This window comes from Boeremia exigua (assembly GCF_020726555.1).
Source record: "Boeremia exigua strain MPI-SDFR-AT-0100 chromosome Unknown C7974scaffold_8, whole genome shotgun sequence".
Taxonomy (NCBI): domain Eukaryota; kingdom Fungi; phylum Ascomycota; class Dothideomycetes; order Pleosporales; family Didymellaceae; genus Boeremia; species Boeremia exigua.
Window position 1 is genome coordinate 1 of NW_025763525.1, and position 937949 is coordinate 937949.

Consider the following 937949-nt stretch of genomic DNA (forward strand, 5'->3'; position numbering starts at 1 on the left):
AATGCGCCCTATGTTATCGCCATGACCCCTTAAGGCCCTCAACCAGCCAAGGCGGCTGTCTTAACCACGCAGCTCAGCCCTAATCAACTCTAGGTAGTCGCGAGGCAGCAGGCCGCTCACGCGGCGGAGCAAGCAGGCCTCTCTGTTGTCGCCTCTCGCGACATCAGCAAGGGCGACAGCTTTAGCCTCCCTCTTAGCAGCTGCTCTCCTCCTCAGAACCAGCTAAACAGCTTGCCCCCCGCGCAGATTGTCGCCATAGTCAGCAGGAACGTAGCTGCACTTAACGCCTACCACTGCACCAAACGCGCCTAGGACACAGTTATCCAGCGCAATGCGCCTGCTAACCTATCGCCAGCAGCGCGCAACTTTCAGCTAGTGCTTAGTCTTCAGCGCCTTGTGCAGAACAAGATAGCACAGGTTGCAGCAGATCAGCCAGCGGGCGCGCTATAGGTCGTCAAGACCGCGCAGCTAGGTGTGCTAGTCTCCTTGCAGCTTACATAATAGAGGAGGGCGAATGCGTTAGAGCATATCTAGAGCAAAGCGCAACCAGCTTGCCTGCTAGCGCGCAGGTGTCTAATCTAGAGTAGGTAGTCAAGATAACGCTGGCTATACGCTAGACATGCAGCTACTATAATAATCAATAACTATTCTATCTGCTCTCTCTGCCTGTGTCCTTATATAGCTTGCTTTGTCTACTACAGCAAGCTTAGTGCTTTCCTTGCTATCTAGGTGCGCTGCTCTGCGTGCACTAGCAGCTCTACTGCCTATACTGCTAGCAGAAGAGCGCAACACGGATAGCAACCATAAACGCGTTGCTGAAATACTCCCCCCACACGCAACGCGGATACCGCTTCCTAAGCCACCGCGCATACTTAGTCTAGTCGCCGCCTAGCTCACTACAATAGCCGCACTGCCAGATTAGAAAGGTGCCTCCCACGTCTTCTGCTGCAGCTACGCAAGCCAGCAGCACCACCACGTTCAGCCACTGGCACGCCCTGCCAACATCTTCGCCCGTGGCACAGTACTTCTAGCTCACCCAGCATCGCCAGCAGCTGTGGCTGCCACCCTAGTCAACAATCCCTTATCAGAATCGATCCAGCTCCGCGCCCTTGACGCCGGGAAATGCGGTGCACTGCATCGCCTAGTAGCACAGCCACGCCTCCTTATTGCTAATCATCCAGCACACTACGCAGCCTGCGCGGACCTTATCAAACACGTCCTGCACCTGCTGCCATTCCCTGCTTGTCTCCTGCTGCGCGTCTAGCCACACGCGAGCCCCATCCCCGCACCAGTCGCATCCAGCCGCCTCAACGTCGCTGCACTCCACCCGCTTGCCGTCCAGGTAGCTGCTCATCAGCCCTCGTCGACACCCGCTGCCAATAAGGAACACCCCCATAGCCTGCACGTCCAAGTCGCCGCTCTTCTGCTTTATCGTCCGCTCTACCTCGCCCTTCTCCACCAGCACCACTGCATCCACCCTCTCGCCAGCTCGCCCGCCTCGCCCGCTCTCCTGCGCATAGTTAATTATGCTCCACAGCATCCCCATGTGCATGATGTACACGATCCCTAGGAAGTTGACTCCCATGCCCAGCGCCGACGTAGCCACAATTAACCCTCCATCCACTAACTACTACTTCAGCCGCTCCGCTCGCTCCACGTCGCCGGCGTGATAGCACGCGCACCCAAGCGCCTCAGCCAGCTCTTCGCACTGCCGCTTGCTGCAACAGTACACTACGCCCTTCTCTCCTCTGTTAAGCAGCAGCTGCTGCTGCCTTCAACACATTGCGAGCGCCGTCTCCTGAGCCTTGCTGCGCTCGCACCACGACACGTAGTACTGCGTATTTAGCTAGACCATGCTCGCCCAGATGTACGTTGCGCACAGAAGCAGCATGCTCATTGCCAGCTCGCCCTCTCTCACCGGCGGGAGCGTCGCTATAAGCAGCACGATCAGACACGGCAGCAGCCAGAGGTTCTTCAGCAGCGCTAGCTTCAGCCGCCAGTCGCTCAATGTAATAACAAGATAACACTCGTCCACCACCACTCACTGCAGCAGGCCCTTCCCGCTAAGCATGTTTGCGTACCCTAAGAAGTTGCCATTACTTATAGTGTCCCCTGCGGCGTCTGCGCTAACTACAACAACAGCGGCAAGGCTGCTCTCGCCGTGCTTCCACTCCACGCAGTCGATGCCGCACTTCTGCATCCAGTCTACTAGATCCTCAATAAGCGCTTGGTACAGCACTACAACTACCGTCACGCTAGCGTCGTCCATGCAAGCCAGCACGCTAAACAGCAGGCTCTTGCCTCCGCCAGTCGGCAGCACAACAACTAGCGGCGTCTGTCTATTAAGCACTGCGTGCAGCGCCAGCTCCTGCTCTGCAGATCAAAACCCAACGTCCTGCTAACCAAGCGCTTGCTGCATGGCCCTGCAGACTGCCTTTTCCCTCCTGCCTCTCTGCATCAACGCGGCTCCTCAGCCCTAGCTGTCACGGCCTTTATCTTCGCCGTCGCCTTCGCCGTCACCATCGCTATTGCGGCTGCTGCCGCTGCGCGCTCGTTTCTTCGCCCTTCTAATCAGATAGACGTCGCTCGTCCAAGTCCCCTGCACCGCTGCCTGCCTCTCGTCCAGCCCTAAGAAGCGGTGCCACATCGCGCTAAGCAGCCAAAACGCTTCGATTAAGCGCACGCTAAGGTGCTTGACGATGTTAATCAGCACGCTATAGTTGCCCACGCCCATCACTGTCGTCCTTGCGTTCTAGAGCTCCATCACGTCTTCCCCATCTTCGTCTACCTTGGCCTCATCCACCTCGCCAACTTTGTCTTAATAGCCCCTGCTAAACCGCTCGCCTATAACGACTTGACCGATGCTAACAGCCGCGTGCTGGTAGTTAAGCGTGTGCAGCAGCACGCCCAGCCTCGTGCCAGTCTCTTGCCTCAGCGCTCGCGTCAGTCAATTAGTCCCCTACAGGCCCTGCTCGTCTGCCCACACGTAGTTGCTAAAGCTGCCGCCAAGCACCTGCACAGCGAGATACTCGCAGAACAGCTGCAGGTACGCCAGGTACAGCACTATCACCTGCCCCAGCCGCAGCAGCAAGAAGCGCGGCACCACCTTCAGCTTGTCCCACTGCGACTGCGACTTGTAGTAGCGGACGACTATCATCACCTGCCCGTCCATAACGAAGATGTTGCAGTCCTGCAGCAGCCCGTTATAGTAGCGCATCGTCGTGATCTCCAACCCTTAGCCTAGCTAACCAGACGTCACGTGCACGCAGACTATTAGCAGCATCAAGAAGCAGTCCACGCAACGCAAGTATCGCTTAACCTGCTTCACGTTCCACTGCCCGTCGCTTAACTGCAGCCTGCGGCCCTGCTCTGTCTGCTTAGCCCGCGTCAGCATCCACTCTAGCTTGTCCTTAAGACCGTTGTCGCAGTGCTGCACAAAAGACACGCCCCGCCGCTCAAACGTGACGTTATTAACAAGCGCGTCTAGCTTAACAGCAAACCGCTCTTCCGCCCTTATCACCCAGAACAGCTCCTCCCACAGCATCTGCTCTGCTTTAGAAACCATGTCCTGCGCCATCTTGCAGAAGCAGCTAATATAGATCTGCCAGCCATGCAAGTAGAAGATCTTCTTATCCTTTAACTAGTACGCGCTGCCTGAATTGCCAGCCGCTAGCGCAACATACTTGCTATAAGCTAGCAGGCTGAGCGCCTTGCTTATTAGGCTGTATAAGCCGTCTAACAGATACTTCTCTCTATACTCTAAGAAGCGCTTGCAATCTTCCTTAGTTTGCTTGTTGCGGCGCGCAGATAGGAGCAGCTTCTCTATGCTAAGCACGCGCATGCAGTAGACTACGCCTGCTAGCATATATAAGTAGTTCTTCGCCGTGCGCAAGCGGTTCGCGTTGCCGTTAATGCCTATTATAGCAAGAAAGTAAATAAGTCTGCTGCTAAATAGCTTGTTGCCTATTGTTGTAAAGAAGAACAATGTAAGCAAGTTTAGCAGCGCTTTGAGCTAAGCATCGCGCTGCGCTTCATAGTCAGCGTCAGCATCGCAATCTAACATCTCCCACAGTGCTACCACAAGCTCCTTCTGCTTAACTGTCCAGCCGAACAGCTCTCGCGCGTCCTTCATTAGGTCCTTCTCTCTTCAGCCGCTGCTTGGAATGTTTGCTAGTCAGCTGCCCTTAGCGTCAGAGAAGTCAGAATCGTCCTCCTTCTCCTCCCCCTCCTCCTCCTCTTCTTCTTCTTCCTCTTCCTGGCCATCCTCGTCGCCCTCGTCATCGTCGCCCTCGTCATCATCGCCCTCGTCATCGTCGCCCTCATCATTGTCGCCCTCGTCATCGTCGCGCTCATCGTCGTCGTCGCTGCGCTTATTGCTGCCTTCTTACGCTGCTAACCTTGCCTCTGCGTCAGCCACAAGGCGCAGAGCGTAGCAGACGAATTTAACCATATAGCTAGCGTAGCGGGCCTAGCTCTCTAGGTTCTGCAATCGCGCCATAGGCCGCTGATCAATCTCCTGTCGCTTCGCGCTTCTCAGCCACCGCCTCGTCTCTCGCGCAAGCGTCAACAGCCCCTTGACGCTTCTCTCCACCAGCAGCTCCGTTAGCTTCGCTGCCCCCCGCAGCTTCTCCTCGCCTTAATCGGGCAGCCGGGTCTAGTGCGCAAGATGCATCAGATTGCAGTTAGCAAAGTGCTCCAGCCAGCCTATCCACTTAAACCAGCTAGTCTTGTCTATCTTTGCGACGCTAGCGCCTATAACCTGCGCCTCCTCTTCGTGTGCGTGCTTAGTCAGCTTCCACTCCACTAGCCGCTCCCTAACAACGTCTATTGTCGCGTGGGGGTCAGACAGCGCGCGATTATCCTCTACTGCCTTAACAACAAAGTATCGCTAGAGCCCGCCGGCTTAGAAGAATGTTTGCGCCTTGACCTTCTCGCAGAGCGCAGCGTCTCTGCTGCTCTAAGCCGTCTAGTGCGCGCTGTTGCAGTGCTTCTGCATCCTGCTCTTGCTCGCAGTGCAGAAGCCGCAGTCGCTAGTGATCCTGCATCGATAGACGTCCAGCGGCTCGCCCAGCTGCTTGATCAGCGGCCCCAGCAGCGCAGGCAGCTCAACGTCTTGCGGCGCGGCAATCCGCCATTGCCAGCAGTGCTCTATAATACATTCCCTCTCCTTGCTCGCCACGCCGTGCTAGTCGCGCAGGTGCACATCAACGTTCTGTATGCCAGTAGCGTGCTCCCTGCAGACTAGCACCTAATAGCGCTAGAGGTAGCAGAAGCGCTCTTGCACGTTGCTAACTATTATCTTGCTTGCACGCAGTCGCTTGCGGTGCTGCGCTGCAGTTAGCGTTGCAGGTGGCTGCGCGTTCCAGCAGAGCTCCATGCTTAGCAAGTTAACCCTAAGAAACCCTAAGATAACCCTAAGTGCAGCAATGCAAGCCAAGAAATGCAGAAACAAAGGCTGGGGCGCGATAGAGCAGATAATTCTCAGCAGGTTTTGTATGGAACACGTTGCGCAACCAGCGCAGCTTAGGGGTATAATTAGGGGTCAAAGGCGCGATGTTCGCCCCCTACGGCGGGCCCGATTTAGACGCGCAACCCTAGCGCTAGACCTAGTCTAGCGATGATTAGGCCCGATCGCGCGCGTTATATCGGCTAGGGTATGCTAGCTATAGGAATAAGATCTTGCAGAATCTTTATAATAACTTATATAAATTCTATAATAGAGTTTATAGTGCCTATTAGAAGTATATACTACTATACTAGCCTATAAGATAGTATATAAAATACTATTAATAAGCAAGAGTTCTTATATAGCTTAACCTAGTTATACCTAGAGAAGAAGTTAATTAGTAATACTACTTAGCATCCTATAAATTCTTTAGAAAATTTATTAGAGTTAGATAGTAGGTTAGTATTATAAATAGTAACTCTATTAATTTATTAGGCATTATTAATTAACTAATACCTATAATCTTTCTTTTTAACTAGAAACTAAGAATTGCTATATAGGCTTTTTAAGTATTCTAGTACTTCCTTATCTATATATTTTTAAATTATATTTACTACCTCTGCCTAAAGCTTCCTTAGGATTAGAAAATTACTTTCTTTCTATACTTTATATTTAATAGTATTAATACAAACTAGTAGATAAATATTATTATATACTTATTTAGATTTAGAGAAGTTAAAGCTTAGTGCCCCCTTATAATAGTAGAATACTTTTACTAGTATTTCCCTTTCTTATAGTTATAGCTAACTTATAATCTTTATTTGCTAAAGCTACTTAGCAGTTATATATTATTCTAATAGAAATTTAGCTATTTAAGGTATAATATACTTAGTAAATTGCTACTAGAATTAATTACTATTAGGTAGTTACTATTTACCTACTTATTTCTTCTAGTTAGGCTTGCCCTCTACTTAATAAGGTATAACTAATAAATTATGCACTAGTTATACTTTATATACTTTAGACTTATATATTACTATAACTTAGTATCTAATAGTCTATTAGAATTCTTCCTAGAAGCCTAACTCTTTTATTATATATTAATCTTCTGCCTAGCGCAGCTATATAAGGTTAAGCAGTATATTATTTAAGTCCTTATCTATATACCTAGCTATATATAGCGCATACTAATCCTTATCTACTACTTATAAAAGTATTAAATAGTCTACTTACCTAGGCTGCCTATACCTACTTACTAGGTAGGTAGATATAACTAATAGTTTATTAGAACTTGCTATTATTAGGTTTTACTTGCCTAGAGTCTTAAGCCTAATGCTTAGACTCCTAATTCTTTTAAAATTATAGATTCTTAAGTAACTATACCTACTATATTATTAGTTATAGCTATAAATATTATATAAGATATATAATCTTCTAAGTAGACTATATACTTTATTTATCTATTAGCTTAGTATTAGAAAGTATATTAGGCGTCTGCTAGGAATAGGTTTCTAAGTATAATTAGTATTAATAATAATTTTAAAATAAAGAAGTTTATTAAAATCTTAATATTTCTAATAGTTACTAGGGCCTACTAGATTATTCCTTTAAATTATTTAAATAACCTATTAGTAGCTTATAGCTAGGATAAGGCTATTTCTTATAGTATTAAAGTAATAATAAGTTCTGCTGCCTATACTATCTTTAGGCAAATTATATTAAGTTTAGCCCCTAAGTCTAGTAGGGCAGATATCTTTATATCTCTAATACTTATTAGGGCTCTAGGATAGTCTCTTTAAACATGCTTAAACTTATATTTCTAATTATATTCTTATTATTAGCTTATAGTTTATTCTCTATCTTCTAGCTCTATATATGCTACTTAGTACTATTATAGTAGTATTAGTGCAGCAATCTATAATCTATTAGGACCTAATTTATAAGTACCTACTTATATAATTATACTATTATATACTTCTATATATATACTCTAGATAGGAAAGTATTAGGTTGCTAACTTTAAATACTAGAGCTTTATTAGGCTTAGGTATTAGTAGTTCCTCTACCTTAGCTTATATATAATATAGCTTAGTTATTCTCTTATATAGTTCTAGCGCTAATACTAATAGGTCTTATAGTAAGACTTCTACTATTATCTATAGTACTTATTTTATAAGCACGTTAGGGTTGCTTATAAGGTAGTTAAGTAGCCTAACTTTCTATACTATATTTAGCATCTATTACTCTATAGGAAAGCTATTAACTTCTGTCTTATTATTAGTAGGCTTTATACTAACCTATTTATTATCCTTCTATCTTCTATTTTAAACTATAGGTATATATTCTAATACTACCTTAGTAATAGCTGCGTTTTTATACCTTATTTTAATTATATTAACTTATATTCTTAGACTAGTTTCTATTATTATAAATTCTATATTTCTTTAGTAGTTATCTTCTTCTAGAAGACCTACTACTTATACACTATTATTATCTATTATAATTATATTACTTATAATCCTAATAACTCCTTAGTTCTTATTTTCTTATTTATATAGGTTTACTATTATAAGTAGATTAACTACCTAGTGCCTACTTGCCTAAAGCTAGCTCTTAATGCCCTTAATAATTAATAATATAATTACTATTCTACTTATACTCTGCACTTCTTCTTTTAGGTTTTCTTATATTCTCTATGCTAGATAGTTTCTTAGGTTAAGGTATATTTACTTATTTTAAATTAGCTTTATATAATCTTTATAATTAGTAGCTATATATCCCTACTTTCTATATACCTAATAGTCTATTAGGGCCCTAGGCGCTGCTAAATTATAGGTTAGTTAGTATAGTGCTAGTTAGAAATTATTTATTAGTAGTAGAGTAGGCTAAAAATTAGTTATTAGTAGGGCATAGCTAGCTATTACTAGTTAAGTCCTAATAACACCTTAGTGCGCATTTACTTAGTTTACTACTATTATAACTTCCTTTTATACCTCTAAATTAGCTAGTAGCTCTACTTCTTATAGAGCCTATATAATAAGTAATAGGTTTATTCTATTAAGCTTAATATATAAGAATTTCTTAATTAGATTATCTACCTCTCCTTAAGTAGGCTTATACCTTAGTAGTATCTATACTCTATGCTCTCCCTAGAGTTACTTAAGCACCTTATTTAGGTCTATTTATGCTAGTTAAAATAGTAGTAGTTCTATAGTTCCTAATAAGTTATTAGCTAATAGTCTATTAGAGTTTAGTCTTGCCTATTTCTTAAAAGCTAGATTAAATATTTTAATCTTAGCTTCCTTAGAGGCAACCTTACTAAGAAAAGGCTTAATCTTAGTATAGTAGAACTCTTCTAGCTTTATTATAGTTAACTTAAATTTATTTAGTACTTTATTAAGCTACTACTTATTAAGTCTCTTAGCAAGGTAGAATCCTTTATATGCCTCTAAGACTATGCCTGCTTTAAGGCATTAATTAAATTAAGGCCTAAAGCTATTAAGGTAGCTTTGCAGGGGCATATTTATTATTACTAAGCATATTATATACTAGGCACGTAGTAACTCCTTAGTCTCTTCTTATTAGGCTTAATTAAGATTATAAAATTACTTCTTTATTACTTTCTTTATACCTAACTAGTTATTAGCGTTCTAAGTAACTATAAAGTTAGTTATGCTTATTTTAATAATATCTCGCTAAGTATAGTTATAGTAGCTAAGAAGTTGCAAGATTTAGTCTCTAATAGTCTATTAATAGAAGCTAGACTGCTACTTAAGTTTCTTAAGAAATAAGGTAATATTATCCCTATTAAATATAAGGGGGATATTAGTAAAGGGTGCTTTCTTATTTATATAAGTGCACTAGGTATTAGCTTATACTATATAGCTTACTCCTCTTATAATATCTATAAGGAAGGCTTAGAGGTTATTACTAATTACTAATAGCTTATTAGTTATAGGTTGCTAGATAAAGGGGTCTAGGGCTATCTAGCCTGCTATATTTTTAGCACCTAGAGGCATAGCTATAATGCTGCCTTCTATTAAGCTTGCAGGACTAAAATCTTAGTTATTAGACATAGCTTAGAGCTTATCTTTAATAACTAATAGAATAAGTAAGATTAGAGCATATATTATAATTATAATAATTAATAACATGTCCTAGAACTACTAAAGATATACTATTTAATCTTATTCCTTTTAAAAGATAGTCCTAATAGATAATTAGATATACTATAAGGCTATAGTTGCGCAAATTAGATTCCTTCCTATTATTGCTACTAAGGGATTATTAGGCCTATTACTAGCTTATTAAGATCTCCCTTGCTAGAGAGTAATCTTATACCTGCATACTTGCTATATTCTTAAGCTAGAATAGATACCTCCCTTTTGCGCTAACTAGTTCTTTATACTATATTATAACTGTCTTTTAGTTATATCTAGATAAGAGGGAAGAAAAGAAGAAAGTAAACTTATATATAGAAGTAAAAGTCTATAGTATAGCTTAATAGGTTATTAGGCTTAGCATAGTAGCAGCTTAGACTTCTAATCTAAAGAGATGCTAGTTTAAGATGCGCTAGAGATGCTAATTTATAGTAGTAGGAATATGCATAGTTAAAGTATAGTATATTATCTAACTCTCCTAATAGTCTATTAGGACTAGTCTTTTAAGCTATAAGTCTTTATTATGTGCATATACCTTATATCTAGTCCTAATAGAGCCTTAAGTTGCACTAAGTAGTTAATACTCTACTATAATACCCTTAATAACTATTACCTACTTCTAGTTACCTAGCTAGACCTACTTTGCTTATTCTAGCTTCTCTATATCTATAATAATAACTCTAGTAGATATCTAGCCTATTATAAAGCCTATCTTATTAAAGTTATATATATTATTATTTAGGATACTATACTTAGCTTTAATATTAGCTACTAGGCTAAACTAGCCCTAGATTACTATAGGATTCTTATAGAGGGCTTGCTTATAGTTATACTTGCAATTAAAGACTATTTTAAGCTCCTCCTAATATAAAATAAACCTACTAGCCTACCTTAGGCTAATAGGGGCTAAACTATACTCTTTTTATAGAGAATTAGCTATATTAGCTATAATTATAAGCTAAGAGGACTCTCCTTATATAACTAGCTTAAGTATATATATAATAATTACCTACTTCTTAGTACTAGTTAGATTATATAAGTTAGCTATAGTATTAATATATAAAGGTTATTCTATGCATTAATAGTCTTGTATAGTTTAAGAAACTTTATAGATAGCTGTAGCATATTATACTAGGAGTTTATATCTTATTTAAAAGCTTAAAGTATAAGCTAGATCTAATACTTTTTTAACACGTTAAAATAGAGTTAGTAGGGGGGCATTTAGATAGTAATAGTGTTTTAGTATAGTCTTAGCAAAAGTAGCCTACTTAGTATACTAGCCTACTTGCTATATACCTATATTATAATACTTTAGGTTATTAAATTTATATAGTTTACTCCTAGTATTAAACTTTTAGTAGTTACTTTTTATATATAATATATTTTTATTTTTTATACTTTATTACTAAAATTATAGTTTAGGCCTATAGTATATAAAGTAGGTAGTGCTTACATTGTCTCTATTGCTAGCTATGCTACGTTTGTCTCTATTGCGTGCGGTGCTTACATTGTCTCTGCTGCTGGCGGCGGCTTAAGGCTCGCGTCGCAGCTGTCCAGCCAGGGCTCGCGTCGCAGCTATCCAGCCAGAGCAGGATTTCCTTGTCTTGTGCGACAGCCGTTAGGGATAGGGCTTCGGTCGTGGCGAGCGTGTGTGATATTAGATTCGAGGTTGGTGTATGTGAGGCGCCCAGCACGTTGGCGAGCTGGATACAGCGGCACTTGGTGCTGGGCAGGGTTATATGCGAGTGGTAGGCACCAGAAAGGCGCCGATTCATCTTCGGGTGCATATGGACGGGTGGAGATAAGAGCTGCTGGTGATAGTGGTGGTGTTGTTGCGCCGTGTTGTAGAGCCGGCCCCGCAATTGGGTTCCACAAACCTTGCACCCTCATCTTCAAGTGCAGCTAACAAACGTTGCTTGTACGTACTGCGCTATAAAGACTACCAATTACAAGATAACAAGTCGCCACTGTCTACCTTCCATAGCCGCAGAATCGCGGATGAGGCTCTACAACCCAGTCGAAAACACTACCTGCCATCCGCTCAGCGCCTGAAGTTCGCCATCTCAGCTCTCGTGGGCACGTCTTTCACTGAACATATAAGTCTGGCAGTTGCTGGATCAATGCGCCTTCGGCCACTTGGAAACCTACACATTGGTCAAAGGCCGCACGAGACACACAGTCACAGTACTATGCTTACTCGTCTTCTGCCTTCTCTCTCGCCTTGCTCTTCTTCTCGCCGTTCCAGATTCGCAGCTTCTCTAGCAGCATTGTTCCGTAGTAGAAGGTCTGGCTGTCTCCGCCAGCCATGTTGCCACTCTTCTTGAGGAAGGTAGTGAGTGCACGCACAGAGGGCCCTTCGCTGCGTGTGCCGGCCGACGAAGGAATGATGAGCGGATGTTCCTGGGCAATTTCGCACAGTGCGTTGGAGAGGTTGGTCTTGTTGAATACCTTGTTTGTGCCAGGGATCTGGACTTTGCTGCCAACTAGCGTGTTCAGCTTGCGCCGAACCGTCGCGGCCTGAGCATGTTAGTCGTGTGCGGTACTGCGCGAACGAGACGTGCATTCTCATAACAGGGGACCTCGATGTCGCCAAAAAAGCCAATCGCCTCTTCAAGCTCAATGTCGAGGTAGCTGTCTGGCAGGTCTGGATGCGCACTGGCAGCGGTGACCTTCATTAGAGCAGCGTCCTTTTTCGCAGCAGGTTCAGATTTTGCAGCAGGGTTGCTTTTCAAGGCGGGCTTATCTTCCGCAGTGAGCGGAGGTGTGGCAGCTGGCGACGCGCTGTCCTGAGGCGATGCATTCTCCTTGTTGGCGGTGTTCTTTGGAGGCTTGCTAGCAGGGTACGGTGTTGCGCGCGCAACACTTGCGCCCACCTTACCTTTCTTAAGACGAGCCATGTTGACAGGTAGATTGTGTCACTGAAGTGCGGCCATTCAGATGAAGGGAAAGAGCTGCTATTCTTGATGATGTGGTCTAGCGTACTTCGTGACGCGTTGTCGTGTTCTCCGACTCTCCGCACCTGCCCTGTCGACTCAACGGTCGCGGGCAATGCTCCGGTGAAATTTGAAACGCAGTCCGTTTTAGACTCGCTTTCTACAATTCAGCTGCATGCAATACTTAAAAGGCGTTAAATTCGCTAGCAGCCTGAACGACGAGGTCTGGATAAGTTCAGCAATCGAAAGTTGAGCATTATCGCAGTGTTTCTTGGTGTCGGGATCTTCTCCAATGGCTCCATGCGGTGCATAGGCGGTACAAGTCGGATTGTAGCGCTCGATAGACCTCTGCGTCTTCGTCTTGGATTGTCAGTACGATCCCTGCGAAGAACAACGCGTGTGGGTTGCGTAGCTGCCGCAGCATCATTTAAACCCCATCTGGCCCTCACTCGCTGACATTGCAATAACCTGCGAAGCAGCTGCGAAGCAGGAAGTTCCAGCATCATTTCCCTTCTGCTATATCATAGACACTTGTTATGCAATCCATGAAGGAGCGTCGAGCTTACGAGACCGATGCCTCACTAGATAACGACGCCTTACTAAGTATAGATCGAGTCATCAACCTATGATGTTTTGCCATATTGGACCTCTAATACAGCGATCATAGGATTGACAGATCAAACCGCCATGGCTTTAAGACAGATTAGCAATGCTCTTAACACAAACATCGCTGGTCGATTGTGGGATAATTTGGCCAAGTCCTCGGGCGTGTCGCCATTGTAAATCATAATGGTTCAAATGTCTTCGACAATTCTGTATGCTACCCTGACCGGGTTAGAAACAAGGACACACATGAAGAGTACTAAGAGATCCAGATTCGTAGTGTAGAGCATGGCCATTCTTCAAGTGCAGGCCCAAATGAGTGGACTACTCGACAACCGCGATGTGATTCACCACAATATAGAAAAGAGCATCAAAACTGTATTGATGGATCTGCAAGCTTGTACCCACGGCTACCGAGTAACCTTTAACGCGGACCTCCGATCACCTTACCGATGATCAATCGTAGCACACATAAGTATAGTGAAAACCAAAAGTATGCCCACAGTGACGCCCGCCAGGAACCGACCCTACAGATCCTGGCTTAGCAGATGGATGCAGTTATATAGCTTGGCAGCGTTCGGAGGCGCTCTCGATGTTCCTGGTTATACTATCAGATAGTCGTCGAAGGAAGTTGAAGGGCCAACCTCGCACGCCGGGAGAAGGCACATTGGCACTAAGAGGAATGGCAACTTGTACCTCCATGTTATCTACTATTTCAATGTCTGTGTGGTGACTGACCAGCCTTATTGAGAGGACGCGATGGGTTTGTTTCTGTGGGGCTTTCACTGGATGATGAGTGTGGTTTTTCGAGTTTCTGTCAACGTGAAAACAGTAGCCGGCTGGAGAATGCGTTTGGGGTGTGCGGTCCCAAGTCGATCAAATCGATCAAGGTCTGTTCCAAGCATATGAACCACTTCTTCCTTGGAATAGATGTATGTAAGGATAGCGATGGAAGATATACAGCTAACCATGTGCCAATTCGCAATTTGGATACTGTTTAGTCGCTGGACACAGGCTTGGCCCTAAAGCCTAAGAGAAATAGGTAAGTATTACATTATAGGTAAAGGTATAATAGTATAGTATACTTATAATTAAGTCTATATTATCTACTTAATATCTCTATTATGCCTACTCTACTTATTAAAGTTGTGTCCTGCTATTATATATTGCGTAATACATTTTCTAGAGCGTGTTTAACGCTTGTATTAGGCCCTAGTGCATCTAGCAAGAAGCTGTCTGTAGCTAGTGCAGTCTTACAGCCTATCTGTCTATTTAGACTTACACTTCGGCTTTACACTTCGGCTTTACTGTACTTTCAAACTCGTCATTCTCTTTTTTGAAGTTGCTCCCAATCTTTGCAACATCTGTGTCCTTCAGAGCTCTCTTCTTGCCCGCGATAGATGCAACTTCATCCCTATTCCTTCCTGCGCCACCCGTTAACAGTCCCAGGATCTCCATCGGTGCCGATGTAGGATCCTGCACAATCGACGCAATGGAGAGCGCGACGTTGCCGGCATCCGCCACAGCTACGACACCAGTCATGATTACGTCAACGACTTCGACTTCAGGGGCGATTTCATCGAGGAAAGGGATGAAAGCAAAAACGGCACCGAGAATCTCGAAGATCAGCTTAATCTTCTCTTCCTTCTTCTCTTTCTGGCCCATCGATTTTGCAACCGACATAGACTGAACAGCTTGGTCAATCACGAAAACGGGCATGGAAAATGCCTCCACAAGGTCTAGCGAGGAGCCATTCCATATGCCATAGTTCAGGTCCATTTGTTGTGCCAGAATTGTGTTTGTGAGCGACGCGATAGCAGGTAGAGCCTTAGCAATCGTGTCCTTGGGGTTTGGAACGTCTATACCATCCGCTGCCTTAGGCTCGTTGACCCATTTGTGATCAAAAACTACGCAATCTTCTGCATTGAAACGATTGCATGACGAGCCAGAGTTACGTAACTGACGATCGCCAAATGTCACCCAAGACTTTTGAACGCCATATGTTGACTGCAGGCCATTATAGAAGCCATTTTCGTCTTTGAGCGTGTAGGTAATCGTGTATACATCGTTACCCATCAGGTCAGCCCATGAGATGGGACAAGGCTGTGTCGTCGTAGGCCCGTCGCGGGATAAGGTGCAGTCAAAAAATTGGTTCCCAGGCCCACCGCTGGGATTATCGGAGGAGGCGCCTTTCATGTACTCTTGGATCATCTGCGGGATCAGGTCCTTCATGTACTTCTGGTAATAGCCGAAGACTTTGTCGTAACCGTTATCGACATTGTTGTAGTTTATCATGGCATTGCGTAGGACAGTTCCAAGCGTATCTATGGCATAGTAGTTCATGCACTGATTGGGAAAGTTTCCAGAGTCCGCGTTCAGATCGGCCATGGTGGCGTAATGCTTCGTAAGATCACACGAGCTTTTCGTTGCACAAGGCGCACTCGTATCGTCATCAGTACAGCTGAGAACTACAGGGCTGGAGCTGTCGAGGTATCCTGCCAAGGCGCTCCAGAACGGATGACCAGATGCTTGCGTGTACGGCTTGGCTAAGATGTCCACATTGGGGCCGCTAATCATTTCGACTGAGCCGATAGTGATTAAATTCCAGAGATAGAACCCGCCATTGTTTCCATCGTCATAGACGAGACGCTGTTGACAGTTCTGCGTGTCGACGCAGGCTTGTCCATAGTTCTCGAACCACGAGTACAAGCCTGCTCCCGCAATAGTGACGTTAGAGGAGCTTTGCATGAGCACAGCCCAGGAAAAGTCGCACATGAGTGATGTGCCGTTACAACTGGTATCTCCAAAGACAGGATCGCCACTGAAAGTTCCCACGGTGGACTTGTAAGGTCCTGGTGATGTAGTACCGGTTGTATACTGATAGTAGGGCGATTCAGTCTGGATCATGCCGGCGAAAGTGTTCGACGCATTGGCGAAATTGTACTGGTACATGATGGAATGCTCGGAAGCGGTTCCATAAAGCCAGTTGGGTCCTTCGGATTCAATCAATATACCTCGAGCACCACCGACGGTAATCTGGGTATTTTGGGGATCATCAATGTCGTGATCCGCGACCCAAGCCCAGACATTCTCAAAGTACCCGTTGGCACCAGTAGTGACGTGCATCATCATGTTAACAGCGATACAGCCGGTTTGAATCGAGGGTGTTGAAGCTGGGCACTGCGCGACTTGGAGCTTGGTGCCGTACGCACCACCAACACGGAAGTGAGTATCCCACATGCCCACGGACCCTTGAGAACTGGCCTGCACGTTCCACTCCACCATTATGAGACCTGGAAGGGCACCAATTGATGTAAATAGGATATCCGAAATTTCGACGGTTCCGGAATCACCTTTATTGCCGACTTGAACCATGACCTTGGGTGAGTCCATGTGCGCAAAGTAGTCTCCAGAAGCGACAAGTTGAGACCAAACAGAACCCGTCATGCGAGTTCTTGGGGGTATGACGACAGTAGATGTGATGATATAGGAGCCGGCCGGAAAGTAGACAAGGTTCGAAGTCGTTGCTAGAGCCAGAGCAGATTTGATCGCGCTTGTGTCATCTGTTTTGCCGTCGCCCTTTGCGCCATGATCCTTGACGTTGATAATACTGCCAGTCGAAAGCGTCTCATACTGCGGCCGACTCTTTGTAAAGTAGTTCTTTTGAGAACTGCGTCCAGAACCTGTGAGGACGTCAGGGCGTCTGGGTACGGACACAGTGTACTGTCCATAGTTTCCGCCCTCCATTTCGACGTTACCTATGACAGCAAAGTCGACGTCGTTACTTGGCAGTTCTGCAACGGTGTTGCCATGGTCGTATGTGATAGCTTGTAGTACGCCTTCAAAGGCGACATTGTCCAAGGTGATGATGGAGCTTTCCAAGATAGTCTTGTTAAAGGTGGCTTGAATACCGACATTGACATCGAAGAATTGAGTGTCCATGATATAGGTCGATCCAGTAATGGCGCCGCCGCCATCAGAGCCTTCAGGGTTGAGCAGACTGATGCCAACAGGTGCACTGCTCAGGAATAGACCAGACCATGTCCAGCCCCAGTCCCATAGGAGACAAATGCAGGCCTTGAATTGGTTGACGAATTGGAAATTACGAACAGTGTATTGCTGATTTCCTCCATCTGCAACACCGATCAGTTGGTCTCTTTGAAGCGTCGCGATTGCACATACAAATGCCGTAGGCACCACCAACAATGGTCACGTCTGCCATGAACCCTCCACTGCCGTTCTCAGTGAAGAAGCCCATCTGCGTGTTGTTCCGACCACTGATTGCGGCAATCGAGACATTGGTAACAGATGTCGCCTGGCCGACTTGCCAGTGGATAGCCGCCATTGAGTCCGTGGTCGTGCCGCGAATATCGATTACAAAATTGCGGATTTGTCGGTAAAAGTTCGATTGCTAAGTTGCTTCAGCTTATGTGCCCATACATTTTATCTTGGAATATTGGAACTTACCACAACATACCACTCCCCACCTTTGCCACTCGGGATGTAGACATCGCTTTGGATAGCTCCTGGTTATGCTGTAAGTCGAAAGCAACTAAAAAAGAACGACTGAAGGCTACGAACCTAGACCAATGAAGGATGGTGTAGTTTTTATGATTGGGTAGTCATTTGCCTAGATTCGGTTGGTCAACATGGTCGCTTTGGTACTTTGGGGTAAACCCTACATCTCCGACAAGCTGTGAGTAATAGTAGGCGTTAATAGGCGTCGAAATGAGATAGGTTCCAGGGGGAAAATAGATGAGAGTTCCTTTGACGGAGGAAGATGAGCAATTCTCGCCACAGTTTGCTCCGCTAGCGATAGCTGCGTTGATGGCGGCAGTATCATCAGTAACGCCATCCCCCTTCGCTCCGTACTTTGTAACATCACGAAAGACCTGCGATGGCTCAGTATTGTACGGCTAGGCAATGAAGAACTCTGCTTACAGTGTATGACGAATCATAGCCCATCGGAGAAAGGCCATGTCCAGACATAGAAGCAACCCAGTAGGGCGCTCCCGTGTCGCGTTTTTCGTGACCACTTATGAGAGTCTCATTGCCACTTTGATCTATCTTGACCGGTTGAGGGACCTGGAGAAACTCATTATAGGTATTGTGCAGTGTTCCGTTCATCAGTTGCTTTGCGGCTGTATGCTCCGCCAGCAAAGATGCGGCAGCCTGAAGTTCTTCTGTCAAAGATGGGGAAGGTGGAGCACCATCCTCGATCGAACGTTTTTCGGCAGAAGGCTTCATGCGATACGTGTTGCGTCGGGGGTTGGCGACACGGTAGCGATTATATTCTTCCTGCTGAGCCATAGCAGCAGCTACAAGGTCTTGGGCCTTTTGCATGTCGGAAGAAGAGACATTCTGTGCTACTGATGTCGGAATTGGTGATTCAGCTAGTGCACGACGCTGGTGCTTGAAGTAGACAGGGGCTTCCGAGTCAGCCTGATGAGCTGCGGAGCCAAAGATGAAGAGGATGTTGAAGAAAAGGATGAGCGCCAAAGTATAAGGGCGTCTGACGAAGCTGTGCGCCATAGTGAGAGGACGAGGCCAGGTCTGGTCTCAACGGATGATAAGAGGTGTTGAATGAGCGAATGCCTGGATGAGAAAGGTAATGAGCAGTAGTCAAGCTAGACAGACATTTCAAAGAAAGGAATAGAAGCCACGGTGATCGCGCTGTTCTGTTGGGATCTCTCCAGGAAGACGGGCAGGCATGCGGCTTTAAAGGTCCTGAAAGCTCTACCTTGCAGGCAAAATTGCATCAACCTTCACAGCAAGTCTATTCCCACACATGCAGCGGTTCAAGGAGCGTAGTTTGTCCGGAGATTCTATTCTGGTGCATGAATTCATCCGCAGAAGTTGACGTATGCACCATGTCTGACCGCTTTGGCGGTCCAGAACTGAGGCCTCCCATGCTAGTATCACATCGATAAATTTTTGTATCACGCGTCAATGAAGGCGCATTGGTTTTATTACGGGAGGCCTCAGACAATGGCCCCCATGCACTCACCGGAGAATGTGTACCTTCTACTTAGGGTAGTTGTGTAGGATCGAAATCAAAGATAAATTTTAGATGCGGCTGGTAGCTAAGCTTTGACCGGGATGCTACCGAAAGCCAATTTCGCGTTTGATAAGCTTGGCGATGCTTGGTACAGCTTGGAATAGCTTATCTCTGAAAGAGGCTTAGGCATCCTGGTTATCTTGTTAGAGGCACGGCTAAACAACTGCATTCTCACAAAGATCTTGAGCCGTTAATGCGCACACAGCCTGTGCTAATGCAGGTGCTAGCGTACATCTCCGGACTCTTGAGACAATGGGCAGTTCCGGACTGGTTCACGACCGCTCAGATATCTCAATGAAGATGGTTCGCCGTAAGGTGCTCGTATGCATTGACTCAATTGAAGTTATTCCTATGTGCATAGTATTTGCCTAAGTAGATTGGAAGATGCAAGGATTGTGAAGAGGTAAGCTAGGGGGACAGTGCTGTTGAAGATGAGCATTCGTGCAAACAGATATCAGGTCGCGTTTCCTGCCGAGATATGCCTTGATGCAGAAAACTATGGTTTCTTTCCTCGCTACGTAGGGAAGGACTCTTACAACTCGCTTTCATCTTTATCGCCCACTCTCATTAAGACTCAACACATGTACGTCCTGAGCAAGTCGTCGAAGCGCCGGATACGGGTGCTATGTTGCTGCAACCCATAGCCCCTGCCCTCTAGCAACAAAGACCATTGAACAATTTCAGTTCAGAAGACTGATCACCAATTAGATCACCTTCAACCACTCCACCGACCTTCGCCATGAAGTTGTTAACGCTTACGCTCTTTACCTTACTCTCCTTAGTCATCGAGATCGCTGCCAACAACGAATCGATTGGCAGCGAAGTATTGTATTTCTACTATGTCTACAAGATGCAGTACTCGAGTGGCGGAGACCGGACCATAGCCACAGGATGCGGACCTAGTGGAAGTGTGGGCATGTGCTACTTTGACGACTTTGTCAAGTACATTATGGAACGAGATTTCGTTCAGGGGTACCGGCCTAGTCCCAGTGACCATACCAAGACACCCTCGCAGTCTAATCTGGTTACCTTCAAGAAATCCATCACGCAGCAGTCCGTGAGCTACAGGATGGACAGATTGGACACCCGCCTGCAAAATGCGGCCAGTGGGGACGTGGCCGGGGCAGCACGATCGCAGGCTGCTCTAATCGAGACCATGTTGGGGTCGGCCAACAATGCGATTGACTCTGGGAATGTCCTAATATCCGATGCAGAATCGGCTCATGAGTCCATCGAAGACGCGATGCAAAAGCGCAGCCCTCAAGCTATGGACGCTGTTGACAGGTGGCTTGCTAGACAGCTCACGGAGGAAGAGCAAGGCCATATCAGCAAAAACGGAGCTATCGTGGACTGGAAGGAAACGCTCGACAACATCGACTTAGCCGTTGAAGATGACGATCTCACCCACGATGAAGGAGAAGCCCTCAAAACTAAGATGACAAACATCAGCGGACAATTTGGTCAGGATGAGGTAGATGTGCCGCGATCTGAAATCACGCATATGTCCATCTTGCGCGCTCTTCAAGACTCTAGCACTCAGATCAAGGCTGGTATTGATCGAGGTGATGAGGAAGTGGACGACAAGATTCCTGCACCCGCTGAGTCGGCTAGTTCATGTTCTTCAGACTATGAAAGCAGTTCCGAAAGCAGTTCCTCTGGCTCCGAATTGAAGAGAAGAGCAACACACGGATTCGTCGCTAAACTTTTCAAGTTCGCGAAGAGACAGCCTGGCGCTCTTGCTAAGATATTGGAGGCTCGCCAGTTGCAGCCTATCAGCGTATCCAAAGTTGGTGTCACTGCTAGTTCTTCAACCTCTTCGGCCACTCCTGTCAGTAAGTCGACGCATTCGATTCCTTCATCTTCGTCGCCATCTTCGACGTTATCACTACCGCCATCTACCGCTTCCAGCGAGGCGGTGGTAAACACAAAGACGGGATATGACATGGCTGTCACTACTGTATTCTCTGCGCCTCCAGAGTGCACGGGAGGCATTACCACCATGGCTACAGACACGGGCAACCTCTGGCTCAACGTTATTGACCCTGTACCAACTGTGACAATGACGCAATGTTATCCGAGTCAATTCGTCGCCAGTGCTCTGGCGAAAACGACTTTGCCACCTTTTAGCAGGCTGGTCTGCCCTGACCATTGGGAGTCATATAAAGCTAACTCTACATACGTCGTTTGTTGTCCACAGTAAGAAAATTTCCGCGGTGCAGTTCAAATTCTTTGCTAACAAGTATTCAGGGGATATTCACTTTGGGCGCCACATTGGACTGAAACAGCCCGTCCTGGTCGTAACGCCTATTGCAGCTCTGTCATATGGCCCAGTGTGATCATGGATGTTACTAGCTATGACGCATCTGCCCTTGTCACTGTTCTTCCCGAGACGGCTGGCACAGATGGCAATATCGTATTCGCCACTGCGTTTGACGGGAACACATACGCTCCCACGACTCCAGCCTCGTCATCTTTGCGAGTGACTTCCTCCTCAAAGTCATCACAAGTGGCCGTTTCTTCATCTTTACTGTCGATAAAATCGTCGACCCTACCGTTTTCTTCACCAGCGACTTCGACTGCATCTACAGGGGCAACATCAGTGACGTCTAGTATCTCTTCCAAGCCGTCTTCGACCTTGTCGGTTGTGGTCAAAACCTCGTCGATTGTGCCGACGACCTCTCCTACGAAGACATCCTCTTCCACCACAAAAGCCTCCACCGCTCTCCCTGCCATCTCATCTCTGCCATCTTGCGGCGTAAGTTCAGATGCACTTTCATTCTATCTTCCTATCTCATCACACGCACACAGACTGACTCCTGGCCCAGCAAACCTGCATGAACAATATGCTCAGCCAATACTCGACCCTCGGCTGCTCTTCTGCTGACCCAGCCTGCGTGTGCCGCAACCCCAACTTCGGCTACGGGGTACGCGACTGCTCCAATGGCGCGTGCGGCTCCTCCGTTGGTGCCAGCGTTATCACTTGGGCATCGAACTACTGCTCCATTGCCGAGGCCTCAAAGACAACTCAACCATCGACGGCCACGCCTACTCCCACAGCGACGGGAATCGGTTCGCTGCCCTCGTGCGGACAGACCTGTATGAATAACATGATTGCGCAGTATAGTTCGTTGGGGTGCAGTTCGTCTCAGGCCGCGTGTCTATGTAGAAATGCTAATTTTGGGTATGGCATTAGGGATTGTGCGAATGGAGCGTGTGGCACAGCGGTGGCGAGTACAGTCATCTCTTTCGGGTCGGCGTATTGTGCTAGAGCTACTGCTGCCGCTTGAAGGAGAATGTCGCCCTTTAGATAGGCATTTAGCCTTTGGTTGGTCATGTGTTTTGTTGCTACGGGCAATTTTATGTAGACATTGCAATGGGGTTTGTTCGTGGTGAGGCAAGCATTTTGCATCGAGAACTCTGGATTGTATGTGTGTTCTCAAGAAAATTGCATGAATGATTAGCCAGCGCGGAGGCAAACACCCATCGCTAGGAGTACTCGTTGCCCACTAGACGGGGTGACTCCACGGCGGTTGTGCCCAATTAGGCAAAGTCTGCAATCCTTGTATGCCCTTGACTCATGATACCTGCCGAAGCGGCATGGTATCCATGCACGCATTCAATTTAAGCTTTTCGTGCATCGTATAAGATGAGCTTGACTTTCCCAACCCGGGGCCACATGTATCTCGTAATCACCACTGCTCTCGAACTGCTGCTTTCAAAACGCTATGGGATCCACCTCACACTCTCCCCCCTTGGACCACAACAGCGGTGAACGCGAACAAGTGGTTGTGTCAACATCTGCCCCAATTACTACTGAACTTCCCCTCTCCCAACGCTTCGCGCACGGAATTCAAGAATGGAGACAAGTCCCTGCTCTGCCACTTCGCGAATTTACGATCACGCATGTGATCAACAATTTGACCGATAGGCGAGACTGGCATGAAGACGTGTTCAGAGCGGGCTGTGCAGCGCAATGGTATAACGAGCTTGTTCTCTCTACGCCGTTGCTGAGCGAGAAGACGTGGGAATGGTGCATGAAGGAAGCGAAAGATAAAGCGCGGGCATATAAAGAGACGGGCTTTGTGCGCGTCTTGGATTCCGGGGCGTGCGTGTGTAAGGCTGATGGTTTGGAGTTGCTCGAATTATCGCGAGATTTGCAATCTGGGCTGGAGGAGTTGCATCGTTATGCTAAGGGGAAGCATAGTGAGGAGGTGTGGTGGTCGTACATTGATCCACGACGAGCTCCATTGAGATATGGGAAAAGTCGCGTTTTGGATCCGCGCGGTGTAGCGGGCAATAGCGACGACGTGAGGATAAAATTCGCCCCAACGCTCAAAAGTGAGCAAGTCGATATCGAGGGTTTTCAACAGCGCATGGGGGATGGTATGAAAGGCTACCAGGCTTGGCGGCATGCTTTCGGCAACATGGGCTGGCAGAATATCCAGAAGTATTACTGGTCGTATAAATATCAATGCTTACCGAGCGATGTGGCATTTACCGACGATTCTGGGAGCGACGTCGAGTTCACCTCACCTGTCAATGGCATGTCCATGGGTGGCAATGATCTACATCGGAGTTTTGGAAGACTCGTTTCCGCCCTGATCGAGCCATGGAATGAATGCTTGATAAGAGGACAAGACAAATGGAACGAGACCAGCGTGGAGGTCAATGGCGGTTGGGCGCCCCCAGGAAATGAACGCAAACAAAGAGGTCGTGTTCCATGCAGAATCATTACCTACGGTGTGGAGTGGGAGAACGAGGCGCCTGAATGGTTCGACAGCTTTGATGGAGTGCGCCGAAGGAGATTGGCACGGTACCACAAAATACTAGAGAACATTGAGCTTATCAAGGGAGAGCGGCCGACAGACGAATGCGACGAGAAGACCAAAACAGATTACCAAACAAGATTAGCAAAGGCGGAATCCTCTGCAACAGGATATCAAGACGTTCACGGCCTGAAGGAACTGCCGGAACCGACTCCGGAACTGTGGCAAAGAGCGTTCAAATATCTGGCGCAAGCCGAGCCTGGTTCTGATCAACCAGTCATACCTTCAGAGAATTGGCGGGATAACGTCTACAGGTTGCTTCGTGAAAAGCTCGGCCGTATGCTTCTCTTCAAACATCCTGAGCCTGGTACCGCATTCACATATGAGCAATGGAGAGATGGAGAGCATGGTGGAAGAGCCGTCGTCGATATCGTCACTGACAGACCGATCATACCAGGAAAGCTCCCTCCGAGCACGCCTCACGAACCATACAAAGTTCGATTACAGGACGAGTTTCGAGAAAAAGGCTTGCAAATCATCACCCGTGTTGATAGTATTGAGCTGTCGCCCGAACACCCTGCCTACACAGGCGGTGAGTGGGAGCTCAAGGGCATGAAGAACGAGCACGTGGTAGCGGTGGGCGTGTTCAGCTTTGACGTGGAAAATGTCAGCGAAAGCAGAATTGCATTTCGCCAAGAGACAGACGTCTCTCCAGGCTTTTTCCGACATGGGCCCAAGCTATTCCAAGGCTCAGATGGCTACAGCAGATACAAGCAACCATCACATGAAGAGGGAAAGGGCGACCAGGTGGAGGCCATTTCAGAAATCTTTGGATTCAACGCATTTCAAATGTGCAGTGACCATCATGATTTTGCTTTACCATTTCAAGAACTTGGAGATGTTGCGCTGTCACAGGGTAGGGTGGTTGCGTTTCCGAACGTAATGGAAACGCGCCGAATGCCGTTCCGCTTACAAGATGCAACGCAGAGCGGACATCATCGATGGATAACAGTCATGCTTGTCGACCCACATTATCGACTATGGTCTACAGGGCATGTGCTGCCTCGACAACTGGAATGGCAAGGTGGCGTGGAGGATGCAAGGAATCTACCCGAAGAGGTGGATTCGGAGAGAACTATGAAGGAGATGGCCGGAGAAGTCAGGCGGATGCACTATGCACGATACGCTATGATGGGAACATTCTTCTTTTGCTGATCGTGTTACGGGACGAACAAGTGTGGTATCAACTGTAAGCTTGCACTCGAGGGTGACGAGGTTGGGGCACAAAGGCTGAGCGTTAGATTAGAAGATCGTGACATCACCTCGACTAGCTTCAATGGACTTCAGCTACTGTACCGCTTCGTGAGCGGATCACCTTGCAGTCTCGATGGAAGCACGAGCTACAGCCCCAGTCCCCAGCTAGAGCGCACAGGCAGTGGCTGCCGGATGTGTGAAAGCAATCGCATGGCTCCGCCACATTGAGCCCCTCGATGTCGCCCAACATGATACCCGAACCCATCAACCTCGAACCCATCTTGAGCTATGCCGAGACTCACAACTACCTCTCGTGCCCTCGCTCATTGATTCTTATCATGATGGAACTGTGGAGAATCCCTGGTTTTAACGATCGCTCTCACCGCGGGGCCGATTGCAACACCACGCAAGAGCAAGTCGGCATACTACTCCAGCGAACACTAGCATTCGATCCATATGCATGGTACTGCGGCATCCAATCTACTGGTCTGAATGAATGCGTTGAGCAACGTACGCATATAGCTTGTGCGCATCGATCAGCCGTGTGCATTTATCTCGCGCAAGTTTTGCCTGCTACAAGCCCGCTAATCAATCCAGAAAGCGACACAGCGCTTATTAGTCTCACAGACGTTGCTAATGACGTTCTTTTTCACATCTCTCTTCTTATAGCCTGTACAGATTCTTTGTTTACCTCAATATGCTGGCCGCTATTTTTGGCTGGCACCGAGTTGAAGCACGATAGTCAGCGAGAGTGGATTATCAACAAGCTTGACGAGCTCTATAACATTATGGCATGGGGTTATATACGTACGTCGAAGCGTGTGCTTGAAGACATTTGGCGATATAAGTATTACATAGATAGCAAGACCTATAACTCCGGCTTGGTTGAAGAGATGGGTAGGCGTAAAAACGAAATTATTGTTGCTTAGATCTATCTTACGGCAAGAGAGTGAATAAACCTGCTGCTGAACAGCTTGCTGCCTATCGTTGTAGAGAAGGAAGATGTGAGCAAGTCTAGCAGTACTTTAAGCTGAGCGCTGCGCCACGCTTCGTCATTGTCGTTAGCATCGCCATCCAACAGCCCTAGAGTGCCACTGCGCTCCTTCTGCTCGACTGTCTAGCGGAACGGCTTGCGCGTATCTTTCATTAAGTCCTTTCCGTTTCAGTTGCTGCTTGGATTGTCTGCGGATTGGCTGCCATCAGCGTCAGAGAAGTCGTCGTTGTCGTTATTGTTGTCAGCATCAGCGTTAGAGTCGTCCTATTCCTCCCCATCTGAGCTATCCTTGTTGCCTTTATCGCATTTATGGACTTTATTACTGTCCTTATTGTTGCATTTCTGCGCTGCTAGCCCTGCCACCATGTTAGCTGCAAAGCGTAGAGCGTAGGCCCAACCTGACCAAGTAGTAAGCGTAGCGGATCTAGCTTCCTAGGCTCTGCAGTCGAATCATGGGCAGTTGATCGATCTCCTGCCGCTTCGCGCTCCTGAGCCTCTCCCTCGACGCTTCCCTTCACTACTTACTATCAAAGCAACATCTTGGCCGCCTACCCGCTAAGTCGCCGTCCATCGGAGAATTCCTAGCGCCAAGGTCCGCACAGTGTAGGAAATTAGGATTTCCACGTATCTAGCTTAATGTAGCGCAGTCTTGTGTAAATTTCCGTCTTAGGGTGTGTCTTATTATTAACGGGACAAGGCGGGCTGTTTGCGGAGCAGTTAGCGCTTGGACGTGTGCACAACAAGGGTCGTTATATACGAGGAAAAGATCTGGCCGGATTATTGCCACGTGCTGGTAAGCATACGTTAGCTAAGCGGCGGGAGTCCCTGGTCGGGAGTTTTCCGCCATTAGGAGCAGAGTGTAGGTGAACAGCGATTACAGAGCTTACCGTATCACAGCCTTGGGAGGGGTTTCAGCCAAGCCTTGGCCCTATACACTACCCAAATGCCAATGGCAATAGATGAGGACGGTTTTAAAGACAATGTAGTGTAGCAATCCTCATGACAGTAGCGACGGAGTGAGCGCGGCGCAATTGGACGAGGATTGGTGTTTGCTTTGCGTGGTGTTGGGTGAATATAAATAAGAGGGACGCCCGTCTATTTGGAGACACGCCACGGCTTTTACTATACAGCTCTTGTCTCTGAAGGTCTCAATTGCGACCGACGATGCTTTTCAACGCCGGAACTGTCCTCGCCCTGCTGGGTGCTCTGCCCGCTGCTCTGGCGTGTAAGGGATACACCGGAGGCCTTCCAAAAGCCACATCGTCCAAGAAGATCTCCGCTCCAATCTACGTCAAGGCCGGGCAGGTCTTTGATGGCGGTTGGGCAAAGTATGACCGCAGCCCCAGCTCCTGCGACTCGGGTGAAGGAGGTGAGTCGCACCTTTCATTGCCATCAGTGACTTCTTCTATCTACACAGAAGCTAAATAAAACTAGGTGAGGCAGACACAGCCTTCGTTGTTGAGCGCGGCGGCACACTGCGAAACGTCATTATTGGTAAAACGGTGGGTGAGGGTGTGTACTGCAAGGGTGGCGGCTGCAACATTGAGTTTGTGTGGTTCGAGGATGTGTGCGAGGATGCCATCTCCATTGTAGGTTGACTTTGTCATCTACAATAACAGGAGCTGACAGTCCTCAAGAAAGACGATCGCGCAGGCGACGTGACCAGGATCATCGGTGGAGGCGCCTACCACGCCTCCGACAAAGTCATCCAGCACAACGGGTGCGGAAGGGTTGAGGTAAGTCTTTGAACCCCGGTAGATCCATGTGTATATGACTCATCCCGGGCTCTAGATCATCAACTTCTACGCTGAGAACTACGGAAAGGTGTACCGATCCTGCGGAACAGTAAGTCTTGGTTTCTTCCTCTCACTCCAGGATTCGCAGATGAGTTGGCTACATCTCACGACCCTGGACCGAATTCGAGTATGTGCTAACAATAGTGCAGTGCAGTAAGTGCGCCCGCGAGGTTTACATCGAAGGCGTCACCGCAAGGAAGGGTGGCGAGGTTGCCGGCATCACCAAGGCCAACGGCGACAAGGCGACGCTAGTGAACGTGTGCACAGACGCGAAGACACCGTGCCAGAACTACAACGGCCCTGGACAGAAGGACGGTGCCTGCTAAGCGTGTTAATGTGTTTTTTACAGTGGTCAAGCAGATCATAACAAGCATAGGCAGTCTGAGGTGCGCTGAGCATATGAAGGGACGTAAAAGTAAACGAAATCACAAAACTGAGACTACAAGTTGTAACACACAGGCTTTCATTCTTATGCATTACAACACACACACCTCGCAATCAAGATCCTCATTCACCACTTCCTTATCTCCGGTGGGTGCTGGCAGGCAGGGACAGATACACATATGATATCTTAGCTGGTTTTGGCGTTTTGAGCGTTGAGAATGTCTACATTTTGGAAAATAACGTCTCGATCATATTACCTGTTACGCCGATGCTTGCGACGTGACATGCCTTCCTCAATCTCCATACTATCTCTATCTTACTATAACAAACTCGGGAAAAGACCTCCGAGCCAAAGCTAGGCCAAAGTCGACGGCATGCACTAGACTTCATTGTCTCTCTATGCCAATCAAACACTTTTCAGACTTGACGCTCCAAAGACGAGTAACTTGAAGCGTGTTTGCTCATTCCGGTCAATAATTTCATCCGCTGGGAGGATCGTTGTGAAAAGGGAGCGTGGGTCACAGCAATAGAACGAGCCTCCAGGGGAGAGGCTGAGCAGATCGCAGCCGCACTCATCTCGAACCCGCGAAGATGATCTCTTCGTTCTGTCTGACCTCTTTCGTTTCGCGTTCAGGGTTTTGCTGCGAGGCCCGCAGCCTGCAAGAATTGAGAGCTTGTGGTTGGGCGCTGTCAGAATATCTACGTACAGCTCCTGGCCGAAAACTATACGAGACGCACCAGGCTACAAGATCCCCATCAACTGAGCAACGTACAACCTCTTTTAGTATTTAAAGGTTGCTTCGGCTTGAGCGTTGATCTTTCTTGTGCTCATACGTCACTACCGCGATGTCCATACTTTTGATCGTCATTCTTGTCAGGTGTGACACCTCTCCATCTTAATCCACAGGGTGCTGATAAAGATCAGCGTGCAAAAAGCAATCTTCATCACCAATCTGCTAATGCTATTCGCCATTGCTGTGATGCCGGTCTTGTCTGAGCGGGTAACTCTTTAGCGCTGCAGAACCACTTGTATGCTATGGGAGTATTCAACACACGAGAGGTGGCGGAGAAAAGCCGACGAAAGCTGGTGTTCTTCCTAAAGACTTCCCTTATCACTAGCTTCTTTGCGGGCGTTGTACATTTCAGTAAGGCGATATGCTTGTGTGTATCCTTACGCTTCTGCATTACTTCCAACTTGTAACATATATACACTATCTATCTTAAGATGGTAGGTATTTCTAGTTACTTAGCGTAGGTGTCCCTAGCCGCAACGCCTAAATATAAGCATTGCCTAGGAGTAGGCATTAGCCTCTGCGAAGTATCTAAGCTAATGCAGCATCATCAACTTGCATTAGTGGCCGGCGGCAAGCGTCTTTAATCCGACATAACTATCTCCCTCAGCCAATTGAAAGTAGACATGAACGCAAGCCCCTACCCGTGACCTTCCGAACAACGGACTCAACATGTGACGCTAATACGGGACTCACTTTGCCACAAGAATGTGCCCACAAGCTTACATAGCACACATAGCACATCGCTCATGTTCTCTCTGTGCCGACATTGAGATCTATCACGCTAATGCTCACACACCGACGCTTGGGGGCGATAGCAATGGCCTTATGAGGGTGTGTTCGACTTGGCGCGACGGAATAGCCAAGAATGAGGAAATCGGTCAAATAAATGAATGTATTGAGTGGTGGGTCAAAATTTCACTGCTGCTGCTGCTGCCTATAAAAGTGTCACCGTGGACACTTTCTCGTTATAATTATCATCCACGTCTATCTTACTTCATCAACACAGATCCAATCATCATGTATTTACCACGAGCATTGCCTCTGTGGTTGCTTGTTCCAACCGTGAATTCGTTGATAGTTCAGCGCGAGCCAATTTCATCTAGTTGTCAAACGGCCGTAAGTACATCTACTCACAATGGTTTTGGATACGTTCATTATCCTTTGCTAACCCTAGATCTTCCAGTGCGGCCTCCTGGAGAACGAATTCGGATCTGCAGCTTTACACCATCTCGGACAAGACAACTTCACCCTCTGGGACGCGAAGCAGAATGAGGTCCAGTACGCTTGTCGTTTTGAGCCTTCCAACAAAACCGACGTTGCTGCTGCTCTTCGTGTTCTGACTAAAACTTGGTGTAATTTTGCAGTCAAGTGTGGCGGTCATTCTCGTGATCCAGATTTCTCCAATTCAGTCGGCGGCGTGACTATTGACCTGAGGCGCATGAACAATGTAGAGGTGGCATTGAACGAGTCTGTCGCAAAGGTCGGTGGCGGAGCTGTTACGGCGGACGTTTATGCTGCCCTCGATGCCCGCAACTTGTCTTTTGTCGGCGGGCGCGTAGGCAGCGTCGGCGTAGGTGGCTTCGCTACAGGTGGCGGTACTTCAACACTCTCGTCCCGACATGGATGGGCTCTTGACAATATCTATGAGTACGAGGTAGGTCATCGGAGCAAAATCTTGTGAATACCTGTGCTCACATGAACTAGTTGCTCTTGCCAAATGCTACCTTCGTGACTGTGAACGAGCACCAGCACCCTGAGCTTTATTGGGCTCTTCGTGGCTCAGGAGGCGGCAACTATGGCATCGTTACATCGTTTATCGTACGAACATTTCCTCAAGGACCACTGTACGCCGGACGTCGAACCTGGAACGACACATATACCGAGCAGGTGGTAGATGAGCTGTTCGATCTGTACACCACCCAGGACAATAACACCAACATATCTGCTGATTTCTACTACGGCTATATCCAAGCCAGAGACGAATTTTCTCCAGCTGGAACTCTGAGGTACTTTGATCCAATCGAGAATCCTCCAGTCTTTTCATCTATCGAACGCATTCCGGCGGTGACGTCATCGGGACAAATAAACAGCTTGGGCAGCATCTCTGGACCAGGCAGTGTATCAGCCACTCCAGCTCCTTCAAGGTAAGAATCTAGTGCCCCCCGACGATTCGTTTTCGCAACCATCCTTACAAGATGCAGACATTTATTCCAAACTACGACCACCTTCCCATCTCGTGAATGGCTAAGAGAATCATTGAGGATCTTTCGTGAGGAGGTGCAAGATGTTAAGTCCGTAGCGGGTCTGAATCCGCAACTAATTACTTACCCAATCTCATCGCGCGCTATACAAGGTATGACCGAACGAGGAGGCAATGCTCTCGGTATAACTAATACAAAAGGGCCGCTTATTAGTAAGTCTGCCCCAAAAACATCATTGCCATAGTATGGACGTTGACTGATGTATTAGTGACTTTCCTGAGTACCGCTTGGCTAAATGCGGAAGATGACGGAAGTGTCGGCAATTTCTATGACCGAGTGCTCGCACGCTTAGAGGATACTTCCAGACGTCTGAACGTTCATCATCCTTTCAAGTACGTAGGCTATGGCAGACTAGGCGAAGATCCCTTCTCGTCTTATGGAGCAGATAATCGCAAAAGGCTTGTGCAGATACAAGAGAGCATCGATCCACAAGGCATTTTCACCTCTGCTGGACTTTGCCGCGGCGGATTCAAGGTTCGCTGAAGAGAAGTGACTTCGGACGCTTGTGTCCAACGAGGACACACAGGGAAGGCGGGCTATGTGTAATAAGTTAGCTGATTTAGTAGGCGTAAGACCAACATAAGTACCTGTACCTATTAAGTCTAAGACAACCTACTTAAATCCAACAAAAAGTATACTTAGAGGCATTCTCTCCAACTAAACTATCAAGCTTTTCAATAAATTAATGATCAGCCGATGATCTAAACTATGGCTGGGTCGTCCTGTGGAGGTAGAGAAGCTGTAGAGCGTTGGGCATAGTCTACAGGTACTCTCAGAGGCATCAAGGCGGGGTGCGCCAAGTACCAGCAAGTAACACTTTTATCAGTCAGTATAAATGATACTCACACGGTAGCAAGACCCTGACACCCAGAAGTTAGCTGATGAGCTGTGCAGCCTGCCTCTCACGGTTGCAACAGCCGGTGCGTATCTCTGCCAAGTGTCGACGGGCTTTGCTTACTATCTGCAGCTGTACAAGGCGTCGTGGCTCTGTCTACAATAAGATATCTCTCATCGCCCAGGTACATCACCATCAACCTTCTCACCAAACAGAACCTCCTTCGCTACCTCTGTATCAAGCCACTCATTCCTAAGACCTAGGAACTCCATGACCTGCCCAGGTAGCCCTGAAATACCGGTATGCAAAGCTACATGTATCCCGGCCGGTCCCTCATCAGCCAGCTTTTCAGCATAACGTTCTATATTACCTTTAGCGCATTTGGGATGGATCCACACTGCTCAAATATCAGTAGAGATATCATGACGATCGAACTTAACTTACTCAAGTCCTCGGGATTCAGTCTAAGCTTGTACTCGAATTTACAACCAGCTTTTTGGAAGGCGTGTTTGATACGCCAAAAGTTCATAGATAGGGGTGTTTTGTGGTGCATACGATTGTAAACAAATTCGACACTGTTCAAGAGGAGGATGGCGTTCCCAGCATCCGAAGAAGGTAGCGCGCTGCACAGAGCTTGTTCGATGCCTTTGCAGTCTGGCGTACTGCAGTCGGTTTTGTCCATCTTGAGATGTCTCAAACTCTTTGGTAGAACCTCGTGCAGATTGGGATATCTACAGTCATCCACAAGCTCCCAGTAGTTTTGCTCATTCTTGGCACCAGCTGGAGAGCCCATAATGACATGCCAGGGAGCCTCCAAGGACTTTAGAGAGACCAGTGTCTGGAAGCCCTAAGGACGCTAGCGTGTACTGTCCCGCAACGTGTGCTGTCCCGTTATAATGGCAGTTGCTGATGGGTTTTCTGGCTAGCCCATCACCATCCAACAATATCTGCAACGTCCCTCATCGACAAGCCCCTAGGCTGAACAGCATTACCTCTTACGCAAATCACCTCACAGACATCCCAGCATGCTCGCCTGGTGGCAGGTCACACTACAAAATATGTAAAAAACATGGCCGCATAGGAACGTAGTGGACGGCTTCACAGCACTTAAGAGAACATTGAAAATTAGAGAACATATACGAGGCCCTGGGGGCATCAGTGCAAGCTAGCACGTATGATAACTGAACCATAGTGGGAGACTGAAGGTATTGCGGACGCAAAGCATAAGGCAACTGTGCCTCTACGAGCCTTGAACAAAGCTGCATACACAGGGCTTCGAGCACGGCATATACACAGGAACACAATGTGAGGAACACAAAAGTAGGCAAAAGACTTATCACTTCCTAGACCCTAGAGTACAGCAATCATGGTCACTAAGTTGTAGACAGCTTTAATTATTCTTCCCTACATCTTTAGGGCATCATGTTGTCCTACTATATCATTTAAGATGTAGTGCAAAACCGACAGTGCTTTTGCGCTCAAGGCCATCTCGCAACGTCAGTTCCGGAAACGCGTAGTCACCGCCTTTAGCAGCCCGATATTGAATAGGTGCTGTGCTGCCCAGATTGCGCATTCTTTCGCGCACCTCAGCAGCAAGAACGTCAAATCCTGCTGAGTCGATTCGATCTGCTTGAAACACTACAATTGGAGGCAGCACCTGGAATCCTGGATAATGCAGTACCCCATGGTGAATAGGGAATAGGATATCGTCTATTGGGCCTTGGAAGCCGCGAGCAGTGTAGGCCGATTCCCGGCCCCCTAATGTTGTAACTAACATTGCCCGCTTCCCTTTCACACCTCCCCAACCAGTCTGCTGCTTGTTGTTAAGCTCTTTCACGTTGTACGCAAAGCCGCCTGTAAAGACCCGGTCAATCCAGCCCTTGAGAATTGCTGGGAAGTTGAACCACCAGAGAGGGAAGATGAAGATGATTGTGTCTGCCCATAGAATTTTGGCTTGCTCGGTCTTCACATCTTCTGTCAGGCTGTCTGAAGCAAAGGTTGAAGAAGAGACGGTGGTGATCCGTAACCGGGCATCCGTTGGTAGATCGGTAAAGTCCTCCCGATCGACATGCGATTTCCATTTCATGCGATAGAGATCTGAGGTCTGGGTCTCATGGCCTTGTTGCTCTAATTCATTGCGTATGACTTGGTGCAAGCTGCAGATCAGAGAAGGCGGCTCTGGATGGGCAAGAACAAGAAGGACTCTCATTGCAAGGAACGTGAGACTGGATGTGACAATTCAGAAACACTACATCTTTGCTTCTTATAGTGAATACAAATGTCAATGTGCAAAGCTACAGTTTGTCAGCGATCGTCTATGCCTTGCGTCCAAGAACGTTTGGACCGAAGTTAATGTGCGATACCCACAGTGCAAATTCGTAAGATTGGATGTGTCGGTTCGAAAACACTACATCTTAGCATCTTTGAGTGAATACAAATGTTAGTGTGCAAAGCTATAGTTTGTCAGCGATTGTCTCGTCCAAGAACGTTCGGACCGAAGCTGGTGTGCGATACCCACAGTACAAATCCTTGATATTAATAAGCAGACCAATTCTACCTCGTAGATGAAAGCGGGTTTCCGGATTCGGGTGGGGTCAGGAAGCTGCGATAAATGTCGTAGGACGCCGGTGCCGCCTGCTCAATTGGATCGCCGGCAAGTGCGCGCAACAGCGGCGACTACCCGACCCCAATGCCTAATGTCTCATCGTTTCTTTTCAGATAAGTCGTACTTGTGAAGCTCAGTGATGGGCTGTAGGTAGCCTAGAACCTGGCAAATGAGCTCTATTGGCAAAGATGGTGGTAGTGTCATAGTAGCACCGCTTCGGATTCATCCACTCTAGTGAATGCAGGAAGACGTTGATGTGTACACAATGAAGTAATCGTGACACAGATTCTAGATAGCGAAACGCTCTGTTGCGTTTTTGAGTGCTTGTTCAGGCTGCCGTAGGGAGGCGTGATGTTGTCTGTGTGCTCATCCCACGGACGGTACCTACCTATCGCGTGATGCACGCGATCATCGAAGCATCGAATTTTCCGCAACGCTATAACTCAGTAACGCCCTGTCCTTAGAGATGCCCTTTGCGATGCAAACATAGGCGATGTGGCTAGCAAACCTGTACCAGAGGATTGATCATGCTGAACAACGTCGATGATGCCCGCTTCCTTAAGACGGAGTTCATCCACAAGCGCAACTCGACCCTTGTCACGGTGCAGAATAGGGAGTCGACGCTGGGTAGCCAAACCGCAACATCATGACCGTTGGAACTAATAGTGCTCTTCGAGAAGAAGCTAAAAATGCCAATTAGCAGCGTTGAGCTGGCCGCGACGCTCGAGTACATACTATTTGCTATCAGAAAAGCAGGTAGCACAAAGAATGCTATAACACTTCGTAGCAGGGATTATGACGCGGGCGGATCTGGAGCGTATCGCGCCTTCCTCCTACGCTTTTCGCGCGGCATGTCGCACCCGCTCGACGACAATGGCCGACCCATGCACACCATTGCTTGTAGCGCCCACTCGGCAGCCCGACCATCTCGCCTACGCCCTACCCGCCCTAAGCAGCCGCACTACGCACGCGCACCGACACCGTCGTCCGACAACGACTTCAGCAGACCCGCTGCGCCCTCGAGCTACTCATCGGTATCGCCACAATGACAGGAGCAACCGGCTGCTGCAGACAACGAGGCAACATTCGGGTTCGCGGTGTTGTCGTGTCGCGGCGGTGAAACTCGATCAGGCTGGGACGGGCGCGCTCTGGCGTGCGCATGGGCGTAATAAGATGCGCCGCCGCCAGTCGCTGCTTCGGCGCTGCAGGCGGGCCAAGCAGTCCTCGTCAACTAACATATGCACTACGCCGAGGCAGTGGCGCAGTTGCACTGGCGGTTGCTGGCTTGTGTCCGGACAATATAGGAGCGATTCCAGACGTGTTCGGGCATTTCTCTCGTGACAGACCGCTAAAGATGAACAAGCATAGTGCTTTGCCAAGCATGTACTTCCTTTCTGCCTCGAAGCTTTCCTTTGCTCTATGCGATGACCGCAGGTAGCATCTTCCAAGCATTCAGAAGCGTGCCCAGCATCAAAGCGACTACGCGCCTCAGCTTTTAAAGGGCGAATTGAAATGGCAGTTAGCACTTAGGCCACTATGTTGTTTTGCTGGCGCAATCACGGTGATATGTATGCAAGAAAGTCCGTTCAGGTCTGACCGCTGACAGATACTGTGCGTATCGGTGCAGGTACGTCTGTCCGGAGGCAGTGGCGAGATCCATTGTTAGTGTGAGTGAAACAAAGCAGGCTATCTGCAAAAAGCAAGCTGACAATATCAGAGTGGGCGCAATCAGGTGGCGTGCTGCAACCCAGAAGTTCTGTCACCTCTGATAAACGGAGTTGACAAGCCCTCGATAATTTGAGGCTCTTCGTTCGGTCGCCCCCAAGGCTTGTGCCTCTGTTCAAGACGACACTGGATGATGGCCTTTGCGTGGCGGAATGAGATAATTCTTGTAATGAGGAAGATCGTCAGGAAACGCGAGGCTGGAAGAGCGTGGATCCTCCCACTTGTTCCCTGATCTATAATAGAATAGGTACACTTGCTCAGACGCTACATGTCTGTTTGATCTCATACCGAGTATAGCGTCTTCCGGATATACTCAACGCTAAAGACATGAGAAACATGATAGAAACGACGATAAAGAACCACAAAACACGCTCAATGTAACAACCATCAATGAGATCTGAGATGTGTTCAGCAGCTGGGCCTCAAGCGACGAGGCGAATGCAGAGACCGATAGCATTCACTACAAAGGCTCGTGTGAGTTCCCGAGGTCCATATATGTACCGTGTAAATGTTAACATTGATACCTTAGATGCCGCAGTTTGATGCGCTCAATCAGCCACACAGCACATATGAATTTGATGAAATCGGCCGTGCAACTCTTGTTCGACTCGGACATTTGGACTTGGCCAATAGTGGGACGTTAAGCCAACATCACGATGAGAACGAATGGAATTACGGCAACAACGAGGAGGGTTCATTAAGGTGAATGAAGCCAAGATACCTCAGTCCCTAGTCCCTCGGCATTTTGGCCGATGTAGTTGGAAGGATTGGGGGCCTGTCTGTCAACTCTCCGAGATCTGATAGTACGCACTGATTCCTGTTGCGAAAATCACCTTATTGATAGAACTACACTCGTGGAATATCATTCGACCGAGCGATGCTATGGAGAAATGGTGTTAAACGTGATTCCACATACTCAGGCAGCAGGGTCGAAGTGGCTGAGTGGAAGGCCTTTTCCGGCAGCGGAAGCGTAGCGTGTTTCGAATTGGTGAATATATACAGCTACCCCACACCGCTCACGGGGCACGCACTATACTCCTTTACAGGTGGACTTAGCAGCAGAACATGAGTCGATCGACTAATTACTAAAACATGAGCTGGTGTACAAAGTCCAAAGACAATCCGCCCGGTTGAAGCAGCAGTGTCTGGAAAGTCCTTCGCCCCAGCAGCAGCGATCTCATTCTGTCGTCCAAAATGTTGTCTTTATGGAAACTTCTTCTTGGTGGCGCGCTCGCCATTGTGTCTGTGGCGCCTGGCGTCAACGGCCAAACTTATCCTGGCCCAGGTCCAGTCTCAGGTAGCACATTTGCTCACGATCCGACTGTGATCAAGACAACAAGCGGCGGTTACCTCATGGCATACACGGCGCCAGGCATTGCACTCAAGACTTCCACCGACCGTACCAACTGGCGCGACGCCGGCCTCGTATGGACCAACGCAAACGCGCCATGGACACAGCCGTACACAGGTGGAAACAGCGAGAATCTCTGGGCACCAGACCTCTCGTATCATAATGGCAGGTACTATCTGTACTACTCTGCTTCAACATTTGGATCTCGCAAGTCGGCTATCTTCCTGGCAACCAGCACTACCGGCGCAGCTGGGTCGTGGACAAACCAAGGCGTGATCATCGAAACGAATGCCAACAGCGCATATAACGCCATTGATCCAAATCTGATCGTTGATGCTGAAGGCAAGTGGTGGCTGTCTTTTGGCTCGTTTGGAAATGGCCTTAAGTTGATCTCCATCAACCCAAGCACCGGCAAGCGCTCTGGTAGCAACATGGTCGATATCGCCAGCCGAGGGAGTAGCGGCGCCATCGAGGCCCCGGTCATCTCCCGCCATGGCAATTACTACTACCTCTGGGTCTCTTTCGATGCATGCTGTCAGGGTGCTGCAAGCACTTACAACATCAGAGTAGGCCGCTCTACCAACGTTCAGGGTCCGTATATCGACCGAAGCGGCAAGCAGATGATGTCTAGTGGCGGCACTTTGATGTTGGCATCTCACGGTTCCATTCGCGGACCTGGGCACAACACTGTATTTACCGACAATGATGCCGACGTGCTCGTCTACCATTACTATAGGCAGTCCGACGGTCAAGCTCAGCTGGGCATTAACTTGATTCGCTACGAGAGCGACTGGCCAGTCATCTACTGAGCGCTACAACCTACATCTTCATTTTTTAGTCTTAACTATACCTACGTAAACGTACTACAATTCATGGAACATTACCTCATGCAGACAACCTATTCCCATACAACTTGATCGCTCATTGCGTTGGAAACATGCAACATATTGCACCTCCTACAACTCTCGACCAGTCGTCCCTGATGTGGCAGGACCTCAATTCGCTTTATGGCTTTAGTCACTTACTCTCACATTCGACTCAACGTTTCCAGTCTCACTAGGCAAACAGGTAGCATGCCTGAACATGTCCAATTTTACGATGGGATGCCGGCAGCAAGCATCTTGGATGGGCTCACTAATCTTTTTTGCGTTTCTGGGGGTGTCAGCCCGAACGTGCCTGGAAGTACATAAGTTACCCACTCGAACAAGAGATTGCGAGAAATGCAATAAACCGCGGAAAGGCACAGTTACTCATCTGGAGCGAACCCCGTCGCAGAAACCCTTCCCTGGGCGCGCGGCGCGCTGCTGGCTAACGGATCGTGTTGCTGGCTAACGGATCGCGATGCCCTTTATCTAGCTGGGTTCCTTTCGCATTCGCAAAGTTTACAGGTTCCAGCAGCTCGGGGTTTTCGCTTAAAGTTCCACCAATCTAGAATAGCTGCACTGTTCTCTTAGAGGCTCTGTGATGTACGAAGTATGTACACATACCGGGTCGGCACTACATAGCAACCCGACGTCGGCCTCTCTTGTATATGCGTGATAGCTGTCCACCATAGGAGGCCTCGCCGTGCTGTCCCTGTGGTCCACTAAAAAGGCTTATTCGGCCTAATACCGACCCCGCAATCGATACCAGACGCAGCCTGGAACAAGCACCAATAATGTTCAGTCGATCATGCATGTCGAAAACCCAGTCAAAAATTGTGTGCTGATGCGGCAAGTTTGTCGAGAAATAAGCATGCATCCAACGCAAGCCCTGGCCTGCAACCTTGGAAGGCAACACCCGGATTGCAAGCTCCTATCTTTGTACAGGCACACGTTTGGTTATCTAGCCAGGAGCTGCCCAACTCCTTCCGCTCCGAGATATCTTGCCCTTTTTTCAGACTGAACTCGCGTTCTTTCCATTGCAAATCACCCTTGTTGATCTTTACAATTGGCGCATCTCGCACAAAGAGAGTTACATTGCCTTTGTAAATGGCGCCAGTAAAGGATAAGAGATTCCTGCCTGAGATATGGGCTTTGTTCTCTATCGGCGTATTGTGGGTCGTGATGCGCTTCGCAGTGCGAATCCGGACGGTCGGCATCCGTGGCCTGCAGATCGACGACGGATTTGCCTTTATAGCGGTCGTATGCTGGGCTATCATCATCATGGGCATACACATCACGTATTTCACTGGCACGAACGTGGATTTTTCGGCAACAGAAGTGTGGGGCTTGAATGAAGATCAGATTGAGCAGGCATCATTTGGGTCAAAACTATACATCATCACGTTGTACGCGTAGTAAGTCTAACAGATGGAGGATAGGAGCTTGTAGCCAGTTTGAAACTGACTTCGGCCAGCATTTCGATGATATTCAGCCTCAAAGCAGTCGTCATCATCCTTTATCGGCGGCTAGCCTTCGGAAATTGGCAAAAGTTATTGCTGAACTTCACAGTAGCGGTATGTGCTATTGGATGGATATCCACGACTCTGATGCTGAGTCTCATGTGTCTTCCCTTCAAGAGAAGATTTATCGTCCGACCACTCCCAGACGACACGTGCACGGCATCTTCGACCTTCTTCATTGCTATCAGCTGCTTCAACGCATCCACAGATGCGCTTTTATTGACTGTACCACTTCCGATGCTTTGGACGTTGCGAATACCGCTCCTTCGACGAATTGGAGTATTTCTATTGCTCGCGTCCGGCATCTTTGTCATGGCGGCGTGCATCATCCGTGTCACGTTGACAGTTGTGCCAAACATCACGATCCGCATCATCGCTCGTTGGGGCGCTCGAGAGCTAGCCATTGCTCTTGTCGCTGTCAACACCGCTAGCCTGCGTCCGAGTAAGTGCATATTGGGGCTAAACTTCGATCTTGATATCAGCACCTGACATATGTTCTCAGTGTTCCGCGCCTCTTTTTGGTTATCGGAAAAAGCCGCTGCTGAACACGCTCACCGCCAGCGTGCTCGTGGTGCTTATGTCTGGGCGTCCTTGCACCGCGTTCAGAAGAAAATGGGTCATGTTTGGCCACTCGACTCCACGACGGCAGGCATGTCTACCATTCAAAACTTTGCTGCGGGAGAGAGCACAGCGTGTACAACAATATTAGAAGGTTCCGAACACCAGACCATAAACCTACCAGAGAGAGCGTTGCACTCAGATCACAAGCAAGCGAATAGCTTTGCGCGGAGTATTGTTTAGACACTAATGCATATGCCATCAGGTATTACTTCCATCCGCTTGGCTTTTCCACAACAATCCAGTGCATACCCCACTTTGTGAGTATCGTGCGTGGTATTACCGCTTAGGGCGAAGCGCTAACATTTACAATTGCTAACAACAATAACAAAGCGGTGTTAGAGAATTGCCATTGATACTATGCTCCTTCCATTGGAAGGCACAAAGCCAGAGCATGGAGACTGTACAAAGAACGAAGTTCTAGTCCGGTCGCGGAAATGAGCATCTATATCATGCTCAACTAAGATACCTATCCGCACGAACACAGAGTTCTACCCATGTACGTATTGCTGAAACCCGGGTCACCAGATTACTATATCCTTAATCCACGGAGAAAGCACAAGACTATCTATGTACGCAGACCCAAGACTGTGATCTATACAGAGTTTGCTGCCCGCGACTACACGCACAATAGAAGCCTAAGGTACCCGCGAATACAATTTGATCCGCAGCAAGTTTTGATCACAAAATTGACATGCGTCTCTATCTCCGCATGGACATGTGTTCGAGAGTGGATAGGTCAGAACGCATCCCGGGTACCTTACATATATTACTACATTGCAGTTTTACCATCGAGCGGTTCGCTTCCGACCATACTAGTGCTGCAGATGTGTGGGTCACATGGTGTTCCGAGAGACTATCGTATTCTGTTGCGCAACTAGTGTAAGCTCTATTGTACCTTCATCTCGCTGTCTTCCGCCTCGCAACATCTTATGAACGCAGATCTGCTTGTCTTCGATTTGATGTACTGTCAATTCGCTGATAACCTTAGAATTGCGAAAGTCTGGGCTTGCTGCTAGCCTATATCGTAGGGCATAGGTCACACTCCCGGTCATCACCGCCATCAATGGAACTAGCATCTGTTATTTGACTTGTATCTGTGTATAGATCGGAGACAACATCGCTCCGTGTTTATGCGAGGTTTGATGACTGTACAACAAACGGTCAGGCACCACCACACAGGCCGCCCGAAAAGTGCGAGCGACCTCGCATTACTCAAACCTAGGTGGTCCCGAACATAGAACGATGGTAATCCGACCATTCCCGATTTTTGATCTCATAAAACTTCTCGTGATTTTAACAAGGGACCCGTGGCGTGGGGGAACCACCCTAAGATTCCACAAAAGTGGCAACGCTGCACGTCGAAGCACGTTCCATCTATGTGAGTATATAATATGTAGGTACCTCATAGTATGCAGCACGAGAGAAGCTAATAAGGCGCAATGCTATGCAGCGCGCGCAGACGTTGTACTTACATGCTTGACTAAACGCTATTGAGACAATAGCTCTTGGGTGATGCGGGGCGGACTCTCCCGTCGGGTTACGAAGTTGCACAGCTTCCCGGCATCTCGGCACGGCGGAGTCTCGGTGTTCAACAGCCAGTAACACCAGCCCGGTATTGGTGGCGGGCCAAGGTTTTGTTACGGTGAGCGGAAACATGCGCAGCAGGGTATGCAGCGCGCCTGGAGACCCACTGACCTGTCCATTGGCTTACGATATTGGAGAACTGGAGGCGATCCCCGTGTGCAACCCTTGTTCGACGCCAAATGTAATGAGCAGGCTGTGCAGGACGCCTAATGCCAGCAAAATCATTGATACATCCGCGTGCCCCTAAAATTGTTTTGTGCGTCTTGACATTGTTCGATTGCGATTCCTCAACGCTCACCAACAATTTCTTCGATACGCGAATCTGACATCTCAACGCGGCGAGATAAAATGGCGGCATGTTTCAATACGAGGGGTAACGAGACGACGTGGGACAGCAAAGTCCATGTCCCGTGTAATATGACCGCAGTAGAGGCCGGAGGCCATTCGACATGCTGCATAATTGGCGACCTCTGTCTCACGAATGGCATGTGCATGCACAAAGAGGACGTCGACAAAAAGAATTGGTATTGGCGAACAGGATGCACAGATAAGACATGGGAAGACCCAGCATGTCCTAAATATTGCGAATCGATCGGTAAGTTTACAGGGCAGTTTGTGTCCTCCGAGATCTTGATGTTGACCTTCGTAGAACCCACAAGGAACACGGGTCTTATCATGAATTGTCTCCAACCAGAGTCCTGGTGCTGTGCTTATGTCGGGGGTAGTCTCCAGGATTGGAAATCACAGGCCTCGATCAACACAACATGCTGCACCATCGACGACCTTAAATTCTCGGCGGAAGATCCTATCGTGTATGCCACGGCAACCAATCCCATCCGACTCAGCACACAATCAGCTTCGACTAGCACCGTTCTCAGCACCATATCGCAAGCCACGACCGCAATGACAGCTGATCAGTCTAGTTCGCCCACAACAGCTGTCAATTCACAACAGAGCTCGGACTCAGCTGGTCTAACTACCGGCGCGAAAGTCGGACTTGGTGTTGGGATACCTGTCGGCGTCATTGGGCTTGCTGCGATCGGCGCCTTCTTCTGGTTACGGCGGAGACGGAACGTAGGACCCAGCAGCAACCCACCAGAGCTTTACACGCCTGAAGCAAGTAGCAAAGGAGCCGTGCCACCATACCAAGAGACAGCAATGAATCATCAAGGAGCTGCGGTCTACCGACACGAGGCACCATCGTCACAAGTGGCTCATGAGTTGCCTGCAGCCGTCGAGCCATCAGAGCTGCCGCTTCAAGGCAAGCTTGTCCGGTAGCGGGAATGAGAGCAGATCTATCGACATCTACTTCGAACGCAAAAATTGCTGTTTACCGCCCCCTACCACGTCCTGGCCGTAGATCACAGCTACAAATGAGCCTGTTGGATTTCTCTCAAACTTCATTAGTCCAAGCCTCTTACCGGTAGTTCCGGTACTCTGGCTCTCGGCTACGTCTCGCGGGATTTTACGGGCTCTTTTCTTCAAACGACTGTCCGTTTCTCTACTAATTCACATGTGTTATTCCTGACGACGAATTCGTTTTGAGCGTTCGCATCGCCACTAGGCATTTGCATCAGGTGGCGAGGCTAGTCGATGGTTTGAAATGCCAGAGCAGTGTACCTGACTATATGATTCCACGCTCAGCTAACGTAGTGGGAAAACATCCGATACCCTTGCGATTACATGTATTTTTAACAACGAAACCATTCATTGCCATCATCGGATCACTATATTGTAGTGGCTGATATCAAAGCAATAACAGATGATCGTATTACCAAAACCGTGCGAGTGTGAAACTACTCAATAAATCGTGTCATGCGCGTATTGTCATCAATCTAAGGGTTCTGACTAGAACAGCGTGAAAATCGAGGGTTTTGTCTGACTAGGTTAGGATAATATCGAGGTTGCTGTTATTGCTATTGAGAACACGTCCTTGTGTTTTCTCGTATTCTGCCTTGCCCGTGATCAGCTATCAGCCCTGGTTTCTGGCTTTCGCGACCTTCGTTTCTCTACTACCCCTGTATCTGTCTCACCTCCCCTTGTCATGGTACTAGTTAGCGTACACAACAATCACATACGAACACAACTGAGCGTTAGTCGCAAAGTCCTATGCAAAGGCAATTACGTTGTCACTTCTGATGCATGATGCTCAAGATCGTAAAAGTTATAAGCGCTATAATTCATGGGTCAAGCCGTGTTTCTTGGTCTCCGTTCTTGAGATAACAAACCCGATCAGGTAGGGGTATCCGAAGGTCCGCATTGGCGTCCCTTGCACAATCAAGGCTTTCTGGATTACTATGAACCTCTTAGTCATCCAGAGGCGTGGATGGAAAAAAATCGTCTTGGTTCAATATTGGTCACAGGGCAGGGATGCAATGGGGGTCAATTTCGATTCTAAAAACAATGAATTGATGATGCTTGCAAATAAATTCGACTACTCGAAAAGAAGATGGACGGATGAGATGGAAATTAGGTACTTCCTCCATGAACATTATCAGACCCTTCCTCCATAAATATTATCAGGCCTTTCCTCCATGAACATTATCAGGCCCTTCCCTCATGGACATTATAATCGACTATCCTTCACCACGATCGATCCCTCCAAGATCACTTCTGGACCCCCTCTTGATCATTCAAACTCAAGCGTCGCCAACAAACTGAATAGTCTCTGCTCGCTCAGTAATCGTCTTGCCGAGAACTTCGAAGTCCATTCGCTCCATCGAAGGGTACACGCATGCCTTCTGTGGCACTCCAGCCTCGCCCACAACAGCCATCAGCTCATCCGACATAAAGTCAGCGAGTTTGTTCTTCAGCCCCTGTGGCATGAGCTTTGAGTGATAGATCGTGCTCAGACCTTGTGCCTGCATCTTGAGAATATGCTCCTCGCCCTTGCCGAAGTCGTGAATGTGGGGGTTCAGTGTCTCGATTTGGAGAATCCTAACCTTCTTTTCCAACAGCGTGAACTCGTCACGCTTCCAGTCCGCATCGCTGAATGGAGGAGGAGAGCCCGGCGGGGTTGGTGGCAGAACACCAGAGCGTTCCCAAGCATCGACCAATTGGAACGGCTCGACCGCGTAGCCATTTGCGAACTGGAGCTGCAGTGCAAGCTCGATCGACATAGCATGTTCACCTGCGTTAGCGGTCTTGATTAGATCGATGTTGTCGTGATCGCCAGTGATAGAGGCAAGCAGGTGGTTCATCCAGGAATTCACGACACGCGAGCAGCGTCCAGATTCCTGGGCAACGAGCTTACCGTCGACGATCTTGGGCTTGGACTTCCACTTCAGACGTACCATGGCCAGCAGCTCTTGCTTGGGCACGGATGCTGAAGAAGTGTGTTGCAACGCATGAGATAGGCCTGCTGCAAATACCTTGCAGTATTCGTGCACGGCTCCAGGTACGAAGTTGTCGGCGTCGATGAAGCCCACGAACGACTTCTTTGCAAGCTTTGCTAACGCAGTGCCAATCATCATGGCTTCGCCCTTGCCGTTGCGAATGCGAATGCCAGTGCTATTCTGCAAGTCTGTGTCAGCTTTGGCGGTAGTGATGTGCGGCATACCAGCTTTGGCAAAGGCACTAGCTAGACCTGAGTCTTGCTGGTGGACTGCAATGCCTTGACGGTAGGTATCAGTGCAGAAATCATTGAGCATTGCGCATTCCGCTTTGAAGTTCTCAGCGCTGCTGTTGGAGACCAGAATGATCAGGCAATGGTGTGGGATGCCATGCAGTACGCCCTCGAGAATAGAGTGTTCCTCGTTCATGCAAGGCACGATAATTGCAAGTTGCTTCTCAACTGCTTCGAGGGATGACTGAGAGAAGGCGGCAGTCAGGGTTCCATCCTTGAGTGTATCGTACTGGTTTGGTCCTGCAATGAGGCCAGAGTCTAGTGCTATGACCTTCGATACCGCATCGACCTCGATATTGCCCACCTGGGACATGTTATCTGTGAAGTTCAGCCGCATGTGTGATGACTTGTAGTTGTTGTGGAGTTGTTTTGAAGGGTTATAGGTACGATGGAGCTCATAAGTATATAGTTGGTGGGGCGCAGGCACATTGTTCGGCTTTTCACTGTGCACGTACTGTGAATGTTGGTGTGGTATCGACGCATCGTGTAAACAAAGAAGTGGCACTGCGGCACAACGTCCGATGGACCTGAACAGTCTGATGCTTCCTAGGAAGGGATCCACCGTGAAACCCTATGCAAGGTCCCTTATCGGCGCCGTGCCGAGCCGCAAGCATCAGTGGTATGGATGACCGGTGTGCCGTTGCATGTACTGACCTCTTTTCTGTGACAGTGAAGTATTCTTCCGCGAAACCTTCCAGTTATCGTTACAGAAGATCCTCATGACGAGCTTATTGTGCTGCTTCATCCCACACTTGAAGTGATTCCCTCCAGTGATGGTGATGAGCCAACATGCGGACAATTACTCAAGTCGGCTTGTGGCAGACAGGCACCAGTATTCGAGTTCGAATTGACTGTGGCGCCCCAATTTCTTTGTTCTCAGGAAGGTTCGATGACTTGCGGAGCTTGTTCCAAGACCTTACAAGGATTCGATTAATGGCACAGTTCACTGCGCTTTGAGGTATACTACCCTCATTGTCCACGGGATTGCAACCTTTCGAGGTCAAGAATAGGCTTTATACCAATCAAGATAGCAGGTCGAGTTCTATGACAGGGTCCGTCCCTTGTGGTAGGAGGAAACGCGTCTGACCTATAGATCAGGCCACTTCAAGGCTCGAACAGGCTACAACGCCCCTCATTAGCTAACTCTTCCCACGCCTCATTCAGAAATCGAGCCATTTGTCTGCTGTTTGGCGGAACTCCATACACTCCCGCATTTCGACCCTTGCGCGGAACCTTCATGTGGAAACTGGATGAGCTTGGGAGGTCGTGGTACTCGCGGTCGAAAATCGTTGCCAGACGGGCAGGCACCAGTTCGACCTCGAGGAGTATCAACGTTCGTATAAGTCCCAGCGATTAGGAATGTCCGCGTCTCTCCCGTACTCGTAAAGCTTGCACGTTGCGACCAATACAGGGTATATTACCTGAGTGCTAAAGGACCCCTCGCGGAGCAAGGATCATAGACGGGAAAACTCCTCCGGTTTCAGTATTGTAGACCCAGTCTTTCGTAAGGGACGTTGCTCGGTCAGTTAGACGCAATACTGCACAGACGTGTAACCGGTTTTCTGGCGCTCGGATGCGCAGAAAGGGACGGTGATGGAAACCCACGCGTCTGCGTTCGTCAAGTTTGTACACCGCCAAGACCGTTGGGGCAGGATGCGGGACGCACTCGGCAAGGATGTTGCGCTCGTAATTGTATTTCTAATAGCTACGCATTACACAATCTTCGTGGCTTTGGGAATGTACCTACGAATCAATGATCATCTTGATCCGTTAGACGACGTTGAGCTGGTTGAACTCCACACCCGGTGAAGACCATCAGGGTCCGTCTTGTCTCTCTCGCCAAGTACCACTCTTTGACACCACGAGCACCAGCTCCTCAGCTTGCCGTCATTCTCTCTTGGCAGCCATTGCACGGACTTATCGCGTTCGTCTTCGTACATTTTCACACACTCACCGACTCTGGTGTATTTCTTATGTTTCACCTTAAGCACGCCGCCGATGCCCTCCATCTCTTGGGCGAGATAGCTTGTGCCTCGCCACCTTTCTGGCGACTCCGGGGTATTATGGCTTCGGTCTTGTGCAGCAAGAGCCTCTAGTGTCTCTGCCTCACATGTTTCGTGCTCGACGATCTTCGCACCAAGACAGCTGGGGCCGCGGCCGCACTCGACACCTTGTTCCCCCTCACCCGCTCCTGTGCCGACACCACCTAGATAGTGGCTATAACGTGTGCGCCAGCTCCAGCCAAGAACGTAGTTGGTGTCGGCTTTCTTAAGGTGTTTGCCACACGGTGCGCACAGCCATACGACATTATTGCAATTGCAGGGTGTTCGTTCGAAGGCCGGTGCAGTGAATGATCGAGGCGCATCGCCAGCCCAGAATACGGGGTGGGAATTCGGCGATGACGGCGGCGACGGCGACCCGCCCGATGATGACGTCTGCTCCTTCGTCACAGCCATGAGCAGCGGCAGAGGAGCTTTGGTACATGTTCGACATATCCTGCGATGGCGTGCGCGCAGCGCAGGTGTGGGCGGCGGTTTCATCGTGCAATTCTGTTTGCCGTCAGCGCCGTTCTCAACCTCCCGGTAGGAGACGTCATACCCGACACACGACCTTTGCGCAGCGCTGACACTCGCCCACCATGTCGCGCGCGCAATGGCCAATCTTCCCGCTGGTCAGATGCCGCGACGACTGAAAGTCGCCCGGTCGCTCGCGAAACCGCGCCTGCAACTGCGAATCGGTGTCGTCATCTTCGAAGCAGCAGTGCAACGTGTGCTTGATGAGCTGGTCGCGGTACTCGAGCAAATTGGCACGGAACTGCCGGCACGTGCGGGACAGATCATGAAGTGTGTTCAGATCGAGCTGGCCGGCCAACTGCCTGACTATACTGTTCGGTCGACGTGGTTAGCATGCCACTATGACGCGGAGCTTGTCCTTGCTAAAGGTGGTTCAGGCTCACGGATAACAGCTGAGGGCTGCCGAGAACCCGTTGATGTTAGGGTTCGGCCTCTCATCTGCTGTTTTCGCATGTTCGTTCCTTGTTGAGGCCAGCAAGTCGTGCAGCAACGGCTTCACATCCGGTATGTTGGTAGTTGACGTATGGGGGGCAAGATACGCAGGAAGCGCGTCCTCTTCCAGATCAACTAGAACCACCATCGTGGAAGTATGCAGCAATAATGCACTGCATTGGAGCCAGGGGCAGGCTCAAGATATACAGAGACGACGCCTGGATCGTGTTGTCAGAGCGATGCCGGCGTCATGACAGCTGAGGCATTGGTGCGGACGGGAGTGCCCCACTTATCACGGAAAATCTAATCAGATGGATTAGCACACACCATCAAACAACCCACCACAACCCATTAGCAACGCGTCTACCGCTTCTAGACTGCGCTTGGCACGCGTTAATTCAAACTACCTCGTGACATGATTCAGCCAGCGTGCTACCTAGGCATGTTGATCAGCCCCTGGAGGTAAGAGATTCAACATATCCACCATTCTATCACGATACACCCAATGAACCGCACCGATACGGCACATCGCAGGAAAATCATCGAAGCCTATACGCTCTATTGAAAAAGAACATAGACAAGATAGTCGAATCCTCTTACCTAGTACCATATCGCCGAGCGGCCGGTGCTTTAGCCAGTCCGAACTGCACGCGACTGTGCTTCGTGCTGGCCGGATCTGTTCTCACATCAGCAAACGCTTTACCTGAAGGGTATCGTCCAATCAAACTTGCAAAGCCTTAGACAAGAGCCGCGAGGCATCGACGTTCATTGCTTACACAATTGATGGCCCCCTGGAGGCCCATTCTCGTACCTGTCGTGCACATCTCGCAGTCTGGCTAGCTTTGATCTCCTTAACCGTAACGTTTAAGCTCGTCAGATTCTCGGTTCGCCCACGTCACTCGGCTATTCAAGTACTTCGCCTTCGGCTGCGGACTCGGAGCCAGCAAGCATGATTCTAGTAAGGATCGACTATTTGGTAACCTACCAATATCACTCGCAGCAGTAACTTGCATGTTGACTGCAACTTCGACTGAACCAGGTCAACTTTCTACTTGGAAGTCGTCGGGCAACACTCTTGTTATCGGTTCCACCCTCAATTCTGTGTGGCTGACGACAACAAGATGTGCGAATAACCACGCACCCATTGGATAAAGTCACGCGACTGGCGGTGTACGGAGGTAACTGATTTCCTCAAGCTAAGAATAGCAATATGTTACTACTCTTGTTTGAGAATCAACTCAGTAATTAGCGGCTGAGCAGGCAGTAGCGGTAAGCTGACCAGTGTATGCTAGGCATCTTGTGGATATGTTAGTCCACATGTGCTCCTTATAGCATCCAATCTCGACATGATTGTCGTTGTGTCGCTCCAAGAACAAGTTGCGTTCTCCTGCCTCCCCGCACGGATATCCTCCGCGACTGCATCGGCCTCATAATGGAAACCGAACCCGGGAACTTCGAAATCCAGTCGTTCCTCCTCCTCGTCCTGTACTCTGATCACCAAGTAGCCAGGCTTGGACGCTGCTACACCTCCCACTGATATGGAGCCCTTGGATCCCTCGATGCGTGCGAACTCCGCTCCGCTCTTGTATAACAGCGACGCTGAGCAGATGGCCTGAGCTTTGAGATCCGAATATCTCAAAACTGCAGTGACCTGTTCGTCTATCCTTTCAGCAATGTCGAGTTTCTCATTATGGAAGGTCATCGTCGCACTCATGTCCGGCGATGTATTGGTCTGGCGACTAGGTGATTTGTCGAGAATAATGGACGCCCAGGTCAGCGAGTAAATACCAATGTCGAGAAGAGCTCCTGCGCCAAGCGCCTTGGAGGCGACGCGGGTTGTGGGGTCGGCTTTCCCGATGGGCATGTTCAGACCAAAGTCCACGAATACGGCGGCAATATCCCCAATAATCTTCTCTTCGTATAACAGGGAGTTCAATTTCGTGGTGATTGGGAAAAAACGTGTCCAGACAGCTGGTCTGGCACGTTAGAAAGGTGGCACTTGGGACACACGGCGACGGAGTACTGACCTTCCATTAGAAATACGCCTTTCTCACGTGCTGCGTCAATCATTTTCTTGGCATCTCGGGAATTGACTGCAACTGGCTTCTCGCACAGCACATGTTTGCCAACAGCGATTGCATCAAGCGTGTTTTCGCAATGGACTACATGTGGTGTTCCAATATACACGATGTCTACATTTGGGTCGTTGTATAGGTCCTGATATGAGTCGTATACAGTCGGTTGTTGCGAAGGACAATGTTTCGAAACAAACGTGGATCCTTTGCTCTTGGAGGAGGAGGCAACGGCTTGCACGATGTGTTTGGTTGTTGCGCCAGGCCTGTCCGCGAGACACAGGTCAGCTACGAACCATGAGGATATTAAACCGCATCCTAAATCCCAATTCTGTCAGTCAATTGAGACTGACTTGTACTGTGCCAAACGCAATCTCACCAACAATACCCCATCGCAGGGTGGGTAGCTCTGACGTCGCCATTTTCGAGGAGGTTTTGTCCTTGTTGCGCAATTGCACAAATCCGGGGCTGAAGCTTGATTTAACCGTGCAAACGATTCAGTCTCAGGCGTTCAAGTGGGCCATGTCCATTGCCGAACGTGGAGCCGACTTCATCCCACACAAACCCCAGAGTTGAGTCGTGGGACGAGGCCCCGAAACTCCGCGCGGGTGCTCTTCGGCTGTGGGATCTGGGCTTCCGCGGGGTCATGTCATGGTATCCCCGCGGCTCTCCATTAAGCGTGACATGCAAAACGTATTCACGTGGCCAGATTCGCATGTATCTACGATTCGAGGTTCTGGCAGGCAGGTGTCATCCACTTGTTCGGGATGTGGAAGTCGTCTTCCGAAACCCCAAGCATAGGTCTGGGCGTACGCTTCGGCCCACAACCAAATCGGGTGCTCGACAACTGCAGCTGAATGAGGTAACGTCAAGCACAATTTTGATGAGGATCTGTACAAGGAAGAAGTGGTGTATTGATTTGCTAAAGTCTCTCATGTGGACCCAGTCCGGAGGCTCTTGTCATGCATCATGATCATAGAGAATATTTCCAAGTCATGCAGAGCATCCTCCGGAGTCGTTTTGACTGGCTTGCCCTCTGTTACCAGCTGCCACAATTCCTTCAGCTCCAAGGTGTAGGCGTCCTCATATGATCGACGGATGGTGGTCTCTTTGAACACGCCATCGATATTTTCTGAGACGTGCATGGTAGTTGGCAAGCCCTTGACATAGGGCGTGTTGTATTGTATCTTGACTGTCTTGTTCAGACCGTATATCTCAATATGCGCATCGAAGCGGGGGATGTTGTCGATACCAGATTCGTACGATACTGTGAACTTGGGGTATTTGAACAAGACACTGTGGAAACAATTGTGTCAGTCTTTCCCTGTTTACTCACTTTCAGTGAACCACTTACTTCCAGAAAGGGTATCCCAGTGATGAGCCCACAATTCTTTCAGGCATGCCGAGAACATCTCTCATGACTGATAGATCGTGAGAACCAAGTCCGCCGAGAATCCGCCACATGAGTGTCGACTCAGGCGTCACGGGTAAGCCTCCACACTCAACACCGAGCGCAGTTTCAACCATCTCCTTCGCTCTTGACTCACGCTCTCGTGAAGCTTCCGCTGCGATATCATCGAATTTCTCAGGAAAGGTTCCAGATTGACCAACAAAAGCTGCGTTCGGTCCAATGATATCTATACAAAGACATTAGCACAAGAGATCCAGACGCATTTCGGAGACCGACCTCTGACCCGGGCATACAAAACTTGATCGATGCCCCCTATTTCTCGCAATGCATCTTCGAAGGGTGCAGCATATCGCCTCATGTAACCGACCATGACTTTCCCAACACTCTGTTTCTCGGCTTCGATGACCGCCTGGATATCGCGTTTTGTCAAAGCCAGTGGCTTCTCCACCATTACGTGCTTGCCATGTTGAAGTGCAAGAACAGCATGTGCAGCGTGGTACTCATCCGAGTTACACACAAGGACCACGTCAACATCTGACGAGGCACAGAGTTGCTTCGGATTGAGAGTAGTCTTTGGTGCATTTGGAACTCTGGCTGCGCAATGTTCCAACGCAGTTGGTGACACATCGCATAAGTAGGTGATGCGGAACCAGCGATGCATGAACCCAAGGGTTGGAATATGAGCCACCTGAGCAATTTCACCACATCCAATGATGCCGACATTAACAATCTTTTTTTCCTCTGGAGGTTGCATGGCCGATTTTTGAGATCGATAGTAGAGATGGTTGATGTGAATTCTGGAGTCAAGCAGCTTTGTTCTTGTTGTATTAAGACGCGCCGACAGAGCCAGATAAACTTTTGAAACGATGCAAATAAGGGCCCCAACAATGACATCAACAGCGTTCTTCGGCACCAGCAACCGGGCACCCAGGCTCTGTGTTCTGCACGGCATGTGAACACGCGACTACCCACCTAGATACCCGAGTGTCCCGCATAGGCTTGGTAGCCACAATGCGGGGTCGTGTTTAGTGTCGGCACGTCGGACTATCCGCCTCCCACCTCCTGTACTGAGTATTTGGTATCTTTTCTATGTAAATTGACAGAGCCCGGATCTCCGCGAAGGCGTCCCCACCCCACACAATTCTCTGGATCGCCCAACAGAGCCCACATGGCACATGCTGCATCCGCCTCCGCGGCCGCAGTCGATAGTTGTTCCACAGCACCAGCCGCAAGCGAAGAAATATCTTCAGAAGTAACACGCAAACGCCGCCGAACTGAAAAATCAAGAGTTGGGGCAGCTTATCCACGGAAGAGAGCTGTTGCTGCATGTCAGCTTTGTCGCGTACGAAAAGTCAAATGTAACAATGCGCGGCCGTCCTGTGGAGGCTGTTTATCTTCTCAAATCTCATGCGTATACGAGGACAGCCAGGATCATTCTGCGTATGTAAGATGGGGATTTGATGTGATTTTGTGGCAGTTAACGAAATATACAGGTTTGATCCTGCAAGTATCTTAATTCTAGACCGTCTCAATCAAGTCCTTGCTAGACTGGATCAGGGCCCGTCATCCTCTGCGAATACCTCACCGACAGCACCCACTCCTGGGGACTCAGTTCACGCGTCGACGACTGCTACTAGCGATCTAGATCTAGCCGTAGAACAAGAGTCCTACGATCAGCTTCGCGTCCCTTCAAGCCAGACGACACCTGATACTATCTTGTCATGGCCGGTCTTCCAACGCCAATTCCCCGCCAGCTTCACTACCGACTCGGTATTCGAAGCCGAAGTCTCTGAAGACATTCAAGACTCATCCCAAAATGATCATACAAGATTTGGTCAGAAGGTTGGCGGCGTCAATGAAGAGTGTATCCCAAAGTTAATCAAACAATTCTTACAATATGTCCATATTAAAAACCCTGTCGTCGACATGGACACAATCGCAATGTACGCCCATACCGTAAGTGAGGAGGGCATCAAGTGGGACACAGCTTCCTGCCTCGTAGTGAGTACCCTAACCGTTACTCCCTATCTCTCACTTGGATGTCAAGTACTGCAGCTGATCTCAAAGAGATTCTTGCTTGTGCGCTCGGATGTGTCGCCAGGCCGTTTCGCAATGACCCTTCTTCGCCTTTGCAATGCACATCACTCGATTATGATGAAGACGCCCTTCGTCAGGGTGAGGCATATTACAATTGTGCTCGCAGGAGGTTCGGATTACTGAAAGCAGGTATCTCTGCAACACAGTGCCATTTCTTGGCAGGTGTTTATCTAATGTACACCATGCGGCCGTTGTCTGCATGGTCTCAATTCCGCTCTGCCTCGGCGTCATACCATCTACATCTAGACTTTCAAGCTCGACGAGTTGCCCGTTACGGCTGCGCTCCTGTATCCCCGGAGCGGAGACATCTTGAAACAAGCCTTTATTGGAGCTGCTACAAGTCCGAATGCGAGCTTCGCATGGAGCTGAACCTTCCCGATAGTTCTCTGGTCAACATTCAGTATCCAGATCTGCATCCAGTTCCCCCTTGGACGGATACTTCTAGCATATCGATCGAACAATTAGGTACTGGAAAAAAACCTAGGCAAGCTTCCAGTGATGCCCTTGACTTACAACAACAAGAGACCAGCTGGTTCTATTACCTGACGGAAATTACCTTACGTCGACTCAGGAATTCGGTTCTGAACACACTTTACGTCAAGGACTATCGAGAGTGGACCGACGAGCAGATCCCATACATGACGCGAGCTGCAATCGAACTTGAGCAGCAACTAAAAGAGTGGTAAGTGTAGCGGAACCTCCAGCTTTCGTGTGCTTCAGTAATCTGATTAAGGTGGTCATAGGTACAACGGTTTGCCCGCACCACTGCGATACGAAAACGACGTGATACCCTCCGAAGAACTCCCCTGGTTGGCTCGGGGACGCGAACTCGAGATTCGAATACAAATCTACCAACCGTTCCTGTACTATGCCATCCACCAACTTTGTAACAGTTCGTATGGCAGTACTGTGATACCTCTTGCACAGAAAGCTCTCTTGTGGAGTTTCTACGTTATTGAGGAGTTCCCTACTCGGCACAGACATCATGGAACTTGGTACGGTATTAGATTCAACATCTCCGCGTCGTTTCTTATCCTTGCTGCTGTCAAGAGTGAAGCGTTATCAGTACGCTCGGATTGGCAGCGCATGATGTCTGCCAGCATTCACAGGTTGGCATACTGGAAAGACGAGGCACCCGGACTGTCAGAAGCTATTGAAGTAATTCAGTATTACCTCTAGAAACATATTACGTAACTGTAACTTCCTTCGACTTACTGGCATTTCGTGTTACGAGATTATCTGAGCCTAAGTCGTTATTTTGGTCACATTCACTGGGAAAGATAGTCTCGGTGCTGGTCATTCTCGCTGCCTGCGATCGGCTGAAACGCGGTGTGGTGATCTCAACTTGACTAGGTTTACTTGGCATCAGCATCCTTCGCGGGGCTTGGCTTCACGAATAATGTGGTAATTCCGAACAACAATGGGAGTTTAGATGCCTCCAACTGCGATTGTAACTGGTGTTGACTTTTCGACCATACTTTTTGGGACTTGTGGTCAACGGCTAGGAGTGGGTCTTACCAGAATCATGGAAGGCGTTGGGCTAGAGGCTCGCCCATTGGTTGACGTACTATAAACTCTGTTCAGACATGAGTCGGTCCTTTGTTGAGCACGCCCGAGACTCCCCGAACTTTCCAAGTCCCAGCTGTTGCCCCATGCGCTTCTGTCGAGGCGTTAGCCCTGCTTTTCAGCCGCGCATTGCATCCGACCCCGAATTTCCCCACACTCTCACCCCTCATGCAATCCCTAGTCTAGCCGCTGGTTGGGAGCTTGTTTGGCGTGCACCAACAACATCCCTTGTCCGAGATCCCCGAGCTACACTACCTCCATCAATACTGCTTCGAGGCGAGGAGCTTCTCGTGGCTATCCTGCCTACCCGGTCAGGACCAGGAAGTCCCCTTGGCATGAACGAGTAAGACTATATGAAGACATGCATATAAAGGTGCATGCTCTCCACGTCTCAAGGATTGTCTACAAGAAGCTTTCTCAAGCACATTTGGTTGCGACCACGCCCACTCTTCTACTATTCATCAACAGGCACACGTCTGTTCCGACAAGATGTTTGGCAGATCAAAGAAACTCGAGACCAAAACCCACGCGGTCGGCGCAGGACTTGCCGCTGTTCTTCCAGTCAATGAAGCACCATGGTACCAGCAGTCTCATCTGCTTTATCTCAACTTCTTATGTGTCTCCATGGCGTTGCTCACGGCGGCGAATGGATATGATGGCTCTATGATGAACGGGCTGATGACGCTACCCCAGTGGTTCACCTTCATGGACAATCCGCGCGGCGCATGGCTCGGTTTCATCAACTCAGTCCAAGCTCTTTCCTCAACTGTCGCGTATCCATTTGTCGCATACTTTGCCAACCGCTGGGGTCGCAAGAAGGGCTTGTTTGTTGGCTACGTTTTTATTGTCGCTGGGTCCATGTTACAAGGTTTTGGCCCCAACTCTACCAGTTTTATCCTTGGAAGAGTTCTCCTCGGACAGCCCAGTGCATGGTGGGGAGGTCTTGGACCACTTGTTGTTACAGAACTCGCATATCCAACACACAGAAGTTTTCTGACTTCTTCTTACAATGCTGGATGGTATGTTGGCTCCCTCTTGGCCGCATGGGCTACATTCGGCACACGCAACTATGCCAGCGATTGGGCTTGGCGTATTCCCTCGATCCTGCAAATCGCGATCCCAATTGTTGCTTTGCCTGCCGTTCTTCTGGTTCCGGAATCACCGCGATATCTGATCTCTAAGGGTCGCTCTGCTGAGGCTCGCGCAATTCTTACCAGGTTTCACGCTGGCGGCGACGAAGGATCGCCTCTTGTCGAGTTCGAGATGAACGAAATTGAGGTCGCAATCGAGCATGATTCACAGATATCCAATGGTACTTCCTGGATGGATCTAATCTCCACCAGAGGAAACCGGCACCGCGCCTTTATTTCGGTCACACTGGGTGCATTCGCTCAGTTCAATGGTGTCTCTGTGGTATCTTATTACCTTGCAGCTGTGCTCAAGACCGCAGGTATCACATCTATCACCCAACAGACACTCATCAATGGCTGTCTCCAGATTTGGAACTTGATTCTGGCCATCAGCGCTGCTGCAACGACGGACTCTGTGGGACGTCGACCCCTTTTCTTGATCAGTTCCGCGGGAATGCTGGTCTGCTTTGTCTCCATATCTGGCCTCTCAGGCGGCTTTGCATCAACTGGATCCTCTAGTATCGGATTGGCTGTCATACCATTCCTCTTCCTCTACTACGGCTTTTATGATATTGCATTGTGAGTATCATCCCCCTCCCAGACTTGCATTGAAGTACTGATGAACATTGTAGCACGCCACTGATCGTGTCTTATCCCGCTGAGATCTGGCCCTACCACCTCCGTGCGCGTGGTATTGCGCTTACACAGCTTTCTACCTACCTGTCGCTCTTCTTCAATATCTTCGTCAATCCCATCGCACTGGACGCGATTGCTTGGAAGTACTACCTCGTCTTTGTCGGTATCCTCGTAATCGTCAATATCACAGTCTACTTCTTCTACCCAGAAACTGCTGGGCATTCCTTGGAAGAGATGGCTATTGTCTTCGACAAAGTGGATGCTATTCTCGGAACAAACGAGAAAGACATGGAGGCGATCACAGTAGAGAACATCAAGAACCGACACGCAGTCTAGTGCGAGTCTCGAGGCCTCGGAAGAGAATCTGTATCTTGGTTGGTGCGAACAGAAGCTATTTTGTAGAGAATTATGTCCCAAGAAGATTTTTGTATTTGCACTCAATGAACATGATCCGCATACGTTTTCCCTACAAATTCAGTCAATCAGCAACGTGTAGCCCCACGCATACTCGGCCTACAATGCAAAACGGAAGTCAGGGTGTTCATCGCCCAACTCTTTCACGCTGATCTCTAACACCTCCGGTAGCGTGGCCCTTATCTCGTCGCGTTTCCTGTTCTCCCACTTGCATCCAAGCCACGTAATGGTGGCGGCCAAGGCTCCCATACATGCCAGACCAAGGCCAGTGCTAAACCCGGTACGGAATTTCGGTGACTCTTTGAACATGAAAACGTTAGAGCTGACGAATGCGCCAGCAGTGCCGAAATTGATAATCGCGGCAATGGCTACGGCACGTTTGTACCCGCTACCAGTATTCATAGAAACCCAGATGATTGAAATCGGCATAGCGAGATAGCACCCGCAAGCGATGAAAAACATGCCCATGTAGCGAACCTTCGGACTCTCCGGATGAACGATCTCAACTACAAGGCCGGACGCAAGTACAGCCCAACCCAGGATGTAAAAGTAATAGCGACGCTGCAAGTACTCGCTCATATAAGCAAACGCCACTGAGAAGACGGCGCCCACAACATATACTGGAATGGAGTGGACTTGTGCTTGGGTTGCAGTGTAGCCAAGGCCCCTGAGAATCGTTGGCTGGAAGTTGGCGAGCGAGTTCGCGTTCTCGGTGACGCCGAGATTCATCGCAACTCTAATTCTGAGTCAAGATATACCCTCTTAGTATAAGTGAATGGGCCGACTTACCCTGTCCAAATCTTCCAGTCTTTCAGATAGTGAATAGCTTTCGCAAAAGAGATCTCATCATCAGCCACGTGTCCGCCATCAGCCTTGATGCGGGCCAACATCAAGGTCATATTATCTGGTGACAAAAAGTCGCAATCCTCTGGAAATGGTGGAACAACTGGCCAGCAAACAAGGCTGACGAGTATTGTTATGCAGCCCTCAATTATGAAGATCCTATGGCGCCTGGTCAGTAGATTCGAAGCGTACCAAAATAATCTCAAGACTTACCATCTCCAGGCACCGTATCCAGCAGCACCATCCATCTTCGCGATTAGCGACGAAAGGAAGCCGTTGATAGCCCCAGCCAATATTCCTGCGGTGCAAAAGAACACGAATCGCGTCAGATATTCTGCTTTAGTGTAGTACGCGCCAATCAGATACGCAGCACCCGATATGTACGCAGCTTCCGCCATACCCTCAAGTAGACGACAAACAACGAGCTGCTCCCAGCGCTTAACGAGGCCACATCCAATGACGCATATTCCCCAGGTCATCATCATCACGCACAGGCTCTTGGGTCCGCATCTCTTGAACGCGATCTGCAAGGGAATACCAGCAACTAGATAGCCCAGGTTGAAGACCCAGACGCAGATGTTGAAGCGCTGGCCGATGAGGTTGAGCTCTTTCTCCATGCCCTGAATCTTAGCATTACCGATGTTTGCGCTGTATAGCGTGTCAATGTCTTGTCTCGCAGGCGGGCAGGATAACGCACCGATCAATGAAGTTCACGAGGTACAGAAGCCACAACACTGGTAGGATTCTAAGGTCGAGCTTTCGCAACAGCCGTCTTTCTGCTGCACGGTCGAGCGGAGGCTCTATACTTGTCGAGGATGCAGGTGTGTGCGAGACTGTAGAGTGGCGGCTCAAGACACCCTTCTCGGCAGCACTCGAGTCTGCCATCTTGAGACAAGGTAGGACGAAGAAACAGGTAGGTAATTGAAGATGATAACAATAGGTATACACCCGTTGATTGACGCTCGGGATTCAGAGACGCATATGTAGATGCGAGTCGATGGAGACACGGCAGCAACTCAAGGAATTTGCCAGCGCGATGTAAGCTTGTTGATCATGAACTGGGATTCAGTCGGTCTAATGCATGTACTAGATCCTGATGGTGGTATGATATCGTAACCCTACCTGTGTCAACCACCTGAACACAAGGCGGAAGATGTCCCGCCAATATCGAACCACGTTGGAGAAAATATCAGTCAGACTCGCACGACACATCTGTCTATCGGCCCTTGCTAATTGTTGAGATTAGTTACCTGTTCGAATGTTGTTCCGTCTGCCTTTGATTTGTGTAGCGTTGTATCACATATAGCAGGGCTCAGATCGATGCACATAAGCTTCTGCCGTCAAGGCGAATTGTTCAGCCTATCGTTGTGTGGGATTGTCGGCGAAATGTCAGACCTCAGCTTCATCCCGCTCCAGACCCTGGTCGGTTCCATGACATCGGATCCGCTCTAGCGATTCTGTGCCGTCGACCCTGTGGACGCCCACATCTCAAAGGAGACTTCCCATCTTTATCAAGGGTCCCAGCTTTCCATTCGGTGGAGAAACTCTTCAGGCGTCCTACACCACCAGTGGCTCAGGAAGTTTATGACCGACGGGCGGCCTTAAGGCCGAGGCTGCGATTGACTGGCAAACGGCCTTCAATGTGGATTAAGAAGCAGAAGGAGATTCAGACATGGCAAAAGCAAGATGTGACAAGGCTGGCGCAGGTCTCGTGGTATACGCTCCCTTCCCAGCTTGCTCGGTCTCTTCACAGATCGACAACAATCAGTATCCAATCATTGTAACACGGGAAAATATCCTGTAGAATGCATATACATCCCATGATAAGAGTGTTAGAGGCTGCACTTGTGCAAATGTGCTGCGGTTACATTCAAACCGTAAAGCGGGGCCGGCTGACTTGCATGAACATGCAGAACAAGAAGACCAAAGCTATAGGGCCGACATTTCGGTCTCCTCCTGTATGCTCTTACACCCCAATCCTTGACGTCAATACTATATTGCTGCAGCAGTTCTTCGCTCGAGCAACCTCTCGAAATGTCTGCTCAACAGCCCAAGCGTGCATCAAGCATCGCGATTGTTGGCGGCGGTATCGCGGGTGTTGTTCTAACGATTGCACTCCTAAAACATTGCCCTCATCTTCAGATCACTTTGTATGAGTCGGCTTCAGCATTCGGCGAGATTGGTGCAGGTGTCGGCTTCCAGCCGGTTATGGTACGCACCATGGCATTGATCGATCCCCGCATCGCTGCCGCGTTCGAGGCGTGCATCAAGGGTAATGAAGAAACGGATCCTCCACTGTGGTTTACAGTACGCGTTGGCGACCAGAGGAAGGAGAATGTCACTATCGGTGAAGAGGTGTTCAAGATACCAAGTCGCATCGGGCCAAGGGGAGGTGTGCACCGCGCGCACTTCCTAGCAGAATTGGCCAAACTAATTCCAGATGGAATTGCAAAGTTCAGGAAGAGAGTTCTCAACATTACAAAGGCTGAGGGTAGCTCGGGTATGTTCTCCGCGCCTTTCGCAAAGACGCCGAGCTCACGTTCAAGTAGAAGATGATGCGATACTGCACTTCGCGGATGGAAGTAGCGCACAGCATACAGCGATCTTTGGCTGTGACGGTATAAAATCTCGCATTCGGCCCATCGTTCTTGCCGATGCAAGCCCAGCTGCAGCCGTCTTCTCAGGGAAGTGTGCGTATCGCGGTCTTGTCCCAATGGATAAGGCTATAGAGATTCTAGGGAAAGACGAGCCTTTGACACCTCAGCTACATCTGGGCTATCATGGGCATGTCCTGACATTTCCAATCGCCAATGGCAAAATCTTGAATGGTAAATCACCGAGTCCAAGACCGCGGGTTGTCCACTAAAGTCGTAGTAGTGGTTGCCTTTTCATCTCGATCGACTTGGGAAGACTCCACATGGGTGGTGCAAGCGTCCGAAGAAGATATGCTGAACGATTACAAACATTGGAGTCCGAAGGTGCGCGCGTTGATGGCCAACGTGCAATCCCCGGACATCTGGGCGCTGTTCGATCATCCACCGGCTTCGATATACTACCGTTCTGACCCACTGGTATGTTTGGTCGGTGATGCCGCGCATGCTTCAACGCCGCACCAAGGCGCTGGTGCAGGTATGTGTATCGAGGATGCTTATATATTGAGTCAATTACTCTCCACGTGTCGTTCGAGGTACAGTCTAAAACTTGCCTTGCAGGCTTACGATGCAGTGAGAAGACCGAGAAGTCAGATGTTGGTCGAAACAAGCAGAGAAGCGGGGATGCTTTGGGACTTTGAGGGTAAAAGTGTGGGCGATGATCTGATCGCACTCGAGAAGAACGCGACGACGAGGATGAGCTGGATTTGGGATCATGATATACAGTCGGATCTTAGACGTGCAGAACTAATGATGACTATGGGAGGCTCAGTAGACGTGGAATAGAGTGCTGTTGCGGTCACAGGAACTCGCTTGGTACGTGACGTCACTGATGTCATTGCCGCTTCTTTCTGACCCAAACAAGCATCGTCACCTCACTGATCTTATGTACGTATAGTCAATTCCAATACCACAGTCAAGTCGCGCGAAAGAATTTCATGAAATCCAGAGCATCTCAGCTATCTCTACAGTCTCAGAATCTGCGTTAGTGTCACTACCCGCTGTGTCGGAGCAGCACACCTCACGCTATCTTCTCTGTCGCAAACGCTGCATCGAGATCTAAAACATGACCTACGGTCATATTGCACGTCGAAAGAGCTCTACCTATACCCAGCCATCATATCGGCTTGCAGAACCCCCCAAAAGCATGCTATGTTCATTCTTTACAGACATGACAAGTTCGCTCTGCCCGGACATATACAACAAACAAGCAATAGTTAGTTCGAGCGTATCAATTCTTGTATGGTGGCCCACATTTCTTTCAAGTCAAGGTTGGCTTATTAGAGAACCGTAATGGCACCCAGAAGCAGTCGCGCGAGCGAGAATTGAAGCGAGCGCGCCCTGTCAAGAAGCCTTGATCTCTACTTGGAAAAATGTCTTCGACCTCCCAATCCACCTTGCAACATTCATGCGCGGCATTTACTTGCTCAATCAACTCGGGCTTCTCTCCCCGGTTACTACTTACCATTCATTCGGTGTCGTCATCTGAACCGGAAGCGCTGCAGTCATGTACAAGACCAGGGCTGCTGCCAAGCTTCAAGTTGCGAGATTTCACAAATCATGGTCGAACTCGATCACGATATGCGGATTTGCAAGTCATTTAGAACACGTTCTACGTGAGCACTGCCAGTCGATCGGATAGACTCACTTGAAATCCTAGCTATTGATGTTCCAACCTTTCCCGATGTGGGATGGGAATTGTACCAAGAATAGCCTAATAATGAAGACGTGGTTGCGCACTGTCTGGTGGAGGGTTAGTCTAAAGCGTAGCTGAGCTGCATCGAGTCACGTCGGTGCTGCTGAGATTCAAGACTATGCTTGCACTCATCTATTGCAGGTAGTCTTCAGTATGAAACAATGGCCTTGTAGTGATGCGTTGCCCAGTTTTCTGCATAGTTCTGTGAATATACCTGTTCACAAGTATGATACAATGAATTGGTTTGTCATCAAGACAATAAATAATAATCAAGCTACAACATTTCTGCAAGCCTGAGTCCCGCCAGTCTCAGCTTTACTATTCCGACGCTTATTGGAAAGTGAAGGAAGGGATGTTGATGTCGGTGACCTTCCAGGTCTTACCGCCATCCTGAGTCGACATCTCGCCAGTGACACCCTCGCCCTTACCCATCGTCTGGTCGTACTTTGGATCAGCAGAATCGAGAGTGATGACTGTGTTGATCCATTTGTGGGCGGGCATGGTGCCGCAGTTGTTCTCGGCGCACTCAACAGCGCTGCCCCATCCCATAGCCTGACCATCCTTGGTGCTAAGGACACCGCTCTGCTTTCCGTTGATAGAGACGATCTGAGTGTAGTTACCGGTCGCATCGTCGAACTTGTCTTTACTAACTGTTAGTCGGGTCTTGTTACTTCGTTCCCTATCGGATACTTACAGTGCATGGTGATCTGATCAGCAGCCTTGGCATTCTTGCCCTCCGTCTGGACGGGCATCTGGCTAGTGGGGCCAGTGCTCAAGAGAGTGTACGCGTAGATCGACCAGTCAGATGATTGCCAGTTATCGGCGATCGACTGAATCAGGTCACCATTGGAGGTGCCCATGCCAACCCAAAGAGAGGCGTCGCCATTGTTGTTGCTAGGGGCCTTAGGCAGAACAAGAGTAGAAGTGGCCTCGCGAATCCAGGAACGACCACCGACGGGGCCGGTACTAAAGGCTGGGCCCATAGCAGCCTGAACAGAGGCAGCAGCGGCAAGCAAAGGAAGGATGGAACTGAAAGAAGGCATGTTGATGAAGTGAATGTATGACTCTAGGTCGATGGTAAAGACTGGAATATGGATGAGAGACAAAGCGAAGATAGATACAGGATGAGTGACTGGAGAGCAGATTGTTCTTCTTTTGAAGTTGCAAACAGAGGACCGTGAGTCGTCTGCCCACTCTTCCTGGCATGCATCCCGGACGCGACTGTTTCCAGTCCGTCGTATATAGTGGAGCATACGCCGTGCCTTTTATTTGGGAGTTCTTCATGCCTATCAGGCGACTTACCCTCGGCGAACACCTCTTCAGAGCAAGCGTTTGTGAGCCCTGCGTGTCCCCGCAATTCTTAATTCTCCTTGGCTGGAGCTTAAGCCCTTGTTTCACTCTTAGATCAACTGGAGGGCCGTGCAGTCGAGCTGCCATATTGCCGCGACCCTGAAGCGATAGTGTCATTCGAACGCTGCCGAAACACAGCATGAAGTGGCTCGGCCTCGTCGAGTCAGAGTGACGTCAGCCCCTGCTGCAACGAGTGCACTCTTGCCCTGAGTGTCGATAGGTCATTTGTCTTCTTTAGGACAAGGAATTTTGCGACTGCGAAAAGGAATTGATACCTAATCTTCGAATCGTCGATAACTCGTGCAGACCATTGCCCCGCGCTTGTTCGGCAGCACGTATACAGTACCCGAAGGCAAGTCATCTTTGCCTGTCGGCAATGTACCTAGCCCGTTTTTGGTGCAGATGAGCGCGAATTAGACGCCGCGTAGAAATGTCGCCAGCGGGAGAAAGCCCGGCCAGACGGACCGTGCAAGCCAAGTTACCTCGGGGCCCGGGATGCGCCCGCTGACAATGAAACATTCGACACAATGCACTCCGTAACAACGCGCTTTTCAGGGCCTTTCATTCGTGGACATCATGAAACCTTCAAAGCAATTGAGATCGCATGCGGCAAGGATCCGCGTTTGCAACTCGTGTTCTATATTGTACACGAAAATATTGTATCGCTTATAATACCTAGGTAGCAAACACTGCAATCGTTTCCAGCGTCCTGAGAAACATAGGCTCCGACATGGACTATCTCACAGGCTGTAACCAGCCATGGCTCTCTTTGCGCGTGCCGGACAGACCTCTTCTCTGCGGATCGGACACTTGTTCGACCATATATCTATTCCATTGATTAAATTGCCGAAGCAGTCTTGGTGACTTAGATGCCCACATATTTTGATCTTCATGTTGGATGCAAGGTCCTCTAACATGTTTCCCAGACACTCACGCATACCTCTTCTCCCCAATTAGTCAAAGCGCTGATTGGTTCGGTATGTTCCAAAGGGCCAATCGGGGGTCCTATTGGCTCGTATTCCACGTCACGAAACGACTCAACGTTTCCTTCCTCCCAGATCCTCACTGAACCGCTCTCTGCCCACATCCTGCCTAAAGCTCATTGACCAGGTATCACCAATCCAACCACGGGCTCTTGCGGGTTCAACAGCTTCGTGCCCAAGGCGCCATGCTGGTTGATGATGGGGTCAAAGGCGTGTTTGGCTTTTTTTGTGGTGGTGAGTAAGTCGTTGTAGAATTGCGCAGGAGGAGGACACGCAGGTTGTATCTCCTCTTCGTTACGTACCTATGGTTGGGGTTAGTCGTACCATAGTCAATATCTTTGTCAATATTGGTGCCCTCAAAGAACCTATTGCGGCTTCTGTTTGACCAGTGTAAGGGTCTGGTCCTCGGTTGGTCTTATCATCGATGTAAGATATGCGGCTCGGAGTAAGGCTGATACATCGACGCTCATGTCGATGATTTATCATAGGTTCTATACGGGTAACTCTGAAGATACAATGCTCCCTTGTAGACTTTCAGGTATGCACAGCTACCACAACAGACAGATACTGTCTATGGCGTCGATAGGTTCAATATGGCGCACACATTCCAACTATTTGCTCTAAATCACCGTCATACAGTAAGTCCTAACACATAACTCACCAATAACTACGTGTGGAAAGCTAGAAGATTTAAATAGCTGGTCAATCCAAGATCTGTGTGATGGAATGCCTCTGCCAAAGTATTCTGCGCCTCCAGTCACCACTCATATCCCGTTTGTATTGTTAAGAGAATCCTTACCTGGCCCACTGTATCGTGCTGTTCCAATTGCTCACTCTCATCCGTTCTGAATCCTCCATGCTCACTATTTCTGGCCCCACCTAGATAGTGAGCCATATCAGTATTTCAATATCTCATAATGCCGCCCGAAAGACCCGTGAACATTAACACTGTGTGCAGCCACACTGCGTCTCACATGGTCTTGCCTAACAAGACGGCCCGTTGTGTGGCTACAATGTGCCAAATCATAATACCCAAGCCATTACAAATATATCCACACGTTCATCTTCCATCTCTCCAGAAACGTCAACTCCAAACAACCACAGCATGTCTCGCGCTATCATAGGACCTGCTATCCGATTCCCCGATGACTTACCGACTGAACTCTCGAGCATGCAGGACATGCTCGACAGCCTCCCCCGGAAGTTTGACGATCCTTATGTGTTCCGAGTGCTGATCTACTTTCTCAGCTCCCTCATCCCGAAGTCGCATAGAAACGCCGGATTAGCTGGCACGGATCCCTTTTATATGTGGAATTGCCGCCGGCGAGAGCTTGCAGGTATCGTGACGCATGTCACCTACCGCGAAAAGCAGGCTTGCAAGAAAGCGTTGAAGATAATAGATCAGCTAGATCTGTATTCGACATATCGAGACATTGAATATCACTCTAAGAAACTGGTACGAGGAGACCCAAAGTCTCACTCGAACTCCATTGGAGAGGGTTTCATCACCACGAACCGGGGGCACGATTGGATAATACGTTGCGCATACGAGCTCGACATACCTGACCAGTGGAAGGAATGGCTAGAGCTTATGTACGAGAAACAACCGTACACGGCTGTAGATCCACCACGATCTCGTCTTGGTCAAAGCGAGCAGTTCTTTCTGGAGACACTGTTGACTGCTACAAATATCGATGGCTTTGAATCGATGGTTTCTCTCATCAAGTTCTGGCTACGGCAGGTACTGACTGTTATTCAGGTTTGGGACGAGTGTCCGACCAAGAATCATTTCATGCCATCCTACGACTGGTGCGTAGCAGCCTATCAGCTGATGTGGGACCGTCTCAAGAACGATTTGGTAAATCCGTTTTCGGAGTATCCTTACCTGTTGCGACAGGAGGTGCTTCGGAATATCAGTTTCATGAGTGTCTTCGAGCGTTGCTGGAAGTGGGTCAGCTCGACGAACCAAGCTACGCCAGGCGAAGACTTTGATCCCCTCGAAGTACAACGACGGGTTTACCACCATATACTGGCCCTGGTTCGAGACATGTATCAGCACCGGAATCCGAGCACAAACGACGTTCTTAACCAAGCCTTTGGTGGGCAGAACGAACCCCGACCGTATCTGCCCCTCGAGGATCATTGGCTTCGTGTACTCGAGCCCAAACTTCGTGAACACGAAGTTCTTTTCAATGGCTTATGCAAAGAGTTCTTTGGCTTGCCAGATGGATCTGTGATCGCAGATCCAGATAGAGTCCCTTTCCGCCTTGAATATTCCCCGTTCTTGATCGAGTACCAGGCAGTGGGCGCCCGAATTGATATCACTCAATTCGTATCAATCGGGCAGCCCGCTCCAGGTGACTTGTGTACCTTATGTCAGATGCCAGTAAGCTCAGCTGATACGGGTAGAACACGCTGCATTGTGCCTTCGGCTTGCTCTGACACGTTTCACGCTGCTTGCTTAGATGCATGGGTCAATAGCACTGCTAATATGGCTAATAGATGCCCAGCTTGTCGAGTCGAGATGACGAATCAGCAGCGGCATCGTTGGACGTTGCCTCAAATAGAGTGGGAGTCAGAGTGGGAGTCAGAGTCAGAGTCAGAGTCAGAATCAGAATCAGAATGATTCAGAGACTGTAAACCAGCACGGAGGGAAGAGAGACATGAAGCTACGAATATAAGGTAGTATGAAGAAATATATATTTATACATACATTGGTTGTACAAAAGACTACAAGAGTAAAAGCCATCTGAGCCTTTCTGAGATTAACAGTCATCGCCAATCATACTTAATGTATCGGAAAGTAGCGAGTCGCATCCTCGGCGCGCAGGCTTTTGTGTGACTTGAAGTATCTTTACGAAAGTACTGTCAATCTCACCTGGATCCCCTCCCACATGTCTGGATCCATTGGTTCGTAATGTCGCCGCCGACAGTCGTTGGGTTGGTATCGGTGAGGCTGAAGTCGCCGTATCTGTCCCATTCATGCTGTGCGGCAGCTGTGTCATCTCAGTGCTCGGAGTAACGTCTTGACCTGCCCCATGGTTCGAAAAGCTTGAGTGCTTCAAGATAGGCCGAGTCGCCGCCCTCCTTTTGGGCACAGGATTAGAGGTTATTCGTGCTAGTGGAGGTCGCGCCACGAGAAACGATGACGGCAAGTAACCACCCCAATATGACGACGGCTGCTCCGCAGAGTCGAGGTTCGGAAAAGTCTCTAGTGCAACTTCATCGACGACTGGAGAAAAAGATACACGCTTTGGTGTCCGGGGTACAGTCTTTCGAGGAAGCTCCCGGGGAGGTATGGAAGAGACATGTGTATCGTAGAGCTCTAAACTCGCGGAATTGTGTGTAGGGGTGCACGGAAACAGTATTCCAAGTGCATTGAGCTCCTGTGAAGGTCGAATTGGGCCACTCTCTTCGCTTGGAGATGCCAGGTCTTCCGCCCATGAACCCCAGTTCAGCGTTTCTGTTGGTCCTGCAATCGACGTGCCGCTCGATGTATCTGCTCCGTCTTTCACTTCGTCTTCCACTTTGTCCTCCGCTTCAACTGTTGATATTCTGGTATATCCTTCGCCAGACCCTAAGGTAGGTGATGACCACCAATCAAAGTAACCCCTCTTCTCCTTGGTCACATCAGGTCGTGAGCTCGTGGACCACATCTCACTAGGGACTGGCAGTGGTGCGGAGCTGACCATTCTAGGCGTTGGAGCGGGAAATGGCTCGCTGCTCAAGTCGAATAACGTTTGAGGGGTGTTTGGCGCGGACTGTGTCATCACCCATTCGAAAGAGTCAATGCGCCTGTGAGAGACAGAAACTTGTGATAACTTGTCGTACAGGTACTCATCCCCATCAGTCATCTTCGGAGTGGTATCTGGGCTCTCCAGTCCTTGTTCGCCACGTCTGGATACCGATGAGTCGTGATAGGGGTTGGATACGGCAGAGCTGGCTGGCCTAAAAGAGAACAAAGGAAGGCAAGACATGGCGTTCGTATAGAACTTGCTGAGAGGCTAGATGGACAGAAGTTGAGCTGTTCCACTGAAGTCTTATCGTTCATATTGAGAAGGAGGACCTCCCAGAGATATACATTACGAGACGACGCGCACAGTTCGGACAGACATGGTTATACACTGCACGCTGCAGCTGTGCGCGCATGAAACATGAACACACAGCCTTGCATCGTAAGCCACTGGAAAACAGCTCTGTTGCCCCCTGTCTCATCGCTGCCGATAGGAGTTTGAGTGATAGTCGAGTCATCCGACATGCAAGCTGTACACCGTGCTGTGGTTGAAGTCCGCGCGCTAGGGTTGTATTAGGCAATTATTGGCAAAGTTCGGGTTCAGGAGCATGGGCTTGCATCGCTCCGCGAACGGGGAATCGAAGTCACGCAGGGTTATACAGTATCAAATATGATGCGGCTGAGCAGGCTGTTTCGACATGGGGAGCGACGGGGAGGCACCAAGCTGCAGCGCTTCAGCGAGCCACAGCTAAGCGAGGGTGCTTTGTCAGCCCCCACGTGCAGGCTCGAAATATGTGTTCACTGTTCAAAGTAAAGCGATAATCCATTTGAGATGCACAGTACACTCACTGTATACTATATCTTCAAGATACCATCCGTTCCTGACGCGCGCCTTCTTGTTCAGGTTAGGTGATACTAACTGCATATGCAGCCCACTTGTGCGATGACTCGAGCAACATCAAAAGGGCGCAGAGGAACCCTCGAGGACCCTCTCAGGGTAGTAAATTCATTCACACTCCGTACGCGATAGCATATTGCATTGTAATACAGGCCGAGAAAGACCAATCTCAATAGCCTCCGCGCGAGTAGCTGGAAAGCATCACGTCTCACACGGTTCCAATCCAGTTCTCACCTTGATAGCCTCAATCGCAATGGCTGTCAGACCAGACCCTGAGCTGATACCTGACGCTCTTCGTCCGTTCGACACAGTCCGCCTCGCGTTTCGCGCGGTGCGCCAACCACAAGATCTCCCTCTATACCTAGCCATCGGCAACGATCAAGATGGTTTCATGAACAGCAACTTTACCAACACTAGTCTGCCGTCCAACGCCGATGCGACGAAGTTCATGAAGAGCATCGCCGACTCCCTCCTTGGCGCAACAATTTGGCTGAAAGATAACGCAACTTCGAAAGAAGGCGTTGAGACGCCCAACAACGACGCGCCTTCAGGTGATCTGAAAAGCGAATGGGGGACAGCAATCGGCGAAATTCATCTCAGCAAACTTCCGGTCGGCGCTGTACACCACAGGTGGACCGAGATTGGCATCGATATCCTCCCTGCATTCCAAGGGCGAGGCTATGGGCGTGAGGCTATTGAATGGGCTCTAGACTATGCATTTCGCCGTGCCGGACTACACAGAGTGAGGATCCGGGCGTTTGAGTGGAACGTGGGGGCAGTGAGACTGTACGAGAAGATCGGTTTCAAGGTGGAGGGCAGGGAGAGGGAGGCTCTTTGGCACGAGGGACGTTGGTGGGATGGAATAGAATTCAGTATATTGGAAGGTGAGTGGTGGAGTATGCAGAGGGAAAGGGAGAGAAAGAGCAGTCAGGAAGATGGGCGAAGGACAAGTCGGGCTATCAGAATTGAGTCAAGCCAGTAGCGAAGCACCAGGCAGTAGTTTGGATATTGTTGCGATGGAACCTGGCAGGTCGTCGAGATAAGCACAATTCTTGGTCGCATTGTACCTATCCTCTGCGTGACCATGCTCGGTCGAGACAAAATCCGCAACCTACAATTATCCCGTCTCTACATGCCGACTCACGACCTGGAGCGACGTTATCTTGATCTTCCGGGGTCAGCATGTCGAAAGACGGCTCGCTGCGCGGACTGGGGTTTGAACCGCAACCTTATACAGCGTCTATGGGAGAATACAACTAGTTCCGAAGAGGAAACCGCGCTTGCAACGAAAGCCAGGTAGATGGACTAGGGTGCTGCACCGATAGCTGTTCTCGGGCCAGCACCCAAGGAACAATTCTAGAGCGCTGGATTCGCCCATAAGAAGAGACATTGCCGCTTGAAGGGATTTGGTGAGACAAGGATCCAAATAGTTGGGGGCTTGAAAGAGATAGAATGCGCTAATAGGTGTCTGTTATACGGGCTGAACATAATGATAGCATAGCAGATACGGGGAGGGTGCTAAGACGCTGCAGCCACTCGATACGGTATTAGAGATACGTTCGTTGATATTGTGGCGTGTGCGACTGTGAGGTACAACGGTGTTGCCACGGAGAGGCTGTTACAACTACAGTGACACGCCATGCTTACCTGTAAGGCATGAGGTCTCAGTCAGCTTCGCTGAGACCAACAGATGGCTTGACCCGGCATAGTGGTCGAGTGTGGAAGACGAGGCAACTCAATCCTGGGCAGTTTTAGTGTTGGTCTGTGCTTCATTGTTGGGAAGGAACGATCGAGGTCTCCATATCGCCCTCTCTGCTCTCGCATCAACGATGTCGGAACTCTCATCAGTGACCAACAGGAACACGGCAGAATAATACTTTATTCCAATCGCAGTCCTATGAGGCGAAAACACAGACTAGTGCGGGCCCACCCCTCTCGAGCATACCCAGCCGTTTGTGCCGCTATCGCTCAAGCCTCACCTCTTCAGGCTGCTCCCACAGCCCGCGGTACGTTCCACCGGAACACTCGTGTGATTGAGGCAGCATGAGCGCCCGCGTGTGGTGCCGCAACACCGGCAAACGCCGCAATAGCACCGACCAGGATCAATTTCCTTCGAGATTTGCGGTGAGCGCTCAGCCTCGACTAAAGTGCGGCTCAAATACAATGCACCGTTGCAACTCACCGGAAAGTGTTGCGCAGCAGTCAGTGACGAAGGCGGGCAAAGCCTTCCTTCGGTGCAGCCGGGCCCGATGGCGCAATACAACTGGCCACAGTCGGGCCCTGAGCATCGATCCTGCGGTCGTGTCCGCCAGCATGCTCGGCTTCCGAATTTGTGCGACCGCGCGGGCATGCATACAGCTTGCCTTGGGAGATTTTGGCATTTCCAATAATTATCGTCCAATCCATACACCCGTTGGTGGGATTTAACCCGCCCAGCATGAGGCCCAGCGCTTCGAGCATGAGGATTCATATCACATCTTTAGCCGCAGTTTGGTGGCTGACGACATGGCTCAAGTTCGAGGTCAATGGTTGCTCACCTGCTAGCAATGGCCCCCGCCGCAAAGACATCGCACAGAGTTCATTGGCAAGGGCAACAAAATTCCATCCCCACTGTGCGTCAATCCGCACCAACACACACGTGCAACGTCTTATCGTGCTTACGACTTGGGCAACCCTGCCTCCAATCTCACATTGCCGGCCGTTTTCGGGGCCCGCAACTACTGTATGGGGGAAAGGCCACACCACGCCGCGCGCCATGCCCGCAACCCTAGAAGCCAGAATCCCGGTGATTGGTTACTAGGCGGGGTGAAGCGAACAGCCAGGCAAGTCTGCCATGCCGCTTGCCCCAAGCAGAACCGTCCCGAAGGGCAGATGGGCAACTGTACAACGACTAAAAGGCCGATGAATCTGGCCCCGCTGACGCCTGGAGGCGCTGTCTTACCTACTCAAGTCTAACAGGTAACGTCTCGTGCCAATCCAACCCTCACACCTTCTCTTGCCCTCCAGAAATGATCAACAGCGTACGACGATTGCCAGATTCCTTGCGACAAGGGTCCTGTACTGAAGATTTTACCTTCACGGCACTGACACTTGGACCTCGGCACTATTTCCGCCCAACACCATGAGTGCGAGGACGCTAACGAACGTGGTCAATGACCAAACAATAGCGCTAAATGCCATGATATATGGCTATGCGGGCCATAGTCTTGTTACACCCCACGCTGCGCTTCAACAGATCTGGTGGACCGAAGAAAGGATAAACGAAAAGGTCACACAGGAGTTTGTCACTTCCCGACTGCAGCCACGAGAAAGGGAGCGGTTGACACAGCCTGTGGGCTTTGGCGATCTGTCAGACGACACGTACATCGAATGGATCCTAGAGAAAGCACGGCGATTATTCCTTGTACTGGCCGAAATCGGTGAAGCGGATGGGATATTCGCTGTGGTTGACCGGTCATGGGACGATGATGATTTGCCGCTTGAAATGGACGACATTGAGCAGCTGGCACTTTCAAACAGACGCGACGAACATGCTAGTGCTCGCTTCTACTCTACACAGTTCACCTTCTTGCTCAGAGAGCTCCAAAAAGGCGTGCACATAGACTATGCGTCCAATGAAGAAGTACCTTTGGAGTACGTCATGGGGCTGCCGCCTGCGGCAAGTCTCCAGAATTGGTCGCGTGTACACTTGCCTAAACGGCCCAAAGAAGTATATGTCCGCAGGAAGTTTGCATTAGGAAATGCCGAATCACCAACCGCGTTCGAATCGACTTTCATACTGGATATTGAAAGTGCCCAGATGGTCGAGCATGAGCACATTGCACCTGCTTGGGCTTCTTACACGGCGAAAGGGATCGGCTACGTAGTAACAGACTTTGTGGGACAACACACTCTTCGAACGTTCATCGACCACCGAGATCCGCACCAGTACAAAAGACTTTCCAAGCCCGAAAAGTCGTGGCTTGTATTGAACTGGATGCAGTGCTTGGTAGATGCGGTTACAACCCTGCACCAAAACGGATTCTGTCACTCTGCAATACGTCCGTCCAACATCATCATCGATGATAGTAATGCGATCGCTTTCAGTGACATTGGCAGCCTGGAGACGTTCCAAAGGGATAAAAGGCCGGATGTACCGGACGCATACGTATACAGCGCGCCCGAGACGCAGACAAATCCTGCGTCTCTCACGTCGAGTGCTCCAGGGCCGTCTTCTGTTGTAGCTAACGCTCGACAAACTTCTATCGCAAGCAAAAGCTCATCTGCGTCATCGAATAGTAGCGGCTCTTTAAGTAAGAAGCTTTCAAGAACTCCCACCAACGACTTCAGTGGATTCAATTTTGGTTTCCGCAAATCGAAACCGGCGCCAAAACCAAGATCGAGGGTCCATGAAACCGAGAAAGCAGACGTGTTCTCGCTCGGCTGTGTGTTCCTGGAGATCATCAGCTTCATGCTGAAGAAGAAACCACATGAGTTCGTCAAATATCGTTCGTCGAAACAAAGGAGCAATACTGGCAGCAAAAGTAGCCGTACGGACTCGTCTTTTCACGCCAACCTGGACAAGGTTGAGAGCTGGATGGTCGTGCTTGAGAAAGCTTCTTGTGAGCGTAGCGAAGACGCTTTCCGTGCCATTCCTCACATTCTTACACTTGTAAGGGATATGCTTAGCACGACTCCGAGTGGTCGGCCGAACGCTAGACATGTCCGGGACAGATTGTTTGAGATCCTGACAACGCATACCACCATTCCAGAGATTCACTGTGGCGCACACAAGCACGACTTCGGACATGCTGGTTCATCCACCTCCGGCTCTGATCGCGCGTCCAGTATAGCGTCTCTGCGCACAATGTCAACGATCAGCTCATCGTCCGACACAGATACCATTCGACTATCTACCTCTTCAATGACCCGCACGAATTCGATTGTCACTGCTTACTCAGACCGCATAACTCTTGCTGGAATCTCAGAGGACGATAGTGCGTCCATCCGCACAGTGGAGCCTCCACTGCCCACGTCTTACAATCCTACACCACGACTCCCTCCACTGGTCGTCAGTCCACCGTCCTCGCCCACGGCGATGAGGACTCCAACCTCGCCTCGATCTATCGAGCGATCATCGAGCCCGTCAAGACAGGGCGCTTCGCAAAAGAAGTCTTGGAAGGGGCCGTTTTTTCGCATGCCTTGAACGCGTGTATAGTTTGCTTCTACAAACCCGTCACAGCGTTGTTCGTAAGGGTTACTTTTTCGCTGCCTCACTTTGCTCCACGATCCCTGGTGACTGTGGAATGAGAAGTCAGGCCGCCAGCGTAGCAGCAGGATTCTGGAGCTAACGAGGTCGCGTCGCATCAGAGTCATGACTGACGGGAGGCTGCATACCCACACAACCGAGACGAACGACAGGCTTGGCAAGTCGTATTCAAGGTCTGTCCCGTACGTGGGGCAGAAAGCACCTGAACGGATGACAAGTGGAACAGAGCACGAGGACACTGGCTTAAATACCCCAGATGTCCGCTCGTAGATACAAGCCATAGCACCAGCTTGGCCAAGGAAAGGGCCCGCTATATTGAATAATGCATGGCCTTAATAGCCTCATCCCCAATTTGTCCTTCCAAATGAAGGAAGCTCATTGCCTGATCAAGCAGGTGCTTATCTCTGTGCCGCCAAACGTTGAGAGAACCGGATGTGCATGCCTGCTATGGTGCGGGGTAGTTTTTCTTTGGAAGCTTGCAGAACTGCAATCAATGAGCACTTGACGTTGCTCAAGAGGTTTTGTCGGGGCGTGCCTGCAGCGCACGCGTCGTGCGTCACACCGCACAACAACGTGAGAATCAACTCTTGACTCAACATCATGCCACGACTCCACGCCAATGCATCCCAGCGCATCTGCGCTTCTCACGAGATCTCAACCTATGCGAGAACGTTTATTGATGCGAGGATCTAAGGTAGAGGCCGTCTTGGCCCGCCTGATCGGCGTCTTGGCCGGTAGCTCATTCGGCGCGCTCATCTGACGGCGCGCTTCTCGGCACCGTCAACATCGTTGCACTGCGATCCCCGCCGCCTGAGCCTGCGGCATGCAATATCTGTCTGCGCCTGATCAAGGCTGCTGCCGATAGTTCACTCATTGCGGTCGCATGCACGTACGCCGCGCCTGAGACGTCACCCGGCGTCCCTTCTGAGCACTCATACCAGTAGCGGCCTCGTCCACCGCGAAACTCGAGGCTGTTGTGATCGACAGCGGCGTGCAGCCACCCCTCTCGGTCCCGCCGCTAACCCAGGCTGAGTGGGGGATATGCACACACCACAGGTACCAGGGGCTTGACCTGATGATGAGCACGCAGGGCAGGCCAAGTACTGTATATAACGAGGCGGATTCTTGACAACTGGCGACAAGCGCAGGGCTCTCTGCACAGTCGTATCACCATCGAGATGCGGCTTTCTGGAGCATTTTCCGTATTCTTGGCCTCGGCTGCAATTGCTACGGGGTCTATTCTACCGCGCTTCGCCAACGACTCAGGGTACCAGCTACAGACTGGCCCGCTCGACACGCCCTGGACCGCGGACGTAGGCACGGACCCGTGGCCTGAGCATCCACGCCCAAAGGCCCAGCGCGCGCAATGGAAGAATCTGAACGGCGTGTGGCGCTGGCGAAGTGTGGCCGCTGGGCAGGTCAACTCGCCGCCTACGGGACAGACGCTCGAGCGGGCGGTCTTGGTTCCATCGTGTCTTGAGAGCGCATTGTCTGGTATGCTGCCCTGTCGTGTTCTGGGGTGGAGCTGACCATTCCAGGTATCATGGAGAGAGGACATCTCTACAGCTGGTACCAGACGTCTTTCGACGTGCCCTCCGATTGGCCATCAGGAAACCGTGTGTTGATCAACTTCGGCGCTGTCGACTATGAAGCTACAGTCTTCGTCAACGGCAGAGAGGTCGGCTTCCATAGGGGTGGATACTTTGAGTTCACTTTCGACGTGACGGATTACCTATCGAGCAACGGCACCAATGAGCTGTGAGTAGATTGTAGTCATACTTGTTCACACTAACAATCTTGCGTCCAGACTCGTGCATGCTTTCGACCCTACAGATACCGACAGGTACCAAATCCCCATCGGGAAACAGACACTGACCCGCAACGGCATGATCTGGTACACACCCTGCACCGGTATTTGGCAGACAGTGTGGCTGGAGTCGACGCCCGCCGAGTACATCACAACGATGGACCTGGCCGCCGGAGCAGACGGCAGTGGTAGGTGGACTTTGCAGATCCCAATCATCGACACTGACTTGTTGCAGTAAACGTCACGGTACACAGCAGCACAAACGGCACAGCATCGTATGAAATCACAGTGCATGAGCTCGGCTCAGAGGCAGCAAAGACTTCTGCGACAGGCACCAGCGGCAGCCCTTTCGTCTTCAAGGTTGACTCGCCCAGCCTCTGGACCCCTAGCACGCCCACCCTGTACAACATCACAGTCCAGCTAGGCAGTGACTCAATTTCCAGCTACACCGGCTTCCGCACTATCTCGCGCGGCGTTGTCGACGGGATCCAGCGCCCACTCCTCAATGGCGAATTCGAGTTCGTCTGGAGCCCGCTCGACCAGGGCTACTGGCCCGACGGCATCTACACCCCCCCAACCGTTGAAGCCATGCGCTACGACCTTGAGCAGCTCAAATCCGCCGGCTTCAACGCAGTCCGCAAACACATCAAAGTCGAGCCCGCCCTCTACTACCGCGCAGCGGACGAACTTGGTCTCCTCATCATCCAAGACATGCCTTCCCTTCGTCCCGATCTGCCCGACCCTAACAACGGCTGCGGCTCAATCCGCCTCGAGTCCGCCGCAGCCCAAGAAGAATTCAACCGCCAACTCGCCCTCCTTGTGACCCAACTCCGCAGCCACACCAGCATCATGGCCTGGACCATCTACAACGAAGAATGGGGCCAAGCCACCGACGCCTCTCAGCCGTGGCCCGAGTTCGGCCTCACAGCCCTCGTCCACTCCCTCGACCCCACCCGCCTCGTCAACGCGGTCTCGGGCTGGACCGACCACGGCGCCGGCGACTTCGACGACAACCACCACTACAGCACGCCGCAGTGCGGCACGCCGTTCTGGTCCGCGCAGGGCTCCGGCTACAACACCGCCTACGACCCGTCGCGCATCGGCCTGCAGGGCGAGTTCGGCGGCGTCGGCACCCAGCTGGCGCCCGAGCACGCGTGGTTCGATAATTTGGATCAGCAGACGGCGTACGAGCTTGCGAACACGACGGAGGCGTGGAATCACCGCTGTTTGCAGAACGTGGAGCAGTTGAGGGAGCAGGTGGAGAGGTGGGCGTGCTCGGGGGGTGTGTGGACGCAGACGACGGACGTCGAGGGGGAGGTCAATGGGTTGCTGTCGTATGATCGGAGGATTAATCGGATGGAAGTCGGGGCGTGGGTTGAGGCAGCGAAGGGGCTGTTTGAGGCGGCGCGAGGGAGAACAAATGGCTCGGCGTCTGCGGGTGTGGTGATGGGTGCGGGACTGGGGGTGGTGGACGGGCAGCAACTGCTCCCGTAGGCCACGCACTGTATAGCAGGTGTTGTGCTGTTGGATGCCACTAGCCCTTTGCCCTACCTCCCAGTTTACATAGTCGCGCTCAGGCACATAGTGTATCGATCACCAAACGACCTATAGTTCCGTTCTCTCAAGACCAGAGATGCGCTTGTGTCTTCCTCTTACTAGTTGCTAATCCCTCTCTACAGACCCTCTCTACAAACTCTAGTGCACACATCCCAACCACGTGCAGAGTTCAGTCTGCTACTGCGATCTACACGCTACACCTGGCAAACAAGATAGCGCACGAAGTTACACTGTGCAAGTCCTCGTACGCGTCTTTCTATCATCGTCCTACACACTAGACTAGCAATATGTAGTGCTTGTACTACCTACATAACACTATTACTGAACTCAGACATACAAAACAGCAAATACGTAACATGATTACTTGTAAATGCTCTATACTATGCTGTGCTGAACTATGCCATACCGTACCGTACTTGTCCTATCTTACCATATCAATTACTCATACACAATCGGGTATCACCACCTGTCCCCCCACCCAACCCAACTCTGTATTCCCTACAACCACGCAAATCCCGCCATGACAGCCACCAGCCCCGCCCCAGCACCCACAAGCTCATTTCGCCCTCCTGCCGCAGCCCCGGGACTAGCACTCGGCTGACCCGCGCCGCTGCTCGCAGCACCACTGGGCCTTGTAGAACCAGTAGCAGTGCCGCTTGCGCTCGACGAGGCCGTAGCAGCCGCATTGTGCGTCTGGCCGAGCGAAGGCAGCGCGGAAGTAGGGTCGACGTCCCAGGCGCCGCTGGTCTGGGGCGGGCACTCGGGCGCCGAATGTGATGCCGTGTACGCGCTGGCCTTGACTCCGGTCGGGGTCAGGGTCTTCCAGACGCTGCCGAGGTTGGAGAAGTCAGGCTGCACAGGGATCGGGGTGCCGGAGCGCGGAAAGCCATCGGGAGGCGCGGAGGGGCTGGCTGGGTCGACTTTGGAGCCGTATGAGATCAGGCCGTAGTTGTTGGCTTCTTCGATCCACTCGTAGACGATGCTTCCGGACCAGGTGTCTGCCATTTCACCGTACAGCGCTGTCTGGTCCTGGAAGGTACGAGGGCGCACTACGTTGCAGCCTGTCTCGGACATGAAGATGGGAATGTTGTATGAGGTCGAGTTGGCCTCGAGCATGTCGTAGCCGGAGGTCATGTAGTCGCTGTCGCCGCACCACGAGTAGGCGTTCAGCGAGAAAAAGTCGAGGGCCTCGGACGCGTTGGTACCGCAGGCAAGATAGTTCTGCAGCATGGGCCGCAGCGTTGCAATGTCGGCAGCCGAGTAGCCGATGGGGATGTTGCGGTAGTTCTTAGCTTCGCGGTGAGCCTTCAGGTCGCGGGCGGCGGCCTTGACATATGGCGCGGCAGACGAACCGTTGCTGGTGGTGATGACCTCGTTTCCAACGAAGAAACCCGCGAGGTTGTCGTACTGGTGGAACTCGTCCATGACGGCAGCGAAGGCATCGCGCTGCGTCTCGTTCCACTTGGGCGCTATCTGCTCGATCTGCGTATTGAACGTATCAAGGTCCAGCCAGATGTAGATGCCGGCGTCGGCGAAGGCGCTCATGCAGTCCTTGTGGTCGGCATTTGGGTCGACGTGGTAGACGCGGATCGAGTTGGTGCCGATGGTCTTCATAAGGGCGGCATCGAGGCCACACTGTGTCGCATCGATGAGTGGGTCATCGGGGACGAGCTGGTACGCAATACCTGGAACTGTCAGTCGAAGCACAGCGATAGCTAACAATTTGCATACCCTTAACGAAGAACTGATCTCCCTCCGACGTGAAGAACTTGGAGCCCTTCACCGAAATAGTGGCAATCGCATTAACAGCCACGGCGCCAGCCACGGCGCACGCCGCAATCGAGCGCAGCATTGTCGATTGATTGGCTTCGAAAACGTGCGAATGAAACGAAAGACAGCTCTGTGCAACAGCCACAGATAACAACGAGCGACACGAAATAAGCAACAATCACCAACAGCAAAGAGCAGAGAGGAATGAAGCCAGAAACCCAACGAGCAAGAACCTAACCTCCACGCCCTTGCCGCCTTCCCCCTCCCTCTCTAGCTCCTACCGCAATTCCCACCAGCGCGGCACTGCTCGCCTGCACACCGCAAACAAACCGGTTCCTCTGGTGTTTGCGATAAAGCGCATCACCGTGCGCGTCCGCGTTGCGAACGGAGGGCTGTGATTGGCCGCCACGCGTTGCGCAGAAACAAGCTCGTTTGATGTGCCGTCAAGCACGCGCCAACGCCGTCTTAGCGGCTGCTTTCTGCGACTTGGAAAATGGCGCCTCAACACGCGCTGAATGGGCGATTCGAGACCGCAATTCGACTTTTCGATGCTGGATACTTTGCTTTACCGAAAGCGGGTTATCATGATACCCGATGGCTGGTAACAAGGCTACTTCTGCTTCTTCCTGCTGTTGCCGAACCAACGTCACTCTCCGATGGATTTCTGCGCTCATGTAAGCTTTTGACGCAGGTAATTTTCTTATGGATCTATTGCCAGTGATAGGCCATTTAAATTAAGCTCTTTCGAGGCCCTTGACTTCACTCCTTCGATTGTAGAGCGCAGAATCATCTTAATTGCTCCATCGGTCGACGGTGCAGTGATACAAAGTAGCACATTTCAATCTCGAGGCATCCACAGAGCTTGTCATCGACTTTGGATGGAGCACAGTGTAAGCACCAAGCGCGTGAACAAGAGAAAAAGTGAAATTGCGATGCGTTCTTTGTGAATATATGAAACTTCCTGCTGACTTGTAGAATCTGATCTCAACATGGGAACGTGCAATCAATCCGCCGTATTCTCCGACTCTTATCACCAAAGATGCCGCATGTGTCCCCAGATCCCCTGGGATCCCATCCACCCTGTGAGCAGCGAGTCTCGTCATTCGACGCCCAACTGAAAGTCCCATAGGTAAACTGCACGTAGTCTCCTTTGTGCTCTCCTGTGATGACGACGGGCATTGGCAGCTTGCTGTTGAAGACAAATGGATCGCCGTCATTGCACGACTGTGTAACCTGCGAGCCACCTTGGCCGATTGTTGTCTTCGCATTGTCTACTAACAGTGCCTCGCAGGTAAGGTCCCGGTCTTCCGGCTCACACGAGTCGAACTCGTCGAGATGGATGCCACATGTTCCTGCCTGGTATGCTGGAGCAGGTGTAGACACAGGAGGTTCGACCGGCTTGGTTGTGGTGGGCAGCTCCAAAGGGCAAGAACTTAGGTCAACGTCTGGCAACTGTTGATCCCACGCAATTCGATACGCCTCCGAAATCATGCCGAGGGCGACTGACGCTTGATATGCGGTGCCGAGGGAGTTTGGATGGAAGTTCCTGAGGATTCGATCGGGGACAACCCAGGACGTCTGGCGTTTGTACTCCATGACCATGGTCTCGTTGTTCCACTCATCGTAGCCGCCGATTTCGCGCCGTCTCAGGTCGTCGTGGGGCGCGTTCTCGTCGAGGTTGAAGCGAATGAATGCGAGCTTCGAGTTGCTGTCGTCTGCCACATTGGCAGCTCCATCAGGTTCGCAGAACTGGCCATTAGCCATTTCTGTAATACCTCCCCAGTCTGCCCACTGAAGTTTCCTGAACCTGTTGTTCGTTTTCCAGTTTCCAAGGGCCTCGATAAGCTTATCATTAGTCTTTGTTACCAACCTGTTGAACTCGGTACGTAACGCCACATCTGGGGACATACACCAGGCGGATGCTACAAAGCACCATCCCTGACTGTTGCATGGTTCCGGAGATAGATTGAAGAATGGGGCGTAAAGTGTCCAGACTATGACACCTTTATAGTTGAGCTTTCCCTCGAGGAGACCAAGCAGTTTATTGACTGACGGAGTCAATACCGTGTCAATCTTGCTCTCTGCATCGGCCAATGCCTTCTGACAGGCAGCCTTGTTGGACAAGCCGTTGGGGAGGAAAAGACATGCCTTCAGCACATCGCCGAATCCAACATCGTTACCGCCTGCCGACACAGTGATGAGGTCCCAAAGTCCTGCATTCTGATTCAGCTGCGGAACTTGGTCTTGGACTATGTTGTCGATAACAGCGCCAGTGCAAGCTAGAAACTTGAAGTTATCAGCTTCAACAACGTCCTGGATTTTCAATGGATAGGCGTCGGAGTATCGACTACACTGCCATTCTTGGTCGAACGCAGAGCCCCTACGTTCGCCCGCGCCAATTCCTGCCGCGAAGCTGTCGCCCAAGGCTGCGTAGGATTTGACCCAGCTAAAATCCCACGGGTCTTCGGCGGCCGGTGTCGTGAAACGGTTGCTGCAGACAAGAGGGCATTGTACATTTCGACCATCCTTGCCACGACTGCAACCGAAATTGCAGAGTCCGTCGTCACTGAGGCCTAAGAACATGCGCGGCTTGATAGCCAGATCGTTTACATCTGGAGGCAAGTTCAATGGCCCGGTGGCCGAGCACGCACATGTGTTCCGAGGGCAGTATCCGTATTTGCAACCAAAGTCGCATAGCGACTTGAAGTCCCCAGATGTTGTTCCGGCTACACAAGTATCTGGCGTGAATGGCGAAACTTTTGGGATGTACTGAGCCACCGGCGTTTTAGAACACGCTCCCTCCGGACAGAAGCCACGATTGCAGGCGAAGTCACAGAGACCTGCATAGTTGGCGTCGCCATTCTTAGGGTATCCAGGCCCTGTAACGTCTGCTCTCTTTTGAGGCTTTGGTATACCCATCTACATCGTTCAAGCGTCAGTAACGAAATCTTATCGGGGATGTGCGGTCACACTCACATTCTCGCATACACAAGAGTCAGGACAATAGCCGTTCTTGCAAGTGTAATCACAAATCACGTTAAAGTTTCCCTCGCCCCAGCCCTGTATGCAGCTTTGCTGAGCGCGCGTAAGTGTCGGTGACCAAGTTTTGGCGGCAAATCCGTTGGTCCACTGAGAGGAGGTGACTCGGGCGTTCCAGTTGGCCATATTTCCTGCGTAACATGTGCTTTGAACAGTTGTTTTGAACTCGTTTAGTACTGAACCTCCGCGTCGAAGCGTGATGGTATGCTCTCCAGCTCCTGCCATTGGAACGGACTTGTAGTACATGCCAATACCGCCATCAGGAATGATGTCCCACTTATTGTCTGCGACTGATACGTATGACGCCTTGCCAGGGGCACTGACGGAGAATGACGCAGGAGCAGTCAATAGGGCTGCAACATACAAGGAATCTGGTGATATTTCCTTTGGTGCAAACTCCAGTTGGAGTTGGGATGCCGTGTTTCCTGTTGTTCCGCCGCCTGAACATGAAGAAGTCAACGTGACCTGGTGGGCTACGACAGCGCTTTCTTTTGTAAACTGTGCCGTTCCTTTGAGATATCTCTGGATCATGAATGGCAAATGTGTAAGCCAACCAGTATGGTCAAAGTCGCGGACATAGTTGAAAGGGGAATCACCTCTGCCGATGGCAAAAGCTTCGTACTGTTTGTCGTCTAGCGGACCGATGTAGTGAGATTCACCGAAGTCGTTCCAGGAGATGATTTGAACGTATTCGGGCTGCAGTTCAAAAACCTGCTGCCATCGTTCGTACCACAAGTTACCACCTCGCCACATCCAATTCTTGTTGAAACCTTGATTTGGTTAGTCTTTGAATGTTTCAGCGACTCTAGGACGGAGACAAGCTTACCAGGCATATTCGTGAAAAACCACGGGGACACAGGCATCATGTATGGCTTAGTAGAACCTTTTGAAGGATCACTTCCACCAAGAGCTTGTATGTAGGAATGATCAGAGTACGTGTCGGTTTTACGCTTACCATACGGCCATGCTGCCCAGCTGAACAGCCCGTCAGCAACACCCTCAGCCAGACCAATTGCTGGGAAGGCTCCCACAGAAGACCAGTCTGGCATGAAGAAGCAACCTGTTTTGGCTTTGATGTTATGCCAGTCTGCTGCATTGCCGGGGCCCTCAAAGGTGGATGCGAGTGGCTTGCCTGGGGCATGTTGCCAATAGTTGCTATCTCCACCCCACTTATTGAGGTAGTTAATGACCACATTCTGATCCCAAGGATATGCACCACCTGGATAATCGAAGGAGAAGAAGAGTTTGAATCCGGTCGTGTGGGCAGCCGCAAATGCATATTCAAGAGACTGTGAATTGTATGGCCAATCGGCAGCCATATTCAGTGCAAATGCTTGTATGCCGACAGATGCTGCCTTGTTCATGTTGGTGGCCCAATCCTGTGTAGTAAAGTTGCCTGTATTTCCAACCTGAAGACTGTCAGAAGGCGTCAACTATCTGATTGGCAGCCACTTACCATGAAATGTGCAAACACACCGCGAGGCGTTCTTGTTGCCGCCTGGGTACCACTCGCCGCCGCCACGCAAATGGCGGCTATGGCCTGGAGGAAACGCATCCTGAAAGGTGTGAAGTTTCACTGAAAGACTACTTGAAAACTGCAGACTCTCGACCATATATATTGTCGACTAATAAATATGTAAAGTAGAAAGCAGTGTCAAGTGACGGCCTGTCAGGGGTGCAAGTGTACCTGCATCAACACGCCCACTTGGACAGACCTCATCCAGGAGTGCTCATCTACGAGCCGCAGTCTAAAAGCTGACATCTCTGTCACACATGTATACCAAATTTAGGTTGTACGTGCAACACCTTCCAATCTAGGAGTAATCATTAATTGCTCGTCGGTCGAAAAATTTGAAGCTGGAATCTGGCCCACGATAGCAGGAACGACGAGGGAGATGTGTGTACTAGAAAGGATAGCAGCTCGCAAAGCTTGGATGATACTCGGTGCGGGACGGGCGTGGGACCTGCATAAGGCCTAAGCGTGGCGTAAATCGAGATTAGTTTCCGAGATCAACTGGGTCCCTGCCGGTGGTGTCCCGCCCGAGATCAGCTTAGACCCTGATCCCCCCCGCAGTTAGACCAGCAAATTCAGTTCACCGTCGATGGCACCAAATAAGTCCTGTCAATGTTTAACGGTGTGAAAATCGAAAGTTCATATTCGAACAACGCTTTGAGCAAACGCCTTTAGTCCTGCCCGGTGAATGCACTTTTCAACAAAGCTATCGGGATTATTTTATCAAGGCCAAGCTTGCGCGTACACTCCCTACAAGAGATCGCATTGTTCCGTGTGAGGCGGCTAAATCCGTCAGGCAACCCAGCAATATCAGGTAGTGGACGCATGTCTAATTCCAAGCCTCCCGCGTTGCAGACAAGCGAAGGCGCCAACCAGATACGCGACGTTTGCCCAGGGTCCACTCTAACGCAGCTAAACAAGGGTCGAAAGCCCGTTGCTCGAACGGGATGTATGCAGAGTATCCCTTCCTCGGACACGGAATGGTCTATATTAGGATTGATCAAAAAGCTTTGATTGCTCGCAACATCATATAAACGGTGGTAATTATCATCTGCATCTAGCTAGCTGGAGGGCTGTCAGGTGGACTGCCAAGTCTCGAACAAGCACCGATATCAGCTGTCAATCGTATTCGTGCGAGGGTCGAGTAAAGAGCCTAGGTCTTTATGGTCGTATTAGAATAAAGGAAGGTTTGTTGCACATTTCGTTTCCCGGTATATCCTCTCAAGATCCACGCTCGTTAGCACGTCTTCAGCCGCCACCATGCTCGGGCTATTGCAGCGTCTGCTGGTTGCCTTCCTCGCCTTTGTATGCTTTGTATCCATCTCGGCCTTCGAGCTCGATAACGTTCAGGTACGGATTCCCTTCTCTGACCAGCATTGTAGTCAACCGACTTATAATTAAGTTGACTCATTCGGACCTCAACCTCAATGGAACCGCTCAAGAGGAACTGCGGGTTCGCAGGGCGACTGTTCCGTATACTACTAGTTTAGGTTTCTACACCGACGATATACTTCGAGATGAAAAATTCTCAACTGGCCAAATTGCGTACACATCTGTGATAGATTACACCGTGGATGTTGACAGCTGGACTGATGAGCAGCTGCTCGGTGTAGCTGAGCAAGGTTTGCATACTTTTCCATGCGATCGTATCGAAGAGCTTAGTTGACATCTCTTTAGCATGGGACGAGATGATAGTCGTACACCAGGAATGGATGGATGACTGCAAAACCCAAGGCAGGAAAGATTTCCTCAAACGCTTCACTCCTCCTATGGTCTCCGTCCTTGCTGTCGGCAACACTCTATATATCGGCAGTGTTATGAAATTAAGCACCCCAAACGCGTTGTTCACGTTCAAGCCAGCCGATGACGGGAAGTATGTGGATAAAAAGGTTATAGATATCATGGAGAACGCATTCGTCCAAGCTGCAACAGAGTAGGCCCTTCAACTGATAAAAGATGTGTTGGAATGGATCACTGACTGCGATAGGTTCACAAACAAAAACAAAGATTGGGCCATTTCAAAGGACCCGCGAAAAGGCCACACCAACTCGGGGTGCTGTGCGGAGTTCGTTGCAACATCTCTGTGTGTCATCGACACTGCGCTGCTGCCTTGGGATGTGAAGACCAAGAAAAAGCCCAGGATCGTCGCTTGGGGAACTGGGGCCAGTGATCCTTTCACTGTCGCGGGCACTCAACAGAATCCGTGCTGGAAGAAAAATTCTCAGCAGACCAAGGACGGCACTGACAAAATTGGCTGCGGCCAATTTGTGGAAGGGAAGATGGCAAGTCATACATTTCATAATTGTCACTGATTACGGTTTGAGCGGCTCACTAACAGTCATCATTACAGACCGCTATCTACAAGACTAATCCTCTGAAACAACCCGTACGAGTTACCGTCCAGGGAAAGAGGCGTGATGTATCCTTGAAAGATGCTATTGCTGTCATAACACCGTCCAAAACGGATACTAAGGGATGAGGTGCTTGCAGTACGAGATGGAATTTCCAGCGATCGTGCATGTCTTGGGGTATATTGTCAAGGGTGGCCATCGTTATTTCCAGTGTGAACAATCTCATTCGCTTTTGGTAAATGCTTCCTACTGCAATCTAGAGATATTTCACATACAACTATCTGTCAGCCCGATTCTCTATTCTAGACCAGAGCCCGAGATTCATACGCTACATCATTGCCCTGCTGCTACGGGGCTCTATGCTTCAAAGCTGAACAAGCGAGTGACACGATGATTTCATTCTAAATTTTACTCTGTTTCGACAAGGACAATGCACTGCCGATTTTGCGATGAGCATATCCTCCTGAGCTCCGCAAACGTTTCTTCTCCCCAGCCGTCCATCGCCCAAAACGATCCAGACAAGAAATCAAACGTGATGTTTCGTAGACGTGCTTTTGCGTTATCACACGCTGACGCATCGTTGCGATTCTCTTGCAAAAGCTCAGAAAACTTGCGGATGTATTGATGAGCGCCCCATTCAAAGAACGGTTTCATACCCCAGAGGTCATCGGTGATGACGAGGTGTTCGAGATTGGGTGGGAGCACGTGGTCCAAGGGTGGAGTTAGATCGGGGTCGGTCTGGCCGAATAACACGCACAGCGACAGTTCGATCTCGGTGAGCTTTGTGAAATGTCTGAAGGAACCCAGGGTCCCGGATTCGATGACGAACATCTCGTCGACATCTTCATCATCATTGTACGGATTGAACCTGAAGGAAAGTTGTCTCAAGGTCGCACTGGTATGAGACAACGCTTGCTGGACATCATCGAGCCTCAGGGGTAGCTGCGTCGACGGAACAGCATACGCGCAGCTCAAAGACTCCAGATGCTCATTCTCGCGAAGAATCGCATCGAGGACCGTCGGATGCAGGTTTGTTCTTTGCAGGTTTAGCTTGTTCAGCCTCCCTGCGGTAACGGAACTGTAAGCGTCGACACTGTCGTTGAGATCAACTCGCCCCCAGAGTTCGAACTCTGTCAAGCTTGGCAGAGACAGCGCCAGCAGTACAAGGCGTGAAGAGATGCTGTAATCTACGTCTGGATCTCTTTCGTAATAACGTCGATCAAAGGTTTTTATATGCGTCTCACCCAGACGGACGCAGCTCACTTTGTTCAGCCATGACCATTTGCTAGTAGGCACTGCTCGCAAAGCGGAGTGCTGGAGCATGTTTGAGAAAAAGCTGGTCAGAGGGCAACTCAGCGGGAGATCTACGGTCAGGGTCTCGAGCTTGGGCAGACGGGATACAATGAATGCAGATTGGGCCCACGCGTTTTGCTCATGACACAAAGCAGCTTTCCAGAGAGCTGCATCATAAATCTCGGCCTCGTCGATTGTTCCTTCTATCTTTTTCTTCAGCTCATCAGTGAGAGGTGTAGGATGCGCCAACGGAGTTCTTTCGTTTCTCTGGGATGAAGACTGGGTACGGACAGACTGGGCCCGAACAGTAAATCTTTTGACTTGAGCAGCGTATGTAGGATTCTCCAGCAGTGTGCGAAGCAGTCGACCAGCCCTTGGTGCTATAAGATTATTTTCGTCGAGGTCGAGAACCACATTGCGATAAAGTGAACTGTGAGCCATAGGGCGCATAGCTTTGTTTACTCTGCAAAGTGCGGCCATATGGTCGAAAAGCAATTCGGCAAAGATGGCATCCCATAACTCCTGGGGCAGTTTGTCCATTGTTGAGGGCATGACTTGGCCTATTCCGGTAATGTTGACGAGATAAGGTCTGCCAATTGTCCAAACCCAGGTGGTGCGTGGCCTTGGACGAAGCGAAGGGAGGAAATGTGACGGGCAGAAGACGGACGGGCGTCCTGTAGCGACGATGAGGATACACTTGAGGTGAACAACGCTAAAGGTATGGCTAACCAAATCAGGCTACAACGCCCGGTCTCCAAAATTAGGTTTACAATTTCCTTACTACGTTGGCATCGCGGATAAATCACCTGCATCTGCCTATCCGAACTCGGCACTCTGGAAATTAAGCGATTACTAGCGTCTCGACACGGAACATGAAGACTTTTGTTAGCCCGTTAAGACTTGCCGCGGGTCTTATCCCTGCACATCACTTTACTTCTGAATTGACTTGGTTGCGCACGTCGAACTAAACCCCTTGAAAGATTAGTCTACAGTAGGTAGCTAACACGACATAGAACCACAATCGAACAAAGCTAAAACCCATCTATCCTATTCCTCTTCCTGTAGACTTAGAAACAGGGAACTACCTTATTACAATATACTTACAAAGAAATTCCAGCCACCTACATCCAGTGCCCCCGCACCACCACCCATGATCACCCCCCCCCCCCCCCCCCCCCACTATCCCCCAACCCACCAATCCCCCTCGCATCAAACCCTCAACCTAGGAACCCTCCATAACTAACAGCAACCGCATCTTACCCATCACAGCAGCTACAACCGACCTACAGCCGGCCCATTACTGCAACTCCGCACACTCCACACACGGCGCTGTAAAACCAGTGCATACCCGCAGAAACGCAGCCATCCCAACCAGCCAGCAAGAACCCAACCACGGCCGAAACCGCGGTGCCCAGACCGCGAGCCGCTGGTGTCCCGTGGACTTTGCCTTGGTGGCGGACGAGTGCGGAGGCTGCTGGATGGTTTGAGATGCGTGTCGTGGTGGTCTGCCTGGGTGTTTGTGTGCTTGTGTGTCGTGTGTCGTGTACCGAAGATCGCGGATCTGGGGGGTGGGGGGACTGCTATTGGAAGCTTGGAGGTGGATTGGTGAGCGTGCGTTGAGCTCGAAACACGAGCCTCCATTCGCAGACACCATGGCTTTTAGACGTGTGGGGATCGTGGGTAGGTCGGGATTCTTGCGAGCTGGCTGGTTACTAGCTGAATCGGTAGACCTGCGAGGAGGTAGGTACATAGACCGGCCACAGCACCTGCGTGACCGAGCAGAGCGTCTAACGCCAAGATAGCTTGGAGCGGCGATTCGAGACTGTATTTCCATCTCTTGGTGCCTGAAACTCTGCTCTGGACGCGCCGAACTCCGTTTCCCAGACTGCAGAACGCCACGCATCCCGCCAAACAGCTCTGAGAGACCACACGTCACGCCAAAATGAACGTCTGCATATGTCCTTCGAACGCACCACAGTCCAGTGCGCGGGGAGTGCCATAGGTCTGGTGGTGGTACTCCGATCTCAGCGTGTTTACAATATTGCAAGGCTCGTGAGTGTACTGCAGGGACCCTTCGTCCACGGCGTGCCAGTACGTGGGCGTGATGTATTCCGAGACCTTTTCTGCAATGCCTATTCCGATGCGCTCGAAGACGGGGAGGACTTCTGCGAGCGGGGGCAGGGAATGAGAAGGCAGGTCATAAGATGGCTTGCGGAGGAGGAGAAACAGTGCTGAGGTCCGGCCAATGAGGGCTGCACATAGGACGTTTTTATCTGAAATAGTGTCTGTGGGAGCTATGTCCCACTGCGGTTCGAGTACGAGGTTGTCTACACCGGATGAGCAGATTAGTTGCGGCTCGCGTACTATCTGGCCGTCCACTGTGGCCCAAAGAAGGTGTGGGCGAAAGGCCAGGGCGGTGACTCGCAGGAACCGGGAGTCCCTCGAGGGCGTCAACCTCAAATCCTCGATCTTATTTTCGTCCAGCGTGCTAACCTCTTCCCACTCGCAGCCTGTCCAGACCTGGAGTCCGTGGGGGTGATCTATGTGCAAAGTATCAAACCACACGTACGCTGTCCAACCAAGAGGAGACCAGCTGGGGAACTCTTTCCTACGAACGCCGGGCGTTTCCGCCCCCCAAGCCATGAGCAACCCGTTTTTATCATACCCTAGAGTACGATGATAAATATTTCGAGATACAAAAATACCCCAGAAGTGAGCGTATAGGGTCTCGGGACCCGTCATTGCGTCTAGAATGGCTGAAATGGCGTTGAGTGCATCTTCCTGGTAGCGCAGCTGCCGCCTACTGTACGTTTCAATCAGCGTCGTCAATGCGAGCCTCTGATCATGAGAAGCTGGTCTAAGTATATTATTCAATCGATCCACCTTGCCCTCTATCAGATTGTGTTCGTAGAGGATCTCAGTGTTGCAAGCGAATACTACCTGTCGCTCAGTGAAGAAGAGTCGTTTTGTCGACAGGTAACTTTCCTGTAATGTCCAACCTCTGGAGACCCATTTGGAACTCAAGATATCTTCCGTGCTGTCCCAATCGTGTCTGAGATAGGTAGTTCCAGTCATGACATCATTGAAAGGCACGCGTCGACTGATTCTTACTCCAGGAAGACCATGTGAGGAGTTGTTGCCAGCCACAGCGAAGATGGTCAGTTGGGCACGCGCATAGATTGCTCCCATTTGCCCAATCTGGTGGGATTTGTCGAATTGGTCGTGTTGGTCGATGCACTGGTGCGTTAGCTAGTGGGAGTAGATGCATCAAAAATACATACATATCTGTCGACCCAGAGATATTTATAGCCAAGCTCCAGTGTGACCTTGATACTGTCTCTGATGGTCTGCGGGATGTATGCTCCGAGGATATCCCCTTCTTGTGGCGATTTTTCCTGTGCCTCGCCCCACACATAGGACAGTGCCACATATTGGCACGATTCTGGGGCGATCACGACGCTGATGGGATCAGTGTCGCAACGTATCACTCTGAGGTGTCTTATGTGCTTACCAGAGGCGAGCTTGTGTGGATCGTGGTCTTGACATCTGTTGATCCAAACCTTAATCCTATCATAGGGTATCCTTGTGGCGTGTGCCCGCATTATATATGGGTCGTCGCGAAGAGATGCGAGATGGGCAACTTTCACGTAGTAAATCTGATGTCGATGGGAGAGCTTGTAGACGATATTGAGGAGACAGTTTTGTGGCGGGATGGTGCCTGATCTTACGCAGATCGACACGAACGGTGGTGGCAGCTTATCCGTCGAGAGCTTTTGGTGTTCGTACATAACCTCTCTAAAGAAATGGCAAATTTTACAACGTAAAGCTGCTAGATCGTCAGGTATATCGGTGATTCTGAACAAAAATTTCCATCGTGCCGAACGTTGGTCTAGCTTCTGACAGACAGCTAGGCACCGATGGCAGACGTCGGCGTCCTGAACGCCCGTAGCCCCGCCGTTTAGCGATAGCCCGTCAAAGTCCACGGCAGAAAGATCCTCGGGAGTCGGATCGAAGCTCATGACGCTGGAGAAATTGCGACGTCGACGTTGTCGTTCGATGTCGATGGTGGAGGCTGTCAGGTGACCATCTCAGCCTCATGAACAAGTTGCTCACCAAGTTCGCCTCGACCTAGTTCGGATATGGGGAGACACTCGCGCACGTACCTGTATTAGGAGCATAGAAATGCGCGACTGAAGAGTGACTGGCGAGGGTGGTACAGGATAGTGGCTGGCAGATGCTACGAAAAGCTGACAGGGCAGGTTCACTGTCGGCTGACGGAGCTAGCCAGAACAGGCAGGCATCACTGCACTCCAACATGGTCAGGGCATAGCTATTGACGAACATGCGCCGATCGCCAGGTGTGATGTAGATAGCTTACATATCGATGCAGCACTACCTTGAAGTGTCCAGCCCATTGCTCAGCCTACTCCTCCTCGCTCTCCTCACTACTATCCGCTAGCCCTTCCATCATCTCCATATACAACTCATCCTCATCCACCTCCGCCGCGGCGCCCTTCCTGCTCTCCGGCCGCTCCTGCCGCGCCGGCGGTCCGATATCCATCTGCTCGACATCAACGTCCTCGTCCTCATCCGGCTCGCCGCCATCATCATCACCGCCCAGGTCGCCAAAGTCGATATCCGCAGCTGCGGCATGGCGGCGCGGCGTCCCTGCGGCGCTGGTCGCGGCGCTGGCGAGCGAGATGGGGCCTGCGGAGGGGCTGCGCGCACGCGCAGCGTTGACGTGTAGGTGCGCCGGGCGCGCGCTCGGGTCTTCGATTTCGAAGGAGGAGGCGTCGCTTTCGGCGGAGGAGTGGTCGTCGTCGTGGCGGTGGCCGGGGGACGGCGAGCGGCGCGGGACGTGGCGCGGGGTGGGGAACGAGGAGTCGGGTTCGCCTTCGGCGTCGACGTCGCTGTCGTCGCTGGACTGGATGAATTCGGTGGACTTGATTTTGCTGGATGGTGGGGCGGCACTGGGTTTCGGTTGCGATGTTGATGGGGCGGGGCGGTCGGTTGCGCGGCGCTCCAGGTTGATTGCAGGGGCGGCGGGTTTCTTGGGCGCGCCCTTTGCGGCAGGCTTCTTTGCGAAGACGCTGGCAGCGGCCTTGCGTTTCTTGGGCGCGGGCTCGACGGCGCGGCGCGCAGGGAGGACGGGCGTGTTCGCGGCGCTGGTGGCTGTGTTGGAGCGGTAGTCGGGCGACGACGCGTAGCCGCGGTCTTCGGCCGTCTCCTTCTTGCTCTTGACCGCGTTCAAGAAGTGGCGGAAGTCGTACGGGTTGGCGGCGTCCGGCTGTGTGCCCTCGTTCGCCTCCTCGCCGGCCTCCTCGCCGAAGAGGTCAACTTCCCCCTCCTCGCGGTCGTGCACGCTGTCTTTGTGCGCCTTCTTCGGGTAGATCTTGCCGTAGCCCGACGACACGTCGCTGCCGTTCTTGGTGGAGAGATTGAAGGTGTATGTGCTGTCAAGGCGCTCGAGGGTGGCCTTCTGCGTGGTCTGGTCGAAGAGCAGCACGTACGACTTGGAGGGTGCTGTGCGCGCCCCGTTGAACACAAACATGTCCTTGTCGCCATCACTGCTCGCATCGCGCATGGAAAGGTTGTATGTGTTGTTGTCGGCGAGCTTGAGCTTAGACGTGCGCGTGCCGCTGGAGAGGCTCGGCTTGTGGTTGTCTGGCGGGCGAGGTTAGCAGACGTGGGTGCAACAAGGCCACCTGCGTACATTTGACGCCGTTGAAGCCTCGCCCCGTCCCGTCCTCGCGGCGGATCTGCTCGCTGACGTCCAGCGTGTACGTTGCCTTGCGGTGTGGCTCAACCCGCCCATCCACCATGGGGGACGCCATCGATTGTTTTCGTGCGATAAGGAGGTTGCTAGTGAGAGTATTTGCAGTGACTTCAGTATCTTATATCACGGACGGGAAAATGAGGTCAAAATCGCAAAAGGAGATCGAAACGGGGTCGAGGCTCTGGGCATGCGCAGTGCTGTGAGCAGGCGTGGTCGCGGTCTGGGTCAACGTGCGGCTCCCGTGTGGGGCCGCAAGCTACTAACTTTAGCCAGGCTCGCATCCGACTTCCACCTCAAGCAGCCGATCGCTTGTGAAGATCTACGCTTTGACATTGCAGCGCAACGCTGTGAATGGGCAATAGGCCTACATCACAGTCACAGTCATCTGCAGCACGTGCAAGTCGGCGACGGCAATCGGAATACAACAACACAGCATCACGTCGCATTGGAAATCGCTTGGTGAAGATGGATTCAGGAATGGGCGTCAGCTCAAGAACAGCCCGACCGCCAGCACAGGGCTTTCCCCCGCCTGCTCCTACATACATTGTCTATACATAGGCGCAGAGCGGATATCTTTCCCTCATCAGCGCATAGCATTGGTCATGTTCCGTCCTCCACAACACAGACACCACAGTGTGAACGGTAAAGGGTCTCATTTTGCTTTTCCTTTTCTTCCAAGCCTTGCCTATCCATCCGTACGCCGACATGTTGCGATGCAGTTGTCAATGACAGGGTATGAGAGGGTGACAGCGTCTACCACTGGGTGGTGGTAGCGGGAGCCTCGGCGCCCCAGCTCTCGGTGGCGGCGGGCGCGGCAGCCTCGCCGGAGGCAGCGGCCCAATCAGAGGCATCAGCGTCCCAGGAGGCGCCGGGGGCGGCAGCCTGGGAGGTGAAGGCACCGGCGGAGGCGCCGGAGACCTCCCACTCGGAGGTGAAGCCCTCGGCGACAGCGGCGGGGCCAACCTCGTCGGCACCGGGGACCTTGGCCTCCTCGACGCCAGCGGAGTCCTTGTTCTCCTCGGCCTCGGGGTCGCGGTAGAAGTACAGATCGGTCATGACGTCCCACTCGGCCTCGCGGGAAGCGAGGGTGCCGCGCAGGCGGAGGACCTCACGGGCGAGCATCCACCAGACGAGACCGATGGCGTGACGGCCCTTGTTGTTGGTGGGGATGGCAACATCGACATACTCGGTGGGAGAGTCACCGTCGCAGAGGGCCTAGAAAGTCAGCATTTGGGCATCGCACTGGATTCGCGGACCGCTTACAATGACGGGGATGTTGACGTAGGAGGCCTCCTTGATGGCCTGGGCGTCGGTGCGAGGGTCGGTGACGATGATCAGGCGGGGCTCCTTGAACGAACGGGTGATGTAGTTGGTGAAGTTACCGGGGGTGAAGCGACCGGCAATGGCGACGGCACCGGTGTGGGCGGCGAACTTGAGGACGGCACGCTGTCCGTAGGGACGGGCAGAGATGACACAGACTGCAAAAGTTAGCGCGGCTCGTCTGCTGTGCGCGCATGTGCGGTCTCGAAAAGTTCGCATCGCGCATGTCGCAGGCGCTGCTTACTGTCGGCCGGGTTGTCGATGGCGGCGATGATGCGCGCGGCCAGGACAATCTTCTCCCAGGTCTTGCCAACGTTCAGAACGTTGACACCGTCGGCCCTGGTCTTCCACAGGTACGGCTCCATGTGAACCTGGAGGTTCTTGGCTCCGAGGTGGCACTGAGCAGCGAGGAGCATCTCAATGTCCTGCTGGGTGGGGTTGAAGATCGCGGGGAGGTTGGAGGGGGCCATCTTGACGGATTGGGCACGAGACTGCTGCTTGTCGGTGTGGTTGAGAGTTGTGCGGTCGCGATCGCAAATGTTGGAGGGGAGCGTGTGCGGTTCTCGCTTAGGGCGCGCCTTTCCGCTTCGGGCAGGCTTGGGATACCCAAGGAGAGACAGATGCTTACCTACTCCAGCATGCCGATTTGCAAATGCTGTGTTAAAATGCTGCCTGCTGTATATCGCTGATAACAAGTCAATTGAAGACACTAATCTGCTTGAGCGGCCATTTTCGCTCTGTTGTCCGCGTTCCTCGTGCTCCGACTGATGCTCGTCGATTGCTGCTCCAGAGAGACTAGGCTGTTTACGGAAATGTTCGATGTCGCACCCAATCAGGCAAGGCGTGCGTCCGCGGCGGCGGACACGGCGAACTTTTGCAGCCGGTGAAGGACAACAGGAGCGCGCAGCAGCATTGCCATCACCAAGATGCCGCCCCGGATACCCGTCGCATCGTACCTGCGGGCCCCGAGCTCGCCGTCGGTCTTCGCCCTCCCACTGCGCCCATTCTCGACCACCGGACCGCTGCAGAAGAAGCTCACTTCGCTCGAGCGCAAGCAGCGTTTCGAGCACGACCCCTACATCGCCGCCCAGAAGGCCCGCAAGAAGGCGGCCAACCTGTCGCGCCGCGCAGAGCTGGAGCAGGTGCGCGTCGAGAGCCTGGGCAACCCCGTCCGCGGCGTGACGACGCCCTTCGTGCGGTCCTTCGACACGGGCAGGCCTGAGGCTGCCGGCACCGACGCCGACCAGCTCAACTACCGCTACTACCCCGACCGCCTGCGGACGCAGCTAGAGGAGAGCAAGCGCCTGGCCGTGCCGCTGAGCGAGATCAAGAAGGACGACGCGGCCCCCACGACCCCGTACAGCAGCTCCATGACCCACAACACCGCCTACAGCATCGAGAAGACGGCCGAGGAAATTGCGGAGCAGAACCAGCAGGACCACGCCCGCGCCACCGAGGCCATCGCCCGCATCACCGCCCTCGACAATGGCTCCAGCAAGGACCGCATGCGCGTCAACATCACCCGCTGCATCGACACCTTCGGCCGCCACAACACCGACCTGCGCCTGCCACCGCGCGCACCCCACCTTGGCAGCATCAACTCGAACACCCCGCCTGCCGTGCGCCCCGCGACCAACGAGAAAGCCGCCAGCGCGCGCATCGGGCCCGACACGGGCTCGTCCGAGGTGCAGATTGCGATCCTGACCGCGAAGATCAAGACCGTGGCCGACTTCCTGTCGTCGCGAGGCAAGGGCGACAAGCACAACAAGCGCAATCTGAGACTGCTGGTGCACAGGCGGCAGAAGCTGCTGCAGTACCTGCGGAGACGAGAGCGCGGTGGGCCGAGGTGGCAGCACTGCATCGAGACATTAGGTCTGACAGAGGGAACATGGAAGGGCGAGATCTCGTTGTAAGATGGACGCGTGAAGACCATTTTAAATTAGCGGCACAAGCGGGTTTCCGGTGCATTGCAGCTGTACAATACGAAGCATAAGAGCCTGGCATTGACGGACTGTCGTGATTATGGAATGACGTGCTTACCTTCGATCTACCCTGCGTATTTACACAGCGTGTCGAGTTCGTATACAGCTGTACTACTGATGCACAGCACCACGCGTCGCAGCAGGATATGCACATCACTGACCACGGCTCCAAAATGTCCGACGACCGGATTGTGTGCGCGTACAACTTCATCACCTCACAGCATTAGCGCTGCTGCAGCAGTTATCCCACTCTATTTTATCTCTTGCATCGCCGTTGAACGTTCAGATACTTGACTTCCCTCCTGCTGAAACAATTTGTAGGCTAACAAGCGCTGCTTCCATCGGCACACTGCACCTTCTCAAAACCAGCCTTCCTTTCTCGACTAGGACTAGCCACAAGACTTATTACAGCTGAGCGAAGGGCTGCAACATTACCAATACTGACAGTATGTAAACTATCTCCCGCAACAAAAAGACACTATACGCGTGCCAAGATCGCCTACATCTCCATGGTGTCAAGTCGAAACTAGGAACTGGGAAACCGCAGCCGCAACGACAAGAGACTTGAGAGCAGATCAAAATCCCACAGAGAACCGGAGTACGCCATCCATGGAGACACCGATCATTCTGCACTTGCCCGAGACACCACGAGAAGTATGGTGGTCGTGTACAAAATCGGTCTAAGCCAATAGCCTCGCCTAAAGCATTACCCTTCCCCCGCCGCCCGCCAAGCGCCCCCGACATTCCCTCGACCACGAATCCAGATAATGGTCAGGATCGACAGGTCAGCCAAGGCGCACGTCCGCATCATGGACAATGTGTCCAACCACAGAACCATCGTTCGTCAAGCCACTTTCCGGATCCCCACCGCTGTGGCGTTGACACTACACTAGTGCATGACGGCCCGTTTGCTTATTCCAACACAATTCCAGCCGTTCATCTCCACGTTCTGGGCGCGAGATCAACAGGAACCATCGCTTCGAATCTAGGATCGGCCGCCAGCTAGTCGGGAAAGAGATCCGTCCGTTGTCGGGATGCGCTTGTTTGAACTAGGCGGACAGGGCTGGCTAGGTACAGTATCTGCATAGGGCATTTGCTGCTAGACAGCATTCAACAAAGAAGCGAGACCTCTTTGGTGAACGCTAAAGATGACTTACTTGCAAGTCTATGCAAGAGCTAGTAATTCGGTACAGTGTGGAATTGACATGCATGCTGCTGGCAACATAACTTTTTCCAACTTCAGCTGCCTAATGTATCAACTAGAAAAATCGCACTGCTGCAAGCACGACCAGCACAGAGGAAATCCGCAAAGAAAACACCTCTCGAATGTGGCAACTCATTTGACCACAACTCAGTCATCCAGAAATCCGACCTTGGCGTTGCGGTTCGCAGCCTAGGTGGCTGCCATGTGGCGCTACGACAACATGCTCAGGAGCGGAGAACCTTGAGCAAATCTTGTCTAGCGCGTCAGCAATTCAGCTAGGAAAGCTTGTTCCTGCATGAAGGCATATCGGTTTGGAGATCCGGAGGCTTGGATTCTCATGATACAGTCCGAATGAGGAGTTTGGGATCTGGAGACCATGGCCGACGAGAGTCTGGCCATGGTGGTGTACAATGGCATACAGCAGCTGAAGAGACGTGTATAAAGGTCTCCAACATCGCCATTGACCATTCACTCAACCGAGACCATCTCATCAAACCAACCCATCTCTTCTACTCGCCACCAGCAACCACCCACAATGCGTTTCTCCATCCTCGTCGTCCTCTCCGCCGCAAGCCTCGCAACCGCCCAACTCACATACAACCTCACACAAGCCCTTGCACCTGGCAACTTCAAGAAATACCGCTGCCTGTAGGCGTCCCCACGCGAAAGACTCCTCTCGCATAACCTGACTTCGCCCAGCGACAACGACAAACTCCTCGCCCTCATGCCACCCGTCACAGCAAAGTGTCTCAAGACCTGCCAAATCGCAGCCAACAAAGGCGACGGATGTGCCGAGAACGACTTCGCGTGCCACTGCGTCAACTACAACACCTACTCCGATGTACGTCCCCTGTTGTGCCCCCATCGCCCTCGTCCTACAAGGTATCAAGCCTCTAACACCCCCCAGCTAATCGAGCCCTGCGCCTTCGCGCTCCCCGCTAACCCCGCAATCAACCCGCCGTGCGATACAAACGCGCTGATCGCCGCGCGCCCGATCATCCAGGACATGTGCAATTTCTTCAATGCGACGCTGTATGCGGACTATCGCCGGTGTCCGCAGGAGCTGAGTAAGAAGAAGACGTATGGGATTATTGCGAAGGAGGAGATTGAGTGCACTTTCTAGGTAGTGCGGTGTGCAATTGTGTTGGTGACGAGGATCTGTGGTGGGAGAACTCGACGAGTAGCATCGGGGTGGATGTCTTCATCTACCATGTACCTCCCACATGCTACTGCAGCGCTCAAAAGAGGTTTTGTGAGTTGGTAATCTAGCTGTTACATGATTAAAGTAATATTAGCGCTATTTCAGCTGCTGACCAGCTATCAATCCCTACACTTAAACAGATACTGCTAAATCTGCACTATAATACATATACATCATTCATTAAATCCTGCACTCAATCGACTTGTGACAGACTCCAGAAATTACTGCACCCAAGTACCTCTTGATTAATCACTCGGCACTAGGCAAGATCGTGACTGTTTCTATTGCATCTATCTTTTTTGGAGCTAGTACGCGGTATCAAGGGAAACCTGTCTAAAGAAACGTGTTGAGCATACAAACAAGCATCTCAAAAAGAGAAAGTAAGAACGGAATTAGTAGTCCCTATCTTTCATGTTTTGCATCATACTCAACAGCGGCTCGGACGTGCTTGCACCCATCGCTCACATCCCAATCTCTACACGCTGTCATCAACCATCCGATACACAAGCGACCCAACCCATTCGCCCTTGCACTCCCACGCGCGCTCGGTCAGACTGTGTTTCGAGAACCCCAGACGCTCTGCTAGACGCCAGCTCGCGGTGTTGCGGGGGTCACATTCGATCTCGAATTCTAGCGTGGTGGTGTTGTTCGTCCTCTCGCGCTCCGTGAACGCCGCAATAAGCGCCCTTACAGCCTCAGTAGCCAGCCCCTTGCCCTGCGCGCGCGGAAGAAAAGAGTACCAGAGATCGATATGCGCGCGCGCTGGCGCGTCGAACCCCATCTCCACGCGCCCAGTCTCCGCGTCGCCCTCTACACTCCCCTCTGCACCTCCCGCCACCGCCACCGCCCCTCCCCTGACCACCTTCCCGCCAACCCTCCCCACAAAACCCCCTTCCCCCTCACACACAACAGCCACGTCCACCACATCCCTCTCCTCCGCAAACCCCCGCTGCATCTCCCACACCACGGTCCCCCTCGCGCCCTCCCGCGTCCACGGCGCCCACGACTGGAACCGCGCATTCTCCGCACAGCTCTCGAGCTCGAACACCGCATCCACATCATCAGGGACGTACTCGCGCAGCGTGAGGCGCGACGTGGTCACGGGGTGAAAGTAGTGCGGCGCAGCGGTAGCGGGCGCAAGGGAGCCCAGAAAGTCCTGTTTTTGGGCGGCGTACGTGGCAGCGTCACGAGCGGTGTGTTTCAGCGCCGCGTACGCGGTGCGCAGAGAGGGCGTCGAGGTGAGTGCGGCGCGCACGGCGAGGTGCGTGTGTGCGGCCAACGAGGTGGAGGCGCACAGGTACAGCGTGTGGGCGTGCTCGGGGGAGGTGGGGGTGAATGCGATACCGTGGGATGGGGGGTGGGCGGGGGAGGGGGTGTAGTTCGGTTCGAGAGCGGCCCAGAGGGTGGCGATGAGGGATGCGGGGGCGGTGAGGAGGATGTCGATTATAGGGCGGCTAGGGAGCTGGGGTATGGCTGTGCTGCCGATATGGGTGAATACGATGTCTGTGTTGTTGGGGAGGGCGCGAGTGAGGTCGCGGATTATGTGCTCGTATTGTGAGGGCCATTGGGCGTTGTAGGGCTCGATGGTGTGAGGCATGTTGTGGTTGGATCTCCTCTGGGGAGGCTCGATGTTTTTGTCTTGAGGTGCTCGGGAGCACTAGCCCATTTGATAATGTACGTATCTATCAAGGTAGCACAAGAACGATGATGAGAAGATTCTGACAGTAAAAATCAGTACCAAGAAAGAAAGCAGTTGAGATTATTAAAACTGGCAGTATTGGTAAGTAGTCGGAAATTGCGCCCTTTCAAACGGCGTCCGCCCTTTCTCTAATTCCAGCTCAGTCGTACTCTTCGATCTTGATGACGGGAATATCTGAGTATGCTGGAGGCAAATCATCTTGCTCGGACTCCAGTAGAGCGTACTCTGCGTCCATGTCCTTGTCCTGCTGCCTTCTCTGGTACCAGACGTGGACAAAGAAGATAATGAACGCGAGGAGCAATACGAGCGGCAGCAACAGGGCGTTGTGTTGGATGTTATCCAGCCAATACTGCCCCATCCTGACAGAAAACATGTTCCACGTGCGAGACCAGGAACCCAGCTTGCCGTAACTATCCCACTCGCTAGGATTGAAGGAGGTCTTCACCGCAGCCATCTTTCCGCATTTCATCTTGAGTGGCTGTGCGCGCATGTATCTTTCCACGATGTGAATGTCCTCGATGATCAAGGAGTGTCCCTCCTCGCTTTCAACTTTCTGCTCTTTGACCAAGATCTGCACTATTCTGCGATCCTCGTCAAAGGACGCAACCTCGCCATTGCGACCGTAATGGAGACCGGTTACATCAAACTGCAGCCACCACTGTCCAGGAGTCTTCGTCTTAAGGAGCGTGTGCTCGTACTGCAGTGGGAACTGGTGGTAGTTCGTCTGCTCGATGACTTGTGGGTCGAGCATCCCTTCGCGCACGATGCTATCCATTGCTTCCTGAGAGATGTTGGCCGCGACTTGGTAAGCGTTTATGAAAAGTGGCATCGTGGCGAGGGGCAGAACTTGGCCTCCGTTCAATTCCATGGTCGAGATTTCGGACCGGTCGTCTCTGATGTCGAACTCCAAGAGCTTTTCATCGGTCAGTCATGTTTCACAATCTGTCTAAATCTAAGTAGAACGTACCAAAGAGTTGTCACGCTTCAACCATACATCATTCTCGCCGTCTTTGACAAGGAAAGGACAGTCCGGACATTCCAGCTTCACAACATAGCTACTATTCGGTGCAATGACAGTGATTTCAGACGCAACTTCTGGCACCGGCATCCCGTGAGCCTTGTACCAATCTGCAGTCTCGTCATACTTGAGATTGAGATTGAACTGTGGCGGAGGATCGGCTTCAACAGCAGTCACACTGGCAAAGGCAGCTGCAAGGGGGAGAATGGAAAGTAAGTGCATGTTCACGGAATACAAAAAGCGCAAGGAAACGACAGTGAGTGACGAGGGTCGGAGGTGGTTGAAGAGAGCCGGCGGGTGCTGTTCGGGGAAGAGGACCCAAGGGCTCGGGGAGACGCTCCTGGACTAACACTCTCGCGGACTAGGCCCAAAACTATTCTTAGTTGCCGAACTGCCGCAAGACAGAAAGCTTGGCTTCCGCGAACCTCCAGCATCAAACTGCGATTCAAGAGACATTCTTGGGTTTGAAAAAGCAGCATGCTTCACCTTCAGCAGCGCATTGACAGATACTCCACCAGGTACCGCTGGCGGGCTGGCGATCTGTTGACGTCACGACAACAAGGACGAACCTTGCGTAGGATGCCGTCGGGATCCGAACGGTAATAACATTTACGAAGTACAGATTTTGAGCTGTGGCTGTGCTTACTGATGAAATACCAAAGCCGATACAGCCGGATCCTCTGCCAGGCTGCTAAGTGCACCCGACGCCGAGTTCACGATACTTTTCGAACTGTCGCTAGGATGTCTCCTATTCCCCACCGTTCTAATCTTTTTACCCTGTTACAAAGGTAGCAGCCACTCATTTTCCGCATTCGGTCATCTCTTTGGTGTAGGTGTTTGTGCCACCAAATACATCTTGTAATATTTTCCGCGGACTCCGTTGTCTTACAAGCCAACTCCGCTACGTAGTCCGTTCTGGTTGAAAAGCACATCTACCCAGCTTCAGTACCACCGGACGTTTAGACTTTAATTTTGACATCATGGACACCTCAAGCGATATGAGCACAGTTCAGAAACAAGACTGGCACCACAGAGGCACAGCATGCGTCACACCGTTATCGACTTGTAAGTCTGACTAGTCTACTTAACCGCTCTTTACTTACAAGAAATTAGGCTGTCTGACATGGTGGTGCCCTTGCGTCGTCTACGGGCGCACTCGTCATCGTATGAAGGCCAACGGTAATATGAATACTTACTCGTGCTGTAACACCAGCGTAAATACCACAATCCTCTTCGTTCTTTACATTTACTAACAGAACTCAGTGCGCCGCATTCGCCGGAATGGGCATCGTTGGTCTGTCCTGGATTTTACCGCTCCTCAACCGCGGCGAGGTTCGCGCAGAATACGGGCTAAACGGTAACGGCTGCAAAGACTGCCTCTGCGCTTGCTGCTGTGCGCCTTGTGATCTGTTACAGCAAGAGAAGGAGGTGGAACACCGTGAAGCGCAGCGCAGACCGCTACTAGATCAACCTGGCAAGGTGGATGCGATGAACTACGCGCCACAGTAACAGACGTACTTTCATTGAGTTCAAATCATAAAGACATGGCGACTTTTACTGGCTTACCTTGGAGTTTTCTTTTGTTCAACGTTCAGTTCTTCCCTTGCGCTTGCTTCAATATACCCAATTCATGATTCGTTGCCACTTCTCACACTCACATTCACACTTCTATTCGTGCTATTGATCGATTGTATTTGAACAGATTGAAGTATCGTATCAACCTCCTCGAGTCGCGAGGAAAAGGCGTCCGCCAAACTTTTACTACGTTGCGCAAGCCGGTCCTCAATCCACAAAATCGACTTCGTTCCTTGCACGCTGTCTGGTAAACACTTCTTTCATACTCTCAGTGAAATCCGAAGTCACTTGGTCTACCCTATTCAGGTGCTTGATCGTTAGTCGTCCGCCCTCGCTCTTAGCAAGCGCCCTTGCGTAAGTCACGATATTTCTGATCTGTCTCCCGTTGGTCTTATTGGCTTTGGCAACGAGTGGAGAATATTCTAGAGCGTCTAGCAGTGCTGCTTTGTCTTCGAATTCCTCGGCTGGCAGGTACTCTAGCTTGTTCTTATAGATCCGGATCTTTTGGTCAGTTGTGAGGTCCTTGTAGCGTATCGCAAGCTGAATTCGAGACTGAAGCGCATTGTCGATAGTGCGAGCTCGGTTGGTGGTCAAGATGATGATGCCTGCAAACGCTGTTAGTGCAACTCATCGCCTTTCACACATGGTCCGGCAAACCTTTGTAGTATTCCAGGCAACGCAAAAGAACTGATACCAGAGCGTTTCTTTGCAGATCTCCTTTCACCCTTTCCTCCACAAACACATCAGCCTCGTCCATCAGGAGTACGGCCTCCCAGCGAGCAGCATCGGCGAATACCGGCGTTAGGGATTTCTCGGCCTCTTGCGCTGTGACACCGATCTCTGCAACAGAGACCGTTAGGAGTGGGCGTCCTGTTGTCAAGGCGATAGTCTCCGCTGTCAACGTCTTGCCAACACCAGGTGGACCGTGCAAGAGGATCACTAATCCCTGGCCCTTCCCTTCGATGATGTCGATGCTTTTTGACTTCGATTCGGAACTCTCTGCACCAGCACTGTTGCCCTTATTGGTGCTACTCAGCGTAGCAGTGACCTTGTGCTGCTGCATGAACGCCCAGAGTAGCTCCTTAGACTCTCTTTCCAATTCGAGGTCTTTCCAGAATGGTCCTTCGCGGGTTTTGTCGTCTTTTGGTGCGCTACTCTTGACGTTATCGACAAGGAACTGGCCCCATAGCTTTTCTTTGAGTGCGAATCCTAGCAGCCTGGGTGGCAGGAGCTGAAGTCGAGTTTCGTCTGCTGCGAACTTTGATGCAGCCTCGGAAGGCTCGAGCATCGGATCTGGCTTCCACTGCTGGGTCACCGAGGCTCTACACACTGGACACAGACAGCCTGAGGGCGAAGTCGGTATCTTCTTGCCCAAAGGCGGCATGTTGTTGTGTTTCATGGGATTCTGCTCCGAATGGAGGAACGAGAAGTTGTCGATGATCACTTGGCTCTGGCTGCCCACCATTTCAATCGGAGTTACGTTCACGTCCAAGTCATCGTACGGCAGCTGACGAGAGTCTGACTCGTCCACTAATCCATCCGCGTTACGCGCCTGTTTCGTTAACCTGTGTCGCATGGTAGGTGTAACCTGTGCTGTGCCTTCATAATGGCACTGAAACTTTGCTGGATCCTGCGTGCACAGCTCGACATATTTACGGCCACGCTCGATGAGGTTCTTCTGCAATTGCTCACTGCTGAGTTGCGTGTCTTTGCCCTCGTAGTATTGTGTCGGAAAGACATCCAAGGAATCGATAGGGACCTCGTTCTCGTACTCCTTGATGGTGAATACATACGTGAATGCAGCGAATTTGGTTCCATCCCAATCAAATGCTGTGCATCTGATCCTGAAAGCGTTCTTATATCCAGGCGCAGAAGAAGTGTGGACTTCAAACTTTTGCATCTGGCCCATGTATGATCTGGCATATACTTGTGTTTTGTGGCCAAAGAGTGTCCAGAGAAACCGGAACTTGATCCTTCGTTTGGTCGTGATGGTCTCTCGGCTTCGGAAGTACATTTTTAGACTCTCCGACTTCTTGATGTACACCATCAGGTCCTTCAAGTCTGCTCTTGCTTGCTTCTCAGACTCACTGTCTGTGTCTTTTGCTTCGCATACTTTCTCGTGCTCGTCCCAGCGCTCTACAAATATGTAGAACGGGGACTGTACTGTGACTGACTCATCAGCTTCAGTGACCACATCCTCCCAGTGTTTGGTAGCCTGCAGTAACAGATTTTTCATCTCACGCGAATGAATTTCGACCTCTTCAAAGTCGACCTTGTCATTATCGTGAAGCTGTCGTCGAAATGTTGCTGGAATCTTTGTGTCACTTGTGCCCAGTTCCAGCTTACTCTCGATATCTTCCCACTTTGACTGATTTTCGTTCCACTGTCTGGTGTCAGATTTGTAATCAAAGTTGCCACTCATTAGTACCTACTTTATTGACTACAGTTTTGATGCGCGTTACTTTGGTACTGCCGTCGCCTGTTGGGTCGTCTTCGCGCGCAGGCATTTTGCGTTTCGTAGGCAAGGTCAAAGGACCTTCCTTCGCACCATCCACTGCATCCTCTTCATCTTCTTGACCATTCAAAGATGGTATTGTATGAATTGGATTGCCCCCCGGCGTGAACGGATTGAAAGACCGTTCTGGCTAGCAATCGTCAGCATCACCGATTCCTGCGGCAGCTATGCCACAACACATTCTTACCGGTGGATTTCGCCCCAGAGGCATACCAGATAATCCGGAATGGAAGTGTGCAGACGTGTGCATGGGAAATCCGTTCTTTTCTGCCCATGAGGGCCTATCGAAGTACGAAGTACGGTCATATTGAGGCCCTCGTTCCATGTAGGGTTGCCGGTCGAAATATTGCATCTGTCCTTGGGACATATATCGCAAGCGGTCTTCGAGTTGATTGTTTTGTGCTTCGAGACGCCGAAGCTGCTCAAGCTGTACTCGTTAGTCTATCTGCATGTAGTAGAGTGGACGATGCTAGTCGTACGAGCCGGTCCATCTCCTCATTCGTCGGGGCACGAGAGGTTGCGCGGCGCATCTTCGACGTGTTTCAATTGTCATGTACTATCGAATTCTACAGGAATACCATCAACTGGCTTTCTGGATAGTCTGCCGAATCGACAAACGTGTCTGGAAACTTGAAGGTTGCGGCAAGGCTGAAGGAAGCACATCGTCTTGCGGAAGACTTGTACTTGTAAGCTGACGCCTTATTATATGGGGCTGTTTTACGCTGGGGCGCATTCTGACACACGTACGTAGAACGGTGCGGGCAGGGTGGCAGGCGGCACAGTGGGGGCGGTTTCTGGTCTCGGTTAGGTTGGGGGCGCAAGGCCCCAATCGATACTGTGCAATAAGGATTAGGGAGGGCCAATCCGTCTTGTGATTCGCAGACTCAAGCAGTGAAGTGTAACGCGATGCCTAATCGTGAGCAGTTGCACTGCAGGGGTGACTGGTGCCCTCAAATGCGCAGCACCGCGACTGTGGCGCAATCACCACAGCCTGCTCGAAGCAGCTATCTTAACTTCTAAGTCGTGTGAGGCTCCCAGATTCTCCAGAAACTTAGTCCTTCACACCATCTGAAAGCTTTCGCAGCGAGATGGGCAAATCGATTCGCAACTGGTTCGTCCGTGGAGATAGAACCCCGGAGTGAGCTACGATAAGTGCTGACAAACCGACATCTTGAAGCTGACATTACTCAGATTGCTGTCTCCGCTGGAGAGGCTCACTCAAAGCCATGAAGCATGGTGCGCTTCGGTTCTGACTCTTGTCAAAGTAGAAGATCGCAACGACGACCGGCCTGCCAAAATTCCAAGCGAATATTCTGCTGGCTCTTTATCTGACGTAGAGCTAAGAATCACTGAATTGTCTACGAAATGTGCTCAAACACATGCCGCTGCTCAGAGCAGTATGATACTGGCATCGACGGCACTATTCGGCCTCAAAACAGAACGTGAGTCTGGAAATGCGCGCAAAGCCGGTGTGGAGACGCAAAAAGTGCTTTCCAACATAGGAAGCTTTCTACAAGGGTTCTCTGGAATCGCAGAGATTGTGAAAGCAGCGGACCAACAATTTGGCGGCCTTGCTTATGGCACCGTATCAATACTCGCAACCGTTGCTGTGAACAAGGCTGAACGCGAGGAATTCATCGAAGAAGTGTTGGAGGAACTTGCACACGCATTCCCACGACTCAACGTTCTCGAACACATCGAACCGCGTGACAGCCTCCGCGCTCTCATGATTGGAGCCTTTGAAGTAACAATTTATTTCTGTCGCCGAACGACCGAATACTGTATGGCAAGTTCGGTGAAAAGAATCAAAGAAGCATCCTTGAAGCGTGATGAGATGCTAAAGACGGTCTCACGGCTGCGCATCAAGCTTTCGGAAATCCACAAGGAGTGCGAAGTCATCATGATGCAAGACCTGAAAGAAATCCGGAGCACTTTGGATGCGATGACAATCAAGCTCAACACCGCCGCGTTGGAAGTCAACGAAACTAAGGTCCGTTTACAAGAAGTCCAAGCGAGAGGGAAAGAGGTACATGCGACTGGCGAGGACACCAACAATCGGGTCCGAGAAGGCCAGGCCTGGATGGAACGACAGGAGCAATCGAGAGCACAGAAAGCGTACCTCTCTGAGCTCAAGAAATCTCTGGCTATCAAAGACATGATGAAAGCTCCCGATGCGATATATCGAGTTAGAAGTCTGCTACGGCGACTGGCGGAGAATCAGGAACAGAACTGCAAGAACGCAGCACAACTTTCACCGGTCATCCTGAAGGCCAACAAAACATTCCGAGAGTGGAACGAAGAACCACGATCGTCGATGTTGGTTCTCGGAGGTTACAATTTTGTCAGAGATATCGACTCCGAGCCCGAGAGCGAAGAAGAAATGAGCTGGTTGTCCTTCGCCAGCGTATGGTACACAGAAGATGCACTTCGAAAACCAGGACTTACTTTGAGCTACTTTGGTCAGCTGAATTATACAGTCAGGAAGCAGCACCGACATACTTTCTGGTATGTCATGAAGACATTCGTCTATCAACTCGCACAGACCCTGCCCGAGGATTTACTGGAGCAGCATGAGAAAGTGCTATCAGAAACCAATCTCTCATCTTGGAATGCCGCAAACAGCGTGGAAGCCATCGAACAGATGATTGGTGTCCTCACCACATTGCTAGATGTAATACCCGAGGACGTGCGTGTGTCAATTGCCATCGACCGTCTGGATCACTGTCGATGGGACGACTTTACTGAGAATGGCGTAGATGGCCTGGGTCACGCTGTCCGATTTCTTTTACAACTTGTTCGCCACCGCAAAGTGGGTTTGAAGGTCTTGCTCGTTATGAACAATCATTCTGCTGTCAATATCGCGAGGACACAGAAGTGGGCTGAAGAATTTATGTCGATAACACATTGGCAGCAGGAAGCTGAAGAGTAATGGACACGGCTGGTAACGTCGTGACATAACTAGGGGGGAGGCTGAGAGCCCCATAATCATATTAGACTATTTACATATCGAGCTGGATCTGAAACGACTAGGTGAATAGCCAGATTTTCCAGATGAGAGGAATCAAGCAAGCCGCAGAGTGAGAATACGAGAGCTCAGAACATCTCCTTTGGTGACAACTTTCCATGTTGCCATTCAGTACGTGTGTAGAGATTGGGTGGATTTTAATGGAATCGGCTGTACCGCTCTCGCAGACCATAGGACCGTCCCTTGACTCTTTTTTCGAGTCGACGTGGTGATATTTTATTGTATGTACTACAAGAGTCGTCTACCTCTTCCCTGTGCGGGACGCCTTTCGATAGGATTCGGAGCAAGGCTAGGGTGATTTTTTCGATAGTGCTTCAGACGAGCATCTGTGAATACTCGATCACAATGAAGTGCTTCACAATTGTATTGCGAAATCGCCGCCCCGTGAACATTCCGTTTGTGGCGGGCAAGATTTCCTTGACGGTAAATCCCGGTGAAACACGCATCGCAGCCAATGGCATCGCAGAACAGATCTTCCGGTCAGGATGCAGAAGAGGGTTCCAGGAGAGAAGATTCCCATGAAGTGGTTGTGGAACATGTACCCCAGCAAGAAGTGGCTGCATATGACGCTGTTTCTGACGCCGTTTCTGACGCCGTTTCTGACGCCGTTTCTGACGCTGCAGCCTGGGTGGATGTAGTTTCGGGCAGATACCGTTCATAGGGTCGATCGGTTACAGCGTCTACATCTGACGAAAAGCTATAAGACTCTCTCACAGCTCCTATAGCACTCCAAGGCTGCGACCAGAGATCTTGGTACCGAACTCGAATAACTATGGGCGAAACGGAGTCTATCGTGCTTAGTGCATAACCCGAAGATGTTTCACTTCTGGCAACGTCAGTGCTTACACTAAATAACAATTCCCACATACTTACGAAAGGCTATGTCCCTGTGCCTGTATCGCATCCTGAATAGGATTGAATCGTGTGAATGAAGAGCTTGCTGGTAAGGCTGAACGATCGTCCACAGTCCCATGACCTGATGTCGAAAGCCCTGGATTCTGAGCGCTATGATAGCGCCATATGTGTTCGACGTACTCATCAGGGCTTAAAGGATTCTGGTCAGACTCTCTGACCAGTGGCTCTTCTCGCGGCACGTTTGGTTGCTACTGGCGAGGCTATTAGCTACAATCAAGGTTACTTTGGACGATTCACTCACTCTGTAGAATGTGTTGGGAGCGTTGGAAAGATGCGATCGCCACAGGTTCTCGTAATGCACTCCTGATCCTAATTGAACGGTGCCGCTCGATGATCCTGCGAGAGTAGGCGGCGGCAGAGTTCGAGTTGTATCGATGCACAATGGAGCGTTTGTGTTGTTGACAGGATGTGTACCAGTAACCCCGATATCGTTTCCGTGAGAGGCAGAGATATCAGACCCTCCTTCCCACTGAACCTCGGACTCTAGCAGCTGTGTTGACCCAAATTGTGGAGAGACCCCCGTTGGCCCAGTAGATATTTGGAGATCTTTGTAAATCCTCTCGCACAACGCATTGTACTGTGACCGTGCAGCGGCTCCCTTTTTCTGAGGACGATCGATGTTGCAGTGTTTGCCATGCCCGGTTTGAAACAACGCCTCATCGACAATAGTCTCGTTACATGTGAGACATAACTTTGCGAACATTCCATGTTTACGACTCAAATGTTGCCTCATCCCTGAGGGAGTATTACCTTGAAACCCATGGCAGGTATGTGGTATCGTAAGTCTTGTCTCAGCTTGAAACTTTGGACAATAATACTTGAAAGCGGAGCTCATCGTCTTTTTCCGGCGGGTCCTTTTGGCAACCGGCTCGAATGTGACGTTTTCAGCACACTGAGCAACGGGATCTGTTTGATCTACAGAGACCCGTGGGGATTCTTCAGAGTGCGTTGTCGCGAAATATCTTGCCTACAAACGGTCAGGCGTTGTCAGGGAAGGAAGACAGGTGACGAACTTGGTCAGCCACTTGGGCGTGTTGTACTTGTGAGGCGGGCCATGGAATGGGACTATCGTGATAGTTGTTAGGGTATACGGAGTATTCGAAGAGCTCGCCCACTGAATAACCTTGGGTGCTGCTCATAAAGGAAGGAGGACTCGTGTGTTCCCGGAAGGGATGACTCATGTCTTCTTGAAAGGCGTGTAAGACCATTGAGCCGATTGAGAAGGGCCCGCCGGAAAAAGACGATGAGCTCCGCTTTCAAGTATTATTGTCCAAAGTTTCAAGCTGAGACAAGACTTACGATACCACATACCTGCCATGGGTTCCAAGGTAATACGTCGGGGTGGTCAACTCTTTAATGCGTAGTCCCACGCGGAGTGATTGGGTTACTCACACGAAGGCTTGCATAAGTGCTGAATTGCAGACATGCAGACATGCAGACGTGCAGACCTGGAAACTTCACCTGGCACCAAGGCTGCCAGGTTGTTTTCACACACACACAAACACACACACAGTTGTGCTCTGTCCCTTCCAGTGTCAGCCTTTCCCGCATATTGACAACATACACTGTTCAAAACGCGCAACATCACACATGAACTGGCTTCCTCGAGCCACCCGTATGAATCTTGCACCCGAAGGACCCCCTCGAGGTACTGTGGACTTGCTCACTTGCACACTTGCACACCTGCACGCTTGTTTACAACAAGGGTCTGCGGACACGTCATGGCACATGAATGGCCAGCCGACCCCAAGGCTGCGTCGTCCCGCAGATGAGGCGCAGCCACTAAACCGCTTCTATCGCTCGATAGCTGTGATGTGCCGTTGATGTCTGCTGTTCGCCCGTTCTTCTGTTCAAGTCCTCTGATGTTCATGTCGAATGCTTCGCCACTCCTATGTACGTTCGTCAAGTTTAGCCTTCAGCCTTGTTTGATACAGGCGCATTTGGCAGGAAGTGTATGAGGTCATTTAGGAGAGTGGCAGGTAAAGGACTAGCTGGTTGCTCTTGTATTCAATTCGCTGCTGAAAGCGATTCGTTTGCGAGTTCCAGCAAAGGCGATATCGCCGAAGGGTCGCTGCTGGATATCAAGGGTATCAAAAATGGCGAACAGACGCTGTGCTCATGCGCTCAATGCAATTCTTCCTTCACGCCCACACACCGAGGGTCCAGCTCATTCGCTCACCAGCGCCACGCGTGACTCCGGGTCCCATACTCTGCCGCTGTGGAATTACAGAAACCTCCTTGTCTCTTGACGCACCTTGCAATCCGTGTTGTAGATACCGCTCTCGGTCGATCTCGACAATCCCTCGAATCCGCTGGTTGGTCACCAGGCTGGCCCCAGCCCAAGCACCGAGCGTGTGTACACCTCTAATCGTGCCGCCAGTCGAACACTCGAGTGGCGGACCGTTTCTCAAGCTGGTCTTGGCGAGCTTAATGTCAATGTTGTCGATCTCTGGCTCTTGCAAACCAGCTGGCAGAGAGGCCGGCGCTGCTGACGCTCTGTGCGTATCAGTCTGTGCTTTCGTAGTCAGCCTGCGCTGCTGTGCCTGTAGCCTTTCCTCATGCCGTCCAGCGCCTCTGCCCCACGTCTTGACTGGATCCCAGCCTCTTGACTGCACTAGGTAATCCACCTCTTTCAGTACGCGGGTCTTCAGCCCCGGCATGTCTGCAACTCCACCTGTTATGACGATGCGCGACATACATAGCCGGCGAACATCAACTGGGAGTGCCACCAGTGTGCGGTAGATGAGATGATGGATAGGCAATTCTTCATCATCGAACTTTACTTCTTCGTCGTCCTTCTTTTTCGATGGTGCGTCTGCCTCGAAAAGTATGTTATCGGCTGGCTTGGCTAGAGAAGCAAGTGCTACCTTGAGCTCGGTCGGTGGAGTGTTCTTCGGGAACGGAATAGTAACGGCGGGTGGAGGGTTTTCGACAGCATCTGCCCACTCTTCCAGCACCGGCGCCTCATTTGCGGTGAAGTAGACGGTTCTCCGATTTCCCTTGGAAATGGGTTTGCACCAGCCCACACGTGTAAGGACCTCTTCTGCTTCCTCAAATGACACGTCTGCTTTCGGTGTGTTTGGCGCAGCGGCTTCGTCGAGCTCTGCGTTCAATATTCTGGCCATATCCTCACTTAGCCATTTGCCTGCTCGTAGTGACCGCTTCTCTCGCACTTCCCGGTACTCGTACACCGCTGTGACCAGTGTCTCCGCCCACCCAATATCAACAACCAACGCTGAGCGCAATCCTGCGGCGACGGTGGATAAAACGGGGCTCGACAAGAGAGTGATACTGGGCGCATGGAAGCTCTTGAACAGTATATCGAGGATCTTCGAGAGCAGCGCGTGCGGTAGTCGTGGCGGGAGCGCCAGTGAGACGCGTCGCGGCTTTGAGTCTAGTAAGAAATACTTGCTATACGCCTCCCTCATGGCCCGCTCAAATTTATCTCCCAACAGGTCCATGTCTGTCTTGGTAAGATCCAAACGATACAGCCCGTGGTCCTCGCCCCATGCCTGGAGTTTCCTCATTGCAAACACGTCATCATACTCGCCCGGTTCCTGGACAAGCTTCTTTTGTCGTCTGATTTGATTATATCCTGGGTCGCATTGCCTGTAGTCGCCTACCCTTCTCTGCTTGTCAGGACCAAATGGAAGCGTGCATCGCGGGGCACTTTCGCCAGGAAAACCAGCCCGCACGAACCGCGAACCAACCTCTATAACGACATACTCGTCGTCAGTACGATAACTTCCGCCCGGCGAACCGTACAAGGAGGAAGTCGCGCGCTGGAGAGGCGTTCGCGGCGATTCGGGGGTGGACGCTAGGTCTGCAAGACGCGGAGTTGTGCCTCTTACAGAGCGTCCCAATGACGCAGACACTTTGCGTTCGGCGCTGATTGACATTGTGGTAAGCCCGGATGGCTGGACGAGGTTGTGCGCTCTACGACATGACGATCGTACTGAGCACTGGTTGTTTGGTGAGACCCTTGGCTGTTGGCTTCACACGCTTGAACATTCTGGGTGTTAGCGCGCCTTCCACCTTGGCAAAAAAATATTCGAGGAAGCTACGACCGGCGCACAATTGACCAGCATCGACAACCCTCGCGCCTTCCAACACCGCGAAACCCCAGCTCGAACGGAGTAGTGACACCGACACATCGTCACCTCGAGCATAAAAGAAGGAAAAATGGGTCTTTTCATCCTTAGCGAGACGAGGTACGACTGCTGCGATCGCGCACGAAGCCGCAGAGCAAGAGAAACTAATGTGTAATTGCAGCGCGGGTTATGCTCTGTTCAAGGCCAAGGACAAGAAGCTGCTCAGCAAGGGCGATGAGCTCAGCAAGGATGTCTCGAACATTGTCGAGTCGCTGAAGCTGAAGAAGTTCACCAAGTTCGAGAGTGCCGTCACTGCGCTCAATGAGGCCGCAGCTCTCACCGACGGCAAGGTCAGCTCCATGCTCGGCAGCCTCCTGCAGGAGCTCAAGGATGAGAGCAAGGCATCTTGTACGCCATTGCGACTTTTCTCTAGAGAAATTGCGAATCACTAACAATCTGCAGTGGTTGTCGCCGATCCCAAGCTTGCCGTCTCCATCGCGCAGGTCCCTGGCCTGTCTCTGAAGCCCATCTCCGACTCCTCCACCCAGGATGTCTACCGTGCTATTCGCGAGCACATGACCTCCCTTGTCCCCGATCTGATGCCCGCCGAGATGGACTCGACCCGCCTCGGTCTTGCGCATTCGCTCTCCCGTCACAAGCTGAAGTTCTCGCCCGATAAGGTCGACACCATGATCATCCAGTCTATTGCTAGCCTTGATGTTCTCGACAAGCAGCTCAACACATATGCCATGCGTGTCAAGGAATGGTACGGCTGGCACTTCCCCGAGCTTGCCAGGATCTTGAACGACAACCTTGCCTACTCCAAGGTCGTCCTCAAGATGGGTTTCCGCACAAACTCCAAGGACGCCGACTTGTCAGGCATCCTGCCTGAGGAGATTGAGGCTGCCGTCAAGGCCGCTGCTGAGATCAGTATGGGTACTGAGATTTCCGAGGAGGATCTCGAGGCTACCAGCGCTCTCGCTGAGCAGGTCGTGGACCTCACTGAGCATCGCCAGAACCTTGGCGCATACCTCTCCTCGCGTATGCAAGCTCTTGCACCTAACCTGACTGCGCTCGTTGGTGAGCTTGTCGGTGCCCGCCTCATCGCCCACGCTGGCTCGCTCATGAACCTCGCCAAGTCTCCCGGTTCCACCATCCAGATTCTCGGTGCCGAGAAGGCGCTGTTCCGCGCGCTCAAGACCAAGCACGACACACCCAAGTACGGTGTAAGTAGAACAGCCTATCGCTCGTATCATACCATATGCTAATTCATCCAGCTTATCTACCACGCCTCTCTCATCGGTCAGGCAACTGGCAAGAACAAGGGAAAGATCGCCCGTATGCTCGCCGCCAAGTCTGCTCTTGGTCTGCGCGTCGACGCCCTCAGCACATGGGGCATCACCTCCGAGGACAAGTCCGACGAGCCCACTGAGGAGGAGAAGTCACAGATCGGTCGCGATGCCCGTCTCGGCATCGAGAGGAGGTTGAGGGCTCTCGAGGGCAAGCCCCTCAAGAGCATCCCCAACGCCAACGCTACCGCGCTCGGCTCCGGGCAAAAGTGGGACGTCAAGGAGGCCCGCAAGTACAACCCCGATGCCGATGGTCTGACGGGCGAGGAGCCCGCCGCCAACGGCGCCACACCGAAGAAGCTCGTCCAGGAGGTCGACGAGGACGAGTCCATGGCCGACGCCGACTCGGCCGACTCCGAGTCTGAGGAGGAGACCAAGGCCACCAAGGGCGGCGACAAGGCCGCAAAGAAGGCCGAGAAGGAGGCCAAGAAGGCACGGAAGGCCGAGCGCTCTGCAAAGCGCGCAGAGAAGGAGGCCAAGAAGGCCGCAAAGGAAGCCAAGAAGTCGTCAAAGGACTCGAAGAAGAGGAAATCCGAGGCTGACGACACAACCGAAAAGAAGAAGAAGAAGAAGAGCAAGGACTAGACTCAACACACGCGTCGCGACTGCTGTCGCTGCTGTACGTTTGACCATGTGAAAATGGGTGGCGTTCTGGGGTCTACATTCTTCTTTTTGCGAGACGTTCTCGAATCGCATGTCGTGCTATATGGGCGCGTGGCGCAGGGCTGGATTCATGTACCATTTCTTGTTGATGATGGCATTGCATATTGGGGACGAGATGATGTGCGGAAGGATACCCGCTGGCCTATGCATAAAATTACACGCAAAAATTTCAATAGCGCCGCTTGCTCATGTGATGCCCGTGTCTATGAAGTTGAGGTACAATACGTCGCCCGCCTTTTGACCTTGTCATCGCCCTTCGACACAGTAGTCTACTCGTCCCTCGCCCTCCTCTTGACCTTCCTCTTCTTCCTCGCCGCACCAAGCAGTTTGTTGTCTATCTTGGCCAAGTTCTGCTCTTCGACTCCTACCGGGATACCCGCCTCTTCCTCGTCGAAGACGTGCGTAATTCTGCTCAGGATGTCTTGCAGTTGGTCTTCTGTGAAGCGCTGGTCTGCCTGTGTAGGGTTAGGACTGGGTACAGTAGCTGAACACATCTGATTGCTGTTGGGTGGGTCATGGAGGCCGTAGAGTATGAACCAGAGAAACAAGATCGAACGGGGACAGGTGTTAGGGTTAAGTGTTAAAGGCTGAGGCTTGTGTCAAGGGGATCTGAGTAACGCACCTCTTCGATAATCAGCTCAAGCATGACCTGCGTGGTCGGGCGCAAGTTGTAGATTTGAATGAACTCTGCCTTGTTTAGGCGATAATCGGGCGCCAGCACGCGGAACAGCGAGTGTGCGCCCTTGTATAGCGTCATTGGCCGGTCTGGATGGGCTTCTGTGAGTGCCGCAGTGGCGTAGTCGGGCGTCTGGAGATATGCAAGGCCCTGGTGGTGTCAGTCATTGCATGAATCCAGAGATCCTCGGTGCGGCAAGGACGTACATCGCGCAGCATGTGCTCGAGGCCTTTGGGCTTCCAGCGCTTGCGGTCTGTGCCATCTTCGCCGGTGTATTCGGCGTCTTCCTGGCGTAGGTGCAGGAGGAGTTCGTGGTTGGTGATTAGTGCTGCCTGGGGATTTTTGATCTATGGGCGTTAGTCATTTGCTTAACTTGTTTGTGAGGGGTCGGTGGTTTGATTGTCGAGAGATATGGTGTAGATGGTAGGGCCGATGTAGTAAAAGAATTCGATGTAAAGCCGCGTTGAAGCGGTAGAACAGGTTGAAAATGGAAAACTCAGCCTGAAGGCCATAGAATACGAGTACAAGAAATCGACTGTTGCGAGCAAAAAAAAATCGCCCACTCACATGCATTGTGGGTGAAGTGTGGTTGTGATCACGTAGGGTCAGTCAAGCTCTCACACGTTTGTGCGCCCGTTCACCTTGCGTTAATATCCTAATGAGTGTAAGTAGATATCACATTTCGTTTAATTGTTGGAGCCATTCATAATCGGTAGAACAGTTGTCAACGGCTGCAGCGCGAATTCCGACGTTCGAGATCGACATGCTCAAGGAGTATACACCCGTAGTTGACCCGTGCGGCGAGATCGGGCACAAAAGCGACCGGGACGGGGACTTGCAAGTCTGCCTACCTTTTTGCTTATTACTTGTTAAAGCGAAGCTTTCGTAGCTAAGCTCGATGTGAGAGTTTGAGGTTGCGCTGTAGTTGGTAGTGTCTGATTGGATCGCAATATTGCTCACTCATGTCAACGTACGTGCAGCAGCGGAAGGCAGTTTTTCGCTAGCGTGGAGCACAGACCATGCTTGCCTTCAGCCTTCAGGCCTCAACTTCCTCCGACGCTTAAGCGGTTGACGCCCATGTTCCACTTCTAGTTTGTTGTATGCCGCCTCTTGGTCTCCACAATCAAGAGTATGCATCAAGCGTACGCCGACGCGGGAGGAAGCCGAAGTCGCTGGTGCTCACGGATGGCGTCCGCAATGATTGGCCTACAATCCTGGCTGGAGTTCCGGCCAGCCCTGACAACCCCGCGCAAGCAGAGTCCACGCGGAGATATTTTGAAACCCAGGCATGTCTCTTGAAAGCCTTTAGTACAGTATTCCCGGAAAGATGAACGAGCGGCATGGTTTTCACAGTACCAGCTCGTGTCCACATATGGATACGAGATGCAGATGGCAGTCGCTAAGAACTGCCCTAAGATAATGCACGCTCGCTTTGGGACGGTTCTTTTGCAAGAAAGGACTTCGTCCAACCCGTCAGATGCGCCAAATTAATTCCCAACCCCCATCCATGCATACCATGAGTCAGCATTTGCGTTTGACCTCGGTGCTTGCCACCGGCCTGAAGGTGAATCAACCTCGTACGGGCCATGTCTTGTTCAACAGTGTTAGCTAGACAGCGACTTGATACACCTACGACTCAGGCCGAAGAATGCAATTTGAGAGGGCAGGGCAACGCCGTCAATAGTCCTGTTGGACGAATGAGGCGCGAACAGATAAGAATGCCACTGCGGGTAAGGCGCATGCACATGGGAATTTCCGTGGTGAAAGCTGTCAGATGCCTTGTGCAAGCACGACAGCCGTGAGCGCTAGGTATCACAAAGTTGCTCAGCACTGAGTCTAGATCTCCACCGACGATAGTCGAAGAGTACCGTTGGTGGTGGAAGGGTGCATGCGACCAGGGTTCGGTAGTGCAGCCCAAGTTGCGGCACCATCACGAACATCGCCTCTCATCTCGATGACTTGGCGCAGTCAGACGACTACAAGTGCTAAGGTGCGTCCCAAACGGGCACGTCTCAGCAGACAGGTACATCAGTCGGGGCAGATATGGGCCGAGGGACAAAGAATCTGCTGCGGGCACGATTTGCATCTGCGCGCGGCTCCGTTCGAAAGCTCAGGTCGCAGGAGATTCCTACTATGCTGGGAAGCGTACCAGAGTACGAGAGCTAGGGCCTTGGTTCGGTTCGCCGCAAGTGAAAGCCGTGGTCAATTCGCCGTTGGCCCGTCGGTCGTAGCAACATTGCACGTGTTGCTCGGATTGCGAGTGAGCGATGAACGATGCACGGAAGACCGATCGATGTTAGCAACTCGCGATGCAGCTGCACGCGCAGTTCGGGCGGCGGCTAGCCTCTCTCACACGGCCGACCGCCAAAGTCAGGCCATGCCGCTCGGCGTGAAGTGAGGATGTGCAGCAGAGCCTTTAAGGCAGAGTCTGGCCTTCTGCGGACCTTTGGACGCACGGGCGCGCTGTTTCTAAATCGACTACGAGCCGCGCCCGTTGGGTGGAGCGCTATTCACCCTCCTGCAGCTGCGCAACACACACCCTCCCGCCGTGCGCTGTCTGCTGCGCGTTCGTGCCCGGCACTGTTGCTCACTCATCGCTCGCTTTGGGCCGGCGCGCCCCTTTCATTCGTTTGCTGCATGTCACACCAAACACACCTCGACCCTCTGCAAAGTACTCACTCCTCCGCTGTCACGTCCCAGCCCTTCCACGGTCTTGGCGCTACCTCCACCCTTCAGCAATCGTGAGCATTGATTAGACTAGGTGGAAGTGGAGCCACGGCCTTACCCATTCGGTTGTCAGATCTTTCAGCCACGTTTCTGCTCTACCTTGTCACCCACCTCGCCCAGTGTAGCGTGATCAGGCCGATTCCGACCAGACACGCCCGCCGCGAGAACCTTCGAGGCCACTGCCACCCCGGACATGCCTGATTCTCTGTTCTCTGCTGGTCGTGCCAAATTCAAGGATACGCAGGACCAGTACGCTTCAGCCGCACCTGCCTGCTCTCCTGCCATTCCTGCGACACCGGATGAAGGCACGGGTGCCTCTTTCCCCGGAGCTCAAGGACGTGCCGACGTACCCTGGAACGAAGAACACTGTTCCTTTTTTGATGCATCTGTTCCACAGCCTTTCCCGCTACCTTCCGCCTCACCACAACCGCTCGCGACCCCAGCTCTAGACAATCAACCGCAGCTGGATTTGACCTTTGCTGGAACCTTCTTGCCCACTGACGTGTCATTGCCCTCTCCCACGCTGGCCAGGACCGCGCCGACTTTTCGATTGCCCTCGTTTGACGTCCTAGGTATTGCTGCGCCCCACCCTGACCGTATCCCGTTACACTCCACATTTTCCTTTTCGTCACTCGGTGCTGGACCTTTATCGAAACCAGAGGACCCTCTCCATGCGCTCAGCCCACCATTGGAGTTTCGCCGCCAAGCCGACAAGTCCGTCAATTCTGCTGCCGCCAGCCCGAGAGCCAGCAGGAAACAGCTGGAACATCAGGTGTCGACCTTCACTCCTCCGTCGGAACCGGGGACGTTCAATTGGGGATCGCTCGTGAGGGTTAAGACAGCGGGTGCAGGTTCCCCACCCAGCTCAGAACCTGGAGTATCGCCAAATCTTACTCTCACGGAAAGTGCATCGGCGCCAGGGCAGGCTCCAATCATCGTGCCGACTTACGCGGACGAAATAAGCGAGGCGGTTAGGATGGCATTCTGGATTCAGAACGTCAAGAACATTCTCAGTGAGATTCATGCCTGCAATGTTTCCACTAATTTTGCTGACCACCCTAGCTACCGAGTCACATGCTCTGGAACTCACACAAGTGAAAGTGCTCTCGCACGCTCTGCCTTGCCCTTCTCTTACTGGTCACCTCTTCGGCCAAGTCATCGCGGCAATACATGACAGGACCAACTCGCATACATCGTGGATCAACGTCTTCCATGCCGTCCCCGGTCGTTTTACACTCTCCGATCTACCCAAGTCGCCGCCGTCGACCCCGGGGCCAGCTGTTGGAGGAGACGAGTACTTCACATCGAAAGTCTTTGACAGCGCCGTTGCCATACCCGACTACCAGCTCGATTCGAAACTTCTCCCCCCATCTCCGCGGCCGGTCGTTCCTCCAGGAAGCATCAACATATCGATAGTCGAGCGATTCATACCACCTACTAACTACAATGAGTATGCGGAGATGTTTGCGTTCAAAGGGCGGTCACTGTTATTCGATCGCTTAGTGGAGCTCTCGCCCGACAACGGCACACTTCTATTTGTATACCCGACACGGACTGGTGGGCGGACGTTCATGAGGCACTACTTAGGACCGATCTTAGACCCACTACTACGCACGGTGACAGTCATCCACGATCTGACATCCGATCTGGGGAAAAACCTTGGCACGATGACTTCAGTAAACTATCTGGACGAGTACGAGCAATTAGCAGCGCACGTCGAGCAATTCTGCAAAAAGTTGAACGGCGGCGAGTCCAGCCGGAAGAGCATCAGCGAGCAACAAGTCATCTACGAGGTCATCCAGGCCTCAAAAGAGGAAACGATGCTGGAAAGATCCGCTTGGGCGGACGACTGGTGGATCAAGCAAGAAAAGCCCAGGGTCCGTGAGATCGTAACAAAGTACTTCCGGAAAGCAGCGCGTCTGCCCACCAACACAGAGATGACGAGTGCGCATCTCATCGAAGAGGTACTGAACGGTGTATCGAATCGCGAGTACCTGGGCGGAGGGCCAAAGAAGGGCGTCGAAGTCGGTGTTTTCATCATCAAGAAGTCGCGGTCTACGTAGAACGTGGATCTGACGATACTCAACGACCGGAGACGCTCCAGTAGCAGTTGTTGCAGTGGGACCTGTCCCACAGAAGAGAGCGACATCGGTGCACCGTGAGAGAAGATGAGAGATGAGATGTGTTATGGCTGGCACGGCGTTACGACACAACCTTGTGTATGAAAAGCAATTTCGCGATACCCTGATTCGCATTGCATGGCGTGGCGTTCTTTCGATTCATGAACTGCATCCGGGCTTGGGCATGGTATGGATATGCAACAGTTGGAAATATAATATTAATCATTCACCTGCACGCTCCCACTTTGCATGACTTGACTCGGCCAGACTTCACGATGGGGAGGAGAGTCGCTGAGAGGAAGAAGATGCGTCATTCAGCTCGTAAAACTAACTGCTGCAGCGCCGAAGCGCACACAGACGGGCATATGAGAAATCGTCGCGGACATACACTCGTACAAATACAGATAGCCGCCCATGCATGCAACCCGAGAACGCTCAAAACGCCCAAGCCAACAACACCCAAACGCCGTTCAATGAAGAACACCCCCAATGTAGGTATCCAACCCATGCCCGCCAAACGCCATGCAGAACCCAAAACCAAGAAAATGCCGCTCGCTATCTCTTCGAAAAAACGCCAAACAGGCCCTTCAGTCCCTTCTCCCCGCTCCTCTTCCTGTCCCTGTCTCTCTCTCGCTCTCTGTCCCCCCTCTCAGCCTTCTCCGCCCGCGGCGCCCGACGCTCCGCCTCGCCCCGCCGCTCCGTCTCGCTCCGCCGCGCCCTCGGCCGCTCCTCCGCAGCCGCCTTCGCGGCCCTGCTGCGCTCAGCCTGCACCCGGCGACTGACGGGCCGCTCGCCCTTGTCCGATCCGGGCGCCACGCGCCTGTTGCGATTCGGGCGCTCGTCGAGAATCGAGACGCGCTTGGTGCGGCGGCGCGCGTGCAGCTCGGACCCCGAGCTCGTGCCGATGGCCGCCGCGTCGTCGGTGCGGTATGCGTCGTCGGTGCGGTACGCCGTGTCGTCAATCGCCATTTCGTAGTCCATGTCGTCGTACTCTGGGCCGCCGGCGCGCTGGCGCTCGACTTCCATGGTGGCGGTGTCGAGGGTGGCGACGGATTTCGGGGGTGGTGGGGGCGGGGCGTAGACCGGTGGTTCTGGAGGCGGCATGGGGTCGCGGATGGGGGTTGTTTCGTGCTCGCGGGCGCGGGCGATGCGGCGCTCTTCCTTGCGGCGGTAGTACTCTGCTTCTTCGTCGGCGGAGGCGAAGCGGTGCGAGTGGTGAGTGTGCGAGTGGCGGCGGCTCCGGTTGGGGCGTTCGCCGCGCTCGCGGCTCTCGTTGGAAGAGTGGTTGCTGCTGGAGTGTTGCTCGGCTTCTCGCCGCAGAATGGTAGCTGGTGTCTCGACAGCGTCAAGGGTGTCAGCTCGAGGACGGGATCTGGGTGTGGTAGGCTTTGAGGAGGGCGGAGTCAGAGGTTCCGTCTTCGAGCGGCTGAAGAATCCACCCAGGAAGCTGCCGCGCTTGGGTGTCGGCGGCGGAGGCTCGCGGGTGCTCATGCGACGACGGGGTGTGCTGCGCGGTGACTCGATGGCCTCAGGTGCAGGGCTGACCGAGTCCTCTGCGGCACGGCGTGCCGCGTCACGAGGAGCTTCGACTTCCCTGCGTCGAGGTCTTGCCGCCTCGAGTTTTTCCCTCTCTCTATCCGCGCGCCGTTGCCTCCTTGCTCTCTGTGCCTCTTCCTCGTCGCGTACAGCCTGCTCTGCCTTCTCCCTCTCCAAGCGCTTGGCGTCTTTCTCGGCTTCGTGACGCTTCCGTCTCTTCTCGTGTCGGATGCGACGTGCCTCCTCTTCCTGAGCTACTCTATCTACTTCCAGCTGCTTGATTCGGTCTTCTTCCGCCTGCTTGATAGCTCGGCGTTGCTCCTCTTCTGCCAATTTAGCAGTTCGACGTTGCTCCTCCTCAGCCAGTTTAGCAGCTCGGCGCTGCTCCTCCTCAGCCACCTTGGCAGCTCGACGCTGTTCTTCCTCCGCCAATTTAGCCGCTCGCCGCTGCTCACGGCGCTTCAGATGCTGCTGTGCCTCTTCCTCCAGCTGTCTTGCAGCAGCCTCCGCCTCCGCCAGTTTCAGCGCACGGCGTTGCTCCCGGCGCTTCTGTCGTTGCGCTTCCTCATCTCCTAAGAGTCTCGCAGCCTCTTCTGCAGCCAATCGCTCCTTCTCTGCACGACGTGCTTCACGGCGCTGTCTCCGTTCTGCCTCTTCATCTAGCACTGGCTCTGTGGCTCGTCGCTTGCTCTGCCTCTCCTCGATCTTGCTCTCCCGGCGAGGACGCTCAACTGGACGCTCGATTGAACGTTCGATTGAACGCTCGACTGGATACTCGGGGTATGTGGGCTCCCGGCTGTCGCGGTGACGGTGGGATCGATGGTCAGGATATGTGGGTTCTCTAGCGGGGCTGCTCCTTGGCTTCTCCTCTTGCACCCTTGCTTTGCTCCGAGAAATGTCGCGATCTGTCGTGCTGTCACGACGCTTGCTCTTGGGAGATGCTGACGGCTTTGCAGCAGGCAGTGCAGGAGGAATTGGGAGGGCTTTCTCTTTAGTCTCCGCGTCGCTCTCATATCGGCGGTGAGAGTGGTGCTTACGCGAGTGGGAAAGCCGTCGATGATGCTTATCTCGAGGCGATGTAGCAGGGTCCGGCATAGGAGCGAAATCCCGTGTCCTTGGTGTCGTGCCGAAGTTTGCTTCAGTGTTCGAAGGCTCATCAGCTACCGCAGGGTCTACATCCCCAGCTTGATCTACCTCTCTGTCGACGGGAGCGGGCAGTACGGCATCGGTCATGGTCTCTTCGATCGGCTGAGCCAAATCTCGGGACAAAGGTTCCTCAACAACAGCCTCTGGGAGCGTTTCCTCTTGAACAGCTGGGACATCGGGAGTTATGGGTTCCTCAGGAGTAGAGTCGACGTCCATCGGCTCTGCTGGACTAATCTCTCCAAACGCATCTCCTTCCGAGACATCCCCTATTGCAAGATCATCCTCTGGCGGCGCCAGTCCGGCCTCGATAATACCCTCATCGTCGACTGGATCAGCGGGGGCAGGCACAGGCTCGACTGGTGCACTCCCGACAATGATTGGATCCGGTTCGACAAGATCTTCAGGGGCCACAGACCAAATCACAGACTCACAATCAACGGCCTCAGCTTGAACGACCTGTAAAACAGGCGCCCTGACAAACGTCACCTCACTTCCCACCGCCTCGATAGGGGCAGCCTCAGCCTCCTCCGGTGCCTTAATTTCTCTCGGGACCGCTTCGTCGGCTTCCGACTTAGCATCCACCTCATCAGGGATGGAATCAGGGACGGAATCAGCCACTGAGCGTGCTGGCTCAGCAGCATCGTCGACTGGGGCTTTCTCAGCGGCGACAGGTTCAGATTCAGCGAGAGGTTCTTCCGCGGGCTCTGTAGGGGGTTCTTGGACGGCGGCTGGAGGAAGTGCAACAATTTCGTCTTCGTGAGACGCAGTATCATCAGCGATGGACTCAACTAAAGACTCGGCTGCCTCAGACTCTGCAGGAGGTTCCTGTACGGCGTCTGTGACAGGTGGAGGCAGTGCAACGGCCTCGTCTTTTTGAGGCGCGGTCTCGGAGGCAGCGGGCTCGGCAATAGACTCCGCTACAGCAGACTCAACAGCAGACTCAACGGTAGACTCGGCAACCGAAGATTCAGCTACCACAGATTCAGCTACCACAGATTCAGCTACCGCAGACTCAGCGACCACAGACCTGGCAGGTGCTGGCTCGGGAATGTCCTCTACTGCGGGCGTGATATCTGCAGCCGCCTCAGTCTCTGGCGCAGCTGCAGTCTCTGGTACATCTACAGCTTCAGGCACATCTGCAGTCTCATCCAGAGCCTCTGACGCTCCAGCAGTATCCAAAGGTTCTGCTACTGCAGATTCGGCAGCATCTTCTACCACGACTGCAGGTTCCTCGACAGCAGTTTCGAGCACTGGTGGCTCGGGAGTTCCTGATGGCAGAGTTTCTGTCTCTTCTAGTTGAATGGAGATGTCTCCCAGGACGGCATCGTTGATTGTCTCCGTTGCTGGCTCTTCGGTAGCTGGGTCTGCGGCATCTGCGACTATTGCGGCTTCGGTAGCCGGCTCAGGAAGGACGTCGACAGCTGCGTCGGGCTTGGGCGTTGAGTCGACTTCAACAGTCTCGGCGGCAGGGACAGCGTCAGGCTCGGCTGCAGTAGAGGACGCTTCTTCCTTAGGTACCGCTACTGATTTCTGCTCTGCGTCTGCTTCCGGACCGGATTTGTCATCGACAAGCTCAGCGGCTTCGGTCAAGGATTCTGAGACGGCACTGTCATCGATTGAATCTGAGACCACACTAGCATCGCCATCGTCACCGGCGGGGGCGCCAGAGACCACCTCGGGTGCTGGGGCAGTTTGTTCCTGCGACTCGACAAGAACAACCTCACTCTTCACAGGCTCTGCTTCCAACTCCTCAGGAAGTGCGCTTATCTCGGAGCTGTCCTCTTCGCTCACAGATGCGTCATCTTTGCTGTCAACATGGTCTGTTTGGGGATCCGCCGTGGCTTCGGCGACCAGGGGTTGCGCTGCCACAACTTCAGTTGGCTCCTCGAGAAGCTCGCTTGCCTCTGAGCTATCTGCTTCGCTGGGAGAAGCGTCGTCTTTGCTGTCAACGTGATCAAGTTCGAGGTCTGCTGTGGCTTCAGCGGTTGGGAGCTGCGCTTCAACGGCCGCGGGTTGCTCTTCAATGACGACTTGGGGTTGCGCTTCGACGATAATATCAGCTGGCGCTTCGGCAACAACTTCAGCCGGCGCTTCTGTTCCTGGTGAAGCTTCGACTTGGGCGGTCTCGCTAGCTGAAGAAACTTCCTTTGACGTCTCAACTGCTGATACCAAGTCTTGGTCTGGTGCCGGCGCATCTGCCTTGGGCTCAGCGGGCACATCTACTTGCGCTGGCTCGTCTTCAGTAGCAGAAACACCATTGGGGATTTCGGCAGGTGGATCTGCGTCCTTTGTTTCCTCGGCTGCTGCCGCCGAAGCTGACGCTGGCTCTGGCACTGGCACTGGCGCTGCGTCCTGCTCACTAGGCTCGACCTCATCAACAATTGGTGCCGCCACTTCTTCGCTGGGAGTCTCTGCTTCGACTGCAGGCGCGGCTGGAGTTATGGTCTCAGCATCTGCAGCATCTTGAGCATCTGTCGGTGTCGGAGATTCTGCTGGAGCTTCAGCGGCTTCGTCAGTGGGCTGGTCCGCTACTTCTGGCGCAGTAGCTGTGGTCTCGGCAACCAGGTCAACGGCAACGGGCGTGTTTTCGGCGTCAGCGGCTGCATCATCAGTATCTGCTGCTTCTGGCGGCTTTGCGGCATCCTGTGCTTGTTCTGCCGGTGCTACAATTACAGTCTCAGGCTCTGCCATGTCGGTGGTCTCGGAAACCTCAATTTCAGCAGTAACAGTCTCGTCGACCTGGGGCTCTGGCTCTTGTGGCTCGACCGGGAGGGCTTGCTCAGCCTCCACATTGTCTGTGGTCGCAGCATCAGGGTCCGCCGGAGCATCCACGTCAAGAACCTCTTCAGTGGAGGCTACTGCTTCAGCTACTACCTCTGCATTTGGAGCGACTGCGTCTGCAACCCCTTCGTCCTGCTCAGCTGGTACGGCCGGTGCGGCCGACACATCAGTATTTTCCGCTTCAGGCGCCTTCTCAGGCTCGCACATGGCCTTCAAGGCCGCGGCGACGAGGACAACGTTGGCTGGTGCTTCCACCTCTTTCTTGGGCTCAGGTGCAGGTGCAGGCTCAGACTCTGCTGGGTCTTCTGGTACTGGACTAGGGTCTGCATCTGCCAATGGGTCGGCTGCATCTGCTGGTGGTTCGTTTGCTTCCGCAACAGCAAGTGGTGCTTCAATTTCTTTGTCAAGCTCGGGCTCAGAATCCGCCGGATCTTCTTGTGCAGAACTACTATCTGCTTCCACTGGTGAATGAACTGCATCTGCTGGTGGTTCAACTGCATCCGCAACGGCAGCTGGTGCTTCAGCCTCTTTCGCAGACTCAGTCTCTGTCGGGGTCTCCTGTGCAGGACTCTTATCTGCTTCAACTGGTGGTTCAACTGCGTTTGCTGACGGTTCAGCAGCTTCCGCAACATCGACCCCAGCCTCCTCATCTACAGAGTCGTCAGTCCCACCCGACCACGAGCTCGAACTATCATCCTCGTCTTCCTGCTCCGGAATTTGAGCATTTTTGCTCTCTTCAACTGCAAGAGGTTCAGATTGCGATATTTCAGTTGCCTCAGTGGCAACTGCAGAAGGCTCCTCCGGACCGGTCGAGGAGGCAGCATCGGTATTGGCTTCATCCACGGACTCAGTGCTGTCTGCAGCGATATCTGTTTCACACACACTTGCAGCTACGGCCGCGGGTTCAAGGTCCATAGTAGAATCGTCGGCTTCACTGTCACTCTCGGCGTCGCTGCTTGGCGGATCTGACGCGGCATCATCTTGTGCTGCAACTACGGCTTTGTCTGCTTCGGGCGTGAGCTCGGTGTCGTTTGATTCCGCGCTGGTTTCTGTAGACGAGATATCTGTGTGCGCATCTGTACTCGCGGTGATCTCAGACGCGTCACTGGGAGTGAGTAACGGAACATCCTTTGGACCTGCAGGCGCTAGCACCTGCTGCGCGCTAGGCGGGTCGTGCTCTGCATCGGCAGCCCCGGAAGCATCCAGAGATACTTGATCGCCCTGCGTGGGAGTATCCTGCGGCATCGCTACGCCAAGTCAGCAGCAGCCTCGCGACGGGATGGCGCAACGCGCGCTTAGTCACATAGCAGGCAGGCAGGAGGTTGGGCTGGGATAAAGAGCGCGAAAAGAGAACAACTCCGGTAGCGAGGGCGTCAACCGCGGTTTTCGGTGGAACCACGTATGTCGCGATGGCCGGTTGAACGCGCGCATGCGTTGAGGCCCGACAGCCACGGCTCAGCGACGTGGTTGCACGTGGTGATAAGCCGGGCTGCGTGGTGTTGTGCCAGCGCTGTGCGGAGCGGCCAATCACAGGCCTCCAGCGCACTTTGCTGGCCAGCCGGCCAACCATCGTCGCAAAACAAAGTAATAAATGTGGGGATGACAAGTGATATCGATCGATAGGTAGTGAGAAATGTGACAGTATGGAAAGTACGTACCTGGAGTTCGTTCAGGGTCTTCTGTAGATCCGGCTGGGTTCTCAACCTGCACCGAATCCGCCTCGCTCACGTCGTCTGAGTTGGTGGTTTCTGAGGGTTCATCGACTGTGATTGGCTCAGTAGCTTTGATCTCAGGCTCAGATATCTGTGAGGGCCCATCTGCATCCGAGTCCCACTCGTTTCCGCTTTCTTCGGCACTGTCATGGTCGCTATCAGCAGCCTGCGGGGGACTTGAACCCGTCATGGGTGCAGTGGGTGTAGCTTCTGCGTCTGCGGTGACTTCGGCACTGGGCGACGAATCGACCTCCGAGGATGTAGCGGCTGTTGATTCCGTTTCTGCCGCCTCGTCGGGCTGTGTTGTGGGAGTTGTAGCCGTGACCTCTTTCTCTCCAGACTGTTCTTTAGCTTCAGCAGTATCTGGTGTTTCCTCACTACCCAAAGAAGTATTCTCGGTAGATGCATCGGCTGGCAACTCTAGTGTCGGACTTGTTTCAGTCGATGTCGAGTCCACAGTGTCGTTGGTGCTTGCAGTCGTTTGCTCAGGCTCTGCGCTCACTTCGATGTCTCCGTCTGATTCCGCAGAGATCGTCGTATCTTGAACGTCCGCAGTGTCTGCGCTTTCAGTAGTGGAAACTTCGACCAGGCTGAGCTCAAGAGAAGTCGCCTCACTCTCGATAACGCTTACGTCGGTGCTTTCGGAGGCCACTGAGTCGCTGCCCTCACCTCCTGTCTCGCTTTCGCCTGCTTCCGCTGTGGGCTCAACGACTGGTTCGGAGACAGGTTCAGTAGGGGCAGGTTCAGAGATGCTTTCGTGTTCTGTAGGCTGTGGAACTGTGACATCCTCAACTTCTGTGCGTTCTTTCTCAGCATCTGGCTGCTTGGTGTCGACTGGGGCATCTGTTGGGAGCACTGGTTCGGCGACTGTTGTCTCTGGATCGGGATTTGGGGCAGATTCAGCTTCAACATCGATGGACGATGTATCCGTAGAGGAATCATCTGCAGGTATCGCTTCTGCAGCTTCATGATCCTCTGCCGTTGGCTCGTCTGTTGCAGAAACTGGGTCTTCGGCAGCGGGTTCTTGAACTACCGGTGTTGCATCCTCAGTCACCATATCCTCGAGCTTGGGTGAATCTTCTGTGACGGGTGTTTCGGAAACTGTAGACATTTCTCCAGTTGAAGCTGCCTCCTCAACGGGAGCGACCTCTTTAGCTGGAGAGGCCTCTTCGACTGAGACGACGGTTTCAACCGGTGCTACCTTGTTAATTGATGCTGCCTCATTGACTAGAATTGTCTCTGCGGTGTCTTCAACGGGAGCTACCTCTGTGACTGGAACTGCCTCGCCAGCTGGTGCCGCAAGAGTACCGTCCTCAGCTGGGGCGGCTTCTACAACAGGGGCGGCCTCTGTAGCTGGGGCAGACTCGTGGACAGCAACTGCCTCTGTTTCAACAGTAGCTGTCTCCGTGATTGGCACCGTCTCCTCGACAGGAGTTGCCTCAGTCGGAACAGTCTCCTCGACTAAAGAGACAGTTTCAACTGCAGCAGGAGTTCCAGCAGGGGTTGTGTCCTCGACTAGAGCTGTCTCTACTGCCTCTTTAATAGGAGCCGTCTCGACTGCAATCGCTTCTGCAGCGGGTGTGGCCTTTTCGACAGCAACCACCTCTGCTTCAGCGGGAGCGGCCTCGTCAGCTGGAGCAGCAGCGTCAACAGACACTACCTCCTCAACTGGAGCAACCTCTTGAGCTGGAACTGCTTCTTCCTTGACCGAAGCTGCCTCTACTGTTGGACTTGATTCTCCAATAGACGGTGTGTCAGTTGTGGTTACGTCTTTGACTGGAGCTGTCTCTGCTGCTGGTGTTGTCTCGTCGACAGAGGCTGCCTCAACGATAGGAGCTACTGTCTCGTCAATGATCTCCGCAAGCGGGGCTGTATCTTCCACTGGTGTGACGTCTTCTACTGGGGCTGTCTCGACAGGAGCGGTCTCTGCGGCTGGCGCACTCTCTTCAACTAAAGTCTGCTCTGTAGCTGGCGCTGTCTCGTTAACAATAGCTGTCTCGACTGGAGCGGCATCAATTGGAGCGGCCTCGACTGGCACGGCCTCTGCAACTAGGGCTACGTCTTCTGCTGAAGCTACCTCTTTGGCAGGAGCGTCCTCTGATGCTGGAGGAGCGTCCTCTGCCACTGGAGCAGCGTCCTCAATTGTCTCTGCTGTCTCCGCGACTGGAGCTTCTGTGTCAGCGACTAGCGCCGCGTCGTCAACAAGAGCTTTCTCTTCAGCTTCAGCTGGAGCCGGTGTTTCTTCAACGGGGGGCGACGTCTCTTCAGTGGAAGCTGCTGCTACGACCAGGGCCTCTGTGTTGGTGATCGGTGTCGCGTCGTCGACTGGAGCCGCGTCGTCAACTAGTGCCGCATCTTCAGGTGGAACGGTGGTCTCCGACACTAGGACTACCTCTCTAGCCAAGGGCTCCTCTACAGCCGGAGCTACGTCTTCAGCTGCGATGGATGTCTCAGCAACAGTGCCTACGTCTCCGGCGGGAGGGTCTTCTGCTGGAGCTGTGTCGTCAACGGGTGCCGTGTCGTCAGCTGGGGCTGCGTCGACAACTGGAGCTACTGTCTCCTCGACTGGAGATGCGTCGGTCTCTACTACTGGGGCTGCTGCCTCTGCGACCGAAGCTTCTGTCTCGGCGACTGATGCCGCATCGTCAATTGAAGCGGCAGTGTCTGTAGTTGGGACTACCTCTTCAGTTGAGGGCTTTTCTGCAGCTGGTGGTGGCTCGTCTGCAGGCGCGGCTTTGTCGTCAGGTGTATCTTCAACAGCTGGTTCTTGAGCAGTAGCTGTTTTCTCGGCGACAGGTGTTTCTTGAGCGACAGGCGTTTCCTCAGGGACAGGTGTCTCTTTGACAGCAGGTGCTTCTACATCAGCCAGTGTTTGCTCTACTGCAGCTGCTTCTTGGACAGCTGCTTCTTCAACAGCTGGTTCTTCAGCAGTAGTTGATGCTTCAGCGGCGGGTGTTTCTTCAGCGGCAGGCGTTTCTTCAACGGCAGGCGATTCTTGAACGGCAGGCGTCTCCTCAACGGCCGGCGTCTCAGATGTAGCCGGTACTCCAACAACAGCTTGCTCCTCGACTACAACTGGCGTGTCAACGACAGGCGATTCTTCCGCTGCAGTCATATTCTCAGCCGGAGCCGTCCCTTCGACCGGAACAGCTTCTCCAGCCGGACCACCCTCCCCACCAACTGCTCCCTCTGCCACAGACGCCACATCATCAGCGGTAGCCGCTCCAGCCGCCGTCTCCTCAGCCACAGAGCCAGCCTCGAGCACCGCGTCTGCCTCAGGCACAGGATCAGCATCCACAACAACCTCAGTCTTCACTTCCTCAGCCGGCGGCTCCTCGGGGCTCAGGTCGCGCGTGGACGCATCTGCATCTGTAGCGGGTTCGGGCTCTGCAGTCGGCTCGGTGGTGGCAGGTTCGGGGTCTGCGGTCGGTTCGCTAGGTCCAGGGTCCGCAGTAGCCTCAGAGGCGACAGACTCGACAAGCCCAGCGTCAGCATCTCCCACGACCGACGCGGGCCCATCCTCGACAGCCGCCTCAGCCGAGCTCTCCGAGCGCGGCGCGCCAGACCCGTCCGTCACGGCGCTAGACGCAACCTCCGAGCCCGCGTCGTCGTCCTCGCCCGCCCGCGCCTCCGCCTTGTCGTCACTACCGCCCCGGTCCTTCTTGGAGTGTTTCTTCCGCCGCCGCTCCTCGGTCTTGCCCTTCTTCTTCTCCTCCTTCAGCATCGCCTTCTCGTCCCTGCCAGACGCCGACGCCAGCGACAGCAGCGAGCCGCGGCGCTCCTTCTTCTTCTTGTCGTGCTTGGGCGACACGGGGGGCGCGGGCGCGGGCTCGCGGATGCGCACGAACGCGTTGGGCTTGCCCTTGCCCAGCAGCTTGGGCTTCTTCTTCTTGCCCGGGCTGGCGGCGTCGGCGGTTTTCGTGTCAGAGGTGAAGTGGACGCTTTTTTCTTCGTGCGGCTTGGGGGACGCGGGGGCCGCGCGCGCGGACGCGGGCGAAGAGGACGCACTGCTCGCCGAGCTGGGGGCTGGCGAGGCGGGGGTGTGTGGTCGAGGCGGTGAGGCGGGCGAGCTTTCTGCGGGGGCGGGCTCCTGTGCGGCAGGGGCGGTAGGTACAGTGGCTGAGGCGGGGGCTTCTTCAACAGGTGGCTCAGGCTGGGGTTCGACGGCATCGTTTGGGGTATCTGGAACGGGTTCTTCTGTTTTTGGTTCTGGTGGTGGTGGAGGTGGAGGTGGGGGTGGAGGTGTCTCTGCTGGTACAGGCTCCGGGGCTCCACTCTGGACATCTACAACAACAGGCTCACTCTCGGGCTGGGGCTCTTCATTTGCTGGTGCCTCGTCTGGGACAGGCTCGGCTGGCGGTACCTCTACTGGCGGTACCTCTACTGGCGGTATCTCTACTGGTGCCTCTGCTGGCGGTGTTTCAACGGGCACCACATCAATCGGCACTACATCAACTGACGGTACATCAACTGGGACATCAGCTGGGGCATCAGCTGGGGCTTCAGCCGGGGCTTCAGCCGGGACATCAGGGACATCGGCTGGCGAAGCATCAGCCGGCTGATCCTCAGATTCTTCACTCTCCTCAGGCAGAGCACCCGACATGAGCGCGTCCCCACCTACACCACGTTAACGAAACCCACACAAGCAAGCGGCAAGCATACTAGATTCTTCTTTCTCTTCCGGGCTCTGGTACCCATAACTATAGCTCACGCCGGCATACTGGTACGACCGCGCCGGGCCAGCAGTCGGCAGGCGCCTGACCACCGGCTGCGCAGCACTGGTGGAGTAGAATGCTTGCCCTCCCGTGCTGGCACCCGTATACGGATTGAGCCATGGCGAGTAGGATACCGTGTATCCGTTGCCGGCCATGGTCGGACGGCCGGCGAGCAGGCGGAGCCAAATTCGACGAGCAGGAGGGAGGTGCTACGCTATAACGACGAGTGTGCATGCATTGCGGTGTGGGAGCAGACAGACGGCGCCGCACTGGCGACATGGGATGTGGGGTGAGTACGGAGATCAATGGGCGGCGGCGAGGTCGAGCGCAGCACTCACGCACAGCTCGCAGCCGGATTGCTCGCGCGTCCAGTCGCCCGCGCCGCAGCCGGTCACAAGCAGCCGCGAAGTGCAGGTGTCGCGCGCGAGAAATTCGCTGTGGCCACACCCCAGCCAGCCTCGCGCTGGCAGCACACGGACGTGTTGGGAAACCCGCGCCCGAGCGCCGCGCCATTGGACCACGTTGGAACACATCGTTCGCTGGGGCTGCGAGAAAGCACGCCCGGCGGTGGGTTCCTGTCGCGGCGCCAATTGGCCGCGGGCTGCTGCTGCAGCGTCGCCAGCACGAATCGCGGGCGCCGCGCACGACGTTGCTGCGGGCGGTGGGGAACAGTGACCGGCGGCGAGCGCAGCGGCCGGGCTGGCGGCGGCCCAAGCACTGGCTCGCACTGGCACGCACTGCACTGGCACGCAGGGCCGCGCTGCAGGGACGCGCAGAGAAACGCGAGGGCTAGAAGCGAAACAGTCTGGTGGTGATGGAGAAGAGTGACGTGTAAGGTGGGCGCGCCGCACTAGCCGCCCGAAGCGGCTAGCCCCTGCTTCACTCGCTCGCTGCAATGAAGCGCAATCGAGCCGGCCCGCCGAGTCGTTTCGTTCCACCGTCGTCCCGCTGCGCGACGTGGGACGCTGCGCGGCTGCCCGCTGACACCGCGGAGCCTGTGTGTGCGACCCGTCCGGTCAATCAGCGGGACGCGGTGCACGTCGCCGCATCGCGATGGCCTGCGTGTGCGGCGGCAGTCAATTACTGACAGCGCCAGTCAACTACTGACATGGCGCCATTGGCGCAGAGGCAGGCGATAATCGGCTGCCGACTGACTGCACTGTGAGCGCATGCTGCGCGAGTACGTGTCCAACCTCGTGCAGTCGCCACCGTGAGAGCCCGATTGCCATGCACCCGATGAGCGGTCTGAGAGCAAGTTTGTCTGGCTGCTGCAGTGCGAAGGCGATCTCGCAGGCTAAAAAGTGGGCTCGTCTGCTCTACTCGAAGCAACCGCGCGGGCTTGTATATCGGGCGTGGAGGATTGCCGTCTGTGACGGCGCTTAGGCGTTGATCTTATAGCTGTGGGGATCGATCATGCGGTTTACCAGAGACCCATGGCCCACTCCCAGCAACCTGTTCGGTGTACTGCAAGCGTCCGAGTGACCAGCCGCTGGGTCCTTTGGAGGATCTAACGCTGCACAAACATAGCTAAGTCCTTCTGTTCAAGCACTCAGGAAGGTGTTGCGAGGGGAACACAAGTATGTCGCAGAAGAGAGCCTATATCAGCACCAAAACAGTGATAATTGTGCACGTGGATTGGCCTTTCCCTAGCTGTCCACGCAATTGTCAAGATAGTAAAAATCAGGGTCCAGCACCTTGCGGTGTACTCCTCCTGACTTTCAGTAATCAAATTCTCAGCCTCTATAAAGGCACATTAAACTACATGCACCGATGATGCAGTTTAATATTACACTCCCTATCTATACCACTCTGTTATAAACCCCTCCTATGCTGGAAACACTGCTTAGCCTACTATAACACTTCCTTGCGCTTCCTCTCTTCTACTCTTCCTCCACCTCCCCCTCCTCCTCGTCCTCCACTGTCTTCTCTATACCCCGTTCACACCCACACCCCGTCCTCATCCCCCTCTCATCCCTATCCTTATCCTCCCCCTTCCTCGCCGCCAAAAGCACACCCCCGCAACCCATCCGGCGACCAGCCACTGTCCTTAACCTAGCCTCGCCACTGTTACTTGCCCGACCAACTCCCACCACCCCCCCGTCCCAGACTTTAGGTGCGCGCACACCACCCCTATCCCATCCTTGGAAGCTTGCACACAGCCACGACGAAACTGCTGCTGGGCTTAGCCGTGTGCTGGGGCGTGTGCTAGAGTCGCGGGGGGTGTAGTGTGTATATGTGTGCATGTACATATCTGTATGTGTGCTACTATATATATGTCTATCTTTGTATATGTGTGTGTGTGTGTCTGTGTATACATTGTTATATGTATGTATGTATGTACATACATACATAGACATACGCCCTAGCGCAGCCTAACCCCGTAGTGTATACGCATTGTTTCAGTGTTTTGGCGTTTTAGTATTTAGATATAGGTTGTAGGATGTGGGTTGGAGGCTGACTTGTTGCGTGGGGTTAGTGTTGGAGGGTATAGTGCGTTCAGTGTCGAAGTATCCAGTGCATCCACTGCTGCGTGTATCCACTGCTGCCTCTCTTGCTGCCTCTATCGCTGTGTCCATCGCTGCCTCTATCGCTGCGTCCATTGCCGCGAGCGTCCAGCATCAAAGTCTCCAGCATCAAAGTCTCCAGCATTCAAGTCTCCGGCACCAAACAAAGCCCAGTAGTGGCTAGAACAATTGCACGTATACCAAGAAATCTCAAATCACAGACCAAAAACCGCATATCAGACACCACAAATCAGAACCCACAACCCAGAAAACCACATCTCAAAACCCAAGTACCCCCCCATCGCCTGCAGATTCCAGATATACAACTACTCTCTATTATTATTACTATCATTGCTTGCTTGCTTGCTTGCTGCTGCTGCTGCTACTGCTACCGCTAGCTCACGACGACAACAAGCCCACAACAACAAGCCCACGACAACCAAGAAGCCCAAGGGGGGCCTCGAAAAAAACCGCCGCCCAGAGCCGCGGAAGCAGGTGCCGTGGAAGCAGCGGCGTGGAAGCAGTGCCTCAAAACACGAAAAAAAAACCCCCCGCGCAGCGCGGTATGGCGACGCTGGAACAAAATGTACAGGGCTTTGGTGGAGCTGTGAAGGAATATAGAATGTAGCGTGTAGAAGAGTGGAAAGGTGGAAGAGTGGAAGAGTGGAGGAGTGGAGGAGTGGAGGAGTGGAGGAGTGGAGGAGTGGAGGAGTGGAGGAGTGGAGGAGTGGAGGAGCAGAAGAGCAGAAGAGCAGAAGAGCAGAAGAGCAGAAGAGCAGAAGAGCAGAAGAGCCGAAGAGCAGAAGGAAGCCCGCGAGGTGAAGAAGTGACGGCTAAGTTGGGAGCCGGGAAGGGAACAGGACGCGCTTTGACTTTGTAGAATAGCAGAAAACTGCACTTGAAAAAACAGATAGCTTCATGGCCTAGGGAACCACATTGAGAGCGAGCTACACATTAAGAGCGAGCTACACATTAAGAGCGAGCTACACATTAAGAGCGAGCTCTAAGCGCCAGGACCCCCCATCTCTGTACAGAACGCACACAACGCCTCTCCTCTTGTCGTCCGCATCGCATCGAAACAAACCCCCTACACGATGCGAAACTCGGCACTCCCCTCAAACGCCGTAATCGTCCCGCCCACCGCCTTCGCGTCCCCGAAATACCGCACCCTGTACCGTCCCGCGACGGCCCCGCTGATCCCCGTGTCCCAACTCACCCTGACCTCGCTCGTGCCCGTCAACCCATTCAGCCGCGTCCACTCGTACACGACGTCCCAGTCCTCGTCGTTCTTGATCTGCGTCCAGACGCCGTTGACATCGCGCTCGATGGCCGCGAACGTGCCGCCGAGACGCAGATTATTGCGCGGATTGGCGCCGACGAAGGCGACGCGGACGATGGCGCCGGACACGTAGGAAGCGCTGGGGGCGGTGCGGACGGCGCCGAACGAGGAGCCGAGCGGGGCGGAGTCGAAGAGCACGCCGGAGATGAGGGAGATGCTGCGGGCTCTGTTGTCGGGCGGGGTGGGGCCAGGGGGGATGGTGGCCGCGGGCGGAGAGTCGCGGAGGTAGGGCAGGTGGGTTAGCGTGGCGGCGATGAAGGCGGCGAGGGTGTGTGGGCCGTAGAGAGTGGATGCGCCCTCGTAGCGCTGGATGCTGTATTCCTCCTCGGTGGCGATGTAGTGCGCGTACGTGTTCGCGGGGCCGCCGAGGACGACGATGGGGTTTGCGGTCAGGGGGCCGGCGGCGGCGGCGACGGCTTCACGCCAGCGGCGGCCGGACATGGTGGTGGCCTCGCCGGGGGCGGCGATGATGATCAGCTGGCCGATGCGGAAGGCCTGGATGTCGACGATGTTGGGGGACCAGGGGTAGGGGGTGTTGGCTTGGCCGACGTTGAGGAGCACGGGCTTGGGGTACTGGCAGGCGCGCTGGGCGGCGGAGGGCGGCGAAATGGCGCTGCCGACGACGTTCCAGAAGGGGTTCTGAGGCGCGCCCGGGTCGTTCTGCACGAAGTCGAAGGCACCAGGCCCGTCGGTGGTGCCGGCGGCGAACGAGTTGCCCATGGCAGCGGGGCAGGTGGTGACGCGCGAGCCATTGGCGAGGGTGACGGTGTAGTTGGAAAAGTCGGCAAAGATGTGGAAGGCGCGCACGCTGCCAGAGAGGGTCGTGAAGCTGGCGGAGGTGAAGATGCTGCGTGCTCCGTCGGCCTGGCGCTTGCCGATCTCATAACACGACTTTGCGCCGCCGTCGTTCAGGCCGAAGAAGGGGCCGCGGCCATGGCAGTCCTGGCTCTTCCCGTTGGCGCAGGTCGAATCATTCAGCCGGCACTGCTGGCCGGTGCCGTCTTCACAATACGCGCCCAGCACGTTGGGGGAGGTGTCGCCGACGTTGGCCTGCGAGAAGCCGGCCACGAAGCCGTCGGCAATGTTGGCTTGGCCGGCAACGGCTTCTTCAAAGAGATAGGCGGCCACGCCCTTGTTGTCGCCCGTGACCAGGGTCTGGTTGCCCAGCATGCTGGTGCCGTGGGTGGCGAACCAGTTCAGAATACCCATAGCCTTGCCGTCGCTGGCGCGCGTGAACTTGAGCAGCGTCATGGTCTTGTCGACGCTGTCGGCATAGCGGGCGCGCTCGGCGGCCGGGTTGGCCAGGTAGGCGAACAGACTGCGGTTGATGTTGGCGTTGGCGATGGTCCCGGTGGCGGCACTGACGGTCCCCGGGGCCAGGCTCTGGTGGGCGCGCTGGATGGACAGCACGGCGCCGTCGACAATGGCCTGGTAGCTCTGCTTGTCAAAGCCCAGGCTGGTGATCTGCGGCAGCAGGTAGTTGAGCCAGGCGCCCGGGCCGGAGTGGCTGTGGGTGCCCGTCACGGCGACGTTGTCCTTGGTGTAGACGGCGTACTCGGACCCCAGGGCGCGCAGGCCCTCCAGGATGCCGTTGCGGATGGCCGTGTCGCCCGACTGCGTGTCCAGCACCATGTACACGACGCGCTCGGCGGGCACGTTCGGGCTGCCAACGATGAAGGCGCGCGAGTAGATGCGCTGGCGGAGGCCGGTCCCGACCTGCGACGAGTTGGCGTAGCCCATGAGGTTGAGCTCGACGACGGGGCTGCCCAGTCAGCAACGCCTTTACAACTGTCTCAGAATACACACCCGGTGATATCAGCCTTGCCCACGCCGATCAGGTACTGCGAGGGGTCCTCGACCACCTGCTTGGTGCTCATGAATTGGTCCTGCGGGGCGCCATAGCTCCCGAGGCGGCGGTGCCAGAACTCGTTGTTCGGGAAGCCCAGGTCGACGACCAGCTGGCTGAAGATCAGGAGGGCGAGGAGGGCCGCGCCCAGGGCGACGGCGATGTGGGAGCGCGCCATTCAGTGCGGTGCGGAGGATGCGCGGAAGGCGGCGGCAGCGTGGCGGGCATGTCGTAGTCGAGTAGCGGCGGGGGTTAAATACGTCACATGGCAGGCGTCGTCGCACCGTGTCGCAGCTATCGAGGCGTTGAACTCTATCGGTCGCGATAGGCCCTTCCTGGAGTCTTGCAGCGCTGCGTCCAGGGCTGGTTGCGGGGTTGCTCGCCCTCCGTCGCTTTGGGGCTGCTCGCCGGTGATAGCGCGCTAGCGACTGGCGACTGCAGGGCTGTTCTCTCGCCGTCTGCACCTCCAATACTCTGCCAATATCTGCGCGCACTATCACGTCGCCATGCCGCTGATAAACGAATCCTACGACTCGCTGCCTTGTATGTCCATAGTACCTGCCGTCCCTGTGCTCGCTTGCACGCTGGGTGTGTCGCGTGGACAATATCGCGGAGCTAACCGCTGCAGACGTTGACACCCTCGTCGACGAGCCGAGCCTGGCAGCTGCCCGCGCAGCCATCGCCGCCGACCTCAGGGCCGCCGGCGTCAACACGGCGGACCTGCACCCCGCCCTCGCCCCGGCCGCCGCCTACACCCCGCGCTTCTCCGACTTCATCGAGCGCGAGCATGCGCGCCTGGACGGCAACCCGGCGTCGAAGCTGTCGGGCATCGACCTGAAGCGCTACGAGGACCTCGACGCCCCCGAGAACACCAGCCCTGCCAGCGACGAGGACCGCCCGGAGCTGCTGCAGAAATGGAGCGCGGCGCTGCGCCAGGCCAACACGAGCTCCGAGTACGTCCAGGCGCGCCTGACGCAGCTGGGGCTGCTGGAGAAGTTTGGCAAGAACGCCTGGCTCGTCGGCAATGCGCAGCTGGAGGATGTGTTGAAGGGGATTGAGGCCGAGCTGGCCGACGTGCGCCGCCAGCACGAGGAGGTCGAGACGGCGCGACGTGCGCAGCAGGACAACGTACACGGCGAGATCAAGACGCTGGAGGAGACGTGGAAGGCGGGCGTCGGCCGCGTGCTGGAGACCGAGGTGGCCGCCGAGGGCCTGAAGCAGCAGATTCTGGAGCGCCGCCGCGCCGGCGCAGTTTGAGTGCAGCCAGGGCACGTAGAGAATGATACCCACCTGGAATTTATTGTGCGATGATCGTTTTTCACAAGTATCACCAGAGCCACGAGAAGCGCCGGCTTGCAATTAACTACACCAAGCGTCCAGTCTGGAATTGCGGTCACCGAGCTGTCATTTCCACGAGAAAGCCCTGGATATTAATTCTCTGTCACCCAAACCAGCACTGCATCTGCATCATCGTCATTCGCACTTCGCACTTCGAACCGACTAGCGTCCCGTGACAGCGCGTCGCCCCACCTCGCGCCTGCCTCCGCCACCCTAACACCACACCACCAAGTACAAATCCACGCCAGACCAATGTCGCGCCCACGATGCCGGCCCAGAAGCCCTCGCCGCACCGCTTCATAGCACCCAACCCCGCGACCCACACGCCAAAGCCAAAACCCGCGTCCAACCTGCGCCATGCAGTCAGCGCACACACCCCGACAGCGATCCCTGCGCTGCAGTTCAAGAAGATCACGCCTGCGAAGAGATTCGTAGTCGCGCCGACACAGCGACAGCACGGCGACGCGACGCCCCGCCCCGACCGCGTCGAGGAGCCTGATTCGAGTGCATCGACTGATTATACGCCGCGGCCTCGGCAGCGGAAGTTGGGGCGCGTCGAGAGCATCGAGGAAGCCTCGCAGTCGAGTCCGTCGCGGCCTGCGGAGGATGTGCATGTGCTGCACACAATTGAGTACGAAGGCGGAGAGGAAGACGAAGAGGAAGCAGCAACCACGCCGCGAGATACCGACGATGACGACGAGATTCTGTTCCCCGAAGCAAAACGGCGTCGCATCTCCACCCCGCCGTCACTCCGTCACTCTCCACCCCCAGACACGCCTCTTCCAAACGCACCACTCCGCTTCCGCTTCCCGCCACCCCACCCCACTGTGCTTCCTGACGCCCCCACAACACCGGCGCCAGCGCGCCCCTCCTTCCTCCGCCCGCCCCAACCCGCAATCGCCCAGCCTCCCCGCCCACTACCGGAGCTCTTCTCGCCCTCACGCAAAGCGCACCGATACGTCCCCGGCGGCCTGGCTTCAACGCTGCAGACATGGCTCATTGAAGCTGCGGCGGGGGCGACATCCGGGCGCGGTGTGGCCAGACTTTCCAGCACCCCATGGGCGACCGAGAGACCGCGCGACGACGGCGTGCGGTTCGCGGTGCGCGTTGCTAGTCTGAGGACAGGGACGGCGGTGGACATTGAGACAGAAACGGGGGCGCGAATGAACGCAGAGGCACACATGCAGACGCAGACAGAAGCGCACTGCCCCCCATCGACCCTGCTTTTCATCGCTGGTCCGACACAATCCACGTCCACAGTCACAGAAGACGCAGAAGACGCAGAACAAGTCCAAGAAATCAGAAAAGTTCTTCTCACGGCCCAACCCACCACACGCAATGCCTCCACGGCACCCATCAAGATCAGGGTCGGCAGTGTGATAGGCGTGCGCGCGCCGACGTGGGATATTGTCGTTGGAGGGGAGACTTGGGGGGTTGGGGTTGAGTGGGCTGTGCTTGTGCCGTGAAGTGAGCAGCTGTTGCAAGAGGGAGGGGGGTCAAAATAGACGTAAGTAGACATGTCCTCGCTCAAACATCCCGTTTGCATTCTTGGTCATGTTCATATTCTTCATTCTGTCTGCATGCGTGGGTGCAACCATACTGCACCGGCTTCTACACCATCTCAGGGCCCCGTCTCTTCTCTTTCCCCTCCCCAATCTCTGACTACGACTCATCTAAAGTTCAATCGCGATGCGACATACTCTACCAAGCCTCCCCCCAACACACCCAACGATGGTTCCCTCACGCCGCCGAACCACCCTGTCCCCAGCCCTCCAGACCCTGAGCGCGCCGAACCAGAACCCCGAGCCGCCGAACCACGGCTCGTGTCTAGAAATCTCTTGCGATTTGGGGATGGAGTACTTCAAGAAGCGCGCCGTCGCCCTTCTCTCTCTGTCATCTCAGCACACGCGTCTTCAAGAGCTGGCACTGGCACGTAACCGCCACGACCACACCACACCACACCGCACACCTCCACGCCACGACACCATGGCGTCGACATCGACCCCCGGCGCCGTGAATTCCTCCTTGGTCCCCAAAGCGCATAAATCTAGACCCCGCTCTAAACCTAAACCCTCCAATTCCAGACCTGCGGCTAAACTCCTCCCCAGACCGAACAATATCCGCAACCCCTACGCACCGCAGTACATCGACGCCCGCACCCTGCACGCGCTCACTTCGCTCTCGGCGGTGTGCGTTACGCCTGCTGCGCTTGGTGCCGCGGCCGCGGCGTTCGGGAAGGGGTGTGCCGCTGGTGCTGCTGGGGCTACGTCTACGTCTACGTCTGCACCTACGACTGGGGCTACGACAGCGGCTACGACAGCCACGACGGCTACGAGGCACTCGGGGGTCGTTTCCGGGACCGACGGAGCGCCGCTGCTGCCGGCGGCGGCGACGGCGGCTGTGTCGACGCGCTGCATGCACATCGCCTCGCGCCTCATTGCGGACCTCACTGGTGCTGCGCTGGGCGGGCGCGCGGTCGTGTTGCTCGACGGCTGCGATGGGCGGGACGGGGCTGGTCGGGCGGGTGTGTCCTGCACCACCGCACCCAGCGGCAGCAGCACCTTTGGGAGTAGTAGTGGCAGGAGCAGTAGTAGCACCAGCACGCCCCGCCAATGCCCCCGCGCCGTCCCGTCTATCGTCCTGCACCCCGCGCCCGACTGCCCGCCGGTGATTAGCTACGAGACTTGGCTCGTCCTCGGGTGTCCCGTGTGGAGCACCACAGTGGGGGTTGGTATTGGGCGGCGGCGGGGGGCCAGGGAGAAGGCGAGGAGGAGGGAGGAGCGGCGCGCGAGGCGGCGCGAGAAGCGGAAAAAGGCGATAAAGGGGGAGAACGGCGAGTGCGAGGACGGCGGCACGAGGGTGAGCGGGGACAAAGAGAAGCGGACGCCCGCGGCGAAGCGTACGCCCGAGGCGAAGAGTGGCCCCACGGCGCAGGAAAAGAGAGATGGCAGCGCGGGCGGCAGGGCGAGTCCGCTTGCTGTACTCCGCGTTTTTCTCGCTCCGGACGGGGGCGCCGATGTGCACGGGAAAATTAACTTGGATGTAAAGCGCGGAGAGAAAGAGAAGTCGATCGGCCAGCCAGGGAAGAGCGGGGGGAAGGTGGAAGCGGGGCGAAGGGGATGCGGATGCGGATGCGGATGGGGAGTGTGGAGCGGGTGGTGCAGAGGAAGAATAATGCTGGGGATGAGGGCGAGGGGAGGGGGAGGGGCGGGGGAGTGCTGTGCCGCGTGAAGTGGTGTTTTCAACAGGTGAGGGTCTGGTGATAGAGTAGTGTGGAGAAAGAGTTTGGTTTTCATGCCTTTTTGGAGGCTGGGAGGTTTCGTTGTTGAGAGGTAGAAGCAAGCACGTGTTCAGACGATTATATCTTGCGAACAGCCGAAAGAGAGGCTGAATCCATGTGCACAAGCGTCACTAACCTAGTGCTTTCCACAGGCCGCGTTCTTCTGCGACATGCTTATGTTGTCCCCTTTATCGTACAACTCTTTCTTGTGCGTTTGCACCGCGGAATTAGGTTGTGGTTGTGCGGCTTATCGGCTGTGAACCGAACGGGTTGCTGGGAGTGGGCTGTGGTCGCACTGTAATATGTCTACAAGAAAATATTAGTTTAACATTACCTAGGTATGATAAGAGCGGAGGTAGGAGCACCTCTGTGCCTTCCTTATCGAGTGCAGGAAAATCAACACGTCAACACTAAACGGCCGGGTAGGTATAGAGGCAATTGGATAACGCATCTCTGCAGAGGGTGCTTCTATGGGTATGCAGACTTGCTCCATCTATGGGTATGCAGACTTGCTCCACCTTTCTATCCATGTTGCAGCCTTCTTGCGTGCACCTTCACAGCGTAGGAGGCGAAGCAAGAAATTCTAAGAGGCAGAAACACAAATGCTATGATATCTCCTTCCTAAGTATGACCGGTGACAGGGAAGGCGACGCCCGAGTCTTGGCTCTCAGCCTGCTGATGACCCCTCCAAGGCTGAACCGTATTTAAGTCTCACCACCCACGAACAAACATTGACGTTTCTTCATCACTCTTTACATCGCCTTCGCTTCCTAGGATGAAAAAATTCAAGCAAAAGTTTAAGCAAAAAATCAAGAAAAAATCCAAGCAAGCCGCAAATTCTGCGGACCCTAGCACATGCACCTGTTGCAAGCGGTCAAAGACGGGCGGCACCTTCTTCGAGCTCGAGTCCTACGATAACAGAACACAGAAGTTCGAGTATAAGGATTGGAAAGCTCACATCGATGTATTTCGTGAAGCAAACGATCAAGGTTGCCAGCGATGTGCAGTAGTCTTCGAGATGGCCATGGCGTGGAAAAGAGACAACCCCGAAAACAGCAGTGACTACATGACTGTCAGCAACAGATCATACAGCAAATTGGAGGCCGACCTGAAAGTAGAGTTGTTGACAGACCGTGGGGATATGAGGATACTTAACGTTGAGCTGGAGTTACTGAGTGCAAACCGTAAGCGTCCCATAAATCGATCATGCGACTTCACCGTAGCATTTGAGGTCTAACAAAGCGAAGACAGCAATTCAACCGGCATGCTAGAAAGTTCCAGAGGCCAATGGAACCTTATCACTAAACCATTATGGTCTGAAGATGCCACGTCTGATGATGCGTTACAGGAGAGCATTGGGTCTCTGGAGCATTGTTTGGCACACCACAAGTATTGCACAAACATCTCAAACAAGCTTCCCAAGCGATGCCTCGAGCTGACTCAGATAACTATGACTCTACGAGACACCGCCTCGTTCCCTTCAGCAGAGCGATATGTTTGTTTGAGTCATTGCTGGGGCCCCAAAGCCCCGTCTCGTCAGCTCACGAGCGCAACTGAGAGCGAACTGCGACAAGGTATTAGCTTAGACACGGTCCCTCGAACCTTTTCCGAAACAGCAAAAGTGTGCCTGAAAATGGGCATTCGATTCCTGTGGATTGATTCGCTGTGTATGTTGGACCCCAGACAACATTCGGACACCGCTAAACGCGTAGCAGGCATCATTCAAGGGGACGAGGCTGACTGGACAGAGGCAGCGGCCACTATGGCAAACATATATGAGAATGCTTTCTTCACGATAGCTGCAACTGGTGCTGACAATAGCGATGACGGTCTTCGACCCTTTAAAGAGTGGTCCAAGCCTTCGAGGCTCAGAACCTCCAACTTTTTTTTACGAGAACATATTAGTATGAACAGCTGTATGTTTCATGGGACTCACCATCTCAAGACTTGGCCGTTGCTGTCGCGTGCTTGGGCGTTTCAAGAAGGCCAGCTTTCGCCACGGACGTTACGCTTCAGTTGCTATGGGATTGTTTGGGATTGCCGCACAACACGATTAGAGCATGAGGAGAGAAAACTGGGATCCAGTCTAGGCACTGACGCCATCAATCTCCTGCCGTTTTTCTTCTCGGCTGATTATAGATCATCAACTGACTTAGAAACCGCATGGCACAATACCATAACGCAGTACTCACGTCTCAACCTGACACATCGAATCGATAGGTTGCCTGCAATCTCAGCAATGGCGCAGCGTATGGCAAAACTGCGGCCTACCGATACCTATCTTGCAGGTATGTGGCGGAGCACCTTGCTTTCTGATCTACAGTGGAGAGCATCTGACGGTCAACCTCGTATGGAATCGACATTGCCAACCTGGTCTTGGGCTTCCGCACATGGAGTTGTATACGACTCCAGCGAGTTCGCACTGGGAGGCGTGAAAATAGTCGATCTCCGCTACACACCAGTGGGACCAGCAGAGATTGGATGGATCGAAGACGCGATACTCACCATACAAGGGCCTGCACTGCCTTTACGAGCAGGACTCGATGCAGATATAAAATTTTCCACGCATAATGTATCCGATGTCACGGATCTGCCCGTGTTCTCTAAGCGAATTATAGATTTGTATCGCGACTATCAATCATCTACAGACGATGATATTGGTGGAGATCATCCTTATTTGGCCTTGTTCCTGGGCGACAGCGGTTTGTCTTTCAATGGACTTATCTTATGCCAGGTTGGAGTCATGTACGAACGTGTTGGATATTGTACTATGTATACCGAGTCCGACTATACTCGAAAGCCGCGAGACACAACGATTGAGGAAATGGCAACAATCCCATTAACCACGGTCCGGATAATCTAGCCGCTGGACTCCGAAGCAAGAAGCCGACCAAGAAAGCGCTGATGCCAAAGCGCCATTGCAGGAAAGTGAGTAGTTCCACAATCGAGAAGGCGACAATCCCATCAACATGCTAGGTGCCCCAACCCCCAGCCTGCCAGGAGAGTGTCTGTGTTGCCTCTCCCAACAAGCGACTCCTAGGAGTATGATGAATGCCAACAAATCCGCGCTCCCGAAAACCCAGTCCCCTGCTCTGTCGGCCATAAGAACAATGCGAGACATGGATTCGACAGAGATGACAAAGCCGTATTTTCAAATCTCACAGGTTGTCCATATTCTGCCGGCGATCGAACTTCAAGTTCTGTTGTTCCTGAAGCCACTGCAAGTCAGTCGCATCCTCAGCCCGTCGGCGGTACTTCGCTCCTTTCTCCATTGTCGATGGATTCTACTGTCACCATCAACCATACTGCTGTGGACCGTCGGAGCTCCAATTATGGTCTTGGACGATGAGGAACCCTGGTACCCTGCGAAGAGGACTCTACAATCTCGCCGACGAGGGACTGTCTACAATCATAGTCAACAGCATTTACTTTTCTTTTTTTCCTTTCCTGTCTTTTGGAAAAAGTAGTCTGAAATGCAACTTTTGTGCAAGATGGCCTAGGCCTTCAACGGCTCAACAAATAATACCAAGGCTCGACGGTACGATGACTGTGAAGCTCATGCAACGCACTCAAAACCATGCTCAAGACCCAATGATCTCCTTCCCGAGCCAGTCAAAAAGCCCCATGTGCTGTTTACGGCCCTCCCGAGATGCCTTTACCCTATGTCCCACGATTCGTGACTGTTGCACTTCCGAACACTCGAGGAGGCTCTTCACAACCGCAGATATCGTCAACAGTGCACATGCACTTCGAATTCTCGAGCAGCAGAAAGCAATGAGCGCGCTGCGGAATACCGGCCAAACAAGCGAGTCAGAAAATGCCTGCGGTTCGCAGAGATCAAAGATACCCGCAGCGCACCCTAGGCACTTGATTGGGGTTAGACATACTGTCAGACGGATGATTTAGTAGTGACAACCTATGAAGGCTCAAGAGGCTGGTGCAACCCTGTTGTAGGCGGTATACTGTCAGACTCTGCCTTCATGTTAGGGCTGTAGGGATATCAACCTGACATGCTGTCTAGGATCTTTCAAGTCTAGACAACGCCATAGGGTTAGTGTTCCTGCCTCTTGTTATTTCTTACTTCACCTCTTACACTGCAAGGTGCACGCTAGAAGACTGCAGCATAGATGGAAAATGCAGTAGGCCTATGTACTAATAGAAGCACCATCTGCAGGTATGTATCATTTCTTGCCTGCCTAGTGGAGTAGAGTGGCGTGGACGTTTCTAGCGTCTAATGTCCAGTGTGGATAAAGGGGACGAAATGCAGAGAAAGGGAAGAGGTGTGGCGCTATGTTAATATTATGTTAGTCTAGCCTAGTTCCCGTCCCGAGTAGGCGGCTCTGCAGTACTTCTGGATTGATACGCGCCGCGCTGTCAGCAGCCATCAGCACTAAGACGAGGCTGGCGCAGTACATGCGGTCTTTGAAACAATTCAGCCTTGGCCCCCTCTTAATTTAGGGGAGGCTTTAATGTTTGGGGCTGATGGGTGAATGTCACTCAGGATAGTATTAGCTCCAGGATTCCTTCCTTCCCCTCCTCCTGAATCGTAACCTCATTCTCTTCGCATTGTATCTTACGAACTAAAGAGTGCACCTTTCTAGTCCAGCGCTTACCACATCGTCTGTTCGCCGACCGCCTCTCCAGAATCGCTAGCAGTCACAACTGCACAAGCGCTCAGGCGACCCTTAGGCATCGCCGTGCGACATGAACAACAGTGACCTCGCAAGCAGTTCCAGCCCAAGCAATAGACGGCACAAAGAGGATGATCGCCCCAGACAAAATGCATCGCGCACTAGTAGCCTCGTTCTGTCCGAGCGCACCGTCTTGACCGCCACAGGCAGCACGAAGCGAAGTCCCAGCCCAAGCCACCGTCTTGAACAGCTACAAACCGCCCAATCTTCCGATCCAGCTAGACAATACCCTCCATACAGCATACCCAACAACCCAGACTCGGACTATCCTTTTGCCCAGACACAAACAGCGCAGATATCACAAAGTGATGTTAGCGCAGACGAGCGGTCACGTCTCGTACATCAACCTCAAAAACACGAATCCAACGACAGTCGAGTCGGCACACTCACCAGATCGCCCTCCAAGCGTTGGTTCTCACTATGCGGCGATATTTTGCTTTCTTTAACACCCCTGTTCTTCCTCGGTGGGTTTCTGAAAGTCCTCGTCGCACCTGTTTGCTAATGGACCAGTTCTTGCTTCACTTTCGCTGCATCTAAATCACCAAACAAAGTCAGCGTTTGGTGACAAGGTCAGAGCAATGACATCGCTCTCTCCGACGATATTTCCCATCATCTATGCAGCTATACTTGGCACAGTGCTTCGGAGAATAGGCTTGTATAAGGCGGAAAGAAGTGCGACAGTTGGCGTGAGTATTGTGAGAAGAAGTTTCTCGACACAGTCGCACTGACTTGATTTAGACAATTGAACGGCTGATCGGCTGCCACTCCCTGTTTACGACGTTCGAAACACAGATTGGTCTGCGCCGTCTCGACTTGCTTGGTGTCTCCCTCCTGCTGGTATGGATGCTCTCCCCTCTAGGTGGTCAGGCGTCTCTCCGCCTGCTCACGACGACGCCTAGGACACTTGACTTCAACTCCACATTGCTGTACTACCCTATCGAGGCCTACTCTGCGGCTCCAATGATCCTGGGCAGTAGCGACAGCTCCGTGTACTGGCCCTTCTACGCATCCCCGTACATGACGGCCTTGCAGACGTCAGAGCAGACCATCAACAGCTCCATGGATCTCTGAGGACAGGTCAAGGTGCCGGACATCAGATCCTTGCAGGGTTACGAGCCAAGCAATTCAACCACGCGGTGGTATGACATTAATAGTGAGGACGAAGTCGCCTACGCCTCGCTGCTTGGGACACCGATAATCGGCATACCGGAAGCCAGCAATACAACCTTCCACATGGTCTCGTTCTACTGGTCTGTCGACTGCGACGCTGCCACCGTGGATCCAATTGGACCGTGGCTGCAAGCCGGTGCCGCCCTCAACTCCACCTCCGCATCTTCCACACCCGTGTGGACTTTTGATCTCAAAATCAACTCGAGCGCGAAGCACACCGCCTTCTTCACCTACCAGTCGCGGAAAGGCGAGAAACTCGCCCGCGCCAACTCCTCCACAGTACACTGCCGCGCGGAAGCCCCCGTCGTCGAGTCGCGCGTCGAGTGCGTCAACAAAGACCGCGGCGTCCGCGCCATGCGCAAGCTCAGCCGCGACTACGTCTTCTCCGCCGCCCGGCCCCCGGCCAGCCTCTTCCTGCAGACCATGTTCCTCGCGCGCGCCGACCTGGGCGCCACGCAACTGCGCCCGCGCCAGAGCCAACCAACCGAGTTCTTCATCGCCGGATGGGAGGACAGAATCACCCGCGAGGGCGAAGGCTGGATCGAGACGGCGCACATCCCCGCAGACGTCCTGAGCGCCCGCTTGCAAACCGCCATCAACACCTTCTGGGACGCCAGTCTGGGGAACGGCTTCAGCACCGCGAAGCTATCCTCAGACCACCCGCCTTCCGTGTGCCCGCTCGAGGCCTCTGTCGGCGGGACATGCGCCGACCGCGGGTTCGCGTGGAACACCACGACCGCCACGAGCCGCCGTTTCGACGGCGCCGCGTACACCTGCCACATCCCCTTCGCGCTCACCGTCATGCTGATCTCTTCGCTCCTGCTCATCGCCGCCAGCGTGTCGACGGTCCTGGGCTTTATCACCACCGCGCCGGATGTCCTGGGCTACGTGTCGAGCGCGGCGCGCGACAGCGCGTGGTTCGCGGGCCATGCGGTGCCGTCGCATTTATCTGGCTTGGAGGCCGCGCGGCTACTGCGCGATGTGCGGGTGATGATTGGAGACGTCGCGGGGAAGGCGGAGGTTGGGCATGTGGCGTTTGCGGTGATGGTTGTGCTGCCGCAGAGGTTGGTGAAGGGGAGGTTGTACGATTAGGTTGAGGTGTGGGAGTAGTGTGTGGGACGCTGTAGATGAATTCAATGTACTATAGCTTGTAGAAAACATGGTCTCGTACTATGGTGTTACGAAGGAGTTGTATTGTTTGTGAGGCCGAGCGGTGATCTAGATATTCGCCCCTACCGGTAACTTGCCTATAGTATATCAAGAATGGCAACTTATGTTCTAGGTTACCTGGATCACTATCAGGTGCATTAGCATGTCAACATGGTAGTAGATAGATAAGTAGATAGGCTGGGAAATATTCAGAATACATAGGAAGTGCGGGTGAGTAATGATGGAGAGAAACGAAAAGCAAGAAACGAGACACAATGGTCGAGAAGAGAATCGAGAGAGAGGGATGCGAGAAACAAGCAACGAGATGTGAGATTTGAGTTTTGAGATTTGGAAAACTTGAACTGAAAATACAAGGATGCAACAAAAGTGTTAGGAACTAGGAATCAAAGCTGAGAAAATAAAAGGACGCAGATTGAGTGTCGGGAATTGGGAATAGCAGGATGAGAGACGAGCATGGACAAGGAATCAAGAACCAAGAATCAAGAATCAACCATCTCTTCTCCATCGCGCCGAGCAGCTATACCACCCAGACCCTGTCCATACTGCACAACCAACACAACATATTTGCTTTCCCCTCACTATTCCGCTCGCCAATAGTCAAGCCTCAGCACTATACCACAGAAAAGCAATCATAATCCAGAAACACGATTATCAAGTACCTAGTCGACTATATCCTTGTTGCCCCGCCAACCCCCCATCAACAAGCCATCGCTCACTAGAACACCAGAATCCGGCCGCCAGCACGGCCCTGATCACGGTCTCCGTCTCGGACCGCGAGGTCATCGGCACTGCAGAACACGGATACAGGTCGTGATGCGTGGTCGGGATTCGCATAAGACTTAGTTACGTATGTGTGGGTGTATGTATGTATGTATATACATAGCATGTAAGTGTTTCAGACGTGCAGCGCCCAATGGCCAACGCCCAACCCCAGCGCCCAACTACCAACCACGGCACCAGCCCAGGATGCACCAGCTAGGTCAGGCCGGCCTACGAACTCGCCGGAGGGAAGCGAGGCGAGGTCTCGTCAATCAAATCGTACGATGGCAGGACATGGATGCCTGGTAGGAGCCGAGTGGGATCTAATGCCTACATGCCTAGTACATAGTATTGTATTGCTATGTACGGTGTACGTAGGATTTTCGCAGGGCACAGATGAGTGTGTCGTCATTGTGGGGGTTTGGGCGCCGTCCTACAACACGCATTTCCTACGGCGTCGGTGGGTTTCGAGGGACTTACTGTGATGGGCGCCGGTGAGGATGCAGGGCGGTGGGTTCTGGTGTTGACTTGTGCGCATCTTGACTGCTGCATCATTGACTGTACTGCATTGTTGACTGTGCTGCATTGTTGACTCTTGCTGCATCGACTCCAGTATGCTGCATGTCTGAGTGCGTGTCGTCGAGCGTGTCGTCGACTGCACAGCGCTGAAACCCGCCTTGCAGTCGTCGACTACAAATTCCTGCACGCCGTCGCCCCAACGCACAGCTGCAGCGAGGCGTTCTCGCGTCGCACCGCAGTGCGCCTCGTGTCGGCCGCAAAACGCGACACACGCGACGCGTCGCGGCGCCCGTCAGACGCTCGCGGCGCTGGGCATGGCAGTCGGCGCAGCTGGGCAGTTCGCAGGCGGGTCGGATTCGACACCACGGGCGCCGGCTGCAAGGTACAGGTTGCGAGGCAGGGGGGGAGTGCACGGCGGCGGATGCATCGGGACTGGCGCGGCAGGATCGAAGCGGGTCGGTGATGCGCGGGGCTGCAGCGAGGTTGGTGCGCGCCAGCCACTTCGATGCACGACATAGTAAACAGAGCGCTGCGCTGAGGCGACTCGCAGCTCCCGCAGCTCCACGCACGCTTTTGCTGCGCTCTTGTTGGACGTCTCGAGGCCCCGTGCCAGTCGCTCTTTTGCCGTGGATATACGCCAGGTCGTACACCAGCATACGCACTCGTCCTTTGTCCCTGGTACTCGTTGCCGTACCGTCACCGCATACTCGTTTCCGACACCGTCACCGTACCCGATACCGTACTGTCCCCAACTCGCACCCACACCGTCACCACTCGCACCACGCGCCCCCCTCGCACCAGCGCATGCACACACCCCGCGGCCACCCATCCCCGCCTCCATGGCGGCCAAACTCAACATGGCGGCCTTTGGCGGCGCGCACACGGCCGGCATCTTCTCCGACATGACCGTCGACGGGCCGGTGATAGGCACGCTGGTGGCCATCATCGACCGCGCCCGCAACCTGCCCAACAAGCGCACCATGGGCAAGCAGGACCCCTACTGCGCCGCGCGCCTCGGCAAGGAGGCGAAGAAGACGCAGACAGACAAGCGCGGCGGCCAGACGCCTCGGTGGTGAGTACCGTGGGGAGTGCCGTGGGAGACGCACGACAGCGCTGACGTATGCAGGGACCAGGAGCTGCGCTTCACCGTCCACGACTCGCCCGACTACCACCGCATCAAGGTCTCCGTCTTCAACGACGACCGTAAGACGGAGCTGATCGGCGACACCTTCATCGGCCTGACCAACGTCATCCACCCCGGCGGCGGCCAGTCGGACGGCTGGCACGCCCTCGACTGCCGCGGCAAGTACGCCGGCGAGATCCGCATTGAGTTCACCTACTACGACATCCGCCCCAAAGCCGAGAAGCCCGCCGAGAAGCGGCGCGAGGCACAGCCCGAGGGAGCGAGTCCGCCCGTCAGCGGCCCTCGCGGCGCACGGGGAGCGCGCGAGAGCATCCCCATCAAGCGCCGCCCGCTGCCGTCCGACCCCACCGTGTCGCCGTCGACCAGCGTGCCCGAGCACCGCGGGCTGCAGGGCGTGCGTGCCGGGCCGCGCGAGCTGGGCTCTCCGCGCCACGCCCAGGAGCCTGCGCCACGCCGACCGGTGCCAGAGGCGTCGCCTGTCGAGCCTGCAGTGCCCAACCCGCGCTCCTCGAACCCCAGCCTCGTCCAGCCCAGCAGCTTCGACATGTCGTACGCCGCGCCCAAGCCATACGAGGTCAAGCCGGTAGACGCCCTGCCACGCCACCTCATCGATCCCGCACACCCCCGGCCCGTGTCGCAGGAGGACCTCCGCGCCCCGCGAGCCCCGCCTGTGGACGCCCTGCACGCACACTCGGCCCCGGTCGTGCCCACGCAGCACAGCTACGAGACGGACCAGCGCTACGCCAGTGTCCAGGATCCATACGACGACCCCTCGTACCACGTTGCGCCACTCCGCTCGAGCAGGAGCAACCTGCGGAACCAGGAGGCCTCCCCGGTGGAGCAGTACCGCCCGCACAGCTATGTTGGAGACTCGTATGACGAGAGCCACTCGCTGCGCAGACAGAGCGCCATGCAGCCGACGGTGGAAGACGAGGACTTTGACCTCCCGCCGCCGCCGCCCGCCCACAGGAAGAACGCCGCCACCATCTCGCACCCGCACGCCTACTCCCCGAACCCCTACGCGAGCGATGCCCCGGCCCCGCTCAACTTCGCCCGCCACCAGGACCCGCCCGAGATGTACGACCTGCAGCGCCAGCCGTATGCCGCGCCTGAGTTGGAGTACCGCCAGCCCGCCGCGCCAGAGTTCGAGTACCGCCAGCCCGCCGCGCCTGAGATCGAGTACCGCCAGCCCACCGAGCGCCGCTACACGCACCCCCGGGCGCAGTCGAACAGCCGTCCCGTCTCGCGCGGCGACGCCGTGGCACCTTCTCCGCTGCGGCACGAGACGTCGCTCCCGTCTGCGCTCGTTGCCGGCTTCGACCCCAACCGCGGCCAGCGAGACTCGTACCACGCCCCGCCCGCCTACGACACGCCGCCGCGCCTGCGCCAGTACTCGGAGCCTGTTGAGTACCACGCACCGCCCGAGTACACCACCCCCGTCCAGGCCCACGAGCTGGTGCACTACCAGGCGCAGCCGCCGCAGGACTCGTACTACGACCACGACCCGCCCGAGGAGCCGTGCCGCCGCTCTCCCGTCGCCGAGTACGCGCCTGTGTTCAAGCCGCGCGCACACAGCCCGAACCCCCCACGCCAACGCGCCTACAGCCCGGCCCCCAGCCCGCGGCACTCGCCCAATCCCATCGACGACCGCGGCGCCCGGACACCCACTCGCAGCATGCCGACCCGCAAGTCCGTCTCGCCGCGCCCGCCCCCCGCCGACGACCGCCGCCTCTCCACCATCCCCTTCGGCCCCGACGACTTCAACGTGCTGAACCCGCAGACCAAGGACGACCCGCCCTCGCGCCCCGGCTCCCGCATGGAGTACACCGACGCCGGCCAGATTGTGACGTTCAGCGGCCGCACCGTCGACCCCTCGGACCACCTGCCCATCGACAACTGGGCCCCGGAGCCCGAGCCCAAGGGCACCGTCAAGGAGAAGAACCCCCGCACGCGCGCTGTCCCCGGCGGCACCCGCAGTATCCAGGACGCGCACGCGCGCGAGGAGCGGTACCGCCGCGACCGCGCAGAGCGCGAACGCATCGCCGCCGCCGCGGACACGGCGTTCGGCGGCGCCGACAACAGCCAGGCGCTCGTCATGACGCGGCGCCCAGACTTCGACGCGTCGAGCGCGCTGGTGCTGGCCGACCGCGATGCGTACGGCGGACGGCCCGTGTCCAGGGGGTATGAGTCCGGCCGTCCCGTGTCGCGGGGCTACGAGTCCACCCGCCCGATATCCCGCGGCTACGAGTCCACCCGCCCCGTATCCCGCGGCTACGAGCCCTCAACCCGCGCCCGCGAGGCCCTGCGCGAGCGCCACTCGCCCAACGCCTACGCCGACGCATATCCCGCCTCCTACGGCGCCGGCGGCCGCCACGCCGCGCCCCCGATCCCCGCCAAGATCCCGCTCGACCGCGGTGTGCAGAACGAAGACGTCGCGCTTAGTCTCGAGTTGCAGAGTATTGATATCGGACCTGCTGGGGGTGGGGGGAGGAGGCCGAGGACGAGGGGGAGGGAGTACGGTGCGTATGTTTAGGTCGTGTGTTCGGGGGGGGGGGGGGGGGTTGTATGATATGTGAGATTGAGGGGTTGGCGTTTAGACTTGCTTTATGGATTTGGATTCGGATGGGTGGGATCGGTTTGGGATGGGATGGGTTGGGACTGGGACTGGATACTCGGACACAGGATGGGATAGCATGCCTCCTCCCGCCGCCACAGTCTGGCACGGTATGGTATGGTACGGTACGTTATGGTATGATATAGCTTAGCATAGCACGCGTTCCCCGGCGCAGGTATACCCGCATACGAATGCAACTTTTTCTCTGTATACCGATTTGTGTTGGTTTTTTCGCAATGTGTGTTTGTGCTTGATGTGGGGTCGTTTTGCGATGTGGGATGTATGATGGCCAGGTCTGATTGCCATGTCTGGTGTGCATGTCTGGTATGCATCCATATCTGGTATTTATGAGCCCGTTCAGGTCTGGTGAAGTGGAGTAGCATACCAGTGGAGTAGCAGTCTACCAGCCCATCGGCATCACGCATCAGCATCACCCTCCCAAAACCACCGGCTGGAAAGACCACCAAGTAAAAAGACTACAAGCAGACTAGACTATGTACTCCCCACGACCCTCTTCACCACTTCCACTCGCCGCTACTACTTCGCTGCTATCACTTCACCACTTCCACTCGCCTTAAACGTTCACCTTCAAGGGTCGCGGTGCTGTGCTGTGCGGACGCGGCTGAAGCTGAAGCATTTCATCCGATCGAACTGGAGTGTCCAGATAGCTCCACGTCAAACCTGAGATCTCGGACAGCGCTGTAGTGTGTGTGTGTGTGGGGGGGGGGGGGGGGGGGGGGGGGTATGCCTGTCTGCCTGCCTGGCTGGCTGTCTACCTTTGAGTACCTACCCTTGAGTACCTACCTACCTACCTACCCTCGAGTACCCTCGAGCACCCGGAGCGCAACGGCAACACGCACCCGGACAGGGTGCTTGATGGTTGTGGGACAGCGTGGCATGGGGGGTACGAGGGGCAGGCGTGGGGACTGGGGGATGTGTCTGCGATAACGTATGTAGGTAGGTGGTCGATCGTCCTAGGATGGCAATGCTGTTTCGCGATACGGGGTTTGGTGGGGGAGGGTTTGGGGTTGAGGGGATGGGTCGAGGGGATGGGTCGAGGGGATGGGTCGAGGGGATGGGTCGAGGTGATGGATTGCGGTTGGTGGATTGCATTTGTTGAATTGCACTTGTCGAATCTCACTTGTCGAATCTCACTTGTCGAATCTCACTTGTCGAATCTCACTTCTCAAATCTCACTTCTCAAATCTCACTTCTCAAATCTCGTTTGTTGTTCCTTGTGTCTCTTTCTCGAACACCATTTCTCATTTCTCACTGCTCATCTCTCATGTCCTCGCCTCTCTCTACTATCCCCCCCCCCCCCCCCCCCCCCCCTCTCATCTCGCATCTCCCAACCCCCGATCTCCATTTCCCATCCCCGAATCTCGATCGCGTTCGCAACTCCTATTCTCACCTGCTGTATCCCGAGCACAGGACCCACTAGGAATGCCTTAACAGAGTCTACTTCCCTCACTCCGCTGTCTCCTCGGTACATGCCTCGAGAGTATCTCACCGTCCCCCCCGCCGCCGGACGACTACCTTCCGCCCGTCGCGGACGCGGATCCACACCTCCCTATCCCTATCCCTGTCCCTATCCCCGTCGCCGCTCCTGCCACTGCGTCTACTTCGCTCACTGCTTCGCTCGCTGCATCTACAGCTGCAGCTGCAGAGCCGCGGGGTGGGTGTGTGTGGCTGCCGGGCGTCTAGTAGCTGGGCCTTCCATTCCGCTTCTCGTTGCATGTGGGCTGCCCGAGCTGCGTCGGCCCATGCTGGCTCCCGTGCCTCTGCCTCGCGTGCCTCTCGTTCCGCATGTGTCTTGGCTGCGTCTGCCCGGGGATCTCGTGTCCAGGGATCTCGTGTCCAGGTATCTCGCGCTGTCTGTGTCTTGTCTGCGTCTGCCCGCGCTGCCTCGCGTGCCTCGTGTGCTTCCTGTGCCTCTCTTTTCATCTCCGTCCTCTCCGCCTCTTTTGCTGCCTGTGCCCTGGCTGCCTCTGCCCGAGCCATCTCACTCTCCGCCCGCACCCCCTCCGCCCCAGAGACCCGCGCACCCCAGCATAAATCGCGCAGCAAGCTCTCGTGCGCAGCCCACGCGCGCCAGCACCCCTGTGTCGGTGCTCCTGCGTGTGCGTGTGTCGTCGGGCAGCGCGCAGCTCGGAACCACCACGGCAGCCCCGTCCCCGAAAACCGAGTATCCCAATCCTGATGATCAGGCCACGGCCCGGACACTTGGTAGTCGCAGGGCCTCGACCACCCACGCCGGCCGGGCCGCCCGTACGCGCTGTCCTCGCACGCGTCCGCATATATCGCGGGCGCGCTGGGGCGGGGGAACGGACGGGGGGCGCGCTCCTCCAGCACTGCTAGATGCACGCCCATCGGCTGGGTCTGCGTTGCGTACGCGTTCTCGTGCGGGTTCTCCTGCGCTTGCTCGGGCGCGGCTCCGTGTCGCGATGGAGGGGGATGTGTGTACTCCTCGTACTCTCCGGCATGCGGGTGCGGCGCCTCCCGCGGGCCGCGTGCCGTGCATCCGCCGTCTGGATGCGGACTGCGCGGTGCTGAGGGCGACGCGGACCGGCGGGCATGGCAGTGGCAGTGGACGTGCGTCGTATGCGTGCCGTGCGCGTAGACGTGGATATGCGATTCCTCGCGGGACATATCTGCTGAGCTAGCCGGCGGATTGCAGAGCACGGGGGCGGCGTATTATAGCCGCGCTGTTTGCTCGCCAGAGGTAAGGAGACTGTATAATCATTCTGGATGTGGGTGGTTGTCGTTGTCAGCAAGCAACATGTCCACGACTATACATGGCATGGTGGTATAGCGGTTTGACCGCGGTTGCAACAAAAAAGCTGGATAAAACTGCGCTATCAAACTGGTATCTAGTACGCCACCCCGGCTACAACTTCGCGCGGCGCTGCAGGTACGCCCGGATGCCAAACGCGGCTGCTGGGTGTCAGTCAACATTCAGCGCTCCCTGACATCGCATCGAAACTCCATCTCGCACCACATCGATCGTATCGTATCGTATCGTACAAACGCACACCGCAAGATAATCACTTACCAATCAGCACGGCCAGCCCCTTGAGCCCGACGAGCCCGAGCAGCCACCCGGCCCAGCCGATGCTGCGGCCCTCGCGGTCGAAGTTGGGCTTGAGCTCGTTCATGCCGGAGAACTTCTTCAGCTTGGCCGACGTGTACGGCGGGTAGCGCACGTCCATCATGCTCTCGATCCACGCGGGCGTGGTCGTGATGCTGCGGCGGTGCGTGAAGGCGTCGAAGGACGCTTTGCCGCGGTACGCGCCGGTGCCCGAGGAGCCCACGCCGCCGAACGCCAGCGTCGGGATCGAGGCGTGGAAGAAGCCGTCGTTGAGCGAGGCGCCGCCGGAGCGGGTTGAGTCGAGGACTGGGGGGTTAGCGGGGTTGGGATGGTATACAAGGGCACTCACTCTTCTGCATCTCGGCCTTGGTGCCGAAGGCGTAGGTGCCGAGGGGCGTGTCGTGGACCTCGTTGGCGATTTTGATGGCTTCGTCGAGGTCGGTGACGGGCAGGATGGGGAGCAGCGGGCCGAAGCTCTCGTCGCGGAGCAGGGCGTCGTCCATGCTCTCGACCTGCACGACCGTCGGCTCGATGAAGAGGTCGGCCTCGTCCATGGTGCCGCCGATGACGATCTTGCCGTTGGTGGAGTCGAGCATCTTCTTGATGCGCTGGAACTGGCGCTGGTTGACGATGCGGCCGTAGTCGGGCGAGTTGCGCACGCCGTTGGGGTAGAACTCGTTCAGCGCGTTCTGCATCTCGCGGATGAAGGCCGGGACCAGCTCGCGGTCGATGAAGGTGCAGTTCTGGCTGACGCAGACCTGGCCGGCGTTGAGTGTCTTGGCCCATAACAGACGCTTCGCAGCCAGCTTGGGGTCGGCGTGCTTGGTGATGATGGCAGGGTTGCGGCCGCCCAGCTCGAGCGTCAGTGGTGTGAGCGTCTCGGCGGCCTTCTTCGCAATGATCTTTGCAACGTTCTCAGACCCCGTGTAAAAGATCTTGTCCCACTTCTGGTCCAGCAGCGCCGTCGTCTCGGGGACGGCGCCCTGGACGCACGTGTAGCATTCGGGGTCCAGCGACTCGGCGAGGATCTTCTGCATCACGCTCGCGGCGTACGGGGCGGCCTCGGACGGCTTGATGATGGCGGTGCAGCCCGCGGCAATGGCGCCAATGAGCGGCCCAATGGTCAGCTGGATGGGGAAGTTGTATGCGCCGATAATAAGAACAGCGCCAAGCGGCTCCTTGCGGATGCGCGGCCCCATGAACTTGTTGGTGAAGGCAATGTCGGCGGGCTTCTCGTCCTTGGCGAAGCGCTCGACGTTGTTGGCCATCCAGATGCAGTCATTCATGACCCACGAGATCTCGGTCAGGTACGTCTCGAACTGCGACTTGCCCAGGTCCTTCATGCACGCCTCCTCGATGAGCGCGGCATTGTCCTTGAAGCCCCAGTACAGCTTGCGCAGCTGCTGGATGCGGTACTCGAGCGGGCGCGTCTTGTGCGCGAGGAACGACTTGCGGACCGTGGCGCACGTCGGCGCCACGCTGTCCATGGACGAGTGCTCGAACTGGGGGATCTTGGTCGCCATGCTGTTTCGATGTGGTGGTCGTGAGCGCTGAGGTCCAGAACTTATGTGCCACAGCTCCTGGCCCCACTCCGCTCCCATGCCTCGGCTCGCCCTAGCGGACCGGGCCCGGAGGAACTGTCCACGACGAGCATGTGGCTGCGGGTTTCTGCTGCGGAGCCCAAGAGAGTCCGAGATCCGTCGCAGCAGCAGCAATGCACCCCGGTTTGCTTGTCGTATCCGATCCCTCCGTCTGTCACCACGACCTTCGTTCCAGCAGCTGTCAGTGCCAGTCGATGTCGTTCGGGACCATCGCACTAGCGCTAGACCTGCACCATCTCATCCCTAGAAGTCTGTCCAGGCTCGTCGTGAGTGACCGCAGGAGGTCGGCAGCGGTCGAACTCGTACTGCGAGCCTCCGTCGGCGAGAGAGACGGGCAGATCTGGGTGGCGAGTACTTCGGTGCGCTGATATTGCCTGATAAATTCCTTCGGCGCATTGACTACGCACGTAACTTGGTGACTTTGTTCCGGCATGTTCAGAGCAGTCTAGGTTAACTGACGCACTGCTATGTACCCCAAAACATGTGCGTTCAGGTTTGTGTAGAAACAAATGCAAGTCACAAGTGTCGAGATGCATGAGCAGAGCCTCAAGCACGCTAGCGAGGAGCCTCGGCTCAACCCCAGCTTTGGGGGTTCGGACGACGACCGCGGCTGCAGACCGAATAACTTTCTGAATCTTCTTTCTGTCCTTTATTCAATTCACATACACGAAATCCACTGCAATGGACAATTCTAACCTTTTCGGCGTCGAGGCAAGCAATATACAGTACAATTGCATCGTCTGATACTGACAATATGCAGGGCAAGATTGTGCTCGTCACCGGCGGTGCCAAAGGCATCGGCCGCATGATCAGCGAGGGCTTCGTCCAGAACGGCGCCACCGTCTACATATCCTCGCGCGACGCAAAGGCGTGCGAGCAGGCCTGCAAAGAGCTCAATGCCCTCGGCAAAGGCAAAGCCGACTTCATCGCCGCCGACCTGTACAAGGAGGAGGACCTCACACGAATTGCCGACGAACTGAAGAAGCGAGCCGGCAGTATGTCGTCCTAATATAGCATACCGCACACGCCGACTAATCCAACCCAGAGCTCGACGTCCTCGTCAACAACAGCGGCAGCAACTGGGGCGAGCCCTACGACACCTACCCCTCCGCCGCCTGGGACCGCGTGCTGACCCTAAACCTCAAGCGCGTCTTCCAGCTAACCCAGGCGGTAACGCCGCTGCTCGAAGCCGCGCAGACCGCCGCCTCGCCCGCGCGCGTCATCAACATCGGCTCCGTCGACGGCCTGCGCGTCCCCGCGCTCGAAACCTTTGCCTACTCGGCCTCGAAGGCGGGGCTGCACCACCTGAGCCGCGTGCTGGCCAGCCACCTGGGCAAGCGCGGCATCACCAGCAACACGATTGCGTGCGGCCCGTTCCAGAGCAAGATGATGAAGGCCACGCTGGAGAAGTTTCAGGGTGTGATTGAGAGTGGGATTCCGCTGGGGAGGATTGGGCGGCCGGAGGATGTGGCCGGGACGTGCATTTGGCTGAGTTCGCGGGCGGGGTCGTATGTCAACGGGGCGACGATTGCGTTGGATGGGGGGAGTGTGGTTGGTGCCAAGCTGTGAGGTAGAAACAGTAGGTTTGTTCCCATGCGGACACGGTATCTTTGTGTTGTAGATCGGCATGCAGGGCAGTGCATCTCGTCATTAAATGAAGGCACAGACTGGGTAGACCAATGCGGAATGTTTGCTAGATGGTGAAATCAAGCAGAGCTCCACACCAGTCACTGCAGGGTCTCATGAACCCTCCGGCTTGGACAACCACATCCAACCGAGCAATGCCCTGCAGCCAAAGTGATGATTTGCCCTTGACTAGCGGACCCTTCCACTGCATAAACGGTCACCTCCCACAACTCCCATCCATGTTTTCCTCATCGTGACTCGTCGGATATGGTCTAGCTGCAGCTGAACTTGTAAGCATCCTCTCATGCTTCAGTTGAAGTTGAGAGTACACATGATGAGTTCGTGTTCTCTGGCTCAGGGTAAGAAGACTAGTGGGTTTCCATATGTAGTTCCATCGCATCTCAGGGTATAAATGACGAGAGCTCCCTTCGTATTCGAATGACTTGGAGAAGTCGCCGAAACACACGTTGCGTCGATCAGTGCACCAGTCTGCCAGCACGCCAGTTTGATTCCACGTCACCAAACAGCCATACCTGTACGAGCCCACTTGCTTCAATCACCTGAACGCCCAGCTGACCAGTCCAGCAACCAGCAGTCGGCTCCCAGCAGCCACCAGCCACCAGCCACCACGCACCAACCATGCACCTCCCCACGATACTCCTCACCCCCCTCCTCCTCCTACCCATATCCAACGCCCTCCCCACCAACACCACCAACCCCCCAACAACCACCAAACCCCTCGCCCGCTGGAACATCTTCCCCACCCACCCCCGCATGTGCCACAAACAGCAATGGCAATCCTACCTCCCGAACACCTGCCGGTACGCATGCACACCGGAGTGCGACACGACCTCGCCCAGGGAGGGCCGCGACGCGTTCCTGGCGTTTTTGTTGCGCAAAGGGTTTGCGTGCGAGGCGCGGGATATGGGGGGCGAGCCGGGGGTGTGGTGTGAGAGGGATCGGTTCTGGAGGGGGAAGTGCGAGGATTGGGAGTGGGAGTGTCGGCAGGCGGGGTGGTGGTAGGGGGGACTTCTAGAGAGGTGGAGAGGTAGAGAGGGGGGAGGGGGGTGCTGGGGATGGAGGAGAGGCGAGGAGGGGGAGAAAGGGGAGAGGGGGGTGAAGGAGGAACGCGAGATGCAGTGTAGTACGCTATGAAATTGTGGTGCAGGCGACGCGCACGCTGCGGCTGTTGCGCTGTGGTATCTTAAGCCGCCAAACCCGAACGCCGACGCAATGCCTTTCCCCTCTATATCAAAAAAACAAAAAAAAAAGAATGAGACGCACAAAGGAAACAAAAACGTATGCAGTGAAACACCCGCAAGAATCACACACGTAGCCCAACGCCGCCAGCGAACGGCCTACGGACACGTCAAGCTCCGCCGCCGCCGACTGTCCTCCCCGCTCTGCCCCAGCATCTCGCCCCGCACGCTCTTCGGCAGCATCGCCTTGGCCCAGCACTGCATCGCCAGCCGGCGCATGAGCTCGACCTCCTCGCGCTCGAGCCGCAGCTGCCGCTTGGCGAGCTTGCTCTTCTTGAGCCGCACGCCCTCGCTCGCGTACTGCACCCCCGGGGCTGTGGCGCCGCGCTTGCTGCCGATGAACGCCGTGCGCTCGGCCACCGGCGACGAGACTAGAGATTCCAGGTTCACGCATTCGCTGATCAGCGCTTGGATGCCGCGGGATAGTTGGGTTGCGCGCGAGAGCAGGTACGGCCATTGGTCCGGGCCCCAGAAGGGGTCTGAGGCGAGGGCGTCGCGGAGCGCGGGGAGGATGTGCGGGAGGGGGGGTAGGGTGCGGGAGGGCGGGGGGAGGTCGGCGGGGGACGAAGTGACGGTGGAGGTGGAGAGCAGCGAGGCGGCGATGGTGAGGCGCAGATGGGATTCCGTGCTGAGGGTGGCGGAGGTGATGCACGCTGTGGCTGTTAGTGTGGGGACAAGCTGTATGAGACGGCGAACATACCTGGGCACCCGCGGGTGCGGCACCAGTCCTCCTCCTCGTCGACAAAGCACTGCAGGCACAGAAACGCGCCGCGCGCCTCGCCGGCAAACGCGAGCTCCAGGTCCTCGCTCCGCCGCGTGCACAGCGCGGCCTCGGCGAGCACCGAGGCGCGGTTGAACAGCTCCAGCACCGGCATCACCAGCGCATGCAGCAGGTCACGCTGCAGAATCCATGCTTGCTTGGTCTGCGGGTCGCACTCGTCGTGCTGTGCGCAGAAGCTGGCGGGGTTAGTGACGGTCTGTTGCGGCCCAACGCGATTGTTGAAGCGCGGACTCGGCGCGGGGAGAACATACCTGGTGTCTCGCGCGAGATAGTTCCTCAGCATGCAAAACGCCTCGGAGGCATTCAGCACGTCGACGTCCTCGACGGGGATCACGAACGGGCATAGCTCCTCACTCTCCTGGTACAACATGGCGTGCTGTGATTGGCTGGTCTGCTCGCGTGCGCATCGATAAGCCCGGTTGAATCTCAAATGCTCAGCACGCGTCTTGGGTCAAGGTAAGATAATAAGGAAAGGAATCAACAGACGTCAACGGGCGAGCAGCTGGAGGGAACCCTTTCCTTATTTCAACGAAATGACGCTGCTCTCCACGGACGCTGGACCCACAGCGCAGCACGCGTCGCTGCACCCGCGAGAGGCGTGCGCATTCGAGACCCTTCCCCTTTCCCAAACGGGCGCCCACTGACCACACCAAACTCTCCGACCACACGGCAAATGCGCCACAGCGCGCATCAAGCGTCCGCACTATCAGAATCGTGCTTGAAGGCGTGAACGTGGCCGAGGCTACACCTGCGCGGCCGTGCCAGCTGCTGCCTGCCTCTGCTGCGCTGTGCTGGCGCCCGCCCGTTGGGCAGACGCTGCGATTGCGCCAGCAATGCGATATGCGTCGGCGGGCCGCTATGTCTGCAGATAAACAGCACAATTGGGGATGCCCACGCAACACCGCCAATCGGCCGCGCCCGGACCTGGACGATCGACGGCATCGCACCATCTCCAGAACCACGATTGTTTGGGATGGTGCCTGCTGGGAACCTGTCTGCATTCGAGCCTGAAACGCGCTGCGATGGTGATAGTCGCAGTGCGGTATTTTAGCTTCATTGCGTGCGGTTGGCGCTGCGGCTACGGCAGTATGACGCTGGTGTTGCGCGCGACCGGGTGGGGGTATTGAATCTGCAGCGCGCCCAACACCGAGCTATCGACTGCAGCGGTGAGGCTGAGGGTCAAGGGATGTGGCATCCTTCTTCCCATAGTTGCAACTGCTTGAGACTCAGTACCTGGGTATCCCGACTGGGGGCACATGTCAATGGCGGATGGCGTATCGAAACCAAGGTTCTGTATCCGGGTCTGTATCAGGTTTTGACACCAGGCTAGCTGGCGCGAAAATCCTCTTTTAGGAGTGCGCTACGGGAGCGCCCGTGATCTGCGTTGCGAAGAGCTGGATTCATGCTGCCGCTCTCCGCTCCGAGTGACGCACGCTGCATTATTGGTGGCTCACTGTTGCGTCTGCGCAGCTATATACCTCATCTGGATGAACCCGATATCAGACGCATATGATAGATAGTCAGCGCAGGAACTCAGCTGTGTCTAGAACGCCGTTCAGCCTCATCGCTAGTCAGGTACCGACTTAACACTGCACTAACAAGCGATACAATGGATGGCGTGCGTCGGATCACTGGCCGTCGACCAGAATATGCTATGGATAGCAACATAGCAGAAACCTTGTCGACGAGACGGGCTCAAACACAGGCAGCGTGACGTAAAGACAAGACGAGTGTGTCTGCTGCTAAGGCTGCAGGAAGCGCAGTTGATTGTATCATTGGGTATCTCTGGAACTGCGATTTAGTCGCAAACGTGGCTGGATGAAAGACAAAAACTCCGCAATCGCCTCATTTCCACCAGAACACCGAACAGGACCCGTCAGCGTTCAGCAGGCGCCTCATGCTGTCATCGCCAGTAAAGTTTTGCTTGCGCCCAAACGGATCGGTAAGCAATACAGACAGCTTTTCGGATATCGGGCTCATTTCGTGTTTCGATACCGCCAGCGGTGGGCTCATTCGGTTGGGGTCAGCTTGCAGGAGCGAGAAGATGCTAGTCTTTGCGCGGCCGATCATGCGTTGATGCACGTCGCGGAGCGAGTCGTACAGCGGCCAGAGGGTGTTGAGGTATCTGGCTGCAATGGGCTCGACGCTGCGGCAGGGCTCGAGCATGTCCATGCATTCCCTGGCGAACTCCAGGTCCGTCTCGACACCCTCCGATTGGCCGTCAAGCAGCTTGGTCGACGCGCTGTGGAGAAGAACAATGGCGGCAGTGAACGCCCAGTAGCTGTGGTGCTGTTAGCATGGCGCGCTGCCATCTTCAGTGCGAGACTTACATGATCAGCCAACACCGTCTTGTCAATGTGCCGTCGAAAGAAATCAGTCGCAGGATCCGTGCTATGGTCTGACCTGCGATGGCACATTCGTTTCGGAAGTGCCGTGCATCGCTCTCCGAGAAAGCGAGGTTGCTGGAGGCGCCGTCTGTGAGCTGGCCTTCTGCAGTCGCAACAAGCAATTGACGGTAGATCAAGATTAAAGCACCCAGGTACATGATCTGAGAGCACCGTCAGTTATGGATATTACACAACCCCGACTTTAGACACTTACATGGACCATAAAAACTGCCCGTCTTTGGTACAACGTCAGATCAGACGGCCCCTCCGAGGTGAGTGTTGGTAGTTGTAAGATCAGTGGCACTTCACTACGCCACGTCTCTAACTTCTGCGTGAGCATCTCTACGTTCTCGCGAGTGGCAAGTTCAGGCGAAGCCAAGGTCTTTGCGATCTCCGCTGCAATCAAACCAACCTTGCTCGTCTGCGTGTGAATCATCTCGTCCATTGTGTCTTGAACCAGGCGCCTCGAAGTGCAAGCAATCTATTGGCGGTTAGACACATTGTGGTTATCGCTGGGTTCGTGCATACCTGAATGTCTTGCGGGGTGGCTTCTGAGTTGTAGCCGAGCGTGTATGAGAGCCAGCTGTCCATGAAGATCAGACTTCTGTAGACCCTGCGCCAGTTGTCGTCCATGGACCCCACAAGCGTGCGGTGCAGGAGCGGACACTTCCAGCGTCCAATTTGTAACCCGGCAGCTGCAACAAACTTAGTTTAGGAAGTCGATGAATGTAAGTGAGATACATACCGATCAAATATCTTGCGCTCATGTGCTTCTCGAGCAAGGCGTAGAACGACATAGCCAAGAGTAAACGCATCGTACGTAGATAGTCGGCCCTTGCATTCTGCTCGTGGAAATGGAGGGTACCGGATGCATAGAGGATTTTTCTTATACGGTCTGGAAAGCACTCAATGTCGTAATGCGCACCCATGGTAGCGATGGTAAAACATTCCGCCAGATCCATCGAGTCGATCTTGCCCTTGGGTCGGTATATTCGTTCGAGGACCTCATCTGCCTGCTCGTAGCTCCACATGAACAGCAACGAGCCCGTCCCCCGAATGAACGCATACATAGACCGTCTCATGAGCTCCTCAGGTGGAAGGTTGTTCTCGTCGTACGGCCGCACGTTCTGGGTCAAGATCTCGCCCCTCAGTGAGATCAGTTCGCTGAATGCCAGTGTCAAAGCGTTGTGGCACACCTCGGCATCGGTACCAGAAGACGAGATAGACGATGGTATCGAGGATCCGGGACTCTCCGGCGTCTCAGGGCTGGCCCGCGAGTGGTCGCGGGTGCTGTAAGACACGGTACGGCCTCCAAGACTTCGCTTCCCGCTAGCAGACTGCGCCTGCTGTGCTTTGAAGTCGTTCAGATACGCTTGATACTTCCGCCATTCTTCAGTCTGCTTGTACTCGTCCATCTGCGACTCGTACTCCTGCATGGCTCGTGCGGCATTGCTCTCCCACACGCGCTTCTGTTCTAGTGCTAGCTCCTGCCATCTTCGCCCGACCTCTCGAGCAATGTGCACGAAAGAGAGTTGGCTAATTTGAGGGTCAGTTCGCAGCTGGTCTGCAAAGTTCACGTCTGGACACTGTCAGATCTGTATAGCCACTGATGGCTTGCAAGCGTACAGGCTGTCTTGGGTTTCTTGGGCGCCTGGGAGTCCGCCCTTGGATGGCGTCTGTATCTCCGCTTCTCTCGCGGCGGCGGCGTGGTCTGCTGGCGTGCCAATGTTTCCAGAGCGGACGTTGATAGAGACGTCGGCTCGGGCGAAGCGACGTCCGGGTCCAGAGAGAGTGTTTGCGGGACTCCACGCCAGGTAGCGATTTCTCGTTGCAAGGCTCGACGGTGGCCGAGTTTGAAGTCCAATGTAGTCAGATCGTCCTCTGTGATGTCGACCACGGTCTCCCAGTTGCCAAATCCGTTCTCAGATAGTACCGGTAGATATGTCGAGAGGCCAATGCGCCCAAGAACTTCGCTCAACTCAGGCATGTTTGGGAGGGAAAGGGGAAGGATCGCCATGATCGCAAGATGACGTGGGTGTCGTCCTGTAGATGTGGAGGGCAAATGTGCATACTTGAGGAATGCGAACAGTCTCTCACCTGGCAAGTTCCGGTCCAGGGTCCTCGCCAGCGGAGAAAGCTGAAGGCTGCATGATGTGCAGTCGAGACTCCATCCAGCCGTTCGAAACACTCGATCGTGGCTTCGGCGCAGCGACCATCGCGAATCAGACCACTGTCGCGTTTGCCCTGACGTGCGCTAGTCAGATGCCGAGTGCCGGTGCGGAGACCTCAGTTTTTGCACACCACGACGCCAACGGCGCACGCGGTTTCGGCTTTGCCATGTTTGGAGCCTTCAAATCATCATTTCCCACCGCCAGCCTTGTCCTGCAGGGGCTGTTCTTAGCAGGTTCGCCGGTGTGGCTGGCTGGCTCCAGACTCCGCAGTGCCCGCACCAGCCCGCAGTCAGGGCAGCTGTGCCCAGCAAATAGTCTCGGCCCAAGCCTCCGGAGCCCGATCAGGATGGTGATCGGACACGGTCCGTCAAATGGGTGTACATATTCTAACACTATCGTATTAGTTTACGGCCGCCTCCTCTGATTCTTTGTCGCGAGCGTTGGTTGCTGCAGGAAGCCTGCAGCCGCAAATCTAGGTCGCGAGCGGAATATTAAAAAAACTACAGAACAGCATCCTGCAGGTCTGCCTCAAGTAGCCATGCCAGATCGAATCCGTGGCGAGGATCGCGAACGCTTCAACACCGTCTGGACTGGTGCGGCGGTGCGGCAATTCTGAACAGATCCCATTCGTTCCACTTCTATTGACTCTCGATGCTACTTCTTTCGCTAGGCTGAAAATGTAAGGTCTCACGATTTGCAAATGCCATCTGCGCGTCAATTCTTAGGCATTGTATGCCCTGCCCTTGCTCCACTCTGATCACTCGAGGATCAAGCCGTGCGGCAGTCCTGCCTGTTACTTACGGGCAAGTGTAACGATGCACTCACTGCCTTGGTCTTGCGGTCAGTCTCCACGGAGTCGCATTCAAGAATACCATGCGCTTACTCATGCAAGGACCGGGTCTAGGCCCTCGCCCTCGCCCAGCTCTTGCAGTCTAGATTCACCACTTCCTCCAACGTAAGACTCGTTTAACAGCCACCACGCCGCAGCTTGTCGTGCTTGTTCGCCTCCACGGGCACGCGCATTCGCGACCCTGACTCTCGCCATGACCTCGTGCTCAGCCTCATCCGCATTATGGAGCTTCGAAGTGGGTTCGTGGACCCTGATTCGCTAGTTTTGTCCTGAACAAACTGCATTCGGTGCTGTGGACTACCATCCCAACCTGATTGGGACGTAAGTAATGTGCTCACCACGGCAAATTCAGCCTCTTCAAGCAGCAGAACCTTACTACGAATATCCTAAGCTTATTTCAGCATTCTATTACTAATACGTGCATACTCTTGGAAGAAGTGCGATGCAAGTCTACAGCGATGGGCTTTTGATTGACATACATAGTGGTTCTACCAAATATTGCTGATACTGCTACAACTCAGATTCGTTTGGCAAAACACAGCAATGCATGCGGTGGCAAGGAACGTGTTTGATTCGAGGTACCCCATTCTCCGCCGAGACGGTACTGGAGAGTATAGTAATCGCAAACCGGACGTGCACTCCGGCTGCATCAATTTCTAATCCAGCCACTACCTATGCGGGGACGTGATCTTCGATGTAGAAGCAGAAAGTGTGAGCGGTATTTGAAAAGACGCGTGTGTGTTTCAGAACCTGGGCTAGCCGCAGCAATCGGAACTTTGCCATGGAATCGATCTGGATGTACTCCACGATTTCCTTGGATCGTAGCCGTGCCGCCGGCGTACTCCATATCACATTTGTGGTACCCGCTCTTTACGCTCGCCGATCAAACGTGGACGAGCGGAGCTGCATGTGAACGATGGCAGCCAGAGGTGGCACATGAGGTCTTGCCAGTCGCACCGGCCTTGACACCAATTGAGCCACAAGCGAGCCCTGTGAGCCCATCGAGATCTCTAGAGACAACAATGCGACACTAAGTGGGACAGAGGCGGTCGGCACTGCTGACTATGCCGGCCAGACAACATCTACAGATACTTCGCCATCAGCTCCTGGACAGTGTCTAGATTCAATGCATCGATCTTGTTCCCGTTCCCCTCCATGGTCTCAGCCTTGAACAGGGCGTTTAAGATGGCTTCCTCGACCGAGTCTGCACTCGCTTCGAAGAGCGCATTGATCGTCTGATCGTCTATCATCTCGATGCTGCGATCCAAGGGCTTCCAGGGGTCCACTTTCTGCGACGTCGATGTGTGCTGCTGAACATCAACTTCGTTTGCGGTGGAGAAGGCGAGGAAGATGTCGCCCGAGGAGTTGGACCCCCAGCCGCCGACACGAGATAGACCGACAGTCGCTCGTTTGGCGAGGCGGCGGAGTTGTGTTGGATGCAGCGGTGCATCGGTTGCGAGAATGACAATGATGCTACCGTCTTGCTTGTCTTTCTCTTGTTCGATCTTGAACAGCAAGTTGGACTGCGACAGAAATTTTGGATCGCGCGGATTCTCTTTGGCCAGGCGCTCCTGCTCCTCGAAGATCAGGCGGCCGACTGGCGCGCCTGAGATCTTGAAGTCTCTCATCGGACCGTAGTTCGTCTGGACCAGAGCAGCGACGGTGTAAGTTCTGTCGTGCGCTGCTGGCACCAAGCGGCTGCTAGATCCTGTGCCGCCCTTGAACCAGTGACAGATCATTCCCGTGCCGCCGCCAGTGTTACCTTCCTGGACAGGCTCACTACTCGCTTCGTCGATTCCCTTGACCACGTGCTGAGATGTGACCGCAAACTTGGACACGTCGTGCAGGTATCCGTCGAACGTCTCTGCAACAACGGGGAGCAGAAACCAGCCCACCTTTCCGACGTCGTCACGGTACTCCCGTATCCCGTACTCGTAGATACCGTTGTACGCATTGCCTACGCCGAAGCTGCCGGTGATCACAATGGGTGAATGAAGCAGCCCCGTCTCTTCGATCCAATGCGAGCCAGTCATCTCGCCCGAGCCATTGAAGCGGAAGATTCCAGCAAAGCAAGCCTTATGGAACCAGTCTTGGCGAGGGAGGATAGTTGTCACGCCGGTGTTGATAGAGCCGGCTGGTGCGTCTGGATATGTGGGAGATTCGTGGACGGACTGTGTTGAGACCAGCACACCAGCAACATCTGTCAAACTGTTCTTTGGGCCAGGCTCATAGCGCCCAAGATATACGGTGGGTAGTAGTTCTCTCACCCGTGGGCGGGATGAAGACGATGTAGCTTGGGTGGAAGGCATGGTGGTGATTGTGTGAGGAGAAGGAAGGTACACGAAAGGAAGCCTGGAGATGCTCAGTAGCCTGCTGAGACTGTAATACTACGCTGTGCTCTACTTATACTCGCTTGGTCTCAACTTCTAGAATCACGTTACGCACTCCCGTCATCCTCAGGCTCAATTGGAGATGTCTGGCGAATCCCTATGGTCGGCTGAGGCGCCCTGCAGTCTACGCGTTGAGGTGCTGTTTTTGGAAGGTGCAATGGCAAGAACGATGAAGCGGAGTCATAGACGCGTACCAATTCCTGTTTGCGATGAGCTGTGAGTCGACTCATGCAGTGTCGAAGGATTAACAAGAGTCACAAGCTCAGGTGCCCCACTACGACACTCAGCACTAAAATATCGCAAAACCACACCCCGCTGCCTTCTAATCGAATGACTTGCTTATCTTCGCTCTTGCAATTTTAAAATGTGTCCTGGCCCGCGACTCGATGCCTCTGGATCAACTCACCGTTCGGCGCATGTCCAAGGTAAGTCTCTCGTGTGGGACTAAGCCCGCCAGAGCGAAGCCTGGCTCCTACGGCCGATGCATAAGTGGACTTTGCTACAGACAACACATCGACGAGGGCAGTAGAGCATGTGTTGGGAGTATTCCTCTGTGGATACACAGCAACCTCACTCGGTTGTTCTCCCCGCAATATGCCGCATCGGAGATTTGATGTAGCTACATGGAGCAAGCGGCGCTCATCGGATGCCGTAACCCCACCTTTGGCAGACGATAAGCTGTGAAAAGATGGAATCAAGGAAATCTTCGTCAATTCAGTTTTCTTTCTTTTTGTTGTACCATCAAGACACTCTGCATTGTGAGAAGCGATGTTGTTCAAGGCTCTGCCATCGTTGGCTCTGTTGGTCGACGTGACCACGGCCAGCTATGCCTTCTACGTCGGCAAAGCCTTGACTGAAGATGGCAGTGTAATGGTCGGTGGCACTGGCGAGGAGGTGTCTTCGCACTGGCTCGAGATCTTCCCTGCGAAAGATTATCCCCCAAATGCGACCGTCGAGGTGGGCGTTACGGAAGCTGCTTCCATGCCCGGCAGACGGCTCAACATCTCACAAGCCGCCCACACATTCCGCTACCTGTCCATGGAGTACTCTGATTACGAAGGCTTCCCGGCACCGCTGACCAATGGAGGTCTAAATGAGAAGGGCATTGCTGTGAGAGACGTGTGGGCGCAGAACAGAGACGACCTCATTGCCATGACACCCAACCCTCAGACCGGTCTGCAGTACTCCGATCTAGCACGTGTTGTGATGGAACGAGCAAGCACTGCGCGTGAGGGTGTGGAAATCATTGGCCAATTGATCGCTGAGTATGGCTATGCCGACTACGGGGGTAACAGCCATCTCATCGCCGATGCGAACGAAGGCTGGGTGGTGTGGGAGATGTCAGGAGGCCTCAAGCTGTGGGCTGCTGAACGCCTCGGCCCGGATGTCGTGCGTGTTTTGTATCCAGGATACATTGAAGATTTCCCCGTCGATTTCGCAAACAGCACAGACTACATGGGTTCGCCAAACATCGTCTCGTTCGCGGTTGAACAGGGCTGGTGGAACCCAAACGGTACCGAGCCCTTCAACATCTGGAAAGCGTACGGCACCGCCAGCGGCAACTACACCGCTAGAGACGGCGGCTACAAGTACATGTCCCAAGCCGCCCTCGAAGAAGCCACACTTGCCATGGCCCCCGTCACCGAAAAGGACCTCATTGCGCGCGTGCGCGACTACCGCATCGCCGATGACGAAGCAGGCTACGGTCAAGTCGTCTCTCTGCACGCCGACACCGACCCAGACCTCCTTCAGATCTGGGTCGCGCCCACAGGCTCTGTAACTGCGCCCTTCAACCCCTGGTGGCTGGGCGTCCACAGCGTGCCGCCCGAGTACGGCCAGCACCGCTACCTGACCGCGGACGCAGCTTCCACATTCCTCGACCCCGACTTCCAGTTCCAGGAAGCCACGCACTTTGCGGGCCGCATCTATAAGCAGGCGCTGTTCTACACCTGCTCCAACCCGGACTCGTTTTTGCCTGTCGTGCAGAACATGCTACATGGGTTCGAAAACGCGTCGTTCAGCGACCTGGCGTGGGTGGAGGGCAGCGCTGCAACGCTGATTGAGAATGGTCAGCGCGAGGAGGCGCTCAATCTGCTGACGTTTTACGCTCACACGCGCGCGGAGAAGGCGCTTGGGCTGGGCAAGACGGTGGTTGATGCGTTGGATGCGTATGTCAAGTTGACAGGCGCATTCCGCGTTCCTTCTGGCTCGCGCATCAACGATCCGGGGCTGGGTGCTGAGACGGTGAATTGCCTGGTTGGGTGGGATCCGGACCAGCCAGCAGACCAGCAGACGCCGTTGAGGCGGAGGTGATGGATTGTTGATAAGTGTACGGTGTATAGGACTCGCTAAGTAAAACTCCTGCTCCTGTAATAGTAGTGAAAATGTAGACTTAACACATAGACTTTCCTACCGGGGTTTGAAAACTACGACCTCCTATCTGCTGATTAGACCTTTCATATGATCATATGGAATCGACTAAATCCTGATAGCTTTTCATGGTAATGCCCTCTCTGTGAACACTTTGGAAACAACTAACCCCGAGATGAACCAATCACGGCTTCAGTATTAACTGACAATAACACGGTCTAGCTCACCAATACGCTAAACAAAGCCTCGGGTATCTGTTCTGTATCCAACGCGACTTGAATAGTTGATAAATCCAATCACCGCGTCGAATTCTATCAGTTTCATCGTGCATAATTCCAGCACCCTTCGGTCCGCTCCAGTCATATTCCTCGGTACTTCAAAAGAGCTCGATCAATCCCCTTCCGGTCGTCCATTATCGTAGCCCAGCATCGACCGCGTATCACTTGGAAGCTCCAAGTCTTGTGAAGAATTGGCTGTGTGTTGCATGTGGCTCAAGGACCCAAGCGCATGCAATGCCCTCGTGTCCCCCCTGCGACCTTTGTGTCTTGAGACGATCCTGGCGGACCAAATCACCATTGGCATGGCGTTCAGTCCATAGCGGTTTCCATGACCCTGCGTTCTACCGGACGACTGGGAGTCGTTGGAAATCGGCATACTAGAGTCATCGACAGCACGGAGGAGAGCAGCCTATCACACAACAGTAACCCCAGATATCTTCGTCGTCCATGCTGATGGCTGTGGTCGGCCCTACAAGGCACCAAGGATGCTCTGATCTTGAGCCAAGCGAATTGCGTATGCTAAGAATCTTGGGTTTTTCCTGAACCCCAACAACCACGCGCCGAGTTACTTGTACGGTTCTGTGCCGCTGCGTCAGAGCGTAATCTCAAGACCTTGGGCCTTTCCGTTCGTCCTGGCGGGTACCCTCTTCCTCCGCCAGGCCGTCAATCCAAGTTCCCCTCTTTTTGGTTCTGTACCGCTGGGTGGCACAACCGACTGCCAAGCGCTTTGGAGATTAGGTGGACTTGATGTCTTTGGTAATGTCAAGGTTCTTTTGTGTGATGACTCTTGGAAGCTTCTGTAAGTGCTACACATGCTGAAGGTGTCCTAATTTGCAACGATGGGCCGTAGAGAACATGCACATCGGATGTCACCAGCTGGAAGGAGAAGTCTTGTTGATCCTGTGCCTTGTGCTAAGATGCGTTCGATCTGATTCTCCGCGAGGAGTGATTTTGCAACCCTTTGGATATGGTAGTTGACGTAGCGGAGGAAGCCTCCGGCGCGCCAATATTTGTGGTGCATCGGCCTTCTTGGATAGTACAGTCAACGGCGAGCCTCCAAGATCTTGTGGCAGCGTGGCATTCTCTCGCTACCCCGTGGGGAATTTCATCTGGAAGTGAAACCAGTTCTATAAGATGTGGGGGTAGGATGCGTAATTCTAGATTCGACAGCGGTAGTCTTCCTCTCTGTTCCCACCACTTCTCGATTTCAAACCCACTGCCACTTCTCGGCTCTCATACAGTGCATCCCATTTTCACAATGAATCCCGAGATAGAGACCTCAGGACAGAGTACACCGGACAAGAAGCGGGCAGATTCTACACCATCTGTACCTGAGAAGTTTGAGCAGGTCCTCAATGCGGATCCGCCGCTTACTATCGATGCGGAGACGGAGAGAAGACTGTTGAGAAAGCTGGATATGCGCATCATTCCCATGCTCTGTTGGGTATACTTGATGAATTTCATGGATCGAGGCATGTGCGATCTGCAAAGCGGTATTCTCGTCTTGCTAACCGGTAAAAGTCAGCATCGGCAATGCGCGCCTTTACGGTATGGAGGAGGACCTTGGGATGCCACCTGGTGGCAATCAGTATCAGATCGCCGTTGGTATACTGTTTGTCACTTACTGTGTAAACCTCCCTGACTCCAACTTTGGGTGAGAAGCGCACGCTGACCAGTTCAAAGCTGTTTGAAACGCCATCGAACATGGTTTTGAAAAGACTGCAACCAGCTCGTTATCTGGCCGGTTTGGTCTTCATCTGGGGTCTCGTGGCCACGTTCACAGCGTTCTGCAACAATTTTGCTTCACTTGTCGCTTGTCGACTGCTCCTAGGTGTCTTCGAAGCCGGTCTGTTCCCAGGTGTGATCCTTTACCTTTCTATGTTCTACACCAAGAAGAGTCTATCATTGCGCAATGCCTTGTTCTACGGCACAAGTGCGATCGCTGGCGCGCTCGGAGGGCTCGTGGCGTACGCTATCGGCGAGTTGGATGGCGCCGCAGGATGGAGGTAAGTTTGCGACGCAAGATTGGTCTGAGTGCATGACTAACGATTCTCAGAGGCTGGAGGTGGATCATCTTGATAAACGGCATCCCCACGGTCCTGACTGCCATGGCTGTACCATTCGTACTCCCCAACAGTCCCGAGACCGCAAGCTTTCTCTCTGAGGAGGACCGTCGGAATCTTTTGTTGCTCCGAGCGCTCGAGGTCGGCCAGACGAAAGCTGCACAGGTACTACACAAGGAAGATGTCAAAGCCGGAGCCAAGGACTGGAAGACGTGGGCTTTTGCCATTAGCCAATTCGCCGGTCTGGGCATGCTGTATAGCTTCTCTGTTTTCCTCCCCACCATCATTTTCGAGATGGGTGCGGGCTGGTCTCGACAAGTCGTGCAAGCCCTGACGATGCCAGTCTACTTTACAGGATTTGCAGTGTACGTGGCGACTGCGTGGTACAGCGACAAGATCCAGCAACGAGGCATATTCTGCATCGGAGGCTTCTTGACTTGCATGGTTGGGTATATCTTCCTCATCGCGAATCAAGGTGTCGGTCTGAGTTTTACTGGTTGTTTCATCGTGGCGATGGGCCTTTGGACGTCGACTGGCGCAGGCTTCACATGGCTTGGAGTCAACAACCCTCGATATGGCAAACGAGCATTCGCTAGTGGCATGCAAATCACGATTGGGAATGCTGCGGGTGTCTCGGCGCCGTTTCTGTACAGCAACGCGTACTCGCCGACCTACTATCCAGGCTATGGTGCAACCATTGGGCTCCTTGCCATGGGCATCGGCATTTATCTCGCACTGCACTTCTGGTTTCGGGCGCAGAACAAGAGAAAGCTTGAAGGTAGGGAAGACTACCGGATGGAGGGGTTATCTGAGGAGGAGATTGCTGAGCTGGGAGAGCACAACCCAAGATACATGTATACAATCTAGGTGCCAACTGGATGATCGCTGAAATTAGGTGGATGTTGTACAGTAATATATGCGATTTGCCGGTGTTGTTGGTACAATAGACACGCAGTGAAAGCAAGATATTTCGTAAATGCCTGGTATGACGTAAGCATAGACTAACTCTCCATGGTCTAATGTCCCCACGTCACATTACATCTCTTCAACTTCAATTGTTACGACTCGACCTTGGGAGACTCAATTGTCATTAGCTCGCTACAACATCGATAGCAGATCAGCCTGCATGCCAAATCCTGGATCCAAAAAGCGAAAGACACGCCATTCAGGACGAAATTTCAGAATGACACGGCAGGAGCCAGGTGCTACCATGCTTGCGCTTGCCGACACTGGCTTGTTGCGACTTGTAGATGAACTTCTGCTCAACGTTCTCGACTTCGTAACATCCCTTGGAGATCTTCGCAACATTGCGGCAACATGCACACGTCTTCAGGGTCTTGCGGAACCGTACATCTGGCGCTCCGTGTTGGTGCTCAGCGGGACACATGCACGCAACGTTGCTGTAGCATTGGATCAACGCGATCAGCGAGTTGATTTCATCCAAGAACTCTCAATCCGGTATAGGAATACACATAAAGAGGGCATTGAGGACCTCAATCACTGGATGACACTGATGTCAAAGCTCCGCTATTTGACTCTTGAAAGCCCTTGTCCAAATAATTCCGAGTGGAGTCAGGGCGAACTCTTCGACGGTTGGTCAAGAATTGACTATTCAAACTTGATGGCGAGCGCAGTGTTCCCGAGAGAAGGCTTACCAGTCGCGTTGCCAATGCTACAATCTTGTCGGTAACAGTATGGAATCACCTTTGACTTCAGGCTAACAAATAACAGTCACATTGCATGCCCATGGGCCAGATGACAGGAAGTTCGATCTTGACAACCGACTGGCTTCTGTGTTCTACCACCCTACTCTCCGCGACCTCACTATATCTTGCCTGAACATCAAGAATGCCGATATGGAATCAACGATCAAGTCTTTCGGGAAAGAGCGTAAATCTACCCCGCTACGTTCTTTAACCTTCATTGAATGTAACATTGATATGGATACACTCTTCACCATCCTCAGCATGCCGAAGGCTCTAAAACAGCTCTCGATTGGTGAGCGTTTGCATGTGTTCACAGGGGCACACCCAGCCATGCATGCTGAGCAGCGAACATCCTCGGAGCGTTTCCTACCAGCTCTGCAGCAACAAGCAGGCTCACTTGAGAAACTGACTCACATTGGAGGCTCGCTCTCATATATGCTCAGGCGTATAACCGACGAGGATGGTGCCGCCAAGCTGCGCTCCTTTACTGAACTACAACACCTCGAGCTGGGTTTCGAGTCGCACCTTTACTATTACCTCCGCGCGAACGGGTTTCCACCGCGACTCAAATATCTCAAGATGCTAGATAACGCCATATCAAACAGCTACAGCCAGCAACCTGATGCTCTCACGAGAACAGTGTTCCGCTCAGCGACATCGCTGGTTACGCAGTGCTTCCCCTCTAGTGTGCCGGAAGACTTCACACTTCACATCCACTATTCGCATACGTATGCTTTTCGCTCAGCAGAAGCTGATGAATGGATCTCTACACTGTTTCTTAGTCGGCCTTTGGTCTACAGGATTGCAGATATTTTGCACGAACACAAAGGCCGGCTCGTTATGTCGCGAGACTCATTCCCTTCAGGTGATTCTTACATCCCACCGTACATGTACGGCGAAGAGCTACCGGTCGAGAAGATGCTGTATAGCTCGGATAACTACTTCACGTTCAACGGAAGGGATTACAGAGTCCTCGACGATGAAAGACATCAGGCGAAGGTGGAGAGAGGTCTGTTAGTGTGTCCGAAGTGCGTGAGCCGAGCCTTTACAGAGCGCGAATGCAAGCAATTAGGAGACGGGAGTCGGTGTCAGCCTTGTTACCGGGATGGTATGGAATGCGGGTGGGCGAGGGATGAGAACGGACAGCTCGCGAGGCCAAAGGCGAGCGAGAATCTGAAATGATGATTGGGTTCAGAATGTGGACTTCATGTGCATGCGCCCATTAGAGATAAATACCACGAGATCACTCTGCTATCTTCTTTAGCACTTAATAAATAATCCCAACTTCAATCTGCTGCATTTGGATAAGTTCGTCGATGGAGATGGTGGAAGTTGTGCCAAGGTTCAGCTTTCGAACGCCGTTATCGCCGGTGACGCGCCTGCACAAGACAACAATGTCTCGACCGACTCTGACGCGCTCTTGTGACGTTCTTGGTTCTAAAAATGGACACACCAGAGATCAACGTGCTTCTTCTTGGTGAAGCGGAATGTGGCAAGTCGACGTTCTTATCGTAGGTGCTTCTCTTAGAGCTTTAGCCTCGTGCGAGGCGCATCGTGCGTCGACACACGAGGGCCTGAGCATCTCGCGCATCCTCTTAGCTAACACAGAGGCAGACGTCTCAGCCTGGGCGTACAGCCGTATAACGACGACCTCCCCCCATACGCGTTACCTACCCTCCGTGACTCAGACCAACCGTTCGAGTTCGACATATCGCTCTACGGGCGTCCCTACAAACTCCGGTTCTTCGATACCAAGAGCCCCGAGAACTACACTTTGCTGCGTCCGCAATTCGTGATACTCTGCTACGACATAAGTTCGCGCGCCTCGCTCGAGTCGCTCACCAAGTCATGGCTTCCCATTGTCAATGGTCACTACAATTACGATGAGAACCTCCCAGTCATGGTCTTGGGGTTGAAGCGCGATCTGAGAAAGCAATGGACGCTGCAAGAAGTTGGCGAAGATAAGAAAGGCAAGGGGCCAAGTGTCATGCCACATGAGGGCGTGCAGGCTGCGCAGCGAATGCTCTGCGACCACTACGCGGAATGCAGCGCTTTGACGGGCGAGCTGTGCCGCGAGGTTCTGCAAGACATTGCAAGGACCTGCGCAAAGACAACGACTGAAGATGGCGCGAAGGGTGGAGGTGTGCTCTCTGAATGTGCCATCATGTAAAGCCGATCAGCTGCGTCCTATCACAGCCATTGGACAAGCATCTGCTGCAGCGCAGGTGTGCTGTCATGCTCATAGTGAGCGACAAGTACCAGGGTTGCTTTGCAGGACACTTGCGGCATGAAGTGGCGTGCGATCTCCAAATCGCTTGCTGCTAAACAGCACATGGAGATCAATTGTCTGTGCACAATAATGTCTGCTCTTGATACCCCATCTTCAACACACCTACTGAACCAATGATCGAGGGCGGAGTTTGACCAATAGATAACGTGATTCAGCCTCCGGATTACGGACGTGTCTGGAAGAAGCAACGCGTCTGCAGGGTCACAAAGCGCATGATTGCATCGAAACTTCCCCGCCCTGGAGTTCTTCAGTGTCTACCTCGTATCTGAAGTATTACAGCTCCTCGAGTCTTCAAACAAGTCCTCTAGCTCCAACAGCTATGAACGGGTTTCTTGCTTCCTTTGTTGCGGCGGTCCAAGCATCTTTATCGGTGTTGCTAGTTATCTCATACGGCGCTATAGCGGCAAGATTGGGTCTCCTCAACACCAGCAATGGCAAAGCAATCAGCAAGATATGCGTGAAGTTGTTTTTACCAGCTTTGCTCCTGGTTCAGATAGGATCCGAATTGCATGTGGGCTCAGCTCATCGCTACCTAATCATACTTCTGTGGGCTTTCCTTTGCCACTTCGTCAGTTTCTTGATAGGCATCTTCGCTCATCTGGTCTTTGGCCTACCCGACTGGACGACTGCAGCAATCATGTTTAACAACACCACGAGTTACCCATTACTGCTTATCCAGAGCTTGGAACAGACTGGGATTCTTTCTAAGCTTCTAGTGGAAGACGAGTCGACGCATGAACTCGTTGCAAGAGCAAAGAGCTACTTCCTCGTTTTCGCAACAGTTAGCAGCTGCTTGACATTCGCAGTAGGCCCTCGACTTATCGATACCGAACATGCGCCAGACTCGGACGACGACCTGACAGTTGACAGTGAGGAGGAATCTTCTCCAAGAGCGCCCGCAACGCATTTCGGAGAATCCAATCTAGAGAACGGTACTTCTGCAGAACAACCATCGGAGCAGACGAGGTTACTATCGTCAGGTCCGCAATCTAGGAACCGCCACGAGTCTATCACCAACATCACCTTCTTTCCATCAAAGCCGAAGTTCGCCACCGTTAGACGTCGTCCTCGATACATCACAGGTCTTCGTTGGAGCGATTTGAGTGCACGCACGCGATGGTGGTTGTTGTTCTTCTACGACTTCCTCAATGCACCGCTACTCGGCGCTTTACTCGGCGTATTTATCGGCATGACACCTGCCCTACATCGCGCTTTCTTCAGCAGCACATACAATGGAGGCATATTCACTGCCTGGCTCACGGAGAGCTGGAAGAATATCGGCGGGTTGTTTATTCCTCTTCCTCTCATCGTTGCTGGCATTTCCCTATACACCTCGTATCAGGAGTCGAGGCGTGCTGAGGGAGCAGCTATGCGAAGTAGTACGCCTCTGGCCACAACGGTCTTCATCTTGGTGATACGCTTCGTTGTATGGCCACTGATTAGCATTGGACTCATTTATGCCATTGCAAAGCATTCTGCCATGCTAGGGTCCGACCCAATGCTGTGGTTTGCGATGATGCTTATGCCAACAGGACCGCCCGCCATGAAATTGATCACCATGGTCCAGGTCAGCGATGCTGGTGCCGACGATGAGAGAAAGATTGCAAAAATCTTAACTGTTTCCTACATCATCAGTCCGGTCTTGGCCATCGTCGTTGTTGGCGCTTTGTATGCGAGCGAAGCTGCAATTTAAGTGGGGTCCGTGGGCCACGCCATGTGCTTTCACCTCCCACGCTGAAGGAGTTACAAACCTAGACCCTGGACGGCAATCTTGTTCGTCGCAACAACGTAACTTCCTTCCCAAGGCTTCCTACTACCCTCAGCTATGAGGGCTGTGCACCTGCTATTATCAACGTTGGTAGTGCGCACATTTGGCAATCTATTGTTCAAGTGAGTTCTCGCCGCACACTACTCGTGTACCACGATGCACACTTGCTGGGTAGCACAATCATTAACATGGCTCCAGCAATTCCAGCCTGAACAATGGCGTCACCCCCTATCATATCCGCACTGGTATGGGCGCTCACCTTGCCGCCGACCCACCTCATCGACGCCCTCCACCACCTCTGCCAAATCGACCTGCCGAGCCTGCTAGCGACGATCTATGGGAAAAGTCTCGAAACAAGGGTTGCACACTCTCTTGGGCGATGCAAGCGAACGATGCCGACGTAGGACCTGCGTACACCCCTCACCGCGACAACGCCAGAAGCCCCTTTCGCAGTTTCAGTGACCTCCAGACTTGGGGGTGGAATCCTTTCCCCCCAGATGAAGTTGATGAGAGTTTTCATAACTTTTACTCGGCTTGGGGCATTGGTGAAGCACTCGTCAGTCTTGGGGTATCAGAGTACTCCGATATATACAAGGGTGGGAAGAACAGACTGATCTGTATCGACCATCGAAGCTACGATCCAGATGCTGGCCCCGTTGATGAACAGCGGTACGATGCTAATGGCAAGGTGTATCGAGCGACGGGGGCTTCATACGCGTTCACTATCAACCCTAAAGAAGGAGTCATTATGGCTCTGAACAGGCTTTCACCAAATTATGCTGCCACAGATCGCAACCCACACGTCCCTGTCGATCAGCTACCTGCACTCAATCAGTTCTCGGACGTCGCTTGGATTGGCTGGGATGCAGTGACCCGGGAAGAGGGCGAGGACATCAAAGGCCTGCGATACTTTCTGGCTGTGGGTATTGTCAACCCTTTCACCAAACGTGTCATTCGTCGGGCGATGGACACAAAGGGCTGGGAACTGAGTCCATGGCCTGGCCACACGTTTGAACGACAGTGGTTTGAGACACGGGCTATCATAGGTACGACGTGCTCGCAGCCACATGGGTTCATAGCTGACCTTCTTCCGACAGGCACTCCAAATGTGCAGGGCTTTGCATACATGCTGTAAGTAGACTCGAGTGCACTGCCTTTCGAGTAAACGCTGACCCGTGCAGTATCCAGCACAAAGATGTATTGGGAAACATGTTCATTGATAAAGTGCAAGTGTTCAGGGCTAACACTGCATCACGCAATCCGTGCATTGTTCTACATCTTGCGAAGCCTCGGGCTCTGGAACAGCGTGAAGTTGCTAAAACAAGGATAGTCGAGAGGGTGAAGGTGGTCGAGGTGCGCGCGAAACTGTGACTGTATTCTCATAGGCAAGGAAGGAAGGAACTGCTGAGAGGCTCTTCCCTGCAAGACCACACTTGCTCACTTTAATTCGAACTGTCCAGACCCTGATCATGATCCTATTCCACCAACCCAGTCTCACGTCGTGAGATAGCCCGAGCCTCGTCGACTAACAGGAGCTATTCACATGCCGAGGCACCTGCGCCTCGCACCTCCCACTGCATGCGGCAGAAGTCGGAACGCATCTAGCAACGTGCGGCCATTATGCTCTCACGAGCAAACCAACATGAAGCCATAGCAGATTCAACTCCATCTGGTTGGAGCCAATGATGCCGTGCAGGCACTCGGCTCCGGCTGCCCGCATGGCTTGTGAGAGGGGACGCAGACGCAGGGCAAGCTGAAGCACACATAAGTACAACGTGCATCGCCCGCCCTGGCAGTGCGTAATGTTACTATCCACCCTGCTGTCAGGCCAATGGCTTCGCGCGCTGCCACCATTGCTGGCTGTGCGCGCCGTGCAGATGTAAGGCACGCCCCTCCCCCGCCAACGTTCCCCTCGCAGGATGCGGGCGCGTGATGTCAACGCACACGATGGCCTGCACGACCGGTGCACGACACGGCATTTCTCTGCAGGTAGCCCTGCAGGATGTCTCTATGCGCTGGATATGAGCTGAGCCGCTCGCCCGGCCTGGCACCTGCTGCTTGCGGACGCGGGCGCTGCTCAGGCTCGGCAACAGAGGGCGGCTTAAAAGGCTTTATGGCTCCGTGGTGAACGGAAGCCCGCCGTCTGCGAACCTCGGGAGAGCTTTGACCCGCCTCGTGCTCCACAGACAGCTCCCCACCTATCTTCCGCCTATCATTCCGAGCATCGCAGTGCGGAAGACGCTACCGCGGCCGGCAAGCGCAGCAAGACCTTTGGCGATTCTCGTCGAGACTCTCACCACCGAGGTTATAGAAACTACTACCAGTGCCGCCGCCATGAGGCTCTCTTCTTCAGCTCCCGCTGCCCTTCGCTCTGCGACCAACCCCACACGTCTCTCCAGCCGCAGCTTTGCAACTCGTGCCCTTACGAGCCAGACTTGTGCGAAATCGGCTCTGTTCTCGACGGCGCGACGAACCACCACAGCCTCTCCCACAGTACCCGCAGCGCTTCTCTCCACGAACCGCTTTGCACAGCAGCTCAGGATGGCGTCCACAGGCATCAAGAAGATCAAGGTGGTGAACCCGGTGGTCGAGCTCGATGGTGACGAGATGACTCGCATCATCTGGCAGACCATCAAGGACAAGTTCATCCACCCCTACCTCGACATTGACCTCAAGTACTACGATCTTGGCCTCGAGTACCGCGACCAGACCGACGACAAGGTCACCCTCGATGCCGCCGAGGCTATCAAGAAGTACTCGGTCGGTGTCAAGTGCGCGACCATCACCCCCGATGAGCAGCGTGTCGAGGAGTTCAAGCTCAAGAAGATGTGGCTTTCGCCCAATGGCACCATCCGCAACCACCTGTAAGCCCTCCCGCTATCAATTGCTGCTGAAGACACAGCTAACGCGTCGCTCAGCGGAGGAACCGTCTTCCGCGCGCCCATTGTCATCCCCCGCGTGCCCCGCCTGGTACCCAGCTGGAAGCAGCCCATCATCATCGGCCGTCACGCGTTCGGTGACCAGTACCGCGCCAAGGACCGCGTCATTGAGGGCGAGGGCACTCTTGAGATGGTCTTCACTCCCAAGGGCGGCAAGCCCGAGACCATCAAGGTCTACGACTTCCCCTCCGGCGGCGGTGTCGCCCAGACTCAGTACAACACCACCGAGTCCATCTCCGGCTTCGCACACGCCTCCATGAAGCTGGCGCTCGACAAGAAGCTGCCCTTGTACATGAGCACCAAGAACACCATCCTCAAGGCCTACGACGGCAAGTTCAAGGACACCTTCCAGGAGATCTACGACGGCCAGTACAAGAAGGACTTCGAGGCCGCCGGTATCTGGTACGAGCACCGTCTGATTGACGACATGGTTGCCCAGATGATCAAGAGCGAGGGTGGCTACATCATTGCCATGAAGAGTACGTTCACACCACCACCTTTCACAGCGTTTACTAATTTTCACAGACTACGATGGTGACGTCCAGTCCGACATTGTCGCCCAGGGTTTCGGCTCTCTTGGTCTCATGACCTCCGTCCTCATCACCCCCGACGGCAAGACCTTCGAGGCCGAGGCCGCCCACGGCACTGTCACTCGCCACTACCGCGAGCACCAGAAGGGCAACGAGACATCCACCAACCCCATTGCCTCGATCTATGCCTGGACACAGGGTCTTACCAAGCGTGGTGAGCTCGACAACACACCTGAGCTTGTCGTCTTCGCCGAGCAGCTCGAGAAGGCCTGCGTTGACACCGTTGACATCGATGGTATCATGACCAAGGATCTTGCGCTTGCATGCGGCAAGAAGGACAGGGGCAGCTGGGTCACAACGAACGAGTACCTTGATGCCGTCGAGAGGAGGCTCAAGACTAGCTTGAAGGAGAAGTTGTAGTTGCAAGTAAAAAGGAAGCGATGAGCATGTTGAGCGATATTTTGAACTAGCTGGTAGATATCGGCATTGTGAATGGAGTTCTGGCTTACTCTACCCAGGGAAGCAGCATGAATACAGCGGAATCAAAAACAATCGAACATACATACCACATGACTGCTCGTTTGCTGCCTGCGCCACTATGGTCTTCGTTTGAACAGTCACGGTCATTTGATTTTCGCGCCAACATCGCTCACGCAATCGCAGGATCTGGCGTATCGGTCATAACACGGACACCGGCTTTCTCTACTCCTCGAAAGCTCATGCTATCGTCTTTGTTCGCTGCCAGTCTCTCCGTCGTTTGCGACTTCTACGTTGATGGTGTTTAATGCTCGTGCATCGGCTGTCGCTATGTCTCACCGCAGCACGCCTGCATGGAGCGACGTAGTAACTGCGGTTTGTTTGTTACACATGTTGTTTCGGAAACATGTCTTGAATTTTCTTCTTGTCTTCTTATTTCTCCATCTATAGTCTTGAAGGTTCATCTCTCTGTCGTTTGCTACCCTTGTCTTGTCTGTCACTTGTTTTGAGTCTAAAAAGCAACGCGCCCCAACCGTCCCGTCTCAGCTGCGGGACCTGACTGCTCAACGTTACACTTGAGAGTAAACAACAGATTCCATCCCCAAAATCTCATTCCTGATCTGATCTTTAGCATTTGCAAAGCAGTAAGCGAAATGTAAGTTCCCTAGTCATTACTCATTCCACGCGAAATTAGCACATCCGTGCCATCTCCACTTCGGCCACCCGTTGGGTCCCAATCGTCACCAGCTCATCTCACCCCAAGGTGACCCCAGTTTCCACATGAGTGCTCCACCTATGATCACGACCAAAGTGGAGTCGCAAAATCACATGACCGTATCTTTCACTGACACGTCGCGCAGCTATCAAGGATGATCCCTTCCACCGGCCTGGGAACTACAGCCGGGGAAAACAAAACCGAGATTGAGAATCAGGACCCTCTTGTTGTGACTCCGTCGCGTAAACACGATTCGGATCAATACACAGCGAGTACGACTCCAGCCACTCCGAGCTCCAGGTCTACACCACTGCACAAACGCTTCCTGGAGAAAGTGACAATGAGCCCCGGCACATCGTCCCCGCCTCCGCGTACACCGACTAGAAGTCCAAAAAGGGGTGCGAGGGAAGCTCAGCCGCAGAAGCAGACACTTGAGGTCGGACAGAACGGGTTCTATTTCTCGATTGAGATACCAGAAAAAAAGATCACGCCACGAAGGGCTGCGACGCCAGATACCACAACCTCAGGCCGGCTGACACCGAGCCCGGAGAAAGTGCAGCGCAGTGAGGTGAAGACTGGCGGGCGAGTCAAGGATATCTTGAGGAGGAACTTGTTTGGATCACCGACTAAGCAAACTATGAAGTCTGGACAGGAACCTCAGGTGACGGCAAAGCTGCAGAATCCGGACAGAGAAGCGAATGTGCGTCCGTCCAAGATCGCTGGGGCGCAGCTATGGGCATGCGATAGCGAGCGAAGTGAAAACGGACCAGGCGCACCGAAGGAAGGTGCAGCCAAACCCACGACCGCGCCTTTTGCTACTCACGACACACGCGCACCTTCACAGTCTCTCGCAAGCCCTGCCCCCACCGTCGCTGTGGCGATGGTGCATCATGCAGCCATGCCGACAGAACACCAACAGACGCCTGATGCACTTACGCCAGCACCTCCATCGACCACCGATGCCGCGCTCGGGAGCGACCTGCAGAAAACACCCGTGGAGTCCACTCCATCCAACATTGGCCACCTGATGGCAAATCACAGCAGCACAGGTCCCAAAGTACAGACGCAGCCTACCAGCGGCCTGGAGTCCATGCCGACGCCGCTGCGCAAGATGTCCGAGAGGCTTGGTCTGCAAGTCGTTCAGCACGACAAATTCGACGGAAAGAAAGTGACCCTCTCTGCAATGAGGTCACCAGAACAGGCACTAAGATCACCCATCTCGGCACTGGACTTACGGGATACTGCCAGCGTGGTGTATGGATCAGCGGCTCACGCATCAGTTTGCGAAAGCGACATGGCGACAGTGCCAGTCATGATGGAAAGAGAGAGCACGATGCGAAGCGAGAACCGTCTTCGCCAGTTTCTCCCGTCCCCAATCTCTACCGTGTTCCCGGTCGTATCCTCGCGTCCAGGTACAGCTACAACGTCGCCCTTTCCATCTCCTTCCACGCCCTCCCGGCCAGGTCTCTCGAACAGAGCCAAGAGCTTTGGCACGCCCAGTCGCCTACGCTCTTCCATAAAAGAAGATATGCACAATGTGCAGGAGTCATTGAAACGGTCCCTTGGTGCAGGTGCTTTCCAAGCAAACAACTCCAGGCCTACCACGCCACTGACGCCCACTATTACGACCCCCGCTGTGGTATGCGTGGAGTCAGTTCCGTCTCCCACAAAATTGAGAAGTAACCCGAAGACGACCGCAAGACCTAAGTCTATGGTCGGCTCGCCCAAGCCAAGTGAAGCAGACAACACGGGTGTTGCAACTAGAAGAAATCTTACCACCGCTGCACGTAAGCCACGGCCCAAGTCCATGATCATAGGTGCGGCAAAGATGCTTGAGGCTGTGGCCTCACAGATCGACTCACCGCGCGAGCGCGCGAAGCTGCGTAGCGCAGCTGCTACGCCTTCAGCCAGGCAAGACAAACGCACAGCTTCGCGTCCAGGTACAGCAGCATCAACCACGCGAGATAAACCTGCAACTTCACACCCAAGCACAGCAGTATCAGTCTCGTGTGATAAACCAACGACTTCACGTCCAGGTACGGCATCTTCGACCTCGCGAGGAATCAAACCCGCTGCCGCCAAACCACCAGCCTCGAAACCCCAGCCTAAACCTCGCACAACAAAGACCACTGTCCCGCGCAGTGTCACACAGCCAAAGCGTGCCGTCCCTGCAGCATCCGCAACCAATCTAGAGGCCCCCAAACAGCGCACCGCAAGCGCCGAAACAATCGCCACCCAGCTTGCCCACTGGAAAGCCACAGACGAAATCCGTCCCGCCCCGCCCCCCCGCGCGCCCATCAAGACACCCAACCAGCACGGCCCTATCTCCCGCCGCTCACGCTCACGCGCAGTCAAAACTCCCGAGCCCAAAGACCCCAAGGCCGACTCTGGCACCGCGCAATCCTACACCCCGCCCGGTAACCCAACGCGCCTCCCTTCGCCCGTCAAAGCGCCGAGTCGCACGCGACTTGTCCTTACTGCAGCTCCAGCTATGAGGAAGCTGAGCGCGCCTGCTGAGGCTCCCAAGGCGGCGCTGACAGACGTCAAAGCGGTGCAGAACGAGACTCGCCCGGTGCAGACTCCGCTGCCCAAGAGGCTGGGTTCGTATGGCGATCCGAACGCGGTGCGTACGCCTAGTAAGGGCATTCAGAGCAGTCTTGACGCGGCGATTGATCGCAAGATCAGGGAGGACCGGGAGAGGATGGGGCTGGAGTGGGTGTGAATTTGCTGTTGAGGGGGGAAAGGGAGGATCGTTGGGTTGGATCGAAAAGGTAAAGTACAAGACATTTGGTTTCCGTTGAGGAAGCGATACTCTACTCAAGCAGCACGAGGTTACGAACACGACGCCACCGTGCCAGACCAGATGGCGGTCGCCGGATGTTGGACCAGACACGATAATGACATGTTACGAAGCAGATATAGATATCACGATGTTGGAAAACAGAAAAGAGTTTTGCATACGAAGACACGAAACGGCTTAGTAAACGAATATAATTAATAGCATTTACACAGTCTGTCCTTGGGCGGAAATTGCTAGTAGATGTGTGAGAGTCGTATTGAGTCTGACCATCGTTGTAAGACGAGCAGCAACACGTCTTTTGGGGTATCAAAGATTCATTACATCATATTGTGACAAGACCGACGCTGAAATGCTTGACAGAAAAATAGTAAGACAACACAACAAGATGCGCCTTCACGCAATGTTCTCCGGAACAACAGCTTCGCCCCCGCTAGTCCTCGCCGGCTTCTTCTTCTCCGCCCCCTCCTTAATCCAGAACTTCTCTTTGTTCTGCTGCAGCATCTTATGCGTCACATCCGTCATGGCCTGCAACATCGCCTCCTCAACGCTCTGCTTCGTCATCGCCTTATCCACCGTATGATGCCTGAGGAACGTGCCTGCACATTTACTCAGAATATGCGCATGCTTGTTGATCCCCGGATACCCCATCGCGTCATCGCATGGAATCTCCACGATCTCGGTGCCGTGGGGGTTGTAGTCCCAGCGGATGTACTCCGAGAACGCCTTCTGCTCGTGGCTCCACGCCTGCTTCCACGCCGCGCACCCGGGGTACTGGCGCTCGCTTGGGCAGTCTCGCCACGCCTTCATCATCTCGAAGGTGTACGGGAGGGCCTGGGCGATCACGACGCCGGTGTTGAGGGCCAGCTTGCCTTTGCTGTCGGTGGAGGCGTTTTCGTCGCCGTTGAGGATTTGGCGGGTGTCGAGCGGCATTGCGATGGAGGTTGTTGGTGTGATGCCCCAGCGGTTGAAGAGCCATTCGATGGGCAGCTCGAGGTGCTGGATGGTGGCGTCGGCGTCGATGAAGACAACGAAGCGGTAGGATTTAAGGAGCGAAGAGAGTACGTGTGGTTTCACCCAGGTGTTGTGATATCCAGCCGATTCCATGGAGCGGGCGTTGAAGAAGCGGTAGTCGTAGCCGTGGATCTGCGCTATGGGAGTTGTCAGTCTTGTGGGATGGTATATCGTGCTCAGGTGAATTACAGTAGAGAAAGTGGTTCGAGAAAGAGGCGGAAACCATGCCACCGTCCTTACTGGGGTTCATGTTTGCCCAATCCATGCGATCGCTGTTCCACAATTCGTTGTCGCCATTGGGCACACGAGTATCAATATCGACGATGAGGATCTCATTCCTCAGAGGCTTCTTCCACCACGGACCATGCTCATTGATCTTGAACTCTGCTCCGGAGGGATCCTTGTACGTTGGCGCAGACACGTTTGTCCGTATCGATTCGTAGAGGTGGAGGAAGGAGTCGCTCATTGTGGGCTTCTCGGGCTTGAAGATGTTGCCAGGACCATTCGCTGCGCCGCTAGCTGCGTCCTTGATCTGCTGCACTGGGTTGTTGCCATGATGAATGCTCGCTGCCGAGAAAATGAAGGCAAAGACAAAGAGGAGGATGGTAGCGAGTGCTGCAAGGCGAAATGGAGAGAACAATGGGCCAGGCATGTTGCTGAGTAGTGCACAAAGTCTCAAACATGAGACAAGAAACGAACACAAGAAAGACGTGCAACGGATACCATCAGGGTATGCTCGAAGAGCGTCGTAAGCATGGAGCTTCCCGGTAGTCTAAATCAACAACGATTCGGTGATCGTTTATGTTGGGACTGGAAAGAGCGAGGGTAGTGCTGCCAACAAAACCGAGAGATACGCACCCTACTTTGCATAACAGGCATGGCCACAGATACTATACCGAGAGCCCATGGAGTCGTAAGCCTGTGCTATTTTAAAATTTTGCTACTCTACATTCTGGTTACGCGTCACTCATAACTATCGGCCAAATTGGAACGCGTTTGGGAGGTGATGCGACACTACACAAGATGGATTGAGCAGGACATCCTCGACTCAGCCTTCCGTATATGCCGATCGTATCGATCGTAACCACTCGCTCCGGATGTTCTCAGGGGTGAAGAATATTGTTGGAGAAGATGAGACTCAATGTGATGTCAAGGGCCCATTAAAAACGCGTCTGCAGTAGCGTCAAGCTTTAGTGTCGGGACCTTCGGGCGATTCGCAAGCTGGGGGTACGTATCGATGGCTCTCGGACCTCCACATCTACATCTGTCATGCACAGCACTCAGGTCAGCTATCAGACAGACTTCAAGACTTCAAGACTTCAAGACTCTAAGGACATCCACTCCCATAGCTAGAGTGTTGTTCGGTGTGCTACTTTGCTTCCCAATTCATTTTGACAATTCTTATTGTGGCCACCTCTGGTTGATCATACTGCGAGGGAGTAGAAAATTATTACGAGACTTGCCAACTGATCGATTTGGACGATGTTACTTCGTATATCTCACAGATATGTGCATACTTCCACTCAGTCGTAAACAGATTCTGTTGATCATTAAGAGAATAAATACAGCTGTTCACCCACATGTTAACGGGTGATCGACTTTGCAGCAATGACCAATCGGGGAATTCTCCAGGACTCGAGCGCACGAGCCATGCCTTCATCGCGACATCCTTGCAAGCTGTCCTCCGCATCCCACCTTGATTACCAACGCAAGCTACCACCACGCGCAACTATTCGTGACTTCACCACGTATACTTGTCGCATCAACATCCCGCCGCTTACGACACACATACTGCCACAATGCCGGGCAAGATCATCCCCGTAACGAGCGCCTCGCACTTCGAGACGCTCCTCAGTTCGTCTACCTACACAATCGTCGACTTCTATGCCGACTGGTGCGGACCCTGCAAAACAATCGCACCCATCTTCCAAACACTAGCCGAGAAGGAGACGAAGCCTGGGAAGCTGCAATTTGTGAAGGTCGATGTGGACTCACAGCAAGAGGTGGCAAAGAAATATGGAGTCACTGCGTAAGTAGTTTCCTCCAGTTGCGAACCCGGGGGGTTCGAACTTAATAGTGGAAGGCCGAGCTCTAACCGACATACAGCATGCCGACCTTCCTCGTAATCAAGTCCAAGTCCGTCATCGAAACGATCCGCGGCGCCAACCCCTCTGCCCTCACAGCCGCCGTGCGCAAAGCCTCAAACGACACAGGAGCCGGCGGAGCCTCGTCCGCAGCTTTTTCATCCAAGGGCAGGACATTAGGGAGCGCGAGCCAACCCAGCCAGGCAGTGGGTGATGGCGCGTTCGCGGGGCTGCAGAGGCTGATGACCGGCAATGGCGGATTCGCGGATATGGCAATACGGTTCGTGGCACTGTATCTGGTGAGCTTGTTTGCTTTCGATTCGTTCAAGGCTGCGGAGGAGAGCCCGTACAATGTGAGGGCGCGGAGGTAGGAGCGCGTTGATCAATATACCAGGGGACAGCGTACATAGCTGGGAGTTCATGGAGTTTAGAGTTTGATAGCCCGTCAGAGGCAATGTCACAAGTTGCAATTCGAAAGAGTTGTCTTGCCGGAAAGCAGAGGACATTGTCCCTCGAATACCTAGCACGCAACACGAATTTCTGATTGAGCGTACGAATGCCCCATTCTCTCTAAATCTCAACGTTTACACTCACCGTTTGAGAGGGCTCATTGAGTAAAGAAGGAGTACAAGACAGAACATTCGTACCTGAGATCTTGTGTTGTTGGCATAGGAATTAAAGGTGTAAACAAGACAAGAGTCATAGTCTGAACGACAAAATGCCCAGAGGGGCCAGGCCCTGTTCTATCACGACTCCGAACATGGCAGACCTCGATCAAATAGTGCTTTTAGGCTGCTAGATACGACTTTAGCAGCTCCGCCATCGACTTCGAGGCGGTGACAGCTCGCCTCACCTTATGCGGGCGTTGTGTTGGAAGCGTCTGATCGTGGCATGCGTACAAACTTACGTTCAGGAAGCTGTCCGTACAACATGCAAATTTCCTTGAATGGAAGTACTGACCACTGACCTCTTTTGCGGCATCCGACTTCTAATGATGGCTAGTAAGCTGCAGAACTTCAACTAAATGGCTGTTATGCGCATACGCTGATTCAACACAGATTCCGAATTCGGCTGTTTGTCATACTTGTATCTAGCCGCAGTACCTAAGTAGCGAAGGCTTTCACGTGTACTGCAGCCAGACGCATCCAAATTACCTTTGGGGTCTTTTTTGACACAGCTAATAGGCTTCCAAGTTACTACTGAACACCTCCACTTGAGCGCAACCGCACTGATAAGGAACTTTCTTCTGGAATGTTACCGATCCCTCGTCTCTTAAGTTGCAGCCGTGTCCGTGACAAGTCGGACACTCCAGAGTACAGTACATACAATCAAGCTTCGCTGTGAGACGGAAGTGCCGGCATGGCGTGGCTAATACGACAAGGGGCGCTTGCTTGTTTGTTACAATGAGGCTGAGAGACGAGTCAGCAGTTCTGTGTGGAGTACCACTGGGCAGAAGTTTCTAAGGGTAGTAAGTAGCTCGTAGGTTCGCAGTCTGCAGGACGTCGCAGGGGTTGGATACATTCCAGGCAGCAACTGTCCAGCCCCAGGCAACATCAGCTTTGCAACCGATCCACTCAAATTTGTCCGAGCTTCGTGTTGTCGCATTAAGCGTCAGATCAACTTCGTTGGGTCGCGCCTGAGGGTAACGTGTGATAAATGCTCGGTGCTACCTACTCAGGATCAAACCATGGTGCGTGGCTCCCAATAATGTATTGCCAGGCAACTGGTTGTTTTCGGTGTACTGGAGCGGCTCAACAAGCTTATAGCGTAACAGCTTGCCGAACGCACTGTGTTGAGTACGAGAGCGAGTGCGAGCGGGCTTATGCGTCAAGACGGCGGTCGCAGCTTACGGTTGCGTACGTGTGGGTCGCCGTAACAATGTCGGTAGACGGACGCTTTTAAACTCCGTCCCCGACGTTGTGGCGGACACTGGCCGCCACAACTGCAACCAGAGGTGAACAAATTCTTGCTGACGGCATGGAGAAGCGGAGGGCGTCTCCGAATGCGACAGATCGCACGGAACGGAGGCAACGGACCATTCTCTACGGCTGCACCTGAAAATTATACGGGCAACCAGGCCAGGCAACCATTATAACGCGACGCCCTTTTGATTCAAATGCCTTGTTATTGCAACCTTCAACATCACCTCATCCAAAGTCATCAACAAGAAAGGGCGTTGCAGCTATAGAACACCGCTTCTAATTTACGACGCGTAATATTCGGCTCCATCCTATACGAACATCCTGGCTGCTACTTCATGGTTGCCACCCCGCACATTCCTCTAGCATTTGTCCGCTCCCGTATTGCCGTATTCAGCGGTTAACCCTTTCCTTGGAAGCAAAGCTTAGCGCACGTGAAACCACTGCGCGAGCCGCATTCGAGAAACACCAGAGCGAAGCGACGTTGCCCCTTTACCATCTCCGGCCTAGTGACACGGGCCTAAATCAAACCGATCCAGTTCTAAGGCCTGTGCATTCGGGTTTTGGCACCGAGGTCAATCTCGCTGGGTGAAAGACACCTAGTTGTGTCACTCCTTCGAAGTACATCGACAATACAGCTTTGGGAGTCAAAACGACGATATGGCCGCCCCCCAAGAGCGTGCTGCAGCAGGTGTAGCCACGCTGAACATCGAATCACCACCCGGGAGAGGAGCTGAAGAGAAGAACCATGATGCATCCTCTGAGGAAGGGGCGAAAACGCTCACCTCTGGCCTCAGCGACCACGATAAGCAAATAATCGACAGACAGACAGATGCACCAAAACTCAACGTCGGCTACTTCGCGTTGTTTCGATATGCGAATAAGACGCATACCTTCATAATGATTGTATCGCTCATTGCTTCTATTGCAGCTGGAGCTGTAATGCCCCTCATGACCGTACGTACCTACCCCATTTGGACGTGATCAAGAGACATGTACCTGTGCCCACGCAGTAACTTCAAACTGACATCAACAGCTTGTTTACGGTAATTTTGCAGGCAGCTTCACGGGTTTCTCGGTGGATGCTACCGCTGCAGAGCACTTTCAGAGCCAAACTAACAAGTTCACCTTGTACTTTGTGTATCTTGGTATGTACTAACTCATCTCTTCCAGCAAATGGTACTAATAAAATTGAAGCTATTGGTTCGTTCGTCACAACGTACATCAGTGTTATCGGATTTTCCTACACTGGAGAGCAGATCACCAAACAGATTCGACAACTTTATCTCCGCGCCATCTTCAGGCAAAACATCGCCTTCTTTGACTTCCTTGGATCTGGAGAAGTCACCACTCGTATCAGCTCTGACATGAATCTGGTTCAAGATGGAATCGGTCAGAAGATCGGTCTTTTCGTTACCGGTGTCTCTATGTTCGTGTCCGCAATCATCGTTGGCTTCATCCGGTCTTGGAAATTGTCTCTCATCATGTTGTCAGCTACCGTCGCCCTTGTTCTCATGATGGGTGTCAACGGTTCAATGATGAAGAAAAACCAGACGATCGCAATTGATGAAAACGCCACGGCAGCATCTTTGGCCGAAGAGGTCCTGGCTTCAGCCCGTAACGTTGCAGCGTATGGTACACAAAGGCGTCTCCAAGAGAAGTACAAGCTGTTCCTCGATAAGGCCACCATCCACGATTTCAAAGCCAAGTTCTGGTTGTCCACGATGATCGCAGGCATGATGGGCGTGCTCAATTTGCAGTATGCTCTGGCATTTTGGCAAGGAAAGAGGTTCCTTGACAGTGGCGAGCTGGGCGTTGCGAACATTCTGACAGTCGTCATGGCTTCCATGCTTGCCGGTATCTCCATCGGTTCGAACCTCCCGCATCTTCAGGCTTTTGGTGGCGCTACCGCAGCAGCAACCAAGGTATTCAACACCATCGAGCGTCAGTCCCCCATTGATCCAGAGACTGAAGAGGGCGAGACTCCAGAGACTTTCGTTGGTAATCTTGAGTTCAAGAATCTCAGGCACATCTACCCATCTCGCCCGGATACAGTCGTCCTCCAGAACTTCAATCTGAGCGTTAGTTCCGGTCAGATGGTGGCATTAGTAGGAGCATCTGGATCCGGAAAGTCTACTATTGTCGGTCTGCTCGAGCGCTTTTATCTTCCCATGGAAGGCCAAATTTTCTTGGATGGTAAAGATATCAGCACACTCAACCTCAGGTGGTTGCGACAACATATGGCGATCGTTAGTCAGGAACCAGTACTGTTCAGCACCACGATATACGAGAGTATTCTACACGGATTAGTCAACACCGAATACGCCGATGCATCTGATGAGAAGAAGACGGAGCTGATTGAGCATGCCGCCAAAATTGCCAACGCCCACGACTTCATCATGGATCAACCAGATGGGTACCAGACCAAGGTCGGTGAGCGTGGTAATCTGCTTAGTGGTGGCCAGAAGCAGCGTATTGCCATCGCTCGTGCCATTGTATCGGATCCCAAGATTCTGCTTCTTGACGAAGCTACCGCAGCGCTGGATACAAAATCGGAGTCTCTCGTTCAAGAAGCGCTTGACCGTGCCGCCAAGGGTCGCACCACAATCGTCATTGCCCATCGTCTCTCTACGATCAAGAAAGCAGACAACATTGTAGTTATGGCACAGGGCGAGATCGTAGAGACTGGCACGCACGAGAGTTTGATCCGCGCTGATGGCGTCTACGCCAGTCTTGTTCAGGCACAAGAACTCACTCAGAAGAAGCACACTGGCAAGCGCTTGTCCGATATCGAGGATCTAGAAGACGAGAAGGCTGCTGGAGAAAAGCCAGCGCTTCTACGAACTGTTACATCCGCTCCGTCCGTGGTCGCAAGGAGAGAAGAGAAGGAAGAGCTATATGGTACTTGGGCACTTGTCAAGTTTGCCTGGGAAATGAACGCCGGTGAACACAAGACCATGGCGCTTGGCCTTGTTTTCAGTTTCCTCGCTGGCTGCAACCCTGCTATCCAGGCCATCTTCCTCGGTAACTCCATCAATTCGCTCATGTCACCTGGCACATCGTTAGGAGGCTACGGCATCAACTTTTGGTGCTGGATGTTCCTCATGCTAGGTCTCGTCATTGGTCTTTTCTACTATGCCCAGGGTATGACGCTATCCAAGGGCTCTGCTCGTCTCATTGGCAATGTTCGCCAGCGTGCGTTTGCTGCCATGCTCCGACAGGATATGGAGTTCTTCGACGGCGAGACGGTGACCTCTGGCGCCTTGTCCAGCTTCCTCTCGTCGGAGGCTAATCGTCTGGCTGGCCTCAGTGGCGCCACACTTGGTACAATTGTCAACTCTTCTGCGTCGATTATCGTAGCTGTCATTGTTGGCTGCTCTTTCGGCTGGAAACTGGCACTTGTTTGCACTGCAACCATCCCGCTCATGTTGGCTTGCGGATATTTCCGATTCTATGCTCTCATTCGCATGGAGAAGCGCAACAAGGAGACCTCCGAAGCTGCTTCGTTCGCCTGTGAAGCTGCTTCGTCCATTCGCACCGTCGCCACACTGTCTCTTGAGCAACATCTTCTGCGGGAGTATCAGGAGAAGCTCATCAAGCAGGCTGCAGGAAATATCGTATTCAACAACATCTCCGCCTCGTTGTACGCCACTTCGCAAGGACTCTCCATGTTGATTTTCGCTCTGGTCTTCTGGTATGGAGGTCGTCTCTTGCTCGCACAAGAGTACACTGTCTTGCAGTTCTTTATTGTGTACTCTGCCATCATCAACGGTGCGCAATCAGCTGGCGCTATCTTCTCTTTTGCGCCAGACATGGGCGAGGCTCGTGATGCCGCCAAGCTGCTCAAGTCCTTCCTCAACCGCATGCCCAAGATCGACCACTGGTCTCCGGACGGTAAGAAGATCGATCATCTATCTGGCCGAGTCGAACTGGAAGGTGTGCGATTCACCTATCCTGGAAGACCAGACCACCGGGTTTTGCGTGGAATCGACCTCGTCGCCGAGCCCGGTCAGTTCATTGCCCTTGTTGGTGCGAGTGGCAGTGGCAAGTCTACCGTTATGCAGCTTCTAGAGCGCTTCTACGACCCTTCGGCCGGCTCTGTACTAGTTGACGGTGTCGATCTGCAGGAATACAACCTGCAAGACTACCGTGCTCAGTTAGCCATTGTCAGCCAAGAAACCACACTATACACTGGTACCATTCGCGAGAACATCCTCGCCAACAAGGACGACGTTACCGAAGAAGCCATCGTACAAGCATGCAAGGACGCAAACATCTACGAATTCATCATGAGCTTGCCAGACGGTTTCTCCACACTTGTCGGTGCGAAGGGTGCGTTATTATCCGGCGGACAAAGGCAGCGTCTCGCTATTGCGAGGGCGCTGCTGCGCGACCCCAAGGTTCTGTAAGTACCCCCTCACATCCTCATAGCTCTGAGTTCTGTTTGCTAACGCGCCACAGCCTGCTCGACGAAGCTACCTCAGCGCTCGACTCCACATCCGAACGCGTCGTCCAAGACGCCCTCGACGCCGCCGCGCAAGGCCGCACCACGATCGCTATCGCGCATCGTCTGAGCACGATCCAACAGGCCGACGTTATCTACGTGTTTGACCAGGGCAAGATCGTGGAGAAGGGGCGGCACGACGACCTTGTGGCGCAGAAGGGCGTGTACTTTGAGTTGGCGAGACTGCAGAGCATGGGTGCGCCGCAGTGATCATGTCGCAGTGATAATGTGTGTATGTGCGTTCTAAAAGCAAAGCATGGCGCACTCGATGAGAGGCGGGACCTTGGCCGTCGAGGATTTTTTCAGCTACTTAGACTTGTTAGCATTTTGTAATAGACTTTGCCACTCTTGAAGTGTCACGATTTGGTCAGAGATTTGGCATGGATGCAGTAAGGTGATGATGCAAAAGACGCGACCATCTTCAGAACACACTTCTTCACAGAACGGCCAAGACCGCTCCCCGTGGAGTACCTTCAACACGGCCATGGATCCAGTTTGAGTTCTAGGTCTGTATGCTTGAGCACAACTCGTGCAGGTGCCAGGCCGAGCCGCAACAGCTCGCTTACGTCACATGCAATCACAAGAAACACATAGCACACACACCACCTACACCACAGAGTGAGCAAACACAGTTCCACCGGCGTAGCCGGAATTCAGGAGAGCTAATCCCATCTACATTTGGCATATACAAACATCCCCAACGCCTTCAACGCCATCCGTGCAAAAACACGCAGCGCGCAGGCCAGGTACTTGATATACTGCTCCCCAGCAGGTGTATGAACAGGGGCACAGTCACTTGGGTGAGAGGGCCTTACGGAATGGAGACAGCGGGCCAGCCGAAGCGGCGCCGCGTCACTGTAGTCCGCAACTCTAATATATGGTTTTCTATGGCCCGAAGGCGGGTTTGCCTGAGGAAAGGAGACTTTTATGGGAGAGGCGGGGCGGGCGTGGGTCGATCAGCCACTAGCTGTAGTCGAATAGCACGCTGATGCTCTCGCCGTGGTGGACGCGTCGGATTGCCTGGGGAAAGGTCAGTTACTGCTTTTCTCTCCTGGCTAAGATGTATTTGCTCACCTCTGCGAACACGTTGCCCACCTCGAGAACCTCGAGTTTGGGGCAGCGCGACTTGTGCTCGGTCTGGTCTACCGTGTTGGTGACAACGACCTTGTCCAGCGCACTGGCATTGATGCGATCAATCGCGTCACCACTGAGGATGCCGTGGGTAATCAGCGCGTATACCTGCGATGCACCCTCCTTCTTCACCAGCTTGGCTGCGCGAGTAATGGTGTTGGATGTGTCGGCCAAATCGTCGATCAGGATGGCGGTGCGGTTTGCGACGTCACCGACAAGCATCATGGTGGCGTTTTGCCTGTCACTGATCTGCGTAGGTCGGCGCTCCTTGTGGATGAGCGCAAAGGGCATACCAAGCGCATCAGCGATGGCAGTAGCTCGCTTAGCACCTCCGGCGTCTGGACTGACGATAACGGCCTGTTGGTAGTCGGGAATGTTCGACTGAATGTATTTGCGGAGGAGGTGGCGGCCGTACAGGTTGTCGACAGGAATGTCGAAAAAGCCTTGGTACTGGGGATCTAGCAACTCGTCAGTACAACGCTACCGGCCGGAGGAAAGAGCTACGTACCGTGCAGATCCATGGTGATGACATGGTCAGCACCAGCACATGTGAGCAGGTCGGCGATCAAAGTGCCGGCCTGAGCAACCCACTGACGGTACCCAACCTGAGGCTCGAAAGCTGGAGGCTTGGTGGTGGGCTTTGTGACTGCGCCGTTCACGCCATTCGCGCTATCAAAGTGAACTGCGGCGTCCGACTTGGTCGAGTCGACCGTCTCGCTGCGGCGCAGGCCATTCGTCTTGACCGGGCTAGAGGGCGCTGAGGGCCCGTTGCGCTGCTCGTCCAGCTTCATGCGACTGAGCTGGTGGTGCAACGTCGCAGTGCCATTGGCGCCCAGGCCCGCACTCTCAGGCTGGCCGGGGTGCGGTGTCTGAGGGCGCGACTCGAAGCTGTACGTGCCTGTCCTCGACCGCGTGCCCGGAACCCTGGCGAGCGGCGCGCCGGTCTTATTGTAGGGAATGTCCGACTGGCGCGAATACGGAAAGAGCGGCAGCACGGCGGTAATGCGCTTAGCCGAGGCAGTCTGGCAGGCGGAGATGGTGATGAGGAGTCTGCAAGACGGTTAGGCATTGCAAGCAGCTGCACCAAGTAGAAGAGCCTACTCCATGAGGTGGTCGTTCACTGCATCGCAAATGTTAGCGCAATTCTTTCATGTGAAAATAAAACCACACGTTGCACCGCAACTGCGGCGCGCCTGCACAGCAAGGGGAGCAGTACCTGAACCGCCACCAGACTGGATGATGAACACATCCTTTCCACGCACGCTCTCTTCAATCTCGACCCTGGTTTCGCCGACCTTGAACTTGCCAAGGAGGGCCTTTGCAGGCGGGATGCCGAGGTGGTTGCAGATGGTCCTGCACGTCCGTCAGTAGCTGGATTTTTTCCTTCTGCGCGCAGCAGCGCATACTCGGTCAGCTGCGGGTGCGAGCTCCCGCCGAGGACAACGATGTTGCGAACCATGACGCCGGTGGTGGGGTGCTGAGGCCCTCGTTCGCAAAGGGCGGCGGAAGAGGAAGTGGAAGGGCGATCGCGTCGGGAGCGGGACAAAGGTAGAGCCTAGTCGCCGTTGTGGGCGCTGGAGAGACACTTTTCAGGAATTGGGCAGCATGGTGAATAATAGGTCGTTGCGTATTCCCCCAGACGAACTTTTCGAACCCTTCTCGGCAAAGAGCAGGTCTACCGAAACGGCGAAACGGCAGGGTTACGCAATTTTAAGCTTTCAAGCACGGAATCGCTGCCTGCAGCATCAGCACCCGATGCAGCCCCTCCAGACGCATTCCTTATCAACGCAGCCCATCTTGCATGGCCCACATCTCTGTCTGCTCAGTAATTGCAGTTTTCTGATTTACGCAACGGCCGCAGGGTTTAACGGCGCTTGCCGAGGTCGGACAGTCACGTGCGGACCTCCACCTGGAAAGCCCTGGAGGCAACCAAGTATCGGAGTCATCTAAACTTCGGAACCGGAGACTCGCGAAAAGTAATTTTCTGGTCATGAGTCTGATAGATTCGATTCTTCACAGGAGGCATTCTTGTACCCTGATTGCTAGCAGTCTGCACCATTGCAATAATGTCGCAAGCGAAGTCATGCTCTTAAACAAAATGACTTGCTCTGCCTTCTTTTGGCTGGCACTAACTTGTTAGAGAGGCTGGAGGTATGTACTTGTGATAGGGTGCACAGGTGCATGGGAACCATGCAGGCCCTTGACCGGTAGCCAAGGCAGCACTGTCAGGCCGTAATTTGTACCACATCTTACAACTCTCAGCATCTCGTGTTACTCAGCACCGAGTTCGAACGTGTATCGCCCGTAATACCATCCTTCGGTTATGCCTTGGCAAACAAAGCGAGTCGGGAGTGAACAGTCCTTGTCCAGCTGCCATAGTTGCCACGGTTGGGTGGATAGGTTCGTCGGTTCATCGCGGAGCCACGCGCAGCTCCTCCTACCCTTTTTCATCACCAAGAACCTGAATCTTGCCTGCGTAGTATGCAGTCAGCTCTACCAGTTAATCATCAGCAACTCAGATCCTCGAGCCATGGATAATTACCGGCTCTGGTGTCACCAAATCACACTACCCGGCGATGGCGTTGAGTCTCAGCAAGCAATGTTTTTCAATCTGGAAGCACGCATCACTTCTCGTGAGATCTGGATAGTGCCTTACGAGATATGCTCGCCTCGATATCCGTTTGGAGTGGCGAGGTCATCCATTTTGATGACACTCGCAAACCGTTGGATGTTTGAGTGCAAGTCGAGTCACTATGGAACCTGTAAGGACGAGGTTAGGAAGCTTTCAATGGGTCTGAATGTGATAGACTGCGCTACGCGAACTTTGTGCGTACTGCCAGAGAATAGACCTTACGTATGCCTCAGCTACGTCTGGGGTCTCGCCAGCTCCAATGATTCGAGCCAGGTAGACCTGCACGACCTCCCACGGACCATGAAAGATGCGATACACGTGACAGTTCGGCTCGGGATGAGATATCTGTGGATCGATCGGTATTGCATAGATCAAGCCAACGCTGCCGAAAAACACGATGCTATCAGCAACATGGGAGTCATCTACCAAGGGGCTGCGGTCACAATCATAGCTGCAGCTGGAGTTGGGCCTCATGCAGGTCTTCCCGGTATTGGAGAGACGCCTCTTATTGAGGAAGATGTTATGTCCATCAACGGGAAGCCGCATGCAGCATTTCCTAATCCGAGATTAGAAATATCGGAGGCTACGTGGAGCACTCGTGGATGGACTTATCAAGAAATGTTGCTGTCGCGCCGCCGCCTTGTTTTTACTCCGTCTCAACTCTACTTCCAATGCAATGATATGCATTGTGGGAACTTCATGTTGGCTCGATTCGCAGAAGCAACTGGGTCGAGTGCGCCAGCGCGGGCGTTCCCTCAAATGCAGAATGCGTCTGCGGAGAACTATATATTCGACCGTTTGCAAGAGTACTACATTCGGAGATTATCGTACCCGAGCGACATCGTCAAAGCCTTCATGGGGGTCATTGGCGCGTTCAGTCTTAGTCGCCATGACCGCAACCTACGCGCGTCGCAGTTCTACGGCATACCGATTCTGTACTTTGATGCCGACGAGGCTGACCGAAAATATCCAGTAGCCAACAGACCAGCAATGCCTAGGACAACTTTTCTAACAGGTTTAGCATGGAGTATCTCAGGCACTGAGCAGTGGCCGCTACAAACAACAAATGACGATATGTTCCCGTCCTGGACATGGGCATCAGTCAAATCGAATCGAGGCGACAGCGACTGCGGAAACCTTATGTTTCCTATCACATCTCAATCAGACTACGGTTCAAATACCCGCGTCTATATGCACCACCGCTCTCAAGGTCGTAGAGAACTCCGCGGCCACGTTGACGAGTGGTCGCGCCACGAAGCCTACCATCCGTGGATCGACCTAGAGAGCTGGACAGCCGCAAGTGCACTTATCCCCGAGCCAGGCATAGGGCAGCTGCGCAGCTACCCACTCAGCTACCGTATGTCCGGCTTCAAAGGAGGGACACTGTCATTCGACTACGGTGTCCAGAACCAGGCGGTAGCCACTGTGACCGTGGTGCTTCTTGGTGGTGGATTTCACTTGCACACGGATCCCGACGTTGCCATATTCCTCGTGCTTGAGGACGTTGGAGGTGGTCTCCATCGGCGCATTGGTCTGTACACTTCTGCCAGACACGAGCGTGAGTTTGCTATGGATCGTCTGGCGAAGATGATGACTCCTCGTTTTGCTGTTCAGAAACGATCAGCGTCTCTGGATGAACAGAATCGGTCTGAGGCAGCTAGGGAGAGACTTGTGCAAGAGGAGCGTACGTGGCAGCGTCGTGTCGTGCGTGTAATCTGAGAGCGTGAACGTTTGCATACCTACCAGCAAGCGATTTAGACGAGACTGTCTCGATCTATATCGCCTACATCAATCTTAGGTATTATTTCAGGGTACGTGGTGGCAGTCAACGCTCAAACCAGACGCTCAAAGCAATACACACTGTTCAGTTGTAGTTCTGCATGCGGAGCTTATCAGCGGCGACACAGACGTGTCGAGCGGCTGGCCAGACATACCTAGGTACATGTGTGCTGTTCACGTCATCCAAGAAGAAGCCACATATACAATGGTAAGAACCAATGCTCGGCGCGATGTTCGCGTCGAAAGTTGGTGTTGGAAGTAGCTGACAAGTTAAATCAACCACGTCCACGATGAAGGAAAGAACGCACGACATAGCTTTGCAGACCGTAACACCGTACGTACTCAAGAGCAAAAGAGATACGTACAGGACATGCTCAAAAACAAAATATTTACATACAACAGTGGGGATTCCCCAGTGGTCACCCACCTGAGTACTAATCCACCGGTACGTTGCTTAAATAGGGCTGAGCGAACGGGAAGCCTTGTTTTCAACGTCCAATGGTCGTATGTGAAAGATTGGTGGTTTGGAAGCGTCTATAACGTAAGTAATAAATGCCCACACGAAGATCTCTTTGACCTCACCGTGGGCCGGAAGGAAGCGTCCTATCCGTATCGACGAAGTCTACTCCTTCTCATCTCCGCCGACCCCCAATCATCAATTCCAGAGTCACCAACTGAACTGTAATGTCTCTTCATAACCAATTCATCTACAACTTCTAGTAGTGCCCGGAGAGCATCTGAATAGTCACCGAGAGTACGATCGCTGGCAGTATACACACACACAACGCAGCCCAGAACAGCACCATCAGCCTACTCTTACACGTCAATCCTACGTACATCGCAAAGCCTATGGCAAGCGGTAGCGCAGGAAAGAGCCAGAGATCGTTGCGCACAGGGTGCATGATAAAACTGCGAATGACGAAGATGTCAATCACGACGGCCACAGTGAGTGCAAGCAACCACCACACTTCCCTCTTTGCCCAGGCCTTCAGAGTCCATTCATTACCTTCTTTCCCATCAGTGCTCTCAGGTAAGAGCGCTGTGTCGTACGCGATAGAGCCGCCGTAGAGATCCTTCGTGATGCGGCGCCGCAAAGCTGACTCCGTCATATTCCGTACGTCGTTCGCTTCCTCTTTCTCGATATGGGTGAGCTGGGAATGCATTGCGTCCGATAGCTCGAAGACGGCCTTGTACTCGCCTGCCACGTCTTCTCTTCCGCGCTGCAATCTTGTCATCTTGGACGATATGTACATGATCATAACGCCAAGGGTCCACACCCAGAGCAGGATGACCATAATATTGAGCTGGATGAAGGAAAAGCCCCATCTGTAAGTCTGGGGAGAGTTAGATGTATGCAGAGTTTTGTCTGTGGGGACTACGAACCTTCTGTGCCTGGCACTGAGCATCTCTCGTGATCACTTGTTGGTCATAAAATTGACCATCAGATAAAAACGTGGTTGCAAGGCCGGTTCCTGTAGGTCTGGTGTCCCGATTCACCCAGAAAGCATTCGGCACGTCGTAGGCAGTTATGTTTAGTGTAGGTGGACCCAGAGAGGAGTTGCCAAATGTCGATGACTGATCCTGCTTTGGCTCGGTTCCATAATTGCCGACATCTGGGACAGAGTAAGTAAAAGCGAGCCCTTACGAAACACTGTAGGATATCTTACATTGCGATATATTCCACAACATCGCATTCGAACTACATTCTGCGAGCCCAGTATTGATGTATCCCCGACAATCGCCGTCTTTTCCAAATCTGTAAGTGTACCGAGTGACATCCGTCAGTAGCGGATCATCTGTATGCATAAATTAGGCAACGCATATGCATTGTTCGTCGTACGATCGACTTACTCGAATTGGGCGATTTGTATATGGTCGCATGGAAATCATCTGTCTGATTGATTCTTGTACCATCGTGGACTGTGTAAAGGACAATACTGAAGTTGTTGAACGGAACGAAATTTCCGGCCGAGTCCGGGACATAGGCCAGAACGTTACCGCTGTAACCAGTCATGGCACTACCCAGTGTAGGAAAAATCAAAACGAACATCATAGTCAGTATAATGAAGACCATCGCACATCGAGAGTGCAGACCACGTCGTTTGCTAAAATCCCGGATGATTCGTGGAATCCCCAGGACGAGCGACTCATTCTGAAGGAAGATCATGCGATATGTATTGAAAGTGACGGGCTGTACTTCCATCGACGTGGTTACGTATCTCACAAATGTCTGCCAGGAGAAGAAAGCTATCAGTGCTTGACCACCTCGACCGACGACCTTAAATAGGTCAGTTATTCAAACTGTACAGAAACATCAAGGTTTTGGGTACTGACTATGTCCCAAATGACATCAATAGCTTTGGCTTGCGTAAATGTCAGATCGCCAGTTCCCAGAGTGATTTGGAAGAACCCAGAGTTCGACCAATACTGATAATCTTCTGGCTGCAGGCTGAAAGTGTCGTCAGGGAGACAGGCCGAAAGAGAACCGGAAGAACTCCAGGAGTCAGAGACCAAGGTCGACCAGACGCATAATACAATGAATCCAGTCGTAAGACCACAGAGCCAGAGGAATGCCAGTACCCACAAGCATCCGCGACCAGATCGGATGCGGAAATCGCTACGGGCCTGATGATGGCTATCGAGCCATGAAGTTTTGACGGTCGACGCTGACCTCTTCAAAGTTGATTGTGTGCGTGCGCCAGCCCACGACATGTAACTAGATGCGCGCGACCGCGAAAAAGAGTCGATCTTCATCGTCGCGCGAGTGTGCTGTGCGAGCCAGCCTGACGTTAAGTACCGTGACAGCAACGAAAATAGGATCAAAGCATGGCGGATCGGATCACAGCAACGCGACGGGCAATTCGAGCGCTATATCGTTGATTATGAGGTGAGCTTCTGCCCGCAGCCAAGGTGCAGATCTGGCGTATCACTGCCAATGTCATTTAGCGCTTGCATATCTCCTGTGAGGCTGGGGAAAGCGAGGCCAGGGACTGGATGAACGCTAGGATTCGCCCCCACTCCGTTAGGCGTACAGCCTCAAAATGAAGATTAGCGCCAGCGCATGTCAGCTTTGGTGGTGACATTTCGTCATAAGTCGTTGCACGAACCTGGCATATGAGAATCAGACGTCGAAAAGGGCCGTCAAATGCAACAAGTGATGTAAGTGTATCATTCTTATATTCAAATCCAATTATAGATTACCACGAGCTGTGAAATAAGGAAACAGCGTCCATACTCGGGCAACAGCATGACCCGGTACAGCACAGCAACGACGATGCTATGACTGGCTGATTGCGGCGTTTTGTGATGTCGCAGCTTCGGATTCAGCTTCTAGTGGCTGAGGAAAGATTTCTTGACGTCCGACCCTGGAGGCTTTCATCTTAAGCCATCCTGCCACCGACCGACTCCGCTGCCCTTGCGTTTCTCACTACGCTCTTGCCCAGGTGTGAAAAGCTCTGCGCTCAGTACAAGGACAGCCGGCACTACAGCCAATGCATCTATTGTGCCGCTCCGATTGCGCTTGTTCTGGTGGTTAGGGTTCATCATCGCAGCAATCTCCTTGTTCTTCACCTCCTTCCTGATCCTAGGCCAGTCCTCACTTATTCCCCCTAACGACGAGATAGACGAACTCCTACGGCGAAACGGCGAGAGTGACGAGAGTGAGACTGCGCGCGACCGCGATTTTGGTGGTGGTGACAAAGATTGTTGTGCGTGCTTGGGCGGCGTAGGCAAGGCGGGAAGAGGTATGTTGATTTCAGTATACAGAGGGCTTTTATCTTCCTCTGCTTGCGGCGACGCAAGTGGTACAACGAATGGTGGTAATTCAGGCGCGGCATCTGGTGATGCAACGGCAGATGTCGAGGAATCAAAATCGCAGAATGGATCGACATGAGGGGTTGTAACCTCGCAGCACATGTTTCCGGTATCCATGGTCTCGAGAAATGCAATGTAGGTTGGATGATAATGATAGTCGGGTTATTGCAGTCAATCCCGTTGTTATGTTGATCGCGCAACTGCCTGAACTATAGCACAGCCACTTCAGGCCCCCTTCGGTCTAATTTGTCGCGCAAAGACGGAACCGCAGCGCAGTGGACCGTTAGGCCAATGCAACGAAAGGCAGTGGTGGTGTTAAGATCAAGTCTGTGCTCGTAGGTAGATCGCTGTCGTGTCCGGCAAGATTCTCGTTTCTCGTTTGCGTATTCGGGTGTCGGCTTGGGGTGGGAAATCGAGAGTGGAGCGAGAGAAAACGGCAGCGACTCAGCGCGAGCGCACATCGTTGATCAAATACCATTTACCCCTTCGTCAGTCTAGCTGACTGGCATTCCGAAACAGCCACTGGTGCTCACTCAGCCTCAGCTGCGGTGAGCTGGAGTCGCAATCTCGGTTGCTGTGCCGCCGAATCTGACAGTTGGTGGTTTAGTGGGGCGCAGCGACGGGGCTGAGAGCCGGTGCTGAGCTTGGACGTTGTCCAGCTGGCTGCAGTGTCATAGAGATCGTTCATACGACAGCGATGAGAATTTGGGAACTCAGAAGCTGCAGAGATAGTTTGGGATGTCAAGATACAGCAACAAGCGTAGCACAGTGCGCCTAGCCCCAGCCTCCACGTCCGAGGAATATCCTCTTCACATGAACACTCACATGCCACTTAGACAGACATTTCAGAGAACATTTAAGTATGAAGTCGTGGGCATCAATGAGCACTGGATATGGTGGAAATACACAGGGATACTGATGCTGCAGTGAACTGCATTGAAAAATGGGCCGTCTGGCAGGTGAAGTTTTTGCGGCGTAGTCGAAGACCAAAGCTCCCATGTATCCACTCTACTTGAATTGATCTTCAGTGACACCCTTGCCCATCGCTGCCGTCGAGCTGACACCTCCCGATACCATCTTCAAGAGATTGTCGACGTAGTTTGCGCCGCTCCATTTCTGATGTGTCAGGACTTCGACCTTGTTTACGCCCTCGGGCTCTTGAATGATCTCGCCGTAAGCACGCATGCCCTGCTTGGCGTACGCTTTGGAGAATGTGTCGGCCATGAGAGCAGTCTGGTGTAATCCGGCGAGGGTGATGAACTGCCAGCAGTAACCGAGAGCGCCGAGGCGCTGGATGTAAGTTTCTTGCTCGTCGCGAGGCATGGCGCTCTTCCAGTTGAACGAAGGTGAAAGGTTATACGCAAGCCTGATGTTTGGTCAGTGAGGATTATAGTTACGAAATCAGAGGCAACATACTTCTGCTCTGGCCAGGCAGCGTGAACACCATCAGCAAATTCCTTAGCTTGACCATAGTCGGGCTTTGCCGATTCCATCCATATCATATCACAATACGGCGCGTAGGCGATGGCGCGGTTGATGGCAGTCTGGCAACCACCCTGGTACCTGTAGTAACCTTCGCGTGTTCGTGCAGCGTCCCAGTTGAAGAAGACGTCGACACCAGTCAAGCCCTTTGCGATAGCACGTGCCTCGGGGTTGCTCTTTCCCTTGCTCTTTTCGTTGAATTGAGCAATCAGCTCTTGCTTGTTGACATGGACGCCCGCGTTGATCGTGTCAGCAACAGCTTCCTGGAAGAGCTTCAAGTGAGCTTCCTTAGTCCATGCGTCCTCAATCGCTTGCAGTTGCGCGCCACTCTTTCCAGCCTGCTCTGCAGCATACATGAGTTCGCTGAGGGGCTGGATGGCTGGGTTTGTGACTCCCAGGATGTAGTGGTGGTCGCGGGGATCAATGGTTGATGTGATCAGCGTCGCGGCTTCCGAATCAGTGCGAGCAACGGCCAGGAGGTCACTGCCCATGATATCGGCCTGGGCTCGGATGGCGACCAGACGATTGATGTGTTCACTTATCGGTACCAGGACCTTTCCTGCCATGTGTCCACATTTCTTTGTTCCTGGGGCTTGGTCTTCGATGTGAATTCCGGCAGCACCCTTCTCAACGAACAGTTTCGTAAGCTTCATTATTGCTGTCAGACCTCCGTGGCCGGTATCGGCATCGGCAATGATGGGTCTCAGGTAATCGATGCTGACGAGTTTTGCACGGTCGGCTTTAGGGGTAGTGATGCGCTCCTCGCGCTGCTTACGATCATGGAACACTTGTGCCATGAACAGATGCCCCACCTTGTTGGGCACAGTTGTCTTCTAGAGTCAGCTAGAGACCGAGTGTACGGAGTGCATCACTTACGTAGGGGTAATCTGCGAGATCTGGTCCAGGCTCGTCGGTCGATGAGGCTGTCGAGGAGCATTGCCAGCCAGAAACGTAAACCGTGTCCAAGTACTTGGCCATTTGCGTGACCATCACAGGGTCCAAACACCCATATGTATAGCTGACGTCGTGGTTCTGCCAGAATCAGTATATACGCTAGTTCAGTCCCGTGAGCGTCATACCTTGAAGCGACCCTCTACAGTATTCCACAGCTTCTTCGACAAAGTGTTTCCCGGATACTGAATCTTGAGGGTTCCACGCTTTGCGACAATTTGCTCAGCAGTGAATGGGCGCTTTGTGTATCTCCATCTTGAGTCGGTCCACCATTGCTTGACCTCCTCAACCTCCTTCTGATACTGCGCCTCTTCGGCGTCGGCGTGAGACATTATATAGGTGTGTGATGGGTTTGATATACGACGGTGACGTAGCTGCAAGAGGTACTTGAACTTGAGAACTTTGTCAAATGAAGAAGCAGAGCGACAAGAGGTGACAAGAACTTCTTTAAGGTCAAGAACCGGCGATGATGACACTGCTCCAGTTTCAACCTTTCAGCTACCGGGCAGCCAAGTCCCTTAAGTAGAACCGCGGATCTCGCGCCTACCCCAGAGCCAGGTTAGCACGCTCATGAATTACAGTCACAAAACTCGGGAAGGCCCGGCTGAAGGCACCATTGGGCCGACAGCTGAACCCGAGGAAGCTGGCATGGTGAATCAGCGACCAGTACGCGCAGCTAGAGCGATATCAAAAGTTCCCTCGGCCCAAAGGGAAACCGCGCGATTCAAAACGTGACTGGTGTAGATCCGGTGGATGAGGGGACCAGTAGACAGGAGCTTTGACAAGGATGACGTTGTGTGCCAATTGCTTGGGGCAAGCCATGAGCAGTGGGTGATGTCCACCACTCAATTATTCTTTGATATCAGCATTGTTCCTCATGCTAGAAGGCTGATGTTTGGCACGCGACCTGCATGCAGCTTCACATGCCGAAGTGTGTGCGCCTTTTCTTTGATGCATGACATGTGAAGGTGCAGTCTCAACCCCAGATTTCGAGTCCGGCTACGCTAGGCCAAAACGAATGGCCCCGCATAACCTCGGCTGTCGAATTCAGCATGGCGCACGTGTGGCCAGAACATGTCACAGAAGCATTACGATATATGGGACGACCGAGATTTGTGGATGGAGACAAGAATGACTCAGGCCGGTGCCGGAGCCATGAGCTGTTCGGATTTTGAAACTCGCAATCATACAAGAATAAGAGGACTCTCAAACAAATGCCGCACTGGCACTGTCGACCAAGCTTCCATGTATCCGGAAAAGCGTGACGTATCCGGTCCCAGCTGATAACACTACACACAACGTGGAGCAAGTTTCGCGAGGCGCCTTTAAGAACTGTAATTTTGCAACATTGATGTACTAATGATAACCTTTGAGCAGCCCATACGCGTGGCTTGCTGTGACTGCTACTATACTTCGAGTCAACGGCCACCAATCCTGTTCAGGCAAGGCTCTCCAAGTGGGTGCGGTCGAGCTTGACACTTGTCCTGCAGCATAACAGCACAATGAGGCCCGCAGGACCCAGTCAACCAAAGTGATGATTTGGGGAAAGCCCAAGCAAAACCTCTGAGCAAAGAATAACTTGGCGACTATCCTCCGATACGTGCCAGCATAAGCCCGTCCTCCCTGACTGTGGACAAAGGCATCCATATCCGAGTGTTTCGAAGCACGAATGTCCTCTAGACGAACCTCGGAGCCTTTCGGATTCGTGTTGTATGCAGATTCGGCTGGAGCGCATCGTAGCTTCTGGAGTAACGACCATCTCAACTCATTTATTACGCCATTTTGACCGGTACTTTGCGATTTAACAGGCGCTGACTGAGTGATCAACTGCGCCAATAACTCTGGACGGGAGACCCAGCACGTTCGATTCTTCTCGTCCGTGAAGATGCACTCGCGGTCGAATGCCTCTGAAGTATAGGCGTAGTGCACAAATCGTGAGTAGAATGCAGGGGTAAGGATGCGAATCTCGAGCTCTTTCACTGCGTTCCCGCTATGAGGCCTTGTGAACCCAATGTTCTGTTTGGGAATCTCGGGTATCGAAGTGTGGAGTATGATGCGGAAGTTATCTTGGGCTGTATTGACAAGGTGGGTCAGGTAATCGTGGAACACCTGGTGGATCTTACTACAAAGTTTCAGTATCGGGGAATTAGCCATGTTCAGTCTTTACACTTACACCTCTGATGAAGTGGGTAGTCGACCCAGGCTGGGGTTCAGAACTTCTGGGCGAAACCAGACGAAGAGGCTTCGCTTGTAGAACAGAGCAAATGCCTCTTTCAATATGCGGGGGAGGGTCACAAAGCCAACCCACCACCATTTAGATATGAACCAGGCGGCGCCCATTATACCAAATTCGCTAGGATCCAGTGGGGGTCCAACACAGGTCAAGCGAGCTACCACCTTGGCATGGTCTTTCGAAGATTTAAGAGTGATCGTGTTGTCGATCATCGGTGTATTGTACCCTACATACGGAAACGGGTTATGTGCTCGAAGCGCATACGAGCCTTTACGCGAGTTGAACGGCGAGACGTGGAAGTCTTTCATCCAAAGATCTGTGAATCGCGACTTATCTCCGATGGATGTCTCTGTCGGGGTATTTGCTGCGTTTATAGAGTCCAGAGTTTGCGGTGGATTGGACATGCTGGTGCCGTTCAGCAAGTATATGCGTCGCTCGCCGAAAGTGTTGTTGACTTCAAGTATCATCTTCTTGAGCTGATGCTCCCGATCGTAGATGTACCAGAACGACACAGGGTTGAATGAGTATCCGAAAAAGCGCGGTGCGGTGACTAAATAGGCGTATGACCACTCTTTATCTGCAACGTCTTGCTCCCTCATCCATGACTGGAGCTTTCCATAAAAGCCAGCCTTACCGTTCCCTCGACAAAGGTAATCGCTGGCTCGAACACGAAGCCACCAACTACCGAGATCCTGATCTTTCCCAGTCGCGGTATCGTGTCCGTCAGGCGTCTCACCACCAGGTATGATCGGGAAACCGCACTGTAAATATGAGTATTCGAAGGCATGGCGTTTCGGGAACATGCGCGCATGTTTTGTGACACACGGAAAGATCCTGGCTTTCGGATACTGAAGGGTCCATTCACGAATGTCTTCAGGCGAGTTAATCGCTTTCGCGTTGTCGCTAGATGTGCGTGATCTTAATCCGAGGATTGCAAGTGGAACAACGACAAAAGGAAGGACCATCATTGATGGCCCCACCAATGGTGAAGAAGCATCCCAACTCTTCTGTAGAAACACTTTCAGTTCTTCTCTTGCTAGCCATGTTGCTACGAGTCCGAATACCCAACAGTCAGTTCTGAGTTGGTGGTCTCCGAACGACGCTCGAACGCCAGCGCCGAGTGTCCAGGCGGCGAGAGAGGTAAACATCGCTCGAACCACAATTACCACACAACACAATCGAAGGAGCGAAACAAGGACAAGAGGGCCTTAGTGGCCGCAAATTACTGCGCGCAGTATGGTTTTAAGAATGATGGTTGCGTAAAGATCGAAAAGTTCTTGAGATAGTACTGTTAGCCTTGACACACACTAAACCGCATCTTGTCTGTCTATGCAGGGTCGTTGTTCCTAGCGCCGTCATCCGCGCCCTGACCGCAGTCGCCATGCGATCACAAGCTTGGTAAATGATCAAGTACCTTTTGTGCGTTCTTCGCAACCAGTGGAGTTTGATGCGCGGTGGATTGCATTCCGTACCACATATGACGGTTGCCGCACGTCGGCGAACCAGACGTCATCCAATAATACAGTTGCGGGCGTGCGCCCAGCGAATCAGACGTAATGGAAAAGATTCAAGCCCCATCGACCACACCTAGGTACCATAACCACACCTGGGCAAATCTACTCTCCCAGTTCCACGGGGATGGTTTCACGGTTTGGTCCAGACTATTGCCTCTGCTAATGAGAAGAGGACAGTCGGATGTTGCACAACCTGCCGCTTGTACCACACATACAAAGATCGGCAGTTGGGTCTGATCCGTGAGCGCTTTCAACAATGCTCCAGACTCACCGAGTGACAGAAGGTGTATCGCAATAGTTCGGACAGTTTAGTTGACCGAGAAAATTGCGAGAGCCAATCGCGTCAGTGTAGATCGATCATAGGCAACCTCCCGGCGTCTTCCTGTGACAAGGCCACAATCATGTTCGCCGCGACAAAACGTGCGCTCAGAGAAAGCTGGATACGGTGGTGAACTCTGGGCGCCTAGGTATACCATCACCAGCTATACGTACTTGGTGACTGAACTCTAATTCTCAAATCGCGATTCCGCCTTCCCAGTCATACCTGTGAGGATTAGTTACCACACTTCCTACCTCGTCTTACAAAACAGAACCCGTTCACTGATAGATCTAAATCAGCATAGCTTTCTTTACCAAATATGAAGCACTCCTCTTTCTCGCATCGTAAAATACTACAGTGACATGTGAATTTGAAGGGGACGCTAGTTCCACTCGGGGTATTGAATCTATAGTACGTGATCTACCTTACGTCCCAGCCCATTGAGTTCCCTTGTTATCTTATCTCAAAATGCTCAACTCGAGCTCTTGAATGATCTCGAGGCTGAAGGGGGCAGCGACACTCAAAGCTCATGTCAACATCGATATCGGATTATGCGCTACCATTAGTGCCGTTGGCTGCCTTTGGTGGGTTTGTATCGATCTGAATGGTGACCTGTCATGAAGTGAGTTGCTGGCCAATTTCTACCATTACTGCGCGAGGCTAGCTGAGGGTCTGGAAGTACGTCAGACTTACTGGACCATCGTTGACCAACGCAACATCCATCATCGCAGCAAATTGGCCATTCTTAACTTTCTCTTCGCCGTGTAGAGCTTGGACTTGCTTGAAGAAATGATCGTACAGACTTCGAGCTTTATCACCACTTGCGGACTGGTGGAAATCAGGCTTGTTGCCCTTTTTGGTAGTCGCGAGCAACGTGAATTGGGAAACTATCTAGCATCAGTGACCGTAGCCATGTGGTGACTTCTGACTTTCATACCACATAGAACCTCTCCATCAATCTCCTTCACATTGTGTTTCCACCGTCCCACAGGATCCGTTGATACATCGTCCCAAAGTTTTGTCTTCAAGATCTTGGCAGCCATTGACTCTATGTCTTTCTCTGTGTCATCCCTGGAGACTGCAGCGAGCACCAAGATGCCTTTTCCAATAGAAGATATGATTTGGCCGTCGACAGTCACTGATGCAGACTTGACTCTCTGAAGCACGGCTGTGCGAGGTCAATGGCCAGGCCCCGGATGACTTGCAGTGAACGTACTCCTCATGATGGTGGGGTGACTGGTATCTATACGAGCCTTGAAAGAAGGTTTCTGAATTCTGAAGATATCTACAGAGAACGAGAGAATTTATACGTCAACACAGCACGGATTTCATTGCCTAGAAGGGCTACAATGATGATGAATGGATCAAGACGCGTTGGACGCGCTGGGTGGGGAAGGGACTAGTTCGCTTGGCGCGCGCTAAGCCGCAATCGATACCTCATTGTGGACGCATTCGACCTTCACAGTTGTCCACACCCCGGACAGACACTCCCCGCCCATTGCGACTGAGCAAACGCCTCGCGCTCGCCGCAGATTTCCGCTGCCCCACTCGTTCCGCACGAATCGCACGCACGCGCCCCCCTCACACATAAGACCTCGCGCGAGGCTAAGCAAACACCATGGCAGCTCGCAAGCTTCAGCAGGAGATCGACAAATGCTTCAAGAAGGTCGCAGAAGGCGTCGCGACCTTCGAGAGTATATACGACAAGATTATCCAGACATCAAATCCGTCGCAGAAGGAGAAACTCGAAGACCAGCTGAAGAAGGAGATCAAGAAGCTCCAGCGGTCGCGCGACCAGATCAAGACATGGGCTGCCATGAGCGAGATCAAGGACAAAAAGCCGCTTCTGGACCACAGGAAGCTGATTGAGACAGTAGGCGACCGCCAATCGCGGAAAATGATGTCATGCTAATATTGCGCAGCAAATGGAGAAGTTTAAGGCCGTCGAAAAGGAGATGAAGACAAAGGCATATTCGAAAGAAGGCCTGTCCCTGGCATCGAAGATCGACCCGAAAGACCGAGAACGAATGGAGATGGTTGAGTTTCTGCAGCACATGAACGAAGAGCTGGAGCTACAGGTGGAGAAGATTGAGGCTGACGTGGAGATTATGCACGCAGGCATGAAGAAGGGCAAAAAGTCTGACAACGCAAAAGCCGAGCGAATAGCAGAACTTGAAGAGGCAGCAGAACGGCACAAGTGGCATCAGGGCAAGCTGGACTTGCTGCAGCGAGCGCTGGAAAACAGCAATGTCGACACAGAGCAGGTCAAGGAGATCGAGGACAGCATCAAGTATTACGTCGATGAAAATCAGAATCCTGATTTCATGGAAGACGACACAATATACGACGAATTCAACCTCGACGAAGAAGAAGCTATCTACGGTATGGGCAACGAGGCAGATCGCGTCTCGTCGCAAGACGCACAATCAGTAGCAGACGAGCCTGATTCCGAAACTCGACCGGTCGTCACAAAGGCCAAATCTAGCGAAGCAGCAGGCGCGCGGCGGCCCTCGATACAGCTCAAATCGCCATTACCGGTACTGGCAACGTTACATACGCCCTTACCTGGTACATCGAATACAGCAGCGAGCTCGATGAAGCCAGCACCCATACCAACGCGAACGCCGGGTGAACCGCTCAAGTATGCTTCTGCAGCAGCGGCAGCGGCAGCAAGTGACAAGAACGGCGTGGGGATAGCCCCGCTACCACCGCCACCCGGGTTGGCTTCGAACTTACTCACAGGGCGTTCCAGTGCGGCAGCCTCGCCAGCGATCACAAACGCGCAACCAGCGTCTCGTGCGCAGCCACCTGCCGAAGCACCAGCGCAGCAACAGCCCTCGAAGTCTCCGGCAGCCCCACCAAGTGTACCCGCCACGCCAGCGCTGGAAAAGCAAACATCACACACTGTATCAACAGAAGATAGCAAGGTTGCAAGCAGCAAGAAGACACCTGCACCGGAGTCCGCAGAAGAGGAAGAAGAATTGCAAACACCAACGCCACCTCTCACGAACGGTGAATCGCATGCCGACGATGAAGAAGAAGAGTCGGTCTACCATCTACCATCGAGCTTACAAGATCTGCTCGACTCGTTTGAGGCTACGAAGAATAACATCAATGCTTCCGCAACGAAACCTCCTGATGAGCGAATGTTGGCAGCATCGATGGGGACTGCGCCTGACTCTGCTGATACAGAGGCCCCGCGCCACTATCGCCCACAGAATCCTTACCCCTTCACACCTTCGCATTACCCCCAGGAGCCGCTCGCGATATTCGATGATCCTCGCCTTTACTCCCGCATCGAGACAGACGCACTTTTTTACGCCTTCTACTACCGACAAAACACGTATCAGCAGTACCTGGCAGCAAAAGCACTGAAGTCACAGAGCTGGAGATTTCACAAACAGTATCAAACATGGTTCCAGCGTCACGAGGAGCCAAAAGCAATCACAGAGGACTACGAACAGGGAACATACAGGTTCTTCGACTACGAGAGCACGTGGTTAGTAAAGACTGGTACGAAGAGGATCGATTCTTTCGAGTCACCACGGCCAAAGCCATGATTTGCGTAAAGCAGGCCAAAACGAGCGACCTGCTTGCTTATAGCAACCATGGAAGTTTCGACGGTGGTGACCCCAGAGATTGATTTTCTTCGTACGCAACCTTGGTCATGATTTTGCTAACATTTCACAGGATGAACCGTAGGAAGGCTGACTTCAGATTTGCTTACAAGTTCTTGGAAGATGATCTATGATCATGCCCGCGCCTACTGTTAAGCAGACTCTGCTATGGTTATGATGGTCCCGGTCTGTATTGAGTATAAGTAGTTCTGGAATGGGGTTCCCAACGCGGAACGTATCGTTTGTTTCTTCGTCACACGACTCACATGCAAAAGATGTGTACAATTTACTGGACGTGCTAGGCAGACCTTACGGAAATTGACAGCTACTAAGAGGGCCATCAATGGCCAGGTCAGCTCATGCGGCCCACGGAACACCATAAAAAAATAGGTGGCCTTACCGTGGCAGTCCCACTTCAACATCACACATATTGTTTGACACCGCATGCTTGGACAGGGGGCCCCTGAGGAAGGCACCGTGCAGCGAGTTCTCTGAAATACGAGGCATTTTCACTACAAAAATTGGTTTGGTTTGGCTATCCAGTAGCTCGCAGTAAGATGACGCTTGGGCCCCCGACGTTTGAGTCACTGAATCAAACATGTGAGCTTCTTGTCGGTGAACGATAAAGGGCTTGCTTCAGAAATCTTCACCGCCTAGACATGATCGAATCGTAGCTCACAGATGCTTGTTGCAAGTTGTGCTAATCTAGGACAGCGCAACGTTATACTGCTTGCTATGTGCAAACTGCGCCGGCACTATGCATCAAACCGATACCCTCCTGTGGCGGTAATCGCAGCGTTGGTAGGCTTAACGGTTCATTACAGCGCATTGGCTGCGACAGATGCTCCATAGCTGCTCACTGTGTCAAGCACGTGTGAACTATCGGAATGACTTGTTCAGGTTTACATTAAACTGTCTATGCTAGCTGTCCCTTTTTGTATGGGAATTGTTCTCTAAATGCTTCAGCGATTTCAGTCCGTGTGGCAACCCATACGCCTTCCTTGGAGGAGATGTACTTTACAAAGTCCTGCAAAGCCTTGAAACGCCCTGGGCGACCAATGATACGGCAATGCAGCCCAATGGTCATCATTTTTGGAGATCCATCCTCGCCTTCCTCGTACAAAACGTCGAAAGCATTCTTGATATGCTCGTAGAAGCCACCGGGACTGCGGAAGCCAGTTCCTTGAGTGTGGAACTTGAAGTCGTTACAGTCGTAGCTGTATGGTACCATGAGGCAGCCTTTGGGGTTTTCGGAGCTGCGCTCTTGTGGCAGATCTGTCCAGTACGGGACATCATCGGCGTATGTGTCGCTAGCCCAGAGAAGCTCCTCGCCCATCTCCTCGTAAACGAGGGGAATGAGAGCTCTGCTTTGTGGTGATGGTCGTCCATAGTACCAACCTTTCGGGGCGTAGCCAGTGAGCTTCTTAAGCGCCGTGATACCGTCTCGGATATGCTGTTTCTCAGCCTCAACACCGAGATTACCATGGTCTATCCATCTATACGCGTGACTGGCGACATCATGTCCTTCTTCGACGCAACGAGATACCACTTCCGGCTGTTCTTCAACTGCTGAGCCCACAGCGTACAGAGTAAACTTCATCTTGTAATCGTTGAAGAGCTTGAAGAGTCGCCACCAGCCGCGACGAGACCCGTACTCAAATTCAGATTCTCCGCTGTAGTCTCGCTCATTGATCTTGTGTTGAGCGGGATACTCGCGAAGACTGATTTCCGAAACTCCATCACCTTTCATGACCGACCGTTCACCGCCCTAAAATCACGTGGTCAGCTACATCATCGGAAATATGATAATCTAGTATTGACTCACCTCCTCATAGTTAATGACGAATGACACGGCAATCTTCGCATTGTTCGGCCATTTCAAGCCCTCCAGACCCTTCTCCCCATATCCCTTGAAGTTACGCGGGAAAGCGAAATCTGGGGGGGCTGCATAGACTTCAGGCATGATTGTGTTGTCAAGAAGTGCTTATAGATGATTGGTATTGAGCGCTGAAGGGATATCAAAGGCGGAGTGCGCCTGGTTTTGTACATCGTACGAATGAGCCCCATTTCCGGCACCAACTAAGAAGGGACACATTGAAGCAAACATCGGCAGACCCTAGCCGGTATGGCTGCTTGCCGTCGGCAGCATTGTTGAACTCATCATACATCCCATTGCACAGTACAGCTGCTCTGATTGATGAGCCGACCTGGTAACCGGCGTTATCGTGACAGCATTGCGGGGCGTTATCGGGCGCAGGATTGTTAAGCCACGGCCGAGCCAGGATCAGTGTGAATAGGCATCGGCATGAAACTATCCGTTAGGACGTGCGAACACCCGATCGTCAGATAAGAACCGTGTCTGTGGGGTGAGCAACTGGACGAGCAGGGGGAGGCAGGGTCGTAGAGAAGAGTTCCCGTTCCAACCCCACCGCTAACCAGTTTCAGCAGTACGCCGAAATCGGGCGCGACATCTCCTACTACCAATCGATCGACAGTTGCCTACTAGGTATGTACAATTTGACACGTTACAATTCCTACCTAATCATGCGCGTGCTTCAGTTATGACTACAAGATCGCAGTCGGAATCTGGCTGCCTGATTCTGCGATTGCATTTATAGCATCTGCAGCCATCGAGCGCATAATATAAGCGCCGTACTCCTAATTCTACAGTTACTGAAATCACAGCGACATTGCAAACGAGCACTCTCAGCTTTGAACAGTTTACTGCGCGATAATAGAAAGATGAGCACCGACCTGTACAGACTTACGGCCACCGAGGTCCTGCAGAAGACCAAATCTGGCGAGGTCTCAGTAGAAGAGTACGCAGCGTCACTTCTGAAGCGAATCGAGGCGCGAGATGAGGCCGTTCAGGCTTGGGCGTATTTGGACTCAGAATATGTAATCAAGCAAGCAAAAGCACTGGATGCCATCCCGAAATCAGATCGAGGACCACTACACGGAGTGGCTATTGCTGTGAAAGACGTCATCTTTACAAAAGGTTGGTTGTTTCATTGGCAAGCATCGAATACTCACTAACATACTTTCTAGATATGCCTACGCAGTTCAACTCACCTGTGTACAAAGACAATGCGCCGAAAGTTGATGCAGGTTCCATCATGGTGCTGCGGAAAGCGGGTGCACTTATCTTGGGCAAGACGACCACAACTGAGTTCGCAGCAACTACTGTAGGCCCCAAAACACGGAATCCATACGACTCATCGCGTACGCCTGGCGGCTCTTCCTCAGGCTCGGGTGCCGCTGTTGGCGACTTTCAAGCGCCCGTCGGTCTCGGAACTCAGACCGGTGGTAGCACAATTCGCCCTGGCTCTTATAACGGCATTTATGCCTTCAAGCCCACATGGAACACTGTTACTCGCGAAGGCCAGAAGATATACGCTCTCATCCTGGATACCCTTGGATTCTATGCTCGCAGCATCGCTGATCTCGAGCTTCTTGCCGATGCGTTTGCCATCTTCGATGATGTCCCTGCTCCGCTAGACTTCACGATCAAGGGCGCAAAATTTGCGTTTCTGAAGACCATGGTCTGGCCGAACGTCGGTCCTGGTACAACTGAGGCGCTTGAAAAGGCAGTTTCTTTACTTCGTGCCCACGGCGCACAAGTTGAGGAATGTTTTTTGCCTGAGCAGCTCACAGATCTCCCCGCTTGGCATGCGACAGTACTCGCCTCCGAAGGCCGCACAGCGTTTCTACCCGAATATGCTGTTGCCAAAGAGAGTATCTCAAAACAGCTTGTAGGTCATGTGGAAAACAGTGAGAAAATTTCGCGGAAAGCTCAGCTGGAGGCGTTTGACAACATCTCTACGGCCAGACCTGTCGTGGATGAAATCCTTAGCCGATACGATGCAGTTATCACACCAAGCGTGCCAGATGAGGCGCCTTTGGGGATCGAGAAGACTGGAAGTGCGGCATTCTGCTTGATTTGGACGGTGAGTGAAACTGAATACACGAATGAAAACTCCACTGACTTTGAACAAAAGGCATTACACACTCCTGTAGTCAATGTGCCAGGGTTCTGTGGCGAACACGGGATGCCGATCGGTCTTTCACTAGTTGCCCCTCGCTATCACGATAGACGATTACTTGCAGTGAGTAAGAAAGTTGGGGAGATCTTTGAAGCAGAGGGTGGATGGAAGCGATCAGTTTGAAACCAGAAGCGTGGAGACAAAAACAACCCTTCATCAGTATTGATTCATTATGTGTCCTCCACTCACAGTAAGGCACGCCACTTACTTTTGAAGCTGTCTTCAAAAGCCACAGATCATCTAGCCAAGATACAACACGTGGTATAAGGCAGCGTAATAAAAAGCGTCAGAATTGTGTTAACACGAAGAAAGATAGATGATAGACAACAGAGAAGGAGCTTCAATTATTATGCGTACAGGCTTCCAACCACATCTTACGAGCTCGATCATGGCTGCCATAAAGCACATAAGCCAGATGTCGTTTCCATCAGAAATTAGCCTTGGCTGATTTCTCGCCCACCTCCAGTTCCTCCCCATCCATGACTGGTGGTGTCGAGGGACAATATATATCTCCATTTTCTCTTTCTCCATCAAAGAAACCTTCGCGACCGTCGTTAGCCAGCCATTCCCGCTTCAACGGCGTGCTCTCAAAACCAGAAGGGAAGATTCGAGGCTTGACGAAGAATCTGGCGATGTAGTAGACCACAGCGGAAGTGAAGAACGTTAGAAGCCATCCCATCATGTACATGTACTTCGCCGCGTTACTGATGATCTGGGGCTCGTACTGGCCAATGAGGCCTGGGATTCCCATTGTGGTGCCCAACAGCCATGCTACTGCACCAAGCCAATTGACTCCAGACCAGAACCAGTATAAACCGCTCTTGTTACCGACGTAGCATGAGGGGATATGAATATTGCCTTTGCGCACGAGGAAGTAGTCGACAATGATGACCGCGCATAAGGGTGCCATAAAGATGCTGTATGATCCCAGGAAACTGTCATATGGTCAGCATGGTGCAACAATAGCCCGGGTACATCGTTGTACTACTTACCTGAGGAAAGCTTGTGCATTCGCCATCAGTTGCCAAGGCTGAACAACCACACCAAGTACTGCGCACAGGATCTGTCCTCTGCGGATCGTGAGCCACTTTGGAAATAGACCGGTCATGTCAGAGCCAAACGGAATTGAATTGGCGCCGAAATTTGTCGCGAAGACACCGAGATAGAATGATAAAGCGGCGAAAAAGACCCCGGCGCGAGCACCAGCAGAAAAGTGGTGATCGAGAATGGCACCGAATAGATCCCAGACGTTCCAGTAAGCGACGCCCCATACCGCCTGAATGGAAGTCGTCGACGCCATTCCAAGGAAGAAGACAATGACAGAGGCAACGAAGACGCTAACACCTTGGATCGATCCGGCATCGCGAGGCTTTTTACAATAGCGAGAAAGATCAGGCTGATTGACCAACATAGGTGATAGGGAACCAAAGATGGTATTAATACCAGCCATGATACTCCAGCCTAGCGGTGTCACTGAAGCTGAAAACTGTCCTTTTTCCGAAGCAAGATCCATGGAGCCGAGTCCACCTCCGTTTGTCATGCACCACCCAAAGACTGCGAATGCCGCGATAGGCATGACGAAACCTTTGACGGTGAAAATGTAGTGAATACTCTTTGGGTGAATCCACATCTGCACATGGTCAGCTGGTCCGCATCTCTACTTTTATTCTTCTTCAGCCAGATACTTACGAAGGGGAACTCCATGAGCCAGGCCATGAAAAACGTCAAAAGTTGTTTCGAAGTGACATTTGCGCTGGCAGATAATTGATTCTCGAAGTTGTTCCAGGAGCTACCGAAGATGCAACGGAGCATCACGGAGAGTAGATTTCCGGCATAGAATGTTTGGATTCCGTACCAAATGATGCATACCACAGCTCGAATGAAGATAAAGAAGTAGGAACCATACATTCCCATGACAGATCGAACGAGAACAGGACCATACGATGTTAGCGGGCAACCAGGACAAATTTCGTGCGAGTGACTCACTATCCGATGTGATATTTGACACCCGGGCGAGCCATGAGAACTACAACAATAGCAGCGAGGAATGACCCGATACATGCTGAAACGAAGGACTGTTGCCATGTCTACATTGGATTAGATTCACGAGATCGACTTGTAAGATTCAGCGAGACCTACCAAGCCCACGGTGACTAGAGCTGATCCAGTGTTCCAACCGACTAAGGAGAACTGATTGGAGAACCAATATAACGGGAGATTGTACCTTCACTCATCAGCTACAAAGGTATGTGATGTGTCGATCTCCTGCTTACCATGTCCATGTTCTGTCCTCCTCTCGAGTAGGCTCAAGATCCTTATTAGACCATCTGGCGTCCCCGATGGCAGTCTCACCCTCGGGAGCTTTGACGAAGTTCACAAAGGCTGCCTTCGATTGCCATGGCTTGGCCTGCCTAGCCTTGGAAAGTGCGTCGAATCTACCCATGGTGCTTGAGTTGAGGTGAACAGAGTATCTGTTGATCGCTACCCAGTGTCACCCATGTGAACTCAGGATACTCATATGTTGCTCAAGTGAGCGGCCCATGAATCATAGTCCCGATATGGGTAGGTACACCATACGCCGCACAAGTGGCGAGGATAAGGGCATCCTTCTCGGTCGGTAGCTTCATCGGCGCAGTTCTACCCGACAACCATACTGTCATGCAGTCTTGATCTAGTTTAAACCCGAGTGGCTGAATTCACTCCCTGACGCGAGCCTCTCCAGTGATTGAAGGAGAACAAGTGATCCTGGTTGGGTAGTGGTCCTTATCGCAGAACCCTGGTTTTAACCAGATAAGGATTTGGCGCCGAGCCCACTCGCAATCTCATCCCCACCTTCCCGCCTATTTCGGACGTGGTCCCCAGACTCTGGATGATGGACCATTGGCCACGCAGATGTCAGTATCTTTCTCTTGGGGTACATCGGATGGCAGCTGCCGAGCAGAACCTAGCTGCAGTTGATCTGCGAGTGACCGTTTCTTGTAGCTCTGCGGCAACAGCACTGCCGACATCACACAGCTGCCAAACTCGTCATGTTGCAACCAAGCGTTGAGAACCATCCGCACAACTACGAACAGCAGGCTCCGCCAGCGCCCACGCCCATAGCATCCTCGAGTGCTACTATTGAGGGCGGTCAAAGCGCTGCGAATCGTAAGTCTCGTATTGCTCTAGCCTGCAAAAGATGCAAGAGGAGAAAACAAAGAGTAAGTCCCATTGAACCGGACCATAGATACGCGCCCCATCTAGCCATGGCCGTCCTCTAATTCAAGTCTGCACAGTGTGATGGTGCACGGCCCAGCTGTCAAGCTTGCGATAGAGTAAAACAAGCCTGCACGTATGAGAGGATAGCGCGTCCACAGTACCCTGGTGGCAAAGCTTTGTTAGAAACCCCATCCCCATTTCTGATCCTACACAGTCGGTGCGTTTTCCTGACCTTTTGTAGATATATCAGCGCTTTGGAGGAGCGCATTGCGTTCCTTGAAGCTCGACTGCCTGATCACGCTACGGATCATCTTGATGGCGCATCAGAAGTAGCCCAGCAATCTCCGGTGGTAGCTGTCGCTGCATCCCACCCGGTTTCTCAAGCTCGGAGAGGCTCACATCGTGGATCACAAGCTGGTTCAAACTCAGAAGAGATTGATTCCGATGATGGTACCTCGCTGGTGAACGGAGTCGCTTACCTTTCTTTGTGTGCCTCGGGTACTACCGATACCAATCACGAACCGTACTATGTTGGATCCAGCTCCGGAGCTATCATTGCTCATGCCATTCAGTCTTCCATCTACCGTAGACCGAGCACTCAACCAGCTGATTTGGCTACACCTACACAGAAGTCTCCGGCATCAACACCGCCGGCACCACGATATCTTTCGTCAGCCCTTCTCGAGCCTGATGCCCCTACGTCTGCTCTGCCAAATCAAACTCAGGCGCGTATGCTATTTGATTTCTTCTTCGAGCGAATCCATCCTCGCTGGCCTTTGCTAGATCGTGCTGTATTCGAAAAACTGTTTGATGGACAGTATCGCCCCGGGTTTCTTTCAATCACGCAACGCAGTTTATTGCATCTGATCTATGCTATCACGGCTCGCTTTTTGGCCGTTACCAAAAAGCCATGCGGCGTTGACGATGAGGTAAGATCATGAAGAGCACGTCACGTAACCAGGAGCTAAGGTGGACTAGGTTCAGTTATCGGCCGCAACCGAACCCATGGATCACATTCTGAAGCAGCATGACCTCGCGACTGTGCAATTCCTCATCCTTCTGGCAGTCCACGGTCAAAGATCTCCCTATGGTGCAGGAGCATGGTCTCAGGTTCGATATGCTACATCAGTCTGTATCGAAATGGGCCTGCACAGAAACAGAAGCGTACCAGGCTCTACTGCATATGCGAGAGATACTGAAATTCGACGGCGAGCCTTTTGGTCATGTTATTGCCTCGACAGAGTGATCAGCATCGTACTCGGTCGATCGTTTGCAATTGCGGACCGAGACATCAGCGTAGAGGTATATTGCTCGAACGTTTGAAAAGATGTCTGCTAACCAACCGAAGTTTCCCAGTGCTAGTCCTGAGTTTTGGACATTGACTCATCGGGATGAATACGATACCAACGGAAGACAGTGGTCCAATGTACAGCCGTTCATACACATAATCAAGTTGGATCGGATCCAATCACGGATTCAAAAAACAGTATTCCGCGTGGACAAAGACGTAGTTGGTGGTACTTCCGAGGAGCGAATCAAGCTTGACAGCAAAATGTCCATGATGAGGAAGGATCTTGACGATTGGTTGGCTAGTTACCCCCAAACACCCAAAAACGACAACAAGAGTACATGGATGTATGATCCAGAGAACGCTTATCTTGACGCGCGTGACTTCTATGGCGTGTAAGTTCACTCTTCAACACACGAGATCGCAGTGCGGGCTGACAAGCGGATTTCTAGGCAGTATCACAAGGCGGTCTTGTTCCTCTTCACTATCTTTCTTCCCACACTTGAAACTTCGGACGAGCGCTTTGTCACTTGCGCGCACTCTGCTGCTAGTGTCTGCAACACTTACAAGCGGCTGAGTCAAAATAAGACCTTGACGTACACCATGATTTCTTTACACTCTTGTTTTGTGGCTGGTCTGACGCTTGTCTACTGCATATGGCGAGATCGTAAGCTCTTCTCGTACGAAGTCATTGAGGCAACCCAGAGCTGCTCTCAAATCCTAACTATCTTTGGCGAGAAATGGCCTGGAGCTGTCAAATATCGCGACATCTTTGACGCATTGTCCCAGAGCTTGTTCAAATTGACCATGGAGCCGTTAGACACAGCACGACACACTAAATCTCCCCCATCACTCCAGTTGAACATCGAGAAACAATCTGTCACTGCTGGTCAATCTTTGCAAGGACGCAATCCACCGATGTCACCGGACGAATGGCAGGCTACCAAGCCTACCATGTCACATCTCGTGACTGACGCAGTCAAAGAGGCTTTCATGGAGGTCGATGAAGAAGCACCCGGTGGGTGGCAAGGGTGGAGAATGTGGAACGAGATGGTCACCGATGAAGATCTCTCGACTCTGCGCCCCGCTGGGATCGATAGCGTTGGTGATGGGCTGTTCGAAGCGAATTGGAACTCGTACCAAGGCTCTGCGGTATATGGAACCGATCCAATTCAGGATGCCACGATGCAACTGGGCAACGACGTCATGTTGGATCAGCACCAATGGCATTTTTCTGGTTACACATGAGTGCGGAGTGCGTCAGTCAGAATGGTACAGTTGTCTGTTCCGTTTCGACCGATGATGGGCAGTACTTCAGGGAAGACCAAAGCTAAATTTGAGATTCGCTCTTGTGCTGCTAAAGTCAATTTTTAGACATGAGAAAGCACAGCGTTCGACACGCTCTGTTGAGCAGGCATGCGGGTTGAGAATGGAACTTCATCGTGGAGCGTACAGTGTTCAAACGGAAGGATCAAGAGGCGCAGGGAACAGTATGAAATGTGGGTGGTGTTGTGAATTAAATTAGAGTACATATAAACATAGCCCATCCATCCTATGTACACCGAACATGACCAGGTAGACACGCCCAAACACGCCACCGTCCAACGCCCCGCTCAAACAAGATTTTCCCTCGTGCTCCAATATGCCCTCGAATATCACTCTTGCCCTGCGGCAGCAATGAGCAGCCAATCCACCATCCGCACCGAGACTCCTAACCCGCCACCACACGCCACAAACGTGAAGTCTCTCCCTCCTTGCCCCTCCACAAGCTTCACCACCTCCCTAGCCAGCACCACCTTATCGCACAACCCCAGCTTCCACGCACGATCGAACAGCCCCGCGAACGCCTCCGCCGCCAGCCCGCGCGCGCCTGTCACATCTGGCTCCGACAGCAGCAGCAGCCCAACCGTGCGCAGCACAATGCGGTGAATCCAAGCGCGGTCCTCGCAGCGGATCGCGCGATCCAGCGCCTCGACGAGCGGCACGTTATCGAGGATAAAGGCTGTGAGGTCGGGGTCCGGGGTCGGTCCGGGGAGGGCCGCGAAGAGCTGCGCATACCAGGTGCGGCTACGGCGAGGAGAAGTGGCCAGGTCGTGAAAGAGAAGCGTTTGGGTGTGGGCGAGCGAGCCGGTGTGAATTGCGAGAGAGATAGGGCTTGTGAAGGGGCGGCTTGGGTGGGGTGGGGTGCGGCGGAAGGGTGTCGAGGGGCAGAGGCCGTAAGCTAGAAGGGCGGTGATGGCAGGGTTGTTGTCGAAGAGAAGGGCGAGAGGGAGACACGCTGTGAGCGTGAGGGTGGTGTGGGAGTCGGGAGAAGCCAGGAGAGTGGTGAGGGTGTCATGGTCGTGGGAGATGATGGCCGCGGCGGCGTCCCACTCGAGGTGCTTGGCGCCGGTCCAGGTGGTGTCGACAATCAGGGAGGCGGCGCCGGTGGGGTGACCAGCGCGCTCGTAGGCGAGCAGCGTGCGGATGAAAAGCCGGATGGCGTCTTTGCGGCGCGTGTAGATGGCGTGGGCGAAGGCGGAGAGGCCCTGGCTGTCACGGATGCATGGGTCGGCGTCTTGTTCGAGGAGGAGCTCGATGATTTCTGTCGACTCGGATACAAATGGAGAACGGATAATGGCCATTAGTGGGGTTATTGGGTGTTGCGGATAGCCAGGAAACTGCCCCATGGCATTGACGTCGATGCCGCTGTTGAGATACTGGATGAGCGATGCCGGGCTTACCCAGCCAATTTGTTTCATGAACGCAGTCGCTGACGCCGACACTTCTGGAGGCACTTGCGAACTTTTGCGTATGTGCATTTTGTTAGAGGGATAGGGTTGGATGCTCAGTTTTCTACTTTGGGTGGTGGAAGAGCTGTATGTCGAGCTGTCATCCGAATCTTGCATGGAATTCTACGCTGGCTTAGTACGTTGATGGGACAGCAGATAACTGTGCATACCAGCAAGTCATTCAGAATCACTTCTTTCGCCGCCCACGCGGTGTAAGCGGCATTGGTGCGTTCCTGAAGCTTTTTCTTCTCGAGTGTGGTGCTGGCCGTGACAGCCTCACGGATGCACAGCTCCAAAACATTGTTCGCGACGGCAATTTCCTCTCGCAGTCGCGCAACCTGACTCTCGATATTCTGCCGCGATGAATCTGAGTTCAGGCTGTCGACACTAAGTTTTTCCGCGCCACTGATCCCATCGTCCTCAATCGGGGTGATCGAAATCTGGATGTGCTTGTCCTTGGTGATGTCGGCAACACTATCATTTCGCTGAAGCGCATCGCCGGCGATGCCCACAACAGAGACGGTCGCCATTGCGACAGGAGCGTAAAGCGTAAAGGAGGAAATGTGAAACTGGGGTCTCTGAGGATGCGCACCGCCATCAATAAGACTAAGCGTCTAGCCTTAGGGCTGAGGGACGCCGTCCACGTGCGACGCAGTCAGCCTTGCAGCACATCCAGAATCAATACATCGCGGAGGCTTTGCAGCGAATCAGCACCACCCACGCCTGAACGCCTAATGTGTTCCACCCCGCCCACAATGGAGTGTTGTCCCGTCAGCACGCAAGTCTTTTCCTTTGCTGAGCGTTGACCTTCTGGGACGCTAGAAAATCCGCGGCGCCATCGCGAGTTTGACTGAGCACGGCCCGGAACACGGGAAGGTCTGTGATCTTGGCTATAGGGGGCGCCCCACAAACGTCGGCGGCGTTGATGGAGCGACGACTCGGTGATGTGTTGACCTCGTTGTGATGGCAAAGAGTGTGAGTTGACGATGTCGTGGCGGTGGACCCTGCATGGTGGTTGATGAATGGCAGGCCCAAATTAGTGCTGCAGTTGCCAGGGTACCTGGTAGCCTTTCATTTACCCTCGCACGCAATGCGGCAAGCAAGCGATGGGAACCAGAGAAACGTCCCCCGCCGGTCGCCCCACCTACTAAAACGGCGTCAAAGACCCGTACCTGGTTGTCATCATTTTCTATTTGGATGTAAAGTCAGGGTGTAGACCGGGATCGACTTTTGGAATTCCTTTGTCCCTGAAGGTTCGCACGTCGGCGTCTTCAACCGCACCATGATGTGTAGGCGAATGGATCGGCGTCTAGGGCGTTCAACAACCAGTCTTTCAACTTGAACTCTCGAGCATCGTGCCATTTGTAGCTTCTCCTACTTGCATAGCCCTACTCGACTGTGTTTACTACGTCCATCAGCGAGAGCTCATTTGGTGTTTGTTCTTCTTTTGTTTAGAGTTCTTTCACAGGAAGTTTGGGCTGCATAGAGTTTCAATCATTGAAGAGATTGTATTGAGGCGGTGTAGAGGAAGGTAACCACATATCGATATTGCGTTTATCATATACTGTTGTAGAAAAAGACCGTCGTTCGCGACGACGTATGCTGCCACCCTATGACAAGATTGCTGTCCCTCCCCTAGTCTCTTCCCATAAGGTTCCTTGGCCTGCAATCAAACTGATATACCTTAGACTGCTGCGCTCTCTCATGTCTTACCCTCGACTAGCGAGATCAATGTTCAACTTGAACCTCTTCTGGCGCTACCCCTCCCACGAGGCCTCTTGTTTGGGCTATTCGCTTGGACGGAAGACTTGTCCGCTTTCCTCTTGGTGTCTTTGGTCGGAGCTTCTACACTGCACGACTGAGGCTGCGCATCTTTCTCGTAGCTTACCACTACTTCCTTAGCTTCATTGTACGCGTCTTCGTTTTCCTGCTTTCTGATCTTTGCGAACTGGGACTTCAATTTGCTACGCGCCTTGTCGCACATGGCTGCTTCCGCGTCACCGGTCTTGTGTTCATGCATTCCACACCAGCCATCAAGCACAGCAGTGTTGTGACCTTTAGTGAACTTGTCTCTAACGTCCAAAGTGACATAAGAGAATATTCCAAAAGCGTGTTCGTCAACGGACGGAAAAGAGGAGAGGAGTTGTTCGCGACTCTCATATTGGTGAGTTGTCCACAGGAAAGCAAACAGCCTTGCAATCCAGCAGCAGAGGCCGCTTTTTTCCGGTAGATATTGAAATGCAAGAACGGCAGTCGCGAGATTTGGTAGTTTGTTTCTGTATTGGTAGTTTGTGCTCTGGAATCTGAGCAATATCGCAAAGCATAGGTCGCGCTCTTCATTGCGGTGCGCAAGGATGTACAGCTTGACGAGATTGTCGTAGAACTGCTCAATCACGTGTCCTCGCACAGCGCTGAAAGGTCTTACTTCATCTTGGTGCTGCCATTGTGACCAAATGTCGAGTATTTCATCGACTGAGCCGGAGAGGTCCAAGCCAATGCGCCCTGCAATGCGCAGGATCACTGACTTGTTGAGCGATTTGAAACTGATGGATGACGGGTTCGTATCAGTACTGACAACGCTTGATGGCGACGGAGCAGTAGGTGTCAACATAGTGGGCATCACCTCTGCGACGGTTGTGTAATATGTATCGAAGGCTGTTGATGCCGTTGGGGTAGGCAATGACACGTTCAATGTGATCTCTGGAGTGAAGTTCTGTCGTAGAGCCTGGTCAGCAGAGAATTGACGTTTGGTTTCTTCAGGATCGGAGACGAGTATAACATCTGGGAAACGAATTCTCAGGTCTTCATGTTGTTCAGGACTGAGAGTATGCTGCGCCACATGAAAGCTGACAACTTCCACGCACGACGGGACTAGCTCTTGCTTGTCAACACTCCAGGCTCTTGACCTAGCAGCGATGAAGAGGGATGTGAGATCTGTTCCGTCAGCATCCGTTGTGTGAGATGCACCTTCGGCGCTAAAGGTTTCGCTTTCCTGTGTCGTAGAGACGTCAACTGCAGCGATCGGCTCTTCTCCCTCAATGTCGTCCTCTTTAGAGTTCAGGATCGTTTGTACAAATTTGACACTTGAAGACGCACATCCGAAAAGAAGCTTCGATCCGGAGATATCGAAGCTCATAGCCTTATGACCCTCAATCTCAAAGTTCAGTTTGACTGCTTTATTACTGCGCCTTGGTCAGTTGCAAGATTGGATCTTCATGAAGCGGAGTACGGACAGTCTGGCGTGTTTGCTACTAAAAACCATAGGGCACTCGATCGGATACTCTTCTTCCAGTTCGCGGATGTGCCGGTAAAAACCGCACTCACTCTCCGACAGGACAAACTGGAAACGCTCCTCTTTCATTGTGTAGCGATTCGTGGTTCGGTGGTTGTTTGGCTGGACTAGGGAAGGAAAAGGGTCGTTTGTTGTCAGCGGAAGGTGGCAAAAGTCTCTTAAGCGTTTAAATTGCGGTGGAAGTGATTATTGAACCCAGCACTCAAGGTGAAGGCGTCGTTGACAGTAGCAGTGACTTGTCACTTTGTAACGAGCAGCGAGCGTAATGGAAGTTCACACTGAAACAAGATTATTCAGCCAGCAAAGGAAGATGATTGGGCGCGAAAAGAAATTGGCAGGGGGCAGCCTAAAACAAAACACGCGCTAACGTTGTGTAACCTGGTTTGGGAATGAGTGCAGTCGCGATCTCTCACCGCTGTCGATAACGACAAACTTATCAAGAATTCTTAGCGTATGCAGGAACGCAGTCCACAATTGATGTTGCGTGAATTTGACAAACAATCTTGTAACGAGCTACGCACAGCAAAATCCGTGCAGCATCAGATGTGGCCTTGCAGTTGTAGCACGGCGTAGGTAAGACCATTCAATTACAATTGTTGGTAATCTGCGTAGACCCTGACAACAGCAAGTCAGATTTCACAATGCGAGTGTCTACTTCAGTAATAGCAGAGAAGTTCCTCAGTAATTATACAGTTCCTACGTAATCACCCTGCAATGGCTATAATTAGGCTTATATAGACAGTCGTTGGCATTGACCATGTCTTTGGTCTATGTAATCAAGGCAGTTTAGTCAATGCTTCAAGCGATGGTAAGTCTGAAGCCTGGCATCAAGAAGATGAATTTGAGATGGACATGCTTACAAAGATGCAAGACATGAAAGCTATATACAAAAAGGGCGAACATATGTACATTTTGAGATGACCAATTCTGCAATCAGCCCACGATTGCATTCAAGACCACCAAATTCTGCAGCGAAGAGAGCCTAGAGCTGACCTCCACTCGAAAGCTGAGCCAGCTTAACCAGAGCAGACACCGGCCTTCTTGGGCTCGCAGCCACCAGCACAGCCGTTGTACATCTGGCACTTGGTCTTTGCGTCGGAGCAGACGTTCTTGAGGACAGCGGTATCCTTGTAGTTCGCGTTGATGCCAGCAAGCTCACCACCCTTCTTAGCAGTGACACCCTCGATGTAGACGCCGCGCTTGCACTGCTTGGAGCACTGAAGTCGAGGTCAGTGGACTGTGAACGAGTTTGGGAATGTTTCACTCACGTTTCCGCAAGACCTGTAAAGCTTGCCGTAGTCCTCAACGTAGAAGTTGATGATGTTGACGGTACCGCAGCCGTTGTGCTGGATGATCTTGTCCGAGCCGTGGTAAGCACCACCACCGATGACCCAGGAATGCGAACCGGCCTTGTCGTTCTTAATGGAGAGAGCGTCCTCGCAGACGTCCTCCCACCAGACAAACTCAAGCCTGCAGGCACCGTTGCAGTGGACACCCTCGGCCTGGTTCTTTCCGATGATGACGTTGCGGAGAGTGGCGCCCTCGTGGAGGTAGAAGACGGCGTCCTTGTAGTCTATGGCTTGTGAGCAATGTATCAAGACAGTAGAGCCGGTGTTGATAGCTTACCTCCCTCACCCTGACCACCGCAAGCACCGCTGCCGCGGTCGTACCTGTACCACTGGCCGTCGAAGACCTGGCCGGCCTTAACCTCGATGACAGCCTTGTTGGTCTTTGTGCCAACAGCCTTAGGAACTCCACCGGTGTGACCGTTGCAAGCCATGACGGCAGGAATGAAAGCTGCGATAGCAGCAAAGATGGTGGAGGCCTTCATTTTGGAAGATGCGTGCAGGAAGCGAAGGTGGTCTGAAAGAGTGACTGTTGAAAGAATGTAGAGGAACTGTAAAGAACGCTTTGAACTGCTGATGATGATGCTATCGCTGGACAATCTGAGGTCTTTATAATGCTCTTTTGGAGACCGTCCCACACAATCAATACGGTCGCTGCCAACAAGGCTACACAGCCAAGCTTACCCAGATTAATCCCAATTAGAGTCCCTTTCTAGACTGGCCCACACTTAATTCTAGGAAATCCACATGGCGCCTTGGTTCTTGGCGGCAAATCCTCCGCTGTGTAGAACGGCATGCCCAGCAGTCAGTGTGGTGATGCGAAGTCGACTTCGGCGGACGCAGAGCGTGCCAAGGTACATGTGGTCTGCGGAATCGCGGTGGGACCTGCATTGCGGTGAGACCTGAAACGCTCTAGCTCCCTCCTATTGTCCCGGTGAATAGACTAACACACATTGGGCGCTAGACATTCGGCAAGTGTAAGGCTTAGCGCAGCCTTCTGCAACACCACTTAGGCAGTCAGACACTTCACAACTCAACTTGTTGCTAGAAAACATCTTGCAAAGCGTGTGCTTGCTGAACCAAATGTATGACACAAGCCCGGTACCGCCACTTTTACTAGGCCGAGAAGCAATCTTCTTCCAAACCTACCACGGTAACAAGCGGAACATTTCGCGGCTTGTCAGCCAAGCCCAGCTACAAGCCTAGCGCCCGTCGAAACAAATCACCGCAAGCTCCATGCTTGTTAAAATCCTACCGAACGTCGGGAAATACATTCAGGAACGAGGCTGAGTATCTTGGTATGCAGAACCGTTGATCTAGTCATGTCCATCAATTAAAAGGTCATGCTTGACATCATGGCACAGCTGTCACATGCCTACCAACAATTTGTAGTCTTATACATGGAGAATCACCGATCAAACATATGGCTTCCGGTACCGAATACGATGCACAGGTGATGTTGATAAGTAAATAGCCCTTAGCTGGCGAGGAGAAAACTGGGAAAGCGCTGAAACACGGTCAAGGCATCAAGGATTATCATCCTACATGCAACTCTTTTCGAAAATTGAATACATTAACCAAGATAGGCTGGTCCAAAAGTAAAGAGCCAACTACTGCCTGATTTGGGGCTTCCGAGAAGGATTCCCGGTCGGGACCTGTACCGTAGGGCGCGGTCTCCGACGCAGACCTGTAGTAAGGGCCATCTCTGCCCCCTTTCCCTGATATCAATCTGATGTGTGTCTAAACTTTTGTGTTCTGCTGAAGATGAGCGATTCCGAATTTGTAGAGGCCATATTGAAGTGGTCACTCCATTATGAAGAGAGATGTGCGAGGAACAGGAACAGGGCAAGATTCTGTCGCGAGGTATGTCGCTATGGTATGTTGTAGCGCCGCCCGATTATACGTAAACCGGAGGCTGATATATGAAGGGATATAGCGTTGCACTTGCTTCCCACATCCCCAGTGCATTGTGCTCTGCGTATTGAGATCCGCGGCTTCTCAGGTCAACCCGCCAGTCTTTTCCTTCTACAGATAACGAGAGTGCCGAGCGAGACCAGTCATGGAACACTACGCGTTTGATCGAGTTCGTATCCCGCTGCAAGTACAATAAGTATACCGAGAATGATTGCAGACTTGCGAGACAAGAGTTTGACTCCGCAAGGGTGGTCAGCACATCAGCCCACGTAGCCTGCGGATTTGCGATCATGATCTTCTGAAGCTTCAACTGCTTCAGCGAGTCTGAACAGGGCATTAAGAATTCGATCAAGTCGTTGACGTGGGTGATCCGGAAGGAGTCCAAGTTGCACTTCTCAAGCTTTATAAATCGGCATGTTCGCGCCACGACTCCAAAGAGATCGTCTTCAAGCGCGCTATAACAGCTCAACTCTAGTGTCCTCACGTTCTTACACTTTGCCAAGAAGCGCACGATGAATGGTGCTCGGGTCTGCTCGATTTCAAAACCGGCATCAGGACTTCTCCAGTCTCTGAGATTCAGTTGCAGTGTCTCCAGGTTCTCAAAGGCCACGTCAAAATACCGTAGAGAAGGCGCAAGAGATTCAAGACGCCCGATACTAATAGCGCCGTACCTGTCCTCATCGTGGACCGCGATATGTCTGACCTTGACCTCTGACGTGGCAAGCGCAGATAAAGTGGAGATGAACGGACGACTCATCTCGTGCTGAGAAGACTCGCAGTATCTATGCCCAAACACCGAACACAAAGCTTCCATACCCTGGTAAGCGAAAGTGATGCGATCAAGTGAGGTGAGATGGGCGAATACGGTGACGAGGCACTTGACATCAAAACGTGTCTCATTAAACCACTTCGCCGCCTCTTCTGCTTTATGCTGCAACGCCTCGTAATCCTCGGTCAGCTTGAATAATCTAATGTCGTCCTCGTCGATGGCAACAGGAGCCATGAGTCCTGGGTCTAAGCTGCGACGGCCCATCTTCCACAATAGGAGAGCGTGGTGTGGCGTAGCGTCTATGATGAGGTGCCGGCAACTGCTACCCAGGGGCTGATACGTAGATATTTCGGTGAGGCGCTGAAGCGACGTTTTTGTCCATCGTAGATGTTGAGTTGTGAAGAAGCGCTGCCTGAACAAGTGGTCGGTTTGATGGTGGTAGCGCGAGGCTGTGAGGCGAAGTGCGCGGAAGCTTGGAAGAGTAAGGTAAGAGGCAACTTGTTCGATAAGTTCTATTGGGAGAGACAGAAGCGACGTGCGTGCTTGCACTCTGGCTAGTGTTTCCTTTTGCGGTTTCGATGTCATGTTTGTTGGTGAAGACTGGGTGGGATGGCTGCGGGGAAGCCGAGCTGATGCCCGTTTTGCCACCGCTGGACCGACGCTACTGCATCTTACAGACGGTATATTCTTGCTATAAGTGAGATAACATGTTCATGGTACACACAAGTGCAAATCTGAGTGTCATATTGTTTACCGCTGAATACCCTTCGTCTACTCGAGGCGTAGCTTCGCAAAGCTCGTTGATTTGTGAAGAAGAGTAGCGGACTAAATATGAATCTTAGACTTGAACAGTACCCTACGGGACACATGAGTAGATGTCCTGTTAGAGTACGAGTTGATTGCCACTAAAGGGTGATCGAACCTAGAACTGCCTTTATCAAATCACTATCATCCGGAGAAACGAAGACAGGATATGCCTGTGTTGTACAATTTGAAGCAGTAAAGAGGATCCTAATCGCTGTCCTCAGCGCTGTCGCTGTCGCTGTCGCTTCCATCAGACCCATCACTGTCAGAACTTGAGCTTGAGCTGTCGTCGGCTTCGGTTTCAGGCTCTGACTCTTCACTTGAGCTCTCGTCGCTGCTGCTGTCCGAGCTGCTCTCGTCGCTCGAGATATCGGTTCGGCGCTTACTCTTGCGGGCCCTCTGCACAGGCAGAAGCTGAACTGCGGGATTGATGCTCGTCGTTGGCTTGGGAGCGGGCAAGATTGGTGCCGTACGACCAAGTGCTGACAAAAGTGCTTCTGCTCGGCTGCGGCGCATTCGGCGAATGTATGCATCGCCGTTGGGGTGCTGCGCTAAGCTCTCGATATCACCTTCAACCTTCCTGCGCTTCTTCTCTTTTGTGACGCGTTCTTGCAGAGCCGCCTCCTTAGCAGTTTTTTGAGCTTCTTGGTCCATGTCTGACGGTGCTTTGGCGTCTTCTGCATCCAACTCCTTGATGGCTGCCAGAGTCCTCTCCCTCAGTCGATCGATGACACCAGCGCCCTTCAAACCCTTGATATACTCAAGTAGTGCGTCCGAATGCTCGTCTGGAATGCGAAAGATGTTCAGTGCGTTGTCTACGACGTCGTTTTGCTTCGCTTTATTAAACTTCCAGTTGACGCGGTCGTTGTAATACTGAGTGAGATAGGTAGTGTAAACGGAAGGATCTTTCTTCTTACCCTTCGCCGCGGTCGCAGACTGATTTGAAGGTTTCGGTGATCCTAAGACTGGCTGTGCAGCTGCTTCGTCGTCCTTGGCTGCGGCACTCGCTGCAAAAGCCGCTGCTTCCTTCTCGTTTGCTGCTGCTCTGTCCTTCTTCTCTTTCTTCTTCTCCTGTCTCTCTGCCTTCGTAACTTCTTTAAGCTCCTTGGTGGTTGCTGGCGCCGAAGTGAAGCTAGGCTGCGGTAGGGCTTCGAGTTCTTCTCCCTTCTGCTCTGCAGCCCACTTCTTGAACCAAGTCTGCCCGCTATCGCCGTCCAGTCGTTTTGTGTCTGGAGTAAATGCCACCGACTTTCGCCGATCAGTCCGTGGTGGTGAGCCTGACGAATCTTTGCTGCGGTCTCGAAGGATAGGCTGATGCTTTTGAGGTGTTGAGATCAAGGGCACAGGAGAGTGGTCGATCTCCGTAGAGGCAAGTAAAGTTGCTCTTGTTCTTACAGGCACAGCTTCGGCGGGTGAAGTTGCAGCCGCCGTTTGTGCTACCAACTTTTTCCGGTCTCTCGGAGTCAACTTCGGCTTCTTCTTCTTCCCCTGGCGGTAGTTTGGGTCTCCTGTGGCAGGTGCGGTTGCAGGAGTCTCCTCCGTGATACTATCTGGTATGGCATGGCCGTCTTGCGCAACGGCAGACGCATTATCAGCTGAGTCGTCATAAGTTTGGCTGTCCACTGGTGCTATCCGGGTTCTTTTCGATGGTGTCGGTATGCTGGCCTCCGCGGTCTCATGTTCATGTTTCCTTTTGCCAAGCTTTGACGATTTGCCATTTTGGGCAGGCTCGATGGAAGGCTCAGAGTGCGTTTGAATGCCTTTTGCTGCATCAGGTATCGTTGCAGGCTGACTTTCGCCCCCTTGCGATGTAATGGGATCAGTAACGGCGACTCCGGATTGGGCCTCACTCTGTAGAGCGAGGCCAAGTCTTCGCCAGGCAGGAATCCTCGTTGCCATGATCAGAAGTGGAATATGAGTAGTCAGATTACAATTACGCGGAGACTCGACCCATCGCTCAAATCCGAATCAGCTCAATCAGCGTGTATGTCAATACTCGAGTGTCGAATGGGAGACGTGAACAGAGATTTTGGAGCTGGAAAATGGCAGGTGGCCAGTGCGCTGGCGATCCCGAGCTTGCTCCTTCCAGGCCACCAGTGGAAGGCGCGTCCAGCACCGATAGACCACGACATCTCGCCTGCCATCACCACCAGCGCCGCTAAAGCTCACGACCGCCTCCACGAGCTGCAAACGAAGCTGACCCACCCAACCGTACAAATACATCCGCCGCCATCATGTCTGGTGCGTTGTCGCTGTCCCTCCAAGCTCGTGTGGTTCATTGCACATGCTAACAGCTACCCTCGTCATACAGGAAGCGCAGGCTACGATAGACACATCACCATCTTCTCTGACCAAGGTCGCCTCTACCAAGTTGGTACGAACCCCGCCGTAGCCCTCTCGCTAGCATGTCCCGCGCTGCAGCTTGAGAGCTTCCTTCCACGGACCCCCGCTAACGGAGCGGTCTCACAGAGTATGCATTCAAGGCAATTACGGCGGCGAACATCACATCCTTGGGAGTGAGGGGCAAGGACTGCGCAGTAGTCATCTCTCAGAAGAAGGTCCCCGTATGTTATACCGTCAATCAGAGGCAGCAACAAAGCTAACAACCAGGTGTAGGACAAGCTCATCGAACCCTCCTCCGTCTCCCACATCTTCAGGCTGTCGCCGTCAGTTGGCTGCGTCATGACAGGCTCCATCGCCGATGCACGAGCCTCCGTGAGCAGAGCGCGAGGTGAAGCTGCCGAGTTTCGCTACAAGTACGGCTACGAGATGCCCTGCGACGTCCTCGCCAAGAGGATAGCCAACATCAGCCAGGTCTACACACAGAGGGTAAGCAAGGACTCAAACAAGACAGGCAATGGAACTTCGATACTGATTCTGGTGTAGGCTTACATGCGGCCGCTCGGTGTTGCCACAACGCTTATCTCGTTAGATTCAGAGTTTGGCCCTCAACTGTACAAGTGCGACCCAGCAGGATACTACGTCGGGTACAAGGCAACTGCATCGGGACCGAAGACGCAAGAGGCACTCAACTTTCTCGAGAAGAAATTGAAGAACAAGGAGCACGCAGAGGGCAACTGGGAGGAGGTCGTCGAGCTTGCTATCACTGCGCTGAGCACAGTCCTGTCTGTCGATTTCAAGAAGGGAGAGCTGGAGGTCGGCATCGTCGGTGGACCTAAGCTCAATGGCCAAGAGGGCACCGATCCCGCATTCAGGGCGCTCACCGAGGAGGAAATCGATGAGCGACTGCAATCAATCGCTGACAAGGATTGATGGACCATTGAAGGGATGATGCCTCAGGGCTGAAAGGCGGTGGGTCGCTGAGGTAGGCGCAAACACGAGACCATGACGAGCTCCTAATAGCATGCAACGACCTCTCAGACACGAGAAGTGCTACAGAAGCACCATGAATCTAAGACTTAGACTCACAAACCTGCATAAGCGCACGAGTGAACTGGAAAGTGGAACCGAACTGAAAGAGCTTGGGAGTTCAGCCCCCGGCTCCACATGGTTTGTAGGATCCTTTCGCCATATTGTAATGACAGCAATCTTTGTAGGCTCCAGCTGCCCTGCCCTGCGACAATTCAGGAACGGCCTATCGACGTCATGCAACTGGCCGGAGTTGCCAGCACAGCCGTTCTGTGGCTGATACCGCTTGCTGCGACCACGGCCCTAAGAGCGTTGTGGAGAGGCTCAGGTTGCCCTACCCGGCGCCCTCTTCAGGTTCACTCAGCAAAGAGCACGCGAATGCCGCACCGCTAATTATAAGTATGAGCCAATCAATGATGCTGGTGCGGCTGAAGCACGCAGCTTGACCGGATGAGGCCGTGAGGCTTGACCAAATATGGCCTAGTGTTTTGGTGGCTGGCCATACCGCTGCTGAAATGCCCAGCGCAGCACTGACGAACATGTACACTCCAGCTGCGATGGTAATGGGGCTCACAGATTAGGACGGTTTTTCCTATGGTTCCTGCATGGTAGTTTTCTCATGCAGCCTCAGTTTCAGTACTACTCTTACACCCCATCGGAGCTCGTTAGCATCCTCGCAATGCTGAGTGGTCCAGCTTTACCAGCTAATGCCAGCTGGACACTACTCAGGATCCAAATGTGGACACTCGGCAAGACGTAGCGGCGGGAGCAGCCCTCACTATCATCAAGCCTTGCAGTGCACCATCCTTCCTACGAACGCCCAGTCGAGTTCTGTTATATAACGTTCGCCACGCCTCTGTTGATCTTCATCACAGCGGCCAGGTCTCACCGCAACAACTCGGTCCTGTTTCGAACCACACTCAACATCGCCAATATCAGGATCTGCTTCGACGACTCTGTCCAACTTTGTAGTCAACATGTCTGACGGTCGTACGTTCCCCTACTTGCGGGCTAACCAAGGCCTCTTGGTGACCATTTGCTTGCTCATGAGGAGAGCCTGTACTAATGAGCTTTTCGCAGTGAACGATGCCCGAGCTATGCGAGTAGCAGAGATCATGACCGACTTCCGCAATCTCCAGCACTACCTAAGTCAGCTGCGCGCAACACCGACCGCGGAAGAGTACTACCTCGAAGGATACTCGCTCCTTCGATCATGCGCCAGCGAAGCTCAAACTATCCTCCAGACGCCGTTTTCCGCTAGCACAGGGGCATCTACTGGGGACCCTGAACGCGAGAAGCAGCAATTGAAGACGTGAGTGTACCTGCCAAATAGCATTTACTCCTTCTGTACTGTACGCCGCGTACCAAGCCGTCACGTATGACATCAGCGGGTATAGAACGCCTTTTTTTGCATGTAGAGGCTGACGTCAGAGCACAGTATCATCACAGACGCTGCGGTACGACGATTCCAGTGTCAGCGAGCATATCTGAGGGCGCACGCGGGTCTAAGGTGGATGAACTCGCGGCACAGCATTCTGCGAAGCCAACCCCCGAACGCAAGTCACATCGCAGCGCTACAGCAAGTGGATAGCACGCTACGTAATGTACGTCAAAGACCCCTGCGTCAAGCGAACCTACAGTTCTTTGATCGTCACCATTGCCTGTACTACAGTCACTGATCAATTACAAGGAGCTCCTCGCTATTACAGATACCTACGTCGAAAGCACACTGCGCAACCAGGACGCTGCTCAGGGCAAGTGGCTTGCAGAGGATCCATCGCTCGCTCAGGTCCAGCAAACGCTCATGCGCCGATAAACACCACGACCGATCTACGTCCTTCCGCGATTTGCACTACTGCATTCGGGCATTCAGCCTCAAGGCGCCACGCATCTCCTACTCGATACCCATCTCATCTTACGTTACGCGTCATCGACACAGCATGGCTTTCTACCTGCGGCTTCCCAGTATACCGTGCGACAAATTCGGGTACTCTTTTGCTTTATCAATTTACCCAAGACAGCAATGCCTTGTGGGGGGACGCTTTCTCGACACCAATTATTTGGTGTGCGTCTCTCGGGATCTCCCGACCCTTCCCCTCTTTTCCCTGCTTTGTGCTGGTCACACTTTTGAAAAGTATACACTTTTTTTCTGGTTCTTGATAACGCTACATAGCGGTCAATTTTAGCGCTGGTGTTGGTCTGATTTCGTTCAAATACTTCTAGCCCAATTGGGGTCGCTTGGCCCGCCTCTTCTCTTGACAGGCAACGCGACACGATGCAAGTGGAAAACGTGTGCAAAGCATGACATCGGCAAGAGCTCAGACAAGGATCTCCTAGCAAGTCATGTATTACTTTCGCATCTAGCATCTTTTTTCCTTTTTTCCCGTTTCATTCTTCCCACTCTAGCAATTTACATTACTTTCACAATCGTACATACGTGTTCTCATCAGATGTTGCTGTATGTTCTGCTTGTGCTATATCACCACAGTCATTCATTGATGCAACTGATTCGTGGCGGTTGCCTCGTTCGCATCACAGGCTAATGCATGACATGACGCACGACCGATCGTGCAACCCTTGATCCGCGACAGACGAGAAACGTTTTGCTATGGGCCCGGCAGGCCCTAGCGGTACAGTCTAGAGGTCAGCTGGGATCGCAAGCGCGTCGAATCCGAGCCTGCGGAAGCTTCCGCGGCACCCAGAGGAGCGGTCGCAGCTCCTCTGGCACGTGGAGAAGAAACGGCGTGACATGATGTCGTTGCGATTCAGCACAGCCAGGATCGCGAGCCAAAATCGAAAATGCGGCTGAATTAATCGAAGCATCGAGATTCCATGGGATATGCACTAGCGGGGCTGAGTAACATCCCTTCACACTGTGACGTCTGTGTCGGCATCATAGGCCGCAACCTTCAAGACGGATATACATCCCACGGCACGATACCCCGATTCCTTCAACCTAAGGTTCCCCAAGATTACGGTGAATGACGCTTCGGCATCGCCTTCCCATCAAAGCCATCGTCGCACACCCCGCGATGCTAAGAGCTGCTCTAATGCGCCGCTAACTGCGCTACAAACTCGGTTAAATGCTTATACGTGACACTTTACTCTTTACAGCCATAGATCGTATTCGGAGCAGCCGATCGGCATGCACCAAGCCACAGCCTGGCATCATATCATCGACGAGGAGACGTAGGCTTGGTGATGAGGGGAAGAGCAAGCCATGTGGATCAAATAAGTCTACCAGTGACAGTGTGTCCACGTGGCGTGAACGGAAGCGATAGACATGGGAATCTGAGAAGTATACGGCAATCGTAGCGAGATGCTTATGCGCCCAGTGTAACAAGTCATGGCAGATCCTGGTCGAGCTGCAAAGCGCATGCCAGAGCGAGCATGTAAGTCTCGTACGATAAGTCGGAAAGTGAGGATACGGTGGACGGATACGCCGTGGATGGATGCCGTGGATGGATATGCCGTGGATGGATATTCCGTGGATGGATATTCCGTGGGATGTTTCACTCTGTTCTTTCAACTATTCGAAGCAAAAGCCACCATCCCTACTTTACCGCCCGAGTTGGCTTCAAGCAACACTCAATGTCGAACGGATGAACGCGAAACCCGCAGAGACGTTCACTTGTCATCAAATATCTGTTTATGGCTACATGGGCTGGGATAGAAAAAGTTGGTGAACTAATTAAGCAGACTGTAGTTTGCTCTCGAACTTGATACATGTGCTGCCTGCATCCCAGCTATTTCTTTTTCCAAAATACGCGCGACTTCATCGTACTGACCTACAAAGAGACCGGCAAGGTACTGTATCCTCTTCTCTTGCGCCTGTAACCAAGCTTCGCGAGCAGCCATCGCCTTTTCGCGCGCCGCGAGTGCAGTATTCCGGGCTTTCATTGCCTGTTCGCGCCTCCAGACACCGCGTACTAGCCGTGCCACATCTCGCTCCTGTTGTAGTACCGCTGATGCCCGGAGATCTATCGCCTCGCGGTTGATAATCTGGCGGTTGATATGGTCGGCCATCTCTTCGTATGTGAGGTGGGTGCGGTTCTCGTCTCGTTCGCCGGGGAGCCATAGTGTGCGGCATATGGGACACATCTTTGGTGCTTCTGGGTTGGATTCCAAGAATAACTTCAGACAATCGACACCAAATGTGTGCGAGCATCCAGAGATACCAGTAATGCGCACACATTCTTCGTTCTGGGGATCGTACGTCTCTCGGCAGATGGGGCATTCTTCTGATGCGTTGAACGGCACAGCGGCCGTGTGAAAGGCAATAAAGCTTTGTGTGGCATATGTGTAGGTTGTGCTTGTCATTAAAGTATTTCGTTTCTTGTATCTTCCAAACGCCGCTGACTTGTGTAGACACGCAAATCATGAGGACTGTCGATGATGGTGGCTGATAGTGGCTGATGGTAATGGCTGACGATGCTAATCTTGAAGACCAGGACCATGAGAGTGACTGAAAAGCCAGCTTTGTAGTACCTTGCTAAGATGAACATGGTTATAGAGACCCTACGATCCGTACCACTCAACCAGTACCAAACGATGTGCTAAGTTGAACCTCGAGTGTGATTTCAGTAGAGCTTATTGAGAAAGAAAAGACTGTGAGATGTTGAGCTTGAAACAATGATGAAAGACAGAGTTAATCCACTGGAAATATTCAAGCTAAATTCTATAAGGGTTCACAGTCCCACAATTACTTAACCATGGTTCATCTTACACGCTAACAAATCAGAACATACTCTCATTGGTCAAAAATATACGGCAAGGTGATACACACAAGGTCGTCATTAATTATCATGATTATAATGATCGATTTGCTTGCATGCCTGCAGATATAACAGCTTCCAAAGACAAGCCTCTGCCAACATCCATGTTACAATCTAAGGACAGCTGAACATATAGTATGTCTTAGCCGATGACGGTACAGTTTTGAGGTACAAGATTGCACATGTGCATCTGCGTCATCTCGAGCGATTGCGTGTAACTAGATCACGCAAAATCGTGATACCAATCATACGCGGGTGCCCACGCGGGGGCCCATAGGCTGCCACTGCTTGGCTTCTGTGCCTGGTTGACCTATGCACAACAGCAAGTGTTGTTATGGGCTGCGTGGATGTATGAATCGGTTGGGGGTCGTCCGCGAACCATGGCGTGCTGCTTGCTCGGTATCTGAGCAGAGGAATTTGATCTTCTTCTATGCCGTAGCTAAGATCGTGAACAACGCGTCGATTGTCGATAGTCCTTCCCATTGTCTGAATAGCTGGTGGGCTCGCGAAAGAGGGTAATGAGACACTGCCCTCTGCCTCCGCAATATCAGCTAGCGTGGCATGGGGATCGTAGAGTGGTCCATTATCTCGCGCGCTATTACTGTTATGAGCCTCACTCGTAGATAGGTGCTCCTCTGCAACTGGTAGATTGATCGCACGGTACGTTCGAGCTTGGTTTGATGATTGTAAAGGTACTGCGTTACGTCGTCCTGCTCGCGAGTTTGGTAGTGGTAGCGGATTTGTGGACACTACGCGACTTGATTGACTTCTAACAGTGGTCCGCAAAGAAGACGGAGATTCTGATCTGTTGGAAGTTGGGCCTGCATCCTCTGACGACAGAGCAGACTGCTGTGACGAACGCCGGCGGGCGAGCGGGAGCTCTGGCAACGAAAATGTGCTACTTCGAATGGCGATGCCAAGTAACGAATACGGATCCTCACCAGGTTCAAGCTCTGCGGTCATCTCAGGCTGATGTCTGGGGGCTCTCTCCATAATGCCCCGAGCACCAGTACGAGGCTGTGAGCGATGAACAGTAGTGCCCGTCGAGGCTTGTATCGTCGTAGCGTTCCTCTCCAGAAACGAATGTATGCGAGCTTCTCCTTGTTGCAGGCTAGTCCTGGTCACTCGATCGATAGGTGGTACGCCTGCACGCTCCAAAGCTTCGAGAGCTTCGATGTTGCTAAGTAGCTGCTCTACATGCTGGGAGACGTTAACATCATCGAGAGCATGAATCAAGTTTCTTAAAGGACTCCGCTGAAGTGTTCTCGATTCAGAATTGTCGCGTCTTGAAATTGCGGCCAGAGCGGGAAGAGCCAACACTTGTGAAGTGTTTGTGTCCCTGGGGGAAGGCTGACCTGTCGAGCTTCTGGTGTACCATTTTCGGCGACAGACTGGACATGTGTTCTTGTTGGGGCAGGTGCTGTCAAGCCAGGACTCAAGGCACTGGCGTCCAAATACGTGATCGCACTCGCTATTGCTAGTAACTCCCACTGGTTGATGTGCATTGTTGTCATATGGGTCGAAGCATATACAGCACTCATCGCCGTCAGAGAGATCGCCGCGATTGGGCCAGATGTGGAAAGCTTTGAAGCTCCTTAAGGTTGGATATCTACGTGGCATGTTCTGGTCTTATTGTTAGCTTCTATACCTATAGACTGTCTTGACGTGATGTCGGGAGTTAGACTGACGATACGCGAGAGGTAGAATGGGTGTGATGCTGATCTCGAGGTTTCTGTGGCTGCTGCCGGCACGACGACAGAAGCTCTAAGAGTGCTTTTTCTCCGGCGCAGGACATGCTGTCCTGACCACACTTTCCAAAATGCACTAAGGCGATGCCTCGTGCACCCCATTGACCTTTTTGAGACCTTTCTCAAAGATTGTAACCAATGACATCATCGATATAGGAGACTGTTGTTTTCGGAGTTGTTCCTTCTGCCAAGGTAACGAACACCTAGCAGGCACGAACGCTAGGCGTGCCCGGGTGTCACATCATTGTACAGAGTTCGTTCAGACTCAGATGTGAATCTCCTGCTACATGGTGTACGCAGCAGTTCAGCGGCCGCAATCGCGTCGATCCAGGTTTGGCCCAACTTCGTACTCGCCTAGATACTCTGGGACCATGGTAGCGTTGGTTCATGATTGAGGTGTCTAGACCTAAGCAAGACACTCAATATTTGGGATACAGTGCGGACCTCATCGTGCTTAGAAGAGGCCCGTGAAAGCGGCATTGCGTTCCTTGAACGCGTGATGTGAATGCACAGTCGTGGGCCCCGCTTTGAACAAAAGCTCGCTTGCTACCACTACGGTGGTCTGGCTTAGTCACCCTTGACTTTCAGGCGCCCCTGCAAATCAACGACAAGACACAACAAGTTTCAGCTCTGGTATTCAGATCAGTAGCATTCGGAATCTCCATACAATAGCTATACTGATAAGCTTCTGCCCCTGACGCGCATCTTGTTGAACAACGACGATCATTTACACGCCGCCCGTGGGTGCCAGTCGCCTCCTGCCAAAAGAAAACCACCCGCCCAAAATTGCCGGGATACGCCTGCAACGCGAAAAACGAAATACAGAGATGGTTGCGATGCGGAACCACCCAGAGCTGCTATAACGCCAGTGCTATGATCAAAAGCCAGTATCTGGCGATAGTGCCAGTCAAGTAATGAAGACATTGCGAGAACTGCGTCTGTCGAGGATCGACGACTCGCACGCTTTTTCAAGGACTCGCATGAAACGTATATCTTAGAAGAGGTAGACTGGCTGCTGCGTTGCTGTGCTGCCACATTGGACAGCACAAGCGCAGCTGACGGTACCAGGCAGTTCATTGACTTCTCCGTATCCTCTGGTTGATAGGGATGGGCGCGTTGACAAAGACATCGTGTTCACCGGCTATGCGCGATTGCTTCTCTTCGTATTCGCGAGATGACATCTTCAGGTCATCGATTTGCGCCTGCAACAATCAGTACCAAGAGTACAAAGAGTAGTCGGTGATCTCACCTTTGTCAATGGAGGTCCAATAGTCGAGACCAGGAAGCCATCTCGTCCCTATCCACGGTCAGCGTCCTGTTACACCTTCATTCCTTACTCTGGACGGCATACTTGGAACGTGAATGGCCTGACAATTGCATCAGGGCCGCAATGATATCTTATCTCGTTCTGGATCACGGCGCGCGAGATTCCATAACCAGGAATGAAGTATGAGTTCGGGGTTGCCATCATGATATTCCGGACCGGGAACAGTAATGATGAGACAGGAAACGATGTTCAAGCCAGGTTCACTCTATGTTCAGGCGCTGTTGTTGCGAAGTAAGCTCGGGCTCTGCACGATTTATACACCCTGACAGCCTTGTCCTCAGATCAGACAATCCTCTCTGAAACAGACAAGTACACGGGTGCAGTCTCAGCATCGTATCCGATGGCTTTGCCGGCGGTGGCCCTAGTTGGGCTTGTATGCGCTGATGCCGCTCGCCTCATTCTCGCCCTATCGGCCCAACCATGATAATTGGGCGGCATCCGGCCCAGCCAATCTTGCGCGACGCCCTGTTTCCTGTCTTTGACTTAGCAGCAACGCCAGTGCATTGCGACCACTGAGACGGCTCCAGAGGCCTGACAGCGCCGTCGTTCAGTCACCAATCTGACATACGGCTACCGCAATAGCACAGCTGCCACGTCCATGCCTGCCATACTAGACGCAAACACCCGATGTATAAGGTCGATCTCTTTGCCACCACATTATTTACCAGGCGTCTTGACGAACTTGACTTGAGTGTGTTGTGCCTCCATATGTACAACACGATGCTTGCCATGCTGTGGGGCCAACAACGCTCTTGGCGATCCGAGAACCACGAATGTCGATCATCACCAAAACAACAAATATCCCCCAACGGTTGGGCATCGCACGCCTTGGACCTAAAGTGACAGGTTATCGGCACCTCGCATGGGGAACCCTCCGCCTCACCGCCTCCGCTACCAAGATCTGTCAAGTTCATGAAGTGTTCGATGATCGCAGGGACATCCCTTCCGGAAGTCGCTGAAGTCCCGGACCCACTGGGCATCTTTGCGTCCTCCTCGACTCAATACAACACACCGCATACATGCAGGTAACGACAATGGCCTCGCTGTTTGGGGCGATTCTCCAGAAGGTCCCGACGCTTTGACTCCTCCCAATTGACCTAGATATCTGGTGGCGAATCCACTTACCGCTTGTCAACTACTTGCCAGACACTGTAGTGAGATTTGATCATACGGCAGTGGGCTCTTGTGTGCACTGTAGAGTGGTGCTGGATGTCAGCAGTCGAGTACCTATTGGAGGAGGTGGACGACGTGCATTGAAGCCGCCTGATCCGGCGTACGCGGGGCTCACACAATACACCGAGGGCCGGTAGCTATACGTCTCAGCCACTATGCGCTTGATGTACGCGAGTCGTTCCTCGGGACGCTGTGTATCCTAATCGCCCACGCGCCCGATGACGTTCACCGAACGAAGACAACGCAGATACAGAACCTCAGACCACTACGACTATCAGTCGGCGACCGGATATAGCTGCCTGCATACAAGCTGATCAATGCTACGTTGCGCAACTCCAGGATCGTCGCAGCGAGCCGACGCGGCATAATCGTTCGCATGCACTCCTCGCAATGCCCAAAGCCCAAAGGTCAAGCCACTGGCTTACCTACAGATAGATTATCAACCCCCTTGCATGCGGAGCCATGCTTGATGAAGTGGACTACCCCGCACGACTGCCGTGATGTATCTGTAGTATTTGAAGTCTAATCTCAGTGCTCTCTGTAAGTCAACCGGCGGCATCGTTGACTTAAGAACCTAGACTGTCCTGAGCATTATGCAATGGAAGCCATCTGTGTCTAAAATCCTCAGTCGTGTCCTATCCTACACTCGTTCTCCATGACAAATGGATTTCTGAGTGGAACGTGATGTTACTAAATCTGTGATCCAAGGGTTGAATTGAGTGTGCACGCAAGCAAGCACAATAAGCTCAGACATACACAATGGAGCCTAGAGGCTGTACGAAACAACTGCCGTGTATGCAGCGGCTCGGGTACGAACAGAATTGTCGAACCCTGTCAATTTGGACATCCTCGCTGAATGAAGCGTCAAGGTTTCTACCTTACGACACTCCGGTCAGTCTCTACGTGCACGTGCTACTAAACTTCAGAGTGCCTATCACATGGACGAGACGACATACAGCGTTGCCCCGGCACATACGCATTCAGAAAATGTGGCTTGAGGTGGCCTCGTTTAGTCACAGTCCGCACCACCAAACAGCTTACCAGAGAGACGATGTCTGCTACCAATCCAGACACATCCGCGCACCTGCGCATTCCAACTACCTGGATCCACACACACTTCACACAGAAGCCGACCGAAGATCTCCACAAGCTACTCGATACTTAGTCAGGATACGCGAGATCGACCTACAGCAGCCTCACTAATGCACAACACACCTTCCAGAAAACTTCACTCACCCACCTTGCCCAGGTGCGAGGTTTGTGCAAACAAACTCACTCATCGATGTCTCGTCACCGGAATTATGCTACTGCGCTCGCCCCATTCCAGAGTGCTCCGCAGGCCAAAACGTACAACCCATCATAGCCTCGCCCACTAGCCTCCAGGCCAAACCACATCACTATTCCTTAGCCTTACCACCGAAAGTGTGATACTGCGCTCGCTCCATCTCAATCACATCACAGGCCCCAGCCTCACCACCAACAACATGCTTACGCCCGCCCTATCTGCTCCTCAGGCCAAACCACATCACACCCTAGCCTCGCGCCCTATGCCCCTACCCCCAGCCCGTCCATCTCCGAAAAGCACACCCCCAGCGTTCCCCGCCAGGCCCGCCCTGAGTGAGGCGACAACCCTACCGCCGATCCCTCGCCCTGAATTGCGCCATCGGTCCCCACGAGCTAGCTCTTGCGACACGACACACTGCTCACCAAGAAAACGAGGGACTGCGGAGAGGGCGAGCATCTCCGGTGCCTCTACTACTGTGTGTATAGATGAGGCGGCCAATGGCCAAGGAGGGGAGAGGGAGTCGGGCCGGCTCTATCTCGGGCTGTGGAGCGTGGAGAGGGCCTGAGGTCCAAGGGCTCGCGCAGCGAAGTAGGGCAAGCAGGACGAGCAGGACAAGGACGTTTGTTTGGAGGCAGGTGCGTGTTTCGTGGCCCTCCTGAACCAGAGGGGAGAGCAGGTACGCGCAGCGACACGGACGATTTCCAAGTGCCACCGGTTCAATGACATGACACAAGTGCCGCGCACTTCCGGTCAGACTGGGATGGCGGGCTATATGTGCACTCTTGAGTCGCCATATAGCTGAACGGATTCGAAACACCCCTCGCGTCGACGATACAAGGTCGCTTGCATATGCTCGAAACACATTTTGCGGGCTACATTCGAAAAGGTTGCTGCTACACAGTAAGACAATGAACGCAGAGGAATTCGATTTTGTATCTACGGACACAGCATGCTATGGACGATCTACAGCTCTTCAGAGCTTAGACAGATCTGTAGAAAGGGTTCGATGGAGTTCAGCATTGTAGGAGTACCAAAACTCCGAAGTTGTGACGAAGTATCTCTGCTTGTTGGTGATTCTTACAAGACTTCAATTTCTCTCTCTTTTTGGTGCCTCACTCGAATGGTATGCGCCAAACAGGCTAGGTGGCTCCGCATTGCTGCTGCCGTGTTGTACGGCGTTCTTCATCGCTGCGAACAGCTTTCAAAAGGTGCCGTCATAAGGTAACCACAGTTTATGCTGTTGCCATGTGTAGCTGTGTTGAAGCAGTCAGTCTCAGATCGGACATATGTTAGCGAAAGAGGAATAGTCGTACATGTGCAGCGCAATAGCGCTCTCTGGTCCAATCGCACCAGTACCTAAGGCGAATGATTCGAGATTACCAGTTCCGATCGCTCAGGAATATCGCAAGGTACGCTGTAGCATAAGCGATGACTAGGCTTGCCGTTGGCGTAGCTATGAGGAAAGCGAAGAGTGTCAACATGGCCAATCAGATCCTCGTTCCAACACACGTGTATGAATGAACCGTAGCAATAGGTTTGCTACAAAGCCATCACTTAAGCTTTATGTCAGTGTAGAGGGTGCTTGAAGTGGTGATGTCCACATGGGGGAAGTCGTCACACGACCTTTTCGCGTGCTCGATTGTGCGTAAGCCCCGCCACATGCTGGATGTATGGTGATCCAAGTGTGGATCGTTAGACGCAGAAGCCTTCTTTTATAGAAAGAAGTGTGTCGTGTGCTCTTTTACTGTGTTGAGTTGATGCTGTTGTGTGGTCTTTGGGGGAAGGACGTGCCGCAGTGTGCCGTGGAGTGCCAGGCCGCTGACAGTGAACTTCAGACAAATATCTAGATCGTGACGATGCTGCGATCTTGCATATGTCAGCTGCTACTGTAGCATTCCTGTCGCATGCGATATGATCATGTTGAGTCGGGGTAGTTGTTTGGTGATGCCTCTTTGTCGTACATAGACTGTCACCTTGCTTCTCGGTGCGAGGCTTTTACTCCCGTCGTGACTGCCGAAGGTAAGCGCGACATAAGCACTGCGTGCTGTGATTGGTAAAGTTTCAACGAAAGTGTACAGTCGAGTGGAGGAGTCGTAAATTGATGCTCCAATGAATTTGCTCCAAGCCGTACATCCTTCTACATCTCGCCCCATCAAAAGTTCCAAATTTGAACTGTACACTCAGTACATGCACAGGTAACCCCAGAAATGCCCAGCATTGTTCGAAACATGCGTAAAAAGGTGTCACTGAAAGAACGGTTCCGATGCAAAAGAGTAGGCTATTGCACATCACTGTACATTCTCCTCGGAGCGGGTGGCAGCCCGCCATTGAGCGGTGGACCTCTTGACTGAGGTCTCGAATTGGACCCGTTTGATACGTGTGGCGCCGGTCGCATGGGGAGGGACATTTGTCCGCTTTGACTCGACTGGCTGTTTGATTGGCTGTGTTGGCTGATGCTGCTCGACGTGCGTTGAGGGTAGGCGGGACGCGGTGGCGCTTGTCCGTCTTGCCTGACATCAGCGGATCCTCTCCTCGACGGCGGCCCTTGCTGTCTGATATCCGCAGAACCTCGCCTCGGCGCGGGTTCCTGATTCTGCAGCTTCTCGCGAATGCTGCCGGACGGTACGGAGGAGGTGAGATGTGACTTGCGCTTGTTGTGTTCGAGCATGCTAGTCGCCCATGCTTCGAGGTCGACCGGTGTGCGCTTCGCAGCCTGGAGGAACGCATCGTGGTCCTATGAAACATTAGCAAAATGACAACAACGGGACCGGCATATGACGTACATAAAGCTCCTTGGGCGTCGGTCGCTCCTTGGGGTCTTTCAGCAAGCACTTGGCAACCATATCTTCCAAAATGGAAGGGAACGCATCGCTCTTTGGCAGCTTCGGCGCAGGCTCAAGAACGATCTGCTGCAAAAGATCAAGGATACCCTGAGGGCCTCCAGCATCGTCGTCATCGGCGCTTCCTGAGAAAGGAAACTTGCCAATAGCTAGCTCCATGATGCTAAGACCGACACTCCATACGTCCGATTTGACGGTGTAAGGTGAACCCTGAATACGCTCAGGGGCCATGTATGTGCCTGTCCCTACAAAAGTCTCGGCAATGGATCCATCGAGTTCGCTAGAAACGCCGAAATCGCAGAGCTTGATCTGGCCTTTCGAGTTGACAAGAATGTTCGATGGCTTCAAGTCGCGGTGCATGATGCGGTGGGCGCTGTAAAGGTAGCTGAGACCGCCGAGCACGGCTTCTGCGATTTTTCCGAGGACATCGACGCGTACGGGGCCAAACTGGCGAGAAACCCAGTCAAGGGCACTGTTACAAGGTGTCAGTTCCTGCAAGTCTGAACCCTGTGGGGCTACTTACCCCACATCCATGTACTCCATGCACATGATGACATCTCCAGAGTCATTCTGGAAGGCGCCGTAGAAGTCGACAATGTAGGGCGAGTTGCACTCGTGCATAATGCGCAGCTCTCGCACGATGCGTTTCCGGACCTCGTTCTTGGCCTCGACGTGGATGACCTACACCTGTCAGCGTTCCTTATCCCACGTTGTTATTCCACTCGACCCGGTCGAACGCACCTTCCTCGCCATGATGACCTTAGTAGCAGCATGCTGGACCTTGCTGACTGTGCCTCCGTTTCCGGATCCAAGCTCCCGCAGAACAATCAGATCCTCTGCCTTCAAGTCCAGCTGGAACTCGACGCCGATTTCAAGCGTCTCCTCCTTCGCATTGCCTGGTCCCTGTGAATCGCTCTCCGAGGCCACTGGCTTTGGTGGGGGTGCGCTCAGGGCAAGGCCCTTCTTGTTCTTCCGCTTCATCGTCTTGGGGGCGAACGGGTCGGCCATGGCGGCTGTGTGCAGCGCTGTCGACGCTGTGAAGAAAGGAGTTGGGAGGGCGAGCGTCAGTAACGATGTGCGGTTTCAGGCGCAGGTGAGCGTGGCTGGACGTGGTTTCGAGTTGCCGCCCGAGGATGGGTCGACTGATGGGTCGCCAATCACGGCAGTGTCCCAATGGAGGACAGCGTCTATTGGATTCCGGCTGGACGTGCTGTAGCAAGGACTGCGTGCCTGATCGGGAGGCGACCGCGGCGTGTTATAGAGGGCGAGTGTCTTGTCGCGGGCTGCAAAGGGCTCAGGAGAACGTGAGGTCGTGTTAGTTATCGAATAGCGGGGCCGAGTGTTTGTGCATGCGGCGCCAAAACGATGCTGCAAGGCTGCGGGCGGGACACGACCAAAGATTAGATGGCGTTCGGGGTCGGAGCAACGTCAAGCGACTACCAATGTGAAAGGGCGTCGGGCACAGGGTGCGTCTCTGATATATAGAATACACTCGACTGCGTGTTTCAGCTGCAACACCATGCCTCACCTATTCTTCTAGCGCTCCATACAGGCCGCAAGGCTGGTAGACATGTGATGACATGACCCCTGCAGACAGCGCAGAACCAGAACGGGGACTTGGAGCACGAATCGCGTACACAACGCGTGTTAACTGTACACATTTCATGTTGCTACCAAGTACCTCCGGGATGGGCGTGGACATGGGCGGAGTGTACAGTCACGTGATCCCGGAGCTACGTAGCTGCGGCTCCGGTCGCTCTTTCGCTTTCAAGACGCGTTGGTCCACCCTCTTTGCCTTGTCCGCGCCCTTTACCTCGATCTGCTTCACTCCCTCTCCGCCTGAATCGCCGCGCCTTGTTTCCCCGCGTCGGCTTCTGGAACGCCGCGAAAACGCCTGTCCGACGCCCATAGACGCTTTCGCGCATCTCCTTTACCTCACCATACACAATGGCCACGAGAGACCTCTTCGACACAATCGCCGACGTTGGCAGCGACGAGGAGGAAGATGAGGACTTTGATGGAGAAGGTGGCGCGGAACGGCCGAAGAAGTCTAATGGCGCCAATGGAATCGACGACTCCAGCGAGGAAGAGGACGATGACGACGAAGAACTATTAGCGAAGGCAAGCCTGCCTGCATGCACTGTGGGAGCAACTGCTGACTAATGATTAGGAGGGCGCTGGCTTCATCGCTGACGAAGACGAGGACGAGGACGAAGTAGAGGCACGGCGAGAACGACGCCGCAGGAAGAAGCGCAAGAACCGCGAAGCTGAGGAGGATCTTGACGAGGACGATCTCGATCTGATTGGTATTGAACGGCCTGAGAGGGAGGACGAGTCAGCGGTATGATAGGACATGCGACCTGTTCCCAAGGTCCATCTCTACTGCGCATGCGCTGACAACAAGCAGCCCAAGTACAAGCGCCTGAAGCGCGGCCACAAGGAGAAGCGCAAATCTCGCGGTATAGATGACATCTTCTCCGACGAAGAAGCCGGTGACGATATCGATGAGCCCCGGAGACTCGGTGGAGAATTTGACGACTTCATCGAAGAAGACCAGTTCGAGGACGAGATTGAAGACGACCGCGATGTTACACAACCGGGAATCAACCTCATTACACAAGGACTGCAGGCTGCCGGACTTGATGAGGGTGCCGAAGAAGACTACAGGGCAGCCTTCGGGGACGGCACCGACTATGACTGGGCGCTCGAGATGCAAGAGGCTGAAGAGGAGGAACAGACCGGCGAGGGTCGCGAGCTCCAGCTCAAAGACGTGTTCGAGCCATCTCAGCTGCAGGAGCGCATGTTGACAGATGAGGACAACGTCATCCGAGAGACGGACGTGCCCGAGCGTCTGCAGCTCGCCCGCAAGCCATTCAAGGAGCTTGAACTGACGCCTGAAGCTATGCAGCAGAGACTTGAAGAGGAGGCACTGTGGATATCCAAGCTTCTCTGGCCGAAGAAGGGACTCCCGAACTATTTCCAACAGCCCTTCCAGCAAGCAGTGCGCAAGGTCCTCGAGTTCATCAACATCGAAGATTACGAAGTACCTTTCATCTTCAATCATCGCAAAGACTATCTCATCCACGCACCTGGCGACAACGACGATCAGGATGACTTCGGCGCCCCCCCTCCCGACGCTCGGCCAGAACGCCTTCTCAACCAGAGCGACCTGTGGGAAGTCTTTGATCTCGACCTCAAGTTCAGAGCTTTCGCTGAGAAGCGAGATTCACTACGCCAAATCTACGAGAATGTGAGGGCCGTACAGCCCGAAATTGTTGATGGCGAGATTGAGGATCTGATGGACAAGGCAGTCACCATCGAAGAGATTCAAGAACTGCAGGATTACCTGCACTACCAGTACTCGCAAGAGATCAACGAAGTACGACAAGAGTCCAACGGCACACAAAAGCGAGCCAACAATGCGCGCAACTTCTTCGACAAGCTTCGAAGCGGCAAGGCGCATTTGCTTGTTAAAGCAATTGGCATTAGCGCCGAGGATTTCGCCAAAAAGGCCGAAGGATCCAGCAGAGGACCTCAGGTTATCGAAGATCCACCATATAAGGTCGAAGAGCTTGCTGACCAGATGGCGGATGCTCCTGAAACGGGTGTATCACTGCTCAGGTCTGCCAAACTTCTGTTTGTGCAGGACCTACATCAGAGCTCTCGTCTTCGTAGGTTCCTGCGAGGCAGCTTTTACCAGAACGCTCTGATCGACTGCATACGAACAGACAAGGGTATGCGCAAGATCACCGAAGACCATCCCTACTATGAGTTCAAGTACTTGCGTGGACAAACTTTCCTTGATCTGAACGGCAGACCTGACCTGTTCTTGAAGATGCTGAAAGCTGAGCAAGAAGGTCTTGTGCAGGTCAGCATCTCGATGGGTAACTACGAGAGTTTCAGAAGCAGGCTTCACGACAAAATTGTCTCAGACAATGTCAGTGAAGTGTCTGAGACCTGGAACAACCTTCGTAGAGAGCTCCTTGACATCGCACTTGAGAAACTGCAGGGCATCATCGCCAACGGCGTCAAAGAGTCCCTGCGTGCTCGTTGCGAAGATGAGCTTGCCAGCCGCGCCAGGGAGAACTACTACAACAAGCTCGATCAAGCCCCATTCAAGCTCAAGAGCGCAGTCCTCGGTTCAATCCCGAATGTTCTTTGTCTTTCGAATGGAAAAGGCCAGCGCGGCGACGCCATCTTGTGGGCGTATCTCGAGAATGACGGTCGTGTAATGGAACATGGCAAGCTCGTGGATATGAGGCTCGGCAACCAGGAGCGTGGAATTCCGGATGGCCAAGATATCATCAAGCTCGTCGATGCTATTCAACGTCGTCGCCCAGACGTGGTCGGCATCAGCGGTTGGTCTGTCGAGACGCGGAGGCTGTACAAAGACGTGCAAGACATCGTCGCTCAACACAACCTCACAGGGCCAAGCTACGAAGACGAGAGCACCGGTCAAGACAGGAGCGATCCTCTGGAAGTAGTACTAGTCAACGACGAGGTCGCTCGACTTTACTACAGCAGCGCTCGTGCTAACGCCGAGTTCCCCAAGCTTCCCGAGCTTGCCAGATACTGCGTCGCTCTTGGAAGATATCTGCAGAACCCGCTCGCTGAATACGCCTCGCTTGGCAAAGACATTGTGTCAATCCCATTCGTCAAAGACCAAACACTCGTCCCTCAGGACAAGCTCATGGATCGTCTCGAGACCGCTATGGTCGACATGGTGAACCTTGTTGGCATTGATCTGCCGGAGACATGGGACGACAAATATATGTCGAAGCTTCTTCCGTACGTCTGCGGTCTTGGCCCTCGCAAAGCGGACAGGATGATCAAAGCCATCAAAGCAAATGGAGACGAGATTCTTTCTCGATTCGATCTACTTGGTGTTTCAGAAAACGCCTCTCGAGATCTCAAGGCGGCTATGGGCCCCAAGGTCTTCCAGAACTGTGCCAGTTTCCTGTACATACCGTACGACTCCACAGAAGAGGCTTCTGACTACCTCGATTACACTCGCGTGCATCCCGAGGACTACGACCTCGCCCGCAAGATGGTCGCCGACGCTCTTAACATGGATGAGGAGGATGTCAAAGCTGAGGTCGATGACGGCGGTCCAAGTGCAGTCATCCGGAAGATGGTTAGGGAAGATACCACAGATTTGGTTAATGACCTTGCGCTTGAGGACTATGCGGCTGAGATCGAGAAGAACTTCGGCCAGAGGAAGCGCGCCACGCTCGAAACTATCCGCGCCGAGTTGGAGAACCCCTACGAGGAGATCAGGCAAATATTTGCACTGATGACCGGAGAGGAAGTATTCACAATGCTCACCGGCGAGACCAAGGAGAGTCTGTACGAAGGCATGGTTGTCCCGGTACAAATCAAGCGTACCTTCCCCGATCACATTGAGGTCAGGCTCGAGAACGGAATTGAAGGTGGCGTTTCTGAGTCCGAGTTCCCGGAGGGCGTTGGGAGTGGCGGACAAGAGCCTCGCCATGTCTATCAAACACATCAGACTGTTCGAGCCAGAATTGTCTATCTCAACCGCAAGGCGCTTACTGCGCAACTTTCGTTACGAGATGATCTCATCCGGCAACCGGTCCCGAAAGCCTTCGACCGCATCGCTGGTGAATGGGATGATGCACAAGAGCGTGCCGACAAGCAAGCCGCCGAGAAGGAGAAGGAAGTCGCTTCTGGTCGGCCCAACCGTGTCATCAACCATCCTTTGTTCTTCAGCATGAACTCCGCCCAAGCGGAAGAATACCTTGGTAGTAAAGAGCCTGGTGAACTTGTCATTCGTCCTTCATCGAAGGGTTTCGATCACTTGGTTGTCACATGGAAAGTGTCCAACAGCGCATACCAACATCTCGACGTGCTGGAGCTGGGCAAAGAAAGCGAATACTCGCTTGGCAAACAGCTTAGGGTCGGTAAAGCGACATACACTGATCTTGACGAGTTGATCGTCAACCATGTCGAGGCGATGGCACGTAAGGTCGCTGAACTCACACGAGATGAGCGTTTCCAGCCAGGCACAAAGTCAGATACTGGTATGTTTGTTTCCCCGTTCTCTTGACAGTTGACTGACATTATTAGAACTCTGGCTCGAGAACTACTGCAAGGCCAACCCCACCCGCTCCATGTACGCCTTCTGCAGCATGCCTAAGCACCCCGGCTACTTCTGGATCTGTTTCCAGATGGGAGAGCACAAGCCGAGGGGTGCCTGGGGTATCAAGGTTGTACCGAACGCATTTGAGCTACACAAGAACGCGTACCCAGACATGGTCGCGCTTAAAAACGGATTCAAGCTGCTGATCCAGAGTGGTGCTGGCGCGAGGCCTGGAGGTGTTGTGCCCAGGCGGTAAATCGGCACGCAAAGTTGACATGAAGTTGCATTTGTAATCATATTCCCATCATAGTTTGTTTGCAGTGGACACCGCAAGCGATGTTCGCGAGCGGTAGAGAGATACTCACATCATTGGGAACTGGCGCAGTTTGAATGTTCTCTGCTCAGCACCTTGGAGCAGCAAAATTAGCACAGCAGTCTGGATACCTCAATACAAGAAAATTCAATTGACGATACTGAGTCCCAAGAGCGTCCAGGTTCGTACCTGCCTTTCTTGTGCAGCAACCGTCGTCACCTTACCTTTTCGACCCCGCCACTGCACTTGACCATCCACCACTTCGTACCTTCACACAACAAGAGTGAATACATCCTCGTACCCATCTATCAGCGCATTCATGCTTCAGAGAAATCAACCACACGCGTACTGTGCTGCTTGTTTAGCCAAGATTCTCCTGCAGGCTAAGATCATGAACCAATCGCTTTGTTGGCAACCTCGTCAGCTGGAAGGCAGCAACACCAGCACTCCTCAAGACGACGAGAACGTATGGCAAGCCTGCCAGTCCCGCCTTGCAAGAGCCACTTACAGCTACTCTCTGTTTCATCATGCGCCTCCTGCACCTTGACGGCGAGGGCAACCTTGGTTTTGTAGAGTACATCAGCGACGACGTTCCATCATATGCCATACTCTCGCACACATGGAGCCAAACAAGCAAGGAAGTCACGTTCGACGCTTTCATATCTGGTGAATACGCAGAGAAACCGGGATACAAGAAGAGTCATGAAAAAATTGGCCGGTGCGGCGAGCAAGCCAGAAAGGATGGTCTACAACATTTCTGGGTGGACACCTGCTGCATCAGGAATGTCGCCCCGTGAGTTAGGCCCTACGAAAGCGGAGGCTATTGCCGCCAGAAACGATGGGCATTGAAGCTCCAGATTAGCGACACGTACGGTAAAGCTGCTTACTCAGTCTATTTGTTTCCTCCAAAGCTGCTCACCATCCTGCCCTGATCTGGCCCAAAAGCGGGCCAGGAGCTTGAAGTTCAGTCTAATATTTTAGCCAAGAAGGCAGTGAACAGTACGTAGCAGGGCCGGCGTTGATGTCTACATTCACCTTGTTACAGCGGTCAAGCGCGGCGTGCGAATGTTAGCAGCGTCGTCGCTTCCTTCCATTATGCTATGGTTTCACAAATAACTTCAACAGTCGCCTTTCGAACGATTATCGACCAGATCCAGATGTTTCTGAACGACAACGACTCAGTCGGGCTAAGTTTGAGAGATATCGAGACATGCCCGTCGAGGAGGCTCAGCTAGCCAACGAAGACGCTAAAAAGCATCGCGAATGGTTAATGGGAGTATGGAGAAACTAAGCCGCCTTATTCGCCTGCAATAACTGTGTAGAGTAATTGACTAACTAAGTAGGTACTTTCGAGCAATCGACATAGACCCAGACTCGATTTGGAACAGATTGTGTGAGGCGCCAGCCTTGAAAGGGGCGTGATCATCGGTTCTCTACATGGAGGCTTACTCTCCTTCCGCGTAGGCCCATGATCGCCTGAGCTTGTGATTGCGAACACCTTTGATGATCTGACAATGCAAAGCCGAGACAATGAAGATGACGAACGCTAGATAGCCAAGTGAGTATTCATAAAAGCAAGCTGAACTTAGATTGGTTGAAAAGGAGGTAGATTGCAGGAAGGAGAAACACTTTCCAGGGTCTTGATACGCATTGTGCATCCAGCAATAGGTTTATAGGACGGACATGCACAGATGAATTCAGAACTTTGACAAAGATCCAGCAAGTAGCGAACCAGTAGAATTGCTTCTAGTAACTGTCTATGAACACGACATGACTCCAGAAAACACAACAAAAAAGCCCCCAAAAAACTAAAAAGATAGTGGCAAGCAAAGAAACACGCTTGCGGTTCACAAAGAGCGAGATCAGAACCGTCCATCATCAGTTCTTCTCACCTCTCCGACACAGCCTACTCCTCTTTCCCGCCGTCGGATCCCCAATGAATGACCCTCGTAGGGTTCCGCGCACGAATGCTAGGCTTGTGTGCCCCATCTTTCGAAATGTGAGAAGTGCTGTCGACATCAAAGCAGTCGCCCACAATAGTGCTCGAGCACAGAGGCAAAGTTTCGCGGGTCTCCATATTACAGTAGATGCCCTCTTCAAGCGAGATGAAATCTGGACCGTAGAAGTTCTGCTGCTCGCAGAGTGCTGTAGCGTTTTGACCAGAGAGTGAGCTAACAACAACTGTATCCGACAGGCTTGGAGTTAGCAAACTCTGAAAGTAAGGCGCGCAACTCGTGCAAGGAGTGATGACCAGGACTTACGGCTATCATCTGAACGACCCATTAGGGGGAAGGAACCCCTCTTCGTATTTCCCGACCAAGCCGACACCACCCGATCTGCAGGAAGGGTGATTTCTTTGAGGTAACGGTCGTAAGCCTTAAACGGATTCCGCCCATTTGGTACCGTTGTTTGACGCAATGTGTGGAAAATCCATCATGTCACGACTGCGGAGGAGCGGCCACTTGGTAGAGTTATACTGTATGCTCTGGCAGCCCGAGGTCCTGGATTGGCCCGATTCCTCCACGGACAGGGAAGTGATCTTACAAGCACACATTGAAAAGCACTATGGAATCACATTCACTATATCGAGTATCCGCAAGATGAGAAAATGTATCAGCATACATGTCTCCTGGGCAGTTGCGTTTCTCGACTGCCGTCGCCGTGACGGCGGAATTGTGGGCATCATACTGCAGCAGGACACGTATCTGGAGACTTACAACAGGCTCCACTGGCCGTCTCTTGTCGAAACAGTGAAGCCCTGTTTCGCCAATCCGGCAGCCCATGAAGCATGTACCATCCATATCATGGCACACATGGTTGATTGCGAGACGAAACATTCTGAAAACAGAACTGACATATCAGACGAAGTCACATATCGCCCGATCAACTTGCATGATTTCGGGTTGAGCCGCGCCGCTGTCTCTCCTCCACAAACGATTCCAGTCTCCGCAGAGTACAGCGCCATGGACGTGCCCAACATCCCACGTATCGTCTTCACATTTAATGGTGCGGACAAGAGCGAAGAGTTAGGTGTGTATTGCACGCTTTTGGAAGACACAGACACGGCAACCAGTGTTGCCACGAGCATAGCCCCGGCCCGGCGGATGCTCCCACACCTAGCCAGGATGGACCACGGCAGGACAAGTCCAGGCCAGGCGCGTTTTCTGGTGCCCATTCGCCGCGGATCAACGACGCGCATCAACCTCAACGAGGACCTCCGGCTCATGATACGCGGCCAGATGCGGTGGAGGCGCAATCCGTTGGGCCGATCCAGGGAGAAGCAGTGTCAACTCTCGCTCTCAATTGACAAGAGGAAAAGTCCCAAGTATGATCTTGCGCTGCTCGATGAAGGTCTGTACAAGCTACCGCTGTTTTCAGCGCCAGTCTAGATTTGAAGCATTTCTCGGATTGTGTGTGCCTCTGCGGGTCTCGCAATGGGCCAGGTGTTGGTAGTCTCAACCCCTCGCGCTGTCCAGGTCGCATTATTTGTCTTGGGTCAATCTGAATGAGATGGTGACTGCGATTCGTACGGCTAAGAAGGTTGTAACCAGCAAGCAATCTGTTGTATTGGATATGCAATGGCTCTTCTCGCGAGCTCTGGACCATCGTCAGCACTTGACAAGGCTGCCTGCATGCAAATCTCCCGTGCAAGCGCGCCCTGGTGACCCCTCTGTTCACACGTCGAGTAGTGCCCCATGGGAGGCCGGTTTACTGTACAATCCAATCCAATGCTAAGCTTGATGACCTAACACTGGGGTACAAGATTGGGCAAACAACACTGGATTTAGCAGCTGAAAAGCGCTGCGTAGGGTGTGTGTTTACAGTTCGTTGTCCAAGGTGTTGCTACGTTGAGACCCCAGAAGCACTCTGAGACTACCCTCGGGCCTCGTTTTTCCAGATCAGCAAATGGGGATCCCTCGTTTCTTCTGTCCCGGCTAAAACAATCACTCGAGGCTACTAGACTCTAGATTTCGGACGCTGTCTGACGCGATCAGGGCGAAACAGTCTCCAGACACACAAAGAAGCTTGCAACCAGACTATGATAGACGCATGTTTTGCTTCCAATGTACATGGCTAGAACGGCGGTGCATCTGCACACCCACCGTCTCCCACCCCCAGCCCAAGCCTCGCAACCCTCGCTCTCCGCTTCGCCCTCTACAATACACCCCCCTAATCAAAAACCACCCTCCTCCTCGCATCAACCCTCGCACCCCACTCCCCGTCCCCTTTCTGCGCCTCCCTCCACCCAGTCTCCACATCCCTCCCCCCCCAAACCAGCCCCCTCTCGCTCTCCCCGCGCCCCACAGTCTTGAACCCCCCGAACGCGACATCCCTCCACCCCCACTCGGCGCAACTCACCGTGCCGCGAAACTTGCGGCACTCGTTGCCCGCGAACACGACGTAGCCGGTGCCTTCTGCGGGCTGGGGGGTAGCCGAGGGCGCGGGTTTGGGGGGCGGGAAGGAGGAGCCTGTGCGGTGGAGGGTGGGGGACGGGGGTGGGGAGTCTGCGGGGTCGTGTTTGCGGGGGAATGAGGGGTGGGAGGGGGTCGAGGGGGTGGGGGGTGGGGAGGCGGGGGGGAGGGTCAGGGGGCCGTTCCAGGCGAGCCAGAATTTGGGGGTGCGGAAGGAGTTTTTTTCGAAGGTGGTGAAGCGGTCTTCTTCTTCTTCTTCGTCGTCGTCGTCGGAGTGGGAGTTGGCGGCGTTGTCGTCGTTGTCAACGTCTTCGTCGTCTTCGTCGTCGCTTGCGTCTCCGGCCAGCGCACGCGTCAGCAGCGCGAGTCCGCGTCTCGTCGCCGCCAGCACGACGGTTGCGCGCAGCAGCCCCGGCAGCACAAGTTCGCCCAGCACGCCCTGACCGTCGTCGGTGAGGCGCAGCAGCTCGAGTTGTGGCTCGGCGAGCTGGCCATCAACCCCATCCCCATCCCGCAGCTCCCTCAGCGCACGCTCATAGCTCGGGCACTTGACTTCATATTCGCCAAACGCCTTGCGCACATCGAACGTTCCGCCTTTGCGGCCTTTTCCCGACGGGCGGCGCGAGTTGCGGTTGTGCATGTGGCGCGTGCTGAGGGCGTGGTCTTGCCAGTCGTCCATGGCGGGCAGTAAGAGAGACTTAGGTTGGTAGTAGAGAGGTAGGGTTTGGGTTGACGATGGTCTTGAGGATTGATCTAGGCCGGCGGTGGTTTGGAGTAGGATTAGGGTGGTAAGTGTGGGAGGACTGAATCGTTGTGTCGGTTTGGCAGCGATGTACTCCAGCACTCCAGTATTCCAGTGTTCCAGTAATCCAGTGCGGATTGCCTTCCTTCCCTTCCTCCAGTTCCTTGAGTTCCTCGAATTCCTTCAGTTTCCCAGGTCCCTCAATTGCGTGTATACAGGTGACGTCGTTGTTTACTCCCGTCCTCGTCACCACACGTCGTCTCCCGAACTCACTAGCGCCAACCGAAACGCGGGGAAAGACCCACACCAGAACCAGAACGGAAAGCACGACGCGTCCAGCAATCTGCAATCTGCAATCTCCAGCTCAATAATCTCCTTGGTAGATCCGCAGCTTCCAGCGTCGAAATCCACGTCCGAGACAGCGCGAATGCGAAGACACTTAAATGAACATGAACACGCAGACGCGGAAACGCAGTAGATGAAGTGCAGAAGCGGGCTTGACGTCATGCAGCGCCGGGGCTGCTTGCTCACGCGACCGTCTGCGTCTGCGTCTGCATATAGTAAACGTAAAAGCGCAGGGCGACGGAAGCGGCAGGTAGCACGCGTACTACTGTGTATGTGGAAACGCGTACTGTACATGGACTGCGACGACGTCCGGTGTGCGTTTCAGAGCTTGCTGGCATCAGGTCGGCATCGACTGAGACTAGCACGATGACGGGGAGCAGCAAGGGGGCACAGAAGACTGGAGATGATAAACCCCGACTCGCTTGATTTCGTTGTATCGACTTGCCCGCCACCAGGGCTTGACTTAATACACCTGCTCCCTGACCGACCCCTCCTTGGCCTCCAGCCGCTCAATCTCCTTCTCGCCCAGCGCGTGCACACTCCCCTCCCCTTCGCCCTCGGGCACCGCCTGCTCAGCGCCATGGGCGACTTGCATGTCGCCCTTCAGCGCCTCCCGTAATATCGGCTCGTCATGCTGGTGCTCCGTCAGGGACTGTGTCTGTGTCTGCGTCTGCGCCTCCTCCCCCTGCGCCGCCTTCCCCGCGTCCTCAACGCCGCTCGTGCACGTCTCATCCCCATCACCCAGCGCATTCGCGCGCCTGCCGGTGCCCATGCCGCTCTCGGCCTTCCAGCCCTGCTCCGTCTGGCGACGAGCCAGTTTGCGCTCCTTGCTCTGCTGGCGCTGGCGCGAGCTAGCGCGGAGTCTGCTCTTGCCCGTGGCCGTCGCGGACAGGTGCTGCATGCCGGGGAAGTAGTCCGAGTCGTCGGAGAAGCCCTCGCCGGGGGTGTGCGCGGGCTGCAGGTGCCGCAGGACAGCGGAGGTGCGGGGCACGGAGGGGTTGCGGGAGCGCGTGTCGTCGTCGTCGCTGGTGGAGGCGTCGGCGGAGGCGTCGTTGGGGGAGGCGGGGGTGGGAGGCAGCGCGGTGACGTGGGCGAGTTTTGTGGTTTGTTTGCGGGGGAGTTTGGAGGGCGTGGGCTCTTCGATGACGGGGGGGTTGCTGCCGTCTTGCGCGGCGACGGGGGGGTCTTCGTGCTCCTCGATGGACGGGCTGGGGGTTGCGATTGTGGTGGCGGGTGGGCCGAGATACTCGACTGTGTTCTTCCGCATGGGCCGCTTCGGCCAGTTGAACTTGTCGTGGTTGCAGCCGTTCACGCAGCCGCCCCATCGCCGTATCGGGATGGTCGGCGACTCTGTGAGGGCGGACTGCGAGTGCGTTCTGCTCGGCGTTGTCGAAGCCGGGGCGGTCCCACCGGCAGCAGCCGCGCGCCGCTTCAGCTCTGACCACGTGCGCAGCTCGTTCTGCAGTATAAACTTCTTGTTCGTCTCGCTCTGCTTCATGACGATGAACTCGCAGTGGTTGACGTTGCGGAGGTCCTCAAAGTACTCGACGGACCAGTGGTACCTGACATGTCAGCGCCTGCAGCCAGCCCAGCTCTCGCACTTACCATTTCATGAGGAACACACGCGACATCAAGCCGTGGGTGACCAGCACACAGACGCTCGGGAAGTCTTCGTCGCCAAACTGCCGCCACAGGCTCTCATTGAAGCCACTGACGCGATCATAAGCGTCAGCCGCGCTCTCGCCGTCCGGGATGCGGTAGAAGAAGTGGCCGTAGTCGGCGCGCTCCTGCCACATCCTCTCCATCTCGGCGGAGCATGGCTGGAAGTTGCCAAAGTCCTGCTCGCGCAGGCGCGGCTCCTCGAAGACGGTGATCTTGTTGCGCGGGAAGGGCGACGGCTGCGGGTCGTCGGACGTCAGGGTGCGCAGGATGCCCTCGGTGGTCTCGCGCGTGCGGCGGTACGGCGACGTGTAGAACTGCAGCGTGTCGTCCGGGCGCAGCAGCGAGCGCAGCTGGCGGCCGGCCTCCTCTGCCTGGCGGGGTTAGCTGTGCGCGGGAGGTCCTGCGGCCGACGTACCTGGGTCCAGCCATGCTGGGTCAGCTTCACGCGGTGGTCCGGGATGAACTGGTGGATGTCGCGGTTCTTGTTGCCCTCGGACTGCGCATGGCGGATCAATATAATCATCTGCGAATGTCAGCAGCCGCCCGGGCGTCTCCTCTGCTCCACTCACGCGGGGTTTCCCCATGTTGGCGGCCCTCGACGAGACTGCAGTGCGGACGGGGCAGTTCAGATGCTGGCGATCTGTCAAGTGTCAGGCGTCAGAGGACAAGGCGAAACAGGCACAGCCAGCAGGACACGCGGGCAGCGTTTCATCCACCTGCACGCCGTGCGGCGACTTCGCTGCGCGGGTGGCGCACACGCCCCGCCGTACCGCCGCGCTGGCCGGCGATCCAGGCACGACCAGCGCGTCTCGTCGACACGACACACGCTTCCCGCACGCGCTTCAAATACTGCGTCCGCCACTCACTCGCGCGCCGCCACGTCAACGCCGCACCACCACACTGCAGCGCCGCCCGCCAGATCGCAGCGCCGCCGCCCACCCATCCAGTCCTGCGCCCGTCTCCACCCTCACCGGACGCCTGCGCGCAAAGACTCACCACCACACCTCAACATGTCCGAGCCCATCCCCGAAGCAATCCCGACCTCCTCACACCCACGCCCCGCCAAACGCCGCGCCCTCTCCCCCCGCGCCACCCACGCCTCCCACGTAGCCTCGCTCCTCGCCAACCCGACCACAACAATCCACCTGCCGCCCACCAGCACGTCGGCCGCCTCCTCCGCGCCCCCCGAAATCGTCGCCAACGTGCAGGGCTCCAGTGCCGGCGCGGGCTCAGGCGAGTTCCACGTCTACAAGGCCTCGCGGCGGCGCGAGTACGAGCGCCTGCGCGCCATGGACGACGAGGTGCGCGGCGAGGCGGCCGAGAAGGCGTTTTTGGAGCGCAGGGGGGAGGTCGAGCGTGCGGATCGCGAGAAGACGGAGAGGAATCGGGCGAAGCGGGCGAAGGCGCTGGCAAGGAAGGCGAAGGCGAAGAAGGGGGGCGTGGTGAAGGTGGATGAGGCCGGGAAGCGGAAGTTGGTGGCTAATGCGAATGCTGTTAAGACGGGGGATGGGGCGGAGGAGGGGGAGGGCGAGGGGGCGGAGGCTGTGGGGGGTGTGGGGAATGTGGAGGAGATTGGGCTGGTTATTGAGGACGATGATTGAGGATGATGATTGAGGATGATGAGTGAGGACGATGGTTGAGGATGTTGATCGAGAATGACGATCAAGGATAATACCAGGGCGCGGTTGCACGGGAGATTTGCATGCGGGCGGCCTCGTCAAGTGCTGACGACGGTCCAGAGCTCACGAGAAGAGCCGTTACATATTCAATACAATACATTGCCTCCAATATTCAGCTCAGCGTTGGGTGGAACATGTAATCTACCGAGTATTCACTCAGATGATAGTGACATCTGCCATATGACCCACGTCATTTCGCTTCACTCAGACGATAGTGACAGTCGACCAATGCACCAACTGCCCGAGCTCTGAAACGACCCCTCGTCACACCTGAAAACGCCGACTCGTTCGAAGTAGCCCCCAGAGCTACCAGCCAGACGTCCGCGCACCAGCCCGTGAACGCGGCACGTGTCTTTCCCGCACACCAGCTGGCCGATGACCAAGCAGTGCACGGCGTCCTCGTCGTTTCCATCCAGTGGAAAATCAAAGCCAGGGAATATCCGACAGAGACACTTGGGCGCATCGACGAGAAGGCGTCAGGCGCTCGACCATCGAGGCTCGCTGAATCGCTGTTTCCAGCACAGGCGCGTACATCTCGAGACAGTCGTGTGCCGCAGCACCAAGCGGACCCGCGTCCGAGTGTCGTCCTGGATGATGCACAGTGCATCGATCCAGAGACACCTTTGGCCAAGGTCGCGGGTGGCAGAAACAGCATCTTGAAAAGCGCGGGGAAGATCGCTGGAGGGAATTCCCTGGCTCTCCTCTTCTTGACAGACGTTGCTCTTGACACTGTATCTGCCTTGATATGCTGTGAAGATAGTGTATTGTTGTAACGTGGCTTAAAGTCACTATCTTAGCCTTTGATAGATCAGTGCTTGTTAGTATGTGCAAACTACCCCCTACATTATTATAATGTACTGCTATAGTCAGGGATTTAGGCGCCTGACCCCATGTTCGGCGTAGGATACGTGTGTAGGACATAGGGGAGGATGAGAATCTATATACAACGGTAGTTTGGGGCAACCTATAAGGGGTGAAGAGACTAAGTCACTACGCCCACGGTACTGCTCTACTGTCTACCTAAACAGCCGCTTATAGATGTTACAGAATAGTTACAACGTTGTCACAACGTTACAGACCTCCTCTAGGTAGAGGAAAAGATGAGACTTGCCTGCCTTTGATTTAGTATCCCAGCAGCAGTTATAGAACCTAGAACCCAGCGTGTAGCCTAAGCCTAGGTTCTGATTTATAATCTTGAACCCTCTCACGGGTGAGAGCCCAGGTGCATAATGCCATATATTGCCACTCGTACCTGTGGGTCTTGGTTTCTTCGCAGCTCTGTGGCCGTGTGCGACTGCTCGGAGTTGCTGCTCGGCTCCTGCTTTCCGAGTATGCCGTCTAGTGCTACCTAGGTACATGGACTGTCCCAACTTGCGAGGGTGTGCCATCTCGAGCGAGGGTTTTACGTCTGATCCGATGGCTCAGAGGGATTCTGGGGTTTTGGGAGTCTGGTCTAGGCCGTGGAAGCTGGGCTTGAGACAGGACATGGCCAGCGTAACCAACACAGCCGCGGAAGATGGTCAGATAGGAGTTGATAGCTGCTCCTCGAGACCTCAAGTACCAACACACAAGCGCTGTGGATACGATATAAACACCGTTGCGAGTAAAGCGGAAAGTTCTGTTGGAGACGTATCAACGGCCGCTGGTCGCTTCATCACAGCACGGCTTCTCGCAGTGTGATAATGCGACTAGTTGCGCTCCCGTCCTGCTGGGGCCCCAAAAACTGTCTTCCTACCTCTTCTACTCAGGGTGTTAAAGAAGCTAGAGGCGTAATCCGTTGCTCTTAGATGGCTGATAGTTGGAGCGTCTCTTGTCCTCGATGAAGGCTCGCGCGGATTCGATGCTGGTTCGATAGCTCCCCTTGCTCATGCGCGCTGAGAGTCTTCTCTTGCCTGATGCGTAGGACTACGGGCATTGAGGAAACGTTTTCCCGATGACAAACTTCGTCTCGTGGGGCTTGCATAGAGTCCGCGCTTTCCTTGAGCCTGGACATTATTCCTCTCATATCCGATTTGGCAGTGTCGGGTGGGCGACCATGATTAGATTGCGCCCGCGAAGCTGTGAGGCGCAGGGACACATTACCAATTGTTAAGTGCGTTTGTAAGCTCGTGTTGTGCATCTGCCGTGGTCTGATTGCCAGCCTGTTTGTGTATCCGGAGGCTGTTTAGCTCTGGTCTTGTCAGACAGAGTCCGAAGACTGGGGTGGAGTTGCATCGAGCGATTGGGTTAGGCACGACAGAAGAAACGAGATTGCATGCGGGCCTTGACTGCTGATACACACATAGCGAGGCCCGGAGATAGTGCCATGGTGATTACTGAACTAGAAAGATGATGGGATCCAGAGGTGCTTTGCGTTTATGTTTGGATACATGCGTTGCTGCAGCCAATGGACTTGGACAGTGACCATTGTCTACAAAGAGTGGTACGCTTACGTCGTTCCCACCGATGGCATCTCGCTAAACCCCAAGCGAACCATGTTGTTCCTGGGAGATTGATCCGCAGATCCTAGGGCTGGCCTTGCTCGCGCTATCTGCATGTGTGCGTCGATGACGAAGCATTGTACGGTACGTGAAACCGTGAGCGACGAGCCGGTATTCTGCTGCTGCATCCAGGACGGTGTTTGGCTGCGTGTGCCATTGGTGTCCAGTATCATGTGTAAACCCGATGCACGACTCTGAGTCCCAAGTCAACCGAGGAGAAGAATCTGTTATGATTTGGCGATTCCTAGCTCCATCGCAGTCGTCCCAGCCAAAGCTTGGAATTGGATTTCAACTTCTAGACGTTATCTGTTAGACAAGTGCCATCCCGCACTGCAGCAGTTGCCAACATTGCCTCGGTATCGTGTTGTATAACCCGCAGAGCTGCCTGCACACTTATTGACTCGTGCCGTATCTTGAAAAGGTAGTGAAGCGAGCGAATTGCAGACAGTCCTGTTGCCGCACTAAATCCTTCACACCTGCCACAACGCTTGTTTGAGGCGCTCAGGTGCAGTAGCCTACTCCCTTACCGTTCACTAGACCCTTCTGGTCTTACATGCATCTGCCAACACTGGCTCTTCGTAAGCATGCAGAGGCGGCTGCATCGGCCGCTGCAGCATCTAAAACGGTTCTTTGAGACATCCAGGTCGACTTATACCCGGGACACAGGCAGTGTGCAACTTTACGGGGTTAACGTGCCGCTCGTTGTTCCCCAGGCGGTGGCGCCGTGGTGCTGACAAAACTTGCTCTGGAGCAAGGCTGAAATCCCTGCGTAGGCTAGCTGGACCAACTGACAGGTCTGCTCAATGCGATCAACATAGACCTCGAAAATTAAAATTCTCCGGCCGTTCTTGTAACTGTAGAACCTCTTGGAAGCACCGACGGATGAAAGCATCCGTCGCAGTGTTCGGAAGGGCCCGGCTTCATACGTGTTACATCATTGCTCTGTTTTGCTGCACGGCGAAGCCACGACAACACCGCTTTACTCCCAGCCTTATGGAAACCGATCCATGCATAAGCTTCGATTGGATAATGCAGTAGACCGCTAGTAGACACAGAAACTCTGGCGCAGACTCGCGCGATGTAATTGTCTGATTGGCCGACTGTGACCGGTCTATCCTGACTCTGCCCGAGGCTCACAGCTTCCTCTTCACGTTGTGATACCATTATTGATGGCCTAGAACATTAATCATGCCTGCTGAACAATCGTGTTGCATAGTAATGCGATGCAGCTTGATTCCTCGCGAACGGACGTCAGGATCCAACATGCTTCGGCGTTTAGACTTCTCGTGCGACGACGTGCTAGTGGCGGCCGACGCGGTGGGTCCCTACAGATCTGGACATCCCTGCGACGTCATGCATCATTGCATGTGGTGGAGCATCGAAGTGGAACTTTCACAACCACCAGAACCTCATATATAGCAGCCCTCCGCTCGTTCTGTCTACCTCCCATATTCAATTGCAACCACACACACAACTACCACCACAAAAGCACTTTTTTAATACCCAAACCACCTTACATCGCATCAAAATGCCTTCATTCACAGTCTTCAAGGGCTCCAAGGAGGGAAAGATTGTCAAGGGCGAGACAACAAGGCCCGACCTCCAGAAGGACCAGGTCCTCGTCAAGATCACTGCTTCCGGTCTTTGCGGCACAGATGAGCACTACGCCAAGGCAGACATGGCCCTCGGCCACGAGGGTGCTGGTGTTGTCGAGGAGACAGGGCCTGGCGTCAAGAACCTGAAGAAGGGTGACCGCGTTGGGTGGGGATACCAGCACGACTCTTGCGGCGACTGCGAGTACTGCCTTACTGGCCGCGAGACCTACTGCGAAAGCCGTCAGATGTACGGTGGTGCCGACCTCGACCAGGGTTCTTTCGGCTCCCACGCTGTCTGGAGGGAGGCTTTCCTTTTCAGGATTCCCGAGGGCATTAGCGACAGCGACGCTGCCCCTCTGATGTGCGGCGGTGCCACCGTTTTCAACGCCCTCTACACATACGGCATCAAGTCCACCGACCGCGTTGGTGTCATCGGTGTTGGCGGTCTCGGCCATCTCGCGATCCAGTTCGCTGCCCGCATGGGCTGCGACGTCGTCGTCTTCTCCGGAACCGAGAGCAAGAAGGAGGAGGCCACCAAGCTCGGCGCCAACGAGTTCATCGCCATGAAGGGCAAGGACAAGATCGACATCAGCCGCAAGGTCGATGCCCTCCTCGTCACCACCTCCGTTCTCCCTGACTGGAAGCTTATGCTCCCTGTCATGGCCCCCACCGGCAAGATCTTCCCTCTCACCGTCGATGACGGCGACTTCAAGATCCCCCACATGGGCCTCGTCGCCGGCGGTCTTACCATCCAGGGTTCCGTTGTCGCTGCGCGATCAGTCCACCGTCACATGCTCGAGTTCGCTGCTCTCAACAACATCAAGCCCATTACCATGGAGTTCCCTATGACTGAGGACGGTATCACCGAGGCTATGGCCACATTGAGGGATGGCAAGATGAGGTACCGTGGTGTCCTCAAGCCCCAGTAGATTACTGGCGGGCAAACATCTTCAATTAATGAGTATGGTTTAGCGAAGCATAGAGGGCATGGAGTTGGAAGCACCTAATGTAAATAGAATAATAGACATGATCATGATTCACATTGATAGCCTCTATCCCGTGACATGCGTGATGCAAGCACATGTCTCTAAGGTTTATGTTGTGTTATCACACATGATAAAGAATGAGTTTGGCACCTTTACAGGCGAGGACCATGGAGCTTCTGCCACAAGACTGCTGTATACTCTCGGTGACTACTCATCATGTGGTGAACAGCTGGCCGTACGTGTTGCTTGTCGTCAACATTCTCGCAGCATCGACATGACTTAGTACTAGCTCGAGCTAGGATTCCTGCGAAGAAGCCTTGGGATAGACAGATGAAATCGTCCAGTTGATCCGGTGCTTTGGCTCTGCAGTTCAGTTCCCTCATACCACCACCTGATTATATCCCGAATATCGTTCTCCATATCTTACCTGATCCTATAGATTTCTGTAGGCACCTGTATCGAGTCCGTATGGTGCTCAATGACAATACGAAGGGCATTCTCATCACCTCGCAATCGGCGCTCGCATGCTACGGAGAGTGGCGTTTGACCTCCTCGACCTATCGCGTCGACATCTGCAGGAGAGAGATCTCGGACGTGGATCTTCAGTGATCTATAAACCCGATTTCGCACAAGATAGTGCTTCGAGATGTATTTCCAATGATCAAACTCTTGTAAGAGAATGCGAGAACCCGTGTACACAGAGCACCTGTGGACTATGGCGGTCACTGTTACCACGACGAGCCCAAGCCTAGTAGAACTAATACTCAGTTTAAGTACCCATCGCGTAGCTCCAATTCCTGGGCTGAGTTACGTTTTGCGTGTATGGAGGTTGGCTTTCCGGGTCTGCCCAGAAATGAAGCACCGCGAAATGGGGTGAAGGCAAAGTCACGTGTGGCGGAGCCGCGTGATTACAACAAGAAAAGTTTGCTTGTACCTCTCGCCAAACAACAAACAACAATTCGGCAAGGTCAGTACCGCAGAAAAGTGGCCGCGTTTTGAGCGCAAGCAGCTTACTTGTGAGATACAAGCGCAACTAACAACCTAGCAGCAAATCTGAGGCGGTAAACAACTGTCTCCAGTATATTTGAGCGCGCTTTTGGACGTGTTCTTGTTTACCGGGCTTCACCACCGGTACTTGGGAAGATTTTCTGCCACACAACCTGCAACTGACACAGCCATGGCCTCTACCGGTTCGAGCAACGCTGGTGCTTCACCACAGAACGCGTCAAGCAACCGCGATCCTCTCATCGTCGGCCTGTATGGTGTTTCCGGCGCCGGAAAGAGCCATCTCCTCGAGATACTATCGAACTCACGTCTCGCCCAGCGTCTGGACTTCGTCGACGGATCGTCGCTGATCTACCATCGGTATGGCCTAACCGGGTTCAAAGAGTTGACACCTGCTGAACAATACACTCAACGCGTCGAATTGATGACTGACCTTGTCAAAGAGCGCCGCAGTAAGGAAAAAGGCATTGTCGTCGGTGGACACCTGTTGTTGTGGGAAAGCGAGGCCGAAGAGCCGCGCAACATTGGCACTGACGCAGACTGGAAGGCGTACACTCACATCGTCTACTTCCAGGTCGATCCACAGGTTTTGCAGTTCAGGCGAAACAACGACAACAGCCGAGAACGCAACCCTGTGTCGGTCAAACACTTGACTGAGTGGCAAGCCCGAGAGCGCGCAGCGTTGCGCAAGGTTTGCTACGAGAAACGCATTTCCTTCACCACCATCACGGAGCACGCCGGGATGTCCAAGAAGAAGATACCCGGCCGAGTCCATGCGCTGCTGACGAACATCCTGAACAGTAGTGAGGAGGGCAATCTTGCGGCTGTTGATGCTGAACTGGAGTCCGATATATCCCTGCACGGCCATGACCTGGAGACGATGCTGGTTCTCGACGCCGACAAGACACTTGCTGCACAAGACGCCGGTGCGCTGTTCTGGAAGTTCATGAAAGGACGTAAGGGTATGTCTGAAGACGCCGTGGAACGCATCTTGAAACAGCAGGGCTACTCCTACGAGTCGTTTCGCCAAGTTGCGCTGCTCTACGAAGAAGTGTCCGATGACTTCGGGTATATGTGTAACCAAGTCGCCACGAGCATCGCACTGCATCCCGAAATGGCTGCCCTACTGGCTCGAGTTGCTTTAGAGCCGCACACCGGCGCTGTCATTGTGACGTGTGGCCTGCGTCAAGTGTGGGAGACGGTGTTCCGGATTAGCGGCCTGACTCACGTCAAAGTCATTGGTGGGGGACCACTTGCGAACGGATACGTCGTCACGGACACTATCAAGGGACACATCGTTGATACACTGAAAGCTAAGAACTTGCGGGTTGTTGCGTTTGGTGATGGCGTTGTGGATGTGGAGATGTTGAAGAAAGCGGATGAGTCGTACGTGGTCGTGGGCGAGATGGAAGCCAGGAGTGCGTCGATGGACCGCGAGTTGACCAAGCTTCTCGACGCTGGTCACTCATTGCAGCAGATCTTGCTGCCAGCAACCGTTGCGCCACGCCTCACGGAGACCCAACTACCGACAGCAAAGCTGGACGAGGCCACTTTGAACAACATCTTCAAGCGCCGTTTTGTCCACGCAACCAACAAGACTTCGGCCAAGATACTCATGACTGCCATGCGAGACACAGATGTCAGCGGCCACGACCTTCGTCGGGCGTACCAGGAGGTTGGTTATTACCTCGCCAACGAGTACCTCGGCGACATCTTGGGCATCGAGTCCTACACGATGAAGCATGTGACGGGCACATCAACTGACGGCTATCGCTTTCAGAACGAGGACAAGACACTCATCGTCTGTCTCATGCGTGGCGGCGAGCCAATGGCGCTTGGCGTCAGCAAGGCTCTGAGGTCAGCAAGCTTCGTGCACTCGAAGAAGTTCACGGACATCGATGAGCACCACTTCAAGCTCAACGAGACGATCATACTTGTGGACTCGGTGGTGAACAGCGGCAAGTCGATCATGGAGTTCCTGACCCCGCTCAGGAAGCTGTGCCCAAAGGTCAAGGTAGTTGTCGTCGCCGGTGTGGTGCAGGCAAAGGTCGTCGAAGACATGGAGGATGGCAAGTTCGGGCAGGCAATGCGCAAAGATCCTGACATCGCCCTCGTTGCTTTGCGTAAGTCAGACAACGAATACAAGGGCACTGGCACGACCGATACTGGACATAGGCTGTTCAATACCACGTACCTGCCATAAGTACAGGCAAAAGCCGTTGAAGATATGGGGATAGCACGTTCGGGCAGGTACTGCGCGAAGACTCTGGAACCTGATGTTGCCTTCGTCGCCTTACGCAAGCTAGAACGAACACACGGGCAATGGCACGACCGATACTGGAAATCTCCTGTTCAATACTATGCACCTGTCATAGGTTAGTGAAACTGGAGACTGGCGTTAAGTTCAAAGCGTATGTCGAGGTGAAGGGCATAGATAGTGAATTAGGTTTGCGGATTTGATACTTGCTCCATTCAATTGCCAGGTAGTGACACAGGATCTCCGATCTCGATGAAGTGCTAGCAACTTCGCGAAGTGCTAGGATCTTAACGCGGTGTTCAGCTTCCCCTTCCCATCTCCAATACTTTGAGTTGTAGCATGATCAGAGCGTCCGATTGTCGCATGTTTCCGATAGTGCTGGTCTGCCTTGTACATGTGGCTGGCATCGTGCACGAAAAGCCTTGATCAATGACTGAGCATTCGGCGGCAATCAATCCGAGATGCACGCTCAGACGAAGAGGTCGTATTCTTCGCCGTCCGTTCATCTGTTCCAGGCATCTTTTGAAACGCCGGCCAGCGCTGTCATGAATATCAACCGCGAGTCAGAACAAAAACACCTCACCGCTCAAGAACGACGGATCTACGCAATGACGCCAGCATGTGAGCTCAGACCACTGTAAGTATCTGGAATTGCGCTGTTCACGATGTGCTCGATCGAGGGGATTGGCGCGGCAACACTGGTGATAATGATCGTCAGGGACAATCTCGTGGGTGTCGAGGTTTGCTGATGTGGAGATCGGGCTGTGCAAAGTGGATCTGAGGATTGCGGGATGGCGGCTGTCTAGCGCTGGTTTGTGTCTCAGGTTGCTCCGTCGGCCGTCTTGGATTCGCCAAAAGAGATGAGTTCGTCGAGCAGTTCTGCGTGTTTGATGTGCTTGTGTACGCGTCACGTGACCAATGGCCCAGATGCAAAGATGTAAAACGTGCCCGTGTCTGGCCTTGCTTTCCTGTATCACAATAGCCTTGCAGGGCATCGCTGTGGCGGCCTCAGGCATGTACAGCTGCGACAGCGACATGTTCGCGAGGCTGGAGTCGTCTCATCTGTCTTGCATGTACGCCATGGATGACGACGCACGCTGACGCTGTTCGCAGGCTTGGGACCTAGAAGACGCTAAAGAAGATCTCAATATCAATGAGGCGTCGATTTTGATGGCCAAGCTGACGCGCTTCCTTCTCGGGTGCTATACGATCAAATACGTCTTGGTACGAGGCTGACTGTGGGATGCACCGTTTGCGTCGCAGATGAGGCCTGAGGCCGCACGGATGGGGTACAAGGGAATTCTCAGACTCAAAACGCTTCAGCATGGGCGGCAGGACCATCAAGCATTCGCAAGATATGATGACAGTTAACGACATGACTACCTGACTCCGTGGCTGCACAGTGATGGTGATATTGTTTGGGTATGATGGTGTGGTCATGCGCGCCGAGGTGAGATTTGATGTGCCCAGTGCAGAGCGTACTCGCAGCGAAAGCCCGGAGTCCGTGAAATTGAGGCAAGATGCACGCGCTGGGCGAATGGGCGCCATCAGTCAGCGCAAAACGGTCGCTAAAGGCACCGTAATTGGTCCATTCCCGGGCTTGAAATTATTGAAGAGCCCTGGAGGGACTGGCAGCGCTGGGTTGCTTCGTGTTGAGTGTGGCGGAGCATCGTGTCGCGGGTTGGTCCCCTGCTCCTGCCGTTTTCGGCAATTTGTGGATGCCAGAGGGGAGCCTGAATTAGCAGCATTCGGCACTCCAGCTCGCGTTTGCGCTCAAAGAACCCAACAAGGTCTTGCGCAAGCAGCAGCAATCCGCTGTTCGCAGTGAAAGCAGAAGCGCCGGTTTAGCGGCCCTCGAGGATCCCCTCTTAAGCAGGCTCTGGGCACTGGGCCGAAGCAGCCGCGCAATCCTGGTGGGCCAATCATCACACTTGACCTGTCTCGAACGACCCCTATCCACCGCCGTGCATAGACACTGCTGAGGCCCGCTGGGATCTGACTGCTGTTGCCGTCTCGACTCTCTTCTCCCTCAGGCCTTCAAAACAGCAAAGGGGACCCGTGACGACAGCTTTTATTTCAACTTCTCTGGGTGCATCGCGGATCTGTCAAAGGGCCCGCCGATCGCTCATCCGTTCGTTACCCATTCAACCCGTTCTTGGCCCCGCCCCTGCCAGCCACGCCAGCCAGCTGCCCGGTTTCCCAGTCGCGCCTGCCACCTCGACATCACCACCACATTCGGCCCACACCGCAAACGCTCGTTCACCCACCGCCTTCACATTTACCTCGCTATACCTACTCGCATCCCAGCCACGTCATCCCGACACTCGCTCTCGGACTCCGCCGCCGCTGGTTTGGCCGACGCTCCCACGCCGCTCTCGTAGAGAGTCGCCTGCTCCCTCGACTTAATACACCACTCTGCCACCATGCATCTGTCGCTTTCGAAAGCGCTGCTAGCGCTGGCGGCGACTGCGCTTCCCTTGGTTGCTGGCGCAGACAACCGCCTCATTGAATCCAAGTCGCTCAATCCGTGCATGAGCAACTCCAGTTTCTCCGCTACGCTCTTCAATGTCGTGTTTACGCCCGGCAACCGCAGTTTGGCCTTCCACGTCGACGGTATTTCCAACATTGCAGGCAAGGTCGAGGCCGACCTCGAGCTGCTTGTCTATGGCTTCAGCGCCATGAACCAGGTGCTTGATCCCTGCGGCAACGAGGACCTCTCTGGCATGTGCCCGATGAACTCTGGACCTCTCACCATCAAATCGAACTTGGACATCAGCCAGGAGATCATGGGCGTTATCCCCGGAATTGCCTACACCGTTCCCGATCTGGATGCCGTCGTCCGCATCAAGATCAAGGACCAGGACACTAAACAGCTGCTTGCCTGCGTCGAAGCCGAGCTCTCCAACGGACACTCGGTCGAGCAGAAGGCCGTCGCATGGGTGACCGCTGTGATTGCTGGCCTTGGTCTCGTGGCCTCGGCCGTTACCTCTGGACTCGGTCACTCGAACACCGCTGCGCACGTTGCTGCCAATGCCATGTCGCTGTTTGGTTACATGCAGGCCCAGGCATTCATCGGCATGACTGCTGTGCCTCTGCCTCCTATTGTTGCCGCCTGGACCCAGAACTTCCAATGGTCGATGGGACTCATTCGCGTCACCTTCCTGCAGAAAATGGCTACCTGGTACCAACGCGCGACAGGTGGCACTCCAACTACCTATCTGTCCCAGCTGGCATACATCAGTGTCGAAGTTCAGAAGAAGAGGAAGATCAAGCGTGCGATCGACAGCGTCAAATTCGTTACCCGCGCTGTCGTCCGTCTTGTGAACCGCAGTAACGCTGCTGCTACCGAAGCGCAGGCTGGTGGCGAGCGCCTTGTCTTGCACGGTATCAAGCGTGTCGGCTTCAAGGCCCGCATTGAAACGACAAACATCTTCTTCACCGGATACACCTTTTTCATGATCTTCGTCCTCTTCACCGTTATTGGGGTGGTTCTCTTCAAATTTGCCTGCGAGGGTCTCACCAGGGCCGGTAGAATGAAGGGCGACAAGTTCATTGACTTCCGCAACGGCTGGCGCACTGTCCTCAAGGGCATCTTGTTCCGTGTCGTTCTGATCGGTTTCCCTCAGATGATGATGCTCGGACTCTGGGAGCTCACTCAGCGCGACTCTTCTGGGGAGGTCGTTTTGGCTATTCTCTCTATGATCACCATGATTGCTGTTCTCGGCTGGGCCTCGTCCAAGGTCGTCCGCATTGCACAGCGCTCGATCGCTATGCACAAGAACCCAGCGTACATCCTCTACTCCGACCCTGTCGCTCTCAACAAGTGGGGTTTCCTGTACGTTCAGTTCAAGGCTGCTGCTTACTGGTTCATCATTCCGTGGCTCGTCTATCTTTTCATCAAGGCTATGTTCGTTGGTCTGTCCCAGTCCAACGGTACTGTCCAGGCTGTTGCTCTCGTCATCCTCGAGGCCGCTTTACTCATTGGCGTTGCCGTCCTTCGCCCCTGGATGGACAAGAAGACCAACGGTTTCAATATTGCCATCGCCGCAGTGAACTTCCTCAGCGCCGTCTTCCTACTGATGTTCACTGAGGTCTTCAAACAACCTGGCATCGTCACAGGAGTCATGGGCGTCATCTTCTTCGTCTTCAACGCCGCTTTCTCCCTGATCTTGCTTCTCATGCTCCTCGTTTCTTCTGGATTCGCCGTCTTCTCAAAGAACCCCGACACACGCTACCAGCCTATGCGCGATGACCGCGGTTCTTTCATCAAGTCGCAAACTCAGTTGACCACTGAGCTCGATGCTTTGGGCGCAACTGCGCGCGGAGAAGGCAAGGGCTCTCACGGATCGCGTAGCCGTATCGACGATGACGACGACTACTCATCAGAGGAGCAACGCCAGCTCGCTTCCAAGGAAGGTGGCTTCAACGAGCACTACGCTGCCGCACCTCCTCGTAGCCCAGCCAGCACCACACATACTCAACATGCACCACCCTCGTTCTACGATCGCAGCAACGCTAGCCCGGCACCCTCATACGGGCGGGAAGGCAGTATGCGCAACGACGCACAACAACGTGCGCAAAATAACACAAGCCCATGGCAGCGAGGGGCTGGCTACGACCAACACTGACGCCAGGAGCACGAGGAGCAAGTGGGTAAGATCATTGACATGTATGGTCATGGTCGCTCCTCTGTGCAAAACAAGATCTGAAATATTAATGGGAAACATTGCGTGTGCATATATCCTGTATCGATATACATAATTCCACGATATGTCTTTGAGCATTGGAATGTGGTCACGAACGGCGGCGTTATCTTGCCAGCCCTTTCTTACCGTTTGGAAGAAAGCGCATCGATCTTCGTTTCATAGAGGGCGATAAACCTCAATTTCCTTGTCATTGTCTTTCCTTTTTTTCCTAGTGTTCCGGTGCTACGCGCCCATCCTTCCTTTGTCAACGGCGCGTAAGGGACGGTCAGTCTTTAGTTCTATATCAGGCGTGCACAGCACAGCCAGCTCGAGGCAGCGAAGTCGAGTAGTGAGGCTTGCAGACCTCAGGGTCTGGCTTCGGCAGTGTATAGAAATTACAGTCAAGTCCTCAGCTCGCAATTCAGATAAACATCCATGAACACTTCACAGCACGCTTCACTAATTGCACTGGAGAGCATCCGTGAATGTAGTGCACGCCAAGTGACAGTCAGACGTTCTCACTTATCGGTCATCAGCACCTGCCGTAGCAAGCATCTTTCCAAACTCGACCCCACCTGTAGCCCACTACCACCTTACGATGCCCACGTCCACTTGTGTGTCTCATCATGCTCCTGCATCCTAATGTACCTCCCGACTGTATCAAGCTCCGCGGAAGGTAAATGACGTTGCGAAGCACGAACTTCCCCGGATCTGGCCACGATGTTAGGCGTTTGCGACTATGCTGCAAGCCATCAAGCTCCCGGTGGCGCGTCGAATGGCCGATCGGAAATACGTCAAGATGCAGCCATTGCGGAGTAGACCAGCGAGACAGGCCAGTCGGAGCTACCGGCTAACTTGCTTGACAAGGAGGGGAAAGGCACTCGACCGGATTGCTGGAGACGAACGCATGACAGACTGCGTGCAGGTGCTGTCGAAAAGCTCCTACCTTATCTTCAGTGGGACTGGAAATTGCTGATATCTTTTCGGGGTTCCAAAGTCACGATAACGCCAGCCACGGGGACTAAACACGAGGATCAAGGCTCCGGTTCGATGAGGAGCGGCAGACGGCTCTATCGATTTCGATAGCTCCACTCGAAAATCAGCTGCACAAAGATCTTGCGACAGCTTACTAACGACGTCAGAGCACCGAGCGCACGACTCACAGTTGAGTTACGCCGAAGCGTCGTCACAGGTTGTCATCTCCATCCAGACAGATTTCGATCCGTGGCGCGCGTAACAGCGTCTTGCACACGTCGAACCAGATACAGAGTTCAGGGTACTTTCAGACACGGTAGAGGCCAATCAAGTCCCGCACGTTGATACGTTCATGGGCGTTGATTGGGGACCCGAGGAACAGGATCCGCTTTTTTGCGCCCCGGCACCAACGCGACAGCCCGACCAGGAAACTCGAGTGAAAGGGTTCTGGAATCAAGCACGCTTCCATTTTCATCCAAAGTTGCAGATACCAACCGCGGGCCTAATTTCAAGCGCGCAGCCCTGTACCTGTGTGTCACACGCACGAGATTGGCGGGTCCTGGCGGGACACACCCGTCCACGCCTTAACAACCGATGGCCGTCCGGATCTGTCAAGGCTGGACGCAATTCTTTTCCCTCGCGGGCACTCTGCGCGCGCCGCTCCTACGAACCGAAGAATGTGTCTTCTGGATTGAGTCGCATATGCGAACCTTCAACTGAAACCCCTTGTACCAATATTTGTAGCTTTATTCCCTTTTCTTATTCGGTTCCATCGCCACAGCCTCATTACCCATCCCTTGGTCGAGGCCAGACCAAATAACATCCAGACCTCTCTTTGCTATTGCCTAGTTGGACATTACTTCCAGAGCTTCCAGAGGATCATACCGTTTCGCCCTTTTCCACACAGCTTTCAAACCGTTTGGCATTGTGCATCACGTTTCACAAGTCAAGGTCACCCTTTCAAACGCCTGTAGCCGTGACTGCAGTCTGCTCCTCAAACCAGACCTTCGTCACGAGGCCACATCTACAGCATGCCCTTTCATCATAACCTTGCTTCCCCTTCTGAAGGGCATTTGCTCGAATCTGGCTCTACCAATAACACCCTGTCATCTAAAGAGGATACACTGCACAACCAGCTGGATTTAGGCCGCTGCACGCTGGAGGACTTTACAGTAGCGTCAAAAAGGGAGCAACGTCCAAATACACAGCCAAATCTAACGCCACCGGACTCGCCTGCTCGTCTGCGTCCTACCAGAATAACAATGCAAGACGGGAAGACACAGAACAATGGTGCAATGACGCCTCCAGCAACACCAACATCATCCTCTCACTTCAGGTCTGGCTTCAAGTCAGATGACTATAGCATACAGACTGGGCTGGCGCGCCATGCATCTACAGCATCGACTGCTTCTGTCCCTCGCTCACCCTCCATACGTTCCCACCCCGTAGCACTACAGATCTTTGACTACGACATACTCGAGTATGTGATACTAGTCGATGATAACAACAAGAAGCGTCCTATCGGTACCGGTATATGGAGCGACGTGTACCTAGCGGCCCCAAGTTTACCAAAGCCGAGTGATGAGTCATTTCTACTACCACCTTCGGCCACAAAATCGCCCCCTGTCACCCCAATAAAGTCGAACGACTCAGCTGTTGGACTGAATTCATTTCCTGCTGTACCGCCTCTGTATGCGATCAAAGCTCCTGCATCTATGAGCTCACGCAAGGTTCTGAGAGAAGAAGCGAAGGTTCTGTCTTACCTGTCCCAGTTCCCGGAATCGGATAAACACATCGTACAATTCTTCGGTCAGGATACCCGCAACGATGCGCTGGTACTAAAAGCCATGGACGGTACTTTGGAAGATTGGATCAAGAAGGACTTAAATAGCCTTCCTGAAGAGCTCCGCTCAACCAAGCTTGGGACCGTATTTCCCTGCATCGCACTAGCCCTGATTGACAGTCTGATGTGGATGCAAGACAAGAACTGTATCCATGCAGATATCAAGCCTGCGAACGTTCTGATCTCCAGCACCCCTGCGGATCTCACGTCTGCACCAGCAACAGTATACTCTGACTTCTCATCGACCATTCTGATTGCACCGGAAATTGAGGTTCACAACGCCTCGCCTCTCGGCGCCGGGACCTGGGATTACCTCGATCCGTCTCTGCTAAGCAGCTTCGCACCTGCAGAGCCGTCTGCCGCTACCGATCTGTGGTCTCTCGCCATCACCCTCTTATTTCTCATCAGTGGCGCGTCACCCTTTGATGCCTTCAGGCATAACAAATATCAACAACGTGAGATGATCAAATCCGGCAGCCCGCTCCAATGTCTGGCCTACGATGACGTAGGCATCAGAAACATGCGTAGAATGAAGGACCTGTCGAAAGCCCTTGGACTCGACCTGCACAAATGGTTCGCTAAGGTACTAGTCAAAGATGTCAGTAAGCGCATTGATGTGGCTGCGTGGAAGGACGAGCTGGTATGCGCTACGACCAAGGTCGGATCGATGATCTAGCGTGGCTATGCGTTGCAGAATGGTACGACGACGCTTCGGCGGCTGTAAATGCCACCATGTACAAATGTTTTTATGACTTTTTCTGTCTATATGGGCGTACCGGGGTCCTCAAGAGGTATTGGACATTCGCTAGATACCCATTGGCATTGCATTGGACACAGGTTTAGTGTCACCAGAATGACGTCTCGACAAACGCACAGATTTGCTACTTCATCACACGTGATTCAAGTCAACCCATTTCAAATATCATTTTACTCTCATCTCATTTTTGAAACCTGATCAAGACAGTTACCCAACCGTGATGGTAGCCCTCAAAACCATCACCTCTCACCGTCCTTAGGCAGAAATGTCCGCACCAACACTGGCAACATGTCCCTCGGCCTCACACTTTGAACACAAGCAACCGCCATGCGCAGATCACAAACCATCACCCCCTCCTCTCCCCTCTTTCCCCCGCGCGACTCGCCATCATACCGCACCCTCAACGCCTCAAGCAACTCGTTCTCCCCTCCCCCGCCTACATCCACATCTGCATCCCGCCCTAACCCTCCTCCTGCCCCTGCCCCTGCCCCTCCTGGCCCTGGCACCAAACTCCCCACCAACAGCCCAATCCCGCCCTCAAACGCCGCCCGCGACAACCGTGCGCCTGCACGCGAAATCTCGTCCTCCCATGCCACCCTTAGCCACTTCATCTCGCGCTGCAGCGTCTTCTTCGCCCACGATCTGTGCGGGGTGAAGAGGTCAAGGGGCGAGGAGGCGTGGAGGCGAATGAAGGCTTCCCTCTTCTCGAAGCGAGAGTGCGATGATGCAGACGAGGCTGATGCAGAGACTGATGAAGAGGAGGAGGACTGGGAGGAGGAAGAGGAGGTGTGGTGCTCGAACACGGCAGCGAGATACGCCGTTATGAAGCGCACAGCTGCAGGCGATAGATCGACGCGCGGGGCGCCGGCTTCGACGCGTCGTCTGTGTGCCGGGGAACGCGATGTGTCGCTGTTGGTGGGAATTGAGGCGAGGGCGTGGTGCGTGAGGAGCGCGGTGTAGAGGGCGATGTTCCAGCGGGCGGTGTCGTGGTAGCGCTGAAACTGGCGCACGGGATCAAGGCGGTAGAACCAGGTTGCTCGGACAAGGTTGAGGCTCGTGGTCCCGGTTTGCTCGTTTGCATCGCCGTAGTTGCCTTCGCTGTTGTCTTCCCAGTCTTGCTTTGCTAGTACAACGCTGTCCAGTGCCTCACGGTAGCGCAGCAAGAACGCGAGACCGATGTCTTGCGGCACGTTAGCCAGGTTTATTTTCTCGGTGCGGTCTATGATATCGTCCAGCGAAAGGTTGGGGAGGTGGCCTGGTGGGATGCTGCGGATTTTGTGGGCTAGGAGGCGCTCCAGGTGCGCTCGCTCGGTCAGAGTAAGGACTGGCGATCGCCTTTTGGTGAGATCCAGGGTGGGTGGCCCATCTGGGAATTGAGGAGGGATTTCGTCTCGCATTGTGGGTGGGTGGGCGAGTTTGCGACGATTGCTGGTGTAAGGTAGAACAGTCAAGGTGTGCTAAGAGGAGTGTGAAGATGATCACGCGAACGGTCTGAGCGGGGCGCGAAGTGAAAGTAAAGGAGAGCTCGCTGGTGTCACTAGTAGATCACTGCTGTTTGTCTACTGAAGATACGTAAACAGAACCCCGAATATGTCAGTTGAAAACACGACAATATGTGCGTATCCGTTCCACGATTCCCGCTAATTAACGACTGTATCACCAGTGACGCCGGTACTGGCTTATCTAAACAGACACTGCACGTAAATATCATTTCGTTCTCTATGGCTTCTTGAAGACCTTCTTCAACCATCTAAGCAGCGCACATCGTTTCTTCGCTTGAGCCTTCGATGACTGGGCCTCTGATTCCTGCGCCATGGCCGAGTCACAGCGGAGAGGAAGGTCAGTATCCTTGACTTCCTTGATCTGTACGGATATGTCATAGGCATTATTCGTCCTGTTACAGTGCGTCAGCAGTATGCTACAGAATTACGAGCCAAGAGGTACATACACGTCTTCGTGACTTCGGGAGGAAGGAACAACTGTGGCATTGCTCGTGTGGGACACGCCATTGAAGTGAGCTTCTGTAAGGGGCACCTGCGGACTGCGTGCGTGGGTAGCAAGTGACTCTACAGGACGCGGGCTGGGGGCTGTGCGAAGTCTCGTGTTGTTGAAACTCGTCTCGTTCCCCCCAAGGTCCGGTGGCAAGGGTCTCGCTGATATATGTGAGGTATCGGAGGAATCAGCAAAAGGAGAAGCGGTAATGTCGCTGTACCGCGAGTCGGCCGTTGTGCGCGGTGTAGCGTAAGGAACATCCATTACTCTGGGGTTACGCCTTGACGCATTGCGGAAAGTCTCTTGTACAGCACGAACACGCTGAGCTGGATCGTTCGACATGTTCGTCTGGACTTGGACGGCCCGACCGGTATGGCGTTGTGCTGGATGGGAACGATTGTCGTAGTTGCTAAACGGATTAGAAGAGGCTGAATAAAGGTCAGGTATCGCGTTCGAGCTGCTAGGATCGGCGATGTGGTCAATCTGCGTGTGCGGAGCGCAGCAGACCTCTATTCGTCGCGGTGCTCGATAGCCGGGACGAACCCTTGCTATCTTGCGGTTCGTCATGAGCTGCGGTTCTGGTCGCATACTGTTTTCTGTATGAGATGATGGGCCGAACATATATGGATCGTGGGAAGGCTGTGGTTCGGGTGGTACGGGTGGTGGTATGAATGGCGGGTGAACGAGGGACGCTGGCGTAATGGGTGTAGGCGGCGTACTCCAGTATGGGGCACTGCTGGCACTTGACATAGAGCTCACCGAGGCCGCTGTACTTGGCGGCATTATCTCAGCGGCGGATAGTTGATGAATAGCGCCTTCTATCTGCTCTTTGGTGGTGAGCCGTGTGGAACGGAGCTGGTGCGTGAGATACTGCTTCGACAGTCAGCAGATGATCGAGCGCTGTGACAATATGCACGCAATAACGCATTCTGTACGCGGAATCTACGATCGCTGTAGCTGTAGATAAACACTGACCGAATTGCTGTGAACAATGTCCAGAGAATTGTGGTCGGGTTCTGTGATCTAGACATCTAATGTCAGAACTATACAGTGAATAATATATTATCAGCATCCGCAATGGCTACAAATGCCATGCCCGGGATAAATTCAGATCAGACGTACAGTTTCACCGTCTTCAGGTGGTGTCGGAAATCCGTAAACCATCTGGTCTTCGAATACGCTGATTGCTGGCATTGTAACAACACACAAAAGTGCGTGGTGCTGAAGTCTGCTCTCACCAGAACTCGCACTTCCAACAGCGAAGAATCTAAGTGCACCTTTTGTGCGCAGTCTCAAGGGTTCAAAGCTCAACAACGCGAGATGTCGCCATAGATTCAGTCGGTAGAGATAAGATGTTCTGTCCCTGAACCAGTCTCATTGAGCGCCTGTGCCCAACCATTCACTGCAGTGACCAGAATATCCAAGCTGCGTGCACTCTATTCGAGTCTATGACTGCTCTCATAGCTCAACCCATGATTTATTGGGCTTAGATATTGAATCGACTTGCAACAGGGTCGTTACCCCTCCCAACAGCATCTCTGCGCCGCCGCCTATCTCCGTATGAACTTGTGCACTGGCTGCGCGACACATAATTACCACAAATCCTCGTCTTAACATCGAGCAAGGTTCGTGCGTTTCGAGCTACAGAATCCTTTACGATCAAAGCAAGTCTTGGCCAACCCTTTGCAAGGGCTGATTCAGGTTGTCTTCTAGTTAGCCTCACGGGCCGCACCGACGCATGCTAGATCTGTCCGATGTGGCATTGTTCCAGAGAAGTGGCAGAACCCGGGCGGTGCGTGTGGGGGTACCTTTTCGAGGGTCGGGTCGAGTCTCAATAATGTGGGGTTGTTGTATACCTGGTGTTGAGCTGCTGTGAGACCGCGTTCATTGAGTCTTGCGCTGTTCGGAGAATTGATCCAATGTTTCGCTGACGTGAGGCTGGGTCCACTCACGTTGTACTCCCATTCTGCGCCTTGTGCTCAGCCATCGAGCCTCAGATCCGGCGACCTCACCGCCGGATCAGCCCAACGACACCCACGTTGCACGACTGCCCAGATCACTGCCCAAAGTGCAGCGCGCATTATCTCCACTTTCTGACACGAGTCATTTCTGTATCTCCAAGACTCAGAACGCCGACTTGTATACAGACAACGTCACTATTGCTAGCTCCCGTGACTGACGGGTACACAGTCTTCCGGGCCAGGTAGTTGGGAAAGCACAGGGCTTGCAGCCTCGTGTTCAGATCGAGGTCGGCGAGGCTGCACTTGGAATCCACTGCGAGATCCTTCTCGCGCATCAGCATCTATTTTTCCGCACATTTTGCCGCAATACCCTCTGCAATAGTCCTGAATCCTTTCGGCTGGTGCAGGACCGGGGTGAATCTCAAATGTTTGACTTGCTGTAGGGATCGAGAGGGGTTGGCGCCACCAAATCGACAAGGCGTCGCTCAGCCTTGTCCGTGTCTGCAGCCTCGACTTGGTTCCTGGGGATGCGAGCAGGGGTTCGACAGGGGCATCCCAATTGCGAATTGCGAACACAAGACGGCCTGCAATAACGCCAGATCTTCTGGCCATGCTTTTGGATCGCCGTTCAAAAGCGCACGAAGGATGCAGATGACCTCAGGCTGAGTGATGGGGCTTGAAGTCTGAGGTGAGACCAGGGAAAACGATTGGCCCGGCGCAACACACACAGCAAAGTGGAGAAGACAGTGCTCTCTCACCGAGCACACGCCCACTGGCCAACGCAGCTTAGCATTGAAATTGTGCCGTAGTCACGTGTTCTGGAGCATGTTGCGCGAGAGCCACCTATGGAGCAAAGCAGTAACGTTTTCGGCCATTCATCGTTGATTAGACCAAAGACGGCGACGGTATCTAGTCGGACCGCGCGAACGCTTCAAGAACCATCGACACCAGCACGGTTTCTACGGCAATTAGCGAATCGTTGGTGTTGCGCGGTAGTGGGGATAGTGGCTGGGAGAAGCGAGACTGACAACGCCTAGCGAGGTTCATTTCGCTGGCTGAGCTGAACTATCGTGGACTCCGAGCGCGCGCCTTTCGACCCTAGTCCCTATCGAAGTGCAGCATTGCATGTCACGCGTCGCAGATGTTCGCTGGAACGCGTGGAAACAAAGAACAACACGGGCACTGCACAAAAAAGGAGGCACTGCATATGATTTGCGACGAGTGCCAGCCATGTGTAACGTGGAGTTAGAAAAGTGGCTCTTGTGTCACAGTGCAATGAGGGATAGATCCCTGCCCCCAAGCTGTCAGCATTCAGGAACGCTGTCCTTGCATCGCCTTCAGATTGGTGAACCTCTCGATCCTGCAGCTTTGGGATCTGTGCCGGGTGTTTCGCTTGCCGCGAATAACGCACAGGGTGATGCTTTTTTTACGCACGCTGAATGACCCGCAGGCCGTTGATTGGTGGGACGGGATTCAAGTAAGCGTATGATGTTGTTCACTGGCAAGGGCAGGGTTCGATTGGTAGTCCCCATAAAGCTGCAGGATGTAGGATAACAGGGGGTCGTGATGCACAAAGCCTCCGGGACTGCGACGAGGTGTTTCAAGATGTTTGATTGCGAGTTGTGTAATCTGCGTAACGTTGGCAACTGCCATGGTAGAACGCCGAAGAAGCAGTGGATTTCGATATCTTGGGCATTGATATTGGCTATGATGTAGTGGTAGAGGACTTATTGAAAGGACGATTCGGCATAATCGACCGCAAAAGGAAGTGCATAGAGAGATCGGAGTAGCCGGCCACGTGTCGTGCAGGAGGCTTGCGATGAAAGCTTGGGGGCCAGATTTGCTGTCCCCAGACGTATGGTCATTTCGCGTGATTGGGTCCGCAAGCCACCGAAGTCCAGCTTTAGCGAGCTCGCGCTCGGGCCTCAGTGATCAGCCATACCCGGAAAAGTGCAAGCGCTGACCTAGGCCGAGAACGACAACAAGAATGCTATGTGGCAGGATCTGCTGGCGTGTACCACGTTACTGGCGCTGTGGTGGTGGGATGGAATCCTTGACCATGTAGGCGCAGGCGGCGCCGAGATGTCCGTTCGCGGACAGATGCGCTGTGCGCCAGCTGAGATGGCTTCTTACATGCTTTCGTATAATAGTCCAGCGGTACCGTCTCCAAGTTGCCTCTCACCCATTAGCAACACACTAGCACAACAAACATCCACTGTCTTTATCAAGAGTCTACAGATCGAGTCAGAAACCTCCGCATTCCCTACAGCGTATTACATATTTCGACAATGGTTGGCCGCCTGAACATGAAGTCCAACAAGACAGTCCAGCCTGGACAAAGCTTTCTTACCGAGGAGAACCTTCGCTTGCACAGCTCAACATACACCAAGGTACGTGATATGATAGATGATATCCAGAGCACTAGCTAATGATCAAATTATAGAACACATCAACATATGAAGACCGCCTGTCAATTCAAGACCGTACATGGGCAGAGTCCTCTGAGCTGTACCGAATTGAAGATGACCTGAGCGAGTCTGCCGATGAGGATCTCAACACCAGGAGATACAACATGGCCCTGAGAAAGGCAGCATCTCTGGAAGCATTGCAAATCTACGGCGGTTGCTTCACATCTGGCTTTCTCGCCATGACCCACGGAGACTACGATTATCAGAAACTTGCTTGTGCAGATGCCGAAGGACTCGATTTGCAGAAATTCGCCTTTGAGATGTCTCGTGCCGACACAGGCAGTATCGAGAGCCGATCGAGATCCTCGGGAAGCTGTGGCAGCCCGCGACCAGACTCTGACACCCTAAGCCGACTGGACCGCGAGAGGAGCGAGAAGAAGTGGAGCTGGAGGAACTTTGGAAAGAAGAGGCGGAGTGAGAGGACATCGGCATGATTGAGCTTCGAGCGTATTGGAACTTGCTGAGTTGGATGATCATTCTTAGCGTTGGTGTTTGGGTTTCGGCTTCTCTGACTGGCATGGCATAGCGTTGCACTTCCTTTGTTTGCATATCCCAAGAGACGTATCCTTGGAAGACACGACGCATGATCGCGTGTTGTATACTAATGGCTTCGAAACGAGTCAAGATGAGTGTGAACCGACGGGAATAAAGACCGAATTATCTCACTCTTGCAAGATGTAATGCGTGAAGTCAGCGGGTGCCTCGGAGAGCCGAGATAGTGAAAAATATCACGTGACATCGTACTGTGCAATCCACGGTTTGGAAGACGCGTTGGACCGAACGGAACTAAATTACGCGGCGACGAAATTACGCAGCGACGTCATTCAGCGAACCTTTCTCCAACGAACCTTTCTATTTTTTGATCACATCCAAAATGCCGCAAGGTTTTGTTTTGATTCGGTTGAGCACTTCAAATTGATGGAGGCTGACCGCGGAGCGTGGGGTTGTTCATGCACGCCCACGCTCCTGAGCAGCTGACCGTACAGCCGAGCCAGTCGCAGATGCAGGCAGGCGCAGGAGTCGTGCCGAAGTGCATGCGCAACAAAAAGTGAAAACAGGCACAAAGAGCCATTGAAGAGTAACGGGGTTCGCGATGAGGTGTTGATGGAGCATTTGTGGGGAGTAGTGACGTCGGACGTGGGTCTCAGTCTTTCAAGGGCACAATGCCGAGATCTGGAGGGCGACGAGAGATGGGAAGAACGGGCAGGTTGCACGAGACATCGTAGCTGCTCCTGGCGCCATCGTCCATGCTGCCCACGCCCCTGGGCCCTGCTTTTTGCTGAACCAACGCTGGATCAAACGGTCCACTTGCCATTGAGGTCAGCTGCGATTGGCGTTGGCTGCTAACGCTCAGCTGCGTGATAGCACCTGCATCCATCGTGAACTTGAAAGCCGGGCAGCTTTCTGCCTCACCGACATTCTCCCTCCTGCACTCTCTTACCCTCTGCATTGCTCGCTCATCAACGTGTGACGGCTCTTGTTCCTAGAAGCATCTCTCACACCGTATGCCCCACTGCGCCGTCCCCACCGCGTGTCGGTCTCGTTAACCCACTAGGTCATAGGCTACGCCATAGCAACATTATCTCCAACACCATCACCTCACCCACACATCACCTGAACGCAGCACAGCCCTGTCAGACCGCCGGAGCATGAGCTCGCAATCCTCCAAGCCCCGTCGTACCTCCAGCGCGCACGATCCCTTGGCAACGCCCCAGGTCTACTACGGAGAAAGCCACTCGCGCAAGCATCCCAGAGCGCGCACATACTCGGCTGTGAGCGACCCGAGGCTCGCTGGCGACGGCACGTATTGACAACCTGCAGAACGTCGACCGCTCCGCCCGCAATGGCTCCCTGTCTGAGGGCGTGTCCATGGGACGCCGTATCAGTCACGGTCAGCCACCATCGCCCCGTTGAGAAGGAGGGTCTGCGCTGACAGTCTTAGACGAGCAATCGCTCCAGCCGCGCCGTTTCCTCGTCCAGGTTGACGAGACGCTAAAGACGCTGCTGTCCCGCGAGGACTCGGACGGAAATTACCAGATCACAATCGAGGACAAGGGGCCAAAGGTGCGCTCACGCCCGACTTTGCGCTCCAGCCACCGCTAACACATACCAGGTCTTGTCGCTCGGAACCTTGGCGTCCAATGCTCACAACAAGTTCGATGTGCGCGGCACGTACATGCTGTCCAACCTGCTGCAGGAGCTCACCCTCGCCAAAGACTATGGCCGCAAGACTATCGTGCTCGACGAAGCCCGCCTCAACGAAAACCCCGTAAACCGCCTCTCCCGCCTCATCCAGTTCTCGTTCTGGGATGGTCTCACGCGCCGTATCGATGGCTCCAACATCGCAAAGGTCGGAGTTGATCCCAAAGACTGGACCGATAACCCGCGTCCTCGAATCTACATCCCCCGGGGTGCTCCCGAGCAGTTCGAATACTACACCCGCATTGCCAGGGAGCATCCAGAAATGAACCTCGACGTTCAGTTGCTGCAGGACCCTGTTGATGATGAGCTATACGTGCGCGACCTGAATAAGGCGCCAGGTCTGCTCGCTATCGCCATGGAGGAATGGATCGACCCGGAGACCGGCAAGAAAGACCTGAGAGGGCTTCCCTTTGTGGTACCGGGCGGTCGCTTCAACGAGCTGTACGGCTGGGACAGCTACATGTGCTCACTGGGTCTGCTTTGCAACGATCGAGTGGACCTGGTCAAGGCTATGGTCACCCACTTCTGCTTCTGTATCAAGCATTACAACAAGATCCTGAACGCCAACCGAACCTACTACCTCTGCCGATCGCAGCCGCCCTTCCTGACGGACATGGCTCTACGTGTCTACGAACGTATTAAGCACGAGGAAGGCGCTCTGGAATTTCTCAGGGAAGCCATCCTTGCGGCCATCAAGGAGTACAATTCGGTCTGGATGGCGGCTCCTCGATTGGATCCTGTAACAGGCCTCACACGCTACCGACCTACAGGCAAGGGTGTGCCGCCCGAGACGGAAGCTTCGCATTTCGAGCACGTACTCGAGCCGTATGCGAAGAAGCACAACATGAGCTTCAAGGAATTTGTTGCAGCCTACAACTACCGAAGGGGTGTGGACGAGGAGACCCTCAAGGAGTTGGATGAGTACTTCCTGCACGATCGTGCGGTACGAGAATCTGGACACGACACATCGTATCGCTTAGAGACCGTCGCTGCTGATCTGGCTGTTGTCGATATCAACGCGCTGCTATACAAGTACGAGGTCGACATTGGTCGTGTCATCCGCAACCACTTCGGCGACAAGCTCGAGATACCCGAGGGATTCCGTACAGGTGACATGAAGCCGGGCCACGTCGAGCACTCTGCCACGTGGGAACGCCGCGCCAGAGAGCGACGCAAGAGAGTGGACAAGTACCTGTGGGATGAGGAGGCTGGCTTATACTTCGACTATAACACTAAGAAGCAAGAGCGCACCAACTATGAATCCGCCACGACTTTCTGGCCAATGTGGTCTGGTCTGGCAACACCACGACAGGCGCAGACGCTTGTTGACAAGGCTCTGCCGCTGTTCGAGGTGTTTGGTGGATTGGTGTCGGGTACCGAAAAGTCCCGCGGCAAGGTCGGTATTGATCGCCCCAATCGACAGTGGGATTACCCCTTCGGCTGGGCACCACAGCAGATTCTGGCCTGGATTGGTTTACAACGCTACGGGTTCGACGAGGAGGCTCAGCGATTGTCCTACCGATGGCTGTACATGGTCACCAAGGCTTTTGTTGACTTCAATGGTGTTGTTGTAGAGAAGTACGATGTTACAAAGCAGATCGACCCCCACAGGGTCGAGGCTGAGTACGGAAACCAAGGCAGTGACTTCAAGGGTGTGCCTCGCGAAGGGTAAGTTATACAGTTCACAGCGCTTCCTAACATCATGGCTAACATGCAATAGTTTCGGTTGGGTCAACGCAAGTTACATCTACGGAATGTCGCTTCTAAGTGCCCACCAGCGCCGTGCGCTCGGTGCTCTCACCAAGTGGGAGGACTACGAGAAGGCCATGTCCAACCTCGGACTGAATTAAGCGCTCATACGTTTGGTTGTGCATTGCGTTTGGACTGCTTCAGGGCGGCATGTTGGCTTGCGCAGTGGATAGCGTTGCTAGGTAGACTTAGAGGCCCTATGATCATCGAATTATTGATACCACCTATGAAGTTCATGCCGGATTCTTCCTACTCGTCCTTCAAGTCTCTGTGCATGAAGTGTGAGGAGCAATCTTGAGGCACACTGCATATGCTCAATAGGTGGAAACACGTTGCCGGAGTGCTAATTTAACGACCTCCGGAATGTATGCAAACAAGTGGTCACTCAGAATGACTGCAGCGCACCAGCCACACTGTGGGCGTAACGCGTGAGATGAAGGGCGCAAGGGCTGAGGACCGAGATGGAAGGTGCTCGAAACTCATACAGGGCACGGACCAATTGTGGCAGTGACGTTGCGCCCGACTTGTGTGAATCATCGCCGCCGAAGATCGAGAACACAACACCGTCCGCATAAAGTGTAAGTCCGCCGAGCCTTATATCCTGCCCACGCCCGTCTGCTCTTACTCAATCCCACTTCTACCGCCTGACAAATCTACGAGTAAACGCTCCAGTACAAAAGCTCACCCCTCACCTCCAGATCACCACTCAGCTCCCACACGACACAGATTTTCCAAACACCACACAAATAATACTCAAAATGTCTGACGACTGGAACTCCGTTACCAAGATCGGCAGCCGCACCCGTGGTGGCGCCGCCGGACCCCGTGAGAGCGTCGTCAAGGGCAAGAGCGCACTGAACGCCGCCCAGCGCAGCGGTGCTGTCGTGTCGACAGACAAGAAGCAGTTCACCACTGCCAACACTGCCGTAAGTGCCCAGAGCAAGTGGCAAACCTAGTCGAAGCGTCTGCTAATGTCCCCAGTCCGGCAACACAGAAGGACAGCGCCTGACTAAGGTCGACCGCTCCGACGACATCATCAAGCCCAAGACAGTCGGCGTCGCCGTCGGCCAGGCCATCTCCAAGGCGCGCTCAGAAGCCAAGAACGACAAGGGTACCACCATGACACAAAAGGACCTCGCGACCAAGTGCAACAGCACACCCACTATCATCGCCGACTTTGAGCGCGGCACTGCGACACCCGACCAAAAGCTGCTCGGCAACATGGAGCGTGTGCTCAACGTCATCCTGCGCGGTGAAAAGATGGGCCAGCCCAAGTTCCCCAACAGGAAGTAAGCAGCGCGTATCAGCTAGAGTCTGCGACGCGGCTCTTGGATTGATGGCTCGCTGTGGCGCTGGACGATGGTCATGTCTTTGGATTAGCGGGCGTTAGATGGATATTATGGCGACGGAATATCAAAATGGCATTGCTAGCTGCATCAGCTGGAGTGCTGGAGGTCAGACTGCCACATCAGCCTTGCGAGACAGGGGCTTGGGTTAGGATAGATGAATCCATGATTTACGACCCATGTCACGACCCATACTGCGTACAAACGAGACTTGCAAACTGTGTCTAATGCTTCTAGTCACGCTACAAAGCCTGCAAACGCTAACAATGCTAACATCCAACAACCAACATCCACCACCCTACACATCACCCGTCCTCTCCAGCGCCGCCTCCCCGCGCTCCTCCGCAAGCCCCTCAGCCCTCTCCCCCTCCACCCTCCGCCCCAAAACCACAACCGGCACCACCCCCCCGGTCTCCAGCGCCCACCCCCGATGCCCCAAAACCCCCAACGCGCTCCCCACCACCCCCGAATGACTCGTGACACTCACCACGCCCTCGCCGCCCTCAAACACCGCATCCAGCCCCCGCCCCACCCTCACCGCACGCTCGGCATCCGTCTCGCGCCGCTGCGCATCCCACAGCGTGTCTTCCTCCGCAAAGTCCGGCTCGAATACGGCGTGCGGGAACGCGGCGCGCAGCGCGGAGAGCGGGCGGCGCGCGTCGCACGTGTGGATCCCGAGGGTCTCGCGGAAGCGTTCACGGACGCAGGGAGTGTAGGGAGCTGCGTGCGGGAGCGGCAGGGCGAGGAAGGTGGCGTCTGCGGTTTGCAGTGCGCGGGTCAGCGGGGACACGTAGTAGATGTGTGGCGCGGGCATGCCGCGGGCGAGTTGCGCGGCCCAGAGGTCGTGCACGGCGCGGGCTTGCGAGACGCCGAGCGGCGTGAGAGGTGCGTCGGTGTACGCCGGGTTGCGGGCGTAGACGGCTTCCCAGGCGGGCGTGCCGTGGGTGCTTTCCGCGACGTTGTGGGTGCCTTGGCCGTGGCGGGCGAGGAAGAGCAGTTTTACTTTCTGGTCTGGGGGGAGCGCGGAGTTCAAGGTTTGCAGGTGGTGCGTGAAGCGTGTCCAGGGGCGTTGGTCGGGGGCTGTGGGGTCAGAAGGGTATGCGCGGTCCACGAGGCCGAAGTTCTCTTTTTTCTGCGCGGGTTTTTTAGTACTTTGGGAGGTGGAATGCGAAGCCAGCGGGCGGGCGGCTTACAAAGTCGAATGTCAAGTCCGAGGTTGAGGGGGAGGATTGATGGAATAGATCTGGGATGACGGTGTATTCGTAGTGGAAGGCTGGCGGCGGAGGGACCGGGTTTGAGGTCTTGGGTTCAGGGGGAGAGGACATGATGGTGGATATGAGATAGAGGGCCAGGATAGTTGAGATGAGGAGAATGGGTCTGGAGAGTGTTAGCATGGGTGTTGCGTGGATAGTGAAGGTGAGTACGTGGAAATTCTGATGCCGAAAACTTGGTTTGTCGGCAGGTTTGGGGCTTTTAGCATCACACGCAGAATTTGGCTGGGTGCGAAGTAGTATAACCGCCGCCTATTTCCGAGTCGACTTGAGTGATGGAGTGGAACATTGGTGGACGTTGATATGAGGCTCGACGCTAGCGATCTGGGCCAATCACGTTGCTGATTCTTGTCACGCTTGGTGTTGGTCACAGCATGCGTGGGCGTATGTCTGCCTCTCGATCTCAAGTATGACGTTGCCGGATTCGAGTGATTTGCGCGTACAATTGAAAAGAGCTCTCCACATGCTTTGTACTGGTGTTCATTCGGGTACTACGCTCTGATATCGAGTCTATCTGCGGATCGCTCTCCAGAACTTTTGAGAACCTCAACCCAACCGGAACCGGAACGCCGTTGCATGCATGCACCATTCCAGACATCCCTCATAACATCTCGCTCCGGTACATTACAAGTTCGCCTGCTCCTGCTCCGCCTCCCGCTCCACCTCGTACTTGAAGTCGAAGTAGGGCTTGTCGAAGTGGTGCACGCGCACGTAGCCGTCCTCTCCGCCGGAGCAGTACGCAGTACCCTGCGGGTGCACGGCAACGTAGTTGAGCGGGCCGAAATGGCCACGCACACGGCCGATCTCCTCGGCGAAGATCTTGTGGTAGAAACGCGCCTCGAATTTACCCTGGCGGGCGGAGGTGGTTGTGACATCCATAGCGGCCTGGCCTCCACCGAGGATGACGTAGTCTTTTACGGGGGTCATAGCGGCGCTGTTGAGAGGTGTATCGGCGATGTAGGCCTTCAGGACGTCCAGGGTCTCGGCATCGACGAGCTTCGCGGTCTTGTCCTTGGACGCGGTGATGAAGTAGGTGCGGTCGGGCGACCACTGGAGATCGGTCACTGGCACTGTTAGCACGCTTTCAAACCGCCACACGCGCATACGCACCCTGCATGTCCGGCTCGTGCACGTCGTAGTTGCTGCTGAGCAGCTCGCCGGTCTTGCCGTCCCACTGTGTGATGGAGCCGTCCTCGTGGCCGGAGATGATGTACTTGGCGAGGTAGGAGAAGCCAGCGACAGTAGCCTTGCTCTCGTCGCAGACTATGCGCAGAATCTGCTCGTCGCTCTGGGTGGCCTCAACGTCGGGGTTGATCTCGTATACGACAATGGTGGACAGGTGCCCCGAGCGCTTCTCTGTGACACCGAGCAGCTGGCGGCCGTCGGGCGAGAACTCGACGCGCTTGATGGATGTGGCGAATTCCCAGGTCTTCAGCAGGCGGCCGGTCTTGACCTCCCACAGGCGCATCGTGTTGTCAGCGCCGCCGGTCGCGAGCAGCTCCGAGGTGGGGTTGACGTCGACGGTCCACAGGGCTCCGACGTGGCCGTGGTATGTGCCCAAACGCTCACCGTTGTGTGAATCTGCATCTGTCAGCGGACTGCTCGCCTGGCCGACCGGGGCTACTGACACCATGCGCACACAACATGGTCCTTGGAGACGGAGAAAATGATGTCGCCGTCGGGGTTGAATTTGACCTGCGTGAGCGCACGCTCGTGCCCGGAGAGAAGAATCGGTCTCATGTTTGCGGTATGTGTAGGGCGGGGGCGGGTCGGGGTGGGCGTGGCCTTTGTAGGTGGTGACTCTCAGCGCTGTTCTTCAACTCGCAGTGGGACGAATTTCGATACTGGGATGCGCTAACGCGCTAACGACACGTGCCCCGCATTTCACGACGTCTCGCCGCTACATCTTCTTGACATCAGACCTCATCTTGTATTGTTTGGGATTTAATGTTATATTCTGGGAGTTTTGAACAGGTTTGCCTTGTGGTGGTAGCTTCTAGTTTCGGGTGTGAGCCTGCATTCGCTCTCTCAAATCCATCTTCGCCTCTCTGCTCAGGGCTGCAGTGCATCTGCACGGCCAGTTCCTGGAACGTCGAGAGGCACTCTGACTCACTGGTGCTCTCTATCAGTCAAGCAAGGGTCTCTCATATCTTAGATGTCACCTCATCAGGCGTCCTGTGACTCACCGTTGACACCGATCACTCGAGATGCTCCCGAGGTCGATACCAGAGTCGCCTCATCCAATGGTACAGTGGCTATTGGGTGCTCATAACTTTCTCTCCTAGCGGAGATTTGTTAAGTCTCTGTCGAAGTTTCGGTTATGCTTGGCTGCTCCTTCCTGCTCCTTCCTGCTCTCAGGCGAAAAGACAATTACTTGGCTTGGCATTACCTGTCGTTTTCGAGAGAGTCGGGCATATCCACAAGAGCATTCCACCTGATTGTGTCGTCTCGCATGATTAGATTACTTCACTCCTTGACAGCATCACTCTCGATGGGCACAATGCCGAAAATCTTTGTGCTTCACAGGCAACATAACGGATCTCGAGACTAATGCCATTCTCGGCCAAGACATGACCCTTCCAGTTGCCCTAAGTTTCTGAAGTCAGGTGCGAACAAACAAGCGAAGAATCTCGAGGTGAATCGCATGTCAAGCTGGGCTTAGAGTGAGCCAGAGGCAAATCGGGCTCACGGTGAAGCTAGCCTTGGCGCAAACGCTCCTGCCATCCCAATTCCACTCACCACCAGCTTCACCTCTTCTATCACCTACTGCCCTCATCAACCACAGAAGTGACTTACCACAGCACATCAGTAGTCTAGCAGTCGCGACACGCCACGCCTGCGGCACTATGGCCGAACTACACCTTCCAGATGCAGCGCAGGTTTCAACCTCACTTGACAACCTCGAGAAGCTTAGCACAGACGAGTACATTATAGCGTTTGGTCCTAACGGTAGGCACTTCTTTGCTACGCCCAATGGCTACTCCGCGTAAGTTTAATCTCTCACTTCAGCATTTACTGATCTTACACAGTTCGCAACTCCCAATGAGAGTGGTGGACTATCTGACAACTAAGCCTGTTAGAAAAGTCCGCTGGGCATCGTATGGCTCTGATTCCGAATCATGGTTCTTCGTGTTCGAGATGATTGACGGCACATTCACTTTCCACGTCGGCGCACGCATACCAGCAGCGCTTCGACAGTTCATTAACCAAATCCGACTGGTACCCAATCTATGTTTGGGCTTGCGTGTGCAGCTCGGCGGCGACGACTCTTTCGTAGCATGGTCCCGCACATCCTGGGTCTGCTACGGCGTCCCTGCGGCGCTTGAAGCTAGACTAGTCCACATGAGCGGAAACTACATGAGGTGTTCTGGCGGCACTAATGGATCTTTTAGAGGTACGCTGAGCCAAGTTACGTGGCATAAGGACGGCTCCTACTACCTCAAGGGGCAAAAAGGATACGCTAGTCACTTCAGGTCGAGCATCACCTGCAAAGCATGGAGGACGCTTTGGTCGAGTAAAAGTGAGACTCCAAGCCTTGCGGAGTACTCAGAGCTGGTGGTAAGTCACTATCTTCAGCATCTTGATCACGGCCTAACATAGTAGCTTGTCGCCCTGGACTCTCATGCGCCTGTCGGAGAAACCTTTGTCTTTATCAAGAAACAAGGCGATGCACAAGAAGCACCGTTCGTCTTCCACGTCCATCAAGACACCATCTATGAAACAGAGGCCCCAAAGGCTGCACCCGCTGTCCAAGAAACACGGCTTCAGCAAACGGAGTGTAAACCAGAAAGGCCGAAGTTTTATCGATGGGCCATCAGCACGCAAGACGGCCGTCCACATCTGAACGACTCCTGGGAACTGCAGCTTAAGAAGAATGAGAAGTTGAAGGTGTGGGAGGATAGAGGCAATGACTGGTTCATCGTCGAGGGGCGACAAGGAGTGAAGGGCTGGGCGCATGGCACGTGGATTGCGTTCTGCGGAAGCAAGGTGCACCAGGACCCGCGCGCCACCTACACTCAGTTCCAGGAAGACATGCAGAAGCTGCTCGTCCCTGGTCAGCTGCGCGAGTTCCCCCCGCTCAGCGAGTACATGGATGTTTGTTCCCAGGCCATGTGCGAGGTGTCAAAGAGTAGTTCACAGCTAGGGTTCTGCGTCCACGACCTGCAGACGCTGCTGGAGGGCTCAGGGTCCTACTGCTACGAATGGCTGAAGGAAGAGCGAGTTATGTGGCACCCGGACAAATTCGCCAGATATTGCCACCCTGAGCACAAGGAAGAGTTGAAGGCGTCCGCACAGGAGATGTTTGTGTTGTACGGCGTTCTCATGGACATATGCAGGCTGGAGGAGTAGGAAAGGATGGCGAGGCACGCGTTGTTACAGCTTTTTAGGCGACGCCATCACGTACAGATCAATCAATTGGATCCCGATAACAAAGTATAGTGTTGAAGCATGACTCTTACGGTTGCAGGTCCAATGGCGGTCAAAAAGGACCATATCAGGGTCGGCCATGCTGGGTTAGTACGTAATAACGGGAGCGGCGAAAGTTTGCAGTTTCGCGTCGGAACGCATTGAACTCGGACCGCACAAAGAGCTGGCGGGTTAGTTTCAGTCATGTCTTTCAGGTAATATGTTGCGTGCCTCGTTCTCCATCTCGCAGCCCCTCGCCTAGTCTGGCAAAAGATACGCTGGCTTGGCCCAGATTGGAAGGAAGATGAATCCGATGTGCGGCGCAGGACGCGTGCTGCGAACGAGGCCCCGTGGATTGCCGCATACAGCTACCCCGCCATCGCAAAATTCACATGTAGTGCCCCGCCAGCGCTTTTATACTGCATCAGTTGCGCGCGCAGTCCGGCACTTTTCGAGCACGCGCAGCATCATGACGGCCACCAAGATCGATGGCACTGCCATTGCGAAGAGCATCCGCGAGCGCCTGGGCGGGTACATCCAGGAGAAGCAGGCCGCGAACCCGCGGTACCGCCCGAGCCTGAAGATTGTGCAGGGTACGCGCCGTTGTAGATGGGCTGACGGCCATTGAGGTGAACGTAGCTAACGTGCGCAGTGGGCGACCGCTCCGACTCGTCGACGTATGTGCGCATGAAGCTCAAGGCGGCCGAGGAGGCCAACATCGACTGCGAGCTGGTGCAGCTGCCCGAGGACACGACCGAGAGCGACCTGCTGCACCGCGTGGCCGCCTACAACAACGACCCCGCCGTGCACGGCATCCTGGTGCAGCTGCCGCTGCCCAAGCACATCTCCGAGTATGAGATCACCAGCGCCGTCGCCGACGAGAAGGACGTCGACGGCTTCGGCGCCGCGAGCATCGGCGAGCTGGCCAAGCGCGGCGGCAAGCCGCTGTTCACCCCGTGCACCCCCAAGGGCGTCATGGTGCTGCTGGAGGAGGCCGGCGTGCAGATTGCCGGCAAGAACGCCGTCGTGCTGGGCCGCAGCGACATTGTGGGCAGCCCCGCCAGCTACCTGCTGAAGAACGCCGACGCGACCGTGACCGTGTGCCACTCCAAGACGGCCAACCTGCCCGACATCGTGCGCCAGGCCGACATCGTCGTCGCCGCCATTGGCAAGGCCCAGTTCGTCAAGGGCGACTGGCTCAAGCCCGGCGCCGTTGTCATCGACGTCGGCACCAACTTCGTGCCCGATGCCAGCAAGAAGAGCGGCCAGCGCCTGGTCGGCGACGTCGACTACGACTCCGCCGCCGAGGTCGCCTCGCAGATCACCCCCGTGCCCGGCGGCGTTGGCCCCATGACCATCGCCATGCTGCTGCAGAACCTCGTCGACTCGGCCGACGCCACCTTCGACCGTCAGACGAAGCGCAAGATCACACCGCTGCCCATCAAGCCCGAGGACCCCATCCCCTCGGACATTGCCATCTCGCGCAAGCAGCACCCCAAGCAGATCACCCAGGTCGCCAAGGAGGTTGGTATCCTGCCCCACGAGCTGGAGCCGTACGGCTACACCAAGGCCAAGGTCGACCTGTCGCTGCTGAAGCGCCTCGAACACCGCAAGAACGGCCGCTACGTCCTGATTGCTGGCATTACCCCCACGCCGCTCGGCGAGGGCAAGTCCACAACCACCATCGGTGTCGCGCAGGCCCTGGGCGCCCACCTCGGCAGGATATGCTTCGCCAACGTCCGCCAGCCCAGCATGGGCCCGACCTTCGGCATCAAGGGCGGAGCTGCTGGCGGTGGCTACAGCCAGGTCATTCCCATGGACGAGTTCAACCTCCACTTGACTGGTGACATCCACGCCATCACCGCCGCCAACAACCTGCTGGCTGCCGCCATCGAGACTCGCATCTTCCACGAGAACACACAGAAGGACGCCGCCCTGTATAAGCGACTGGTGCCCGCAAAGAAGGGCGGGCGCGAGTTCGCGCCGGTCATGTTCCGCCGCCTGAAGAAGCTCGGCATCGACAAGACCAACCCCGACGACCTGACCGAGGAGGAGATCACAAAGTTCGCCCGTCTCGACATCGACCCTGAGACTATCACATGGCGTCGCGTTCTCGATGTCAACGACAGGCATCTGCGAGGCATCACCATCGGTCAGGCTCCCACCGAGAAGGGCCAGACCCGCGAGACCGGCTTCGACATCTCCGTTGCCAGCGAGTGCATGGCTATTCTCGCGCTCAGCAACGACCTTGGCGATCTCCGCGAGCGTCTCGGCCGCATGGTCGTCGCCAGCTCCCGCAGCGGTGACCCCGTTACCTGCGACGACATTGGTGCTGGTGGTGCCCTGACTGCCCTCCTCCGCGATGCCATCAAGCCCAACCTGATGCAGACGCTTGAGGGCACCCCCGTCTTCGTTCACGCTGGTCCCTTCGCCAACATCTCCATCGGCGCTTCTTCTGTCCTTGCTGACAAGCTCGCACTCAAGCTTGCCGGAACCGAGGCTGGCGAGGACCACGATGAGAAGACTGGTTTCGTCGTCACAGAAGCCGGCTTCGACTTCACCATGGGCGGCGAGCGCTTCTTCAACATCAAGTGCCGCTCCTCCGGCCTCGTTCCCGACACCGTCGTCATCGTCGCCACCGTCCGCGCCCTCAAGGTCCACGGCGGCGGCCCCGACATCAAGCCCGGCGCCCAGCTCCAGGAGTGCTACCGCACCGAGAACATCGAGATGCTGCGCAAGGGCTGCATCAACCTCAAGAAGCACATCGCCAACGCGCGCTCCTACGGCGTCCCCGTCGTCGTTGCCATCAACAAGTTCGCCACCGACACCGACGCCGAAATCGCCGTCATCCGCGAGGAGTCCCTCGCAGCCGGCGCCGAAGACGCCATCCCTGCCAACCACTTCGCTGAGGGCGGCAAGGGCGCCAAGGACCTCGCCGCAGGCATCATCAAGGCCTCCGCCCAGCCCAAGGACTTCAAGCTGCTGTACTCCCTCGACAACACCGTCCAGGAGCGCATGGAGGCCATCGCGAAGCAGATGTACGGCGCCTCCGCCGTCGAGTTCAGCCCCCTCGCGCAGAAGAAGGTCGACACGTACACCAAGCAGGGACTGGGTAACCTGCCCATCTGCGTCGCCAAGACGCAGTACTCGCTGTCGCACGACCCGGCGCTCAAGGGCGCGCCCGAGGGCTTCACGGTGCCGATCCGCGATGTCCGCATGGCGGCCGGCGCGGGATACTTGTATGCGCTCGCAGCCGATATCCAGACCATCCCCGGTCTGCCCACAGCGCCTGGGTACCTTAACATCGATGTTGATGTTGAGACTGGCGAGATTGATGGTATGTTCTAGACGACGAGCTTGGGAGGCCGGGCTTGCGAGGCATAGCAAGCTGGCGAGTTGTAGCATGCGCGATGTAGCGCAACAGAGTAGTGGGAGGTGTACCAAGGAGTCCCTCAACGGCGACTCCATCAACGAAGGAAGATGACATTTTCAACAACTTGACGTTCTTCAGCACACGGCGTTTGGGGCAACGATGGGACGATATTGTAGCGATATTCAACACTGGGCATGGATGCATGGCATAGCATAGGTCGGCCGTAGACGGGCTTCGAGTACGAAGACTGGGAGACACGAGAATCGTATTTTATTTATCATTTATGGTTTCAAGGGGGATGGTGTGATGTGTTGTGCTGTGAGCGCGAAAATTGCTAACGACGACGCAGGTGTGCTGGTCTGAGACCCTGACCCGTCCCTCTCATGATGCGGGAGCAGTGCAGGAGCACACACTGTTCCACACTCTTACACCACCTTTACACATACAATTTGATCACTCTGCACCCCCATTTGTTCCTTTGCTGTCCTGCAATTGGTCTCGATTGACGACATACCATCACCATATCATGTACTGCATTCTTGTGTCTCCGTCCCAGCTTCTGACCGACAGTCGATTCGCGCAGCTCCACATCTCCATCACCCCCGGAACAAAGTCCAGCACACCAAAATCCAGACACTCTGAAAGCAATGGACATCGCAGCTGTCTGATCTCAGGACACCAGTAAGTCTAGATCGTCGTGTAAGAATCTCGACTAACGGGAGAACCCGGGAGAGCCGCGGTATGTTACCTGTATCTATGTTTCTTTACCTCTCTGGAGAGAGATACCTAGGTAAGCAGACGCCTGCTCGGCAGACATGTGACGTCGACCCATGGCGGGGCAGTCTGGGGTCCGAGGTCGGGGTGCGGGGTGCTCTCCGGAGCTCCCTACCATATCACATATCATGCGGTGAACCGGCATCGTCGATACAGATAATCTACAAACAACAAACAAACTATTCAAGGCTCAGTCCACTTCCACAACGAAACTCCAGATACCAATCCTACACTATTTCCACACCAGTCCCCCACCATGCCCTCCACCGACCCAAAGTACGATGAGATGCACCAACAACTCTTCGCCGAAGGCCTCGCCGTCCGCCGCGCCGTCGTAGGCGACTCCTACGTGACCTCCGCCCTCGAAAACGGCTCGACAGACTTCTCGCGCGCGGGCCAAGAACTCGTAACCGAGTGGTGCTGGGGCTACGCATGGACGCGGCCCGGCCTGGACCGCAAGCAGCGCAGCCTGATCAACATCGGGATGCTGATGGCGCTGAACCGCGCGCCGGAGCTGGCGGTGCATATCAGGGGCGCGCGCAATAATGGGCTCTCGGAGTTGGAGATTCGCGAGGCGATTATTCATGCCACGACGTATTGTGGGGTTCCGGCGGGTGTGGATGCGATGAAGACCGCGGAGAGGGTGTTGGATGATATGGCGCAGAAGGGGGAGATGGCGAGGGAGTTGGGGGGGAGGAGTGAGAGGGCGGGGAGGGAGGGGGAGGGTGGGGAGAAGAGTGGGGAGAAGAGCGAGGAGAAGACTGCGTAGGGGGTGGAGGAAGAGAGGGGTGAGGCGATTGGTGTTTCTGCATGGGAGGGGGCAGAGCGTGGATCTGGTGTCTGGATGGAATGGCAATACAGACACAAAAATAGTCTGGACTTGGCTGACTGTGCTTCCTAGCAAATGAAGTCGCGACTTAGTTGTAGAACGTCTATAGATACGTGTTGTTAAAATAAAGGTTCCTTACATCTTAATTGTTATTATAAGGGTTTATCGTGTCTAGTACGGACGTGAAGACCAGAAGATTAGGGCAGACTAATTCAGCACTAATTGTAGGGAATCTAGATCTACTCTCTCGCTCTAGTGGCTTCGGGATTGCCCTTGTGCCGCGTTATTAGGAAACGCCGGGCTTCTATAGACACGGCTATTGAAATAGCAAGTATCCCCCAAGTTGGTCTTATTTATGTAGGAATTAATTATCGAAGAAAACGCACCGCTACATAGTACTCTTGCTGACGAAGCATCCTAATAGTATGCTTTCTCTTAGCTTTTAACAACTAAAATACTACAAGTCGACACTCAAATAACCTTTCTGTTTTCAATAGTCAAAATCAACTTGGTAATTCGTACAATTGGCTTCGGTACCACCGAACTACCCGTACCCACTACAGTAGAATCGGAATCCACTGACCGTATAAGTCCACAACTCGTCTTTTGGTAAGCGAACTTCAGCACCTTTCGATAATCATTACCTCATCCAAAACTCTTACTTTTCGTACAAACCCATATCCCCGCCATACTCGCAACCGCCACAATGTACGCACTAACCCCAGAAGCCCCCTGAATATCATCTTTGAGTACTGTCCAGATGATAAGAAACAACAAACTAGCTACAAACAACGTCGTAAACAGAACAACAATAATTGTGCTAACATCAATGTCTTCCTGAAAGTACAACCCCCAACCCTCTAACCGCGACCCGCTTGTCTCGTCAAGTCTACAGTCCATCTTCTTCGGAATCTGCTCAAGAACTAAAGTGTCGTCCTTAGCTATGCATTGCGGAGAGTAGAACATATGCATCATGAATTCAGGACACACAGGCGGCCAGGTATCTGGGGGCCCAGACGGGTTACAGGCGTATTCACCAGAGCCCATAGGGGGCTTTATGACTTTGTGTTGCGGGGGGATGCATTCGCAGATGCTTTGGGTGCAGCAGTATGTGTGGTGGCGGACTTGGGCTACGCTGTTCTTGTGGAGGCGAAACTAGGGATTGTTAGTTTCAAGTAGAGAAGTTGAGGCAGGAAGTGTGCTTACTTTTACAAAGAAGATCCTTTGAACACGGCGCATAGATAGTAGATTGCGGAAGCTGCCACGGTACAGTTTGAGCTGGTGTTTGAGGAAATAAAAAAGCTGTTGGTCAGTCGTGATATCTTCAAGGAGATCTTGAGTAACTGTGATATGGTGCTGCGTGCGGTGTATGCACGACATGAGGTATAATTCGCGGTGTGAGACAGGCTTGCTCGGCTTCGTAGCTTTGGAGGCTTGCACAACATTTGAGGTTTTGTGTTGAGGTAAGTACATTTCATCAGGCGAGGCCCTTGTGAACAATGACAAAGTGGCTGACATCTTTCTTTTGACTTTTTGAAGCCATGGTGGAGTCTGAAGCGTGAAACTGTTTCGGGGAAGCTGCTGATTGCAAGTTGTGATGGTGACATTGCGACACCCGGAACGCTGCATCCGCTCTTTGAGTCTGTGGATGCCACCTGAGCGGTACTCAAACACGTCGCTGGAAAAGGCATCGCCACATCTCTGCATTTGGGTCAGAAGTTCGTCTTTAGTCCAAGGTTTGCCCAGTATAGAAATCGGGCGGTGAAATGACTTACACAATGCCATTTTACTCGGACAGATTTCGGCGCAATTTGTGGTTCTACGAACCCTGTTGTAACGCATTCTCGAATGGCCATGCAGAAGTTTCTGAACCAGCCTGTACGACAGATAGACTCCGGTCTCTGCTCGTTCAGATCTGTGTTCTCATCTGTAATCTTCGCTTCGGTGGCCTGTGTTGGTTTAGGAATGACGAATGCCGCTAATCGTGATTGAAAAGTTTGGAAGGCTTGACTCTCGACTAGAAATGTTCGAAAAATTGTCAGATCCTCAAATCGGTCTTCGTTGATCGAATTGTCTTCGTGGTCGCTTTCACTATCCCCATCCTTCTCTTCAGCAGGTCGCTGCGGTACAACTCGTGTCACACGGAGATCCTCCACAATGCAATGAGCCATGCTTCTTGCTTTCAGCTCAACGAAGCGTGATGCCAGTTCCTCCAGCTCCTTGTTTGCTTCCACTCTCAAATCTTGCGACATTTGCTTGAGCAAGCGGCCAAGATTTTGCTGTAATCCATCGGAGCCAATTTCTGCGTTCTCGGTAGCCAGTCGATACAGTTTAAGGAGACGTTGATCTCCTTGAAGTATTCTTCTCAGCTCAAACGTGGCACTTGCTATCTCTACCGAGGTGTAACCACTGATTGATGATACAAGCGTGGTGGACGATTCTATCGACTGTGCTGATTGGCGTGTGGTGGACGATTGTATCGACTGTACTGATTGGCGTGTGGTGGACGATTCTATCGACTGTACTGATTGGCGATCCTCTTCATCCGCGACTTTCTGACTGAACTCTCGGTCCGCTTCACTGACCGGCAAAATTGAGGCGCTTCTAGCAACCAGAACATCACCATGACATTTGAGCGGGTCTTGCTCATCAAGTTCCGCATTCATGCTCTGGTGAACGGTCATTCCGGTACTAAGTTCCTCGCAAGAGGCGAGACCATCGAAAGTGATCACATCATCACTAACGCTGGGTTGCAGCCCTATACTACGCACAGTTTCGACTGGATCTGAGATCCGAAGCCACCTTTCTACAAGTTCCATACTCTGAAAGCCTCGATTATTGGAGATAAGTGATTGTCTACTAAGATACTCGCCCTTAGCTTCGATTGTATCATTATTTGGCTCTGGGTTGATAGCTGAAGGGCCTAGTGGGACGTATTCGCCATCCTGTGATATAGGACTGCCATGTTGCCCAGATAGCTGGCCTTGTACAAGTCGGTGATGTAGATGAGGGACCAACTCCAATAACTTTAGTACTGCGTCATTTGCCAAGAAATACCCCATGGGCGAGATGAATTTTGGCTTTGCGGTCCGGACTGGGATCGAACGAATAGGACTGCTAAGGACGGGGTTGGGTGCGTTGTTCAAACGCTCCGATGCTGGCCCTTCAGCCACAGCCTTTTTCGCTGCCTGAACTTTTCGTTTCCTGATCTGGTGGGGCTCTTTCTCTTTAGGTACAATGAACTGTGGCACGTCTCCGTCTAGAATCTTCAAGATTGCTGCTTCAGTGTCGCTTTCGGAAGCCTCATCCTGAAATATGCCCTGAGACGTGCTTCGCTGATCAGGGCTTTTCGCTGCCATTGCTGCCATTTCTGCTACCTCATTCTCTTCAAGGCCTGCTGCAGCAACAACTTGGTCGATTTTTGCTTCTGCAGCATATCCTAAAGCTTGCAGTGTTGGTTCTGCGACGACACTCCAAAGGCGCTCCAAGATCGCTGGACTCCCTCGATCGACCTGTTCAGACATCTCTTCAATTTCTGTCGGCCGGAGATGTGGTAGTGGGATGCATCTTAACCCGCTAGATTCGATCAGTATTCCGTCGGAGCGCAGCTCACTGACATTGATGACAACGATCGGCCCATTTTTTCCGGCAGCTATGTTACCTTTATCACTTGGAGGAAGCAGGAAGGATTCACAACCGGAATATTCGCGAACCTCGGAAATAAGGTTTTCTAAGTCGAATGTTGCGCGAGAACGAATGGTGGCAACGTCTTGTGCGGGAGGCCAATTTTCCTCTTGATCTCCAGGAAGGTCTTTCGTCCCTGAGGAGTTCGAAATCCCTCCAAGACGATTGAATTCTCTCGCCAAATCAGGGCGTTTGGCTTGAAGATCTCTGAGATCTGTTCGCATCTCGCCCAAAAATGCTTTAAGCACACTACGCCCTTGCTCAAGTAAGCTTAGCGCAATTAGAGGTTCCTGCCCTGCATTCAATGCTGTTGCAGCCGCATCAGAAGCTAGACCAACGATCTGTCCGAGCATATACTGCTTGTCACTGTCACAGAGTGTCCGCTCAGTCAGGTTGTGGATTAGCTCAACGGCAGCCCGGGCATCTTGGTAAGCCTCTTGCCAATCCGCCCTGACTGAATGATATCTGAGAACCTTTCGACCACTTGTCATGCGATGAAGTACTACCGAATTCGAATGGTATAGAGCCGATCGGTATGACGAAATGACGGCTGAGAGATCTTCTTTTGCTCTTGTCTTTAAGTATCGATCCGCCAGTCGATCTCCCAGGGTGTTCAAGTAAGCAGCCCGATCAGCATGGTTTTCTGGGAGTGTTGCAACAGCCTCCTGCATGATCTTGATTGACTCCTGTAATACTGACATATCCTCTGTATCTTTGTATTTGTCACCGAGGGGAACCCCAAGGTTATTCAACCATTGAGCTCGATCTGGATGTTTCGGCCCGACCAGACTCACAGCCTCTCGCAGACACTTGATACTCTCATCGAGGTCTGTCAAAGCACTCTTGTCAAGTCCGTCCGCCGCTTTCTTCTGAACGTACCTGTATCGGAGCTGAATGCTGAGGTTGTTTAGTCTTCCGGCACGGCTGGGCTCGTCTTTGGGCGTTGTGGTGAGCACTTTCTGGCCGATGTCAATGGCTGTGTTTAACGCCTCAACACTTCCTGTTCTTGTGTACATATCGCCAAGAAGCAATGCGAGGTTGTTGAGATATGCGTTTCGATCAAGGTGGTCGTCTGGTATCAAGGCAGCAGCTTCGCGTGCCTTCTCAATAGCTTCTTCAAGGTCTAGTACTGCCCATGATCTTGCATATCTATCGGCGAGCCGATTTGCGAGGGTGTTCAGGCGTCGTGCTCGATGAGGATGATCTGCTGCAGTATTGTCGAGGACACTCCGTGTGATCTGGATCGCTTCATCAAAGTCGTTTTGTTCACCTGACAGCTGGAACTTTGCACCAAGCGCGATGGCAAGGTTGTTTGCCCATATCTCCTGTGGAGTTTGGAGTCGTTCAGACACCTCGACTGCTTTGCGCCAGAACTTGATCGCCTTTTCAAGGTCAGCCGCCGACCCTTCTTGTGAAAATCTACTATTAAGCTGAGACGCGAAGTTGTTTGCATACGCCGGCCAATTGGGGTCGTTCATCGAAGTTGAGTTGACAACTGCTTCCGCTATCTCAATTGCCTCGTTGAGATCCGCCACGCTGCCGGTCTTCAAGTAACGATCCCCGAGCCCCACAACAAGGCTGTTCAGATATCGATTGCGGCCACGATCTTCACTGGGCGCTGCACTGATAGCTTTGCGTGCGAACTGGATCGATTCTTCGAGATCGTTCCGTCTTCCCAGTGTCGAGTATCTGACGCCAAGAAGATTGCCCAGATAGTCCAATTTGAAAGAATCATCAGGAGCGTCCTGGATAGCTTGTCTGGCACTCTCGATCTTCTGGTTTAGTTCTAACATCTCTGGTGTTAAAGACGCGTCGCCCATCGTTGGAAGAACAGATCGCAATACGTTCAACATCGTTCCCAATTTCAGGTAATACTCGAGTATGTGAGATGCCCTCGGAAGGATGTTTATCGATTCACTTGGCTTGCAAGGTGACAGCCAGATACTTTTGATAGACGATCAAGTTGAACTGCAGCTGTTAGCAAGATCGCGAAGAATTTTCAGTCTCAAGTTGCTTGCGAAAATTGGATTCTTCGCGCATCTGAATATATGGAGCTTGCATCCTGCCGATCCGCCTGCACCTGCAGAATTCAGCTGGGGTAAGATCAGGCAATTGCTCACGGCCACGTCACCAGGCTGCGCCTCATACTTGCACGACATCAAATGACAACATGCAGCAAGAACAGGACCAATGATGCGTTATTATAAGGCTGATCGCCATAGGCTCACCGTTACGAGGCGTGCAGCCCCCAACCAGTCATTCCGGATAGCGGAGGTCAGAGCGCGTCCTGATGGGCGCTACATAACGGTCGTATAAGGCGTAGGGAACTGAGCATCGATGTGTCTGTGTCAAGCATCGGACCTGCTCGTGGCTGGGGGTTTCAAAACTACATGCAGATGTCCGCGGGCAACCGCACCGACGAACCGCATTTCTATTGCAACCACTGGAGAATTTCTCGAAAAGAAAGGACAATACCACGTCTGAAGTCGAAAGTCAGCCTGAGTGTGTTTAGGCTAAGTATGTGGGGAAGCGTTAGCGTGAATGAGACGGTAGCGGCCCGCGTGGCGACTGGGCTGCCCAACGCCAGGATAGTCAGTGCTGCGCTCTTCTACTAGTCTTTGGTAGCCAGGTCCGTTGGTGTCTCGGTCAGACCCTTGCGCAGTGGTCTCGCATCTCGATGACGTAACAGAAGGACCTAAGAGCGGCTGCACTCTCTGGTTCAAATCCAATCAAGACCCTGCATTGACCTTATCTTCGCCCATACTGTCAACCACGTTCATCGCGCTTCGCGTCTGTCTTCCCACCGAGTCTGCGCCTCGCAATCTTGTTGCCGACGATCACTCTCTTGTTATTGCTGACGTCGAGGCCGTGGCCGTGAAGAGAAATTGTTGCGGACAGCTTCATGGTCATGTTTGACGACGATCGAATGCACGCGCCATCGCACTATCAGATCCACGATCATACTCGAGACCTGAAGCGATTCGAAGCATCAAACATAACACGCAAGGTACCAGGTAATCGGACGAGCTAGGTACTTCGCTCTTATCCTAATGTCCCTTATACTGGCGAGTCGGTGCAGAGCATCGAACGAACCTGCATCGAATGATGATCTAACGTCGGGACCACGCCACAGCAACTCAGCTACTATCCACAGTTCGTAGAAGTCAGTGAAGCACGGTTGCCATCATCGCGAACACCACGAGAATGCCTCTGCTGCAGAAAACTCGAAGAAGAGAGGAAACTATCAAAAAAAATGCCCAGTGTTTCATTCACATAAGCTTTGTTGATGCTCATCCTTAGGTCCAGAAGAGACGTAAAATATTATCAAATCAAATTTGTTGATGCTCAGCCCTTGAGCTCCGGTCTCTTCAACTACAGAGGCCGTCTTCAGTCCCGAACAACGGCACCGAGGGCTGCACCACGACCGCGGAACTACCTATAGCTATACTCTAGCAGATTCGGCAGAAGAGATTTCAAATCTTATGAAAATATGGACACACGCCACGAATTCGTCAAGGGTTATTGTTGGAAAAGGCAGTCGCTACAGCTAAGTTTACGTGCACACTGACTACATTATGGCAGTCACATACCTACGGAGTACGAGCCTATGCAAAATATGATCGCTGAGCTATCTTTAGAAGTCACCTACACCAGTGGCAGGCTAGTAGAAGCAACGCCACGTTCTTCTATCACAGCAGATGTTGCGAGATGTGCGGAAGGAGATTGATGCATCTTAAAATAGGTAGTTGAATGTCTCTGTTTTGCTATGCCAAAACATTTTGCGGAGGTAGATCAGATAATGTGACGATGTTCCCTGCAGACAACCATCCATCCCAACCTCGCAGTCCCGAAATATCAAATGACCTTGCTTCACCAATCTCCACCTAGATCATGAACATTTCTCAGACTAGTACTTGCAACTTTGCAATCGGCCCGTCACCGCAAGAGGCACATCAAGATGTAGACGGACAACTTCCATCATTGACGTCTCCGAAGACAGAGATAGAGCTGATGTCGAAAACTTCATCTTGGAAATTGAACAAAGTGGCCTGGACATTTGTGAAGCTAATCGTCAAAGGGACGTTTGCTGGTCCCAGAATAACCGTTTGACCTGGACGAGTTGTAGGCTCGGCAGGCGCATCTGCTGCCTCGCTGCACGCTCCGCCGTCATTGATATCCCCGAAGATGCTAATTGAGGAGATATCGAAAACTTCGTCTCCAAAGTTGAACAGTGTCAAGCTGATATTGGAGATCTGGACCGAGGGAAGGGTGATGGGGCCGAATAATGTCCCAAGGCTGAGCTGACGTGCTTCAATCGCGGTTGTCGATGTCGATGTGGTTGGAAGCGAATACGACAAACCACTGAATAGCAAGGGCAGATAAAGCATATGAGACTTGAACATAGCCATGATCAGGGAAATACTGGGGCTGATAGATGGTTACTGAGTGCGAGTGATCTTCGAATTGAGCCTGTAGCGCACAGAAGGCTGTAAACAATGGTAGAAGCTGAAATTGCACAGATCTCATGGTATCCGACAAGTGTTTTATACTCCCCCGGGTTCTCGCAGAGCAATCATCGCAATACTCAACGAATAGCGACGTTCCAGCGCTTCTGAAAGCTGCCATCGGACTTACCTTGCCATCACTCGATGCTATGCAAGCCAAGAACGACATACTTTAATCTTCTTCTTCTGCCTAGTCCTGCTACGCCCACTTCATGAAGTGTCCGTTTCACGAACCTGCGCGAAATATTGAGCCAAGAATGACAGAAACTGATGTCTCCTCTCAATGGAAGGGCTAAGAGAATGTTTCCATGTTGAGGGCGCGGCTTGAGGCTGCGTCATTATAATTACGCCGTCTTTTTATTAACCAGGTATTTCCGGTACGGGCCGCATCATTTCTTTCAGCTTAGCGTACCACCAGCTCTAGTACCTGGTAGGCGCACTAAGTCTATACAGGCGGAAATCCCTTTCCACCTTCTATAATAGTACATCCAACGCCATGGTATTCATCTTGGTATTGCAAGACTTGAGATCTGATCTGAGAAATGCCGCAGCGCGTATTCCGGTAAAAATTTGAAGACGAGAGGAAATGTTGGTTTCACCTATCGGCAAAGTAAGATCAGAGATATGTCTGCTGCCCAGTGATGTACTTGGAGATAGTCACATGCCATTTGACCTGATCCGTGCCACACCGATTAAGTTGAGCCGAATTTGCTGTGATCGTGCACGCTTTGCATGCCAAAGGCCTATGTACTACGGTCGAGCGTGTGAAAATTGGTCATTATGGTGCACTCAGGGTTATTTTTCTCGCAGCACTGTCACGGTCTTCACTACAATATCAATAGTGCAGACCATGATCAAGGGCGAAATTAAGAAGCAGGAATCAATCGCATTGACACTAATGGGGGAAGGATTGAGAGGACGGGGAGAGCGTGAGGGGAGGAGAAGACTGCATAAGAGGGTAGAGGAAGGGATGAGTAGGGTAGTCAGGTGGATGAAGCAGGTGCAGAGTATTCCTGCCAATACTCAGACAACATCAGAAGGTATACCACTTGCTGGCACAGAGCAGCAAGAAATCACATATAGTACCTGGTAGTTGATACCATGTGGAAGAAATGGGCGCGTGTTTCCAACTGGACTGACCTCGTCTGCTACACGTTGAACAAGCAATACAAGTGGGAAGCGATCCCGGTGAGCCTCAACTTCTCGCCGGAAATACGGGCCTGGTATCGCTGCGATCCATGTATGCATTCTTCATCGACAAAGATCTGAAAGAAATCGAAGAAATGGCAGCAACGTGGGCCAAGGACGCAAAAGCTGGGTTCGAGGGGAAGTGGGAGAGCGCAAGCAAAAGGTCTCTTACTGCGGATGAGAAGGCGTGGAAAACCGAAGCGTTTGGCCGGAATGGCTATGCTACTGCGGCCAAGGTGAAGTTCCCTCGATCCCAAGGTTCTCCTGGAACTGCCGGGGCTTCTACTGGCTCAGGGCCATATGGGGCTTATGGTTAGGGCCATGCCGGTAATGATGCTAACGGTGTTGACCCCGCCATTGGATCCCCAACCATCATTACGTAGATAATGGTTGGTCACATCGACGGTCGATAAGACTTCAGGGTTTGGGATGGTAGGCGCTAGAATAGAGGCCTTATTGTGCAGGCATGACAGGGTGCGCAGGATGATATCAGAATGGAGTTTGAACTGGGAGTTTGGCTTAGCTGTATATAGGTACAGAACGTATATCGCGTTTGTTCTTGGCACCTCGCATGTTATCCCAGAACTGACAGACGGTTTTGAAGCATTAGGTAACGGCAAATGTAAAACAGCTAGAAGAAATTGGTCAAGTCCTCCAACAGCGTACCCAGCTCAGCACGGGTATAGCGCTCCGTGCGTGTTCCTGACCTCTCGGGCATTTGCCGAGAACTCGAATCGCGATTCATAAACATACTAAGTAAGCCCCCTTCATCTTCAATCCAAGTTTCGCCCGGCATCTCCTGATGTATTGAGGGACGATCCCAATACACAGCGAGGAAGCCTCCTTCGCCTTGATTCCAAGGTTCTTCCGGCGAATCCATAATAAGAAGGACCCTTTCCAATTGATTGTATCTACGAAATGCTGAGACATGAAAGTCGTTAACCCCTAAAGTCTCTCGCGCGGCAATCTCAGCTAAGATGTGCGCCTTGCATGAGTCAATTCTTGCCTGCTCAGACGTGTTGGCAGCGAACAACTTAGCCCAGACATCTATGCGAGCAGTTGTATCACGGCCACCTACTCCATGGTCTTTGCACAACTCTTGCTGAAACTCCCTAGCTGGAGCCTGGACGTAGTCTAGGTTGGCAGCCTGGGCCGTTGTAACGTAGATTTGGAAAGAGCGCTCAGAGGGTGTATCTGCGATAGGGAAATTGGAAGCTGACCACCCCGCTGGGACTTTCAAGATCTCCTGGCGCATCCAGGCGGTATAGCAGGCTACGCTGGGGTCGTGGTGGCTTGGGGCTCTTTCAACGACACATTTCTCAGTAACGCGGACTGGCGAGAGGCCGCCTGTCGATAGTCTTCTCTCTGGGGTCGGCAGATCTCTGTCTGGAGTATAGGACATGTCGGCAGACTCACGCGGGACATGTGGTGAAGCGCAAGAAGCCAAGAAGTGCGTTGTGCTGCTGTGTTCTGTGTGTTGTTGGTGGATAAATTCGTGTCGGCGGGTGACACCAGGGAAATGGTGGGGCCTGTGCAAGTGCTGGGACAATCTACAGTGCATGTACCTATCTACTAGGCGCCTAAGCTACCCAGGCTCTACCTACAGTCTATGCGACCCTAAAACCTAACCTATGCTAGGTACCCTAGATCTATTTGCTAGCATAGGTAGATGTCTTAAAAAGAGTCCGAACTGTAGGTGGGGAACTAAGCCCACGCACGTGGTGGACGAAGCAGGGGCAGAGTATCCCTGCCACTACTCAGACGACGTCAGAAGGTATACTACAAGCTGGCACCAAGAAGCAAAAAGAAGACGTGACATACAACAGTGGGGATTCCCCAGTGGTCACCCACCTGAGTACTAATCCACCGGTACGTTGCTTAAATAGGGCTGAGCGAACGGGAAGCCTTGCTTTCAACGTCCTATGGTCGTATGTGAGAAATTTACAAATTTGCTGATATATAGCAAGTGACGTGGAAGCATTTCGTTACGTCTCGCGGTTGGAAATCGCGACGGGTACCAAACCTGCGGGCTATTCCGATAGTAGACATTACTAAACCATGAAGCCTGAAACCGCTGAGTGTCTGCGAACTACGAGCTACACTAGCTGTTATCACAAACTTCTCTCGAGCCACAGTCTCGCGAGTAAGGGGCCACGAAAGCTGGTGACTACCTAGGTAGCTGACCATTTTCCAGCAACGCGTCAAACATATCTCTATGGGAAATACTCGAGAAAATTGCACTACTAACGACCAACCGTGTCGCTAAACACATGAAACGCAGTCCTGCCTCTAGTTTGGTGTCCTTACAAGGAAGTGAGCGACAAGGAAGCGAGAGAGATCAAGTAGATCTAGACAGAGGTTGAACCAATGCAGGTACTGGCAATGGAAAAGCACGAGTCGTAGTGAATGGGGTAGTCATTCCGGTACTGATCGCGCCTGGAACACTAGTGCTAATAGGAATATTGATACGGCTGACGCAGACGTAGCAGGTGGAACAAACCCAGAACAGCCACCGTTATAGATCATCCCGGGATATTCAATGGCCGTCAAGGATAGCCGAGTAGGTACCTGTTTAACTCCTATGGACGGATCAAACGCTTGATGGGTATGTTATCTGGCTTGTTGGTAAGCGTTTTGATTTGAGGTTAGTTTCGCCTCCATTTCTTTAACACTAGGTATCTCCAGAGGCTAAAAATGGTCCCATAGAGAAGGCGAAGATGGAGGGCACTCAATATCTTGTCTCTGTATGCGCGCTGTCTTGAGTAGCATGAAGTTGCGAAATAGTGCAGTCGACGAGCAACAGCTGCTGACCCTTCCGCAGTAGCGCCAGAGCTCTGCCCTTATGCAACCATGGTTGAAACCAGTAAGTAGTTAACCAAAACAGTGGTTCGTTAGGCCCTGACCTGCCAAGTCTATAACCTTAAGCCACTGCACAATAACCATGAGACCGCAAGCGGGACTGAGGTTGCGTGGCCTCTGACTCCTCTCAATGCTTTTTAGTTTCTCAATAACCCAAGGAGCCAACGCCATAAGCCACATGGCCCCTGCCCCCCCCAAAGCTTAGCCCCACGCAGATTTTGCACATAATCCTCTAGGTTCCTCTGGAAAACCGCCTACAAGCTCTGATATACTCACTGCCCAAGATGTCTGAGCTCAGTAATGTCCTGACAGTCCCACATCAATTTTCTCTGATCCTGCACACAGCGGTGGACTTCGGCCACAAAGCGGGTATCGGCATTGGTATCATCCAGAGCGCAGCGACAGACACAACCCAATCCAACACTCTATTGAGAGAGGAGCATAAACACGGCATCGAGCGTGGCCAGGTCGGAGCCAAAAACGTCACAGCACGCGAAAGAGCTCATATGTTCGCGCTCGTACTTGCCATAGGGTTAGCACGTAGTACACTCAAACAACAACATGCTACAGCACGCATCAAGGTTCAGAGTATCGCAGTGCTCTGTAGTTTGCCAGCGGTGGTTGAAAGGATCAAAGATCACCGAGTTCGAGGTATCAAAAGTCTCAAATCCGTGGTGAGCACGGAGGACCGTTCCATGTTGAGAAGGGTCCTGGTGGCTATAAGACGATTTTCGCGATACAACGTTCAGGTCTCAGTCGTGGAGTATGGGGTGGAAAGCAATACTGTAGATGCAGCAAGGGTAGAGATGATAGCTCGTCACAGAAAGAAGAAGACGTGTCGTCGCCGTCGTCATGAACGACGAATCATGTCAAAAATACTGAAATGGCAGGCGATGAAGAAGAAGATGGAGGAACCGACGAGGAAGAGAGGGATGGAGTAGACGACAGGGAAGAAGGGAGGAGCGATAGCTCGCATTTGGGACAGATCACAGAGAAGGATTCGTCAGGTGCATCCATAATGGAATGGACAGGTGAGCCAGAGTAGCACGAATTCAAACGCATACTCCTCACTTCAGTTCTACAGCTATTCAGATCTAAAGCAATAAACTGACACAGAACAATCAGAATCAAGCTGCACGTGTAAGAAATATAATCTTAATCTAATAACGAAGCCCTAAAGATAGTATGGCTTATAAACTAATTATCACTATTCCCCCAGCGCCAGGCACTGCAGTGAGGGAAAACAAAGGAAATTATGGCCCACGTACATAGTAAGCCCTCGTCCAAGACAGAATCTACTGCCTTCTGTCCCTCATCATATAAACCTGGACTTGACACCTGTGGCTGTTTTGGTTGCTTAGAACCAACTGTATTCGCGCATTTACTAGATGCCCTCATCATAATCATTCTTGAGCAATAGGCTCTAAGGTCGTCGCGAGTGGATAGGCTCTCGCAAAATAATTTATGAACCGTGATGTCACCTAAAGCTTCTGTCCACCTCTAATACTCTTTCTTTTCTTTGCTGCTCATAAGGATGACACTCCAAAGATCCGTTCCAGGCATCTAGTCCTGAAAGTCAGCTTAGTGTCTCCTTAATTAGTCCTACTAGAAGCTTCCTTGTTTTGACTACACATATCTCAAGTTGTGGCTACACGCCAATGTTCCTTTGCTGGAGGGCGGATTATAATGAATAGCGGCTTCAGATTCCGAACCACGTACGTAGTACCTGCCAAATCTTGTGGGTGGCCTAATGCTCCCCAAGAAATTTGCGCGGTACCAACTTTCACTTACCTAGAAGCTGACATATACGCATATAAATCGAGTATGTACGTTAAAGCTGATCTGCGAATCACTGTTGTGGTGCAAAATGGTCGTGAATACAGCTACGTGAGCGAACTTGCTTTTAGTCACGTGTATTTCCACTTTCATCTGTCACAGGGTGGTGAGCCGTAGTTGTAATAATCATGAGGGCCATTCCCAGAATTATCTAGGTTATAACGAACTCAGCAGGGTAAAACAAAGTTAGGTTGTTACGAAGCAAGTGCAGTGTCAGCGCAAGAGAGAATAGAACCTACCTCTTTAGGGCTTCTACGCATGGAACTATGAATCCTCTATCCCTGTACAACTATTTCGGGAAGTTCGGCCGAGCTCGATGCGGTAACCACAGCGCTGGCTCTTGCCGAGGGCCGGTCGACGACGCCTTGGCGCCGGCACCCATAATACCTACATTGCTCGGCGCAGGACTGACAGTTGCTAGCAGTACACTACTTAGGTACGCAGCTTAGTATTAGCTGCATTGTTTTGCCTTTAAGCCAGCTATTACCGCTGTCCTTATTATATGCTTGAATTTCTACTCATACTCTCTACTCTTCTGCATTTTGAACTGTTGCAACAGCTTGAGGCGTTCACTCAGGATCTACCCCATGTAAGGCCTTACATAGCCAAGGTTTAGACTACTGCAGTGGCATGCATACAATCAATGGTCAATGTTACAAAACAAAGACAACCAAGAGAAAGGGGTCGTACCGATGCAGCCACAGGTATGATCAAGGCAAAGCTCTATAGGCAAGTGTGCTTCGTACCAGGGAGATTCTTGGTAGCCTCTGTAGAACACCTGCTCAAGGCGTTATTGCCAAGCTATCAGTAGATTGCAAGAAAGAATATAAGGTCTTAGGTTCTCTGTATGTACAGACCATCCTCAGCTCGCAACTTACATCTATCTCCTTGTCTCCTGCACATATCTCTAAAATAGCAGTTACAGCTTTTATACTCCTCAAGCAAGTTTATATACTCCCTGTTTATACTCCCTGTTTATACTCCCTGTTGTTAGTAATCCTAGCTAACAATTAACATTAGGAGCCAAGATGAAGTTCAGACTTTCTACTGTAATCCCTACCCTTGTGCTCAGCGTCACTGAGGTCACGGCTGCCCCAGTCATCGAGGCGCGAGCCACTCCGCGCCTTACGAGCGCGTGGACCATTGGCGGGTCGAACATCCCATCCGGCTCCTCCACCCTCTACCACCAGAGTGGTGAGAGTACCCTTTACAGCGGTCTCCTTTCAGACTGCAAGAAGATCGGTAAGGTGAATCTTTGTATCGATCCACCTAAGGCTAGGGCGCACGCACAGTATGATGATGGATTCAAAAGGTGCTTTGCAAGGACAACTCTGATATATGGTTATGCCGAGTACAGTGCCACTCCGTGCACTTGGTGAAGCCACAAGTTTAGCGTATTTGCTACTAGGTAAACAGCCTACAATAAATAACATACCTCCTAAGGCTAGTATCTGGGTGAGACAACTGTTCTAGAAAAACCTGATGATTGCTGCATCAGCAGCAACGCCAGATTCGAGATGCGCCGCGTTGCGCAGCCGCGGGCTTCACCAGATCAACAAGAAGGTAAAATTTTGAATTCGCTGCCTTCCCAGCGTTTGCGTTGCTAAATGGGCAAATGAGTCACTTTAAAAGAGAATGGGAGGCAGCAGGTGGGCCAAAACAAGCATTGCCCAAAAGTGTAGTGGAGGAGGAAGCGACAACAAAAACGTAAGGGTGGGTAGCGCTACTAGCACTTATACTAATCAGAGGTAAGAAAAATTGCGACGTGAGGAGATGAGATCCTATGCAGCGACATATATGCTGCGTAGAGGCAAATTTCAGGCTCTGAATGGAAGGAATTTTCTTATCCCATGCCCATGTAGGTACTACACACAACTCAAGTCGTCTGGAGCATAGGCGACGAAGCACAAATTCGCAACAGGTAGCCCGACATCATTGTAAGAGATTTCACTCACTTGTTGTAACTACCTCGCCCATCTCTCTTTCCGACACCTCCGATTACCTAGTGCCTTCATTAACGATTTTCGGATTGATTTGGTCGTAAATTGTCGCAAAAGTAGCCTACAGGCTAAAACTAGTGATCAACGGCTAGTCGTATTGCAGATTCGCATTATTTTGACTGCTATTACGTCTCTAATAGTACCATCGGCTTTGCAAAGTACGCCGCGCGCGGCAGTACAGAATTTTGACCTTCAAGGTGAGCGCTTATCTTTGCAAAATAGAATCTACTTATCCAAAGTTGCGGTTGATTACATACTTCTCCCAGTGCTCTTCCGAATCAGCATCTTTCCATATCTCCATGCCACCCGCAACACCATTTTCATCAATCTTCCAAGCTTCACTCACTACCATACCAAGCCAGTTTTCCAAGATACTAGCAAGCTTTTGTGCATAGCTTGTTTCAAATGGATGGAAGCCTAGACTGTAGAGATCATCAAACGAGTCTTTTGGCTCATTCTCTCCATACAAAGCACCATCGGTCCTGCACGCGTACCCTTTCCCGCCAATGCTGAAAGGGAGAATGAACTTGCATGTATTGTCCGACATCGTCTGGAGTAGATAAAGGCCTGCGGGAAATAAGGTGTTGTTGCGATAGGGGTATCCAAAAGGTCCGGTTCCTCCAGGTTCTATCTGATCCTGAGACTGGTCGTAGTTAAGCTTCGAGTAGAAGAGAAGAAATGGTGGAACACTTTGTTTGCTGAGCTTCTCATCAGTCTCAGGTATGAAAGGTTGCTTAGACATACTTGACGTTGTCATGACTTCTAAGCCAGGTGCAATAGCTTTAAAGCGTGGAGTTCGTGCCTTTTCTAGAAACTCTCGGGCGAATCCTGCAGAAATATTGTGCAGCTGGAGCACGTCTGCATCTACGAGACCATGTGCATTGTAGTTGTTGTTATCGTCGTTGTTGTTATGCAAGGAGCTTCCCTGGGGCAGACGAGCTTCGATGGCTTCGACGAGCTTATTGAAAGCCTCAAGTGTCTCGTCCAACATCTGCTTGTGGAATCGTATATAGTGCCAAGGATAATGGCTGGATACAAGATCGAGGTGAGTCTGTAGATGTTTCTCTGGCACAGCAACTATATCACCTGTTTGGATAGTGTTGAGCCAGTATTCTAGGGCGACATCTAACGGGTACCATTTTGTTCTTTTCCAGAAGACCCTTTCGAAGTCGTCGAGATCTGGACATATGATGCAGAGATGACTTGTTTGATCGTACCTAAAGTCGTTAGCCACGTGCAGGTCTTTGCAGCATCCCTTTATTGACCTACAATAATCCAACATTGTGACTCGCAAGCTGATTTAATGTGTAAAGAAGTATAAACCTTTTCTCTTTATACTCACATTTCATAGGTACTGTATCATCAACTGGATCAAGCACCATCTCTACCATCTCTTCAAACCCAAAAAGATTTCCTGGAGCAGCTAGATTATTAACCCAGAAGAAGAAGGAGAACCCGCCAGCCTTGTCCGGCTCACTTAATATAATCTGAGCTTGCTGCAGGAATTGTCGGATTTCAGGCACAAGATTAGCCAGGATTCCTTCATCGTCGCCGAAGTGGCTCATCCACGATCTGGCAACTGTCTCAAACTGGGAAATGTTGTGGCCTGAATGGACCCATCCATGACGCAGGATCTCATTGTGTAATTTGATGCATCTTTCTACGTTCATAGTAGCGGATTTCCAGACTGAAAGATCAAGAGAGGATAGCGTTGCAAGAGAATATGACTATTTTAGTTTCTAGGGGTGAAGAGTAACAGTTGGCATGGCTAACGACAATGTTATGAAGGACCCGGGAGACACTTTTAAGATTGCAGCTGATTTAGCCTGATCAGCTGCTAGCAGAAAGCTCTGACCTGGCGGGGCATGGCACCTCTCGACGGAAGTGCCAAGCCGGCCGGACACAAGCAACGTAGGAAATTTGGACGACTTGAGAAAACTGGTCGTTGATTACACTGTATGCGAGATTGATGCGATCGGAAAGTATGATATATTTCTCAAGTACGTGGGAGAAGGCGGCGAATTCGTAGGGGGTTCCTGGAGACTGGCGAGGAGATAAATGTACGGATCCAACCAATGCACGTTTCGTCCGAATAGCACCTCAACTTCAGCGTGTAACGCCCTCAAAGCTATTTTATTATCATTGTCTTTTACCACTAACAAACAAGATGTAACCTTTTAGTGTACTGCTCCAGAGACGTGTCCGCATTTTGACAGTCAGTATGAAAATAAAGAAAAGAAATCATATAGTGACGTGATCTTCAGGCACTTAACAATGAGCATTAACGGGAATTAGTCCTATGTGATATGGGACAAAACTAGATGGCGAATCCCCAAAAGTCGTGTACACCACCCTCTCATGTTGGGGACACGTCGATACGCATCTGGAATCGACAACCGAACCTGCTACCTCTGTGCAATAGTAGCCGCCGTAACCACACCTTCCCCTTAGTCTATCCGTTTCCTTATCTCATTTGGGGATGGCTTCTCTCCCTTCGGTCTCGATTGCGCGTGAGATGAGGGGCTTGTCTGACGTGGAGTCGATTTAGTCTCTCGTTCCGTATCGACAATCTGACCTGGGGGAACAGGGACATTGGGCTCGGGAACAAAGGCTCCGAAGCGACTTTGATAGCGTCTCTCGGCCAAGAACCTAAGGTCCTCCCCTGACATACAGCCGACTAGCTGTGCTGATCGATCCTTGGATATGGCTTTCTTGACATCAAACAGATCAGCCAAAGTATTTGCTACCACTTGATCACTGTCGCCGTCAGCTACGACCTCTCCTACCCTGTAGATTTTTTGAGACGTAGCTTCGCTTGCCACCTTACATACTTCCAAGCACTGTTTGGAAGCATTGATGTCTTCGAGCAGGCGCTTTCTCTCCTTATCATCCTTTGGATTGTCGTTGAGGATCAAAGCTTGTAGGCGGTCCTGGAGCTGACCAATGATGCTTACAAAATTGTCTCGATTCTTGCCTAGAGCTTGGCTCGTCAGCAGCTGTGCCTCGAAGCTGTGCTGCTCATCGGTCCCAGTAGCGTCTTTCCCATCCTGTAATACTGTTGACTGGCGTTCCAGGGATTCGAGGAATAATTTCGCATCTTCACAAATACGGAGACAAACCTGAGTAACCTCTTTTTCGTCGTCAAGGTTGACATCCGAAGTGGAGATGCTCAGATTCGCATAGCCTTCCAGTTTCTGGTCGACACGTTTCAAACGGACGTTCAGGTCATATATGGTGTCCTGGATCATCTCGTTGTACTCATCGAGCGCCTGCTTGGAAACCTTGGCCTCTCGTCTGACGAAGTTGTTAGCGAAGCCCGGTAACAACTACAATAACGTACATGGTGATTGTGCCCAAACCAACTGCGATAGTGGATTTATACCCAGATATCGTGTCAATAAATTCATTTATGTCACCCCTCATGAATTCTAGCTTTGCCCAATCGCGGAAGCTAGCTTTAGTCTTCTGGCCGAAAGACTCCATCGAAATTTTGAATTCTTGACATACTTCGCTGCATCGATCAATAGGCCCTCGTAACAGCTTAGAGATGGACGTTTCTGTGTGAACTACTTCTTTCAAAGAGTTTAGAATGGTGATGATTCCCTGGAGCTCATCCTGAAGCCTCTGCAAAGTCTTGTCCCGACCTTTGAAACGTGCGACGGTGTCGTGGAGCGACTTGACTGACTGGACCGTGACGGTAACAAGAGCTACCACCGACGCGGTAACACTCAAAGGGTCTGCCATCACAGGCAAGAGCGTGGCACACGTGAGAGGTAGTGGCGTGATGCTGATGCCAAGATGAAGACTTGGCGAGCGTTGAAGAGGAACAGAGACAGTAGTACTGACTGCTTCAAATACTTGTATAATTGATGGCTGTGGCGATCCGCAATAATTGATTGGTTAGATTAGCGCTGTGGCTTCGAACACTGCCCACGGATCTTGACTCGCCGTTGCCCATCAACTGTCTATCGTTGCGTGGTTCTAGGTGTATGTTGGAGTTATATTTGGACATGTTCAGGCGCTTATGATATTGTACGATGTAAATGAGAGGGGCAGGGTAGTAAGTGCTGCCATCGTCTGTTTTCAGCAATCTCCATTCTCCAGTTTTGCCCGGGCGCGTGTCGTATGCACTAACCCACGTTTATGCAAGCAATATTTCTATACATATCAATCCATGTACTTATCAAGCATAGATCGATACCGAAGCGCGCGCCTACGTAGTAGCATGTTGGTTGCGTATTACCAACAAATGTCGATCGAAGAAAACTTCATTTAAGCATGTGACAACAACAGCTAGGCAATTAGCGCTTTCTGATTAGTAACCCAGTACTTCTACCCTATAACAAGACAGCCTTGACCTAAATATGTTTGTCTAGCTTTAGTCCTATAAGTACTTATCTAGTATATTAATATACATAATGATCAGAAATAACCTAATAAGCCTTACTTCTTGTACCTTACTCTTGCTGCCGGAAGCAACATGCCTGAGGGTAGTTGCAATTGTAAGGCTTTCATGATCATCTGAATTGATTGTCGCAATAAGCACACGTGTTCTTTCCGGCAAGGTTGGCAAAACATCGTAAGCTACTTCGAGCGTGCGCCAGGCACAAACAAGCCTACGCGGATCACATCCGCAGAAAGGGGCTGGGGATCAACCGATTTGAGCGAATAAGAGGTAACGCTTGACCATGAAGGGTATGCTCGATTAAAGTGCGCCTTCTCTGCACGAGAGGTTTCTTCGGCGAGTACATGTGAGAGTATACTGGAGAACATCTGGCGCGACTTGGCATAGGAGAGGTGAACAAGGGTTACACTTCTTGAACCCCTAAAAGTGTACGCTAAAGCAGCATTTGCACGACTATGTATGTTAGGAAGCCATAAGATGCATAGTCAGCAGGAGTTGATGCCAAGCACCACTAAATACCTGATGTACAAACAAACATGATAAGCTCACCAACAAGTAGATAAAGGGCGTCTTTGTCCATAATAGCCAGATGAAGAATTCCCTTATTCTTAAGATCGTTTCCCAGCACACCATGTACAAAGTCGGTGAAGTAAGCTTTATCCTCATCGCGCTCAACAGCAGTGTAAATAGTATCTCGTTAAGGACAGAATCGCAGGCATGGCGCATGCGCATCAGAACTCGGTACGCGCGCTGTGTCGTAGGAACGTGCAAACGATAAACACGGCGAACGACAGTATTTGCCTCATGGTTGACATGGAGAAGTGGTGAGTAGGTGTTCGTCAAGCCCAGACGTAGATGATGGTCGACACCCCTGACGATATTTCCTAGATAGTTTTCGCTTCGATATAGCACGAGATTTGGGTCATCGGACCCATTATCTCGCCGTTGGGATGCATAAGTGTATGCTGCGGCCACCATAACCTTGAGAAGTCGTTGTTGCGGGAGACTAGACTTCCAAATGCGCCTTCGCAGCTTAAGCAATATCCTAGGAATAGACGAAATGAGGCCTGCGCCTCGATAGGTTGTGCGAAATTATCTTCCAAGAACTCGAAATCTTTCGGGAAATCAGAGGCGTGTCTTCTGCTTGATTTGCCAGCTATTTGCGTGCTATATTCCAACCACGGAAAACGCTGTGTAGCCATGGCCAAAAGAGATCTAAAGAGCGCGCCGAGAGGCCAAAGGAGATCGAGAGGGTCAATCAAATCTAGGCAGGATCTGTATACAGTGCCATTGAGAGAAGGGTGAGAAATAGAATCTCGTGCCCGTACAGGAAGGCAGATCTACGCCTTGGCACAGTAGCATCGCTTACATACCCAAGTTGTAACTTCTTAAGAGGTTAGTATATTTCAAGGTACATATAATATAATATCCTTTATAGGTTAGTGGTTATGCAATAGAAAGAGAGGAAGTGAAGTAGTTCAGATAGAGTTTAGCTGGTTAGAAGGCATGGTCACCGAAAACGGGAAGGCGTGTTACGGAATTCTCAAAACAGTACCACGACAGAAGGGTCGGACAGAAATCTTGTTTGCAATGTCCCATGATCGTATCTGCATACTGACCTTGGCTGTACGATCTAAGTGCCAGTAGCTTGCCATGATGCGGGCGTTATGGATTGTTTCGATGAAGTGTTGGTTGAAGAACGATGCGTTCGTGTTTGTGTGCTCGAGTCGGAGGAGTTCAGCAAACCAAGTTCTACGGCTGCTTTACTGCTGTCCAAAGGGGTGCATACCGGTTTATAGAGACCGAATGGCGCAGAATCGGATGTTCAGATTCCATAGCTTACCAATAGCATCTTGTCATGAAGGGTAGCACTGCAAAGCTCGCTCGGATTATCACAGCGTACTGTACGCTGCATCGCGTACCTGACCGTGTCGTTAGACAACGAGCTATACGACAAGCACTTCGGAGTTGATTTGGGTAAAGATCCACTCCTACAGCGCGGTGAGTCGCGAGCATTATCGTTGATGCGGACCACAGCGAAGACGCTCGTGCTTCCTCGTATGTTGGAGAGCTTCCGGACGCGCTCGTTCAGTGGATGATTATCGCTGCGATACAAAGTCGAGCGCGTGTGAATAAATTCAAGTGATGATCTAGCGCGTTGGGGGGATAACAGTCTGGTGCGGAAGGGAACAGGAAAAAGGAGGCAATCCACAGGACTATGCAAGATATGGGGGACCACAGTTCCCACGTGGCCGCTATGGGAGTGATGCCTGCCATTGTAAAGAAGCTCGCTCGTACCCTCCTGTGCCTTCGAGTAATCACGTCTCTTCTCGTGGCTCTCTTCTACGTGAAAGGTCCCCACGCATCTTCAAACGTGCCTGACAGCGGAGACAACTGCCGACGTGGAGTCACAGACATACCGCATCTTATCAAGCAGTGGGACCGCTGCAGTCTTCGGAGACTCAACCGAGCCACGCCACGGAACAATGTCGTCAATGTCACGCCCTGCCGGCGCCTTATGATTAAACAAATCCGCAATGCAGCCTTGGCTCGGTCAAACCATCGCGGTAGACGCAACCTACCCATGCCATAAACCGCGGTAAACCGTGCGATACCGACTGCGTTTCCGTCGGTGAACTTCTGGGTCCAATCACGCCCTGCTGGATGATCAGTCGCCTCAATCAAACGACCCAGCCACTCGATGTGTGGCAGCATCAAAGCTCGCGTCAAAGCTCGCATCTCGGAGAAAGGTACGTAATCCCAACGCGGAAGTGTAGCGTTGCGGCCAAGAACGGCCAAGCTTATGCTTCGAAAGGCTAAGCATGCAGTTAAATAAGGAATCAACGACAAACAATATCCACTTCGAGAGTTGATTTTGCTAAGAGTTTTCTTCCAAGCATAAGCGCAGCGGTTGTGGAGCTGCGCCATACCCATTTACGACTAGCTTACTCGTTTACATCCCTGTCTTAGGCAAGGCTGCCGCGTCGCATCACAGGGGCCTGCATGTCTAGTCAGGCCCAATGCTTCTCGAATATTTCATGTTACAACATCGAAATCATCGTGAGCAGGCAGTGAGGCCGACTATGAAACGCTCAGACTCTAAACGTGCGTCCGGAGTGCCGACCTGTGCGCTCGTCTCCACGCGCAAAGATAACGGAATCTGTTATGTCAATGCCATTACTCCGGTAGGGTTGCGGGGAACATGCACGATTCTATATGTACCGTGGGGCACCTGTGATCATGCGGAGGAGAACAGGCCCTTTATTTCGCTCTTCTGTCTGCTGTCTTTTGGTTCCTAGCCTCGCTACCGGCTAACCTCAGGACCTGATACTTGGACTGTCAAGACCCGCAGTCCTCTACACCTTCGACATCCACCATGTCTGACCACATCAACACTGCAGCCGCAAAGCACGAGAAGGGCTACGAAGGCTCCGACATGGCTGATAACCAAGTCTTCGCCGAGGGCGAGGTCTGGGACTCCCAGCGCGCAAAGCAGATTGCCAAAGATGGTGATGCTCACTTCCATCGTCTGGGCTGGAAACGCCTTGCGGTCGTCACCATCGTCGAAGCCATTGCCCTCGGTGCGCTTTCTCTGCCCCAGGCGTACGCCACCCTCGGAATGGTCCCTGGTGTTCTTCTCACAGTCGGACTTGGTTGTGTTGCCATTTTCACCAGCTACATCGTTGGTCAGGTCAAGCTGAAGTACCCCGAAGTCGCTTCCTACGCGGATGCCGGTCGTCTGCTCCTCGGCCGCTTCGGCTACGAACTCTTTGGTGCCGCCCTTGTCCTCGAACTTGTCATGGTCGTCGGTTCCCACGCCCTGACCGGAAGTATCGCGCTCATCAACATCAATGGCGGCCACGTCTGCTCCATCGTTTTCTCGGCTGTCTCTGCCATCATCCTCCTGATCCTCGCCATCCCGCCGTCGTTCTCTGAAGTCGCCATCCTGGGTTACATCGACTTTGCATCCATTCTGATCGCGATCGGCATTACCATCATTGCGACCGGTATCCAAGCCGGCGACCAGACCGGCGGGATGACCGCTGTCGACTGGTCCGCTTGGCCTAAAGAGAACCTTACCTTCTCTGAAGCCTTTGTCGCCGTGTCCAACGTCATCTTCGCGTTCAGCTTCGCCATCGGCCAATTCTCCTTTATGGACGAAATGCACACACCTACAGAGTACATGAAGTCTATCTGGGCATCCGGCACAATCCAGATCTGCATCTACACACTCACCGGCGCGCTCTGCTACGCCTTCATCGGCAAAGACGTGCAATCACCCGCGCTCCTGTCCGCCGGCCCCCTAATCTCCAAGATCGCCTTCGGCATCGCGCTGCCCGTGATCTTTATCTCTGGCTCGATTAACACCACCGTCGCCCTGCGCTATATCCACGGCCGCATGTTCAAGAACTCCGTCCTGCGCTACATCAACACCGCCGCCGGCTGGGCGTCCTGGATCGTACTCGTCACCATCTTCACCATCATCGCGTGGATCATCGCTGAGGCTATCCCTATCTTCTCCGACCTGCTGTCGCTCGCATCCGCGCTGTTCGTGTCTGGCTTCTCGTTCTGGATCCCCGCGGTCATGTGGTACTGCTTGCTACGCACTGGCAGCCCGTTCGCGCGGGAGAACTTGGCGACCAGCGCGGCGTGCTTGCTCGCATTCATCATCGGGATTGTGACGTTGGGTGCTGGGTCGTATGCGACGATTGCGGATATCATTAAGCTGACGAATACGGGGAGTGCGCACAAGCCGTTTACGTGCCGATCGGCTTAGAAGAGTAGATAGGAGGGCGAGGAGCTCGCCATGTTAATGCATAATGTCCCTACTTCAAGATCTGTTCCAGCGCTGGTTTTGAGACTCCGTTTGCGTGCGTGATTTGTTCGTCGGCCGATCCATGGAGTATAGGTTGGGTGCGAGTGTTGCCGTAGTGACTGCGTGAGACGAGAGCGCTGAGTAAGTGATGGACAACTGGACTAAGACGATTCACTCCATGTGGCTGTGAAACTCGTGTAAGAATCACCGACTAGTCTATCATAATCTACCCCCGCAACTCTCTAGCAATTCCTCGTACACCCAAACGGAAACGGCAGCACTGCCGGACTCCTCCACCCGCCCGCCCCCACACTCCTCACCCCAAACACCACATTATCCTTGTGGATCGTCGCGCTCGTCAGATTATACCACGTCACATTCCCGACATCAATCACGCTCGTCCAGTGCGGCTCAATCGTCTCGCGGTACACGATCTCATACCCCGCGGGCCGCAACCCCGTCGGTGCCGTCCAGCGGAACTGACTGAAGTTATCGCTGCCCGTCGTATTAATTCCAACATTCGTCGGCTGCCCCGGCGCGTTCGCCAGACTCCACATCGTGCTTGCCACGACGCGGGCGGCGCGCGTGTTGTACGCAAAGTCGAGGAACTCGACGAGGTCGCCGTACTGCTTCCCGTTCTGGACGCGGATGTCCTGGTGCTGCTGCGTGTAGTCTTCGTTGGGCTGGACGAAGCGCACGCTGTTGAATCCGGATTCGAGGAAGGGCCGGTGGTCGCCGCCGCGGCCGTAGCGGTCGAGGCGGTAGATGATGCGCACGGTCATCTGGGTGAAGGCGTTGGAGGCGACTTCGTAGATGTGGCGGCCGAGGTTGCGCGAGGGGCTGTCGTTGTCGCCGCCGATACTAAGGCGGGAGGTCGTGGTTGAGGCGTTTTCGGTCAGGGGGGTGCCCTGGCAGAAGAGCCGGATGTTGTGGGGGTCGGAGGTGCCGTCTTCGGCTTTGGAGTTGCCGATCATGTCGAGGTTTATCATGGCGGCGACGTTGGTGGAGGAATTTTTGTATGTTTGTGCGAGGTTCTCGGCGCCTAGGAGGCCTTGCTCTTCGCCGGCGAATGCGGTGAAGGCGATTGAGGCTTTGGGCTTGTATGTTGCGAATATGCGGGCTAGCTCTAGGGATACTGCTACTCCAGAGGCACTGAGTGGCGTTAGAAGATTGCTTACTTGTCGATATATCTTCCACTTACTCATCAACTGCACCGGGCGCATCGCCTTCATAGTCCACCGGATCACTGTTCCTCGAGTCATAGTGTCCACCAACGACATAGAACCTCTCAGGATCCTCACTTCCAGTCAAAGTCGCGACGACGGTAGTAATATTAACGGGAAAGATGATGCGCTCATTATCACCCGGGTACTTGATAAAGCTGTTCCACGATACACTCATGGATCCATTACTGGCAGCGGCAGCGGCTTCAAACTGGGCGGTAAGCCAGTCTCGGGCTGCACCAATACCGCGATTGGGATCTGTCTGGCTCGAGAGAGTATGTCTGGTTCCGAAAGACGCCAGTTTCCGGACTGTAGCTTCGATATTGGCTTGTGAGATCTGGGCGAGGATGGCTTGTAGATCGGCGTCGGGAAGCTGTTGCTCGAGTGCTTTGCCAACTGTTGCGAGAGGCCATTGAGCGATATTGGGAAACACATTGACGGAGGTGTTGGATTCAAGAGAAGATGAGAGAGCCGAGGGGACGAAACTGGCCGCGAGCAATGCTACAGTAGAACTTTTGGACCACATGTTGGCAATTCTGGAAGTAACCGACCTGGGTATATCGTTGAGCTCGGCTGAAGTGGAAAGTATTAACGAGCTCGGAGGCTTTTATAGTTGACGCTCACTCAACCCCATTCTAGTTGCATCACAGGTAGCACTGATTGCCGTTATCTGCGATATCGCTGCAATCGACTTATCTTCCGACGATGATGATATTTGCATACATTACTTGGGTGCTTGCATATCTGTGTCGTAAAAGGAAGCTCGAACAGACACCAAGGCGCCAGAGCTGACCCTAACCACAAGTGTCAATCCGAGATCGGCAAGATCTTCGCTGAGAGGATTGGCAACGGCTGTTGAAGTGCGGGGTCTAAAATGCCGATGGCGTTGAGCGCACCATCGGGTGTTGAACTCCGGCAAGGCTGTAATCTTATAGTGGAGTGAATTCATCGTAGGAACTCAGCTGTGTGCGTATGTCGTGATATCTGGATTTATTTGAGATGGCCAAGACAACCAAAATCTACCGGCCATTGACCACCTCCTGACCAACGTGCTGAGATGGCTAATTGTACTTAATGCGCATGCTTGCTGTCACCCGTCTTATCTTCCCATATCTTCAGAAACAGCTTCCACAAGATAGAGAAAATGATGCCCTGAAGACCGTTTGCAATGATTCTCGTCTTCAGGCCGCGGCCGAACAGCCCCAATCTTCCATCTTGACGAATGATGCGCCTCGCGGCTTCGGTGTACGACACTTGCGTATCGTGCACCTGTCGATACGTCTTGACCACCCGCAGCGAATTGGAAATAGTGTCCGACACAATCGACGCACAGAACCCGATAAACGCCGCTCTCAGCAGCCAGGGCACGATGTCGCTCCGCGGCGGCTCGGTGATGGTCTCGGAGAGGAAGTTGTACGTTGCGAACCACGGGTAATGGCCCACGAACGTCGCTGCGGCGGTTGCAAACGCACCCCACCACAGACTCCCGATTCCATTAGTCTTGATGCGCTGGCGCAGCAGCGCCGTTCCGCGCGGCCCCTCGGCTTGCAAGGTGGTCTTCAGGGTGTCAATCGGCGTAAGCACCATCCTGAAGCCCGCCGCACACAGCGACGCAAACACCGTCTTGACAGGCGATGGCAAGCCCGCCAGGTACCCATTCGACTGCAGCAGCGCCAGAATGCCCGCGTTCGCTGCGGTGTCGCCAAACCGCGCAATAGGCCCTTCAATCAGTCAGCCAAAACTCAGTCAATCCAACACCCCCCACACCAGAAAACATGCAACAACTCACCCTGAAACAGCGCCGCCCCCATCCCTGCATAGTACCGCCCATACCCGCCATCCGCATACAACGTCCGCGTCGCCACACTCAGCGACGTCCCGTGGCGGTACTGGTAATTCATAATCGTCCGAATCGGCATCAGCAGCAGCACCTGGAGCACCATTGCAGCGGCGCCGCTCAGCCCGCCGCCCAGCGCGCGCTTCAGCGCACCCTTGAGATCAAACTGTGCATGTCAGACCCGCGACGGAACGCTCAGAAACGCTAAGACAGAAGTCGAGAGACACCCGCGCTCAGCAGATGTTCGATATCAGATATCAAATCCCAAATATCAAAAACTCACATCAACATCATCAGCATCCACCCACCCCTTCACAAATACCCCAATCCCCACAATCGCAACCACAATCCAGAACCCCCGCCACCCGTACGCGCGCCTCTTCTCCGCCTCGGACGGCGCCTTCGGCACATCGGCGTCGGCGTCGGCTGCCGCCGCGGTCCCTTCGTCGTCTGCAACTGGCCGCTGGGCACCGAGCAGCGGCGCGCGCTCGGAGGACGTCTCGACGTCGTGTCGTGAGGCCATTATGGTTCGTGTGTGGTTTGGTTTTCTCTCCAGTTTGGTTTTGTCCCCGGTTTGGGTTGGTGTTTGGGTTGGTGTTTGGATGGTGGTTGGGACTTGTGAGGCGGATGTGCCGGTGGTTGAGGGCGGCTGACCAATCATGGGATGACGTGATTGCGGGCCGCGATAGCGCGGGAGCGCTTTACTGCTCTGGGGGCGAGGCTTGCGTGGGAGGTTTGTGGGGTGGTGTGGGAGTGTTTGTGAGGGTTGGAGAGTGGTGGGTGGTTTTGGAAATGGTGGGTTGATTTGGTGATGGGCGGATTGGATGCATGCAGATAATTGTTTATGGTAAGGAACATCTATACTCAGTCCAGCGCTGGTACCACGACGCCGTTCGTCTTTGGCTTCGGCCCGTGGCTCTTCAAGACATGGTCAAACGCCTCATCGAGAATCCGTAACCCCTCCTCGATCTCGTCCGCCGACACAGTGACAGGCGGCGCCACGCGAAAGACGCCTCCCATGCCGGGCAGATTGACTATGTTGCAGCTCAATCCACACGCCATCGCCCTATCAGCCACCGCATGGCCAATCTCCAGACCCGGCGCCTTCGTCTTGGGATCAGATATCATTTCGATGCCCTGGAACAATCCGCGCCCTCTCACGTCCCCAATGCACCAGTACTTCTCCATCAACTTGTCGAGTCCCGCACGCAACTGCGCACCCCTCTCGCGCGCACGCTGGCAAATATCGTCGCGCTCCACAATCTCAAGCACCTTGTTGCCCACCGCCGCGGTCAGCGGGTCATTGAGATGCGTTGTCAGCCACAAGAACCCAGCCTCCTTACACCCCCTCTCGACCTCTAACGTCGTGCTCACCGACGCCAGTGGCAGCCCGCAGCCCAGTGTCTTACTCAAGCACAGGATATCGGGCACAATGCCGTCGCGCTGGAACGCAAACATCTCGCCCGTGCGCCCGATGCCCGTCTGCGCCTCGTCCATGATCACCAGCATGCCGCGCTTCTTGCACTCGGCGACCATGCGCGCCAGGTAGCCGGGCGGGGGGTCCAGAATACCGCCAGTGGAGAGGATGGGCTCCATGATGAACGCGGCCAGGGAGCCGACGCTCTGGCGGTCGATCATGGCCCAGCCGAAGTCGAGCTCCGTTTCCCAGTCGTAGGAGCCGTCCGCTTTCTTGAACGGTGAGCGGTACGCGTAGGGTGCTGGGAAGGCGAGCTGGCCGGGCATCGCGGGGCCGCCGTTCTTGCGACCGGCGGAGTAGGTTGCGGAGCCGGAGCCTTGAGTGAGACCATGGTAGCTTGCTGTGAAAGCGACGATTTCGAATTTGCCGGTGTGGCACTTTGCCATCTTGATTGCAGCTTCGGTGGTCTCGGAGCCGGTGTTTAGGAAGAAAGATTTTTGGAGTGGAGCAGGGAGGATGCGGGCTAGTCGCTCAGCTAGATCGACAACTGGCTGTGTGATCATGTTGCTGAGAAGGTGGTCGAGTTCGCCGACGTATTTGCGGACTACTTCGACGACTTCTGGATGTGAGTGGCCGAGCAGTGAGCTCATCTGGCCTGATGTGAAGTCAAGGATCTCCTGGCCATCGGAAGTGTAGAGACGGGTGCCTTTGGCCCTGGTGATCACTACTGGCGAGGGTGGAACGCCGGTGTGCATCAAGTAGCTGTCGGCTTTCGACCAGAAGTCTGTTGTCGTCATCTTAGGCGGTAGATGGTTGATGTAAACCTGCTGATCCTCGGTATTGGTTGGTAGGGTCTGATCTAGATGGGTAAGTTTCGAGTTTGACATTGACGAGCTCCAGCTTTGTATATATACCAGGAGGAGCGTTCACTTTCGACCGATGTCGGGCTAGCCTAATGAGGGAATTTCCGATGAGCTAACGGAAAGCGCAGCTGGCCGTCGGGGTTGCCCCACCAAGAGATCGGAAAGCCTTCAGCAAGCCGCTGAAGCCACTGTCGATTGGCCCATGTGAGGTAGCAGAAGCCGACGGGAAACTTGCATTGATAAGGATCCATGACCTTGCTATCCAGGACTAACAATTTCTTTGATAAGAACATGGCTAGTTTCATGTCAGGCATATCCGTTACGGAAAGACCTCCCTCAGCCAGCACTGCCATCTGTAGAGCATACTGCGGGAAGGGCAACAGAAGTTGTACTCTTGACACCCAGATTCGATTTACCAGTCGTGATGTCTTCTATGGACGGCTCTGGTGGTGATGAAGGGTCCTTGTTCTCACCAGAACCCGGCTACCAAGATCTTTCACTGGCTTAACAGTGAGCTTACGCTCTACTGTGTGGGCTTTGGGTGTCGGTTGTGAATGCCGGTAAGTCGCGAGGGTAGGCGTGCATTGAGTTACTGCTCATGTGTACGTGCATGGCTTCCGTCTTTCAGGTCGCCTCTCAGGACGCGTGAGAGGCTTGCTGCTATACTAAGCATTCGACTCGACAACGCGCTTTCAGTATTTCAGTCGGTCGCAAGGGCCACAGGACGAGCTTGCACCGTAAGAACTACAAGTGTGAAGGAGGTGGGCAGCACAGGTCGAAGCAGAGCGAAGAGCCTACCATGTTCACTTGAGCGGACTAGCAACTCTCTCAACTGGACTGCTCGTCCTGCCAGTGCCGACACCCGATGCTAGCAGTTCCAGTCTGGACGCCTGCACGCGGTGCTTCTTCATCACCTCCACCCACTCTTCTTCTTTCTCTTGGCTGGCGGTTGCCTCGTCCTGATTATCTAGCTCGGCCTTCAGGTCTTCTTCCAGCAGTGCGATCATCATACTAAAATCGCCACCGAGTCTGCCAAGCGAGCCGGCGCAGTAGAGGACTTGTGTGAGCAGCGAGTCCCGCGCTGAGCGGTCTTGCACGTTGGGGAGGTATTCGCGCAATGTGTCGAAGAGCATCTCCACGAGATGCAGAGGGAAGGTCGCCAATGCTGAGGGAATGGGCTGCAGTGGGTTCGACTCAGCGGCGGGCTTGACTGCAGGTGCAGCATCGTCCTGCCCGGGTGCAGGCAGTGCAGATGGAAAGATGCTCTTGTACATGGAGATGACAGCAAAACTCTGCTCACGAAAGACTTCGAGATACTTCTTCAAGTACTTCTCGGTTTGTTGGCCAACTGCCCAGCCGCCTTCGGTCTTTGCACTGCCGTCAAGCCGTCGGTCGGTCTCTTGGTCTGCCAGCTCGCGCAGGGGGTCGAGCGCACCGAGCATAGACTCAAGACATCCCAGCCTGCACACCAGAAAGAGAGCACCCAGACTGCCCTCACCACTGCCGATCCCCGTCTGCCTCGTGGACCACGCCTCGTCGAGCTCAGGAGCAACGCGCCTCAGCCAACCAATTGTACGCATAGCCCCTGCCAGTTTAACGCCTTGTGACTGCAGAGAGGCAATGAGGTTGGTGGTCATTGTCTTCATCTCCTGCTCAGCCTGTGCGGTGAGAGACGAGACGAGCTGCGAGGTAGGGTACAGCGTGTGCAGGCGTTTGATGTGGGCGTGGAGGTCGAGTGCAGAGGCATAGTTGGCGTTGGATGTCACGGAGCTAGCACCAGAGGCGGCTTGGGCGGCGGTGGACGACGAGATGGCAGACGACAGCAGCGTCGGCAGCTCCAGCACGTCGACTACGCGGTCAATGTTCCGAGACAGCAGCATAGCGTTCCTCCGCTTTTCTAGAATGGGATTGTCGCCGCTCTTGCTGTACTTGTCCGCGAACGTCTGGGCAGCCGTCTCCAGCTTGGGCAGCTCGGCCTGCACGGTGGCTGCATTTCGGCCAATCTGAGGCAATGTGTCTTGAAGGTGCTGCAGGCGGTCGGCCGAGGATATGATTGGCTTGTGGGAGCGTTTGGAGAGGGCCTGCAGAGAGCGCAGGACCGATTGCGCGCTCTGGGACAGCGACTGCTGCTCCGAGGTCGTGAGGGCGTCGAGCGGGAGCGTGGTCAGGCGGGCGAGGTAGGCGTTGGTGACGGCATCGGTGGGCGAGGGCCGCTGCTGGCCGTGGGCGTCGAAGTGCGGCACGAGCAGCTCGTAGAGGGGGTCGGCCATGCTGGCGGCGCGTCTGGAGGATGGCGTCACGCGTCCGACAGCTCAATGGGCGCTCCACGTATCATGGCCCCGTGTTTGCGGGCAAGGCGGAGGTGACGGACTAGCGCGGCCCTGTCGCGCTAAGCCCTATCCGCCGCTGCGTCGTTATTCACATGCACGCCTGGCGTTCTGCAGCGACTGCGATGGACGGCGACGACTCCCGCAAAGACTCGCACCCGCACCTGACTCCCGCCGCCGACCCCCCCGTCGACCAGCCTGCCGGCATCGTTGAGGGCTTTCTGTCGCGCCTCTTCCAGGACCGCTTCCTCAGCAGCCCCGCCGCCTCCGACGCCCCACCATCGCCGGGCCTGGCAAATAATCTCGTGCCCTTCTTCACGGCCGCCAGCGTCTTCGCCCCGCCCCAGCACCCCGCCCAGCACGCCCAGCACCCCTCCGCGCACTCGCCCGGCCGCCGCCGCAGTCTGCTTCCCCACGCCACCCCAATGCAACGCTCCGAGCATGTCAGGCTCTGCGTCGAAGACACGGTCGGCCTGAAGGACGACCGGTACAGCGTGGGCGTCGTCGACCGCTCCTTTGCCGACGTCGACACACACGAGCCCCGCCCGCAGCGCGACTATGGCGAGGACATCGAGCGCCACCCCGACGTCCCGCTGGCCGAGTTCAACAAGTTCATGAAGACGGGCATCCCTCCGCGCGGCCATGTGCTGGTGTCGTGGCAGACGCAGCTGAAGACGGAGCTCATACCAGAGGCCCATCTCCAGCTGCTCGATCGCGCCTTCTACGTGGGCGATGTCGTCAAGCGAAGCGCCGAGGATCACATGAGCGGCACCGTCATCGGCACAAAGGCTGTCTGCACGCTCTTCCCCGCCACCCAGTTCCAGCACATCACAAACCAAATCACCGACGACCTCTCGATACGCAACGTCTCTGCCGATGAGCTCCTCAACGTCCACGAGTATGTCGAGGGCGCCATCGTAGTCTACGGCGACTGGGTTGGGCGCATCGAGAATGTCTACGACGAAGTCGCTATCAAGCTGTCAAACAACTCCGTCGTCATCGTAGAAGATCCAGGCGAGCTGGAGCATGATGAGGTCGCTTTGGAGCGCATCAGCGTTGGCGACATGGTGCGAACGAAGAAGGGCAACCTGCGGCGCGGCATCTGGAGGTACGGTGTTTTCGATCCGAACATCAAACCCGAAGGCATGGTCGTCGAGACACGGCCTCTCGAACTTGACGTGCAGTGGTTGGCGAGGAGCATCGGCGCTCAAGACACACAATACGCTGCAGAAGAACCGCCTGCCAATCTCGGCCGAGACGAGTTCGAAAGCCCCAGCTTCTATCGTTACGATGCCGCTGCCGGCGCTGCGTCGACACTCCCAATGTCTGCCAACGGAACAGATCGAACGTACCATGTCACTGAGGTTGCAGTTGGCGACCGCGTTCGTTTCAAAGACCTCACAGGTGCTGCTGTAAAGTATGATGGAACCCACACATTGCCGAATGGATACCCACAAGGTAAAATCAGTAAACTGCCCCGAACGGAGACACTTGGCTATGACATGAATGTCTTCCTTGTCATGCAAACACACTCTCAAGTCACAGTCCAATGGCAAGACCTGAGCGTTACCGAAGACGTAAGCTCGTCACTCATACCAGATCCAAACGTTGAGGACGATGACGAAGTGTGGCCAGCAGAGGTCATTTGTAGCAAGGAAGACAAGGCCGTTCCAACACCCGACCAAGTTGGCCAATGGGTGAAGGAGCCCTCGAAAGTAGGCGTGGTTCAACAGGTCAAGTCACGAGACCGCATAGCCAGGGTTCGTTGGTTCAACAACGCGGACATCAAATTCTTCGGCTCCGATCTGCTACGGCCAGCGATGACAGGAGAACTCTCCCAAACCGCCGAAGACGTCAGCCTTTACGACATATACTCATTCACAGCTCTGACGCGGCGAAGAGGCGACTTCGTCCTGGTGCATCCCTCTGGTATACAGGCAGATGTACCGAACGTCGATGGCCCAAATTGGTTTGGTGAGGTTGTAGACCTCAGTTTGGATGGAAAAGCCATTGTCCGTCTTGGTGCAGCGAAACCTGTCGTCGACATCACTGTGGCATACGAGAACCTCACCTTAGCGTACAGCACTGACATGGATAACGAGTATAATGCGCAAGAAGAGGTCGGCGACTCGATCGAAGACTCGGAAGAAGACATGTCCGACTTTGATTCTGCTTCATTCAATGAAATGTGGATCGAGTACGAAGGCATGGAGGGTGAACCGCCTGTCGGAGACGAGGCAGACTGGTCAACAGAGGATGAGGATGAGGTAGAAGAGGACGATGATGACGACACATCAATGCCTGATCTAGAATCAGTAGATGGCGTCGATACATCGAAGACGACACCGGATCCTGTCGCAAATTCGGAGCCGACAGACGATGCAACAAATGACGCAGCACCCGAGTCGCAGCACACTGCGGATCCCCAAACGGATGCGTCCGCGCCATTCCTCATCCTCGATACGCCACCACCCTCAAGTCACCACTACCTGAACAACACATCAGCCTCCTCATCGGCTTTCATGCGCCGTATCGCAAAAGAGCATAAGATCCTCCGGAATGCTCTACCACCGAACATCTTCGTGCGCACCTGGGAGTCGCGGCTCGATCTGATCAGAGTGTTGATCATCGGCCCCAGTGAAACACCCTACGAGTACGCGCCGTTCGTCATCGATTTTCACCTTGGCTCGTCATATCCACAAGCTCCTCCTGAGGCTTTCTTCCACAGCTGGACAGATGGAAACGGCCCCGTAAATCCGAATCTGTACGAAGACGGCAAGATTTGCCTCAGCTTGCTCGGCACATGGCACACCGACGAGCGTAATGAAAGCTGGAGTCCGGCGAAGAGCACGCTGCTGCAGGTTCTCGTATCGATCATGGGACTGGTACTCGTAGCGGATCCGTACTACAACGAGGCAGGATATGATGTCCAGCGGGCAGCGCCAGAGTCACGGCTCAGCTCTGCGCTTTACACGGAACGAGCCTACTTTCGCGCGCGCGAATTCATCAACCACGCGCTCAGCAACACTATCGAGCCGTTCGCGCGAGACCTACAATACTTGTACCGCAGTGACGCACCGGATGCACCGCGTCTACTCGACAAGGCCATCGAGGCTGCAAAGGATGTCGTCCAACGAAGCAGTAACGCAAGCGAGGAAGGCGAACGCGATGGCCTACGAACGATCAGCCTTGGCGCTGTTGTCATGTTGAAACGGCAGATTGGGAGGTTGGAAGCACTAAAGCAAGGTACAACATAGACGCATCTGATGAGCATGTACATTACTTTCTAGCGTTTGGTATGTTAGATATTTCTTCTCGACTCCGTCGCGACGCGTCGCACGCCTCAATTAGACTTTTAATGCCAGATGCCGGTCACTTTTGCCGTCCTGCATGGATCACACTAACATTGACTGGACGCTGGGCTACCTTTTCACTGCCGAGGTTTCTCCTTGTTTCTTCGTTACGCCTGAGAAAAGTCTGCACACAGAAGGGCGTCCTTGCGCTGTGTGGCAGTTGCTCTAAGAGGCGATCAACCGGGCCTTTTGATCATCCAGTCGCCACTCTACGACGTCGAGGACATGCATTTTAGCCGTGTATCCCAGACTATGCAACCGAGCGCCATAGGAAATTCAAAAATTGGATCATGCCAGCTTGTCACGACGAGTCAAAACTTCACTTCGTTTCTCAATTATTACCTTCAAGTGGGTCACATATCTTACGAGCGGGCAAGATTCTTGGATTATCGAAAGCGAGCAAGGGTGGTGAATTGTGGGTTCCCCGCTAGACCGTAAGTAGGCAGTTCCGAATCCTTCTGGAAGAGTAGGGGTCACAGCGCAGCTTCGAGCTTAAGAAGCCAACAGCTGCAAGAGCTGGCATCTGCGAGGGCTCATACTTACAGCTTCACCATCTTACCATAATGTTTTTGAGACTGCTAGCTTTCTCCGCAGGCCTGCTGGCTTTACAGCCAAGTCACCATGTCGCCGCTGCCGAGACGGCATCGGTGCGGACATATTTCTATGTTGGCGGCGGATACACCGAGGACGGGAACGGCGGCCACATCTTCAAGGACCAGATGTATGTGGAAAAGCTGGAGCCTGCTTCTTCTCGACGCTCCAAGTCAAAGTTGAGCCCCATCGTCTTGATCCACGGACAGGGCCAGACTGGAACGAACTTCCTGAGCAAGCCCGACGGCGGAGAGTCCTGGACATCGCATTTCCTCGATGCCGGATACACGGTCTACATCGTCGATCAGACTTTCCGTGGAAGGTCAGCATGGGCGCCACGTGCTGGAGCACAGGCTCCCTCCACCTACTCGGCGGAGATTATCCAGCAGCGATTTACCGCCCCCGAGCAGTACAACCTCTGGCCGCAGGCAAAGCTGCACAAGCAATGGCCCGGCACCGGCGTCATGGGCGACGCCATCTTCGACGCCTTCTACTCCTCCAACGTGCAGTTCATCTCCAACGCGACCTACCAGCAGGAAACCGTCCAGTCGGCCGGCGCCCAACTGCTGGACAAAATCGGCACTCCGGTCTGGCTCCTCGGCCACAGCCAGGGCGGCCTGATGCCCGTGCTCATTGCCGACGCCCGCCCCAAGCTCGTCAAAGGCCTCATTCTCCTCGAGCCCACGGGCCCGCCCTTCCAAGAAGCCGTCTTCGGCTCTGGCTCCGCGCGCCGCTGGGGCCTGACTGACGTCCCCCTCGCCTACTCACCGGCAGTGTCCAACCCGCTCACCGACCTGGTGCGCCAAATCGTGCCGCCGCCCGTGGCCAATAGTGACAACTCGACGATCGCGTGCGTGTTGCAAGCCACAAGTCCCGCGCCGCGCACGCTGCCGAACTTGGCGCCGCTGCCGATCCTGACGGTGACTGCGGAGGCGAGTTACCACGCGCCGTACGACTACTGCACGGTGGAGTTCCTGAAGCAGGCTGGGTGCAAGAAGGCGAGTCATCTGGAGCTGGGCAAGGAGGGAATTCGCGGGAACGGGCATATGATGTTTATGGAGCGGAATAGTGAGAAGGTGTGGAAGAGGGTGCAGAAGTGGTTGAAGAGTAACGAGTAGCTGGAGAAGAATGAGTAGCAAGCTCGCGGCGAAAATGGTATAATCTGTAATATTCACGTCCGACACGAAATATATGTTCGATCTCACCCATTGGCACACCCATGCTTGCAGAGCTGCATCCGTAAGTACTCGACAAGCCAAGCGTCCCAAAATTAATGTACGTTGCTCTTAGGCACGTCTGACTAGCCACCTGGCAACCCGCAGCATTATGCAAGAGATATTGACAATTTCATCAGGGCTCTTTGCTGTCAGAGTGCACCGCGTACGCGCTTGAACACAACAGTCCCGTCGTAGCCCTACACACCACCAGCTACAACAACACACCCCATATCGCACAAAAGCATTGAGTCGTCAGTCAAACACACCTCGACGCAGCACATCCCCCACCCACCTGATTCCCAAACTCACCTAGGTACTGTGTACATACTACAAACCCAATCTCACCCCCAACCTCATGCCTTCCCAACCACAAACCACCCCCCCGGCACGCGCTAACCACACCCCCTCAACCGCCTTAACCGCCCTCTCACACCCACACCACACACCCAGAGCACACGTGTACAGAGCGTCGAAGCCGCGCTCCAGAGGCCCCCCTCAGCCCGCGTCCGACACCCAAAGGACGAGCCGCGCGCGCGCGAAGGAAGCGCAGCGCAGCAAGGCGAGCACGTCAGCCGGAGAAATTTGGGGCGCCCTGCATGCGTGTGCTGCAGGCGAGATCCGGCGTGGCGGAGGCGGGCTAGTTGGGGGGGTCGCATGCAGGGGGCGTGGTGTCGGTGGGGGGGTTCTGGTAAACTTCGGGGGAACTTGTGGGTTTGCGGTTTGGGTGCTCAGGACTTGACTACTTACTGTATCTGCGAGGGTTGGTGTTGCTGGTAGATGAGTTTGGGATTTGGAGGTCGGAGATGATCGTTGGATTGGAGGGTCGAGATGGGGGCTGTGCTGGTCGTTGTACAATGGGAGGCAGTACAGCACTCAGGTTTGTTTGATAGGAGGCCGGCATGAGCAAACAAGGGTTTGTCGGAACTGCGTGGTTGCCACTGGTTGGCAAAGCCGCACGTCTCCGTTACCAGCAGACGAGAACGAGTGCGAACGGCAAGTAACGAGCGCGACACGATTGCTCACGAACCCCGCGTTCAACACGTTGCATCGTATCCAATTGCCCAATGGCATCGTTGATTGAACATAGGATGCTCAAAAGCAAAATGAGTGTCGTAGCGGTGAGTCGGGGTCACGTGTTCTAGCGCAGTCCCGAGCCGCTCCGCCGCTAGACACTGAAACGTTATCCGTCCTTCTCGTGTCGCGAGCGTGATTGCTGCTAGAACACTCGAGTCCAGACCGTCGCCATCGCTGAGAGGCTCAGCCAGTCGGCCCTTTCTCTTCAGCGGCATGCTATTCCTCATGTCGAACTGTCAGCCGAAAAAATGCACAGGGTCGCCACAGAGGCCCCACAGCGGGATGTTGACAGTTGTGTTTTGTATGTGCACCTCACAATTACATATCGTCCTAGCGATGTCATAGCGATGTCCTAGTATCAACGCAGCTTCAACAAAGGATCTCGACTTTGGCCTAACAAAAATCCAGGACAGAGACCTTGGCGTTGCAAAAGCGTGCTCAGCCAAGTACCTACTTCGTACACAGCCGGACCTGATCATGCAAGTGAGATCCAATGCAACGGAACCTCCTTCCGCTGCACAAGTTAGCGGCCCCTGTTCGCATGCCGGACTCCGCGCAGCACGAGGGCCAGTTGCATCGCAAACCAGCGAATCAGTCCAGGCTTAATTAGACGTCATTTGCGCTTACGCAACAATCCACTCAAATCTCTCGGTGTGATCCTTTCGGCGAAACTGCTTTTCATACACAGTGTTGCTCTACTGTGTGATCAGTTCCTTGTTAAACATTATAGCAGACTGAGACTTGAAGTTGACCAACTCTGGTAGAACCATATTTTAGATGCGCCCGTTGCTTAACTATCGCGTGACGGTCCGCCACCAATGCTGTTTGCGGCCTATGCATGTGTTGTGGAGGATGCCGCCACGAAGAAACGAGCTGCGGGCCATCGCCGTCGTTCCCCGGCTCGGACATGTTTCTGGAAACCGCGATCTAGCTGTTCCAGGGTGATCACAGCATTGCTGCCCTACAAGCATAGTCTTCAGTCCACTGTACTGGGATAGGAGACCTCGGGAAGGAAGATCATCATCGTGATAGGCACCTGCCATATTATGGAATCTAGTGCAGCATCCAGATGATCATCCTTCACCAACCTAGGACATTATAACACCAGTATACCTTCGACCTGCATGGGGGCTCACGACACGCAAAAATGGAAAGAACGACGTTAATCATCCACCACACGTTCACCGGATTGGCGCTGGTCATCATGGCGCTGCGCGTCGTATGCCGACGACTCTTATTCTCGAAATCGGATTTCGGCGATTTTTGCACCATAATCGCCATGCTGTGCACAGCAGCCCGTGGTGGCATGATCCACATCGTAACGACGTGGGGCACCAACAACATCTCAGCTCCAGCACGAGCACGCATAAATTTCACGCCAGAAGAGATATACCGTAGGACAGTCGGCAGCAAGCTCGCCATCGCAAATCGGCCTGTCTATAATACCTAGTACATTCATCCCAGGATCGCTGCGGTAGCTCAGCTGACAGCAACGCAGTCTTTGGCTGCAGAAGCTGGTTCTGCTGCACTTCTTCCTGCGAACTTTCCACAATTCGAGGATAGAAAGTCATCGGTACATCTTCTGGTCGTACGGCTTCATATTTCTCGCAACATGGACGGCTGCACAGATTGTCGGTTTTACCGAATGTGATCCTGTTTATCTGTACTGGCAGGTCGTTCCTTCTCCTGGTCAGTTGAACATCGTATGCTTCACGTAAGATACTGACAGTTCTCTAGGGCGCTGCGTGCAAGCACAAGTTCAACTCGTCGTGCTCGGAGTATTGAACATCGTAAGCAGCCCCACTCTTGCCATGCTTCCATCTCAACCACCCGAATCCTACAAGCAATCTCTAACACACGACGACTCAGGTAACCGACTTCATGCTCCTGGCCCTCCCAATCCCCACACTTCTCTCGCTCCAGACCCCATGGCGCACCAAACTGCGCCTCTGCACAATCTGCATGCTCGGCCTCTTCATCATCGTCATCACCATCATCCGCCTCCCCATCAACAGCCTCCACGCCGCCGTGCAAGCTAACCGCTCAATCTGGGCCAGCACCGAGCTGCTGGCCGCCGCCATCGCCGTCAACGCGCCCACGCTGTACGGCGCCATCAACCGCTGGCGGCGGCGCCCGGAAAAAGGCTCCCACGGCTCGCGATCGCGACAGACTCCGTTCAGCGGCACGCGCACGGTGGGCAGCTATGCGCGCCCGCTTCCGCGGACCGACGACGACGACGACGAGGGCCTCATACTCAGCCCGGGGTTTCAGGCGACGGTTAGTTCGGGGTTTGCAGCGCGGAACTGCGAAGACGGGATTATCATGAAGACTATTGAGGTGTCGTATGATGAGGCTCATTCTAGTCCTGAGATGAAGGGTGAGAGATAGGAATGCATATATGCGCCATTGTAATGTCTATTAATGAGTATCCCGAACAGTTCTTTGTGTCAGGTGACGCACTGCTGCGCTGTGTCTCGGGCTTGAACTTGCGATTACGGTTATACTGACTTCTGATACTCCGCAGGTATTGGGCAGATACGATCCTCCACCGGAGCGTAGTGACCTAGGGAGACGCTGAATCAGGTCACACGGTCAATGGATAGAAGCGCAGTTGCTTTCAACTCCTTTTCCGCCTATTTTCTCATCTGTTAGTCTTTTGCTGCTTGATCTTCGCGGCCCGGTTTCTCAACCACTCACTGCACCCAAGTCCACTTGGCCACTTGGCAAACGGCAGCATCGGGCAAGAAGGGTTGATGGTTGTAAGGTCTTATTAGGCCCTTCTCTTATCAAAGTGCATACGCTAAACAAACTGATGTAGTAGTAGTTCTGCGGTTGGTATTGATCCGACAAAGGTGCCAAGTGGCTGATCGGCAGTGACTGCAAACCGCGGCAGTTATCGACGCCCTGACCATTTGCATGCTCGGTGAAAACCAAAATGTTCTCTCTGGCCAGTTATATTTTAATCAACCTTCAATAGCCGTACTGGTAACGAAATAAGGTATGACGTCATTCCGTTGCGGCTGAAATGCCAATCGGTCAACTTCTCGTCCAACAATCTGGTCCTGTCTAGATGTTTAAGCACGATACAGTCTGGTTACTTTTCAAATGGAGTTGAGATGGATATCACGATTGACCCTTCCCACGTCTTTGCATACAACAAATTAGTCGACCCAAGAACGCACCTCCGCCTGATCAGCTTGGAAGGCCATGACAAAACCACGCAAATCGTTACAGTATCTATAATCACCGTACCGACACATGATGTACCACACTACCATGCAGTTTCTTACACGTGGGGGGAGCGCACAAGCGGAGAGCAGATCTGGATGAACGGGGATAGAGCCGGGCATCTGCACGTACAAGCCAACTGCGCGACTGTCCTACGGCAGCTGCATCACTTCTCCACATCCGAATACTATTGGATCGACGCTATATGCATCAACCAGAGCGACACAGAGGAGAAGGAATGCCAAGTAGCAATGATGGGTTGGATCTTCATGCACGCCGAGTGCGTCCTGGCCTGTGTCGGGATGCACCAAGAGCAAGACGACAGCGAGTATCTTGCCGCAACGCTCCGGAACTTCGAAGCTTACCTGAGTGATAACGGACTGGCGAGCTCGATATTGACCACACGGGAAGCTGTGCCCTCACGCTCGCCTGCGGCCAGACAGCGCAGAAAGTGCGTGCAAGCCTGGCGCCGCTGGATTGACAGCGTGCCCAATGCCGCATTCGAGAGGTTCTACCGCGCCCTGGATCAGCTTGCCTGGCGACCTTACTTCTGGCGTATCTGGATCCTACAGGAGCTGTATCTCGCCAAGAACGTGCGGATTTTCTGTGGCTACGACGAGCTGAATCTGTCAACACTCCTGCTCTGGTGGAGAGAGTCCAAGTTGCGTTTCTCGTCGGATTACGACGATTCGGAAGAACAGCAGTATGGCGACTCGGATACGCGGCCTTTCTTCATGGACAAGTTTGGTCCGGAATACTTTGAAAATGCACTGTGGATTAATAATCGCTTCTTCGCCGGGCGTGGCGGGTCTCTGCTAGGAGTCGATTTCGAAGACATGCTTTACGAGCGACAACATCCAAGGCCGGCTGGTGTGGCTGTTCCCAATCTTTCAATGAACAAGCTCCTGGATTTGTGCAAGTATAGGCGATGCAGGGATCGACGAGATTGCATCTATGGAACATTGACAATAGGGCATTGGACCCTTGGGCCGTCTTATCTGCCGAATGGTGATGTAATCAACTCCGGGACTGTCATCGTACCAGACTACACGGAATCTGTCTTTGACTTAGCCATGGATCTTATTCCGAACTTTCACAGCGACCTGCAGGTATCGGAGCTCGTGATCGGAATGTTAGGCTTGACGAACACCCACAACAGAATACAACAAGGTCTCGAGTTCCGCAGAACTGTAGATTTCGCAGACTGTACGATGGGTACCTGGCAGAACCCGGGGAAAGGCCGAGCCTTCGTCCAAGTGGTACATGCTGGCATCCAGCTTGGCGGCAATTCATCGTGGTCCATCGCTGGGGCCACTCTTGGACCGCGCCAATACAGTAAAATCGTCGACTCCAACGGCAACTGCTATGCCGTCACAGTCTCTGAAACCAAACCCGGTGACTGGGTGCTCCCAACGCACTTCGGGCGCGGTTTTGTGCTTCGCAAGAGAGGAGCGTATTATGTCATTATAGGAAAAGCATGGTGCCCCCCTAGAAACATACCAGAGGAACTCGAGATGACCGCGTTCATGATGTGGTACGACACCGAAGACTTGCTCATTCACACGTCCGGAGGCCTCCAAGGGCTTGCTGATTATGCTATCGACCCTCCTGGGGAAGAGTTGGTTGATCATCTCTACATCAGCTTCTGTGGGGCAGCGAACTCGTCGTTTGCGCAGATACCTGGACCCGAACGTCGATACCCTGCAGTCGAGTATCTAGAATACTCACAATCAATTTGGAAAACCATCCTATGTGATTGGCAGGAGTCGCTCGGGATTGTCTCAGAGGTCAGCACATGAACGGTGTGGGAAGACCGAGGCAGAAGTCAAAAATCGTTTCTCATTAAAGTATGTGAGGGCACTGTATACTCCTCACTTATTATCAATCACACTTCCCGTCATGGGCGAAATGCAGTGACTCAGAAATGCGGCGTGTTCAAAGCCATAGCCATCAACAAACCAGAGATCAAACCTGCAGTCGGCAGGGTGATGATCCAGGACGAGAAGATGAAAGCTACCTGCTTCCAATTGACAGCGCGAACGTCAAAGTTGCAAAGCGCCACTCCGATCGTCGCACCAGTCAGACACTGCGTAGTTGACACAGGCAGAGCGAGTCTTGAAGCGAGAAGCACGGTGATGGCAGCGCCAAGTTCCATCGAGAAACCTCGTGTAGGCGAGACTTGGGTGATCTTGTTGCCGAGCGAGCGCATGACGTGGTATCCGTAGACTGTGGGTGTCGTTAGCGAAACCGTTATGAGCGATGCAAGAGACGGATACATACACCAGAATCCCAAACCGAGCAGCAGACCAGCGATGACAAGGATCCAGATGGGAGTGTCAGCGCGGGCTGTCACCTCTCCGCTGGTGTAGGTGTTGTAGCTTGCTACCCAGGGACCGACGGCGTTTGCGACTGGAAAACCATTAGCTCACGTTCATAAACTGTGTTGAGATGGCTACATACCATCGTTGGAGCCGTGTGCGATACTCATCATCATCGCTGAGGCTACTTGCGCATAAGTCCACAAGTGTTCGACACGGTTATCGTAGACGACAGCGCGAGCATGTACAGCACCAAGGTCTGGGCGATACAATTAGTGAAATCCCTTTGCATATGGCTATAGCACACTTACTCTTCTGCGTGACAACGTCGCGGCTGACACCCTGGAGGAGTAGGAATTTGGCCCAGTTCCCGATCTTCTTGGGCGAGTAGAACGGCAAATCACGGACCGGGTGCAACCATCGCTCCTCCGGCTCGGGCTTTTTGAGAACGACATGAGCAACAAGATCTCCTCTTGGGTTGGGCATAGAAAGCCCGTGAGGAGCACGTCCTGTTGTGGAGTTGTCTGCGCTGTGGTTCACATCGATTGAAGTCGATTGAGCATCGCCAGTCTGGTGGACCGTCTTGTCGGTAGTGGCTGCACCATCGACAAAGCCGTGGTCCTTGGGCGCCTTCTCTAGATCCTGGCTAGGCGTGTCCACGGACGACTTTGCGTAGTAATCAGTAACCACCTCATCACCCTTTCCAGGCCAGTAGATCGGAGGGTCGTCGCGGTAGAGCAGAGGTCCGAGAGGAATGTGCCACGGTCGCATACGAGCATCATTCATAATAAGACGGCGATGGAAGTAGGGGATGAAGAAGGTATACGCAAAGGCGAGGACGGCGAAGAAGACACCCAGAATAATGCCAGTAGCCTTACCAGGACCCATCTCTTCGAGCGACTCGCTATTGGGAAGTTCGTCAATGATGAATAGTGCCAGAACACCAGCTGTGAAAGCTAGGTACCAAGGAATCATGCGCATACCCCACTTCATCGGGTCTGCCCTGTCCAAGACGAGGTACTTGATGGTCAGGAACAAGATGGCGGCAAATGCAGCTGCAATAAGTGGGGCAATTGCCCAGGACGCAGCGATCTGGCTGAGACTGCCAGTGGCCCATCCCCACTTGAGAGGGGTCTGTGCCGCGATACCAGCACCTGCGAGTGCACCGACCACGGTTTGAGTGGTACTAGGAGGCCTGTTAACAAGAGTTGCCGAAGCATGAGAGGCCTTGACTTACCTGACAGGCATGCCATATAGCGTAGCAATAGTGAGGAAGGTCGCACTGCCTACTTCAGCGCACCCCATTACCAGCATGAACGTTGGGGGCGCCGGCTGGAATTTGGTCAGGCCGAAAACGCCGCTCTTGATCGTGGATGTGACGCGAGATCCCATAGCGACGGCTCCAACGAACTCGGTGATAGAAGCAAGGATACCAGCCTGCCACATCTTCAGTGTTCGCGCGGCCACAGAAGTGGCGTATGAATTGGCGACATCGTTGGCACCATTGGAGGCTGAAGAGAATACGAAAGCGATGCTGGTGAGGGCGAGGATCCAGCTGTACTTTTGCAAGGCTGGGGCCATGATAAAGAAATCTCACTGCCGACCGGTGGTGAGAGATGATGAATGCTGTGGGTAAGGACTTGATTCTAGCTGGGCCAGAAGCCCTTAAAAGCTCTCAGCGGAATGATCGATCGGCCTAGTTGCAGTCACAGTTTTGAGTGTTCGAGGGTCAACTGTGGAGCCGACTTTCGTCGGAGGCGTCCGTTCGAGATCTACGGCATGGATGACCCTGACCCAATGATAGCCCCATCTTTACTCCACGGGGTTGGATAAGGATGCTGTATAGACTCCGAGGGCGTCTTCACACTGCCCTATGAAAAAAAGCATTCATGTCATCATCAATGAAGCGCTCGAAAGCGACCTTGGCTGAACACAAAGAGCGTCATTGCATGCGCTCCACGGCAACCTGTGGTGTTGAGGATCAGCGTAGACCGCTTATAGTAGTGGCGCCTTGTCACGGTCCACATCAACGGCTTCATCGTGTTGCGGTGTCGCGTGCCTGTGGAGAACAGCATTTTGAGATCCAGCGAAACAGCATTTGAGATTGAAGAACGTGGGCAGTCCTTTAGGAGTTGCCAAGTTCCGCTTTATCCGTTTGCCAAGTGCTTGGTTTGCCAAGTGCTTGGTAACCGCGGCGGACGCACCTGCAAGCATTTCTCCTCCCGAATTTTGAACGGGAAAGGCTCGTCAAGACACCACCAGACTTGTCTTGGTTGAAAATTTCAAGGCTTATGGCCACTCAAATCGAAGAGGGGACCATGTCAGCCTGCGCCTTGCCTAATTAGGCGATAGCCAAAATGCATCACTGGCCGGAACAAATATGCTCAACACGGAATTCTCCGCTTCTTTTGTAGGAAGGTAAGTATAAGCTACCTAGGTACATATACGTGTCTAGATCTCCGGATCCTCGACTGCAAGAGACGACAGAAAATGTACCATCCTCCACGTGTGATAGTCGGACCCGTCGCTACCTGGGTATGAGAGATCACAGCTGTCTACACCCCCTCCCTCGAGAATTCACAGTAACGATTCAGAAGACGTTCAACTTCCTGCGTTTCGGTTGGCGTACAAAGGCCTTTCCCGCGTGCACACATCGATGCGATACCCACCCAAACATCAAAACTAGTGCACTGGTTCAATCCTGTTAAAGAAAGGAAATGCTGGAGCTCATCGAAAGAGTGGGTGCCGTCCATCCAAAGTTTCTTGTAGTCTCGTTTGAAACGGATCTGAACTCGCATGGCCATCTGTGAAAATGTGTATCTCTGTGAAAGGTGCTCCTTGGAATGGAATTCAACCGACAATAAGACACCATCTCCGACGTAGCCAGCGAACGTTTGATTGGCGCCACACATAGTGAGCAAATAGTTGAGGTCTCGAATCAACATGATGTCGAGGGGATAGTGCTCATGCATAGCTGCCGGTAGTTCGAACCGGAGGGAGAGGTGCGGGGTTTCGACAGCGAGCTTCAATGCAGGCAAAAGATTCACCGACTTGTGTACAGTTGCCGGATCGTAGGACAGTATCAGTGAAGATTGATAGCCATGCAGCGCTTTTCCGAAAATGCTAACGAAGTGTGGCATCCAATCCAGATTAGTCCTGAACTCGACACGAGCGAGCAGGTAAGGGAGGTACTCATCCCTAAGCGTTTGACAAACACGAGACACATCTGTGAGGCTACGGACTCTGGTGTGGTCATTCTTGTTGCAATGTTCGATCGACCTCTCGGTAACCAGATAGCCATAGATCATTGACCTTATCTCTATATATCCGTTAGTCATGAGAAAACGGGGCGATGGAGCACAAACCGTCTGGCATATCGAGTAAGATCGAACGGGCCACATAATGGGGTGTCGTCTCTACCGTTACTGGGTGCACTGAGCATTGAGGTGAAGGAGATAGCGTTTGCGAAGGGAGCCTGAGTGGCGTGACGAGTTCAGGGTCGTCTTCAGTGGTTCCCGAGTGCAGCGCAGGTAAGTGCCACTCTGGGCAAAGGTCCCCTAAGAATTTTGCCGTCTCATCTTCGCATGTATCGCTGGACGAAGGAGTGAGTTCACTTTCCTGCAATGGCCTATTCTGACGTTAACTCGGCCTAACAAAGAGCAGTTTGGGCGCAATCACGACATGTTGTGAGCATGAAGTGGCGAAGTAGTCAAGTGACGCAAAGGCCAACCTTGGATGAGGGGCAAAGATGGGAGCGAAGTCTCAGGTGTCCGAGATTTCAGGTCAAACTTGAGTGGTAGCGCGTGCAAGTGACGTCAACTCTGATTGTGTAGGAAGGTACACCTTCGCAGTAAGCTATGATTGACTACAGATACAAGGACGGCCCATAATTCAGGTACAATGATCACTGATGGTCACGGTCTATCTGTATCAGTGATCCAGCAGCCCTGATACGTCAATGATACTACAATTCGTTAAATCTGAGTTTGATCACAGCAACGGGACTTACTTAGGGTTGTTCTTCATTTTCTCTCGCAGGATTTTCTTCATATCATCAGGCATGTTCATCTGCTTCTCGATGTGTTCTTTCGACATGGGTGAAGGAAGCGTGGCCGCGTCTGGCGCGAACCATGTTGCTTTGTCGGTCTTAGTCCCGTCCGCACCCTCGGGAATCGTTCTGTGGCTCTCGGGCACCCTCAACTGGAATGCATGGATCTGCTCAGGGGCTATTTCCTCAGTTTGTGTTCGTGCGTACTCAGAAGAATAGGAAGGGGGTCTTACTGAGTCCCTGGGCAGAGATCACTTTACGATCTGCGGTCAGGGAACGTAAGATCCCGTCTTTTGATATGTGTATAATACCCGTCAGATCGTGCTTAAACTCGCTCATGATGCTGGTCACTTCTTGCTGGTGAGGGTCCTTTCTGTCCCAATTGCCACAGCCTCCTGACGCAGAACCTCCTGTTGATGTAGTTTCAGACTCTGTCATCGTGTTTGAGTCCCTCCCGGAAAGAATTTAACTGTACGAAGAGTTGTGATTTCGTGAGCGAAGGAGGCTCGCAGGTTCAGAGACATGAGGAGGTCAACGTCATCTCACGCGAGGCCAAGTGGCCGCCTGACGGTGGTTCCTGGCTGCACATGACCTAACGCAAAGCGAGTGAACAGAGCAGGCTCTGCATGTGTCGAAAGAACATCTCTCTCTCTTTCTTGCTGTTATCCTGTCTAAGGCTTTGAAGTTGTCCTGAGTGCGTCGTTCAGTCAAGAAGGCGCCTGCGGGGAAGTGGGGCACTTTCCACTCTGGACCTAGCGGCGAAACATGCCCATCTCCTGAGACTCGGAAGCAGCAACAACCCACAAGGCCATGTATCCAAGGATTATCGCACAATTAAGTCTGATGATAGGCTGACCGGCGTCTCTTGTGTTCGGTGTTTTCGGTGTCTTTGGCTCCAATACGAGGCGTTCACAGGTCTGCACGTTGGCGCTGCCCAGATGCGTCACCTCATTCACGTGTTCGATGTCGTCAACTGTAACGCACCTCTAAGATGCTTGAGAAAGTCCCGACAACGGCCACTGATAAAGACAAGCTCACCATATTAAGTCTGAGCTTCCGACCTTATCGCGTCTAGCGTTGCACTCGAGTGGGGTGATCGCTTCAATGACCCTGCACGACAGGCAAAGGTTGTTGCAAAGAGGCAATTGTGGACAGTTGAACGCTTGCGCAATTTGAAGCACGTATGCAACAATCCCGAGATTTTCGCGTGTGGCTCTAATTGGAACTGCACAAGCTCGGACTGGCTGGGAAATACAAAGGTAAGTTGCGTGCAGCTATTTGCATTGCTATCGGATATCGATCAGCAAAGATGACTCTCGACAAGCAGATTGACTCCGAGGTCACATCGAAAGATGACACAATTTCAAATGGATCGAATGATCCGGCGTCGCATACTCTGAAGACAAACAAAGTACCATGGTACGCCTACATTTGGGACTACGAACCGGATCGCACACATGAAGAGCGCGTCTTCGTCTCCAAACTCGATGCATACCTGATCACCATACTCTCGCTCGGCTACTTCATCAAAAATCTTGACCAGACCAACATCGCCAATGCTTTCGTTAGTGGCATGAAGGAGGACCTGGCCATGAATGGAAATCAAATCAACTTGATCGACACCGCCTGGACCGTTGGCTATGTTGTTGGGCAAATCCCGAGCCAGATCATTTTGACGAAAGTTCGACCATCAGTCTGGGTCCCTAGCTGCGAGCTGGTCTGGACTATGTTGACTTTCACACTTGCAGCTGCAAAGACAAGCAACCACGTCATCGTCATTCGCTTCTTCATTGGTCTTGCGGAATCCATTTTCTATCCGGCTGCCCACACCGTACTCGGAGCTTGGTACAAACCCAGTGAGCTTGGTAAAAGAGCTTGCGTGTTCCACGCATCATCCGCTGTGGCGTCGATGTTCTCCGGCTACCTCCAAGCTGCCGTTTACAAGGGTCTGAATGGTGTACATGGATTTGCAGGATGGCAATGGTTGTTTGTAGGTCTACTCATTACAAAACTTCTGCTGTTTTTAACATTGAATCAGATAATGGATGGTATCATCAGTGCTCCAATCTGTCTTGCTGGATTCTTCCTGCTACCCGATCTCCCTGAGAATACTCGAGCGTTCTACCTGAGCGACAGCGTAAGTGCGCCAAATGCAGGCTCAAAGCGTGAAGACTAACAGCCAGTAGGATCGTGCTCTGGCGAAGAAAAGAATGGAAGATATTGGTCGTGCGCCGCGCAAGAAGCTCACACTGGCAACATTCCGAAGAATCTTCAGTAAGCAACCGTCTTTGTATCCGCTTCTGAACCTCAACCACCTAACAAACCAAAGGTCGTTGGCACGTCTACCTCTTAACGATCTTGTATATCATTTTTATCAACATCAGCCCTTCCGGTAGTGTCAACCCGTTCTCACTCTGGCTCAAGTCCGAAGGTCTTTCAGTTTCCAAAATTGTGAGTTAGCCGCTGCAGTCGCAGATCGTTTGCTGACTTCGTCAAGAATATCATCCCTACCGCCAGCTCTGCTATTCAGTTGGTCTTGACTGTCTCTTTAGCAATCATCTCCGACGCAATTCGACACCGCGCACGTATCATGTCGATCAGTACACTCCTGGGAGGATTCGCTGCTCTGTGCCTAGCTATCTGGAACATCCCATCTGGCCTGAAATGGTTCTCCTTCTTCATGCAGCGCGCCATGGTTCCGTATGGCCCGCTGAGCATGTCCTGGGCGAACGAAATCTGCGGTTCGGACGCTGAAGAGAGGACAGTTGTCATCGGCATCATGAATTCCATGGGATATGCTTTCAACGCGTTCGTGCCCATATTGACTTACCCTCAAACCGACGCACCGAGGTTCAGGAAAGGATTCATCTTCTCCACATGCGCGTTCGCTGCGCAAGGTTTAATCACCGCTGCTGTTGCATACATGTACAAGAGGGACTTGAAAAAGGTGGACAAGGCAGCCGCTGGCGACGAGGAAGGAGTCAACGACGCAGTATTGGTCGGCGCGACAAGAACAACAGATATCTGAGACTTCCGCACTCGTGTAGGATGCACCAACGAGTCCGCACCAACAGGAGCTCACCGCCAGTAGCAGCCGACAGCGGATATGTGGCAGTGCAGGACACTCGGGCCATTAGCCAAGTCCTCTGACGCAGGCCGCACGAATGATGAGGTCCGAGCGCGCTTTGAAATTCGGCGGAGAGTGCTCGGCCGAGCGACGTCAGCCACTCATCCGAACTTTCCGCCCGGAGTTCCGCCTCCCACCACTCGCTGCGCCACGCTAAGCGATGGTCATGCGCCACTTGAGCTGAAAAGCTTATTAGAATAAGCTCGTGCCGGCTTTCCGTTCGTCCCCATGTAGAGGTTGCGTACTCAGATACCCGTTCATCCGTTTGCAGTATATAGATACCAAGCCACCCAACTTCTGTTAGACCTGCAACTTTCAAACCTACTACGTTATATCAGTCATCTCACATTGAACCGAAACCCCCACAAACCCTTACAGCTGTATCAGAGTACAACCCAGGATGCCACTCAACTCTTTCAAAAGTGCCATTGGGCACGTCGAGAATGCTTTGTTCATGATGAAGGGGAGGCGAGACGACGATCGGGATGATGGCATGGCATATGGCAATTCTTATCCTCAATACAACAACTCCGCGCCGATCCCACCTCAGCAACCTCTACCACAGCAAAACTACGGCCAGCCTCCCTACTCTCCACCAAACGGCTGGTCTCAGCACTGGGACCAGGGTTCTCAACGCTACTACTACATTGAGCAAGCTACTGGGCGCTCACAGTGGGAGCCACCAGCGCATCAATTCAACCAGCCACCAAGGCCGACATCGTCCCACTACCAGCGTAGTTCGGGCGATCATACACGAGGTTACGGATCTGGCGAGCACAACAGGCAAAGTCTACGGCCCCACAGCAATTCAAATGCTTCGCAGATGTCAAGGAATGGCAGCCCGCTGCCAAGGGCACTGTCTATTCCACTGGGATACTCGCTCGATACGAAGACGGGGCAACTTGTCAACACTATGCTACCACCAACGGGACATCACAGTGCACCTGTCAAATACTGGTAGATGATGGGCTGAAGCAAATTCTCATCAACACAACAAAAACACGCGATACGACGATATGCTATTACGGCCTCATGCACATCGCACCGTCACACAAGCAACGACAAGTCCTGGGATGGAGGATCAAGGATGAGGCTCGTACGGCAGGCAGAACATGTACGTAAGACCAGTCATATGCACATAAAAGCGTCGGTAAAACAAGATCTCGTTGGCTTCAGTGATGGAAGAAATGCAGCAGAGGAAAGGGGGGATGTATCCGTAGAACTCAAAGCGAATAAAGCTGCGTCATAATCAAACGTCAATCTTCTACCAACCTGTACTGCGTCTGAAATACTTTGTTGGAGCCTTTCGACTTCTCACTCGCTATCAGCGATGGCCCTCTGGACACAACAAACTCTATCCTGCCATGCGGGTTCCAAACGCCGACTCTTGGATCCCATGTCGCCCTCCCCAAGGCTCTCAAATACCCATGCATGCTGTCAGGCACCCTCTGTCCTGGACGTTTGATGTCACTAATGAAAGCGTGTTGAGAATCTCCTCGGAAAAACAGATCTACGACCGTCGTTGTACCGGAAGGCGTATGCACCAGAATCTTTGAAAGATCATCGAGAATAGCTTCGCCCCACGCCACAGCATGATCCCAGAACAGAGCGTTCAGCTCCGGCATTGGTCCAAACTTGTTGAGAAACGAGCATTGGATATCTTCATTGCCGAGGCAGAAGGTGAGAAGTGGAAGGATGTCGAGGCGTAGAAGCTTGCCGCCCAGCGGGTAGGGGAGCTCAATCTCGATCTTCTGAGGTTTCAATGCAAAGTTGCATTCGACTTCCTTGCTTAGGAAGAAATCATGTAGGAATAGTGGGAGGAGTTGCTCGTCGACGCGAAGGCGGTGCGTGATCTGCGCTACGTAGAGCGGGCCGAATTCGCGTCGTGTAGCGCGACAGACTTGATTCAAAGCATACACTTCTCCTCGATGCGGATTCTTCCTTCGCCAGTGGCTTGAAAACTCGGTTCGTGGTCTGAGACGGATGGTTTTGTGACCAACGTTGGTATCTACATCCTCAATGAGGAATGCATAAATTTCGTTGCGTATTTCTGTGCTGTCAGGCCGGATAGGACTCGTTATTATTGGTATTCTTACCAGCTGGGAGATCCAGAAAGCCTATATGGGGCTTAGAGGTCATATTGGACTATTTACTTTCTGTATAGTTGAGAAAGGGCGATTGGGGAAGGTCGTTCATGTGGATGCCTGATGTGGGGATCCCGACAAAAGTGGGTCCGCGCCATTCCATCCATGGAGCCTGGAGGCTCGTGACCACGTTGTTAGCGGTCGCACCCCGCTCTATAACCATACTGTAGACCAACATCAATCTACGCGATACTGGATCCAAATACATTTGGAATGTCTGAAGTCTTTGGAGAGTCGCCTTGCCACCTGGTGTCACTGCCTGGGGAGCTGCGCAATCGTATCTACGACTATTGCATTGAGTCTGGACCGATCACTCTTCCACTTACTTTACACGGGTATGCGCACTCGCGTCCGTACTTTGGAGGCCTTAGACATGTTTCTAGGTCATTATACGTCGAGTTCACTCCCATATATCTTGACAGAACCATTGTCTCGCTCAGTCCGTCGGATGTAGAACGCTACCTCTCCGTCATCTATCCAAAACACGAAGCCCCATCAACTGATAAATTTGCCGTGGGAGGACTGGGAACAAATATCCATGGGCACATTAGGATCAATCTTCGGCTTAGCGAAGTGCTCGATCTTACTCCTTTTGCTGGATTGCTGTCACGGGCACCCAACATTCGCATCGAGTTTGCCCGCTCATCTGCCATAAGCGCGGTAGTCTGGGACGTTGTCGTACTTTTGAGGAAGATCATGCACGCCTCGTGCCCTATCGACTTTGAGAAGACTGTCGAGCGCATACTGTTCCGCTACAGCTTGCGCTCAGAAGTCGTGATCAAGTTGCATAGAAATGTGCCGCTTGAAAAGATGTTTGACGACGCAATGCGCCACAGTCCACGACAGTGGCTCGTTCGACAAGGCCTACCGGTCCTCGGTCACCTCAAGGTCGTGCTGGAATCGTCTGAGAAAGTGTTACGGGACCCACCCATTGGCAAACCTTACGGGCCACCCGAATTAACAGAGGTGAACTCCAAGGCCTAATCGTAACGTGAAACTGCGTTAGGATACCGGCATTACTACTCCAGAGAGCCCTACGGTACATCAAGGAAATTTATTCAGAACCACCTGCCGGTCAGCGCGGTGAAAGACTTCCTGTACAACTTGGGGCTTACAGTATTCATGAGAAAAGTACGGGGTTTAAAAATCCCGAGGTTTCCTAAGTCCACCAGATTGTTGCAGTGTTGTGTTGTGATCACCTTTGACACTTTGGCGATTATTGCTGCATTGTTTCTCCGTCAATGACATGGGGAGGGACGTGGGGAATTTCCACTATCACCAGCAAGATGGCAGCTGCTACATTAGTCATTTCAGACGTCGTGACAGGGAATCTGCATGTCTGACAAGATCACTAGGTTGAGTGAAGTTGTTGATACATTTTGTGGTCGAGCGCAGTCAATCTGTTATTCAGCAACGACGTGGCTCTGAGGAAGTTGGACCTTGCATTTATATTTACGCTTACCTTCTGATCCTAGTCTTCAATTGCACGAAGTATCGTAAAGATGATGGTGGCGTTGTGATGGGTTGCACACTGTGGGTTAGTGCATTAGCCTCGCATTAGTGCAAGCACCCACTGCTCGGCTTTCGTTGGGAACGCCGGCCGGCGACCGCTCTGATTGCGTGCTCTGCCAGGCTTTCCCGGCATTCTTGACGGCGTCCATTCCATAACTCCACACCACTTCACGGCCGTTCACAACGCAAGATGCAGCCCCGCCGACGTCTTGAAGTTCCCCCAGTAAAAGCCGCTTGCTTAGCATGGTACGCGCGAGATTTTGACGAGGAACCGGATGTATTGCTGATTGCTTAGCCGCGCTTCCAAGGCTCGCTGCAATGGTGAGAATCCCTGTAATCGAGTAGGTCATGGTGTGAGACTCAGATCGTTAACAGTCGCTCACGCTCGGTACAGTGCGGTGCAAATGGGAAAGCCTGTCAATATCTCCCAAGCCGAAGAGGCCGCGTGGTCCGAGCACCAGTAACTCCACCATCCACGGGCAATTCCACTGGGTCGCCCGCCAGCATAGAAGGCCTGAATTGTGATGTGCCAAATAAGAGGCCGAAAGTATCCATTGACTATCAAGGAGCCTTGCTTTCACACAGCCAAGGCGATTCGAGAAATGTCCGGGTTCATGGAAGCAACCAGTCAATGTATGTTGGACTCTAGCCTGCCGTCATGACTGGAAAAGCTCTAATGCCCAACAGTCTCGATGCCTATTATCTGCTGATACATCCTGATTTGCCAATCTTGCCTCCTCCAACTACGACCCTAGATCAGCTGCAGGCTCAAACAGCACAAGAGGGCGACTGCCTTAATTCAGAGTCGCCATTGCTCCATGCTATCGCCACACTCGTCGCTTTGGTACCAAAGAATGCGGAATATGGCTACTCATCAATGGATGCGCGGTCAGCACGCAATGACTACGCTGAGCAATGCTCCAGATCGGCCTTGAGGTGTATCGACAGTGATATGGATACATCTGGACCACTGACTCGCAGCCGTTTTCATCAGGATGTGCCTGTCAATCTCGAGAGTACTATTGCGAATTTACTCGTCGCCATGTATGAGTACAACTATCGCGGGGCGATGATGAGAGCACGCACTCGCACGGCTTCCGTCATCACTATGGCAGTAGATCTAGGATTGCATGATGTAGGTTCTGGAAGTCCACTAGATTCAGAGTGCAAGAAGAGGACTTGGGCCATGATTGTGAGTTGAACAGGCGCGCTTCGTCAATGTGCGATCTAACGGGGGTTTAGCTCTTCTTTGCAAATAAGCTGTCGATCATCCATCACCTGGTAAGAACAGCTTCAAATTCCAGCAACTCGATCGATATTGACGTTTTGGCATAGCCGCCACTGATGGCGATCGGGGATCCTAGATTCAAGACCTCTCCTCCGCTCCTGGCAGTCAGTCCGGATGTAGGTATTGCCACTATGACGTATAATTTCTCACTAATGGACGTAGATATGGACGCCCATATTACGTTCGCAAGATATACTTCTCACATCTCAAGCAAAGCTGCCAACCTCCACAGAGTTGGAAGCTCTTGACGCTACCATTTCGTCATACTCACAAGACTTGGACCGTCCACTTGCTGGCGGGGAGTCTATCGATTCTGAAGGACTGGCAGCTCGCAAGTGGTGGGCAATTGCACGAATCGTTGTACACAGGTAGGCGCTTCTCTTATTTCAAAAAACTGGTAGCTCAACTAACGGAGTCGACCAGCGCGCGGATCAGGCTGCGTCGTCTTTCGGCATTCGCAGATATACCAGCGTTCGTAAATAAACACTGTGACATGACTGCACTACAGGATGCAAAGCACTTTCCCGTCCCAACGACGAACTGCCACGAGCTTCCTTCTCCCGAGTCACTGGCAGACAGCCCAAAGACCGATGATTGGGCAACTACTGAAGTCACTGGCCCATTCAGTGCAAACGAGTCTGCTGAAATTTGCCTCAAGTCCGCATTTGTTGTCCTGCGCATGTTCAGATACTTGACAGAAGTTCTCGCTGAAAGACATCTGCAACTCCCCGGACTACACAACGCGAACCGAGACGAGAGAAAAGGAATTTTAGCTTCGGTGCCGACTATCATGCCTCTTATGGCATGTAGCGCAATGCAAGCATGCTACGTCATGGTCATGACGCTTTACAAGGTCAAATTCGCGCTGGTAGTTGACCAACCATCTGGAGAGGATCAAGCTGCACCATCGACACTGGACTTTTTGGAGACCGAGCGCTTGGTCGAAGAGCTGCGACATGGCGTAAAGGACAGCCTACATATGCTGGAAAGGTATCAGACTGGGTTCGCGCACATCAAAGACATGTACGAGGAGCTGGAAATGGTGTATCAAGTTGCTTTCGTTGACGTCTAAGCGGGACATGCCTATACGTAAGGCAATCAGCCTTGCTGCCGGCGTTCAAAGTCTCGAACGCCGATCGAGGCCTTCGAAGTGGGGCAAATTCAACTCAGATGCCCTCATTTGGTTAGCGAAGCTCGACTTACCTCAGCAGTCTTTGATATCTCGGACTTTGCCAACCATCTCCAACTTGCTCACCAATCTGATTGCCTTGAACCAAAATTCTCAAGCGAAATCATCCCCTTCTACAATGGAAAAGCCACGCCTTCGCGAGGTCGTCATGGGACTTCTCGACCCTTGGCACTTTATGCTTGTATCGTGTTCTTACATCCCATCCACCATCTTCCACTTGTATGCGACTTCCAGTCTGGCTGCACTTTTGTCCTGGGATGCATTTCAGAGCGCCTGGTTCAGCAAATTCTGGGCCTGGGCTGGTCCGCGCATCCGCGAGGGGAACGGACCTCGCATTACGGCCCTCCTCGAAGGAAGGGTGACCGGCGCTGAGGTTGTTGATGAGGTGGTGGGTGAGCCAATTAGCGGGGTAGTGCTTGATATCGGCCCCGGCTTGGGCTACTGGGTTGATTTGTACGCCCGCACCGATGTTCCCCTTAACAACGAAGACGCAAGCCTGAGGAAAAGAGAGGGTAAGGGAAAGGGCATCACTAAGGTTTATGGCGTTGAGCCGAATGCACAGGCTCACTCCGGACTCCGACAGCGTGCAAACGCAGCCGGCCTGGAGGGCGTGTATGAAATCTTGCCAGTGGGTATTGAACACATTGCGAAAGAGACAGTCGTCAAGAAGGGCAGTGTGGATGCGATTGTCTCGCTGCTCTGTCTGTGCAGTATCCCTGAGCCCGAGAAGAATATCAAGGAACTACACAGCTACTTGAAACCTGGCGGAAGATGGTACCTTTATGAGCATGTGGCGACCAAAGCATTTTGGCCGATGCAAATATACCAAAGTAGGTCGCCTTCCCAATATGTGATTCACGAAGGCCTAACGTCAATGTTCAGGGTTTGTCAACTTGTTCTGGCCACACGCACTTGGCGGCTGCCAGCTGTGTAGAGATACCGAGAAGACGCTACGAGAGGCAGGACCGTGGTCGAAGATAGACCTCAAACAGCCGCCTATAGAGCCGTGGTATGCTGTTGTTCCTCACGTCTTTGGAACTCTGACGAAGTAGGCCTATTTGATCTGCCGCAGAGAAGGTTTCTTGCATCATGTTCCATGTTCCATGTTCATGCTATCACAGCTTCATCTACGTCGTATCGTGTTGTTACCGCTTAGCGATCTAAGAATACTATAGAGTCATATTTCCTCGTTCTCAAAATTCTCATCGTGTGCTTCAATCTCCGTGTAGGTGCAACAACCGTAGCTCGAGTCCTATTCAGGCTGGACCCATTCATGGTCCCAAAGAAATTCGTACCTGTTCGCAAAAAAGACAGCGCGAAGTCCCACGCGCTGCACGTACTCGCCAAATTCGGGCTGACTAGAGAGAGGGTCGGCCTGGCCGAGAGCGTTGAGCGCATATGTCTCGTCTTCCGTTCGCGTCCGCGCTTTCTTTGCTTTGATATTTGCAAACTCAGTTGGAAGCACCTCAGCTTTTCCGGGCCCGATGTGAAACTTTGCTTGCGGAAAGAAATTCGTGCCAATTTGAGAGACCATAAGTTTCTTGATCCTGCCTTCAACGACGTCTTTCACCCAATCCCAATGCCGATGTGCAAGAAGCTTCTGGACTGTGCCAACATCCGCGCTCTGCAAGCTCTGCACCTCTTCCGTGGTGAGCTCTTGGCCAGGCTCGAAGGTGTCACCTTTAATTTCGCACCGTTCAAAACTGCATGTAAACCCCATGTTTGCAAGACCGAGCTTCAGTATCGGCAACAGGTCAATTTCGACTGGAGTTGTGAGTGCCTCTCCTTGGCGGTAACAGTTGCTGTAGATGGTCATCCGTTCAGGTGCGAAGTCGATGTTTGCAACCACACCATCTTGGGTAGGAAAGAAGGTGTTGAAATAGGAGGGAACATCTCTCCAGTCGATTGCAACGTCAGTCTTCAGGCACATAGGCCAGTATTCGTGACGAATCTGCCGGCAACTCTGAGCAAACGCCAAACAAGGGACAACACATCTTCGTTCGCCAGTCGAGGAGCATGTGACAAACTCGTAGATGCAGTTTCGAAGTTCTACGTTGGTGTTTAGCGTGCGAACAGAAGAGGGCCGCGGAGAGAGAAAGACATACCTGCAGGAAGGTCCAAGAAGTTTCGGCAAGGAGAATGATCCGCTCCAGGTGATTTTGGCAGGCGAACTCTGCGTGCGCGACGACCGAAGGGTCGAATGTCGGGAAGAGATCGTTTGATGTTTTCAAAAGGCATGTCTCTGACGTCTTCGATCTTTGAGGTTTCCAGGGTTTGATGCGCACTTGGCTCTGTGTGACTCTGATTTATGTGCAGCGAGAGAAGACTGAGAGAATGTTATGGGGATGGGGATGGAGGCACATTTTGATTCTCAACAAAGTGGCCAGTTTGCTTTTGGAAACCTGGTACCGATCACAACCCCTATTGCTGGCCAGCAAAGCAAAGAGACCCTGAAATGAGGCCACTCGATCAGGGTCCTACTGTTGTTGGTTTCTCTCGATCGAACTCACACATATCATGTCGCTATGGTTGCTCTCAGGCTACCTTCGCGGTAACAAATTTATCAGCACGACATGAAATCGATTTCTAGCCGGAAATTCCTGAGTTAGCATCCATGTACATCATTGGCGGTGTCACCGTGAATCTACCGTTCACGCTCAAGTGCTGAGGGGATTTTAAGCGACATGGTGCACACATGCCGGGAGTACTGCATGTGCTGATTGCGTTGCAACCAGGCAGTGAGAGTGATACAAGGATAGGTCAGTCAAAACATGGAGTTGTCAGACGCCCTGGAGGACTCAGTCCGAAGGCAGACAACACACAGCCTTTACTTCATCTACACCGCTGCTCGGTCTTCTGGTGCTTCAAAGCTATGCCCAGTATGTTCAAATACTGCTCCTGGCGGCGCTCAGTTTATGCTGTATGCTTACCCACTGCAAGGATTCATAGCTGCCAATCTCAACCACGCCCACGTAGCTCGATGATGCGCGACATAGCCTTCGACTTCTCTCACCTTACGCCACAGGCTACACCGACACTTTACTCGAGTAACTAGCATCCTTCTAACTGGTCCATAACAGAGCCAGAGCCCCGCTTTCGCCGCTAACAGTGCTTATTGTTCAGTTTTTGTGCCTACCAGTGCGAGAAAAGTGGGGCTACCATGCTCACGAAAGCCCAAGGATCTCACATTCACCCTCCCTTTGATCGAGGCTGCGCAGTATATAAAGACCGGTCCCTGCCAGCTCTTACGCTAACTCCTCATGACAGTAACGACTTTTTGGGTCCCTCCAACTACATCGCACTTCTTCCTTCGTTCCGCCCAAGCACCGTCTACTATCGAGAGCTATGGAGTAAGTCTGATCCTGTGTTTGCGTCCATCAAACTCAACACACCACTAACACAAACAGTCTCAAGCGTGCGACGACGCCTCCCCCATCGGACAGAGTCGACCTCACGCCCCCGCAAACACCAGGAGCTCCACAAGATGCTCTCCCCAGGACTCTCATTCCCCCTTCGCCAGGAGGTCCCCGCCTCGCCTCGCTGAATGCTAGCTTCAAGGACACGACTAGGCTCCACGCTCCACCTTTAGGTGGTAAGCGGAGCCAGACAGCTGGCGTTAGAAAGGCGACAAGCAAGGGTCTGAGGAACAAGAGCAGCTTGGGCAAGTCCTTTGAAGCTATTGCTGAGAGCAAGAAGACGACCAATCTCATGGATCTGCCCGGCGGTATGTTTGACTTTTGACTATGGTGTTCCATGGCATTCGCTAACCAGTGCAGAACTTCGCAACCTCATATACTCCTACAGCGCCGGCAATTCCCGTCAGGCGCTCTTGGTACATCGCCCTCGCATCGCATCGCTTCGTCCTCGCACTCGACTAGACCGACATCGTACACTCGAATCAGATGTACTAGAGCAAAAGCATGACGAGGCACTCGCTACTGCTACGAGCAAGCACATGCCAAAGACGGTGCTTCTTGCGCGCGAGACCAACCGCCCATTCTTCGGCCTCACTCAGGTCTGCCGTCAGCTTCGCCAGGAGTTCAGACCTCTGTATATGCAGAGTCAAGAGATCGGTATGGATCTTGTCGAAGTTGCCTCGTATCTCAGCACATTCTACCCTGGGGTTGCTGATCACCTTAAGGTCCTATCGACGTCTGGAGACAGGAAAATCGATATGCCCTTCACGGGAAATATGACGATTGCTGTTGGCGACAGGGTCAAACAAATTGAGAGATCTGCGGACGGGATCGACGTTGGACCGCTGCTTGATGTATGGGCGAACTCTTTCAAGATTGAGGCAGGATTTGGGCGCTACATGCAAGTGCACTACGATGCTACCTCAGATGGTGAGGCCAAAGACCTGTAAGTTCGCACTTTCGTGCCCCCAGAATCGTGGTGTGACGAGACTAACTCTTATAGATACCGTCTCTTTGGACGTCGCGTCCAGCAAGACCGACGTTGCTCCGTGATGAACTACCTTTGGCGCAACATCCTTCGCACGCGCTCTCTGGCATCTGTGCATATCCACCGTCGTCCAGCAGCCCCAGCACCTGCCTATTTTCCGGTTTCCAGCTCTCAGACGGTGCGCTTCCGCCCCCTCCATATGGTATCCGTGGAGCCTCGCCCATATATCCATGTTCTGTTCAAGCCGGAATGCGCAGAGACTTGGATGACGAAGCTTGACTCCCAGATACCTTACGGTTGGCTTGCTGCACATGGATTCGATGCCATGGAGTACTTCGATGTCAAGGTCGGCGTTGCTTCATCTCGCAAGTAAGAGCTCTGATCACCGAGAGCGACTTTGGTGCCACGCTCTTGTCTGGTATATCAACGTTGTGATCCTTTTGACGTTCACAAAAGCACGCCCCACCAGCCGGCCGTTGACATCACCAACTTCTTGACTGCATTATCTCATCTATACGAGCGCATTTGAGCCACGGAGGTCTTCCAGTATCTTTGCATTTTCCTTTGCTGATGTCCACTGGCTTGACATATTTCGGTATTGCGTTGCTGAAGGATATTATTGAACCTTCAGATCAGATCTCTTAGCCCTGCAGGCTTTATCAATTACATCTCCTTTTCTTTGCATATCGTTCCTCCAAAGGCTGGTCCCATACTCGTGAAATTTAAATTCAATAACGTGTATCAAGGTACAAGGATGGGCTGAGATTAGAGACTGGAGTGGAGCGCGACGAAAAAGCGGAGACAGGGTCCCAATTAGCGCGATCTGCCCGATGCACAAACTCCACCGCAGCACGGCCGTTGTGTGACGTCGTCTCGTCTCGTCATTCCTCAGGCTGGCAGCTGATGAAACTCATGATAACAATGCATCGCGCGTCCACGTTGCTGTTCCCATTTCGGATGTGCAGCGGTGCTGATGTTACTCTTTTGTCGGTGTGCGCAGCCGCGGACCCCTGTGGCGCGCTTTTCTAGCTGCAGCAACGCGTCTTGAGGTCATGCACCATGGCCGAATTGCTGTGGCTGCTGTCCCGTGTCTAGCACAGACACAACGACGACGATGCGATGCTGGTAACGCGACACGTATAGATGCTGCCACCGCACACTGTTGCTCTCTTCCAATCCTTCAATCCCCAATCTCGACACAGCTCCGCTCCCAGAAGGCATGAGCAGCGCAAATCTCGGCCCATCCCCACCAGTGTGAGGTCATTGACAAGGATCGCGACCAGTTGGCCGTCCGCACCCAGCGGTTGCTATTTTGAGCGCAACGGTTTTTATACTCGACATGTCTCAGGCAGAGTCGTATGTTCGCCGTGTATCGTTTGCTTCTACTTCAACGATACCCGAGGTATCATCCAAATCCGCATCTTTCGTCACGGCAAACACGGTTGCTAGCCGCTCACGCACCCGCTCCGAATCTATAATGACAAGCCGACCCAAAAGCATGACCGATTTCACCGCACTCATGGACGCTTCCATGCCCCTATTTGAGAGCAAGACAAATGCTCGGAGAAGCTTGTCACCGGGCAGGAAGTCCCCAGACAAGACGTCCCCAGAAAGGGGAGAGAGGGCTACAGGACATGGACGCAAGAAGCCGAGCATGTCCCTGGCCCAAGGGCTGATCATCAATGGCGAGCTGCATCCGCCGAAATCGCCTTATAGGCAGACCCACAGCAGAGGAAGCCAGGATGACTCGCCCGATGTGGTGGACAACGGCGAGGAGAGCCTGTTCTACGCATATGCGCTGAAGGTGTGTTTGAACGCCTTTGCATCTACGTTGACGCGACTGACATGAAATAGAGCGACTATCCGAATTCTCCACCGTACCTTCTTACCTTCGCGACCTCAGACATCTCCGCACAGTGGTGGTCGCTTGTGCAGCGCCAGTACCCCGAGTCTACACGGCCTGGAGCCCAGCTCTTCGTGCTCAAGACGGACGACATGCAGGCCATACAAGAGGATCCTAAGTTCTCGGAGCTGCGTGGTAAATGGTTCTTCACCTCTCAAGATAGGTCGAACTGCGCGACACCTGTCATTCCACTCCAAGGTGCAACTGGCCACCTCGTTGCTAGGGGCCCGCCGCCTCAGCCTCAGTCAGCGTTCGAGAAGCCAACACACACTGCAGTTGATAGCTTGGCTGAGAAGCTCGAAAGGCTCTCTTCCGTGGTGGAGAGCAGTGCTGAGCACATTCATGCTCTTTCTGTTGCCCAGTCTGCAGGACTGCAGCGCATGCAAGAGATCAACGAGAGTAACAGCACTCAAATCAAGGCGCTTGCCGAGTCTCAAGCTAAGCTGCAAGGACTGATTGATCAGAATGCGTCACACTACATTGCCCTGTCGAACACCTCGTTCAAATCCCATGAACAGGTCAAGGATGTATTGAAAGCCACCACCACCCAGATTCAGAGCCTGAGCGGTAGTCAAGAGCAGCTGGCACAGACCTGTAAGGCAATGATGCGCAGTATTGAGAGTCTTGGTTCTTCAGTCGAGCACATGGGCATGGCTTCACCACCGCCAGTACTTTACTCGGAACCTTCCACTTCGCTTTCTACATCACCGCGGTCGTGCAAGACTTCCACCACGACCGTTAGCCCGGCACCCAGGAAACTCAACAGACGCATTCGAGGCGTGTGGTACGAGTATGATAGTAATGCAGAGCCTAAGGTTCACGGAGCGCCCAGGAAGCTCGCTCCTGCCCCCAGTCTCAACACTGCTCCCAAGGCGCCTGCCACTCCGCCGAGAACACCTAGGAAGCTCACACAGACATAAAAAGTCTGTGAGTTCAGTCTTCGGTTGCACCTACCCACTACGTGGGTTCGCGTGCGTCCTTGTTGGGTGACTGCCGTTTGCTCAGTAGCTGATTCCACCTTCGCCCCACTTCGCCCCGAATGCATTTAGAGAAGTTGAAGCTCGTACATGGCACTCTCTATTCTACACTTACCACGCAAATCTTAATCAGAGACTTCATCGACTCACAAAGACCCGCCTTGCGACGCACGTTGCGATGAAGTTGCACGTCCTCCTCACTTTGCTCCTTGTGGGCCTCCTCAACTTCGCCCTCGCACTGCCTGCAAACTCAACCGACCTCAGTGTCCCTCACCCCGTCGATGCTGACGATGCCACTCCACTCAATGAGACCACCGACTTCGAAGCTGATTACGTCATACGCAACCCCGCTCCTGGCTGGTGTACCTTAAACATCAACATGGTCGAGCACTTTCCTCGCGGTGTCGACGGCGTCCCCGGCGGTCGAAGGGCCTCTATTTCCGTTGGCGGCGTATGGGACAACAGTTCGAAAGCCATTCAATGGGCATGGTCCGACGGCACGCCTGCGGTTATCAATGGCTTCCCAAGCGAGCGCCGCATCGACACAAATGCCCTTACCATCTTTCACATCATCCACAAAGGCGACTGGCTACGCTTCTCGTGGCACCACTACAACAGAAACTCAATCTTCGAGTGGATTCAGATCGACTACTGGGGCACCACGTGGAGCGATATCGTAAAGGACTGCAAGACGGGACACTGCTGCCAGAGAGGTGATTGGCACCCTGATGGGAAGAACAGGTTGTTGCGTGGTGTCGCCTGCGGGTTTGCCTGCCCTTGATCGATGTGGCCACTGAGGTTGATGCATCGCTTTACCTAGGCGCCGTAAGAGCAGAATGCTCACGTGTAACCCTTCTCGGAACACTACCTAGGCTCCTAGAATGTGCCAGAGCCGATATCATACATAGTAATAGGGAATAGGAAGGAAATCAATTCATAGATTGTAGCTCCACACAAGTCACTCTCCGCCCCTTCCAATTGCCTCTTTGCTGTTTTTGCCATCTCACACCACCCGTTCCATCACATTGCAAATACTCTTGTAATCCACGCCGTTGTCCCTGTCTTGTGCAAAGTTCACAACCCAAAGTCAGGTGAGAACGATTGCACAAAGTCTGTTCCATTCAAAAACGCGTGGTGGCTGCACGTCACGAGCAGCTTAGCACGATCAGGGAGACAACAGCGACGATCTTAGTATTGGCAATATGAGTGAGCAGTAGGTAGACTGGGATACATGCACCTCCCTGCAAACTACAGTCCGGAGAGACACCGACACGATGCCATTGGTCATCTGAATGCTGAAGATATATTCGTGGATTATATATGTACTATTTACAGAGCGCGTCATATTACGCGCAACTCTAGTGTCTCTACTTCTCCGCGCCATTGGGTCTCCCAGACTCCACATCGCCCTCGCGAGGCGGCTGCTCAGGCTGCTCAGGCTGCTCAGACTGCGCTTCTTCGCGCTTGAGCGTGACTCTCTTGATGCCGAACGTCGTCAGTAGCCCCAGCGCCGCTACCACTGCGTAGCAGATAAACGCACCCCGCAAGGCGCTCATGAATGCGCTTCGGACAGCACTTCTCTGTGTCTCTTCCAGCGCTGCCACAGCGCGCGCCTGGCTCACCGCCTCGCCGCGCGAGAGCTGTTCCGCAAAGGACCTCGGCACACCTGCATCGACGATGGTGTCGAGAGAGCTGCGCATAAGCGCCTGGAAGATGACCTGGCCAAGGACGACGCCGATGGCACCGGAGAGCATGCGGACGAACCCGAAGGTCGCAGTGCCAACTGCTGTATCTTTCGCGCTGATGCGTGTCTGCAGTGCGATGAGCGGGGTGTGGAAGGTGGGACCAAAGCCTGCTCCTATCAGGATGAGGAACCCGATTGCCTTCGCTGCGTCGAAGGAGGGTGGTAGAGAGACCAGGGCACCGACGCCGGCGGTGGTGAGTACAAGACCGCCCTGTAGCCAGTCCATGAAGCGGCCGGTTTTCTCGATGACGAAGCCGGACGTGAGTGATACGACGGTGAGAGGGATGGCGAGAGCGAGCATGAGGACTCCGGTGCTGGATGGGCTGCGGTCGGCCACGATCTGGAAGTACAGCGGCACAAAGTATGCAACTGAGTTGAAGACGAGAGCGTCAAAGGCGCAGACACCCAGGGCGCTGAGATTTGAGCGGTCGCTGAAGATGCGCAGTGGCATTATAGGTGACCCGCCGTGCACATCTTCCCACCATTGCGTGAATGGGAATATGATGTAAGCTAGCGAGCCAAGAACGAGGAAAGAGATGACCATGGGCGAGCTGTAGGACGTTGTGCTGCCAGTTTGTAGACCGACTAAAAGTAGGATGGTAGCGGCGAGGATGGTGAAGGTGCCGAGCCAGTCGATCGAGTACATTCCGGCAAGGAACGGAGTGCGCGGGTTGTGTACATGCAAAGTGAAGTAGAGAAGGACGATCGCGAAGGATACGATGGGGAGGTTGATGTAGAAGCACCATCGCCAGCTGAGATTCTCTGCGAAGACGCCACCGAGAACGGGACCCAGAGCTGAAGCGACGGCCCAAACAGCGCCCACAATCCCCAAGTAGAAGGAGCGATTTCTGAACGATGCTGTTAGTCACCTACTATAATTACGGCCACAGGAATGACATACCGAATCGTGAACAGGTCACTGACGCAAACATAGACTAAGCAGTTCACTCCTCCCCCACCAAGACCTTGCACAGCCCTTCCCGCCACCAACATCGGTGCGTCGATACTGACAGCACAAATGATACTTCCGATGAGAAAAACGGAATTTGCCACAAGGAGTACTGGCTTGCGGCCGAATACGTCAGCCAACGTCCCCCAGCAAGGTATCGAAGAGGCATTAGCGAGGAGGTAAGCGGAACCAGTCCATGCGTACAGTGAGTCAGGAATATGGAACGACTCAGATATTGTGGGTAGAGCAGTCGGAATCAGGACGGTGTCCAAAGCCACCAGAAAGATGGAGATGCATAGAGCAGTGTAAGCAAGGAGCACCGACAGTGGCGGCCGCGAACTGGACGTTGGTGGCGCAATGACTGCTGTATGACCGCTGACTGAAGAAGCCGAGGTCTCTGCAGCCTTGGTGGATGCTGATGCTGACTTGATAAAGTCTCCGGCTGAGTCAATTGTGAAGGAAGTATGCCGGGACGACCGTTGAGAGGGCATGCTACTGTTCCCCGCATTCTCTGGTCCCTGTCTCACAGACTCGATTGCTCGATCTGGCGGATTTGAGGCAAAGTCCGCAGTTAAGATAGTTTGTACCATTGTTTGAACTCTCAGTCGCAGCGTCGGTGAATTCACACGCGTCGCAAGCTAGTTGCAATCGCAACAGGTGAACTGGGTAGGAACGAGTGAGCAGCGTCAAGAAGCGTTGCAAACGCTAGCAGGTATTGAATTGATGACCGTTTCAGCAGGAGCGACACAACGCAGTTTATAATGTTGATAACTGAGGCAGGTGCTGACCCACCCTCTTCGGACATCGAAAATTGATAGTCGTAGCTGAGCCCCGGGACTATTTCGGGACTTTTGTACTGCATAGACGCTCATGCAGGCTACCATTAGTCCACGACTCGAGGCCAGTCGGATGCTTTGCTACGCTTCATGCAGGTTGTATGGCGGAAACTTATGTCGCCGCAGTTGAAGAGACGAACGAGCTTGGTTCCATGTCAATCGCATAACTTACTCCTGGGTAAAGGCTATTGCTTGCGACTAGCAGCGAGGCGCAATATCACCGCGATTCCCTATTGTCTGCCTTAGACACCGAGGATCTTTGTGAAGCGTCAAGTAGGCCCCACCGTTCGTGACGACAGACCTCCATGATGAACGACCTTTGCGCTGCCAGATCCCGGTCCTTCTGTCGATGGCGATTCATGTGAATGGATGATGTAAGAGATGCAACCAATCAACGACCTTACAATGCCCTCTCAGGGTCTTGATACAATTGAAGTTTAAACTGTTGCGTCGTGTAATAACGGAGCAGCACACAGAAAGTGCAGGTGATATTCGTTCGTCGTACCTGCGGCTCGAAACTACTGTGGTAGAACGACGATCGCAAGAAAACGAGAGATTCTAGTGGACGCAAACGAGCGTTTCCGGTTCTCTTACCGATGCGCGAGACACGGGTCATGGAAAACTACAGACGAGCTTGGGTGTAACCCTATGCACGTTGCAGACTTCGCCCGCGTGCAGACATTGCTGCGGTGTAACTGACCTGGAGGCTCAGTCGCAGCAGGTATCTGGCCCCTGCTTATTTACCACCGGGCCGGGCGCTTCACACAAGGCGCAAGCCTTCAGCCCCGGATATCAGGCGGCGCGTCGTCAGCCACCTCTAAGTGGCGCGAGATCTTGACTTGATTGAAGGTGGTGGGGCTTAGCATTAGATGCTGACCTAATACAATTCTTGACTGGGTCGTGTGGTTGACTGTAGTGCTCGTGCCATTCGATAAGGGTGGGAAACATTGAAGCTGTGCAGGGTCCCGTGAGGTGATGTGCAGAGCCCCGCAGTTTGGCGCTCTGTTTCGCTTCTGACTTCACTCGAAGATGGCTAGCATTGAGTATCTGGTGGTACGAATGCAGCAGACAATATGTGCGTCGGCACTGCTTGTGCATGATCCGAAAAGCGACTGGCCGGTCTTCCAGAATTCATATGACGATTATAGGTCGAGGCAATGCTAAGGAGGTGATTGACAAACTCGACTAGATCTTGTGGTTGGCGAGAGTTCGTCGGTAGCGGGTCATGCGACACCCCTGTCACTGCATGCACTGTGTAACTTGGATGTCCGGAAATGCGCCGCGCTCCAAAAAATTCTGTTCGACATGTGCAGTTATAGATTGTAGAGCGATGCTTGTCGCCTGTCGATTCTTGGGCGCATTCTGCGAAAGGAAGGTCGAGCAGAAACCGATGACATTCCAAGGATGTCCCAAAATTGGCCATATGCCACGGTGTGACATCTCACCGCCTTCTCCACGTGAGAGAACCCCATGCTGAGGAACGTATCGCCATCAGGTACCCGTTTGCCGGGCTTACGAGGTCGCCGTCCATGACCAAGGCTTCGCGAACATCATCTGTGCGACCCGCCTCCGCAAGGGAGCCGGGGACGGGTCCCGAGATTTTCTAGCGCACCCGGGAAGCAGGTGTTGGGTTTTGAATCTGCCCTCAGGGACAGGAGATGCGCGCAAGAAGATTCCGCTATGTCGGGGTTGTGAACCTTGCTACAAATAGTGGTGATGAACGAAGCGGAGTTCAGCGATCCTATCAGCTTCGACTTCGATATTGAGAAGTAGATCGACAAGGATAGAATACCACGTTAAGCCGCCGGTCACTTGTCTGCCAAAGCAACGGCCGCCAAACTATCGATCGCCGTTCCCGCTGCTCCGCCTAAGGCTCGAGGCCTCTTCGGGAATTCAAGTCGCGAGAATTAAGATGGGTCATGCCTGGAGGTGGGAAGAGAACGTTTGCGGGGCTCGGGTGGCGGTCGATGTCTTACACCGTGGCAGGCAACCGGACCGAGCCAACATCCTTGAGACACAACGAGAGTATGGTGCCAGACTGAGACAGGAGGAGTCGTCATCTCGCTTGTAGCCATCTTCTTGTTGGGAGAGTTGTCCGATCCCCGCAACACTTCGGTTGTTTTGACACGATGGTCGTACAAGAGTAACCACGCTGTGGGGTCATCTCGTCACTTCATGTGTGTCGTCGATAGCTAAGGCGGCTTGTAATTGACGATTCCGGCAGCGTCTCATGATATCTGAGATGGGATATGCGAGATTTTGATGATATTGGGGTCCAAGATCGAGTGATTCGACAAAGGGATGAACAGCTGTTCAGATGAAGTTGGTCCATTCCCGGCCCGTCGGCGGTCCGCCGCACCCGCGTCCCCGAACTTTCGTGCTTCATCAACCAGGATAATAACATCCGCAAGCGTTTGTCAGACACAAACACATGGATGCTCTCTATCTACATTGATAACGCTTATCCCGGCTTGCGTCAATCAGAAATCGATGATTGCCGGTAATCGAAGTTGAGGACGTGTGAATAATCATCTACAAAGTTCGCCGGAATCAACAAGTATATTGTCTGTGGATGATAAGATGTATTGCCACATCAATCGAGTCAAGGTTGTGATTGTGAAAGGTGCTACAGAGACCATACCTTCCTTGAGGCATCCTGAAGCTAGGCACGAGAGCCTCTTTGTTAGGGCAACAACTACAGAAGACATCCATCATAAGTACGATCTGAAGCGTAAGACCTAACGAGTAGCTACACACTGCTACCTCAGTCATAGTATTGTCCCGGTGCGCGTCCCAAACTTGCAGCTACAATGGCTAGGGTAATCGGACATTGGCTATGGAACCACTATTTCTAGGAGTCCTGATCGTCGCAATGGGTACCAAGGGCTCTAGAGGATGTGAGGTTGGTATATGCCATTCATTCCTAGAGATACCTTTTCTAAGTTCCAGACCTAGTTATCGTTGAAATGATGTAGACCAGTTTGAGATTGCAGGGACAACGATTTTCTCCCATCTCATGCGTACAATCTATCTTCAATGGGCGCGGTCACCTCTTTGCTTGAGAAGGAGCAGTGTCCCACTACTTCCATGCCGCCTTCAACAACCACACCCCATTGTATTTTCTTCAAATGGCAGTTTACGTCATCGCTGGGTGGATGGCATGCAGCACTGATAATTGTGCTTCGATGTCGGGCTGGTGGTATACGTAGCTTCAAATGCTGTATCGACAACGACAAGACTACGAGCAGTAACGAAAGAAATACGCAAGCGAAGACTAAGATGCTAGACGTAGAGTATCCGCAAGCGCAAGTAGATTCCGGATAGAGCGTTCCATCTTGTCTTCGCCTTTCTCGACGTATCAAGAAGAGGGATTGTGACAGTAGCCAGTGGAGGACTCCGGATGTGACTGTCAGCGGAATGGCCCATCTATATGGAAGCTGCAAAAAATGAGTAGATCGTTGAGCTGCGGTCGGGTTGGTGACTCGCAAGCCCCGCTGGATTGTAGCGTACTCGTTCCATTCCCTCGCAGAACACATCGAAGTACAGATAGAATTGATGACGAAGTAGACAAGAGATAAGCAGACTTGAGGTAAATTCGCCAACAGAGCTGTTTGAAGGGCTCCTCGAGCATCAAAAGTCGTTGAAGTCAGGCTTATGATTGCGGAGGAAGAGGTGCCCCAGAACGCGACCCTCTGGCCGTTACTTGTAGCCGCTGTTAATGAATAAAGTGTGACTGATACAGACAAAGTACTACTTCTTGTCAGTCTCTCAGTCCACAATAAATGGCAAGCAGGGGATGACGCACATTATCGGCACTGACCACAGTGGTGTACCGCCTAAAAGCGACATGATTGGGAGTCGACGTGATCTCCAAACTTGTCCACCCAATTCATTTGGCGGCTCCACAAAATCTTTTTCAAATAAAGAGGGCGTTACGAGCACGCATTGTCCTTTTGAGCTTGTCTCAGGTCGTTCTAGAAATGAGGCAACAGCGTCTCCAATTGTGACGATGGGTCCAGCTGAACATGTACGAAGTGTAAGAAGAATTCCTACAATCTTTGCGATATTTGCGACGATAACGATGCACAGGAACGGCAACGCCAGTTGTACTTTGCTGCCATACAAGAGTTGCTTAGCCCTTGCGCTGTGAACGTGTAGTGGTAGATTGCTTGGGCTCCTGAGCCAGCCTGAATTTGAGCAAACACCGAAAGCCTGCGCTAATGTACCGTTACTAGATAAGTTCATCGGAACGGAATACGGTAATTTGATAGTGTGGACGTCGTCTTTTTTGGTGGACGTCGACGAGCCCAAAAACGGTACTTCAACTAAGAACTCGTCTTTAGCGTTAGTATGGTTACGAGACGCATTGATTAGGGTTGGATACTGAGTGCTCAAGGCGGGTAAGACACTTAAAGCAATGACTGCTCTTTCGTTTGCTTGCCATGATTCTGGCTGAAGAACCTTGCCTGTGGCGTTTACCCCAAACGTTCTGTTTGTACTGAACCCGGACTGGAACCCTTCGCTGGTAAAATCAACTTGATTCCAGTTGCATGAGGAGAGATCAGGCATTCCAAGGGCAAAATCCCAGTCCGGGTAGAACTGTACGCCCATAGAAATGCTGTCAACCAGCAGGATGAGATCACCGTAGCCTGCGTTGAACTTCGATTCATAAAGCTGTGGCCAGTCGGATCCACCAACGTCTTTCCACCCGGTCCCGGAAGAAATGTCACGAGCATCGTCGCTGACCACGGTAATAGTGTAATCCTGTCCTGCAACAACGTGGAACACCGATGAGTTGTACCTGCAGAATTCGATCAACACACGGTTGCTTGTTTGGATAATCGACTTACAGTAAATGCAGTGGAGCTGAGCTGATGGCCAATACGACCCATAGTAAAGTGCGCTTCCGATCGATATATCGAAGATTGCGAAAGCTCATGAGGCCGACCTCGAGCCATCGTCCATTTTGATGTGCCTGATCGAGCTCTGCACGAGTCGGTGCGCATAACAGTTGCATAGCGTAATTACTAGAAGTTAAGAGAACCGTACTGCAGATGTTGATGAGGACATGATATGCAGTGCCCAGCCTGACTATGTGATCTGCATGGCCTTTTGCTATGGTCCCGATACCATCGACAAATCCACCATCTGTGACAGCACCAAAGAGCAGAATGACGACGTTAGAGATAAGCACCACGATGGATACTCCCAGTCCCACGAAGAGGCCAAGCTGCCAACTTTTTGGCTTGTGGCAGTATTTCTGGACATCAAACCATCTGTGTGGAAGGGCAGATGTGGACGTTGTCTGCTTGTACAATTTTTCGAGCTCGACGTCTTCCAACTCTTGAGTGTGACCCGCACCGATATGGCTGTTGATCGGATTGAACAGAGGCTGGTAGCGTGGATCGTATGTACTCATTGTTGCTCAGAAACGGGAGTCTGAGGATGTGGATGCGGACCGGAGATAGACCAGGCTGTACGTTGTTTTGAATCAGCATATACAAGGTTTTGGCCCCCATGTTATGATATCATAGCTGAGTCTCTTATACTAGCCTAGCGAATGAAAAGAATGCGGCACATCATAGATTGATCACCCCGCGGAGCCGCTACTAACTAGACAAGGCTGAAACCGCCTTTCGCTTACGCGTTCGGTCGTGCAGGTGTGAGTCTGCGCTACGAGATCAGCGTGTTCTACCGGTCACCAACACCATGACCGCCTGCACTGATATCCTACAAGGTATCGTTGTCCGTATACTGTTCCCTTTGGCGCAATTTTGAATTGTCAGATCTCAGAAAAGCTTCCCCAACTTTGAAGCACCTCCATGCATTCCTTCAACGCACGCCTCGTCCGACAGAGGCCAGGCAACTTAGACTAGTTTTAGGCTGTGTATAGGTAGAGTCTGCGTAGAACTCTCTGAACCAAATAACGTACTAGGTACTCGCTAAGAGGCTCGACCCTGCAGGAAGCTCGCTGCCCATAAGCATCTTCATCTCTATTTTCGCAGTCAAACGTGTGTTGCTTCAGCTACCAATCAGCATGTCGTGCGTCAAACAGGGCCTTTTTGTCCGTTTAGTCCATCTTTCCCAGGCTGTTGTACGTTGTTGAAGACACTCACCTCTGCAGTGTCACTCAATGCTTCTGCTTGACATTCAGTTGTGGCTCTCCAATGCGAAGCGAACACATACATGTCAGCTCCCTTCATTTAACACCATGCTGTGATGCTTCTTGAGCAAGCTTAGCTGCTGCTTCCTGTCGTGCTTCTCGCCTAGCAAGATGCGGGTGCCTCCTGCCACTTGACCACTTCACATATGCGGTGAAGTCGAGGTTCTCGCAAGCGACACAGTCACCTTCGGGTACCATGCCGGACTCGGCGCTCCACGTCTTGATTTCCTCGTCTCGGCATCCGCACTGCTTTTTTCCGGTCGGGCAGAACTTCGTGTCGTTCCAGCCGTCCATCCACTTCTTCCATGATGTGACGTTCACCTTCATGTCAAGGAAGACCCACGTGACGTCTTCGCCCTTCATCGACGTAGTGTTGCAGAGCAAAGTCACATCTCCCATCTCCTTGGAGACGTAGTCCCTGAAGACTTCTTCGTTGCACACCCTGAGCATCTTCTCCATCAGTTCCATCAAGGTGATGGTCTTGATCGGTTGCTTCGGCTGGCTCCTATGGGGAAACGTCGAAACGTTCTCCAGCTCCACCTGAAAACGTGAGGTTGTCATCAGCTTAAAGAGATTCTTCAGGGTCACCTCTGTCCACACCCGCTCTTCTGACTGTCGGAGCACGGCGTTACCGGTCGCATCCTCCAGTTTCGTGACGCTTGGCGGGGCGATCAAAGTCTCCATGCAAAGCTCGAAGTCGTTGACCGGGACACTGATCTTGACTGCAGCGAAGAACGACGAGCGGTATTCAGCTCGCATTAGTCGGTAAGCTTGTGTGGCGCCAAGAAACTGCCAGGTTGCCCAACGTGGAGCGGGACCGTCGTGGAAGTCCGTGACAGCGACCGTCGCGTCTGCTTCCATGAACTCGTAGATTGGATTTCGCAACTCTGCGCAGTGTTGTTAGTACACATGTCTCACGGGTAGTAGTGTGCTTACTGCTTGGGAGGCCGAGAAGCGAGTTTTCGGGTAGCTGGCCCTGAACAGGCACCTTGACTCTCGGCAATGGCTTCTTCGAGTGGCGGTCCTTGTGCTTCACCATGTCGAGAGACCGCATTCCGATGGCATCACGGTGATACATGACTGCTTCTTCGGAGCTCTGTTAGCATAAGTATGTGCGCAGATGATTTGGTGAGCGTGCAGGTCCGAAGATCGCAACTTACTGCTTGAGCTTGATGTTGTAGTACTTCTTTGTCTGCGGTTGTGAGAGACGAAAGAAGTGAGCGAGGCGACAGAAGTGGGCGTGGTGAACAGAGAGCTGTTTATGTGGGGCAGCTTCGCCTGGCTCTTTCGACCGCTGGCGAACTCACGGTGAAGGTGACGATAACCCCACTCTGGAATGGCAAGGATATATGTCCGTCATTTTACATCGTATCTCATAAGCAGTAGTTTTATGTGCCGTGAGGGTTGCTGAGACTTGTTGTAGCCAACCGTGAATTGATAGCGTGTGTACAGTGGGAGGTCATGATGCGACTAAGACACAGGATGCGGATCATGGAGTAAAGAACCTGGCCAGTTTCTAATCGAGATCTTTGCCGACCTGAGCTAACCCATCAGCCCCGCAGGATATCAGAGACGAACGACATACAGTACATCAAACATGCGAGCACCAGGTCAAGTCCTCTCACCTCCCAATCAGCTGTTATAAGCTGATGCGGCGATGAAACTTTCCATACCACCTCGCACTCGTCCAAGTCTGCCCGGATATACAAGCCGACAAAGACTCCCAGGTAAGCCTCGCATAGAAGCCGAATGCAACGGCGATGCTGTGCAATTGTCTTCAAATGGCCATCAGGCGTGTAAGACAGGTTCAAGGAATTAAGATTGACCAGAAGTTTGCGTATCTGGTTCGGTCCTGCGACTGCTTGGGGCAAAGCTGTGTCTCCAACGTAGATTCTCGGCTCGAACGGGACCAACTTGATGCTGGTGATAATGCATGCATGAAAGACACTTTCTTCCCAAGCCATGGCGCGACTCATCCGGCATAGAATGTCCAGCTCAGTTTTGTTCTCTGCACCGACGGGCATTTCCTCTGGAAGAAGCTCCAGGTGGAAATCCGGATCATCTTTATTGTGCACCAGCAAGTTGAGTGCCTCAATGCCATGAAGAGGAAGTGGTACCCCTGATAGTCTGGAGCTCATTGGCTGGATCCATCCAGTGCGCTTTCCATTTGTGCTGCTGCGCGGGTGGAATAAATCGGCATAAGCGCTTAGAGTGGCTAGTGGGGTCTTCACTCGACGATGCTTCAGTAGCCAGGGTGTAAACTCAGCACGGATTTGGCGACTCGTTTGAGTGAAGGTCCAAAACGAATTCGGGAAGTTCGGGGACATGCCTGACATCTGTTCCGATCGACATCGACGGTGACCGTGTGGGAAATGGCGAACGTCGTGTATCTGATTGTCTTCGTGTAGCAGACACTATTCGTAGACACAGTTTCGAATCTCGCGGGGCAAGCTGCACCACAACCTGGGCGGTATGGTTGAACGATCCGCTTCAGACATTTGTGAAGTTAAATGCAAGACTGACGTCGTATTTCAGGTGGTGCTTGGGGCTGGGGTAAGCTCTCAGATTCTTCGGGAGCTTCCACCGTGAACCGTGTGTTGTATCAATGAGCGATAAATGTGGCCGTATCAATGGAAGTCATGTGCCGTGGGAGTAATCGTCCTACAGATTAGAAATGTCGTTCATCCATGACACGCGACTGCCCGCCAAGAAGCGCATTGGCTCACGCCGACCCCAGTACTTACCTCACGCAAGAATGCCTACAAATGAGCAATTTGTAGCATCTTCCAACGTCTGGCACAGAAGTCCCGGTCATGTTCGGTGAAGCTAATCGGGTGAGGTAGCAACGCGCGCTGCGTTGTCCAAACCTGCCGAAGGCACTGAATTTGCAATGAGCCGTTCGTAGGGCAAAGCATCATCAACACTTTGAGGATTCAGATAAGGAAAGAAGGGATGGAACTCGACGTCGCAATCCAATTCGTTAGCGTGGATGATGTCACCACCGCCATGACGGACAAGTCTCAACCACTGGGTAATATAACCGCATCAAACAAGCTATATTGCGTGAAAACATTAGTACGGGACTACACAACTTCATACTGTCGAAGCTTCTTTCAGTCTTGTACATTTCGAGGCAATGGCAGTGCAATACATGTTTCGAGCTTGATTACTATTCACGAACTCTCGCCTCGGATGGCGCCCCTTTTGACGACATCCAACAACCGAAACTACGGCCGTATGCACCAAAATCCTTTCGTGATGACTGATCATATATGAGAGCTGCCTTATCTGTGTAAGCAGCTACTTCCGTTGTCGCACACGCAGGAAGCACACCATCGATTGCAGCCGAAAGGATCGTACTACAAGTCTGGGCGGGGAACTTAGTGTGAACATGCAACACCGCGTGCAACGTTGAAAAGCACGGTTTGCACAAGAGGTCTCCAGGTCCATAATCTCAATCGTATATGTACCGACCAGACCAGCGACAGTCACACTCTGCGTGACGATATGACGAGTGTTGAGACACATCAGAAGGAATTGAGCCTCGATCCGCTCGCCAGCCACGCCGAGTCGCTGTCAACAGACATGACAGACTCAGAGAAGCAAAATGTGGTCGCCGCATCACCACCACCTTCAGCAATGGACTGGGACGGCCCAGACGACCCCGAAAACCCGCACAACTGGCCCCTATGGCTACGCATCTACCACGCAACGACGCCTGGCTTCTTCGGTTTCGCAGTGCAAGTGCCATCTCCAAACAATGTCCTTTCTCTACTGACCTTCCGCAGCACATTTGGCACATCAGTCTACACAGCAGCTCTCACCGACATCATGGCCGATTTCAACGTGTCCCGCACCGCTGCCCTAGTCGGCATCACCGTTTACACGCTTGGTCTAGCCTTCGGTCCCATTTTCTCAGCGCCGCTGAGCGAGAAGCATGGCAGGAAGATCGTGTACCTCATCTCGTCGCCCGTATTCATGCTGTTCACCCTCGGCGCAGGGTTCAGCAAGAGCTTCGCGAGCCTGATCGTGTGTCGGTTCTTTGCAGGGTTGACGGGAAGTCCAGCGCTGGCGGTGGGCGCGGGGAGTAATGCAGATCTGTTCCCGCCGCATCAGCGGGCGAAGATTACGGCTGTGTTCTTGATGGCGCCGTTTGCGGGGCCGTCTTTGGGGTGAGTATAGTCGTTATTCGATGGCACTGGTGCTGACGCTCTTCAGGCCTGTTGTGGGCGGCTTTGCTGCGCAGTATAAGGGCTGGCGTTGGACGCAGTGGTGCATGATCTTCGTTACGTTGGTCGTGTATGCTGCCTCTCTTCCCATGAAAGAGACGTACAAGCCTGTCATTCTAGCTCGCAGGGCCAAAAAACTCGGAATCGATGTGAAACCGATTGGCGACCCTGGATCAGCAGCCATGAAGCGAGCAGTCATAGTCGGCCTTTTCCGACCTATGCATATGCTGGTCACAGAGGTATGCATCCATTCGCCGACCCGGTGTAGAAACTGACATCAAGCAGCCTGTCGTCTTCTTCCTCTCCCTGTATACAGCCTACGCATTCGGCGTCCTGTTTCTCCTCTTTGCCGCCTTCCCGTACATCTTCATGCGCCCGCCATACTCCTTCACCACCTCGCAATCCGGTCTCACCTTCCTCGCTATCGGCCTTGGCGTTATTCTCGGGGGACTTACTGGCGTGCTGATCGACCATTTCATGTACCAGACGCAGCACCGCGCAGCCCTAGCTCGAGGCGAGACACACGCTGCGCCAGAGCACCGACTGTACAATGCCATGATGGGAAGCGGTGGTATCCTCGTTGGTTTGTTCTGGGTCGGGTGGAGTGCAGGGAAGGGCGCACACTGGGCTATCGTGCTGGTCGGCAGCATTCCGTTCGCGTGGGGAAACTTGTGTCTGTTTGTAAGTGTAGCAGCAGCTCTTTTGCTGGAAATGCTAATTCCAGTCCAGACAAGTGCGGCACTCTACACGACCGATGTCTACGGTCAATTGAATGGCGCGTCTGCGATCGCGGCGAACGGCATATTCAGATACACGCTGGGAGCTATGTTTCCCCTGTTCACAGTGCAGAGTAAGTATTCCACCACCAAACTGGAAAGAAATCAGCTAACACTCAACCAGTGTACTCTGCTCTAGGCGTAGCATGGGCAACATCGCTCCTGGGGTTCTTATCAGTGCTCATGCTGCCAATTCCGTGGGTATTCTACAAATGGGGGCCGAAGATTCGAGCGAGAAGTCGTTATCCGGTGGTCATGTAGCTGTGTCTCGTACAGTGAGCTTTGCTTTTGCTGGACTTGGCCGTGGCATGCGCGGCCGGGTTAGCTCACATATATGTCATAAATTGAGACCGAGTGTAAAATATACATACGCAAGCTGCTGACGAAATGAGTTCACTGCGGTTTTCAATACCTCAGCACCCTCGCTGCTGTGCTTCAAAGCATCTTAGTTACTCTCTGGTGATATCGTAAACTTCTGATCTTTCGAAGTCTCCTTGCTTACTTCGACATGGCTCACGATCTCATTTTTCACATTAGCAAGAATGTTTTGTATCTTGAGGTGCAATTGACTTTCAATTGCTCTGTGTGTGTTCCCGCTCGTAAGTGATCTCAACGTCATGCACGTCTCTCGCGGCAGTCGTGGGGGGAAGTCAGCAAGACTTCATGGTGATTGGCCACAATCCTGCCCACCCCATCAGGCATAGCGCGTCGGCGATTCAGGGTAGCATTCGCCGTCTCCACAACTTTTTTCTAGTCTCGGCTCTCGAAAAGTTCGAGTTTGCGACCGCCTGCATTCACGACCCGCATATTCACGATGGGCGCCCAGGAAATCGAAGCCAAGAAGCGCAAGCGCAAGCACAGCAGCAAGAAGACGGAGGAGGCTGCTGCACCGAAAGTCAAGAGCAATGGCGTGGAGAAGGCCGACAAGCCCCGCAAGAAGGCGAAGAAGGAGCACACGCCCGAGCCCGAGGTCGAGGATGAGGTTGCAGAGGCGTCAGAGGTAGAGGAGGAGGACGATGACGAGGCAGCCGAGGCGCAGCTCAACTCAGAGCTCAAGCAGATTGCGAAGGCGGCTAAGAAGAGCAAGAAGGCAGATGCAGAGGAATCGGGCGATGAGCAGGAGGAGAGCGCAAACCCGAACGACTTGCCGCTCGGTACCTCGATGCCGACTGTCGAGGACCCCAAGCTGTTCTCTGAGCTCAACCTCTCGGACCGCACAATGGAGGCCATCAAGGCCATGGGCTTTGAGTCCATGACCGAGATCCAGCAGAAGACCATCCCACCGCTTCTGAGGTAAGATAGCACACGACAACGCATCAGAGCTGTACTGACAAATACAGTGGCAAGGACGTCCTCGGAGCTGCGAAGACTGGTAGCGGAAAGACGCTCGCCTTCCTGATCCCCGCGATCGAAATGCTCTCAGCCATGCGCTTCAAGCCGCGCAACGGTACCGGTGTCATCGTCGTCTCGCCCACCCGCGAACTCGCCCTGCAAATCTTCGGTGTCGCCCGCGAGCTTATGGAGAAGCACTCTCAGACATTCGGCATTGTCATTGGAGGCGCGAACAGGAGGGCAGAGGCTGAGAAGCTTGTCAAGGGTGTGAACTTGCTGATTGCGACACCCGGACGCCTGCTCGATCACCTGCACAACACGCCTGGCTTTGTCTTCAAGAACCTGAAGAGCTTGATCATCGACGAGGCTGATCGTATTCTCGAAGTCGGATTCGAGGACGAGATGCGCAGCATCATCAAGATCCTCCCCTCCGACCGTCAGACCATGCTCTTCTCTGCCACACAGACAACGAAGGTCGAGGATCTTGCGCGTATCTCGCTCAAGCCAGGGCCGCTGTACATCAACGTCGATTACCGCAAAGAGCACTCTACAGTCGAAGGGCTGGAGCAAGGCTACGTCATCTGCGACTCGGACACGCGCTTCAGACTGCTGTTCAGCTTCCTGAAGAAGCACCAGAAGAAGAAGGTTATTGTCTTTCTCTCATCCTGCAACTCGGTCAAGTTCTATGCGGAGCTGCTCAACTACATCGACCTGCCTGTTCTGGAACTGCACGGCAACCTCAAACAACAAGCGCGTACAAACCGCTTCTTCGAGTTCTGCAACGCGTCAAGCGGCACACTGGTCTGCACCGACGTCGCGGCACGAGGCCTCGACATCCCAGAGGTCGACTGGGTGATCCAATTCGACCCCCCGGACGACCCGCGCGACTACATTCACCGCGTGGGACGAACAGCACGAGGCTCGCAGGGCAAGGGCAGGAGTCTGATGTTCCTGCTGCCGTCCGAGATCGGCTTCCTGAAGCTGCTCAAGGAAGCCCGCGTCCCGCTCGTCGAGTTCGAGCTGCCGGCCAACAAGATCCTCAGTAAGTTGCATGCCCCACCGCTGCACAGCACACGCTAACGCAACGCAGATATCCAGTCCCAGCTCGAGGCCCTGATCACGAAGAACTACTACCTCAACAAGTCGGCCAAGGACGGCTACCGCTCGTACCTGCAGGCGTACGCCTCGCACTCGCTGCGCTCTGTGTTTGATGTGCACAAGCTTGATCTCGTCAAGGTGGCCAAGAGCTTCGGGTTCAGCACGCCGCCCAGGATCGATATCAGCTTGGGCGCGAGTTTGAGCCGCGACAAGAAGGTCGAGGGCAGGCGGGCGTATGGCAGCCAGCCGCAGCAGCAGGGGAGGCGGCCGATGAAGCCAGGCCGCAAGTTCTAGGTACGGAGGAGTGCATTGAGGGCGTTGGGTGTTTAAAACGGGCATCAGCTGTGTTGTACAGGCATGGTGAAGATTCACTGTGCTGAAGAATTTCTTGCGTTGAAATGCATTGCGTTTGAAGATTGATCCCGTTCCTCGACGAACACTCATGAGTGACGTGTGCAACCTGGCTCTGAGACGACGAGCCAGCAACTGTACCTGGTTCCGCAAAGCTCTTGCTCTACGCTGCACAGTACCGTGTACCTACCGAGTGCAAACAGCCACAATCCCTCTTTCTCACCTCACTATAAACTTGGCACCGCGCTCGTACCCTGGCGCCGGAGACGCGACATCACTCAATGCACGCACAGCAAGCGAGCGGACCCCGGGCCTCCACCTGCAGTTCGACGACGCAAAGCACCGGTGAAGCGTGGCTGGGCTAGGTAGATACGACCGCCAGCCCTGCACCTCTCTCGCGCCAGCTCACTACTCACTACGATGACCCGACCCGACTCGCCTGCCCGCCTGTGACGAGCGAGCAGCTTCATCGCGGACGTCATTCGTCGCGGACGTCATTCGCCGCGCGACCAAGGCACTCGATACTTCGCACCCATCGCTCGCAGCGTGCGAGTGGTGTGCAAACCGGATGCGTTGTCAAGCGCGAACGCGCGCCGGGACGCGCTAGGCTGCGCTGGGGCGGGCAGCGAATCAGTGCGGGAGCTAGGGCGTCCCGCGCTGGCGCGGCGCGTTACCTGGGCGACTGCGGTGGCGGGCGTCATATGGGCGCGGAGCTGCGCACTGTCGCGTTGCACGCCGAGTGTGCGAGTCGGGTGTGCGAGCCGGGTGGTGGAGACGCGGCGGAGGGGTGCTGGGTGCTGGGTGCGAGGGGCTGCTGCGTGCGGTGCGGTGGATGGGCGCTGTCGCGTTGGGCCACGGTGTTGGGGGCGCTCCCAGCCACATCTGCTGGGCGGCGGGCGCTGCAGAACGGCTAGTGCGGTGTGTGCAAGGGACGCTGGCCACGAGGGCTGGTGGGTGAGAGGGTGTGGAGGGGCTGGGGGGGCTAGGGTTGGGTATTGAGCGCCATCTGGGAAGACTGGGCTGGGTGGTTGTGCGAGATTGAGTGTGCGCTATTGAGTGAGATTGTGCGTGTGCGCTATTGAGTGAGATGGATTGAGCAAGATGCTCTGTGTGCGGTGCGCCATTGAATGAGATAGTGCTGTGTGCACTGTGTTGCTGGCGCAGACTCTCCCACCGCGAGTGCGCTCCGTGGTGTGACGGCTTCGAACGACCCTGGGCGCGCCGAGTCGGTTGGTGTGTAGTGCTCCAAGCCGCGGCCTAGCGCAGAGCCGCCCAGCACGTCCATCCACCCCAGCGACGTCCTCTGGAGCTTTGGACGGCCCCCCGCGACGGCGACGGCGACGTCGACGCTCATTCTTACGGCGCTCGGTGCTGCTGGTAAGTGCGCAGGCTGCCCGTCTGCTGTTGGCCTGGCTGCCAGTCTTGCGGCTGTCAAACCGGCGCAACAGGCGCGGCGGCGCAATCCACGGGCTGCTGCTAACACGCCCAGCTCAGGCTGCTCAGCCCAGCTCGCCCTCACCCACAACGGCCTCCGCCGCTCGCTGCCCGCCCGCGTTGCACAGGCACGCTGACTAAGGGCGCCTGCGACGTGCTCTCCCATCTGGTCCTAAATCTGAACCTGAATCTTGCGCCGCGACCGCCCTCCGTCGCCCGCCAACCGCTGCGCTGCGCCTGCAGGTCGCTCACACTTCTGCCGCACCCGCACGCACATCCCCACTAAACCATGTCCGCGCCTGGCTCCCCCTCCGCCTTCTAGGATCCTGCAGGGTTCGCAATGGGTTTTGACTCTCGACCACCGCTCCCGGCCCCGACAGAACTCTCGACTCTCAGCTCCGCAGACCTCGACCCGCCCCGCGACGACGTCGACACCAACGTCTCCGCCCGCACCGACCGCACCTCGTACAGCATCCCCGAGGACGGCACCCCCATCACCATCAACACCACCAAGCCGTCGCTGCACAAGAAGTACCCGAGCCAGACGAGCCTGCTGATCGAGTACTTCGAAGCCGGCAAGGAGAACGGCAAGACCCGCGCCCGCCCCAGCGTCCGCGTGCGCGTCACTCCCAGCTCGCGCAAGAAGAACCGCGCCGGCATCGACCAGGTGCATCTGACCCAGACCACCAAGAACAACGCCAAGCCCGCCTACACGCGCCGCATCTCGCTGCAGCAAAAGTCGCGCGACGACGCCGCCCCGCCGCAAGACTCCTCGGACGCCTCCACCGTCTCGTCGTTGCCGCCCGTCGACATCGAGGTGCTAAACCACGGCAGCGACCTCTCCAACCGCGACCTCCTCTTCATGCCCATGCCGTCCGACATCTCCTCCATGCCCGCCGACAGCATGCTCGAGGGCACGCCGCAAATCATGGCTCCCGCGCCGCGCAGCAGCAGGAGCACCGAGAGGGACACCGTGCTGACAGACTCCAACGTCGCCGATGAGCCCGACCTGCTCAAGGCCCCGAAGCACCAGCGCAGCCGGAGTATGAGCAAAGACCGCATCACCCAGCGAGTCATGGAGAAGCTGCAACAACAGCAACAGCAACAGGCCGAAACGTCCTCGAGCAAGACACGAAAGTCGGAAAAGACCGGCAGGGATGACCTGTCCTCGCCCCGCAAGTCGTCCAGGCGACACAGCAAGGATCACCGTGGAGAGGAAATTAGCGTCCTCAGTGGGACAGACTCCAGCTTGCTCTCCTCCAGTGCTGACCGCAGATCTGCTGTCCCGTCGGTGCGCTCAGGTGTCTCCACCACCTCGTCCATCAACAACCCCAAGCTGCTGGCCACAGTCGAGGACGCTATCAGGCGGCTGATCCTGCCCGAACTCAATGCGCTGAAGGAGGAGAACCGCACGTCCAAAAACAGAGACAAGTTCGAGCGCATGTCCCGCGACAGCGGCGCCACATTCGAGACCGTCGAGACCACCAGCTCGCGCGACCCGTCCACATCACGGCGGCGCGTCTCCAAGTCCTCGAGCACACCGAACATTCACGGCGGCAAGCCCAAGGTCGTGCTCAATCGCGATGGCGAAGACTCTGGCGAGGTACTTACGAGTAGCTCCAGTCGAAAAGAGCGCAGATCGAGTCGCGACTCGACCTCTGAGCGCAGTCTGGCTGAATCAACGACCAAGACAGCGACGCGAGAGAACTCACACAAGAGGAGGAGCGGACGCACTGCCCGCGAGGCAGAGATCGCTGCTCTTGCTGGGTCTGGTCTCACAGCTGCGGCCTTGAGAAAGCACACTTCTCGCGAAGAAGAGGTGGAAGACCGCAAGCATAAGAAAAAGCACTCTTCTCGAAGCAATCACAGCCGCTCTACAAGTATCGCAGACAGCGCAGCGAAAGAGGAGATTGTGAAGGATGTGCCACCCATGCCGTTCATCCAGAGCGAGCTCCATGGCGGCTCTGAGCTCACCCGCGAGTCGATCCTGTCTGCTGACACAGAGACGAAGACTCGCTCGCGGTCGACTTCGAAGTCGTCCACCACCACAGGAGCGGAGACACCGCTGCGCGAAGTGCCACGTGGGTTTCCTTCACCGACACCCCTTACTCCTACAAGAAACGCACCGCCTGCTCTGCAGCGCAACTACGGTACTGCGCATGCGAACCAGTCAGCCGAGGATATCCGACTGCAGTCTCCCATGAGCGACAGAAGCTGGGGGTCCAGATCAAGAGGTGCTGGGCCGGCCAGCTTAGAAGCCGCAGCAGCGGCCAAGGCTCGTGCCATTGAGCGCTCGGAGACACAGGCGTCGCACTATGAGATCATTGGCACCACGCCGACTCGCGGCCTCAGCCCCATCCAGAGCGAGGCCAGCTACCGCGAAGAAGCGCACACGACCGAATCGCCCCGGCGTCTGCGAGCTGTCCACAGCAGCGCGTCTGTGTCTTCGCTCGGTAGGCACATAGAGCGACAGTCGTCGAACCTGTCCATCGGGACCCTCGAGTCGACCGCCAGTACCAAAGCAGCTCGCACTCGCAAGCGACCACAGGGCGTCAACCTCGAGAGCGTCAGGTCCGCCATGGGCTCTCCCCAAACGCCGCACACCCCTCGCGACGCTCGCGACTCAGAGCTGTTCTTCGAGCAGAACCACGAGCAGAACGAGCTGTACAGGAGAGAGCTGGAGGAGAATTCTCAGCTCTCGGAGAACTTCCCTGTCAACTACAATCGCTTCACCAACTACACGGACGATAGCGAAGGCGTGCAGTACCTCGATCACGAGCAGAAGATCGAACCTATTCATCAGGATATCAGGAGAGTCGGTGCCAGCCCTGAGTACGTCCATACGCCAGTTGCAGTCGAGTCTGCTGTTGCGTCGCTGCATGAGCCATCCAGCGTCAGTGTTCGCTCATCTGCAGTGTCGAGCCCATTGCGGGAAAACGTGATAAGCCCTATCAGGAAGAGCCGCTTATCCCAGGTCAGCCCCGCTCCCAGCGAGGAGCACATCCTGCACCTCGAGGAGCACGAAATCCCCACTGGAGACCGATGGGGTGCGCTTCGTGACAAGGCAGAGGCCATGAACTATCACCCCCACCCTGCGGACAACTCGCCCAGGCAGAGCATCGCTCAGTCGATCGACGAGCAGCCTCAGATGCACCACAGCGCGTTCCCTGTCCAGGATCACATGATGCCTGAGATTGGGTACGGACTGGACAATGAGTCGGAGATCTCGACAAACCCTTCCATCATCCAAGGGCCGCTCAATGGAGGCGATGGGTACTATGACCACACCCAGGACACGATGTACCGTCAAGACGACCGCGATCACGTCTCCACTCGCCAGTCCAGCAAGAACTCGTTCAACAAGAGTGCTACACTGGGCGCTGGTGCTGGCGCCGCTGCGGGGGCCGCCGCTGCAGCCCATCATCTGCACAACCGCAGCCCGTCGATCGACGAGCAGCACCAGGCTACCGTGGAAGACGACTACGAGTCCTACACGGGTGACTCGTTTGTTGGGCACGACGAGCAGCTTGACTACGCGCAGAGTAACCGCACACCTCTCTCCGGTACGACTGGATGGAGAGACGAAGGCTACCAATCAGCTAACCAACGTGAAGGCTACACGCCTCAAAATCTCAATCACGCAAAGGTCTTTGACGACGAGTTTGCTGATGAGTACGATGAGACACCGCTTGATGGGGAGGACGTGTTTGCTTCCAACGCCAAGCATGGCCGCCAATTCAGCGGCAACTCTCATGGCATGGCTTCCCCTCTTTACGACTCAGCAACTGGCAAGGGCATCGACCGCATCCAGTCCAAGGACATTGTCGCGCTTATGGACCACCTCACTGTACGGGACGCGCAGCGCAATGCGAGAGATACCGAGATTCTGGTTACTCTTGTCCGCTCTGCCGCGGAGATGCGCAACCAGCTTGATGAGCTCAAGGGCTTCATCAAGGTGCAGGACAACATGATCATGAACACGAATGACAAGCGGGTCGATATTGCCGAACAGCGCATTCTCGGTGGGCCACGACCGCAACCCGCGCCGTACGGTGCAGGCCGCGGTTTCCGATCTACCTCCGATGACATGGACGTCGAGACGAAGAAGAAGAATCTGTTCAAGCGTGCGCTGAAGGGTTTGAGCATGAAGGGCGACGGCGACATCAAGAACATCGAGGCCATGCTGATGCAGCTGCTCGGAGACGTCGAAGGCCTGAAACAGGTCCAGCAGCTGCAGCTGGAGCAGGGCAACCGCACGAATAGTATCACCTCGTACGACAACCTGCAGGCCAGCGGCGACCCTGGCTACGAGCCCGAGGGCCGCGCCAATACTGCTTCCTCGCCGAACCAGTCTGGATTCCTCTCGAACCCCGCCTCTTCGTCACGACGCATCAACGACCTGCACTCTGGTTATGATGTTGTGCAGACCAACCGCATAAGCACGGTGCACGAAGATGACGAGGAGTATCTTGAGCGCGAGCCGCGGTACGAGAACAGCGAGCGCATGATGACACCTACGCAAGATGCGTACCACAGCAGGAACGTGTCGCAAGAAAAGGTGTCCCCGCCGGCGGCGAGGAACAGCTCAGAGGAGACGCCGAAGAAGAATAAGCACAAGTCGACTTCGTCCTCGATCTTTGGCATCCCCAAGATCTCCCGCTGGTCAAAGACCACGTCCTCCACTGAGCCTCGCAACAGCGTGGAGAAGCGCCCGTACTCGTCCCACTCGCGCTCGAGCTCGCAGAAGAGTTTCGACTCGTACGACGACGACTACTCGCAGAACGGTGATGACCGTCCTCGCAACGGTGACGACCGCTCGCTGCGTTCGCGAGACTCACGAGACGATCGTTCGTTCCGCTCCAGAGATGACCGCTCGATCCGTTCCAGGGACGATCACTCGGTGCGCGCACCGTCACCTCTGATCCCCGAGGACCCAGAGTACGAGCTCGAGGACCCCAAGTACCATGCGCACCGCAACAGCCTGAATCTGCAGCACCCGCAGCCCCGCGCAGGGCCAACCGGGCGCCACCAGACACATCTCGAAGACCAGGCGCAGGACTACGTCCCCGACAATGTCAGCGGAGTCAGCGGCGTCAGCGGCAGCGGCATCGCGTCGCCCGACTACGACCAGTGGGGCAGCATGCCCAGCCTCGCGCGCAACCGCATGAGCGCCAGCACCGCGACCTACCAGCCTGGCGGCAACCTGTCGCCCATCTCCAGCGACGGCGGCTACTCAGGCCACTCCGCCAGCGAGCAGACAGGGCGCCTCGCGCAGAAGGTCGACGACGGTCCGCTCATCCCGCCCACCACCGGCGTCCTCGCCGGCTACGGCCAGACCCGCCAGATGTACAGCTCGCCCAACGAGTTCGGCTCCCAGGGCGTCCTGACCCCGCTCGCGCCCATCGCCGAGGTGCGCTACAGTCTCGAGACCGACCGCGGGCAGTACCGCGTACGTCCCCAATCTCCCCCCAAATAACCTCAAAAAGAGCAGTAAACTAACACCCACCAGGGCTCGCCCACCCCCTCCCCCCGCCCCAGCAGCGCACACCTCCGCACCCCGCAGCGCAAAATCACGGGCCCCCGGCCCATGGGCCCGCGCTCGCCCGCGCCCGGCGCTAGTCCCCTCCGCCAGCAGGAACTCAGCCAGCAGGTGCTCATCAACCAGCAGCACGAACTCAACCGTGACGACACGGTGATTCGACGCAAACCCGCGGGCCCGCCGAGTTTCGCGGATACCGAGAGCTTGTTGAGTTATCGCACGAGTATTGATGGGAGTGACGATGAGACGTTTTAGGTCTGAGATGGCAGGGAATGGGTGGTTTGAGAAAGAAGGGAGATTGGGGAGAGGATGGCGGAAGAGGAGGAGAGGAGAGGGAGTTTTGTGTGTTTGGGATGGCGTTATATATCACCGGTTTGCACGACAGGGGGCGAGTAGGCAGGATGTGAACGATGACGGGGACGCAGGGATGCAGGGAGACACGTAGATAGCTACTCGGTGGAGGACGGAGGATGTCTGTATTCACACTCAACACTCAACGGTTCTGCAGCTTGGGCGTCTGGTGCGTCAGGATAGGCTGGGATGGGATGGGATGCGATAGGATACCACGGTGCGGCGTAATGCATTTGGGTGTGCCGGACTCTCTTCTCTTCTTCTTCTCCTTCTTCTCCTGACGTGCCGGTCGTGGTCGTGGGCATGAGCATATCGCCGTGCCTACCTCCCCCGCCCATCCACCCAGCACCCCTCCCCCCCGTCAAGCTCCCCGCCGCTCGTCCTTGCGCCACCACACACCTCGTTCCGCGGCCCAGGGCGACGGGATGTGCAAGAGACGCGCAGACTGCGTGAACCGCTTACGAGATTAGGAGACGAGGGGGGGAGGGGTGGTTTGCGGGGTGCGTATCGACGGGCTCCAGGAGCTCTGTGAAACTCGGAATCTGGACTATTGTATTGTATGCTCCTGCTAACGCTGTTGTGTTCCGTCCCCGGAGACGGGCTGGAAAGGTGCGTCAGCGTCACAGCGTTCACAGGATCTCGTGTATCTCGGCCTGGTACTTGATCTTGAGCAGCATGTCTGCGTCATAGCTCTGCCTGTTTTACACATTTCCTCTGTTCTTGTGACATAGTCGCGTCGTAACTCCGATCCTTGAGCTTCTTCGTGAGGGTTTCGCGAGCGTCGGGTGGCGTGCTGGACTGCGCCGGTGTCTGCACAGGCCTAGGCCTCGTCGATTTGGCGATGAGGCTGTTGGCGGTATGCATGAGCGTCCTTTTACTCGCGGTGTCCCCTTTGAAGGAATCAATCTCTCCGAATTTCTGGAGCACGGCGGCAATTCGGGCTTCTTCCGCCTCCAGTGCCTCCCCGTATACGCCGACTTGTCGATCTCGAGGTTTCGGCCACGCTGGCTCTCTAGCAATTTCAATTCGGCCATCTTGTTCTCGCTGGACGGCGTCCGGTCTGATCGCAATCTACCGCTCTCGCCCCAGATCGCCTCGCGCTGCGCGTCGTTCGCGCGCGGGAACAGGCGGCCGTCAGTCTGCATACCGCCCTGGCACACCGCGAGTCCACCTGCCGAGGCTTGCACACTGTCTGTGATGACAGTCAATGGTGCTTCTGCTACTGGGACTTGCTTCGCACGGTAGAGACAACAGATTGGTGCTCCGGTTGAGACGTGGGACTCTGACGCGCTGTGGAGACGAGGGTATAGGGTGGTAGCCTTGGGTTGTTTGCCGGAGGAGGACGAGGGGGGTGAGAGGTTTGTGGGTGCACAGGTGGTGGTTTATGGAGGGCGTCGACAGAGGGCGATGATGTGGCGGGGTGAGGATGTGAGGGCGGGGAGGCGGCTGGTCGGGTGTGGTGGTGCGTGGGAGGTCGGCGGGTGCTGGGGGGAGGTACGCACTTGGGCTCGTCCAGCGGGGACTTGCAATGCGTGGGGGCGGGAAGTGAGTAGTGTTGTCGAGGTTACGGTTGACGCGTAGCTTGGTGGTCATGGATGGACAGGTCTTTTGATACTGGGTCACTTTGGATGGCTTGCGTGTGCTGTGGCGGTTTGCATTGAAGAGCTCTGCACGCGTTCGAACGGGGAGACAGCTGCTTCACATCGGGTTAGATTGAGAGACTACCTATTTGGCCTGAGAAAGACCTGCTTCGTGCTGCAACCATGTTCCTTCGTCTGCGCCCTTCATCCAAGAACCATGCAGGTACCTAGCGTTTCCTCGCAGGCAGACCACCCTTCTCCCCCGCTTTGCGCTTGAGCGCTCCTCCGCTGATGTTATCGGAGATGATGTCCCGCATGTTCCCTCGCATCCACGCCGTGAACCCCGCTTGGGTGTGCGCCTGCTTCTTCGCAAACACCCTCCGAGCCCAGTGCTGGGCAGTCGCTACCGTCGCTGCCGAGACGCGGGCGTTGCTTTCTTCTCGCCATGCTGCTGTAGACAGCAGAGCGGCGATTAGTGCTTCAATGACACCGATGAAGCCGGGCGCCAGCCAGTCTTGTGCAGTGAAGAAGGCCCTCGTCATTCGTGGTGCAGGTGTACACTTGCGTATAACAGCAAGAAGTTGCGCTGGAGCGCCTTCTTCGGGAATACTTCGAGCCAGAATACGGTCCCCCTGCCCAGTTCTTGTCTGTTCTTCAGGGGCGACATCAGGCTAGGTTGGCGGTGTGATGGTGGTGGCGGGGGGTCCGACGTCATGTCGTGGCTTTGCGACGCTGGCGGTGGTGTCTTGTTGCTTCGTGGAGGCAGCGGGTCCAATCTGTGTGTGCTCAGCAACAATTCCATAGAGTAGAACATATGAACTGACCTTCTCCGCAGCATTGCTGATTACCTGGGCAGCATTTGTCTCCAGCACCTCGTTTTCTTCTGCTGATGTGGCCTGTATGGTAGGTTCTTCGTCGACTGCGGTCTGGGGCTTTGACTTGCTATTGCACTAAGCATCGAGGTTAGCAGCAAATAAATGTGTATAGGGTGTAGTAGGGCATGCCCATGGCCAGATCTACTGGGGCAGTGATATACCGTATTGCGGCTCATGCGGGTATCAGAAGAACAACGACTACTGGCACTGGAAGAATGTCCGAGATTGGGATATTGTCCAGTCAGGTGAGGATGATGAGCGGGGGCAACAGTTTCCAGTATTCTACGATCAGGGCTCCCTTATCGGTCAGATTCAGGTCTACAAGAAGGGGGCAAGAGCCAACACATACAGCGTCATAAGTAGTGGAAGCGGTTGGTTCAACCATGCGGGTGGCCGCATGAAGATCCTGGTTGACTGCAGCTGGCCGAATCTGAACGATGATGACCAGAAGAAGCTCTGGCGACGCGTAGTCGAATTTACAGACCCAGAAGGCCTCCGGCAAGCTCTGGAAATCGGCTACAGCGCACCTAACAGAATTACTAGCTGCCTCAATCCCTCAAGGAAGCAACAGAAGCAGACTCCCACACCACGTGTGACAAGTCCAAACACACTTCAGCAAAGGAAGAGATTTTCTGCTCCGTCAACCTCGAAGCAGCTTGAACACAACGCGTCCACCACTATCTTCCCCAGTGCTCTCGTCCACGAGCCGCAATCGAAGAAGGCAAAGAAGAAAACCACAGAAGACATGATGGAGAGAGTAAAGAAGGCAGAGCAGAAGGCAGAAGAAGAAGGAGCAGACAACTCTGAAGTAAATGAAGATGAAGCAGAGAGCCCTGACATCATGGTGGAGGAAGATATGGACGACGTTACCAGTGACGGTGGTGGCATCACCTGGGACTCGATTGCACGTCTTAACAGTTACAGTTCTCCATGGTGAGGGGTTTCAGGAAGCAGGTGATCATGCATTCGTGGAGGGAGAGAGGAAAGAGCACAGCCGTAGAAGGTACCAGGTTGAAGCAGGGCATCTGTCCCATCGGTAGATGAATAACTTCTTACGATAAACTGTCATCAAGTTGAAAACGTATTGGCATCATTTCGTCCCTCTAACTATGGAGGGTGTTACGCTGCAGTCAAAGGAGGAGCGAGATCAAGCCGTTGGTGGCGTCGCCGCCGCTCTCCAGGATTAATACGCCCGGTACCTCCTCTTCCCGTCTGTTTTGACAACCTTGTCCTTCACATGCATAAGTAGCTCTGTGATATGGCCTTCTAGCATCACACTCGGCAGAGCTGCCTTCCAGATGGATCAAGAAATACATGTGAAAAGCTGGGCTCCGCGCGAGCAAGTGATGGCGTGAAAGCGAAAAAAATCGCAGCATGTGCGTGCTCACAGCATTTCTAGCACAGATCACGGTGCGATGTAGAGAAGGAACAGCTGAGTGTGGTGTTCAGTTTGCAGCTTCTGTCGACATCGCCGTGCCGAACTGAGTAGCGCAGCGGTGCAGATCGTCGCAGATTGCACAGTGGGACGCGGCAGTATTGCTGCCACGACTCTTGCGTCAAGTCGGGGCGCTCGTTACTGTAGGTGAGTGTGCGAGAGATCAAGCTGAAGGTGCAGGTGGGGCTTGAGTACCTATGTATCACCTGCACGCGAGCCCTGTCCACTTGACTGCCAAGGCCAGGCATCTGTGATCTCCGATCATCGCACTTCTCTTACCTTAGCCGAATAGCGATAACAGTGGCGATAGTGATACTGGGCATGATTGCAAGCTATTTTTCATACTCAGACCAGCGAAGCCGCCATGGACGCTGCAGAAGAGGAAGATACAAGTCAAGAAGAGAGTGAGCTCTTCATCATATCATTCTGGACCCTGGAAAGCCGAGAGTGCAGACAATACTGCAGTAAGATGAAGCAGAGGCTGATTTTGCTGCCACTCTCCAAGAGCGGTGTATGAACAAGTAGCAAAGATGGCCCGGGCAAGGTTGTGGCGGCGAGGGTACCTGGGTAGAGAACATCAAGAAGAGAACAGAAAGCAGTCCCAACAGGGGAAAAGGAGAATGAGACTAGAGAAACGGCTACCAAGGTGGAGGGTGCCGAGAAAAAAGGGTCCAGAGAGAAATCAGGTAGGGTTGAGGCAGGGTCGCAGAGTGGCAAAAGGTCCTTAGCAAAACCACTTGGTTCAACTGCCACTCAGCATGTCACTCATCCTCGAATCTTCCCTCCCTTGGGAAACAGTCGGATTCAAAGCTCACAAGGAGGAATAATCCACTTCTCCATAGGCAGCTGACCGGGTGCACCCCAGTGAGGGTCCATGGCTGACGACGCAAAGACAATTGTTGAGAGTGAGAGAGTCTGAAGAAAGAATCAGGGATCAGTCCGGGCTTGGGTGTGCACATCGAGAAGTCATAAGAGCTAGGATGCGATGTTGTTGCAGGTGCAGATGGTTAATCAATAAAAATCTATGGAGAGATACAACTAGAGCGAACTACGATGGTAGGGTAGGGGGGCTTTCACTGTGTATAGCATCGATGTGATATCTTGCGACAGTTCCGTAAAGGTAGAATGATACAATGTATAGTAGAATATATACAGGGACATGAGAAAAGTGTCTGAAGATACTGCACTATACTATCTTTACTTGCCTGACAGATAGACTATCAATATAGGACTGTATGAACTCTATCCTCTTCTCTCTCTCGATGCCATATGCGCTGCAGTAACATACGCCAACACGCTCGTATCCGTCATCTGATCGCTTACGAAGGATAAGGCCCCAACAAGTAGTGTCCTCGAAGCCAAGGAGCACAAAGACAAATTGATCGGAATACATTGTGGATTCATTTCCAGTCATGAAGTTGAAATCGGCAGAATAGCCAGCAACACAAATTTCTGATGGCGAAGCGATAGTTTGGTCCCCAGATCGACCAGGTACCATGTGATACGCTCTCCAACGGCAGTATCGATCACCAGATTTGAAAATCGCTTCCGTCGAGGGGCCCCTCAAGATGATGCTGGCTTCACTATATCCTCCCAGCTGTGGTGGTCCGTCAGGCGTAAATGATAAGTCCACAATTTTCGCACTTGGCAAAGGATGATGGGTTCGAAAGATCACTTTTCCTTTCACTGAAGGCCAGGACCACGATGGCCGAGGCTGTGTTGGTCGTTGCCCGCTGTCTGCGATGAGAGTTCTGTCGAATCGGTACCACACAAGGTCTTCAATTAGCGTGTCTTTCCACATTCCAGTGAGATACGTGTCGTCAGGTCGTCGCTCCATCTCTTGTTTTGCCAACGCTGCGATAGCTGGTAGCCTGTCATCCTCGAAAGTCAGCTCCAAGCCTGAGTATTCTTCTACCGTTTCTTGCCAGGCACGAATACGTGACGTTGGCAAGATTGCATCGGGCAATTGAACTGTCCCATGCGTCTGCCGCTTCTCTTTAGTAACACCGTTTTCCCATGTAATGTAGTGCTGACACTCCCACATGAGCTGCTCACTTGTAAAATGCACCATCCGTCGAGACATTCTTTTTTCCTGATAGACCCAAGCACGCCGAAGCAAAGGACTTAGTTCCAAAACTAGATGCAGGATGTTGGGGTTACCCCACCACCAATCATAGATCGTCAGAGCTGGCGTACGACGAAGTGGTCTAGCGAAAGTTGTCTTGGAGTCGATCCAGAAACAGCCCTCGTGGCTGTTTTGAGCCGCACTTGCAGCGATTGTGATATATGAGTGACGGTAAATCTCTGCCATAGCAGCCGCAGCCTTGTTCCAGTCTTTGATGTCGTCTTGAACAATGCCTGAACTGGTTAAGCGAGATTAAACTAGGACTGCATTAAGGCTTACATAATGCATCAATCCATAGAAATCGAATTCCGAGAAATTCACATATCTCTACAGCGTCTCGAAATGTCTTTGGCAAGTGTTGCCTACTGAATCCCTGACAAAAGTTATACTTGTTCGCTTTCAATAGTTTGTAGGCGAGGCCGCCAGCTCCCCAGCAGTGGCTCAAGCAGGCGTATTTGTGCTCGCCAACAAGGTCTTCCCTCAAGGAGAGTATGTCACCCGTAATTTCGATCACTCTTCCAGGTATAAAGCTAGTTCCAGTGTCGACACAAGTGTGGTCACACTCACAGGTAACGAGCCAAGCCTTCAACGTGCTGAGCGACTTGATTGATGATGTATCACCACTTGGCAAACGTAACCCTGTTAACTGATTTGCCCATCTGGGCAAGACCGGAGCTTTCTCAGCATCTGTACGGTCAGAAAGGGCTATATGTTAATTTCAAGTAACAGCCTAATTGGAGAGAGAGTAAACCGTACCTTGATTTCTTAATACTGCCAACCGTCCGAACAACTCATCCTGCAGAACGGGTTGCAGCAAGATCTTTCCGGTTGTTCTTCCATCATCCAAGAAGGATACCGACATGTCCATGGAATCCATTTGTTTTTGTGCAAACTCATTCCATGTCATGTATGCATCGAGGACCACGCCACAAAAGGTGCATGCCTGTTCAGACCCACAGCGAAGTTCCTCCTGTGTAATGCCTCGCGCTCCTCCATCTTGCCATTTGCAAACAGAGCATTCTGGAAGCTCATCGTCACCAGGTCCAGGCAACACCACCTCTTTCGAGTCCTCGGTGTTCGGCCATATAGACATACGCAACAGAAAAGTGCAGCCTAGCAGATCACGCTTTCGACGGAATTTGCGTCTGTTTTCGTTGCGAATTCGCTTCAACCGTGATATCTGGTTCCAGCGAAGAGACGTATGCGTATGAAAATCGGCGGAGAAAAGTGTGTAGGAACGATCAGGCTGAAGGCGGGGGAACCCACATGTGTAGGTGTGACCGCCAAGAGCATGCTCCTCCAATCAGCCGAGTTCTATGGTCCTCCTGCTTACGTATCGGCGGCTAAAGATCACAGAACAGTACACGGTGGTGTAGGATAGAGAGCAGAGCTCGACGGAGAGAGATTGTGGCTACTGACGCAGGGTGACTGCCTGCGACGACATAAGAAGAGCAGAAACGGAGCATAAGAGATGACAAGCACTACTAGAGAGGTGGGTTAAGCACAGCCTTGTGGAAAGTAACGTCCCGCAAAAGTGACATGTCTGATTATGTAGTGTAACTCGTATCATCGCAGTACATATACGGCAGACTGCAAGCGCGTTGCTCTCTGAGCACTCGGCGCAAAAGCAGTGGCAGTTGACCACATCCCCGGTCTTGTCACACCAGACAAGCTCAGGATCACTGCGTCTGAGTAAACGACGACGCCTGACCAGACTGCAGCCCTTGACCCATCCCACACACTTCCTCCAGTCCCGGTACGAACTGAAGCACCGCCATAGGATCACCACCATGTCGACGTAACTTGATCATCCCGTCCATGACGATGTTGAGCCACGGCCTTCCGTTGGGTGGCACGGTCTGCATGAAGCCCATCAAGGACTCTTGTGCCTGACGGTGAGCATGCAGCTGTCCAGGATCAGCTGGAGGAGCTTGCAGAGCAATGATCTCGGTGCAGGACCACAGCTGCGGCAGGTTTTGATGCACGTACGCAGATAGTTGGAACATGTTGCAGACGAAGTTCCCGTTTCTGGTGGGAGCACGTTCTGCTGCGTGTCCCATCTCTGCATGTTGCGACTCTGGGGCCGCGGGGTGGTTGTATGGCGGAGAAATGTGCTGCTCCTGCTTCATGGCCTGCTGCTCCTGCTTCATAGTCTGCTGCTCCTGCTTCATGGCTTGCAGCTCTTTCTCTGCCTCCGCCTGAACAGCCTTGTCGTACAGCTGCCATTCCCGCTCCACCCGCCTCTCGGCCTCCAACTTTGCAGCCATACGAGTCTGATACTCATGTCGCTCAATAGCCGCCACACGCGACATCTCATTGATATACCCCATTGCTTTCGCCTTCTGCGCCGGATCGGCATCACTGTTCATGATCCTCCACGCTTGGTTGATGAGCATGTTAGTAGCCGCACGCTGCTTGATCGGAACAGACGAGTACTGAGGGTCGGTAGTGAGCTCGTTCGAGCGGAGCAGCGGCATTGGTGGGCTTGTTGCAGGTAAGGCGCGTGGAGCGGGGCATGGTGTCCGCAGCATTGACTCCATAGACGATTCCTGCGTCGTGAGGGCTGCAGGTCGCGGCTTCGGCGTACTGAAGGGACGTGCTCGAGTTTCATCGCGCACCGGATCATATACGATTGATTGCTGCTTGGGCGAAGGCAAACCACACAGGCGCTGTCGAGGCAGTGGCGGCTGGTGAAGCTGCGGGTGCAGGCCTGGCTGCTCTGCGACCTCCGGTCGTGTGTCGACACCGAATATGTAGTCGGTGTATGCGGGAAAGAAATCGCAGTCACGCTGGAAGTCCTCCCACTCGCGATCACAGAACGGCATGGCGAGACTCGATTGCAATATCAAGGCACTGACGATGTTGTGTTGTTGCAAAGGCTGCAATAAGGTGCGCATGGCTGATCAAAGGAGAAAGAGCAAACGCTCAACCGAGCTCCTCAACCATCTTCACTCGCCATTGCGCGCCCCACTTTCTCATCGCACCCAGCGCCATGTAGCCTGTTATGATGCTCCACAGCCCCAGAATCGTCATGAGCCAGCCGTTACCGATAGCTCGCAGTATAGGTTCTGCGACCATGGCGCCAGTGAAGGAGCAGATGTTGCGCAGAAAGTTGTTCAGCGCAATGCCGGAAGCCGCGCGCTTGGGCATGAACTCGGTGAGCATCGTGGAAACGAGCGAGAAGATCAGCATCGAGCCGACACCGAAGAAGACTGTTGGTGATCAGTAAGAGCCAGAAGAGAGGCATGGGCACATACAGTTGGCAATCATCGGACAGATCCACAGCACTCCCTTCTCTGCGGTCCAGCCATACCAGATCAATGCGCCAGGCCATAGTATTGCCGCTATCCACGCATTCTCTTGCATGCGGTCTTCTGGCCTGAGTATCAGCCTACCCTTCTCGTCGTACCTGCCTGCCTTTCGTGCCTCGCGGTGCATGATGTTGTCGATCCAGCGGCCACCAAAAAGACTCGCCAGCAGATAACCGGCACTGTTAGGAATGTACAGCAGTCCAACGATGAGCGTCGAGTACCCGTAGGGCTGCGCCGAGAATGTAGATTGGACGGAGATGTTGAGGATGTACAGAGATCCAAAGGTGATGCTGGCATAGTACACTGACAACAGAACAGGTGGGAAGCGCAGCCAGGCGAGGATCGTAAGAGGCTGTATGAAGATCTGGTTGAGATGCGCGAGGATCGACTTTGTCTTCGCGACAGTCGAGGCGCGTGTGGTCGTTCGAGTGAGCTCCGGGCGCGCCTCTGACTTGACGACAAGCGGCTTCGCGAGCGTTTCCGGCAGCGCAAAGATGATGGCGACGACTGTCAAAACACCATAGATGACCAGAAACCACTGCGTACTCCTCCACCCAAGCCCTTGGCCTAGCGCACCACCGATGATAGGAGCGAACAGCGGTCCACAGAGAGGTCCAAGGTAGAAGATACCCATCGCTCGGCCTCGCTCACGCACCTCCCAGATATCTGCGATCGTGCCCGCGCCAACTGCCTGCACTGACGCTGCTGCGCCACCCGAGAAGACTCGCATGGTGATGAGCATGGCGATATTCGTAGCAACGGCAGACAAAATGCCGAAGACAACGAACAAGATGAAGCTGGTGATGTAGATCGTCCGTCTCCCAAGGCGCTCGCTGAAACTCGACCACCACAGCGGGAAGATCGCCATGCTGAGCATATACACCGCGACACTCATGTTGGTGATCTCAGGATCCGCATCGAACGCCTTGGCGATGTCCTGCAGCACCGGCATTACGATGGCACTCCCCATAGGCCCGGCCATGGCGCAGAACGCGATGATGGAAGTCAAGAGCCATTTCGTCTTCCGTGAGTAGTGATATGGGTTCTCGACTTCAGGGATCAGAGCAAATCGCGCGAGCAGGCCTCGGCGTTCCGACTTTGGCACGACGACAGCGTCTGGGGCAACGGATGTCGTCCGACTCAGCGTGGCAGGTCGTGCATTCTTCTCATCTTGAGGAATAGTGGGAGCCGTCGAAGCGTGCGAGTGTATCGACTCGGAGTCGTCAGAACTTTCGTGAATCGACATGTCTGGCCCAATCTCCGACTCCTTCTCTTTCTCGGCACGGCTTCCGATGTGCGTGGTCGGCAGTTCGGCCGCCCGTTCAGGCGAAGAGGCTCTTGATGCCGGCATGCTTCATTCAGAGATACAGGGTGCAGATTTGGAAAGATTTTGAGCCGCACGCATGGATCACGCTCCCTTTTCCGGCAGTCGTTTGTTATCCGGTCCCTGCTTTACGATACGATGTACCTCGGTGGCCTCGGTCGGCAGACTAGTAATTGCCGATAGCTGTCGACGTGACGGTTCCGCCTCGATTCCGTCAGTGAGCGTGCAGGAGGAACGACAGAAGGAGGGGAAGAGCATGAACAGTATGATAACGCCATCTTCGACACGAGCTCGTGGGCTAACGAAACGAAGGCTGTTTGGTGCCGTGTGAAGCGTGCGGAAGCAGCACCGCTCCAATGAAGCTATTCCCGGCACTAGTCTCCACCGCGGAAGCATGCAACCTCCACCGATGGTGTTCAACTTGGCGATGCGGTGAGACGAACGTTGTGACAGTCAATGTGTAGGAAGGACGTTTATTGATTGAGGTGAGATGTCTCATGTTGGTATGTCAGAAATGAGTTGGTCCAAAATTACACCGCAAGGCCGCGCTCAAGCAACGTATCAGAAGAGGAGATTCTCTCCTTGCGTCTCGCAAAGTTCATCCAATAGAAAGGCAATTGAGCAATACCGATAAACAGAACCTACCGCGTTCTTTAACGCCGTGCAAACGCCGAAAATAGAACGACTTCAGCGGGGTACTTGCCCCACCCAACCGCAGGTCAACACTATCAACACCATCTCGACTCGTTCTCAGCCTCAACATCCAACTCCAGCCATTACCATCCAGGAGGCCCATTGAATAACTCCAAAAAAGCACTCTCAACAGCTCGATTCTCAAATTCTCCTCCATAATGGCAACCCAAAACCAAGACCGCCTGCGCAGCCACTTCGCCGCCCTCGACCCAACCTCCTCCTCGCAAAGCACCGGCTGGGACTCCCTGTGGGAAACCTCCTCCTTCCTGCCCTGGGACAGGGGCCACGCGAACCCCGCGCTCATCGACCTGCTCTCATCCTCGCTGCTGCCGCCCGCGCCCACGCCGCCGCCCGCCGCCTCGCAGCAGAACCCCACGCCGGGCGCGCCAGCCCTAGATGCCAGGGTCGAGGGCGTGCAGTTGCCAAGACCCGTAGAAGGGGGCAAGCGGAAGAGGGCCCTCGTGCCTGGGTGCGGGACTGGGTATGATGTCGCGCTGTTCGCGGCGTATGGGTATGAGGCCACCGGGTTGGAGGTCAGTGCGCATGCGGGGCAGGCGGCGGGGAAGTATCTCGCGGGTGCTGGGCAGGAGAAGGGGAATTTTGAGAGCGAGTATGAAGGTAAGGACGCGGGGCAGGGGAGGGGCGGGGCGCGCTGCGTGGTGGGTGATTTCTTTGAGGATGCGTGGGTCTCAGAGGCCGGTGTTGAGGTCGGTGAGGGAGGGGGTTTTGATGTCATCTACGACAACACGGTATGTCGCCCTTTTTCTATTCTATCTCAATCCCACTTCCTCATCTCGTTTTCATGGGTTACGCGACTTCGAAGCTAACACACCCAGTTCCTCTGCGCGCTCCCTCCCTCCCTGCGCCCCGCGTGGGCGTCTCGCATCGCCGCCCTCCTCGCAAAAGACGGCGTCCTGATCTGCCTCGAGTTCCCCACGCACAAGCCAGCTTCGTCAGGCGGCCCGCCGTGGTCGCTGCCTCCCACAGTGCACTCCGAGCTGCTCAAGCAGCCGGGCGCCGAGATCGCGTATGACGAGGGGGGTGTGGTTGTTGCGTCGGAGCGCGGCGAGGGGCCGGGTGCGCTGAGGCGGGTTGCGCATTACGTGCCGGCGCGGACGCACGATGTTGGGGTCGTGAAGGGCGTGGTGAGGGATAGCGTGAGTGTGTGGCGGCACGTCTGAGGGGCGTGGTAGTACGCAGACCGAGACCAAGGCCCGGGGAGGGTGCGTGCACACAATACAGTGTAGAGCAGCACTCACGCCTCCTTCTTGCGCAGACTGTTGTAGTGCTCGCCCAGCCCGTGACTGTGCCTGAAGTACCCCAACCAGATCTCCTCCTTTTTGTCTCCCTCCCCCTCTCCTTCCTCCCCCTGAATCCGATCCACCCGCCCATCCCCATGCAACACACAAACCACAACCCCATACCCCCGCGCCACCGCAAGCAACTCCAAATGCCCGCCCCACTCCCCCGTCTCCCGAATCTTCCGCACATGCTCCGCAACCCCGTCCTCCATGAACCCCCCCACCTCGTCGGCATGCGCCTCAATCCACCCCGCCGCCGCATACCGGACTTTCTTATACGGCGGCAGCCCCTGCGTCGCGTCTGCGCCGCGCGGCACCAGCGCCATCCCCCGCGCGCCCAGCTGGTCCGCGACCGCGGCGTACAGACAGTGCCCGTCCGCGCGGATCTCGTGCAGCGCGAGTCCGCGCGCCGCGAGGAGGGGTTCGAACGCAGATTTTTCTTGTTCGCGCGGGTTGGGCGCGTTGGCGGCTTCTTCTTCAGCGGCGGCGATGGCGGCGGCTTGGTCGGCGGCGCGGCGGGCGAGGCGCTCTTTCTGGCGGTTTTTCTTCTTCGCGGGGGCGGGCGTGGGGCTGGGTGTGGCGCTGGGGGCGTTGAGGCTCAGGGCGCTGAGTTGGATGTCGGCGATTTCGTCCGCGTCGGCAGCATCTTCGTCCTCTTGTTCGTGCTCGTCCCCTGCGTCCCCTTCGCCGCTCAGCTCGCGCACCTCCCCCTCCTGTCTCTCGCGGAGCTCGCGCTCGAGCGTCTCGCACTCGTCGTTGACACCTTTGCGTGTTTTCTTGGTGGCTTGTTTCTTCTTCTGTGTGATGCGCGAGACGAGGTCGCGCTGCTCTTTGCGGTGGCGTTGTTGCAGCGCTTCGAGGGGCGAGGGGGTGTCAGCGGTGGGGGAGGGGGCGGTGAGGTCGGTCATTTTGGTAGAGACTGTGTGGTGTGGTGTGGAGGGGAGGGGTGACGTGGGTGGATTTGGAAGGTGGTGTGGTTATCGATAAGGTGGTGGACTTCGTGTGCCACTACTCGTGTGTCTCTACCACCTATACATTCGCAATTGGGCAAGTCAACGAAAGTATGGTTTGACAGTCAAGATCGTTTGTAGCTTTGATGAATGTCTAGAACGAGATGATCCTCTTTCCTCACATCGACGGCCACAGTTGCACGTGTCCAGTCTTCCGATACTAAGTGAGTTCAATTACAGTCATTAAGTCTTACACTACTTCCTATATCGCTATTGGGTATCTTCCTGTCCTCCTCCTTCTACATTATGCAATACGAGAACATAAAAGTAAATCGCTCGGGGAATCATCCCCCTCACTCCTCATCATTACACCTCATTACAGCTCCAGATCACCTGTACAAGTCGTCGTTCGTGGAGTCCTTCGGAGGCACGGGATGCGTCGGCTGCTGCGTCGTCGCCGGTGCTTGGACAGGCGACACCTCACGCTGCTCTGACGAGACCTCGCTCACGTTGGCCGGAGGAGCAGCAGGAGTTGCCTGCTGCGGCTGGGGCGGCAACTGGGTGCTCGGTGCCGGCGAAGAGGGAGGCTGGTACGCGGGCTGGTACGCGGGCTGGGGCGCCTGCACCGGCGACGAGCCGACGACAACACCCTCCTTCGGCACATTGGGTCCGTAGTAGCCACCCGCGCCCTGCTGCGGATAGCCCTGCGGCGGGTATCCCTGCGGCGCGCCCCCAGGACCCTGCTGCCACCCCGGCGGCGGCGCGCCGTAGTAGAACACCTGCCCGCCCGGCTGCGCCATGGGCTGGTGCAGCGGCTGCCCCTCCGGCACAATCCCAACCGTCTGCTTCGAGAACTGGCCGAGCAGCGGCACCGGGTACCGCCTCTTGAAGCCCCAGCTCCAGTTCCTGAACTTCTGGCCCGCGGACATGTCCTTCCAGCGCTGCGTCAGCAGCACCTGGTCCTCCTTGCTGCGCGCGTCCTGCATGCGCGTGAAGCACAAAACCCATAGGGAGAGTAGCACCCAGCAGATGGTGCCGGCGCGCACGGCGGACTTGCCGCGCATCAGCCGCGTGTACCAGAACCAGGACTCCAGGAAGCCGAGCAGGAAGATGGCGGGCAGGACTGTCGCGATGATGATGATCCACGTGCGCAGGCTGGTGCAGCCGCCGAAGTAGCACGCCTGGTAGTCGGTCCAGGAGTCGGAGCCCGAGGAGCCCGAGGAGCCAGAGCCGCCGGAGCCCGAGGTGCGGGTGTTGGTGTACGCGGCGGGGGGCGGCGAGCACGACGAGATGTAGTAGTAGTAGTTGTAGTCCGAGTCGGTGGAGAACGGGGCGGCGCCGGCGGTGAGATAGAGCGTGGAGTACTCGGCGACGTAGGAGCGGCCGGAGCTGGTGCTGACCTCTGTGGACGTGGGCTGGAGCTGGTCGGTGACGATGGAGGGGATCAGCGACATGACGGCCTGGGTGGCGACGGTGAAGGGCGTGGGGCAGCTCGCGGGCGCCGTCATGGTCACGGGCATGCGGTACTCGGTTGATGTGTACGTCGACTGCCCCGTTGCCGTGAGCGAGTCGTCGTAACGCGTTCGCGAGACCAGATCCGACGCCGCAACAGCGCCGGTGGGGTAGTACAGCTGGTGCAGCTCGACATCGTCGTAGCTGGAGGTGTAGGTGTATGTCGACGTCGCGGTACCCGTGGGCGTGACAGTGGCCTTGATCGTCTCCGTGTACGTGTAGGAATACTCCGTCGTCGAGGTGCCATACGTATACGGCTCCAGCGACACGGACTCCATATAGCGCTGCGTGACCGTCCAAAACATCGACGTCCTAACCGACGACGACGTGCGCCTCCTCGTAGCATAGTAATCATCCGTGAGCGAGTAGAAATTCGAGCCGTCTGTAGTCGTCTGCGCCCACACCCCGACGCCCGCAAACGCCAACAGCGCATACCGCAAAGCCATGCTGTCCAGACAAGTATGTACAGTCGTGATACCGCACCCTCCACCGGGCACGCCCACCCTTTAACCTCGCGCCTCAAGAAAACCCGTTGACCGGTCCTCATCGCACCCCCTTGGCGCGGCCCTCACAGTCACCGCGCCCGCCGAATCACCTCGCGCGCCCGCCGCCACCGCGCGCATCGCCCAATCGCGCGCGCGCGAGGCACGGCCTGTGCGGCCAGGCACACCACTGGGCGAGCCGCATGCGGCGCTGGCACCAGGGGTAAGCGGCGTCGCGTGCATTTAAAGTATTTTAAGGATCGGCTAGGGTGGTTAGCTGCGCTTGTGTATGAAGTAGTGCGGGTTGCCTGAGGGCGGGAGATTGGCTAGTGCATCGTGAGATTTTGAGCGGGAGGGAGATTTCTGATTTCTGAGTCTGAGTTCTGATTGCTAGATTCTGGGTTCTGGATTCTGGATTCTGGTGGTTGGCATGTGAGGCTGCACTGCGCCCCCCTCCCCCTCCCCCGTGCCCTGAGGTCGCAACGACGTGCATACCCAATGCGGTCACCACCACACCACCGCAGTCTCGTACCGCACTGCAGCCTCACAGCCTCGTATTCCACCACGATGCTGATTATCGATACTCGATACTCGACAATCGATACACATGTACACACACAACTGCAAAAATAGAGTATGTGTGCAGCGTCAGCGTTACTAATTCTACACCGGTATTCCTCACCTCCTGATTTCCTCACTTCCACACTTCTTCACTCCTGCAGCGTGCCCGTGCGGTGCCACCGGGTGTACTGAGTGTAATATCGACGCACGAGAAATTAAACAACCCTGTGGCGTTCTGCTGTGTCACCGCGCATGTCACAGCAGCAGCCCTACGCCAAAACACGTACCTCGCTACGGTTAGTAGAGTATCGCTACGGTTGGCAGGGTATCGCTACGGTTGGCAGGGTATCGCTACGGTTGGCAGGGTATCGCAACGGCAGGTCATCGTAGCGGCAGGGTTCTAACAACGGCCGCGGGGCAGCGCCCTTCCACTTCACTTCAGCCCTAAGACCCAAACATCTGATTTACCCGCGAAGAGTCATCGCAACCGCGGGACAATACGATGCACCGACTTCCTCGCCGCGGGGGAGGGTCTGGATCTGGGTTGTCACTGCGGGTGGGAAGGGTATGTCACTGCACCGCACTACACTCTGTACACTCAGTACACTCTGTACACTACACTACTCTGCGCTATTCTACGTGTATGTCACCCCCCACACACGCCCCAAGAAACTCGGTACCTTAGAATTAGATGAGTCACAGGACGTCTATAGGCAGGAGGAGGCCAGAAGCGCATACCACCGTTGCGTAGAGCAGCTTGGAAAGGAATATGCGCCGCGTGCGTACATGGTGGGAAGTGAGTCAGCGTCTTCGCGATAGCAGATGGCAGACGGCAGACGACAGACGGTACGCGGGGGTGGATGGGTGCTGGAGGTGCGCGTGTGACATGCGACCACTGGGGTAGAGGATTAGGCGCGCCGTGCCATGGCAACAACGGCAGACGGCAAACCCCAGACGGTAAGCGTACGACAGCGGAGCGTAGAAACCTTAGTAAACACCCAGGTACCTATACTGTATGTATGTAGGTAAGCACTCACGTGTCCGCGTCTCGTGGACAAGAAGGCGGACTACTCGCTCGTCCACTCGTCTACACTCGTCCATACTCATCCACACTCGTCCACGGCACACGGCACCAGCACACGGTGGCACCGGCGAAGCAAGTCCGCAGCCGCACTACTGAGCGGCCTCAGTCAGTGCGCGTAGGTGTAGGATGTAGGATGTAAGTACTCACGTGCTAGGTATATCTAGACAGCCCACTGCCTCTGCGACACTGCCTCTGCGACACTGCCTCTGCCCATGCGCCGCTGTGATGCTGCCACTGCCCACGCGCCACTGTGACGCTGTCTGGGACCTGATATCTGGTATCTGGGATCTGATATCTTGTATCTGGTACCTAGTATCTCGGCATACAGCGAGATCTCACGCGAGCTACCAGACAGCACATGGCACATGGCACACGGCAACGGCAACGGCAACAGCAACGGCAACAGCAACGGCAACGGCGATGGGATAGGGATAGGGATGGGGGCGTGCATGATGAATCGAGAACTTCGTGATTGCGATGTGCTGTACGCATGAGACGCGTGAAGGGCCGTGGTACCGTGCTGTGCCAAGCTCTGCCACGCCATGCTATACTATGCTATACTGTGCCATGCTATGCCATACCATGCCCGATCTCCAAGCCCAATATCCCAACGCCATAAATGCCCCACTCCATATCCAGCGCCGTGAAATCTCAAAAACCCCCAACCCACCACCCCACCCCCCCAACCCCCAGCAGCGCCGCCGCCGCAGCAGCAGGAGGAGCCCGCGCCGCCGCCGCCGCCGCCCCTCTCGAACTCGTCGCCGCAACCCCCTCGCCACCGCGCTCGCGCTCGCTCGCCTCCGCCGCCGTCGTCGTCGTCGTCAGGGGCGCATCCCGCGTCGTGGTCGCGGGGAACAGCGTCACAGTCGTACTCCGCCCCTGACTCCCGACCACAACCCTCGTAGCCCCAGGCGCGAGCACAATCGTCGTCCCATCCACCGTAACAGTCCCGCCGGGGGTGAGCGTCTGCCCGCGGATAACGAACGTGGTGCCGCCTGGCGCGGCGGTGTATATCTGGCTGCCGATCGTGAGCAGCGGGGCCTCCGTAGTAACGGGCTGCGGTTCTGCGGAGAGGAGGGTGGTGGCGCCGTTGACGACGAGGGCTGTGGCGCCGGGGGCGAGGGAGAGGGTGGTGCCGGCGACGAGGATGCGGCCGCCGGGGGTGAGCTGGGCAGTGCCGATTTGGTAGGTTGTGCCTGTTCCGGGGAGGGGTTTGAAGACGCCGTTGCCGATTGTTAGCGGGGGCGGTGTGGTGTGGGCTGCTGCGGCTGCAGCTGGTGTGGCGAGGGTCGTCGTCGATCCGTCGATTACCAGAAATGCTCCGGATGGGGCTAGAGAGAGCGTTGAGCCTGAGACTGTGATGGGTGCGCCGCCTGGTGCGAGGGTCTGGCCTGATATAACGAAGGTCGGGCCGTTTCCTGCTTGGCCGTTCTGGATGTCCTGGTTCTGGTGAGGTGTGTTCTCACCGGGACTGCTGCCCGGGGAGGTGTCTAATATACTACCTGTAGGTAGAGCAGTGAACGTTGACCCACCGAACACCAACTCTGGTAGTGCGTTGTGGAACTCTCCTGCTACATGGCTTGGCGACGCCAGCATCTGTGTTGAGCTGCCTACCACCACAAAGGCAGCCGAGGCGTCAAGGCTAACCTCCGTCCCATCAACAACAGCAGTGCCGCCAGGCGTCAGGGTTTGCCCAGGCGCGACAAGAAACTGGGTGGCAGCGTTGGGGACAAACGTCGTAGACCCGATCGTCAACACCGGGGGCGCGGGTCCTGGGTTTTGCGGCAGCAGCGAAGTCGTAGCCCCCACGACCAGCGCCGCACCGGAGGGCGCAAGCGACACAGTGGTCCCGGGTGCGATCGCAACGGGCGTACCTCCAGGCCGTAGTGTGTGGGTGCCAACGACCACGATAGACGAAGGCCCAACCACTACCGGGACTGTCCCAAGCGATCCGACTGTCTGCTGGTGCGCAGGATTCTGGTGCTGAGGCAGCGGCAATGACGTCCCTCCCACTACAATCGCGCCCCCTGACGGAGCCAGGGCGACAGGCGTGCCGCCAACGGTCACAGCCGGGCCTCCCGGTATCAAAGTCTGCGAGCCCACCACAACAACAGAAGACGGGCCTACCACCACAGGAGCCGTGCCAACGTTCCCCACAGTGCGTGTTGGCGGTGGCTTAGTCTGTTTGTTGGACCCATCGACCACGCCAGGTCTTGCCGTTACCGGACTTCCCGCCTTGGTGAACTCCACCTCTGCCGGCGCGGTCGTTGCAGACAGATCCCAATCCGCCACGGTTGGCACCAGATAGGTCGACGTCGGGTCCGCGACCCCCCACGGAGCCTCGACTTCCCAGCCAGGAGCTGACGACTCCCAGTGAAAATCGCCGGGCTCGAAGTGGGCGTAGTGGAGGTAGAACATCTCGACGAAGATGAGCACCGTGACCACGGCTTGCAGACTTCCGCCCACGCAGGTGGACTGCGGGATCTGCTCCAGGAATCCAGCGGGTACCGAACCGGTGGCTACAGCACTATTCCCAATGCCTTCGCCGTAGGACTGCAGGTAGACGGAGCTCAACTGCACGGTCTCGGTGCTGTTCCCGCGCTCGACCTCGTAAGCCGTGATCTCAACATACGGGGTCGGCATCGTCTCCAGAGATGTAGAGTTTGGAGCGACGGAGATGGCTGTGGTCGGCGAGGGAAGCTCTGTGAGCGCGATGTCGTACTCCCAGACGTCGTACTGATACATCGTGTTACCCGCCGGCACCGGTGGAACAGCCGATCTGAAGACCGTAGCGGTGCTGGCGGCAGTCGGTTTCTCAGTGTACGGAAGACATTCCCAGGCCGTCCAGTCCCAGTCGGTGTACGTATTCCATCCATAGGTGCATAACGCCTCAGTCTCGAGGGCGCTCGCGGCGTTAAAGGTTGTCGTGTGTGGCACGAATGTGTAGGTCCTCGAATGCGAGTAGTTACCCCATTTATTAGTGATCGTAGCGATCGGCTGGAGGAAGGTCACAGGAAACCACGACTTGATGTTCGCCCCCGGAATATGCACAGTGCATGATGCGTTGCTTCGCGTAGAATTTTGGACATTAGAGCCACCTACCAGTCCCGTCCCGGTAGGCCTGGGATCCTGATAGCCGCTGGAGGATGCTGTGCCAGCGATATAGTAACTGGATAAAGACACTGCCGGCGCAGCAGTCGCCGTTGCTATCGCAGATTCGACATTTGTTGTGATGTTAAAGTAGGGGGCGGCTTATGGCTTGCTTAGTCGAATACGAGACGGGTCGAAGGACGTGAGCTTACCCGTGTGGTCTGCGCTACCGCGGCCCTGGAATCTGATAGCGATGGACAGAGGGGCCAGACAGAGGGCCACGAGCGAGTACTGCAGAAGCATGCCTTCGCGTTGCGCAGCTCATCCAAACATGCTGCGTACAGAAAGTGAACACCGTAGCGACTGTTGGCCAAACGAGAGGAAGGATGGCGCAGCGAAAGCGGGCCAACGTGTTTTAGTCTTTTGGACCGGTGTGCCTTCTTGGAGTTGTTAGGATGGACATGGGTTATGAACTAGGTCAAGCCACCACATTTTGTAAGGCGCCGGCACAGGCCGTGACCGTTCTCTCCTTTGGGCAAACAGCTCGCCGTAGACCTACACTGTGTCAGGCAAATCTCTCTGCCAATGGCACGTTCATGCGCATTGAAGTGAATGCTGCTGCTCGTCCTCGCCGCGTTGGACGAGCTGAGTGGAAGCATTTCGTGCTCGTTGACACCCTTAGCACCGGGGTACAAGCCACTAGGAACGCGGCTGTGCCTTTCCCGACATGGTTGATGGCTTGTATTTGTGCGTCCCGGGTGGTGGCTCCCATGGAGATTGCACGACCCTATGCCAATCCCTTGCTGATTGGCGGCGCGGTTAGATTGCGGTTCATGCTTTGCGGAGACACGCCATCAGCAATGCCATGCAGCGGCTCCGGCGACATCGATACAAAGCGTCGGGAACACATGACAGCAGCAGCAAGGCACGCGAAATGCGATGCGAGGTGGTCGAGTCGCGCTGTGCAACGCGGGCGGGCAGACTTGACAAGAACACCAAAGTGAGGGGAACCATGCGCACGTCTCGCACTGTGCAAAAGCTGCGGGCAGCCGTGTGGAGGTCGACGAGCGGTTGGCGCGCCGTGCTGCGAGCGGGTGCACAGGGCTCAAACCGAGGAACGGGTGTTGAGCCCTGCTTTTTGTCGAGTCTTGACGGTTCGTGAGGCAGGGTCCCACTTGCTTCTGACGGCACAACGCCCACGGCGCGGGCGCAGAACCGTCAAACAGCTCCGGGGACGCCCATCACCGCGGCAGGAAGGTAGTATTGTACCAGGCCTAATGCCGGCGTCGCGACGAATCGCACGACTCGGTAGTCTGGAGGGAGCTCAAGCCCGTGGGCGAGAACGCCAGACGCAGTTAGGCACTTGGCTGCGAAGGATCCCTTGACTGCCGCCTGAGGGCTTGGTGGCCAGCCCTGTGTCAGACTCTGTCGCGCTGCCTCCGCAATTGCTGCTCATCCATCTTCCCCGTGCTGGAGGTATTTGGTAATGTTGGAGTGGTGATTCTGTTGTCGAGGCTGCATGTTTGGCCCCTCGCTCCGTTCGATCTAGCGCCATGCTCCTCTCCGGCCGTTGCGCCTACACGACCCTCCTATCGTGGACGTTTCTCTCGCTGTGCTCGGCCGCGTATGAGCAGAAGAACTCCACCAGCGTCCCGGGCTATACGCTGCCGCGGGGAGTGGAGAGCGTGCCGGTGCCTTTAACAGTCGCGCCGGACCAGGGCTGGGCAGGCATTGATGGGCAGTGGAATACCTTCACGCTGCGAGTGGGCGCTCAACAAGCAGTGACTCAGGTCGTCCCGTCCACATCCAGTCAGCAGATATGGGTTGTGAACAGCGAGGCCTGTGAAGTCAATGACACCAGCTCCAGCGACCCGCAGGCGGTCAAAGCCGATCCGGATTGCGAATACAATCGGGGGTATGTGTTTAACATCTCACAATCACGGAGCTGGGCCGCGCAGGGTTACTACAGTCTGTGGATTGGCGGTACATATGGAATAGAAGGCAATGGTTTCTATGGGTACGATGCGGTGGGGCTTGGCCTACCAGGAGAGGAGGGCCCGGCGGTCGCCAACACCACGATCGGTACTTTGAGGACTCCCGAGTTCTGGCTCGGCCATCTGGGACTCCATCCGAAGTCGACAAACTTCTCTGCGAATTTGATCGACACCCCTCCCGTACCCAGCTACATGACGAGGCTCTTCAAGCAAGGCAACATCCCCAGCATCTCGTTCGGCTACACAGCGGGCGCCCGGTACCGTACGTTGATACGACCACGCGTAACGTAAATGCTGACTGATATAGATGATGCGATATTTCTTGGTAGCCTGACCCTTGGCGGCTATGATACCTCCAGATATATTCCAAACAACGCTTCTTTCGTCTTCTCGCCGGACAACGAACGTGAACTGGTGGTAGGACTCGCTGGACTGACTGCTAAAACGACCACTCAGTCCAATATCGACCTCATGGCGAACCAACAGGATGACGTCGTCTTGCTGATCGACACGACGGTAGCAGAGCTCTGGCTACCGCTCGCGATCTGTCAGGCGTTTGAGGAAGCGTTTGGACTGACGTACGACAATGCAACGCAGCTGTATCTCGTGGACGATCTGCTGCACCAAACACTACGGGCGCAGGATCCTAGTGTCACGCTCACCTTTCACCAGTCGTTTACAACAAACGAGACAGTCCAGATTACATTGCCGTACTCGGCATTTGACATGGAGGCGCAAGCTCCTTACCGAGGGCTGAACCGGACGACAAGATATTTCCCCCTGAGGCGCGCCGCGACCAGCAACCAGTGGACTTTGGGGAGGATGTTTTTGCAGGAAGCCTACATCACCGTCGACTGGGAGCGAGCTCGATTCAGCATTTACCAGTGCGACTGGACCTACGGCCAGCCAAGCAATATTGTCTCTATTCTCTCACCCGAGTACCTGAAGGCGGTTGGGGGCACGGACTTGGACACTGGCGTCAAGGTCGGAATTGCGGTTGGCTGCATTGTTCTGGTGGTTATGATAGTCTCCGCGACCGCGGGATACTACTGGCGTCGCCGCTGCAACACATTAGTAGCACAGCGCCGAGCGGAAGCGGCTGAGATTGAGGCCGCACGCAAATCGTCACCCGCCGACACGGACGAGGCGCCGTCCTCACCCGTGAGCGAGAAGGGCCCGACGGTGTTCCCCAAGGCCGAGCTGCCCGGGCACTCGAGCATCCAGCGGTACGAGTTGGGCAGCGGCGGGAAAGAAAAGGGGTCACTGGAGGTTCTGGAAGCGGACAGCACCGAGCGGCCGGTGTACGAGATGCTGGGCGACGTGCCGGCGCCGCAGGAGGCCGCTGGGCGGCAGCTGTCGGAGAAGGAGACTATGATGGTGCGGGAAAAGATGATCAACGGCTTCGATCCACACGCAGACGATCAGCCCGTGTCGCCTGTCGGCCGGCCTGCGCCGATTGCGTCCCTCAACGACATCGCCATGGTGAGCGCGCGGCTGCCGGGCGACGCCGTCTCGCCTGTCACGCCGCGGGGGCCCAGAGACGGGGCGCTGCGCGAGACGTTCTTCCAGCTGCCGGGGCGGGCGGACGACTTGCTGTCGCCCATCTCCCCGCTGCACGCGTCGCCGTCGCCGACGGACAGCTCGCGGCGGCGGTTTTCGTACGAGTCATGAACACGGAGGGATTTTTCTGCAGGCGTTGGATGGCGCTGGTGGATGTGCAGGACGGCGTTGGGTGGATTGCAGGGGCGTTGGGTGGATGTCAGGGCGTTGGATGTGCAGGGGCGTTTCTGGGTGGAGTCTTAGCGCTCCGGGTGGCGGGTATGGCGTCGACGGCGACGTCCTGGTCCTTTGTTGCTGCTGTCGCGTTCACGAATACCCAAGTGATGCTCTCGCGCTGGTCTTTGTGTTGCACGTGCATCCCTTGCTGTGCGCAGCAGTGCACACAATCGCACGCTGACGCCCCGCTGACGGCCGTGGCCTGACACAAAGGCCGGGCAATACGGGGCGCCGCTCGTTGCAGCGGTTGGCGGGCGCAGGGCTCGAAGCGGTATCAAGTGGAATCAGCCCTGTACGTACGTCAGGGCGCGAGGCGCTTCGGACTGCGCGGCGAGGGCTAGCCGGATCGGGCGGGCAGCTGCAGGCCGGCCTTTGCTGCGACCGCCAGTTCGGGCGCGGATTGCAGGCGACGGGCGCGTTGGTCGGGCGGCGCGGTACGGTGAAGAAAGGCTGCGCGCTCATGCACGGGCGGCGGCGGTGCCGCGCAGCTGTTTGGCTGTGGGGACGGGCGCTGCAGCGTCTACGGAGCTTGCTGCGGGCGTGTTTCGCGTGCCCCGCCTCTGCAGCCTGTCTGCCTGCCATCCACTTCGACTGTATATCTCCCGCCCGCCGCCAGTGCAACGCAGACGCTCCGCTGCCGCTGTCCCAGACCGCGTTTCGACGACCGCGACCACCGCCCGCGCTTCGACGACTACCTGCGACTGCGAGCCCCGCCACGACCACCTGCGACTGCGACCTGCGACTTGCGTGCCCCGCCACCGCCCACCACCCACCACCACCTGCGACTGCGTGCCCCACCACCGCCCGCGCTTCGACGACCGCCCGCCATGTCGGACCTCGCCAACCGCAAGGTGTTCAAGGTGTTCAACCAGGAGTTTGTCGTCGACGAGCGCTACAATGTGACCAAGGAGCTCGGCCAGGGCGCCTACGGCATCGTGTGGTAAGCCCGCTGCGCTGCTGAACCATCTGACGCCAGCTGACCCGCCAGCGCCGCCACCAACAACCAGACGGGCGAGGGCGTCGCCATCAAAAAGGTCACCAACGTCTTCAGCAAGAAGATCCTGGCCAAGCGCGCCCTGCGCGAGATCAAGCTGCTGCAGCACTTCCGCGGCCACCGCAACATCACCTGCCTGTACGACATGGACATCCCGCGCCCGGACAACTTCAACGAGTGCTACCTGTACGAGGAGCTGATGGAGTGCGATCTGGCTGCCATTATCCGCTCCGGCCAGCCGCTGACCGACGCCCACTTCCAGTCCTTCATCTACCAGATCCTGTGCGGGCTCAAGTACATCCACTCGGCCAACGTGCTGCACCGCGACCTCAAGCCGGGCAACCTGCTGGTCAACGCCGACTGCGAGCTCAAGATCTGCGACTTTGGCCTGGCCCGCGGCTTCTCCATGGACCCCGAGGAGAACGCCGGCTACATGACCGAGTACGTCGCCACGCGCTGGTACCGCGCGCCTGAGATCATGCTGAGCTTCCAGAGCTACACAAAAGCGAGTAAGCAGACCATCTCCCCTCCAACTCCACTTGTAACCACCTCTAACACCCCCAGTCGACGTCTGGTCCGTCGGCTGCATCCTCGCCGAGCTGCTGGGCGGCAAGCCCTTCTTCAAAGGCCGCGACTACGTCGACCAGCTCAACCAAATCCTGCACTACCTGGGCACGCCCAACGAAGAAACGCTCTCGCGCATCGGCTCGCCCCGCGCCCAAGACTACGTCCGCAACCTCCCCCGCATGCAGAAAATCTCCTTCCAATCGCTCTTCCGCGCCGCCAACCCGGACGCCCTCGACCTGCTCGACCGCCTGCTCGCCTTCGACCCCTCCTCCCGCATCACCGTCGAAGCCGCCCTATCGCACCGCTACCTGCAGATCTGGCACGACGCGTCCGACGAGCCCGCCTGCCCCACCACCTTCGACTTCCAGTTCGAGGTCGTCGAGGAGATTCCCGACATGAAGCGCATGATCCTCGATGAGGTGAATCGCTTCCGCCACCTCGTCAGGGTCCAGCCGAGTGCGGGCCAGGGCGCGCAACAGGGCGCGACCCAGGTTCCGATTCCGGAGTTTGGCGAGCGCAAGGGGTATGAGGATCCTCGTCCGCAGGAGGCGTTTCAGCAGCAGGGTCAGTGGGGGGATTTGGAGCGCGATTTGCAGGGTTTGGATGGGCGGGGGCGGTAGACAGATATCAACTCGGAGGGTTGAACGGGGGATTTGCAGTATGTGGAGTGAGTGCTCGAGAGGGGAATTTGCGGTGCAAGGCGAGCGATAGAACGAGTATTCTTTTTGTAGTTTGGTACGTGATAGTGGGTGAATGCCGCCTCTGGGGGTTTCTTGTCTGGCTTGTCTCGTGCCGTGCTGTCCCGTCTACGTTCGTCTGTCGCGTTGTGTCGTGTCGTGTCTTCTTGGTATCTCGCCCCTACAACATCTTGTACGCTTCGCCCTCAGTGCATGACGGCCAGGACATGACAGCTGCGCCATGGTAACCCGCCTGCCTGCCCTGACTAGGTGCTAGGTGCTAGGTGCTAGGTGCTGTACACTCTACCTCGCGTGCCGGGCCGCTTTGTTTTGCTGGGGTGCTGGGACGTTGGGGTATCTGGGGTATCTGGGTGGCAGAGGACGCGGAAGTAATCCAGCGCTCCGGGGCGTGTGCTTGTCTGTCTATCTGCTTGTCTGTTTGCCTACTGACCTGGTTACTTGCGAGTCTTTTTACTTGTGTGTCTACCTGCCTACTTACCTACTTACCTACTTGCGTGTCTACTTAACCGCCTACCTACTTACCTGCTTATCCATTTACTTGCGTGTCTATTTACTTGCGAGTCTACTTGGCTGTGTGCCTACTTGGCTGCGTGTCTATTTACTTACCTATTCACTTGCGTGTCTACCTGCCTACTTACCTACTTACCTACCTACTCACCTGCCTGCCTACCTATCTATCAACCTACATACCTACTTTCCTGCCGAACCTCCCATCTTATAAGCTTTATGTAGTCCCGCAGAACAGACGACGCGCGCAATGCGTTTCCTAGCAGACGAGCGCGTTGGCGCTGGGATTCGGGATCTCGATACTGGGGTCTAGGATCTCGATATTGGGATCTAGGATCTGGGCTCCAGGATCTGGGCTCTAGGATCTGAGTTCTGAATGGATGTTAGGTTACAGGCTCTAGGCGATAGGTCCCCGTGGTGTGGCCGACGTATCTCGCATCTCGCATCTCGTATCTCGCATCCCGCAGTCGTCCCGGTGCGGCTGGATATGTCGCTTCGCCTTGCAGCAGTGCTTCACACAGAAGCCCGTCTCTCTCTCCACGGCTGTCTCGCTGTCCACGGCTGTCTCGCTGTCCACGGCTGTCTCGCTGTCGTTGGTCTTGTCGCTGTCGCTGTCGCTGCCGTTGGTCTTGTCGCTGTCTATCTGCGAACGCTGTACACAAGCGCGCATACTCACACCAAGCACTGGGGCGCGCGCTGCGTGACTCTCCTCCTCTGCGTGCCCCTCCATCGGCATCGCCGTCACCGCCAGAAGCCGCTCGCCCATCGGCCGCTCCGGAACGCAGGTACCTCACAACATGTAGTCTGCGGATTCGACCGCGTCGCGCCGCGCCGCGCCGCAACGTGCCGAGCGGCGAGCTCGGAGACTTGGCTGCGCGACGTCACGCCGGCGTGGCTCATCCACGAGTCTCGCTGTGGCTCAGAACCTCACTTGCTGTGCTGTATCCACATATGTATCTCGCTGCGGCCCATCCCCACGACTCACCATGCCTCAACCCCTCGCTCGCCGTGCCTCAACCCCTCAAGCCGTCTAACTGACCTACTGTACATCCAAAATAAGGTTCAGACACACCTACACCGACCGGGGTCTGGATACAATAACCGACGCCGGCTCGCGCGGGTGTGCGCGGGAAACCTTGTTGGAAAGCTTGGCGGTAACGTCGTGGGTGCGTTTCTGAATGCATGTAGGTGTGTAGATATCGGGGTTGTATGGGCGGGGTCGGGGGTGGAGTTGAGGGTGGTTGTGGTTGTGTGGTGGTAATGAGGCGCGGTGGGCGGAGTATGATGGTAGGGTGGGTGCTGAGTGATGGTTGAATATCCTGGGAGGCTCTGGGCGCGAAATGGCGGTCGGAGATGCGTATGTACATACGAAGACGGACGGGGTAGTGTTGAGGTCGTGGGCACGTGACTGGTGTGGAGGTGTAGTGGCGTGGTGAGGAGTCTGGGCTTTCTGTCAGGCACTGCTGGCTAGTAGTGTATCCTAGATTGTTAGTGGATCTGGTTTCTGCGTACTGGACTTGTCAGAGCAAGTCTCGTTGGGCGCTGATTCATTTCCACTTACCATGATATGCCAGGGGCCTCAAATTGCCCACAAGCATCCTGATACTCAAACGGAGATTATTATCCCGCCCCTCAGCCGCCCGTAACACATCAAGCACTACCACTCACCACAATCAACACATCACAAACACCCAACACAGTACGAAATCGTAGCTTTCAGAAATCCATTCGTCATATTCTATATGTACAAAAAGGTAATGCTACTCAGTAGCCACAAGAGAAGAAGAAGAGGCGAGCTTGATTCGAGACCTTGCCGTACCCTCTCCACAAAGCAACCAATGAAGATGCAAACGAGGCGCCTGGCTATGCAGATGACAAGTCAGAAGTGCGCGGGAGCGACGCGCTTAGAAGAAAGAGCGCGCGTGGCGGCGGGCCTTGGAGGAGGCACCGGCGGTGGCCTTGAGCCAGGCAATGAACTCGGGGAGAGTGAACTCCTCGGGCAGGGTGGTGGACGAGCCGGAGCCGGCGGTGGGGGCGGGGGTGCTGGCCTCCTCGGTGGGGGTGGCCTCAGCGGTGGGGGTGGCCTCGGCGGCGGCGGAGGTGGCAGCCGGGGCAGACGCGGCGGCGCTGGTGGCAGCAGCGGAGGTGGCGGCCGGGGAGGTGGCGGACGCGGACGCGGTCGCGGAGGGGGCGGGGGCAGAGCCGGAGCCGGAGCCAGCGCTGAAGACAGCGGGGCCGGGGATGGGGTAGGTGGTCTTGCCGGAGTACATGTCGAATAGGACACCGGGGTCGGTGGCGGAGTAGGCCTTGGTCATGTCGGTGCCGGCGGTGGGGAGGGCGACCGAGCCGGAGCCGGTGACCTTGATCTGACCACAGCCGTTGTAGAACTGAGCACCGCCCTGGCGGTTACCCTCGTGGAGACCGATCATCTCGGGGCGGATGAGGTACTCGCCGGCCTCGAGGTCGGGGAGAGTGACGCTGTGCTGACCCTTGTTGGCAATGAAGGTGTCAACGGCCCACTTGCCGCCATCAAGACCAGCCTCGGCGATCTTGGTCCAGACGGCACCCTCACCGTTGGAGGCGGCGGGGGCAATGTAGACCATGACGGGACCCTTGTGGGAGGCAGCGATGGGCTCATCCGGGTCGTTACCGGTAGGAGCGCCAGTCTGAGCAGTGTTAGTATTGGTTTGATAGTGGGTCACTGATGACATACGTTGTGGTGCCACTGGAAGGTGAGCTCGGAGCCGGAGGCAACCTCGAAGGTGGCAGCGGCCTCGGTACCACCGTTGCAGTTCATGGCAGTGGATGTGACATCGAGGATGGGGTTGTTGCCGTTGGAAGGCTTGCGGATAGCATCAAGACCGACCTCCTTGCCGTCAACGATGAAAGCCTGGAAGGTGGTGTGGGCGGAAACCATCTGGGCAGCGGCCAGAGCGAAAGCGTAAGAGTACTTCATTTTGATAGTGTTGGTTGGTTGGTTGGTTGGTTGGTTGGTTTGAGAAAGTGGTATAGTCAAAGAATGAAAACTGAACAATGTTCGAATGGATAGTCGTCGAAAGTGAGCGTATGCTAAAGAGCGTGTGAAAGAGTGTGAGCGTCAAGCTTGCCTTTCTCCAGATGGGAGCCGTGAGTCTCTTATACGCAGCCGCATATTCGGCAAACATCGTCTTCTCAGACACGGTGTGGCCATGACATCTCGCATGCCTACCCCGGCCCGCCTGCGCCAAGCTCATGTCATCTACCTTCAACGTGCACTAGTGTCCAATGCGGTAATGTGGCACCGCTTAGCTGCCGCAGAATATCGAATCAGGGCAGGCGGGATCCTACGACCCAGAAAAAGTCCAGTTGGTGTTCTCTGGGAGATTGCTTGGATTTCGCTTGGATGCATGTTCCTGGACCTCCTCCGTCCACAGTCCGGAGCAGTCGAATCGGGTTCGAGATGACGAGAAACGTGAAACCTCAGGAACAGCCTGGAAGGCAGATTTCCGCTCGGCTGTCGTAGGCGTCTACAGAAACATCATGCGCTGTCAATGCCATCATTGTCATGCCGGCGGCTGATTCATGTTGGGTGCCTCTTTCTTTGCCGCTCTGCATCTAAATTGCACACGGATCCTTCATATGGTGGTAAAATTGAGGCGCAAATATGATGCGCCTCATCTGCTCTCCTATGTTTCTGTGGACCTCGATCATGACTTCGATTCTAGAAGCGGTGGAGCTCACAGGAGTTAGTCCTGGGCGAGGGCCGGCGGCTGGTGGAGCTGTTTTTCCGTTTGATCGTGTACCTGCAGTGGGCCCCGACTTGGCACATGTGTTTCAAACACGCCCATCAAACAATCGATACATCTCTGTCATGCTGTGGCTGTCAGTGGCGGCTACATACCGGTGTCTTTGTGGTCTCCAATGCAGATCGTGCCTCGTTGTCGCAGTATATCCGTCTTGTCAGGGTTACATAACAAAACCTCGAGTCGTTCATTCATTTCGTTTCGCTAACATGCATGGCGGGCCCGTGGCGTCGTGTCTCGCATAAACGCTCAGCGTGACGCTGGGCGAGGGTTTCGTCGTGCCGCCCGGCTAAAAAGACTGGTGTGGCCCAAGCGTCCGGCAAGATGTGCCGCTTCGTTTCTCAACTGTAATGACGACGAGAGTACATTGTCTCCTGGGAAATGTAAATGCCGCGTATGTGCGCTGGAAGACTTTACGGTGAACAGCGCACTGTATCCTCAAGCAATGCGTGCCTCGGAACGAAGAGATGTTACCTATTTTGATCGGCGATACGATACTGCATCACGACTCAGTGACTGCGTGAGTTAAAGACAGCAGACGGAACTCGTTGCACCGGAGCAGCAGCTCTGCTTATAATGTTCGGGTACGAGCCTGTTTCGTAAGTATCACTCTAGAGCTTCGTATGAGCATGTTTGAGCGGAATCGCACTTGCATGTCGCCAAATTAGACACGGGCCGCCAGCCACGAGCGAGTTGTAGGTATCCTTGGTTTAACGTTGTTCATTCATTAAATCATCGGACTCAGCGCAATGCTGCATCATCCGTGTATAGGTATCGTTCCATCCACGCCAGCCTTGCCAGCTCTACTTTTGCCTCACAGGCGCGTTCGCGTCAGGCTCACCACCGTGGTTCTTTGCATAGCTCGCATCCCTGGTCTCAGGTGCGCCAACACCCTTCTCGAAGTCACCAGCCTTGTACAGCTGCCCGGTCGCGGGGTTGATATCGCCACCCTCGGACAGAGGAATGTCGCGGTTGTTGCCGCCGCCTGATGCGCCAGAGCCTACTGTGACGGTGGCACCGGGGAACTTGTTGACTGCGGACTCGTCGATCCCAGAATCGATGGCTACGCTTGGTTAGCGGGTTGTTTGAAGAGTTTGATACCAGAGAACATACCCGAGTCGCTGGCACCAGGACCGCGGTTGGGGTTTACAGTGTTGGGATCTGTGCCGTGGACATTCGAATGAGAGTTGAGGTTCTGCTCAGCCTGCTTCGCGATGTCGATGGGGTTCTGGCCCTTGTATTCGGCAGACATGGTTATGGGTAAGAGGTCGTGATTTGGGAGGATAGAAGGTCTCGAGAGGAATTTTCTTGAACCGGGAAGAGGGTTTATTGGTACAGAGATGCTGAGCGAAGTACATGGGGTTTATAACGCTCTCATCGTCGCGATGATGCATATTTTCTTAGCGGGATGTTGCGATGATGAAATAAGAATGGAGCTTGATGCATGATGTCACGACGACCTCACAGTAAAAAGGTTTCGTGAGTGCACCAGCTGCCTAAGCCACTGAAAGACGAGAATGCTGAGAAAAGCGGTCATGAAGAGGGGCCCTGGGTTTAGTTGCCGTGTTTGGGTGTTTTGATCGTCTGCATGAAGCGTACTGGATGTACAGTGGCCCGTGCCTCCAGCCTTGTGAAGTTAAGCATCGTGATCGATGTGATGATCGAGGCGAATAGAAAAAAGGTGTGGGAACCTGACGAAACGAAGCAAAAATATTGAACTGGAGGTGGACATTGCTTGGCTTGCATGTTTGTATTATAACTAGTATGTGGTAAGGGCAAACCTGGATATCTCTGCTTCGCTGTTGCTTGTCCGTAGAAGCCAACAGTACTGCATTCCTCGTAAACACGCAGCGTAAATGAGAAACGTTCAAAGAGAAAAGAAACGAGGTGGTATAGCAATTGGGGTCAAGGAATGGGTATCCTCGAGGGCAGGGTATCATCAAACTCCAACTTTAGTATGGCACATGCGGTGAGGGCGTGTCGTAGAAAAGGGCACTTTGAGCGAGCGCCTACGATTAGTATAGGATGCGCTCGTCGAAGACAGGAGCCTCTCTGGCACGGCCGTCATCAACACCCTTCCAGTAGACCTTGCCCTTCTCATCGAACTGGGCTTGCTCGTCTGTCATCTGAAGCTCAGGGCAGGCCTTCTTCGTATCCCTAATCTCACGCTCGCTGATGCCCATGTCGTCGCGAACGATCCAAATGACTGGTGTGGGTGCGGTGACAGCAGGGTTGAAGAAGGCACGCTTCTGAATTTCGACCGGCAGTGGCTCCTGGGGGGTGTGATAGTACTGGTCTAGCGTGCCGTAGAGAGTGTTGAGTGAGTTGCGCTCAGGGTTGATGATCTTCCTGAGGAAGCCAGGAATACGCGACGCCTTGGGCGCATGGGTCGTAGTGCCATTCAGCGGTGCGGAGTCGGTCTTCTCACGGCTCTCGTCACGGTGTCCATCCTCGACATTGCCGTTGTGTGGTGTGGGGTCGGTGTATGCCAAGCGTGCTTCCTCGTGCTTCAAAGCCGTTCCTAGAGTCACAGTGAAGATGATGGTGATTAACAGCATCACACACATGATGGCGAGGGGACCCGCCACGTAAGTGTTGTCCGCAGTGGAAATGGCGAACAGACCGATGAGACAGATCTCAGAGAGGAATACACCAGTGAGAAGCTGCTTCAAAGCCTTCTGGTATGCCTCGCCCTTGGTGTCGATGTTGGTCTCGTACACGTAGAGGAAGTTGTAGCGGTAGGCAATGTAGACAAGGGTGAAACCAACCGTGGCGAAACCCATGATTAGTGGGGCAATACCGGAGTAAGTAATGGCGATCACACCCAAGTTGCACCACTTGGGGAATTCAGATCCCCATGCAGGAGCAGAAAGCTTGGTCAGCTGGTCGAAGACCTTGCGAGGTGTCTTTCCGGGAAGGATGCGGCCCAGAAGAATGACGACAACGAAGCCACCGATGTTGAGGAGGGTACCAGCAGCCGAGGAAATTCCCAACAAGACGAAATAGCTGATGTAGAAGTTGGAGGCTTTGGGCAGGTTCTCTGCGAGCAGTTTCAGGACGATGCCGGGGTTGTTGAGAACATCGTTGATGACAGAGGTGATGGCGCTGGACAGGGTCGCGACAAGGAAGACCTGGACGACCTGGAAGACAAAGTACCAGCTCTGGGTCTTCAGCTCGATCTGGCTCCAGGTGACGTAACCGGCCAGTTTGGCCATGACGCGGCAGAAGATAGGGACCAAAGCCATCAGTACAGCCAGCATGACCGTGGGCAACAGACCAGTAACAACACCTAGGATTACCTTGGGAATCTTTAGGATCCATTCCAACCATGTGAAGCGCTCGGCCAAGTAGTTGATGTTGGAGATCAAACCGACAAAAGCGACAGGGATGGCGAAGAAGATGATCATCACGGCAATGATAGCGGTAGCCACAGCCCAACGGGCATAGTGCTGAGACTTGCCAATCTTGAGGTTCTGCCAGACGACTTCCTGGGGCATGACACCGAGCTGACGGGCGTCCATCTTGGAGTTGGGCTTGTTCTTGCGGCTCTGCATCATCTGCCATGCATCCTGGGCGCGCCTTTGGGTATCGAATTCGATGAAAACTGCACCGACGAGCTCACCCTGACCATTCCAGTGCTTATCCTGCTCGGCAGTAATCTTAGGAATGAGTTCAGCCAGGTGCTGGCGGCCGTACTCAATGGTGTCGACTTTCTTGCCAATTAGGAATTTGAGCTTGTGGGTCGGGCGGTCCTTGGGGTTGAGCCACTTGGTACCATCCTGTGCGTTCTCGTTGACGAAGTGCTTCTTGTTCTTCTCAGCCTTCATTCTGTTCTTGTTTGCATCGGTCAAAAGCTTGACCTCGCCCGCTTCGAATTTGATGGCGGTCTTGTCACGGTCCTCGACAAGGTCCTCAAGCTCCTTGGTATTGGAGGCGACCCAAGCGTGCTTGACACCAGGAAACATCTCGAACAAGGCGCTCTGAGAGAGAGTCTTCGGCACATTGGTGAACAGAATGGTGCGCGCAGACAGGCGACTGGCGCCCCACGGTGATCTACGATAAGCCTGGCGAAGGTTCACGGTGTAGAACGATTCACGGGCGATAATTGCCATGACCATGCCTGCGTTCTGTTAGCCGGGTCCACTCTCCACCTGCTGTACGAAGACTTACTAAGGAAGATGGCCGAGATACACGCGTGGGCGTAGTAGCGGTTGCCGTTGACACCCTCGCTGTTCACGTTGCTCATAGAGAGCATGTCGAATTGCTGCTTTCCAAGGCCGCCAGTTGCGTTCACCGGGAACAGAACAGGCCAGGTGATGCAGGCACCCAAGAAACTCACAACAATCATCATCTTGAAGAAGCGCACAAACAGATAGCCGTCGATCGACTGGTGGTCTAGGATGTACTCATCCTTGAGGTTTTTGAAGTCCTTGATCCATCCAAAAAATCCTGGACTTGGGGCTGGAGTTTGTCGCTGTTCCCCCAAATGGTTGAGGTACGTCCTGGGCGCATACACTCGGCGGAAGGACTTGCGGAAGATGAAGAATGCCGCGACAAAGGCACCACCGAGGATTGCGACGGGTACCAGCGTCGACAGGAAGGATGACAAACTGTTCGACGCATCTCTGGCTTCGCCAGTTTGACCGCCCTGTTGCGACGCAATTAGCGTGTAATCACATGCCGAGTCATTGTTTACTCACAGTAGACGACATGATGGGCGTATAGGCAGCTGTCTGCGCCCTCGAGGACGATGGAGGTGCTGTTACCACACAGGGGACTGTGCGATTAGAAAAATGAAGAGGTCGTCGTCGCAACGCAATTAAACAGGATGCGGGAGCTATTGTACAAGTAGGTAGTCCCTAATGACGTGGGGCCCCTGCTCTAATCGGCCCAGTGGTTCGAACATGGGCAAGTGCGATCGCCCGCCAATGCGCGATTGGCCAATGCGGCCTCAGCTTCCCTTCAGTATTCCAACAATCCAGACCCTCACAGAGCGCTTCTTCACACACACCAGCCTCAGTTGAGGCGCAATCTTCTCTGGCAGGTGAGCGCTCTGCATCTCGGGATGCCCGTCGATGGGGCTGTGCAATCGTGCAGCTCCTGTACGGATGAAGTCGTCGTGGACCACCAGCCGTCGCGATCTTGATCCTGCGCTCGCCAGCCTCCCGCACACGATGATCGGTCGCGTTGGACACAGAGGCTTGCGAAAAGCAAGGCATTGATTCGTAGGTTCAGGGGTCACGGCACTCTCCCGCATTACGGTAACGAAAGTGCCGTCCAACATGCGTGCACACAGCATTAGGAGCACGCATTCAACGTTGATCACCTCAAAAGAGGGGATGCATGACGTTACTGTGCGAAAGAGGCATTGAAATGGCTCCCTTTCGCCCATCTCAGGACTTGGATTGTCCTGGCTGAAAACAAGGCTTCAATTCCTGCCAAGTGGTCTGTGTCGATCAGCGTAGCGTCTTGAGTGACACGCGCAACAAAGGCTGGTCCTGTGCGATGTCATCATCGTACCATCAATCTGGATCAGGTCGTCAACAACACCATCGCAACCGTTACGTGTGCGACGGGATTCGCGAAGCTGCAAACTATTGCAAATTGTCGTCTGCAGCCCTCATTATCAACCAGCGCAGCGGCAATCACCGTGGGCCCTCGCTTGCCCGATCTAGATCTCGAGTTCGGGGTGATCATTCAAACCCTTTCCCCATCCTCTGTGTCGTCCAATTTCCTAACCGCCCGACCTACCACATGACACGCACTAGACACGGCCAGGGCTCTGACGAGCAAAGTTTCAGCTCGTACCCCCTGTCAGCGGCTGCAGAGCCTCGTATATTTGATCTACTGGCGAGCCTGATTCGATTCTGCCGTCAAATCTGAGCTATCGTTTGTTGTTGCACAGCCACATGTGAAATCGGCTTCCTCCGTGGAGGGGCTGTGATGGCCACAAGAAGATGGTGTCGGGGTGTGCGTCGGTCAGAAAACTCATGAAGCAAATTTTAAGATCATATGTGCATAGTATGTAGATGCGCTGCTGGTCTTCGGCAGTCCAACGCACGTTGCTCGTGGATAGTTGCCCAGGTGGAGCTCCCACAACACCCCGTGCACTGCAACCAACACAGACATCGTTTTCGCAATATCTCGTCTCCTGCCAGTTCAGGTGCGACACCGATACACAACAGGGCCAATCACGTGACTGGTCAACACCACCTCATCATTCACGCAATGAAGCAGCCCCACCCCCTTTACCCTCGCTACCTAGACGAGCACGTCTAATACAGCACAATCCTGCGCTCACCCCCATAATCCAGAATTCCCATGTACTCCCCCCGTCAACACCCCCTCAATCCACACTCTAGAACCGCACACAAAACCTCAAATAAAACCGTGACCACAACCACGACACCACAACACAAAACCCACACCACGAACAGACACCCCAGCCGCACCGTCATCAACTGAAGCGCCATAAGTGAGCTGTGCTCGTTTGTGATCCTGTCTCAGGCACCGCTAGCACGCCCGGTGTACCGGTCTCGGGTACAGACTATCGATGGGTAAGTGACACCGGACTCGCGCGTGCTAGATGGGGTTCATAGGAGAGCGGTGTGAGTGGGTGGTCCTGATGGCTGTTAGCCTCAGGGTTTTGTGGGATGTTGGTGCTTGGTGTGAAACTTGGGGGGCGCAGAGGGAGAGGCGGGGAGTATGAGGTTGGCACTTGGTAGCAACGTGAGACTGTCAGGTGGTCTCTTGCTGTCGCTGAAACAACCACAAGACGTAAGAATTTTGTGGATATTCTGATTTCGACGACAAAAAGTGTCCATACGATATCCCCCAACTGTATACATACAACGCCATACCCAACGGCGCTGCGCTGATCCAACTCCAAACGCCACTACAAACAACCCCTTCCTGTCGACCAACTAAAACGCCCTCCCAGCATCCCTTGCAGCAAACCTCCGTCTCGCACTCACACTCCTCTCCAGATTCCGCTCCACACTCCCATCTCTCAGATCCCCCACCAACTCCTCGGGCAAATACTCCCTGCCCCTCGCCTCGCGCCTCGGCTCAGAATCCAGCCTGCCGGGATAATTCACCGACGCCAGGGACTGCGCATCGATGCGCTCATCCGCCGTGAACGCGTGGTGCTCCGACGCGTCGTCGAGGAAACTGCGCTGCGTGTCCGCGGTGGTGGGGCGCGAGTGGCGGCCACGGCTGCGGGAGCCAGGGCGGGACGGGGGCGAAGAGGAGTTGCTGCGGGAGCGGGGGTGGGGGATGGTGGGGACGGGTGGTGCGGTTAAGGGGTCGTGGAAGGCGCTGGTGTCGGATGCGAGGGAGTCTTTGCTCTGGTACCATGATTCTCTGGTGTGTTTGTGGGCGGATTCGTGGGAGTCGTGGTGGATTAGGGTGGGCTCGCTGCTGAGGGAGTCCTTGTGGTATGTGCGGCTGTGCTTACGGCGCAGTTTTTGGTTGGCCATGGTTGAGGTTGGGGAGGCGGGAGTAGAGAGGCGAGGGTCAATGGGGGATTCGGGGCTTGCGGGGCGGTAGGGAGTGTTCTGGTCCGAGTAGCAGTTGGAGACGACGGTGCCTACGCCGGCTTCTGGCGGTTGCAGGGAGCGATTGAAGTCCTCTGTTTCTTGATCCTTCTCGCTCATAATTTGGTTGCTGTCGCTCCCAGTCCCGTTTCCACTGCTGCCACTGCTGCCCATGACCCTGCGATGCCAGGAGCTGTTCTGGTACTGGAAATCCATGCGCTTCTCGCCGCGCTTCCCGAACCACAGCGGCTCGTTCTGGCTGATCCTCACCACGTTGAACCATGAATTGCCGGGTTCGTCCTCGGCAAGTGCAAAGATAACGTCAATTTCTTCGAGGGAGCGGAAGGCCGTCTCTGGGTAGAAGAAGTAGATGGCGGGGATGATAGCGAAGTTAGTAACAGCAAGGATGATCCACGTGCGATAGCCGATGTTGTTGAAGGCGACAGGCGTGACAAAGACGAGGCTACTGACTGTCAGCGTCGGACTTGAAGTATCCAAGGTTACTCACATGAAGTTGAACATCCAGTTGGCGCTTGTGCTCAGCGCGTTTGCCGGCCCACGGATTCTCAGAGGAACGATCTCGACTTGGTAGAGCCAGGCCATTCCTTGCCATCCAATAGCGAAGAACATAGAGAAGGCAAAAAGGAAGACGGTGCTGGCAACTCTGGCACCAGCAAGATCCTGCTCAGTCCAGAGGTACTGCATGATCGTGATGAGGACCATGCAGCCGCTCATGCCAGAAGCGCCAAACATCATCAGTGACCTACGACCCCAGAAGCGGTCGATACCAACAACGGCGACAAAACTGGCAAGGAAGTAGGTCGTCGCAGAAAGGCCAGCTAGCAGACGTGACAGCCATCCCGAGTAGGACATGCGGGTGAAGAAGATCCAACTCAGGTACTGCAGGACGAGGTTGATACCAGTCCCTTGTTGAAAAACCTGGACGAAGTACGCAAGAACGACACGGTGGAAGCCTCGGCGCTCCTTATTCGAGAACATGCTTGCTGTTGTTCCTTGAGCCATGATCAGAATGGCGTCCTTGATTTGCAAGAACTCGTCCTTGATCTCGAAATCATCGATGTCGGCATCGTTGAGGGCAGCGAGGACGTTCAGCGCCTCTTGCTCTCGGCCTGTTAGAATGAGCCAGCGGGGACTCTCCGGTAGGAAGAACAGCAGCGCGATGGCAGGTAGGGAGAAAATGATCTGGAACGCTATCGGGACGCGCCATGCTGCCGAAGAATCAACGTAAGCAAAGGCGAAGGTGAGCCAGTATGACAACGCATAACCTGCTGCGACGAAAGCTCCAGCGCTGATCATCAAGATTGTTCCCTTCCGATGTGACTTGACACATTCTGCCTGGTACGCTGGAGCCGTGGCTGTGGTGAACCCATTGCCTGTGTCTGTGTCAGTGATCTACCTCAACACTTCTAGGGGATGCATACCAAAGCCGGCAATGGCTCGTCCTACAATGAACTGTGTAAAGCTATATGAAGAAGTCTGGATGATCTCGCCGATCGTCCATATTGTAATACCGACAAGCAGTGTCCGTCTGCGACCGAGAGAATCGCTGACCACGATACACAAGAGGGCAGAGGCCAGACATCCGAGATTCCATGATCCCACAGCAAGACCTATATTTGTCAGTGAGATACAATGCACAGCTACAATGTACTGAACATACCAGTCACCCACGAACTGTGAAACGACGCCTGTGCCGGATCCAAAGTATCGACCTGCGGAAATCGCTCGAGGAACTGAGGCACAGTCAAAAGTCCGCCTAAAACACCCTGTGCATAACCGAAGCACCTGTCAACTGTCAGTCACCTAGCTCCGCCCAAAGTCGCGCCCACGACGCATGCATGAACGACCTACAAGAAGCACAATCCACAAACACCACTGATAACAGCAGCAAGGCGTCCGCCCCTCAGACCAAGATACCTCTGCATCGTGTACAGTGCTTCAAACAACGCAGCAACAACAGAGAAAAGCGCAAACCCATCAACGGCTACTCCGCGGCGCCCACCACGCTTATCAAACCCAGCCGTTAATGTGAACCTATCCACGGTTCCCCAGCTTCGCGCTCCAACAGAGCCTTCGGGCTAACGTCATGACCCATCTCGCCATCTGGCAGCAACGGGCAACCGACGTCCGCCAGGCCCGGAACAGTAAAACGCGGGTTCAAGATGTCAGGTACCGGGGTGCGGAGCGCTGGCCGAGACGGCTCAGCTGGCATGCTGATGTCATGGGAGGTTAGCGGCGATATACGAGAGTGGACTCAAAGTTTAACGATCCGTCGTTTGCACGTTCTCGCCGCTTCGTCTTCAACGCAGTCCACCTACCTATGTAGATGACTGTACACACTTGACATGTGTAGTTGAGACTGAGTTGAGGCGCTCAAAAGCAAACACAGCTCGCGTTGCACGACGCCGGATGGCCCCCGCAGAGTCTGTACGTAGGCGATTCTGCACGCGCGATCCCAAGCCGAACTCTGGTTCGCGGCGGTCGAACCCACTCGGCGATGACCTACTGCGCGTGTCTGGCTGGTGGACGATGTGGCCAGCCAATCGGAAGCGACCTCGGCTGGGATCCCAATCTTCGCGACCTGTCGACGCATCCGATGTCCCTATCCCAGCCGTTGCTTTGCGAAAGCTGAGCGTGAGCTGAGCATGAGGCTGTCACGAGCTGAGTTGAGAGATACGCAACTCAACTGTTGGCTTGGCCGTTGACAGCAGCCTGCGGGCCTTCCGCCTTGCGCACGCCGAACAGGTACGAAGTAGGTGAATTAACCCAACACAATCGATAAACCGAAGAAAACATTTCCAAGCGATCGGCACCGCCGCAGCGCGCTCCGGGCCACTGAGCCGACGAGTGCGATGCGGCTAGCAAGGGGTGGTATTGCGATTGGCGTGTTGCGGCGAAACGGCGAGACGGCGAGACGGGGCTTTACTTTTGAGTCTTGACAGACTGGCTTTGACGGACAGACCTTGACTCTTGACAGCGGAGCTGCTGCTGAGAACCGCCGCGGCGGGCATGTGAAGATAGTGGGAAGTGGGCCGAGGCGAGGCAGCGTTGCGGCAGGCGTTGTACTGCTTCCGAGACTGCACTTTTCGTTGCTCGATTGGCGATGGGCTTCGTGTGTTATGCTCCTAGGATTCTGAAGGACTGACGGTATTTCTTACAGCTCATGCTCACAACAATCTTCTAAACTAGAAGAGCTAGTACCGTACTGTGCCGCAGACTTGATAGATCTGAGACAGCATGTAGGAAAATGTTGAAATCTGATATGCTTAGGGATTTTCAAATACGTGTGCAACGAGTCAATCTCGCAGCTTGTAAAGATTTGACACGTTGTCTAGGGTCTGTTAGGGGTGAGGTACGTTGGAGGTAGAGGCAAGAGCAGATCTGTTACTTCCTCGTGCAGGACTGATCCGAACATCTAGATTGCATCATCGCAGAAACACACATTGCATATAAGCAATACGTCCAAACGCCTGCACAACATACCTCTACAGTAGGTACACAAGCAACTGCATCTTTCCATGCATGATGCAGCCTTATAGCGAGCGCCTCTACGGCGTGGGAGCCTAGGTACGAAATGCAAATAGACAGGAACACTAGATGCCGCCTTCTGTTGGAATTCCTTAGCCCAGGAGATTTGCAATGGCGTGTCTAGCTCGTTGTTGCAGTAGGTCTGATGCAGAGGCAGAACTAATAGACTACTACACGTACCCGTAATTTACTATAACAAGTTAAAGTTTAACAGAGTGGCTAGGGGAAGTTAGTCTTTTAGTACTGTGTTGGTATGTTGTGCTTCAATCAAGTGCCTCGTACTACTGTCTCTGCAGTACGCGCTAGGTGTCCTTTTTGAGTGTCGGATGAGCGGTGGTGCTCATAATCGCATGAGCCTCTTGAAGTGAGGTGGTAGCGTTCCGCGGAAGAGATGGCTCACATCTGACATGGTGCTGTCGTGAACGACTGTAGTTTTGAGGAACTCTGTTATCGTTGGAGCCGCTCACCATCGCTGTAGCTTGGCATGCTACTACCACGAGCATGGCCCTGAGTGGAAGCATGGGGCAGACTTACACCACCTCTTTCCCAAGGTGCACAGTAGTTGTAGTCTCGCCAGACATGTGCATAATGTGTCGATTTGACATGGCACGAGGAAGCACATTGAGTAAAAGGACCAGGCTTTGCTGATTCATTCATCTATACACTACAACCATGTTATACATATATACACCTATCGTCTCCGCCCACTCACTTGGCCAAAAACTTCTGGAACGCCTCCTGCTCGACAACCACATTCCCGACCGCCCTGAGCTTCTTGCGGCCCTCCTTCTGCTTCTCGAGCAACTTCCTCCTGCGTGACAAATCACTCGCGTGCAGCTTCGCCAACACGTCCTTGCGGAAGGGCTTGATGGTCGCGCGAGCCACAATACGTCTGCCTGCGGCGGCCTGGATCACCACCTCAAACATCTGCCGCTCGACGTGGGTCTTGAATTTCTCGACCCAGTTGCGGCCCACGCGGTCCACCTGGCTGGTGTGCAGGACGCGGGAGACGGCGTCGACGGGCTGAGAGTTGACGAGCAGGTTGAGCTTGGTGATGGAGGAGCGGTGGAAGCCGGCGTCTTCGTAATCGAGGGAAGCGTAGCCTTTCGTGCTGCCTTTGAGTTTTCCGAAGAAGTCGTCGACGAGGTGGGACAGGGGGAGGTCGTATTTGAGGATCACTTGGGTGGCGGTGAAGAAGGTGAGTTCTTTCTGGATGCCGCGGTTGGACTCGCACAATTTGATGACGTCGCCGAGGTATTCCTGCGGGAGCGTGATGGTGGCCAGGACGTAGGGCTCGTGGACTTCTTGCACTTTGAAGTGGAATTCGTCGGCATCGGGGAAGTCGTTGGGGTTTGTGATTATGCTTTCCGTGCCATCGCGCCACATAACTTTGAAGGGGACGGAGGGTGGCGTGATGATGATGTTGGCGCCGTGCTCCTGGCGCAGGCGGTCTTCGAAAACGGAGCAGTGCAGGGTGCCGAGGAAGCCCAGACGCCAGCCTGCGCCGAGAGCGTCAGATGACTCCTTCTGCAGGGTGACGGAGCGGTCGTTGAGAATGATCTGGTTGATCGAGTCCTCAAGATGCTCGTGATTGTCTTGATCAGTAGGGAAGGCGGCGACGAAGACCATGGACTTGGGCTCCTCGAAGCCGGGGTAGGGCTCGACCAGCTTCTCGGAGCCAACGGTGGTGTAGGTGTCGCCGACTTTGGCTTCCTGTGAGCGCTTCATGCCCGGGTTGAAGTGGATGTAGCCGACCTGGCCGGCCTTCAGGACGGTCTGCGGCGTCTGGTCCGGGTACATGATGCCGACCTCACCAACGATGTACTTCAGACCGGTGGCAAACGAGCGTACCGTGTCGCCAGGGCGCACCTCGCCGTCGAAGACACGTACAAGCAGGATGACGCCCTTGTAGACGTCGTACCACGAGTCGACCAGCAGCAGGCGCAGCGGCTTGCTCAGATCGCCGACAGGGGCGGGTATCTTTTCGATGACGGTGGGCAACAGGGCAGCGACGTTAAGGCCCGTCTTCGCAGACACCAGCACGGCGTCGGCGGGATCCAGCTCGAACGTCTCCTGCATCTGCTCGAGCACGCGTGGCGAGTCGGCGTGTGGCAGGTCGACCTTGTTCAGCACAGGCACCAGCGTCAGGCCCTGCGAGAAGGCCAGGAAGAAGTTGGCGACCGTCTGGGCCTGCACGCCCTGGCTGGCATCGACCAGCAGCAGCGCACCGCCGCACGAGGCGTAACTGCGCGAGACTTCGGCACGGAAGTCGACGTGGCCGGGGGTGTCGACGAGGTGCAGCAGGTAGTCGTCGCCGCCGTGGTTATAGAGCATCGTACACGTTTGCGCCTTGACGGTGATGCCGCGCTCGCGCTCGACGTCCAGGCGGTCGAGGATCTGCTTGTTGCCGCCGGGCTGGATGGTGCCCGTGAGCTCCAGCAGCCGGTCCGAGAGCGTGCTCTTGCCATGGTCGACGTGGGCAACGATGCAGAAGTTGCGGTAGCGCTCGATGGGGATGGCGGCAATGCGCTTCTCGAGCTCGGTCTGCGCGCGGAAGGCCTGCGCGTAGCCCCGGGCGGCGAAGGGGAGCTCAAGGACATGGGCGAGTGACGGGCGTGGGCGCGGGACGCCGTGGACGAGCGGGCGACGCGCCTGCGCCCGCCAGCCTTGCAGGAGGCTGCTCGCGGTCCGGACGCATAGTCGCATGGGTGGGCATGGAGGGGCTCGGTGGCTGCGGCGATGGACTGCGTCGTCGTCGTCTGGAAAATGTGCAGAGCCGCCTTATCTAATCAACGCCCGTCCCGCAACTGCAGCAGCTCCAGCAGGAGCCGCTCACGTCCCCACACACCACTACGCCGCATCCGTCTGCAGCATTGGCCTCACGTGTCTGACGCTCGCCTGCACGCTTTGGCGCTTCGTTGCACGCATACGCCGTGTTGTGTGCGTTGACGCCTGCAGCCTCGGCCAGAGTTGCGTTGACAGCCTCGCCATCAACAGCCTCAACAGCCTCAACCGCCGCCAACACCCCGCCATTGAGCCCACCGCCAACATGTCTGAGCCACGCACCACGAGGTCGACCAAGACCAGCTCCTCCACAGCCAAGTCTGCATCAGCCTCAAAATCCTCTTCAAAGTCGGCCTCAAAGTCTACGTCCAAGTCGGCCTCCAAGTCCAAGTCGGCCAAAAGCGACGAGTCCAAGGTGCACAAGCTTGCGCTGAAGGGCTCGTCCAAGACCGTCAACGAATTCGTGAGTTGGCCTACATGATGCAAAACCCCGCACGACTCACCTTACCCAGTTCGAATACTCCATCAACACCATCTTGTAAGACAGGCCAGATCCAGCCAGACCTCCAGCCAGACCGTGACTTACCCCTGCAGGTTCCAGCGCGGTGTCTATCCCGCCGAAGACTTCACCGCGTAAGTCCGCCACACACCTTTTGCCGGCTGTGGCACCTCTGACACCAGCCAGGGTCAAGAAGTATGGGCTGACTATGATGGGTTTGTGCGCCGTCCCGCTCGTCTGCACCACCGCTGACGCACGCAGTGACCGCCGATGACCAGGTCAAGGCGTACATCAAGAAGATCATGTCGCAGCTCAAAGAGTGGATGTATGGCGGCAAGATCACCAAGCTCGTGATCGTCATCACCAGCAAAGAGACCGGCGAGCACGTCGAGCGATGGCAATTCGATGTGAGTTGGGCGCAAGGCTGATCACTGATCGTCGGCTTTAACGATTGCAGGTCCAGATTTTCGGGAAGAACGCAAAGACCAAGCCGTCAAATACTGCTGTCGACCAGGAAAACGAAAACTCGGTTCCAGAGTAAGTATTCCCCGAGAACAAAGAGACTCACCGCGCGCTAACATTTAGTGCCAAGGGCAGCCGAAGTTCCAGAAGAGAAATCTGAGGCTGAGATTCAAGCTGAGATCCAGTCCGTTTTTCGACAGATCACGGCCTCGGTAACTTTTCTGCCCATGCTCGACGGAAACTGCACCTTCAATGTGCTCGTATATGCCGATGCAGACTCGGACGTGCCATTGGAGTGGGGCGATAGCGACGCCAAAGAGATCGAAAACGGCGAAAAGGTACAGTTGAGAAGCTTCAGTTCTAGCAACCACCGGGTGGACACACTAGTAAGCTACAGGTACGTCGAATTCGATACAGCAATACATGTGTTGGGACTGACCAGTCCAGGCTTGGCGACTAGGCCTCAATCTACACAATCCCTACCTGCAGTAGCTGCTGGCATTGAGATATGCTATCTTTGCACAAGCTTGTTTCCAACCCTGTCTTTTCTTAGCTGCAGCTCGACTCAACACGCATCCCGCACATGCAGCTGGGAATACGGGCCACACTCCGTCTGACGCCTGGCTGCCTCAATTCAAAAAGTTTGAACTTCGAACGCTGCCCACCAAGGAGTGGGACAGCGCGAGGCGGACCGTACTCTGAAGCTGCCAAAGTATGGGCCTGAGCCACAGGCCCTCTTTTCATACAGGTTCAGCTCTCGGCAAGGCGGAGGCGCACGTGGAGGGCGTTCGCTTCAGCATGCTATCGCAGGCCTGGGTGGGGCTCAGGTTCCAATATATACATATTCTAAACAGTCTTACCATATACAGCGTTCAACCAGCATGGCGAGGACGATTTCATGACACGACTGTCGACGCTAGCCCATCGTTGTCGACGTTGGGGCACTAGTGGAACCCAAAGCGGCGCCCCTACCGCACTGACGCAGTGTAACTCTTATCGCACCAAACACGGGAGCCCCCAATCCTCAAAGAGCTGCAGCCGCCGTATCTGCAGTGCCAATACTTGTCAGCACGCGCCTAGAACGCAGGGCTGCACGAGGCTGCGCAGAATCACCCACTCTCGAGGTTCGAGCTTCACCGTCGACATCGACGCAGGCTCTCCGCCGGTGTTGCGCGACTGCACATCTGCGACGTCGCTGATGGCTTCAAGTGAATGAGACTATCGATTTGAGATTTCGCGTACCTTGCGGAAGGCCGAAAACTCTGCTATTAATACAGATTAGGGCTATCTAACGGGAGAGCGACCCCTAGTCAGGCTCTAGTCAGGGGTGAGAGCCTGTCATGGAGCAGACTACTGCCGAGCTCTGGTTTGACCAGTGGCAGCCACCCGGAACACCACAACGCGCCACTACAACCTGGTCGACCACGTATGAACCAAGTTGCTCAGAACAGCCAGCTGCTTTAGCTGCGCCCCTAAATTACACTTCGTAACAATGTTCGGGCTGACAGATGCAGCCGCATCACCATGTTGTCAATCCGCCGCTGAGATTGCCTGTCGGGGCTAGCCTCACCCGGAGTCTGGTTCGTTGATCGCATCCTCACGGAACGGACCAGCCTCGCTAACCAGGAATTTCCTCGACAGGGTGTCCAGGCGGTCCAGCTTGTGTGCTTTGGGCCCACAGTGGTGTTGATCTACCACGGAACCTTTCAGCTCTCGCTTGCGCCCACGCCGAAGTCTCAGTGATCCACAATCTCGATAAGCTTCTGGTAACTCGTCTCTACAGGACCTAGTGGCCGCCACAGTGCTGTTCTTGGGTTTTGATCTGGGCCCATAGTCGAGTTCAGCGTGTCGCTAGTTTAGGTCTGCAGCATAGTCGCTCTGCCCGACATCTGCTTTATCTTCCAGTGCTTGCCCGTTGTAACGAATTTTTGGATTGCAGCATATTCATCAGGCGGTTTGCCTGACCCTCGACCCTGTGTGTACTATCGCTAATCCACTCGCTACCACTTGTTATCGACCACTGCATTACTTGATCACATTCGTTCCAGTGCTCATACCCAGCACAACAGCACAACATTAATATGGGTTTCTTCAAGCTGGGGAAAAAGAAGGGTGGGGATGTGGAGCTGGAGGAGAAGAAGGGCGATATCCAGCCGGTCGAGCCTTTCATGCCAGCTGCTCCCAGATGGCCTGGCAGCCTGGCATCACACCCTGGGTCAACTACTGACCTGCCCAGCCAAAATGGTGGCCCAGGCGCGAGCTTCCTCGACGTGAAGTGCGAAGTCATGGCACAGTGGCTTCACTCAAAACAGGAAGAGAAGATTTGGACGAGCGGCGAACCCGGTGAGGGTGTACTGGTGAAGAAGTCAAAGGGCTCGTATGCCTTCTCACCGCCGGAGTTGTTCGAAGACGGCTCTGGCCTATACCAGGCTGTGGCTGCTCTGAACGTTAGGGTATGTTGACACACCACGACCGACTAACGACCTTACTGACCGTATCAGTGTGCTATGACTGTCAGCACCCGAGTTCTGCAACTGTTCATGGCCGCGAGACCCGACGAGCACTTCATCCAGATTCACCGAACACTCCGCCTCCAGGTTGTTCCCGATATCAGCGCCCTGCCACACTGCCAAAGGCATCAGTCTGCTGCTTTCATTGCCAACACCGCCACTCTTCTCGTTTGGGAAGACGAGCCCACAAGACTGCTCGAGCGAGCAGAGTACATCCAGGATGCTCTGATGAAGATGTCCTGGAAGCCTGAAGCTGAGGAGGAAGGTTCAGAGGAGAAGAACGATGGCAAGAAGCCGTTCGTGAACATCGTTGAGTACGATGATATGCCTGAAGAGGAGGCTGGTGTTGAACAGAAGCCCCGTGAGACACTTCTGTGGCAAACTGTCTACGAGGCAATCACCGTTGCTCTTGTCGTCACTGTCATCGGTCTTGGATGGAGGAGTGTCGCTATTGAGATGATTCAGGACCCTAACTGGATGCGTCTGCTATTCATCATCGTCTTCCCTGCACAGTTCTGGCTCGCTTTGGTAAGTCATGTCACCCCATTCGTCAACCCTAGACTAACAACCACAGTTCTTCATGCAAACCCTGGTCAGCAACTGCGCGCAAGTCATTGGTCCCGTCGGTCACATGGAAGAGAACAGCAAATACTACTCTGGCAAGGCTCCTCGCCGTCTCCACCGCGACACATTCGGTCCTCTACCCCACGTCACTATCCAGATGCCTGTCTACAAGGAGGGTCTCCGCGCTGTCATTGAGCCCACGGTCCGTTCCATCAAGCAGGCAATGTCTACCTACGAACTCCAGGGCGGCACAGCCAACATCTTTATCAACGACGATGGTATGCAGCTGATCTCCGCCGAGGAGGCCAAGGCCAGGCAAGACTACTACGACGAGCAGCAAATCGGCTGGGTCTCGCGTCCCAAGCACAACCCCAAACCCGCCGAAGGTGAGAAGCAGTTTCTCCGTCGCGGAAAGTTCAAGAAGGCCTCCAACATGAACTACGCCATGCGTCTCTCTGTCCAGGTTGAAGAAGCGCTTGCCCTTACGCCCCGTCACAGCCAATGGACTCAACACGATGAGATTAACGCCTACCGCAACGCCCTGCAGCGTATCCTCGTTGAGCGCGAAGGTGAGGCCTGGGCCGATGGCAACATCCGTATGGGCGACTACATCCTGATCATCGACTCGGATACACGTGTGCCCAACGACTGTTTCTTGGAGGCTGTCTCCGAGATGGAGCAATCGCCCCAGGTCGCCATTCTGCAGTACGCCTCCGGTGTCATGAACGTAACAAACTCGTTCTTCGAGAACGGCATCACCTTCTTCACCAACCTGATTTACACTATGATCCGCTTTGCTGTCTCCAGCGGTGACGTCGCCCCCTTCGTCGGTCACAACGCTATCCTTCGCTGGTCTGCGCTGCAGAACATTGCCTACGACTGTGAGGATGATGGCTGGGAGAAGTGGTGGTCTGAGTCCACCGTGTCTGAAGACTTCGACATGGCTCTGCGCCTGCAAGCTGAAGGCTACATTGTGCGCCTCGGTGCCTACAAGAATGGCGGCTACGAGGAAGGTGTCTCCCTCACCGTATATGACGAGCTTGCCCGTTGGGAGAAGTACGCGTACGGCTGCAACGAGCTCATCTTCCATCCCTTCAAGGACTGGCCATTCAAGGGTCCCTTCACTAAGCTCTTCCGCACATTCATCTGCTCAAACATGCCCATCCACTCTAAGCTCACAATCATGGCTTATATCGGCACTTACTATGCGCTCGGCTCCCAATGGGCCTTAACTCTGATGAACTACGTCTTGATCGGTCTGTGGAACGGCCACTACGACCATTACTACCTCGACTCGTTCAAGATCTTCTTCTCCATCGTCATCGTCTTCACAGCCTTCGGTAACACCGCCCTCGCTGTCCTCCGCTACCGCATCGGCGAATGCGGTCTCCTTAAGGCTCTCTTCACCAACTTCAAATGGGTCCCGCTGATGACCGTCTTCCTAGGCGGCATCTCGCTGCACGTCTCGCAAGCCCTCCTCTGCCACTTCTTTAGCATCGACATGCAGTGGGGCGCCACCTCCAAGGAAATTGAGGACATCTCCTTCTGGGAGGCCATCTCCGACGTCATCAAGAAGTTCAAGTACACATTCGTCTTCTGCATCACCGCGACCGCCGGCATGATCTGCATGGCCTACGTGGTCCCCGTCGACTGGCAGATCCGCACCCTGGTCGCCATCTTCCCCATGGCGCTGATGGTCGCGAACCACTTCCTGCTCCCCATTGTGCTGAACCCGCAGCTCATGACCTTCACCTGGTAGATTTTTTCGCGCACATACCTGTTTTTTCAAGTTCACTCCTTGATTCCCGAAAGGCGCCCGCGGCATGTATATTGGCGGGCTGCTGAGGGGCGTAATTTAATGGCGCATGGTGTACATGGGGCCCATCCGCACCGGATGGATGGTAAAGCGATTAGAATACTAAGATTAATGATACTCTCGTTCACACATCACCCGCACTCTCACACCGCATCATCAATGTCGTGACTTCGTATGCAATCGCAATAACTCGATTATGCACCATACTCGCAATCTCGAAGCACGACCGAGGTACTCACATCCTCAATCCCTCCTCCTCGCTCGTGCTCCCTGCGCCATCCACCGCACGCCACCGCAAATCTCCCCCAACGCCACGCATGTCAGCCGCACCCCAGCCCAGCGCGTGCCCGCGCAGAACCGTGGTTCACGCGCAGATCCGGCGACCAGGAACTGGTGCACTGCGGTGCTGGACCGCGGTCTCGGGCCTAGGGTCGAGGGGGGTGCATGGCGACGATTGGGTTAAATAAGGGGTTGATGCCTAGGTGGTGGTGGTGGTGTTGGTGTTAGTGTTGGTAGTGCGCGTGGGCGTGGGAGGTCACGTGGAGGCGTGGAAGTTGGGTCACGTGCACATGCCCCAGCTGGCGAAGGGTGTATTGCGTTGGACGCAGGGTAGGCAGGGGTGGAGGTGTGTCTAGCTCTGTTCGTATGTGCATGCATATGCGTGGGCGGGGGGTGGCGGAGGCGCTGTGGAGATGATGTGCTTTGTTGCTTTTGCTTGGGTTTGAGGGATCGCATGGGCTGCTTTGTTTTGCGGTATTTCGCGTTACGGGGGTGAGTAAGCGGCGGGAGGACGCTGGGGAAGGGTGTGTTCTGGGGCTGTGAGGTGAGTGTTGGGATTGCTTAGGTATATGGGGGGGGGGGGGGGGGGGGGGGTTCTGCGGCGCTGGGAGCGCGGTATGAGGATCAGCAGCGCAAGATGACTGGCTTGCAATGCTGGGCTTGCATATCATCGTAAGCACCTTGCTGCGGTGGGTGGCGCGATGGAGAGAGTAGGCGTGAGTACAGGCAATAAGCATAGGAGTGGGATGCAGCGTCGACTCCATCAGTTTCAAGTGGCGCGAGGCTATCGAGATGGTGTTTTGAATCGACCTATCAACCTCCTTCCTGCTCTACTCTGCGTCCAGGATGGACTGGGGTGGCGGTATTATGGTGTTAATGTTAAATATTGTTACAATTAACGATACGGACTGCAACATTGGCACTTCCCCCCTTCACATAGATGCTACGGATCTCCTAGTGCTCGGCATAGTTACACAGACAGTTCTTTCTCCTCGAAATCACCCTTCTCCCCTGCTTCTCGCCGAGCGACCTTCTCGGCTGCTCTCCTCTTTCGGCTGTCGAGCTTGTCTCTGTCTTCGCGCATTTGTCGGATCAAAGCACTCTTCTCCCGGATCTTGTGTCCATATCTGTAGAAAACGAGCGGGATGGGAATCATTGCGAATTCGATAAGGGAGAGCATTGTTGCGGACCAGTGCGGACCAAGCGTGGCGTACCTAAGATGGTTAGTCGATGACACCGAAGTGATGAAAATTATAGACAGGACTTACATCTTGGGGCCAGCCAGAGGCAGCGCACCGCCCATGATGCTTCGGAGGACAGCGTTGCCCGCCAGTGCCGACGCGGCGTAGATGCCGTACGAGTGGACGAGATAGTTCGATGCGTAGATGAAGACTCCACAGTTACCTGCACCAAACGGTATACCTGCGAGGATGGGTGCGATCCAGTGCACGTTTGGCGTACATGTCCATGCGAAGATCATTTCTCCAACCGGCACTGATACCGCGGCTAGACACACCACGCTGACCATGGCTTCCGGGTATGGCTTCCCAGTCTCAGGATCTTTAGGGTGCGCGTTGATCATCTTGCGGAGTAGAGGCTCGCAGGAGATGACGATTACGCCGCCAATGCCAATGCCCATGTACGAGAGACCGGTCATGCCGGGTGACCAGCCGCGCAGCTCGGAGAATACGATTGGGTACGAGACGAAGCATAGATAGAGCACGCCGTACACGAGGGCTATGTAGACGTTCCAGAAGATGCAGATAGGCTCATTGATTGCCATGGAGAGTGGCCGGTACAAGTTCTCGCGCAACATTGGTAGGAACGACTTCTTGTCATCGTAGCGAGAGTACCAGCGGGGCTCGTCGGTCTCTTTGCGCTTCTTTGCAGACTTGCTTCGCAGGATAGCTGGCGCATACGTCTCAGGGATGAGGAACACCATGAACCACGATGTACCCGAGCCGATCATAACAACCCAGTTGGTCCACCGCCACCCTAGAGCCTGGTACACAAAACCTCCGACCAGCGGCCCGACCACTGGTCCATTCATTGGACCAAGACTCCATATCGAAAAAGCGAGAGCGCGGTATTCGTCATTGACCATGTCGGAGACGGTTCCCGGGGCGTTGGAGATCATGGCTGCGCCGGCGATGGCCCCGAAGAAGCGCATGACGAGGATCTGAGCAAGGTTGTTGGACAACGCACAAGGAATAATTAGGATCGTGAAGACGGCAACCGCGATGAGATAGACCGGTCTGCGGCCGTACATCTCACTGAGAGGTGCCAGGAGTAGCGACCCCACAGCCAATCCTGCCAGGTAGGTGGTGATACCCAGGACGACGAGTGTTTTCGATTGAATGCCGAAAGTGGCCATCATACCTGGAATGCCGCTAGTGTAGCTTGTCGAATACATAACTACAACGAGGGTTGAGTAGCTCATGAAGAAGATAACGAGGGCCTTACGCCACATGGGCCATTCCTGGGGATTCTCGCCATCCTCATCGAAGTCAATCTCAAAGCGCGGATCTGTGGTCATGTTCGTTGTGGTCGTCGTGATGTGCGCCATCGACTTGTCGCCAGGATCATCGAGGCCGGCATTGCGACTCAGCGACTGGTGTATCGAGAGCACTTCGTCGGTGTCGCTGAGTGAATCGGTCGATGCCGAGGAGATCGATGAATGGTCATCATCTAGATGGGCCTCCAATGTCTGCGAGTCCTCGGTCGCATGCGTCGTGACCGATCGCGATGCTGTCTCTTTCGCAGACGACTCAGCACCCGCAACCTCCTTGTTGTTGAGGCTCATGACGCCTTGAAGCTTGAACCCCACTTTTGCGGTTAATTGTGGTCGGAAGTCAATGAACACCACCAGCGCCTTCTCTTAACGAGCGCTCAATGAGACCAGTGGGATGAAAAGCTGCCAGTTTTGTCGCGCCAAAAAGCTTCGTTCCTGCGTCGCGCCAGTGCCACATGAGACAGTAGCAGAATCCTTCGACTTAGCTCTCAAGGGCGGCCTGCAGATAGGACGCGGCGCGCTTCCGCGTCCGTATAACTTTATTTCGCCACGGGAATAACATCCCGTTACCGGTGTTATCGCAGCGAGATGGCGAACTGCAGCAATTGTGGACGCTTTCGGTCGCACCTTCCACACAGGGTGACCTGACATGACTCGGTGTTGCTTTGCGCCGAGGACCGGAGTTCTACAGGTGATACATAAGCAAGGCTGACGCAGGATGTTGCGATGCTTGCGAGGCGATAAGGAGTTTAGGGCGTCTATAATCGAAGCTTGAAGCTGTAAAGATCTGCTTATTTGCTGAGCTGATGAAGGTAAGGTAAGGTAGGAAAGGTGTGTGCGTAAAGATGTTAGCGGCAGGAGCGAAACTCACGCGTCACATCTCAAACCTCAGACCTCACCGCGTCATTGTATCACCAGCACAGCAGGTCCACAACATAGTACCATCGGCAACAGTTGCTTAAAACTGTTATCTCTACAACTGACATCTATGAAGTCGACTGACACGCAGCTTTTACGCAAACTTACACCGGCCTTTCTACCATGTGAAGGAGTCCAAGCTAGGCACGACCTGGTGGACGCGCGGGTCGATCATAGCAACATTCGAATTGCAATAGGCCCTCATCTACGAATCACGAATGAGACCTTCATATGATTTGAGGAATATGGATGCATCCTCGTCGCTCGCACATTTCATGTACTATCTGTCGCTATAAAGGTGAGGAGTCGAAGAGTGTTAGCTTTTTCTTCTTGCGAGTATTCATTTGACCTCTTCTTCCCGCATGTGTACATACAGCCCATCTTCGTCCTTCTGCTGCTTGTTCCTGCACCCACGCGTCTTTATCCTTGGGCACTGTCCGGCTTGACTTTGGCCACGTTAACTTAAAGGCAGCTGCTTTCCGATCCAGGCAACTGATATATGCCTAGCTGGTTGTCAAAGACTGTACGCCTACAGCTCCGCGCGTGGAGAGGATTCTGAAAGAGTTAGTTGCATACGGCAGCGCGGGTTGAAAGTTTGATACCACGAAAGCGCAAACAGATAAGTAATGACCGATCGCCGGTCACATGTCCTTCTATGCCTGGAATGGGTGCCTTGTCTGCTCGGTCATGCGAGGTGGCGTTCATGGTGAAGGGCAGCTGCACGTTGCCGCCGCAGCTCTTGGCGGGCGCCAGGGCAACATGCTCTCGCTTGTTCACTTTCATCTTGTTTGCCAACGACGCCCCACCTTCGTTTCTGCGCTCTCAACCTCCCAGTAACTTCTTCGACCAACAACCCTGTACAACAACTTGCAACGACCTGACGTTCGTCCTCAGTGTTCTCCACAGCCATGGCGGGTGCTGGACGCGCGCGTCCAAGCCTCGAGCAGCTCTACAATCACATTGTTCTGCCGCGCGACGTGCCTGGCCGCGAAGATGGCAATCTCTCTAAAGTTGAAGCCGCATTGCTTTCGCGTCTGACCGATGCCACCCGCCTCATGAGCACACGTGTTGCACAATCAGATCAGCAGCGCATCTACGCACTGGTCAACTCGCTCATGGCCTGCGAGTCGCTGCATGTTGATCGCTCGATCACTAGAACAGCCTTGCTACGCGAGCTTCGTGGACTACAGCCAGGTCTTGTCCTTATCTTGCACATCTCAGCTCAGAACTGTGGGATGCTAATCTACAAAGATGCTCCGTAAGTTGCTGCACGGTCTATCAAGTTCGAACTGACACAGCAAGTGAAACAAACGACAGCGACGTGATCTTCGAAGCGTTCGAGGTCACACCGACCTGCGAGAAAGTCCTTGCGTCGAAGAACGCACTGCTACGAGGCTTCCCAGGCTGTGCAGTCACCGTTCCCGACGCCACGCTCTTTGAGACTTCATTTTTGGACAGTCTGACGTCTTTCATACAGCAAGCGTCTACAGAGTACGTTACCAAGTTCTCTTCGGTAACCTACAAGGCTGCAGCGCCGCTGCCTGAAGTCCGTAATACCAGCGATCCTGCGCTCGTGACAGGGCTACTGATGACAATCCTGGAGGCCAACGGCGCCACCACGGAGGTACCCATACTACGTAAGCGTGTGCGAGACACTGTTATGTTCGACCAAGCATACAAGCCTTGGAGACGCTCGCCCTTCTATCTTACAACCCGCGTCGCGATGCAGCGTCATCTCTACAGACAATTTGGGGCCGACGTCGGGAGATTGTACTACAAGACGATCATGTGTCTCATGCTCCAAAGGTTCTTGGAAGACACCTTGAAGATCTTGCCCTTCGAGCTGGTCTCTTTCCTACGGCAGAAGTTGGGTCGTCGGCTCGCTAAGCTTTCGAGCGATTGTGCTACGATCGTCAAGAATGGCAACCCCTCGGTCATTTCTACAATAAACTCCCTGCAGCCTGGCTTTGAACGCACAATCCTGACAACTGGTAATTGGCTGCAGGCCAAGTGGCGGAGTTACAAGAACGCCCATGTCCGCCGTGTTCCCCTACTCAACCCTCGTGCACCGGTCGGGGCCTTTCATTTTCGCCTCCCCAACAGCTTACCCGTTCTCACTCGTATTCTTGCAAATAAGGCCGTCAGCCCCGAGGTTGTCCAACGTACACCGGATGAACTCTTGAAGCAATACGAGGAATCCGCTGCTTCTATCAAGCCATATATGTACGCAGCACGGTCACACATCCAGATCTCGCAACATTGCGCCACTGTTATTGAGCCGGCGAAAGATGCGAGCGATTCTGGTCATTCTCGTATTCTTGAATTGAGTGCGGTCATCCGTGATTACATTCACCAGATTCAGACGTTCCCCGAGGGCTTTCCAGATCAAAAGAGTCATATGCTCCTCCATCTGATGGAGCTTTGGGTACTCATGGATGCAGAAGCTGTCACATGCTACCCACTTCTCGAGGACTTTCACCCTGGATTCGACAGCGATCTCCTGGACCCTATCCAGTTGCTTTTCTTAGAGGATATGGTCAGAGTCCAACGAGTACAGGACTATATCGGCAAACGATTTCGTGCGCGCCATGGCATGCAATGTAGGACCATCTTTGACGACCCCGCCGATGGTTGCTTCGCCGCGAGATACCTTGACGAATGCGATGAAGCTAGTCAGTCGCTACGGCTACGAATCGAAAGCGATGCAGAGAGGCACCGTGAAGAGAAGGAAGCTGAGTGGGAAGAGAAGAGCGATTTCCATACGGAACTTATTAGGAAGCGAGATGAGGTTACTTGTTCCTACTACGACGTACCACACCGATATCTGCCTGGTGTCTATGAGACTAGACATCGCAGCCCATGCGAATGGCACGATCTTCGGGACGCTGCGAGGGAGATTTGTATTCGTATTTGTGAACATCCTCTACCGAGCTACGAGCCTGCGGCCAAGGCGGTAATGTTCGAGATCAACTGTCCAGAATCTCTCTCCGCCTACAGAGACGCTACATGGTCTATCCTATCAATCATTTGCTCCCCGCTACCAGCTACAAGGCCTACTAGGGTTTCAGTTGTGCGAGAATTTTCCGAACTCCAGCCGTACGTCAACGACTCAACGTGCAGTGTTACTTTGGCGTCCGAAAAGAAGGCGTTTTTGGAGACTCATTACGCAAGCTGGAATTTTCCGGTGGACTTAGACGATATCGTGCGCACGTGTGGACTCAAACCGAGATATTATGATAAACACAGTCAATCCTGGACGGGTGGACATTGTAAAGCGTCGCTTTGGCACCATTTCCCGTTGATGCTTGGTATCGAGTCTTCATACCGTGCACTCGACCTGTCGTACGCCAACTGGCCTTCGTCGAACGAAATTCAATCGAACCAGGCTGATTGCCCTGCAGATGTCAGCGCTCACGAGTTTCTGGCGTGGCAAGGTCTCTTGGTAGGCACACATTCGAGATGGCTGGATCTGGTCCGCGAATTAGGCTCCTCAAATCTGAACTTCTCGGCTGACGGCACTTGGCTGCTCGTCATGCGTATGCTATCTCAAGTTGGCCCCGCCTCAGTGGTCGGAGAAGCTCGGCGAGACGTTCATGCTGCGTTGCTCGATGATTCCTTGTGCTTAAGACTGCTGGAGCAGGTTCAACAGCGTCTCGACGCAATCCATCACAACTGGCGCGAGCCGGTACACATGGAGATACTCATCACTATCCTATTAAAGGTTGTCTCATTGACGACCTCCAGCTTCACTCGACAGAAAGGCGCAGCGCTTTTGCTGCAAGCGCGAGATTCGACTGACCTTTGGCGTTTTGAGTTACAATCAATCGTCACTAACGATGGAAAGGTCAGGCCATTCGCTGTTTGGGCATCCTTACTGTGCAAACGGACTCTGCATATCGACCCAGAGATGTTATTGGAACCCAGTGCCCTCCGACAGTACGTCGGTGCCTCCATCTCCTTGAACTACAATCTCGTCGAAGAGTTCAAGCACCTGCCATACAAGCTCAGGAGCGCGATCATTCGTGACGTGATGTTTTCATACGAGCATAGGGGGCTCTTGCGGCGGTCCATATTATCCAATACTCAGGACTTCCTCGACGCTATTAACAAACTGTGGCAGGTTCCTGCGGGATATGAGGCACGCATCTCAGACTCAGCCACCGGCACTTGGTGGATCTTAATTGAGTTGAAATCGACCAGAGCTAGTCGCAGTCATTCTTACTTCATGCACTACAACTACGTCTACGGCACTTTACTCATAGACGGAAAAGAGATGAGTACTCTTCCATTGACATACCGACGAAACGCACTCTATCGAAAGATCTTTGGTGATAGAAATCCCATCGTATTCCCTTCACCGCTTCAAGACATGTCATGGGCCATCTCCGAGCCAATGAGAGGTCAGCGTGTGCATCTCGGATTCCGACAACATACCTTGATCGTTCGCGCAGTGCACAATCACCGGATTTACGAATACATACCAGCTGAAGTTTTCGGCACAACATCGGTTGATCTTCCGGCACCTCTGGTCCAAAACTGCTATCACTGGATGAATGTACGCAACGGCGAGCTTGAGATCCGTCGTCAAGACATGTGGTTATCAAAGCTTGGTAACTGGTGGATCTATGGCATACCATATGGGCAGTGTCAGGTGAAACGTCGATCAGGACACCCTTCTGAGACCAGGCTGCTGAATGACTCCAACGAGACTGTTCAACATATTGGGAACATATTCAAGTCATTCGAGGATCCTTCACAAATTATCGTATTTGCCTCACGAGAAGGCAAAATAAACGTTGAATTGAAGCTTCTAGAACTCAGTTTTTACGTCAACGGGAGAGGCTTACTCCAGTCACCGCGACTTGGTGCGGTCGTCACACAAGAACAAGATGCTGGCACCTGGTACGGTTTGGCAAGTAAGATTGTTATCCAATCCGCAGCCAATCGTCGCCAGAAGAGCATTTTAGTGCCGTACATCAATGACTGCCAAGCCACTCGAGACAACATCCATGTGTCTGTCAACATTAGCACTTGTACCGGCATGTACTTGAAGTTCGACATCAACGATGTATTGGGACGCATTGACTGCCCACCAGAGCCGAGTCTCCTTTACACCAAAGCGCTCTTACATGCACTTACTTCACACGTAATCCCGGATCCGTTGACGGCGCGGACTGGGGTAGAGGAGGCACTTCGCTTGCTTCAGACAGCACTTTACCTACCCTGGAACTCACTCGTGGACAGTCAGATAGTACTTTTGCAGCGTCTGGCTGGGCTCTCTCCCATGCGCGGCTACTATCCTGTGAATTCACGGTTCATGGAAACAATGGCTTTACAGTCTGATTTGACTCCCCACATCCAGGATGACCGATTCAGACCTTACGTAGAGAAGATACTTCGGCGAAACTGTTCTCTCAATCAATTCACTCCTGGTGTTGCGAAGCAAGACGCGTCCGCAAAGTCGTTGGTGACGCCTGATCCTCACTTAGCGGCACGAGCAGTGTCACGTACATATGCGCAACAACGTCGGGGCGATGACTTGGAATACACTGGAAGAGATGAGCACGTCCAAAATATGGCTCGAGCCAATACCTTCTTCGTTACCAGACAGCTTGTCACCCAGCAGCCCGCGCCAGCAAAGTCACCAAGCCTGCTCGTCCTATTGCACGACGCGTCTCTGGTTGGTGGCTACGACAAGTGCTACAAGAAGATTCTGCTTGCGGATCTGCTTTCCGTTGACATCATAGCTGAATGGGGCGCGCTCACGCAGCGGGCTTTGAGGTGTGACGCTCGAGATCGTTTCAATCTCATGTTTCTGTTAGGGCCAATGGCATTCTCCGACGACGCCAATACCAACCTGCTTCACAAGTTTATCTCCTTCGTCCTGTCTCTCGACGTTAAGGATCTGCAACCCCCGGAGCACGCCGCATACTTTCATTTTCGCACCGACGGAGCGCCGCCCATTTCTTACCTTGTATCTTTCATGGAGAAAGCAATAATGCCCTTTGTGCCAACAGGCTTCAAAAAAAGATCTCAAATGGTCGTTGCGCAGAACAATCACAGCAAGAATGTTGAGGCAAGCTGTGATGCGTTAGCTTGTTCCATACAAGCTCAGTGGCCGCATACAGAGATCAATTCCTCCAAATTACCAGATGTTGACCCTACGGAACTCGATGTTGCGAAAGCTATAGAGGACTTGACGCCTGAATGGCAAAGGTTGACTCGAAACCATGAGCTTGCCATCTATCTTGAGCATGTTCAATCTGTGTTGGACCGATCAAGTCCATCTCGGCCAGACACTACCAGTTCAGAGACAATTTGTCGTAAATCCCGCACAGAGCTTTCCATGAGGCCCAAACCTCGACAGTTTTATGCTTCAAGAAATCGAGAGGGAGACGATCTCTCGCTACCCAAGCTACTTCAGCTGTCAATTGGTGGTGTCCGCTACCAGTCTGCGAGTGGTCGCAACCACTTCGGCACGCTCATGCCGAGAGACGTCAATACTCTATCTCAATCTACCATTTCCTCTAGTTCCCTTGATCGGTACAAGAAGAACGAGTTCCCAGTGTTCCAAAAGCCTTCGCTTGCTTTGGATAGTAGTTATAAGCCAGAGATCCAGAGGCTCAGGACTACTCTGAGCAACTTCCGAGCAAACGCATCGCATGTGTACACTCGATATGCTGATGAGATGGAGACCAGTATCAACGCTCTCCAACTTTATGTGCAAAACCAACAAAACACACCCCAACCGACATATCGCTGGATCAATAACGACGATCTAAGACCAGCCAAAAGCAAAATCGAGACAGTGGTCGAAGAAATCAAACAAGGTCTAGCGACGCAGGATCCGCAAGCAAGATGGCTACAGTCCGTCAATCTATGGCCCACCATGAAGGTCACAGATTTGCTCACGGAGCTGCGATCCAGCTCAGGCAATACGTTTGGTGTCGGTGCAAAAGAGCTTCTGGTATCATTGGGCGTAGCGGTCACCAAGCTGCAACAGATGCTGCGGATTCAAGATGCCCAGAAGCGAAGAAAGGATCAGCAGCAACGTGAAGAGTGCGGCAATTCTGGCCACAGCAACTGGAATCCCATCGAATATACTGATTGGCTTCTTCTGGAGATCGATGGCAATGTCATGCTTCGCGAGGAACAGATTCAAGTGGCACTGGCGACAATATCACCAGCATCAGGGCAGAACTCAGTTCTACAGCTATTGATGGGCAAGGGTAAAACTTCATGCATCCTCCGTAAGTTGGGTCTTCCCCCTTTGAAGACCAAGCTAATCAGGCCAAGCAATGGTGGCAGCTGTTCTCGCAGACAAGCAAAACTTAGCGCGCATTGTGGTTCCACGTCCATTACTTTTGCAGTCTGCGCAAGTATTGCATGCGAAGCTCGGGAACCTGGTCAACCGTGAGATCCTGCATATCCCCTTCTCACGCAAGACGCCGGCTGAACTTCCACTAATGCGTTTGTATCAACGATTACATTCACGGATGCGTGAGCGCGGCGGCATAATGATTACTCTCCCCGAACATCTGCTCTCCTTCAAGCTGAGCGGACTTCAACAGCTTAGCGATGGCCACGTGGAGGTTTCTACTGTCATGGTGCACTTTCAAGACTGGCTCGATAAGCACGCCCGAGATGTTCTGGACGAGTGCGACGTCTCTTTGGCAATTCGCATGCAGTTGATATATCCTTCGGGCTCACAAATGTCTGTAGACGGTCATCCCATCCGTTGGCAGATCATCCAGCTCTTGCTCCACCGCACGCAGAATTTCATCACCGCTGTTCAATCGCGCTTTCGTAACAGCGTAGAGGTCGTGGGCAGAACAGAGGGCGGATTCCCTCTTATCTACTTCTTGCGCAAGGATGCAGAGGACTACTTGATCGAACTGCTTGTACGCGACATCCGCCAAGGCCATTGCCCCTTCATTCCCTGTGCAGAGTTTCCAGCGGCGATTCAGGACGACATTTCGAACTATATCTCACGAAGCTCCGTGCGCAGTGAGCTAGTTCGAAGACTGACCACGTTCTTCAAGAATCAACAGCGACTGATGAAAGCCATAAATCTTTTGCGAGGGCTTTTCGTCCACCGAATCTTGATATCAAGCCTCAAGAAACGTTGGAATGTGCAATATGGACTGCACGCTACTCGGGCGCCCATTGCAGTACCATACCTTGCGAAAGGTGTTCCCTCAGTTGCTGCCGAATGGGGGCATCCGGATGTTGCTATTATTCTAACGTGCCTGTCCTTCTACTACCAAGGTATCACTCTCAGTCAGTTCAAACAAGCGTTCGAGCAACTGGGTAAGATGGACGATCCGAGCATGGAATATGCAAGGTGGGTATTCCCTCGCGCGCCAGTTGGTCTTGAAGACTACAACGCCATCAACGCCGAGGATGGCTGGCAGCTGAACAAACTCTTCCAGCTCATTCGGTAAGTCTTTGAATGCGCTCGTATGTTGCAGAACAGCATAGGCTAACAGGCTGTAGTTTGAATGCCTCCCTCATCAACTTTTATCTCAACAACTTCGTTTTCCCGCAGTATGCAAAGACGTTCAGCGTCAAGCTGCAGGCATCTGGATGGAGTCTGTTCCCTTCGCAGACGGACGGTGGCTGCCGCGTGACAGGATTCTCTGGAACGAATGACTCTCGCCACCAGCTTCCCATGCTCATCAAACAGGCTGATTTGCCAGAATTGGCTCACACGAATGCCGAAGTGCCTTACTATCTGATGGCTCCTCGAAACCGAGGGTATATTCGCATGAATCACCCGAATGGACAACGCTGGACTGAAATCGACCTGATTAAACACCTAGTCAATTCTACTGGTGTTACCAGGGGTAGTAGAAACACAAGAATTCTAATCGATGCGGGCGCTCAGATCTTGGAGCATGCCAACCGAGATTTTGCCAAGGCCTGGCTCGAGAAGGATACAGAGGCAGCTGCGGCTGTGTATTTCGACGACGATCATCGTGCCTGGGTACTGTATCGTACCGGAAATCGCATACCACTACTAGCGTCACCATTTGCTGACAATCTGGATCGATGTGTTGTCTACATGGACGAGAGCCACTGTCGAGGCACAGATCTAAAACTTCCAGTGGATGGCAAAGCTGCGCTAACTCTTGGACAACATCTTACCAAAGACACACTTGTACAAGCTGCGATGCGCCTGCGTCTACTTGGACAAACTCAATCTGTCTCATTTTACTCCCCTCCAGAAGTTCACCAGAGCATCTTGGACCGGCTGGGAAAAGATGAATTCTTCCATCCAGACTCGACTGCTGTGCTGGCCTGGGTATTTGGGCAAACCTGCGACATGTTGGAGCAGCAAGAGCCATCGTACTTTGCGCAGGCTTCGCATTGGTTACACCAGAGGCAGGCCCGGCTAAGCCATCCCTTCTTCCTTGACAGCGAATATGGTAGATCTAAATTCCTGTCTGCCATGCTGCAGAAGGAAGCGTTACTTATCAAAGACATGTACCAGCCTGGCGGGAGTCGTCGCACTGGTTTCAACAAGCCCTCCGTCTGGGATGCTTCTCTTCAAGCGCAAGTCAAGTTGCTTCATGACCGCCAGCAACGCTTCCAGGACAATGGTTCCGCAGTGCACGCCTCGGTATTAGAAGAGGTAGAGATTGAGCAAGAGCGTGAGCTCGAGCTTGAGCTTGAGGTTGAACACGAAGTTGAAAACGTTCGCGAGGTTCAACAACCCCCGAAGTACCGTGCACTCCCGATCGCCGAACTGCATGCGGACGTCGAACACTTCGTCACATTTGGCAAGCTTGTCGCTGGAAGTAGCGCCTATGAACCGATGTTCTCTGTCCTGAGCCGTACTGCCTTGGGTCTTAGGCGCAGCGTCTCGCCGTCGATGCCATCCAACTTGTGGGTGTCAGAGCAGTTCAGCCGGACGATTCAAATCTTCCAGCCTAACGACGTCTATGTTCGGTCGAGTCAGTGGGTTCTGTGGAGTTCTATCAGTTCAAAAGCTCTTCTTGTCAGCCCAGAGGAAGCCGACTCTCTCATCCCTATCCTGCGGTCTAGATCTGAGCATGATGGCGTGCACCTAATTGTGTACGCTGCACCAGTTACTCGCCGTATGCTTCACTTCAACAGCCTCGACTACCATGCCACTCCAGCACTTCCTGCTGGATTCAAACCCCCCACATGGCTATCAGTGGAGCTGGGGCTCTTTTCAGGCCGGTTACATTTCGACTGGTTTGAATACGATGAGCTCTTGCAATACCTTGGCTTGAAGCATGATTTATCCATCGATGCAGATGCTCGACCCTTTGCTGCTAAACCCCTCACTTTCCTCCATGAGTGGATTGACGTCCGGCGCACAGGTCAGGATTTCGATCACACTCCCATGGGCTTCATCACAACCGGCAAGCCGCTCACCGAGAACCACACCTTTTTTCAAGGCTCTGCTCATGAGACTCACGCAGACATTCGTCCACGGGTTGCGCGCGCCGGATCAGGGGAAGCTGAGCAAGAAGAGGACACAGATGGGGACAGTGACCATGATGATGAAGAATATGTGGCCGTTGTTGAGCATGTCGACGACTCGGATACGGAAGATGAGGAGGAGTTTGAGGATGCGCAGGAGACTGTAGAGCAAATCTTGGACTAACTCGTGGTTCAGGATGCCCCCCTACCAGGCTCCTAACAAATCGAGAAATTTGATTGAGTACCTTTTACCGCGATCTGCATTACGCTGGCAGGCAATACCACGAATCCAAGATGTGCATCCAATACCTGTGCATGTTTATGTAGAATTAGTGAGCTGTAGGCCATGAGTGGAAGTGTTGATGTCATAAACCTTAATTGCGTCAGAAGCGGTGTTTCGGCGGGCCCGGAATCCCGCGCGCGGGACCTTCCAACTCCAACGGCCTATTCTTGCGGCTCCACTTGTCTCGCTTCAGATACGCAAAATCGTCAACAGGCATTGTCCCGGCCAATTAGCGCATGTTTGACATAAGCGGCGGCTGAAGGAAGGCTGTGCTGCCAAGTGGTACCTTTCATCGCGCGCTCTTGGCACCATGACAGCTGCGTAGCGCAGGGCGTACCAGTACTTCGCCCTCACAGTGCTTAAGAGTGGATGAGGCGACAAAGCTTGAACACTAAGCCCCTATCACTATTTACGGCTTCTTTCACTCTTTACTACACTGACGGGATTTGCTGCGGCTCACTTCATTTCGTACCGCACTTGGAAGGCACCTGGAAGACTCCGGCGGACCCTGAACCACATTTTTTCGGACATTGTGAAGAACCTACGAATTTATGGCGTCACTTACAGTAGTAAGACACAATTCATTTGCACCATATCATCCGATCTAACATTGAGAAGTGTGATACTTGCAGAGCGAGAAAGGTATGTAGTGCTGCGCATGCCTACTGAGCAGCGATCTGACTGATACAACAGGTCAAGTGTGATCGAGATGATCCTTGTGGTAACTGTTTCGATTCAAGTATACAATGCAACCGAACAGTGTTTGCAGGACGAAGCGCATCCAAACGAAGAAGAGGAGCTGAAGCAGTTGCAGCATCACATAGTGCGCAGTATCCTGGACTTCAAACGCAGTTCGCACCTTCACCATCGGGATCAGCAAGCTTACCTCAGTCGCCTTCGATCATAGAGGCGCATGATTTCATCCGTAGAGAAATCACATCTGGGAAGCCCATGCCGGCGGATCGACTGGCTGTCCTGAACTCGGCGATGTCGTTTGTTTCTCATCTGAGTCAGAGCACAAAACAAGTGGATCTAGCTGGAGTAAGAAGTACTCGAGTTGCAAACATCCTCGAAGATATCGCTGTACCAACTATAGAGCTTCTGTACTGGATGCTTCGTGGTAAGTCGGCCTTGCAAAATTAGAGTTTTGTGCTAACAATATCGTCAGAGCTCAAAGGAGGGAGCATCGGCCCGCATGTGCTCGATTACTTCAAGCATGTCTCACCAAAGTCGTTGAAGACTATGGGGCTCGCCTTGATGAATCCAACAGGTGACGCCGAGACGCTGCTGCTATACTCAATATGCGTGAACTCTGCAGCGTACAAATTCATTAACACGGTTTTGTCGGAGGGCGACATAGGTAGCCTCGAAGACGGCATGCGTGATCAAGCAGCAAAGTACTTACGTAGCGTCCAATTGGCAATGACGCGCATTCATCTCCTTGCAGCTCCTTCTTTGCTATTCCTGCAATCCTTGCTATGCAGCGTGAGTGGCTTAAAGCTTTTCTTCTGGTACGAAACATGGTGGCTGACAAGATGTAGGCTTTCATTGCCCAGGGCCAGGGTGACTCGGTGCATTGTTGGGCTTTCATCTCGGCCGCGTGTAAAACTTGCGAGGACTTGAATCTCGAAATGCGTGTGAACGCAATTGGTACAGAAACCGAGGATGATTTGGAGCTGTATTACTGCTATGTGTGGTGTCACATCCTTGACAAGAACTACACTATGATGCTCGGGCGGACGCGCTGTCTCCTAAACCATGAGGGTCTTGACGCAGTATTCTCTTCACCTCTCAACAGATCTTTATCAGCCTTACTTTCAACTTATTTGCTCTTCGTACCGGTGCAAGCCATTTTCGTTCTGGAACTTCATCCACTGAAGATTTCGAACAACAAGGCGTTACTTTCGAGGGTTGAGTATGTGGTGGCTGATCTCCTGGATCGTCTGAAGCGGGTCCACGCGCGGATCACTGAGGTACGGGCCATTTATGGTAAACGAAAGCATCTTTACTGACAGCGGTCAGTTGCACGGGCCATCTGATTCCTGGAGTGGCCTTCACATGGGAACTGAATTGACGACGATACAATTCTCGTACCACTCGCTGCGAACCTCCATACTGCGCTCTAAGCAGATCTGCTTACCAGCTCAACCATACGTCGACCACGATTGCCTTGAGTCAGCTAGAATGGCCATGTCGACATTGCGAAGTATCCAGGAAGCTGCTTTGACTCTGACCGACATTCGCGCCCATGTAGCTTATATGCACTGGTAAGCATACGCTATTGCCTCTCCATTGCCACGTGTCTTCAATCGACTCACCTAATTAGGACTGTGCTCTACCATCCATTGACTCCGTTCTTCGTTCTATTCTGCCACGTAGTGGCTACCTCGAATTCAAACGACTTCCATACCCTCAAGCGCGTCACCGATGAGCTCGAGGATCTCACCGAGCTCTCTACCTCAATTGCGAAGCTGCAAATGCTCTTCAAATCCTTCATCGAGCTTTGCGAAGGTCTTGTGTCTGAAAAGCGCCAGAGAACTCTCGCGACCGATGTTGAATCGGATCTTCAGATATCGCAAGTCCAGCAAGCATCTTTTGCAGCGTATCAGCCAACAAATCAACTTTTGGCGTCAGCCGATCCCCTCGTCGTTCAGCAACCAACTTCCACGCCATTTTCCGCATCTACGCCAGATTTTGCATTCTCATCAGGCGACATACTTGGCAGCACGGATCCAGGGTGGGGTTTGTTTGATGTTCAACCCACGCTCGACTGGCTCGATGCTGATTTCTCATTCTTTGACAACGAGCAGTATCAACAGGGATGAACCATCACTGTTTTATTTAAACCGAATGTTCCTAGAGCACCTAAACGTATATAACGACAAAATTGCTGTATATTAGAGTGGTACGCTCGACCAGTTCTTCTCTTGGCCTGCAAAAACCAAGCCTGCTATGCGAGGTTCCCAGGTGCAGGGAATATTCCCAGCCCTATAATCTCGGTCACACGCGAAGCAGCCGGGCAAATTTGTTCGTCCTCTGCTCATGGAAGTTTCGAGTGTAGCGAGCAGAAATGGGCAATCTTGGCTCCCCGGCTAAAAATAGCCGGCACATCGCGGCGACGACACCACCGGAGCGACATGTGGTGACATTAGAGACTGTAAGCTGTTATTTCAAAGATATATGTTGAAAGTTAATTGTGATCTTTTCAGATTCCCCAATCAGTCCCACTATCGTTAATCCTCTCTGCGATGCCATTTTCGTTCCCTCATCATCACGTGCAACTACCTTCATCCGATACAATGGACGTGCGGCTGGATATCGAGAACAACAAATCGACTTTCTCGAGTGGGGAGATCATATCAGGAAGTATCAAGATCTTCTGCTCGCAGACAACAACAGTTTCGGAACTCACAGCAACACTGATTGGCGAGAGCACCTCGTCCCTGACCGGCGCTCCAGGCCTGTTGTTCTCACGGCGGGAAGAAGAGAAACATACAATGATACGAGAAGTGCACAAAATATTTCCCTCCTATCTCGTGTCCAAGCCTCGGAAGTCGCGGCCTCTCCGACTCGAAGTCGGCTGCCACAGCTTCGATTTCCGCCTGCGGGTCCCGCGGGCGCCGGACTGCTCTACATGTCCGCCAGATACTCCATCTGGAGACGACTATCAGGACGACGAAAACCTTGACAACCAAACGTTGGCACGGCAGCTGCCGCCCTCAACAAAGGGCCTGCAAGCTGGAAATGAGGTCGCATATCGTATCGACGTTTCTGTCATCACAATACGAAACATGTTCAGAAATCGATCAGTGAAGGTGAGTTCCTCTATTCAATTCGAAATACATATCTGACGTCAGTAAAGAGTCATCCGATCGATATTTGGCCAATTGACGTGCGTCTACTTCATCGCGACCATGGTCTTGAGCCAACTGCAGCGATCGTAAAGGCGCGTGCGACCGTGCTAGGGCCAAGCTCCATGCCGTTACCGTCGTGTGTTCGGACACAGTCTGATGTACTTGGTCTAGGGCCGGCTGAAATTCTGATAACAGCAACCCTCCAGCCAGACTTCCAGCTTGTGAGGGTACCTCGTATCGATGAACAATCGCCAAGCCATCGCGGAGTCAAAATGGACCTTTCTATCACCAAACTCAATCAACATCCGCAAAATTTGTATCTTCAGTCTTTCCAGATGCTCCTTGTTGGCTACACTGATATTCGTGCTGGTACCGCCACGCATGGGCATATGTCGTTTTGGACACTGCAGTCACTGAGCAACGTCGGCCTGCAGATCTTCTCAGCATCGGATCCATCGGGCAAGCAAAGCAAAATCGATTCAAGGCTGTGGGACAATGTGGTTCTCGACGAAAGTGTAGTACCAGACTTTGCGACCTGCAATCTGGAACGAAGATACGAGCTCGAAATTCTGATGGGCTGGCAATGCCAAAGTGGGGAACATGCTGGGAGGGTGTTCTTTGTGCAGCTGAGAACCCCGGTGCGCATTGCCTCCGGAATATTGCCCAGCATTCAGACCGAAAAGAAAGTCCTGTCTGGGTCTGAGCGCTGTTCGCAGATCGTGCCTGAATGTAAAGAGGTCGGGGCTCTTGAGCATGTAGAGTCACCGAGGGTTCGTGCTAGTCTCTACGCGCCGCCGACATACGATGAAGCCGTACGCACTACGGCCAATCGTGGGCGGAGGGGGTCGAGATGAAGAATGATGGTGACTCCCTTATTCTTCGATGATGTCTTCAAAGATCGTGGCAGTGGATGCGAAAAGTAGTCTCGAGCAAGCGTCGAAGCGCCCGTGAATCGCCCCGAAAAGGCACGGTAATAGAATAGTGACAGTTTTAGCGACAACGCATTGGAATAATAGTATCCTGGGTCTCTCTTGTAACGCAGAGATGTGATAATGTGCAGGCTGTGTGTTGAAGTGATAGCGTAAACAGCAAAGTCCGTGTGGCAAATTCACGTGAGGTGATGATTGCATAGCTTGATTCTGTCATGACCTATCTGTTGAGAGTATTTTGTCTACCGCCAACATTTATGGTAGTAACGACATCTGTGAATCCAAACAAGAGCCCTGTTTGGGCGCCTTCATCCGTCAAGAAGCGCCGCAGCCCAGGTACACCACCAACTTGAACTACTGAAACAGGCGCAAAGTACCACCTTGACGAGGCTTCGTGTATTGGTCGTCCACAAAAATTGGGGTGAATGACGCGATGTTGTCGTCATGCGGTTCGGCCGTGATGTCGATGCACCATACTTTCAAACCAGCCTCAAGTAGCCCGAGACCTTCAAACCACTTGACCCAGAGGAGCAAGCTCTCGCGGTTGAGATCATAAGCTCCGTACCAGGGCCACTCTCCTGGCAGCGTCCTATGTTCCTTCAAGGTGAAGTGAACAATCGGACGGTGCTGGCTTACCGATAGTTGCACTGAGACAATGGAGTCGAGAACGGGTATGGCGTTGTGACTGACCTTGCTCAAAATATCGTCGAGTTCCTTCATGTCATCTACGGCGCCTCCTGGAGGCCACACAGTTGCCATTTTACAGTTCAAGTTCTTGTTCTGCACCATTGCTTTGAAGAGACTGGTGATGTCCGTCACAGCTCTGGACCTGATCCAACTTCCATTGAAATACTGAGGGAGCAGCAAGCAAAGGTTTGCGTGGGAGCAAACCGTGTTATCAAGCGAGTGGAATTTCACCAAATACCTTTCGAGGTGAAACTCTCGAACTCTGACCGTCACAGTTGATATCCAGAGCGAGAGGTACTCTTTGCGGATCTGCTTGCATAACCGACTCAGAGCAAGCGTGTCGGTGATCCTTCTATCCTCCTCGTGAGGACTGAGTGAGGACCAATCGATTTCGCGGTGGGATGTGGTTGCATCAATGTAACAGAGGTAGATCTGATTACGAAGCTCTGAGGTGTAAAGTCAGTCTTGATCCCACTTTGTTTGCAAGCTTGGGTTTGCGCTCGCAAGTCAATAATGATTGGCTCAAAGACGTACCCGGGGGGAGCTCCATGAAAGAGCGCTTCGCAGATCTCATGACCACACGCTTCAGTGTGTAGCGCAGTGTTTGACGCGGCTACAAGCTTGCGTAAGAGCCGCTTACGCTCGTTGGCAGGTTGATCCGGTGAAGCTCGGCGGCAGTGATCGTCGTTTTGAACAACTCGTAGTAGCTTGGTGTTTTGGTGTTAGTCTTTACGTAGTGCGCCAAAATCCATTATGTACATGGAGGGGCGGGGTCACGCTAGTGAGTTAAACGATGATTGCGCCAGCAGCTTTCACCCTCTCCTTCACTCTGCTTGGTTGCGCGATCTTACCTCGGCGAATACTTCGGCCACGCACGTGCATGCCGCGCCCCGAAGGTATAGTTGCGACACGCGCTAGCAGCTGTACCTGATGAGCAGTGATTTTGGAGGTGCCAAAACTGCGGTGTGGACTACTAGAGAAGGTGTGGTGGAGTTAGCGACATGGTGCAGATCTAGGTCTAGGAACTTGACCGCTCCTCTGTGCATGCTCCGAAGTTGACACGGTATGATCAAATCCAAATTGGAAAGTGCATCGATGGATTAACTGTCCTCGCAAATGAAGCGCAAATTTATGTCAAGAGTGTGGTCGCCGTCTTCAAATGGAAGGTCAGGGATTGTAGACAACAGTTGTCACTACATTGAACTATCTTGCTGGAAGCGTCATGTCATGTATTCGTGTATCGTATGAATCATCTCTATCAATCAAAGCGACGCTTTCGTTTCCATCCCTACTCGGGATGCTCATCATGTCAAGCGTAAAAGTCTAAGAATCAAAAATCGCACCATACGCCGGAATTCCCCTCTTTTCCATGTCGAACACGATCTGCTGCGTGAAGCGCTTGTTGCTGATGACCAGAACCGCTTCAGCGCCGCTCTCTTTGTACAGTCGGTATGTCAGTAGGCTCATGTCAGGTTTGCCTGACTCTCGTGTGTTGTAGATAACTGCATTAGGGTCTCTTCTGCGCACGTCATCCATGATAGATTGGCCAAACGTCTTCTTGTGGTTTGGGGCAGTCCAGAGGATGCGCATGGCGACTTGTTGGTATGGGAAGATGGATAGACATGGTCCAATACCAGATCCGGTGGCTACCACGACCACGCTCTTGAAGAGGGTGGCAATGCGTAGGACACCACAAGTAGGGATGCCACGCCTCCAGATATGCGTTGGTGCACTGTCGATACAGCGGCCGGTGAAGTCGCCAGCTCGGCTGACAATGACCGAGTACCCTTTCCCAGTGCTGTCGGGGTTATTGCCGAGACCATTGGTAATAGTTGCGAACCCATGCCAATCGCCAAGGGGTCGCTCAGCAAGGCGGACACCCTGACCAGGCGCTACCTCAGAGTCGAAATGTAAGCGGACGGCGTGGGAAGAGAGCACTTCCGATCGGACTGGGACACGACGCAGGAAAAGCCAGGGAAAGATGATCGCCAGAGTCGCAATCGCGATGAGCCAAATAGAAGGATTGCGCAGATAAGCCTCTGAAATCGACATACCCGAGCCACGGCTTAGGTCCTTCGTTGACAACCCAACAAGTACCCAGTAAAGACCGAGGATCGTCCAGCCTCCGAAACGGTGTAAGTTCTCCCAAGAGTCGTGGTACTTGTTGCGAAGAGTGGGTTGAGAAAGCGCTGTCATCGAGAGAAGCAGCGACAGGATCAGATATGTCAGGATCGATGGTGCAAGTGAAATGGCTCGGGTGTTGGTGCTCTTGACGAGGTCGATGCTTACTCCAACAGCGAAAATGATGAACCAGATCACCGCAGCAATGGCACATCCGACATGTATGCCACCGATATGATAGACGTTCGCGCAGATTCTCCGAACCACGAGCGGCGTCCAGGTAGGCACCGAAGAGAATACTGTGAAGAGAAGATTGATGACTGGTTCCGAGCGTATCGAAATCGAGGCGCAGAGGTTTGCTGCTGTAGCTGTAGCAACGTAAGAAAGCGGGTAATGTTGGTCCTTGATGCCCCGGTTGAGAATCCAGCATGCGACTCCAATGTTTACCGCAACAATTGGGATCAGGAACCAGCGGTAAGCTATCAAACCACGATGTCGAAGCCAGTGGCCAGTCGGAGAGCCTTTAGGTTCTGGAAGCAGGGCGGATGTGTCGTCTGGATTGGTCCCTACCGTTGAGGTACTCAAGTGCTTGACGTGACAACGAACACCCTTCTCAAGATCGACATCCCGGAATGAAGTCCGCGATGTTTCCTGTGTGATGACAGGAAGAGGGACCACGATTTCTCGGGCAGCAACTAAGTCGTCGAAGGCTGAATCCACTCTCTGATGACCTGGTTTGGTGGGCTTAACATCGATTGCCGGTATGCTGGTTTCTGCTGCAAGAGCCTTCAGTTGTGATTTATCGACCTTTCCATTGGAGTTCAACGGTATGACCTCAACTTGAAACCATCTTTCAGGTACCGAGTAATATGGTAGGTGCTTCCGCAAGTACGCCTGTAGTTCATGCTCGTCGATGGGAGCTGAGAATGTGTAGAAAGCGTAAAGAATTCCGTCGATGACAAGCGACGTAGCTTGCGCAATGCCTTCGAACTGTTCGATAACAGCCGTGACACCTTCCAACTCGACGCGAAAGCCCTTGATCTTAACTTGATCGTCCATTCGACCGAACGAGTCCAGAGATCCATCGGCCCTCCAGCACACGATGTTGCCGAAGTTATACATGGTCGTTCCGTCGTCGGCGAATTTGTCGAGTTGAAACTTCTCAGCACTTGTGAGAGGAAGATTGATATATCCTCTTGACACTCCTTTACCACCCACCCAGAGAGTACCTCTCTGTCCAACAGGAACTGGCTCGTCGGCTTCGTCAAGAATGTAACATTTCGTGTTGGGTAGCGGTCGGCCGATTGACAACGGCTCGCCGATGATATGTTGGTGCGCAGAGAAGAGAAACACTTCGGTAGAGCCGAGTAGGTTGTAGAAGCATCGATCCTGGGCCCAATCGTCCGCGAGACTATAGTACGATCAGTACAAGAAGTATCTATTAATTTGGGAGACACTTACGACTGTGAACACGCTTCTCCTGCAACGACGACTGTTTTGATATTTGGATAATCCTGCTGCTGATACTTGGAAAGTATTGAGGGCGTGCAGATGAGAGTGTCAATCTGGAAAAACCGTCAGCTGCAACTTCCGGATGAGGCAAGAGGCTTGAGACTGACTTGAGTCAATGTGGCGTTCCAGTCGGAACCTCTGAGGTATAGAGTGCCTCCATTGACCAACGAACCAAGCATCTCCCATGCGCCTGAGTCATTCGTCAGTATTGTATGTTTCATCTGTATGGCTGAATGCGTACCCATCGCAAAAGAAATACTCAGCACCTGCGCAACTCTCGAGCCAGTAGTGATTCGTAACCTTCCTGGTTCGAGTAGCAGTGCATTGGTCATAGTGCCATGCTTGACGTCAACGCCTTTCGGTACCCCCCGTGCTACCTGGTGATCATGGTCAGTGGGCACACAGTTTTACACCTGTGGGAGACTTACCTGATGTGTACATAGCATATACGCCATCAGTGGAAGAAACCTTGACGTCTGGTCGAAGAGGAGAATAGAATGCTCCTGTGTCCATGCCCAGCTCAAGCACGATAGCGGTTCTGGATGCGAATTGCTTGACTTTGTCCCAGTATCTGGGCAAACATAAGATAAAGCGAGCCTCTGTATCCTCAAAGATATGTTGCAAGGCTTGGTCTGAGGCGACTCCACCATCGATGGGGACGTACTGACATCCCGCCTTCAGGATGGCAAGTAGACCGATAAGCATTTCCAAAGACCGTTGGACCACAAGGCATACTCGTTGCTTTGGTCTGAGCCCCGAAGTGATGAGGTGATGGGCGAGGCGGTTGGCCGCGAGATCAAGCTGATGATACGTGATTTTACGGTCACCATGGATAGCGGCGAGTATTGAGGGGTGTAAGTCCACGATGCTCTCAAATGCTCCGTGTACGGTCTCATGGGGTACCGGTAGACTTGGTCCGCATCCATACCGAGAGATGAAAGCTTGGTCCTCATTCGACAGATGAGATATGTTGCTGAATCGCATCTGACCATCCGTTGTGTTGATCATGATGCTAAGATGATGACGACGAGGCCAATATGAGAGGGATGTCGTGCATCAAGACCGACGCTTCTTTATAGAGCGTGCATGCAAGACAATCGCCGTCTACTCTAGCTAGCAATACTACCCTAGTCCACTGCAAACAAAGCAATAAGTCCACAAAGACGACGCCACCACATCCTATGGACCGTTCGGGCCATCGTGCGTAATCGATCTGCCTTGATGTTGACCAACCAGTGAACACCTGACGCACACTTTGGCTTACCCGATGGTAGGAACCCAACAGACTGGGAAAGTTTTCTGGGGCTGCAGAGAACCAAGACATTGCCGGTCATTTAGTGTATGTAGGTCGTCCTCTAGTTCGGTCGTATATTCCACGCAGCCGGAGCTCAAGGCCAGCCACACAGATAGCCAAGCAGAATAGAGACACAATCTGGCGATGATTGACCAGCATGAATCGTTTAGAGATAGATGGGTGTCCATTTTGGTAGTCACCTGCAGTTTGAGGTGCATCTGTGTTAGTGAAAAGCTAGGATAGGGCGAATACGCAGATGACTCGCCGATTGCGAATGCAGTCGTCGGACTAGAGCCCTGCGGAGTGTCTGATCATAGTATTCAGCACCGAAGATCAACCTAAGGTCCCCGAGCCCACCAATCGCACTAAACAAATTGACTCGTTTGGCTAAACGGTCATGCTACACTCCAAAATGGACATGACAAGAATCGCTAGCGGTAGCCTCTTGCGTGCATGCAGCGTACACATTGGTGAAAAGGTATCTGTTACCTCCGCAGGGCTGGCTGGCGCAACCGGGTTAGTGTACAGCTACTGATCGTAGCGCTTGTATTAGGCGGCCCGTTCCCATAGCATACACGTGCAATTGAAGGTGGCTGCCTGGTGGATGCTTGAAGGCTTACTGTGTGGGCCATAGGGTAACCGTCAGAACGGTTGGGGCTTCGCTGACAGATATCGTCTTTCCAACGATACAATGACCGCAATGTGTCGGAATTGACGTGCACGCTGACCCCGCCCAAGCACATGGAAGACTCGTTCCTGCTTCCATGTACGACACGGGCTGTGCCGCACATGCGGATGGTCGGGTAACGTTGAGGTGCAATCTAGTCTTGATCCTTCACCTCTTAGCGGTCGTAGGTTCTTCCTCTTGGTCGAGAGTCTGTGGGGCATGCGAACGAGTCTCGCAAGGGAAGACATGCAGGATCGGATCCCCAGCAACGCAGGACTGTTGGGTCATCGAAGCCGCGCAATTGCACCAAATGGTTAGTCCGTATGCGAATCCTTGCAAGCGAAGCGCGTGCGCTTGCTCGATACCCACATTGACACAGTCTCGCGAACGCCGAACACTCGATCTTGCACGTCGATCGGTTCCTGCCGCGTCGTATAGTCTGGGGCTCCCCACCGACAATTGCAAACCACGGCACCTTGTCTTATGTTTTTGTTACGCTGGAAGATCTAGGTGGAGCAGACACCCGGAATTGTCTCCAATGCATAGCTGCATGGTAGAGTTTTGGTGACTTTACGTGCTACAAAAGCGCCATTTAATCGCTCCGAAAGACATAGCCGCTAAATCACTCTAGCGTTTACGGCGGCCAGAACTTGACCGAGCATGGCAAGACTGCTGTGTTGTCAACGCAGGTCGAGTACGAGGTTGGGGTTATCGACAAGATCGTCTGTTTTTGCCGTCCTGGACCGAGCCGTAGGCGCGAGGTCTGTAGCGCGACTTGGTAGCGCACTTTAGCGCCCCCAAAGCCTGCGATGGTTGACCGCCTCTTCTTCCGAGTGAAGGGTCGACTGCATACCTGCAGTAAGCTTGCAAGGACGCGACATGGGCCGAGGTGGACCAGTTCGAGAGCCACGTGTGTCGTCCCATAAGACGCCGTGGAAAAGGTCGCACACGCAACGCAGGTACACGCCTGGATCCGCTTTCAATTGCGCAATTCTTTGACATCGTGAGACCCAGGAATGTCGTAAAGAGAACGAGGCGTGGTGGAAGCCATAAACTTGACGTCTATTCATGGCTTATGCAAGGCAACTCGGGGGATTGGCTATCGTGGCAGGTCCTGTGGCATTAGACTAGCTGACGAGAACTGCGCAGTGCGGCTCAGAGGCGTCCGAGGCGGCCATGCTGGCTGCGTCTGATGGAGAGACATAGCTGATTGCGCAGCAGTATCCAGTCCTATTGGTGTTACAAGGCCTGGTTCCAGGGTCCAGTCGATGGTGAGATGATGATGTTGATATCATGTTGCACAGTCGAATTACCCCTCTACTCAAACATACGCCACATGGCTGACATCAGCGAAACCCTGACTTGGAAAGCACGTTGCACAAGAGTTCAGTCCATCCTCGCAAATAGTTCTGTAAAGACTATCCTTCCGACTGGAAATATCTAGACGGTCACTGTACCAACGTCCCAGAGCATTCAAGTCACTCGCTGACCTCGTGAAGTCCAGAAGATGATCTTTGAAAGCTTGGCACCGATACGCGAAACGCGAACATGATTTTCAGCTTGTTCCTTGCATCTGACATCGTGGGATGGCCGCGGCACAATCGAAGGACGAAAGGCTAAGCCACAATGGCGCATTGCTCCGTCCAACCTGACTAATAGGTAGAGAACCCTGGAGCCGGCAGTAGGGCATCTGCAAGTGGCAAGGATGCAATATTTTTGAGCTACTGAAAATATGTATGATCGAAGATGCCTGTGTTCTGGAACATTTACCCATGGATATTGGTCTTTACCCGCATCCCACTCACGCTCTCCCAAGAATCTGCTCAGCTGCATTATTTGACCTGATTCATCTCGAAGGCTTCCGGCCGTTCAATCCACTCGATGCCAGGCGCATCGATGAGCTCAACACCCCACCTGACTGTCCCATTCCTGTCCCTGAACCAGCCTAATTTCGTATGAAGGCCGCTTTCTCTCAGAGATTGAATATCGTGTCTCTCTGAGAACCATAGCAGTCCGTCACTACCCTCAATTAGAGCAAGCATGTCAGCTAGACATCCGATGCTGTTGTGCAAGATGTCGTGTGGATAGACGATCTTGAGTGACACTATCAGTATGCCAAGTATTGCTACAAGGACAAAAATGATGGCAACAGAGAGCCAAGTGGCTGATGGAATCATGATCAAGGTCTCGATACGCTGTGTGACCGTCACTTCCACCTTGGCTTTGTCTCCAGTTTTAAGTTCATACACCATTGATTGACCATCAAGCCACTTAGTCTGGCTTGCATAGTGCTGGAAGAACGTCTGGAAGGTATTTTGACTGTAATTCATCAATGTATCAGCGTCCAAAAGTACCAATGGATCCATGTTGGCTTGGTACAGGTTGGCATAGCTCATGAAGTCCATATTGTAACCTTTCTCCTTGTCTCGCATGTTGAAGCGATCGTCATCTAGATTTTCGAAGTCGAAAGGGGGATAGTAGCCAACGTTTGTGACTATTGGTGCAATGCTGGAGGCACCCAGAAGTTGAGTGAGGAAGTAGCTTCCATAGCTGTTGTACGTCAGCGTTCTATTTGAAGGATGGTCCCATACCAATGACACATCGCTCTGAGACTCACCTGACTGTTGCGATCGTATCCTTTTTATTAGACTCGTTGGCATGGCGGAAGTGTGCGGCCCACGGATCGAGTTGCACTTGGGGCTCACTCAGGATCTGGAAATCAAGGACCTTTCCTGTTCCGTGGGCCAGCACAACACTTGCGTCAGCTCTCTCTATGACAGGTTTGCAACTTAGAAAAGCCATAGGTGGCACTTTTTTAAACTGCATGATCTTGTAATCAGACGCGGCACCGTTTGTGTACGCTGTAACGTTTGTCGTCGTCGTAGATCCGGTGATCCATTTGACTGCAAAATTCGGGGGCCAGGTGTCTGGACCATAGTCAACCCAGGCAGAGTAACCTAATGTTTCATCAGATCCCCACCATGAGGATGTGTTCATTTGGGACCAGTAGCCAACAGCCGCGCGGCCCTCAGGATCTGTCTCATTGGAGCAGCATTGGATTGTCGAAGTCCTTGAAAAGATCGAGGTCTCGTGAGCAGAGTCGTTGAAGATAGTGTGAGGTAAGATATAACCGGCGCGACGAAGCCTGTCTTTGATGTCCTTAGCTTCGGTGCTATTGTCGCCTGGAAATAAGTCGACTTCGTTCTCCGCAAACCAAGGAGGGTTCTCTGTCTCAACCTTCTCACACTGCAGCTGTGCGCGTAAGGCTGATGTTACAAGAGTGGAGTTGGTTAGAGAGACAGGCGATGAACTAGTATCGTCATATATTTTCGAAGCACTCGATGTGCTGAAATTGAGGGTAGATGGGAGGCTCTCTAAGTCAACAGGAGTGAAGCTCCAGCCGTCTCGGCTCCAGGGTGGCTGCTGATAGTCCAATGTTATCTGGTCAAGAGCGCTATATAACCAATCTGCCGTTGTGATGCGCATGGTATCTTGGAGGAACGAAGCTTGACGGCCATAGGTACTATCCAATGTATCGACGACTTTTACAGTGTGGTTATATGTCAGTGGCAATTGACGAGTCGCGTAGGTACTATCGACGTGAGACACGGTAGTAGAAATACTGGGGCCGCGGTCAAAGATTGCCGCCATCGATACGATGACTACACACTGTCAGTAGACGCCGATGGAAGCTGCGTGCCTAGGTATGGAAGACTTTAGGTGAGTATGGTGTTCCGAAGCTTATCGAGGAGCTTCTAAGACGCGACCTCCACACTCAGTACACGAAATGTACTTACGAATTTGGCAGAGGGTTGTTCCAAAAGTGACCAATGATAGCAGCCAATGCCGATTCGTTGCAGCTCTTGCCGACGCCCAAAACCAATACGAAGCCTGGTAAGACAATGCTGCCCCATAGCGAACGTCGATAGCAGAATCTGACATAGAGAGGAAAGGCTGAATGGTGCGTAAGGTCTTATCGATTGCGTCCCACCACATCGACACCCCAACTGCCAGCAACGTAGCAAGGACAGATTGGGGCGAAAATCTCGCGTTGAATGCCCGTAAATCTAGCTGGTAGACAAAAGCAGAGCGGTAAAGTAGATGCCTGGAAGCAAAACTTTGCAGCACTAGTACCGCAACCGCAATGAGAATGAATGAAGCGAGCAAAGCAAACATCGACCATGACCGAATGATTGAAGGCTTCCAGGTCTTTGTGACACGATCTCCTGTCTTCTTTATAGCTAAACAATATTTTGTTAGGCTTGTTCTACGCCGAGGGTCTCCACACAACGTACCAATGTTCCCTTTGACCTTAGCTTCAGAGATCTGTTCTGCTTGATTACCTGGATATTGTCTGGGTTCCGACAACCCAGCCTGGCGTTGCTGTTTATGGCGAGCCTGTGCAACCTTCATTAGTTGATGAATTATGGGATTTCGCTGCAGATAAGCGCCACATCCAAACGTTGTGGCTGGGTCATTGCTGAGGTTCAATGGCCGGCGGCGAGATGATTCTACCAGGTAGAGATACAATAGGTAGAATGAGAAAAGAAGAAGTAGGACCGCCAACGTCGCGGACGTTCCTATGACAACTACGATGCGGCGTTCGACTTGAGTGTTCTGGCCTTTGGAGGATTTGAGAATCTCAGGTTGTTGTTCCGTCATAGCAGAAAGAACGAGTTCACCGAAGAACCGCTTGTTGAGTCTGATCGCCTCATCTGTGAGAGTACTATCCTCGAGCATGACTCGGTTGTCGAACGAGTACAATGACGACAGGGCTTCGCTCAAGCCTTCGTAAGCCCAATTGCCAAGCAGTGTTTTGGCTCGTTTCAAATAGCCCAGCTTGTCGCGCCCAAAAGTCAACTCCTGGATCCTCTCTGTGTTTAAGATTCGGCTTGATATTATGGTGCGATGGTTACGAATGTAGTCCTGATCTAGAGTGACCTCTCTCGCATCAGGTGTTACAGATGCTGTGACGTTCGTCATCACTTCGAAGTATTGCGGTGCACAGAGCTCCGCTCGAACTTTGAAGTTCTCTTTCTGCATCTTGCGAGAACTGCTGTTTCCCCAAGGTGTGGTGACCATGAGCAGATCGCGCCCGACACAGTTGCCTGAAAAGTCGAACATGAGACCTGCGTCTACAGGTGACCATTCTCTGTCTCGCGAGAAGACGGGTAGCCCACGCCCTTTAGCCCATTGATCGTATGTTACGTAAGTAGAAGAAAGGTTCGTCCAGAAAAGACCTCCATTGGACACAATGCGATGATCTCCACGCGAGCCTATGGTAGAAAGCACTTGGATGTGACAACCATCCTCGGAGTGAAGAGAGAATCCCTCAACAGGTCCCGAAGCGCTACGATTCCTGAAACCTCTCTCGAATCCACTGTAAGACGGGCTATTGTAGGCCACCATAGCACCAGGAGGATGATATACTTCCATGACTCTGCTACGATTGACCATTTCGAATCCATCAAACTGCATTCGCTTGCACGATGCCTCCATTTGTAGGACCTTCGTTTCCATTCTCCAAGTGCCCTCCGGGAGAAAGTCAGGGTGACTACGATGGTCAATTGTGCCGAAAGGGGACACGACGAGATCATCAGATACCCACATCGACGTAGATGCATTGAAAAGAAAACCGCTTGTGGTATGGAAGTACACTTGCCGCCGAGGTTCCAAAGCAATTGGCGCCGGGTCGAATTGTTGCATATCCACGAAAGAACGATGTGCTACTGGCTCTGAAGCAAGCAAAGAGGACGAGAGGGTCGACACTGCCAGTATACTCACACCCGTGGCCAATGAGGAAAATACCAACACCCAGTTGATTTGTCCAGAGTTGCGCTCACGCACACAGCCTTCACGAACCATGCTCCACCAGGCTCTTGATGTGAACAGCAAGGTGTATTTGACATCCGGTCTGTTAGACTTTGCTAGTCGTGCGAATGGCTCTGTCCGCTTGATATCGTTCCATATGACGACCAACACTTGAGTGAAGAACACCGCAAGGATGGTGGGTAGGTATCGCCTCGCAACCATGAGTCCGGCTGTATCTGTGTCCTTCCGCAAGCCATTGTTTCTGACAGAGTACCAGCACAGGACAGCCAGCGTGATCGCAAAGGCTAGCGAGATGAAAGCAATTGATCCCAAAAAGGCGGGACGTAGGGTGTAAGGCCTCCAATCGCTTGCTGAGTGCTTTGCAACATTATTATCATATCGTAAATGAGGCTCTTCCTCGCTAACTCGCTGCGTAGTCGTCGTGTCGTCTCGAGTTCGTGATTCGTTCGTCGCGCGCGCGTCTAGTAATGCTTCGTGTTCAGCGGCACGATGCTTGAGCGTAGTGGGGACAGCATGCACACTGCTCGAGTCATGGGCTCCTACAGATTGATACCGATGAGATTCACTCGTTGTCCATGTGCCATTTCGTGGGGTTTGGCGTGGTGGCGTGCTGTAGTCCGAAAGTGCTGTCCAGCCTCCACTGTTCTTAGAGTTGCGACGAGCTGCGAGCAAGTGGGACATAATGAAATACCACCTGTGCCAGGCCCTGCGACATAGCTCCTCTAGATCAGCGGTCTGCAAAACTCTGCTTGTGTGTAAAGTACATCAGGAGGCCTGACAACACATGTAAGCTGCGCCAAGTCTCAATCTCCAGTTTGGGGGCCAAATCATCGTGGTCATGACACTGTACGATGTCCGGGAACACAGCTACCGTGACATAGGTGTCTTGATTACGTGTTGTCACAGTTTGCGCGACGGAAATGCTAAGGGCCTGTGCCAAGATGGAGTTGCTCTGGACTGACGATGATGTTCAGTTGTTCGTAGACAGCTTCCCCCAGCAGTTTCGCGGACCCCGCCAGCGCTAATGCCGCGCCTGTGCGCTTCGCTCCGCCCCTACACCGTCATCGTCATATTTTCCAGCCAGTATCCAGCTCGCCGTAACGACGCACTTCGTCGTGGCTAGCTTACAGTGGCTCAACAACCGCCCTTTTGGGCTCGACAAGCGCCAAAACTAACATGTGTCACTGTGCTGATACGACAAGCTGATGCACAGCCACACTAGTCCCGCTCTCACCGTTGCAGCCTTGCGCTAATTCTGAGAGGCAGGCACTTTCGTGCAGAAGCGTCTCCAACTTTACTGCAGAGATACGGTGAGAAGGGCTTCACTTCTACCATAGATTAGCATTTGTGACTCATTGCTGCCTTCCTACACACATATATTGATCTCACAGCAAGCTCGCTTTTGCACTTACATACCGGCTGGTAAGCTTTTGCTAATTCCTTCTTTTGTTGCACGCGAGACCCATATAAGCTGCAAGTCCATCGTGCAGAGACGCATCCTCGACATTCGAGAATTCACAACTATGGACTTCTCGCGTCTCCAAAGCCTGCAATTCGAGCTGAATTCAACGAACGCCACAGCTACGAGCCTCCCATCTACACTACTTGAACTTGTAGTTCCTGGGTACAGCACAATCTCTCAGCTCGCCTTTCGCCTACTGGGTATTGATATTGGGGTTCTTGTAAGTTAATGCAATCGCAATGTGCAATCGACACTGCTGACGTACCGTCTTTAGGTGACTGGATGGGCACTGGTCTTCGGCTGTCATACAGCTTGGCGATATCTCTACGACTTGGTGATCGGGTACTTTGACGAATACTACTCTTCGTCTATTCAAATTGATAATGACGATTGCTTATTCGACGACGTCAAGGCCTGGCTATCTGAGCAGCAAACGAAGAAGCCTGGCAGGAAGCTGAAAGCGGTCACTAACTACGACGACAACAACAAAGATGAAAATGCACATGACGAGCAGGGCATCTACAAGTACGAAGTTCCAATGCCGCGATATGAACCAAGTTATGGCAGTGACGACTTCTATCACGAAGGGCGACACTTCAAGGTTGTTCGCTCAACTATGAAAGACGAAACGGGCCAGTACCAAAAAGAAACGCTGGAGGTTTACTGTTATGCCCGAACCGCACAGCCGGTCAAAGACCTATTGGCCCACATCAGGCTTTGGAAGATCGGCCAGGAGGTGGCCATGACAAGCGTCAACCGCGCGGTGAGCAACGGCGGCCGCTACTGGAGTCGACAATCTTGCCGCCCTTCACGTCCAATGCACACAGTATCTCTCGATCAACAGCAGAAGGATGATATTGTAGCCGACATCAACGAGTATCTCCACCCCGCAACCGCGAGATGGTATGCGGCACGTGGTATTCCGCATCGACGAGGGGTAAGTGGCTGGTTCTAGCTTCGAACCACACATGACTGACTTGTTATCTAGTACTTGTTCCATGGACCACCCGGTACAGGCAAGACCTCGTTATCATTTGCACTCGCAGGAGTTTTCGGATTAGAAGTGTACTGTCTCTCGCTGAACGACAAGGACCTGACTGAGTCCGAGCTCTGCTCTCTCTTCGACTCTCTTCCAGACCGCTGCATCGTACTCCTTGAGGACATTGACAGCGCCGGTCTCAAACGCGAAGAGGAACCTGTTGTCGCGGAGGTAAAAGATGACAGCACCCCTGACGCAGGGTCGAGCACCAAGCCCGCCGCGAAGTCCGAGACTGCTTCAACGCACATCAGCCTGAGCGCACTACTCAACGTCATCGATGGCGCAGCCGCGCACGAGGTAAGATAAGCCGACGTCATCCGATGCGCGTACTAACAGCAAATCCAGGGCCATGTTCTGATCATGACAACCAACACACCAGAGCAACTCGATGCTGCCTTGATCAGGCCCGGGCGTGTGGATCTCCAGGTTGCCTTCACCCTTGCCACCCGCGATCAGATTCACGAGACCTTCATGCGCATGTACAGCACCACATCAGAGGAGCAAGCAAAGGGTGGACTTCTACCGAACAAGAAGTCCCGATCCGTCTCGAAGGTTACAGATCCTGAGGAGCTTAAGGACATGGCGGAGAAGTTCACAGCGCAACTGCCTGCGGACAGTCTCTCACCAGCTGAGATACAAGGATATTTGTTGATGAGGAAGAAGGACCCACAGAGAGCGCTCGACGATCTCGAGAGGTGGAGGGATGACTTGATGGAGTCGAAGAAAAAGGGGAAAAAGCTTGTGGGCGCTCAGTAGGCGTTGCGCAGATTCAGTATTAGACGGGCGCGCACGCGCATATCAATACGATAGAAGCCCAGGCTCAAGCCGACCATTTCATTAACATTCAGAGACCTGGTCACTTAGCTCAAGGTAGGTGCAACCTTGATGTTTTGCCTGACAAAACCAAAGTATACACAAGGCTGAGCTCAAAAAATTGGTAGGCATAAAGCTAGGTCTATTCGCTCTCAAACAATGATCACAGGCCATTTTGATCCTGGTTTCCCGCACCTACGGCAGCACATAACCGCCGTCAATCAGGTAGTCACTTCCTGTCACATAGCTCGACGCCTGGCTTGCCAAAAACAAGAACACACCCTTGATCTCCCTCACATTGCCTTGCCTTCCCAACGGTATCATCCTCAATCCCTCAGTGATAACCTTCGGCCCCGCGCCCATTTTCGTGTCGAAGAATCCAGGACTCACAATGTTCACCCGCGCAAAGTCCCGCCACTCACGCGCCAAGCTCTTGCCCATGTGTGTGATGAACGCCTTACTGCCGTTGTAAATCGGCTGGTCAACAGGCACATTTACGATGTGGCTCGAAATCGAGCCGGTGAGGATGAGATTGCCAAAGCCTTGCTTCTTGAAGATCTCGCCGGCATACTTGGCACAGAATACGGGGCCATCGACATTGACCGCCATCAGGTTGCGGTACGCATCCAGCGTCTGCTCGAGCAAGGGTTGAGAATCGCCGGTACCGGCGTTGGCGACGAAGACGTCGACTTTGCCGAAGTCAGCGACAACCTGGGCGAGTGTGGATTCCACGGCGGAGGCGGAGGTTATGTTGACGGAGTAGGCCTTGGTTTTGACGGAAAAGTCCTGTGCGAGGCGCTGGGCGCGCTTTTCGGCTTCGGGGTTGCTGAATTGGTTAGTGAAAGGTGTGATTCAATTGGAGGGTGGTAATGCGTACGAGTTGTACCACAATGCGACGTCTCCGCCAGCCTCGGCCATTGCGTCGGCGACAGCGCCGCCAATGCCTTCTGCTGCGCCGGTGACAACGATGACTTTGCCCTTCATGCTGAATTGTTCGAGGACGTTTGTTGGGCCCGACGGCACCGGCTTAGGAAAGCCGGGACGCGGCGTCTGGCATTCATCGATTGACATAGACATATTTGCGGGTATTAAGAAAGATCAATTGGCAAGTAAATAAAGAAGTTGCAGTGCAGTTACAGGACTGACAGGACTGAGGGCGATTATGTACTTAAGGGCCTGGAAAGTGCAACGGAAAGTGTGGCGATCTCGGGTTTTAGTGCCCCAAGACAATGAGGCTCTGAAGGAACGCAGCCAGCGCTGCGGGTCGGCGACGTCACCGACGCGATGGCCGCTTGGTGTTGCGGACGTTTGTCGCCCGACATGGCGGGGCGAGTACCATTTTGAGGGTTCAAAGTGGGGTGATGTGGGGTTGGCGGGCGCTCGGTTGACCTGCCCTTTTCCTACCCTCACGCCCCTACGAATACAGTGCCTCCCTTAACTAGGGTCTCGGTGATTTGAGGAAGAGAACGGTTTTGATGGTCGCTTCCTGCCGTTCCCAAATACAGTACATACCCCAAACACTGCACCTAGGCACGCCCGACCACCCATTCGGCAGAATATAGCATCAGACAAGAAGGCGCTTTCTCGTTGGGATGTATACAACTGAGCGGAGTTCTTCAGTCACAGTCCTGCGGCTTACTGGCTGCGATGAAGATGGGTTGAATCCTACAAGAGTTCCAGGTGGCTGGCCGAACATGGCTGTGTGCACTGCAGTGGTTGTCCATCGGTTAGTGCTGCGAACAACGCTAACTTATAGGCACTTCACAGATGAGTGCGTTGCTATTCTGAATGACATGGTTGATTCTGAACATCTGTGCAGACGCTCACATGTGCAGGTGACGTTGCTAGAATCTATCTGGGTATGATATAACTGACTTCATTGATCTGGTCTGCTCCCCTCTGACGAAACGACTGTTTGGGAGTACAAGGCAAGTGACTGCTTGTACTCAATTTTGAGCATGCAAACTTCGAGGCAGCCTCTCTTCAGCGACCGAATTTGGCCTCAGATGCTCCTACTACGAAGCCGAGCATTGCTCTGCGGAATTTGCCCGTCTGAATGTACGGTCCTCTGTCGCAATTGTGGACAGCAGTTCCCTCCGTGATCCACGTCAGCTCAGCTGTATCGCCCGCTTTGTCATTCCTCTACGCTTCTTCCGGCCGAGATCATTCTCTTTGAACTTGAACAGCAGAAGGTGGTCCCAGTTGAATAACGCGACGTATGGACATCCTTTGTCTCCATTGGCGTACTTGCTGACCTGTTTTAGAAAAGGAGTCGCGTTCCCTACCCATGCCGTCCGGCCGGCCAGATCCTTGATCGTATCGATCCGGTTCTCGACGTCGGTTGCCGAGCTCCCATATTTCATGAGACCTTTTTCATCCTCTTCAAGTTCCTCGGGAGCGGAATCGTAGTAAGTGATCAACTCTCGTCGCTCAAGCTCCAGCACCAAGATTCGTTCTTTCTCCTCACCCGCCGTAGACTTCTTTTCGTACACGAGATCAAATTACATTGAGCTGTTGGGGCTGTACTCTCTACGCAAGGTCCATCGACCGTTCCAGCGTCGATGAAGGATCTCATTGATTGGCTGGAGGAGTAGGCTTTCAGTGGCACTGACCAAGTCTGCCTCCGTGTCCATTGCCATTTCAGGAAAGGCAAATGGAAGCCTGATATCTCCAAAAGGTGCGTTCTCGCGAAGCTTCTGGAGCGTAGACTCTGCCAGATCAATGAAGCCATTATTGATGCTAGCATCGCGGCAGAGTAAAAGGTATGGTGGTATGCAGGCCTGAGTAGTGGTCAATAAGGCTGAGACCTGGTGGTACTTCACTTCTTCGGAGCGATTGCTCAAACGTGGAAGGTTCATATCGAAGCTTTCGAGGATCAGTGACCTGTCTTCCATTGTTAGGCGGATGCTATAGGTGACTGGCAGTGAGAAGTAAGTCAGACGAAGCCGGCATTAGTTGATGTTCGTAGAACTGACGCTGGTAATCTAGACATTCACTCTGTTGCCTTGCACTGTTAAATGAAAGCCGGCTTCAATGTTCCATACATGCGATTCCACGTCGTGACACCTACACGCAAACCAAGTACGTAGACATTGCAGCTTCAACCCAATAGCCACGAAATTTACTTCCAGCTCATTAGAAGTGCTAGCAGATCGCCGGTAGTTACAGCGAAGCTGTGCTGGTGTGATGTATTAAGGCGACACTCAGTCATAATTGAGAGGCTCAATCTTGTGACAGAAGCTGATAAGAGTTCTCCAGCACAGACTTTGCTACCACCGTTGTGCGCCACGAGCCACGGGGACGTTACAATTCACACGATACAACGAATGTATCAAATGAGGCCATATCACTACCTAGGTAGGCACAACCATTCACGAGGAACTTGTCTTGTTGGAATCACCATTACCAGGCGACACAAGACTTGGCAAAATCCCCGGGCCTTGTGATTACGTCCATCCTCCGCAGCGGAGCAAGTACTGGGGCCCAGCTCGTCGCCGTTAACAACAGTCTGGTCGCAAAAATCTACGATCCTCTTTATTGCTATTCAAGCGATGATCGCGATGTCGTGGCGTGCGCTGAGCAGGCATACTGCCACGAAGCTGCGGCATACTCCCATCTGCAGAAGCATTCCGAGATCTCGCTCAACTTATCGACATCTCTCATCGAACACGGTCTCAAAGTCGTTAAATCACGCGACGTGCATCTCATTCTTATCGAGTATCTGCGAGGTGTGTGTATGGTCAACCTCGATCCATACAGGCTGTCTGAATACGTACGCTGGGAAATTCTTAAGCAGTGCATCGAAGCCGAGATACGGATGTTATATACTGGTCTTGATCACAGTGACTTTGTCCCTCGCAACATCATAATACTGGGCTCAGACTACCACACCCCCCAACTGCAGGTCAAAGTCGTCGATTTCGAGTTCTGTAGGCTCCTGGCACATCCTGGCTATTCTAATCGAAAATTAGGGCAGAGAAGAATGTTGGCGTTCAAGAACATGGCTCCTAGAGTCGCTAATCCCGTTCAACGATACTGCGGTGGACTTGCTGCGTTTGCCGACCTTGGATGGTGCTCTGATGACCGGTTCTCTGTACAGGAATGGTTGTGGGATACCTTTGGTAACGACGATCGCTATGTTCCAGCCAAATGGGCATTAAAACGGCCGGGAAGGGTTTAGGATCCGTGAACGAGGGAGGGGACACTCAAATTCCGGGTTTGAGCAACGGAGAAGGAGGAGATAATGAATTTCCATAGGCTGAGGCTGGAACGGAGCAGGGAAGTGGCTTTAGAAGAACTACCACGACGATGATCGGTATATCTTGGTACTATACTGTTTGTCCCCCTGAACAACTGTTATATACGACCGCTCTACACAACCGCTCTTAGCAAGATCGACGACGTCTATCATGAGGAATGGCGCAGGTCAAGGTATTTCGGAGGACTGCAGGTAACATGACTCTGAGCGTTCTGACTGCGGGTATCTTTCGTCTCGCAACGATATTGAACTTCGGGCTACTTCAAAACTGTACACAAAGATATGAAATTCGCTTTTCGTGAGCCAGAATCACTCGACTTTGTGTAAAACATTTTGCTCATGGTCTGCGTGCTTTCTCTGAACGCCTGATCGAAAATTCTAGTTTTACTTGTTTACGCATCGCAGCCAGTCTGGTTGAACTTTGATATAGCTGAGGCATCAGAGCCAAATGCGACAGCACGCGCGATCCAGGCCTAGGTGTTGAGTTAGTGTTGACGCGTGGCGAGACATTCTAGAAAGACTTACATCAATGCTTGCAGGGGCTGGCTGGCGCTCCCGGCTCAGAATGTATAGAGTACTCCAGTTCTGCGTCTGCACGATGGCCCAATCAATTGCGTAATCTAGAGACGTCGTAAGTATCTCAAACTCACTCATGTTTAAATGCGTGAAGCGTACCTTGAACAATGTAGTTGGGTCCTGGGCATTCCGCATCTGGGGTACCGGGGAAGCTGACTACGAAGGCACCTCCAGCGCCGTAAGCAGAATCGACCGGAGTTGCAGTGCCAATAATGTCAATGGGCTGAGGACCAACGGTTGCTGTATTCAAAACGCGAACTGTGCCGTTATCCTACCAGCGTGTTAGCTCCTTCCCGACGATGGCTGTTGGCGACCAACATTCAGCTCGTAGTTTGCAGTCACGCAGCGAGCTCCTGCTGTGGGGCCGAAAGGTGTACCGGCAACTTGGTACCAGGTTCCCAGGTAGGCCTCCAGATTAAATTTGGGATCAGGCACGGGGTAAAAGCATGATCTATAGGATATGTCAGGTCACTGTGCGTCATTGTGTGAACTGAACTCTGGGCTGCGTTTACCCGTCGTATTGCGCCGCTGCAACATTCGGTGTTGTTGTAGTCTCATTCGCCTGGCGAGACAGCAGAACAGCCGACGCGACTGAAGTCAAGGTGGCAATGGTGGCTTGGATGCGCATATTTTATCGGTGGAGCGTGTAAAGGATTGGTGTTCTGAGATTGTTGGTGTAGTAGATATGCGGCTCAAATACAAGACACTGCTAGAAATACCTTCTGCATGTGCAGATCCTCCAAGTTTTAGTTACAGTTCGCCCAGAGCAAACTATTACCCCACAAATGCCCCGATTTCCTAATTAGGACCAAAGCGCGAGGTACAAGAGTGGCTGGTGAATCTTAACCCTGCACAACGTCACTTGTGCTTCGCAGTACAACAAGCCACTCCGCATCCAGACCTGATGTTGTATCATCACATCATGACATGCACTGTGCCGGTTTCCTAGCCGAGCTACGAAGTATCAGCATCGAATGTGCCCCGGGATTGCAGCCGCTTGCAGAGGAAGGCAAGCGCCAAGACGGCGGGTTATCATCCTGTTGCAGCGTATGGAAGCGGAGGCTACCGATGATGCGGAGCGGGTTTTCATTACGTGACTACCTACGCGCTTGTGCACAGCTATTGTTGAGCATGGAGGTGTTGATGTGAGGTTCAGGGACGCGATCGAAAGAGCTTCATGATGACGTAGATGCCGGCTTGGCATGGATCTTGTTCGATTCGTGTACATGCACTTTTCTCGATCTAAAATCCGTCATGCAACTTCAGCCTTTCTTAAGTAACCAATGCTTCGTAGATCGTATATGAAGGCATAGAGCGAGATTGCACACAATACACTCAATGGCCTTTCGCGCGCGTGAAACGAAAGCGCTTTCACAGCCGTCATACGCCACTCCAGCTCTTACTGCTTTTCCTTACATCGACGCGTACTCAAGAATGTAACATGAGTGACAGAACAAAGGCTTCAGTAGCCTCCTGCTTTCTTACTCACTGCTGATCACGGGACATGCTGTGCGTCGCCCACCGAAGTTTTCCCGATTGGTCCGTTCTCCTTCCAACATACCTTCACTATCACTTCTGCCTGTTCGCTGTCACCAAATTAAAAATGACCCTCCAAGCCTCTTAGTGAACACTAACAGCTTCATCATTTCAACCCTCCTGATCAGTCACAACATGACATCGCCCTCCAGCAGCACTTCTTGCGATTCGCGTTCATTACGATCTTCTCAGGAAGATGATCTTGGTCCCTACTACTCTGGACGAACACTTTCGATCAAACGGCATACACCCGCTTTGCCTTGGGGTCGCAGCTATTGTAAGTCGGAAGTAGACGATCCAGAAGTGTCCGACGGAGTTTCTAAGGTCGAATGGTGTCTCACACATCCTCCTACGCCAGGTAGTACAGACCTGAACGACACGCGCGACATTATATTGAACGACCCAATTCGAGTTGGCAATGAATGTGGCGCCCAGATCCTATCAATCAATGACGGGCTCGTTGCGAAGATCTACGATCCACTTTGTTACAGCTTTCACACTCAAGGCTGGACGAACAACGTCACCGCCGAGGCCGATCACGATTATTGCATTGAAGCAGCTGTGTACTCCGCGCTGAATGGCTCCAGTCTTGAGGGCAGCATGCCGGAATATTATGGTTCATGGACTGCGGACGTCCTCATTGATGTGGAAGGCCGGCAGCAATCCCGCGAGATTCGCATGATCCTTATAGAATACATTGTGGGCATATCAATGAGAAACATCAAGCCACATGAACTCTCCCGCAAGGCGAGAGAGAACATCATGTACAAGGTCATCGAAGCAGACACAGACCTTTTCATTGCTGGCGTTGAACACGACGATTTCGAACCTCGAAACATCCTGATAATTTTACCTCTAAGATTCGATGCGCCTGAGACGACCTCATCCTACGATACATCTTTCGAAAATCCAAATCTTCGCGTATGCATTATCGACTTTGGCATCTCTTGTGTCTACACTCTGGCGGATCGCGAACCTCTCGATGAAAGATATCATAACCCTTTGTTTCGCTGGGCGGGAGCAGACATGTACAATGAATATGGTTGGTTGTCTCCACGACGAGAAGCTACTGATTGGATGTGGGAGATGTGGGGTTATGGCGGGTTGGATGAGAAGTATATTAAGGTAGTACGCGATATGGATGATGTGATCGGTCGTCCCATTTATCCGGAGGACTGATCCGGAGGACTGAATAACACGAAAAAGCGTTGGTTGAATTGGAACCCTTCCGCAATCAAGATACTTGTAACAGACTTATTCTCTGGTTTCACTCTATTTCGAACTGTGTGCACTGTGATGTTCCAAACAATATATGCTCTGTCCAATGTAGTGACAATAAGCGGCCGGTCTGTTACAAAAGCATATGAGACTTGAGTTACTGTAGTTCTTTACAGCTGATTTCCTGGTCCCCATCAGCTGTTAACCTTGTGTGAGGGACTTGAGAAGCCGAGCGTGACCTCATGTAATCGATATACTGGACCACCAATCTCCGTGGCAGAGTCGAACAATGTTGCAGCCAATATTGAGGAACTGGAAGGACAGAGATAGTTGTGGAAAATTACATTGTTGGTGTTGCTCCGTTTGGTCCTCTTCAAAAACAGCTCTCGTTGCGGGCTGGAAAATTTCACGCACCCACAACTGCCTCTCGGCTCAGGTACGCAAGGCGTTGAATGTACACACAATGCATCCAAGTATCGAATGACGGAGACAGCGCTCCTGTAAGACTATCTCCATTTGCGCAAGTCTCGCGACGGATGAATGCTGCCTGGCGATGAGGTCGGACTCAACTTGGCCCGAGCCCAAAAAATTTCTGACACTCACGCTCTGCTGCCTGGCATAGTGAAGGCGCAACTGGCGATTCGAAATCTTTCTTATCACTAGCAAGTACTACCGTGCTACCACGGTACACCCGAGGTTCCTCCAGTTGGCTTGCGTCGCATCGATCGTCCACAATGTGCTTTCACTTGCAGACTCTCTACCACCTATAATTACCAACCTTCCCAACTTTCAATCTCCACCCATACACCACTATACGCGCCAACCAAAACGTTGATTTGACAATTGACATGTCGGCGCCCACGACAGACGCATCGAATGGCCTACTGTCGCCGCCTCGCTCTCCACGAGAAGGCACTTCCGCGCCCTATCCCGTCGGACAGAGCTTCTGTGTCAAGCGCCATACACCCGTGATTCCCTTTGGGAGGAATTATTGTGAATCTGAGGATGACGAACCGCCTAGCGTCGTACCTGAAGATGTCTCCCAGCTCGATTGGTGTGTGGCGCACCCTCCTTGTGCTGGCAAGACGGACACAAGCGTCACACGTGACATCATCTTCAAGGCTCCGATCCGCACTGGGGATCAATGCGGCGCTCAAGTAATGCTGACCGAAGACGGCTTTGTTGCAAAAATCTACGATCCTCTCTACTACTCCTTCGGCTACGATGACCTGGACCGGAAAATCGATGTGAGCGCTGAAGCCGATTACGATTACACCATCGAAACGTACGCATATTCAGCTCTCTCTGAATCTGGTCTCCAAGGCTCCGTCATGCCAAAGTTCTATGGATCTTGGACAATGGAGGTTCGCACCAGCACCGATGGCCAGCAATGTCTTCGCGAAGTGCGTCTGATCCTTCTGGAACACATCACTGGAACAGCAATGTTGAACATCAAGCCTAAAAATCTCGGGAAAGAAGAAAAGGAAGCTGTGATGCGCAAAGTCATCGAAGCTGAAACAGATCTAAGGATCGCTGGTCTAGAACACGATGACTTCGAGCCGCGAAACATCATGCTCTCAACTTTCACCAAGTCAAGCGCGAACACACCGCATCATGTCTCATTCGATAGCCTAGATCTACGTGTTTGCGTCATTGACTACGGTCGTTCTTTTGTGCGCGTTGGTCCTACGTATCGTAACCCTCTCTTCCGCTGGGCTGGAGATGACATTTATAGTATGTACGGGTGGTTGCCACGCCGGAAAGAAGCGACAGACTGGATGTGGAAGGTATGGGGCAACGGAGGACAAGACGGGAAGTATGTTGTGGCTGAAAAGAACCCGAAGTCAATATTGGGGCGACCTGTACGCCGGAGCGTCATCTAGCTCCAGGTGAATCACGGCTGTAGCTTGTGCCCAACCCTTATGGGTGTTTTCAGGACTAGAGATACTAAGCCTTCTCATCAAACAAAATTGCATACCCGCTCTGAATTTCCATGTGTGAGTTTTGAACTGCCTCATGAACCATGCCATTCTCTTTTTTCTACTGACAACATTGATGGTACCGCTGGCAAGGCGTGTAAACACCCATCAAATACCCACAAGCACGAGCCAATTGATCGGTCTCACATAACATATATCAACAATCATATACTCAGGTGTAGTACTTGATCTGTTTGGCCTGCAAGGGGATATTACTAGGATTCCCTACAGGGCTCACGGGATTACTATAGAGCATACACGTGCACAAGCAGAATCTGGTCTGGAGAGTCTGATGGCTTTTCAGTTACTGAAATTTTGATTGTGATGTACACGTCCTACCTATTAGTCATTTTCCGTACGTCAACTCTCTTGGCTTGTAGCCATGGATAATACTTACACACCGTGCAGCTTGGATTGGATTGAAATGGATAATTGTTTACGTTAGAAGTGACTACTCTAAATCGGCCTCCCATGGGGCGCCCACTAATCGACGTGTGTTTAGGGAATTTCTAGAGGTGGCAGCTCCTAATCCCCTTGTAACAGTTTGGTGTTGTCGTTGCAGTTAGTTATCAACCAATTTGATGGTAGAATTCTCTGCCGGTCGAGGATAATACGCAATAGTTTGGATTTCTATAAGCGACGGAATTAGTGCTAGAAAGTGGGCAATAGCAAAGGCAGGATGAGCAGACCAAGTAAACAGAAGGCCCAGGAACTCATTCTCATAAATGCCAAGGGAAAATGGAGAAGGCAGGGGAGAAGCTTGCAGTGAAGCAAGCGATAGTAAGAGGGTGCCTATATGGGCGTTTTCGGATCCTAGTTTGGATGCCATTGAGCTTACTTGCGGGCTCTGGTAACCAGGCTGTATGAAGAAGGTCGAAAGATCTCTATCGGTTGAAGATTCGCGAGTAGAAACCCGTGATACGCAAAAGTTGTGCGAAGTCCTAGGGAGAGTCCAAAAGTCTGACCGTAACTAAGCCCTTCCCTAGCATTGCTAGAAGGACCAGTAGGATCACCCAGGGGTCATCTTTTGTATGACTTCAAGGCCTTGTTGCAGAGGGCAATATGATTAGGGATTCTCGGGCTGCCGCATGAGCAGTTCAGTTTCGCGTTCTCATGGCTAAATACCGCCAGTGCTGCAAGCATGAAGGAAGAATCCCAGAAGAGCCTTGCGAAAGTCTGTCTCTTCAACGATGGTAACATAGGCGACAGTTCGGTTGTTGTCAAACCTAAACAGAATTAGGCTGCTGTAGTCGCACAGTGCACCGTAATTACACTCTTTTCGAGCTGCATACGCCGTGACTTGCTTGAGTTGGGATGTGGTGAGCCCAGCTTTACTGGTGTTCTTGTCAGCATCTGGGACATGCGGTCTTAACAGGCTGTTCAGCTCCTTAGGCTCCCACATCAAATCTGAGAATACCTCCTCGTCGATGAGGCCTGCCCGCTTGAACTCGACCAAGACAACCGGTTGCTCAGTGTCAGTGAATCCCTCTGGGATGGCTGAGCCGTGCACGACAGCAACTTGATTGTGCATTATGGCGATGTCTACGCGCAGTTTATTCTTCATTGGGGATTCTGCGTGAACGTAAACCTTTCCAGTGTAGCGGTCAACAACTTGAATCGCTTGTTCGATTGGTGTGAGAAGAGAGCTACGTGCATGTGCGACCACGTCGGCTTCCGTACGCAGCACACGATTTGGCTCAGGCTGTGGTTCTTGCATGCCTGCAAGAATGGGTCCGTTATCGTTCAAGAAATTCTTGGTCTTGTCAATGTACACCGACACGGGCTCTTGAATGAGGTATTTGGGAGGCTTCTGATTGGCGACTGTGACTGAAGAATCTCCCCTGGAGTAGTCACCCGGGTCGAAAATCATTGCCCCTGGCAGTGGCTCGTCGAAGCAAGATAACAAGCTATGCGTTGCCATCTTGGGTTGAGAGCTTCTGTGTGATTTACAGATGGGAAGCACCGTATAATTTTATAGAAGCCAGGGACCCAGTACTTTGAGACCATTGCACATTGTTTGTAAATACAGCTTTGAGTGAATCTCCGGGTTTAAGGGAAAGATTCTCCCGTGCGTGCACAGTGAACTGTCGCCTTGAACTTAACTACAAGGCCGATGGCTAATCTCGAGATACACAGCGCAAAAGTCTTTCACATCAATTAAAGTGTACATGTGCGACGTACAACTCTTGACAATCAGAGGCACCAACCGTTCCATGCCATGCAATTATATCTACAGGCATTGGGGTAACATGATAGCCCATCAGATGGCACAGCGTCCGTTGTGGCCACTATTCTATCACACAGACGTTCGTTGAGATCTCAGTCTTTCTAAAGAATACTGGGTGCGATCATTCTGTTGAATCCAAATGCGGTAACGTGGATATATACTTTTGCAGGTGTGACCTTTATATACATGAAGGTTTTCTAGAAATGAAGGAGCCTGCCATTCAAATCCGACCTCAACGCTGATATCAAAGAAATGAGCAATGCTACCTGAGCATTTACCCTGACAGAATTGAAGCACACGTTTGAGAATGTGAATAAGGAAGAAACGTGACTGAAGAACAAATTCTCAACGCTGAGCACGTCCACATCATTCATCCGCGACTATCTCGGTCTTGAATACTGTGCCTGCAAGTGAACTGTCTCCGCCGACCGTGATGCTGCCGACACCGAAACCTTGTTCGGTGTGACATCCTTCCGGTGCCGGGTTCTGCAGCATGTAGGCAAATGACTCATAGCAATCCTGTGCTGTCCAGAAGACACCTGCTGAGCCCTCGGGCTGTGCCGCTGGTACGACCGAGACTTCTCAATGTCAGTGGGAGCTGGTTGGTGGCTGCTTCCATCAGTAACTTACATTTGACATTCCATCCGCTGATCTTGTTCCCTTCTGTGGTCTCAATGTTCGCAGATTGCGTGCTGTTCTTCGGCCCGTCGAGTTTCCAGTCTATGACTTGGGCGCACACAATATCATCGGCAAGGCGGTCTGGATAGGCGCAGCGCGGCATCATGGCAGCGCATGCGTCAGTGAGGACAGACTCCATCTGCGGTCCAACGTAGAAGCCGATGATCTTATCAGATGCTTTGTCGCACGATGTTGTTGTACCCTGAGGTGGCTGCCATGATGATGTGGGTTCCGCGCGGTGCTCGAAGCTGCTGTGTGAAAGTGGCGCTGCAAGGGCGACTGCACATAACGTGGTAATAACGAAGGTGCTATGCATGGTGATGGCGTTGTGTAGAACGTCGTCAGCCAATCTGCAGCTAGTATGTAAAGCAATGTACAATGATACTACGTTGTACTCGAAGTGGACTTGAAGACTGCAGTTTGTGAGGTATGGAGAAAATCAGCGTTGCCAAACCGACGTGCATATGAAGTCTTTCACATTCAAGACTACACGACGTCACATGAGATGTGATGACGCCCCGCAATATGAAATTGGACCAAGGTCCTCTCATCAAGGTTTCCGGCCAGCGTATCCCAGGACCTCATCGCATTGAGTGGGGCTGCAGTGCGTAGCGCGGTCATTGAGTCTTGTCAAATGCTTTCGAACAGGTCAATACTCTTTCCAATTGTTTCGACTATACAGAAGGAATCATGATTCCCGATAACCGTAATGATATTGGCCGGATTGGTGCACAATGAGGGTAGTGAGAACGTTTCATCGCGCGAATAATCTGGGGCGCATCATCTGTAAAGGATGCCTCAGGCACGTTTTGAAACGACGTGCTTGTTTCTTCCGACCCGAATGCATTGAGGTCGGGACTGGGATTAGCACAGATGAGATCGTGATAAGGTTTGGACATGAGGCCAGAACGTGGGGTAATCAATGCGCTCGGGATCGACCGGCATCTACTTTCGTGTGAGTATGTACAGCAGATCTGAGACGCTCCCTGCTGAATGCGCACTGCCAGTAGTTCGCACATGAACAGCGACGGGGCATATCGCCATCACGACGTTAGCTGCGATAAGCTCCCCATCGTCAAGCTGGTCGCGCAGCTGCTGGGGGCTCGTCACCAACCTGTCTTTCTGAAACGTTGATGTCTTGGGCGTGCAAACCGTGAAATGACGTCCCGAAAGGGTGGAACGGGTGCGCTAAATTAGCAGCCCCACTCAGGCACTACTTCTCATAACACTCCGCTTTGTATATCATGCATTGTCGTTCTATCATGAATCTGTACTGACTCCTCTCTTATCGTGAATGAAGGCTTGCTTGGCTGGCGAACCGCGAAGCGCGATAACAACCTGATGTCAGCAAGACGCACGCAAATAGGTACATCGTCACTCGAAGGAGCAAACATGTCATACTTCCACCAGTCTTGTTGGAGATGACTCGTATTGCTGATGGGAAGTGCCGAATGACCGATATAGTTCTGAATGACTAACGTGGCATCTTGCACCTTTGGTGCGTACCAGGGCATTTACATGCCCTGATTGGCTACAAGTACTCTTTCAACTGAACAACAGGCATCCATCCTCTGCGAAGGTTGTGAAATTATACATCTTTTCGTCTCTCTTTCTTGCCGCATACCCAAAGATATCGCTCGTTATGCATCATTCAATCGTCGTAGCCCTCCTTATACCAGGCGAGGCTGAAATTTTCCTCACTCTAGCACTCTTGATAGTAGCTCTGCTTTACTGGGCATCATGCTAGAGCTTGTCTCACCGATCTTGATTCCGAAGCTTCTCTTGGATATGAGTGTTCACGTATGTCCCAGGGGAGTTCATTGTGCGTTTTACAGCCTTGCATCTCACACCAAAGGGGCTGAGCACCGCTGACCAGGAATTAAGACTTGACACGCCGTATAAACACACGGTAATGCATTATGCAACCTGGTTCAAGATGATGCTTCATCGCCTTCTGACTACGGCTTCTCGCGCTCATAAGGAGCTACTGGATCACCATTGCCACGTTACAGCCCGACGCCACTCAGCGTTACCATCTCTCGGCCTTGACTACGATGAATCACTGATAATATCACACTTTCGAGCGGATTGATAGTCAGTATTGGGCTGCTAGGGGAAGTTCCAGTAAATGATATCGAAGCCTCTGCGTTCGCACGAGCGGAGCCTCATTCAAGCTCCCTATTGTATTAAAGTATGTGCACGATCAGAAACTTGAACGTCGATGTGAGTCTACAGCGGACCGAAGTTGAAACGAGACGGCAGTGGGGTCAAAATGCGATGAAGCTAGTGCCACGGAGGATTTGCTTACTACTATCGATGGGCCAGCACGCTACAAGTTGCGACATTGTGAAATTCGAATCAAGTTCCACTAGACTCTGGTGAGAGATCAGATTGCCTTGGACAAACATCGATACGCACTTAACTCCTGGCAGATTGAGAAACAGTGATGCGGTTGGCTCCATAGGCGACACTCGACCCGGTCCATCTTTCCCCCTCAAGCAAAATCCCCTTGTAGATACGGAGCCTCAACTCCGCTATCGTGTAGTGCACCAGCGCATCATGCCACAAAAATTGCAGGCGCAAGACACATTTCCCATCCTCACAGTGCAAGCACACCCTCACAATGCCACCAAGAATCCATCGTGACTTGTCATCCTCGAGGCAACTCCCTTCACTTAAAAAACGCAAACACACTGGGATACACAAAATGCATGCGGCTATGAGCTTGTGACACAATCTATGCAAGACTTTGTCGAGGAATGAACTCAGTCAGCGAAGTCGCCGTCGATATTTCCACCACAGGTTGAGGATTGTGGGATTTTATATCCTTCAAGACTGGACTTCGATATCACGCAAACTGCGATGAAAATTGAGGCTCGTCACAAGAGACTGCGGGGACTAAGTGAATGCAAAAGGCAGATATTTCGAACTTTGATATATTTTGGAGCTGAAGCATTATCTCGTGTGTGTGATACACGTTGGTAATATGTCAGTGTTTACCCTTAGATATCTTCTTCAGCTAAGAGCCATGACATAAATTTCAACTAATGCGCCGTCCTTGTGCTAAACAATCTGCGAACTACGAAGCTTGGCTGAATTCCACCCACTTCGTATAGATATCCCTGTGCAGGGGAATAGTAATCTCTCTGGCCCAGACATATGAGGGATGCGGCGCACCAGGTGGTCGCGGACCCAGTCTCCGGTCCCAACCCATCCAGCCCTCCCAATGGCCTTGCTTTATCTCGAAGCGGAATTTCGGGGCACCAAAATTGTCCTTGTAGTGAATGCCCACCACCGCTTGCTGGAAGTAGTCGCGAAATGAGGGGTAGTCGTCAAGACGGAACAGCACCTCTGTGCAATGCGGCGAAGATGGATAGCGGGTCCCGTCGGGGGCTGAGATGTGGAGGTGCTTCATGGTATTGACCAGTGTCACCAAGGAGCTCAGGTCAATGTAGACACGGGTATAGATCTCTGAGACAATGGCAAGCTGGCCGACAGCGTCTTCATCGGCTACACCGGGCTGTCTGACGAACGTGTCTATGTAGCTCTGGAGGTCATCCAGCCGGACGGAGAACTGGGTGCGAGCGTTGTAGACAGGAAGGAATTCGGATCGTATCAGGCGGCAGACTTGGGTCAGTCTCCAATACTGGCGGTATCTCCGCTGTGCGCTCCACAGATATCCAAAACTCAGTCGGTTGCGGTGGGCGTAGTAGCTGACCTTGTCGGCCTCGGCCTCCGTGAGTTTTGCGGAGTACTTGTCTTTGAGCGAGTCTAGGCTCTCTTCCATCGCGAAGCCGTAGATCTTGTTGCGGATCTCTGCCGTGCGTGTCAGCTATGTTTTCATAACTCCATGGGGAATTGACCTACCGCCAGGTACGCCAAGCAGTGAGCACGTCGAAGGCACCGCAGTGCACTGATCAGTGGTGGCTTGCGTTGTACAAGACCACGTCAGAGTAGGTATTGATGTTATCGAAATTGTTGGGTAGGTGCGAAGATGTGGAGGTGAAGAAGTAAGAAGCGCGTGGACAAGAAAAGTTTTATACGACCCTGGAAAGGCAGCAGCCACGCAAGTGAAAACCCCTACCCAGACCAAAGGCGCCATCACCGCGCCATGCAATCGACAGCAATCCCATAGCAGCATCCTCTCTTCTGCCTAGACTAGAAATCAGCGCTGTACCAACCACCTCTTCACTCAGCACCACCCAGGACCCGCCGAGTCTCATCGCGCATATCCCTCGCGAGAACAGCACTACCTCTGACGTTTACGAGCGCGAGCGGCACGACTTCTGACGTCTACGAGCGCGAACGGCACGATGTGATGAACACGCCGACCTCTCGTGCAAGAAATTGAATGCTTCTACTCACAACTTCTCACGCACTGCGACGGCAAGAATGGGACTGATATACCGCGCACTCCTCCATCCGCTTCCCATCACCGATGCTCAGGAGACTCGACGAGCTCCACGCAGAAACAGACAGCCCACACCGAAACGACGCCTCAGGAAGGTGCAATGCGGCGCGCTGCCATCACGACGACGAACCAGCGGCGAAGCGCGGAAAGGCCATGCAGAGGAAAACACACGACACTCTGCGCAATGTCATCGAGAGCGACGGTTCGGTCGAGAAGCGCCAGGACAGTATCGAGATTCCGCGGACGACCTTGCAGGAGCCGGCTCGACGGGTTTCTGGCGAAAGCGATGGGTACCCAGAGATCCTAACATACACAGAAGCATGTGAGAGCGGGGAGCGAGAGGTGGATGCGGGTATTGCTGGGATCGATGCGTATGGACGCACGCAAAGGGACAGAACGCGAGCACAGCCTGGGCCTGGAAGAACTGTGTCGACTGGCTTGGAAGACAAAGTGTTTTGTAGATTCAGATGGATTCAGATAATGCAGACAGCCAGCCGCTATGCTATGTGCCAAGAGTGTGGAAACGATGGAGCGCCGGAACGCCCTTTTAATGCTGTACTTGCTCAGATAGCACATTCCCAGATCCCCGCTCTCAGATACTTGACACCACTCGGGTCCCTCGTTACCACGCGCCCGCCTACAGCGCCTCCCAACCCTCCTCGAACATCGTCCGCTTCGCACACACCTCCTCCGTCGTCAACCCCAACGGCCTGATAACCTGCATCGCGCCGGTCCCCAGCTTGACACTCTGGCCCATGATAATGCACTCGGAGACGCCATCGATGCTATCGATCTTGCCGCGCGCAGCCGCCTCAAACAGATGATCAGGCGTCTTCTCGAAACTGGCGAGCTGCAGCACGCTGTCACGCGTCTTCTGCAGCCCGAAGCGCGTGATGCCGTACACATCGCCCTTGAACGTCATGACGTCGGCGAGCAGCTGCATGTGGCGCGGATCGATGTCCATGTTGCCCATGACGGAGCTGATTTCGCGCACGATGGTCTGGCGCGCGGCTTCGATGCCGAGGACCGAGCGGACTTCCATGACGTGGTTGGATTTGGTGGAGTAGGGCTCGATGCCGGGGGTTGTCATGCAGTCCTTGAAGCCGTAGCCTTCGACCAGGAGCTGGCATTCGTAGATGCCGTCTTTGTTGGGGGAGGTGTCTTTTTTGATGATGGCGCGGGTGCAGTCGGCGTAGCCTTTGATGACGACGTCGGGGATGAGCGCTTTGACTTGCTGCACGCGCTCGAAGAATTCTTTGTGGTTGCGGGCGGTCTTCGCGGGGCGCTTTTTGGCGGCGCTGGGGTCGGGGACTTCGACACGGATCAGTGAGGAGGAGATGCGGACGTTGGTGCCGGCTTTGCCCCACTTGAGCGCCTTGTGCCTATTGATGGCGCGGATGATGTCGTGGGGTTGGATGTCAACAAAGAGTGCATTGACGGTATCCCAGTCAACGCGCATGGCGATGTAGGCGCCACTGGGATGCCAGACGTCCTCGACATAGGTGATGATGTCGCGCAAGTAGGTCTTCTCAACACGTGCCTTGACGATACGTGCGGCGGATTCGGAGAGTTTGTTGGACAACTCGCAAGTAATGACGGGGGTGGAGATGGTGGATGAGGCGTTGATGATTTCCTTGATACGCGGGACACCCTGGGTGATGGACATACCAGCAACACCAGCAAAATGGAAAGTTTTCAGCGTCATCTGAGTACCAGGCTCACCAATAGACTGCGCACCAATAGCACCTACAGCGTGGCCAGGCTGGACTCGCGAGCGGTGATACTTGGTAAGACAGAGATCAATGAAAGTGTCAAGGGCTCTTTGGGAGATCTTTGCGATACCGTCAGCAAGACTGTACTTCTCCGCAACCTCTTGGGAAAGTTTCTCCAGGCTCTGGGACGGCTCGGCAACGCCAAGGTAAAGAAGAGTTGTCTCAAGCTTAGTAGCCTTCTTGCCCACATAGTCTTCGACAGTATCAAGGAAGTCGCGCATAGACTCCTTCTGGTCGATTCCAGAGTCACTATTGTCCTTGAAGTCGAGCCTCGTTACGCCATCCAGCATGTATCGCGGGTATTTGTTACGTTCCGTGTTCATCCTGGCATGGACATGCTCGCGGATCTCAGCCGGGACGAGGGTGGGCTCGCTGTTGGTCCAAGTTGATGTCACGGCGTGAGAGAAGGTTCGGTCAAAGTTTACAGGCTTGGCCTTACCCTCCATGTCGACGGGATCCAGGTTATCGTCTCCATATTGGAACTGCACGACAGTACCTGAAGAGTTTCGTACTGTGTCGTCGTATGAGGCCGACAAATCTTCCAGGGACTTCATAAGTCGTCTACTCATGTAACCAGTTTCGGCGGTCTTGACAGCAGTATCGACGAGACCTTCACGACCACTCATGGCGTGGAAAATGAACTCGGATGGCGTAAGACCCGAGAAGAAACTGTTACTGACGAAGCCCTTCGCTGCTGGCTGTCGCGCCGCCTTGGGGAAGTGAGGCAGCGTTCGGTGATGGAAGCCATCCGCAACACGCGCACCACCAATCATCTGTTGGCCGACGGAAGCAACCATCTGCGAGACGTTCAAATTGGAACCCTTCGAACCGCATTTGGCCATGAGAAGGGGTGAGTTCCATCTGCTGAGCTCCTCGAAACAAATCTCACCGGCAGCTTGACGAACGTTGGACAGGATACCACCAATTCTGTTCTCCATTGTCTTCTCTTCGTCGCATCCTGGATCACGCTGCAGTTTCCCTTCCTGGAAGTCGCTGATGATCTTGTCGCACTGCTTGTACGCTTCGACAACTAGGGCCTGCTTCTTTTGCATGAGCTTCTCGCCTGGAGTGACGTCGCTGATACCGAGGGAGAAGCCATTGTTGGTCAGCCATCGCGCGGACAGCTTGGAGAGTCTGTTCATGCCCTGGACAGCATGTTCGGGTCCAAAATCACGCATCATGACGTAGAAGACGGAATCTTTCTTTCCATCACCAACTGTTGCTTTGTCCATGCATCCACACATCACTTCTGAGTTACGGATGACCAGGTACGAGTCGTTGTCGCTGAGGTCGTGTGCTACGCCAGCCTTTGGCTTGAACATCTTATTTGCGGCTTCAAGGTTAACAAGAACTCTTGATGCCTTGTTGGGCCGCATGAGAAGATTGAAGACCTGCTTTCCCGTCCAAAGTGCTTGTGGCTTCCAGATGACAGGTGGCGGGATCTCGATTGGCAATGTCTTGCCTGTGTCGGGATCGTACGCTCCATCTCCATTGAACATGTAGTTGACGATCTGACAGAATGTACGTCGATCGTAGAAGTTGCTCTTGTTGCTGAGTAGAAAGGCTGCAGTAATGAAATCCTGGATGGCTGCAATGATAGGTGTACCGTTCTTTGGAGTGGCAATATTGTACCTTACGCCCATAAGCTCGGTAGCCTCTGTGCGTGCTTCTTCAGTTTGTGGAACGTGCAAGTTCATCTCATCACCATCGAAATCGGCGTTGTAGGGATTGCAGACACACTCGTTGAGTCGAAAGGTTCTCCATGGTCGGACTTTGGCCCTGTGACTGAGAATACTAAGCTTATGGAGAGAAGGTTGTCGATTGAATAGTACGATGTCGCCGTCTTCGATATGCCGTTCGACGATGTCGCCAATCTTGAGCTTCTCTGCAGGAAACTTTAGGCGCTCACCCTTCCGGTCGTGCTTCGTCAGTGCAGCTAACGAGATCTTGGTGCGCTCTCTATTCGGAGTTCGTTCGGCATCGTCCTTCAAGATGTAGTTCGCGCCGGGGTATTTGTTGGCACCGTTCAGCACTAGCTTTTTGAGCTTTTCGATGTTGTATCTCGTCACCTTCTCAGGGTATGTTAGATTCTTGGCGACGCGTTCTGGCACAGCAACTTCCTCAATACTCAAGTTAGGATCGGGTCCAATGACAGTGCGACCTGAGAAGTCGACACGCTTTCCAGACAAGTTTTGACGGAATCGTCCACCCTTGCCCTTGAGTCTCTGCGAGAAACCGCGCATTGTCTTCTGCAGACCCTGCTGTTTCAGACCGGGCGCGTCACTGTTGATGTACATAGCGATCTGCAGTTGCAAGAAATCCCACTGCTCCATGAGGATTTGAAGCGGAAAGCCTCGTGCCAGGCCAGCCCTGATAATACTGCTGATCTGGCAGATGTCTCCAATCTTGTTCGTCACATCATCTTCCGTGGCTCCTCCCTCCTGCATGACCGATGGTCGCAGCGCAACAGGCGGTACAGGCATGTACTCCCAGATCAGCATTTCCGGCCGTGCGTCCTCCGGAATCATGGCCAGCAGCTCGCAATCCTCGGGGGAGATCTTCTTGAACAAGTTGAGGGCTCGCAGGGGGTGCATATCGTCGGCGGCCTTTTTGAGATGCTTGTCGAGGTCGGGGTTCGCTGCCTTTGCTGTGTCGAAGGACTGGTCGAATTCAATCTTGCCGGCGGGGGCCTTCTTTGTCTTTGCGGTCGATCGGTTGTAGGCGTCGTAGCGGTTATGGATGATTTTGAGCGGGTGGCCGGGGACCTTCCTGACGGTGCCCTGCAGCGCATTGCAGTACGGGCACGTCTTCTTCTTTCGGCAGTCCTCCAGGATCCTCTTCGAGACGGCGCTGCGTCGCAGGGTGTCCATATCGGGGCGGCGCATGCTGCGCAAGTACCTGCGTCGCTCCACCTCATCCAGCAGCACGCGCGAGCAGTCCTTGCAGATGCAGTTCAGCACCTCGATGATGTGCTTCAGGTATCCCACGTGGAAGGCCGGCAGGGCCAGCTTGATGTGGCCAAAGTGGCCGTTGCACTTGTCAAGGCCCTCGCCGCAGGTTCCGCATTTTCCTGTCTTGCTCGAAATACCCATGTGAGTGTCCATGGGCCCATTGGCGGTAAGGGTGCGCGTGTTGTCGGCGGCGGGGGTGAGGTCGTAGACATTGCGGTCGGAGACTTCGAGGACGGCCTGGTTGACAATGTCCTGGTTGGAGCTGCCGGCTGTTAGTATGCGTGCAGCGCTGCACTGTGGGCGGCGAGGCCTACTAGATGCCGAACTGGATATGCTTGATGCGCGCGGGGATCTTATCCACCACCTGCTGCTTGACAGCATAGTTGGGCGCGGCCTCGGCCATGGCGGCGGGCTCTGAATGTAGCGGCGGGCGGGCTCTGGTCTCTGCTACCGGCGGACGTCGTGGGTATCGTGCATCGTCGTGGCGGCGTGAGTCATGTCAAGAGGCGCATCACAGTGCAAGGCGACCGTTCTTCAGTCGCAAAAAAGAGAGAACGCGGTGGGGCACATAGCCGCGGCCAGCCTGCAGTAGCGCCGCCGCGGGCAGCAGCTAGCGTGCACCTGATAAGCCCGATTAGGACAGCAACCTGGGGGGACCACCGCGACCTTCACTCCGCGCCCCGCCCTTACGGACAGGAGCCAAGCTGTCTCACCTTCTCCTGCAGCCTGCGAGCTTGCTGCAATCCTCCCGACAACACCAGCTGGCCCAACGCTCAACGCATCACCACTGCCGCCCTGAACCACTATTCAAGCTCAAACCCCGCTGGCCCCACCCAGGCATCCGCTGTTGCTCTTACTCCCTCGAGCAACCACTCAAGTACAGCCTGAGTGCCTGAAATCGCTGAAATCGCCTGCACAGCATCTGCCACGGCTTCACCCAACCCGCCGCCAACATGGTGCACAGTAAGTGCTCCAACATTTCAAGACTGTCCCATGCACGTGCTGATCGCGCAGCCTTCCGCATTGTCCTCAGGCAGGAGGCCGGCTTTGACATTCACCACACTCGTGAGTTCGACCTGGCCCTTGACTCCAAGTTTGCCATCGGTCGGGCCTCGAAGAACCTGTCCAAGGGCTATCTGCTGCCTGCGAAGCATAATGTCTACATCGACAGCCCGGTCGTCTCTCGCGAGCACGCCATCTTGACAGCCAACTCCTCCACTGGTACCCCGCAGGTCTTCATCACAGACACCAAGTCCATGCACGGCACCTATGTCAACGGCACTCCGCTGGTTCCCAACGCTCCGAAGCAGCTGTCGAGCGGCGACCAGTTGCAGTTTGGCGTTAATGTGAACCGCAACGAGAGTAGGTTGCACCTCCGCTGCCATGCAAACCAGGTCGCTAATAGCTCTACTACAGGCTACTTCATGGCTTACAGGTACACGTTCAACGCCGAGCTCTCCCACGCCGAGGCCTTCTCACGCGGCTTCACTGTTCCCGAGGCCGAGTCCGAGGAGGAAGAGGTCGAGTGTGTCCACAAGCGTCGCGGTAGTCAGCTCAACCCACTGATCCTCGATGAGTCCGATGCCGAATTAGATCCAGAGCACGAGGATCACGACGAGGACACAGAACGCTCTGACGACAACAACGATGTGACTATGGTACAGGATGAGGAGGATGAAGTCACCGAGGTGATCGAGTTGTCTGAGAAGGACGATTCTGCCGACGGTGCCCTTGATCTTGAACACACTGCTGACGAAAAGGCCTGGAGTCTTTTCGACATCGAGAGCGATGCTGCAAGCAACGGCAGTGCCTCCGACTATGGTTCAGACTCGCCACTCGTTGACGAGCCGTATGTCGAGAATGTCAAGGTCCAGGTCCACTCGCCTGCCGCTCCTCAAACCCCACCAACCCAGTCAGCGCCAGTCGAGCAACACCAGCCTTCGACAGTCAATGTGGCGTCTCTTGATCTGTATGAGCCAGAGCGAGGCCTTGCGTACCCTTCCTTGGCGGGCTTCCAGCACCCTGTCTACCCAGGCCTTTCTCTGCCTCCAGTATCAGCAGTGACCGAGCATTACGTTCCATTCTCCATGCCGCCATTTGAGGGCACTGTCGCTCCTCCACTGCCTCCGCGACCTTCCCAGAAGCGGCAGAGGATCTGGGACGAGGCACCGCGTGCAGAGCCGACATGGTACGGAGGAGCTCCACCTGGCACATTCGCTGGCGATAACATTGCTACACACTACAGTAGCCACAAGGTCGTATCGGAAGCAGAGCCCATCTCTGCCTCGTGGTCAGCTGCAGACGGTATCCAGACTCCGTCTCCCACAGAGCATGCCGAAGTGGTTCATCAGACATCATCACCTTTGGCACGCAGGACAGGCGTTGCCATCACTGAGATTGTTGATGAGCAACCACCAACACCCACTTCGATCAAGAGCCGCAAGCGCAGCGCAGTCGATGCTTTCGAAGAAGAGGCTGAGCAGGCAACCGAGCAGAAGGATGTGGAGGCTGAGGCAGATGCCGAGGAGGCGATGCCGCTTCAGCCCACATCCAACGGCACTGCTCCCGAGGAAGCTGTAATTCCTAACATCGAGCGGGTTACTGTTCAGCAACAGCGCCCCATCGCTCAACCAAGGGGTATCTTCAAGAGAGCACTTGGTGTCGTCAAGGTGATGGTGCCTGCCACTGCCTTCGGCGCTGTGCTTACAGTCACTGCTCTGACGACTCTGCCTGAGTCTTTCTTCACCGTTGCCTAGACGCACACCCCTTTCACCTTACAAGGACATCTTACTCTCCTCTCATCGGGAGTCTCGGTCGGCGTTGATGGATATCACAGGAAATACAGAGGCTACAATATCGGTGAGGCACACTCAGGCGTTCTCCGGTTTACAATTTCTACATCTCTCCTGCTTGACATTGTTTCGGTTACGGAAGGCGTTAGGTGGTCTCTTTGCAATTCGGTGTCGGTACGCCGCGCTTGTTTGCATATCTACGATTCATGATAGCAGTAATGACATATCTTCAAATTTGACTTTCGCGTGCTTGTGGTGCCGACAATGATCTATGGAGGGTCTGTTGTGGTGTGATGTGTGATGAATCAGGCTAAGCCTTGCTAACATAAAGTCTATATGACCGCATACAGCGCGCAGACAACCATCCAACAAGCCGCTGCAAATGCAAACAACGCTGCACTCCCCAAGCCCCTCCCCCCGCAACCATCCTCACCCACCCGCCCCCCAAACCCTCATCCCCACCCCAAGCATCTCCAACACCCCCGCCGCATCCTCAAACCCCCCCGTAACAACCGCCCGCACCGCCCACAGCGAGAAACACTTGCGCGCCCACCCCTCCTCCCCCCTTTCAATCCCTTCACTCCCTTCCCCTCCCCTCTCCCGCTCACTCACCCCCCACCCCGCCACACCCCCCACAAGACAAACCCACAAAAACACCCCCCTCATGCCTTCCTCCGCCCAGCACCCCACAGTGTCCGTGCGCTCCACTGCCCGGAGCAGCGCGGGAAGCGTGCCGGGCAGTGCGGCCGCGGCGGCGGCGAGGGGTGTGGCGTGTAGTAGGGCGTGCGTGTGCAGGAGGGAGGCTAGGCGGATTGCTTCTGTGGTTGGTGTGGGAGGGGAGGCGGGGGAGGGGGGTTGGAGGAGGGGTGAGAGGGTGGAGGCGTGGGGGTTTGGTGTGAAGGGGGTTGTTTGGTGGTGGGTGTGGGTGTGGGTGTGGGTGTGGGTGTGGGTGTGGGTGTGCAGGAAGGATTGGGTTAGGGCGTGGGTTGCTGTTAGGAGGGCGAGGGTCTGGGGTGGGAGGGTTTGGTGGAGGTGTGTTGTTCCTGTGGGGGCGTGGAGGGGGGAGGTGTAAGTGAAGGGTGTTTGGGGGGTTGGTGGTGGGAGGGTGGGGGGTTGTGGGGCGAGGGAGGGGGTGTTCTTGAGGGTGGCTAGGGTTGTGAGGGTGCTGGGTGCGTTAGCTGTGTTAATAGTGTGGTGGGGGTACGGTCGATTGTATCTGAGGAAAATGCTGGAGACCGCTGCGTTGTGTGGTGGTGCTTGAGGAGTTGCGAAATTGGAGAGACTTACAGTGTTATGTATGTTGCCAGTCGGGTCCCCAGCTGGCTCAGTCCCCCTCTCCTGTTTATGAGGCTTTGTAGACCCAGATGATGGACCTTGAACGCGATCCCGTCGCCGCCCACTTCGCTCAGGAGCAGATGCAGTATGCTCAGGATTGTCGCATCGTTGGACTCGAGCTGGCCGGCGATGGCACTGAGAGCGTGTGTTTTTACTTCCACGGTCATGTCGCTGTCCTGCCAGAACCCTTCGGCTAGGTCTTGATAGACGCTTGATACACTGACATGGCTGAGGAACGATGTCTGGTCCGCGCAAACGGTGCGCATCCACTCCCTGTCTACGCACTGATTAGTAAGGTACTGTTCAGTGAGTCTGAATACGAACCTTCTCCAAAGAGGCCGCAACTTTCGATGTATCGTTGTTTTAAACCATCGATAGGGCTGCTGTGCATCCCATGGAACCCAGGAAATGGGAAAGCTGACGCATCTTCGAAGATCGGAGGAGCACTTCGAGCGTACGCCACTTGACTCGAAGTTAGGATTTGGTGAATCAAACTCCGCAGTGTGGCTGGACTTGGACAATAGGGCGTAGAAGGTAGCGAGTCTCCTGTCCAGGTGCTACTGCGAGGCCTTGAATGATGTGGTGCGAGATAGTCGGGATCGCTGCTGTATTCACCCTGGCTAGTTGGCCCCGGACTTGATGTGCTCGACACATGTGCCAATTCACTCCTTTGAAGATTTGTATTCGTTCGTTCGTTTGGCGTCGGCTTTCTTTCGATCCGGTGCTTGTACATGACGTGGGATCGTACGTGCCGCATCGTCTTCCCAGCTCTAAACTGGTCTGGGTGGTTGGCAGTAACGAATTGAAAGGGAGGCCCGGGCTCGAGTGGTGGTAGCCGTCTTCTACCAAGTCTCTTCCTTGATGACGGTGGCTCGCTAGCCGATGCCATGTGTATGGATATAGGACGACTGTGGCGACCGTGACCACACTGTGCTATATCTGTGTGCAATATTCGTACTGGCGTTGTGAACCCGTTGCCGTCACAGTACGACTGTCAGTAAGAGTCGCTTCCAGGGCTTCGTACAATACTGCAGTTTTCGTCGTTGTCAAGCTGGTAGTCTCTAATGATTAGAGGGGTCGACTTCGGCAGAGTTGATTTCGGCAGAGTCGAGTGGTGGATCCTTGCCTGGTTCAGCGAAACCGTCTCAACCTCTTATAGATAGTTATACATGTGCCACCCGTGTGGGTATGAGCATATAGATATCTCGCCACAGAGAGATGATCTTTAGGGCGTAAATCCATCGGTTAAAGAACCCAGTATCGGTGCTGAGACCTCTATGGAGATTAGCCACGCGACGAAATTGTTGTCACAGGCGTGGTCCGCATAGCCACACAACCCAACACGTAGGCACTGCAGGGGTGTCTCCACCATCGTCTCAGGTGGTTCACTATGCAGCGGATACCCAGGATATGTTCCCGAGCTACAGGTACGGATCTGAGATTCGGGTGAAGGAAGCATGGAGACGGTGTACTGGCGGTCTGCAATGTCCCAGATCCAATTTACGCCGCAAGTCATCCGCCAACAGTCATGCATGTCGTCATAGCTGAAAGTTCGTATAAGCTACCACGTATAATTGGTACGCGAGAACTGGTTCCTGACATAAATCGAATGATGGTGGTACACCACAGCCTCAAGTTTGCTTGGTGTAGCTGACATGTGTTGCCAGAGTTTGTAAGACCGGAGGGCGTGAACGGAATTAAGAAGTTGAGCTGCATGCTCTGCTGACCTCATTCCAGTCTTCTTTGACAGTTTTTCAAAGGTGGTGTGTTTCTGAACCCTTCTACTTTCACACTGGCATGTGTTCAGTGAATCGACCATATCTTTAGATCGTGAACGCGCACGCTCTTGCAAGAAAGCAGTTGGGTAAGCCGCGGATGCTACCGCCACCAGGAATAAGCCAGCGGTATGACGAGGCAAGTGGACAGCATCGTGGGAGGTATTTTGAGTGCTCCCACTTGCCAGTTTGGAGACTAGTGCTGGTAAGCCTATGTCGGTGCGGTAAGCACTTCCAGTTCCACAGCTGGGCACGACTGGTTAAGTATCATCCTGGTCACCTTGAAGAACGTCTTCGGTACACCAAAACGCTACAGCCCTGCAGTCAGATGAATGGAATGAAACCTAGTTGCATCCTAAAATATAGATTGCGGCCAAAAGGTGTTGCCCATGACTGCATTTGACGCCCACATCGTGGGTTGACGAGAGGTATTGTTGATGCATATCCAAAACGATCCGTCGTGCGTCGCTCCAAAGTCGCACGTACCGTGGCCTTGCAACCAGGACTGAGGCAGCAGCCTCGAACCTCAACATCTTAGAGTGGAAGATTTCGGCAAGTCTGCTCGATTTGATGGCGATCGCGTGCCAGGTGGGTCTTCCTGAGTCTGGGAGGCCAGGGGCAGAATGACAACCAGACGTAAGCTGACCCCGACTCCGATAAACAATTGTGATTGGTATTAGTGCAGCGTTTTCGACCGCTTTCCAGTATTAATGCAGTTCAAGATTTGACATTCAAGGCTTATGTGCAGCTCGACGGCATTTAGAAGGTGTCGGTATCTCGTTGTCTCCTCAGTTGGGTGCGAGATTGTAGTGCTGCTGACACGCACGGACGTAAACATCTGATGTCATTCTCAGCTGGTGAAGACATGTAATCAACAGTCATGTTTTAATTCTTTCGCTTGTGCGCAGTTGGAGCTTGGGGAACAAATCGGACCACTAAGCTCACTCTTCTCGCGAACCAAAACGCCACTCTTCCCCGAGGGCAGCCAACGCTTAGTGACAGTAGGAAGAGTAGCAATACATGCGAAAAACGCCAAGAAGCAGGAGCGTCCTCCTCACTCCACCACTACTGGACCCTGCACTCCTTCGCTCATAACTCACGGTCAACCCGTATCGTACCAAACCGCAACAGCTTATGTTGCCGCGTGACGTCTATGAAGTCCTTGACAAGGGATCAACGTTGTCGCCCTCCTTGCTGGGATCGTTCCGCCTCATGATGCCCTCGACAGGGCCCAGCAGGCGCTGGAAGCCATTCTTCTTGAGCATTGCGACCTTGACCTCGGTTTCGCTGATGACGGATGCAGCACGGGGTGCGTCATTGAGCAAAGCAAGCTCACCGAAGTAATCGCCCTTGTTATATCTCTTGACAGGACTGTTGTTGCCGCGAATGTAGACCTGCGCTTCACCAGATTCGAGGATATAGAACGCTTCGCCAATATCGCCCTCTCGGATGATCTCAGTGCCGGCAGGGTACTTCTTCGTCTCGAGCGCGTCTGCAATCTTGGAGCGCTCGTATGGGGTAAGCGTGGAGAGTAGCGGAACCTCCTCCAGAAATCCTTCATACATGCGTCGTCGCTGAAAAGCACTGTCCATCAGAATGCGGCGGAACGTGACGCGATCAAGCGCCCAGAGTGTTGATGGCTCTGACGATACGACGGTGGCAGCGCGAGGAGCATTATACATGAGCGCAAGCTCGCCAAAAGATCCACCGGGGCCTACAGCGCCCACTTTTGCACCGAGCCCATCTGCACCAGCCTCAAGCTTGCCAGATTTGTTGACGTGGATATCGAAAGACCCCTTCTCGACAACATAGAAGTAGTCACCTACGTCGCCTTGTGTGATGACCTTGATGCCCTTGGCAGGTATGGGCTTCTCGTGCAACGCGCCGAGCACCTGTAAAGACTGCTCGTCGTCGAGATGTGAGAAGAGGAAGTTGCCAGACACGGCGGACCTGAGGCGCGAGACCTGGTCGTCTGTCTTTTGGTGGAAGGGCGGGGTGAAATTGTCGTTGTCTGCCGATGTGGGGTTGAGCGACTCGGCGGACACAGACACGCGTCTGTTGGCGTTGTAGTTGCTGGGCGCGTTGCCGCCGACGATGGGAGGCATCTGCGTGACCTGGTTCTTGGAGGAGCCTCCAAAGCCGCCAAAGTTGCCAAAGTTGCCGAAGGGGCTGTCGCCCTGGTCGCCGCCGCGGGCCCTGTTAAGGTCGGCTTGTGCGAACGAGGAGGCAGTAGGCGAGGCCATCATATCGCCCTCCTCCTCTTCTTCCTCGAGGCGCTGCATCGGGCTCTTGGCGAAGCCGCCGGAGCTGGGGGATGTGCCGAAGGGGTTGTTGCCGGGGAAGCTGTGCTCGGCGCGGCCTTGCTGGCTGGAATGCTGCTGCGACAGCAGAAACTCGGCGCGCTGCGACTCCAGGCGGCGGTTGAAGAAGCTCGCGCAGAACTGCAGAATGTCGTTCGGCTTCTGTTTGAGGATTTCGCGGTCGAGGGCGGCTATCTCATTGGAGTAGTCTGGAGGGAGGGACATTGGAGGCGGGTGGTGAGGGGTCGAGCGCAGCTCTTTGACGTCGGGCGCGCGAGGGGCAGGGATGGTGGGTGTAGGCTGCGAAGGCGTGGAACGCGGCGATAGGGCGCAGGTGGATGGATGCAAGGCACGCGGGGGATGAGGGTGTGCAGGAGCAATTGCACAATGGAAGTTAGTCGGTCGGTGAGGTGAGGGCGTGTGGTGCGTGCAGCCGCAGTTATGACGCTTGGGACAATCCGGGGCAGAAGAGGGGAGAGGCTGCAGCAAGAGCGATCACCGTGCGGGCAGGCACTGGAGCTCAAGGCAAACTTTCTGGGGCTGGCCTATGTTCCAGAAACGCTCTAGAAACCGAACTGCTGTCGGCCTGCTTCTGCGCAGCTGTAGCCACTCGCCGAGACAGCTACGCGATGCTGCCAGTCATCGTTCACGCACGCTGGCTGCCACCGCGTCACACAACGCGGCTGTGGCCAGCCGGGCTCCAGGCTGCAGTGCTCGTCGCGACGCAGCGAGACACACATGCAGAGCTCACAAAAAGTCAAGACAGCAGCTTCAGCCCTGGAGAGCTGCCGCAACAGCGCCTTTGAGGTAGCTCCCGCGGCTCTTGGATCCAAAGCTGCTCCAAGCTTGCTGCTAGGCGGCGAGCTCAGAGGGGCAACCATGCGTGGACCTCTGGACGAGAGGGGAAGCAAGTTGCTGTTTGGGGACGGCTATGCAACCAAAATGATTGTCTGCAGCGCCCGATATTGCAGCTGTTTCTGGCAGTGCGTCTCAGCATGTCTTGGGCTGCTTGAGAGCTCCCGGTCGACTGGCCAATCAAGCCGGCAACTTCACATGATAAGGAACAGAGCAAGTTGCACGCCATCGACAGGATCGCCAATCACGCGAACGCAGCAGCGATGATACCTTCATCATACATAGTACATATATTTGCATAGTCGAGGATGCAGTTCGTGCGTGAATATACTAAGCAAACACGGACGAACCCCACTGATCTCTTCCGAGGTCGAAGCTTCAAGCGCAGATCACGTGCGGCACAGTACTCCCAATGGCACGCGTCCAGCAATCCCTTCGAGAAGACAGCCAGCTTCTAGCGGTGAGGGCGGCATGGTGCGACAGAACATGTCCGAAACTGCCTGTGGCGTGCAGGTCTGCCAGGCTCAACAAGCGTGCAATTGGCGGTGTGCTGCACGACGGACAGAGAGACGAGCAGGTCCGAATGTTGGGACGTCGGCCGCAGGAGAAACACGAAACATGCTGCTGTTGAGCGCGACGTCTGGCAGATCAGCCAGGCAATCAAGTGAAGCCACTGTTTCCTCCCCGGGCGACTCCTCATGCTCCGGCTGCACGACGCGATGTCGATTGGGCGACGTGCAAATGACGCACATACGGTGGCCATGTGAGACGCTCGTGCGCCTCCTGGGAGCTGGCGGGGCTGCTGCTGCCCGCCTGTCAGAGCGCCGCGACGGCCGTGGGCGCATTGGCAGCAAATAAACATGACGATGCACGTTCGGTGGAGCTGCAATTGAACCAGATCCACCGGCGAAGGATGGCCAATTTCGTCATCGCACATGCGCTGCTGCTGCCGGCTGCGAGCGGCGCAGTCGCTCGCCCGCAAACGCGAGCTAGAGCTGTCTGCCATGGCAGAGTGCGCCGCTGCAGCGCTGGAGCCTCGTCTACACTGCTCTCCACAGCTCTCACACCCCTGAAACCGCGCGCCTGTCTGTCCCGTGTAGCAGCGCCCTAATCTTGCTGCCGCGAAATTGTTGCAAGTCATTGCAACACTAGCCCTCGGAAGCGCCGCACAAGCACAGCCACTTGAGCATTAGCTTCTGCTCCTTCTTCCCCAACCACCTCCTCACTGCTTGCGATCAAGACAAGTCTCACCCATCGCGCAACCTCGCAACCTTATCGCACGCCCATCTCACGCCGCCATGGGCAAATACACATTCACATGGTGCGTGCCGTGCCTGCTACGCTACGGCGCATTGTGCTCACATGCTGCAGGGAACACGACGCTGAAGACGTCTACGTGACCGGCACCTTCGATGACTGGAAGAAGACAGTCCAGCTAGAGAAGGAGGGCAGCGTCTTCCAGAAGTCTGTCGAGCTCCCCAAGCTTAAGACACAGTACAAGGTATGCTCGCCGCTCGCCGCGCGCCACGCGTCTGCCGCCTAGGCAGCAGACAGCAGCCCGTCCGGACCTTGCTGACAAAGGCGCGTAGTTTGTCGTCAATGGCAACTGGTGTATCAATGAGAGCGCGCCCAAGGAGGACGACGGTCATGGCATTGTCAACAACATCCTCCTCCCCGAGGACATTGTAGACGCGCCCGCCCACACTCTCTCCTCTGCCGCGCCCGGGTCGTCCACAGCTGCGCTCGCCGGCGCTGTCCCCAAGGAGAAGGATCTCGAGAAGAGCAAGTCGAACGAGTCCATTCCTGGCGCGTTCCCCATGACCCCGACACCTGGCACCGAGCAGCGCCAGTTCATTGACCCCATTCCTGCTACTGCTGGCTTGGGCAACCCGATCAAGCTCGCGCCGGGCGAGCCTGTTCCTGCTGCAAGCACACTTACCGACAACACAGTAGACTCCACGGTCAACCTGAAGGGCGCACCCGAGGAGGACGACGATGCTACGGTCAGCGTTGCGCCTATTCCCGCAACCGCTGGCGCAGGTAACCCGATTCACCTTGCCCCGGGAGAGAAGGTACCTCATCCCAGCACTCTGACCTCCAACACCATCAACAGCACCGTGACGACCGACGAGGCCTCATACAACAAGCCAGACTCGCAGGCGCCCCAGCTGCCTCCTGTGGACATCACCCCCCAGTCCGAGAGGCCCGCGAACGGTGGCATGTTCAGTCTGCCTCCTCAGCTCGGCAACCTTGTCCCCGAGTCCAGCTTGCCTATGGGCGTTGATGCGCAGGTTGAAAAGGACACCGGCGTTCACATCCAATCTGCTGCTCCCACAAGCTCTACCGCTGCTCTTGCTGGTCTGGTCCCTAAGGAGCCTAGGGGCGTACCTGAGGTCGTGACTGAGAGCCAGAAGGAAGCCGGCTTTGCCCCCGAAGCAGCCGCCAACTCAGAGGCTGTCCAGGAAAAGAAGGAGGTTGAGCAGGAGCTTAAGGAGACAATCCCAGAGAAGACCGATGCGGACAACGACCACGCTCCTGTCATTGAGGCCGACAAGTCTACTAGTATTGGCGAGAGTGCCGGTGCCATTGCTGGAGGCGTGGCTGCTGCTGCGACTGTTGGCGCCGGCCTTTTCACTGGTGCCATTTACGCTGCCAAGGAGAAGACCGCTCAAGCCGTTGGCCTCGACAAGGATGCCACTGTCGGCGAGACCGCATCTGCTGTTGGTGCCACCGCAGTGGACTCAGTTGGTCTGGACAGCTCCAAGACCGCGACTGACAACGTCTACCTGGCCAAGGATAAGACTCTCGATGCGGCCGGTCTCGACAAGTCTGCTACAGCGACTGATAACGCGATCCTCGCGAAGGATAAGACTCTCGATGCAGTCGGTCTCGACAAGTCCGCTACAGCGACCGACAACGCGGTCCTCGCCAAGGACAAGGCTGCTGATGCTGTTGGTCTGAATGGCTCCGCTGTCGGCACTACCGCTGCCGGTGATGTCCCTGTGGTTGTTGCCGAGAGCCAGAAGGAGGCTCACGTCAGTCCTGAGGCTGCCGCCAACGCTGAGGCTGTCAACGAGAAGTCACAGCTCGAGCAAGAACTCCTGAGCCAGGTCCCCAAGTCTCAGGATCACGGAGAATCAGCGCCATCAGTTGCTGTTCCCGCTGTTGTCTCAGACAGCCAGCGCGAAGCTCACGTCAGCCCTGAAGCTGCCGCGAACCCTCTCGCTGTTACTGAGAAGAAGGAGGTCGAATCCGAGCTTCTCAAGTCTGTCACCAAGACTGATGAATCCGGTGAGCATGCTCCTGTGATCGCCGCTGCCTCTTCCGTCCCTACAGCAGACTCGACGACCGAGCTCCCTGTTCGCTCAGTCCCTGATGTTGTAGCTGAGAGCCAGAAGGAGGCGCACGTTGCTCCTGAGGCGACTGCGAACGCCGAGGCTGTTGCGGAAAAGAAGGAGCTTGAGTCTGAGCTCCTCAGCCAGGTCAAGAAGACCAACGAGTCAGGCGAGCCTGCCCCTACTCTCGCCGCTGCCACCACTGCCATTGCACCAGGCGCCAGTGGTGCCGTCCCCAAATTGTCTGAGTCATCTGAGCCTCTTTCTACCAACTATCAGCCCGCTTCCGATGAGGAAGTCAAGCGTGCTCTTGCTGGCACCAACGACGAGCCCTCGACATCGGCAACCGGTGCTCTGGACACTCCTACTTCGGCGCCCGCTCAGACAGAGACGACCACCTCGGCTACTGAGTCCGCCACCACTCCCAAGGTTGCTGAGCCTGCTGTTTCTTCTAGCAAGGCCGACACAACGACTGCCCCCACATCTGAGGGTCTCAATGCTCCGGCTACTTCGGCTGCTCAGACCGATGCTACCAAGGCAGCGGCCGAGCCGGTGAAGGACGACAAGGAGGGTCTGTTCAAGCCCACCACACTCGAGCAAAAGCAGCCTACTATTACCACTGGCACCGAGACCGGCACAACTGAGGCCACGAGCCAGGGTCTTACCGCACCCGAGACTCCTCAGAAGGACCGCAAGGATTCCGATGTCTCTCCCAAGGGTACCCCAGGCAGCCAGAGCCTCGCGTCTAACTCCGTTGCTGCTGACAAGAAGGCCAAGAGGCGATCGTTCTTCGGCAAGCTCAAGGACAAGCTCTCCGGCAAACACTAAGGTTGCTGTAGTTGTCCTCGTACATTGAAGGTCCTTACAGACGACCTTGGTGCTCGCTGTTATACCCGAGGGTTGGGATGCCGTGTGGCTCTACCTTTCTCTGTCTATTGTTGGTCTTACGGGGTTGGCTTTGTCTGGTTTATACCATTTCCGCGTCTCTGTTTGAGATTGTTTTGCTCTAGTTTGTCGAGTTTCGTGGCTTCATCTTGCATGCATTTAGGGTGCATGTGTGGAGAGGCCATTTCGTACAGTGGGATTTCAGGTACTTAATTCGCTAATGTAGATGCATTAGACTCGTTTTGCAATCATATCTCCTATCGCGTGTTCGATAATCAATTCCCGGATGGTGACCGACTTTTGGTGTTGCTATGGAAATTCGCTTCACCTGCAGGCTGGGCAACCCCTGTCGGTTGTATACGTTCTCATAACACAACGATGCCCAACTACACTGGACAGCGACTCACTCACAACATCAGAGATTTTTAACCAGCCTACATCACCACTTCAAGTCTCTCTCTTCATGCACTTTCACAATGTCTAACCCCAACGCGCGCACAATGCTAGTACCACAACAATGTTCACACACAAGTCGCCCCCATTTTCGATGCACAGTATGGCGACTCGCTTCTCACAAATACGCATTTTGCCCGAGTCCGCTCGATCAACAAAGAAAGATCCATTCAACTACGCTTCAAGCCCAGCCAAATCAACCAAGAGATCGATCTTCTCTGCGCAGCAAGTCCGGCACTCCATGGCACACACGGCGGCAGAGTCTCAGCAGGCTGGGACTCGTCGACCACACTACTACGCACATCTCCAAAAAGACTCAGATAGGTCCAGTCCAGGTCGTTCCCGTACTCTACCGACGACACCTCGCAAGGATCATCATCAGGATCGGCACCGGCGGGACGAAGCAAATATGCTGAAGTCGTTGCCTGGGTGCCCGCCTTCGAAGGGGATGGATCCGAACACTGGACGGCACTCTACATCTCATGGTCCTCGTCAACAGCAATCTCACGTAGAAAAGGCTCGGACAGCAACTCCGCAGGCGCAGGCTCGCATGTCTGAGATGTACAGTATGATCGATGACTATCTGGCATGGAACGGGTCCTCTTCTGATCTCGAACCTCTGCGTCCCGACAGCGCAGGGACTATGTTCGTCGACTTTGCTTCCAACGGCGAGATGGAGATCTCCTACCGCAGTGGCTTGAATAAGAAACTCCCGACCCCACCTGTGCCATCAAAGAACCCAGAACGGACGAAATCCACTCCTTTGCGCCACGATACGAGTGTCAAAGAAAACGTTCGCCCGACTGCACAACGAAAGGAACAACGAAAAGTTGAGCAGTCAAAGCCACTTCCTACCCACCCATCCGTTTCGTCACGCCACGACTCAGTCATGTCGTCAGGAGCCAACAGCGAACGAGCAACCACCAACCAAACCCACCACCTCCCCCGCCTATCTTCGCAAACCTCCTGGCACATCCGCCCTCCCTCCCGGAATCGGCACCCGCCGCAAGTTCACGCCACCCAGCGCCCACCCTCGCGCCTCGCGTCACCCACCCCACCGCAAACCGCCTCCTCCACCTCCTCCTACGGCGCATACACCGTCACCCAACCCTGCGGCCTGACAATGCACTTCCAGCCGCCCACCTCACGTTCCAGTACCCCTTCCCAAGCCTCCCCAACCCCGACCCCCCGCCGCGCCTACATCCGCGGCCACGACCCGCCCACAAACTACACCTACACCTACGACGGCCGCACCATGCACATCCACCGCTCGCCCACGCCGTCGCGCCCGCTGTCGCGCACGTCGGAGTACTTCGACATCGCCGCGGGGAGCTATGACTCGCCCAACGTGAGCCAGAACCCTGCGCGCGCGCCCTCGAAAACCAAGTCCAGGGCGGGGCCAAGTGGGAAGCCGCTGCCGCCGCTGCCGCGTGCGCCGGGGTGCGACGATTTGCCGGAGCCGCCGAGGGGCGATGCGGCGCGGCGCCGTAGAGTGCTGGGGTTTGTGAGGAAGTTGCTGGGCAGGTTGGATCAGATGGGTGTCATGGGGGATTTGGCGCAGAGGCGGATGGGACGTCCGTCGCCTGGGAGTGAGGTGGAGTCGTGGGCGAAGGGTGGCTATGTCGTGTAGCGAGGAGGATGGTGGGGAGCAAGAGGAGTGGTGGGCAGGGAGTTGGTAGGAGTTGCTTTTGGTACTTGGAAGTCGATAAGAAACAAGCCATAATAAGTGTGCCCGTCATTCAAACTGAGACGGGTGCGCAGGCATGTTTCGAGGTCGAGGATAGGCGGCAGATTTAAGAGAACGTGGTTAGTGATGGACGCGTAAGAGCCTGTTACAAGTTTTAGAACAGTCGAAGCCTTTTAACAGAATGATACCCGGTTTTTTGCAACGTTTTACATTGATTTGCGGACTTTGTATGTGTGCTCGAAGTGCCTTGCCTTGCACCACCGCTGACGTGCAACATGTGACCCTCCGTGCTTCCAGTGCATGTTTCCACAGTATACGACACCTATGAGTCTGACATGGTCCGCTGTCGACCCGGGAGCTACAAATTGCAACTCCCATGACCGGTCCTTTCCGTCAGACTCACTTCAGCTACTGTACAATCTTGTAGTTACCTCCTCACTTAAGCTCCCGCGGATACATTCCCAACAAATACGCTTCGTTGCTCACTCCTGAATCTTGCATCTTCCGACGCGTGAAGTTGGCTCGTATTTCATTCGCTTGGACGCGACTTATTTGATTCGCATCGCAAAGGTAACGGGCGAGACTGTGAGCGTAGCGACGTTCAGCCCTTGCGCGAGCATCGATGATTTTTCGGAAATCGAGCGTGTTCCCCGTGCATTGCGTTGACAAGTATCTTGTGCTGCGCTCCTGGTTATACGCACGCTCTACGCTTACTTTAGCTGCACGCAACTCCGCAGCCTGCGCTCGTAGAAAAGTTTGAACATTCTGCGCTTGTGCCTTGTTGTTCGGCCTTTTGCGCTTCGACCGAGATGGCAAATTGTTGGGTCGAGATGGCAGAGTGTTGGGTCGAGGTAGCAAAGTGTCATATCGATATTGGTTCGGTACTGGACGCGTATACTGTCTGTTCCTGACGTAGAGGCGGCGCGCGGGGCGGTGGAGAGGGACCTCGTCCATGATAAAGTCTACAATATCAACACCTAGATTGACTTAGCAAGGTCACAAGCTACAGCACGCTCACGCTCCATTCTTTCCACTTGCCTGTTGGATATTGTCGCTCATTTTCCAGCCGAGCTTTACCACGATCGTACATGGTGTCAATCTCCATGCGTCTGAAACCCTTGCGAACGAGAGCTGCCTTGAACTCTTTCATAAGGACTTGAAGCACATCTAATGAATGGTTAGAAGAGAATCATTCTGCATATGATCACCGCTTGTGTGATACTCAGGTCACCGAGACGAGTCCTGGGGGTAGGGTAGAAGAGCTCTCACCGATGCCTTTATCATTAGCTCTTGCCATCCGGAACCTTACGTCCATGTGGCGCCCAGATGTACCGAGCGAAGAAGGCTGCGGATCACCCTCCCCTACGAGCATCGGCACATGACCAAGAACCACATGCTCCGGAAGGTATCTGTGTGGAAGGTAATCCTCTTGAAGGTGATACTCAAACCACTTGTATGCGTCCGATGGGTTTCCCCAGACAGCATAACAAATGAGCCGACGGTAGCCCCAGGGTAGCAGTCTACCTCGCGAGAGCTCGAAAATACCTGTTTGCACTATCTTGTCAATGCGCTCAATGATGTCCCACCTGTAGTCGAACCCGTCAAAAAACTCCACAAGTTCTGGATCCACCTTCGTGCGGAGTGGTCGATATGGGTAGTTGGTAGGTAGTGTGAAGTATTCCGACTTCACTATGCCATCAATGTACCTGGCAGGTCTCGTGTAGCCACGCAGGAAGAACTTGTACGCCTCCAACGGTGACGAAGAGTTCATTTGCATGATGGTGTCGCGGCCCTCGGGGTATTCGGTAATCTCGGGATGACTGCGTAGAAATTGGTCAATTTCAACGAGAAATCCATTGGAGATCGACCTTTCCGCCAGATACGATCGCAACTCGGCATCGGCATCGTCAACGAGCGAGCGTGGCTAGTTGCTGTCAACGACCATGATATGATACACCCTTTAACCTCGGATGCCGTTTCTTGGTGAGCTTACTTTGTAAAGCGAGCCGCTGTGTGGTCTCTCCGCCCAAGGTACGGTCTGCTCACTATTATTGAAGTCGAATCGCGCGCTCCTCGAAGCTTGACCAACGCCGGCTACCTGCGGCACAGGATGAGGTATCTCGTAGCCGCCGCTGTCGTCGTCGCTGATCACAACTGGCGAATGACGGCCACGCTGATCATGCTGTGAATACTTTGGGAGTGTTCGGTCGACCAACTCGCCTCCAACCCACCAGCGTTGAGCTTCGTGCTGCGTGGAGCTAGGAATGGCTGAACCACTGCGGTGAGGTAGCAGATCATATGGGTCCTCACATCCGTATGGACCATGTCCCTTGCTGTTGTAATTTGTCATCGCTGTCGCCAACTTTACCTGTTCACAGAGCGCAATGCCGACGCCAGTATGCGTGAGCTCGAAGCGGGGTGGCGAAAGCAGTAATTGAAAGTGCGCTGGGCGTGTGCAAAGACAGAGCGCAGCTGTAGGGTATGAGGTGGCCAATCCGAGGAGGATCGAGGTGAGAGTGAACTTGGCTTGGTCCACAACAACAAACAACGGGAAGGCACGCGTCCAGAACGCGGTACGCGTCAAACATGACCTGCGAAGCAACAAGCTCACCACAGGTGAAGTGAAGTGAGTGAATGGCAAGGAGCGCGTGCAGAAATCGATGAGTGAAGAAGTCGTCACCTGCCACACAGGCAGCTGATAGCAAGTGAGAGGGCAAACAACGCATCACGATCATGTACATTCTAATGAATCGAGTCTGGATATACGAACCGAACCTTGACGCCACCCAATACGCTGCATGGTCAAATCAAATATGCTACATGTGCGCTGCACGTTGCGCTTAGAACACACTGATGTAGTTACCAATGCGCTCTTTCTGGTTTTGCGCGATGCACTCAGATATCCAGGTAATGTTGCGGATTTCCTGTGATGTGTTAGCCGTACGTGACAGTTGATCCGAGGCGGGGAAGGTACCTGTTCGCGGAGCTTGACCCACGCATAAACAACAGCGTGCGTGAACTGATGGGTGAAAGCCAACTTCGAGATCTCCATCTCTTTCTGGTAGAACAAGTCTTCCAAGCTCTTAGACTCTCCGCCTGTGCCACCCGACATGTTACCAACGGCGCCGCCACCACCCTGGCTAAGTCCGGTCTGGTCGAAGAAGCTCTTGTACTCTGCAACACTCTCCACAGCAATGCGGACGCCCTCGACATCATCTGCTCGTGAAAGCATCATAGTTCCCTCTGGGTGCAGTTTGCCAAGAGCTGGGTACAGCTTCTTCCTGTCTGCCTTGGACAGCTCGGTGCCGAACGAGTTCAGTGAGATGTTGATGCTCCTGCGATCGGCCTCGAACTCCAGAACCTCAGACATGACATCTGAGGTCGGTGTTCCAGCAATCTCCGAATCGGTGTTGATCCAGTTGTGGAAGTCCTCGAGGTAGTTCTTGTACAGCGTGTTACGGATGATCTCGATGTTCAGTTCGTCCAAGTCTTGGTGGCTGAGCGAGCCTTTGAAGTAAGGCGCAAGCGGGGTCTCGATCAAAACAGAGTTGTAAAGCTCTTCGATATTTGTGGCCACGCACAGCACTGGCATGGTCTCGAACCAGCCAAGAGGATGGCATCTCTCCAACAGCTCGCGCGTGTCCCTCTCGTGCAGCGTACCCGTAATCAGCAGCGCAACATTGTCGATCATGTAGCCGTAGGTCAGGTACTCCATGAATTTCGAGAGCGAGCCGGTAGCGTTGGCCTGGATGTAGCGGAACTCGGCGACAAGCTTGTCGGTGGTTTTGGCGGCGAGCGCAGATGTTGACGGGTTGGGAGGCAGGGAGGCGAGGAAGTCCCCATACGCTGGCGAGAGCTGCAGCTTGACATCTGCATGTTGATGTTAGATAGACCAGACGAGTGCGCGACCGCAGCGAGGCTTACCGTCGATGGTCTCGCATTGCGTCAAGTTGCTGTAGTTCTGGCTAGTGAGCAGCGCATTGCGGTAGCCGCGCACAACGCCCTCGATGTAGCTGTTGAGTAGGTCAGAAGATGCAGTAAATGGCCGCAGATGTTGCACGTACCCGTATTTGACGTTGTAGAAAAGGCCCTCCATGATGCAATGGTGTAGAGTGCTGCAGCAGGAACCCAGTTGCCGTCATGGTGTTGCTGGCTGGGCATTGATGACTAACCACAAACGGTTCTGCCATTGTTTTCCGCCCTCGCCGAACCCCAATAAATACTCGGCCGAACGCGACTTCCTCCTCGACATCGCACTTTCGCACTTTCACCCCAAGCTTTCAAGCTCTGCAAGCACTCACCACACCGCTCCGCTAAACGCGCCTGTACTCTGTACACCTCCGATTACTCTGAACTGCTAGGCAGCTACGCGACAACTCACTGCCTTGTAAGTCACTTCCTGCAGCTGCATCACGCGCCTGCTGACTTCACTGCAGCGCAATGTCGACCCGTCGCACGCGTCGCACCGCCGCGACTGCGGAGATCACCGAGGAAATCATCACAGTCGAGACGCGCAGCAAGCGCACTCGCCCCGCTTCTCGCAAGGCCGCCGTCTCCAAGGCTTCCAAGACCGCAAAAGACACCACATCAAGCTCGCGCAGCAACGCGCAGCCCGCAGCGCGTCCTGACGCGGTCGCGTCCACACCAGCCCCCGCTCCAGCAACAACATCCGCCGCCACACCAGCCCCCGCGACAAACAAACGCCGTCTCCGCTCCACCACAGAAGCTGCGTCACCACTACGTGCCCTGGACGAGCAGCCCGCAAAGAAAGCACGAACCACCTCCAAGAAGGTGTCCACGCCCGCGCCTGCTCGTGTTCAGGAAGCGCCTGTCGAGGAGGATGACGATGAAGAGACCCCCATTTTCTTTACCAAGAGTGAGCTCCTACTTTTTTATCCCACCTGATCACACTAATATTCCCTTCTTCAGGCTTTGACCACATTGCGCATGAACTTCAGATCTCTTCTCTGAACGATCGTAATGCGGGTCTTCAAGCAACCTGTGACACTCTGCGTGAGGAGAGAGACAGCGCTCTCGCTGAGCTCACCCTTCTCAAAGCTCAACTTGCCGATCTTCAGAACGAACTCCGTCAATACACTGAACCGCAGATCTCTCCCGCCAAGGCTAATTCACCAATCCCAGAATTCGACTCCTTTGATGTCGAAGAACCAGAGCCCGCTAAGCCATCATTCATGACTGGTGACGCGTCTGCAATGGCCCTTCTCCGACACGTCCAAGAGGCGTCCAGACCTCCTCCAACCGTGTTGCCTACATCACCTGCATCACCTGCCTCACCGGCATCTCCGCAGTCACCAGGCGTGGAGATTGACGATATCCCCGCCGTCGAGTCGCCAACCCCAGCACGCGACGAGAGACCCTCGACTCCCTCCAGGAGCTTCTTTGGCACCTTCACTTCGTCGTTCTCGGTGATCAAGAACCTGTTCGGAGCTTCGACACAGGCACCCCCAACACCAACACCATCCCGACGACCTCCACCCGGCTCTATGACTGAGGTGCTATCAATGCCTCCCACCCCAGTCGGCGAGCGCCCAAAGCGTCCCGCCAGGAGGCCAAAGAAGCAGAGCCGCATGGTCAAAGCACTTCTCCAGGGCGTCGATCAGCAAGACATTGACCAGGCTACGGCATGGGCCAAGCAGGTCGCTGCCGAGCTTCACAAAGACTCTACCTCTGGCGACAAACGCAAGCGTCTGGAGGTTCCCGTCCTATTTCGCGACCTCAAGCACTTCCCTGCCAGCAAGCCATGGCAATCGGGTTTCAGCTTCCCCGAAGACATTCTGGACCTCGAAGACGACGACGTTGTTCCAGCCTGGGCTGTGTACACATCCATGATCGAAGAGGAGCACGAGACCAAGAGGACGAAGACTACTCACGCCAACTCTGTCGAAGATGACATGCCTCAGTCACTCAACGACCGTTTTGGTGCCTTTATCGACCCTAGGCTGGACTTCCACCCTCGCCGCGCTATCGACCCCTCACCGATGTTCGATAGCACACTTCGTCACCAAGAGGGCGTCAACATCTTCACCGCGATGCACGGTCATGAAGCCGCTGCCAGCGATCGTGAAGCTTTCCAGCGTGAGATGAAGGCTGGAGGAAGCCAACACCGAGCCCACTTCGAGAAGTCCACTGTCCAGAACTCCGAGGACCTACGAACACATGATCCTGGTCACGGCTCGTTCAGCGTTCCAGAATCCGACTCAGAGGAAGAGGAGACACCTCGTGCCAAGCCTGTCTGGACACAGGCACCACCACCCGCGCCCACTCCGGCCCACGTTTCCTTGCCGAATGCTACCCACAATGAGGAGGTTGAACGTCAACGACAGAAATTGATGAAGCACACCCCACACAAGCCCAGCCGACTCCAGCAAGTCAGCTACCCTTCCCCAAGCCTCATGTCTGACGCCGGCGATTCACCCTTTAAGAACAACGAAGCCTTCGGCGAGATCCCCGAGATTGAACCCCTTACGTTCGACGACGATCCAGAGCTTGCGGCAGCTTGGGCTGCAACTGACGTCCCTGCGGGTATTAAGTACTATTATGACAAGATGAGCAACTGGTCAGTGCCGCAAGTGACATACGAATCTGAGGAGGAGGACCTCTCGCCCGCCTAGAGGCGATCTCACGACTTTCACGAATCATGTTAAGATACCCGGTCATTTGCATAGGGCAGCGTTGGCGAAGCATTCAAGGTGGTCTGTTTTTGAAAAGGCTTTTGCCTGTGTTCTGCGGTTTTTTGGCCAGGCTTTCGCCTGAGGTACGATTATTGTGGCCGGGCTTTTGCCTGATGTGCGGTGTTTTTGGCCAGGCTTTCGTCTGATGAACGGTGTTTTTGCAAAGGCTTTTGCCTAGTGGTGGTACGGAAAGGTTCTGGCCTCGTGCGGTGGATCAGAAAAGCGTTTACCTCATGTACTGTAGTTTCTAGATCACGCCCTCCTCCACCGGGCTGAGAACCCCTCGGTCGAGCTTGTCCGCAAGGACTCGCTCCTGGGGGTGATCTCGTCTGGTGGAGGTTGGGCAAGATGTAGCGAACGATGAGTAACATTTCACAGCACCTGAACTGCAGAGTGATGGCGGAAGAGTGATGTCGTGATGTCGGGTGTTGGGTCTTGCGGTACGGCCACCTTGGTCAATGGAATATACCCAGGCAGCTGCATGCAAAGTGATGTTGGTCAGTGGAGTTGGTCAGTGAAGACGTCTGGCTCCACGTGAAAAGTGCAAAGCTGGGCCGTTTGAAGACTATACGGATGTTCACAGACTTGAGAAGGGAAGAAAGAGTCATTGATTGTTCATTAAGTTATTACCAAACACAACTCAGACCGTGTCTCACCATACCAGCCACCCTCCAGTCCACTCATTTACACCATATCCCCTTCCCATCTCCACGTACTCCCCTACGCCTCTCGCCCTCTACGACTCTGCAGTCAACAATCCCTCCGCCAGCCCGAGAATCCGCTCAACGCCCCCCTCTAACCCGGCAACGGCACCAGCGCTCTCGAGCCACACCTGCGCCTTCTCGATGACGAGATCCCATTCGCCCGCGCACGAGGCGGTGCGCTGCAGGAAGAGGATTGCGAGGGCGGTGGTGAGCGCGTTTTGCAGTGCGTCCGTGGGCGCGGGTGCGTCCGCTGGCGAGGCGTGTGCGTCTGCGGTCTTCTCCGTCTTCTCGTCCGCCAGCTTATCTGTGGACACGATGGTGAGTGTGTCAGTGGCGCTCAGCGACTGCAGCGCCTTCTCGAACGCCGCGTCCCCAACGCCTAACAGCCTCAGCAGCGCCGACGAATGCAGAAATGCGCCGCTGAACTCCTGGTGCGCGAGCACGCGCGGCCCGGGCTCTGTCTCTGCATCCTCCAGCGCTGCTGGGGGACTCGGCGAGCGGGCGGCCATGCCGAACGACATTGGCGCGTACCCATGAGATGCCGGCGCGAAGCCCGGCGAGTTGGGCCCATAGGTTGGGGATGCGAGTGAGTAGCATGGCGACGTGGGCGAGTAGCCTGGCGACGGCGGCGAGGGGGATGCGGGTGCGTAGCCTGGAGACGTGGGTGCGTCGCGCGGCGACGTGGGTGCGTAGCGCGGCGACGTGGGTGTGAAGGCAAAGGTGGTGGGCGCGTAGTCGAGGGATGCGGGTGCGTAGCCTGGAGACGTGGGTGCGTAGCGCGGCGACGTAAGGTTGTAGGCAAATATGCTGGGCCCAGGCGGAGGACCGCTACCAAGGAAGACCGGGGAGACGGGCGTGTATTTTGGGTTCGGATTGCCCATGTCGTAGGGGGTGGCGGCCCCCGAGGTGGCCCAGAGATCGGAGTTGGATCTCCCACTGGCGTCAGGTTTAGACAATTCAGCAGAGGCGCGGCGTTTGTTGGTGGTGGTGCTGGTGGTGCTGGTGGTGCTGGTGGTGCTGGGTGCTGGGGCGCGCACCATTTTCAAGCGGTTCCGCGATTGCTGCTCGCAAATCATAAGGCTCATCTGGTAGTCCTGGAGCGGGTTACCGGTGGGAGGGGGGAGCTGGGAGCGGAGAGCCGCGTGGGCAGTTGATTCTGAGTCAGAAGTCATGTGGAAATCCAATGTCGTACCCTCCATTTCCTGTATAGGGGCGTGGTCATGCGAGCCGTGTGCAACAGGGGCGTTGCTGAGACTGAACAGGTTCTGGGACTGTCCAGAGATGATATGTTGCGACATTTGATTTGCTGGAGGGAAGGTCCACTCAGCAGTACTCTTTCCCGTCTGTTGCGACATCTGATTTGCTGGAGGAAAGGTCCACTCAGTAGTACGCTTTCCCGTCTGGTGCGATAATTGATCTGCTGTAGGAAATTTCCAGTCGACAGTACGCCTGTTTGCCTGTCCTTGCATCTGCTGGGCTGCCCGCTGCGACGCTGCATCCCCCAAGACCGAAAATGGGACCGGCGACGCCTGTTCCTCATCTTCCATGAACTCCCAGTCCTGCTCGTCGGCGCCTGTAGTCGCCTTCTCAGTAGCGGCCTTCTCAGTAGCCACAAACGCGCACCACTTTCCGCCGACCTGGAACTGCACACCAAGCCGCACAGCCTCACGCTCGACCATGTCGCTGAAGCGCCCCTCGAAGCGCGTCTTGAGCAGCTGGCCGTCGGCGTCGGTTGCGGAGGCGAGCCAGCCCCGGCCTTGCTCGAGCTCTGAGATGGCTTTCTTGGCGGCGAGTTGGTGGATTGTTGTGCCGGGGGCGGCGAGGACCTGGATGGGGATTTCGAGCTCCAAGGGGCCGTGTGCACTTGTGCCGCGCAGTACCACGGAGGTTGGTGTCGCACTAGGTGCTTCGGGGCCGAGTAGGAGGTAGACGGTTGTACGGTTGAAGGCGAAGAGGGGCGGGATGGACTGCGGGGCTTGTATGATGTTTGGAACGGATATGACAGGGAGATGAGCGTGAACATCATCTTCAGTCGGATCTGGCGGTGTATGAAGATCCTCGGAGAACAACGAAATTGGTTTCTTGCCTTTCGCCTGGTCTGCGTTAGTTTGAGTCTGGCAAACGGCTCACTGTACTTACGCTATCAGTGGCGCTCGCCTTGTTATTTAGGTCGAGCTTAATTTTCAGACTGTCTGCTACCTTCTCGACGATCTCGAAGTCATCATCCCCTTCGGCAGTCGAGTACTTGACCTCAAGTGTGTAATCGTTGACATGCGGCGACAGAGCACCCTTGAGCATTCGTACGACCTTTCCAGTCATCTTCTCGCCGTCCTGTACAGACTGCGAGAAGCCGTTGCCTGCTTTCGCTATGCCCTCGATGAGTGAGTGCGAGACACCACTCCCGATGCCCAGAGTAAAGACACGGATGGGGGCTTTGCTCTCGTGAACTTGTTCGTTGAGGTAGTGGAAAATTGCCTGCTGGTCCCATATCTCACCATCAGTTAGCAGGATGATGTTCAAGGGCATATCTGTGTAGCGATTCTCGATAGTCGCTTTGATAGGCGCGAGCATCTCCGTACCACCAAAGCTGGCTCGAAGGCCCTTGGCTTGATTGATGGCTTGTGTAAGTGTATCTTGGCTGTAGGAAACACTCCTAGGGTAAAAGAAAGAGTAGTTGCTGCCAAAGGAGCAGATGTTGAACTTGACTCCAACTGGGAGGGACCTCATAAACACTTGGAGTGCCTCTCTGACGAGTCCCATGTTGCCATCCATGCTTCCGCTCTGGTCACATACAAACACGACTTCTGGCTTCTCCGAAGGAAGGGCGAATTTCGGGACAAGCGTGGCCATGAGTGCTCGGTGGTTCGGAACAGAGGGATGTGTCTCGAGGATGGCTTTTGGGACGCCAGTGTCCTTCGCAACGACCTGCAAGACGAAGTCGGTGTCCAAACTGGCGATGCCGAGGGTCAATGTGGCTGATGCTCTGTCCATTGAAGGTGCAGCGTCCGGGGCAGCGGACGTCGTGCCCATGGACATGGATATGAAATGCGATGGTGATTCCAATTTCTGGATGAAGGATCTTTCCGCTGTCTCGACATCTACAGTGATGGAAAGAGTGCCGTCCATCTGCGGGAGGTTCTGCAAGTTGGATCCATTGTTTCTGTACCGTGGGCAGATTCTGGTAGGGATAGTAAATCTAATGCCATCGACTTCCATGTCATGCTTAAGCTCGCCAAGGTAGGTGACGTTGACAACCACTCTCGCACTCGGCGGAATGTTACCGATGGTGGTCGTAAAGACATCGGAAGCATCAGGCAATTGTTCGAGCAGGCCAGCTATCTCACCTCGCGCGATAGCGTTTTGGTAGACGGCTTTTGCCTTTCTCTTCTCCTTGACCTCACCAGTAATGAGTCGATCGCCTACATGGCAAGAGAATCCCACGACGCTCACTCCATCGTACAGTGGAAACGCGTAGCGGGCTTCCCTGATGCCGCGCGTGGTAGATGGATTGACAAAGGTCTGTTGGAGCACGGTACGGGATGTGGTGGCAAGGATGTTGGCATGCACTTTGACTTCTACCTGGGGAAGGTAGTTCTTCTCGCCGGTATTGGAGAAGGAGCCATGGCGATAGAGACCATGGTAGTAGAGACCACAAATTGGAACGTCATGGGCAGAACCATGAGCGTACATTGTCATGTTTCTGCTTTTTTTTTTGGTTTGTTTTATGTAATTGCAGTTCAGTCCGTGGAGACAGTTCTGGATGAAATTGAAATTTCAGATTGGTGACAGCAGTTCTGGAGGAAAAGCGTAAAGAGAAAAAACAGGACGGCAAGGAGATATTTATGTTCAATTGACTGTCGCCGACTAGCTCCATACAGAGGCCTCCCAGAGGCAGTGCTGCTTGGCTCAGTCATCAGGCCAAATGGGGCCCGTGTCATGGTCGGGCCAATCACAAGGGCAGCATTGGTGAGGATACGAGGTTCGAAGTCTGCTCGCCACGGTCGAACGTTACTGAGCGCTTGGTCAGAGATATCTTGTCGAGAGAGATAGCGGCGATAGATGAGGGATGTGGGCGACGATGAGACGGACAGAGATGGTACTCTGTGGACAGTCGCGCTAGCTGGACCCTGCATGAGCGGCGTCATGGTGGAAAAAGATGGTGACTCTGCATGCCACCTGCAATGCGGCCGCTGCTCGCCCCGCTGACCCCCGCGAGCGCCTTCCCCGAGTTCCAGCAAGCCCTGCACCGGCTGTTCTGCACGCGACGCAGCTTCCACAAGCTCTCCCGGGTGGCATTGCGCGTGCAGCGGGCAGAAAGAGCGCCGGCGGGCAGACAAGTCATGGCCGAGGGGTACGCGAAGTGGACGCAGCAGCAGCTGATTGCGCGCATCCACGAGCTGGAGCAGGCCGCACAAATACCACCCGCCGCAGCCGTCCCACCACAGGATGACGGGTTGCCAGTGCCGTTTCGCAAGCCGGCCAAGGCGCCCCCGAAGGCGTTTGATGCGTCCAAGTACAGCACGCGGCTGATTGCGCTGAAGTTTGCGTACCTGGGCCAGAAGTACAACGGCTTCGAGCACCACAACAACAACAAGACACCGCTGCCGACAATTGAAGAGGAGCTGTGGAAGGCACTGATCAAGACGCGCGTCATCAGCCCGACCGTGCCCGAGGGCAGCGACACGGACTACAGCAGAGTCGACCGCAAGACGTTTGCCGCCTGGGACCGCGATGGCGCTGATATCAATTGGGACGGCTGCGAGTACTCCAAGTGCGGCCGCACTGATCGCGGCGTCAGCGCCTTTGGCCAGGTCATCGGCATCCGCGTGCGCAGCAACCGCCCGCTGCCCAAGCCCGCGCCTGTGGAAGAGGGCAGCGCAGATGAAGAAGCGTCAGACCGGGAGCCCGAGCCAGAGAAGAAGCCCTTCGACGACCTGACAGATGAACTGCCGTACATCCAGCTCCTCAACCGCGTCCTGCCCCCCGACATCCGCGTCTACGCATGGTGCCCGAACCCGCCCGCCGACTTCAGCGCGCGCTTCTCCTGCAAAGAGCGCCGCTACAAGTACTTCTTCACGAACCCCTGCTTCGCCCCCGTGCCCGGCGCTCCCGGCCTCTATAACCCCGCGTCCGGAGATGCGCCAATGCGCGAGGGCTGGCTGGACACCAAGGCCATGCAGGAGGGCTGCGACCGGCTGACGGGCCTGCACGACTTCCGCAACTTCTGCAAGATCGACGCCTCGAAGCAGCTCACCAACTTCAAGCGCCGCATATTCCACGCCTCCATCGACGAGGTCTCGCCGCTGTCCATCCCGTCGTTCCTGCACCACGACGCGCTCACATCACCATCCGCCGCCGACCAGCCTAAGATGTACGCCTTCACCCTCCACGGCTCCGCCTTCCTCTGGCACCAGGTCCGCTCCATCATCAGCATCCTGTTTCTGATCGGCCAAGGCCTCGAGAGTCCTAGCCTGGTCACCGAACTGCTGGACATGGACAAGAACCCCACGCGCCCCAAGTACGAAATGGCCTCGGACGCCCCGCTGGTCCTGTGGGACTGCATCTTCCCGCACGCCGCCGAAGTGCAGTCCAGCGACGAGCGCGAGCACGGCTACGAGGACCGCTTGCAGTGGGTCTACGTCGGCGACGCGGGCGGCGTCGAGCCTAAGAGCGGCAAGACATCGTCATCCATGGGCCGCGGTAAGTGGGGCCGCGGCGGCGTCGTTGACGATGTGTGGGAGGTATGGCGCGGCAACAAGGTCGACGAGACGCTGTCTGGGTTGTTACTCGACAGAATCGCGGGCCTAGGCGATAGCACGCTGGACAAGGAGGCGTCTGGTGAACAGACCGTTGGTATTGTAAAGGGCGGGCCGCGCGTGTTTGACGGAGGAAACTTCGCCCGCGCGAAGGGGAACTATATACCCGTGATGCAGCGCGAGCGCCAGGAGCCGGTCGAGCTCGTGAATGCGCGGTACGCACAGAGAAAAGGCCTCGACCCCAACCGCTACAAGACCGCGCGCGACGACGACGCAGGCGAGTAGTGTAGTCTTACGAATAAAACAAACGATACCCACAAACCATATAACGCTCACTTCCCCCCAGCCCCGCTCTCTCTCCCCCTCCCCTCGCCCTCCCACAAACACCCCCGCGCCCCCCGCCAAACCTCCTCCAGCATCGCCCGCCGCGGCAGCAGCTCCGGAAACACAACCACCACGTCGCCCTCCCCGCGCACCACAATCGCCAGGTAGAATCGCACCTCGAATCCGCGGAACGCCTCGTGGATAATCAGGTCCTGGATCTCGGACGAGGGGATGAAGCGGCGGCGTGCGGATTGCAGGTACGTGGGCGGCGAGGTGGAGAGTTGGATGCCGAGGTGGGTGAGGATTGTCAGGGTTTCTTCTGGAAGGTGTTAGGTATGCTGTTCTCCGCGAGCAAGTGAGAGATTTGTGTTGTGTGGAGGGAGGGAAATGGGAAGGGGGGAGAGCAGGTGCGAAGGAATAGGGCAGAAAGCGTTGAATGCTGAATGCCGAATGTTCGATGCTGATTGCAATATGCTATGATCACATGATGCAAACTCACCAGTATACCCCCTCCGCACCACAACCCCCAACACCCCCCCAGCCCCCGCACACACATACCCCCACCCCCACCCCCTCACCCCCTCAACCACCCTCTGCGCCCACACCCCTACCTCCCCGTTCTCCTTGAACACTTCCGCAGCACCATACCGCCCCGCGCTCCACTTCGCCCACACCACCCCAACCGCCGTCAAACCCAGCAGCACTCGCAAGAGGATGTTCATCCAGTGCAGTGCATGTGCGCCCAGTGTCGTGCGCGCGGGCCGCGTGGTCACGGTGAAGGAGACTGTTGCGCGGGTGGGGGAGGTTGTGTGGAGGGTTTGCGGGGCGGGGGCAGTGAGGGTGGCGAGGAGGGGGAGCAGCATATTGATTGCATTCGGATTTGCGAGGATGTTGAGGTTGCTTATTGTGGATGTTTGAGGTTGGGTTATGCGGGATTGGTTGGAGGGTGGCCGTGGTTGGCAGGTCGGGGTGGCGCGCAGGGGTGGGCGGGAGTAAGCGAGACGCAAGGCGAGGTGTGGGGCGACCCGCTGGAAAGTTTGGCACTTGGCTGCTTCGCTCTACCAACACCGACGGCAACACTGACATCGACACCGAATATCGCCATCACTACCACTCTACTAGACGCTCTCGCTGTATCCACGCAATCTCACATAGCACCACGCCCTATCGCCCCGCGATGCCGTCACCCGCTCCCGAACAGGGCGCAGACCGCGCCGACCGCGCCTCCCCCAAACCACGCACGCGCTCGCGCTCGCCGCGCCGCAGCCGCAGTCGCAGCCCTGCGCCGCGCAAGCCAAAGTCGTACTCTGGGTTGAAGTGGAAGAACGATAGTAGGGGTGAGAGAAGGAGAGATGGAGGGAGAGATGAAAGGCGAGATGGTGACAGGCGGGACGACAGGAGAGGCGGCGACAGGCGAGACGACAGGCGCGACGGCGGGCGAGACGACAGAAGGGGCGGCGACAGGCGAGACGACAGGCGGGACGGCGACAGACGCGATGACCGGCGCAGCGACCGCTACGGTGGACGCGACGACAGGCGCGACGATAGGCGTGACGCAGGGCGAGACGACAGACGCGACGACCGCGACCGCGACCGCCGCGACCGCCGCCCCCGCCCCGACGCCCCCAGCGACAAACCCGCGAAACCCAAGTCCGCCGCCCCCGCCGCCCCCACAGAGCCCATGATCCTGATCACCGTCAACGACCGCCTGGGCACCAAGACCCAGGTCCCCTGTCTGCCGTCGGACCCTATCAAGCTGCTCAAAGCGATGGTGGCGGCGAAGATCGGACGCCCTGTTCATGAGATTATGCTGAAGAGGCAGGGGGAGCGGCCGTTTTTGGATAGTTTGAGTCTGGCGGATTATGCGATTGGGAATGGGGTGCAGATTGATTTGGAGTTGAACACTGGTGATTAGATGGACATGGAGGGCTGAAGAGGGAGGGCTGAAGAGGGTTGTGAAATGAGGGGGGTGTAGGGGGGTGGATTATGGATGCCTATGGATGTAAGAGATACCCAAAATCTGATTGCTTATCACTGCGTGTGGTGTCTGAGGTGATATATCAGAGTGCCGTGCATCTAGATCTATCCAGCACTACAACGCCACACTCGCCACGCTGGAGCCATCCACCTGCATCACCTCCTTCAACCCACAGTCTCACCCCTACGCCGTCCCCTTCGCCCCCGCCTCTCCCCCCGTCCCATCATGCTTACTCTTCCACGCCCCGCCCGCCGTATAATACGCGCCCTCAATCCGCTCCTGGACCGTCGGCGGCTGCACCCACGCACACCGGTCCTTGGCAAACGTCTCGACCCTGGGCTTGAACTTGGTCTCGTGCAGATGGAAGTCGTCGATCGTGCCAATGCGCGGAATACTGGCGTCCGGGTAGCCGGAGCTGCGGCGGTACAGCAGCGTGCCGCACACGCTGCAGAAGGTGTTTTCCATGTAGTTGCCCGTGGCGGTCGTCGAGTTTTGGCGGAACCTGGTTAGCTTGTCTTCGCCCCGCAGGTGCTTGAGGTGTGTGTTTAGGACTACGAAGTTGGAGGCGAACATGCTGGGGGCGTGTTAGAGGGTGCGGTGGAGGGGCGGGATGGGGGAGCGTGCCTGGCGGTGATCTTGCGGCAGTCGGTGCAGTTGCATATGAAGGTGTCGACGAGGCCGGGGGCTTCGGTGGGCACTTCGATTTGCACGGCGCCGCAGTAGCAGGTCGCCGTTGCGGTGCCATTTACGTCGCCGTGCGCGCCTTCGCTGGTGAGTGTGATGTTCTCGGACATGGCTGCTGGGGTGAGGTGGGCTTGGATGGAGTTCAGTCTGGACGCTGTAGGCGTTGTTAGAGACTGGATTGAGTGTTGCTTGAGGTGGTCGCAGCAATTTATAGAACTGGGTGAAGGCACACAAGGCCCGGTCTAGGGCACAAACGGTAACAGCAATGCAGAGAGACCGTGTACTTGCCCATCTCGTCGGCTCAAGGGATTCTGGATCAGTCGATTGTGCTCTGGGATTTGTCAATCGCTCCACGACGCAAGGCTTAGTACAGGAATAACGTCATGTTGTTTCGTCTGCATTTGAGTTGCTGTGTAAGTAAGCAGCGCTCTGACAAAGCCGGCGATAGTGGGGTAGCTTCTAATTCCCGAGCAGAGTCCACGGAAACAAGGATAGCAAGTGCAACAAGTGGATATACGCAGTACTAGAGATTAGTCGTTCTGCTATGATTAGTCGAATTCATTGAAAACATCCTTTCTTCCTGTCTTGCTGGCGACCTTGGGCGTCGCCAGTGCAAGCCAACTGTCGACACAAGCAGTTAGCCGGGATTGATCAGCGTGGGGGGTGGCTTTGTCAGTGTGAAGGAGGATCGCGGACAGCAGTTATCTTGCATGCTGAGTCCCTCGACTTTTATCGAGCAGATCTGGAGAACCTTGATGGTCAGCTAACAGTCTAAGACAGTAAGGGCTGTTGCTGGTGGTTCACAGTCCGGATAGAGGAGCGCTAGCAGGGGTCCATGGCGGGGCACGCGTCGGCGCCTGTGCGCGGCAGCCTTGCCGCAGAGCTTCAAGAATTTCTATGGTCTTCGACGAGCCAGTTTCTCAGACGTGCCCGACCTAAACCGCGAGCTCACTGAATACCACACTTGGTTCAAGACAAATACGGACGCCCCAGCGCACACATCCACTCCACCACACCCTACCCCTCACACACCGCAATGGGCTCCGTCGTCCTCCCCCACCTGCGCACAGGCTGGCACGTCGACCAAGCGATCCTCAGCGAAGAAGACCGACTCGTCGTGATCCGCTTCGGCCGCGACTCAGACTCCGACTGCATGCGCCAAGACGAAGTGCTCTACAAGATCGCCGACCGCGTGAAGAACTTCGCCGCGCTGTACGTGTGCGACCTCGACGAGGTGCCCGACTTCAAGGCCATGTACGAGCTGTACGACCCCTGCACCGTCATGTTCTTCTTCCGCAACAAGCACATGATGTGCGATTTCGGCACGGGTAATAATAATAAGCTCAACTGGGTGCTCGAGGATAAGCAGGAGTTGATTGATATTATTGAGACGGTGTATCGTGGGGCGAAGAAGGGGAGGGGCTTGGTGGTCAGTCCGAAGGATTATTCGACGAGGTATCGCTATTAGCGGGTACGCTGGGTGCGGGTTTTGGAAGAGGCGTTGAGGTACAGAGGCGCGGATTTCATCTTGGAGTTTACAATGCTACGGCATGGGCATCAGAGTGGCGTTTTAGGGACACGAGAGTGCAATGGCAGATTGACAAGCCACCTTCTACTTACGTTGAAATGAATCCTTGGTTCACGGCGAATGTTGAAAGGTTCGTTTCGTTTCATCATCGCACCGCATTTGTGAGGCTTTGATTGGAGCTGTACATGTGATTCTTGTTTCGCATGCAAGCTGGGTAATGGAGTACTCCTGGAGTTTGCGCAAGGGCAGTCGAGTAAACTTGCGTTGCCGGATGGTTCACCCTATTTAGCTGGAATTGCAGTTCTCGGAGACATGCTGGCATTGCAGTTGTCTTCGAGGACAGGCAAAGTGATGAAGATTGTGTAACTAATAAGTCTGCAACTCCTAACAAGGAAACGTCGCTAAGCGAGGGGCCATCCAACATGTCTGAATGAGTGACTGAGGAAGGCCTCTTGACATGCTAGTCCGGGTGCTGCTGGCGGACCCAGGATGATCAGAAAAGGTCTCTGACGTTCCATAGAACTAGCTCTTCGAGAGGTTCAGCACCTGCGTCGCGCAGCATACTGGTTATCGCTGGGTGGTAAGTTGCTGCTTCCAATGCGCTTCCATGATCTCCACCCTCTGCGTTGACGTCGGCCTTGTGGTCAAGAAGTATCTTGACTACCTGCTTGTGCCCCCAAAACGAAGCTGCCTGCAGCGCGTTGTTAAAGCCTTCACCCCGCGCATTGACGTCGGCCTTGTGGTCAAGAAGTATCTTGACTACCCGCTCGTGCCCAACTGATGAAGCTGCCTGCAGCGCGGTCCCATATCCTCCACCCTGTGCATTGACGTCGGCCATGTGGTCAAGAAGCATCTTGACTATCTGCTCGTGCCCAAATAATGAAGCTGCCTGCAGCGCGTTTGCGCGCTCTCCACCCTGCGCATTGACGTCGGCCTTGTGGTCAAGAAGCATCTTGACTATCTGCTTGTAGCCTCCGCATACAGCTGCCTGCAGCGCGTTGCCATATCTTCCACCCTGCGCATTGACGTTGGCCTTGTAGTCAAGAAGTATTCTAACTGTTTGCTCATAGCCTCCGTATGCAGCTGCCTGTAGCGCGTTGCTATATTCTCCACCCTCCGCATTGACGTCGGCCTTGTGATTAAGCAGTACCTTGACTATCTGCTCGTAGCCCTTGCGTGAGACTGCTTGTAGTGCGTTGCCATAGTATCCACCCTGTACGTTTACGTCTGCTTTGTTGTCGATCAATAACTGTACAGTATCTAGAGCCCCGTTGAGACACGCATAGTACAAGGGGCTACTTCCCGTACTATCAACTTCTTCGACACGACACCCAGCCTCTAAGAGTCGAACGACCGCTTCGTTGAGTCCTGCGGAGGCTGCCAAATGTAAAGCGTATGCTGGGATCGTTTGGCCGACCCACTTCTGCCTCACGGTGGGGATATTATATAGAATGGTGCTATAGACAACTGTACTGGAAGTCACTAAGAAGTCCATACTATTGAATCGATGTTCTGTAGAAGAATAGGCGTTTTCCTCCAGTAGCCTGACTTGCATGATTGCTGCAAGACTCTCGCCTTTTTGCCGTAAAAGCGTCTCCAGTTGGTCATTTACATCGACAGAGATTTTATCACATTTAGAAACGTGATAGTCGAAGCTGTGGTATGCATAATCGACAAACTCGTTCTCAACAAGTCTTTCGCAGAGGTCGGAAGGAGATTCTGCTGGACCATCGAATGCCACGAGTCGCATATATGTGAGACACGCTACGCTCAACCGTTTATGCATGTGGGTCGAGTCTAAAAGCTGCGCTCGTATGGTCTGTTGTGGTAGCCCTGGAACAGCTTTTGCCAGAAACTCCTGGACTGTGTAGTGAATCGGCCGAACCACGAGATCATTGATTTCCAGCAGGTTGCTACAAGCTTCGAGAATCACTTCAGTGGAGTCGATCTCAAGATCCTGTATGACAGTGCATTGCGAGTTGATTGCAAGCGCATATTGTAGTTCGTCAATGTAGAGAGGTCTCCGAGCGTAGACTATCCATGCTAGACAGCTGAGTGCCAAATCTCTCATGTACGAAGGCTGGGCTTCGATCCGCTCCAGAATATGCACGTAGGTATTTGGCAAGCCTTGGGGCAGTTCTTCTAGCGCGGCTTCAACCGCTCGATCTTTTCGGGCTTTGCTTGCTTGGCAGAGACTGTCAAGCTGAAGGTCGACCCAGAGAAACCTAAGCATACATCAGCCTTCGTGGACCTTCAAAACACCCTTTGCGAAACACTTACATCCCTTCTGCCTTCTCAACGAGTGTCTCAATGATGTAATCCTTGAGCCTATCGCTAGCAACATAAAGAGTCTTTCCATGCTCTCCAGCCATAAGCTTTTCAACCCGACTGCGGGCAAAGACTTCAATATCTGCAGTAATTTCCGCGACCCGGATGTGAATTGTAGGAATGCACATGTCCCCAAAGGCTTTGGCGATATCCATTTCGTATCGACTGGTGACGAACACTTTGACCTGGCAACCGGACTGTATCGTCACGATACCAGTGATAAATCCGATGATATTTCCACGCTCCTGTTCTGGGCACTCGTCAAGGGCATCGAACACCACGTACACCTGAGGTGTGTTCTCAACGAGAGACATGAATCTTTCCTGGGTGCCTACCAAAGACGGAGACAAAGCGTCACGCTTGGTCTGGAGCAGGTCGATCGGCAGCCGGTCTTTCCTCCTGCAAAGTTGTTGGATCAAAGCAGCTACGATCAAATGAAGGTCTTTCAGCCGCGTGTCTCGATAGTTGTAGTATGCAAAGCAGAGGCTGGTGTCTTTTCGTAATACTGTCCTAGTTGTTATGTCTTCGATGACACTGGACCTAGACTGCGAATTAGAACGAGAATGCAGTGCCGGTCGGATTGCTTTCTCACTTACGCAAGCACAGATTTGCCCATCCCAGCTGCAATATTGTCAGCGGTTTACTTCTTTCCAGTCAGAACGAAGCATTGCTTACGTTTTCCATGACACCACAGAAGAGATGAAGATGGACTATTGAACCATTCCTGATATTTTGGTTCGTTCAACAGCCAGTTGCACGTCTTTTCGTGCTTCTTTGCGAATGTGTCCTGGTGAGTTTTCTCAAAATCAATGCTTGACACCCAATCGAGGAACGCAGATTTCTCTTTCCCTGTAAGCATGTCAAGATCAAAGCCATGCGAAATAATTGGAGTTGACGATCATACTTTCTTCTTCACATTGTCTCGCTTTCTCTGACTCCCTGGCAAAGTCGAAGTGCAACGACTGGACAGAGTGTAGCAGTACGTGAAGATGGTGCTGCAGGTCTCCCTTGATGGTGCTGAATTCCGACTCAAACGTCTCCCAATGACTTTGCATGAAAGTTCTAAGGGATGTCCACCTTCGCTTGTCACCGTTGGCGTCGATGAACACGCGTCGTGCCTTCCAGCCAAAGTTGAGAACATTGGCGTAGGCATTGACTAACGTCTTCTCTACAATCTCGATGTCTGCTGCCTTTGCGTACTCGGCTAGAGGGTCTAAATAGTCTTCGAATGTACAGATCATGTCAGTCAGCTTGCTGAAGTACATTGTAAAATTCAAGGCCAGGTCAATGACGACCCTGACGGAGCCAACTACGAGAGACGATATTTCAGGACTCGCCTGGATGCCAATAGCGACGCCCCTCATGAATCTATTAAGCAGACTCAGGGACTTGGAAAGTCGCTCAGCGTGCGGTCTGAAGGATGAGTCCTTTTTGTGCGCCTCGTCGTAACTTTTTACGCGGGAGAGCAAGGTTTTCTCGTCGATCATTTCTGATGCCTGTAGAAATGCTGCTTTCTCGGCCGCCGGAAGTTCCTCCAATGTCTTTGCTAAGGCTTTTTCTAGAATCAATGTATTTGGTGGCGCTGCCGCCGACAAAGATACAGGCGGGTATAGCTGGGGTGAAGCCTGAGAAGACATCTGCTGTGTAGGCGGTAGAGGCGTCGTTGCCACCGACAAACTTGAGCTCGATATAGGCAGACATGGCAACGGCGGTGGAAGGGGAGCATGGGGACACGTCTGCTGCGTCGGCGGCGGAGGAGTTGTGTTAATCGAGACCGTATTTGTACTATTTGAGGTGAAGAGTGCGCGTAGACGGTCTCGTTTCCCCATTGCTAATTGATACCGTAGGTCTGGTGTTGGTCATCTTTCGCGTAGGTCTACAATATTGCGGGGTGGGAACAGAGCTCGGCTGACTGCTGCGCCTCTTTGCATCGTCGGACCCACATGTAGCAGCATTGCCACGTTAAAACGGAATCGGCTCTACTTTATATCCAATGGAGGGCCCGCGGGGTTTGATACCATAAAAGGTACGAAAAAGGTAGCACCTCTTCTTGCACTTAAATGCATCACCGGAAAAGCTTCACGCTTCACATTACGGTGTAGCATTCGCTTCGGCATCCTTCCAATTTGCGACCAAACATATCGCTCCCAAGCAGAGAAGAACCAGATAGATTGGCTGTAAAGATTACGCAGCGTGCTTCTTGATCATATCCAGGACCGCTTGGTTGACCTCCTTCGGGTTTGTTGCGTTCAGGTAATGCGCACCACCATCCAGAATGCTCAACCTCTTATCCTTACTTCCCGTAAAGAGCTCAATTTGCTCATGCTGCACCTGACAGCCATACGGTACATCTTCTGTTCCCTGCAGCCAGTACACAGGGCAAGTGATATCGCCCAAACGCAATGTCAGCGAGTCACGCGAAATCAAGCACAGGACAGCCATCCTCGCCTTCTTCCTGCCCTCATCACCCGCATAAGTCTCCTTCATTACCTTGACCCAGAAACTCGTCGACTGATCTGTGGCGTGCGATCCAAAGCCAAGGCTGGCAACCATGCCGCACCACTGATCGTCGATCTCGAAGTTTGGGGTGACATCAGCACTCGTCCAGTTTTGCACGAACGGAGTGAGTAGCGGTACAGGATTCCAACAGCCCTTCTCTCGCGTCTCAGGAGTCTCAGCATCCATACTAGTCCCCAATGGCAGGAGACCAAGAACACGCTCAGGCGCGAGCAGTGCCATGCGGACGACCATCCACCCACCCTGGCTTGTGCCAAGAATAAATGCCTTCTCAATCTTCAAAGCGGTCATGACTTCCAGAGCAACAATTGCGGTGTCCCAGTACGTGAAGTGGCTGGCCTTCGTAGGGAAGCTAGTGGATCCGTGACCAAGGGGCTCGATGGCCAGGATGTTCATAACGTTGGTGAGATTTGTGTCATAGAATTGGGCATCGAAAAGTGCGGTCGTCATGCACATCGAGTTCAAGCAGACCAGAGTGGGTTTGGATGGGTCAACGGCATTATTGGTGAGGCGATAGCCGACCTGAAGGTTGCCGAGGTGGGTAACGGTGATTGGGATCGTTGATGATGGCATTGCTACTTTTCGGGAGCATATGCGTAGATAGGTTGTCTGGACTGAGGAGAAAAAGTCTTACAAAGATCACGTCGCTTGGTCTTCAGGCGACCCAAGACAACTGAGCCGTGTGGAGCTCGCGCACCGGTAGCCGAAAAGCGGGCATCCTGGTAGCCGGTCACATGTCTCTGTCGGTCAGTCTGAGGCGCATATCCATCAGTGAAGGTATTCTCGATCTTTCACGACGTAGATGCACAAAGCTTTGCCCAGGATGTAGGGCCCTGCATAAGTGACGTTGGTTGTCGGCATGTAGGATTGTAAAGAGCAGCGAAGCTTCAGGGTGGGGCAGATGAGGAGCTTGGACGAACCCCACAGCCGCATTGCACCGTTAAGGCCGCACGTCAATCACTAATCGTCCTCAGACTCCTCCCATACAGTTTTCTGTTGAGATACTTAATCCAGTTTCCACTTCGCTCTCCCTGGCCATTCTACGGTACCAGCTTGCATACTGATAGACGGAAGTAGCTCCCATAGCTTCGACCGGCAAGTTCGCACGTGGCGCTTCCATTGGTTCGGTACTACTCGTATCAGTAACTACCAACCACCCCAACGCTCAATCTCCGCAATCGCGGCGCCGGCTCTCTGCCAACGCTTACTCTGCAGCTCAAGACGGCTAAGAACCTGGAACGACTCTCTTGAACTAGACAAGAATCGCTTAAGCTTCGTGTTCATGACGTTGACAGCGCCGAAGCATCCCTAAGCGTTCATCCTTCACCCTGGCGCGTGGGATCATTGCTTGGCCCTCGTGCATCCGGTATCTGCAGCGTTGATGGAGCGCCATTCCCATACAGGCTCCGAGTGCTCGGCAGAGCTCTAGTATAAGATGCAGGTTCTTCGCCCCAGAAGCTGTGCGGGCTTCCAGGCAATTTCTTCACAAGCAATAGCTCCAAGCATCTCTGGGTAGCAATGAACTCCCTCTTGACCCTCGCTTTAGCGGCTGTGGCTGTTGCTGCTCCCACCAGCAGTTCTTACCCCGGCGGTCACAATGGCTATCCTGGTCACACCAGCAAGGATGACCACTACCTCGTCTCATTGGGTCCTCGCCCCTACTACATCATCAACAACATGACCGAAGGTCCACTGAAGCAGAAGCTTCAGTCATGTGAGAACAAACCAGTCACTATCAATCAGTTCTCGATCGGTCACCGTGGCGGCGGCACACTTCAGATCCCCGAAGAAACCAAGCAATCTCAAGACGCGGGAGCTCGGATGGGTGCTGGTGTCCTGGAGTGTGATGTATCATTCACTGGCGATCGTGGGCTTGTATGTCGCCACTCGCTCTGCGACCTACATACCACCACCGATATCCTTCTTCACCCTGAATTGGCGAGCAAGTGCACAAAACCCTTCACCCCTGCAAATGGAACATCCCCCGCCAGTGCCCTTTGCTGCACTTCAGATATTACTATCGCTGAGTTCGGCACTCTCTGCGGCAAGCAGGATGGCTTTAATGCGTCCGCCCTCACGCCTCAGGACTACCAATTCGGCACTCCAACTTGGCGAACAGAACTTTACGATACCTGCGGCAAGGTGCTGACGTTAAACGAGTACATCGACCTCGTCAATGACTACCCCGGTTATCGCAACTTCACACCGGAACTGAAAACGCCTCCAGCAGAGGTTCCCATGCCTTTCAATGGCTACACTCAGCAACAATACGCTCAGGACATGGTTGATGCTTTCCGCAACAAGTCCATTGATTTCAGCCGCATTTGGCCTCAATCATTCACCTACGACGACATTGTATTCTGGCTCAATTATGACCACGACTTCGGCAAGCAAGCCGTTTATCTCGTCGAGTACGACACACCCGAAGACATCGCGGCCGGTACTGCTAACCTTACCGTTGCCAAAGCCGCTGGTGTCAACATCATCAGCCCCTCTCTGCCTATGTTGCTCACCGTCGGCGAAAACAAAACGATCGTGCCTTCTGCGTATGCCGAAGCTGTCAAGGCTGCTGGTTTCGACATCATTGCCTGGACGTATGAGCGCTCGGGGCCTCTATCAACGGTCAAGAGCCGTGGTGAGTACTACTTCGGATCTATTGCGAATGTCACGTACTTCGATGGGCAGTACTACGATATCCTCGATGTGCTTGTGAACCAGGTTGGGATCAAGGGTCTATTCAGTGATTGGTCGTCTACGGTGACGTACTTTGCTAATTGCTTTGGACTTAAGGGACCTATTGGCGGTAGCTACACATAAACTGGACGCTGCTGGTAACAACTAAAAAATATCACGATCTATGGATCCTACAATGAAAACGTTTCAAAAGCATCATGCTACAGTGGATAAAAGGTTCTGACGATGTGGCAAGCACTGACACTGTCACGATTACGATTGGACTGCATGTATTGGTGATGCAAGCCCAATTGCTCTGCTCATCATTTAACAAACAGGTACAAAGCTAAACAATCACAACAAAAACCTGTTGATATCATCCCGAGAAAGCGCATACAGAATGCAAGACTTTAGATACCCTTCTCTATGACCAACTCGAGAAGGACGGTACTCCGAAGCTTCATCTTTATAACAACAACGAGGGATCACTGTAAGACGAGTCTGTTAGTCATTGTCTTGAACCCAGTCAACGCTTGTTCGAGTTTCCTATCGTGACATCAGGTCAGACTTATGTTGGTGTAATTCAAGTCCTGCTGAAGCCCTGCGACTACTTGCTTACCAACAATTACAAACGGCCCCCTCGCCGGGCTTACAGAGACAACTTGATCTTCGTTGGCGGAGTGGGTAAAAAATGACGTTCTCGATCGTACCGGCCTACCTGATACTAATCGGTGGTCCAGATTACTCATAATAATATGACGAGCAACTAGTTCAGGACTGCAAACGAACACTTCCTTGGATAACAAGGTCAAGTAGAGAAGTAAACCATATATCCCAAGTACAGCTATGATCACCACAGCACATGAAAGGCAGGATGTTATGTACTGCAAGACGTCTATGTCAAGTGTGTTGTTCAGAACTTGTTTCCTATTCTTATGATTCAAGACTTATACAAAGAAATCCACCTCTACTCGCTCTTTATGTACATTTCTGTCTTTCATAAGATAATCAGAATAAGTAGAGTGTAGCAACGTAGTCCTCAAATTGGTCTCCATTTGTTCTGATTGGGGCTCACCCACGAGCTAGTTCTATCTGCGAACAACTATGATGTAGCCTTCAAATGCTTTCGGGTGATGGAGTCAATCACGGATAGGGCCATCGGCCTAATGTTTGAAATAGGAAGAAGCAATGTCCTCATATCTATACGTTCGTCACTATCTCATTCTAGCACCGATCTTGTTCTAAGCCACAAGGCGAGTCAATGCGCATTCATTGTTCTGCTGAACGCGTACTGCGCAATCTCTCTAGTCAGTAGATCCTTAAGATGCCAGAGGTCAGATTCGAGAAATCCTGACTTGGTTCATTACAGGGTCCTCGCTCGGATGATGGTGAACACGCTGTGACTTGCTGTCTCCAAGATGCTTTCATGCCAAAAGTTGCAGTCGTGGGTATGATAGATACCCGTCTTCATCGTCGCATGTGTTTCTGACCACAGCTTACGGGCGACCTTGCGCGTTAAATTGTGCGGCCTGATCGCCCACATCGCATGATTTTCATGATTACTCCTCTTCTTTGCCCCTACCTACCGTCCTCAAAACCCAATCATTACTGATCTCAAAGTCTCCCATGATCCCATAATGATCGCTGACCCACTCTTCGTCGCCAGCCTCTTTGATACCAACTCCTATCTTGTCAAAAGACTTGGCACGCACATCGCCACAGAACCAAATCTTATCCAGACGACTACACCCAAACCTTTCTCTCATCTGAGCAGGCACTTGATATCCCCATGTGTACCCCTCATCACTGTCTTCTTTGCCTCCAAGAGACAAGAACGCATCTTGAAGCTTGTTATCGGTGTGCAGCGTCCTATCAAAAGGCTCGATGGCGTTGAAATCGCCAGCCACGAGAGCACATGCAACCTTGGATGCGTGGAGGTATTCAGAAACGGTAGAGAGCTGATGAGGGCGGATTGGTGGATCAGCAACGAGAGATTCGAGGTGTACATTACAAAGACGCAACACCTCCGACGAGGTTTCAGCGGAGGAAGATTGCCTGCTAAGAGCGATGTCGACGAACAAACCATCACGACCATACTTGCTGCGAAATGGTACACGAAAGACACCAGCAATACTTAGGCGAGCATCCACGAGAGTTGTCGTTCCGTAGTATGGTGTCGGCCATGATATTGTTTGCTTGTCGGTGATGTTGAAGCGATCCTGTATCCATGGCGAAGACGTGATGAGGTCGAGATCACGGGATGTCATCTCTTGTAGGAAGATTACGACAGCAATCCCTGGTGGCGTCGAGGTTACGAGCGTTTCGAGATGTTGTAGAGCGGCAGTCATGCGTTCATTACCAAGGGGAATCTGCATGTCGATGTTCCATGACATCAGACGAATAGCCTCAGGATCGACAGGGGCTTTGGGTGCTGTGGAGGGTAGGTTGTGACTCGAGGATGGAGGTATCCATTGTTGGTCTGAGTTGTAGGTGAAGTGTGTTTGAAACTTTGGCTGGCTTGGTGGCTCCTTGGAGGTCGACATGCTGCGACTCGAACTGGTGACGGAAGAGTACAGCAACGAACGTGCTTTATTTAAACACCGGTGCGGGGTCCATCGCACCATTTCATGCGTGGTTGCAGGGTGTGAGAGCTTACATCTGTAGCATGAACAGTACCTGCTGTGCACCGCCTTCACGTATCAGCGTTTGTATGATTAGCTTCAGGCATGAGAGCAGTCCTCAATTCTAACATGAGTAGATCTGGGGACACGTTGCACGTGACGACCGATTAGCGTAGGTGGACCCTGGTCAACAATTCGCGAGCCGTGTTGTGGCAGTCGCGACTTGCGCAAGCTACGACATCGAATGCTTTCACGATCATAACGTACACGAACCCCACGACTATCCCCGACAGCCTTTGCGCTATCATTTTCTCATCGCCGGCGTCAATCTTCGCTTATCTCGACACTACCCGCGATGGGCTCACGACTCCATAATGCGCCAATTGTTATCGACAATGGCAGTGGAACAATAAGAGCTGGATTTGCGGGAGAAGACGTGCCAAAGATTTTCTTCCCTTCATATGTTGGGCGGCCAAAGCATGTACGGACAATGGCAGGAGCACTGGAGGGCGAAGTATGGGTGGGGAACCAAGCAAAAGAGTACAAGGGGCTATGCAAGCTCAACTACCCATTGGAGCATGGTATTGTCACGGATTGGGATGATATGGAACGGATATGGCAGTACGTCTACAACCAGGGCTTGGGGACGGTCAGCGAGGATGTAAGTGAGCATATGGCACAGACGAAGCACATGGTGGGGTAACCCTGGCTGACTATCAATTGCTCTGCAGCATCCAGTACTTCTCACAGAACCGCCGCTAAACCCACGAGAAAACCGCGACGTCGCCGCCCAGATCTTGTTCGAGACTTTCAATGTCCCCGCGTTATACAGCTCTGTGCAGGCCGTCCTTTCACTATACGCCTCAGGGAAAACAACGGGACTCGTTCTCGATTCCGGCGATGGTGTGTCGCATGCTGTACCGGTCTTCCAAGGGTTTTCTATACCGAACAGCATCAGGAGAATAGATGTGGCTGGAAGGGATGTGACGGAGCAACTACAATTGCAGCTACGTAAGGGAGGGCACGTCTTCCATACAAGCGCAGAGAAGGAGATAGTCAAGTCTATCAAAGAGGCAACAAGTTATGTGGCGCTCGACATCGCTAAAGAAGAGAAGGAGTGGTCCGGCAGCAGGTCAGAAGGCAAAAGCATCGACTACCTCCTGCCCGACGGACAGAAGCTGAAGGTAAGGCGACTACGCTGGATCACAATTGGCCGCATGCTGATCATCTCTAGGTTGGTGCAGAACGCTTTCGCGCGCCCGAGATTCTCTTCAATCCGGAACTCATTGGACTTGAGTATCCTGGTGTGCACCAGATTGTCGTGGAGGCGATTCAGAGGACAGACATGGACCTACGGAAGTCGCTCTATGGCAACATCGTGCTCTCTGGTGGCTCTACATTGACGAAAGGATTCGGTAATAGGCTACTCCACGAAGTCCAGAGACTAGCGGTGAAGGACATGAGGATCAAGATTCTCGCACCACCAGAGCGTATTTACACCACGTGGACTGGCGGAAGCATTCTCGCTGGCCTGAGTACTTTCAAGAAGGTATGTTCCTGACTCTTGAGCAAGGGGTATGAGGTTAGACTGACACGTGTTGCAGATGTGGGTCGAGAAAGACGAATGGCAGGAGAATCCGGACATCATTCATACCAAATTCGCCTAGACGATGCGTTGAGACCTCGGTCGCAGACAAACCAGTGTCGCGACTCCGCGTCCCCACAGCACCCGCCTCCGCAAATGGCTTACGGTTCGAGGAAGGCGGCATTACGCTTGTGCCGCCGGGGTGTTAGTCATAGGAATCCGGTCTGCAGAACCGACGTCCAAAGAACATCACAGGGCCCTGCACACCTGGCGTCGCCCGGATCAACCTGCCAGCCGCATTGGGACGGGAGTGCTACCGTAGTGTGTTTCCCCGCGTTTGCCAGCGAGTTTCCAATTTGGGCGTGTTTCTGTTACTTAACCCTGACATGAGCGTTGCATGGGTTTGAGGGGTTTGCGACGAAGTGATGCATCATACATGGCGTTTGTGTGAGCGCAACGGGATACCCATATGATTTTGAGATTGAGTCAATACATAGATGCGAATAGCCAAGCTCATAATGGCAGGTGGCAGGTGCTGCAAACTCAAGGTGTCGGGAGCTGCAACGCTTGTCTGGTCGGCCAGATCGCAAACGCCAAGTATCGTGAACTCTTGTCCGCTATGGTGTGACTTGTTTAGCCATGTGCGACCGCAATTGCACAAAATTGCGCAATGACAGACTGCCGCGTCGACGATCTGGCCGGAGCGCCTCAGCGCGACTCACAAGGGGCAGATGAGCACACCGCTGAGTCGCTGACGGCGAGTGTGCGCGTTGTCCTTGTCTCGTGGCCAGTACCTGCGCATGGCCTACGCCTGAAGCTGTCTGGACTACCGGAACTCACGATGCTCAGCGTCATGTGCGACGGTCTGTCCGGGGGAAGCTTGGGCAGAGCTGGAAAGGAAATTGCGCGTTCTGGAAGCTGCGGCAAGGCTGTCGTCAGGGGACATGCGCGAAAAACATCGTGAATCACGATCGTGAGCTTCAGATTTTGCATCCGGCCCCCCTCCGGACAGGCACCGCGAGGCGATGACGGCGGCTGTGCGGGAAGGAAAACTCTGCCGCCTCCACACTCCGCCAGGTTGCGACGGGCGATGCCTCATCACTACGCACGGCTTTCAAGCCATGGCGTCTTCGCCGTGTTCCTGGTCTGGTAAAATTCTGCAGTGGTTTGGAAGTTTTCCATTACCCCCGTGAAATAATTTCATTGGTCCGCCTAGTGTCAGGTGCACTTCAAACAAGGCGCGCTCGAGCTATTACGCTATCGAATGCAAAGGCCAAGGTGGTTTCGACGCCTTTCGCTGAGCACCGATGGCGACCGTGCTGCTTTGTTTGCGTGTGCGTGGCCCGCATGATCGAGACACTGCCGTTAACTGCAAAGTGCTGGTCTATTTCCAAGCATGGTGGTGCTTGTGCAATGCAGTTGCATTTGGATTCGTGGGTCAGAGAATTTCGACAGCCCCTTGCGTGAGCACCTGAGCTGCCACCCATATAAGAGAGTTACCCCAGCGCCTCGTCTGCCCATCACTTGACGATCCATCAAAGTACTACACATCAGCCTTACCCAGACTCGATTTCTAAAGAGCCCTACAATTGCCTTTCGAAATCACTCGTACAAGCAAACCAACATCGCCACCAGACATCGACTTACCAATCAACAAAATGGTCAACTTCCACATCACCGAGCCTCACCCTTCCGCCAAGTCTTACATGTACTCTGGCCGTGGAGGTGCCGGCAACGTTACTCGCATCAAGGCTGCTGAGATCACCGACGGCCGCACAGCAACTGGCCCAGCATCTCGCGTCAAGCTCACTCCTCCTCCCACCACTGGATACTTTGCCTCCGGGCGTGGAGGTGCCGGCAACATGCGCACCCACAAGGAGCGCGCTATGTTCAGCTTCGACGAGGAACTCGAGCAGCAGGAGCGCCTTCGCAGCCAGCAAGCCCCCGTCTACCACATTGGCCGTGGCGGTGCCGGAAACCTGGTCGACGAGATGAAGCCAAAGAGTCAGCGCCAGAACTCCGCATCCTCAAGCAGCTCTGTCGAGAGCGAGAAGGATGGCGTTCGCAGGAGCCTGGAGAGGTGGGGCAGCCGCCTGTCTCGCAGGGTGTCAAACTACTAGACACTTGCTCTTCTCTTCACTTCGCTACTTCTATTACGGCAGTCGACATCCGGTTGAGGGCTGGTCCTGATTCCCTCCCCCGTCTACTACCCAACTTCATCTCCACACCACATTGAAGCATTCAGCACGGCGTTTCGGACCATTGTATCAACATCACCAAAAAGTTCCATTATCATTTACACACAACCAACGAGTCGGGATGGGTCTAAGCAAAAGCTTGAACCCTGATTACCTTCTTGGAAGAGGGCCACATTTTCTGTTTTTCACAACCAGCGGCGAAGGATATACCCCAAGTGCCGGCGAGGGCTAAGGACAGAGAGTCCATGTAGGGTCAAAAGACCACATCAATGAAATCATTCAAACACTTTACACTATGATTCTTTCTACGCTGTGCAAATGTGACATCCTAAATGCCGTCATGACTATGTCGCATTCTGTCAGCTTGACAGCACCCCTGACCCAAAGCCTTGACGCTGGACTCCCCCATGTCCCGTCAAGTGACGTTCCCCGACGGACTTGGCGTGCATCGCTAACTTCCCCGGATTTCCTTGACCGGATTTGCATCGTTCCAGCGTGCTTGGCTCGAAGATCCGGTGCTGCTTTAGCGCGCTCGGCGGCCTCCGAGATCCTGAGACGCCTTAGCGCTGGGAAGTGAAGATCTTTGGGGTCGAGAAGCGAGGCTGCAGCTTTGAGGAGAAAGGGGGTCCAGCCACAAGTGCGAGGCGGGATGGTCTGTGAGAGGGGAGATTTTTCTGGTCATGACTGTGAGGCCTGTGAGGCCTGCAGCGTTTAGGGCGTGTACAGTGTATTCGCACCTAATTTTCAAGTTTTTGTCTTTGCACGTCAATGCACCGTACGATTCGGTTCAACTCAGCGATTTGAATCACTGTGGATCTATGATTCAAGAGCATTGTGGGTACCGGATTCGAAAGCATCGCAGGTTTGTGCTGCTCTGAGCTAGAACCAAAGTGGTGTGGTAGGAAAAGTCTGACAGCACGGGAGTTCTATCAGCTCAGACTTCACACCTTACTCACCATTTCCCATTGTGTGAAATCGCCGCCACAACGTTGCCTTTTGAGATTTCTGTAGGTTTAGTGTGCACACGACATGTCTCTCTGGTAAGTATGGTTCAGCAAGGCCGTGGTCTTGTTTGTGCCTGTTGCATTGCACGCAGTTTACAGAGATCTGTTTTATGCATTCGCTCGTTACTACCTGTCATCTTCCGTCTCAGTCAAATCCTGCATCTCATATCTTCTCAATTGATGCTTTCTCCATTTTTCTCACATCTGCAAGAGCTTTGTTTGGAGGTTGGACGCCTTGGCTGAGTGTCTGACCGTTACCGACCGGGTAATGGACTCATTTGAGAGGACATTCTGCATTTTGATCTCATGTCGTTACGTCCAAAGCTCAAGCTATGGGTGTAGTGACGCAATGAGGCCATACACGTCCCAAGACATACGCCTCAAGCTTGGTTTGCCGTACGCAGGTCGCTATACGCCGATATAGCTGTCTGTCAAAGCCGTATTTCCTTTCACTGGTCTGTTGCAAGGTATATTTGCAGCGAAAGGCAAGCACAACATCTGCAGATGTTTGTTCGACTGTAGTGGTCTTCGTCTTGCATCTCTCGCGGAGCTTCGTTTGCGTCTCACCTGTCGCCGCCCCACATGATGGAAGGTTAGCGCCAGCCGTGAAGGTGACAGAGAGTAATTGCAATACCCCCACTGTCACCAGCCGATGCATTTGACCTGCCCTCATTGCGCTGTTCAATTATATGAGAACACGAGTTGTATGAGCTATGTAATTGTAATATTCTTGAGTTTTCTATCAGTAAGTCCTCCCCTGCCCTGATTGATACTTATGCAAAGGTCGACGGCGTCCTCGATCCGAGCGCGCCTACGCAAAACATGCTCACCTTCGCCATGCTCTTCCAACTCGAGCCCAACACATTTCACGTGATCAACCATGGGCAGAGTATGCGTATGCGTTGTCCACTGCAATACCTGACCCGCATTCGCGCGATGAAAGATTGTGAGAATGTCGACCTCGCCATTCAAGCTACGTGTGACTTCATGTTGCCCTGCGGTAGCGAGGAGCTTCGCCAGGTAGCCGCAGATAAGGCAAGGAAGGCTAAGAAGAAGACCAGAGGCCCACGCAGCAAGACAAAGCGCAAATATACTACCTGTATTGAGGCACAAAGCACCTTTGAGGAGGCATTCAGTACTCCAAGCTTCACGATTGACAGCTGTCGAATAGAAAGAGCCATCAAAGACGGCCACTCATGAACGCCCTCATTGCCCCTGTGCCCGGAGTATACTGGAGCACTAGCAACGTAATACACGTCGACGCCGTTGCTATCGATGAAATTTCTCGTGTCACCACGGACATGGGACGCCTCGACTGCGGTGATGACTTCGTCAAGTCGATTGAAGCTGATGAAGAGTACGAGGGTGCGGAGTTGCTTCGCGCATTTGATTCCGATATGATCAAGTACAAGCGCGGAAGCGTTGACTTCAGCGAGGGTGATCAGGTGTTCTTCGAGGACGGCGTGGAGATCTTCAACATGCCCGCACAGATATTCGATGAGGACGAAGATGAAAAGATGAAAATGTAGCTATTATGATATCGTTTCCACTGTGGACAGGATAGTCGAAGACTCGTTGTAGCCTCGATACAGCTCCTCCACAGGCACTACCTTCAAACCAAACGCGATGCCAAAGGTCTTCTAGATTCCCCGAAACATCTGTTGCAACTCAGGAGGTAGCATTTGGCCCTATTCTTACGCCACGTCATCATATTCAGCGCACGGGTTTCCAATAAAGACCTCCTACAAACAAGAGATGGAATCCCTCCACAAAACATGAAGAGAGAGATATGTATTTTGGGCTTACAAAAGACATTACCCGTTCGGCACAGGTGAACTGCACAAACACGGCCACAGCAAGATTACCTATGACTGGTACACGTAGAGACCTGAACTCAAAATATCCGCACAGAGCTCTGCCACTACCCTCTGCAATCAACTCTTCTCACCTCCGATTATGCAGCCAGCGCAAGGATCTATGAGCTGCTAAGATGTCATTCGTTTCTTCCCGAGAAACGTTCGAGGCTCGTTGTGGTCGCTCTTGCACGAGCAGCAGACCATAGCTGCCTCCAGACATTGAGTTCGAGTTGCCACTGCCGTGAAGTCAGGTTAGTGAAGTCACAGCACGTTAACATGCAGCGTACGATTGCCAGATGTGGATGTTCCCAAAAGGGTTGTCTCAACCACGGTTCAGCTCATCGTCCACATCACCACACACCGAAATTAGCAAAGAAAGTATTATGACCCACATCTAGCCCAAATTTGGGGTCGTGTTGCACCACTCACACAGATTGGTGAGTCTATCGTGACACTGCGACCTAAGTCGCGCAGTGGTCTGTCTCCACGGTTGTGCAGTGCAACGCTGCGCAATATGTCATGACAAACAGGCGTTGACAGAGTACGCAGCTACGAGCCCCTGTCGCGGGTGGTACTCACATTTGCACTCGCCTTTCGTGGCTATTCACAACCTTCGCCTTCCGTCCTTGTTCACAACCCTCGCCTTCAGTCACTGTTCACAACTCAGACACAAAATCTGGCATCTTGAGCCAACTGGCATAATCACGACGGCCCTGTGCATCAGCTCCGTCTTTAAAAGATACATTCAAAGTCTGCAGGCTCTAAACTGGAGATACCGTCCGCATCTTCACGATGGGCTGGATATCTCGTTACGGCAAACGGCAGAACGACCTCGCTCCGCCTACACCGCAACCCATTCGCTTCAAGCATATCGTTGTCGGCCTCATCTTGCTCCTAATTTTCGGCGGAGGCATTGCGTGCTTCCCTCTGACACTCATCTACGTACCAAAACCTCAACTCACGGAGTACATGCCAAAGGGAATCTACTGTGCGATATGCGAGGAGATTTGGCTACACAATCGCGATTTGTTCAATCGCGAGGACATGTTCTGCTATGGGCCGCCTGTCTATGTAAGTGCAGATACAGATAAAGATACAGATAGGGGTGCTGACAAGATCTAGGACCGCCCGACTAGTAAAGATGATGAGGTTATGTTCAGTGGGGAGAAGAGGTGTTGGGCGTTGAAAAAGTGGCATGACCGTTGGATGCGTCCCATTCAGGTCACGGATGAGGAAACGAAGAAATGGAACAGGATTAGAGGTGGATCTTGGCCTTGAATGTTGGTGATCTTCTGTGTTAGCTTTAAACCCTCAAATCCATAGAGCATACATGGTTTACGATCTTAGATTCGTTAGATTTTAGTTCACATTCAGCGATACACTTGCCAATATTTGAAAGTGACTCGACACTGCCATGCCAGATGATCCTGCCTCGGTAGGCGCTTTCGGGATCGGATTTCCAAACATGGTAGTTTCGGACTGTGGGAACAGCTGCCTCCGAAGGGTGTCTACAATTGGGAAACTGCTGTTGACAATGGCTGTTCGCGATATCTACCGGGCTCAGGCACTTCAACTCCAAAACATCTTCGCAGCGTTGTGCAGATCACGCTAAAATCGAAAGCTTGCACATCGAATTCGACGAGTTTCCTCTGTTTCTGACTTTTTCTCAACTCATTCTGATTTCACCGCCAACCCCGGCATCTCCATCGATTGTTTCGAGGCTCACAGCCCCCGTCACCTGAATCACCACGACATCAGTACTGCCTAAGGAAGAGTTGCAATCGACCTTGAACGTTCACTCACAATCCACAATGACAACTCCACGCTTTCAAATTATAAGCGACCTGCATCTCGAGACACCCATTCAAACACCATCCTACACGTACTTCTCTGCAGCAGCCAACTTTCCTCTGCTAGCACCCAATCTCCTCCTCCTAGGCGACATCGGCCTGATCGCACACAAGCAGCCTCTCCTCGCATTTCTCCGCTCTCTATTACAGCGAGACCCGCACCTAAACATTTTCTACATCCTCGGCAACCACGAGTCCTACCAAATGACCCTTGAAAACGCCCTGGCTCAAATCCAAAACTTTGAAACGACCCTGACCCACGACTTCGGTCCCAGATTCCACCTCATGGACCGGCGACGAGTCGACCTGACCCCCTCCCTCACCCTCCTTGGCTGCACCCTCTGGACCCACGTCCCGCCGCACCACGCCCACGACGTCGCCGCCGCGCTGAAGGACTTCGACGACGCGCACGGTGTGTGGGACCGCTCGCTGGACGACCACAACGCAGACCACGCGCGCGATCTGGCGTGGCTGAATGCGCAGGTGTCGCGTATCGAAGAGAGCGAGCCGCAGAGGGAGATTGTGGTGTTGACGCATCACAGCCCGACGACGGACGCGAGAGCGAATAGTGCGCGGTTTCTGCCTGAGAGGGCGTTGAATTCTGGGTTTCGGACGGATTTGAGGGGGGAGCGGTGCTGGGATAGCGTGAGGGTGAAGGTGTGGGCGTTTGGGCATACGCATTTTAGCTGTCAGTTCGTGGACACGGGTGATGTAGAAGGATCTGGGGATAGGTTCAGGTCTAGAGACGAAAGGAGAAAGTTGGTTGTGAGCAATCAGAAGGGTTACGCGTACCCTGAGAGCAAGGGAAACTGGAAGATAAAACCTGTGATCATTGGGAGGGAGGAAGGGGAGTGGAAGGTTGTGATCGGTGAAGAACAGTAACCTGTGAGCAAGAAGAAAGGGCACGAGGGTTGTGTTATCGGCATGAAGTGGAGCGCGAGAGAACCATCGAGCCTTCAGCTTTTAGACTTGGGAACACGGACTCTCCTTAGGATAAGCAAGGGAGCCAATGAAAGCCACATCTACACACACGTCTTAACAGTAACATCAGCAGGCAGCGTCGAGGCCGTCAGGAAATTAAACGTAAGGTTTCCATTGCTCGCGTATACGTACACACGGCCCATCGCAGTAATGCATCCACAGCGCCAGCTACAGCTTGCACACATATCCATATCAACCTAGCCTCACTGTGCGCCGCCGTTCCCAACCGTATTGCTTAAACTGGCAACAGGGCTCGAGGGAGAAACGCTGATGCAAAAACACCAGCCATCCTTGAAAATACACCACCACCGAAGGGAAAGCGCAGAGTCGACAAACAATACCACAGACCGGTAACGCCAAGCCAGACCACCTGGCTGCACCAGTCGTGCTTGGACGAGAAGCCAAAGTAAGAGAATATAGCGCCACAACACCGAGAAATGAATCAGACCCACCGCCATGTATGTACGTGTGCTGAAAGAGAGAAGAACCGTCGAAGGCTCGACAGGATCGTGGGCGCGTTTCCGGTACCGATGCCTCGTCGGCACCCAATGAGGTAATGAAAGCCTTTTGGTGACCGGGAGATGTTGCGTTCCTTGTTGTGAAGATGCCAGCACGACGTACGCCAAGCGCCAGACCATGCATTGGCGCAGCACCAAGGAAGGAGAGGAAGGATAAGGTGCGTGAATTAAAAGTTGGTAGGATCCAGTGAGGGAGATCAAAAGATGAAGCAGACCTCGAAGGAGTTGTCGGTCAAAACTCTGGGAATGATCCAGAGTTCTACCTGGCTCGCTCAGACAACATGTTTACCTGACTGACGGTGAGCAACTCTTCTCCTAAGCGGGGTGCTAACGTGCGTTCTGCCGATCATCCGCACCTGGCTGGTAGACATACCGGTTCATCATCTGACCCTGCATTGGCATCCCCATGTGGTGAACGCCATTATGTTGCAGCTGGGCGATGCCATATGGATTTTGATGGCTGACATCGCTACCAAGGAAGTTGTTCATAGCGTTGCCATGAAGACCTTGAGCCTGGGAGACTGGGCAGTCCTTGTGGGCAAGCAAGAGGGTCTTGAGGTTAACTATTTCCTCACGAAGCTGAGTGACAGTAGCGGAGAGCGCATCGTTCTCTGTACTGAACAACTCGACCTTTGCCTGTAGGTTGGCAAGCCATTGCTTCTTTCTTTGACGGCACTTGAGGGCAGCGACACTGTTCTACGTTAGCGTGTTTGTACAAAGCAGTATCAACAAATGAACATACCGATTCCTCTCGAGGAAGTTCTTGCGCTTCTCCTCGTCTGTCATCTTGCGCCCCTTGCTGTCAAACTCCTCTTCCTTGAGGTTTTGCATCTCATCATCGGAGTCATCCTCGTCGTCCATAGTGGCAGCGGCACCCTTCTTGCGACCACCCTTGGGCATGTCGTCGGCTTTGCGCTTGGTACCGGCGGCTTGCTTGCCGTTAGCAGCACCCTTCTTGCCTCGTGTACGAGTGCCCTTGTTTTGCTCACTTTGGCCGGACTCCGAGAAGTCACCAGTATCAGCAGAAGCCATACTGTTGATCGAGCCTTTGGTGTTACGACGACTGTGATCACCACCAACAGGTTGCACAGGCATGTGACCAGCATTGACTGACTGGTTGTTGGGTGCCATTGAGAATGGTGGCTGGTTATTCCTTGCACCGCCGCCGTTCTGACTTGCAAATGAGAGCAGATCGTTAGCGGCGCTGCTGACGTCATGGTTAGCGTAAGGATCATTTTGGGACCTTTGTTGCTGCTGCTGCTGAGCTTGTTGATAGTTGTTTTGGCGATCCATTCCTGCGGTAACCGTATCAGGTTGAGAAGTGGGTGCTACAGTAGTCTTATTTTGGTTAGCCTGAGCGGCCGCGCGCAAAGCAGCCTGCTGGAAGTCGCCCGTTCCAGGAGTGACACCAGCACTTTGCAGGTTAAAGATTGCTTGGGTATTAGGGCTGGGGGCAGGGAACATGGACCCGCCACCGCCAGGAGTAAGACCAGTGCGAAGCGAAGATTCGTTGGGAGTGGGAAAGCCTCTGAACGACTCGCTGAAGTAGTCGGTCTGACCTGTGGGGCCGCTGAGCATAGCAGGGCTTAGAGGACCGGCGCGCAACGATTGCCAACCAGGTGTGATGCCAGGCAGGGGGTTTGGCGACGTTATATTTGCAACAGGCGGCAGGATGGTACGGCCGCCGGGTGTTTCTACGGAGCCGTTTCCTCCGAAAGACTGTTCGAAGACGTTGGGCTCGAGCGAGAAGGGGTTGTGTACAGTGTTGAAGTAGTCGGCCGTCTCGCCAGGTGCTGATGGTTTTGGTGGAGGTGCCAGCGGTGCAGCATTGGATGTCGCAGGCTTTGCGTCGATGTTGATCGGTTCGGATACAGTAGCTGGTCGACAGGTCAGTCAAATGCGTTGCTGATGACGGCGACGATGCGCGACCAGGAAATACAGGTCGCGTCGAGCAGGAAGACACTTACGAATTTCCTTAATGTCTGTCTTGACCTCTGCAGGTTCTGGGGTCGACATGGTCAGTGATGCTTGAGTATAGTAGTGGCATTTAAGATGACGTGATGTGCGCGCAACAACCGCATAGGTGGGCGGTTGTGGTGTGCTAGGGAAAGGTGAAGGGCAGTAGCGACGCGACAGCAGGGCTGGGCTGGCATTGGGGATGGGGACACTTACCTTCAGTCTTAGTCACGAGAGGAAGGGTACCTTTGCCATCTTTGGGAGAGGACATCTTCGAGTTCGGGGGGGATGTGCGCGCGGTTTGGGTTGCAGCAGCCATGTTCGGTAGTGACGTAGCAGTCGTGGTCAAGGACGGACGATCGCTGTAGTACTCGGGCCTAAGCTCACACTTCACTCTCCACACACAACGTGTCTCGAGAATGCACCAACACGCGCTGGAAGGGACAGCTGTTGCGATGCTCCTAGATCTTTATTACAGACAGTCAGCATGCGCGAAGTTGACTTTGGCGATGCGCTCGCAGAATGCAACGCGACGGGTGCTGGCAGTGTGTGCGACAACAGGGTGGTTGCAGGGCCTTCGGGGCGCATGCGACGCGCGCGACAGCAACAGTGGCAGCAGCAGCAGCAGCGCAGCGACGTACCTTCAGCGACACACACAAGGTGCGGGGTAAGTTTCTGCGATCCGAATATCGATATTGCAAAGCACCGGCAGTGAGGATGCGATTGTCTGAGAGATCTCGAGGAATTTCGACGGTGACGTCAAGCCCCTATGAAGACGCTCCGCAACTGTCGCAGGCTACTTCTACTGGTTGCGCAATGTTCTACAAAGACCAAGCTAGTTCCGGCAGCTTGGTTGCGAACGATATTCTGTTCACTGGGATCTCAATGAGGCTCTTCCCAGGGCGGAGACGGGGATTGATGCTCGTGGTGACGATGACAATGGAGGCGTTCGCGATGAGGTCAGAGGGCAGGACAGAGAGCAATTTCTGGAAGTGACGCAGCTTTGTGCCAAGATTATAACGTGATCCAGCATCTTCCGGGCTAGAACCGTCGCGCCCGCTGGCGTGGCCATTCACAGTGCTGCTACCCCTCACCGCCCCGAAGGCAACGCTGATCGCTCCCCCTTTCGCTTCGCTTGCCACGAGAGGTGCGCTCGACCCCAGCAGAGGAGCCGTGCGACCTCTTCGATGTGGCCGGCATTCCGTTCCTGCAGCTTTATCTCGTGATATCATCCCTTGGAATAGACATCTAGAATGCAGCGGAACGCATATCCACGCTGTTCGCTGTCTATTCATTCGAAGGATCGGAAAGGGAAGCGCTCCGGGGGCGAGCCGTCCAACCGTCGCAGCGTCGATATGCAATGCCGGAACCGAATGCATCTCGATCCCTGGGTCTCTGCATCGATGTCGATCGACACAAATGCCCTCTATGAGTGGTCGAAACATAGTAGCCGATAGCGCTGCCGTTCCCACCAATCGAGGTACATCCAGCCTTTCTAGCGTAATGCCAAAGGTGTTGTTTGCAAAGGGTGCTGCTTTGAAATCAGACTTTGGAAAGTGCTGGTGGTGAGTCTCGAAGAGCAGATCTACTGATTACGACAGCCCGGCCAGTGCCGCGCGGTGCAATTCATGCCTGAGGCCAAGTGATGTGCTCGAACTTCAAATCCTCACTGTCTTTCAGCTGTGTTACCAGGCTACGGACGCCGCGGAAGCGGCTGTTCATCCACGTAGGCGCATACGGATATGCATGCCAGCGACATCATTGCCATGTCACATTGTAGCAAGCTGGACGACTACATGCGCAGTCGCGCGCGCTGTGTATGCAGTTAAATCTTGCACAGATTTCAAGCGAAGATAGCAAGTCGAACCGTTGATGGTTCGAAAAAAGGGTTTGTAGTCATGGGTTGCTATCGCGACTTCTCAAGATTTGAACAGAGTCTGGATGTAAAGTTCTGCGTAGATGCTGGTTGGGTATATTTGAGGTACAACGTATGTGCCCCATGTTCTCTTCATGCTGCTTGAGAGCATCCCTGCGTCCCAGCTCTTCACGACCCACGGTACGTCGTATAACCAAAAGGTCCCAGGAGCACAGGAACATGGAAATGCTCGCCCTTCTGTGCCTCCCTAACCACGAACTGCACAACAACCTCCGGGAAGAAAGTGTTCACCCCTCTCCCCCCAAAGTACGCCTCGGTATCGAATGTCAGGCTGTACTTTTTATCGCCTGCTTCATGGAACACTTCCTCCAGTCCCTGACTCGAAAATGGCGAGGTGGGTTTCCATGCAGTGACGCGACCGTCGCTGTTTGTTGTGGCCGAGAACTTTAGTGTGGAGTCCGAGGACGAAGATGGATTGAGCAGCGTAAGAACGACGGGGATGTCGCCTGCGGGCTTGCCAATTGTCGTGTCGAGCACGTGGCATGTGATTGGGGGCTTCTTCTCTGTCGACATGGTGAGCGATTGATTTGTAGCCGTTGGTGCTGTGGTCGCTAGGTGATTCGAGAGCGCGTCGATGCGTTGCGTTGCGGAGGAGGGCATGCAGAGATTGCTTGAAGCAGCGAGATGCTGTAACGTTAAGCTCTCAGAAGCAATTGAGCGTGTGCGACGTGGGGCGTGGGAAGTTGCGGGAAGTTTGTAAAGTCAAGTCTGTGCAGCTTAATCAGGGCCGGGAGTAGTGATGCGTGATGCGCTTGTCCAGCCTTGAGTCGTTAGATCGCACACAGGCTGTGGTATAGCAGATCTACAGAGAAGGGGCAGAGAAGTGCAGAAGGGCTTATCGGATGTATCAATGTAGTCGAACGAAGCTGTTCGCGGTAGGAGCTTTCCGTTGCCCCTCCACGATACCCCACAACGCTCAACGTCGGTGTCCTCCGCTGTCTCCATGCGCCGATCACCGTTATGCTCATCTCATTCTTACGCCTGCACAATCGCGCGCGAGTTAGCACAACTCTATGCTTAGCAGAGCTACTATAGCGGTTCCGACGTCCTCGGTAACGGCACAAATCTAATTGCAGAATATTGAAACGCCTGATCGTCTGTCACGCCAGTGCAAGTCGAAACAAAGATCCCGCAGCTATACTATATGTTTGCAAAACAGTTACGATCAGGAAAACAAGAATAATATGCACATCTGTGTAGAGAGTTTTGGTACATGCTCATAAGAGTCAATACATACATACATTGAAGCTAAAGGTGCTGATCATCGCACATATCAAAGGTATCCCATATCCATAGAAGTGAAGTGCGCAGAGAAGAGAAAAATGCCGTAGCTGGCTAGGTCAACCTTAATACCTTTTAAACAGAATCATAAACAAATTGCTCGCCCAGTCGGCTAGACTTGGGGGCTATGCACCAAACGCCTTGCGAATAACCAACTAAACCATCCAATTGTCCTCGAGCAGCGTCTACTTCAGATCACTTCTGAATTCGTCTGCAAACGGGCTCTGATCTCGCTTCGACATGGCGCTCACGCGTCGCTCTGACTCTTCGACAATGGGTGTCATCGGCATGCGCGAACGATCAGTGTCGTAAGATGTGATGCGTGACCCTATCGCTGGACGGTCTGATCGGTCGACCGCCAAGCTATCGTTGAATGGGCTGCGAAGATCGACGAGGCCTGTGGGTGTGGCATCCTGAATCTCCGTTACACCAGAGTCGCGCGAGCTCAAGGAGTTGCGCATTAAGCTCTGACGGGAGCGCTGGTGATCCTGCTCCTCCTCCTCATCGGATTCTGAGTCTGAGTCTGCTAAGCTGACAGCCTGACGGGCGCGTGCGTGCGAGACACCTGAATCGGTGGATGCAACAGAGTAGTTCGTAAGCGGCCGTGCAGGAGGCACAAGAGCCTCAGGGGTCGCTACTGCTGTCCTTTCGCCGCTCGTGAAAGAGCTCGACGAACTTTTTGGTGTTGCTGTGTCAGAGCTCTTCTTCTTTGTTATATTCAACGCGCGAACCGGTCCCAGTGTTGCTGTGCTCTGCACAGAGCTCTTAGAGCTAAGACCAGGCATCTGGATGCGGACTGGCTTGACCTGCTGCGCGTGCCTGGGATCGACCTGTGGTACTGGTGGCGTGCTCATCATGCTCACTGCGTCGTCGGGCGTGTTGGAACCGTTCGATTTGACACTGACAACAGCAGCCTTTCCGCGCACGATCGTCTGAGCCGGCAGAGGAGATACGATAGCGTTTTGGCGATACATGGTCGAAGCAACACTGTTACGAGCGAGACTGGGCGCAATGCTCTGGCGTGTGCTGTCCGATGCCATGGAGTCGCGGAAGTCGGGAACGAAGAAGTGTCGGTCGGCGTTGGAGTAAGGGCTGCTCATAGCAGAAGAAGGAGACATGGCAGGGACCGGCGGGACGGGAGGGACGAGAAGGTCGGGTGATCCGGGTCCAGAGCGGTTCGTGACACCGGGGATGTAGGCGATCTGGATGATGTTGGAGGCGCGAGTAAGGACCGATGAGGCCATCGAGGCGACTGTGTGTGTAGATGCTCGTGCGCTTCGCCGCGATGCAAAGTCGTTGTCTGTCTTCTCTTGTTGCTCCATCTCCTCTTCCTCATGCCACTCCATCTCAGATATCGGCCGCCTCTTCCCCTTCAAGTAGTACTTCCAGACGACGAAAACGATGATGGCGATGACAACGATACCGGCAATGACACCTCCGGCAATGGCGCCAGCATTTGGCTTGCTGGGTCTGCTCAGTGGCTCCGTGGGATCAATATCGCAGGTGACCTCAGCACAGGCGCCGCAGCTCTGTGGTGTCAATATGCAGACCTTTCCCCCGGAGCAGTTCATGCCATCGCAAGACAGATTTTTGCCGTTGGTGTCGCACTCAACGCAACGCTTGAAGAGAACATGCTCAAGTTCTGCAGGCTTGTTAGCGATGACCGGCCTTAGGCAGATGTGGAGTGCGCACCTCTGCGAGCGTTGAGCTTCATGATGGCAGTGGTGAAGGCTTCGGGATCGGCAAGTCCAAAGGCCAGACGTCAGCAGTGGACACACCAGCACGGCGATGTGTGACGCTGGCTGGCGAGGGATGCAGCGGCGAGAATAGCCGTTGTGTGACGGTAGTCGTGGGGCTGATCAAAGACAAAGAAGGAAGGAGCGGCGATCGAGGGAGGCAAGCGCGCTAAAGGAGTGAGCGGCGACGGCCAAAGGAGCCTGAGGAGGCAGTCGAAATAAAGGCAGCGAGTGACGAAAGATACGGCGAATGGACGAAGATGCAAGAACGACGACAGGAGCTGTAAAGACGCTCTGTGGACAAGGGACGGCCGCTGACAGGCGTGGGAGATGAGGTGCGGCGCTGTTGAGAGCCAGGCCCTGGTGCACACTGTGCAAGCCGCGCGTGTTTCGTCGGGACCCGCTCAGGCCAGGGACAGCGTTGTGCACGCGGATGAGGGATGCAGGCAGGAACACAAAGCCGATGTCCCAAACACTCTTTTGCTCGCTTCGTGATGGTGTTGCAGCCGGAGAGCAGTGTCAAACGCAGACGATCAGTGCGGGCGGGTAGAGGGGTCTTTGCTTGGTGTCGACGCCGTCGTGCACCCTCTTGCCCTCCTCCGCAGCTGACTGCCCATCCCGGATCGTGGCGCAGACCCTAATCTATTTATTGCATGCACCCCTGGGCAGCTTAGCTGTGCCTGGCGAATGCTGCACACAAAGGACTCAGCGCCCTGCACCACTTCAGATATCGCCATGCAGCAGTTGCCTTTCGTGCGCTGCTGCGAACATGTCGCACTGCTTCAGTCCTTTGCCGCTGTGTCGAGCATCCGCGTCGCCCTGCGTCGCCAGCCTGTCAGCCCGGAGAATAGGCGCCCTGTTTGGCGTGTCCCCGCACGTTGCCTTTTGCAGCGTGTCCAATATATCGAGCAGCGTCTGTTACCCACCACGTGCAGCCCTCCACAGTGTCTTGCAGCACCCGTCTACTGTGTGCATACATTCCAGAGTCCCTTGTTGGTGTACAATTGGTTCACTGACATAGCGTGCAGCCGCACTCTCGAGCAGCCACACCTGTCCAGGCCTCAAGGCTCAGCAGCTCAACAAAATCGCCGGGGCCTGGAAGGAACGGAGGCTCCACCCAGCAGTCCAGTAGTCCCCGGACGGTTCACGGCACACACATTAGCCAGGCGCACCTTCGTCAGCGTCCTCCACAGCTCACCACACTCCACACCAGAAATTTATCTGTCCGTGAACACCGTCGAAATGCCGCCGTAGTCTTGTGCAATTTTCTCCCGCCAGCCAATAGCACGTCTAGAACGGCTAATTACTGCGGCTTTTCGTACCACACTATCCGCAGAAAGGATCTCCCTTGCGGTCGGAGCATTGTCTAGACTTGAGCACGGATAGTTTGTGGGTCTTTTGCCAACGCTCAGCATAGTAGCACGGCATTCGTCTGCCCGACCATTATTTCAAAGGACTGCTGTATGCTTGTCGTACAGCAGATGCTTTTTGTCTGGCGTGCTAGGCGCTGAGACAGCTTTCCCCTTTGGCTCCATAGCACAGAACAGCTGAGACTTGCGCATCGACGACCAAGCCGTAGTACAAGAACCAAGAAAGCTGCAAAGTATCTTTTGAAACTGCGGTCACTGACTGAACATGGCTGCCAATTTACGCAAAACGAATAGTCTTTGTGATCTGCAGAACGCCCACTTCTCCATGTTCACCGGCCTGGGTACCTGAAACGTCTAGCTAGGATGACCAGAGCGGCACCTGAGGTACCGTCGATCCGAGATGCCCACAACGTTGGAAGTTCAGCAAGGATAAAGGGTATCAAGAGTTTAGAGAAGTAATGTGCGTCATCATCGATATGCAGTCGTTCTTCATCTCGGGCTCAAGGTATTCCTGCTTCGGTACTTCATCTCAAGCCGATCCTATCAATTGCAAGAGCTGTCCCCGTTGAGTTGCGGTCCTTCACATATTTGAGTAACGCGCTTGAATCTTCAGGTCAATAACATCTCTACTATAAGCACAGAAACATTACTTCCATATCTCATGCCGCAGAGGGACCGAAGGAAGCTCTCTGTAGCACATCCATGCCCATAGACTGACATGGGCAGTATCAAAGTTAGCTAATGATAGTGAAAACTGATATCGGTTATTTCACTTTCATTACAACTGTGTTCTTTGGGTATCACTTACACGCGAAACCACCATTGTGCAGTATCATTGCAGTGCCACTAACATATAAGCCAGACCAACTTTCGTGATAACTTTCGAGCACCATCTACATCTGAACTGACTTACACCCACTCACGTATCAACCGCAGATCGGCTTCAGGAATATGCAGCGCTACTCACTGTTCGTAGCTTTCGGCGACGGCCAGGACGTGTCTGACGACCGCTACGATGCAGCTGAGCTCTCCACGTACGGCCAGTTCCACGGCCCTTCCTCCAACGCCTATTCAGACGGCACGCCTCACGAGAATTCGGACTCCTCTTCCCGCAGCTTCCGCCAATCTCCGTATGATGAGCACGGCTACCCTATCGAAGGTGTCGATGCAGGCGATGGGGATCTGCACCGCCGTGCGCCGCGGAACCAGGCGGGTGAGTCCTCCATCCCTCAATCTGACCCACGCGTGCTTCTAGGCCGCGACGATCAGCGGCCAAATGTACTTGGGCACCGATCTAATCTGTCCGATCGGATTGATGCCAAAGAGCGCCAAGCACGCCGTGAGACCTTCCGTGAGCGTAGGCAACAACAGACCGAGGATGAGTACCTGGACGAACTGGTGGAGGAGCTAGCCGAGCTTCAGGAGCTAGGCGCGTTGGATCCGCTGCAGGAAGCTCGGGAACTTGAGCTTCTGAAAGAGGTTCTATTTGACGGATGCATTCATCGTGCGTATGTAGAGGCGCGGAGTGAGCAAGATGAGCGTAAAGCGTGGCGTGAGCAGCGACGTATGAAGCAACTCAAGCAGCAGCAGCGTGAGTATGATGAGACCGCTTCGAATGTGCGTAAATATGGACGTGGCACCTTCCCGTCCTATGAGTTCTGCTAGGGTCGAGTGAGCTTGAGAAGCCGACTGCAGATGAGCTCTGATCGTGAGCTCAGACGTAGGTATGCTTCGACATTGGCCATAGATCTGGTAGGTGTTACGTGCATTTCATTTGTTTCAGAGGATGTACGCCTTGGTTCCGACGTGTTTATACTCCAGTACACGATTGATATATGACCTATTACAACTTCAGGGGCGTTTAAACTTGGCTGTTGAACCACCAGTTTTGTCTTGTAAACTCACAAATCACGTTGCAATTCAAATTGGTGATTCCAACCCTCACGTTTCCTATCAAATGAGAGTCTGTCTGCTAGAGGCCTTTTACAGTCATGACTAACTGAACAGCCGTCGCCTCTCTCTATGTGTAGAAATTCACCCTCCATCCTGCTTATTCAAGTGAGAAGTCGCTCCGAGTCAACGAGCTGATTGGTGTTTCAACGACGGTGCAGGTTTATGCAAGTCGTCTTTCGTTTATATTTGCAACATACCGAAATTTTCCTATTCACTTGCCTCATGAGTTTTGGCAATGAGTACGAAATCCGACCAAGCCAGACGCGAGGACATTCTCAACCTTGCCTTGAGAACCTCCAGTCCGTTTTTCTTTTCTTTGCCTTGTCGAAGGCCGGGTTCAGAAATCAGCCCGCAGCACTGTGCGGACACAATTGCAGCACACTTCTCATAAACCCGCAATACTTTCACTGATTGTCAGCATGGACAAATGGGGCCCTTCCTTGCATATAAGTCCTGAGGTCGTCCTAGAGCCTTGTTGTCACAACCACATCCCACACATACTCAAACCAGCATCCTGACCAAACCTGCACTCAGTCTCACACTCGACAGTAATCATGTCACGCTACAATAGCGGTCGATACGACCAGCTCTTTACCGAAGAGGAGGAGCAGGACACAAACTGTCGGCGCCGTAGTCCTTTCGACTACGAAGACGTATCTAGTCTACAGATGGTACCATGCCGACGCTCTGAGACCTTTTCCGCCCAACGTCCCACTGAATTCACTCGCTCTACTCGTCTTAACGATGGCTTTGATGAGGATTCCCTGGGTTGCCAGATGAGCCGCATGAGCTTCAATGAGCGCCCCCGCGGTGTCCAGCTCGATCGACCAAGCCGGTTTTATGATCACGTTGCTTCGTACAACGAGCGTGCACGCCCTTCCTACGAAGATGCAGAGGTAGAGTATCTCCCTGAGCGCCGCGGACGCCACCGCGAGTTCGATGTCTACGAAGCGCCTCGTCGTCGTGCTGTCTCTCCACGTCCATCTACAGAGCGTACCCGCCCGCGTCGTCAGCGCAGCCCCGGTCCGTTCGCAGACACATTCACTCGTTTCTCACAAGGCGATGGCCGTGGAACACGCGTGCGTCAGCGCAGCACTAGGCACTCCTGCGCTGCACAGCACGGCCCAGACTGTCCTTACTGTTTCACGTCGAAGTACGAGGCCGACTGTGCTGCGCAGGAGTGGGAGCGCGGCGGCGCTGATTGTGAGGTGGTTTGGGATGAGCATCTCAATGGATGCTGGGCAGTTGTTTTCTACGATTGGTAGAGGACGATTGGTGTTCTTCCGAGAAGGCCCAGGACTATCATAAGATGGATGCCTCCAACGATCTCTTCGTGCTCGGTCGTTCGATCGGCCATTCTCTTGGTATGTGTCTGTTTAGTAAGGCATGCGTTCTTTACTTTTGGGGTGTTTTGGTTTGGACGGTCATTGCAATTCGATCAGTAGGCAATCTTTGGAATATTGCGCCACGTCAGTCGTTTTACCCAAGTTCTCCTTTCTTTGCGTAGAACCCGGCTACGGCTATCGTCATATGAGTATTCTCTGATCTGATTTTCGCCCTTCAGGACGTTTCTGGCTTTTCCGCACACTGTAAACGACTACACCTTAGTACTGGTTAGGTTGAGTAGACATGCGTAAAATGTATCAAGTTTTTGCACCATCCGTCCTCCAGTCCAGATGTTGTCGACGACTGACTGTCCACAATCGGTGTTTGTGATCCATAGCAGCAGCTTCGTCACTCCTGCTTCGTATAGTTCAAGAGATAGCAAGCAAGATGAGTTAAAAGACTTAGCGGCCACTCTGTGATATGTCACCTCTCCAGTATTTAGAAATTGAGCAACTTACTACTTTCCATTTGCAACGCATATGAACTGTGTGCGTGGTCGTGCACAGAAAAGTCCTAAAGAGCTGAGTAGACGATGTTGATTCAGGACGAATTGTGAGTTATTGTACGAAGGTACAAAGTGCAAAAGTGTTAGGACCGCAGGAGCAATGTGCAAAACGACAACGAGTTGGAAAGGTAAGCAGTGGTCTAGCCGAATCTGGTCTAAATGGTTTCGGCCCTCCTTTCTTCCTTCCGTCTACCTCCTATTTCCACAAACATGATAGCCTTGGTGTGCACATATCTCGTACTCAATTAGCCTGCAGGAAGAGATGACTCACTTCAATGTGATTCTTTCGTGTGAGATCAAGGAAATGACACGGCTGTGTAAGGAGACATCGATTTCTCAGCAACCAGATTATTCATCCCAGGGATTACATGCTGACGGCGCATCACGTCGCAATAATACACGAGCAGACAAACAACTCTGAAAATCAGGCATGAATATGTATAAGATTGCTCCAAGAGCTCGTGCATATGGGTATCCAACCATTAAGCAAGATCGCCGAACTTCATCTTACGATGCCTCACGCAGTACAAGACGTCGAAGTACGCTCCTCGCGTCAACAAGGGCGTCAAAAATCAAAGGCCAGATCGCTGCCGCGCGAGCTATTACAGCTCACTGCCCAGCTCCTTGACTTACAAGATCTGTACGCTCAATCGCAGCTGTCTCAGGCCGTGAACCAACAGGTACACATAATCGCCAAAGCTGGTACACCAATCGCCCGCATCGTCTCCCTAGGTCTTGGGAGTCTCTTCGTGACAAAGGGTCAATCTCGACGCCTGAAACAACTTGCCGTTCTACTAGCCGTCCGCGATCACATCCAAAAAGAGCAGAACGAACCGATAGAGGTCTATGCGCAAGATCCCAACTTCACACGACCCGACGAGAACTTGCTCATGTCACTCGGCATCCAAATACTGTGTACACCCTCTGGATCCGACCTCGGCGAGGCAACGTCGTTCATCACACCAGACACCCTCGTCTACTCCCCTTTCCTGACCTTGGAAGCATACGAGCAGCTCATCCTAAGATACGGACGAGGGCTGCAGTATCTCATCGGTGATGACTTCGATGCGCTATTACGGAAGTGGCCGAAGCGCAGCGCTGAGCGGAAGCAGGTCGAGGGGGTTGTGAAGACCGGATTGTCGAAGTATCGGAGGAAGACGGTGGCTGGGGAGGGTTTCTGGACGGTGGAAGATGAGACATTTCCTATGGCTGTCTATACCAGGACAGGGTTGGAGCTTGGTAAGCTCAAAGCTAGAATCTAATGGCAAAACGCGATGTTGCTGATTGCGATATGTGCGAACCCTTCAACACACTGAACCCTTGGTGTGCTTCGTTCTAAAAGATGGCGATGAAGTTGGAGTGAATGGTGATACACTCAGTCTGTACAGGTAGGTACTTGTTGCCCAGTCATCAGGCATGTCGTGAATGATGCACATCCACAAATACTGGAGCTTGGGGGAACTAATCAACGGAATGGCGCTTACGGAACTCTCAGGTAGAGTCGCTAACGGAAAGCTACGCTTGAAGCCATCAATTCGTTCCGAATCAAGCCTGCAAACCTCATAGGGGGGACTGAGTGTTATGCAAGGCCCCCTGCTGAGCATGTGTCTATTTGTAATTCTTACCGCAATTAACATAAGGGTTGGCGCTGTCTGCACCTCGAAGTAGCAAATTGTACCACGATGCCCATGACCTCGACGAAACTCGAACTCTTTCATCGTCAACCCTAGCTGCGGGCCTCGTGCGCTATACACCCCCCCCCCCCCCCCCCTTCCGATCTCCAGGTACATTCAATCTCGCTCCTTCTTCCAATTTCCGATATCCATGCAGGGCTTGGCGAGAAAGAACCAAAGAATGTCACCGTTTGGGACTCCTGGCCATGATGCTTGCCAACCCACCACATCAATTTAGCGCATATGTAGCGGAGGCCTCAAGCTGATGTAGCAGAGGTCCATACGTCGTCCGATGATCAACATAGCTTCTTTTAAGCGTTGCGCATGGCGATTAGCTTGTCTAGGCACCCAGGAAACTTCATTTCAAGGTGGGTATTCTCGCAAAGTATTGCGAGACTTCGAAGCTTTCAGTGACTTGCGTTAGATGTAGGCAACGAGTGTGGGCTGCATAGCCGCACGGTTCAGCTGAGGGGTTGCGCGATGCGTCCAGAGCCGAGGGCGTTCAGCGAACCAGCCTGAAAACGTCCATCAACTATACAGTACATGTAAGCTGACAACTCTGCAACGCTACCAGACCCGACAGAAACTTACGCATAGAAAATCTTGTGTGAACCTGGTGCAGGTAGTTCGACCCTCTGCGAATTATTTGCATCAGCTTCGACTTGGGCCGCACTCACACCGGTAGTATGTGCCCACGGTATCTCTAGTCCTCTTCCAACCGACTGCGCAAGATCGTTCTGCCGTCTCTGCATCTCCACCTTCTCGATGACTTTGCGGCAGATATCGCGATGCGCCTGTTCCATCTTGCTCTTGACGAACGGCATCAGCCACCATGAGCAGCTAACCTCAGCATCCTCAACAAGCACCCACTCGGCGTCACCAACACCCTGACCCTCACCGTCAACTTCGCCCTCGATACCCCCTTTGATGACACGGTAGTCTGCGCGTACAGTGATGCCAGAAACGTCTGCACGCGACTTTATGCCCGTTGGTATGTTCTGGTAGCAGCTGGGGAATGTCATGCTCTTCTTTCCCCATTGCCCAACGCCAGGCAGAACCGTGACGCATTCGGTGACACTGTAAGTATGAACTGGGTTCAGATCGGTCGGGTACCAGTATGTGTCCTTCAGCGTCTCGGGCGCGGTGCTCGGGAGCCTCTCGTGGCCTATCGTGAGGGCTTGAAGAGAGAGGGTTGTACTATGATCCTGGAGTGCAGCGATGACCTCTGCAGGTGTGAGATGCGGCGGTATCAACGCGGCAATATGAAGATGGTGTTTCGCGCTCATCGTGGGGTGCTGGATACTTCGGCTTTGCGATAGGGAAGATGGAGCTCTTGAGCTTTGTTGTTGATGCTTCGCAGCTGCGCAAAGCCAGTGGATTCACACTGCTAAGACCAATGTGCAAGTGTACCAGCAGTCAATACATTAAGTACATGGGGGTCTGTGTTGCTGAGACGTGATGACCGTCGCGATGACGATCGTGCTGACCCAGCCTCAGCTCGCTACTACTTGCGGCAGGGTCAAACCTGGTACCAATCGGAGACACGCCGTCATCAAGCCGAGCGTGGAATACAGTAGCGAATACTCAGCGCTCGTGTCAGCATTACGCTCGTTGCGTTTCTATGCAAGTTTGCAGTCTGTGAGCAAGTAAATCACAGGTAGAATCCAAGTCATCTTTCCACCTTCGTCGATGCGTCATCCGAACCAACCAACCTAGCCCGGATAGGACAACTCGCTTTCCGCGTTTCGCATCGGCCGCAACTCTGTCCCAGGAAGCTGAAGCAATCCACTTGACAGAGGAGATAATTAGCATTCCCATCCATCTTCATGGTATCAGTAGAGGCTAGCGATCAGTCTTCTGCAGACCCCCCACACACACATACACACAAACATCATTCATCACATTGCGTCCGCAGATGAGCTTAAGCACAGCCTCAGAATGAGCAACGCGTCAATAGTGTAGTAAAGTCGATGGCTACATCGCAGGACGCTGTAGAGGTAAAACTGCGCTCTGAACGGAAGTCTTCAACAGCTTGGAGAACCTTGACAATGTATAGCAGAGGTTAACTTTCACCTACCTGATCTGGACAGACTAAGAATGAGCGCCAGACTGGCAATACTGCAGCTTAATGCTACTAAGAAGATTTATCGCCATCAGAAAGTTATACGGATGCCTGCTTGCCGCTGCCTGTTCACAGTGAAGACGCACCTTCACTTTCACCCTTACTCCAAGTGTCACTAGCACACAAATTTAACGCACTAACTCCCTGCAAATTTCCTCTGTCTACAACCAGTTTTCTCCTCCGAACGAGCTCTCTCATCTCCGTGCCTTCAAGTTCACCTGCACAATGCTGGATGTGGTCAAACAATCGACAACACGAAGTGCCAAGCCTTACGGTCCTGGCCACGGCCCCATCCACGACTACGCGCAAGACTCCGCCAGAGCTTTACAGATCATCCAGTATCGATCTTATCAACGCGATATTTACATATACCACGTACGCAGAAATCTGCTGCCACTTCCGCTGATCCGCAGAGCACTACAGCGTCAAAATGAGTACCATGACAGATTGTCAAGCTTCGATCCCATGCGCCATTACCCAGTAACTGATGGTGACGAGATCCCAGCTGGATGCATTGAAGCTGCATATCTGCCTAGTGTTTTCCACGGCCATGGCTCCGCACTTGCACTGCGATCAGATCAAGCGTCAAAAACAGTGGAGTGGTTCGTCTTCAGTGGCCCTTTCCATGACATCTTCCTATCTCAGATCATCTGCACTAACGGCGACTGGATTCTGCAGCCAGACCTCCATGCAGATGACCCTCGGAAGGTCTTCGATCTGGTAGGGTACGCTGGGAAAGGTCTGCAAACAAGGACCGTGAGAGGCGCAAATCGTGAGCACAAGGGCTGGCATGATTCCCTGTCTTCTGCTGAAGAAACAAAGAGGACTGTCAAGTTGACGTGGAAGGGGTATGGGAACGAGTTGAAGGCTGACCAGGAGCGGAGGAGACGAGAAGAGACGGCCGAGGGAACAGAAGAGGAGAGGCAAATCGATGCACAAGTGAGTGGAGATCTATTTGTACCCCCACAACCACCTCAGAAGCCAGTCGCTCGGCACAAGGCTTAGTGTGAGGGGAACGATCAGATCCTGGCGAGGTCAACAGTCAGTGTTTAGATGCCTATCTGCCCTTGAAGTAGTACAATCGGAACCACCATTACCTCTGCAATGCTATTGTTCATATTGATGGTTTTCAGCCATCGCATCCCAGTTTGATTTGTATCTTGCTTGTCTGTTTTACCGGCATCAAACATCGCAAGACTCCTTGTTTCTAGTACATGGATAGATGGCACCCGGCTGTTCATGAGTAGACTGTTATCTCATCCATCATCTCGCCCGTTTTCATGATTTTGATCTAAGACCACTCCGGTTATATGCTTGTTCGTGAGGCATGGGAGGCTGAGAAAGACGTGATTAAAACAATACATTATTACTTGTGCATGATAGTCGACTCATGAGCCTGCGAACCGATAAAGGTGCTAGCTTTCCTTATCTTCGACGAAGAACAGGTCCGAGTCGGTATGGTCAAGCTTCACGTCATCTGGGCTTATACCGGATGAAACCCTGACATTATTTCTACTCATCCCTTCAAACCAATCTCACCCCTTCAGACCAATCTCATCGGCGGTAAGGATGAACTCCATGAACCCAGCATTGGTATCGAGGATGTTGTAAACGTACTCCTCTGCTGTCGGGTAGAAGTTTGTAGGGTAACCGAATTCCAGGGTGTATCCATACACCTTGTTCAGCTTCTTGTCTCCATGCCAGCGACTAGACGCCCAATCATCAGAGGCCCCCGAGGTTGGGTATAAACCGACGGCCTGTGATGCCTCGTACGACCTTCCACCGACTGCAGACATGACGTCAGTCGTCTGATTTGCGACCAGCACGATGTTGTACCAGTCTTCCTCCTCAATATACTCGCCATACAAGGTATCATCAACAATACCACGCTTACCATCGTAAGCAGGATTGAATAGATTCTGTTTAGGATCATTGGACTGGTTGGTGTCGTCACCCCAGGAATACAGCAACGTGCCTACAGCAGAGTGGACGTCGATGAACCACCTGATCTTTGGGAAGATGTCATACACCCATTTCATGTTACGTGTTTCGGGCTCAGAGAAGGGTCCAGTACCGTAAAATGCTTGGGAAGAAGGGTTTGTTGATGCGGGGGAGACTGAAGGATCGAAGTGCTTCGTGAAGTTCCACATGAAGTCAAAGTTACGATTCAGATCTACACCAACGCTAGCAGGAACACCAGCAATGGCGGAGGCCGGGTTACGGTTCTTGCGCCAGAGGTTGCTGTTGGCTTGGTCGTGGCGGACGCCATCTGGGTTGGTCATGGGAATGAAGACGATTCCTGCGCCAAGGGCTTTCTTGACGTCGGAGTTGGTGTACGTCTTATTGCCATATGTAAGACCCTTGCGGTGCTTGTTGGCGTACAGAAGGTCCGAGATGAAGTAAATCAGGTTGTCTGGTCCACCTCGTTCACGGGCATGAATACCGGAGGTAAAATATATGTGCTGCTTGTCTTTCTTGATCTTCTCGGCTTTGTTGGCGACACCACCCCAGACTGTGTTGCCTTCGAAGGTCTTGTATGGCGCCTGGAATAATTCCATGCCATACTCTTTTTCTAGACCCTTCAGAGCTGTGTAAACTTCGTCGGCGTTCAAGATACCGGCGCTCTGGTAGGATCCGTACACATCCGGCTTCTGGCTACCCAACCCGCGAGGGGCGACCTTCCCTCCCTTGAAACGATCACCTTTTCCAATTGGTGCTGGTGCTGCCTGACGCTTGTTCAGATGATCAAGAGTCTCAATACGGACTGATCCGGCATCCAGGCTTCTTTTGTAATGGTGGATTTGCTCCTGGGTAAGCAGGGCGTGAAGTCTGTGCTCATCCTTGGTAGGAATGACGACTGGATGGCAGCCATAGTCGATGTGGGCATTGTCCGAAACGAAGTCCAATAATTGGGCCTTCTCTTTCGCGAGGAAAGCAACACTTAAGAGGTCGTGTGCAAGAGCTGCTGTTGGCAAAAGACCGAGAAGTGTGGAGACCTTCATGGTGACGTGTAGTGGAGAGTGCAAGATAAAGCCTGCGCAGTACGTCCGAGAACCTCTACGCAGGCTTTATATATGTTGAGTGGCATATCGCTCATCCCGCAGCTGCCCTGTAGAGAGTACGACTGGCAAGTTCCTGGTTGGTATGAGCGACCTCCTTCCTCATTTGGACAATATTCCAAGACCGCCACGGCCTTGGCCACGCAGAACACTCACGATAGCAGCAGGTCCGAGCTGGTTATCTGCGAGCGAAGGCGAATAACAATTGCGAATTCCTTCCCCGGAAATCCACGCTGAGGGTTTATGGTATTAAGGCGCGGGAGAAGGTGTCGCTGAAGGCGTTGCCAAGCCTGTGGAATGTGACCGGTTATTCGCTCATGATCTTGTGTGGTCACCCTAGTACCTAGGTAGGCAGCGCACAACTCATATTGCTGCGCCCATGATCATTTTGATACCTAGTCTAGTCCTTAGCTATTTAGCTGTCAGATTTGCAGTGGACTTCTGCGACTGGCAACAGAGAGACGCATTCCTGCTTACCTAAATCAAGGAAGGTAGAGCCAGGGAATTAGCGTGATGGAAAAATAAACCCATAAATTTTCCTATCAAGATCATGCTCTAACCAACACCAAAAACTAACGCTCTAACCAAAAACCAAAGCTCTAACTTCAATACTTTCTCGCCCAACGGCTCCTTCGGGTGTCCGTGGATCTAAAAAGGCGGTATGCGGGACCCTTCCGTACTGACCAAATGTTTCGTCGCTGTCAAAGCATTTGAGTAATAGACGGTCCTCATTCTTCATTCCGGACCAGTAATACCACTTCTGGCCCGGGTTGTATCGTACAGACGCTGTTTGGCCGGTACGATGTGGATATCGATGTTCAATTGGCACGAGATCTTCATCCTCCACAGTCTGGCTGTCAGCCACAGCTAGTGAGAAGCCCATCACTGGTCCATTGAGCGGACGCCAGATGTTGATGATGCGGTAACGACCCTGGAGAAGCTGCTCTGCATCTTCAGGCGCATGGAGCCTCACCCTCTCAGCTGCAGACATAGGCGTTTGGTCGACGTGAACGCGTTGTACAGGATTGCGGTTACCAGTCGGCCGTCGGATTGTATGATCGAAGAGAATCACCCTATGTGCGCCAGGGATGTTGTCTTGCAGGAGCTTCTCGACCTCTGGGTAGTATACGCCACGGATGCGCTCATCATCCTTAAACTCTGTTTCTGCGCTCTTGACGTTTTGGTATGTATCGAATGCGTTATGATCAAGATTGAACTTTTGCTCCTGGCCGCGCAAATCGCTCAATGTTACTTCTTCCCAGCCATCGCCCCAGTTTCGCTGTGGAACACCAGGCAGAGGCTCGACATAGTTGTGAGGTGACGACCCGTCTTCCGGAGCCTTGTAGAATGACAGCTTCGCATTAACGGAGCCACGAGGGATTTGTAGCCCCTGAAAGTTGACATCTTCATGCGTCGAGGTGGAGGCTGTGGGGACAGATGCTCCAGGGAGCTGGTGAGCTGGAGTCGGGTGTGCTGCGGCGGTCGTCATGTTGGCGGGGTCGGACTCTGTCGATTTCGTGGCAGTTTGATCTAACTCGCTGCGTGCGAGAGAAGGCGGGAGTTTGGAAGTGATGGTATTGATGGTAGCAAGGCAGCTGATCGTCATGTGTGACTGGTATACTGAGTTGTTGATGCTCACTCTGGAATGCGATTTAGTTAAACGCTTGACAGCATTCGAAGATTTTATATACAACAATATGGAGCATCGGATTAGAAATACTCAAGAAGGCTGTCTTGGTGATGCAACTTTGTCAGCCATTCATCCGACGAGCTGTCGCGTTTGCGGGGGAACGCGGCGATGATGCCATGGCTTGTTCCCGTCACGGTTTAGTAATGCATGCTTTCCAACGATGACAGCTGACAAAGACAGTAATGGCGTGAGATTTCGAGGTACACTGCATCTCAATCGTATCTTCGATTGGTGATGGGCAATACGACTCGCTGTCAGGTTGAAAACCAGAGATGTGAGAGGAACGCAGACGGATGAAGCTCGGACTTTCGTCTCTTGGCGTCGTCATTGCTCGAAGCCTCGAACTTACACTCTGCACACCACAAAAAATGCAACTAAGACCAACTTAGTAACCTGGAGGAGCCGATTCTGTGTTCCCGGTACAGGACCCACTTTTTGTGGCGGATACCTGGGATCGCAGCGGCAGCACCCAGGAGCCGTCGTAAGTCGTGAGTTGTGAGTATCGAGCTCTCCTGAACAATTTCATCGCAATCCACCGGATTTCTATATTCAGTCCTAGTTGATTGTCCCCAACTGGGCAGTCTGTCTTACTATTGCTTAGACCCCTGTCATGTCAACATCCTTCTCTTTCTTACTTACGAGACACCATGATACAATTGTCAACAATCGTGATCACTCTATGAGCGAGGATACGCTCAAGAAGATATGAAAGTTTGGCCTGTTTCCCGCCTTCTTACACTCGATGTCATGGATCCATCATTACTGATGCGTCGCGCGGACGTCATGATAATATCGTCCCTTGCTACGTCAATATAAGCGCCCACACGGCCCATATAAGTCTATAAACTGCAAGTGACTGAGCTATCATGCTTCGCCTTTTCTCTCGGACCATTCCCAGAAATTCTAACGCGCTACGATCCCGATTTCAGCCAAAACTCATTTACAACTTTGCAAGCAACATGGCTCCCGGCAAGGCCAACACAGACGAGCTCAAGAACACAAAGCTATTCGATGTCTCGCACGTCACAGCTATTGTTACAGGAGGAGGTACTGGCATCGGGTTGATGATTACCCAGGCGCTGGTAGCCAACGGTGCCAAGGTCTATATAACCAGCCGACGCGAAGAGGTCCTAAAGAAGACCGAGGACCTACACGACCACGAGAATGGCGAGATTATCCCCATTGTAGCAGACGTCAGGTATGTAGCGGTAATGAAGGTCAGAGGGTTCGCTAACACCGAGCAGCGAGCCAGAGGATGTCAAACGACTATACAAAGAGATTAGCGAGAAGGAGCCTGGGGGAATCCAGCTGCTGGTAAACAACGCCGGTATTGCACGCGACGACAACACTAAGTTCTCTACTGCTGGGCAGCCAAATTGGGAGGATGCACAGTCGGTCTCTGACCACTTCCTGAAATCACCTCCCGAGTCGTGGGCCGACACCTTCAAGACCAACGTTGGCAGCATCTTCTACATGTCAATGACTTTTCTGCCTTTGCTGGCCAAGGGTGGAGACAAGACCCCTGGGTATACTTCCTCCATCGTGAACGTTACATCCATTTCAGGTGCGATGAAAGGCTCCAGCTCAGGACAGTTCGCATACGCCTCCTCCAAGGCTTCAGCAACACATCTGTCAAAGATGCTTGCAACAACTTTCATTGGCACGAAGGTCCGTGTGAACGTTATTGCGCCAGGCGTGTTCCCGTCTGAGATGACCACTGGCTCTTCCGATAAGGATAACAAAAGTGTCATTGAGGGTGGGATGTCGAATCCTGCTGGCAGGCCCGGCAAGGACTCTGACATGGCTGCTTCAATTCTTATGTTAGCTGGTCCAGGTGGCGTCTTCTACAACGAGCAAATCCTGTACCCCGACGGCGGCAACACTCTCACTCAGCCCAGCTCAAAGACTTAAAGGCCTGAAAGAGTTGAGAGTCTACAAATCCGAACGTTCTATCTTGTCTTGCAATCGTCATGTCTGCCAGAAGCGATCGGATTGTTGTGTCAAAGTGCTTTGGCGTGAGATCGGTGATTTCCATCATACAATTTAGCAAGATATGGACCTTTGGTGAAACTAGACGTATCGCTTTCAATGCGCAGACCCTACCGCCATTCAATGTTCAATTTTCGAAGTTCCAACGTTTGACGAATCTACCCCACTTTGCCGATTTTGACGGACCAGCCGCTTGCAGAAAATTTTGCCAGCAGTACAAAATAGCGCCTGCTGAAAACATTGACTGTCCAAAATACAAAATCAACGTAACTATAGTGTTCGTGACGGACAAAGCGTTCATCAAAACAGAGTAACATCTGGCCTAATGGCCCAATGGCAAGGCGCTTGACTACGATTCGTTCGGTAATCAAGAGATTCCAGGTTGTAAGTAGTATCTTGTGCTCCACACGCCAGTTCAATTCCTAACAATCTCTCAGCGACCCCTGGTTAGGTCACAACATCCTTTCTTTTTTGCAGAGGTCAACTAGCGTTCGTCACATGACTTAGCATGTACACGGGGTATCTTGTGAACGTAAGCTCAGCCATCATATCCAGGTCACTTCTCTCTATTACATGCTATTTTTGGTCATTCCGAAAGTGCTGCAGTAGCTGTTGTGGATATCAGAATTATGAAAATTTCTCTTTACATATTTGGGTATGTCTGTCAAACCCGCGGTAGCGCGAGGGTGATTGCTCTTGGTTCATGTGATTGCCAACCTGTGTCCTTGTTCTCGAGGTGTCGGGGAAAGGGGCGAATCTCCATCAGGGTTGAGTGCTGGCACACGGATACATGGTGAGATCCACAATCTTCACACTGCAGACACCGGAAGTAACCAGGGACATCATTGTCATCGTGGCTGCACCATCTGAGAGCCGACTTCCAACCTACAGCTAGCCCGCATTCATTGTAGTGCACGCACATAGCGTGGGCGCTGGATGCGGCTTAGTACCTACTGCAAAATCGCAGCCCATCTTCACATGCACTTTTCAGCATCTAGTACTTGTTGGATGTACTTTGGGCTTGGTGAAATGATAGAATTCTAGCAGCGTCACGATATTGGGCAGCTTCTGGAGTTCTTTACACGCTATGAGCGCGCACAACGGTGCAATGGCTGCAACCCAAGGATGCACCACCTATCAGGCCATCAACTAACCATGATGGTGTTGCGCACCTGATCAACTTCTTTGGTCATGCGCTTACATCCTCCGATGGCTACTAATGGTTACCAATGACGTCTACTGGGCAAATCACTTTTTTCGCACCTGTACACTTTTTCTTTCCAGCCGCCGAATTCTATGCCTACACCCGTCAACCTGGGATTCGTGTGCTACGTTGTAACAACGCCTTCTATCTGGTATCGACTGCTACGTTGCCAATCATTTGCTGTGTGCCTTGCGTGCATGGTTGAAACCTGCAGAAAGGTTGCTGTAATGCTCACAACAGCTGCGGTGCAACAATCATCATGCTTGAAATGGGTCTTTGTACTCAGATCACCTCAATGAGACTCGGACTGAAAGCCATCAATCATATCATTCGGGGAGCTTGTCAGATCATCCCGCAGTAGATCCAGCTGAGATGGTCCCCAATTTACGGTACCAGAGAGCCCATCGAGAGACACAAACCTTTCTATCGGTGTTGATTGAAGTCGTGTCCGAAATGGTTCGTTCGGAATTGCCGCGCCGTGAAGGCATTTCAAAACCCTCAATTTGTACAGAATAAGCCACACGTCAGATCTGAAAAGACGACAGTGCGTCCTTCCCTTCAGCCGCATATACCCTTTATGCAAGAAACGTCGAAAGTGTAGTAGATCGTCCTAGATCACAGCGCTACCTTGAGGATCCACTAACGGCTGCCACGAGTCCCTGACTTCATCTTGTCTGCAGGGAACCGACGCCCTTTCTTTGCATGACCCGTGTGACGCTCGCACGTTGGGCCGACATGCACGTCTCCGATTAAAAGATGACTTCGGCAACATCCTCTACCAGTACTCGGTTCAATTTGGCACTTGGCGTTCCGGACCGTGTATGTAGCATTCCGATTCTGAGTGCCACGCTTCGGGATTGCTATGTGCGAGTGGTTTGTTCTACATCACCTGGATGGAGCCAACACAGGTCTGATCGTTGCGGATCGCCAGTCGATGGGATCTTCCGGTGTCTTCATTGTAACATGGGGCTTCGTATGCTGTCGGGATAACTTCATCCACATTCAACAGACACAGCATTGAGTTACATCCTTGACGGACTCACATCTTATAAGATAACCTGGATGCCACATCTGTGATCTTGGGATGCAAATCAGTTCGATAATCGATCACTCAACAGCCTACATTAACATCAGCATCAATTGCTCACCGCATCGTACTTCACTGCCTTTAGCTCTTTCGACGTCACCATGCCGTTCTATCACCACAACACAGCAGCCTCAGCTTTGGTTGGTGGCCCCCCGCCACCCTGCTACTTAGACCACCCGCATGCCCTCAAGATTACCACCTGCACTGGCTGTGGAGGCAACCCGTACGCCAAAGCGGAGCCACATTATTTCGTAGCTGACATTATCAGTGACCCAAGGGCCGCTTGTACCGTCTGCTCAGGAACAGGTGTAGCCTTCGAGAGATGTTCGGCTTGCGAAGAGTACCGACAGAAGCTGAACGTAGACCATGGGCTTACGAGGCCACGATAGCTCATTTGTTCAACGTTGATTGTCTCTATTTCAGAAGCATTTCACAGCTTACACCACAAGACAAAGGGACCAATCGTTGTGAACGAATAGGAATGTATTTTCGACATGTATCGCTAAGATCAGTAGTGTTATTATTAGTGCCGCCATCCTGTTCAAGCTATTACAATTCATTACGCACGATACCAAGATCCCACAACACAGAAATTGATGGGTCCAATGCTCGGGCGCCTGCGTCCAAGCTATGTAAATCAAAGTTATAGCACAGATTAAGGTGCATATGGGGGCGGCGGTTCCCGCTCACCGAGCTGCGTTGATGCCTCCGTCGGCGCATAGGCCGAGTGCCCATGTGCTCTATGCCCATATGTCTCCCAGTTGTCGTCAACTGTATGTTGTGCTCCAAGTCCTCCCTCGGGCGCCATAGCATAGCTGATCGGCGGTGATATCGATGTTGCGCCCAACGCCGGTGATGACACCGAGAAGGCCGCGGTGCCATACGGCGATTGCGGAGTGGGTGACAAACCGTTCGTCTGTCGAGGTGGTGGGACCGGCGCAGCGGCGGCGGAGGGTCTGTAGCCATTCGCGATGGGCATACGCGATAACGTAGCCATAGAATCAGCGCGCTGCAAAGCGGGCTGGATAACAATCTCCGGTTTAGTTTGCGACACAGGTTTACGCGGGATACTGAATGACTGGGCATGACTCGGCTTGGGTCTCAACTGCTGAGGCCGAGGCTGACTCTGGCATTGCGGTCGACTTGCTGTCGGTGCATGGCAAGCATACTTTTGCGTTGTAGCTGCGTGCTGTGGGCGGTGCTGTGGACGCTGCTCTTGGTGCTGAAAATGCGGTTGCTGAGGGTAACTCGATGGCCTGTTGCTTGGAAACGTGTTGTTTCGCCGTTTCTGAGCCTCCTCCTCAAGCCTTTTCTTCTCGTTTTTGTTCTTGTAGTATTTATGGGCAAAGTAGCCGCCGGCTACTATCTCTAGGCCGCCGAAGATCATGATGTCACTTCAACAGCTGTGGAAAATCCGCAATTTGACAGGAGAATGAGAATTATGTGAAGTGTATGTTGACGGTTTGCGTTTGCAAGTGCGAAGTGGGCTGAGGCAGTCATATCGAAAATGGCTCAGCCTCTCTCGTCAAACCTGTGAGGAAAGAACCCATTGGAGCCGGATTCCCCGAGGAGGTGGCGGAGCGCGCATGCCAAATCTTATCGACCAATGAGTACTCTTCACCGGTCTCGGTTAACCAATGAATACGATGCACAGCACCTGTTCGAGAGCTGACACAATACTTTTTGTAGGGCACGAAGAAGCTCATTTTTGGCTAGTAACACGAAAACAGCCCTCTCTACTTGCTATTGCTAAACACTATAACCTACTAAGCTCTTCCTACTTATATAAACTTCTAGCGCAGGTAATTCTCTGTCTTTTTATACATGATAAGTGGTGGGTTTGTACATTGTGCTGCTGTTGTTGTTCTTTGCAGAACAGGGTGAGTCTATTAGGAGTTCCTGCCAGCGATCGATCATGCAAAAAAAGCTTCTTCGTAACGGTTGTGACGACACGCATATTGAGATTCGCAATTGTTTATTGTACACAGAACCGGCGTCTCATGCACTGTCAGAAGATCGCTCAGCAGACAGATTCACCTTCTCGTGCCCACTTGCAGCAACACTTGTTCGGCGACTTCTGGCGTGCTCTCCATACACGATCGACACAATGTATACTAGGCCCATGACGCCTGCAACCACGCTGTATGCAATGATATACCGCGTTTCGACTCCTCCCAGCTCTAGACCAAGTCCTCCGTTGATCATCCCGAGAATGATCGCTACTCGGCCAATCCAAATGTGGCCATAAGAAGCAGCACTACGCTGACCACTGCGCACGAACTGTTTGTGGTGAAGCCAACCTGCAAAGGGCTGAAAGATTACCATTGCTACCAGAACAATGCCAATGATGGGGTGTGCCTCAGTCATGTAGTTGCCAGTGATGCCATAGTAGAGACCAAGTCCGAAGGCTGTAATGAACAGTAGCCAAGAGAGGATCTGGAAGGCAATGTGGACCTTCAAAGTGTTGTTGAATCTGCCCAGGCGTATGACGATGGCTCCAGCAGGAAAGAATACCAAGAAAGCGAGAGAGGCGAAGATACCATGTACCAACAAGATGTTGCTGCGCATGGTTCTGCTGGTGCTTGAGATAGGAGCAGTGGGGCCAGAAACGACGGTATCCGAAGCTGCAAAAGGGTTTGCGCTTGCGCCCCCTACTGCATTGGAGTATGACCATGTAAAGCTGTCGTAAACATCATGTTGAGCGATGTTGGCGCGGACATCTGTTGTATCCAGGGCAGCTCCGTTATGCCTTGCGTGTATCCACTGTCCACTCTGTGCACCGAAGTTTCCAGATGCACGCTGCGCGCAGTTGCCGCATCGAATGTTTGCCGTCATTACGCCATTCTCGACTCCAGAACCGCTAAGTAGCTCGACATCAAGGTCTGCGCTGAACTGCGGTTGTACCTCTCCCCGGGAGAAGCGCGGTGATAGCGTTACATTCCCATTGCCGTTGGTATACATAATAAACATGTCAGAGTTCGTCATGCTTGAGCCAATTCCAAGGCCAATCCAGCTGTGTGTTGTCGGCCCGCTAAGGGACAGGAAAATGTTGCCGTTATCATTCTGGGCTGTGGCCTCCGGGATATTCAGCTGATAGCAGACGCTATTAGTGACACACGTCTGTCCAATTTGGGTTTGGGCAAGGGAGCCTGAGTTGTCATCAATAATCGCAGTGATCGTTAATTGTGCTGGTACATACCTAGACTTGAGCTGATAAGCAATCCCGCTGTGAAGTGAGAACGCATGTTGTGTTTGTTCTAAGCTGAGGTGTGATGAAGTTGCGTTCTTTGTTACATAGATACTTGTTGAGGGATGGTCGATCTATATAATCGGAAGCGGATCTGCGCTTGGCGCATTTCAGAATACGCTCTCCGTTGTCGACACCTATGACGGGGCTGAGCCTTTTCGCTCGGTTATACCCAGACACGGGATGTTGACTTACAATGTTGGCGTTGTTGGTAAGTAATCTTGGTACGCTACGGATCGTACCATCACCGAAATGTAAAATCAATTACCCCTCACTCTGTATCAAACCAGGCATGCTTCCAGAGCAGGTCTGTTAGCACATGCTTGTCGCGGGGAGTTTTGATCTGTTTTGGTGTGCGTGTTGCCGTTTGCAGTGCAGCAAGCGGAACACGGCCACCAGACTTTTAGGGAAACAAAGTTATCGTGGCAGCTAGGTAAAACCTTCAAGCTGATTGGTTGCTATCGAGTGATGTTGCGATGAAAGCAGTCGATCCTGGTCAAGCTTCGCGAACGTGAAGCGGCGCCATGGCACTTGGCCGCACTGGCGACTAAGCGTCATTGCGACCTGTACGCGTGGACAGGAACTGGATAGCGTTTATCATCACGTCGTTTCGGTGCGACTCTGGCTATCTTGGAATCAGGCCGCGTGGCTCATCCTGATTGTTGATAGACGTGGGCTGGGGTTGGAGCGGGCGCGATCCCCGCATTGACACACTCAGGAACGCCCGGGGAAGCGCCCTCCTTGTTCGAGGCCGCAACAGTTATCACAAGCTGATTACGAACACGCCGGTCCACGACAGCACTTCGGTCACTCTTTTCATCTCTTCGGCCCTTCATTTGGAATCTGTGGTGGCGAAGCTCGCGGACGTACGATGGCTTTGCAGCGGCACGATTTCCAAGGGCAGAAGAAAGATAATAGCTAGAGTATCCTAGTGACTCGGCTTGGCATATTTCGTCAGGTACTTGAGCTCAGCCCCAAAATTCGTCGTGGTCTGATAGCCTTCGAAGATGTTTACAAATCATGTGGTGCCAAGGCTACGTAAGATTAACGACAATTTCAGTCGACTGGAATGGACAGTGGAATAGTTACTGGGCAGGGTAGCATATTCCATAACTTGGTGCAATCGGAGTATAATCGACATGTGTGGGATGAATAAGTTGACTGAAGAACAAATTGTTGCGACGCAGCTGACGTAATAATGCTCGCTTCGTTTTCAAGGCAGGAACAACCATCATTCGCTCTGTCAATCACCATAGAAGATACAGAGCATCACACGTTACTGTTGTCTGTCGCCAAAATCCAATGATGCAGGGGACCCAATAGGAATGAATTGAGAAACTACATTCTGGTGGAGAAAAACCAGAGTTGGTGTTCGAAGGTCACGTGGTCTATCAGCATCAACACTGGGAACTCTCTTACCAAATGACACCTTTTCAACCAATAGCCAAAAATGTCATCAAATTCGGCCCACGATGCCCAACGACCACTCACCAACTATGTCGCTTATCACGACCTTCGAAGTCAAAGAGATCGTATAGGCAATTATGACCTTACTTCAAAGACGATTGAACCTCTAAGCTTCAAGTCTGGTACTCCACTCACCAACATCTATCAAGTTATCGAAGCTGGCCAGTCCAACATCATCAGCGCTGGTGCACCCATAGATTCGAATCATTTTCGCATTCTGCCTCCCCTTGCAGATCGGGATGTCCTTTGCGTAGGCAAGAACTACTTCGATCATGCCAAAGAATTCAACAGCTCTGGGTTCGACAGCTCAGACAAGGTTGATGTACCATCAGATCCTGTCATCTTCACGAAGCGATACACGTCAATTATTGCTGATCGAGATGAGATTTATCCACACCCTGATTTTACTTCCACGGCAGACTATGAGGGAGAGGTCGGCGTCATTATTGGAAAGGCGGGGTTTAGAATCAAGGAAGAAGATGCAATGAGCCACGTCTGGGGGTTTACTATTGTAAATGATATGACAGCCCGAGAGAGACAGAGGGATCACAAACAGTTCTACATTGGAAAAAGTCCAGACACATTTTGCCCTATGGTGAGATCGTTCTTCCATTGTTTTGTTCTCAGCGTTGACCCAGTGTAGGGACCAATCGCTGTCCCAGCATCACAGCTCCCCGAAGTCCTGCGGGTACAGACATATGTGAATGGCGAGCTTAGACAGGACGCAACAACCAACGACCTTATCTTTTCTGTCCCCTACCTCATCAAAACGATGTCAGAAGGACAAACCTTGCAACCTGGCGACGTACTTGCAACAGGCACACCCGCTGGCGTTGGCCTTGGTCTGAAGCCTCCTGTCTATCTCAAACCCGGTGATACCATTGCTATCTCAGTGACCGGTCTGGGAACGCTGACAAACCGCATCGCCTCCAACTCCCTCCCGAGCCCCCTGGCAACCAGAATCCCACCATCGAGATTATCTTACAGTAAATCTGGCTTGCCTCTATCCCAACTCAGCCATATCAACTCCAAACCCCTCTACTATACTCGCTCCGGTCCTTCATCTGGCTCCCCAATAGTGTTCATTCATGGCCTAGGCGGCACACACACCTCCTTCACGCCGCTCATACATACCCTCGGCCTCACATACACGCATAGTATACACCTCTTTGACCTTGAAGGACATGGTGCATCGCCCACCCATCCCCTCAGCGTTCTCTCTGTGTCGTCATTCTCTGAGGACGTAGCAGGCGTATTCGCACACGCTGGCATCGCACAAGGTGACAACGCCACGATCGTAGCGCATTCGATGGGCTGTCTGATCGCGCTTGACTTCGCGATCAAGCACCCCAAGCAAGTTGGACAGCTTATTCTACTGAACCCACCGAGTCTACCGTTCCCAGACGAAGGCATTGAAGCGCTGAAACAGCGGGCGCAGCTGGTCAGACAGGAAGGCATGTTGAACATTGCAGACAAGATAGCGATGTCTGCAACAAGCGCGCGGAGCCAGGCGCGCAATCCTATGGCGGTAAATGCAGTGAGGTTGAGTTTGCAGGGTCAAGATGCGGAGGGGTATGCGAAGGCGTGCTCTGCGCTTGCGAATGCCGCGGTCGTGGCGTGGGAGAGAGTAAGCGCAAAGGTGACCATCGTTACAGGGAGTGAGGATGGCGTTGCACCTGTTGGTGCCTGCGAAGAGGCGCTGAGCATCTTGAGTAAAAAGACAGAGCTGGAGGTGGTGGACGGTGTTGGACATTGGAGTGTGTTTGAGGAAGTAGAAGGAACTGCGAAAGTGGTAGAGAATGTGCTAGGAAGAGTGAGTGTTGCAAGTAGAGAGTAAATATGAAGGATTCGGAAAGATTTATGGCTAATCGAGATCCGTATTGTCAGATCCTATTCGCCCTTGCCTTGCTTGCCATAAAAAGCCTCCTCGCCGCCCAGCTCCTTGAGTGCCTGCCTCGACTTCTCCTTGCTCTCCTCGCTTGTGTCTATACAATCATGAGTACCCTATTGACGGTAGACAGTGGCTGCGTGTCTTACTAGGGTTGCTCAAGTTTGCCTTGTGGCCGGATGCTTTGTGGCTGATGTCTTCGGTGGTGTTGTTGATATTCTGGTCGGCTTCCGACAGACCGGGTGCGGTGATTCCTTGGTGGGATTTTTGATCGGCCATGATGAGCGAGGTGCTGCTGTTCCGTGGATGTAATGACTTTGCTCGCGGGTGGATGTTATCTGTGAGCTATCGTCGCGATTTGTCGAAACTACTTATACACGTTGATACAACTTCATCCATAGCGTACCGGGCGCCATATGACATCGTTCTTACGCCAGTTTTCAAAACCTGTATGTTGATTTAGGTTGGATAGTCCATCCAATGAGAACGGATACTACTATTATGGGGTAGTCTCGATGCTTGGCAGTGGTTGCGGCGGCATAGAAACAGCGGGGAAGCCCCCATAAGATTCAAACTACATGACGATACTGGGGAGACAGCTTGGGTTGAATCCTTCGCTTGTAAACGTTGACCATTCAACGCCACGCGCGCATTCGCGCTCCACATCTACTCTCCTTTCCCCTGTTTACGGTAAAACGCATCGTCCTCACCGAGTTCCTTCAAGACCTGTGCCGACTTTTCCTTCGAGGCGTCACTAGTATCTTTGCCGGATTAGCACATGTGCAAAGCAGTTTCTATCCCACAAGCGTTGACGTAGCTTGTGCCTCTCGCAACAACTCACTTGGGTTACTCAAGTTTGCCTTGTGCCCTCTTGCTTCATGGCTTCGGTCTTCCGCTGTATTGTTGATGTTCTGGTCCACTGATGATAACCCCGCTGCAGTGACGTCGGCGGTCGTCTGTTGGGTGGACATGATGCTAGTGACTGTGTAATATCGTGGCAGTCGATTTCTGATCATAGATGAGAGTCGGGTGAATACAAGACAAAGGGTGTCTAACTCCTGAGACTATGCGACCGTGGCACAGCTATCTATTATCTTGTTTGTATCGGGCCGTGAATGATGATCTTAGTGTGAGGCTTAGTGTGAGGAGCGTCTGCGGGGTTAGCGACCTAGAGAACATGGAAATGCAGTGTTCGTACTACTTTGGTGCGACAACACTTGGTGTGTTGATTGATGATCGTTCTTCATTGTCGTGATTATTTGCTCCTAGTCGAGGGTTCGTGTTGAGATCAAACCATCAACGGGCTTTTCTAGTCATCACCTCCTCCACCGATTGGGCCACTGACTTGCTTGGCCGCCTTCGCAGCAACAATGTCGTCAACTCTCAGCAGCAGGCATGCGCTCTCAATAGCGGTCTTGATGCTCTGCTCCTTGACCGCGAGTGGCTCCCAGACGCCGTACGTGCGCATGTCGACAACCTTGCCGGCATCGCCGTCAATGCCCCAGAAGCTACCAGTTGCCTTGCCATCCTCGTAGCCTTCTGCGTGCTTCGCACGCAGCTGTGTAAGAACCTTGATAGGGCTGTTTCCTGAGTTCTGAATGATGGTGCGGGGAATGACCTCCATGGACTCTGCGACGGCCTTGTACGGCCATTGTGCAACACCCTCGATGAGCTTTGCTTTCCTCTCTAACCCAACGGCGATGGCCATCTCAGTAGCACCACCTCCTGGGCACAGCTTTGGGTTCCAGATAACGTTCCTGGCAACACCCATGGCATCGTGCAAGTTGCGCTCGATCTCGTTCAGGATGTCCTTCGAAGGTCCACGGAGCAAGATTGTGCAGGCCTTGGGGTCCTTGCACTTTGTGAGGTAGGTAAAGTACTCGTCGCCAAGCTTGGAGATCTCGAATAGACCACACTGAGTACCGATGTCGGACGGCGTTGCGGCGAAGACGGAGTTGACGATGGTGGCTCCAGTGGCTCGTGCGATACGGTTGTTGTCTGTCTTGCGGACACGACGGATAGCGGTGATGTTGGCCTTGACGAGGAAGTGCTGAGCAAGATCTGTCCAGCGTTAGTATTGCTTTGGTATTGACGGCGAACTGTAGCTTACCACTGACGCCCTTCTCTGTGATGACGAGATCGGGCTTCAGGGCGATGATCGCATCGCACATCGCTTTGACTTGCTCCTCCTCAATCTGCAATATCCTGTTCCAGTCCTCCTCCTTGCTGACCTCGATATTTGTCTGACTCTCACCCTTCTTGTACTCGAGTGTGCAGTCGAGTAGCAGAACCTTAGGGTTCTCGATTTTTCTCCTCATTTTGGGGTGTGTGATATCCTTGTTGACCATGACACCGTCCAAAACCTCGCTGTCCTCGATCTCACCGCCAGGTATCTTCTCAATACGTGCGTAACGCTTGATGTCAACCTCCTTCTTGCCTCCCATGTCGGTGGAAACCGTGCGTACAGCCTTGAGCGCAAGGCCGCACATCAGCTTTGACCACCTAGAAACAAACTTTGTGCCAATCGAGGAGTTGATGATCCTGTACATTTCTTCGTCGTCGTTCACGTCGACTTCGGTCGCGATCTCATTGACAATCTCGAGGGCATCGGCCAGAGCCTTCTTGAAGGCTTGAATGACAACGACGGGGTGGATGTTGCGCTCAAGCTGGGGCAGGGCCTGTGCAAGAATTTCACCAGCTATCACCTGTCAGTCATGTCCATTCTGTTTGTGCCATGGCAAGCTTACCCAGGATGATGACGGTTGTTGTACCATCACCGACCTCCTCGTCTTGTGTTCGGCTGAGTTCGATCATGCTCTTTGCTGCGGGGTGTGCGACTTCGATTTCTCGGAGGATGGCGTGGCCGTCGTTGGTGAGAACGATACCGCCCATGGGGTCGAGCAGCATCTTCAGCATGGCCTTGGGACCCAGACATGACCGGATGATGTCTGCAACGGTCTTGGCTGCTGTGATGTTCGAAATCTGAGCTTTGCGACCGAACTGGCGCTCCCCACCAGGGGTCTGCGTGTCTGCGTGGGGTGTTAGGCAAATGGTGATGATGGTAAACAGTTGTTACACGTACTCATGACAACCACAGGCGCCTGCATCTTGAATAAACGTGTCTAGGGTAATGGTACAGGGAAGGGAGGGACGTGAAACTAGGCACGCGTGGGGTATCTGTTGCTCTGGCGCGTGGCAGCTTCACCAAAAAAACACGGCCAATGTCCCGCAGCAATCGGCGTCGAAAACTCCGCTCCAAGTCATGTGATAACATCACGTGCACCGGGCTGTTTCTGTTTCCGAGTCGCCAAGCCACCTGTTACACGAGCAGCCACTTTGGGCAAAGCGAACGATGCCGGGGCCAGGCCGTTTGCGGCATCCTTGTTCCAGCTCGTCCGTGACGCGCCATCAGCCAATCGCGCCTGACCTGCCCTGAGGATCTCCACACGATGGACCGCATCCTTGTCTGCACTCTTTCCGGTTAGTCTTACCTCGCCGGGCACTCCAGCCTCTCACGGGACGAGCGCGAAATGCTTACAAGAAGCGCCCTAGGCCCTCAAACCATCGCTCTTTCCACCTCTCACCTCTTGCCTTCAAACGTTGTCGCGCCTTCCTCTTGCGCCCACTTGTTCAACTCTGGTGGTCTCTCACCTCGTCCACACTATCTATCACCTCCATCAGCCTCCCCATCATCACGACCAACACACCTCTTAGCCGAGCATCTACCTCACCGTCGCTATCGGCCATTTAGCCGCGCTTGTCGCATGCTTCGTGTCTGGTCAACTAGACAGACTTTTGTATCCTTGCACTGCATCTCACTTCTGATCTACTAAACAAACAGTCACCATGGGTCTCAACTACTATGCCTCGTCGCCCACCGTCGTCCTGCAACCACAGCAACCGCAGGGCTACTTCTCACCTCACCAGCGCGCCCACTCGCCGTCAACCAAGGGTAAATTTCGCCCAAAGCATCCTACTCCACCGTCGCTCAATTATCTAGCTGCTGTATCCAATGCCACAGCTGGGCGCAAACGATCCATTGCCGACGTCGACGACCCCGAGGAGAACCAACCCATTGGATCTGTCGCTATCCCTGCCCCTGTCAAGTCTCGGGGTGAGCCTGTCTATGGCCCAGGCATGACTCTCGTCTACCCTGACGACCCAGGTTACAGCATCGCGGCCGAGTCGCAATCCGGCACGTGGTATGAAGAGAAGATCGAAACCGAAGAGAAGGCTGCGGCTCGTCCAATCGCAGTCTCGCGCAAGTCGCAACGCATCAGTCCGTCTCGCGATGTCATAGTCCCATCACTCAACGACATGAACGCGCAGATAAGCGAGGCAGTCATCGATGACAATGGCAACACTATCAACACACTCATCACCTCGCTTGGAGTCGGCTGGAAGAATGTCATGACCAACCCCAACCTGCGCGACCAAGCCCGCGCGTATGCTCGTTTCATCGAGCGTCATTTCGACTTCACTGACGTGATTGTCATGCTGGAGAAGGAATCACTCAACGCTTATCTCGTGCGCGCCAAGCAGAATGGTGCTCAAGGCTACTGGTTGTTCTCCGATACCCTCAAGTGGTGCCAGCTTGTGGGCTGGTCTCTAGAACACGCTGTTCCGAACCTTATGTGTGGACCTGTACCTCACTGTGAGGGCGAGCGCATCAATGCCCGCGACTCTTCCCCGTCAGAACCCGCAACACCTCCCCAGCAAACCGTCAGCGCACCCATTGCCGTCGCTGGTGACGCAATGGAGATGTGATAGCATCCGACTTGCACCTTCTCTTCCCTTTTCGGCTCTTTGAACCATGTACGGACGCGTCTCGGTTTCACTTCTCATGTTTCTATCTGCGCTTCACGATCTACTGGTTTCTTCTACTCAGCGACCCGGCGTTGGCAATGGATTGGATGGGCTCACTGGGGTGGATCATCTCTATGTACTGTATATTATCATGCTTGCTCACACTGCGACAGCTAGATCGTGGTTCGATCGCGTCGCAGACCCCGTCGCCACTAAAAGCTACAGGCACCATCAATGAACATATAATCACCGTGACACTATTCTCTTCATCACTCGTTACTGCCTGTGACCTGTTTTCGCGCATGCGTCAGGCCTGACCGATCCCCACCGCCACAGAAAGGCTAACGGTCTCGCAATTGCCGATCTGCCTCACTTTTCGCAAGGTTTTCTTGGCCGCCCCATCAACGTTCGTCATTTCGTACGATGCGACAAAGCGCCCTCCGAAACACGCCGAGCGATGCCATCCTTCGCGACAAGCCATCGCGCAAACGTGCACGCAAACGATAATGCGCGTCGAACGGGCAACGCGTTCGCGCTGGGCTCAGCAGGAGGGATGTGCTGTGACGCGAGATTGTCGCGCTACGAAGCCGAGGCTGCCGGTGGGCCACCAGCAGGTACATATCGAACACCTGGCATGTGCATTGCCTGGGAGACCGCTATTATTGTCGAGAACGTGGATTGGTGGATCGGGTCTTCTTCAGTAATCGTCCTTTGCGGGCTGAGTGAGTTCCATGCCCATGCTCCCTTTTTGCCCGGCGAGGCACGAAAAGAGCGAGGCGACCATGAGGTTCTCCGCAAACAATCAAGTCTCCTTACCAGGGTAGCATGCCTGCACAACCTCAAATCTAGCCTGGCTGTGTTCTCTGAGTTACAGGGAAACACCAACGACATTAAGTGTAGCACCAAGCCGCGGTCTTCCGTTCCGTGCCTCAGACAGCATCAGCGTTGAGCTTGGCCCGCACTGTCACATCCGTCCGGACTGTCAAGTAACCGCGACGATATCTCAACGTGCTTTCAATCACTTTGCTCAGAGCATGTCAGAGCGTCACTGTTCTAAGGGCTTAGATTAAGGACGCCTTCATAGCATCCTGTTGCTATTGAAACTCGTACGAGCCTGGTCGGCCGTCTGGATATCGCACCCGCAGCTTCACAGCTGTCTACTCTGATAACCTTACTTATGTTGTCCTACGGTCCGTCTCAGCTTGTTATGCTTACACTTGGGCAGCTATGAGCGCAACTTTCGCTTGTGGTCCACGGAGTTCAAACTTTGGTTGCAATGTGCATGGTGCCGAACTCGCCGAGCTCAGCCAGTATGTACACACCACCCGCCATCAAATCAGACGCAACGTTTATCGCTCAACAGCTCGCATGCCTGAGAGATCTACATATTGTCAGCTCTCACCCGGGCAGTGCATGGCTGAGCGGGATTCAAAAGCTCACAAGCCTCGCCAAGCCCCACTCACAAGTGCTTACCTCTCTTTTCCATGCTCAAAGAGGCTACCTTGATAGGCTAACTGCGACTTGGGACGAACCGCCAGCTGTTGGCTGCCTATGACATGGCGATACGGGCGGGGCACCCTCCGTATGGTTTCTATTTAGCAACCCAGGCGCTCCTTCGAGTGAGAGGCTTGAAGATTTTAGTTTAACAACCTCTTCTTCAAACCATCACTTCCTGCGAAGCCACTCGATTCAGCTATGGGCATTTCTGACGTACTGCTTATAACGAGAAAGAACCACCTCAACGCGAGCTCGATCGTCGGCTCTGCAACCAGCCATGTGTGTCCTGTCGAGAACCTAAACGGTCCAGCCATCGTGCCCATCGTTGGCAATTACACCTTCCACGAAGTCGCAACCATTGTTGCTGGCACGTGTGCGCTGTTCAGCATAATCATCTGCATTTTCATAATCGCTGGGCATGCAGCCAACTACTCCTTTCCTGTACAGCAACGCCAAATCATACGTATCGTATTACTCATTCCGTGGGTGGCTCTGTTCTCATTTCTCATTGTCCTTGAAGAAAAGGCCGGAGTGTACATCGTTGCGAGTCTCGACTTTGGTTGCGCGATTGCGCTGTCAGCGTTCCTGCTGTTGATGTGCGATTTTGTGTTATCCCATCCGGATGGCTTCGATGATCTCTTCGGTGTTGGTGCGATGAACAGAGGAGCACTTCAAACGAAAGGTCCTGCATGGTTCAAGGTACGATGACTCCCTTCTTGCGACAATATAGATCGTTAACATGGACAAAGCGCGTTTGGTACGGCGTGCTACAGTTCATACCCGCCAGTATCATAATTTGGATTGGCACGATTGTTGCACTTGCTGTAGGCCAGTATTGCAGACAGTCCAATAGCGTCCACTTCGCACATCTCTGGATCACGATCTTCAAATTCATCGTCACCACCATATCTATTCTTTGCTGCCTGCGCTTTCACAGCAGGAATAAGCCAAAGCTGCTTCAGCACAAGATTCTGCTTAAGCTCTTCACATTCAAAAGCATCATTGGCTTAAATGTTGCGCAAACTGTAAGTCCTGCGTAAACTCTACAGAGGTGTCAGCGGATCGGAATCATACTGACTTTACCAGTTCATCATCAACATTCTTGCGGGTCATGGCACTCTTTCTCCCAACAAGTACATGACATACCACGATATCAACGACGGCCTCGCCTCGCTCATCCTCGCCTGCGAAATGCCTATCTTCGCCTTGCTGATGATCTTCGCATTTCCGTCTAAGCCCTACAAGAACAGCAATAAGGCCGCGTCGGTAGGGCCTTTCAAGGCGATCGTGCAGGCACTAGATATCAGGGACTTATTGGGCGCTATAGTAAGGGGCCCAATGAGGTTAGTAAGAGAGCAGGAGAGAGAGATCAGAAGAGGGGGCAGCATCAAGATGGAGATGCAGAATGGGGGTCCCGGCGTTGATGGAGTCGATCAAAGTACGATGTACAAGGGAAGTAACGAGAGGGTCGGGCTTGCTGTCTAGTCACGCAACTGATTATTGGTCAACTCATGTTCCCAGTGCTAGCTATTCCAGTCTTTTACACTCCAACATCTCCTTCGCGCTTGTAGTTATGACATGCCCACTGCACAATTTTTATCATCCCCACTTCAACCAAACTTCGCTGTCAAATAGCATCACCATTGATTGAGTGGAGAGGTGTTTGGAACAACTCTCTGTTTGTCTACGCCCACAGTCAATAACAGATGTAGAAAGTAGGATAAGCGGTTTTGGATGACATGGAAACGACGTCAAGTGCCATGGACAGGTCGTGCGAGCTACTCGAAAGACGGCCATGCGAGTATTACTCACGAGATGCGAGACTTGGCTCTGTCAAATCCACACTGCATAGTTAACAAACCCAACCCTCAGACACAGGTGAGACTGGCAAAGTGACCACATTGCTTCGTAAGATGGATCAAGTAGAGTCTGGAAATAATGCATCAATTCACCAGCCTTCTCATTTGCTACTCCGTATACACAATCCACGTCTCAAATACCAAGAAGCGCTCCCTTACACCCTGGTGCGATTTGCGCTCGCCATAGCTTGTTCTCATTCAGCAAGAACAGTTGTCCGTCTTTGCCAAAGCAGAAGTTGGCGACCCCGCCATCGACCAATATCTTCGCCAGCAGCACACCACCAGGCGACCAAATACTGATACCGTCTCCGCATCCACTATACACGTTCGCGTTAGTATCGCACTTGATCCCGTCGGGAATTCCAGTGTCGGCCATAGCAAACAGCCTTCTGTTAATCAGAAAGGGCTGACCTGAGTACATCTTTACATCGAACGCATATCTAATGGCATTAGTCCCATGGGTTGTCCCACCCTTGAACCTTGCAGAAGACTTACATGTGTGATGCTCTCGTCCCATCCGTTGTCCCGTCGCCATGGATCCAGTCTGTGTCTGTCACGTAGCACGTCTGCTCATCCGGACTGAAGCAGATGCCATTCGGACGACCAAATCCATCTGCTACTGCCCTGATACCCCCAGTCGCTGGATCAAATCGGTAAACCTGGTTTGGCAACTGTGGAGGCGGGCGAATGCCTTGTTCCGAGCCGTAGACGGGGTCGGTGAACCATATACTCCCATCTGAATGGATGACAATATCGTTGGGCGAGTTGAAGGGCCGGCCATGGAATGATGTGATCAAGAGCTCAGATGCGTATGAGGTAGATGATGTGTGGTTTTTGGGGAGCGGCATGTACGCTAGACCGCCGGGTGTAGACAAAGATCCCTGGGCGCAGAAAAGAATTCCATCTTTGTAGTTGACTCCGCCGTTGGCCAAGGGAACGTTGTCTGTCGTGATTTCGGTGCTTGATGTTTCGATACTATGGATGGATGGCGGAAGTGTGATACGACTGATTTGGATGTGTTTGTTGTTGGTTTCTGGATGCAAGTATTGATTGCTTGTTACGAAGAGGGTGTTGGACTCCGGGATGAAGACACCGGCTTCATGTGCGAATGGATAGGCATTGTACTCTAGGAGAAGTTCGAGGTTTGGATGCTCACCCAGTAGCTCGTTTGCGGCTTTATCGAAAACTCTGAACGCGGAGGGGTATTTGGACATGTTGACAGAATGTAGTGAATTGACTTTCAGATGATGTTGACGTTTCAATGCCCGCTGTCACACGATCTGAAGGATAGATGCCGACCGACCGCGGCTTCAAATGTAACCAACAGGTATCCCGACAACAATCGCCGAAGGAGGTGCCGGTCCGATCGCTGTGGCATCGGTGGTTCGTATGCAATTGCACTACGCGAGTACAAAAGGGCCGAATTGGGCTCGGAGCTGCTCCGCCAGACCGTGGTACACAAGTGGCGCTTCACTAGCCACGATTTGGTTTCGTCTTTGTCTAGACCTCCCAAAGTTGCTCAAGGTAGCCGCGGGCAGACCACGATCATGTGGGCAATTGCGGGCAATTCGGCGATTGAATGTGCTGGAGGGGCTGGCCCTTCACACCACGGCAGAGCCCGCGGTGTATGCAGGGACGTTCGCCCCAGCATTAGATTCCGGGGTATGGGGTCGGCACCTAGTCACAAATCCGGGGTATGATACTTTGAGGTATATAATGTCGTGGAATCTTCCTACTCTGTCGCTTCATCAAGCACGAGGAGTCATTCTCGGTCTGATCCACTCCATCACCAGCATCATCAGCCATCTTCACTATGCCTGAACTTCAGGGCAAACCCCTTATGCTTACGGTCAGCTTGCTGACCTCCTTGGGCTTTATGCTGATCGGATACGACAACGGCCTGATGGGCGGACTCGTCAACGCTCCTGCTTTCCAGGATACTTTCGACAATCCATCAGCGAACATGATTGGCACTATCGTTGCGATCTTTGAAAGTAAGTCATCAATTGCGAATATCCCACACCTGTCCTGACAATAATGCCAGTTGGCTGCTTTCTTGGTGCAATGACGACGGCTTTTGTGGGAGAGAAGCTGGGCCGTCGCAAGAGTGTTGGCATCGGGGCTATCATCAGCATAATTGGCGCAATCCTGCAAGCAACTGCTTTTGGCCGCGCGCATCTCATTGTCGGCCGTGTCATCTCTGGTGTTGGACTTGGTTTCATCAATTCTACGGTACCAGTCCTGCAAGCCGAGTTCAGTCCCAAGGCAAGCCGTGGTATGTACGTCTGCGCGCAGCTCTCGACCCTCAATTTTGGTATCCTTATCGTCTACTGGATCGATTACGCCTTTGTCAGCCACACTGCAAGCTATGCATGGAGAATTCCGACAATCCTGCAGTGCATCATCCTCTTCGTAATCTTGGGCCTTCTGTTCGTCATCCCAGATACACCAAGATGGCTCGCAGCACATGATCGCCCCGACGAGTGCCTTGCTGTGCTGGCGCGCATCAGAGGAACCGACACAAACGATCCTGAGGTTCAGAGGTTGCACACCGTAATCACCGAGACCGTCGCATACGAAAATTCACGCCAAGCTGGTTGGAAAGATATCGTGCGAAACGATCCCATCAAGTCTAGGAGACGCTTTCTCATCGCTTGTGGAATTCAAATCTTTCAACAACTTGGAGGCATCAACGCTATCATCTGTAAGTGGTTCAGTACCAGTGGTATGAGAGGGGTCCTACTAACACGCCCCAGATTATTCCGGTACTCTCTTCGAGAAGAGCATTGGCTTCGATACTCACATGGCAAGCCTCATGAGCGGCTTCCTTCAGACATGGTTCTTTGTCGCTTCCTTCATCCCGTGGTTTTTGATTGACCGCATTGGCCGTCGGCCTCTGTTGCTATCTATGATCAGTGTAATGGCTGCTGTCATGGCTGTGCAAGCCGCTCTTATCTACCAGGTGCAATACGATACCTCGATCGCCAAGAACGCCGGTATTGCCGCTGCTGCAATGCTCTTCATTTTCCAGGGCGCCTTCACCATTGGATTCCAGGCGACGGTATGGGTGTATCCATCTGAGATCTTGCCTTTGCGACTACGACAGCGTGGCTCATCCATCTCGACTGCCGCTAACTGGATTTGCAACTACGTAAGTTTGTTTCAGAAATCGTGTAGTAGACAAAGTGCTGACGTCTTCCACAGATTATCGTGCAAATTACACCTCCTGCCATCAATAACATCGGCTGGCGAACATACATCATCTTCGCTGTTCTGAACGCAACATGGGTCCCTATTATCTACCTGTTCTTCCCTGAGACTAAAGGTCTCGAGCTTGAGGATGTTGATAAGCTCTTCTCGGGTGAAGAGACTCTCGCGGATCTTAGACGCGAGAAGGAGATGCAGGAAGACGAGCGCTTTGAGAATATCGCAAAGTCTTAAGCAACTGTGCTTATGACAATCGACATTCATGACGCATCACCTGGTTTGCACATTCTCGTATATCCTAGGTTACTTAGAAAGTGGCTAGTTCGAACAACTAAGTTTCTTCTCGAATACGACTGTTTGCTGCACGATAGGGGGTGTTGGTGTACAGGTGACTGTAAACATAACCGCAACTTATGGATTCTGGTCTACCCATGCAATAAGAGGGGCTGAAACATGGCACAAGGATAAGGGATCAAGACCGGGATTCAGCAATGGCAAGTACTGTTGAGGGAAGTGCTGCTGAAAGTTTTCGGCCCATCTTCGAGCGCTTGACCGACAAAAACAACCTGAACCGCTGCAAACCTAAAATTCGTCAACACTTATATATACCTCAAAATTTGTGCGCCAAACTTACGCAGCGGTTATAGAGAATACATCTGCTCTCCTGGCATCGGTGAAAAAGGATAAACACAACGATATGAGTGCATTGAACCCCGCAATAGTCCCAAGTCTTGCGCTCAGAGATCTGACCGTTGTCAACACTGCAATAGAAGCAACCGGTATCACGCAAGCGATCGCGCTTGTTAGCCAGAAGGTGAATTTAAAGATCTTCTGGTCACTGAACGATACGACTCCAAGTTTTGGATTCGGCTTTCTCCATCTCAGAAAGTTGAGCGTGTGAAGCACATTGAGTGCATGGTTTCCCAGAATTCTGGAGAACGAGTCTGAATCGCGTCGTGCATGGAGAACAACGAGCTCGTGACTGTAGTCTTTAGGTTGTAAAACACTACCGTAGACATCTGAGTCGGGACCGCAAAGACATAATCGCATTGGTTCGCCAGCGAGAAAGTGCTGGATGTCAGTTAAGTCAAACTTGTCTGGTTCTTTCATTTGCAATACTGTAGCTTGCTGAATGAGAGCATGGTCTTCGGACCGTCAGCATTACTAGATGCGCATGAGACTGAAAGACGCACTGTACTCGTTCAGAGTCTGTTTGATCTGATGAAAGAGATCTCGTTGCTTCGTATCACCGTCTCTTAGACTGCCGTCCTTGTGTCTTCGGTAGGAAGAATTCAGCCAATAGGCATTTCCAGCATAGTCTTTCTTGCGTCCTGTTGAGCTCAGGTTGTCTTTCTTTTCCCACAAAATCAATTCTTCTTCAAGACAAATCAATTCATTCTGAAGATACAAGAGATTTCGTGCGTTCAACGCGCCAAAACGGCGAAACATAGCGATCTCTGGAAGTACGCCCATACGACCGGCCAACATAGGATAGCCTCTGACCAAGTGGCTGAATGCATCGATCGATGTCGGATTCGTAGGGACATTAGAAGCGCCATGGTCTGAGCACTTCTCTGAACAATCGTCAGACGCCATGATGAGAGTGCGAGGGAGTGTAAGGAGCGCTGAGGACACTGCGGGGTTAACATTTCGTTCAAATCCCTTTCGCATAGCACAGACGGTTGTACGAGCGCTTATCAGGTAGCTGACATATATCACCCCGTCACACGAGCGTGTTTGCTCTGGCTTCATAGTTTGTTGTAATACGTCTGCGCCACTATCAGGTGACGATTTGGATGGGGGGCGCAGCACGAACGCGTGCACTGAGCCAGAATACCCTGTCGAGCGTACACTACGTTTTTAGATCATAGTAAGGACTCAACCTCAAGATCCCTGTTGTATTTCAAGATTCAGATGTCGCATGACTTGATCTGGTCATAACCTCTTTGATGAATAATGCTGCGAAATCTCAGTGGTGGCAACGCGCTTAAGTACAAAGGTAGATATTGGAAACTTGTGTACTTGCTTGAAGAGACACTTTGTTTATGAGGACAATGTCCCAAAGACAAGTGTGGGTAGACACTTGGCAGATCGAAGCTCAAATGGTTGAGAAACGCTTATAATCTGGACAATGGAAGTCGCAAGGTTACGTGAAAGACTACACAGTGCTGTGTAATGCAGAGCTAAATAGTGAACTAATAAAGAGGTTTAGGTTATGGCGCTGGTGGGTTCCTTCTGTCCGTAACAGGGTTGTCCCTAGGCAGTGTATTTTTCTCTACTGTAGAAGAGAGCTTCCTACCAGAATCTATAAAAGCAGCAAGGTGATGTTATAATTTGAGTAGGAACCCGTTTGACGTGACGAAGGCGTAATGTGTAGATATGCCTAGCTATGCTTTGCTGTCACCTCGTCATTAGATGTTAGTTATGAAACGTATATATGGTGACTTCAACAGCCAAATTTTATGAAGTGAAGAACTCATCATGGGTCAAGATCCACCTGGAGAGCGTCCTCAACAAACAAGAGTTAACTGTAGGCATTAGATAATACCATGCTGGGTAGTTCTGAAACACCACATAGGGCAACACGTCGATGTCGACAGTGCTAAACAACGTTGTAATTGCGAATCGCAGGTAAAGTGATATTCAAAGACAACAGAACCCTGCATGCAGTATACTGAAGCACCAAAGAAAAGAGATAGGCATCGTGAAATGGATGGTGGCGGCCCTAGTGACCACAACAATGGCGACGACAGTAACGGAACTGATGGCGGCAGTGGTGAGGCTGCCCGCGATGCTAATACTGCTAAAGGCAAGAAGGTCACTAAAAAAGGTAAAAAGGAAAAGGCATGGTGTTGTACGCTTATGTAGAGCTAAGGTACTCTAGATCCGCAAATCTAGGTATAGTACATATAAGAATTAATGGGCATAAAACAAATGAACAAGACGCGCGAGTGCATAGGAGGGTTCTCTACAACGTTACAGGCATCGTTGATTGCCTCTAGAGATGCCTGGTCTCCCATAAGCTAATCATTAACATATGTTGATTGCACTTCTACTGCATTGCTACAAAATTAATGCATTGTGATGCAGAACATTGCCACGACAACTTTGATTGGAAAGAAATATGAGCTTCAGGACTCTAGGTTAACAACGGCATCTTACCTTTGTGCAGAAATTCGTGGGGAAAGATCTGCGAACAACCAGAAAGGCAATCGGGCCACGGGAAGGCAATAAGAGGCCCAATCAGCTGGGGTCGCAGGGCGGTGATTGAAGACGACAGTTGCCAAATCCATGGAACGATTCTGATGGATGAGTAAAGAGAATGCTTACAAACTCATCCAGCTGTCTTTTTGGCGTCGACAGCTCTTTCATAGGCACCTACGTCAACATTGCCAGCACTCCAGATTGCGATAGCCTGCACAAACACTCCTCTCTCTTTCCGTCGTTCAACGTAGCCTATCACATTGATCCAGGTGCCAACTTCCATCTCATGCGTCTTGATGCGTTCTAAGACGTGGACGACGTCGACATTCGCAATTACTGCATGGCTGGCTGCGGGGTAGTTGTGCTTCAGTCGCAGGGTCGCAGTCTGAACCACGTACTCATCAACGCTGCCACAATCAGCTCCAGCTCTTCAGACCAGTGAACACATCAGTACCAGCCCAGGAAGCGGACTTTCGTCCCTTGCGCGGTTGTCTCGAGGTCGCTCAGCAGGACAAGATTCGATGCAACAGGTCCAGACATGTCGTCTGATGGTGTTCATGAGCTGAACGAAACCCTGATCATTGGAGCCGAGGCCAAGCGGGCACGTGCCATTGCTAGCGTATCAAGCGTCATAGCACTTGATTCATGCGCATGCCCGATACTGACTTACTCCTACCAGGCACCAACAAAAGAGACCACAACACCACCGCGCACACCTCCGACGTTCTCGACACCCTCCTCCCTGACCACCCTCGGCTCCCTCCCTCACCTCCCTCAGAGTGAGTGTCCCGCCACCTATTGTCTGCCCCGCCATCTTCCTACCAATCTCCCGCTTGATAACGCACCTCAACCACTACTGCGCCTTGAATCCTGTATCTGTACTGACCTGAAACCTTCAGAATCACTATCATCATGTCTGGCTGGGGTCTTGGCTGGTTTGGCGGCGGCCAAACCAAGAAGGAGGCGCCGAAGAAGGCTATCCTTCAACTGCGCGGACAGCTCGAGATGTTGAACAAGCGCGAGAAGCACCTACAGAACCAGATGGATGAGCAAGACGCACTTGCGCGGAAACACGTCTCTACAAACAAAGCCGGTATGTTTCCATGTACCTATGCAGCCTAGTACGCGGAACGCATGCTCACCTATGAACAGCGGCCAAGGCAGCACTACGACGGAAGAAGCAGTTTGAGCACTCGTTCGAGCAGACATCCGCACAAATCATGACCCTGGAGCGCGAGATATATTCCATCGAGACGGCGAACATCAACAAGGAGACACTGGACGCCATGAAGAACGCCGGTTCGGCCATGAAGCAGATACACGCCGGTCTTACAATCGACAAGGTCGACGATGTCATGTATGTCCTCGCTACACTCCATACGCCAAACCATCCGGTCTTTGCTCCAAGACAATCGCTAACAAACTAATCAGGGAAGAACTTCGCGAACAGCACGCCATCGGCGAAGAAATCGGCGAGGCAATAACCAGCGGCGTCACAACCGGCGGCATTGACGAAGACGAGCTGGACGAACAGCTCGCCGAGCTGCAGCAAGAGAAGCTGGACGAGGATATGCTGAAGACCGGCAACGTGCCCGTGAACGACAAGGTCGCAACGGGCAGACTGCCCGCGGCGCCATCGACAGAGGTCCGGGGCAAGGCACAGAGAGTCGAGGAGGACGACGAGGAGGAGGAGCTGAGGAAGCTGCAGGCCGAGATGGCCATGTGAGCGCCACCAGGCTGTTTGCTGCGCGCATAAGCATACTGACTACTAGCACGTCCTTGGGGAGGGCCTGCTTGATACCGCCTTGAGACGCGGGGTATAGAGTATTTCTACGAGGGCGGAAGACATGAACGGCGTATGGCGATTCTGTGGGAGCTGGTGTATTCTTGCTCTTCTGTTTCCGCTTGGATTTCCCAGGGCCGTGTGCCTGCACTATCTGGACGATGCAAGTCGGACATGTGCGAAACGATATACCTTGCAAATTAAGATGCTTCAACATTCATACTATAGTCGACATGCGTGTTCACTTCAGTGCATGAGCTGGGACCTTCACTCGCGTTGTGCAAATATCACTGGTCACAATCAAGATCTTGGTAAATAAGCTGCATTTCAAATCGATGTGTATAGTCTCAAGCTCAGAGATGTCCCTCACGTAGAGCTATTCCTCCATGTATAGCACGTTTCTGAATAGGCGCCCAGATATGTAGCGCCGCAAAATCGTTGCTGAAAACTTTTGGAAGCCCAAGCCCATGATGGGCCACCTTCGGGTATCAATATCGCAAATCAGGATATAGTGGGCCACATTAACGCCTGAGGTCGTGACCATATTCGTGTCGTAATGCTGAAAGCAGAAAGGGTAAAATGCGCATCTAAATATGTGCAGAGAATGTAAGCCGTGTCTTCATTGTAAGAGACCTCCTTGCCGTGCCTTCAGCCTTCGGTGGAGCATCTCTGTGGCAGAGAACTACTCTGCGCTTTCGGCTGGCTTCTCATCTGCCGACCTCTTGTCATCTTTGGCCGCAAGATCCGCAGCCGTGATCTCCGTGACTGAACGTTTGATCAGCGGCGTTCCAGTCTGTACGGCCGGTGAACCCGGTACTGGCGTAAGCGGTTCCACGCTTGGTCGGTGCGTAGAGGGTAGGCTTGTAGTGGGAGCTGCCGGTGCTGAAGCAGGGACAGTCATGTTGGGCGTGAACTTGTGCGGCTCACTCTTCGGGGAACTAGAGGTCGTTGGAGCGTTTGCTATGGGTGCAGAAGACGATGCGGGCGACTGCGTTACCTGTTCGACCGCTTGCTGAGGTGGCCGCTGCGGAGTCTGTTGGTGCTGCGTAGTGTGAGGTGGATCTGCAGTTGTACTGGCCGCGCCGGCCGCTGCAATAGCCGCTGCAGTCCCCGCGGCAGCAGTGCTTGACACAGGAAGTTGGGTTGCCGGGTTCTCCTGATTGACAGCGACTGGATTCGACCGGTAAGCAGCTAGGTTAGGGATTTTGGTAATCGCCGTCAGAAGGCCACGTTCAGGATCAGTGAGACTGCTCTGAGGGACGTTCGTGTCGATGAAAGCTCTGATCGCGTTGTCCACCTTGGTGTCTTCGCCAGGCTCCGTCCGCAGTTTCACATATTGGCTCCTGAACATCTCGAGATTGCGGATGACATTATGGTTAGTGTTGGCTGGATAACGAGCAATGATGTCAGGCGTGAGATTGACAGTCGGGGGTGCGATGCTGGCCTGTGGCGCTTGACTTGGCTGGGTCTGTGAAGGAGGTTGCGAGGGTGGTGGTGCCGGGCTTTGAGATGGCGGACCCGTAGAAGGGGGGCCAGCGGGAGGAGGCCCAGCAGAAGCACCATTCGTTGCAGGACCTTGGGGCGGAGGACCTGACGGGCCAGCCTGTGGATAACCTTGAGGAGGGTATGGAGCATACGGACGGCTAGGTGCAGCAGCATAAGGGCTTGCGCCTGCAGCAGCATATGGGCCCCCGTAAGGACTGCCTGCTGCATGCCCGCTGTGTGACGGTGACGCACTCGTTGGGTAGAGTACACCGTACTGGCCAGTTTGTCCAGCTCCTGAGCTGGCCGGAGGTGGTCCATGTGGCGGCTGTGGGTAGGGACGAGGGGGCATTGCCGCGGAGGGGCTACTGGCTGTATTACCTCCAGCCCAAGGCGAGGCATAAGGTGAAGGTGGAGGAGCGCCCTGAGATGCAGTAGGCGTTGAAGCATTTGCATCTCGAGCCAAACTTGGAGGTAGGCGAGGGGCTGAAGCCATCATACTTGGAGGAAGTCGAGGAGGTGCAGGCGGCATGCCAGGCGGAGGCATACCTGGATGGTATGGATACCCAGGTTGAGGAGGATATGGAGGATATCCGTTTGGCTGTGCATAGTAATGCTGGCGCTGAGCGTGATTGACTGGTGGGCTTACTTGCCTCTTCCGGCGTTCCTTTTCAATGGAAACTTCAGGATTGATGCGCCAATTGAAGCCTTTGCCTTCTTTGTCGCCTTTGACAAAAGCATCGTGCTGTCCAAGATTGTGCCTAACACTAGATTGCCAACCACTTGTAGTAGTCTTGAACTTGTACCAGGGGTACTTCTTCTCGATGTAGTTGTAAATCTGCTGGAGGTTCATCTGGCCACTAGTCGAGGAAGAGATGGCCTCATGGATGAGTACCACATAGTTGGCAGAGGGACGCTGCAACTGTTCTTCACTGTAGTCTTCAATGCGCATCTCGGGAGATGGTGTGCGCGGTGGTTTGATCGGCTGCTTTTGCTTGCCCTTGTCGCCCAGCATGGTGCCGTCACCCTTCTCAGTCGACTCCAAAACATCGTCACCATCCAAGTCTCCTGCATTCGAGTCCTTACGCTTCGTGATTTTAGGCTTGATGGACGGCGCAGGTATGTCCGCAGGGTCAATACCAGCAGCTTTGGCCCTTTCGATTTCCTTGGCCTGTTTGATGAGCTGCGAGCGCTGTCGTTTTGACATAATACCGTCCTTCGGGGGACGACCCGGACCCTTTCGCTTCTCTACTACATGGCCGACGAGGCTTTGGGGCAGATGGTGACGATCGGCCATTTCTTGGGTGATGAGACCTTCAATCTCTCCACCAGCTTCGATCTCAGCCTCGAGTGGCTTGCGCAATAGCGGAGGACTATCCGTCGGCACCGACTTGACGGGTACAGGCTGATCCTTGACAGGGGTCTCTTTCTTGATCGTGTCGGGAGTTGCCTCATCAGGAGCTGGTGTCTTCGACGGCGCCTTTGCAGGAGCTTTGCCTTTCTCTTTTGGTTCCTTCGGTTCTTTGAGCTCCTTGATCTCTTTGGGTGCCTCAATCTCTTTCTCCTTGACCTCCTTGGCTGGTTTGGTCTCTTTGGCAGCCTTGGGTTCTTTTGTTGGCGAAGCTCTGACCGGCTCTTCTTGAAGAGGTCTCATCTTTTTGACTTTCTTGATTGGTGATTCGTACGGAGAGTGCTCGTCCTCTTCCTGCTCACGTTCTCGCTCACGTTCTCGCTTTCTCTTCTTCTCCAGAGCCCTCTGCTTCTTCGACTTCTTTGGAGGAGGGGACGGCTCGCGCGGACGAGAGCGCGGTGGTTTGAGCTTGAGCTTGATCTTCTGCTTGGGTGCAGGCTCTTCGTACTCGCCCATATCTTCGTCGTTTGCATCTTCTTCCGAATCAATGTCACTATCGACAGGGTGATAGTACATTTGACGAGGATTGATGCTCATCTGTCCTTCACTGTCGGAGCTCACCTCCTCGTCACCCTCCATCTCGCCATTTCCGTTCTCGAACGAGAAGCTTATAGGTCGAGAACCCGACTCTTGTCGCAGACGCTGCTGTTCAGTGAGGGCAACATCAGGAAGGAAGAACTGGATGTTGACAGCTCCAATTGAGAGGTTGTCACCATGTTCGAGAGGAACGATTGCACCCTGTGGACAGAATTGGCCCTCGTGATGCAGTCCATTGTTCCCGAGGACCTCAATGCAGAAAGAGCCCTCTTCGAAGTTGTAGAAGATCTTCGCATGGCGACGTGAGATTCCCTTTGGCCCAGCGTTACCGGTCCTAGCGGTAACGTGCTCAGGGTGGATAGGAACGAGAGGGCAGTCATTGGGGTCCTCTGGAATGTGACCTTCAAACTGGTCAGGTCGCTCGGGAAAGGCCTGCATGATGACATCTTGCGGTGCACGTTCGGCGGCCTTCTCCCCAGCAGCATCGCCGTTCTGGTGGGAACCAGAACTGGCTGACTGGGATGGCTGTCGACCCTGCTGATACGCTAGGGGCATAGAGTCTATACGTGCGCTGACAATACCGCCCTTCTCACTGATGACGCTCGGGGCGCCACGGCCGTTGCGCTTGCGCTTCTTTCCATGCAGCAGCGCATGGGCGGCGGACAGATCGCCGCTCTTCTCCAGGTCGGCAACCTTGGCGAGACGCTTCATGTCTTTGCGCGCGAGAGCGAGGTTACGGCCAAGGATGATCTGATAGGTGTGCATGTAGTAGGAGCCGTCGTCAAAGCGCAGGCGCGCAAAGGCGTTGACGCGTTCGTCGCTGGCAAGGTCCTGGCCCGAGAAATCCATGGGCATGAGGTCGGGCGCCATGCCAAAGCCGCTCATGTCCATGTTCAGAGGCATGGGCGCCATGGAAGACATGTCCATGGCAAGGCTCATGTCGAGAGGCGGCGCGAGCGAGATGGGCGCATCCAAGGTCGGCAGGCCATTGGCTGCAGAATCAGCGGTCGCGGTGGCAGCAGGGTTCAGGTCGGCGGTGGACAGCGCGCCCTCACCCGAGACGAGGTCGGGGAGGGCAGGCGGTGCTGGCGCGGCAGGCGCATCGGGGGTCGCGGGCAGGGCGGAGGCGCCTTCCATGTCGGCGGCAGCTGTTTGCACGGGCGAGAGAGGGCCGTCGCTGGGTGCATGGTGGGGACGGGCATGGTCGAAGGGCGAGGGCTGAGACGCGCCGGGTGCTACGAGCATGCTGGCGTCTCCATCTTCGAAAAGGCGCAGAAGCTGGGGTTGAGGTGGCCGGTCGGAGTCGAGCGCCTGGTCGGACTCTGCGCGGAACGTTAGCACTTGCTCCGGCGGCGCGCCCGGCAGTTCGTCGCTGCGGCAGGAGCGCCTGACGCGTCGCGCGCACTCACCAGACTGGTCGCTGGACTGCGTGTCGGGCGTCAGCGTGGTTGTGAGGTGCAGGAAAGCGGTGCCCAGCGCGGTGAGGGCTTCCAGCGGCGATGGCGGTCGGTCCTGCGCGTGAGAGGCTTGCACGAGATGCGCTAGCTGTTGATTGGCGCCGTCGGGGAGAGCACGGCCGTCGCTCCTCTCTTGGCTGGCGTTGTTGTTGCTGGTGCTGATGTCCGCGGCTTCCTCATCTTCCTCATCAAAAAAGATATTGAGACCTTGGAGCTCCAGGTCCCACTCGTGCTGCCTGTAAGGCAGCCGCTCTTCCTGTATTGGAAAATCCTCAAGAGACCAGAGGCGTCCGTCTGCCTGCATCTTTGCGGGTTGCTATACAGTAGTTACTGCGCACGCAAGACTTGACAAAACTGTCTTTTAGAGCAGGTGAAGCGGAACGAATACATCCAGTGTAGGAGAGGAACAACGAAGTACCAAGCGATTTTGAATACTGAGCGCATCGGGCTTACCCTAAGGGTACTGTACGAACCAAGAGTGACGAACCCTAGTTATGGCTCCCAAAAAGACTGGAAAGGCTGCACCGGCTTCCAAGGGCCCTGCGCCTCCGCGACCAGCCCAACAGGCGCCGAATTGGCCTGCCTTCACGCCACTGATCCCGGAGTCAGACCTCTCGCTGCAGGAGATACTTCCGAGCCAGATCGTCACGATACCGAACTTCTTCACAGCGACTCTTTGCAAGAGCTATGTGTCATTCTTGTCCTCTCTTCCTTTGACCACAACCCCAGGCAAGCCGAAGAAGGGTGATGCAGTAAGAGTCAACGACCGTTTCCAGATCGATGACCCCGCTTTCGCCGAGAGGCTGTGGAGTGGGACTGCCCTTAAAAATCTGGTCACTGGAGTTGCAACTGGCGAGGGTCCGAACCTTACTGAGGATCAGCGCAAAGAGCTATGGGGCGGCGAGGTCATTGGCCTCAATCCAAACATCCGCATCTATCGATACTCGAAGGGCCAATTCTTCGACCAGCACTATGACGACTACAACAACGTGACTGTACCAGGCTCGCCACCAGTGCCCGGGCGCACAACGTGGACTCTTCTGCTCTACCTCACATCTCCTGCTACGGGGTGCATAGGTGGCGAAACAGTCTTCTATCCCGACCCTCCTAAGAAGAAGAGTAGGGAACCGCCGCCAGAGCCATTTGTCGTTGGGCTCGAAGTTGGCCTTGCACTTCTGCACAAGCACGGCGCAGATTGTATGCTGCACGAGGGTCGCGAAGTGCTGCAGGGCGAGAAATGGGTTATCAGAAGTGACCTATGTGTCAAGCGATGATATGTTCATACCTCGACTGCGACAAACAGAGCTAGCTGCGTTCGACCTGCTTGGAAAGTGCTGTCCACCGTACGCTGCCTGACCGATGCACTCCGCCAATAGATTGTGCCTGGGCACCTTTGTCTACGCAGCCAGCACGTGAGTATGTCCTCACTACACGGTTCTCTAAATCGATTCGTTTGCATGCGACTGCAACCACTGTAGCACATAGATGCTGCAACGCGTGTGGTTGCTGGCAATGATGACTCAGCAAGGCTCTCATCATTTTGTTCACTACATTTCTTGAGCATCTGATCAGAGGCGCGCTCATGGTTCTGATTTCGATGTATAAAGCTTGACTTGAAGTCAGATCAGACACCTTGTAAGGGAGCTGTCGTTTCTTGGAATCTCGCGCATGTTCGTAACCACTGTGTAAGCCGCTACGCGACAGTCATGACAGTATCTACACACACACACACACACACACACACCAACCCTACTCCGAAATCAAAAAGCCCTTGACTACCTAGAAGCACAGTAGTCTCTCCATCAGCACTGCTACTCTTCGTCACGTCGCTGGCCTCCGCAGCTACTCCACAGCGTCTGCGCACTTGTTCAAAACGATTCCCACGAGCCCACGATATTGCCTGAGAACAGTTTCATCTGCCGCTCCCTCTACGATCCAACGGCCTACTCTACATACACTAAACTACATACATTATGACCGCCGAATGCCTTATCGGACACAACCCTAGGACGTTTATCTGCGCTGGCCCCATACGAACAAGGATAGCGTCTACACAACACATGTCGGTGCGTTCACACGAGTGGCAGCCTGAGTTGCGGCAACGCTGGTGACGTTCAGCTTGGGTTTCGTACCATATTCGCTTGTGCGGGAGGCAGATTTAGCCTCTCACGCTTGGCGGTTCATAAGGTGTTTCACCTTCACAAGCTAACGTCTATCGGCTAGCCGGCATATGCGATGCTTCCAACACCGTCTCAGAACGGCTGACTCGCACTCAAGATGGTTGTTCGGTTCTCAAAGGGATAGCGACGCGCTCTGCCGACCCGTGAGCGGCAATCGATGTCAAACATGTCTTGTCGCAACTCAACCATGTGGGCCGATCCGCATGCCTCCGAGTACTTACTCTCACGGACGCCCTGCTGCCTCTGGCTCTCCAGCTGCGCTCAACTTCTATTCTCGTACCCTATTTCACCGACCCGGCGTCGCGACCTTAATCACACAACATGCCTCGACACCAGTATACAGACGTCCGGCCACAGGACCATCACGATGATGACTCGTCGACCGAAGTCGAATCTCTCGCTGGCGGTGAGAAAGCATGGACCTCGAATGATTACACACAACCATCAAGATCACGGAGAGATATACTATGCCCACCGTGCCTATCAGCCCTGAGATGGTTCCTGGTGATCGCACTTCAAGTTGTAATCGTCGGTCTGCTGGCACGGGAACAAGGCCTGCTGATGGACTCAAAATGGACGCGTGCAGCAACAACTAGCGAGAAGGAAGTCGGCGGTGACATGACCGGTTGGGGTCCACACAGTACTTTGCTTCCACCTCCAGCATTTCCCACCAGCTAACACTCTGCAGTCCCCACCAAGATCACAACCTTCCAGATCAACCAAACATTTGCGCCATACAACACATCCGACTTCTTCAAGCCCGAAGTCCTGGCCGCCTGGAACGAGCTTATTCCCGTAGGCATGGGCTTCCAGCACATCAAGCGGCCCGAGCTCTACCACGACCTGCCGACGCCCATCGTCTGGGACCAGAACAAGACCGTCTTCACTACGAGCATGACGCACCAGCTGCACTGCCTGTACGCAGTGGTGGAAGTCTACTCCGGGCTGACCAGCGGCACAAAGCTGCCCGAGGACCACCACTGGCACATGATCCACTGCTTTGATTACATGCGCCAGGCCATCATGTGCAGTGCGGATATCGCGCTCGAGGGGCTTGAGACGACATTCCCCGATCACAACGGTGGGAGTGATGGGTGGGATTCGAAGCATGTCTGCAGGGACTACAGTCAGGTCAAGTCGCATCTGGAGAAGGTGCGGGCATACAGCGATCAGGAGATTTTCTAGATGGAGTTAAGAACGACGGAAGATTCACGATGTAATACCAGAATTGACAGAGGCTGCCTCCACATTTGTGTCACCAATCGCGAGTACAAAGTGCCAAGTGCTCTTTTGTATATGTATGATATGGTGTTGGAAAACAGTAGAGTGACGCACTTGTATGGCTCAGTGAATTGATGACCTCTGGTCGGCTTTCAGTGGAAGTAAATACACATCCTCACTGAACCACCACATCCTTATAGACACTACACAATCTCCCCTCCCTCCACACCCCCCTGATATTCAACGTATCACCAATATCCACCAACGGATCCCCCTCCACAAGCAACAAATCCGCCCACCGTCCCCCCTCCAACCTCCCCCGATCCCCAAACCCAAATCGCTCCGCCGTCAAACTCGTCGCCGACCGCAATGCCTCCGCAGGCGTCATCCCAATCTCGCTCACAAACACGCTCAGCTCGTGGTGCATACTCAACCCGAACGCGGTCCCCCGCGCCGGCCCCGCCGCATCCGAGCCACACAGGATGTCGACACCAGCATCGCGCAGCGCGCGCACCGACGCATACGCATGTGCGATTTTCCCGTGCTGCGCCGCGAACGCCATGCAGGCGCACATGTTGCTGCGCTTGTCTTCGCTGAAGAGGTGCTGGACGCGGGGGTCGTGGGCGAATTTGTGCTGCAGGGCTGCGCCCTCGGTGGTGAGGCTGGCGATGGCGGCGAGGGTGGGGTTGCACCAGGCGTTGTTTTTCTTGTAGGCGGCGATGAGTTCGGGGGTGGGGGGCTGGTCGCAGAAGGTGTGTGTCAGGCCGTTGACGCCGGCGTGGAGGACGTCGAGGGTGTCTTGCAGGGAGAGGGCGTGGGCGACGGTGAGGTAGTTGCGTTTTTGGGACTCTTCCACGATTATGCGCTGTAGTTCTGGGGTGGGCTGTGAGAATTGCTGGCCCATTGCTGTGCCGGATTCGTGCATGAGTTTGATGAAGTCGGGCGCCATTTCGCGGGTGGTCCAGTCTAGATACTCCACTACACTCTTCCTGTCGGTGAGCTTTGGCCATTTTGCTATTTCAGCGAGCGTTTCGGGGCTCTTGTCATGAGCCGTAATGACAGGAATAGGCCATCCATTCTCAATAGTCGCTGCTTGGCCGGCCGTTTTGTAGGCGGCGGTGTCTGGCTCATTGGTTTGCTTTTTCAGTTTGAGCACATTGGGCAACTCGTTGTGCATATCAACGACCGTTGTCACGCCGAACCGAAGAGCTTGTGGAAGTGCCTCGGGATCGCCTCTGTCCGCGTGGATATGGCAGTCAATGAGTCCGGGTAGAAGTGTGTGGTTGGGCTTGGAGTATACGTCGACAGAGGTCTCCAATTGCGGAATGCTGGACGTTGGGCCTACTGATTTGATCTTGCCATCTTCGACTAAAATATAACCTTGATCGATGGTGGACTCGCCAGTGAATATACGAACATCGCGTAGCATGAAAGAAGACATGGTAGGTGGTCGAATGCGTCGTGAAGGAGAAGACTGGCTATCGTTTCGACAAATAGGTATGAGCTCTTCGAGTACTCGGGTTTTCGCCTTCATGCAGACTCGGAGCAAGCTGTCGGGAGCGGCGGGTAGTGCTTACAGGCTGACAGGTGGTGAGACGGCGACGATGTTACCTATACAGAAATGGACTAACAGCCGAAGACGCTGCAAGCGCGAGATCGCCGAATTGGATACTCTGGTTAAGTCTATTAAACCCGGTCAAAAGCTTCGCGCTAGCGAGACAGCTGCAAGTCAGTCTTACTAGGTAGGTACTTGAAGTGGTTGTCTCTTGACATTTAATATTTTTAATGGTTTTCTCTCTCGACCTACTTCGCTGTACATTAAAAGTCGGCATGGAGCACTAATATAGTAACCGAGAATTGTAGTCAATGGCTGAATGCTATTGTGGAAATGCTCGGCCCGCAATTGGGGTTGGGGAGCCGAAGCGCGGCTGCACGAGGCGCAAAAGACGGGAATGCAGGAGGGAAAAACGAAGATCCAAGCGGAGGTAGCTGGGTATCGACGATGATGTCATACCGTGAACACAACAATGCTCGGAGTTTCCGCTGCTTCCAGTGTAATTCTTTGGGGCTGGAACGGCTGATACGACTGCTTCTGTGGTGTGGATTTAAGGCCTTGAGCGGCCGCGCAACGACTCTATATAAGTCATCTGAAGCAAATTTCCTTGTCTCTTGAATAAAATATCATTCAACTGGTAAGTCTCGGAAGTTGGAGTGAGAATGAGAAGAAAGCTACAGGAACCGAAAGTATATAAGGCGTCCTCCAGTATTCTACTAAGCGGCTTGAATTTTATCGCGCTCTCATTAGTACTTCAAAGGGTAGCTTGTGACTTCGCATGGAAGCTTAGATATTTAATTTGTCAATTGAGACGAAGATTCTAGTGTCTGAATCTGCTAGTTAGACTTAGGAGTAGATGTGAAGAAGAAAGCAAGAAAGTGGACGATTCGATAAACCTCAACACCTTCTAAGTCTCTGTCAGCCGCCATGAATTACCTTCATCTAATAATTCTACTTTGGCTTGCTCCCCGCGCGTCTTTATTTGATCTGGTGTCGAGAGTCGATTATTTCCAGTCTCTTCACACCACAATAGCGCAAGCGCGGAGGATTTCCAGTAGGGCAAATCTCGTGTCTGAGATACTGTCGTGATGAAGAAACCAGATATTAGGAGATGTAGTACAATTGGAAAGATCAGCCATAGGAAGGTCACTTGGATGACAGGCTCTTTTTTATAAGCTATGCCAGCCGTAGTAATGCTGCTATGGGCTGTGCGGAATCTGAAGAGACTTAGACTTAGCGCACGTGATAAGGCGAAGAGTTGGGACTTACGTATTAGATAAACTTGCAGCTATGCTATCCATGCGGCGCTCGTAACCTTTGATACCATGGTCCGCATCATGGTTACATACGCCTGGATCTGGACCAAGAACATCGAAACCCAGGTTTGGCGCCCAATTGGAATAGACGTAGTAATGATCACCCAGTCCACCCCAGTAGGCTTTGATGTCCAGAGTAATGGCCAGCTGCCCAGATATCGTTGTCAGAGTACGGCCGAATATACAAAATCTGTCGGTCGTATCGGGCAACTCAGTGCAGAATTCGTCACCTGTCAAGTGACTTTCAATTGTCCACTTCGCGTTCAACCCTTCCGAGAGGACGGTAGTTTGCATCCCAGAAGCATTGTAGGATGAATTGTGGGTTTGAACGCAAAGATTGAAAGTGGCTTTGTGTGCTTTCCATCCCTTCGGGTCCTCCCTTCCAGCCTGGTCGTTCGTGCCGAGACATGGGTCAAAGTAAGTAAGGTAAACCTGAGCCAGATCAGATAGATGAGTTTCTGTGTTGTTCGGAGTAGCGCGTGAATGAACGATCTTAGTGAGGTTTGCGTCATCAGATATGTACTAATCTGCGGCGAAGAACCTGCTCTGTGCGCAAAAAGTTCCCATGGCCTGGAATTTACCCTTTTCTGATTGAACGTCATCTTCCCCGAGGAGCACGCGCGGTGATTTTGTCCCCTCAAACGAAAGCATATGGTCAGCTTCTTCTACTCGTGAGCAGATTGCGAGTGTATGGTATGGCTCCCAAGAGCATCTCTCCTTCCCACAATAGCTCGTGATATCATTGTGACTTACGTCAGCTAGCAAGCCAGTCTCAATCGCGTTTTTAACGTAGACGTCCATATAGCTTGACTCCCACCAGGTGCCTAGGTCTGCTTGGTCATAAAAGGCGTTAGTTGAGGCAGAGTTGACGAACGTTCGATATCGAATAGCGCGAGGAAGCGAGGCGGACTCAATACCAGGAAACTCCAATTCGATTACGTCAACCTGCACAGCTTGCTGCACAAATGTTGGAAACGCTAGCAGCAGTATGGTAGACAATGCACCAAGTGAAGCCAAATTCCTACTACGTTAGCTTATGTGTACTGAAAATGTCGAATATTCTCACTGTTTGAAAGCCAAATACCAAAGGAGGCGTATACTCCCATATGGACCACGACTTGCTAGATCGAATCATTCTATATCCATAGCCGGGCGGCGAATAGAGAAGACCCAATTCCATTTCAGTTGAGCAATAGAAGAGGCAGTTGGGACCAGCAAGGCCGACTGAGAAACTTGTGCGAGTGCTGCAACGAATGCCGTAATCGAAATATCTGACTTCCAGTCCTTTTGTAGCACTCCATTTGAGACGGAAATAAGTGTGATATTTGCCAGGAAGCCAATTGCGCCCAGGAGCCAACTGAATATTTCCCACCTCCAGATTTGGAATAGCTGGAGTAGAGATGTACGGTGTCGGTCTGGTGTTGTATCGTCCGACTGACTACGGTCTTGCATTTCCAGCAAAACCTGTGTCTCGTTGATTTGAATTGTTCTTGGAGAAGCAGCTCTAACAGTAACCGAAGCTTGGGGAATGGGATCATGTTCGCCTGGTGCTTGCAGTGATTGGCTCACAAGATGTAAAGCAGAGGCCCCAGTCTGACGCTCGATCGATCTGTTGGATCTCTCGCTGTCGATATAGGTTTGTTGTGTCGAAATCCCGTGGGAGTTGTGACGTAAAGTTTCTTGTAACGATGGACCACTCGTTGAGCATTCTCTGGTGACTTGGCCGTTCTTGAGATTTAAATGGGGTTTGCCTGATGGGACTGCAGTATGGGCCATGGCGATAGCTATTCCACGCTCTAATCTCGGACTGATGGACAGGACGGAGGGGAGCAACAGCGTAAATCCACTTATAGGTATTCTGACCACGTGCAAGGCTGTCACATCAACTATCAGCTCATCTCCTCGGCAGATATTGTCTTGTTCGACAATACATGGCTGAGACTAGATGCATCCATCATGATTGCGCCCATCACAATCCAACCACCCATGGAGCTCGAGTCCATACGTTAACCATGAGATCACTGAATGCCAAGTCGTCCTTCTGGCAGGCTGAGACGTGAGTTGCGCAGGGGGGCTGTCGATCAGCTTCTACCTAGGATGAGCGACAGCTTACGCGCGTCGCGAATGCGGGTGCCACCCACATGAACGACATATGGGGGCCGCATAGCAAAACCGCCGAAGCTTACGATGATAGCGATGTAGTCATATCGATTGCATTGCGAACAGGTCATTCACTGGGGTGAGGTGGCAGAAGGCGCTAGCACCGGCTGAGAGTAGAAAAGTGGGCCCTCGTTAAACGTTTACGGCATCACCATGATTACCTCACCGTTCTGCAAGCTGTCCCGACAGACGACGACCCACGCGTGCGCCCTCGTATGTTCCCTTCTGAAGACCCAATTGATAGCTTTGCGCGATATTCTCGGATCGTGACCGTCTATCTGCAGGCTCTGTGATGGCGACGTAATGATGACCACTTTCTCATCGAGTGCCAATGCACTCAGTCCATGGGCGTGCGCCTTGTTGCCACTATTGGTGAGATACCATGGATGACAGCATACACGTGCTGACTCGCGTGAGCCAGGCTGTCTTCCTCTACGGTGTCTACAATGTTTGGGTCCACCCCTTACGTAAATACCCCGGACCGATCCTGTGGTGTGCATACCGGGCCCCGTATGTAGTATCAACACATAGAGGGCAACTTCACAGGCGGCTAAAGGACTTTCATACCACCTATGGACCGGTGGTTCGAATCGCCCCGGATGAGCTTTCTTACGCTGACAGCAGAGCGTGGAAAGACATCTATACAAGTCGGCCAGGCCACCAGCTTTTCCAAAAGAACAAGACATGGTTCAAGAAACAATCTCCAGATGAGCCCCAGTCGATCATGAGTTTTGATGAAGCTGCCCATTCGCGGTTCAGACGCGCATTTGCACCAGCCTTTTCGGATACAGCCTTGAGGGAGCAAGCGCCGATAGTAGAAGGTTACGTCGACTCATTGGTCTCAAAGTTACGAGACTCAAAGCTCCGTAGCGTAGATTTGGAGCTGTTGCTTGAGTGTATGGCCTTTGACATTAGCAGCGACCTATCCTTTGCTGATTCTTTCGGCTCTCTCGAGGGTGGCAAGACGCATCCTTGGGTCGAAATTGCCAAAGGTTTCGGCAAAGGCCTTGCACTCATCGCCTCAATTAACCAGTATCCGCCGGTAGATCGTGTTCTACGGTTGATAATCCCCAAAAAGGTCATTGAAAAGATGAAAGACCACGCCATGATGAGCAGCGCCATGGCACAAAAGCGCCTGAGCATGAAGACTGACCGGCCAGACTTCGTGACGGCGACTAAGAAGTACGTTGACGCGAAAGGGGGGATCGAAGGAAAAGAATGGGACATCAACCTCATGATTATGGTCTTCTCTGGAAGCGAGACATTGGCCTCTTCGCTCACTGCCATCTTCCGCGAACTCGTCCAACATCCAGGCGCTCTCCAACGTCTGACTACTGAGATTCGCTCCACCTTTGTGTCGGAAGAAGAGATCACCTTAGCTTCAACGACCCACCTCCCATACCTGAACGCCGTCATAGACGAAGGCCTCCGCCTCGACCCACCCGCACCGGTGACCCCACCCAAAGTCGTTCCTGCAGAGGGAGACATAGTGTGCGATCGCTTTGTTCCAGGCGGCGTAAGGAATCCACCCTCCTATATTTACCGGAGATGTAGAAACACAAGCTAATCCCGCACAGACATACGTTGCCTATAACCAATACTCGGGCAACAGGCAAGCCTACAATTTCCATCTGCCGAATACCTTCCTACCTGAACGTTTTTTGCCATCTCATCGGAATGAGAAGGACGACATGGCCAGCTTCCAGCCGTTCCACATGGGCAGACATCAGTGCATCGGGGTGAAACTAGCATATGCCGAGATGAGGATTGCCATTTCGAGAATTGTATACTCATTCGACCTGCGGCTGGCAGACGCAAAAGACACATTCGATTGGGGTGATCAGTCGACATACATATTCTGGGAGAAGCGGCCACTCAAGGTGGTCATCACTCATGCAGAGTAGTGACGGGTGTCCAAAATGGGAACGAAACCTGCATAAGGAAATCAGCGCTCGTTTTACGGGTCAGTTTATAGTTTGCTCGTATCTGTTGCTCGAATGTTAACTTAATCTTGTATCGCCACCTCAGTATCAATTCAATACCCTTCCCAATTTGCTCTTGCATCGGCAACGTTCACATTCGCCGATCTTTGCCAGTGGAAGACGTCGACGAAGACCCACTTCCCGTCGCCGCTTCTAGCGGCCGCTCGCAACTCCGCGACCCACGATAATCACGAGCAAGTCAAGGATCGAATCCACTGCCAATAGTGTCTCGTGAGCCACCATGCAGCAACCAGTAGGCGAGCACCGCAGGATTGCATAGCCGAGAGGTCGTGCTCGTGGTACGGATGCCATATCTCCACCTTTGTTGGGAAAAGCATGCTAAATGACCACTTTCGCTGACACGCAGGACGCTAATGCGAGTTCGGAATTTGCTGGTCGGACTAGCGAGCATCATGACATGACTTCGAGGCATTTTGCTTTCGGCGCTGGTGGAGATTATGTGCGTGGGATCGGCGCAGAGGTCTCAACCTGTAACGCCCATTGGACTTGCTGCCAACTTTCCCAACACCGCCGTGGACAGCGCAGCCTCAATGTCAGCTCTGCAGTATCCGCACGTGCTGGGAGGACTCTGGCGAGCTTGTCGCGTCACAGTGTGCCGCGTGTGCTGACCTCGCCGTGGCAGGCGACTCCGCAATTTAATGTATGTACGCGCCGCCAACATTTAGCTCACATTCAAGCCAAAAGCGGGGCTATTCAATAGGCCTTGCATGCTATTCTAGGTCATTTGCGGCCTTTTCCCCCACATCTGGGTCATTTATCAGCCGTTGTCCTGCATGGCGCCTGCAGGGAGCTCCTACCACTGCCCAACCTCTTGTTCGTCCAGGAAAGTAACAACGGTCCAGCCTCAATCTGGTCTCGTCGAGTAGATCTAAGCATGTTGGCTCACTTTATCGGACGCCTGAGGGCTTTTCATGCTGTTGGTCATTGTTCTCAGCGCCTTGCGTGAGGCAGACTTGCTTGCTTTGCCGCAATTGTGTGGAGGCGATGTCAAACCGCCAACACACATGACAGGGCCGTACGAATGGAGGCTCAACACCAAAAGCAGCGCCTTGCGGCTCAGGCAGGCAGGACGCATGCACTCCCGTCGTAACGCCCAGGGTCCTCGCTCAGACCTCCCATTCGAACGTATCAGCGCTTACAGCGAGACAAGGTTTAGGACCCGCCTGCTGTTCTGGGCAAGGTGCCATCTATTACACTCGCGCTAGGTGCAGTTCCAGGTCACACCAGCTCTAGGATGCATACCGCCTCACGGGTAGCAGAGGGATCTTTCGGTCGCGAACATGGTCGCTCCGCTTAGTGGCATGCACAGGGTGCGTGGGCTAGCTGCAGGTGCGGTCTGTCCAACGTCAAAGAGCAGGGATGTGGGAAACCCGGAAAGCAGTATAAGAAACTTAACCGCCTGGTAACAGTAGCTGCACGCCAGCAGCACCGATTGTCTCTCACGGTGAAGGTGAAGGCCAAAGCGAGCAGTGTGGAAAACTCTTCGTGCCCTTCAAATTCAGTCCCATAACCTTCCCACTCTCCCACTACCTTTGACTTCAACCTCCCAAAACCTTTCCAATCTTCGCCACCATGCGTTTCTCCCTCTCAGCAACCGTAACGGCACTGGCCCTCCTGGCAACCACCATCAATGGTCTCCCCACCAAGCAAAAGCCTACCTACACTCCCGCCACCAACCTTGACAACCTCGCCAAACTCATGCCCAAGAGCGCTCTCCCCGCCCCCGACGGCCTGACTCTCAAATACGTCGTCCTCGGCATCGGCACGCAGAACTACACTTGCGGAGACGACGAGTCCGCCGCCCCAGGCACCACCGGCGCCACTGGTATGTCACTTCTATCTCACCCCACTCCACTTCTACTTGACTAATCTCCCCCACAGCTGCTCTCTACGACATCGGCACCCCCCTCTCGACCTCCCCCTTCGCGCGCTGGACCCTGCCCTCCATCTCCCCGCTCGCGCTCTCACTGTCCTCGCGCCCCTCCGCATTCACCCAGAACCTGCAGTCCTTGGGCTACTCCCACCTGATCGGGCACCACTTCTTCGCAGGCGCATCCCCCGTCTTCGCACTCGACCAACTCGCCTCCCCGTACCCGTTCACGGCGCTCGGGAAAGTCGCCGAGACCGATGCGCCCGCGGCGTCGTGCCCGGGCACCAAGGGCGAGGGCGCGATCAAGTGGCTGCTGCTGAAGGACGCAAAGGGGCTTAGCCGCGGCGGCATCGACACGGTGTACAGGATCGAGACGGCGGGGGGCAACAAGCCGGCGACGTGCACGGGGAAGGGGGGCAAGGCGTTTGAGGTCGCGTATAGTGCGCAGTGTAAGTGGTGTCCTCCTCCTGGACTAGCGATTGGCGTGCTGACCTGAGTGTAGACTGGATCTTCGGGCCCAAGACTGGGTACTAGAGCAGCACGCATGGCTGCCGCGCGTGTCTGTGTTGCTGGCCCCGTGCCTTGTTACGCCGGCGCTTGCACGCTTCTACTGCGTCGCGTCCGCGATGACTGCACTGCGTACCACTCGCTCTTCGTTTCTTCCCACTGTTTTTTAGTTCGCAGTTCTTCGCTTCTCTGTACCTACTTGTGCGATACCCTTAGTCGCCCGCGCGGCGCATAATACGTAAAGCGGAGGACCCTATAATCTCGCGATTGCGGATGGCTTCAATGACACAGCTCCCGGAGCCAATAACCCTGACTACCTTGCTCTGTGTGCTGCTACTTCTTGTGATACCATATCTTGTGCTCTGCTGCCAGCCCCGTGGAGAGGCTGGGGTGTGACTTCGTGCTCGAGGGCCCTGCCTCGTCGTACCGCCGTTGCGCCGTGGAACCCCCACTCTTCTGTGGTGACAGGAGGGACGACTCAGCCTTGTTTGTGCCTCGCTAAGCGCTGTTTGTGTGAGACTGCATGTGTACTGTCCTGTCAGCCGTGGTGTGTCCTCCTTGGTCTGCGGTCGTGCAGGTAGGCGCGTGCGTTGCTCCAGAGTGCTGGTAGTATGCCATGCCTCCGCTGGTATCTGTGATATCAACTGCGATGTGCCACGCAAGACGCTTCAAGTTGGTATTCGTCGTCATCGTTGATCGGAAACGGACGCGCGCGTCTACGCTCTTCGTCGACCTGTCGCTGTGTGCGAATCCGTTAGTGCCATGTTAGCAACCAAGAAAGAAGCCGACACATAGACACTTCAAACACATCGCACGCGCGTCCGCCGCTGGGTAGACAATAACTTCGTTTCAAGATGGTGTACATGTACATTTTACAACGCCAACCGACAACCCAAAACACGCTGTCCGAGGAGAGTAGTAGTAATTACAAGATTCTGAAGCCCCGAGTACACGCAACACGCAACACCAGCAGCAGCGACAACACCTAGTCCTATCTCATGCCGAAGCCGCCGGCGCCGGCGGCCGCGCCCATGGCGCCCAGTCGGCTGGCCAGCTTGGGGTACTTCTCCTGGACCTCGAGCTGGGTCCGTGTGGCCTCGGCGTAGCTAAGGGCGTTGACGATCTCGCCTTCTGTCCGGGAGAGCTCGGCGGCGCGCTCGAAGTATTTGAGGGCCTCGGTGACCTTGCCCTGCTGGAGGAGGAGTTGGGCCATTGTGGCGACAGCGATGTCGCACTCGGGGTCGATGATGAGGGCCTTTTCGCACAGCTTCTCGGCCTCGTTGAAGTCGTTCTTCCACTGGAAGAGGGCGAGGGCCTTGTTAATGAGGGGCAGAACGTTCATGCCGAGCGGCTTGCTGCTCTTCTCCATCTCGACGGCGGTGTCAAACTTCTCGATGGCCTCCTGGTACTTTTGCTGGTCGAGCAGCAGCTCGCCGTAGTAGTTGTAGACGTCGGGAACCTGGGAGAAGTTCTTCATGCAGCGGCGGAAGGTGGCCATGGACGAGGCGATGGAGCCCATCTTGTACTGTGTGACACCGAGCTGGATGTGCGAGAAGATGAAGGTCTCATCGAGGTCGATGGAGCGCTGGTAGTCCTTGGCGGCCTCACCGAACTCGGACTTGATGAAGTGCAGTTGTGCGCGGTGGTAGAAGATGTCGGGGTCGGTCTCGTTCTGGGCAAGGGCGGTCGCGAAGTCGGCTTCGGCGGCCTCGGGGTTGGCTGTGAAGGTCAGTGGCTGCTTAGTGATGTCAATCAGGGCACGTACCGAGTTCCAGGTGCATGCTGGCGCGCTTGATGAAGCTCTGTGTCAGCGCCGGTTGCAGCTCGACGCTCTTGTCCATGTCCTCCAGGGCATCCTCGTTGTCGCCCTTGAGGTAGCGGAAGGTGCCGCGCATGTTGTAGGCAAAGGCCTCGTGCTCGCCAAGGTCGCCCAGCTCCAGGGCGCGGTCGAAGGCAGACGCCGCCTCGGCGTAGCCCTCGCCCGTCTTGGTGGCCATGGCCTGCAGACCCTTGCGCAGCTGGCCCTTGCCGCTGTCCTCGGCCAGCTCGGCATCGTCGTCGAGGCCGGCGGGCGCGGGCTTGGGGCGGAAGCTCTGCAGGTAGTTGGTGACGAAGGTCGGGCTGGGCAGCTTCTTCTCCTTGGAGGCCAGGATGGCCTTGCCCTTCTGCTCGGCGACCTTCTTCAGCAGGCGCTCAACGCTCTGGGCGCTGCTCTCGTTGCGGAAGCCGTCGATGATGCAGCTGGCTGTGTAGTCGAGCAGGGCCTCGCTGTTGCGCTCGACCTGCTCGTAGGCGTTGGCGCGGCGGTTCAGGGCCTTGACGTACTCGTTGTCGAGGTTGATGGCGGCTGTGGTGTCGTCGATGACCTTGTCCCAGTCGGACATGGCGTTGTAGCAGGCGGCGCGGTTCGAGTAGAAGACGGGGTCCTGCTTGCACAGGATGGCCTTGCCGTACAGGCCGATGGCGCGGTTGTAGTCCTTGGACCCATAGGCCTTGTTGCCGGCAGCCTTGAGCTTGGCGGCGTATTCCTTGCGCTCCTGCATCTTGTTAGCCACGTCCGCGTCCCGGCGAGTGTCTGCGCACCTCTTCCGACAGCGCGCCCACTGTGCTCTCGTCCACCTCCGGCAGCTCGTCCTCGGCGGCCGCGACCGACGCCTTCTCCGCCTTGGGCTCGTCCTTGGGCTCGCTCGCCTTCGCGGCGCGCTCCTTCTCGCGCCGCCGCTCGCGCTGCTTCTTGCGCTTGTTTGCTGTGGCGCCCGCGGATCCGTCTGATGTCGAGTCTGTCGAGTTGAGGTAGTAGATGGCGCCGCCCGCGCCGACGACAAGCGTCACGCCCGCAATGGTGTAGACGACGCCCTTGTTCTCGGCGGCCCAGCTGCTCAGCCGGTCCCACAGCGAGCTGGTGCCGGGCTCGGGAATGCCTACGGGGAACGGCCCCGGGGCGCTGAGCACCGGGGCGGGTGCGTTGCCGGAGATGTTGGCCATGGTTCAAATCGCACGGATATTAAAGTGATGAGAATACAAAGGCGAAGGGCAGGGCGCAATGGCGTGGTGATGGGGCGGCGCTGCAGAAGCTGCGCGTCAAAGATTAAGTGGCCCATGCTCGGATGACTTCATGGTCGTCCTTGCCAAACACGTCAACACGCACGCCGCCAGTTTCCACTTTCTGCCATGCGCCGCGCTCCAGTGGCCAGCAGTCCCCGCCTGGCGTGCGTGCAGTATCTGAACGTCTCTTCACCCCTCATCTCTTCACCAGGGCTCCAAACCTAGTTCGTCGTTTCTTTCACGTGACAGACAGATGCTGGTTGTGTACGAAGCAGCTCTCATGTCAGTGTACGAAGCAGCTCTCATGTCAGTGCACCGAGCTTCTTTGCTCATGTGATGAATATCATCCTCATGTCGCCCATGCAAGTGTGATCAGATACTGAGAGTCTCCCTTGATGTGTTGCTGCCGGTGCGGCGACATTGCCGGCGTAAGCGGAGTTTAGAGTCAAAGTAGTGGACCACCGCCATCCACGCATCAACAACACATCAGAGCAGAGCATTGGCATTTACAGGCACATTTGACCATTATTTACTAACAACCATCACAGAGCACCCCTCACACCCCACCAAATACCAGAGAGCCAAATATCAGAGAGCTAAACACCAAGCCAAACACCAGAGAACCAAACACCGGAAAAGCAGCCCATTCCACACCCCCAGCACGACGACGTCCCAAGAGACCTCGAGCACCCAAACCACCCACCATGCCCCCAACCTTCCAACTCTTCACCTCCCTCCGCTACGACCCCCTCCTCCTAACCAGCCCCGAAAACTCCCGCCCGGATCTGAACTTCCTTGCCCCCTCGCCTTTCTACATGCTCGCCTACCACCGCGACCGCATGGTCGAAGCCGCGCAGCACTTTGACTTCGCGCCCGTGGTCGCCGCGCTCGCCGACGGCGCCGCCCTGCACGCCACGCTACTCGGGGAAGTGCGTGCGTGGCAGGAGAAAGAGGGGAGCCGTGACGGGCCGCTGAAAGTGCGCGTCTGCTTCGACGCCGCGGGGAGCATGACCGTGAACTTCGTGCCTGTCCCGCCGGTCCCGCTGGCCACGCTGTACCCGACGAGTTTCGCGCCGCCGCGCGAGCCGGCGCAAAAGCACCCCGCGCAGGCCTTCACGCCGTCGCCGCTGACAGGCGGTGCCCTGACCCTCGGACCCACCGACTCGCTGCCCGCGGGGAACCAGGACCCAAAGCCCTTCACGCCCTCGCCGCTCACCGGCGGCGCCTTGACACTAGGACCCTCCGACTCGCTGCCCGCGGGGAACCAGGACCCCAACGCCGCCCCCAGAGCAGCAGAGTGGCTGCTCCACCTCGACACCGCGCCGACCCCGCGCACGCCCTTCACGCTGCTGAAAACCACGCAGCGGGGCCCGTACACCGCGAGTCGGGCGCGGGCGATTCCTGCTGTCAAACCGGCAGTTTCGTCTGACCCGCCGAGTGCACCGAGTTCAGCAGCCGTCTCCCCCGCGGCACTGACGGACGTGATCCTCTTCAACGCCGTGCGCGAAGTCACAGAGTCCACGCTCGCATCGCTGTATTTCTGGCGTGGCGGGAAATGGGTCACGCCGCCCGTGGGCGTGCCGGAGGCGTACAAACTGCCCTCTGCACACCCTCCGTCATCTCAGCAAGACGTCAGCGAAGACAGGGACATCGCCGAAAACACAGACATCAGCGAACCCCTCGACATCGACACCACAGACACTGACCCCAGCACCGCCGCAGACGAAGGCGAACTCCGCGCCCCCTTCGCCGGCCGCTGGGGCCACAGCGTGCGCAGCGCCAAAGTCGGCGCCGGCGGACAGCGCGGCACGAGTCGGCGGTGGGCGCTGGGGAAGGGGTTTTGCATGGAGGAGGGCGTGGATGTAGAGACGGTGCGGGTTGGGGAGGGGGTGTGGGTTAGCAATGGGGTGAGGGGGTTTGGGTGGGGGAGGGTTGTTGGGTAGAGTGGGATGGTGTGAGTATGGGTATGGGTGTGGGTATGGGTGTGGGGTTGAGGAGGAGGGGAGGTGAACAGCGCGGTCAGAGAGTATTAAGCATCTAGTGCTGCGCGTGAATTCGCTACGCCGGTCTATCTATAGTCTTTGCAAAACCCACAGTAATTCTCCGAGATCCTGCTTCTGCATCTGCGTCTGCGTCTGCGTCTGCGTCTGCGTCTGCATCTGCATCTGCATCTGCATCTACATCTTTTCCCACACTCTTCTACAGTCCTCTGCGCGCACTACTCCCCGCTCAGCTGCAGGATAAGCGTGCTCGCCACGTCCAGGAACGGAAACGGACTCGTGCACACCTTCTCGCCCTCGGTACGGCCGACACCGACCTCCTCGGTGCGCTCGCGCAACACGCCGCGGCCGCCGCGCAACTCGCTCGCCACGTCCTCGGGCAGCGGCTCGCCGTCGTCCAGACGCCGCCACACGCCCTGCTCGTCGTCCCAGCCGTCCTCGTGCATGTGCTTGCTGCGGTGGCTCGACGAAAAGTCCGCCTCGTCGAGGTTGGGGTTCGCCTTGATCTCGCGCACGAGGTTGGACACGAGGCGCTCGTAGCCGGCGCACTTGAAGTCGACGACGAAAAAGTCGCGGTCGATCGAGTACAGCTGGATGCTCATGTAGATCCAGACGGCTTCGTCGGGGGCGGGGTAGTCGGGGTCGTAGGAGGAGTCGGCGTGGGTCATGCCGTCGACAGCGTGGCTGGAGGTGCTGGTTGTGGTGGAGCTGCGGCGGCGTGATTCGGGGTCGCGGTGGAGGTCGACGCGGCTGGAGTGTGTCGACGAGGGGTGCGCGACGCCGGGCGGGAACATGCCGTCTTTGCGGAAGCGGGCGTTGATCACCCATGGGTCTTCGGGGATGCGGTAGCCCCAGTCGTTTGTGTGGTTGTAGTGGTGCTTCTGGCGGCCGCGGGGCTCCTCCGAGTCCGCGTTGCGCACTGAGAGGGGTTTGCGGTGGGGCGAGCCCTCGTCGTCAGAGCGCGTGGCACCTTCTGAGGAATGCGATGATATCGACGAGCCTCGTGAGTGTGTTCGTGACTGCGACGCCGACGGTTGTTGTGAGCCGCGGGATCCGCTGCGAGAGCCATCTTTTTCCCCGGCCTTGCGCTGCTCCGGGACTTCCCAATCGGCACCCATAGCCTTGAGAGCCTTGAAGATTGCGAGCATGGCTTCAGCAGGCTGATTCCGCGACCGAATGCCAAACTGCCACTTGGTGGGTCTTGCTTTCTTTGCTGGTAGAGCTGTCATGGGTTCAGGCCGGGGCCGTTGCGGATCTGGGAGGGTGCGGAAATTCGGCTTCAGTCGTCGAGCATTAGCGGCGCGCTGTTCCTCGGTCTGTCCAGACGGTGACCCCTCGAGACCTTGAGTTGGGGCAGCATGTCTTGGGTGGCCCTTCATGTAGGCTGTGTGATACTCCGTGAGACTGCTAGGCAGGATGGCGATGGTGCTGATAGGGCTGCGGATGCTTGCAAGCTGACTGCTCGCGTTCGAGCCTTGTCGTGCACGTTCGTGTTCGGCTGAAGGAGGCGGGATAATCTGCGGTCGAGAGCCACCGGCCATGATCTGCGGTATGGACTGACTGAGATAGTCGTGACCGGTGGGAGGCGATGATGCCATGAACGGCTGCATGTTTTGCTCGTTCGTCAGGAGTGCTACACATGTTAGCAGTGTCAAGCCAGGCGTGAGAATGACTTACGATTTGCCTTCATCATCTGGTTCTCGCGGACAATCAGATACGCATCCTTGATGGCGCTTGGCTCGTCGCGCGCCAGCGCCTCCTGGACGTCGTGTTTTGCGTAGCCCATCGTCTTGCCCAGCTTCGAGACAACGCTTTCGTGCAGCTTCTGGACAACCGGGGCTGGCTGCGACGGGGCGACGGCCTTGGGGTCGATGGCCTTGTTTGGATCGATGCCGGTGTCGAAGAACTCCTGGATCGGGGGCTCGAGGTAGTTGGGCAAGTCTTGAGTAAACCAGGGGTCCATGCGAATCTCTCCGATGGTGATGCGGTGGACGGGATTGACCATGAGCATCTTCTTGATCAGCGAGACGGCGCCGGGGGACAGGTAGTTCGGGATGCTGTAGTTTCCGGCGGCAATCTTCTTGAACAGCGTGGGGATGTACTCGTCGTCGAACGGCAGGCGTCCCACGAGGAGGACGTAGAGGATGACACCGCAGCTCCAGACATCGACCTCGGGGCCCGCGTACAGCTTTCCAGAGATGACCTCGGGGGCGGCGTAGTTGGGACTGCCGCAGCTCGTCTTGAGGAAGTTGCCGTCGGTCATGATGTTGCTCAGGCCGAAGTCGGCGATCTTGACGTTGTACTGGTCGTCCAGCAGTAGGTTCTCGGGCTTCAGGTCGCGGTGCACGATCTTGTGGCGATGGCAGTACTCGACGGCGCAGACGATCTGCTGGAAGAACTTGCGGGCCTTGTCTTCCTGCAGGCGGCCGTTGTTGACGATGTAGTCGAAGAGCTCGCCGCCGGCATACTCCAGGACCATGATGATCTCGGTGGGGGTGGTGATGACGGTGTACAGCTTGATGATGTGCGGGTGGCGCAGCAGCTGCAGGTACTGGATCTCGCGCTCGATGCGGCCGGCCATGTCGCGCGTCACCAGCCTCTTGCGGTTTATGATCTTCAGGGCGACCTTCTGGCCGCTGACCTGGTGGGTGGCCAGCTTGACCTTGCCGAACGAGCCCTCGCCCAGGGTCTTGACGATGGTGTACTGGCCGAGGCGCTGGCTGGCCTTGGAGTCGCGCGCCTTGTTCGGCTCGACGGCGGGCGCGGGCAGGACGGGCTCGGCCTGGAACTCGACCGTCTTGGTGGTGCTGGCGCCGCCGCGGCGCGGGGCGGGCATGCTCAGCGAGAGCTCCTCCAGGTCCTCGGTCTCGATGGCGGACGACATGGCGGCGGGGGCGCGGTGGTCGCGGGATGCGGGCGTGCCTGATCAGCGCAGGGCCGGCGTGCACCACGGGGTATGCGCAGCTAGTCGGCGTTAGCAGGTGTGCCGACGACGCTCAGGCCCCGCGCGGCGGGCGCCCTTGCTGGCGACGCGGGGCGCTGGACGGGCCTGGACGGGGACGCGCCGGGCAGGGGCGGCGGCGGGGCACTTACGCGGAGCTGGACGGCGGACGTGCTGGAGGACGGAGGCGCGAGTGCAGACGGCGCTTGGACGTGCTGTGGTGCCCCGCTCACGGCTCCGGCGGGCAGACCATTGAACGGCGCGCTGGACGGCACTGCGGGCTGGCTGGGACGGCGGCGCGGTGCGCTGCCACTCGGTGCTCTGCCACTCGCTGCGTGTGAGAGCAGCGCGGGCATGCGCGGCTGATCGGTGTGCGGAGTGAGCGTCTGCGTGCGACGGCCGGCGGTGGTGCGGGCGGCGAGCGCGGTGGGCAGCGAGCAGCAGCAGGCGGGGGCGCAGAGGGCGGACGGTGGGCGTGCAGGGCGTGCAAGACGCGCAGTGTGCCGGCAGAGGAGACGAGGTGACGCAGCTAGCGGAGGGGCAGCGGCATCGTGAAGTGCCAGAGGCAGTCGCCTCGCCGCCGCGCCGATCATCGGCTGCCAGACGGTGCACTGCTTTCGGTCTTGCAGGTTCACGCAATGGCGCACGCAGATCGCAGGTCGCGCTTTATTCTGACAGCTACCCCGGCCCGCCGATGCAGCAGTTCGCATGGCATGTCGTCAGCCCCGTGCATCGTGACTCGGCTCCAACCGCAGCACGCGACGCCAGATGGCCCCTCTCGTGACCGCGCTGATGGGCTTCTGCACACCATTTTGACTTTGCCGTCCCACGCGCGCCCACCCCGCCCCCTGGAGCCATCTCCGCCACCTCCGCCACCTCCGCCTCCTCCGCGACAGGGTCCACCGCCCACAGCCATCACTAAAGCAGAACATCCGTCCCATCACCTAAAGCAGAACATCCGCCCCAGCCCTCGCTGCTGCACTTCGCGCCGCGCCGCCCCGTCCAGCTGCGCCGCCTCGCCCTCGCTGGTCGAGCTGGCGCTGCTGATCTGCTTGCCCTTGCCGTTGCCAAACACCCGTAGCAACACCACCATCAGTGCCGCTGACAGGATGCTCATACACAGAATGCCAATCATGACCAGGTTGCTCTTGCGGAACTTGTTCACACCCACAGAGTCGGCTGGCCACCCCGTGTACAGCGCATATGTCGTCAGGATGCTGCCCAGGTTGCCCAATCCAGACACGAGTGCGCTAGCTGCTGCCACGCCCACCTCGCCGTGGCGCGCCTGGAAGATCTCGTTGGTCATGGCCATGCAGATGGGCACCGTAGGCCCCAGTCCAAAGCCCACCATCAGCAGCCCGCCGTAGCGAGCCCATGAGTTCAGCCCCCCCGCAAACGTCGTGACTAGCAGCCCGGTGATCTGAATCAGGACTGCGCCGCTGAAGAACAGCGCCCGGTGGTGGTGGAAGCGATCCGACAGTGGCGTGACGATCAAAATCGCGATCAAGTCCATCTGCAACTGTTAGCTCATGTGCCCGTCCTTGTCTGCAGTTACTCACAATCCAGATGGGCGCGGTGAGCAGACTCAGGTCGATGCCGCTGAGGCCCGGGTTGATGCCGCGAATAATGACTGACGCGTAGTTCTGCGTGCCAATGCCAACACCGACCACGCCAAAGTACATCATGACCAACGGCCACAGCCTCCAGTCGATCAGAATGTGCCAGATGTCCTTCATGTCCCACTGACGGCGGTTGTACACTCTGGTCAGGTCTTCGTAGTGGATCCTGGCATCCTCGCCACTTAGAGCAGGCTTGCTCGCAGGGAGCCACCGCTCCAAACCAGTTCGCACCCGGGTCTCGCCCGGGGGCAAGGGGCGATCGGGCAGCCACCAGAGAAGTGACACGCCGATGAAGAATCCGACCACACCGTACAGCAGGAACATCCACTGGAAGCCAACGAGCCCGCCCATACCGTCCATCTTCTGGAATCCGGCTGAGACTAGACCGACAACAGCCGCAGAGACTTGAGAGGCCGTGAAGTAGCGTCCAATGCGCTTGCCCGTCCGTGATGGAGGGTAAAACAGCGTAAGATAATACGACATGCCTGGCCACATGCCTGCAATAACGATACCGAGCAGGAGACGAAGCAGGCTGGAACATGTCAGCTGAACGTCCCACCCCGAAATAAGAGTACGTACTAGAAGCTCCACGCAGCTTTCACCGCCGTGAAGCACATCCCAATGATCGCAACCGAAATGACGATCCTGCTCATCCACGCATGCGGGCTGACCCTAGACATGACCAGATTCGACGGCAGATCGAACAGCACATAGCACACATAGAACAGCGCCAGACCGGTCGACACCTGCTTGGGCGTCAAGTTGAGCTCCGACGCGAGATCGTGGCCCTCTTTGATATTCATCGTCTGCGCCAGTCCGATGTTCGACCGGATGGCCGAGCACATGAAATACAGCACCCAGAACGCAGGCAGGATGCGGCGATCGAGTTTGCTGGTGGTGTGAATACTCTGTGTAGTATCTTGCTGAGCAGTGATGAGTGACTTACGCGTATACTTTTTCCACCCGTGCAACATCCACATCCCCGACCTCAACATCGCCATGCAAGTCTCCCCGCTTCGGCGCCCGCGTCTCTTCGATCTGCTTATCCAGCGCGACATTATCCATAGCCGACGACATTACTTCACCTGGAATCACCTTCCTAACCACCTTTCAATGCACGCGGAGGAGTCAAGAAGTGCCCCAAAATCCCAAGACGAAAAGATCAGATTAAAAGCGCCAAGAGTGTGAGTAGTCGTTGTATCAGCTACTAGACCGATAGCGGCCGGCGCGGCCACGCAGCGCGTGTGATTCGCCCGCGCGCTCTACCCGCAGCGCACGCCCGCGCGCTAGGGGCTCGTTGGGAAGCTGTGCGGTGGGCGAGCTGCGCGCCGCGGTTTCTGGGAGTCATGCGGGTGCAAACTGAGACGAGCGTGCCGAGTGCCTCGGGGTTGTGCTGGCCGTCGGGAGGCTCTCGGGCGCCGCTTCGGCGGGGGCGAGGGCCCTGTAGGCGTCTCTGTCGCGATTGGGTGGTGATCGGCGGGGGGAGGGAGCTTGGGTGTTTTTTGTGTGGTGCCGTCATCACCAGCTTTGAAAGGTAGTTTTGAATTGTGCCATTGCGCTCGACAGAACAACGGCCGCGTTGCATCACGCTCGTAGACAGTATACAGTATACAAGCACAATGCTGTCCACCACCCTCACCCGCACAGCGCGCTCCTCGCGCCCCCAGTCTCTGCGCCTGCACCTCCGCGGCCTCTCCACGCTGCCTCAGAACCCGCAAATAGTACCCCTACCCTCCCCATCGTCTCTCTTCGTCCCAAAGCTAACACAACACAGTACGTCCACCCCCACCCCCTCGACCCCACAAAACACATCCTCTCGCACCTCCCCACCTCGCCCCCAACCCCCCGCCTCGCAATCGGCACCACGACCTCTCTCCCCGTGACCCCCTCGTCCTTCACCCCGAACCCCGCCTTCCTCCCGCTCCTGTCCTCCGTGCTCGCAGCCCACGCACCCACCGACCCCGCCGTCGCCGCACAAGCCGCTGTCTTCGCATCCCCGGGGGGCTTCAACATCGCAGGGTCCGGGAGCGCGAGCGGCGCGGGCGGCGCGGGCGGCGCGAGCGTCGGGGGCTGGATCCATGTGTCTGATACGCGGAATCCGCCTGATTTCGGCAGGATTGCGTGGCCGGAGGATATCCTGGGGAGTTTGGAGGTGGATGGTAAGGGGAAGGTGGTGCAGGGGAGTTGGCAGGATAGTGGGAGTTACAGGGTCGTGACGAGGGAGGGGGTGTTGGGGCTTACGGCGTTTGTGTGGGGGAAGGTTGTTGAGCGGTTGAGGGCGGAGGAGGCGAAGGGGGAGGAGGGGAAGGCGTGAGGAGGGGGGAATGTGTGAGATGGTGGAAGGATGAAGGATGGCGCGAGGCGTGTAGGAGTATGTGTATATGCATTGTTAGAGTCCGCATGCTCGGTCTAAGGGTATCAAAAGCGCTCAATCTCTTCAGCCCCGTCTCTAGCTCAACTCGCCCTTCTCCAACTTCTCCAGAAACACCTTCGAGAACTTGACAGCCTGCTCATACGCCACCTTGAACCCATCGTTCCCCCCATAATACGGATCCTGGATCTCCTCGCCCCTCCCTCCCCTCCGCGCCTCGCCCCCAAACTCCCCAAACAGCATCACTCGCCCGACGCCCTCCTCGCCCTTCCCCTTCACAGCTTTCCTGCGCAGCTCCATCAAGTCTTCAAGATTACTATCGTCCATGGCGAGAATGTAGTCGAAGTCCGAGAAATCAGTCTTGGGGGCGAATTTGCGCGCCGCGTGCTTGTAGGTCTTGATGCCGTTGGCGCGCAGCGTGGACATGGTGCGCGAGTCCGGGCTGTCGCCGACGTGATAGGCGCCGGTGCCGCAGGAGTCGATGGTGGAGACCAGGGAGCGGGTGGAGGGCGGCGCGGCGGCGACGAGGGACTGGAAGACGCCTTCGGCCATGGTGGAGCGGCCTGGGGAATCATTAGTATGGATTATGGGTGTGAGCGGAAGGGGCACACGGACAGATGTTGCCGAGGCACACGAACAGGACGGACACAGGTTGCGGGTCGGAGGAGCCCATGTTGGAGGTGGAGGGCGGTGTGTGGTACGTGAGATTTGGGTGAGATGGAGGTCACTGTTGGACGAGCATGAGGAGGATGCAGTGGTGGTGGGGCTCTGGTGTGCCAAGACCAATGACGAGGATCGACAGGCACATACGAGAGGCAGTGGCGCTGTTAGATCTCTCAGATCCAGCGTGGGACGTTCAGTTTGACTGTCAGTCCTGGCTCTGCCCACGGCCGTACGGTTCTACAATAGGCATGTGCATGCAGAGTCATTGGAAGTGCAAGTGGACCGTCAGCCTTTTGCAACCCCGCAAGGCTGTCAGCAAGCAATGCCGCCTGGTCCGACTTGCGATGCTAATCTCCTTCGGTGCGTTGTTCGCTTGAGGGGCCTGAACGCGGTCAGAACACACGCCGCAGTCGGTCAGCTCCTGCTCAGCCGCATCCAAGGATCGCACTTGTGCAGAGCTCGAAAATGTGCAGGTCGCTCAGATGTCTATTTTATAACTTCAGTAATTCCTGCATAGCGACACAAGTACTTCTGACAGCTAGTCAGGCGCTCGCCACTGCTGTGGCACATGGCAAGGATGGAGAAGTTGGTCGCGAGGCAACGGCGTGGATCGTTTATGCTTTCAAGGTTGCTCGAATTAGATTGGGACCGTCAGCAGGGCGCGGCTATGTGCAGCGCCACATGTACTTCAGGGATGCTTGCTGGGCTTGGCTGGGATGCACAAGAAAGAAATGCTGAGCCAGCTGGCGGTCAGGCTGAACGCTGCTTTTGACCGCCAGTATTTGTTCGCGAGGAGCCCCAGCTGCAAGGGCATTCTTGTTTCCCGCGTGCACCTTGCCCCCAGGACCCGCAGCAGCGTCATACGGCATCGTCCTCGCAACCCCGTTGCTAGGTAAACAGCTGCTGTGCACCCTAGGCCCCCGCCAAACGCATCGGGTTTCACACTGCCGCGATACGACCATCGCATATAAGCAACCAACAAGTCACGTTTGACTCGCTGGATATCCCATCGACGCGTGTTTGGGCAGTGGAGACGGCGTTCGCAGCATCCGCGAATTGATTGAAGGCGCAGCAGCACCCTCCCAGCACCATGGCTGGCTACAACCGACTGGGTGAGTTCTCCACGCGCGGCAGCTAAGCCTGTGATTGCGTCGCACGCATCCTGCGCCCAGGAACCTTCCCAGACTCCCTGTCGCTGCCTCGAAACCAAGTCCTACATACATAGCGCGGCTCTGCGCCGGACCTGCTCCTTCCACATTCCTCGTTGCCCGCACACCCACTCGCTGCATATTGCTATCGCTTGCTATCGCTGCCGCTCATTCAGCATTGCGTGCCTGAGGCAGTCGCTAATCGAGCCCTACAGACGAGGACCACTACGAGATGGATCCACGCCGCCCCGGGAGGACGCCCTCTCCAGGCCACCCGCTCGCGGGCTACCAGCTCGAGGACAACTATGGCTCGCAAGCCGGGCCCCTCGAGATCCCCATGGGCCCGCAGATGACGCATCCAGCGGCCTCCGGCGACAGACTGCCGCTCCAGCCCAGCGTACGTGTTTCGCGTAGACAGTGCAGAGCCGGGACTGACAATTGCAGTACTCGGTCGAGAACATCCCGTACGCAGCCGGAAACTACCACGACGACTACGACCCACGCCCGCAACGACATGACAGTGACTATTCGCTCAACCCGCAGGCGCACCACGACGCCTACTACAACCAGCCCTACGATCCCACACCGCACGACGAGAGCCCGCACCAGGGCTACGGCACCCAGCCAGACCACTACTGGCAGGATGGGCAGGATGGTCGCCCGATGCTGGGAGGCGCGAATTCGTATGGCCCCGACCCGCATGATTTAGACGACCACGGGGATCCCGAGAATCCCTTCGACGACGAGCCTATCCAGCACGCGCCGAGCCCGGCGCCAATCAAGCGGTGGAAGACGGTCAAGGAAGTCCAGCTGTTTAAGGGCAACCTGGTGCTTGATTGCCCGATCCCCCCGCGACTGCTCAACCAGGTTCCACATGCACAGCCACCCGAGCGTGACGAGTTCACGCATATGCGCTACTCGGCCGCCACATGCGACCCTGGCGACTTTGACGCAGAGCGCTTCACGCTGCGCCAGAAGCTGTTTGCAAAGCCGCGCCACACGGAGCTGTTCATTGTCGTGACCATGTACAACGAAGAAGACGAGCTCTTCGCGCGAACGATGATGGGCGTCATCAAGAACATCGAATACATGAACTCGCGAACCAACAGCAAGACGTGGGGCAAGGACGCGTGGAAAAAGATTGTAGTCTGCGTCGTCAGCGACGGACGTGCGAAGATCAACCCGCGAACCAGAGCTGTCCTCGCAGGTCTTGGTGTCTACCAAGACGGCATCGCCAAGCAGCAAGTCAACGGCAAGGATGTTACGGCGCATATTTACGAGGTACGTGGACGAATGTGGCTGTGCTGGACGATGACTAACGAGACCCACAGTACACCACCCAAATGACTCTCGACATCAAGAAAGGCGTTGTAGGCGTCAAGAAAGGCAATACGCCTGTGCAGATGCTGTTCTGTCTCAAGGAGAAGAACCAGAAGAAGATCAACTCCCATCGATGGTTTTTCCAGGCGTTCGGAGCCGTTCTGGACCCCAACATCTGTGTCCTGCTCGATGCTGGAACCAAGCCTGGAAAGGACTCCATCTACCACCTATGGAAAGCTTTCGATCTCGAGCCCATGTGCGCAGGCGCTTGCGGTGAGATCAAGGCTATGCTTGTACATGGCAAGAAGCTCCTAAACCCGCTTGTTGCTACCCAGAATTTTGAGTACAAGATGAGCAATATCCTGGACAAGCCGCTGGAGTCAGCCTTCGGTTTCATCAGTGTGCTTCCCGGTGCTTTCTCTGCCTATCGCTATATCGCTCTCCAGAACGATAAGACCGGGCAGGGACCACTGGAGAAATACTTTGCCGGCGAGAAGATGCACGGTGCCAACGCCGGCATCTTCACGGCCAACATGTATCTTGCTGAAGATCGTATTCTTTGTTTCGAGCTCGTGTCCAAGAGGAATTGCCATTGGATCCTGCAGTACGTCAAGTCTGCCAACGGTGAGACCGATGTGCCTACGACTATGGCCGAATTCATCGGTCAGCGTCGTCGCTGGCTGAATGGTTCCTTCTTCGCTGCCGTCTACGCTCTGGCCCACTCTTTCGACATTTTCCGCAGTGATCACTCCGTCATCCGCAAGACTATGTTCCTCGTCGAGTTCTTCTACCAGACCATCAGTATGGTCTTCGCTTGGTTTGCCCTTGGCAATTTCTTCCTGGTTTTCCACATCCTCACCGCCTCGGTGGCTACATATATCGGTACCGCTGGTAAAGTGTTGTTCGTCCTATTCGAATGGCTCTACATCGCGGTACTAATCACTTGTTTCATTCTGTCTCTTGGCAATCGACCGCAAGGATCGAACAAGTGGTATATGTCCATGGTCTACTTTTGGTGTATCATCATGACTTACCTCATGTTTGCATCCATCTATATTACGGTCAAGTCTGTCCAGGAGACAGCCAAAGGTGGCATCACCTTTTCGGAAGTCTTCCAGGACACAATCTTCTTCAACCTGATCGTTTCCTTGGCTTCCACATATGTCATGTGGTTTATCGTCTCGTTCCTGTTTCTGGATCCCTGGCACATGTTCACATGTTTCATTCAGTATTTGCTGATGACACCGACATACATCAACATTCTCAACGTATACGCTTTCTGTAATACGCACGACATCACCTGGGGAACCAAGGGCGACGACAAGCCAGAGAAGCTACCTTCAGTCACCACCAAGGCTGACGGAAAGGCCGACATCCAAGCTCCGACTGACGATGCCGATCTAAACACCATGTACGAAAAGGAGTTGCAGACTTTCAGCACGAAGTGGAAAGAGGAGAAGAAGGTTCATTCAGCTCAGGACATCCAGGAAGACTACTACAAGGGTTTCCGATCCGGTGTCGTTCTGTTTTGGATGTTCTGCAATCTGGGTCTCACAGCCGTTGTCCTGCAATCTGGCGGCTTAGAGGTGACAGTTGCAGAAGACCAGCAAAGCGCGCACCAAACCCGCGTTGCTAACATCTACCTGGGAGTCGTGTTGTGGAGTGTCGCGGGTCTTGCGGCGTTCCGATTCATCGGCGCTGTGTGGTTCCTGATTGTGCGCATGGTATGTCAACACTACAAACTTTACAGAGATCTTGCAACTAACGATGTGAACAGTTCCGAGGTGTATGATCGCGTAGTCATACAACGATGTCTCTGGTGTTTGGCGCATCCGCGGGTTTGTATAGTACAGTGCTACTGCGCGGCATTACGATTCATGGCGGTGACGGGGCGTTTTGATCTGTTGCATATGAGCTTCATGACTCTTTCCCAGTATTATACCTTGATAGCATGCTGTCTTGTATTCAAGGGCAACGAATTTGTCCATCTTATTTCCAATGCCTGTTCATACCTGTGTCGCTGTTGTTGCTTCAGTCTTGCGATGGTGCACCGCCTTCCTTCACTTGCCTCGCATCTTCCGTCAAACGCTTCTCAATTACAGCTCATCTGCAAAACGTCGAACTCATGCAGTGCTGCTGCTCTATAGTTTGGTACTGCTCGCATTGATCACTCTCACTGTCGATTCCTCCTTCACCTCCCCCGCACAGACGCGCCTGGAAATTGCTCTGACGCGCTTGCGCACATAAACAGTAGCGCCAAGCACCTCGCGCGAACGACACCGGTGCAGTCAAAGCCTCGCAATTGCACTGCACTCCCTCAACCAACACACCGACAGCAGCTTGAGCCTGTCTCTCGCTGCCTCACGACGCAGAGTCCATATCGCATTCGTAAGATTTCTCACTCGCACCTTCCAAACACCTCGCGTACAGTGAACCCGGCGTTTGACTGTTTGGGGTTTGACTTTTGGAGCTTGACCGACGCTGACTTTGCACGCTCACCAGGCCTGATCAACGCACACTACTAGACCTGTTTTCTCCTTCGGTCCGCTCTCACGACGCAGCTATGAGCTGGGACACTGGAGCAGGTGGTAAGTCTTTGCCTGTTGCGCGGTGTGCACTCTGCTGACGTGTCTAGGCGGCGACGCATGGGAAGCTACTGCCACTGGCGGCGGCGACTCTTGGGCCGGCGGTGGTGCCTCGGGCGGTGACGCTGGAGGTGGTGAGTATGCTGATGCTGGCGCTGGCGTAGGTGATGGCGGTGACACCTGTCGCATGTAAGTCTTCCTACTCACTCTCGGTGTGCGTCATCAAGGTTGCTGGGTGTTTGCGTCAGCCTTTCGCATCTCGCTAACCTTTTGGAAGCTGCAACCAGACTGGCCACTACGCCCGCGAGTGTCCTGACAAGCCCGAGTTCACCGGTACCTGCAACCTCTGCGGTGTTGAGGGCCATGCTGCTCGCAGCTGCCCAACCAACCCCATGAAGTGTAGGCTTTGTGACAAGGAGGGTCACAAGGCACTCGAATGCAAGGAGCGCCGAATCGTCGACTGGACTGGCGTTCCTGAGCTTGAGAGTGGAGAGGCTTGGACCCAGCTCATCGACGCAGCTAAAGAGAAGGATCTCGACGCATTCCGTACCTGTCTCAAGGCTTACGCTCGTTCCGTTTCTGAGGAGTTCAGCCTTCCCGGTGTTGAAGCTGCTCTCCGCGACGATGGACTGCCAATTTTCTTGATCGCCAAGAAGCAGGAAGTCGCTGTCAACATGACGATCGTGGACATGGTCGGCAACCCTGAGCGCGAGTATGTACTTACGGTTCAGCTCTCGGATAAGCCTCGCCGTGCGAAGATGAAGGAGGGCTGGCCTGAGGATGCTGCCCAGAATCTCGAGCGCCTGGCTTCTGCTGGGTTCGTTCAAGATCGCGGTGTTCCACTCTGCAGCAACTGCAACGAGCTGGGTCATATTAGAAAGGTGGGTGGTTCCATTTCGGAGTAAGACTGTTGCTAACTAGTCTCAGCACTGTACGCAGGAGCAGCCCGAGCATGTTTCCATGGCCCCAACTGTGCAGTGCGTCTACTGTAGCGAGGTGGGCCACCGTGCTCGCGACTGTCCCAAGGAGCGCATCAACCCGCATGCTTGCAAGAACTGCAAGCAGGAGGGTCACAACGCGAAGGATTGCCCCGAGCCCCGCTCAGCTGAAGGCGTCGAGTGCCGCAAGTGCAACGAGACCGGTCACTTCTCTCGAGATGTATGTTTCTCCACACAAGCACGTTGATGCTTCCTACTGACAGCAACAGTGCCCCAACGTCGAGGCTCGTGGTCCTAGGACTTGCCGCAACTGTGGCTCCGAAGACCACATTGCGAAGGAGTGCGACCAGCCTCGTAACCCCGACACTGTCACTTGCCGCAACTGCGAGAAGCTGGGTCACTTTTCGCGTGACTGCCCTGAGCCAAAGGACTGGTCGAAGGTCCAGTGCCAGAACTGCCAGGAGTTCGGTCACACCATCAAGGTCAGTAACCTCTTATTGTACATTCATTCGCAAGCTAACCTTTCATAGCGCTGCAAGGCTCCTATTGCTGAGGCCGATACGATGGGTGGAGGTGGTCCTGTTGAAGCGACTGGTAACTGGGGAGCTGGAGACGACACCGCCGCCGCGGGTGGAGGTGAGGCTACCTGGGACACTGGTGCTGGAGGAGGAGGTTGGTAGATGGTGCAGCTCGCGCCCACACCACCGTCCAGTGCAACTGCTCCGCCACGACTGCAGGTCTAACAATGCTTTCCATCAAGATGGGATGAAAATCGGGGTATGACACTCCTGCTCGCTATCAGTTCGAGTGTTTCAAAACCGGAAGGTACAGATAGTACATGAGCAAATAAAAGCTGTCTTACAGTCTTGGTCCCCTCTGACTGAATCTAAACTTCGTCCTATTCGTGCTGTCTACACTGCCTTCTCTATGATCTCTACGAACGCACATGTTTAGCTACAGTGGTGTTGCCACCAAACATTGGCAAGAGCCTTCGCAGAGCAGTGGCGCCAGGCCCAATCCAGCGCCACGACTTTCTTTTGTTCGCTACAACAACATCCAAGACGGACGAGATGTCACGATCTCGTAACAACCTCGTCAGCAGGCGTTCAACAGCCACACGATTCGTGTGTGCCGAGGCAATTTCCCAGTGTTCAAGCGTTTCTAGCCACTCCAACATCTCGATCTCAGGGTACTGTTCCCTGCGAACCTCCAGACAAGACATCTGGTCATGCTTCATTTGTTGTTCGTAACGGACGGCACCCCAAACGTGCACGGTGATCCTCCACATCGGCGAACAAAAAGACAGTGCACCAAGGCCGACCCCGCAACATGGGTACTGGGCGCGTGGCGCCACGACCAGCGGATCGTGCTCCGCTTTCCTCGAAACGGCCGTCCAAGAGCCGCAAGAGTGAATTCGGCAAGGGTGCTCCGCGAGCAAATCAATTGTGGCTGTGAAAGCCCTTGGAGGGCTGGCCAGCTACCAACGTTCTTGACATGCTTGGCTGGGTGTCCGCAGCCATCCGCGAGGTGTCGGACCTCGTGGTGATCGCTCGATTAGGTAACTTCTCCTGTCGACCAAGACGTGGTTGCTTGGTCTGTACTTACGCTTCTCTACATCAAGGACGAAACTGACGCGCATTTGAAGCAGATCGAAGATGGAGTTTAAATCAACATGGCCGCCAGTTAAGAGTACATCAAGAAATGACCACAGTGCATACTTAAGCCTTTACCTCCTATCTGAAGTCGGTCCTTTGGAAGTGGGTTTGATTAAGCTGAGCGCTGCAAATAAGAGCTGTACCTCCAAGAGTCCGGGTCCTTGGTCTACACGAACCACGTGCAAGGATCTCGCTTGGTACCCCACGATCTCCATGATCTCTCATGTCCACATCAATACGAGACCAAGAAACGCTGAGCCCGCTACCCTTTAACGGGTGAGAATCCGATGGTACTACTGACACATGCAGTGCTTCCATGCTGCTTGGAAGCCAAGTTGATGAAAGTTACCGCGGCCAAATGCAATGTCCCAACCTTATAATCCTTGATCTGTCCCCCGGTCGATGCACGAGATTGACAGTCAACACTTCCGGATTCTTGTCCACCCCTCAGCTGCTTGAGGCATCCTTCAGTCACCATGACGAACAGCAGCAGCGACGATGAATACAAACCCGGTACGGTCCACCAGGAAAAGTTCGACACTCCACCAGCCCACTATGACACCGACACCGACGGTATCGAGGAGAAGCGCCTAGTCCGCAAGATCGACTGGAGACTGCTTCCCATCCTCGGCGCCCTGTACTCCATCTCCCTCGTAAGCCTTCGACATCACGTCCCTCGCACTCCACTCACATGACCAGATCGACCGCACCAACATCGCCAACGCCCGCGTGGCAGGCATGGGCGCGGACCTCGCCCTCAACGTCGGCGACAGATACACCACCGCGCTCGTGATGTTCTTCCCGACCTATGTCATCTTCGAGTTGCCGTCCAACATCGTGCTCCGCAAGGTCGGCAGCGCGAACTGGCTCGCCTTCATCGCCGTGTCCTGGGGCGCCGTCATGATCGGCCAGGGCTTCGTCAAGAGCTGGCAGGCGCTGACTGCGTGCCGTGCGCTACTCGGTCTATTCGAGGCGGGTTTCTTTCCTGGATGTGTGTACTTGATTACATGTTGGTACAAGCGACGCGAGATGCAGAAACGGTTCGTGCTCCCAACCCCCTGCTGACCTCTCATCCCAGTACTGATGTACATTGCACAGTCTAGGTGGATTCTACCTCGTCGCCGTCGGCATCGGCGGCATCGCCAACATCCTGGCCTACGGCATCATGCAGATGGAAGGCGTCGGCGGCGTCCGCGGCTGGCAGTGGATCTTCATCCTCGAGGGCATCCTGACGTGCGTCGTCGCCATCTGCTCGTGGTTCCTGATCCTCGACTTCCCGGACAAGGCGGCCAAGCAGGGCTTTCTCAGCGAATCTGAGGCGAACTTTGTGCTCCGCAGGATCGAGGAGGACCGTGGCGACTCCGAGAATGATCCCCTGACCTGGGCGAAGGCGACAACACACCTTGGAGACTACAAGTTGTGGGCGTTTTGCACGCTTTTTATGTCAACAACCGTACCCGTATACGCATTCGCCTATTTCACTCCTGTAATCCTTGTGGGCATGGGTAAGTCTATTCTCTCTTGAATTCAGCATGATTTCTCTTGTTTAAAACTTTCTGTTTTTCTGAGGTTTGAAGCATCCATGAGGTTTGAACCTGCCCATTTCAAACCTCACCCCTCACAAATTTATGTCCTCACACATCTACACCTTTACAAATTTACGCATCCACTAACCCCCCACCCAGGCTACAGCGCTGGCGTCGCCAACGCGCTCTCCGCACCCCCCGCCATCGCCGCCATGATCACCGCCTTCGGCTTCGCCTGGATCGGCGACAAATACCAGCTGCGCGCGCCCATCATCGCCATCCAATCCGTCATCTGCCTCGTCGGCCTGATGCTCGTCGCCTACGTCGAAAACAACGGCGTCCGCTACTTCGGCGTCTTCCTGGGCATCATGGGCGGCCAGGGCAACGTCCCCGCCATCCTGACCTACCAGGCGAACAACATCCGCATGCAGTCCAAGCGCAGCGTTGCATCAGCTCTGCAGATCGGCTTCGGGGGAATCGGCGGCATCCTCGCGAGTACGGTGTTCAGGCAGCAGGATGCGCCCAAGTATGTCGTTGGGCTGTGGGTCAGTGCGGGTCTGCAGTTTTACACGCTCGCGGTGCTGGCGGCGACGAGTTGGCTGTTTTGGAAGACGAATAAGAAGGCGGATGAGCAGTTGGCGAGGGGCGAGACGGTGGATCCTATCGAGGGCCAGGTTGGGTTCAGGTATACGATCTAGGGGGGATCGTGGGTGTCAGGTGTCGGGCTTCATCCCATGTGGCTTGAGATGGAAGCGCAATATGTACTGTTCCGAGCGAGGACTCGCTATCAGTGTGAGTCGTGGTGCCTTTTTGGCTTGCCTGCCTCAGCGGCTCGGGGTTGAGGCCTGACATCAGGGGCGGCGGAATTAATTTGATCATCTGCAAGAATCTGACGCGGTTTACTGCAACACCATGGTTGGTTAGTGACAAAGGGATGTGTGAGATTGAATTTGAGTCTTGCATTGATGCATGCCGGTATGGAATGCTGGACACTATTCGTTGCACACACGTGAGAGTGGCAGCGATCATATGCATTCACAGTAGTGTTTGATATCGCGATCCGCGCAATCTCCGATCCGTCTTGACGGGCCCTCTCATCCCCATCTATTTCCACGTCTCGATCTCGTAGCTCGCCAACATAAACGGCCCCACGCCCTTCAAATCGTTCACCGCAAGCGGCACGCTAATATAGTACTGCAGCACACGTTAGTCGCCAACTCCACCGCACAGTATCCACAACACGACTTACCTCGAAAGTACCATTGCTGTTCAGACTCCCCACCTCGACCGTGCCCTGCCAATCGAGCGTCCCATCCGCCCTCTTAGTAATAAACTTCTTCGTGAGCAACTCATACCCCTTCTTCGCGCCAGCAAAGTAATCGCTCTCCTTGAGCAACCCCTCGCGAATCCCCTTCAGCAACCCGAACGTGAACATCGCCGACGCAGAGCTCTCGATGTAGTTCCCCTTCTTGCCCGGATACGGTTCGTTCATGATGAGCCACCACCCGCCATCCTTGTCCTGGGTCTTCTTGAGCGCAGCCGCGAGGGTAGTGAAGTAGCCCGTCAGCCGCGCTTTGCCCGGGTGCGCCGCCGGCAGCTGCGGGATCACTTCCAGCAGGCTCATGAAGTACCAGCCCACGGCGCGGCTCCACACGTTGGGCGCGGCGCCCGTGACCGGGTCGGCCCAGACGCGCGCCTTGCTCTCGTCGTAGCCGTGGACGAGCAAGCCCGTGGTCGCGTTGCGCGTGTACTTCTCGATCAGGTCGAATTGCTTGACGATGTGGTTCCAGGCGGTGGCGTTGCCGTTGTCGAATTTCTTCGTCCACGTGGCGTAGAAGGTGTCGGCCATGAAGATGCCGTCGAGCCACATCTGGTCCTTGTAGATGGGGCTGCGGTGCCAGAAGCCGCCCTCTTTGTTCTGGGGGTGGCGGTTGAGTTGGTTGCGGATTGTCTGGGCGGCGGTTTTGTATTTGGCGTCGCCGGTGCGGTCGTACCACCATAGCAGGTTGTTGCCGATTCGGTAGTCGTCGAGGGAGTAGTGAGTGAGGTTCCAGTTGGGGATGGAGCCGTCGGTTCGGACTACGACGTCGTCGATCTGGCTGCGGTACCAGTCTACGAGCGTTTGGTTCTTGGTCAGGGCGATGGAGGCTTCGATGCCTTCGTACAGAGTGGCTTGGGTGTAGCCGAATGTTTTGCGCACGCCATGGCGGATCTGGGAGTCGGCGGTCCAGGCCAGGTATGTGGGGTTTGCGACCGCTGCTGCGGTTGCCCCGGTCGCGTAGAGGAGAGTGTACTTCATCTTGAGGGGACTGAACTTGCGGTAAGGACGGCTGAACAAAGAGCTGCTTGCGCTGCGGATGCGGCCTTTTGTACGCTGTTCTGCTGCCTCAGCGTCAAGCACACAATCTCCACCAATTCTCTCATTTCCGTTTCTCAATCAAATGTACCATTTGTCCGAAGCGGAAAAATATGGCCCATGGCTGCCGAAATGATCCAGAAAAGGAACGGCCCGAAAATCACAGCCTCGTTGGTGATTGATGGCAGGATGATTGGGGACGGCCAAGTCGGGAGCTTGGCAACGTTCGAATACAACCTACCAAATCGAGAAAGATAGGCCTGCAAAGACGGCTGCTATTGGTGCGTCTGGGACATACCTGGTAGTCTTGGCTCCCCATACCCCGACTTCTGGACCCACTGTACTTATATGAACTGCAGAGTGTCTATTGCATGGATGCTTGCAGCTAATGTAGATGGTGATAAAGAGTGCACTGCCAGTTTACTCTTTGTCCGGGGAAACGAATATCGTACATACACGTCTTGATCGTGACTCTCCGACTAGTACTCTCCGCGGATACCCTGGTTTCATTGAATCCGGTAGATTGAAACCACCGCATTCGATATCGAGAAACATGATGTCCGGAACTCTACAGCTGTGGGTTAGGCAACGGAACAACGACACCCGAACCGCCTCACCCAGTTTCCCCGACCCCCTTGACGATTCCTCTCATCCTCGCCAACAACTCTGCAACCCTAAATGGCTTCCCTACAACATCGTCCATGCCAGCCTGTATCGCTGTCTCGATCTGCTGCGGTCTGACATTGGCCGTAACGCCAATTACCGGCACACGCCCGTTCAGTAGACCGTCTTGCTCCAATTCCCTGATCTTGGTGACAGCAGTGAGACCATTCATGATGGGCATTTCCCAATCCATAAGAATCAGAGACAGCTCGACGGGCGGGTCTATGCTATCGCCCACGCTGAGCAGAGTCAAGGCATCACCAAGAGAAGGGATGTGAATGGAGGGGCGGCGCGACTTGGAGCGCGCGTGGTAGACGTCGTGGTTCCAGCGGGTAGTTTTGGGCAGGAAGTCCAGAGACTCTCGTCCGTGGTTGGCCACCGAGACTATGCAACCAAGATTGCGTAGTTGCTTGGCTAGCACCTTCTGGTTGACGAGATTGTCTTCGACGACGAGGACATGCAGTGTATCGGGGATGCTCTTGGTGCGCTTCAATTCGGCAAGATCAAGGGGCGGCGGGAGACCGAGGCCATCCGCTGTCGATGTGGTAGCAGGAGCCGTAGCTGGACGCGGTGGCCCCGCTTCTACTGGTGTTGGCGGGTCATGAGCAGGAAGATACCCTGGTGTAGTTTGTGTGTGGTGCCAGGATTGGCTAGCCTCTTGCGAGACTTCGAGAATGATGTGCGGTGGATCATGTGGGAGGCTCAGTGATGACTTCTGGCTGCGATGTCTGATGTCTTCTGGGAACACGTCCGGCATGCTTCCTTTTCTGATCATAGCTGGTTTGACACGCCGAGCCTTGATGTAGAAAGAAAACGTACTGCCTTTCTTGTACTCGCTTTGAAGACCGATGGAGCCTCCCTGGAGCTCGGTGAGTCGTCTTGATATGAATAAGCCCAGACCGGAACCACCGTAATGTACGTGTGTGCGGGGAGAGGCTTGAGAGAAGCGCTTGAAAAGCGAAGTTGTTTGCTCTTGCGTTAATCCACGACCTGTGTCACTGACAGAAAATTGGACGAACTGGGTAGTGCCCTGCTGCCAGTCTTGCTCCAAGTGATGGTTGTCTGATACAAGCTTGGTATGAATGAACTGAATGCCTCCAGGAGTAGATACTGGCTCCGATACGCTGGCCGCGAGGGTGATCGTGATTTGCCGCTTTTGAGTTTCCAGACGTGTGAATTTGATCGCGTTGGTGAGAAGATTGATGAGAATTTGTAGAACTCGAGTTGGGTCCAACGACATCCACTCTATCTCTAGGTCGCGATAAGACTGATCGACCACGAAGACAAGATCCACGTCCGCAGCTTTTGCCTCCGAATCAAACATCTTGACAGCGTGTTTGACTATACTTTCCGGCTGAGTATCGACCGGTGTGATTACGAGTAAGCCAGAGTCGAGTTTGGAGATCGTCAATATATCATCAACGATATGCCGCATGTGCTGAGCGCACTGCGCAATTGTCTGTGCTGCATCCAATGTCTGGTCAAGTAAGTCGAAATACGTCCTAGGGCTTGGTACGTTGCCGTCGCTGAAAGAGTAGGAAGAAAGGATACCATCAGCACATTGCATGATAGCAGAAAGTGGATTACGCATCTCATGAGAAGTCGTATCGATGAAGTGCTCCAGGTGCTTTTTACTTTCGAGCGCACTGTCGGTGCGTTTCCTCTGAATGCCCTCGGCCCATTTCTGCTTCGAAATGTCGGTCACGCTGCCAACTACTTGGAGTAGTTCGTCGTTAGGACCCAGTTCAGGGTAGGCGGAACAGAGAATCCATTTATGATACTGCGAGCCTCCGCAGTCGGGCTGCTCAAGCTCCGGAGGCGGCGACCACAGCATCTTGGTTCTGAGCTCGAATATGACAGGTACCTTCTCCATTATTAATTTTCCAAACACCCCCTCACATTTTGGAAGGTCTTCTGGGAAGACAATGTTGAGCCAAGCTTGCATTGCGTCTTCAGCATCAGCTGCAACCTCAAACAATTCATACCTGCGAAGAGTCAGAAGTGTTTAGGACGCCGCCACGGGGCCCAGCCTCACCATCGTCTGTTCCTGTACGTATACCTGCCCATGGCGTCCATGATGAATATAGCTACGTCACACCTCTCCGCAAAAGACTGGAATTTCTTCTCTTTCGCTTCAATCTCGTTGAGCAGCTGCTGCTGTAAATTGGCTGCGTTCTCGATGGCCTTCTCCTTTTGACTGACTTCGGAGTCGAACAGTGCCACGCTTGCCAGACTTGTAGCTAATAAACGTAACATCACATGTACGAACTTCTGGTAATTACTGTCGAAAGGCCGCCTGGGGTTGATACCGAGTATCACGAAACCTTCCACCTGCGCGTTGTCACACGTGGTGGGAATAATGGGACAAATGACCAAAGACCGGCACGCGTCGCCGTAACCTTTCCACTGAATGTCGGCAAGTACAGAATCGGGTAGGTTCAGATCAGCCAAATGAACAATCGTGGCTTTTCCGAGTCTGACGGCCTCCAGTAGGTATGAGTGTAGCACAAAGGAGTTGTCCTGAAAGTTGATCGTGGGCGGTGCAAGCGGATGACCGGTCTCGACACCTATACAACCTCTGAGCTCACAGGCTCCTAGATTCCTACTGGCACTGGTGCCAGGAGACGAGATAGTGCTGATGTCAGAGCCAGACATGTGCCCTGTCGAATACAAGAGGGCAAAAGGTACGTCTTTGCCGTTGATAGCCAAAGTCTGCAGAGCCAGATCCCAGAAAGACTGAAACGAACGAGCATGTGCTGTCACGCTGCCGAGCTCCACTAGGCTAGACACGCGACGCTCAAGTAGGTGGTGTTTTGTGGTCTCAAAAAGGTGATGGTAGTAGCTGGTGATATGACCGTCTTTATCAAGGACAGGTGTGAATTGAAAAGACCAATATGTCTCCTCCAGAAACCCATGCCTATCGATGAACAGCGGCACATCGTGTTCTCGAAAAGAAGTGCCCGTTGCGTTGATGTGTTCGATGAGAGGGACGAACGTAGGCCAGTAGTTGCTTGCATGGGTGCGAGCGCTTTTCCCCATGCAGGGATGCAGAACGCCGAGAAGCTGGACATAGGCTTCGTTGTAGATCATGATAGCTGCCTCGCCCCAGAACAAGATGGCGGGATAGGTGTCGTTGAGCGTCATGTTTATCACACAACGCAACTCGGAACTCCACGATGACATGTCTCCGAGCGGTGTCTGCGACCAGTCTGTATCGCGGAAGTATTTGATGTGCTCTGTTATGGTGGCCATAGGTGGTGGTTGGAATGTGTAATCATATGGCCCGTGTTTGCTGCGATCTGGATACAGGCCAACTATTGAATCTTGTCTCAGCTCTGTATTGACGTCGGCACTCCTGACAGACGGTAGGTCTGCTCTTAGTGGTGGATACTGAGGCTCTTCGCTCTCTTTGAGATCCAGTGCTGGGCAAAGCTTCGTGTTGCCAGGATCAGACCACAGCATGTTAGCTGCCACACCACTAACAACCTTGTAGCGATCCATTGTGACCGCCATCCACAGATGGCCCTCGAAGAGATATGCATTGCCGCGCCGTGACATATCACATTCATCTATAACATCCAGTAGCCAGTTCTTGAAGGCATTATGCAGCGCAGCGCTTTCAACGAACATGCCACTATCCGTCTGCTCGCCTGTAATTCTGGCCTGCAGACCTTCTCCATTCTTGAGTGCCTTATTACTGTACACCAATTCGAGGGGACCGTCTGAGGTAGGTGTAGTACCGGCGTGTATGGCGAAGGAAGGGCGTTCGTCGAGGTCGAGATAGCTAAGCAGCTTCGAGTTGGCCAGTTGGGCGTGAACCGTTTCGCGTTTGAAGTCTGACAGCGTGCGGACAGCGCTCATCTGCAGCGCCTGCTCCTTCGTCATAGCATCGTGGTAGCGCTGCTCGCCATTCGGCGAGGCGATCGTCGAGCTGTCCTGGGCCATTGCCTCACCCGGCACAGAGTAGCGACGCGTCGATAAGTCCTGGGGAGGGAGAGCGCATAGTCCCTCGCGTTGGTGAGCAGCGTGGCGTCGCAAACAACGGCAGCAGAGCCGCTATAGCTAGACACGCTATCCCCGCCATGACTGACGATGGAGTTCCATTAGCTCGAACATGATGTTCGCTGACCGCGTCTGGCCAGTCCTTAGCGTCGATAGTGCCTTTGTCTGCGGTGATTGGGTGGAAAGGTGCTATGCTACCCTTGCATCAGTGTGCGTTGACGTAGAGGTATTTTAGCTACACAAAATGTGCGATGGGAGCAGGAAGGACGCTTCCTTGTAACATGTCAACAGGATACAGCCGATCTCAGGAGCATCAAGCATTTCTCGCTCACTGCATCCTTCGCGGAAGGATCCAGTAGCTCCAGGCCGCATCGGTAAGGGCGATCGCAGCTTACCCGATTTGGGGTTTGCGACTAGGCTATCGCCCTACAGTGGGGCTCCTCTGATGCACTTACATATGCACATGTTGATTACGAAGCTAGGATTTCTAATTCGACGTATCAACATCAGAATCATGGTATCGTGAACTATGGAAATTCTCAAGAGCCTGAAATTGAATGTTGACGTTTCGACGTCATCGTGCTCCCTCTTTCAAGATGCACCTGTTCTGGTCGTAACTTGGGTATCAATGTTGTTCAACGAGCCTCAGATCTGCAATCCTGCATCTTCCAGATGCTGAAGTGCCTCAGCCCCAGTACAAGCAACAGCAGCCTCCAATTCACCTCGCTTCGTTGCGCGTTCCTTCGCTCGCAAATCAGATCGCCGAGCCCGTCGGAGTCTCTAAGTCGCGACAGTGGTTTTCGAAGGGGCCGGTGTTTCCTTCTCTTTCTCCCGCTTCTTCTCGCTCTTCCTTCGTCTACGCTCTGGCTTATACACATCGTTGAAATTGATGTTGACAGCCAGCATCTTAAGCTCTCCATCCGGTGAGTGCACGAGATCACCCAAGAGCAAACATATCCTAGCTTGGAAGTCTGCAGCCAGATGTGCCAGACGCTGTCGCAGTGCAGGTAGCACGTCGTCTTCACCAGACCCGCCGTTTCCAACTCTAAGTAGAGGCGGAGGGAAGGGAGATTCTGCATCCTGTCGCGACGCAGCGCGTGATGCTGCAAATGCGTCTGGTGTAGATGTGCGCGAGCCATCTCGCTCGGAAAGGCCCCATCGCCCTGCTGCTGTGCGTGTTTCGATCTTTGCAGCAGCCTCTTGGCGGCGGGTGAACTCTGCGACAGAAAAGGAATATAGACTGTCGACAACATCCTTGTACGCGAGCATGGTTTTGAGCAGCTCGTGTAACTGCCCGGTGAAGTCGATGCTTTGGCTGCCCAACAGACCCTTCCTTGTGATGTTGTTCAAGTATTTGGCGTGCGCGTCAATCATGTCGTCCAGGGTGCTTTCTGGTTTGTTCAGAGCCTTTTGGAGGTCAATCCAAGATGACTCAATGACTTCGAAAAGGATGTAATGTTGGAGTTGGTTGACAAAGTGAACCATCTCGGCCATTGCAATCCGCGCCTTCTTCCAGTCTTTGCCGAACTTGTCATCAACGACACCAAGCACGCCACGAGCCCCAGTCGTACAGCGCCGCCACGTTGAGTCAAGGGCAAATTCGACTCGCTTTACGCGCCACAAGAAGTTAAAGACCTTCAAGTATTGTTTTGAGCCGTATGGTGTCACGATCACATCAACAGGAGCGTCGATCTTATACTCGAGTGTGAAAACGTCCCATCCAATCTCGCCATGTGAGAGCTCCAGCATACGAGAGTCAAGTCTTCGCAGGACATCCGCAGTGTCGTATTGTGCGTTTGAGTTGCGCACAGCATGCTCCAACTGTGCTGTTAGAGTATGCCGGTATTGTGTGTTGGCAGGACGATCGAGGTTCGATGCTAAAGACTCCATGAGAACAGCGATGAAGTCCCCTGCGCCAAGCAGCATGTACGACTTCAACGCCTGCAGGTGATCAAAGAGTTTGAACTTGTTGCCCATGAGCTCAATCAAGCGCGCCATGGTCGTCTTGTACGCATCGCCAATGGAACGTTCGAGGTTCGCTGTGTCGCCGTAGTGCAGCTCTTTGGATGCTTCTTTAGAATATGTGTCCACCCAATTGGCGTCACCGCAGCCATATCGTATGAAGTTGAGTGTTTTGCCGATGAGGAAAACCCTCCTTGCGAAATCGTCTGCGACTATGGTCGGTACCATTTTGCTGTTGAGCTTGTACTTGTCCTCCCAAACGCTGGTTGCTCCGCCTTTCCCTTGATCGTGCATGTCCATCATCTCGTCTTCGTTCTGTTCGGAGACAAAGAACTCACCGAAGGGATCTGACAGTTCGCCGTCGTACACCCATTGTCGTAACATGTCGTAGAAAGGTCGTGTGACATCTGACAGAAGGCGTTCGGCGAAGGACATAACATACGGGTCTCCATGGTTAAGCGAGAAGGAATGTATGAGGGAAATAAGCTGTCCACCTTTCAGAGTCTTGGACTGCTCAACCATGAGACTCATAAGTCGCAGACCCATGGTCGCGTCGCGGGTCCAGATGACACATCGCTTGAGCGTCACCCCGGCCTTGCTGACAGCTTGATGGGCAGGGCTCTCGGCTAGTTGAGTCAGTGCTCTTCTGATCTGCCCTTCCAAAGTCGCGACGAGTCCCAGGTACGCACGTAGCTCCTTGCCTAGTGCTGAACGGAAGCTCTGTCCGATCAGATCCCCCTCGCTTGACTCGACAAACTCTGCAAGTCCTTTGTACAAGACGGCTGGCTCGGCGAGAGTGTGCAGCAATCCGACGATGGGCACCGGCAGGTTCGCAGGCAGCTTCAATGTAGTCGAGGATGAGAATACGAGTTTCGAGGACGACAGGCCTTGGAGTGTAAAGGGCAGGTCGCGGAGCAGGTCTGTTTCCGACGGGCCCATGCTCACTTTTTCTGACTGGGCTGCCTCCTGTGCTTGCTCCTTGCTTGCCTCCTGCGTCCGGCGCTCCCTGCGCTTCTCCGGCTTGTCTTCAGTCCGGGTAAGGTTCTTCGGTGAAGGCTCGTGAGCTGGGTACTGTGGCAGGCCTTGCTTGGCAAAGGCTTCGCCGAACGCTGGGTTGTCGTATGCCGGTGCAGATGACTGGTGCTTGGACGGAGTGGTGGGACCACGCGAGCGGCTGCGCGAAGAGTCGAACGAAGGGTTCTGTTGTCCAGGAATTGGCAGATCGGAGAGCTCGTGGAGGAAGTAGAGCATGCGCCACTTTTCGTTTAGTACTGGCTGGTCCTCGAGCCGTCCGAGGAGGTTGTGCAGGCGGGCGCTCCGGTGGGGGTCCTGGCCTGGTCCGGCAACTACCTTGCAATCAGCCAGGTGCAGATGAGACCACACGCGCGCGCCTTACCCTTCGCTTCCAACAGGCTCGCAATGTGGCGAATATCTGGCACGGCTTCCGGCTCGCCGGCCACAATCAGCTGGTGCATCGATTGTTCGTAGGCATCTTGGAGGCGCTGCTCGGCAGCTTCCTCGTCGTCATTGGGGTCGTCGGGCACGATGCGCTGCAGCAGCTCGTCCAACGCGTGTCCGACGCGTTCATGGTTGAAGGAAGCCATGCGTGCTGTGCGGAAGTCTGCTCGAATCGCTATGCCATAATGACGACGCGCGTTGTTTTGCTGGACAGCACTGACAACATTTGGCGTTGCGGGGAGAAGCGCTTGGGCCGCCACATCATCGACTCCAACACTTTCGGATTTCAACTCAAGTCATCAGTATATACAGCTGCTTTAGTGAGTTTGGATCTGGACACTGGGGGTTCCAGTCCAGCTCAGCAACGAGATGACTTTATGCAAGTATTGGCAGCTTAGACATAGGCAGTGCGAGAGTCGACTCCTACACCATCACGACAGTTGCAACGACGTCTCGCGATGCTGACCGGGCGAAGATTCCATGTTCGCATGCATCGAAAGTTGATCCGCTATAGCTTGGTGAAGCCCGCACATCGTGCTCTTGATTTCCGCTGTTCTCTCATTATTTGCTTTCCTGTCTCTCTCTCACCTTCTGCCACAGCTTCATGCCTGCACCGCACCCAAGGTGAGAGCCAGTAGCTGTGGTAAGAGTACCCCAGGTATAAAGCATCGACAGCTCCCTGATTTTTGTACTCTAACACCAACTCGCTCCAACTGTCTACCTCCAGCACCACAGCTGATTACACGCCAACCAAGCAGCAACACCTAACATGGCATCGCGGGCTTCGACCGTGGTGCGTGATAGTGTTGAACCGGGACAGCCAGCTATGACGCCACCGTCCTCAGTCGTGCAAGGTGCGGACACAGCGCCGCCCACGACTTCGTCGTTGAAGCCGAGAGCCGAACAACGTACCCCAGCTTATCAGTAAGTTCCTTGCTCTCGTACAGTCATGTCGCTCATTGAATGGCAAGGGAACCGATGCAGCATGTCATCACGATTGAACATGGCGACAACCGCCGCAGCTGGCGTACGATTCATGAGCACGTCCTATGCAGTCACAGTCAGTATATGCAACAGACTTCTGCCAGGGCGGAACAACTGCGCGAGAAGTACGACAGTTGCAGCGATATCCTGGACAAGATTGAGTTAATTGTGCACCTCACCCTGGAAGAGTTTGAGGCGAAGAAGGTTAAAGTAAAGGTATTCTCTCCTATCCAATGGAATGTGATGCCGAGTCATCAATTCTTCAACAAGATCACGAGTTAATCGCTGTACAGCTCCTATCGCTGGTGGACAACATTGAGAAGTACCCTCTTCAAGAATATCAAAAGAGGCTCGATAAGGTCATCGGCGAAGCCTTGGATCAACAGTTCACGAACAAGAACACCCTGCAATCAGAAGACCGGCCAAAGACTTTAAAGAACTTCCAAGCTCTGTGCTTGAAGAACCGACTCTCTTTTCTCGACGCTGAAGGAGCTTTGGATGTTGCCCACGCAATCTGTGCGCAGCTCCAGAAAATCAAAGGTACGGAGGGTCAGAAGGCCAGGAACAATGTCCACAAAGCCTGGGCACAGGGTCGGCTTCTGCTCCGCGAGGCTACCGAGAACAGCGTCCTGTTGCTTGTGGAGTGGGCATATCTTCCTAACCTTCCCGATGTTGATGCCGAGCAACTATACGATCTTTGGCGCCTCGCTAGGCGTCTCAAGATCGTTGCGCTCGCTGAAGAGTGCGTTGACCAGCTTTTCAAAATCACTTTCAACAGTATCCAAGACGCTCTTCTAGACGGTGTGCCTCTTCGTCGTCTGCTTGGCTTGACTAGTGATCCCCATACGCCAGACCAGCCCGGTTCAACGGACGAAACAGTGACCTTCGTGTTCCACCATGTCCTCAAGGACGACAAACCACCTGCAAAGCTGTCAGATCTTGTCATCGAGACCATGGCCAAGAGCATGGATCTAGAGCTCTGGTCGCAGATCCAACCAGAAGTGAACCACAACACTGCCCGCAAGTTGATCGAAGCAATGGTGGCCTTCAGAGAAGTCAAGACCGAGCAGAACATCAGCGAGACCGGCAGCGTCAAGCATGAGGGCCAGCTCAGAATCGGCGGTGCTTGAGTATTGACCGTCTGCTGCACAAAAGCAAATTAGATCTACAAATCGATTTCCGATCTCAAATTGCTGCGTAGAGGACATCCCTGGTATCCAATCATTACATTCGGCCATTGAGGGAATCGGGGTGTGCTATAAACATGGCCAGCCTTAGTGCGAAGCGGGAAAAGGTTGGAGGTTTGCCAGGATCAGTTCTCGGCCAGTGCCACGCTGGTTTCAATTTCATGAGAACAGCAGGAAGAGCCAGTCTTCTTACTTATCAGGTAGTATCGTCCTCTCAAAATGTAGTGAATGCTACATCTAGTACCCCAAGAACCACTGACTCACATACTGACCAACTCAAACCATTCAGAACCGACACTGGCGGTAGGCATGACGTACAGCTTAGGTGACCTTTCCGGACAAAATCCGAAGCTTCTCCAAGTCTGGTCTGCACAGTATCGCGAGGAAGCTCCTTGACCTGAGCCGGCACAGCCTCGAAACACGCCTTGCGTTTGCTGGTTTTGACTGGACCTACGCGTGTTGTACAATCGCTGATGAGTGCACTAGACACCTAAAAAGCTGCCGTGCGTGCGTAGCACAACTCAAATCGACACCCCGAGCCATGACCTGCCAGGAGAAGACTTCCTCGCGTTGCGCGACTGGCCGTTGAAGGTTACACAGCGCAATGCCGTGTGCGCCGCAACAGCCTCGACCGGCAAGCAGGGCGCATGATGCCGAAACGTCAGAGCCGTATCCGGAAGAGATGCAGCAGCCTGGTAATTTGGCTTGTTTTGCGTCAGGGGCAATGTTGTTGTTGCCTCTAGACCTGCACTAGAGGCTGAGACTGGAGCAGATTCGACCTCCCTTGCGCGCGTCGGGCCAGGAGCAGGGTGTCCGACAACCTGGTTCGAGATGCAAAGCGTGCATTTTCACACAAAAGGATACGAGTGTGCGTCAGCCTGAGCCGCTTACACCACTGGCGTGACTGGCAACAACAGCCTGAACGTGGCGTTGAGCCATGAGATTGTCGTCGTGCCAGCGCACATTCCCGTGAGTGACAGTGGCAACCGGTTTTCTATTCTAATGGTTTCCACACGCCAAGATGCCGTAGTCGTTGCATTACGTGCTCCTTGTCCACACGCCTCCAAACTACGCCCCATCAGGGAAGATATGGAGAGCACAACAAGCTTGCAAACCCCGACCTGCAACGATGGCTGACCTTGCAGCACGGCTGGGAATACAAACACAGAACTCCTGCATCTGCGCGGACCCGTCGCGCCCCGCATCCAAACACGCAGTTTGTGCAACAAACACCGCGGCCCAAGCGCTCCCTCTACCGTAAGATGTTGCCTCCTCGCACTGCCGTTGTCGAACAGTCTTGCTCTGCAGGAGGAAGGGAGGACGCCAATGACAGCATCAGTACAGGCCGCCAAGCTCCCTGGAATGGGCCTATCGCACCACGTTGAGTTGCCGGCCGTTGACACCGTCCTCAGCGTAGTACACCTGCACGTTTGAAATCTCCGATGATGCTATCCGCTGCCTCCCGTCTACGAGGCTTACACAAGAGAGCCTCAACAAACCTGGGTGCCGATCCTGCCCAGAGGCTGGGTGTTTGGGCGCGATCGGGCGGCTGATGTGAGTGTCTGGCAAGTGGGCAAGGCTGACCATGCCTCATGGGATATGGAGCTGCATTAGTATATGCAGACCTTCCTGTTGTGTCCTCCTGAAGCTCATTCCACGTGTGAAGGTCAGACATCTGCACCTCGATACGGCATGCCGATGAACCGACACACCATGGCGCTGAAGCAGGAATCATCTTACCCACTCGTTCCTGTGCACCCTCTCATTTCGTCATGCACACTCCTTGCTGCTGTCTCCGATTCGGTGCTTTGTGTCAATGTCCGACGAGCTTGTGCAAGCCGGTTCGCTCGTCTGCGCCGCCAGACAACGGCCATGGGTGCGTGCAATATAAACTATTCGCGCTCCCGGCGATCTCGCACAACTCACCTGACAGCCGGCTCGATATTCCAATCCTCCCCGCGATGTCATACAGCCAGAGACGCCGGGGCTCGGCGGAGTTCGCTGCAACCCCTTGTCGGTACGAGTATTGGTGGAGAGAACGACAGCGACGGAGCGACGGACAACGTGGCAGGTTACCTGCCGGACTGCCTGCCATCCCTTCCAACAAGCCGCCGGCGATATTTGATCCTGAGCGCCGCCTGATCGAGCCGCAGCAGCGAATCACAGATATCGAGAAGGGTTTACAGCACAGCCACTGTAATGGTAGGGTGCGGGGGGCAGCCACGTCCATCTCCCTGTCTTCAGACTCTACGCTGTTGGAGAAGCCGCCGCCAAGTCTGATAGAGCTGCCGTCCAAACGGTCCAAACGATTCTTCCGACATCTTCGGTATGGCACCTTCGCAGTGTACCAACGACTGTTCACGTTTGTGTTTCTGGCGAATCTAGCCGCCGTCCTCATACTCCTACACCACCAATCGTGGACCATGTCCCGAGTCTTCCAACTCGACCACCTCGCGACCTTCGCATCCTCGAACCTCCTCGTCGCAATCTTCTTCCGCCAAGACTGGCTCATCAACCTGCTCTTCCGCACCGCCTGGCTAGTCCCATGGTCCGCTCCTCTCCGGATACGGCGCATGATCAGCAGAGTGTACTGCTACGGCGGGATCCACTCCGGCGCCGCAACCACAGGAACCGCGTGGTGGCTCGCCTTCACCGCCGTCATGAGCTGGGAGGGCGTGACTCACGGGCACCACACGCCAGCCCTCCTCATCCTCACGCTGACCATCGCCTCCCTCCTGCTCACCATCATCTTGCTCTCACTCCCGCGCCTCCGCGCCCGCCACCACAACACCTGGGAACTCACGCACCGCTTCCTGGGCTGGCTCGCGGTCGCCCTGTTCTGGGCACAGCTGCTCCTCCTCACGCAGCACGCCGCCCGCACCGGCCCTCACCCCTTCACCGCGCTGCTAGCCCGCACCCCGAGCTTCTACAACCTCGCGGCCCTCACCGCGCTGCTGGCGTACCCCTGGCTGCGCCTGCGCCGCTGGCGCTTCGCCGCGACCCCGCTGTCGGCCCACGCGCTGCTGCTCAGCACCCCGCGGCCCGTGCCCGCGTACTCGTGTCTGGTGCTGTCGGCGGCGCCGTGGCGCGAGTGGCACCCGTTCGCGACGTTTCCGCGCGCGGGGGGGACGGGGCTGGTGGTCAGTGGCGCGGGGGACTGGACGAGGGGGCTTGTTGCGAGTGCGCGGTGGCGGAGCAAGGAGGAGGCGCTGCGGAGCGGAGGGGAGAAGGGTGCGCAGACAGTGCAGGGAGAGCAGGGCGAGCAAGACGAGCAGCTCGAGCACGACAAGCAGCCAGCGCAGCCCTCGCAGCCCTCTCACCCCGCCCCCAAAGCCCCCGCCGTCGCAATGCACTTCTGGGTAAAACCGCACCCGCACCCCGGCGTCCTCTCCCTAACCCTCCTCTACCCCCGCCTCATAATCCTAACAACAGGCTCCGGCATCGGCCCCGCGCTGTCCTCGCTGCTCGACCGCCCCGCGTCCCAACACGCGCGTCTAGTATGGAGCACGCGGTCCCCGCTCACCACCTACGGCCCCGAGATCCTGGCGCTCGTGGCGCGCGCCGATCCGCACGCAGTCGTGCTCGATACGGATGCGCGCGGGCGTCCGGATTTGCTCAGGGTCGCGCTGGGCGTGTGGAGGGAGGAAAGGGCGGAGGCGGTGTTTGTGCTGAGTAATGAGCGGGTGACGAGGGAGGTTGTGGGGGGGTTGGAGAGGAGGGGGGTGCCTGCGTTTGGGCCGATATGGGACTCGTAGCGCGAGGAAAGGGGGGAAGGGGGGAAAGTAGGAGTGTTGTGGTGTGGTGTGGTGAGGTTCGGCTTATTTAATAGATACCCAGGAGGACGTTTTTTGTTCGGACACATGATACCCAGCGTTGCGGCGCGCGCGAAGAATACGATACGCATATATTTATGGTTATGGAATGTTTTGTAGTGTACATTTTCGGGCCGCGTGTCGGCGGATATGTTACAGCGGAAACCGGGGACACGAGAGAAGCGTGGTAAAACAGAGTCCAGCGAGTGGACACAGAAGAGGGAAGAAACCAGTGCGCCGTCGCTAAATGTTGCCGAGGCAGAAATACAAACAGAAATCATCCTACACATGTGCCAATTGCTCATCAACTTTTCAGTGGTCGTCGTCGTTGGGGGACTTGGCGAGGGGCGCGAGCAGCGAGCGGCCGGCGAGAATGGCCTCGCGGTCCTGGCGCATGCCCTCGAGCACGCCGACCAGGCCGCCCTCGCGCATGCGCTCCAGCACGACCTTCATGCCCTCCTTTGCGTTGGGCTGGCTGCGCTGGGCGCGCGTCAGGCCAATCTTCTCGATCTGGCGCTGCAGCGTGGCGGTGCCCCAGCTGCGCAGGAAGCCCATCTTCGGCGGCTCCTCGTCGGCAGCGGAGTTGGCGGCCTCGCTGGCGGCCTCGCGCTTGCGCTTCCAGGCCTCGCCGATGTGCGAGTGCAGCGTGACCGACGAGGTGACGTCGGTGCTCTCGCCGGTGTCCTCGACCCTGAGGCCCTTGCCGTCCTTGGCGAAGGAGAGGAAGCCGTGGCGGCGGGCGGCGCCCTCCATGCCGCGGAAGACCTTGGCCTCGTCGGGCAGCTCCGGGCGCTTGAAGCACTGGCGCTCGATGACGGAGAGCACGCCGGTCCACTCGAGGTTGCGCGACTCGGTGTCCATCCAGCCCTCTCGCACGTCGACGACGCTCTTCTCGAGGATGTAGGTCTGGGTGTCGCCCGAGGCCGAGGCGCCGAGCAGCGACTTGGGCAGCAGGCGGGTGACGGCGACGGGCAGCTTGGAGCGCTTGAGGTGCAGGCGGATGGTGGTCAGGCGCTGGGTGTCCGGGTCGAAGGAGCGGGCGATGGTGTCGGTGGACAGGACATGGGTGGCGTAGGGGTTGGGGTAGCGCAGGAAGTAGGCGAGGGTGACGGCGGGGAACGAGTAGGGGTACGTCTCCTGCGACGAGTAGAACTTGACCATGGCGGCGGCTGGCGGTGCGTGGGCGGGCGTCGAGGCGGTGATGCAGCGGCGGGCGGGCGTGACGGGCGGCAGGTGAGGGCGTCGTCTATCGTCGTGTTGCGTGGAGCATGGCCGGGGCCAATTGTGCGGCAGCCGTGGGCGTGGGCGGTGCTGCGGTGGATGCGGGGGCGGTGGTCGTGTGGTGTGACGTTTGCGCGGAGAGCTTCTGGCTGCTGGCTGGCTGCTGACGGCCGCAGAAGCTGCAGCGCCACAGCGCCACATGCCGGCGGTTGCTGTGGCGCTGCTGTGGCGCTGCCCCGCATCCTCAAATTGCGGCTGGTGGGGTGACTGTACGGGAGGGACTGAGTCAACGCGTGCCGGCTGCCCCCAGCAACCGCAGCAGCAGCAGCGACAGCAGCAACAGACCGCCGCCATGACCGAGCCCGAGCCGCCCTCCGTCGCCGCCCTCAGCCTGGCTGCGACCGCCGAAGAGCCCGTGTCCAAGGCCACCGCGCAGGAGATCAACCCGTGGGACGTCCAGGCGGCCACCGACGCCGACGGCAACGTCCAGGAGTTCGACTATGCCGCCATCTCGGCCCAGTGGGCCACCAAGCTCATCGACGACGCCCTGCTCGAGCGCTTCGAGCGCGTGACCGGCCACAAGCCGCACCGCTGGCTGCGGCGCCGCCTGTTCTTCTCCCACCGCGACCTCGAGCTCGTCCTGGACAGATATGAGAAGGGCGAGGACTTCCTGCTGTACACCGGCCGCGGGCCCAGCAGCGACGCCATGCACATCGGCCACACCATCCCCTTCGAGTTCACAAAGTGGCTGCAGGACGTCTTTGACGTGCCGCTGGTCATCATGTTGACCGACGACGAGAAGTTTCTCTTCAAGGAGAAGCTGACGCAGCCCGAGGTCTACGAGTTCGCCCGCCAGAACGCCAAGGACATCATCTCCGTCGGCTTCGACCCCAAGAAGACCTTCATGTACATCGACTCCGAGTTCTTCACCTCTGGCTTCAACAGGCACTTCAACCTCAACACCACCGAGTTCGAGAAGCTCATCACCAACAACCAGGTGCGCGGCGCCTTCGGCTTCCACGGCTCCACCAACATCGGCAGCAATGCCTTCGCTGCCAAGCAGTGTGTCGCTGCCTTCGCCTCGTCCTACCCCTTCATCTGGGGGCAGGACCACAAGACCTATCACCGCTCCAAGCAGCTCGCCGCCATCCCCTGCCTCATCCCCTGCGCTATCGATCAGGATCCCTACTTCCGTCTTGTCCGCGAGAACTGCAGCAGAATGGACCAGCCGTCGCCAAAGCCTGCACTGATCCACTCCAAGTTCCTCACCGCGCTGCAGGGTGCAGGTGGAAAGATGAGTGCCTCGAACCCCAACTCGGCCATCTTCATGAGCGACAGCCCCAAGGAGATCAAGAAGAAGATCAACTCTCACGCCTTCAGTGGCGGACAGGAAACCCTGGAACTACACCGCGAGAAGGGCGGTAACCCCGACATTGACGTTCCCTACCAGTACCTTGCATACTTCGAAGAAGACGACGAGAAGCTGCTGAGACTTGCCGACGAGTACCGCAAGGGCGAGCTTCTGACTGGCGAGATGAAGAAAGAGTGCATCGACATGATGACACAGTACGTCAAGAAGTTCCAGGAGGCCAGAGCACAGGTCACAGATGAGACTCTGGAAGAGTTCCTGCGCCCAAGGCAGCTAGAGTGGAAGGGCAACCCCCGCGTGGAGAAGCCGAAGCCCGAGGAGAAGAAGGAAGGCGAAGCGGCCGCAGGCGCAGACGGACAGCCGCTGACCAAGAACCAGCAAAAGAAGCTTGCCAAGCTGGCAGAGCAGGAGAAGAAAAAGGCCGAGAAGGCGGCGGCGGCTGCAGCGAAGAACTAGAGGCACATAAGATACCAAAGAAAGACATTACGGCCTAACATAGCCTACCGGCCAGACTGTTGATTTTGTTCGCGTGCTAACCAGTCATGTCATAATGGCCTGGTCAAGATAACATGGCCCTCGTTTGACAATACAGTCAGGAGCGTGGGGTGATCGCTTCGCACTCAAAAAGGGTCTTCATGACGTTAAATGATAGGCACGCGTTCGATAGCTGTTGCCCCACAATACTAGAGGCCCAAGTGCGGGGGAAAGGGATTCTGGGTTCCTGCAGCTAGCCTACCGTTGTTCCCTTCCCGCCCAGCCTATACGGACCAACCGAAAGCTTGACCAAACATCAACGCTTACAACCTCCCTGGCCAGACCCCTATGATTGCTGTGTCTCCAGAAATCACGCGACTTTTGATCCGCTGCCTTTTCCCTCTTCGGTCACAAGACACCATTACTCACGAAATTAACATATATCGACCAGCACTACTGACGCCTCTCAAAGTCGGACCCCAATCGCTTCGCATGAGGCCACTACGTCGCCGCTTCGAAGCATAAAGATGTCATCAGAACCAGTCCATCCCTTGCCTCTCTCTTCGGACGGTGACAAGGCATCTTCACATGTCATAAACAAACATCTTTCCACATTCTTTCCATATTCATTACCGCGTCCAGGCTTTCCACACCTGCGTCAGGGCCCACCAATGCTCCTCGATTGACCATCAATCTGCAATGGCAACCCAGGAACAGCAAACAGGTGCGGCCAGCACTTCACCACCGTGCCTGCAACGCCACGAGAGGGCGTGCTCGCACTTCTCAAGCCTGTCCAACACATGCACGGACTCGACAGACGACTCGGCTACACCATGTCTGCCGCACCCGTCGTCGGTCCAGACCGCGGCGAATAGTGAGGAGGACATATCCCTTCGACAGTGTATCCGCAGATACCCAAAGGCGATCATGTGGTCCGTTCTCTTCTCCTTGACCCTGATCATGGAAGGCTATTCGACCATCCTGGTCCCCAACTTATACTCGCTCGACCCGTTTCTGCAGCAATTCGGCGGCCGCCAGAACAACGGCGACTACGAGATCAGCGCCGAGTGGCAGAGCGCGTTGGTCAACGGGGCGCTGGCAGGGCAGATTGTGGGGCTGTTTGTGGCGGGTTGGCTGGCGGAGAAGATTGGCTATCGGAGGACGCTGATGGCGGGGCTGGTGGCCGCGACGGCGTTCATCGCCATTACGTTCTTTGCGACGAGTAAGCCGGTGCTGCTGGTGGGGCAGTTCTTGCTTGGGGCGCCGTGGGGCGTGTTCCAGACGATTAGTACGGTGTATGCGAGTGATGTCTTGCCTGTGGGGTTGAGGGGATATCTTACTACGTACGTACCGTTTCTTCGTTTTGGTGTTATGATGGATGTGAAGCAGATTTACTGACCAGAGCAGATATGTCAATGCTTGCTGGGTGATGGGCCAGTTGATTGCGTCCATTGTCCTTCGCGCCATGCTCACGATCCCCTCTCAATGGGCGTACCGCATCCCTTTTGGTCTGCAGTGGGCATTCCCGGTTCCCATTTTTGTCGTCGTACTACTTGCTCCTGAGAGCCCCTGGTGGCTGGTGCGCCAGAACAAACTCGAAATGGCAAAGGATTCTCTTCGTCGCTTGCGGAAACAAGCAGCGGGTGAGCCGGACGCCGAATTTGACGCGGGCTTGGTTCAAACGTTGAACTTGATTCAGCTGACCGACAGCGCTGAGAAAGAAGCTCAAAACGGGACAAGGTATATCGACTGCTTCAAAGGCGTGGACTTGCGGAGAACGGAGATTACCTGCATGTGTTGGATTGTACAGACGCTGTGCGGAAGTACTTTCATGGGCTTCTCGACCTATTTCTGTGTGTAATATCAACCTGCTTCCGATAGATTGCATACTGATATATGTCTAGACGAACAAGCAGGCCTGGGCGCCAAACACGCCTTCACCCTCTCCCTCGCCCAATTCGCCCTCGGCCTCCTCGGCGTCCTCGCGTCCTGGTTTCTCCTCTCCTGCCTCGGCCGACGCACAATTTACCTCTCCGGACAGGCCCTGACCTTCCTCTGCGTCCTGGCCATCGGCATACTCGCCTGCATCCCGCACCAAACCCCGTCAACAAACGCCCCCCGCTCTGCCGGCGGCGCAAGCCCACCCCCTCCGCGCACCGAGACCCCCAGCCCCGTCCCCTGGGCCATCGCCGCCCTGCTCCTGCTCTTCACCGCCGTCTACGACGCCACCATCGGCCCGCTCTGCTACACCCTCGTCTCGGAGATCCCGTCGACCCGGCTGCGCTCCAAGACCATCGTGCTGGCGCGCAACTGCTACAACGTCTCGGGCATCGTGACCAACCTCATCACCCCGCGCATGCTGAATCCGACGTCCTGGGCCTGGGGCGCCAAGTCCGGGTTCTTCTGGGCGGGCACCGCGCTGCTGGGGCTGGGCTGGTCGTGGTGGCGACTGCCGGAGACCAAGGGCCGGACGTTTGCGCAGATTGATGGGCTGTTTCGCGAGGGGACGGGGGCAAGGCGGTTTAAGGGGAAGGTGCTGGGGGAGGGGATGTGGCGGGATGGAGGGGAGGGGGGGAAATCGCGAGCATAGCGTTGTGGCACGTCGAATCGTCTCGTAAAAATTGTAAATCACACCCACCGTGATCCGTGTTTGTATGAACAGACAGCGGAGTCGCCCTCGAACTCCCCTCCCCCTCCCAATGATCCATCCTACCCCCTCCACCGCCGCGCAAACAACCACTCATAATCCCCCACCGCCGCCCTAACCAACCCCTCCACCCGCCCCGCCAGCTCCCCGCCAAACTCCTCCTCCCACCCGCTCCTCTCCCCTTCCCACTCCCACCCCGCGCCCCCTCCCTCCAGCTTCGCGCCCACTACCCCCGTGCTCGCTAGCAGCGTGTCCCGCATGCGGAGTTCCGTGGGGCTCATGGTCTGGGTTTCTGAGGCGCTGGCGGGGGGCCAGGAGGTTAGGGTGGGGGTGGGGGAGAGGCCGGTGTGGTGGGCGTAGCGGGATATGAGGGTTGGGGAGAGGAGGTGGGTGGCGTCGAGGATTAGGGGGGGTGGGGGTGAGGGGGGTGGGGGGGTCTGCGTCTGCGTCTGCGTAGGCGTCTGCGTTGACGTCTGCGTCGGCGTCTGCGTCCTGCTGCTGCTCCCCATCCAGCCCCCGCGCACCACCCTCCACCTCCACCTCCCCGCCCCGCGACAGCGCCTGCAGGAACCGGTACAGCAGCACGTGCCACCGGAACGAACACTCCCACCGCATCACCGCCGCGCTCTCGGGCGTCAACACGTGCGCCCGCCCTTCGTTCGCGAGCGCCGTGCGCAGCGCCGATGGGACGGTCTGGGCCGGGTGCCGGATGAGGAGGGTGGTTTGGGTGCGGCGCCATACGGAGGTGGGGAGGGCCGTTGGGTTGAATGGTGGCTGCTCGGGGTCGAGCGGCGGGTTGGGGTCAAGCGGGGAATGTTGTCCCGGGTGCAGATACGCGGACTCGATTTCCGGGCGCAAAGTCCAGTTCACGTGCTCTTTGATGTACGTCCCCTTGCCCTGTGCGTCGGCGGCGAGGAGGAAGGCTTCGTATGCTGAGGCGGAGGTGCGGAGGGCGGTGTCCAGGGAGGGCGTTTCCGGGGAGGACTGGGTTTCCAAGGACTCGGTGTACGGCTGTGTGAGTGTGTTGTGCTGCAAACGGTGGACGAGCGCGGGCAGGAAGAAGTAGCCGTCGTGTGGGTGGCGGAGGATTGAGGGCTGGGAGGGGAGCGCGAGGAGGTGCGTTAGCAGGTTGGAGGCGGTGCGGGGGATGGAGATTAGGATGTTGTGTTTGGGTGGTCCGGGAGGTGTTGGTGGTTCTGGGGCGGGCTGGTCTGGCATTTTTGGGTCTTGGACGGTGGTGTCTGGGGATTCTTTTGGGATTTGAGGATGTTACTCGACATGTAGATTGTCTCTGTGCTTGAGATTCGATGCGGCTGTGTCGTCTTTTACATCGCAGTGAAGCTTGCGTGGCCCTGTCAAAATTGGCTCTAGATGTTATGCATGTCAGCGCACGCCATTGCTTGGCGGGATTGACAAGGGAGAAGTGAGAAGTAGTGGTGGACATTCATCGGATACAGTGTAGTATACATGGAAACACGCTAAAGAGGGCAAGCGCCAGTGATACGTCAGAATAAGCCCTGGTCATACAGTAGCCTACACTTTCATAAAAATACAGTGTCGTTGAAATTGACGAACGTAGCAGAAAACATGGGTATATTGCTGAGAGCGAAAGTAAAAGTGGGTATCGAGAAAGAAGAAACCAAAGCAAGATACGCTATGCATGCTCGCTAGTATGACGTGAACGCTGTGCAGAAATCAAATGTGCGCAAATAACCAAAGTAAAGCAACGATGTGGGTGATGATGGGCCTCATATTCCCCAGGTCTCCCACCTGTGGTCGAGCATGCGCTCGATCTGGCCAATGGCATGGGTGACCAGCTCTCCGCGGCGATCTCCAATGGAGTTGATACCGACTTCTTCTGGCTCTGCGTCGTTCGAGAAAGCGCCTCGCAGGTGCATCTTCACCCAGAGGAGAAGACTCTTGCAGCCAATCTGGCAGGCTGCGATTTCGAATGAGAAGATGTCGTCGATTGCAGTTGAAAGGAAGTGCGACGCGTTAGAGAAGATTTCTGTGCACGGGAACGAGGCTCTCCGGTCTGAAGAGATGAGTGGTTGGATGTCGGTCGGATGGCACGCGTCTGTGTCGAAGTGAATACCGGAGTGCGATGTGGTAGCGATGTGTGAGTGCTGCGTTGAGAGTCTCGACAGCACTACCCTACTCGTTGCCGCGGCAGTGGCAGCCCACAACACCAAAGCGGCAAAGAAGAGGCCCAGTTCATGGCCCAAGCCGAGTGCAAGTGGCTTATTTGTCTCCAGTGAAAGCTTCAGGATGGCAACAGAAAGGGACAAAGCTTCTGTAGCTGGGTTGAGCTCGTCGCTGACAGTGGACGACCAGACTTGGCCTATCCACACTGAGAGGGTGGATCTCAGGACGGAAAACTCCTCCGCGGTTGATGTCGCCTTGGTGCCGAGAACATACGACTCGCCTGAGACGGCCAGAAGGGTGCGCATTGGCAGGATTTGTGTCAGTTTCGTGGTCAAAAGCTGCAGCTGGGTTGTCGACGACTGGCTGAGATGCTTTGAAATTGTACTCAGACTAGCCGCAGATCCATCGGCATACTCTTTGTATGCTGCAATGAGAACTGCAGACTGGAATACATTGTAGTGCTCTCCTGTCGGTAGTTGGACGGCTTCGTGGACAGTGAGAGGCATGTTCGACTGCTCTCGAGCGACGGAGATCCACTCAGAGGCTGTCGTTGCGCCCCACAGCGAGTCGCACACCGGAAATGGAAGGACGTCGCTCATTGTGTGCAATGATAGCTCGCGATCTCTTGCAATCAGCGTGGATTGTTGCGATTCGAGCACGAAGCACGACAGAAGCAAGTGCTGCCTAGCAGAGAGTTTTGCCCATTGTATCCAACGGTCATTGACGTTGTCCTCAGGAGCGAGAAGTTGAAGACCGAAGATGGTTGATGGAGAGATGGTGCGTATGCCGGCCAGCTTGAGGGATGTAAGCGACGAGTCACAAGAAATTGGGCCATGTTGTAGTACCTTCTCGTACATGAGCTCGAATCGCGAGGTCAATGTTTTCGGGCAGCGTTGCGCACAATACTGCGCAAACACCTCTACTAGGAAAATGGCTTGACTGTCGCACAGTCTGTCACAGCCAGTGCGGTTTAATTGCTCTCTCTGCTCATGATCAGTTGTCTGTCTCATGTTGTTCCGTCTGGAAACATACCTGCAAGAGTAGTCGGGTACAGCATTTATGAAGTTCCCAGGCCCTTTGCCTCTGACCGGCGTCGTTGCTATACTGCAGATCGATCGCGATCATTGCAGCATAGAGCATCGGCGAGAGGTCCCGGCTGGCGAAGGTGAACCGATGGACGATGGGGAAAGCGGGATGAAAGAGCCTCCAATAATTGTTCAGCCATTGCTCAATCGGATAAGCGCGCATAATTTGGCTCATACCGTAATGATTTTCTGGAAAGAGTTGTAGTCCCTCTTCATTGTCCATCTGCACCACGTTGTGTGGATCGTACTGTGGGTACTGAGCCATCGTGTCAAAACTTGCATGCATTGGCATGTTGGAAGTCGCATATGACACAGGCATGAAAGGAAAGCTCGATGCCATGATGTTCTTTTCGCCCGAGGGCCAAGAGTAAGGCATCGAAATGGACGACGTAGGCGACTGCGATGCATGTACCCATGTTTGCTCAATGACGGAGGCATTTGAGGATGCACGAGTTCGGACCAGACCAGAACTGTAGGGCGGTGTTGCGTACATGTGGTTGTACTCAGGACCAGGGGCTGGCGATGCATAACCACTCGAGCAAGAATATGGCGACGGTGCGTAGGAGTCGTGCCATAGTCCGCCTGTAGTCATTCCTTCAACCGGTACGGGGCCGGATATGGAATGTCGAGTTGGGTAGCCCGTATTGTGTTTCATATCACTTGATCCAAATGTCAGCCACGTGCTCACAGCGTTTGAAATGGATATGCAGAATGGAAAATTTAAAGAAACAAAGGTCTGAAAACTCTCCAGCTTGCGTGTCGTAGAAACTCACTTCGTATGACGCTTTAAATCGTGACTGGAATGAAAGACAGGATTGCTGAGATTGAAGGGACCAATCTTCGGGGTGCGAGGGAGTTGAGGAGCACGAAATAGATTTGGGTTGTACCTTGGAAACGGTGTCACTTCTGGCTGCGAGGACACTAGGGCATGAGGTTGCGAGTATGCCACAGTAGGTGAGATTATACTGGCAGTGACCACAGGTAACGGTGCGGGTGCAGTCGTGGGGGAGGCGTACACAGATTGCTCTGTACTAGAAACGGATGATTGGCGAGAAGCATTGCCAAGTTCGTTGCTGCGGGTTGTGAGTAAAGCAAGAAAATCTTGGGAGCCGTGAAAACGTACTGTCGTTCCTCGTGACGTTGAAGCAGGTCAGACCGAAAGAAGGCCTTGCCACAATTGGCGTACTTGCAGACCAATGCACGCTCCTGGGCGTGATTCCGTTGGTGACGCCTTTGCCAATGAGTCAGACCCCAAGTCCCGTTTTTGATCATGTCAACTTACCTCAGATGCTCTGCACGGGTGTACGACTGGGACAAAGTTAGTATGGTTCCAGAGACTAGCTCATGTGATGAAGGGTAGAGATGGCTGTCGTGGATGGTGGCATCAAAGGATACCGAGCAAACTTACACGTCCACATTCACAGTCATGTACTTTGAGACCCTTCTTCGCCTTGCTGACCCGCCCCGTCTTAGTTAAGCTGATCGAGGACATGTCGCTTGGGCTTGCGGTTGACCGCTGCGTAGCGCGGGAGGAGCCGACGTTGGACCCGGCAGTAGTTGCCTTGGTGGTTGTTGCAGAGCGGCGTCGAGAGGACGTTGGTTTGGTATCTGTAATGGTACCATTCGTTGACGTTGATTGTCTCCTTTGGCGCTTGGCTTTTGTTGAGGTAGGTGTGGTGGGAGGGGTATGTTCAAGTTGCTGTTGGGGTTCGATAGTAGAAGCCAAGGGGCAGCTGCTTGTCGTTCGGTCTTCGGGCATGGTCAAAAGAGCGGGCAAACAATGTATATACTGGAGCCGTCGAGGATGGGGCCAGGAAAGATCGATCCGCGTGGGTGGATCCTCGGATAAGATCAAACAAAAGTCCAGAACTGGTTGTACGGCAGACGGTTAGGAGCTAACGGCCATGTCTTGGGCAGCCGGCGTAGTTTCCACACAACGATTACAGGCAGGCCGAGGACCTGGGGATGAAATAAGGTACGAGCGCCCAGGGAACAGTCCACCAGATGGTGTGAAGTAAACTGGAAACGGGCTACCAGCCGATCCAAATCAGGATGCGAGTGATGTAGGGGTGTAGGAGGATGCACTGCGCCCACGTGCACATGGAGAAAAGCACCGTAAATACCTGCAGGCTGTGCCTGAACCAAACCCGAACGAGTGTCAGGTTAGGTTTTGGGGAATGTCGACGAGTGACAGGGTATGCTCGAAGTCCGACATACGCTTGTGAAATGACAGGGACCATGATGGGAATTCGCCAATAGCGACGCTATGGACCGTCGAGGATTGTGTCCAAACTTGGAGCCCGTGGGCATGGCTGCGGGCGTGTAACCGAACGGTTCCATAAGCAACCCCCAGAGCACCAGAGCATCCGCGCACCAAATATGGCGCACGGGACAGGTTGCTGGAGAGGATAGAGATTGGCACCGCAACGCCATGTTGCGGACCGGCCCTGCCTCGAAAGACCAAGCAAAGCGCGGTACACGCTGTGATGCGTGGTGGCTTGGTACCCGAAATAGCGACGCCCGTGCACTCAGCCTTCCTGCCTCCCTGCAACGGCGCACATTTGTGCCTGCTTACGCCAACGCGCATGATCACGACATGCAGACAAGGCGACTGTGTTTGCAGGACTAGTAGGACATATCATGGCGCGTTTGAATGACAGCATTGAACGGTCATATCATACGTTTGTTGCTCCGAATCCTGACATTGGCGGTGCATTGTCATCATGGTTTTCAAACGCTGAACTGTATACCTAGTGTCCTCCTAGTGTATTTCCGCAAGGCGTCTTTCATTGGCATGAGGGGTATTGGACTGGTGCGTAGTGTCATCTGTAGCCCTGCCAGCATGCAAGATGCTGTGGAGAACGTCAGAACACCAAGCTGTTTGATGATGTCTGCCATTCTGCCCCTGTGAACGGCGACCATCAACGGTGACCATCCGTTGCATTGAAGGTAACATTAATCTCGAGCTGCTGCAGGTGGTGGGGATGCCGGTCTGCGAGCGTTGCCCTGGTTGGTGTTGCTCATTCGGTGATGCGTAGAAATGAGGAGCGTAAGCCCGGCGAAGAGTCCCCCCGTGCGTGTGCGGCTGCTCTGTCGCGATCCTGCACTGATCGAGACAAGCGTTCTCCAATCTCCACAAGTCTAGGAAAAGCCAGTGGGAGGCCTGATGGGATTAGCGCACGTCAATCAGCCCTTCCGCTCGTCTGTAGCCTTTCAAGGCTCGGGCACTTGGTCCACCAGCGGCACACGCATCGGCATGGTCAATGTCTGTCCACTGCGTCCTCTCAAACTCCTGCGAGACCTGAAGCGCAGCCTCTTGAAGAAAGACAGCATGTCACCCGTAGCCTTAGCCTGCGCCATGCAAGTTTCTCTAACCTCGTGTGCATCTAAAAGTGCGGGAGGATCAGATTGCCGCCTCAGAGCCGCGTCTGGAGCAGGTTTTGACGAAGTTGCTCGTCGCATGTTGTGCGGCGTCGTCTTCCATACGGTCGGGATAGGGCGGCCAGGGCCGTCTAAGATTCGGGATGGAGACCGAGACACTGGTCAGTTGGAAAGGGGACCCTGGCCAACAGGCTTACGGCTGGCGCGTAAATTGATGGGAGGGAACGGGGGCATGTCCGAGCTCTCTGCCCTCACCATGCTTGACCTCCAGCCCAGTCCACCTGTTTTAACAAGCTTGGACGATGTGAAGGTCGTCATTTGTTGAGTGTGAATGTGCGATTATCGATCGACCTGGAAGTTAGAAGGATGTGCCATTTGCCCCTTTGGTACAAGCTCCAATCTAAGATTTCGGGACAACGACACTCGCCGCGAAAGCCGTGTGAATTTATTCTTTTTTCCGACGCGGATTGCTATAAGAGCACCACCTGTTTGCAACGCAATCCGTGGTGTCCAAGTAGGTGAGATCTCAAACTACGCGCATAAGACGGACGTCATGACGAAAGCGCGTAGGATCTTCTCATTTGAGCTCCTACGCGTTGTATACCAGATTGAGAAATTCCGGCGTGTCGGATTTCCGCCAAGGAGGGTTTGATCTTCGCACTGTCACCACAACATGAGTCGATGCGTCGTCTATTCGCGATGCACACGTGGATGATGCTCCCAGTGAAGACTGCAAGGTCTCCCATGCCATATCATCATGAGGACGGGAACGGCAACGGGAAAACTCCGCTATGTCCCGTGATGCTCCCGGTTTTGAAGTGTGTACAGGGAGAGCTAGGCCGCCGACTCGGTTGGGTGCATCTCGGTGGATTGTGTATGATCTGGACTGTGACGATGAAGGCAGGTTATCGGCGCTAGACACTAGCCCCACTCAATCCTTCACGCATCGCGGCTCGACGCCTCATCAATCATGCCACGATGGATGTTGTGATTTGCCGTCTCGTTTGTTCGACATTCTTTGCATCCTGCCGGTCGTGCCGGTCTCGCAGACCCTGCCAAACAAAGATTCGAAATTTTTCCGCGAAGCTGGATTACCCTCGCTGTGCTCCATCTTGCTGCATGTCGCAATCAGAATCATTGCAGGAGCGGTTGGCGAATGGCACGTGCACCATCAGCCTTGTCTACAGAGTTCTATCTTCGGACTCCGCTCACAGGGGTACGCAATCGCTTACAGTGTTCGTTTTGATTCAATCCAATGTTAGCCGGGTCGGCAGCCTGCACAGAAGTTATTCACTGTGCAATCATCTATGACATGGCGGAAAACACAGACCACAGCCTCGCCGCACATGGAGGTGTGGGGAAGCAAGAAGACGCTAGCGGGTTGCTCCTTCCCGGCTCTAAACATAGGTTGCGCTGCCCCATCGCGCTCCATGAGGCTGAACTTCTTCGCTTGCAAACAGTCTGCCTTGCTAAATCGTGCAATGGATTCCGTCATCTTTTTGAAGCGCATGCGCATATCCTGTCGGACTTGCTATTCATACTCTGTGTTATTTTAGAAGCCGCTTGGTGTCGTTAAATGGCAACAACAGCCGAACAGCCGCTTGACGACACCACTACCAGCGTCGCTGCGCTCCGAGCGTTTTTTGTCTAACGGCTCAACTGCATGCACACGTACTAGATTTCGTTCTAGCACCTCGCCGTCGTGAGCATACACATGCACGTCGCAAGTGACTTCTGTGAGACGGCTTCTGAGTCAGGGCTGGCGCGAATCGCAGCCTAGTCACCCACGGGCTCGTTCACATGGTCGATATTTCTGACGCAGATCTTCTTAACATTGCGTCTGTATAATCACATCTTCCTCTTGCCGGATTGCCATCAGCGCTGCCGAACGCAGCTTTAGCTCCTCACGTCAGAACCGTGGTGATCCTAAAAGCGTGCAGGCGACATCGTCATACGCAGGGGACCTTGGCCTTACTAGTCTCGCCTTTCGCCTTATGAACCACCATCGTTTGGATTCGATGCCGCTGACGGCAAGTCCCCATAGGCCACGGGAACCGGCATGTCAGCGTTGTCCACGGCATGCTCCATTGTCTAAGCGCCCTGACCAGCGATAGGCTGTGGCTTACTCCCCATCATCCCTAAATGAAGTGTGCTCCGAAGCCTCTCTCAAGGTTTCGCGATTTTGGCTTCCCCAACGAGCGGACGGGAAGCGCACGTTGCTCGAGCACATTGTGTACATCCGTGCGCTTGTTGGTTCCCAGCGCCCTGGTCTCATCTTATTTATCCCTTTCCCCTGCATGCACACTTGCAGCATTGCGATTCCATGCCTCGCCTACCTTTCCCTCGGGGCTCCCCGGCGATGGATTTGACGAGGGATCGTAGGAATCACACAGGTTACGCACAGCGACTGGCATAGGCGAAGGGATTCTGCAGCGGTGGAGTCCCCCCGATGCCCGTGCAAAAGCTATGTGACGAGATACGATCAACATCTGTTTCAAAGTGTAGTGTGAGTCGTCCACGATGCTTGGGAAAGACTGGGGACTACCCACGCTGCACAGCTCTGTGTAGGAGTCGGTACATATGCTTGGCAAGCAACACCCTGTACCTAGATGCGATACCGTGACATCCAAGTACATATCCCATGCAATGGAAAGGGCACGTCCTTCAGCCGGCCTAAACACGTTACGCGTCTTGCCCCACCACAGTCATTCACCTTACTTTGAACTTACCTTCGGGTTTCGCACTCGATAAGACGATGCCGTGAAGCCGGATCGATGTTCCCGCTCAGATATAGGTGGAGCTTGCTATTTTCTCATCTTACACGCAGTGTCCAATCTCACGATGTCCGTTGTATACCTGAACTCTCCATTGATGGCGAGTAGCTCGATTCAAGATATTGTAAGCGACCCTCTGTACACCCTCTGTTTGTCTCCTGCTCGCCCAGACATAAATATCAGTTCCAATCGTAATCTTACCTGTCATCGCTTATGCGCCCTGAATATATGCTCATCTATTTGCCCTTCTCCTATCATGCCGTAGTTGGTGCAACATTCACGCCTCGACGCGTGGCGACAAACAATACAGTAGACAAGCAGCTCGATGACTGATCACATTGGGCTCACATAGAAACGAGTCAGGTTGGACAGACGCCTGACTGAAATCTTGCAATGGAGTGCAGAACTGAGTGGGGCGGGGCGCAAACGGACATGTCCACGTGCTGCAAGTCCCAGTGAAATGGCAGGTCCCTGTTCGTCCATCATTGCTTTTTCTGTCTCTCTTGAGAGGGATCCACATCATTCAGTGTGAGCCCTGTACTTTCAAGATTGACACGTATCTATCCGTAAGTGCCAATCAATGTCAAGGTTATGCATGTTCTGTGTCCCTTCATAACGCCTGGTGAAGCTGGGGACGAGAAAGTGGAACCTCCACCCGTGAAGGCGGCTAGGCACGGACATTTAATGCTTCGCATCTCGTTATGTTGATTCAAGCCTTTAGCTAGCGCCTCTCGGAATATTGACGCTTACGGCACGCTCCTTTAGTTGGGGCGGGAAGCGCATGGTTGTCACGACATACAGACTGCAGATAAGTAACGGTGCGACTCGAGGCAAGTATCGCATAAGACACAGAACGAGACATGCAAGCGATTGATTCGACTGTATTAAACATCAGCTTTTCTACGAGCCTTGGCTTTAGTAGCCACTCAAAACTGCTTCCTGTTGACTCTGTCAGTAAACTCATCGGCATTTGCAGCACGTTTTGAACTTACCCTTGCAATTGCATATAGGGGCTTGATGCCGGTCCAGTACTCAAATTGATGAACACCTTGGCCGACAAGGACCTCCAGACCGTTCACAGTCTTCCAGCCAGCGTCCTGTGCGAGTTGTATCAATGCAGTGACTGCAGGCTTGTAAGCCATTTCAAGCAGAGTCATTTGTGCTGCGTTCTCCGCGGTCTTAGCTTTGTCGAACAAGGCGATTAGAGTCTCGCGAATGGATGCATCGATAGGCTTGTCGGCAGGAATGGTTCCGATGGCAACAGTGGGCAAGCGTTCCAGAGCCTCAACATCGTTAATGTCTTTGATGACACGAATATCATACTCTGCGGGGAAGTCTGCTTGCAGTTTCTCCATCTTCTCGACATTGCGGCCAAGGAGGTAGATCGGGCTGTACTGCATTTCATGCAGCGCGTAGATGGCTGCACGACTCGTTCCTCCACCCCCGATCACGAGGCCAGAGTGCTGCTCGCCGGGTAACCGCTGATCGCCCGCGTTCTTCAAGACAAGGACCATGCCGAGGTAGTCAGTATTGCGACCGATGAGTCGCTTGACTTCCTTGCCGGTCGCTTCATCAATCGAAATCTCCGGCACAATCGTGTTGAGAGCGCCGATAGCTTCGACCTCTGGACCGATGCCATCCAACAGTGGGGCCACGTCTTGTTTGAGTGGAATAGTCACACTGGCTCCTCCAAAATCCGGTGCACGGATAATGTCCTTGATGGGCGTTGTATCGGCGGTTTCAACGATGGTATAATTATGCGGCAATCCTGTCTCACGGAAGAGTCTGTTATGCAGGCGCGGGCTCGGACTTTGCTGCACAGGAGAACCAAAAATGCAGAACTTCTTTGGCTGAATCTCGCCCATCAGCGACAGACCACGTCGGATGTCGGCTGCTGTAAGCTGACCAGGTGCAGTTGCTGATGGAAGCAAAGGATGCGAGACTGGCGTCATGAAACCGTTCAGTACCCTGCTCAGCTTACCGTGCTCACCCATGTTGATGGCGATGATAGGCACGGGGTGCGCAGATTCTGCCCACGACTTGAACTCCGCCAGGGCAAAGTTGTCTTTCAGTGACTTAGCCACACCAACAAGCTTGATGACATGGCCAAACTGCAATGCTCGGTTGTAGTACTGAATCCAAGAACCATTTGTCCAACTCAGCTCACCTCGAGGATCATGGTGGCTGGCGATGATATTTGTGTGGCCCTTCTGCTCCGTAACCTCGCGGAGAATGTACTCGGGCATGGTCATTTCCAGATCCAAGAACTCACAACCCAGTCGAAGAGCCGTTTGGTACAGCTCGCGAGCTTCGCTGAATGCCTCATCAGGGAAGTTGCCGCCTTGTAACTTAGTTCTTATCGTGAAGATGACGGGCAAAGATGTGGCTTTGCGAAGCGCGGTCAGCTGTTCGATCACGAACTCGGGTGATGGCGGCCCTTGTGGTGCTTTGGGATCTTGCAGGAGATCTACTCGGAGCTCTACTGCATCCGCTCCCACTGTGATTTCGGCCATATCTTTGTGTAAGGGCTCAACCTGTGGTGCAGAGAGGCAAACAAAGAAGGACTGCTTCCTTTTGCGAATCGCCTTCAACGCCGACGTTCTCCCTGTGATCATCTTCAAGAAGCGACCAAAATCCTCCAAAGCCCTGACAAATCCAGTAGCGTCCGAACTTTGGCTGTTGACAAGGTAGTTGCTGCACTCCAGGTACCAAGGCTTGCGTCGCAGCCAGACACCCATCATGTCCTCAACATATGCTGGTCGTGTCTTGTCGATCTGGAGGAAATCCATGACCTTTGTGATGTCACGAGACACAAGCAGAACTACTCCGTTGCTCTTCTGGTAGTCAACGAAGATCTTGCGTGCTTCAGGGATCTCGACGATACCACCGCCGCACGCGAAGACATGGCCTGTCGGCTTTTCTCTCATGGTCTTCTGCAGGATTTTCAGCTCTTCAGCTCGGAATCCGTCCCACCCTCGCTGCTTGATGAGCTCCGGAATTGTCATGCCTAGGTGCTCTTCAAGAGCCGTGTCAAGATCTATGAGCGGCCATCCGAGTACACGAGCAGCCCAACCACCTGTCGTTGTTTTGCCAGCTCCGCGCATGCCGATGAAGAAAATCGATTTGTCTGTGACAGTCGACCCGATTCTGTTGTCATGGATGGCAGTGTGCGGCAGCTCGACACCATCCAGCCCGGCCTTGAAGATCTGATTAAGAGAATCCCAGTATCCTGGCCAAGTTTTTCCAGTGCACTCCTTTTCAAGGATCAGCACTGGCTCAGGTGCGACCAACGAAAGAACAGCAAAACTCATCGCGACGCGATGGTCATCGTAACAATGGATGCCTTGTTTCGGTGCCGTGAGTTCATAGCCCTTCCCGTCGACTTCGATGCCGTCGTCGAACTGCCTGCACGTTACACCAAACTTGGCAAGTTCGTCTTCCATGGCCTGAATGCGGTTACACTCTTTCACACGCTGGTTGGCGATGCCGTATATGCGCGTTGTGGTCGAGGTGCCGTTAGAAGATGCAACAGCGGCCAGCACAGACGCAGTAAGGAAAGCGTCTGTCATTGGCTCCATGTCAATCTCTTTGACCGCCTTCAGTTCTCCTCTTGGTGGGCCAGTAACGGTTGTCGAAGTAGCTGACTGCTCAACCGTGCAACCCATTGGTTCCAGAACTTCAATTGCAAAACGAGCGTCGCCCTGCAGAGAGCTTGAGCCGATGTTCGGCACTGTGCAGGTAGTTCCTGTGATAGCCGCGATAGCCAGAGGGTACGTGGCCGAACTGGCATCACTCTCAACGACATACTCAGAGGGGTTTGTGTAGGGTTCGTTAGGGATGTGGTAGGTGTTAGCCTCGGTGGAGGACTTTTCGACCTGCACACCAAAGGAAGCCATCATCGCAATAGTCATGTCGATGTATGGCTGCGAGATAGGCTTTCCACCAACCAGACGAAGAGTTACAGGCTTCTTGGAGTAGGGCGCACACAGTAGTATCGAAGAAACGTACTGCGACGAGACAGTGGCTGCGAGTTCAATCTCCCCAGTGAATGCGTTCTCTCCTTCACTGGCGCCGAAGCCGCTGCACGCGGCAATGCGCAATGGCAAGCTACCCTGGTTCTCCTGGTAGTCAATATCGATGCCCATAGTTCGCAGCGACTTGACCAGAGGGCCGATAGGTCGCTCCTTCATTCTTGCGTTGCCCGTGACGATGGTCGATGTAACGCCCTCGGTCGGTTGGGCCAGCGCGGTCACCGATGTCAGGAAACGTGCTGCTGTACCCGCATTTCCTAGGTAAAGCTCATCACTCGTAGCCTTCAAGTTACCGCCATTTCCTGTGACGACCAATTCTTTTCCATCATTTTCCCAGGAGAAGGTAGCGCCTTGCAGCTTTGCGATCGCGTCCAGCATGACCTGGGTATCATCAGAATGCAGCAAGTTGCTAATACGGCACGACCCGGACCCAAGCGCAGCAAGTACAAGAACTCGGTTCGAGATACTTTTGGATCCAGGAGGCGTGCAGGTGACATTTAGATCACTGGGGACACCGGGATGGACGGAAATGCTTGGCGAGAGCACGATCTTGATGTCACGATCTGCGACTGTGCTGGCCTTCTTCTCGTACGTGCGTCCAATACCGGACAAGAGGACGACTTTCTTGATGCTGCCCGAGTTCTTCTTGTCAACTGCCATGATCTTGATGAGCTCATCAACTGGGCAGTGTTTGTTGGCAGTACGTTTACGGACAGTCTTGTCTGCAAGCGATGTAGGCAAGCCATAGCTGGCGATGCACTTGGTGAGGCGTGCGACTGCAGAGGGGTCCAGTACGCCCAAGTAACGCGCCAATTCCGCCTCTTTGACCATACCGATTGCGACAGCCTCACCATGCAGAATCTGCGGCGTGAGAATCGCCTCGAAAGCGTGGCCAATAGAGTGACCGAAGTTCAACAGGTTACGCAGACCACCCTCTCGCTCATCAGCGGAGACAACTTCTGCCTTGACGCGTACGGAACCAAGCACGATGCGCTTCAATATGTCCGCAATGCTGTCGAAATTCCTTCTCCCACCGTCGGTGTTCTGATCGAGCGCCGCAAGGATTGTGCTGGCGTTACCCTCGAGTGTGGTGAATTCTTTATCGTCCCAGATAGCCGCTGTCTTGACGACCTCAGCCATACCGTTTATAATCTCGCGCTTGGGCAACGTCTCGAGAAACTGCAGGTCGATATAGATACGCTCGGGTTGCCAGAAAGCCCCCACAAGATTCTTGCCTGCTGGGGTGTCAATGGCCGTCTTGCCACCAATACTCGAATCGACCATAGCCAGCAGAGTTGTCGGTACTTGGACAAATTTGATTCCACGCATGTAGGTGGCAGCAACAAAGCCGATCATGTCACCGATCACACCGCCGCCAAGGGCGATGATGATCGTATCCCGTGTGCATCCTTGCGACAGCAGCCAGTCTTCTACCACGCCTTTTGTGTTTCGCGACTTGGAGTTCTCGCCGGGAGGGATCGTATACGTCAGCAACCGCGGTTTGGTTGCGCTTGCTGCGGCGGCGGCATTGAAGGCCTTCTCGAACGTAGGGATGTAGGTCGCGCCAATGTTGGTGTCGGTGATGAGAACGTAGGTAGACGACGGAATGTTCTGCACAAGGTCGTTGGCAACGTAGCTCTGCCAGAGCCCGTAGTCAACCACAATCGAGTCCTTGCCCAGAATGTTCACCTTTGTGGGTGCCGTAGATGTTTTGCTGGTTGCCATGGTTGTAGACGGGATCGGTGCGGGCAGACTGCCCTTCTGTTATTGGAGCTTCTCCGCAGCTAGGGAACCTGCAAATGTCCAAAGAGAAGTCGGCACTGTTGTAAAATATGCAATTGACGTGGAACAGAGACCACTTTCTTTCAGGAAATTGTTGTGCGGCGCTGGTCAACAGCCGTGACTCAATTGGCAGAATATTTGGTGAGGGGCGGTGTCGGCGGAGCTACGCACCGTAGCTGCTCTGACCGCCCAGTCTTCTCTGCACTCCACAACACTCGGTCTCCACCTCCGCTCTTTGTCGAACGACCTGGGTGTCATTCGGACCTTTCGCACTGTATGTGCTGTGTCTGGGCATGGTCAGCACTATATGCGTCACCTTGCGCTTTCTCGATAAAAAGGGGGCTAGTCCAGCGTGGTTGCCATTTGCTCGCCATGCCATCCACGACATGAAATCCGCAACGGTTCTGGTCAACGATTTTGGTCCATTGATAAATCCTTTGCGGAAAACAGGCCGCGGCCCCAGTCTCCGCTGGTTTACCAAGGTTCCCAGCTAATCATCCGGCCGATCCTTGCTTACTTCTTATCACGAAGGATGTTTGAAGGCTCCAGCAACCAGGGTCGTGGCCCGATCTCGTAGTTCACATGGGTTAAAACCTCGATAGTCGATACCTAGGTAGCGGTCACGGGATCTTCAAGGTTGCCCAGCCCCAGAGACCCGTGCGTCATGGAAAGCTCCCACTAGGTACCTAGTTTCCCGACTTTCGTCGCAACGGTTTCCCACAGAGTGGAAGTCAAAAGGCTTCTGCAAGACTACCGGCGTTTCTCAACGACCCTGGGTCTTGTCGCGATTCTGGCGGTGAAGCTGCGCCTCAATTACCCTGGCAACACGCAGATTCGCAACATGGCGCCAAGAAGGTGGAAACACACGAGCTGCTAGTTCGAATCAGCAGTGACGTTGGGACCTAGGTTTGTAACTTCTGCAAACAGAGAGCACTGTGCCGCCTGCAGGTACCGGGAGACGGCACGTAGTTTTCCCTGACGTTCCGCCGCTAGAGACTGACTCTGACCTACTGGTTGGCCTGAAAATGATACAAGAGGCGCTGCAGGTTATGTAAAATCCGTGGGCTGGAAAAGGCGACGCCAACATCGAAGAGTGGATCAAATGGGCTGACCGGTCAGCGGCTAAAGAGCTTGACTGTACGCTAAGCTTTCGGAAACCATCCCAAAACAACAAACTTAGCCCGCCTGGGTTACTCTATTCAATAATGTACTGGAGGCCTGACAGGCAACCACAGCGTAGCGAGCCTTGGAAACAGCATCCGAGGCGCAGAGTTTGTCGCCAAAAGCTGCATTCGTTGTCTGAAGACGCTATGAAGAACCTTTATAACTTGGCTCCCTTGCGTCGTCTCACGTCTAACTCAGCGCACTTCACCCCTACCTCAAATCATAGTAACCACATCCACAAGCTTACACCATGCTTTGTAAATTCATCGTCGCCGTGATTGCCATGGCCAGCACCGCGCTTGCTGGCTTTGATATCAGGACAGGACAGACTGAGTGGTGGTATACCGACGACGCAGAGGTACAACTCTCGCCTACGGCATAATCGAATTTGATGGCGAATGCTCACCATATTAGTCCACGTCCATCGCCAACGCAATGTCGAAAGCTATCGGCAGCTATGAAGCCGCCTTATCAACCCAGTCTGATGTGAGGAGCGCGCAGGGCGCCTTTTACACATATGCACGCACTCGCGATGGTATTCCAGAGATCGCCACAGCGACAGGGACAGATTATACACGCTTTACTACACTTCCCGATTGGTAAGTCATTCGCCTTGATGGTCCAATTTTTAACTGCTTCTGACACTTTGGACAGGTACACAGCCATGCCACCAGAGGCTCTGAGTGTCTTCGAGAGCGTACGGAAAGAGGAGGACAAGATCTGGTCGAGCGTTGTACCCAAGGCTGCACGAACAAGTGGTAGTCAGGGTGCGGCACCGCAAGCAACCGGTGTAGGCATCTACGCCCATGGTGCTATTGCTGTTGTTGTAGGAGCTGTTGCTGCTGTATTGTAAGAGCGATCTATGCTATTAGCAACGAATCAAGAATATTATGACCCTCATTTATATCATCATTATGTCTCAGGAGTGAAGATGAGGCCAGCTACAATGTTGGTGAATGTGTAGACAGGTTCGGATACTGACCTGGAAAAGCCGACCACTCATAGACCAACACCGTCCAAACGTTATTCCCACCTCTCGAGTAGATGCGAAGATAAGGGTCTTCTTAATGCGACCATGAGTATGCATCACATAGCAATATCCATCACAAAACAATAGACAAACATTCATCCAAGTACCAGCCAATCATAGGTAGGCAATATGTGATTCTCGTCCCGATCATCCGTGGACTATTTCCTCGGATGTACTTCGTACATCAGCTGAGACCTGATCATGGAGAATTTAAGGGCCAAGACAACACCATCCTTCCTTACACAAGAACCCGCGGGAGGATATGTCACATGCAGACGTCAGTAGTGTCAGTCAGGGAATTATGACGTAAGGTAGGGCAGATAATCACTAGCGCACATTTGCATTTGGTTCAGGCAACACAACTTCGAGCTGAACCAGCTTTCTCCCGTCGTTGCTCCTACGAATACTCTTTGAACCTGTCTACCGCCACCGCTGTGACTCATGTCGTATAAACCTCTTGTATATCAATACTCGACTGATCCTCCCTGGCAATAACTGCAACAACTCCGGTCCCCCGCATTCAAACGGTCCAACTACCGCCACCAACTTAGAGTGCTGTCGACAGCGCACACACCTATATACCCAGCAGCGACCGCCTGTATAACAGAACAACATCATCCACTATGCGCGACCTTCGCAAGCAGGCTCTCGAGAGCCACAAGACTATGTCGCGTAAAGCGCGTTCAAAGATCGCCTCTGGCAATTCTTCAGTAGCTGGCTCTCGGACGGCTAGTCGCAACGTAAGCCGTGCTCCTTCGGACGAAGGCGACGACGGCTATCTCAGCGACGAAACAGCTTGGAGGTGAGCCCGGTCCATTCCTCACGACTTTTTTTTGGTGTTTCCCCACATCGTGTCTCACGAAGTGACATCATCCCTGGAATGCGATCGACGCGCTAACACCCACTACAGCACCAACTCTCTCGACGACATCCTCAACGGAGAAGATGTCAATATTTCGGAAGAACAATGGAAGTCCGAGCTCAACGTGCGTATCGAGCAGATCACCAATTTGAAGCGCAGCACCACTGAGGGCCGTACTGCGAGCTTTGCTGCTTATGCCTACATTATTATGGCCCGTTTCGCCAATGAGGAGATTGAGCCTCAGATCAGAGAGCTGCTACAGTCGATGCTTCGAAGCATCAGGCAAGAGACTACGCCAAGTGAGACAATCAAGGCTCTTAAAGGTACGATACAGTCTGCACTTCCTCTACGCACCACTAACAGTCCACAGCTCTTGCTGCGACCATCGTGACCCTTGATACCGGCGATGTCTACGAGGATGTTTCGGGAGAACTCAAGCGAGCAATACAATCAGAGTCTGGTGAAGTCCAGGCCAACGCCATCCATTGTCTTGGCGTAGCTGCCTTCTTCGGTGGAGCTGGTGAAGACGAAATTAAGGACATCATGACGCTGTTCCTTGGAATCGTCGAGTCAGATGGGGCGTCTGTGGACGCTCCGGATAATGGTAGCGTCGTCACAGCTGCCCTTGAGAGCTGGGGCTTGCTTGCCACAGATATTGATGATCTCCAAGAAGAGACTGAAGCGGCCATTGAGGCCTTTGTGGATCAGCTTGAAAGCTCTGATGCTGGTGTGCAAATTGCCGCAGGAGAGAACATTGCCTTGTTGTATGAGAAATCTTACACTGCTCAAGAGGAGGATGAGGAGATCGAACCCGAGTGGGTTAACGAGGATCATCCAGAGTTTGTTAAAGGGGCTTCAAAGTTGGTCAACCGTTACCAGGTGTACCGCAATCAGTCCAAGCTGCTGCAAACCCTCGATGATCTGGCGACAGTGTCTTCGCGGAGAATATCAAAGAAGGACCGCAGAACACTACACTCGACTTTCACGGATATTCGCAATTCTGTCGAAAAACCGTCACGTGGTCCTGGGTATTCAACAGTGATCAGCGAGACCGGACGAGTATACGGTGCTGGTCGAATGAGAGTCCGGATCAACAACAGTCTTGAGTTGAAGATCGACGAGTGGTGGAAGCTCATAAGGTTCAATGCGGCCAGAAGAACACTCCAAGGAGGTTTTGCGCACCACTGGGAGTACAACGAGACTGTCTCATCAGCTCTCCCGTTCTCGGTCAACCGTCGTGCCAAGCATTAGTGATGCTTGTGCACTTCTTGGGTTTGCTTCGAATTGGCATATATACCTGGTTGGCGTCGGCGCTTTGGGAACCATCTTTAACGATCATTCAGCGAGATGCATTTTTCTGGTGTTTCCTATAGATACCTAGATATTGCAATCATCACGTGTCGAAACATGCCCCGCGTTGCCCCTCCAGGGCTCTCCAACCTGTACACTCCAAATGATCTCCATTCGCGACTGATCTCGTGCGGTTCTTCACTAAACTTACTTTTTGTGAGAATGGACCTGATACTTGTGATTTAACCCCCCGCTCATCGCTTTCGCCGTGCGATGCATGGTTGCACCTGCTGCAAGGCAGCCAGCCCTTGGCGCGGCGGCCGTACAGCTTCGTAGAACTTTCTGGCAGCTTTACCCACTGGAGCTTTTCTTCGACCTCAATCACCACAATTCTTACCGTACAACAAAGAACCTCAAAACTACACCCCTCGCCACCCAATTGTAATCCTAAAGCTTCCACGCCAACAGACAGGAACATTTGAGCAAACATGGCAGACAGTAAGCTGATCGCTTCGCACTCAAACACGCCTACTCACCTAGTATAGAGCGCACCCGCTGCTTCTTTGACATCGCTGTCGGAGGTGTCAAGGCCGGTCGCATTGCTTTCGAACTCGTACGTTGACTACCAGCGTGACCGTACCGCGGTTACTGACAGCGGAACAGTACAACGACATCGTTCCCAAGACCGCCGAGAACTTCCGTGCGCTTTGCACAGGCGAGAAAGGGGTGGGCAAGGCTGGCAAGCCTCTCCACTACAAGGGCTCGGGCTTCCACCGCGTCATCAAGGGCTTCATGATCCAAGGTGGTGATTTCACTGAAGGCAACGGCACAGGGGGCGAGAGCATTTATGGCGAGAAGTTCGAGGATGAGAACTTCGAACAAATTCATGACAGGCCATTCCTGCTGAGCATGGCAAACGCGGGACCTGGTGAGTCTGCTGTTTGAAGCATCGATATCGCCCATCGCTAACACGGAACAGGCACGAACGGCTCGCAGTTCTTTGTCACGACCGTTCCAACCCCACATCTGGACAAGAAGCACGTTGTTTACGGCGAGGTCATCAACGGCAAGAGCATCGTGCGACAGATCGAGAACCTGAAGACCCAGAGCGGCGACAAGCCATGGCATGACGCTACCATTGTCGGTAAGATGAACAGAACATGAAACACACTCCATAGCTGACATAGGTTAGACTGCGGTGAGCTCACAGATGAAGATTACGACAAGGCGACCGATAAGACACCCGATATCACAGGCGACCCATACGAGGACTTCCCCGAGGACCAGAAGCCTAGTGAGGAGGAGTGGGAAGGCGCACAGGTCTTGAAGATTGCGACAGAGCTAAAGGACATGGGCAATGCCGCTTTCAAGAAGCAGGACCTTCATCTTGGCATCACCAAGTACCAGAAGGCGCTCCGTTACCTGCATGAATACCCTGCACCGCTGGACAACGATCCTCCAGAGCTGTGGAAGAGCCTCCAGGCGCTCAAGATCACGGTTTACTCCAACCTTGCGTTGCTCCAGAACAAGACCAGCCAGTACGCCGAGGCCGCCGAGAGTGCGACAAAGGCGCTCGATATCGAAGGCATCACAGAGAAGGACCTGGCTAAGGTGTACTTCAGACGAGCACAGGCCAAGATCGGCAAGAAGAACGAGGAAGACGCACTGGCAGATCTGGACGAAGCCATCAAGTATGCGCCAGGCGACGCGGCGATTGTGAAGGAGCTGGACGTGGTGAAGAAGAAGGTGCAGGCAAGGAAGGACAAGGAGAAGAAGGCCTACGCAAATGCCTTCGACTTCTAGGTACGCGCGGTGGAGGCAGATGAAGGGCGATGCAAAAAGGGCCCAGATGGTAGCCCAAGATACAGTGAAAGAATAGTTAACGATAAATATATGACCCGACAACATCTCGTTTCATGTTTGATTGTAGGTATTTAGCCAGCGACCTACAAGCTGCGCTGTTCTAGGCGACACTAATCTGTGCAAGACACTAATTTGTACAAATACGAAGGCTCCACTCAGACAGTTTCCCCGGACGGCCTGCCTAAATCCAGCCTCAGCCTCAGCCTCAATCTCCCGAAGCAAGTGCGCTGTACGAATATCAATACACACGAGCAACCTCACCGTTGAGAATCAACAGACCCCGCGCTCCTCTACTTCCGTCACTGCGAGCTCGGTGAGAGAATTAACACCCTCACGCAACCGCCGTCGAGAAACAAGAAACACGGACTCCAACACGACCATGACGTCCGGGTACGCCAACCTCGACGAGCAAAATTCGTCCTACCCTCCACGCCTCTCCCTCTCACACTAACCCCTCCAGCGCAAATGACAAGGGAGAGGGCTGCGAGGCGGGGCTGAGAGGACTGTTTATGCGGCGAAGTGCCTCGCGACTGCGGAGCCGGGTGTGCGCTTGTTGGTGCCGGTGTTGGATGCAGGCGGGGACGCGGCGCTGGAGCCCGTCTTTGTGTTCGCTGGGGCGGTGCCGGGCGAAGACGCTGTCGAGCCTGCACCAGACGTCGATCCGGTTGTCGAGCCTGCTGGACCTGCAGCGGCCGTGCTGTTCCCAGCAGCAGATCCGATCATCTGGAATGCGATTACGCCACCGAACGGCCCGGCTTTGTTGCTGTTCGCGATCTTCATGAAGCAGACGTTCTGCTGCCCTGCCGCGGTCCCAGAGCACGTTGTCCCAGCGGGCACCTGCACAGCGATGGGGAAGTCCTGGTTGACGTTCGACGCGCGCTTGACCAGGGCTCGGGCGCGCAGGGCCCAGTAGGCCAGGCTGCGGGGGACCTGGCCGTTGGCTTTGATGTTGCCCTTGTTGCCGGGCACGTCCTGCATGACTGTGGCCTGGACGCCGGTGGAGAAGGCGCCGGTGCCGGTGGGGTCGATCATGGCGGACACGGGGCCGGCGCCGTCGGTGGTCACGATGTGGAACGTGCCGGTGATCATGCCGCCGTCGGTGACCTGGGGGAGCGTGGAGCCGCTCTGCGCCATGGTGTCGGCGAGCATGGCGGCCGTGTTTGGGCCCTGGCCTTTGGTCTTGCCGAGCCCGTCTGTGGCAATGTCGGTGCGCTTGAAGACGGTGGTGTCGGGCTCCGTCACTTTGTTCTTGCCTGCGCCTGGGATGATGCCGCCTTGGATGCCGATTGCTGTGCCGTTGCCCCCTGCGTCGCCTTGAACTGCGGCAATCTTGCCATGGGCGGCGATGAGAGTGGGCGCAATGGTGCTGATGAGGAAAGTAGAGAAGCGCATATTGGGTGATGGAGAGTTTTGAATGGGAGATGAATGCAGTAGTGTAAGAATAAAAAGTTACGGGTTGAAGATAGTAGAGAAACGAGCCAGCCGCTTCAATTGAGTAGAGGAAGAATGGAAGAGAGTCTTGAAGCTTGAGTTGCTGCTATGTGAGGAGGATAAGCTCTATTATACTCGACAACTCACGATATACATCCACTGCCGGTCGGAGCGCACAGCATAAAGGCGCAGAACAGGCATTCTCGTCCCCAATCGTAGAATGCTCCGCTTGCCAGTATCAAGCCCTAGATCTGCGGCACCAAGGCCAGGTGAGGCTTGTCTGGATGGATACGAATCTCGTAGGATGAGACGGGGAGGAATAGGTGTGACAAGCTTTGAACAAGCTTTTGGGTAAGCGCTTGGTGGGTCTGTAAGGGACGAACGCATTCGAAAACCAGCTGCAGCCTGGTCGTCTGCAGTGTTCACCGTTGTGGGAGACTTGGTCTTGCCTTGGTGTTGGCGCCTCAGGCCATGCTTGATCCATACTGCGACAGAGGTTCACTCTGAGATCTGCAATCATCGTAGCATGTATGCCACCCTGCCAAAGCAAAGCGATGTCGTTGTGAAACTGGGTAGTACTAGAGGCATGCGACATGAACAGAAACGTCGTGGAGCTGAGTTGCATGAAGTCGTGACAGCGGGTGCTGAAACAGGCGAAACGCCCGTCGGCGAAGCGCCCACTTCGATACAGCGTCTGCGATCAAGATGCAGTGTCGATTGGCCAGGTCACCGGGTGTCAGATCCTTCAAAACAGTCACATCTGGGCAATTGGCCGCACTGCTGGAACGCAGCGTGATAGCAGCAGTGGTGGGGGGCGTTGCGATGGCTCACGTGGATGGAATGTGGAAAAGACGATCTTCGCTCGGTGGTACTGGAAACCTGGATCATAACGGCTGCCGCTGCACAGCGCAAACGGCTGCGGCACGCGTCATGGGACGGATCGAAAAGAGGAAGGTTGCTGGCGGTGGGATCGACACGATAAAGAGGGGCGACGTCATCTGGCGCACGTGGACGCGATTTGATCTCGCGGCAGGACTGCTTGAGCCCAACACTTTTGCTTTTATCCACAGAGCCCAGCGACGATAAGCGTGCAGGAGAACGGTATTGACGGGCGATCTGCGTGCACTTGAACCTGCGTCCCCGGCGGTCCTGTCTGCAAGCGCCCGCAGTCAAGCCTTCAATCATCGCGCGCCGTCTCCAGGTCCGGAGACTCCAGTCCAGGGTCCAACTCCCACTGAACCCACTTCTGCGGCATCCTTGGAAGCGCATCGGCCGTTGAGAATAATTGACCGCGGTGACGGCATTGCTCGCGGCGCACGGCAACACGCCCTCCAGCACGCCCTCGAGCACCCTCTCCAGCACGCCCGCCAGCACGCCCGCCAGCATCTCTCGCACGCTGGTCGACTCGCCAACCACTGCACGGCACCCCACCATCGCACAGCGCCCACACCGCGCCCACACCGCACCACCAGCACCATGTCCCCGCAGCAGCCCGCCCCGCACTCCCCTGGCGCGCCCCTGGCCAGGCTGGCCGACGACACGACGGCGGCGCCAGCCGAGGGCGAGAGCATTCTGACCAAGGGCAAGAAGCTGCTAGGGTTGGGCGGCACTCAGGAGGGCATTGGGCAGGCCGAGCAGGACGCGTTTGCGCTGGCCGAGGAGGTCGCGCCCACGCGCACCCTCTCGCCGACCGCGCCGACGCCAGCTCCCGTGTCTGCATCTACGGCCTCGGCGCCTTCGCTCCTGCCGTCTCCGTCGCTCGCCGCGTCACAGTTCGACCGGCGGGCGTCGCCCCGCGCCAGCCCGCGCATAGCCCCCATTGGCATCGGCGCCTCGCCCAACCGTCGCAGCGTCCACCGCACCTCGTCCCCCGGCCTGCACTCGCCCGCGTCGTCGCAGATCTTCGAGCGCAACGTGCAGGAGCCCGAGCCGTCGCCGGCCATTCCCAACCATGTCAAGACCGAGGACATGATCCCGCCCGCCCTCGACGCCTCTGCCCTGGCCATCACCGACGACCTCCTCAGCCCAGAGAAGGTCGAGATCATCACACACTCGGCCCACCAGCCCGCCGCCGCGACCGTCAGCGCGAGCATGGCCGACTCGGTGTACTCGCCCTCGCTGGCCCCAGACGACTCGGCCGTGTCTGGCCACGCGAGCACCACCGAGACGACAGAGGCCGCGCCCAACTACGGGTCGCTGGACACCGAGGACGTGAAGCGCCTCAGCTTCATCTCGTTTGCCGACGTGGTGCAGGCCGAGCACGTGGAGAACGACAGAGAGACGTTTGGGCCGGGCGAGGGCATCCAGTTCATGAGCCTCAACTCGACCTCCAACCGCTCGCCGTCGCCCGTGCGGTCGCCGCTGTCGTCGCAGGGCCGGACCGCCTCGCCGCCCACGAGCGGCGCGCCCTCGGAGAAGGGCGTCGAGCACGCGCGCACACGGTCGCCGGGCAGCCCTACGGCATCACATGTTGCACACAGCACGCCGCTGAACGAGGAGATGCCGCTGCAGGTCGAGACGATGCGGCAGGCGATGCGCAAGCCGGGCACGGCAGGCACGTCGCCGCCGCAGTCGCTGCCGCTGAGCCCGGTGAGCATCGAGGACGAGCGTCCGTTTAGATGAGCAGTGCGGGGGTAGGTGCGGCGAGCGGTGCGGTGAGCAGTTCAGACGGGCGGTGTGGTGAGCAGTTCAGAGCAGTTCAGATGGGCGGTGCGGTGAGCAGTGTCAGACGAGCAGTGCAATGGGCCGTTCAATGAGTCGCTCAACGAGCCGTTCAGCGAGCAGCCCAGACGAGCCGTTCAACCAGCCGCTCAATCAGCCGCTCAATTCACCCTCAGACGAGCGCAGATGAGCAGTGTGCGAGGTTTGATTAGGGGCAGCGATGCCGGACGTGTGCAGTCACCAACGGCGGCCGTGGCAGGGGTTGCGGCAGGGTATGCAGGGGCAGGCGGATTTCGTCTTCATCTCTTTCATCTCCTTAGGTAGCAGACGCGGTGAGCGCAAGCGGCGAGCGTTGCAGATATGATATCCATGTATTTACTTCCAAGCAAGCAACCCAACAGCCCAATGCCCCCTGCTGCGACGTGTTGTGCGGGCGGCCAGCAGCCAACCGGCGGTCGCGCATTGCACGATAAACGGCGGACCCAGGATGTGAGCCAAGTATTGCACGACGCGCTACAGCAAAGTAGGGAAGATGCGAAAACGGCGGAAGACTGCCTGCCTACATTGCACCAGGCTGATTGATGTTTTTGAGATGCTAAATACTGGTCTGCTTTGCAGCTTCGAGCATTGTATGTACAGCTGCAGCGTCTGTCTGGACTGGCCCGGCTGGGGTCGCTTGTCCGCCGTGGTGAGAGGGCGGCTCGCGCGCTGGCAGGCTAGGAGCTGCAGATAGACGAGCCCCCGGCAGCACGCTGGCTGGGCAGCTCGCTGGCGGTGCGCGAGTCGCGCGTCCGCAGCGCAGGCCGAGCGCGCGAAATCAAGGCCAAGGGCCCGCGGACGGGTGCAGCGCTAGGCGTCTGCTACTGCCCGCTACTGCCATTCTGTCCCGCAGGCTGCGATGCGCCACAAGCAGCAGAGCTGGAACCTCCTGCGCCTGTCTCTGCCTCCCGCCGGCCGCGCCTCTGAACCCCCCTCCGTCCATGAGCGCCCGTCGCCGGAGGGCTCGCTAGGGCACACACAGCGCGTCCGCCAGCATGGACCCGCGCGCGAGCAGCGGCAGCAGCAGTCGGCGCAACCGCGAGAGGAGCCAGACGACGGCCGACCGCAACCCGCAGCGGGACGACTTCGAGTACGCCACCTTCACCACCTCCATCACCACCAGCAGCGGCACCACCACCAGCACCACCAGCACCACCATCCGCGCCGTCACCCCCGAGCCCAGCCCGCCGCTGTACGCCAGCCCGCCGCAGTCGCCGCGCGCGCACCACCGCCCCGACCAGCCCGCACACCACCGCCCCGACCAGGCCGCGCCCGCGCGCGCCAACAGCGACACCCACGGCCACGGCGGCGCCCGCCCGCGCGAGAGCAGCAGCCGCCCGCGCACCCGCACCCTCGAGGAGCGCAGCACGCGCGACCGCTCGCCCGCCAGCCTGTTCCCGGGCCCGCGCCACCGCATCCAGAGCCTGGAGGAGGGCCTCGTCAGCAGCATCGGGCACCCCTCGACCATCCCCGCGCCCGCACCGCCGCCCCGCGCCGCCGCCACCAGCAGCCGCCGCCCCGCCAAGCAGCAGCCGCCGCCGCCCGCCGCGCCGCAGCATGCCGCCCCCGCCGCCCCCGCCGCCTGGGTGTCGCCCGTGCCCGCCGCCGACGTGCGCAAGCTGAAGAGCCTGATGCGCACCACCTGCGGCAAGATGCAGGGCCTGCTGGCCTTCCGCCGCGGCGAGGCCAATGCCTGGGCCCTGTCCTACTGCTTCATCAACGACGAGGCCGGCAGCCTGCTGTACGAGCCGCAGAAGGAGAACACGTACACCCGCACCCTGATCCCCGACCTGCGCGGCTGCCACGTCAAGAGCGCCTACGACGGCGAGGCCTACACCGCCTACCTGCACGTCACCGTCCACAACTCCAAGCTCGAGGTCCACCTGCGCCCGCCCACCCAGGACGAGTTCGACTCGTGGTTTGCCGCCCTGCTGTGCTGGCAGCCCATGCGCCCCAAGGGCATCCAGAACCGCATGGCCAAGCCGCAGACCCCGGTCGTCATCGAGCGCCGTCTGGCCGACAGCCGCCGCCACTCCGAGGTCTCGCTGCTCAAGGAGGCCCCCAAGAAGGAGGCCCCCATCATCAAGGTCGGCAAGATGATCTACTGGGACACGAGTGTGACCTACAGCAACACAGGCACCCCCAAGTCCACCGCAGGCCGCCCGCAGGCCTACCGCGTCCAGAGCCACGGCTCGCGCCGCTGGCGCCGCGTCTCGTGCACCTTGCGTGAGAACGGCGAGCTCAAGCTGTATTCCGACACCGACGTCACCCTCGTATCCACCGTCCAGCTCTCGCAGCTGTCGCGCTGCGCCGTCCAGCGCCTCGATCCCTCTGTTCTCGACAACGAATTCTGCATAGCCGTGTACCCCCAGTACACCGCTGCCTCTTCCTCGATGCCACTGTTACGTCCCGTCTTCCTGTCGCTCGAGTCGCGTGTTTTGTATGAGGTCTGGATAGTACTTCTGCGTGCATTCACCGTCCCCCAGCTCTACGGCCCCAAGTCAGATACCCTGCCCGAGGAGGGCCCACTCTCACCGTCATTCGAAACCCAAGACATGTTCCGCATGGAAAAGTCCCTCTTTGTAAAAGTCATCGAGGCACGATTAGTGCCGCCTGTTAGTCCAAAAGTTGTTGCTGGTGCTGGGGAGGGTCCGACACCAATACGGCCGACCTCGTCGGCCACGACCAATCCCGGAGGCTATCTCATTGAAGTGTTATTAGACGGCGAGGCCCGCGCCCGCACAACGGTCAAGAACGAAGGCAACACGCCGTTCTGGAGAGAAGAATTCGAGTTCCTTGATCTACCGGCCCTGCACACGGCCTCACTATTACTAAAGAAACGACCCCCAAGCTATGTCCGAAATGAGAAGAACATGTTCGATAACTCGGCCGTCAGCGACAATCCGTATGCTTCGGAAGGCGGCTATGCTGGCATCTCGTTCGATCAGACATTGGGCAAGACAGACATCTATCTTGACGATCTGGGGCCGAATCAGGAACTGGAGAAGTGGTGGCCGCTGGTGAATATGTATGGCAACAGCGTGGGCGAAGTACTTGTGCGTGTCAGCAGCGAGGAGTGTGCTATCTTGATGGCTCGCGATTACTATCCGTTGTCAGAGTTACTGCATCGCTTCTCGAACAGTCTGACGCTACAAATTGCCCACATGGTGCCAAATGAGCTCAAAAAACTGTCCGAGTATCTGTTGAACATCTTCCAAGTATCTGGAGCGGCCTCAGACTGGCTGTGCGCACTCGTTGAAGAGGAGATTGACGGGACGTTAAAGGATTCGCCCGCAAGCCGGCTTCGGTTCAGCAAGAGACTGGGATCAAGTGACTCGAACGAATCGGCTCTGGGTGGCACTTTCGGCTCTGCAAGCGATCGGGAGGTCTTTGTCCGAGACATGGGCGTCAACGCCAAGCTCGAGGCTAATCTACTGTTCCGTGGCAATACGCTCCTCACCAAATCATTGGATCTGCACATGAAGAGGCTGGGCAAGGAGTACCTGGAGGAGACGCTGTGCGAGAAGCTGCGCGAGATCAATGAGAAGGATCCGGATTGCGAAGTCGACCCCAATCGAGTCTCTTCTCAGCACGAGCTGGACCGCAACTGGAGGCGTTTGATCAACTGTACCGAGGAAGTCTGGCGGGCGATCTACAATTCCGTGCAAAGATGTCCGCAAGAGCTGAGGGTGATTTTCCGGCACATCAAAGCCTGTGCCGAGGACCGCTATGGCGATTATCTGCGTACAGTCAAGTACAGCAGTGTATCTGGCTTTCTGTTCTTACGGTTCTTCGTTCCGGCTGTGCTGAACCCCAAGCTGTTCGGCTTGCTGAAGGGTACGTCTAGCTTATGAATTATAGACATTCAGTACTGACACCATACAGATCACCCCAAGGCGAAGGCGCGAAGAACTTTCACACTGATCGCAAAGTCATTGCAGGGCTTGGCGAACATGTCCTCCTTTGGCACGAAAGAAGCTTGGATGGAGCCCATGAACGCATTCTTGACATCGCATCGAACGGAGTTCAAGAAGTACCTGGACGACATTTGCTCGATATCGACCGCTAACTCGCCAGCGCCGCCAATCCCACCATCCTACAGCACACCCATTGCCATCCTGCATCGTCTGCCCCCTACGTTCAAGGAGGGATTTCCGTCGCTGCCGTACTTGATCGATCACTCCCGCAATTTTGCAATGCTCATCAATCTGTGGCTCGAAAACACCACCAAGACGGCACACGAGATCCAAGCGAGCGACGGCGATCTTCTGCGGTTCCACAATATCTGCGTGTCACTTAGCGAACGCACAAAAGACTGTTTGAATCGTGCCGAGCCCGCCGAGCGTCCTTCGTCCTCGTTGAGCGTCAAATGGGAGGAACTGATCGAACAGCTGCAGGGTGCCAGCCTAGATACAAACCGGGGAGCAATGACTCGAAGTCGAAATGCGATCAAGGAGGAAGAGATGGAAGATATACCGATGTCGCCGGGCAACGGCGCTGGCTATGCTGAGGATTACTCGTCCTCCTCAGCTGCCACCACTCCAATCACCATGAAGCCAGCGCCAAAGTCACGGCACCATCAGAACTCGAGCATCTCAGCATCGCACGCTTCTCAAAGTTCGCTCAGGAGCAACACCTCTCAGCAGATCTCGTACATTAATCCCTTCGCCAGCCGCGGCGGCTATGCTCCGTCGACACACGAGTCGATGACTACTTCACAGTCGGCATCCGCCTCCGCGAGTGCATCAGCATCTGCCGGAGAGGAAACCCCACCTGGCTCCAGCGACGGTCTGCATATGGCACCCGCACCCTCATACCCCCAGACACATACCACACCCTCTGGCTCAACAGGCTCGTTCCACCGCAGCAACCCCGTCGCGCCCATAAACACCTCCCGCCCCGAGCTCATGTCCCCCGATTCCAACTCCCGCACAGTGCGGCCCGAACCTGACAGCCGCAGCATCCACGCCAGCGAAAACGGCTCCATGCATGAAGAAGAATACACCACGGCGCTCCCCGCCTTCTCCTCGCAACCCCCCCGCGAAGCCAAAGAAAAAGAGCGCAAAGAGCGCGGCCTGCGCGGCGTGCTCCCCTTCCAGCGCAAAAAGAAAGACAAGGACCGCGACAAGGACAAAGAAAAAGATCCCAAGGACCGCGACAAGCCAGGCCGCAGCAAAGACAAAGACAAGGAGAAAGATAAAGACAGGGACAAGGAAAAGGGCATCCTCGATCTCGTCGACCGCGAGCGCCGCGGCGACTACTCGATGGCGAGCATGCGCGGGCGCCCCGAGAAAGACAAGCGCCGCGATGAACGAGACGAGGAGTTCTGACTACATGGCTGGTTTTCGGGCGAGAAGCCGCGGGGGGGCAAGGAGACGCAGGAGATTAAGCGCCGGAAGAGCGAGGGCGAGTTGCTGAATAGCGTGGCGAGGGACGTGTGAGCGCTGCGTGGGCGCTGCGTGGGCATAAACGTGGGCATAAACGTGGACAAGCGTACACGTACACGTACACGTAAACGCGCCGCTCGTTTCTCGAGCCCACTGCTCTCGACAGCCGCATTAGACGCCACGGCCCGTCCCGCCACGCCGTGGACAGTGGACTTGTCTGCGTCCTCGTCTGCATCCCTCTCCTCGTATCTCTCCTTCCACCACCCGAACGAAGGAACCATGGAACGGGCTGGGCTGTGTGCTTCTCCGTCTCCGTCTCCGCCTCCAAGAGGATTTCCTTGTTTGTCACGCATCACACTTTAGACTTTGTTACGAACCGGCGGGCAGCGGGTAGCGGTTTTAGCCGTTGGCGGTCCCCCGTGTTAGAACCGCCGGATATGAGGGAGCGGAATGTTGGTGCTGCATTTTTTTGGGGGGCTGGGTTGAGCGGGCATAGCGTGGTTTGGTAGCGTTGTTTTGAGAAGTTTATATGATATCGGTTTTTACCATGGCAGTGCCGGGTCGGCGGTGATGTGTGATGTTTGCTGGTTTTCGCGCTGCCGTGGCTGGTGCGTGCTGGGTTGGGTGCGGCGAGTGCGTGGGGCGACAGGGTGGGCTATGAGTTGCGTGGTGCGCTGAATCACGAGCCGTCGGCCAGGTTGTTAGAAGGGAAGAGGCGTGTGGGTGTGTGGGTTTTTAGATTGCGGTAGATTATGACATTGCTTTCTGAGCTGCACTGCTGAGACATGTTCTAGAGCGTGTACCTGAAAAACGGACTCTTGTCACCCAGCTCCAACAGCTCCTGATCCGTATACCGCGCCCGCACCGCCTCCTCCCCACACTCCAGAATCAGCTGATCCCGCTTCCTATTCTCCCTGCCATACGCCCACCGCAGCACAAACGTCATCGCCACCGCGGCCACGCACATAGCCAGACTCGCCGCAAACCCCGTCGTATACTTTGGCTTCTCGCGCGCAAGATAAATATTACTGCCCATGATGCCGCCCATGTTGCCGACGGAAATCAGCAGCGCCATGCCAACGGCCCGCTTCGAGCTGGGCGCCAGCGAGTTCGCGGCCCACGACACCAGGCACGTGAACGGGCAGTACAGGCCCGCGGCCACGGGGAACAGGAACCCGTACGTCAGCCCTGGGTACCGCGGGTGCGGGATCGCGAGCTGTGCGATGAAGCCGACGATGGCGATGCTGTAGCCGCCGATGATCCAGGGTGAGCGCGCTTGCGTCAGGTCCGAGCCCCAGGCCCAGATCAGCGTGACGATGGCGGCGAAGACGTAGATGGGGATGGTGAGGAGCTGGGCGTTGGCGCTGGAGTAGCCGAGGCCGTTGATGACGGTGGGGACGGTGGCGGTGAAGCTGTGGGAGTTAGTATGTGTCTATGCGTGTGTGAGGGGTGACTGCGTGCGTACCCGTACACGCCCACGGTGTTGCCCCAGAAGATGACCACGGCGGCCCAGATCTTCCAGTCCGCGAGCCCGGCGATGATGTACTGCTTCCCCATTTTATCGTTGTTGGTCGCCTTCCCCTGCCCACTCCCGGCATCGTCCTGCAGCCGCCTTACCAACAGCTCCCTCTCCTCCTGCGTCAGAAACCCCGCCGTCTCCGGGCTATCAGGCAGGATCTTCCAGATCACCAGCGCCAGCGCCACGGGAATCAGCCCCTCGATGAGGAAAATCCACTGCCACCCGCTCCTCCCCGCACGACCATCCAGCTTCTCAATCCCAAACGCCAGCAGCCCCGAAAACGCCCCTGCCAGCGACGCCGCAATGTAGAACACGGCCATGCGGCGCTGCAGCTCGAACCGGCGGTACCACAGCGTGAGCAAAAACGTCGCGGCGGGGAAAAACCCAGACTCCGTGACGCCTAGGAAGAAGCGGCCGGCCAGCAGCCCCGCGTACGAGTCCACCAGCCCCATCAGCGTCATCACGAGGCCCCAGGCGAGCATCAGCAGCGCCATCCAGTGCGACGGCCGCATCAGCTTGAGCACGATGTTGGATGGGATTTCGAGCAGCGTGTAGGGCACGAAGAAAAGTGTGACGGCGGTGTTGTACTGCAGGCCGTGCAGGCGCAGGTCCGTGTCCATGCCGGCGATTTTCGCGTTGCCGACTGCGGCGTGTCAGTTTACGCTTGTATACTTGTGAGTACGTGTGAGGGTGTGGAGGGGCGTACTGTTGGAGCGGTCGATGAAGGCGACGAGGTACAGCAGCGACAGCATGGGGACGAGGCGGAAATCGACCTTGCGCAGCACGCGGTTCGCATGTGCCTCGTCGAGCGCCGGGGGCTGGGCCTCGAGTTCGCCAGACGATGTTGATATCTTCGCATCGAGGTTCTCAATATGGCCGTCGGTTGGCGACGCGGCGCGCTTCTCTTCGATGCCCGTGGACGCCATCATACTATCTAGATGGCTTCTACCTAGATATTCTCAAGGACCAGACGGCTGCAGCACACAAAAAAGCGATACACGACGTTTATATAACCCTCGGTGCATCCACGCCCCGAGCTACATGCCGTACCACCCCGGGTTACCTTTCTCGGCAATTGCACCTTTCCTGCGTCTCAACACGCAGCAGTGCGTGGCGGGCAAGTCATCGTCGAGCAGCGGGTCTTCGCGCGGTGTCTGGGGTATTACGGCCCGCGGCGTTGTGGTGCGCGCGGGGTAATTGTGGGCAAGGGGGGTTTTAGTGGTGGTGGTGTGGGGATCGGCGTGACGTAAGGGGGGCGCGTTGGTTGTGCGGTGAGTTACATTCGCAGGGCGTGGCGATTGGCGTGGCTTCGGCTTGTAAGGGCTGTGTGAGAAGGCTTAGGCGAGCTTGAGCGGCCTCGGGAGGCAATTGAAGCTTGCTCGGACGTTGCACCGAGACGGCAGATCTGGGCGAGACTGCTTTGGAATGCAAAGGTCGCTTGGATGTAGATGGGTCTGGCAGTCATTTAGCACTCACAGCATTTCAGTCTTGAGATCACAGAATCACGCATAGATATGGCAATCTTATTGTAGATATTGACTCTTGGTCAGAATTGGGTATTAAGTTTGCTATGGCATTACATATCGTGGCTACTCGGGTAGAGTGCACGGCATAAAGTCGTAGATGCAGCGAGCGATCAAGCACGGCAGAAGTTCCACGAAGGTACTACGCTATCTCAGCGACAACAAGTAGAGTCTTGTCAAGGTTGAGCGCGTTTATAGATTCGCAGGCCTCTTCTCGTTCTCGGTAGCGCCAGTGACACTGATGCGCCTCTCGACATCGGCGGCCTGGTTGGCGTTGCCAAGGTGACCGGTAGGCAGCAGGTTGAGCTGGTCCTCCTCCTTGTCCATGGAACGGTAAGAGAACCAGAAGAGGATACCAGTAACGAACGAGATGATGGCAACGCCGCCGTAGTTCCAGACGACGAGAGGGTCGACTGTCAGAGGAGTGAAAGCCTGGGCAAGAGCGGCGGAGATGGAGGTGGTGGAAAGCTGAACAGCCATGACCAGTGATCTCATGTTCTTGGGCGCCTTGGTGAAGGCGTACTCGAGGGTTGTGACTGAGGCGAAAATCTCAGACATGGCGATCAGAATGTAAACACCGGTAACAGCCCAGACGTTGATGGGGGAGCTGTAGTCTTCGTTGGTGGGGTCGTCGTAGTATCCAGAGGTCTTGTAGACGTAGTATTGGAGGACAGAGGCCCAGACCATGGAGAACGAGGCGACGATGAAACCAGCGCAGATCTTCTTCAGGGGAGTGAACCTGATACCCCTCGCACGAAGGAAGGGGTACACAAAAGTATCCAGAACTGTTGATACTGTTAGCCTTGTTGTGTGCACACTGTTAACGATGAAACTTACTGGGAACGAGGATGATGATAGCGATGGGGTCAAGGTTGGCCAGAAGATCGTTGGGAACACCGTGAAGAGCCATGCTTCCGCACATCTGGGTCAGGTTGGAGTCCATCTGGCGGTAAGCGAGCCAGAAAATGGGGACCCAGAAGAACACACCGCAGGCGCGGAAACCACGAGCTACTTCATCGACCCAGGCGTCGTCGAAGGTGTACCAGGAGGGCTTGTTGTCGCCGAGAGCAGAAGGCCTGATCGACTCCCACATCTTGCCGTCGTTCCAGTTCTTCAGGTTCCTGGTGCCGAGAGCCTTCGCGAAAAGCTTGAAAGCAGGTCCCATAACGCTGCCACCCGGGGGTCGCAGGATGTAGTGCTTCTTGCAGACAATCAGGACGGGAAGGGCGAGGAGGAAGAAAACGGTGGGAATCGTGAAGGACAGCCAGAAGCCGACGTAGCGTTCAGCGTAGACCATGCCGATCTGACCAGCCAAGGCACCGATGTTGATAAACAGGTAGAAGTAGTTGTAGACACGGGTAATGGTGATGGAAGGGTCGATGATGACGCGCTTGCCATTCTTCTCCACAACCTCAAGTTTATCGGTATCAAGCTGCTCAACAATCAAAGGCGAGATATTAGGCTTGAAGGTACCAGTTCCGAGACCCATGACAAGCAGACCGACAATGAAACATGCCAGCGAGCCTTGCTTGTTGTCCAGGACGGCAGGAAGAGCAGAGACGATGAGGATGATGTGACCGATTTGAGCGACCATGACCGAGTAGAGGATCGTCTTGTAGCGACCAAGGTAGGTGTCGGCAACCCACGCTCCGAAAAGCGGGCAGAGATAGACCCAGAAAGCGTTGAAGGTGGTCAGGGAGAACGCAACCTGCTTGCCGAGTCCGAGGGCACCAGGCTGAGCCTTCTCGTCATGAGGGTTCAAAGCCATACCGGTAGGGGTCAGCCTAGGCTTCGCAATGAAGTTGGAGTAAACTTGAACACATCCATAGTAGGACATGCGCTCCACAAGTTCGACAAAGGCGATGGTGTAGATCTTCCATGGGATCGGAGCGCCGATACGGTCAAGCGTTTCGAGTTCCTCCTCGGTAGGGAGGCCATCGTTGTCGCTGAGGTAGCTCGCCTGGAGAGTAGCCTTGCCCTCAGAGAACAGGAATGGCGGCGGCTCATCTCTGTGAAGGGCCGGGTTCTTGTGATGTGGGTCACCTGAACCATCGATCAGAGCCGGGTCCAAGCCGACGGCAAGCTGTAGGAGCGTGAGTCTGAGCGCATGAAGACACACGGGGCACTGTGTGGCTTACTACTGTGTCTTCACCAGGCATGATGATGGTCGTGCTACTGTGTAGACTTGATGAGGTGGGGTGGTACGGTGGGGAGCGACAACGAAGGGAAGGAGGCCGGGGAGCGCAGGTTTATAGGGTATTCAAATTCAAGGTGAAAGCACGCAAAGCATAGCTCGCGTGTAGTGTGTGTGGCTGGCCGCCTGAGCGTGGCCGATCGGGAAGGAGGTCGTAATAGCAACAGATAAACGCCATAACCTAGCTTTGATGCGGCAGGTCTACAGTGCCAATCGCGTTGCCACCGCCATTGAATTCCCAGACTCCCTCAGGCGCGTGCGCGATAACTACTGGAAGTCCTCTGCGCGCGCCAATCAGTGCCCAGAGGAGAGCCGACGCACAAGCCTCGGCAAGACACACTAAGGGCCGACAAGGCCCACCAAGCAGCGGAAGGCAGGCTTGTAAAGGCTTTGCATGGCCAAGAGATTGCGGAGATATTGTCTTTACTGAGCGTCGCCTTCTGTTCTTTGCCCTTGATGCTGTACCTTCGCACCATCCGTCCCAGCAATCGCGCTCACCTGCAAACAGCCATCAACATCTCTCATCATGCTATGCCGCAACCCAGCAGGATGCGTAACAACGGTCTTGGCTTTATTACGTTCCGCCCGTATTTTGATGCTCCTTCCTAAGGCGGATAGTGAGCACCAAGCGTGGCGCTGGCTAGAATGCTTACCTCTCGGGCCAGCTAACCCAATACGGCCAGCCGTAGAACAATCACCTTCGATGGAGTTTCGACCAGGTCCAAAGCGTCCACACCCCGCGCGTGCTAATTAATGAACACCATATTTTCTGTCCATCGGTGCGGCGACTTGCGACAGTTACGTTTCATTGAATCCAACGTAAGTGTCATGAAGTGTTCACTGAATAATGGGCATTTGTCTGGACTTTGTTCATGGTTTGCAGTGTCACGGGTCGTCCTTACCTAGCTCTGTTCAAGGAGGATGGCACACAACGCTCGTAACTGATGCTCGGTAACACAACACACTGCATGCAGCTCAGCGCTTACGAGCGGCCGACAAGAGCGCCACTATCTTGGACGATCCGGAATGGAGTGTCATGCTTCGTCGTTTTGGGATGCCAACACGACTTACACACGGCTGGAAGGTCTGATGTCGTTCGATTCCATTTCCACCGCCTGTGATTCGATGTGCGAGAGGATGGACGGTGTATTTAGGCGCATGCATTCGGTCTATCCGTGCCGGGGGCGCAGCATAAGCTTTTCCAACGGCAGCTGGCGTGCATGCTTCTGGGTTGTGTACATGGCCTGCACAAGCCGGGGTCGAATGCCTGCCGCGGTATTATTCCATCGAGAGGAGTACTCTCGTCCCCCTGCGCATGTGGTTGAAAGGCTATAATGCTTAGATAGCGATCGTCGCTGTATCTGGCTCCCTATCAGTGCAACCATGAGACGATCAAGCTTGAAACCAGGAGTACAGTGTGTCCGCTGGGTAGTTACTAATATATTCATGCCTTCGTCGCAGATAGCAGGAATTGCTCACTGTGCGGATAGTCGGTGTAACCTTTAGCTATCTTCGGCGTGTAGAACACCGAACGATCATATCCAGTCAAGGGTATCGCCTCTTTGACGCGAAAGACGAGATCTGGATTAGCCACGAAATACCGCCCGAACGCAACAATAACATCGTACTCCTTAAACGTATCGTCCACCGTTTGTCGCGCTGACAGAGGCTTGAATCCTCCCGCTAAAACGATAGGACTTGCTCGGTCCCACTGCTTCACCATCCAAGCTACGCTCTTCTGTCCACCACAGTCAGCATCGTCGTTGCCCTTGATGCGAGCCTCGATCAGATGGAGATATGACAGGCCGAGTGGTTTTAGTTGAGCTAGGAGATATTCAAAGGTCGGTTCCGGCTCGTCCATGAGCATGCCGTTGAAGTCACTGTAGGGACTGAGGCGCATCGCCGTCCGGTGGGCACCCACAGCTGCAATGACTGCCTTGGCCACTTCGAGGTGGAAGCGCGCCCGGTTTTCGATACTTCCACCCCAGCGATCCTTGCGCTTATTGCAGGTCGTCTGCAAGAATTGATCGGGGAGGTAGCCATTCGCGCCATGGATCTCTACACCATCGAAGCCAGCAGCGATGGCATTCTTAGCCGCTGCCGCATAATCGGCTATCGCGTCCGCTATCTCTGATTCTGTCATGGCATCGGGAGTCTGGTCTTGGGGACTCATGGGGACGGCGCTGGATGACAGCATCCTGAATCCTTGGGACTCGAGTACGTTGTCCTTCGCAGCCCGACCTTGATGCCAGAGCTGGCAGTAGATAACACAACCTTTCGCGTGGACTGCTGTTGTGATCTTCTTCCACGCTTCCACTTGGGCCTCGGACCAGATTCCAGGAGCATTGTGGCAACCGGCAGCATTTTTTGCGATTATAGTTGCTTCGCTCACGATGAGAGTGCCCGGGACGCAAGCTCTTTGCTCATAGTATTCTCAACACCTTGTTAGCGATGTTTTGAATTACAGTCTGCTCGTTAGATCTACCTCTGCTCATGTCGGTTGCACTCCATGCATCGTCCATGCGATAGCGCGTCAGAGGCGCCATTGCTATGCGGTGTTTCAATTCATCAGTTCCAACGGTCAAGGGCTGGAATAGTCGCGACATATTGTTTGGAGGTATTTCGAGTTTTCCTTTGTGCACGATAGATCGAGTACTTCACGGGTATAAAGCTTTGGCGGGTCGTGCAGTGTTCCGAAATTCGGAGGACCCTTTGACTCTTTACCATTCTCCATGACTGACAGTGGCCTATGCTATCCGCGTCCGAGTAATGTTGTGCTGTAGTGTTGTTGAGATGGCATCGGCTGGTTTCGAGCCGATGCCAAGCCACGACCACTCCGATTCGTCTTCCGCATCCAAGGCTTCGGTTGCCATCTTCCGCGTCCTTCGAGAGCGCCGTTGACGTATCATCAACGTCTGCAGCCCGGCAGACGGCCGCCTTGCCAGATGTCCCCACAGACTGTGGAGCGAATGTCGTTATTAGACGGAGTCTCCGGTGCACCAGGAACCGACTGCCGGTTGTGACCCGCGCCGAAGCTCCCGTTGATGTGCGACGCAGGGTATTTTCCATAGCTGGGATGGTCTTCATAACAGGGCCGTCTTGCAGTAACGAGCAGCCCGTCCATTTCTACAGTCATGTTATATCCGAACCAGTCCTGCGGGGGAAAGGAGATACTCGCCTCCGATGTCACGGTTGACAGTGCGTCTCATGGCCATTCGCAGTGCCTCTCAGAGAAATGTACCGGAACGTCGATTGTCGAGCCGCCGCCTTCGACACCGGCAGAGGACGATGCAGATGACGGCGATGATACGCGATCCATCAGCGGCCAGCGCAACACCATGTCGGCCGGGCAGCTACGAATTGCGATACCGACATTATCAGTCTGCCTGTTCGTGTCCTTCATCGACCAAACAAGCGTATCAACGGCCACGCCTGCCATTGCTGGAGACCTGAACACGGGTACTGCGACTTCGTGGATCGGCACGTCATTTTTGATTGCTTCGACCGCATTCCAGCTCATCAATGGGCGGCTGTCGGACATCTTTGGGAGAAAGGGGCTTTTGCTGCTGTGTCTGGCGCTTCTGGGCCTCGGGGATCTGGGCTGCGGGTTTGCGCAGACAGCGGAGCAACTTTTTGTGCTGCGCGCGATTGCTGGTATCGGGGGTGGCGGCATCAACAGTCTCGTAATGATTATCGTCAGCGACATTACAACTTTACAGAATCGTGGCAAGTATCAAGGTAAGTGGGGTACAGTCTCCGTAGCAGTTATCGTGGACTACTGACACTTTCACTTAGGCTGGCTTGGCTCGGTCATAGCTCTCGGCAACGGCATTGGCCCGTTTCTGGGCGGTGCTGTGGTCGAGGGCGGATCGTGGAGATGGGTGTTCTGGATGATCCCCATCATGACGCTTCCCACTACAGTGGTTCTAATAGTGTTCTTGCCCCTCAAGCATACATCAAGTGACACACTAGCGAAGATGAAGCAAATTGACTACGGCGGCATAGCACTCAACATAGCGTCGACCCTTCTGTTGTTGATCCCGCTGTCCGGAGGAGGCCTCACATACGCCTGGTCGTCCGCATTCTTCATTGGTGCTACCGTGACGGGCGCGGTCTTGACACTTCTATTCGTCCTCTACGAGTGGAAACTTGCGCCTCTCCCCATCATGCCTCTCCGGCTGTACCGCGCACCGCATTGCTGGGCCCTCTACCTCCAGTCTTTCCTGACTGGCCTTGCCTACTTCGGAAACTTCTTCTACCTCCCCATCTACTTCCAATCGATCCTGCGCTACTCTCCGCTCGTATCTGGCGCCTTGATCCTACCCCTCGTCATCAGCACCTCCTTCGCCTCCATTGCGAGCGGCTACTACATGACCCGCGTCGGCAGCTACATGCACTGCATCCTGCTTGGCTTCATACTCTGGACCGTCGGCAACGGGCTCACCCTCATTCTCACCCGGCAAAACAACCTCGCCGTGCTCATTGTTGCCCTTGTAGTAGAAGGCGCCGGCATCGGCCTCACCCTCCAGCCCACCCTCGTCGGCATGTACGCCAACAGCCGCACCTCCGACCGCGCCGTTACAACCGGGCTACGCAACTTCATCCGCACCATCGGCGGCGCCTTCGGGCTCGTCGTGTCCGGCGTCGTGCTCGCGAACACCCTGCGCCAGCGCTTGCTCGGCGTAAGTTTTGTCTCCGACGGGCTGCTGGCGGCGCTCACGTCGTCGACTTATGCGCTCGACGACCTTGATCTGGCGCCGGCTCAACGCGATCAGATCCTGGATGCGTATATGCTGGGGCTGCGGTATATATTTGTGTTCTTCACGTGTTGCTCGGGGCTGAGTCTGCTTCTGACGTTGGGCGTTGGAAATACGAGCCTTAAGGCTGCGAAACCGGCTGAGGATGAGGAATCGGGTATTGAGCCAGCCATTCTCGGGCAGGAAATCGGAACTGAGGAGACGAAGACTGTTGAGAAAACGGATACTACTGAGAAGATGACTGCTGGGCAGAAGACACATGTGCACCCGGGCGATGGCCCCTCTGTTCGGTCGTAGTCAATGCAGACAGTGATATGTTAAGAGGAGTTTGATACTGGTAAAACTATGTATTACAAAGTAGCTATAGCCCTTCCTGAGCCATATCGAGGAGGTGATTTCCAGCGAATCCACCAGCGAATTCACCAATGTACATGGTACATCTATAGCTCTGAGACCAACCTATCCACATCCACAGAGTCACCACCTCTTCAATTCTCGTAGGCTTCAGAGAAACCATCACTTCCCATGTTGACGACCACTCCCTTGAGTTCAGGTGCGTACAGGCTCATCAATTTTTGACAGAACCAACAACACAATCTTCCTGATATCTCGGCCGCCTGAAAGGAGGTTCCGGATCCCAAGTGACAGGATAGTATTGCTTGTCGTCTTTGAAATGCCTCCACAACCACTGCTCTGCCTCTTTTTCGTCATCAGGGCACCAACCGTAGGCAGAAAAGTTGCCCATAGAGCCATAGTTCCGGATGATTGGTGAGCATATCTGTGTCGGCCATAGCTTCTTTAGCTTCTTCGGCCGTTTAGCCTTTCCTACAAGCTCCATTACCTCAGCAACGTTGAAGTCGATGATCTTGACTGTGGGTTCTGTAGAGTCATACAGAGGGCCCAGTAAAATGATGTTGCGGGGATGTAAATCACGATGATTGACTCCGGCATCGCAGATGACAGCCTCCGCGTGTAGAGCCTGTTCCAGGATGCGTGAACGAACTCGTTTACGGATCTCGGACGGATCGACGTAATACATACAATCGCCATCGAGATGCTCGATCAGAATCATACGGACGGTGCGGTGATGCGTCTCCCGTTGATCGAGTGCCCCGATGGGTGTCGCAATGACGGTGGTCCAGCTTCCCCAGAATGTAGGTATGACTTTCCTTGCTGCCGGTGACTTTTGGAGATGTAAATATGCTGCAGTCTCCCGACTGTAATCTCCGCTAGCGGCCATGAGAACGTCTTGCTTGAATCTACCATCGGTGTCGCTGTAGTAGAGAGGGTCGTATATCTTCGCTACCATGTTTCCGTTCACCACCACAAGCTGTGCCCCACGGTCGCTACCAATCCTGATGATCGAGGTGATCTCTAGCTCCTTGGACAAGCTGTCACGCGTGTTGCCGGTCGAAACCGTGTCTGTAAGGCAGTATTCGGTTTGCGATAACAAGTGCCAGTCCTTCGTTTTGGGAGGAGGGTTTATGCCATCGAATACTCCGGATGGTAGTGGTGCTTCGTGGCTGTTGGCGGTGAATTTGAACCCTACTCTGTATGGCAACGGTGGCTTGCGATACGGGTTGAAGTCGCTATCTTCTGATATGCCATCTTGATCTATTCCAGAATCTGAAGATGAGTCTGCCGAACAGCCAGACCGGTCGCAGGGATCATCAGGCGATGGAAGAGTCTCGGACTCCATGTTTGCGATAGGGTTGGGGGTTCGTTGTTGTTGTTGTGTTGGCGCGGGTACAGCTGCCTATGATTTATATAATTAGCGCGCTCAGCCAAGCGTGCTTTCACTTCAACACAAAGCAAGTGAAAAAGTATGCTCGGCAGACACAATGCTCTCACGTTACTGTCTTCAATTGGGATCAACTCCTGCTTTACAACTTCCCCTTGGGTAGGTCTGAGGACGCGAAAGACATGAAGACAATGCTGACCTGGTTTACTGAAGCCGATAATCTTAGGGAAGTAGATCAGATACGTCAAACATATCCGTAAGATCCTCCTAAGTTGGTTGTTGGAGGCTTTCGAGGCTCATTTCGATTCGTCGGCGTTGGCCAAATAAGAGATGTCAACGGGAATAGAGAAGGTGGCCGACAGCTTGAAGAATACATCTTTACAGGGGTTGTAGGAGAAACCGCCGCGAACCGCCGCACGCCTACGCAAATGACGGACAACTCGAAATCGTACGCTCAACGACTGCTGGGTACAATAGTTTTGACGAATGTTTTGCAGCACTTGTGTGCGTCATTGAACTTTGTAGCCATCAGAAGAAAACCGTAGAGCTTCAATTGAATTCCATCACAGATACAAAATGATTTGAGGGAGGGTTGCATGAGACGCACTGTGAAGCTTGTGATGAGAGGCTACAGTAATGAAAACCTCCCAATTGCGGATTCAATGATCTTTTTAATCATCTAAACTTGTGCCCTCCGTCAGTCGGAACACTCATGTTTCCTCCTGGAAACACCGATTGAGGTACCGGAGCTGGTCCCCATTGCTGAACAGGTGGCATGACATAGTGAGGCTGTGGAGCCCATTGAGGTGGACCTTGCGCATACGGTGCCGGATGACTGCCTTGTTGGAGTTCATAGACGTTGTCGAATCCTGCATATCGACCTTTGCCTCCACAAAGCCATTTGAATCCACCTCGTTGACGAGCTAGGACCCAGAGGCTAACTAAAACAAGCAAGGCGAAGATGGCCATAGGAATAAGTAAGAACCTGGTTGCTCTCTATATACGCATCAGTACTTGCGCCGTGTTGATTAGCATCACCAAAACTTACTGCTGTTCCGCACGCAGCGGTCGCCCACCCTTCGCTCGCATAGAAGCGCTCAATCTGACAAGACCAGGTCTCGCGCGTGAATTCCTGGTCCTGTTTCTGTACATCATCGTAGGTCTGCCAGCCAGTGTTGCTACTCTGCAGTGAGCTTGCCCACCCAAATATAGCAAGGCTCAGCGCGACAAGGAGTATGTTGCTAATCGCCGCGATCCACGTCCACATCCTTTGATGTCCATGTGTGCCCTCAACCTTCTTCAGCTCCCAAATCCCGAACGCATTGATAGCACAGACAATATAAGCCGCAACACATACGCCTAGTATAGCTAGCGACGGTGCATTATCTATGCGCATGGTAATATCGATGTCGGCGGCAGCGGTGGAAGATGTGGAGGTGCGGCCGTTGAGTGTGAGCATGAATGCGCCGTTGCGAAAGTTGCGGTATGTGTGATCGAGGAGCAGATTCTTGGAGATGCGTTCGAGGGCAAAGACCAGGACCGAGACTGGGAAAAGCAGGAGGACTGCTGGCGCGAGGAGGAGGACTACACGGCAGCCGTTGAGGTTGCGCATCGCGACTGATTGAAAGAGCGCTGTGCACGCTGAGGGACGCGCTGTTTCTACGAATCAAAGGCTCAAAATATTGACTACGTGAGTAATTAGTCCAGCATAACAACAAGCTACCGCTTGCGACGAATGGTGTGTAAGTAGTGGCGACATTGTTCTTAGAATAAACGGTAGTCGTGGACGCCTAAAGCGAGCGAAGACCAATAAAGTGGCGGCAGTGACCGGGCCTTGGCGATTCCAGCAAAGACGACATCAAAGTACGCTGGGTGTTTCGTGCATTACGATAATGTAGAGCTCGACCATGATAGCCATCTCTAGAGTGAGGTTGGAAGAACAGCGATGATCTCGTAGATGAGATGCTAGGTACGTGCACGTGCGCAATGACGCAGGAGACCTTAAACTAGAAGCAAATTAGACTGCCAACGTCACGAACAAGTCACTTCCACCATTCAACCCTTTTTATCTGCCTATTCTACAATTTGAGAAACAGCATAACACAAGCAGGCATGGACCAGTCGTTACTTAGTGTTTCTGGTCTCACGTCGTCTTAGTGAATGCAGCTTAGCGTCTTGAAGGCTTACTTCAGCGTTAACTGTGCATGCAGTTCTCGCGCTGCTGTGCACGCAGTTGTCTGCGCAGCATGCCCACGGCTCGCAATTTTTCAGGAGCTCGAGACAAAGGACAATGAGGCAAGCCATTTGAAGTTCATTACAGCCCCCCTTTGGCAGATTCTATCTAAAATACCCACGGATAAAGCCATGGACACACATAACACAATATCCTTAACAACAAAAAGGGAACCCTCGACCAAAGGAAAGGTGTCTTCAACCCAGGCTTCAAAACAATACTGACATGCTTGCCTTCGTACTGCCCTTCTGAATCAGCAACCTCGATCATTCCCGCTGCACAATCCCAATAGCTGATGTAGTAAACGTGATGCCTCTCCGTACTCAGCTCATGGCCCAGCTGTACATCGTGCTCCAGCGCGCCAGGCATCATGAACGTCATGTCCAACCAGTCTTCATGTTGCCGCAAGTATGTCTCCGCTCGGCCCAGGTCCTCGTAGATATGGTCATTGGCATACCAAATCAAGTTGCGCACAAAGGCAGGTCCTGACCAGAGCTTGTGGTCCATGCTGGAGGAGCTGATTATCACCAAACGAGGTGGCTTGAATGAGGAGTTGGAAGATCTCAGAGATTGTAGCGCTGCGACTAGGGCTTGGGCAGTCTCGAGTGCGATGTTGCAACCAGGCAAGTTGTCAACAGCAGCCACTGCCTGCAATACCGCTTGTGTGCCTGTGATACATTGCTTAAGATTCTCGATGTCGGAAATATTGCCTTCGAAGACGCGGATGTTTGGGTTGGAAGACAAAGATGGGTATGATTTTTCAAGTTTCGCGCGTGAGCGTACAAGGACATTGATCTTGTTCTTCGGGTCCTTCCCAAGGAGTTTAAGAATGGTGCCACCGATTTGGCCTGTCCCTCCAAGAACTGCGTATGACGACATGAGATTCGAGTGTCGTTCTGGAAAGCTATTGACGAATACCTATGTATACCAAAACCTGAAAAGACGTACGCAGGATTAAATATTCGAAATGGTCTTGCGACAAGATCTTGTACGGACGCCGTAAAGACCGAAACGCCGTGCAGGTAACCATCACTCGAAGCACAGATATCGTTAGAGCCCTGTACTACTTCGTACAAAGCCAATCCAGTAGAATGCGACACTTAATCTGGCCACAAGTTACAGTAGGTACGGAAGCCCCACCAGCAGGGTCCTACTAGCTCGTCTTGGCATATATCTGACCGTGTTGGGGATCTACACAGATCAATAACGTCATACAGGTGTCGCTGGAACCTTATCCTTAAGGCTACGTGCCAATGCTATAGAATCAGCTTAATGAGCTCAACGCCCAAGATTACGTGCGCCTGGCAACCGATCTGACATAAGGTATTGTGCTTCCGCAAACCTTGGAACTTTACACATCTCCCCTTTGCCCACCTCGGCCGATTCGGCCTCATGGAGACCGAGACATTCGCAACGCTAGTGCAAGTCCTGCAAATCACCGTAGCAACCTCTTTGATCTTTATCGGTGGTATGTGATCGATCCTCCAGCACCCCGTTTTCGGGTTGTACGATCGCTAGGTAACTGACCCCGACAGGTCTCTCATCCTGCCTCTCGCTCTGGGTGCTCCCCCTAACGAAATTGCTCCCGCCGGCCCTTGCCTGTGCTCAATTCATTCAAACAGTGACATGGGGCCTGCAATATCTCCAGCCTTCATCTCGCATCCTCGGAATTTCACTCCTGACCACCGCGCTCCTGACTTCCTATCTGCCCGATCCGGCGCAAGCCGAGCAGTGGAAAACGTGGGCGGTAGCGCTTGCGATCCTTGCGCCAGTCGCGCCGTACGAAGTGTATTGTATCTTCCCAATCAATGACCGGGTGAGCGAGATCAGGGAGGAGGTTGAGCGAGGTGCGAACGAAGAAAAGGCGAAGAAAGAGCTGAAGGCGTTGTTTTCGAAGTGGCAGTTTAGGAACTACGGGCGAGTTGGGATTCCGCTTGTTGCGGGAATTGTGGGATGGTATGGTATTACTAGGCGCTGAGGAGAAGATGGATGCTTAGGGTAGTGAATGGGAGTCGAATCTAATGCATTTTTTTGTACTGGAGATACTTGCAGGCCTCGAACGTGCTGGGAAGCTGAGCGTGTGCACTGACTCAGGCTTTGGTGATGCTTGACCGGGCCATCAGTTCGGTCAGGTGGTCTTGCTTGACCATCTGCAGGATCTCAAGAGCCTTCGTTGGGTCCATCCAAGGTTGGCGCTGCTCCACACCCTCTGTGGGAAGAGGGCGATCTTCGATACCAGGGACGATGTCGACAAGCAGGTCGCTGACCGGACTCTCATGCCAGCTCACGGTACTCAGGTCGAAATCATCCACCTCCTCCATTGTCTCATCTTCATCTCCAGCCAAACCGTGTTCAACACCCCTCGTCACGTCATCCTTCTCCTTCTCCATCTTGTCTTTCGAGGATTTCATGAAAGTGAATATCCAATGCAATGCCAACATCGGCCCCTCCCTCTCAAAGATGTCCTCGCTGATCTTGCCCGATCTCAAGTCGGCGATCAGGTTTTCTGCCTCCAGGTGCGACATCTCGGGGACCATCTGCGACATACTGCTTATCGCAGCCTTGGCCTTGACGAGTGGCTTGGATTTGAAACGTATCAGATCGAGCCCGGAGTCCTGCCAGTATTTGATGAGACTGTCGGGAGCAGTTTGATCGCCTCCCCAGTGCATTGGCAACCATCCACGGAGGTAGAGAATGAAGAAGGATTGTCCTGAATCATCACAATAGCCATCGATGTTCCCTCCATGCGAAATTCGCACCACAAAAAGGAAGGCCATGATGCATATGTTGATACGGACGACATCGAAGTGGTTGGAGAAAGAGTGTTGCTCCGAGAGTTGGTAGTACCAGATCGCACGGTTGACCTGTAGACTCTTGAGAGAAGAAGCTTTGAAGTTGCCCGCAGCAATCTCATTGTAATTACGCAGGAAGAAATCGAGCTGGAGGTCATCTGGAACATTCGCGACGCGTAGCTTCGCCTCATTCTTGGTGTAGTAGTCGTGCACATCGCGATGGTGGGGTAGCGTACGCAGGGGGACTTTTGCGAGCTTCGTCTCGAGGTTCTCGCGCGCTCGTGCATCGTTGTAGTCGTCTTGATCTTGCGAGCCACGAGCGGCAAGAGGCAAAGGTGATGTGAAGTTGCCCTCCTGCATGATTGTAGGAGGTGATATGCGTAGCGTCAGGATGTAGTCGTGGGAAGGTCGCAAAGTAGCTTATTGCTCAGCGGAAATTTAAGTGGAGACGACGCGCTGAGCACGTGTTGTCACGCTGTCGCCTAGCGTGCTGGAGGTGAAGGCAGATATGTCACAACACCACACCCATATCGAAAGTAAGCGCCGTAGGCAGACAGAGGGGAAAAAGGAATTGATATCTCTATGCCCATCCACGTAATAGTGCGACCTTGACTTAGGTGAAAAGTGAAAGCAAAAACACAAAAAAAAGATAGTGAACTGCGAAGCCACCTAGACCTAAGGAGAAACGAGGGTCGCAACCTAAGCTTCGGAGACTCCGCAGTTCGAACCCGCGACCCCACAGGAACAGAGCTGGAGGTGTAAGAAGTGATCAGTTTCCTGGACCATCTAGTGTGTGTGATGCTCTGATGAAAAAACTGTGACGAAACTGTTACTTATAAGCAATATAATAGCGACAGTAGCCATAAAACTTGCTTATCGCTGCGACTGAGACGGTACGTGTGGTTGTGAAAGTGCGTTTGCATCCAGAGCCGAAAAGCGGGGGAGACGAAGTGACGGTGAGTGAAGGGCGCAGCATCTATCACCTTACCAACGATATGATAACTACAGTATAATGAGATTACACAGAACATCAGTTTTCAGGTGGCTGGAGAAATGGCCAATGCAAGTAATTGATACTGGAGGTGCTTGGTGAACAAGCTGGAATTCGCTGGATCTTGTCAGCGAGATACGGCTGAAGGCATCAAGCCTGTTCGAGTGGACTCGCCATACCCACACATGCAAGCCAAAATACTGTTCGCATGTCTGAAACGTCTCGCTCGTTCTCGCGACCTGGTGCTCGTCTCTGATCAATGCAGATTGCATCAGGCCGACCGTACCGCAAAGTTCCAATGTCTCCAGACTTGCATGCGACTACTAGAGAACTTGGACAGTACTCATCACAATGCCCAACACCAATACACTCTCGATCTTACTCGTCAGCCGACGTCTGATAGACTGCGTACTAAAACACATCTTTCCGGGTCGAACGTGTGATGTGAATGGCCCTTTAACCTTGTTTCCGCGAAGGTAAACTCACAAAGAGTTCATGACTGTTCACAAGGCTAGCAGGTGTGCAGAGAGAATGAACAAAGGGCTGCAAGGGAATCAAGTCAGTGGAATTGCGTGTGGCGAGCAACAGTTGACGTCGTGAGATTACTGACTAAGCGCCTACCGAACTGGGCGGATGCGACGCTAAATCAAGCATCGCTGCTTATGACGGCACTTGCAGCTTTCAACGTCAATTCACGATTCTAAAGAGTTGGGCTAAATTATCGAAGGCCGTGCATTGGTGGTGTCCGGCAGGCATAAGGCTCACATGACTTTACCTTCAGGAGTCGCATTCCAGGCCTGCTCGAATGCCTGCCATCCTCCGACTGGCTCTTCGCACATCTTCAAATCGCTCACGACGAGATCGTAGTACCCATCGCTTGGCAATTTACCCTTGTTGCATGTTCCACCCATGGCTATGTTGATCAGTATCCTATATTCCTCCATACGTCTCGAACCTGCTGGGACGTTGCCCTTCATCACTGGCCGACCGTCTATGTACCAGATAAGTCTGCCTCGCCAGTCGGGAATGCCCTCCTCCTCGATCCAGGCGAATCCGTACGTGTGGGGATTTGTGGTCAGGTCAGGCAAGGGGGTCTGTACAACTCTGTGCTTCTGCGCGTCCTCGCCATTGTAGTGTCCCCAGTGTAGACAAGAGTGGTTTGTCTTTTCGTCGTTCCAATTCTCCATTATGTCAACCTCGCCGTCGCCTGGCCAGTTGAAAGGCTCACATGGCAGCATCCAATATGCCGGCCAGATGCCAGGGGCGCTCGGTGGGAGGGTAGTGGCTTCGATATAGCCGCGCGGGCGAGATAGTGTCTGGTGTGAGGTCAAGCGCGCAGAGGTATAGGTGCCATTTTGCACCAACCCACGCACAACGAGCCGGTTGTCGTGGTGGAAAGAGTTCGCGGGAGAATCGGTGTAATTCTGTTTCTCGTCATTCCCCCAGCCATGATCGCCAAGCTCATGACGGAAGTTGGCGGATACCGGCGTTGCCGCGTCGAAAGATGGCTTCCAGTACACTTTCTCGCTGTACGGTGGCGGGATGTTCTGTGGTGGTGGAGGCTGCGCAAAAGTAGGTCGGTTTTGCGGAACAGGAGGTGCCGGCGAGTTTGGCTTATTCTGTGGAATAGGCGGTGCGAAGCCTTGCTGCTGATGGGGAGGCGGCGGGCCCCAGTTCTGTTGCTGCTGCGGCGGTGGAGGGCCCCATTGTTGCTGCTGGGGCTGCTGGTATTGGCCTTGTGGTGGGTATTGGGCGCCTGAATATGATGACTGAGAGTACTGTTGTTGCTGGTTGTAGCCTTGCTGAGGCTGTTGCGGGTAACCCTGCTGGCCCGGGTAGCCTTGCTGGCCTTGCTGGGGCTGAGATTGGCCTCCGAGGTGTTGAGCCTGGAGCTCTTTTACCTTAGCCTTGCCCTTAGCGAGGAGACTGTCAAATGTAGGCATTGCTGATGCTGCTGTGGAATGTTGTACAGGCAAATGACGTAGCGTGATTTTCTCCAGCCACAGCAGCCAAGCAAAGCATGACTAAGCAACCGTGCCGAGAAGTCGGTGTTATCTCATAGACATGGGGGTGGAAAAACCGCTTTGATGTACCTATCCTAATCGTACTTGGTTCTGGGCCCCGCGTGTTTGGTTGCAGCTGCGGGTAGAGTGGTGCGCTGATGCCGCTCTCATTTCACAGGCTACGTCATTGCACCAATCATCTAAGCGTTGTATTCAGCCATACAGCCACTTCCAGCAACGCCTCGAACGCGTTCCTGATCGACTGCAAGGTAGGAATAGAAACAGGAATCTCATGCGACCTGCCACACCCATTTACGACGCACGTAAGTGTGGCGTCATTCCACTTGACATTATGTTACGCATGCCTTCCGCCGTCTACAAACAATAATAACGCCAACACCTTCACCACGCGACACGCCTCGATAACCACTACACGCGACAAGAAAGATCACCCATCAGAACTATATTCAGCATCAATCCAAGCTCACGCCAGCGCTCTCCCACCGCAATGTCGTCCATCATCAAGTCCCTCTCTGACGTCTTCACCTCGCTTCTTGAGCTTGTGTGGTCATTCTTCACCACCGCCGGTGATCTGGTTCAGAAGACCGCATCTTTCGCCCTCAAGTTCGTCTCGGAGATCATCGACCTGTTCGTCAACTTCTGCAAAGGTCTTGTTGATCTTGCTGGCGGAGTTGTTGGTTTCGTACTCGGTATGTTATTGCACCCACTTGGACTTGATAAAGCAGTATTGACCGCAGGTAGGCAACATTCTCATGCTTGGTGTCCTAGCCGCGATTGTGTTTGGCTTCTTGCAGTACCAGCGCAACCAGGGCAACACTGTTAGGGTCGGCAACAAGAAGCTCAATTAGATGCAACCCGGGCATCCATGCATGTACCTTTGAAGGACACATGCCTCATCACTCTTAGCTCAATTTGTATGATACCCTCTTACCCTAACACAGCCAGTGCCAGCGCACACGCGGCCTCTTAGTCTTAGGATATTCAATTCACTGTTCATCCCGATATCGATCTTTGCCAGCAGTTCTGCATCCACAGAAGCCTCGCGGTGATCTCCTTATGCACTTTGCTATCAAATGACGACTAGGAGGTGCTCACACTGCACTTCCTCCTTACGCTGGAGTAGGTATTGGGCCGTTATGCTCCGAAATGCCTCTTGGTGGGCAGGTTCATACTGAGAACGTACACGTGGTATGTGTGTAACAAGGTATATTCCGGTGGGAATCAGGCAATTATGTGACGGCCTAGAGACAGCAACAGTACGGTCTAGAGGTAGTCAGACTTCTTGTTGCTGCACATCTGTTGATGGAGAACTGTCGAAAACGTTTCAACACCTTGTAACGGGGGCAGGAGTCATCAGCCTTGCATACCCTATGCGTCACATGAAGAACAGTAAAGTAGGGATAAAAGAAATTTGAAACACTCGAAGCATTGTGCAGACTGAAACATATCTGTATCAAAAGAAAAAGAAAACAATGTAAAAGGAACCCTTGAACAACGCGGCAGTTCTGAGAAAAAAATCGGAACGTAAAAACAAACGGAACTGTGGGCCCTGCCCGATTCGCTACCACGCCTCAAATCAGGCTCTCAACAACAGGGCCTGAAGCCACAAACGGGACGAATCTGAAGTCGTCCACGCTGAGCAGATCCTGCTCCACTGATTCCGCCTCATCCACCTCGTCCGGACCCATGTACACGGCCGCCCTAACTACGTCGTTCTCGTCGCTCATCTCCCAGTAGATGCAACCGAGGAGTGCTCTTATGGTCTTTGCGAGTGTTGAGTCTTCCACGGGCTTCTTGTAGATGACTTTGTCGAAGCCGCTTTCGCGGACCGCGGCAGCGATCATCGCGTCATTGCCGAACTTGAGGGTGCTGGTACTGAGCAGATCTGAGTAGTACGTTCGCTTTGGTCCGTCCTTGATGGCGGAGATGGCGGTCGTTTCCCCCGAGAACTCGTAGTCGATGAAGTCCTCGATTGCAACTTGGTGGGTCTTTTCGCGGTACTCGCTTCTGCGCGGTGGGCCGCCGACGCTGGGGGTTGAGTTGTATGCCATTGAGTAGCTGCGATGGTATTCTTTGTAAGTGGTGAGTTCGTTGGGGATTCGATGCCAGAAAGGGAGAAGACTGGGTTGTGTGTGAATGGAAGTTGGTGAGGACTGAAGTATATTTATACAAATCGCGTCAAAAAGTCGCGTCAGGGTCGTGGTGAAGATGGTTCGCAGGCAATAATTCGGACCTTTCCGAGCTAGTTTACCAGATCCTTCCAGTTACCCTTGCTTTCAGAGATAGTAAAGCAGTACATCGTTTGAGAATTGTCATTCACTAAAGTGAAGCAGTACCGTCTTCCTAGATCGTCATCCTTTGAGCGTAACTTGTCCCTTCAAATTCGTACAGCACAAGAAAAGTCTCTCCATCCAAAGCCAATAGTCCTGCCCAGTACGCTGTAGGCTCGCGTACAGTTGTCTTGTTGGTCCAAGTCCTTCCTTGATCGCTGCTAATCATGATTTTGATTGCCCCTCCAGGCCACAGTCCGCCATCTTCATTCGTCCCAAAGCTTGCAACTAGCTTGTCACCAACTTGAATGATTTGAGGAGCGCCAGCATTGAAACCATCTGGCTGGTACACAACTGTTCTTTCGGTGCTCCAGGTAACGCCATCGTTATCCGTCCGCACTGTCCATATACCGAACGGTCGTCCAACTCCTGGGTTGCCACTTTCAAAGATAGCAATCTTGGTCTCAGACCCGACATAAGTGCGTGCAACGCCTATCATTCCATCCCGTGTCTCGATGCCAGTTCCAGAGATGACTTGTGCAGAGGTCCATGTCTTGCCTCCATCTGATGATCGGCGGAGAAGACTATCTTGATCGCCACGACTGTTTTCGCGGGAGTAGTAGAGTTGTAGAGTACCATCGAGGGCTTGCTGAAGGAAGGGCTCCCAGTTGCCTGTCACACCTGCGGGGTCTGATGCAGGAGTCGATAGGTACTCCCAGGTCGCGCCTCCATCCCCGGAGACACAAATGGTGATTCGGTAGTAGCTGAAAGTTGTGGGTGACGCCCTGTCGTGGTTTCTGAAGGCGCAAAGCAATTTGCCATCTGGTAGCTCATGTACATAAGGGTTGTCGACGTCCTGTGTTGCCTTCGGACCGGTGTCTACGGTGCCTTGTAGTTGCCAGGAAGCCCCATTGTCCTCTGAGCGAACCGTACGAATGGTAGTATTGTCGCCTTGTGTATTGGTGTAAGCCCCGACCAGTGAGCCATCTGCAAGTTTAGTCGCTCGTGGGTAGGTTCCGCCTTCGCCAAAAACCACGGCATCGCCAATCTTAGACGGCGATGCAGCAATTGCAGACCTAGTGAAAATCGCAAAGGCTGCGATCAAAGCCTTTGAGAAACGCATAATGATAGAATTCCGAACGATTGCTTGACATCCCATTCAATGATATGAGCATTACCCGAGTTTTGTATCATTGTTGTGAGGCATCCAACTAATTGCTTACGTGGGGTCTGAAACACTCTTTGGCGAAGAAGTCGGTGCGCAATAGGATTGAACGAGGCCGGGAGCCTAACTAGACTGCGCAAGATTGGCACACGGATGTCCTTGGGGAGACTGAGTGGTAGCCCTGGGTAAGGGCTCCACTTGATTTTTTTGTCCGTGCTGACATTTCTGTATGATCGTTTATTAAGATGAAGCTCAGTATAGGAGAGGTCGTCGGACAGGTACTGTGGTAGTGAACAGGTGACGTCACGCCACCTTTGAACACCGAGGGCGGTCAGCCCTACCACTTCAATAATGCCGATAAGTAGATGCGCAGTCGACTAGGTAAGCGGCTGAGCAGTATGACAGACGTGGGAGACCAAAGAGTGCGTTGTCAATCTTAGAAAGCCGTTGCCTGCATTTCACGTGATTATAAACATGGCGCGCTCTGCTGTGCAATATACAACTTGTGCAAACTCAGAATTTCACTAAACTGCATATCCTACTACAAAAGCCCAATGGCAATATCACCCTTAATCTTCGCGATGATTCGAATGTCTGCTTCAAGATCCAACTTGATGTGCACCTTCAAACTGCCCTTGACATCTTTGTTGTCCAGACCAAAGCCTGCATTTGCGTCCCGTTCACCAGCAGTACCGGTGGCCGGGTTATTGCCTCCGCCGAGTGTGGACACAGCACCTCCGACAGGGTCGCCGCCGAGTGCGGAAGCTGGACCACCTCGGCCTCCTGGAGCGTTGCCAGTTGCATTGTTTCTGACATGATGTCAGTAATTGGCTAGTAAGCGGCAGTGAGAAGATGTCGCACCTAGACTTTTCCTCTTCGCCAGGCATTTTGTTCTGAGGAGTCTTGCGCTTGGGTGTTTCTGCCGGCAAAGCCACTTTCTCTGGAATTCTAGCAAGAGTAGGATAATGGGATGGGATCGGTGGATGAAATTGGTACCTGAATCAGGACTGGGGGAGCAACCTTTAAACCCCCAACAGAGATCTGACAGGCTCTATCTACAGGTGTGTGGCTACTGGTAGCACACCATAATCGGCCATGCGTCTGAGGATGCGCTCGAGCAGCTCCGTGAGAGCAGTTGATTTGAGAACTCATTGATCTCCAGCGCCCCGTTGCTGAACGCAGCATAGCTGACTTGTGATTTCCCAAACGAGCACCTATTCACCGACTAGCAGCATTTAATGCGGAGCAGAGGGGTTCGTGGAAGTCGATGCGCAGGTCGGCGACTTCGTAGCTGCATGGTGAGCTTAGAATTGATGCACAATGTTCGTCACAGGTTGCGGATCCATCTCAGATCCGTCGATCGGTTCCATGGATGTGGGGTGATCTAGACGACGCTAGCAGTGGTGGTCTCCCCGACTGGGGGATTGGCAGCGCGTGCAGCCGCAAGCCTCCTACCGCAGATTGGCGAACGGGAGACGGAACCACGAAAGTGGACATTCGGCCATATTTGCGCGGAACCTTGTGTTGAACCAGGTTAGCGCATCCGGTGAATCTGTCCAGCCATCTGGACTGGCTGTCTACCTCCATTTCATTAGTTTCCGGATGCCGTGGCTGTAAAGTCTCATCCACAGAGTTGTAGTATTATTCACACTCCAACATGGTCCTGGGACTCATATCGCTGGCGGCCACAGTGCCGATGGTAGCAACATCAGTCCTAAACCTTCAAAGTCAAGCCGAAAATACAAAAAGCAACGGCGCGGATGCCGAGTGGAAATCCGACAGATGCCATATGAAGTGTCGGCCCTCGGAAAGGACGCCAGAGGACCGCAAAGAGCTGTTCAGGGATAGTCAAGTTGTGTTACGCGATGGGAGCTTGTTTGTGCAGCTGTCAACCTACGAAGGAGAGCGCCTACATCCGTTCACAGGATATTACCTGCCCTATCCAGACTCTAACTTTGAGGGTCTGGTCTCCACAATCTCAGACGAGCCACCTCAGCTGAACTGGATATACCTGGATACCGCCTCAAAATGCTTTCAAATCAGCCATGGTTTGCGTGTAGAAGCAGAGGAGGGGCTGACCGGCCCATGGGGTGCACGTGTGTGTCCTGATGGTGAGATCCGTTTCCTCATGGAGAACTGGGAGGGATTCATCGCCGTTGAAACCGAGGATCCGGGGTTGTGGAGACTGTGTTTTGACCGTTACGACGATGGGCTGGGGGGAAAACTGGGCCAGGATCAAAGGACAGTGGAGCTGGAACTAATTCGTGAGACGCTTAAAAGTTGAGGCACGGGCACCGAGGAAGTCTTGCTCGTTATCAGCATCATCGCCATTAGGGGTCGCGCAGAGGGCTCCGAAGTGAGTTGTCGCGTCGTGCAAAAGCAGGACCAGGACAAGATTGTACAGCCTCAAGAACGTGAGCACAACATCAAGCAGTTGAAGAGTAACACAACGCAGCTCTTCTCCAGAGTGACAAAAACATAGAATGTGGTCAATAGATGTGCGATTTCTACGGCTTCTGTCCGGAAATAAGCGCGAATTCTGACGCGCGTTCGTGGCTACGCGACTGCCGTTTTCACGGAATGACGTAGCCGACCAACATCACCCTACTTCAGCCTCATTCACATCCAACTCCAGTGACCCACACAACAACATTGCTTGTCTCCAGTTCTCCTAATCCTCTTTTAATCCTCGATTGGCTGACTTTTGTATAACATCTGCTATCCTTGTATCAGCATGTGCGACTTTGTGCCACTCCCTATTTGCTTCCAATGCGGAACGTATGCATGCCCTCCCCCTGATGTTTCAGACAGTACTGATATGTAAAAGTGATCAGAATCCCTGTCATTGCAAAGTCATTGGCCCTACGATTGGATTCGTGATCACCGTGTGCATGGCTGTAAGTCGCTTTGTTCACAATCATCGAAGCCTGTAGATCACTAATTTCTGCGATAGATCATCTGCTGGCCTGCGAGCTTGCTCTGCTGTTGCTGTGCCACAGATGCAGGCAAGAAGTAAGCGAGAAAACGACGTGTATCTTTCTGGACATTACTAATACCGCTAGGGTGCTTGCTCTGCCGGTGGACACAGGCAATGCTGTCAGTAATGCTATACCGATATGACAGCTGCTTCGTGCGACAAACACGAGGTGTCTATCGCTTCCCAGATCCCGAAGTCTAGTTTTCTAGGTGGTACACAGTCTTCTGTCAGCTACAATTCTTGTCCCGGCGTTTGCCTTTGGATGTTTCCTGTTCTAAAGCACTCTTATGTGCGGCATCTTTCATTTTTCCTGGCGAATGGCCTATGAGGGCATCGCAATAGTGGATGCGATTACGGTTGACTCGGCTATCAGCGCTATCTGGCTGTTGCAATGAAAGCATTCTTCACACAGCTGTAGTATCCGCCGTACCGACTTGATCTCATTCAATAAGCGTAGGGCTGTGTAACGGTCCGGCACTTCCCCGCCCCACTCGAGGGGATCACGTGGAAACGCGTTAGTACCGTGGGCGTTTGCTGATCTTCCTGTTTAGGTGAAACTTACTCAACTTACACACAAGCCAGAAACACTTTATCTAGTCAGCTCCGTCCCAACGGCGCAGCCTCCGCCGACAGATACTCACTTCTATCTCTCACCAAAGCAGTGAAGATTTCGAAAGCCTACGGGCGACGGCGTTCGGATCCTTTGTTAGGCTTCTTCTGTTTTGGATGAAGGTAGTCCCAGCTGTTAGAAAAGCAGCAAGCCTGCGGTAATATTTGTACGGCTACCTTTGTGGGACGCGCTCTGCATCAAACACTCTCGAATGCGCGAAAGCGTATTCATCTCTTTCATCTATAGACAGAAAATGGAACACTGACGCACTTTTATGCTAGTCTAAGTCCTCGAAGTACTCATTACACAAGGCATCCGTTTGTGATCGGCCACGTAACGCTCTCGCATGCATCTTGGCTGCAACCAACTATGAACGAGCCCAGCATGCCACAAACGTGCGCTGCTACATGGCAGTTAGATGACGATGCTGCCGGGCGTCTATCCGAGCTAGAGGTCTGTTCTTGGGAGGAGGGCTTTGAAGTCATCGAAGACTTTTACGGTCCGTCATCCACAAGTGTGACTGAAGAGCAGAACGCCATCATCACAGACACGTATATTTCACTTCACCGCTGGGCTTTGACTCCATTGACCTTTCCAGAAGCTATATTGGCGAATCGTTGAGTATTGCACAGCCATTGGAAGAATGTTCCACCGCTGGCATCGCGACGGAGCAAGAACTTGCTAGCGAAGAGGCAACGAAGTGTCAAGTTCACGCCGCGGAACAACATACCCCTCACGGTGTAGATCTAGAGCATTCCTCAGATCTCAGCACCTCTAATCGCCAGGCGAGCGGCCTCTGTGAAGCCCTGGTCACAGAACCGGTCTCGGATGTGCTGGAAACACAGGCTAGTACACCAACCACGCGGGAAGTGCAGGTCGCGCCAGCAGAGGAACGCGAGCTCACAGCCCCCGCCCCTTGGAGCATCGATATTTTCGATATCATAGATTTTTCACCTGAGAAACCGCTACCTGTTGCCCATTTACCACGCGAACCAGACGCAGAGGGCAGTGATGGATACGTCCAAGGTTCCAGCGCGGTCGGTCCACCGACACCAGCACTGACCCATTCCGACATCCACCTACCTTCTGCGAAGTCTTGCGTTGGCACGGAAGGCATCGCGTCCAATGGAGATCTGGCTCCCTTCGCCGTCCACGAGCACACCTACGCGACTCCCGCTAGCGATTCCGAGTTTGGAGACTTTGTCAACCTTACCAGCCCCGCCAAACCTGCTGATGCTGCCATCGAGTCGGCTGCAGACTTCACAGCAAAGGCAGCTGATGACAAAAACTGCCTTGCGTCACCATCTCAACCTGCCAGCCTGCCAGATGAGAGGGCAGTCTCCGACACCGGCATGTCCCTCGATATCAGAAATAGCGGTAATGGTCACCTTGAGACAGCTCTTACCGCGAGTGAAGAGATGCATGAGGGTCTCGGCGAGCCTAGCCTGGAAATACCTTGCAGGCAGATCACCGAGTCGCCGCCTACCATTCTTGAGGATCAATCCGTGTCCCCAACAATCACCCAAGACGCCATGAGGGAGAATGCAGAAACAGAAACACCAATCACATTTCTTGACCATAAGCTTGGGGAATTTCACCGCGAAATCGTAGAGTACGCGTCACGATGCGGTCTTGATGCTCACGATCAAGCGTTATCACACGATGAGTCCACGCCGTGCGACGATCGTCCTGGGCCAGTCACCGGTGATGCACCGCAACACAGTCTCATTGTACCCCTGGTAGCAATACCCGATAGGATGTCCACCGACTCAATCATACCGACATACGGTACACCTAGCATGGCACCTGACCAGTGTAACACCGCCGGCTATGGAGATTTTCAGATGCCAAAGCAACAGTTTCAGGTGCGAGACATCGTGATGAACGACGTGGACAGCGATTTCTGCCCCTCGGAAAGTAGCAGCCAACCTGGTTTATCACCAAACATCGGCCCCGCTGAGCCATCGTCAGATGTGGGTCAATTTGCATCAACGCTACTGTCAACGATGTCATTGTACAAGAGAGATCTGTTGCCGTCAACGCCTCACGAAGTGCTAAAGCGGCCGTTAGACAGTGCGGAGTCCGATAAATGCGAAGAGCCAGATTCAAAGCGACAAAGGATCGATTCAAGCATTGATACCGAGGTGATTGAGGCCCCCACGTTCGAGGAGTCCAAGGACCTCTTCATCAAAGAGGATGCTTCCATCTCTGCTGCGAAATACGAGATGGAGAGCGAACCAACACTGGAGTCTGTCACCATCGGACACAATCCCCTTGGAGAGCAGGAAGACGTCAACGGAAAAGAAGACGCCCCCACCCATGGTGCACGAGTTGAGCCTGAGAACGATCTCATTGTTGAGCCAGAGGCGATTGAGGCCGCTACCGTTGATGAGCTGGAAGACGTTGACATGGAGGACGCTCCTCCCATTCCTACTACACAGCTTGAGACTGCCAACAGTCCGCTCATCGAGCCTGAGGCAATTGGAGCTGCCCACCTTGACGATATAGCGGGTGACCACACAAGCTTGCATACCGAAGACGCTCCGGTCTCTGCTGTCTATTTGGAGGCTGAGAGTCTTCAAGTGGCAAACGTAGCCTCTCCCTCTGATAAGTTGGAAGGCATTCATACCGAGGCGAGCGTTCCCGTCTCTGCTGCACAGCTTGAGATTAGTATCGATGCTACTGTCGAGCCTGTGGTAGCTGAAGCTGCTCCCATTCCAGAAGTGGCGGATAGCACGAGCCTGTCTGACGAAGATCCCTCAGCCTCTGCTACGAAGAATGAGATGGAAAGCGATGCTACCGCTGGGCCTATGGAGAGTAAGGCTGCTCTGCTTGACGATGTGGCTGGTGTCAAAGAAGGCACTCTCGTCGCTGCTGCGCGCCGTAAGGTTGATAACGCTCTAATGCTTGAGTCTCAGGACATCAAGGCCACCTCCTTCGACGAGGCGGTTGGAGACCACATGAGCGATCGTGACGAGATTGTCCCAGTCGCTGCGACACAGCCCGAGATCGAGAGCACTGAAACAGTGCAGCCCAAGAAAACGGAGGCTACTCCCGTCGACGAGGCAGTGGATGTTCACATGAGCGACTGCGATGAACATGTCCTAGTCTCCGCTACACAACGCGCGATCAAATCGGAAGGCAAGGACCAGGTCACATCCGACGGTACAGTGATACCTGCTGCTCGCGCGGCCGAATCAGCAGCTCGACCCGTGCCACAAGCAGATAACGTCGTCGAGGTCGTACAAGAAGCAAGCCAGGTCTCGAGCACAGCAGAGCCAGAGACCCATCCATCAGCCTTGCGCTCGCAAAATCTGCCAAAGCCGTTTGGCGGGCCGTATATGCAGATTACCGATGTTGAGATGCAAGAGCTGATCACCACCGCATCGGTGTCACCAACACCGCCGCCCCCTGCAGCTCCGCCTCGCGGACCTAGGTTGAGATTCAAGCCCTTGACGCCACCGACGCCTTTGGATGAAGCTGAAGCCGAGGACGAGTCTGAATCTGAGGAAGAGTTTGAGTCTGAGGGAGGGTCTGAATCTGGGGAAGAGTCTGAATCCGAGGAAGTCGAGGATGCAATCACAGAAGAGCATGTAGCCACGGAAGACGAGCTTACGGATGCGGAAGAGGAGCATGCAGACACAGACGACAAGCCACGACCCGTCAAACACGAGCCTGACCTCAAAAAAGCCAAGCTGCAAGACGAGCCGACCTCCACAGAAGCAGAGCCTGGCTCCACAGACGTCGAGCCCGACAACGAAGACCGCGACTCCACCACCTCATCCTCCCTCAGCCCAGCCCCCTCGCTCTCGCTCACCACCGCCTCACCGCCCCCCACACCCCAGGCGCCCGAGCCAGCAGCACCCGCACCCCCCGCCGACGCGCCCTTCCGCCACGAAGCAGAATTCCACTACGAGCGCCGCGCCACGCGCTCCGAGACGCGCTCGTCGGGCTCCAGCGCACCGGCCGCGACGCACGTAAACCAGATCGACGCACCCGCACCGCCGGCTGTCAAGGAAGAAGACGTTGCTGGAGGGGAGGAGAGGCAGTCTGGGCGCCCGCCAGTGAAGAAGAATCGTGTGGCTGCGGCCAGGGCTAGTGCGGCGCGGGCGCGGGCTGCGAAGGTGGCGATGAAGAAGGCGGGGCCGCAGACGCTGTCGGTGTCGAAGGCGTCGAAGGCGTCGAAGGCGGCGAAGTCGCTGAAGCCGTCGACGAAGACGCCGGCCCTCCCAGCATCCAACGTGGCAACCCGGACGCGCGCGCGGACCGCGACGCCCTCGGCTCCTGCATCTGCGTCTGTATCTACACCCGCCGCTGTCCCTGCGCCCCAGCCCCCGACCTCGAAGACCGCGCGCAAGACTCCGCTCACGGCCACACACACCCGCACGCGGCGCCACACGCCTGCGCAGAATGGTGTCCCTCCCACCCCAGCCCAGCCAGCGACACAGACTCCAGGATCTCAGACCCCGGGATCTCAGGCCCCGGGATCCCAGCCCGCAACAGCACAGTCCGCTCCCTCGCAGGTGCTGGGCAAGCGCAAGACGCGCCGGGTGTCGGCGCTGGAGGAGCAGATGCGGGTTGTGGATGAGCGGGAGGGGCGATTGAGGAGGAGGGCGGGGGGTAAGTGAGGAGATGGGGTAGAGAGGGGACAGGGAAGTGGAGAGGGGGATCGTGGAGAGGAAGGGGAAGAGCAGAGAGGGAAGAGCAGAGAGGGAAGAGGGGAGGAGGGAGGGTGGTGGGCAGCAGAAGGGGGTGAAGGGTGAGCGGAGGGGGAGGTAATGGGCGGAGGTGTTGAGCGGCGGAAAGAGATACTCCAACGCGTTGAACCGGCCAGGAAGTGCAGCTGCTTGGATACACGCAGCCCCGCGCTATACACGCACGAGAAGCGAGCGAAGACGGGATGAAAAGTGATGGAAATGGCGTTGGACTGGCTAGCACGCAGGACCTTGTACTCCCTCCATAGACGGCCTGCAATCTTGCCTACGATGATCCCCCAGTCAAACAGCGCAGTACCTACCCCACAGCACCACCTTACCACACGCACGAAACAGACACACCTACATCCGACTCCTCTCCCCCTCCCCCTCCCCCTCCCCCCCCCCCTCCCGCCGAGAACCTCACAAACCCACTCCCCAGCCCTCTCCACCATAGCCGCCGAAAACACATGCCCCGTGCCCTCAAACAGCACATCCTCAAACCCAACATCCAGCGCCTTGTCCGCAACCACCTCTTTGAACACCTTTAGGAACGGCGCGCCGGCGGCGTACGGCACGAGTTTATCCTCCGCGCCGCTGAGATTGAGTATGCGCTTGCCTTGCAGGCGCTGGCGGACGAGTGCGCGGAAGCGGGCGCGCGCGGGGTCCGAGACGGGCGCGTCTGCGCCGGCAGGGAGGAGCAGGCCCGCGGGATCGAAGCGCGCCACTGCGTCGACCAGCGCGGGCGGGAAATCCGGCGAGCCGAAGAACCCCGCGCCGGGCGGCGTGGTGGAAAGATACGTCTCCCTTCTCGACAACCGCGCGCGATCCGCCATCAACCGCGCATAATCCGGACACCCGATCCCGACCACGCCCGCCCGCACCCTAGGATCCGAGAGGAGTACGTGCCACGCCGCGTGCCCGCCGAGCGAGACGCCCAGCACCGCGTGCGCGAGCGCAGGCAGACCGGGGAGGTAGGATGGCAGGTGGTCGATCAGCCCCGCGCAGTCGGCTGCGGTGCCGGCGTACACGCCGAACATGTCCTGGGCGTGGGTCGGGTTGCCCTGGCGCCAGGCTTCGTTGTGCAGGGGCGTGGCGAGACGGGTGCCGTGGTTGCGGGCGTCGAAGGCGGCGGCGATGAGGCCGGTGCGGGGGGCTGAGAGGGTCGGGGACTGCGACTGCGAGTGTGTGTTCCAGCGGGTTATCAGCGCGGTCGCGATCGGCGCCATGGTTTCTTTGGTCTGCAGGCGCGGGTTCAACAGCCACAGGCACGTCACGGATGTGCAGTTGGGGGGTAGTTCGGCGAGGCCGTGGACGGTGACGAGGATGCCGGCGATGGTGAGGGTTTGCGCGGAGACGGGGGGCAGGGTTGGGGGGCCCTCGAGGGGGTTGTTGGTGGCGGCCATGGTGAATTGATCGCAGACGAGGGAGCTGGGGGTGTTGGAGGTGGTGGTGAGTTTACACAGTACCTAGGTAGTTAGTGACTACGGTTGAAGGCGGCGGGGCACACCATTCCGGCCGAGGTTGATGGCTACATAGTCGAGCTCGGTAGGTCAGCATTGGTTCAGTGATACTACAGCATGTTGGGTCAATTGAGTGCAGAGACCGAGGCTGGCGAGGTCAGACGGCGTTGACGTCGACCGACTGCACCGAGTCCGTGTCCAAGACGTCGCGTCAGAATGCTGGAGACGCGCTAGCACTGTTTACCATGGCACCAGGAGCAGCGGGCATGCTTAGCGAGACTGACTGCAGAGTGTGGCCCAACTACTGCAGGTCGGTCTACTGCGGGCCCTTCGAGACCATTGAGACTGCCATCGAGCCTGCCCCGAGCCTGCGGCATGGCGGCGGAGGTGAAGGCGGTGGGCGCGGGGAGACCAGGGGCTGCTAGCGCGACGGGCGACCAAAAGTACGACGTACGCCGCGGGAGATTGCGCTGATGACCACAGGCCAAGCAGTCGAACTGGCCAGCGCCTGCTACGTGTGCCCGCAGCGACGACGCCGTTTAGGAGACCCGTCGCCAGCTCTCCTCCGCCCCATTGCAGTCTTCCTGAGGGCGACACCATGTTGTCCATGTTGTAGCACAGCACCGCAACACCCATCCCATGCCATAGCACACCGCCGTACACCTCAGTGACGCCCACGCCCACGCCCTCTCCCTCGCCCTCGCACCCGCCCGCTGGCACCATGGCCGCAGACGAGGCCGCCGACAAGGCCGCCGCCGACGCCGTCGATAGAGCCCCCGCGACCTTCCTTGACTATCGCGCCCTGGGCGACCCTGGCGCCCGCAGCACGTCGCCCAGCCCGCGCTCGCAGTCGCCGGCCGCGCCCAGCACCGCGTCCCGCCTGCTGCCCCCCTCGCTGCGCGCTGGCTACCGCCCGAGCCTGCAGGAGGAGATGCACGCCCCGGCGAACGGCGCCCCCAAGATCATGCGCTCGGCGCCCACCGGCTCGCCGCTGTCCGCCCAGGAGCCCAGCGAGTTCCCCTTCCACAGCCCGCCCGCGTCCGCGCAGCCCGCCGCGCCCGAGACCTTCGATGCCGTCGACTACGCCGTGTCGCGCGTGCCCAAGCCGGCGTCGCACGCCTCCAATGCCAGCACGAGCTCCTACTACCCGCCCTTCGCCCCCATCTCGCGCATACCCACCGCCGAGGGCGAGCCCGCCGACGCCAACGCCCCCAAGGAGCGCAAGAGCGTGCAGTTCGCCCGCTCCGCCACCTACGGCTCCGACCCGCCCCAGGCCGGCTCGCGCCAGCAGTCGTGGGACACCGAGGACAAGGCCAAGGGCAAGCCCAAGGAGGACTCGTCGCTGATGGGCAAGCTGCGCGCCCTGGCCGCCCCCATGCAGGGCCACGGCCGCAACAACAGCGCCACCACCGCCCCGACCGCCACCGCCTCGCCGCCGTCGCAGTCGCCCTACGGCCCGCTGACCCCGGCCAACGAGCGCGACGAATTCCGCTTCGACGGCCACCACGACAGCGAGGCCGACGCCGACGCCGAGTCCAGCGCCGGCGAGGGTGTCGCGCGGCCCGCCCACAAGCGCAAGCGCAGCCGCCGCTGGTTCGAGGGCGACAGCGGCGACGGCGTGCAGACCGCGCCCACCACCCCCCGCGGCGCCAGCTACTTCTCGCGCGACTCGCCCACCGGCACGCCCGGCTCCACCACCCGCCCGGGCATCCTGCGCAAGGGCACCATGACCGACATCCCCGAGAACGAGCGCCAGGGCTACTCCGAGGACGAGGGGCGCTCGCGCATGGGCAAGGAGAGCGCCTGGGCCCGCGGCCTGCACAGTGCGCGCGGGCTGTCGTATGGCGGCCGCCGCAGACACGACCCCAACGCAGAAGAGGGCGACCCGTCCAGCGACCGCCGTCCACCATGGCGCATGCGCAGCGAGCGCACCTCAAGCCTGAGCGCCCAGAAGTGGAAGGCCATCAAGAACGGCCTCAAGCTGCTCGGCAACCGGGCCAAGGCAGAGCGCCAGGTCGACCATGCCAAGTCGGCCGAGCTGATGGCCGAGCTGCTCGCCGGCGCCCCTGCGGCCCTCTTCCTCGCCAGCATGTTCCAGCGCGACGAGCACGGCCACAAGCGCATCCCCGTCCTGCTCGAGCAGCTCAAGGTCACCATCACCGACGCCGACAAGACCAAGGACAAGGAGGGCGACCGGCACACCGCCCTGCGTATTGAGCTCGAATATGGCAGCGGCTCGACCCGCATGAAGTGGATCGTGTACCGCACTGTCGCCGACTTTGCCAACCTGCATCTCAAGTTCAAGGTCCAGGAGAAGCAGGACTCGTTCCGCAGCCGCGTCTCGACCCTCGACAAGGACGACCCGCGAGGCAAGCTGCCGCGCTTCCCACGCAGTGTCGTGCCCTATCTCCGAGGCATCCGCGGCTACGGCGCGCTGGATGAGGAGGAGGAGGATGAAGAGGAAGTCGCAGTCGGCGGTGCAGCCACCGACGGCGATGCGAGCGCCACAGACCGCCCGTCACGGGGCAAGCGGCGCAAGTCGTCCTTCACCATGCACCGCCGGAAGTCGAGCATCGGCAGTCCAGACGCAACTCCAGGGGTTGTGGGCCAGCTCGCAGCGCGCCAGGGCAGCTTTGCGGGAGCCGTCGGCCAGCCCCTGAACTCCAAGCAGAACCACCACGAGCGACAGCGGAAGAAGCTCGAGCAGTATGTCAAGGGGCTGATCCAGTATCTCATCTTCCGACCGGATAGCAACCGCCTCTGCAAGTTCTTGGAGCTGTCGGCGCTGGGCGTGCGTCTGGCTGCCGAGGGCGGCTACCACGGCAAGGAAGGCCATCTGATGATCAAGTCCTCCAAGGGCGTCGACGCCCGGAAGCGATGGACGCCCATGCCCATGATGAGCCGACACTGGCCGAAGTGGTTTTTGGTCAGACACAGCTACATCGTGTGTGTGGACTCGCCCGAGGAGATGAACGTGTATGATGTCTTCCTGGTCGACTCCAACTTCAAGCTCGAGTCCAAGACGTCGGGCAAGAACAAAGACAAGAAAGCCCGCAAAGTCGCAAGCGAGGCCAAAGCATCGGCGACCGGCCACCATCAGCTGAAGCTCGTCAACTCCGAGCGCAAGATGAAGCTCTTGGCCAGGAACGACAAGATGCTCTCGCAGTTTGAGGAGTCCATCACATTCATGATGCAAAACACGCTCTGGTCGGAACGCCAGCGGTTTGACAGCTTCGCCCCCGTGCGCAAGAAGATCTACGCACAGTGGCTTGTTGATGGGCGCGACTACATGTGGAACGTCTCCCGCGCCATCAGCATGGCCCGCGACGTCATCTACATCCACGACTGGTGGCTGAGTCCGGAGCTGTATCTGCGACGCCCGGCCGCCATCAGCCAAAAGTGGCGCCTCGACCGCCTGCTTCAGCGCAAGGCGCAGGAGGGCGTGAAGATCTTCATCATTATGTACCGCAACATCGGCGCCGCTATCCCCATTGACTCCGAGTACTCCAAGTTCTCGCTTCTCGATCTCCACCCCAACGTCTTCGTTCAGCGGTCGCCGAACCAGATTCGCCAGAACACCTTCTTCTGGTCCCATCACGAGAAGATTTGCGTCATCGACCACACCATCGCCTTTATGGGAGGTGTTGACTTGTGCTTTGGTCGTTGGGACACTCCGCAGCACGTTGTCGTCGACGACAAGCTGACCGGTTTCGAGCTGGACAACAACGCCCCCAAAGACGCTGATCACTGCCAGCTCTGGCCTGGAAAGGACTACTCCAACCCCCGAGTGCAGGACTTCTTCGCTCTGGACAAGCCCTACGAGGAGATGTACGACCGCAGCAAGGTCCCGCGAATGCCCTGGCACGACATCGGCATGCAGATTGTGGGCCAGCCCGCGCGTGATCTCACCCGCCACTTCGTCCAGCGCTGGAACTACCTCCTCCGCCAACGCAAGCCGTCCCGCCCCACTCCGTTCCTGCTTCCTCCGCCCGACTTCAACCCCGCCGACATCGAGGCGCTCGGTCTCGAGGGTACGTGCGAAGTGCAGATCCTGCGCTCTGCGTGTGCGTGGTCGTTGGGCACACCGAACAAGGTCGAGCACAGCATCATGAACGCGTACGTCCAGATGATTGCAACATCCGAGCACTTTGTGTACATTGAGAACCAGTTCTACATCAGCAGCGGCGAGGTGCTGGGTACCAAGATTGAGAACAAGATCAACGACGCTATTGTTGACCGCATCAAGCGCGCGCACGCCAACGACGAGGACTGGCGCGCCTGCATCATGCTTCCCCTGATGCCCGGATATCAAAATACTGTCGATGAGCAAGACGGTAGTAGTGTCCGTCTCATCATGACATGTCAGTACCACAGCATCTGTCGTGGCCCGGGCTCGATCTTCGGCCGTCTGCGCGCCGCTGGTATTGAGCCCGAGGACTACATCCAGTTCTACGCTCTGCGATCCTGGGGCGAGATTGGGCCTACCAAGATGCTCGTCACAGAGCAGCTGTACATTCACGCCAAGATTATGGTGGTTGATGACCGCGTCGCCATCATCGGCTCTGCCAACATCAACGAGCGCTCTATGCTGGGCTCGCGCGACTCCGAGGTGGCCGCCGTCATCCGCGATACTGAAGTGCTCGACTCGTACATGGCCGGCCAGCCGTACAAGGTCGGCAAGTTCCCCCACACCCTACGCATGCGCCTGATGCGCGAGCACTTGGGCGTTGACGTGGACCACATCTCCGAGGAGGAGTGGGCTAGCCAGATGTCGGATGCCGATAGTACTGCTTTCCAGACAGAGTCGTCGGGCCCCGGCTCTCCCACTGCCGACCGCGCTACCGAGCAGAAGCTCTCCGCGAACCATGCCCGTGCGCAGGAGGAGCTGATCGAGCGCGCGGAGAGGCTGCACAGCTTCAACCACGACTTTGACTGGGCACAGGACACCAACCCTCACCTCCAGTCCAGCAAAAAGCCGTCGTCCGATCCCCGCGTCACCAAGAACGATGCACACGAGAAGGATGTCCGTGGCGAAGGCGTGGATCACTTCCGGGACATGGAAGCCCGCGAGCCCAGCCTGACGCGCGGCCGTGACACGTTCCTCGACCCCCATGGCAATGAGAAGCTGCTGTCTGATGCTGCGCCGGAGGGCCTTGCCAACAAGGAGACGGCGAAGAGACACTCGACGGTCAAGGGTCGCGGCCGTAGCAACACCACTGGAACCAGAGCTAGCGCAAGCAGCGGAGGCCAGGAAGGCTATGCCGGTCTCCCGCCCCCGAGGCTGCCTCGCATGGACACAGCCAAGCTGGGGCTGACACAGCTCAGCCAATTGCCTGCCCTGCCGCTGATGGACGACACCGACATCGGTGGGCCGCCGCTGCAGCGCACCTACAGCGGCGCCTCGTCGACCGTCATCAACCCGCTGCTCGCGGAGATGCGACGCCCCATCGTCACGGAGGACTGCATGCGCGACCCCATCAACGACTCGTTCTTCCTCGACACCTGGCACCAGGTCGCCGAGAACAACACAAAGCTGTTCCGCCAGGTGTTCCGCTGCCAGCCCGACAACGAGGTCAAGACATGGAAGGAGTACCAGGAGTACACCAACTTCGCAGCCCGCTTCACGCAAATGCAAGGCGGCGGCAAGCCCCAAAACCAGCGCGCGCAGGAAGCCCCCGGCAAAACAGGGCCCCCCGGCACCGGCATGACAGAGAAAATGGGCCACATGGGCAAGCAAGTCAGCGCGCTGGGCGAAAAGCTATCCGAAAAAGTCACCAACGCCGACGCGCCGTCGAAAAACGGCGCCGTCGAGCAGTGGGCCCACGAGCAGGAAAAACGCATCCACGCGCTCGCCCTCGACACGCACTCCACCACCCCGCCCCGCCCCGCCGACGACGCCGTCGTCTCCCCGCTCGCCCCCTCGCCCCCCTCCGCCACCACCCCGTTCCCCCCCGCGCCCCCCGTCCCCTCCACCCCCCCGCTCCCCGCCGACCGCCCCCGCAACGTCACCATCACCGAGCCGCCCAAATTCAGCACCCACCGCGCAACAACCGCGTCGAAGCGCTCGCGCCGCCGCGCCACGACCAAGAGCTCCACGCGCGCGTTCCACGCCGCAGATGCGGAGAGCATGTTGCCCAAGGAAGACGCGAAGATGCTGATGGATCTCGTCCAGGGCCATTTGGTGCTGTGGCCGTATGAGTGGCTGGAGAAGGAGGAGAATGGGGGGGGTTGGTTGTATAATGTGGATCAGATTGCGCCGTTGGAGATTTAGTGAGTTTTTTTTTCCTTGCTTTGGGAGTGGTGTTGTGTGGGGATGTTTGCTGACTTTGAATAGTAATTAACGGACGACGACGCGGACGACGGGATAGAGAGATGGAGAGACGGGGAGACGCGCGTTGGCGCGCTGCGGGAGGAGTCCCTTCGGCGCACGAGGTTTCGCGCCGCGTTGCATTGTGTTGTGTTTCATCGCCTTGCACTACATCGCCTTGCCATTGCATCGCCTTGCCATTGCATTTCTCCGCGTTGCATAGCTGGCGTCCAGGCGCTTCAATCTTTGGATATTGGGGTTTCTTGCTGCGCGTGCACTGCCGAGTCGGTGGGCGCTGTACTGTATTGTATTTGTATTCTAGAGGAGGAGTGTAGGGAGAGTAGGGGGTGTAAGAGGCGCGGGGGAGGCGTGTAATGTGCAGAACAGAGAGCGGGGAGCAGAGCGTGGGGAGCAGAGCGTAGAGAATGGAGTAGCAAGCAGAGCGTAGAGTAGCCTGGAATACACACCATCGAAGCCACTGACACGCTGCCTGTGATACCGATGCCCGAGTCCACGGCCTCCACTGCGTTCATTCCCCTCGAAACTGTCCCATCCCATCCCATCCCATCCCATCCCACACCAAACCAAATCGCACTTCTCGACTTCTCCCCTCCGCTCCGCTCCCCTCGATCTACGTCTGCGTCTCGGTCCTCATCCGCGCACGATCTCTACCCACGGTTCCGCTATGCAGGGACGCAGCGCCGACTTCCCCTGGCACGCGCACACGCACGCGCACGAGCTCGAGCACAGGTTCGAGCACAAGTACGAGCACATATACGAGCACAGGTTCGAGCAAGAGCTCTGCTGCTGCTGCTGCGGTAGAGTACATAGTACGGCACGGCACGGCACATAGTCCGGCCCTCCGCCCCGTCCTGCGCCCTCTACCATCCGTCCTCTGGCCTCCGTCCTCCGCCCTCCGCCCTCCGCGCAGGCATGCCATGCACGCAGACATGCACGCGTATCCCCACACACCGCGTCTGATTCTATACAATACTAGCCGAAATGTGCAGCACCCCCGTTCTAGTACACAACGCGGGGCGCCCTGCTACCAGAAAGCCTCCTGCTATGACATCTTCGGTGAAGGCGCCAGACACCTTCCAAGTATCTGCCGAGGGGCAAGCCTCTTCTTGTTTCCACCCAGCCTCAGGTTGACAACGTTTGTGATGATGTTGTAGTTGTTTTGTGGCGTCTGTGGCTGGCTGTCTGGGTAGCTAGCTAGTATAGTAGTACCGTGGGTACCTATGTATATATAGAGAAGTCTGGTTTTTCTATATCTTATAGGTACCCTACACTGCTATTGTACACAGAGTCTAGGCCTCCCCTACATGCTACACACGCATCTTATAGCTGTCTAGCCAGTTGGGGTGCGTAGATATCTGAGCTTGCACCCGTGACAGCATACTGTGCCAGTGTAGGGGGTGGTCCGCACACGTCGACATACCCCGATGACTGTGAAGACGGCTCTCATCCAAGAGGAATAAACAAGGAGGTACGCGCTAGGCCTTTGTAATACACGCTAAAGAAACAAAGTATGATACATGATATGATACACATACACATCCCCAAGCTTGGCGCCGTTTGCACGCCAGCCCAAAGAGCCCACGCTGCCTCAACCCACCCCGCCAGCAGCCTGTCCCATTCACCAGCCCAGCCCACCCCGCCTCACGCCGGACTCTCATCAAACCGCAGCACCCCCTCCCCCGGCACCCCCCCAAACCACCCCACCCGATCCTTAACATAAACCTCCAAACTCGGCTTCAACTTCGTTTCCGCAAGGTTAAAATCATCCACAGTCCCGAGCCTCAGAATACTACACCCCGGCACCTTCTCCGCGACGCGGTACATCAGCGTGCCGCAGGTATCGCAGAAATAATTCGTCATGAGCGCGCCCGAGGCCGTGGTCGCGCGCTGCGCGTACGTCTTGAGATTGGACTGGCCGCGCAGGTGGGAAAGGTGGGTGTCCGCGACGATCAGGCCTGTGGTGAAGAGTGAGGCGGTGAGTTTGCGGCAGTCCGGGCACGAGCAGAGGAAGGATTGGATGAAGCCCGGGCCGGAGGTGGGCTGGGTGTGTTAGTGACGGGGGCGTGGGTGGATTAAAGGGGGGGGGGGGGGGGGGGGGGGCGCACGAAGGAGAGTTGCACGGCGCCGCAGTAGCAGGTCGCGGTTGCTTCTTCATCATTGGACCAGCCGTCTGTTGCGACGCCGGCGCGGGGGATGTAGGGCTTGGATTTGTCCGAGTCGCGGACGCACGCGGCGGCTGTCTGGGGGGTAGCTTGCTCAGACATGTTGTGTGGATATGAGGGGGTTTCTAGGTGCCTTCGAGAGCTCTCCGTGGGCGGCCTGATATATGCCAGCTATCTGGTGTGTATGCTTGTCTTCCGTCTCGTCCGTACTCTACGCAGGCCTCTGGTTCGACCGCGCGTCGCGGACCAAATTTGTTGCTTAGTGATCACGAAGAAGGTTATTAATATTGCCTTTCCCAGTGAACATGGATCAAAGAACGGAGGGTCGGGGCTACGATCCTGAAGCTTGCTGTGTTTTGGATAGGAGGGTGTTAGCTCGCGGGCCTTCTCAGTCGACGTCTGCTTAGGTAAACTTTTTGCACACATCTCTCCTGCACACCGTCTTTCTGCACGCTACTCAAGGCGTCGCTAGTTAAGGCGTCAGATTGGGTTTATGAAACCCACTGATGTCACCCCGCCCCTGACGTGTACTTGCTGTGTGCAATGTGGACGTGTGCAAAAACAGATGAGTGCAAAAATGATTTCAGCGCAGGAGAACACCAAAAACCTCTCGTCTCAGGCATTCTTTGGGTCGGGACGCGGATAGCGATACTAGGGCCGCGATGGTCCAGCTGCGGCTAATAGATCTACCGCATTAGGAAGCGGCCATCGAACCACGCGCCTAAATAATCTACCAACAATAAGGTTGAGTGTGTACATGGCAGTCAATATAACCCGCAGGTGTTACTTCAAACGCAGAAACCACACCGACGAACTTAGCGAGCCGCACCGAACCCACTAGACCCAATGGCTGCCTCGAGACCCCGCATACTGTTCTTCAACCCTGTCCGCCACGCACGACAGGCATACGAAGCACTCCAGAAAGTAGCTTCCACAGAAGTGGTTTCAAGCTCTTCGCGCCAGGAGTTCTTCGCGGATGTTCGAACGAAGTACACAGATATCCAGGCGATCTACCGGACGTCTGCAAGCGGAGCCGTACGTTAGCAGACGTAAGCCCCAGCTCTTGCTGATTGAACGTAGGTGGCCGGGAACTTTGACAAGGAATTGATTGACCATCTCCCGCCGTCGCTGAAGTTCATCTGCCACAATGGCGCCGGGTACGACCAGATCGACGTCGAGGCTTGTGCCGCCCGCAACATCACTGTCACATATGCGCCAGACCCCGTCACCAACGCCACCGCCGACTTGACTCTCTTCCTCCTCCTCGGCGCCCTGCGCCAACTGAACCCCTCTCTCCGCAGCTTACGAGAAGGGAACTTCAAGAAAGGCATCGACTTCGGCCACGACCCACAAGGAAAGACTCTCGGTATCCTCGGTATGGGCCGCATCGGGCGTGCCGTCAAACTCAGAGCAGACCCATTTGGCCTGAAGGCCATCTACCACAACCGGACTCCGCTATCCGACAAACAGGCGTCAGGCGCTGCGTATGTCTCCTTCGACGAGCTCCTCGCGCACAGCGACATCATCTCCGTGCACGTCCCGCTGTCCTCCAAAACGCGACATCTGATTGGCGAGGCCGAGATCGCGAAGATGAAGAAAGGTGTCGTGATTGTGAATACCGCGCGCGGCGCGATCATTGACGAGGCAGCGATGGCAAAGGCGTTGGATGATGGGCATATCGCGGCTGTGGGCCTGGATGTGTATGAGAAGGAACCACTTGTTGCCGAGCGGCTTGTCAAGAACGAGCGCGCGTTGCTGGTACCGCATCTGGGTACGCATACGGTGGAGACATTGGCGCAGATGGAGGCTCATGCGATGGAGAATGCGAGAAGGGGTGTGTTTGGGGAAGATCTGCTGAGTGTGGTTCCTGAGCACTTGGCTCGCCGATAGATCTAACGAAATACGAATACTTCGAAGTTGTTCCTTAAGTCGTCGGGTCGATGTCGTACTTTGACCGAACATGAGGACGGCTTCGCTTCTGATACAGTTGCAAGTCAGAAGAGACGTAGCTGATATCTTGTGTGCTGGTACGTCGCTGAGTTGTAAGAGAAGTGCAAGACTCTACAGTTCTACACCAATCTGATGCGCATGATAGCTCATGTCAGCCATGAGACAAAACGTGTACGATCATCTGCGGTCCTCGACCAGATCCAGAAGAGGGCCCCAAGCAGCTCCATCGAAGACGTCATAGAATGTGGACGGTCCAAAACCTGGAGTGGGTACGTATGGTGCGTTCATCGCGATGTTCTGTGGGTTGATTTCAAGTGCGTAGTTATTTGCATTGTAGATTGTCTGTTCAGGATGGACCAGAGATCCATATAAGTTCCCTCCTCCCTGCGAGGACAGCACGTCTCCACCTGTGAACTGATCATTGCTTTGGTATGCACCAGCACGTGGGTCAAAATGCTGGTTAGAATCATACAGACCATGGCCCGAGGTTGTCATCAGTGGATTATCGGGAACAGACGTCGCTGACGAAGTATGCGACGGCTGCGCCGTATATCGTGGAAACTTGCTTCTCTGCTGCATGTTACCAGCAGATGCGTTATTCTCTCTTTGCCTCTTTTCGCCTCGTGCGTTTTCTTGGTCGGTCGATCGTGAGTGTCTGGATTCGGCTAGGTCACCTCTAGCAGAAACGGTTTCGGGTGTCTCTGGATTCTGGATATTGTCTAGGAGCATTGACAAGACCTCGTGACAGTTTTGAGCCATTTGCCATCTTTTTGCCATGACCTTAAGGATCTTGAGCGAAGTGGTGATGTCACTGTCGATGTCAGTTTACTCCTAGACGCAAATTATGACAGCAGGATGTGACAACTTACTTGACGGCATTGATAGTGCTCTGAAGCTTCAGCTGGCAGGTGAATGCCATGACCAGACCGCTCATCCAAACACTATGTATCGATCCTGGCCAGAACAGTTTACCCCCAGAGATCATGTGTGTATCGAGTGTTCGGATTATCGATCTTGCTGCCCCAATGCAAATCTGTGCAGCGTAACGGAACTCCGCAGATTCCGGGTCGAGAGAAAGCAAGGGTCGGTTGACAAGGAGTAACAGTTGCTGGCGCGCGACCCAGAAAAAGACGTCCTGATTGAGAGAGGCTGGCTGCACTTGATCTCCGACTGTGGGGCCAGGCAAGGGCTGCGATAGATCATTGCCCCAAGCATCAATATCGGCTTTGAGAAAAAGAATGTTTTGCCGACTGGCCAAGCGGACATGTATGGATTTGTGGAACGTTTCCATCATGCGTCCTATCAATTTCGAGTATCTTACAAACTGTGCTTGTGCGACCTGATTTTCTTGGCGTAGCTGTGACGTTCCGTTTCGGTTATTCACCGGCCAGGCAGGGGATCGTTCCTGGTCGTCTGGTTGCACTGAACGTTCTCTTTGACTGTTTTCGGGGCTAGTCGGCCCGTGCCGTGGTGAAGCATATTGTCGACTCGGGTGATTTGCTGGTAAATGCAACACTGTCTCTTCTGGAGAGGTACCTTCGTCTGCTTCATTGGCAGTTCGCACTGGCTGGTGGAGGTCAATGTCTCCTGGCGCACAAACGTCGAAGTCTGAGTCTTGAATGCCAAGAGGGTGGCCCAACGTTTGGCTCACATAACGATCCAAGCAATACGCGCTCCAAAACATACGCTTCCTCATATCGTGGTCACTCGAAGTCAAATGGGTGTATCGAACTGGACATCGGTGGAGACCTGATTTGAACATGGATCTTAGGACTAACCCTCCCACGCTTGAGGCTGCGCGCACGTCCATAATTGCGACGAAGTATAACTCTGCAGCAAGTAGTGCTTGTATAGAGGCCAGGTCGCATTTGAGTGATACTGTGCTGAGGGCAAGCATTAGTTGTTCCTCGGACTGGAATTGTGACGCTCCCAATGAAGGGAGATCGGGTCTGTCGAGCTTGGCAATGCTGAACAGACTTTGAAAGATGATCGCGGTACTCAGCGACTTGGGTTTTCTGGGCTGACCTGCTGCATATGCATCTTCCAAGTCGCCTAGACAGGTCGGACCATGTAGGAAAGGAAGTAAAGGATGCCATGTTCGAAAGTACGTGATCAAGAGCTCTTTAGCAACCGCATGATCTGGAAGCGTCCCGAGATCTTCGAGATTGCTCCGGCGCCGGGATTCACGTTCAGGTTGAGTTGGTGTTGTTTCTGCAGCCGCCCTTCTCGCGTTCAGCCAGTCCTGGCTCGGTTGCGTCTCGGATCCGATGATGCAATCCTCAGGCGAGGGTAGGCTGGCAAAATTGGCACTTGTATGGGCGTCATTTGTCGTTCTTTGGCGCTGATATGTAGTTGCAGCAGCTTGAGAAAATGCACGCCTAACGGTATTGATGAAAAAGACGCCAGATGAGCTGCCTACAAACAGACTCTCGCCATTCGGTCGCGCTCGCAGAGTGCCAATCTCGTTGGGCGTGGGCATTGGTAGCTTGGTGCACTTCCAATGCTGGATGATACCATAACCTGACACTGAGATCTGTCGCGATCAGCGCAAGCCGGTCTCGAGTCGTCAGTTGCTTGGGGCTGGGGTTGTGGCGAAGGCTGGTTATCGGTACCCCCGCAAAATTTCAATCTAGCGCTCTTTCCCCCGGTAAAACTATCTGCCGCACCTCAGGAGGCACAAAGCGCACTTCACGACATAGTTAACAACATACTTAAACTCGGCTCCATGTTTGAGAGCAGCCACCGAGATGCCAGAGAGGAGAAGTAGAATCAGCACAGCGTGTGTAGCATGCCGTGCGAGGAAGCATCGAGTATGTTCCCACATCCTAAATATCGGTTTTCATTCACTGAGGCAGACATATGTAGTGTAGTGGAGGGAAGTAAGAGAACGACTCCGTAATGAACTCAGGTTCTGATCTTAGTAGGCCTCGATGTGATCAGTGCAATTCAAATGACCTCCCATGCGAATGGCCCACGCAACAAAAGCGGTACGATGATCTAGCCCTCCTTCATTTGAATAGGTCTAATTTTGAAGGGGCCCACCGAAACAATACATCCATAATCTAGAAGCGCGTCTAATGCAAACTGAGAACGTTCTTCTTGCACTACTCTCCGAGATCTCTATCGAACAACTCGAGGCAAGCTTTCAGCAAACACCACTGTCAGGCACTCATAACCCAGGGCTTTCAGAACATCAAACAGAGCTCAACCCTGTAAGCCTATCAATGTCTCGGAAGGAGGCATCAACTTGGACCCATTTCCCTTTAGATTCTCCGGAAAATGTTCGACGTTGGTGGCAACACAAAGCGTCTCTAATCTCAAGATCGTTGGCCACAAGCAGTGTTGGAGACAAAAGCCCGATGCTTGTTGAAGGAAACTCACCGGATATGATACCATCTACCGGACTATATCTGATTCCCGAGGCTGAAACCGATATTGGACCAACAGTCCCCTTCGTCTCGGACAGTGGACCTCAGTCTTTCGAAGTCGGAGCCTCATATGCCAATACATCAAATCTGACATTCATGACGGGAAACGAGAATGGAATGGATTACACTGGAAGATTTGAACACAACATAGGCGGGCCTCAGGGAAACACAAGCCAGCCAACCGCCAGTACTGAGGGCGTCTTGAGGCTATCAGAGGAGTTCAAGCAAGACTTTATCTGGTAGATGAACAAACGCTGTCTAAAGTTGAACACATGCGGATGAGTCTAGTATAAAAGGTGGTGTTGGCAGTTAGCTAAAACGAATAGCTAATGTTCACACTCCGATCTCTTTCTACTGATCCATTACTCTTGTTAGTCATGAATCCTCCCCGGGCATTTCATCGCAGCCTTCTGATTTCATCAAGGAGAAGAAGTATGCAACACCACAACATCACATATTGAGCTGTTCGACGAAAGAACGTGGATTTAGAATAGAACATGTGTGAATCCTGTTTGGAGACGAAGCTAAGATATTTATGTCGCACTGCACTGAGCAACCCAACAGCTAACATTTGCAGCGATGACATTCCACACAAAGTCATGTTCAAAGACGTGAGACTTAGTGTTACTAGCATCGCTGTAGGTAAGCTTTTTGTATGCACTGGAGACCCATGAGAGCAATCGAGAGCATCTGCTAGCTCAACCCAGACAAAACGCGAGCGGTACCATGATTCGAGTGCCAAGTGTGTCGCCAGGATCCAAGTCTCTGACAGGCTATCTTGTACGCCATCTCGATACGACAGTGCCTCTCACCACAGGGACAGAGCACGTGAATCTTTTCTTACGAATGGATGTCTGTGAACAGCCACTCATATCGTGCGACCATAGGGCGCACGGATGTCGATGCGGTTTCGACTTCGACTGGGCGCTAGCAGGTAACAGGTATTTTTACTGTACTTCGAGCGTGGCGTGACCACGTGGCTCTTGACACTAGGCGAGCCTCTATGGGTCTAGGAATAGAGTTTGTGTATACGGAACCCGGGCAGGCAGCTTATTTCGAGAAGCACGTCTGTGTCTGGAACTGGGACGTCAAGTCTTGGGAGGAAGGTGACGTGATTCGGTTTATTTCGGGCAGAAGAATTGCTCCGTCAGGTCTCAATTTCCCCTTTTGCTTTCTGCAGGCTGTCACTGCGTGTAGGATAGAGTTGGGAGCGCGAGTCAGCGCCTTGTCGCTCTTCCGTGATCGTCGCACGGAATGACCAATGCGGCCATTCTGGGTGTGCAGATGTTCGTGGCGAGCGGGAATAGCGGTACAGTGACAGGAATGACTTCAATGAACGCGGAGACTTCAAGGCCTCGGGCATAGTAGGGAGCGCTTCGATGTCGGTGTCGGCAGGGAGACCTGGAGAATACATCCTCGAGGCCTGCGAGTTGCGTCCGGTGGTGAAGTGTCCCATCTCGATGTCGTCGTAGTATGAAGCGCGGATCATGTCTGTGGTATCTGCAGACGGGCGGAGCTCGTGGCGAGTGGGTTCGATGACGGCGTGAGGTGCTGGAGAGTGGTCGATGTGGACATCCCGCTGGACTTGCACGCCGCCATGCTCATCGACGGAGATCTCTGCATGAGATTCCGAAAGATATCCCTTTGTGCTATGCATGCCGCTGCTTTTGGAAAACAGGCTTGAGACTGTCTCCACCAGTATTGACGGCTTGGTGGATTGGGTTTTGGAAGCCTGCTTCTTTTGTGCGGAATCCTCCGATTGTTTGGCGCTCGAGGTGAGTTTGTCGTGGAAGAAATGCCGGAAGAAGACTTTGAGAGAGGGTGCATTGGCGCAGAAGCAACCCACATGCAGCTCCAGCAGCGTGACAAGGAACAGTTCCCAGGTGACCCATGTGACGTCGTAGGTCGCGAAGTAAATCTGCCAGCTATAGTATGCACGTATAGCACCCAAAGCACCCACACCGTACCCGATAGCGAAGATACCAAACAAGGCCATCTTCTGGCGCACAGGGATACGAAGTTTCCAGTATAGAAAGGTCGGCAGAAGGGCAGTGAAGAAGTCTTGAACCATAGAGATGATGCTCGCAGCGAAAACGTCCGCCCCTTCGTTAAAGCAGTGATACTTGTATCCGTTGAGTATTTTAGTGGAGTTGGTTTGATCCCAAAACGCCGAGATCGGTCGGCATCCAAAGATGGGCACAAGTGTGAAGGCAATGCTGGATGAAGCAATGAAGCCGATCGTGATCCATGTAGCATATCGAAAGCCGTTGGAGACGACCCGAGAGGACAGGCGGCGGAAGAACAACAGGATGGATATCTTGACCAGACCAGATGCAACGCAGAAGACGCATAGAATGCTGAGGACATATTTGCGTGCGATTACCACTTTTTCTGGGTTCTTGAAGACGCCTATATCCCATATGTGTTGTCTGAAGCCGCTTTCAACTGCTGCTCTATGTTAGTTGGTCAATAACAGTGCATTCTTGGACGTACCTAGAGGAATCACAAACGTAGCCGCTATTGTGGGTATCTGGAGAATGTCAGCACAAGGTTAGCTACATATGCTGCAGAACTCACCGTGCCAGCTGTCACCAGCCAATCGTCCCAGCCAGGGTTGCGTTGATGAAAGATCCTGACCCATAGACGCGCCATCAACATGACAAAAGTCAAAGGACCACATATGCAAGCGACAAGAAATACCGTGTTAGGCCTGTACTCTGGGTTGACAGTGTTCGGTAATGGCCACTTCAAAATCTCCTCGATCGGAGCATGGATTCCTCCCGGCATCGTGCTTAGGTTAATTTCTGGCGTAGTAGTGCTTGTATTCAAAGGAACAGCATTTGCAACAGATGTCGAGGTTGTTCAAGCTGGGGGATGCCTGCCAATAAAGCGCCCTAAAGTCTGCCTACAGCGTGCGGGCTTTGAGAACGCGAGCGATGTCCAAACACCATTCTGGCAAAAGTAAACCGGGTTTCAGCCAATACGAGCAGGGGTTCTCTCCGAAGCCTGCAACTGCGCCTTCGCAGCTGTCCATGCGTCCGACACGGTACCGATCCTACGGTGTCACGAGCCGTGTCGTTGCAACACAATCCGCCGCCTAAGACTACACGCTATACAAAGTAGGTAATCGAAGGTCTTTGCACATAAACCGTCATGCATATGCAGGGGCATTGCTTAGCGACTGAGTTCACGCCGCTGCGGGTCACTCAACGTAGCGTAACGGTGCGACGTCAAGGCTGGCCCAGTACGAGGACGACATGAGTATCTGCAGGCAGAGGAAGCTTTTCGTCAATTAGCTCTTGGATCCTGTAGGCGTGATGTGGATAGGTACCTAGATACCCAGGTAGGTGCATATCCAATGTTGATTGCTAGGTATCATCGACAACACCCTTGCTTGCAAAGATGTCCCGTCAAGCGCACGGCAAGGCCCTTTGGCATCATCATCGGTGGATGCTTGCTTTTGTGACAGTCTCGAGTCCAGGTGTCATTGCTGCAATAGTTGACGTTTCGGGGACAATGCCACGAGGTTAACAGCGGAGGCTTGCCCAATATAGTTTGGCGCGAAACAAACTCGGAACCTTAAGTTGTGGGTGAAGATCAACCCATACCTTCTACTTATGCGTTTGCGCACCAGCAGCTCAAGAGTCACGTTGTCTGCTACCAAGATGTGGTTGGTTCGATCTTGAAGCTCAGCTGGATTGAGCGCTTTGGTAGGTCATAGAAGCAAAAGACCCAGGTATCATCCCGTCCTCTAACAAGCATAGGTAATGCGCAGCTATGGCACAGCAAAGTTGAAGTATCCGAAAGATTGTTTTGTCTAGGCGCAGCATGGGTATGATGTAGGAAGCCTGCCGTAGGCTAATAACGAATGTAGGATTCGGGACTAGACACAACCGCCCGCCCGCCTTGGCAAGAGCAACACGCCACCGGCCTCCGCAGCTCTACACCAGCTTTCGGATGGTATGCGTACTTACATCACTATGTACCGACATTAGACCGTCATGCTCATCTCAAATGTGTGCTGATAATCGGTCGTCTGTCCATGCTCGGCGCGCTTATCGGGTACTTGGGTAAGGGTCGTCCTATGCGAGGGAGACGTTGGCGCCCGTGGCTGTTCAGTCACTCCAGCGACGGGCTCAATAAGGTAGCCCCGACATATTCAGTTGCACGAACTTCCGATAAAACGACTGTTGTCGCTACGAATGACAGGCCCTAAGTGCCGTTGTGCTCGGCTTGTCCCGCCATGCGAAAAGCAATTGCACTCGAGACGCTTCTGTGCCTCAAACGGTTTTGCGACAGACAATCAAGCAATTCACACGGGATATTATCGGTACATACCTGTAGATGATATTTGTCACTATATACATACCCCACAAGCGTACATATCAGCAAGTTCAGGAGACGTCCAGAAAGACGCCTGCCGATGATGTCTCACAAACGAAGAGTTCCAGTCTACCGGATACAACCGAAGAGTGACCGCCAACCCATTACGGCCTCGTGCATGCGAGATCATGCAGCGTCTGCAGCATCACACAGATGAACTGGGATACCGTGGGCCCAGTTGCTGTCACATTACAGTAGCGGCATTGATTTTGACACTTCCGAGGATGATACGATTCACTTAGTAAATGTCAACGAAAAGCCTTGGGCTGGAGGAGACCCGGCACCGTATCTTTTCAGTGAGCACGTATAGTAGACGGGATGAGATAGCTTCAGCCGTTCATTTCGTCGTACCGTTGAGAAGCATAGATTGGCGGAGTGCAGGTAGCACAAGATGAGATCTGGGTAATTAGCACAGTTGTCGTCGGATCTCCTCGTGTCACATTGGTATGCAATGAGATGGCAAGATCTTCAATGAAGATCGGCAGGAAGCTAATTAACGTGTTACATATCTATCGTCAAGTCGCTTTTCGAAGCCTCATGCGTTAGCAATGCTCACTAGGGATGCGAGCCGCGATTGCAACAAGCAATTCTCAACTCGATCTAGAGCGGTGCAGGTCACCGACCGTTGTACGGCGGTTGATGTTGACGCAGGTCATCGTCGAAAGAAGATGAGCAGTCATCTCATCTTCGAGTCCAGGACGCGAGGGGCCTGACGAAGCAAATGGGCCTTCGCTTCCCGTTTCCTCGAGCGGCGTGTTTCTCTAGGGTTCAGATAACGAATTTTTTAACCTGCCTGTGTGAGTTTCCTTGTTTGCAGCGAATAGAGAAAACTGGCGTTAGAGCTTTACTGAATCTTGTGACATTCTGGAGTTCCAACTTTTGCTGTCAGTCGGTGGGTGGACCTTAACCTCATAGATGATCGAAGAACTGCTGATATATTCAATATCAACAGGTGAGCAAGAGCAGACCCGACAATTTGCACCTACTAGCTTGGAAGATACCAGCTTGGCGCGGAGTCTAAGACTCCCTCGTCCTGTCGCTTGCATGTACGGCGTCCAAGGTCCAGTCTTACCTCAGCACTACCTGACTTTACGAAGCGCCACCCGACCTCACAAAATGCAGTTCATCCTCACGAAGTGCAACGTGTGATTTTAAGGCCCCCGCTGCAACTACGCTCCCAGCAGAGAATTTGGACGGACAATTCATCTTTGCTACCGCTTCCTTTCGCACCTGTTATCCATTTGCGTCGAGTATGTCTTCAACAGCGTTCGAGCAGACATTTCAGCACGCTGTGCAACCTGGCCCTGAACGGCTTTTGGCCGGGGTAGCGCTTGCTGCGGCGTCTCTCAAGGAAGGTGAGGACCAAGCCTGGATCGTATCCTTAGCATATGCCCTTGAATCTCGCAACTCTGTACACCCAGTTTGAGAGATGGCAGCCCCAAAAAAGGTCTGGGACCGTTCTCTCCACAATGGCTGACAATCGGTGCAGATGTACCAGACTACCTTGCAGCATATGGCACTCTGAAGACCACGCCTTCACCCGCAGTGACCACCAAGACAGTCATGTGGCTAGCATCATGTTCCAAATTGGCAACCACTGTCGCAGCGCTACAGTGTGTCGAGCGCGGACTCTTCTCACTGGACTCCACAGCTGATATCGAGCGCCTTATGCCCGAATGGGCGAGCCTTGAAGTGCTGTCTTTCGACGGAGATGGCAAGCCCATCCTGACCCCAACAAAGGAAAAGATTACCCTGAGACGTCTTCTGAATCACACGAGTGGCCTCGCCTACGACATTTTTCCTCCACTACTACAGTGGCGTCAGTCGCGCGGAGAGACGTCACAGTTCATGCGCTCTCCAATAACAGAGTGTGCCGTACAGCCCCTCATTTTCGAGCCTGGCTCAGCATTCGCGTATGGTACTGGTCTTGATGTAGCCGGATTAATGGTTGCCCGTGCAAACAACAGCAGCTTCGAGTCGTATCTGCGGCTAAACATCTTTGATGTGCTCGGAATGCACGATACTTCGTTCCACATTTCACACAACGATATCGGAGAACGACTAATGCCTTTGTCATCCCGACCCTCGCCCGATGGACCGCTCGAAGAGATGGATCCGACAGTGTCAACGATGAAGCAACCAGTGAATGCGAAAGATGACTTCGGCGGGTCGGGGTTGTTCGGTACGGCTGAGGATTACCTCAAATTGCTGAAGTCGATTCTGCGTGACGACGGCAAACTCCTCACGAGTCAGAGCGTTGATCTCATGTTTCAGTCCTCATTGTCGCCGCAAACCAAGGCCTCTTTACACAACAATCTCTCCATCCCGGACCTGGCGAAGGTCGTGATACCAGGTGAGCCTGTGATTGGCAGTCCGGGGGCTGGCGATTGGAACCACGGGCTTGGTGGTCTGATAGGTCTCCACGAAAGCAGCGATGGGTTTGAGTCGCGATGGATGCAGTGGGTGGGAGGCCCGAATCTAAAGTGGTGGATTGACAGGAAAGGGGGGACCTGTGGGTTCTATGCCACGCAGCTGCTACCCCCAGGCGAGAACAAGTCAGTCCACTTACAGAAAATATTCCAGAAGGAGGTAATGAGCAGGCTCAAGTCGTGAGTCCATCGTTCTTTTTTTCCTCTTGAATGGACTACCGCAATCTAGCAAGTATACTGTGTAAATACCTTGAAAATGCTCCACTCTCTTCAAACATTCACTCCCAACATCTAACGCTCGACCTTGCGTCATATGAATGAGACAAAAGTATTTCAGACTCGCTTACTCATCGCTTGAGCGCGATGACATCATCAAGAATCGTATTCCCGGCCCGAAGCCGAAATCCCATCCACGCTGACCGCCAATGACGAGTGCAGGGCTTCTCACCGTCAACTTAGGCATGTCGGCACTGGCAGTCTAGGTTCGGCGGGGCAACGGGTACACTTGACAATCTTGTTGTTGGGTGCACGCTTGGTCGCAAACAAACAAAATTTGCAACGCCGACACAAACCGCAGCCAACAGCAATGATATCTATAGATATCTATGGCCGCACAGATGTGCATAAGAGCTATAGCTTTGCAAGCGGTTACAACTACTGTGTAGGACGTAAGCTTTGCGAAGTACCATAGCTGCATACCGACAAGCAATACACTACGGCACGCCGGTGCACGTTAGTTTCAACGCATCCACCGATCAGCGACGTCAGCGCCCGCAGAATTGGTTGCGGTTGTTCATTTACTTGCGATCTGCAAATTCTCAGCAGCTGCAACACCAGCGTAAAGAGCCAGCCTCGCAGTCACTATGCAGGAATCAGATTTACTGATCCTGCGCAATGAGGCGGACGCATCGCCCGACCGCTTCGCACATTGGGACCCCAATCGCCAGTTCCGTCGCGAGTACTACGAACGTCATGGCCGTGACCCAACTTACGACGAAATTGTGCGCAACGCTGAAGCAAATGGCCGTTCACCGGTTGAAGAGCCGATCCAGGGCGCAACGGAGGTTCACGAGGAGCCATTGGCATCGCCGCTGAGCAGGAAGGTCGAGGAGGAGGAAGCGCCGCTGTCGCGCCAAACAACGTCGTCATCCACCAGCTCTAGCAGCTCGCGCAGCACTGCGCCCGGCGCGCGCCTCGAGGAAATCCGCACCGCGCGTTCAACAGCTACGCGCCCGCGCGGCTACACCGACTCTACGCAGCAGTCCAGCGGTACCATCCTCCAGCGCCACCCCACTGAACGCCACCCCGTCGCCCTCACGCGTATCGAGACCCACCGCAGCCAGCATGCAGGCACTGTGGGCGCCGCGCCGACCCCCTCGCGCCTATCCCGGACCCTCTCTCGCCGCAAGACAGAGCGCCCGCTGCCCAGCCTGGGCGCTGGGAAGCCGTTCCCGCCATCGCTGCCCGACCGCGAAGAGTACGTGGTCGAGTTCGATGGTCATGATGATCCGCTGCATGCTCAGAATTGGCCGACCAAGAAGAAGCTCATTATGGCCGTCATGCTAGCGTTTGATGCGCTAAGTGCAAGTATGGGCTCGTCCATCTTCTCCAGCGCAACGGGTGTCGTTGCTGCTCAGTTTGGCGTGGGCAGGGAAGTGGGCACGCTGGGTACTAGTCTGTTTGTGTTTGGATACGCTTTTGGGTGAGTGCACGGCGAGACGGAAACTACGAAAATCAGTGCTGACCCTAACAAAACAGCCCCTTGATGTGGGCACCTATCTCTGAGTTGTACGGCCGCCGGCCGCCGCTCGTCATAGCTGCGTTCGGCTTCTCCATCTTCACCATTGCTGTCGCTGTCGCAAAAGACATCCAAACCATCATGATCTGCCGCTTCTTCGCTGGCTTGTGCGGCTCCTCGCCTCTCGCTATTGTCGCCGCCGTCTTCGCAGACATGTTCAGCAATGAAGTTCGTGGTTTGGCCGTTGCTGTCTTCAGTGCGACTGTTTTCATGGGTATGTAGCAATCGTCGACAATGTATATGGCTATCAAGAGTAGTCATGAGGGTATCTGAATATTGCTAACAAACACAGGACCGCTCATGGCGCCGTTCATTGGTGGCTTCATCACCGAGTCGTATCTCGGTTGGCGGTGGACCATGTACATCAGCTCGTTCATGGGCTTCCTGACATTTGTGGTGTTGCTTTTCTTCCTCGAGGAAACTTATGCGCCCGTAGTGCTCATCAACAAGGCCGCTGAGCTGAGGCGCCGGACGAAGAATTGGGGCATACATGCTAAGCAGGAAGAGATTGAAGTCGATTTTAAGGAGCTCATTATCAAGAACGTCAGCAGGCCGATGCGTATTCTCTTCACCGAGCCCATCGTACTGCTCATCACTATTTACATGTCCTTCATCTACGGCCTTTTGTACCTTTGTAAGCCCGATTCGTTCGACATCAGCAAACTCTCGCTAACTTCTCCAGTCTTGACGGCATACGCCCTCGTCTTCCAAGGCGTCTACGGCTGGTCCTCCGGCATATCGGGTCTCGCATACTTCGGTATGATTGCTGGCGAGCTTATCGCCTTTGTCGTCGTCGTCCTGACGAACCCGACCTACGTCAAGAAACTCAAAAATAATAACAACATCCCCGTCCCAGAATGGCGCCTGCCCATCAGCATGATTGGCGGTGTTCTCTTCTCTGGCGGTCTCTTCTGGTTTGGCTGGACCGGCTGGTCCGGTAACGTGCACTGGATCGTCCCCGTCCTCTCCGGTCTGTTCACCGGCTTTGGCATCTTCTCCATCTTTCTCTCGCTGCTCAACTACATTGTCGACGCCTACCTGATGTTCGCCGCCTCCGCGATCGCGGCCAACACCTTCATGCGATCTATCTTCGGCGGTATCTTCCCGCTCTTCGCGACACAAATGTTCGAAGGCATGGGCATTCAGTGGGCGTCAACTTTAATCGGGTGTGTAGCCGTGGTGCTGGCACCAATGCCGGTGTTCTTCTACGTGTATGGTAAGCGGATTCGGGCGAAGAGCAAGTTCGCGCCCGCGCCTGATATCGTGCAAGATAAAAAGAGAGATGAGGAGAGCGCGGGAAGCGAAGAGGGGAGCGTGGCTGGTGCAAGGGGGGAGCAGGAGAAGCATGGCGACAAGGAGGACTAGTATCGTGGACGCGTAGTCTTTGTTTATCTAGCAATAATTATGTACGCCCAAGGCCTCTGTGTCTGTCATGAGCCTGCAGTATTCTTCCAGTCACTATGCGCGGATATCAGAGTGATGGATAACTTGAATGTGGGACACTAGTTGTGTGCTGATGATTTGTGGTTACTTAGATACTTGACGATTGCTGCTCAGCTTTGTACACCATGTTGAGCGGCGAGAGCCGCATCAACAATAATCAACATCTTTCCCTTGACCGAAGCACCTGAAATAAGAAGTTTGTGTGCTTCCTTCGCCTGGCTCAATGGCAACAGTTTGAAGATTACCGGGTCCAGCTTTCCACTTCGAACTTTGTCCACAATCTCAAAAAACTCTGCGATCTCGGCCTTCTTGTAGAAATCGGTATCGAGGGACCCGAATGTTATGCGCGGCGGTTGGATTCGCTCTCCCACCATCTCTCGCGAAGACCTCGTCACCCCGCTGCCATCGGGAGCAATATTTCCCATAACACCAAAGATGATGACCTTACCAGTGTCGGCTTTTGTTGCTGCTAGGGATTGGTCCACGCTTTCCTTGCTGCTCACTCCGTCGTACGCAACATCCACACCCTCTCCGTTCGTCAGCCGACGCACCTGCTCCGCCAAGTCGGGAGCATTGCGGTCCACAGGCTCAATACCAAGCGACTTGACATAGTCGAACTTGCCCGGCGAACACGTCCCGATCATCCTGATACCCATATCAAACGCAGTCACAAGTTGGGCCATGGCAGTCCCCAGCCCGCCACTCGCAGCGCCAATCAGAATGCTCGATCCTGGCTTCAAGTCGACACCGCTGTGCTTCAGCAGGCTCCAAGAAGTCATATAGTTCAGCGGCAGCGCGCAGATTTTCAGCGGGTCATCATCGCGCTCGATGCGAATGACATCGATCCACGGTAGCACGATATGCGTTGCGTGCGCACCGAGGACGCACAGCGAAGTGACACGGTCTCCTAGCGCCAGCTTCGCGGATTCGGGGACTGCATCGCCCAGCCCCACGACCTCGCCCACGAGATCGTAGCCGGTGGTGAAGCCTGGCGTGTGCGCGCGCACGTCTGCAGGGTAGCCGCCAGCGCGCTGGATGTTGTCGGTGCCTGCGACGCCCGCGACGAGAATGCGGATGAGGACCTTGTCGCCAGAAAGCTCGGAGGAGGGGTCCCAGGACTCCCACTTGAGGACTTCGGGTGTACCGAATTTGGTGACGATCCAGCGGCCTGGCTGATCGGGGGTGGAGCTGGTGTTGGAGGTGGATAGTGTAGACGACATAGTAAGCTTGTAGTAGAAACTTGAAGTAGAGGCTTGTAGTGAATAAATGTGTTGGGGAGTTGATGAGATCAAGGGTGAGATGGTTGAGAGTCATCTTGGAGCAGATGTCAATAGTATTATATACTTTTTCAGTAGCACGGTGCTGTACAATGTGTGCGAAGGTAAGGCGACGAATGTGCAAAAAGTGTGCAAAAACGTGGACCATGTATGGAGAGCGCTATATCGTTTACTAGTTACTGCGAGTACTTGGTAGATTAGGTCGGAGTCCTCGGTGCGCGCAGTCAGACCGAACTAGGACCGCAACACAAGTGGAAGAACCAAACTATCCAATGATTATTAAGCAGTCATCCAGCTCTATCCAAGTAGCGGTAAGATCTATACCAAACGTAGACATGGGAGGTTTCAGCCGCATTCTTGGTATTGAGCTGCTACCAATCTCATCAGTCAAGAGTGCTATGGAAAAGCCATCTATTGTCGATACTGTATTTGAAATCGTGGGCTCATACTGTTCACGAATCATTTGCACCGAGACAGGATCAAAGCACCTTCGTGTGTTGCTCACGAACAATCGATTAATGAGGAAAATGCTTGCGTATTCCGACTTCTAATGTTATCTTAGTCAACACAATCTATTCTATGCTTTCAAGATTTCGTTTTCTATTGCTGACCCCAGCGATTCTGTAGTCCCGGACTGTCCGCCCATATCTGGCGTCATGATATGTGGCTCTTTCTTCGATAGGACAGTTTCAATCGCCTTCAGCATCCCTGCTGCGGCGTCGCTGAACCCGAAATGCTCAAGCATCATCTGCCCAGCCCAAATCATACCAATTGGGTTTGCTATTCCCTTGCCCGCGATATCAGGAGCGCTACCGTGCACAGGCTCGAATAGGCTAGGGAACTTGCCCTCCGGGTTGATGTTACCTGAAGGCGCGATGCCGATTGTGCCAGTGCAAGCAGGGCCAAGGTCGCTCAGGATGTCGCCGAATAGATTGCTTCCGACGAGAACGTCGAATTGCTCGGGGCGTAGGACGAACCAGGCGGTCAGGATGTCAATGTGGAACTTGTCGACCTTAACGTCTGCGTAGTCGCCCTCCTGTTGTAGTGCTTGTAGTCTCGCGTCCCAGTACGGCATTGTGATGCTGATGCCATTGCTCTTGGTCGCGCTGGTTAAGTGTTTCTTTGGCCGGCTTTTGGCGAGCTCAAGAGCGTACTTTAACACACGATCCACGCCGACTCGTGTCATTATGGTTTCCTGCACGACGACCTCCCGGTCTGTATCTTCGAAGATCTTGCCGCCGATGGAGCTGTATTCGCCTTCGGTGTTTTCCCGCACCACCCAGAAGTCGATGTCTCCTGGAGACTTATTGGCCAGTGGGCTTCGAACTCCGGGCATGAGTCGACACGGACGGAGGCTGATGTATTGGTCAAATTCGCGGCGGAATTTGAGGAGGCTCCCCCAGAGACTGACATGGTCTGGAACCTGGTCGGGCATGCCAACGGCGCCGAAATAGATGGCGTCAAAATCAGAGAGAATAGCTTTCCAGTCTTTGGGAAGCATGTCGCCATGTTTTGCATAGTAGTCACAACTTGAGAAATCGAAGTTGGTGAATTCAAGAGATAGATTGTACACGGACGCGGCTGCTTTGAGACAGCGCACGCCGAGCGGCATGACCTCCTGGCCGATGCCATCACCAGGGATCACAGCGATTTTGAGTGTGCGGGGAGCCATTATGCGGGTGTTGGGGTAGTTCGAGGAGATTATTGCACATAGCAAGCTCACCAGACTGCATACCTATATGACTTCGGCAGACGTGGACGATGCCCGGGGGAGGTTTACCCGCTGAATACTGGACAGGCACGAGACCGAAGCCTCTGCTGCGGAGTTTCTTTGTGCGCGACGATTTGTGGCCAGCTGGAGCAGATTGACATGTGGTCGTAATGACGAATTGTGGGAACGCGGCTAATATTTCAACCGCGGGGCGCGGAGTGCGGCTCAGGTTCAGCCGCATCTTTGCTGAGCCTAGCTTCCTCATCACAGTCAATCCTTTAGCCACGATTCATTTTCGGTTATTCTTGAGACCGCAGTACAGAATGATTACTTTGGTATGGAAGAGGATTGACACGTCGATGTGCAAATGTGGAGATCCTCATCATATAAAGCAAGGGTGTGTAGGACCTAGATTGAGTGGCTAGGTATAGACCTTCCATATCTACGCAACATACACCCCATACACCCCATACAAAGCAACAATATCGATACGAAATGGTCAATGTAGCAGTTCTCGGTGCCTCTGGCCAAATCGGTCAGCCACTTAGCCTTTTACTCAAATCTGTACGTGACATATCCCCATACAACTTGAATGTCATTCTTTGTGCTAAACTTTGGTGCGACAGAGTCGTTTAGTCACAGAGTTGAGATTATATGATGTTGTTCACTCAATAGGCGTTGCCACAGATCTGAACCATATCGACACACCCGCCAAGGTCAGCGGATACTTGCCCGCAGACAATGGCCTGGAGAAGACGTTGACCGGAGCTGAACTTATTATGATACCTGCCGGTTAGCTACTCATCACCATGACCACTCCCAAGAAGTAAAGCTGATTGACCTAGGCATTGCACGAAAACCGGGCATGACTCGTGATGGCAAGTTATCATTTCTGCAGGCATCATTACCAATCACTAATGCTGTCAAACAGACCTCTTTAAGACAAATGCCAGTGTCATTGCCGATCTTCTATCAGGCGTTGCCAAATACTGTCCTACAGCCTTCGTTTGCATCATAACCAATCCTGTGAACAGCACTGTACCAATCGCTGCCGAGGTACTAAAGAAGGCCGGCGTCTTCAATCCCCGCAAGCTCTTTGGCGTCACGACCCTTGACGTCGTTCGCGCATCCACCTTTGTCGCTCACGCGCTCGGCAAGGAGGACCCTCAGGAGTTCAAGGTCCCCGTTGTTGGCGGGCACTCTGGAGCGACTATTCTGCCGCTATTCAGCCAGAGTCAGCCTTCAGTGGAATTGACCAAAGAGCAATTGGATGCGATCACATATCGTAAGTATACCTGCTCTTTTGCCAGTGATCTCACGGATTCTCGCTGACTCAGATCGAAAGGTGTGCAATTCGGTGGCGATGAGATTGTGAAGTCGAAGGCCGGTGCTGGCTCTGCAACTACCTGCATGGCATACGCTGGTTTTCGGTAAGCATGGTCTCAAAAGACACGTATTACATTGTTGATAGAGCACTAACTATCAAATAGATTTGCACAAGCCATCATAAAAGCGTCAAAAGGTGAGACTGGAATCGTTGAAGCAGCGTATGTTTATCTCCCCGGTGTACCTGGAGGTGACGCAATTGCAAGGAATCTCAAAGTGGACTACTTTGCTGTGCCGCTCAAGTTTGATGCAGAAGGCGCGGTCGAAGCATACCCGGTCGGCAAGTTGTCAGCTTACGAAGAAGATTTGCTACAGACTGCGGTGGACGAGCTGAGGGGAAATATCGCCAAGGGTGAAGCACATGTCAAGGGAGCGCAGGCGTAGACATATGTTACAGACATGGTACAAATTATAGACAACGTCACCACTCAAAGCCAATTTTTTGTCAGTGTGGAATCACTGAAACCACTCATGGCGAACACGGTCAAGAATAAGCTAAACGCATCCTTGTGATCCAAACGGGGCTTAGTACTTCTAGTTATTCAAGACTGCTCCCAGAGCTTCCAGTACCTCCCCTTTTTTTCGCACAGCTGTGCGTGATCCCCTCTCTCTTCAATTCTTCCATTGTGCAACACCAGGATCTGATCAGCGTCCACAATAGTACTCAGCCTGTGCGCTATCACAATCACAATTCTTCCTTGCCTCAATCTCTCTAGCGCGCCCTTGATCTTCCCTTCCGTGACCGTGTCAACCGCACTGGTGGCTTCATCGAGCAACACGATAGGTGCATCTTTCAACAACGCCCGTGCAATAGCAAGTCGTTGGGCCTCTCCGCCAGATAGCTTCACGCCACGCTCTCCGACTTGCGTATCGTAGCCATCCGGGTAACGTATGATTGTATCGTGCATAGCAGCCGCACGACATGCCTTGTGTACATCCTCGTCGGTTGCTGTACTGCGTGCGTACCGTACGTTCTCCATGATCGAGGTATTGAAGAACATTGGAGTCTGAGGTACGACACTAACAGAATCACGGATGGAGCTGAGTGTGACGTCTCGGATATCTTGTTTCGAGATCCTGATACTCCCGGCTGTGATATCGTGCAGGCGTAATAGAAGCTTTAAGATGGAAGACTTGCCGGCGCCTGTCTCTCCCACCAGTGCGACAGTTTGACCTGATGAGACGGTAAAGGACACGTCATGGAGGGCATAGCGGCCTTCTTCATATTGTAAGGAGACATTCTCGAAGTGGACTTCTCCGTCGCGTACCGCAAGCGGGTATGCGTTGGTGGCTTCCACGATCGATGGCTTTGTTTTCAACAGAAGTAGAAGTCTTTCAGCGTCAACGAAGTCACTGACGAGCCACCGGACGTGGTTTGTCAAGAACTTCAGTGGGTAGATGATCGAGTCCCAATACGTCAAGAAGAAGACAAAATCTCCTGAGGATGCCGTCCCAGCAGCGATGCGTTGTAGAATGAGATATGCTAATGCGAAGAAAGTGATGGGTACCAGAAGCTCCACTAGAGCCTTGATGAGTGCTTGCCGTGCCTCGAAGCGTGTCTTAGCTTTCATGTGATTGGCAACTGCGCTGGAAAGGGTTCGAGCTTCGCGTTGGAATTGGTTAAAGTATGTGACGGTTTGCCATCCTTGGATAGCCTGGTGCATCTTGCGAGTCTCGATTCGCTCCGCTTTTGTCAAGTTCCTCCTGTCATCAGTGGTGAGCTGTGTTGACGAGATTTCCGCGCCCAGATAAGCCACAGATGCAACCAACAAGACGATTGCCACAGCGGGACTGAATTTCTTGTAAAGTACGACGCAGCTGACGATGACATCCACCAGAGTCGGGGCAATGTCGATGACCACAGCCTCGAGCACGTCCCCCAACGCTTCGCCTTGCTCCACTGCTTTCATGACCTCGGCCGAGTCTTGGGTTGAATGGAAGTCGACCGATTGCGCCATGACATGGTTGAAAGCAGCATTGGTGAGCTTCTTGTATGAAAATTGTTTGATAGGGATTTTTGAGAGGTCTTGTATAAAAAGAAGACCAGATTCAGCGTGGAAGATATCGAGGGCGAAGTAAATCAAAAGCTCTCGAACAGGTGTAGATCCAGAGGTGACCTTATCGGCAATAATCCCGAGAGTGTACGGAAACGCGAGTTTCATGAACCGTTCCAAAACGAGAGTGATGATACAGATAAGTAGACAGAGCTGGACTTTTAGATCCCTGCGAGGTATCACGTAGGGCAAGAAGACTCTGAAGTCTTTCAGATAGCCAAACCAGCCTCCTGTCTGCCGCAATCCCTCGGCACGTGCATCTTTCAACTCTTGATCGTCATCGCTATCTATGTCGCTGTCGCTGTCGTCGACCTTCAAGTAGTCCTCGTTAGGTGGAGCTATTGCTGCTTCAAGGAGAGGATCGGCCTCTTGTGACCCTCGCCCGGGTAATTTGAAGAACTTGAAAGACATCATAGATCCCTGGAAATATTGGTATCACCCTACTGAGTTCGGTCGCTGTCTGCATATATAGTGTGCTACTGTCTTTAACGTGCCCCCCTGTGGTAAGCGCTACGCGGTTAGAAACTCGGCACCTAAGCACAAACACTCACAATGACTCATACAGAATCTGACCTATTGAATTTGACTCCAGTTATAGTGAGCATCAGAAGTTTGTTGGGATCGTGGATTCTACGTGAGTGGCTCGTATTGAGATGGTACAAGCCGTCGTGCACCGCCATTCCGACGCGCGGGTTCCGAGATGACGGTGCATCGTTTTGATTCGCTCACATCAACTCTGTCCACATGCAATTAGTCTATGACTCTATCTGGAAGGCAATGACAGTCCTAGAAGCGGTGAAAATAAGCATATAGAATCGCCAAACGTACCGTGTGAGAGGTACGGTGGCTCAAGTATCAATGCTCGTTCAGACGTAATTCGTCAACGACCCAATGACTCACATCATTTCACCTCCACCTCCTGTACTACCAGAGTGTCGCCTTTGGTTACTGGAATCATCGCTGCCTTGTTCTTTAAGCTTTCAAACGGCACGTCCTTCCGCAGAACGACAATCTCAAAGCTTGTATAGGCACCCCAGGTAGGCGCATCAACCAACTCTTTTCGCACCAGTTCATATCCTCTTTTTCTCCAATACACACCATTAATGCACTCTGCGGCTATTATCCATAGACTGACTTGGTCATTGTCGTTAAACTGCCTTCCATTAGTCGAAATGCCCAGTGCCTTCGACTTCAGAACAAGCTGCTGCTCCAGAAAGGCGCAAAGTTGCACTGCAAGGCCTCGCCGAAGATACTGTGCTTCGCCATCGACTGCCACTGCTTTGATTTCCCATCCCTCTTCAACCCCAGCGCCCTTTTGCTTCCAGCCACCTTGCCAAGGTATCGCGCCCGAGACAGCAACCACTTTCCGGTCGCTTGTAGATTCATCAAAGATTACAGCTACGATTCCCTCACTGCCGATCGTCTCCAAATATACGTCGTTACTTGGAAATCGGTCTCTCGGATGTTCACCCCACTTCCTAGGCTCCGGCTTCTTCGAGCGACTGAAAGCATCGTTGATGAGGTGGGTGATTTTCGTGACAAGAGAGGCATCCGATATGAGATCTGAAAACGTGTAGAGTACAGGGGCAGAGAGAGTCGAGGCGTTGGCCATTGTGAGTGCAAATCCGTGTGCGTAAACCAATTAGATAACTTCTTGCAATGCCTGCGATGGTGGAATTCAAGCCCGGGCAGATATGCGTTTTGTTCCTGCAGATTGTTGTTGTTACGGGCTGGTGCGTCATTGACTCACGCCCTACACAGTACAAAATGCTAGCTAACGGTAGTACCTGCCCAATTAGGCATGGACCACGCCTCTATAAATGACGATACATCGCAATTTTGTTCATGCTTTGCGTTGTGAGAGTTTCCTACTGTAAATTGTGTCTTATGGCATATGTCAGCCTCACAGCTAGATCTTGCTGCGAAATCTCAATGGAAGAGATGCTGACAACGTGATAGAAACCCAGCATAGGTCAAGACTGAGGATCGCAAAGTGTTATCTGGACAATGGCACGTCAAACACAAGCACACGGAGTCACTACTAAGCACAGGGAGTCAACATCAAGAACAACCGTCACGACACTTTCATCACAACCCAGCCTGTTCGTGAATCACGATATGCTTCTTTGCTGGATAACTCCGTTAAGCAAGAAACAATTCAATCATTCAATTCCAACGTACGTCATCACAAGAGAGGAATGATCATAATAAGAAAGCGTCACCAAGGTTTCCAAGTGGTCTGAGAATGTGAAATAACGAAAGAATCAGCATTAGCCCATTATGCAATCTATAACGCGCTATTATCGGCACATGTAAAAGGCCCATTGACTGTCTGGTTAGGATCCGCAAAGATGCCCAGCAGTGTTTTAATACTCGCGTACATGCCCGGAATCATCAAGAAAAACACCATCGCCAGGATCAGCACATTCAGTCCTGCTACTGCCAGCTTTTTCCCGCTGCTGCGCCACTTGCCATTCCAGTTGAGGTGGAACCAGAACAGCACTGTTACGCCCCATGTGAACCACGAGAGCAGCAGCGACGATGAAATATTGAGCAGCGAGTTGAAAACGGGAATAGCGTTGGCAAGGATCCAGACTGTGATCCAGAAGGCACTGACGCTGAAGATCCAAATGGCCCAATCCAACTTTTTAGAGACTGCTGGTACGGACATTGACGAGCGACGACCGCGGCTGGGGTCCGATGCAATACTGGGGCGGCGCTTGGGTGAGTCCTTGCGATGTAGCCAGGAGCTGGCGTGGCGCAAGAAGACGACATGGAGGTAGCGCGCGCTTGTCATACCGAAGATAAGGCCCGTACCGAGGAGACCGATGAACGAGACTGCATATGCAACCTTGGCCATTGTGGGCTGCAAGGAGCCAATGGCGGGGGACGCGACCTGCTCACCGGATAGCGCGTAGACAGTTGTCGCAACAATGATGTAAATGCAGGTTGTGACGCATTTTTCGATGGTAACGGCACGGGGAAAATCGCGGGAGGGGTTTTCCATTTCGGCGAGGACGGTGGGGAACGCTTGGTTTCCGGCAAAAGCGAAGGCAATATTGAGGAATGCTGATGTCGCCTCAATAAAATTCGGGCTACCGACAGCCTTCAGATTAAGGGGCGCATTCACGTCGCGGGGTCCTTGAACACCGAGTGTGATCATGACAAGAAGGACGGTGATGACGATGCTGGCTGTGCAGGGCCATGATGCCCACGAGACGAAGCGCATCGAGCGTGGGACACATAGTGCCCACATTGCGACGGCGGCAACGACGGTGAACGCGACCGTGCAAGTTGCGTGCTCTGATACAGTGTTTAGACCGATAGTAAGAGTAACGAGAGCAGACGCAGAGATCAACGCCATATTGATGAGGAATCCAACGGCAAAGATGACCTCGACCCAAGGACCGCCAAGAACGCGACCGTAGTCGACAATGTTGAGCATATATGGGTATTTCCGCCAGTACTGAATGAGATTGTAGGCGGTGTAGAGAGAGAGTGCACCGAGGACGATGATGCAGAGGATGCCCGGGAAGAAACCGAGGACGTTGAGTGCCGATGGTAAGGAAAGCATCCCGATGCCTACTTCGTTTGTGACGAAAATAATGACAGCTTGTGTTGTTGTGAGTTTCTTTGCTGACGACTTCGCTGTTGGGCGGGCGTCCTGAACGTTGGACACATCGCCAAGCTGCGCCTCGCTATCGGATGATGAGTCGTACTTTTCATTGTTGGCGAAGTCGTGATCGCGAAGTGTTTCTTCTGGATTATGGGTTGCATCTGCTGCAAAGGGAAGCGTTGGACGGTCGTCGGAGATGGGTTTGTTGCTGAGTTTGTCGCTTGTGGTTTGTTGCTGGGGTTTGTCGCTCAGGGAAGCAGCGGTATCAACATGTCTCTCCATGTTGAACGTCTCGACGGCTCACGCCTACACTTTGGTGAACACGAGACTGGTGGTGGTGGTGATTGTTAGTGGACGAGAAGTATCGAGATCTGCAAGGGAGACTGCTCAACGCCGAGAAGTCGACTGGTGAGTTTAAGAAGGGCACACGAGCGATTAAAAGAGATTACTGCGGAACCGCACCATAGTGTGGAGGTGGAGTATGGAGGCAGTCTGACATTACGTAGGGTTGCGCTGGTCAAAACTTAGTCGCTGTAGCGCAGGCGGACGTCCTTGAGAGCGTATCCGCCAGACCGGTCTCGAGGCACTAGGCGCAACGTGCAAAGGGTCCAAAGACTAAGTCCCTGGTGAGTGAGGCGATGGCAAGGTTTCCTATTCCAGGCATGTGGAGCATCTCAATCTGAGTAAAGTTGAGCCATTGGTTCCCCTTGGTCTACTCTTCGTGTAAATGAAGGATGCTGAACCGGGTACATCCGTTTCGGACACATCAACGCTCCACCTCCACCTCCGCCATCTTGTCGACTCCTCATGGACTTGAAGAGGAAGTCAAGTATGACGTAGATCGTGTTCGGGAGTGGCCGCGCTAGCAAGAGCCGCACCTTGTCGTGCGTACGCCAAGCTATATCCGGCTAAAGGGATTGGTTGTTCTCACATCCAGCGGCACTCGGCACGTTGACGCTGTAGGGGAGTCTTGGAGTTCAGACGCATCGTCAACATATGGCTTCTCATGTGATCAATTGTCAGTCTCCAGCCCTTCAATTGCCCTCATCTCCAGAATTAATCTCTTTCATAGAGGGCGGAGAGCGAAAATGAAGCGTGCGGTTTGCATCGGAGCACGCCTCAGGACTGTAAGAGGGACGTGCAATGAGGTGGATCTGTTTGGTAACAAGATGGGCACAGGCCATGTGATAGTCGGCCTTTCCGGCCAGTGACCCTCGATACAGGTTGGGAGGTCTTTTCGGAAGGAGAGAGAAGCCGAGTGACTTGACGTAAGGATCGCTGACGAACGATACGGCTCTTCGGTAATATTTATCCGCCGGGCTCTGCGACGAAAACCAGATCAGATATGGCATATAGTTACGGTAGACCAAGTCCTCACGTCGAGTCAGCGATCCATAAGGTGGCAGACCCAGCGCCATTCTCATGCTCCTGCGCAGGGCGAGACCGTATGTGAAAAATAAAGGTACTCAATACAGACGTACTTGGCTTGCCTACGGGACCTGTGGTGCCCGTCCACACAGGTGATACTTGTACTAGTTGGTTAGATGCTGAATTTTGGCTCTTTCGTTGGTGGATATTTGGGTGTCGCTAATGGGAGGAGCAGGGATCATCTCCTCTGCATTGGCCGAGTGGTTTCCATTCCACTGTGCTGGTGTACCCTAAGAGTAAATACAAACACAGTAGTAATGATGCGAGGCAGGACTGTAGACGCGGCGATACATCTCTGTACTACCGGCCTGATCACGTACATAACCGACACCTGTTGCGTGTTGAGACGCATCGTAGACTTTGCCGATCGTGATATTGCTGATTGCAAGACGCTACCGATACACCGGCCGAGCATCAGCTCCCGAACATTCATATTGTTGATCTGGACATGCTTGAACGCATATGCAGAGTGTTGCATGAGAAGCACGGTGCCGAATTTGTTGCAGTGGGTAGTGTCAGGCATGTGTGTGTGCACTGTTGTCGCGTGTGGTGACCCTCCGAGGCAGCGTGGTATGTCGCATTTGCGGCATGCGGGTGGCAATATTTGAGTTTCGCCAGCCGTGAAGTGGGAGATTGACAGTAACTTGAGTCATTCTGCTAGATATGAGTGGCATAGAGATGTAGCGACGCGCGGCTTTCGAGACAGTACTTCACTTGAGAATCTCTAGCAGGTCCGCTCATAACCGCATCTACAGCATCAAAAGGACCGTACTGACAACAGTGGCCGCGTTCGCAGGGACGAGGAGCTTGAGCACTTGGTAGCATCGGCGAAATGCTGCGAGATGTGGCAGTGATGAGTTAAGGCGGCCGTGGCGGGTGGACGCCGCTGACGCTAGACGCCGGTTACCCGAGATCATGGCTTGGCACCACGTCAATCATCACCAGAGCGTGTCTGTTCAGGAGGAACATGCATGCAGCAGATATGCTTGGCGATGGGGAACGCGTCTGCAACCCCTGCGACGTGAAACTCGGCGTCGAGATGCTGCCTTGACTTGATAGCAGGCCGTCCTTATACAAATCTGAAGTACTTAGACTGGTACTACGCTGATATAGTCCTTATCTCCTTCACGCACACATTCATACTCAGGCCTGCTTGTCGTATTGCAGCGTCTTTGAGCATTCCGCGAGCGTTTGTTTGACTGTCTTTCGTTTGCATCTCTCCCTCCTTTTGGCTACTCCACGGCTGCCTCCACCGACTACTCGCTCCTTCCCTTCACCCTTTACGGCCGCAATCGACGCGATGATTCCCCGGACGTTCGCTCTTGCAGGACTTTACGCCACTGCCGTGCTTGCCGTCTGTACCAAGCTTGAGGACTGTCCAGAGTACGAAACGCTGAAGACGAACGACTGCCAGCAGTTTCACCATTTCCTTCTGCGTGGCTCAACCTCGCCGTACCCAGGCCATGTCATCTCGACGGTGGCCAAGGTCTGCGACCAGTTCAACAACGAGAGCACGCCCCACGCCTGTGGATACGAGGACATCGAATACGCGGCCATGAACGGTGGCGAGCGGTGGTGCCAGAGCGCACACGAGGGTGCTCTGAACGGCGCCGCGCAGATGCGCAACTACACAGAGCGCTGCCCAGACAGCCACTTGATTCTGATGGGCTTCAGCCAGGGTGGCAGCGTTGGCCTTGACATATTGGGTGGCGGCGGTGGCGAGCTCTGGGGCTGCATGCAGGAAAGCAATCCGGCCATGGACATCTCGACTACGCCTGGGTCCAAAGGTAGGCTGACTGGCCTCCACACATAGCCCGAGTACTGACACAACACAGTCGCAGCAGCCCTGATGTACGGCCCCACACGCCGCTCCGCAAACCAGACCTGGACTGTTGGTGGCGGCGAGATCAGCGACGGCGGCGCGCCTCGAACCGACGAGCAGAACGCAGGCCTAAAGCCCTACGCTGAAGCTGGTATCCTGCGCGAGTACTGCCAGCCGCGCGACCCCATCTGCGCGCCGCACACGAAAGACACCGAGATGGCCTTCCACCTCGACTACTTCGACAAGTACAGCGACGATGCTTCGGCTTGGGTCGCTGATCTGGCGAAGAAGGCTGCCACAAAGAACACAAGCAACGACGAGAATCAGAGCGACGGGGACCAGCCGAGTGCTGGCGACAGGCTCAAGGCGGGAATCAAGCACCCAATTGGCAACTTCGTCGTCGGCTTTGCCGTGCTGGTCGCGTTATTGTGAGTGCTTTCTGATTCCGGAGCCAGCAGATCAATCATGATCACTGGAGACGACTACCGTCTGCAACGTTAATGGATGTAACGAACCACAACTCATGCCTACCAGTTTCCTCATCCGCCGAATCATGATGTGGAGAACCTCGTCTTCTCGCTTGTCCTCGTATCGACCCGTCAATACCTCTGAGAACCCCTGAGCCACACGGCTACGCCCGCCATGCGAAACGAGCCGCGCCACGACGCGTACATAGGCTTGTAAAGTGCTTGGCAAAACTGCCGGTAGCCGAGCTGTGGCGCTCGGTGTTTGGGTAGAAAGATTCCCTACCCCGTCATCACTTGCATGACACTAGTAGACAAGTGAGGTTGTGATCGGTTAATAACAGATGCTGCCCATGTTGTTGCACTTCTGAACATGCAATATACCCTTTTATAATTTCTTTACAGCGCATAGACTTTTAGCGACGACAGATTCGACGCATGAATGTAAACATATCCAGTTCTCATTGATACAGCCCAATGCCAAAACAGCTTCATGTGGGTTAACGGCGCGATTCAATCAGCGCGACTTTAACAGCCCCGGTCCACGGTGCAAAAGCGCAGTGCTAGATAGCCAAACCACTTTCAGTAGCACACGCTTCAGCTTCCTTCGACGACAACTGTCCAGTGCGCCTCGTACCATATCGTCATTACGCCACCGATTCCGGCTGAGCCTTTCCTAGGAGCATGGCGCTTGAGGCCTGTCGGAAATCCAGTCTTCTCAACCCAAGCCCCCATAGCCCTCTCCCGCATGTTTTTCTTGTGACCCATCCAGAACTCGGTGGCCGCATGTTTCACCACAACTCGGACATGTGGCCTGCGCGATGGCGTGATGAACAGTGCGGTCACGTACTTTTGCATGTACAGCGCCCACTTCTTCTGTGCCAGGCGATCCGGCGGTGTGACGAGGTCCATCAGGAGCTTGGACACTGCAGCCGGGACAGCTTGTTCGGTCAACCTCGTGCGATTTGGGACCACGGCTGCAGACTTTGGCGGTGGAGTGGTCTGGAAGGTCACTGCCGGTGAGCGTCGAAGGAACTCGAGGAGCGGCCGGACATCGACCTCACGCGCATCGATCTCGCTGATACCCACGGTGTTTACCACAACAGTAGCGGCGCTGAAGGGTGCATGGTACGGGATGAGGAATGTGTTTGCGAAATCACATATGTCGTAGAAGCGTATACTCGGATTCAACTTGCCGTAGTACACAGGTAGGAACTCCTGCCGCACCTGCTGGTTGACGTGGATCAGTTGGAAGCAGCTGACCTCATCCTGCGCGTCGTCGCGTCGAGTCACTGCGCGGGTACCATAGCTGGTGCGGCGTGTCAGACTAGTTGTGTCGCTGCTGCTGATGATCTCATAGATGGCGTTGCGCAGTTCTGTACCTCACCGTTAGTCCGCATTGACAAGAGAGACGGAGGGCGCACCAGCTGGCAGATCCAGGAACCTGAACGTGTTGCCCTCGATCGGCCTGTTTCGTAGCTTCATGGTGTGGACGACGCGGTAAACTCAAAGAGGTCGCTGCAGTTGACGAGTAGGACGAAGTAGAGTGGAACGGGGACGAGGTGGAAGGCGCTCATAAGTCACGCGTCGGCAGGCTGCAGTTTGTGGTTCCGCAAGTGAAAGCAAAGTGCGCACTTCGTAGCCTAAAGAAGGGTCTGGGACCATGGAACGATCCTTCAAACGATACTCAACAAGACTTCCGGTGCTGTTCCGACATGCTCAATATTCCGGAATCCCTAGTTGTTGTTCCTCCAATCTCTAGCCCTCGTTGTCTTTCCCTCCTTGTAAGTCCACGCATTTCCCTCGCGTTCGAACACAACAAGCTCCCGTAGAATGCGCATCTCAATGAGCTCTTGGGGTTCAGAGTGTTTTCCTGAAGTCTGGTACGTGCGAGTCCCCTCGATTGGGCGGAGAAATACAAAGGGCGCAGGGCATCCTTCCAGAATACAGACGATATCACCATTCGTTGGTGCAGGGTAGTCTGCTTGGGTCAAACCAAGGTCTTGGGAGGTAAAACGGAGTAACTGCGCGTGAATTCCTCGATTGGGCTTTAATGGTTGAACAACCCTGTATGATCTGACATGATCCCAGAATCCGGGCAGGCACGGTTAGTTTGTTGCAGTCAGATGAGATTACTGTCGCGGTCTCCGGCCACCGAAGCGTGAGCAAAGGCTCGCTTTTGAACGTCTGACTTTGCCATGTCTGTACAGGTGATCGCCCTGTGCACCGAAATGCGAGGTCAGTAGAGCTCTCGAATGATGCGAATCGGAGATACAGCCAGGGAACTCACTGGGTAGCTTGTTCTCAGGGGTCTTTGCATCCCAGATCCCCTAGATTATGGCTTTCAGGTGCTCTTCTAATGCTCTAGTAGTACAGCGCATGGCAAACACTTGAGCTCCAGACTTCCTCACTCATGTGCACAGCACCATCCACGCCGGTGAAATCGAAAACAGGTGCGATGAGGGTAACGAAGAAACTCAATCCTTTGCTCTCGTATGCTCCCTGATTGAGAAAGAGTGACCAGATGTTGTACTTTTTGCCAGCGACATGACCATTATGATGACCAGTATAATGATGAACAAGGTCATAAAAGAATAGAATCTCAGTCTCGACGTTGGGCAACCCTTCAACAAGAAAACTTTTGAAGCATAGACCGACGAGAATGACAGCGACAGCCATGAGGGTCCCGTGCCATTGTCGCGTGTCATAAGAGGACCGTGGATTTACGACGATGGCTTGGATTGTAGGAGCCATGAGGTATCATCCGGATGCCGTGATTGCTTGTCGCGCGATGACGCTCTACCTGTCGATAGGTGTTAGCCGCGATTCTACTAACTTATACAGCATACTCACCAGCCTGTTATATAGCCCAGAGTTTTTTTTCCGGTCTTTGGGAGCAAGCATATGAACCCAGTGGTATTGACCCCCTGCTATCGGCCACGTGCTGACAAACTCGCCCATCGTTGCAACGACACAAGCACAGCCAGTCCATACGAAGAGGAAGCCATATATCAATCCTACGGGTCCGCCATCTTGTAGACCGAATACAAAGACGCCGAACAAGCCTTCCCATGTGACCATCAAAGAACACGACAGTCCAAGTATGGCAAGAGAAGAAAAGTTTCGCTGGCAATGTCAGCGGTATCTGCAGAGCTTCTTCCCCAGACTGGCCAGCTCGCAAGCATCTTTGTCAGATACAACGTCGGACGCAACGTCTTGTTTCTCATTCGTGCGTATCATGGCCACCGTGGTCATCGTGGTATTCGAGATTGCTCTGTGATCTCATGAAGTGATGGCAAAGACGACAACAAACGGCTGTCATTGAAGACGGTGGACGTCAATGGAGACTTGGGGTGGATTTGCGTGCCATGAGCATCTCGCTGTTGTGGCATGATGTTGCACATGAATCCGAGAGTACGGTTTGCCGTCGTGCCACCTACCAACGTAGCAAGAGCATTAATGTGTCATCCGCAGTTGAGACATGCACAACGCCTCGACACAGGTATGCAATCTCATGCGGTTCTCTTTTGTACAGTCTCAATGCCTGCCTCTGTATGGGCTAATGAGCCCTTGGATACCTTTTCATAGCCTTCCAAGTCGTAGATGGACGAACCACAAAGGCTTACATCCACAGGGAACCTACAGCGTTGACGAGTCTTGGGAGGAGGCATCGTACCATGTCGGCTTCAGTGCAAGACCGATTGGCTCTAGAATCCGCATGATCGCAGGCTGGAGTATTCCAGCCTGTCATGGGGTGCAGTTTAGTCAAAGGATTCCACTCGCCCTGCAGGCATTGTGCGGTAGTTGTGCTGTAGATTTCGCGAGGGCGACACTGCAGAGGTGGCTGGTGCAATTTCTCAACGTATTTGTGACCATGCCTGAAGGGCTGGGAGGCGTCAGTGTATCAGCCAAGCATTTCCCAGCTGCGCCATACACCGCGTCACAAGGCAATCGCACAGCCACGTCCGAGTCCAAACGTAGCCAAGCTCAATCATCACGAAAAAGCAAGCGTCGATCGAACCACAGCTACGGCGATCTAGAGGCTTGATCATCAAAACACAAAGAGCTCGTGCCCGTCCCTTATCACGTCGTGTCTTAACCCCGCCCTGCCGGTAGCAACCCCACATCACTCCATCATCCTCACTCGTCTTTCCCTTCTGGAACTTTGCACGACCTACCAGATCTCAAAATGAACAACAACAACAACGCGCAGGGTGCAGGTCAGCAAGACTACGTCGATAAAGCTTTCGCCGCCGGCGCAAAGAAATTTGGAGGTGCGCAGGGACAGAAAATCGCGAACAACCGCGGTATGAGCGAGAAGATTGTACGTCATCTCCCTTTGTGCGCCATGCGCATACTATAGTTCCGTCTAATTTGTTTGACAGACCGACGGACTACGTGGAGTGTACGAGAAGGTTACCGGAAAGAAAGTCAACCCGAAGTACTCTAACTAGAGCACAACGCGGACATTCACAGCTATTACCGCATGCGCAATGCTTCCCCACTTTTGCGCTACAGCACACTAAATCAACATGGACCCATCATAATGGGAATTACGTCTGCAAGAGGCCCATAGGCTAATAATAAACTTAATTTTCTTGATCCCCTGTGTCAACTTCCCATTGATGAGGTCTAACCTTGGGGGCGTTGATCCTCTTGCACATCTTTGTTCCTACAGAAGTACCTTAAACAAAGAACTCACACGTGCATTTCTCATCCATGCTCTCGCTTTGCAGCATGAAAACTATTATACTTATACTGAGGTGAACTTGGGAGTTTGTAGATAAGAGATCAATCAGTGCGCGCTTGTCGTGTTCGCGGCAATGCTTGTGAATCGAGAACTGGTGCAATCGCAGTCGAATCGCAGGCGCGACAGCCTATATTATTATGTACAGTGCACTGTGCGCCATTCAGCATGGTATATTGTGTACCTAGGTAAACTGGCTATAGGAACTCTACCGGATACCTCGTGCACCCAGACCGCTGATGAACTGTCTTGGTATTTCAGCTGAACGACTACAAGTCCAACAAACTGCAACTCTCTTACGGCCATTGTCACTTTTTTGATCAGTCTCCGGTAGTGCCAATGACTACTTCTTCCTCACTTTTTCCACTCTGACCGCGTCAACATCTCGCCCGGAGGTACCTAGATAGGTAAGCATTACGGATACAAAGCATTGGCGATCAGATTCGCGACACCGTAAGCACTTTGGCTTGCACTATTGTGTAAACCAAATACTACACTACCTAGGTACAAGCATCGGTGGCTATGTCATATGTTCACCTGATCCAGGCTGTTTGCATATCAACGTACCAGTCAACGAAGTCTTTCTCTACCCACCATGCGCCTATGTACATATTACGAATTTGGCGCCGGCCACATTTGCATTTGACTAACTGCGTGGCGCTTACGGTCGCCAACGAACAACTTCAGACTTAGAGAGCTGATGAAGACGCGCAACAAGTGCGCCAGGTTTTATGAACAAGAAGCAGTGTTACAGGGGCAAAGCGTCGTGCCTGTAGTTGGTGGCGTGAAGCATCCATGGTTGGAGCAAGCCTTGCACTTTCGTTCCAATTCTACGCTGTAGACGCTTGTGTTGCAAGCCCAAAATAAGACGCTCGCGCTATCGCGGTGTTGACGGACAAGTTGGATCTTTTTGTGCGCCTAGGGCTGCACATGCTGGTATCGAAGCTGATGATCAACCTCATACAAGATCTGCGGCTACCCCTACTGCTCATGTACCACAAAGAAAATGTGTACCACCACAGGCGTATGGTGGCGTAGCACGAAACATGGTTTCTTGCTGAATGAAGAGTGGTCGAGCACAAGATGTTGGCCTTCTGCAAAATCGTCAAGAGTGCGAACAAGGATAACAGTTGAGAAGCTCAGAAATATAGAAGCAGACTTTGACACGGCCACAAACTCTTTGGAATAGTGTATTATGCCCTTGCCCTAGATTGTGTAGTCGTTAGGACACTGCCATCCAGCTCAACCGGTCTGTTAGCCTCCATCTCAAGACGCACCCCCTCCACATCTGCAGGTACCTCTACAGCACGATACGTATACTTCTCTTGTGCTGGCACCTCGACTACAGGCATTTGGGATTTCGCTGCTCGACGTGGTCGCCAAAGAAGGAACCCCACAACACCAAGCAGAGCGAGTCCACCTACCACTCCACCTATAATACCGCCTATTGCACCTCCCGAAAGCCAGTTGTTCTCCTGCAACTTCGTATTGGACGTGGGAGATGACGATGCACTCGAGACTATGCTTGGATTTTCCGAGGAGCTGGCCGATGTGGCTGTCGACGAGCTAACCATCGTGGAAGTCGACAATTGCAAAAGGTCGATAAGCTTCACCGCGTATGCTGTCGCTGATGGGTCGGCAGAACTGAGTGACGAAAAAGCATTGTTCATTACCTCCTCTGATATATGTTCGACAGGGTTCAAGGTGTTTGACCAGCATACATTTATTTGCTCGCCTATCTCTGTGCATTGCTCGCTTCAATATGTTAGCATAGTTTCTTCGTAGTAGGCAGGCTGTCGCTGAATGCTTCTCTAACCCCTATATGCTCACACACATGCGAGACACTTACTTACCTTGTTTTCATACAGCAAAAAGCTGTGTCATTCTTGTCGCACAGCTGTTGACCTGCAAGAGCTATGCCATGAGTGCAAACTTCTTTACTGCCCGTACATTTCCCACCGGGATGACAGCAGTAGTATTTGTCTGCGACCTTCTCGTGCGCACATATCGCCGGTGGGCGGCACTTGAACTTCATGTTTCGACAGATCCGGTTCGTCGCATTGCTGGAGAATTCGAAGCTGTCGAAACCTGCGGAGACGACGGATACCAAAGCGGGAAAGACCGGTACTAAACGAAGCCACATTTGTACTGCTGTGATGAGAGTCAAGCTGAATGAAACACATCCAGGGCTTAAATACAATGGAGCCTCAGCTGACAGTTCAGCGCTTTGCTGTTTTTAGACATGTCTCAGGAAAGTATTTCTTTTGGTGATGAACGGACAGAAATGTAAGAACATCATCACACACTGTGTATGAAGAGGCCTGTTCGATCTCGAATTTTTTGACTAGCGTTAAGAAGCGGCATTGTTGTAGATGTTTAGTATTAACCTTTGGAGGGAAACAAACGTTGCAAGATTGTCTAGGAAAGGCATAAATGACAGGTAGGTACCTTGGAGAGCCATACCATATACCTTGTATCTTATGACTGCGATGCACTCTTAGTATAAAGCGAACATAATCATTATAGCACCTGTGTCATGGTGGCATCGTCGATGAAGACCTCCCCGCCAGCCTTAGCCGCTTCGCAACGAACAGCCAACGTAAAGGTGTTGGAAGCTTGCGTGAAATGGGTGCTAGGATACCTCACCGAGCCTTGCTGGTACACGGAACTGGGGCAAAGGGTGCCTGCTCCAGGCCTAGAGCCGTTAACTTAGTTGACTGCGTAACGAGACTCCATCTCAGGAGAGATCTTGACCCATAGCGATACATCATATGCTCGGCCCGGGATTATACTGATAGTTTGTTCTATCCAGAAGACGAAAAGGCCATTGTTCTTCGGCGATGCCTGGTAATTGTAGTCGCCGGTGTTAGAGTCGCTGTTCACTCTGCCTGCAGTGTTGGGTAAATTTCGAGCTGTATTCTGAGCCCACGGAGCAGCCGCATTTCCACTTCCATTTTCGAAGCTAAGATTTCTGAGAATCTGCGGACCAGTTGGCGTGGGAGTAGGGGAGAAGTCGGACTAGATGTTGAAGGTGTAGTCAAAGACACCCCTCAACCTGTCAACACCAGATACTTCTTGTGGGTCATGACCGAGGTACAGAACACATTTTGATCCGTGATCTATCATGGAAATATTCTTCCTTGTATTGATCTTTTCAGCTCCGGTCTGGCTAGTTGTCGAGTTTTGTCGTACCATGCCCAAGTTGCGAGGGGTGCACACACACAACGCAGCCACCTCAACTGCGTAGAGCTAATGCGCCGAGTATCGCGATTCACAGCGATCAGGTGGCGACCGTCGAGTGCAAAGTCGCCCACATTGAGGCTGTGGTGCTGCACGCTGGCATGTACTGCGTGTGTAGGTACGAAGTGTGGTGGACGATTGGCAAGCGCGTGGATCTGTGTCGATTCGGAACCTCGGAATCTCGGAAAGGATCTGCCCAGGCGGTTTTCTTTTGCAATCTTGACCACGCAAACACGATGCCACGACCCACTGACATATTATTCATCAATTAATGAATCTTGCAATGCGCTCGGCGCACGCCGTCTGAAGACAATGCTCTGGCTGAGATTGCGAGTGTTGCAAAGTCTATGCGCTTGTGGAAGGCGCGCCGGTGCTGACTAGGAAAAGTACCTCGATGCGCTTCAACAGTAAAGGTTGTCCAGGACTCACACGCCCACACTCTGCGAGGGACTTATAAGAAATCACGATCTTTGCATGCACACACTGCTACGCCTGGAACCGGGAATTATGACAGCGGCAAGCTCGGGAATCACAAAACTCCTGCAGGCTCGCAGCCTTGTACCTTGCGCGACAAGTCGCTTTTTTGGATTGGACACCCCATCATCTTTACGGGCAGGACGTTTCGTGATTGCGCTGTCCGAGTCACATCATCAGCATGTACCGGCCACGATTATTGACCTTATCATGTGAAGCTGTGCGATGGCTTCTGTCGCAGTGCATAGCTGCGTGCCAAAAGCTGGCGCGCTGAGGCTTAACAAAGAAACATTTCACCAGCTCGGAATCTCTTGAACATCTCCGCTTATTCTCATGGACTGTTTAGGTAAAACGTTACGACGATTGCACCTGCAAGGCTGACTGCATGCTGCACCATTGATTGACCTCCTGCATTGGAGGTGGCACGAGAAGCCTGACGACACACTGTGACATCGCTCGCCGTACGGGCGGTAACATGTCGTGCGACACAAGGCCTGGATGTGCTTCTGCGCAGTCGTGATCTGCGTTCGAGCTACCGTTTTCTCGCGACAAGTGCCGCCCGCTGCAGCGTTCCCGTTTTCTCGCTCTGCAGGTAAACTCGTCAAACATGGGCGAGGCTACAAGGGATGCTCGACCTGCCAAAGGACATAAACCAGCCTGCAGCCCACAATGGTATGGAACAATCTCGGTTTTCTTCTTGGATTTGATGTCCTCCTTTGTTCGTCATGTTTCGCAAACATACCACTCGCGAACCTACTCACAACGTCGAACTGCACCATGATCGTGTTGCCGAGGAAGCTCTGGGTGGCCGCGCCAGGGATCTAGGTAAGAGTTACTTCACGAGTCCCGGCTTCGTGGGTACTGTCGTCGTAAGATATAACTCTTCATGCCCGGGCATTCTTGTCTGAACTGAGCAGGCAACCTGTCTAGCCCAGATCTCCGGGTACTTAGGATGGGTACTCCCAGCAAACACACTGGCGCTGATCAATGCCGCAATCGGACCATCGCCGAATATCACTTGGGTGGCTATTTCCTGGACACTTGGCCTCGCCGTTGGTTTTACTCTGGTCGGTCGACTGTCTGATATATTCGGAAGGCGTTGGTTTTTCATCGGCTCATCCATCCTCGGTCTCATTGGCAACATCATTGGCGCAAGTGCCCAGAGTATCAACATGCTCATCGCCACGAATTGTATCAATGGGCTCGCTGCTGCTGGCCAGTTATCGTTTCACATAACCCTCGGCGAATTGGTCCCGAACGCTCTTCGTGGACCCGTGAACGCTCTCATATTGATCACTAGCCTTCCCTTTGCCGTGTTTGGACCTCCAGTCGCTCGGGCCTTGTATACAAATACAGACCTCCAGTGGCGCTGGTCGTATATTCTAGGTATTATTGTGAACGCAATAGCAGTTCTTCTGTTTGTCGTCTTCTATCACCCACCAACCTACGTAAGTCGTGCATCCCATGATCAACAGATCAATTTTGACCAAACAGCCGATGCTCCACGTGGGAGGAAAGTCTAAGATGCAGCAATTGCGAACGCTAGATTGGGTAGGAATCGTGTTGTTTACTTCTGGGATGACCGTGTTTCTGATTGGCATGAACTGGGGCGGGGGTACTTATCCTTGGAAGAGCGGACACGTCCTTGGAGCCTTGTTTGCAGGCTTTAGCACCCTGGTCGGATTCTGCTTTTATGAAGCATACCATGGCCACCAGTATCCGCTCATTCCCATGCGCCTCTTCAGGAGCGTTCACTACGACGCTAATGTTGTTTGCGCCAGCTTAGGCGGTGTTGTGTATTACGCCAACACCATCGTCTGGCCGTCGATGGTAGGCTCATTGTTCACGAATGATATTATGAAGGTTGGGTGGCTTTCGGTACGAGTTACATCCTGTCTGGAAGTCTATACATACGATCATCCTCTGACTATTGTAGTGTGCTGTGGGTGGTGGGTTACTCCTTGGTCAGATTCTTGGTGGGGCCGGCGTTCGGTTCCTACCTCGTATGAAGATACAGATGACCGTAGCGGGTGTTATAGCGACAGCTTTCACCGCTGCAGTGGCCGCATCTAATGCGTCGACCGAAGCGCGAACAACTGCGTTCCTTCTCATTGGCACAATTGGGGCAGGTTACGTCGAGAACCTGACGCTGTCATCCACAGCCTATCTGTGGGATCCTGCAGATATGGGTAGGGTTATACCCAGAGCACTTCATCGCGTCATACTGACTTATTAGGTCTTGTCACCGGCGTGCTTGGAGCAATACGCACTGCAGTCTCTGCCATTGCAACCAGCATGTACTCATCCATTCTAACCACCGAGGTTGCCAAGCACATTCCGCAGAAGGTGACACCCGCAGCTCTACTCGCTGGTCTTCCGAGCTCTTCGCTGCCTGCGCTGTCCCAAGGCATAATAAGTGGCGACCTGTCGTCAGTACCTGGTATGTCCCCCAGCGTCCTGGTCGCCGTAGAGACGGCAGTCAAAGAGGCCTACGCTCGGTCATATCAAACTGTGTATCTTTGTACATTACCTTTTGGGGTTCTTTTGATCTTTTCAGCGCTGTTCAGTCCGAATGTAGAGAAGTACCTGACCGATGAAGTGGCGCGGAAGCTGCACGGAACCGTGCATCTAGTGAAGAACCAGGCTGTCACTATTCAGCATGCTGAGAAAGTCTAGAGTGAGAAGATATTTACGGGGGTTGTTAATATCCAGATCAGTAATCCGACAATCCGTTATTCCCGCTCATGGATAGCGGTGTCACACTGCACTGATCAATTCCAGTGCGACCCATCTGTTCGGCAATCGTAAGAGCAACTTCCACTCAATTTACCATATCTCAAAGGTGCTACTGCAAATATCGGGAACGATGTGTAGGTTCAAAGATCGATAAAATTGAGTTAGTCTAAGTTGATACACCGCTGGTTCTCATCTAGTCATACTTCTAGGCTACTGAGGCGTATGAGTAAGGTTACACCGTCTCTGTCTTGATCGTAGCATTGCTCTTCTGAGGCTTGCTCTCTGCAACTGACTCACTCCTCAATATCTCTGCTTTCTCCAGAACCTGCGAGGGCGGCGGCATCGCTGCGGCATCTTTATCGAAAATGACCGCCATTTGCTCAAGCGTGTGGCCGCGAGTCTCTGGGTATGTAAGGTACACAGTGATAAGCATAACGACCAAGACAGCTATGAAAAAGAAGTAGTACTTCCACCCTATAGCATCAAGGGCGATGGCATTGACAAAGATGTTGAAGAATAGGGCACAGAAGGCAGAGACCCAACCAACTGTGAGGCCGCGCGATCGCAGCGAAAATTGCCAGATTTCGCAGGGATAGGCGGAGAGAAATGGTGTTCTGAAGTATGTCAGTACGATGCAAGAATTTGTCAACTGACTCAAACCGGGACTTACAGCGCGACATCATAGCCAGCAAAGAAGATGAAGATGAACGGAATGACGGAAACTCCGACGCTGGGTGAGAGGCTGCTCGCGAAGGAGCCACTCAAGCCAGTGATAATAATAAAGCTGACCAGCATGGTAGTGGCAGATAGAAGGAACAAGAATCGACGGCCCAGGCGATCCACGTTCAGAGATGCTGCGAGTGCAAAGAGGAGATTCCAGACGTTCAGGCAGGCCGATATAAGCGTTTGATGTGAAACTGCTGTAATGCCAACTGTATTCAGCATTAGTGGTAGATAGTATGATACCACACCGTTTCCCGCCCACTGCGAGAAGATACCCAGCGTCACTGTGATAAACAAGCGATGGCGATTTCCAGGGGTCTTGAACATGTCGGTGTACGACACATTGGCACTGCTCTCTTTTTCCACGGCGATGGCTGTCTCGATTTCGATCATCTGATACTCTACCAGCGCGGCATTTTCATCACCACCAGCGTGCCATGTTGCTAGCATGCGGCGGGCATCGCTTAGTCGACCTACGCTGATCAACCAACGGGGACTTTCTGGCGCCATGTAGAAGCCGACGAAAGCGAGCGCAGGGCAGACAAGCTGGAGCAAGGTTGGGATTCGCCATGACCAGTTGTCATCTATGACCCGAGTTCCGTAGACAACCCAGCTGCTCATTGTGCCGCCGACGTAGTAGCCGCACATGAACAGTGCACTAGCGATTGATCGGTGCTTCGGAAGGGCGATCTCGTTGATCAGAACAGGTGTGGCGACCATGAAGAAAGCGCCGCCTGTCCCAAGAAGCATTCGAGCGTATGTGTAGACCCTCTCCGACTGTGCGGTAGCCTGCATGATGACACCAGGTATGAGGAGCATGTAACCGAGCCAGACAGGCGATTTGCGACCGTATTTCTCTGACATCCAGGCACCGATGGGGAAGGCGATCCCGCTGGCCAGGATGTAGCAAGCATTGATCCAGCCCAAGTACGCGCCTGCCGGTTCACCCATGAAACCATACCAGGTTTTCAAGGCCAGCAGACTACCCATCACGGACCCATCGTAACCGCCGGTTGATGCTGTGTTTCGCGATAGTCAGCAAGCTATGTCTATAGATCCAGCTAACAGTCAGACCTACAGAACAGCATGAGTGAGAGTATCACGAAGTTCAGCTTCAGAAGGTATGGCCGTTTGTACCAACGCACGTCGTCGGAGGGAAGTTCGGACAAATCCGTAGGGCCTGCCATGGCTGCAATATTCTGCTGTGCTTTCTGATGTTTTCTTTCTTCTCTGTAGGGACCTGGTATCTTTATGTGATTTCAGGTTGGAGATGGTCACGAATCAAGATGGGATAGCCGGCGCTTGATCTGGACGGCGCGACCATCGGCCTAACACGCCACTGGAGGCTAAGGGGCTCGTCCCGAAGAATATCCAACATCTTCTACGGGATCTAGTCGTGCAGTGCCGAGGTTTTTCCGGAAGGACATACAGGCTTCGACTGGGCCCAGGGCCCAGGGTTGCTTGCCAGGTCTCCTTCAAGATGATTCTCGTTTGCTGTGTCTCTAGTTCACGAAGTGATCTTTTCACTGTGCACAGGTTCGCTACATCGAACGCAGAGTAGGCTTTCAAAACCATTGACACGATCAATTCGAGTCATGTGAAAGGTCTAGGTATCGTCAAATCCACATGTCGCGTTTGCAAGTCTTGGTTCCCTGCCAAGGCGCAATCCTTCGACCCCATGGGCATTTTGAGGGGAACCCAGTCCCGTCTGGGGGTGCCCCACTCTCCGAGGCAATGCAGGAAATTCACGATGTTTCGGCAATTGTTCGGCCGGATCAAGACTTCTATCCTGTACTTGGTGTTGCATTATCCGATGGCGCTTTACTGCATGGCTATTCATATCCGGGTCTCCTAGATACTGTCCAAGCGAGGGATGAAATCATCGAACAGATTCCGCATAATGTCTTCTAGGTTGATAATATCTCCAAACGGATCCTGCTGCAGTTCAGGAAACAGGCTGGCGTCCATTTGAATGCCCGATTGAATACCAGGCAGGTTAAGGTCGAATCCTGGTGCTGGAGTGGTCGCATTTGCATCGAAGGGCAGTGACTGGGTGGCCACTTGCTCATCTCCAACCGCGTCTATTCGAGGACCTTGTTTAGAATTGCGCTTGTGCCAGCGTATTGTCGATTGGCCCAATTCGGCGAGGATCTCCCGTGCGCGTTTGGCGCCAGTCCAGTGCTCGCCAGTTGCGCTGAGGATGCTGAGTCCAACACTTATGTCGCTCATGAGGTCTTCATCGTCCATTGTTCGCGCAATTCCAGGTACTGCCCTTGTGCAGTAGAGAATTGTGACAAGACTGAGAACAACCCCATGCAACGTGATCCAATCATGCGACAAGAGATCTCGATTGTACAGGTGGTGATAAAGTCGGATTGAATCTCGTGCCGACGCGTGGCAGTGACATAAGACCCCTGTACCCGGGCTTGGGATTGCGGGACTTGGTCTGAGCAGGACCATTCTGACAGAGTGATATCGAAGTTTGGAGGTAGCTTTCAAAAACTCGTTCTGAGAGTCCGGGATATTCTCGGCCCAGTCATCCAGCCGCTGCAGCATGTCATTTTGCCATGCAATTACATCTTGAATTGGGGGGTATGCGTACGAAGGCACATCCCGTACAATGCTGTTAGCCACGTACTTGATCTCCGAATTGAGTCTCGCCAGCTTGAAAAGATGTACAGAGCATGCTAAGTCGCAAATCTGAGAGCGAGGTGTGACTGGGTCATCAATAGTGCCACCGTCGTTCAGAAATTGCGGAAGCTTAATGGATCAGTGAACGTGCATCGATAATGGGAGCCGAGACTTACCCTCAATTCGCAAGCCTCATCGCGTAAGCCGATAGGACGGCCCATCATAGTTGCGATGGTTCTATCGATTGTGAAGACTGACCAAAATATACGGGTTCGCAGTTCCTGTTCAATAAGCGAAATACCTAGTGATGTCGTGACTTCTCTCTGTAAGCCAAGATCTAGGACCGACGCAATGCACTGATAGTTCATATACCATACGTTAAGCTTCATGTGCGGACAATGCATCGTAAATATTAGTAGAAGCACCATGCACTGTAGTCCTGAGAGTGAGATCCCTACATCGATGCGATCGAGATATTGTAGGGCAGACAAACAGTAAGACTCGGCGGGAATATGTCGCTTTGATCTCCAGGCCCATATAGATGCCGAGATAGCAAGAACCATGAATACTTGGAAGTGGACCGTGGCGGGTTCTTCATGTGAGCCACGATTGATTCCATCTGTGCTGTAGAGTCGAGTGAGGGCTGCACGGAAAGATCCCTCGTGCAATATTGGAAATTGAGGCTGCACAGTCTCGAAATACACTTGACATAGCTGCATTGCAAGCTCCTGGGGAGGCAGAGGTAGAGGTCCTTGAATAGCGCTTACAAGGTCGTTGATGCTCGTCTGAGGTGTAGCAGTAGGCCTGCGCACATTACAATCCGGCTCCCCATCTCTGCGAGATTTTGCTAGTAGCAGACGAGCTAGGAAGTAGCCACTCGAAGGGCCTATGTACTTCTGATCCGCGTTGCATCCCACGGATATCAGCCCAATCTCATGGGCACGTTGATCTGGGACCGCAGCGGATTGCAGCTCGGCAATGTTCACAACAGAGGCATCTCGGCTGATATGCCAGTTTGGTGATGAGGTACCTTCAGCGGTCGCACGTTCATCTTCGTCAGCGACTTCGTGGAGTTCAGGATAACCGACCGTTGTCAAATTGACATCGGGGAGACGTTCCCGAACGATCGATTCCAATGCCCTGACACGTTTTCTCAGCCTCTTCATCTCGGTTCTCTCTGCATTGCGCTCCTGAGGCCCGTTGCGCAAACGTATACTGCCACCATCAAAGCATTCTGCTGAGGCTTTCCTGCAGTTGCTGCATGTGGGATGCTCCCCATCACACTGGAGTGGCAAATTAGCGGGAATCCCCAAACGCACAAAGTCACTGCGCACGCGTATCTTTCGCCGTTGGCATCGTGCGCATGCGAGGCGCAAACGCGGGTTTCGTCGACTACCATTGTCGGTCATATTTCTTTTTGTTGAAGAGAAAGTGCCGGGCACAGAAGCGGGCAGCGGAGAAGCGGACGGCGGAGAGCGGCGGCGGCGGCGGAGCCGCGATCCACACCAACAACGCGGACTATCCCGCTCTGCAGCCCGTCGAGTTGAGCATGCCCTCAACTTGTTTAAAATCGCGTTATCATTAATTGACCTGCATTTTAATTCGGTCTCCTTCCACCTCACATAGATCTACCTTACCGACATCATGACAGAGCAATCAGACGCCGATGCAAAGCACTACGTCGACGCTGGGTCTGCCCAAGCGTTCGTTGAGAGAGTACTCTGTGGGAACGGAGTCCCGCCAACCAACGCCTCCATTGTCGCTCAATGTCTCATTGCAGCAGATCTTCGTGGAGTCGATACTCATGGAATGAACCGGATTCCCTCTTACATGGAAAGAATACGACAAGGCGTATTGGACGGATCCGCAACCCCAGAGCTCAAGCAGATTACACCTGCTGTGGCGCAAGTAGATGCACGCAACGGCTTCGGCTTTGTGGCTGCTGATGTTGGTATGGCTGCAGCGATCGAGTCCGCAAAGATCTTTGGCATTGGCATGGCCAGCATCAAGAATTCAAATCACTTCGGTATGAGCGCGTGGGTTGTGCAAAAAGCTCTGGATGCAGACATGATGAGCTTGGTCTTCACAAACTCAAGTCCCGCATTACCAGCCTGGGGTGGGAAAAGCATGCTTCTTGGAGTTTCTCCGTTGGCGTGCGGCGCCCCGGGAAAAGAGAACCCATTCATCCTCGACATGGCACCTTCGATCGCAGCGCGTGGAAAGATTTACAAGGCCAAAAGAAGAGGTGAACAAATTCCCGCGGATTGGGCTTTGGATAAAGATGGAAAGCCAACGACAGACCCCGCAGCCGCCCTTGATGGTGGCGTTATGCTACCCATGGGTGGACCCAAAGGTTCAGGGCTGGCTGTTATGATGGATGTCTTTTCTGGAGTTCTCTCAGGGTCGGCTTTCGCAGGACATGTGACCGGCCCATACGACCCGTCCAAGCCTTCAGATGTTGGCCACTTTCTCGTCGCCATTAAACCGGATCTATTCATGAGTCTTGACGACTTTAGAGAGAGAATGCAGTACCTTTATGAGAGAGTCGTAGGTGCAGAGAAGGCAGATGGCGTTGATCGAATATACTTTCCAGGTGAGCTCGAACAACTTCAACAAAAAGAGCGGGAAAAAACCGGTATACCCTTAGTGCAGGCGGAGATTGATGCGCTCAATGCGGAGGCTGACAAGGTGGGTGTTGATCACCTTCAAATCAAGCTTGTTTGATAGCAAATAAATGTACATAAAACTTTTCAGGATCTCTCTTGTGTTTGATGTTTGAACGCCTGATTTCGTACAGATGTCTTGGTAAGACCTGGCTAAATTGTTGGAAATAATTTAAGAACGCATATGCCTTCATAGTATACAACCATGTGAACGCGATCAAAGGGCACTCGCTGCAGTAGGCTCTGAACACTGATGCAGCTTCTTGACTGCCATATGGCACGGTGGAACGTTGCCGCTTATTTTTTGCTATATACCGCCATACATACAACTTGCTACGGCGAAGATGTTTCGAGCTGGCTGAGTCTATGTAAATGATAGTTCACAGTGTAACTCGACACTGTAGTTGCAATCGTGGCTGTACCGTCGTTGCTTTTTTTTACAGTAATAGCTCAGCGCAGCAATCAGGCTGTAAGCCTGTCTTCAGACTCGTCTTTGCAACCTGAGACTTTTCTGTGCTGCCCATGCCCAAGGTTGTTGTTAAGTTTCCGCCTCAATTCAATAGTGCAAACGGCTAAGCATTTTAGGCGCGGTTGATCATTCCTTGGTTACCGGTAGTGATGATCCTGGGGTTCGCTGTCCGAAGTTCCAAATTGCACGTTGCAGATAAAGTGGCCCTCGAGAACACAGCGTAATCAAAACCAATCTGGAAGGCGTCACCGCAATAAGGCAGCCGAGATGAATTGCGAGTATCAAGCAACTGAGAAGCTTCGCTTTGGGTCTTGAAAAGCTTGTCCCTTCCTCTTGAGTCCTGAACCTATCTTTCACGCTTCTTCTACACAATATGTTGGGCCAAATCACTCTTGTCGCACTTGCGTTTGCTCCATTCGCCGTTTCACAAATATCAGAGGGGTTCGAGCAAGGCTGGAACCAGACCACTTGGACAACATATGCGCCGGACTGCAACCAGGGTGGCAAGATCACACTCGACACCACGACCGCTCGCACCGGAAAGAACTCGATCCGTGTTGATGGCGCCGGTGGCTACTGCGGGCACATCTTTGTCGGCACCAACAAGGTACCCACTGGCGACGTATACGTGAGGACCTACTTGTAAGCCCTTGATTGCGCAGCCGAACATGATCAGGACTGACGCCAGCAAAGCAAAGCCGCAAAGGCGTTCACCGACTCCCATGTCACTTTCATCACCCACCCTGACCCAGCTCAGGGCACGAACAAGCACCTACGCATTGGTGGACAGTCGAAGATCATGATGTACAATCGCGAATCAGATGATGCTACTCTCCCAGACCTCTCGCCGCAGGGAATTGCAACGTCCGTCTCGATTCCAGTCAACAGCTGGCGCTGCCTCGAGTACCACCTTGGTACTGATGGTACTATTGAGACCTGGTTCAATGGCACTGCTGTCGCGGGTCTGACGTCCAAGCCCGGCGTTAGCAACCCAAATGCTGCGCAGTGGCAGAGGAGCAGCATCAAGCCGAAAGTCACTGGGGTGTACTTCGGTTGGGAGAGCTACGGTGGTGATACAAACACCTTCTGGTATGATGACATTGTAGTCAGTGACAAGAAGATTGGCTGTTAAGGAGCTGCGCGACGGTGTTAGGAGAGCTCGGAAGGTGCGGTGGATCGGAGGAAGGCGCAATTTGGATCTTGTCCGCCTTTAGCGCCAGATGCAACTGCCCCACATCATCTGACCAATCATACTTGCCTTCTTCACTGCTCCTCTTGCTTCCTGTCTCCATTGTGTCCTCCAAACTAAGATCAGTTTACTTGTCCTTGAAATCGATGGTGTCGAACTTTGAAAGGGTAGCTGCACATCTGCGTGCGGGTGCTTCCCCACTACATACGTCATTCAACACCAAGCAGCGAGAGCGCTTAATCAAGAGAAGAGTGGCTCGCCAAAAGCTACAGGAGTTTTTGCTCGTAACTCAGCCGCCTAAAACATACTTGATTGGTCGTCCTTGGCCTTGTATGCGCCGACCTCGAGGTCCCGATGGCCGTTTCCTGGGTGCGGAGAAGATCGCAGCACAACGTGAGATGGAAACCGAAGCGGGGAGGAGGACATATGTGGAGAACATCATCTCACCAACCCTTTATCAGGCTTCTACACCTCTGAAAGTCCTGCTGAAATCAAAGCTTTGATATGTCCCGGTTGCGGTATGAGCCTGCAGCGAAGGTGGCTTTGTTGCAGCTTGTCCTGTTGGCTCGCTGGTCTCAGCAAAGTGCGTCCAAACCGCTCCTTCTTTGGGTCCGGTAATTTGTGCAAGCTTCAATGTCCATACTAGCTGAGCCTCTTGTACAAGTGTGTACTATTATTACATCCATCACGCGCCGCACCGGAAGCAAGTCCAAAGACCTGGGTGTCAGCTTGCAGTAGACGGATGCTAGATAGCAATAAAAAGAGCAAAAAGAAACACTCCCTACCTTTGGTCATTTCTAATCAGGATCCCTGACCGGGTCACTGTGCCGTAGATAAGACACATAGATAAAGGCCCTCGAGAACGCGAACAACGAACATGCGAGATTGGAGTGTGTTGGTGGGCATACTTCATCTTGCTGCCGTCGACTGTGAACATCGTTTGAGCTCTGGCGCACTCAAGGCATGAGAGCCGGAAATGCCGAAGACGCCTGAAGGCTGCTTTCGAGTCGACTATCGACCGTCTGCCTACCATCTAGTTGCCTAGAAACATCGAAAGTCCATCCACAGCATGCTCCGAGCCATAGAAACAGCAAAATGCTGGTAGCCCACCTTGGAACATTACCACCCTCCGTGATGACCAAGACAATACTGCCAAACGAACTTCAGCCTCCCATCCACCAGCTGCAAACAGCATCATCACGTGCAAGAAGGAGCCAGGTGTAGATGGAGATATCGATAAGATCCCGGCATTATACGGCATTACATACTTAACCCCTTCGTCCAGTCCAAGTCCAGCCCGTGTAGACACGACCTCCACTTCACCACACGCACGCACCACAGCAAAAAAACAGGTGAACAAGTGCGCCAAGAGCCGTACACCTACACCCAACAAACGCTCATACACTTCATTCACTCCGTATCTATAAGTTATGCATGCGGACGCGGACCAAATTGCCGTTACGCGCCAACCTCCTCCATGATGGGCTGCTCGTGGAACCCATTCGCGCCGTTGCCGTTGGCTACGCCGTTGCCGTTCCCGTTCTCAATCGGGCTGGCGTCGAATTCCATCTTCTCTTGCTGCGCGATGGCTTGTTGCGAGACAATCTCGGCGAGTCGCTTGAGGCGGGGGGTTTGCAGCCCTGATTCGCGTTAGCTGGAGTTCTGAAATATTTGGGTATTAGACTGGGCTTACATGAGGGCGTGTATGTCTCAAGGGCAGTGATGACGCGGGGTTCTGCGATCTCGTAGGGGCCGCTGTCTTCCATGTCGACGGCGGTGAGGAGCAAGACGTCGCTCTTCTCGGTGACTCTGCTGGCGACTGCCTTCATGATCTCGCCGTTGATGGGCTGCTCGTAATCGGCAACAAGGTACTGGTTGAGCAGCTTCTGGATCTGGTTAGGCGACAGCATCCAGCAGATGTCCTGGATGATTTCAATGTCGTTCAGCGTCGCCTTCTTAAGCTGCAACAGCTTGGTAGCCTGCATCAGATGCTCGAGCTGCAGAGTGCCCTCGGGCATGTCATGCGACTTGCACCACTCTTCGATGCGGGTGATGTTGTAGTTGATCTGCAGACCACGCTTCCACGAGAGGAAGTTGCGACGCATGAGCAGGTCGTTGAAGGCGGTGACGCCGACAAGGCGGAGCAGCTCCGTTACACACTGCGTGATGATTGTGTCTTCGAGATAGAAGGCCTTCATTGCCTTGTAGACACTGTTCAGCAGACTGAGCAGGTTGTCCATGCTGTATGCAGGAGTGTTGCTCCCCTGGAGGAGCTTGCCGAGGAAGCGGTTGCTCTCGTTGGTAACGAAGCCTGGGAGAGACTGCGACTCGATGATGGCGGGGATGATCATCTTGTGCAGCTTCTTCTTGAGCACCTTCATCCATGTGTGGTAGATATTGAACTCAAGACTCTCCAAGTCGTGCTTGACAATCTCGAGTAGGCGGTCGTACTCGTAGTTGTCAGTCTTCTGCTGCTCATACCAGTCTTCAGCCAAGAAGACAAAGGAGAGCATCTCGTGGACGTTTGACAACCAGAATGCGCCAGGGTTGATGGCGTCATCGCTATCGTGCTGCATGACCTCCTGCTGGATGGACTGCATGACGTTGGCAAGGAATCGCTCGGACTCCTTGACAAACCCGTTGTTCCACATCTCGGAGGTGACGAGGTTGATGAGGTAGGCGGGGAAAAGAACCTCCTTGTCTGTGGGAGGAGGAGTGGTAGTGGGAGATGGGATCTTCAGGTTCTTGATGAGACCAAGAGTAACCTCATCATTGAGCATGTCCTCATCAGCCAGGATGTTCTCAAGCTCAAGCTCGACATTATCAAGCTGCGCGAACGTAGAGCCAGACAGATTTTGCCTGTGCACAGTCGAGCCAACGGCCATCGAGACTGGTCGGGGGTTGTACGTAGCGCTGAAGCGGTCCAGATCGCGGGTGTCGGGTCCGGCACTTCGCCTCTTGGGCTTCTTCGACGAGACAAGGTTGATCAGGCTGCTTGCCGCGATGGGAGCGTTGCTGTTGTCGAAGGTACCGTTGATGGGTCCGGAGCGCTTCATCAGCTCGACCTGCTCCTGGAGCTCGGCGAGTTGCTGACGAAGAGACACCTTCTCGGTCTCGGTGACATTGCTCTTCCTCCTGGAGGTGTCCAGCTCTTCGGTGGTCTGCTTGAGGGAAGCACGCAGCTGCTTCTCCTCCTCCTGAAGGTGTCGCATCTTGGCGGTGCTTTCCTCGTAGTTGGTCTGCAGCTTCTTGAACTCGTCCTCCATCTGGCTCAGCTTGGCTGCGGTGATACCGGCCTGGTTGGCCTCGACCTGCAGCTCCTTCTGCCTGTTCTCGAGAGCACGGCTCCTCTCCTTGTACGATCTGATTTGGTTCTCGTAGTTGTCGACCTGCTGCTTCAGACTCTTGTTTTGCTCCTTCATTGAGCCAAGAGTCTGAGTGAGCTCGACGACCTTGTTTTCCAGCTTGTAGGAAATGTTCTTCAGATCGCGAGACTCGGCACGGAGGGTCTTGTAGCCCTTTCGTGCCTGCTTTCCTCGCCACAAGCTCTGGATAAGAACAATCTTGTTGCGGTATTGCCTCCAAGCCTTGAGCGATCTTTGCGACCTCCAAGTGCGCTGGATGATGCGAGCAGCGTTGCCGAGTCTTGTGTCCAAGATGTTCTTTCGGCAAAGGAAACCCTTTGCGGCGGCTTCGAACAGGATAACGGACTTTCGTACGATGTGGAAGCGCTTGCGGTCCTTGGAACCACGCCACACTCTCTGGATGGTGGTGGCAGCCTTGACTTGCCTAGCCTCCTCAGCACGTTCCCTTGTCATGTAGCCTCGGGCAAGAGACTGCACAGAAACGATGGCGGTCCGCATTTCCAAGTAGATGCGACGGTAGTACTTAGCCCTGAGATTCTTCTGAATCATGACAGCAGCATCGTACAACCTCGCTGTTCGCAGGTTCTCGAGGAACGCAAGCATACCAGCGCGGAAGAAGATCTTGGTAAGACCCATCTGGTACTTATCGGCGCCATCGTTCTTGCCGTTACCCAGCGCCTTATTGAGAATGGCCTTGGCCATGTTGCGGATCTCTGGTGTCCACTCCGCAGACCTGACCAACATGTAGTAGCGGAGAGCGAACTCTTCGTACGTCCATCTTGTGGGGTATCCTGCACAACTGATTCTGACCGTCTCGAGGACACCACAAGCACGCAGCTGACTCAGGACCATTGGCCCGTCGAACTGCCAGGCCGCCTTTGCCTCGTTAGGCTTGATACAGCGAATGTAGTGGACGTCGGTACCGCTGATGGTGGCCATCAGCTCAATGAGCGAAGATTTGAAGATGCCTCCCAGCGTGGGTTTCCTGTTGGTCGTTATCCTACGGCCGGCCGACATTGTGGTACCCGGCTTTGGTGCGGGAGCAGTCTCCTTTTCACGTATCGACGCTGCAACGTCCAAGATCTCAATCAAGAACTTGTTACTCGAGGCTCTCAGCACCTCCATGTGCTCATCTGGCACAGTATCTCTGTTTTTCTCGATGAAGCCATCGGACTCGTAGGTGACATCCACAGCGTAATGACAGACGGTGAAAGCAGATTTGCCGAATCGGGGCTTCTTGTAGAACTTGTGCTTATCTCCAGAGTAGTTGTGGTGCAACTTGGTGACGAATTGTTCATCTGAACCCATGGGAAGACGCGACTCTTCGTCAAGCAGCGAGAGAATACCGAGCTTGCCCTCGATCAGGTCGATACAGGGCTGGTTATCCGCAAAGTCAATAAAAGTCCAGTCGATCTGTTCGCGCATGTATTCTTCCTGCTCGAGCTTGAAGACGTGGGCGTTGAACTCCTGCTGCAACTTCTCGTTGGCGTAATTGATACAGAACTGCTCGAACGAGTTCTTCGCGAAGTGCTCGAAACCGTAGATATCCAAGACACCGATGAAGGAATGAGCCTGCGAAAGGACCTCATCCGTGGCCAAGCTCTCGTTGGTGCGCTCGACCAGCCAGTCGAACATACTCGAGTAGATAAACTTGGCAACCGAGTCTCGTACGACCACAGCCTGCTGTTGTGTCAAATTCGAGACAATCTTCTCTCCTCTTGTGATCAGCTGCTTCTTTACTGTCCACTTCGCGAAGCTAGCAGCCTCGATGCCAAGAAGACCGCAAGCCTTCAACAGCGAAGGCTCGTCTGGTGCCAGGTTCGAGTCTGTACGTGTCGCCGTGATCTTGACGTCTCCCATATGCAACAGAGCCGCAAGCAGGCGGAAGATCTGTGACTGTGTCTCCTGCGGGACACCAATCTTGGTCAGGGAACTCTTTGTCGCCTCGAATTCGGCCTTGTCGTCCATGCCATCAATGATGGGTGCGCTGCCCTGGTTGAGGTAGCTGAACTCCTCGACGGGTTTCAGAGACAGCTCCTGGCGCTCAGCGTCAGTGGCACCAGCCACGAGTTGGTAGAAGATGTGGTAATTCCGCTCCTTAAGCGGCTGGAACACCAACCTCGACCGCTCGAGCAAGTATGTCCTGATCTTCGCGCCGATAATGTCCGTCTGCTTGTTGAACAGAATCTCAATGTATTTACCGAAACGGGACGAGTTGTCGTTTCGCGTAGTTTTGGCGTTACCAAAAGCTTCCATGATAGGGTTCGTAGCCAGAATCTGCTCCTCTGTCTCGGACATGGAGTCGATCTTGCCTCGCCGCTTGCCTGGGTTGTCGGGGGACTCGCGCGTGGCAAAGTATCGCATGATGTATTTGGCGCTGACGGTCTTACCCGCACCAGACTCTCCGGAGACGACGATGGTCTGGTTCTTCTGGTCTCGCAACATGTCGCTGGGTGGCGTTAGCATCTCATCTTCACAGCAGCACGTGGAGAAGACCTACGCAAATGCCTCTTCGGCAATGGCGAACAAGTGAGGGGCGCCATAGGAGCGCTGCTTGCCGGCATAAACCTGCACCATGCCGGGGACATAGAGCGAGTCGACACGGGCGAAGGGATTCGCCGCGATCAGGACGATGCCGGAGTAGGTGTAGATTTCATTCTGCAGATAGCGCAGCTTGATGGCCTGGAGCACTGTGCCGTGTCAGCGAAGGCTCCACGGGGATCCTGTGTATGCATACCGGCCGGCTCGTTGAGATGCGATAGGTTGGTCAAGTCGTCGCTGGCCTCGAGCATGGCCGGGTTCATCAGCGGCGGCAGATTGGGGTCATTGCCCGTCTGGATGGCGACCACTGTCGTCTCGACCGACTTGCTCTGTGCATGGTCAGTAGGCCTCGCGGGTCTGGCGGCTGGCGACGCACCTCCCCGTTCTCCAGCTGGAAGACCAGCGTCACTTTCTCGCCGTCGATTCGCTTGTCCGTGACCTCCGAGGCCACCCAGCCCTCGGTCGTGTCGGGCTGCCATGCCCGTGTGCCGATATCAAAGATGTGCGCCATGGCGGCGTTGTGTTGCTTTCCTCCGCTGTGCTGCGGGCCGTTCCAATATCAGGGTCCAGTCCGCAATGCGCCCTTGACGTTATGGTGCGGGCGGGCGGGCACCTCCAGCTTCGCGGCGGCGTGGATTAGATGGGCTGTCGGCGCGGGCGGCTCACTGCGAGCAGGGCATCTCTCGCGGGGGGAGGCGTGCAGAGGTTGGGGTCAAGTCAACATGCGCGTTCCAGAAGTTAACAATGTTCTGCGCCGTGCACCTGAGCGGTGAGACCTAGTGCGGCCAGTGGCCAACGACAGCCGAGCAGCGCGCGTCTCACCACCAATGCACTCCCCTTGCGCCTGCATACGCCGCAGGCTAGCTGGTAGCTGGCCACCCACCGCTTTCGCGTGCACTGCGTTTGCATACACGCATCGCATCGTGTACCACCAAGCCTCAACGCGCATCCCAGCTGCTACCTGCGCGGTCGCAGAGCAGCCAGGGCACATGTCGCGGCGGGCCCTGCCAGCTGCCACCATGCAAACGTGTCGTTTCCAGGAACCACTCGCGGCGGCGATCACTTGCTGTCCGGCGTGGGGAGGGCGAGTGCTGGCCCTTGTTGCGTGATTGGCCCACTACGACAGAGCCTCCTGACAGCCTCCTGACAGCCTCCAACGTCCAACGGGCGTGGGCGTGCTCACTCGCCAACCCGTTGTCATTTGCGCCGCATTGAAGCCTCCACACCTCAATCTCACAGGCATCCCCGCTCCACACACTGTTGGTGGTCGGTGACGCGCGATGGCGGGCCGACCATTCTGAAACAACTAACAGCGTCACGTGACAAGCATGGCATATCGCTACGAAATTGATTCCATGCGCCCCTGTCTACTCCTTTGCGTGAATAGGACTGTTTTCTCGAACGCCATGTTGAATGCTTTTGGTGTTCTAGGCGCACTGTGGTCTCTGTACGAAGAGGCCTGGGATACACAAACTCTAGGAAATTCTGAAAAAGAAAACATGCGGTTTAGCCGTACAGAACCCGTGTGCGAATGCATGAAGAGAGCTCCTGCAGACTCTGGAACAGATCCCTAATCTCGTCCTCCTTGACAGAGCTGAGGTCAGCCATGAGGTACGCGACCTCGCCTCTTGAATCGGACATCTGCTTGTCAATGTTGTGGTTGAGCAAGATGCCGTTGACTGGCCCATGTTAGCTTCTCCCTTTTCGATAAACGTTATTTCGAACATACCTTGTCGCAGCACACCCGGTACGTTCTTGTGGATGTAAATGACGCGCATGCAGTTCGCCTCCTCAAGGGACAGGCCTCGCAGGTTGACCTCGGGCATGTTGACCGCACCCAATGTGGCGCCCTCGTTGACGTAGCGCACGAGAGCAGTCGAAACCTCGACACCAATCGCGCTCTGTGCCTCCTCTGTGGATCCACCAATGTGGGGAGTCAGGATGATGTTCCTGAGACCGACAAGGTCCTTGGTCCATGTGTTCAGCTCGTTGGTGAAGTAGTCGCCGTTGCCGGCGGGCTCGTGAGGGAAGACGTCGATGGCAGCACCGGCAAGCTTGCCAGAGCGCGAAGCGTCGATGAGGGCGGGGATGTCGACAACAGTACCGCGTGCGTTGTTGATAAGATAGCTGCCCTTCTTCATCTTCTCGAATTGCGCTGCACCGATGAGGTTCTTCGTGTCCGCTGTTGCTGGTACGTGAAGCGAAACGAAGTCGGCCTGCTCGAGCAGCTCATCAAGGGTCTCGACTTGATGCGCAGTACCAAGACCCATCATAGTCACGACATCGTAGTAGATGACCTGCATGCCCATGGACTCGGCCAACACACTCAACTGGCTACCGATGTGTCCGTAACCGACTATGCCCAGTGTCTTGCCGCGCACCTCCCAGCAGCCCTTGCTAACCTTGTTCCACACGCCATTGTGCAGTTCCATAGAACGGTCGGCAAGCTCACGAGCGAGCGCAACAATTTCCGAGATGACGAGTTCGGCGACCGAGCGCGAGTTGCTGAAGGGCGAGTTGAAGACGGCAATACCCTTCTCGGCAGCAGTCTGGAGGTCGACCTGGTTTGTGCCAATGCAGAAACAACCGATGACGATCAGCTCCTTTGCCTCGTCCAGCACCTTCTTAGTGAGCTTTGTCTTAGAGCGGATACCAACGACCTGAACATTGCGGATCTTCTCAATCAGCTGGTCCTCGGGCAGACTGGCCTTCAGTGCCTCGACCTGGTAGCCCTGCTTCTTAAGGATCTCGATACCGGCGACATTGACATTCTCTAGCAGCAGCACCTTGATCTCCTTTGTGTTGAAGGGCTTAAGGCGCTGGGCCATCTGGTTGGCAGAGAGCACATCGCTGAAGCTGCCAGAGTGGCCCTGGCTGAAGCTACCGCGCGGGGGTTGGCGGAAGCTGTTGGGCGGGCTGTGGAATGCGAGACTTGGGCTCGTGGAGAGGCTGTTCGAGACTTGGCGCGCCAGGTTGCTGATGCCGCCTGCGATATCTTGTGGGGGAGACATGGTGTATGCGGATATTGGCGGAGTTGTGATGCAAGGGATGTTGTAACTCGAATTGGTCGTTGAATCCGAGGTCTACGGGCAGTATATAAGTACAGGTGTCCGCTTCTTTATATACGAAGTTGTTGCGGGGTCCCAAAAAGTGGTCTGTCTTTGATGAAGAACAGCAGCGACGACAATAATTAACTACAACACCACAGGACAGTCAGCTCGTACCCACTCTTCGGACAGGTGAGTAATACGTCAGGCTAATTGTCGCCGTGACTCCGACAGTCGGCACAACTGCTTTCGATGGGGTCGAAGTTTTTTCGGGCGCCAGATGATGCAATCCCAGACCCCGCTAGAATTCGTCTAAAGCTCTCTAGCTGGACTGCCCCTCCAATGCCGCCAACACGGTGCGCGGCATCAGCTGTCGGCCGATACGGCTGGTCGCTCGCCAGAGTCCATCACGCCTCGATTTGCATCTGGGACTCATACATAGCGGTGAATTTGCGATGGTGTGATCGCCGACTTGTGGCAGACAAAACGCCATTATTCATAATCTATGGATCCCGGCTTTATGCTCGCCTAACGCTTTCCTTGCAGCGCTGAACGTTCGCCGACCGAATCGCAACATAGCTGATATCCTTTCTCATGACTCCATTATTGTGGTATAACCAACTTTTGTGCAAGAAGGCGCAATTTACAACTTGCCCTCTTCCTGCATGGGCCATTGGTAGCCTGTGAACATGTTAGTCGTTTGCCCAAGTCGTGCACAGAGGTTAGGACCTACCTGCTGCGTCGCTGAACTTGTAACCGTACGACGACGTGAAGTCGTCGAGAACGGCCGGGCCGCGAGATCCTGCACTGATTAGCTGGGTTCGAGTGCTACATGATTGATGTACGTACCGTATGGGTATTCCATGGGGATAATCTCCTTGTTGTCGTCGAGGTAGTGCAACAGAGGCGAGAAGATCCTCCAGCTGGCATCGAGCTCATCGTCACGAACGAAGTTGCTGTGGTCGCCCTTGAGCGCATCAAGAATGAGCGACTCGTAAGCCTCGGGGATCTTAAGGTCGGAGAATCGCCGCCTGTATGTCAGGTCGAGCTCTGTGACCACGGTCTGCATGCTGAGACCGGGCAGCTTGGAGTTCATCTTGATGTAGACGGACTCGTTGGGCTGGACACGAATGACCAGCTCGTTACGGGGAATGTCCTTGAAGATGCCGGAGGTGACATCCTTGAACTGGATGCGGACCTCAGTCTTCTGCTCGTTGAGCGCCTTACCTGCCTTCAGGATGAAAGGTACGCCATCCCATCGCTCGTTCTTGATGTATGCGACCATCGAAGCGAATGTAGGGCAACGCGAGTCCTTGGGGACTGTGTCATCCTCCTTGTAACCGGGCTTCGTTCCGTCGAGCGACTTTCCGTACTGTCCGATAATAACGTTCTTGGGCTCGATCGCGGACATGCCTCGCAGGACACGGACCTTCTCGTCGCGGATGTCTTCGGCCGAGAAAGAGATTGGGCGCTCCATGGCGAGCAGAGTTAGGACCTGCAGCAAGTGGTTCTGCATGACATCACGGATGATGCCGAACTCATCGAAGTAACCACCACGGCCTTCTGTGCCGAATGGCTCCTTGAATGTAATCTGCCTTTGTCAGCATCTAACCGCCCATCACGCGTGTACACATACCTGGACGTTGTCGATGTGGTTCCTGTTCCAGGTGGCGCCGAAGAACTCGTTACCGAACCGGAGGATCAGGATGTTCTTGACCATCTCCTTACCAAGGTAGTGGTCAATACGGAAAAGCTCGTCCTCGGACCAGTCGGGGGCAAGCGCGCCCTGGAGCTCGCGAGAGCTCTGGAGGTCCTTACCGAAGGGCTTCTCGACCTGTGCAAACGTGATTAGAAGCAAGTTGCGTGGCGCTGCGGATGCGTGACTTACAATAACACGAGAAATACCGTTCTTGGGGTAGTTGTTGCGCTTCAGGTGCTGTGAAACTGTGATGAAGACGCTGGGAGGCAGTGCCATGTAGAACATGCGGTTGTTCTCCTTGCGGCCCTTCTCGAGCTCGGCCAGATGCTTCTCCAGCTCGATGAAGGACTCATCCTTGTCGTACTGACCGGAGACGTACGAGCAGAAGCCAACAAACTCCTCGAGTTGCTTCTCCATCTCCTGTGTCGGGGTCTTGATGTACGACTTGACGCGCTTGAGGTACTCCTCGTGGTCCATCTTTGTGCGTGCATAGCCGACGATGCGAATGTCCTTAGGGAGGAAGTTGTTGCGGTACTAGCGGGTACGTCAATACAAGCCATATGTGGCCAAGTGGGCGACTCACGAGACCGAAGAGCGCAGGGAACTGGGTTGATTAGCGAAGTTTGCTGTTGTGCGGCGCTCGAGTACTCACGGTCTTCTTCTTGGCCAGGTCACCGGACGCGCCTAGCACGATGATGGTGGTGTTATCTTTGAGCTCCTTGGTGCTGTGGAGAGTTGCCGGTCAGCACATGATTCTCCGAAACGCGTTGTGTGCTCTTCCTGCGTCGCCGTCGAGCTGCTTCGGCGATGTCGGGAGACCACCGGCTCCACCTCGAGCATCAACACCAGGATGGATCTCGCGGGAACATCTCCAAGAGAACCCCGATGCGAAGAAGCATGCAAACAAACGAACATACCCGGCATTGGCCTCGACCTCGGGCTGAATTACGGTATCCGCCATAGTAATGCCGGTGGAGGACTGGTGTTGGTAGTGTTGAGGAGCGCGGCGGGGTATCAAGGGCAATTGGTGGGCGCAAAGTGTTGTGAAGGAAGAAGGATGAGCACGTCTCAAAGTCAGCTGCGGAAGGCGCGGGTGGATTGTTGGCTGCAGGAAAAGCTTCGACCTAGGTGGGGTGTGAATCGGGCCCTGGTTTTAGCGGTGGATGCGCCGGACGTGGTGTTTAGTGACGCGGTCGCCGCCAAAGCTCCAATGATGACGATATGCTCGGGGAAAATGCTTCACGCAATCTCACGGCGGCTGCACCCTCTTTAAATCCGCTATCAGTAAACACCAACTCAGGATCACTAAGCCGCCTCATGTCTTGCAAAGCATCTCCGGCGCGAAACATATCCGCACTTCGCCGGAGTTTTGCTGCCCCACCAACCGTCCGTGAGCTTCGCAGCACTGCAGTCTGCATCACTGCCTTGCCGAGACTTGTGGCACCTTTGGAAGCTGCCAGAGCAGCGATCGCATTTACTCTAGCAGACACGACTCGTTTCAAGTTGTCACAGTGCTTTGACATTGTGACACCCGTCCCACGAGTGCCCCACGAGGGATCTCCGAACCGAAAGCGCAGCAGCATCAACTATGTATGCGTCGCGAACTGAGTACACTACGCAAATCGGCAAGCCTCAAAGAATCCGGACTGCTGCTGGCAATCCTCCGGCCCCTCTTCAGCGGTCCACGAGACCTTGTTGAGGCCCTAACCGCCCGACAAGGCTGCAGCTCGTTGACAGCATCGCACTCTCTAGCACCCGCGAGCATTCGCTTAATAGCCCGCCGGATGTGCTCAACATGGCACCGTGGGCGTGGGATCTGTAGCCGGAAATACTTTATGATCACCTGGTGAGCGTTGACACGACGAAGTGATTCAGTCCATTAGCGCGGGCCGATAGGTGTACATCGGCGAATTGACCGTGCAGCACGGTACATATGATGTATTGACGGCCAGCAGCTGGTGCAGCCAAAGAGCACTGTCAGACCGAGTTATGCAGGGCAAAAACGTCAAAACCAGATGTGTGTATGATTCAACTAGGCCACAACACACTGCAGTCGTGGTTATGAATGACTGGCAATAATAGACGTCCAATTTTGGGAGAGTGTTCCAAAAAGGCAAGTCTTGTATGTGTAACTGCACAGATAAGCCGCGGCTGACCAAGCCATCGTGGGGCAACTCTTACATCTGGTCTGGACGGACGCTGCATTCGGACTTTAGCCGCACCTTCTATTTAATACGAACCCTTAGGCTTCAGCAGGCAAACATCAGGGATGGTAGTTAGTTGTGCTATGAAAGCGGAAAAAGTCAGTGGCATACGAGGCCGACTGGACCCAAGTATGTGCATCTAGCACCACACAAAAACCCCAAGACAGGAATTCCTCTTGATTCGGGAAATCCGGAAGTGATGATAGCCACACGCCTTCCACACTGAGATGCCTTTGGAAACAATAGTCAGACCTTTGTCAACCTATCTCATGCTACTAGGACCTATTCAGTCGAGTATCAGCCCTTACAATCTATACCTGTACAATGCAGCCATCAAGCATTTACGATTTGGCTATGGGTTGCGTGGGATCACCGAAGGTTGCATATGGCCCTAGCACGCTTCACACAATGATGTCAACGCAGATAGAGCAATGCAAACTGATGACAGCACCCTGGTCAAAAAAGAACGGCACGTGCAGAAAGCGTCCTTGACGACCTCTACGAATATTACATGATCTGAAAGACAGCCTACAGTTTTTCAACGACTGCCACCGCGGAGTGGCCAGCGTCGAATTCAAGGTGTTGGTGTTGACAGTTGCGGCGCCAAGTGCGGGAGTCTCGCACAACGGCACTTTCGAATATTCGAATATTCACATCACCAACATGTATTCGTGACAGGAGACAGTGTGCATCCTAATCGCCAAAACAGCACCATGAGAGCATTACCAAAGTCATATTGTATCTACGAAAGACGCGCAAAGTTGATGTGGATGCTCGAACACACATCGAAGGCGCGAGACGCTAGTGGCACGTGACGCACTTTAAGCGAGGCAGGCACCATCAGTATCCGATTTTCGACCACCGCGACACCAGGAGATCAACTAACCCGCAGCACCACCACGGTTCCCGATTCTACACACACGCCGGAGGCCAGGAATCATCGCCATGTCTGACACCAAGTCTCACCGTCTCTACGTAAAGGGCAAGCACATTTCGTGAGTGCGCACCGGAGCCAGATGCTGAACAAATCGCTAACACGCCATAGCTACCAGCGAGGGTACGACTGAATCCGCACTGCACTGCAGGCTTCGCTCACACGCAACAGAAAGCGCAACACCAACCCCGGCACCTCTCTGCTCAAGCTCGAGGGTGTTGACGACACCGCCGCCGCACAATGGTACGCCGGTAAGCGCGTAGCATGTACGTACAATCGACCCTGGGACACCGCGAGGGAACATGGAGGTTAATGAATCGCAGACGTCTACCGCGCCCAGCGCGCCATCCAGGGCTCCAAGATCCGCGTCATCTGGGGCAAGGTCACCAGGCCTCACGGAAACTCTGGCGTCGTCCGCGCCAAGTTCAGGTCGAACCTCCCTCCCAAGTCCTTCGGTGCCTCCGTCCGCGTCATGCTTTACCCTTCTTCGATATAATTTCGGCCACCAGGGGACGAGACGAATGGTAGATGAGCGATGGAGCGGTTAGTGATTCGGCGCAAAACCCGGCAACGGCATCGGAACGAAGCAATACGACAGCGGGGAGGCTTTCATGCACAGTTTCATTTACATGGCATGTTCAGGCTGGTTAACGGTGTCATTGTTTTCGGAAATCCATGACAAGGCAATGGCAAAATCAATCAAGATTCCTCCCAAGATCAATGGAAAATGATCAAATCTCTCGATTGTGGCTTTGTGTGATGGATCGGCAGGACTGTGTCGGGCAGGACAGCGATGTGGTACTGACGGTGTTCTAACGTGCACAGGATAGACATGCTCACGAACGAAATGTTCAGCATCCGCCCAAGCACCACGACCACCCATCAATGGCGGTGAGGCCGACTGCCCACTGAGTCGCTGCTCTCCGAACCACACCAATTGAGAACCCCACACGGTCTCCGCGAAGACTACACGGTGCGGAGAAAGACAGTGATACTGTACATACTCCCACATCGCCCACTGCTGAGTGCATGGAAGAGATACTATTTCCCATGTCCGAGGACTCGGATAGGTTGACGACTACGTGTACCTGCCCCATATCCTTGCAACCCAGCACATGATCAGCTTCACATGCGCTGCTTGACTCCAAGTCTTCGCACCATCTGCAGGCCATCTCACAGGTCAAGCCGATGATATCCACCAGCAAGACCCAAGTGACCAGTGTGGTTCCAACAAGTCTCAGCCCGCACCCTTGTCGTACGTCATCATCCACCGTGTCTACTAACTCTAACAGCCCACCGATGAACGCGGTTTCGCACCACCAAGCTCTCTCGTCGGCCCCGGCGGCATCGCCATGCTATCATTGTGTCTTCCTCGCGGACATGCCCAGTACACAGACAGATCAACCGCGATCAGTACATCCCCCAGAGCACGTGACCTGCGCTCTAGCACCTCATTCGTCTCAAACGCATACCCTCTGCAAGCCCCCGCCGACATCTCCTCTAGAGTACAATGAATCGGTGCCTAGTGTCTCGCCCAGAGTGGCTTCAGGCGGCCTGGGATGTGTAACACTGCTGGTATGTCGACATTGCACACCTCTCCGCCTCACCATGAGCGAACTCACTATCTCGTCGTTCGCCATCTCGTCATCTCGACTCAGAAGACGAAGCGATGCGGTATCGCGCCTCCTCTCAGCCAGTGACGTAAGGACCCTGCTTCGCGAATCTGATCTGCTTGGTAACGGTCGTGCTGTTCCGGTGTTGTATTGTGTGTGCGTTCGCGACGCAGCCCCAGTGGGCGGCTTCACGGCTTTATACAACGATTCTGCGTGGCAGAGACGAAATGATAGTACGAACCCACGGCACCGGTACCAGCAGATTCTGTCTTGTGGCCCAGATCATCTCATCCATCCCTCGTTCTTCTCGCACTGTGTGTTTCTGCGAACAAACAGATATAAACTTCGAGCGAGGATGTACACACGCAACATCGGTGGAAAGGGCGAGAATCAGAGCTGCCGAAGCTGGTATGGTGTGGTATGGTATGGTATGGTATAGTATTGAAAAGTGAAGTATGAGATACTGCAAGATGGTAGACTTTATATCACAGCATAGTACACTACACTGCAACGCACCGCGTCACACCATGCTTCCGCGTAGCCCGACCAGCCCACGCAAAGCTCGTCGCTGCAGGATGAGGGTAGTGTGGTCCTGAACGGCGTGTTGGTGTGTCGCTGATCCACTGTTTACATACTTGCGATGCACGGTATCTAAAGTATTCTGTTTACATGTCTTGTGCTGCATGTGATTGATTTGTGTCCTCGCCTCCAACCCTCTCTCCATCGATCTCGCCCGGATCCCAAGGTATTGGTTTGCGTGTACCTACACGTCAGTGTGGCGCGTAGTGTTGAGTCGGCAATACGTCTGCTGCGTTGACAACATCTTGTAATGTGAGCAGTTATATTTATGTGTACGCAAATACGCACATACTCCCATTCAGACTTACTCGTTCTGCACAGAAGCACAGTACAAACGAGCCGGTAGAATACCTGTCGGCCCATCTTTCCCCCACAGCATCGGAGCGTACATGAGTAAAATGCCAAACCCACGGTCTCAGATTACGGGAATACCTATCTCCCCTGCTACAAAGACGCGCCTAGAAACACAGTATGCCAGGGCTTTCCTGCCCGGACAAAACTCCAGCACTTCTCTGCTCCTCCCTGGACCTTGACACCCGAGCTCTCGCAATGATACACGAACACACACCTCAGCACCACAGACCAATACTAACCCAACGCATCCCCCGCAATCTCTCTCCGTCTCTCGACAAGCGTCTCCACGACCTCTCGTCGAAGCGCTTCAGCAGACGCTCACTGTAGATGTGCACCTCCGTACAGCCTCCCCGTAATCCCACCATCAACACTCCACAATCAGATGCCTTGCCGAAAGGGCCCGCACAACACGGCCTCTCAACGGTATTCCACGAGCTAGCCCCTGTTCTTCTGCCCGCTGTTCGAGATCCACCCAAGCCGAGCCCTTCGCCCCCACCTCCCCCAAGACAACTCGAGGCCCCGCTGAGCGTCGCAGTACACCACACAGCCGCACGCGAGCATGGTATCTAACTCCATCTCACACCATGGCGTAGGCGTGTATCAGCGATTCGACACGTGCCGTACGATTCCCGCACTGCGAGCCCACACAACGCGAGGACACAGACCGCGCTCGGAGAGCAGGGGAGACGCAGACACGCCGCCGGAGGGATGTACAGATAGACAACATGTCGTTCCACGACGTGGCTGGGTCTCGGATTCGGCTGGGGGAAAATGGGCGGGCTGCGATTTTCCGCGTCGGTGTCACGCGCTGTTCTGGATGCAAGCTTCACAAGTCGTGTTAACAAACTTTTTGCGCGCACGACTTGGGCGAGCACGTGCCAGATAGACGACAGGTGTGTGGAATCGGGACACTCTGTCAGATGTTTTGAGTTACGGGACGCGAGAAGATGTGAGTTGGGAATGCTGGTGCAGCGCAGCGCAGCGCAGTGCAGTGCAACCTCTTTCTCTCTCCCCCCTGGCTACATTTCCTCCTTCCACTTGTTCTCACTCGTGCACTTCCTCATCCTCCCACCCACCTACAAGCACCTTTCCCTTCTCCAACTCATTTTCTCCCCCGGACTGAGAACCACAAGCCAAGGGTCCTGAACCAGGGCGAACAAGGACCACGCAACGGTACCGACAAAACCCCAGGATGTCGTCGTTGCGTAATGAGCAGATGCTACTTCCAAGCACCAGCGCGGGAGAAAACCAAGCGGAACTCGAGGTATAGAATTGAGTTGGGTAGTGTGGTATTCACATTCGACGAGCTAGACTATTTTGCATGACTCCCGTTCAACCTCCCTCTCCATCTCCATGATGCGTTTGTGTCTCCCTTTCCACTCGTCTCTGCATCTGCCTCGCATCGCATCGCATCGCACCGAATCGCACTGCTGACGGCGTATGTCCACCGTGCCGCGCTGGCCTCAGCCCTCATCTCCAGCTTCCACCCTCCCGTCCACCCTCTCCCACCTCCCCACCATGCCTCCAATTGAACAAGAAAAAAACACAAAAACCACCCCCTCCCAACGGCGTCCACCGATCCGCGCCAAACGCCTCGCGCTAAATTGCAAATACATTAGACCACTTCTCCCCAAACCACGGTTCGCGAGAAGGGAAGAGAGGCAAGGGAAAGGCACTACACCCAAATCTCCCACTCAGGCCGGGCAAATCCCTCGCGGCGCTCCAAGGAGCAGACTAGCGACCTACAGCGCGTCCACTCGTGCCTGGAGACAGCCGTGTTAGCCGGTGACAAAGGAAATTCGTGTTGGCGGATCGCGAGATCAAGGGGAGGAGGAACCGAGATAGGTGGGGTAGCGCGAGGAACCCGCGCTCGGGCCAGAGAAGTGGGAGGCTGAGCGGTAGGGGGTGGCGGGCCTGTAGAGGTGGCGGTCGTCGGGGGGTACTTGGGGTGTGTAGGGACGGGGAGGATAGTTCAGGCGCGTGTCCCGGTAGGCCGAGGAGTGCGAGGAGTGCTGGTCGTGCGGGTCGTATCGAGGACGGGGGAGGGGGGGAGGGAGTTCATAGTGGCGGGACGGCTCGGGAGGATTGGTTGGGGGTCGGTACGCTACCTTTTTGGCCGGTCGCGGGGGCTCGTCGTCGTCGCTCAGCGTCAGGTCGACGACTTCTGACGTGCGCTTCGTCCCCGACCGCGGTGCTGTCGAGGGCTCTCGCGACGGGTTGGGCGGTGTGCTGAGGTACGCGGGTGTCTGCACGGCCTCGCCCTTGATGCCGGAGACGCGCGAGTCGGTGGGATCGACAATCTCGATGAAGTCATCGTCACTGTCGTCCGCCGCTATGCCGTTCCGCCGCGGGGGCGACGCCGCTTGGGTCGACCACTCGCCGGTCGGACTGATGGTGACCTGGTCGGCGTTCCGGACCTGGGCCAGAATCTCCTTGACGTACTCGTCCACGGCCAGGCCGTTGAAGTGGACTGTCTTGCTGCAGATGGGGCAGATCCATGTCGGCGCCTGCTCTTGCAGCTGCAGAAACGACTCGGCATCGAAGCACTGGTTGTGGGTGCACACGCCCGCCCGACAGGGGATGTTGATGCGCAGAGTGGAAATGGGGTCCTTGAGCGACATGACGCTGGAGCCAACCTCGATGTCGGGATCGGCGGCCTTTGCGCGCATCTCCTCGAGCACAGCCTGCTTGGTGATGACCTTCTTGGCGACAATCTGCTTGGTCAGATCGGCGGCCGAGAACTTCTTCACCATGTACACAAACAGGTTGTACTTCTGCGGCAAGTCAGTAAGCGCCACGACGGGGAACGACAAGGGGATATGAAAACCTCGGCGTGAGTTGCACCTGCCTTGTGGGTGAGAGCGTACGTGACGACGAGGTTGTTGCGATAGTTGGCGGGCGAGAGGCGCACCAGGTCGGTGATGTCGGCGGGGCGCGTGGAGCCGGGCTTGTTTTTGAGGCCCTTGTAGTTTGCCTTGACCTCGTCGCCGTTGATGCGCACCTCGATCTGGGCGGGGAAGGTGATGTCGGTGCGGGTGAAGGGCGGCAGCGGCGTCTCGAGGGCCGAGAACAGCAGCAGGCGCAGGGTCGAGTCGGCCTTGAGGCGGGCGCTGATAGAGTCATTGAGGATCAGGTTGCGGGTGCAGTTCTGGCGGTGGCTCGGCGAGGCTGGCGGGCGTCAGTACGGCGACATGGGGGGGCAGGCGGGGGCGTGCCTTCGAGGGTGATGTTGCTCAGCACGAGCTCGCGCACCTCGAAGAACGGGCTGTCGCGGAAGAAGTAGGCGGGGGCTTGCGATCCTGTGGGCGTCAGCGGGCGCAACGGCGGCGGGCGGGCGGCGGGCGTACGCGGCGGCATCTGGTGCAGGGCGCCAAACTGGGCGCTGGCAAAGGCGGGGGCGTGCGCGTTCATGACAGGCGGCAGAGCGGCGAAGCTGGCGGCGGTCGGGCTGCTGGCGGCAGAGGGCGCATCGCCGTGGTTCTGTACGCGGTACTGCAGGCGGTGCAGCGTGTCGGCATTGCCCGTGGCGACGGCGGCGTCGATGACTGTGAAGGTGACGGTGAGCAGCAGCAGCGCGGCAGTGCGCGGTGCACGTACAGGCGATCACGCGGGCCTGCAGGGCGGCCTTGTTGCCCGTCTGCGCCAGGCCCTCCTCCTTGAGGATCTTCTTGAGGTCGTTGTTGATGAGCGTCTTGGAGCGGCCCTCGATGGTGGCCGCGAGCTGCAGCAGGCTGGACGCCATGGGGGCGGTGGAGTGGGCGGGCGTTAGGCAGCGTCGCGGCGAGACATGAGCGCGGCGCGGGTCTGCGGTCTGCGTCTGCGGACGAGCGGCGCGGCAGTGAGAGGCGATACAGACGTGAGGTTCCGTTCAGCTTGCGGCCGCGTCGCGCCTGCTCGCGGACGCACAACGCACAACGCCCACGCCTCGCCCACGCACGCCCGACGCGCCCAACGCCCTGCAGCGAGTCGCAGTCCAGCCCCCGCCGCCCCAGCAGTCCAGCGAGCCACCCGTCTCGTCGCCGTCTCTCGCGCTGCAGCGCACGCCCGCCGCCCGCAGCATCGCAACCCGCGTCACCGACACTGCTCGCACGGACCCGGCCTGACTCGCCGCAATCGATTGCTCAAAATTATTCTACCGCCGCGCCTGCACTCCACCAGCCCTCGACTTCACCTCGCCCACCCTCACCCACCACCTCCACCACCCCCACCCACACCACACCATGGCCAAGGGACTCCGCGCCTCCACCGAGCGCACCAACCGCCGCAAGCTGCGCGCCAACGTCTTCGGCCCCGTCGAGAAAGCCCGCGCCGAGCGCCTGCACGCGAAGCTGCTGGCCACCATCAACTCGGAGAAGCCCGCGCCGCCCGCCAAGAAGGCGCGGGACGTCGAGGCCGAGATCCAGGAGGAGGCTGCGAAGGAGCAGAAGGGTGCGTTTCCTGCTTTCTAGAATTCCTCCCGCCCCAGCACCTGCTTTTCGTCGTCTCTCGTTTCTGTATGGAGATGAGTGCTAACATGCGTCCCAGCCGACGAGGACATGGAAGTCGATACCGCTACCTCCACCAAGAAGCCCCACCGCAACCAGTCCGTCCCCCGCACCAAGAACGAGCGCGCCCGCAAGCCGCGCAACTCGATTACCTTTCCCAAGTCCAAGGGCAAGGGCGCGCTGAAGCCCTTCACGGGGCGGAGTAAGAGCGCCAAGGGGCGGGTCGCGAAGAGGTGATGGAGAGGAATTGAGCGAGGGGGACAGTGGATGCATGAAAGGCGTTTGGGTGCATTGCCGGCGTTTCTGGGAACCAAAAAGGCAGGGCGGGGGAGTGCTGTGTTCAGAAGTTGTCTTGTGTCGAATGAAAACTGTCTTGCCACTGCACATCTCACCCACACTGCACATGCTTGGATGATATCACCCCGACTCAACGAATAAACAACACACGCGCTAAACCCACAAACTCAATTCGTGCTAACCCTACATCCTACAGTCATGAAAAGCGAGAGGAACTAATAGTGTAAACTGGCAAAGCGCCCAATGCTCAAGGTATCCCGTCTGTATCCCTGCCGCCCACGCTCCGTCCGTCCAGCCAAGCCATCCATCATCGATGCATCCAAGTAGCCGCCGCGCCAAAACCCCCATCACACATCGCACATTGCTCTCTTTTCGTCGTTCGTCTGTCCTGACGTCTGTTTGGAATAACAAGCTACCTCCGCCCACCTACTCGTCTACGCCTGCGCCTCCTACGGCCCGTTGTACCTGTCGAACTTCCAGATGCGGGCGCGCATATCGCCGGAGCCGGTCGCGAACACGCCGCCGGTGGGCGAGGGCGCCACGGAAATAACTGTCGATACATTAGCTTCCAGCACCACACCACAGTGATGAACAGATACGTACCCGAGTTCTTGTGCCCCTGCAGCATGAGCTGCGCAACGCCCGTGTGCGGGTCCCAGAACTGCACGCCGCGGTCCTTGGAGCCGGAGAGCACCCAGTCGCCATGCGGCGTGAGCGCAACGCTAAGGACGAAATCCTTGTGGCCCTCAAACGTGCGCACGCACTTGCCGCTTGGGGCATTACCGGGAACAAAGCGCGTGGGGGTCGTGAGCTCCCACATCTTGATCGTCTTGTCGAGGGAACCGCTGACGAGGCGGCCGCCGGAAGGCGCAAACGCGACACTGTAAACACTATCCTTGTGGCCTTCTTGGCCCTCGAGGCGCACAACGAGCTGGCCGCTCTGGATGTCCCACACGCGCACGCTCTTGTCGAGCGAGCCGGCCGCGACGTAGAGGTTGTCGGGCGAGATGGCCACGGTGGTGACGCCGTCCTCGATGGAGAAGTTGGCGATTTGTGAGTTGGCCTCGAGGTCCCACAGACGCACGCTGCGGTCGCCGGAGCCAGACGCAATGATCCTGCCGTTGCGAGCAAAGTCCAGACTATAGATGTCCTGCTCGTGGCCGGTGAACTGGTGCTTGATGGTGCGGGTGGCAATGTCCCACACACGAATGACCTTGTCCTCAGCGCCCGTGGCGAGGGTACTGGCCGTTGGGGCTGAAGCAGACGCTGCGGATGTACAGATCGCCGTCCTCGGGGAGGCTGCCGTCCTGGAGGTGGGCGACGGGGTTTCCGGTCTCCACATCGAAGATCTGGGCGGAGCGGTTGCAGCCAGTGGCAACGTAGCGGCCGTCGAGACTGAAGCGCACGCAGCAGACGACACTCTGGTGGGGCAGGTTGTGGATCAGGTCGACATCGAGCACACGCCTGGCGCGCGGGTTGAAGACGGCGTACCAGTCGTCGCCCTCGCGCTTGTACTGCGCCGGCAGCTGCTCGACGTCCAGGTCGGCCAGGCAGTTGCTCTGCGCCAGGGGCAGCGGCGGCTGGTGCTGGGCCATCAGAGCAGTCTGCTGGTGGTGGGGAGGCGGCGTCGGCCGGGGCACCTGGGGCGAGCCCGGGTACGGGGCCGGGTTGTTCTGCTGGGGCGTGGCAGGGCCGCCAGGAGGGCCGCGAGGAGGGCCGGGGCGCTTGCCGCCGGGCGAGGCAGTTGGCTGGGGCGGCTGGCCGTATCCTGTCACTGTCAGCGCTGCTGGTAGTAATATGTAGAGCGAGCGCGCTCACCGTTGGCTGCAGGTCCAGGCTGATATCCACCAAAGTGCTGGGGTGGACCCGGGGCAGGATTGAGGCCTGGCGGGCCTTGCGGGCCGCCTCCGAGCTGTGGCGGCATGCCGTGCGGCGGGTTGGCGTCCTGGGGCGGCGGCGCGAGGCCAGGCCCGCCCTGGTTGGCGCTGCCTGCCATTATGCCGCCGAAGAGATTGCTAGGCCCGTGGCCGATCTGGGGCGGCTGCGGCTGCGATGGGTGGTGGTGCGAGCTCTGGCTGGGGCCGCCGCGCTGCTCGAGTTCGCGCTCGAGCTGGGCAATGCGGTCCTCGTACCTGCGCGCTGTTAGGGGCGGTCTGCGGGGACGGGCTGCGGGCGCACGGCTGCATACTTGGCTTTCATCTGGTTGTGCTGGTTCTCCAGCGAGTAGACCTTGCTACGGATGAGCTCGATCTCCTGAATGTGGCGGGTGACTGGCGGGTCAGCACTGGGCGCAGATGCATCGATGCACGGCGCGTCTGCCGCGGGACCGACTTACTCTGGCCCTCGTAGTCGACGCTGCGCTGCGACTCGGTCTCAAACTCGGTCCGGATGTTGTCCAGCAGCTCGTTCAGGCGCTGGCTGGGCCCGCCTTGGGGCACCATGGCGCGCGGGGGCGGGTAGCCGTGGTTCATGGTCGCGAGCGGGCGGCGCTGGCGGGTCTCGCTGGGGTCGGTCGTCTGGTCGTCTGCGCGGGCGGGAGGCCGTCGGGACGCGACGTGAGGGCTGGGCGGCTGGGGCGCGGCAAGGCTGGGGCAGGCGCGGCGCAAGCAACACAGCGGCAGCAGAAGTGCAGGCAAAGGAGCCCTGAGATGGGCGCGCCGGAGTCGGGGGACGGTGCGCGAGCGTGGGCGTGGGATGCAGCGTGAGGCGTGGTGAGGGCGAAGAGCGAGACGAACACGAACGGCCGTGTTGCGCAGTGGGCCCTCCACCTGCGGGAGACTCTCGGCAAAAATAACCTCGCCGCTAGCCGTCCAGCTCCACGCCCCATGCACCATGCACTAGTGCACCCTGCACCAATGCACCATGCACCAATGCACCCTCTAACCGAGCCGCTATGCACCCGCCGTCACCACCTGGATCTCAATGCCAACGTCGCGACAACCGCGACGCGGACTGCTTGATGGCCAGCTGCTGCATGGCGACTGCCCTCCCGCCGTGTCTGACCCGTCTCCGCAGGCTGCGACTGTCGCACGCCGATACCGCACGGAAAGTGGTGAGACGCCCCGGGCGCACAGCAAGGCTCGCTGCATCGTGCAACGGTCGCGGCCTGCGACCACAGCATCCGCTGCAGTGCGTCATTGATTTGGATAGGATAAGCACTCCTGCTCTCCATGCTGCATTGATGACCCGGTGGGGTGTGGAGGTGCTGCTGTGAGCTGCTGCTGTGAGCTGCTATTGCGAGCACTGCATCAACTGTGGTCGAGCACATCCCCGTGCTGGCTCACCTCACGCCCACCCCCACGACCGCCTCCTGCATTCATCTACTCGTCGTGACGCACTCGTTGCACAGACAGCGACGATAGTGATACAGAGGCGTCTGGATGCTGCTTCACAGCGTCCACGAGACAACCACCTCAGCTCGATCGCTGCTTCCTGCCGCCGCTTGCAAGGCAGCACCGCCTGCGATTGGCAGACGGCCACCGTGAAAATTCGTTCATGTCAACCGACCCTCATTCACCGTAGCGACGCGGCGATACGGTAATCATCGTCGTCGTCTGTGTGGCCGCCTCCGGAGGCATTCCATGTCGTTGGCCAGAACACACTCCGGCTGCATGGGCGGCGCCATGGGTACCGGTAGGTAGCGCCTTCCCCAGCCTTCCGATCCCTCCACATCCGACCCTGGCTCGCATCACCTCATCACGCTCGTGGCTACAGCTCAGTACTGGCAATGTATCGCCACGATAAACACGGCCTGTGATCTTTGCACGGCGCCTTCACCGCTGCTCTTAGCCCATGTTCTGTCCCTGCCGCGCAAGCAGCCAAGCGTCGCACACCACAAGAATGTCTTCGAGACCCACTTGAATGCCATCAGCGGCTATGAAGTTTCCGAGCAGACGTCTGCTCACTCAGCACGCCCGCAGATTCACGCTGCAGTCACACGCAGGTATCGTGAAGTCACGACTGTACTTGTACATATAAATTCGTGCCTTTCTCAATGCCTACTCTGTCATGAAATACGCATTGCTTATTCCCACTCCAAGTTCGTAGTCCAATTTGCCTTTTGTATATTCCCAATTCGGAAATATCACGATATCACGTCAGGTTACGTCACAAATTCCATCCTTTGTACCAAGAATAAATACGAACGCATACAAAATGCCAGGTACCATCCAGCTCCACGGCAACCCATCTCCTCCTCGACGCCTAGTCATGGCCCGCCAAAAGACTCGTGATGCCTTCATGGCAACCACCTCTCACAAACAGAAGCTAGCCGCACAAGATACATCGACGTCTACCAGCCTCGAGGTCAGTCATTTTCTAGCTGTAATTGACAACCAAACTAACATTCATCCATAGACTGTCTGGATCGGGATTGCTGTCAGCGATGGCCTCGACGGCTCAATTGAAGTTGCCTTCGTGATTCACGACGGCACTTATTCCATTGACTTTGCAACCACCTCTATCGGTGGAAACTCAAGCAATAGCTCAGAGACGTCAGCCTCGAACTCCGATACCAATTCGGGATCTGTTACCCCTGCCACCTCTGAGGAACGCGCCGAGTTTTTTGCTGAAGACATTGTCAGCAAGGTGAAGCATTATCGTGACGAGCACTTCTTCAAATTTGTTGGCGCTGGTTTGACGACCAAGGCCGTGCAGACCTGTCCCCAGTTGCCATCACGCTTATGGCTGGAACTGGATATCGTGCCTCTGGTATTGGAGCCCAGCTCTGGCAAGCACAACACTGGTAACCCAGATACGCCTCACTACAAGACTGTAGACGAAGAGGCTGATGCGGTGGTCAGGAAGGCTCTGGGGTGAGTACTGGTCTAGCATTGATCACTTGACATGCACTGACATATGCAGTTTCTTCGGTAAGGCCAACCAGCCTCGCCTTGAAGTTGTTCATCGCAACGAAGTCGGTGTCGATTCGGACGGGCAGGCTCAAATCACCGACGAGGCCACTTACCGCAAAAGCGTGCATCCTAACACTTATGCGGCCACCATGTTCTACGCAGATTCACTCAAGAAGAACGGTACTAAGATCGCTTTCTTCAACAGTACCCCTCAAGGTGGTGGTGTCGCTCTCATGAGACACGCTCTCATTCGCTTCTTGCGTTTGATCGATGTCAACTGCAAGTGGTAAGCTTACTGGTCTTGTTTTCAGCGGTAGACACTTACACTCTTTAGGTACGTGCCAAAGCCAAAGCCTGCGGTATTCCGTATTACCAAAAACAACCACAACATCCTACAGGGTGTAGAGAAGACCGGTCTTCGTCTGGACCAGAAGAGTATCGATATTCTCGACGAGTGGGCCAGGCAAAATGCTGAACGCTACTGGATTGCCAAGGGTGGACCGCTTGCACCTCGTTCAGAGGGCGGAGCCGACGTCGTTATCGTCGATGATCCCCAAATGCCTTCTCTTGTCAAGATCGCCAAAGAGCAAGATCCAACCCGACCCGTCCTCTTCCGCAGCCACATCCAAGTACGCGCAGACCTGGCGGACCAGCAAGATACGCCTACTGCTGGAGTCTGGAATTGGGTCTGGAACAACGTCAAGGATTGCGACGCGTTCATCAGCCATCCAGTCCGTGAATTTGTGCCTAAGAACGTGACCACAGAGAAGGTTGGCTATCTGCCTGCAACTACAGACTGGCTCGATGGCCTTAACAAGGAACTCGACGAGTGGGATACACAGTACTACATGCACGAGTTCGAAATGGCGTGTGTTGACAAGGGTGCGAACCTCCTTGCCTTCCCAAGGCGCAAGTATATTACACAGATTGCACGTTTCGATCCCGCCAAGGGTATTCCGGATGTCCTCGCTTCTTACGCTGTACTCCGCCGCGACTACATGAAGGACAAGCCCATCGACGAGATTCCCCAGCTCGTCATCGCCGGCCACGGAGCCATCGACGACCCCGACGCCACCGGCATCTTCGACGAGACCGAGAACCTGCTCAATGAGCTGTACGCAGACATCAAAGACGACGTGATCGTCATGCGCATCGGCCCCGTCGACCAGCTGCTCAACATCCTAATGGCCAACGCCCACGTCGCGCTCCAGCTCTCTACGCGCGAGGGCTTCGAAGTCAAAGTCTCAGAGGCCCTGCACCACGGCGTCCCCATCATCGCCACGCGCCGCGGCGGCATCCCCCTGCAGGTCGAGCACGGCAAATCCGGCTTCCTCGTGGACGTCGGCGAACACGACACCGTCGCCAACTACCTCAACCACCTCTTCACCGACGACGAGGCGTACACCAAGATGGCCGACTACGCCGCCAACCACGTCAGCGACGAGGTCAGCACCGTCGGTAATGCGCTGAGCTGGCTGTACCTCGCCGACGAGCTCGCCAACGGCGCACACAAGATCGAGCCGAACAGCCGCTGGATCAACGACATGGCGCGCGAGAAGGCGGGATTCCCATACAGACCTGAGGATAACGAGACGACGCTGAAGCGCGAGAGCGAGAGGCTGGATCTCACGCACCAGGCGAGCCGCAGCAGGCAGGGCAGCGGGCAGCACTGAGCGGCTCGGCGTGAGCGCGCGGCTGAGGCGTGCAGCGAAACGGACGGTTTGGATATATATATTCCCCTCTCCTTGAATGAAAAGTCTTTCTTGCAAAACCCTTTCCCCCGTCAACTGACACGTCTCCCCCGTAAACCGAACGCTCCTCTCCCTCGCATCCCCCATGGCACACGCCCCGCAATTTGGAGTTGAGTCTCGCCATAGGTCTGCCTTGTGGATCGGATTTGGTCGCTTTCTGGTGCTCTTCGCTCATCCCTTCTGACCGACCGCTTGTCACTTAAAATCGCCATTCAGATCGCTGCCGAGTACCGTGTAATTGGAAGCCCGCTTTTGCGGTCCGTTTTTCGCCATAGCATCTGGCCGAATCCAGGTACCACCGAGCTTTTCAAAGTGCGCTGCGATCCCTGCAAGCTCATAAAGCACGCTTGATTGATTGGCCTGCACGTCGCTCACGATATTGTTTCGAGCGTGCCAGCGCGTTCTACCGCCCAAGGTAGGTTCCTCGGAATGATGGGATGGCAGCTCGGAGGGAGTCTTTTCTAAGAACGATCAGGCCTGTGGCTTTTGAGGCCATTGTGCTGGAGTGATCTGATCTTCCGACGGTCGCTTGTTTTATTTTGGGTTCTTGGGCAGGCAGAGGGTGCACTTGATAGTCGTGTGTAGTTTTCTCCAGTAAACAAAGTGTAACAGGATGTGTCTTTTGCTAGATCTGGTGATTTAAATGTTCATGGAGCCTTGACTCGGTGTGAGGGAAAGACTGATATCGTCCACGTGTAAAGAGTCGCATCAAAATGAAGCAGTGGATTTTTTGACATGTTTTGCTCTCGAGGGTTAGAGTAAATTCAACCTCAGGTCAGACATGAATCGGCGGGCAATTAAGTAGATTGAGAACACCTGTTATGCTATCCCGCGATTAAATTCAATGAAATAGCCATAAATTGTAGCTCGTGGCTGATCGAGGTAAGCTGATGATCGTCATGGCGAAGATGGACGATGAGATGGGTAACGGCTGTCTAGCGTCGGGCAATTCGGGACGCTAACTATATATAGATTAGAGCTTTTGAGCGGAGACCGCGACGCGTGGGATGGGAGCTAACCGTGGAATGAAGGTATACGAACGTCGACATGTCCGCTTCCCCTGTTCGAGAATTTGTGCTACCTCGCTGCCGGAGAGCAGCAGTACGCAGTCATGGAACCAGTCTCGGCTGTGTTCAGCATTGTACGTATTCTTCTGTGGACTGTAGATGCTTACTGCAGCCGCAAAAGTGTGCAGAGGAAGCAACCCAAATTTTAGGGCTAGACTGACAGGTCCTCTATAGATGGCGGCTCTGCCTCAGTGCATCCAATCAGCGAAGCAGCTGTACGACCTTCGCGAACGCTATAAAGACGCCTCGATGCTTATCACCGCCATATACTCCGAGTCTATGGTTATAGCTGCCTCCTTAAGCCAAGTACAGAATCTCTTGCAGAACGACTCTCTGCTACGGAAACCTTTGCTGCTGGAAACCTTCGACCGAGCCCTGACAGGATGTCGTATTGTATATGGGGCCTTGGAGGAAGAGGTCAGGGATCTGGTGGAGAAGGCTCAACGTAATGACCTCAAGTTCAAAGACAGGGCCAAATACCTCTGGAAAGAAGATACATTCAAAGAACTCTTGACACAGATAAGAGGACAGCAGTCGGCGCTCAGCTTGCTTATACAGGGTCTACAAATGGAGTCCATGTCAGACATCAGGAAATTGGTTGAAGATAACAGCGACAAACTCGATCAGGTCGTCAAGCGGTCCAAGACATTGCGCCAGACCCACCCGCGCATCATGGTCCCTGAATCCATCTTCATGCATGACAGCGGTGCCACAGATGTAGCAGAAGCTCAATCAGTAGTCAAGTCCGCGCAGTTCGAGTTTGACGATCAGGTTGTCAACTCAAAAGCATATCAACGAGCCATGGCACGCTACACATTGAACGCAACGGACTTGGCTAAGTTTGATCTCAAGAATTTTGAAGCAACTGAGACTGAGGTCGGAGACGGAGAGTCTACCGAGATTGGCACCATACAAGGGCCTCAGCCAAGGCGCAACTCTCTAGTTGCGGCCAGATCTGAACAACTCGTGGCTCAGATCACCTCGGGGTCGGAAATAGAAGATCCAATGGTTTTACCAAAGCCAACACAAGATGTGCCGAAATCAGAGGTCCAATCGTCTGAGAAGGTCGAGTCGATGTACGATTTGGACGCCCTTGAGCGGGATATGCTACCGTTCATGCCACAAAGCTCATCGAAAGCACCTTATTTGACACCTGTTCGAGCCGATAGTTTCGATACAATGGAGACGAAAGTTGATACTACATCTCCACGACCGCCGCTTCGATCATTTAGTGAAGGGCCGCCATGTGTGCCCGAGGCCATGCCCCCGCTGCCGCCACGTCTCTCGAGTAGGCCCCAACTTCGACCCCAGAACTCTGCAATGACGCTGAGGAAAGGGTGGTCGGAATACGAGAGTCTAAGCCCTCCAAACCACACGAACAGGACCCCGCTCCGTCCACAGACATCCGCGGCTACACTAAGGACAGGATGGTCGGAATCCGATGGTCTGAATACAATGCCAAGGACGTCAGAGCCCCCTTCATACACAGCTTATGATCCTGCTCAGCGCATTCAGAGTACCTCGCCGTATACGGCTTATAATCCTACACAGCATAGTCAGAATACGTCGCGACAGCCCATGCGACGACCTCATCAAGCTCCAAGCCAAGCACCGCACGTTGACCTCGCGCGAAAACCGATCAATCAAGGGCCTCGACTCACACAAAACTCTTCGCACGTTGACCTCGCACAGAAAGGGAACAATCCTGGGCTTCGACTTGCACACACGACTTCGCACACTGATCTTGTGTCACGACCAAACAATCCGAGACCTCGACTTACACAGAGAGCTTCGCACAATGACCTCGCCTCGAAATCAAATAGTTCAGGCCTCCGACTTGCACATAAAGCTTCACACAATGACCTTGCATCAAAACTAAACAGTCCAGGGCTTCGACTTGCACACCAAGCTTCGCATGTTGACCTCGCTCCAAAGCCGGCCAGCCCAGGGCTTCGTGTCCCTCGTCCGGTCTTCAGAAGCAGTGAAATGCACGCTGTTTGGCTAGTACTGGTAGAGGCTGAACGTAATTTCTTCGACCGCATGACTCGGCTCAGGAAGTCGTTCTACGATAACGTTGTAAGGCAATGGCCTGCTCTCGAGCCGCATCTAGGCATTGTTTTGATCGGCGAAAAGCTTGCTGCGACCAACAAGAAGCTCCTCTGGCTACCTATGGAGCAGCAACTTCTCGAATCTGACCAGGCAGTATGTGATCCTACCATCTTCGAGACCTGGACCACGAATATACAACGTATGTTCCGCGGGTACTGTCAAGCATTGCCGCATGCTCTCGGTGCGCTACGAGCAACTCAAAACAGCGACAGCAAATTCACGCCGTTTGTTAACACCTTGGGTCTCAGCCTCGCCTACTTTGGCAAGAGTTGGGAGGATTATCTGAAGCTACCAATCGTAGAACTTGATCTGTGTATCGAGAAGATGCAAAGTTTCATTAGCATTGCAGCTGGTATCAACCATATGGACGCAAACACTGAGGTACAGCGACTGACGCGTGCGCTTGAGGCCTTGTCGTGGCTGAAATCCAAGTCCGCCGCGGTACTCGAGCAATCGCAAAGTCAAGAAGACCTCCAGAACCTAGAACGGCGCATACACGCACCCGACGCTGACATTATGTCGCGGCTCAAACTACGTGACGCCAGTCGGCGCGTAAGATACCAGGGCGTTATGACCATGAAGTTCAAGAGCAAGGGGCCTTGGTACCCTGTGCACGTTGTGCTGCTTGACAACTTTCTGTTTTGGGGTGGCCTCAAACCACAAAAGAAAGGCACCGTTGATAAGCTGGTAGTCAGTGATGAAGTAAGCTCTCACACCTTTTTGGAAGTATACACACTAACGTGTACAAGCCGATTCACGTCAAAGAGCTTGAAATCCTGCTCCCGAGCGACCAACTTCAGTTCCAGAAGGCCACGATGTTCGATGAAGTGCCCAGAAACTCGATTCAGTACATCCTCATGATCAGGAGAATGGAGCCTAATGGCAAAGCACATATGCTCGGCTCACCGACATACCAGGAGAGAAAAGCCTGGGTGACCCATCTTGAAGCGGCAACTGGCACAAAAGCCGAAGTGGAGTGAACCGTCATACGAATTTCACTTTCTTATCTACACAAGGACTGAGAGCAAGTCACTACAGACCGAATGCGAGATTTTCATGGAAGATCACGAAATACCACTCTGGACTGATACATTGCAATCATCGCAGCTAGACGCAATCCAATGAGGCCTAAGATCACGCCTACCAGATTGGAAGTACCAGACAAGTAGTCCAAATCTGTACGTACCCGTGGGTGACACCGACTTGCGGCGAACATGTCACCACTGTATACTGTCTGCCCATCAAGAACCTACCCATCCGGATACCAGGAAGGTAGACCGGGGAGCGTCAAGGGCCAGTCCGACGTGTTTTTGCAGTGTTAGTTGGACAAGCTGTCGTTTTTTTTGGCTCGAAACAGTCTTACAAAGTTTCAAGGTCCAACTCACCTCCGGCATTCCGAGCAGCTATCGGCTCGCACCAACGATCCGAAAGCGAGCCGCTCGGCGCCGTGTAACCCGTGGACGATTCCGCTCAGTGTGAGGACAACGATGACAGTGTGTCAGCACAGAAGCATGAATACTGGAGCAATTCGAGTCTATGGTATACGCGGATGGCGAGGAGTACTTGCTGGATATGCGGATGACCTTGGTAGGGAGAACGGGGAAGGAGCGGAGTCGAGTGCGTATCGACTACACATGTGACCGCAGTTATATGTCTGGTGGATGGTTTCCTGCCAAGGGAATGCGTGTTTCAGATCGCAGTTATCACACACCAGAAGCTGGCAAAAGAAGTAAGAAGGATTTGGTTAAATTCACCTCTTTAGACCAGCGTGGTTGTATCACTGGGTAAAAGCTCTACAGCTCTACCAGAGATCTTGCAGCCAGCGTATCTCGAAGGCCTTGCATCAATCTACCTTCTTTTGCTCTTCACATTCGTTGTTCCTGACGCTGCATATTCGACAAATTTTTCGCGGTGCCCAAGGGTACTATGAGCGTATCCGTTAAAGGACCTACCGTCTTCAAAGCCATGAACCTATCTGGCATTTCTACTCAACCAAGGTGATGAGTTTCACGCACGATCTAAAACCCACTACTTACTCTTCCTGTAGGACAAATATCAAATTCGCCGAAACTGATAGCGAAAGCTATGCTTGAGGCGCGAATATCGCAATTTTGAGATCGACGAGGTTGCCTCCAGCCCACCTATCCGAGTGCGTTTCGAAACCGTGACACAGAGTATGGTGGAAGAGAGTGAGGAGGATTTTACATTGGCTATACTGCACACTCGAGGCAACTGTTCGCAGAATTGAGATTGCACCTGAATTGACGATCATATGCGGCTTATTCGAATCCGCCAGCCATGTACTCTCTGAAAAAGTCCTGATTTTGTGGACCATGGCGATGGCTGTATGTTCGGGACGCACGAGGCCTTTCATCTTTAGCACGCGCGGATACGGCACGTGAGGACTATTCGACTGACCAGGCTCGACGTCGCTCATCTAGCATCAGCCAGTACTGACCGAGCTGTGCGAGATATGGTTCGTCGATGTATGGACGACCGTTACAGGGTATTGTTCCGTGATCGATGTCCCACAGCGTGCCTGCCTCAGCGTGAGAGCGTACAAATTCCTGGCACTCCTCGAAGGAAAAATCGATGGTATGATGCAGCCAAATCGACTTGATCATGGGCACGTCAATGACCCTAGATCTGTTTTGTATGCGTCCGGAAAGGAGAAGGTCGGGTACTAGGCGCCGCCGTTCAGATCCCAACATGATGAGTTTGAATGGTCGGGTAGTATATTTGAAGTACTCGGCCCAGTCATCGAGGGAGTCTTCGTTGCCATCAGAGCGTGAAAGAACTAGGGTTTGCAGGGCAGGAAGGCGCGCAAGGTCTTGGAAGAAGTAGAAAGTCAGGTCGACATTGTAAAGGGCGAGGCGCTTCAGTCTCTTCCAGTTCGACCATACTGCTGGATGACGGCCATTTTCAATGACTTCAAGATACAGCTCGTCTTGACAGCTAACGAACTCCTCAAGGTTCTCGAGCCGCTCAAAGCCCTCCCTGAGCACGCGACGCACGGCCAAATGGTCGTCTTCCGGATATAAGCTCCGCAGAGGTATATCAATGACAAGTCTTCTAAGGGAACCGCAAGTGTAGTTAAACAGCTCCCGGACCCAGGAACACAGTGGCAGGTCATCAATAGTGTCTCGGAAGGGCGACAAAGATAGTGCAGTGGCGTTGCGCAGTGCCGGCTCATGCTTGATTGCCAAGATGTACGCGCTCAGCCGCTCTGACGACGAGAGATACATGCACCGTTCGCGCAGATATCGGTTGGCCAGCCGTCTTGTCTCATGGCAGACCAAGGTGAACGTCAGCAAGAGTTTTGTAACATCGTGGGACGGAGGGAGTATCGCATCCGATGATGGTAGTGCACACGTGATGATGTTCAAGACCAGTTCGAGTGGAACATGGCGACGGAGCTCCATAGTGGGTCGAGGTCTCGGAGAGCATCGTGCACTACAAGGCGAAGGCTGGGAGGATAGAGCAATGCCACAAAGGGTAAGCACCAGACTAACCCAAGAAGGGCTCCCGAAAACTAATCCCTGCAGAAATTGTGAGTGCCCCACCACCCCACCATCGTGGTCGCGCTCGGTCTCGACGTCAGGCAAACATCAAGACGCCGTACGGTCATTGAATCCTCACTTAGCAACAATGGAGTACGACACCTTCACCCCGACTCAATACAACACCAGCGATCCTGCCTCATTCGCCCACACTTCGGCGCGCGAACGATGGCCGATCATCCTCACACAGGGCATCGACGACGTGCACAAGTCGACGATGGCATCGAACGATGAGGAGACGGTGAAGGAAGGCAAGCAGGTTGTCTCGGAGCTGGCCAAGCTCAAGTACGAGCTGCAGCACGACCGCGAAGTCACGCCTATCCCGGACGATGGCGAGTCCGACTTTGAGGCCTACAACCAGGAGCTGGCCGCGCGTGGAGGACTCAAGTGGCACAGCGCGCCGTGGCTGTACGCCGAGTGCCACCTGTACCGGTATGAAGCTTCGATTAAGGTACAAGGAATAGATGCTGACAGGTATAGATAGACGCATCGCCAGCATCTTCAAGCAGACCACACACTGGCGTTCCTACGACATCTTCGCGCGCCAGAAGATGGCGACATTCCAGTCATCGCGCCCCGCCGTTCTCGAACTCGCTGGCCGCTACAAGGACATCGTCACCGAGCTGCAGCAGAAGCATACCATCAAGGGCGCAGAGACAGAGGAGAAGCTGCAGGCTGCCGAGGAGATCCTGTTCCGGGAGATGTGCGAGATCTGCCTGTGGGGCAACGCGACCGATCTCTCGCTCCTGACCAACCTCTCCTATGAAGACATCCAGAAGCTGCAGGGTTCTGAAGCGCGCAAGAACTCGGAAAAGAACATTCTCGTCAACGACCTAGACAAGGCCTTCAAGGTACTGACGGCCGCCAAAAAGGCCGGCAAGAAAGACCGCCGTGTCGACATCGTGCTTGACAACGCCGGTTTCGAGCTGTTCGTCGACCTGATTCTGGCCGGATACCTCGTCGCCTCTGGTCTCGCCACGTCGGTCGTCTTCCACCCAAAATCCATCCCGTGGTTCGTCTCCGACGTGCTGCCCGCCGACTTCGCCGCGCTTCTTTCCGCACTCGCACAGCCGCAAAACTTCTACAGCACGCTCTCTGACGAAGACAAGACAGCCGGTAAGACACCGCAGCCACTCTCAGATGTAGAGCTCGCAAACCTACAATTCTTGTTCCAGCACTGGACGAGCATCTACGCCGAGGGACAACTAGTGTTGCGTCCCAACGACTTCTGGACAGGCGCAGGCAGCTACTGGCGCCTACCCGGTACAGCGCCCGAGCTGCACGAGGACCTGCAGTCGAGCGAGCTTGTCATCTTTAAGGGCGATTTGAACTACCGCAAATTGACAGCCGATGTACGTCCGCCTTAGTCCCTTTCAACTTGACACGATCACATACTGACAAAACCAGGCGGCATGGCCAGCTACCACGCCATTTACCCAAGCCATCGGACCGATGGGCCCCGGCTCCGGCGTCCGTGTTCTTGCGCTGCGCACCTGCAAAGCCGACGTCGTCGTCGGGCTGCCAGAGGGCCGCGACGAGGAGCTGCTGCAGATACCTGGCGGCAGCACTGACGCTGGCGGGCGCAAGTGGGCGTGGAGCGGGAAGTGGGCGGTTGTACAGTTCAGCGACGGCAAGGAGTAAGCCATTTTCGAAGAGATAGACGTAGCAAATCAAGAATAGACTATGCACCTTTCGTACCACGGGCAATCTTCAATCGTCTTCAGGCGACGTAGGCAGACTGACATATATTGGCGGAAAGCTCTGAGTGTCGACGAGGGTGTTCATTCTTTCCACCTAGTTTTTAGACAGCGTGAAGTGGAATAACAATGATTATTTTCCTTACAATCATACATACGACCATAGGACGTTGAAAACAAGGCTTCCCGTTCGCTCAGCCCTATTTAAGCAACGTACCGGTGGATTAGTACTCAGGTGGGTGACCACTGGGGAATCCCCACTGTTGTATGTAGGATTTCTTTTTGCTGCTTTCACCCACTTGCACAATCGTGGTGGATGTGATGGTTGTCGTCTGCTATCTACAGTGCGTGCTACGTGAGCTGGGGCCGGCTGGTCTAGTCGTGGGTACTTACATTCGTTTTGGTCGCATCCTCGCCGTACTTTTCCTACTCACAGCTTCAGTATTCGCACTTTTGTTTGGTAAATGGACAGTGTTCACATTTTGCGGCCAATGACGTCGTCTTCCAGCTGTGTTGTGTCGTGCATGCCTCCCAGTTTCTAGCCAACGCAACCCTCGCAATGCTGTCGGTAGTACTCGGGTTGCTAAGCAGATCTTGCAATGCTTGTGCAGCGGGTCCTGATCTTATCGCCCTCCCTTGGCCTCACAAACTCGTAAATTAAGCTTCGTGGCGCCGGGCGGGCCGCATCCTCTAGAATAAGCGGGGTGTAAGTACCGCACTGGGTTATTTCGGACCTTGCGGGCGCTGCGGCTTAACCACCGGACGGGCTGCCGTCGCCTGTGATGTTTAAGCTCGGCCGAGCGTCGTCAACCCCAAAATCTGCACAACTTGGGAAGGATACCGAAGCTTAACTTGGGAAGGATGCCGAAGCTTCAGTACCAACCGACTCTCCCCCAGGTACGCAAGCAGCCTTGCCTGATCATAGCTATGTTACGTCTACGAACTCTGTATCTAACTCTCTTGAATGTCGAACATAACTTTGGGTAAGCTGGCGGTTCAGTGCGTCGGATGGTATATGCCTCAATATCCACTGATATGCTTCGGCGAACGATCGGTGTGTCGGATGGTATATGCCTCAATATCCACTGATATGCTTCGGCGAACGATCGGCGTGGATTGACGAGGCACTTCCGATGGGATATGACGACGATTTTCTAGGTACTGCCTACACTGCTACGTAGTTTCGGCTCCGGTACTTGCCACCAGAGATCATATATGAAGCGCCTGTCCTACAGTGAAGATAGAGTATCAATCGACCTCAGCGCACGAAAAAACACCGAACTTTTCCAACCTTTCCTGATCGTCCACTGTGGTTCAAAACCTAGCAGCGATATAGAACATTCCTGTTTACAATATGGCCAACGCAAAGCAGCAACAGTCCACTGTCCCTGACTACATCGATGAGGCGTCACAATCATCGCCAAATGACACCTGGGCAATCGTTCCACGATCGCCTACAAGTCTAGATCAAGGTTGGCAGCATTTCAGCTACGCAGATCTCGCGAGAGCTGTGGACAGTTTGGCATGGTGGCTTGAAAAGAACCTTGGTGTTGCTCAGCATCAAGGCCAAACTGTTGGCTATATGGGGTATGTTGTGTGCGTCTATCGCTAGTACAACCTGCTGACGTTCCAATAGTGCAAATGACTTGCGATATTTGGTTGTTCTGGCTGCAACAATGAAGGTTGGATATGTGCCCTTGTTCACTTCGCCTCGAAACTCGCTTGACGGCCAGAAGTTCTTGGTGGAAAAGACAAACTGCAAGATCTTCCTTACTACCGTTGAGACAAGAGCTCAAGTAGAGACCGTTCAAAAAGAGATACCCCACCTCAAGGTCTTTCAAGCGCCGACGACGCTAGAGCTGCTTGATTCAAGCTTGTCCGTGCCTCAGTATGCCGGCCGACAGAGTCGCGATGCTGCTGCACACAGTTTGATTCTACATACCTCAGGCTCGACAGGTACACAGCTCTCTACAAGCCCTTCACAATAGTAGAGTACTGACAATAAAGCTAGGCCTTCCTAAACCGATCCACCTGACTGTTGCAGCACTTAATACGGTGCATAACCAGGCCTTGTTGGCACCAGAAGATGGGTTCCAGCAATTTTGTAACCATTTTATTGCAGATACCAGGCCTATGCTCGCAGTTGTTCCCTTCTTTCACGCAATGGGAATCCTGGTCGGCCTACGATCACTCATGTGCAATGGCACGATTGTACGATTGCCTTCAGAGAAGATGCCTACTGCAGGTCTCATTGTGGAAGCGATCCAATCAGTCAAGCCAACTTCAGGTGTCTTTCCGCCATCCGTACTCGAGGATATATCTGCGACTGGTGAAGGTGTGGAGGCCTTGGGGCGGTTAGAGAAAGTCTTCTTCGGTGGAGCACCACTCGCTGCTGCAAGTGGCGACAAGATATGTCAGGTGACAAGTCTACTGGCACTCATTGGTAGCACTGAAGCTTTGTTCATGTGTACGCTGTTACCAGCCGAACCCAATGAATGGGATTACTTCCATTGGAGTTCTGTAACGGGAACTGTTATGGAGCCAGCGGAAGATGATCTGTGTGAGCTAGTACTGAAGCCCAAAGACATGCGGTACCAGGCTATCTTCCATACATTTCCCAATCTCCAGGAATGGCGGACCAAGGACCTCTTCAGACAACATCCCTCTAAACCCTACCTGTGGAAATACATCGGACGACGAGATGATGTTATTGTTCTTAGCAACGGCGAGAAATTCAATCCTATCTTGACAGAAAAGTTGATTGAATCACACCCGTCAGTCAAGGGTGCTCTTGTGGTAGGACAAGGGAAGTTCCAAGCCGGTCTCCTGATCGAACCTGAATGGAGTCAGGCCAGCAGTCAAGATCCGGAATCTTTGGTGGACCAGATCTGGCCCCTAGTCGAGCAATCAAACCGAGAGGCGCCGGCTCATGCGAGGATCTACCAATCGAAAATTGCCATTGCCAGTCAACAGAAGCCTTTCGTGCGCGCCGCCAAGGGTTCTATCATCCGGTTTCAAACAGTCAAAGCTTTCCAAGACGAGGTCGAGGCTCTCTATAACGATGAGGGGTCTTCAAGCGATCAAAGCCATAATCCAGGCAAAGTTGTAGCGTTGACAAGCAAGATCCATGAGGTCATGTCTCGCTCTCTTCCGTCTTTCCAGAAGGATGTGCCCGATGATGTTGACATTTTCAGCCTTGGTGTCGACTCTCTTGATGTTCTTGCATTGACAAATGCGCTCAACAAAGCCATCCGTGGTGCAAATGTCACTGCATCAACCGTCTACAATAATCCTTCTGTTGAACAATTGGCTGGAACTATCTCTAGTAACATGAGCAAATCTAGTGGGCAGCCAGTAGTTCTACTGACCCGCGAAGAGAAGATGGCCAACATGGTGAAAAAGTACACTCAAAACATGGTTCGTCAGAAAGGCCTTGAGGCCAGACTAAAATGCGCAGCACGGCATACAGTAGTACTCACAGGCTCTACTGGTAGTCTTGGTAGCCACATACTCGAGCAACTCCTCAAAAATCCTGATATTGAGAAGGTGTACTGCATGAACCGGTCCGACAATGCGGAATCTCGACAGCAAGACTCTTTCAACAGGCACCACCACGACTCAACCAACTTCGGCAAAGCAGAATTCCTCAAAGCAGATTTTGGTACTGATCAGTTCGGCCTTTCTGACGAGATGTATACACGCCTTCTCGCCACTGTCACGATGTTCATACATTCCGCGTGGTCTGTCGACTTCAACCTATCCCTCGAATCCTACGAAGCCACTCACATCGCCGGCACACGACGCGCTATCGACTTTGCCGCCGCATGCACCCATGACATCTCTATGAACTTCATCTCTTCAATTGCCAGTGTCGGAAATTGGGGTTCCGTCGTACAAGACGAGTCCGCGGTGCCAGAAGCTGTATCATCGCTGTTCGACAATACACTTACGCTCCCACAAGGTTACGGTGAGTCCAAGCATGTCGCAGCCCAGATTCTGGCCACCGCTTCACACCGACTGGGAATCAGAACTGCGATTATACGGGCAGGCCAGCTTGCAGGTCCGAGTGTGGAGGCTGGTGGTGCCGCGTGGAACAGGCATGAGTGGCTCCCGACGTTGGTCCATACGAGCAAGATCTTGCAGAAATTACCGCGTACGCTGGGGAATCAGAACCATGTGGACTGGGTGCCGATGGACGTTGCAGCGGGGGCCGTGATTGATATAGCTGCTACCACATCAACATCTGATGCGGCTCAAGTATATCATCTCACGAATCCGCGCACGACATGTTGGACTCAACTGTATCCTGTCATTCAGGACTTTTACAAGGCCGCTAGTCTGGATGTTGAGCTTGTGGAGTACGACGACTGGATCGCTGAACTCAAGAAGATTCCCCAAACTAAAGAAAACGCTGAGCGGGTTCCAGGTCTGAAGCTGCTGGACTTCTATGAGAGCCTCAGTTCAAGAACCTGGACGGGACTTCCTCCTCTGGAGACGAAAAACTCGGAAGCTGCAAGTAAGTCTCTGAGAGATGGGAAGGAAGTTGACGAAGAGGTTATAAGGAAGTGGTTGGTCCAGTGGGCGTTTTAAACGCACATGTCGGGCATGTATGGGCGAGGTAGACTGGCGTGATCTGTCCTAGCTTCATATAATGAAAATTCTTGCACGTATAGACTACGATCTACTACACCCACACATGTGAAACCCGCCACTTGATGCACTGCATAATCAGGCAAGAAGGATAACAACGATATCAGGGTTTACTCTTATTGGAGTGTATGTGGCTGAAAGGTGGAACTTGGTAGTAGTTCTACAGTTTCTGAGCTGCAATATTGATGGTTTGAATCCTGCAAAAGTGCTCAGTGGCTGGCTGAACGTGTATTCATTGTCACGCTGAACTCCAACGACCCCAAATGACATACTAGAACGCAGCTTTGACCGAACGCATTGCCATCTCGTCTCCTCTACTCTGACTCAATGTGTGCGCTTCTTTAGCTGCACCATAGGTCCCTTTCTGCTGCTTAAGAAATTTTCATACGTCTGATACTGTCCCTCCTCACGACGTCCCGGTCCGGCATCGACGCTTCCACCGCCAAGCTTATTTGTTGGGTCCTGCTTCATCTCGAACTTCCAAAGCGTCTTCGCTATCACGAGACGCATCTCCAACCATGCCATATTCTTACCCACACATCCACGCGAGCCAGCTGAGAAAGCGCAGAACGCGCTCTCGGCCAACGCAACGCTTTCCGTTGTTGATCCTGCTTGGCCTACAATCCAGCGCTCGGGCCGAAATTTGGTAGGCTCGGGGTAGTAGTCTTTGTTATAGTGCATTGCCCAAAAGGCGGTGCTGACCTGTGTGCCCTTGGGGAAGTAGTGCCCATTCACGGTGGTTCCGCCTTCGAGCACTTCGCGACCTGGCTCGGCGGGTACAGGCGTCGACATGCGCATAGCCTCCATCAGGAACGCTGTGAGATAGTTGCAAGACTGGATTTTGGAACCAGCTTTGATGTCATGGTAGTTATCAAAAGTCGACAGGATTTCGCTTACAAGTTTCTCCTGAATATCAGCATTTCGTGAGAGATAGAACAATGCAGCGGAGAGGACAACAGCGGTAGTATCAGCTCCTGCAAAGATGAGGAGCTCGCACTCAGCAAACAGCTCTGGAAGTGAATAACCGATTCCAGTCTCGGGGTCCTTGGCACCAAAGAGCCAATGGAAGAAATCCTTGCGCACTTCCGCCTCGGGTATGGGTTTCTCTTCCAGCTCCTTCTGCTTGGCCGTTCGAGTTTTCAGGCATTCGTCTACGAACTCGTACCACTCTCGGACGACGGTTGGGGTCACGGCTGCGAGAAGTCGGTCCGCACCCCGCGGCTTCAGCCATATGTAAAGTGGACCTATGGGGGACCAGGCAAGCTTCAATACATTAGCTGAGAAAACCATGCTGAATCTGGGCTTACTGACCGGGTGCATAATCTCCATGAAGTTCACCATGACTTCTGGAATATTTCGTAGTGTACTATTGGCCTCTTTCGTGTTGAAGTTCTTTCCAAAACATAGATCTCCGAGGATATCAAATACCAAGTAAGTAATTTGATCAGCCATGTTGATCGAATCTGTCCACTGGGTATCGCTCTCTATACCTTGACCAAGCAGCTCCAGCCAGCGGTCAGCATTGGCATGCACAAAGACCTCAGCACCTCTTAGCGCGCTCTCAGAAAAGGCGTAATTGATTACACGACGCTTTCTGGCGTGCACTGGGATTGAAGTAGCGCTCCAAGTGTTGATGCCGTCTGCAGTCTTGGGCCAAATGGAGTAGAAGTAGTTTTTCTTGACATTACCCTTGGGGCCAAATAGGTATCTGTATGCCTTGGGAGTATTAAGACAGACGCTATTTGGGGCATAGCGGAACTCGGTACCTAATCATTCATCAATACACTAGCTGTGAGATTGTGTAGACTCTGCTTACCGTACTGCTCCTGCAACTCAAGAAGCCACAGGTGTCTGTCCTGATTCTTCGAGTGCCACCACGACGGAATGGTCGATAGTTTGGCCCAAAAAGGGCCCGGGAATCTTGCGAGAGGGTGGAAATACAGTCGGTACACTGCTGTCGTAAAGACATAGGACAGGAAGAGCACAGCACTCAGTGCAATTATATTCGGATACGACACATCATCTGCAAAGCCCATGATGGCCATGCTTGCAAATGGGGATCGTTGATAAAGAAGAACGCTGTTTAGAATGGAGGGGTAGTATTATATGGATCACGCTCGTTGCCGTGGGTCATCTTCGATCCTTGCTGCAGCATTACACCAAGAGGACAACATCAGAATTGTGCTCCACAGTCGATGCTGGACCAACACTTTCCGTGCTAGCAAGCGTAGGTTCTGTGAGTATGACAAGGTTAGTGCTGAGTCAAATTCAGATTACGTTTACCTCAATGGTTGCAGTGCTTATCACTCGCAGCTGACCAGCAGGATTCACTCCCAGATGATTGGTTGCTACTTTGGCCCGTTCCAACGAGTTGATTTTGATACGATTTTGTCAGTCGTCTCCACCACAAGACTTGGGCCCGTTGTGATGTTCCGGCGATGGCAAATAAGTGGCGCTGCTCCATCGGAAAAGGTCCGGATCAGGCGTGGTTTGCTCCGATCCCCGTTCCCGCTCACCGACCGTGACCGCTGTTGCCGCTTACGTACCGCATGCCGTCCCGCTTTGCGAAAGTCATCCCACAATCAATACCTTGTCAAGACATGCTGCAGACGCTTACCGACAATATCTTCGAACGTTCCTGCTGACAACGGAGAACCATCCCGACCGTACCCATTGCGCCAATTCGCGTCGGCAGCATGGCGCCGTCCACATAGTCCGCACCGCGGACATGCTCTATTGGGTTGGCGCAAACATGTATCTGCATTGCAAATCGTCAGATGCCAATGCCGTATCCACTCGGCATCTGGGCCGAAGGCGTTTATATAGTCATCTGGACGCTCTCTCGCGAAACGGCAAAACGGGCGCTGTCCGGCTATTATCCTGCGTCCGAAATCCTGACGGCCAAGATTCTTGGATATTAAGTTCAACGTGTTGCCGAACTCGAGATAAGGGTAATATGTACGCATGATGAGGATAGCAGTTTGCGTGTTGCGGGCTTTGTGTTGTGCGAGTGTGCTGAGAACGCGCCGATTCCATTCTTTGAAGGAGACAAGGCGTGACTGGTAGGTGAACATTGGACCGGAAGAGTTTCGTTTCCAAGATGTGATGGACAGACGGTCGAGTAAGAAGCACAGGAGCGGGGTATCGCCGCGATGTGGTTGGTGTGTCGCTGCACAGATTGCTGTAGCTGTTGGCAGGTACTGTTCGGGCCTCTTCATCGCCTTCTCGGCTGCGAATACCAGACGATGGACAGTATCCTCAAGTTGCTGTGAGCACGCCCACTCTAGCGCATTTCGTCGTGCGAATGTTGGATCTTTCTTAGATACCTTGAGATAAGGACACGTGCTTTCGGCGCCTTTCCCTCGTTCTATCATAGCAATCTCAAGCCTTGTATGTCTCTCCAAGATCACGACATGAAACGCAGTATCAGACACAGACCACAGGCTGTGACACGTCAAATGCAGGAATGCCGGTTTGCCACACCGACAGTCTGCTTCCGACGATGCGAGGACTGAAATTACTTTGTACCACCATTGTGTATGGTTGAGTCCGGCATTATTGGCGTCGAATTCATGGGAGAGGCGCAAGAGGTAAGATGCAACAGAATGCATATAGGTCGCGATTGTTCGTTTGGAGCTCGACTCTGAATGGCTCATGATAATGTCACGAGCCATGCGACGTCGGACAGGGCAGGGTATGCGCGCCCAGTAAGTAGCCTCGGGCCTGACATGTCGAATCTTGCTTTCATAAAGCTTGCTCGTTTCTGCTTCGAAAATGGTGTTGACTCCAAGGAGAGCCGTGAGATTCTGCAGGTCGTCATCGTCCAGAACAAATTCGAAGATTCGCCGCACCAGCTCGACCGGCAGCTTCTCAAGCATCATTGTGGAAGGTTATTGGAGCCTAAGTAGCGTCTGTAAAAAGGTGATTCCATACAACTCAGGCTACTGTATGGCAAGTATATACGTTTTCGTTGCTGTGAAAAGACCAAGTTGCAGTTGGGAGGATGTTGGAGGACACCGTTAACACGAGGAAACAGTCAAGAGAGAACTTGTGGCTACGCAATTAATTCTATAATCAGCCCGTAATGTTGACTCACATCCAGTCCAGTGGGGTATCATCCGCCATGACTCGACTTTAGGTAGGCAGCTCTACACGTGACTTTAATCACGTGCAGAGCTGCCTACAGTTATACTATGCCTGTGAAGGCCAGACAACCTGCTAAAATCACAAACTTCGAAGACCCTAGTGTGATCCACGGAACAAGCAGCCTAAAACCTCACCATCGAAACGTGCTTTGTCCCCCTGCCAGGCTATCACAATCATTCTGATCGCCTTGTGCACTAGCTCTTTCACCTGTGCCTTCAGCTCTGCTCCCGGATGCCTAGAGCACCAATTGATTATATGGACCCCGGCATGTATCACAACCCGGTTTGCCATGTTGGTACTGAGAGTGCCATAACCCCTCACGAAGGCTGTGATCATGGTCTCGCAGTCCGTTCGTGTTGAAGGGTTGATGTAGCTCTTCTCAAGGAGGTCGCCGATCATCTGCCCGAGATCGGTAGCGCGATGGCCAATATGTCCGAATTCAAAATCGATGACGTAAAGCTGTGGATCTGGTATCTCGTCGAAGAGGACGCTTTGGAGAGAAGTGTTAGCTATTGTTTGCTGCTTTGGATAATGAGAAGGGGCAGTCACTTTCCAGTCCAGAAATCGCCATGAATGAGACCACACCACTCTTCTCTCTGTGGCTTCTGTTCAAGCTCCCGTAGCGCTCTGCCACGTACTTCTCTTAAGACGTCCAAATCCCCATCTACTGTCATCGAAAGTTCCTTGGTCACATCAACGATTGTGTCGTATGTGGTTCGCCATTTCAGGTGTTGACTTGTTTCGTTCTCGCTCATGGCCCGCCTTAACTTCTCCTGTCTCGGTTCTTTCGCCCAGAGATGAAATGCACGCAACCATGACCCCAGTGCAAAGCCGATCGCACCATAGTCAGATCGCAAAGTGACGTTCGCACAAGAGGTAAGTATACTTGCCAGATCAATTGCTGGCTCCAGGTTTTCGATAAATTGTATTTGCAAGCAGGGCATGTAGAAGTAGGTGAGTGGGGTTCGGACGGGGATGCTATTGTAGGCGGAGGCGAGGCTCGTGTACGATAGTGCTTTTAGCATGATGTCTTCATATTTCTGTCTAGAATGAGCTAACGTGCAAATGATATGTGGAAGATCACAATGTGGCCGTACTGATCGGTTGGAGTCCAGTGCGAAGTCACTGTTGATGGCAGCAAAATCAGTTGCCTTTTTGACAATGATCGATGACACCAGTTTTTCGTCCGGTAGTGTCAATGGAGACTGGAGGAGGCCGCGAAAGGTGAAGCTGGCGGAACCACCAGTGATACGATCCAAAGCCGAGCAAGCATAATTGGTATCAGATATATCTTCTTGAATGCTGTCAAAAAGCTGCTGGAACTCGGTTTTGGTAAGCGGTGCCATTATGCGGAGTATGTGAGGTGGGTGTGAGTTCAGAGTACATATGTACTTTGTTGTGACTCACCCTTGGAGTAAGCATGACATAGACACTGCAGCGCCAAGTAAAACCTTTCAGACTGGGCCGTGACAGATGGAATACTTGTATTGATGGGCAGTTCTGCTTACGAGCAATTATCGACATGTGACGAGTCTAGAAATCGGGTCCACATACGCAAGCAGCTTTGATCCATGCGCGTCCCCTAGATGGAGGACTGATCTCATGACCACTAATCGAAACTAGAAACAATCACAGCTTGTGTTGTCTGAGGAAAATAGTGGCAATGAAGCCAGTGAGCGCACACGCCAATGAGACAACTACAAAAAGTCAGAAGGCCAGTCCCTCGTGAAAGCAACTTCTACGCACCGTGTGTCCAAGTTAAAGCTCCAATGTATGAGCCGATAATGGCGTTTGCAATGTCCGGCTTCACCTTGTTGATGTAGTGGACATCTGAGACTGCTTTCTCGATGATCTGGAATGTAAGTAAGTATGTACCCTCGGAACTCGTGACTGTGGCAACGTACCTTCCACTTCTTTTGGTCCATAATGCCAAGATGCGTAAGACGCTCATTAAGATTGATCCTCAGAGACTGTTGCAAGACCGCGCTTACACCTGCCATACCGCCTAGCATACCTATCGACGAAGCAAGATATAGAGTAGAAGCAGCAATGGCTGCGAGACTGGGATCGAGAGCGGCTTGTATGCTAATGAATAGTGTTGAGCTTGCGATGCCGGTTCCGAAGCCACCGGGAAAGATGTACAGAGACTCGAGCCAGTTGGTGTTGCCATGCCAGCGTAAGATCAAGAGCATGTACGCCAGAGATGCGACGCCCGTGGCGACAAGAGTCAACGCTTTATAACGACCAGTTCTTTTGATGATGGCGCCAGAGATTAGGCCACCTATAGCGTTACCGAATACAGCAGGGAACAAATGAGCTCCAGCAACGGTTGACGACGCTTTGGCAGTGACCTGGAAGTAAAGCGGCACAGCAAACATTAACCCGACCTGCGCGCCCACTTGACACATCATGATAAGGGACGAGAGTAGCACCTCCTTGTGATGAAGAACGGACAATGGAATGATAGGCTCCTTGGCTACCCAGCCTTCGACTGCGAGAAATAAGCCGCCAAAGATGAGAGCTGCAGCGAAGAGCATGAAGATCCTGTGGTCCGACCATGGGATCCTATCTCCGCCAATCTCCATCGGTAGTAGCAAGCACAAGATGCTGAGAGTCATAAGAGTAGCTCCAAGGAAGTCGATACGGCCGAATCTGCTTCCCTTGGTTTCCTCGTCGAGTTGATGATGGATATGCGCGGGCAAAGTTATCCACACAAGTACGATAGCAACTCCAGCAAATGGAACCTGACCCAGGAAAGACCATCTCCATCCCACCGAATCAGCCAGCCAACCACCGAGAGGGCCTCCGATGCTGCGACCTGTGGTTGCAACAATGTTCACCCAAGATCGCCATGTAGCAACATCGCGAAGAGGGACCAGGTCTGTAATCAGTATAGAGACTAGCGCAGTCATTCCAGACGCCCCCAAACCGGACACAATTCGGCCAATTATCAGCTCTGACATGGACCCTCCAATTCCGACAAAGAAGCAACCGGCCGCAAAAAGTGTATATGCTAGGAGCAAGAGTGATTTACGACCATATATGTCACTCAGCTTCCCGTACAGAGGCAGAGTTGCTGCCTGTGCAAGGGCAAAGCTGGTAAGGAGCCAGCTGGAGTCGTGAAGTGCATTGAACTCGGAGGCAATGATAGTGTGCGTAGCGAAAAGTAGCGAGGAGTCGGCATTCGAGATAAATGTGCCGATGAGTAGGACACATACGATGTGACCGACCGAGGCAGATGTTGAAGCTAGCGGTGTCTCTGGCTTGAACTCGAGTCGTGCCTCTTCGTCAAGTAAAGGCTCGTTGCAAAGCGAGCGTCGTCCTTCGACTGATGCTTCACTTGAGACATCGCTTGAGGACACACTTAGGCTGCTAGTAGAGGTAGTGTCGCCGGATCGAGAGAGCAGAGGGGTTCGCTCCGAGGTACTGGCGATAGCCTGTTGCAAAGCCATGTTGTATGGTCACGAGGGAAGGCGTGACTTGGCAGAAGGATCGTTTGAGACATCGTAGATATATAGCGACCTTCCTTATCAGACCTCGAAGCAGACTTTTCGCCGCTGGGCTCATGCTGCGCCTGCCAGCTGCGTGTCAGCATGCAGCCTCGGGCCGTCGAAAGAGGAAAACCGATGTTGCAACACCAGGACCCAATCACGTCATCTGGTTTGAGCGAACCATAGTAAAGCATCGCCGTCCTGGACCGTTCTTCTCAACTCAAACTTTCCTTGCAGTGGATCTCAACGATTTTTTTGCATAGGGTTTGCAACAGTAGGTGTGTACAGGTTTTCCAGATCGCAAGCCGACAGCCTAGTGTAGATTCGCACACCACGCAATCTTCTATGCCACCAAGGTTACCACATGCCGCGAAGAACGGCTGAACATCTACGTCCGTTTTACACAGTATAGTCATAGGTGGTGTGTTGTACCCAGGGCGGGAGTTCCGCGCTCAAGATCTGCAGTACGTTTATTCGGCCGCGCAGAAATATCCCTCTAGCATTTCTCGATATCGATGACTTTCTCATGTTACCTATCATTTTGAAGGAAGGAGCAGATGGGGTACGGCTTCGTGCAGTCGGCGTTATCAGTCGATAACTGGAATCGATACAATCGCGATGATGACAGCGATGTACATCTCTTGTGTCCAATGCGTTGTCAGACGGGTACACAGTCTACTGCGCCTAGTCATCACACTGCTCGTGCACATGTGCTTGTTCTGTTGCAATAAAGGTCGATAGTATTCTACAGTCCACTAGGATAAGGTATGTACAGGAATGCTCTCCTCGGCAGTTGTAGCCTTGCAAAGATAATGCTTAGTTCTCGCCGTTCTTAGCCTTGACCCAAGCAATGAGCTCCTTGAGAGTGAACTCAGTGGGGAGCTCAGTGCTGGCACCAGCTCCGGCTCCGGCTGAAGCAGAAGGAGCAGCAGCCGCAGTGGATGAAGCGACAGGAGCCTCAGACTCGACAGCAGTAGCCGAAGCAACGGGAGTCTCGGCAGCGGCAGCAGACGAAGAGACAACAGGAGCAGCGGACGCGACGGGGGTCTCGGCTACGGCGGATGTGGCAGCGGGCGCCGAGGTGGCGGCGGCAGAAGTAGCGGCAACAGAGGTGGCGGGAGCGGAAGAAGCGGCGGAAGCCTTGGATGAAGCAGGGGCAGGAGCAGAGTCGCCAGAGGCAGCACCACCAGCAGAAACGGCGGTGGTCAGGTCACCACTCTCGATGTAAACGCCGCTGAAGAACCAATCCTCGGCACCAGCAGCATCGTTGCTACCAGGTAGGCGAAGAACACCCAAGTGCCAGTCCGCACCGTTAGAGGAGGTGCTGGCGTCGAATGGACCAGCGGTCTTGGTCAGCGCATCGCTGCCAGTGGAGTGATAGAACGAGACGGATCCGGCGTCGAAGTCAATCTCGTAGGCAACGTTGTGCCATTCGTCAGCGACCAGCTCAGCGTCCCACTTGGAGACACCACCAACATGCCATTGGAGGTTGGTGTTGCTGCCTCCACCGGAGCCGTACTTCAGTTCGGTGAAGTGACTCTCGAAGAAAGCAATTTGGTGCTCGTTGGTAGCAGTAGGCTTGTTGGTGCCAGTTGTCTTTACTGAAAAGTGGTAGTAAACCTTGCCCTTGTTGATGGCAGCAGTAGTCTGAGGGATGAGCTCAGTCCTCAGCATGGACTGGCCGTTCCACTTGGCAGTCTCATCGATGGTGATCTTGACACCCTGCTTTGAGCCGGTGTCGGCTGGGTTCTTGTAGGTAGCATCGAGGTTGACGTAATCAGAAACCGCACCGGAGCCGTGAATGTAGTACTGGTAAGCGCCGACGGGGTTGGAGAACGACCACTTTTCGAGATCCGCGCTTGAGGTCATGTCGTTGAAGCGTCCATCCCAGATAATTGTGCCTAGTCTAAATGTGAGCACTTGCGCTGCTGCTTCCATGACTCCGGGGATCTTACCAGCAGACACAGCGCTGATGAGCGCGTTGAGAAGGGCGACCTTGGAAAGCATGTTGAAGTGAAATCGAACAGAGACCAGCTGTACGGAAACGAATGTGTGCTACGAGACGAAAAGAGGGACTGTAGTGGGATGAATGGCGGACAATGGCGAGGAGGTACCACCGCATATATAAAGTGGTACTCATTTCGAGATACATGGAACCATCGCAGGCCCATGACTGAAGCGACGGAGATGGAGCCGCTGGCTCATCCCTGCGTAGCAAGAATCTAGAAATGAAACATCGAATGCAGGATGTTTCAGGAATTTATTCAACTGTTATGGACAAGTACACCTGTAACCTACCCACTAAAGGAGTTCTTTCAATACCGGCTCAACAGCACCGCAACCGCTTGCAGCATCGCGCGCGGTAATGTACCCAGATTCTGCCGTTGTGGCTGCAGACACGAGCCGCAATGATAGAGAGATGGCATGACGGCCGAAACGTTTGCGTGAAACATCTCGCTTATAGGCGCTAAGCTTAATTGGTCTAATGTTAAGCCTATCACAGACTAACGCACAGCGCTTGGTGATGAAAGGATCACGGCTCGCTCCTGTTCATGAAAGCTTGTTTCAGGGCGGATGACACGGAGATTAGGTATTGTCTCTCTCGGCCTTGTTGTACAATATGTTCGACGCCGCGGGGTTTGTAGACCGGTCTGTTGCACCAATCAGAACGACCGCTTGGGTGGATTAGGTAGTCGAAGTGAGGTTGGTAGCATTTAAGAACCACAGCCACTAGAAAGGTTCGTGAGTAGCTGTTTGCTCCGAAGACTGTACGTGACGACCTTCTTATGTAGCTGTCGAAACAGTGATGCTGTGCAGTCGCAGAAACTTTGCGAGTCTTGACCTTTCTTTAGTGGTGTGCATTGAGCAGCAGGACGATAACACATGAGAAGCTGTCAGACTTCGCAAACATGTAGCGTATGACGCGTGAAATGCGTGATATTGATCTACATATGTGTGATACTGATACTGTGTTTCCACCTGCCAGGGCAATTGCAATACTGCACGAGTTTTGCTGCTCGGCTACGTGTCGACTCTTGTCAAATTGTACTCCGGTCCAACTCTCATCTTGAGGGAGCAAAAACGGCATCTGCGTATGGCATTCGACGTCCCTCAGGTGCACACACTACAGCCTTCGGCAGCGCCTATCTAGCTTTGCGTCAGCGATATGACTTCAATATTCTGGGGCAGACTCACTAAACTATGGTCTCTCCTTCGTACGCCTCATGTTTTCCACCTCATCGCCTAACTGAGCTCCTCGATCTCTATCCACCAAATATATACCGATATGATTGCTTCCACAGAATCAGTACATACTTATGTCCTCAAAACTAACCCATTGCGCTCTCCTATCTTCACCCCGACTTTCATCCCGTTTTGAAGCGATGGCAGTGGCTTTCTCGCCAATGAGACCCATTTCTGCCTATGGGCAATCTCTCTGCTGTCTGAAATATGGTGCATTTTCTGCAGACCGAACACCTGTCGATCTTCGAACTCTGAAACTTGATAAGACCGGCATTGAGCAGAACGCCACTGGAGTCTTCTGTCGGCCAGTGGTTCAATTGGGCCTGGATCAGTTGTGTACGACATACAGCTTCAAACTTCGGGTTAACACTGTCGCAGAACTGTCTTACTTTCTTCGACGCGACATTGCCCGACGATGAGCGCTACCGTCCGTCTCCTCTATGGTATCATCTTCGCTGTCGAGTAAGTGAATGATATCACTTGATTTTCTTTTCTTGCTGCGTGGACTTGACAATTGCGTAAGATCGATGGGCTGAAATCCGCCTTCCAATCTTCGGCTTACCACCGTTCCAGGGCAAGGCAATGGTATAATGACGTCCTCGCTGTCGCTACACAGGTCGAAGATACCCTGATTCTGCGGAATATTGTCTGGCATACCGACCGCCGTTCGCTGAGCCTTCAATTCTCGTTCTACACTACCCTCAGGCGTAAGGGGCTTAATGTCTAAAACTTGCGCAACACGAACATTGGCATCCTGACTGCTCACGAGCGGATCGTCGGATTCTGAACTAGCTCTGTCCTTCTTCACTGCAGTACTCGGAGCAGGGGAAGACTGGCGCAATGGCGCCGGTGAAGAAACACCCGTTGGCACTGTCTCAGCGCCACTTGATCTTCGAGCATCTGCGACATAAAGACCTGAACCCACTTCTTCTGCTGACAATGTGTCTTTTGTGGCTCTAGTATCGGCAAAAGATTTGCTGATTGCAAGCGACATCTGATTTCCGAGTGCTGTTTCTGATTCTTCGCCGTGCAGCTGTACGCCAGATTCAATCTCTTCTATAGAGGTCATTTCGGCCCTTATGAATGAACCGGCGGTCTGCTCATAGCAAAATATAGGACTTGCTTCTCTTGTCCTGGCTTGTGATTGTTTGACGCCAGGCGTGTGAGGGGAGGCGCTCACCTCACTCGGCTCTGCAAGTGCTTGGCGTTCATCTCCCTGGTCAATGATGATGGCTGTTGAGATTTCAGAAGATGCATAAGCAACTTGCGGTGAGCGTCGCTTCTCGTGCTGCGACATGGGTGCATGTTCAGCTGGCGAATCTCCTAGGGAAAGTTTGTTGGGACTGCCCTGGTGCTGACGCAATCGCATTCTTTTGCTCGAACTCTCTCGTTCTCGTCGGAGTGGTCTGTCTTTTGTGATATCCTGCAGCACTGTAGACTGCACCGTCAACGTCACCATATGAGAGGGCTCTGAGTAAGTCTCCTCTTGTCTTGCGGGCTCCATCCCAAGCGCATTAGATTTTTCTACGGGCACTGCAGGCCTAGCGATGGAAGTGTCGACATCAGTGTCGTCATTCCAGCTTTCATCGACTTCTCGGCCGACGGTATTCTCTTCATCGCCGAAGTTTGCTTCTTGCAAGTCTGTGAGTGCAGCGCACAGCCGCTTTCCAAACGCATCTCCTATTGAGACCCGAGGATCCCCGATGAGGCCTTCGTTTTCAGCCAGAAAGAAATAGTACGATACAATGCTGCGGATTTTAGCGGTACGCGCAGAAGAAGCGCCTGAGCCATTCTTTGCGTACGTCGACTTCTTGAGATTGTTGAGAAACTCCAGAGGTTCGAGCAATCTAGAACCTAGCAGCTGGTCTACTGTAAAGCTTTGCTCGCGACCAGCGCTATCGTAGCCTAGAAATTTCATAGCGGTTTTTTTCAGCCGATCATGCTCAAGGTATGCATAAACTTTGAACGGTTGACCAGATAGTAACACGTGGCGGCTAATCAGCATGCGAAATGGGAAGTATGGTGGACCAAGACTGTGCGGTGTAATTTCCATCGAATGTTGCGGCATCTTGTCCAAGAGGCGGAATTTCTTGTCGCCAAGTACAACTTTCAACTTCGCGAGAGAGGTGTTTGGCCTGATAGCAATATCAATCCCACTGGGGCGTACTACTCCGCCAGTGTATGTTTCGTTATTGCTGGTACTAGCTGTGTCAAGCTCCTCCCCCGAAGAATCCCGGCTTGCTCCATCGTCCACCTGTCTCGCTACCTTCCCAGACCGCTGTTCACGGCTGGATACAAGGCGTCTTGTCGCAATGATCTTCTGGTCGTGCCGCCATTGATGATATGCATCGCGCGATGCGATGTACCGCAGTGCTTGGCTTAGGCTGTCCCTGAACTGTTCCCACTGCAAAGCGCACGTTTCCAAACCTGACATCAATGCTTGATACAGGATGATGGCGCAAATCATGTTTCGTGACCCTCTCATTTCATCAATTGGATCGTGTTGCAAAAACCGGAATGGCGGTAGCAAGTCTGTAGCCCTGCGAAGAAGCGCGGAAGCTGATCGAAGGGACTCGGAGGTACGTGTCCCATCCTCGGAGACGTCTTGATCGTAAAAGATAATGGGTGGGTTCAGGTCATTGATTTCAGACGTGACAATGCATGCCCAGGACCGACATGGTGTGCCGTCGAGTCTGGGTCGGTTTCCGAGGCACAGCTTAATCGCAGCGTGACCTAACCATTGCGTTTCCTGGAAGTTGAACGATCCAGGTTCTGGGAGCGAGTCGAGGACACCCAGTAGATCCTGGACTTGAAGATTTAGCCGCAAATTGTCGATAGGATCCCCTTGCCGATCCTTGCGCAGCAGACGCGCACCGCGGAGGTTGAACATTTAGCTGAGTGGTGGTGGTGTTTCGGTGTTCAGAGGTCGAGGTGTTGGCTGATGCACCTCGACCAAAAGAGAAGGCGCGATACCTAAACAAATGACCCGAGCGCTTACTCGTGGCGCAGTCTTACCTGCACTTGCTTGTAGCCCCCCAGCAAAAGATTAATTCAATCTAGCACCTGATCGTAGAATCACCACTTTTGTTTAGCGCATCTTGAAATCATGAAAGCAAACCAAAGGCTCTGGAGCAAGTTGGTGAAGGTAAATGTCACGTGCACACGCGCTTTCTTCGCGGAAGCCAATCCCATGTCATCTCATGTTATTTTGTAATGTGAATTATGGGGCTAGACGATAGTTCATGTGTCTTTCGAAAGATTAAGCTTGGATAATGTGAATGCCTATTCAGCGTCCGAATCTACAAACCGTAATCGCTTTGTTCCGCTACACGCCAGATCATGCCCTGCCTGCAAGAATGCAAGATCTCTGGTAGAAATCGAAGCGCGCAGACGCTTTAGCTCTGACCTTGATTGACATAATGCGTCCGTGAGCCGTTCCTCCTCCTTCTCAAGGTCCTTCAGCTCCGTCCTAAGAGTACCTTGCCTATCTTTGTTCTCCTCCAGCCTTCTCTCTCTGAGTTCGTTTTCGGTGACACTCTGTTTGTATAATTCGACAAATATCTCTGCTTTTTCTTCGGGCTTATCTACTATGAGCGAAGGCGCTGGGCTCCGCGAGGATCGAATAGGATTCGTTAGACTGGCTGACTCTCGATGTGACAACAGACTAGCTTCTGCGGCTTCTCCGAACAGTTCTTCTTCGAGTGATGGCTTGTCGTGTTCTAAGAGTTTTCGCTTTGCTGGAGATAGCACCCCCAGCGATTTGCTTCTGTCTATGGGACCGATTGTCTGTTTGTTAGTGCTGCGAGAGCCCTTGACTGCCTTATGGCTAATTGTGTAAGATTCGGCAGACTGTTGTATTGTTAGCCTTAGCTACTAGATGAATGGGATTGCCCACCGATTCTTCGGCATCTTGCAGTCTTGCTGGTGCCATGTTGTTGGGAGCCCCGGCAAATGAGCTTTTTGATGCCAGCATTTCGTCCTCCATGTTTGCTCTTGCGACCTTGCATGCCGATCGAAGGTCAGAGACAAACCGTTCACTCATCGGCCAGGATGATGGTATTTGGAGCTTCTGTAGGACGAAGTAGTATCCCAAGACTGAGCGAAGATGAGCTCGGTCGAAACGTCCGTGCTTTGGCTGGAGGCAGGCGAATGCTGCGGTTGGCGAAACTTGCTCTATTGCTTCTTCCAGAGTTATAGGCTCTTCGGGATGTCCATCGCGCGAGTATAGCCTAAGGCGGGCTTCTGGAGGTCTCCTACCACCAGGTTTACTGTGAAGTAGCGCCCAGACATCTCTCGTTGAGCTTCTGTCTCGCTTGATCTCACCAAACAAGATTCGAGTTGAAAGAGTGTGGCCTATTTCCGCTTTGTAGTCAACGAACGCCGTTTGTACCTTCTCGTCGGGTAGGTATGACAGCAAACCGACGTCCTCGCCCATGCGAGCCCTCAGATCTCTGATTGTGTCATCTGCTTGATTGTGCGGCTGCATAGGTGCTGGCATTGATGATCGAGACGATTGCAATGGCGGCAAAGAAGGTGCACTCGCTTTTCAGGGTGGTGGGAATGTTGGGCGATGTGAACAGTGCGTGACTGATGTGGATCTCTTCGGGATCGGTAGACTGTTGCTGCGCTAGCGCGGATACCTAGTGGAGGAAGGCACGAGTCGTTCAAAAGAAAGATGCCTCCCTGGGAGCACACAACCAGAGTATGTCCACAAAAGCGACAGCCTTTAAAGAAAGTTATTCTATGCTATATGACATACAGAGCAGGAAGTGCTCGTTGCTGTGGACGAATAAAAGCTGACTTGACGGTAATAATGTTCGCCTCCTCAAGTGGCTACCATGTAGCGTAACCATTAGATCAGTATCTACTGATTATTTTGAGCTAATTCTGAGCTGGCATTCTCTATGAAAGTCTCTTAATAATGCTTAGTGCGGTTGTGCTTCCATAAAATAGGAGATCACTCTAGCTAGCAGCTACATCGCATTGATGATGAAGCTGTATTGTACCATGCTAGCTAGAATTCGAACCTTGCAGGTACGGATTCTCGCTCTGATCGGCACAATTCATGTTTTTTACTCTCGACTGTCAAATTGCCTGGCATATACTATCGACCCGTTGACTTCGCAGTGATCACGAGAGAATATCACGTTTGCGATGTCGGGAAAACAGTCTGCAATGAGACATGTTTGCTTTGCTATTCTACACGAGAGATGCATCTAATCGTTGTTGTACCATGTATGCACCATAGTCCGTCGCATAGATGAACACGCGATAGAGACTTCTCCGCTCCAGAGACTGCTTTCAACTCCACGGACCTGGCGGGCCATTTGTCCTCCTACGCTTCGGTGTGCGGCCAGTATCTCCCAATTCTTTTATGAGTTCCTTGCGCGACAATCTACGTGCCACACGATCGCGCTCGGCCTTCCTCCTAGTCATCTGCTCGGTCATGACCTCCTTCTCTACTATCATGGTCTTCATTTCCAACTCGTGCTTGCTTTTCTCTGCCCTCAAACTCTCCTTCGCTTTGTGGTACTCATCTCTCTGTCGCTGCATCATATTGTCTTTCTCCGCTTTGTGCCTCTCCTGCATGTCGGTATCAATCTTCCTTACCTGACTCTTGCGGCACTCATCGAACCGATCTTGCTTCCTTTTCATCTGTTCACGAAGTTGCTCAATCTTTCTCTCGGTTTCGTCAACTTGCATTTGTAGAGATCTATACGGGGTGATTCTCTCCGCGGACGAATGTTGGATTTCATCATGTTCATCTCTCGACTTGTCCCTGGGTAAATCGTCTCTTGAATTCAGTGTAGGGGTGAGGAGTGAGTATCGCTTCAGGTCTTGACCCATGGGTTCCACAGGCGCAGGTGAAGGTTTCGATGTAGGTATCGGTGCAGTCGTATGATACGGATCCTGCCAGTCTAATTGAGATGTGAACGGATGGTCTTTTCTCCGTGGCTGTACAATTGAGGACGGTTGCGACGGTCGGGAGCTCCCAAAGCGGCGAGGAGAAGATTTAATTTGATTTGGTTCGCGCATTGATCGAGGCTCAGTTGGGGGAGTCCTTTTCCTATGTGCTACAGTATTGAAGTTCAAAGTAGCTTTTTTGGTGGGGGTTTTTGATGTAACTGGAGTCTCAATCCCACTTGCTAGAGACTTAGTAGCTTTGATAAAGGTGCCAGATGTCAGTCTGGAAGTAGTGGAAAGGCCATTTGAGAGTTCGTTATCACACCCACGCAGCTCAACTGTGGGACCGGTCTGCAAACGTCGAGAGGCTGGGCGTGACGTTGCATCCGAGATGAAGAGCGAGTCAATGGAGTCTTCTGGAGTGGTGTAGATGCTGAGCTGACGGCGCTGCTCTTTCAGAGCCCCAAATCTTCTGCCGGCACGCTTGACGGCTTCCACGAAGCCTTCAGCGAATGCAGCAGCGGTGTCCAGGGACACACCTTTCAAAACGAAGCAGGTCTACAAAAATCAGCTGAATCCTTCAATTCGACTGTGAGATTTAGCTGATGACCATACCTTGATCAGTACTGGAGTCTTATTTCCCATGGCAGCTTTTTCGAAAATACCTATCCAGGCATTGTGATCCATGATCTTTTTCAACGAAAACTTCGACATGCTGTGGCCAGCTCCCTCTATGCAGTATTTGAGGTCGAAGCTTCCATCGGGATGCACATTATCAGACATATATGCCCAGATCTTGCGTGTTCCGTTGTTCTCTGTCACGAGAGCGACTTGGATACGTTGGTGCTTCTATGCGCCTGCGGCTTCTAGAGGGTTGATCTCCATGTCCACCTCTTCGATCGGTATGTTATCAAGCAGATGCTGTTCATTACCAATACTGTTCCTGAGGCGCTGTAGGGCTGATAAAGGTTGCGTGGCGGTAGCAGTAGCCATGATGGGCACCATGCAAGGAGCTGGCGGCGCACCTGCGTCTTGTAGTGGGTCAGCAGACAATTGAGATACTCCGCTGCGGATGGATGGAGGCAGAATTATTTAATATGCTGATCGATTCGATGTAGCTTACCATGAGAGTATGACGTGTTACAATGGTGTCAGAGAGACGAGAGGATGGGAGGAAAAGGCTGCGGTCACAGAGGCGATTAATATCGACGCGCGTGCCTGTCAACAAACAAGACGCGCGACGCGTAGAGAGTGAATGCGACAAAAACTCAGGTTTTCCTGGGTCTTCCTCTATCAGGATGCTTGCAGTCCACACCTGGGCACCTACCTAGGTAGCCCAGAGGTTATCAGCAGCTCGCATCCGTTGCGACGAATTTGATTCACCATTTCTTATGTGCTCAAATACTAAAACGCGGTGTCAATGACGTCAGTGACAGAGTACTGTCTGTTTTGGTGACCGACGCGTTTCAGGCAGACGCGTCATGATGAAGGGCCTCTGGCTTTCACTCCAACTAAGCCGATGCAGTCCAAGCTCCTGGAACTATAAACTTTTTCCACCCACGTTGCCGATAGACCCCTCTTCACTATCGCATCTAGTCATGACTACGCACCTCACTGAGTCAGCTACCGTCAAGGCGCAGCTTTTGGAGCTTGGTCGTCAAGCGGATATTTTGCGTCACCTACCCTCCGACCACGTCGAATTTGCTCACCAAGAAGAGGTCCCAACAGCATACCCCAAAGCTATGCTCTTTGGGAAGACGACAGGAAAGCCCGCGCGGGTGTGGATCTACTGGAGCAAGAGTTGGCAAAAGCTCATGTTTCATTCGTTTTACAATAATGATACGGCTGACGAGTGGTTCACAGCCGAAAGGGTGGTTAAGCTGGCGACTCCAAGCCACCCCTTCCGCTTTGTCACCTGTGAGAGCGACCTGTGTGTGTTAGCTACGTATTACTTCCTGAGGGCTGGTCTGGGTACTCGGAAAGTACTGCGATTTCTACCACATCAGCTGGACGCGTTACTCACAATGTCGACAAACTTTGCGGAAGAAGGAAACGGAGATAAAAAATCGAAGATCGTCAAACTGCGCGTACATCTGTCTCCGCACCGCACACACCTGCCAATAGTTCCTCCACGGCTCATCACTCCTGTTTCGACTGGCTCCGATCAGCACTCTGCTTTTCTAAGTTCTCGAGCTGGGTATGACATACCGCAAAAAGCTACCAAGAGGGTCCCTGCGGTACACTCGTTTCTCGGTTTACCTGTGCCCCTCCACTGACGGAAGCAGAGCAGCACCACTCCACCGTATAGTCCCCCAAGAGTTTCAATGATCAACCGGTACATCCAGTACACAAGACAAGAAGACGAGATCGATAAGAAGCTAGAGATCAACAAAGCGCGCATCGAGGAGTTCCAGACCATTCTTTCGGGACTTTTCAAGGAAGATGCCAGACTCAGCAAAGCTAAGCTTTCTGTAGGCGAAGTCAAGAGAAAGACTTGGGACAACATGTCGAATGATGAGTCGCGAGAGTTGGGAATAAGAGAAGTGAGAGCGAAGAGGCGTAAGGCTGGATGAAAAAGGCACGCGGTATCTTCTAACAGAAGAGTGCTACATTCTGGACGCAAATCTAGCGATGGCTTTAGTCGATCAGAGAAGCTGTGAGGGTATCAGTCGACGGGATTAGAAGTCGCAAGGATATCAGTTCTCGGTTCAAACACGATAGATAGCCTCATGCCTTTTCCGGATCAGGGCATAACTTATCACCATCCACGATGAGCGTTTGCTTTTTGGATATGGTGCAAACAATGTATGCTTGAGGGCGGGCCGTCTTTGTCCATCTTTGTCCATCTCATTGTCGTCGCTCACCTCGCCATAGTTTTCACGCCCATCGACTCATCCTTCCCTTGTTCCTAATTGTTCGAACGGATCGCCGAAGAAAATATGGGAAATGTAGAAGAAGAGTGACAAAGTGAAAGTAATGTCGTTGTCAAGACCAGATTCGCAGGGTGAATCGGTCGAGCTAATCGAAGCAGTCGACGAAGGGACGCACAAACATTAGCTATCTCTCTTGTAGCTGCTTCTCTCTCTGAGACCAGAAAAAAACTTCGCCAACACGAAGGAAATCCAGAGGCCCTAGTATGCTGAAGTGTCCCAGAAGCGTGCATGTTCATTGAGGCCCGGGCATACGGAACGTTTGCACAGCAGACAGCGGAAACGTTACACCGAATGTGTACCTCATCATAGGGTTTGAAGCCATAGCACTCGCACTATAGGGCAAGCCATGCGTGTCAGGCATATACATCATGCAAGCCATGAATACGAGCATGTTTGCGAAACCAAGGAGGCTCTCTGCAATAGCTACAACGGTGCATGTACGTCAAAACGTGTACCAGACCTCAAGCTACTTGAACCCTGTGTTACGACTTCAGATTCGAACATCTATATGTACATTATTACGTCACGGAATTTTGACGTTAAATGTGCCTGTTGCTTGAGGCTTTGACAATGCCCACAAAATGCCTTCATCGACACACTCATCCCAGTGATCAGAGGCCTTCAAAGCCTTCCCAAATCGCCTGTGTCCGTGTGGCACGCCTTTGAAAAGTCTGACCTCTGTTGGCACATTCTGTTCAGAAAGTAACTTTGCGTACAGCAAAGCTTCGTCCCGTAAAGGATCCAACCCAGCAATGCCAAAGACCGTTGGAGGCAGGCCTCGAACCTCTTCCTCGGTCGCGTTCACAATGTTAAGCTTTGTGTTTTTCAGGTCTGCCTTGGGAGTTTCCAGTAAGCCCGTGAAGAATTCCACGACTCTCTTCGGCAATATGGGCGCGTTCTCGTTCTCGATGTACGATGATTTGCCAGGCGTAATCTTCTTCCCTGGTCCCTCTTCATAGTCATAAGGACTCGCCACGCAGGGAATGATTAAAATCTGGCCTGCAAGCTCCGGAAGACCTCTCAAAACCTCACTCTTTCCGAGATGTTTCTCCAATGTCAGAGACGCTGCCAGTTGTCCTCCTGCAGAAACCCCGCCCACCAGCACTTTTGAAGGATCGCCGTTGAGCTCCTCGATATTCTTATGCACCCAAGCAAATGCGTCCTGGGAATCATCCCATGCAGTGGGGTATACGTGATCAGGTGTGTGTCGGTAGTTGACGTTGATCACGAGTACCCCAACATTGATAGCAGTCTGAGCGCAAACGAAGTCCTCGCTGGCTATGCTTCCAAAGATGAACCCGCCTCCATGGAAGTAGATATAAACAGGAAGCTTTTCGGACTTTTCTTTCTTGACTGAGCGGTAGGTACGAGCTTCGATTGTTGAACCGTCACGTGTGGGGATGCTGTAATCCGCTGTATAGACATGTGGTGCCAGGAACTTCATGCCGGCGGCTGTTCTCTCCTCTCTCTCTTTGTTAGTAGCGTTTTTGAGTTCGACAGGGTCACGGCTGATGTCAAAGGACAGGGCTGGTAGCGTCTTCTCGATCGCCAGCCACTCGTCTGAGGGACCACCATATTTCGAGAAATCCAGAGTCATGGTAACACTTTAGTCACTGAAAATGGACAAGAGAATCGATAACTCATATAATGTCGAAGTTTGAAAGGGAGTGCAGATGGTCCCAAGGTTGTGATGGGTGCCCAGATGAGTGAGACGCACCTAACTCCTCTCCACTAGCGTCAACCCCGCGCATGTACCGAGGCACAGCATGGAAGGAATGTGGCTCTCTCCGAGTGAGGGACAAATCGCGGGCACGTTGCCGGAGAGTCATGCCTATCAAGTATTTTACGGCAAGTATTCAGCGTAGAGTTGAGGTCTCAGCGATCTAGGAGCGCCTTGCGGCTTTCCCGATTAGGATAACCGCCTCAAAGACATGCCTACGTATTTTGGACCCTTGAATCTGAATGCAATTTTCAACCACATCAATAACCATCGCCCACAGACTATAGGACGGTACTCTTCCGTTATGTCGCAGATTCCATCTCACCCACCATCACGCGGGCTCGACAGCAAGGTTGCTATTGTGACAGGTGCAGGTTGTGCGGGTGAAGGCATCGGAAATGGTCGAGCTATATCGATCATGCTTGTAGAGGAGGGTTGTAATGTTCTGTGTCTAGACATGAACTTGGACTGGGCTCAAAAGACAGCGGAGATGTCTATGGCAAGATCGCAGAGGGCGAAAGCATTGGCCTTTAAGTCTGACGTCACAAAGGCGGCAGATTGTAAAGCTGCTGTTGAGGCTGCCTTGAAAGAGTTTGGAAGACTGGACATACTTGTGAACAACGTTGGAATAGGAGGTGCAGCTGGTACTGCGGTCGAGGTCGACATGGAAGCCTGGGCAAAGGGTCTCGAAATCAACGTCAGCAGTATGGTTCAGATGGCCAAATATTGCATACCGGCAATGCAAAAGAACGAGAGAGAAATCCGAGGCAGCATTGTAAATATGGGCAGTGTCGCAGGGTTGAAGGGTGGTACGCCACATTTGTTATATCCAACGAGCAAAGGCGCTGTGGTGAACATGACGAGAGCTATGGCCGCGCACCATGCGTCAGACGGTATTCGTGTCAACTGCGTCTGTCCTGGAGTAGGTTTATTCTTCAGTTGATCGCTCTAACTGACACAACCTCAGATGCTGTATACCCCAATGATGTATGCAGGTGGCATGAGCGAAGAAGCCCGAGAAGCCCGGCGAAAGAGGAGCTTGTTGGGCACAGAAGGTAACGGGTGGGATGCAGCATGCGCTGTTACTTTCCTAGCAAGCGATCACGCTAGGTGGATTACTGGCGCAATCCTCCCTGTTGATGCTGGGTCTACAGCAGCGGTGGGAATCGGCATGCCGAAGAGCGCAAGTGTCAACGGGTGAACGGAGACGTGTGGTGGAGGGTTCAAACGCCGAACACACAGGTGTAAGACTGAACGAATCCACGCTAGGTGAACCCCTTTGTACGTTCGAGAAGTATTGGGTCACTTGTAGGACTTTATGCACCATGCGCACGGCGGCATCTGCACACTCCTGCTCTCCTTGTGTCCGGCAAGTCTTGCTGTAATCTGCAGCTTCTTAATAGCCACACCAAACTTATATTCTCAGGCAATTGCAGTCTCCTTACACCTTATCCTAAGAAAGCACGTTCCTTGTAAATGTGCGTTCCTATCCTGTTATATCCGTGGGCTTGACGGGCAAGTTCATTGCACAGCAAGCTCCATCGATGGTGACTATTCAGCGACGACAGTTGCATTGAAACGGGCGCTGTATCAGGCATTGGCGATTCGACTCTGAAAACAATACTACTGTGATTATGATCGTTTTAACTTGGGCCTTGCGACGACGAAGAAGTCCTACAGTTGTGATCGAAGCTAATTACTAGTAGACTCGCAGTATTTCCGCGTGCAGCACAGGTCATCCGTGGTGTGGCGCATGACGCACCAATTAGCGTGCATCGCGACATCGCTATGATAACACGCAAGGGGCGCACTCTGCCCGAAGTTCACCACGCTTTCGTTCGATGGTGGCTGAAAATTTTCTGAGCCGTGGCTGACTGATGTGATTCATGATAGAGTGAGGTACAAAGGCACTCGGGACCTTTCTCATCAGTGCTACTTACCGCAGCGCTGCAAATCCTCACCACATCATGTTAGATCACGAAGCCATGGCAGACGACGATCTGGAGAAGCCACATGCAAAATCACAGATTCGACAGCGACTTGATGCTGACGTCGACGCAAAATGGGCGGATTTGATACTCTTAGGTTGTTTCTTCTGCTCAGGTCTGGTCGACAGCATGGCGTTCAATATGTACGCGTGTTTTGTCAGTATGCAGACAGGTCAGTGGAATATTGGTGCGGATTCTAAGCTCCAGTAGTTGACACTATACAGGCAACACCATCTTCGTCGGATTGGGAGTCAATGGACAGCCTGACTCGGCGCCCCGGTACTCCTGGGCGAAGTCGTTGGCGGCAATCGTGTGCTTTGCACTTGGTGCCCTATTCTTCTCGACTTTTCATCGAACATTTGGCCCACAAAAGCGATGGGTTCTGATTTCGTCGTTTGCAATTCAGACGCTTCTTATCGCTATCGTTGCCATCATCACCACGGCTTCGGTTATCCCTAATATGCCGCCAGTAGTTATTACCGAGAACAACTCACAGTTCCTCACATTTACTATCCCGAGTGCATTTCCTGGATCCGATTTTGCTGCAATCACTATCTTGGCCTTCCAGAGTGCTGGTCAAATTGTTGCCAGTCGCGTGCTGAAGTACAACGCGATGCCGACCGTGGTCCTGACGAGCTTGTACTGCGATCTCATGAGCGACGCACAGCTCTTTACTGCGCCTCTTGGCGAGAATGCTGACAGGAATCGTCGCTTCCTTGGAGCTGTACTTCTATTGTGTGGTGCCATCTCTGGCGCTTTCCTCACCAAGTCCGACGCTGGGTTCAAGGGCGGCTTATGGATCGCGGTCGGCATCAAAGCCGCAATGACTGTAGCTTGGTTCTTCTGGAAACAGAAAAAAGTTACTTCTAAGTAGTGTGAGCTATCATAGCTGAGAACATTGTGTACCATTACATCCCCGCATTCGGTCGTCACCGTCAACAGTGCCATTGTGTTGTTATCATGACGTCATTATCTCGGTGCTTCTGAAAGGCGTGGCAGGCGCCAGTACTGCTCAAATCATGGATGGAATGACTATCAGGACACAGATACCTATAGAGCATGAAAAGCGGTGGGACGACCGATCTTTGGTCGTGGTTGACGGGCGGCAGCTGCCGTACCAGCCCCTTGCATTTCCGCGCACCTGCACCCCAGATCTCCGGGTGCACGGGCTGCAGCCTAGCGTCATCGTTGTCCTCGCCCAGCATCAGCTCATCCATCAACAGCTCATCCATCACAGCTCGGTGCTCAGCTGGCTGGCATTATCCTTTTCATCAAATCGACTCCACTACACGCTTGTGAACGAGATGTCGGATGAGAAGGCACCTCTCATACCGCGCTCCGTCGGGACTCACGCGAGGGCGGAATCGGCTCCGCGGCGTCACCGCTATACTTCCAGAAGGACCGCATTGAGGGTGCTGGGTGCTACTGCTGCTGCTGGAATTCTCTACTACAGTATTCCTGAAGGTGAGACTGGAAAAACACATGATGTTCATATCGAACTGACTATTGCACAGTCACGGCGCACTCTGCTAAGAACAAGTTATGTCTGACGCCAGCATGTGTGCACGCAGCATCTGAGATTCTCTATAATCTCTCACCCAACTACAAAGAGCTAGATCCCTGTACTGACTTTGAGGAGCTTGTGTGTGGTGGTTGGCGAGACCGACATGACCTGCGTCCGGATCAAGGTGATGCGTTCACGGGCACCATCATGAACGAGAACTCAGAGTTACTGCTACGCCATATCCTGGAAGCTCCATATCCAAAAGACTCTCAGGTACGCGAAAGTCAGTAGATCGAGAGATCTGGCTAACAGATCTCCTATAGCACTCGTACTTCTCACCTATGCAGTTGGTAGCTGTGCAGAAGTCTGCCGACGAGCAGAATTTTGACAAGATGAAAGCTGTATATGACGCCTGCCTGGATGAGGACAAGATCAAGAGCCTAGGTGTTGAGCCACTTCTCAAAGTACTTGAAGAGGTCAAGAAGGCATACCCACAAGGCGGTGCTGCATCCCTCCTTGCAAGGTACGGTGTGACCGGCTTGATTGCGACTGGCACCGGTGCCGATGATCGTGACCCTGACACTGTTGTTGTTTCTGTTGCTGCGCCGTACTCGTTCGGCCTACCGAGCAAAGAGCGCTACGAAGACGACAAGTTAGTCGAGAAGTACCGCAGTGTTACTGTCAAAGTACTCGCTGCTCTGTACCCCGATGCGAAAGAGGAGTCGTTCTCAAAGATCATCGATTTCGAAAAGAAGCTAGCAGCTGCTTCACCCAGCACTGAGGACCGCGAGGACGTCACCAAATACTACAACCCGATGAGTCTCGACAGCGCCAACAAACTAGCTCCCGAGGTCGATCTCAGGGGACTCCTTCACGATCTTGCACCTAAGGACGTCAGTGTTGACCGCATTATCGTCATGGCACCAGAGTACCAGAGCAAGCTGTCTTCTATCCTGAACGAAACTGATAGCGAGGTCGTGATGAACTACTTTGTGTGGAAGGCTGTGCAGTCGTTCTCGGGCTACATTGATGCAGAAGAAGTCAAGCCTTACAGAAGATTTCTCAATGAGCTCGCAGGCAAGGTCAGTTGCACCACACATGATAGTTCGTATGCCATTGACTAACCTGTTCCAGGACCCTGATTCCACACCTGAGCGATGGCGAACATGTGTCGGTCACGTTGACGGTGGCGTAGGATGGATTTTGAGCAGGTTCTTCATTGAGAAAGCTTTCTCCGCTGAAGCAAAGAAGTTTGGTGACACTATCATCACTGACATAAAGACTGAGTTTGCCAAGAAACTTCAGGCTACGAAGTGGATGGACAAGTCCACCACCAAGCAGGCCGTCAACAAGGTCCACAACATCATCCAGAAAATCGGATACCCTACCGAGAGCCCGAATATTATGGACCCCCCAAGCCTCGAGAACTACTACCACTCTGTTAATGTCTCATCTGATGCATTTCTGCAGAATGCCCTCTCGATGCTTCGCTTCGCTATCGATGACGAATGGTCAGCATTAGGCAAGCCGGTCGATCGCGATCAGTGGGGCATGACTGGTAGGTCACAATGCTTCCTGTGCCCTTTGTACATGACTGCTGACTACAAAATAGCGTCGACTGTTAATGCTTATTACAATCCACCTGGCAACGAGATCGTTTTCCCTGCCGGCATCATGCAGTTCCCAGTATTCGATGTCAACGTCCCCGCATACATGTCGTATGGTGCATTCGGCTCTGTTGCGGGTCACGAGCTCAGCCACGCTTTTGACTCAACTGGCCGTCACTATGATCAAAATGGCAACTACACAGACTGGTGGTCCAATTCGACAGTCGATAGCTTTAGAGAGCGTGCTGAATGCTTCGTCAACCAATACTCGAACTTTTCCGTACCCGGAACCGACGGCAAGCCTCTCCACGTCAATGGCCGTCTTACTTTGGGCGAGAACATCGCTGATGCTGGCGGTCTGTCTGCCTCTTACCAGGCTTGGAAGCTTCGCGCCCACAAGAAACCCAACCAGGATCTTCCCGGCCTTGAACACTTCACACAAGATCAACTCTTCTTTGTCACTTATTCCAACTGGTGGTGTGGCAAATCACGCAAGGAAAACGCGATTAATAGGATATACACCGACCCTCATGCACCAAAGTGGGCACGTATCCTGGGTACCATGGCCAACAGCCGCGAATTCAGAAACAGTTTCCAATGCAAGGACAAGAAGCCTACCTGCCAGTTGTGGTAAGCGGACTAAATCGTCTACCGGCAGACTGAGTGCGAGAGCAAACTACTTACTATGTATCACTACGCAAATGGAGTTCCTGATTTTCTGATATACTCATTTACAGTGTCGACGAACATCGCATTATGTCCAGACCTGGCACTATCACCTTCTTGCTAGCCTTGAAAAGGATGTTTAGCTCATGAAAATTGATCGAAACGTTCTGCCACCCCACCCGTACGCCCTCTGAAGTCTCTGAAAGTACGTCAGATATCACAAGACGTGTAGGTTTCCGTAACAATCTCTTTGAAAACAGCATAAACAAGACAGGTTGGTCTTTGTTTTGCGTACGGTGCTTGAGGTCGCAGATGAGAGGCCATGCACGTCCTCAAAGTACGAGTACACTTACGCCTCGGCCAAAGGCATACGAGAATGACGTTGTAGCCAAGCGTGGGGAGAGAGCGGACAAAATGTGTTTGAGCTCTGGTGTTCCATTCGTACCTACACAAGTAGTATGGGAAGTTCTACGCTTTGGCATGACGGTCATTCGCAACGAGGGATCACACTGATGGAACTCAAGGATAGGTGACTTATCGACAGAAATACAAAAGGTTCTGAAATTTCAGGACTATGGGTACTAGCATTGCAACTCGTTTACTAGAGAATTCGGTAGACATTCAGGAGTTTAGCAAACTTGCTTTACACTCGATCGCTTGATTGAACGGGCCATTCTTATATCCGCTATCACGACCAAAGTTCATCGCTCCCCTACTAGGTCAGGAGCATTTGGAAGCCATTCATAAGATAAGACAGCCAACTTTTCAGCATGTATAGGAAAAGATCTGCTTTCCAAAACACGCTGAACATTTGTCGATGCGTGTCCTCTCAAGCAAGCTGGAACGTGTCTCCAGTCCACCCATAGACGCGGCCCAAGCGCCGACCAAAGCGCTTGGCCATAACGTATGGGATCTCGTTTTCCGGGTGAGGTTCATGGAATTGAATGCCTCGCTGAGCTTCTACATCAGTCGTTGGAATGAATTGCCAAGCTGAACCCTGGAGGCTCTCCGCGGAGAAGCCAATGTGGACCATTGCACGCTTGAAGCTATTCCATTTGACGCATTTTGGGATCTCGCCACTTTCATTGGCTGGGACATGGAACAGTGCCTTGAAAACCCTGTAGTCATCTTTTTTTACATTGAAAGTGCGTTCAGTCGAGGTGCTAGGGCGATACATAGGCTGAATGGCCGATTGTTCGATCGATGGCTGGGCGGCCCCTCGTGTCTTGGGCTTCGCCTTTTCTGTCACAGACAGTCTGTCGAATGCACCAGTGATCTGCGATGCCTTGTTATGGAGTAGATCCGAGAATAGACGAAATTCTTGTTCCAGCTTCTTGTCTAACTTGACAACTTGTTCGGTACTATCATCCCAAGGAGCAGTGCGATACATCTCTGCGCTATCCTGGAGGCATTCTTGTATGACACGATGCGCCAACCCCGTCTCAGCTTCAAGATGGGCGTCAACTGTGGACCAAAAAGAATCCAGGTTTTGCTCTGCATTGTACATGACGGTGACGGTATTGCGGGTACGTCTCTTGTGCTCTGGATAGTCCAGTTTGTCTTTCAAGGGAAGGATCGACTCCAACGACGGCTTGAAGCCCTTCCCTAAAGCCTCTTGCCACCTGTAGAAGACCTCACCATCTTCTGTAGGATTCTTGCATGTGCATTCGTTGACTTTGCCTGTCTCGACATCTGGAGATTGAGCCCAGAGAGAGATTTGCCGTGCACATTCTGTGATGATAGAGAGGTCCGTAAGCAGATCCAGAAGCCGTCCCGTAATCATCCTCCTAGCTGTTTCGCTCCGCTTGAGTAATGAATCGACTTGCTCAAGTGAGTACGACAATAACGTTGGCCATTCGATTTGTTCGTCGTCCTCTTCGTTCTCTGCCAGATGAATGCTTTCCATCAGATCTAAGAACACCCTCTGCTCTGCCGTGATGCCCCGCACACGATGGTACGTACCTGCCTTGCACTTTTTCTTAAATAACAATCGACACCCAGGAGTCGAACGGTAGGTCCTGGTAATGGTTCTAAGGAGCAAGTTACCGATTCTCCGCAACATCGATCGGAATTCTAGCAAGGGTCGAGCTTGATCTTGCTTCGTGGCACCCTGCTTTCCTAGGCTTTCAGCCGTATTCAGCCGCTCTTTGAGGAATTTCCAGCTGTCTAGCATCGTATATGACTCGTGTAACATTTTAATGACCATCGCAGTCATGTATTGCGGCACATCATGGCGCTTACTCAGGTGATTGCAACAGTCTGACGGAACATTTGTCGGACAATGATTGAGATCTTCGCGAAAAGTGTCGGCGAAATATCCTGGGTCTTCTCGGAGGGCCAAAAAATGGGTTCTGTGCTTGCAATATGTACTTTCAACATAGCCTCGAAGTTGCGACAAGTTCAGAGAGTTCCATCCTCGATACGGTGCCACGTTCAGCACCTCGGTGAAAGACGCGTGTTTGGTCTCGGTCGTTTCGACAGTCTGTATAATGGGCGGGATATCTTGTACCGGAGAGTCGAAAAGTTCGGTGAGAGTCTTCTCATGTAAGATTGCTTTGGCGCATGCGAGCAGAAAGGAAAGTATGCGTTGTTGCATTAAAAGTGACTGAAAAGCGCGACGCGCACACAAACTGTACTTGTCACTCGATTTGCGAGAATCCGCTGAGCTTTCGCTGTTTCTGTTTAGTTTTCCGTATACACGCTGGTCTACTGCTTCAGTGAAGTCGATCGTCAACGAAGTACAAAGGTCTTCGTCTGCGCAGCCTTGGAAAAGCACTGTGAGTACAGGGCTGAATTCCATCTCAATCGCAGCGAACTCCCAGGGCGGCATTCGGCCACGGGCATTCAAGAAAACCATCAAGGTCGTTGGCATGACGAGATCTTCTTGATTTACTAATCTTCGATCAGTAAGGTTTTTACTCTGAAGCTTGCAGTAACAGTAACGTACTAAATGGCCACACGAACACGTCAGGTATGGAACCACGGACGTGTCGCAGAATTGACGTCCAGTGTTCTTCAGCATCCGGTCGATGATCTTTGGGCATGTTCGCCCAAGCATCGAGGATAAGCTTTCGCCTCTGAGAAACCGTCTTCTTATGCCACCTAAAGTCCATCAAGGCCTCGTGTCAAAGTACAACTGCATTGAGTAGTCTGAAGTCGTCGCAGATGCTCTTGGAAAGTGCTGTAGCATGATGCTCAAGCGAATCGATCACGGCCGAGGAAATTGCCTTATTTCTGTGCATGTAACTGGTGAGCTCCTGCAACTCCATGATCTGCTTTTCACTTGCTGTGTTAGCTCCCGGGATCGCAAGGTTTGTTGTAATGGACTGCGCAGCAATACATACTGTACGAGTTGCGACCAGGCAGCCATGGTCGAAGAAAGCGGCCACAATGAAGCGCGCTTGATATTTGGCAGGGATTGGGAAAGCTGTGGGAACAAGCACTCGAAAAGCAAGGGCGGAAAAACGTACGCCCGAGCACCTTGAGGTGAAGGAGAGTCCTGTGGCAAATATTATGACTCAAGTACAACAGGCACGTTCATCTCAACCTTGACTTTAGTGTGCACACAGAGCGCAATTCAGGATTTGCTCGCAGTCTTCATCTGCCCCCTCTCATTCACAACAGCTGCCATCCGGTCACCCAGTTCGGACCCAAGCGCCTCGAAACCCTTAACCACACCCTCCCGATCACCCTGCGTACTTTCTTGACTCATCTTGAATTTACCCTCCAGCCGATCCAGCTTGATTTCAATCCCAATAATCGCCTTCTGCAGCAACTCGATATACTTCTCGGGCGCATCCGCGACCTTCCACGCCCCCTGCCTACCTTCTTTCCCATCATAACCCATCACAGACGCCTCCGCATGCTGGGACAAGTCATGGATTTGCTTCGACAGGAACGCACCGGTGTCGGGCGACTTCGTATCGAAGTAGATGCGCGCCTTCCCGTAGGCCTGCGCGGCAGCGTAGTTCCAGGTCGGTACGACTTTGCCCGTGTCTGGCTTGGTCTCGGTGTAGAACTTAGGCGTGATGTAGTGGTGTGTTGGTGCTGTGAAGAGGACGAGGACTTCTGCGTCGAGGCAGGCGCCGCTGGATTTTGAAGTGGCTACCAGGTTGTCGATTATCGTCTTGCTTTGGGGATTTGCTCGCGCGAGATGGCCGCGTAGAGTGCCAAGTTCAGTCTCGCTAGACTCGTCTTCTACGTCTAGCAGCCATGGAATGTGGCTTGACAGTATGAAGGGGTAACGCTGTGAGGGAATCGCTGTAGTGAGGACGCCAAGAGGGTTGCTGCGGATGAGCTGTCGCAGCGTCACGAGGGATGTTTCTGCGTGAACGGCTCGAAGATACATCTTGCTTTGTTTTGGGGTCGTTGTGACTGCAGAGAATGCTGGGTTTCCACTGGAGGTTATAGAACAATCTACTGTCAGCGTGATGATGCAAATCGGATTACACGTTTCAGTCGAAAGAGTCCAGGCTCATTCTGCGAGACTTAAGAGAAGGTTGCTGTTACCAGTCATTCGCGCCCTATGGCTACATCTGGCAGAATAAGCGCTACGGATGACGCAGGCAATTGACGGATACGCTTATTTAGTCCCGAATCACCCATCATCATCGCAGAATGCTGCACTTTTCACGACCTCGAAGTGCGTGATCCGGAATCTGCGTTTTTACAAGACTTTGTCAAACCCAAGATCGATGGGCGCGCCCAGCAGCTAAGGCTCTCCTGCAAGAAATTGTCTATTACAAACTCCGCCGGGGTGGCTTCCGCTGTGCCCTATATATGCCCCGCCACCTTGGCCAGAGTTCTGGAACGATCATCAGCCAAGTTCCCCAGTTTCTTGACTTTGCGACACAAGGCCTCGCTAGACAGAACGATGACTGTGACACTGCGACACTGCGGGTAGGTAATTTAAGTGGCAGGCAAAAGCGCGCGTCTAAGATTACCGGGCTCGCTTAAGACTAACCTGCAAAGAGATGAGCAAGAAATTTGAGATCAAGTGGATCACTCGTACATAGAGCAACTGTTCATCCAGGAACCTGTCATTCGATGCGCTCTAAGCATCAGTAGCGTGCGATATCGCGACGAATGAAATTTGCTAAAACCCCACTGATGAGGTTGATTCGCGGTACCAGTTCTACGCCCGCACAGCAGTGGCTCCTTTGGCACTCTCATTGGCAGTCGGTACAGCACGTGATCCTATGGACATGGATTTCACCAGATGCCGCGAGGAAAAGCCGAGTGAAAGGTAAGCCCGGTCATCAACATGCATTGTACGAAAAGGAGGCCCCGCAATCGTTGTCACGCCACGCTACCGTTGCAAATCCTGCGCATGCTCGTCCCGCACTATTGTAACATCCAGACGTGTCCAGCTACGAACTGGCTGGATCAGACGGCTCCCAGATCCGAGTCAAGGAGATGAAACGACCCCGAAGAAAGGCGTACCAGCGCTCGGTTCCATAGGGCAGAAGTGGAGTTCGATGGCACGTCAATGTCAGCCGCCAACATTGCTTACACTACAGCATCCCTGCTAGTTGAGGTACAGATGCTACGTTGCGACGAGGCCTGATTGATGGTTTTCGATGTGGCTTACCTTGTGTACAGTCAACACTCAAGCCCGTTTTCTGTGTCCTGCGGCAGCAAGCTTGGCCTCATCTCCGCGACCAGGTCAGCAGTGCTGAAAGCGAGTCCACGTTTCTGTTGTTCGCACGAATCGCCGTTTGCGTTCTGGAACGCATATTTGCAGGTCATGATGTTCTGGTCGTGGATGACCAACTGCCGGTCCGACATGGGCGCTAATTCACGAGGGCCCGGCCATGGACCGGATGCGCTAACCAATCGGACCACGGTCGTGTGCACGGATTTAAAATAATTTTCACCAGCTATGCGGTATGCGGCTCAAACAATAGTGGACACACCCCACAACCAACTCAGGCCGATGCTTGTGGAGCAGAGCTGGAGTATTTGCCCACGGGGCGAAAAGAACAGGGATGTGACATCGCATCCTCCCCAGACATTTGCGCCTCCCCGGTCATGTTGGTCGCGTTCCTCGTTTATCGCGAGCTCTCGCTTTGTGCAGCCCTTATTGTGTCCACTAGAAAGACTTCGCATGACGTCGTCGAGATCCCCGCATTCGAGGTCCTGGGCGATCGGGCACGTGAAGAGCCGCCCAGAGCCAGTGATGCTTATTAGCGCACAACGACCTCTGCTTGTTAGCCTCGGCGTTGATCAAAGGCGGCTTGGTAGCGTTGAGGCGAACTCAATTCGTGACAATCACCCGACCGCCCTCTCCGCGACCCCAGGAGCTAGCCGTGTCCACGGCGCAGCCAGTCCTTAATCGGCTAGCAAACATGCGCCGCAAGTGCAGCCCGGATTACGGTTGTTCGATCCCCAATCTCCAGCTTTGTTATTAAACTTGAGGGGACCCCGTGGTGTTACCCTTTGCTCCTCGTCCCTGCTACGTGCAATTCCTCTTTGCCCTGCGCTCTGATAGCACGCATCACTTACATAGTGTACACGCTCCACTCATAATCATCATGGACCACTCCAACGAGAAGTCCGAGGAGGACGGCCGCCGCCGCGCATCTATCAATGCTACCACCGATATCACCATGACTGAGGCGCCCGTTACCTGGAAGGCCTACCTGCTCTGCGCTTTTGCCTCCTTTGGTGGTATCTTCTTCGGGTAAGTCTGCGACGCGCATTTCTTGTGGTGCTTGGTGCTCATTGAACTCTACAGTTATGATTCCGGTTACATCAACGGCGTCCTCAACTCCCCTCTTTTCATCGAGGAAGTTCAGGGTCCTGTCTGTCCTCAAGGTCTTGATACCCCCGGTGGTCTCTGCGCCATTAGTGGCAGCAACACATCGCTCATTGTTTCTATTCTCTCTGCTGGTACATTCGTCGGTGCTCTGATCGCTGGTGATGTCTCCGACATGATGGGCCGCAAGTGGACCATTGTCATGGGCTGCGTTATCTACATCATTGGTAAGTGTCCCAGTAGTTGCTTGTTCATATTCCTCATTAACATTGCCATAGGTGTGGTTATGCAGATGGCTGCTAACGGCCGTGATCTCCTTGTCGCTGGTCGTGCTATCGCTGGTGTCGGTGTCGGTTTCGAGTCTGCCATTGTCATTCTCTACATGTCCGAGATCTGCCCCAAGAAGGTGCGCGGCGCGCTTGTGTCTGGCTACCAATTTTGTATTACCATCGGGTTACTGCTTGCTGCCTGCGTCAACTACGCAGTGCAGGACCGCGGCGACACCGGTGAATACCGCATTCCTATCGGTATCCAGTTTGCTTGGGGTATCATCTTGGGTGTCGGTGTTGCGTGCCTGCCTGATTCCCCTCGCTACTTCGTTAAGCGCGGCCACACAGACAAGGCCAGGGCTGCCCTCCTGAAGGTCCGAGGTGTCCACCCCACAAAGCCTGATGCCGAGCACCTCAGGGCTATGGTTGACTTTGAGCTTGCTGAGATCATTGCCAACGAGGAGTACGAGCGCGAGCTGACACCCGCTGGCGGTTGGCTCGCTGGCTGGATGAACTGCTTCAAGGGATCTCTCTGGCAGTCCAACTCTAACCTTCGCAAGACCATCCTGGGTACCTCTCTTCAGATGATGCAGCAGTGGACTGGTGTCAACTTCATCTTCTACTACTCCACCCCCTTCCTGCAGTCGACTGGCGCTATCTCGAACACCTTCTTGATCTCGCTGATCTTCACCCTCGTCAACGTCTGCTCGACCCCGCTCTCCTTCTACGGCATGGAGAAGTTTGGTCGCCGCACACTTCTGCTGTACGGTGCCTTCGGCATGTTGATCTGCCAGTTCTTGACTGCCATCATTGGTGTTACCCAGGGCTTCAACAACTCCTCCACCCTTGCTGATGGCACGACTCGTGCCAACAACATTTCGGCCGTCAACGCTCAGATTGCGTTCATCGCCATCTTCATCTTCTTCTTCGCTACCACCTGGGGTCCTGGCGCTTGGGTCCTCATCGGCGAGGTCTTCCCTCTCACCATCCGTTCGCGTGGTGTTGCGCTCTCCACGGCCTCCAACTGGCTCTGGAACACCATCATTGCCGTTATTACTCCGTAAGTACTTCTCAGATATCACAGTATTCTTGCTCTAGCTAACAAACAAATAGTTACATGGTTGGTGTAAAAGAGGGCAACCTCCGCTCTTCCGTCTTCTTCATCTGGGGTGGACTTTGCACTGCCGCATTCGTCTACACTTACTTCCTCGTCCCCGAGACCAAGGGCCTGTCCCTTGAGCAGGTCGACCAGATGATGGCCGAGACATCCCCCCGTACCTCCGCCGCATGGCGCCCAACTCACACCTTCGCGGAGACCAGCCTGCAGAAGGGCGGCGCGGCCCAGACCGAGGGTGGCCAGGTCTACATTGATACCGAGAAGAACAAGCGCACTGCGTCTGTTCACTAAATTGCTGTCTACAGCGCCCCCGGCTCCGTCTTGATGACGGTACGGTGGCTTTGTGCAGTAGTCCACTCGGTCTCAGGCACACAGCGCAAGGACTCAGGCGTTGCTACCCTATCGGTTGCGCGCATAGGTCCCCAGTCGCGTTAATGTTGCTATTCATGAGCTCATGTATCCCACGTCTCCCACGTAACTCACGTATAATCCACTTCCATACTACCACAGTGCTCCTCTAGGACACTTGACTAGCCTAATACTATAAATGAACACATACATTGTTCCAGAACGCTTCTGTCTGACACCCACATGCACACCTCCCCATTTCTCTCGTAACATCTTGATCAAACAACAGCCCCCGTCAGCAGCGGTGTGCACCTGCCCTTGTGTGCGACCATCAACCCCGAGTAAAACGCCACCAATGCGCACAGCTCGAACCACTCGCCGCAGCCGGTCCCCGCCCGTGTTCAGCGGTAGCGGCGGTGGCTGCGCTAAGGCGGCGGCCCCGGTCTTGGTGGTTTACGGCGCACTGATTGGGCAGCGAGACATGAATGCGAGCTGCTGCATTGGGACGGTGGGGCGGCGAGGGAGTGTGGGTGGGCTTCGTTGGTTGCGCAGGGTATTTGTTGGAGATGACCAACTACTCGGGTGACAAAATTCCCCGCACACCAAAAAGTGTTCTCACACCAGATTCTACGAAAACCATCAACATCTACCCTCTTAATTGCGACATAACACTATAACAAAGAAGCTAAAACACTAACAAAAACACCGAAACATAGAGAAAATTTAACTCTATAATCTAGTATCCTAGGAAATTTAATTTTGTATGTGGTTGCTACTTGGTTCTACGAGGCAATTTGGGTGTGCGGCCTTTTTTGGCACCCGAGGTGCCAACCGCGGAGAAGTTGGGTTGTGGTGGAGACAATCCATTGTTTAGGATGGTTGCCTGGCTTGGGGGCGTAGCGCTCGTGGTCGCGAACACTCATTTGTCTTCATCACGAGGGCCTGTGTCGATATTTGCTGTCTGCACTCATCGCATTATCCCCAGGCCTGGGTCTAACGCTCCTTTCGAGCACAGCGAATAAAAGGTGGGCAACCGGTTTTTCAAGGTTTCCTTCAAACCACCCCAGCGTCGATCCTAAACAGCTTCACCCACCAGTAAGTAGTACAAGCAGACCGTTTCCACCACCGCACGAAAAAATCCTTCTTCATCTGCCCACGCCATGTTCTCAAATGTTCTATGGAAACATTGGTCAAAGGCGTGGTGCAGAATTTGGGACACGGGCAAGTACGGTGTTGAGCTCTGTGCTCTACCGTCTGATCATATGTACACTTCGAAGGTAATATGTCGTTCGTGGCTTCGTGGCTTCGATATGATGCTGAGTATCCACCGTCTTCGTAACGAGGGACTGCGAACTCAACAACGAAATGTCGACAAGCATCTAGGTGCAAGAAGGTGTAGAGATACAACTTGCAGAGTTCTACTTATCTCATGTCTCATGTCTCAAGATCAGTGTGATTGTAGTGTCGACGTAATATCGGTGTACAACTTTGTCGCAGATGGTGATATGTTTGCTTTGCTTAGAAAAGTATCGAGGCCCTGCTTCGGTTTTTCTCTCTTCCTTTGTCTCTCCAAGCATTTCTCATGTCTCTCTTTTTTCGTACAACTTTCTGTCCAGACTCCCTACCCAAATAGCCTCAGACTTGAGTGCTTCAGTACCAGTCGCACTCCACCGTGCTCTCCTTTATGCTACAACAATCTGGCGCAAAGCTCCTTCTAAGCTCATAGGTAACTGCATTAGATCTCCAAGATGTCTCAGGCTCAACTTCAGTTTAGTCAGCCCATAGATTCGCAAGAGGCGCGTTTTAAAGATAACGATCGGCCAAATCAGGCTCTATCGCCTCTCTGTCCCTCAGCACGCGTATGATCGACCTGTTGATCGTTCCGATACGGCTTACTCCCTCGAGAAATGGTTCTGTGATCTTGATTTGTTCACCGAAATGGTTCAGGAGGAGGTCCACTATTCTGGCTCTACCATTCAGAAGTGCCAACTTGATCACGTTTTCTGTGATCGGGATGGGTTGCTCGTCGAGGAGATGCAGCAGTTGCTTCAGCGCTGAGCTACTACATGGCGTAGACTGCGCCTTGTTTGTCGCGTGAAGGTCATCATCTTTCTCTTCTGATAGAAAGCTCAGATACATTTGCCCGGACCGAAAGAGATTCCCCAATAAGTCATCCAAAGCTAACATTGTATCGGGTACTTCTGGGTGTCTATTCAGTAATATGATCCTCAGTAAGATGCTGGCATTGCCTTGAACCCCTGCCGTAAGCTCTAGAACACGTTTGAGATTCTGCGTCTCGCTTTCGTGCTCTCTGATCAGCAATTGCTCGAGCATAGCCGGAAGCTGGGGTCTGTTAAGCGCGTGGGTAACCAGTGTAAGGAAAATCGCCTCCGGGTATCGAAAGAGTTCGGGCCTTGCCTTTAACAGAAAGAGAGTTACCTCGGGGAATGGGTTATCTGCTGTTTCAACAAGTTTCTCCTCTGTAAGCTCGTACTGTTTGAGGTGAAGACCATTGACCGCGGTTTTGATTGAATTCCAGTTTTTCGGATCTTCCAAATTGCCGCCCACCGTCTTCAGTGCGGACCAGACACTGCCTGCTTTGGGATGTGGAGTCGATTCCAACACCTGCGACAGTAGTGTTTCGGTGTTTTTTTCGCTGGTCCAGTCGCACGTGAATGATAAGCAGCGCTTGCTGGAGTTCATCGACTTGGACGTCATCCAAACGAAGCATAAGCTTCTGATCTGAGGTTATGACTCGCAGCCGTTCGAAGGCTTCTACGTATTGGCCGACATCACAGAGAATTGACGATATGCCAAGAATCCTTGAACACTGTATTCGCAAGTCAGCCGCTTCCAACCGGTTAAATTCACCGCCCGTATTCGTGCGATCCTGGACAATATCCGATAGCTCTTGTCTTGACGTCTCCCAGTCCCAAAGTACTGTGAGGTGGTATGTCTTCTCAGCACTCCGACGTGGGACGTATGTCTCTTGGCGGCTGTTTTGGCGGCTGTCCAAGCCAATGCCGATTACGATTACAAGAAGATGTTCGCTACATGGCCGTAGAAGTGTAGCTTTTTGAGCATCTTTGAAGATGCAGAGTAAGTCGCCCACTCGGGGTGGCTTTGCTGACGGCGGAAAGCTCCAGCCAGCATTCTTTCCGTCCTGGATCTCAAACACATTGACTGGGTTACGCTCTTCGCCTCCAAAAGATCCAAAAACACTGGTCACTCTGCCGATGATGCAGCATTGACCGCTGATCATAGCTATATCTCGGTTCTGCCATGATTCTACGTGGACGGATTTGCCCAGCAAATACTGTATAACCTGTCGAAGAAGGTGATCCCACGATGTTGAATAGTCTGGTATCAGTGCAACAGTCTTGACATCTGCACTCATACCAAGTAAAGCATACACTTTGTCATGCCGTTTTGTAGCCCCGTACTCATGGTACAGGTCAAGCAACTCGCCTAGACAATATTTGTTGACGAATGGTGCGGTTTTCTGGCTCGAGGTGGACGAGGACCGAAATGTAGCTTGCCTCAGAAGATGCAACGATGGATGGCCGATACCTCTGTCTCGACTTAGCCTGTTCAGGCCCTCGTAAAAGGCATAGCTGTCGAACTCTTGCTCGCCACATAGTACGCGAATCTGTCGAGCTGCTGCGACCTCTTGCAATACCTGTCTTCTGAGTAACGTGAGAGCCGGGAGTCAAGAAGCACTTACCCAAACACGTCCAAACCAAGGCCGCTCAACCATCCGCTTCACTGCTCCGATGTATTCGTCGTTCCGTATTCCGAGTATCTCCTGGAACGCATCTTCGGTGTCATCTGCAGCCTCCCCTAGCCAGACAAGCACACGACTGGCCTGACTATAAATCTGAGTCATACTCAAAATCTGTCTTGCCACTTCAGGTTTGTTCCCTTGATCGATGCACAATGCATCAATCCAAAGAACCCTATCAAAGTAGTGATCTCGTATTTGCCGTAACGCTGCACAGAGATTCTTCGTGACACTGACTTCGAAGCCTGAGACCTCGATTGATACGACCTCATCCGGATCGCCCCAAACGTATGACAGAGCTTCATACAGGTGTGGTCTTCCGCGGAGATCGACAAGGCTGTAAGCGAATAAGGAACATTTTATCGTTGCGTTCCGGTCCGAGCTTGGTTCCAAACGGAGAAGTCGGATATCTAGAGTATCTGAATCCGTTGAGAGAGGTGTATAGATGCGGGAATCCATCATAGGTGGCATGACAATAGCATTATCATGATCTCAATTGTATGGCGGACACAAATGACAAAGTGGTACAATTGACACTTGCTGCTGTTTCGAACCTATCTGAAGAGCATGTAGACAAATGTCGAATTGGAGCGGGTCATCATACAGGGTGGATGTGTCGATAAATATCGAGGTTGAGATCATGACAGGCATGGAAATCCAGGAAGGTGGGGCCTGCTCATCTCACGTGGTCAGATTACCTACTCGACACGGAGCTACGTGACAAAAGTTTGATAATCTATGAGAGTAGAGTGTAGACAACATCTCCTAAGAAATCTTACTCCCTGGACCGTCCATGAGGATAACATGGCAAATTTCAATGGTGTTTAGTGAAAAGACGCTCATTCTTCATGAAGAAACTTGGACACATACTAGCTGATGACCTTGAAGCAATGTATATCGTCATTTTGTGGATTATAGTACACATTCATTTCTCTTCGTTATTGTCACGACAAATCGCCCAGAGGCCTCAGCGAACAATAGACTAGTGCTCATGCGCGTGCTCCTCGACACAGCCGCACCCATCTCCAAATGCAGCTCGCTTCGCCTTAGCCTCGACCTGCCAGTCCGCGAACGCGAACTCCCTCTTGGTGAGTCCGTACTTGCCGTCATCGCCCTTGATCACGCCCTTGCCGGCATTCTCGACGATCGCATCGAGCCATGCGGCGAGCCTGAAACCAGCCTTAGCGATCTGCTTGGTCACAACAGGGATGGCGGTCTCGTAGTAAGCACCACTGATCTCTTGGTTGCGGAGAACGTCTGGGCCGTTAGGCACGACGGTGCTGCAGACAAATGCGTTGGCGTCCGAGGCCCAGCGCATGGCACTGTCGACGGGGTTCTTGGGCTTGAGGCCCTTGGTCCAGGCGCGACTTTCTTTCTTGTATACCCCGCGTTTGATTTCGTTGGTTAGCGAGGCGGCCCATTTCTCAGCGGTAGCGAGCGAGAAGTTGCCGACGAGCTTTTGCGGAATTGCGGTATCCCAGGCGGCATGGAGGTTGGTGCGGGCGCCGTTGAAAGTGACGTTGATGAGGTTGCCGCCTACTTCGAGGTTCTCGACGTGCAGGGGCTGATGGATGTCGCCGACGAAGTGAACCACCCATTTGAGAGCCTTCTGCTGCTCGTCCAGGCCGACAGACTTGGTCACAGCGCGGGTGGAGTAGTTGGCGATCGCGGACACAATGCAGCCCTCCTCGGGGCAGTCGCGCTCATAATTGACATCGCATTGTTTGGGCGGGCTGTCAAGTGCGTCGATGTAGTGGAGAGGCGAGCTGAAGCGTCCTTCGGGGGTAGAGCGGTAGCTGTCAGCCTGTTGAGTTGTTAGTAGTCATTTGCAGGTCGCTGTGTGCGTAGTGTACCCAAGTAGCAATGTTGGCCAGGTAAGCAGCGGATGTATCATTCAAGATACGTTGAGCAAACTTCTTTGTGTCCTGCGAGACAAGGTTCTGGGCAATATATGCCACGGTAGTATGACCGAGAGCACCCCATGCGTACGCCGAGGGAGCAGCGGCCAGACCGGCCAGAACTGTGGACTTGAGGTGAACCATCTTGACTGGTGAGCGATTGTGAGTCGATGCCGAAGGGAAAGTCTGGGCGGCCGTGAATATATACCATTTTCCGGGATTTAGGGATGTCAATTCGTTGACTTATCAACGATATCGGCCATGTCCGTTCATTGCCACACGCTTTTCCCCCAAGATCTGGGGTTTCGCGGGCGTAAGATTGAACGAAGATATGCAGGTCCGCGGGCGCTAATCGTGTTAGGAAGGTGCTTGGCAGAGGAAACCGGATCTGGCCAATGTATGGCAAGAACGTGTGCGGAGTGATTGGATACGCTAAGAAGATTGATCGGACGGGAAATATGGAGAGATAGTAACCGGGATGCTGATGGTCTGTGTGTGAGTTAGGCGGTCTGGCGGAGGAGACTACGAAGCGTGCCAATGGTGAAATCTTTCATTCGCGGAAACCAGGGTATCTTCAGGCCACAAGTAGTCGCCAAACTCCAATGAATGCGTGTGTATATGTACATGATTCTACTATGCCGGAACTGCGTCTGGTATGGCCTCGTTGGGGTCCCGCTCATGATCTGTTGCATCATCCTCTTGTGTCACTTCTGTAGGTGCCGCGGCGCCGTTAAAAAGGCGAAGCCACCATGCTGGAGGGTCAAGGGGGCTGCGGCCGTTGTGGAGAGGCGGGAAGATGTCATTGAAGTAATACCAGACTATCCATGTTAGCTGGAGACATCGAGGAAGAAGGGAGTGAACGTACTGTGGCCAACAACGATACCACACATCTCGTCTTTTGGCACAGTACCGTGCATGACGACGCTGAAGCCTAGCAGAACCCAAGGCAAGTATGGCGCCTTGAACACGAGCAGTCCCAGGAAGCTGAGCATGGTGTCCGGGTTCTTGCGGCTCCAGATGTAAATGAGCGTGCTGGACAGCGCCGACCCCAGGAATGCCATGCTGAAAATGGGTGCTATGCACAACAGCAATGTCGACGCAAAGGTAAGGAGCCATGAGAAGTGCGCAGGCGAGCGGCCGGAGCTCTCTTCGAGGAGGCGAGAGTATCGCTGGAGGAAGAAGATGTGATAGAGGAGATCGAGAGACAGCGGGCCAAAGTAGAAGAATGTTGTCAGAAGACGCCAGTACTGGTTAATAGTCAGTAGTCGCTCATAGTTTCAGCAAATAGAGAGGTGTACCTGGCTCCTAAAGAACACAGCCCGTACGCTGTAGAAGAGCTGGAACGGCGAGATGATTTGGCATTGCACCAGAACAGAGGCACTCAGCGCCGCCGTCATCCACCACCGGGTGCAGACGGGCATCTCGTAGAACCACTGCTCTAGCGGGAACCCGCCCATCATGCCGTCCCCTCCTTGCAGCGCCTGTGCCATGGTAGGTTTGCTGGTCGTGTATGGTCGGTGGTGCGCAAAAGCAGCAACGTAGGAGCCAGCAGACGGAATTCTAGGGCACGGCGACCTCTAACGGAAGTAGCGGAAGGACGGGCGAGCGGCGGTTTACTGCCACCTCACGCGCATCGTTGACCGTGGGAGCTTCATCAGGCTACGTAACCAAACGCCAAGCTCCGATTAGCTGGATGAGATTAGATTAGATTGATCAACACCATCGTACCCTCGCCGGATTTGTTTGTGGCCCAAGCTCCCGCCTTCAGTCCATTCCAGCCCCCTCGATTAGGGCACAATAGAAAGGCAACGCACGTTCGCCCGCCCGCCGCCGGCTTCTACACGCCCGTTCCTATCGGTGTTCTTGATCGCCTCGACGCTGCGACTGGATTCCCCGCGATTGCGCACCTCTGCGACAACTATTTGCGACGCGACTCGAGACGCGCTTTGGACGCGCTGCGGCTCCCCCACCGTCCCACACGCACCGCTTTCACCCTCCACCCGGCAAAGCTCCACACACCACATCCGCAATGGCGCCCAAATCGCCCGCAAAAACGCCTGGCCGCAAGAACAAAGCCCGCCCCTCGCGCGGCGGCTCGCGCGCATCCACTGGGTCGAGGCGCGAGAGCGGGAAAAGACTCGGCGCACCGGGTCCAGCGCCGCAGCGCACGAAGCGATATAAGCCGGGAACTGTGGCGCTGCGGGAGATCCGGAAGTACCAGAAGACGACAGATATGCTGCTGCTGAAGCTGCCCTTCCAACGCCTGGTGAGTGACAACGCGCGCACAGCGGCGCGCAGAGCTGTCTTTCGATTGCAAGATCCATGCGCGTGTAGGCGCAACACGAGCGCCAAATTGGTCTTGGTTAACGAATGCCTCAGGTCCGCGAGATCGCCCAGTCGGTCACTGGCGAGGACGGTCCCAACAGGTGGCAATCACAGGCCCTTGTCGCTCTGCAAGAAGCCACTGAGGCCTTCCTCGTTAACCTCTTCCACGACGCGAATCTGTGCGCTATCCACGCCAAGCGTGTCACTATTCAGCAAAAGGATATCCAGCTCGCGCGACGCCTACGAGCAGCCTGGGGCGCGCCCGTGTGAGGCAGCAGGTAGAGACGAAAAGGGGGCGTGGAAAGTCCAGTATTCTCGTGTGATCTAGTAGCGAACGCCCACTCAGCATCGAGCATTGAAGACCTAGGATCATCAGAGACTTAGAATCTGAGTGGCGGGCTACAGGCGACTACCGGGACCGGCGTTTGCGGCGCAGCACTTCTTTGCGTGTTGGGTAGGAATTGGCGTCTCAAATCGAGGCCATTGTTCACTTTTTGTAGTATCATTTCGAATGCGAGCAGCTCTGCATTACCGACGAAAACGCGTTGTCTTCGCCATCTCATGTCCGTTCATGAAAATGACCACTGTAGAATTGCGGCTGCTGCCATGGAGTGGGACATGGTTATCGCAAGATTTGCAAAAATAGCGACGACAACAAGGGCATATCGTGTGGTAGAATCCAAAACGCCAGGGTCAACGTGTTCAGCAGCAAACAGAGGATACTAGCATTCTGAATCAACAACAGACATCAAGAGCGACCTCAAAGCCCTTCAGAACCGTGTAAGTGAACCTCAAAGCGCAGGTCTTGCGGTTGATTCCGAAAAAGATGTTTGTTCATGTACATTGATCTCCCAATCCGCAAACGCCATCCCTGGATATATACGCTTGAAACGCCGTACACATTATGCCCATGCTAAGTAAGCCAGCTCTTCCCTCTGCGATCTTCGTCTTCGCTATCGCTTCCACTCCGACCACTTCCGCTTGTTCCTACAGCACTATCTGCCGCCCTGCCGCTGCCCTCCACCTCCCTGGTAATCGTAGTCGTCTGCCAGATCCCCTCGGATCCCACATCCCCACTGACCGCGACCCCGATCTCTTCCTCACTCGGCCTCTCCAGCCCGCCATCCCGCTCATCAATCGGTTCAATCCGCGTCCACACGCCCTCTTTCTCCCTGCCCGGTCCCAGAGCACCTAGCGCGATACTGCGGCGCGCCGAGCCTGCGGCGGTGGGGTTGCGCTTTAGCGACGTCTGCTTCAGCGTGCTCTGTGCGTGAGAGCGCCCCCGAGATTGGCTGTGGTTGTATGATGAGACCTTCTCGCGGAAGAAGACGCGTAGAACGGGGAGCGAGGCGCCGATGATGGCGACGGCAGTTTCGACAGCGGTCCAGATCGTCACGTCTTTGCCGTTGTAGGAGAAGTCGGCTTCTCGCAGTTGAATGACGTATACGCCTTTGACTATGGCGCAGATTCCGGCTCTACATTGGTCAGCGGGTGTTGGATTGGGGTCTGAAGGGGGGGACGTACAAGATACCCATACTCATGGCAATGCCCACGCCGATTTTCTCGCGCGTGCGCATCTGCAGACCCCAGATGAGCGTCCAGGGGAGTAGTGCGAGGTAGAAGTCGGCTGCGGCGCACCACGCGGCGTTGAATATGCCGTAGTTGACGGTGATACGGGGGTCCCAGCAACGGCCTTCAACGCTCGGGTTCCATGCTTTCGCCGTAGGCGTGCACTGAATCCAGGTGATAAGAGCAGAAGGCAACATGGTCAGGAAAAGTGTGATCACGCTGAACCAGATTGTCCACCGGATGGGTCCGAAGGTGAGGCGAAGGAGAGTCACGCCGAAAGAGATCTTTGAGAAGGTTGATGCGAGGCAGGATATCGAGGCGCCGATGGATATGTACAAGGCGATGGTCATGATGTTGTTTGGATCGATGTCGACAGTGCGTTTCCCGAATCCGAGGACTTGGCCCATTTGCGTTATTATCGCCTCGACGAGCAAAAGGACCTGGAGTTTGTCAGTGTGTGCGGTTGCTGCAGAGGCCGAGTCACACATACCCAAGAAGCAATCAGGATCCAGTCATCCCACCACAAACCTTGTCGTCGACTGAGCTTCGCGTATATTCGCAGCCCTAAGAATCCTCCAGACAGGAGAGTTAACCACCATGTGATGCCCACGATCAGTGGGCCGTTGTCAGGAACGTCCATATTGCAAGAAGAGGCGTGTTCGAGCCTGCGGCCTCACGGCGTAATAGTAGCAAGCATGCGCTACACGAATCGTCGAATATCAAGCACAGAAAAGTAAAGCCGTTGCAGAAGATCAGTGTGTGGGGAAAGAAGAGGAACACGATCTTCCCGATGGAACCACGCGCGGTGCTCAACAAGGGTTTAAGACGCGGAGGCAAACATGCAACCATGCTACGTCGCAACGTGCTCCCGAGGACAGGAGCTCAGCGCGCGCAGTGCCGTCCCGGGCGACTTGACACCCAACGTGGCGCACAAGGGAGATGTACTAGCTTCATCGCTGTTTGCAGTGGAGATGGTGGCCGGTAGGCCCCCCCTCCAATGCCAGCCGACCGCCTGGTTGGACGCGCGGAATGGCGTGCACGAGATTGATGCTGGGGGCCACGGCACGGCGAGTTCACACACAAATGCGGTCATCTAACTAGGTCGTCTAGCCACCTCCAGCTACCGTCGCATGCAAGGACGGAGGGGCGCTGCACGAGCGGGTTCCGCCTGGGACAGTGTTCCATCGAGCCGGAAATGATGCAGCCCATAAGGTGCAGTCGAGCTAGAGCCAGTAGTTGCGTGCGGCGATGCGGTTCCGTATGAGCAGCATGGACGTTGGGGATCCCTGCAGATCGCCACTCGGTTGTTGCAAATCTAGCTCGGGCCGACTGTGATCGGAGATCCAGGAGCCCAGATGCGCGGTGCCTGGACACCTTCCCCGTTCGCAAATTGCTGCGAGCCGTGTCTTTCGCTCACAAAGGCATGTGGAAGTCGTCAACATCAGCATGTCCTGCATGCGGCATGTCGTCTTGAAAAGATCTACGTGTGCACTAGCCGACGGGAACCTTGTGTCGGCGTTGTTTCGAGCAGAGATGGCACCGACTTCGTGCGCGCTTGTGGTAACGGAGTCAAGATAAACTTTGCTCGTGCAGGCTCAGCCCTGTTGTCGGCTGAGAATCTCCGAGCTCTGTCAGCAACTAAGCTCAATTTCGCCAGTGAGGCTTTCGTTCCATGATTCGAGAAGGTTGCATGAATTGCAGTGTCTTGTGAGTGGAGAGCTCGGCTAGGTAGGGTCGTCGCTAAACGTCTCTCAACATCGAACTATGTACGTTAAGAATTGCTATTCATATCACGTCGTTACTGGTTTTCCGAGACGCTCAACCAATCAGTAGTTTTATTACTACCACACGATGAGTGGCAAGTGGCCAGTCATATTAGCTCTACACATAATCTTATGCCGACCGCAGTACCGGATGGCAAACCGCGAGGTAATCTGTCCATAGGATGCTGACAGTCTACTATGGTGGTGCGTTTTGTGGTGGTTCTAAAATTCAAACTCTAAGCACTGCGGCCCGAGAGACGTCGCCGAATGTGGTGGCATGTTGGTTCACGGACACTTATTCCAGGGTCGACCAATCTCCAGCGCCGTAACGTTCTCCTAGACGTCCTGACCTGCTGTGTGCGTGCCGCACCGGTGCCATGTGCCCAGACGACGTGCTATCCTCCTGCAGTTACCGTGCGTCGGAGCGACTTGACCGAGAGCTTGAATCATGGACAGATCTAAAGCACGAGATCGGGTATGCAAGTAAGCCTGACACCGCACGCACATGCTCGCCTGATCCTCAATGCCGATCTCCCTGATGATCAAGCAGACCACGACTCAGCAGCATGGTGTGCTTCTCATTTCAGTGTTGGAGCCCAACCAGGAAATGTCTGGTATGGACTACGGTTGCGAACTGCGATCGCTAGTTCGATTTCTCCACAGCGATCGAGTTCGCGCCAAAACTTGCCGTGTCCCGCTGCTGTTCGTGACGGCACGCCTTCGGTCCCCCTTGACGACTCGAGCGCCAAGATGGCGTTCGCACAATGCCACACTACCGACAATAGTCCATGACATGAAGTACTCGAGCTCCAGTCCTGCAAACAGGGGAGACATCAGTATCGCCGGCTCACGGCCCGAGGGACTGATTGAGGGTCTTCGCGGCGTAACGTCCGCTGCAACGCTGCTGGCTGCGGGGAAGGCTTTTCGAACCTTCAATTGCTGTCAATGCCGTGCTGAATCATGCAACCAACTCGTCTGTGAGTAGCTGGAGGACTGTTAGGAAAAGGAGGCAACTTCGTACTCTGACACTATTCATGTTGCAGTATCTAGGCTAATATGTCCACGCTTGCATGTGGTGTGAGTGAACAAACGTGCTGACATTTCCACACGGTAACATTCCGTCCATCAGATATATAATTTGTGCAGTATAAGCACAACCTCGATGGCCTAATTGCGCTTCTCTTGCTGTGTTGGACTTCCTGTCTTCCAAAGTCTGGTGTTGGTTTGGTAACCACACCAGGCATTTGCAGCTTCTCAACTACTCTTGAACTCTTTGATCTTCTCTTGGATAGCCGTTTTGACGTCGAAACCTTGGAGTGTACTTCCTCGTCGCTTTCGCTCTGCTATCTCGCGCTTCACTTGAGCAACAATCGAGTCGAGCTCCGCTTCTGGATCGTCAGCGATACCAAGCGTAGGCGCCCTACTGCTGCTTGCAGTACTAGTCGTTGTATCTATCCTCGTGAGATTGTCCTTCTTGATCTCCTCTTTGGCAATCTGCTCAATCTGGGAGATATCCATTTCGGTAGTGGATGTCGGGGTTGTTCGAACAGACTGGCGTTGCTGCAGCTGCTTGCGGAAGGGCAAGGATCGAGAGAAGAGACCATAAGAGCCAGCGACTCCAATGAGTGTATAGAAGTAGACTCGTGACCAAACCTTCAAAGTGTCTGAGAAGCCCAACAGGATGAATGGAGCAACAGTAAAAGTGAACGCCGCCTGCGTGAGGAAGAACGTGAAGACGTCATAGTAGATCTTGGTCGGAAGAGCAGACTTCCCGTCGGTACCAAGGAAAAGGGGGCGGACCAGGCGTCGACCACCTAACGATGTTAGCTTCGGATTGTTCATTCGGAAGGTATACACATACTCTTTGCAGCGGCCTGGAGAAGGGCGGCCAGAACAAAAGCCATATAATAGCCTGGGTAAAAGCCATGCCAGAAGGCACTGGTTACGAATGTGGCGAGTGTAGCACCGAAGCCTGGCTTCTGCCCCTTAGGAGTGACACGCAGGAACATGTAGTTGCGCAGCCACAGGTTGGTGTTGATATTCCACTCGCCCAGAAACGCGCGTGTGTTCTGAGCAGTCTCGATGGCGATGGGGTGGATATTGGTGAGGCGATCCCATTTTGCACGTCCAGTCTTAAGGTCAATACCATTGTATCCAATCCCGGACAGAATACAGGCGCCTTCTGATAGACTCCACACGCCATAGTACTTCATGCGTGTAGTAAGGCCAAGCATATACAACTGCCAAACTCGTCGTAAGAATCCGTACTGCATGTACTCATCACCAAGGTAGAAAGAAGGATAGTACCAGCTAGAAAATTTGAGGAATGCAAAGATCCAAAGTGTACCGTATATACCCTTTATGGCAGCTGGAGTACCGCTACGAGGAATTTTGCGCTTTTTCCTTGTGGGTGGCGCTTTTGATGGGTCGACGCCTGGTGGAAGCGTGAACATCGTAGTCGTGATGTATTGGCTGTAATCGCAGTAGTCGAATGCAGGGCCTGCCATGAGGCCCGGGAAGAATAACACGTAGCCAGCGTAGTCCAAGATACTGGGCATGGTCCTGACAGCATGTTCCTTCTGAAACTCAGAGAGATCAGCTTCGGGAAGACGGCCATCCTGCACGTTCCAGCAAAATGCGGTAAGCTTCATGACGAGAACCATCTGAGCACCAGAAATATCAACCGCTGACGGGTCATTAACCGATTGTCGAATGATGTGGTTCATGGACATGTGCCCCATAAGGAAGATGAATCCAATCCAAGGCATAAATGGCGAGTCAACCCTGGATGCGATCACGTAAGCTCCGGCGGCGCTGATAACAATGGTCCGTAAACCTGCCCACAAATCGAACAAGCCAACAAGGTAAAACATGGCCACACTGGAAGGTCAGTCATGGGTCCTGCATACAAGAAGTGAAGGACGTACGCTATGATAAACACATTCTTCTGCCATGGCGCCTTGTCTGGTATCCGCTTGAGAACGCCAGCGAGGGGGTATGAGAGGTAGAAGGAGAAGACGAGCTTGACTAGCGAACATCAATACAGCACGCATATAATATCAAGAGAACCCTTACGCTCGTCGGCTGATGTTCCGAGTGAGCTGCCGACATATTCAAACGCTGTCTCAAACTGTTAGTAAGCGTCCATATTCTAAAGGACCGAGGACCTACGCGCGTTGATATAGGGCAACATCTTGGCCCGTTGACCGTAGAGAGTGAATACTCGCAGACGACGGGGTCGTGAGGAAGACAAGACTATATGGGTGGTAAGACGCAGACTATTTCTAGGTTGTCCGCATGTTCGAGTACGTCTTAATGTGCGAATGAACACGCTCGTTCCTGGCACGTAGGGCAAAGGTGGCAGTAGCCTGTGACGTCGTCACGCTAATATTTTATCCGCTAGGCGTAGACAGGGAAAGCTTGCGGCTGGAAAGCGGTCTAACGCGGCAGAATCAATCAACACCACACGGAAGTTCACGATCGCAGCGCTGCGCCCCAGCGCCAACGACTACGTATACGAGCCGCCAACATGAGCGCGACATACAATCTCGAACCGAATCCGACAGCCAAAGTCCTCCTCCATACCACTCGTGGCGACCTGGAGATTGAGCTCTTTGCGAAGCAGACACCCATCACCTCGCGCAACTTCCTACAGCTATGCCTTGATGGATACTATGATAACACTGTGTTCCACCGTCTCGTGAAAGGCTTCATTATACAGGGTGGAGATCCGACTGGGACAGGCCAGGGTGGAGAGAGCAGTTACGATGGCGAGCCATTCCAAGACGAGTTCCACAGCCGGTTGAAGTACACAAGGAGAGGCCTGCTGGGCATGGCGAATACAGACAAGAAAGACGACAATGGCAGTCAGTTTTTCTTCACCTTGGCAGCGACACCAGAGTTGCAAGACAAGAATACAATGTTCGGCAGAATTGCGGGCGACACAATATACAACCTGATGAAGATGGCGGAGGCAGAAATCACAGAAGGAAGCGATGATCGGCCAATGTATCCTGCGAAGATCACAGGATCTGAAATCATCATCAACCCATTCGAGGATATGGTCAGGCGGGAGCAGGTAGCACAACGGACGGCGCCAGAAGAGAAGAAGACCAAGAAGCCAAAGAGGAAGGCTGGGAAAAACGTGTTGAGCTTTGGCGGAGAGGAGGGAGAAGATTCAGCTCCTGTTTTGAAAAAAGCTAAGTTCAACACAAAGCTCGTCAGCGCGGGGGAGGAGCTACCGACGACGATCAGAGAAACGCCTGCCATACGATCCGCCGAGCCAAAAGCTATTCCCATCCGCAAGCCGTCTGAGAAGGCGCCGTCAAGATCGCCATCTCCTGAGCTGCCAAGGACAGTGGCGCCACTACCACCACCTCGCGAGAAGGCACGATTGCCACCTCCACGAGAGCTGTCGCCGGAGTCCGAGAAGAGGTCAAAGATCGATCGCGTCAATGCACAGATTGCTGAGCTGAAGGCATCAATGAAGCGCAACATTGGCCCTCAGCACGCAGAGCAAACAAAGAAGAAGTCGCTGTTAGAGTCGATGGTCCCTACTTCGACGACACGAGGGCGAAAGCGCGGCGCTGGTGGCAACGCTGCGCAAGAGCAGGCTACCCTTGATCTTCTCTCAAAGTTCAAGACTAAGTTGGAAACAGCAGAACCAGTAGCAGCTCCGAAGGGCAAGGATGTCCCCGTTCCAGCCGATCCCGAGTTGAACAACAGCACCATCGAGTCGGGCAAGGCTGACGGAGAGGATGAGATCGTGTGTGATCTACATTTTATCGCTGGTTGCCAGTCTTGTAAGGCATGGGACAAGGAAGAGGAAGAAGAATCCGACGATGATGCCGGGTGGATGTCGCATTCTCTGAGCTTTGCTAAGGACAGGTTAGGAAAGGATCTGGAATGGAAGAGGAAGAACGAGGAGGACTTATTGGTCATTGATCCCCTCGAAGAGGCTAAAAGGCATAAGGCCGATGCAAAAGGGAAACGTGAGTGGGACGGCGGGAAAGACAAGAAGAAGCTGAAAGCATGAATGAAAACAACCAAGCTACGATATGCTGAAGAGTTGATCACATCCTCTTATTGCGTGGAACTTATCTTGGTGCGCCTGTGCATGAATAAGGTAGCTAAAGGAGTCGTCAAACGGCATCAGATGCAAACGGTACCTGATGTTGAAGACCTTTGGATAAAGTTGTAGCAGGCTGTCGTGAACCCTTCTTGCAACTTCACATTCACTTCACCTCTAGCATAGGCAGCGGCGCTAGGCGCAGACGTTGTCTCGTCTGTGGCGGAGCCTTCTTTCTCTCCTTTCGCTTCTTCACTTAGTCACAATCATTAGAACCCTCACCTTGCACAGTAAGTAAGCTCCTGCCTATCTTCAGTAAGTAAGCTCCTGCCTATCTTCAAAGCGTTTTATTGTTGTTGTAACATGCCGCCATAAGTTCAACGCAAAAAATCAGTTTGCCTCTTACCTTACAGCTTGTCACACTTGCTCCCAAACTTGTTTTCACTCACCCTGCGGCCGCACTCTCGCCACATCAAAAAGCCCCGATCCGTCCTCAAGCTTACATCTGTTAATCACGTTCGCCAGGTTGGACTACAGTCTGACATAACACAGTACCGGTACTAAAGATACACCGAGAAATGGCGATCCAGTGGAAAGCTCCCGAGACTAAAGACCGCCTCATCGCGGCTCTTATTGCTGCGTCGCCAAACGTAAGTCTCCCATGACTTTCTTACTCTGAGCACATACTGACTACCTTGAGATCAATATGAACGAGATTGCTAGAATGTTCGGGCAAGGTGCCACTTACGACGCTGTCGAAGGCCAGCTGCGCAAGGCCAAGATCCTTGCCAAAGAACTCACCGAGGAAGCAAAGGATCGTCCGGCTCCTGCCAAGGCTCTTTCAAGGATGAAGAGCACCGCGAGCGTCAAGAGTCGTACGTTGCAACACCACATATATGCTTTCATAAATGCTAACCATATACAAAGCTGTCAACGGTGCTCGGGTCACCAAAGCCAAGAAGCCAACCAAAATCAAGGCTGAAGAATCGGTAGAGCGACGCATGCTTGATGCACTTCACGATGACGCTGGCAGCGACGACGAAGAACAGGAGATTTGAGGCTGGCCGTACCGGGTGTCGTGGTCAGAGTTGGTAGAGATCTTAGCAGAAGCTCGCGTCCTAGCAATGTCAGCCTTGGTCGTCCATCACTTCTTGAATGCTAAGGGGACTCTTGAAATACGATGAAAAGTGTCAGACGTGTCTGTCTTATTGTTTGCACCCTATGTCAGTGCGGGCTTTAGTATGACGTGCCTGTAGCTCATCGATGCATTGATGCTTATCGTTACAAGCTCTCCTACAAGCCCGAAAAGTCCCGTCGCCGTTGATCGCTATCCTATACTACTTCAAGTCATCAAAAACTGATACTTTTCGCTTGGATTGAAGCTCCTGGACCTGAGCACACCTTGCTTCACAATGAGTGGACGAATCGTGTCTCTTACAGAATTCTTCTTTTCACTTCTTTGCTCGCCTTGTGAATTAATACAGTGCACAGTTCCAGTGTTCCTACCAACTATTTTTAGCGGCAAGCCATCTACTGATTCAACTCTGCGATACTGACATTGTGTGATCATTACTTGGGATTCACTTCCTTTGCGCTGCTGTCTTCGCACGGCTCCGTAACTCTCTTTCACTTCAAGTTTGGCACCACGCACCCTATCGGATTTTTGCTGCCAAGACCAGCTAATCAGCAGGCAAACGTGCTCGACAATAACAAAACAATCAGCGCAACTTCCGCTTAACTCTGCCATCTCACACCCACTCAGCTTCCTACAAGTCATCTTTCCCCTTTCTCAAAGTTCGCTATCGCCTCTTGAAGCCGGCCTCCACGATCTAAATCAACATGAACTGGATCACTCACCTTTGTGCGGCCCTCTGGGCTGTCACCAACGACTACGCATGGTTCGCTGTCGACCCTACAGCCAGCTTCGCGCTGGCTCAAGCCAACTGCACCCTCCCCTCACCACAATGTCTTCGCCAAGCCAAGGCGGTTCACCACCAGCTCACTAAGGAGCATGTGGACCTCTACTGGTGGAGCGTCACCGAGGAGACGGCCAAGATCGAACACGAGCGGCAGACCAAGGAAGCTCACGATCGGTACATCGTAGGTCAGCTCGCCAAAGCTGACAAGTGGGATCGGTGGGAGATGAGCCCGCCTACCATCATTCAACAGACCGTCACCAACATCATCAATCCTACCTACAATACCTTCGTCAACCCGACCATTGTCTCGCCAACTTTGGTCTCGATCTTCACCGCTCCACCAGAGGTACCTGGACTGGAGGCCAAGGCCTTGTCAGCCAAACGCTCTCCATCGATTGAGTCCGGTGTCACCACCATCGACAACTCTTTCGAGAGAGCGGAGGGGCATACACTCGCCAAGCAGATCATTGGCCTCGTCTTCTTAGGCACCGTGATCTACATGGTCGTCTGCTTCGTCTCCGCTCTCGTCCGGTACCTCTACATGTGGGTCTGCTCCTCTTCTGCTCCCTCCTCGCCTGCTCCCTCCTCGCCTGCTCCCTCCTCGCCTGGTCCTACTCCACAGGCTCCAGAAAGGCCCCTGGAGTCTCCAAAGGGCACCTTACTGTCGTCCGAGCTGCCTTTTGCGCCGGCATCTCCCTGCCAGGAAGATACAGAGTGGGATGACTTTGCCATTGACCGTAAGTGAATTCTTCCAGGTGGACCAGACCCCGATCAAATTCCAGAACTAATCTTTTACCATAGTCGGGGAACAGTTGTCCGACGCGTTTGCCAAAGACATGGCTTTAGAAAGCCTCCTGAAGTCTCCTCTGGGCACCACCTCTGAGCAGTCGCCGAGCGTGCTGGTCGCTGCCGCCTCGGCTGAGGCTGAGGTCGAGAAGATTCCCTCGAAAGAGGTCGAACAAGCTCCCTCGGCTGAGGTCGAGGAGGCAAGGCCCGCTCGGAAGAGTAAGTGAGCCTGTCCACCATTGGTCATGTTGATCCTAACCTTGCCAGTGGCCCCGCTGCCAAAGAGGAGGCGAGTTGCACAGAAGCGAGCCGCCGCGCTGGGTGAGGGCCAGTGAGGGCCTTCACATTCCGACACGACGACGAGAGATATACGATACCTGTACTAATAGCTACTGTGGCACGCTTTGTCTGCTCTTTCTCCCCCAACACATCGCCCGCCCTCCCTTCGTCCTCAATTTGGTGCGAGAAGCTCGCCCCACGGCCCGCCGCGGAAACCATCGCAAGGCAAGATCCAGGGTCCAGTGGCGTCATCGTCTCCCTGCCAAGTTCCTCCGCCACGATCTCACCTCCACAAGCCACAGATCGCCAAGTCTCCGCCTCTCTCCACGCGTCTTGACAAGTCACCATCTCCGCTCTAGAACTGGCAGCACGCTCTAGAACGCTCGGCGCTGTTCATCCGGTCGCATGCGAATGGTTCCGGCCAAGAAGTACGTCATGCATACTGATCAGGCTTCAACAGCGAAGGCTTAGTGTTTTTTGCGTTGATGCAGTGGTGCGTAACTTCAAGAATTCTCAGCTTGGCGGAGCAGGAGAGTGGACAATATAAGGATGCCGTGGACCCCGGACGAAAAGGAATCACATCCACAAGACCTTTCAGCTACAACAAGTTCAGCAACTCTCACATCTACGACCTTTGTTATCATTCACATCAGACCACAAGAATAAGCCAAGATGGTTCAGCATCACCCCGGCGCGTTTGCCTCGAAAGAAAACATCGACTCAACTTGGGCATTGACAACACACCTCCTCTCTGTCTCTATTCCCCAACTCAAGCGCACAACCACGGCACCGTTCCTCGCACGCGCAGCACAAGGCCAACTTCCTAAGCCGCTGATTGCAGAATGGCTCGCCAACGACCGCCTGTATATTCAAGGCTACATCTCACTAGCCGAGAACCTCGTGCGCGTAGTTGAGTCCACATCAACCGCTACCCGTGCGACAGCAACAACCGTCGACATTGAGTCCATCGAGTCACGGCTTCTACGCTGGCTTGATGCCGCCATCGTGAACGTGAAGCGAGAGTTTGAGTGGTTCGACGAGATGACATCCTCTTACAACCTCACCGCACCCAGCCCCTCCTCTACCCAGAAATCCCTCGGCGTACAGCGATTTGAAGCACTCTTCTCACAGCTCTCCGGCCAATCACCTAACACCTTCCTCCCTTGGCTTGAGGGTGCCGTCTGTCTCTTTTCAACCGAGAAAGTTTATTACGAAGCCTGGAGCTGGGCACGTAAACAGGACCGCCGTCGCTCCGCTGACGCCGGACGCAGCCGCAGTCGCTCACCCAACCCAGCGACCCTAGACTATTCGCGCGATCTCGACGGGGGTGCTATGCGAAAAGAGTTTATCCCCAACTGGTCGAACAAGAATTTCATGATGTTCGTTGAGACGCTGGAGCGCATTATCAACGAGGGCGTTGGTCAGGCAGTCGGGCGAGATGACAAGAGGTGGCAGGAAGTCAAGTCTAGGGCGGACGCAGTATGGCAGGCGACGTTGGACGCGGAGGAGGCGTTTTGGCCGGAGGTGGATGCGATCGAGGCGAACAACGCGATCGGAGCGAGCAGCGTGGACGAGAGTAGCACAAGCAGAGCAACCAACAGCACAAGCCACACGGAAGTGCGCGGCTTGCTCGGCGCCAAAGAAGGCAGTCTACTTGAACCCAATACGCGCAGCTACGATCGCGACGCGCGATCGCACGCCGGAGGCCAGGAGACCATCTATGTGCCGCACGTAGGCAGTGTGCCACGCGCAGTGTAGGTCGAGCCTTGGACATCTGTTCGTGTGGTTCTCTTCTCGAAGATCTGATTCAGCTGCTGGCTTGGTAATTTGTTAGCACTTCCGGAGAGAAGATAGAATATTGCATTCACGATTTACTCCCTCATACTTCCACTTCAATTTTTTTGTGCGATCCTATACCCACTACTCCACCCCTGAGCCCAGTGATCCGATGTCCTCACAGCACATATCATAATCTGAAACGCTCAGCACCAGCTCTACCTCCCAACTGCCCACCTCCGCCAATGGATTCACTGTTGCAAAGAGCCGAATATATTGATGTACATCATGAGTGATGAGTCCAATACATGGGAAGTGTAGCTAAGATCATGTAGTTCACTCGTATACCACTTGACGAATTTTCACGCTGTCTTCATTCGTTGCTTGACCCATGTCGTATTTATGTTCATAATTGCACTCGTGTCAAGGTTCACACTCATGTAGCATAGACTCTGCTATTGACATTGTCATTCATAAACTTCATTAATCGTCTCATCGTCTTCCATACTATACTGCTGTCCGTGCCGGGCATCTCTCGCCCTGCCACCAACCCCTAATATACACAAAGAAGCGAACGCCGGACCCGCCTGCACGCTTAAACGCCACTAACACCACGCGCTGCTCAGACTGGAAACAGCGCGACAAAATACCAAAACTACAGAATTGCTTGCAGCTGCTCCTTCTGCTGCTGTGACAGGCTGGTCGGGAACTTGATCTTGACCCCGACGACGAAGTCGCCACGCTCGGTAGGCTTCTTGCTTTTAGGCATGCCGAGGTTGGGGTAGCGCTCAGTCCAGGTAGGGCCTGTAGGCCCGTTGCTGCCGACACTGAGTTGTTTGCCGTCGATGGTCGTAACGGTGCGGCGCCAGCCGGTGAGGGCTTCTTTGAGATCGAGGTCGATGGTGCGCTTGATGTCGTCGCCTTCGCGGGTGAAGAGGGGGTGGGGTTTCTACGGTTGTGTTAGCAGGATGCGGAGTATAAGAGATTGAGTAGGGCTTACCTCTGAGACGACGAAGTGCAGGTCCTGGGTCCCGCCTTCGACCTGGTCGCCGACATCCGAGAACTTGATCTTGCTGCCGGCCTTCAACCCCTTTTTGATCGGCACCTCCAGGATCCGGTCGCCTGTGCTCTGTTTACCGGTCGTCTGGTCGTATGTTTTCCGTTTGATCTTGAGCTTCTTCGTCGTACCGTTGAACATTTCCTCGAGTGTGACCGGCAGCGGCTTCTCGACAACCGTGACCTCGGGTTCTGGTGCTCTCCTGCCTCCTGAGAAGCGCCCTCCTGGTCGGCCGCCACGTGAACCACCCATGCCGCCGGGCATGCCACTTGCACCAAAGCCGCCGAAGCCGCCGAAGTCATCGTCGTCGCCGCCCATACCTCCTCCACTGCCGCGTAGGAATTCAGAGAATATGTTCTCTGGGTTCGAGAAGTTGAAGCCGTTGGCGCCGCCGCCGCCAGTGGAGAAATGAAATGTTCGTGCACCGCCTCCGCCACTAGGCATGCCCCCTGCGCCTGCGAAGGGGAAGCCACCGCTGCCTGCGAACGGATTGCCTCCAGGGCCCTCGGCGCCCTCTGGTGGAGCTTGGCCGCCCCGGAGAATGAACTCGAGGCCATACTGGTCATATGTTTGGCGTTTTTCGGGGTCGGACAGGATCTCGTATGCTTGCGAGCATTCTGTAGGTTATTGTCAGTATTGAGAACCGGTAATAGGGCAGAGCGCAAACCTACCTTTGAACTTCTCGGCCGCCTGCGGGTTGTCCTTGTTCTTGTCGGGATGCCATTTCAAAGCCGATTTCCGGTATGCTTTCTTGATTTCCTCCTGTGTCGCTGTAGGCGATACACCTGTAAATTATGTCAGTATGCGCATGTAGCCATTCGCGAGTGCTGCGGTCAAGCACGGCCGAGGAGGGGTACTCAAGCGTCACCTACCTAATGAATCGTAGAGCTTGGTCTCTTTGACCATTTTGACTGGATGTTACAGGAAAACAAGGTATATATCGTGTGGGTTTTAAAGCAGTTCGGTTCTGGGCGCGTGGTGAAAGAATGAGCTTGCTTTTATGATCAAGTGCATGGAATTGTCTCGCGATCTCCACAATGCGAGAGCGCGCACGAGCCACCAAAGACGTCAGCGAACTCGCTAGAACCTTCCACAACTGCTGTACTTGAATGTCGCGACAGAATGGACTTGAAGTTTGTGAATGTTTCTTAGAGTTTCTACGTCGACGTTTACAGCTAGAACCTCGAATTGAATTGACAAGATCTGTCAATGCAGTAGTCATGTTCGTACACCTAGTCGTCCACCCTGATGCAAAAGTTTGACGCGCCCAACTCCGTCATGCCAATCCAATAACGCCGACTCCCGTACGCGGTTTTCCGTATGCTACACATGAGCAGGTATCCAGAACAGAGTGAGATGCGCAACATGCACACGTTGGTTGTGTACATCGCTGATAGGTCGAGCAACAGCACGACGCTGTTGGCAGGCCGAGATAATATTTCACAACATAGCTACAGCTGCTCATTCAGAGTCGCTGTCGCTCTCGGCCGCCTTGCTCTTTCTCTTCTCCTTCTTGGCCTTCTTGGCCGCCTTCTCCTCCTTCTTCTTGCGCTTGCGTTCAGCCTTCTCCTCGGCGGTCTCCTCCTCGTCGTGCTTGCGCTTCTTGGTCTTTTCAGAGGCGGCGCTGGCCTCGGGCTCCTCACCGGTGGGGGCGACGGCCGGGGCTGCGAGAACCTCGGCGGTCGAGGTGGTCTCGGCAAGGGGTGCGGAGTCGACGTCGGTCCTGTTCAGGTCCTTGTACTCGCTGGTCCACTTGGCAGGGGTCTTCTCGTTGGGGCGACCGAATTTCTGATCATGTTAGCTGCGCGCGCGACATCTAAGGATACACAACTTACGTCGAGTGTGCCAGCCTCCTTCATCTTCTTCTTCTCGGTGGCAACTGGGCCCATACCCCATCGCCTGGGGTACAGGTCGCGCTCCATGATGACACGCTTGATCTTAGCGACAACGCCGTGGTCGCAGGATGTCATCTCGACAGCAGACATCTGTGCATAGGCAAGAGCGATTGCCTCACCCTTGGTAGTCATGAGGACGATCTCTTCGTGGATCTCAATGCCCTTCTCGAAGCGGAGAAGACCGGGAAGCATGAGCTTAGCACCGTAGCAGATGGCGTTGACCGAACTGTCCTTGACGACAATGCGCTTGTAGCTGGTCAACAGGCTCTCGAGGGGCGAGATGACGGTGCGGAGGTAGGACTCGTCACGGTTGTTGTCGTGGAGCCACTGGGCATCGAGAACATCATGAAGAGTAACCAGGCCCTTGGTCTCATCCATAGCACCAGACCTCACACGACGCAGCTCCTGCATGTGGGCACCAACACCAAGCAAGAGGCCCAAGTGCACACAGAGGGTACGAATATAGGTACCAGCCTCGCAGCTAACCCAGAAGACACCGAGCTGCCTCTCGTTGTCAAACTCGTAGAGGTTGCTCTCGTGGATGGTACGGATACGGAGCTGGCGCTTAACGGCGGAGATGAGCGGGGGGCGCTGGAACAGAGCACCGGTGAGGGTCTCGAGGGCGCGCGCAAACTGGGCCTCGCCACCGGGCAGCTTGTCGTGGAGGCGGATGACACAGCAGTACTCCTTACCAGCACCCTGCTGGGACTTGACGAGACGGGTCGCGCGGTCGATGCAGACGATCAGGCATCCGGTGACCTTGGGATCGAGGGTTCCAGAGTGACCAGTCTTCTCAACGCTGCGATTCTGTTAGTCTTCTGCGCGCATGTTGGAATCTTATGGTGCATACCGAAGCATGCGCTTGATCCATGATACGACTTCGTGGGACGAAGGATTCGAGGGCTTGTCGAGGTTGATGACACCGGACGAGATGTACTGCTTCAAGTCACGCGCAAGGGGCGCGCATCCTTGAGGAATGGGGGTGTAGTGCGAAGTGCGAACGAGCACTGCAATTTTGTTAGCTTGGACATTTTGGAGCTCTATCTCGGGTTCGCTGCATACAGTCGCTGTAGTTCTTCAGCAGCAGCGGCCAGTCGCTGGTGTCAATGGCGGGTGCCGATGCCTCTGGCTTAATGGTGTATGCGTCGGGGTTGGACTGCACGAGAGCCATTGCGTCGATTTTTCTGTGGCCTGGTGGTTACACTTGCCGTCCTGCGAAGCTGGTAACTTTTTGGCAGCGAGAATTTCGCAGGGCCGTGCACCTTTAGCGCGGTCGGCCAAACTGGCGGGCCGGTCGAGCATCACGCAGAGAACGAGAACCATCAACAGATCAAGTACCGACAATGGGCTTGAAATGCTTTTCTCAACTGAGGAGGTTGTTAAATTTGGTAAGAAGTATGGACAATCACTGCCTAGTCACATCGAGATCTGATCGTCGCTCATTCCCGATATATGTCTTTTGACATTCAAACGAGTCCAATGTTTCCAATTTGTGACCATGAGATTGATGGAATCGTGTCGAACCTAGGAAGTGAACCTATATATTGGTGGTCGTTGGCAACGCTGGGAGAGTAACATCACTGGATTGTGCAAAGGCATGAGGGAAATTCTCCAGAGCCTGTTTTACTCCAATCAAGACATCTTGTCGTTCAGAGCAGTCCATGATGCAGCAGCCTTTCCACCCATCAACGCAGTTTTCCAGTAGCGACGTATCACCAAAGCCCTCTCCACCCGTGAGCTCTTCGCATCGTACTTTCGTAAGTTTTGGCATGTCATCTACCATCATTCTTAGAATTGGTCGCCAGTGATGAGTGGTAGCCAGAATGATTCGTCGCAGGAACAGTTGTTGGAGCGTTGATGTACTTCCTCGGAGAAAGTCAAGGAGCCCTCGTCCTTCGAAACATGCAAGACTGAGGTTAACACTGGAAAGTTGGCGGAAAGGTTTATCACCGAAGCCACGAAGGCTTTTTGAGATGTTGGTTACTCGATCATCCTCCCAGTGATAGTTGTCGAATGCCAGGGTTAGACTTTGTAAATCTCGCAGTGTGCTGAGAGCATGGCCGAGGGATTTTGCTGTGGGTTCGCCGTTTTCGTGAGCATGCAAGGCAGAACCGTTCTTGCGTCTCAACTTGAGAACGTTGCTTGCATTGATGCTGATACTTACATGCTGCACACTCTGTAAAACAGGAGTAATTTCTACGAAAGTGCGAGCGCGTATACAAAACGCTGCAACACTGAAGGAGCTTAACGCCGAAAGCTGTAGACCATTGCGTTGCACAGCTGTCGCTACCAAATATAGAAGATAGTCTGGATCAACGTAGGTTTCGAGGTCGTATGGATCGCTGATCTCGTCACTGTCGTAATCTTCGTTGTCGCCATCCATGACGTCGAAGTCGGAATCGGGTTCCTCGGCCTCTTCAGACTCGTAGCCATCTTCATATCGCTCGTAGTCGCGAGCATTACTCTCGAGTGTCATCTGATAAATACGTTGGGCTCGCTCGTTCAATTGATCTTGGCGAGAAGGCGTGTCTAGCCAGAATGAAGCCATAAAATTGGGCTCTACAACCACTTCCTTCAATCCTGATGCATGAGCCATGATTGTAGAAAGACAGTCTTGGAGTCCAAGCCGCACACGCTTCTTAAGGACCAGGCCTTCGTTGGGGTACACGCCATCTATACCGTGCTTTGGAAGTTCAATCACGCCATATCCGGCATGCTCATGTTTTCGAGGCGGACGTCCAAACTCGAGAGGAGCGATATCTTCGTCGAACACAGGATGATGCGCTTTGATAAAGACCAGCTTCTTGATCAACTTGCCAAAGAGCACATGGCGGGACACGTCCCGCAGCCTAGACAATGACTTTGCATGCAGGGTCACAGTCATCGTTGAGAACGCTGCTCTCTCGAAAGTGTACCTCGTCTTTGATTCAAGGCAACGGCAGCTGAGTCGAAAGCTGCGAAAGCCATTATCTTCGAATTTGTGGGATTGTGGGTGTGTGTCGAAGAGGTGAAAGGCGATTCGGCTTAACAACTCAGCCGGAAGGTCAGCAAGCGCGGTCATGATGGCGATCCCTCTTGATCTGCTGTAGAGATAACAAAAAAGCCACGAAAAACGGGTGCTATGGTAGAGATACATCACATGTGTTGTTGATGACAAGACGTAAGCAGTGTGGATCTCAGCCTGATCAGGCTAGTCTGGCCGCCGCCGCCACTCCTGGTTCCCTCAACTAGGCGTCCTTTACCTGAGAAACACCGCTAACCCCTCGTTACAAACTCGAGAGACTGTGGCGTATGAGAAGCGCTCAGACTTGCGCCGCTTCGTCGCCACAACGTTGGTACCTTCAGCTCGACACCATCGCACTCGATTGATCAACCTTTCGTTGCTATGTACACATCAGCAGCTGTTTTAGCTTACTAGGTAAATATACTCATGCCTGCGACTCATGTGGGTATTACTATAGATTCAAATTTTGTAGACCGCACTCGGATATTGCACAAAGACGTATTTGTGTTGCCATGCGTCGCACTCGTCTCAATGAAGTCAAAAGCTCTCACCGATCCAGATGTGAAGAAGTGGACATGCACGAACGACCCCTTTTCTTTGTTCTTCGAATGGATTCTACAGTGGCCATTACGAACCCATATTTGGGGCATGTTTCCAAGAATGGAACGAGACGCTACTCCATTGCACAAGGGATGAATATGATCAGATTTGTCTGCTTCAAGTTCACGCATTGCTCATCATCAACGGTTACATCGACCGCTCCCATTATACAGCTTACAAAAACACTTACTGCGTCCAGGTAGGTATACACAGAGTCTCGCTGCAAGGAAGGCGTCTCAACCTTATGTTACACCGACGGCTGCGTACGTCAGATCGAGCATTGCCAGTGACAACAATCGTACACCTCGCTTTGACAACGAAGTCAGTTACCACAATGCTGCGCATGGTTTTACTTCGCCACTCCCTGTCACACAGGCTCACTAAGCCAGCCCCATGTACAGCAAGGTCTGGTTTTCACAAGGCATCAAAATTACCCTCATCTACACGACATCGGCTTAGTCTGTAAGCGGTAAACCGTAAGGTTGTCTACTTTGCCATCCCCTACGAGAACGCAAGAGAGTGCGGAAACCTCCCGCTCACATGCGCGTACGAAGCTGGTTATGGAGATCCAGCGTACCAACCTGAGATTGACCGCCTACCGCGTCTTCAAGCGTGTCGAGACCGATTTAGACATAGGCACAGAGAACACCTCAACTACCGATGCCCCTGATTGTGGGTCTGAGAGCGAGGTGATTGTGGACATGATCGATCACCAATGAGCCGATCACGCCATCAGCAAGCGGTGTAATAAGGAGCAGTGGAAGACTGTAACAAGTAGGATTGCACTGATCAAACACTGCACTATTCTCGGTAAACAAACGCGCTAAGCATCTGCTCCCGGAGCTGGGGGTAACGGAACAGGGAGAAAATGGAACTGCAGGCTCGGCACCTAGTAGGAGTGTTGCGCCGACCGAGCCGACCGAAGAGGCAGGCACAATCTAGACCGTCAGTGAGCTGCTGTCACATTGATTGCCCCAATATCTGTCGGCGACCGGAAGAGTGTTTATCATAGATGTCAGTACTCAGTGTGGAACCAGAATCATGCACGTAGTTTCACACCATTACCCCTGTATTTACACTTTATCCACCACCTACGTGCCTAAATATGTACAAACTCTTACAGTCCACCAATAATCCTTCATGTACACGAATAGATCCAGCTAGACATATTTACATGTCATCCTCAAGCGGACTCAAGCCCTGAGCACTGCCAATCCTGTCCTCGAGGAAGAACCTGATCCTCTCCACATTCGCACGATCAGACATCCACTTAATGAACTCGGGCGCATTAGTGTTCGGCTGCTTGAGGATCTTCTCTGCGCCCGGTGGGGGTGCGATATCAGTTCTCGTGCTCCAGCGACCGCTGGTGAGCCACTCATCGCTCAGTAGGAAGTTGTGCAGCAACTTGGCGCCCTCAGGGTGCGGCGCTTTCTTCAAGATAGCGCCGGTCTGGCCCCAAGAGGCGAAAGTGCCTTCGGTAGGGATTGTGAAGTTGAACCCCGGGGCGGCGGGGGAGAAGGAGATGCTGGAGGTGAAGGTAGCGACGCTGTCGTCACCGGCGGTGTTGATGAGAGTCCTAGGTGTCGCTGTTCCGCGAACCCAGCGTGGGTTGTTGGCGAGCAGAGCATCAAACCACTTCGGGCCGAATTTGGGATCTTTGAGCCTGGGAAGAGTGTTCATTAGTAGAGGATCTGCGAAAGGAGGTGTAGGCGACTTACAGGAGATCGAATTGCCAGAGCACCGCATCATCATCATTGGGGTAAGTGAGTGCAATCTTGTCCTTGAACTCAGGCTTGGTGAAGTCATTGTAGGATACTGGTATAGTTGCCGTCTTGTTGCCGTTGGATTGGATGCACCATGCAATGATGAAGAGACCTGCGTAGGCGGCATCTGCATCCCTAAAAATGGGATCAATCTTATCAAAGTTGACTGGTGCGTAGTTCAACAAAGCACCCTCCTTCTTCCAGCGTGGGTAATCGTGTAGTGTCTGCAGAATGATGCTGTCAACGTAGACGTTGTTGGCTGCGAGCTGCGAGTCAAGATTGCCATCGTGATACTTAGACAAGTCCACAGTGACGTTGAGTGTCATCTTTGGGAAGCGTGCTTCGAAGGCTCGCTTCAGGAAATCCTGCTGGGTCTTCTCGTCACCACCATGCCAGAGTGTGACAACGCCGCCCTCAGCCACCGCTGCATCGTAGATCTCACTGATGTTACGAGTCTCTTGCAGGTACGTTTTCTGTGGGCGAGCCAGGGACACTCCAGTTAGGAGTGCCAGGTTAAAGAGCGTAGAGAGCATGATCAAGTCGTGCAATGTAAAGTGTTTGTATGAGAAGAGGGAAGCTGCTGCGTGACAATGATCTCTATCTTGGTACCAACAATATCTACTTTATAGTGAAGCTGCAAAGACGTTTTGATAATCTCATTACCGGCTCGGTCCGTTAGGCTCTTTTCTGTGCCAACCTAGTTACGCAATATGGGTATACCTGCACGACATTCGCTTGTGGTAAGTGCAACGGATGCTAAATGCCGAACCCTGTGAGTATCGGCTCTACCTATCTACGTCTTCCAAGACATGAGGCTTGACCACCTTGCTTTGATGGCTCAATTGTCTTGATGCGTGAAACAGGGCGAACAAGACGCGCGAGAATTATTTTCTTCTCTACACAAGCACTGTCTGAATGTACCTTCATGGGTTGAAGGCGACTCGGCCTAGCCAACCCTAGGCGGTTCAAAGCTTTTCGTCATTTGGCTATGACGATCGTCAGGGCTGTCGGCTTGTTTCTTGAGTTCCTCCAGATGTGGGTCTGCCGGCAGATCGTCGGCGCTTATGTGATCCAGTTGTTATCAAGGAATCATGCGCGGAATTGCACCGTCAACAATCCAGACTCTGGGTACTATACTGAGTGTCCTCTTTGGACGGTAATATCTCCTGCTTATCTGACCATATACGTCGGGCAAGTCCGTTGTCACGTGAAGGAGAAGAAGGAAGGAGCTGGAGGGACGCGTTGCGCGTTCTAGCGCGTTGCAGGGGATAGCCAGCTTTGGAACCTCACCAGGTCCACTGCCGTCATCAGCACCAGATACGTCAACAACCACAATGGCGAAGTGCAGGCTGAACAGGGTAACGTCTGTGACGCTCGCAGGAAGATCATCTGAGTTGGATAAGTGCCATACACTCACCTTGGACGACCTCCCTACTGAATTGATCTGGCATATAGCCTCTTATCTCAAAACGCCAACACTGATACGGAACTTCGACGAGCTAACGGTTCGAAAGCGAAGGTATGATCTTTGCGCCTTGCGCCTTGCGTGTCGAAGCATGCACGATAAGGTTCAAAAGGTCTTCGTGCCAACAGCATTTGATTCCCTCGAAGTCGATCTGACCCGGTCTGATCTGGATGCACTGATCGAAATTGCGAAGGACAGTAAGTATGCTGTCGCTGTGAGAGAACTTCACTTTGTCATGGCAGAGGCATGGCCAGAGCCTGATGATTGGAGCGAAGCATATGAGCAGGAGGCACTATCACGAGACTACACCGAAAAAGGGAGCGGTGCCATCCTTTTAAGCAGAGCGCTAAACGGGTTTCCGAATCTCGAAGCGGTGAGAGTACAGCCTGTCATGTGGGTAAGTTGGAAAAGACATTGCAACCTTGTACACTTACAGCAACTGATCAAGGGTGAAGTTTCCTGGCAATCCTCGATTCATATTATCCCGTTGGCCGCATGGTGAAGGCTCGACCACGAGTCTCGTAGCGACCATTCTCGCAGCACTCAGTCTCTCGAATACCCGCATTAAGACTCTAGCCTTCTCACGGCAACCTCCATTTACAGATCATCTTAACGGCCCGACAGGTTGCTACATCAGCCAGCTCAGTATTCCTCCAAGCGCCATGGCAGCTTTTCACCATTTGCGAACACTGGACCTCGTGATTGCTCTGCGGCCGTCGAAACGATGTATGCATCTTGTTATGCTTATGCACTGGCTACGCTAACGGATCGCTAGTCGATTTTGCCATGGCCTCGGCGCTCACTTCTTTCGTTTCCGGTCTCAAGCAGCTCGCATCGTTGTCTATCCGATTCGACAGCCACATTTTGTCAGAAATCGTCATGCGCGACTTCCTGTCCGATTGTCAGGTCTTGGCAGTAACGTGGTTCCGACTGGAGGTAGCTTGGATCTGGGATACCTCATCAGGGTGCCCCCTCATCGAGTTTATGCAACGAAACAGGCAGATCCAGCATTTTTACCTTGCGTTTGTTGATCTCGACGAAGGTCGCTGGCCTGCACTTATCGAGACACTATCGACATGCGAAAATCTCCAAAGCGTTGGATTGCGATACGTCAGTGAAGCAAACCATGCTGTGACTATCAATGGCAAGGATAAACTCCACATTGAGCACACGGAAGACATGGCTTCCAGCTTAAAGGAGGCCAAACGTGGAATCAGTGTCGGCAACAGTGACCACGACGAGTTCCCAGCTGCTCGCTATGACAGATATCCAGACGACTCAGAGTACGACTCATCTGAGGAGGCCTGATCTAGACATGTGGCTAGAATCCTTGACATTTTTTTATTGTTTAGGCAGAAGAATCGTACCGATTATTCCGTCTCTAGGATTGGTTGCCCTTTGCCGCTTTTCAGTGAATCGCACCGGACCAGAGCTTAGGTTTGGCCTCTATTGCAGACGCTTTGACAGGCCCACACCTTTCAGAGTTGCACAGCAGCACGGAATGAGCGGCTGCGAAACCGCAAAAGAAACCATTGGACACGGACCTTCGCTAACGGCGTACCCCTGACAGACCACGCACCAGATGCATAGACTTCGCACATTCGCATACGATAACTCATCTTTCGGATTTGCGCGACAGTGACGAGGACAGGTAGTACAGCGATACGCGAGCTTTGACGGCATGATCAGGAGCGTTCGGCGTGTCCACATGCCCTTTCATTGGTCTCCTTACGATACTGATGATGTGTATTCCAAGTATCTGGGAGCCCTCTTCCTACCTACGTACTGACCTGGTTGCTGGGTTCTCGAGGCGCAACAGCGGAGACCCACGCAACGATCTGGATCAGTCAAACCGCAGGAGCTACGTGATGGGTAACGGGGATGTTGGCCAGCCGTTGTTTTTGGATAAGTTTTCAGTCGCGCCGAGTCGACATTTAACAACTCGCACAGCGTAACGCGTGTCACCACGGTGTCACTTGATTGCGGCTTTCTTCCCCCGACGCATGGCTTCGTCCCGTTCCACATGGCAGCTATACCTCGCAGCTTCATTTCTTTAGGAGGAGGCCGTCTTGGGCCAAGGACCTATGTGACGATTCAACATCACAAGTGGTAGAAATGTCAATAAGTCTTGCCAGTAGCAGGACGACTAGTTTTCTTCTTTCCGAATCTTTTAGTCCCTAGACTAAACGACTCTAGATGAAGAAAGCGAGAGTGGGGCATGAGAGCCCAATGAATTTAGGCTCAGCAAGTTTCCGAACGTTACATCCCACGGCCTCGGTGGTTTCTCTACTTCGAGGAAGCTGGCTCGGAAGTGGATCGGCGGCAGTCCTTGTGATGCGGTGTATAGATTGATTGAATGCACGAAACGGCTTGCTCGGTCCTATCTTCAGGTACCTGGTTCCCGCTCAGCATCACCGAAACAAAGCTTCTTTCATGGTGGCGAACGCCATGCCTAACAACGGTCAGCACTAAAATGACATAGACGATCGTAGATTTATACGGCCCGAAATTACTTGACTGCCGACATGCTGAGGAAAACAAATGTTGCTTTCTGGAACGCCAACCTGTGGGTCTTGTACGACGTTGATCCCAAAGAGACTTTGACCAGTGCAGACTAGAGTGTTGGACCCATTTTAGTCGCTAAACCGATACTCCAGAGAAGCTGACCTCATATTTGTAGCTGTGCCGCTCGCTGTTGTGTTAGATCACCCTGCCTCGGTACATTTGCCTGATGTTAGTCGATACTATGACTTAAACTTCATCGAGCTTCTTCTTCTTGAACCACTACAGCTTAGCAACTTCGTGACGGCTACTGCAGCTCGCTCCGGCTAGCGATGACGCTCGACGATGACATAAGTCGCATTTGGCGACTGGATAGTGGCGACCAAGAACAGCTCGCGGACTGTTCCCACACCTGCGGTCACGTAGGAGAAAGACCCAGTCATTCCGCCGACGCCCCATTGTGTTGTTCGCCAGTGGGATTCACGAGCGGACTGTCAACACCGAGCAGCAGGTCTGAATACGAGATGCATGACTCAAATGTACCGTCTTTGGGCGAGGTATGTGCCACAGTATTCCAGCTCCATGATGATGAGCATCAGCTGACACCAAGAAGCCAAACACAGAGGATGTCGCCATTGTAGGCATGTCTTGCCGTACTGCTGGCGGGAATGATACACCTGAAAAGCTTTGGGACTTCCTCCTGCAAAAGAAGACCGCGTCAGGCGAGATTCCATCACAGCGATGGGAGCCATGGCGGCAACGAGATCATCGCAACGGCAAGATCCTGGACAACCTCATCCGCAAAGGCTACTTCCTTGATAACCTAGAAGACTTTGATCCAGCTTTCTTCGGTATATCGCCAAAGGAAGCAGAGCTTATGGACCCGCATCAACGACTTGGTCTCGAACTCGCGTGGGAGGCTCTGGAAAATGCTGGAATCGACCCAAAGAAGCTCAGTGGAAGTGACACTGCTGTGTATATGGGCGTCGACTCGGATGATTACTCCCGCATGCTGATGGAAGATCTGCCAGCCATCGAGGCCTGGAGTGGTATCGGGACTGCCTATCACGGTATTCCAAATAGGATATCGTACCACCTGGACCTACAAGGCCCCAGCACAGCAGTCGATGCAGCTTGCGCTAGCTCCTTAATCGCCATCCATCTTGCTCGTCAAGCCATTGCATCGGGCGAGAGTACTGTTGCTATCTGCGGTGGTGTAAACGTTATATGCGCACCTGGTCTCTCGCACATGCTTCAGAAGGCAGGTGCTCTTAGCACTGAAGGCGTTTGTCGCTCCTTTGACGATGCAGCATGTGGCTACGCTCGTGGCGAGGGCGGAGCTATTGTCGTGCTCAAGCGTCTCAGTGCCGCGATTGAAGACAATGACAACATCATTGCCGTCTTAAAGGCTTCCGCTTCTGCCCAAGACGGTAAAACAAATGGTATCATGGCACCGAACTCCAAAGCACAAGAGCTTGTTGCCAGGCAAGCGCTTCTGCGAGCTGGTAATCTGGATCCCCATACCATTGACTATGTTGAAGCACACGCAACCTCGACTTCCCTTGGAGACCCCACGGAAATCAACGCCATAGCTCGGGTCTATGGAAATGGGCGCTCGCTCAGTTCGCCTTGCTATGTTGGTTCAATTAAGCCCAACGTGGGTCATCTTGAGGCTGCAGCTGGTGCGATAGGCTTCGTCAAAGCTGTACTCAGCGTGCAGAAGGGTGTCATTGCTCCTCAGACGCTATTGAACAAGTTAAACACCAAAGTCAACTGGGCCACCTGTGGGCTGGAGGTCGTCAAGGAACAGAAGGTGTGGCCCAAGCGAGACATTCGAAGAGCAGCTGTGTGTTGCTACGGCTATGGCGGCTCGGTTTGCCACGCTATTATTGAGCAAGCGCCTATCAGGTTCAGGTTGGAGTCGAATACTGCAACTCTGTCGCACTCAGCCGTCATGATCAACCTATCAGCTATGCAGGAGAAGCGCTTGCCTGGCATTGCGGCTTCTCTGGCACGTTGGCTATCTGCTGATGGATCGTCCGAGAATCTACAGGCTATTGCACGAACGTTGACTCATCGCCGAGTTTCACAAGACTATCGGGCTTCTTTTGTGGTCACCAGTCACGAAGAGGCCATCCGCAGTCTGACCGATTTCGCGAAGGGCACGCCTGATCGGTGGAGCATAAGCAACCGCGTGCTTGATAGCACAAGTGATAAAAGAGCAGTCTGGGTCTTCTCAGGACATGGCGCACATTGGCCAGATATGGGTAAAGGACTGTTACATAACACTGTCTTTCGCTGCGTCCTTTCGTCGTTAGACGAGGATCTTCGAAGAGAAGCAGGCTTCTCTGTCATCGAAGCCCTGCAAACGAGCGACTTGGGCGACACTGCAAAAGTTCAAGTCCTGACTTATGCTGTGCAGATAGGTCTTGCAGCAGTACTCCAGTCTAAAGGTATTACGCCTCAAGCTGTGATTGGACACTCTGTTGGTGAAATTGCTGCTGCTGTAGTCGCTGGATGCTTGACGGAGCGGGAAGGCGCTATCATTGTCTCCAGGCGAGCGAACCTGTATGCCTTATTGCAAGGCCAAGGGGCTATGGCGTTGGTTGCATTGTCCTTCGAGGATGCTGCACAACGGCTGTTTGGTCGAGGTGACATCGTTCCCGCAATCAGATCTTCACCATCGACATGCGTTGTCAGTGGCACCATGGAGGCTGTTGAGTGGTTCATCGAACACCTCAAAGGAGAGAACATCAAGAGCTGGACGGTGCAGACAGATATCGGCTTTCATTCACCGATGCTCAAACAGCTGGTATCTGCGCTGCAAGAAAGCCTTGGTCAAGACATCAGCCCTCAACCGGCAAAAACCCCAATCTACTCGACCTCAGCTTCTGATCCAAGAGCTACATGGCCACGCGGTGTCGAGTACTGGACATCAAACATGATAAACCCTGTTTGGCTCGTCGATGCTGTTGAGGCTGCTGTGGAAGATGGCTTTCGCATCTTTGTGGAGGTTTCCACACACCCCATCATCTCGCACTCCATTTCCGAAACCCTGTCTGCTCGCTTGGTAGACAACTTCGCAGCTTTCGGCGTCATGACCAAAGATGTATCTGCAGAACGCAGTATCTTGAAGGCTATCTCTCAGCTCCACGCTCTTGGTGCAGAAGTTGACCTCAGTACTCTGCAAGGAGCGGGCCCGTGGTCATCCCGGGTGCCGATAACGCCTTGGGTCCATAGGCGCTATTGGAAGACTGTTTCCATGACCTCTTGCACCACCGCACGACAGCATGATGTTGAGACACACACCGTACTTGGTGGTGTTGTAGAGATCGCTGGTAGCAAGACTAAGATGTGGTCTACAACGCTAGACGATTCAAGCAAACCGTACCCTCTAACACATCCACTTGATGGTACCGAAATCATTCCTGCAGCTGTATACTGCAACACCTTTCAGCGCGCCACAGGCGCGACCATACTCAACGATGTGGATCTTCGCGTCCCAACGCCGATGGCAGCTGAGAAGCGTGAGCTGCAAGTCGTGGTCGAGGGCGATAGAATTCACATGGCGTCTCGCCTCAGTCTTGAATCTACAGGCAGCAACGATATGGAGCGTTCATGGATTGAACACGGTTCAGCCATGCTTACGACCGCAGACATGACCTCTCATGAACAGACTCTCTCGATCTCGGACATGCAAAGCAGGATCAACACGAAACTTCCAAACAGCTTTGCATGGGATTACCTCCAAAGTATCGGCGTGTCCGGCATTGCATTTCCTTGGGCTGTGATCGAACACCACATGAATGAAAAAGAGATGCTCGTCAAGATGGATATGGATCCCAATACACAGACATTGACATGGGATGCACAAAGCTGGGCTCCATTTCTTGACGCTGCCACATCTGTCGGTTCGTCTATATTTTTCAAAAGTATACGGATGCGGATAGTCAGCGGCATTGATCAGATGGTGTTTGTCTCTAAAGGAAAACCACCTAAGGTCGGCTACCTGTTCATCCAAGAGAGCTCAGAAGGTGAAGATTTGAAGGCTGACATCAGTGTTCTCAGCGAGGGTGGTGAACTTCTTGTCAAGATTAAGGGAATGAGATTTTCTGATGTCGAGGCAGTGAGCGACAGGAGTAAAAGTGCAGACTCACTTGTCCACCGGTTGGCATGGATCCCGCCAAAGTTCTCTGAGACTCCACTCCCCTTGGGCAACGTTGTTGTTGTGTCCAAAGACAGCGAGACCGCGGATAACTACGTTAACACCTTGGAGATCATGGCGGAGCAAGTCCTCACGGTTTCTTCCGCCGAGCACCTGAAAGGACCCGCAGTCATGAGAATCTTACAACAAACAGGCACAGTGGTCGTATACTTGCCTGGATCGACCGTTCAAGTCGCCGAGATTGCGAAAGAAGCCCATGCTTTTACATGGGAGACTGCTAGCATCCTCACCATTCTGGCAGACATTCCCAGTACACCAAAGCTTTTTGTCGTTACTGAAGCCGCTTACAAGGGTCAGTCGCCCACCTCCCTCGCACACTACCCACTTTACGGCTTTGCCAGAGTTGCGGCGTCTGAATACCCGGATCTGTGGGGTGGACTTATCGACAACGAGGGGCCAGCATTTCCTCTCCTTCCCATGAGATATGTAAAGCATCAAAGCGTTGTTCGTGTGCAAGATGGTCTCCCTCGCATTGCGCGTCTACGAGCGTTCGCAAAGGATCAGCAAGCCAGTAAACCGAAGGGATGCTTGCTGCCGCAGCCGCATGGAACCTACCTTGTCACTGGAGGTTTTGGCGATCTTGGTTTGGAGGTGCTCGACTTCCTAGTGCAGAGGGGGGCTCGGAGAATAGTGGTGGTCTCGAGGCGTCCTCTCCCCCCTCGCAGGGACTGGTCATCCACTTCAGGGCCTATGACATCGATCATCAAGAAGGTAGAAAGCCTAGAGAGATTGGGCGCAACAATTTACCCTCTAGCACTCGATATAGGCTCGCCTTCCGCATCAGCCGATATTTCCACCGCGCTCGATCGCCTCTTCCTCCCACCCGTATTAGGAGTCGTCCATGCGGCCGGTGTCTCGGGCTACGGCTACATCAAGGACACAACTTGCAATGACTACGCGTCCGTCATGAGTCCAAAGGTTCAAGGCGCCCTAAATCTACATAACGTCTTCCCCGCTGGCGAGCTGGACTTTTTCGTACTTTTCTCCTCCATTGGGCAGGTTATCGGCACGCCCGGCCAATCCGCCTACGCAGCCTCGAACGCTTTCCTTGATGGCCTAGCAACCCACCGCCGCCTAAAGGGCTGCAATTCCATTGCAATCCAGTGGACTGCATGGCGAGCGCTGGGACTGGCGAGCGACACTGCGCTTGTGGATCTGGAGCTGCATAGCAAGGGCGTAACAGATATCACAGTCAAAGAAGCATTTCAGGCGTGGACGCATCTATCGGATACCGATTCGGACCATGCAGTCGTAGCAAGGACACGCATTTTGGAAGTTGATGAAGCACTGCCTTGCGAGCTGATCAAGGATGTGGTACAGAGACGTGCTGCGCTTGTCGCAAGCGCCATTTCTGCCCCAATCATCGCAACAGCTATTGCGAAGCCAAAGTCAGCTTCTGACATTAAGGCCCATCTTAATGCGGAGATCAAAGGCTGTTTATCGCAAGTCCTACACCTAGCCGTCGAAGAGATTGAAGACAGGGCGGCGATCGCAGACCTGGGTGTAGACTCGGTCATGACTGTTGCGCTGAGACAGCAGCTGCAGAAAGTGATGAGGGTTACGGTGCCACCAACGTTGACATGGAACCATCCCACTGTCGCACATCTTGTGGAATGGTTCTTTGCGAAGGCACAAAGCAAAAGATAAAGTCCAAAGGGGGCTGATTAGAGGTTTTGTCAATAGAGGGTAACTTGAAATAGTTTGTTTAGAAAGGAGTTGGCGTACATAGATATCACGGGCAATGTTTGAATATGTGTTGGCTTACTTGCGTGGAACTCTCCGTCAGTCTAATTCAGGTCCTCCTCAAGAAGTTCGGCATTTTCGTTGACGAAGTAAACCCTGTCCTCATCCTCTCGAACGTGGCCAGCGCGCACTAGTCGGCCCGTTCTCAGTACGACTTCGCCCAAATGAGTTCCGAGTCGAGATGCAATTTCTTCAGGGGCCATACCTCGCGAGGGATCAAACTGTCGGACAAGCCTAAGCACGGCGGTTTCAGTAACGAGCCCGACACGTGAGAGGGGGGCAACAACGGGACCTATAGTAGCGCCGGTAGTTGGGTCGAACGCTTCGAGGTCCGGCATGTCTTCGTCGGTGCCTTCATCATCTTCCCAATCATCATCATCGTCGGCCAGCGCAGCATTGTCATCCATCTGCTGTATGGAGTTCCTCTCGCTCTCATCGCTGTCATCAAACATCTCTGCCATACTGTCTCTTACTTTCTTTTCTCTCATCAAATCCTCGCTTGCTTTCAGGAATTGCAGTCTAGAGTCTCCATCTACACCAGCGGAAGCAGTTATAGTTTCCTTGTCAAGCAACCATTGTACAGCTTCTAGAACGCGTTGCTTGTTGAGGTCCAGTCTCGCGACAGTTTCATCGACGGTGAGTCCGCCAAGATGCGAATTATCTTTCAGAAAAGCCAGAACTGTGGTCCGGTACAAATAGCTGAAGTCTGGAGCTTCTGGTGGGCCTCTCCTGTTTGTCCTAAGATGGACGTCGTCTTCATCATCCCACTCTTCCTCATCAATGTCATCCTCGTCGATGTCGCTATCCTCTTCCGTCGAGGCGGCGGCTTCGAACAGCTCTACAAGATTGAAAGTTGTATCTCGCTGCTGATCGCGAACTTCTGCTTCAATACCATATTCAGTTGATAGTTCCCACCAAACAGGATGCAATTCGTCCGTAAAAAATCCTGCGTCAACGCCAGCATCGTCGCGACAGGTAAGAACTATTTTCTTGAACTTGGAGAGTTGTGTTGTGTTGCTGCCATTGGGAGACAGAGCTAAGGATTCATCATATTCCAGGCCCCGAAAGCCTTCCGCCCATTGGACTACGCCTTCGTATGGCCACAGCAATTCCAATTGCTCAAGGTTTGGTGGTAAATCTTTTGGCCTGCAATGGTCATCGACGCTAAAGGTCGTGGACTGAGCATTGAAGACGAAAGGCTGCGGGATTGTGAGGGTCCTCAAGGCAGAAAAGCGCTTCATTGATGTGGTCGGGTGTTGGCACATATCGATCAGCCAGTCCAGCTCACCGTCTTCCTCCGTGGTCTCGAGCGTAATGGATAGAGTTTCCAGAGTCCTTTCGACACTACACAGCTGGTCAAGAAAGTAGCTGGCGCTCAGCTCCGTTGTCAGGTCATCGCCAATGTGGTAGCCGTCGTTGATGAAAGCAATTTTAAGCTTTTTCAACGCACGACATGCCAATGCGTCAAGAAGCTCACTAAAAGTAATCTCTGCCTTCTCCACGAGTGGTCGATCAGCGAACTGTATGGAAACGGTCAAGGCAAGACTCTCCAGGTTCTCGGCACCTTGAAGGCTGCCTGGGCCATTCAGTCTCAATACAGTGCCTATGGAGACTGTCCGTAGATCCAGAAGGGTCAGTTTCTCCAAGTGAATACCGCACTTGAGCATGGATGTATCTCCAGTGGTGAGATGTGTGACATTCTTCCACCCGTGCAGGATAGCCTCTGGTGGGCTAGTACCACCCCACAAGCCAGAGATACACTCACTCGAAGGTGGACCACGTTGATGGTCCTTGATCCAGAAGTCGAGATCGGTGAGATTAGGAAGAAGCGCTAGTAACAGACCTCCGAAAGCCGACTCAACAGAGTTGTTGATCGACCTCCACCATGGATGCGTTGAGTGATAACCTAACCCTGCTAGTTTCGATATGCATCGATTACGAAACTCGGGCAAATCGAAGCCTTGCTCTGTATACAGTTTTTCCACGGTTTTACGCACTGCTCGAAAACGTATCAACTTGACTTTGGTGGCAAGGTCCGGTCGGTCCAACAGTGTGCGTAAGAGTAGAATAAGTGCATTTACTTTGGGATGGCAGCCACAGCAGATAGCAAGTCTTGCTGTCCTGAACAAGCCTTCTTGAGCTATGGATCGCAGTTTTCGGGACGTAAGACTCAAATTTTTGAGGTCTCGGGGCGCTCCTGAGTCGGGCAAGTGGAGCGCAACTTGGAGCAACAGCTCATCCGGGAGTCCTTCTAGAGGCATGATGGTCGTCTTCGTCAAGCTTGTGTCGTTGTGGATCAGGCAGCAACTCGCTGGAGTTTCTTGAGATCGGCACACGGTCGCGGAGGTCGCGCCGAGATGGGTCGACGCGGTGTCGCTTGTAGGGCTCGCGTGTCACCCGAGCGGGACACAAGCGGTACGGCCAAAAGGTGACGTAATCTGCGCGACATCACGTGTAATCTGTGTCGAATGGCGGGGGGGCATTCGGACCGTAAGGTGCATCAGACAATTAGCCTGCTGCTTATCTAATACAGAACTTCTCGCACTGACTGTGTGTAATTCCGACAAGCAGATCCGTAAATCCGACAAGAGGGCTGTGTGGGGCATGAAAGCCCCACATGTGGGTGTCGATTTCGAAGCCGCAGGCTGGCCATGTCGCCATTCTGCGCTTACAGAAAGCTGATTCGGAAATATAGTCTGTTGATAGTCGTTGACAAAGCCCCATCTCCTCCACATCGAATAAAATGGCCACAACTTCAGGAAGTATTTCCAACGACTTTCCACGACTACCAATCGAGAGACGACAGGAACGTCGCAAGCAAAGCGAAAAAGTGACCTGAGGGCAGCGCAATCATGTTCTACGACGATAAATCTGCCATAACCGACTCAGATGGCCCTTCACCACCAAAAGAAGAGACGTCACGCACGCCATCATCACTCAGTTTGTCCAACTCAGATCTCTCTCGCCAGCCAACACGTGTATCGAAACAACATCCCAAAGATGACGGCGATCTGGAATTAGCACGAACCAAGTCCATTGCGCAAACGATGTCACCATTACGCGAGTTCCTGTTCGTTGGCTTGCTTTGCTCTGCTCAATTCGTAACACAGGCCGGACTAGTCAACACCTTGAACATCCTGCACATCATCGGGAACGATCTCGGAATCACCGATCCTGGCGTGCTATCATGGCTCATCGCAGGCTACTCGCTCACTGTTGGAACCTTCATCTTGTTATCTGGCCGATGTGGTGACCTGTTCGGGTACAAGCCCATGGTGATCATAGGGTTCGGCTGGTTCGCGATCTGGAACGTCGTGGCTGGGTGCAGCGTGTATGTATCAGGAAACGGCGGTCAGGTTCTCTTCATCTTTGCAAGAGTTCTAAGCGGCATTGGTCCAGCTATTCTACTTCCGAACGCTTTGGGTCTATTGGGTGCAACATACGATGAGGGACGTAGGAAAGACATGGTCTTTTCACTATTTGGCGCTTGCGCACCGAGTATGTATAGACTGCATTAATCGCAGGCCAAACGACTGACCTTTCACAGGTGGTGCTGTTGTTGGTGGAACCTTCGCTGGTCTTTGGTCCCTTCTCTGGTGGCCTTGGACGTTCTGGACATTCGGCATCGCTCTGGCTTGCCTCGGTGGCTTATCATGGTTCATCTTGCCAGCTATTCCTCTCAAAGAAGAGGAGCAAGATCTTACGTTCGCACAAAGGATACACGAGCTCGATCTACTCGGTGCAACGGTGGGAATCACAGCCATGATCTTGTTCAACTTTGCTTGGAATCAGGCGCCAGGTTTTGGCTGGGAGCAGCCATACGTCTACGCCATGCTCATCGTGGGGATCTTACTCTTTCCTGTGTTCTTCTGGATTGAACTCAAAGTGTCCAAGCACCCGCTCATTCCATTTGATGTCCTCAGTATAGACGTCACCTTCGTCATGATCTGCGAGATGTGCGGATGGGCAGCTTTTGGTACGTTCCCAATCATGTGCTGTGAGCATAATTACTGACAAATACCAGGTATCTTTATATACTACTTTATCCAGATTCTTCAACAGCTTCGAGGGACATCGCCACTTCTTACGATGGCGCAGATCTGCCCTGTGACAATCTCTGGATTTGTTGCTGCCATTACAACCGGTCACGTCATCTCTCGAATCGGCCCTGGCTGGGTCATGTTCATATCGATGTGCGCGTTCACGGTCGGCAGCATTATCATTGCAACTATGCCTCCACATCAGATCTACTGGGCGCAGTCATTCGTTGTCACTCTGATCATCCCCTGGGGCATGGACATGAGCTTCCCAGCTGGTACGCTCATAATGAGTAACGCCGTCGAAAAGCGCCATCAAGGCATGGCAGCCAGTCTGGTCAATACAGTAGTCAACTACAGCATTAGTATTGGAGTTGGCATCGCAGGAACAGTAGAGATGCACGTCAACAATGGTGGTTTGAGCGAGGAAGACGAGCTCAGAGGGTATCGCGCTGCAATGTATCTTGGTATTGGGTTTGGAGTAATGGGGGTCTTGACTAGTGTGCTATTTTTGCTCAAGATGCATACGCGCGAGAAGCAAATGACGAACTCAAGATGAAAGGAGGCTTGGGAATGTTAAGGTAGCATAATAGAGAGCGTTTCTATATTGTTGGCCTTCCATTGACAACATTCTATGAAGCAGTCCAGGCTAACATGAGCCAGCCCTGTACTTTTGTGACTCCTTTAAGGCCAGTGCCTGCGGTATGAATTGGCAGCTTGGGTTCTTTGATCGAAACACATCAGGAACTTCATGGAGAAAACTTAGTGTAGAAAGATATAGTATCGCAACCTCGATGTAACGAACATGTCGACTTAGATTCGGGCTCTTGGATAGTGTGACATTACCACGAACAGGTTTGCTGAGTCTTCACGATGCACTGTTACAGGAACGGCGTTGCGACGGCGGGAAACTTCTGGTCGCTCGATACCAGCACATGCGCAGTGACCCAGTTCTTGCTGCAAAGCTGTGAGTTGGTCATGCATCGGTAAGGAAGCCACACTCGATGTGCAGTCGCAACACGATGTTAAGGAGGAGGTTGTCCGGAAGCCCGCCTATGAAGTGGGTGCTCGAGTATGTTAGTATGCATTACAACTGGGTGCGCAGAAAGAATGAAAGCTCTGCTTGGGTCCGCCCAGAGCATCGGAGGCTGGGTACAGACCGTAGGACAATGGAGATCGATCCCTCTAAGACCCTGCCACGGGACCATCTCAAATATCGTTTCGAAAAGGACCTGAGTAATTGTGTACGACAGGTGTACAAGATTGCGCGTGCGACAAGATGATAATATTCTAGAGCCACCTGAAGGGCCGGAAGTTGAGAAGTGTGGTTTCCTTTTCTGGATTAGGCGGCATTACAAGATTATACGATCGAAGTCGAAGTCTACCACGGTTCGGCAGCTCATCATCTAGGAGACGTTTGTGCACTGCTCAATAGCAGCTCCAGCACAGTCATCAGACCTTTTAGAGGTCATACCGCCTATCACCGTGAGACCACTGCATTCGAGTGCAGAATCGCTTGTCTTCCGACACCTTCACTTCACGGTCAAGTGAAAATGGAAGGACCCACCCTATATTGTTGATCTGTTTATCTGCACCCGAGGACCTGATCTCTCATCTACCACCCCAACACACCCTAGTCTTTACTCAACACCCTAAAACAACAGAAAGTCAGTTCCCACTTTTCGACATGAAGAATTTTACACTCATCTTCGCTTTAGTCAGCTTCGCTACTGCTGTCGTCGCTGCACCTTTTCCTCAATTCCCTATCTGCACTTTCGATCCCGCCAAAGGCGAATACGTGTGCCCGCCACCGCCGATCTGCACCTTCGATCCTGTCAAAGGCGAATACGTATGCCCAACTACAGCGGTCTCCGAGCTCACCACGTCTGCCGAGACCAGTTCCACACTCTCCGAGGTCACCGCTGCCAAGTGTGGCGTAGAAGGTCTCCACAAGTGCACACGCGAACGTCAGGGTGCTGTCTGCAAGAATGGTCAGTGGGAGGTGATCCATCGCTGTGCGACCGGTCAGCAGTGCGATATGAAGGAGGGCAAGCTATGCTGTCGCATCCGCGGCCCTGGCTTCGCTTGCTAGAGCTTGATCATGTGCTGAGTCGAGAAGTGGTTTTCAAGTGAGTCGATGCAAGACGTTGTACCATGCTCTTTGACTGACCATGCAGAGCTCTTTCCAAAAGTGAGACAGTCCCGAAATCATCCTCAGCCTTGATTTTGCGCCGATGTAACAGACTCGCTGCCTAGTGAACAATACTTACGGGGATGGTGAAGGGCAATCAGTCAATGACTGCGAGGAAATCTTAACTTCGACAGCTTCAATTCCCTCGGCCTTCCTGATCAGACAAGACAAATGAATATACTTCAAACCTGAATTGTTCTTAATTTTTGTGACGTGTTTACATCTTCACTCGATAAGCTGTACAGCGATCTTGATTTATGAGTATGAACACACTGACGACGTTTTACATCTGTTACGATCGGCGTTCGTGGGGGTAAAGTTGGTAAGACAAATCGAGCAATCACGATCGAGACTCTTTGCCATACCATAGCAACAGAGTGTCCCGTCCAGTATTGAACACCTTTGGGCTTATCATATCAACGTTACAGTGACGGAGGCAGCAACACAGACAGGCGGATCTCGCACACGCCAAGCCTCAGCTCCGTTTCTGTGGCGCAATGCAACCCCGCAATGTCGCGACACGCGTATGATCAGCTAGCAACGAGGGGATCCGCTCGCGAGCTGTGTAGGTTGCAAACATCTGTTTCTCAGCAACTCAACACGGTACTCGATCGTACGATATTGTCTAGAGAACTAGCATATACTCATTCAGCATGTCGACCAATGGCACTCAAAATTTGGAACAGGGCAACAGAGCTTACGTTGCTGAATTCACGCATGGTGACCTTGCACTTCCACCCAGCCAGAAGTACGCGATCCTTACATGCATGGACGCTCGTATAGATCCAGCTGCTGCTTTCGGTACGTGAAGCCACGAGAAACTCTGTACGATGACTTATGGACGTAGGCATACCTCTGGGCGCCGCTCATGTCATACGCAACGCGGGCGGATCAGCTCGCGATGCATTTCGCTCTATCGTGATTTCGCAACAATTGCTAGGTACAACGGAAGTTTTAGTTGTTAAGCACACTGGGTGTGGAATGCTTACCTTTGACAACGAGACGGCGAAGGGACTCGTCAAGAAAAACAAGGGCGACCTTGCAGCTAAGGAGGTGGAAAACATCGACTTCCTCACTTTTCCTGACCTTGAGGCAAAGGTCAAGGAGGATGTCGAATGGCTGAAAGGCACCGCTGTCGAGGAAGGCATTAGGATCACCGGATGGGTGTATGAGGTATTACGCGTGCCGTGAAGTGACGTTGAACTCTACTAAGTCATACAGGTCGAGACCGGTAGAGCGAGGCAAGTAATCTGAATGCACGTCTTCAGTGGAAAAGCTCTCGAGAACTTCCCGGTTGAAGTGGAAAGAGTCACATGACTAATTTGACACCTTATAAATAGAGTGCTTTTTCCTTTGTTATGTCTCATCGGACTTTTGCATAACATGTCATCCGTTCCATATATGTCCTACTATCGTTGTGCGAAGTAGTATTTCAAACGTGTCTGCCCAACCCTTCTCACGCGTAACGCGCTAACCTAAAGTGTGTTAGTATTTCTCTTGTGTTCATAGCGCGTCACCTACTCCGGGATACAACACGTGCATGACTCCACAATGTTCTGATCCTACATGCCTCATCTCAAACGCTCAGAGATGTCTACCCTCTGCGACTTACCCAACGAGATCCTTCTCGAAGTTGTGCGCGGCCTCGGTGCTATCTGGTCTTTCGAAACTCAGTCCGAGGCTTTCAAATGTAAAAGGACTGAAATAAGACGGCAGCGCGAGAATCACCTCAGGCAAAGGACTCTTCACGCACTCTGTCTGACTTCTCGACGCTTGAGATGCCTTTCGATTCCGACTCTATACGCATCATCGGCTACCTCCGCCACCCGGGCTGGCCTCACAAATCTTCAGTTACTGCACAGAACCCTCAGTGACCCGAACAGCGCATTGGACCAGACACGACGCTTAGCTGAGTATGTCCGTTCTGTCGAAAACCGTCTTGCAGATTTTCAAGGCAACAGTCTCCAGGACGACGAAGCGTTCCAGCAAGGGCCATCTACGACATATTTTCAACTGCTTGCCGACCTGGTCTCATGTGCGCCTAATATTGAGCATCTCTGTATCGTCAGCTTAGAGTACGAGGAGGTGTCGTTCTGGAGTCACGTCTTGACTAAATCTCTTTGTTTTCCTTATCGATCTTCTACGCAGCTGGTGCGCCTCTCTGCTCAGATACATGCTCCAGCTTGGTCTTCTTCTCGCGAGGTCTCAGTGTTGGAGCGCATGTTACGGCACGCTCAGTCACTTCCCAAGCTTGAAGAGCTCCGAATCTCAGGTGCTACCACCGGAAGCTCTGTATCATTGGCTTTTAAGACAGACGAAATTGGGAATCTTCGTCGACTAGATCTTCTAGATTGTAGTCTTGAGATCGATGAGGTAGGCGAATTGGTATTTGGCTGCAAGCATTTACGACATTTGATCTGTAAGTGGGCATTCGTCCGTGTAAGACGCCTGACGCTACGCGTACTCCACATGGCGTTGCTGGCTCGTGCGGAAACGCTGGAGACGTTGACCTTGGACTGGCAAGAGATCAGGTGCAACACTACCACGCTACCTGGTCGTACAACGCTTGAATCTATTCGGTCTATGAAGAGCCTCAGAGCCTTGGACATTTGCGAACTCGGGTTTTTGAATGATGACCACTCACTCCTGGACTTACCCGGTCAGATCGCTGAAAATGCCCTATCCGAGCTGTTACCTGAGAGTCTTGAGCAGATGACACTCATTCTCAAGGGTAAGAACGGCGATTACGATGATCACATCCTTGAGAACGCTTCATGTCTGTGGCAGCTCAGTGACGACTGCAGGACTTCGATGTCACAACTGAAAACGATTTGTATAAAAGCAGGAAATAACATGTGTACACCAAGTCTTGCAGATGCGTTTGCAAGTGTTGGCGTGGAGCTACATACTGAGATAGTCATTTGACATCACCAAGGTCATGAAGTGCACAACTCTCACCTACAACATCACACGGCGGCTCTCAGCACCAACATAAGTGCCACGGAGACGACGACCTTTACTTCAAGCGTTTGTAGCACCATATACTAGCTCCCGCTTCGTGACCGCCCACGATATAAAGTCTGCCACGCTTCATCAGAAGTCTGCTTCCTCTTTCTGTACCCCAAACACCACTACTGCACTCAGCCTCGTAGTCTTTCGCAAGGTATTTAGCTCTTCTTCCTCAATTATGTTCCATAACCTTCAAAGCCTCTGCGACTTGTTCAAATTTTACTTACACACAAATCACAGACAACCGAGTGTCCGCCCGTCAGCCATGGCTTCGATTTCTACCGAGAAGGAGTCTGCTGCTGGACTTCTCGTAGTCGATAACAGCTTGCCTCAAATGCCATCCGTCGAGACACTCTTGCCCAAGAACGCGACCGAAACGCCGTCTGATACACTAGTTGTCAAAGTCGTTCCTCCCGAATCTGCCAACGCTCTAGGCACTGCTTCAGGTATGCCTGAGAAGCTATTGACTGAGCAGACCCAACCTTCGGCAGTCATTGTAGAGGGCGAAGATAGCCTTGAATTTAGGGATATTGAAGAGCATCGTACGCCAACTTCACCAGCAGCCGGCGGTCAGTCAAGCCTTACAGAAATCCAAGCCAAGAAAGTTAGCATCACGATGCAGACGGACCTTGCCAGCACCGCTGTCACGCATACACTCACAGAGAGGATCGAGAGTGAGGCCAAGAACGCTGGCGACTCTCCTGTTTGCCAACCTACGAACAACAATCTTGGTGATGTTCAACCTGATGAGCCGACTTCTGGCGAAGACCTACCTATTGTGTATCACATGGTTCCTGTCACATCTGAGGTGGATAACAGCAAAGAGAAAAGCGACCAGCTCGGCATAACCAGCGATGTGCAGCCGAACAGCAAGACAGTTCAGGATGAGGCCGGTGGCAACACGGAAGACGAGTTGTGTGATGATGGTCAGAATCCGGTGACAAAGACATTGAGACAGACCAGTGCTGCTTCAGGACAGCCTCGAAGTGTACCTCCACATCTGCGACTGGCGCCTAGGCCTACAAACGCGCAATCCGCTGCTTTTTTCGAAGCGAAAGTAGGTCAAAATACCTTTTCAGACATACAAAACACTAATGGAATGCCAGCGTCACTGGCCCGCTCCTGAGTACCGCGCACCTCGCGTCTCTGTTCCAGCTTCTGGTTACCAGCCTCCTCGGTACCCGTTTGACCTGGATGAACTCCAACGTACAAGAGCCCAACTGATGAAAGCACGCAACGATCTGGAAGCCGAGCGAAAGATCAATGCAGAGATGCGACAGACAGTCGGGGCAGAGAAGCAATCAAGCATCAGCGCCGCTATGTCAGAAATGTTGACCGAGCTTCTCCAAAAGCAGGCAGACGCCCTCGCAGCGAAAGCGAAGGCCTGCGAGAAGGAAAGAGAGTTGCAGTATCGCGAAGAGAAGATCAGGCAGTTTGAGGTCTACCTGTCTGATGGACAGAGGCAGCTGAAGTACCAGCTGGAACAACAGGGCATTCGAGCGATGAGTGCCGTCGATGAGGCAAACTTGCGTCACGAGATCAACCTCAAAACCAAGCACCAGTTCTCCAGTATCGAAGGCAAGATCGCGATTCAAGTCGAGCGCCTTCGCCATCAAGAGGCTGCCCAGAAGATTCGCGAGCAGCAGTATAGGGTTCTAGTGCGTGACGCTCTTAAGACCGAGATCCTTGAACAGCTTGCTCAAGATGTGCAGACCAACGTCGCCGAGGCCAAGATCACAAAAGTAGCTTACGAACGTGGTCTCACTGAGGGAAAGAGGATTGCAGTTACTGGAGCATCCGAGACAGCACTCAAGCAAGAGTTCTTGAAAGGGTATACTGCATGTTATCGCTCCCAGGTGGCTCTGCACAACATGCTTCATGGTCGCCTTGCTGCTGACAGCATGGAACTTGCGTTCTTGCACGATCCTACACACACTGAGAATCCACACAACATCGGCCTCAGCATTGGTCGTATGGAGGCAGGAGCAGCTGCGAGCGTGGTGTCGAACGTAACGATCAGTCGCACGTCAATGGCAGATGCCGCTACAGCAACTCTGCGTGGGCGCGGCCAAGCTCACTTGCACGATGCAGATCTCCACACTCCAGATGTTGCAGATCGTCCAGAGCAAGCACGCCTAGCGCAGCAGATACGCCCCCAGCCACAGCAAGAGGAGCCGATTCGCAAGTAAGTACGCGAACATACATCGTGAAGACATCTCTAACACCCACCAGCTCCGTCCCTCCACGTCCCACCTTTGCCGGCGAATTGCGCGGTGCAGCGAACAGGTCCAGCCCACCATCCACCGCAAATGCACCTGGAACGACAGCTGCGTCTAGTGGTCCTAGAGCAGGCCTCGCAGGCCGTGTGGGTGAGGACATCCGCTATGAGGACTCTGACATCGAGCCAGCGTCTCCGAACCTGATCGACCTGTACTAGTTCGAGACGATGGAGTTTTGCAGTGCTGCGTTGGACAGAATGTGGAAATGGCATTCATGATGAAATGGCAGAGTCGCGATGCAGGTGATGACGGCCTTGCGCCGTGGGATCTTATATGACGGCACGTTCGAACTCCAGTGCACGACGATATATAAATTACCTATTACAGAACATCAAGTCAACTGACGCTAACCCAGTACTGTGCCGATCTCGCGACTCATGTGAAGCCTCCGGCTGCGGCTGCGGCTGCCCCAACATCCCCTTGCGGCAATTACCTCGGCGCAGTCACATCGCGTCCATCACCGTCCCATGCCACACCACATTGCACTGCACCACACCACACCCCGATCCCCACAACCTATTGTATCACCACACTCGCACACTCTCGTCTCCCACAAGACCACGCACGCGAACCGCCTCTGAGACCCACGCGCCCATGCTGCAATCCACCCGCGCCTGGCTGCGGCGCAACCGCACGCCGCTCGCCCTCGGCGCCGGGCTCCTCAGCACTGCCTACCTCACCGGCACCTACGCGCTCAGCAAGTTCCACGATGCGCGTGCCGCGGCGGGCGAGGCGCGCGTCGCCAAGGAAAATTTGCGGCGGCGCTTTGAGCAGAACCAGGAGGATTGCGCGTTCACTGTGCTGGCCATCCTACCGACAGCAACAGAAGGGATTGTGGAGGCGCTCCCTGTGGAGCGGGTGGTAGGGGAGCTGCAGGGGCTGAGGGCGAGGAGGCTTGGGAGAAGTGCAGCGAATAGCGAGGGAGCGAGCGAGGCAATGAGTGTGGGGGGCACAGAGACGGAGGATGGGAGCGCGAGTGTGGCGGCTGATGGCGAGGGCTATGTGCATGCGAGTAGGGTGGGGCTGGAGAGCGAGACAGGCGAGACAGGCGGGCAGGAGGCCGGCCGCGCGAGCAAGAAGAGCAAGGCGCAGCTGTGGGACGAGATGAAGATAAGCTGTGCGTGGCGCGCGTTGTTTGCGACCTGCGGTTGAGTACTGACGTCTCGCAGCCATCACCCGCGCCTTCACGCTGCTGTACACCATCGCCCTCCTCACGCTGCTGACGCGCATCCAACTTAACCTGCTCGGCCGCCGCAACTACCTTGCCTCAGTCGTATCGCTTGCGGCGCCGCCCGCCGAATCATCCTCACGCATCACCCTCGAGAACAACGACGACGACAACGAAGACTTTGACCACGCCTACGGCAACGACTTCGAGACAAACAGGCGCTACCTCAGTCTGAGCTGGTGGCTGTTGCACCGCGGCTGCCTCGAGCTGCTGGAGACAGTGCGCACCGCCGTAACAGACGTGTTTGCGCACCTCAATCCCCGCGACGAAATCTCGCTCGAGACCCTCTCAGAACTCACCCTTGAAGTGCGCCGGCGCATCGAAGGCGCCACAGAGGAAGACCGCCGGTATGTCCTCTTCCCGAGTAATATCGCACCTACTAACAGTCTCAGCACCCGCAAATGGCTACCCTATCTCCTCCCTCCACCCGAGCAGGAATCCTTTGTCCTCGCCGCCTCCGGCATGCCCCCGTCCCCCACAACACCCGCCTCAACCTCCCTCCGCCGCCTGATCGATGAAACAAGCGACCTGGCCGACTCTCCCGCCTTCACACGCGTTCTGACACGCCTCCTCGACAGCGCCTTCTCCCACCTCATCGACACCAAGATCAGCGCCGGCGCGTACAAGATCCCGCCTGTCAGCGGGGACACGGGCCGCGTCGTGGAGATTGTGGGCGGCGGCGATGGGGTCATGGCGAAGGTGGCGAGTAGTCTGGCCGTGTTCTGCAGGCAGGCGCATGCGATTGGCGCGGGCGTGGGCAATGAGTATCTGGAGAAGATGGAGCAGGTGGGCGAGTTGGAGGCGTTTGCGGCAGTGGTGTATAGTAGTAATTTTGAGTTTGAGAGTGCGGCGGGGGCAGACGCGGTGAGTGGGAAGGAAGGGGAGGAGGGGGTTCAGGAGAAGCTGGAGAAGCTGGAGGAGGGGTTTGAGAGCGCGTGGGATAAGGCGGTTGCGCAGTAGCCGGGATGATCTAGAAGGAGGTTGGAGGATCTGGATGAGGGATGATACCCGATGAACTACACGTCACGCGCTCGCGAGTCTTGTTCCAAAGTTCTAGTGAGCTACATATGCGCCGTCTAGTTCAGTCAGTCTGTTTGTTCAGAAATCTCTCGCACAGCGAATGACAGCCACCACTACACTCATTCTTGAGGCCATTGGATGACCACGAATCTCCTGTTGCCAAGTCCACCGTTTGGCAACGTCAGCACAAAATGTATACCAGCTACAAATCCTTGCCGCGCCAATACGTCTCACTAGGAAACACGACCTCCGCGCAATCCGAGCCGATGTTGAATCGGCGCCACACTGGCGCTCACGCGCTTGTCACCGTAGATGTGGATACGTGCGAGATCGATGATGCCGGTGTCAGCGCATCAGCCAAGGGCGAGCCTGATGTATCGGTTCTGCCGATTTCGATCTTGACAGCCTCGACTTCGCCGGCCTCCGCCTTGACAGCCTCTATCTTGACCCTGCAAAAGCTGTCGTCAGCTTCACTCTCTGCGAGCTCGTACAGTGAAAGAGTCAAAAGAGAAGCATGGTTCCTCGGCAGGCCGGCCGCGTTGACACTAGAGAAATACCGTGTTAGACGGGGAGTCTAACAGCTGATAGAGAGCAGTGCGATGCACCAGCATCGGCCGAAGAACCAGAGAACTGTGGGTGGAGCTGGACTGCCTTGCACAGCGATAGGAGAGACTGCGCACATTCCCAGAGATGAACAGAAGAAATGACCTTACCGGGAAAATTAAAAGAGATCCCATCGGTCTTTGTGTGATCCATTGTCGGTGCTTCCCAGGGAGGCTCTGCGGGCTGCAGGCTTGCATTTCAAGTCGCTTATGACAGGCGCTCTGATAAAGTTCCAGCTCTGGCACATGGAAAAGATCAACGATGATGGTTCCTTTGGCGACAAGGTATGTAAGCTCAAAGAGTAAATGACTGGCATGTCACGAACTTGGGGCCTCAAGTATATCCATTATTGTCCGGGAACGGTTGCAGGCCTAAATTCCACTGGCTCAGAAAAGAATCCTCGGACGGCGTATGTACGTTCTGTTCAGGTCCTTCGACATAGATGGAAGGGATCTCGGAGTGATCATTCCTATCCTGGTTTTCATCAAAGCTCGGCGCCGGTCGAAAAGAATCAATGATGTGAGGGACGTCGTGTTGGTAGTCCGGCCAGCATGCTTGGTTTTGTATGGGGAACTCTTCAAACGAATGTGACTGATGTACGTACCCAGACATATCGAATTGAGACCCCTCACTGACTGTATCAGGGCATTGAGGGCTACCGGACCCCGATAGGGGTTGCACGGATGCGTTGCTCGATCGGCGGCTTGCGTATTCTGCCTGATGCTGGTACAAATCAGTCTGCTGTCTTACAGCAGAATCGTAACCGTCTTGACTGGGGGTATCCTGGAGCCTAGGTGCGTTGCTAAGCTTTGTGTCATGTGTATCGCCAATCGAGATTTTCCTGTCGCACAACTTAGCAGAGCGTCTCTTTACAATTCAGGAACCCACCTTTGAAATTGATCTACTATCATATTCGGGTTGCTGAGGTTGCTGTCGACATCCTTCAAATGCGTACACTGCACAGGGTCAGCACCACTGTTTGATGTCGATGTGGCGGCATCCTTACCTTGCCCTTCTGGCGTTTGCATTTGGAACAAGCACCTCTCCTCCTCGTCTCCCTGTAGTCAACACGCTCTTCGACTGTCATTTTTCTCTTGGTCTTCTGTTGCATAGTACGTCCATCGACTGCATTGAAGACAAACTGGCTGCTGTGCGTAGCCGTCGTCGGATCCATAAACATCGATAGAATTGCTGGTGCTTGCGGAGCAGCGCGACGTTGTCTGCTGTTTACTTGAAGGTTCGAAGAGCAGTTGGAGCTTGACGGCGAATGAGACACTGATGGAGTCTCTTGTGGTTGTACATAGCCCTTAGTATCAATCTGCACCTCTGGGCGCTCAGAACTCATGCGCTGCAGATCATACATTGGTGGTATTCTGGCAGTAGGTTGAGCTGCGTTGGTCGATACCATTTCGGAGAGCTCATGCTTGAGAAACTCAATGATCGCCACGTATTTACGTTCGCGTAGATTTTTGCATTGAGGAAAGCAGGTCCTGAGAGCTTCGCCCAACTCATCGGAGCCAACTTCGTGTACGAAAACAACACCGTCCCAAGGTGCAGTCTGATCTGTGGTGTCGCGAACCCGCTTGATGAGATAAGGATACATCTTCAAGGCCGAAGATACTTAAAACGCCAGACAAAAATAGTGAGTGACTCGATTAGTTGGCATAGTGAGGTCGCGCAAGGTATTAATGTCCGTTTTGAGGTCTAGAAACCTAGTCAGTAACGTGGTATCAATTCTGACCATCTGTGCCCGGAGATTCAACATAGGAATCGACGAAAATGAAGCGGCGCTCCTTGTTTGTCCTCGGTCAAGGTTGATGGCTGAAACAAAGAGTCTAAGCCATATGCCTGTACCTTCTCATGCTAATAGTGTCCACAAGAGCTGTGCAGCTATCGAATGAGAGAGCAATGTAATGCTGAGATGCTTACACACAGAGGATAGTCTAAACAGCGCCTCAAATGAGTATTCGATTGTGAAGCTGCACCCGCTAGCGTAGAAGACTTCGATCAGACGCCGCAAAACACAGGGGCCATAGCTTCTTGATATGCGCTGTCTAGACCCAGAGAATGCGGAGGAGTATTGATTGGCATAGGCAGCCGTAAGGTTGAATCGTCAAGGCGTCTTAATCAGAGCACGGCCTGCCACGGCGTCCCGATACGGCTACCGCAAGAGGACGAGTTGTGCACATGCGTGTGAATGGCCGTTTATTCCCGAATTGCCTCAGGCACAGGAGTTCTGTGGTATTCGAATGACGAGCCTTGCGTGTCTGGAGGACTACACTGCGATCCACTTAGGGAATGAGGCGCAGGCGATTGGCGCAGGACTGTCAGCCTGCTTCAATGTTGGGCAGAGCAAACATTTCGGGCAGTCATGCAGATATTTGTGTCGAATTAAATGTAGCAGACCGTTCGTAAGATGAGAACGAAGGAGAATTTCCTGCGACCAGCGCATATCGGTGAGGCATCGAATCGCGATCGAGTCCAAGCCCACGGGAGCGAAGTCAGCGATCACGCGTCAACCGGCCCACGACGCGTTGTAGACCCCAGTCTCGGTTTTTCGCGAGCTTGCGTAAACGACGCCACGTACACGAATTCGAAAGGTAATACTGGAAGGATGATAGTTGCATGAAGAGTCAAAGAACGCTAAAGCAGAACAGGCATAGTGTATTCTGACCAGGAAGTCACGACTTTGGAATGAACATTGTATCAGCGATTCCCTGGATTGAGGAGAATCTTTCGTGACGATCCGCTTATTTGCTAGGTCTGGTGCGTCACGCCCCGGAACAACACGTATAATTCGTGTGTCCTAGTTGGAGGTAATTATCGAATCTAGCAACTGGGGTATCATCCTCTGGCGTCACTCGACCACCTAAAGTCAGTGTATCAAGCTTCCATGATGCTCCAACCCTGACCCCTTCCCCGCCCTCTACCTCGAAGAACAGGCCCATGCCCCCGTTCAACCTTCTTCTGCAGCTGCGGAAATTCCTTACCATTCTCCTGCCCATCAACCTCCTTTCCGTCCTTCCATTTCTTCGCGAAGTCCTGTGCATTGCCTCCTATGGCTTTCATCTCCTCGCTCTCCTCTCCATTCTCGGCAGCTGCGTACTTGCTCACTGTCGCCAGCAATCCTGCCTCATTCTGCTTCATTCTCTCGCCCTGCCAGTTCTCGTATTCCTTCCACCACCACGCGTGTGTCTCGCCGTCCTTGCCTAGGTATCCCGCCGTACCGTTGGGCTTTACTCGTGCAGCCCAGGGCTTGTCGACGATGTAGTGTAGCACGCTGACCTCGTTGTCAACCCAGATATTTGGGTGCCAGTATCGCCATGTTTTCAACGCATTAGTCTTCCAGCTTAGACTTCTCCAGCGACTATTGAATACTTCGTTGAGGAAGTCTTGGTCTGGGAACTTCATTGCGCGGAGACGCGCATTGCCTAGTTCATTGTACTTAGCGAGCACGAATTCTGAAAGGGCTTTCGACGGGCGGTAGACGAAAGTGCCTGAGTTGAACTGGCCAAATGACTCCGGCTCGTTCTTGACTTCGGGAATCTCAGACGAGTCCTTCAAGTGGGTAAGGGCGCAGTTCTCAGGAACCCATGACTTTGGTGCCCAGCTGTCGTGGTCCAGATTACAGACGCACACATGTGTGGCCATAATACGCATCGCATCTCCTCCCTCCAGGTATGCGTCGTTCTCCTTACTAAATATAAGTGGTGACGGGTTCGAGAAGATCATCATGTCTGCGTCGAGCCAGCATATGCGCTCGAAACCAAGGTCATACAGGTCAAAGACGCGCAGTTTCGTCCAGGTATCGATAAAGCGCTCTGCAACCATACCGTGCTTCGTGCCATCTTCTGGAAGCCGAAGGTGCTCAACGGGGCGGGTGATGATATTGGTGTGCTTGGCTTCGGCTTTGAAGGCAGCAATCGAAGCTTCGCCCACAGTGTCGGCCGTGTATGTGATGATCAAGGGGGTCTCCGGGGAGTACTTGTGCAATGTATATGCAAGGAGTATGGCGCCAGCTAGGTAAGAAGGGCGGGTCAGTAGAGTAACGTAGGCGCTTTTGCCTGCTTTGGAGTTTGTATCGTCGGCCATGATGGATGTGAAGGTCAAGTGGTCCGCTTGTGTCTTCCGCAAACTCAAGGGCAAGACAGAATCGTAAATGTGGCGCTTGTAGTCGTACCTGCGCGTTGAGACGCGCCCCCACCTGACGTCACGACTCGCCTGATCACGTTCTTTCGTTCGGAAGCGTTCCAGGGTTCGTACGAAGAATGCAACCAGTCGTCACTGGCCAAAAGCAGATAGTCGATCAATGCTTTATCTGCTGCACAACACATCCTGCACGATTCCCAAAACGTGAGGTCCAGAAGCTCTCACATCTTAAGAGGGCACTGGTATTCTACTCGCATCGGTGTTCCTGAGGCTCGCCTTTCCGGCAGCTACTTGTCTCAGAGGGGCATCATATACGTGTACCCAGGCATCGTCGAGACTAAAATTGGTGCAATGAAAGAGTGTGGACGATGGTATCAACACTAGCGCCTGAAGAGGACAAAGCCAGGTTCAGAACAAGTCTCCCAGACTTCTTGATGTGCATGGCGTATATCCTGGGACTAGAATTATGAGTTTTGCAAGTGAACGTGAAGAATACCTCGCGACAAAGCTTAAATGTGAAGCTAAGAACGTCTTCACTTCGATCATTGATTGTACGCGACGCAAAGTCGGTCAACGAGGGGACCTTGAAGTTCTCGTTGGTGACCAACCAGCCCAGAAAGCATGGCGAAGGCAGACATGCGTGCCATGCCTTTGCTTCCTATATTGCATTTGCGTTAACAGTGACGGTCGTAACATCTGTTGTTGAGCAGCAGTCACCGATGCGCTCTTACAATGCAAGAGTCGCCGATCTTCGGAAACACAATGTTGAATAGTGGATGGAAATGTAGAGTTGATTTTCGACTTGTACGAGCAGAGCATCGAACCGTACCTGATGCAACGACTCGTCTTACAACTACAGCCCAGGATCACTGAAATCAAAATGAACATCCAATCAGGTTGCCGATGGAACCTTGATCTTGACGCACAGGGATATCTTCTTGTACACGCCAGAACCGCCTTTACGTTCGCTAATGATATTCATATGTCGTATAACTTCGTTTGAATACTGTTTCCAAGCCACGGTAGCCGCATGCCGTATGGGGTCAATTTGCCGTTTCGTGATATTTTGTTTCTTTGGAATGAATCGAATTATCATCTCGGCCGTTGTATCCACCTCTTCCTTGCCTGGTCATGCGGCTATCAGAAATACGGTGTGGACAAGAAACGCTTAGAGAGCGTGGGACTTGCCAGCCGAGTCAGCCTTAGCGCGGAGATCGGCAGCAGTGGATCCAGACTCAGAGAAGTAGCGTGAGAAGACTGGCTGGAGGAAGGAGCGGAAAATGATCTGAGCACCACTTGCGAAAGGTCAGCTCAGAAGAACACAAGCTACAGCTGTGTTCACTTACGATGTCTGGGGCAGAGCCATCCACAGAATGAGGACGAACTTGAATGTGTAGTAGAACGGGAACCAGTACACCGCGCTGACAGCGCTTTCAAATACCGTCAGGAACGCGAAGACGACCCAGTAGGTCAACCACTAAGAACACGTTAGCATATTCCGAGCAGGTATTGTGCGCGGATGCGCAAGCTAGCTAACGTACCTGGGTGTCATCGACCTTGCTGGCGCTGAACAGGGCGTTCAACGAGTAGTAGCCGGGAATGATGAATCCAGCAATGTTGACGAGAAACTCGCCGGCAATGTTGAAGAAGATCAGGAAAAAGTAGAGGCCGGCAAGTCCGAGGATGGCGTAGACCTTGGGGACAGAGGTCTGCTTCTCGAAGTTGTTGAGGGCGGGGTACTTGGAAAGCTGGAACACACAATCTGTCAGCCACTGTTGCTCAAAATTGGGTGCGCAGTCATATGAATGTTGCGACGGCCATCTCAGGGCGCATGCATAGAAATGCCTCTGTCTGGTTTTGAATTCTTACCTCTTTGTCGAGCTGCGAGAGGTGCGCCTGGGCTCTATCCTGGACAGACATAGTGAATACTGAATTGGGTGGTGGTTGGTGTTTCGGGGATTGTTGATGTGATGAGTTATGTGCTTGTGTGAGTGGAACGGAGGATGCTGGCGATGTGGCCTTTCGAAGGAACGAGGAAGAAGAGTGGGGTTGTTGTGGTAGAAGCGGGCGTGCGTCATCCTAGCTATTTACGTCAGTCGTGACTGCTTTTTGGCTTGTGAAAGTCAATCGCACATTATCGGGTGCCTGCAGCAAACAGGAGAAATGCAGATGCAAGATCTGTTTGCTATTGGCACTGTACCATTACTATCTATTCAAGCTCTTGCGTTTGTACGAAAAGTGAGTCCCAAAGGTGACGAGCTGAGATGCACGTGATCCAAATTGTACCTTCTACGGGTACCTCAAAGCACGAGCGGCCGCGTGCACAGCTGCAAATGCACCAAATCTTGAGCTTCTTCGGATGCACCAGCGTTGCAAGCTCATGTTGCATTCGTTCGTGGCCAGCTTGACGCGGTCTAGACGATGCGTTTTCAGTCGCGTGGATAGAGCTCTGCTGTGCGCACATCACAACAAGCTTGCTCTTCAAGCCTCAATGCAAACACGAGTACTGCCACCACAGTCTCTGCACTGCCACCATAGTCTCAATATGCTGCTGGAAGATGCGTTCGCAATGCAGTTGGAAGAGAATAGTGTATGACAGGGACACGCCTGGGATAGTTTCTGACGTCGTGGTCGAAAGCGGCTTGAGCTAGGCGCATGGACCCGCAGCAGCAATGTTGCGCAGTAAACACGGCCAGCCTTCTTCCACAACAACGCTCGACACTGAGGCTCGACCTCCCACCAACGACGCTGTCTTGGTCCTGGATATCTTTCTCCTAATATACTATATTTTCCATCCTGTCGCACTCCGGACTAAAGTACGTGCCGCCGCCGCTTACCGTATCGACGGTTGCAGCAACAGATCCAGACACTAATCTGGACTCGAGATCCCTCAACAAACGCTACAGAGATATCGTTGCTCCTGCATAGCTTATACCAGCTTCTCGAATTTGCATAGGTGCCTCTAGGCTGGTCTTGCTGCGCAGTCAATCGCGTTGCCATTCGTTTGTTTGGGTGTAAACATTGACCATCATCTGCCACCCCGGCTCGTTTCTGATGGCCACCGACATCCGCCGATCACGATCGAACACGTCCATGTCGACAAGAAGCAATCGGCCACTGTCGCGCGCGTCGACGACGAGTGTGCACTCGTTCGATCAGCACGACATCCAGCCCCAGTTTTCCCAGTCACAGCCGCCGCGGCCTGCACATTTCTCGCAACCGCAATACAACACAAGTTTCACCGGCGAACCATTACAGCCTGCATTGCTACAAGCCGCGCAGCATGTGAGTGCGCAGGATAATCTGATGAACACCTCTATGGAGAGCCTGCAGCAGTTCCTCGGCTACCCTGTTGATGCCAGCCAAAATCCAAACCTTCCGAATCATGCAAATGGCATGCCTTCGCAACCCATGGATGCACACGTATATCATCCATCCATGTCACAGCCCCCGCCACAGTCACAGCAGTACATGGCATCGCTCGTCGAAGTGGAGGACAAGAAGAAGAAGGGCTCCACGTCAGGAAGCGCGACAAATGACAAAGAGCTGCGACAAATGCTACAACAAAATGAGGGACGCAAACTGAAAGACGTGGCAGCCGAGGTTATCCAGACCGACAGGACGTCTAAAGCAGAGAAATCAAAACAATTGTTTGCTATGCTCTGGTGGGTATATTACATCCGTCTCATGGCAGCTTCCTGACATCCCATAGGCTCAAGTCTGTTTGCCGTCTTGCAAAGACATCTGTACCACGAAACAGAGTTTACTCAAAGTACGCAGAGCGCTGTGGTACTGACCGCGTAATTCCACTGAACCCAGCATCCTTTGGCAAGCTCGTTCGTGTCATCTTTCCGGGCATCCAGACTAGACGCCTCGGTGTTCGCGGCGAATCCAAGTACCACTATGTTGACCTCGCACTCATCAACGATAGCGACGATGGAGAAGATAGCCGCCGGCCGAGCATTGGTCCTACCACCTATCACACCATGAAGAGACAGCAGTCGTCCGGCCCGAAGCTCGACTTCAGCTCGATACCGAGGCTGCCTGCTGACAGTGCACAATTCCCACCGCCGGACACTGGCATCGAATCTACTACGACACAATACGCTCCCGCTGGATCCAAGGGGCTCCTCTTCACTGACATCTACTCCCATCAGTATCGCCCGCCCATCGCTCGCACCAAGACCTCGTACGAGTACGAGTTAAAGTTCCCAACTGCCCAAGTACTCACAGCCTCGGATGTGCTAGAGATCGAGTTACCCGACATCACACCGTACCTGCCTGCCCGCACCGATCCTGATTCGGCGGACAATCTCACGGCCATGTACCGGTCGCATGTCACTTCTCTTGTTGACTCGGTCCGGTACTGTAAAGAGAAACAGTTTTTTCGGTTGTTCGGCACTTTCCATGGCACTTTGACTGTCCCCGTACAAAAGCTGTTCGCAGCACCAGAGCTTGCACCATGGATCAAGGAGTGCGATTGGATGATGTACCAGAAGATGATCCGCAATGTTTCGCAGCTCACGCTCCAGGTCGCTCCTCCGATAGTTCTCAGGTTCCTCGACAACGTTGCAAAGACTCTCCACGCGCACATCAGCAAGGTTTTCCAGCCATTGCCTGTGCACGTTCTTGAAGCCAAGCTTGAGCCAGCGACTAACTTCGCACATCTGTTGCGGCAGATGCTGCGTGTCAATTCAACTGCACATGCAGCCGCCGTTATGCTCACAGCTGAGAATCATCGCACCCAGATGTTTGCAGACTGGTTGTCACACGTCAACATCAAGCGTATAATCGCAAATGAGTTACCTGGCTCATGTAGCCACGAAGAGGTGTACAGCATACTGATGACAGAGATCCGTCCCATGTTGGGCCCCCTCCCACAGGACATCCAGTTACCCACTGGAACTGTCTATCACGCGGCGTATCCCGACCCCCCCGCCGACCCTACAGAATCTGTCATCGATCGTATCGCAGCCTTCCTGACACGTTTACCGTTCCGCTTCCCGAATGTGCACGCTCGCACTGTCCTGCACTGTATTAATGCAGTTGGCTCTGCTGTTGTACGCGAAATTACAGTTGAGAATGGTGTCAGCTTCCAAGCTTGGTGGTTGACCAAGGTCTTCGTTGATGAAATGGCCCAGTGGCTTGCTTCCTTAGGTGGATTCCTGGATCACAGTCCACCCAACTGGAACTCGCCATCCTACTCGCCAGTACTTGAGGGGTCTGTCAACGCAGGCATGACCAACGGTGGGAGCGGAAGCAACAATGAGAGCCGGTACAGCAGTCTTGATGCTGATTTTGGACCCGATCAATCGTTCATGTCAACCACCTCCACGGCGATGCAGGACAACGCCAACACTAGCAACGAAGGTATGCATTCCAAAGTCGCCCTTTGATCGGCTAGGTAATTAACTAACACAAGATAATCAGTCCATGCTCGACGACCTACTCAACAACAATACGATCCCATGAGCTTCAGCTTCGACTACGACATTCATGCCTCACAGCAGGAGAGTCATCACGATGACAGCGGTATTGGTCTCCTCGACGATGGTCTGGAAACCAAGTTCCCATCTCACTTACCGCAAGGCCTTAAATCGCACTACTCGCAGCCGCCAACCACGCAACTGCCCGCTGGCGTAAGCTAGTTTCTTCTCGCAAAACTGTTGTCAAACTTCCACACGTCAGAACCCTCGAAAACTCTTTCTTGAGATACCACTGCATGCTGCTTTTACGCGCTATGACGTCTCCGAACTTATGATACCACCAAAATTTTGTTGGTTTGTCTGGGAATTTGTTTTTCATCTACCTAATCTTGTATATGCGCTCTGGTCGCACGGCGTTGTTGAGGCTTCTTGTTATTCTGATTGCATCGTTCAGGCGCCGCTGGCCCGCCACGTTATGTTATCACGTTCGGTATGGTGCTTCTTTCTTGATCCGTTGTCTTGTTAGACTATTTAACGTGTTCGCTTCTTGTTTATACGTTCGAGGCCGCATTGACAGCAGTGCGCAGTCCATTTTCTACTGTCCTGCCTTTCTTGGTATTGTAGGGCCGGGCTGCCCTTCCTAGGAATCGGATCTTTAGACTTTAACGCTACACGAAACAAATCGTTACAACCTTGACCCATGTATCTGCAGTGATCTGACGGTATTTGGGAACCAATGTTGCGTTGCCTTCCGATTTTCATGAGACTCTGATCATCAATCTTCAAAAATTTGTGGTGTTTGATCTTTCGAAGACTTTGGACGCTTCTCATCACCATGAGAAGTACATGACCACTCCAGAAACAGACGCTAGGATTCGTTCTTTCTGTATTTGAGGACATCGGTACTAATCAAGACTATAGTTGCCTCATTATGTCTTCCAAAAGTAGTACAGAACGCATGAGAATCTTTCGTCAACCTGGCCAATCGCCAAAACATCTTCCACTGTCTTCTAACACCGAATACCTCATCTTCGCAGTCTTCTTGCTTGTCTCAAAGCGAACACAATACAGAATTGTATCTTGGGGGGTTTGAGGTCAATCAAGCGTACGGCTCAAGAAATGCATGTCGATCTGCACCACATTGATGTGAACTTTTTGATCCTATCGAGAAGCCGCTCACCGAGCTTGCCAAAATTTCTCTCGCCAGCCGTGTTGAAGAGCCGCTGTAGCCAATTGCACTTTTTCAATTCGTCGACCTGCCTGCGGAATTACGTTTGCTCATTTGCGAACATACTCCAACGAAGACAACATATAGAACAATCAGAGGAGATACATTGGGTACTGCGGGGCCTCAAGTATGCACAAGCCACCGACCTGCCGCTGCAGATGGAGTCACCGCACCGGGAGATCTGCGAGGCAATGGATATTGAGGGTGACAAGTCGAGAATGTGAAGGTTCAGATGTGGTCACGTCTAGCTAATTACTACTCCAACACGAGCATCGAGATTGGCCTTTGGGTGGCGCCTGGTACTCCGGTCGACTCACTCTTTTCTAAAGCTCGAGCGTACGCAGGGAATATCACTGATCCCCAGTGGCTCGATTGGTCTTCAACTTTCACAGTGGTGTTCGACTGGTCGGGAGGTACGGGCCTCGATGACGCGCGCGATCCGGAAGATGTGTTCGGTAACTTTGAGCACCACATGATGGTGGTAAAGCGTTCGAGAACATCAGTGCTTAGGGACCAGTGTGGAGTGGTGAGCTTTGGAGATGCGTTCCAACGCGCGAAGAAACGTCAGCCATGGAATCGAGAGGGGAAGAACATTTGAGACTTTCGCAACCGTCAGCGGACAAGAATTTCTGCAGTACATTAACATAGTACATTGAAGGGCACACAAAGAAGCGCATACTGACCATGATTTCTCACCGAGGAATACGGATTGTTTAGCTGTACCCTAAAACCCCATGCCCTGCATTCTGCGCTCGTCTGCAGTGCTACTACAACCTTTCCCACTCTTCATCCCACCTATCCTTCGCCGGCCCAATCAGCCTTGGAGCTCTAAGCACCTTAACGCCCCCGCTTGTCCCATACACCAGACTGCGCATGTCCATAGCATCATCAAGATCTCTCGACACGTAGCTTAGAGCATCTTCCCACCTCTTCAGACTATCCGGATTCTCGTAGTACTGGGGGCCTGCCATGCCAACCTTGATCGTCAATTTACCCTGCTTCTCCATCGCGCGCCAGTAGAAGATCTCCATGAACTGCTCGAACATGTGCAGGTTTCTATCGATGAGCGAGATCTCAATCGGGAGGGCTTGGTCGGAGCATAGGTTCTGCTGGACCTGGTCGATGATGTGGGTGAGTGCGAGATAATGGCGGTGCTTTGTATCTTGAATTTTTACCATTGCAGCGTCGAGTAGCCAGTCTTGGATGTTCTCATTGCCATCGTGTTCCCCGGCACTGCCTTGGCTGTCGCCCGAAGTTGTAGCGCAACTCAAGATGATGTCGAGCAGGCCGTCTTGCTGTGAAAACACGTCCAGGAAGTCGGCGCCGCACAAAATCTTCAACGTTTTCAGCTGTGGTGTGTTCCGCCTTTTGGTGATGATGGGGAGAGCCTCGTCGTGGATCATCCGACACGTGGCAAGTATGGATGCATGAGGCATCTGCACAACGAGAATGACGGGTTTATCGGAGTCCACATCACGGTGCACAGCGTTCTGGTCTCTGTGGAGTGGCTGCTTCTTGACAAAGAACGACCAATCGCGTCTTGATAAGGTCAAGTGATCATTTGTGCAAGGGATGCAGTCGTAAATCATCAGCCGGAGCTCTTTTGGAAGGTCCAGAAATCGGAATGTGTCCATGTTCTGATTCATGTGGATGGTTTCTGAGGGATCGAGTCAGAATTCGAATTATTTGCTGGAAAAGAGGGGGTATTTATCATATGCATATTGTCGTGCACGTGGTCAGGTGATGGCTCTCGTTAGCGCCAATGACCCGGATTTGGAAGCAGGCAACCACTGACTAAGCACTGTCCAATTCCACGCCCGTGTTTATCGCGTTCCTTCGACGCATCTAACATGCATCATCAATGGAGCTATCGTACTCGATATGCGATAGATAAGCGCGTATGAACGACCATATGTTGTCTCAACATCTGCCGGAATGAACGCTCCTGGTGCAGGGTCTCAGTACACAATTTAATCGAGCCCTGGGACATGGAGGTGTTGGAGAGCAATCAGGATAGGTCTGGAGGCAATGCCTACTTGTAAGAGTTTCTTGGCAGTTCCAGGCTGGTCCTTCATTGCCAGCGTATTTTCCCTGCGTCTGATTCCCGTTTCGTGGGGCAAAGTTACCTGATTGTTCCACCAGCACCAAGCACTCCAATGCCGGTAGCTATATAGTCCTCCGGATATGCCGGCCATTGCGGTACATTCAGAGAATATTTTGAATGACGCGCAGCAGATGCTAACCTGGACTCATGTCATCGAAACCTTCTTTGAACTGTTTGGCACTATTTATCGCGTAGCAAACTCTAAAAGCTGAAAAGGTTTGGAGCAGTGCTCGAGCGCACGAAACTTGCCGATCCGAACAGACAGGTAAAAAACCGGTTGGTGTGAAACTTGCATAGCAAGCGTTGGGGAAACTTTAGATGAAATCCTCTTCACTGACACTTGATGCAATCATGAGAGCTAACAATCTATCAGTCACGTCCATCATTGTGTGCACAGACACTAGGCTCCTTGCTCATGCATTTCCGAAAGTGCATCTCATTTACTTACTTCAAATGCTGACCGTTTAACTACAAGACAATCCACGCGATTCGATCCAGGCCTCTCCAACTCATGGGTTTTAAAATGTTACAAAAGAGCAGGATCATGGGAAGTGCAAGACACTGCAGGCATGTATAGCTGCTACATTCTAGCGAAGAGTCGTGTCATCGGTATGCATGTTGCAAGCATGGAATTAAGTGCTTCCTTCGTGACCTTCGTCGTCGATGGTCTTGCTTGGACTCATGTGGACATTAAGACTACTCATACACGCAGGCCGACGGCCTGAGTCGTTTTTGCGTTCGTCCCAACAACATACGTATGAGCAATGTTCCAAATGTTGATCCCAACATCATTAGAAGCCTCGCAACTGCCAACTGCCTTACTATCGCGTCATTACGCACTTGCTACAACAAATGAGAGGTACCTACCAGACTCGCCTGCGATTAGCAATCACTATCGAAATGTCCCTGGCACATTCTGATGTACCGCCCCACCATACCAGTCGAGGCTCTGGACTTGCACGTGTCTCTCGGTCCAACGGATATATCTCAGATCGATTTGAGCATCGAGAAACTTCGACACACTCTCACTTTTGGCGGCATGGCGCAATTTTCGACAAGCGAAATCATTTAGCATGATGTCGAGACGTTTCCAAAGGAAACAGCGAAGCGGAGGATATTGCAAGCAGGTTAGAAGACGCTTATCGACTGTACTTAAAGGCGACACCAACGATATAGATTTACGGTTGAGGCTAATGGTCTCACGAAGCCTCCTACATCTGACTAGCGGACATGTACACATTTCCCACAAGGTATGGGCACACAATATTGATGGGAAAGTATGACGATCATATAGCTACGACGCGGGAATGAGGGGGTGATCGGATTAGTGAAAGAGACACAAGATCGCTCGTCCGGTCATTGAGAGTGAAATATCAAATTCAGACAGGGCATACTTCAGCCGAATACAGACGTTCGACATCACACAAGTATGATCAGCACCCAGCAGCAACGCGGTGAAGACCAGACCTGTACTTCATCAGTCAAGAAGGTTTCAGTCGTAAGATAATGCATCTCGAGAGGTCACTGCAGAGTAATCAAGTAAGGCTGACGAGTGTATCATATTCAAGTTCTCTTCATTAATATGTATACTGATGTAATTAATGTAGCTTTTCCAGTCTTTTGTCATAACACAACATACAGCCGGCGACTTCACCTCTCCTGTTGTGCGATCTTGTCCCCTTCATGCATGGCGCCCCGGCTCCCTCCTTCCCCTCTTTCCCCTCGCTTCTCTTCTACCCATTGAAACAGCGACCTAGTGATGCATCACGACAAAATAGTCTCACCGAAGAAGAACACAACGTAGCGAGCAGGTCGTCGTCTCCCTTCATCCGGCGCTTCCGATCGGAGTCTCACATCCAGCCATCACTGGAACCACGGATATGAAGGGGCATACGCCCCGCGTCCTATGGCTTTGGAATTGGAGTAGCACGGCATCGAGACATGTACGACGAACTTGACGCAGTTTTTACACTGTTGTGTATGGTGGCAGTCGGCGACGTAACAAGAGGTGGAGTACGAGCAATCGGACGACACGGCTTTGGCGCCGTCAGATCGGGCACGCTCGAACTTCGAGAAGAGCGTGCAGGCCTTCATGCCAGCTGCGCTCGTCTCATCTAGATGCAGGTCAGCATGTACGCGGAAATTACGAGCCCGAGGTGATGGTGAGAGTGGGCTTACGACTGTATGGCGTTCCGAAGCTGGGTGTGGCAATTCCGGAGGGGTGGTTAGTGGTAGGACAGAGGCTTTATACGAGACTGTGCTACTCGATGCAATCTTCCAATCTGCGATCGGGATGTCAGTGCTGGGCGATTATCGAGAGGCGTTCATAATTGAACAAGCCGCGACAGAATGAGGTGCGTACCGGTGAGGTGGATGTGTGGTCGCACGACTGATGCATCTTGCATCAGATTGATCTATCGCCGAAGATGGCGAAAAGAAAGTGGATATCGTGCCACAACGACGATTTCGGGCGCTTCGAAGCGCACGTTCATCCATGTGGCTGTAGCCACCGGCCAGGTATGTGAATGAGTGCCTGCATGCGTGTACGCGCTGCAGTTGCGCTGAGATCAAGGAAAGACTTGGGCATATAGATCGAGACACAAGGCGTAAGTGTGTGACTATGTGGCTCGTGAGACAAAGTATTGCCCTTGGAATTGCCAATATCTAAAGCTCCACTTATCGATTGCTGTGCGTGTCGTTTGCAGTAAAAGAATGTGCGATAAAAAAAAGCTCTTGGTACCGTGACTAAGCCAATGTCCCTCCACGTCGCCGTCAATTCGGGCCCTTTGAGGCACTCTCCAGATGAAAACTATGTTTACTGAGTCCGGAGCTTTATTCGGCGGAGACGAGCAATTTGAAACCCCCACCCCAATCCTTCAGGGCACTGCCTCTATCATACGTCATGTATCGCATACGGGTTGCGCTACTCAAGTACCCATGTACACTTCAAAGGTCGAGGCTGCTCAAGGCTTCCAATTCGCGAACACGAGCCTCCTGAGCATTGTTGACCGACTCGCCCGCATCCCCTTTGACGTACCCTTGTAAATGTGAATCAAGACGGCCCAACACAGTGGTAAGTTGAACCCGGAAGGATGGACTACCGACCGACGGGACCGGAACAGAAAAAGCTGAGCCTTGATAGGCCTTGGTCTTGTATACTATTGGCAGGTGCATCTGTCAGCATTATGCGCGGAATGGCCACAGGCAGGCATTAAACTTTACAGTGGACAGGGAGCGGGTTGTAGCGTACCTGAACCGCTAGCAACGTAGACTAATTGAGACAACCAGAGCAGCGAACGAGGCAAAGGCTGTCAGACACGTGCATGTAGTACGAACGTTACAATATGCGGAGGCGGGAAAAGGAATAGATGGACTGAAGTCACAAGTAGCTTGACACTTATCGAGGACGCTACAGGTGACAGCCGCGGTCCGCTGGAGCAAGACAAGACTGTGTCTGTGCTGATAAGCTCGGCCTGACACCCCTGCAGACTCCCCACGTCCACATGACATGGGCTGTCGTTCGTAGTTCGCCGCCGTGCGAATCAGGAGCTTGGCCTTGAAGCCTCACCTGTCGCCCTGAAAGTCACAGGTTGTTACCGTTCAAACGTCATGTCAAAGCCGGTTCTGGCCTCCTGCAGGCGAAACCATAGATCTGCAATTAGCATCCGCCGATCATACCTAGTGCCTAACCCTTCCAGCAATGACGCTGCCTTTAAGCTTTGCCCCCATGAAAATGAGGCCATTTGCCGTCGGTCTTGCGATCCTTCAGCTCAAAGTTTGCACATGGCCCCCAATGCGCTCTTCAGCTTGCTCGCGACTCATTGACATCATTGCGCAAACGAGGGCCTGGGCCCGCTGGGATGCCCCTGCGTTCATATGCGTCCCAGACTGTCGGGTCGCCCTGTTTCAGTATCTAATTGGATGCCTAGTTATACTCAGACGCCCTGATTTGGCGACCCGCATACTCGGGGACCTTTGGCCGCAGGGCCATGCCGGCAGCGCGGGATGGACGGTGCGCTGGGACGGCCAATGGCTTCGGGCATTGGCGGAGAAGTCTACTGTCCCCAGTTGGTTGGGCTCACAGTGCGAAGGCTCGAGCGGCAAGACAGCCTGCAGCTGTACTGTAATGCTGCCCTGACGTGAAACAAAGAGTATGATGGATTTGTATGCCCATCAAATAGACTTTGAAAAGATCTGGTTCGGGAAGGCAGAGAGTGGACTCA

At 53.7% G+C, this 937949-nt stretch overlaps 370 protein-coding genes across 370 annotated transcripts; 180 read left to right on the forward strand and 190 right to left on the reverse strand.

The window, feature by feature from the left end:
• Positions 1-11440: 11440 nt before the first annotated feature.
• On the reverse strand, positions 11441-12583 carry C7974DRAFT_396985 (uncharacterized protein). The gene is made up of 3 exons (XM_046142136.1): positions 12168-12583; positions 11804-12123; positions 11441-11750 (listed from the first exon to the last, which is right to left on the reverse strand). Exons 1-3 carry the CDS (start codon positions 12501-12503, stop codon positions 11648-11650), a joined length of 759 nt encoding a protein of 252 aa, XP_045995075.1. The 5' UTR covers positions 12504-12583; the 3' UTR covers positions 11441-11647.
• Positions 12584-14420: 1837 nt separating this feature from the next.
• On the reverse strand, positions 14421-18674 carry C7974DRAFT_414409 (exo-1,3-beta-D-glucanase; the record flags this gene model as incomplete). Its single annotated transcript, XM_046143799.1, has 6 exons — positions 14421-17275; positions 17325-17553; positions 17610-17668; positions 17724-17772; positions 17825-18034; positions 18084-18674. 6 exons carry the CDS (start codon positions 18672-18674, stop codon positions 14421-14423), a joined length of 3993 nt encoding a protein of 1330 aa, XP_045995076.1.
• Positions 18675-19452: 778 nt separating this feature from the next.
• C7974DRAFT_377379 (uncharacterized protein) lies at positions 19453-22487 on the forward strand (the record flags this gene model as incomplete). The annotated part of the gene is made up of 6 exons (XM_046140351.1): positions 19453-19521; positions 19577-19603; positions 19659-19783; positions 19909-21396; positions 21448-21955; positions 22026-22487. The coding sequence occupies 6 exons, from the start codon at positions 19453-19455 to the stop codon at positions 22485-22487; spliced, it is 2679 nt and encodes an 892-aa protein (XP_045995077.1).
• Positions 22488-22892: 405 nt separating this feature from the next.
• Positions 22893-25181, forward strand: C7974DRAFT_361563 (uncharacterized protein; the record flags this gene model as incomplete). Its single annotated transcript, XM_046139714.1, has 1 exon — positions 22893-25181. The coding sequence occupies exon 1, from the start codon at positions 22926-22928 to the stop codon at positions 25179-25181; it is 2256 nt and encodes a 751-aa protein (XP_045995078.1). The 5' UTR covers positions 22893-22925.
• Positions 25182-25438: 257 nt separating this feature from the next.
• On the forward strand, positions 25439-26149 carry C7974DRAFT_314670 (uncharacterized protein; the record flags this gene model as incomplete). The annotated part of the gene is made up of 1 exon (XM_046138469.1): positions 25439-26149. A coding segment is annotated over one exon (711 nt), but the record flags the coding sequence as incomplete, so codon positions are not given.
• A 1229-nt stretch (positions 26150-27378) lies between these two features.
• On the forward strand, positions 27379-28597 carry C7974DRAFT_425500 (family 3 polysaccharide lyase; the record flags this gene model as incomplete). The annotated part of the gene is made up of 5 exons (XM_046144477.1): positions 27379-27583; positions 27649-27803; positions 27852-27950; positions 28006-28059; positions 28160-28597. 5 exons carry the CDS (start codon positions 27379-27381, stop codon positions 28334-28336), a joined length of 690 nt encoding a protein of 229 aa, XP_045995080.1. The 3' UTR covers positions 28337-28597.
• A 1608-nt stretch (positions 28598-30205) lies between these two features.
• C7974DRAFT_456356 (uncharacterized protein) lies at positions 30206-32025 on the forward strand (the record flags this gene model as incomplete). Its single annotated transcript, XM_046146011.1, has 5 exons — positions 30206-30304; positions 30363-30842; positions 30893-31332; positions 31390-31601; positions 31634-32025. The coding sequence occupies 5 exons, from the start codon at positions 30206-30208 to the stop codon at positions 31930-31932; spliced, it is 1530 nt and encodes a 509-aa protein (XP_045995081.1). The 3' UTR covers positions 31933-32025.
• A 432-nt stretch (positions 32026-32457) lies between these two features.
• Positions 32458-33077, reverse strand: C7974DRAFT_377383 (uncharacterized protein; the record flags this gene model as incomplete). The annotated part of the gene is made up of 2 exons (XM_046140352.1): positions 32458-32681; positions 32729-33077. The coding sequence occupies 2 exons, from the start codon at positions 33075-33077 to the stop codon at positions 32458-32460; spliced, it is 573 nt and encodes a 190-aa protein (XP_045995082.1).
• A 637-nt stretch (positions 33078-33714) lies between these two features.
• Positions 33715-34717, reverse strand: C7974DRAFT_425502 (flavoprotein-like protein). The gene has a single exon (XM_046144478.1). It carries the CDS (start codon positions 34491-34493, stop codon positions 33723-33725), a length of 771 nt encoding a protein of 256 aa, XP_045995083.1. The 5' UTR covers positions 34494-34717; the 3' UTR covers positions 33715-33722.
• Positions 34718-37408: 2691 nt separating this feature from the next.
• On the forward strand, positions 37409-38911 carry C7974DRAFT_209807 (family 43 glycosyl hydrolase). The gene has a single exon (XM_046136943.1). The coding sequence runs from the start codon at positions 37809-37811 to the stop codon at positions 38772-38774; it is 966 nt and encodes a 321-aa protein (XP_045995084.1). The 5' UTR covers positions 37409-37808; the 3' UTR covers positions 38775-38911.
• Positions 38783-39300, forward strand: C7974DRAFT_397000 (uncharacterized protein; the record flags this gene model as incomplete). Its single annotated transcript, XM_046142137.1, has 1 exon — positions 38783-39300. The coding sequence occupies exon 1, from the start codon at positions 39049-39051 to the stop codon at positions 39295-39297; it is 249 nt and encodes an 82-aa protein (XP_045995085.1). The 5' UTR covers positions 38783-39048.
• Positions 39301-39714: 414 nt separating this feature from the next.
• On the forward strand, positions 39715-40873 carry C7974DRAFT_397003 (uncharacterized protein). The gene is made up of 2 exons (XM_046142138.1): positions 39715-40243; positions 40303-40873. Exons 1-2 carry the CDS (start codon positions 39936-39938, stop codon positions 40835-40837), a joined length of 843 nt encoding a protein of 280 aa, XP_045995086.1. The 5' UTR covers positions 39715-39935; the 3' UTR covers positions 40838-40873.
• Positions 40874-42901: 2028 nt separating this feature from the next.
• C7974DRAFT_377387 (uncharacterized protein) lies at positions 42902-43831 on the forward strand (the record flags this gene model as incomplete). Its single annotated transcript, XM_046140353.1, has 2 exons — positions 42902-43148; positions 43203-43831. The coding sequence occupies 2 exons, from the start codon at positions 42902-42904 to the stop codon at positions 43829-43831; spliced, it is 876 nt and encodes a 291-aa protein (XP_045995087.1).
• A 1207-nt stretch (positions 43832-45038) lies between these two features.
• Positions 45039-46741, reverse strand: C7974DRAFT_209906 (mannosyl-3-phosphoglycerate synthase). Its single transcript, XM_046136944.1, has one exon. The coding sequence runs from the start codon at positions 46513-46515 to the stop codon at positions 45193-45195; it is 1323 nt and encodes a 440-aa protein (XP_045995088.1). The 5' UTR covers positions 46516-46741; the 3' UTR covers positions 45039-45192.
• Positions 46742-47732: 991 nt separating this feature from the next.
• C7974DRAFT_397010 (uncharacterized protein) lies at positions 47733-49414 on the reverse strand. The gene is made up of 3 exons (XM_046142139.1): positions 49135-49414; positions 48777-49062; positions 47733-48727 (listed from the first exon to the last, which is right to left on the reverse strand). The coding sequence occupies exons 1-3, from the start codon at positions 49329-49331 to the stop codon at positions 47936-47938; spliced, it is 1275 nt and encodes a 424-aa protein (XP_045995089.1). The 5' UTR covers positions 49332-49414; the 3' UTR covers positions 47733-47935.
• A 669-nt stretch (positions 49415-50083) lies between these two features.
• Positions 50084-51689, reverse strand: C7974DRAFT_397013 (uncharacterized protein). The gene is made up of 4 exons (XM_046142140.1): positions 51635-51689; positions 51211-51573; positions 50477-51154; positions 50084-50362 (listed from the first exon to the last, which is right to left on the reverse strand). The coding sequence occupies exons 1-4, from the start codon at positions 51675-51677 to the stop codon at positions 50277-50279; spliced, it is 1170 nt and encodes a 389-aa protein (XP_045995090.1). The 5' UTR covers positions 51678-51689; the 3' UTR covers positions 50084-50276.
• Positions 51690-52146: 457 nt separating this feature from the next.
• On the reverse strand, positions 52147-53547 carry C7974DRAFT_473190 (uncharacterized protein). The gene is made up of 3 exons (XM_046146557.1): positions 52943-53547; positions 52610-52892; positions 52147-52551 (listed from the first exon to the last, which is right to left on the reverse strand). The coding sequence occupies exons 1-3, from the start codon at positions 53418-53420 to the stop codon at positions 52188-52190; spliced, it is 1125 nt and encodes a 374-aa protein (XP_045995091.1). The 5' UTR covers positions 53421-53547; the 3' UTR covers positions 52147-52187.
• A 188-nt stretch (positions 53548-53735) lies between these two features.
• Positions 53736-56026, forward strand: C7974DRAFT_397016 (uncharacterized protein). The gene is made up of 4 exons (XM_046142141.1): positions 53736-54106; positions 54160-54667; positions 54736-55445; positions 55507-56026. Exons 1-4 carry the CDS (start codon positions 53835-53837, stop codon positions 55940-55942), a joined length of 1926 nt encoding a protein of 641 aa, XP_045995092.1. The 5' UTR covers positions 53736-53834; the 3' UTR covers positions 55943-56026.
• A 463-nt stretch (positions 56027-56489) lies between these two features.
• Positions 56490-58520, forward strand: C7974DRAFT_209946 (sugar transporter). Its single transcript, XM_046136945.1, has 2 exons — positions 56490-58038; positions 58092-58520. The coding sequence occupies exons 1-2, from the start codon at positions 56819-56821 to the stop codon at positions 58429-58431; spliced, it is 1560 nt and encodes a 519-aa protein (XP_045995093.1). The 5' UTR covers positions 56490-56818; the 3' UTR covers positions 58432-58520.
• Positions 58520-60616, reverse strand: C7974DRAFT_209949 (major facilitator superfamily domain-containing protein). Its single transcript, XM_046136946.1, has 4 exons — positions 60050-60616; positions 59566-60000; positions 59299-59511; positions 58520-59245 (listed from the first exon to the last, which is right to left on the reverse strand). Exons 1-4 carry the CDS (start codon positions 60235-60237, stop codon positions 58609-58611), a joined length of 1473 nt encoding a protein of 490 aa, XP_045995094.1. The 5' UTR covers positions 60238-60616; the 3' UTR covers positions 58520-58608.
• Positions 60617-61221: 605 nt separating this feature from the next.
• Positions 61222-62930, forward strand: C7974DRAFT_397021 (uncharacterized protein). The gene is made up of 3 exons (XM_046142142.1): positions 61222-61852; positions 61902-62180; positions 62230-62930. The coding sequence occupies exons 1-3, from the start codon at positions 61387-61389 to the stop codon at positions 62787-62789; spliced, it is 1305 nt and encodes a 434-aa protein (XP_045995095.1). The 5' UTR covers positions 61222-61386; the 3' UTR covers positions 62790-62930.
• Positions 62931-64029: 1099 nt separating this feature from the next.
• C7974DRAFT_434905 (uncharacterized protein) lies at positions 64030-64742 on the reverse strand (the record flags this gene model as incomplete). The annotated part of the gene is made up of 2 exons (XM_046145021.1): positions 64030-64340; positions 64394-64742. The coding sequence occupies 2 exons, from the start codon at positions 64740-64742 to the stop codon at positions 64030-64032; spliced, it is 660 nt and encodes a 219-aa protein (XP_045995096.1).
• Positions 64743-67137: 2395 nt separating this feature from the next.
• C7974DRAFT_377397 (uncharacterized protein) lies at positions 67138-68713 on the forward strand (the record flags this gene model as incomplete). The annotated part of the gene is made up of 2 exons (XM_046140354.1): positions 67138-68418; positions 68600-68713. 2 exons carry the CDS (start codon positions 67138-67140, stop codon positions 68711-68713), a joined length of 1395 nt encoding a protein of 464 aa, XP_045995097.1.
• Positions 68703-70453, reverse strand: C7974DRAFT_397024 (uncharacterized protein). The gene has a single exon (XM_046142143.1). The coding sequence runs from the start codon at positions 70007-70009 to the stop codon at positions 68798-68800; it is 1212 nt and encodes a 403-aa protein (XP_045995098.1). The 5' UTR covers positions 70010-70453; the 3' UTR covers positions 68703-68797.
• Positions 70454-70586: 133 nt separating this feature from the next.
• Positions 70587-71837, forward strand: C7974DRAFT_397025 (acyl-CoA N-acyltransferase). The gene has a single exon (XM_046142144.1). The coding sequence runs from the start codon at positions 70917-70919 to the stop codon at positions 71643-71645; it is 729 nt and encodes a 242-aa protein (XP_045995099.1). The 5' UTR covers positions 70587-70916; the 3' UTR covers positions 71646-71837.
• A 1947-nt stretch (positions 71838-73784) lies between these two features.
• Positions 73785-75848, forward strand: C7974DRAFT_314197 (kinase domain-containing protein; the record flags this gene model as incomplete). Its single annotated transcript, XM_046138447.1, has 1 exon — positions 73785-75848. The coding sequence occupies one exon, from the start codon at positions 73785-73787 to the stop codon at positions 75846-75848; it is 2064 nt and encodes a 687-aa protein (XP_045995100.1).
• Positions 75849-76818: 970 nt separating this feature from the next.
• On the forward strand, positions 76819-79375 carry C7974DRAFT_209978 (glycoside hydrolase superfamily). The gene is made up of 4 exons (XM_046136947.1): positions 76819-77405; positions 77450-77669; positions 77719-77906; positions 77954-79375. The coding sequence occupies exons 1-4, from the start codon at positions 77090-77092 to the stop codon at positions 79210-79212; spliced, it is 1983 nt and encodes a 660-aa protein (XP_045995101.1). The 5' UTR covers positions 76819-77089; the 3' UTR covers positions 79213-79375.
• C7974DRAFT_425512 (1,3-beta-glucanosyltransferase gel3 precursor) lies at positions 79325-81433 on the reverse strand. The gene is made up of 2 exons (XM_046144479.1): positions 81007-81433; positions 79325-80960 (listed from the first exon to the last, which is right to left on the reverse strand). Exons 1-2 carry the CDS (start codon positions 81125-81127, stop codon positions 79774-79776), a joined length of 1308 nt encoding a protein of 435 aa, XP_045995102.1. The 5' UTR covers positions 81128-81433; the 3' UTR covers positions 79325-79773.
• A 518-nt stretch (positions 81434-81951) lies between these two features.
• On the reverse strand, positions 81952-82258 carry C7974DRAFT_397029 (uncharacterized protein). The gene has a single exon (XM_046142145.1). It carries the CDS (start codon positions 82222-82224, stop codon positions 82030-82032), a length of 195 nt encoding a protein of 64 aa, XP_045995103.1. The 5' UTR covers positions 82225-82258; the 3' UTR covers positions 81952-82029.
• A 464-nt stretch (positions 82259-82722) lies between these two features.
• On the reverse strand, positions 82723-83496 carry C7974DRAFT_456376 (SGNH hydrolase-type esterase domain-containing protein; the record flags this gene model as incomplete). The annotated part of the gene is made up of 1 exon (XM_046146012.1): positions 82723-83496. A coding segment is annotated over one exon (774 nt), but the record flags the coding sequence as incomplete, so codon positions are not given.
• Positions 83497-83532: 36 nt separating this feature from the next.
• C7974DRAFT_338370 (glycosyl hydrolase family 71-domain-containing protein) lies at positions 83533-85564 on the reverse strand (the record flags this gene model as incomplete). The annotated part of the gene is made up of 4 exons (XM_046139230.1): positions 85541-85564; positions 84911-85493; positions 84022-84854; positions 83533-83964 (listed from the first exon to the last, which is right to left on the reverse strand). Coding segments are annotated over exons 1-4 (1851 nt in total), but the record flags the coding sequence as incomplete, so codon positions are not given.
• Positions 85565-86857: 1293 nt separating this feature from the next.
• C7974DRAFT_377404 (uncharacterized protein) lies at positions 86858-87909 on the forward strand (the record flags this gene model as incomplete). Its single annotated transcript, XM_046140355.1, has 4 exons — positions 86858-86947; positions 87000-87219; positions 87275-87530; positions 87585-87909. The coding sequence occupies 4 exons, from the start codon at positions 86858-86860 to the stop codon at positions 87907-87909; spliced, it is 891 nt and encodes a 296-aa protein (XP_045995106.1).
• A 268-nt stretch (positions 87910-88177) lies between these two features.
• C7974DRAFT_397031 (uncharacterized protein) lies at positions 88178-89897 on the reverse strand. The gene has a single exon (XM_046142146.1). The coding sequence runs from the start codon at positions 89791-89793 to the stop codon at positions 88357-88359; it is 1437 nt and encodes a 478-aa protein (XP_045995107.1). The 5' UTR covers positions 89794-89897; the 3' UTR covers positions 88178-88356.
• Positions 89898-92166: 2269 nt separating this feature from the next.
• C7974DRAFT_314205 (heterokaryon incompatibility protein-domain-containing protein) lies at positions 92167-92843 on the reverse strand (the record flags this gene model as incomplete). The annotated part of the gene is made up of 2 exons (XM_046138450.1): positions 92167-92478; positions 92523-92843. Coding segments are annotated over 2 exons (633 nt in total), but the record flags the coding sequence as incomplete, so codon positions are not given.
• A 653-nt stretch (positions 92844-93496) lies between these two features.
• C7974DRAFT_397036 (RNA polymerase II transcription elongation factor-domain-containing protein) lies at positions 93497-95253 on the reverse strand. The gene is made up of 2 exons (XM_046142147.1): positions 94955-95253; positions 93497-94905 (listed from the first exon to the last, which is right to left on the reverse strand). Exons 1-2 carry the CDS (start codon positions 95073-95075, stop codon positions 93665-93667), a joined length of 1362 nt encoding a protein of 453 aa, XP_045995109.1. The 5' UTR covers positions 95076-95253; the 3' UTR covers positions 93497-93664.
• Positions 95254-95455: 202 nt separating this feature from the next.
• On the reverse strand, positions 95456-96865 carry C7974DRAFT_361612 (ribosomal protein S2, flavodoxin-like domain-containing protein). Its single transcript, XM_046139715.1, has 3 exons — positions 96582-96865; positions 96281-96495; positions 95456-96232 (listed from the first exon to the last, which is right to left on the reverse strand). Exons 1-3 carry the CDS (start codon positions 96805-96807, stop codon positions 95771-95773), a joined length of 903 nt encoding a protein of 300 aa, XP_045995110.1. The 5' UTR covers positions 96808-96865; the 3' UTR covers positions 95456-95770.
• Positions 96866-97199: 334 nt separating this feature from the next.
• On the forward strand, positions 97200-98487 carry C7974DRAFT_210090 (uncharacterized protein). The gene has a single exon (XM_046136948.1). The coding sequence runs from the start codon at positions 97264-97266 to the stop codon at positions 98248-98250; it is 987 nt and encodes a 328-aa protein (XP_045995111.1). The 5' UTR covers positions 97200-97263; the 3' UTR covers positions 98251-98487.
• Positions 98488-100058: 1571 nt separating this feature from the next.
• On the forward strand, positions 100059-100646 carry C7974DRAFT_314852 (uncharacterized protein; the record flags this gene model as incomplete). Its single annotated transcript, XM_046138476.1, has 3 exons — positions 100059-100171; positions 100223-100364; positions 100431-100646. The coding sequence occupies 3 exons, from the start codon at positions 100059-100061 to the stop codon at positions 100644-100646; spliced, it is 471 nt and encodes a 156-aa protein (XP_045995112.1).
• Positions 100647-101199: 553 nt separating this feature from the next.
• C7974DRAFT_314119 (acyl-CoA N-acyltransferase) lies at positions 101200-102321 on the reverse strand (the record flags this gene model as incomplete). The annotated part of the gene is made up of 2 exons (XM_046138441.1): positions 101200-101532; positions 101584-102321. 2 exons carry the CDS (start codon positions 102319-102321, stop codon positions 101200-101202), a joined length of 1071 nt encoding a protein of 356 aa, XP_045995113.1.
• On the reverse strand, positions 102068-103871 carry C7974DRAFT_397042 (uncharacterized protein). The gene is made up of 2 exons (XM_046142148.1): positions 103391-103871; positions 102068-103336 (listed from the first exon to the last, which is right to left on the reverse strand). The coding sequence occupies exons 1-2, from the start codon at positions 103661-103663 to the stop codon at positions 102563-102565; spliced, it is 1047 nt and encodes a 348-aa protein (XP_045995114.1). The 5' UTR covers positions 103664-103871; the 3' UTR covers positions 102068-102562.
• Positions 103872-104439: 568 nt separating this feature from the next.
• Positions 104440-104950, forward strand: C7974DRAFT_314751 (PLAC8 family-domain-containing protein; the record flags this gene model as incomplete). Its single annotated transcript, XM_046138472.1, has 3 exons — positions 104440-104506; positions 104555-104655; positions 104705-104950. 3 exons carry the CDS (start codon positions 104440-104442, stop codon positions 104948-104950), a joined length of 414 nt encoding a protein of 137 aa, XP_045995115.1.
• A 273-nt stretch (positions 104951-105223) lies between these two features.
• C7974DRAFT_314820 (uncharacterized protein) lies at positions 105224-107252 on the reverse strand (the record flags this gene model as incomplete). Its single annotated transcript, XM_046138474.1, has 2 exons — positions 105224-105621; positions 105674-107252. 2 exons carry the CDS (start codon positions 107250-107252, stop codon positions 105224-105226), a joined length of 1977 nt encoding a protein of 658 aa, XP_045995116.1.
• A 1678-nt stretch (positions 107253-108930) lies between these two features.
• On the forward strand, positions 108931-110460 carry C7974DRAFT_414441 (uncharacterized protein; the record flags this gene model as incomplete). Its single annotated transcript, XM_046143800.1, has 1 exon — positions 108931-110460. The coding sequence occupies one exon, from the start codon at positions 108931-108933 to the stop codon at positions 110458-110460; it is 1530 nt and encodes a 509-aa protein (XP_045995117.1).
• Positions 110461-112227: 1767 nt separating this feature from the next.
• Positions 112228-112626, forward strand: C7974DRAFT_397047 (uncharacterized protein). The gene is made up of 2 exons (XM_046142149.1): positions 112228-112438; positions 112485-112626. The coding sequence occupies exons 1-2, from the start codon at positions 112232-112234 to the stop codon at positions 112515-112517; spliced, it is 240 nt and encodes a 79-aa protein (XP_045995118.1). The 5' UTR covers positions 112228-112231; the 3' UTR covers positions 112518-112626.
• An 827-nt stretch (positions 112627-113453) lies between these two features.
• C7974DRAFT_210195 (actin-domain-containing protein) lies at positions 113454-115453 on the reverse strand. Its single transcript, XM_046136949.1, has one exon. The coding sequence runs from the start codon at positions 115368-115370 to the stop codon at positions 113613-113615; it is 1758 nt and encodes a 585-aa protein (XP_045995119.1). The 5' UTR covers positions 115371-115453; the 3' UTR covers positions 113454-113612.
• Positions 115454-115555: 102 nt separating this feature from the next.
• Positions 115556-117747, forward strand: C7974DRAFT_397049 (uncharacterized protein). The gene is made up of 4 exons (XM_046142150.1): positions 115556-115682; positions 115744-115970; positions 116025-116788; positions 116840-117747. Exons 1-4 carry the CDS (start codon positions 115654-115656, stop codon positions 117494-117496), a joined length of 1677 nt encoding a protein of 558 aa, XP_045995120.1. The 5' UTR covers positions 115556-115653; the 3' UTR covers positions 117497-117747.
• Positions 117748-119136, reverse strand: C7974DRAFT_397051 (HRDC-like protein). Its single transcript, XM_046142151.1, has 4 exons — positions 118818-119136; positions 118457-118597; positions 118197-118400; positions 117748-118029 (listed from the first exon to the last, which is right to left on the reverse strand). The coding sequence occupies exons 1-4, from the start codon at positions 118821-118823 to the stop codon at positions 117844-117846; spliced, it is 537 nt and encodes a 178-aa protein (XP_045995121.1). The 5' UTR covers positions 118824-119136; the 3' UTR covers positions 117748-117843.
• Positions 119137-120705: 1569 nt separating this feature from the next.
• Positions 120706-123326, forward strand: C7974DRAFT_338404 (uncharacterized protein). Its single transcript, XM_046139231.1, has 2 exons — positions 120706-121990; positions 122040-123326. The coding sequence occupies exons 1-2, from the start codon at positions 121171-121173 to the stop codon at positions 123038-123040; spliced, it is 1821 nt and encodes a 606-aa protein (XP_045995122.1). The 5' UTR covers positions 120706-121170; the 3' UTR covers positions 123041-123326.
• A 63-nt stretch (positions 123327-123389) lies between these two features.
• On the reverse strand, positions 123390-130200 carry C7974DRAFT_210267 (uncharacterized protein). The gene has a single exon (XM_046136950.1). The coding sequence runs from the start codon at positions 129803-129805 to the stop codon at positions 123653-123655; it is 6153 nt and encodes a 2050-aa protein (XP_045995123.1). The 5' UTR covers positions 129806-130200; the 3' UTR covers positions 123390-123652.
• An 8024-nt stretch (positions 130201-138224) lies between these two features.
• On the reverse strand, positions 138225-141040 carry C7974DRAFT_464270 (neutral ceramidase precursor). Its single transcript, XM_046146262.1, has 2 exons — positions 140637-141040; positions 138225-140592 (listed from the first exon to the last, which is right to left on the reverse strand). The coding sequence occupies exons 1-2, from the start codon at positions 140852-140854 to the stop codon at positions 138579-138581; spliced, it is 2232 nt and encodes a 743-aa protein (XP_045995124.1). The 5' UTR covers positions 140855-141040; the 3' UTR covers positions 138225-138578.
• Positions 141041-141182: 142 nt separating this feature from the next.
• C7974DRAFT_434919 (Pre-mRNA-splicing factor SPF27) lies at positions 141183-141933 on the forward strand (the record flags this gene model as incomplete). Its single annotated transcript, XM_046145022.1, has 2 exons — positions 141183-141219; positions 141305-141933. 2 exons carry the CDS (start codon positions 141183-141185, stop codon positions 141931-141933), a joined length of 666 nt encoding a protein of 221 aa, XP_045995125.1.
• A 347-nt stretch (positions 141934-142280) lies between these two features.
• Positions 142281-143480, forward strand: C7974DRAFT_314082 (uncharacterized protein; the record flags this gene model as incomplete). The annotated part of the gene is made up of 2 exons (XM_046138439.1): positions 142281-143147; positions 143190-143480. The coding sequence occupies 2 exons, from the start codon at positions 142281-142283 to the stop codon at positions 143478-143480; spliced, it is 1158 nt and encodes a 385-aa protein (XP_045995126.1).
• Positions 143466-145327, forward strand: C7974DRAFT_210302 (uncharacterized protein). Its single transcript, XM_046136951.1, has 2 exons — positions 143466-143521; positions 143694-145327. Exon 2 carries the CDS (start codon positions 143704-143706, stop codon positions 145243-145245), a length of 1542 nt encoding a protein of 513 aa, XP_045995127.1. The 5' UTR covers positions 143466-143521; positions 143694-143703; the 3' UTR covers positions 145246-145327.
• A 665-nt stretch (positions 145328-145992) lies between these two features.
• On the forward strand, positions 145993-148398 carry C7974DRAFT_210324 (heterokaryon incompatibility protein-domain-containing protein). The gene is made up of 3 exons (XM_046136952.1): positions 145993-146478; positions 146542-146961; positions 147010-148398. The coding sequence occupies exons 1-3, from the start codon at positions 146070-146072 to the stop codon at positions 148155-148157; spliced, it is 1977 nt and encodes a 658-aa protein (XP_045995128.1). The 5' UTR covers positions 145993-146069; the 3' UTR covers positions 148158-148398.
• Positions 148399-149801: 1403 nt separating this feature from the next.
• Positions 149802-151137, forward strand: C7974DRAFT_210334 (uncharacterized protein). Its single transcript, XM_046136953.1, has 3 exons — positions 149802-150449; positions 150496-150671; positions 150724-151137. The coding sequence occupies exons 1-3, from the start codon at positions 149999-150001 to the stop codon at positions 151054-151056; spliced, it is 960 nt and encodes a 319-aa protein (XP_045995129.1). The 5' UTR covers positions 149802-149998; the 3' UTR covers positions 151057-151137.
• Positions 150880-152321, forward strand: C7974DRAFT_210340 (uncharacterized protein). The gene has a single exon (XM_046136954.1). It carries the CDS (start codon positions 151219-151221, stop codon positions 152245-152247), a length of 1029 nt encoding a protein of 342 aa, XP_045995130.1. The 5' UTR covers positions 150880-151218; the 3' UTR covers positions 152248-152321.
• Positions 152322-154110: 1789 nt separating this feature from the next.
• Positions 154111-157280, forward strand: C7974DRAFT_361655 (uncharacterized protein; the record flags this gene model as incomplete). Its single annotated transcript, XM_046139716.1, has 3 exons — positions 154111-154675; positions 154730-156301; positions 156365-157280. Exons 1-3 carry the CDS (start codon positions 154443-154445, stop codon positions 157278-157280), a joined length of 2721 nt encoding a protein of 906 aa, XP_045995131.1. The 5' UTR covers positions 154111-154442.
• A 1421-nt stretch (positions 157281-158701) lies between these two features.
• On the reverse strand, positions 158702-159470 carry C7974DRAFT_397077 (uncharacterized protein). Its single transcript, XM_046142152.1, has one exon. The coding sequence runs from the start codon at positions 159360-159362 to the stop codon at positions 158868-158870; it is 495 nt and encodes a 164-aa protein (XP_045995132.1). The 5' UTR covers positions 159363-159470; the 3' UTR covers positions 158702-158867.
• A 717-nt stretch (positions 159471-160187) lies between these two features.
• Positions 160188-162005, reverse strand: C7974DRAFT_397080 (Aldehyde/histidinol dehydrogenase). The gene is made up of 3 exons (XM_046142153.1): positions 160799-162005; positions 160414-160755; positions 160188-160295 (listed from the first exon to the last, which is right to left on the reverse strand). The coding sequence occupies exons 1-3, from the start codon at positions 161970-161972 to the stop codon at positions 160249-160251; spliced, it is 1563 nt and encodes a 520-aa protein (XP_045995133.1). The 5' UTR covers positions 161973-162005; the 3' UTR covers positions 160188-160248.
• Positions 162006-162607: 602 nt separating this feature from the next.
• Positions 162608-163756, forward strand: C7974DRAFT_210379 (uncharacterized protein). The gene is made up of 3 exons (XM_046136955.1): positions 162608-162761; positions 162811-163045; positions 163096-163756. Exons 1-3 carry the CDS (start codon positions 162732-162734, stop codon positions 163617-163619), a joined length of 789 nt encoding a protein of 262 aa, XP_045995134.1. The 5' UTR covers positions 162608-162731; the 3' UTR covers positions 163620-163756.
• A 960-nt stretch (positions 163757-164716) lies between these two features.
• C7974DRAFT_456429 (uncharacterized protein) lies at positions 164717-166086 on the reverse strand (the record flags this gene model as incomplete). The annotated part of the gene is made up of 3 exons (XM_046146013.1): positions 164717-165588; positions 165636-165892; positions 165968-166086. The coding sequence occupies 3 exons, from the start codon at positions 166084-166086 to the stop codon at positions 165035-165037; spliced, it is 930 nt and encodes a 309-aa protein (XP_045995135.1). The 3' UTR covers positions 164717-165034.
• Positions 166087-167139: 1053 nt separating this feature from the next.
• Positions 167140-170427, reverse strand: C7974DRAFT_210390 (uncharacterized protein). The gene is made up of 6 exons (XM_046136956.1): positions 169730-170427; positions 168849-169682; positions 168632-168798; positions 168318-168584; positions 168047-168264; positions 167140-167997 (listed from the first exon to the last, which is right to left on the reverse strand). The coding sequence occupies exons 1-6, from the start codon at positions 170118-170120 to the stop codon at positions 167562-167564; spliced, it is 2313 nt and encodes a 770-aa protein (XP_045995136.1). The 5' UTR covers positions 170121-170427; the 3' UTR covers positions 167140-167561.
• A 1755-nt stretch (positions 170428-172182) lies between these two features.
• C7974DRAFT_210431 (peptidase family S58-domain-containing protein) lies at positions 172183-173757 on the reverse strand. The gene has a single exon (XM_046136957.1). The coding sequence runs from the start codon at positions 173431-173433 to the stop codon at positions 172207-172209; it is 1227 nt and encodes a 408-aa protein (XP_045995137.1). The 5' UTR covers positions 173434-173757; the 3' UTR covers positions 172183-172206.
• Positions 173758-173810: 53 nt separating this feature from the next.
• On the forward strand, positions 173811-176050 carry C7974DRAFT_210444 (peptidase family C69-domain-containing protein). The gene has a single exon (XM_046136958.1). The coding sequence runs from the start codon at positions 174283-174285 to the stop codon at positions 175825-175827; it is 1545 nt and encodes a 514-aa protein (XP_045995138.1). The 5' UTR covers positions 173811-174282; the 3' UTR covers positions 175828-176050.
• A 1370-nt stretch (positions 176051-177420) lies between these two features.
• C7974DRAFT_434927 (major facilitator superfamily domain-containing protein) lies at positions 177421-179092 on the forward strand (the record flags this gene model as incomplete). Its single annotated transcript, XM_046145023.1, has 4 exons — positions 177421-177634; positions 177684-177790; positions 177846-178168; positions 178219-179092. 4 exons carry the CDS (start codon positions 177421-177423, stop codon positions 179090-179092), a joined length of 1518 nt encoding a protein of 505 aa, XP_045995139.1.
• Positions 179093-179268: 176 nt separating this feature from the next.
• On the forward strand, positions 179269-181285 carry C7974DRAFT_210469 (uncharacterized protein). The gene is made up of 2 exons (XM_046136959.1): positions 179269-179907; positions 179957-181285. Exons 1-2 carry the CDS (start codon positions 179352-179354, stop codon positions 181111-181113), a joined length of 1713 nt encoding a protein of 570 aa, XP_045995140.1. The 5' UTR covers positions 179269-179351; the 3' UTR covers positions 181114-181285.
• Position 181286: 1 nt separating this feature from the next.
• Positions 181287-182321, forward strand: C7974DRAFT_210470 (P-loop containing nucleoside triphosphate hydrolase protein). Its single transcript, XM_046136960.1, has 2 exons — positions 181287-181442; positions 181546-182321. Exons 1-2 carry the CDS (start codon positions 181375-181377, stop codon positions 182099-182101), a joined length of 624 nt encoding a protein of 207 aa, XP_045995141.1. The 5' UTR covers positions 181287-181374; the 3' UTR covers positions 182102-182321.
• On the forward strand, positions 182322-184148 carry C7974DRAFT_210492 (auxin efflux carrier). Its single transcript, XM_046136961.1, has one exon. It carries the CDS (start codon positions 182541-182543, stop codon positions 183912-183914), a length of 1374 nt encoding a protein of 457 aa, XP_045995142.1. The 5' UTR covers positions 182322-182540; the 3' UTR covers positions 183915-184148.
• Positions 184149-184236: 88 nt separating this feature from the next.
• C7974DRAFT_315357 (uncharacterized protein) lies at positions 184237-185360 on the forward strand (the record flags this gene model as incomplete). The annotated part of the gene is made up of 3 exons (XM_046138506.1): positions 184237-185035; positions 185087-185120; positions 185171-185360. 3 exons carry the CDS (start codon positions 184237-184239, stop codon positions 185358-185360), a joined length of 1023 nt encoding a protein of 340 aa, XP_045995143.1.
• Positions 185361-186169: 809 nt separating this feature from the next.
• On the forward strand, positions 186170-187980 carry C7974DRAFT_210502 (isocitrate dehydrogenase-like protein). The gene is made up of 3 exons (XM_046136962.1): positions 186170-186853; positions 186908-187407; positions 187454-187980. The coding sequence occupies exons 1-3, from the start codon at positions 186324-186326 to the stop codon at positions 187876-187878; spliced, it is 1455 nt and encodes a 484-aa protein (XP_045995144.1). The 5' UTR covers positions 186170-186323; the 3' UTR covers positions 187879-187980.
• A 3702-nt stretch (positions 187981-191682) lies between these two features.
• C7974DRAFT_361682 (uncharacterized protein) lies at positions 191683-193600 on the reverse strand. Its single transcript, XM_046139717.1, has 2 exons — positions 192651-193600; positions 191683-192598 (listed from the first exon to the last, which is right to left on the reverse strand). Exons 1-2 carry the CDS (start codon positions 193111-193113, stop codon positions 191844-191846), a joined length of 1218 nt encoding a protein of 405 aa, XP_045995145.1. The 5' UTR covers positions 193114-193600; the 3' UTR covers positions 191683-191843.
• Positions 193601-194158: 558 nt separating this feature from the next.
• Positions 194159-195034, forward strand: C7974DRAFT_210529 (thioredoxin). Its single transcript, XM_046136963.1, has 2 exons — positions 194159-194490; positions 194568-195034. Exons 1-2 carry the CDS (start codon positions 194261-194263, stop codon positions 194914-194916), a joined length of 579 nt encoding a protein of 192 aa, XP_045995146.1. The 5' UTR covers positions 194159-194260; the 3' UTR covers positions 194917-195034.
• A 1780-nt stretch (positions 195035-196814) lies between these two features.
• C7974DRAFT_210549 (P-loop containing nucleoside triphosphate hydrolase protein) lies at positions 196815-201342 on the forward strand. Its single transcript, XM_046136964.1, has 4 exons — positions 196815-197421; positions 197501-197612; positions 197662-200869; positions 200926-201342. The coding sequence occupies exons 1-4, from the start codon at positions 197125-197127 to the stop codon at positions 201176-201178; spliced, it is 3870 nt and encodes a 1289-aa protein (XP_045995147.1). The 5' UTR covers positions 196815-197124; the 3' UTR covers positions 201179-201342.
• Positions 201343-201573: 231 nt separating this feature from the next.
• On the reverse strand, positions 201574-203719 carry C7974DRAFT_210565 (phosphoribosyltransferase-like protein). Its single transcript, XM_046136965.1, has 6 exons — positions 203506-203719; positions 203316-203452; positions 203201-203219; positions 202608-203149; positions 202043-202557; positions 201574-201988 (listed from the first exon to the last, which is right to left on the reverse strand). Exons 1-6 carry the CDS (start codon positions 203556-203558, stop codon positions 201932-201934), a joined length of 1323 nt encoding a protein of 440 aa, XP_045995148.1. The 5' UTR covers positions 203559-203719; the 3' UTR covers positions 201574-201931.
• A 1087-nt stretch (positions 203720-204806) lies between these two features.
• On the forward strand, positions 204807-206450 carry C7974DRAFT_314104 (heterokaryon incompatibility protein-domain-containing protein; the record flags this gene model as incomplete). The annotated part of the gene is made up of 1 exon (XM_046138440.1): positions 204807-206450. One exon carries the CDS (start codon positions 204807-204809, stop codon positions 206448-206450), a length of 1644 nt encoding a protein of 547 aa, XP_045995149.1.
• Positions 206451-207226: 776 nt separating this feature from the next.
• On the reverse strand, positions 207227-209456 carry C7974DRAFT_361696 (uncharacterized protein; the record flags this gene model as incomplete). Its single annotated transcript, XM_046139718.1, has 5 exons — positions 208845-209456; positions 208362-208788; positions 208178-208306; positions 207894-208123; positions 207227-207844 (listed from the first exon to the last, which is right to left on the reverse strand). Exons 1-5 carry the CDS (start codon positions 209262-209264, stop codon positions 207227-207229), a joined length of 1824 nt encoding a protein of 607 aa, XP_045995150.1. The 5' UTR covers positions 209265-209456.
• A 429-nt stretch (positions 209457-209885) lies between these two features.
• C7974DRAFT_377444 (uncharacterized protein) lies at positions 209886-210440 on the reverse strand (the record flags this gene model as incomplete). Its single annotated transcript, XM_046140356.1, has 1 exon — positions 209886-210440. The coding sequence occupies one exon, from the start codon at positions 210438-210440 to the stop codon at positions 209886-209888; it is 555 nt and encodes a 184-aa protein (XP_045995151.1).
• Positions 210441-211331: 891 nt separating this feature from the next.
• On the reverse strand, positions 211332-213088 carry C7974DRAFT_314359 (isocitrate lyase; the record flags this gene model as incomplete). The annotated part of the gene is made up of 4 exons (XM_046138455.1): positions 211332-211689; positions 211740-212635; positions 212682-212837; positions 212885-213088. The coding sequence occupies 4 exons, from the start codon at positions 213086-213088 to the stop codon at positions 211332-211334; spliced, it is 1614 nt and encodes a 537-aa protein (XP_045995152.1).
• A 992-nt stretch (positions 213089-214080) lies between these two features.
• On the reverse strand, positions 214081-216532 carry C7974DRAFT_397115 (uncharacterized protein). Its single transcript, XM_046142154.1, has 2 exons — positions 214930-216532; positions 214081-214878 (listed from the first exon to the last, which is right to left on the reverse strand). Exons 1-2 carry the CDS (start codon positions 216135-216137, stop codon positions 214113-214115), a joined length of 1974 nt encoding a protein of 657 aa, XP_045995153.1. The 5' UTR covers positions 216138-216532; the 3' UTR covers positions 214081-214112.
• Positions 216533-217175: 643 nt separating this feature from the next.
• On the reverse strand, positions 217176-218171 carry C7974DRAFT_210762 (D-tyrosyl-tRNA deacylase-like protein). The gene is made up of 4 exons (XM_046136966.1): positions 218039-218171; positions 217760-217990; positions 217516-217709; positions 217176-217434 (listed from the first exon to the last, which is right to left on the reverse strand). The coding sequence occupies exons 1-4, from the start codon at positions 218043-218045 to the stop codon at positions 217372-217374; spliced, it is 495 nt and encodes a 164-aa protein (XP_045995154.1). The 5' UTR covers positions 218046-218171; the 3' UTR covers positions 217176-217371.
• Positions 218172-218440: 269 nt separating this feature from the next.
• Positions 218441-220382, forward strand: C7974DRAFT_414473 (CCR4-NOT transcription complex; the record flags this gene model as incomplete). The annotated part of the gene is made up of 2 exons (XM_046143801.1): positions 218441-218695; positions 218745-220382. 2 exons carry the CDS (start codon positions 218441-218443, stop codon positions 220380-220382), a joined length of 1893 nt encoding a protein of 630 aa, XP_045995155.1.
• A 973-nt stretch (positions 220383-221355) lies between these two features.
• Positions 221356-222402, reverse strand: C7974DRAFT_377449 (chitin deacetylase 1; the record flags this gene model as incomplete). The annotated part of the gene is made up of 2 exons (XM_046140357.1): positions 221356-222207; positions 222265-222402. The coding sequence occupies 2 exons, from the start codon at positions 222400-222402 to the stop codon at positions 221356-221358; spliced, it is 990 nt and encodes a 329-aa protein (XP_045995156.1).
• A 779-nt stretch (positions 222403-223181) lies between these two features.
• On the forward strand, positions 223182-224605 carry C7974DRAFT_314204 (glutamyl-tRNA amidotransferase subunit A; the record flags this gene model as incomplete). Its single annotated transcript, XM_046138449.1, has 3 exons — positions 223182-223437; positions 223488-224386; positions 224438-224605. 3 exons carry the CDS (start codon positions 223182-223184, stop codon positions 224603-224605), a joined length of 1323 nt encoding a protein of 440 aa, XP_045995157.1.
• Positions 224606-224909: 304 nt separating this feature from the next.
• On the reverse strand, positions 224910-227229 carry C7974DRAFT_361716 (permease for cytosine/purines, uracil, thiamine, allantoin-domain-containing protein; the record flags this gene model as incomplete). Its single annotated transcript, XM_046139719.1, has 6 exons — positions 226756-227229; positions 226622-226706; positions 226469-226569; positions 226172-226418; positions 225475-226112; positions 224910-225417 (listed from the first exon to the last, which is right to left on the reverse strand). Exons 1-6 carry the CDS (start codon positions 226923-226925, stop codon positions 224910-224912), a joined length of 1749 nt encoding a protein of 582 aa, XP_045995158.1. The 5' UTR covers positions 226926-227229.
• Positions 227230-227330: 101 nt separating this feature from the next.
• Positions 227331-230499, forward strand: C7974DRAFT_397128 (fungal-specific transcription factor domain-containing protein). The gene is made up of 6 exons (XM_046142155.1): positions 227331-227682; positions 227758-227858; positions 227922-228609; positions 228659-228982; positions 229029-229363; positions 229421-230499. Exons 1-6 carry the CDS (start codon positions 227512-227514, stop codon positions 230214-230216), a joined length of 2415 nt encoding a protein of 804 aa, XP_045995159.1. The 5' UTR covers positions 227331-227511; the 3' UTR covers positions 230217-230499.
• Positions 230500-232727, reverse strand: C7974DRAFT_397130 (uncharacterized protein). The gene is made up of 2 exons (XM_046142156.1): positions 231910-232727; positions 230500-231862 (listed from the first exon to the last, which is right to left on the reverse strand). The coding sequence occupies exons 1-2, from the start codon at positions 232267-232269 to the stop codon at positions 230624-230626; spliced, it is 1599 nt and encodes a 532-aa protein (XP_045995160.1). The 5' UTR covers positions 232270-232727; the 3' UTR covers positions 230500-230623.
• A 548-nt stretch (positions 232728-233275) lies between these two features.
• C7974DRAFT_473247 (uncharacterized protein) lies at positions 233276-235308 on the reverse strand. Its single transcript, XM_046146558.1, has 2 exons — positions 234973-235308; positions 233276-234921 (listed from the first exon to the last, which is right to left on the reverse strand). Exons 1-2 carry the CDS (start codon positions 235098-235100, stop codon positions 233475-233477), a joined length of 1575 nt encoding a protein of 524 aa, XP_045995161.1. The 5' UTR covers positions 235101-235308; the 3' UTR covers positions 233276-233474.
• Positions 235309-235918: 610 nt separating this feature from the next.
• Positions 235919-236959, reverse strand: C7974DRAFT_361721 (pectate lyase-like protein). The gene is made up of 3 exons (XM_046139720.1): positions 236658-236959; positions 236300-236604; positions 235919-236248 (listed from the first exon to the last, which is right to left on the reverse strand). The coding sequence occupies exons 1-3, from the start codon at positions 236860-236862 to the stop codon at positions 236048-236050; spliced, it is 711 nt and encodes a 236-aa protein (XP_045995162.1). The 5' UTR covers positions 236863-236959; the 3' UTR covers positions 235919-236047.
• Positions 236960-237829: 870 nt separating this feature from the next.
• On the reverse strand, positions 237830-239858 carry C7974DRAFT_210866 (uncharacterized protein). The gene has a single exon (XM_046136967.1). The coding sequence runs from the start codon at positions 239643-239645 to the stop codon at positions 238275-238277; it is 1371 nt and encodes a 456-aa protein (XP_045995163.1). The 5' UTR covers positions 239646-239858; the 3' UTR covers positions 237830-238274.
• Positions 239859-240071: 213 nt separating this feature from the next.
• Positions 240072-241763, reverse strand: C7974DRAFT_314628 (uncharacterized protein; the record flags this gene model as incomplete). Its single annotated transcript, XM_046138466.1, has 1 exon — positions 240072-241763. The coding sequence occupies one exon, from the start codon at positions 241761-241763 to the stop codon at positions 240072-240074; it is 1692 nt and encodes a 563-aa protein (XP_045995164.1).
• Positions 241764-242098: 335 nt separating this feature from the next.
• C7974DRAFT_414483 (nucleophile aminohydrolase) lies at positions 242099-243137 on the forward strand (the record flags this gene model as incomplete). Its single annotated transcript, XM_046143802.1, has 5 exons — positions 242099-242105; positions 242176-242238; positions 242334-242428; positions 242481-242693; positions 242751-243137. 5 exons carry the CDS (start codon positions 242099-242101, stop codon positions 243135-243137), a joined length of 765 nt encoding a protein of 254 aa, XP_045995165.1.
• A 781-nt stretch (positions 243138-243918) lies between these two features.
• C7974DRAFT_210968 (uncharacterized protein) lies at positions 243919-245463 on the forward strand. The gene is made up of 4 exons (XM_046136968.1): positions 243919-244223; positions 244314-244545; positions 244672-244837; positions 244924-245463. The coding sequence occupies exons 1-4, from the start codon at positions 244211-244213 to the stop codon at positions 245047-245049; spliced, it is 537 nt and encodes a 178-aa protein (XP_045995166.1). The 5' UTR covers positions 243919-244210; the 3' UTR covers positions 245050-245463.
• A 1457-nt stretch (positions 245464-246920) lies between these two features.
• On the reverse strand, positions 246921-247763 carry C7974DRAFT_456486 (uncharacterized protein; the record flags this gene model as incomplete). Its single annotated transcript, XM_046146014.1, has 1 exon — positions 246921-247763. Exon 1 carries the CDS (start codon positions 247551-247553, stop codon positions 246921-246923), a length of 633 nt encoding a protein of 210 aa, XP_045995167.1. The 5' UTR covers positions 247554-247763.
• A 180-nt stretch (positions 247764-247943) lies between these two features.
• On the reverse strand, positions 247944-250269 carry C7974DRAFT_397141 (uncharacterized protein). The gene is made up of 2 exons (XM_046142157.1): positions 249697-250269; positions 247944-249631 (listed from the first exon to the last, which is right to left on the reverse strand). The coding sequence occupies exons 1-2, from the start codon at positions 249856-249858 to the stop codon at positions 248204-248206; spliced, it is 1590 nt and encodes a 529-aa protein (XP_045995168.1). The 5' UTR covers positions 249859-250269; the 3' UTR covers positions 247944-248203.
• A 560-nt stretch (positions 250270-250829) lies between these two features.
• On the reverse strand, positions 250830-251224 carry C7974DRAFT_414485 (uncharacterized protein; the record flags this gene model as incomplete). Its single annotated transcript, XM_046143803.1, has 3 exons — positions 250830-250958; positions 251006-251053; positions 251108-251224. The coding sequence occupies 3 exons, from the start codon at positions 251222-251224 to the stop codon at positions 250830-250832; spliced, it is 294 nt and encodes a 97-aa protein (XP_045995169.1).
• A 4098-nt stretch (positions 251225-255322) lies between these two features.
• C7974DRAFT_211034 (kinase-like domain-containing protein) lies at positions 255323-257637 on the reverse strand. Its single transcript, XM_046136969.1, has 4 exons — positions 257123-257637; positions 256905-257062; positions 256325-256853; positions 255323-256275 (listed from the first exon to the last, which is right to left on the reverse strand). Exons 1-4 carry the CDS (start codon positions 257387-257389, stop codon positions 255820-255822), a joined length of 1410 nt encoding a protein of 469 aa, XP_045995170.1. The 5' UTR covers positions 257390-257637; the 3' UTR covers positions 255323-255819.
• Positions 257638-258170: 533 nt separating this feature from the next.
• Positions 258171-262951, forward strand: C7974DRAFT_397150 (transcription elongation factor-like protein spt6). The gene is made up of 4 exons (XM_046142158.1): positions 258171-258502; positions 258552-258722; positions 258789-262422; positions 262469-262951. Exons 1-4 carry the CDS (start codon positions 258329-258331, stop codon positions 262735-262737), a joined length of 4248 nt encoding a protein of 1415 aa, XP_045995171.1. The 5' UTR covers positions 258171-258328; the 3' UTR covers positions 262738-262951.
• Position 262952: 1 nt separating this feature from the next.
• Positions 262953-263634, forward strand: C7974DRAFT_397151 (uncharacterized protein). Its single transcript, XM_046142159.1, has one exon. The coding sequence runs from the start codon at positions 263322-263324 to the stop codon at positions 263589-263591; it is 270 nt and encodes an 89-aa protein (XP_045995172.1). The 5' UTR covers positions 262953-263321; the 3' UTR covers positions 263592-263634.
• A 1529-nt stretch (positions 263635-265163) lies between these two features.
• C7974DRAFT_456496 (uncharacterized protein) lies at positions 265164-266622 on the forward strand. Its single transcript, XM_046146015.1, has one exon. It carries the CDS (start codon positions 265212-265214, stop codon positions 266181-266183), a length of 972 nt encoding a protein of 323 aa, XP_045995173.1. The 5' UTR covers positions 265164-265211; the 3' UTR covers positions 266184-266622.
• A 342-nt stretch (positions 266623-266964) lies between these two features.
• Positions 266965-267885, reverse strand: C7974DRAFT_414489 (uncharacterized protein; the record flags this gene model as incomplete). The annotated part of the gene is made up of 1 exon (XM_046143804.1): positions 266965-267885. The coding sequence occupies one exon, from the start codon at positions 267883-267885 to the stop codon at positions 266965-266967; it is 921 nt and encodes a 306-aa protein (XP_045995174.1).
• Positions 267886-268756: 871 nt separating this feature from the next.
• On the reverse strand, positions 268757-270539 carry C7974DRAFT_434952 (phosphoglycerate mutase family protein; the record flags this gene model as incomplete). Its single annotated transcript, XM_046145024.1, has 4 exons — positions 268757-269855; positions 269899-270326; positions 270371-270478; positions 270525-270539. 4 exons carry the CDS (start codon positions 270537-270539, stop codon positions 268757-268759), a joined length of 1650 nt encoding a protein of 549 aa, XP_045995175.1.
• A 426-nt stretch (positions 270540-270965) lies between these two features.
• Positions 270966-271556, forward strand: C7974DRAFT_434953 (uncharacterized protein; the record flags this gene model as incomplete). Its single annotated transcript, XM_046145025.1, has 1 exon — positions 270966-271556. The coding sequence occupies one exon, from the start codon at positions 270966-270968 to the stop codon at positions 271554-271556; it is 591 nt and encodes a 196-aa protein (XP_045995176.1).
• Positions 271557-275460: 3904 nt separating this feature from the next.
• Positions 275461-276835, forward strand: C7974DRAFT_211187 (chaperonin 10-like protein). Its single transcript, XM_046136970.1, has one exon. It carries the CDS (start codon positions 275643-275645, stop codon positions 276636-276638), a length of 996 nt encoding a protein of 331 aa, XP_045995177.1. The 5' UTR covers positions 275461-275642; the 3' UTR covers positions 276639-276835.
• Positions 276836-277619: 784 nt separating this feature from the next.
• Positions 277620-280212, forward strand: C7974DRAFT_211226 (uracil phosphoribosyltransferase-domain-containing protein). Its single transcript, XM_046136972.1, has 2 exons — positions 277620-277662; positions 277744-280212. Exon 2 carries the CDS (start codon positions 277873-277875, stop codon positions 279901-279903), a length of 2031 nt encoding a protein of 676 aa, XP_045995178.1. The 5' UTR covers positions 277620-277662; positions 277744-277872; the 3' UTR covers positions 279904-280212.
• A 1870-nt stretch (positions 280213-282082) lies between these two features.
• Positions 282083-284831, forward strand: C7974DRAFT_211202 (uncharacterized protein). The gene has a single exon (XM_046136971.1). It carries the CDS (start codon positions 282381-282383, stop codon positions 284583-284585), a length of 2205 nt encoding a protein of 734 aa, XP_045995179.1. The 5' UTR covers positions 282083-282380; the 3' UTR covers positions 284586-284831.
• A 2048-nt stretch (positions 284832-286879) lies between these two features.
• On the forward strand, positions 286880-288136 carry C7974DRAFT_434957 (kinase-like domain-containing protein; the record flags this gene model as incomplete). The annotated part of the gene is made up of 1 exon (XM_046145026.1): positions 286880-288136. One exon carries the CDS (start codon positions 286880-286882, stop codon positions 288134-288136), a length of 1257 nt encoding a protein of 418 aa, XP_045995180.1.
• A 320-nt stretch (positions 288137-288456) lies between these two features.
• Positions 288457-289614, reverse strand: C7974DRAFT_315408 (uncharacterized protein; the record flags this gene model as incomplete). Its single annotated transcript, XM_046138509.1, has 2 exons — positions 288457-288918; positions 288967-289614. 2 exons carry the CDS (start codon positions 289612-289614, stop codon positions 288457-288459), a joined length of 1110 nt encoding a protein of 369 aa, XP_045995181.1.
• Positions 289615-289893: 279 nt separating this feature from the next.
• C7974DRAFT_211399 (uncharacterized protein) lies at positions 289894-291523 on the reverse strand. Its single transcript, XM_046136973.1, has 4 exons — positions 291332-291523; positions 291185-291232; positions 290166-291079; positions 289894-290111 (listed from the first exon to the last, which is right to left on the reverse strand). The coding sequence occupies exons 1-4, from the start codon at positions 291401-291403 to the stop codon at positions 289937-289939; spliced, it is 1209 nt and encodes a 402-aa protein (XP_045995182.1). The 5' UTR covers positions 291404-291523; the 3' UTR covers positions 289894-289936.
• Positions 291524-294190: 2667 nt separating this feature from the next.
• On the forward strand, positions 294191-295434 carry C7974DRAFT_397166 (uncharacterized protein). The gene is made up of 2 exons (XM_046142160.1): positions 294191-294560; positions 294614-295434. The coding sequence occupies exons 1-2, from the start codon at positions 294459-294461 to the stop codon at positions 295070-295072; spliced, it is 561 nt and encodes a 186-aa protein (XP_045995183.1). The 5' UTR covers positions 294191-294458; the 3' UTR covers positions 295073-295434.
• Positions 295435-295876: 442 nt separating this feature from the next.
• Positions 295877-299009, forward strand: C7974DRAFT_397169 (trehalase-domain-containing protein). The gene is made up of 6 exons (XM_046142161.1): positions 295877-296141; positions 296201-296410; positions 296460-296529; positions 296581-296702; positions 296752-298508; positions 298561-299009. The coding sequence occupies exons 2-6, from the start codon at positions 296288-296290 to the stop codon at positions 298688-298690; spliced, it is 2202 nt and encodes a 733-aa protein (XP_045995184.1). The 5' UTR covers positions 295877-296141; positions 296201-296287; the 3' UTR covers positions 298691-299009.
• Positions 299010-299177: 168 nt separating this feature from the next.
• On the forward strand, positions 299178-300115 carry C7974DRAFT_397172 (multi protein-like protein-bridging factor 1). The gene is made up of 2 exons (XM_046142162.1): positions 299178-299515; positions 299571-300115. Exons 1-2 carry the CDS (start codon positions 299348-299350, stop codon positions 299880-299882), a joined length of 480 nt encoding a protein of 159 aa, XP_045995185.1. The 5' UTR covers positions 299178-299347; the 3' UTR covers positions 299883-300115.
• Positions 300116-300233: 118 nt separating this feature from the next.
• On the reverse strand, positions 300234-301260 carry C7974DRAFT_315138 (phosphoglycerate mutase family protein; the record flags this gene model as incomplete). Its single annotated transcript, XM_046138495.1, has 2 exons — positions 300234-301067; positions 301129-301260. The coding sequence occupies 2 exons, from the start codon at positions 301258-301260 to the stop codon at positions 300234-300236; spliced, it is 966 nt and encodes a 321-aa protein (XP_045995186.1).
• A 378-nt stretch (positions 301261-301638) lies between these two features.
• C7974DRAFT_211491 (eukaryotic translation initiation factor-like protein 3 subunit) lies at positions 301639-303049 on the reverse strand. Its single transcript, XM_046136974.1, has 3 exons — positions 302835-303049; positions 302317-302787; positions 301639-302270 (listed from the first exon to the last, which is right to left on the reverse strand). The coding sequence occupies exons 1-3, from the start codon at positions 302944-302946 to the stop codon at positions 301831-301833; spliced, it is 1023 nt and encodes a 340-aa protein (XP_045995187.1). The 5' UTR covers positions 302947-303049; the 3' UTR covers positions 301639-301830.
• Positions 303050-304052: 1003 nt separating this feature from the next.
• On the forward strand, positions 304053-305649 carry C7974DRAFT_425580 (uncharacterized protein; the record flags this gene model as incomplete). Its single annotated transcript, XM_046144481.1, has 3 exons — positions 304053-304192; positions 304236-304764; positions 304810-305649. The coding sequence occupies 3 exons, from the start codon at positions 304053-304055 to the stop codon at positions 305554-305556; spliced, it is 1416 nt and encodes a 471-aa protein (XP_045995188.1). The 3' UTR covers positions 305557-305649.
• A 433-nt stretch (positions 305650-306082) lies between these two features.
• C7974DRAFT_314200 (formate--tetrahydrofolate ligase-domain-containing protein) lies at positions 306083-308961 on the forward strand (the record flags this gene model as incomplete). The annotated part of the gene is made up of 2 exons (XM_046138448.1): positions 306083-306206; positions 306266-308961. 2 exons carry the CDS (start codon positions 306083-306085, stop codon positions 308959-308961), a joined length of 2820 nt encoding a protein of 939 aa, XP_045995189.1.
• Positions 308962-309236: 275 nt separating this feature from the next.
• On the reverse strand, positions 309237-309864 carry C7974DRAFT_397180 (uncharacterized protein). Its single transcript, XM_046142163.1, has 2 exons — positions 309719-309864; positions 309237-309667 (listed from the first exon to the last, which is right to left on the reverse strand). The coding sequence occupies exon 2, from the start codon at positions 309639-309641 to the stop codon at positions 309423-309425; it is 219 nt and encodes a 72-aa protein (XP_045995190.1). The 5' UTR covers positions 309642-309667; positions 309719-309864; the 3' UTR covers positions 309237-309422.
• A 1-nt stretch (position 309865) lies between these two features.
• Positions 309866-310529, forward strand: C7974DRAFT_425582 (4-carboxymuconolactone decarboxylase; the record flags this gene model as incomplete). Its single annotated transcript, XM_046144482.1, has 1 exon — positions 309866-310529. The coding sequence occupies exon 1, from the start codon at positions 310017-310019 to the stop codon at positions 310527-310529; it is 513 nt and encodes a 170-aa protein (XP_045995191.1). The 5' UTR covers positions 309866-310016.
• Positions 310530-310804: 275 nt separating this feature from the next.
• C7974DRAFT_338546 (uncharacterized protein) lies at positions 310805-316283 on the reverse strand. The gene is made up of 3 exons (XM_046139232.1): positions 312365-316283; positions 311796-312290; positions 310805-311744 (listed from the first exon to the last, which is right to left on the reverse strand). The coding sequence occupies exons 1-3, from the start codon at positions 316124-316126 to the stop codon at positions 311235-311237; spliced, it is 4767 nt and encodes a 1588-aa protein (XP_045995192.1). The 5' UTR covers positions 316127-316283; the 3' UTR covers positions 310805-311234.
• A 1943-nt stretch (positions 316284-318226) lies between these two features.
• On the reverse strand, positions 318227-318682 carry C7974DRAFT_377478 (uncharacterized protein; the record flags this gene model as incomplete). Its single annotated transcript, XM_046140358.1, has 1 exon — positions 318227-318682. The coding sequence occupies one exon, from the start codon at positions 318680-318682 to the stop codon at positions 318227-318229; it is 456 nt and encodes a 151-aa protein (XP_045995193.1).
• A 1013-nt stretch (positions 318683-319695) lies between these two features.
• Positions 319696-320283, forward strand: C7974DRAFT_456526 (uncharacterized protein; the record flags this gene model as incomplete). The annotated part of the gene is made up of 2 exons (XM_046146016.1): positions 319696-320018; positions 320069-320283. Exons 1-2 carry the CDS (start codon positions 319880-319882, stop codon positions 320281-320283), a joined length of 354 nt encoding a protein of 117 aa, XP_045995194.1. The 5' UTR covers positions 319696-319879.
• Positions 320284-320484: 201 nt separating this feature from the next.
• On the reverse strand, positions 320485-321368 carry C7974DRAFT_456528 (uncharacterized protein; the record flags this gene model as incomplete). Its single annotated transcript, XM_046146017.1, has 1 exon — positions 320485-321368. The coding sequence occupies one exon, from the start codon at positions 321366-321368 to the stop codon at positions 320598-320600; it is 771 nt and encodes a 256-aa protein (XP_045995195.1). The 3' UTR covers positions 320485-320597.
• A 1741-nt stretch (positions 321369-323109) lies between these two features.
• On the forward strand, positions 323110-323766 carry C7974DRAFT_377481 (uncharacterized protein; the record flags this gene model as incomplete). Its single annotated transcript, XM_046140359.1, has 1 exon — positions 323110-323766. One exon carries the CDS (start codon positions 323110-323112, stop codon positions 323764-323766), a length of 657 nt encoding a protein of 218 aa, XP_045995196.1.
• Positions 323767-326792: 3026 nt separating this feature from the next.
• C7974DRAFT_211571 (uncharacterized protein) lies at positions 326793-328434 on the reverse strand. The gene is made up of 2 exons (XM_046136975.1): positions 327931-328434; positions 326793-327878 (listed from the first exon to the last, which is right to left on the reverse strand). Exons 1-2 carry the CDS (start codon positions 328329-328331, stop codon positions 326891-326893), a joined length of 1389 nt encoding a protein of 462 aa, XP_045995197.1. The 5' UTR covers positions 328332-328434; the 3' UTR covers positions 326793-326890.
• Positions 328435-328816: 382 nt separating this feature from the next.
• C7974DRAFT_397189 (uncharacterized protein) lies at positions 328817-330693 on the reverse strand (the record flags this gene model as incomplete). Its single annotated transcript, XM_046142164.1, has 2 exons — positions 330002-330693; positions 328817-329955 (listed from the first exon to the last, which is right to left on the reverse strand). Coding segments are annotated over exons 1-2 (1246 nt in total), but the record flags the coding sequence as incomplete, so codon positions are not given.
• Positions 330694-334116: 3423 nt separating this feature from the next.
• On the reverse strand, positions 334117-334834 carry C7974DRAFT_397194 (uncharacterized protein). Its single transcript, XM_046142165.1, has one exon. It carries the CDS (start codon positions 334590-334592, stop codon positions 334371-334373), a length of 222 nt encoding a protein of 73 aa, XP_045995199.1. The 5' UTR covers positions 334593-334834; the 3' UTR covers positions 334117-334370.
• Positions 334835-334840: 6 nt separating this feature from the next.
• Positions 334841-335898, forward strand: C7974DRAFT_397195 (transmembrane amino acid transporter protein-domain-containing protein). The gene has a single exon (XM_046142166.1). It carries the CDS (start codon positions 334866-334868, stop codon positions 335841-335843), a length of 978 nt encoding a protein of 325 aa, XP_045995200.1. The 5' UTR covers positions 334841-334865; the 3' UTR covers positions 335844-335898.
• A 226-nt stretch (positions 335899-336124) lies between these two features.
• On the reverse strand, positions 336125-337905 carry C7974DRAFT_456539 (putative zinc metalloprotease; the record flags this gene model as incomplete). The annotated part of the gene is made up of 2 exons (XM_046146018.1): positions 337084-337905; positions 336125-337034 (listed from the first exon to the last, which is right to left on the reverse strand). Exons 1-2 carry the CDS (start codon positions 337629-337631, stop codon positions 336125-336127), a joined length of 1458 nt encoding a protein of 485 aa, XP_045995201.1. The 5' UTR covers positions 337632-337905.
• Positions 337906-338176: 271 nt separating this feature from the next.
• On the reverse strand, positions 338177-339465 carry C7974DRAFT_315262 (mitochondrial carrier domain-containing protein; the record flags this gene model as incomplete). Its single annotated transcript, XM_046138504.1, has 3 exons — positions 338177-338826; positions 338895-339108; positions 339226-339465. The coding sequence occupies 3 exons, from the start codon at positions 339463-339465 to the stop codon at positions 338177-338179; spliced, it is 1104 nt and encodes a 367-aa protein (XP_045995202.1).
• Positions 339466-339806: 341 nt separating this feature from the next.
• C7974DRAFT_315122 (pyridoxal phosphate-dependent transferase) lies at positions 339807-341156 on the reverse strand (the record flags this gene model as incomplete). The annotated part of the gene is made up of 1 exon (XM_046138494.1): positions 339807-341156. One exon carries the CDS (start codon positions 341154-341156, stop codon positions 339807-339809), a length of 1350 nt encoding a protein of 449 aa, XP_045995203.1.
• A 694-nt stretch (positions 341157-341850) lies between these two features.
• On the reverse strand, positions 341851-343529 carry C7974DRAFT_211598 (Dor1-like family-domain-containing protein). Its single transcript, XM_046136976.1, has one exon. The coding sequence runs from the start codon at positions 343490-343492 to the stop codon at positions 342026-342028; it is 1467 nt and encodes a 488-aa protein (XP_045995204.1). The 5' UTR covers positions 343493-343529; the 3' UTR covers positions 341851-342025.
• A 445-nt stretch (positions 343530-343974) lies between these two features.
• On the forward strand, positions 343975-346806 carry C7974DRAFT_315354 (uncharacterized protein; the record flags this gene model as incomplete). The annotated part of the gene is made up of 1 exon (XM_046138505.1): positions 343975-346806. The coding sequence occupies one exon, from the start codon at positions 343975-343977 to the stop codon at positions 346804-346806; it is 2832 nt and encodes a 943-aa protein (XP_045995205.1).
• Positions 346807-347135: 329 nt separating this feature from the next.
• C7974DRAFT_211635 (Alpha/beta hydrolase family-domain-containing protein) lies at positions 347136-348683 on the forward strand. The gene has a single exon (XM_046136977.1). It carries the CDS (start codon positions 347466-347468, stop codon positions 348609-348611), a length of 1146 nt encoding a protein of 381 aa, XP_045995206.1. The 5' UTR covers positions 347136-347465; the 3' UTR covers positions 348612-348683.
• Positions 348684-350812: 2129 nt separating this feature from the next.
• C7974DRAFT_211661 (uncharacterized protein) lies at positions 350813-352458 on the forward strand. The gene is made up of 4 exons (XM_046136978.1): positions 350813-351233; positions 351283-351473; positions 351522-351574; positions 351654-352458. The coding sequence occupies exons 1-4, from the start codon at positions 350932-350934 to the stop codon at positions 352170-352172; spliced, it is 1065 nt and encodes a 354-aa protein (XP_045995207.1). The 5' UTR covers positions 350813-350931; the 3' UTR covers positions 352173-352458.
• A 442-nt stretch (positions 352459-352900) lies between these two features.
• Positions 352901-353314, forward strand: C7974DRAFT_314978 (heterokaryon incompatibility protein-domain-containing protein; the record flags this gene model as incomplete). Its single annotated transcript, XM_046138484.1, has 1 exon — positions 352901-353314. A coding segment is annotated over one exon (414 nt), but the record flags the coding sequence as incomplete, so codon positions are not given.
• Positions 353315-354840: 1526 nt separating this feature from the next.
• On the reverse strand, positions 354841-357118 carry C7974DRAFT_211823 (phosphate transporter). Its single transcript, XM_046136982.1, has 4 exons — positions 356568-357118; positions 355642-356516; positions 355473-355589; positions 354841-355421 (listed from the first exon to the last, which is right to left on the reverse strand). The coding sequence occupies exons 1-4, from the start codon at positions 356909-356911 to the stop codon at positions 354931-354933; spliced, it is 1827 nt and encodes a 608-aa protein (XP_045995209.1). The 5' UTR covers positions 356912-357118; the 3' UTR covers positions 354841-354930.
• A 638-nt stretch (positions 357119-357756) lies between these two features.
• C7974DRAFT_211752 (uncharacterized protein) lies at positions 357757-359020 on the reverse strand. The gene is made up of 2 exons (XM_046136981.1): positions 358696-359020; positions 357757-358649 (listed from the first exon to the last, which is right to left on the reverse strand). The coding sequence occupies exons 1-2, from the start codon at positions 358703-358705 to the stop codon at positions 357886-357888; spliced, it is 774 nt and encodes a 257-aa protein (XP_045995210.1). The 5' UTR covers positions 358706-359020; the 3' UTR covers positions 357757-357885.
• A 315-nt stretch (positions 359021-359335) lies between these two features.
• C7974DRAFT_377492 (uncharacterized protein) lies at positions 359336-359816 on the reverse strand (the record flags this gene model as incomplete). The annotated part of the gene is made up of 2 exons (XM_046140360.1): positions 359336-359556; positions 359612-359816. 2 exons carry the CDS (start codon positions 359814-359816, stop codon positions 359336-359338), a joined length of 426 nt encoding a protein of 141 aa, XP_045995211.1.
• An 871-nt stretch (positions 359817-360687) lies between these two features.
• C7974DRAFT_456548 (major facilitator superfamily transporter) lies at positions 360688-362806 on the forward strand (the record flags this gene model as incomplete). The annotated part of the gene is made up of 6 exons (XM_046146019.1): positions 360688-360717; positions 360781-361368; positions 361417-361515; positions 361565-361652; positions 361708-361829; positions 361876-362806. 6 exons carry the CDS (start codon positions 360688-360690, stop codon positions 362404-362406), a joined length of 1458 nt encoding a protein of 485 aa, XP_045995212.1. The 3' UTR covers positions 362407-362806.
• On the forward strand, positions 362656-363613 carry C7974DRAFT_211730 (uncharacterized protein). The gene has a single exon (XM_046136980.1). It carries the CDS (start codon positions 362906-362908, stop codon positions 363464-363466), a length of 561 nt encoding a protein of 186 aa, XP_045995213.1. The 5' UTR covers positions 362656-362905; the 3' UTR covers positions 363467-363613.
• Positions 363614-364761, reverse strand: C7974DRAFT_211729 (uncharacterized protein). The gene is made up of 2 exons (XM_046136979.1): positions 364602-364761; positions 363614-364555 (listed from the first exon to the last, which is right to left on the reverse strand). The coding sequence occupies exons 1-2, from the start codon at positions 364642-364644 to the stop codon at positions 363762-363764; spliced, it is 837 nt and encodes a 278-aa protein (XP_045995214.1). The 5' UTR covers positions 364645-364761; the 3' UTR covers positions 363614-363761.
• A 52-nt stretch (positions 364762-364813) lies between these two features.
• On the forward strand, positions 364814-366124 carry C7974DRAFT_397224 (uncharacterized protein). Its single transcript, XM_046142167.1, has one exon. The coding sequence runs from the start codon at positions 364863-364865 to the stop codon at positions 365631-365633; it is 771 nt and encodes a 256-aa protein (XP_045995215.1). The 5' UTR covers positions 364814-364862; the 3' UTR covers positions 365634-366124.
• A 164-nt stretch (positions 366125-366288) lies between these two features.
• On the forward strand, positions 366289-368849 carry C7974DRAFT_211855 (uncharacterized protein). The gene is made up of 8 exons (XM_046136983.1): positions 366289-366407; positions 366457-366502; positions 366556-366794; positions 366849-367353; positions 367404-367442; positions 367497-367565; positions 367612-367817; positions 367873-368849. Exons 1-8 carry the CDS (start codon positions 366352-366354, stop codon positions 368519-368521), a joined length of 1809 nt encoding a protein of 602 aa, XP_045995216.1. The 5' UTR covers positions 366289-366351; the 3' UTR covers positions 368522-368849.
• C7974DRAFT_434973 (S-adenosyl-L-methionine-dependent methyltransferase) lies at positions 368757-369690 on the forward strand (the record flags this gene model as incomplete). Its single annotated transcript, XM_046145027.1, has 2 exons — positions 368757-369468; positions 369521-369690. 2 exons carry the CDS (start codon positions 368757-368759, stop codon positions 369688-369690), a joined length of 882 nt encoding a protein of 293 aa, XP_045995217.1.
• A 200-nt stretch (positions 369691-369890) lies between these two features.
• C7974DRAFT_456575 (uncharacterized protein) lies at positions 369891-370568 on the reverse strand (the record flags this gene model as incomplete). Its single annotated transcript, XM_046146020.1, has 1 exon — positions 369891-370568. One exon carries the CDS (start codon positions 370566-370568, stop codon positions 369891-369893), a length of 678 nt encoding a protein of 225 aa, XP_045995218.1.
• An 841-nt stretch (positions 370569-371409) lies between these two features.
• On the forward strand, positions 371410-373820 carry C7974DRAFT_425601 (uncharacterized protein; the record flags this gene model as incomplete). Its single annotated transcript, XM_046144483.1, has 6 exons — positions 371410-371517; positions 371818-371855; positions 371906-371992; positions 372046-372362; positions 372415-373000; positions 373058-373820. 6 exons carry the CDS (start codon positions 371410-371412, stop codon positions 373413-373415), a joined length of 1494 nt encoding a protein of 497 aa, XP_045995219.1. The 3' UTR covers positions 373416-373820.
• A 699-nt stretch (positions 373821-374519) lies between these two features.
• C7974DRAFT_314394 (uncharacterized protein) lies at positions 374520-375865 on the forward strand (the record flags this gene model as incomplete). The annotated part of the gene is made up of 2 exons (XM_046138456.1): positions 374520-374846; positions 374897-375865. The coding sequence occupies 2 exons, from the start codon at positions 374520-374522 to the stop codon at positions 375863-375865; spliced, it is 1296 nt and encodes a 431-aa protein (XP_045995220.1).
• A 117-nt stretch (positions 375866-375982) lies between these two features.
• C7974DRAFT_211931 (uncharacterized protein) lies at positions 375983-376777 on the forward strand. The gene has a single exon (XM_046136984.1). The coding sequence runs from the start codon at positions 376101-376103 to the stop codon at positions 376701-376703; it is 603 nt and encodes a 200-aa protein (XP_045995221.1). The 5' UTR covers positions 375983-376100; the 3' UTR covers positions 376704-376777.
• A 512-nt stretch (positions 376778-377289) lies between these two features.
• Positions 377290-379106, reverse strand: C7974DRAFT_414529 (major facilitator superfamily domain-containing protein; the record flags this gene model as incomplete). Its single annotated transcript, XM_046143805.1, has 2 exons — positions 377290-378514; positions 378568-379106. 2 exons carry the CDS (start codon positions 379104-379106, stop codon positions 377290-377292), a joined length of 1764 nt encoding a protein of 587 aa, XP_045995222.1.
• Positions 379107-382465: 3359 nt separating this feature from the next.
• C7974DRAFT_377502 (uncharacterized protein) lies at positions 382466-384870 on the reverse strand (the record flags this gene model as incomplete). The annotated part of the gene is made up of 3 exons (XM_046140361.1): positions 382466-383201; positions 383257-384252; positions 384302-384870. The coding sequence occupies 3 exons, from the start codon at positions 384868-384870 to the stop codon at positions 382466-382468; spliced, it is 2301 nt and encodes a 766-aa protein (XP_045995223.1).
• A 780-nt stretch (positions 384871-385650) lies between these two features.
• C7974DRAFT_473288 (uncharacterized protein) lies at positions 385651-386692 on the reverse strand (the record flags this gene model as incomplete). The annotated part of the gene is made up of 2 exons (XM_046146559.1): positions 385651-386501; positions 386551-386692. The coding sequence occupies 2 exons, from the start codon at positions 386690-386692 to the stop codon at positions 385651-385653; spliced, it is 993 nt and encodes a 330-aa protein (XP_045995224.1).
• Positions 386693-388702: 2010 nt separating this feature from the next.
• On the forward strand, positions 388703-390880 carry C7974DRAFT_464325 (major facilitator superfamily domain-containing protein; the record flags this gene model as incomplete). The annotated part of the gene is made up of 5 exons (XM_046146263.1): positions 388703-389786; positions 389833-390082; positions 390129-390524; positions 390573-390693; positions 390744-390880. Exons 1-5 carry the CDS (start codon positions 389122-389124, stop codon positions 390878-390880), a joined length of 1569 nt encoding a protein of 522 aa, XP_045995225.1. The 5' UTR covers positions 388703-389121.
• A 505-nt stretch (positions 390881-391385) lies between these two features.
• Positions 391386-393469, forward strand: C7974DRAFT_397235 (P-loop containing nucleoside triphosphate hydrolase protein). The gene is made up of 3 exons (XM_046142168.1): positions 391386-391912; positions 391960-392993; positions 393042-393469. Exons 1-3 carry the CDS (start codon positions 391434-391436, stop codon positions 393341-393343), a joined length of 1815 nt encoding a protein of 604 aa, XP_045995226.1. The 5' UTR covers positions 391386-391433; the 3' UTR covers positions 393344-393469.
• Positions 393470-395020: 1551 nt separating this feature from the next.
• On the forward strand, positions 395021-400736 carry C7974DRAFT_212017 (uncharacterized protein). The gene is made up of 2 exons (XM_046136985.1): positions 395021-400283; positions 400344-400736. The coding sequence occupies exons 1-2, from the start codon at positions 395175-395177 to the stop codon at positions 400626-400628; spliced, it is 5394 nt and encodes a 1797-aa protein (XP_045995227.1). The 5' UTR covers positions 395021-395174; the 3' UTR covers positions 400629-400736.
• Positions 400737-402614: 1878 nt separating this feature from the next.
• Positions 402615-403478, forward strand: C7974DRAFT_397240 (uncharacterized protein). The gene is made up of 3 exons (XM_046142169.1): positions 402615-403080; positions 403129-403254; positions 403341-403478. Exon 1 carries the CDS (start codon positions 402620-402622, stop codon positions 402977-402979), a length of 360 nt encoding a protein of 119 aa, XP_045995228.1. The 5' UTR covers positions 402615-402619; the 3' UTR covers positions 402980-403080; positions 403129-403254; positions 403341-403478.
• Positions 403018-404201, forward strand: C7974DRAFT_425611 (uncharacterized protein; the record flags this gene model as incomplete). The annotated part of the gene is made up of 3 exons (XM_046144484.1): positions 403018-403084; positions 403140-403207; positions 403292-404201. 3 exons carry the CDS (start codon positions 403018-403020, stop codon positions 404114-404116), a joined length of 960 nt encoding a protein of 319 aa, XP_045995229.1. The 3' UTR covers positions 404117-404201.
• A 1965-nt stretch (positions 404202-406166) lies between these two features.
• C7974DRAFT_287567 (tol protein) lies at positions 406167-407235 on the reverse strand (the record flags this gene model as incomplete). Its single annotated transcript, XM_046137630.1, has 2 exons — positions 406167-406972; positions 407019-407235. Coding segments are annotated over 2 exons (1023 nt in total), but the record flags the coding sequence as incomplete, so codon positions are not given.
• A 975-nt stretch (positions 407236-408210) lies between these two features.
• On the reverse strand, positions 408211-410019 carry C7974DRAFT_397247 (uncharacterized protein). The gene has a single exon (XM_046142170.1). The coding sequence runs from the start codon at positions 409634-409636 to the stop codon at positions 408419-408421; it is 1218 nt and encodes a 405-aa protein (XP_045995231.1). The 5' UTR covers positions 409637-410019; the 3' UTR covers positions 408211-408418.
• On the reverse strand, positions 409444-411869 carry C7974DRAFT_212104 (major facilitator superfamily domain-containing protein). Its single transcript, XM_046136988.1, has 2 exons — positions 409997-411869; positions 409444-409951 (listed from the first exon to the last, which is right to left on the reverse strand). The coding sequence occupies exons 1-2, from the start codon at positions 411399-411401 to the stop codon at positions 409665-409667; spliced, it is 1692 nt and encodes a 563-aa protein (XP_045995232.1). The 5' UTR covers positions 411402-411869; the 3' UTR covers positions 409444-409664.
• On the forward strand, positions 411850-413248 carry C7974DRAFT_361840 (S-adenosyl-L-methionine-dependent methyltransferase; the record flags this gene model as incomplete). Its single annotated transcript, XM_046139721.1, has 2 exons — positions 411850-412816; positions 412904-413248. The coding sequence occupies exons 1-2, from the start codon at positions 412226-412228 to the stop codon at positions 413246-413248; spliced, it is 936 nt and encodes a 311-aa protein (XP_045995233.1). The 5' UTR covers positions 411850-412225.
• C7974DRAFT_212070 (OTU domain-containing protein 6B) lies at positions 413063-414330 on the reverse strand. Its single transcript, XM_046136987.1, has one exon. It carries the CDS (start codon positions 414274-414276, stop codon positions 413323-413325), a length of 954 nt encoding a protein of 317 aa, XP_045995234.1. The 5' UTR covers positions 414277-414330; the 3' UTR covers positions 413063-413322.
• Positions 414331-414400: 70 nt separating this feature from the next.
• On the reverse strand, positions 414401-416442 carry C7974DRAFT_397250 (uncharacterized protein). Its single transcript, XM_046142171.1, has one exon. It carries the CDS (start codon positions 416274-416276, stop codon positions 414708-414710), a length of 1569 nt encoding a protein of 522 aa, XP_045995235.1. The 5' UTR covers positions 416277-416442; the 3' UTR covers positions 414401-414707.
• Positions 416443-418608: 2166 nt separating this feature from the next.
• Positions 418609-421435, reverse strand: C7974DRAFT_456610 (uncharacterized protein; the record flags this gene model as incomplete). The annotated part of the gene is made up of 2 exons (XM_046146021.1): positions 421260-421435; positions 418609-421208 (listed from the first exon to the last, which is right to left on the reverse strand). The coding sequence occupies exons 1-2, from the start codon at positions 421348-421350 to the stop codon at positions 418609-418611; spliced, it is 2691 nt and encodes an 896-aa protein (XP_045995236.1). The 5' UTR covers positions 421351-421435.
• An 886-nt stretch (positions 421436-422321) lies between these two features.
• Positions 422322-425047, forward strand: C7974DRAFT_397253 (aspartic peptidase domain-containing protein). Its single transcript, XM_046142172.1, has 2 exons — positions 422322-423303; positions 423349-425047. The coding sequence occupies exons 1-2, from the start codon at positions 422601-422603 to the stop codon at positions 424710-424712; spliced, it is 2067 nt and encodes a 688-aa protein (XP_045995237.1). The 5' UTR covers positions 422322-422600; the 3' UTR covers positions 424713-425047.
• Positions 425048-425644: 597 nt separating this feature from the next.
• C7974DRAFT_434986 (SLT2-like MAP kinase protein) lies at positions 425645-426998 on the forward strand (the record flags this gene model as incomplete). Its single annotated transcript, XM_046145028.1, has 3 exons — positions 425645-425757; positions 425806-426320; positions 426376-426998. The coding sequence occupies 3 exons, from the start codon at positions 425645-425647 to the stop codon at positions 426996-426998; spliced, it is 1251 nt and encodes a 416-aa protein (XP_045995238.1).
• Positions 426999-427873: 875 nt separating this feature from the next.
• Positions 427874-429166, forward strand: C7974DRAFT_212189 (uncharacterized protein). The gene has a single exon (XM_046136989.1). It carries the CDS (start codon positions 427960-427962, stop codon positions 428842-428844), a length of 885 nt encoding a protein of 294 aa, XP_045995239.1. The 5' UTR covers positions 427874-427959; the 3' UTR covers positions 428845-429166.
• On the reverse strand, positions 429166-430655 carry C7974DRAFT_212196 (endoglucanase B). The gene is made up of 2 exons (XM_046136991.1): positions 430297-430655; positions 429166-430249 (listed from the first exon to the last, which is right to left on the reverse strand). Exons 1-2 carry the CDS (start codon positions 430537-430539, stop codon positions 429488-429490), a joined length of 1005 nt encoding a protein of 334 aa, XP_045995240.1. The 5' UTR covers positions 430540-430655; the 3' UTR covers positions 429166-429487.
• Positions 430656-431021: 366 nt separating this feature from the next.
• On the forward strand, positions 431022-431645 carry C7974DRAFT_212192 (uncharacterized protein). Its single transcript, XM_046136990.1, has one exon. It carries the CDS (start codon positions 431227-431229, stop codon positions 431608-431610), a length of 384 nt encoding a protein of 127 aa, XP_045995241.1. The 5' UTR covers positions 431022-431226; the 3' UTR covers positions 431611-431645.
• Positions 431646-432065: 420 nt separating this feature from the next.
• On the reverse strand, positions 432066-432768 carry C7974DRAFT_212212 (uncharacterized protein). The gene is made up of 2 exons (XM_046136993.1): positions 432479-432768; positions 432066-432428 (listed from the first exon to the last, which is right to left on the reverse strand). Exons 1-2 carry the CDS (start codon positions 432615-432617, stop codon positions 432169-432171), a joined length of 399 nt encoding a protein of 132 aa, XP_045995242.1. The 5' UTR covers positions 432618-432768; the 3' UTR covers positions 432066-432168.
• A 477-nt stretch (positions 432769-433245) lies between these two features.
• On the reverse strand, positions 433246-436196 carry C7974DRAFT_212210 (uncharacterized protein). Its single transcript, XM_046136992.1, has 3 exons — positions 436066-436196; positions 435536-436013; positions 433246-435485 (listed from the first exon to the last, which is right to left on the reverse strand). Exons 1-3 carry the CDS (start codon positions 436075-436077, stop codon positions 433381-433383), a joined length of 2595 nt encoding a protein of 864 aa, XP_045995243.1. The 5' UTR covers positions 436078-436196; the 3' UTR covers positions 433246-433380.
• A 2092-nt stretch (positions 436197-438288) lies between these two features.
• On the reverse strand, positions 438289-440846 carry C7974DRAFT_434989 (uncharacterized protein; the record flags this gene model as incomplete). Its single annotated transcript, XM_046145029.1, has 5 exons — positions 438289-439363; positions 439409-440294; positions 440343-440531; positions 440582-440706; positions 440773-440846. The coding sequence occupies 5 exons, from the start codon at positions 440844-440846 to the stop codon at positions 438289-438291; spliced, it is 2349 nt and encodes a 782-aa protein (XP_045995244.1).
• Positions 440847-442591: 1745 nt separating this feature from the next.
• C7974DRAFT_397264 (uncharacterized protein) lies at positions 442592-443017 on the reverse strand. Its single transcript, XM_046142173.1, has one exon. It carries the CDS (start codon positions 442968-442970, stop codon positions 442752-442754), a length of 219 nt encoding a protein of 72 aa, XP_045995245.1. The 5' UTR covers positions 442971-443017; the 3' UTR covers positions 442592-442751.
• A 58-nt stretch (positions 443018-443075) lies between these two features.
• On the reverse strand, positions 443076-445194 carry C7974DRAFT_397265 (translation factor GUF1, mitochondrial). The gene has a single exon (XM_046142174.1). It carries the CDS (start codon positions 445153-445155, stop codon positions 443158-443160), a length of 1998 nt encoding a protein of 665 aa, XP_045995246.1. The 5' UTR covers positions 445156-445194; the 3' UTR covers positions 443076-443157.
• Positions 445195-445280: 86 nt separating this feature from the next.
• C7974DRAFT_212249 (HORMA domain-containing protein) lies at positions 445281-446873 on the forward strand. The gene is made up of 8 exons (XM_046136994.1): positions 445281-445696; positions 445746-445771; positions 445828-445866; positions 445919-445947; positions 445994-446139; positions 446190-446269; positions 446325-446591; positions 446642-446873. Exons 1-8 carry the CDS (start codon positions 445499-445501, stop codon positions 446652-446654), a joined length of 798 nt encoding a protein of 265 aa, XP_045995247.1. The 5' UTR covers positions 445281-445498; the 3' UTR covers positions 446655-446873.
• Positions 446874-448362: 1489 nt separating this feature from the next.
• Positions 448363-451027, forward strand: C7974DRAFT_315196 (glycosyl transferase family group 2-domain-containing protein; the record flags this gene model as incomplete). Its single annotated transcript, XM_046138501.1, has 3 exons — positions 448363-448647; positions 448696-449232; positions 449279-451027. The coding sequence occupies 3 exons, from the start codon at positions 448363-448365 to the stop codon at positions 451025-451027; spliced, it is 2571 nt and encodes an 856-aa protein (XP_045995248.1).
• Positions 451028-452333: 1306 nt separating this feature from the next.
• Positions 452334-454166, reverse strand: C7974DRAFT_377521 (major facilitator superfamily domain-containing protein; the record flags this gene model as incomplete). The annotated part of the gene is made up of 2 exons (XM_046140362.1): positions 452334-452577; positions 452632-454166. The coding sequence occupies 2 exons, from the start codon at positions 454164-454166 to the stop codon at positions 452334-452336; spliced, it is 1779 nt and encodes a 592-aa protein (XP_045995249.1).
• A 1330-nt stretch (positions 454167-455496) lies between these two features.
• Positions 455497-465569, forward strand: C7974DRAFT_361874 (uncharacterized protein). The gene is made up of 4 exons (XM_046139722.1): positions 455497-456051; positions 456096-462043; positions 462090-463233; positions 463290-465569. Exons 1-4 carry the CDS (start codon positions 455702-455704, stop codon positions 465427-465429), a joined length of 9582 nt encoding a protein of 3193 aa, XP_045995250.1. The 5' UTR covers positions 455497-455701; the 3' UTR covers positions 465430-465569.
• Positions 465570-465715: 146 nt separating this feature from the next.
• C7974DRAFT_212393 (uncharacterized protein) lies at positions 465716-468476 on the forward strand. The gene is made up of 7 exons (XM_046136995.1): positions 465716-466097; positions 466147-466170; positions 466222-466648; positions 466697-467013; positions 467070-467501; positions 467551-467795; positions 467855-468476. Exons 1-7 carry the CDS (start codon positions 466080-466082, stop codon positions 468351-468353), a joined length of 1962 nt encoding a protein of 653 aa, XP_045995251.1. The 5' UTR covers positions 465716-466079; the 3' UTR covers positions 468354-468476.
• A 351-nt stretch (positions 468477-468827) lies between these two features.
• C7974DRAFT_414556 (uncharacterized protein) lies at positions 468828-470236 on the forward strand (the record flags this gene model as incomplete). The annotated part of the gene is made up of 2 exons (XM_046143806.1): positions 468828-469343; positions 469391-470236. The coding sequence occupies 2 exons, from the start codon at positions 468828-468830 to the stop codon at positions 470234-470236; spliced, it is 1362 nt and encodes a 453-aa protein (XP_045995252.1).
• A 429-nt stretch (positions 470237-470665) lies between these two features.
• On the reverse strand, positions 470666-471572 carry C7974DRAFT_456628 (uncharacterized protein; the record flags this gene model as incomplete). The annotated part of the gene is made up of 2 exons (XM_046146022.1): positions 470666-471444; positions 471533-471572. 2 exons carry the CDS (start codon positions 471570-471572, stop codon positions 470666-470668), a joined length of 819 nt encoding a protein of 272 aa, XP_045995253.1.
• Positions 471573-472211: 639 nt separating this feature from the next.
• C7974DRAFT_361878 (uncharacterized protein) lies at positions 472212-475615 on the reverse strand (the record flags this gene model as incomplete). The annotated part of the gene is made up of 5 exons (XM_046139723.1): positions 472212-474530; positions 474581-474684; positions 474739-474821; positions 474873-475008; positions 475043-475615. 5 exons carry the CDS (start codon positions 475613-475615, stop codon positions 472322-472324), a joined length of 3105 nt encoding a protein of 1034 aa, XP_045995254.1. The 3' UTR covers positions 472212-472321.
• A 707-nt stretch (positions 475616-476322) lies between these two features.
• C7974DRAFT_212444 (uncharacterized protein) lies at positions 476323-477230 on the forward strand. The gene has a single exon (XM_046136996.1). It carries the CDS (start codon positions 476690-476692, stop codon positions 477158-477160), a length of 471 nt encoding a protein of 156 aa, XP_045995255.1. The 5' UTR covers positions 476323-476689; the 3' UTR covers positions 477161-477230.
• Positions 477231-478002: 772 nt separating this feature from the next.
• C7974DRAFT_397283 (uncharacterized protein) lies at positions 478003-483391 on the reverse strand. Its single transcript, XM_046142175.1, has 4 exons — positions 480888-483391; positions 480390-480833; positions 479210-480254; positions 478003-479142 (listed from the first exon to the last, which is right to left on the reverse strand). The coding sequence occupies exons 1-4, from the start codon at positions 483103-483105 to the stop codon at positions 478425-478427; spliced, it is 4425 nt and encodes a 1474-aa protein (XP_045995256.1). The 5' UTR covers positions 483106-483391; the 3' UTR covers positions 478003-478424.
• A 556-nt stretch (positions 483392-483947) lies between these two features.
• C7974DRAFT_315563 (P-loop containing nucleoside triphosphate hydrolase protein) lies at positions 483948-485681 on the forward strand (the record flags this gene model as incomplete). Its single annotated transcript, XM_046138516.1, has 4 exons — positions 483948-484106; positions 484161-484823; positions 484875-485222; positions 485271-485681. 4 exons carry the CDS (start codon positions 483948-483950, stop codon positions 485679-485681), a joined length of 1581 nt encoding a protein of 526 aa, XP_045995257.1.
• Positions 485682-485933: 252 nt separating this feature from the next.
• Positions 485934-486815, reverse strand: C7974DRAFT_315597 (sorbose reductase SOU1; the record flags this gene model as incomplete). The annotated part of the gene is made up of 2 exons (XM_046138518.1): positions 485934-486564; positions 486616-486815. The coding sequence occupies 2 exons, from the start codon at positions 486813-486815 to the stop codon at positions 485934-485936; spliced, it is 831 nt and encodes a 276-aa protein (XP_045995258.1).
• A 2362-nt stretch (positions 486816-489177) lies between these two features.
• Positions 489178-489918, forward strand: C7974DRAFT_313983 (uncharacterized protein; the record flags this gene model as incomplete). The annotated part of the gene is made up of 1 exon (XM_046138437.1): positions 489178-489918. A coding segment is annotated over one exon (741 nt), but the record flags the coding sequence as incomplete, so codon positions are not given.
• Positions 489919-490153: 235 nt separating this feature from the next.
• C7974DRAFT_212579 (Calycin-like protein) lies at positions 490154-491349 on the reverse strand. The gene is made up of 5 exons (XM_046136997.1): positions 491085-491349; positions 490891-491023; positions 490672-490843; positions 490522-490616; positions 490154-490469 (listed from the first exon to the last, which is right to left on the reverse strand). Exons 1-5 carry the CDS (start codon positions 491198-491200, stop codon positions 490389-490391), a joined length of 597 nt encoding a protein of 198 aa, XP_045995260.1. The 5' UTR covers positions 491201-491349; the 3' UTR covers positions 490154-490388.
• Positions 491350-491757: 408 nt separating this feature from the next.
• On the forward strand, positions 491758-493312 carry C7974DRAFT_397288 (uncharacterized protein). Its single transcript, XM_046142176.1, has one exon. It carries the CDS (start codon positions 492244-492246, stop codon positions 493285-493287), a length of 1044 nt encoding a protein of 347 aa, XP_045995261.1. The 5' UTR covers positions 491758-492243; the 3' UTR covers positions 493288-493312.
• Positions 493313-494174: 862 nt separating this feature from the next.
• Positions 494175-495209, forward strand: C7974DRAFT_414564 (uncharacterized protein; the record flags this gene model as incomplete). The annotated part of the gene is made up of 1 exon (XM_046143807.1): positions 494175-495209. The coding sequence occupies one exon, from the start codon at positions 494175-494177 to the stop codon at positions 495207-495209; it is 1035 nt and encodes a 344-aa protein (XP_045995262.1).
• Positions 495210-496422: 1213 nt separating this feature from the next.
• Positions 496423-497226, reverse strand: C7974DRAFT_377535 (uncharacterized protein; the record flags this gene model as incomplete). The annotated part of the gene is made up of 1 exon (XM_046140363.1): positions 496423-497226. One exon carries the CDS (start codon positions 497224-497226, stop codon positions 496423-496425), a length of 804 nt encoding a protein of 267 aa, XP_045995263.1.
• A 631-nt stretch (positions 497227-497857) lies between these two features.
• On the reverse strand, positions 497858-498526 carry C7974DRAFT_456645 (uncharacterized protein; the record flags this gene model as incomplete). The annotated part of the gene is made up of 2 exons (XM_046146023.1): positions 497858-498110; positions 498163-498526. The coding sequence occupies 2 exons, from the start codon at positions 498524-498526 to the stop codon at positions 497899-497901; spliced, it is 576 nt and encodes a 191-aa protein (XP_045995264.1). The 3' UTR covers positions 497858-497898.
• A 2672-nt stretch (positions 498527-501198) lies between these two features.
• C7974DRAFT_212608 (uncharacterized protein) lies at positions 501199-502476 on the reverse strand. Its single transcript, XM_046136998.1, has 2 exons — positions 502078-502476; positions 501199-502026 (listed from the first exon to the last, which is right to left on the reverse strand). The coding sequence occupies exons 1-2, from the start codon at positions 502349-502351 to the stop codon at positions 501290-501292; spliced, it is 1011 nt and encodes a 336-aa protein (XP_045995265.1). The 5' UTR covers positions 502352-502476; the 3' UTR covers positions 501199-501289.
• Positions 502477-502979: 503 nt separating this feature from the next.
• On the reverse strand, positions 502980-507873 carry C7974DRAFT_338657 (uncharacterized protein). Its single transcript, XM_046139233.1, has 2 exons — positions 507659-507873; positions 502980-507606 (listed from the first exon to the last, which is right to left on the reverse strand). The coding sequence occupies exons 1-2, from the start codon at positions 507745-507747 to the stop codon at positions 503259-503261; spliced, it is 4437 nt and encodes a 1478-aa protein (XP_045995266.1). The 5' UTR covers positions 507748-507873; the 3' UTR covers positions 502980-503258.
• A 136-nt stretch (positions 507874-508009) lies between these two features.
• On the forward strand, positions 508010-510374 carry C7974DRAFT_397295 (uncharacterized protein). Its single transcript, XM_046142177.1, has 3 exons — positions 508010-508307; positions 508359-508706; positions 508761-510374. The coding sequence occupies exons 1-3, from the start codon at positions 508298-508300 to the stop codon at positions 510098-510100; spliced, it is 1698 nt and encodes a 565-aa protein (XP_045995267.1). The 5' UTR covers positions 508010-508297; the 3' UTR covers positions 510101-510374.
• Positions 510375-511408: 1034 nt separating this feature from the next.
• On the reverse strand, positions 511409-512528 carry C7974DRAFT_212675 (uncharacterized protein). Its single transcript, XM_046136999.1, has 2 exons — positions 511796-512528; positions 511409-511748 (listed from the first exon to the last, which is right to left on the reverse strand). The coding sequence occupies exons 1-2, from the start codon at positions 512358-512360 to the stop codon at positions 511420-511422; spliced, it is 894 nt and encodes a 297-aa protein (XP_045995268.1). The 5' UTR covers positions 512361-512528; the 3' UTR covers positions 511409-511419.
• A 1539-nt stretch (positions 512529-514067) lies between these two features.
• Positions 514068-516196, reverse strand: C7974DRAFT_397299 (camp-dependent protein kinase A regulatory subunit). Its single transcript, XM_046142178.1, has one exon. It carries the CDS (start codon positions 515769-515771, stop codon positions 514398-514400), a length of 1374 nt encoding a protein of 457 aa, XP_045995269.1. The 5' UTR covers positions 515772-516196; the 3' UTR covers positions 514068-514397.
• Positions 516197-517392: 1196 nt separating this feature from the next.
• Positions 517393-520564, forward strand: C7974DRAFT_361896 (uncharacterized protein; the record flags this gene model as incomplete). Its single annotated transcript, XM_046139724.1, has 4 exons — positions 517393-517722; positions 517773-517902; positions 517991-519076; positions 519341-520564. The coding sequence occupies exons 1-4, from the start codon at positions 517700-517702 to the stop codon at positions 520562-520564; spliced, it is 2463 nt and encodes an 820-aa protein (XP_045995270.1). The 5' UTR covers positions 517393-517699.
• Positions 520565-521624: 1060 nt separating this feature from the next.
• C7974DRAFT_414572 (uncharacterized protein) lies at positions 521625-522704 on the forward strand (the record flags this gene model as incomplete). The annotated part of the gene is made up of 1 exon (XM_046143808.1): positions 521625-522704. One exon carries the CDS (start codon positions 521625-521627, stop codon positions 522702-522704), a length of 1080 nt encoding a protein of 359 aa, XP_045995271.1.
• Positions 522705-523764: 1060 nt separating this feature from the next.
• C7974DRAFT_414573 (uncharacterized protein) lies at positions 523765-525111 on the reverse strand (the record flags this gene model as incomplete). Its single annotated transcript, XM_046143809.1, has 3 exons — positions 523765-523928; positions 524031-524685; positions 524755-525111. 3 exons carry the CDS (start codon positions 525109-525111, stop codon positions 523765-523767), a joined length of 1176 nt encoding a protein of 391 aa, XP_045995272.1.
• Positions 525112-525397: 286 nt separating this feature from the next.
• On the reverse strand, positions 525398-526874 carry C7974DRAFT_425644 (vacuolar ATP synthase subunit D). Its single transcript, XM_046144485.1, has 4 exons — positions 526826-526874; positions 526686-526774; positions 525736-526631; positions 525398-525685 (listed from the first exon to the last, which is right to left on the reverse strand). The coding sequence occupies exons 1-4, from the start codon at positions 526855-526857 to the stop codon at positions 525602-525604; spliced, it is 1101 nt and encodes a 366-aa protein (XP_045995273.1). The 5' UTR covers positions 526858-526874; the 3' UTR covers positions 525398-525601.
• A 141-nt stretch (positions 526875-527015) lies between these two features.
• On the forward strand, positions 527016-529468 carry C7974DRAFT_212725 (uncharacterized protein). Its single transcript, XM_046137000.1, has 3 exons — positions 527016-527148; positions 527198-527637; positions 527691-529468. Exons 2-3 carry the CDS (start codon positions 527202-527204, stop codon positions 529391-529393), a joined length of 2139 nt encoding a protein of 712 aa, XP_045995274.1. The 5' UTR covers positions 527016-527148; positions 527198-527201; the 3' UTR covers positions 529394-529468.
• Positions 529469-530065: 597 nt separating this feature from the next.
• C7974DRAFT_425646 (von Willebrand factor type A domain-containing protein) lies at positions 530066-534217 on the reverse strand. The gene is made up of 2 exons (XM_046144486.1): positions 532297-534217; positions 530066-532250 (listed from the first exon to the last, which is right to left on the reverse strand). The coding sequence occupies exons 1-2, from the start codon at positions 533851-533853 to the stop codon at positions 530190-530192; spliced, it is 3618 nt and encodes a 1205-aa protein (XP_045995275.1). The 5' UTR covers positions 533854-534217; the 3' UTR covers positions 530066-530189.
• Positions 534218-534497: 280 nt separating this feature from the next.
• Positions 534498-536198, forward strand: C7974DRAFT_435004 (pseudouridine synthase; the record flags this gene model as incomplete). The annotated part of the gene is made up of 1 exon (XM_046145030.1): positions 534498-536198. The coding sequence occupies one exon, from the start codon at positions 534498-534500 to the stop codon at positions 536196-536198; it is 1701 nt and encodes a 566-aa protein (XP_045995276.1).
• A 47-nt stretch (positions 536199-536245) lies between these two features.
• Positions 536246-537143, reverse strand: C7974DRAFT_425648 (GPI-GlcNAc transferase complex, PIG-H component-domain-containing protein; the record flags this gene model as incomplete). Its single annotated transcript, XM_046144487.1, has 2 exons — positions 536737-537143; positions 536246-536556 (listed from the first exon to the last, which is right to left on the reverse strand). Exons 1-2 carry the CDS (start codon positions 537098-537100, stop codon positions 536246-536248), a joined length of 675 nt encoding a protein of 224 aa, XP_045995277.1. The 5' UTR covers positions 537101-537143.
• Positions 537144-537725: 582 nt separating this feature from the next.
• Positions 537726-538431, forward strand: C7974DRAFT_397313 (ubiquitin-related domain-containing protein). The gene has a single exon (XM_046142179.1). It carries the CDS (start codon positions 537919-537921, stop codon positions 538150-538152), a length of 234 nt encoding a protein of 77 aa, XP_045995278.1. The 5' UTR covers positions 537726-537918; the 3' UTR covers positions 538153-538431.
• On the reverse strand, positions 538195-539472 carry C7974DRAFT_212742 (Mss4-like protein). Its single transcript, XM_046137002.1, has 2 exons — positions 538840-539472; positions 538195-538789 (listed from the first exon to the last, which is right to left on the reverse strand). The coding sequence occupies exons 1-2, from the start codon at positions 539007-539009 to the stop codon at positions 538399-538401; spliced, it is 561 nt and encodes a 186-aa protein (XP_045995279.1). The 5' UTR covers positions 539010-539472; the 3' UTR covers positions 538195-538398.
• Positions 539448-540731, forward strand: C7974DRAFT_212754 (mitosis protein DIM1-domain-containing protein). Its single transcript, XM_046137003.1, has one exon. It carries the CDS (start codon positions 539936-539938, stop codon positions 540365-540367), a length of 432 nt encoding a protein of 143 aa, XP_045995280.1. The 5' UTR covers positions 539448-539935; the 3' UTR covers positions 540368-540731.
• A 1-nt stretch (position 540732) lies between these two features.
• On the reverse strand, positions 540733-543564 carry C7974DRAFT_212802 (ankyrin repeat-containing domain protein). The gene is made up of 5 exons (XM_046137004.1): positions 543431-543564; positions 543348-543376; positions 543091-543295; positions 542708-543042; positions 540733-542652 (listed from the first exon to the last, which is right to left on the reverse strand). Exons 1-5 carry the CDS (start codon positions 543437-543439, stop codon positions 540921-540923), a joined length of 2310 nt encoding a protein of 769 aa, XP_045995281.1. The 5' UTR covers positions 543440-543564; the 3' UTR covers positions 540733-540920.
• A 1262-nt stretch (positions 543565-544826) lies between these two features.
• C7974DRAFT_212739 (alpha/beta hydrolase) lies at positions 544827-546161 on the reverse strand. The gene has a single exon (XM_046137001.1). The coding sequence runs from the start codon at positions 545843-545845 to the stop codon at positions 544940-544942; it is 906 nt and encodes a 301-aa protein (XP_045995282.1). The 5' UTR covers positions 545846-546161; the 3' UTR covers positions 544827-544939.
• A 788-nt stretch (positions 546162-546949) lies between these two features.
• C7974DRAFT_314229 (PLC-like phosphodiesterase) lies at positions 546950-548089 on the forward strand (the record flags this gene model as incomplete). Its single annotated transcript, XM_046138451.1, has 1 exon — positions 546950-548089. The coding sequence occupies one exon, from the start codon at positions 546950-546952 to the stop codon at positions 548087-548089; it is 1140 nt and encodes a 379-aa protein (XP_045995283.1).
• A 1415-nt stretch (positions 548090-549504) lies between these two features.
• C7974DRAFT_315508 (Endonuclease/exonuclease/phosphatase) lies at positions 549505-550488 on the reverse strand (the record flags this gene model as incomplete). The annotated part of the gene is made up of 1 exon (XM_046138510.1): positions 549505-550488. One exon carries the CDS (start codon positions 550486-550488, stop codon positions 549505-549507), a length of 984 nt encoding a protein of 327 aa, XP_045995284.1.
• Positions 550489-550770: 282 nt separating this feature from the next.
• Positions 550771-552527, forward strand: C7974DRAFT_212819 (actin family). Its single transcript, XM_046137005.1, has 4 exons — positions 550771-551227; positions 551298-551750; positions 551801-552115; positions 552171-552527. Exons 1-4 carry the CDS (start codon positions 550922-550924, stop codon positions 552231-552233), a joined length of 1137 nt encoding a protein of 378 aa, XP_045995285.1. The 5' UTR covers positions 550771-550921; the 3' UTR covers positions 552234-552527.
• An 888-nt stretch (positions 552528-553415) lies between these two features.
• On the forward strand, positions 553416-554458 carry C7974DRAFT_212841 (uncharacterized protein). Its single transcript, XM_046137006.1, has 2 exons — positions 553416-553691; positions 553787-554458. Exon 2 carries the CDS (start codon positions 553810-553812, stop codon positions 554269-554271), a length of 462 nt encoding a protein of 153 aa, XP_045995286.1. The 5' UTR covers positions 553416-553691; positions 553787-553809; the 3' UTR covers positions 554272-554458.
• Positions 554459-556357: 1899 nt separating this feature from the next.
• C7974DRAFT_456680 (uncharacterized protein) lies at positions 556358-556882 on the reverse strand (the record flags this gene model as incomplete). The annotated part of the gene is made up of 1 exon (XM_046146024.1): positions 556358-556882. A coding segment is annotated over one exon (525 nt), but the record flags the coding sequence as incomplete, so codon positions are not given.
• A 1119-nt stretch (positions 556883-558001) lies between these two features.
• C7974DRAFT_414589 (uncharacterized protein) lies at positions 558002-558487 on the forward strand (the record flags this gene model as incomplete). The annotated part of the gene is made up of 2 exons (XM_046143810.1): positions 558002-558280; positions 558332-558487. 2 exons carry the CDS (start codon positions 558002-558004, stop codon positions 558485-558487), a joined length of 435 nt encoding a protein of 144 aa, XP_045995288.1.
• A 402-nt stretch (positions 558488-558889) lies between these two features.
• Positions 558890-560063, forward strand: C7974DRAFT_397326 (Metallo-dependent phosphatase-like protein). Its single transcript, XM_046142180.1, has one exon. It carries the CDS (start codon positions 559021-559023, stop codon positions 559939-559941), a length of 921 nt encoding a protein of 306 aa, XP_045995289.1. The 5' UTR covers positions 558890-559020; the 3' UTR covers positions 559942-560063.
• Positions 560064-560470: 407 nt separating this feature from the next.
• On the reverse strand, positions 560471-563178 carry C7974DRAFT_397330 (Aft1 HRA domain-containing protein). Its single transcript, XM_046142181.1, has 5 exons — positions 562731-563178; positions 562526-562561; positions 561301-562435; positions 560932-561249; positions 560471-560847 (listed from the first exon to the last, which is right to left on the reverse strand). Exons 1-5 carry the CDS (start codon positions 562831-562833, stop codon positions 560844-560846), a joined length of 1596 nt encoding a protein of 531 aa, XP_045995290.1. The 5' UTR covers positions 562834-563178; the 3' UTR covers positions 560471-560843.
• A 1135-nt stretch (positions 563179-564313) lies between these two features.
• Positions 564314-565333, reverse strand: C7974DRAFT_397333 (uncharacterized protein). Its single transcript, XM_046142182.1, has one exon. It carries the CDS (start codon positions 565048-565050, stop codon positions 564559-564561), a length of 492 nt encoding a protein of 163 aa, XP_045995291.1. The 5' UTR covers positions 565051-565333; the 3' UTR covers positions 564314-564558.
• A 334-nt stretch (positions 565334-565667) lies between these two features.
• On the reverse strand, positions 565668-567621 carry C7974DRAFT_212959 (uncharacterized protein). The gene is made up of 2 exons (XM_046137007.1): positions 567424-567621; positions 565668-567373 (listed from the first exon to the last, which is right to left on the reverse strand). The coding sequence occupies exons 1-2, from the start codon at positions 567443-567445 to the stop codon at positions 565917-565919; spliced, it is 1479 nt and encodes a 492-aa protein (XP_045995292.1). The 5' UTR covers positions 567446-567621; the 3' UTR covers positions 565668-565916.
• A 2167-nt stretch (positions 567622-569788) lies between these two features.
• C7974DRAFT_414594 (uncharacterized protein) lies at positions 569789-570502 on the forward strand (the record flags this gene model as incomplete). The annotated part of the gene is made up of 1 exon (XM_046143811.1): positions 569789-570502. The coding sequence occupies one exon, from the start codon at positions 569789-569791 to the stop codon at positions 570500-570502; it is 714 nt and encodes a 237-aa protein (XP_045995293.1).
• Positions 570503-571344: 842 nt separating this feature from the next.
• C7974DRAFT_414595 (uncharacterized protein) lies at positions 571345-572055 on the forward strand (the record flags this gene model as incomplete). Its single annotated transcript, XM_046143812.1, has 1 exon — positions 571345-572055. One exon carries the CDS (start codon positions 571345-571347, stop codon positions 572053-572055), a length of 711 nt encoding a protein of 236 aa, XP_045995294.1.
• Positions 572056-572861: 806 nt separating this feature from the next.
• On the forward strand, positions 572862-573964 carry C7974DRAFT_213006 (uncharacterized protein). Its single transcript, XM_046137008.1, has one exon. It carries the CDS (start codon positions 573149-573151, stop codon positions 573941-573943), a length of 795 nt encoding a protein of 264 aa, XP_045995295.1. The 5' UTR covers positions 572862-573148; the 3' UTR covers positions 573944-573964.
• A 484-nt stretch (positions 573965-574448) lies between these two features.
• C7974DRAFT_397346 (uncharacterized protein) lies at positions 574449-575815 on the reverse strand. The gene has a single exon (XM_046142183.1). It carries the CDS (start codon positions 575638-575640, stop codon positions 574942-574944), a length of 699 nt encoding a protein of 232 aa, XP_045995296.1. The 5' UTR covers positions 575641-575815; the 3' UTR covers positions 574449-574941.
• Positions 575816-576701: 886 nt separating this feature from the next.
• Positions 576702-577481, forward strand: C7974DRAFT_414598 (uncharacterized protein; the record flags this gene model as incomplete). Its single annotated transcript, XM_046143813.1, has 1 exon — positions 576702-577481. The coding sequence occupies one exon, from the start codon at positions 576702-576704 to the stop codon at positions 577479-577481; it is 780 nt and encodes a 259-aa protein (XP_045995297.1).
• Positions 577482-578011: 530 nt separating this feature from the next.
• Positions 578012-579478, reverse strand: C7974DRAFT_435017 (uncharacterized protein; the record flags this gene model as incomplete). Its single annotated transcript, XM_046145031.1, has 1 exon — positions 578012-579478. One exon carries the CDS (start codon positions 579476-579478, stop codon positions 578012-578014), a length of 1467 nt encoding a protein of 488 aa, XP_045995298.1.
• Positions 579479-580115: 637 nt separating this feature from the next.
• On the reverse strand, positions 580116-581024 carry C7974DRAFT_435018 (uncharacterized protein; the record flags this gene model as incomplete). The annotated part of the gene is made up of 1 exon (XM_046145032.1): positions 580116-581024. One exon carries the CDS (start codon positions 581022-581024, stop codon positions 580116-580118), a length of 909 nt encoding a protein of 302 aa, XP_045995299.1.
• Positions 581025-581921: 897 nt separating this feature from the next.
• On the forward strand, positions 581922-583239 carry C7974DRAFT_213234 (short chain dehydrogenase/reductase). Its single transcript, XM_046137009.1, has 2 exons — positions 581922-582423; positions 582470-583239. Exons 1-2 carry the CDS (start codon positions 582092-582094, stop codon positions 583134-583136), a joined length of 999 nt encoding a protein of 332 aa, XP_045995300.1. The 5' UTR covers positions 581922-582091; the 3' UTR covers positions 583137-583239.
• Positions 583240-585784: 2545 nt separating this feature from the next.
• Positions 585785-587066, reverse strand: C7974DRAFT_213388 (uncharacterized protein). The gene has a single exon (XM_046137010.1). The coding sequence runs from the start codon at positions 586890-586892 to the stop codon at positions 586161-586163; it is 732 nt and encodes a 243-aa protein (XP_045995301.1). The 5' UTR covers positions 586893-587066; the 3' UTR covers positions 585785-586160.
• Positions 587067-587503: 437 nt separating this feature from the next.
• C7974DRAFT_435021 (uncharacterized protein) lies at positions 587504-588861 on the reverse strand (the record flags this gene model as incomplete). Its single annotated transcript, XM_046145033.1, has 2 exons — positions 587504-588704; positions 588800-588861. The coding sequence occupies 2 exons, from the start codon at positions 588859-588861 to the stop codon at positions 587504-587506; spliced, it is 1263 nt and encodes a 420-aa protein (XP_045995302.1).
• Positions 588862-590104: 1243 nt separating this feature from the next.
• Positions 590105-592220, forward strand: C7974DRAFT_213518 (fumarylacetoacetate hydrolase-like protein). Its single transcript, XM_046137013.1, has 2 exons — positions 590105-590814; positions 590863-592220. Exons 1-2 carry the CDS (start codon positions 590203-590205, stop codon positions 592054-592056), a joined length of 1806 nt encoding a protein of 601 aa, XP_045995303.1. The 5' UTR covers positions 590105-590202; the 3' UTR covers positions 592057-592220.
• Positions 592083-592643, reverse strand: C7974DRAFT_213408 (uncharacterized protein). The gene is made up of 2 exons (XM_046137012.1): positions 592257-592643; positions 592083-592204 (listed from the first exon to the last, which is right to left on the reverse strand). Exons 1-2 carry the CDS (start codon positions 592384-592386, stop codon positions 592110-592112), a joined length of 225 nt encoding a protein of 74 aa, XP_045995304.1. The 5' UTR covers positions 592387-592643; the 3' UTR covers positions 592083-592109.
• Positions 592644-593269: 626 nt separating this feature from the next.
• On the reverse strand, positions 593270-595311 carry C7974DRAFT_213397 (T-complex protein 1 subunit gamma). The gene is made up of 4 exons (XM_046137011.1): positions 595190-595311; positions 594855-595136; positions 594218-594805; positions 593270-594168 (listed from the first exon to the last, which is right to left on the reverse strand). The coding sequence occupies exons 1-4, from the start codon at positions 595212-595214 to the stop codon at positions 593417-593419; spliced, it is 1647 nt and encodes a 548-aa protein (XP_045995305.1). The 5' UTR covers positions 595215-595311; the 3' UTR covers positions 593270-593416.
• Positions 595312-595669: 358 nt separating this feature from the next.
• Positions 595670-597170, forward strand: C7974DRAFT_397380 (uncharacterized protein). The gene has a single exon (XM_046142184.1). It carries the CDS (start codon positions 595954-595956, stop codon positions 596872-596874), a length of 921 nt encoding a protein of 306 aa, XP_045995306.1. The 5' UTR covers positions 595670-595953; the 3' UTR covers positions 596875-597170.
• A 1344-nt stretch (positions 597171-598514) lies between these two features.
• C7974DRAFT_213552 (organic solute transporter Ostalpha-domain-containing protein) lies at positions 598515-600176 on the forward strand. The gene is made up of 3 exons (XM_046137014.1): positions 598515-599109; positions 599160-599435; positions 599497-600176. The coding sequence occupies exons 1-3, from the start codon at positions 598609-598611 to the stop codon at positions 599893-599895; spliced, it is 1176 nt and encodes a 391-aa protein (XP_045995307.1). The 5' UTR covers positions 598515-598608; the 3' UTR covers positions 599896-600176.
• A 173-nt stretch (positions 600177-600349) lies between these two features.
• C7974DRAFT_213565 (gluconolactonase precursor) lies at positions 600350-601630 on the reverse strand. Its single transcript, XM_046137015.1, has 2 exons — positions 600765-601630; positions 600350-600709 (listed from the first exon to the last, which is right to left on the reverse strand). Exons 1-2 carry the CDS (start codon positions 601481-601483, stop codon positions 600403-600405), a joined length of 1026 nt encoding a protein of 341 aa, XP_045995308.1. The 5' UTR covers positions 601484-601630; the 3' UTR covers positions 600350-600402.
• A 144-nt stretch (positions 601631-601774) lies between these two features.
• On the forward strand, positions 601775-604157 carry C7974DRAFT_397384 (general substrate transporter). Its single transcript, XM_046142185.1, has 5 exons — positions 601775-602263; positions 602314-602973; positions 603026-603420; positions 603474-604056; positions 604109-604157. Exons 1-4 carry the CDS (start codon positions 602083-602085, stop codon positions 603708-603710), a joined length of 1473 nt encoding a protein of 490 aa, XP_045995309.1. The 5' UTR covers positions 601775-602082; the 3' UTR covers positions 603711-604056; positions 604109-604157.
• C7974DRAFT_464372 (uncharacterized protein) lies at positions 604091-605186 on the reverse strand. The gene is made up of 2 exons (XM_046146264.1): positions 604670-605186; positions 604091-604621 (listed from the first exon to the last, which is right to left on the reverse strand). The coding sequence occupies exons 1-2, from the start codon at positions 605145-605147 to the stop codon at positions 604107-604109; spliced, it is 993 nt and encodes a 330-aa protein (XP_045995310.1). The 5' UTR covers positions 605148-605186; the 3' UTR covers positions 604091-604106.
• A 1624-nt stretch (positions 605187-606810) lies between these two features.
• On the reverse strand, positions 606811-607220 carry C7974DRAFT_414611 (CST complex subunit Ten1; the record flags this gene model as incomplete). The annotated part of the gene is made up of 2 exons (XM_046143814.1): positions 606811-607087; positions 607135-607220. The coding sequence occupies 2 exons, from the start codon at positions 607218-607220 to the stop codon at positions 606811-606813; spliced, it is 363 nt and encodes a 120-aa protein (XP_045995311.1).
• Positions 607221-607227: 7 nt separating this feature from the next.
• C7974DRAFT_397390 (Snf7-domain-containing protein) lies at positions 607228-608762 on the forward strand. The gene is made up of 4 exons (XM_046142186.1): positions 607228-607459; positions 607580-607773; positions 607833-608037; positions 608112-608762. Exons 1-4 carry the CDS (start codon positions 607326-607328, stop codon positions 608404-608406), a joined length of 828 nt encoding a protein of 275 aa, XP_045995312.1. The 5' UTR covers positions 607228-607325; the 3' UTR covers positions 608407-608762.
• C7974DRAFT_397391 (uncharacterized protein) lies at positions 608763-613374 on the reverse strand. Its single transcript, XM_046142187.1, has 2 exons — positions 613303-613374; positions 608763-613215 (listed from the first exon to the last, which is right to left on the reverse strand). The coding sequence occupies exon 2, from the start codon at positions 613136-613138 to the stop codon at positions 609146-609148; it is 3993 nt and encodes a 1330-aa protein (XP_045995313.1). The 5' UTR covers positions 613139-613215; positions 613303-613374; the 3' UTR covers positions 608763-609145.
• A 470-nt stretch (positions 613375-613844) lies between these two features.
• Positions 613845-614624, forward strand: C7974DRAFT_414614 (uncharacterized protein; the record flags this gene model as incomplete). Its single annotated transcript, XM_046143815.1, has 1 exon — positions 613845-614624. The coding sequence occupies one exon, from the start codon at positions 613845-613847 to the stop codon at positions 614622-614624; it is 780 nt and encodes a 259-aa protein (XP_045995314.1).
• Positions 614625-615851: 1227 nt separating this feature from the next.
• C7974DRAFT_414615 (uncharacterized protein) lies at positions 615852-616715 on the forward strand (the record flags this gene model as incomplete). The annotated part of the gene is made up of 2 exons (XM_046143816.1): positions 615852-616170; positions 616219-616715. The coding sequence occupies 2 exons, from the start codon at positions 615852-615854 to the stop codon at positions 616713-616715; spliced, it is 816 nt and encodes a 271-aa protein (XP_045995315.1).
• A 211-nt stretch (positions 616716-616926) lies between these two features.
• On the reverse strand, positions 616927-618192 carry C7974DRAFT_314513 (uncharacterized protein; the record flags this gene model as incomplete). Its single annotated transcript, XM_046138461.1, has 1 exon — positions 616927-618192. The coding sequence occupies one exon, from the start codon at positions 618190-618192 to the stop codon at positions 616927-616929; it is 1266 nt and encodes a 421-aa protein (XP_045995316.1).
• Positions 618193-619068: 876 nt separating this feature from the next.
• On the reverse strand, positions 619069-620030 carry C7974DRAFT_213696 (uncharacterized protein). The gene is made up of 2 exons (XM_046137017.1): positions 619576-620030; positions 619069-619523 (listed from the first exon to the last, which is right to left on the reverse strand). The coding sequence occupies exons 1-2, from the start codon at positions 619914-619916 to the stop codon at positions 619214-619216; spliced, it is 651 nt and encodes a 216-aa protein (XP_045995317.1). The 5' UTR covers positions 619917-620030; the 3' UTR covers positions 619069-619213.
• A 535-nt stretch (positions 620031-620565) lies between these two features.
• Positions 620566-621550, reverse strand: C7974DRAFT_213694 (uncharacterized protein). The gene is made up of 2 exons (XM_046137016.1): positions 620689-621550; positions 620566-620643 (listed from the first exon to the last, which is right to left on the reverse strand). Exon 1 carries the CDS (start codon positions 621396-621398, stop codon positions 620754-620756), a length of 645 nt encoding a protein of 214 aa, XP_045995318.1. The 5' UTR covers positions 621399-621550; the 3' UTR covers positions 620566-620643; positions 620689-620753.
• Positions 621551-621859: 309 nt separating this feature from the next.
• On the forward strand, positions 621860-624060 carry C7974DRAFT_397397 (cytochrome P450). The gene is made up of 3 exons (XM_046142188.1): positions 621860-622154; positions 622204-623298; positions 623360-624060. The coding sequence occupies exons 1-3, from the start codon at positions 622086-622088 to the stop codon at positions 623684-623686; spliced, it is 1491 nt and encodes a 496-aa protein (XP_045995319.1). The 5' UTR covers positions 621860-622085; the 3' UTR covers positions 623687-624060.
• Positions 624061-624414: 354 nt separating this feature from the next.
• C7974DRAFT_397399 (uncharacterized protein) lies at positions 624415-625186 on the forward strand. The gene has a single exon (XM_046142189.1). The coding sequence runs from the start codon at positions 624697-624699 to the stop codon at positions 624988-624990; it is 294 nt and encodes a 97-aa protein (XP_045995320.1). The 5' UTR covers positions 624415-624696; the 3' UTR covers positions 624991-625186.
• A 180-nt stretch (positions 625187-625366) lies between these two features.
• Positions 625367-626430, forward strand: C7974DRAFT_456725 (uncharacterized protein; the record flags this gene model as incomplete). Its single annotated transcript, XM_046146027.1, has 2 exons — positions 625367-625610; positions 625667-626430. Coding segments are annotated over 2 exons (729 nt in total), but the record flags the coding sequence as incomplete, so codon positions are not given.
• A 533-nt stretch (positions 626431-626963) lies between these two features.
• C7974DRAFT_338763 (uncharacterized protein) lies at positions 626964-629255 on the reverse strand. The gene is made up of 3 exons (XM_046139234.1): positions 628746-629255; positions 627928-628699; positions 626964-627881 (listed from the first exon to the last, which is right to left on the reverse strand). Exons 1-3 carry the CDS (start codon positions 629145-629147, stop codon positions 627154-627156), a joined length of 1902 nt encoding a protein of 633 aa, XP_045995322.1. The 5' UTR covers positions 629148-629255; the 3' UTR covers positions 626964-627153.
• A 656-nt stretch (positions 629256-629911) lies between these two features.
• On the forward strand, positions 629912-631150 carry C7974DRAFT_314433 (uncharacterized protein; the record flags this gene model as incomplete). The annotated part of the gene is made up of 3 exons (XM_046138459.1): positions 629912-630344; positions 630444-630822; positions 630919-631150. The coding sequence occupies 3 exons, from the start codon at positions 629912-629914 to the stop codon at positions 631148-631150; spliced, it is 1044 nt and encodes a 347-aa protein (XP_045995323.1).
• A 76-nt stretch (positions 631151-631226) lies between these two features.
• C7974DRAFT_397407 (uncharacterized protein) lies at positions 631227-634518 on the reverse strand. The gene is made up of 3 exons (XM_046142190.1): positions 634301-634518; positions 632885-634171; positions 631227-632840 (listed from the first exon to the last, which is right to left on the reverse strand). The coding sequence occupies exons 2-3, from the start codon at positions 634089-634091 to the stop codon at positions 631426-631428; spliced, it is 2622 nt and encodes an 873-aa protein (XP_045995324.1). The 5' UTR covers positions 634092-634171; positions 634301-634518; the 3' UTR covers positions 631227-631425.
• Positions 634172-634982, reverse strand: C7974DRAFT_456737 (uncharacterized protein; the record flags this gene model as incomplete). Its single annotated transcript, XM_046146028.1, has 1 exon — positions 634172-634982. Exon 1 carries the CDS (start codon positions 634856-634858, stop codon positions 634172-634174), a length of 687 nt encoding a protein of 228 aa, XP_045995325.1. The 5' UTR covers positions 634859-634982.
• Positions 634983-635032: 50 nt separating this feature from the next.
• On the reverse strand, positions 635033-637277 carry C7974DRAFT_425691 (high affinity nicotinic acid plasma membrane permease-like protein). Its single transcript, XM_046144488.1, has 4 exons — positions 636714-637277; positions 636347-636658; positions 635708-636299; positions 635033-635661 (listed from the first exon to the last, which is right to left on the reverse strand). Exons 1-4 carry the CDS (start codon positions 636842-636844, stop codon positions 635089-635091), a joined length of 1608 nt encoding a protein of 535 aa, XP_045995326.1. The 5' UTR covers positions 636845-637277; the 3' UTR covers positions 635033-635088.
• Position 637278: 1 nt separating this feature from the next.
• On the forward strand, positions 637279-638081 carry C7974DRAFT_425692 (uncharacterized protein; the record flags this gene model as incomplete). The annotated part of the gene is made up of 2 exons (XM_046144489.1): positions 637279-637488; positions 637542-638081. Exons 1-2 carry the CDS (start codon positions 637387-637389, stop codon positions 638079-638081), a joined length of 642 nt encoding a protein of 213 aa, XP_045995327.1. The 5' UTR covers positions 637279-637386.
• Positions 638032-639038, reverse strand: C7974DRAFT_213806 (low molecular weight phosphotyrosine protein phosphatase). Its single transcript, XM_046137018.1, has 2 exons — positions 638754-639038; positions 638032-638701 (listed from the first exon to the last, which is right to left on the reverse strand). Exons 1-2 carry the CDS (start codon positions 638809-638811, stop codon positions 638217-638219), a joined length of 543 nt encoding a protein of 180 aa, XP_045995328.1. The 5' UTR covers positions 638812-639038; the 3' UTR covers positions 638032-638216.
• A 494-nt stretch (positions 639039-639532) lies between these two features.
• On the forward strand, positions 639533-643354 carry C7974DRAFT_397415 (chitin synthase-domain-containing protein). Its single transcript, XM_046142191.1, has 5 exons — positions 639533-639913; positions 640165-640346; positions 640394-641230; positions 641281-642993; positions 643047-643354. The coding sequence occupies exons 1-5, from the start codon at positions 639892-639894 to the stop codon at positions 643059-643061; spliced, it is 2769 nt and encodes a 922-aa protein (XP_045995329.1). The 5' UTR covers positions 639533-639891; the 3' UTR covers positions 643062-643354.
• Positions 643355-644870: 1516 nt separating this feature from the next.
• C7974DRAFT_213861 (uncharacterized protein) lies at positions 644871-645650 on the forward strand. The gene is made up of 2 exons (XM_046137019.1): positions 644871-645274; positions 645323-645650. Exons 1-2 carry the CDS (start codon positions 645015-645017, stop codon positions 645573-645575), a joined length of 513 nt encoding a protein of 170 aa, XP_045995330.1. The 5' UTR covers positions 644871-645014; the 3' UTR covers positions 645576-645650.
• A 1172-nt stretch (positions 645651-646822) lies between these two features.
• On the forward strand, positions 646823-649166 carry C7974DRAFT_213872 (major facilitator superfamily domain-containing protein). The gene is made up of 4 exons (XM_046137020.1): positions 646823-647100; positions 647147-647487; positions 647546-647952; positions 648133-649166. The coding sequence occupies exons 1-4, from the start codon at positions 646924-646926 to the stop codon at positions 648669-648671; spliced, it is 1464 nt and encodes a 487-aa protein (XP_045995331.1). The 5' UTR covers positions 646823-646923; the 3' UTR covers positions 648672-649166.
• Positions 648918-655324, reverse strand: C7974DRAFT_473371 (glycosyl hydrolase family 88-domain-containing protein). The gene is made up of 7 exons (XM_046146560.1): positions 653028-655324; positions 650947-652977; positions 650782-650897; positions 650628-650682; positions 650421-650566; positions 649223-650379; positions 648918-649167 (listed from the first exon to the last, which is right to left on the reverse strand). Exons 1-7 carry the CDS (start codon positions 654935-654937, stop codon positions 649078-649080), a joined length of 5505 nt encoding a protein of 1834 aa, XP_045995332.1. The 5' UTR covers positions 654938-655324; the 3' UTR covers positions 648918-649077.
• A 142-nt stretch (positions 655325-655466) lies between these two features.
• Positions 655467-658621, reverse strand: C7974DRAFT_362026 (Spc98 family-domain-containing protein). The gene is made up of 2 exons (XM_046139725.1): positions 658353-658621; positions 655467-658302 (listed from the first exon to the last, which is right to left on the reverse strand). The coding sequence occupies exons 1-2, from the start codon at positions 658558-658560 to the stop codon at positions 655775-655777; spliced, it is 2736 nt and encodes a 911-aa protein (XP_045995333.1). The 5' UTR covers positions 658561-658621; the 3' UTR covers positions 655467-655774.
• A 619-nt stretch (positions 658622-659240) lies between these two features.
• On the forward strand, positions 659241-660528 carry C7974DRAFT_414632 (uncharacterized protein; the record flags this gene model as incomplete). Its single annotated transcript, XM_046143817.1, has 3 exons — positions 659241-659338; positions 659386-659614; positions 659692-660528. 3 exons carry the CDS (start codon positions 659241-659243, stop codon positions 660526-660528), a joined length of 1164 nt encoding a protein of 387 aa, XP_045995334.1.
• Positions 660529-662546: 2018 nt separating this feature from the next.
• Positions 662547-664340, forward strand: C7974DRAFT_414633 (uncharacterized protein; the record flags this gene model as incomplete). Its single annotated transcript, XM_046143818.1, has 1 exon — positions 662547-664340. One exon carries the CDS (start codon positions 662547-662549, stop codon positions 664338-664340), a length of 1794 nt encoding a protein of 597 aa, XP_045995335.1.
• A 134-nt stretch (positions 664341-664474) lies between these two features.
• Positions 664475-665740, reverse strand: C7974DRAFT_397425 (PRELI-like family-domain-containing protein). Its single transcript, XM_046142192.1, has one exon. The coding sequence runs from the start codon at positions 665556-665558 to the stop codon at positions 664710-664712; it is 849 nt and encodes a 282-aa protein (XP_045995336.1). The 5' UTR covers positions 665559-665740; the 3' UTR covers positions 664475-664709.
• Positions 665741-665886: 146 nt separating this feature from the next.
• Positions 665887-667607, forward strand: C7974DRAFT_397426 (uncharacterized protein). The gene has a single exon (XM_046142193.1). It carries the CDS (start codon positions 665971-665973, stop codon positions 667441-667443), a length of 1473 nt encoding a protein of 490 aa, XP_045995337.1. The 5' UTR covers positions 665887-665970; the 3' UTR covers positions 667444-667607.
• A 466-nt stretch (positions 667608-668073) lies between these two features.
• Positions 668074-670257, forward strand: C7974DRAFT_456771 (maltose permease MAL61). Its single transcript, XM_046146029.1, has 3 exons — positions 668074-668804; positions 668869-669314; positions 669366-670257. The coding sequence occupies exons 1-3, from the start codon at positions 668161-668163 to the stop codon at positions 670049-670051; spliced, it is 1776 nt and encodes a 591-aa protein (XP_045995338.1). The 5' UTR covers positions 668074-668160; the 3' UTR covers positions 670052-670257.
• C7974DRAFT_314860 (uncharacterized protein) lies at positions 670171-671326 on the reverse strand (the record flags this gene model as incomplete). Its single annotated transcript, XM_046138477.1, has 2 exons — positions 670171-670545; positions 670649-671326. 2 exons carry the CDS (start codon positions 671324-671326, stop codon positions 670171-670173), a joined length of 1053 nt encoding a protein of 350 aa, XP_045995339.1.
• Positions 671327-671544: 218 nt separating this feature from the next.
• C7974DRAFT_338811 (uncharacterized protein) lies at positions 671545-675097 on the reverse strand (the record flags this gene model as incomplete). Its single annotated transcript, XM_046139235.1, has 6 exons — positions 671545-673236; positions 673286-673997; positions 674112-674411; positions 674462-674569; positions 674621-674646; positions 674747-675097. 6 exons carry the CDS (start codon positions 675095-675097, stop codon positions 671857-671859), a joined length of 2877 nt encoding a protein of 958 aa, XP_045995340.1. The 3' UTR covers positions 671545-671856.
• Positions 675098-680347: 5250 nt separating this feature from the next.
• C7974DRAFT_338813 (EPSP synthase-domain-containing protein) lies at positions 680348-685439 on the reverse strand. Its single transcript, XM_046139236.1, has 2 exons — positions 680486-685439; positions 680348-680432 (listed from the first exon to the last, which is right to left on the reverse strand). The coding sequence occupies exons 1-2, from the start codon at positions 685247-685249 to the stop codon at positions 680409-680411; spliced, it is 4788 nt and encodes a 1595-aa protein (XP_045995341.1). The 5' UTR covers positions 685250-685439; the 3' UTR covers positions 680348-680408.
• A 1281-nt stretch (positions 685440-686720) lies between these two features.
• On the forward strand, positions 686721-687323 carry C7974DRAFT_414640 (uncharacterized protein; the record flags this gene model as incomplete). Its single annotated transcript, XM_046143819.1, has 3 exons — positions 686721-686828; positions 686885-687069; positions 687125-687323. The coding sequence occupies 3 exons, from the start codon at positions 686721-686723 to the stop codon at positions 687321-687323; spliced, it is 492 nt and encodes a 163-aa protein (XP_045995342.1).
• An 800-nt stretch (positions 687324-688123) lies between these two features.
• Positions 688124-689613, forward strand: C7974DRAFT_315376 (interferon-related developmental regulator-domain-containing protein; the record flags this gene model as incomplete). The annotated part of the gene is made up of 3 exons (XM_046138507.1): positions 688124-688302; positions 688411-688685; positions 688733-689613. 3 exons carry the CDS (start codon positions 688124-688126, stop codon positions 689611-689613), a joined length of 1335 nt encoding a protein of 444 aa, XP_045995343.1.
• A 264-nt stretch (positions 689614-689877) lies between these two features.
• On the forward strand, positions 689878-691739 carry C7974DRAFT_213963 (peptidyl-prolyl cis-trans isomerase 1). The gene is made up of 5 exons (XM_046137021.1): positions 689878-690150; positions 690198-690265; positions 690316-690580; positions 690632-690796; positions 690845-691739. The coding sequence occupies exons 1-5, from the start codon at positions 690141-690143 to the stop codon at positions 691453-691455; spliced, it is 1119 nt and encodes a 372-aa protein (XP_045995344.1). The 5' UTR covers positions 689878-690140; the 3' UTR covers positions 691456-691739.
• Positions 691740-691791: 52 nt separating this feature from the next.
• On the reverse strand, positions 691792-693189 carry C7974DRAFT_214104 (uncharacterized protein). Its single transcript, XM_046137023.1, has one exon. The coding sequence runs from the start codon at positions 692905-692907 to the stop codon at positions 692023-692025; it is 885 nt and encodes a 294-aa protein (XP_045995345.1). The 5' UTR covers positions 692908-693189; the 3' UTR covers positions 691792-692022.
• Positions 693190-693939: 750 nt separating this feature from the next.
• Positions 693940-695768, forward strand: C7974DRAFT_213966 (uncharacterized protein). The gene has a single exon (XM_046137022.1). The coding sequence runs from the start codon at positions 694423-694425 to the stop codon at positions 695566-695568; it is 1146 nt and encodes a 381-aa protein (XP_045995346.1). The 5' UTR covers positions 693940-694422; the 3' UTR covers positions 695569-695768.
• Positions 695769-696438: 670 nt separating this feature from the next.
• On the forward strand, positions 696439-700976 carry C7974DRAFT_362056 (uncharacterized protein; the record flags this gene model as incomplete). Its single annotated transcript, XM_046139726.1, has 2 exons — positions 696439-699483; positions 699532-700976. Exons 1-2 carry the CDS (start codon positions 696642-696644, stop codon positions 700974-700976), a joined length of 4287 nt encoding a protein of 1428 aa, XP_045995347.1. The 5' UTR covers positions 696439-696641.
• A 569-nt stretch (positions 700977-701545) lies between these two features.
• C7974DRAFT_214129 (major facilitator superfamily domain-containing protein) lies at positions 701546-703776 on the reverse strand. The gene is made up of 3 exons (XM_046137024.1): positions 703259-703776; positions 702499-703195; positions 701546-702445 (listed from the first exon to the last, which is right to left on the reverse strand). Exons 1-3 carry the CDS (start codon positions 703479-703481, stop codon positions 701824-701826), a joined length of 1542 nt encoding a protein of 513 aa, XP_045995348.1. The 5' UTR covers positions 703482-703776; the 3' UTR covers positions 701546-701823.
• Positions 703777-704078: 302 nt separating this feature from the next.
• On the reverse strand, positions 704079-706519 carry C7974DRAFT_397451 (peptide transporter PTR2-A). The gene is made up of 3 exons (XM_046142194.1): positions 706214-706519; positions 704913-706158; positions 704079-704860 (listed from the first exon to the last, which is right to left on the reverse strand). The coding sequence occupies exons 1-3, from the start codon at positions 706232-706234 to the stop codon at positions 704268-704270; spliced, it is 1860 nt and encodes a 619-aa protein (XP_045995349.1). The 5' UTR covers positions 706235-706519; the 3' UTR covers positions 704079-704267.
• A 209-nt stretch (positions 706520-706728) lies between these two features.
• Positions 706729-707191, forward strand: C7974DRAFT_214181 (uncharacterized protein). Its single transcript, XM_046137026.1, has 2 exons — positions 706729-707088; positions 707153-707191. The coding sequence occupies exon 1, from the start codon at positions 706796-706798 to the stop codon at positions 707021-707023; it is 228 nt and encodes a 75-aa protein (XP_045995350.1). The 5' UTR covers positions 706729-706795; the 3' UTR covers positions 707024-707088; positions 707153-707191.
• A 522-nt stretch (positions 707192-707713) lies between these two features.
• Positions 707714-708815, reverse strand: C7974DRAFT_315518 (uncharacterized protein; the record flags this gene model as incomplete). Its single annotated transcript, XM_046138512.1, has 3 exons — positions 707714-708496; positions 708539-708702; positions 708755-708815. 3 exons carry the CDS (start codon positions 708813-708815, stop codon positions 707714-707716), a joined length of 1008 nt encoding a protein of 335 aa, XP_045995351.1.
• A 476-nt stretch (positions 708816-709291) lies between these two features.
• On the forward strand, positions 709292-711459 carry C7974DRAFT_214193 (major facilitator superfamily domain-containing protein). Its single transcript, XM_046137027.1, has 2 exons — positions 709292-710007; positions 710065-711459. Exons 1-2 carry the CDS (start codon positions 709404-709406, stop codon positions 711321-711323), a joined length of 1863 nt encoding a protein of 620 aa, XP_045995352.1. The 5' UTR covers positions 709292-709403; the 3' UTR covers positions 711324-711459.
• On the reverse strand, positions 711460-713215 carry C7974DRAFT_214194 (uncharacterized protein). Its single transcript, XM_046137028.1, has one exon. The coding sequence runs from the start codon at positions 712723-712725 to the stop codon at positions 711595-711597; it is 1131 nt and encodes a 376-aa protein (XP_045995353.1). The 5' UTR covers positions 712726-713215; the 3' UTR covers positions 711460-711594.
• Positions 713176-714779, reverse strand: C7974DRAFT_214172 (uncharacterized protein). Its single transcript, XM_046137025.1, has 2 exons — positions 713816-714779; positions 713176-713763 (listed from the first exon to the last, which is right to left on the reverse strand). The coding sequence occupies exons 1-2, from the start codon at positions 714377-714379 to the stop codon at positions 713443-713445; spliced, it is 885 nt and encodes a 294-aa protein (XP_045995354.1). The 5' UTR covers positions 714380-714779; the 3' UTR covers positions 713176-713442.
• Positions 714780-714838: 59 nt separating this feature from the next.
• On the reverse strand, positions 714839-716196 carry C7974DRAFT_214213 (uncharacterized protein). Its single transcript, XM_046137031.1, has one exon. It carries the CDS (start codon positions 715877-715879, stop codon positions 715109-715111), a length of 771 nt encoding a protein of 256 aa, XP_045995355.1. The 5' UTR covers positions 715880-716196; the 3' UTR covers positions 714839-715108.
• A 1-nt stretch (position 716197) lies between these two features.
• On the forward strand, positions 716198-717034 carry C7974DRAFT_214216 (uncharacterized protein). The gene is made up of 2 exons (XM_046137032.1): positions 716198-716468; positions 716536-717034. The coding sequence occupies exons 1-2, from the start codon at positions 716393-716395 to the stop codon at positions 716976-716978; spliced, it is 519 nt and encodes a 172-aa protein (XP_045995356.1). The 5' UTR covers positions 716198-716392; the 3' UTR covers positions 716979-717034.
• Positions 716952-718306, reverse strand: C7974DRAFT_214211 (uncharacterized protein). Its single transcript, XM_046137030.1, has one exon. It carries the CDS (start codon positions 718150-718152, stop codon positions 717091-717093), a length of 1062 nt encoding a protein of 353 aa, XP_045995357.1. The 5' UTR covers positions 718153-718306; the 3' UTR covers positions 716952-717090.
• A 1044-nt stretch (positions 718307-719350) lies between these two features.
• Positions 719351-720835, reverse strand: C7974DRAFT_214209 (concanavalin A-like lectin/glucanase domain-containing protein). Its single transcript, XM_046137029.1, has one exon. It carries the CDS (start codon positions 720724-720726, stop codon positions 719545-719547), a length of 1182 nt encoding a protein of 393 aa, XP_045995358.1. The 5' UTR covers positions 720727-720835; the 3' UTR covers positions 719351-719544.
• Positions 720836-721294: 459 nt separating this feature from the next.
• Positions 721295-721655, forward strand: C7974DRAFT_414655 (uncharacterized protein; the record flags this gene model as incomplete). Its single annotated transcript, XM_046143820.1, has 2 exons — positions 721295-721496; positions 721549-721655. The coding sequence occupies 2 exons, from the start codon at positions 721295-721297 to the stop codon at positions 721653-721655; spliced, it is 309 nt and encodes a 102-aa protein (XP_045995359.1).
• Positions 721656-722954: 1299 nt separating this feature from the next.
• Positions 722955-724508, reverse strand: C7974DRAFT_397462 (Sialidase). Its single transcript, XM_046142195.1, has one exon. The coding sequence runs from the start codon at positions 724234-724236 to the stop codon at positions 723151-723153; it is 1086 nt and encodes a 361-aa protein (XP_045995360.1). The 5' UTR covers positions 724237-724508; the 3' UTR covers positions 722955-723150.
• A 239-nt stretch (positions 724509-724747) lies between these two features.
• Positions 724748-725610, reverse strand: C7974DRAFT_214282 (uncharacterized protein). The gene is made up of 2 exons (XM_046137034.1): positions 725104-725610; positions 724748-725051 (listed from the first exon to the last, which is right to left on the reverse strand). The coding sequence occupies exons 1-2, from the start codon at positions 725127-725129 to the stop codon at positions 724784-724786; spliced, it is 294 nt and encodes a 97-aa protein (XP_045995361.1). The 5' UTR covers positions 725130-725610; the 3' UTR covers positions 724748-724783.
• C7974DRAFT_214281 (uncharacterized protein) lies at positions 725611-726762 on the forward strand. The gene has a single exon (XM_046137033.1). The coding sequence runs from the start codon at positions 725900-725902 to the stop codon at positions 726524-726526; it is 627 nt and encodes a 208-aa protein (XP_045995362.1). The 5' UTR covers positions 725611-725899; the 3' UTR covers positions 726527-726762.
• A 1436-nt stretch (positions 726763-728198) lies between these two features.
• C7974DRAFT_456841 (uncharacterized protein) lies at positions 728199-732457 on the forward strand (the record flags this gene model as incomplete). The annotated part of the gene is made up of 2 exons (XM_046146031.1): positions 728199-728380; positions 728428-732457. The coding sequence occupies 2 exons, from the start codon at positions 728199-728201 to the stop codon at positions 732455-732457; spliced, it is 4212 nt and encodes a 1403-aa protein (XP_045995363.1).
• Positions 732458-732921: 464 nt separating this feature from the next.
• On the reverse strand, positions 732922-734173 carry C7974DRAFT_362081 (Alpha/Beta hydrolase protein; the record flags this gene model as incomplete). The annotated part of the gene is made up of 1 exon (XM_046139727.1): positions 732922-734173. A coding segment is annotated over exon 1 (1008 nt), but the record flags the coding sequence as incomplete, so codon positions are not given.
• Positions 734174-734809: 636 nt separating this feature from the next.
• On the forward strand, positions 734810-740772 carry C7974DRAFT_338854 (phospholipase-like protein D1). Its single transcript, XM_046139237.1, has 2 exons — positions 734810-740256; positions 740321-740772. The coding sequence occupies exons 1-2, from the start codon at positions 734918-734920 to the stop codon at positions 740325-740327; spliced, it is 5346 nt and encodes a 1781-aa protein (XP_045995365.1). The 5' UTR covers positions 734810-734917; the 3' UTR covers positions 740328-740772.
• A 1086-nt stretch (positions 740773-741858) lies between these two features.
• On the reverse strand, positions 741859-742849 carry C7974DRAFT_214321 (Mss4-like protein). Its single transcript, XM_046137037.1, has 2 exons — positions 742420-742849; positions 741859-742354 (listed from the first exon to the last, which is right to left on the reverse strand). The coding sequence occupies exons 1-2, from the start codon at positions 742576-742578 to the stop codon at positions 741956-741958; spliced, it is 558 nt and encodes a 185-aa protein (XP_045995366.1). The 5' UTR covers positions 742579-742849; the 3' UTR covers positions 741859-741955.
• A 263-nt stretch (positions 742850-743112) lies between these two features.
• Positions 743113-744485, forward strand: C7974DRAFT_214315 (D-isomer specific 2-hydroxyacid dehydrogenase). Its single transcript, XM_046137035.1, has 2 exons — positions 743113-743511; positions 743557-744485. The coding sequence occupies exons 1-2, from the start codon at positions 743323-743325 to the stop codon at positions 744364-744366; spliced, it is 999 nt and encodes a 332-aa protein (XP_045995367.1). The 5' UTR covers positions 743113-743322; the 3' UTR covers positions 744367-744485.
• Positions 744485-747017, reverse strand: C7974DRAFT_214318 (fungal-specific transcription factor domain-containing protein). Its single transcript, XM_046137036.1, has 2 exons — positions 745296-747017; positions 744485-745237 (listed from the first exon to the last, which is right to left on the reverse strand). Exons 1-2 carry the CDS (start codon positions 746903-746905, stop codon positions 744604-744606), a joined length of 2244 nt encoding a protein of 747 aa, XP_045995368.1. The 5' UTR covers positions 746906-747017; the 3' UTR covers positions 744485-744603.
• A 115-nt stretch (positions 747018-747132) lies between these two features.
• C7974DRAFT_397475 (uncharacterized protein) lies at positions 747133-748208 on the forward strand. Its single transcript, XM_046142196.1, has 4 exons — positions 747133-747236; positions 747292-747305; positions 747351-747413; positions 747461-748208. The coding sequence occupies exons 1-4, from the start codon at positions 747174-747176 to the stop codon at positions 748095-748097; spliced, it is 777 nt and encodes a 258-aa protein (XP_045995369.1). The 5' UTR covers positions 747133-747173; the 3' UTR covers positions 748098-748208.
• Positions 748209-748913: 705 nt separating this feature from the next.
• On the reverse strand, positions 748914-750960 carry C7974DRAFT_214334 (uncharacterized protein). Its single transcript, XM_046137038.1, has 3 exons — positions 750432-750960; positions 750348-750384; positions 748914-750302 (listed from the first exon to the last, which is right to left on the reverse strand). Exons 1-3 carry the CDS (start codon positions 750639-750641, stop codon positions 749002-749004), a joined length of 1548 nt encoding a protein of 515 aa, XP_045995370.1. The 5' UTR covers positions 750642-750960; the 3' UTR covers positions 748914-749001.
• A 2426-nt stretch (positions 750961-753386) lies between these two features.
• C7974DRAFT_214339 (putative transesterase) lies at positions 753387-754988 on the forward strand. The gene is made up of 2 exons (XM_046137039.1): positions 753387-753592; positions 753727-754988. Exons 1-2 carry the CDS (start codon positions 753490-753492, stop codon positions 754848-754850), a joined length of 1227 nt encoding a protein of 408 aa, XP_045995371.1. The 5' UTR covers positions 753387-753489; the 3' UTR covers positions 754851-754988.
• A 455-nt stretch (positions 754989-755443) lies between these two features.
• Positions 755444-757923, forward strand: C7974DRAFT_214376 (major facilitator superfamily domain-containing protein). The gene is made up of 4 exons (XM_046137040.1): positions 755444-756368; positions 756425-756678; positions 756757-757098; positions 757147-757923. The coding sequence occupies exons 1-4, from the start codon at positions 755530-755532 to the stop codon at positions 757827-757829; spliced, it is 2118 nt and encodes a 705-aa protein (XP_045995372.1). The 5' UTR covers positions 755444-755529; the 3' UTR covers positions 757830-757923.
• Positions 757924-758017: 94 nt separating this feature from the next.
• Positions 758018-759127, reverse strand: C7974DRAFT_314551 (uncharacterized protein; the record flags this gene model as incomplete). Its single annotated transcript, XM_046138463.1, has 2 exons — positions 758018-758524; positions 758843-759127. 2 exons carry the CDS (start codon positions 759125-759127, stop codon positions 758018-758020), a joined length of 792 nt encoding a protein of 263 aa, XP_045995373.1.
• A 634-nt stretch (positions 759128-759761) lies between these two features.
• On the reverse strand, positions 759762-761032 carry C7974DRAFT_425735 (uncharacterized protein; the record flags this gene model as incomplete). The annotated part of the gene is made up of 1 exon (XM_046144490.1): positions 759762-761032. The coding sequence occupies exon 1, from the start codon at positions 760854-760856 to the stop codon at positions 759762-759764; it is 1095 nt and encodes a 364-aa protein (XP_045995374.1). The 5' UTR covers positions 760857-761032.
• Positions 761033-761177: 145 nt separating this feature from the next.
• C7974DRAFT_362102 (malate dehydrogenase) lies at positions 761178-762665 on the forward strand (the record flags this gene model as incomplete). Its single annotated transcript, XM_046139728.1, has 6 exons — positions 761178-761459; positions 761522-761687; positions 761741-761767; positions 761827-762180; positions 762241-762325; positions 762386-762665. The coding sequence occupies exons 1-6, from the start codon at positions 761391-761393 to the stop codon at positions 762663-762665; spliced, it is 981 nt and encodes a 326-aa protein (XP_045995375.1). The 5' UTR covers positions 761178-761390.
• Positions 762666-762808: 143 nt separating this feature from the next.
• Positions 762809-764992, reverse strand: C7974DRAFT_214395 (P-loop containing nucleoside triphosphate hydrolase protein). Its single transcript, XM_046137042.1, has one exon. It carries the CDS (start codon positions 764747-764749, stop codon positions 762824-762826), a length of 1926 nt encoding a protein of 641 aa, XP_045995376.1. The 5' UTR covers positions 764750-764992; the 3' UTR covers positions 762809-762823.
• C7974DRAFT_214390 (uncharacterized protein) lies at positions 764947-766058 on the reverse strand. Its single transcript, XM_046137041.1, has 2 exons — positions 765164-766058; positions 764947-765071 (listed from the first exon to the last, which is right to left on the reverse strand). The coding sequence occupies exon 1, from the start codon at positions 765945-765947 to the stop codon at positions 765237-765239; it is 711 nt and encodes a 236-aa protein (XP_045995377.1). The 5' UTR covers positions 765948-766058; the 3' UTR covers positions 764947-765071; positions 765164-765236.
• Positions 766059-766622: 564 nt separating this feature from the next.
• Positions 766623-768233, reverse strand: C7974DRAFT_414674 (transmembrane amino acid transporter protein-domain-containing protein; the record flags this gene model as incomplete). The annotated part of the gene is made up of 1 exon (XM_046143821.1): positions 766623-768233. One exon carries the CDS (start codon positions 768231-768233, stop codon positions 766623-766625), a length of 1611 nt encoding a protein of 536 aa, XP_045995378.1.
• Positions 768234-770557: 2324 nt separating this feature from the next.
• On the forward strand, positions 770558-772064 carry C7974DRAFT_214441 (Alpha/Beta hydrolase protein). Its single transcript, XM_046137044.1, has 2 exons — positions 770558-771166; positions 771215-772064. The coding sequence occupies exons 1-2, from the start codon at positions 770680-770682 to the stop codon at positions 771631-771633; spliced, it is 906 nt and encodes a 301-aa protein (XP_045995379.1). The 5' UTR covers positions 770558-770679; the 3' UTR covers positions 771634-772064.
• Positions 772065-772262: 198 nt separating this feature from the next.
• On the reverse strand, positions 772263-773150 carry C7974DRAFT_414676 (uncharacterized protein; the record flags this gene model as incomplete). The annotated part of the gene is made up of 2 exons (XM_046143822.1): positions 772263-773041; positions 773090-773150. The coding sequence occupies 2 exons, from the start codon at positions 773148-773150 to the stop codon at positions 772263-772265; spliced, it is 840 nt and encodes a 279-aa protein (XP_045995380.1).
• A 643-nt stretch (positions 773151-773793) lies between these two features.
• C7974DRAFT_214455 (uncharacterized protein) lies at positions 773794-774618 on the reverse strand. The gene is made up of 3 exons (XM_046137046.1): positions 774519-774618; positions 773956-774468; positions 773794-773884 (listed from the first exon to the last, which is right to left on the reverse strand). Exon 2 carries the CDS (start codon positions 774417-774419, stop codon positions 774030-774032), a length of 390 nt encoding a protein of 129 aa, XP_045995381.1. The 5' UTR covers positions 774420-774468; positions 774519-774618; the 3' UTR covers positions 773794-773884; positions 773956-774029.
• A 985-nt stretch (positions 774619-775603) lies between these two features.
• On the forward strand, positions 775604-776267 carry C7974DRAFT_397496 (uncharacterized protein). The gene is made up of 2 exons (XM_046142197.1): positions 775604-775989; positions 776051-776267. Exons 1-2 carry the CDS (start codon positions 775855-775857, stop codon positions 776117-776119), a joined length of 204 nt encoding a protein of 67 aa, XP_045995382.1. The 5' UTR covers positions 775604-775854; the 3' UTR covers positions 776120-776267.
• A 1126-nt stretch (positions 776268-777393) lies between these two features.
• On the reverse strand, positions 777394-778555 carry C7974DRAFT_377632 (uncharacterized protein; the record flags this gene model as incomplete). Its single annotated transcript, XM_046140364.1, has 3 exons — positions 777394-777618; positions 777690-778167; positions 778266-778555. 3 exons carry the CDS (start codon positions 778553-778555, stop codon positions 777394-777396), a joined length of 993 nt encoding a protein of 330 aa, XP_045995383.1.
• Positions 778556-780563: 2008 nt separating this feature from the next.
• On the forward strand, positions 780564-783165 carry C7974DRAFT_456878 (fungal trichothecene efflux pump). Its single transcript, XM_046146032.1, has 5 exons — positions 780564-780995; positions 781044-781574; positions 781621-782004; positions 782063-782315; positions 782363-783165. Exons 1-5 carry the CDS (start codon positions 780852-780854, stop codon positions 782800-782802), a joined length of 1752 nt encoding a protein of 583 aa, XP_045995384.1. The 5' UTR covers positions 780564-780851; the 3' UTR covers positions 782803-783165.
• On the reverse strand, positions 782949-785104 carry C7974DRAFT_214491 (sugar transporter). The gene is made up of 3 exons (XM_046137048.1): positions 784664-785104; positions 783533-784604; positions 782949-783476 (listed from the first exon to the last, which is right to left on the reverse strand). Exons 1-3 carry the CDS (start codon positions 784770-784772, stop codon positions 783095-783097), a joined length of 1563 nt encoding a protein of 520 aa, XP_045995385.1. The 5' UTR covers positions 784773-785104; the 3' UTR covers positions 782949-783094.
• On the reverse strand, positions 785105-787658 carry C7974DRAFT_214490 (fungal-specific transcription factor domain-containing protein). The gene is made up of 3 exons (XM_046137047.1): positions 787551-787658; positions 786393-787499; positions 785105-786345 (listed from the first exon to the last, which is right to left on the reverse strand). Exons 1-3 carry the CDS (start codon positions 787623-787625, stop codon positions 785437-785439), a joined length of 2091 nt encoding a protein of 696 aa, XP_045995386.1. The 5' UTR covers positions 787626-787658; the 3' UTR covers positions 785105-785436.
• A 25-nt stretch (positions 787659-787683) lies between these two features.
• On the forward strand, positions 787684-789013 carry C7974DRAFT_397503 (Malate/L-lactate dehydrogenase). Its single transcript, XM_046142198.1, has one exon. The coding sequence runs from the start codon at positions 787861-787863 to the stop codon at positions 788938-788940; it is 1080 nt and encodes a 359-aa protein (XP_045995387.1). The 5' UTR covers positions 787684-787860; the 3' UTR covers positions 788941-789013.
• Positions 789014-789554: 541 nt separating this feature from the next.
• C7974DRAFT_464426 (uncharacterized protein) lies at positions 789555-790504 on the forward strand. Its single transcript, XM_046146265.1, has 2 exons — positions 789555-789990; positions 790042-790504. The coding sequence occupies exons 1-2, from the start codon at positions 789722-789724 to the stop codon at positions 790478-790480; spliced, it is 708 nt and encodes a 235-aa protein (XP_045995388.1). The 5' UTR covers positions 789555-789721; the 3' UTR covers positions 790481-790504.
• Positions 790505-790633: 129 nt separating this feature from the next.
• C7974DRAFT_397504 (uncharacterized protein) lies at positions 790634-791302 on the forward strand. Its single transcript, XM_046142199.1, has one exon. It carries the CDS (start codon positions 790684-790686, stop codon positions 791038-791040), a length of 357 nt encoding a protein of 118 aa, XP_045995389.1. The 5' UTR covers positions 790634-790683; the 3' UTR covers positions 791041-791302.
• A 459-nt stretch (positions 791303-791761) lies between these two features.
• On the reverse strand, positions 791762-797172 carry C7974DRAFT_425746 (P-loop containing nucleoside triphosphate hydrolase protein). The gene is made up of 5 exons (XM_046144491.1): positions 796820-797172; positions 796640-796772; positions 796403-796592; positions 792231-796351; positions 791762-792177 (listed from the first exon to the last, which is right to left on the reverse strand). Exons 1-5 carry the CDS (start codon positions 796952-796954, stop codon positions 791996-791998), a joined length of 4761 nt encoding a protein of 1586 aa, XP_045995390.1. The 5' UTR covers positions 796955-797172; the 3' UTR covers positions 791762-791995.
• Positions 797173-797613: 441 nt separating this feature from the next.
• On the reverse strand, positions 797614-799598 carry C7974DRAFT_214633 (D-3-phosphoglycerate dehydrogenase-like protein). The gene is made up of 2 exons (XM_046137049.1): positions 798173-799598; positions 797614-798122 (listed from the first exon to the last, which is right to left on the reverse strand). The coding sequence occupies exons 1-2, from the start codon at positions 799452-799454 to the stop codon at positions 797950-797952; spliced, it is 1455 nt and encodes a 484-aa protein (XP_045995391.1). The 5' UTR covers positions 799455-799598; the 3' UTR covers positions 797614-797949.
• Positions 799599-800151: 553 nt separating this feature from the next.
• Positions 800152-802424, reverse strand: C7974DRAFT_397512 (putative glucose-6-phosphate 1-dehydrogenase). The gene is made up of 7 exons (XM_046142200.1): positions 802107-802424; positions 801842-801914; positions 801773-801793; positions 801379-801723; positions 801127-801324; positions 800224-801081; positions 800152-800171 (listed from the first exon to the last, which is right to left on the reverse strand). The coding sequence occupies exons 1-6, from the start codon at positions 802148-802150 to the stop codon at positions 800302-800304; spliced, it is 1461 nt and encodes a 486-aa protein (XP_045995392.1). The 5' UTR covers positions 802151-802424; the 3' UTR covers positions 800152-800171; positions 800224-800301.
• A 1914-nt stretch (positions 802425-804338) lies between these two features.
• Positions 804339-804823, forward strand: C7974DRAFT_414687 (ribosomal protein L35A; the record flags this gene model as incomplete). The annotated part of the gene is made up of 4 exons (XM_046143823.1): positions 804339-804388; positions 804439-804450; positions 804499-804593; positions 804651-804823. 4 exons carry the CDS (start codon positions 804339-804341, stop codon positions 804821-804823), a joined length of 330 nt encoding a protein of 109 aa, XP_045995393.1.
• A 3558-nt stretch (positions 804824-808381) lies between these two features.
• On the reverse strand, positions 808382-810721 carry C7974DRAFT_397519 (E3 SUMO-protein ligase PIAS1). The gene is made up of 5 exons (XM_046142201.1): positions 810471-810721; positions 810221-810418; positions 810089-810172; positions 809722-810041; positions 808382-809647 (listed from the first exon to the last, which is right to left on the reverse strand). Exons 1-5 carry the CDS (start codon positions 810613-810615, stop codon positions 808694-808696), a joined length of 1701 nt encoding a protein of 566 aa, XP_045995394.1. The 5' UTR covers positions 810616-810721; the 3' UTR covers positions 808382-808693.
• A 75-nt stretch (positions 810722-810796) lies between these two features.
• Positions 810797-811817, forward strand: C7974DRAFT_397520 (uncharacterized protein). Its single transcript, XM_046142202.1, has 2 exons — positions 810797-811301; positions 811398-811817. Exons 1-2 carry the CDS (start codon positions 811094-811096, stop codon positions 811592-811594), a joined length of 405 nt encoding a protein of 134 aa, XP_045995395.1. The 5' UTR covers positions 810797-811093; the 3' UTR covers positions 811595-811817.
• Positions 811803-814402, reverse strand: C7974DRAFT_397522 (WD40-repeat-containing domain protein). The gene is made up of 6 exons (XM_046142203.1): positions 813990-814402; positions 813843-813924; positions 813473-813786; positions 812933-813422; positions 812258-812895; positions 811803-812204 (listed from the first exon to the last, which is right to left on the reverse strand). Exons 1-6 carry the CDS (start codon positions 814123-814125, stop codon positions 812104-812106), a joined length of 1761 nt encoding a protein of 586 aa, XP_045995396.1. The 5' UTR covers positions 814126-814402; the 3' UTR covers positions 811803-812103.
• A 1407-nt stretch (positions 814403-815809) lies between these two features.
• On the forward strand, positions 815810-818180 carry C7974DRAFT_377642 (putative trehalose synthase-like protein; the record flags this gene model as incomplete). The annotated part of the gene is made up of 4 exons (XM_046140365.1): positions 815810-815959; positions 816011-816468; positions 816518-816793; positions 816842-818180. The coding sequence occupies 4 exons, from the start codon at positions 815810-815812 to the stop codon at positions 818178-818180; spliced, it is 2223 nt and encodes a 740-aa protein (XP_045995397.1).
• A 1189-nt stretch (positions 818181-819369) lies between these two features.
• C7974DRAFT_314631 (uncharacterized protein) lies at positions 819370-822414 on the forward strand (the record flags this gene model as incomplete). The annotated part of the gene is made up of 4 exons (XM_046138467.1): positions 819370-819399; positions 819500-820380; positions 821209-822136; positions 822184-822414. 4 exons carry the CDS (start codon positions 819370-819372, stop codon positions 822412-822414), a joined length of 2070 nt encoding a protein of 689 aa, XP_045995398.1.
• Positions 822415-823467: 1053 nt separating this feature from the next.
• Positions 823468-824929, reverse strand: C7974DRAFT_214952 (uncharacterized protein). Its single transcript, XM_046137052.1, has 2 exons — positions 823853-824929; positions 823468-823801 (listed from the first exon to the last, which is right to left on the reverse strand). Exons 1-2 carry the CDS (start codon positions 824854-824856, stop codon positions 823714-823716), a joined length of 1092 nt encoding a protein of 363 aa, XP_045995399.1. The 5' UTR covers positions 824857-824929; the 3' UTR covers positions 823468-823713.
• Positions 824930-825082: 153 nt separating this feature from the next.
• Positions 825083-826635, forward strand: C7974DRAFT_435095 (uncharacterized protein; the record flags this gene model as incomplete). Its single annotated transcript, XM_046145034.1, has 3 exons — positions 825083-825426; positions 825479-826346; positions 826402-826635. 3 exons carry the CDS (start codon positions 825083-825085, stop codon positions 826633-826635), a joined length of 1446 nt encoding a protein of 481 aa, XP_045995400.1.
• Positions 826636-827947: 1312 nt separating this feature from the next.
• C7974DRAFT_473418 (uncharacterized protein) lies at positions 827948-831361 on the forward strand. Its single transcript, XM_046146561.1, has 3 exons — positions 827948-828278; positions 828328-828647; positions 828703-831361. The coding sequence occupies exons 1-3, from the start codon at positions 828046-828048 to the stop codon at positions 831279-831281; spliced, it is 3132 nt and encodes a 1043-aa protein (XP_045995401.1). The 5' UTR covers positions 827948-828045; the 3' UTR covers positions 831282-831361.
• An 86-nt stretch (positions 831362-831447) lies between these two features.
• Positions 831448-833869, reverse strand: C7974DRAFT_473420 (benzoate 4-monooxygenase cytochrome-like protein P450). The gene is made up of 3 exons (XM_046146562.1): positions 833158-833869; positions 832653-833107; positions 831448-832604 (listed from the first exon to the last, which is right to left on the reverse strand). The coding sequence occupies exons 1-3, from the start codon at positions 833384-833386 to the stop codon at positions 831666-831668; spliced, it is 1623 nt and encodes a 540-aa protein (XP_045995402.1). The 5' UTR covers positions 833387-833869; the 3' UTR covers positions 831448-831665.
• Positions 833733-835222, reverse strand: C7974DRAFT_377647 (uncharacterized protein; the record flags this gene model as incomplete). Its single annotated transcript, XM_046140366.1, has 2 exons — positions 833733-833869; positions 833959-835222. 2 exons carry the CDS (start codon positions 835220-835222, stop codon positions 833733-833735), a joined length of 1401 nt encoding a protein of 466 aa, XP_045995403.1.
• A 167-nt stretch (positions 835223-835389) lies between these two features.
• Positions 835390-836804, reverse strand: C7974DRAFT_397532 (kinase-like domain-containing protein). Its single transcript, XM_046142204.1, has 2 exons — positions 836037-836804; positions 835390-835977 (listed from the first exon to the last, which is right to left on the reverse strand). Exons 1-2 carry the CDS (start codon positions 836510-836512, stop codon positions 835584-835586), a joined length of 870 nt encoding a protein of 289 aa, XP_045995404.1. The 5' UTR covers positions 836513-836804; the 3' UTR covers positions 835390-835583.
• A 170-nt stretch (positions 836805-836974) lies between these two features.
• Positions 836975-839213, reverse strand: C7974DRAFT_456934 (major facilitator superfamily domain-containing protein). Its single transcript, XM_046146034.1, has 3 exons — positions 837392-839213; positions 837234-837339; positions 836975-837184 (listed from the first exon to the last, which is right to left on the reverse strand). The coding sequence occupies exons 1-3, from the start codon at positions 838937-838939 to the stop codon at positions 837117-837119; spliced, it is 1722 nt and encodes a 573-aa protein (XP_045995405.1). The 5' UTR covers positions 838940-839213; the 3' UTR covers positions 836975-837116.
• Positions 839214-839594: 381 nt separating this feature from the next.
• On the reverse strand, positions 839595-841095 carry C7974DRAFT_215074 (uncharacterized protein). Its single transcript, XM_046137053.1, has 2 exons — positions 840934-841095; positions 839595-840879 (listed from the first exon to the last, which is right to left on the reverse strand). The coding sequence occupies exons 1-2, from the start codon at positions 840983-840985 to the stop codon at positions 839795-839797; spliced, it is 1137 nt and encodes a 378-aa protein (XP_045995406.1). The 5' UTR covers positions 840986-841095; the 3' UTR covers positions 839595-839794.
• Positions 841096-842606: 1511 nt separating this feature from the next.
• On the reverse strand, positions 842607-846719 carry C7974DRAFT_377651 (uncharacterized protein; the record flags this gene model as incomplete). Its single annotated transcript, XM_046140367.1, has 5 exons — positions 842607-845024; positions 845220-845236; positions 845529-845569; positions 845628-846070; positions 846117-846719. The coding sequence occupies 5 exons, from the start codon at positions 846717-846719 to the stop codon at positions 842607-842609; spliced, it is 3522 nt and encodes a 1173-aa protein (XP_045995407.1).
• Positions 846720-847522: 803 nt separating this feature from the next.
• Positions 847523-848908, reverse strand: C7974DRAFT_414701 (uncharacterized protein; the record flags this gene model as incomplete). The annotated part of the gene is made up of 2 exons (XM_046143824.1): positions 847523-848683; positions 848741-848908. The coding sequence occupies 2 exons, from the start codon at positions 848906-848908 to the stop codon at positions 847523-847525; spliced, it is 1329 nt and encodes a 442-aa protein (XP_045995408.1).
• Positions 848909-849723: 815 nt separating this feature from the next.
• C7974DRAFT_414702 (uncharacterized protein) lies at positions 849724-850698 on the forward strand (the record flags this gene model as incomplete). The annotated part of the gene is made up of 2 exons (XM_046143825.1): positions 849724-850362; positions 850411-850698. 2 exons carry the CDS (start codon positions 849724-849726, stop codon positions 850696-850698), a joined length of 927 nt encoding a protein of 308 aa, XP_045995409.1.
• A 763-nt stretch (positions 850699-851461) lies between these two features.
• On the reverse strand, positions 851462-852738 carry C7974DRAFT_397542 (Alpha/Beta hydrolase protein). Its single transcript, XM_046142205.1, has one exon. It carries the CDS (start codon positions 852653-852655, stop codon positions 851582-851584), a length of 1074 nt encoding a protein of 357 aa, XP_045995410.1. The 5' UTR covers positions 852656-852738; the 3' UTR covers positions 851462-851581.
• A 344-nt stretch (positions 852739-853082) lies between these two features.
• C7974DRAFT_435101 (uncharacterized protein) lies at positions 853083-853979 on the forward strand (the record flags this gene model as incomplete). Its single annotated transcript, XM_046145035.1, has 2 exons — positions 853083-853700; positions 853746-853979. The coding sequence occupies 2 exons, from the start codon at positions 853083-853085 to the stop codon at positions 853977-853979; spliced, it is 852 nt and encodes a 283-aa protein (XP_045995411.1).
• A 784-nt stretch (positions 853980-854763) lies between these two features.
• C7974DRAFT_414705 (uncharacterized protein) lies at positions 854764-855640 on the forward strand (the record flags this gene model as incomplete). The annotated part of the gene is made up of 2 exons (XM_046143826.1): positions 854764-854938; positions 854991-855640. The coding sequence occupies 2 exons, from the start codon at positions 854764-854766 to the stop codon at positions 855638-855640; spliced, it is 825 nt and encodes a 274-aa protein (XP_045995412.1).
• Positions 855641-855953: 313 nt separating this feature from the next.
• C7974DRAFT_362163 (peptidase family M13) lies at positions 855954-858672 on the forward strand. Its single transcript, XM_046139729.1, has 5 exons — positions 855954-856230; positions 856281-856543; positions 856594-857352; positions 857405-857828; positions 857883-858672. The coding sequence occupies exons 1-5, from the start codon at positions 856071-856073 to the stop codon at positions 858509-858511; spliced, it is 2235 nt and encodes a 744-aa protein (XP_045995413.1). The 5' UTR covers positions 855954-856070; the 3' UTR covers positions 858512-858672.
• A 542-nt stretch (positions 858673-859214) lies between these two features.
• C7974DRAFT_215121 (uncharacterized protein) lies at positions 859215-861919 on the reverse strand. Its single transcript, XM_046137054.1, has 3 exons — positions 861888-861919; positions 861491-861825; positions 859215-861435 (listed from the first exon to the last, which is right to left on the reverse strand). Exons 2-3 carry the CDS (start codon positions 861654-861656, stop codon positions 859373-859375), a joined length of 2229 nt encoding a protein of 742 aa, XP_045995414.1. The 5' UTR covers positions 861657-861825; positions 861888-861919; the 3' UTR covers positions 859215-859372.
• A 5-nt stretch (positions 861920-861924) lies between these two features.
• C7974DRAFT_215140 (transcriptional regulator PAI 2-type) lies at positions 861925-863217 on the reverse strand. The gene has a single exon (XM_046137055.1). The coding sequence runs from the start codon at positions 862889-862891 to the stop codon at positions 862121-862123; it is 771 nt and encodes a 256-aa protein (XP_045995415.1). The 5' UTR covers positions 862892-863217; the 3' UTR covers positions 861925-862120.
• Positions 863218-864765: 1548 nt separating this feature from the next.
• C7974DRAFT_397550 (general substrate transporter) lies at positions 864766-867319 on the forward strand. Its single transcript, XM_046142206.1, has 4 exons — positions 864766-865225; positions 865280-865527; positions 865579-866629; positions 866683-867319. Exons 1-4 carry the CDS (start codon positions 865077-865079, stop codon positions 866975-866977), a joined length of 1743 nt encoding a protein of 580 aa, XP_045995416.1. The 5' UTR covers positions 864766-865076; the 3' UTR covers positions 866978-867319.
• Positions 867320-868837: 1518 nt separating this feature from the next.
• Positions 868838-871286, reverse strand: C7974DRAFT_377661 (heterokaryon incompatibility protein-domain-containing protein; the record flags this gene model as incomplete). The annotated part of the gene is made up of 3 exons (XM_046140368.1): positions 868838-869659; positions 869706-870713; positions 870759-871286. 3 exons carry the CDS (start codon positions 871284-871286, stop codon positions 868838-868840), a joined length of 2358 nt encoding a protein of 785 aa, XP_045995417.1.
• A 409-nt stretch (positions 871287-871695) lies between these two features.
• Positions 871696-873101, reverse strand: C7974DRAFT_215193 (S1/P1 nuclease-domain-containing protein). The gene is made up of 2 exons (XM_046137056.1): positions 872669-873101; positions 871696-872619 (listed from the first exon to the last, which is right to left on the reverse strand). The coding sequence occupies exons 1-2, from the start codon at positions 872855-872857 to the stop codon at positions 871798-871800; spliced, it is 1011 nt and encodes a 336-aa protein (XP_045995418.1). The 5' UTR covers positions 872858-873101; the 3' UTR covers positions 871696-871797.
• Positions 873102-873346: 245 nt separating this feature from the next.
• On the reverse strand, positions 873347-874203 carry C7974DRAFT_435108 (Der1-like family-domain-containing protein; the record flags this gene model as incomplete). Its single annotated transcript, XM_046145036.1, has 3 exons — positions 873347-873531; positions 873579-873960; positions 874012-874203. 3 exons carry the CDS (start codon positions 874201-874203, stop codon positions 873347-873349), a joined length of 759 nt encoding a protein of 252 aa, XP_045995419.1.
• A 248-nt stretch (positions 874204-874451) lies between these two features.
• On the forward strand, positions 874452-875431 carry C7974DRAFT_215224 (histone H3). Its single transcript, XM_046137057.1, has 2 exons — positions 874452-874979; positions 875093-875431. The coding sequence occupies exons 1-2, from the start codon at positions 874743-874745 to the stop codon at positions 875306-875308; spliced, it is 453 nt and encodes a 150-aa protein (XP_045995420.1). The 5' UTR covers positions 874452-874742; the 3' UTR covers positions 875309-875431.
• A 374-nt stretch (positions 875432-875805) lies between these two features.
• On the reverse strand, positions 875806-877118 carry C7974DRAFT_397558 (uncharacterized protein). Its single transcript, XM_046142207.1, has 2 exons — positions 876563-877118; positions 875806-876513 (listed from the first exon to the last, which is right to left on the reverse strand). Exons 1-2 carry the CDS (start codon positions 877093-877095, stop codon positions 875952-875954), a joined length of 1095 nt encoding a protein of 364 aa, XP_045995421.1. The 5' UTR covers positions 877096-877118; the 3' UTR covers positions 875806-875951.
• A 2268-nt stretch (positions 877119-879386) lies between these two features.
• Positions 879387-881563, reverse strand: C7974DRAFT_456950 (MBOAT, membrane-bound O-acyltransferase family-domain-containing protein; the record flags this gene model as incomplete). The annotated part of the gene is made up of 5 exons (XM_046146035.1): positions 879387-880184; positions 880232-881250; positions 881298-881397; positions 881446-881490; positions 881542-881563. The coding sequence occupies 5 exons, from the start codon at positions 881561-881563 to the stop codon at positions 879625-879627; spliced, it is 1746 nt and encodes a 581-aa protein (XP_045995422.1). The 3' UTR covers positions 879387-879624.
• Positions 881564-881862: 299 nt separating this feature from the next.
• Positions 881863-883759, forward strand: C7974DRAFT_397561 (cyclophilin-like domain-containing protein). Its single transcript, XM_046142208.1, has one exon. It carries the CDS (start codon positions 881900-881902, stop codon positions 883403-883405), a length of 1506 nt encoding a protein of 501 aa, XP_045995423.1. The 5' UTR covers positions 881863-881899; the 3' UTR covers positions 883406-883759.
• An 11-nt stretch (positions 883760-883770) lies between these two features.
• On the forward strand, positions 883771-884754 carry C7974DRAFT_397562 (uncharacterized protein). The gene is made up of 3 exons (XM_046142209.1): positions 883771-884088; positions 884139-884313; positions 884366-884754. Exons 1-3 carry the CDS (start codon positions 884017-884019, stop codon positions 884494-884496), a joined length of 378 nt encoding a protein of 125 aa, XP_045995424.1. The 5' UTR covers positions 883771-884016; the 3' UTR covers positions 884497-884754.
• A 523-nt stretch (positions 884755-885277) lies between these two features.
• On the forward strand, positions 885278-886759 carry C7974DRAFT_377668 (uncharacterized protein; the record flags this gene model as incomplete). The annotated part of the gene is made up of 3 exons (XM_046140369.1): positions 885278-886094; positions 886159-886362; positions 886533-886759. 3 exons carry the CDS (start codon positions 885278-885280, stop codon positions 886757-886759), a joined length of 1248 nt encoding a protein of 415 aa, XP_045995425.1.
• Positions 886709-888304, forward strand: C7974DRAFT_397565 (uncharacterized protein). The gene has a single exon (XM_046142210.1). It carries the CDS (start codon positions 887095-887097, stop codon positions 888178-888180), a length of 1086 nt encoding a protein of 361 aa, XP_045995426.1. The 5' UTR covers positions 886709-887094; the 3' UTR covers positions 888181-888304.
• Positions 888305-888573: 269 nt separating this feature from the next.
• On the reverse strand, positions 888574-890255 carry C7974DRAFT_397566 (DNAJ heat shock family protein-like protein). Its single transcript, XM_046142211.1, has 4 exons — positions 890128-890255; positions 889927-890040; positions 889199-889872; positions 888574-889147 (listed from the first exon to the last, which is right to left on the reverse strand). Exons 1-4 carry the CDS (start codon positions 890159-890161, stop codon positions 888854-888856), a joined length of 1116 nt encoding a protein of 371 aa, XP_045995427.1. The 5' UTR covers positions 890162-890255; the 3' UTR covers positions 888574-888853.
• A 2-nt stretch (positions 890256-890257) lies between these two features.
• On the reverse strand, positions 890258-892365 carry C7974DRAFT_397569 (centromere/microtubule-binding protein-like protein cbf5; the record flags this gene model as incomplete). The annotated part of the gene is made up of 4 exons (XM_046142212.1): positions 892213-892365; positions 892001-892157; positions 891091-891949; positions 890258-891043 (listed from the first exon to the last, which is right to left on the reverse strand). Coding segments are annotated over exons 1-4 (1448 nt in total), but the record flags the coding sequence as incomplete, so codon positions are not given.
• A 61-nt stretch (positions 892366-892426) lies between these two features.
• Positions 892427-894278, reverse strand: C7974DRAFT_397570 (uncharacterized protein). Its single transcript, XM_046142213.1, has one exon. It carries the CDS (start codon positions 894209-894211, stop codon positions 892688-892690), a length of 1524 nt encoding a protein of 507 aa, XP_045995429.1. The 5' UTR covers positions 894212-894278; the 3' UTR covers positions 892427-892687.
• Positions 894279-895768: 1490 nt separating this feature from the next.
• C7974DRAFT_425781 (ABC-type Fe3+ transport system) lies at positions 895769-897136 on the reverse strand. Its single transcript, XM_046144492.1, has 2 exons — positions 896473-897136; positions 895769-896417 (listed from the first exon to the last, which is right to left on the reverse strand). The coding sequence occupies exons 1-2, from the start codon at positions 897048-897050 to the stop codon at positions 895925-895927; spliced, it is 1071 nt and encodes a 356-aa protein (XP_045995430.1). The 5' UTR covers positions 897051-897136; the 3' UTR covers positions 895769-895924.
• Positions 897137-897851: 715 nt separating this feature from the next.
• Positions 897852-899290, forward strand: C7974DRAFT_377674 (uncharacterized protein; the record flags this gene model as incomplete). Its single annotated transcript, XM_046140370.1, has 4 exons — positions 897852-898179; positions 898225-898379; positions 898438-898708; positions 898758-899290. The coding sequence occupies 4 exons, from the start codon at positions 897852-897854 to the stop codon at positions 899288-899290; spliced, it is 1287 nt and encodes a 428-aa protein (XP_045995431.1).
• Positions 899291-901008: 1718 nt separating this feature from the next.
• On the forward strand, positions 901009-906407 carry C7974DRAFT_425783 (polyketide synthase; the record flags this gene model as incomplete). The annotated part of the gene is made up of 2 exons (XM_046144493.1): positions 901009-901041; positions 901098-906407. 2 exons carry the CDS (start codon positions 901009-901011, stop codon positions 906354-906356), a joined length of 5292 nt encoding a protein of 1763 aa, XP_045995432.1. The 3' UTR covers positions 906357-906407.
• Positions 906408-907222: 815 nt separating this feature from the next.
• On the reverse strand, positions 907223-908713 carry C7974DRAFT_314779 (uncharacterized protein; the record flags this gene model as incomplete). Its single annotated transcript, XM_046138473.1, has 1 exon — positions 907223-908713. A coding segment is annotated over one exon (1491 nt), but the record flags the coding sequence as incomplete, so codon positions are not given.
• Positions 908714-909125: 412 nt separating this feature from the next.
• Positions 909126-911070, forward strand: C7974DRAFT_397579 (major facilitator superfamily-domain-containing protein). Its single transcript, XM_046142214.1, has 3 exons — positions 909126-909950; positions 910000-910428; positions 910477-911070. Exons 1-3 carry the CDS (start codon positions 909305-909307, stop codon positions 911046-911048), a joined length of 1647 nt encoding a protein of 548 aa, XP_045995434.1. The 5' UTR covers positions 909126-909304; the 3' UTR covers positions 911049-911070.
• Positions 911071-912176: 1106 nt separating this feature from the next.
• C7974DRAFT_414727 (uncharacterized protein) lies at positions 912177-912581 on the forward strand (the record flags this gene model as incomplete). Its single annotated transcript, XM_046143827.1, has 1 exon — positions 912177-912581. The coding sequence occupies one exon, from the start codon at positions 912177-912179 to the stop codon at positions 912579-912581; it is 405 nt and encodes a 134-aa protein (XP_045995435.1).
• A 550-nt stretch (positions 912582-913131) lies between these two features.
• C7974DRAFT_397582 (carbonic anhydrase) lies at positions 913132-914102 on the forward strand. Its single transcript, XM_046142215.1, has 3 exons — positions 913132-913481; positions 913528-913853; positions 913902-914102. The coding sequence occupies exons 1-3, from the start codon at positions 913334-913336 to the stop codon at positions 913932-913934; spliced, it is 507 nt and encodes a 168-aa protein (XP_045995436.1). The 5' UTR covers positions 913132-913333; the 3' UTR covers positions 913935-914102.
• A 168-nt stretch (positions 914103-914270) lies between these two features.
• Positions 914271-915605, forward strand: C7974DRAFT_315527 (uncharacterized protein; the record flags this gene model as incomplete). Its single annotated transcript, XM_046138514.1, has 1 exon — positions 914271-915605. The coding sequence occupies one exon, from the start codon at positions 914271-914273 to the stop codon at positions 915603-915605; it is 1335 nt and encodes a 444-aa protein (XP_045995437.1).
• Positions 915606-915737: 132 nt separating this feature from the next.
• C7974DRAFT_215408 (uncharacterized protein) lies at positions 915738-918295 on the forward strand. The gene is made up of 4 exons (XM_046137058.1): positions 915738-915843; positions 915930-916746; positions 916796-917874; positions 917922-918295. Exons 2-4 carry the CDS (start codon positions 915955-915957, stop codon positions 918124-918126), a joined length of 2076 nt encoding a protein of 691 aa, XP_045995438.1. The 5' UTR covers positions 915738-915843; positions 915930-915954; the 3' UTR covers positions 918127-918295.
• Positions 918296-918401: 106 nt separating this feature from the next.
• C7974DRAFT_215436 (Peroxin-3) lies at positions 918402-920282 on the forward strand. Its single transcript, XM_046137060.1, has 4 exons — positions 918402-919085; positions 919138-919543; positions 919589-920087; positions 920118-920282. Exons 1-4 carry the CDS (start codon positions 918563-918565, stop codon positions 920154-920156), a joined length of 1467 nt encoding a protein of 488 aa, XP_045995439.1. The 5' UTR covers positions 918402-918562; the 3' UTR covers positions 920157-920282.
• Positions 920283-921046: 764 nt separating this feature from the next.
• C7974DRAFT_215431 (uncharacterized protein) lies at positions 921047-922745 on the reverse strand. Its single transcript, XM_046137059.1, has 3 exons — positions 921826-922745; positions 921708-921775; positions 921047-921660 (listed from the first exon to the last, which is right to left on the reverse strand). Exons 1-3 carry the CDS (start codon positions 922420-922422, stop codon positions 921153-921155), a joined length of 1173 nt encoding a protein of 390 aa, XP_045995440.1. The 5' UTR covers positions 922423-922745; the 3' UTR covers positions 921047-921152.
• Positions 922746-923265: 520 nt separating this feature from the next.
• On the reverse strand, positions 923266-924911 carry C7974DRAFT_456973 (nucleotide-diphospho-sugar transferase; the record flags this gene model as incomplete). The annotated part of the gene is made up of 2 exons (XM_046146036.1): positions 923266-923425; positions 923750-924911. The coding sequence occupies 2 exons, from the start codon at positions 924909-924911 to the stop codon at positions 923328-923330; spliced, it is 1260 nt and encodes a 419-aa protein (XP_045995441.1). The 3' UTR covers positions 923266-923327.
• Positions 924912-926136: 1225 nt separating this feature from the next.
• Positions 926137-926888, reverse strand: C7974DRAFT_435121 (TB2/DP1, HVA22 family-domain-containing protein; the record flags this gene model as incomplete). The annotated part of the gene is made up of 4 exons (XM_046145037.1): positions 926137-926263; positions 926315-926445; positions 926510-926716; positions 926838-926888. 4 exons carry the CDS (start codon positions 926886-926888, stop codon positions 926137-926139), a joined length of 516 nt encoding a protein of 171 aa, XP_045995442.1.
• A 796-nt stretch (positions 926889-927684) lies between these two features.
• C7974DRAFT_362220 (RFX DNA-binding domain-containing protein) lies at positions 927685-930616 on the forward strand (the record flags this gene model as incomplete). The annotated part of the gene is made up of 3 exons (XM_046139730.1): positions 927685-928633; positions 928681-930338; positions 930399-930616. Exons 1-3 carry the CDS (start codon positions 928023-928025, stop codon positions 930614-930616), a joined length of 2487 nt encoding a protein of 828 aa, XP_045995443.1. The 5' UTR covers positions 927685-928022.
• Positions 930617-932389: 1773 nt separating this feature from the next.
• On the reverse strand, positions 932390-933268 carry C7974DRAFT_414735 (uncharacterized protein; the record flags this gene model as incomplete). The annotated part of the gene is made up of 1 exon (XM_046143828.1): positions 932390-933268. One exon carries the CDS (start codon positions 933266-933268, stop codon positions 932390-932392), a length of 879 nt encoding a protein of 292 aa, XP_045995444.1.
• Between the last annotated feature and the right edge of the window lie 4681 nt (positions 933269-937949).

Coding starts and splice junctions, on each gene's coding strand:
- C7974DRAFT_396985 (XM_046142136.1), bottom strand. CDS start 12,503: ATGGCTCGTCTTAAGAAAGGTAAGGTGGGCGCAAGTGTTGCGCGCGCA. Junction 12,124..12,167: donor AGGTCCCCTGTTATGAGAAT/GCACGTCTCGTT, acceptor TAACATGCTCAG/GCCGCGACGGTTCGGCGCAA. Junction 11,751..11,803: donor AGAGAGAAGGCAGAAGACGA/GTAAGCATAGTA, acceptor ACCAATGTGTAG/GTTTCCAAGTGGCCGAAGGC.
- C7974DRAFT_425502 (XM_046144478.1), bottom strand. CDS start 34,493: ATGAGAGTCCTTCTTGTTCTTGCCCATCCAGAGCCGCCTTCTCTGATC.
- C7974DRAFT_209807 (XM_046136943.1), top strand. CDS start 37,809: ATGTTGTCTTTATGGAAACTTCTTCTTGGTGGCGCGCTCGCCATTGTG.
- C7974DRAFT_397003 (XM_046142138.1), top strand. CDS start 39,936: ATGGCGCCAGTAAAGGATAAGAGATTCCTGCCTGAGATATGGGCTTTG. Junction 40,244..40,302: donor ATCATCACGTTGTACGCGTA/GTAAGTCTAACA, acceptor GACTTCGGCCAG/CATTTCGATGATATTCAGCC.
- C7974DRAFT_209906 (XM_046136944.1), bottom strand. CDS start 46,515: ATGCGGCTGAACTTCACAGATAACATGTCCCAGGTGGGCAATATCGAG.
- C7974DRAFT_397010 (XM_046142139.1), bottom strand. CDS start 49,331: ATGGTGGTTCTAGTTGATCTGGAAGAGGACGCGCTTCCTGCGTATCTT. Junction 49,063..49,134: donor GCAGCCCTCAGCTGTTATCC/GTGAGCCTGAAC, acceptor TCGACCGAACAG/TATAGTCAGGCAGTTGGCCG. Junction 48,728..48,776: donor GCGCAAAGGTCGTGTGTCGG/GTATGACGTCTC, acceptor GACGGCAAACAG/AATTGCACGATGAAACCGCC.
- C7974DRAFT_397013 (XM_046142140.1), bottom strand. CDS start 51,677: ATGGCGACGTCAGAGCTACCCACCCTGCGATGGGGTATTGTTG. Junction 51,574..51,634: donor CCTGCGATGGGGTATTGTTG/GTGAGATTGCGT, acceptor ATTGGGATTTAG/GATGCGGTTTAATATCCTCA. Junction 50,363..50,476: donor ACTAACATATCCACAAGATG/CCTAGCATACAC, acceptor GGAAATCAGTTA/CCTCCGTACACCGCCAGTCG.
- C7974DRAFT_473190 (XM_046146557.1), bottom strand. CDS start 53,420: ATGCAACCTCCAGAGGAAAAAAAGATTGTTAATGTCGGCATCATTGGA. Junction 52,893..52,942: donor TTTGTATGCCCGGGTCAGAG/GTCGGTCTCCGA, acceptor GTCTTTGTATAG/ATATCATTGGACCGAACGCA. Junction 52,552..52,609: donor CTGGGATACCCTTTCTGGAA/GTAAGTGGTTCA, acceptor TTGTTTCCACAG/TGTCTTGTTCAAATACCCCA.
- C7974DRAFT_397016 (XM_046142141.1), top strand. CDS start 53,835: ATGGCACATGCTGCATCCGCCTCCGCGGCCGCAGTCGATAGTTGTTCC. Junction 54,107..54,159: donor GACAGCCAGGATCATTCTGC/GTATGTAAGATG, acceptor CGAAATATACAG/GTTTGATCCTGCAAGTATCT. Junction 55,446..55,506: donor GAGCAGCAACTAAAAGAGTG/GTAAGTGTAGCG, acceptor AGGTGGTCATAG/GTACAACGGTTTGCCCGCAC.
- C7974DRAFT_209946 (XM_046136945.1), top strand. CDS start 56,819: ATGTTTGGCAGATCAAAGAAACTCGAGACCAAAACCCACGCGGTCGGC. Junction 58,039..58,091: donor GGCTTTTATGATATTGCATT/GTGAGTATCATC, acceptor TGAACATTGTAG/CACGCCACTGATCGTGTCTT.
- C7974DRAFT_209949 (XM_046136946.1), bottom strand. CDS start 60,237: ATGGCAGACTCGAGTGCTGCCGAGAAGGGTGTCTTGAGCCGCCACTCT. Junction 60,001..60,049: donor CTCGTGAACTTCATTGATCG/GTGCGTTATCCT, acceptor CACGCTATACAG/CGCAAACATCGGTAATGCTA. Junction 59,512..59,565: donor GGATACGGTGCCTGGAGATG/GTAAGTCTTGAG, acceptor CAGGCGCCATAG/GATCTTCATAATTGAGGGCT.
- C7974DRAFT_397021 (XM_046142142.1), top strand. CDS start 61,387: ATGTCTGCTCAACAGCCCAAGCGTGCATCAAGCATCGCGATTGTTGGC. Junction 61,853..61,901: donor AAAGGCTGAGGGTAGCTCGG/GTATGTTCTCCG, acceptor ACGTTCAAGTAG/AAGATGATGCGATACTGCAC. Junction 62,181..62,229: donor CAATGGCAAAATCTTGAATG/GTAAATCACCGA, acceptor AAGTCGTAGTAG/TGGTTGCCTTTTCATCTCGA.
- C7974DRAFT_397024 (XM_046142143.1), bottom strand. CDS start 70,009: ATGTCTTGCCTTCCTTTGTTCTCTTTTAGGCCAGCCAGCTCTGCCGTA.
- C7974DRAFT_397025 (XM_046142144.1), top strand. CDS start 70,917: ATGGCTGTCAGACCAGACCCTGAGCTGATACCTGACGCTCTTCGTCCG.
- C7974DRAFT_209978 (XM_046136947.1), top strand. CDS start 77,090: ATGCGGCTTTCTGGAGCATTTTCCGTATTCTTGGCCTCGGCTGCAATT. Junction 77,406..77,449: donor TCTTGAGAGCGCATTGTCTG/GTATGCTGCCCT, acceptor TGACCATTCCAG/GTATCATGGAGAGAGGACAT. Junction 77,907..77,953: donor CGCCGGAGCAGACGGCAGTG/GTAGGTGGACTT, acceptor GACTTGTTGCAG/TAAACGTCACGGTACACAGC.
- C7974DRAFT_425512 (XM_046144479.1), bottom strand. CDS start 81,127: ATGCTGCGCTCGATTGCGGCGTGCGCCGTGGCTGGCGCCGTGGCTGTT. Junction 80,961..81,006: donor AGATCAGTTCTTCGTTAAGG/GTATGCAAATTG, acceptor TGACAGTTCCAG/GTATTGCGTACCAGCTCGTC.
- C7974DRAFT_397029 (XM_046142145.1), bottom strand. CDS start 82,224: ATGCCCGTCGTCATCACAGGAGAGCACAAAGGAGACTACGTGCAGTTT.
- C7974DRAFT_397031 (XM_046142146.1), bottom strand. CDS start 89,793: ATGCCCTCAACAATGGACAAACTGCCCCAGGAGTTATGGGATGCCATC.
- C7974DRAFT_397036 (XM_046142147.1), bottom strand. CDS start 95,075: ATGGCGTCCCCCATGGTGGATGGGCGGGTTGAGCCACACCGCAAGGCA. Junction 94,906..94,954: donor AGGCTTCAACGGCGTCAAAT/GTACGCAGGTGG, acceptor CTCGCCCGCCAG/ACAACCACAAGCCGAGCCTC.
- C7974DRAFT_361612 (XM_046139715.1), bottom strand. CDS start 96,807: ATGGCCCCCTCCAACCTCCCCGCGATCTTCAACCCCACCCAGCAGGAC. Junction 96,496..96,581: donor CATCGACAACCCGGCCGACA/GTAAGCAGCGCC, acceptor TAACTTTTGCAG/TCTGTGTCATCTCTGCCCGT. Junction 96,233..96,280: donor ACGTCAACATCCCCGTCATT/GTAAGCGGTCCG, acceptor CTGACTTTCTAG/GCCCTCTGCGACGGTGACTC.
- C7974DRAFT_210090 (XM_046136948.1), top strand. CDS start 97,264: ATGCCGCCCCGGATACCCGTCGCATCGTACCTGCGGGCCCCGAGCTCG.
- C7974DRAFT_397042 (XM_046142148.1), bottom strand. CDS start 103,663: ATGCACTTACTTTCCATTCTCCCCCTTGCAGCTGCCTTTGCCAGTGTG. Junction 103,337..103,390: donor TGAAGCGTGACAACTCTTTG/GTACGTTCTACT, acceptor ACCGATGAAAAG/CTCTTGGAGTTCGACATCAG.
- C7974DRAFT_397047 (XM_046142149.1), top strand. CDS start 112,232: ATGGCAGGTATGTGGTATCGTAAGTCTTGTCTCAGCTTGAAACTTTGG. Junction 112,439..112,484: donor GTTGTCGCGAAATATCTTGC/CTACAAACGGTC, acceptor CAGGTGACGAAC/TTGGTCAGCCACTTGGGCGT.
- C7974DRAFT_210195 (XM_046136949.1), bottom strand. CDS start 115,370: ATGTCAATCAGCGCCGAACGCAAAGTGTCTGCGTCATTGGGACGCTCT.
- C7974DRAFT_397049 (XM_046142150.1), top strand. CDS start 115,654: ATGGGTCTTTTCATCCTTAGCGAGACGAG. Junction 115,683..115,743: donor TTCATCCTTAGCGAGACGAG/GTACGACTGCTG, acceptor GTGTAATTGCAG/CGCGGGTTATGCTCTGTTCA. Junction 116,789..116,839: donor ACGACACACCCAAGTACGGT/GTAAGTAGAACA, acceptor TAATTCATCCAG/CTTATCTACCACGCCTCTCT.
- C7974DRAFT_397051 (XM_046142151.1), bottom strand. Junction 118,401..118,456: donor TCGAGCACATGCTGCGCGAT/GTACGTCCTTGC, acceptor TGACACCACCAG/GGCCTTGCATATCTCCAGAC. Junction 118,030..118,196: donor TTGAGCTGATTATCGAAGAG/GTGCGTTACTCA, acceptor AACCCTACACAG/GCAGACCAGCGCTTCACAGA.
- C7974DRAFT_338404 (XM_046139231.1), top strand. CDS start 121,171: ATGCCTGATTCTCTGTTCTCTGCTGGTCGTGCCAAATTCAAGGATACG. Junction 121,991..122,039: donor GAACGTCAAGAACATTCTCA/GTGAGATTCATG, acceptor TGACCACCCTAG/CTACCGAGTCACATGCTCTG.
- C7974DRAFT_210267 (XM_046136950.1), bottom strand. CDS start 129,805: ATGCCGCAGGATACTCCCACGCAGGGCGATCAAGTATCTCTGGATGCT.
- C7974DRAFT_464270 (XM_046146262.1), bottom strand. CDS start 140,854: ATGGCGCGCTCCCACATCGCCGTCGCCCTGGGCGCGGCCCTCCTCGCC. Junction 140,593..140,636: donor GGCAAGGCTGATATCACCGG/GTGTGTATTCTG, acceptor CTGACTGGGCAG/CCCCGTCGTCGAGCTCAACC.
- C7974DRAFT_210302 (XM_046136951.1), top strand. CDS start 143,704: ATGCGACATACTCTACCAAGCCTCCCCCCAACACACCCAACGATGGTT.
- C7974DRAFT_210324 (XM_046136952.1), top strand. CDS start 146,070: ATGAAAAAATTCAAGCAAAAGTTTAAGCAAAAAATCAAGAAAAAATCC. Junction 146,479..146,541: donor GGAGTTACTGAGTGCAAACC/GTAAGCGTCCCA, acceptor AACAAAGCGAAG/ACAGCAATTCAACCGGCATG. Junction 146,962..147,009: donor CCTGTGGATTGATTCGCTGT/GTATGTTGGACC, acceptor AACGCGTAGCAG/GCATCATTCAAGGGGACGAG.
- C7974DRAFT_210334 (XM_046136953.1), top strand. CDS start 149,999: ATGAACAACAGTGACCTCGCAAGCAGTTCCAGCCCAAGCAATAGACGG. Junction 150,450..150,495: donor AACACCCCTGTTCTTCCTCG/GTGGGTTTCTGA, acceptor CTAATGGACCAG/TTCTTGCTTCACTTTCGCTG. Junction 150,672..150,723: donor AAAGAAGTGCGACAGTTGGC/GTGAGTATTGTG, acceptor GACTTGATTTAG/ACAATTGAACGGCTGATCGG.
- C7974DRAFT_210340 (XM_046136954.1), top strand. CDS start 151,219: ATGGTCTCGTTCTACTGGTCTGTCGACTGCGACGCTGCCACCGTGGAT.
- C7974DRAFT_397077 (XM_046142152.1), bottom strand. CDS start 159,362: ATGGCTCGGGCAGAGGCAGCCAGGGCACAGGCAGCAAAAGAGGCGGAG.
- C7974DRAFT_397080 (XM_046142153.1), bottom strand. CDS start 161,972: ATGGCGACCAAGATCCCCCAGTTCGAGCACTCGTCCATGGACAGCGTG. Junction 160,756..160,798: donor CAAGGCCGAGATGCAGAAGA/GTGAGTGCCCTT, acceptor CTAACCCCCCAG/TCCTCGACTCAACCCGCTCC. Junction 160,296..160,413: donor GGGGCTGGCCGTGCTGATTG/GTAAGTGATTAT, acceptor GACACCCAGCAG/CCGCGTTTGGCATCCGGGCG.
- C7974DRAFT_210379 (XM_046136955.1), top strand. CDS start 162,732: ATGGACAATTCTAACCTTTTCGGCGTCGAG. Junction 162,762..162,810: donor CTAACCTTTTCGGCGTCGAG/GCAAGCAATATA, acceptor GACAATATGCAG/GGCAAGATTGTGCTCGTCAC. Junction 163,046..163,095: donor ACTGAAGAAGCGAGCCGGCA/GTATGTCGTCCT, acceptor AATCCAACCCAG/AGCTCGACGTCCTCGTCAAC.
- C7974DRAFT_210390 (XM_046136956.1), bottom strand. CDS start 170,120: ATGGCGATCCTTCCCCTTTCCCTCCCAAACATGCCTGAGTTGAGCGAA. Junction 168,799..168,848: donor GAGCGCAAGATATTTGATCG/GTATGTATCTCA, acceptor AGTTTGTTGCAG/CTGCCGGGTTACAAATTGGA. Junction 167,998..168,046: donor AGACGGTGTTGGCTGATCAT/GTAAGTCTCGCA, acceptor ACAGCACCACAG/CTACTGGGCGTTCACTGCCG.
- C7974DRAFT_210431 (XM_046136957.1), bottom strand. CDS start 173,433: ATGCCTTCCACCCAAGCTACATCGTCTTCATCCCGCCCACGGGTGAGA.
- C7974DRAFT_210444 (XM_046136958.1), top strand. CDS start 174,283: ATGTTGTTCAAGGCTCTGCCATCGTTGGCTCTGTTGGTCGACGTGACC.
- C7974DRAFT_210469 (XM_046136959.1), top strand. CDS start 179,352: ATGCCAAATCCTGGATCCAAAAAGCGAAAGACACGCCATTCAGGACGA. Junction 179,908..179,956: donor GTTGCCAATGCTACAATCTT/GTCGGTAACAGT, acceptor AACAAATAACAG/TCACATTGCATGCCCATGGG.
- C7974DRAFT_210470 (XM_046136960.1), top strand. CDS start 181,375: ATGGACACACCAGAGATCAACGTGCTTCTTCTTGGTGAAGCGGAATGT. Junction 181,443..181,545: donor GGCAAGTCGACGTTCTTATC/GTAGGTGCTTCT, acceptor ACACAGAGGCAG/ACGTCTCAGCCTGGGCGTAC.
- C7974DRAFT_210492 (XM_046136961.1), top strand. CDS start 182,541: ATGAACGGGTTTCTTGCTTCCTTTGTTGCGGCGGTCCAAGCATCTTTA.
- C7974DRAFT_210502 (XM_046136962.1), top strand. CDS start 186,324: ATGAGGCTCTCTTCTTCAGCTCCCGCTGCCCTTCGCTCTGCGACCAAC. Junction 186,854..186,907: donor GGCACCATCCGCAACCACCT/GTAAGCCCTCCC, acceptor CGCGTCGCTCAG/CGGAGGAACCGTCTTCCGCG. Junction 187,408..187,453: donor CTACATCATTGCCATGAAGA/GTACGTTCACAC, acceptor TAATTTTCACAG/ACTACGATGGTGACGTCCAG.
- C7974DRAFT_361682 (XM_046139717.1), bottom strand. CDS start 193,113: ATGCCTGGCCCATTGTTCTCTCCATTTCGCCTTGCAGCACTCGCTACC. Junction 192,599..192,650: donor CTCGAACCACTTTCTCTACT/GTAATTCACCTG, acceptor CAACTCCCATAG/CGCAGATCCACGGCTACGAC.
- C7974DRAFT_210529 (XM_046136963.1), top strand. CDS start 194,261: ATGCCGGGCAAGATCATCCCCGTAACGAGCGCCTCGCACTTCGAGACG. Junction 194,491..194,567: donor AAGAAATATGGAGTCACTGC/GTAAGTAGTTTC, acceptor ACCGACATACAG/CATGCCGACCTTCCTCGTAA.
- C7974DRAFT_210549 (XM_046136964.1), top strand. CDS start 197,125: ATGGCCGCCCCCCAAGAGCGTGCTGCAGCAGGTGTAGCCACGCTGAAC. Junction 197,422..197,500: donor CTGTAATGCCCCTCATGACC/GTACGTACCTAC, acceptor TGACATCAACAG/CTTGTTTACGGTAATTTTGC. Junction 197,613..197,661: donor CTTGTACTTTGTGTATCTTG/GTATGTACTAAC, acceptor ATAAAATTGAAG/CTATTGGTTCGTTCGTCACA.
- C7974DRAFT_210565 (XM_046136965.1), bottom strand. CDS start 203,558: ATGGTTCGCAACATCGTTGTCCTCGGCGGGAGCTCGCACCCGCAGCTG. Junction 202,558..202,607: donor CATCACCATGGATCTGCACG/GTACGTAGCTCT, acceptor ACGAGTTGCTAG/ATCCCCAGTACCAAGGCTTT. Junction 201,989..202,042: donor TGGGCAACGTGTTCGCAGAG/GTGAGCAAATAC, acceptor ACCTTTCCCCAG/GCAATCCGACGCGTCCACCA.
- C7974DRAFT_397115 (XM_046142154.1), bottom strand. CDS start 216,137: ATGTTTACCTCTCTCGCCGCCTGGACACTCGGCGCTGGCGTTCGAGCG. Junction 214,879..214,929: donor CTACCCACTTCATCAGAGGT/GTAAGTGTAAAG, acceptor GAAACTTTGTAG/TAAGATCCACCAGGTGTTCC.
- C7974DRAFT_210762 (XM_046136966.1), bottom strand. Junction 217,710..217,759: donor TGATGGAGAGGTTCTATGTG/GTATGAAAGTCA, acceptor GATGCTAGATAG/TTTCCCAATTCACGTTGCTC. Junction 217,435..217,515: donor CGTTGGTCAACGATGGTCCA/GTAAGTCTGACG, acceptor ACTTCATGACAG/GTCACCATTCAGATCGATAC.
- C7974DRAFT_397128 (XM_046142155.1), top strand. CDS start 227,512: ATGTTGCAACCAAGCGTTGAGAACCATCCGCACAACTACGAACAGCAG. Junction 228,983..229,028: donor ACCGAGACATCAGCGTAGAG/GTATATTGCTCG, acceptor AACCAACCGAAG/TTTCCCAGTGCTAGTCCTGA. Junction 229,364..229,420: donor GCGCGTGACTTCTATGGCGT/GTAAGTTCACTC, acceptor GCGGATTTCTAG/GCAGTATCACAAGGCGGTCT.
- C7974DRAFT_397130 (XM_046142156.1), bottom strand. CDS start 232,269: ATGGCGACCGTCTCTGTTGTGGGCATCGCCGGCGATGCGCTTCAGCGA. Junction 231,863..231,909: donor TGATTCTGAATGACTTGCTG/GTATGCACAGTT, acceptor AAGCCAGCGTAG/AATTCCATGCAAGATTCGGA.
- C7974DRAFT_473247 (XM_046146558.1), bottom strand. CDS start 235,100: ATGAAAGAGGAGCGTTTCCAGTTTGTCCTGTCGGAGAGTGAGTGCGGT. Junction 234,922..234,972: donor AGTAGCAAACACGCCAGACT/GTCCGTACTCCG, acceptor ACCAAGGCGCAG/TAATAAAGCAGTCAAACTGA.
- C7974DRAFT_361721 (XM_046139720.1), bottom strand. CDS start 236,862: ATGAAGGCCTCCACCATCTTTGCTGCTATCGCAGCTTTCATTCCTGCC. Junction 236,605..236,657: donor CGGTGGTCAGGGTGAGGGAG/GTAAGCTATCAA, acceptor CACAAGCCATAG/ACTACAAGGACGCCGTCTTC. Junction 236,249..236,299: donor TTTACAGGTCTTGCGGAAAC/GTGAGTGAAACA, acceptor CCTCGACTTCAG/TGCTCCAAGCAGTGCAAGCG.
- C7974DRAFT_210866 (XM_046136967.1), bottom strand. CDS start 239,645: ATGACATCGAAACCGCAAAAGGAAACACTAGCCAGAGTGCAAGCACGC.
- C7974DRAFT_210968 (XM_046136968.1), top strand. Junction 244,546..244,671: donor GAGAAGCAGCAATTGAAGAC/GTGAGTGTACCT, acceptor GTCAGAGCACAG/TATCATCACAGACGCTGCGG. Junction 244,838..244,923: donor TGGATAGCACGCTACGTAAT/GTACGTCAAAGA, acceptor ATCAATTACAAG/GAGCTCCTCGCTATTACAGA.
- C7974DRAFT_397141 (XM_046142157.1), bottom strand. CDS start 249,858: ATGGGGTGCACGAGGCATCGCCTTAGTGCATTTTGGAAAGTGTGGTCA. Junction 249,632..249,696: donor CATTCTACCTCTCGCGTATC/GTCAGTCTAACT, acceptor CAATAAGACCAG/AACATGCCACGTAGATATCC.
- C7974DRAFT_211034 (XM_046136969.1), bottom strand. CDS start 257,389: ATGGCCGACCCGTTCGCCCCCAAGACGATGAAGCGGAAGAACAAGAAG. Junction 257,063..257,122: donor AGGTCATCATGGCGAGGAAG/GTGCGTTCGACC, acceptor TGACAGGTGTAG/GTCATCCACGTCGAGGCCAA. Junction 256,854..256,904: donor ATGGAGTACATGGATGTGGG/GTAAGTAGCCCC, acceptor ACCTTGTAACAG/TGCCCTTGACTGGGTTTCTC.
- C7974DRAFT_397150 (XM_046142158.1), top strand. CDS start 258,329: ATGGCCACGAGAGACCTCTTCGACACAATCGCCGACGTTGGCAGCGAC. Junction 258,503..258,551: donor ACGAAGAACTATTAGCGAAG/GCAAGCCTGCCT, acceptor ACTAATGATTAG/GAGGGCGCTGGCTTCATCGC. Junction 262,423..262,468: donor AGGCACAAAGTCAGATACTG/GTATGTTTGTTT, acceptor TGACATTATTAG/AACTCTGGCTCGAGAACTAC.
- C7974DRAFT_397151 (XM_046142159.1), top strand. CDS start 263,322: ATGCGCCTCCTGCACCTTGACGGCGAGGGCAACCTTGGTTTTGTAGAG.
- C7974DRAFT_456496 (XM_046146015.1), top strand. CDS start 265,212: ATGTGTGGAAAATCCATCATGTCACGACTGCGGAGGAGCGGCCACTTG.
- C7974DRAFT_211187 (XM_046136970.1), top strand. CDS start 275,643: ATGCCTTCATTCACAGTCTTCAAGGGCTCCAAGGAGGGAAAGATTGTC.
- C7974DRAFT_211226 (XM_046136972.1), top strand. CDS start 277,873: ATGGCCTCTACCGGTTCGAGCAACGCTGGTGCTTCACCACAGAACGCG.
- C7974DRAFT_211202 (XM_046136971.1), top strand. CDS start 282,381: ATGCATCTGTCGCTTTCGAAAGCGCTGCTAGCGCTGGCGGCGACTGCG.
- C7974DRAFT_211399 (XM_046136973.1), bottom strand. CDS start 291,403: ATGCCAGCAATCAGCGTATTCGAAGACCAGATGGTTTACGGATTTCCG. Junction 291,233..291,331: donor CACCTGAAGACGGTGAAACT/GTACGTCTGATC, acceptor TTAGATGTCTAG/ATCACAGAACCCGACCACAA. Junction 291,080..291,184: donor ACATTGTTCACAGCAATTCG/GTCAGTGTTTAT, acceptor CTGTCGAAGCAG/TATCTCACGCACCAGCTCCG.
- C7974DRAFT_397166 (XM_046142160.1), top strand. CDS start 294,459: ATGGTTGGCCGCCTGAACATGAAGTCCAACAAGACAGTCCAGCCTGGA. Junction 294,561..294,613: donor ACAGCTCAACATACACCAAG/GTACGTGATATG, acceptor ATCAAATTATAG/AACACATCAACATATGAAGA.
- C7974DRAFT_397169 (XM_046142161.1), top strand. CDS start 296,288: ATGAGCTCGCAATCCTCCAAGCCCCGTCGTACCTCCAGCGCGCACGAT. Junction 296,703..296,751: donor TCGAGGACAAGGGGCCAAAG/GTGCGCTCACGC, acceptor AACACATACCAG/GTCTTGTCGCTCGGAACCTT. Junction 298,509..298,560: donor AAGGGTGTGCCTCGCGAAGG/GTAAGTTATACA, acceptor AACATGCAATAG/TTTCGGTTGGGTCAACGCAA.
- C7974DRAFT_397172 (XM_046142162.1), top strand. CDS start 299,348: ATGTCTGACGACTGGAACTCCGTTACCAAGATCGGCAGCCGCACCCGT. Junction 299,516..299,570: donor TCACCACTGCCAACACTGCC/GTAAGTGCCCAG, acceptor TAATGTCCCCAG/TCCGGCAACACAGAAGGACA.
- C7974DRAFT_211491 (XM_046136974.1), bottom strand. CDS start 302,946: ATGAGACCGATTCTTCTCTCCGGGCACGAGCGTGCGCTCACGCAGGTC. Junction 302,788..302,834: donor CCATGTTGTGTGCGCATGGT/GTCAGTAGCCCC, acceptor TGACAGATGCAG/ATTCACACAACGGTGAGCGT. Junction 302,271..302,316: donor GCACGAGCCGGACATGCAGG/GTGCGTATGCGC, acceptor TAACAGTGCCAG/TGACCGATCTCCAGTGGTCG.
- C7974DRAFT_397180 (XM_046142163.1), bottom strand. CDS start 309,641: ATGTCCATTGCTTTCAGAGTGTCTGGATTTTGGTGTGCTGGACTTTGT.
- C7974DRAFT_338546 (XM_046139232.1), bottom strand. CDS start 316,126: ATGTTGAACGTATTGCGATCTGTTCTTCCAACGATGGGCGACGCGTCT. Junction 312,291..312,364: donor TCCGAGTAAAATGGCATTGT/GTAAGTCATTTC, acceptor ACCCAAATGCAG/AGATGTGGCGATGCCTTTTC. Junction 311,745..311,795: donor AAAGGATCTTCTTTGTAAAA/GTAAGCACACTT, acceptor AACAATCCCTAG/TTTCGCCTCCACAAGAACAG.
- C7974DRAFT_211571 (XM_046136975.1), bottom strand. CDS start 328,331: ATGAACGTAGAAAGATGCATCAAATTACACAATGAGATCCTGCGTCAT. Junction 327,879..327,930: donor AGTCACAATGTTGGATTATT/GTAGGTCAATAA, acceptor TAACGACTTTAG/GTACGATCAAACAAGTCATC.
- C7974DRAFT_397194 (XM_046142165.1), bottom strand. CDS start 334,592: ATGGAAGTGAGCATCACCATCTTTGGCAATCTGCTTTGCGCGCTGGGA.
- C7974DRAFT_397195 (XM_046142166.1), top strand. CDS start 334,866: ATGGTCGTCGGTTCCCACGCCCTGACCGGAAGTATCGCGCTCATCAAC.
- C7974DRAFT_211598 (XM_046136976.1), bottom strand. CDS start 343,492: ATGGCCGACCCCCTCTACGAGCTGCTCGTGCCGCACTTCGACGCCCAC.
- C7974DRAFT_211635 (XM_046136977.1), top strand. CDS start 347,466: ATGTTTTTGAGACTGCTAGCTTTCTCCGCAGGCCTGCTGGCTTTACAG.
- C7974DRAFT_211661 (XM_046136978.1), top strand. CDS start 350,932: ATGGAAAGAACGACGTTAATCATCCACCACACGTTCACCGGATTGGCG. Junction 351,234..351,282: donor CGGCCTGTCTATAATACCTA/GTACATTCATCC, acceptor ACAGCAACGCAG/TCTTTGGCTGCAGAAGCTGG. Junction 351,474..351,521: donor GCAGGTCGTTCCTTCTCCTG/GTCAGTTGAACA, acceptor ACAGTTCTCTAG/GGCGCTGCGTGCAAGCACAA.
- C7974DRAFT_211823 (XM_046136982.1), bottom strand. CDS start 356,911: ATGGCCCCAGCCTTGCAAAAGTACAGCTGGATCCTCGCCCTCACCAGC. Junction 356,517..356,567: donor CTATATGGCATGCCTGTCAG/GTAAGTCAAGGC, acceptor CAGGCCTCCTAG/TACCACTCAAACCGTGGTCG. Junction 355,422..355,472: donor CGCACACGGCTCCAACGATG/GTATGTAGCCAT, acceptor ATGGTTTTCCAG/TCGCAAACGCCGTCGGTCCC.
- C7974DRAFT_211730 (XM_046136980.1), top strand. CDS start 362,906: ATGCCACTCAACTCTTTCAAAAGTGCCATTGGGCACGTCGAGAATGCT.
- C7974DRAFT_211729 (XM_046136979.1), bottom strand. CDS start 364,644: ATGACCTCTAAGCCCCATATAGGCTTTCTGGATCTCCCAGCTG. Junction 364,556..364,601: donor CTTTCTGGATCTCCCAGCTG/GTAAGAATACCA, acceptor CTGACAGCACAG/AAATACGCAACGAAATTTAT.
- C7974DRAFT_397224 (XM_046142167.1), top strand. CDS start 364,863: ATGTCTGAAGTCTTTGGAGAGTCGCCTTGCCACCTGGTGTCACTGCCT.
- C7974DRAFT_211855 (XM_046136983.1), top strand. CDS start 366,352: ATGCAGCCCCGCCGACGTCTTGAAGTTCCCCCAGTAAAAGCCGCTTGC. Junction 367,354..367,403: donor AGAGGACTTGGGCCATGATT/GTGAGTTGAACA, acceptor ACGGGGGTTTAG/CTCTTCTTTGCAAATAAGCT. Junction 367,566..367,611: donor TCCTGGCAGTCAGTCCGGAT/GTAGGTATTGCC, acceptor TAATGGACGTAG/ATATGGACGCCCATATTACG.
- C7974DRAFT_211931 (XM_046136984.1), top strand. CDS start 376,101: ATGAAGTTGCACGTCCTCCTCACTTTGCTCCTTGTGGGCCTCCTCAAC.
- C7974DRAFT_397235 (XM_046142168.1), top strand. CDS start 391,434: ATGGGCGCCCAGGAAATCGAAGCCAAGAAGCGCAAGCGCAAGCACAGC. Junction 391,913..391,959: donor ACCATCCCACCGCTTCTGAG/GTAAGATAGCAC, acceptor TGACAAATACAG/TGGCAAGGACGTCCTCGGAG. Junction 392,994..393,041: donor GCCGGCCAACAAGATCCTCA/GTAAGTTGCATG, acceptor AACGCAACGCAG/ATATCCAGTCCCAGCTCGAG.
- C7974DRAFT_212017 (XM_046136985.1), top strand. CDS start 395,175: ATGGGTTTTGACTCTCGACCACCGCTCCCGGCCCCGACAGAACTCTCG. Junction 400,284..400,343: donor CCGACCGCGGGCAGTACCGC/GTACGTCCCCAA, acceptor AACACCCACCAG/GGCTCGCCCACCCCCTCCCC.
- C7974DRAFT_397240 (XM_046142169.1), top strand. CDS start 402,620: ATGTTCCCTCGCATCCACGCCGTGAACCCCGCTTGGGTGTGCGCCTGC.
- C7974DRAFT_397247 (XM_046142170.1), bottom strand. CDS start 409,636: ATGCGCACCTTATTGCAGCCTTTGCAACAACACAACATCGTCAGTGCC.
- C7974DRAFT_212104 (XM_046136988.1), bottom strand. CDS start 411,401: ATGCCGGCATCAAGAGCCTCTTCGCCTGAACGGGCGGCCGAACTGCCG. Junction 409,952..409,996: donor CTGTCCGATGATTGCCAACT/GTATGTGCCCAT, acceptor GATCACCAACAG/TCTTCTTCGGTGTCGGCTCG.
- C7974DRAFT_212070 (XM_046136987.1), bottom strand. CDS start 414,276: ATGACCGACCTCACCGCCCCCTCCCCCACCGCTGACACCCCCTCGCCC.
- C7974DRAFT_397250 (XM_046142171.1), bottom strand. CDS start 416,276: ATGGCTTTGCGGTATGCGCTGTTGGCGTTTGCGGGCGTCGGGGTGTGG.
- C7974DRAFT_397253 (XM_046142172.1), top strand. CDS start 422,601: ATGCTCCTCTCCGGCCGTTGCGCCTACACGACCCTCCTATCGTGGACG. Junction 423,304..423,348: donor CACAGCGGGCGCCCGGTACC/GTACGTTGATAC, acceptor TGACTGATATAG/ATGATGCGATATTTCTTGGT.
- C7974DRAFT_212189 (XM_046136989.1), top strand. CDS start 427,960: ATGGATGTTAGGTTACAGGCTCTAGGCGATAGGTCCCCGTGGTGTGGC.
- C7974DRAFT_212196 (XM_046136991.1), bottom strand. CDS start 430,539: ATGAAGTACTCTTACGCTTTCGCTCTGGCCGCTGCCCAGATGGTTTCC. Junction 430,250..430,296: donor CCTTCCAGTGGCACCACAAC/GTATGTCATCAG, acceptor AACACTGCTCAG/ACTGGCGCTCCTACCGGTAA.
- C7974DRAFT_212192 (XM_046136990.1), top strand. CDS start 431,227: ATGATGCGCCTCATCTGCTCTCCTATGTTTCTGTGGACCTCGATCATG.
- C7974DRAFT_212212 (XM_046136993.1), bottom strand. CDS start 432,617: ATGTCTGCCGAATACAAGGGCCAGAACCCCATCGACATCGCGAAGCAG. Junction 432,429..432,478: donor TCCTGGTGCCAGCGACTCGG/GTATGTTCTCTG, acceptor AACCAAGCGTAG/CCATCGATTCTGGGATCGAC.
- C7974DRAFT_212210 (XM_046136992.1), bottom strand. Junction 435,486..435,535: donor TATCTCGGCCATCTTCCTTA/GTAAGTCTTCGT, acceptor AACAGAACGCAG/GCATGGTCATGGCAATTATC.
- C7974DRAFT_397264 (XM_046142173.1), bottom strand. CDS start 442,970: ATGCTTCCACTCAGGGCCATGCTCGTGGTAGTAGCATGCCAAGCTACA.
- C7974DRAFT_397265 (XM_046142174.1), bottom strand. CDS start 445,155: ATGCGACTATGCGTCCGGACCGCGAGCAGCCTCCTGCAAGGCTGGCGG.
- C7974DRAFT_212249 (XM_046136994.1), top strand. CDS start 445,499: ATGTCTGAGCCACGCACCACGAGGTCGACCAAGACCAGCTCCTCCACA. Junction 445,772..445,827: donor TACTCCATCAACACCATCTT/GTAAGACAGGCC, acceptor TTACCCCTGCAG/GTTCCAGCGCGGTGTCTATC. Junction 445,867..445,918: donor CCCGCCGAAGACTTCACCGC/GTAAGTCCGCCA, acceptor GACACCAGCCAG/GGTCAAGAAGTATGGGCTGA.
- C7974DRAFT_361874 (XM_046139722.1), top strand. CDS start 455,702: ATGGCGGGTGCTGGACGCGCGCGTCCAAGCCTCGAGCAGCTCTACAAT. Junction 462,044..462,089: donor TAAAACTTCATGCATCCTCC/GTAAGTTGGGTC, acceptor AATCAGGCCAAG/CAATGGTGGCAGCTGTTCTC. Junction 463,234..463,289: donor AAACTCTTCCAGCTCATTCG/GTAAGTCTTTGA, acceptor AACAGGCTGTAG/TTTGAATGCCTCCCTCATCA.
- C7974DRAFT_212393 (XM_046136995.1), top strand. Junction 466,171..466,221: donor ATACTTGCAGAGCGAGAAAG/GTATGTAGTGCT, acceptor CTGATACAACAG/GTCAAGTGTGATCGAGATGA. Junction 467,014..467,069: donor TGCAATCCTTGCTATGCAGC/GTGAGTGGCTTA, acceptor GACAAGATGTAG/GCTTTCATTGCCCAGGGCCA.
- C7974DRAFT_212444 (XM_046136996.1), top strand. CDS start 476,690: ATGTACGACACGGGCTGTGCCGCACATGCGGATGGTCGGGTAACGTTG.
- C7974DRAFT_397283 (XM_046142175.1), bottom strand. CDS start 483,105: ATGTCCCACTTGCTCGCAGCTCGTCGCAACTCTAAGAACAGTGGAGGC. Junction 480,834..480,887: donor TAAGGTCAAAGGGAACATTG/GTACGTTGTGTG, acceptor AATATTGTTTAG/CTATAAAGAAGACAGGAGAT. Junction 479,143..479,209: donor GATACGATCGCAACAGTCAG/GTGAGTCTCAGA, acceptor GACGTACAACAG/CTATGGAAGCTACTTCCTCA.
- C7974DRAFT_212579 (XM_046136997.1), bottom strand. CDS start 491,200: ATGCGCATCCAAGCCACCATTGCCACCTTGACTTCAGTCGCGTCGGCT. Junction 490,617..490,671: donor ACCCAACTACATTGTTCAAG/GTACGCTTCACG, acceptor CGACGTCTCTAG/ATTACGCAATTGATTGGGCC. Junction 490,470..490,521: donor CAGCCCCTGCAAGCATTGAT/GTAAGTCTTTCT, acceptor CTCAACACCTAG/GCCTGGATCGCGCGTGCTGT.
- C7974DRAFT_397288 (XM_046142176.1), top strand. CDS start 492,244: ATGACATCGCCCTCCAGCAGCACTTCTTGCGATTCGCGTTCATTACGA.
- C7974DRAFT_212608 (XM_046136998.1), bottom strand. CDS start 502,351: ATGCTGCTATGGGATTGCTGTCGATTGCATGGCGCGGTGATGGCGCCT. Junction 502,027..502,077: donor ACTGCTTGGCGTACCTGGCG/GTAGGTCAATTC, acceptor CACGCACGGCAG/AGATCCGCAACAAGATCTAC.
- C7974DRAFT_338657 (XM_046139233.1), bottom strand. CDS start 507,747: ATGGCCGAGGCCGCGCCCAACTATGCTGTCAAGCAGCAGGTGGTGGAT. Junction 507,607..507,658: donor CATATCCAGTTCGGCATCTA/GTAGGCCTCGCC, acceptor AACAGCCGGCAG/CTCCAACCAGGACATTGTCA.
- C7974DRAFT_397295 (XM_046142177.1), top strand. Junction 508,707..508,760: donor TAATGTGAACCGCAACGAGA/GTAGGTTGCACC, acceptor GCTCTACTACAG/GCTACTTCATGGCTTACAGG.
- C7974DRAFT_212675 (XM_046136999.1), bottom strand. CDS start 512,360: ATGGCATCGGCTAGCGAGCCACCGTCATCAAGGAAGAGACTTGGTAGA. Junction 511,749..511,795: donor TTGCGGCCTCTTTGGAGAAG/GTTCGTATTCAG, acceptor ATCAGTGCGTAG/ACAGGGAGTGGATGCGCACC.
- C7974DRAFT_397299 (XM_046142178.1), bottom strand. CDS start 515,771: ATGTCCCTCCCTCCAGACTACTCCAATGAGATAGCCGCCCTCGACCGC.
- C7974DRAFT_425644 (XM_046144485.1), bottom strand. CDS start 526,857: ATGGAGGGCCTTTTCTACAACGTCAAATACGG. Junction 526,775..526,825: donor TTCTACAACGTCAAATACGG/GTACGTGCAACA, acceptor CCTACTCAACAG/CTACATCGAGGGCGTTGTGC. Junction 525,686..525,735: donor GGGTCAAGCTCCGCGAACAG/GTACCTTCCCCG, acceptor AACACATCACAG/GAAATCCGCAACATTACCTG.
- C7974DRAFT_212725 (XM_046137000.1), top strand. CDS start 527,202: ATGTCGACCCGTCGCACGCGTCGCACCGCCGCGACTGCGGAGATCACC. Junction 527,638..527,690: donor CCCCATTTTCTTTACCAAGA/GTGAGCTCCTAC, acceptor TCCCTTCTTCAG/GCTTTGACCACATTGCGCAT.
- C7974DRAFT_425646 (XM_046144486.1), bottom strand. CDS start 533,853: ATGACAATGTACGCTCATGGTTCTGCCCATGACGTTCCAATTTGTGGT. Junction 532,251..532,296: donor AGGCGAGCGCCACTGATAGC/GTAAGTACAGTG, acceptor AACGCAGACCAG/GCGAAAGGCAAGAAACCAAT.
- C7974DRAFT_397313 (XM_046142179.1), top strand. CDS start 537,919: ATGATCCTGATCACCGTCAACGACCGCCTGGGCACCAAGACCCAGGTC.
- C7974DRAFT_212742 (XM_046137002.1), bottom strand. CDS start 539,009: ATGTCCGAGAACATCACACTCACCAGCGAAGGCGCGCACGGCGACGTA. Junction 538,790..538,839: donor TGCCGCAAGATCACCGCCAG/GCACGCTCCCCC, acceptor ACACGCCCCCAG/CATGTTCGCCTCCAACTTCG.
- C7974DRAFT_212754 (XM_046137003.1), top strand. CDS start 539,936: ATGGGCTCCGTCGTCCTCCCCCACCTGCGCACAGGCTGGCACGTCGAC.
- C7974DRAFT_212802 (XM_046137004.1), bottom strand. Junction 543,296..543,347: donor GCAAATCTGTGCTTGCGTAA/GTGAGAAAGCAA, acceptor TTCGCAGTCTAG/GTCCAGTGTCATCGAAGACA. Junction 542,653..542,707: donor GTTGAGAAGGCAGAAGGGAT/GTAAGTGTTTCG, acceptor ATGTATGCTTAG/GTTTCTCTGGGTCGACCTTC.
- C7974DRAFT_212739 (XM_046137001.1), bottom strand. CDS start 545,845: ATGCCATCATCAACGATCCCAATCACCGTTACCCACCTCGGCAACCTT.
- C7974DRAFT_212819 (XM_046137005.1), top strand. CDS start 550,922: ATGGGCTCACGACTCCATAATGCGCCAATTGTTATCGACAATGGCAGT. Junction 551,751..551,800: donor CCGACGGACAGAAGCTGAAG/GTAAGGCGACTA, acceptor GATCATCTCTAG/GTTGGTGCAGAACGCTTTCG. Junction 552,116..552,170: donor GCCTGAGTACTTTCAAGAAG/GTATGTTCCTGA, acceptor CACGTGTTGCAG/ATGTGGGTCGAGAAAGACGA.
- C7974DRAFT_212841 (XM_046137006.1), top strand. CDS start 553,810: ATGGTCAACTTCCACATCACCGAGCCTCACCCTTCCGCCAAGTCTTAC.
- C7974DRAFT_397326 (XM_046142180.1), top strand. CDS start 559,021: ATGACAACTCCACGCTTTCAAATTATAAGCGACCTGCATCTCGAGACA.
- C7974DRAFT_397330 (XM_046142181.1), bottom strand. CDS start 562,833: ATGGCTGCTGCAACCCAAACCGCGCGCACATCCCCCCCGAACTCGAAG. Junction 562,436..562,525: donor GACAGACATTAAGGAAATTC/GTAAGTGTCTTC, acceptor CCTGTCGACCAG/CTACTGTATCCGAACCGATC. Junction 561,250..561,300: donor AACTTCCTCGAGAGGAATCG/GTATGTTCATTT, acceptor AACGTAGAACAG/TGTCGCTGCCCTCAAGTGCC.
- C7974DRAFT_397333 (XM_046142182.1), bottom strand. CDS start 565,050: ATGCCCTCCTCCGCAACGCAACGCATCGACGCGCTCTCGAATCACCTA.
- C7974DRAFT_212959 (XM_046137007.1), bottom strand. CDS start 567,445: ATGAAGCTCAACGCTCGCAGAG. Junction 567,374..567,423: donor GAAGCTCAACGCTCGCAGAG/GTGCGCACTCCA, acceptor ACAAGCCTGCAG/AACTTGAGCATGTTCTCTTC.
- C7974DRAFT_213006 (XM_046137008.1), top strand. CDS start 573,149: ATGGGTATCCAACCATTAAGCAAGATCGCCGAACTTCATCTTACGATG.
- C7974DRAFT_397346 (XM_046142183.1), bottom strand. CDS start 575,640: ATGAGCGCGAAACACCATCTTCATATTGCCGCGTTGATACCGCCGCAT.
- C7974DRAFT_213234 (XM_046137009.1), top strand. CDS start 582,092: ATGCTTCGCCTTTTCTCTCGGACCATTCCCAGAAATTCTAACGCGCTA. Junction 582,424..582,469: donor CCCATTGTAGCAGACGTCAG/GTATGTAGCGGT, acceptor AACACCGAGCAG/CGAGCCAGAGGATGTCAAAC.
- C7974DRAFT_213388 (XM_046137010.1), bottom strand. CDS start 586,892: ATGATCTTCGGCGGCCTAGAGATAGTAGCCGGCGGCTACTTTGCCCAT.
- C7974DRAFT_213518 (XM_046137013.1), top strand. CDS start 590,203: ATGTCATCAAATTCGGCCCACGATGCCCAACGACCACTCACCAACTAT. Junction 590,815..590,862: donor CAGACACATTTTGCCCTATG/GTGAGATCGTTC, acceptor GACCCAGTGTAG/GGACCAATCGCTGTCCCAGC.
- C7974DRAFT_213408 (XM_046137012.1), bottom strand. CDS start 592,386: ATGGCCGATCAAAAATCCCACCAAGGAATCACCGCACCCGGTCTGTCG. Junction 592,205..592,256: donor GGCAAACTTGAGCAACCCTA/GTAAGACACGCA, acceptor ATGATTGTATAG/ACACAAGCGAGGAGAGCAAG.
- C7974DRAFT_213397 (XM_046137011.1), bottom strand. CDS start 595,214: ATGCAGGCGCCTGTGGTTGTCATGA. Junction 595,137..595,189: donor GGCGCCTGTGGTTGTCATGA/GTACGTGTAACA, acceptor CACCCCACGCAG/ACACGCAGACCCCTGGTGGG. Junction 594,169..594,217: donor CACAGAGAAGGGCGTCAGTG/GTAAGCTACAGT, acceptor AACGCTGGACAG/ATCTTGCTCAGCACTTCCTC.
- C7974DRAFT_397380 (XM_046142184.1), top strand. CDS start 595,954: ATGGGTCTCAACTACTATGCCTCGTCGCCCACCGTCGTCCTGCAACCA.
- C7974DRAFT_213552 (XM_046137014.1), top strand. CDS start 598,609: ATGGGCATTTCTGACGTACTGCTTATAACGAGAAAGAACCACCTCAAC. Junction 599,110..599,159: donor AAGGTCCTGCATGGTTCAAG/GTACGATGACTC, acceptor ACATGGACAAAG/CGCGTTTGGTACGGCGTGCT. Junction 599,436..599,496: donor GCTTAAATGTTGCGCAAACT/GTAAGTCCTGCG, acceptor TGACTTTACCAG/TTCATCATCAACATTCTTGC.
- C7974DRAFT_213565 (XM_046137015.1), bottom strand. CDS start 601,483: ATGTCCAAATACCCCTCCGCGTTCAGAGTTTTCGATAAAGCCGCAAAC. Junction 600,710..600,764: donor GGGACGAGAGCATCACACAT/GTAAGTCTTCTG, acceptor TAATGCCATTAG/ATATGCGTTCGATGTAAAGA.
- C7974DRAFT_397384 (XM_046142185.1), top strand. CDS start 602,083: ATGCCTGAACTTCAGGGCAAACCCCTTATGCTTACGGTCAGCTTGCTG. Junction 602,974..603,025: donor AGGCATCAACGCTATCATCT/GTAAGTGGTTCA, acceptor AACACGCCCCAG/ATTATTCCGGTACTCTCTTC. Junction 603,421..603,473: donor CTAACTGGATTTGCAACTAC/GTAAGTTTGTTT, acceptor CGTCTTCCACAG/ATTATCGTGCAAATTACACC.
- C7974DRAFT_464372 (XM_046146264.1), bottom strand. CDS start 605,147: ATGCGAAAGGGATTTGAACGAAATGTTAACCCCGCAGTGTCCTCAGCG. Junction 604,622..604,669: donor ACAGACTCTGAACGAGTACA/GTGCGTCTTTCA, acceptor GACGGTCCGAAG/ACCATGCTCTCATTCAGCAA.
- C7974DRAFT_397390 (XM_046142186.1), top strand. CDS start 607,326: ATGCGCATGCCCGATACTGACTTACTCCTACCAGGCACCAACAAAAGA. Junction 607,460..607,579: donor CCTCCCTCACCTCCCTCAGA/GTGAGTGTCCCG, acceptor TGAAACCTTCAG/AATCACTATCATCATGTCTG. Junction 607,774..607,832: donor CGTCTCTACAAACAAAGCCG/GTATGTTTCCAT, acceptor ACCTATGAACAG/CGGCCAAGGCAGCACTACGA.
- C7974DRAFT_397391 (XM_046142187.1), bottom strand. CDS start 613,138: ATGCTCGTAGCACCCGGCGCGTCTCAGCCCTCGCCCTTCGACCATGCC.
- C7974DRAFT_213696 (XM_046137017.1), bottom strand. CDS start 619,916: ATGCAAACTACCGTCCTCTCGGAAGGGTTGAACGCGAAGTGGACAATT. Junction 619,524..619,575: donor GCTGCAAGTTTATCTAATAC/GTAAGTCCCAAC, acceptor AAGTCTCTTCAG/ATTCCGCACAGCCCATAGCA.
- C7974DRAFT_213694 (XM_046137016.1), bottom strand. CDS start 621,398: ATGGCCCATACTGCAGTCCCATCAGGCAAACCCCATTTAAATCTCAAG.
- C7974DRAFT_397397 (XM_046142188.1), top strand. CDS start 622,086: ATGATGACCACTTTCTCATCGAGTGCCAATGCACTCAGTCCATGGGCG. Junction 622,155..622,203: donor GCGCCTTGTTGCCACTATTG/GTGAGATACCAT, acceptor CGCGTGAGCCAG/GCTGTCTTCCTCTACGGTGT. Junction 623,299..623,359: donor ATCGCTTTGTTCCAGGCGGC/GTAAGGAATCCA, acceptor AATCCCGCACAG/ACATACGTTGCCTATAACCA.
- C7974DRAFT_397399 (XM_046142189.1), top strand. CDS start 624,697: ATGCTGTTGGTCATTGTTCTCAGCGCCTTGCGTGAGGCAGACTTGCTT.
- C7974DRAFT_338763 (XM_046139234.1), bottom strand. CDS start 629,147: ATGGCCAACATCTCCGGCAACGCACCCGCCCCGGTGCTCAGCGCCCCG. Junction 628,700..628,745: donor TGGGCGCGCTGTCGGAAGAG/GTGCGCAGACAC, acceptor AACAAGATGCAG/GAGCGCAAGGAATACGCCGC. Junction 627,882..627,927: donor CAGCATGCACCTGGAACTCG/GTACGTGCCCTG, acceptor TGACCTTCACAG/CCAACCCCGAGGCCGCCGAA.
- C7974DRAFT_397407 (XM_046142190.1), bottom strand. CDS start 634,091: ATGTCGTCCGCCATCGAGACCGAGGACCTGGAGGAGCTCTCGCTGAGC. Junction 632,841..632,884: donor CCAGATGATGAAGGCAAATC/GTAAGTCATTCT, acceptor TAACATGTGTAG/CACTCCTGACGAACGAGCAA.
- C7974DRAFT_425691 (XM_046144488.1), bottom strand. CDS start 636,844: ATGTCGTCGGCTATGGATAATGTCGCGCTGGATAAGCAGATCGAAGAG. Junction 636,659..636,713: donor CGGGTGGAAAAAGTATACGC/GTAAGTCACTCA, acceptor TCACACCACCAG/CAAACTCGATCGCCGCATCC. Junction 635,662..635,707: donor TCACCGCGCCCATCTGGATT/GTGAGTAACTGC, acceptor TAACAGTTGCAG/ATGGACTTGATCGCGATTTT.
- C7974DRAFT_213806 (XM_046137018.1), bottom strand. CDS start 638,811: ATGGGCTCCTCCGACCCGCAACCTGTGTCCGTCCTGTTCGTGTGCCTC. Junction 638,702..638,753: donor CGTGTGCCTCGGCAACATCT/GTCCGTGTGCCC, acceptor ATGATTCCCCAG/GCCGCTCCACCATGGCCGAA.
- C7974DRAFT_397415 (XM_046142191.1), top strand. CDS start 639,892: ATGGCTGGCTACAACCGACTGG. Junction 639,914..640,164: donor GGCTGGCTACAACCGACTGG/GTGAGTTCTCCA, acceptor CGAGCCCTACAG/ACGAGGACCACTACGAGATG. Junction 640,347..640,393: donor GACTGCCGCTCCAGCCCAGC/GTACGTGTTTCG, acceptor TGACAATTGCAG/TACTCGGTCGAGAACATCCC.
- C7974DRAFT_213861 (XM_046137019.1), top strand. CDS start 645,015: ATGTTTCTCCACACAAGCACGTTGATGCTTCCTACTGACAGCAACAGT. Junction 645,275..645,322: donor AGTTCGGTCACACCATCAAG/GTCAGTAACCTC, acceptor AACCTTTCATAG/CGCTGCAAGGCTCCTATTGC.
- C7974DRAFT_213872 (XM_046137020.1), top strand. CDS start 646,924: ATGACGAACAGCAGCAGCGACGATGAATACAAACCCGGTACGGTCCAC. Junction 647,101..647,146: donor CCCTGTACTCCATCTCCCTC/GTAAGCCTTCGA, acceptor TCACATGACCAG/ATCGACCGCACCAACATCGC. Junction 647,953..648,132: donor TGTAATCCTTGTGGGCATGG/GTAAGTCTATTC, acceptor CCCCCCACCCAG/GCTACAGCGCTGGCGTCGCC.
- C7974DRAFT_473371 (XM_046146560.1), bottom strand. CDS start 654,937: ATGGCCCAGGACAGCTCGACGATCGCCTCGCCGAATGGCGAGCAGCGC. Junction 652,978..653,027: donor ACGTACAGGAACAGACGATG/GTGAGGCTGGGC, acceptor GACTCTTCGCAG/GTATGAATTGTTTGAGGTTG. Junction 650,898..650,946: donor AAGGGGGTCGGGGAAACTGG/GTGAGGCGGTTC, acceptor CCACAGCTGTAG/AGTTCCGGACATCATGTTTC.
- C7974DRAFT_362026 (XM_046139725.1), bottom strand. CDS start 658,560: ATGGCTTCCTTCAACCATGAACGCGTCGGACACGCGTTGGACGAGCTG. Junction 658,303..658,352: donor GAGCCTGTTGGAAGCGAAGG/GTAAGGCGCGCG, acceptor ATTGCAAGGTAG/TTGCCGGACCAGGCCAGGAC.
- C7974DRAFT_397425 (XM_046142192.1), bottom strand. CDS start 665,558: ATGGTCAAGTTCTACTCGTCGCAGGAGACGTACCCCTACTCGTTCCCC.
- C7974DRAFT_397426 (XM_046142193.1), top strand. CDS start 665,971: ATGACCGAGCCCGAGCCGCCCTCCGTCGCCGCCCTCAGCCTGGCTGCG.
- C7974DRAFT_456771 (XM_046146029.1), top strand. CDS start 668,161: ATGGCAACCCAGGAACAGCAAACAGGTGCGGCCAGCACTTCACCACCG. Junction 668,805..668,868: donor TTGAGGGGATATCTTACTAC/GTACGTACCGTT, acceptor TGACCAGAGCAG/ATATGTCAATGCTTGCTGGG. Junction 669,315..669,365: donor GGGCTTCTCGACCTATTTCT/GTGTGTAATATC, acceptor ATATATGTCTAG/ACGAACAAGCAGGCCTGGGC.
- C7974DRAFT_338813 (XM_046139236.1), bottom strand. CDS start 685,249: ATGGCAACCAGCAAAACATCTACGGCACCCACAAAGGTGAACATTCTG. Junction 680,433..680,485: donor CCCTATATGCAATTGCAAGG/GTAAGTTCAAAA, acceptor CAGAGTCAACAG/GAAGCAGTTTTGAGTGGCTA.
- C7974DRAFT_213963 (XM_046137021.1), top strand. Junction 690,266..690,315: donor GTCGCATTGCTTTCGAACTC/GTACGTTGACTA, acceptor ACAGCGGAACAG/TACAACGACATCGTTCCCAA. Junction 690,797..690,844: donor GCATGACGCTACCATTGTCG/GTAAGATGAACA, acceptor GACATAGGTTAG/ACTGCGGTGAGCTCACAGAT.
- C7974DRAFT_214104 (XM_046137023.1), bottom strand. CDS start 692,907: ATGCGCTTCTCTACTTTCCTCATCAGCACCATTGCGCCCACTCTCATC.
- C7974DRAFT_213966 (XM_046137022.1), top strand. CDS start 694,423: ATGTCCCCGCAGCAGCCCGCCCCGCACTCCCCTGGCGCGCCCCTGGCC.
- C7974DRAFT_214129 (XM_046137024.1), bottom strand. CDS start 703,481: ATGATGGCGTCCACGGGCATCGAAGAGAAGCGCGCCGCGTCGCCAACC. Junction 703,196..703,258: donor CTTCATCGACCGCTCCAACA/GTACGCCCCTCC, acceptor GACACGCCGCAG/TCGGCAACGCGAAAATCGCC. Junction 702,446..702,498: donor AACACCGTGGGCGTGTACGG/GTACGCACGCAG, acceptor TAACTCCCACAG/CTTCACCGCCACCGTCCCCA.
- C7974DRAFT_397451 (XM_046142194.1), bottom strand. CDS start 706,234: ATGCCTGGTGAAGACACAGTA. Junction 706,159..706,213: donor TGCCTGGTGAAGACACAGTA/GTAAGCCACACA, acceptor ACGCTCCTACAG/CTTGCCGTCGGCTTGGACCC. Junction 704,861..704,912: donor TATCATCATCCTCGTTCCCA/GTAAGTTTCATC, acceptor CAGTATCAACAG/TTCTGGATACTTTTGTGTAC.
- C7974DRAFT_214181 (XM_046137026.1), top strand. CDS start 706,796: ATGCTATGCCGCAACCCAGCAGGATGCGTAACAACGGTCTTGGCTTTA.
- C7974DRAFT_214193 (XM_046137027.1), top strand. CDS start 709,404: ATGTTATATCCGAACCAGTCCTGCGGGGGAAAGGAGATACTCGCCTCC. Junction 710,008..710,064: donor GAATCGTGGCAAGTATCAAG/GTAAGTGGGGTA, acceptor ACTTTCACTTAG/GCTGGCTTGGCTCGGTCATA.
- C7974DRAFT_214194 (XM_046137028.1), bottom strand. CDS start 712,725: ATGGAGTCCGAGACTCTTCCATCGCCTGATGATCCCTGCGACCGGTCT.
- C7974DRAFT_214172 (XM_046137025.1), bottom strand. CDS start 714,379: ATGCGCAACCTCAACGGCTGCCGTGTAGTCCTCCTCCTCGCGCCAGCA. Junction 713,764..713,815: donor CCGCTGCGTGCGGAACAGCA/GTAAGTTTTGGT, acceptor ATGCGTATATAG/AGAGCAACCAGGTTCTTACT.
- C7974DRAFT_214213 (XM_046137031.1), bottom strand. CDS start 715,879: ATGTCGTCATACGCAGTTCTTGGAGGGACAGGCCAAATCGGTGGCACC.
- C7974DRAFT_214216 (XM_046137032.1), top strand. CDS start 716,393: ATGGAGACCGAGACATTCGCAACGCTAGTGCAAGTCCTGCAAATCACC. Junction 716,469..716,535: donor CTCTTTGATCTTTATCGGTG/GTATGTGATCGA, acceptor TGACCCCGACAG/GTCTCTCATCCTGCCTCTCG.
- C7974DRAFT_214211 (XM_046137030.1), bottom strand. CDS start 718,152: ATGCAGGAGGGCAACTTCACATCACCTTTGCCTCTTGCCGCTCGTGGC.
- C7974DRAFT_214209 (XM_046137029.1), bottom strand. CDS start 720,726: ATGCCTACATTTGACAGTCTCCTCGCTAAGGGCAAGGCTAAGGTAAAA.
- C7974DRAFT_397462 (XM_046142195.1), bottom strand. CDS start 724,236: ATGGGATGTCAAGCAATCGTTCGGAATTCTATCATTATGCGTTTCTCA.
- C7974DRAFT_214282 (XM_046137034.1), bottom strand. CDS start 725,129: ATGCCTGGCGAAGAGGAAAAGTCTAG. Junction 725,052..725,103: donor GGCGAAGAGGAAAAGTCTAG/GTGCGACATCTT, acceptor ACATCATGTCAG/AAACAATGCAACTGGCAACG.
- C7974DRAFT_214281 (XM_046137033.1), top strand. CDS start 725,900: ATGGTCCTGGGACTCATATCGCTGGCGGCCACAGTGCCGATGGTAGCA.
- C7974DRAFT_338854 (XM_046139237.1), top strand. CDS start 734,918: ATGCACGCCCCGGCGAACGGCGCCCCCAAGATCATGCGCTCGGCGCCC.
- C7974DRAFT_214321 (XM_046137037.1), bottom strand. CDS start 742,578: ATGTCTGAGCAAGCTACCCCCCAGACAGCCGCCGCGTGCGTCCGCGAC. Junction 742,355..742,419: donor GCGCCGTGCAACTCTCCTTC/GTGCGCCCCCCC, acceptor TAACACACCCAG/CCCACCTCCGGCCCGGGCTT.
- C7974DRAFT_214315 (XM_046137035.1), top strand. CDS start 743,323: ATGGCTGCCTCGAGACCCCGCATACTGTTCTTCAACCCTGTCCGCCAC. Junction 743,512..743,556: donor GGACGTCTGCAAGCGGAGCC/GTACGTTAGCAG, acceptor GATTGAACGTAG/GTGGCCGGGAACTTTGACAA.
- C7974DRAFT_214318 (XM_046137036.1), bottom strand. CDS start 746,905: ATGCCCACGCCCAACGAGATTGGCACTCTGCGAGCGCGACCGAATGGC. Junction 745,238..745,295: donor AGCACTATCAATGCCGTCAA/GTAAGTTGTCAC, acceptor TGACATCGACAG/TGACATCACCACTTCGCTCA.
- C7974DRAFT_397475 (XM_046142196.1), top strand. CDS start 747,174: ATGCCAGAGAGGAGAAGTAGAATCAGCACAGCGTGTGTAGCATGCCGT. Junction 747,414..747,460: donor TGGCCCACGCAACAAAAGCG/GTACGATGATCT, acceptor CTAATTTTGAAG/GGGCCCACCGAAACAATACA.
- C7974DRAFT_214334 (XM_046137038.1), bottom strand. CDS start 750,641: ATGCCGGGAGGAATCCATGCTCCGATCGAGGAGATTTTGAAGTGGCCA. Junction 750,385..750,431: donor GGCTGGTGACAGCTGGCACG/GTGAGTTCTGCA, acceptor GACATTCTCCAG/ATACCCACAATAGCGGCTAC. Junction 750,303..750,347: donor TACGTTTGTGATTCCTCTAG/GTACGTCCAAGA, acceptor AACATAGAGCAG/CAGTTGAAAGCGGCTTCAGA.
- C7974DRAFT_214339 (XM_046137039.1), top strand. CDS start 753,490: ATGTCTTCAACAGCGTTCGAGCAGACATTTCAGCACGCTGTGCAACCT. Junction 753,593..753,726: donor TGCGGCGTCTCTCAAGGAAG/GTGAGGACCAAG, acceptor CAATCGGTGCAG/ATGTACCAGACTACCTTGCA.
- C7974DRAFT_214376 (XM_046137040.1), top strand. CDS start 755,530: ATGCAGGAATCAGATTTACTGATCCTGCGCAATGAGGCGGACGCATCG. Junction 756,679..756,756: donor CAGTGCGACTGTTTTCATGG/GTATGTAGCAAT, acceptor TAACAAACACAG/GACCGCTCATGGCGCCGTTC. Junction 757,099..757,146: donor CTACGGCCTTTTGTACCTTT/GTAAGCCCGATT, acceptor TAACTTCTCCAG/TCTTGACGGCATACGCCCTC.
- C7974DRAFT_214395 (XM_046137042.1), bottom strand. CDS start 764,749: ATGATGTCTTTCAAGTTCTTCAAATTACCCGGGCGAGGGTCACAAGAG.
- C7974DRAFT_214390 (XM_046137041.1), bottom strand. CDS start 765,947: ATGGCCAACGCCTCGACTCTCTCTGCCCCTGTACTCTACACGTTTTCA.
- C7974DRAFT_214441 (XM_046137044.1), top strand. CDS start 770,680: ATGATTCCCCGGACGTTCGCTCTTGCAGGACTTTACGCCACTGCCGTG. Junction 771,167..771,214: donor GACTACGCCTGGGTCCAAAG/GTAGGCTGACTG, acceptor GACACAACACAG/TCGCAGCAGCCCTGATGTAC.
- C7974DRAFT_214455 (XM_046137046.1), bottom strand. CDS start 774,419: ATGGCTCCTACAATCCAAGCCATCGTCGTAAATCCACGGTCCTCTTAT.
- C7974DRAFT_397496 (XM_046142197.1), top strand. CDS start 775,855: ATGAACAACAACAACAACGCGCAGGGTGCAGGTCAGCAAGACTACGTC. Junction 775,990..776,050: donor GCGGTATGAGCGAGAAGATT/GTACGTCATCTC, acceptor TTTGTTTGACAG/ACCGACGGACTACGTGGAGT.
- C7974DRAFT_456878 (XM_046146032.1), top strand. CDS start 780,852: ATGTTTCGCAAACATACCACTCGCGAACCTACTCACAACGTCGAACTG. Junction 780,996..781,043: donor GCTTCGTGGGTACTGTCGTC/GTAAGATATAAC, acceptor TGAACTGAGCAG/GCAACCTGTCTAGCCCAGAT. Junction 782,005..782,062: donor TGAAGGTTGGGTGGCTTTCG/GTACGAGTTACA, acceptor TGACTATTGTAG/TGTGCTGTGGGTGGTGGGTT.
- C7974DRAFT_214491 (XM_046137048.1), bottom strand. CDS start 784,772: ATGGCAGGCCCTACGGATTTGTCCGAACTTCCCTCCGACGACGTGCGT. Junction 784,605..784,663: donor ACTCTCACTCATGCTGTTCT/GTAGGTCTGACT, acceptor CGCGAAACACAG/CATCAACCGGCGGTTACGAT. Junction 783,477..783,532: donor GCTGGCTATGATGTCGCGCT/GTAAGTCCCGGT, acceptor GACATACTTCAG/AACACCATTTCTCTCCGCCT.
- C7974DRAFT_214490 (XM_046137047.1), bottom strand. CDS start 787,625: ATGACCGACAATGGTAGTCGACGAAACCCGCGTTTGCGCCTCGCATGC. Junction 787,500..787,550: donor GCCAACGGCGAAAGATACGC/GTGCGCAGTGAC, acceptor TTGCCACTCCAG/TGTGATGGGGAGCATCCCAC. Junction 786,346..786,392: donor ATGAGGCTTGCGAATTGAGG/GTAAGTCTCGGC, acceptor TGATCCATTAAG/CTTCCGCAATTTCTGAACGA.
- C7974DRAFT_397503 (XM_046142198.1), top strand. CDS start 787,861: ATGACAGAGCAATCAGACGCCGATGCAAAGCACTACGTCGACGCTGGG.
- C7974DRAFT_464426 (XM_046146265.1), top strand. CDS start 789,722: ATGTTGGGCCAAATCACTCTTGTCGCACTTGCGTTTGCTCCATTCGCC. Junction 789,991..790,041: donor GTATACGTGAGGACCTACTT/GTAAGCCCTTGA, acceptor ACGCCAGCAAAG/CAAAGCCGCAAAGGCGTTCA.
- C7974DRAFT_397504 (XM_046142199.1), top strand. CDS start 790,684: ATGGTGTCGAACTTTGAAAGGGTAGCTGCACATCTGCGTGCGGGTGCT.
- C7974DRAFT_425746 (XM_046144491.1), bottom strand. CDS start 796,954: ATGGCGCACATCTTTGATATCGGCACACGGGCATGGCAGCCCGACACG. Junction 796,773..796,819: donor TCCAGCTGGAGAACGGGGAG/GTGCGTCGCCAG, acceptor GACCATGCACAG/AGCAAGTCGGTCGAGACGAC. Junction 796,352..796,402: donor ATTGCCGAAGAGGCATTTGC/GTAGGTCTTCTC, acceptor AACGCCACCCAG/CGACATGTTGCGAGACCAGA.
- C7974DRAFT_214633 (XM_046137049.1), bottom strand. CDS start 799,454: ATGTCTCCCCCACAAGATATCGCAGGCGGCATCAGCAACCTGGCGCGC. Junction 798,123..798,172: donor ACCGGGTGTGCTGCGACAAG/GTATGTTCGAAA, acceptor AACATGGGCCAG/TCAACGGCATCTTGCTCAAC.
- C7974DRAFT_397512 (XM_046142200.1), bottom strand. CDS start 802,150: ATGGCGGATACCGTAATTCAGCCCGAGGTCGAGGCCAATGCCGG. Junction 801,915..802,106: donor GAGGTCGAGGCCAATGCCGG/GTATGTTCGTTT, acceptor AACTCTCCACAG/CACCAAGGAGCTCAAAGATA. Junction 801,794..801,841: donor ACCTGGCCAAGAAGAAGACC/GTGAGTACTCGA, acceptor TAATCAACCCAG/TTCCCTGCGCTCTTCGGTCT.
- C7974DRAFT_397519 (XM_046142201.1), bottom strand. CDS start 810,615: ATGGCGTCCAGCCTGCTGCAGCTCGCGGCCACCATCGAGGGCCGCTCC. Junction 810,042..810,088: donor GAGCAACATCACCCTCGAAG/GCACGCCCCCGC, acceptor GACGCCCGCCAG/CCTCGCCGAGCCACCGCCAG. Junction 809,648..809,721: donor CGTACGCTCTCACCCACAAG/GCAGGTGCAACT, acceptor GACTTGCCGCAG/AAGTACAACCTGTTTGTGTA.
- C7974DRAFT_397520 (XM_046142202.1), top strand. CDS start 811,094: ATGGCCAAGGGACTCCGCGCCTCCACCGAGCGCACCAACCGCCGCAAG. Junction 811,302..811,397: donor GGCTGCGAAGGAGCAGAAGG/GTGCGTTTCCTG, acceptor CATGCGTCCCAG/CCGACGAGGACATGGAAGTC.
- C7974DRAFT_397522 (XM_046142203.1), bottom strand. CDS start 814,125: ATGAACCACGGCTACCCGCCCCCGCGCGCCATGGTGCCCCAAGGCGGG. Junction 813,925..813,989: donor CGTCGACTACGAGGGCCAGA/GTAAGTCGGTCC, acceptor CTGACCCGCCAG/TCACCCGCCACATTCAGGAG. Junction 812,205..812,257: donor GCAGGGGCACAAGAACTCGG/GTACGTATCTGT, acceptor ATGTATCGACAG/TTATTTCCGTGGCGCCCTCG.
- C7974DRAFT_214952 (XM_046137052.1), bottom strand. CDS start 824,856: ATGGAGCTCCGTCGCCATGTTCCACTCGAACTGGTCTTGAACATCATC. Junction 823,802..823,852: donor GATGAGCGACGTCGAGCCTG/GTCAGTCGAATA, acceptor TAAAGATGAAAG/GCCTCGTGCGTCCCGAACAT.
- C7974DRAFT_473418 (XM_046146561.1), top strand. CDS start 828,046: ATGGCCAACGCAAAGCAGCAACAGTCCACTGTCCCTGACTACATCGAT. Junction 828,279..828,327: donor CAAACTGTTGGCTATATGGG/GTATGTTGTGTG, acceptor ACGTTCCAATAG/TGCAAATGACTTGCGATATT. Junction 828,648..828,702: donor ACATACCTCAGGCTCGACAG/GTACACAGCTCT, acceptor CAATAAAGCTAG/GCCTTCCTAAACCGATCCAC.
- C7974DRAFT_473420 (XM_046146562.1), bottom strand. CDS start 833,386: ATGGCCATCATGGGCTTTGCAGATGATGTGTCGTATCCGAATATAATT. Junction 833,108..833,157: donor TGAGTTGCAGGAGCAGTACG/GTAAGCAGAGTC, acceptor ATGAATGATTAG/GTACCGAGTTCCGCTATGCC. Junction 832,605..832,652: donor TCATGGAGATTATGCACCCG/GTCAGTAAGCCC, acceptor AATGTATTGAAG/CTTGCCTGGTCCCCCATAGG.
- C7974DRAFT_397532 (XM_046142204.1), bottom strand. CDS start 836,512: ATGCTAAAAGCACTATCGTACACGAGCCTCGCCTCCGCCTACAATAGC. Junction 835,978..836,036: donor GGCGATTTCTGGACTGGAAA/GTGACTGCCCCT, acceptor TTCTCTCCAAAG/CGTCCTCTTCGACGAGATAC.
- C7974DRAFT_456934 (XM_046146034.1), bottom strand. CDS start 838,939: ATGGCTTTGCAACAGGCTATCGCCAGTACCTCGGAGCGAACCCCTCTG. Junction 837,340..837,391: donor TGGACCAAAAGAAGTGGAAG/GTACGTTGCCAC, acceptor CTTACATTCCAG/ATCATCGAGAAAGCAGTCTC. Junction 837,185..837,233: donor AGCTTTAACTTGGACACACG/GTGCGTAGAAGT, acceptor GACTTTTTGTAG/TTGTCTCATTGGCGTGTGCG.
- C7974DRAFT_215074 (XM_046137053.1), bottom strand. CDS start 840,985: ATGCTTTCCAAGGTCGCCCTTCTCAACGCGCTCATCAGCGCTGTGTCT. Junction 840,880..840,933: donor CATCAGCGCTGTGTCTGCTG/GTAAGATCCCCG, acceptor CATTTAGACTAG/GCACAATTATCTGGGATGGA.
- C7974DRAFT_397542 (XM_046142205.1), bottom strand. CDS start 852,655: ATGACTCTGGATTTCTCGAAATATGGTGGTCCCTCAGACGAGTGGCTG.
- C7974DRAFT_362163 (XM_046139729.1), top strand. CDS start 856,071: ATGTCGGATGAGAAGGCACCTCTCATACCGCGCTCCGTCGGGACTCAC. Junction 856,231..856,280: donor CTACTACAGTATTCCTGAAG/GTGAGACTGGAA, acceptor ACTATTGCACAG/TCACGGCGCACTCTGCTAAG. Junction 857,353..857,404: donor TCAATGAGCTCGCAGGCAAG/GTCAGTTGCACC, acceptor AACCTGTTCCAG/GACCCTGATTCCACACCTGA.
- C7974DRAFT_215121 (XM_046137054.1), bottom strand. CDS start 861,656: ATGGACTTTAGGTGGCATAAGAAGACGGTTTCTCAGAGGCGAAAGCTT. Junction 861,436..861,490: donor CGTGTTCGTGTGGCCATTTA/GTACGTTACTGT, acceptor ATCGAAGATTAG/TAAATCAAGAAGATCTCGTC.
- C7974DRAFT_215140 (XM_046137055.1), bottom strand. CDS start 862,891: ATGTATCTTCGAGCCGTTCACGCAGAAACATCCCTCGTGACGCTGCGA.
- C7974DRAFT_397550 (XM_046142206.1), top strand. CDS start 865,077: ATGGACCACTCCAACGAGAAGTCCGAGGAGGACGGCCGCCGCCGCGCA. Junction 865,226..865,279: donor TTTGGTGGTATCTTCTTCGG/GTAAGTCTGCGA, acceptor TGAACTCTACAG/TTATGATTCCGGTTACATCA. Junction 866,630..866,682: donor ATCATTGCCGTTATTACTCC/GTAAGTACTTCT, acceptor ACAAACAAATAG/TTACATGGTTGGTGTAAAAG.
- C7974DRAFT_215193 (XM_046137056.1), bottom strand. CDS start 872,857: ATGGTTCACCTCAAGTCCACAGTTCTGGCCGGTCTGGCCGCTGCTCCC. Junction 872,620..872,668: donor TGGCCAACATTGCTACTTGG/GTACACTACGCA, acceptor ACAACTCAACAG/GCTGACAGCTACCGCTCTAC.
- C7974DRAFT_215224 (XM_046137057.1), top strand. CDS start 874,743: ATGGCGCCCAAATCGCCCGCAAAAACGCCTGGCCGCAAGAACAAAGCC. Junction 874,980..875,092: donor AGCTGCCCTTCCAACGCCTG/GTGAGTGACAAC, acceptor CGAATGCCTCAG/GTCCGCGAGATCGCCCAGTC.
- C7974DRAFT_397558 (XM_046142207.1), bottom strand. CDS start 877,095: ATGTGTGACTCGGCCTCTGCAGCAACCGCACACACTGACAAACTCCAG. Junction 876,514..876,562: donor GCCATGAGTATGGGTATCTT/GTACGTCCCCCC, acceptor TGACCAATGTAG/AGCCGGAATCTGCGCCATAG.
- C7974DRAFT_397561 (XM_046142208.1), top strand. CDS start 881,900: ATGAGCGCGACATACAATCTCGAACCGAATCCGACAGCCAAAGTCCTC.
- C7974DRAFT_397562 (XM_046142209.1), top strand. CDS start 884,017: ATGGCGATCCAGTGGAAAGCTCCCGAGACTAAAGACCGCCTCATCGCG. Junction 884,089..884,138: donor TTATTGCTGCGTCGCCAAAC/GTAAGTCTCCCA, acceptor GACTACCTTGAG/ATCAATATGAACGAGATTGC. Junction 884,314..884,365: donor CACCGCGAGCGTCAAGAGTC/GTACGTTGCAAC, acceptor CCATATACAAAG/CTGTCAACGGTGCTCGGGTC.
- C7974DRAFT_397565 (XM_046142210.1), top strand. CDS start 887,095: ATGGTTCAGCATCACCCCGGCGCGTTTGCCTCGAAAGAAAACATCGAC.
- C7974DRAFT_397566 (XM_046142211.1), bottom strand. CDS start 890,161: ATGGTCAAAGAGACCAAGCTCTACGATTCATTAG. Junction 890,041..890,127: donor CAAGCTCTACGATTCATTAG/GTAGGTGACGCT, acceptor CATAATTTACAG/GTGTATCGCCTACAGCGACA. Junction 889,873..889,926: donor GGCGGCCGAGAAGTTCAAAG/GTAGGTTTGCGC, acceptor AATAACCTACAG/AATGCTCGCAAGCATACGAG.
- C7974DRAFT_397570 (XM_046142213.1), bottom strand. CDS start 894,211: ATGACCGCGCTTGCTGACCTTCCGGCTGAGTTGTTAAGCCGAATCGCC.
- C7974DRAFT_425781 (XM_046144492.1), bottom strand. CDS start 897,050: ATGCTCTCTACGCTCTTTAACCTGGCACTCCTAACTGGAGTGTCCCTG. Junction 896,418..896,472: donor CTCTGGCAATTCGATCTCCT/GTAAGTCGCCTA, acceptor CACTCTTCCCAG/GCTCAAAGATCCCAAATTCG.
- C7974DRAFT_397579 (XM_046142214.1), top strand. CDS start 909,305: ATGTTCTACGACGATAAATCTGCCATAACCGACTCAGATGGCCCTTCA. Junction 909,951..909,999: donor ATTTGGCGCTTGCGCACCGA/GTATGTATAGAC, acceptor GACCTTTCACAG/GTGGTGCTGTTGTTGGTGGA. Junction 910,429..910,476: donor GTGCGGATGGGCAGCTTTTG/GTACGTTCCCAA, acceptor GACAAATACCAG/GTATCTTTATATACTACTTT.
- C7974DRAFT_397582 (XM_046142215.1), top strand. CDS start 913,334: ATGTCGACCAATGGCACTCAAAATTTGGAACAGGGCAACAGAGCTTAC. Junction 913,482..913,527: donor AGATCCAGCTGCTGCTTTCG/GTACGTGAAGCC, acceptor TTATGGACGTAG/GCATACCTCTGGGCGCCGCT. Junction 913,854..913,901: donor TCACCGGATGGGTGTATGAG/GTATTACGCGTG, acceptor TAAGTCATACAG/GTCGAGACCGGTAGAGCGAG.
- C7974DRAFT_215408 (XM_046137058.1), top strand. CDS start 915,955: ATGGCTTCGATTTCTACCGAGAAGGAGTCTGCTGCTGGACTTCTCGTA. Junction 916,747..916,795: donor CTGCTTTTTTCGAAGCGAAA/GTAGGTCAAAAT, acceptor ATGGAATGCCAG/CGTCACTGGCCCGCTCCTGA. Junction 917,875..917,921: donor CAAGAGGAGCCGATTCGCAA/GTAAGTACGCGA, acceptor AACACCCACCAG/CTCCGTCCCTCCACGTCCCA.
- C7974DRAFT_215436 (XM_046137060.1), top strand. CDS start 918,563: ATGCTGCAATCCACCCGCGCCTGGCTGCGGCGCAACCGCACGCCGCTC. Junction 919,086..919,137: donor GGACGAGATGAAGATAAGCT/GTGCGTGGCGCG, acceptor GACGTCTCGCAG/CCATCACCCGCGCCTTCACG. Junction 920,088..920,117: donor GGAAGGAAGGGGAGGAGGGG/GTTCAGGAGAAG, acceptor AAGCTGGAGGAG/GGGTTTGAGAGCGCGTGGGA.
- C7974DRAFT_215431 (XM_046137059.1), bottom strand. CDS start 922,422: ATGTATCCTTATCTCATCAAGCGGGTTCGCGACACCACAGATCAGACT. Junction 921,776..921,825: donor GCAAACGCCAGAAGGGCAAG/GTAAGGATGCCG, acceptor GACCCTGTGCAG/TGTACGCATTTGAAGGATGT. Junction 921,661..921,707: donor ATAGTAGATCAATTTCAAAG/GTGGGTTCCTGA, acceptor GTTGTGCGACAG/GAAAATCTCGATTGGCGATA.